The following is a 1,153,433-nucleotide window of genomic DNA, read 5'->3' as shown; positions in this document are numbered from 1 at the left end:
TGGTCCAAATAAGGGCTCAATGGAGGGAGACCTGACATTGACCCCAGGTTGCAAGAAATTGGGTCTAATCTTTCCCTGATCCCTAATTACTGTTGTGACCCATTGGACCAACTGTTTAAACCTCTGTTCCTAACTAGAGGGTCTGCAAGGTCTTCTAGGGCTACCCATCTGTAGTGAACTTAGACCAATGCTGTGGTCATGACTGTATCTGATCACTGATGAAGGTTCTTGGGTAGTCATTCAGGACAACCAGGTTTAGTGTGAAGTAGGCAGAGCCCTTTCTTTCCTGGAGCCAATTTTCATTCCCCAGTCACTTAAAATGGGTGCTACCATCAATCACATTAAGTATAAAAGCTTCTTCCCAGGAAAATTTGCATTTAGACAGGCATAAAAGCCTTAAACTAAGGAAGAGAGTGTAAGGTGGAGAAGACCCTGCGGCTTCAGAAATATGTTTCTGGTCCCAATTTTACCATTCACTTACTTGATACCATCACCTCTCTGTGCTCCGGTCACTTACTGAATGAGGAGAGGAAGCTGTAACGATCTCTAATCTTCTGTAACGATCTTCTAACTCTAATCTTCCTTCTAAAAATGTAGGCATTTAGAAATAAAGACCGTCTTCATGTATCAGAAGTCAAGGCCAGTTTTTTTTTTCTCAAGTCTGGTCATAGCCTTAAACTTCCTCCCCAGTGACGTGAACTACACACGGCTGAGCATCCAGTTGTGAGGGGTGTGGTGAGAAGAGACCCTGATTCAGGGAAGCCACAGGCAAAGTTTCCTGCCTCAGTTCAGTTCAGTTCAGTCACTTAGTCGTGTCCAACTCTTTGTGACCACGTGAACTGCAGCACACCAGGCTTTCCTGTCCATCACCAACTCCCAGAGCTTACTCAAACTCATGTCCATCAAGCCAGTGATGCCATCCAACCATCTCATCCTCTGTCGTCCCCTTCTCCTCCTGCCTTCAATCTTTCCCAGCATCAGGGTCTTTTCCAAGGAGTCATTTGTTTGCATCAGGTGGCTAAAGTATTGGAATTTCAGCTTCAGCATCAGTCCTTCCAATATTCAGGACTGATTTCCTTTAGGACGAACTGGTTGGATCTCCTTTCAGTCCAAGGAACTCTCAAGAGTCTTCTCCAACACCACAGTTCAAAAGCATCAATTCTTTGGTGCTCAGCTTTCTTTACAGTCCAACTCTCACATCCATACATGACCACTGGAAAAACCATACCTTTGACTAGACAAACCTTTGTTGGCAAAGTAATGTCTCTGCTTTTTAATATGTTGTCTAGGTTGGTGATAGCTCTTCTTCCAAGGAGCAAGCGTTTTTTAATTCTTGGCTGCAGTCACCATCTGCAGTGATTTTGGAACTCCAAAAAATAAAGTCTGTCACTTTTTCCAGTTTCCCCATCTATTTGCCATGAAGTGATGGGACCAGATGCCATGATCTTAAGTTTTCTGAACGTTGAGTTTTAAGCCAACTTTTTCACTCTCCTCTTTCACTTTCATCAAGAGGCTCTTTAGTTCTTCTCTTTCTGCCATAAGGGTGATGTCATCTGCATATCTGAGGTTATTGATATTTCTCCCAGCAATCTTGATTCCAGCTTGTGCTTCATCCAGCAGTGATTTTGGAACCTCCCCAAATAAAATCTGTTTCCATTGTTTCCCCATCTGTCTGCCATGAAGTGATGGGACCAGATGCCATGATCTTAGTTTTCTGAATGTTGAGTTTTAAGTCAACTTTTTCACTCCCCTCTTTCACTTTCATCAAGAGGCTCTTTAGCTCTTCTTTGCTTTCTGCCATAAGGGTGGTGTCATCTGCATATCTGAGATTATTAATATTTCTCCCGGCAATCTTGATTTCAGCTTGTGTTTCATCCAGCCCAGCATTTTGCATGATGATCCTGACTCAGTTTCTTGAAATATAGACTGAGGGCAGTAGTACATAGAAGTTATGATGACACAATGAATCTGGATGGTGTCCGGCATAGAAGATCCTTGATCAGTGTTAATTTCTCTCTAACCATCTTTCTACCCTCCATCAGTATGTTACAACTTCTACTATTCTCCCTCCAAAAAGTCAGGTGGGTGACTATAGAAGATTGAACTCCTGATCCCAGTTTTTGCATCTTCCCATCTGCATTCCATTCACTTACGCCATGTAACTTTTCAGTTTCTTCAACAAAAAGCAGAGTGTGCACTTTTGCCATAACAAGCCACCCCCAAAGTCTTAGTGTCTTAAAACAAGATGAAGTTATTTTTGGCTCATCTTACAATCCAATGCAGTCATTGGGGAGCTCTGATCTGTTCAGTCATTCCCAGTCGTTTTGGCTGGAGCCTCTTCCCCACTCTGCCTACCTGGAGTCCTTTACATCCAGCCAGTGAGTGACAGAGAGCAAGGACAAATCGACAGGAGGCTTTTATGGGTCAAGCCTACTCAGAGAGACCATCACTCCCACCTCAGTTCATAGTCCAGAATTTAGTCACATGTCCCTCCCTTCAAAACTGCAAGGGAGCCTAGGAATACATGGCCTAGTTTTGTGTCCAGGGAGGAAAGGAGAATGGTTCAGTGAACATATATAGCAGCATCTGCCATGGCAAGTGTAGACTGAGCTCATGAGCGCACATATCTCTGTAAGAGAGGCAAGGCCACCACAATGCGAAAGGGAGTGACAGTGACTGGGAGGACCAGAGTGGGGACACTCATCCTACAGTGGCATTCCCATGTGGACTGGTTTACCAGATCTTTCCGTTTCTGTAAGCAAACGTGGATTTTGATGTGAAAATCACAAATTATAAGACATTAAGTTCCTTTCTGGAAAATAAAAAAGTGTGTTAGCCCAAAGCAGATACCTATAGGTCCTGTTTGGTGTGTAAAAGTCAACCAGTCTGGATGTGTCTCTGGTCTGGATACATTGAGGGTCTGAGTTTTTGAGAGGTAGGGGCATGGATGCTTGGTCTTTTCCGAGGTAAGTGATGAGGGTGTGGGGAATATTCTATGATAGTATTTGGTTCACTGAAGGCAAAGAGAAAATGTGTGCATTCTGAGAGCAGTGGAGACTGTAGTACCAGAGGCAGAAGCGTCCTTTAATGGACAGGGGACTTGACATAGGGCTAGGCATTAACTACCTGCTTTGACCTCTCTGCTCAGCCATGGGAGTGGACTGATGGTGGCCAGCTGGGAATGGTCATCATATTCCCCATTCATTTCAGCCTCTGTTACAGTGCCTGACACCTTGGTTAACTACTTGATAAGTGTCTTTTTTATTTAATTAATGAATGATTGACTTGAACTGAGTGAATAAATGAATGCAGCCCCCAAAACAACAAGGAGTGTTAAGGCAGTGACACATAAACATCTGTGTGTTCTTCTGGCACTTTCCATACGCTCTTGTATTATCTTGTAATATCTCAGAAGAGGAAGGGGAGGACTTCATGCTAACATTGGATGTGGAAGTGTGAATTACATTGCACTTGATTTAAAGAACAAAGGAATGCAAATTTTTTGCATTCTGAATTTTGGTACACAATTCAGAGCTACTTGTTATTAACATAGGTGTTAAATGGACCAGCTATGGACCTTCTGGATAAGTCAGACAACTGCTGTGAGTTTGGAGGAGGCAGGGAAATCCATTAGGCTGGGCAGCTAAGTGGCTTATTGCTGCAACTGGCAACATAGAAACAAAAGCGAGTGGTTTAAGCAAAGATCAGTGACTAAAATACAGTCTTGGTATGTCTGTGTCTGTGTCTGTGTATACGTTCAGTCACATCTGACTCTTTGTGACCCCATGAACTGCAGCCTGCCAGGCTCCTCTGTCCATGGGATACTCCAGGCAAGAATACTGGACTGGGCTGATCTTTCCTCACCCACTTGATAAGTGTAGCGCTTTGATAATGGCTCTAGATCTTAGGCTTAAGGTCCATGTGTAAGTAAAATAGGTTCAAAATAACAGTGGCTTAAAGAAAATAGAAGTTATGAAAGCATGTGAGGCATACTGTGGAAAGCTCGTGTCTGCTTCTTCCCCAGAAAGTCTTCAGGGACCTGGCTTTCTTCCATTTATGATGCTACCTGCCCTGTTCCTGCCCTGTTCCTCCCCTGTTCCTGCCCTGTTCCAGGTTGATGGTTTGTACTCAGTCCTCATAGCTGCAGGTCAGGTGGCAGACAACGGAGGTGAGGGAGGAGAGAAGATAAACCAGGTGATCATACCAACCAACTTTTAAGAAAATGTCTGTCCCGGAGCCTGCCATGCTTTTTTCCATTTCCTTGGCCAGAATGTGCTCAGAAGACCAAGTCTAGCTGTAATGGAGTCTGGAAAAAGTGCCTGGCTTAAAACAATGGTAACTAATACTCTGTGCATTAGTTAGCTCTTTCTGCCAAACAAATCATCTCTGAATTTAGCAGCTTAAATAACAACCATTTTATTTATCTCACCATTCTCTGGGTCAGCTGAGCTTCTTTTCCTCTGGACCAAGGTGAATGACTTCAGACTGCAGGGCAACTTCATATTCATATGTGGTGGTTGGCTTTGGGCACCTTCACGTGGGTTCTTGCCCTCCAGCAGGCTACCTAGGACTTATCACATGATGAGAGCAGAGTGGCACATACAGTCAAAAGGGCGAGTCCTAATGCAAGCCTTTTCAAACCCCTGCTTGAGTCACAGTTAAACTACTGCTCCATCATCTAAAGTAACTAAGCCTGATTCAGCAGATAGAGAAATGCATTCTACCTCTTGATGAGAAAAGAACTTGCGGCTACTTATTGTGACCTACTGCACAATAGAATGGGAGGACAATGGAGAATGTAGACTTTCACCATCAGAAATAGCATACTCCCCCCACCAATGTCTATTTTTCCAAGCTGGCTATGACTAATTTCATGCATTCCATCTTTACCTGGGTGTGTCCTGAGATATCTAAAATGCAAAACACTCAAAACACAACTTACAGTCCATCTCCCACACATAATGAAACTAAGCAAAGCTTGTCCTCCTACATCATATGACACTGTAACCCTTCTAGTTAGTTACTCAGTCTAAATAGGTAGAAGTCATCCTTGATGACTCCTTCCCTCTGGTGTTCTCATACTCAAATTATAACCAAGTCTTGCTGATTTCATCTCCTATTTATCTCTAGAATCCACCCACATGTCTTCATCTGTATTGCCACCACCTTAGTCCAACAGACCAGGCATTCTTGCCTTCTCTGACCTATTTTTCACATGACAGCTACAGTGATGAAAATGTCAATGTCATGTCATTTCACTCCCTAGTTTAAGAGTAGGCTGGTGTCCTCTCACTCTTAGCATGGAGATAAGCTCTTGACATATGGCCTGCAAGATCCTGCCTCATCCAGCCCCTACAAATCTCTCTCTCTCAATTCACTGCTACAGATGACTTCAGAATAAGGCCTAAACATGTACTTTTAAAACAATAATTTCCATAGCATGACCCAAGAATTGACCACCTGCCCCAGGGATACTAACACCATCACACTCAAAGGTTTCAGTCTGTGTGCTACAAACTCACCGTAGGCCCTCTCTTACAGGCAACTGGAATGATGTTTCTGAGTCTTTTAGGTGTTCATCCTCGTCCTTGGGTGGTGACGTAAGGGAGACTTCTTTGCAGGCTTATAGTAATATTCAAAGGCACTTTGGGAGTCCCTTTGTGTGATTGTAAGTAGCAACTCATAAAATGGCTGAGATGTATTGGACATTTAAAAAATATTTTTTGGAGTACAGTGGCTTCACAATGTTGTGCTAGTTTCTGCTCCATAGAAAAATGAATCAGCACATATCCCCTCTTTTCTGGATTTCCTTCCTATTTAGGTCCCACAGAGACTTGGGTAGTGTTCCCGGTGCCCTACAGCAGGTTCTCACTAGTTATCTGTTTTATACACATATATATGTATGTTAATCCCAGTCTCCCCATCCATTCCATCCCCTCATTCCCCCTTGGGTGTCCGTATGTTTGTTCTCTACACTTGTGTCTCTATTTCTGCTTTGCAAATAGGTTTGTCTGTGCATTTTTTCTAGATTTCACATAAATGCATTAGTATATAATATTTGGTTTTCTTTTTCTGACTTGCTTCAGTCTTTATGACTGTCTGTAGTCCATCTATGTCTCTGCAAATGACATTCCTTTTATGGCTGAGTAATATTCCATTGTATGCATGTGCCACATCATCTTTATCCATTCCTCTGTTGGTGGACATGTAGATTGCTTCCATGTCCTTACATTCACAATTTAATTGAAGTCACAGAACAATCTCATGAGGTAGGACTCTTGTCATTCCCATTTTACAGATACCAATTTGAGAGGTAGAGATGTGAGTAATCTGTCCAAGGACACAGGTAACTATTATTAGTTTCAGATTTCATATCTGAGCGGTTTCAAATGAAAGTCTATCTCTAAGTGAGAATTTTTAACAACACACTCAACTGCCTTCCCCGACTCTTATTATAGTGCCAGGGAGCAGCTGGTTCAGTGTTGGGGACCAGTTACATGGGTCTGAGCTTAGATGGAGGTGTTAAAAGTTAGAGGGCGTTCCACCTGGGACAGTCAGCATGGGATCACGTAGACAGGCTCTCTAAGCTGGAGGCGAAGTGAAAGAAACCACAATTTGTCCCAGAGATAGGACAGAGGTGGAAGATAAGGGAAAGACCTGAAGCTGGACCACAACAGAGGAGAATGAGAAGGGTCTAGGTGGGAACTTGGTGAAAGAAAAGATTGCTTAGCGAGTAAGGGCCTTCTCTTGTGCTACCAGACTACTTTCCTTGATGGCTTAGTTTGGGGATATTTTGGAAACTCATATGAAATAAGGGCAGGTATCCTTTCCCAGTCCTCATCTAACCCACCTGGCCTGGGGTAGTCTAGCCTCTGCAGTGGGTCCAACCAGCAGCTCTGCTCCTCAGGCATTAGCTGGCGTGTCCACCCCAGGCCTGACCCTTACCTGCTCTTAAATGAGTTTAAAGTTGATTTTCAGAGCCTCCTGATAAGATCCCAGCCTTGACTTTTGGCTTGTGAAACCCAGAGCAGAGACACCAGCCAAATTCATGTGGACTGGGAGATAATACATTTGCACTGTTTTAAGTCTCTGAACATGCAGTGATGTGTTACAGCACTAATAAAATAACTAACACAAATCTTTCCCTTGGACCCTCCTTCTGACAGGGTTTAGAAACCCACCAGGCCGTGAGCGATAGGAGAAGTTTCCAGGCACACCCTCTCCTGCTAACACTGAGTTGAAATGATTTCTCAGAGCCTCCTTGGGTAGGGTCTGTCATGAGGCAGACGAAGCGGGCCCGAGGTGACCCTCAGCCAGCAGGAACCTCCCCAGTTTGCTCGCCGCCATCAGCTGGACCGTGTCAAGCTTTCAGCAGTTTACCAGGACGAGAGCAGATGTCTGTCAGCTGTTGGCCAATGTGCAAAAGTGTCGCTCAAGCAGGGAGTCAATGTCACTCCTTGGAAAATAGTGGAAGGAGGTCTTCACGGAGAAAAGCCAGTCTGTGCAGACAGCATTCCCAGCAGGATGAAGGGTTTTCTCCAAAATCTGGAGAGACAAGTTTAAAGGTTCAGTTCAGTTCAGTCACTCAGTCGTGTCCAACTCTTTGCGACCCCATGAATCGCAGCACACCAGGTCTCCCTGTCCATCACCAACTCCCGGAGTTTACGCAAACCCATGTCCATTGAGTTGGTGATGCCATCCAACCATCTCATCCTCTGTCGTCCCCTTCGCCTCCTGCCCCCAATCCCTCCCAGCATCAGGGTCTTTTCCAGTGAGTCAACTCTTCATATGAGGTGGCCAAAGTACTGGAGTTTCAGCTTTAGCATCAGTCCTTCCAGTGAACACCCAGGACTGATCTTCTTTAGGATGGATTGATTGGATCTCCTTGCAGTCCAAGGGACTCTCCAGAGTCTTATCCAACACCACAGTTCAAAAGCATCAATCCTTCAGCTCTCAGCTTTCTTCACAGCCCAACTCTCACCTCCATACATGACCATTGCAAAAACCATAGCCTTGACCAAAAGGACCTTTGTTGGTAAAGTAATGTCTCTGCTTTTTAATATGCTGTCTAGGTTGGTCATAGCTTTTCTTCCAAGGAGTAAGCATCTTTTAATTTCATGCCTGCAGTCACCATCTGCAGTGATTTTGGAGCCCCAAAAAATAAAGTCTGACACTGTTTCCACTGTCTCCCCATCTATTTCCCATGAGGTGATGGGACCAGATGCCATGATCTTAGTTTTCTGAATGTTGAGCTTTAAGCCAACTTTTTCACTCTCCTCTTTCACTGGGACACATTATAAAAAGATGCAAGTGTGAATAGTAACAGTGACCAATGTTGGCTGCTAAGAAGGTTAAGACATTTTTTCACCTGAGCCTCAGCAGCAGTTATATTACTTGGCATTAAGGCAGCTCCCATATTCAAGGATGGACTTCCTGCCTTAAAAGCAGTAATCTAGACTATCACCTTTACCAGGCACCTGGATGAAAAGTGCTTGGAAGTCACAAAGTTACTCTTTACAAAGCATCAAATGGATTTCCTTTTTTTTTTTTTTATTAAGGATAATCTGCAGACTGCATAGTAGCCATTTCCATTAAATAGACAGCTTAAGAAAAAAAAAAAAAAAAGAAAAAGCTTTGAAAACTTTCCTTGCAATATCTTTTCATTCTTTCTTTGATGTATTTGGAGTGAGGAGAATACATTAGTGCCTTTTAGCTTGGCAGCCAACTCTCTTGCATGTAAGTAAATGGAAAAGGATTGACTAGATGGTTTACTTCATTTGCAGAATTCTAACGTCAAGGCTGTTTCCTCAAAAGGCAAAAAAAAAATAAAAAAGTTTTAAACAATGCCTTTTACTTCTCATCAATAGTCAACTTCAATTAAATAGATGCTGTCATGCAGGAGACTGTCTCAGGAAGTTGTCAGTCCTTGGACCATAGGACCCAAGGGCAAGCTGATGGCTGCATTGGTACCTAGCAGCCCTGGGGGAGATGGGCTTCAGGGAAACGTGACCAATAAGAGTTAAATCGACTCCACAGCAAAGACCATGTAGACGTCCACAGCTGGCCTCATCCAGCACGCTAGAATATACCCCCGTCTGGCCACTCTCCTCTGCCCCACCAGGTAGAGTTTTGCCCTTGAGCACTTGAGATAAGACCTCTCAGACTCTCTGAAGGTTGGGTGTCATCAACCGGATGGAAATGAAAGCAATGTCTTCCGCTTCTGGATCTGGACCTTAAAACTCTGCAATCCTCCCTTTTGTCTCTCGTCTCCCTCAGGGTAAGATCCAGACCGTGTTCCCAACAGTGACCCAGGTCCTTCCACCCAGAGGAAGGCAACACCCGAGGGGACGGTTGTGTCACAGATAAAAGGCGCCTGAGGCCACAAAAGGCTCTCGAGGCTGAGGGTTGCTCTGCCACGTCAACTTCCGACCTACAGATAGGGGACAGAGACACACACTTTCACGTTATTTAAATCACCATGCCTTGGCATCTCTGTGTTTTCACAGCTCAGCTGTTTCCTAGCCCTCACCCCCTTCCCTTGGACCCAGAGCCTTTGGCTGCCTCAATGCCCGACCCTGAAATGGCCTTACCTAGATCTATGCTTTTGCTAAGCCCCCCTTTCTTTTTTAGAGTGATGACACTTCTGTTACAGAGCACACACCATGTTTTGCTCTGGGAATAGTCATGCCAGCCCCTCTGGGATGTGCCTGTGTTCCATGAGCAGCGCTCTTAAGATCTCCAAGTCAGATCTTCTGATGGCCCGTTGTGCATGTTCATCTGGTGGGCACCTGATGGGCCCTAAACTTGACCTTCTGGGCACCATTTTCACTTTCAAGAGCAGCTCTCACGGTGGGGAGTTCAGGACAGGTGGAGACAAGCTTGGCTCTCAACACACCATGCCCCAAAGTGTTGTTTCCTCTACTTCCAAGGTCGGAATTTCACCCTCCCTTCCACTCCCAGTGTTTTAGAGGACATATATAGGTTTTGAGTAAATTTTAAAATTTTGATGGTAAGCAAGATTTCACTTTTGATTAAACAGCTAAGATTGGACTTAAAAGTAATTTTTAAAGAGGAAGTAATCCATGGATACAGAGAACAGATTGGTGATTGCCAGAAGCAGGGGGTAAGAGTGTAGAATGGGTGAAAGTCAAAAAGTGGATCCCACATATAAAATAAGTAAGTCATGATGTATAGCTTGGATACTATAGTTAATATTGTAGAATATTGTATATTCAAAAGATGCCAAGAAAATAAATCTTAAAAGTTCTTATTACAAGGAAAATAATTCTGTGACCATATGTGGTGATGGATGCTAACTTGACTTCTCACGGTCATCTCACAGTATATACAAACATCAAATCACTATGTTGCACTCCTGAAACTAATAAAATGTATGTCAATTATACCTTCATATAAAAGGAATTATTAAAGTTAGTGGAAATTATGACTGAATGCATTCTCAGCCTCCTCAAGCCCAGCAAAGTTTAGAAATATAATACAGGGTTCAAAATAGACACAAATCACCTCTCAATAAAGCTGTTTCATAATTTTAAAGCAGTGTTATATGGCAGGATGTATAAGTAATGTTCATGCATGATAAAAATAAATATTTTTAAATCTAGTTATGCAAATGTTTTAAACCTTTTAGAATTTGTCATATTAAAAAAAATTCAGTCTTAGAAAAAGAGGTAGCTACTATTGCTTTTTCAAAAGCATTCAGCACAAGGTTTCTTTTATAGGAAACTTACGTTGTGTTTCAGTATCATTTAGTTTATAAAACTTAACTTATTGACAACTCCTGGGAACATATATAGACATAAAATGTCCCCTGGAATCGAGGGTGAAAAAATCTTCCTTCTATAAATAACTGCTTAACACCTTACAGGACACACACACCCACACACAATTTTGTAGATATGCAATTTTTTTTCACACAAAATTCTACAGGGAAATGGAAGATTTTTCTACCAAGCTGGTATAAATGGTGGCAAATCTGAAGAAAATGTAGATAGACATCCTTAACACTACCTACTTACCCAGTGAAATGAGAATTCATTTACTTATTGCAAGTTTGTGTATATTAATTTTAAATTCCTTTAAAGAATATACAGTTAAAGTACATAAACCATTAATCAATCAAACAAATATTCAACTGGGTGCTACCAAATGCTAGGTACTATTCTAGACAATGGACCTTCAGAAGTGAACCTGACTTACCTTGGGGCCAAATCCATAGGATTTGATTTTCTTGTAAGGCAAGCTGTACTGTTCAGCAAATACTGACAATAACAAAAGGAACTGACCGGTATCGTTGCGTTGTTATGCCAGCTGCTCACTCATGTCCGACTCTTTGCAACCCCATGGACTATAGCCCACCAGGCTCCTCTGTCTGCGGAATTCTCCAGGCAACAGGATCGGAATGGGTTGCCATTCCCTTCTCCAGGGGACCTTTCCAAGCCAGAGATTGAACCTATGTCTCCTGCACTGCAGGCAGATTCTTCAGTCTCAGTCACAGTGAAAACCTAGGTATCATTAGTGCACAGAAAATACAGTTTCAAGACAGCTGGGTGTGTGTACCCACACCTTCCATAGTTTTTCATCAGTCAGTTCCTATTATTTCTCCTCTGCATGACTTCTTGTTCTTTCTCTCTCTGTCTCTCTCCCTTCAAGTAGTAATTCAAAAGTGAAGACAGAGGTTAGTACTAACAGTTAGATGACCAACTGGAATACTGAATTTCAATTCTGTGCTCTTCACAGATAAAAGTCTCCTTTTAGTACCTAGTGGAACATTTGGGGATTCATCTGAGCTTGGAGAATGAAGGGGGTTTACAGAGCATGAGCTGCCTGGGAGGGTCACCCTGGCCTGGTAGATGTGTGTGGGGGGGTGTCTTGGGGTAAATTGTGAGGAGCTTGAAGAGTCCAGGCAACTTATTACCTTCTCTGGCATCTCTGCCAGCAAGCCTGTTCATCCAGTTAATGGAAGAGAGAGCCAAAGCCCAGCCATTTCAGAAAACACTTCAATGAGGCAAAGGTTTCAGACTGTAATTCTCTTTGTGACAGTCATATGCACAGTAGTGGGGACAGAAGCGAGAGTGGTGTGTCCCCACCCTCTACTCCCAATTCCAAGCTTGCAGTCAACCCTATGTGCCTGCTAAGTCACTTCAGTCACGTCTAACTCTCTGTGACCCCATGGACTGTAGCCTGCCAGGCTCCTCTGTTCAGCGGATTTCCCAGGCAAGAATACTGGAGTGGGCTGCCATGCCTCCCTCCTGGGCGCTCTTCACAACCCAGGGACCGAACTCTTACCTCTTCTGTCTCCTGCATTGAGAGGTGGGTTCTTTACCGCTAGCCCCACAGTCAACCCTGGGAATCTCAGTCAACCCTATAGTGAAAGCGAAGGTCACTCAGTCGTGTTCGACTCTTTGCGACCCCATGGACTATACAGTCCATGGAATTCTCCAGGCCAGAATACTGGAGTTGGTAGCCTTTCCCTTCTCCAGGTGCTCTTCCCCACCCAGGGGTTGAACCCAGGTCTCCCTCATTGCAGGCGATTCTTTACCAGCTGAGCCACAAGTGAAGCCCAGTCAACCCTATATTTGGCACTAAAATCTACTACTTACGTGGATGGGCTATAACCCAACCTCTCACTGTGATTTCAAAGGTAGCCTACTTGTTAGAACATAGATGCTTTTTACATTGAATCTGTAAAAAGCTGCCAAAAGCAAAACTAGTAACAGAGGAGCTGTTGTCTTGGGAATTACAGCGTGACGGCAGGTGATGTTTCATGGATGGGAGTTTCCAGGAACCAGCAGATGATGTGGAGAAAAAAGAGCTGCTACAGGTAGAGTCTGGTTTGTCTTTGCATTGACCAGGAGAGGGGGCGTTTCTACTGGGACACAGTTGGCCTTTCTTTCGAGATGGAGACTGAGGACAAAATTAGCCTTGCACTGTGCTGTCTTTTTCCTTGGCTGGGATGTTAGGAAGCGTATGGGGTAAGGCAGTGCTTCTTCTTGTTTTCTCATTTCCGGTGAAATTGTGGGGTGGTTGTGATTTTGCTTATGCTGCTCATCTCACCAGGTGGAGAGAGGATGGCAAGAGACAGAGGGAGATAGACAGAGATGGGAAGAGAGGTCCATGATGGCTCTTGCATCATCTCTCGGAGGAAGTCCCTGCTCATATTCAAAGTGAGATAAATCTGCTTATAAGGCAGGCTGAAGGCTGCTTGGAGAAATATAAATGTCTCTTGTCCTCCTTTATGGCAGAAGCTGGCAGCTTTATTTCCATCCAGCCACCCATCAGGCTCTGTCATGTCAGACACGGTTACCACACACATTATGTATCCCGGAACTTGGTGAGCACGCATTCCACTCAATTTAACTGTGTTCCTCTGGAATACAATTCCTCCTAATCGAGAGGGAAAAATGTATTCATGAATCTGTTTATTTGAACCTCTCACAGGAACGACAAGAACCAAATATTCCTCAAGAATTTAATGACTCCATGACCACTCCAATAGGAAAGAGTGCAAGAAATTCGTCCCACGTCAACCTGTGTGGTTTTCTCTCTGAGCTGATTCTTATCTTTATTACTGCAGTGGAAAGAATGCAGTGTACAAACACGTACATATGTATGTATATATGCCTGTCATTACACAAATGTGAAAAAAATTACATGTTCTTCTATTCTGTATTCCCCACAGCAGTCAATATGTACCATTCTCTATTGCTGCATCACAACCTATCCTAAAACATAGGGACCTAAAAAATGACAATTACTTCTCACTATTTGGGAAGTTGATCAGGCATTTCTCTTTCTGTGCAAGGTGACATTCAGGTGGTGATACGGCTGAAAAGCCCGAATGGCCTCATCCACGTGGTTGATGGTTAGTTAGCGCTAGCTGGGTCTTACCTGGGGCTGTTGGGTGGGACCCATCTCTCCTCCAGGTGTATAATAAACAGGCTGCTTGGGCTTCCCCACAGCATGGCAGTCTGAGGGCAGTCAACTTCTAACCTGGCAGCTGGCTTCTACGAATGCAAAATTTTCTTCTGTAACTTAACAAGGCTTTGGTATAAAATACCACTTCAGACAGCATCACTTCTGTCATAGCTTATTGGTTAAACCAGATCACAGAGTCAACCCAGGCTTAAAATAAGGCATGGATATTGGGAAGTGGGATCTCCTGGGGAGTCACTGAAACAAATATATACATACATCTACAAATATATCTATCTGTCTCTCATCTATCTATCATGTATTTATCTATCTATATTTCTAAACACTTCACATGTTTAAATGTGGTCTTTATTTTTTAAAACGTCTATTTGGTGTGCTAAATATCTGATCTGAGAGTGAAGGACTGACGTATCCACTGTGCTTAGTCACTCAGTCGTGTCTGACTCTTTGCATCCCCGTGGACTGTAGCCCATCAGGCTCCTCTGACCTTGCAATTCTCCAGGCAAGAATACTGGAGTGGGTTGCCACTCCAGGAGGAAAGCCGTTTCCTCCTCCAAGGGGATCTTCCCAATTCAGGGATCCAATGCAGGTCTCCCACATTGCAGGCAGTCTTTTTTACTATCTGAGCCACTAGGGAAGTCAGGAAGTATCCACAGATGATAGCATTTCAGAGGAAGACAAGAACTTAGAGATCATCTAGTTAAGCATCTTTCTTTTCAAGTGAAAGAACTAACATTACTCAACACTCTCTTCACCAGACTACATGTCATTGGCCCTATTTTCCTTTTGACAATACTAAGCAACCACTTTGCCCTGATTCTGTTGTTTTGACATCAAAAGTATTGAACAGTAAATGATTGTCATACTCAATCATGCAGCACATTCACAATCTGATTATTATTCTGGAATTTTGCTAATGATCCAGCTTCTAAACTGGAGTTATTACAAGTGAAAACTCTGACTCTAGAGAAAAATGGTAAGAATAACTTGATTTCCTGGGAGAATGGAAGGCAGCAGATGTTAAAGAAACCTCAACTGTAGGTAGGAGAGAAAATTCTCCCTGGAAACATGACTTTGCTTAACTGAACAAGAAAAACCGTGTGTATTTTTAAAACCCCTAACAAACTCTAATTGACTTAGAAATATTGTTCCATTTACAAGTTGAATGTAAATATGAATGCTGTCTTTAGGTAAGTTGATATTTAAACTACTCATTTAATTTACATTAGTCTATTTCAATCTGTATTCTGTTCAGTGATCCCAATATCCTAGTGATCCCCAAAATCTTAGATAGTTGACAGAGATGAAGGAAAAAGATATCTATGTCCAACCATGTGTAATTAGTGATCATATCCACAGGATTTACCACACACTTATCATATCAGAAGTTATAAAAGAATATTTTAACAGCCTTCTTGAAGTATAATTGATACATAGAAAATTGTGCATCTTTTATGTATACAGTTTGATGAATTTTGATACATGCATATACTCGTGGAACTATTACCACAATCAAGGTAATTAATATATATAGGAAAATATTTAATACAGAGAGAAATGTTCAGGAGGAGTATCAAAGTGAAAAAGAATGCTAAAGGCAGCAAGATGAAAACAAATGCCTAGTGCAGTCCAGTATTTTAAAAAATAATCTTTATCCATAGCAAAGAATGACAAATGTTAATAGATTATTTCTTGTTTCTTGGGCCTGAGGTAATTTTTTCCTACATTTTTCAGATTTCCCACAGTCAATATATGTTTGTCAATATAAAAAGGAAATAAAAAATATTTTAAAGTACTGAAGACTGTTTATCTATTATCTGTCTTCTTTGTTTCTTGTCTGTTTGGCTATCTATTTTTCAACTTTTAATTTTTCTCTTTTTGCAGTGTTCCAAAAGGCAGCAGTAGTTGTATAAAAATTTCAAGTTTCCTAAGAAATATATAATAAGCCATGAAAATTCTAGCACCACCATGCATTTCATTAAAATCAGCCCGGAGGACAAAAGCTGATGTGTCTGAGTCCACTGGTAGCTTCCCCACAAGGAGGGTAGGGGCGCACTCAGGACACCTCATCCCGACCCAGGCCTGTTGCACTTGAATATCATCATAGCATAATGCCATTTGATCCCAAGCCATCTTTGATCAATGTTTAATGATCAGAGTTTATGTAGCAATCAAAGACATTATAAAGCGGCAGATATTTATAGCTTATGGCCAATGGAGGCTCTGCAAAAACAGCTTTTTCTGTGGTGCGAGACAGTTCAATTGATGCCATTGGCATTCCACAGCACCACAGAAACATATCAAAGAAATTTGTTATGCTTTGAGCATGAAAGCGAAGTAAAACACAGATAATTTGAGAAACCAGAAAACTTATCAGGGACGGGATCCACAGGCTGCCTGTCAGTTGGCAGACGCCGGGCCACGGAGCATTTGGCAGCACAACGCCTGCATGCAAATGCAGACCCGAGCGGCAACAGCAGGTTTTCCTCCAACTGGAGGATGTTGCTATTCAAGGGGGCTGATGAATGAAACCAGAATTGCATCAACCACAGTGGAGAGGCGGACAGGAGCGGGAGACAGCTGCGCGGGTGACCGCTTTACAAGCAGAAGCTATCAATCAGAAGGCGTGAAAGGCCCAAATCCAGGGAAACCAGGAGCCCACCCCCTTGATACCAATCCTAATAGAGTGTCAGTCACTGATGCAAATGCCGGGCTTGAGGAGCATGGCGACAGCTCCTGCCTTTGCCGGCGGAATGATCTCGGCCAAAGTGGGCCCTTGTCCTCCTTTAGGGACAGGTCACACTGCAACTGAGGGTATTTTTCTATGCCAGAGATTGTTGCTGACCTTCCTTGGAGGTGTTTCGGCCTGTTTGAGACCTTTCTCCAGATGCTGCTGGAGTGTCGATGGTATAACTGTCTCCCATCAACCACCAGCTCAGGGTATCCACAGGGAAGGAGCCACACCATCAAGGACTCGGGGGCTCATGTCTAGGGGAATATAGCAGAGGGGTTGAGAGTACAGCTTCTAGAGCCAAGCTGCTGGCTGGATTCGGATCCCCAGTATGATCTCTGGGGACTCAACTTTCTCATCTGGAAAATGGGTTGATGACAGTTTCCAAAGATTGAACTCAAGAGCAGGGCTACCCATTAGAAATTTTATGTGGGCTGCTGTATATGATTTCCTTGCACCTGAATTTAAAAAGTAAAGAAAAGAAAATGTGACATGTAAATATTTTATTTAGCCCAAACTGTCCAAAATATTGTCATTTAAACATATAATCAACATTAAGATTTTACTAATGAGCTCTGGCTTTTTTTGGACTAAGCCTTCAAAACCCAGAGAGTATTTCAGCTTTATGGCACATCTCCATTTAGACCAGCCTCATTTCAAGCTCTTAGTCAATCACGTTTGGCTAGGCGCTACTGTGTTGAACAGAACAGCTTTAAATCATGAGACACATTATATTTATGATCAGCCTAGAATCTGAGGGGAAACTAAACTATTTAAAAATGTTTCATAAATTTAACAGACAATCTCCTTGAGATCCAGGGCTGAGAAGGTAAAAGCTTATAATTCCCTCTGCCAGTAAAAGTAATATTCTCTTTTTTAAAAAGTCTAAAAATAAGTACTTTGACATTTATAATTCCGAAAATTTTATCCATCTCAATCTAAACTATCTGTGTGAGATAATAGACCAATTATTTTTAGAGCTCTTTAAAATAATTTAATAGACATAAGTATACATGTGAATACACAATTGGGATACACAAAAAGTCGGCACCAGCCACAGATAAATAATTAATCAATATGGAATGTTAAATTCCAGGGATCCAAGTGGAATCATCAGAACGAACCATGTCCTTACCTCATAATGACACTCATATTCATCGCCATTAGTAGCATTAATAATATTAAAAAACAAATACGTGGATCCTAGAACATTAATAATGGTAATCTTGTCATCTTTTAAAATTATAAGATGCAGTTACTCTGCACAGTGGGATGCAGATATTATGAAGAAAAATAATTAAAATATTAATTACACATTGGATAGAGCATTGCCTATCATTATTATGTTATCATTATTGTTGTTATGTTGCCAAATATTGCTTTATGCAGATTTTGCTTTATAAAGCCTTTATGAGACATAAAATCTTTTATGATTTTCATATTTACTCTATTAGCAACGTAAGCTCCCTGGGACATTAATGCATGAGATATCAGATGGAGACGATCAGATTCAGCAACCAGGAAATATATTAACCTGGCTTTGCTGTGGGCCTGTGCTCATTAATCTGAAATGTTCAGCATGTAACATGTGTCTTTGAGTCAAATGGATGCTTGGATGGAAAAATATGTGGAACATCCATTTTAGGCATGCCTGTTGTTGAGTTAATCATAGGTAAACATTTACCCAAAGGTGGAAAGTTCTGTCGATCCAGGTTTCACCTGTTGGGCACTCAGTTCTAGGGTCTCACCTATTTCTGCTATTACAATTTCCTCTGCGTCTGAGGCTGTAGTGACCAAAGGGAAATTTGTCTTGGACAGTATATGGGCAATATGGGTTAGTTCAATAAAGACCGTAATGTGATGTTTGGCTCTTCACTTATCACACAGTAAAATGCAAAGCAATCTTGTGTTATGACTTCAAGATTAGGCATCAGGAAGCAGAGTGTCCATAAGAAAGGAAAGATGAGCCTGTCACCATCGCTAACATCCTTTCAGGGAGGAGAAAGATCTTGTCCTCAACCTGCCATTTCCTGACTCTTCTCAGCCTTGAGGTTCATTTGTCTAAAATGCTGCGGAGGAGCCAGGGATTATCACACCTACTGCACAGTTTTGTGGAAAGACCAGAGTCCAATGCCTTTAAATGTACTTGCACATTATATGTACAGTAGAAGTGTCCGATATTCTTCTTCTGTGAATATTTAGCAATGTGAAATCTGTCCACATTCATTTCAATCTTTTTATAGGCTTTTGACTAATTTTTTAACTTTCTGTTTTACCTTGGAGTGATTAACAATGTTGCGTTAGTTTCCGGTTGTAGAACAAAATGATTCAGTTATACGGATATATGTATCTGTGAAGTGAAAGCCGCCCAGTCATGTCCGACTCTTTCCAACCCCACAGATTATACAGTCCATGGAATTCTTCAGAATACTGGAGTGGGTGGCCTTTCCCTTCTTCAGGGGATCTCCTCAACCCAGGGAATGAACCCAGGTCTCCTGCATTGCAGGTGAATTCTCTACCAGCTGAGCCACAAGGGAAGCCCGAAAATACTGGAGTGGGTAGCCTATCCTTTCTCCAGCGGATCCTCCTGACCCAGGAATCGAACCTGCATCTCCTGCACTGCAGGAGGATTCTTTACCAACTGAACTATCAGAGTGTATCTAGTCGGTAACTATTCTTTTTTCAAATTCTTTTCCCAATTAGATGTTACAGAATATTGACCAGAATTCCCTGTGCTGGGAAAGATTGAACAGAGTTTCCTGATGCTGGGAAAGAAGGCTAAAGGAGAAGGGATCAGAAGAGGATGAGATGGTTAGATAATATCACCGGCTCAATCGACATGAATTTGAGCAAAATCCGGGAGATAGTGAAGGACAGGGAAGCCTGATATGCCACAGTCCATGGGGTCGCAGAGAGTCGGACACAACTTAGCAACTGAAAAGCAACATACAGTAGGTCCTGTGGTTATTCGTTTTATTTTTCCCTAGCTATTTAAAAAACACTTTTAATCGGAAATTTACAAAATTAATTAATTTCAATTTAAAAATTAATTGAAAATTTAATTTTAATAAAAGCAATTATTATAATTGCTTTATAATGCTGTGTTGGTTTGCACCATATGACAATGTGAACCAGTCCTAAATGTACATATGCCTCCTCCCTCTTGAGCCTCCCCCTCACCACCCTACCCTTCCTCTCTAGGTTATCACAGACCACCGGGCTGAGCTCCCTGTGGTGTATAGCAGCTTCCCACGAGCTATCTTTCCTATGCATCGTAATGTATATATTTCATGCCACTCTCTCAAATTGCCCCACCCTCTTCTTCCTCCGTGGTGTCCACAAGTCCGCTCCCTATGTCTGTATCTCTTCCTGCCCTACAAATTGGTTCATCAGTACCATTTTTCTCAATTCCATGTACATGCATTAATATGGGCTATTTGTTTTTCTCCTTACAATAGCCAGGGCACAGAAGCAACCTAGATGTCCATCGACAGAAGAATGGATAAAGAAGCCATGTACTTATATATAATGCAATATTACTCAGTCGTAAAAAGGAATGAATTTGAGTCAGTTGAACTGAGGTAGATGAACTTAGAGCCTGTTACACAGAATGGAGTAAGTCAGAAAGAGGAAAACAAATATTGTATCTATTTTAAATATCACAGGGTGTGAGTGTTAATCCCCAGCTCCCTAACTATCCCTCCCCATCTTCCCCACTGGTAACCATGAGTTTATTTTCTAAGTCTATGAGTCTGTTTCTGTTTTGTAAATAAGTTCCACTGCATCATTTAAAAAAGATTCCGCATATAAATGGTATCATATGATATTTCTCTTTCTCAATCTCTCTTTTAATAAACATTTCATAGGGGCCCATTTATGTGAAGGAGGTAAAGCTGGTTAAATCAGGAGGAGGAAAAGGTCCCTGTTTCCAGGACTGTCAGTCTGAGGGGGAGACAGACGTACAGACATACACGACCCCAGGCCATGGCAGAAGAGGTGGGCAGTGGTGACCATGCATGGTTGGCATTCTCCCAGCCTCTTGTTGGGCGAGGAACCCTGCTTTTTAATTTTCTAGTGTGGGATGCAAAGAACAACGGGTTTAGAAATCCTAAGAATGGTGATTTGGTCCCAGTTACTAGATCCAACTACTTTTAGCTGCGTGCATTGGACCTGTATGTAGGTACATGTCTAATACAAAGTCCAAGCCATGATGGTTAATTTGCTTTTGTGTAGTGTTAATGTTTCTTTTTGTGGATCTCTACTTTAATGGCTTCTTTAACTGACTACGAATTTCTTGGGTGCACATGGGGAAGGAACAGGTACTGATGATTTCTTTCCTGGTCTCTGCTTAAGCAGTCTTCAAAGAGTGCCTGACCACTCATCAGAAACAGCCCCAACTCCACCTCTATTGGCTTTAGACCCGTGTTGGGCTCATCTTTTCTTTCTAGCTGCTATTGCTACTTGAGAATTATTATGTGATTTGCTTCTCCCACTTAAAAAATAAAGTCAAGCAGGGTGGGACTTTGTTTTGTTTGCTGCTATATTCCTAGGGCCTAAAATGATACCTGTCTTATGGATGGCTCCTGATAAATATTTTTTGAAAGAATGAATACATGAAGAAATAAAATAAATAATAAATAAATAAATAATACATACATAAATAAAATAATCCTTAAAGAAAGAATGTAGGGGAAAGCACTTAGACTTCAGGAAGAAATTCTCAGGTTTTCATTCTGACCTTCTGGCTTTCTAAATGTGCAGAGGTGGGTGTATTATTTCCTTTTGAACTATAGTCTTCTTATCCATATAATGGGAGTCTTAATTCTCATACACGATAGTAAGAGCTCTTCCAAAATTTCATTCTTTGGAGCTAATTATCTCATATGGAAAGTCAACTTATTTAGTTATCTGAATGGATATTACATGACTGATTAATTTTGGAAGCCATTGTGGGAACTGAAATAATATAAGCAAGACCAGGGAGTGAGGAGTTTCTCCAACATTAGTTTTAATTCCCAGGTGTTATATTTGAAGGTATTTATTTTGCTTATCCCTGTAGAAGGGCAAGGCAACCCACCCCAGTATTCTTGCTTGGAGAAGCCTATGGACAGGAGGCCTGGGGGCTACAATCCGTAGGGTTGCAAAGAGTCAGACGTGCCTGAAACGACTTGGCATAGTGAAGCACTGCACGTTTCGCTTATAAACTTTTGCTTTCTAAATCATCTTTAATCAATACAGGCTAATCAAATGAATATTAATTTCAATCAAGGGAGCAGAAATGTCTTTTCAGATAAGATAACTAGGAAAAATCTTCTATATTTAAAGTTTATTCAGGACCCTATTGACAGCATTTGATCTTCAAAAATTATTTTCTCTATGTTTGGTCATTATTTAAGTTTTCATTTATTTTTTCTGATTATCCAGAGCCTATACCTCTAATGTCTTCCTTCTCAATATTTGGCTGTTGTGGAACTTAATATAAATTGCAAAAGAAAAAAAAAATAATAGGAAAGGAATTAAAATTCAAAGTAAATTCCACTCATTTTTCAGTGCAGTTCAGTCACTCAGTCGAGTCCGACTCTTTGCAACCCCATGGACAGCAGCACGCCAGGCCTCCCTGTCCATCACCAACTCCCAGAGCTTGGTCAAACTCATGTCCATTGAGTCAGTGATGCCACCCAACCATCTCATCCTCTGTCCTCCCCTTTTCCTCTTGCCTTCATTCTTTCCCAGAACCAGGGTCTTTTCCAGTGAGTCAGTTATTCGCATCAGGTGGCCAAAGTGTTGGAGTTTCAGCTTTAGCATCATGTATATCCAGGACTGATCTCCTATAGGATGGACTGGTTGGATCTCCTTGCAGTCCAAGGGACTCTCAAGAGTCTTCTCCAACACCACAGTTCAAAAGTGTCAATTTTTCGGTACTCACCTTTCATTATAGTCCAACTCTCACGTCCATACATAACTACTGGAAAAATCATAGCTTTGACTAGATGGGCCATTGTTGGCAAAGTAATGTCTCTGCCTTTTAATATGTTGTCTAGGTTGGTCATAGCTTTTCTTCCAAGGAACAAATGTCTTTTAATTTCATGGCTGCAGTCACCATCTGCAGTGATTTTGGAGCTCCCTAAAATAAAGTGGAAACAGGGGCTGACTTTATTTTTCTGGGCTCCACAATCACTGCAGATGGTGATTGCAGCCACGAAATTAAAAGACACTTACTCCTTGGAAGGAAAGTTATGACCAACCTAGACAGCATATTAAAAAGCAGAGACATTACTTTGCCAACAAAGGTCCATTTAGTCAAGGCTATGGTTTTTCCAGTGGTCATGTATGGATGTGAGAGTTAGACCATAAAGAAAGCTGAGTGCTGAAAAATTGACACTTTTGAACTGTGGTGTTGGAGAAGACTCTTGAGAGTCCCTTGGACTGCAAGGAGATCCAACCAGTCCATCCTAAAGGAGATCAGTCCTGGGTGTTCATTGGAAGGATTGATGTTGAAGCTGAAACTCCAACACTTTGGCCACCTGATGCAAAGAGTTGACTCATTTGAAAAGGCCCTGATGCTGGGAAGGATTGAGGGCAGGAGGAGAAGGGGATGACAGAGGAGGAGATGGTTGGATGGCATCACCGACTCGATGGACATGAGCTTGGGTAGACTCTGGGAGTTGGTGATGGACAGGGAGGCCTGGCGTACTGCGGTTCATGGGGTCACAAAGAGTCAAACATGACTGAGTGACTGAACTGAACTGAAAATAAAGTCTCTCACTGTTTCCATTCATTTTTAGTTATTTTCATTCATTTCCACTCATTTTTGGTAAGGTATTAATGTTCATGGAGCAAAATAGTTAGAAATAATTGTGACAGTTTTGGGGGTTTAAATTGTTAGAAATATTTGTAGTAACCTTTAGGTTTAAATTTTGAGTATTTTTGTTTTAATTTCAGGTACCAGAAAATTTTCAACAAATCCCGAAGTGGTGTCATCTAAATTCTAAAGGCACAGAGACTTATACAAGACAATCAGTCCATTTCACCAATTTAGACAACTGCTCATTCATTGGAAATATAGTCCCATGTAAATCAGATCTCTGACTTGATTGTCTGTCTAATGAATCTCTTTCTGTAATGTCTGGTTTACAAATGGGAGAGAAATTCATACAGAGTAAGGGCTTCCCCATTCAGTACCAGCCTTGGCTAAGGATGGGCAAAGGCACAACCTGAGTCTGTTTGTCTGAAATCCCCTAGTATAAAGCCAGGGAGTTAGGAGAGCTGGTTCTGATTAGCCTATACGGAGAGTCCAGTGTAAATGCTATTAAAAGCTCATTGAATGGTATAGGAACTGATTACTTACCCAGGGAGTTCTAAGTAAATCGAAGCAAATTGCCTGAGATTTAATTTAACAAACATTTACCAAGCATCTGCTCTGCTTGCAGGGCTGTGCTCAGCGCTATGGGAGATGCAAGATAAAACAGAGGTAGGCTGCCCTCCAGGAGCTCACCCTCTGCTGTGTGTGACACAGTCCCGGAAAGAGCATACATCTTCAATTGTAACCAGGCAACATTCTACCCTCAGATCAAAATGTGGGGCAAATTGTTAAGGATTCATGGCACATGGCTAGAGAACAACTGGCCTGCATGGGTGACTATAATCAACAGCAGAATACCTTTGATGCTGGAAGAAAGACATAAGAGATGATGTCTGAGAGTACCAAGGAGGGTTTCTTGGAAAACATGGTCTTAAATGGCCCTGTGTCCCCAACAGGCATGCGTTAGCAGGAAGGACTTTCTAGATAAGGGAAGAGTGGCTGAGTAATATTGAAAAATAGCTATAATGAAGGGCTTACGTGGGCCAGGCACTGTTTTAAGCCCTTTACATGTCCTAACCCACTTGTTTTGCACATCAGCTTCATGAGAGTAGGTACAGATACAATCCCTAGTTTACAGATGAGGAAACAGAGACATAAACATGATAAGTAACTTGCACATGGTAACCCAGTTAGGAAGCAGGGGGCTAAAATGCCAGTTTGTTCTTCATAGTATTTCTGTGCTGCTTTTCAAAACCTTGAGATTGGGAAAGATATGCAAGGTTAGAAGATAGCTTCACACATAGATTTATAAGAGCTCTGGTTTAAAAGCAGGTGGGAATGCAATACTGTAAAGCAATCAGCCTCCAATCAAAAATAAATAAAAAATGAAACAATAGCAACTTTCAATAAAAAAGCGCCAGTCATGCTACGTGTTAGCAGCTCATTTGCATCCAACTGTTGGCGACCCCATGGGCTGTAGCCCACCAGGCTCCTCTGCTTATGGGATTCTCCGGGCAAGAGCACTGGAGTGGGTGGCCATTTCCTTCTCCAATGCGACATATTCATTCACAAAGAAAAGACAAGAAAAGTAGGTGGGGAACAAATGTGAAGATACTCTGCAGGAAATAGAAGCCATGAAATTTATGGGCAAATTCCCTCTTTTAGGAAGAAAATATTGCCAGCTTAATACTGAATATAATAGAGGAGAATAATGTTAAAATAAGAGAGGCCAGTGATGAGTGTCCTGCCCTAATCCAGGTGCCAGATGGGTAACGAAGGACCTAGACCTATGGCGGGGAAAGAAAACAGACATTGGGAAGAAAAACTTGCACCACCACGGTGACCTTCTCTTGCCCTACACGGGTTTCACTGCTTCCTGCTTACAGAAGGGGCTTCCTAGGTGGTGCAGAGAAGGAGGCGTGGGTTTGCTCCCTGGGTCAGGAAGATCCCCTGGAGAAGGAAATTGCAGCCCACTCCAAGTGTTCTTGCCTGAGGAACCCCACGGGCAGTGAGCGGGCTGGCTGCAGTCCACGGGGTTGCAGAGTCAGACCCGATTGGCGTGACCGAGCACGCACGCATGCGCGCCGAGAGGGGCAAACGCGGAGACTCCCCAGCGCCATGCCTGAAGCTTCAGACAAGATGCTCGGTCTAAAACTCAGCCCTCTGTAGCACAGTCTAAAATGACTTCTGGAACATTTTTACAAACAGCACTGAATGTGACCCTGGGGTCCCAGGTCACAAGTTGACTATTGAGAGTCTAGTCCTTTGAGGGTATTGTTTCTGAGTTCTGGGGTCTATGAGTAAGAGGGGAAAAAAAATGAATTAGAAATTAGTTTAGTCACTTAAAAATCTGGATTTCATGATCCCTAAATCTCTTTTTAATTTTTCTAAATCTTGTGTTTTCTAATTTTCCCAAATCTTTCCAAATTTTTCCAAATCTTGTGTTTACACTGGTATCAAATGAGTTAAAACATTAAGTAAATTTTCTTATGCTATCATTTATTCAAAATGCTTTGCCTTAAGTGTAAAATGGGAGCACATGCTGTCTTGATGCTATTTTCTTTACTAAAAATGGGAAACAAAACTTTAAAGAAATGATGCATGAGATGGTATTTTGGCTTCCCTGGTGGTTCAGATGGTAAAGAATCGCCTGCAAGGCAGCAGACCTGGATTCCATCCCTGGGTTGGGAAGGTTCCCTAGAGAAGGAAATGGCAGCCCACTCCAGTATTCTTGCTTGGAGAATTCCATGGACAGAAGAGCCTGGCGGGCTACAGTCTAAAGGGTTGCAAAGAGTCAGACATGACTTAGTGACAAACACTTTCGCTTTCACTTTTAAGGAGGTTTTAGGCCTGCATGCTGCTACTAGGTTAAGCAGTAGTTCTGCTACAAACACTTAAAATGGGAACTTATTTGGATAATTCCTGATATTGTTATTATTCTATAATACATTAGCACAATATTTTTTGAAGCAGTGGGTGTCTGAAACCACCATTGGCAGAATAATAAGAAGGTCATGGAAAGGAAGCTAGAGTTATGAATTCTAGTATCCCAAAGTTGCCCAAATGGTTTCATAAGGGCAAAACTGTCATTACAGATCCTGAATTATTCAGACCTGTGCTTTGGAGGAACACGGCTTTAGTATGCTGAAGATGTTGTTTAAGGCTTCTGGGGTCACTGCAGATATTAAAAATTGGTACCAAGACACTAGACTACTAATCAGACAATGCCGGAAGGATTCAGACACACTGCAGAATTCCCAATAATTCAAACAGGATCTGGTCCACCACATTTTTAAGTACAGAAGCAGCACATCCATGTATAATTAGTGATACATTTGTGCGAAAATTTGTGCATCCATCTCAACTTTCTATAAGCAATGAGGAAATAGAGCTTTGGTGTGTAAGAAAAAGCATTCTAATGGCTAGCCTGATGATAAAGTAACCCCTACAGTGAAGTTATAATTACAATTTTGTCAAGAGAGTAGGGAAGTCAAAGTTTCACAGGGGAAAAAAAAACCTATTTACGGAAAAATATTATGCTTTTCATTTGATAGAAAAGTAATTATTGCAAAGGGACTCCTGGAAGATCTTGGAGACAGTCACCCCCTCTTTAATAAGTCCTTGTGGCAGCTAAGTGGGGATCAGGAGTATTCTTTATCAGGTTTGCATTCAAGTAGCACTAAATCTATGCAGGTAGGAATTAAATAGTATCTGAGTTTAATTAAAATTATAAAAAAGGAGAAGAATGGTTGGTAGACTGCTCGACTGCATTTTAACCAGTAACCTCAGACCCTAATTAGAAATGCTTTTCATATCTTCTCTGTGCAAGGGCTTAATCTGACGTGAGTCTGTGAGCGAGGGCTTGGGGACCGGTGTTAATTCTGCATTCGATCTCGGTTTGTATGGAGGCGGGCGGCGCTGATTGACCGCACCGAAGCACGGATCCCATGACCTTGCGGGGATTTTCCTGTGAGGTGTTAATTGAGAGGGTGGGTTAATCTGTGAGCATCATTGTCCCCAAGCTCTGGGCAAAGTTTGTGCTGCGTTTCCTTACTCGACAGTACATTTGATCTCTACCTTGTCCCTCCATGACAGTTTCATAAGCCCACCACAAACTCTCTCTTGATAAATTTGTTGGGGGAAGATAAGCTCTTGCCCTCTTGTTTGATTTCATGAGCTTGTTTCTGTGCCCAGCTCAAAAGAGAGAGGAGTGTCTCCCTGAATTATATTCAAGTCCTACTTAGAGACAGATAAATGCACACACAGTAAAGATCTCGGCTTCTCCTTCCTGCCGCTCTGCCTGCTGCTACCCCTCCTCTTCCTGACTTGGCTCAATCTCCCAGGGAAGAAAAGAAAAGCTCATCTAATGGGAGATGAACAGCATCAAACACAAGAAGTAAGCAGGAGGCAAATTTGAAGGCGAGGTTTCAATGGTATTCCATCTGAATGTTGTGAAAATGTGTATTTTTTTTTTTTTTTATTCTTCCAGTGCAGAAAACCTAGAATAATTAGAAAATCAGGGAGACTATAATAGGGGATAGTGCTTCTGTAACAACACACACACACCACACACACATACACCCCCACACACGAGTTCTCATCTAGCCCTTGTGTAATGCACAAAAAGACAGCCCATCACTTTTGCTTTTTTAAAATAAATAATGAATGACTTTTTTCATGTGTTATTGTACAGGCCTGTCATTCCTCTCGTGAGGAGTAAATTTTTACTCGAGGCAGGATTAATGTATACTGGCTGACCTTAAAAATGACTCCCAAGTGAGCAGGATGGGAGTTAAAAGAAGCAGAAGTAATGTTGCTCACACAGGAAATAGAGGAAACAATGATTAAAAAAAAAAAAAGAATTATAAAAAAGCACAAATGTTAGCTGTCCTTGACGTGCAGTGCCTTTCTCGTATTTGTTTCATTACACCAGCTGTAGATGAGTTTAATTACAATGCTTCAAGACCTTTTCTAGCGCCATTACTGAGATGCTGGGAGAAGGCGGCGGAGCCCTGCTCGGGGATGGGCGGACGCAGACCGCGCCCCAGGGGCTGAGGGAAGGGGCGGGGGGCTGTCGCCTCATCTGATCCCTGGCAGGCTTCTTCATCGTCTTTTCTGGCACTGCAAAGCAAGGGTGAAGAAAGAGGTGAGGGCAGGTCGAGGTGGTTGGTCAGTAAGAGTTGTCACTTTCTCTGGCCATCACCAGAAATAAGATATCATTGCTCCTGTCAGGATGATGTTCTTCCTCCCCAGCAGCAACGCCTCCCTGCTGCTGTCTGCCCCTTACTCTTTTTTGCAGACTGGCTTTTAATGATTTTGAATAGTAGAGTTAATTAATATAAGGGAGAAAAAAAAAAACACCTCTGTTATTTGAATTGAGTTCATTTCAAAGAATATTGATAAAGTAATATTCATCCTCATCCTCATAATAATGTTAATGACTTTCACATTTAAAGATGTTTCATGGTTCTGATAATACAGCTAACCTTTGGTCGACACAGTTCCAGAATTCTTTGCCCACATTCACTGATTTAATACACTGAAATCGAATCATTTTATTTCCTTAACGAATTCCTGGATATTCAGATTCCTCCAAACCATCCAGTTGTAGTGGTTGGAGAAGTCAAAACTGTTTCTTACTTGCCAAACACATGACTGAGTTTTCTGTGTCCATGTTCTCTTGAGGGATCAAACCTTTATCCTTTAAAACCTGTTGGTTCTTCAGAGACATTATCTTTCCCCTTTATTAGGCTTTTGACTCCTTTGCAAACTCAGAACCTATATTTAATATGCGGAGATTCGGGTTTCACTCTAGCCAGGGTTAAAATACAACAGACCAGTCTCAGGACACTTCTATTTCAGTCATTCATCATGCATTTGCCTTAAATGAAACCCTAACCCCATAGCTTCATCAGCGTTGCAATCACCTCTCTCATCTCCAGGCCTAGAGTCTGGGTGAGTTAGGGCAATGTCACGGGAAAAATCAATCTTTAAAAACCTTTTCATCACTAACTCCAAGTTCAGGAAGGCTGCGGCGGAGAAACGCCGTCTACCCTCAACTTCCTTGTCTCGCTGCTGAATTCTGAGCCTCGCTTTCAAACTAAAGTTTTACTTTGACTTCTTGAAGGCAAAGACTTCAGAAACTGGGTAAATAGCCTGGGCCTGCAAGAAGGGAATAAAGACAGAGAGCCAAGAGTGGAGGGAAATTGAGGAGATGACAGAGGCCACAGTGAGTTCAAACAAAATTTGGCCTGCAGAATGCAGGAAAAATCCCCCGGTGACAGGTGCCATCTTCTGGGTCATTCTGCTACTCTGCCTCCTGCCACTTTTTATAACAAGAACTTATAAAGGAGGACAAGATTCTTGGAGTCTTAGAATTGGAAAAGTAATTCAAAGATATGTGTGAGAGGAGCTGGCTCTGGGATTTCCATGATATAGTTAAGCAGCAATATTTCGCTCCTCAGCTTGGAGTACTATTAAGAAGTCGAATGGAGAATATAGAGAAAGCAATGCTTCTGTAAGGAAAATTTTTCTAATTTAACTGTAAGAAGTGCAAGAAATAGAATTTCTTTTTTTTTCCTTTCAGTTTTATAGAGATGTAATGGACAGAGGAGCCTGGCAGGCTACTGTCCCTGGGGTCACAAAAGAGTCAGACACTACTTAGCGACTGAAGAACAACGAAACAAATTTGACAAAGAGCACTTTATTCATTTAAGGAGCAATGACTTGACTTACATGCATCGTGAAATGACGGTCACAATAAGTTTAATGAACATCCACACAGGTACAACATTAAAGAAATAGAACACATATTTTTTTCCTTGTGACAAGAATGCTTAGGATTTAGTCTTTTACCAACTTTCATATATAATGTGCAACAGTGTTGATTATATTTATCACATTGTACCTTACATCCCTAGTACTATTTATCATATAACTGGGATTGTAAGGACATAATAATCTTTAATCACCTTGAAATGTTTGCTTCTTTAATGACATATGCAGAATAAGTTCTTGCTCAGGCAAGACCCAGACCCCAAAAGTACTTCAATTAAAATGTCAATTCCAAGGAACACATTCCTAACATCTGCACACACATTTAGTTTATGCAGTTATTCTGTTTAGCAAATTTCTTTGAGGTAATTAGTTTTGAACTGGCTCCCATGTAATACACAGATTCACAAAATTCAGATCTCCTCCCTTTATCTTGAATTGGACCGTCTAATGGTAAAGAAATAAGCTACACTAAATGGCTAAGAGGTGAGCATTACCAACTGAGATTATGGTTCATTTTTTCATCCATGAAGTTCCTGTTTGTGTTTTAGCTATTTTAGAGGCTGTCATACTCTAGAAACAGGCAAGAAGAAAATTATTTTGTTATGGGGTGGTGGATGAATAAGCATTCCAGATTTGACCCCAATATTTGTGCTACAATATGCAAAAAAAAAAAGAACTAGTTTACTCCATAACAAAGTGCTTTCCTCATGATAAAATTACTTGAGAAATAAGATCCCCAGTCTCCACGTTGTACCAGTCAGTATGATTTTATTACAACTTTGTCTTTATACATTTATATAAAAACATCTCATTATTTTGTAGACAATTGCATTTGGACTGTAAATTTCATTGTCCTGTGCCTAAGTCTCCGGATAGGGTCTGTGTTTCTTGCGCTTCAAAGGACAATTAACTTAATAGTGAGCTGCTGTGGGCCTTTCTATTAGCTTAGTTCAGAGGAAAATCAAGAACTATCTAGTCTTCTCTTTGGTTATAGGGTTCAGAGATACACTCCTGACAATGAGATCATGCTGAATCATTGTAGGATTCCTCAGCAAGCATTTGGGTACTTTTCTGGAACCCCAAATTGTCTGCTGGTGTGTTATTTTTGAAATGGAACATGGAGCTTATTTTCAAATGTAGGGAATTCTGACGTTTTAATAAGGGACCATGACAAGTTTACGAAAGGATCATAAAAATAGGCTAATTTTAAATATGGCCCATTCTCTGCATCTGGTTTAGCTGGCTCCATCCCCCACAACTCCCTCCCGCCCCCCACCAACCCCGCCACCTTCAGGAGCACTCTTGACAGAGCAAGAGATACTGTGTTCCATTATGAACCAGCTTTGTGATCCCAGCCCAAGGTTTTTATCCAAGCATGAACCATCTGGCTTTTCTCGGGGTGAAAGGGTGTCAGCTCTCCCCCAAAATTTCAGCACCAGGCGAAGGGGCATGGGCTGGGAGCCTCCGCTAGAGAGCTAGTATCTGCCCTTTGAACTTCTCCCCCCTTCCCACCAGTCCCCCCCAAAATAACTCCGGGAGAGACAGGAGTCAGCCCCTGAAAAGCATACCAGGCATTTTTAAAGACAACCCTGACATTTCCTCAGCATTTCCAGAGCTAGGACTCTTCCCGCGCGCAGTGCCCCCTCCACCCGCCTTCAATCAAATAAGGCACCCGCTCTCTCCTGCTACTGCAAAGAAGGAAGGAAAAAAAAAAAAGTTGGCAATTTAATTCAAACAAAAGAAGCTTGAAATCTATAAGCACAGCAACTCCGAGGCTTCTGGCAAATAGAATTCTAATTAGTATGCTGCTATTTTTCTTTTAGACAGATGAGCGATGCCCCCTATTGACTCTAGCAGGCAGACTGGTAAGGGGAAAAAAAAGGAGGGGGGCAGGTGGGGGCTAGCCAGCAAACACTGCAGATTGCAAATTATATTGCAAACCTTGCCAAGTCCTGGCTCTTGGCATCAGATTTTTAATGACACCCTGGAAAAGGGAAAAAGAAGCCCTCAGCTAAGGGATAAAAATGAAGGGTTTTACACTGTGATAAGTCTTCGCTTAAAACCCAAATGGCCAAGTGCACATTAGGGTTTTAAAATATTCATAGATAGAAGTGAAAATGAGGATACGAGGAAGTACATTTGTTGCTTGGTCAATTGACAACTCATTCTGCATATTAATACAGAGTGATGATCTAATTTTAAAGGGATAGCCTATCCTTTCTTTTCTATTTTTTTTTTTTAATATGACTTTTGATTACTCCGAGACTGAGGGCAAAACATCACAGAAAAGTCTAGCAATGACACAGAATGCCGCTTTCTTTTGATGTAGACCTGGGACTAACTACTTCTTTGGTCAAGAATTCTGGGGGCTTGAAAACTAGGCTTCCCTTCTTGTGTAATCTCTCTGATGTATCTCGACTGAGCACTTTGATTTTTTTTCCCCTTTCCCCCCCTCTTTTCCCTTTTGCAATGCATGAGGCCTTTCACAGTTGTAGGATTTTATACACAAATAGACAGATCATCACAGGCAGGAAGGCCATTCTTTTAATAATTAGGCCACCTTCTGTTTCAAGGAGCCACTTTTGGCATATATGCTCCCATGTTGGAGGTCTGAGCCCTGAGAAAAGTAAAAAAATGTGAAAGAGGAAAACATTAGCCTCTGTGCAGGCCCAGATACCATCCTGCATGGAGCAATAAAGTTCTCATGAATCGCTTTTAATTGAAAATCCTAAAATATATATTCTAAGATCTCTATCCAGCGGCTATACTGCAGCTATCAATGAGTGTGGTTGGGGGTAACAATGAATCTATTCTGATCATTTCTTTGGACACATTTAAATTGGATTTTTTTCTTTGCAGAATATCAGAGTGCAGGAAAAGCAGTTTGAAGTTCTAAGAACTATTTTGACTTTTCTGATTGATTATCATGGTTTTTTTTTTTTTTATGACTTATTTACATGCTTTTGTCCTAAGTGGGCAAAAAGACATACATTGATGCTGTGAAGCAAGGTAATTTTCCAATGCAAAGGGGTGTGAAGCCTTCAAAAAGGGTGATGAGTATGGAAGCAAAGTGCTAAGCTATGGGCAGTGCAGGGTCCTGGTGTGAAATATGAACGATGGAAGGAGGCAGGATATGTTTGTCGTCATCTTAGCCTAGAAGAGACAGTGTACTTAGAAAGACTGGTACCAGCTACCTAAGGAAACAAAGTTAATTCAATTCCCCCAAGAATGTATGTGCTCAGTCCTGTCTGACTTTTTGTGGTCTCATGGACTTGTAGCTCACCAGGCTCCTCTGTCCATGGAATATTTCCAGGCAAGAATACAGGAGTAGGTTGCCATTTCCTGCTCCAGGGGATCTTCCTGGCCCAGGGATCAAACCTGCATCTCTTGGCATCTACCTGCATTGGGAGGCAGATTCTTTTACGACTAGCGCCACCTGGGAATGCCCCAACAATTAATGGGGTAGTTTAAAAAGATATTTTTCAAAAAAGAATCCTACCTTAGGTGTTCCAGAATTCTTATGCCATTGTAAGGGGAAGGTGACATTCCCTGGTTAATGATGTCCTTAGAATCAAATGTTTTTTTGTGGAAAAATCAGAAATAATGACACTAGATCCCACAAGCAATAAGAACTTGATTTAGGCAAAATAAACCCATAGGTTATTTAGTTTCAAAAGTGGACTTTTCATTATATATAAACTTATTTAGAACATTTTATTTAAAGCAACCCCTTCTCAGGCCACTTAGGAAAAGTTCAGAAAGACAGACACACACATTTGTGATTTTTCTATTTTTTCACAACTTACCTGCAAATCTTGTTGCATGATTGCTTTGGGCGGTAGGAAGTTGACAACTACCATTGTTGGAAGCTGCTGGAAAACACGGGGCTAAGTTTTAAAGAAACTGTGAAAGTGTTAGTCGCTCAGTCATGTCCAACTCTGTGACCTGATAGACTATAGCCCTCCAGGCTCTTCTGTCCATGGGATTCTCCAGGCAAGAATACTGGAGTGGGTTGCCATTCCCTTCTCCAGGGAATCTTCCTGACCCAGGGATAAAACCTAGCTCTCCTGCATTACAGGCAGATTCTTTACCTTCTGAGCTACCATGGAAGCTCAGGTTTTAAAGACTCACCCTTAAATGCCATCCTGAATAATGTCACTGTATCTGCTCCTTTAGTGAAGTCAGTATTTTAAAGATGGTGTTTCACATTTTCAGAAAGGGAGAGAAAAGACTGGTCAAGGCTGTAGCACATGAGACTGGTCACTAACTTCAGGGGCTTTTCGTGACGGTGGCGATGGGGAGGGTCAAGTGTTGCTTTTGAGAGGGACTTGGCCATTGACCAAAAGGGCAGTTTCCTATCAATTATCAAAACTTGCAATTACTCCTGACAGAGCTGCATTTCTGTGAACAACTTTCTCCCTCCCTCGCCTCCCCCCTCAACCTTACATACTGGTTGAATTCCGTTTCAGGTGAAGGGAGGTGACAAGCAATTTTAGCACCCAATGGCTTAAAGGAGTTCAAATGACCACTGAAGTCATATTAACTTGTCAAATTGACCAGTATTTTCTGTCATTGAAACATTAGAATGAATAGCTCCAGACAATAAAATTGTTTCAATTATACTGCATTAGGCCTGGGCACAAGTAAGGAAAGATGCAGAAGGCGAAAGAGGCAGCAGCGGTCTGCCCGTTCTAGAATGCTGACAGTAGAATCCCGCTGGAAACCATCTAAATGCACACTTCTTAGGGGCACCAAAGGCAGTAGCTGGATATGAATTTCCATTAGGAGAAGTTGGAAAATGATTCCACACCCGTCCAAAGAAGGAATGGAACTGTTTATTCTGGTAATATTGGCTATGGATATGAAATAAATTGAAGTTACCCTGAGTTATTAAAGTCACAGTAAGCTGGGGCTAATGATGCTAATTGAGAATTAATTGAGATTTTTCTTTGATAAATAGCAAAGAAGGAGAGGTAAAAAAAGGAGCACTTTTCCCAGTCCGAAATGAATACAGTTCTCTTCACCCTCCTGCACCAGAGAGAGAATTGATCCTTTGCAATCTCCCCTATTTTGTTTCTCTGAAGATGGAAGCTGTCTGCAGGAGTGAAGATGGGAAGGCGATGTGGATTCCTGCGCTGTTGCGGGTTGCTGCAGAGGGGGACGGCCAGTTCAGTTTCCCAGTGGGATGGGGTGTGTGTGTGTGTGTGTGTGTGTGGCATTGCACAGACTTCGGTGCTCTTGACTGCGCCAACAGCCATACTCACATGATGCCATGACTCTGACTGTCCTTCTCAAGCAATGCTCAAGATGATGGGCTTTTCTGAAGCCAAGAATTTTAGGATTGGGGGCCAGGCACACAGCAGACAGGACAACTGAACAAGCAGTGGGGCAAGATGTGATGGGTAGATTGATATCATCTCTTCTTTTTATAGCAAAGATCCATCGTGTGCTCAAGAGATCTATGTATCTTTACATATCTCTATGATGGCACTTTTTTCCATATCAAGGAAGAAAAGGACCACCAATCAAAAAATATTATTTTAAAGAAATATTAGTACATTCTTACGATACGCTTAATTTTATTCCTTTAGAATTGAAGTTACTGTAGATTTTTGTTGCTGTTCAGTTTTATTTTTGTCTTCAAGCTAGGCAACCTGGATTCTGGCCTGTTCTGGTGTGCCCAGAGTTCACAGTACTCAGTATTGTACGTAAAGATGCTTTTGTAATCTGTTCCATCTAGCTTAGCCATTGCACCTGACAGTGTTTATTGAACAACTATTATGTTTCCAGCACCGTGCTGAGAACTGCAGGGGATGGAGGACGAAGAAGAAGACAGAATCCTTGACTCCGTGAGGTTCACAGTGGCCTCTGTGAGTGTGCGTTTGTGAGGGAGTGTGTAAGCTGAACAAGTGTGCATTTAATCCTGGTAGAGGGTGGGTTATGATTTGCCCCCGTCACTCACCATACCATTTAGAAACCTCCTGTTAATCACTGCCTTTCCGTTTTTCTTTTACTCACGTGTAATGACAGGCGTGCTAACTGCCATGAAACTCTTCCTTTTGAAAATTAAACCAAGACGATGCATTGGGCACCAGTGGCAGCTGCTCACTGTGGTGGCTGTATCTCTATTTTGCAGTCATCATGAGCTGAGGTAAATGGCATTTATGTGGGCTTTCCAGTAACCTGTGTAAAAACCCATTTAAAATTTTACATTCCACACTAAAAGTCATAGAAGTGTCTTAAAATATATCAGTTTCCTTTTGATTCCAGTTATTTCTTAGTTCTTTTCCAAACACGTCTTGTGTATATACATTATGCATGATTAAAAAAACCCATACACATAATGATTTACTGCATATTTATGCTACAATCAAATCCCAAGGTAATTCAGTAGTCAGGACAGACCACATTGTACTCTTCTGTAACTACTGGCTTGATCATTACATTCAAAAAGAGAGCACTAGGGGCGAACAGTTGCTGAAAGGGAAAAATCAAGAAACAGTAGTAGCACTGCTTTTGTCTTCAGCTTGCTCTTCAAGATGTGAGAGTATCCAGTGGGTGGGAGACCTTCATTCCGCCTCCCAATTCTGGAGATAACCCTGCTGGTTACACTTGACAATTACCTTTTTAAAATGCCAATTAACCCATTCAGTGCTGTTTGGCATCCTGTGAGCAGTCAGAAAGAGCCATTTTGCACACACTAGCTGGAGAGTAAGAGACGCATATGCAGACACACACACACACCCTGGGCGCACACACACACACAGATGTGAAGGACAGGAGTGGGGAGGAGGTTGGCCCCAGAGTTTGGGGTTGCTGCACCAGCCCTGGTAGGTATTTATTGTGGTACTTTGTGTTGCAGGGAAATTTAATTTTTCCCATTGACAAAAATCAAGAATAAGCAGATGCAATGGGATTCCTATGCCATTGAGAAGTCTCATGAAGACCTGAACACACAGATAGTATTCAGAAGAAAGAAAGCGGTAAATGAGATTTGGCAATATCTCCCCGTTTGTAATTGTCTCTCACCAGCTTGCAAAGCAACTGCAAGTTAATTTTAACCATATCGCTTTGGCTGTTATATTTAGTGTTTACTCTGAAGAAAGTAGCATTGATTTAAACTCCACATTTTCTATTTCGAGGCAATTAATAAAATTACTGTTTACTTCCATGGCATCTTCTGCCTCCAGCTTCCAAACACTTCTCAGCACTTTCTCATTTCTTCCGCCTCACGGGGGTACATGGGGCAGGAGACGGGTGTGTTTATTTTGTGAGTGAAGAAATGGAAGTGCAGAGTTCTCCTGACCTGGGTGTGCAGGGCAGGTGGAGATGGAGCCTTCCTAGGGGATCTTGTTGTCCAGGTGAAGACGCAATGCCATCGTGGAGTTCATGGGGTGGCTGTCTGGAATTCTGGACTTCGGTGGGAACATAATCAAAGCTCATAGGGATTCTGACTGAGTTGCAATGAGAGATGATGTGGAGAGGGGGAAATACGACTCTGGAGGTAAGATGCACTTTCACAAGCAGCAGGCGTTTCTCTTTGCCCAGGTGTACACAGCTAATTCTTCAGGTGCGCCTTGATGAACTCACTGCAGGAGATCGTTCCCCAAATCCTGAGCTTGTACCTGTGGAATAAGATGACATAAGCCAATAGTATGAATGAAATGGCAACACACATCCAAGTTTCTCTGGCCCCAGTGCTGACCTGGAGTTCTGACTCAATGGGTATAAACAGACAACAGTTAGGGAGGCGAAGACAGGTAATGTCAATCCTTTGATCAAATATAAATACCCAGGAGTACAAGAAATTGTCACACTCAAGCTTTTACCTCTTCAAGGCTGTTTTTAGGGTAGTCTGTGTTTGAGAAATTTGAAGCAACTGTCCATTAAAACATTGATTTGAAGAATTGCCCAAGTTGAACACAAGGAGAGTTGTACATTTCACACAGTTAATGCATATGAATTTTGTTTTATGAACTGCTATAACTTTGCACCAGTTAAATGGCAGTGCTCTTCTGAATTTGAAATATTTTCAAAGTTGCAGAAGTGAATTCCCAGGTGGTAGACAGTGACTTTTCTCAACTAACAGAGTTGAGTTGCTGACACATTTGCACTTTTCTGTCGACCTTGACACAAATGTGATTGGTTGGTGTTTCAAGCAAACTTTAGCTTCTGTCAGAGTGTCATTTTTCCATCATTTGTGTTGAAAGAAATAAGAATTAAAATGGACTCTAATTTTTCTCAATAACGAAGAGGGTTAACAACCCAAGAGGGGAATTACACAGGCTGTGAATTATAGCCAACCAGCCATTCCTAGTCATGTTTGCCTATTTAGCTCTTAAACTTGGACATTTATCCCTAAAATGAAAAAAAATAAAAAACAGTTTATAATTTCCAGTTCTAATAAGGCATATTGAGTCTTAGAGGGGTGTGGACCTTCTAAGTCTGTCTTTGAACCACAGCAAACAGAACAAATAAAATCTAATGCAAACTTTTCCACTGGGTCCTTATACTTCATATTTTTAAAATGCTACAAAACAGTAAAATAGCATTAGGCAACATTAGTTGCTTCTGCAGTTCTAAAAAGAACAGTATTTCTCTTCCAGGCAGTTTAGAATGCTCCACAGTTTAAAGTTTTCGCCAAGCCTCAATGTATATGTGTGTGGGTGTGTGCGGTCAATATGTGATTTAACATGAATGAATACAAAAGGGGATATATTTTGTATATGTGAAAAAAAATATAAAAAGTGGAAGCATTTAACATTCACAGGGGAAACAAAGCAGAAAGGAGAAAAAATTAGTTATAAGGACACAATCAAGCCAAAGTCTATCGTCTAAATCAATCTAATCCAAAATGGAGATTTAAAATTGAGAGCACCCCAGAATTTATTGCAATATTTCTGTATATTATACAAAGAATGGACAAGAAAAGGAGCTATAATTCATGATTTTATCTCTCTCTCCCCACCCCCACAATTCTCTTTCTCTTTCTCCCTCCTTTATATGGTAGATCAAAATTTATCTTTAAGGGTAATTCACTGTTTTCTGATGGTACATGCACAGAGAATAAAATGCATCATGGAAACAACTAGAAATTGCAATTTAATATTAATGTTTTTTCCCAAATATCCTTTTTAATATATAGAAAAACAACAAGGCTGGGTGTGGAAGAATTGTTTTATATGCAATGGTCTGTTGCATCTATCAACTGGGAAAAAAATTGCAACTAACGTCTGGACTCTGAAGCACCTGGAGTTTTAACAGATGTTCTTTGGACAATTAAAGTACAGGCAGTTGACATATTTAGGGTGATGTGTCGGAGCAGCAGCAGACAATGTGGATTGGAGGCTCTTAGGTTTTAAGTGATATGAATATGATTGTAGAGTTGGGTTGCAAGGACACAGTGACATATTTTAAATATTGCTTGTTAGCTTTTTATGAAGGTTAAATAATAAAACAAGGGTTAACTGGGGTTCAGCTTGTTACAAATCAATAAAACCAACTTTATTATATCTATATCTATAGATATATAATATATCTATGTATCTACATATGTATGTATGTGTACATCCATCCATCTTTTTTTTTCACTATCTTTCTAAAGGACCTGAGAACACAAAGCATCCTCTAAATAAATATAAGATGGGATAAAAAAGTCTTTGGTGAACTTCTGGGGAGATTGCCTTTTCATGTGAATTTACACAATTATTCTAGCATATATGTACAAATATACTAAGAAATAAAGTTTAGTGGGAAATCACATGAATGCCTTCCTTCTGGAGGTTTTCTCAATTACTTTTCCACCCAAAGAGAGGACAGTGGTTGAATAGTGTATGGCACTCAACATAAGTATGTCAAACACATGAAGAGTGTTGAAACAACAGAATGAAAACAATAATTTGGACGACACTCTCCAGAGGGTATAGCTGCGACATGCCTGCTTTCTGATCATAAAGTAGAGAGTAACAATGCTATTTCTTCATTTCATGGTAAAAGGTGAACATGAGATTTTTTGAAAGACAGTTTCACGGCCGCACAAAAAATTTGAAAAAAATATGATATGGGACTAAAATATGGGAATTTCTCTCTTCCTGATCAGCACTTTGCACATTAGAAATGTATGTGTAGCACTGTAGGTGCAAACTACACTAGGTGGATGGATATTTACCCAAGGAAATTTGAGCCACGGCCTTTCATTTTCAGAGAGCTGCTACCTAATCTCAGCGTACCATCCGGACAAAAGACACCTCATTCCTCTTGTGCCTGAACTGCGAACCAACGCTTTGTGAACCACCTAAACGATTAGAATAATGGTCTGGGGGAAAAAAAAAAAGATAAAATACAAATTTCACTCAGATCTGCATTGGATTACTTCCTCGTGCCCCTGCCTTTATTGAGCGATTTGGAGTTTCATTAGGATTCAGAATTCCTGTGGAAAGAGAAACCACAGTGGCAGAGACATCTCTTTCAAGGGGATTGCAGGCTGACCCATCAAAATGAAAAGGCTCAATGTTGTGGTGACAGGTCCCCGAGCAGCCCTGAGTGACAGCTTCATTTCAGGAGTTCTCAGATGAGGTTTGAAGCGAGGGGGGAGAGGTGGTGCTGGGGACACTTTGTTCCCTAAAAGTGTCAGAGTCAACTCCGCGGTTCACAGACCAGGGGCCGAGGTACAAAAGCGAGCCGAGAAGAGTCTGCTCGCCCATCGCCAAATTTATTATTAATGTCTCGCGAATATTCACTCCACACAAGGTTTCATTTAAGACTTGGGAGTTCTTACCCGGAGATTCTTTTTTTATTACAGATGTGGGGGAGAAATAAAAAAGAGATAAGAAAGAAAGCTCTGGGAGGAGATTACAGCCAAAAGGCACAATGCCCTACCTGGGTATTTTTACTGAAGGCATCATGATTTACGTGGGGCATTCTCCCAACCACTACTGCAGTGGAAATCTCATCAGACCATGAACTGAAGTCTAGCTTCAAAAAGAGAAGTGTAAGCTATTTCTCCTTTGATATGATCTGATTTCAACCACAGTAATAATGAAAAACAGTAATGCATAATGGTTCCTCATAATTGTGCGTTTGCTATCCTGGGATACATTTTGTACATCTTTTCTGGAAATAGGACACCTGATAATGTGAAGTGGCTATCTACAATTCTGTGGACAGAAAGTGATCAGATTTTTATATATTTCCGAGGCAGTAAATACTCACTGAGTCACAGTTCCCACCTTCCAGTGCCCCAGTCACTAATGAAAGGCAGCTTAGAAGAAGCAGACAATAGACAAAATTCAGCTGCCCCATACAGCATTTTTCTCATGATGCTGTCCCATTTGTATTTTTCATCTCAAGAACAATAGTTTCATGGATAAGGGAAAATTACAAATTTATGCATACTTTCTTAAAATAATACTCATAATTTTGAAAAGCCTTTTTAAAAAAGTATAATAAATAATTTATATGGAATGCAGATGAAGAACTCTCTTTTTCTCCCAACTACATCAAAATTCATGCATTATATTCCTTACTACATTCCAAGAAAAGTATTTTCCTTGTCTCTGGGTCACATAATAAAGCCACAGTGTAGCCCTGTTCTTAAGAGGCATGTATTATTATTATTTTCGTTATAATTTTGTTTATGAATCCAAAGAGCCTAGAGTGGCATAAATCTATTGAATTAACAAAATATGAGTTGGGGATAATCTTAGAAAACTTTAACCTACATATTTTTCTTTTGCCCATTTTCTTAGGTTTTACGTTTTCCTTCAGTAAACGTGTACTACACATTAGGACTGTCTTCAAAAAAACCTTTTAATTTGATCCTATCTTCCCAACAGTTTGCCATATTCTGTGTTCTACAAAGTTAAGAGAACAGAGAAATTTATCTTTTTTATGGGAAAATAATCTTTTAAAACCCATGTATACTTCTAATCAATCAATATATTAGGCTTCCTTTGATTTCAAGGAACCTCATTTGTGTATAATATATATGTTAATAAAATGCAAAATGTTTTTCAAACATTAATAATGTTGGTCTTTTCATTCCATGTTTCTAGGAAGGGTGGATTCCTGACAGTTTTTCTTTGGATTCTTTTATTTTGGGCTCCTGCAATCTTGTGGTCTTTGAGCAAGTACCAGATATCCATGTGACATAATGAACAAAGAAATTGAGTGAATCCAGCAAACCAAAATCAAATTATTTGTAAAATATGCTTGTTTCAAATATCTGGGCATTTATATGTAAATGATTGAGTAATAGTAATAGCTGACTTATCCAGAAACATAGGTAAAGTTTCAACCTCACTTCGCCAGTGAGAGGTAACTACCAGTTTAATTCTTAAAGGTTACTTATATCTCTACGGTGGACCAGCAGGAAGAAAGTAACATAAGCTGGGGAGTGTCCTGCTTGACTGTGATGACTTATTTTCATCCCATCCTTTCGACAGCTATTTATTCAGCACTTACTATAACTATGTTGGAAACCTGAGAGTAAATAAGGCTTTGATTCTCAGTAGAATGGAGGTAGAATCCAACCTTCAGGCAAGGTCACTGTTCTCTGGATTTGTCTGGTTTCTCTTCATACAGGAAGTTCTAACTTAGGAAATGAACATTTATTATTTTTCTTTATTCCTATTAGTATCAATTCCTATTAGTATCCTAATTAGTATTAAGATCTCTGGCAGGAAAGGACCAGATTAGATTCTAGATCCTTATGGTATTATTTTATCCTTTCTAGATGAACTCCTAATATATTGATAAGTTCTGTTAAATAAGAGTTTCAGTAGTGTAAGCATATCAGAAAAGGAGGCAACTGCAGATGAGACGGGATGTAGGAAGAGGGCAAAAAGGTAACTAGTGGTTCTAGAAAAAACAAAACAAAACAAATACAAAAGGAAACTGCAATGTTGGGAAAATTTCAATACATGTCCTGAAAAATAAAACGCGGCTGACTGAAAGTCTACTCATGGCTCTGTTGTCCCTGAAATCTGTGCTCATGGTGAGCAGGAACATCACAAATAAATTCATAGTTTCCTCTTCATCTCTACCCAGTTCACTGCAGAACCAGTCCTGATAGGTTGTGAAAGACCCTTTTATTGAGTGAATGTAATAATATATTCTGTATATTTGCATAAATAGAATAATATATATATGTATGCTTGTAAAGATACATGGTTAGATAGAAATTCATGGAAAACAGATTTATATTAACATTTTTATAGTTGCATGATATTCCACTATAGGGGTGTTATATGACTTATTTAATGTGTACTTTGCTTGTTTCAAAATTTTGATAGTCATAAAATAGCAAATAGGATACAAAAACACCCTTGTGTATGTTCGTTCATTTCTTCTCTGATTATCTCATTGCAACAAACTTTAGAAGTGAAATTCTTGGGTCAAATTGAATGACCATTTAAAATTTCATTGCCTATTGCCAATTGCCTTCTGGTAAAGGATTAACTACCTATGTGTTGATGGGCTGTGTGTTAAAGAGCCTGTTACTCCAAGTCCTTGCCAAAGTGATGTTGTCACCATTTAATTTTTATATTCTAATATGTGAAAACTTAGATTGAATGTTTTCTAAAACTTGCGTTTCTTTCCTTCTTGGTGAGTTCAGCATTTTTCATATATTCATTGGTTCTTTAATTTCTCTTTTGTATGAATTGTTGATAGTGTCTTTTATCTCCTGTATACAAGTTTGTTCTGCATCTTATAACCTTATTCATGACCTAGATTTTATAATTTTCCAAAGGAATTTGACTTTTTTTTTGTTCTGGATAATCAATGCTTTGGTTTTAATTTTATCATTGCTTTTTGAAGTGATTACTTTTCTCTTTATTTTATCTTGTTGCTTCAGCAAATTTAATGTAATTCACTTGTGGATGTTTGAATGAAAAGTCAGATACAGAATTTAATCTAGATAAACTATTTCAAGATGTTATTGTAATTACTATCCCCTCTGAAGCACAGAGGCAGACACTTGGCTATGTGATTTGTGATTAGCTGTATCCATTTGACGATCCTGACCCCAAATTGTCTATATGATCACTATTTATTCAGTAAGTGGTGAATAAAAAAAAAGAGTGCCAGCTGCCTTTTAAAAGATTCTCAGAGAAAGAAACAGGTCACAATTCTAGTGTTTTGAATAATAGTTTTAAAGCTGGGACAATTTGGAAGAAATTAAGTTCAGGTTCCATGTTCATTCTATAAAGTAAAGGTCTCTAATGGCACAAACTCTAAGAAAAGGCTGAAAAAACCCTACAGCCTAATTGGTGACTTAAAATATTGCTTAAAAGGGAATCTGTTAAAATTTTTTTATCTTAGATACTATGCAGCATGTAAGAATAAAATTAAAATACCTTAATAATTAGAATTAAAGTCACCAGAAAAAATGATGACAATAAATCACTGAAATGATTTCCAACCACGTTTTGACCTTTTACACTAGACACTAATTTTTGAAGACCTTTTGAAAACTGAATCAGAGTATGATTTAAACCATCCACATTCCTCCTGACTTGAGCTTTCACAGACCAGAATGCTGATTGGAAAATCCTGTCATGGCTTCTCCAAAGAAAAAGGGTAATAATGACTATATTAATATGACATTTCAACATGCAACACCACGCAAAACAAGGTTAAGACAAAAAAGAAGAGGAGAAGAAGGAAACTAGCCCCGAACACCAACTGCTCTGGATGCAATTTTAGCCCAGTGTGGATTTTATTTGCACCCCATTACTCATAAACACCCAAATGTAACTCTTTCACTAGAACTCCTTTTGAGTTCAATGTGATAATGAATGTGAAGGGTCCATGCGGGGGGAGTCGAGGATGGGGGAACTTTGTGATTTTGCAGGTTCACACCAGATAGGCATTTTTTATAGTCTGAAAGGGGATGTTTTCTTTTGTTAATGGCTTACAATCCGATGAAAGGACTCATCACTCTATTTTAGTGCTCCACCACATGGCGCGTATCTTTTATAAATTACAGGCTGGCGTTGTGTGCACTTGGGGAGAGAAAGGTTGGTTTTTCTCGCTGTGAGCCATCCTGCCTAATTGTCGTATGCAAATAAAAGCAATTATAAGGCTTTTAGGGTGAAGGGATGACAGCTGAGTTTGGCAGTTGAGAAGGCCTCACCCACCTTGTTGGCATAGCAACAGGGAGGAAAAGGACAAAATGGTGTGTATACACAAGAAATATATATGTTTTGGTTCAAGAATTTTAAAATATATATCAGTGTTGAAATGTAAACGTCAATATGTGTAATGAATGCCTTTGTTTGAAATATTAAATTAAACTCTATTTCTTGGCCCTTTGAATGATCCTTGTCATCTAACTACCATTTATCTGCTATCATTTGTGATTTTAGTTGCTACTTCTAAAGTTCTGTGCAGATCATAACAACACTTTCAATAATTAGGAGATTATAAGTTCTTGATTTTAACAACCTTTGGAAATACCACTTGGTGGAAGTTTTATGCAAGGAAATCCCAGGAAGGAGATGATGTAATGTGGGGAAATGGTGCAAAGTATGCAGCCATCAGTGCATAAAGTTCAATATTAAAAAAAAAAAATGTTTGTGCTAAAGTGTTAAACAAGTAGAATAAATAGCATGCTACTAGCATAGAAAATTAAAATGAGTCACAAATGGATATCTTCTATGGCAATTTATTTCACAATTACTCTTGTGGAAGCTTTCATGAATTAAATATGAGTTCTGTCTTGAAATTAGGTGTTATAAGGCTAAATTACAAGAGGCAGGCAGTAATTGAGGTGGCAGCAACACGGGGTCTGGTGAACTAATCTCTTGCCATGTCACGTGGCCCCCCTTCAGCCAATGAGAGGCCTCCCATCACAAAAACAGAGGCAGCTGAGAAAAATTGATTTCTCATCTGAGCCATATTTGATAGCTTTTGAAATCGAAAATTGAAATTAACTAACCTAAGCCCCGTTGTAACAAAAGAGCAAATTAAATATGCAACATCGTTTCCTATTGGAAGTAAGAGGGCCTGCCAAGGTAAATTTGTAAATAGAGTTTAAGATGCAATTCTGTTCCCTCTCTTTCAGTGTAAAAGTGTAAGTGTGTAGGAGCTTTATAAATTATTTATATATAAAAAAAATCATCAGCTGCAAATGGCCACTGTGGTTAAAGACTTCCACGGAGAAAATCATTGCATTAGGAGAGCTCATTGAATGAACCAAAATTAAAAATCATCCTCAATGATTCACAGACATTACTTAAAATGAAAAGAAGCAATATTTTAAACTTCTTTTTCCAAATTTTTTCTTGTCTTCCCCAAACTCACAGAACAAATTATCATGATTTACTTAGATTGAAAAAAAACAAAAACAAGAAAACAACCATCCTATAAATATAACCAACCAATCATCTTGTGAATAATGATAAGAATTAATTTTGGCTTGAAAACTGCTTAAAGCAAAATGATGGCCCCATCTTATTATATGGGAGGCTTTTAAAGATTATTTCAAAATAATTTCCCAAATGAATCCTGGTGATTCAGCAGGTATGGCTACTGATTTGTAATTTATAAATTTACTCAATCAGATGAAGGAAATGGATGTTTCAGAGGTGTATCCTAGATTATCCAGGCATGACAGTTTTTAATTTATTTCACTCCTGTCCATGCAATAGGATGCCTGCAATAATATTTGTATTACCACAGAGAGGGTGTTTTTGACTTCCACTTCTCATTGAATTCATAAGTAGGCAAATTAATTTTATATGTTTAAGACATAGATGATTGAAGATAAAAATCGTGAAATCGTAGTAAGTCTTGTTGTCCTTGTTCAGAGCTGAACCATATAGAATTCAATGGCAAGTGTAGTGGAGGATATTATACTTAGCCTGCCTGTCAACCCACAGATCCCATAAAATCATTTTCTGTTCTAATTTATTATTTTTAGTGTCAATCAGGCTCCGGTGAGATGAGTAATATCATTAGGTCCCAGGATCAACTACTCAGCACTTTTTAAACACAGTTTAAGTAGCTGTCATTATCTGTACTAGAAGATGCAGTCAGGGTTCAAGATTTTTTCTTGTTCTTTTGGGCCTTGCTGTTCAGCTTGCAGGATCTTAGATCCTGACCAGGGATTGAACCTGGGCCCTGTCAATGAGAGTGCTGAGTTTAGAGTTCCCCTCAAAGATTTTCTTTTGCATAGAAATCTTGTTGGAGAAAAAAGTCTTAGAAATATAAAATCTAGAAGCTTAAAAAAAAAATCAGTTCCTATGTAGAAATCAAATTGCATTGAGGCACCAGATTGCGACACATCATTCCCAAACTGTACAGGTCTCATTTCCCCACAGAACCCCCACCCAGAAGGTGCTGGTTTATAGCCGTGCAGACAGTGGGCCCCGCTCTCACTGCCTTCACTTTCCTTCTGCTCTGTCAGGGGTGCTTGGAGAAGAGGGCACCCAAAACGACCAGCCCTGCTGGAAAAAGAAACCAATGGTAAGTTCAATCCAGACCATGAAAGCTAACTGCCTGATCATTTTCCTTCATCCCCATACTTGACCACATTAAGATATGATTTTATAATACTTCTATTTATTACAAAGTCCACTCTAGGAAGGCATTTGTTCCAGACTGATAAATTGCATCATCCAGCGTTTTGACGCAAAGTTCTTTTACCCAAATTATCTGACTGAATTTCAGAACTAGCACTAACTAGATAGAAGTATGTGGTATTGTTTCTGTTTTGTGGATGATGCATAAAAACGGTCCAGAAAATTTATGGATTTCATGGTAACTCATGAGTTTTAATTCAGTCTCTCTTCTGGGATTGAGAATTTAAATTTCTAGCTTCAGATAATGTGACATGGATTTGAATCTCCTTTATTTTCTGAAATGAGATATCAAAAATTTTATATGTTTAAGCTCATGTCAAATTTTATGCAGGGAAGGAACTATGTATACAGCTATTCTTTTATTTAACTGGTATGGTAGTCAAAGGGGCTTGGCAGGTGGCTCAGTGGTAAAGAATCTGCCTGCAAGGCAGGAGACACAGGAGGTGCAAGTTCGATCCCTGGGTTGGGAAGATCCCCTGGAGAAGGAAATGGCAACCCACCCAGTATGCTTGCCTGGAGACTCCCACTGCCAGAGGAGCCTGGTGGACTACAGTCTGTTGGGGCAGTCCATGGGATCGCAAAGAGTCAGACATGACTGAGCGACTAAATACATGCATGATATTCAAAATGTTTAATAATTAATGGCCTGCATATTGATCAATAAGGAGGGATGCAAGTTGTCAATAAATAATGTGCCTATGGCATTGTGTGTAGATTGACTATCAATTCTGGATTCAATCAGTTTTCTTTTTTTTATGGGAGTATAGTTGATTTCCATCATTGTATTGGTTTCAGATGTACAAAATGGAGACTCAACGTTTTTATAAATTATGCTCCATTTAAAGTTATCACAAAGTAAAAATAAATAAATAAATAAAGTTACCACAAAGTAATACCAAATTTCCCTGTGCTTCACAGTGCGTCCCTGCAGCCCGTCCATTTTATACGCAGCAGTTTGTACCTCCATCTGTCCTGCCCCCGTCTGTCTGTCCCTCTCCCTGTCCCTGCTTGTAGCGACCAATCTTCTCTATACCTGTGAAGACTCAACCTATTTTCTTTTTCCTTTTTTAAAAGATTATTTTTAAAATTATTTTTTATTGAAGTATAGTTGATGTGCAATATTATATGAGTTACAGACATACAATATAGTTCAACCAGTTTTCTTTTTTCTTTCTTTCTTTATTTTTATTAGTTGGAAGCTAATTACTTTACAATATTGTAGTGGTTTTTGCCATACATTGACATGAATCAGCCATGGATTTACATGTGTTCCCCATCCTGAACCCCCCTGCCACCTCCCTCCCCATCCCATCCCTCTGGGTCTTCCCAGTGCACCAGCCTGAGCAGTTGTCTCATGCATCCCACCTGGGCTGGTGATCTGTTTCACACTTGATAATATACATGTTTCTCTCAGATCATCCCACCCTCGCCTTCTCCCACAGAGTCCAAAAGTCTGTTCTGTACATCTGTGTCTCTTTTTCTGTCTTGCATATAGGGTTATTGTTACCATCTTTCTAAATTCCATATATATGTGTTAGTATACTGTATTGGTCTTTATCTTTCTGGCTTACTTCACTCTATATAATGGGCTCCAGTTTCATTCACCTCATTAGAACTGGTTCAAATGAATTCTTTTTAATGGCTGAGTAATATTCCATGGTGTATATGTACCACAGCTTCCTGATCCATTCGTCTGCTGATGGGCATCTGGGTTGCTTCCATGTCCTGGCTATTATAAACAGAGCTGCGATGAACATTGGGGTGCACGTGTCTCTTTCAGATCTGGTTTCCTCGGTGCGTATGGCCAGAAGTGGTATTGCTGGGTCATATGGCAGTTCTATTTCCAGTTTTTAAGGAATCTCCACACTGTTCTCCATAGTGGCTGTACTAGTTTGCATTCCCACCAACAGTGTAAGAGGGTTCCCTTTTCTCCACACCCTCTCCAGCATTTATTGTTTGTAGACTTTTGGATAGCAGCCATTCTGACTGGCGTGTAATGGTACCTCATAGAGGTTTTGATTTGCATTTCTCTGATAATGAGTGATGTTGAGCATCTTTTCATGTGTTTGTTAGCCATCTGTATGTCTTCTTCGGAGAAATGTCTGTTTAGATCTTTGGCCCATTTTTTGATTGGGTCATTTATTTTTCTGGAATTGAGCTTCAGGAGTTGCTTGTATATTTTTGAGATTAATCCTTTGTCTGTTTCTTCATTTGCTATTATTTTCTCCCATTCTGAAGGCTGTCTTTTCACCTTGCTTACAGTTTCCTTTGTTGTGCAAAAACTTTTAAGTTTCATTAGGTCCCATTTGTTTATTTTTGCTTTTATTTCTAATATTCTGGGAGGTTGGTCATAGATATTCTGGGAGGTGGGTCATAGTCAACCAGTTTTCTTAAGCATCTACTATGTGCTGGGATCTATGCTTTCTATTCACTGTCTTTGTCATATTCTCTTTCCTGTTTATGTCCTTAACTTTGCAAAATGCTTTCTGATATCTGGACATAAACTACATTCCCCATTTCCCCCCATGTCCTTCAAAATAGTAGCTTTATCAGAAATAGGAAGCACTTCACACACCTTTCCTAGAGGGGAGATTCTGGTGCTTTTAGTGCTTACAAAATATTTACATGAAATTTTTGTCTAGCGTCTGTTTCATGGCATCTCCTTTCATCTCTTTGCACTAGACTCTTCAGCTCTATACATGGAGAGGCTAATATATTTTCCCTTGTAGGTTTACTTTAATGTTCCCAAGCACTTGTAGTGTTTGATTAAAGAATCTGCCTTCAATGTAGGACACTCAGGAGATGTGGATAAAGTCCCTGGGTTGGGAAGATCCCCTAGAGGACAGCATGGCAACCCACTCCGGTATTCTTGCCTGGAGAATCACAGTGGACAGAGCAGCCTGGAGGGCTGCAGTGCGTGGGGTTGCAAAGAGTTGGGTACAACTGAAATGACTGAGCTCGCTCACACTTGTAGGCTCCCAGTATATCGTTGCGTTTATCATTTCGGAAATTGATTCCAGCTCAAAACGAGTACCCAAGCTGATGATGGATATTAGGTGTGTTTTTTGGAAGGAATGAATGGTGATATTTATTCAGGGCCTATTGTATGCACTCTTTAAGGACATTTCACATTGATTTCACGTCTTATTTAATCCTCACAATAACCCTGAGATACAGGTATTAGTCTTAAAATGCCCTTTTTACAGATTGGTAGGTTAAACTCTCAGAGGTTAAGTAACCAGGATTCAAAACAACATTTGTCCAAGTCACATTTTTCTTATTCTGAAAAACCATGTTACCTAACAGATTATGCTAGCATTGTGTTAGCATCAAGCTATTCCAAACATATTCACCAAATAAATAGCAGTTCTGTATAATGGAGAGTGGAGAAAAATTCTTATACTGTTTTTACAAGTTATCTTTTTAAGACTATGTGACTTTTTAACACTATATACTTTCATGGCAACCTACTCCAGTATTCTTGCCTGGAGAATCCCATGGACAGAGGAGCCTGACAGGCTACAGTCCACAGGATCACAAAGAGTCAGACACAACTGAGTGACTAACAACAACGACAACATTCATGCTATCATTAACAATTGGTTGTGTAGACAGTGAGTGTATAAGAGACACACGCTTCAGTTAAGTTCTGGAAAAGAAAAGATATTGAAGGGAAAATGCTTTAGACACATATTCTAATATGACTCCTTTAGTTCCCTTTCTGAGCAAGGTCAGACTCTTGCATGCTAAGATCTGATAAGCACACAATCTGGAGAGTCCTATAGAATCGGGTCCTGACTCTTACCACTCAAATAGGAATTTTTTGTGGGGATGTGGGGTGGGGAAGAGGTGAGATCTTGTGTTTGCACAGTGAATGTCTTTTTGAAATGTTTTCTGCACATCAAATTATCTTTCCTAAGTGAATTGAACTTGGAGCAAGTCATTGTGAGATCTGTCTTCTTCCTTTGGAATGCTGAGGCTGCAATCTCTTTCTATGTTATCAATCACTACTTCCGTAAGCCAGTCATTCCCTGAAATGCTGAGGTCACCTCTGAAAAGAAAAGGGGTGTGGGGTCTGTTCTCACTGTTTCTCTCTCTTGGTAGGTACAAAAGAAGAGCCAGCCATTAGGATACAAGGTAACATGTGCAACAATGGAAATAAACAAAAGGCATCCAGAGAGCATCTAGAAAGTTAGAAAACCAGGGTGTATTCTTAGCTGAGACCTGAAGATGGACAGGGAACTACTCAAGTGAGCCTGGTGGTGATGGGGCCACCTCCGTGTGATGGCCAAGAGCTGGGCAGAGAGCAGGACCCACTACAAGAACCAAAAGTGGGCAAGTAGAGCTGGAGTGTAGGGGGTGTGAATTAACAAGAGAAACTAGAGTGGGGCCGAAGAGCAAAGCAAAGGTCATTTTATAAATGTCCTTAGGTGATGAGAAAGAGGATGATTTGAGGACTGGATGGTTCTTTGAACAGGAGAGGCTCATGGCTGCTGACTTGTGAGCTCTCAAAGCCAAGAGGGAGGCCCGATCTCTGAGCTGAGACCAGAGACCAAATTCAGGCTTCATAAGTCTGCATTACTAGGCTGCATCAGCTCCAGAAGCCCCATCAGGCAAGTTTAACTTCATTCACGTTCGCCCTCATCATTTTTATGCCCCCGATACAGTCACACATGAACAGCAAGCAATGGAAAGGTTTAGACTTGACAGCATTATTCAGACATTTGTAATCAGAACCTAGGGACGTACTTCAGCAAAAATACAATTTTAAATCACTTTATCAACTATAAATGTGATGCCTTTAGGGGAGGAAGCCATTTTAATGCTTTAGATCCTGCACCATCAGAGGGGTGTACTCAGTTCAGGTACAGGGCAGAGCGATGCAAATCGGCATCCTAGCTGATAATGTTGTAACTTTGTATGTTTGCATATCTGAGTTTAAAAAAATTTTTAGCTTATTTATTTTGAATTGAAAGATAATTGCTTTACAGTATTGCATTGGTTTCTATCTAACATCAGCATGAATCAGCCATAGGTTTACTAAACCTGTGTCCCCTGCCGTGAACCGCCCTCCCACCTCCCTCCCCATCCCACCCCTCTAGGCTGTCACAGAGCCCAGGTTTGAGTTCCCTGAGTCACATAGCAAATTCCCACTTGCTATCTATTTTACATATGGTACTGTATGTTTCCATGTTACTATCTCCGTGCCTCCCACCTTCTTTCCCCCCAACTGTGTCCATAATTTTGTAACTTAATATGTTTGCAAATCAGATTTTCCAAAAACAATTCCCCCTTGAAGGACATGAACAGAAAACAGTGGAGATGGTTTCAGGTTTTTTCTGAGAAATGCAGGAAGGGTGGTGGCCACTTGAGGGACCCACCCAGTCTTGACCTATGACATCTCCCGTGAACATGGCACTTTCTCCAGACACGAGGCCTCTGCAGGTGAACCAGAATGGATTCATTCCCAAGCTGCTCTAGCACAGTTTAGTCCTCTATGTCAGCCTTAAGCCTCATAAACTAGTTTTCTTTTTTATAAAGATTGAATCCACTGGTAGCATCTGTGTTCATAGGAGGGACAGAGAAAACTGTTTGCTTCTTGTTACTATACTGGCTCCTACAAATGACATGATGATACGACATAAACAGGCATGCAATCGTTAGTTCCTAAACTTTACAGAGTGACTAACTCTGGCTTCCAGAGTTCAAGTCTATGAAACCACTTCAATGTGATTGACTCAGAGATCTCATGAGCATAGAATGCTTACCTAAGCTCTGCGCTTTCATGGTCTTCTTCCAAAAGGAGAAAATAAGCCAGAGACCAGTAATTCCAGGAGACTTCAAAAACGCTCATGGCCATAAAAATCAGAGTGGAGACGGATCTAGACTGAGACAATTTCTGTAGAACAAATTCTGCAGAGAATATTCAGCCCCTGGACAAAGTTGATAACTCTGGGAAGCCTACAGAGGCATTTAATCTTAAAACTGCCAGTGCAGAGAAGAAAGCATCTTTCTGTTCACGCTTCATATCTTTGAAACAGGTTTTCTTTTCTTTTTTTTTTTTTTTTACTACTTTTTTTCCTTTTTTGTCTAATTCTCCTTATAAAGATTGGAGCAAAAGAGAGTTTAAAAATAAGTGGGGTAGGCTCTCCCAAATAAAAACACGTGACTTGATTATCTGAGGTTTTTTTGTGCCTACGAAGATTAGAACACTGAAAATTTCTTAGAAGAATACTAATTTTATTGAAATGTATTTTGAGGCAAATAGTTTTTTAAAATGATGCAGCTTTCAGCAGAAGGAAGCACTAAACGAGATTGCAAATGCCTTAAGGATTGATTTCCTCTGGAGAAGCAGAAACATCATATGACATCCCTTATATAAGGAGTCTAAAAAGATATGATGCAAAAGAACTTATTTACGAAACAGAAAGAGACTTGCAGACCTAAGAGAACAAGCTCATGGTTGCCAGAGGAAAGATGGGGAAGAGGGATGGGATAGTTAGGGAGTTTGGAATCGACATGTACACACTGCTGCATTTAAAATGGGTAACCAACAAGGACCTACTGGATTCCACGTGGAATGCTGCTCAATGATCCACGGCAGCCTGGGTGAGAGGGGCGTTTGGGGGGAGAATGGAGTCATGTATGGCTGAGTCCCTTCGCTGCCCAACTGAAGTTATCACAGCATAGTTAATTGGCAATACCCCAATACAAAACAAAAAGTTTTTTAAAAAAGAACTGATTTTCTCTTCAACATTTGTCATTTAGACTCTGAAACTAGTGTTAGAAGAATCACATATCCGCATGTTGCAATAGTTATCAACTTATTTCCCATGAAGGGAAAATATAGAGAATTGCTCTCTAAAAAAGAGTAGACTGATGAAAATATAGAGGAACATATTATGAAGGGGATTTGAAATGTCTTTTAAGAATTTTGAGGTATCTTAGTCCCTCATCCGTAGTGGAGGAAAGATTTGTTCACTTCTAAATTTTTCCAGTCTCCCAAATTTCACTCAATGACCCTACATCTATAACCTCACCGTCACCCTCTCACACGGCTGCAGAGACCTCAGTCCACCCAACACCGACAGTGAAAGCTGTCTGGAGGCTATATAGATATCTAATATCATAGAGAAAGAAGAAGAATTACATTACTGTAGTTGCTGGAAGGCTATATTGTAGCTATTTCAGAAGAGAGATTTATAGCAGTGTTTAATGAATGTAACTAGTTTTGTTATCAGTAAGTAACCATACCCATGTTGTGCATATGGTAAGATTAAATGAAGCCATTATAATAACCTTACAAGAGGTGACTATTTGGTGGTGGCAAGTCTGGCTAAAGGAAATCGCATTAGTTTGATGATATGGCTTTATTCCTTCTGACACAGGTTGTTGGTCAAGTCTGTCGAAAATGTGCCTTATAATTTTTAGGCGTTTTCCTTATTAAGGAATGTTATAAGGTCTAGCTTTAGGATGTAGGTATTATTGGAGTTATCAATCTCAGCCTGCTTAAAAATATCACAGGCTAAAACTTTGGAGCACAATTCTTTTGCAAAATTAAGGTTTTCCACCTTGGAGTGATTTTCACACATTTACTTTCATCGGGATCTATTTTTCAGAGATCATTATATAAAGGGTCATTATATAAATAGGCTAGAACACTGGAAGATGCAGAATGTTAATTCAGATTTTTAAAGAGTTCCTAAGGGGAAAAATCATTTGAAGTGAATGAAAAATTATCAACAGACAACCACAGGCTATTTTAAAATCTTTATTTAGCCCTAGCTATCTGGTAAATTATATATACATGTAGTTCTGAGGGACTTTTTACAAAATTTCAGAATTAAAAGTTTTAAATTGCTATTTTCCTTTATGCTGATATTTCCCCATTTTTTGCTGATTATACTTGAAATAATCAAGATTGCCAGGAGAAATATCAATAACCTCAGATATGTGGATGACACCTCCCTTATGGTAGAAAGCAAAGAGGAACTAAAGAGCTTCTTGATGAAAGTGAAAGAGGGGAGTGAAAAAGTTGGCTTAAAACTCAACATTCAAAGAACTAAGATCATGGCATCTGGTCCCATCACTTCATGGCAAATAGGTGGAGAAACAAGGCAAACAGTGAGAAACTATTTTCGGGGGGCTCCAAAATCACTGCAGATGGTGACTGCAGTCATGAAATTAAAGGACACTTGCTCCTTGGAAGAAAAGCTATGATGAATATAGACAGCATATTAAAAAGCAGAGACATTACTTTGCCCAAAAAGGTCCATCTAGTCAGTTATGATTTTCTAGTAGTCATGTATGGATGTGAGAGTTGGACCATAAAGAAGGCCGAGTGCCAAAGAATTGATACTTTTGAACTGTGGTGTTGGAGAAGACTCTTGAGAGTCCCATGGACTGCAAGGAGATCAAACCAGTCAATCCTAAAGGAAATCAGTCCTGAATATTCGTTGGAAAGACTGATGCTGAAGCTGAAGCTCCAATATTTTGGCCACCTGATGCAAAGAGCCAACTCATTAGAAAAGACCCTGATGCTGGGAAAGATTGAGGGCAGGAGGAAAAGGGGATGACAGAGGATGAGATGGTTGGATGGCATCACCAACTTGATGGACATGATTTTGAGCAAGCTCCGGGAGATGGTGAAGGACAGAGAAGCCTGGAGTGCTGCAGCCCATGGGGTCACAGAGAGTAGGACATGCCTGAGCATCTGAACAATAATAAATCTGGGCTAAAGGGCTTCCCAGGTGGTTCAGTGGGTAAAGAATCCACCTACAATGAAGGAGACACTGGTTCAATTTCTGAGTCAGGAAGATCCCCTGGAGGAGGGCATGGCAACCCTCTCCAGTATTCTTGCCTGGAGAATCCCATGGACAGAGGACACTGCCGAGCTACAGTCCACAGGGTCGAAAAGCGTCGGACTCGACTGGAGCAACTGAGTGTGCATGCAATCTAGGCTAAGGAGAAAAGGTTGTTTTTTTTGACAATTTTTAATGAATATTGGGGAAGGTCAACAGTACACTGTTAGCATTTTTATTCTGGCAACGTAATTACACATTAGCTATACAGAGGGAAAAAATGTGAAACTAAATAAATTGTATGGCAGTGTTTCCTAATGGCAAGTATGAATACTTACCTATTAGATTCTTGTTTTGTGCAGTTTAAAAATTTTAGAATTCTCATCTTACAACTTGACTTGGCCCCTGGCTCTCCCAAGGGACACGCGATCCTTAGAACTGATCCTGCAGCCAGCAGGCCAAAAGCTGAGCTGAGCTTCCTCCAAACATTCTCGTTTCCCTTGGTGACTCAGTGCATGCAGCCTGTTTATATGAGGGGTTATGAGAAGTTTAGGGCAAGTTAAGAACCACCTGACCACATGGGGTATTAGCAGGATTTGTTAACATCTCCTAATCTCAATTCTCAGGTTCAGATACTACTTCCCTGACACTCAGACTAGTAAAGCTTCTCTTACACAGTCTCGTAGCTCCCCTTCTTCATGATTTTCATAAGGTTTGCAATTATATATCTGCCTAATAATATTATGAAAGTTTCTCTCCCCCACTCTACACTCACCTTAACATCCTCAGCACCTGCCTTACTCCTGTCACGTATTTTGTTGTGTTGTCATTCTGTCGCCAAGTTTGCAACCCCATGGACCGCAGCATCCCAGGCTTCCCTGTTCCACACCATCTCCTGGAGTTTGCTCAAGTTCATGTCCATTGAATCGATGATGCCATCCAACCATCTCATCCTTTATTGCCATCTTCTCCTTCTGCCTTCTATCTTTCCCAGCATCAGGGTCTTTTCCAATGAGTCGGCTGTTTTTATCAGGTGACCAAAGTATTGGAGCTTCAGCTTCAGCATCAGTCCTTCCAGTGAGTATTCAAAGTTGATGTCCTTTAAGATAGACTGGTTTGCTCCATAACTGCTTGTCTTGTGAATGAAAGGGTCCATTATACAGATGTCTGACCAGGGGTTTGTTCAAGACAGAAGACCCCTCAGTGTTGAGTTAGTCTAACACTGGCACCTCTTTTGTGAAACATACTTTCAAAGTGTTTTTAAACTTATTTTACCTATGACATTGACCTAGAGAAAGAGGACTTTGGGAAAACCCTAAGTGTCTTTGAGCGAGGTTTGTTTGTTAATGTCACTGAAATATTTCCATCAAGCAACTCTTTGAAATTTATTTATGTACATAAAGGGACCCTGCCCAAGATCTGAGAATTATTTTTGAGCTGAACAGATAATAGAGACAAAAGAAAAGGCAGAAGACTCTTCTGTAAACAAAATGGCTTGTTATTCATTTCTTATTAGATGTTCCTGTAAAATTTGAATAACAAAACAGCATGTCTCATTGTAAAAAAAATCACAGGTAGATTAATTTGAAAAACACTTGACTTTATTGAACATTTCTCTTCTTTCTTTAAACACTAATGAAATTCTAATTTAAAATAACCAATTTGCTTGTAAAACAAATGTTATATACCATTTAGAAAGTGACTTCTCAATAATACCTCTCAGTTTTTTTGTGTTCTGGATATTTAAGTATTTACACATACATTATTAACCCCTATTAATTTTACATTGCAATCAGTGGAGGACTTCAATTTTATTTTTAGCTAGAGAACTGCTCCGGCTCAGGATCCATTTCAAGGTAAAATTAATTTCAACTTACTGATAGAAGGTAGAATTTTAGATCATGTATAAAATTTACATTTTGGCTAGTTCTGTCTTTACAAAATTTTTTTCAGAGTATATATTTAATATGAGATTTTTGTTCCTTTTCTCTTTATAGACTCTTTGGCCTAAGTTTAGTTAAAGTTTTGACAGTTTATTGTTGTCGTCTAATCAAGACACAGTAGTTAAGCATTTGTGGATTTTTTAAAATCATAATCTCATGATATTAGAGGACGCTAATTCTTTTCTAAAAGTTATATGAAATTGTGGACCATGTTTTCACGTAGTGGTTAGTTTCCTAGTGATTAAAACAATTCTTGGTTTTCAGAGAAGTTGATAAGTATTGTTGGCAGTAAGCTTTGCTACTAACTTCCTTATACTATAGGCACAAAGTATTGTATCTAAACGTTGTGTTAAAATTAAAATAAATCTTTAGAATTTTTTCAAAGGTTTAAGACTTAAGGAGTCAGATGTAAATAACCTAGGAATATTCTGCCTGGCCATTGTTGGAGTGGTATTCCATAGGGGATATTTTTAATGTGACTGACAAGTCAATTATATCCCATTCACAAATGTTTTGATGTCTGCAATATTAATAATACTGCATTGCCCATGAGAAGTGCTACCCTAACTACTGGCATGGAATACTCACAATAAATGGCAGCAAATGTAATTCTGACCTCTGACTCTGTGACAAACAGCATGGGTACTCTCGGCCGCTCTGCCTTTAATTTCAGTGGCATCAAAGGAAAACTCAAGCGCCTCGGAAAATAACTCTAGCCCCATGTCTCTGATAAAATAAAATGCTTACCCACAGACATAAATTACCATGGAAATAAAAAGAGGAGCAAAAAAATTACACAGTTTCCTAATGCTCTTAAATCAAAGTAGCCGAGGGAGCGGGAGGGCTGAGAGCAGAGCACATGTATTATGCAGGCTTGCTGCTCGGTGAACAATCTTTGATGGCTTTAATCCAACAGGTTTGCTCAGTTGATGGTGGGAGGGAGTATTATTCATAATTCTCAAGAACAGAGTACTTAATAATAACCATTTCTGTGGATGTCTGCTTGGAAATTTTTGCTATGGGGGCATTATAAATTAGAATTCAGTCAATAGAAGCCGTAACTGTGAGTTTAATAGTCACAAAACTATTGACACAGTGGGATTCAGGCAGCAAACACAAGGACAGTCAGCCTCCCTCCCCACCTTGAAAATGTGAGTTGCCTGCTGGCCATCTTTCCTTTCTCCACTCTTTCTTAATTTCCTTCCAAGTGTTCTTCTTATTTGTGCTAGATAAACAATTCTCTTTTTAAATAAACAGAAGCAGTATGCATAAAATGAAAGCCCTCCTTGGCACCCACTCCTTTCTCAGAGACCACTGTTGCAAGTGGTGGGTTTTAGGTCTTTGTGGGTCTTTTTCCTGCCCAAGTGCATGTAAATGTACAACAATATAATTGGTGTGTTTTAAATCACACGCGGACCAAAACTCTGCCCATTATTTGCAAGTTTTAGATATTTGATATGACTTACAGGATTGTACATGTCAGTATATAGAAATTCGCCTCATTTTTTTAATAGGCTGCATAATTTTCCACAGTACAGATACATCATAATTTATTTAAATAGTCCTTCCTTGATAAAAAAAATATACGTGCTGTGTTCAGTTGCTTCAGTTGGGTTAGACTCTTTGCGATTTTATGCACTGTGGCTCGCCAGGCTCTTCTGTACACAGGACTCTGGTCCAGGCCAGAATACTGCAGTGGGTTGCTAGTACCTTCTCCAGGGGATCGTCTCAACTCAGGAATTGAACCTGGGCCACCTGCATTGCAGGCAGATTCTTTACTGTCTGAGTCACCAGGAAAGTCAAAGAAAGTCAATACCTATTTGCAGAAGTTACCTATTATCCTTCCGTGGCAGCCACTAATCTGTCTCTAAGGATTTGCTTATTCTGAACATTGCATGTAAATGAAATGATTCAATATGTGGCATTTTGTATCTGACTGTTTTCACTGAGTGTATAGTTTTCAAAAGTCTCTCATACTGCAACATGTATCAGTACTTCATTCCTTTTTGTGACTGAATACTATTCCATTGAATGGCTATACCATTTTATCTCTCCGTTCATCAACCCGTGTACCTTTGGGGTGTTTATACATTTTGTCTAGTATGAATAATGATGCTCTGAATATTCATGAGCTAGCTTTTGTTTGAGCATATGTTTTCAATTTCCTTGGGTATGATTGCTGGGTCATATGAGAACCGTGTTTGGTATTTTGAAGGAATACCAGATTGTTTTCCAAAGTGTATGTGCCATTTTATGTTTCCACCAGCAATTTATGAGGGCTCCAAATTCTCTACGTCACTGCTAATACTTGTTATTATCTGCCGTTTGATAATTGTCTTCCTTGTGGGTGTGAAATAATACCATACTGTGGTTTTGATTTGCATTTTCCTAATGAAGAGTGATGCTGACCATATTTTCTATGTGCTTACTGGAATCTTATATATCTTCACTGGAGAAATGCTTATTCAAATCCTTTTCCCATGTTTTTGAACTGGGTCATTTGGCTTTTTTTTTTAGTTTAGTTGCAAGAGTTGTTGTTCCTATTTTTTGTTTTAATACATAATGCTCATCAGATGTATGACTTGCAAATACTGTCTCCCATCCTGTAGGCTGTCCTTCCATTTTCTTGATTGTGTCCTTTGAAGCCCCAGGTCCAATTTACCAAAGTTTTATTTTGTGACTTTTGCTTTATTGTCATTGTGACACCAAAATCCAAAGTCACAAAGATTTTCTCCTTTGTTTTCTTCTAAAGGTTTATAGTTTTAATTCATAGTAAAGGTGTTTAATCAGTTTAGAATTAATTTCTGCATTTAATGTGAGGTAGAGTTCAAATATCACTCTTTTGCATATGAATATCTATTGTCCCAGAACTATGTGTTGAAAACCTATATTTTCCTCATCAAATAGTCTTGCAGTCATTGTTGAAAACCAGTTGACCCTAAGTGTATGGTTTGCTTTTTCCTTGAAGTCTTCATTGTATTGCTTATATGTCCATGCTTATGTTAGGCCCATATTGCATACTGTCTTGATTATTGTAGCTTTGTAATGTTTTGAGGTCATAAATGTCAGTTCTTCAATATTCTTCTTCTTTTTCAAAATTGTTTTGCCTTTTGGTATCAATTTTTCTCCTGGGTAAATTTTCTTTATCATATTGGCCTATAGGAATTCTTTTATATTCTAGATAAAAGTTTTTCACTTTCAATAGTCAATATTTCTCTGAGCCAATCACTTGATGCTGAATTCCACTTATTATTTCTCATACATTGCAGATTTAATGAAGCCACATTTATTGATTTTTTAAAATATTTGGTATCTATAGTTTGTATCTTAATAAAATATTTTTAAATAAATTCCTTCTAGAATTCCTGATAAAAATTTGGTTCTTCCTTACGTTTTTAAATTCATCTGTAATGTATTTTGAGTACTCTCCATAGTGTTATATCTTTTTTGCTTTTCCTTCAGTTGAACACACAATGTTCTCAATAACTTTTATTGGATACTCTGCTGCTTCGCCATATTTCAAAATGTCTCCATTGTCCCATAATATATTCCTAAGCATACAGTTATATCTATACCTACCTGTATACATCTTGGTGTATATGCAGATATAGATACCTATCTATATGTATACATTTGGCTTGGGTTTTCTATTCTCTACAGTAATTTATTTACTTAAGACAACACCAATAGATACTTACAACTATTGTGGCTTTATAATATATTCTGCTTTTCATATGGTGGTCTCTGTCCTATTATTATTTTTTGTCTTTTTTAAACTTCTTTGGCTATTCTTGTATACTATTGTTCTTTGAGATAACTATTAGAATTTAAGTTCCAAAATATATTGCTATTTTGTTTTGGCTTTGATTAAATTTGTAAATCAGTTTGGCAGGGTATTGCTGTAATTGCAGTCTTCAGCATTGCTATCTACAAGTACAGGATGTCTCTATTTAAATTTTCTTTTGTGGCTCTGTAGAAACTTTTGCAGTTTCCTTCATATAGGTCTTGCAAATTTTCTATTAGTGAAACTTGCTTCAAATGTATACTTGATTGCTGATTTTTGGGAACTGGAGCCTAACTTTTCATAAAAATGATGTAATAGATAGTGGTAGGTGCCCAGACATAGTCATAGTCATAACAGAGGCAAGCAGTGAAGCTTAGTCTGAGCCCCAAAGTTAGATATTCTGAGGACCTCTTCCTGACTGTATGATTTAAGCTCATTGCCTTCTCTTCCTGTTGTGGGGATTTATGTCAGATACAGCTTTCAATCAACATTAGTTATTATTATTAGTTATTATTTATAAGAAGATCTGATTTGAGGTCCAATGTAGGCCATAGGTTAAGGCAGACACCTAGCTGCTTCTTTGGCTTTCAGTTTTGTGACTGAAGCAAAGTTATAAGGAATGGATTTGTTCTGGTTCATGGAATTGGGATGCTTGCAGACTTCCAGGTAGGGGAGGGAGAGGAAAAGCAGCATGAAATTTAGCAGTGGGCATTTAAACACAGGAGAGGGCAACGGCACCTCACTCCAGTACTCTTGCCTGGAAAATCCCATGGACGGAGGAGCCTGGTAGGGTGCAGTCCATGGGGTTGCGAAGAGTCAGACACGACTGAGCGACTTCACTTTCACTTTTCACATTCATGCATTGGAGAAGGAAATGGCAACCCACTCCAGTGTTCTTGCCTGGAGAATCCCAGGGACGGGGGAGCCTGGTGGGCTGCTGACTATGGGGTCGCACAGAGTCGGACACGATTGAAGTGACTTAGCAGCAGCAGCAGCAGCAGCATTTAAGTACAATGAACAATTTGGCTTCCAAGGTGGCTCAGTGATAAAGAATCCGCCTGCCAATGCTGGAGATGCAAGAGATGCGGGTTTATCTCTAGGTTGGGAAGACCCCCTGGAGTAGGAAATGGCAGCCCACTCCAGCATTCTTGTCCGGAAAATTCCTTGGACAGAGGAACTGGTGGGCTACGGTCCATGGAGTCACGAAGAGTTGGACACGACTGAGCGACTGAACATGCACGCTCATGTCCTTTGCAGAGCACATAATCATCTGCAGTGATTATGGAACTCCAAAAAATTAAATCTGTCATGCTTTCACTTTCCCCCTTCTATTTGCCATGAAGTCACGGGACCAGATGACACGATCTTTACTCTCTAGTGATCTATAATTTATTTCAGTCCCTTCCTCCCCCCCTCACTCTTTTTTCTAAATCTTTGGGTTTAAAGCAGAGACCATTTCCTTCTGAAGAGCTCCTTGAACTCTGGTTGTTCTCCCTACTGGATAAATCTTTATAGTCTATTGTTTAAATTATTTTCTAAAGTCTGATTGTCTTAAAGTAGCTTCTAAAAGTGTTTGTGTATTTGGCAACTGTTCACATTATGTCTAGTGAAATATATTTTGAAGATAAATGTGTTACACAGATGCACAAATGTACTTCCTACCCCTAATCTCATGGCCCGTAGCTCACCATACAGAAATGTGGTGGAGCGAAATACTGTAAAATGTCTAGAGATTGTCTATTGACTTTCTAGTTCATTTACATCATGTTAGAGTACATAAAATACTGCATACACTTTTCCCCCAGACACACATTTTAGGCTCCCACAAAACTTAATAAAAGCTTCAATATTGACTAGAAGGTAAGTGGTTAGCCCTAAGATTGTCAGTAGGGTATGGATGCCAAGACGAATCAGATGAGCCTGAGTTTCCTAATCATTTCTGTTAAAGTGCAGACACTGATTCTGTCTACTCCTCATCAGGACTGACCTCAATTGTGATTCCAGTTTTGGTACAAATGGGCTTTTGACCTAGAGTGGGCATGGAAAGTCTTCCAGGCTTTGCTCAATTACCCACTTGTGAACCAACCAGCGGGCCTTCCAAAGTTCTCCAAGCTTTCATCTAAGCAAAAAATACTGTCAGTTTGCAGCTGTCTCCTGAAAAGTTTATAGATATGTACCGTGTTCTGAATTGTGTAGCCCTTGGTGAAAGAAATTGGATGGAATTGAAACAAAATATCTGACCCTTACCTTTAAAAAATTTGCCATTTATTAGAGAATTAAGTGATACCCTTTACTTTATTTATACAAATAACTAAATAAATGATAAGCCATTTATTTTACCTTCATATTTTGGTGTCTTGGTTTTGGAGAATGAACCAGCTATTCAGAGTCCAACTATCCATTTTATTCTCCCATCCTCACATACATATGTGAACACATCCTCTCCCACTTCCCCAAACCACTCCCCAGTATCACAGGACACATAAAGAGAGCTTTGTGAGAGAGGTGGGTTTTGAAGAGAGGAGAGGGGCAGGCTTGAAAGCGAGCGCATCATTCCAGGTCTCAGAACCGGTGCGGAGGAGCTTAAAATCAGGAATGGGACAATCAAACATGGAGAAGTTTGGCTTGGGGAGGATGGAGAGAGCCTGAGCGGGAGGCTCTTCAGAAGGCATGGAGTGCAGAGGGAGAGTGGAGACATTTTTCCAAACAAGATTAAATGGCAGCTACCAAAGAAGAGAAACAAGGACCAGAATCAATCTTCAAAAAACAAACAAGCAAACAAAAAAAACTAGCAAGCTGAGACACAACTTAAAAAAGATATTAAGATGACTCAAACACTCCCTTTCTTTTCACCCATCGAAGGATAAAACTGGGTGAGTTCCCAAAGTCTACCTACGAAGTGGCCGTAAAGGGAGACATTCCGTCCCCATCCCGTTGTATCTGTATGGTCGTCAACTGAGCATCTGTTCTCTCATCAAAGCAAAGTGACATTTCAGACACAGAGTCAAACAGATGGCTGTATTTTGCTGAACTGGACTTTAATGAAAAAGTCCAGATTCTTTTGTTGCGGAGCAAAGGGATTATTGCTTTAGAGGGTGTTCATCGTGGGGGGGAAAAGATAATGCTACATCAAAGAATTGAGATGGAGAAGGGAATACTGAGATGATTTCACCTCTCATGAGAGAGAGAGAGAGAAAAAAAAAGGAAATATAGATAATGTGAAATAGTCCAAACTCATCAAAGGGAAAGCTAAACCCAGGGTCCATTTAAAATCCTGGGTACACTCGTTAAAAGGAAAGACATTTCAGCTGACCTGGTTCAATGCAAGAAATACTGAATGAGGTATGCATTCATTCTACTAAAAACAGAACAAATTCAAAGAGGTAGGATGAATACCAAATTATCACTAGAGGGAAGAGTGCAAAAATTTAAAATTTCCAAAAAACCTTAGCCTTTTGAGCTGAGCAATCCACAAATGACTGTGCTGGTCTAATTTTTAACAGGCTGTGTGCTCTCCTCCTCTTCACAGAAAATTTGTTAGATGCTCCTTAATCTAGGCTGCACCTTCATGGGTTTGTCAAAGGGAAGTTTCCCCAACAGAAACATCACATGATACCTTGTCAGAGATCATCACTTGGTATCAGCTCCATACCAGTCCCCCAAATAGCTTCATACACTTGGAGATCTTTTTCTATTTAAATGGTTCTGAAACTTCTGATATTGAAAGTGCTATTTCCCAAATAGTTATCTTTGTAACATTTTAAAAGGAAAAGAGTAGAGGAGGATTATGGATGGGGTTCTTTCCCAAAGCTCCTTAACAGAATGCAAATAAATGAAAAACTTAATACAGCACAGGGTGCTTTAATTAAAAATGGGTACACGTGACATAATAAAAATAACAAGAGAGTGAACTGTACCTAGAATTTGATAACCTTTTTTAAAAATAGCTCTTAATCAGTAGCAGAATTTAAGTACTGTTTGTTAATGTAGATAATTCTTCAGTATTTGTCTTTATAAATAAAGATTCACAAAGGAAGATTCACTTGCTGAGGCTTAGAATTCATTGATTATACACCAAAGTCATGGACTGCAGTCTGTCATTCTCTCAGAGTACTACTCAGAATTCTAAGAACCCAGTATCTCCAAGGAGTCTTTCATTAGTTCCCTCGGCACCAACTCAGTATCTCAAGACACAGCTTATTTCAAATCAAGGGTTTGAAGTGCATCTTCTAATAACTGTAGGCAAAGGAAAAATCAGTTTGCTCTCCTCTAACTCATGAAAATAGCCCTGATTGTCAGATAAACGTAAAAGGAAGTGATCAGTGAACCTGACTCTGACAAATGCAATAGGTTCTTAAGCAGCTTATGTGAGAATGATTACATGTTACCTTGGACCTGTCTACTTCAAAGGAACATTTTTCCCACTTGATATTTGAGTCCATTTAGTTATAAAACATAAAAAAGGCAATTCCCCATGTTCTTTTCAGCAAGATAATCAGTAGAGTTCTTTTTAAAAAATAGTTTTAGTATAGACTTTACTGCTATTAATGGTTCATGTATCTCCCTCCTGTTCTTTCTGCGTGGATGTGTCTTTTTCAGCAAAATGAGATCATATCATACACAATGCTGTGCAATCTGCTTTTTTCAGTCAGCGAGCCACATGTTTCCATTTCAGTACCGATACTCAGGCTGGGCTTAGATTACACGATCGACCTCAAATACTCTATAGAGGGTGCCCTGCAAGACCACACACTGAAATTGACTGTTGTGTCCAAGTTCCTTGCAGTTCAGCACATTCCCTTTCTCATGACCATGTGTTAGAGAGAATGGGCCAGCTTGTCTGCAGAATGTTCCACCTTTTGGATTTGTCTGCCTGCTTCCAGTTCTGCTTTTTTTGATCCATCGTAACAAAATTCTTCTGCTTGAATGGAATATTCTAAAATTTCACTAGTAGTTGCAATAGCTAACAAAATGATCAGAAAGCTGCATTAAAGTTTTCACAGGACTGTTGCATGGTCCCCTCGGTCCCCTTTCTGGCAGAATCATAAGCATCCCCCACTTTGACTTGTAGGTTGAAAAGCAGCCTTATTTCAAGATTTCCTTCCCCATTCTCTTGCTTTCAGAACCACATGGATGAGCGCAAAGTTTTGTTTATAAACCTTTATTTTAAAGAAAGAGATTGACGATTCAATTCTTGACGGTTTGCTTAGTTTCCAAATACTACTTCTGATAAGTGGCCAGCATGAATCTGGACTAATATATTATAATAACTTGATATCATTTTCACCATCTTCATTCCTGTAGAAAGTTATAAGTTGCTCTTCTGTATTGTACTTCTGATAATTGTTCCAAAGTGATGATAAAACTCATGTGAAAAGACCCTGATGCTGGGAAAGATGGAGGGCAGGAGGAGAAGGGGATGACAGGATGAGATGGTTGGATGGCATGACCGACTCAATGGACATGAGTTTGAGTAAGCTCCAGGAGTTGGTGATGGACAGGGAGGCCTGGCATGCTGCAGTCCATGGGGTCGCAAAGAGTTGGACACGACTGAACGACTGAACTGAACTGAACTGAACTGACTGATTAAACAGTTCAGTAAACCAGGTGTCCATCACTTTCTCAATCCTTAAAAAGGAAATTTTCTCCTGCAGTAAGATTTAATAAGCGTTTTTACCAATATTAACTACATAACTGCAATTATAATTAGTTAAGAGCTTTCAGTCTATTTAACATTTATATATTCCTTTAAAAACTTTAGAAAGCAACAAGTTTATATGAACGTGGTTGTCTATCATGTATTTGTCAAATAAATATATTATTACTCTCTGGAAATAGATACTTAGATTTATTTTAACAGGCTAGTAGCAGTTAAAAATAGAAAACATTTATTGAGTGCCTACTATGGGTCAGGCACTTGAATAAGTACTTTGCAAGAATTGTTTAACCTAAACCTCAAAAATTCTTGTGGTATAGTTACTCATTTTCTATCTTACACTTGATACCAAAAAAAGAAAAAAACCCAAAAAAACCCAGAAAAGTTAAAATGTGGTTTTTTTTTTTAATTGGGAGGACAGATTTTAAAAGGTAACTTGGTTAAAGAAACAAATGCAGAAATATACTTAATGATTTTCATCTGTGTGTCTGTTTTAGAATAGTCCTCTGGAGAAGTTGTCTTCCATAGTTGTCTGCCATATACTTGAGGGGGAGATACCTACCTAAGGACTAGCCTTATATTCCCAAAATAGGAGGAGCCGGGAAATGAATGTCATGTGAGCACCATGAACTTAGCCTCAGAGAGCATGCGGATGGTACTGTTTTGTCTGCTACCAAATTGGTGGACTGGACCAGCATCAGGGTCCTAGCCTGGCCCAGACACCATGTCTCCACCAAGGAGGTTCTTTTTCTGATTGGACTCTCCCAGGCAGTAGCAAAACTGATGCTGAGATTGGAACAGCATAGGCTTCATTCAGTGGGCTAAGAATGGAGAAGGGGGAACTTAATTCTCAAATCAACTCCTCACCCCAGTTTGGGTGCAGACACCAAAAATATAGGAGAGGTGACATCAAAGGGAGGGGTTTGGCCTTCCCTGGTAGCTCAGTTGGTAAAGAATCCACCTGCAATGCAGGAGACCCTGGTTCGATTCCTGGGTTGGGAAGAGCCACTGGAGAAGGAAAAGGCTACCCACTCCAGTATTCTTGGGCTGCCCTGGTGGCTCAGCTGGCAAAGAATCCATCTGCAATGAGGGAGACCCTGGTTCGATTCCTGGATTGGGAAGATCCCCCAGAGAAGAAAAAGGCTACCCACTCCAGTATTCTTGCCTGGAGAATTCCATGAACTGTGTAGTCCATACAGTCACAAAGGGTTGGACATGGCTGAGAGTCTTTCACTTTCACTTAGGAATATTCACGAGTTATTTGAGACCATGCATGTGGTTTGAACCTGGGACTAATGCAACTCTCCCTTTCAGTCCTTCTATGGGTCCAGTGTTGTCATGGCAATTGTCAATGGTCCTGGTACTGGTGAATGTATCACTTAGCATGCTAATATATTATAATGAGTATATGATGAGGCTCAAGCTCTACTGGAAGTCAAATCTTTTGCCATCTTGGACCTTGTTGGTTCTAACTGATTCTTGTTCTTTTTTTTTTTCTTTGCAGCTTCCTCCTGAAACTTGAAAATTTCTCAGTTGTGTCCATCTCTGCAACCCCATGGACCTACCAGGCTCTGCTGTCCGTGGAATTCTAGAGGCAAGAATACTGGAGGGGATAATCATTCCCTTCGCCAGAGGATCTTCCCAACCCAGGGATCAAACCCGGGTCTCCGGCATTGCAGGCAAATCCTTTACTGTCTGAGCCACCAGGGGAAGCCCAAAACCAGGGAAGTCCTGAAACTTAGGTAAGAGTAATTGGTTTCTATTTGAGGGAAGGGCAGTGGTATGATTCTGGGGAACCAGCCTTGGTAACGCATTGTGTCATGGAGGATGCTGCATATGAGACAGTTTTGATTAGATAGCCTTTGGAGAGTCATCATAACAAATAGCAACCAAAGGATTCTCCACCCTCCAAAATTCCAATTTTACTTATATTGATTCTACTGGGTTTTCAAATTTATTTTACATATCTGCTAATGCTAATATTAATGGACTGATTCATACAATGGAAGTGTTTATTTTGAAAACAGACAGGAAAAAGGGCATGTAAATGGCACCCATTAAAGTCTTTTAGTTTGATGGTCTGTTTCCTTTTTGAATAAAAAATATAATACTTTGTCTCTATGTAAATATCTTATGGGAAGTCTAATTATCAGGTATCCAGAAATGAATAATCTAACTAGAAGAATAATGTATAGTTTTAGCCATTACTACAATGCTTCAAAAGTTTCAGGGTTAAATTAAATTAATAACTGAAATATAGGAATGTTAGAAAAGAAAACTCTTCAGGAAATAAATATTCTACTTAATTCCTAGAATAAAATATTCTTGGACTACACTCATTGCCATATTGTGCCTTGATTCAGATAACAGACTAGTTATAGTCCTAGGTGGATACTAAGTGTATTCTGGACAAGAAAAAAATAGTGCCTTTATTTCCAGAGCTTGGATGTGAGAATGTTCTAAAAAGATATCCAAAGTCAAGAAGATCCATCAATTATGTAAAGCAATACTGAACAAGTTATTTAATAGTGATTACAATAAAACTTAGGGCTTCCCAGGTGTCTCAGTGATAAAGAATCTGCCTGCCAATACAGGAGACACAGGAGATGTGGGTTCAACCCCTGAGTCGGGAGGATCCCCTGGAGGAGGAAATGGCTACCCATTCCAGTATTCTTGCCTGGGAAATCCCATGGACCGGGAAGTCTGAAGGGCTACAGTCCACGGGGTTGTAAAGAGTCGGACATGACTGAGCAGCTGAGCACGCATGGGTGCACAATAATAGGTACCATTAATTGGGCACTCATTTTATGCTAAGTACTGAACCTGAATTAATGTAATGCTTACAATAATTAGTACTATTTGCTGTTTGCAGATGAAGAAACCAGGCCTAGAGATATTAAAGTCAGGTCTTTTAAGCCCAGATCTCACAACCAAGATGGACTATTCTCTGGATTTTAAAGCAGGTCTGTTCTTAACTTTTATATCATAGTGTCTTCCACAACTCTATTAAGTTCAGCTCAATTTACTAATAATATCAAACTTTCAATAAAGCATATTAAATTGTTGAAAATAGTTATGGAGTTTTTACTAAGCATCATAAGTTGGGATTGAAATGGGACCTAGGAGCTGTAAATACTGTGTTCCACACCCTGGAAGCTTCCAGACAAGTGTGGAGTGGGTAAGACAACCATTAAGACCAGTAAACTGTGTTTATTAGCAGTGCAAATTTCTGATTTTAGTTTCTTTTTATGGTGAAAGGGTGACAGTGGAAAGGTGTGGAAGTTACCAGTTCTCCAAGTATGAAGGCAGTAACCACTTCTAATGAGCAAACTGTGACCCTGTCACGTGCAGAACAAAATCAGCAGAGATAAATGCTGGGCATGATTTTATTGCATATCCCTCTTTCCCCAGTTTCCACTGTGACTGAATAACCAGATTTGTAGTATTTGTTTTTCTGCAACTTCCCTAAATTTTATTTCCTTATTCAGCCATTAAATGGAGAAGCTTTGTCACATGTTGAAATATACATTTATTGCTTTAGCATGATGATATGCAATTGTACATTTATCAAAATCCAGAGGAAAGTGTGTTAAATGTTACCATTAACATTTAAAACATGAAAAATTGTCATCAAATTTTATAGTATAATGAAAAATCATGGGAAGCACTTAATATGTTAGTATCTGAAGTTACTGCTTGGATAATACAGAAATGGAGATTTTTTTCCCTCTATTATCCATCTCACTAGTTTCCTTGCATTTGAGAAGTATTGGGGTCTATATTTTTTCCAGGATATTTTCTGCCTAAATAAAAATGAAGTTCCTCACGACCTCTATTTCTACATAAATTACTCATTTCCTTTAACATTAAAAGAAGTCTGTTAATGGCTCCTAGGAAATTCAGTGATTATTTACCCATGAACCTAAGATGTGAATGCTGGGTGAAGGTGGATATCTAGATAGGTTTCATTATGAAAAGACAGTGGAAGGTGCAAACATCACCAGTCTCCAAGTATGAAGGTAAAAAATGCTTATGAACACAATGTGTCCTTGTCGTGTGTAGAACAAAATCAGTAGAGTTAAATAAAGAAAGTTTCTTAGTAGCTGTATAATTTAAGTTTCTCTGCCAATAAGCTTCATGCCCCCAATGGGTGTTGGCTGGTAAACCCCAGTATACAACATGGCATGTAACACAAATAGATGTTTCGTTTTTAATAAAATAATAAATAATCAACACTAAGAAATCCTGAAGTTTATGTATATCTTCACATGCATAATGAGTCACATATGCTACTTTAAAAACTTTCTTATTTGGGGATACTTTAGTATATCAAAAGAGCAAGAGGGGATACAAAAACCAGAGCTGCTTTAATTATTCAACTTTCATTTTGTACTTGACATTCCAGATACTGGAAGTTTGCAGATGAATGACTACAGAACCTAACACAGCGAACTCCAATCCTGGGTCATAAATGGAGCCTCAGTTGGGTTTTGCACCATCACCTTTTAAATGATTACACAGCGGATTGCATAGTGTAGATTTGTGTAGTTAAAATGCTTTCTACACACTGAATCTAAAACGTAAAGTTATTCAACTGGAAAGAATTTCACTAAGTCAGTTCACAAAGGGCTGGTCCAGCTTTCCGACTGGTCTGCATGGTGGCTTCTACAGGCTGAAGGTGAATATCATTTGGATTTCCTTTGTAACCAACAAAGAAAATGGCATGAAAAGAGTGCAGATATGTGAGTGGACACACTTCCCTGTGTCTCCCTGGTTTCTCATGATGTAGGCTGAAGTTTGGTGGTTTAGTCACCAAACGATGAGGAGGCTTCCAGGTTAGAGAAACCAAGAAAGCAAAGGCTCACCCACTGCAGGGGCCAAGACCAGGTCAGTACTGAAGACTCTACCCACACCAGACACGGATATCTAGGCTCAGACCTTGTTCAGTCCTGTTTCCTCTTCTTCCTCTGCTGCTGACTCTTGGCCTGGCTTTCTCCCTGATCTCCTTTACCTCCATGCTTCATTGTTGTGACAAGGGCAAGAGAAATTGCAAAGAACATGTATATCTAATAATAATAATAATAAAAAGAACCAAAAAAAAGTCTTGCCATAGGACAGTGAGGGGTCAACTTAAATTTTCTGTATCTGAGTGTTTTATCTGAAAAATGGGGTTAAAAATAATTCTTTTATTTTAAAACTTTTGAAGAACCGGAGAATATAATACATGTAAAAGGAACCCAGAGGCACTGGTAATCAGATATCATTCTTCCTATTATTATAATCAGTCATCCATGGTAAGGTGAATTTTGCTTCTCACTTTAACTGCTGACTGAGCTTCAAATGCTAGAAGGGTGCCTGAGGATTTACCTGTAATAGGGAAGAAACTTTGTATTTTATTACAAGTTAATCACTAAAGGGATGTTGCCTGTATGTTTGTGTACATGTGCTCAGTTGTATCTGACTCTTTGTGACCCCGTGGACTGTAGCCCGCCAGGCTCCTCTGTCCATGGGATTCTCCAGGCAAGACTACTGAAGTGGGGGAATGAACATTCAACATTTCCTGAGAATCCTGCTTCCCAGGTATGAGCATTACGTTAAAATACCTTTGTGCAGCTCACAGAGAAGAGCATCACCAGGCCCACCTGTGAACAGCCACAGAGGGGAATCAATTAGCCCATTGCCTCTGAAGACTGACCAGGACTAGGGAAGGTCTGATTTACACCCTCCTGTGTTAGCATAAAAGGAGCCCGCATTCTAACTCAGGCAAGATGGTTACCATCTACTCCACCATCTTCTCAGTTTGCTATCTTTCTGAATAAAGTTCTTATTCCTTGCCCCAACAGCTCGTCTTTTGATTTATTGGCCTGTTGTGGGCTTCCGTGATGCCTCAGATGGTAAAGAATCTGTCTGCAATGCAGGAGACCTGGGTTTGATCCCTGGGTTAGGAAGATTTCTTTGAGAAGGGAATGGCTACCCACTCCAGTACTCTTCCCTGGAGAATTCCATGGACAGAGAAACCTGGCAGGCTACAGTCCCTGGAGTCACAAAGAATCAGACACAACTGAATGACTAACACTTTTCACTTTCTCTTTTTGTGTGGCAAACAAGGTGAGCTTAGACGAGGATGCCACCCAACACAGCAGTCCACGTGGTAGGCTCAGCATTCCATGTTTGTCCAACTGCAGTTGTTAACTATAGCCTACATTTTAAGCTATTAATTTCCTCTCTTTCATTGTTGGACTTTTTTCCTTTGGTTTTTATTAAAATGATGACAAAAATGAATAGTATTGTATATTGTACAAAGCAGCTTTACGTACAGTATCTCTTCTGTTGGTCCAACAGCCTGCAATATCATTATTCTCATTTCATAGATGGAAAACTGAAGCTGAGTGATAACGGGCAAATTGCCCATGTAATTCAGGCGACAGTGTTGGACTATTTGGTTTTCACCATGCCACTGTTGACTGCTCCTGTGTTTTGCATTTTCTGAGGTTGGTTGGCTGGTTTTACATGATAGCACAAGTGAACAAGGGATCATTGACATAAAAAGAGTAAGATTTGAGTGTGGAAAGAGCAGAATGTGCACAGAGAGTTGGGATCTACAGAAACACTCTTTAGAACTGAAAGGACTTATTTGGCCTTGAAGTTCACCGGGGTATAACAGCTATCCACCACCACCATCCCTGCCCATGACACCTTTTCAATCTGTAACCTATGACTCTAGAATCCAAGTTCACCAATTTTCACCCACCTTGACGCACCTCAACATTTTTATTTATTTATTTTTTTTTAAATTTTTTATTTTTTATTTTTCAGTGGGTTTTGTCATACATTTATATGAATCAGCCATAGAGTTACACGAATAAAGAAAGTTTCCTTTGAAAATCAACCAGGCTGTACTTAGGAAAATATATGCCCAACATAACTCGAGTCCAAATGACTGCCCCTTTTTCCCACGGACTCTTGATTACACTGGGCCAGCAGACATTTTTCAAAAGTCTTCCAGCTGAGAAAAATACTTGAAGGGTTAACACATAATGACCAATTCTTTCATTGTAAGACCGACAACCATGTATCATTAAAAAGAGTAGCGGGCCATTTATCTGTAGCTTTCAAAAATTTTTAAATACGTACTGTATCTGAATCCTCACACATATCATAAAAGCAGTGAAATCAAACAATCATGGTTCATAACTGGCCTTTGATTTTTATATCCATGCATGTAAAAAAATAAAAGAAAGAGAGGGAAAACCAAACATGTGTGCTGCCTTTTAATAAAGATCATATTAAAAATTCAATAAATAGCAATATCTCTGATCTCTTAACAAAAGCTTCTGGTGTACAGGAAATTAAATGAAAAAAAAAAAACCTTGTTAATCCTTTTTGATTTCTGTACATTGTAGCTAGAAGCAGAATTCTTTAGCTCACAGATTTCTCTTTTTTTTTTTCTCTTTTAAACATTTAAAAAATCTTTTCTTACACCAATGTCTGGGCAACACTATAAATGCAGCTGGATTCTTGGAAACATATAAAAATAAAGGCGGGGGGGTTGCAGGGTGGGGTAGCGGGCAAACAGTTGTGTCATTGCCTCATCCCGGTGGCCTTGCAAGGGGGAAGCCACCTCGAACCAGGTGATAACCTGCTAGACTTTATCTCGTCTTCTCCTGCCCTCCCTGAAGCTGCCAACACTTCGGCTGGCTGTTAGGCATTTTAAATATCCCCCCTGAGCCTTAACCTCACCCCCTCTCTCTTCTTGTCAGCTGGAATGTCTCAGAGCTGTCAGAAGCTTGTTGCTTATTGATGTTTCCGTGTGTTTTATGTCTTTTCTGAGCTATGACAGGCCCTGACACAGCGCTGATTTCAATCAGGCTGCTTCTGGAGAGGCCTAAGTTTTTAGCTGCACAATCCACGTCTCCAGCCTACTTCAGAGGCCTCGGTCTAATGAAAATGTTTCAGGAGGCCGAAATAAAGGCCCCGGGCTCAACAAACAGCAGCTGAGGAATTCACAAGCCTTGGAAAAAAAAAGTGTGTCCTCGCGTATGCACACCCACACACACACACACACACAGGCAAACACACACACCATGGTCCCCCCCACCTCCTTTTGTTGTAAGAAAAGCAAGAACAGAAAGTGACCTCGGGAGCCAAAGGTTCTGACACTGAATCAAATCCCTTTAGACCTGAACTGACAGGCTAGGCCTGGCTTTAGATTACGTTATCACATCTTAGAACAGGCTTGTATGTACCTCAGGATTCCCTCCATATAAAGAGATGGCGGTTTTACCCCTGCCGCCTATTAAGTCAAGTTCTGATGTCTTGTCGGGAATGAAAGCCCATCACACAGAGGGTGGGGGAAAGGGGAGGGGGCAGGGAACAACCAGCAGAAACGAAAATAAAACGTGTGGCTGGTGGTGAACCCATTTCTGCTATTTACAAGGCTGGTCATGAGCAGATTAAAAATATTAGGAAATTGCTCTTGGTAAATCACATGTGATTTCCTGAAACTTATACAAACAACTCATTTTATAGCATGTTGGTCCTATTTAAGCTAGACAAATAAGGGTCTTTGGAAACCAAAGGCATTTTTTTCTAGCTCAGATGAGATCAGCACGTGTATTTGAAGGCCGCCATCAAACTCACTCCCGGATACTTGAGCATAGACCTGCTCATTTTGTGTATGTGTCTGGCAAGTTGGACAAACCTGAGCCAGTCAAGTGATCTCTGTGCGTCTGTTTCTCCAATTTAAAATGCTGTAGCCTTGTTTCTCAGAACCAGGGCATTTTTTGTTATTGGGCTTCTTGATTTTAAAAGTCAAGCTGTTTGTTAACCTCCAATCTCCTAATTTATCCTTTCTCCTCACCTTGCCCAGTGGTAATCTTAAATTTGTTTTCTAAGTCTGTGAGCCTGTTTCTGTTTTGGAAATAAGTTCATTTGTATCACTGAATCAATCTGCTGTACACCTGAAACTAACCGATGTTTTATTTTACTCCACATAAAATAAAAAATTAAATGACAAAAAGTCAAGCTATTGATAAACAAGATCCTACCATATAGCACAGGGAAATATATTCAATATACTATAATAAACCATAATGGAAAAGAATATGAAAAAGAATACATATATGTATATATATGTATTAATATATCAGTTTGCTGTACATCAGAAATTAACATAACACTGCAAATCAACTATATTTCAATTAAAAAAATAAAAGTTATTGGCAGAGCTTCTAATAAAGGCTCTAACAAGACTCCAATGATGAAGACTAAATTTAAAATTTCTCAGGGACTAGCATTCTGCTTTTCTCCATGGCAAGGCAACCCTTGCTGGCCTGCAGTGAATATTTATGATACATTAAGACTTTCTAGTGGAAATACACTTAAATCATAATATTATGCTAACAACATGTAGAATGAAAATATTTCTTGAAGGATAAATATCCTAAGTGAAACAGATGTTAACAAAGAATCTCAAAAAGGTTTTGGTTTTGTCTGGAAACGTGCAAGGTGCTTCCCTGGGGGCTCAAATGATAAAGGATCTGGCAGCAGTGCAAGAGACCCGGGTTGAATCCCTGGGTTGGGAAGATCCCAGGAAGAAGGGGATGGCTACCCACTCCAGTATTCCTGCCTGGAGAACCCCATGGACAGGAGAGCCTGGCGGGCTCCAGCCCATGGGGTCGCAGAGTCAGGCATGACTGAGCAACTAACACGAAATAGGCAGAAAGGCCAAGCACACAGGCTTGAAAGCTCGAGCTCCCAGACTCAGGTCTGACTCATTTGTGCTAATGTGTAAAATGTGAGATTTTACATTCAAATATGGATTTGGAGCTCTTTGCAAAAAAAAAAAAAAAAAAAAAAAAGAAAGAAGGAAAATCAGCCAGTTTGGAAACGGCAACAGTCAGCTGACTGAGTCACAGCCACCTCATTAGACCGGCCCTGCATTCTCCAGGGGCCACAGCTGAGCAACTCTTTTTTCCCCTCTATATTTAGGGGTCTGGCCGCTGCAGCATCTGATTTACAAACCCTAATTTGAAGTCAGGCAGTGCTGTGTTTGGATGGCAGCTCTTCTGCCTCCTGGCTGAGTCACTTCAGACAACTTACTTAACTGTCCTGGGTTTTCTTAGACCCAGAAGGTGAAGAATAAGTTCTGCTTCAAATGCTATATTGATGACTGACATCACACATGCAAAATGCTTGACTCATTTAAAAAAAAACAACAAACCTTCAAAAGATGTGTTGCATCTTCCCATCTCTTCTTTGGAGGGAATAGAAATGTTATTACCCTTGTGCCTGCTCAATTTCCAAGTAAATATTTGCTGAACTGAGTAAGAGTTTTTGTGGTTTTAGCTTAAAAAAAAAAAAAAACCTCTCTACCTCTCAGCCACACTGAGTGAAAATTATCGCTAAAAAAATGGTTCTTCCACCTCCATTCCATTTTTTTAAAAAATGTTATGATATTTTTAACAATATTAATATAATAACAGTAGCATGTGTTTATTGGGTTAGTCTGTATTTTATGACTTAGTATCAAATTTATGGCTTGTTTTTACCAGTACTGTCACTATTAATTTTTGTTCCCATTTTTTTCATCAGCTGGAACATTGTCATAGGACTATTGCCTGCCCGTGATAAGCAGTCTCTGCTATTATTATTTCAGGTCTGCTTATCAACAGTCAACACATCTCCCCAAATTATTTTTTTTAGAACAACTATGTTATCAATTTAACGCTTTGGTCACCAAAGGGCCCCTTCCTTGCAGCCACTCGGGAAAATTCTGGCACGCTAGGCTCTAGAGTGGGAAATTTAGGGGAGCGGTCAGAAAGAGAGCTGTCACTACGAGAATACCATGGGGTGTAGAGACTGTTTTCACAATATGAGTTTAACATAGGGATGCATCCTGGTCCCGACTCCTGACCCAGCCCAGGCAAACCGTAGTCGGGAGCCAGGGCCACTAGTGACCCTTGGAAGGGCTGGTAGAGAGAGAAGCACCGTCTGGGAACTCCCAGAGATCAGGGGCTTGCCAGGCTCTCTGAAAGCGACTGCCAATTTGGCCTAGTCTCAGCTGACTGCATGCCCAGGAGGGAGGGGACGGCAGTAATAAAGCAGTTTAGTGGAGAAAGATATTGCTTCAAGCTCCCAAGGCTTCTAGCCTATTTAATGACAACATTATTCACTCACAGATCCACACACACGCACGCGCACACACAGACACACACAGACACACACAGACAGACGTGTGAATGCTCATATGATAATCAGAATACGTACAATCTTTGGGGCAGAGAATGATTGATGGCCAAATCAGAAAGGTTGCAGTTGAAAGCTAAGATTCAGATGATGCCAGGAGTGATAGAACTCTTTAGAGTTTTTCTTTTGTAATGAAATCTTGGGGGAACATTGGTAGCATCACCCCAGCAGGCTGCATTTGGACTGAGGCCTGGGGTTCTGTTGTCAGCCCCCTACAACTGGTTATCTCCGGCAGCTCTCCCAGGATCTCGTGCTTTAATTGGGAGGCACAGCTGACTCTTGATGGTGATCTAAGGGGTCCAGGTCTAAGAATCCTTTGAAACTTTTCAGAGAAGATGCCACTCACATAATCCAAGTTCATATTTATATATATACAATATGTGCCAAGATATACATGTACGTCATGTCAGGATGGCATTTTAAAATGAGTTTTCCTCTACTAAAATTTGCCACTGTAAAACAGTCATGTTCTTTTTTTTTTTTTTAAAAAAAAACAAAAATACTGCAATTCTGAAAATTCATAGGAGAGAAAACTCCCTAATGACTAGGGAGAATTTTACGTTTTTTATGGTAGTCCCAGTTGAAGAGCTCTCCTGGTGACTCAGATAGTAAGAATCTGCCTGCAGTGCATGAGACCCAGGTTCAATTCCCGGATTGGGAAGATCCCCTGGAGGAGGAAATGGAAACCCACTCCAGTATTCTTGCCTGGAGAATCCCATGGATGGAGGAGCCTGGTGGGCCCCAGTGCATGGAGTTGCAAGGAGTGGGACACAACTGAATTAGTAACACTTCATTTGAAGAGCAAATATCAAAACCACACTTTACTGTTATAGTGAGAAAGATACTTCACAATGAACAGGAAGAAGCAAATTTTACTTGATGCAGTAAGAGAAGAAATATTTACCAAGTGCTTAGATTGTTTAAGCATCTGTTTGTGAAATCCTCAGAACCACCGGGAGAGGTAGAGGAATCATTTTTCCCACCTTATGGAGAAGAATACTGAGGTTAGTAATGCCAAAGCCACACAGTTGGCATATGAGAGAGCTAAAGGTTTAATTCAGGCTTTCAGGTGTTCTGTCTCTAATTTTATTAAGCTTCATAAGTCCACTGTTTGAATTAATTTAATAAACGCTGAGACCATTTCTAGCAGGGTTCTTTTTTTTTTTTTTTAATTTAAGCACCTGGAACTACCTGAAATATTTTATACACAGTTCTAATAGGAGTGCATTTTCTAAAATAAAAATAAAGATACCTTTTAACAATACACAGAAAAACTATAATAGATTTTTTTTGCAAAGATGTCCCTGCAACTTGACTGTTATGGAGTCTCTAGGACAGGTAAGGAAAGTAAAACCGTTTCTAATCCATTTAACCAGAGGAATTGTTTCTCTTCACATTTTCTAGAAATTGAGATTCAAATTTAAAGGTTTGATCTACAAATTTTTAAGGGAGATAATTCAGTCTTTCCTCTTTTGTTAAAGTAACCGCATCTACAATTGACTAATTACAGAGAGAATTGGGCATTCCATGAAGATTAAGGGCAAGCAGCTAATTACACCCACAAGTGGCTAACAGCAGCTACAATTAGCTGTTTATAGGAGCAATTATTGGTGTAGCCAATTTTGTACCCCAAAATAATTACAGGTGCAAAATCTCACATGCCGTTAGAAATGTTCTCTTTCAGAATGCTGGCCCTGTAGATGTAGATTTCTCCATTTATTCTCCTGGATAGAAAAATAACCAGAAATTTAAAATTTAAGGTGCCAACATAGTATCAACTATAAAACTATGTTTAATAAATTTATTTTTAGGCTTGAGAAACTGTAACTTTACTTCATATGCTCTATTAATACTTTAAGCATTAGAAAAATACAGAAATAAAGAAACCTTAAAGGGGTAAGTTTTATTTCTACTTGGTGAGAATAATTCACTAATTAGTTTAAAAATATTTAAAAACGTGTTTTGAAGTAAGATCAAACTACAACATATACTAAAATTATTGTTATTGTTCCAATTTCTGTGTTCATTCCTTGACCTTGAGGCAGCATTGATTCGTGGACTCAATGATTATCTCTGGAATTCCTAATATATTTTAGTATTTTCTGGGTGTATGAACTTGAAATGTTCTGAATGTGTGTGCTCAGTTGCTTAGTCATGTCTGTTTTATGATCCCATGGATTGCAGCCCATCAGGTTCCTCTGTTCATGGGATTCTCCAGGCAAGAATACAGGAGTGTTTTGCCCCGTCCTCCTCCAGGGATCTTCCTGACCCAGAGGCTGAACTCTTAGCTCTGTGTCTCCTGCATTGGTAGGCAGATTCTTTACCACTGAGCCACCTGGAAAGCAAAATCAAGGTACCCATCAGTGATTCTCAACCTTCCCAACTTCCTTGAGGTTTATTTCCTGCTCTGAGCAGCCTAGAAATTACAGCTATGATCAGAGTTTCTTTTTTGGCTCAGATTTGAAGCCAGGGACAGTTATCTTCATATCTCTCCCCAGATAAACAAATGTACACTGTCATCCCCAAGCGAACAACAAACTGTAGAGAAATAGTAAACAATCATCACCGGATTTTTGAAGTTTCCTTTTTGGCTTCTGCATTATAAAATAACATGATTTAGAAAATTCCAATGGGTGTGTTTTAATCTTTTTCTATACCAGGAGTTTCTTACTTAAAAAAACAAAAGCAAACATATTTCAAATATGCCATGGAATGCTGGAAAAAATGAACTTTGTAAACCAAAATAGTCCATAAATTAATTTCCTATTCATCAAAGAGCACAGAGAAGGAAATGGCAACCCACTCCAGTATTCTTGCCTGGAGAATCCCATGAGCAGAGGAGCCTGGTGGACTACTGTTCATGGGGTCACAAAGAGTTGGACACGACTGAGTGATTAAGCATAAGCAAAGAGCACACAGATTATACTATTACTAATGCAAATTTAAAAAACAAATAACTACTGTCTGGTTATCATGTTGTTCCATTGTGGATTAGTTCAATCATTATTTCCTTGGAATCACAGTGCAGACATTAAACAGTCTATTCTGAGTTAATCATGAGGCATTATTTTAAAACTGGAATGCACTCTGGTTTTGTTTCAAAAGTCAAGCTTGGAAGCATACAACTTACTAAGATTCTGATTTATCTTTATTTTTAATATTTGTTTTTATTTACTTATGTATTTGGCTACTCTGGATCTTAGTTGCAACATGTAAACTCTGAATTGCAGCATGTGGGATTTAGTTCCCAGACCATGGATCAAACCCAGGTCCCCTCCATTGGGAGCATGGAGTCTTAGGCATGGACCACCAGGGAAGTCCCCTGATTTATTTCTTCATGACTGTGTGTTTCCAGAAATCAATTAAATTCATGAAAAATTCCAAATTCTCTAGTTTGAATCGCCTAGAGAAACATTTGCTTGATCAGTAAATGAGGTTATTTGCAATAAACAGGGAATTTAGGGTAAAAGAATAGAGTGCTTGGTCTGGGTGGAAGCACAGAGTCATGACCTGATGGAGATTTTGAGTGTTGTTTTTCTCATCTCTCTCTCTGACCTCCAGGAGCAGGAAGGTTTCTTGCTGGAGGCTTGGGTTTGAGTCTTGGGTGAAACCCAAGTGAGACTTGGGTTTGAGTCCAGCTCTACCTCTTACTAGCTATACGGCCTCTTGCAAGTTCCTCAGCCTCTTGGAAACTCAAGTTTCCTTATCAATAAAACCCATAAAATAGGGTAATCCTTCCCCATGGGTCTGCTCTTAGAAGTGAAATAAATAAGTGAAAGTGATAAAGGTTGTAGTCCAGTCATGTCTGTCTCTTTGCAACCACATGATCTATATCCCGCCAGGCTCCTCTGTCCATGGGATTCTCCAGGCAAGAATGCTGGAGTGGGTTGCCATTCCCTTCTCCAGGGGATCTTCCTGATCCAGAGATTGAAAATAGGTCTCCTGTATTATGACATCCTTAAATAAGAAGGATAAATGCCATTATCTCCCATGCTTCCCAGGTTGCTCAGTGGGTAAAGAATCTGTCCGCAGTGCAGGAGACACAGGAGATGTGGGTTTGATCCCTGGGTTGGGATGATCCCCTGGAGAAGGAAATGGCAACCCACTTCAGTATTCTTGCCTGGAGAATCCCATGGACAGTGGAGCCTGGAGGGCTACAGCCCATGGGGTGTAAGGAGTTGGACACAACTGAAGCAACTGAGAGCTCACAATCTTAAGAAAATGAAAATAATAAATACCCTAAAGTTCTCCTAGACTCATTTTCTCTCTTTACAAAACGTTATTCATTACAGTTAGCCCTACTTGAATCACTATAAATTAGTTCACTCATTCCCTCTTTGAATTCTTTCATTAATTTAGTCGGGGGAAAAATCAAAACAAAAATAGTATCTAATACTTACAACCCTTACTGTGTACTAGGTGCTCTTCTAAACCTCTTACGTATGTTCATCTTTATGATCACATGTGTGATATATATTTTCGTGAGGCCCATTTTACAGATGTGAAAACTGAGTCACAGGGAAGTTGAGGAACTTGGATAATTTCACACAGCTAGAAGTGGTAGACCTAGGATCTGAACCCAGTAGTCTAAAGATATATTATCTCCTATGTCTAGAGTGCTCAGGGTTAGGTCTAGACATAGATACACAAAATCCAAACAAAGAGAAGAAATGTCTCAGAATCTTTCTCTTTGTTAGAGAGAGGGCATAGCGGGTCTGCCCAATGGGGAGATGTCCTTGTTGTGAAAGGTGACCTTTGCAAGCATGATAATTACCGCACCTCTTTGTCGTCAGAACCTGTCGTCTGTCTTTCAGGTAGACTGCGTTCCCTGAGGCTTCTTTCTGCCTGTTGGCTGCTACACACCAGTTCCTGGTGCTCGTAAGCACTTGGGAGTGATAGAAACCATGCCGAGATTAAACACACCTTATCCTCTCCAGAGGTTAGCCCAGTCCCTTGTTCTCCAGCAGAGAGAAACACGCCAGCTCTACTGGAGCTATGTGTGAGATCTACACAGGAATAAGAAGTCTGTGATATACAGCACACTGCCTTGTTCACTCTAGAAGTACCCTAACTGAATGTTTAATTAATTTAAAGCAGCATTCACTTTTAGAGTGAGCTCTGTGTCTGTATTGTGAAGACTGCTTCAGAAGTGAAGAAAAAGTTCACTGAAGTCTTTTCCTGAAGCAAAACTATGAATGCAAATTGTACATTTGTTTCACATCCTTGTTAACAGTCAGTATATTAATAGAGAGAATGACTGGGGAGAAACCAGGACCTCAGACAGGACTCCCTTGCTAACTGGAACTCCCAGCCTGGCATTTGGTATGGCTAGGTCAGGCTCAGCACACAATTCTCACTCCCGCTTTCTTGGAGTGCATCGTGTGACTTTGAACAAGGTTGGCTTATATATGTCATGTTTCCCCACATTAAATGAACCTTGAATGTAACAGAAACAGATCAGGTTTGAAATATTTTTTTTTCTGCGAATGTGAAGCTTAGTGACTTTCAGAATCAGGTTTGGGACTACAGCCAGAAAACATTGGATTGAAGAATCAGAAGGATTAAGCCATCACAACAGAAGCCACTTATAGGAAATTCAGCAAACATTTCACTGCCTTCAAAAGAGTGGGATTGTCATATGAAGCTGGAAACACTTTAAAATTTTAACTTTTGGGTAGCAATGACCCCAAATGAATATCTGGCCTAAGGAGAGACAAGAAGAACAGCAGTGAACTTATTTACACCATGGAGCTCTTTAGACCACCAACTAATTATTACCTACTAGCAAACTGGTGTGCTTATTTGCATTATAGAAGACCATAAAACTCTGAAAATATTGACTTGAAAACTAAGTTTCATATTTATCAGTAACACAAGATCAATACTGGGTTTCCCTGGTAACTCAGCTGGTAAAGAATCTGTCTGCAATGCAGGAGACCCCCAGTTCAATTCCTGGGTGGGGAAGATCCCCTGGAGAAGGGATAGGCTCCCCACCCCAGTATTCTTGGCTTCCCTGGTGGCTCAGCTGGTGAAGAATCCGCCTGCAGTGTAGGAGACCTGGGTTCTATCCCTGGGCTGGGAAGATCCTCTAGAGAAGGGAATGGCTACCCACTCCAGTATTCTGGCTTGGTGGAGGATTTCATGGACTGTATAATCTATGGGATAGCAAAGAGTGGACACGACTGAGTGACTTTCACTAAGATTAATACTAGTGTATCTATTTAAAAATAATGTTTTTTAAAAATTGGGAGAATGGCATTGAAACATGTAAATTATCACATGTGAAACGAATCGCCAGTCCAGGTTCAATGCATGAGGCAGGGTGCTTGGGGCTGGTGCACTGGGATGACCCCGAGGGATGGGGTGGGGAGGGAGGTGGGAGGGGGCTCAGGATGGGGAACACATGTGCACCCATGGAGGATTCAAGTCAATATATGGCAAAACCAATACAATATTGTAAAGTAAAATAAACTAATTTTAAAAAATTAGAAGTACATAGCCACCCACTTGATCTGAGTTACTGTTAGGGACAGGGACTCTGAGGAGCTTTTCCTTCCTGATAAATATCTTGTCCAAGAAATGTGGTTTGTGCTTGTTCCCCATCATGTGCAGGACCTTCACCTACAATTGCTCCTTCTTCCCCAGTACAGTCAACTCCCAAGCCCTCTTGTCCTCTTTATCTTTTATCTTTGGATCCTGAGAGTCTGGGAAACCATGAACCTGAGGTCCTCGGCCACTGTGTAGGGCTCTTCCATACCCCGAGTCCAGGCCAGTCCTTCTTTTGTGGGAACACCTGGTTTTGTTCAAGCATCAGGTTCTTCCTCCTACACTATTGGTGGGGATATAAATTGGTGCAGCCACTATGGAAAACAGTATGGAGTTTCCTTAAAAAGCTAAAAATTGAGTTACCATGTGATCTAGTAATCCCACTCCTGGGCGTTTTTTTTTTTCCCCTGGAGAAAATGCTAACTCAAAAAGATGCAAGCACTCTAATGTTCATTGCAGCGTTGTTTAAAACAGCCAAGACATGGAAGGAAGCTAAACGTCCATCAACAGATGAATGGGTAAAGATGTGGTGTATGTATATACATACATACATAAATATAACACACACAATGGAATACTACTCAGCCATAAAAAAGAATGTAACAGTGCTACTTGCAACAACAGGAATGGACCTAGATATTGTCACACTAAGTGAAGTCAGACAGGGAAAGACAAATATATGATATCACTTGCATGTGGAATCTAAAATATGATATAAATGAACTTATTTACCAAACAGAAACAGATCCACCAACACAGAAAGCAAATTAATGGTTACTAAGGGGGAAGGTGGGAGGAATAAATTAGGAGTTTGGGATTAACAGATACACACTCAGTTCAGTTCAGTCGCTCAGTCGTGTCCGACTCTTTGTGACCACATGAATCGCAGCACGCCAGGCCTCCCTGTCCATCACAAACTCCCGGAGTTTACTCAAACTCATGCCCATCAAGTCAGTGATGCCATCCAGCCATCTCCTCCTCTGTCGTCCCCTTCTCCTCCTGCCCCCAATCCCTCCCAACATCAGGGGGTTTCTAATGAGTCAACTCTTCGAATCAGGTGGCCAAAGTGTTGGAGTTTCAGCTTCAACATCAGTCCTTCCAATGAACACCCAGGACTGATCTCCTTCAGGATGGACTGGTTGGATCTCCTTGCAGTCCAAGGGACTCTCAAGAGTCTTCTCCAACACCATAGTTCAAAAGCATCAATTTTTCGGCGCTCAGCTTTCTTCACAGTCCAACTCTCACATCCATACATGACCACTGGAAAAACCATAGCCTTGACCAGATGGACCTTTGTTGGCAAAGTAATGTCTCTGCTTTTTAATATGCTGTCTAGGTTGGTCATAACTTCATTCCAAGGAGTAAGCGTCTTTTAATTTCATGGCTGCAGTCACCATCTGCAGTGATTTTGGAGCCCAAGAAAATAAAGTCTGACACTGATACACACTACTATACATAAAACAAATAAACAACAAGGATCTACTGTATAGCACAGAGAAAGTTATTCAATATCTTGTAATAAACCATAATAGAAAAGAATATGAAAAAATATATACATATGTATGTAAAACTGAATCATTTTGCTGTATATCAGAAACTAACACAATATTGTAAATTAACTATACTTCAATTAAAAAAAAAGAGTGAGGGTCTTTATTAGTGACTATGGACCTCATTTCCAAAGGGTTCAACAAAATCATGTGTATTCATCCCAACGTTTATCCTATATCTAAAAGTATTCATGACCTGTAAAATATGAAGAGCTTCTATTTTAAGAGACGTCTAAAAGGACAGACACCAACTGCAGCCTCGAGACTGAAACACATTTGAGTATGGATCTTAACGTGGATGTCAGGATTACGGCGCTTTGTGAGATAAACTGGACCATTTCATGATGGAGTGTGCTTCATACAAGGACATGCTGCTCCTGTTCATGTGTCCCCTGCCACTTCTCCAACACACTTGTCATTCAGTAACTGAACTTCAGCTGAATCTCATTCTAGGCTATTATTTTTCCCTTGCTGTGTCGTGTTCTTGCCTCACCTCCCTGACCGTCAGCTGTTATTGGCCGAGAGAATTCCAACAAGTATCACAGTTAGCCTGAACAAGAACGATCAGGAAAAGTTATCTCCAAAAATATATGGAAGGCTTTCCCAACCCCTAGCAAAATTACATCTACAATTTTCAGTAGCACGTATTATCGTGCTCTGGGAGCGGAGAATTCTCATCTACCATGAGACTTTTTCCAACTCTTCCTGCAGAAAAACAGAAATACAGATTCCCTGGGAGAACGGGAGTCTTGTCACAGAAGTGAGTATCACTTAGAGTTTCTTCTGTGGGTAGGAGCCTCTGTGCAAGGGTTGGTCAGAGCAGGTCCACAGCTTCTTTCCCCAGGAGACACTTCAAAATTCAGAGACTCTGACAAGAGCTACAATCATCTTACATCCTTGTGTGTTAGTTGCTCAGTCATGTCCAACTCTTTTGCAACCTCGTGGACTGTAGCCCATCAGGCTTCTCTGTCCAGGGAATTCTCTAGGCAAGGATACTGGAGTGAGTAGTTATTCCCTTCTCCAGGGGATTTTCTCAACCCAAGGATCAAACCCAGGTCTTCTGCCTTACAGGCAGATTCAGGGAAGCCCATTGGCTGGTGTGTAAAAAAATGTCATGGTTGCACACTGCCCACAGATTCCGTAGCGTGAAATCCAAGGTCATTCAGGACCGGGCCTCTCCTTGGTGTCAGCGTGCGCTCTCCTGGACCCCTCTCAGTTCCTGTCCCACCGCTACCAGACTACCTACTTTTCACTCTACAGATCGTGTGCCTGACACTTTCTATGTCTTCTCATGTCGTTACCACTGCCATGCTATAAACATTATGTTTTTATGTTGTTAGGAGGTAGAACTTTACCTCCTGCATTTGTTTGGCAAATATCCACTCACTCTGCTTGGCCCAGTTTTTCTAATGAGATATAATTTACCTATAACACTGGGTAAGTTTAAGGTGTACCACCTGTTGATGTGATAAATTTATACAATGCAATATAATTGTCTCCTTAGCTTTAGTTAACATCTCTATCATGGCATGTAATTATAATTTTTTTGTGGTGAGAACAGTTAAGATCCAGTCTCTTAGCAATTTCAAAGCGTATAATACAATATTATAGACTGTAATTCCTGTGCTATGCATTAGAGCCCCGCTTGGCCCATTTTGAGTATCAGTCCTTCTCTCTGCTCTCCCATCTGGCCCTTTCTCCTCCCCTCTCTGGGGCCTTAGGGATGCTCCAATTTGTCCACACTGATCTTACTGCTTGGGGATCAGGTGGGGGTCTCACTCTTACCCTTCTGGTGGAGACTGCTGACTGACCACCCCAATCCATCCACCACCCTCCTCTTCCACTGCAACACAGTTGTAGCTGGACATGCAGTTATTCGGGGGAGAACTGAACTGGTGACAAGGGGAGCCCCCTTGGACAAGGGGGCAGAGTGACCAGGTCCCGGCCAGAGGCATGTGGGTGGTGCAGCTGTGGTCCCACGTGTGAGCAGGACTGAAAGCCTCTCCATTACCCCTTTCCCTCCCTCAGCTTCAGCCAAACTGATGAGAACGGGGGATGGCAGAGAGCCTTGAGGAAGGACCAGGGAGTCAGGATGACCAGTGGAGCAGCAGCCCATTCATTTCCCAAAGCTACCACCCAAGAGAAGAGTCACCTTCATTACCTAATCTGCTGTTTTGTTAGATTGCTCCCCTCACCTTTTCTCTCTATATATATTTTCCTCCCTCCCTCTATGATGTGTTTTTTTCTTTTTTTTTTTTTTTTCCACAAGCACTTAATCTATTACCCAGCTATCACTATTTTATGACTTTGGACAATTGACTTAAACCTCAGTTTCTGAATCTGGAAAATGGAGACAATAACCTCATGCAGTTTTGAGAGGATTAAATGAGTCGATCCCTGGAAATGACTTGGCTTGACAGTAAATACGAGATGTGATGATGTTTATTGTAATAACCCCACCCCCCCCCCCAGATATTTTTGTCTGCGAACTGGTTTCCCTGCCTCAGACTTGGCAGGTGCCATGTGATACTTATATTTTGTCACCGTAATGTATACACCAGAGTGCTTGTCTGAGTGCTCAGTTGTGTCCGACTCTTTGTGACCCACCAGGACTATAGCCCTCCAGAGGCTATATAGAGGCTATATAGCCCTCCAGAATCCATGGGATTTCCCAGGCAAGCGTACTGGAGTGGGTTGTCATTTTCTTCCCCAGGGGATATTCCTGACCCAGGGATCGAACCCACATCTCCTGCGTCTCCTGCATTGGCAGGCAGATTCTTTACTACTGCGCCACCTGGGAAGCCTACGGACACAAGCTGCCAACATTTCCTGCTTACACAGATCTTTGAAGAAATTAGAACTGGGACTTGGAAGAGTGAGCTTGGGTTCTGGAGAGGCACAGATAGTTCAGTCATTTCTTTGAATTTCAGTTTACAAACATCTGGAGATTTTCAGAGAGCTAATAATTTATTCTGTTCAGAATATAAGACTAAACAAAATGAAAAATCTTGAGAACGTCCAAACAAAATTTGTCATAATTCTACTTAGGGGGGAAATGTGACTCTCTGTTGGGATCAGATTCCACTGGAAACCGAAGAAGGCTTTGACTTGGAGTTGAAGGAAGGGAAGGAGTTTTCTTTGTAGCCTGAGTTCTACAGGAGATATTAATATATTGGTATGCCAAGGTGACTTATTGTTGTTTTAAGTTGTCATTATTTGGTGTCATTTTTAGTTCTTGCTCGGTTGCCATCATCACCCCCTCTAAATTTTATCTAAAGCTGAATGGAAAGAGAGCCTATTTGACACTTTGTCCAAGTGTCCAGCTAGCACAAACCCACCTGGTTCCTTTGGAACTTGGACCTTTTCCCTTGGTAAAACCACTCCTCCAACCTGACACTTAATAGGCGATACAGACAACCAGTTGCAAATGCTTGTAGAGAGAACAAAGGGGGAGCGCTTTCTCAGCAACCAGCCCAGTTGTGCACAACTGATGTTATTGCTTACTCCATCCTGCCTCCTAAGATAAAGGTGGATATATGGGGATGGTGGGAGGAGTCACTGTTTGGGGAAAAGGAGGATATAGCACTTGCTCTACTTTACTGAGATTCTACTTAGACGCTCCTCCCTGTTCCGGATTCAAATTAACCCTGTAGAGTCTTACATTTCAAAGTGATTCATAGAACTAACATACTTTAAATAAAAGTGCCCTTATTTGCTTAGAATGACCCTTTACTGTCTACTATTTTGTTAGTGGAATTTCCCTTTGCCACTTCTGTATGGCACAGAATTTGATGTGAAGTGTTGGCAGGAGCCTGGTTCAGGTTTTTAGGTATCGCGGCACCTACCAAAAGTGTATCTTCTCAGAAGTGGTCTCACCTGCAAGGCAACCCCTCTGCCTGGCTTCCCATGGACATGCCTGCTGCTGACTCGCAGCCACGGCTGCCCTATGCTCACCTCGGGGAGGTTTGAATGATCCAGTCAGACCCTGAGAATTTATTTTCATGGGCTAGGATGAAGCTGAACTATTAACATTTTTAAAAAAGCATTCTAGATGATTTCAATATGTTTCAGGTTGAGACTCTCTGCAGGAAGACTTTTTTGAAAAACAGAAAGCATTAGCAAGGCTTTTCCCCTTACTCTCCCATTTCAGTGCCTGAAAATGGCATTTTTATAAGTCCCTGCACATGAGGAATAGAAAAGGGCCTGTTATCTAACAAATTATTGCATCAGGCATGCAATGTGTCAAGTTTCAGAAGGACCTGGTAAAAAATGATCGCTTCTAGATAAAGTTGCTAATCTTAGTTGCCTCAAATACTCTTCTTTCTAATAAAAAAGCCAAGGCTCTTGTTTTAGCAGGATTTCAGTTTCTTTAGTTTTATATAGCCTTGCAGATGAGCCAGTGAATGATCCTTTTGCAGTGTGTGCACTCAAGAGTTTCTGAGATGGTAAATAAACAGATTCCCTAGAGTTATTGCAGAGAACAGTGTTTGACTGTCATATATATAAAAGATCCCTCAGAGGCAGACACAATGCTCTTCTTCATTTACACTAACAGCTGAACCCCTGGTAGGTATGTCTGTGTTTGTTTATCTAAAGTAGCAAATAAAGGCCAGCGTGGGTTTTAATCACTTATCTACGAAGAGTTGGGATTAAATGCAAATCCTCCTGAAACACTGCCTCACCAGTTTTATTTTAAGGCCTGGTGAGTCTTTTCCCATTCTTCGGAAAATGAATTTAGGTGTGTGGAAAGTGATAAGCAACAATGTGTGAACTTCTCTGCTTGACCACCGCACAGACATACTATGAATAATCGGCTATTGCAGGGCAAATTTTCCCATCACGATACCCTATAAAAGTGTTCAAAATCCCACAGAAGAATGAACAGAGGCATGAAATCCAGTTGTTATGGAAATCCATCCTTGGCCTCTCAATTAAGAGAAGACAACTGGACCCATCTAAGTTGAAAACTTTCACTTTCGCATAGTTGGGTTTTTGGTGCGTGTCCTCAGTCACTCAGTTGTGTCTGACTCTTTGGGACCCCGTGGACTCTAGCCTGCCAGGCTCTCTGCCCAAGGGATTCTTCAAAAAAGAACACTGGAGTGTTCAGAATACTAAATTCCTTTTCCAGAAGATCTTCCCAGTCTAGAGATTGAACCTGTGTCTCTTGCACCTCCTGCATTGGCAGGCAGATTCTTCACCACTAGCGCCACTTGGGAAGCCCGGTTTTTGATGACTCCTAGATAAACTTTCCCTGGTAGCTCAGCTGATAAAGAATCTGCCTGCAGCGCAGAAGACCCCAGTTTAATTCCTGGGTCAGGCAGATCCCCTGGAGAAGGGATAGGCTTCCCACTTCGGTATTCTTGGGCCACCCTGGTGGCTCAGATGATAAAGAATCTGCCTGCATTGTGCGAGACCTGGGTTCGATTCCTGGGTTGGAAAGATCCCTTGGAGGAGGGCATAGCAACCCGCTCCAGTATTCTTGCCTGGAGAATCTCATGGACAGAGGAGTTTGGCAGACTACAGCCCATGGGGTCACAAAGAGTCACTCAGTCATGTCCACAACCGAGCAACTAAGCATAGCACAGCACAGATAAACTGCCAAGAAGCATATATTGCTACTGAAGTAGAATCTCCAGCTTAGAAGGAATCTGTCTTCAACAGTTCCCAAAATATATTACTTTCCTTCTCTGAGGACACTGTGCTTGAAGCTTTCTCTTTAGCTCACCTCATCTGGCTGCTGCTGCTGCTGCTGCTAAGTCAATTCAGTCATGTCTGACTCTGTGTGACCCCATGGACGGCAGCCCACCAGGCTCCTCCATCCCTGGGATTCTCCAGGCAAGAGTAGTGGAGTGGGTTGCCATTTCCTTCTCCACACCTCATCTGGGGCACTTTTAAAAGCAGATTTTTTGGTAAATGTATTGGATGGGACTCACTGGATTGAGGTCTGGGGGTCTGCATGCTTTCCAGGGCACTCAAGTGTATCTTACCAGTCTGAAAGGAAGTCAGCACCAGCTTAGACCTCGTTCATAGGGTCACTGTCAGACCACAGTGGGTGGATGGGCCAGACCCCACTCCCCTACCCTCCCGAGTCGCTAAGACTGTTTCCATCCTGCATGGTCTGGGTATTTTCTTAAAAACAACAACAACAACAAAAAGAAAACATAAATGATCTGGCAACACCTCTGCCTGTAGAAATGACTAACTAATAAATGGATGATGGCTGCTTGCTCTGTCCTTTAGGAAGCTGGTCCCATAAGGATGGTATGATTTTTCTGAGATGTTGTGTGCGGTATGCCCTGTGTCCTGTTCTGAAGAAGCTCTGTCATCACTGGTCCCAGAGGAACTGAGTGCCTCCTAGAGTTCTCAGCAGACTTGCAACGTGAATAAGATTTTACTTTAAAATAGCCTGAATTATGAACCCCATGTGCATGGCAAAGCCCACCAGACCCTGGTACAGGGGGAAGGATTTTGTAAGAAAAAAAATCTTTAATGTAGAAAAAACCTGGCTTTGGACCAATGAGCCGTAGGAATCAGTCCTTTCCCATTTCTCTCCTCCCTGCTCCTCCACCGCCCGTGCTCTGACTTCCTGCTGAGGCTGGCTGAGTCACACTGTGGAAACGCTGAACTGTTCAATGATGTGAGAACTCAGAGTTACAAGAAAGAAAGAGACAGCAAGGAAAAATCATAGGGGAGCAACCAGCAGAGTGTTTCTGTAAAAATGTGTTTACATAAAAATCTAGAATGCCTGCTTTTCTTGAAAAAGAGAAAAAAATCTAGCAACACTGGGACTGCTCCCATGGGGCAAGGGCTGGCCAGTGATGAGCTGGGTTGGGCAAAGTGTGACTGGCTGGGATTCTTTTCACCCCCTGAAGTCCTTTTCCTTAATTTTATTTTTTATTGAAATACAATTGCTGGGCGGTGTTATATGCTGCTGCTGCTAAGTCGCTTCAGTCGTGTCTGACTCTGTGCGACTCCATAGACGGCAGCCCACCAGGCTCCTCTGTCCCTGGGATTCTCCAGGCAAGAACACTGGAGTGGGTTGCATTTCCTTCTCCAATGCCTGAAAGTGAAAAGTGAAAGTGAAGGCGCTCAGTTGTGTCCGACTCTTCGAGACCCCATGGACTGCAGCCTACCAAGTTCATCCGTGGGGTTTTCCAGGCAAGAATACTGGAGTGGGTTGCCATTGCCTTCTCTAGGTACTACATGCTACAAGTGTACAATGTAAAGATTCACATTTTTTAAAGATTATACTCCAGTTATAGTTATTATACATACTGTCTATATTCCCTGCACTGTAAAACCTATCTTCACGACTAATTTAGCACCAAATAGTTTGCACCTTTCACTTCCGTACCTCTACATTGACCTGGGATTCTTTTCACCCCCTGAAGTCCTTTTCCTTAATTTTATTTTTTATTGAAATACAATTGCTGGGCGGTGTTATATGCTGCTGCTGCTGGAGAGTGCTGGTAATCACTAGTTTGCTCTCTATATCTGTTAATCTGCTTTTTTGTTGTATTCACTAGTTTGTTTTAATTTTTAGATTCCATGTATAAGTGATGGATAGCATTTTTATTTCTTCTACTGACTTACTTCACTTAGCACAATGCCCTTCCAAGTCCATTCATGTTGCTTTTTTCATAACTTTTGAGTTTTGGAAAAAAGAGTGTTCTTTAGTGGGGTGAGTAAAGATCAGGAGAGACAGGAAAGTTTGAATCGGGAGTGTGTGTGGAAGGCTTGGAGTAACACAGAGCCGATGGATGGCGGGCAGCGGTTGTGACCCGGGGCAGGTGACAAGCTCTGTGTGGGGGTGAACTTTTTTACTTGTCAGCTTGCCTGGGCAGTGGGGCCTAGTGGTTTGGTCAAGTTTTTTTTTTTTTAATTTATTTTTGTATTGAAGGATAATTACTTTACAGGATTGTGTTGTTTTCTTTCAGACCTCAACAAGAAGTATCAACGTTGCCGTGAAAGTATACTGCAGATGTGACTGACATCCACAATCAGCTGACACAGTGTCAGGAAGGCTGCCCTCTATAACGTGGGTGGGACCCACTGAGTGGTTTTAAGGCCTCAAGAGCAAAGTCTGAGGTTTCCCAGAAAAGGAGGCATTCTACCCCAAACGTGCTTGAGGCTCCAGTTTGCTGGTCTGAATACAGATTTTAGACTCAGGGCCATAACATCAGTGCTTGCTGAGAATTTAGCTTACTGCCCTGTGTTTGGGATATCACTTGCCAGCCTAACAGTTCTATAAACCAGTTCTTAAAGAAATACACACACACACTAAACACAAATCCTACTAGTTTGTTTCTCTGGAAAACTCTGGCCTATACAAATGTCTATTTCAATATTTGTTCAGGGGTCCCCACATGACCAGGAAACAGATCCGCAGATGCACTATGTGGTCCGTCTTCTCAGCATCGTGATTCCATTACATATCCACCCAATTGCTTCCTGTGGTCTGTCCTGGGATCCCAATACTTTCCCCATAGAAGCAATATTATGAATTGCAAACAATTTTAAAACCACTGTTTGGAAACAATCTATCCTTGGACTGAGGAGTGCCTAGAAAGAATAAATGAGATGATGTTCCAATACAGAAACTGCAACCTCAATGCCTGCCTCTCCAGGGTCGGGCACTCACTCCATCCTTCAACATGGTCAGGAAAACAATTTTTCAGCACTGACTATGGTATGCCATTAGAAAGCTGGCTTTGTTATTCCTAATTTGCATTTGATTTTTTTAAACTTGAAATTGTTGCTGTCAAGTTTGACTATCAAGTTCTTATTTTCTGGTCCTGTCAGTAAATTATTTTTGTCTGATTCTGAAATGAAACCTAACATTTACATGATGATTTTCTGACCCTGAGGATTTTCACAAGTATGTATGAAAGTTGAGACCATACGGAGAGTTCCAAAATTCTCTAAACTATATGACTAAGCAAGTTAAAATAAGTGACCACTCTGTAAGCTTCTCTGAAACTATGTCTTTTTCATTTGTTGTTCTATTCCAAGCACCATCATTATATCACTTTGTAGTTTACAAAGCAATATATGTTTTAAAAGGTCATTCAAGTGGTCTTCATGGGTCAGGAAGTACACAAGATACTGGGCATTATGAAATGTGCAAGGGATACAAAGATAATTCAGTCGCTACCTTTTAAGAATATCAACTCTCCAATCGATTCATCCATTGATCCATTCATGCCTCCGGTTGTCATTCAGCATATCTCTTAAATGCTACTGTGTGTCAGAGACTTTGTTTGATGCCAGTCATACAAAAATGAACAAGGTAGATAAGATAGCCATCATATCTTTCTTTCTGGATTTGATAGTCTACTAGATGGAAAAGGTAGCTAAGGTAGACATAATAATAAAATATAAGTATGATGACAAAGGAAGAGGAGAGTGCCGAATGAGCAGGGAGTATGGGCCAAGAGATAAGGCTACAGGTGCTGGGAGGGTTTCCTTGGAGACTAGTGTATCTCTGCTGAGACCCTAAGGTATTTCATGAGATGAAACAAGATGGCCTAGCAAAATATAACATTCAAATTTGGCTCAAGAAGTAGAAAAATGATAGAACAGATATCTTAAGGAAAATTTGGGAAGATAATCAGCGATCTATCATTTTTAAATAGATGCCACAACCAAGCAGCTCTTTGGCTGAGTGTGATGTGAATCTTAAAGAGTGGGTAGCCACTGTGTTATTTATACCAGTGCTCTTCAAATTTTAATGTACACACTAATCACCTAGGGATCTTGTCAAACTGCAGATTTTAATTTAGTAGGTCTGGGGAAGCAAGCAATTTTGCAGTTTTAACTGCTCAGGCAAGGTCAATGCTACTGGGCTAAAAGTCATGTTTTGGAGCACAATGCTTTGGATCAATACAAACCAAAGTTTCTCAATTCAAGTTATAAAACCTGAAGAGCCTTAATTTCAAAACCTGATAAGACAGTGCAATTGTGCTAAAACTCAAATTTAAAAGGTATTAACAAATTAAGTTTGGCAAGTATTAAAAGAATAATATACTAACAATTTTTAAAGAGATTCAACATTTGGACTTTTACTACCAAAATTAATTATATCAGCAAACATTTTATTCAATCAACGGACACCCAAAAGACATTTTCTTAAATTCAGAAGCTATTACTAGCATGACAAAACCCACTGGGAAAAAAAAAAAAAGAAGCTATTACTAATAAAATCTTCATGTGAAAATATATTCAAATATGATAAAAATGTATATATTAAGAGCAATATAAACATTATATTAAATGGTAAAATACTGAAAACATTTTATTAAGTTCAGATACAATGCATTACTCTACTACTATCATTGCTATCATTATTTAGGACTTTCTCAATGGCTAAGTGGTAAAGAATCTACCTGCAACACAGGAGATGCAGGAGATGGCAATTTGATCCCTGGATTGGGAAGGTCCCCTGGAGTGGGAAATGGAAACCCACTCTAATATTCTTGCCTGAAAAATTTCATGGACAGAGGAGCCTGATGGGCTATAGTACAAAGGATCACAAAGAGTCAGACATGACTGGGCAACTGAGCACACATGCATCATTATTTAACATTTTTTTTTTAGGTTTTAGCTAAGGTGATAAAGCAAGAAAATGAAAAAAAAATGAATTACTCATTGTAAAAGAAGAGATAAATTTATCCTTTAGCAAAAGATATGACTGCATCCTTGATAAACCTGAGAGAAGCCACTAAAATCTAGCTATGAAAATCTAGAATTAATAAGATGATATGAATAATTAAAATTAATGAAGTAATATGGATTGGTATTCATAACTTCTCAATTATAGTAATCATTAGATGAATGTGGGAAGATAAAAATGCATTAAAATAATAAAATAGAAAGTAAAATTCCAAGAAAAATTTTAACAAGAAATCATAGTACTTATATGAAGAAAATTTCAAAATCTTATTGAAGGTCAAAAACAAATGGGAGAGAATAGTGAATAGTATTTTTATTATGCAATATCATAGAATTTCAAACATTCTCAAGTCAGCACCTAAATTTGATATAATTATAATTATATTTAGAGCTCTAATCAGTTTTTTGCTGATGAGTCAGGAATGTGACAGAAGGAATTTGAAGTTCACATGGAAAAATAAATATTGAAACTTGCCCAGAAAATATTCCAAAAGAGAAAGGAAGTATAAAAATAAACTAATTAGACATTCAATGAAGAGTTGAATAACTTTAGCGTGGGAAAAGACCTTCTCAAGAGACTCAAGGAATCAAGAAGCTCTAAAGAAAACAGAGATAGCCTGGGAAGATATATTTGTAATACATACGACAGACAAAGAATTAGTTTACAAATCCTAAAATCTTATGAGAGACAAACAATATAAAGATGAGAAATGGATATGAACACAAAGTGCAAGGAAGAGAAAATCCTGACAGATAAAAAACATAGTAAAAGATGCTGAACTTATTTCACTATTGAAGAAGCTACACATTAAAATAAGACAAAATTTTTATCCTTTTTACTGACAAAATGAAAATAGCAATAAAAATAACATTAAAAAGTAGCAAAATATAATATTATGAAGAAGTGAAGTGAAGTTGCTCAGTTGTGTCTGACTCTTTGCGACCCCATGAACTGTAGCCTGCCAGACTCCTCCATCCATGGGATTTTCCAGGCAAGAATACTGGAGTGGGTTGCCATTTCCTTCTCCAGGGGATCTTCCCAACCCAGGGGCTGAACCTGGGTCTCCCGCATTGTAGGCAGATGCATTTACCGTCTGAGCCACCAGGGAAGTCATAATATTATGAAGGACTATACAAAAAAGGTCTTAATGACCTGTATTACATCACTCACCTAGAGCCAGCAGTCCTCAAGTGTGAAGTCAAGTGGGCCTTAGCTGGCATTACTATGAACAAAGCTAGTGGAGGCGATGGAATTCTAGTAGAGATATTTCAAATCCTAAAAGATGATGCTGTCATGATGCTGCACTCAATATGTCAGCAAATTTGGGCAACTCAGCAGGGGCTACAGGACTGGAAAAGGTCACTTTTTATTCCAAACCCAAAGAAGGGCAAAGCCAAAGAATGTTCAAACTACCATATAATTGTGCTCTTTTCACAAGCTAGCAAGGTAATAACTTCCCTGGTGGCAAGCTATTGCTCATAACCCTTCAAACTAGGCTTCAGGAGTATGTGGACTGAGAAGTTCCAGAGGTAGAGATGGATTTAGAAAGGTAGAGGAACCAAAGATCAAGTAGCCAAAGTTCACCGAATCTTAGAGAAAGCAAGGGGATTACAGAAAAACATCTACTTATATTTCATTGACTATGCTAAAACCTTTGACTATGTGGATCACAACAAACTATGGAAAAAACTTTACAAGATGGGTATACCAGACCACCAGCCACCAACCACCAGCCACCAGCCTCCTGAAGAACCTGCATGCGAGTCAAGAAGCAACAGTTAGAACCAGACATGGAACAACAGATTGGTTCAAAACTGGGAAAGGGGTACATCAAGGCTGAATATTGTCACCCTGCTTTTTTAACTTTTATGCAGAGTACATCATGTGAAATCCTGGGCTGGATGAATCACAAGCTGGAGTCAAGATTGCTGGGAGAAATATCGACAACCTCAGATGTGCAGATGGTACCACTTTAATGGCAGAAAGTGAAGAGGAACTGAAGGGCCTCTTGATGAAGGTGAAAGAGGAAAGCAAAAAAGCTGATTTAAAACTCAGCATTCAGGCTGTTATCAAAAAGTCTACAAAAAATAAATGCTGGAGAGGGAGTGGAGAAAAGGGAACCCTCTTATATGGTTGGTGGGAATGCAAACTAGTACAGCCGCTATGGAGAACAGTGTGGAGATTCCTTAAAATACTGGAAATAGAACTGCCATATGACCCAGCAATCCCACTGCTGGGCATACACACCGAGGAAACCAGAATTGAAAGAGACACATGTATCCCAGAGTTCATTGCAGCGCTGTTTACAATAGCTAGGACATGGAAGCAACCTAGATGTCCATTGGCGGACGAATGGATAAGAAAGTTGTGGTACATATACACAATGGAATATTATTCAGCTCTTAAAAAGAAAGCATTTGAGTCTGTTCTAATGAGGTGGATGAAACTGGAGCCTGCTACACAGAGTGAAGTTCAGTCAGAAATAAAAGCATCAATACAGTACAGTAACGCATATATATGGAATTTAGAAAGATGGCAATGATGACCCTCTATATGAGACAGCAAAAGAGACTCAGATATAAAGAACAGACTTTTGGACTCTGTGGGAGAAGGCAAGGCTGGGATGATTTGAGAGAAAAGCATTGAAACATGGGTATTACGTATGTGAAGCAGATGGCCAGTCCAAGTTTGATGCATGAGACAGGCCACTCATAGCCAGTGCCCTGGGACAGCCCAGGAGATTGGGGTGGGGAGGGAGGTGGGAGAAGGGTTAGGGACAGGGGGACACATGTATGCCCGTGGCTGATTCGTGTCAATGTATGGCAAAAACCCACCACAATATTGTAAAGTAACTAGCCTCCAAATATAATAAATAAATTAATTTAAAAAAGAATATTTCAGAAGTTCATATGAATTTACCAAGATAAAAAAATTCTTCAAACATTGAGAACAGAGAGACAAAACTTGGCAATTGGTATGATGGTATATTTTAATATCCAAAAGATTATATTAAATTTAAAAACTTACCAAAACCCCCCCAAAACCTCAGCATTCAAAAAACTAAGACCATGGCATCTGGTCCCATCACTTCATGGCAAATAGAAGGGAGAAAAGTGAAAGCAGTGACATTTTATTTTCTTGAGCTCCAGTATCACTGAGGATGGTGACTGCATCCATGACATTAAAAGACACTTGCTCCTTGGAAGCCATGACAAACCTAGTTAGTGTATTTAAAAGTAGAGCCATCACTTTGTTGACAAAGATTCATATAGTCAAAGCTGTGGGTTTCCTAGTAGTCATGTACGGATGTGAGAGCTGGTCCATAAAGAAGACTAAGTGCCCACGAATTGATGCTTTCAAACTGTGGTCCTGGAGAAGACTCTCTTGAGAGTCCCTTGAAAAGCAAGGAGATCAAACCAGTCAATCTTAAAGGAAATCAACCCTAAATATTCATTGGAAGGACTGTTGCTGAAGCTGAAGCTCCAATACTTTGACCACATGAGGTGAAGAGCTGACTCATTGGAAAAGACCCTAATGCTGGGAAAGATTGAGGGCATCGGGAGTAGGGAGCAACAGAGGATGAGACAGTTGGGTAGCATCACCAACTTAATCAGTGGACATGAATTCAAGAAAACTCCAGGAGACAGTGAAGGACAGGTAAGCCTGGTGTGCTGCAGTCCCCAGGGGCAGAGTCAGACTTGACTTAGTGAATGAACAACAACAATGATGAAGGATGAGGCAAATGACATCATTTATTGCTGATGGAAGTATAGATTATTACAACCTTTTTGAGGAACAATCTAGAAATATTTATACATTTGAAGTGCATATGCCTTTAGACTCAGGATTCCCCCTTTGGGAAGCCTATACTTTTTAAATAAAGTCATCAGTATGTAAGGACTCACATGCAAGAAAATTTGTAATAGCTTAATTGTCACTTGCAAAGAAAGAAAAAATAAAAGCAAGGAAAGAAAAAAGAAAAGAAAAATCTTGAATATTTAGTAAAAATGGAATACTTCAGTAAATGATGGTGTATGTGCAGCATAGAATATTTTGAAGCATTGAAAAGAATGTATTCTGCTTCTTTTGATCTAGATAATGTTTATGACACGGTAAACTGACAAGAGCTAGTTGCAGGGTAGCATGAATAATGGAATCCTGGGTCTGCAAAAAATAAAGACTTCATATTTGTGTGTGTGTGTATACATATATATATATGTATATATATATATATATATATATATATGTTTGCATATGTTTGATGTGAGCATGGAGAAAGGTGGATGAATTCAGAGAAAGCTCTTTTGACCCGATTATCTCAAAGAAGTCAATAATGCAGGGTTTTAGGGGGAACAGATGAGATGGTTCTTTTCCTTAAAAAAAAAAAAATCATTACAACAGATCTAAATGCAAACATAACATCATGACTCACTGTTAGTTAATAAAAGAAAGTAGGGCAACATTCCAGGTAAGGGGGGCAGTCCCGTAAAATTGGAATCAGTTGAGAATGGGTAGAATATATCTTAGGAACAGCCTTGTAGAGCAGGTTGGTGAGCTTGGCCTGAGACTAAAGGCAGAGATAAATAAGCACTTGAGCCAGGGAGAAGCCAGATCAGATTTGGCTTTTAGAAGTGATTCTGAGAGTGGGGCAAGGAGTGGACTGCATATGGCAGAGAGAGAGAGAAAACCAGTGTGAAGTCTGCTATCACAGTCCATGCCAGAGATCTGGGCAAGCCGTTGGGGATGAAGCAGCAGGTGGACACGGAGGACCCTTTTGGAGGTGAAATCTATAGCCTTAGTGATGAGTTGGATGTGGGTCATGAGGGATAAGAAGAAGCTGACGTGAAACGGGCCACATGGCTTGATGCATTAACAGAGTCACGGGAGGAACAGGGGGATGTGGGGGTCATGCGGGGAGGAGAATGACTTCTGTTGGCTGAGTGGTCTCTGCCCTGTTTCCCCCTTTAACGGGCAACCTCCTCGCCTTCTCTGCTTTGTCTCCCCTGACAGTGGCGCCACTGGAGTGTTTGATCCTTGTTTGAAAGGTTTGGGTCTGATGTGTCAGTTCACAAATCAGTCACCTTGATTTACGCACTCCCACGTCTTGGAGGAAAGGCCCACTGCGGTGGCAAGTCCATTGGCTTTTCCTTGCAACATGCAGACAACATATTCATTGCCGGATGCCCTTCTACCCCAGGGCGGATTTTCTAGCAACTGTAGCCATTTTAGCTCAGCTAAAGCAGCCCTACACCCCCACCCCCAAAACACACACACACACACACACACACACACACACACACACACACACACACACACACACAGAGTCCCCTATCCCTTCCAGAGATGAGCACCAGTGCCATCCTGTTGTGCTGCGGGATCCGGGTGGACACTGCCCATGACTCAGAGAGGAGAGCTGCCTTATCAGTGTCTGCCTAGCAACTGAAAGGTGGCACGAGGGGCCTTCTTTTCAACCCATTTCCTCTTGATGAGAGGAAGGGATTCTCCTGCGAGTTATTACCTGAAATAATACCATATGGTAAAATGTAAACAACATCTGCATATTCATGTAATAATTTCATCTGTTTAATTAGTTCCAGCAAAGCAGTTTACCCTCTGAGGCCCTTGCTGTCAGCTCGGCGCTCATACATCCGGGGCTGGCTGTCGGGCTTGACAGCCTTCTATTGTTCATTCTCGGCTTGCACCCCAGCAGCCACCGTAAGTGAATCTTCCACGGGGTGGGGCGTCTGTCCCCACCAATCCCCATGTGGAGGTGGGAGAGCTGTCAGCTTGGCGTAGGGCTACTAAAGACAGGCTTGAAAGATCGGGTGACGCTGGAAGGAAAAGACAGATAAGGTATTTATTTCTTGTACTTCCCTAGTTTGAATGTGAGCTTGAATGAGCTCGCGTGGTAAAGAGGATTCAATTCTTGGCACCTTGACCCTTTGGAAAACATCGAGTCTGACCAACAACACCGCAGAACTAGGGTCCTCACCCCATTTTGGTCCATCCCAGGCATTTGACAGCACATTCCCTGGAGGCTCAGCTGGTAAAGAATCTGCCTGCAATGTGGGAGACCTGGGCTCGATCCCTGGGTTGGGAAGCTCCCCTGGAGAAGGAAAAGGCTACCCACTCCAGTATTCTGGTCTAGAGAATTCCATGGACTATATAGTCCATGGGCTCACAAAGAGTCAGAAATGACTGAGAGACTTTCATTTTCTTATTTATTTATTTTTTAGCAAAACATGTGTCCTACAAGCTCAGGGCATCCATGTGGTAAAGAAGCTAAACCCTAGAAAGTGAACACACATATACAAGCACACATAAAAAATACAGATGCATTGGCTGTCCTTTTATTTTATTTTTATTACCCATTCCAAATACACTATCAGTTTTATTGAGATATAATTGACAAGTATCATTGTAACGTGTTTAAAATGTACAGATAATGATTTGATACGTTTATGTCCTAAGAGGATTCCCGAGTGCTCTTCTGTGCTCAGTCGCACACTCATATCTGACTCTTTGCGACCACATGGACTGTAGCCCGCCAGGCTCCTCTGTCCATGGGATTCTCCAGGCCAGAGTACTGGAGTGGGCTGCCATGCCCTCCTCCAGGGGATCTTCCCCACCCAGGGATCGAACCCAGGTCTCCCTCATTGCAAGTAGATTCTTTACCATCTGAGCCACCAGGGAAGCCCCAGAATATGGGAGTGGGTAGCCTATTCCTTTTCCAGGGGAGAAAGGATTCCTACCATCGAGTTAATTAAGATATCCATCTGGACTGACTTTTTAAGTTTAAGCAGTCTGTCTTTCCCTGTCTACCCTAGAATAGAGTTGAAGTGATGTTTCAACTCTATTCTGTTTTTTTATCATCTTTTAAGGTATTTAGGTATGTATTATTTAGCTGTGTTGGATCTTGGTTGTGGACACACAGGATCTTCTCTGCATCATGCAAGGGCTCTCTAGTTGTTTCATGTGAGCGCCAAAGCTCGTGGGCTTCCGCACTTGCCCTGTCTGGGTTTAGCTGCTCCGTGGCGGGTAGAATCTTAGTTCTTGACCAGGGATGGAACCCTGTGTCTGCCTCATTGCAAGGCAGACTCCTAACTGCTAGACCACCGGGAAGTCCCTTAAAGTTTTTTTTTTTTTTTTTTTTTTTTAAGGTCTGAGCTTATCTCCTGCAGGTCTTGTTAAAATGCAGATTTTGATTCAATTATTCTGATAAGGAGTCTGAGATTCTGCATTTCTAACAAGCTCTCAGGTGATGCCAGTGGTACTGGTCCATGAATCACACCATACATGGTGAAGATTTAGACACCATGCTCATTTTATAGATAAGAACAAAGAACAGAGAGTTTATGTGTGATGTCCAAGGTTAGCCAGTTCGTTAAAGATCAAGCCAAGACTATAACGCTTTATTTGAAACCCACAGCTCTTCACTTATGGCTGTTATTTAAAACAAGAAAAACAATTTTTTTTAATCTCTTACACATGCACAAAAAGTGCAGTGCTATTTCATCTTGAGAAACATATAATTAATATATATGTAGCAATAGATATCAGCTTTTTAACAGTCAGTGATTTCTTTTCATCCATACCAGTAGGTTGACATAAAAAAGAGTGGTGGTAAACTTGATCACTGTAGTTGCTTCACTTTCTGAGAAGGATTCCAGGCTATGATCATACGTCAAGAGATGAACAGTTCTCATGTCAAAGAATCTGAGATCAGCTAGAAACCAGGAGATATCTTAAAACAGCCTGTGAAGAATCTTAGATATAAGCTCTCCACTTTGACATCCCAGTCAAATTATTATCCAGGTTTGTTTTGAGCATCTTTTGTAAATAATAGGGAAGTACTTGAAACTTGGGGCATTGTGTGACAACAAGCTAAATGTTTCATACATCTAATTTCTTTCTTACGTTGACCCAAAGTAGTTCCAGCATTTGAGAGTGATTCTACTCCCTGGAACCTGGAATTATTTGAAATTGGATGCAAAATTAGTAGAAATTTGCTGTTTTTTGCTGGAGAAATGGTGACCTCCAAAAAAATAAAACCCTAGGGCCTAGAGCTAGAGTTGAGTGATTTGATTTATTTGCTCTGTATCCACACATTCATCTCTAAAGCAATGTTACTTTAAATAGTATGTTTATACCATAGCTACTTTATCATGGATCAGGTTGGTTTCAACTTCAAATGTAAAAGGACCATCATTCTTGCATGTCAGCTGTGAGGACTGGACCTATCCACCTTCAAACTTGCTTGAAGTTATGACTTCATTGTCACTGCACTGGGCATTTTCAGTTTTTTTGTTTTCCTATTCTAGGAAGAAACTGTACCACTAATGGAAACATTCTTTCCCCCCTCCAAGTACAATAAAATCATTCTTTTACGCTCCTCCTTCCATTAAGTGGCTCATATGCAGAGATTTTCACGCAGCCCTGAAGTGATGCCTAAATTAGTGCTCAGAAAAGTCAATTACACTTTTAAAGCTATGGTCTGTAATTGTTATGGTCTTCTTGTGCATGTATCCAAATTGTTTCTAATGGGCATTTCAGGGCATGAGGGTTAATGGTATCTTAGCCAGGCAAAAATGCTGGCCAAAGCAGGGTTAATTTATCAAAATAACTTTGCATGGCATTGTTTTCAAAGCAGTTTTAGTGGTCTCCAGGTCTGCTTAACTCAGATCTTGTCTTTTACAGTGTTTTTAAATGGAGATATACTATGAAATTGTTTTAGATTAATACAGCTCTTTTACATGGTTCAGTGCTAAATCTATCCAAGTTACAGATTTTACTTCTACTTTTAAAAGTGAAAAGAATATCAAAGATGAAAGCATATCCAATTAAGCTATGTTTAATCTCTTATTCCATCAGTTCTTTGCTTTTTTTCCTCCCCACCTAATCTTGACAAGGAAAACTCCCATGTCCTGATTTCCTGGTCTCTGACTAATCCAGTGGTGTTCACCATGGCATTGGCCATGATCAATAACTAATTATTAAACCAGCATTTCTTTCCAGGGCTCCTTGTTAAAAAATTGCTTTTGGCTGAGAGAGAAGGAAAAAGGTCGTCACTCTGACATAGTCACGAGTCTTTCAAAATCCAGTGGGCCATCCAATTGAATTACTGTCCTAAACTAATTGATATAAATTTGAACCGAAGAATGCTTGTTACTGCAAAATCTCATAATGATATCCTTGGCAAGAAAACGTTGGGGAAAAAAAAATCCCAGCACCAATTACAAAGCTTCCACACACCACTTTAGAAGAGAAATCAGAAAAACGTCAAGTTGGGGTGAAGGAGCAGCTGGACACAGTCTGATGGCAGGTTTAGACTATATCTATACTATGAGCAAGTTGTTCTCTTCTAGTTTTGTAGTCATGAAGAGACAGAGAGTCTTTTGATATATTATTTAACTTCTGTACTGATTATAACTTGTGAAGCATTTGAGTGATAGCTGTCATTTCATTGTTACCTAAGGCCATGGATTTGGCCCAATCCCATAAGATGTTGCCTTCTGAAAGACAGTACTTTGAAAAACCGAGATTGTAGAAAGATCAGCACAAACGTATCGCAAGTATTTAAAGATACACTATTTTTCCTGGTCACCATCCATCCCCCTCCATCAAGTGCTGAATGACAAGAGTCTGAATAATGTAGCTTCCTGCATGATATCTTTTATGTTTGCCTATTGATTAAAACATAACATTAGAATAAGACATCCAGCACATAGGTTTGTTTTGATGAAGAGTTTCGATTTGAAGGAACTGCTTTAATTGAGCTGTAGAGTAAGAGATATTTCTATTCCTCTACCAAATTGTGAGTAAAATCTGTTAGGCTGGTGTTTCCAATCATGTTTTGGGAAAGGGTTTGCTCTATAAGAATCATACTTTCTCTGTTATGGTGATGTTGTAGGGCTGACTACGCCATCATCAGGTCAGCCTCTCTTCCAGTTTCAGCCATTCTCCCAATACTTACCCTGGGTTTCCCTGGTGACTCAGATGGTAAAGAATCTGCCTGCAATGTAAGAGACCTGGGTTTGATCCCTGGGTTGGGAAGATGCTGTGGAGAAAGGAATGGCTACCTACCCCACTCTTCTTGCCTGGAGAACTCCATGGATTGGGCAGCCTGGCAGGATACAGTCCTTGGGGTCACAAAGAGTTGGACACGACTGAGCAACTAACACTTTTACTTTCAAGTACTTACCCTACCTGAGATGGAAGTTCCTAGAAATTTTCTTCTCTCTCAGTTACTCTCAATCTTGTCCTGAGAACACTTTGAAAATTCACATACATTGGATTTCCATTTTCTTAAGCTGCATAAAACTTATTGAATTATTTTCTTCTTCCCTCTTTTTGCCCAGTTCTAAAAACATATTTTCAAGTGATACTTTTTATAGTGAAAGTAATCTCTAGCACATAACCCTATTTTGCTATGTCTTAGTTGAGTCTCTTGGTTCTGTGGTACCCTGTGGTATGATGTAATGCTGTGAGAAAGTCGTTCAGTCGTGTCCGACTCTTTGTGACCCCACGGGTTATAGCCCACCAGGCTCCTCTGTCCATGGGATTTTCCAGGCAAGAATACGGGAGTGGGTTGCCATTTCCTTCTCCAGGGGATCTTCCCGACCCAGGGATTGAACCCGGGTCTACAGCATTGCAGACAGACGCTTTACCGTCTGAGGCATACATAAGCTTTATTTTGAAAATCAAAGCCACTGTTCCTTTAGATATCCTCTGAGTGAAGTTTGTTTAGATAGCATGATCATTTGATCACTATAAAAAGCTGAAGATCATGGACTTATAAGGATTATAACCATACAGATTTCCCTGGTGACCCAGACAGTAAAGAATCCACCTGCAGAGACCTGTGTTTAATCCCTGGGTTGGGAAGATTCCCTGGAGAAGGGAAATGCTATCCAGTGCAGTATTCTGACTTGGAAAATTCCACGGACTGTACAGTCCACGGGGGGGCAAAGAGTCGGACATGAGGCTTTCACTTCACTTCAACCATAATTATGGTCAACACTGAGTCAAAAGTGAGGCTTGGTCCTTTGCCCATATTTTTAAATTTTACCTTAAAACAGTGTAATAGGCACACACTCTACTCCACTTACACAGATGAGGGAGCTGAGAGCTATATGCTGTGCTGGGCTGACTCTTTGCGACCTCATGGATTGCAGCCTGCCAGGCTCCTCTATCCATTGAATTTTCCAGGCAAGAATACTTGACTGGCTTGCCATTTCTTTCTCTGGGGAATCTTGCCGCCCCAGGGTTCAAACTTGTGTCTCTTGCATTGGCAGGTGGCTTCTTTACCACTGGGCCATGAGGGAAGCCCTGTAAGTTTTTGCTCAAGATCCTAGAGGTCACAATAGCAAGGTGTGAATTTGAACTCAAACTTGAGCAAGCCCAGAGCCTCAGTCCATAGCGTATCGCTGTGATTATAAGCTGAGGACTCAGGAGGTTCAGTCACTGGGAGAGGCCAGGTGCCAGTGGACAGATATTTCCTTGAACTGGACTGCTGGGATGGGGCTGGGAGTGGTCACAAGGCCTATCAGAAGCAGGAAGATGGCAAGGCAGTAAGGTCAGAACTGGTCTGGTATCTAAGAGAGAGCAACTGTGCTAGCATCTTCAGGAAAAGGATTAGGGACTGGGATGAAAACAGAGATTCCCCGAGTTTTCCAAAGGAGTCTCTGAGTCCCCAAGATTGTGGGTCTCAGATTTCCCTTTTTCCAGAGGGAAAGACTGTTGACTGAAAAATATCTGTCCCATACCACCTGACATATTCCAGCTAATCAATGACCTGTTATCTAGGGAGTTTAAATAGAGACTGAAGTAACTGACCCTTTGGAGAGAATTCACTTGCTTCAAGGTCATCTCCGAGTAAAAGTGATGCTAATGAGGGGAGGAAGGAGAGAAACTGAGCAGTGTGTGGGAGAGAGAGCCAGAGGGGTTGGCGGTTGCAGCTGGAAGGGTCAGAGGAGCAGAGAAAGAACGAAGCCCCCGGAAATGACAAAGACCTCAGAGAAGGATGGGCTACTTGCAAATATTATTTTTTCCTCATCCTAATTCTACACTATTTTTACTGCTCCTCTCTCCTAGAAGTGGTACCCAGCTTGGAAGAGGGGTCCACGATTTATCTGAGAGCCTGCAGTGGTGGGTTAAGATGGGGAATAGTCCAAGTGAAAAGTGGGCTATAGATAGAAATAAGACCAAGCCCATGAGTTATATCACCTCACTTGCAAATAGATTGTAATTTCTTACACAAAGAGGACTCAGATTAAAAATAAAATTCAACCTTGGGCTGCTTACAAGAAACATACATACTACCACATGATAACAGCAACAACAACAAAAGGAGAGTAAAAGTTACATCTGAAAAAATGCAAGAGGAAGAACAATGAAGCCTTGTAATTTTAATACCAAAGTGCAACCCTGGGTGCAGGGACTGAGGGGAGGGAAGAAAGGAGGCCATGGTAGCAGGAAAACCACACTGAAGATTTAAGGATATGAACCTTCAAATCTGGAGAGCATTGTATTGGCAGCAAATGTATATATTTATACAAGGAACAAAGTCTGTGCAAAATACAAGAAGAAAGAGAATTGTACTGGGGAACTGTAACTCATTAAGCAGGCAAAAATGAACAGTGGTGAAAAATATTAATATTTTAAGGCTATGTCAAAGCAGCTGTTGCATATTAAAGACCTAATGTTCCCAAACAAGATTTTGGTAACTCTCAAAGAATTTAGTTTCACCTTCCACTTAAACTGGAGTTAATTGCTTAACTGTCTCTTCTACTAGATTCCACAATTTAAAAAAAAATGCAACCATGTCATTTGTATTTGTGTTTCCTTGTGGCAACCAGTTCTATGCTTTGTACAGGAAAAAGGCCAAAGAAGTGCTTTTAACTCACAGAAATTTCATCTACTATGAACCCATTTGCCAGGAATAGTATACAAATGGCACAACTATTTATACTTCTTTCTGTCCTTCCCCCCTCATATCAAATAAGGTCACATCTTTCTCCAGTGATGTGGCTTCTACATCATGTCCAACTTCAGTGCGAGCCTCCTTCCCACTTGTTCACCTTAGTTAAGCGCTTGCCTATTTCCAGGATACTGACCTGTGAGCCCCTGTCTGTGTCTTCTTGTTCTTTCTCTTCCAAAACTATCTCCCTTTCATCCTTCAGATGTCAGTGTGCACAGCACCTTTCCTAAGAAACCTTTCTTCTTGTTTTAAAAATGGGTCAGAAATTTGCTTTTATCATGGCTCGGATGGTAAGGAATCTGGCTGTAATTCAGGAGACCCAGGTTCAATCCCTGGGTCAGGAAGATCCCCTGACGAAGGGCATGGCAACTCAGTCCAATATTCTTGCCTGGAGAGTTCCATGGACAGAGGAGCTAGCAGTCTACCCTTCATGGGGTCGCTGAGAGTAGGACACGACTGAGCTTCTTTCCCTTTCACTTCCATTTGTTTTAATTAGGGATGGTAAGATATGCAGATATGGAAGAGAATGCCATGAAGGAAGAGGTTTGTGCCCACAGATGCTGAGAAGGCAGGCCATCCACGCAGGGTCACAGAGGGAAACGCCAGTGTCAGCAGGAGTCAGGCAGAGGGAGTGAGGAGATGTGGGCAAGGCAAGCAGGCTGCCCAGGCTCAGGTTTGCCCAGTGTGAATGACTCCAGGGGGCTCTGGGCCACAGAGGCTTTCTGCGTTTGTCTGGTACCTTGTCCCTGGGTGGTTAGGGTGAGTGGATAGTGACCTAAGAGGAGCCTGAGAGCCAGATAAAGGGGAGAGTTGAGGAACATGGCTTTAGATTGCTTGGTTCACATATGAAAGTGGGAATTGGCTATCCGTGAGAGAGACAGTCTCTCCAGATCAGCGAGGCTCCAGGTGAAAACATGTGTGTGTGTGTGTGTGTGTGTGCTCAGTTGTGTCTGACTCTTTGCAACTCCATGGACTGTAGCCCACCAGGATCTTCTGTCCGTGGGATTTTCCAGGCAAGAATACTGGAGTGGGTTGCCATTTCCTTCTCCACTTGGTGAAAATAAAAGGGTTCAATTAATGTACCAATGACAGTCCATTGCATTGCTGTTTTTATTTTCTTCCTAGCATTTCTCATATACTGTGTATTCAGATGTGCTTCTTCAAGATTTAGCTGAGCAATTTTTTTTTAAGTTTTCATCCCCGCCTGCAAATTAAGACCACCCAGGGAATTTTTACAGAATTCCATTGCCAGAGACCCACATAGACATTTGATTTCTCTGGATTGAAGAATGAGGGTTTTGTTTCATGTTAGGTGACTCATGCGCTGCTGCAGTTGAGAATCGCTACCCAGCCAATGAATGCATAGCATCTGATGATCAGTTACAGAAATTTCTAAGTATTGATATTAACTCAGGGACAAGCAAAAAGGTAATGACTACTGACATAAATTAGATGCGTTTAAGAGCATTCATTTGCTCAGTATTTAAAAATTAAACTTAGTGTGACATTAAAGAAGTTTCTATTTTGTATCTAATGCAATGCATTACTCTTTTTATGTATTTATTAGAGTTTATTTTCTTAATGGGAAAATTTTATGCATTGCAAACACTTACTAACTTAGACTCTCAAAAGTTTTGGGATGTCATCTAAAAATGCCTGATTCATGTGAGAGAACTCACAAAAACTAAAGATGTACTAATAAAATGTTAGGAGTGAAGTTAAAACAGACTGAGATGAAAAAAAAAAACAGATTGAGATGGAAATGAAATTCCTAGATGAAAATGGATGGAGAATATTGTAAAAGAAAAACACAATTGGGAAGGAGAAGGGGAGAGAAACACTGTTAGAATAATGAAGTGCAAGTCCTAGATTCCAATAATGAACATAGTGAAATCAACATGGACAAGCCAGACATAGGAAATATGAATTACATACAGCCAGGAGCACTGCAAGATATTGGGGGCAAGAGTTAAACCCATCAAATAATATATCAACTGCTATCCTGACAGAGGGGTTTCACTCAACTGGCTGTCAGAGGCCCCTCATCCATTATGATTGCTGCTCACAGCTGAATACAAGAAACCCACGGCAAAGTACAGCACAACTTGAAGATGCTTGGTAGCTCAGGGAGGCTGAGATGAAGACACCAGCTAGATCTTTAGAAGATGACGACTAGTTTTATTAAATATTGTGCATAATAAGCAATGTTTTCATTGTGTACTCATTGCTACTTGAATACTGCATGTGAAATCAGTGGGAGCTGGTTGGTAATTTTTTTGTGTATATTTTTTTTGGGGGTCTGCTTTCCCCCAAAACGATAAACTTCCTAAGAGTGCAGAACATAGCAGTATTCTCCCTTTAGTGCCTGCTTTACTGTTAGGCACCTGGTGAATGTTCCATAAATGTGGGCTATAATGTGATATGATAGCTACTCCAGAGGACTTGACTACAGGAGTGTCATAAATGTTTAATGTAAGTAGAAAAGAGAGAGAGAACATGGAGTTGGGAAGGAGGGCGTGAATAATCCCAACTGGAGATTATGGGAAAGGTGTTTGGGGAAGGTGGTAACTGAAATGGCCCCAGGAAGCTTTCGAAAGGCAGGGATTTAAGTGCACTGAGGTCACCACCCTGGACTCAGTTCAGGTTCCCCCAGAACCACGTAAACAGGGGTCAGTGTCCCTAGCTCGTTACCCTCTGCTGGAATCATCTCGCCTTCTCCTTAACATTTCCTGGATCCAGGCCACCTGGGGGATGCCACTGGGACAGCTCTCTTGTGTGCTGGCTGTATTATTTTATGCGTGTTCTTCCTTGTCAATTCCAGCACACTACTTCTACTTTGCTTACCTGCCTTCCAAAATTGAAGAGATTTTCCTAGAGCTTGTCACTCTCGTGAATACATCCAATGAATTCATTGCATAGTTTTTGTACTTTATCCTCTCTGTTTCATCATGTCTCATCCATGAGTCCATTATGTCTCACGTCTCATCCGGGCTTCCCTAGTGGCTCAGATGGTGAAGAATCTGCCTGCAATGCGGGAGACCTAAGTTCGATCCCTGGGTCAGGAAGATCCCCTGGAGAAGGCAATGGCAACCCACTCCAGTATTCTTGCCTGGAAAATCCCATGGATGGAGGAGCTTGGAGGGCTACAGTTTATCACTTCACAAAAAGTTGGACATGACTGAGCGACTTCATTTTTCCATCATGTCTCAGGTACAGGGGCCTCTAGAATTCTTCTAGAAAAGAGAAGATAACTTTATCCTGCATGTATATAAGTAGCGTATACCTCATTATTCTGGGATTTACTCAAGCTTATCTCTCTTGCAACTGGTCAAAAGAGGGAATCCGTACATAATGAATGAGGAAAGAAATGATGATTTAATTCATAATCTTTTGTTGTTGTTGTTGAGTTGCTAAGTCATGTCTGACTCTTCGTGACCCCCATGGACTGCAGCATGCCAGGCTCCTCTGTCCTCCACAAACTCCCGAACTTTGCTCAAACTCATGTCTGTTAAGTTGGTGATGCTATCGAACCATCTCATCCTCTGTCATCCCTTTCTCCTCCTGCCCTCAATTTTTCCTAACATCAGGGTCTTTTCCAATGAGTTGGCTTTTTGCATCAGGTGGCCAAAATATTGGAGCTTCAGCTTCAGCATCAGCCCTTCCAATAAATATTCAGAGTTGATTTCTTTTAGGATTAACTGGCTTGATCTCCTTGCAGTGCAAGGGACTCTCAAAAATCTTCTCCAGCACCACAATTAGAAAGTATCAGATTCATAGTCTTGCCTATTACCGAAGATTTTGAGAAACTATTTTTGACATAGTTACTGACATAAATGAGTACACTGTATTTTCATAGTTATATGAATGTCTCTTATTGTCTAAAAACTTCTATTTCAGTTTATTACAGAAATCAAAAGTGAAACCAAGTGGCTTTAAGTACGAAGATAAAGAATAAAGTAACTTGAGCAGCTCGTAAGGGCCCAGGATAACAACACAGAAATACTGTTGTTTTGCATTTTATCAGCAACCTAAACATGAAGGTATGAAAAACCTATGGTCAGTTAAAAAGATCTTCTTCCCCCTCAGCTTCCCAAATTTTTCACACTCTATCTGCAGAGATGGTGTGATGCTCTTGTTCAGTCACCAAGTCGTGTTGGACTCTTTGTGACCCCAGGGACCACAGGATGCCAGGCTTCCCTATCCTTCACTGTCTCCTGGAGCTTGCTCAACTCTGGGACATTGTAGAGAGGGAATGAAAGTCTCTTTGGGAATTTACAGTATTTACAGCCAATATTATATTGGCTCTTAAAATTACAACCTGGGTTCTACCTTGGTTGGTCAGTGAAAAAAAACGTTGAAAGTACAAACAAATGTGTGTAAACAGCCTATTTTTCAAAACAGAATCAGCCTATTGTCATCTCCTCCTAGAGCGCGACCTTGTTTTGGGGCTCTGCTTCTTGAATTTAGATCTGAAAGACAATTTTAAGCTTCTAGTCGCCCTTTCTTAGTCGATCCAAGAGTCATGGAAATAATTATTAAGCTGGATAATTATTTTACAAAATAGAAGGTGCCTTCCTTATCCATTTACATTTCAGGGCCGTTCGTTGCTTCTCTGAATACTAATCATGGGGCTCAGCCTTGATCACTTGTTTTAAGGTAAAAGGTCAACCAAAGGGATGGAAGGAGTGTTGTAGACATTTGTAATGTAAAAGAAACCTTCCACAGAAGAGTGAAATAATAAATACAATCCTAAGGTGCTGGGACTAGGTATTTCAGCCTAATAGGTGGAGGAGAACCATGGATGTATTGTTATTGGTTGCCTGCTTCTAGAATTGGTATATTAATAGCAAGTTACCCCAGAGCTTCTCTTCAAGGTAGAAATTGTTCTCTAGTTGAGAAGTGAGTAAACAGAGGACAACCTTTTATCAGGATTTGGAAACTTCCCAGGATTTTTCACCATCTTCATATTTTTTCATTCTCACATTAGCGAAAGTCAGAGTGCTGAAGCCAAGTTTTCTCCTTGCTGTTAAGATTTCTGTCTTCACCCAAAGTAGGCTATTTGGGAGACTGAAGTTTTCCTTTCCTGGTTCAGTGTGTCTGGCTTCTGGAAGCATTCAAATTCTTCAACAGATGAGCCCCCCCCCCCCTTTTTTTTTTTATCACCGGTGACTCTTCATTTTAGAATCTCTTGTTTTGCATGAGACGTAACTCAGTGCATGAGTCGGTCTCTGAATTGACCCCAATGTCTCCCTTGCTTTTGGAACTTCAAAAAAACGCACAAATGCTGCAAAAATCTGGGATGAGACACAAGACACGAGGCCGACCTCACTCCATCTTTAGTTAGGCTGTGTGAGTCTAGGTTTCATTGATTTGGGGTTTCCTCTAAGTTCTGGAGTTCAGCACTAAGGAATGTTAATAGCTGCAGAAGTGAGATGATTTTGAACCTAATGTTTGTCTTCTGGGTTATGACTTGAGGGAGGCTGTGGAAAAGAGGGAATTAGCATGCTGTAAAATTGCCATGTGTTTCCACAGGGCTCTTCTTATTTCATCCTCAAAGCAACTTTGTTAAGTGAGTGTTCTTATAATATTCCGTTTACAGGTGGTAGAAACAGAGGCCTGGTGGGAAGTGGAGCCTGTGACCCCTGGACTCCAGTCTCTGTCTTTGCTCCTCATCACATAGCTCTTCCCACCTTGTGCACAAGGCCCTACAAGCATCATGGCCCTCCTCCCCTTCTCATACTCCTTGAAGGACTTTTAAATTAATTTTTCTATTTTAAAGTTGTGGCATACATTACTGGGTGTCTACTTATAATCCCTCCCTTGCAGAATCCCCCAGTTTTGTTCAAGGCAACAGTGAAAATGAATTTCTCATTCTCTTTTGCAGCCAAGAAAAACCATGTCTATTCGGCCAAAAAAAAAAAAAAAAAAGATGAGCTGAAGTCTGTTGGTGGTATTTCCATGAAAGTTATTATTTCTCAGACATTTAGGGACAGATGTTTTCAGTCTTTAACCTTTGTTCCTTCCCCTTTCTTTCTGCTTTTATAGAGATTGTTCCTCAACTCATACAGTGCAGTAACTGTCTCATCAATACAAAGCTGAAAGTGACACCTTGGGAGTTACTGAAAGAAAAAAGAGTGCCGGAACCTGATGGCGTTATAGAGCTACCATACCATCCTATGAATCACCTGCTTTGGGATTTCTTAATACAAAGGAAAATAATTTCAGTTGGGTTTCTGTTATATGCAGCTAAATGCAATTCTGATCCACAAGGCTAACTTTGTAATTAAATTAAATGTACTCTGTAGTAAATTATCACTGAGAGGCAGTTAAAAGGAGACTGTTAGGGCTGGAACGGTAGGGATTTACGTACTATGAGAAAATATTGTGAAGGCAGTGGTCCAGTTATCAACTGCTGTGTAACAGATCATCCTGGACCGTGTGGCATTAAGGAAAGTGAAGTCGCTCGGTCGTGTCCGACTCTTTGCGACCCCATGGACTGTAGCCCACCAGGCTCCTCCATCCGTGGGATTCTCCAGGCAAGAATACTGGAGTGGGTTGCCGTTTCCTTCTCCTTGGGCGTGGCATTAGGAATCACCTCTTATTACACTGACAACTTCTGAAGAATTTGTCAGAGAAATGGAGAGGAGGAGGGGCAGGGGCAGGTACAGTATCTGGGCTTGACTTGGAAGGCTCAGGAAGGGTTTTAGAGACTGTGAGCTGGAATCATCTGAAGGTTTGGGGGCTGATAGCCTGTCATGGCTATCTTAGAAAATACAATTTGCTCAGTCATTCAGTGGAATTTACGAAACACACCAAGGAATACTAAATTCTCTTTAGGTTACTTTGGATGAGAACAGAAAGAAAAGGCATAAAAAAATAGCAAACACAACCTTTATCTTTTTAGTTCCTTTCAGTTTTATGTGTTTGTGAAAAAGATTTAAGATACTAATGAATAACAGCTTCCCAGTTCCTCTGGGCCAGGCACGATATTAAGCTCTTTACATGCATCGCCACTTTTAATCTTCACAATACTTATGAGGTAAGAATTACTATTCCCAGCTTAGAGATGAGGATCAAAGAGATTGAATAATTTTCCCAGTCTCTAGAAGAGCCGCATTGTTATTCAAATCCAAGTCTGCCGGTCTTTGATGCACTTTTCACTTTCTTCGACTTTGCATCATGTAAACTAGAAACTGGGCTTTCTCAGTGGGTCAGCAGTAAAGAACCCACCTGCAAGGCAGGAGACTTTCAGGAGACATGCGTTCAATCCTTGGCTTGGGAAGATCCCCTGGAGAAGGGCCTGGCAACCCACTCCAGTATTCTTGCCTGGGAAATCCCAAGGACAGAGGAGCCTGGCAGGCTACAGTCCATGGGGTTGCAAAGAGTCAGACATGACTGAGCAAATGAACAACCACAACAAACTAGAAAGTGCCTGTCACACCACCTGCCCTTTTAGCTCAAGATGCTCATGGCTGACTCCTTCGTCCCAGCTTTCTTATGGTCAACTCATGGACTCATTCTTTCAGCCGTGCCCCTGGCTTTTAAATAGCTCCTGTTGCCTGCCTGTGGTTCCCTTCATTTTGGGCATTATGCCCTGGGATTTCCAGCTCTGACTGTTCCCCCATATTCTGAATCCTCACTTGCCTCATGTGGGAACATCTTACTCAGCTATCCCAACTTGAAGGTCACTGGATTGCCCTTTCTTCTGCCTTCTTTTTGGGGAGGAATTTAGGCAGAGGTAATTGACTGGATGAGAACCTTGCTTGAAAATTGGCAGCTTGCATTCTCCTGTTCATTTATAAAGAAGCCAAATGTCTTTCATGCAATGGTAGGGCTTTAGTGCCAAGCAATAGGAACAGGCTTAAGCAGCAGCTGGACGTATGGGTTTAAAATTGTCAGAAGTGTGTTTTGGAGGAGTGCTCTCAAACTTTAAAGTGCACATGAATCACCTGGAGATTGTGCTAAAATACAGATTAGAGGACTCACGTTAGGTTTGCATGAAATCTGAGGTTCTGCGTTTCTAACCAGCCAGTGCAGGTCCTTGGACCACAGGTTGAGTTCCCTGGCTCTAGGACAGATTCTCATCCTTCCCTGTATATTGCACTTGGTGGGGGGTTTCAAAAAAGACTGACGCCTTCTCACAGTACCAGTGATTCTGATTTAACTGAGCTGAATGTGGCCTGGGCACAGGATTTTGAAAGTGTCTCCAGGCAATTCTAATGTGTTGCTGAGGTTGAGAACCACTCTTCTAGAGGGTTGTGCTTATTCACTTATGAAACAATTTTATGTGTACCTATTGCATTCCAGGCTCAGTGGTGAGGTGCTAGGGAGAAAACATTATATAAGGAAGATGCAGAATCAAGAAGGTGAAGCATAGTAAATAGAAAAACAAGCTCCTAATAAGATGTCTTACTTCAATTTAAAGAAACAATGTGATTTTTATGTATGAAGCACTATCTCAATTGAAAGAAAACCAGTTCTGAACGTGTTAGTAGTAGGCTCCTACATATTTTTGGCAAACATAACTTACACTAATACTTTAAAAATTAAAAAATTGTCCATTTCCTTGGATGCAATAACTTTCCTCTTTGGAGAGACAAGAAAAGATAGAAGGGGGAAACTATGCATTGACACATAATTGAGAACAACAGTAGGAAAATAGAAAATTAGTTATGAATCAAAAGCTCTTGGCAAACATGGGTGGCCTCAAATAGACATAAATATTTGCAGAGAGAGCAAGACCAATGCCTTCATCATAAGATGACTTAGATCAAATTTATCCTATTAATTATGAGATAAACCATAAGGAAAAAAAGTGAATGGCATTCTTTTCACCTGGTGAAATGAGAGAGCTGAGGTTCAGAAGCATTTAGGACCTCCTTCAAGTCGCGCAGCTATTTAGCAGGAGGCTCGAGGCTAGAGCACTGCACTCTAGTACTTGGCCTCAGCTCACTGGAGACACCTGTAAATTAAGAGCCACGGTGCAAGAGACAAGTTAATGTCTTGATTCTTAATCTTGAGCTCTTTCTTTTCCTTTCACACTTTCCTGCTTTGCATACAGAAGATCACCTGACTGAGCCAGCTGAATACTTCCTCTGGAAAAAGAAATGTGAAGTTTGTGTTTATTTACACATAGGGCCTATATATTTCCCTTACAAAGTAGTTCATGCCTGGTGGTAAAGAGTTAAACAAAAAGAAAAAAAAAAAAAGAATGAATTAAAAAAAAAAATCCGACCATCCATATAAGGCTTCTCATTGCTATAATGATATCAGTTGCAACAAGTCCAAGGCCCGACCTCATTACAAGGGTTTAATTGCATTGTTACACAGTCTCACTTCTCCTTTCTGGCCTCTTTCTCTTTATGACAGCTTTAGAAAGAAATTTCAGCTCGAGGTCAAAGGAAATTAATTACTGCTTTCTTAATCTGTGCTCATCTACATTTAGAAAACTTTGGGCTTTCTACCAGCATATTCTTGTCTCCTATTTGTATAGACCCAAACTTATAAAAGTAACACCTCAGACCTTTGTTAAGAAAAAAAAATCAAGTGCACAAAAGCACTTGAACGGCACATATTTAATGTGTGGATCACATTCCAAGAAAGCGCCAGGTGTAGAAGAGAAATTCCTTCCATTTTAGCAAAGATTGCAGTGCTTTAAAAGTTGAGAATTATCTTACATAGAAAATTGCATCAAATAATTAGACTAGTGGCTATTAAACTGGAGTGTTAATAATGGTAATCTAGTAATGCCATTAAAAAAATGATCTAAGATAAAAGGACCATGAGTGACTATATCGATTGGTAATAGAATGACACAGCTACAGATTTAAACGTGGTTTTCTGTGGAGCATCTCTATCTGCAGCTGGTTTAAACATTAGGAGGAACTGATGGTTTTCATCATTGCACTAAAACTTTTAAATGCCCCTTCTTTTCCTTTTTTATTTCTTCGTTGGCCAGGGAGATGCCTAATCAATGGATGTAAGTCAATGAATGTAAAGACCATATATTAACGTGTTTATATGGACTCTAGGAAGATGGTACCAATGAGCCTACATGCAGGGCAGCAAAGAAGACACAGACACGAAGAGCAGACTTTTGGACTCAGTGGGAGAAGGAAAGGATGGGGTGATTTGAGAGAATAGCAATGAAACATATACATTGCCAGATGAAAAATGGATAACCAGTGGAAGTTTGATGTATGAAGCAGGGCACCCAAAGTCCATTCTCTGAGACAACCTGCAGGGATGGGGTGGGCAGGGAGGCGGGAGGGGTAGTTCAGGATGGACGTAACACATGTATACCTGTGGCTGATTCATATTAATATATGGTGAAAATCATCACGATATTGTAATTATCCTTCAATTCAATTAAATAAATAAATAAATAAATAAAAGAATTGGAAGTCTGGGTTCTATAGGTAATCAAGAAATATAAATGTTAAGTCGGGGGGGATGATTACAAAGACCTCTACCTGGGTGTGTCTCTTGCCAATCAAGGGTATCTTTTCTGGCCTGATAATGGCAGGAATCAGGAGATCTGCATTCTAGTGGCAGTTCTGGCACTAATCAGCCCTAGGGTTGGGTGGCTCATTCACCTATTGACAGGTCATTTACCTATTGGTAGAACCTTTCCTTCCTTTTATCCATATGAAATAGTGGGGCTAGATACTCTCTAAAGCACCTTCAAGATTTAAGAGACTCTGTGCTCATTAGTTTCAGGTAAAGACAGCGGCTAAAGTAAGAAGCGGTACTTATAGTGCAGAAATTAAGCATGCCTCTGGGGTCTCAGCTTCGCTCGCGACTCAGCTGGTAAAGAATCCACCTGCAATGCGGGAGACCTGGCTTCGATCCCTGGGTTGGGAAGATCCCCTAGAGAAGGGAAAGGCTACCCACTCCAGTATTCTGGCCTGGAGAATCCCATGGACAGTATAGAGTCCACAAAGTGTTGGACATGAATGAGCGACATTAACTTTCACTTTTGGAGGTCTTAACCCTAGTTCATTACTTAACATTTGGATGACTTTGGGCAAGTTTCTTAAGCTCCCATTTTCACTTGCCTCCTATGTCCTTGTGAACCATATAGCAGATTTGTTGCAAATTCACATGCTCACAAATTCCCATTATTTGTTCAGCACCTGACTAGGGAGGGGTTATTGGTCTCCAGCTAGACAGAAGCAACTCATTTCAGGCAACTCAGTGAAAAATAAAGTGTATTGAGAGGATGGGGGTAAGTGTTGGAACCAATGGAAGGCTGAGTTGTCGTTTTCAGAGCAGTGTCCTAATTTTAATACGCATAAAAATAACCTGGGGGTCTTGTTTAGCATAAGCTAAACTAGACTGCAGCATGAAAGATTCTGCATTTCTACCAAACTCCCAGCTGAGGAGATGCTGCTGGTCCTTTGAGTTTAGGCTTCGAAGGACAAAAGATAAAGGAACTCCAGGGACCTGGGAATGAAAAACAAGTGATAGGATATTCCTTTTCAGACAAGGGCATCACTGCGTGCTTGGATCCTCTTTTGTCACCAGCTCAGTATTAACACGTCTGGGAGAATCCACTGGCCTCAGACTGCGTCACCAAGCTGCCGCATACCCTGAGCTAGCAGTGGATAGGCGATAGACTGACAGTTCCACTAAGGTGGTCTGCAACAGGGGAGGTCAGAGTCCCTAAAGCAATAGTTCTCAAAATGTGGTCCCCAGAGCAGGAGTAAATACAGATTCTAAGAAACCATCACAACTCTGTTATCAAAAGAAGAAGGAATAAATGTTAGAAGATTCTATGAATCGAACTGTGTGCTCCTAAAATTCATATATTGAAACTGTAACCTCCAATGTGGCTATATTTGGAGATGGGGCTTGTGAGGCAGTGATAAGAGTTAAATGAGATCATCAGGGTAGGGTTCTAATCAGATAGGGTTTGTGCGTGAGAGTTGGACTATAAAGAAAACTGAGTGCCGAAGAATTGATGCTTTTGAACTGTGGTGTTGGAGAAGACTCTTGAGAGTCCCTTGGACTGCAAGGAGATTCAATGGACACGAGTTTGAGTGGACAGGGATGGACAGGCGTGCTGTTGGTGATGGACAGGGAGGCCTGGCGTGCTGTGCTTCATGGGGTTGCAAAGAGTCGGACATGACTGAGCGACTGAACTGAACTGAACTGAACTGAGCTGAACTGTGCCCTTACAAGAAGAGGCCGCATCAAGAGTAGGGTGGAGATGGAATAGACTTCAACCCATCTTTGACGTGACAAGGAAGTGTGAGTTCATTTAGGCAGGTGTGATAGGAAAAAGATTATTTGCACAAATAACTAGAAAACAGTGAGGCAGATAAAACTATTAAAGAAGTAACATGAAATTGTAAAGATGTTTAGAGAATGGATTATATATTATTGTAATAAGAGTAAATTTCATGGAAGAGGTGAAATTTGAGCTGAGTGTTGAGAAGAGGTTAAAATCCACACCAGCCGATGTGGATGGTGGTCAGGCAGAGAACAAGGCAAGGTGCAGAAATGGAAGGGCATTTTTGTAGCCCAAGAGGGAGTTGTTTGGATGAAACCTGGAAAAAGTGGGAGATAATACAACCTTGAGTCAGATGGTAGAGAGTCTTGGATGTCAATCTAAAGCGTATGGATTATAGTCTGGACTAAGGGGCATCGTTGGAGTTCCTAACTTGGGCACTGATATGATCTATATTGTTCTTCTGAAGTTTCTCATGCCATGATATAGATAGATGATGATGACTTGTGTATGTTACATTGGAGGAGACGATGGGGCAGCTTCTATCAGAGGCAGATACTCTGGGAGCTTACAGTTCCTGATCTTCAAGATCTGAGCATTATGAGGATGAATGTCTTCAATATATCTGGAGCAAACTCTTCACTAACTGGTGCCTACTATGCAGCAGACACTATTTAATTTCGGGGATACCAAAGTGGACAAAACAGAATATTTCCTACATCTTAACAGGAGAAGCAGACAATAAGTAAAAGAACAAATTGATGATAATGTCAGACAGGGATAGACACCAGGTAGAAAAGTAAAGCAGAATAAAGGAAAGAAAGCTGAGAATGCAGTGTTCTTCTCTGGGAATGTGACACTAACAATTTTCTGAGTGAAGGGATGGAATTAGTTAAAGCCCTGGAAGAAGAATATTGTAGTTAAAGGGAACAAGGTTGAAACTGCTGACAGAACCACAAGAAGAAGCATGAAGCTCCACAAGAGAATGAAGCAGAGAACGGTAAGGGAGGAAGTTGGAGTTGGAATCAAGGTCAGAACATGTAGAGTTTGGCAGCTTCTGGTAGGATGTTCATTTAAAAAATAATGGAAAGACAGTAGTGAGTTTTGTGCAGAATGATGTCAGCATTATGTTTTTAAGAGCATCTGAGTGCTATTCAGAGAATAGAACATAATAGTTAAGAGAGGAAGCAGAGACAGCTTTCCAAGTCTATGCCCATGGTCCAGATCTGTATAGGTTCATAGTAATGGGAGTGGAAAGAATTTAGGAAGTGCTTTGAAAGGAACAGAGAGGAAGTGGAATTGTAATATGAGAAGAAGGGGGAAGTCCAAGTGATTTGTACACTTTTGGCCTAAATACTAGATGGATACTAACTGAGATGTGGAGGTCTGAGGGCCAAGGGGATTTAAGGTAAATTCTAAAGTGTCTTTTTAGACATCCAAATGGAAATGTTAAGTCAGCGATTGGATACATAAATCTGAGAGACAGAAGAGAACAGAAACAAATGAATGGATTTTGGAATCAATTTTCATAGTATTTAAAACAAAGAACAGAATGAAAGAAACTAGTAGAAAGTGAAAATAAAAAAGAAAAGGGGGAAAGGGAATAATATTTGCTTCCTTTTTGCTAATTGCTAAGCTTTATGCTTGTACAGATGCTTTTCCTTATATCATGAGGTAGACGCGATTATCCCTCATTTAGTACTGAGGACATGGAGACTCAAAAATATTAAGTAGCTCAAAGTCATGCAGAAAGTAAATGGAATAACTGGAATTCGGTCCTCAATCTTCTTGAGTTCTAGTTTATGTAACAACTTACTCCACAGGTAAAGTAGCTTTGAACCAATTAGTGATGGTGGGGTGGGTAGGACAAAGCATGTCATGGAAGCAGTTAAGGATAAGATGGAGATTTAAAGCTTGAACAACCAACAAAATGGTGAAAGATTAAACTGGAGAAGTCAATGGTTTGCCTGAAATCAAAGAAGAGAACTTCATGCTTGTTCCTTAAGTCACCTTGCCAAGATTTGAGCTGGTCATGACAGGATGGAAATGTGTGTGTGAAATGTGCACTTGGCATGATGTGTCATGAAGCTGAATTAGGACTTGCTGACAGTTGATGCTTGGTTCACTGATGCTTATCCCACATGGGGTCCTTGAAATCGCCCATTCTGAAGGCAGAGACTAAATTTCTGCAGCAAAAGTGTCCCATGGCTTAGTGATAATGTCTTATGATTTGTAAGGAGATCCAAAACTTAAAAGAAAATTCCATCTACCTTGGCTTCAAAGGACAGTTTCAACAATCTGGAGTAATCTGGTAAAACCTGGGTAAAATGATTTGTTTATTGGTATGATATACTTCCTGTGTTAGCAGACGGTTGCTCAGTGCATAAACACACTGTGAGTCTCCGAATTCTATTCATCAGCTGAATTCCTGCTGCTCACATCTGACTCGGTCCCCTGGTGGCACCTATATTTAATGGTGCTCCATTCCACTAATGCTGTCTCCCCAGCTGACATCACAAGCTGACATTTTTACATTACATGCTTGATTATTTAAAGCTGGGCTGTCCAATAGGGTAGCCTCTAGCCACATGTGGCTCTTTAAATCTAAATTAATTAAAGTTAAATGAAATTTGAAATTCTATCCCTTGGTCACACACCCCCCATTTCAAGGACTCAGTAGCAACATGTGGCTAGTGCCTACTGTTTTGGATGGAGCATGTCTGGAGTATTTCCATTATCACAAGAAGTTCTATTGGACAGCACTGTTTTAACTCAGTGTTCTGCTTATATGCAGATCCTGTTTTGTTACTCTATCAGTTCTACAAGAACTTAGTTCTTTGTGGTAATTGATTCAAAGATCTCCTCCCAGTCCTCAAGCATACACTTCTACCCTGATGATCAAAGCTCAGTTGATAATGTCATTCAAAATAACCAGCAATAGGAAAGTAGCAGTCAGTGGTAGTCAACTTGAAGAGCTGACAGAGATTGAGCCATGGGAAAGTAGCTCTCCAGCAGAACTAAATGAGCATGTAAAGAGAGACTGCATCAATGGGAGGAAAGTTTATAATATCATGACATGATTGTTACATTGGCCTAAGCGGTAGGATCTTTAATTTGATTTTTAACTGATAACTTTGAAGTAGAAGAAAGAATGTGGTACTGGCGGGTGAATGTGTGCTAAGCCACTTCAGTCATGTCCAACTCTTTGCAACCCCATCGACAATAGCCCACCAGGCTCCTCTGTCCTTGGGATTTCCCAGGCAAGAACAGCAACTGGAGTGGGTTGCCATTTCCTTCTCCAGGGGATCTTCCTGATGCAGGGATCGAACCCGCATCTCTTATGTCTCCTGGATTGGCGGGTGGGCTCTTTACCACTAGCGCCACCTGGTACTGACCCAGGGGAGTGCAAGCAAATCATTTAAACCTTGGAAATACAGGCGTGGTTAATACAGGTCAATGAATTTTAAGATTGATTTACCTGGAATGGAGATTCATATTCTGTAGCAATACCCGTCTTCCCCGCTCAACCCCTCACCTTTCTACCCAGCTCAAATCTGTCTTAAACATCTAGATGCCAGCCCTCTGAAACCTGCTGTTTCTCATACCTGAAGTACAGTCATTTGCATAATGGTGTTAATGCGTTGACTGAAATTTTCAGCTCATTTTCAGGTCTCACAAATTTGAAGTCAGTTATGAACCACCCTAAACTAGCAGCCTACACTTAATATTTTATGATTCTCATCTGTGGGAGAACCAACGTACAAAGTTTCATGGTAATAAATGGAGAATTCTTATGTAATTTTTTTTGCAAAAAAATCAGTTCTTGCAATGAAATTCAAAGATTCTGAAATTGAAACTGGTTTTAAAAATTTAAACTGAATTTTGGTTGAAAACTTTTGTGAGGCAACTGTTTTCAGCTGGACTTACCTCATTGCATATGATTTGTTATTTAATCACTAAGTCCTGTCTGACTCTTTGCGGCCCTGTGGACTGCAGCATGCCAGGCTTCCCTGTCCTTTGCTATCTCCCAGAGTTTGTTCAAACTCATATCTATAGGGTTGGTGATGCCATCCAACCATCTCTGTCGTCCCCTTCTCCTCCCACCTTCAGTCTTTCTCAGCATCAGGGTCTTTTCCAATGAGTCAGCTTTTCCCATCAGGTGGCCGCAGTATTGGAGCTTCAGCTTCGACATCAGTCCTTCCCATGAATGTTCAAGGTTGATTTCCTGAATGATAGTGGAATCATTATTCTCAGCTATTATTAATATTGCTGTTCTTAGCACTTATTGTCATTGATTCTGCACTAAGTGAGGAACCTGAGCCCCAAAGAAGTCACTAATCCAAATTTTATCCCCAGTAGGTAGACGAGATAAGATTTGAGGAAGATAGCCCACTGTCTCTCTGTTAGAACATTTCCCTTCTTTTGTAGAAAGTTGAAATCAGGATAAAGAGTAGGGTGACCCAACGATCACTCAAAGAAGTTCACATTTTTAAGCAGCTGTGATGATTTGTTAGAATGAAATTACTAGAGTGCCATGGGAGAAAGTAAGCTAGTTTTTCTTATACCTATCAGAAAGCAAAGTACACTCATCAAAAATATATTAAACATATTTGAATAGAAAGCATCAGGTTTTCAGCACTGAATAGTTTGGTGAATATCCTTGAAACTTATTTTTTTCATGTTCTAAAGCAGCAATTAAAGAAAAAAAAAAAAAAAACCACACACACACACCTTGTAGGTTACAGTGAGCAGTTGTCTACTGCTAATGCTAGATGCAGGAAATACGCGGGAAAGGGGAGGGAGAGTAAGCAGTTCAGACTTGGCTTAGTTGGGAACCTTTGGTTGCCTTCTCCCCAGCACTCCCCTCCCCGCCCCCGCCGTTGCCCGCAGGCCCCTGCAGGCGCTCACTGCTAAGTTAACTGTCTCCCCACCCCGGGCTCTCTGCCCTAGAAGCCACACCGCATGGTGCGTGCTGACATCTCCCCTTGTCTGGGGCCACCACTCACCTGCGAACTCCTCCCTAGCACCTTTGTGTGTCCCACCAGACACACAGCAGAAGCTCAACAATTACCTGATGAGTAAATAGATCATTCAATGTTGTTTGTTGTCATTAGAGATAGACAATTAACTCCACTCAAAGGTGGTTTTGATCACATGGGCAACAATAGATCATCTGACCCACCCAGGAATCCTGAAAATTTCCCCGCTGTGTTGGGGAGTGTCTGACATTTAGAGTCAGTGCTTTGAGGCTCTTTTCTTGCTTCTGGTGGTCATCCTGGCAGAAACAATTCCCTTTGCAAAGGCTTCCTTAACAAACACTTGGCTAGGATGCCAGAATTATCCTAATGGTATACAATAAAACTCTACTTCATAACGTCTCGATATCTCTCTCTTGATTTCCCTCTCACTGAACACAGGTTTTTTTTTTTTTTCTTTACTATCTGTAAGGACCTGCAGTACAAAATTTAAGGCTATCAAACAAGGGGGTCTGGCCAGGTTAGACACTTTAGCTAAGCAACATAATTCTATCTACTTGCAGTGTAATTTTCCAACTTACAGTGATTCAAGATACACAGAATTTCATGAAAGCCTTTGACCTAGGAAGAAGCTCAGATGTTTAAATGAATTTCAGTACCAAAAGATCGTAGTTATTAATTACAAGCCAATAAGAAATATGTTCAGATTAGAAAATAAGAATTTGAATGACCACACTTGGCTTTAAAATAATGAAAAGAGCTGGTAAATAAAAATTGTAGGGTGATAGAATCGGTGGCTGCCTTACAGGTAACTTCACAAATTAAAGGCTAAGACTGCTTTCGCATGCGCTTTGAAATAGATTCCAATTCTTTTGATTTCACTTGTAGTGCATGTCCTATTCCCTATAAGTAAGCTTAAAGATTTTTCCTCCTTTTTCAAGTCAATTTTGGATAGCTCTTAGTGATTAATATAGCCAGTTTCATCCATAAATCTCTCTTAGATTTAATAAAAAATGAATACAATGTCTTCTACTGATGAAAAACAGTTACAGTTAAACTAGAGTTTCTCTTAAGGCTCTCTTTATTTTTGTTGCAATATATGATTTGAAATGGTACTTTGAAATGTATGCTCTTTGGCTTTTGGGTTTCCACACAGAGCTACATTTGAAGTTAAGAGTTGAGAATGGAAGCCAGTCAAGGGACACCCTTTATTTAAGAAGAAAGTCCCACTGACGTCAGTGAAGGTTTAAGGGACAAAACTGGACAGAGGTCAAGGTTCTGAGAATTTCTGGGTCCCCATAGGAAGACTACATAGAAAGAGGATTAACTAAGAGTTAAAACCTACACATAAAGTAATACATCAAACTGTCACACATAACTCACAAGGAAAGAAAAGGAAAACAGGCTTTTCAACACAAATTGCTTAGGCTATTAAGCCTTAAAAATATGAGAAGTCAGGAAACATAAGTTAATTGAGGAAACGAAAAAAGAACAACAACAAAAAAAAACCCTGCAAATGAGTTGCAAAGTTAAATGCAAAAGAATTATTTTCATTTTTTCACCCTTCAAATTTTTGAAATCAAGATGTATCTTATAATTTAAAAACTAATTGCTAGACTGCTTTCTTTCTTAGTGGTGGATAAAATCATGGCTTATTTTATAATCAGTGATCTCTCTTTTTTTGATATAGACCATTTTTTAAGTCTTTATTGAGTTTGTTAAATACTGTTTCTGCTTTTTGTTTTGTCTTTTTGGCCATGAGGCATGTCGGGTCTTAGCTCTCTGACCAAAGATTGAACTGGCAACCCCTGTATTAGAAGACAGCGTGTCAGACACTGAACCACCAGAGAAGTCCCTCGGGGTTTCTTAAATTCACGTAAAGAGAGATTTTTTGTTTTGACTTTTATGTATGAAAGAAAGGTCAGTTATAAAGTGTGCATTTAAGAAAGAAAGGAATAGAGAAAAGTATGTATTGATTTTTTTACTCACTGATTGAAGAGCAGTCATTCTTTTAAAATTATGCAGGACATATTAATAAAAATTTTCCAAGTTCTGGGCAAGACAGGAAGTGTCAGTAAATAGTAAATAACTAATATCACACAGAACATGTTCTCTGACTACAATGCTAAAAAGACAAATAAGAAAAAATAATCAAACAGCCCCACATATTTGGATTTGTAAGCACTCCTTTAATAATTCATCAGCCAAAGCAGAAAACACAGAGAAAATTAAAATAGATTTAGATACGAGCACTAAAATAGTAAAGATCAAATCATATGGGCTGTAGATAAGACAGTACTTGCAGGGAAATATACAACACTAAATATTACATCATAAAGGATAAATGCTGATAATTTTTTAGCTAGGCATTCAGCTAAACAATCTAGAAAAAGGAAAGATTAAGAAAATAGTTAATAAAGGAAAGATAGAATTAGAAATCAATAAAATAGCAAACCAGAAAAATAAAATTAATCAAAAGAGTCTTTATTAATATTGACTGAGGAAAAATATGGACCTATAATAAGAAAGACAGTGTAAAACTAACATAGATAGAAAGATTGGAATATAATGTAGAACTGAGTGACAGCCTGGTACTAGATGGAAATGGGACAAAAGCAAAGCTAACATGGTAGATTAATGGAGGGAAAAGGAAAATCAACAAATGGTACTGAAGCGAGCAGGGATTTTTGTGAAAAAAATTAGTAAGATTCTCATATTCATAAAAAAATTCTAGGTAAGATATGGATCCAAATCTGAAAGTCAGGATCAAAAACTTTAAGTATTTGGAAGAAAAAATAGGTAAATATTTTAAGATATTCAGATATAAATGTATTTCTTAAATGACAAGATAAAAAGATAAAGGAAAACACTGATAAGTTTGATTACAAGAAAATTAAAATGAACAGAGTTGAAAGACAGCATAGAAAGTTGAAAGGGGATGTTATATCCTAGGAGAAGATATTTACAGCATATATGACCAAAGGCTTAACATCTAGAATAGTCAAGGAGCCTTACAAATCAATAAAGGCTTAACAACTTATTAGAAAAACTGACTAAAGATATATAACATGAATGGCTCATAAATGTATGAAAAGAAGCTTAACCTTACATACTATCAAAGAAATGCAAATTAAAAACACAAGAAGATAGCTGTTTTGCAACCAGCAGATGCACAATAGTCAGAGGTAGTACAAAGTTTTGATGATGCAGCAAAAACAACAACTTCTTTGAAGAACAACTTAGTAATACTTAGTCAAATCAAAGACATGTATACGTACTTTATTTCCAAGCACTTCCAGCTCTAGGTTTGTGTGTTTGTGTTTAGTCGCCAAGTTGTGTTGGACTCTTTGCGACCCTTTGGACTGTAGCCAGCCAGGCTCCTCTGTCCATGGGATTTCCCAGGCAAGAACACTGGAGTGGGGTGTCATCTCCTTTCGCAGGGGATCTTCCGGACCCAGGGATCGAACCCGCAGCTCCTGCCCCATCTCCTGCACTGCAGGCAGATTCTTTAACCACTGAGCCACGGGGGAAGCCCAGCTCCAGGTTTTGGGCAGTCGTTCTCAAAAGTGGCTCAGACTGTAAAGAATCCACCAGAAATGTGGGAGACCTGGGTTCCATTGCTGGGTTAGGAAGATCCCCTGCAGAAGGGAAATCTAACCACTCCAGTATTCTGACCTGGAGAATTCCATGGACAGAGCAGCCTGGCAAGCTACAGTCCATGGGATTGCAAAGAATCAGACACAACTGAGAGACTTTCACACTTGCACTTCTCAAACTAGTCTGCATCGTGGTCACTTGTGGAGTTTGTTAAACTCTGAAGCTGTGACCTCAAAATTTGAATGGAGAGTAATTTCCTGGATAATGCCGATGCTGCTAGTCTCAGGACCATACCTTAAGAATACGTGTAACTCTATGGTTGATTCATACAAATGTATGACAAAACCCACTGAAAAATAAAAAAGAAAAAAAAGAACCACTGTCCTAGAAACCTGGTCCCAGTGTGTCCAGGGAGACATAGGATTATTCACTGCATTGATTGTAACAGTAAACAATTGGAAGTAACCTCAGTGTTCACCACTGGGAGGGTGAATTTACAGATGTGACTCACACTTAAATAGTAGTTACAATTAATCAGCTGGATCCAAACTAAATGTTAATTAGAAAAATGTACAATATGATACAATTTTAATAAAGTTTAGATATAGGCAAATTAATGCTGCATATTGGTTGAAAACATGTAGGTGTATTTAAAGTACAAGTAAAAATATTAAAATATGATGGGAAAAATATAAAAAGTCGCATGGTAATAAGAGAACAAGTACAGGACAGTGTTTACCTCTGGGCAGGGAAGAGATAATAGCAGAATGAGGGACATCAGGTGCACCTGTGATGCTTTATTTATTTATTTTTATTGAAGGAGAGACCTGAAGCAAATGGAAAAACAACAAGACTTGGCGAGTAACAGATGCTCGTTATACTATTTTCTAATTATTTTTCTATTTGGAATATTTCATAATAACACTCATTTAAAAGGAGCTAACTAACTGAACTCCGAAAGCTGGTAGTCTGTTATGGACAGAATGCCAGGTTGGATGAATTTTTCACATGACTTCACGTTGAGTTTCTTTCAATACTTCTTATTATCCTACAATGTCATGCAAAAGCAAGAGAAAATAATAAGTCAGGTGTTTCAGAAAAAGACTGGGCTTCTAATCAGTTCAGAGTATATAAAATGACAATAATTTTCTATTTTATACTTAGTATCCTATATATTTACACTCTACTTTCATATGTATAATATATTTAAGCACATTTAATCCTCTCAACAACTCAGGAACAAGCAGAAGGGAAGTTATCATCCCCATTTTATGGATGAGAAAACTGAGGTTCAGGGAGGCTAAGCTATCAAAAGTGTTAGTCAGTCAGTTGTATCTGACTCTTAACTGTAGCCTGCCAGGCTCCTCTGTCCATGACATTCTCCAGGCAAGAATACTGAAGTGGGTAGCCACTCCTTTCTCCAAGGGATCTTCCTGACTAGGGATCGAACCTGGGTCTCCTGCATTGTGGGCAGATTTTTTACCATCTGAGCCACCAGGGAAACCCTCAAGAAACTAAATAAAAGCTCCAGTCAGGGGTAGCCACAAAGGTCTGCTAACACTGATCTCTGTACTTGCTTATAGGCATTCAGGATAGGTAGGAGCTTTATCCATAGCTGCTTGTGTGTGTGTGTGTGTGTGTGTGTGTATGTGTGTATGTGTGTGTGTGTGCTGTGCGTGTGTGTTAGTCACTCAATCCTATCCGACTCTGTGACTCCATGGACTGTAGCCCATCAGGCTCCTCTGTCCATGGGATTCTCCAGGCAAGAATACTGGAGTGGGTTGCCATTTCCTTCTCCAGGGGATCTTCCTGATCCAGGGATGGAACTCAGGTCTCCTGCATTGCAGGCAGATTCTTTACTGTCTGAGCCATCAAGGCCAACTTAGTTAGGGATAAAATCTTTTCCTCCAAATTTATTTTGACTCCGACTAATGAAAACTCAAGGAATTCCTTGTTTATTAAAATCGCTTTCGGCCAATGAGCTGCTCTGTGTACATAAAGCTCTTGGGTTTTCTAGGAGAAGTTCCTGGAGGCAGATGGGTAAAACCTAGATATTGTAGTTTGTGTGACCTCTTTCAAGTCCACACCGCGTTGCTCTTTAGCTGTATAAAGTGGGTGACTTTTTCAGCATTGAGGGGCCTCAGTTTTTGTATCTGTAAAATGGGGCCACCTCACTGGTGAAGATTGTAGGATCTGCTGTTTGTTCAGGGTACAGCTCAATAAGTGGGTGCTAGATGTTTAATCATGGTTACTTTTATTTGTTGAGATACTAATGACATGAAATTTTTTCTCTTTCTCTCTCACTTCTTTCCCTACAGGCTCTATTGCATTGGAAAAGGAACACAGAAGCCCATGTCTCCCTAGAGTTTGCACTCTGTTTCCACATACTGCCTGTTTTACATTGGCGACTTGAGCATCTATGGGTTTTGGGATTCACAGGAGTCCTTGAACCAACACGTCTTCATAATTCCACAATGAGGACGACCACAGTGGTTTCAGGATGGAGGAGGAAGATGGGAAGGGGGAAGAGAAAGAGGAATTTCACTTTTGAAATTTCTGAAAAGTTTTGATTTTGCAAAACAAACAATTGCAAAGTAAAATTAATGTCACAATATGAATGTAGGCTATTCATAAATAGTTACCGAAAAATGTGACCTATGTTTAGACTATTTCTTTGAAAACGACAATGTAATTTAAAAAAAAAGGCTGGTGCCTACTTTTCATATCATCATCACTGTGATTTTAGTGTAACACAAGTTACTTGTAAATAGCCACAAATGCTGAGAAGTTGCTGGTTTCTTAAGTATTGATATTTTGTTTAAAAATGCCATATAGGTAAGAAGATTCAAGAGAGTAAAGCTTCTAGAAAGTGGCAGTAAGTGTGGCAGTCCTACCAGTTCACTGAGCTTCTTGCTTAAGCCTTTTCCTGGAAATAATACATTTAGAAAGAGATGCTGTGATAAATAGCAGCAAGGTTTAATTTGAAGCATCACCACCAAATAATATTTAATAATGGTTTATGGGTAGGGCTGCTCTGAACTGAAGGAAGCCGTTCACTAGGAGACTTTTGAAAAGGAGGGTGCGGGGAGCTTGCTGTCTAACGGTTGGTGCCCTCTCCAATTTCCCCTTAGTTTCAGGAGAGGTTCTGGCCCCTAATCTGCTGCATACTCATTTCTAAATAAACGGCCGGGCTTTCCACTTCTGGATCTTTGCTTACGCTCTCTGCTCGACCTGCCACACTCTGCTCTCTACCTCTGCCGCTTCCGCTGGAGAATTTTACGCAACAGTTAGGGAGCTAATTTAGGGATTTCTTTTTTTTAAAATTGAACTATAGTTGATGTACAATATTGTGTTAGTTTCTGGTGTACAACAAAGTGATTTGGATTATTTTTTCCATTAAAAGATACCAAATATAGCACAACTTTGTTGTTTATCTGTTTTATAGAGAGTAGTGTATCTGCTAATCCCAAACTCCTAATCCATCCCTTCCCTTCTTTCCCCTTTGGTAATCATAAGTTTGTTTTCTGTGTCTGTGAATCTATTTCTATTTTAAATATGTTCATTTGTATCAGTTTTTAGGTTCCACATATGAATATCATGTGATATTTGTCTTCCTCTGTCTGACTTACTTGACTCAGCATGATAGTCTTTAGGTTCATCCATCATCCATGTTGCTGCAATTGGCATTATTTCATGCTTATTTTTATGATTTAGTAACATTTTATATCACTGCACACACACACACACTCTCACATGGATAAAGGTGTGTATATCACATCTTTATCCATTCGTCTATTGATGGACACTTAGGTAGCTTCCAAGTCTTGACTCTTGTACATAGTGCTGCTATGAGCATGGGGGTGCATGTATTTTTAAAATAATGGTTTTCTTTGAATATTTTCCTGGAGTGGGATTGCTAGATCATATGATAGCACTGTTTTTAGTTTTCTAAGGAAACTTCATACAGTGTTTTAGGAATTTTTTAAACAAACTTCAGTCCCCAATAGTATTGATGAGTTTCCACTCTGTTTTGATAATAATAGCAATGATATAAGATAATAAAATTTTTATTAAGTATTTTTATGCTTGAAGCATTGGTCTATATATTTTACATAACTCACTTAGTCTGCACAACAATTCCATGAGGAAATTATTAGTATAAAAGTCAGGGCATGACTTCAGGCTACTTGACTCTATTAGCTACTATACTCATGCTTATCATTATCTCTCTGATAGGGTTTCTCCAACTATATATATATCTCTCCAGTAGAATATTACTGTTTTCCAAAATGTCAACAGCTAAACATAAACAATAAAAAGGAAAAATACCCTTTTTTTTGGCAAATGGAATCTTAGTGATTCATAATACATAGTCATAATTCCAAGGCTCTGAGAAATCCTATACTAAGAAAAACTAATTTTCCTTATCCCAGAATTTAGCCCCTGAAACCAAGCCTGGATTCAGGCGTATTGTTCTTTCTTTGTTCCTCTTCTCTTTTTCCTTCTTTTCCCTTTCCTTCACTTCCAACCCCACTTCTAACTTACATGGGATAAACATGCTGAAATGCTCACATGTAGTTTTCTTCTGTAGTTACTTATTTCTAAATGCATTTCTTATATTAGCCTGTGACCGTCTTAAGAGTGAAACTGTCTTATTCACTGTTATATTTATAGCTCTGTTCACTGTGACGTGGATGTGGCAGGCAGATTTCTTGTCTGGTTAAGTTTAGAAACATGTCTGAGATGGTGCTTCATCTGAGAAGGGAAACAAATGGCATATTGGACTTCAGTGATGGGTTGTTCAAATTTCTGTTCCCACCAAGTCAAAATATAAGATATAGCTCAGTGGACTTGCCCAACACCAAGATGGTGATGACTCATGTCCTAGGACTCCAGTAAGAGCCCATCTAGGTCCATTTTATGAAGATGCAAAGGAAAGTTTCTAGGATTGACATTATTTCCTCCTGAAAGTGAATTTTTAAGATTAGTGAATGCAAATCCAAAAGTTCCTTGGAAATATTCCTCTGAGTCCATCATTTCATTGAACATTTGAGAAAGTGGAGATACAAAGAGAGGTAACTGATGTGACATCACCTGTCAGTGGCAGAGTTTGACTAGAATGACCTATATCACCTGTCAGCAAAGCAAAGCAAAGAAAAACAAAACAGACAAAAATCCATGGAACTCTGGTCATAAGATAAATCCATAGGAGTTTAATGACTTTCTATGAAAGAGGGCAAAAGCCAGCACAGATGCCTGGTAAAACTACGGGGGTCAGGAAAAGGCTTGGCTGAAATAGCCATTGATAGATTGTCTATAGAATATCCATTTGGCAGTCTAAAGGAGTAAGGCCACTTGGCAATTTACTAGCTAATAATACAGACCTGGATACGATGGGAGTGGGCCAACCAATGACCCAAGACTGGACATGATCCAGGACATCAGAAGCCTACATGACAAAACTTGCTGGAAGAAGCTTTTCCAAAATTAATCTTGTTATATGGAAAGGCAATATGGTATCATTGGCTGAAGTGGCTTTGATTGGAGGAGATATACCTGGGAGATTTATTATCTCTTAATTCAAAGACTGCAAGTAAAACTTGTTAACTGTAAATTAAAATTTATACATTTTCAAATATGAGATAATCATTAATATTTGTTGAGCAATTTCTGTAAGTGTTTTTTATAATGAGCGCTTGTGTGCTATGTCGCTTCAGCCATGTCCAACTCTTCCCGACCCTATGGGCTGTAGCCCGCCAGGCTCCTCTGTCCATGGGATTCCTCTGGCAAGAATACTGGAATGGGCTGCCATTTCCTCCTCCAAGAGATTTTCCCGACCCAGGAATTGAACTCAAATCTCTTATACCCTCTGCGTTGGCAGGCAGGTTCTCTACCACTAGCACCGCCTGGGAATTCTATTGTTTATATTCTAACTCACTAAGTTCACACAATAACTTCATCAAGTTTCTATGATTATTACTCCAATCTACAGATGAGGAAACTGAGATACAGAGAATTAAGCAACCAGTACAAAGTCAAATAACTAGTAGTAAATGGAGTTAGAATGAAATAATTTCTGGTTTTGTTTCTTTCATTTATTTCACATTTCTTATGCTATAATAGCATCTTATATTGTGAGCAACAGTTTTGTAACTTAGAGCTGGACAGATTATCATACTGTTCTGCATAGGGGTTTGGGCAATAAAATGTTGACCCTGGGAAGGGTGACCAGGAGACTTACAGCCATAAATGTTAGAAAAGCCAACATGGATTTTGGAAGAACAGGAAGAAGAGAAAATTCACACGTCACTTTGATTTGTAAATCTTGCCTCTTGTGGAACAGGAAGGATAGCAGGAGGGATATATAAGATGACAGACTCATTCCTTCATCAAGGCCTCCCTCTCTCCCTTTGAGAGAGCATCTGCTTTGTACAAAGTGCACACAAGTCTTAGGGAAGGTGACCAACATTCATTCACCCCTCAGATGGTTTATTATCCAGTAGTCCATGCACACGAATAACATGACGGTAGTGATGGAGCTCAGAGAAAGGAGATTTTAAGCTCACAGTAGGGACCTGGGAGGCTGGTTATATAACAATGGATCTTTCGGCTGGAATTTGAGAGCAGGAACTTTGATTTGTAGCAAGAGATATTTCTTGTGTACCAAGAAAAGAGAACCAAAGTCCAGAGCTGAGAAGGCAATACCATATTCAGAGAATGCTCAGAGACAGGGCTTTGCAGAATGGATGGAGACCTGGTCTCTGAAGCATCTGCCTGAGTGGAGGGTGTAGACACCCTGAGCAAAATTCTTGAAAAGCCATATTTAAAGTCATTTTAATATCTCTTCAAGACTGGTTTCAAATGCCTGGCACACAGTAGGTACTCAATGAATACTTTTTGATGAAAGGAGTGAATTGCACAATGTAAAAGGTAAAGTGATTTCATAGCATCGCAGGATTACCCACCAATTAGTCTGAAGTTGAATCGTAAGCATAGTCATAGAACATGTTAGCCCTCAATTCTTAGACCGAATTCCAAACATTAAAATGCTGGACTTGCTCTTGGGAAGTGACCAAGGATGACCCCGAGTGCTTGCAGCAGGCTCCCTTATGTCTAGCCTCTATCTGCTGATGCGAACTATCTTTGCTTGGACTGTACGAGGTCTTTTCTTGTTTGAATTGAAAATGACAATGAGAACTACAAACGCCAGCACCTTAGATTTACCCACATATCCATAAAAGCCTAGCAACCAAGGGTATTATCTTTATTTGGAAAAAGTAGAACACTTTTAAGGTTCAGAAATATATATATATAAATTGGGTTCTGAAATGGTCATTTTTTTTCCCCCTCAGCTATGCCATTATAGTGATCAGCCAAGCTTCGGTAAGGTAAATACTTTTGGAAAATAAGTGGAAATTTGCTGCAAATCAGTCCCTTTTGTGCATGGCTGCGGGAGCATGTTGAAATGTTTGGACACTAATACCCATTCATTTTCTTGGCTCCATAAATAAAAGCCGCCAGCTCTGTGGCGGCCGTGAAATGGTATTCTTCAGGGCCCAGCAGGAACCCCCATCCTTATTACCACTGCAGGGGGCAGGACAGGCCCAAAATAGCAAGACAACTAAATCAAGACATTTTCAATGTCTAACAAAATGACTGTGTTTTAGAAAGAAGCAAAAGGTTGGAAAAAATTGGACAGCTTTTGTACTTAGTGTAATACCTTTGTTAAAAGAGTTCAGACGGGAAAAGGGAATCTTTTAAAAATGCATAAGCATATTTCTGAATATCATTTAAAATCTCCAAAGATCTTATGAAACTGTAAATCGGATGCACTGATGTAAGTCATCAGAGGATTCAAGTCGAAGACAGACTCCATTCAGGGACCATGAATTATCACGGGGGCCGGCAGAAGAATTGGGTCCGTCTTATTATGTGTGTAGGTTTGATGAGGGGGAACTTCAAAAGGAGGTCAGGGAAGCTATTGAAGGAATCTGAGCAGCCCGTTTGGACTGCAAATCTTTCTCAAATTAAAAAAAAGAATTAAATAGTCTAGTAACGTGTTTTAGCCATTACCTTCTTATTCCTCCAAGAGAAAAATTAGCAAAAGTATTTCCTAAGAGTCCTAAAGTGCTGAAAGGGGACCATTGGAGGAAATAAGTGTTTGGAAGATATTTCTGGATTCCCTTCCTCTCCCTGCCACCCTGTCCTGCCAGTTAAGAAGTACTGTTCACCCATTTTGAATAAACGATTAATTCCTTTTGTTGTCATATATTCCATAAACAAGTATCCAGTCCAATGACAATTAGTACTGAATTCTTTTACATGGTGCAGGGCAACCCGACTGACATTCTTATAATTAAGCATATAAATGTAACTCATAATTCTGACACAAAGCAGTCATTTTATGTAGTATAACTCAAAGGGTTTCCTCAAAGTGTAAACACCATAAGACTCTTGCCAGATTCCTCAAAGTTAACATGCCACTCAAATCGAAAGCACAGGTCTTTTGGATTTTTGAAAGTTGATAAACAAAGAGAAAACTCTCTCCCGCTCCCCACCCCTTCCAATCTCATCCTCAGTCTTTTATGACTCCGACTTTAATGAGAGCCATAAACATTACCTTGCCTAATAAAAATTCCAGTATTTCAGAGCTGGCTCGGAGAATGTAAACCACATCTGGTGACAACTGGAGCTAATTAATATCTTTATAGGTGTCTTCCATCCGCTGGAGTTTAAACAGAAATAGTCAGGGGTGCTTACATCAAAGCCCGAGGCAATCGAGGGCTGCTTGCTTTCCAGTCTGAACTGATAACAAGTACACCAATTTTTACAGGAGTGTAAAAGCTAAGTGTAGAGATGGTTCACGCAGAGAAGCACTTTGCCCCACTCTTCTTGCATTTCTGTCCTCATGTGCCTGCTTTGGGCTAGCCTGGCCAGGGACTTAGACATATAGACGGGCAACAGGGGGAAAAAACACGAAAAAGAGGCAGGGAAGGTGAGGAATAGCTAGGCTTAGGTTTAGACAAAGCACACAGTGACCCACACAAACCAGATCTTCTTGCTGAGATCTTGAAAAATCTGCTCTGTGAAGCATTTGCTTGTGGCACAGATAAGGTTTATCTAACAAGACCAAGTGAAAATTAAAAAGCAAGATGAACAAGCCCAACTGGTGCTAATATGTGTTTTGAAGCGTACCAATTGGCTGAGTGCAATGTCAGAGCCCTAGGCTAAACATGCAGGTGGTCAAGGGACTTCTTTTTCAAAGGTTACCCTACAAAGAGCATGCCAGCCTTCTCCGTCAATATGGGCCAGTACCCCGGGAGCTCCCGGACAATCAGAAAATAATGACATCAACCTGACCATGGTTAAGTACATAACATGCTGAAGGTTCACGGATGTGTAGTCTGGAACAATAAAGAAAAAATAAAGACGCTTGCTTGGCGGGCCCCAGCTGTTATTAGCCATGCTGTGAGATCAAGGCAAGGTATGATATGGACTGCCATTTCAATTGGGACCAGGTTAATCTCTCAATTGGAGGAGAAGAAAAACAACAACAGAAAAGCAGCTCTCGGAACGAATAGAGGGGACAAATGACAATATCTTTATTTGCATAATCTGTGTTTAACCCTTTACTAATAGAGACCACATTTCCTTCAAAGAAGCTTAATTTTCTTTAGACTTGTGGGCAGAGAGCTCTAACACCTCAAAGTTCAGCCAATGAGCACACTATCTAATATTCATTTAATATGTATTGCTGAGACTTACGGCTTAGTGGGGGGAAACTCTAACCGTGTAGATTAAAAGTGACAGGTATCTCTTAAGGGAAATACCACCATTGGAATGTATTCTGGTCTGGCTTCCACTGCTGACTTTGTGATCTTCAGAATGTGGCTTAATCTCTCAGCTTTAGCTTCCTTACTTGGAGAAAGGGTTAGATTTAAGTAAGAGAGTTGGAAATTAAGTGAGCCTCCCACAAAAATATTGTTTGAGAACTTTATTTAAAAGCCCAAGGAGCTGTTTGTGAGCTCAAAAGGAAAACTGAATTGCTAATGGAACACTGATGTAGAGGCAATACTCTGTGTGTGTGAGAGAGACGGACAGAGGGAGAGTGTGAGAGTGTGCATTCCAGAAGGGGAGGAGGATCATGGGAGATGGGGCAGCAAAGAAATATGTGAATTAAAATCTTGCAAGAGTGTGGTCAGTGAAACTGGGATTTCTTGTGAGGAAGGACTCAGTTTTCAGGCCTTAGTGTTTGCTTCTTTGTTTTTGAATTTATCATTTCTTGCACCATTTCTATCTACATATGTCTTTTACTTCCAAAATAAAAAATGAGGGCAAGGAACTTTGTGAATCTAATCTATATAATAATTCACATTACCACTTAGAAACGAAACTAGAGAAAGATATTTTAAACTTGTTTCTAGTTCAACAGAGGAGCCTGTTTTCAGGTTCCAGTGCTACTTTTCAACTTGGTTCATTGGTTGTGTTATTCTGGATTTGTAAACAGGTGATGGGCTGGAGACAGGTGCACATACATGTTGCATAATTTTTTTTTTAATATTGTCAACTGTAGTCACATCTCCACAAATAAACTGCTTTGAATAATCATGTTGAAGAATTCTTTTTTCTCCAGTTATCTACTTTTGTTACTTATAAAGGTATTATAGTGAAAAGTATACTTGAGTAGAAAAGTTTGCATAATCTTAGCTTTCAGCTCAAGGAGAATATCTGTTTAGACACAGTTATTTATTCTTGTATCTTATTTATGTTATTGTTTCTCTTCTATTTATCATTGTATTTTTCTTTATTATAGGGTCAAAATCATGTCATATGTAAAGTATGCTATACTTTTTTCCTCAGTCAATATTATATACATATATATATAATATTACTAGAATCTTTATAAATATATTTTTTATTTGACCACTTAGTATTTCATCTTCTGAACATTTTGGGTTATATAAAATATTTTATTTAATATTAAAATAATAATTCTATAAATAATAATGCAATTAAATCATTTTGTTTAAGACCTTTGTTCATCTGAGATTTTTTTCTTAAGATAAATTTCTGCTAGAAGGGCAGAGTCAACTCTTTAAAAGCAACAGATTTAGTTACTAGAAACCCAAACCAATGGGAAAGAGACCAATGACTTAACACAGCCTTGTACATATATAGATTCCTATATAAAAATCTCATGGGAACAGTGAACTCAATAACTACAATAGATACATACATATAAAAAATAAAAAGCAACCCAAACACAACATTAAAGATGATCATCAAACCACAAGAGAAGAGAACAAAAGAAGGGAAGAAAAAAGACCTGCAAAACCAAACCCAAAACAATTAAGAAAATGGAGATGGTAACATACATATCGATAATTGCCTTAAATGTAAATGTATTAAATGCTGCAACCAAAAGACAGAGACTGGCTGAATGGATGCAGAAACAAGACTTACATATATAAATCCTATTTTAAAAAGCACACACACAAATATTTTTAGCTTTAGCTCCAATAATAAAAAAGAAGATATATAATACTTCAAAAACACATTTAAATAGGCCTTTCCTGCCTAGTTGTCAGAATAGGCAGTATATAACACATACAGAAATTAGCCTCTGTGAGAACTGTTCACCCCATTATTGGAAACAGTGTTAACCAACCTGCTAGGTAGCTTTTGTTCATTGGCATAGTTGTCTGACTATTTAATGAAGCTTGTGGTAGAAGAGAATAGAAATCTCTTCTACTGTGCTTATGGTTAGATGTGTCCAGGAAAGGCCTATTTAAACTTTTTGTGGTGTAGGAATCTCTTCTACTATACTTACAGTTAGATGTGTCCCAGAAATTTTCTATGGTTAGATGTGTTGCATAAAACTTCTGGCATTATGAGGGACGTTACATATATATATTTTTTTACTTTAACTCATAGAATTATACTTAAGAGTATTTTTGGTTTTGATCTCATGATCATAGCCTGAGAACATAATGGACAATTGTATTCAAAAGTTATATGCTGTCATTTTTATAAATTCCTTCTAAACAAAACAAATATTTTTTGTTTGGGCTTTCCAGCATTTTAATTATCTCAAGTAGCTTTGGATCTTTAAAAACTTCACGTGCCAAAGCTAGTTGTCTGGTTACATTATATACTCATGAAACATTTGACAAGTTTATTCAAGATGGAAGTTGATTGTGGGTCAACAGAATTGTGAATACTCCAAAACACAAAGACTGAACCCCAAGAAGTGTAAGATTCAATATGATGAGAAAGTAACCCATAAATAACATATTTTTCTTTGAACAAAAGAACCATGGCTTATCTGTTTGAACAGTGTCTATTAAAGCTCTCTTTTAATGTTATCTGTTAGATAAAAATGTCACAGATTAGGTGAAAGAAAAGGAAGAAAGATGAGGAGAAAAACTAGGAAGTGAGGCATGAGAAGTACCCTTTTGTCTTTTAGAGATAATTATATAAACCCTTAAAAGTTTGTTTGTTAAAATAATAAACTGAGGTGTGGACAATTAATTTTTAGACTCTTTGTCTAAGGATTTAAAAAAGAAAAACATGTTGAAATGAAATGATAGAAACAGCTATCGTCAGTTAGACTTTCAGTTCCTCTAACTAACTAACGGATGATCCCATGGACTACAGCACGCCAGGCCTCCCTGTCCATCACCAACTCCCAGAGTTTGCTCAAACTCATGTCCATAGAGTCGATGATGCCATCCAACCATCTCATCCTCTGTTGTTCCCCTTCTCCTCCTGCCTTCAATATTCCCAGCATCAGGGTCTTTTCCAAGGAGTGAGTTCTTCTCATCAGGTGGCCAAAGTATTGGAGCTTCAGCTTTAGTATCAGTCCTTTCAATGAACACCCAGCACTGATCTCCTTTAGGATGGACTGGTTGGATCTTCTTGCTGTCCAAGGGACCCTCAAGAGTCTTTCTCTGTTATTTCATATGAAACTATTATTTCACAGAATTGCCATTAAGTCATTCCAGTAAAAATGACTATCACCCTAAATTAGAAGAGGTTTTGTAATATGAAAGACATAAAATAAATTATATAGGTTAAAATAACGTCTCTCAACTTTCTCCTATTTCATTTTCACCAATTTTCATTGTCAATGTGCTTTTTATTCAAATGTGAAATCAGACAAAATTTAGTAGTTAAGTCATCATTTTGCTTCCCTGGCAAATAAGCTAAGTTCAAAAATACATTAAATCCTGTCTTATTTCATGCAGAACTTATATATAATCACAGTTTGGTGTTGAGTGATAGGTAAACCACATAGTATCTCTAAAGAAGTAGGTCAAATCTGAAATGGCTCCAAACCATTCTGGTCTGGAGACTTCACAATTATGTTTCATCATGAAGCCTCTATTGTATTATATTATATATATATAGATATAAATCATAAGCATCTTCAATAATTATGCCATGGTTAGTTGTAGCCTGGAAACTTTACAAATATGCTTCATCACGAAGCATTTAGTGTAATATATATAATATATATCATAAGCATCTTCAATAATTATGCCATGCTTGTCTCTCAATCGCACCCACCTCTTCACGACCCCATGGACTGTAACCTATCAGGCTTCTCCGCCCATGGGGTTTTCCAGACAAGAACACTGGAGTGGGTTGCCATTTCCTTCTCCAGGGGATCTTCCCAACCCTGGGTCTCTTGCATTTTTGGCAGATGCTTTACCATCTGAGCCACCAGGTAAGCCCTCAATAATTAAAACATCATCTGATTTTTGTCTCATTCATTTTTTCTTTCCTCAGATATTTATTATTGAGGAGTTCTATTATCAAGTTCTACACTGGAAGAACAAAGCAATTATACTACTATATCTTCTATTATCCAAGTGGGAATTTTGCTTCATTAACTAAATGAAGAGGTGGGTTTCGAGGTGAGCAAAAATAAAGAGAGGACCAGGAGAGGGATGGACTTTTATGGAATATGTACTCTGTTTTAGAAATTTATGCATTGTCATATTAATATCATTGTCACCACAGCATTTACACATCAGCATTTTCACCTATTTTAGAGACGAAGAAACAAATAATCAAAAAGGTGAGGTCACTTTTTAGAGGTCAGTGTTCCAGTGTGCAAATTGGAATCCAGAAATGTTTGTCTGAGTTCAAAGTCTTTTATTCCATTAGCATATTACCTATTAACAAATCACTGATGTTACTTAGATTTCTAGGGAATACTGCATAAAACTCATATTGTTGTTTTTCTGCTAAGAAAATAATGAAGACTTGAATTCATTTTCTAACTGGATTCACTATGACTTTCAACATAGCAAATACTGACGGCCTTCCTATACTTTAAAACTTTCTTGTATCACCACTACCTTGAGGAAGGACAGTTGTATCCTCTGCCATCCCCCACAACATAAATAATACCTCTCCTGAAAAACATTTCTAAAGTCAATGTGCAACAAAATCAAGGCCCAGTCGAACTTCTTAAAAACCAGAGAACTTGTCCTCATTTAAGTATCTCCTCTAGCCTCTCTGTAATTACCTGCAGAATTCTATGTATGGGAAGTTAATACAAATGATTAGAAGGAACTGAATCAATTTTTGTTTCATCATTCGGCTTTTCATATTGGCAAACTTCTATCTAAACACAACTTTTGATTTTTACAGAAAAAAATACAAAGAAAAAATCAAAGATGATGGGCTTTTATTGTTTTTCATCTTAAATCACCGTTTGTAACATATTTCCTTTTCTTTTGAAAGCAAAAATTTGTGGCCTTAGGTTTAAAAGGATCTGGAAAACTGAGTGAACCAAGAACTGAGTCGAACCAAGAATGCTGAGAATAGAAAAATCTGTTTATCTATATCTGCAAGATTCCACAGCTCCCTGGACAATCCTCCCCCTCACCCCCCATAAGAGGCCACCTGTAAGAGAACAAGACCTTGTGCCTCTGGGAGCTGTTTTGCCTCTATACTCTACAGTCAGACAGCCAGCGCACATTCTGTGCTGTGCCAAATCTGATGATGGCTTTTCTGAAGTGTACACCTGTCTATTAGGAATGGCAACGAGACTCCCAACTCATTTTATATAGGCTACGGCACAGCAGTGGATGTTAATGACTTTGGAGTGTTTTGTCTTTGACAACAAGCTGGAATCTTGACTATGCAATTGACTGCAACTACATAAATTGCTATTTGGAATGAATCTTAATATATAACACTTGTGTATATGAATACAGCGCGCTGCACTTTCCCCATACGATCATGGTTGTTAACATTCTACCCATTTTAAGTGAGCAAATTTGAATAAAATGGCCGCGTAATACATTCTGTGTTAACATCAGCTATTTAAAAAGCCCAAGGATTAAAAGTTAATTCCATCCTTTTAATTCAAGGGACATATAAATGGCATTATGGGTAGAGCCAACTCCTTTTTTATCAGTCCTTTCATGCCGCCTCCTCACTAATTCTTGGTTGTTCAAATGCTACCTACATAATAAAAGCCTTGAGTTAATTTACTAAGATTTTACACCAGTGCAAATGAAAGGAAGGAAAGTGCTAAACAAGGCAATTAGCACTCTGTTTAGTGCACTCCCAAAATAAATGTAGGCAATTTACAATTTGGCAAATGGCACTCGATCCAGATCCAACTCATTTATGCCTAAGGGGGTGGTACAGTTCATTAGGGGGAAAAAGTGTTTATATATATTATGCTATTGAGGCCCAACCCATTTTGTACTCTAGCAACAGATGTGACTCCTCCTGAGGTTTATTAGTGTTTCTTGCAGAAAAATGCCAAAGTACTATCATGCTTTCAAACAAATGGTCCAAAAAAGAGTGCCTTTTACTATGGAGTCTTAGTAGCTTGCTTTACAAGATGGGGGGTATATACACGCATGGAGGGGATGGTTAGCGAAACTTAAAGAGTTCTGAGTTGGAGCATCTTTTGTGGCTCTTGAAGCCTGCATTTCTAACTCGGATTTCAGTTGCCATCAGGTCTGCTGGAACTATTCATTTGAAGTACTACTGACTGCTTCTTAATTGACAGGAAGGTTGCTCCAAGCTTTTCATGTTTATTCTTGTAAGCCTCTTATTAGTGCAAAAATAATAAATGTTGTTCATGCAGAATCACCACCAACATTAATATTTAAGATGCTAGAATGATAAAGGTTAAACATATGTTTAGATTGCTTCTGAACAAAGAGCTCTACAAAATAGTTCAGAAGCATAACGATGGGCCAAACTTGGAATTAGCATGCCCCCGTCCAAGGCTCTCATTCTTTGGGATTCACTCTTTCTTTTGGGAAGGTGAAGTTCCTGCATTTCCCTGTCCCTTCTTACTGCCATCAGGAATTTGGATTCCTTCTGGAAAGAACATATGAAGACATTGACATCTGAGGAAGGAAGGCGCCATAAAATCCACCAGCTTTCCCTGTATTTTTGTTTATTTCTGAGTCTATATATTCCCACTCCGTGATTTAAAAAAAAAAAAAAAAAGACAGGCAAGGTAAAAGCATTCTTTTGTGCCCTCTAGCTGCTGGAAGCATACATGGAAAATAAAATTCTCTGATGATTAAATTCACCTAATCTGGCTTAGGAGGAAAAAAAAAACAACTACTATTCCTGAGTGAAATTTCTTTTCCTTTATTAAAAAAAAAAATACCCAAAGAAAAAAGTTCACCTTCTTGAATTAATTGCACTTTCATTTTCACAAGATGAAACAAAATAATAATTCAAGAGGGATTCTCAGAAAATGAAACTGGTATTTCACTTCTCTCAAGCAGCTGATTAATAAGACGGAAATTTTGGACAATGGATTGCTTTGACTATTGGGCACTGATTTTAAATCTGTTTCTAAAGGAAGTTGAGTAAAGATTGCCATTTAGAGCGACTCTGGTTTGTTTGTTTGTTTTAGAAATATTGCAGTGCCTTTTAGAATTGATGACAAAGCTAGGACCCATATGCCTGCTTATGAAAATGAATGGCGTGGGTGTACTTCATTTATATGTAACCTTCTGCTTTAAGGTCACACTTTGCATGGAATGTTGTTATCTAAATAGGTCCTTCAGAAAATGTTGAACTTGTGCATGGCAGTCCTGATAGCAATTTGGGCTACAAGCCTTTAAATCTAGGCTACATTTCCAATATAAAAGTCAGCACACACGTGGCTCCTTCGTTGGTGGAGGTGGGATAAATGGCTTACTTGGGGGAATGATTTCTCAAAGGAAGGATCCGAATGCTCTATTTACTACACAATTCATGTGTGGTGAAGAAAACTCTTGCAGCTTGGCACATGCATGCTGCCCAGAATTGTGGGGAGAAGAAAAAAGAAGAAGGAAAAAAAAAGAGGAATAGTTTGAAATTTGCAGAAGTATTTAAAAAATCTCCCCAGCTTTCCTAAAGCAAATGGTTTTCCAAGTGCCCTACATCTTTAGGTGTTTCTTGGAGGGTGTGAGTGTGGGGGAGGGGGGGAATGGATGGGAAGGGAGTTGAACTGTTTAATGATTCAAGGAAATTTATCAGAACATCGCCACCCCCCCACCCCCTAAAGGGAATGCGCAGCTCAGAGGACATAGCTGATGGGTCTCCCAGCCGTTCCCAGTAATTCCCGAGACAGTGGAGAGTTCGCCATAAAGGGCTTAATCTCAACAGATGTTCTAAGTGGCACCTCCTGAGTCGCTCTTGTGTGATGGAGAAATACAGAAATCAAGCTAAATCAAATTAGTCAGCAGAGGAAGAAAATAAAGGTCAGGTCCACCAGCATCTGAATAAACAGCCTATGCCAATATGGCCATCTTCAGTCAGGAACTAATTAAGGGCTGATTGTCCTTCTCAGTGAAACCTCAAAAATGCATGGTGCTGAATTATTAAAAATAACACACACACACACACACACACACACACACACACACACAATACCAAAACCCCCACACTCTGCAGCATGCCAGATGAAAAGATAGGGGACCGTAATATCCCACGGAATTGTCTCTCTTGGCTAGAGATAGTCCCTCAATCGCCAGCTTTCTTTGTTTTGATGACAATTTTTCTTCCTTTAAGAGAGCAGAAAGTATGCTCGAAGGCTGTCCTGTGTTACAACTCCTTTACCTTTGTCTGCCCATCTCAGTTGGTATTTAATTGGTCAGCAATAGGAGGGAAGTCTCCTTTGAGGTAATGAATATTGACTGTTTATGTTGAAATGTCAGTGTGAAAAGAAAGCCCAGCGCCAAAGAGGGAGAACCCAGTGTGAGCGTCTCGGACACAAAAGAGACACCAGTGAAACGGAGGCATTGAAAAGCAAAGCAGCTGAAATTCAAAGAACAGATGAAACAGAAATGGCCTACATGTGTGGGAATTTTAAGCTAGCCGTTGACAGGTGAAGAAGTCATTATTTTACCTGTTAGAACCAAATGGGACTGTGTGCTTTTCCTAAAATGACACAGAGGCCGTGACGCACAGAACTGTTTTAATTGAGAAGCCCTCCTCATCTTTGAAGGAATAATTTTTGTTCCATAAAGGGAGATGGGGCAAACCTAACAGTTAATCATTATATGGATTCCACCCCGCAGACAAGGAAAAAGAGGGGAGTTCTGTGGCAGGCAGAGCCCTCTCTTGAAAGGGTGAGGTTCTGAATTTTCACACGAACCTCTGGATGCAAGAAGTTTTGTCTGGAGTAATTAGAGATTCGAAGGTAAAAAAAAAAAAAAAGAAAGGGCGAGGCGAGTAGGATCTGCTCATTAGATCAGATGGGCTGAGAACATTATCACTTAATACTTTGGGACCTTATATTTTGGTGTAATTTATAATTTGACGGTGGCCCTGAGCTGACAGCTGAGACGGCATCTCTTTAACCCTTTCGGCTCTGGGCAAGCACGTCCACGTTTACGGTGGGTTTTGCTGGCAGGCTTGGCTTTATTCACCCACGATGGATTTTATGTCATTGTATGAACTGGATTTTCCATTCTTATATTTCCCCCAAATGGTGACCAGCCAGTGAGTAATATCAGAAAAAAAAAACCAGCAAAGCAGAGAATTTCGAAATGATTTAAATGCGTAGGAGGTTCTGAAGGGTGCCAAGTTTTTAAATCTGGGCCGCCTCCTCTCCACCCCACTTTGGGCCTCAGGACCATTTTGCAAATTCACGATGGCCGAAAGTATTGTATTTCTTGCCGTTTTACAGTGTAAAAGAAGAGGGAGGGGAACAAAGAGACAACTATGTAACTGTTGAGTCACACTCATGGGAAAAATAAAAAGACTGAAGAAGCGAGATAAACAGAAAACTTGAGTTTCTGGTCCCATGAATAGGCAGTTGTATTTGCAGGGTGGCTTTACCATTTACAGATTTAAAGTTCACATACTTGAACTTGATCATCATGAGGACCCCATCATCGCAAATTTCTGAGGCAAGAGCTCATTACCTTTCTCTCCAGATTGCTGCCTAATGCAGAAAGGGTTCCCTGTTTTTATTGCCCAAGCATTCGATGATTTTTTTTTAAAGCCCAGTAAATAAAATATGACATCTTGAGTCACACCCCATGTCATACTTGAACCCTAACCCGTGACACTCACCTAACTCGAACTAACAAGCTGCCTGCCCCAGGAAGAGCGCTACTTCTTCATTAGCAAGATCCATTTCACCTTTAAAAACCCTGGCTTCCTGCTTGCATTAAGCCAGATTGAGATGTCTTGGGTCTCTCAATGACATTTAGGAATCCTTCAGGACAAAAAAGGAAGTCATTGCGTCTCCAATTCACCTGCAAAGAAGATGTCATTAAAAGAGGAAGCAAAATGAAACCCTGTCAACTTGTTAGGGCCCAAAAGGTAATTCTGCCATCAAATACGGAGTGGGGGAGTGATACAGAATCCTATTATTACTGACACGAAAGGACCTACCGGTGTCAAAGGTGTCCAGAGCCAGAAAAGTTCAGGTGTTGCTAAATTCATTAAGGTGTCAGTTTGAGAAGATGTGATGTCATTCCTGTTGTCTGCGGAGATGAAAACTGGAATCTGCTTGCTCCTGTCAACACACTATCATCTTAATTTCGTTTGCTCTGCACCTGATTTGCCATCTGTACGGGGTTAAGGGCCATGGGCGATAGCTTCTTAAAAGGCTACTAATATTTGACATATATCATTTTAATCTACCATTTTCACCACCACTCCCACCCCCCCCAAAATGTTGCTAAGTCAACACTACTTGTGATAGTTTGCTTGCTAGATTTTTGCTAATGAGGGTGGAAGAAGGACAATAAATCTCTTCTGTTCTTTTATTTATTTCTAATATTAAAGATAAATGTGCTTCCTTTTCTTTACAAGATTATGTGCTTCCCTATCACTGTGATAAATTTTGATAGGAATTTGACATTTAAATCTGCAGACATTGGAGAGGTTCTTTCCAGATTCATTTATGTACAGTTTCTTCAAATTTTATTTCAATAGGTTCTTTTGAAAATGTGAGAGACTTTGTAAAGGATGCAAATGACTGGTATGCATTTGACATGACAAAGAATGTTTATTTGGCACCTTTTATCCAAAAGTATTAGGTGGGTACATTATAGAAAGCAAAATATGCTATAAACCATTTTGTGAATAAAACAAATCATATTTAAATTAATATATTGTCAGAAGATATAGCACTTATTTTTCAAAAGATATGTGTTACAGATGATGGTTTTAAAGACAGACCCCAATATAATAAGTTATTTTTTGCAGATTTCAAATTTGAAATATCATACCAATGTAATCAACTTTCAATAAACTCTGGATTAGTTCAGAATCGTGAAATTACCATTTTTTAAAAGATATTTTTGATGTGCACCATTTTTAGTTTTTGTTGAATTTATTACAATATTGCTTCTGTTGTTTAATGGTGGTTTTTTTTTTCTTGGCCCTGAAGCATGTGGGGTCTTGGATCCCCAACCAGGGATTGAACCCTCGGTCCCTGCATTGGAAGGTGAAGTCTTACCTACCGAATTGCAAGGGAAGTCCTGGAAATAGCCATTTTCAGAGTGTTTTTATGCTTAGTTCAAGGCAATATTTATTCTCTTGATTTGTTTTTTGAAGGATTGAGGGGAGGTTTTTTGGTGCAATTTTCTTCTATAAAACATCAGTGGTCAAATAATGATGGGGAAATAACAAATACCCATCCTAGCCAAGATCATAGTGTAATTTCTATGAAAGTAACTTGAATGCTCTTCTAAATATTCGTATTTGTTTTATTTGCAAAGAGTTTGAGCTTAGGAAACACACTGTATCATTATTCTCATGCCTTTGACATTAATCAAATGTAACATTATTTGTACATAGGAAAATAATATGGCACTTTTAAAATAAGTGTACAGGTCCACACTGCTGGTAAATGTGGAATCTGGTTGCCCTCCTTCATGTGTGTTCAGATTATATTTCTAAACTTCCCCTATCTACCTCTACTACTGTGTTCTTCTATCACTCTCCTCAGCATAGAAGAGAAAAGTACTTTTTTAAGGCACAGAAAAAAATCCACCTGCAAACAAATATATTAATGCTCACTAAACCTTGGCGTTTCCTTTCTCCAACTGTGTCCATTAAAAATCCAAATATTTTCCTAAGACTGTCAAGTCTGTTTCAAAAGGGGACTTTCCTAGTTTTGAAACATGAAAACTTTTGTTTCTAAGCAGTCTATTTACATGTTAAAGAAGTCTGAGGGTTAAAAACGACCATAAATAATATTTGTAAGGTGCACATACACGCATGGCTGTATTAATGATCTCCTGATCAATTAAACACTTTGTTATTTTCACCACAGCCCTAGACCAAGATGTGATTTTTCAGACCGCCATACCAAAATCCATCTTGAGTGTCCATGAGTGTACTATTATGCGGCTTGTAGACTTTCTATGCAGGAGACACGGAGGGTTGCAAAAATTGAGCTTTTTGCAGGCAGCTGCTGTGGGAACTCGGGTTAGCAGGGCTTGCTTTCATTGATATATGGAGCACTTAACCTAGTGAGAAGCACAGAGGTGGTGGGAAGGCTCCCGCTGGACGAGTTTTTCAAGTTGATCCTGGTGGTTGTATTGTCGGTCCCTCTGGGCACCAGGCGGGGGGGCTCACACTCTGGACTTTCACTTGTAGGAAGAAAGAAAATCAATCTTCGTGCCCCAAAGATGGAATTGCTGAAGCAGAAAGTCACTGAGGCATTGGAGTCTTGTAGGGAAGACTCTGAGGAAATGGCTTCAGGCTTCAAGCAAGATGCTGAACTCCATCAGCCCTCTCCGGAGACACAGGGGGGCTACAAGAGAAATAGAAAGGGTGTTTATTGGCTCTGAGTTGGCGTGCCTTTTGATCGAGAAAGAGGAAAAAAATAGCTGAAATTGGAGATGGATCTGTATATTGGAAAAATAAATATAACTGAAATGCTTTTTTCTTTATTCGCTAGAATGTGACTTGTACCCTACTCAGGAAAAAAAAAATGCTCAGATTACATCAATCATTTTCCAGAAGGGTTGTCATAACTCTTTTGATATGTATCAAAGTTTGCATAGAGTGCTTTTTGTTTAAAGGTATTATTTGATAATAGTGATTGTTTGATGTAACATCCCTCAACCTGAAGACTGCCAAAGCATTCTGCAGCTAAAATCATTAACAAAATACTCTAAATTACATACCCTAATATAGTCAGTGACCGAATTGCCGTTACTACTTGGAAAGGCAATGCATTTATTGAAAAGAACCATTTTAATGAAGGGATCATTTTAAGACCAAGAATAAAAGGCGCAAGAGTTTTTCACAGAAGCATTCAGTGTCAATAGTGGCCTTGTTGCTGAATTCTCTTGCTCTTTGAAAGCCCAACCATTGTTTTGGGAGTGTCCATTTGTGGCACAGGAAGATGAAAGCTTCCAAGACCCAGATGAGGGTACCTGGCTGAATTATCTCCTAAACTTTGAGATTTAGATTTCATTTTTGGTTCCTACAAAACCATCCACAATTATGCAAATTCACTGGCTCCATCTCTTCAGTTTAATAGAAAAGAAAATTGTTTGTATAGTCAGTAATAGTAACCGCGATGATCTCTAAATTTTTTCACTTTGCTTAGAACTTCTAAAACTCTTTTACTTACCCAGCTGCTCTCAAATCTGCTGCCCTGTGGCAACCTAGAGGCGTGGGGTGGAGAGGGAGGTGGGAGGGAGGTTCTAGAGGGACGGGCCATATGCCATATGTATACCTCTGGCATGATATGATTCGTGTTGAGGTATAGCGGAAACAATCACAACATTGTAAAGCAATTTTCCCCCAGTTAGATATAAGTAAATAAGTAAAAAAGAAGGGCAGGTTATCAAGAGAAGAATGCTACTTTCATATTATTTTAAATAGTTTAAATCTGTTTGTGCTGTCCTACTGAGAAAGGTACAAAGAAAGTGTTTTTCTGATGGTGCAAGGGGAAAATTTCATTTCATTTTTTTTTTTTTTTTTTTGGTTCTTAAGCCAGACAGGTAGAATAGTTGTAGGAGCTTTTGAAACCCACCTTTCTTTCACTGCAGCTGTGCTGCTAGCAAAGGATCCAGGAAGAGCTCTGGAGGTGCTGATTTTTTTTTCCACAGTAGGGAAATCTGAGCTTTCAGGAGCATGAAAAGGCTGAAGCAGGTAAGACCTGATGCTGTCAGGGCGTTTTTTTGCTTTGACCCCCTCTCTAATCTAAACCTCATCTTCAGACTTGTCCCCAGCAAACCGAACATAGGAAAGCAGTCCTCTGAAAGCTGTGACGTTAACCACAGCTCCCCCACACCTGTTTAGAAGGAACATATTCCTTGCTTCATTAATGTGGGTTCACAGGATTGAATGCAAATTCTACTTTTTCTAAACTCTGCGAACCACGCTAGTGACCACATTTCCATTCTTATTCAGTGGGAAAGGACGACCCGTTTCTTTGTGTTTCTATAAAATGCAGCCACTTGACAGAACATAGAAGGTCAGCAACGGGATGATCTGGCTAGGACACTGGCAGAAACCCACAGTGTATCAAGCTGTCCTGATGCTGAAGCTGGAAAAAATAGGGCATAAGCCTCAAGTGGTGCTCAGTTATTGCCAGCACTAAGCTGTGCTTCTGACAATGGCTTTGAGCAGGGAATTATGACATTTAAAAGAATCTCCCCAGCTTTATAAAAAAAATGTGAATATCTATAAATATTGATCCAAAATGAGTGTGATGAATAATTTATAGTGAAATACACTTTCTTTGTCTTTCAGTTTTTAAAGCAGCTGTTTTTTTTTTTTTCTAAAATATTATGGTTAGACAACCATATTTTTCCTCTCTCATTTTAGAGCCATTTCTTATTTTTAGAAAAAAAAAGTGTGCTATTTTCAAGAGATGTTTGAAGTTGGGAGAAAAAAAATTCCCAACAATATACATATTACCAAAATGGAAACATATTGTAGATGTTTTAGTTTCAGGGAAAAAATATAACTTGAAATTTTAAAAAAAGTTTATATAATTTGTTGTCATAATTTTGTTGTCTTTGGTGCATATCCTCCTTTTGCAGAATCATTTAAACAACTCATGTTTGCTTGAATAAAAATAGAGATTTCATTTGTTGGAACTAACGATTCCAACCGAAAATATACTCTTGTGTAATGAGAGGAAAATAAACAGGTGCGCTCAGCGTCTTTCACAGTGTGCCTGACAAGGGGGCAGATTTGGAAGATGCATTAAATATTCTCAAACCTCACCAGGAGTTGGGCTTTAATTGATCATGATTCAGGGTCTTTTTTTCGAATGTCTATCAATATTTTCACAAGGGGTCAGCATGTATTTCTTCTTTCTCTCTGTAACTCTAGACAGATTCAGAGAAATGAATGCTCACAGTTTTCTTGGAAAAGCCATTGGCTGTTTGTTCATTAGGCTGATAATATGGCTCTAAATTCACTTAGAGAAAAGGGTTTTATTTTGTTTCTTCCCTGTTGAGCTTGTTGTCTCATTCATGTTTGTTGTTTCATTCATGTTTGCTATCTCTATTGTTTTTAATTTTGCTAGATTTTTTGTTTGACTCATGCAATGGAAAGGATAACAGAAAGAAAGACTTTATTGAGTCTGGAAGTTGTCTCTTTTTGGAAGACTTTGACAATTGTGGGTTTTTACACCACAACCCAGCACTTTTAGTTCATTCAGTCTGGGACTCACCAATCCAAGTAGTGTGTTGTGCTGTATACACCAGTGATTTGGAAATATTGTTGAGAAGCACATGGAGTCTGGCAAAATCGAGAGTCCATTCATGTTACCCCAAGGAACAGAAAGAGAGAAACTGGGATTAGATGTGTGAAGCAGCTGGAAGCCTCTGGACCTGAATGTGTAATCCTAACAATGCCACTGTTTGTTAAATTGATTTGGGGGGAAATTACATTTATCTGTTTGAGCCTCTGTTTTTCTATCTGATCAGTATAGTACTAAGGAGTGGGGTTCTTTTGAACATAAATTGAAATGATGCACATACTTCCTGGTGGCTCAGATGGGAAAAAAATCTGCCTGCAGTGCAGAAGCCCCGGGTTCAATCCCTGGGTTGGGAAGATCCTCTGGAGAAGGGAATGGCAACTCACTCCAGTGTTCTTGCCTGGAGAATTCCATGGACAAAAGGGCCTGGGACCAGGTGGGCTACAGTCCGTGGGGTTGCAAAGAGTCCAACCTGACTGAGCACACACACACACAGCACAAGTACTTAATAAAGGCTTTCCTGGTGGCTAAGCGGTAAAGAATCTGCCAGCAATGCAGGAGGTGTGGGTTTGATCCCTGGATTGGGAAGATCCCCTGGAGAAGGAAATGACAACCCACTCCAGTATTCTTCCCTGAAAAATCCAAAGGATAGAGGAGCCTGCTGGACTACAATCCAAAAGGTCACAAAAGTGTCAGACATGACTGAGTGATTAAACACACACACACACACACACACACACACACACACACACACACACACATACAGTAGGGAGAGAGAGTTCCTGAAATAGATACCCAAGTATACAACTTCTCTGCTAAAAATCTCTCAGACTCCTAGTTACCCACAGAATGGATCTAAACTCCTTAACTGATGCTCAAAGTACCACCACATGCCCCAGTCTTCCCGTCCTGGTCTCTGTTTCATGTACATTGAATTCCAGGACGATCAGCAGTGTTCCCTCTGCACCCCAGTTCCCCTTTACTGCTTTAGCGCCACCGTGAATTTTCCTAATCTGAATTCATTTCTTTTTCCTCTCTGCTCCCATAGCACTTTGAACCTGCAACAGTCTTTCCTTCTCTCCCACCGGCTGCATTGTAAATTCCTTAGGGGTAGGTTCTTAGTCCTTTGTATGGAGCCACTCAGAGCTAGCAGGTTATGTCATTGCCTTCACATTGTGACTGTCAGAATATACCTCTAGGTAGAACAATCACATAAGTTATCACCTAAACTGGTGCATTTGTCCATGAAAGGTTCTAGACTTGAATGCTGAATGGTCCATAACTCAAAGTTGGGGATAAGAATAATAACAGATTAACATTGCTGCTCCAGGGATTTAAAAAATATCAGTGACTCCACTATTGAAAAATCAGCCTACAAAATAATTCTTCGTAACTTCTTGGTTTTGGCTCTGCCTTTGTCTAGGTTGCTGCTACAGTGTGACTCTAGCTCTGTAGGTGTTGAGTGACTTCGCTCATTTTTCTCCATCCCGCAGACCTATGCATGCTAACAAAAACCTGCTTCTCAACAGTGGGTTGAACTGATATCTGTGTTTGAAGAATGGAATAGAAGTTTAAGAGTTTAAAAATTGGGTTGGTAGCACCAGTATGTTCATAGCTGGTTGAAATTTAAGCATGTTCACTGCGGATGTTTGCTGGGAGGAGGTTGACTTTGAAAACTATTTGATGACATATTTGATAAATGATTGGGTTTCAGAAATGATTAGGACACACATACAAGATATTTAGTGGGGATCATTGCTCCCAGAATATGTCAGTTTATGACATAAATGACCACCGGGGGAAGTTTCCATATTCCCTTTAGTAATGACTGTGGCAACCCAGGGTAAGCTCTTTTTGTTCATGCTATTTAAGTCTTGCAATAAATTTGGAGTTGACTACTTGATGAAGTGATTGTTATGTTAAGCAAAATTATGTCTTCGATCCAAGCGTCAGGCTTCCTTAAAATCTGTAGTCTTTCCTATGTAAATCTTTTTCTTACTAAGAAAGAAATTTCATAATGTCTTATGTTAATCCCATTATCTCTCGTGGAAGTACTGTTTCTACATGTGGAGGCAGGGGTGGGGGGCATCTGCCATTAAGACTCTGCTACTTGAAAACACTTGTAATAGAATGAAAATGTGACAATTGAACAATGCTATTTGCACCATATTTATCTCATGTCTATATCCCATGCATGGATGTATTGTTTGCATAGAAAGTTTGGACATCATACAACCTTCTCATTTTTTCTTAGCTGTCTGCTTTAGCAGAAGCAAAGTCTAAAGGACATAAATGTCATGTCCCTCAGACAATTGTGTGGATAATTCTCCCTGGGTCCTTTCCTTCTGGGTTTTGGCCTCGGCTCCTGGTGTTCACAGCATTAAGAGGGTTAAAGGTTCTGGCATGGTGAATTTATTGTTGACATCTCACAGTCCTTAAAGGCAGGATCACTAATGGGTGACCTTGGGGTTCGACTATTCCAGACCCAAGAAGATCAAGTCTCACTCCCTCCTGCAAGTGCGGTGACCCCTCTATTCTTACTCTCCTCGGTCTAACCTTTAACTCACTGATCTTTGACTAAAATATTAAGCAAACACCTGCTTGGGTCTGTGGTCAAAGACTGTGGCCTTGACTATCTCCCATAATTTCATGTGAATACGCTGAGGTGATAATCATGAAATGTAGACCAGATCTGTGGACACGTTTACAGTAAGTCATTATATTGTTACTGACCATATGCAGCACAGATTCTGTAACAACCCATGTATTTGGTGAATCAGTATTAATCAAATTGATCAGAGTACTAATGAATCATCTGTGGATACACCAGGGCTTCTGTCATTTGCATTAACATTAACAATAGTGCACCAATATTTATTCCTTATTACTGAAAGAGGACCAAGTCTAAAATTAATTTTAGAATTTCCTAGACTTACCGTTGACAGTAATGCAAAATGCATTAATGTTTAACAGGGATACCAGGAATCATTTGAATGATTAGATGAAAAATATTTGATGAGATCAGCTCAGATAAATTCTGTGCTTTGAGGAAAGAAGGAAGGGATGTTACATTCAAAATGACTCTGAAGAATTAAAGATAAAAAGAAGCAGCATAGTTCGTGTTGCTCGGAATTATTTCACTGATATTTTGTAGAAAGCAGTTTCACCTGATATGATGAGATGTCTTAAATGTGAAATTACACCAACAAAAGTTTCTACAAAAAATGGAGGTTTTTCTTTCACTATGAACAGTTAAAGTGTTATTGCAAATAAATATATTTACTAGGCTTCATTCATCTGGTGTAAATTGGTAGGGCTTGTTATAAATCAAGATAAAACTAAATAAATTTAAAAAATAAATGTAACCAAATAGTTAAAATTTAGCTATTGCTTATCCAAATGTTTTAAAAATAAATTATATGTTTATGACACATGTCATATGTGTGCATGTGTTCTTAGTCGCTCAGTCATGTCCAATACTTTGCAACACTTTGAACTGTAGCTCGCCAGGCTCCTCACTCCATGGGTTTTTCTTTCTTTTTTTTTTTTTTTTCCTTTTCCATTTAGACTTTTTTGCTTTTGTTTTTTTTTCCAAGAAAGAATACTGGAGTGAGTTGCTATGCCCTCCTCTAGCGGATCTTCCCAACTCAGAAATCAGCCTGTGTCTCATGTGTCTCCAAGGGATCTTCCTGACCCAGGAACTGATCCCACCTCTAATGTGTCTCCTGCATGGCAGGTAGGTTCTTTACCCACTGAACCATTGGGAATCCTCTCCTTGGGAACCTTTCATTAGCTTACAATTCTGTTCTAGCAGGTGAATAAGACTCCACTTCCTGAGAGCGCTGTTGGGCTTCCCACGTTTCACACCAACATGGAATTTTATAAGTGACAGTACAAACTTCACACTTCATCCCATATTTACAGATTTATTTAATACTTTATGCTTTTCCTTTTATATTTTTTACCTTTTACTTTTACTCACATACTTTTAAAAGTATTATGTATACTTTTTTCTTTATACACAGCATTCACTTATTTGAATGTTTTTAAGTTATCTCTCTCAAAATCGCTTAGTCATGTGTGACTCTTTGCAACCACATAAACTGTAGCCCGCCAGGCTCCTCGGTCCATGGAATTTTCCAGGCAAGAATACTGGAGTGAGTTGCCATTTTCTACTCTAGAGGTCGTCCCGACCCAGGGATCGAACCTATGGTTCCTGCTTCTCCTGCACTGGCAAGCTATTTTTTATAACTGAGTCACCTGGAAAGCCCAGGAGTGGTTAGATGGCACAGTAACAAATGAATTTCTGATAAATTTTAAAATACCTCCAGGAAAAAAATTTTTTTCAACTTGCTCACTTTATTTCAGAAGTTCAGCCAATAAGTTCTAAGTTTCAAAAAAATAGAGATCTTAGAAGTGATACAGAAATTATTGGAGGCTTGAGGAAGGTGAGAACAGGGAGGAAAAAGCTGTTGATCCATTCATTTCCGTTTGTTGTCAGCGGTAGATAAACCTTGGTGCCTCTTCCATCATAATGACTCATGATAAACTGATGGTCTGGCAAAATCCAGAGCCCAGAGAAGGATGTTATGAGTTACATGACCAAAGTTTAAAAACATGTGTGTCTAAACCTTGGCTTATTTGCCTCCATGAGAAAACTTTCAAATACAAATTTCTGCACCAATACTAGAAACTGGTTCCTCTTTTCTCAAAGTGTATTTGTTAATGAAATGATTCAATGATTTAAATTCTGTGAATTAAATAAAAGTGTCTGTTACTAATACTGTAGAGGAAGCCTGAAAATATATTTAGTTAGAACTCATCATAGTTAGATACCAGTATGATTTCTTCTCTGGAAGAAAAGATTTTTAGGTCTATGTCTATGGCTAGGGGAAAGAATAGTGCCACTGCTTATTACAAGCAGCTTCAGAAGCATAAAGGGTTCTGAATTTTCATAGTAGAAAATTTTAAAAGAAACCAACAATTGAAAACTTTCTTAATGACTGTGTATGTATACATGTATATCAACATACATGTGTGTGTCTGTGTGTGTATATATATATATTTGAATGTCTTTTAAAGAATCATAGCTTAGAGTTTTCAAAGAGAAATTCAATGGTATAGGGACAATTTGAAAAGAGCATTCCTGAATGGAAAATGTGCATCAGTCAAAAGCATCAATAAATATGTCTTTTTCATATGCAAATGAAAATTTCTAAAGTAAAAAAGGCATTGTTTTATAAATAGTGAGATAATATTCTTGAAAAAGGTTACCAGTGATTACATAAGTTATCTCCTTCATAAAGAAATTTAGAGCTCACAGTTGCTCTTTTCATTAAAACAGGCTTCGCATCCAGACTCATGCTGAAAGCCAAACTCTGAATTTTAATTAGAGATAATAAATAATTATATCACTTAGGAAACTGAAACTATTAAAGACTGCTGGTACCATACTTCTGTATTTGATGGGTGGGTAGCAAGACACAGATCATATTAAAAGCAATACATTGTGGGTGGAAAATTGGTAATAAATGTGAATAAAGTCTAAAGCTATCCAGATTAAAAAGTAAGTAAGCATTGGATCTGTCACTGTTTTGAGTCCATAAGATCTCAGCTCCTTATTTTGAGATGATTATAACATTCTCCATTCCCCAAATAAGGTGGTTTCTCTTTTTATTTTTGTTGGGGGATTGAAAGGGAATGGGCAGAGTGAGGTGTAATTTATATTTCCTCCAACCAGAAAGATTAAACTTTTTTTCCTTCCCTCTGCTTCCCCCCCCCCCCCCCTTTTTTAAAAGAAAACTCATTGACATCTCAAGAGTAATTACTACCTCAGAGTCAAGGGCAAAAAAAACATATATATATATGTATATATATATATACTGGAGAGACAGACTTCCCCAACCTCCACAGCCCAGAGGGACCAGCTGATACAGAGAAAGCAGAGACTTGAACCGTTAGAGCCTGGGTTGGGGCTGACATTGACCTGTGTCGACACCAGGCTTTGTCCCGCCATCTGCACAAATGTGAACTTTGCCTCCCAGACTTGGCTTCTCAATTAACATGTCCAGCTGGGGGAGAATTCCGTCATTTCCCTAATATCCTTATTGCCACTGGCCTGACATATTAATATTAAAAATATACGTGCACAGATCAAGGATTTTCTTAAGCACTTCTGTTTTTATTGCAAATACTAGGCAGGAGGTGAAAGCAGACACAATATAATTTGAAAAGCATAACCCTGATTAGGCACTGATTGGAACGCTGTTATACCTTACATTTAAAACCTTTTTATTATTAGAGCTAGCTGTCAAAACTGGGCTCTGAATCTCCTATGAGACAGATGCAGGGGGCAGGCGATGCTTTGCTGGTTTAGTGCAAATAAATTTATAGTTCAAAGTGGCATTTTCTTTGAATACGGCCTTAAGTATCAGAGACCTGTCATGTGCATTGCAGAGGTGTTGGTAAAAATGTGTCGTCTAGCTTTAATTTGTTCTCTTTTAATGGACACTCATCATTATTCTCAGTTATTGTTCATTTTAATGTGTTAGGCATTGACATGGTAAAGAAATAAGACCATAGGATCAGTATTTGATGATAACGGACAATATTTGTGAATGTGGGGAGACAGAGAAGTTATTACCTCTAATCTTGAAAGGGAAGGTGGTTTTCATACAACCTCGAAGTTAGCAGGGCCATTCAAGGCCTCTTGGATAAAAGCAGGACTTCTGATGCCTACTAGCTGGGCTCAGATCCCAGATCTCAATTTGAGCAAGTTCTCCACCCTTCTAACCATCAGTTTTCTCATCTTTCAAATGGGATAATATCCAGGTTTGAGTGTTGTTGGGAAGAGTGAGACATGTGGAAAGTCTCCAGCAGAATGCCTGGTACTGTGTAAGCTCTCAGTCATACTAGCTGCCATTTAGGTATCTGACTGTGTGCTAACAATATCTTTAAATGGTCTCCAAAGCTTCTACTTAAAATACATGTTGCCGTAAGGAGCTCTCTGGTTCCTTTGGGGAAACTTTTGCACAGTGTTACCTGTTAGAATGCTCCTTCAGGTTGCCATAGGTGCTTCTTATCTATGTCACCCTTTCAACTCACTCTGTCCTCATCATCACAGAGTTGCTTCTGAAAGAATATTCAAGAAAAGTAGCAGGAGAAAAAAGCAGGAGAGCTATAACTCTGAGTCCTGCTCCTTTACATGCTCTCTTCTCTAGGCTAATTCTCCAGGCTTCTCAGCTCCTGCATCATCCCGATGAAAGTTCCTCACTGTTCAGCTTACCCAGCCCAGTCATATTTCTCAAAGGTCCAGAATTTTTCTACAAACTTAGTTGCCCTTAGCAAACTTAGTTTCCCTTAGCAGAAGAGCCTGAATAATATATTCCTGGTGATGGCTGAGGCTTTGAGGTTCATGGATATACTATTCAGGCTCTTCTGCTAAGAGCAACTAAGTTTGCAGAAAAATTCTGAACTGTTGAGGAATATGACTGGGCTGGGTAAGTTGAATAATGGGGAACTTTCATCTGGCTGGGTTCAGGCTTCCCTAGTAGCTCAGCTGGCAAAGAATCTGCCTACAATGCAGGAGACCCTGGTTCGACTCCTGGGTTGGAAAGATCCCCTGGAGAAGGGATAGGTTACCCACTCCAGTATCCTCGGGCTTCCCTGGTGGCTCAGCTGGTAAAGAATCTGCCCGCAATACAGGAGACCTGGGTTCGATTCCTGGGTTGGGAAGATCTCTGGAGAAGGGAATGGCTACCCACTCCAGTATTCTGGCCTGGAAATTTCCATGGACAGTATAGCCCATGGGGTGGCAAAGAGTCGGACATGACTGAGCGACTTTGGCTTTACAGAGCTGGGTTCAAATCTGATCTCTACTACTTCCTAGCTGTGTGACTTAGGCATGAGAGTAAACTTCCACATCATCATACTCATTGTAAAGTAGAGATGATGTCTCCATCCTTGCTGATCTGCCACAAGGATGGATGGTAGAATGCCCAAGAAATAGTAGGGCATCAAAGCATGTGGACAATTCCTCTGAATCCCCTGCTTTTCGTCATTTAGAGCTGGATTTCCTTTTCTATCACATCTGAATGATGATACAGTTTATCCTCATTATGTTTCAATGATAATAGGATGCATATAGCATAAATTAGCTCTAAGTTTGAAGTGAGATGCTGACCTTCAAATACAGCACGTAGTAGAACTATGTGAGAATGAAGAAAGAACAACAGAAACTCTAGCAGTCAAACTTTCACTCCCGGGGGAATGTGCACAATGTGCCTTAGGCCTGACTCAAATGAAGGAGGGAGACTCCCAGGGATTAGTGACCGAGGCCACATAGAGGCATTGCTTTGTGGAGAAAATAAAATCAAAGCTCGGTTGACCATCCAGTTAGGTTGCAAGCCAGAGACCTGGAAATCTGAGTGTAAATGACTTAGCAGGAGAAAAATTGGACAGGCAGACTTTAGTGGGCAGGTGTGAGGCCAAGAGGATACACAGTTTGGAGAATTTTCTGAGTTTCAGAGAATAACTGCAGAAGTCATTTATAAGGAGTCAAGACAAAAGTCGAGAGGAGGCGGTTAGGATCTTGACCAGGGTTCTGTGTGATGTCCTCCCAGGCCTGTTTGAGCATCTTCTTGCTGATTGACCCTATTGCCTCCCACCATGGGGAATGAGACCCAGAAAAAGGAAACTAAAGTGAAAACTAAAAACATAAACCAACGGGAGCTGAATACTGACTGCCAGCCAGCTCAGGTCACCTGTCTCAGTTTTCTGGACACTTCTCCAGTTGGGATGTTTTGGAATAGCTTGAGGACTCCTATTGGTACCAAGCAGGACCCTGTGGGGGTCCTGGGCACAAAAGCCTTTCTGTGTCTCCCCTTTCTTGGTTACAGGAAATTGACTTCATTCAGCCTCCATGACCTTCCCTGAGTTCCAACTCATCCGATTAGGGGATGGAGGGGATGTGGAAACAAGGGAGGAACAGTCAGAAAGGAAAAAAAATAGTACAGCCTCAGGGTAGGATCCTGATTCTCTCTTAAGGGATATACATAACAATATCTTTGAGCCATTCTGCAGATGCTGAAGCCCCTACCTGATGGGAGAAACTAACGGTATGCTGCCCACAAGCTCCAGATTTCAACCAGTTAGAATCAGAAGGTTGATGATGCTGACTCCCAATGACTCCTCACCAACCAGTCAGAAGAATGTCCACGAGCTGGTCACACCCTCCTTGAACCATTATAATAAAACTCCTTACTCCGCCTCCAGGTTGGGCCACGCCGTTTTATCCCACTGTGGACCCTTTGTCTGGTAAAGCAATAAAGCTATTCTTTTCTACTTTGTCCCAAACTTCGTCTCCAGGATTTAACTCCTTGAGGGATACAGAGGCCTAATTCAGCTGCACTATTTCAGTATGCAGGGAAACTAGCTGTCATACCATTCTTTGATTCAAGAAATAACCATGGAATGTTACTCTAAAGAGCATTATGTTTTTATGAATCTTGACTCAGTGGGATTCAGTTATATTAGCTATTATTTTTGTTGTACTTTAGTTCCTCATGGTGATTGCTTTTATTATCTGAGATCATTTGTGTTGCTTCTCTTCATTTATATTGAAATGCTAACAAAGTTTACATCTTGGTACTTAACTTTTATCATTATTCTCTTGGTGAGCACATATCACTTGCATATATGGATATGCTGATCAAACATAACATGTTTGCATATATTTGGGCTTTCCTGGTGGCTCAGTAAAGAATCTGCCAGCAATGCTGGAGACCGGGGTACAGTCCTTGTGTTGGGTAGATCTCCTGGAGAAGAAAATGGCAACCCATTCTAGTATTCTTGTCTGGAGAATCCCATGGACAGAGGAGCCTGGGGGGCTACAGTCTGTGGGGTGGCAAAGAGTCAGACAACTGAAGCAACTTAGCACACACATGCATATGTTTATCTATGGGCAGGAAAGTGAAAGTTGCTCAGTCGTGTCTGACTCTTTGCCATCCCATGGACTACAAGTCCATGGAATTCTCCAGGCCAGAATACTGCAGTGGATGGCCTTTCTCTTCTCCAGGGGAATTTCCCAACCCAGGGATTGAACCCAGGTCTCCTGCATTGCGGGCAGATTGTTCACCAGTTAAGCCACAAAGGAAGTCCAAGAATACTAGAGTGGGTAACCTATCCCTTCTCCAGGGGATCTTTCTGACCCAGGAATCAAATTGGGGTCTCCTGCATTGTAGGCAGATTCTTTACCAACTGAGCTACCAGGGAAGCCCCTATCTATGGGTATAAGTTATTCAGTTTTGCTTATATATGCTTCTATCTATCTATTATCTATCTACCTTTCTACCTATCTATCTATCCATCTACCTATGTATCATCTATGAAAATTTTCAGACAGACAGAAATTCTGTTATTCACAGAAGAAAAAGACAAATTCTCATCAAATAGTTAGAACCAACTTGCACTGCAGTGGAGGAAAGGGAGAGAGGGTAGGAAGCAAGTACGGGTCAAACACCTACTATGTGCTGTGAATCATGCTAGACAATTTTAAATATTATTTCTATTTCATTCTCACATGCTATTATCTTCAGGATGGCAATGAAGAAACAAGCTCTTGAAGGTAAGGAACTCTCGGAAGATGATTCAGTTTGTCTATGATAGGCCAGCCTTTGAACACAAGCCCTTCTGACTCTAAAGCTTATTATCTTTCCACTATAGCCTATGCTTTACTAAGAAAATAAAACAACCTGCCAAGAATATACAAAACTCCAACTGATAATAGTAAGCCCTAACTACTGTCCATAACAGGCAAGAAAAAATGATATATCTACAAGCAGGTGTATCATATCATAATGACTTCATTCAGCTAAGTGACCTTGAGCAGGCTGGTGCCCTTTCAGAGCCCCAATTTCTTTATCTGTAAAATGTGGAGCTTGCGTGCATTGGCTCTGGAGTCCCTTCATCTCTAATCCTCGGTAGCTTTTTCACTACGTCCTGCCTTCCCAGCCCTGGCGTGTGTGCCGCCTCGCTCCCGGGAGCTCTCTCTGAACATCACGTGTGGGTGTGCCTGTGTGACGTGCCGCATCCTGAAACGTAAACCGAGGAGTCAGCCACGCACGTAGTTTCATTCCACCTTGCCCACTAATGAAGCCTCATCAAGACACAATCTGAAAAGTAAACAAACCAACAGCTCCTTTGTTTTTGTGAAGTGAGGGCTAAGGGTTATTGATTATTCTTCTGACCCAGGACGGATCTGTATAGATCTGGGGAAGATAGATAGCTCTTTTGAACTGAGGATCAGCGAAGCCTGACAACACAATGGCACGTTAGGACTGCGCCGTCAGGACCGCACCTGACTGGGTTCCAGCAGCCCTCCCCTTCCTCCTCTTTGCTCGCTTCGCAAGACTCCAGTCAATGATATCTGTCTCATCACAAGGGGTGTCATCGTGAAGAGCTCTGCCTTCTCAACTGGGGCACCTCTGACCCTTAGGAATTGAAAAAGTAATAAATAAAGGCATTTTTCCGAGCTTTATCATTCATATTTTCAAAGCCTCATAGATACAGTGCATTTATTCACAATAGTATGTTCCAGGTTCTTTGCTTAACTGTGGTTGATTTCTCTGCACTGTATTAAAACAACATGTGACAGACCCGGGAATAGTGTAGTCTATAGCATGTATTTTAGGAACTCTGGGTTTTTGCAAAGCCTTGGTATCTCCTCCTCTCAGTTGCTGGGAGTAGCACCCCAAGGTACACCCAAATAGATAACTGTCATTGAGGGTATAAGGAGAATTTAAAATTGATCCTGGGTCCTGCAGCCAGGTCTCGAGTATGCTTGGGGATTCTCTAAGAGATCTGTTTATGGCCTCACAGGTTCTGGGGTTAACTCACTTCCTGGAAGAGCATCACATCCCTGGCAATATCTGAGTAATGCAGGCTTTAGGACCATGACACTTCTGCCTGGATTTGCCTGGTACCTAAAAAGGGTTTTCAAAAGGGACACGGTTAGTACCAAAATATTGGTCTGACACCCCAAATATTTACCTGGAGTAATTTGGAGATATTGGAAGTTAAAAATATCAGCTATCTACTTGGTTGCAACAAGGTGCCTTATCGAATTTAACTACTAAGTACTTGGCCACAGTACATAATACATGTATGTATTGGCATTAGTAGTAGAGGTGCTAATCACTTAATCGAGTCTGACTCTTTGCAACCCCATGTACTAGCACCAGGCTCCTCTGTCCATGCGCTTCTCCAGACAAGAAAACTGGAGCGGGTTGCCACTCCCTTCTCCAGAGGATCTTCCCGAACCAGGGATTGAACCCAGGTCTCCTGCACTGCAGGAGGATTCTTTACCATCTGAGCTACAGGGAAGCTCATTGGCATTAGTGTGTATATATATATATATATATATATATATATATATATATATATGTTTATATGCATAAGTATATACTTTATATATCTATAACAATATATGTATATAATAAACACTTGATATTTTTATGCACAAGTTCCCCCAGTGTGATTGTTTTTATCTAATGAGAGACTTGGCAGTGCAATAGTTAATTACTCTAAAGAGTTGGCCACAGGTTAGCTCAGTTGTGTAGCTAGGATTTGAGAGAAATGGGATGTAGGACTGGAGAGAGAAAGAGGGCATGAGTCATCCTCCCATTCAAGAAGTATTCCTCTACTGCTGAATGTTGGTTACCTGGGGGTCAAGAGTTTCGTTAAAGTTTTAAAGTATCCTTGATTGCATTGTGGTTGAGTCAATGGCCTTGTCATAGAGACTGGATTGTGTCCACATCTTCCAGCTGCCAGCCCACTGCCTCTCTCAGCTGCCAGGCTGCCTCCAGATCTTTGAGACAAGTTAGGAGGGGATGCTTCCATCTTAGGGTTAGCTCAGCAATGGTTTCCCTCACCCTGCACCTCTTCTTTTTTCAGGGGGGAGTGTTAGTTCTAGAAGTTCTTGTAGGTCTACGTAGAACTGTTCAACTTCAGCTTCTTTGGCAATACTGGTCAGGGTATAGACTTGGATTACCATGATATTGAATGGTTTGCCTTGGCAACGAACAGACATCATTCTGTCGTTTTTGAGATTGCATCCAAGTACTGTATTTTGGACTCTTTTGTTGACTATGATGGCTACTCCATTTCTTCTAAGGGATTCCTGCCCACAGTAGTAGATATAATGGTCATCTGAGTTAAATTCACCCATTCCAGTCCATCTTAGTTCACTGATCCCTAGAATGTTGATGTTCACTCTTGTCATCTCCTATTTGACCACTTCCAATTTGCCTTGATTCATGGACCTAACATTCCAGGTTCCTATGCAATATTGCTCTTTACAGCATTGAACCTTGCTTCTATCACCAGTCCCATTCACAACTGGGTGTTGTTTTTGCTTTGGTTCCATCCCTTCATTCTTTCTGGAGTTATTTCTCCACTGATCTCCAGTAGCATATTGGACACCTACTGACTTGGGGAGTTCATCTTTCCTATATTTTTGCCTTTTCATACTGTTCATCCTGGAATGTGAAGTCAAGTGGGCCTTAGGAAGCATCACTACGAACAAAGCTAGTGGAGGTGATAGAATTCCACATGAGCTATTTCAAATCCTAAACAATGATGCTGTGAAAGTGCTGCACTCAATATGCCAGCAAATTTGGAAAACTCAGCAGTGGCCACAGGACTGGAAAAGGTCAGTTTTCATTCCAATTCCAAGAAAGGCAATGCCAAAGAATGTTCAGACTATGACATGATTGTCCTCATTGCACACACTAGGAAAGTAATCCTCAAAATTCTCCAAGCCAGGCTTTAATAGTACATGAACCGTCAACTCCAGATGTTCAAGCTTGTTTTAGAAAAGGCAGAGGAACCAGAGATCAAATTGCCAACATCCTCTGGATCACCAAAAAAGCAAGAGAGTTCTAGAAAAATATCTGTTTCAGCTTTATTGACTATGACAAAGCCTGTGTGGATCACAATAAACTGTGGAAAATTCTTGAAGAGATGGGAATCCCAGAACACCTGACCTGCCTCTTGAGAAACCTGTATGCAGATCAAGAAGCAACAGTTAGAACTGGACTGGCTCCAAATAGGAAAAGGAGTACGTCAAGGCTGTATATTGTCACCCTGCTTATTTAACTTCTATGCAGAGTACATCATGAGAAACACTGGGCTGGAGGAAGCACAAGCTGGAATCAAGATTGCCAGGAGAAATATCAATAACCTCAGATATGCAGATGACACTACCCTTATGGCAGAAAGCAAGGAAGAACTAAAGATCCTCTTGAGGAAAGTGAAAGAGGAGAGTGAAAAAGTTGGCTTAAAGCTAAACATTCAGAAAACTAAGATCATGGCATCCGGTCCCATGAAGGCAGGTAGATAGGGAAACAGTGGAAACAGTGACTGACTTTATTTTTCTGGGCTCCAAAATCACTGCAGATGGTGACTGCAGCCATGAAATTAAAAGACACTTACTCCTTGGAAGGAAAGTTATGACCAACCTAGACAGCATATTAAAAAACAGAGACATTGCTTTGCCAAAAAAGGTCTGTCTAATCAAGGCTATGGTTTTTCCTGTGGTCATGTATTGATGTGAGAGTTGGACTATAAAGAAAGCTGAGCACTGAAGAATTGATGCTTTTGAACTTTGGTGTTGGAGAAGACTCTTGCGAGTCCTTTGGACTGCAAGGAGATCCAGCCAGTCCATCCTAATGGAGATCAGTCCTGGATGTTCATTGGAAGGACTGATGTTGAAGCTGAAACTCCAATACTTTGGACACCTAATGTGGAGAGCTGACTTATTGGAAAAGACCCTGATGCTGGGAAAGATTGAGAGCAGGAGGAGAAGGGGATGACAGAGGATGAGATGGTTGGATGGCATCATCAACTCTAAGGACATGGGTTTGGGTGGGCTCTGGGAGTTGGAGATGGACAGAGAGGCCTGGCGTGCTGCGGTTCATGGGGTTGCAAAGAGTTAGTTAGACACTACTGAGTGACTGAACTGGACTACACCTCTTCTTTCATCCCAACACATTGGCTGGCATCTGGAGGCCCTCTGATTTTTTCGGAGATCCGAGGGAGCAGCAAGCCAGTGCCCTGGGGCTGCCAGCGCCATCAGTAGGGCATTGCTTGCTGGGCCTGGCTGCAGCAGCTTCTCACCAGGGACCCATCCCTGGCAGTCAGCCACCTGCCGAGGTCAGATGTGATCTCCACGTGGCCAGGGTCAGGTCACTTACAAACACGGAAAGTGATACAGCTTCCATAAGGTGTCTGGACTAACAGACTGTTTTGTCTATTGGCACAATTGTAGGGAAATACTTTCAACCTGCAATATAGCCAAAACAACTAGTCTGAAGCATATATGCTGGGCTGACACGGTTTACAAAGTGGCTTCAAGTTCCACCAGGAAGCAAAAGCACCATTCTTCCTTCCAAAATATTCCTCAAGTACTTTTCTCCAGTCTCTATTTTATTTCTTTGTTGTTGTTCTGTCACTAGCTTGTGTCTGACTCTTTGTGACCCCATGAGCTGCAGCACATCAGGCTTCCCTGTCCTTTGCTGTCTCTTGGAGTTTGCTCAAACTCATGTCCATTGAGTCAATGATGCCATCCAATCATCTCATCCTCTGTTGCCGTCTTCTCCTCTTGCCCTCAATCTCTCCCAGCATAAACTAGAAGTAACTGCAGTGAAAATAGCAATAAACCACTAACAACAAATGCATGAGAAAAACTTTAAGCCTAAGGGGAAGAAGATGAGAAAGTTTTATAAAGACTGAGAAAAGCTACAGAAATAGAGCACAATACTTCTCTGTGAGCTTCCTAATGGCCAAGGCAAAAAGAGAAACTGGATTGACACTTGGTAATAAGAAATCTGTCTGCTTATAAGGAGAGAGAGAGAATTTCCTGGGGTATAGTGCATTTAAAAATAAAAGCAGGAGGTGGGAGGCAAATTGCATAGAGACTTTGAAGATTTAATGTCTTTAATGTAACTTAAATAATTGTTACTAGAAATTATGGCTGAGCCAATTTATGCCATTTATTCAGGAAGACTTTTCATGAGGATAATTAGCTATGTGTTATGGATTTATGGGGGTTGAAAGGATCTCTCTGTCCTCTTCATCCCTACCCCAATTATTTAATTAATTTAGACAGTGTTTGAAACTGTGATCTCCAGGCCAATGCCAACCCCCCTCTTGTTTGTGTATATAGTCTATGGAAAAGTTGCAGGATATAGTAGGACCTGAGAGGATGGTCACATCCCAAGTCTCAGGTGAGTCTCTGGGATGGCCACTGAATGTGGGCTTTTGGCTTTGGGCAGGAAAGAATCAAGAGCAAGCCATAGCAAAGTGAAAGAAGGTTTATTCAGGGAGACGCACATTCCCTAGACAACTGTGTGTGCCATCTCAGAAGGCGAGAGGCCACAGGATACAGGGCTGTCCGTTTTTATGGCAATTTATAGGATATTAGCTAATGAGTGGGAGAGTTGTTCCAACCCATTAGAATTGAGGAAAGGGAGGGAATTTCCAAGAACTGGACCACTGCCCACTTTTGGGTCTTTTATGGTCAACCTCTAGAACTGTCATAGAGCCCATGGGTGTGTCATTTAGCTTGTTGATGTATTATGTTCTCAGTCACTCAGTCGTGTCTGACTTTTTGCGACCCCATGGACTGGAGCCTGCCAGGCCCTTCTGTCCATGAGGATTCTGCAGCCAAGAAGATTGGAGTGGGTTGACAGGCCCGCCTCCAGGGGATCTTCCCAGCCCAGGATCAAACCCAGGTCTCGTGCATTACAGGTGGATTCTTTACCATCTGAGTCACCAGGGAAGCCCAAGAATACTGGAGTGGGTAGCCTATCCTTTCTTCAGGGGATCTTCCCAACCCAGAAATCAAGCCGGGGTCTCCAGCATTGCCGGAGGATTCTTTACCAGCTGAGCCATCAGGGAAACCTACTGATGTATTATAATGAGTGTATACTGAGGATTGAGGTCTAGTAGAGGCCCACTGTCTGCCACCTTGGACCTAGTTGGTTTTAACTAGTTTAGGTATTTCCCTCAATGGTTGTCATTTTTTTTTTTAAAGTTGTGTCCTGCCCCCTTCCTGTCTCAGAAAGACAGTCTGCCAATCTGCCTTTGGTCTATGGCTGATTTCAAGCTGCCATGGCAGAGTTGAGCAAACCAAGCATATCACCTTCAGTGTATAAGACATTTATAACCTGATCTTTTACAGGAAACATTGACCCATCTCTGGTCTGGAGAAAGATCTGAAAAATGTGTCCTTAAAACTAAGAATTACTTGCTTAAATTCAGTTAGCCTAGGAGAGGTAACTTTCTAAGTCATTGTCAGCCATTAAGAATCTAGTCTAAATCAATCTTTGTCTATACATCTACATGCGCCAACTAACAGAATGAGGAGAATGGAGGAAAGGGGACGCAGGACAAATCAGTTTTACTTAGGAAGACAGTGAAAAAGAAACAGTTGAGACCCTGAGGTATTTTCAGGGTGGACAAGTCTGGCTGAGGCTTCTCGGTGAGGCGTCTGTAAGGTCAGTAAGTACAGTGATGGCAACAGATGGCCTTGGAGTGAAGGGAGAGGGTGAAGTAAGACATTATCTGGAGGACAAGGGGATGTGAAGAAAGGAAGGATGAAGCACGGCTTTTCTAAATTTTACCCAAGAACAACTCTATGGAGGTGCTCCCACTTTCTCCCATTTTCATCAGCTCTCCAAGTAGCATCTGCTTTCCAAGTAGCCTATTAGTTGTCCATCTGTGGGCAAATGTCCAAGAAGAGAGAGTCTGAGTTATCAAAGAAGGGAGCTAATAGTCAATATGGTAGCTTTAGGATTCAACATGGACTTGTAGGTCACATTATGTTTAGTATTAAAAGGTATATATAAAATTTACCCCCAAATGTCAATGGGACAAGAACATTTTTATCTATCGTTACTTCACATCAAATCTAGCTCTCATATCTGTGTTGTATTTGTAAAATTAACTGAACAAACACATAAAACTGAAAATATAAAATGAGATCTAAAGGTTTTTTTCCACTTAACATTTTCATACTTCTTAAATGTTGAAAATTTGGAGTCTGATGTTTTTCTTCTTGAAAAAAGAAAAGTCAACAGTATTCAATATGTACACATTTATATTTATAAATATATATAACCATATATTTGTGTGTGTGTGTATATATATATATATATATATATATATATAAATTCTGTCTATTAGAGACCTTGTGGTCTCCCGACCATTGATTTAAAATGTGTGAAATAAGCAGGATCACTTTCTCTAATTAGGGAGAAAGAAGTTTTTAATTCACATATGTATATTTTTAATGTCATGGGCACATTATATTTTGCTTAACAAAATGTCCTATTGAAATGGATTTTTTCTCACATGGAAATCTTTCTTTTAAAAAATTGTCATTTTTTTCCAGTACTTTTTATGAAAAATCCTTCTGCAGTTTTAATGAATCTAGAAATGAGTAATTAAAAAATAAAGAAGACTCTGATTTAGAACTTAGCAGAAAAGAAATGCATTTATTGAACTCCTCCTGTCTGCTTTATGTTAGTTGCTAGAAGAAGTAAATGAAAGAAATTAACCATTCTTTCAGGTTTTTCAAAACAGTAAGGGCAATCAGACTGAAGAAATTAAAGCTAGAAGATCAGTGTTTGCTGAGTAGGTGTTATAACACCTACCATAAGTTCAATAGAAAACCTAGATTGGTAGAAGTTGATTTGGGATAAGCTAGTTGGATAAAATGTATGAAAGACTCAAGACTAAGCATTATGATTAATAATAGAAATTAATAAAGGTGAATATTGGTAAATATTAAAGATTCATATAATCTACCTATTGTAGGAAAATGAACATACCCTTTTAGAAACAAATAATAAATATTATATTTCCCCAAAATGTTTTATTAATGGAGACTATTTGAAAATATGGTAAAGAGCAAGATACTGACTATTCTTTCACATATTCAACTTTTTTTTTCTTTTTTCTTTTTTTCATTTATTTTTATCAGTTGGAGGCTAATTACTTTACAATATTGTAGTGGGTTTTGTCATACATTGACATGAATCAGCCATGGATTTACATGTATTCCCCATCCCGATTCCCCCCTTCCACCTCCCTCTCCACCCAATCCCTCTGAGTCTTCCCAGTGCACCAGGCCCGAGCTCTTGTCTCATGCATCCAACCTGGGCTGGTGATCTGTTTCACTATAGATAGTATACATGTTTCAATGCTGTTCTCTCGAAACATCCCACCCTCGTCTTCTCCCACAGAGTCCAAAAGTCTGTTCTGTACATCTGTGTCTCTTTTTCTGTTTTGCATATAGGGTTATCGTTACCATCTTTCTAAATTCCATATATATCACATATTCAACTTTTAAACAAAAGAGATGATCTCTTTGACTCTTGGAAATATGTTGAACTTAAAGTGACATGAAAAACAAGGTCATTTCTCAGGCAATATGCTTAGAACATGCTATGCTTATATATGGCTAATCTTATTTTATAGTGTTATTAATTCTGCTGCTTGAGGCAAGGATTTTATTGTTCTTGTTGTTTTGTTTTGTTCACAGGTGTACTCTCAGGTCCCAGAACTGCCCCCAGCACAGAGTAGGCAGTCAATAAATATTTATTGAATTAATCAAGGCAAGAGTGGAAAATTCTATGAAGAATTTCGAAGCAGAAAATTCTATGAAATATGAGGTGCCATAGAGAGGCACAATGACAATGAGGTTGGGTGAGCAGTCCCTTTCCTTGGATGAAAATATCCTTTCCAGTAATCCCAGTTTCTCCAGATAGGTAGCATATATTGATGTAGACTGGAGAAGGTACATGAAGTGCCTAAAGACAGGCTAAAAAATTGTGGACTGATGAGCTTAAGTGACCTATTTTTAAATTTGATGCTTATTATAGAGGTCTATATCTATATATCAAAAGAATAGCTGTACCCAGTTAGGAATTTTCATGCTCTGAAATTTTGTGTTCAAAAAGATTCTTTTTTTAAATCCGAGGCCTTTTAACTTCATCAACAGTGAAAAATAATATTAATTAATGGGGGTTAATTTGAAATTGCACTCACTCTTTTTAATCTCTACTTACAAAAATATAAAGTAAAAACTTTCAATCTCTACCTTTTCAAAAGGAAGCTGGGAAAATTGTTTGGAAGGAGTCTCAAGGACCGTGCTCATGAGCATCAGGAAACTGATGAACCAAAGTGTAAAAATATAGATGGTGAAATACTGTGCTCCAGGATGAAAGGGGAACAGAGCTCAATGCTGAACACGTATTTAAGGTTCAGAATGAAATTCACTGGGAACACTCTGCCTACTTCCAACACCCCTCCCCACCCTGGACTTAAGAAGCATGCTTTTTTCTTCATTATGCCCAGTAGATATTGGCTTCCCAGGTGGTACCATGGTAAAGAATCTGCCTGCCAGTGAAGGAGATGCAAGAGACACAAGTTCGATCCCTGGGTGGGGAAGATCCCCTGGAGGAGGGCGTGGCAACCCACTCTAGTATTCTTGCTTGGAGAATCTCATGGACAGAGGAGGCTATGGTCCATAGGGTCACAAAGAGTCAAACATGACTGAAGCGACTTTTCACATATGCATGCATTCATTCTTAGACACTCTAAGTTATAGTTGCCCATTTAAAAAAAAGAAAAACAAAAAAGCTGTCTTCTCAATCCCTTTTAATTCACACATTTCCCCTTTCATCTCTTTCTTTTCCACTTCATCTGATTTTTCTCTCCCGTTATCGCTGCTCTGTTGAAGAACTTGGACACTGGACCCATATGCAGGATTTTCCCACAGGAAGATTGGGAAGATGAACATGTTCCTTGGGCCTCTGTGTCCCCTACAAATTGGCAACTGGATTCAGAGACTTGATCAAACTCACATTAGGTCCCTTTATGTTCTTTTATCAGGAGCTCATCATGTCTGCTGTCTCTCTTTTTATGAAGGTAACTGCTGTTGGTGGTCAATACCTAGATACAGTAGTTCACTAGGAGCTGCAAAATGATAATATTATGTCTTTTTTTTGGCAAAAATTTACTTGTTTCTATGTGCCAGCAATCAATAAATTAAAAATGGAATTCAAAGAAAAATTATAAAATTTATAATCGCATCAAAAGAACCAGCAAACACCCAGGGATAAAGGCAATGAAATATATGCAAACCCACAAAATGAAATATTGTATTTAGCCATTACCTATATGACACCACTGAATATACTACTGATTTAGAAACAAAGATTTCAGTAGAATTTTAGTCTTAAACACTGTGCGGGGAAATGCATTTTCTTCAGAATTATCCATTATTAACACAACACTGTTAATCAACTATAGTCCAACAGAAAGTAAAAGTTTAAAAAAAAAAAAGCCTACTGCTAAATAAGTAACACAAATTTAAGATGCCTAGAACTGAATGACAATGAAAATGTTACATAGCAATATTTGAGGGATAAAGCTAAGGTAGAGTTTTGAATAAAATTTATATTTTAAATACATAAATTAGGTAAGGAATCTTTAAAATGAATGAGCTAAGAATCCATTTTATGAAGTTAGGAAATGAGAATAAACTAAAAGGACAAAAGGAATACATGAAAAATAATGGATTTCCACACACACAGAAAAGACTTGCTGGAATTTTGTGATGATATTGACTCTGTGGACCAATTTTGAGAGAAATGACATCTTTGCGATCATGAATCTTCTGGTTCATAAAATGATGTATCCCACCATTTATTTGTTGCTTCTGAATGACATATGCACTATATAGTACATGGGAATGTCAAGAGTTATCTACTTAAACACTATATGTTTTAAAAATCTCATCCCTTTGGCAACTTACATGATTAAGAAATGTGAATTTTACTATATGTAAAGTTCTCAGGATATCAACCATGACTTTTGCCACAAACTCCCAAAAGTGTCAAGCACAAGGATTTCTAGCTTATGGAAACTGTACAAAACTGAATTTCAAACTATTCATATCAACCGGATGCAATACAAACTGCATCTTACGCCAGTCATTCCTTTCAAATGTCTCAATATTTTTCTGGAATTGAACAGACTTTGGGACTCTGTGGGAGAAGGTGAGGGTGGGATGTTCTGAGAAAATAGCATTGAAACAAGTATACTATCAAGGGTGAAACAGATCGCCAGCCCAGGCTGGATGCATGAGACAAGTGCTCAGGGCTGGTGCACTGGGAAGACCCAGAGGGATGGGATGGGGAGGGAGGCGGGAGGGGGGATCGGGATGGGGAACACATGTAAATCCATGGCTGATTCATGTCAATGTATGGAAAAAACCACTACAATACTGTAAAGTAATTAGCCTCCAACTAATAAAAATAAATGAAAAAAAAAATGCCTCAATAGCAGGAACTTTTCTTTTTTCCCATTTGTCTGTTCCTATTTTAAAATAAGGAGATGCAGTGAACATATTCCACTAAGTCACAAAAATAGTGCTTATCATAGTAAGACCTTGGAAGTTTCAAAAGCTCTAGCGTCTCTCTTTACTTTTCTCTGTAAAATTTTCCTTTCCCCCACCCCTTCTTAAATGAAGTGTTATGTGATCAAAACAAGAAGACTTCTCTAGAAGTATTAACTAGGTAAAATAGCTGTCTAACCATTTTGGAAATATGCAGATAATCAAGGTGTCACTTAACATGTGCATGCAGTTGGGATATGCAAAGAAAAATAATGAGTAGCAACAGTATCTTTGATCCTGGAAAGAACTCAGAAATACAGGAACTATGTGCGGGGTGGTTATCATCAGCCCATTTTCTATTCCCCGTGCACAAATCATTTCATGCATTCTACAAACCAAGCCCCGATGTTGGGCTTCAAAAGCAATTTCAGCAGCAAAATAAGGTGCTTTTCTTCAATTTTCAAGCCATTTGTACGAGGTTAGTGTTGTTTACCCACCTGGTACACTGATATTTACATACCCCTTTAAAGAAAATTGGTAGGTATGATTTATGGAGTAGTGTAGGAGCACAATTTTCCATGTAGTGCACCTAATCTGAAAGGGCACTTGCAAAGGTCACTCTGGCCATACAAATACCAAGTCTTCTCTTTGGAATAAGTTAGGAGATTCATTTTTCTTGGAAAATGTCAGCAGTACCCTACTCCAGAGGTTAGTTTATGCAGATAAATGCGTAAGCCTTTAATCTTTGAGCAAAAATACTCTACACAAATGTAAAAGCAGTCCATCTATCACTGTTAAGACCTGTAATTTGTTTTTATTTAAATCTCAAGCCAGGGCGGAGCGGGCAACAGGACGGGTAACACGGTATCTCCCATGTAAGCCGAGATCAAGGCGCAGAAACGCGCTTCGACTCAACCCTGGTGGGTGGCGCGCTGCGAGCCTGCGACTGCGGAGACCGCGGTTCCCGGCTCCTCTGCGCCTGCTGCTCCAGCAGCGAGACGCTTCCTGCCCAGCCCGGGAGCGTGGGAATGTGTCTAGTAAGTTTCCTCTCCCAGAGCTCCAGCGAAAATGCAGGTGAAGGAAATGTCGTTTTCTTTGTTTCTTTCTTTTTCAACTTTTCACTTCAACCCCAGGAGAGGAAAAAACCAAGTCATGTCCTTCAGGAATGTCTTTTTCCCAAAGAACTGTTGTGTTTCGAGAAAATCTCTCACTTTTCCCATAAGTAATCGTTCCCAATCCTGGGATTTTTTTCAATTTGCATCTGACAAGAGAAACGATGAGAGTCAGTTGTGGGTAATACACGTTAGCATGTTTTATACTCTCTCCTTCTTTTCCTGCTGCATAAAATCGATCCTTGAACACTAATCTTTATCCGAAGTCATAGTTCTCTTGAGGACCATGTTTTAATATTAGATTTAGCAGACATGAAAAACAGCTAAAATACGACCAAGCAACATTTGCCTCTGTTTCTATAAAGTGAGAAAAGGAGGTGGGGAGGCAGGGAGAGATGCCCTGACTGTTTACCTGGGTAAGATTTTGCAGATGAACCTTTGAAGTTGGTGTGAAGCAAAATGGACCGCAGAGTGTTATCCTTTGAGCTTGGACCAATGGCTGACATTGGTTTTGCCATCTCAGTGTTGTCAAAATGAAAGGAAATTATAACCATTCATGTAGTAGATTCCCCTTTGAAAATGTGGATATCACATGGGAGATGTATCCCAATATGGTAAAAACAGCAGGTAAAAATAATCCACTTAAAGTTTTTCATGGAGAGAAGGTCCAGAAACACATCACCTGTATTGGATTCAGGCATCATCCAATTTTTATTTTCCTGTTCATTTTAAGCATTTAAATGGATTTGATGACTTGATCAATGGATGTCATACGATTTGTGGTGAGCTGAACTCCATGATAATAAGTACATTTGAAATACTAGGATTTAAAAAAAGACCACCACTGAGTTGAGCAATCTAGGAGAAAATTATCAAGTGTCAGTAGTGAAAATATAAATCTCCAGGTTATAAAATTAAGCGCAAAATCTCCAGCTAATCACATCAAATTTTTTAGTAAAAGAGAGGCAGAAAATGCCCGAAAAGTGTCATCTTCAAACAGGTGGACCCTGGCCAAACTTCCAAATTGTTGAAGCAAAATATAAGGTAACAGATATAAAGGGAATTGTACTGGCTGCATTCTTAACCCGCAAATTTAAGTTGCGAAGATTTCCCTTTTCTCGTTCTCGTGCCTCTACCCCTGAACCGATGGTACATACTACACATGTGAACTTCTGACTCTGAACCTCTAACTGGCTGTTCGCACTCCTGCTTTGGTGTCTAATAGACAAGTCAAATTTGTCATATCCCAAACAAATTCCTCAGTCTTCCACTTGCAAACTTCCCCCTGCCGCTGTCTTCCCCATCTCAGGTACTAGTGACTCCATCCTTCCTGCTGATTGGGCCCAGAAGCTGGAGGTCATCGTTGATTCCTTATTCCTCTCATACTCCGTATCCCATGGCTGGTAAGTCCTGTTGGCTTGGATTTCAATCTGATCCCTTCTTGTGTGTGTGTATACATGGACTGTAGCCTGCTAGGCTCCTCTGCCCATGGGTTTTTCCAGGCAAGAACACTGGAGTGAGTTGCCATTTTCTTCTCCAGGGGATCTTCTTGACCCAGGAATTGAACCTGCTTCACCTCCTGCATCTCCTGCCTTGGCAGACAGATTATTTACCACTGCACCCCCTGGGAAGCCCCATCCCTTCCCATCTGCAATAGACTGAATGTGTGTGTCCCTTCCCAAATTCATATATTGAAATTCTAACCTTGAAGGTGATGGAATTAAGACCTGGTATTAAGATGGTATTAAAGGCTCAGTTTTGAGAGGTGATTACCACATGAGGTTGGAGCCCTATTAAATGGGACTAGCACCCTGATAGGAGACAGTCTAGAGAGATCCATCTCTGAGTCAGGAAGGGAGCTCTCAGACACCGGATCTACCTTTGCCTAATCGCAGACTTCTAGCTTCCAGAACTGTGAGAGATAAATGTGTGTTGTGTGTAAGCCACCCAGGCTGTGGTGTTTTCTTATCACAGTGAGACCTAGGCTATCACCCTTAATGGCTACCACTCTCGCCCAGGGCCCAACACCCCCCCTAAGTGACTGCGGTCATTTAGACCCTTACCTTCTAAGCACCCCTGCTTAAAGCAGCTTCTGGAGTAATCCTAGCCAGTGCCAATGTTAGTCCCTCATATGTGTCTGACTCTTTGCAACCTCGTGGACCTCTGCCAGGCTTCTCTGTCCATGGAATTCTCTAGGCAAGAATACTGGAGTGGGTTGCCATTTCCTTCTCCAGGGGCTCTTCCTGACCCAGGGATTGAACTTGGGTCTCCTGCTTTGCAGGGAGATGCTTTACCTTCTGAGCCACACAGGAAGCCTGGAGTAATTCTATCACATCACAAATGAGATTAGATGATGCCACCCCTTTGCTTAAAATGCTTCCATGTTTCCTTCAGAATGTTTCCACTGGGCGCCAAATCTTGGAAGGCTCTGCCTGCCACTTCTGAACCCCTCCCCGTCCACCCCGAGGTCCCCTTTCCCTGAAAGGAAACGTGACTTGCTACCTCTTCTGCTTTAGGTCTTTGCTCAAACATTATCTCCTCGGCAGCGCTTTTTTGACAAGCCTCTCGGAAATCGTGTCCCTGTCTCTCTCCCACCCCCACACCACTCTGGTACTCTCAATCACCCTCCGCTGGTTGTTTTATTCCCACAGCACTTATCACCATCTGACATAGCATATGTTTTACTTATTTTATTGTTTACTGCCTGCCTCCCCCCAGTATAACATAAATCCCCGAGAGCAGGAATTTCTGTCTATTTTGTTTACTGCGGCATCCTCAGTGCCTAGACGAATGTTTAGCACAGGGTGGATCTTCAAATATAAATATTTGGCACTTCAACTGACAAATGCCTTTAACTACTTGTGAGATGCCAATAATTTTGTAGCTGTATTTTTTTACTTAGCAAAGTTTCCCCCCAGAGCATGTAAGCTCCATGTCTTTCACGATTGCCTGTACACACTCATTTCTTAAAGGAAATGGCTGAATCACATGGGAAATTAGAGACCAGAGTAGCTTTCAGTGAGTTCAGGCTGAGTTAGGTCCCAGTCGTGGCTGATGAAATTAAGGTCTTCATCTTGAGTGTGGAAGATCTGAAGGGATGAGAGCCTAAAGGAGAGAGAATAGAAAGGTGTGGATTCAAATTCTAGTTCTACTACATACAAGTTGAGTGGTTTTATGTAAACAACCAGGCTGACCCTCAGCTTCCCCATCTGTGAAATGGAGCTGCAAAATCACATTCTCTCACAGATTTGTGGTATGGATTGCACATAGGGTAATGTCAAATCCTATGCAGACCTCTCGAGCTTGTACCTGCCATGATTACCTTTGAAGTCTCAGTAAGGTCATGCCTCGTCTTACATTTCATATGTGTGCATGTCTGCCTTATCTTGCACAGTGCCTGCCAAGTCATATGTAGCTGATCAATATTGACCAAAATGACTGCTCATATTGAAACATTGCCTGACTCCCTCAACCAAGGACAAGAAACAGTCTCCACCCAGCATCAGTATTTAGGATGATACAATTCAGTTGTACTGTTAGCACACAGCCTGCAATTTTAAATGCTCGAAGCCTGATTATGAAAATAGGAAAGGATCCCACCAGCTCAACACCAGTGAGCTGAGGACTCAGAAGGGGGTTGACAATTGGTGGTCTAAGCCCCACTCATCACCTGGTTTTGAACAGACTGAGAATTACAATTTTCTGTGTGCATTTTTAAATGGCTGAAAAGATTCAAAAAAATAATATTTTGTGACACACAAAAATTTGACAAAACACAATTTCATTGTTTAAATAGTGTCATCAGAACACATCCAGACCTTTCATTCATATTTTGTCTCTGGCTACTTTGTGCTCCAAGGGCGAAACTGAGTAGCTGGGTCAGAAAATGCATAAACTGCAAAGGCTAAAATTTTTTTACCATCTCACCTTTTATGGGTAAAATTTGTCAACCCCTGCCTGGTCTAACAAAACCGTGGTGCCTTGATTTAATGATAAGCCTGGCTTTGTTTTTATTGCTTGACTAGCAAAAATTAGTTGAGGTAAGCAGAATTCTATAGACATATTTATCGGAATTACTGCCATATCTGTGTCCAGCAGAAAGATATTCACAGAAACTCTGCTCACATCTTTTTTCCTGCAGATGCTCTTTTTTTTTCTTCCAAATCTCTAGAATAAAATGGTAGAGCACATTTTACGTCTTCTGAAAATAAAGCTCTCTATGTGCCCAGCACTTTATTCCTCATCTCACACTGCCTCCAGGGGTGCCCTGTACCCCAAGTCTAGAGAGAATTTGGTCTCAAATTGTAGTGTTTTCTAGAATTATTTGTTTAAGTCAGTTTCTCTTCCTGCAGAATTTTGTGCACCGTCACACAGCATGTTTTTCTGGAGATGTCAAGGCCTTCTAAATTTAGGAAAAGAGGTTGCCTTTTTCTGCCTTTACTTTTTTCCCTTTTTATTTCCCCTTGTTTAAATTTAAAGTTAGCATCTCCCTGCTTCTGTCTCCTTAAAGCTTCTTAACTGACAATTCATTAAAACAGAATAAAAAAGGTACAAACTTCCAACTGTTAGTCCTGAGAATGTCATATACTACATGGCTTTGGTTAACACTGCTATGTAATGTAGAGAAAAGCTGTTAAAACTGCTAAAAGAGTAAATGCGGAATTCTCCTCACAAGCAGAACTCTGTATTCCTTTTCACCTTTCTTTTTTATCATATTGGTATGAAAAGATGTGTGTTTGCTGACCTTATTGTGGTAACCATTTCACAACAGATGTAAATTAAACCATCATGTGCTACCCCTTAAACTTATACAATGATGCACGTTCAGTCTTCTCAATAAAACTGGAAGAAAAAAGTCCCAAGGAAGGGAGGAGGGGGAACAAACAGAGGAGCCCAGTATTTTTGTTCCTGCAAAATGTGGGTGGGTTAAAAAAAATTACTTTGTGGGGTAGATGCTTGGAGATGCCAGGGCTGACTGCTGAGCCTGTGGTGGCACAGAGTCCCTGCCCCTCCCTGCTGGTGGGGAATTCCCATGGATACAGCTGCCAGGCTCCAGGTCCTCTTCTCTGCTGAAAGATTCTTGATTGGGAGACAGGACAGTTTCTGAGAACCCATAGAGCCGGCTGCCCTCTATTATGAGCTCTGTGACAGCAGCGAAATAGCAGACCTACTTTCCCAGCTCCCAGCTTCCTCCTGAAAAGGGCCTTTGCAGCCAGAGGACTGACATTTCCCTACATTTCTGCTTTAATTAATGTCTGGGAGATGAACTTCGATTCCCACCCACAGCAGCATAAATTAGATGGAATTAAATGCAGTGCTTCTTTTCAGTTCTGCTCTTTTTACCTGCTGGCCATCATTTTCTCCTTCAAATAATACAGCCACTGAGGAGAATTCTAGATTGAGTCCTAAGATGAAACGTATGATCACAGGAAAATCTGTCCCTTGATACCGGTCCTTTGAGATTCAGTGGGACTTGGGGTTCATTGGATACTTCACCACTGGGTCAGCACAACACGGTGAAGTGGGGGCCTTGGGGATCTGGGAGGCACTTCAAATTTGGGGAGGCATGATATTCTCCTGGTTAAACGGTGCTGGCTCAGTGATTTGCAAAGAGCTGGGCTCGTGCTTGTGAAGCATAGTCTCCTACTAACAGCAGAAGGCATCTTCCTGACTCAACCCTGCGCTGTAGGCTCTGCAGAATGGAGAGAACCAAGTTGTTGTTGTTCAGCCACTAAGTCGTGTCCAACTCTTGTCGACCCCATGGACTGCAGCACGCCAGGCTTCCCTGTCCTTCATTCTCTCCTGGAGCTTGCTCAAACTCATGTCCGTTGAGTTGGTGATGCCATCCAACCATCTCATCCTCTGCCGCCTCCTTCTCCTCTAACCTTAAATCTTTCCCACTACTAGGGTCTTTTCCAGTGAGGCAGTTCTTCGCATCAGGTGACCAAAGTATTGGAGCTTCAGCTTCAGCATCAGTCCTTTCAACGAATATTGAGGGTTGATTTCCTTTAGGATTGACTGGTTTGATCTCCTTGCTGTCCAAGAGTCTTCTCCACCACCACAGATGAAAAGCATCTGTTCTTCAGCCCTTAGCCTTTTTTATAGGCCAACTTGCCTTTGAAGTTGCAAAGCTGCTGTCACCTTGGGGACTAGAGGCATCACCTTCAGCAGGAAAAAAGGTGTAACAAGAGAGAAATCCTGCAGGTTAGGGTTTCAAATAGCCTCTGAGCTTCTGCTCTTTTCAAAGGCCATTTTCTGCACTGATTAATGAGAGTGCTGGGATCAGAATCACCATTTACTAGCTCTGTGGCTTCAGGAAAGTTTCTTAACCCCTCTGAATCTCATGTTCCTCATCTCCAAAGGGGATTGGGATTGACAGGTACACACTGCTGTCTTTAAAATAGATAGCCAACAAGGACCTACTGTATAGCACAGGGAACTCTGCTCAATATTCTGTACTAACCTAAATGGGAAGAGAATTTGAAAAAGAATAGATGCATGTATACGTGTATCTGAATCACCTCGCCATACACCTGAAACTGTCACAACATTGTTACTCCACTCTACTCCAATAGAAAATAGAAAATTAAACAAAAAACAGGGCAAAATAACCACCCCTACTTCATAGGCTTGTGATGAAAGCTGTGTGAGCTAAATTGTATAAATAGCCACACATAACTAGACACCTTATAAACTGAGCAAGTGCCCAGTAATGGTTAGGTTCTGTTACTGCTACAGCGATGATGAGCAAGACATACCAGCGCTTTGCTAGACCCAGGGCAAAGCTGAGTTCCTCTATTTGGCACTGAGGACCTCTTCGGATTGTAGACTCTTTCACTTCATAAAGAAAGAAGAAAAAAAGAAGGTATGACATAAAAATAGTGAATCAAACTGATTTTAACTAAAGTAAGGCAGATAATGAACTTCTTAGCACCAAGAAGGGTATTCCTGCTCCTAAGGATGTTGAAATGTTCTCAGATTGTTTTCCTAGAACTATAACATCTGGTTCCAGAAGCAGTTGTCCCACTGGGAAGGAATAGGGTCCAGTCCTGGGCAGAGTTCTGGGTATTTCAGAAGGGCTACTGGCCAGCTGGGACATGAGCAGGGGAAACTGACTAGGAGAGCCAGGAGCTATTTGGGAGCCACATCCCAGGAGAAAGCAATGACTGAAAGAGACCATGTTTTCCCTGGAGCTAAGAAAACTTAGTAGCAAAGTAATTGTTGTCAGGAAACAGGGCAACCATTTGCACCTTTAAAACAGCCTAGCACCAATTAGGACAGGTTTCAACAAAAGAAGCATTTGGGCCTAGTTTTATTATAAATTTCTGAATCAAGAGATGGGCTTCTTAGTGAAATTTCCCCTCCTGGGGAGAAGTGGAGTTCTACTGAACAGAAGGGCTGTCTTTCTGGGAGTTCTTTGAAGAATACTCTCACGTTGGGGAGGTTAAACTAACTTGTTTTTAAGCTCCCTTCTAAGTCAAAATTCTGAGAGAGGTTTTTGTTTGTTTATTGCTAGGAGAGACTTATTTGTATGGGCTTTGCCCACTAAACTGTTCATTCTGTTCTACAGTGTCTAGATTTCTCAATGGGTCTGAAATATAAAGTTACGTGTCATGTCTATCAAAGAAACGGCTTTCTCACTAGGGGATATTCTTTGGGGGAAAGAGAAGCATTAAAAATGCCTATTTCTCCATCTAAGAAAAACACATCCCTTATGCTCTTCAAAAACGAAGTGGGAGAAAGGGTTCAGGCAGAAACCCCCGTGTTTGAACATGAAGTGCGACAGTCACTTCACATCGTCACCACACAGCCGCCCGAAGTCATGCAAACTGGATGAGCTTCCAAGTCGGCAGTTAGTCTGTCACTGAAGCATGACCAGTGCCTCGGCGACAACAAGCAAACAAGCGGCTGAGCATGTTAACATGATTTTATATCATTTCTGTTTGATATGGATTGGGTAGAAAATCTGGGATGTGAGCCATGATGTAGATTTTCAAAATTGATTAGCATTTTCTGGACATTGGCAGCCATTTCTGTGGCATTTCGGTGTGAGTTAAAAGTGATTAGTGCTTTCAGAAAAATGTGTACCAAATTGCTGTGCAAATTGTGGTAGCTTCAAACAGGGGCTGATGACAGGATAACGGCGTATGATACTATATGAGATCCACGCGGCTGAGGCCACTCCAGGGAGACGAGATCTTGGAGGAGAGGGTGTAAATGGCTCTGTGCAGTTTTAGATTATCTGTTGGTGCTTGTCCAACACATAGCCTCCACTTGTGACAATGTGTAAAATGGGTTGCATGCTTCTAGGAGAAAGGTTGTTTGGTTCTTTGTCATAACATTAATCATGGATAAGCTCATTTTGACTAATGTGGAAACAATCTATACTTCTGCAGAAATTGCATTGTAAACAAAAAATTCTTGATATTCACCCTCTGTAAAGTTTCTGTGATTTTAAAGATTTGTCTTGACAAATATTCAACCAACTCCAGATCACTGTTAGTAGCGATTTTGCACTTCCTTCATTCCCTTCTTGTTTGCCATACTCAACCACAGTTCTTAAGAGTCACTGTGTCCCTTTTCTGTTACCAAACACAGACAGAAAGTTAAGAAATGAGTCATAGCAGGGCGCATCTCAGAAGAATGAGAACCTTCAAAGGTCAGCTTTTCTTGCTTGTCAATAGCTGACATTTAAGCATTTATTTCAGAAATTGCTGATAATGTTTTTTGAGATAGTGAAGAAGAATTGCTGTGTTGGTATGCAATTATGTCCATAATGAGATGCAAAAATGCAAATATGGAGGTACGTGCCAGTTCTTCAAAGTGCCTTTTGTCAGAATTGCAGGCACCATGAGACATTGATAGATACCATGTCACTACGCAGAGTTGGAGGGCTGATAGCTTTTAAAGAAGCGTCTATAATATGATATCTCTAGATGCTAATTAGCAGGAACCTTTAGTGATGATAAATGTAGAGGTCATTTGTTTTGTGTTGGTAAATTTTGACAACTTCATTGAACCAATTGTATCAATAGGATTTGTCGGTAAAAGCAACAAACATCTTTATTCTCTTTAACATGCCATATCAAATGCATTGTATATTCATAAGTGTATCCATTAGAAGGCTACCTTGCAGGATTGATTTTTCAAAGTTCATTTAAAATGTAAATAAGAGTATAACCCATTAACTGACTCCATCAAGTACTTAAAAACTATTTGATATCTTTTCAATATATTATTTCCATCTTTGTATTCCATGCTTTTGTAAAGAAGAAAAATCAAAGAGATTATAGCTATGAAAATTACTGCATATATGAGTCATTCTAATTGTTAATCTGATGTAATTTTCAAGAATCACCAAGTAATTACAGCTTTGGAAATGGCATAGTGAAGAGGATATAAAGCAAACCCTTATTTCCAGAGCTTCCTTCTCCACAAGGATCTATCTTGAATTCTCACATTGGCACTAGAAAGTAGTAAGTTGGAACAATGAATGATCTTGGTTGACAAACCACTTATATAGAGAGATGAAAGCTAAGGCAAGTGTTCAACAAATCTGCCCATGACTGTCCACTGGGTGCCATCCTCTGGCCAGATGTGAATGAATGCAACATAGCCATTCCCCTCAGGAGTCTTAGGGTTTAACAGGGAAGGCAGATATGAAAACAAATAATTATTTTACAAATGACAAGGGCCATATGTATATACATGCAAAGGGCTGTGAATTTCTGAGGAAGGAGTCGCACTTCCCTTAACTAGGGAATCAGTTTGGGTTAATGATCTAGCTAGAAAGCACAGTTCTGTGACATCAGGAACACTGTTTTGTCATCAGTTGTACCAACAGTACTGATCTATCCCACTGCCTGGCAGAGTAGATATTTAAAATTATAGGTAAGTAAGTGAATAATCAAAATGCTATTGAATAGTATGACTTGTATAGCTAGTATGGCTCAGCAGGAAAATAAACCAAAATTATACATTATTTTCTGGAAATAGAAGTGGAGTCAGAGAAATCTAGCTTAAAGTAATTTCTGAATTTACCTAATGAGCCGTGGCTGGCACAAGATTCATGGTTAGCTGAAACTAATGTAAGATTTTGAACTACTTTCCAGGGTGGAGTTACTCTGCTAAGCAAAAGTCAAGAAGCCACATCATATGCAGAGCAAGTGAAGGAACTGTGGTTGTTTAACTAGGAACTGAAAAGAATTTGAAGGTCATAAGCGTAGTCTTCAGTGCTGTTTGAAGAAAGTTCCAATAGATGTCATTTAAATGAAAAGTTCCTTGTATTTTATACATCCTCAATGGCTCAGACTTAGATCAATGCATGGAAGCTTAAAGGGATTCTCTGGGGGCTCAGTGGTAAAGAACCTATCTGCCAGTTCAGAGGATATAAAGAGACACAGGTTTGATCCCTGGGTTGGGAAGATCCCATGGAGGAGAGCATGGAAACCCACTCCAGTATTCTCGCCTGGAGAACCCCATGGATGGAGGAGCCTGGTGGGCTGCAGTCCATAGGGTCACAAAAAGTCGAATATGACTGAAGCAACTGAGCATGCATGTACATATGGACGCATAAAAGAGAAAGATGCAGCATAGGAAAGATGGTTCTAAAGAGTTCTCTGCTACAGGAGGTGCGGTACTACAGAATGGATGGCCTTCTCTTAACCTGTCCTGTAGGGAATTCAGACACTAGCGAGATGGTGGAAATCACTAGCTGATCTGCAAGGTCCTTTCCAACCCACAAGTGATATTAAATGATACAAAGTTATCAGCTGAGGTCAATGGTGACTTACGCTCTACTCTTACAAGAGTGAAGTCTGATATGAACTATTTCTAGGAAAGTCAAACCAAGTTCACTACTCAAGACATGAACTCATTGAATATAGTATAATTGCCTACACTTCATAGACTAGTCACCTGGAATCTGGGATTGTAATGCATCATATACAATTGTGCCCTTTGGCCAGGTTTCTGCCATCATAGTTTTGGCCAGGTCTCTTTTTCCCCTACACCCTTCTAACTCCATTCCCTCCCCTAACATCCTTCACTTAAAATTACAGAATTGTTAATTCAGATACATACTGCTGGCTTTGAATATCTTTTATCTTGGAAAACTGGCAATGAGTCCTAAGTGTCTTGACTGCTAGTTCTGAGTTCTTGGATTTAAAACCCATTGAGTATTATTTTCCTTTCAGATGTTAGCTAAAGCTCCATTCACGCCATGACTGTCAGTTTTGGTAATATGCCAGTATTTTGGAGAATATACAGTCTGCAAAATATGGAATGGAAAATACATGTGCACCTAACATCCATTGAATTTTGTAAAAAACTATTTATCCTAATAACCCTGTGTTCGGGACCAAGGTAGTAGTAAGGGCAAATATCCCATCGACAATAGGAATAGCTATGGGAATAAGAGGGGGAAAGGGATCTTAGGAGCAAGCAAAGGGGTTTGGTTTGTTTTTTTCTTTTTAAAATGATCCAGTTCCACTGGTAATTATGAGTTAGTTTTCACATTCCGAACACTCAGATTTCTGACCGGCTGTCAGGGATGTTATAGTAATAAATTGTATGCTTTGGTCACTACTTGGGTAGAAAATTTCCATCTCAGAAAAAATGATACCTCAGCCATTGCATTTCAGGGTGATAATTGCACTTCTCAGGTGGTTAAGAAAAAGATTATATATAAATAATAATTAAAAAGTTGTACCCTAAGGGAATGGGAATGTCAGATACAGAACTCAAACATATGAAATGTTAGACTTATGGCTTGACCTTATTCCACTGTGTTCAGTGTTATAAATTCTAAGGACATTTATGCTTCAATATTTGGAGGTAACAATTTGAGGGTGTGTTAGGTGGAGAAAAGGTAGCATTTAGACTAGTGTATTAAACTACCCCTTTAATGACATAGCTGCTTCCCCTTATCACTTTAAGTGTCAGGCTATTAACACTCATAATTAATCAGCTCCATGCTCTCCTCTGCGCTTTAGAGGCACATACCTAGGGGAGGGGAAGACTGATTTAGCTTCCCTACCCCATCTTGGGACAGGATTGAAGGAGGTTAGGTAAAACCGAGATTGAAATCTACAGATGTGTTACATTTGTTCCGTGTGTGTGCACGCGCTCAGTCATGTCCAACTCTTTGTGATCCCATGGACTATATCCTGCCGGGCTCCCCTGTTTGTGGAATTTTCCAGGCAAGAATACTGCAGTGGATTGCCATCTCCTTCTATAAGGGATCTTCCTGACTCAGGGCATGAACCCTCATCTCTTGTGTCTTCTGCATAGACAAGCGGGTTCTTTACTACTGCACCACCTGGGAAGCTATTTGGTCTACACGCTATTTTAGAAGTTTGAATTTTTCTGATTGTTAATCTTAAAAAGTCTGGATTTCTGGAGTCTCTCGGTTATGGGGAATGCTGAGGATTGAGGTGGTAATCAAACAATCTAGTAAGACCTAGTCCACAGCCCTGCATGGTCACGATTGACTGCAGCTGAGCCCTGACAGCTGCTTTGGAGCCAGTCTTGAGTCATGAGGGCATCAGTATACCACAGTCTCCATTGAGTGTACATTATTCATGTCACTTCTGCTCCTCACCTGGCTCCAGCACAGATTTGAGTTCACACTTGACTTTGATTCCAAAGCAAGCCTTAACTCTGCCTGCATTTCATGGATCTAAAGAACACTGAAGTTCTCAACAGGATGGTAGAGTGGCTTGTGGCACGCGTTCTGTTGGGGACCCAAGCAAAGATCAGAAGGATGTGATTCTTGTCTCAAGGAAGTCAGACTGGCTTGAGAATCAGATGTATAGAAAAATAAGGATGGAGTAGCATGTGACATGCATGTACAAAGCACTCTGGGCACCTCAGGAGGAGAGACTCTCAGTGCTACAAAGAAGAAGCAGCATCTGAAATGGACCTTGAAATCCAAACAGATGTTTTCTATGTAGAAGGAGCAAGAATGGCATCCCAGGGAGAGGAAACACTGTGAGAAATAGATGCTGATAGGGGCACAAGAGAGTGGTGTGTTTGATGAACAGCTCTTTGTGGGGCGGAGAATGGGAGTTGGTGGGTGTTCGTGTGCTGGATCATACCATGAAGTGTGGCATTTAACATTTATAAAAGGGCAGAGAAGGGTGACCTTGAGGATATTAAGCAGAGAAGTAACCCATTAGGTTTATCTTAAAAAAAAAATGCCTTCGTACAAGTTTTGACATACAGTTTCTTCCAAAGGTGAGCCATGCTAAGGACAAGAAGAAAGACTTCCCTTGGTTAGCAAGAAAACCTCAGCACCGTGTGCCCACGTGACTTTGGAGGGTTTGCTTCCATGCAACAGAGGTGTGTGTTGTTTTGCTTTTTCTTATGCCACACTGCATCCATGCACAGCCCTCCGAGTGCCATCAGATGACTGCCAACGATGGCAATTCACGATATCAGTGCATAGGTACTCTCTTTGCCATTGCCATATGCTGCCCCTTGAACAATAGGAATAAACAGATTATGTGGAGTTCGTGTGCCGCTGCCAAGAGAATCAGCTGGGTTCCAAAGAACCCAGCCTGGGAATCTCATTAAAGCTCCGAGAGCACTTTGAAATTCAGCTTGAGGTGATCGCTTCAAATGAAAAAATCACATGAGTGGTGATGGCATGCAGGCAGGAGAGCCGCATCCACCCGCCTGGCTTTCCTGAGAAGTGGCAGCCAGTTGGAGGAGGAATGATGTGACTCGGATGGTTTAAGGCAGTGGAATCGCGCCCACGTGGAAAGGGAGAACCAAGCTGCTGGTTAGCGGCGCGTGGAGACAGACTGGACTGGATGAAGCAAAGATGAGCGCAGAGCACATATTGTCTGACTCTGTGCCCATCTGAGGGCATGGCCAGCCGTGCTCTGGATGGAGGCAGATGGCAAACGGCACCTGGAAGTGGCCCTGAGCAGTACCGTGGTGCTCAAAACTAAGTGCCGTATGTGCAGCTTGCTGAGATGATGGGCTGCGTCATCCCTGTGGGTCCCAGACCTTCCTAGTTTTTTTGTAGCTTCCCTGGCAGGGACTTGGTTCGGTCACCTGATCCTCTGATTGTACTAGTATTTGCAAAGGGAAAAGAGACCACAGCTCTGGTTTCTGGCCTGCACTGCTCACATAACTTTTCTCATGCTCTGTTGTTTCTTCCTTATTTGTCATCCCTGCTATGCTGCCAGCTACTTGAGGGAGGCAACTTTATTTCTCATCTGTTTTCCCAAGGTCTGTGCTGTTCAAACTGGGGTGAAGGGGGCCTGGTGGTGTGCCAAAGTGTATGCCGAAGTGGCCTGCACATCAGTGCTCAGTTGTGTCCGACTCCTTTCAACCCCGTGGACTGCAGCCCACCCGGCTCCTTTGTCCATGGGATTTTTCCAAGACTACTGGAGTGGATTGCTGTTTCCTACTCCAGGGGATCCAACTCACATCTCCTGCATCTCCTGCATTGGTAGGTAGATTCTTTACCAGTGCTCCACCTGGGAAGCCCATGCCAAAGTGGGGATACCATCTTATGCAAATGTCTTGGAAACCAAGCATCTTATATTAAAATGTTTGGATGTATGTACAAGGGGCTTCCCAGGTGGTGCTAGTGGTAAGGTACCCACTTGCCAATGCGGGAGACATAAAAGATGTAGGTTCGATCCCTCGGTTGGGAAGATTCCTTGGAAGAGGGCATGGCAACCCACTCCAGTATTCTTGCATAGAGAATCCCCATGGATAGGGTAACCTGACAGGCAGGTTACCATTGGGTCACATAGAGTCAGACACAGCCGAAGTGACAGCACGTACAGTATGATTTAATGGCATGCTGACATGAAACAGATTTGCAAAATGTTTTAGCTTGGGTTGGGCTCATCCCTTAGACCTGGCTGGATCAAGGGAAGACTCATTCATGCCCCTCCTTTTTTGGGAGTTCTTTCATAGGTCTAGAAGCAGCAATTAATTGTTTAGTATTTGCTTATAGAAAGAAAGGAGGAAGGAGGGAAAAGGTTAATCACACCCAATGCTTTTTAGGTAGTTGTCACTACATACATGTCTAGTTAAGGCCAAGTCAGTCATCAAGTCTTGGTAAGATCTGGATGGGCCAGTAGGCCAGTTAGAAACTGTATTCTAATGATGTCAAGCTAATCCGAAATATATCAACTTCAAAGGGGGCTGGGTAAGAAACATGAGTGGGAAGTCACATATTTTAATATTTCACATGTTTTAATCAATAAGTACACAAATAGCATCTTGAAAATATAGGTGACTCAGAAGCAAACAGTGTATAACTATAAATGACCATTCCCTCATCTTGCACATCTGTTTTTGCATTATTCTCTAAAGAAGAGCTCAGTAGCTCCTCCCTGATGAGTGTGGGATCCTTGCATTCATCTGTCCTCATCTGAGACATAGAGCAAGACTGGATGACTTGTTTTGAGTGGGTGGAAACTGAAACACGACGAAGGAAAACACCTTCATGTCCTAAATGCACTGGTTATCCTCAGATGAGATTTCCCCTCGTTTTCTCTTTGCCTTGCCCGTCTTACATGTCTCAACACCAGAGTAGACCTAGTTCTGACATTTACTGGCCATGTAGGAATAATAGCGTGTCTTTATAATGGCTGTGGATATTCAATGATAAGGATAAAGGAATAAAGGAATCATGTGCAAGTCCTCTCAGTTCAGTGTTTATAAGAGTACATAGTCAATGAGCGTCACTGTGGCACCCTCTTCCTTCAGGGATGATGTTCCCCAGGGATTGATCCTGGTCCCCTTTGCTTCCTTGTCTCTCCTAGACTCCAACTTCAACTCCCAGTGCCAACAACCCCAGATCTGTGTCATCTTTTATGACTACTCTTGAGGGCATTACCTCTGCTCTTTGATCAGCTGAGGACCAGAGCTGGAACCACTGATGTTATTTTAGGGAAAACAGTGATCTTCTTTGACAAATCTGCTCTTCATTCTTTTCCTCCACATTCTCCTTTCTAATGAGATCAACTCCCCTCTCTAGCACCAGTCTCAAGGCCTGGGGCCATCTTCTATGCCTTCCTCTGTCACCCACCACAATAAATCAGAGGACAAATATTATTAATTCTACATACTCTTCCCTCCTTCTGTCTGCACTTTCTAACTACAGTTCAACTGCTCTTCATTGTGGGTTGGCTTGGCTTATCATTAAAACTGTCCTACTGGTTCCCCTGCTTCTGATTGATTTTTTTCTCCTGACACAACTTCTATCAGGTTGGTGTTGTTTTTCAGTCATGCAATCTTGTCCTACTCTTAGCCACCCCATGGACTGCAGCACACCAGGCTTCCCTGTCCTTCACCATCTCTTGGAGCTTGCTCAAACTCATGTCCATTGAGTTGGTGATGCCATCCAGCCATCTCATCCTCTGTCGTCCCCTTCTGCTCCTGCCTTCAATCTTTCCCAACATCAGTGTCTTTTCTAGTGAGTCAGTTCTTCGCATCAAGTGGCCAAAGTATTGGAGCTTCAGCTTCAGCGTCAGTCCTTTCAGTGAATATTCAGGGTTGGTTTCCTTTAGGATGGACTGGTTGGATCTCCTTGCAGTCCAAGGGACTCTCAGGAGTCTTTTCCAACACCACAGTTCAAAAGCATCAGTCCTTCGGCCCTCAGCTTTCTTTATGGTCCAACTTTCAAATCCATACATGACCACTGGAAAAACCATAGCTTTGACTAGACTGACCTTTGCTGGCAAAGTAATATTTCTGCTTTTTAATATGCTGTCTAAGTTTGTCATAGCTTTTCTTTCCAGGTTAAACTTCTTAAAACACAGCTTCTACCCACTGACTCTCTGACAATATGTCACTTCCCACAGGTTAAGGTCAACCTTGTCTATGTGGCATTAAAGGCATCCATGCCTTTTCACCCACATTTCGACAATTTGGCCTTTCAGAATAAATACTCCTCATTCCCAACCCACCGTACTTTTTCTCCATATTTTTTGCTGATGCTTGTCACTCCACAGGAAAGGCTCAACTCTCCCCACTTCTCTGGGAATCCTACTAGTCTTCAAAGCCCCCTGAGATGCCACCCCTCCATCCATACTCCACTGATCCCCATTCCTAAGCTGAATAAATTTCAACAGGTGCTTAAGAAACATTAAGTAGATGACTAAAACAAATTAGTGAATAAACAAGTGAGTAAATTGAAGAATATCTCATCATACATCACAATGCTGTTAACATAATCAACATGGTGTCACACTCTAGATAACTCCTGCTGGACCAAAAATGTAAACAATTCAGGAAAGACAGTAGGAAAAAAAAAATCAAGATTCAGTAGCCAAAGCAACAACAGTAACAAAAACCTATTTTCTTGATATTCGTTTTCTTAGAATCATGTTTTTAATGACTAGAAATTCACTTGTGAAATTATTCATGTCAAGATTTTATTTTGTCTATTGGTTGACATATCTGTCTTTGTACCCGGATCATATTGTCATGATTACGATAGCTTTATGGTAGGTTTTGAAATCAGATAATTTGTTTAACTTTTTCAAAATTATTTTGGCTCTCTAGGCATTGCATTTATTCTAATTTCTAATACTTAAACACATGTAATTTCCAGGATATGTGAATGATGGGTTAGTAGACTCTGTTAACTATTAGAAGAATGGCCCTGTAAATTTTCTAAATGGGTGTGTTGACAAAAGCTGTTATTATATATATATATATACACACATATATATACACACATATATGTATAGTATGTATAAATGTATGTATATAGCACATGCATTGATGTATATGTTGCATTTGTGAAATATTGTATGTATTTATTGTATGTATGTATTCACACACTTTTTAAACAGTGAATTCTCCGCCTCCCTGTAAATTGGTGGTCGTTGGCACTCAGGACTCTGTGTAATGCCTGTTTTGTCCCAGCCCAGGCCGTTCTCTATGAGCTGGCCTCCCTCGCTGCTGGTAGGTAACTATGTGATATATAACTTGCAAGCGGTCCTGCTGTTTGTTACTGGCAATTAATCTCTCTGGTGCCTTTCTTCCATTCAGACTAAGCCTTTATGTTCTAAATCCAGCTATTCTAACGCTCCCCACTTGTGCTCTGTAGAAAGACTCAGGCTGGCAGATTATCGCAGGGCAGTTAAGCATGTAATTGCTCAAATGAGTTAAAATCCCTTCAAATATCTGTCTTTGTACCTCATCACACCACTTCACGGACTCAAATATTTGACAATTGATGAAGATAAACTAAAGGGGCCTTCATTAGCTACCAACCACCGTGACAAGCTTCTTTCAGCGAAAGGCTGGTGAATTTTGGAACTTATTATCTACTTAAAAACTGCAGGAAAGCAGAAAAATACTTCAGTGAACTTTAGAATAGAGAAAGCTAGACGCTTTCCATGGAAGCAGGGGTCAGGGGAAAAAAAAAAAAAAACCCTCATGGTTTGCTAATCTAAAGCTGCACTTGTTAAAAATGTGGAGTAAGACGGGTAGGTGCACTTATCCAATAACGGAAGGGAAATATTATCACATTCTCATAGGCGCCATCATTAATGATCATGTGTTAAATTTAGAGGTAATTACAGAAATGGAGGGTGGGTGGCAGAAGTCCAGGGCTGTGCAGAGGCTGATCTTAGTGTGTGGTTGCCTGCCTGCCAGGAGAGGTAGCCCCCGGCTCAAGGATGAATCAGGTGCTGTGTTGAGTGGGTGTCTTGGGAAATGCATGGAACTTTGGCATAAAACCCAGCAAATCCTCTGACTTTTAGGGACCTCACTGCTCTGTACTAAGCTGTTCAGACCTGATGCCAAGAAAAACAGGTGCTAACATGACCAGCAGGCATTTAGGGTAGAGTAGATGCCGAATTTGAAGTGTGATGACCCTGCATCTTACCATTGTGAGATGTTGGGCAAGTCACAGCTATATTTGCCCTATGTATAAGCTTACAAATTCATATTGTGTATGATGTTTCTGTGAGGATTAAATGAGGGAGTGTTTGATACATCATTGGTCATTAATTTATAAAATGGGGATATCTAGAATTTTGCGCTATATATTTTATAGTTAATGGGAACCTGCAAACTTTTTTATTTAGGCAATTGAAAAAAAATCAATACTCCGAACATTAAGCATGAAAAAAAATGGTAGAAATGTATGAAACATTTTATTTTTTCAAGATTGGTTTTCATTAGCTTAGGGTGGCTGGGCTGCTCTGATCTCAGTAGTGGAATGAATGTTCTAGGTTTCCAAGCAGCGCCTGTGGCCATACTCACCCAAGAAGACTCACCTTGGCCACCCTTACCCTGGCCAGGAATTTTTCTCCTGGCTGGTTAAATAACGTGACTGGCTAAAAACCAATAGTGAGTGGATGTTTTTGAAAGAGTCTTGACTCTATTGAAATTCTTCTAGTGTTCTATTTTTGAATAGGATGTTAACTTTTGTTTAGACATAATAGCTCTAATGAAACATTTAAGATATACAAGGAAGAAAATGATGACATTAAACCATTATTAACTTGTATAGAGGATAGGTACATTAAAAGACAAATTGTACAATCCTTCTGTTGCCACAGGTTTGTGTGTATATATACATGCACACATATACATGCACACACACTTATGTATTTGAACTGTAACAAAAGTTCAACCATAGTTCTGATATTTTGTCTATATTGATGATTTGGTTCTGTTTGACCTTGGCCATTGGAAGGGTGAGGCTCTGGAATGGCTATTTTCTAGCTGTAGTGTATAATTAGTGATCAAATAGATTGCTATCATATTTAACAAGTATAGGCAAAACATGTAAATAATAAAAACTATTTCTCTCACCTTCTCCCTCTTCTCCCCCACCCTTGTCCATGAGTCTGTTCTCTGTGTCTGCATCTCCATTGCTGCTCTGCAAGCAGATTCATCAGTACCATTCTCCTAGACTCTATATTTATGCATTAATATATGATACTTGTTTTTCTCTTTCTGACTTACTTCACTCTGTATCGCCGGCCCTAGATTGGGTGAGATAAATTGAGAGAGTAGCATGGATATGTATACACTAATACATATAAATAGATAGCCGATGGGAATTTGCTTTATGACTCAGGGAACTCAAACTGGGGCTTGGTAATATCTAGATGGATGGGGATGGGTGGGAGGTGGGAGGGAGATAGAAGAGAGAAGGGACATATGTGCACCTGTGGTTAATTCATGTTGATGTATGACAGAAATCAAGCCAATATTATAAACTAACCATCAGCAATTGCAAATAAATAAATATCAATAATAAAAACAAGATATGTATTTTGAACATATTGCTTTGTTTTGTTTTAATATTCAGTTTTTGTAGAGATAAGCGATCTGCATGCAACTCTAAGTAATGTTTTATTTTATATTTAATGGTGAAATAAAATCTTACTCGTAAGAGTTGAATGATGCAATAATTAATTATTTAAAAAACTTATTTTATATGTAAAAATTAATATTTGCAAGTTTTAATCAACTAGATTGATATTAAGTAAGTAAATTAGAATATTTGGGGGCCAAGATTGGTAACATTTTAATAAAAACAGAAATAAGACTAATAGGGATAAGATTATATAATGGTTCCAAACTTCATAGAATTCTTTTGGGCTAGAATTTATAGCATTTAGGAATTATAAATGTTATAATTTATAGGAATTATAAATTATATTTTTTATACTTCAGGAATTATACTTATATTTAGCTATTTAATTCCATTTAGGCCAAGTCCTCCAAATAAAAGTATGTTTAGATAATTTGTCACATCTTGTTAGGATGGATTAAAAGCAGAATGTCAACTTTGCCAACTTCAAATTTCTCAGGAAAAATATTTTAAAGCTAGGTACAGTAATATTTACAATGAATCATCTTCATTTCAAATATAAAAAAGAACATAGAATATAAATGAAAAAGTAATCAAGATGCTGCTTCAGGTACCTATAATGACCTCAGTTAGAAAAGCCTATTTGGTATCACAAATGTGCAGTGTAGTGTCAAGTATGGTCTGGCTGCTGACAATCCTCAGAAATGACTGTTCTTACACCTTAATGTCATACTTGAAATTTGAGTCCAGAAGTTCTTAAATAACAGTATTAATATAAACATTTTAAAATAAATTTGCATAATTATTCTGTAGCCTGTTGGTGTCATGTAGCGTCAGTCTTGGCTTGGACCAGTTTGTGTATTAACTATGCATGAGTGCGTGCATGCTAAGTCACTTCAGTCATGTCGCAACTCTTTGCGACCCTATGGACTGTAGCCTGCCAGGCTCCTCTGTCCATGGGCTTCTCCAGGGAAGAATACTGGAGTGGGTTGCCATGCCCTCTTCCATGGATTCCTGACTCAGGAATCAAACCCACTTTCTTACATCTCCTGCATTGGCAGATGGCTTCTTTACCACTAGCACCACCTGGGAAGCCCAACTATTAAAATGTATACATATAACAATATACATATAATAATGCCATGGTTCAACCACCTATCCTTTTTTTTTTTCTTTAACCAAGTTTTATTCCTTTAGTTTAATCAAGAAAGGATCTGAATCTTTAAATTATTTCTTTGGGCATTTATTTAGGTCTTTAAATAGTTTTAGTCATTTGATTTCTTAACACACTCCTGAGGTCTATACTCCTGACTTAATTGCTAAGTGAGAGTTTTTTTAAAAATTCTGTTATTTCATTTTTAATTTATATTATTTTTAATCCTGAGTTGTGAGATTAGGTCTTAATTTGGTTTTCTATGCTGTCTTGTCAGTTACTTGAATCAAGGCTATTCTAGATTCAAAAAATGATATTTGGCACTCTACTCTTCTAGGCCAGAAAGAATGTTTCACACCATCATTTTAAGGAAGGTGTGAAAAGTACAATAGAAAAGGAAAAATTGTACAACCTGGACTTCATGAACATTAAGAATGTTTTCTCTACCAGAATCTACCTAACATGATGAAAAGACAAGCGGGACTGGGAATAAATATTTGCCAAACATATAGCTCACAGTGGAATAGTATCTAGAATAAGGAACTCAAAATCGGACAATTAAGAACAAATAATTCAATTAGAATTTGAGCAAAATATGTAAAGATACAATTCACTGCCACAGAGGATGTATAGGTAACAATTTAGCCGATGAAAAGTTGTTTATAATTATTAGGGAAATATAAATTAAAACCATGAGATACACTTTACTACACTTCTATCTGAATGGCTAAAATGAAAAATAAATGACAATGCCAAATGCTTGTATGAATACAGAGAAACTGAATCACTAATAGGTGGGGAGATTTAAACTGGCATAGTTACATTTGAAAACACTTTGACACTTTCTTAGAAATCTAAACAATCAGTTATCATGTGACCCAGCAGTTACATTCAAAACATTCCAGAGGAGGAAAAACTATTATACAGAACCTGTGTATAAATATTTATAGTAATTTTTTTCATAATATCCTAAATTTGAACAGGCAAATATTTCAACAAACTATGGTATGCTAATCCCATAGAATACTCCTCAAAAATGAGGGGAACAGTCTAGTGATGCACAGACAGCCTGGATGAGCCTCCAGAGAATTATACTAAAAAAGAAATCCAGTCCCCACAGGTGTGGTCCCATTTATGTAACATTCTTGAAATAACCAAACAATAGCAAGGGAGAAGAGACTAGTGCTTTCCAGAGTTTGGGAGGGGTTGGATACAGAAAGTGAGTGTCTGTAAAAGGGCAAGACAAGGAATCTGTGTGGTGATGGGTCTGTATCTTAAATGTATCAACGTTAATCCCTTGGTTGTGCTATCCTTTGTAAGTTTTGCAAGATGCTAACAGTGCGAGGAATTGTGTGCAGAGTACAAAATCTGTCTTCATCATTTCTCACAACAGCATGCAAATCTGTAATTATCTCCAAATATAATAGTTTAATTAAGTGAAGGATGTCTAAAACAAAAATAGTAAAATAAAATGAAATAAAATAAAATGCATGAAAAATTAGTACAAGAATAAAAAGGAGGAATTGAGAGTGTATTATTATAAGATTCTTTGGATATGTTATTTGAAGATAAACTGTTATCAATTAAATATGCATATTGTCAATCCTAGAGCAACCACTTTAAAAAAAGGTAATAGTGGCAGAAAAATGCAGTAAAATTTATTAGATAAAAACGAGGCTGGGATAAAGAGGGTGAAAAAGAGCAACTAACAAGTAAATAAGCAGAAAACACAAAGAGTTAGGTAGATTTTAAAGTACCCATTTTATTAATTAAATTAAATATAAATGGTTTAGACATCCCAATTAAAAAGAAGATGTTATCATGCTGTATCAAAGAAGCAAGACACAACTCTGTTATCAATAGAAAAACCTACTTCAAATATAAAGTAATAGGCTAAAGGTAAAAAGGCTGGGGAAATGTAGTATATAAATCATAATCAGAAGAAATGGAAATGTTAATGTCAGACAAAATATACTTCATATAATGGAATATAGCAAGTGATAAAAGAGGAATTGACATAATAATGAGATTAATTCATCAAGAAGACATATATCAATTCTAACAACAAATCTCTAAAATACATGAAACAAAATTTCATGGAATTAAAACCAAAAGGTATACCATATTCTGGGCCATAAAACAAACTTCAAAAATCTAAAGTAATTAAAATCATAAAAAGTATTTTCTTTGACCACAATATAAACTAAAAATCAATAATAGAGTCATATCTGGAAAATCTCCAAATAATTGAAAATTAGAAGGTAAATTAGAAAACACTGTGGCTAAAAATGAAAGCACAAATTCAACAAGAAAGAAACAAGTAACTAAGTCATAAAATGAGAATAAAATCTGAACCTACCCCTTATCAAATAAAATATACAGATGCAAGCATAGTGAAAGAAGATTAGCATCATCTGTCAATCAGGAATTATATATATATATATATATATATATATTTTAGGAGTTATATATTTTAAAAATTATGAGATCCCATCATACACCTGTAAGACTGGTTCAGACTCCAAACATACACAATATTAAATGCAAGCGAGGATGTGGAGCAACAAATACACTTCATTCATTGCTAGTAAGAGTGAGAATGGTACGGCCATTTGGAAGAGAGTTCAGCAGCTTCTTCCAAAACTCAGCATCCTCTTACCAGATGATTCATCAGTCGTGCCCTTTTGTATTTATGCAAATGAGTTGACAATTTACATCCACAGAAAAGCTTGCACACAGATGTTTTTATAATATTTATTCATGATCTCAAAAACTGAAAACCACCAAAACATCCTTCATTGGTGAATGGAAAAATAGTCTGTGGTATATTCAATAATTCAATTTCAGTTAGTGATGAAAAGAAATGAACTATCAAGTCAGAGGAACCTTCAATGCTTATTGCTAAAACTGCCAACTATACTTCAAAAATGCAATAATTGAAACAGGGTTGGTACTGGCACAGAGGAGGCAATACAATAGGGGAAAAAGCTCTCTTCAATAAATGTTGCTGGGAAAACTGGACATCAACATGAAAAAGAACGATGTGAACATTCTTTTCTCACACCATATACACATACTCAAAGTAGATTAAAGACTTAAGACTTAAGTGTAAGATCTCCATAGGCATTTTCTAAAGAAGACATGCAGATGGCCAACAGGCACATGAAAAGATGCTCAAGAACATAATCGTCAGGGAGATGCAAATCAAAACTGCAATAAGATATCACCTCACACCTATCAGAATGGCTTTTGTCAAAACACAAGACAAAAAACAAGAGTTCACGAGGATGTGGAAAAAAGGGACCCTAACTACACTGTTGTTGGAAGTGTGGTGTTACCCACTGTGGACAATAGTATGGAAGTTTCTCAGAAAACTAAGCATAGAACTTCTATATGATCCAAAAATTCCTGGTATAGATCCAAAAAAATAAAAAAAAACCCACAACTGTTAATTTGGTAAGACATATGCAACCTAATGTCCATAGCAGCGCTATTTTGTTTGCAGTAACCAAGATATGGGAGAAGCTTGTGTCCACCAACAGTTGAGTGGGTAAAGATGTGGTACATATATATTGCTGTTGTTCAATCACTAAGTCATGTCCAACTCTTTGCAACCACATGAACTGCAGCACGCCAGGCTTCCCTGTCCTTCACCATCTCTCAGAGTTGTATATGTGTGTGCATAGGTACTAAGTCACTTCAGTCATGTCCGATTCTCTGCAACCCTATGGACCACAGCCCTCCAGGCTCCTCTGTCCCTGGGATTCTCCTGGCAAGAATACTGGAGTGGGTTACCATGCCCTCCTCCAGGGATCGTCCTGACCCAGAGATCGAACCTGTATCTCCTACGTCTTACACATTGGCAACCAGGTTCTTTACCACTAACACCCCAGGTTCAATCTCTGGGTCAGGAAGATCCCTGGAGGAGGGCATGGACAACCCACTCAAGTATTCTTGCCAGGAGAATCCCATGGACAGAGGAGCCAGGCAGGCAACAGTCCATGGAACCACAAAAAGTCAGACATGACTGAAGCAACTTAGCATGCCCATGAAATGAAAAAAGAATCATCTCTTCAAAGAAGATGCTAAAACACTGGATATCAATGTGTATGCATATACAAATGTTTACTCAGATATACTGCATACAAAAAATGAGCCCAAATCAAAATGGATCATATCCTCAAATGTAAAACCTAAAATTATAAAACCTGAAGTACAAATAAGGAAGAAAGTTTTTGTAATCTTAGACAAATTTTTAAATGTAACAACAAAAAACCACAAATGATAGCAAAGGATAAATTCCACTTTATTAAATTAAAAACATTTTTTAAATACACTGTTAAGAAAATGGAAAGATAGCCAACAGACTTGGAAAAATGTGCCTACAACACCTGTCTGGTAAAAGACTTCAAGAAGGCTATATAAAGAACTCTTAAAATTAAATAATAAGAAAAAATCTCTAATTAAGATTGAATGAAGGAATTATTTGGACACTTCACTAGTACATGGAACAATACACTGATTCCAAATAGGAAAAGGAGTACATCAAGGCTGTATATTGTCACCTTGCTTATTTAACTTATATCCAAAGTACATCATGAGAAATGCTGGGCTGGATAAAGCATAAACTGGAATCAAGATTGCTGGGAAAAATATCAATAACCTCAGATATGCAGATGACACCACCCTTATGGCAGAAAGTGAAGAACTAAAGAGCCTCTTGATGAAAGTGAAAGAGAAGAGTGAAAAAGTTGGCTTAAAGCTCAACATTCAGAAAACGAAGATCATAGCATCCAGTCCCATCACTTCATGGCAAATAGATGGGGAAACAGTGGAAACTGTGGCTGACTTTATTTTTCTGGGCCCCAAAATCCCTTTCGATGGTGACTGCAGCCATGAGATTAAAAGATGCTTACTCCTTGGAGGGAAAGTTATGACCAACCTAGACAGCATATTAAAAAGCAGAGACATTACTTTGCCAACAAATGTCCATCTAGTCAAGGCTATGGTTTTTCCAGTGGTCACGTATGGATGTGAGAGTTGGACTATAAAGAAAGCTGAGTGCTGAAGAATTGATGCTTTTGAACTTTGGTGTTGGAGAAGACTCTTGAGAGTCCCTTGGACTGTAAGGAGATCCAACCAGTCCATCCTAAAGGAGATCAGTCCTGGGTGTTCATTGGAAGGACTGATGGTGAAGCTGAAAATCCAATACTCTGGTCACCTGATGTGAAGAGCTGACTTATTGGAAAAGACCCTGATGCTGGGAAAGATTGAGGGCCGAAGGAGAAGGGATGATAGAGGATGAGATGGCTGGATGGCATCACTGACTCAATGGACATGGGTTTGGATGGACTCCAGGAGCTGGTGATGGACAGGAAAGCCTGGTGTGCTGCAGTTTATGGGGTTGCCAAGAGTCGGACATGACTGACCGACTGAACTGAACTGAACTAGTGTCTTCTCTTCACCAAAGAGATGTGGATGCCTTATATGCTTATAAAAAATTGCTTGACACCATTAGTCCTTGAAAATCAAATTAAAAGCATTCTGAGATACTCCTGCCCATGCTTTAGAAAGATTAAAATTAAAATGAACAATAGCAACAAAAATCCTGACCATTCTGTATGTGCCGGTAAGTAACTTAATAATGCACTCTCACAAATGCTTCACATATGCATTATTGCAGTGCAACGTTACAAGAAACTACCCTTTCCACCATCATTGCTTTCTACCAGTAAAAACGTTTCCTAGAAAGCTGAACAAATGATTGACATTTTCACTCCTGAGAGTTACCATACTATATGTGAAGGCATAAGTCCATACAACTACCAGATTTGAAGGGTTATGGGAAATTTACTCACAGCCACCAAATCTGGTAAGAGTCCAGGTGTCCACTAACCAGTGAACAGATAAGTTATGGTATGTACAGACAGGCCATGGAACACTGTTCTGTCATAAAAGAAAAAAGAAAAAAACAAAACAAATGAGTGGTACATGCAACAACATGGACCAATCTCAAAAGCACTCTGTTAAGCAAAGATCAGACCGAGAAGTCCAAGTGGGAGCCACAAAATACACCGTTCACACCTCTTTCAGGAGAGTCTGTTTAGGGCATCATCCTTGGCAGCCCCTGTGTGGTCACCTTGCATTTACCCTCATATGCATGCTTGTTGCTTGAGAACAACACTTAAATTTTAGTTTGGAGTAAATTAGTATGACTAATAGAGATTTATCATCCCACATTTAGAAATGGAATAAAATATTCCACAAAGAAAAAACCTGTGACTCTTTCCCTCTATTCAGAATAATTTGACCCTTTAGCCTCTTACTGAAGTTAATCACACTTGATCTCTTGAGTAAAAATGTTTTTAACATGGAACAATACTCCACTGAGATTTAACAAACCCTATTTTAATTGTAATTGATTTATACTAAAAGATAAAATGAGTTAATTAAGGCATGCTATCAGAGTTATAGGCAAGGGAATACATGTGATACAACTAGCAATAAGTGGGCATGAGATGAAAGGTTATTTTAAAGTCTGAAACAAAATAAATTTGAAATCCTAAAATTATTCTCCCCCCAGAAAAAAACTGATTTAGGTCTACAAAGACTTGTAAAATTCTTTTACAAAGTATTTATATTTCATATAAAATAATTTTCTATAAAAATAATACAGTAGCAACTATTTGATCAAGACCAACCATATGTTCCATTAACTGGCAATTCTGCCTTATGGCTCAGCTGGTAAAGAATCCGCCTGCAACACGGGGAGACCTGGGTTTGATCCCTGGATTGGGAAGATCCCCTGGAGAAGGGAAAGGCTACCCACTCCAGTATTCTGGCCTGGAGAATTCCATGGGCTGTATAGTCCATGGGTTAACAAAGAGTCAGACACAACTGAGTGACTTTGGCTTTCGCTTTAAGCTACTAGTAAACCTTTGCATATATGAGAGATTGTTTATTCTCACTTGTTAACTCAGGTACGACGGGAGACTGCCTCTGTATCTATGGTTGTCTTTATTTCTTGGGGTTTTCCTATATCTTGTAATTGTTTCCTACGAACTCACTTCTATACCCCCAGGACCGTGATCTGGCAGCAATGGAATAAGAAAGGGCTTCATCTAGGCAAAAAAATTGTGCATAACAAACAGGACTAAACCACTTCTTGCTTTTCCCTCATAGGCATAATAAACACTCAGAGGTAAATAACAAAGTGTTGTTAGTAATATGATTCCTAAAGAGTTGGAGATATATTATTTATAAAAAAAAAATAATGGCTGAAAACAAAACAGACACAATGAAAAAAATCAATTAGAGATCTGGATGATTTGATCAATGATGTCTCCAAAACTGTATAAAAAAGAGAAATGTTGACAGAAGATGAGGTAAGAAATAGAGGTGACAGCAAAGAAATGATGATGAGGCAGAAATATTTTAAAATAATGAGCGAGATTTAACTAGAGATATAGACATCAAATTAAACATGCAGGAGATGTGAGAGTGAAATTAAATGACTTCAAAGACAGATAAAATTGTAAAATCATCCAGAAAGAGAAAAATATATGTAAAGACACACAGAATAGGTTGATATCAGACATCTCAACAGCTCTCCTGGAAGCAAGAGCACAAAAAAGCAATACAAAAGATTGAAACTCTTAACTTATAAATTCAGGTTTTATATCTATTTGTAACATTTAAATGTGGAGATGAAATGAATGTATTTTAAGAAATAAAGGATTTAATAAACTTGGCCATACATTGAATTTCTTTGTAGGAACTCTTGAGAATATAGTTTGTAAGAAAAGACATTCATGGAGTTGCCACTTGGAAAATAGATTAAAGTATAATAAATTATACCTTCATCTAAGAAACAAATGAAGCGAATTGTCCTTAACAATAGGAAACCAAAAGTCCAGAAAATAGCAATCTGGAAGATGAGAGTTGAGCAGAGAAACTGAAGAAAGATAAAAATTGAAAATTTTGTAATTTCTTTCACTTCATAATAGAGGAAAACATAGATATTGATCTCATAATGGAGGAAAACATAGATATTGATCTCAAAGCTGATAAGGAAAATATCAGTGTGAGTTTCATTCCCTTAGGAATAAATAAAAGAATGAGATATAACTTAAAACTAGGCTTACTCATTTTCAGGAAATAGATAACCTCATTTTATACATGTCCTTACATAATAGAAAAAGTAAAATATCTGTCCAGCTTATTATTGTGAAGCTGGTATAATTAAAATGGAATAAGGTCAGCACAAGAAAAGGAAATTATGCGCTCAATAAAATACTATCTCAATGTGTCATACACAGTATGATTTATCCTAGAAACTTAAGAATAGGTGAACATAAAACAACCTTAAAACACAATCATCATTAATGGCCTATAGAAGGTACAGCACATTAACTAAAAAGTGCAGAAAAATATGTGCTGATAAGATCTAACAAAAGTATATAGAAAACTTCAGATTTAAGAAAGTTTAGAAATATGCTCTTAGAAGTGTGAAACAGGACAAGATTCTCACTCCAATAACTATATTTAACCATAGTAGCAGAGATTCCAGACATGAAAATGAGAGCAGAAAAAGAAGCTGTATGAAGCAAGAATGTCAAGAAACCAAAAATTTCACTTTCCAGTGTATTTACATATAAAAGCAAAAAAGAATCAACTAATAAAGTTTTGGAATGAATTAGCATTTAAATGGATAACTTGATTCAAAATCTATATATGATATTCAACATTTGTTATTCTAGACATAAAAAATCAGAAAAAGCAATATTATTTTAAAGAGAAAAATTCACAAATGATCCAGGAATTATAAAAATAATGCACAAAAGCATTCATGGAGAGCAATTTAAAACTTCATTAGGAGACTTGGAGAAAGCGCCATGTAAATGGAAATATTATTATGTTCTGGAGGAGGTAGCAATATTGTAAAGGTGTTAACTTTTCAAAACTGTACCCATGTATTCAACATTGCCCCCAAAGGGGTTTTTCAGGAAATCTTTAACATTCATGTAAGAGTTGTACAAAATAACACAATTTTATAAAAAAAATTAGAAAAAACTAAAGCAAGGATGGGGGCTCAAGTTCAGAGTTTTTGTTCAGTCACTAAGTCATGTCCAACTCTTTGTGACCCCACAAACTGCAGCATGCCAGGCTTCCCTGTCCTTCACAGTCTCCTGGAGCTTGCTCTAACTCATGTCCACTGAGTCGGTGATGCCATTCAACCATCTCATCCCCTGTCGTCCACTTCTCCCCCTGCCTTCAATATTTTCCAGCATCACAGTCTTTTCCAATGAGTTGACTCTTTGCTTCAGGTGGCCAAAGTATCGGAGCTTCAGCTTCAGCATCAGTCCTTCCAATGAAAATTCAACATTGAAGTTCTTTAGGACTGGTTTGATCTCCTTGCAGTTAAAGGGACTCTCAAGTCTCTTCTCCAGCAAAACAGTTTTAAAGCATCAATTCTTTGGTGTTCAGCCTTCTTTATGGTCCAACTCTCACATCCATACATGACGACTGGAAAAATCATAGCTTTTGCTAGATGGACTTTTGTTGTATGTTTTTTAAATATGCTGTCTAGGTTGGTCATAGCTTTTCTTCTAAGGAGCAAGCATCTTTTAATTTCATAGGTTCAGTCACTGTCTGCAGTGATTTTGGAGTGCAAAAAATTAAAATCTGTCACTATTTCCATTTTTTCCCAATCTATTTGCCATGAAATGGTAAGACTGGATGCCACGATCTTAGTTCTTTGAATATAAAGTTTTAAGCCAGATTTTTCACTCTGCTCTTTCACCTTCATCAACAGGCTCTTTAGTTTCTCTTCACTTTCTGCCTTTAGGGTGGTATCATATGCATATCTGAGGCTGTTGATATTTCTCCTGGCAATCTTGATTCCAGCTTGTGATTTATCCAGCTCAGCATTTCACATGATGTGCTTTGCATATAAGTTAAAAAAAAAAGGGTGACATTATACAGACTTGATAGACTCCTTTCCCAATTTTGAACCAGTCCACTGTTCCATGTCTGGTTCTAACTGTTGCTTCTTTACACACATATAGGTTTCTCAGGAGACAGTTAAGGAGATCTGGTAGTTCCATCTCTTTTAAGAATTTTCCACAGTTTGTTGTGATCCACACGGTGAAAGGGTTTAAGATAGTTAATGAAGCAGAAGTAGATGTTTTTTCTGGAATTCTCTGGCTTTTTCTATGATCCAATGGAAGTTCTCGGTTCGCTTACTGTTGAAGCCTAGCTGGAAGGATTTTGAGCATTACTTTGCTTACCTGTGAAATAAGTGCAATTGTATGATAACTTGAACATTCTTTATATTACCCTTCTTTGGGATTGAAATGAAAACTGACCTTCTCCAGTCCCATGGCCACTGCCGAGTTTTCCAAATTTGCTGGCACATTGAGTGCACCACTTTAACAGCATCATCTTTTAGGAGTTGAAATAGCTCGGCTGGAATTCTACCACCTCCATTAGCTTTGTTCATAGTGAGAGAGACAATTACTAGGGAGGTTGATAAGAAATCCAGGGTCCCTGAGTAGAAAAGGGTCAGGAGCCCCTGAGTAGGAGAATGGGGTCTGAGGCTGTCAAGGGGAAAAGGACAAATGCTATTTTCTACATTGCTTTGTCTTAGTCAATTATAGCAAAATATCTTGCTGGAGGACATATTTCTCCCTAACAGGAACCTTCTGACTAATCTTGATATCTTAAGATGTATGTTGTGGGAGTGGGTCTGGGAAAAGTGTATAAGGCCTTGATAAAGCCTAGTGAGTGGGGCACTCTCCAACCCATTTCTGATGTCTGTGTCAGAAGCTTTCTCTGTCCCTTTTTATACTTAATAAAATTCGGCTACACAAAAGCTCTTGAGTGATGAAGCCTGGTTCCTGGTCCTGGAGCTCAATCTTCTTCGAAGATCATGAATCCAACATCGCTCACCATAACCTATCAAGAGTAATGAACAAAGACCCACCTGAGTTCACACTCCAAGATATCTGGCTGTAGATGAGTGACCGCACCATCGTGGTTATCTGGGTCATTAAGACATTGTATAATTCTGTGTATTCTTGTCACCTCTGCTTATTTTCTCCTGCTTCTGTTAGGTCCTTACTGTTTCTATCTTTTATTGAGTCCATCTTTGCATGCAATGTTCCCTTGGTATTTCTAATTTTCTTGAAGGCATCTCTAGTCTTTCCCATTCTCTTGTTTTCCTCTATTTCCTTGAATTGTTCACTTAATACTTTCTTATGTCTTCTTGGTATTCCCTGAACTCTGAATTCAGTTGGGTATTGTTGTGCAGTCGCCCAGTCAAGTCCTGACTCTTTGCGGCCCTGTGGACTGCAGTACGCCAGGCCTCCCTTTCCTTCACCGTCTCCCAGATTTTGCCCAAGTTCATGTTCATTGCATCGGAGATGCCATCAAGCCATCTCTTCTTCTGATGCCCTCTTCTCCTCCTGCCCTCGATCTTTCCCAGTACCAGGGGCTTTTCCAGTGAGTTGTCTGTGCGCATCAGATGCCCACATTTACTGGAGCTCCAGCTTCAGCATCAGTCCTTCTAGTGAGTATTCAGGATTGATCTTCATTACCATTGACAGGTTTGATCTCCTTGCTGTTCAAAGGAACTTTCAAGAGACTTCTCCAGCACCACCATTCGAAGGCATCAATTCTTTGGTCTTTTGGCCTTCTTTGGTTCTTGTCTTCCTTACATTGGGTATATCTCTCCCTTTCTCCTTGGCCCTTCACTTCTTTTCTCAGCTATTTGTAAGGCCTCCTCAGACAATTTTGCCATTCTGCATTTTTCTTGGGAATGGTCTTGATCACTGCCACCTGTACAATGCCTCTAACCTCTGTCCATAGTTCTTTGGGCACTCTGTCTATCAGATCTAATCCCTTGAATCTGTTTGTCACTCCCACTGTATAATCATAAGAGATTTAATTTAGGTCATTCCTTAATGGGTTACTGGTTTTCCATACTTTCTTCAATTTAAGTCTGAATTTTGCAATAAGGAGCTCATGATCTGAGCCACAGCCAGCTCCAGGTCTTGTTTTTGCTGACCGTATATTCGCCATCTTCAGCTGCAAAAAATATAATCAATCTGATTTCAGTATTGACCATCTGGTAAGGTCCAAGTGTAGAGCCTTCTCTTGTGTTGTTGGAAGAGGGTGTTTGCTATGACCAGTGTGTTCTCCTGACAAATCTCTGTTAGCCTTTGCCCTGCTCCATTTTGTACTCCAAGGCCAAACTTGCCTGTTAATCCAGGTATCTCTTGACTTTCCTTTTTGCACTACAATCCCCTATTGCGACAAGGACTTTTTGTGTGTGTGTGTGTGTGTTAGTTCTAGAAGGTCTTGTAGGTCTTCATAGAACCATTTGATTTCACCTTCTGCAGCCTTAATGGTTGGGGCATAGACTTGGATTACTGTGAAGTTGAATGGTTTGCCTTGGAAATGAACCGAGATCATTCTGTTGTTTTTGAGATTGCACCCAAGTACTGTATTTCTGACTCTTTTGTTGAGTATGAGGGCTACTCCATTTCTTATAAGGAATTCTTGCCCACAGTTATAGATATAAGGGTCATCTGAATTAAATTCGCCCATTTCCATCCATTTTAGTTCACTGATTCCTAAACCATTGATGTTCACTCTTGCCATCTCCTGTTTGACCACATCCAATTTACCTTGCGTTGTGTACCTAACATTCCATGTTCCTATGCAACAGTGCTCTTTACAGCACTGGACTTTACTTTCACCACCGGTCACATCCACAGCTGGGCATTATTTCCACTTTGGCTCCGTCCATTCTTTCCGGAGCTGTTTCTCTGCTCTTCCTCGGTAGCTTATTGGACACCTACTGACCTGGGGGGGCGGGGCTCATCTTCTAGCATCATATCTTTTTGTCTTTTCATACTGCTCATGGAGTTCTCAAGGCAAGAATACTGAAGTGATTAGCCATTCCCTTCTCTAGGGGACCACATTTTGTCAGAACTCTCCACCATGACTAGCCTGTCCTGGTTGGCCCTTCATGGCATAATTACATATTTACATAAGGAACTGTACATTGTACAGTGTACATAAGGCAACGTACATTGTCACTGGCATAGTTACATGGTTACATAAACTTATGTTCATGAGTTATATAAGGCTGAGTTCCTTGTGATCATTTTGGTTAGTTTTCTGTGACTGTGGCTTTCATGCTATCTCCCCTCTGATGGATAAGAATAAGAGGCTTGTGCAAGCTTCCTGATGGGAGGGATTGGCTATGGGGAAAACTGGGTCTTGCTCTGGTGGGCAGGGCTCTACTCAGTAATCTTTATTCTAATTTTCTGCTGATGGATGTGGCTGTGCCCTGCCCCTATAGTTTGACCTGAGGTGACCCAGTCCTAGAGTCTGCAGTCTCTATGGTAGGGCCACAGGCTCTGTGGCAGTGCCAGTGCCGATGTTCACGGTAGAGTTAGCTATACTATATGTTGTGTTTGCAAGTGTGGTCAGTCGCTAAATTGTATTCAACTCTTTGCAATCCTATGGATAGTAGCCCGCCAGGCTCCTGTGTCCATGGAATTCTCCAGAAATAGAAATCTATCCAAATAATGAGTGTGTGAGGGACATATCTAAACTTAATGATGACTACAGAAATGGACTTCATGTGAATTGGAGGTACCACTTCTTAAAAGTGACTATTGTTAAAAGTTGGGTATGCTTGAGTGTTGGTGGAATATAGCTGAACAATGCTTCTGGTGGGAGTACAAATCAAAGCTGTCATTTTAGAGGAAAATCAATAGTATTTAGTTGAACTGAATATGGATATATTTTATGATTTACTTGTCTCAATTTTTATCGTATACTCCTGGGGAATTCTCAAATGTTCACATGGAGTCTTGTAAAGGAATGCTGTCCAAGCATTTATTTCTATAAAGGAAAGAATTGGAAATACTCTGAAAGTGAAAGTGAAGTCGCTCAGTCATATCTGACCATTTACGACCCCAGGGACTGTAGGCTCCTCCGTCCATGGGATTTTCCAGGCAAAACTACTGGAGTGGGTTGCCATTTCTTTCTCCAGAAAATACTTTAGGTGCTCATTAATAAGTATGTCAAGTAAAATGTGGAATAAACATATGGTATAATACTATAGGAAGAACATATTATTTAGTATGTAACAACATGGACAGACTTCAATCAAGTAATTGTAGGAAAAAGTAGGAAATAGAACAGATTATATGAAATAGAACAGAATATACATCAAAATGCCATTTATATGATTACATGCATGAAAATACGTTTTTCTTCAAGAATGTAAGTGTAAGCTAGCAGGTGTGGAAAGAGATATATATTAAATACATGAGAGATTATGCTCATGGGTGATGCTTCATTGGCATAGAGGATGTTTGAGAGCCCTTGGGCAGTTACTAATCCTCCAGACACCATAGGGATGAACATAATTATTATTCTTGCTCTCTTTCTGGACTTAACATCTTCCACATGACAATGCAGTGTCTTTGGCTCCATTCTATGAGCAAAGTAGGGAAAAGAGGAAAAGCAGTCATATTTATAAAGGCACTTAGCAAGTGACATGAGTATGTAATTGTCAACTTTTATTTTCTTAAGGGGTATTCATCTGCATGTGGATAAATGCCATCTAAGTTATTGATTTACCTTTTTTTTGTGTGTGTGTGTCTTTGGACTTCCATCTTAATTTACAGATTTGTTTTTATTCTCTAGGTTGTGTCTCTTTTTACAAACCCATGGACTATAGGCTGCCAAGCTCCTCTGTCCATGGGACTTCACAGGCAAGAATACTGGACTGAGTTGTCATTTCCTTCTCCAGGGGATCTTCATATGTCTATTGCATTGGCAGATGGATTCTTTACCACAGATACCAGAGAAGCCTTAACTTACAGATGTATATCCTAAAAAAGTCCAGCACATGAAAATTTTATCTCCTAATTCTGGATAAGTGAAGCTCAGCACAGTTCTTCATAGTCAGACTGAGATTCTTAAGTGGGAGACACCTTCAAAATTACTAACTTAATTATTCCTCGTCTTTAAAAAGCCTTATTTTTTAGAAAAATAGAAAACTCTAAATATGGATATTTCTGTCAAAGTAGCAAGATTATAGCTTCTACCTGAAAAAGGAAGCTTACTTTTACAGTTACATATATTTTAGATCTATTATCTACATGTAATAAAGAGTTAATCTTATTGATTCAGAGTCCTGAAAAATAAAATTTAAACCTTTGTAGTATTCTTGAGATGAAATTTCATTTTTAAATTTTTTATTCCTATACTTAAGGAGCAAAAAGTGTCCACTAAATCACTTATTTTCTTAAAGATGATTGGGTTCCTTGTGCTTTATGGGTTTTATTACAATTTTTTGTTTACGTGTTTAGGTGAAAACCCTTTGTTTGACACCAACATATGTAAACCTGACTCTTGATGCACAAAGCATGGAAATGGGAATGGCAGTGTTGCGTTTCTGATTAGCAAGGCACAGTCTGACCTTTTGATCAGGCACTCATCCAGTTCCATGCTAAATGTACTCATATTCCATAGTGTGACTCAGTCCCCGGGTCCTTAGGTCATGATCTTTCTTAGAATCTTTGGACTACCATTGTTGCGCCCTCAACAGCACGTTTTTCCCACCTGAACATTCCAAGAGGAGTGACCAATAGTGTATTTATGGTTATAGTAAGTTTTGAGATGGAACAACTTGAAAATATCAGTAACAACGAATTTCATGAAGTTGGGATTGTTCACAACTCCCTCAGTACATCTTCCTTAAGTCTCTTGAATAAGATTTGCCATAATAATGATGGACGCTTGCATCTTTGCCAGATTGAGTACTGCAACTTCTTTAAGCCTAAAATATCTACATTAATTTTTCCTCTCTGCACCTACCTAGTTACACTATTTCACCCTTTTTTCTCCAAAACAGCTACAATAAAGAGGGGAAAGAGTAGGAATTAAGTTGAACATTTCTAATATTTTTAGATGCATTCATATTATTTCAACCAGAAAGGTTTATCACTCTCCTTACATTATGGATAATGAAGTGCCAAAGGTCAACAGACATTGTCAACATCTTCAAGCATCAAAAGGTAGAATCTGGATTTGATCTAGATCTGATTTTCAAAACCCTGGTGGTGTCATTCCTCCATTCTGAATAAAGAAGTGGAAGAAGAAAGTCTAATGTTCTAGAATTTCAGTGTGAAGAACAAAATATGCAGTCAGGCTCCACTTTATGGAATGCACCCTTCTCTCTCTTGCTGCTGGAAGAATGCATGGCTTTGGAGAGAAAGTGTATCAGGCCCCAGGTCTAGAATGTCACCAGGGTGCCACACTCTCAGGAACTGCCCTACTGTCTCAAAGGGGTCTTAGGACAGGGCTCTGGGGCTCAGCTCCCAACTCCACAGAGGGCTCCATAAGCCTCACTTTGGGCAAATTCTAACAACTCTGAACAGTCTGAGATCATATAAAATGACTGACAAGGTTGCTATTATGACTTGCTCCAAGTCATCAAGGAGAAAACTATGTTTCTTATTTATCTCTAGGTTCAGGCACATTTTGTTTGTTTGTTGTTTTTTCACTCAGAAATAGCGGGTCAAAATTTCTTCCTGATGTTTCTGACATTACATGACTTATACATTTATGCCAACCAGATACCAGGGAATCATAGGTACCTGTATTAGTCTGGGGGATGGCAATTATTGATCAAAATTCTCCAAGCCAGGCTTCAGCAATACGTGAACCATGAACTTCCAGATGTTAAAGCTAACAGCTATCTTACTCAAACTCTTCCAGAAAATTTCAGAAGAAGGTAAACTTCCAAACTCATTCTATGAGGCCACCATCACCCTAATTCCAAAACCAGACCAAGATACTACAAAAAAAGAAAACTACAGGCCAATATCACTGATGAACATAGATGCAAAAATCCTTAACAAAATTCTAGCAAACAGAATCTAACAACATATTAAAAAAATCATACATCATAACCAAGTGGGCTTTATCCCAGGAATGCAAGGATTCTTTAATATCCACAAATCAATCTATGTAATACACCACATTAACAAATTGAAAGATAAAAACCATATGATTATCTCAATAGATGCAGAAAAAGCCTTTGACAAAATTCAACATCCATTTATGATTAAAACACTCCAGAAAGCAGGAATAGAAGGAACATACCTCAACATAATAAAAAGCTATATATGACAAACCCACAGCAAGCATTACCCTCAATGGTGAAAAACTGAAAGCATTTCCCCTAAAATCAGGAACAAGACAAGGGTGCCCACTCTCACCACTACTATTCAACATAATTTTGGAAGTTTTGGCCACAGCAATCAGAGCAGAAAAAGAAGTAAAAGGAATCCAGATAGGAAAAGAAGACGTGAAACTCTCGCTGTTTGCAGATGACATGATCATCTACATAGAAAACCCTAAAGACTCTTCCAGAAAATTACTAGAGCTAATCAATGAATATAGTAAAGTTGCAGGATATAAAATTAACACACAAAAATCCCTTGCATTCCTATACATTAACAATGAGAAAACAGAAAGAGAAATTAAGGAAACAATACCATTCACCATTGTAACAAAAAGAATAAAATACTTAGGAGTATATCTACCTAAAGAAACAAAAGACCTATACATAGAAGATGAAAGAAATCAAAGAGGACACAAACAGATGGAGAAATATACCGTGTTCATGGATTGGAAGAATCAATATTGTCAAAATGACTATACTAGCCAAAGCAATCTATAGATTCAATGCAATCCCTATCAAGCTACCAATGGTATTTTTCACAGAACTAGAACAAATAATTTCACAATTTGCATGGAAATACAAAAAACCTCAAATAGCCAAAGCAATCTTGAGAAAAAAGAATGGAACTGGAGGAATCAACCTGCTTGACTTCAGACTCTATAACAAAGCCACAGTCATCAAGACAGTATGATACTGGCACAAAGACAGAAATATAGATCAATGGAACAGAATAGAAAACCCAGAGATAAATCCACGAACCTATGGACACCTTATCTTTGACAAAGGAGGCCAGAATATACAATGGAAAAAAGACAACCTCTTTAACAAGTGGTGCTGGGAAAACTGGTCAATCACTTGTAAAAGAATGAAACTAGAACACTTTCTAACACCATACACAAAAATAAACTCAAAATGGGTTAAAGATCTAAATGTAAGACCAGAAACTATAAAACTCCTAGAGGAGAACATAGGCAAAACACTCTCCAACATAAATCACAGCAGGATCCTCTATGACCCACCTCCCAGAATATTGGAAATAAAAGCAAAAAAAAAAAAAAAAAAAAAACAAATGGGACCTAATGAAACCTGAAAGCTTTTGCACAACAAATGAAACTATAAGCAAGGCAAAAAGACAGCCCTCAGATTGGGAGAAAATAATAGCAAATGAAGCAACAGACAAAGGACCAATCTCAAAAATATACAAGCAACTCTTGCAGCTCAATTTCAGGAAAATAAATGATCCAATCAAAAAATGGGCCAAAGAACTAAACAGATATTTCTCCAAAGAAGACATACAGATGGCTAACAAACACATGAAAAGATGCTTAACATCACTCATTATCAGAGAAATGCAAACCAAAACCACAATGAGGTACCATTACACGCCCGTCAGGATGGCTGTCATCCAAAAGTCTACAAGCAATAAATGCTGGAGAGGGTGTGGAGAAAAGGGAACCCTCTTACACTGTTGGTGGGAATGCAAACTAGTACAGCCACTATGGAGAACAGTGTGGAGATTTCTTCAAAAAAACTGGAAATAGAACTGCCATATGACCCAGCAATCCCACTCCTGGGCATACACACTGAGGAAACCAGATCTGGAAAGAGACACGTGCACCCCAGTGTTCATCACAGCACTGTTTATGGTAGCCAGGACATGGAAACAACCTAGATGCCTATCAGCAGACAAATGGATAAGGAAGCTGTGGTACATATACACCATGGAATATTACTCAGTCATTAAAAAGAATTCATTTGAATCAGTTCTGATGAGATGGATGAAACTGGAGCCCATTATACAGACTGAAGTAAACCAGAAAGATAAAGACCAATACAGTATACTAACACATATATATGGAATTTAGAAAGATGGCAATGATAACCCTATATGCAAAACAGAAAAAGAAACACAGATGTACACAACAGACTTTAGGACTCTGTGGGAGAAGGTGAGGGTGGGGTGTTTCGAGAGAACAGCATCAAAACATGTATATTATCTAGGGTGAAACAGATCACCAGCCCAGGTTGGATGTATGAGACAAGTGCTCAGGGCTGGTGCACTGGGAGGACCCTGAGGAGTCGGGTGGAGAGGGAGGTGGGAGGGGAGATCGGGATGGGGAATACATGTGGATCCATGGCTGATTCATGTCAATGTATGGCAAAAACCACCACAATATTGTGAAGTAATTAGCCTCTAACTAATAAAATTAAATGGAAAACAAACAAACAAACAAAAAACAAGACAGAGGAACCAGAGATCAAATTGCCAACATCCACTGGATCATCAAAAAAGCAAAAGAGTTCCAGAAAAACATCTATTTCTGCTTTTTTGACTATGCCAAAGCCTTTGACTGTGTGGATCACAATAAACTGTGGAAAATTCTTAAAGAGATGGGCATACCAGACCACCTGACCTGCCTCTTGAGAAATCTGTATGCAAGTAAGGAAGCAACAGTTAGAACTGGGCATGGAACAACAGACTGATTCCAAATCAGAAAATGAGTATGTCAAGGCTGTATATTGCCACCCTGCTTATTTAACTTATATGCAAAGTACATCATGAGAAATGCTGGACTAGAGGAAGCACAAATTGGAATCAAGATTGCAGGGAGAAATATCAATAACCTCAGATATGCAGATGACACCACCCTTATGGCAGAAAGTGAAGAAGATCTAAAGAATCTCTTGATGAAAGTGAAAGAGGAGAGTGAAAAAGTTGGCTTAAAGCTCAACATTCAGAAAACGAAGATCATGGCATCCAGTCTCATCACTTCATGGCAAATAGATGGGGAAACAGTGGAAACAGTGGCTGACTTTATTTTTCTGGGCTCCAAAATCTCTGCAGATGGTGACTGCAGCCATGAAGTTAAAAGACGCTTACTCCTTGGAAAGAAATTTATGACCAACCTGGACAGCATATTAAAAAGCAGTGACATATTACTTTGTCAACAAAGGTCTGTCTAATCAAGGCTATGGTTTTTCCAGTGGTCATGTATGGATGGGAGAGTTGGACTGTAAAGAAAGCTGAGCGCCGAAGAATTGATACTTTTGAACTGTGGTGTTGGAGAAGACTCTTGAGAGTCCCTTGGGCTGCAAGGAGATCCAACCAGCCCATCCTAAAGGAGATCAGTCCTGGGTGCTCACTGGAAGGACTGATGTTGAAGGTGAAACTCCAATACTTTGGCCACCTGATGTGAAGTGCTGACTCATTGGAAAATATCCTGATGCTGGCAGGGGTTGGGGGCAGGAGGATAAGGGGACAACAGAGGATGAGATGGTTGGATAGCATCACTGACTCAATGGACATGGGTTTGGGTGGACTCTGGGAGTTGGTGATGGACCGGGAGGCCTGGTGTGCTGCAGTTCATGCGGTTGCAGAATTGGACACGACTGAGCGACTGAACTGAACTGATACAAACAAGATGCCTTGTATACTTGATAGATTTTAAATACATTTTTCTTTCAAAAATGAAACATGTATATTTCTGACATGAAAATATTTTATGCAATATTTTAAACCAATATTTTAAAAAGCATTTAAAAAACAGTGATTGACACACACTAACATTCATGATAGTTTTTTGTTGAGTATCTCATATATTTCTAGTACTTCAGATGTTTTTAGGCTGTTGTGAAAGTGACTATGGCTTTTGGATTTTTGAAATTTGCTATTTGATATTGTAATACATTCTCATTAAATGTGGTTATGTTACACACCATTTTAATGCACATTTCTCCTTTTTTTTTGCTAATGGCAAATTTTTGTTTATTTTATATTTATTTTAGACTATGGAAGTGATGTCAGAGAAGAAAATCTGAGGGGTTTTCTTGAATTCAAAATGGGTTGTAAAGCAATGGAGACATCTCCCAACAACAGCCCATTTGGCCCAGGAATGAATGGATGTACAGTGCAGTTGTACTTCAAGAAGTCTTGCAAAGGAAACAAGAGCCTTGAAGATGAAGTGCGCAGTGGTCGGTCATTGGAAGTTGACAATAACCAACTGAGAGCAATCAGTGAAGCTAATTCTCCTACAACTATATAGCTTGCTGAAGGCTTCAATGTGGATCATTCTATGGCCGTTTGGGATTTGAAGCAAATTGGAAAGGTAAAAAAAGCTCGATAAGTTGACTGGAAGTAACAAAAATCATTGTTTTGAAGTGTCTCTTATTCTGTGCAATGACACTGAATTGTTTCTTGATCAGATTGTGATAGGCGATGAGAAGTGGACTGTATGCAACAATCAATGACCAACTCAGTGGTGGTACTGACAAAGTCACCCCAAAACACTTCCCAAAGCCAAACTTGCACCAAAAAACGTCATGGTCACTGTTTGGTGGTCTGCTGAGTGTCTAATCCACAACAGTTTTCTGAACACTGTTGAAACCAGTATGCCTGAGAAGTGTGCTCAGCAAATCAATAAGATGCACTGCAAACTGCAAACTGCAGCCAGCATTGGTCAACCAGATGGGCCTAATTCTCCACGACGCCTGACCATGTATCACACCACCAGCACATCAAAAGGTGAATGTATTGGGCTACAGAGTTTTGCCTCATCTGCCGTATTCACCTGAAGTCTCACCAACTGACTACCACTTCAACATCTCGACCGCTTTTTGCAGGAAAAATGCTTCCACAACCAACAGGATGCAGAAAATGCTTTCCGAGAGTTTGTCAAATTGAAGCATGGATTTTTATGCTACAGGAACAAACTTTTTCCTCGTTGGCAAACATGTTGATTGTAATGGTTCCTATTTTGATATGTATTTGAACCTAGTAATAATGATTTAAAATTTACGGTATGAAATTGTAATTGTACATGTACCAACCTAATGTTTCCTTCTATTAGCACATCCATTTTAGTAATGACATAACTAAGGCTCCTTCAGGAGGCAAAGTTGGGAGTTTCCATATATTCAACAAATATTTTTGAATGTCCAGCACTAAGGATATGAATATTTGGACACTATGTTTCTGTGTCAAAAAGTAGTGCATGACTGATATGCATGCAATTGTGTGTCAAAAGGTTTTAGCCTGCTATGTGCAGTTAGAATACAAAAATATGGTTCAGATAAATAGTTTTCTCAAGCAAATTTGTAGGCTGGCCTCTATTCTCAAATAACAAATAGGTTTATAGTTTTAATTTTATTTTTCACTCCTCTACACCCATTCATCCCCCTAAGCTCTTTACAGACTTCTCTCTGAGATACTCTCCAACTTTCTTTGGCTACTTTCTGATTGGCTCCAGTCCCCCTTCCATGCAACACCTTCTTTCTTGCTTTTTCCACATCCAAATTTTTTTCTACACCTTCATCTCAAAGTCTCAACTTACCTGGCCTTAATGATTTGCAACTGCCCTTCACTTCATTAGGGTCTTTTTAGACCCAACTTTACGTTTCCAAACACTTTTCCAACTTCTAAATGTTCAACCCAGAGGCTTTCCTTCCTGAGTATATCTTTGTATGTTATTTTTCCCATTACCTTCTACAACTGGGCCTGCTCTTTCTTTAAATCACAGCTTAGAAGCTAGAATACAGTTAAACCAGTGCTACCTATATGCTAGGGACTGATCTAAGCTCTGTACAAACTATCTGATTGTACCTTTGCAACAACTGTCCTTTCCAGTGCAGAGATGGACAAAGCTGGGCTTTGAACCTGTCTCCCTAACCCCACCGACACATCTGTCAGCAGTGTTTTACTGCCTCTTGCTCCACAGTTCCATTTCTGATGAACACGACTCCCTCCCCACAGTCAGGCACTTCAGTTATGACCTTGCTGATGCTGCCAAGTTCTCTCCTTCTCTGACTTTCTGATGACTGCCATGCCTGTCTTCGGATCTCAGTGAGTCTGATTTCTGCCTTTTCCACCTGAAGCTGGTAAACACTGCTGTAACTGTGGTGTTGGAAAAGACTCTTGAGAGTCCCTTGGACTGCAAGGAGATCCAACCAGTCCACCCTAAAGGAGATCAGTCCTGGGTGTTCATTGGTAGGACTGATGCTGAAGCTGAAACTCCAATACTTTGGCCACCTGATGCTAAGTGCTGACTCATTGGAAAAGACCCTGATGCTGGGAGGGATTGGGGGCAGGAGGAGAAGGGAATGACAGAGGATGAGATGGCTGGATGGCATCACAGACTCGATGGACATGGGTTTGGGTGAACTCTGGGAGTTGGTGATGGACAGGGAGGCCTGGTGTGCTGTGATTCATGGGGTCACAAAGAGTCGGACACGACTGAGCGACTGAACTGAACTGAACTGAGTGATTTTCAGATTGCATTTCAAGACCCTGGCTCTAAAAGCAATGTGCTGGTCAGAATATGCATTCAAAATATCAGTAGAACATAAGTTACATTATATTTAGTAGGGTAGAAAGTTCCTTTGGGAAATTTTTGTTATACACAAAAATTTTTGTTATTTGCAATTTGTCTTATACATTTGGGAATGATATATACTGGTGGGTGGTCATCTAAAATGTACTGATGCATCTATTGGTAAAAAAAAAAAAATTTAAAAGCAACTTCTGTAGAAAGTCTTGTGATTGAGATTATGTGTTCCACTGCAACTTCATAACATCCCTCCTTCCATTTGATAACTTTTTCTTATAGCTAAATAATTGATTAACTCAGTACCTGTCATAAATGGCCCCAGCGTTCTCCATTTTCTTCAAGTCATATTTGACCTTTGGATGTTTAGGATGTTTCCATGTCCTGGCTATGGTAAATAAGGCTGCAGTGAACATTGGGTGAATTATGGTTTTCTCAGGGTGTATTACCAATAGTGGGTTTGCTGAGTCATACGGTAGTTTTATTTTTCGTTTTCTTTTTTTTGTTTGTTTTGTTTTAGTTTTTTAAGGAAACTCCATACTGTTCTCCACAGTGGTTGTATCAATTTACAATCTAAATGTCCAATGACAGATGAATGCATAAAGATGGTGATACATACATATATATAGTGGAATATTACTCAGCCATTAAAAAAAATAAAATAGGGTCATTTGTAGAATGTAGATGAATCTAGAGTCTGTTATACAGAGTGAGGTAGGTCAGAAAGAGAAAAACAAATGTTGAGTATTAAAGCATATATGTGGAATCTGGAAAAATGGTATAGATGAACCTCTTGCCATGGCAAGAATAGAGATACAGATACAGGACCTGACGTGTGGACATGGGGTTGGGAGCAGGGAGGGAGAGGAAGGAGGGACAAATAGGGAGTTTATAGTTGGCATATAGACACTACCACATGTAAGATAGATAGCTAGTGGAAACTTGCTGTATGGAACAGGGAGCTCAAGTCAGTGCTCTATGGTGACCTAACGGGGTGTGATGGGGGTGAATGGGACGGAGCTCTAAACTGAGGGGATATATATATATATACATACAGATAATTCACTTCATTTTACAGCAGAAAGTAACATATTATTATAAAGCAATTATATTCCCATTTTTTTTTAAAGTCATATTTGGCCTTCTTACATCTAGCAAGAGAACTTCTCTTACTCTATTAAGATATTCCTACTCCTTTTATGCTATTTCCCAGTTTACTTGGCATCTTTCTCCCTTAGTATTGATGAGAGTGAAAAGAGGAGAGTAAGAAAGCTTATTTAAAACTCAACATTCAAAAAATTAAGATCATGGCACCAGATCCCATCATGTCAAGGCAAACAAAAGGGGGGGGGGAGAAATGGAAGCAGTAACAGACTAGACAGCACTCATGCATGCGAATGCTTTATCACTAGAATGCTTCATAAACACTTAGGTATATTCCAAGTCTTATTCCATGTTTTAGGTCCTCAGCATGCCTGTAGGAAGATGCAGAGCCCTACCTGGGATGTCCCAAGTCCAAGGAGAATGGACCTGCGTGATTGCCATAGGCCAGACCTGACTCTCAGAAGGATGCAAAAAACATGCAGTACCCTCAAAGCAGCATCAGAAATGGTCCTCACAGAAGTCTGTGCATCTGTCCCAGGGTTCCTTTTTGTGACAGCTCCTTCAAGTGATAGCTCCCAAGTGAAGGAAGAAGACTTACCCCAGGCGTCAACCAGGGAGACTTCCGGACTTAGAAGCTCCACGTTCCAACTAGAAACCAGTATCTTCTGAAACTGGTTTTTGGGTGTGCTTGCAGGGTCCCTTCAAGGACCATGTTCTGCTGTCAGAATCAGAACACAAGACTCCTTTACACTTTCTCTTAGGTAGGGCTGCGATTCCCCGGGATGGGATCACTTTAACCTGCAGGACTGTTGCCTAGAAACACAGTTGACTTTCTGCCTTTACCATATCTCAGTAAAACTGGTAAAAAGCTAATCCAATAACAAATACCTTCAGAGGAAGAGGAAGGGTTTTGTTAACCCCTTAGCTGCAGAAGATAATTAATATTTGGATCACAGAGAATGCAAGGGAATTCCAGAAAAAAAACCAGCTACTTCTGCTTCACTGACTTTGCTAAAACCTTTGTGTGAATCATAACAAACTGGAAAACTCTAAAAGAGACGGGAATACAAGACAACTTTGTCTCCTGAGAAACCTGCATGCGGGTCAAGAAGTAACAGAACTTTATGTGGAACAATGGAATTTCAAAATTTCAGAAGTACAAGAAGACTATGTATTGTCACCTTGTTTAACTTATATGCAGAGCACATTATGCAAAAAACTGCGCTGGATGAGTTGTAAGTTGAAATCAAGATTGCTGGAAGAAATATCAACAATCTCAGATATTCAAGTGACATCATACTAAAGGAGAAGGAAATGGCAACTCACTCCAGTATTCTTGCCTAAAAAATCCCATGGACAGAGGAGTCTGGCAGGCTATACAGTCCATAGGATCACAAGAGTCGGACCCCGACTTAGCAACTAAACCACTGCCACCACCATTCTATGACAGAAAGAGAAACTAAAAAGTCTCTTGATGAGGGTGAAAGAGGAGAGTGAAAAAGTCAGCTTAAAACTCACTATTCAAAAAAAGTAAAATCATGGTATCTGACCCTATCATTTTACGGCAAATAGAAGGGGAAAATGTGGAAGCAGTGAAGGATTCCCTCTTCTAGGGCTCTAAATCACTGTGAATGGTAAATACAGCCATGAAATTAAAAGATGATTGCTTCTTAGAAGGAAAGCTGTGAAAACCCCAGACAGTGTATTGAAAAGCAAAGACTTCATTTTGTCCACAAAGATCCCTATGGTCAAGGCTATTGTCTTCACAATAGTCATATACAGATGTGAGAGTTGGGCTATAAAGAAGGCTGAATGCCAAAGAATTAATGCTTTCACATTGTGGTGCTGGAGAAGAGTCTTGAGAGTCGCTTGGACAGCAGTGAGATCAGAGCAGTCAAAATTAAAAGAAAACAACCCTGAACACAATTTGAAGAACTGAGACTGAAGCTCCAGTATTTTGGCCACCTGATGTGAACAACCAACTCAGTGGAAAAGATTCTGATGCTGGGAAAGATGAAAACAGAAGGTGACAGAGGATGAGATGGCTAGATGGCATCACAGACTCAATGAGCATGAACTTGGGCAAACTAGGAGATGGTGACAAACAGGGAAGCCTGGTGTGCTGCAGTCCACGGGCTTTCATAGAGTCGGACATGACTTGGTGACTGAACAATAGCAATTCCATTATTATATGTGTTTTTCAAAGACTATATCATCCTACCTTTATAATGATTTCAAAAATATCCATATATATATTTTACAGATGAGGAAATGAAGCTGTTGACCTCAGATGGGGACTTGAACCAAGTGCTGGGACTTGAATCCAGCCAAAAGCCATTTGGGCCTTGAACCCGCAAGGCTGGGACTCAAACCCTGCCGAAACCCATGATACCTGGTTTCAGGACCTAATGATGCTCAGGTTTTGATGTCTCATCACAGAAAGATTTCAGTGAGAGACAAATGATAGGTAAAGTGTGGAATAATTCCAGTTCAGAGACAAATACAACCCATAGACAGAGTGTTGACCATCGCAGAGCGCAGCTGCAAAATGTGACCTGGTTAGTTCTGATGGGCTGGGTAATCTCATGTTAATGAGTTGGACGGTCATTCCAGCTATTTTGGGGAAGAGGCGGAGATTTCCAGGAATTGGACCACGGCCCACTCCTCCGACTTTTGACTGTGCTTTGGAGCTGTCATGACACCTCTGCATAAGTCATTCAGCTTGCTGATTGAGGATCAAGGTCTAATAAAGTCAACTTGTCTGCCATGCTGGACCCATTAGATTTCGATCGGTTAATGTTGTATCTCTGGGCTCTGTCATTCATTCAGAAGTAGTGCCACTGCCCTTTACCCTGCTGTAAGGCCAGAGAGATTCAAGAACAGTGAAAATAGCAGTTTATACCTAGGTAAGACACAGAATTAAGCTTTTTCATTAGTCAGGCTTCAGAGCTTGGACTAATTTGTTTATTCCTTAGGAAGCGCTGACAACATTTTATGGTACATACAAGGTACTTCCAAAGCACAGTGGGAGGTGGAGCCCATGGATATGGAAGGCTGACACCGGGGGATGATACGAGGGTCCAGAACATCCCTGGAGTTTGGTATCCATGGGGGGGGTGGGGAGATTCCTAGAGCCAATACCCCACAGACACTGAGGGACTGCCGTGTTATTATTTTTTCTGGTGGGCTGTCACAGTCTCTCAGTCCTTCCTCATCTACGACTTCAAGTTCAACATGAGTATCTAAGTCCTGATCCCATCCTGTGACTCTCTTCTTAACTTCATGTCCAGAGAAGGACTGGCCTGCTGTGCCACCTAGCCCTCCTGGAGCCCAGCCACAGCAACTTGGGAAGAACCGTGCCAGCAGCAGCATCTTCTGCTGCCACAAGTGTTGAGTTTGTGTGCAGAAACCAGGTAGAGGGTCCATCACACAGTTAGCCTGTCCCCCATGAACTAGGGAAGGCAGGAGCACCTCAGGACCTGGCTGGGGAAGAAAGCATCCAGGGGTGCCATCCGTGGGAAAGCTATGGCTGCAGGAAGAGCAACCCTTCCTCCGTGGGAGCTTGCAGGACGGTCTCAGTGAAGAGGGACAGGGCATGAGCCATCCTGGGGAGGTGCAAGTCATCCAAAGTCACTGAAGAACTAGTGAGAAGAACTGCACAGACGGAGCCTGAGACCACAGGGCCGTCCCTTCCAGGGTGATGTGCCCGTGATTCTGACCAACTACGTCATCCAAAAACAGAATGCAAACTTCATCCAGGTCGACGCTGCAGGAAGTAAGAGGAATGGCCTGCTCAGTTTCTTTTCCTTTTCTCTGTCCTTTAGCCCCACAGAGTCAGCAGCCCATGAAAGAGATGAGCTAGTCCTTGGGAGGTTGAGTTGGCTCCAGTTTTACAGACCACTGCCCTGGGGCTGACCACCTTGTTCACCCCCAAGCCTACCGTCTAATGAAACCCTGCCCCAAGCTGGAGACAATCCCTGAAAACACAAAGAACCTAGGCATGGAATTAGGGTCAGGATCAGTGTTAGGGGGCCTCCTTGCTGGTGGCCTGCCCCCCTCCCATCTTCCTCTAAACGCTAGACCTCACAGGAGGCTGTCCACACTCAACAGCTGACTGGGAGAGCACAGCTAAAATTGCAGTGAGCCGTGGGGAAACACTGAGGCCATGGTCACAAAAACCATTTTGGCATATTCTGTTCTTCATCGCAACTACTGAACCTGTATCTGAGTGGAGCTACATGTGTGCCTGTTTTTTGAGGTCCTTGGTTTTGACATCTTGCTGGACGACAAGCTGCTGGTTGAGGACTGTCTCCTGGGTTTTGCGTCTGCCCTGAACAGGACCCCTGGGATAAGAGTGTCCTCAGGTTGTGGAACGTAGAGTGGGGGACGCAGAGGCATCAGTTTGGGTGGTGGTGGTTTTGTCGCTCGGTAGGGTCCAACTCTTTTGCGACTCCATGGACTGTAGTCTGCCAGGTTCCTCTCTCCATGGGATTTCTCAGGCAAGAATAGTGGCAAAGGTTGCCATTTCCTTCTGCAGCTGAGCTGGTATTTTTTTTTTTTTTTTTCTATTCTTTGCTGGTTAACTCATTGTCAGAAGACATGCAGTAAATATTTGTTTAACGTTAAAAATCTTCATCTTTGACTGTCGGCACCTGCATGATTTTGAGTAGGGTCATTTTTCCCCCAAGATACAGATGAGTTTGTCATTCAATTTTCTTTTTTCCTGAAGTCCCAAGTAATTTACATGGGAGAAGACATCTTTTTTCTTTTTTTTCAGAACAGCCTCAAAGAAGAAGGCAGAACTAATATTTACAATCAGTTTCTGTCAGGTCAGTTACTCTTAGCCTTATTTTTGTTACAAAATAAGGGATTAGATTTGATGTTCTCCAAGGAATTTCCCATCCTTAATATCCTGTAAGAAGAAAGTCTGAATGGCAAACACTGAAGTGACTTGACATGACCACTTCCTTTCATTTTTTTTTAAACAATAAAATATTCTAACCTGGAACCTTTTGTTTGTGGGCCATTGCAGAGGGAGAGTGCAGCTGTGAAATGTGGGTCTGGTTAGTTTTTATGGGCAGGGTAATTTCCTATGCTAAGATGCGAAGATTACTGCAGTGTTTTGGGGAATGTGTGGTGATTTCCAGGATTGGGCCATGGCCCACTCCTTGGTCCGCTGATAGTGCCTTGGAACTGTCATGGCACCTCTGGGTGTGTCATTGAGCTTGCTGATTGAGGATCAAAGTCTAATCAAAGTCGACTTGTCTGCCATGTTGAATCCACTTGATTCTAGTTGGTTTATGTTGTGTTCTTGAGCTATGTCATTCTTTCAAAACTTGTGCCCTGCCTCTTTCCCTCCTGTTATAGAAACAAGGCCAGAGAGATTCAAGAACAGGCAAAATAGCAGTTTATACCTAGTAAGATACAGAATTAAGCTTTCTCATCAGGCTTCAGGGCTTGTATTTGTTTTGTTTTTTTTTTTTTTTTTGAATGCACCAACAGTTTATGGTACATAGTAGGTACTTCCAGAGTACAATTAGATGTGAACCTGCGGATATGGAGGGCTGACACTATTTTCTACAGGGGCCTGGAATATCCCAGGAGTTTGGTATCTATGGAGGGGTGGGGATTCCTGGATTCAAAACCCCGCAGATACTGAGGGACCACTGTATTATTATTTTTCCTGGTGGCTTTGCACAGTCCCAGCACTTCCTCATCTACTATTTAAAGTTTAACATGTGCGTCTACATCCTGATCACATCCTGTGACCCTCCTCTTAACTTCATGTACAGATAGGGACTGGCCTTCTCTGCCACATAGCCCTAAGTGGAGCTCAGCCACAGCAAAGCGCTAAGAGGTGGGCTGGGGGCACCATCTTCTGCTTCCACGAGTGCTGAGTTTGTGTGAAGAAACCAGGGAGAGGGGTTCATCACACAGCTAGGCTGCCACCCGTGAACGAGGGCTGAAGCCTGGAACACCTTTGGAACCTGGCTGGGAGCAAGGCATTCAGGGGTGCCGACCATGGAAGACCCGTGGTGCGGGAAGAGCACCCCCTCCGTCCCTGGGAGCTTACAGGACAGGTATCAGTGAAGAGGGACAGCGGACGGTCCCCATCCTGCAGAGTATCGGGTCATTGAAAGCCAGCAAAGGCTGGGGAGTAGGACTGCATGGACGGAGCCTGAGACCACAGAGCCGCTACCTTCCAGGATGATGTGCACGTGATTCTGGATCAACTACATCATCCAAAAACAGTGAGAACTTTGTTCTGAAGGATATTTTGTCCTCAAAGAAATGTGGCCCGCTCCGTTTCTTTTCCTCTTTCTCTGTCCTTTAGTCCCGCTAAAGTGTGTTCATGCATTGACTTAATAAACATTAGGTGAGCATCGACAATGTGCCCAGACTTTCTCTAACAAGTAAATAAGATCGAATCCCTGCCCTCAAGGAATCTACAGTATTTTAGGAGACAGAGAGGAAAAGTAGGCAGGCAATGATGACCCTGACTTATGAGCCAGAGACAAACAGAGGGTGCCCATAGAATCTTTGTGGTCCACCTCTCCCCATCACCTGGGAGAAATTCCAGATACTTCCAGAAAAAAAGCCAAATCTCAGGTCCCTCCCAAAGGATCAGGGAGTGAGCAAAATGGTGGGAGAACATGTTTTCCTGCAGATTCAAGAGTTTGTGGCAGGATCAAGAAGCTAGAGAAAGAAGCACTCTTTTATAACATGCAGGGTGCTTCTCTCTGCCTAGGACAGGTTCTTCGGGGCTGGAGGAAGCCTGTGAGGCCCAAGAAGGCATGAGAAAAGTTCCTCTAACCATTTACAAGACCCAAATACCCCACAACTCAAGGGGAACTGCTGATTGAAAATCTATTTTGTGAAGTCATTTCTGGCCCTCCTACTTCAGCGAGAAAATTCCAACCAATGCTACACTTCTTCCAGAAACTCAGGTAAACCAGCCCTCCCGGCAGTTTTAGCCATAAGACAGAAACTTTTGGGTAACTAGAGTACCTTGTCCTATGTAACAGTCAAAAGAACAAACTTCACTTAGAGCTTTTTCCCGCTCTCCGTCTTGCTTGCCATGAGTTTCTCACTAATTCCCAGTCTTGAGCTTTTTCTGCTCTGCTCTCCGGACGCCCTCAGCCTCCATTTCCACTCCAGCCTTTAGGAATGGCCAGGTGGGCTGGTTTGCATGGGGTCAGGTGATGGCCTGCTCTGGGCTTGGTGCATGCTCCAGGCTGACTCTTCTGTGCGGTGCTACTGTGAGTCCCTTGGATTTCTCCATTAAGCACATCTAAAAGCAGTTCCCAGCCAGGGGCAAAGCTCACCCTCAGGTCTGCAATTACCTCTTCCTTTTCAGTGAGGCACTCCCCCTACCCCGCCCGCCCACAACCATGTTGTTCCTGGATATAATTTTTATAGGCTTCTGGCCAGCATTTCTTCTCGAGTGGCAAGTGTGGTCAGCATGAGACAGTGGACCATCCTGGCTCTCCGCTCTCCGTCTGGGGCAGGGTAGCCTGCTTCCCACTGCACTGCCATCTCTGCCCCTTCCCTTAGAGTTTTCACCCGCGGGTCAGTGCCAGTGCAGTGGGCTGGCTTCACAAAATCCCAGAAACATGGGTCAAAGGCCCCATGTGGTTGGTCCCTTCAGCTTGTGGCAATGAGGAAGGAACACTCTTTTTGCTCCACAGTGCAGACAAGGAAAATGTCACTCCAAGAACTTTCTATGAAGAAGTCTCTTTTTTTTTCCAATGCTCAAACATCTGTATACCCTGCTTGTGGGTTTATGATTAAGGTTTGGGATTGGTTTGGGGCTGCTTCATCTTTGAGTCTTAGCTCCTTTAACCATGTAGCAGAAATTTTCCACCTATTTTTTCTCTTGGCCTTTTAGACCTCAATGAAAACAAAACAAGAGTCCTGTTTTAATATCCTTTTATCATCCTATTGATATTTACAAAAAGAGTTTGGGTTTTTATCTTAGTAAAAGGAAGGTTCCCTAAATTTGTTTCACAGGCACATCCCCAAAACCTTCTTTTCATCTCTACCTCAGCCCTGCACAGAAATCACTCTTAAGAGGAAAAGGTGGGTGATTTGGGGTTGTCAACTCCCTCACAATCTAGCCTCAAGTAAGGGGCAGTGTTATTTCAACCAAATTAAATGAGGACAAGGAAGATAGGTGGAGGCTGCCAAACAGCATATCCACCGCCCACGTCCTCCACTTATCATATTTCTTTATTACTCTCTTTATTCCCAGTGCGGGAGTAGGTTGGGTCAGTTAGGGAGGAATGAGCATTCTTGGGACCCTCAGATTCTTCCATGTTCTTGACACAGCTTTCTTAGCTGCTCCCTATATGGTCCCTGGTTCCATCTCTTTTGCAGCTGAGAAAGCTTTTGCCTTTTCAGGAATCATGAATTCAAGAATCCCTGGCCACACTGCCCAGCAGGGGAGAAGAATGCCCTGGTGGGGCTGATGGCTCCCAGTTCCTCTGCTCTCTGTCCTTCCTCCTCCAGCTTCCTGATTCTCCCTTATTGTGCACTCCCATCTGATCACATTTCCCTCCATTGCTTTTTTTGTGTGTGTGTGTGTTCCATCTTTAGATTTCTTCTTCCAACCTTTTTTTTTTTTTTTTCCATTATAGCTCTAACGTTTCTCTCTCTCAGCATTTTTTTAAAAAATTCTTTGCCTCTTCACTTCTTTCTTTCCAGTTTTCCAGAGTCAGGATCTGAGTGTCTCTTATCTTGCTCTTCTAGTGTACTTTTTAAAGACAAGGAGAGATGGCTGAAGCTTGAATTTGCTACAGGGACAATAAGGGTATGGAATTGGACACCACATGGCTATTCTCAGTGTATGCTCCAGCAAACCCTCTTAGGGATTGGGGCAAGAGGGAATGATTTTTTTTTTTTTTTGGCCTATGGTGGTATTCCATCGCTCTGGTCTCTTCTGGCTTTGCATCCTTGATTATGCTTCTCTTTTACAATAGTCACTATTTAACTGACACCTTCATGAAACCACCATGAAATCAGGGCTTCCCTGGTGGGTTATACGGTAAGGAATTTGCCTGCAATGTGGGAGACCCGGGTTTGATATCTGGATCAGGAAGATCCCCTAGAGGAGGGCATGGCAGCCCACTCTAGTATTCTTGCCTGGAGAATTCCATGGACAGAGCAGCCTGGGGGAGTACAGTCCCTGGGATTGCAGAGACTCGGACACGACTGAGCGACTAACATTTCCGTTTTCACTTTCATGAAACTACGTCTTCTGACCTTCCTCCCACCTAGCTTTCTGCCTTCCAGCTAGAAACTCTGATAAGACAGCTTACCTCTCCAACTAAGGCTCCCACAACTAGAAACCCTGAACCCTTTGACACTTCTGTGCTTCCCGTAAGTCTGAGGGAGAATCGGCTTTGTCAGCAGGCTTCTTCTTAGTGGTTCCTTAAAACCAACCCCAACCTTTTAGGACCTAGTGTCTTCAAGGATTTCTTCTATTTCCCATTAAAGAGACTGACTCCCTATATTTTAAACTCAGTCTCACCTTTAATGTCATGGAGAATACTGAAGGTTAGTGGATAAGATTAAGTGCTTTTAGAGGAAAAGACACTGCTTCTCATTCATTGTTGTATCCCAATACTTATTTGAGTATCTGAATATTTGCATTTCCATGGGTGTGTTTTGAATGGAATTAATGTTCAATTCCCAAGTGTTTCATGTTATACAAGAAACCAGAACATATGCAGCAGCTTGGGAGGCAAGAACTGGTAAAGAAGCCAGGAAAAGAAGGTGGGAATATGAATCCATGAGTTCTAGAAAGGACTGGATGGATATTAGCTTCTGTATGTCGAGCAGCTGCAAATGAGGAATTATAGTAGATCCCAGACAACTTGAGTCAGTCAGTGACTCAAAGGTGGCAGGAATTCCCAGAAGCTGATGTCTTCCCAAGCAGGTGTCGCCAAAACTACAGATCAAGACAAACCCCCCTCTAGCCCTTCGTAAATTTAAAAACAAATGCATGTGTTAAAATGTACAGATTTAGTAAACACTTGTGGAAAGAACAGAGTCCACAAATGCTCCCTTCAAAATAGGCGTCCTCTCTTATTTGTAACACCGGGTCACATCAGTCAAAGACACAGGGTCCCCAGGTGCCCAGGGCAGCAGGGCGGTGTCCCGGGGCTCAGTGGGAGCACACCAATCCAAAGGAGACAGGCAAGAATGAAGTCTGCATGGTTCAAATCAAGGATAGGGGTTAGGGAAAGCAATCCTGAGCAAAGAGAGGGTGGGGTAAAAGGAGGGTGGCTGGTGAAGGGGACTGGAACAAAACTTACTTTCTTTAGAACAACTCAACTTTGCCTTGTCTTTCTTAAGGCGCCATACCAATAGGTCATGTGATAATTCCCTAGGATATGGGAATGGACTTATGCCCCAACTGTGGTTGGAAAGCCATTCTTTGCCCCACTCTGGGGCAGACGGCCTACCGCACTTTCTGGTAAGATGTATGCCCCTTCCAGGAGTAAAGGGAAATCAAGACTGGACCTAAATACTATGGTTCTCCCCCAGGGGTGATGGGGCCCCAGTCCAAGTCCATTTGTTTTGGGAATGCCTATTTTGAAGGGAGAATCTGTGGGTCTTGGTCAATTTTTTTCTCTTCAATACCTAATCCGGGCTCCGACCTGAGAACCACGTCAGAATGAGGACCTCAGGGGAACAGGCCAGAGGCCTAGCACCTGGATTCACAAGAGCTTGAAGTACCCCATTAATCCTTCCCCCAACCACGGCCCTCAAACTCTGCCCAACACCCACCCCTCCAACGTAAACACACACCCTGCAATGTGGGCGGGCCAGGGCCGGACCTTGGCAGCCTGGCCCCTCCTTTTTGTGAAGCGCCTCCTTTCTAGTCTCGCCTCCCGGGCAGGCCTGTGGTGCCCTTGCTTTGTGGACTCCCTCATCCCCAGAAACTTAAGCTGGCAACCAGGAGGAGGAACAGACACGTCAGACAGCAGTTTGTTCCTAAATGCCTGGCCATCCCTGCATTTCCCGAAAGTTCTTTCCAAACCACGATTGCAACATGCATTTGTTGGAAGAGAAGCCTTGGCTCCCTCCCCATCCACCCCCTCCCCCGGTACCTGGTTCTGCCTTCCCTGTTCTGTGCCCTCCCCCCCGCCCCACGACTGCACCGACCTCCGCTCCCCCTCCACGCCTTTGCCCTGCCGCTTGTTTCGCGGGATCCATCTCCCTGCTCTTCTCTATTTCATTCCCTACTTCATCTTGTTTCAGAATAGTCTATATTCTGTGTCTGTGCTGGGCTTCCCTGATGGCTCAGATGGTAAAGCATTGGCCTGCAATGTGGGAGACCTGGGTTCGATCCCTGGATCGGGAAGATCCACTGGAGAAGGAAATGGCAACCGACTCCAGTATTCTCGCCTGGAAAGTCCCATGGACAGAGGAGCCCAGTAAGCTACAGTCCATGGGGTCTCAAAGAGACGGACATGACTGAGCAATTTTCCTTTCCTTTACTGTGTCTGTGCTCATCCACTTTAGGAAAAAAAAAAAAAACAAACTAAGAAAAAATTGTCTCCAGGTTGACAAAATAGGGACCATGAGGAAAGAAGTTCTGGATGTTCCAAGAAGGACACAGCCACCTTCTTTCTGCTCCTGGTTCCTTTCTTGAGTATCAAGATTCACTCTCCAGGTGGCCCTCATTTCCCCTTTCCCTCCTTATTAGATGGGCTTCCCTTGTAGCTCAGTTGGTAAAGAATCCGCCTGCAATGCAGGAGTCCACATGCAATGCAGGAGACCCGAGTTCGATTCCTTGAAGATGGCCTGGAGAAGGAAATGGCAAGCCACTCCAGTATTCTTGCATAGAGAATCCCATTCATGGAGCCTGATGGGCTACAGTCTATGGGGATGCAAGAACCGGACATGACTTGGCACCTAAACTGCCACCACCTTATTAGATGCTTCCCAGTCTCCATGGTCTGAAAAGGGACAGTTCATTAGGGACGAGTTCCTTCCCATCCCACCCAACTCTTTGGTTCTTCAGCTGGAAAGAGTAAAGTGCTCCTGATCCAACCATTATGTCAACACCTTAAACCTGGATCCGGGAAAACCTTCCCTGTCCCCCTCCATACTTTCCTGACTCATTGTTCCCAGGCTGGTCTGAAGACAGACCAATGACCTCTGAAAAACGCTGCCATTGGAGTTCCCAGGCCCTGCAACTTTTTTACTGTGACTGCTTCAATGAAGCTGGGGTTCTCTGAGTGGTAGGACATCAGGGACCTACATTCACCCTATAACCATAGAGTCGTATGAGCATACACTTGCCTATCTTCCGTTCTCAGACTGTGAGTTGATTGAAGGCAAGACGTTCTTGTAAGGCAAGGACTCAGGTCCTTTTCTAAATTTCAGCAAATTTATTGATAGAAGTCTGTAGGATATCCTAGAGGAAATATGTCTCTTGAGGTTAGCTGAATTCAGAGGCCTTTGGTTAAGGGGAAGCCTGTGAATACTGAAGAGCAGTCCTAGCCCCAAGACCTCAGGTCTGCTTCCTTGGTCTATTTGTGACTTGGGAATTTCCTAAATGATCTGCTTCTTCCCCCTAGGAGAATTGTACCTGGGACCAACTTCAAAGGCTTTAGTAGTTTTTTTATTCTTAAGCCTACCTGGATTTCAGGAGGGAGTAAAGTGAGAAAGTTCCTGGGTTAAGACTTTTCACATAAGTCACTTATTATATAAGGTGTCTAGTCCCTGACCCCATGTCCCTGGGTCCTTTGGCATTAAGATAAAACTTTCTCGGGGGAATAAATCCATCCAAGCACCATCATCCTTTTGCTTCTGAGAAAGAGTGTTGCATCACTATGCAAGCACCCTGAGAGAAGAGTAGGTGGGACAGGGCGGAAGGAAAGTAATTTTACTTTCTCAGCCTCTTTAGGAAGGAGAGCCAATCAGGAGAGAGGAAGGGGGAAGGGGAGGGAGGAGGACTATGTCCCAAATGGCTTGGGCCAGCAATCCTGGCAGGATCTGATAAGTCTAGGTGCCACTGTACAAGTTCAAGCTGGAGACAAGCTTACCCAAGGCGTCCAGAAGCCTAGGGGGCGGGGCAGGGCTGTGGGCCTGGCTTCTAAGAGCAGCAGCAGGGTCTGGGACTCCTCAGGCCCAGGGCATCTGGCCCTCGGTGGTGAGGGAAACCTTCCTCAGACAGAGAAGGAGAGGAAGCAACACAGAGAGGGAAAACAAGAATGCTGGTGGGAGACAAGGTCAGAGGAGAATGTGTCAGGGCCTTAGAGGTGCCAACAAGTTTCCCCTCCCCACCAAGGGCCAGAGAGCCCCTCTTCATAGATGGAGGAGGGTCTGGGGCCACTACGGGAAGCAGCTGGCCACACTCCGCCCCAGGTGGCCAGCTCTCCAGGAGAATCATGAAATTGTTCTGAAATTCATAGTTCAAAAAGACAGAAAACGAGGAATGAGGTTTGCTGGAAAACACGACTCTGCACAATTTTTTTTTTTTTTTTTTTGACTCTGCACAATTTTACAGGTTCTTCTGGAATGGGGTCAGCAAGATTTTGTGGGATTCACAGATACGTGTGCGAACGTCCCTTCTTACAGGGTGACTTATCTCCTTAGCCAAGTGAGGCCAGATGAACTAACAAGTTTGAAGAGGAGAAGGAAAGAAACTCAGGACTGAAGATAGAAACTCAGGCTGGATAGAAAACCACTACTATCCTCTTTGAATGAAGCTATGCACCAGCCAAGACTCTCAGTCAGCTGACCCTGTTGCAACCACCTGTGGGAATTCTTGGCCAAGAAAGTGTGCTTGGGGTGCAGGAGAGCATGTCTTGAGTGTTACTTTTCTCTGAGTGGATGTATCAACTTGAGGGTGGAGGGTGGGGTAGAAGCAGGGATCAGTTATGTCTGAGTCAGCAGCATCAGCCTGCCCTTGCAGTTGACTTCATTCTCAGCATGTCAATCTGCCCTTTCTCACTAGAGAGGAAGGCGCTGGAACACAGGAACTTTGCCTCATTCATCTTTGTATATCACCACTGCCCAGCAAAGCTCCAAAAACATTTGATACAGCAGTGGGTTTATGGGTGGGAGGGTGAGATCCTGAACAAATGTCAGAAGATGGCGGCAACAGGGAAGTCAAAAGGGAAGTGAGGCCAGACCTCCACCGCTGCTCAGGGCCTGGCGTTGGGGAGTTGGGTTTGCTGGGACAGTCTTCTGAAGGAATCTTTCCACAAAATCCTAAGTCCCAGGTCTGCTGGGTCCCTACCTGTGAGCATGTTCCAACAGAAACACCAGAGTTAGACATCCCCATGCCCCTGCCGGAAGAAAAACCCGCAGTCCAGGGGTTCCCCACTTGGCTGACAGTCACTGAGCCACACCGACTGTCATTTAACACCGTCCTTGAGACCCTATCCCTCCCCGCCAAGGCACATGGTTCCTTCGCTGTTCAAGACCTGTCTCCATGTCCACCTTTTGGGGCCGCAGGGTCAAGTGGGCAGGAAGACCACTGGAGAGAGCCCCAGGAGGGGTCCCCCCATTGCTGGGGGTTGGGAAGGACCCTAGAAATTGCTCCTGCCCGGGTTTCCTGAGCAGGTTGGCAGGGCTGGTCTTGCGGGGGACACAGCCCCAGTACCCCTCTCTCCTGCCAGTCCCCTGCCTCGTCTGACCTACAGTCTTCAGGTACCCTCCTCGGAAGAGGCAACCTCCTTCTGATCCTGGAGCCATTACTTGATCCCTCTGAGACCTGACTTCCGCGGGGCTCCCCTGCAGGGGTGACCTAGGCTGACATTCTGAGGGGTTCAGAAAGGCTCTCAAGCCTGACCACACCACTCCCCCCAGAGCTTTATACTGGATCCTTAACCCTCCACCATTATGGAGTTGTTTCCTGGTCACTGGACTGACTACTGTCAAGCTGTCCATTCCTTCTGGCAAAGATGCTCATTTCCCACCCTTCCACCTTCCTCTGTCTGATCCCCTTCCCTTCCTTGGTTTATAGGCTGTTGGTGGGTTGGGCACCAGGGAAAAGGAGAGAGAAGGGCACTTAAGGGTTGTCTGTTCTCCTCTGTCTTGCTCTGCCTTCCCCTTTAGCTTTTACCCTCTGCCTCCGTCTCCCCCTCTCTCCCCTCTCTCCCCTCGGGGGTAAAAAGAACTGGAAAGCATCCGAAAGGCCCCGGGGTCAGCCCTCCAGCCCTGGTTAGTCAAGTCAGCGCTTCAGTAACACAACTTCAGCAGCACAGTTGCCCGCCTGGCCCCGCTGACTCTGCGTCTCCACCCTGCGGCCCCTCCATCTAAGCACCCCCGCCCCCCAATCCGTGTGCTCTGCATCCCATCACTTCCCTGCCTTTCAGTTTCAGTTTCAGGGCCCCATCTTGTCAGAGGTTCTCTCTTGTCGGCTTTATCTCTGTAAGCTTCTCCATCCTACACCGACTCTGGACCCTGCACCCTTCCCTCCCTTATCTCCCGTGTCTTTTCCATTTGTTTTCACAAGAATAGGGGCTCAGGGAGGGGGTCAGAGGGAAGACTGGGCTTGGCAGACAGGGCTTCCACCCTCTGGGCTCCTTTCTGCCCAAGGAGGGGGCTCAGAAACTGTGGGTGCCCCCTGGGCCAGTTACCCAACACGCTGCAGCATCCCACCTTGCTAGCAATCCTGCTTCTGGTAGACGGTGACCACCCTATTTATTCTCTCCATACAATTGCATGAATTTGTGTATCTACACAATGTGTATCTGAGGACCCATTAGTCTAAGGGGCATGTTCGGGAGGGCCTCCAAGCTATCCAGTGCCGTCTCTGAGCCCCGTTTCCCCCAGGACAAGTGGGAGCCGTGCGGTTCCTCCCTTCAGGTGTCAGAGCTGTGATCTTCCTGCTGGAGAGCAGGACAGTGAATGGGAGGCAGAGGTGGGAAGCAGACTTTAAAGCTTCCCTGCCTCCCCAACTCCCCCCACCCCATTCCAGGGATAGTTGCTTCCGTTGGGGATTCCAGGGTGGCCCAGCAGGGCTCTGTCTGTTGGCCTAAAGGGTCTACTTCTCCATGTGGTTTGGGTGTGGAACTCCCCAGGAGCAGGGGCTTCTGCACGGCCTGGGCATACCTCTTGCTCAGAAACGGTTGCTCCGACCCTGCTCAGAACCACTTCAGCTCCTTCCTGGCCTTGGGGCTTCTTCTGGAAGCCGGGGCTTCAGGGAAAGAAGGGAAGGAGGGGCTGCTTAGGCTGGAATTTCAGGGGCCTGAGAGAGGCCCTGCTTTTGCCAAGAGACTCCTGCCTCCTTCCAGAAGCTGTCTGTGCCAAAGACCCAATATCCCACCATTAAAACATGCCTTCCCCATTAAGCATGCCTTCCCCGGGTGAAGGACTGACTCATGTTAAGTGACCATTACTTTGTGGAAAAGACGTTTCAAGCTGCCAGCTTTGCTTTGTGTTCTGATGTGGGCTGTCAGGACTCCCTTCAGACCAGAGGCTGGGCCAAGCTGGAGGGGGTGTTGGGGCCAAAGACCCTGCAGTGGGCCTGCACTGGAAGGGCTGAGCCTAGTCTGATCACACCTGCTGAAGAGCTCCCAGGTGGGCTCAGAGGGTCGCCACCTGGGGTGCGGGCCCCCCCAGGGTGAAGACCCTTCCCCAGCAGTAGGAGTCCTGGGACCAGAGGCAGGGCTCCTAACTGGGAGGACATCCTGTCCTGCCGACCTTGTTTCTCCCCCGCGGCCCTCCCAGCCACAGTTCCCAGAAGCCGGGCCACATCCCTGCAGCTGGAGGCCTGCAAGGTTAGCCCTGGAGTGGCTGCTGCCCGGGGTGGGGGGTGACGAGGACCTCGCTTGTCAGGAAATCTCTCCTGCACTGTGCACCCCTCCGCTCCCCTCCAGGCCCGCACACCTGCCTCCTCGGGCGGCTCCTTCCCTGAGATGACACGTCTGCTCCTCTCAGGAGCTGCAGGGCAGAGGAGACACCACAAGGAATGGTCGGCTCTGCACACTGAGCCTTCTCCCTCTCTGCAGCCCCTGGTTCCACACGCCAGTCCCTGCCCCCCGAGTCCTAGGCAGTGTCCCAGCTTCTGTGTCTCTTTCTGCCTCTGAACACCTCCTATCACCTTGTCTCTTTCCCTGGAGGTCACTGAGATCTCTCCGCAGCTTCCCAACAGCGTGGGTTTCCAAGTGTGTGGAGAAGATGACACACATTTTCCCCAAAACAGAAGAGCGGGCCTTGGCCAAACACCCTGGTACCATCAAGTGCTCCTCGTGAAATCCTCTCCACCTGGGCCAGGAGTGAGAGAGTTTAGGGAGCACTGCTCCAGTGCTCACTTCCTCTTCTTTCTCCAACAGATGGATGCTTCGTGGGCATTTTGTACACATCTGTACACATTGTGTGCAATGTGTCCGTTTCTGCCTCTTATATTGCTTTGTTTTGTTATATATTTAAATATATATATTAATTTTGCTCACAAGGAAGATTGGACCTCAAGTCATGCAAGGAGCCAAGAGACTCAAGGAGGAGGACCCCATCTGACTCCACACAAGTGCATATCTCAGTGACTCAGGTGATGAGGAAGCACTGCTGCATCTGCACTACTCTCCGTGAGTGTCAGGAATCCCAGTGCTACGACCCCCCTCACACTGAGTCTGTTGGTCATCACGAAGGGGGTGAAGGATGCAGGGCATCAGGTTCTGCTCTGTTTGCACTTCCCACTTGTCCTCAACAGGAAATGGAAGGTGACTCCACACGGGACACCAGCCCTGGGCCCCCGGAGCAGGCTTCAGGCCTGCTGATGCCCATGGCCTCCTCCTCGCTTCTTTAGCTAGTCCCCACAGAGAACACTCCTCCCCACCTTCTGGGTACATAGCACTAGATCCAGACTGTTTCATCCATCATGTGTGCTCAGGACCGCTACTCCCCATGTGGACTCTTCTCAATCCCGGTTTTGGGTTACACCCTCTTCACTGACTTTTCATCTGTTCCTCTCATGCTCTGGAGGACAAGACACTGTTTCTCATGCATTTCTAGATCACTAGAACTTAGCTCAGAACTTGCCTATGTGTTCAGCACAATCTCTTTGGAATAAAATGTTTCAGGTTGGTGTGCACAAATGTTGAACTGCTTTCCTGATTTTACGGGTAAGGAAGTAGAAAGCTTGAGATGGTCTCAGGGTGCTCAGAAAGAAGAATGAGGGTAGAGGTGACAGTGGGATGGGCCTGATGTATGCAGGCTGGGATGGAGGGACCAAGTCTGCCTAGACTCAGCACACACCAGACCTTAGGGCACTTGGTGAATGTCAGGTTTGAGGACTATTAGAGGCCCTGAAGCCACCAACTGTGAATTGCTGTCCTTGTTTAGTTGTTAAGTCCTGTCTGATCCTGACACCCCATAGACTATAGCACACCAGGCTCTTCTGTTCATTCGACTTCCCAGGCAAGGGTACTGGAGTGGGTTGCCTTTTCCTCCTCCAGGGAATCTTCTTGACCCAGGGATTGAACCCGTTTCTCCTACACTGCAGGCAGATCCGTTACTGCTGAACCACCAGGTGTGAATTAGAGTTGTTGGTAAAACACTGGAAAAGTATAACTCACATCAGATTCTGATCAAAACTTCTGTCACTGACTAACAAGGCCAGAGGAATTGCTGTAGACCCACAAATGTAATTTTTAAAACAATTGTCAACCCATCTTCTGTATCCATCCTCATGCTATACTGCTTCACTTGGTGAAAAGATATTTCTAGGCTAGGGTTTCTAGTTGCAGCATCAAAAGCTAGACTCATGAATCGTTCCTGTCTCTCCAGCTGCACACATTTCTCAGTGAGACTGAAGTGTGAGGAAATACCTCCTCCAGCGAATGGTCATGCCTGTCACGTGGGGCTGCGTGAGTGTGGTTTCTGTTAATAGGTATCACTGTGTTGGTGTCAATACTGTCCACACAACTGAAGCCACAGGCGGTTACATCTGTTGTCTCTGCTTCCAGAGGCGGCCCGGGAACTTCCTCTGTTGGTAGTGGCTGAACAGAGTACATTGTGGACAGCGATGTGAACAGCCGATCGACGCAGAAAGGGCAAGGACACCATGATGACGGAGCGGGGACTGACACCTAGGGTCCCGAGGCCCGCGGTCAGGCTCTCCCGTACCCTCCCAGTCTCCACGCTCTCCTCTGTCCTCACTGCCAGACCTGGAATTCAGGCCAGCGGCTCTTCTCTACACCTCGCTCACTCCTCTATCATTATCCACACCGCCCTCCTCCCACTGTTCTCTGCAGAATCTGAGTATGATCAAGTTAAAAGCACCCTGGCATTCCTCCTCTTTCCCTGGCTCATCGGCTGGCCAGCCCTTCGCTCCACCTCGTCCTCTGTTTCAGCCACACAGGACCCCCTCAGCATTCCCCGAAGCAGACCCTGCGCTTCCCTATCTCGGTGGCATCCCGCCTGTTCTCTCTCCCCTGGGGCCCTCCTGCTGCCTGCGATGTCTTCTACTGTACAGTTAGTTCCCAGGGTGTCAGCTTGGTGAGGCTCCAAGTACTCAATGCTTCAATTAAACAGTCATCTCAGGTGTATTCTTTGAGTTATTTGGGATACGTGGCTAACAGCTACAATCGTTTGACTTAAAAGATTATCTTCAGTAATTGAGGTCTTCTGGAGGAAGAAAAGATTCTGCCTTGTCTGCAGCATTAGTGGCTACCTGAGATTTGTCAGCCTGCTGAACTGCCCCATAAGTTCAGAATTTGTCCAGCAAAATACTAACATCACTAAAGACAATCGCCTGAAACAAATCTGTCTGCTGATGTATCTAATTTTTTATCATGTTAATACCAATCCATCTGTCTGTACCTCATCTTTCTTTCTTACTGCCTCTCTTTCTCTAGGGAACCCCTAACTGATCAATGGTCAGGACTCGTGGAGGGGTTCAGAGGGAAGACAGGACTTGGCAAACACAGCCTCCATCCTCTGGGTTCCTCTCTGCCTGAGGCGGGAGCTCAGAAGATGTGGGTGCCCCCCACCCTGGCCAGGTGCCCACCATGCTGCAGCTTCCCACCTTGTTAGCACTCCTGCTTCTGGTAGATGGTTGCCACCTTATATATTCTCTCCACATAATTGTATAACTTGTGCATCTACAAAATTTGTATCTAAGGATGACCCATTAGACAAGGAGGCATGTTTATGCGGGCCTCCAAGCTATCCAGTGCCGTCTCTGAGTCCTATTTCCCCCAGGACAAGTGGGAGCCATGTGGTTCCTCCCTTCAGGTCTCAGAGCTGTGATCTTCCTGCTGGAGAGCAGGACAGTGAATGGGGGGCAGAGGTGGGAAGCAGACTTTAAAGCCTCCTCCCCCCCCCCACCCCATTCCAGGGACAGTTGCTTCCGTTGGGGATTCCAGGGTGGCCCAGCAGGGCTCTGTCAGTTGGCCTAAAGGGTCTACTTCTCCACGTGGTTTGAGTGTGGAACTCCTCAGGAGCAGGGGCTTCTGCACGGCCTGGGCAGACCTCTTGCTCAGAGATGGCTGCTCCAACCCTGCTCAGAACCACTTCAGCTCCTTCCTGGCCTTGGGGCTTCTTCTGGAAGCCGGGGCTTCAGGGAAAGAAGGGAAGGAGGGGCTGCTTAGGCTGGGATTTCAGGGACCTGGGAGAGCGCCTGCTTTTGCCAAGAGACTCCTGCCTCCTTCCAGAAGCTGTCTGTGCCAAAGACCCAATATCCCACCATTAAAACATGTCTTCCCCATTAAACATGGCTTCCCCGGGTGAAGGACTGACTCATATTAAGTGACCGTTACTTTGTGGAAAAGACGTTTCAAGCTGCCAACTTTCCTTTGTGTTCTGCTGTGGGCTGTCAGGACTCCCTTCAGACCAGAGGCTGGGCCAAGCTGGAGGGGGTGTTGGGGCCAAAGACCCTGCAGTGGGCCTGCACTGGAAGGGCTGAGCCTGGTCTGAACACACCTGCTGAAGAGGTGTGTGGGGTGTGAGCCCCCAGGGTGAAGACCCTTCCCCAGCGGTAGGAGTCCCGGGACCAGAGGCAGGGCTCCTAACTGTGAGAGACATCCTCTCCTGCCGACCCTATTTCTCCCTCGTCGGCCCTCTCAGCTACAGTTCCCAGAAGCCGGGCCACATCCCTGCAGCTGGAGGCCTGCAAGGTTAGCCCTGGAGTGGCTGCTGCCCGGGGTGGGGGGTGACGAGGACCTCGCTTGTCAGGAAATCTCTCCTGCACTGTGCACCCCTCCGCTCCCCTCCAGGCCCGCACACCTGCCTCCTCGGGCGGCTCCTTCCCTGAGATGACACGTCTGCTCCTCTCAGGAGCTGCAGGGCAGAGGAGACACCACAAGGAATGGTCGGCTCTGCACACTGAGCCTTCTCCCTCTCTGCAGCCCCTGGTTCCACACGCCAGTCCCTGCCCCCCGAGTCCTAGGCAGTGTCCCAGCTTCTGTGTCTCTTTCTGCCTCTGAACACCTCCTATCACCTTGTCTCTTTCTCTGGAGGTCACTGAGATCTCTCCGCAGCTTCCCAACAGCGTGGGTTTCCAAGTGTGTGGAGAAGATGACACACATTTTCCCCAAAACAGAAGAGCGGGCCTTGGCCAAACACCCTGGTACCATCAAGTGCTCCTCGTGAAATCCTCTCCACCTGGGCCAGGAGTGAGAGAGTTTAGGGAGCACTGCTCCAGTGCTCACTTCCTCTTCTTTCTCCAACAGATGGATGCTTCGTGGGCATTTTGTACACATCTGTACACATTGTGTGCAATGTGTCCGTTTCTGCCTCTTATATTGCTTTGTTTTGTTATATATTTAAATATATATATATATTAATTTTGCTCACAAGGAAGATTGGACCTCAAGTCATGCAAGAAGGCTAGAGACCCAAGGCGGAGGACCCCATCTGACTCCACACAAGTGCATATCTCAGTGACTCAGGTGATGAAGAAGCACTTGAGTTCTGTTCCGTTTGCACTTCCCACTTCTCCTCAACAGGAAATGGAAGGTGACTCCACACGGGACACCAGCCCTGGGCCCCCGGAACAGGCTTCAGGCCTACTGACGCCATGGCCTCCTCCCCGCTTCTTTAGCTAGTCCCCACAGAGAACACTCCTCCCCACCTTCTGGGTACATAGCACTAGATCCAGACTGTTTCATCCATCATGTGTGCTCAGGACCGCTACTCCCCATGTGGACTCTTCTCAATCCCAGTTTTGGGTTACACCCTCTTCACTGACTTTTCATCTTTTCCTCTCCTGCTCTGGAGGACAAGACACTGTTTCTCATGCATTTCTAGATCACTAGAACTTAGCTCAGAACTTGCCTATGTGTTTAGCACAATCTTTTTGGAATAAAATGTTTCAGGTTGGCGTATACAAATGTTGAGCTGCTTTTCTGATTTTACCTGTAAGGAAGTAGAAAGCTTGGGACACTTCCCAGGGTGGTCAGGAAGAAGAATGAGGGTAGAGGTGACAGTGGGATGGGCCTGGTGTGTGCAGGCTGGGATGGAGGGACCAAGTCTGCCTAGACTCAGCACACACCAGACCTTAGGGCACTTGGTGAATGTCAGTTTTGAGGACTATTAGAGGCCCTGAAGCCACCAGCTGTGAATAGCTGTCCTTGTTTAGTTGTTAAGTCCTGTCTGATGCTGAGACACCATTTACTATTGGACACCACCCTCATCTGTCCACTGGATTTCCCAGGCAAGAGTACTGAAGTGGGTTTCCATTCTCTTTTCTGGGGGATATTTTCCACCCAGGGATTGAAGCCACTTGTCCTGCATTGCAGGAAGATCCTTTACTGCTGAACCACCAGCTGTCAATTATAGTTGTTGCTAAAACACTGGAAAAACACAAATCCTTTCAGATTCCGGTCAGAATTACTATAACTACTTAACAAGGCCAGAGGAACTGCTGCAGACACACATCTGTCATTTAAAAAAAAATTGGCAACCCATCTTCTGTATCCATCCTCATGCTATACTGCTTCATTTGGTGAAAAGATAATTCTAGGCTAGGTTTCTAGTTACAGCGTCAAAAGCTAGACTCATAAACCGTTCCTGGGACTTCAGCTGCACACGTTTCTGGGTGAGGTTAAAATGTGAGGAAACTACTGTCTCCAGTGAATGGTCATGGGTGTCACGTGTGTGTCTTCATGGGTGTGGTTTCTGTTGATAGGCGTCAGTTTGTTGGTGTCAATGCTCTTCACACAAATTAAGCCACAATGTGGTTACATCTATTGTCTCTGCCCCCAGAGGTGGCCTGGGAATTTCCTCTATTAAGCTCAGTTCATTTGCTCAGTCGTGTCTGACTCTTTGCGACCCCATGGACTGCCGCAGGCCAGACCTCCCTGTCCATCACCAACCCCTGAAGCCCACTCAAACTCATGTCCATTGAGTCAGTGATGCCATCCAACCATCTCATCCTCTGTCGTCCCCTTCTCCTCCCACCTTCAATCTTTCCCAGTATCAGGGTCTTTTCCAGTGAGTCAGTTTTTCGCATCAGGTGGCCAAAGTATTGGAGATTCAGCTTCAAAACATCAGTCCTTCCAGTGAACACCCAGGACTGATCTCCTTCAGGATGGACTGGTCTGATTGCCTTGCAGTCAAAGGGACCCTCAAGAGTCTTCTTCAACACCACAGTTCAAAAGCATCAATTCCTTGGCGCTCAGCTTTCTTTGTAGTCCAACTCTCACATCCATAATGACTACTGGTAAAACCATACCCTTGACTAAACTGTAAAACTCCACATCAAATCCTCCCAGGTCGGGTTACACCCTTTTGAGAGCCAAGAGCCCACTGTGTCCCCACTCTGCCTATCAAACCCAAAAAGCTATTCTTTTCTACTTCACCCAAAAATTCTGTCTCTGAGTTTTGACTTGGCACTGGTGCCCAGAGGCCGGACTTTTTGGCATCAGACTCTTGAGAAGTGAAATATTTCCTGCCACATTGGTAAACAAGGATGTCACAGTCATTAAAGATCGCAGCCCTCCAATGTGAGCTGGTGAGCCCTGAGGGCACTCAGGAATGAGAAGAATGCCTGCCATCTAGCAACCATCAGATTACAGCCACTCCCTGTGGTGAGCCCTGAGGGACTCAGGATGTGAAAACAGGGTACTGGCCTTAGATGGTTGTTGATGATTTGTTAGGTGCTCAGCCTTGTCTGACTCCCTGTGACCCAGTTTACTGTAACCCATAGAACTCTCCAGGCAAGAATACTGGAGTGGCTAGCCATTCCCTTCTCCAGGGGGGTCTTCCCAACCCAGGGGTCAAACCTGAGTCTCTCACATTGCAGCAGATTCTTTACCAGGGAAAGTATATTGTTGAAGTGTGTATCAAAAGAATCATTTCAGTGAGCCCAGACTCTTGCATCTTTCCACACATAGAAGAGTGCTAAGTTCCTTATCTTGAAATATCTGATTTTCTTTCATTAATTATCAACAACTTATGATGTTCAGCCTGGCGTGCTGCGATTCATGGGGTTGCAAAGATTTGGACATGACTGAGTGACTGAACTGAACTGAATTGACTGATGATGTTCAGACTACTTTCCCTTTGTTGCAAACTTCTATATAACCTGACTTCCCCACCTCACCAGAGCAGTTATCTCAGGATCACCTGAGATGCTGTTTTATGGGCAAAAAAAAGTCCTAAAAATTCCCACCAAATAAACAATAACCTCTACTTTTTAAGGTTGCAAATTTTTTAAGTTAGTACTCTTATTGCACCAGAAGACAGTGAGAAAGGTCAAAAGCAATTTCTACAGTCAGAAGCCTCAGGATCAAATTCCAGCTTTGCTGTGTGCTTGCTGTGTGATTTCTAAACCTCAGTTTGCTGACCAATTAAATTGGGGTAAATATCAAACTTCTGAATAAATGAGTCAAACTGTGTAGAGTTCTTGCCATATCCTAGAACATACTTTTGTGATACATGATCATAGTCTTTATCCATGCTGGACAGTGAGTTTGATGGCAAGACAAAAATCTTTGTCATCTAATAAGGGCCTGGCTCATGGAAGATTGTAAAAAGTTATTTGCTGAATAAATGACCAAATAAACACTTTAATCCATCTCCCAATTTCTGGATCTTTTCCTCCCCCAAATTAGATCATTCTCTGTACTAAACATCTTCATCCAGAGTCCCTCTTCGCCTCTGAATATGTATATTTCCCTGAAACCACTGGTTTTTCTTTGATTGTATGTCAAACTATATGGGGAACCTTGAAATAGCTAGCGGAATTGTCTCATGCCACCTGTCATAAGCCCAACAATATACACATTCCACGTTTGTTTTTATGATTTTATGACTTTCTAATTATCTGAATGCACTTGGTTAATCTCCATAATTCTGGTTTTATGGCAAGGTTATTCACATATGAACCATAAGCTTTTCTGCTTGTGATTTGGCATCTGTGCTAATGAGAGACTATGAGATCATAAATCTAGCAAAGTGACCAAAAGCTGAAACATTTACTACCCAGTATTCTGGAGCACCACCCAAGTGGTACACACAGCCTAGCACAAATATAGCCTCTGCTCTACTTTTTAAAACTGTGTCTTATTTATTGTATTTTATCCATTTCTGCATGAGAAATTACCACAAAATTACCAGTTTAAGATGGTACCCATCTATTATCTTACAGTTTCTGTGGATTAAGAATTTGGGTGTGGTTTAGCTGGTCCTCTGGCTTTAACAGTGAAGGTGATGACCTGGGTGGGTCTACCTTTTGAGATTCAACTGTGAAGGGACTTAACTCCAAGCTCAGATGGTTTGAGAAGAATTCAGCCGTTTGCTCAGGGCTGTTGACTGGAGGATGCCTCCCAGTTCCTTGTAACTTGGAACTCTCCCTAAGAAGCCTTGACCATCAGAGGCTGCAAGGCAGAGAGTCAACAGAGCCTGCTAGCAAGATGCAAGTCCCAATCTCAGGTAACACTGTCAGGAAATTGACATCCCATCACCTGCACTTAATTCCATAGCTTAGAAACAAGGTCCCATCCACACTCAAGGAGCAGGAATCATGTAAGGTATTGTCAGGGAGAGTGTGATTTCCTCGGTTCTGTCTCGTTGCAACAAAAATTTGAAGCGACTGACGGACCAGTGTTACAGCCCTCAGACGGACCAGTGTTACAGCTCAGTTTTATTTAAACAATAAAGGAAAATACATCCTTGAGGCAAGAGGCATGCCAACCCAAAAGACATGAAGAGAGGTCCCCCAGCCCAATTTTGGCACCATTTTATATGTTTTTTCTCCTCCCCCTGAGTCTGCCCTATGTAAATTGGGTTGGCCAGCTGGGCTGTTTGTTCTACCTGAGGTCCTCAGTCTGGTCCTCAGACCTTTCTTTGTTCTATTTTCCTGGGCTTTCCCCTTCCTTGTCTTTTAGCCACCGCCCATCTGGACTCCTTTTTCCTATTCTAACTAGCTAACTGTGTGAACACCAGGGGGTGACTCACTGAGGCCACCTAAGAGTCTACCAGCCACAGTACCCAAGGGATGGATTTTAAATTTGCGCATTGTCCATAATAGTCCATATTAACTCACACTCTTTTCACAGTCAAGTCCAAAGGATGTGACAAGATCAGCTATATGTAAGCCATTACTATTTTCTGCTGTGAGAAAGTTACTGAAAGTATGTTCCTTGTCACCAGTCGGAGTTCCTGCATAAGATTCCATGGAGAAACTGCTTTGAAATTTACTTCTGGGAAAGACTAGTTCTTGTTCAGTTGCTAAGTCATGTCTGACTCTTTTGCAACCACATGGACTATAGCCCTCCAAGCTCCTTTGTCCATGGCATTCTCCAGGCAGGAATATTGGAGTAGGTAGTCATTTCCTTTTCCAGAGGATCTTCCCAACCCAGGGATCAAACCAACTCCTGCATTGGCAGGTTGGTTCTTTACTGCTGAGACACCAGAGAAGCCCTAGGAAAGTCTGGACTTTCCTGTAAACTGGAAGTTTTAACTTTTCTTCTAAAATTAATGACCATCAATTGTTTCTCACATTGATCTTCTGGAGGCTTCCTTATATTAACTATCTCTTTTAATTTCTATTTCATATACATTTCCTGACCTGGGCTTTTTTTTTTTTTTCTTGCACATGTTTTATTTTCATTTGTGATTTTTAACTATGTGATTACATATATTCTTATTGAAGCCACCTAAATAAGGTGCAATCTAAATAGATACAGCAGTAATTAAGTGGCCTTTATTCTTAAAGATCAACACGGTCAATACATGATAGAATTGTATTTCAGGACATCATTCTGTCCATTAAATAAGATATCTAAATGTTCTGTATTTTGTCTATTTTTTTGTAAGTGAGGAAAATTGGTAGAAAAACTTCTAAAAATTAGTTGAGAATATCTAAAAAAAATCATCATAGTGAATTCTATGTTAAAACTCATTTTTTAAGTTGGTTCATTTGAAACTGGGTTTTGGAGAATAGGTAATAACTGGTATCTTAATTGAGACATGAAGCACAGAGAAGATGTGAAAAATACAGCATTTAAGAAAACTTACAAACACTTTATTAAGGGCCACAGAATAGGTGATCCAATTTCCCAGGTGGCTGTGTGATAAAGAATCCACCTGCCAATGCAGAAAACACAGGTTCAATCCTTGGGTTGGGAAGATCCCCTGGAGGAAGAAATGGCAACACAGCCCAGGATTCTTGCCTGGGAAATCTCATGGATGAAGGAGCCTGGTGAACTACAGTCCATGGGGTCACAGAGTTGGACATGACGTATTCACTGAGCACAAATACATGCACGCAATAGGTGATCCAAAGACGGAGAGTTGTACAGCCTAACTCTTGTGACTTGGAAAGTCATGATCATACACTCTGACATTATTCAACAGAGTCTACAGCAGTGTGCACAAGGCATAAAGGGACTATAACAACCCCTTAAATTACAGTTAACAGAGTTCTCAGAGTCACAGAAGAAAATAAGATGTCCAGATATATCTTCCAGCACAGAGCTTGGCACATGTGGATCTCCTTACCAAGATTTGTAACTTGAGGTCTCTCAATTTTGACAGCCACTAACAACTTAACTGAAATGCAGCATTTTTTTAAAATAATGAATGACAGAAATAAATCTTGATAGTATTAGCATTAGCTGCATTTTTGTCACCTGTAGAAATCATAGATATTTTTACATCATGTAACTGTTGCAGATATCTCAAAACAAGGTTTCAGTTCAGTTCAGTTCAGTCATTCAGTCATGTCCGACTCTTCGCAACTCCATGGACTGCAGCACACCAGGCCTCCCTGTCCATCACCAACTCCTGAAGTTTACTCAAACTCATGTCCATTGAGTCCGTGATACCATCCAACCATCTCATCCTCTGTCATCCCCTTCTCCTTCCACCTGCAATCTTTCCCAGCAACAGTCTCTTTTCCAATGAGTCAGTTCTTCACATCAGGTGGCCAAAAGTATTGGAGTTTCAGCTTCAGCATCAGTCCTTCCAATGAATATCCAGGACTGATTTCTTTTAGGATAGACTGGTTGGATCTCCTTGCTGTCCAAGGGAGTTTCAAGAATCTTCTCCAACACCATGGTTCAAAAGCATCAAATCTTCTGTGCTCAGCATTCTTTACAGTTCAGCTGTCACATCCATAATGACTACTGGAAAAATCATAGCTTTGACTAGATGGAACTTTGTTGGCAAAGTAATGTCTCTGCCTTTTAATATGCTGTCTAGGTTGGTCATAGCTTTTCTTCCAAGGAGCAAGTGTCTTAATTTCATGGCTGCAGTCATCATCTGCAGTGATTTTGGAGCCCCCCAAAATAAAGTCTCTCACTGTTTCCAGTGCTTCCCCATCTATTTGCTATCAAGTGATGGCACTGGATGCCAAGATCTTAGTCTTCTGAATATTGAGTTTTAAGCCAACTTTTTCACTCTCCTCTTTCACTTTCATCAAGTGGCTCTTTAGTTCTTTGTTTTTTGCCATAAGGGTGATATCATATGCATATCTGAGGTTATTAATATTTCTCCCGGCAATCTTGATTCCAGCTTGTGCTTCATCCAGCCCAGCACTTCTCATGATGTACTCACACATAAGTTAAATAAGCAGGGTGACAATATACAGTCTTGACATACTCCTTTTCCTATTTGGAATCAGTCTGTTGTTTCATGTCCAGTTCTGTTTAAGATTTCGCGGGAGGCAGGAAAGGTGGTCTGGTATTCCCATCTCTTTAAGAATTTTCCAGTTTTTTGTGATCCACCCAGACAAAGGCTTTGGCATAGTCAATAAAGCAGAAGTAGATGTTTTTCTGGAACTCTCTTGCTTTTTCAATGATCCAGCAGATGTTGGCAATTTGATCTCTGGTTCCTCTGCCTTTTCTAAATTCACCTTGAACATCTGGAAATTCACAGTTCATGTACAGTTGAAACCTGGCTTGGGGAATTTTGAGCATTACTTTGCTAGTGTGTGAGATAAGTGCAATCGTGTGGTAGTTTGAACATTCTTTGGCATTGCCTTTCTTTGGTATTGGAATGAAAACAGACATTTTCCAGTCCTATAGCCACTGCTGAGTTTTCCAAATTTGCTGGCATATTGAATGTAGCTCTTTCACAGCATCATCTTTTAAGATTTGAAATAGCTCAACTGGAATTCCATCACCTACACTAACTTTGTTCATAGTGATGCTTCCTAAGTCCCACTTGACTTCACATTCCAGGATGTCTTCACATTCCAGGATGATAAAACAAGGTTTATGCTCACACTATTTCAAAGCACAATCAGACTCTCTGTTAATGTTTGAAGAAACCAGCACATCTCTTTCTCTATTATACTTTCAGTCAGTTTGATTCAGTTGCTCAGTCAGTTGCTCGGTCAGTTGCTCAGTCATGTCTGACTCTTTGCGACCCCATGGACTGCAGCGTGCCAAGCCTCCCCGTCCATCACCAACTCCTGGAGTTTACTCAAACTCATGTCCATTGAGTCATTGATGCCATCCAGCCATCTCATCCTCCATTGTCCCCTCCTCTTCCCACCCTCAACCTTTCCCAACATCAGGGTCTTTTTAAATGAGTCAGTTCTTTGCAACAGGTGGCCAAAGGATTGGAGTTTCAGCTTCAAAATCAGTCCTTCCAATGAATATTCAGGACTGATTTCCTTTAGAGTTGACTTGTTGAATCTCCTTGCAGTCCTAGGGACTCTCCAGAGTCTTCTCCAACACCACAGTTCAAAAGCATTGATTCTTTGGTTTTCAGCTTTCTTTATAGACAACTTTATGCTTTCAAGTTATATTTTAAAGACTGTTTCTCAATGATTGTTTTCTCTCTAAGCCCACTTATGTTACCTTTGTACTTAGAAATATGCAGAGAAATGTTCACAGACTTCACCAGATGCCAAAGGGGCAAATCACATGGGTGTTGAAAACTGTTGCAGGCTTAGACTGAGGGCAGCGAGCTCCACAGACCTCTCTCTCGGAGAGGACAGTTAGTATGAGGGCCAGACTCAGAGTCGTCCACCCTGTAGGCGAGACACTTCATCCCCTTTTACCACTTCCCTGTGAAGAGTCATCTTGGGAAAATAAGGAGCTTGAAGAAGTTGACTGTGGATCAGATCTGGGGTTGAACACCCATGTCCCTTGCCCTTTTGTTTTTGCAGTTTCTCTACTACGTCGGCCTTGGGTCCATTCAGATCTCTCTCGCTCTGTCATTTATCTCCTGTATGGCCTTCAACCTTGGCCCGGGTCCTGCTCTCCTGTTTCACGCTCTGACCACCATGACCCCCTGCACATTGCTTCCTCTGCCTCTCCTCCTGCCCTTCCCAGCTGCCTAAGTCCTTCCCCTTTATCTCCTGGGTTTCATAGTCCATCATCTGCAAAACTCTCCACACTCCCACTTTCTTCTTGGTATGCTTGCTTTGCTATTAGTTTTTTTTATTTTATTTAATCCAAATTTCAATCAAGGATCATGGATTGCAAATGTCTTGAATTTCTGTCAATGAGTGAGTAGTTCTTCAAGAAACGGCCTTAGTTCGTTGAGCCTTCATCTCACATTTCTGAAAGTGGAGGTTAATGACAATAATGACTGCTGTACAGGGTTGTTAAAAAACAGAAGACACACAACAGCACTTTAGAAACTGTGAAGTAAGTGCAGACAGTCACTATTCTAATTTTTATGGAGAAATTTGCAGTCGAGTTTTAAGTTTTATTCTTGCATCTCTGGTGTTCATCAGAGTGCTGGGCTGACTTCAGTGTGGTGACTCGATGCCTGGATCAGTGAATGTGGCAGCAAGACAAGGCCGCATAACAGACTCCAGGAAAGGAACCCACCACTGTCAGATATGTGGACAGTGTCGTGTCTTTCACTGACTTCATCCAAAACCAAGATTCCATCTGGGTGTCTTCATTTCATTTCTAATCTGGAGGTCAGCACTCCTTTTTCTCAGTTTTTCACTTTTGCGATGGAATCAGAATTAATAAAGCATGCTTTTTCTGTCACTTTGGGAAAGAACCAAACCTAAATCAGATCTTTAATTAATGATTTAAGTAGATAGTATTTACTATTAATTCTGCCCTCTCCCCATTTTCATTCTTCTCGTAAAAAAAATCCATCATTACGTAAAATGTCTAGGTATTTTATAATATCTGCCTCATATATTTATGATTATCAGTTCAGACTGACATGTCATTCCAGTTAAACCAGTTTACAGATGCACTTCATCTTTTGATAGATAGATTCCCTCTGCCTGATGTTAGAATCATTACAGTCAAATATTTTGTTAAGGGGATGGGGTAGAGGAACAGAGACGAATATTCATGAAACACCTTTAATACACCATCTCCTTTATATACATTGTCACATTTTACTCATTGCAAGAACTGAGGCAGCCTGTATATTGCCTGTTTTGCACATGAAGAAAGTGTGACTTGGAGATTGTACACCAGCTGGAGGTTGCATGTCTAAGAAGGTGGGCTAGAGTCCATTCTCTTCCCACTCTACTTGACTCACTTCTGGAAAGTGACCAGAGGCATGTTTGCATTCATGCATGCTCAGTAGTATAGAGCTCTGCGACCCCATGGACTGCAGCCTGCCAGGCTCTTCTGTCCATGGAATTTTCCAGGCAAGAACACAGGAGTGGGTCCCCTGAGAGGCATAGGTCTCCCAGATTCTTTTTAAGACTGACCAGATAGCGGTGTATCTACTTCCCCAGCAAGCCACTCACATTAATGACATTTACACATTCTCTAGGAAGATTTTGATCAGATAACACCTTGACTGTAATTCGATAACATTCAGATTACAGATTTGGTTTTATCCTTACTCTTGGTTCATTTCATTATGGAATTATGACCCCAAGAAAATTAGTGATATCAGGAAAGAAGATTATTAAGCTAAAATTAGAAGACATGAGAAACCTCTTAAATATTATCAGCATTTATAATTTAAAATTGCCATGTTTATTCAATATTAGAAAAATGCAAAAAGTGATCTTGGCTAAACACTGTAACTTCTGACCCCATCTATACTGAATAAACTATGTGGTATGGTATAACTTTAATCTCATGTAATTAAGTAGTATTAACTTTGTAAAACCAAAAAGGGTGTTTAAATCTGCATTAATCATCCTTTCAGAGAAACATAAGTGTGTTACCTACTAATTAATGGGATGAATCAAATTTCCCTCTTTCTTTAGATTTGCATGAGCTTAAAATACTCTTTTATCTACATTAGGTAGAATGTCAAAATGAGCTTTTGGATTATTTTAAATCTTAGGAGGATCACAAGGCTTTCCTGAAAATGTGCCCTATGTTGACAATGCATTAAACCTTAAGAAAAGTTTAATTAACAAATGTCAGAATGTGTTTCAAAAAAGTGATATATTAACAATTCGTTCCTATCTCTTGAGTCTAACATCTTACCCTTAAAGAAAAAAAGACATATTTTCTATCTTAACATGACTTATGCTAAATAAAATTTGATGTTTTAAAATTAAAGTATATATAACATAATACAAAAGATATTTTAAGTAACTTACTGCTTCAGTTCACTTCTCTTTCCTTTTTTTTTTTTTTAATGTTTATTTATTTATTTGGCCATGGTAGGTCTTAGTTGTGTCTTTGCAAGGACTCAGTAATTGCAGTTGCCCCAGGGCATGTGAAACCTTAGTTCCCTGATCAGTGCTGGAACCTGCATTCTCTGCATTGCAAGATGAATTTTTAACCACTGGACAAACAGGGGAGTCCCTTCAGTTCACTTTTCAATGTACATTTTCAATGTACATTCTCATTAATTTACAAATTACTGGTTTATCTTGATTGTATCATTAGATACTAATATTTACACAGGCCTACTGCAGTTATAAAACCAGTTTAAGATAGTGTTCAAAATTTCTGAACCTCATTTTATCTTCTGGAAAATAGGAATAATTGTACTTTCTTGTTTACCTCATATACATTTTGGGACACAGCAGATGAGAACCTACCTTTATAACTTAGCAAATAACTATAAGAGGTCATAGTAAAAGTTTATTTTTATTTATTTGTATCTTTTTTTTTTTTCAAATAATGTACATGGGCCAAAAAAAGAAAAAGAAGGAAAAAGGACAAATTTGTCATATCTTCTTCTGTCTTGTATCAAATATCTTTAGAATTGTTTGCTTTGCTCCAGTGTTTTTTCTCTGCTCACACAGAAATGCACCCACATATGTGAGTTTCAACGGCTTATCAGCATTTCACATATAGAATGTACTTAATTGAATCCCTATTGTATATTCAGCATATTTTATTATTTCACTGTTATAAGTAATATGATGATAATTCATATAAACATGCCTTTAAACACATCTCTGATTACTTCCTTAAAGTAGAATCCTAACAGTGAAATTGCTGAGTAAAAGGGCATGCATTTTTTCTCTTTTGAGAATTTTACTGCATATTTCCAAGTTGCCCTCAAGAATTGTTTTTTTCTACTTACGCTATCACCAGCGATGGATGAGATTGCTAGCTGGCCCCACATTCTTGTCAACACGTGGTATTTACATTATTTTCTATCTTAATATGATGTTATTGTTATTATTATTTATTTATCAGTATCTTTGGCATCATTCTCCTGTGTTTTTCTTTGGTTTTTCTTTTTTTTTTTTTTTGTCCTTTCTCACCTACTTGGTGAGAAAATGCAGGTTGTGAAACAAGACACCATCACTCTTTGAATGAGAATTCTTCTCTCTAGAGGCTCAAAAAGCTATTCCATAAAGAAATGTTGTTCAAGTCTCTAATTTTAAGCATCCCAATCACCACTGGCCTCTTGTAGGCCTCGGGCCTACAAGGAAGTCTGCGCAGCCTAAGGAGAACGCTAATGTATGCAGTGTTTTCTTTTTATTCCCTTTGGCGACCTGTGCCTTTGGGATGTCTTTGAGATGTTTGATGCTTTTTGTAGCTAGAGTTATTGATCAGGGCAGCAAAAGGGAGTGCTGGCGATGGCCAGGAGAAATGCTTTCACCCGAGTTTGCAGCCAATATCCAAGAGGTCTGCTCAGCTTCAAAGAGTCTCACGGGTCTCAATGCTTCCGACTGACCTGATCCCAAAGGAAAAAAATCAAGACAACCTGGTACTTAATGAACTTAGAAAAGAGTATTATGAGACACGTTTACAGTTGTAAAAAAGTGGTTTGATTTTGCAGTCACTCTGCTCTTCCATTAAATTTTAAGTTCAGATGTTTACAAGCACGTTGAAAGTGTGTAAAAATGGTCCTCTAAGACCAGTGTAGCAACCAGCTCACCACTTTCCCCCAATTTTCCTTTTGGGGAAATGGCAGGCTTGGAAAACTTGGGGTCTTGGAGTTAGGTAGGGCCCTGTGACTGCTCCAGGTGCATCAACTGTGAGAAGAGGTGACCCGGGTCACTTCCAGGCTGGGGCATCTAATCGTCCGAGAGGGACCCTCCAGCTTCCTCCCCCTCTGCCACAGGGATAAGAACAATGTGCAGTCCCCACGCAGGGACAGCATGGAGCAGGTCTTGCAGAGTCCTGCAGAGTGCTGCCACAGCACGTGAGGCAGACCTGGCGAAGCACCTCATGTTGCTCTGAGACCCTGAGGCTTTTGAGTTACATCATTGGTAATGGTTTGTTACTGCAGTATAACCTCACCCGTGATACAGACATGTACCTGTGATACAGGCAAGTTAAATTTTTTTCCCTAATGAATATTTAATGATGATTACAAACCTACAAAATAAAAATCATCATTGATTACAAGAACTGAATTTCTCATGAAAGAAACATGCAAAGTATCTTTAAAAGCTGAAAGTATTTAAGCCATTCCCAGTCCTAATTGTAATTGAAGTTTGTATGCCAATTTCTTTTTCTACTCCAAATAAAATCTCATGCACCAAATTAAAAACTGAAAAGGAGTGATAACATGTATGGTGCACCTACCACATGCCATATATATTGCTAGATAATTTGGATCTTTTATTTTACTTAAGACATCATAGTAACTATGGGAAGCAAATGCCATTTCTATTCAAGGGGAAAAGAAAAAAAACATTCTCCAATGCGCAGAGATGGAAAAATTAGACCTTGAGCCCAGGTTGGTCTTAATTTATTGCCCTTGTTATTTTTCCTCCTTTAAAAGTGGTTTACTACTTTATTTATTAATAATTAATAATTAATTAATTTATTAATTTATTAATAATTTATTAATTATTAATAATTAATACTTATTACTCACAGTTTTAATTACATAATTAATACTTATTACTCACAGACTTGAAAAATATACAAACATTTTGTTCTGGAGACAAAACAGAAACCTGGTTCAATTCAGATCCAGTCTTTGTAGTTATTGGAATTGCCAACTCCATGAACTCTGTTGAGACTAAAGTTACTTGGGACAAAAGTTTAAAATGTTTCCCTGGTCCTTCTTGTTAAATAAATATCTGTATTCTCCCTGACTTCAGGTGTTAGCATCATGAATGTACATTCAGCCCTTTGTCTAGTTCATGTAAGCGTTTTTGTTAACTGTTTCAGCAGCTGACTTTATTTTTGTAGTAGTTGAAACAATTTTATATTTGCAAGCCAGATACCATTCAGACTGTGCTACTGATGGCCTGTTACAGCATCCTTCTTCTCTGGACAGTGGTTTAACTTTTCCAATGCACCTGTCAAAAAAGGAGCAGCAGCAGATGGAGAAGAAGGAAAAAAAAGAGAGAGAGAAAGAACCGTTCGTCATAACTGAGATTGTCAACCTCTTGGCTGAAGGGCCTGTACTGTTTTAAGTTCTCTTTGCCTAGCATCTCTGTGTTCACTTATCTCCACCCAGAAGGTCCTGCTCTCTGGATACACAAGGCAGTCAGTGCCCATCAAAGCTTTACAGACAGCACATCAAAATTCCAACCCTTCATTCTAAGCAGCCCATCTCTTCAGTGTCCTTCAAATGTACCTTGGCTAATCCTATGCCAATCTGCTCAGGATCAGTAATATTAATGAATGCATTTCTTTGTGCAGTGTTTTGCAAATCACACTTATTAACTTCATTACATAGGAGACCATGTTTGTGTGTTAGTGGGGAATCTTGAAGGAGAGGAAAGTTAGGGACTCCCTTCCTCCTTGTGGTTCTGTCCATCTGCAGGAGGCTGTGCAAATCAAAACTCCAGCTTCTCCCTGTAGACCATCTTCTTTCTCCCTCTTCCTGGCTGCATGTGGTACCCATATCACCTGTGGTTGCCCCCAATAAGATCTTAGGCATTTGCAGGAATGTGAGCTAGGAGAGAGAGCAAGGCTTTGAAGGTAGGTAGTTTGAAGCTCAGCTCTGCCACTCAAATGTGTGACGTTGGGCAGATTGCCTCGCCCTTGGGCACTGTGGTTTGTTGGTCCATGAGTGGAGATAATAGAAGCCACCTCGTATGCTATCCCACAGATGACACATGGGAATGCACATCAAGGACTTTGCCCAAAGCCTGGCTAAAGAATGGCTGCGCTCTGTCTCTCTCCTTCAGTCCTTCGAAGGGAGAGAGACCTCAGCCCACCCACTCGCCTTTTTCCTCTCTCCTTCACCAGAGCATTCATGGAATGCTGAGCACACGGGGAGACGCAATCAATATTCTCTGAATTGAATCATATAGAGGCCGGTCCTCAGATACTGCCCTGGAGAAAAACTCCACCCCAGGGTGGGCAGCCGCCATGCCTTGCCTGTCAGTCAGAAGTGTCCTTTGAAGTGCGGAGACATCTTTCATAGCGAGGAGTTAGACCTGAGCGGCACAGGGATGTGTCGGAATTATGCCAGTTTCCAATAGCACTAGAAAAGTCCTGGAGGTGACCAGAAAATTGAATCCTTGGTGTCTGTCACTCCATGTGCGAAAAAGACCGTGAGTCATTTTATCTGGAAAAGCAAAAACCCATTTTGTAGACTGCACCCGTTGTTTAGGAAAGGGCTTGTGGAAAAGGAGAATATTCGCTTATAATTAAGAAGCAAAATATGTTTTCTACTGCTGCCCTGAGGGTTTTTTTTTTCTTTTGTTTTTGTGTTTTCCAGTTCCCTATTGGTTTTGATTAATTTTGCCCTAGATTCATGAGCTTTGTGAACCTGAAGACTTTTTTTTTTAATTTAAATAAATAAAAAGAGCCTGTAAGTTTCCCCCAGATCACCAGACTTCAATATTAAATTACTGTTTTCTGGCAGGATCATCCACAAAACTCTGATTTTGTTTCTTTCTCTGTTCCCGTCCTGATAATTGTGGCTGAATTCCCTTGTCTTTAATATGCCATATATTCTCCACCTGGCAAAGAATTCAGACAGATACAGATAATAAATACCCCGTAGACATACAGACAGAGAAACTGCTGTAATTGCTTTCATAATGACTCTGAGACATCAAAGGAAGGCAAATAATGGTATTTAACACTGTTTCCATTCTTTAGCTGAAATGTAATTTTATAGAGTTATTGTCAGGCAGTACGGCGAACGTACAAGTACAACTGTCATATTCAGCTCATATTAATTAGCTGCCCATGAGAGGGCCAGGCGAGTAATGGCAAAGTTCTCCTCATTTCAGATGGTCTGATATTCAGACAGAACCACAAGTACAATAGCTTGATTAACATAGTTGCTTAGATCAGGTTTTCCCTGGGAGTGTGTCAATTGGCATTTTGAAGAATCAATTAATTAGCACTCCAAATAATCCATTCTTGGGTTAATGAAAGTGTTTTGTACAGCTGCAAAAAATTACATGAAGAAAAACTAAACCTTTCCAAAGTGGCAGTGAAAAAGATTTATCTCGGAAAACTGCATTGTCCATCTCAAAATGCCATCAAAGATGTGTGCTTCCTTTCAAAGCCAGGGGGTGGACATGTATGGTTTTAAACTACAGTGGGTATATTTTGGCTAAGAAGAAGGCAAGTGGTGGATGCCACAGAGGCGCAAGAAATGAGAACTTTTATTTTCACTATTTTGTAATTGTGTTACTTAATTAGGGTAAGTCATGGCCAGCGTTTTGCATACCATTATACACTATTTTAAACAACTATTCTTCGATGGCAATATGCTTATCAACATTTTTAAAATGCCAGTATCACAGAGATACTCCTGCTTTTGAAAATTCAAGATAGAATTCTCAAATGAAAATTACAAATTAAAGAAGCAAATTTTTACGTAATAAAGCACTCTTTACACCAAAGTTTAAATTATCAGTAAATCAAACTGTGAAACTCTAGATACCTTTGCCATCATCAAAATGTTACTTTCAGCACAGCTTATCAGTGTGCCCCTATACTTAAAGTAAATGCTAATGCCATCTTTTTTCTAACTCTCCTGGGTTCAAATTTTAAAGAACTTAATTTTGTGGCATGCTTTTTTATTTCTGAAATAACCTCAATCAACCTTATAAAAATATAGAATAGTTTATTTGGGAACTTGGCTGTCTCCGACTTCCAAAACTTAGTGTAAATTATAGATGGTACTTATAAAACAATTCTTCCTTTAGGAAATTCTACTTTCATCAGCATCCCTGACATAAACAGTTTTTAAATCATGTTCAAGGCCCTTGAAATGAAAAATGTAAAATATTCATCAAGTAAAATGAGTGGTAGTATCCACTAAAAATTATTTGGAATTAAAACACAAATTTTGACCTTTGTATCAGTGGGTTTACTTTATTTTATTTTTTGGTAGTTTGAGAAATGTGATGTCTTACCATTAAGTAATTAGTAACTTTCTAATTCAGTCTCATTCATAGAATATGACCCTACTGACTTAGGTAAAAATTGGCATATTTAAAACAGGCTATAACAAGTTTTTGCTGCTATCAGATGTAGATTACCGTCCTTTATCTTGTCTTAGTATTTAGTAAAGTGTTGGGAGTTTGATGATGTAGAAGTACATTTTCTTGCTTATTAGGTGGATGAGAGTTGTAGAGTTCATTATCAATAGTAACTCTTGAAGGTTGATCTATCTAGCATATCCCCAAATCAAGGATACACAGAGAAAAAGTAAAACACGCACACATGTGTGCACACAGAATTCAGTAGAAGCAAAATGCTCTTAGGATGAACAACGCTCTCAGTCGGAACTGTTTGGGTTCAGGGTTTAAGGAGGACCAGTGAGGCGACTGCTAGGCGTCTTCCTTCCCTGAGCTGTTGAGACACGACCCCCACACCTTCCTCCTCTTTCTTCCGAGTGACCAAATGATGGGCAGGGGCTTGTTCCTAATACATTTGAACGGATGCCAGTGAGTTTCAGCATCACCGGTTTATTGCTTACCATTTTATTTTTTAATGCTCTCGGAAATGTAAAATGGCAAAGTTTCGCTGTCACTGCTCACGGTGGACTTCAGCCAGCAACGAGATCTATTGCTTATTTTGCTAATCAGCTCCTTCCATATCTGCATGCTCATTTTCTGATAGCTGATGAGGCGACAAGGTCATTGGACGTACAAGTACTTATTTAAAAACAGACATGAGAGTGAGATAGAGGTTAGTTGGGTCTATCAGAGCTGTCAATCAATTAATGAAAATTATTGAGCAAGGACACTGTGGGGGAAGCGAACAGAAGGAGGGAAAATGACCATGGAGACACAGCATAGGGAAAACGCCAGAACTGCCTCAGTGTGCTCACGTGAGCGCTAAAAACAGACATGCTCACATCCCAAGTGAGAGACAGCTCAGACACAGCCGCCGCAGACAGGGCTCTTGCCCAGAGGTACACCCTGAACGATGCCTCCGCTCAGATGCCGAGGGGGCATCAGGGGGCCTGATGAATAGTTTATTAACGCGTCCAAGGCCTGCGGCCAAGATTTCGAGTCATTTAAAGACACTGTTATTGAGACCAAAGTCTGTGGTAAACAGAGGCTCAAGAAGTCCACACAGCTCCCTTCTTCCAGGGAAGGAAATATCAGATCCCCACCTGTGTGCCAGGCGTGAGTAACACCAGAAGGGGCTTCACAAGGCCCTGCACACACACCATCATCACCTCTGCACACGCAGGCTGGTCCCAGGCAGGCACCGACTGTCTATCAGCGAGAAAGAAAGAAAATTCATACGTTGATCCTTAGGGGAGGGGGAGAATGGAGGAATAGAAAAATGTACAAATGAAAGGAACGAGAGAGAAAGAGAGCGACTGAGGGATGAGGGGAGAAAAATGGCCAGCAAGCTTGTGTGAAGGGAAGATAGCGAGGGAGAAAAAGAAAGGGCTGCCGAGTCAAAAACAGGGAGATACTGACACCAAATCTCTGCAAAGCGTTCAAAATTCTCCAGCTGCCACGCTTTTAATTTGCTACCATTCTAATTAAAATGCAAATTAAATTTATAATTAGCATCAGCGCTTTCTAAAGAAGCCTTCTTGTGCGCTGCACAAACATATGGGATGATGCCGTAGTGAAAAGTTTGTAAAAACAGGAGTAATGGCACCAGGTCGGGACGGGGTGGGGTGGGGTGGGGTGGGGGGAGTTGTTCTTTTCCCTGGGAAATAAGTTTGATGCAGAGGCTTAAGGGGAAGACAAGGGAGCGGCGTTTTTCAGAGGAGGATGGAGGTGGGTGAATGTCCCCCTGCAACAAAAGGATTGCTGAATGTGGAAGATGGCCCGGCCAGGGTGTGACTTTGTGTTGAGTCAGGTGTCAGGGGTTACCCTGCGTGTCAGGGGATTGTATAGGAGATGCCAAAAGGCAAACGGGGTCAAAGCTTCTAATCAAAAAGTCTATGGCCAAAATTAACCGCTGCTTGCTTCCAGATAATTAATTTAAAAATTGATGGGGAACAAAGTACCGAAATCACCTCATAATTCGCACATGTATCATGTGTGAAAAGTAAACTTTCTCCCCGACTTGCTTGCTGAAGCTGAAAGGTGGGTGGAGATCCTGGAAGCAAGTTAAGCAAATGGTGGATTTTCTGTGGCGCTGGATTTGCTGAGGTGTTTGCTGAATACGCAGGTTTTTATCCCTAGAATGCTTCAAGCATAAATGAATGAATCTGGTATTTCTGTGATTTTTCTTCAGGAATATAGTTGTGTTTAGGGAGGCTGATGGAACATAAACAAGAAACTTGCACCTGTAGTCAGAGAGGAGAAAAAAAAAAAAAAACAAGACAGAAAAAACCTGCCACAAAATTGCCCTTATATTCACCAGAGTTTGGTTCAAGAGGATCTTTCTGAATTAAAAAAAAATAAAAATCTGCAGTCCTCATGGTAATTGTGCTGTCCTTTCCAGTGGAGGACCCTACCTGCACCTAAGTGTCTTTAATATTCCAGGAACTCTCCTTTATCTATTAACCAGGCTCTCCATCAGATATTTTAAAATTTGAATGTAACAGGAATGAATATTTCATAGATGTGTGTTAAGCTGTTATTAAACTATAATGTAAAGCAGGATTGCAGGAATATTTTTATATGTCAGAAAGTCAATTAAAATGATAAGCCTGTAATATCACTGTGGTGGAGCTGTACAAAATGGCATTTCATATGCACGGGAGGGCCTTGGCCACCTCGCATGTGGGTGGCAGGCAGGACTGTTACATATTCAGAGGCCTGTGTACTTCAATTTCATTAGTAACACTTAGGTCCATTTTCGGCAGAGATTAAATGGAGAGCTATGGGGGATAAATCTTACCTGACTTGATTTTTATTTAGTATTACAAAACTGGCATTAGGCATTCTTAAAGGTAGGTGCTTACCGAAATGCATGGAGGATTCATTTGGAAATAAATGTCAATCCCTAGAAGAGTGAGGTGCCCATAATAAAATCTCTAGTGAGGATGCCCCCCCTTGACTTAAATGAAAGAGATGTAGTGTCTCCTGAAGAAAGACATCACAAAAAATGAGAATAGGGGAGGAAGTTGAAACTAACAGGGACCATATTAATATAGTACTTAAAAAAAATGTAGATTGCTTTTTGTAGATTCTGAAATAAAAATAAGCTCTGTGCAAAGGAGTATTTTTAGCTTTTGTTTGCATACTCAAGCAGAAATGTTTATAAGTATAGTTGGTTGAATTACGTTAGAGTGCTTTATAGAAAATTAAATGCTTTCCCAAACTTCCTTTGACCATCAGTTCTCCCCTGGGCAGTGGCCATTGTCAAAAATGGGATGCTAAAAGGTGGTCTGCATGACAGGTCTGACATAACTCAATTAATCAAGACTTCACCAAAGAAAGGAAAATAATTCTACCCATACGGTGATGAAAAGTGTCTTCTGATATTCACTGAGTAGCAGTCCCTTATTTTTTTTCCTGGTGTCTAAGAGGAATGCAGGCTTCTTAAATAAGTCTTCTGTTGTGATGGACAAAAGGCTGAAAACTATGGCATAAAAGCATTTCTTTGTTTAATTTCTAATTGTTGTCCTTCTCTTATTCAGAAAATGAAGTCACCTTTGTCGTGGTTTCATGAACCGCTGGGTAATCAAAATTATTATGCTGCCACCTGTTGTCTGTTAATTATTCTGAGAAGATACTCATAAATCATAACACCGGACAATAAATCAAACTGTCAACTCCCAGGTCAAAGGTGACCCATGAAAAGTTATAGGTCACCCACCGGGTGTGAAAGAGCAGGGTTTTAGAGCATCACTCATTGTCAAGCACTGTTGAGAGAAGTGCCGTCAGAACAAAAGGAAAACTGAAGTACAGAAGAATTTCAGTCTGGGGATAGGCTTTGGGCTCCAGGCTCCAGCCCAAGTGAAATTGAACCTACCTTACACATGAATTGACCAGCAAGCTAGTGTGGTCATGGCCCAGCTCAAGACCCACTGTTCTTTGAAACTGCATTGCAAATAGTGCTCTTTTTGGAAAAGTCTGAAGAGTAACTAGTAAAGAACATTATCTTCTCTGTTTTCCTCTTCATTGGTGAGTGTATTGGAGAAATTTGCGTTCTGCTGCATTATTCATCAAGACAATCACAATATGTCAAACTGTAGTTGACTGGAGGATGCTTTTGAATGTCTTACTTCCTAAATTAATTTGGCTTGGAATATGTTTTCCTTGTGGTGTGACAAGAACTTGAACCACATTTAACATTTTCAACTCATTTCTTTTTGGTCTCCGGTATTGAAAATAACATCATCACTTCAAACCAGTGTGTGTTGATGAATATCCTTGATTTAAAACCTGGCTAGGGGTAAATTATTTCTGATGTGGTGGAAGCAACTTTAAGGTAAGACATAATAAAGACATAATGACAAAGCAGCTGGGGAACAGAACTAATGTTCCAGTTGGGAAACGCATTGCCTGTTATTTGAATTAAATTCTGTAAAATGGACATCATGCTGTCATTAAAAATTTCTCTCCAAGACATTAACTTTTTTTTTCCTTTGGGTTAATTTGTTATTTTCTGTTTGAATAATCCTCATGAGGCTTTCCTCATGAGGAATAGGAGTACCATCAGAATGTCAAGTGGAGTCTGATTTTTTTTTTTTGAAAGGACACAAAATGGTCTCTGTTTAAATCATACACATCAGAACCAACACTCCAAAAGACTATCCTCCAAAACAGACTCTGATCCACTTTCTTTTTCACTTTAGCAAGCCATTATTTTCCCATTTTTGAGGCAAGTGAGTCACAAAAATGTGTCAGGAGACCTTGGAGGTCAAAGCATATTCACTGATCCAACTTTAACCATGACCGAATATGAATACATGTGGGTCACATAGTTTCATCCTACAATCACAACAAACTGCCTTGTGGATGCTGGGGCTACCACAGAGTGAATTCAGCACTTAACCCACTAGCAGGCTATTCTGCAGACTGACAATGTCCTTGAGTACTAAAGTCATGTTATTTGGCAATTCTCCCATCATCTCATCAAAATGGGATTTGCTGAAGTTCTTCTGATCACCTTTGCAAGTTTACTGTGTTGACATTGTAGGTATGTTCCTCCAGGCTGCTGACATGGAAATTATGAACAGTAACTTCCCAGCAGAGCTGAGAGATTCCATTCATTTGATACTGATGCACTGCGGACCTGCTAGAAACCAGGTAATACAGGGTATAGAGCCAGCAGGAGACTATAAGTTTCTCCTGGAGCATAACACCACATAAATGCTCTGCTCCAACCAGCAGACCCCCTAAGGCCTTTGCTTTGGGAAAACTGTAGGCTGATGGATTTTCCTCAGAAGGGGCCTGGTTATCCCTTGGTACATACGTTGAGGATGGGCACTTTGTGCCTGGTGTGTGGGAAATCAGGAAGCCTGCTCATCTTCTCCCCAATGGGTGTGTGTACGATGATCAGCAAAGAGGAGCCAAACTCTCCCTGAAAAATTTGCTCCATGAACCGTTAAGCCTCTGTTCTGGGCTTAACTGACCACCTTCAAAATTCAGATGTTGAAGTCCTGGTCTCCAGTGCCTCAGAATGGGACTGTATTTGGAGACAGGGCCTTTAGAGGTGACTAAGTTAAATGGAGGCTGTTAGAATGGACCTTAATTCAATTTGACTGATGTCCTTATAAGAAGAGGGAATTTGGACACACAGGGGGACACCAAGCACAGGAAAGACCACGTTTAGACCCAATGAAAAGGCAGACATTTACAAGCCAAGAAGAGAGACCTCAGGAGACATCAACCTCGCTGACACCTTGGTCTTGGACTTCCAGCCTCCAGGACTATAAGGAAATAAGGGCCTGTTGTTTAAGCCACCCAGCTTGTGGTCTCTCTTATGGCCTCCCAGTAAACCAATCTCCTCTGTGGCCAGGGAAAATGTCCCTGTGATGAATAACCCAGAGAAGGAAGTACTGAGAGCAAGGGAGGGTGATGCTCCAGGAGAAGCCAGGAAGGCTGTGCTCCTTGGGGGGACCGCTGATGTGCAAATGAGCCTCCAGCAGAGACAATGGCCAGTGCAGAGAGCCTGGGCCCTGGAAGCCTGCCCCAGGAGCTGGGGAGGCCATCCCAAGGGCAACTCAGGCAGGGGACACTCCAACTTCCAACTGTGGGCCCAGGTCTGAGCATCACTTTAGCTCACTGGTTTCAATAGTCCTGGAGAACCCGTACTGTTCCTCACACATGCCAAGCACCCCCTAACTGTGAGCACCCTCTGATTATGGTCTTGGCACATTCTCCTCCTCAGTTCAGTCGCTCAGTTGTGTCCAACTCTTTGCGACCCCATGGACCTCAGCTTGCCAGTCTCCCCTGTCTATCGCAACTCCTGGAGTTTACTCAAACTCATGTCCATCGAGTCGGTGATGCCATCCAACCATCTCATCCTCTGTCATCCCCTTCTCCTCCTGCCCTCAATCTTTCCCAGTATCAGGGTCTTTTCAAATGAATCAGCTCTTTGTGTCAGGTGGCCAAAGTATTGGAGTTTCAGCTTCAACCTCAGTCCTTCCTATGAACACCCAGGACTGATCTCCTTCAGGATGGACTGGTTGGATCTCCTTGCAGTCCAGGGAACTCTCAAGAGTCTTCTCCAACACCACAGTTCAAAAGCATCAACTCTTCTGTGCTCAGCTTTCTTTATAGTCCAACTCTCACATCCATACATGACCACTGGAAAAACCATAGCCTTGAGTAGACGGACCTTTGTTAGCAAAGTAATGTCTCTGCTTTTTAATATGCTGTCTAGGTTGGTCATACTCCTCCAGGAGTGCTCCTAGCTTGCTCACCTACTTTATTCAGGCTTATGCTTGAACGGAGTCAGTGTCCTTGGCCATCCTTTTAAAGAGCTCTGCCTTCTCTTTTTCTCCTTACCTTACTTTTGTTTTTTAAATTAATTTTTATTGGAGTATCGTTGCTTTACAAAGCTGCTTTAGTTTCTACTGTACAGCAAGGTAATCAGGTATGTATATGCATATATCTCCTCTTTTTTTGATTTCCTGCCCATTTGGGTCACCAACATAGCACTGAGTAAGAACTCCATGTGCTGTACCATAGGTTCTCATTAGTCATCTATTTTATGTAGTATCAGTGGTGTATATATATCAATGTCAACCCTCCAAATTCTTCTCAACCCCTTTTCCCCCCTTTGGTATCCATATATTTGTTCTTTATGTGTGTGTCTCTACTTCTGCTTTGCAAATAAGATAATCTATGCCATTTTTCTAGATTCCACGTATAAGTGTTAATATATTGGGTTGGTTGGTACTCTATTTTTCTTAATAACACCAACACCCAGAATCATATATGTGGTTATTCAAGGAAGTAACACACAAGAATGGGAAATCTTTCATTTCCCTTTCCTGCCATATCCCAGGCCCAGAAGAGGGTTTAATGCCTGAAAGAAGACCTCCTGATGGTGTGTGAACATTAAGTGAGCTCCTGTACATGAACTTCTTTTCACCAGTGCTTGGCAGACAACATTGTTCTAGAAACCTTGACCGTCGTGGATGGAGACACTTTGCAAGGGGTCTCCATCTCAGAGGTGTCAGAGTCATCAACAAATCTGTCTAGCAAACCTAGACTTTGTAGATTTGTCTGTTGAGGGCCCCTTGAGTTTTATTCTTTGTATTCTAGTAAAACTTCAGCGTGATATTTTCTGTCCAAAATATGAAAAGCAAAGCAGTGAGTAGCTGTCAACAAAATATAAAAACACTGTGCCAAGCTCTCTTTGGCCTGTGCACTGAGGCAGTATGTGTCCAAGCCCCACTGACCCAGATTCCCATGAACCGTCATCTCACATGTAAACACTCACGCCTCTGGTTGTGAAGCGCAATTGTGAGTGTGCCTGTTTATCTTTACACAGACATTATATTAGGTCCCTGTGCCAAGAACATTCGCTAGGCAAGGAGAATTTCCACTGGGCCAAACGTTGTATGAAAGGCAAGGTATGTTCTATCATTATCATTATTCTCATTTCTTTATAATGAGGAAACTGAGAATCAGAGAGCTTTATTAAAATTAATTCTATTTTGTTTAATATGGAAAAGTTCCTCTTTTTAATATGAAAAATTAATATTCAAAATTATTTTTTAATTTTTTAATTAAAAAAAATTTTTTTAATTAAAAATTTTTTAAATAATTTAAAATTAATGTTAAAAGTTCCTTTTTAATATGGAAAAGTTCCTCTACTAGGACCTACTAGGGCAATTTGGTGACTGGATATTCTTGAGCAAATCACAATGGCTTTGTGCTTAGCTTTGCCTTTTGTTCAGTGAAGAGTCTGAAGCAGATCTGGGATTGGGGAACAAGGAAACACACTTCATATATTGCCTAATGTTTGCTTTTGTTAATAAAGTTTTATTGGATTATAGCCAAGTCCATTCGTTTATGTATTGTCTATAGCCACTTTTGTCCAATGACAATAGTTTATTGTTTATGACAGAGACCACAAAGCTGAAATATTTATTATTCGACCCATTACAAAAAAAAGTTGGCATATTTCTAGGCAGGTAATTGGTAAGGTCTTTTATGGCATTACATTGTTCTATTGGAGAAAGTCACTGCTATGCTCTCAGAATTTAGTAAATAGTCGTGTGCTGATTTCACTGACCACACTTACAATTGGAGAAGGGAATGGCAACCCCCTCCAGTGTTCTTGCCTGGAAAATCCCATGGACAGAGGAGCCTGGTGGGCTACAGTCCATGGGGTCACAAGATTCAGACATGACTTAGCGACTAAACCACCACCATACTTACAAATGGTAGCTTACAGTTTCTCAAAGACTCTAGCCAGTGATGTGGAAGGTAGCTCATGTAATGGAATTATTTTCCCAGTATTGCTTTTTTAAATTGAGAAACCCTTAGACTGAAATAGGAGACAGAAAATATGCCTGATCATATCAGGATAAAGCATTGTAGGGCATAGACTTCTGCTCCCCTTAAAAAATATATTCTTTCTAAAGATTATCTTTGATATTTATTTGAAATTCAGTTGTGACTTTTAAACATTTTTTACCTGAGATGTTCTAAAGTAGGAGACAATGAAAAATCTGATGCAGTTTTTCTCAAAGATAATTTACACTAAGAATATAATTTTGAAAACACCATTTGAAGCCTTTTACTTTAATTTGTTAGTTTTCCTTGCAACTTATTTGGTAGTTGCTATACCCAAGCAACAATGATCTTTCATCTACAAAGCTTAATAGTAGTTAAGTAATCATACAGACACTAATGCATGAAAACATTGGGCTTATATTGCCAAAGTCATTGCAAAAATTTCTGCTAACAGGCCCCAATTATCTTTCCTGTCTGTTGTGGTAAAACAGTGGGCTACATGCTGTACGTAGCCCCGGCAATTGTCCTTGGAGGCAAAGCTGTGACCTGGGAGGGGTTACACACAAGTCATTTTCACTTGGAGGACAAGATGCAATCAGTATGAGGTGGTAGGAGAAGGAAATGGGTTGCTTCATTTTCATCTCTTCTCAGCTGTGTTGGAATGGTTTCTTTCTAACAAAGTTCTTGAGCCACTTCCAGTAAGCCTTCCAGTTCATTCATAGGTTTCCAGTGAAAGTGTTCTAAGCTTCTAGAATTGCATGAGAAGTGTTCAAAGCAATAATTTCTATTCATCAAGTCAGTCAAAGATTTATATGGTAATATCTGGGGAATCCACATAAGAGGAATACTGTTGTTGTTTGAGGCATGTCCAACCTCTCTGCGACCTCATGGATTGTAGCCTGCCAGGCTCCTCTGTCCATGGGATTTCCCAGGCAAGAGTTCTAGAGTGGGTTGCCATTGCCTTCTCTAGGCAATCTTCCCAATTCAGGGATCAAATCCTCGTCTCCGACATTGGCAGGTGGATTCTTTACCACTGAACCCCTAGAGAAGCCCAAAAGAGAAATAAAATGATACCTAAATAACAAGCTAAGAGAGAAGAAGAAATAGAATAATAATAGTAATAATAATAATATGATTAACCCCAAAGAAAGAAAGAGCTGAGGAAAGAAAATAACTAGGTCAAATAGCAAAGCAGTAGAAAAGTGACAAAGACAAATTCAAATATAACAGTAATTACATCAAATGTAGATAGATTACATTCTCCGATTGAAAGCTATAAGAAGCAAAGGCCACATAGATACAAATTCTAAGGGAAGCATCTTAAATATAAGGACACAGAAATGTTGAAAGGAAGGGACAGGAAAAAATATAGCATATGTACATTAATTGAAATATGAATATACTGCCAGAACAAGTAAACTCTAGGACAGGAAACATTACTAGAAACAAAGAGAAATTTTTATAATAAAAACGGAGTCAAGAAAATATAATATTTTTTATATGTTTATGTATAGTAACATAACCTCAAACCACACCAAGCAAAATTGACAGAGTTATGAAAAGTAGACAAATCCATGATAACAATAGAGTTTAACACCCATCAATATCTAACAGAACAAGTAAATAAGAAATTAAGCCATAAAACATTTAAAGTACACAATTAAAATGGGCCCATGTACATATTGTTGGAAAGACTGATGTTGAAGTTGAAGCTCCAATACCTTGGACACGTGATGTGAAATGCAGACTCATTGGAAAAGACCCTGATACTGGGATAGATTGAAGGCGAGAGGAGAAGGGGACGGCAGAGGATGAGATAGATAGCATCACTGACTCAATGAACATGAATTTGAGCCAACTCTGGAAGACAGTGGAGAAGAGAGGATCCTGGTGAGTTGCAGTCCATGGGTTATAAAGAGCTGGATACGACTTAGAAGCTGAAAAACAATAAAATACACTTTTACTATATATAGGTGTATCTCAGAGATAATGCAAGTTTTGTTCTAGGCCACGGCAATAAAACAAATATCACAACAAAATAAGGTGCATGGATATTTTGAATATTCCCAGTGCGTGTATGTTCTGTTTACACTATACTGGAGTCTGTGCAATAGCATTTCATTTTTAAAATGTACAAATTCTAATTTAAGAAATAAGGCTGTTAGCTAAGTCTGTGAGTCTCTTTCTGTTTTGAAAGTAAGAAGGGAAATGCTGGGCAGAAGGGATAGTTAGGGAGTTGGAGACGGACATGTGCACTATATTTAAAATGAATAACCCACCAGGACCCACGGTACAGCACATGGAACTCTTCTCAGTGTTACATGGCCGCCTGGAGAGGAGGGGGGTTTGGGGGACAGTGTCGCTGTTCAGTCACTGAGTCATGTGGAGCTCTTTGTGACCCCACTGGCTACAGCATGCCAGGCTTCCCTGTCCTTCACTATCTCTTGGAATTTGCTCAAATGCATGTCCACAGAGCCCGTGATGTGAGAATGGATATGTATATATATATATATATGGCTGAATCCCTTCATCATTCACCTGAAACCATCACAACATGGTTCATTGGCTATACCCCAATACAAAATAAAAATATTTTAAAATAAATAGATAAATTTAACTTAATTAAAAAATAGTGCTGTTAGATAAATGGAACCAATAAAGTTGCTTGACACATGGTAACCATAACCATCCAATTTGCAAAAACGCAGTATTTGTGAGGTGTAATAAAGTTCAGTAAACCCAGGCATGCTTGTATTAATATAATATACTGAGCCACCAGGGAAGCCCAGTGTCTATTATATATTTTGTATAAGTGTAATCTTTGTATCCAACAGTCATGTAGAATATTAAACGTAAATCTTCACATTTTCAAGTTTGGAGCACATTATATGACCTTGTATTTCTCTTTTTGGCAATACAGGTATACCTCTCAGTATGTAGCTGATACTTTGTCCTCTGGAGAATTTTCCCTTGTTTATTAATAATCTTGCCTATTATTCTCCTTGGCCACATCTAAAGTGGATATAAAGAAATACATCCCTCTCGGGGACTGAGAAATTCTCTAAGTCCAATTCCTGACTACTGAATATTAGAGTACTGAGGAGTGTTTCACAACCATAGGCTCTTTTACCCCAGGCCTAGAGATTCTCAACCAATGCAACTCAAAAGCTTAGTAACTCCTGTCTACGTGAGGACAGGGTTCTCCGGTCTGAAGCATTGATTTGCTTTCTCACTCTTGTATCTGCTTAGTTGCTCAGTCGTGTCTGACTCTTTGCCACCCCATGGACTGTAGTCTGCCAGCCTCCCTGTCCATGGGACTCTCCAGGTCAGAATACTGGAGTGGGTAGCCATTCCATTCTCCAGGGGATCTTCCTGACCCAGGAATCGAAGGAATCTCCTGTATGGAAGGAGACTTTACTGTGGATTCTTTACCTCTGAGTCACCAGGGAAGCTCATAAGGGTATGAAAAGAGAGGAAAGCTTGGTTGGCCTCAGACTGATTGAGAATTATACCCCTGACATGGCGGCATAGGGTTGTTGGCATATGGAGATGATAAAGTCAAGCTGATCTTCAGTTGGTTTCATAATTGTTTTAAAGTTCTCTTTTAATAATTTGCCACCTTATAACTGGGGGGATACTGATGCCATCATAAAACCCTTTGGTTTGCTACATCCCATTATCTCCTGCTTCTGTGTTATGTGGGGCTGTTAGGTTTTTGTGGGAAAGCCACATCCTTGCTCTTATCTCTACCCTGAGTTATCCTAGTCAACTGAGGCATTTGGACATCGAGTAAAACAATTTTTTAAAAATCTGTATTTGTCCCCCAAAATCTTTTAAAATTTTATCTCTTACACTTTGGTGTTGACACAAAATACCCTAAATTTCTTGGGTCACTCCATTCTTACTAAATCTTACCACTGTGAAAATTTGCCAATTTTTTTTTTTCCTGGACTCATACCTTTCTTGTAATACCTTGCCAAATGTAGCTGTTAGTCACTAGCAATTAGGATGAAGCTGTGTCTTCAATCCCTTCTCCTAGAGACACAAGTTCTTGAGGCAAGTAATCTGCTTCCCAAGGGTCCACAGGTTTATCATGCATTTTGCTCCTGGCTAACATGCTTGCTGCAGTTCATGGGGTCGCAAAGAGTCGGACATGACTGAGCAACTGAACAACAAACATGGATAATACTTTCATGCGCCTTTCTTTACCACCCTCACTTTCCAGCACCTGACATAGTTTCCTCACCCTATTTTAGGCTGGGGCCTCCCAGGTAGCGCTAGTGGTAAGGAACCTGCATGCCAGTGCAGGACATGTAAGAGACATGGGTTCAATTCCTGGGTTGAGAAGATCCCATGGAGAAGGCAATGGCAACCCACTCCAGTATTCTTCCCTGGGAAATCCCATGGACAGAGGAACTTGGCGGGCTACAGTCCATCGGGTCACAAAGAGTCCAACAGGACTGAAGTGACTTTACCATATTAGATCAGATGAGCTTATCCTGTATGATATATAATTTCAAACCTTCAGAGGCTTAAGAATGAAACTTATCACTTACACAAAGTCCACTGCAGATTAGCCAAATATCCATGTTGCAAATCTGAGGTCACTGGCTTCTTCAATATTCTGCCTTGCTTCCTTAATAAAGGCCTCTACTCTTTACACAAGAGAGACAGTTAGGAGGTTGCAAAAGGGTTTTCCTCTGCCTTATTGCATGAATGATGTATGCCTTTGAGTCAGAACCAGTTACATGACCCATCTTACTATGAAAGAGGTGAAAGATGAGCCTAGGAGTGACAGAAGCAAATACTAGAAACCCAAATATTTCTCCCAGGTAGGTGTTATAATCCCCACAGAAAGGGAAACTGAGGTTCAGAGTCATTAAAATAATTCCTCCAAGATTCCAAGTTAGTAAGCAAAAATCCAAAACAACTGCAGGTCAGTCTGATATTCTACTGAGTGCTGTCCCCCTCCCAATTTATTTGTTTTATAATTTCAAACACCTTAACATCAGATTACTGACCTATGACAATTACTTGGTAATTAAAAGTCAAATGCTTCTAAGGTCATAGGGGCTCCCCAATATTTTCTTTGTTGTATATAAAACAGTTCTGCTTAGAATATCTATATTTTCAATGACTAATAAGTTAGATGCATGTATCTGAGAAATGTGTATTCATTTTGTGCTTATTTTCTTTCCAGAGGTCTTGGAACTTGCTGCAAATGGGTTAACTTACCCAGATGAAGATGAAATTCCAATACTTTGGCCACCTGATGTGAAGAACTGACTCATTGGAAAAGACTATATTTCCCTGATGCTGGGAAAGATTGAAGGCGGGAGAAGGGGATGACAGAGTATGAGATGGTTGGACGGCATAACCAACGTGATGGACATGAGTTTGAGCAAGCTCTGGGAGTTGGTGATAGACAGGGAAGCCTGGTGTGCTGCATACCATGGGGTCGCAAAGAGGTGGACATGACTGAGTGACTGAACTGAAATGATTTTTGCCTGGAGAATCCCAAGGATAGAGGAGCACAAAGGCTATAGCTCATGAAGTCTCAAAGAGTTGGACATGACTGAGCTACTAACACTTCATATTACAGCAATTTCTTTTGTTTCCTCTTATTTGTTAAATTCAATTAAAAACATTTAGTAATTTTTATTAAAATGTACAAGTAGTGTGAAATCATTTTTATATAATTGTCTGTATACTATTGTATCTGAACACTGACATATAAATATATATTAATAAGTGAAAGTGGCTCAGTTGTGTCTGACTCTTTGCTACCCCATGGACTATACAGTCCATGGGATTCTCCAGGCCAGAATACTGGAATTCCCTTCGCCAGGGGGTCTTCCCAATCCAGGGATTAAACCCAGGTCTCCCACATTGCAGGTGGATTCTTTACCAGCTGAGCCATAAGGGAAGCCCAAGAATACTGGAGTGGGTAGCCTATCCTTTCTCCAGTTGATCTTCCTGACCCAGGAATTGAACTGGGATCTCTTGCATTGCAGGTGGATTCTTTACCAACTGACCTATCAGAGAAGAAGCCATATATTAATAGTATTCATTTAATTATGGCAAGAGATGAGCTTTGGATTGATTTTCTTTCCATTAACTTTTAAATTTTTTGGTTCTTTGAAATAGTCAAATCATTAAAATGAGCTTGAAGTACTTTTTTTAAAAAATGAAATAGCTTAAAAAGTAAGAATTAAGGCTAAAATGTTGGGGTTTTGCATTATACTTTTATGCTATTGGTATTTAGAGTTATTTTTAAAAACCTGAATTTTCAGATAAAGTATATCCATATCTTCAATGCCTTAGGCCCTTCTTACACAGCCTCAAAGTGATAAAATTTGATAGAGAAAGCTTTCAGGCAGCAACCACTGTTTTCTCAGATATGAAGACACACACAAAATGGGAAGATTTTTTATTTTACTTTTTGACAAGGTAACATATTCGTATAATACAACAGTTAAAAGCATAAGACACACTTTTACCTAAAATGGGCAGACTTTTATTGTCCAAAGAAAAAACTGCAATTAATTATCATGTTTTGATTCTTCCTTGTATCATAATTCCCACCATCTTTTTGCCCTCTGGCATCTTAATATCAACAGATAATTTCCATCCTCTCAACCATTATTCTGTCCCTGGCTCCCCCATGACCTCCACACCTTGTGACCTCTTACCTTGACCCTTCTTGGATGGGCATCTCACAATGGTCACCCCCATCAGCTGAGTGCTGCCTTTTGTGCCAAGTATTGGGGGAACTTCAGCGTGGCAACCCACTCCAGTATTCTTGTCTGGAGAATCCCATGGACAGAGGAGCCTGGTAGGCTACAGTTCACGGGGTCGCAGAGAGTCGGACACGACTGAGTGACAGCACCCTCTGAAGCTTCCTAAATCCTTTTGCTGTGACCGCTCAGGCCCCAGGTATACCAGCGCTGTCTAATCCTGTCCAGTATATGGTGCTGGGAGCGTGTGCGTCAGTCCCTCAGCCGTATGAGGCTCTGCGACCCCATGGACTGTGACCCAACAGGCTTCTCTGTCCACGGGATTCTCCAGGCAAGAGTGCTGGAGTGGGTTGCCATGCCCTTCTCCAGGGAGTCTTCCTGAACCAGGTATTGAACCTGGGTCTCATGCATTGCAGGCAGATTCTTTACCATCTGAGCCACTTCAGTTCAGTTCAGTCGCTCAGTCATGCTAAAGAATCAGTCCTTCCAATGGATATTTGGGACTGCTTGCCTTTAGGATTGACTGGTTTGATCTCCTTGCCATGAATAACCATTCTGTTCTCCAGGGGATTTCCTCGATCCGGGCTTGAACCCAAGTCTCCTGCACTGCAGGCAGTTTCTTTATTGTATAAGCCACCAGGAAAGCCCACTGAAATATACATAAGCATATATTAATATATATATATAGGTGTATATACATTTCACATTTTTCTCTGCTTCCTGAAATCTCTAAGGAAGGAAAAGAAATGTAAAGAAAGAATAAAGCATAAAGTGTTTGAATCCATCTTTTCATAACCTGTTTCAATTACAGATGAAGATAATCAATCTCCTGCTCTGAAAGAAAGAAAAATTCTACTGTAACATTTAAGAAAATGTCTTCCCTTATCTCTCAGTTTTTTCAGTTATAGAATAAGTTTTTTTTTTATTTCTGGATATGTAACACTGAGATTCTGTTCTATAACTGTGTGATTCACAATTGTTTTATCTTAATTCTATGCATGAATGGGTTCAGTGTTCACTTCTGATCACCCACCAAGTCGTACTTACCTGAGTTTCATCACCAGGTAGGTCTGGTTTTGTGGTGGTTGACATCTCACTGGGGCTACCTACCTGGGCTTTTGCATAATTACAATTTTAAAAATCAAGGACAGTTTATCTGGATATACTTTTTAAAGGTTATTTTCCTTCCATCAGAGTTATTTTAGGCATTGTTCCAACATCTCTTGGCCTGAGAATTGCATCAGTCCTTTTAGCGCATCTTCCAATGCTTTACAATGTCTAGTAACGTTTTGCAGAGTTGATGGTGTGACATTCTGTAGCTCGTCTACCTGACTGATGCTTTTATATTTGAATGACAACTGTATTTATATTTCATATTTGAAAGTCAGATTATTTCTTGGGTTTAAAATTTGGATCCAAACTTTATCTCTCAAGACTTTGTAGATACTACTCCACTATAGGCTGTTATTGAGTATATATGCATATATTTACATGTGAGTTTTATACATACACATATATCACGCATGTATAAATATGTCTGGGTATGTATGTATATAAAATGTACAAACCCTTTCTGACCTTTTTCTTTGACTCTTATAAGTAACTTGTTTTCTTTGCCTGGGTGTTTGAATATTTTTTTCTTTACCCTTCGAGTTCAATATTTAACCAGGCTCTGTTTCTAAGCTAATAACTTTTTTATTCGGGAGATAATATACCACTCAGACAACTAATTTTGTCCCTAGGTACAAGGAAATCTCACTTTATGTCAGAAGTCACAACCTTACAGGCTGACACAGGGCTGGTGCCTGCCAGAGCTGTATGGAGTAAGCTGGGTTGCTTTAGATGAAGTGATGGCCATGAGAAACCAGATCATGGACACTCTACATCAAAACCTTGAGGTGCAATTGTTAAAGAGAGGGAGTGCACGCACAAGGCAGACAAAACAAACTCTTCCCAGTTCGTGATCCTTAGCCTATGACTTTGTATAATTTTTATGTTCCATTTCCCGAGAAATCTGTATGCAGGTCAAGAAGCAACATTTAGAATCAGACATGGAACAATGGACTAGTTCCAAATTGGTAAAGGAGTAGGTCAAGGGTTTGTAATTATCACCTTGCTTATTTAACTTAGGTGCAGAGTACATCATGCAAAATGCTTGACTGGATAAAACACAAGTTGGATCAAGATTTGAGGGAGAAATATCAGTAAGTTCAAATATACACATAACACCACCCTTATGCCAGAAAGCAAAGAGGAATCGAAGAGCCTCATGATAAAGATGAAAGAGAAGAGTAAAAAAGCTGGCTTAAAACTGAACATTCAAAAAACTAAGATCATGGCCTTCAGTCCCATCACTTCATGGAAAATAGATAGGGAAACAATGGAAACAGTGATAGATTTTATTTTCTTGGGCTCCAAAAGTCACTGCAGATGATGACTGCAGCCCTGAAATTAATAGACACTTGCTCCTTGGAAGAAAGCTATGACCAACCCAGACAGCATATTAAAAAGCAGAGACATTACTTTGCCAACAAAGGTCCATCTGGTCAAAGCTATGGTTTTTCCAGTAGTCATGTATGGATGTAGGAGTTGAACTATAAAGAAAGCTTGGGACTGAAGAATTGATGCTTTTGAACTGTGGTGTTGGAGAAGACTCTTGAGAGTCCCTTGGACTGCATGAAGATAAAATAAGTCTATCTAAAAGGAAATCAGTCCTGAAAATTCATTGGAAGGACTGATGCTGAAGCTGAAGTACTTTGGCCACTGATGTGAAGAGTGGATTCATTGGAAAAGACCCTGATGCTGGGAAAGATTGAAGGCAGAAGGAGAAGCGGATGACAGAGGATGAGATGGTTGGATGGCATCACTGACTCTATGGACATGAGTTTGAACAAGCTCTGGGAGATGGTGATGGACAGGGAGGCCTGGTGTGCTGCAGTCCATTGGGTTGCAAAGAGTCGGACATGACTGAGTGACTGAACTGAAGGATGAGTCTTTGTATGGGTTGCTGCTTGAACTAATACAATGTGGGTAACTTTTCTTTGATTCACATCTAACCTTATCTGATTCATGTTTAATTTCTATGAATTAATCTTCCATTGACTCATAGAGGATGGGTTTTAGGGAGGAGAAGCCACATTCCTTTACTAATGCCAAGTTCTGGGCTTGCTTTTGGAATGCAGTTCTGCACTCGCTTCTGAAATTTCTTGACTTTCCCACACCAGTGTTGCCTAACAAGGTGGGTGGGGCTAAGCTAGGATTTAGGTCTCTCTCCCAAAACACAGTAGAGGATACATCTACTGACATGTCAGAGTTAGTTCCAGCTGTTTATTTGCTCCATTTCACTCATCCCTTCCAAGGAACTGCTTCCGCTGTTTAGGCAAATGGAATAGATGCGGAAGGGCATGCCCACAGTTCATAGTCTTATTAAATTTTTGGCATAAGTCCAAAACTGCAAAATTCGATGAAACTATATTTTGGTACAATTTCTAGAAGACAGGTTGGAGGTAAGTACCATACCCATCTTTCTCAAACTGCACTAGAATATTCTGCCTCTTTTCATCACTTCACCTTTTGAATTTTTATTTTAAGTACATATTCCTTTCCTGGTTTGATTGCTTTTGGTAAGTGTTTTTATTGTTATCATTATTCAGGTCTTCGAAAGAGAAAAAGGCAGTCTCTTCTTCTTCATGTTGCTATTTGTACTCACAAATTGTGTCTCTGCCTTTACACTATGAAAAGGAAATTTATCTCATTGTAGAAATGTTTCAATACATCTGAGAGTGGGAGAAAATGAAACCGTTTGTGAGTACTGTCCAATGACTGTTTACTGATTTGTAGATATCACACAAATGGATAGACAAAACTGAAGAATGATCTATAGACTAGTTCAACAGGCTTTTGGTAATATATTGGCTTCTCTGGACGAGTTATCTGAACAGGCACTATCCTAGGGAAAGACACAACACCAAAGAGATTGTAATGCTTTAAAATGAATGAGGGTGGGATTGCCTTAATTATGCTATCATTTGTACTATCTTTTTAAAGCCACGTCCTCTAGCTTTGGGTTAGTACCAGTGTATTTGAATGTTATCTAGGGGTTAGATGTACCACCGCCACTTCCATGGCCAATCATTTTGAATATCCATTGACATCACTGTGTTCCTTCACGTGATCCTTTTTAAAAGATGAAATTTGGGCTCAACTTTGAAACAGTTGTTAGCAAAATGTCATTTAGTCTCGGTGGTAGGGCAATGAGGCAGAACATTTTGCACGTTTGCAAAATAAGCTTCATTTTGATGCATTTGGCTTTACTGATTATATTAATTAACTTAACAGCAAGTGTGAAGATTATTTATGATGTATTAAAAATGATTGGCCCTTAATTGCTTCTCTCATAGAACAAGGAGCTTGAATTCAGTGTAAGGTTTGTAAAAAATTTAACTTGCTGAAATGCAAGTTCAGATTTTAGAAACAGTCCTTGGAAAACAAATGAAATCTCATGATTAGGTATAATTATGCATAATATTTCCCTCAGAAAGCAGGATTTAAATGTTTTATCTAAATCAGACCTTGTTTTTTCATTTTACACTTATAAAACGTCTTGATTTTATTTTTAAGATATTCATTTCATTTATTTAAGATATTCTTACACCTATCTATTTTATATATATTATATTGCCTATGGTATCTAAGACATAAGCATCATGGGAAATATAAAAATAAGTCACATGTTACTGGTCTCTGAGATTTCATCTCTTAGAATATCTTCAGCTAATTTTATTTGAAAGTTTTAACATCTTCCTTGTGTTTTCAATTTAGATTTTATTCTAATGCCTTTGTGGACTTTTTTTGTCTCCTAGTGCAAATTAAGACCTGAACACTTTTCTGTGAAATGTTATTCTTTTCTTTTTTTTCCCTTATTTGACTATTCATGCACCATGGGCAGCAGTGAATTTCTGGATGAAAGTTTACGTGGATTCTTCAAGGTCATTAACCCCATGGAACTTGCATTACCTGTTACCAACAGTCAATTTATCACACAGGGGAACGTGCAAATCTCCACAGGGGAATAAGCAAAGAGTATAATATTGAGTATGTCACATGTAAAATGTAGCTAACTGGTAAAAGCTAGATTAATAATTTAGGACAGTCATTCAAACCTCACACATAATGTGTTTTGTTTCTTTTTTTTTTTTTTTTTTATTGTTCTGAAGATTTTACTTCTCTTGGTAGGAGGCAGGTGTGTAGTAGATCAAAAGTTAGTGGGAGCAGTTGAGTAATCTACATATCTTAACCAACATAGATACTTCAGGCATAACTGTTATAGCTACGCAGAACAGGTTCACACCTACATTTTTGGTGCTTAATGCATCTTAAATAGAGTCTGAGGCTGCATAGTTTCTATGAATGCATGTGTAATGTCTGTTTGATAAGTGTCTTCTCACACCCTGAGGACTTTTATAGGCAATTTGCATTTCACAATGAGAGAAATCAGCTGGAGAGGGTTTATTGTTTTGTATAATAGAGAGGAGTGTAAAAATATCCCAGTTCTACAGATGGCACTTCTCGTTAGCCTTGAACATATACATGTGCAAGGATTGTTTTATCTTGACTAATACAGCCACCAGAAAGGCTATTTTTAGAGGTAAATTCACAGTTTGGCTGGACTCTAATAATTAGTAGAATTTCCTTAAAGATAGCCATAGTACTTATTTGAACTCCAAGCTGGAGGGTGACTTTGTGATCCTGGAGAGGAAATTTCCTTTTGCGTTGATCTCTTTTCAACAGTGAATTGTAATAAGCCTATAATGCAATCAGCCTGATTTTTAAATAACTCAAAAGACAAATCAGGAACGTGGACCCAGTACTGCTGTGTGTGAACTTCTCACTGGTGGTAGTCATATACAGAGGCAAGCTTATGAATGTGTGAACCCAAGAGCTGGGCAATAACACAAAAGCCTCTAAAGAAAACCATATGCGCGTAAGCATGCTATCTATGAACAATGAAATCTCACCAGAAAGCTTCAAGATCCTCAAAATTGGTAAGGCTAGCTTGAGTCTTATAATTTCACGTCTAAGTTGAATATCAACTTCTAACTTTGACACAAAGATAAATGAAAATATGATTCTTATTGATCAGTTGATAGTACTCCTGCCCAATTTAAATCGAAAGGTAGATTCTTTTACTGTCTGAGCCACCAGGAAAGCCCCAAATTAGTATTTATATTTTCATGGAGATATAATCACATCTCTGTAGGTCTCAGACTTTTGGTCTCCCTACCTATTTTTATGCTTAAAATTTATTAAGGATTCCGAAGGGCTTTTGTTTATGAGAATTCCAAAGGGCTTCTATCTAGGAATGCTAACCATATAAGAAATTAATACTGATAATCATTTTTGAACATTTATTAAATATTTTAGAGATAACAATAACAATCCCATTTCATGTTAACATATCTATATAGCATTTTTGAGCTTCCCACGTGGCTCAATTGGGAAAGAATCCATGTGCAATGCAAGAGACGAGGATTCCATCCCTGGGTAGGGAAGATCCCACAGAGGCGGTCATGGCAAGCCATTCCAGTATTCTTGCCTGGAGAATCCCACTGAGAGAGGAGCCTGACTGTGAGCTACAGTCCACAGGATTGAGAAGAGTCTGACATGACAGAAATGAATGATCACACACACATAGCAATTTCAATGGAAAAATAAAAAATAGAGAAAAGGTAGAACTGATTTTCATTTTCATAAATCTTTTTAATGTCCAGCTTAACAAAAGAGGACTGGGATTTCATACTTGCTTGTGAAAGCAATCTGTTGTGATATGTTCTCTTGGTTAAAGAATATGAATGCTTAGCTTTAAACTGACATTGAATTAGAAGAGGAAGTGTTTTATCAGCTCTTTTTGATAATCATGTATATTCTTCTTTGATATTGCACCATAATTTGAAAAATGGAAGTTTTTAAAAGATTAATTGAAAGTAGAATCTTAAATCATATTAATAAACTCAGTTACATTAAAACTACTTCTTATATCTTGCATTTTGGATGTTTTACTCAGATATGATTTTATATCATCATGCTTTGGTTAATTTGTAAGATATTAGCTTAGTACATTACATAAATTTTATAAATGTTGACATAATTTATCAAATAAAATTTTAAAAACCCACACATTCATTAACATTACCATTGATATGAGTTTAAGTTTTGTAGAAGCCATCAGTTTGTGGAGATGAATACAAATTCTCCAAAACTGTTGCTTTTGCTTTAGAGCTCAAATTTCATCTTTGTCAAGAAAAACAAGTCAATGGCTTTTCTTGGAAGGATAAGTTCACATAGCGAACTTCTGAAAAATTGTCTGCTAAATACTTTAAACTAAATAACTATATTTTATCTGTCATTCTTTAAATTTAAAATAATAGTCCATGATAAAAATGTCACACTCACAATTCAAACTCTTGTGCTTTTCTTGGGGACCACCATCTGATATGCAAGAGAAGTGCTGTATACACATTTACCATTTTGTCAAACCATATTTTTATCTAATAAAGTTGTTTTTTTTTCTTTTTTCTTTTTTTTTTTTATATTGTAGTGGTTTTTGTCATACATTGACATGAGTCAGACATGGAGTTACATGTATTCCCCATCCAGATCCCCCCTCCCACCTCCCTCTCCACCCGACTCCTCTGGGTCCTCCCAGTGCACCAGGCCCGAGCACTTGTCTCATGCATCCCACCTGGGCTGGTGATCTGTAAACCATATTTTTAAAAAACAACAAAGGACTATACTCAAGGATTGGGACTTAATACAGTTTATCATCTTTACTGCTTTATTAAGGACATTCAGTTGACATTTTTTTTTTAGACCAAGGAGTGTTTAATGGTGAAGAATACAGTACAGTATATTTTCATGTCAGTTGCCTTGACTTAAGCAGGGACACCAGGACTTTTATTCCCCATTTCTTTTGCACCACCAGTACATTTGTAAACACTGTGGAAACAGCAAGCGCTGTCTCAAGATTATTAAGGAAATAGTTTTAAAATCAAGAAAGCGTCTCGGGGACTCTCAAAAGTTCACAGACCACACCTGGAAAACCGTTGATCTCCAATCGCATGTAATACAATACTCTATTTGTGTCTACATAGCCTTTCCTATTGGAAGAAAATCTTGTAGTTCAGGGGTTCTGAATTTCATCGCTTATCTAATTTGGATCTATGACTTCAATTTTAAACATTTATTATGAATGATTAAGTAGAACAAGATAGGACCTTCTAAAGTCAATTTAAAAATACCACTGAATACTTTTATAAATAATCCCCAAACCCAAACAATAACATGTTTTATTTGTTGTTTTATGAGGCAAGATCAAATAAGAGAGAAACCACTCTGTGCATTTTAACAGATGTAATGGTGGCTCAGACAGTAAAAGAATCCACCTGCAATGCAGGAGACCCAGGTTTCACCCCTGGGTCAGTGAGATATCCTGGAGAAGGGAATGGCTACCCACTCCAGTATTCTTGCCTGGAAAATTCCATAGACAAAGGAGCCTGATGGGCTACAGTCTGTGGAGTTGCAAAGAGTTGGATACAATTGAGTGACTAACACACACTAATTTAATATATTGAAGTGAACTTAATATCAGGAAGCATCTGAGGGTTGAAAGAGTAAACAACAACAACGAAAAATAATGCTTTAGTACATCCAAAATTATAGCTTCAGAGCCAGAGAACTTGAGATAGCCTATGAATATGGCACTCAAAACACTGACACGGTTATATGACTGGCTTCTACTGCTAATTCCTTAGACAAAGGTGTGTTTAGGTGAGTCTGGATGGTGATAGGAAGTGGCCAACAACAAAAAAATGTTTTTTAAAATTTTTTTAGTCTCTTTTCTTCTTCTCTCTCTTTCTGTTCTTCTTCTAATGTTTCCTATTTTCTGAACCTAAGAGGAAGTCAGTTTCAAAGAAGTCTGCAAAATGACATCTTCTCAGCCCTGGTATCACAGTGTGGCATACAGAAAAGTAGATTTGTAGTTGAGTGACAATAGAGAAATAATTGGCATGTTCACCCTTTGGATTCTCAGAATGCACACTCACCCTTCTACATGTGTTTGAATTATCATGCAACAACAACTTTGCGTTTGAATCTAAGAGGAAGACAGTCCTTCAAACAAACAAACGAAGATGCTTCCATCTACAGTCTGAAAAGCAGAGACTCAGTCTCAATAGCCATGGTACATACCCTCTGAAAAAGATCACCGAACATTTTCACAGGAGATGCATATTTGTCCTGCAGGGTATTCTCAACCTTTCAACTGAATACTTTGTAACCTAAATATAAATTTGGATACAAAATTTGTATATAATTGTAAGAGAATAGGAGGAAGATAAAATGAGCTTATCCATATGAATGCCATGTATACAATATAGAAGAGGGTGGGGAGAGAAATAGGTGACGGAGACTAAGAGGTACAAGTTCCCAGGTGCAAAATAAATGAGTCAGTCACAGGTGTGAAATACAGTGTGAGAAATACAGTCCACAAAGGTAATATATTTGCAGGGTGACATATCATAACTAGACTCAATATGATGATCATTTTGAAATACATAGAAACACCAAATCACTATGTTGTGCAACAGGAACTAACTTAGTGTTGGAAGTCAACTATATTTCAAAACAAACAAACTCACAGAAAAAGACAATAGATTCTTGGTTACCAGGAAGAGGGTAAGAGGGGATTGGATATAGGCTGCTGAAAGGTACAAACATCCAGTTGTAAGATTAATAAACATTAGGGATGTTGTGAATTACAACAAACTGTAGAAAATTCTTAAAGAGATGGGAATACCAGACCACCTTACTTGTCTCCTGAGAAACATGTATGCAGGAAAAGAAGCAACACTTAAAATCAAGCATGGAACAATAGACTGGTTCAAAACTGGGTAAGGAGTATGCGAAGGGTGTGAATCGTCACCTTGTTTATTTAACTTACATGCAGAGTACATCATTCGAAATGCCAGTCTAGGTGACTCACAGGCTGGAATCAATATTGCCAGGAGAAATGTCAACAAACTCAGATATGCAGATCAACAACCTCAGACATGCAGAAAGCAAAGAGGAACTAAAGAGTCTCTTGATGAAAGTGAAAGAAGAGAGTGAAAAAGCTGGCTTAAAACTCAGCATTCAAAAAACTAAAATCCTGGCATCTGGTCCCATCACTTCATGGCAATAGATGAGAAAACAACGGAAGCAGTGACAGAGGTCATTGCCTTGGGTTCCAAAATCACTGTGGATGGTGACTGCAGGTAGGAAAATTTAAAAACACTTGCTCTTTAGAAGAAAAGTGATGACAAACCTAGAAAGCATATTAATAAGCAGAGACATTACTTTGCCGACAAAGGTCTGTGTGGTCAAAGCTATGGTTTTTCCAGTGGTCATGTACAGATGTGAGAGTTAGACCATAAAGAAGGCTGAATACCAAAGAATTGATACTTTTGAACTGTAGTTCTGAAGAAGATTCTTGAGAGTCCCTTGGACTGCAAGGAGATCAAACTAGTCAATACTGAAGAAAATCAATCCTGAATGTTCATTGGAAGGACTGATGCTGAAGCTGAAACTCCAATACTGACGGGAAGAGCCAGTTCATTGGAAAAGACCCGGATGTTAGGAAAAATGGCAGGCAGGAGGAGAGGGGTCAACAAAGGATGAGACGGTTGGATGGCATCATGACTCAATGGATACGAGTCTGAGCAAACTCTGGGAAAGAGTGAAGGACAGGGAAACCTGATGTGCTGCAGTTTACGGTGTCACAAAGAGTAGGACACAACTTAGCAACTGACCAACAACAAGGGATTGTAATCTACAACATGATAAATATAATTATCACTTCCCAGGTCGGGCAGCAGGAAAGAAGCTGCCTACCAATGCAGGAGATGCCGGAGACACAGTTTCCATCCCTGTGTTTGGAAGATCTTGTGGAATAGGAAATGGCGATCCACTCCAGTATTCATGCCTGGAAAATTCCATGTACAGAGGAGCCTGGCAGACTACAGTCCATGGGGTCACAAAAGTCAGAGAGGGCTGAACACACACACACACACACACACACACACACACACACACACACACACACACACGCACACAGATGTAGGCATGTGCACATGTGCACAGTGTTATGGGCTTCCATGGGTGGCTCAGATGGTAAAGAATCCACTTGCAATGCAGGAGACCCAGATTCAGTCCCTCTATCAGGAAGATTCCCCTGGAGAAGCAAATGGCCACCCACTCCAGTATTCTTGCCTGGAGAATTCCATGTACAGAGGAGCCTGGCAGACTACAGTCCATGGGGTCACAAAAGTCAGAGAGGGCTGAATACACACACACACACACACACACACACACACACAGAGACACACACACACACGCACACAGATGTAGGCATGTGCACATGTGCACAGTGTTATGGGCTTCCATGGGTGGCTCAGATGGTAAAGAATCCACTTGCAATGCAGGAGACCCAGATTCAGTCCCTCTATCAGGAAGATTCCCCTGGAGAAGCAAATGGCCACCCACTCCAGTATTCTTGCCTGGAGAATTCCATGGACAGAGGAGCCTGGCCAGCTATAGTCCATGGGCTCTCAAAGAGTTGGACACGACTTAGAGAGTAACGTAACATATACAAAAGTTGTTAAGAGATTAAATCCTAGAAGTTCTTATCACAAGAAATTTTTTTTCTGTCTCTTTACTTTTTTGCTTACATGAAGTGATGGATATTCACTAAATTACTGTAATTATTTCATGATGTGTAAAAGTCAAATTATTATGCTGCACACTATAAACTTATAAAGTACTGTATGCCAATTACATCTCAGTAAAACTGGAAGAAAAAAAATATATATATATAAAATTATGCAAGGAAAACCTGCTAAAATTATGCAAGGAATAATGCTGCTGTATTTGGTCACAAAGCCCCAGTTGGTATTTAGAACATTTTCTTGAACTGCCCATTTTTTGTTCCCTTTCTCTTCGGTTAGCACCAAATCTTCATGATTCTGAATTTAAATTGGTTGCTCTAGTTGTAATTAACATGTATTGCAGAACATGGAAGTATTAAGACAGGCCACAGGATATCCTAGGTTCAGACAATATCCGGCTTCCTCCACTGCACTGCAATAGCCTAATTTTTCCTTGACTGTCAGAGCAATCACCTCTGCCAGTAGAATCATGCTCTTATTTGGTTCAGTGATGTGAGAAACCCAGATTGGCCAGGTGGCAGTCTCAAATTTCAGCTCAATGAAAATATGCTCTTCTCCTTAGTAAGAGCATCCCTCTCTGGGGAATGAATACCTCTAAGTAAAGTTCCAAAGGAGGCAAAATTTCTGTGAGTAGATTATTTAGTGCTAGTAGAGAAATCATTCCCATTTCCACTCCTCGATTTTTGCAAATTCTCAATTCAGGCTATGGGGAAAACCACATCTTATATGACTCAAAAATATAAGGACCCTTGAACGAAACCCCAGTATTTCAGGTTGTTGTCTCCCCACTGATACTATAAATGAGGTTTCGATAGGTTACTCTGCCATTTTATCAGGCCCACTGCTTCTGAGTAATGGGCCACATGGGAAGATCACCACAGCTATTACGAGCCCACCACAACTATTTTCACTGTTGTTGTTGTTGACAAGTGTGTTTCTTGTCAGAAGAACATATTTCCCCTCAGAAGCAATGTTAGGTGGGATACTGTAATAGCTAATAAGGCATTCCTGCTGGAAGGGGCTCACTCTCATCTACAGAATTTGTAATGTTTTCTGTTTGATGATTGACAGCCTACCCTGCAATGAAAGCCATTTGGCAAGCATTCACATGAGAGAAAAATATCTCCAACTTCTGTGTTTGTTTGAAGAGAATTTCATCTATAAATTTCTTCCCAGGCCTGCTTATCATCAATCTTTTCCCTTCAACGTCTCTAACCATTTAATTTCCCTGATGCCCATGAATCAATATCTTTGATCATCTTTTCTCAGTTCAGATACTGTGGACCACCACACACATTGTTTAAACTTCTCTCCTCTGTGCAGATTTTCCTTCACTACTTTCAGCAACTTTCCTGTTTTTGTCTGTAATACTAAAAGCAGCTTCTGGTTGGTACCAACATATTGCAAAGGCACATTGGTAACCAAGGTTCAAGTTTTTTCTCCCCACTAATGATGAATTTCCCGTGAAGTCACGGCTGAGGGTTGGGCAAGAGGAGACCAACAGGTGTAGGTGAGACTAAATACTTACATGTGACTTCAGGATCTGCTCAAAGATCATCACTTACATTTCACTTGATGGAGGAGTTGCTGCTGTAAACACCCAACTTCATGGTTTAATGGACCGTACAATACCAGTGTATGACAGACTCTTTCAGACTCTATCAGAGCCCAGAAATAATATAAGTGTTTTCTCAGAAGGAGAAGAGTTATCTGTCCAAAATCACGACTTTTTTTCTTTTTCTGTTTCTAAACAAACCTCTGAGAGTCTACACTCTGATTCCTCTAATGTGGTTTATAAGATGCTCTAAACAACAGGCCTACCTGCTGGCGACTCTTCTGAGTCAAAGAAATGAGTTAACAGAGCAGTCTGTGTTATAGAATGGGAGATAAAGGGCTTTAATTTTCTCTAACAACTGGCCACTTCATATATTACTCCAATCTTCATAGATTACTGGCTACTTTATAGATTCTTCTTTAAAAACTGGCCACTTTACAGGTTACTTAATAAATGAGTTATGTGAGCACACTCATTGTGGCCTCCATTGCCTTTAAAATCCAAAGAGAACTACTGTGCAGGGTGAGATGTAGCAACTCTTTTTTGTTTAGAGGGATATTCCATTGTATTCCAAATCACTGGGTGTCCAAAAATATCACAAAGGTGAATTTGTGATATGTGAATTTTCATATGTCTTTCCTTCTCTCTGGCATTCATATATCCTAATATCTTATTTGGGGTGGTAGCAGTGCATGCTAAGTTGCTTCAGTTGTATCCAGCTCTTTGCAAACCCATGGGCTGTGGCCTACCAGGCTCCTCTGTCCATGGGATTCTCCAGGCAAGAATACTGGAGTGGGTTGCCATGCCCTCCTCCAGGGGATCTTCCGGACCCAGAGATCAAACCCACATGTCATATCTCCTGCATTGGCAGGCAGGTTCTTTACTATTGGTTCTTTCCTCATTAGTAGCTAGGGTGCTAGCTACTTCCTGCTTATCAGGTCCAATCAGTGTGTTGCCACCAATGAAGAGGAACCATATGACATTTCATGGGATGTGTTTACCAGTAAGACCTCTGTGAACTATCTTACGTCAGAGAGCACCAGACCTAACAAAACCCTCATGCAAGACAGGCAGCATGTGTTGCTGTTCCTGACAGGTGGGGGAAAAAAACCAAAACTTCTGGTGTCCTTGCAAATCATTATAGAGTTAAAAAAGAAAAAAAGATGTGCAATTAATAGCTGTGTGTGTGTCAGGTAGTAGAAGACATGCCGCCTTGCTCCAGTAAGTAATTCATATATGCAACAGCTTATATAGATCACCTTATAAAGTTTATAAAAATCTATAATCATTCTCCAAGATCCATTTTCTTTTGCAAGACCCCAGTGGAAGAGTTAAATAGAGATATAGTAGGGTTGTACCTGCATCTTTCAAGTCTTCGGTAGTGTCATTGACTTGTGTAATTCCCTTGGTGGTAATAATTTTTCTTTCCCACTCTGACGGAGAAAAAGATTCCAAGGGATTTATCTTGGTTATTTTTACTATAATAACCCAGCTTATTGTCTGGTTCTAATTTGAGCTGATAGTTTATGACATAACTCTCTAGTTTTCTTTCTGTTAACTCTTCTATGCATTTGAAAGCAGTCAACCTACAACCAAATAATTCTTATGGCCAGCATTACTACATAAGTATATCAGGCGCTTAGTCTTCCAAAACAACTGCTTTGAAAAGTACTTCATTTCAAGCAACCAAAGATGATAATTGAATTAATTATAATGCCTCTACATGACATGGATTTGGAATCCTGATCTGTGCTGGTATCTAGTTCAATACTGTGCTTACAGCGAAAGACATAAACCAATCAATCCTTGAATACTTCCTCTGAGAATCTTATTTACAATACCAAGCACTATGTTAGACGAGGTTTTGTCAGGGAAAAAGGAACCACACCAGATATTTCAATAAAGCTGACTCAAATTGTCTGTACAGATGTTGAGATAATGAGAGGCAAAAAGAAAAAGAAGGATCGAAGGAAGGTGGGAAGGAGAGAGGCAGGGAGACACAGAAGCAACCAAGACGGAACCAGCGATCATTTCCAGGGCTGGAGCAACTCGGGAAACACTGGAACTTCAGGAGCACAGAGGTGGGCACTTGGTTGCTGCTGATACCTTGAGGAGAGTTTGACAAAGCTGGTTCTGGAAAGCTGGATTCAGGGAGTAATCGCTGCTACCAGGCCCAACTGGCATGGCTGGACCCAGTCATCAGAGTCCCTCCCCTCTTCTCCTAATTCCTGTTTTCCACAGTGCCCTTATTGAAGGAACCCGTCATTCTCTGGTGGCTCAGTCAGTAAAGAGTCTGTCTGCAGTGCCAGAGACCTGGGTTCAACCCTGGGTCATGAAGATTCCCCTGGGGAAGGAATTAACAACCCACTCCCCAGTTCTTGCCTGGAAAATTCCATGGATAGGGAGGAGCCTGGTGGGCTACAGTTCATGGGGTCGCAAAGAGTCAGATCCAACTGAGTGACTAACACTTTCACTTTCATCAGGGAGCCAGCAAGCAAAGGAGTCTGGGAAATGTAGTTTGCAAAGTCTCAGCCACAGAGCAAACCGTAGAAGGAACTAATACATAAATGATTGGCACATACGGATATCTTTCATTTTGTTGTATCAGTGGCCTGGGTCACTTAGAAAATTACTAGAAGAAGTTGTGGGAAGCCTGGGTGAGCAGTTAAGGATATAATCAGAGATTCATTCACTTATCTTTTCTCTTGCTGGTCTCCTATCTTGAGCAAATTGTTTAGCCTCAATGATTTTTAGTTTCTTCTTTTATGCAATGAATAAAATTTTACCTTGCATGCTTGATGTAATGATTAAGTAACATAAATGAGAGTAAAGTGCTTAGTATCGTGACTGGTACATGGAAAACACTCTTAAATGTGGGTTACTAATTGAAAAAAACCTCCCTGCAATTTTCTTGTTATTGTTACTCTTTCAGACTAGTAAAAGCTATTTTATTTCTCTTATTAAATAATTTGCAACACAGTAAGACTTCACCCTTAAAGCCCAAGCAAAATAGATGAAAAGAAAAACTAAGGCTGAAGCTATTGATCCATTACTATCATTTATTCTCCTTAAATTTTTAAAAATTTGGCTTCACTTTCATAGTGAAACTATACACTGTTTTTATATCTTCAGATCACTTTTTAGAGTTTTCAATAATTTCTAACAAATGTTTAGTAATGAGGAGTCATTTGTGAAAAATTTTTGTGGACTTTAAAGTATATGTAAATTTATTACTTTTATTACAATCATTACTTGAGAAACTAGCCCAGGAAAGCTGTTTTTTTTTTTTTTTTTTTTTTTTAATAGCAGTCCCTTTTATGGAGTGGTTTAAGTATATTTTGAGTTGTCTTCAAGGCATTTGCTTAAGCCATTGTCATGATTATTAATAATATAAAGTAATTACAGCAACATGATCATGAACCTTAATCATTTTTATTTGTAAAAGCCCTGTTAGACATCTAAGATGAAAAAAAAAGCTACCTACAGCAATCATTCAACTCACAGTTGACTTTGCTTCTTCTTTTCTGAAGTTGTATGTCATTGATAACATTTTCTTTTCTCTTTCTAGAAGAATGTTAAGGAAAGACTGAGTGACTGATCTGGAATTTGGATCATGTTGTTGGCCAGTGGTTACCTTAGACTGATAATCAACCACAGTGAGGAGCAAAGAGTTCACCTTCACCGGGAACCTAATATGCCCTCTGAGTCATTCCATCATCCAGTTAGAAAGGAAATGTGTATTTAGTCTAGTGATTCAGGAGGTGGGTGAGCTAATGTATCTGCAAGCATAAAAGTTCATTCTCAAGTGAAATAAATGAGCTTCTAATGAATTTGAATTTTTATCAAAGTCTAGAGTTTGGGCTTAGGCACAAGAATGCCTTCAGATTTTGGTGGATAGATCTCTTTGACATTTTGAGCTTCCCTGGTGACTCAATGAAGAATCTGCTTGCAATCCAGGAGATCTGGGTTCAGTCCTTGGGTCAGGAAGTTTTCCTGGAGAAGGAAGTGGCAACCCACTTCAGTATTCTTGCCTGGAAAATCCCATGGATAGAGGATCCTGAGAGGCTATAGTCCATGGGGTCACAAGAGTCAGACAAGATGTAGCAACTAAATTACCACCAACCATCACCACCATACAACTAATTAGGGACTTCCCAGATGGCTCAGTGGTAAGGAATCTGCCTGCTATGCAGGAGTTGCAAAAGACAAGGGTTCAATACCTAGGTTGGCCAGATCCTCTGGAGAAGCAAATGGGAACCCTTTTCCTTGCCTGAAAAATCCCACGTATTCTTGCCTGAAAAATCCCATGAATAGAGGAACCTGGTGGGCCACAGTCCGCAGATAGCAAAGAGTTGGACATGACTGATGTGACTGAGTATGCGGGCATACAGGCTGTAGGATGAACAATGCCTAAACTCTAGCTTTAAAAGAGTACATCGTTGCTCTTACATTTCTTTCTATTGCAAGATTTGGGAGAACACTAAATGTGAGAGTCTATAAAAATGCTGACATTTTAAGAAAGGCAAGAGCTATTTTCCCATGGATTCCAAGAAAAAATGAATCAGATATTCATATTTCATTTCTGGGATTACTGTGCAAATTAACAAAAAAGTACCAGAGCAAATAAAGAAGTAATTTCTGCTCCTTGTAATTTTTTTCATATAAGTACTATGCATTCCTATAGAAAAATAGGAAACCACAGATAAACAAAGAAACAAAAAAGCAATGTTGGGAATCTGTAGAAACGTTATAATCAAGTTCTACGCTACATTTTTTTTTGAAACCCCACATTGTACCTTATTTTTTTAGAGCATTAATGTTTCCATTAGAAAATTTAAAATTACACATTAAAATTTTGCCTGATACAGACTTCTACCATTCCAAAGTAAAGACAATTATTATCTTGGTGCAATTCTCTTCACATGTATATGTGCATTTTGCAGCAGCCCTACATTTTATTAATATATGCTATTCTATGTAATTTTGCTCAGCTTTATTGCCTGGTCTCACTCTCCTTCTGGGAGCAGTGGGCTCACCTAGGTGCTGTCCTCAGGGTAGCGGTGGAGGCATAAGAGAAGACCAGCTGCCCAGAAGCACTTCAGTTCTCTGCTCTCCTCGGCTGACACAGGTAACATGGCCAAGGCAAAATGCCAGGAATGCCGCAGTGCCCTCCTCAACTGCCAGCAAGCCACATGGCCAGACCTAGCCTCAAAGAAACAGGGTTTAGACTTCCCCAAGGCTTCCTTGGTGACTCAGATGGTAAAGAAGCTGCCTGCAATGCAGGAGACTCAGGTTGGATCCCAAGGTTGGGAAGATCCCCTAGAGGAGGTTAGGGCTACCCACTCTAGTATTCTTGCCTGGAAAATTCCATGGACAGAGAAGCCTGGCGGGCTGCAATCCATGGAGTTGCAAAGAATCGGACATGACTGAGCAACTAACACTTTCTCTTCAGACTTCCCTCATGGAGGTGGGGTGGGAAAAATATAGATATTTTTTAATGATGAGCCAATCTACCATACTGGTTATTTAGTTAAATGCTTTTGTGAAGTCTCAGTTCAATTCTTTTTCCCACTTTCCACTTTTTTCCCCTGTTTGACTGTTTTTTTCTGCTATACATATTTTAGGTAAGTGCTAATATCTTTCTAGGAAAAGATCTAATTTTTTTCACACTATTGCAGAAGGAGGAGAAGTAAGAAGAGGAGGAAAGAAGGAAGGAAGCAGAAAGGAAGAACTGCAGAAAAAGAGGAAGTAAGGGGAGAAAAAAACAAAGAAATATCACTGCCAATGATTTTATTCTGATAAGTAAGCCTTTGGTCATCAAGGAATACCATTAACTCTTTTTTGATACATCATGCGTGGTCCATTGCCCTGGAGATTAGGGGGCTCCTCCTGACCTTGCTGAGGGATCCAGGAGAGAGGGTCTTACAGGTATCCCTGAGTTTATGCACCTGATTCAACAAGATTCAGAAACTTTCTGAATCAACAATCTTGTGAGTCACGGGGTCAGTGTTCCAGGTCAGTGCACTATCCTATCATTTCAACTCAAACCTGTATTATTTTAAGGTTTACAAAGGCCCAATCTCATGCATTATTTACACATTTGTACCCATATTTTAGATGAGTGCTAATATCTTTCTTTATAAAAATCTCATTTTATCCACTATTGCAGAAGAAGAAGGATGGGGAGGGTCATGTTATATCATGATCTTGGCGTGCTAAATGTTACATGTTTACATAAACAAGTATCCATGTATAAAAATGCATGAATTAAAAAGTTCTTTGCAATTTCATAAACATTCTATTTAATGATACAGATCCATATTAATTGCCAGGGAGTTTATCTATCTTATTTTTTTGTTTCTGTAATGCTTGTCTGCCTTGAAATGACTAATTCACCTTAACCAGTTTTAACCTATTATCTATTAACTTGGTGAACTGTCACTTGCTTTTATGCCTTCTAGCCAGCAAGCCAGTGAGCTCTCCACCATTTTGCTTTACTTATTTATTTACTTTTGGTTGTGCCCCATGGTGGTTCTCCCACCAGGGACAGAACCCATGCCCCTTGCATTGGAAAGCCATCGTCTTAATCACTGGACCACCAGGGAAATCCAAGCTCTCCATCATCTAGAAGAGACATTCTAATGATTTCACCACGTCCTGATCAAGTTGGCAGCTTGCAGTTATATTCTTCAGGGAAGCATCTTTAGATTGTCTCATCTTCTCTGGATTTTTGACACTTCCACTATTTTCCCAATGCTATTATAAAGGGAAAATGCATCTATATTTGAAGGAAGAGGTGGGGAGGGATCAAAACAAGAACTGAATGGGAAGTATACTTCTGTCTAGATAGCAGTGCATCCCATTCTGCACTTCTTTCCTAAGTTCCACTTTTCCATAAGATGGAACAACTGAAAATAAAGATACACGACATTTTCAGAGGTAAAAAGGTCATCCATACAATACTTAGAATGTCATTTGCCTTTACCAAATGCAAACTTTTCTGATGTATATAAATTTCACCAACTGCATCTCAGTATATATTTATATTTTTTCTTTAGCTCTTCTTCCACTATTCTTTTAAGACAGTTGCTCTGCAATCTACCTTCTGTTTTGGGGTTAAGCTCTACATTTGCTCAGGCTTTCAGTCTCTTTAATGGAAAATCCGCAGGTAGAGGTCTTGCCAGAGAAGGCAATGGCAACCCACTCCAGTGTTCTTGCCTGGAGAATCCCAGGGACGGGGGAGCCTGGTGGGCTGACGCCTATGGGGTCGCACAGAGTCGGACACGACTGAAGCAACTTAGCAGCAGCAGCAGCAGCAGCAGAACTCTTGCACCATCACCCTGTAAAGTGCTGCCTGCTTTTTTATTCAGCATCACCCGTGTAGGACAGATTATGGGCCCTTCTTGATTTTCATTTGACAGAATAGGAATAACTAAGATATGTTTTAGCAAATACATCAATAAGGCTTGCTTTGATTAACAGACAACCAGAAACCCACAAAGGACTAATACTCTTTCCCTTAACCTAAGTAATTAAAGGCAAAAACAGGTCTACCATTCCATGAGCATACCTTTATACCCGGTAATATATCTCAATTGCAAGCTGATCAATGCAACCCCGACCCTCTTACTTTCAAAGCACTCACACCCTTCAAATATAAGCATAATTTACTTATTTTCTTGGTTTATTGTCCCTCTATTGGGTTAAAAGTTTCACAAGATCCCCCTCCTCTACACCCACTTTCGGTAAGTTTTGTTTCAAGCTGTATCCCCAGGTACCCAGAACAGTGTTGGACTCGGCACAGCACTTTTCCAAATGTTGACACTTGAATGAGATTTGTGAAAGGCAGTAGCTGATGCTTCTCCTTTAGGCAGCTTTGCTCCTTTGCTGGTTGCTTATCTTCTCAGCCCATCTCCCTCGGGTCTGTCTCAGGGCACACAGAAAGTATTAGGCATCCTCAATCTAGTCCAGATCCCAGGGGGAGGTCTTCTTAGCCCTCCTGTACTGCCTCTATCAAAAGTCAAGGACTCCTTGTGTGAATGTCTGTTGAATGCCTTTTTTATACAAAAAGAGGAGGAAGAAAAGCAGGCACATATATTGAAACATGCACTAACTCTCAGAGAGCGTAAACTGGTGGGTAGGCCCGGGTACGGACTAGAGTCCAGATACGGTCATCATTTTCCCCATGTCCCGTTAAATATGATTGGTGAAAACACTATAGAAAAAAGAACTAATGAGCATGTTCAACCTGAAGTTCTAACTTATATCCAGTAAATGCCCATTTATCTTAATGACATCAACTAAAAGCATTGTTAATACACACTCTCTTTCCTTTTACTATTTTTTGTCTTTTTTTTTTTAATCTCTGTTTCTTGGATGTAGTGTTTTCTCAAGATATTTCCCAGCTGCTCAATTTCTTCAAATTGTTCATTTTTTCCACATTAGGCTTTTCCTGTATGTCAATTCCTAGACTTTATGGCACAGAATTACAGACACTCGTTAAGACAACATACTTTTTTGATGTTTTGCTTATTTAAATTATAGTATTGCATCCAAAATATATTAGTCTTAAGAGGTGATAATATTTTTTTGTATTATGTATTTTTAACATGTGTGAGTGGATTTGCTAAGCATAGGTGCAGATTCACTGCGCTCTGTTAAGCACTGTGGCTATTTCTACACTAAATTCAGTATGTTTCACTTATATTTCTTTTTGAATTGTGTATGTCCCATTTACATTTATAGTTTATAAAACTGTAATAGAGTTCAGCAAAATAAAGATTTATTTTTGTATTACTCTCAGGTATTCTTAGTTTAAAGCATGCATGGTTTTCTGAACTATTTTTTCACTGCTTCAGCTAGTTTTCTGTCTTGACCAAATAGAGTATGTTATGTGACCAGTCATCAAAATTGCATGACCTTTTCCTTTGGAAAACTGTCTGAGAAAATATGTACACATATATTTTGGGCAAGTTATTAAACTTGACAGTAAAAAAACAAAAAACAACATATTATTTCTAAACAAATACCTTAGCCCACGACCATCTATATGCCACTCCAAGACACACCTATTTGTAAGACTTTCTATTTTCTATGCTTCAAATTACTCTGAAATTACAGTCCGCACAACTGATTATCAGATGGAAACATTGAAACAGAGATAAAATATCTTCCAAACTTGATGAACCAAGAAGTTTTTCTCTGCTCTTAAATCTGTCATTTCTCTCAGATTAAACAGCTAAATTGAGCCACCTGTGAAGAAAACAATGTGATTTATTTCCAGTAAAGGTAATTCCCATTTTGATAACCTCAGTCTAAAAGCAGAAACCTCTTAAAGCACTTTCTTCTGCTAAACAATTTCTGAATGGCTCTTTATTTTCAGAACGGCCCCTCATCTCTGAGCTTTGGGGATCAACAGTGAATTTTAAGGTCCACTTAGGTGCTGTGCTTTTAGTTACTGTTAAATTTCATTAAACAGACAATATTATTTTATACAGAAAATTTCTATCACTGTTATGATAACTGTCTAATAGATGATTTCCATGCTCCATCCTTGGTACACTACAAATTAAAATATTGATAGATTAATACACTTAAGGATTAAGAAAGTAAAAATGTAGTAGGCACTTCAAATCATGAATAAAAGAGTTAAAATATCGTCAAAAACACCCTACTTAGTAGAAAGACACATCCAAATTCAGAGAATTAGGTTTGAATTAGGTGATTTTATAAAATAATAAAATTACTTGGAAAAATGCATGATTTAAGGAGACTTTATTAAATGTACTAAATTGAGTTATCAAAATGTTTTTGATAATTCATTTTTAATTTAATAAAAGAGCTGTACTTGAATTATTAATTTTTTCTGTGTTTGGACAAACTTTATTCAATTGTCATTTGAGTTTGTTCTTTCAGACGATTGTTATGTTATTATTTCAAGGTCTATGGAAAGGTGTAATAATTTTTAAATTGAAATATTGGCAGTAGTTTGGGTTGTTAGCAAACAGATGCCTGCTTACACATATATGCATGTAACTCATAGAATTAGAATTACAACATCCTTACAGTATTCCAGAAAGAGAGGCGCATAAGAAGAGCTTTGTGGAAAACAATGTACTTCACTGAAGCAAACTTCATGAAAATTTAAGTTATTCATCTGGCTAGAGAGAACTTTGGTCCCCTGATTTCAATCCTGCTGTTACATTTTATTTATTCTGTCAATATTAAAGCAAAATTACATTACTTATCCTCAGATTTCAAGATGCATATATATCACAGTTCTTAAACAGGTAGGCATTGACTATCTTTATTTCACAGTATGTAGGGAAATAACACAAACATTTCTAAAACTTTCATGTACACAGAGGTTCAGTTCAATATTAGAGATAGTTTAAATGTCTAGCAATAAGAGGACTGTTTAATATACTATGTTATAAGGAAACTTACACAGCTTTCAAAATGATTTTCATCTATCTGAGGCAATACTGTTGTTTCATGAATAGAGTACATAATAAAGTACAATTTGGTATATTTATACCAAAGTATATATAGACAATTGTCTCAGTTATGTCAAACACATGGACATAAAAAGATGGCACTTAATTGTTCATCGTGTTAACCTCTAGGTAGTTCCTGATAGTTCTAAGACTTTGTATGTGTTTTCTAAATTTCCTCCCTAATTATCCCATTGCTTACATTTTAAAATAAAATCTGTAGAAAGAGAATTTTGGTTGCTTTTTCATAAGAAACTGCCAAGTTTTCAAAGGTGGGATGCCATTCGGATGCCTGGGGACAGCGATGAGTCACAGGATGGACAGTGCTGGGCAGTAACCCTTAGATCCCTGTGACAACATTACCTTATTCTGAGACATTTTCTCGCTGGCTCTTCATCAGCATATTGATTTTAAAGCTTTATTGACTCTTCCAAGACACTGCTAAGCAAGGTGTAAGCTCTTTGTGTAAGCCACTGGTCCTTCTGCTCTTCACTTCTTGGCTTTGTGATCGAGCTATTGCAAATTTCCTATGTGAAGCCTGGTCCCATCGGTGAGATTTCTAGCCTCTGAAGAATCTGAATGTTCAGCACTGTGCAGCTTCTTAAACTTTTGCAAAGCCCCATTACTTTGTGAAAATGCAAAATCTACAGCCGTTAACTTTGCTGACATGGTGTCTGCCTCTTCACCCTATACCTTGGCTCATGCCCTTCCTGTCTGCAAAGACTTCTCCTTCTATCCATGAACCAGATGTTTCCTGGTGTCCAAACGTGCGTCAGGCCCCAGCCTCAGTGCTGAAGTTGCAAAGATGATGAAGTCAGTCTTCAAAGAGCTCACAGTCTCAAGAGGAAAATGACTCAACCCTGATATCAGTGGGATAGGATAAATGCTCTGGGAATCGAAGTAGGACTGGAACCAACACAGGAGTGGGGAGCGGATATCATCAACACTGAAGTTAGAGCAAGACAGAGGCGAGTGGAAAAGAAGGAGAAAGGCATCCAAGTCAGAGAGAACTATGTACAAAAATCAGGAGGTGGGGGGTTAGGGCGTGCAGAAAGAAAAGGACCCTATCTGATAGCTCCAGAGAATACGGTGCCAGTGAGGGAGCAGACCGCAACAGAGGTATACAGGTAGGCTAACCCTCAAGGCTGGCAAGCTTAGAAAGCCTGCTCAGAGCAAACTTTTCAAGCTGAGGCCGAAGGCGCGATGCTGGTGATTCTTGGTGTGGCAACTTGATTGTTGTTCTGGTTCTATCGCTGAGTTGTGGTCATCTCTTTGTGATCCCGTGGACTGCAGCACACCAGTCTCCTCTGTCCTCTGCTGTCTCCCAGAGTTTGATCAAATTCATGTCCTTTGAGTCAGTGATGTCATCTAACCATCTCATGCTATACTGCCCCCTTCTCTTTTGCCTTCAATCTCTCCCAACATCAAAGTCTTTTCAAATGAGTCGGTTCTTTATATCAGGTGGCCAAAGTATTGGAGTTTCAGCTTCAGCATCAGTCCCTCCAATGAATATTCAAGATTGATTTTCTTTAGGATGGACTGGTTGGATCTCCTTGCAGTCCAAGGGACTCTCAAGAATCTTCTCCAGCATCACAGTTCAAAAGCATCAATTCTTTGGCATTCTGCCTTCTTTATGGTCCAACTCTCACGTCTGTACATGACTACCATAAAAACCAGAGCTTTGACTGTATGAAACTTTATCGGCAAAGTGGTGTCTCTGCTTTTTAATATACTGTCTAGATTTTCCATAGCTATATTTTTTTTTCCCCAAGGAGCAAGTGTCTTAATTTCTTGGCTGCAGTCAGTGTCTGCAGTGATTTTGGAGCCCAAGAAAATAAAATCTGTAATCTTTCCACTTCCCCCCTTCTATTTGCCATGAAGTCAGTTTGATGGAGAATGTAAAAGTGTCTCCATCTGTAAAATATGCCCACCATCACTTATCATTAGGGAAAAGAAATCAAAGGCACAATGCAATGTCACCTCACATCCATTAGGTTGGCTACTATAAAAAACAAAATCCGAAAAAAAAAAAAAAATGCCAAGATTTGGTGCAGATATGCTGCAGTTGGAACCCCTGTGCACTATTGGGGGGATTATGAAATGGTGCAGCCACTATGGAAGGCAATATGGTAATTTCTCAAAAAATTAAAAATAGGACTCCCTCATGATTCACCAATTCCACTTCTGGGTATATACCCAAAAGAATTAAAAACAGTGACTTGAACAGTTACTTATATACCCATGTTTGTAGCAGTAATGTTCACAATAGCCAAAGGATAAAAGCAACTCAAGTATTCATAGATGGATGAAAGGATAAATGAAATGTGATCTGTACAACAGTGAAATGTTATTCAGTCTTTAAAAGGAAGAAAATTCTGATATAGGCTACAGCGTGGATGAATCTTGAGGACATTATGCTCAGTGAAATAAGCCAGTCACACAAAAAAAATTATTTTATGCTTCCACATATACAAGGTACCTACAGTGGTCAAACTTATAGAGACAGAAAGAAGACTGGTGTTTGCTGGAGAGAAGTGTGAAGCAGAAAATGAGAAGTTATTGCTTAATAGGTGCAGAGTTTCAGTTTTTCAAGATGTAAAAAGAGTTATGCAGTTGAGATGCATGATAATATAAATGTACTTAACCCTGTTGAACTGTCCACTTAAGAATGGTTAAGATGGTACATTTTATATTATATGCATTTTAACATGATTAAAATTTTTTAAGTCTACATATTCAAAAAAATATGGACATATTAGATAATAAAATGTCAATTTTGTTTGAATTTTTAACAAAACACTTGAAAATATGAATAAATCTGTACCAAGCATCTCTCTGTGTGTCCTCAAACCTGTAGAGGCACTTATTTAATTCTGTTTATTACTGGGTTTTATTAGCAAGCAGCTTTGAGAAACCCTATATGAACTTAGATTCTATCTTGTCAATTTGTCACCAAAAATCTTTAAGAAGATTTACAATATTTTTCACTTTCATCCATGTTTCTATCTTAGTTATTGACAAATGGTTTCTAGCTATACATTTTTTCAGTTCTTTTTAAAATTTTCACTTTATTGTGGTAACAATGGGATGTGAGATATACTCTGTTAAATCTTTCTAAGTGTTTGAAACATTGCTGTTGACTATAGGCACAGTGCATGATCAGATTTGTGTTTTCGGACTGGAAGGAGGGGCAGAGGATGTATTAAAGAAAGATGCTGCTGGAAGCCAGTCAGGACTGGAGCAAAAACCTAGGGATGGGAGCCTATCTCATGGGCCTCAGGAATGGCAAGTGGGCCACAGTAGTTGATGTGCAGAGTAGACCAGAAGCATAGAAATTCAAGGTGTTGAGGGCCTCAGGAGCTGGCAGAGAGAGGGGGTGGAAGACCCAATTAAACTTTGTGGTTTTATAATCAGCATGATTGTAGGCATTTAAAAGGAGGAAAGAAGGGGCGAAACTTGACTTTAAACCAGAAATCTGAGAGTCATCATTACTATCTTAACTTTCCCATCCACTTACCCAATCACAGTTCCTGCTGATTTCACTCCCTAAATATCTCTCATATTTGCATATTTCCAGGAACCATCATCTCTAGCCTGAAATATTACAATAGCCTAATTTTAATAACTTTCTAATTCACTATTCATCCTGCAGTAAAAATTTATTTGTGCTTAAAATCTCTGAGTGTTCCCCACTGCTGTTGGAGACATTTGCATCCTTACCAGGGCCTGAAGACTCATACTGCCCTGGGATTTGCCTCTCTCTTCAGCTCTTTCTCTTTCCTCTACTTTCTGTGCCCCAGCTGCTATTATTTGTATTTTTTAAAGGAGAGTCCTCTTTGTCTCAAGATACTTTTCCCTTAGTTTTTTCTTCTTGTGTTGCTTCACTATGTCTTTCAAATCTCAGTTTGAATGTCTCCTTTTTAGGAAGATGTCCTGGATGCTCCAGAGCAACCGTCCTCAGAGCATGCAGCATTGCCTCCTACCAGAATGCAGCAGGATTCTAACTAAATGGATAAAAGGTTTGTCAGTTTCCTGAATGCAGAAACCAGGTCTACCCTTACCACTGTATTCTCTGTCTTCTCACAGCCTTCCACAGAGTCTGGCACGCAGCAGACGCTTGACAAATACTTAATCCATACATGTTTATTGGATAAATGAATCACTCAGCGAACACACAGTTGGATTCTCATAGAACTCTTGGCACCAGCATGTGGCAGTAGACTATATTCTCATTCCTTTGACCACATCTTTGATTTATCTAAAGAAAGGACCTCTTGTATCACCTACCACATCTCACCCTGTGGTCATAGATACGAAGCTTGAATTTGATTATCTTTAGAAGAATCAAATCACCTAATTATATTCATGGACGTCCCTGATAGGTCAGTTGGTAAAGAATCTGCCTGCAATGCAGGAGACCCCAGTTCAATTCCTAGGTCAGGAAGATCCCCTGGAGAAGGCATAGACTACCCACTCCAGTATTCTTGGGCTTCCCTTGTGGCTCAGCTGGTAAGAATCTGCCTGCAATGTGGGAGACCTGGGTTCAAGCCTTGGGTTGGGAAGATCCCCTGGAGAAGGGAAAGGCTACCCACTCCAGTAATTCTGGTCTGGAGAATTCCATGGACTGCATAGTCAGTCCATGGGGTCACAAAGAGTCAGACACAACTGAACGACTTTCATTTTCAACTATATGCATCCTAACCAGACATAGAATTTGGTTACTATTGACAAAAAAAGATACAGGGCTTCCCTGGAGGCTCAGCTGGTAAAGAATCTGCCTGCCAATGTAGGAGACACAGGAGATGTGTGTTCGATCCCTTGGTTGGGAAGATCCCCTGGAGTCAGAAATGGCAACCCAATGCAGTATTCTTGCTTGGAAAATTCCATGAACAGAGGAGCCTGGTGGGATACAGTCAATGAGGTCATGAAGAATCTGACTCAACTGAGTGTGCACACACACATATGACAGAAAAATTAATGACTGAGGGCAAATGAACGATCCCTCTTAGAACACAGTTTGGTGTTTAATGCTTACTCTTTGCCACTGAATTTCAAAAGTTCTCTGTCCTTCAGAGTTCCACGTCCTCTCTGACTGCTGAATCTCCCTCTCCATCTTCTTCCTTCATTCTAAGAATGGACCTTTCCCAGGGGCTTCTCCATAGATCTCTCTTTCATCCTTCCCTCAGACTTTGAAACACTAGCACTAAGTAAGTGGGTGGTCACCAAGCTTGTGCCATGGGTCTGTGTACTGAGGCTCCAGAATGGTTCCTCTGGATACTCTGGGTGATGGAGCTTTCAGAGTGTCTGGTGGCTTCTCTTCACAGAAAGATATCCCCAGTACAAAACACAGGAGCAACAGCTTGGGAAGTCATCTTTGGCTCATCTCGCCCTTCTTTGCCAGTGTTTACTGACTTCACTTGTCTCTCCCTTGCCAGTTCCCAGCGTCACCTAAAGAAGGGTTTTTCGTATTTTTCTGAGGCTCCTGAGATAGCCTCTGAACAGGTGTGCTTACTTCCTGTACCTACTCTCTGCAAATGGTCTTCAAAACTGTAATTTTAAGTTTCCTAGAGTGCACTTCTAATTCTAGGAAGATCTCTTTTGGAAATAGCAATGCATTTCCTTGCTCACATTCATGAGTTCTTGGCGTTAGTGCTTAATGGGAAAGCTCAAGGAGATTTACATGATTTAAATCACCTTACCATGCAACAACCCCATGAAGCAGACACGGGTGCTATCCGCAATCAAAACTGAAGCATGTCTGGCTTCAGTACGTTTCCGAGGTCCTCCAGCTTCTAAGTGACCGAGGTAGGATCTGAGTCTAAGCATTCTGGTTCTCACATCACGCTCTAACCATGGAGCAGCCTGGCTCTGTTCTGGCCACTGCCGATTACTGACGGATTCAGAAATCTATCGGTAGCTCCCTATGGCCCCAAGTGTAGGTAGACACTTCAGGAACCTTTATAAGATGATGTCAACTCACCCTTTCCACCTCATGTCTTCCTTTCCCTCTAAGTGAACATCATACCCTAGACAAACTGGGCTACTTAATGGACCCTAAAAATGCTTGATTACTTCTGAGCAATGATTTTTATGCCTCATGAGCCCCAGCTTCTTTGGTGGCTCAGAAGGTAAAGAATCTGCCTCAATGCAGGGGACCTGGGTTTGATCCCTGGGTTGGAAAGATCCCTGGGAGGAGGAAATGGCAACCCACTCCAGCATTCTTGCTTGGAGAATCCCATGAACAGAGGAGCCTGGCAGCTACAGTCCATGGAGTCTCAAAGAGTCGGACACATCTGAGCAGCTAGCACTTTCATGTTCATGAGCCCCACTAGTAGGCATCTATCTTCACATCTGAATTCTATTCATCTTTCAAAGCCAAATCAATTGCAATGGTAGCATTGTAGAAGGTTTCTGCCTCTATTCACATGCTTCTTTGCCTTAGTCAAACCTTCATAACAAGAACTGTCTTTCTAAATTACTCAAGCAAACAGACACACAGCTTCTCCACCTTGTATAATCTCTTTCTTTACAAAATAAGATCCTTGAACAAGAGCAGTTCTATTTTTGGTTTTGCCAGTCACACAGAGCCCAGCAGAGTGCATTACACAGAAAACTTTGTCTTGTATTAAATAAATTTCCCAACTTGCCTCCACATATATGCAACATGGGTCATGAATGCCCTCTACATTAATGCATGGTCATATTTCTCTCCCTTCCCCTTCACCTCAAGCTCAACGTCTAAAATGTTTTTATTTAGCTTTGGGGAACCAGGCTTTGGAAAAAATCTATTTTGGTGTCACAAACTTTCAGGAGTCAAGTAGCTTGTTAAAGTAGTGAGCTGATGATTAATTGCATCTAAAATAATGTCAGATTCTGAGAATTACACATATTGGATGAAATATACCCATTTCTAATGGACACAAAACTACTTTCAGGGTAAAATTAAGCCTCTTCTCTCATCATCAGAATCTTGACCTCATGCCATAAAGCAATAAGTACTTAAAGGAGAAAATAAAATGTGAGTGATAGGGACTTTTTAAATGCACAATGTCTTGCATTAAGGCTTAAAGAATTATGAAGTGATGCAGGCAAAGAAGCTGCTTGATGAAGGGGTCTAAAATTCTGAAAAATGACTTGTTGCCTAGTGGAAAAGCCCTATAATTCACGAGCACATTTCAGCAGCTAATGCAGTTTGTGATACTTTATAATCCTTACACATTCCAGAGCCCAGGCTCTCGGAAGGTTAGACCTAAGGGATACACTTCAGAAAAGTTACATAAACAACTGTGAACCTTAGGCAGGGAAAATGTACACTTTGAACATGTTGAAACTCTCCATATTAAGTCAGTTTAGCACTTTGATTAAAGAGTTTAATCAATCACCATCCTAAGCTGTTTATTAATCACTTTATCAAGCAGTTGATGCATTGCCGGTTTTAATAGAATCCATTTATTTTGATTTCTACCTACTTCATCTTTCCAAAGGGCTTTGCGAATCAGCTGTGATAAAAAAGGAGAGGGAGAGGGAGAAGGAGAGAGCAGGAGAGTGGGAAAGCGTGGTCGCATAGAAAACCCGGCAAGAAAATCTCTAACTGCACCTAAACATACTTTATTATCAACGCCCTACGAAGACTTGGCCAATTTATTACGGGTAAAAAAAACGCTCTGGGAAGCAAATGTTTGGGTGAACCACACGGTTTAGCTCAGATAAACACAGGCCATTCGTCTGCTTTCACACCTGACACCCTCATGATATATGATCCTAATAAGATTAATCTCCACCCACCCACCCCCCAGCCCCTCTTTGTTCCAACCTATTTGAGATCTTCCACTTTTCTTCATGGACATTTTCCCCACCTTGGGTTACAATTTGTGGCTCAAGTTAAAGCCCTTGTTTCCTCACTACAAGGAAAACAAGATTTGTGGGGAGAAAACATTTGTTGTGTGGCTGAAATTTTACTCGGAGACTCTTACCTTCCTTATGCCTTTAGCAGGAAAGGAAGCAGGTCTTGGAAGATATCCATGCAGCTAGACAGGTCAGGGTTGAAGGTTGGATGCTCCCCATGGTGGTCAAAACACTGTTCCTATCCTCAACACGCTGTTCTTCTTAACCAAGGCTAGAAATTTAAGGGCGATACTGGTTATTTGCATTTCTTTTTATTCCGTTTTTACTAGGTTAATTCATAGAGATGATAAATATCATACGGATAAACATTTTAACTCTCTGTTTTCCTTTCCCCAGTTCAAAAAATTCTGTAAATATCTTCCTCTTCCAAAGATTTTTCCAAGAGGAAAATAATGTCATGGGGCAACAGTACATTTTAACATTAATATCATAGACAGTGAGAAATTAGCAAAAGAAAAAAGCAAAAACATCTTTTTAAAAAATTTTTTAAAATTCTATTTATTTTGCATTTGGCTGTGCTGGCTTTTCACTGCTGTATATGGGCTTTCTCTAGTTGCAGGGAGTGGGGTCTACTCTCTAGTTGAGGGTTGCAGGCTTCTCTGTTGCAGAGCATGGCCTCAAGGGCACTTGGGCTTCAGTAGTGGTGGCTATTGGGCTCCAGAGTGTATGGGCTTCAGCAGTTGGGGCTCACAGGCTTAAGTGCCCTGCAACATGTGGAATCTTCCTGGACTACAGATCAAACCCATGTCACCTGTATTTGCAGGCAGATTTTTAACAAATGGACCACCAGGAATGTCCTTATGACATTTTTATATGACTGCAACTGCTAAGTATTTCCTATATACTATTCCAGATAATTTTGACAACAGTCCTAAATATTATGATCCCTGTGCTTTGAAGTTGTGTTGTACAATACAGTAGCAACTAGACACATGAAGCTACTAAACACCTGAAAGGTAGTAGATCCAAACTGAGACGTGATGCTACAGAGGGTGAAGGATGCTGATTTAAGACCCTACAAACAACTCTATCCTAGGACACTCTTTACTGAGAAGACCATACAGATTATGCAAACATTTTGACATCAATTTATTATCATCAAAACCTATGGGACCATTTCATTCTCTTGACATTTATTGAGCAGATGCAATCCAGCTGAGAAAAAAGAAAGTGGAAAAAGAAAGCAGATGAGAGAGAAGGTGCCATGAGATACTTAACAGGACAAACCAAAGCACAATGTGTTATCCGACCAGAAAAATTAAAAAGAAAAAAGAAAAGAAAAAAAACCCTTTGGAAGTGGAGGGTAAGAAGCTGGATAAAGTCAGGGATTTTCTTGTGGAGAATATGGCTAAGCAAGAAGTATCCATTGCAAGAATGCCTTGTATATTATCTTGTAGACCTGGGAAGGGAACTGGGAGATAGGGGTTGTTGGAGGAGGAGGACCCTCCCAGGTGGAGTCTCAGCTTAGGCAGAGACATTCAGGTGTAGAAGCAGCACGGAGTGTGAAGAGATTGCAAACATTTCAGCATAAGCTGAAGGGAATGACAAAAAGCAGAGCTGGGGAATTAGCTCCAGCTCAAGGTTTCCTCTAGGAGAGCACTGAGTGCCTTGTAAAGGATTTAGCCCTTCATCTGGTATCCCCAAATAAATTACTGCTAGATCATAAATGGAGAGAGGTGGTAAGACTTGCATTTAAGACCTGTATCTCTGGTGGGGATATATGGAGGATGAATTTGAAGTGTACAGACTGAAGGGAGATCCACAAAACCTCTGGCAGCAGTCTTGGTAAGGAATGAAAAGGATTTGAAAAGAGGCTCCAGATTCAAGACCTGGCTGAACAAGAAGCAGAGGTCTGGTCAGATGACAGGCAGAATGGATCTTCTGGCTTGGGCAAGAAGCCCAATATTAAATATTGGAAGGCAGGTCACAGAGCATTGATGAGTCACTGGAGTTAGGCAAATGGAGAGCTTAAAAGAAGTGCTGTTGAGAAGGGATGAAAAGAAATCAATTGCAGCTGGAAAAGGGCAGAGGGAACAGGGAGTATTTTTTTTCAAATGAATTTATTTTTTAAATAAGGCAAAGGCTTAAGAAAATCTTTAGGATAAAGAATAGAAGCCAGGAGGTGATTTATAAAAGTTCCTGGAAGAGAGAAAAATGTTGAGATTGGAGGTTTGCTGTTACTATCTCTGAGACAGAACAAAGGGGGGCAGAGGTGATTGTGGGTATAGCTCTGTTTGTAGGCAGCACAGAAGACAGGCTTCCCTGGTGGCTGTCTGGTGAAGAATCCACCTGCAAAGCAAGAATCCACCTGCAAAGCAGAAGACCTCAGTTCAATTCCTGGGTCAGAAAGGCCCCCTGGAGGAGGGCTAAGCTACCCATTCCAATATCCTCAGGCTTCCCTGGTGGCTCAGATGCTAAAGAATCCACCTGCAATGTGGGAGACCTGGATTTGATCCCTGGGTTGGGAAGATTCCCTGGAGGGGGTCATGGCAACCACTGTAGTATTCTTGCCTGGAGAATCCCCATGGACAGAGGAGCCTGATGGGCTACAGCCCATGGGGTAGCAAAGAGTCAGACACTACTGAACTACTAAGCACCGAAGATTGGAGATGGCTGACAAAAGAGGTATGATTGTCCATTGTGAGGTCAGGGGACTGACGACACTTGGGAAGCTTTGTAATGGTCAATATGGGGAAGGCGCTTCAAAATAAGTTCAGGAACTGGTGGGAGGTGTTGAGAGGCTGGTGGAATGGTTGGCCAGGTAGCTCAGACCTGGCAATGTGAGCAATGGGGGAAGAATATAGCATGCCCCCATGTTAGGAGCTGGTTGGGTGACTTGGCTTGAAGGGTGGAGCTGCTAGATAATAAAAGGGGATGGTGAATGAATAATTTAGATAGTCAGGGGATCCATGATGGTGTGGTCACTTGCCTAGAGCCAGATATCCTGGAGTGTGAAGTCAAGTGGGCCTCAGGAAGCATTACTACAAACAAAGCTAGTGTAGGTGCTGGAATTCCAGCTGAGCTATTTCAAATCCTAAAAGATGATGCTGTGAAAGTGCTGCACTCAATATGCCAGAAATTTGGAAAACAACAGTGGCCACAGGACTGGAAAGGCCAGTTTTCATTCCAATCCCAAAGAAAGGCAATGCCAAAGAATGTTCAAACTACTGTAAAACTACATTCATCTCACATACTAGCAAGGTAATGCTCAAAATCCTTCAAGCTAGGCTTCAATGATACATGAACCAAGAACTTCCAGATGTAAAAATTGGATTTATAAAAGGCAGAGGAACCAGAGATCAAATTGCCAACATCTGGTGGATCTTAGAAAAAGCAAGAGAGCTCCAGAAAAACATCTACCTCTGTTTCATAGACCACCCTAAAGCCTTTGAATGTGTGGATCACAACAAACTGTGGAAAATTCTTAAAGAGATGGGAATACATCTTACCTGTCTCCTGAGAAACCTTAGGCAGGACAAAAAGCAATAGTTAGAACTGGACATGGAACAATAGGCTGGTTCAAAATCTGGAAAGGAGTATAAGCATGGTGTCACCCTGCTTATTTAACTTCTGTGAAGAGTGTATCATGCGAAACACCAGGCTGGATAACTCACAGACTGGAATCAAGATCGCTGGGAGAAAAATCAACAACCTCAGATATGCAGATGACATCACCCTTATGGCAGAAAGCAAAGAGGAACTAAAGAGCCTCTTGATGAAGGTTAAAGAGGAGAGTGAAAAAGCTGGCTTAAAACTCAACATTCAAAAAACTAAGATCATGGCATCCAGTCCCATCACTTCATGGCAATTAGATGGGGGAGAAGTGAAAACAGTGACAGACTTTATTTTCTTGAGCTCCAAAATCACGTAGGGCAGTGACTGCAGTCATGAAATTAAAAGACATTTGCTCCTCGGAGGGAAAGCTATGACAAACCTAGACAGCATATTAAAAAGCAGAGACATCATTTTGCTGTGATATATGTGATATATAGCACATGTGATATAGCTGTGATATAGCATTTTGATAGTCAAAGCTGTGATTTTTCCTGTAGTCATGTATGGATTTGAGATTTAGACCACGAAGAAGGCTGAGTGCTGAATTGATGTTTTTGAAATGTGGTGCTGGAGAAGACTCAAGAGAGACTCTTGGACAGCAAGGAGATCAAATCAGTCAATCCTAAAGGAAATCAGTTCCAACACTTTGGCCACCTGATGCTAAGAGCCAACATACTGGAAAAGACCCTGATGCTGGGAGAGACTGAGGGCAGGAGGAGAAGGGGACAACAGAAGATGAGATGGTTGGATGGCATCACCAACTCAATGAACATGAGTTTGTGCAAACTTAGGAGATAGTGAAAGATAGGGTAGCATGGTGTACTGCAGTCCATGTGGTCACAGAGTCAGACATGACTTAGCAACTGAACAACAACAATTACGTGGGATCCCAGATGGGGTTCAAAGGAGGAGAATCCAAACAGTGGTTAATGAGTTGAGAAAATGAGAGGAAAGAGGGTCTCAGCTGGGGTTTGAAGGAGGAGAATCCAAACAGTGGTTAATGAGTTGAAAAGATGAGAGGAAAGAGGAACAGGGAATTTTAATGATTTTAAAGAACATGTATGGCTGATTTATGTCACGTTACATTTCATGAATAGTTGCTCCTAGTTTTCCATACGATCAATCGAGCCACAGAGAGCTACCTCTAAAGGAGAGTGGCAATCTTGAGTCAGGGATTATAGCATTTGCATTTCTGTATACCTTGTAAAATAAATAGGTCTTAAATAAATATGAATGGAGCAAAACCTAGACCTATTTGTTTAGCCAAAGCTTATTCTACAAGTTCATGCAAGTTGTAATATTATAGATAGGATGAAAACTATGCATAGAAATATGAAAATGCTATGATAATTACTTTTACTACTTAAATGTCATATGAATCCATTTTTTCCTACTAGTACCTTAGATTTGACCTCTGCTACTTGTAGGGCTTGGACAAGGCAACTGACCTCTGTGAGCCTTTCTGGGACCCTCAGAAGAAAGGCAGAAGTTTGTTCTTTGTGACTCCACAGTGCTTGGAGACGTTACTCCATCTCCTATTCCTTTTGTGCACTGATCGGTGTGCGGAGCAGTGATTTGGCTTTTCTGATCCTTGTATACAAGTAGGTACCTCTGGTTCCTTTGCACAAGAAATACTAAATAAATCTTTATCAAACAAATGAGTCAAGGAGTATGAAACGAAATAATTACATTAGGTGATTTATGAGAACAGTTTGAGCGCAGGTGTCTCTGGTGGACTGTTGTGACATCTTCAAACAGCTCTGTGATGGATCACAAAGATTACACTCCTTCTCTTCAATCTGACCATCCTAACCTGTCAATTACTGAAAAATCCCAGACACCCTTAAGGATGGGATGTTAACTTTAGAAAACCTAATATCTTTCTCCCATCATTTTTGGTAGGCATCTAGCCCATATCTATCATAATTCATCCTCTGTTCATCAAATGTTACTATTCCCTTCCAAATAGATTGCTCTCACTCTCATGGCAAGAGACACAGCCCAAAGTTTCAGTCACTTCTGCTTCTGGCTCAAAGTCCAAGACACCCCTGTGATGCACAGTCCTCTCCAACAGGTCTAGAAAAATCTCCAGTGATCTAGTGACATATGCATTTAAAAGAAGAGCAACCTGATCCCTTAAACAGTGCACCCACCACAAAACACAGAGCAGATAAAGGATCACAAGCAGTCACTGGTCTTGAACACCCCTAAAATCCCACTAGGCCAACACTGCGGTACCCACCAGCCTGTGTCCCTGTCAGAGGGCTTCCCCGACTGCCGCCTGTTGAGGAGTTCCTTTTTCCATGTTCTCCGTGGTTCCTTCTCTGTCTTGTGGAAACTTTCTCCTTTCCATTCCCCTCCTAGACCTTGTCTGAAATGGTCCTTGAGGAAGTCAGCGTTTTGAGGCAATGTAGTTCTGTCTACACTTTCTGTCCAAGGATTTTTGAAAGCTCTATTAAAGAAGTCCAGTCTTTTTAGATCAAACAGATGGGTTTCTGGCAACAGTTTCTTTAGATACTTAGTAAGTTCTGATGTATTTAGTCTTCAGCAGTTCTGCACATCATAACCAGGCCCAGTGTTCCTTCTCGATGTACCTCATGTATGTCTTGTTTCTCTGTGTGAGCTCTCAAATATTTCTCTTAATTTACTGATGGCTGCCTTCATTAGGTAGACCACATCCTGTATCTGATCTGACCTTCAAGACTGACTCACTGTCAACTGGGAAATCTCACATAAGCTTTCGTCAATCCCAAAGCTTACTATTTAGGGTCTAGAAACTGTTAACCTTTCTTATCCTGAAGTTTCCCTATATTTGAGCTTCTATTCCTTTTCACTTTTGCTTGCAAAGTAGTCAATGCTTTCTAGAATTCTTTTTCAAATACCTTGCAAATGCAGACAGTAACAAACAATTAAGAGCGAGAATTTCCTCTTTCCAACTTCTTCCACAGTCACAAGTCAGTAAGCACATGGTCTGCCTTCCAAGTTATAGCATCTAGGGATTTACAAACTATTCTGCCACTACCAAACACAGAATCCCAGCTATCCATCCAGTCATTTCCCTTTCTTTACTAACTTCCTGCTAAACCAAAGTGATAAAATGTGAAGATTTTATTTGGCAGTTCTGTAGTTCAAAGTGCTATACTAGGATAGACTATGCCAAAAAACAGAACAAAACCAAATAAGACCCTGAAGGCTCAATAGATTACAAAACACAAAATTTTGATTGCTTTCTCATGTCACAGTCCAATGTGGTTGATTAAGGAGGAATTTCTCCATGAAGTTTTTCAGAGACCCCAAATTTCTTCCATCTTATAATTTTGCCATTGTCAGATCATGGCTTCCAAGTACCCATGGAAGAGAAATTTTATCATGGGGAGTCTCAGGCTGGTTGACATCAGATCTAAAAGTGGTGAGCATCACTTCTGATCTCATTTCATTGGCCAGAATTCTGTCACGTGGTTTCGGGTTTCAACCAAACCCAAGGAAGTCTGGAAAATATACAGTTTAACCGATGTGCACAGGAAGGGGAAATAATCTTTGTAGTCAGTCTTTGCCATACCAAGGATTAATCAAATCTCTGCTTTTCAATAAATTTAATATAATTGCTAGCAAAAGCGGTCAAAAAGATAACAATTCCATATTATTTCCTTTTTAGAAGGTACCAAATCATTTGAGCTCCTACCAAAACTTAATTAAATCCACCATTACTTGGTAGCTCGGGGATTCACCAAACTTTTCTCTGTACATAGAATTGCTGAGTTAAAAGGTGAAGATTTTTAAATGTTGACCACTTCTCTAATTTTGCAGTCAAGTAGTATTTTTTTTTTTTTTTTGAAATGCTGGTCCATAGCGTATGACAATGTTGCATGATTATAGAGATGAAATATCCTCTCGTTATCCACTCATTTATTCACATATTCAGTTAACATACATTTGTCAGGTTCTTAAAATGTGTGAGACTTTGTGCTCAGTGCCGAGGCTGTGTTATTGGGAGATTTGGATTGTTCAGTCTGCAGATGTTTATGAAGCATTAAGCCATGCTAGGGACAGGGCTGACTGAGATAAATGTCACATTCCGGTCCTGAAATGGCCCTAGTTTAGGCAGGTGACCAGCAGGTAAGCCAGGGTTCTCATCAGCTCGTAACTGCTGTGACAAGGCCATACCCCAGGGCATAGCCTAGAAGTGATGGGGGGAGGCAATGACAATCACACTGAGTCTTAATAGGCAACTGGTGGTCACCAGGGAAAGAAAAAGAGAAGAAAGGAATTTCAGAAACAGGGACCTGCATGTGAAAGGCCACATGCAAGGAAAAGAGAAACTGGCAAGAGGGCAGGAGGTGAGTGAGGAGCGAGAGTTCCCCAAAGGCTTCCCAAAATACAAGGCTGCAAATGGACATGAGAGCCAGGTCGGGAGGAACCATAGATGCCTCAGTTCAGTTCAGTTCAGTTCAGTTGCTCAGTCGTGTCCGACTCTTTGCGAGCCTACTTAAGGAATTTAGACTTGAGCCTGAAAGTGAAAGTGAGAGTTGCTCACTCATGTCCCAGCCTTTGTGACCCCACGGATTGTAGCCTGCCAGGCTCCTCTGTTCATGGAATTCCCCAAGCAAGAGTACTGGAGTGGGCTGCCATTCCCTTCTCCAGGGGATATTACTGACCCAGGGATCAAACCCTGGTCTCCTGCATTGCAGGCAGATTCTTTACTGTCTGAGCTACCAGGGAAGCCTCCAAACTTGGACCTGAAGGTAAGTCATAAGTTAAAATGATATTACAGAAATGATAGTAATATGAATGACAAAGTAGCAGACATTGACTGAGAGCTTCTGTTTCAGGCAGTACTATACGTGCATTGGATATTATGAGCTATACACACTTCACCATAACTTTGGGGGAATGGGGTCTCTCTGTTGTATTTGTTTTATCATCAAGGGACTGAAACTCAAAGAGGTACAGTAATTCATCTGCGTTAATGCAGTTCATAAGCCTTGGAGTTAACAATAATGACTCATGTAAAATATCAACAAGGAATTCTGACAGCTCCCAATTATGGATTTAGTGGTGTGTGCACGCGCACACGCGCGTATGTATGTCTCCTTGAGAAAAATGATGCACAGAGATTAACTTTCCTCCTCCAAAAATCTCACAACCCCTAGATAGTACAAAAGCATTTCAGTCTAGGCCCATGTCCCTGTGAAGCTGTCACATATATCCATCTCCTCACCCTTTCCAAGCTTCTACTGGTGAAAGAACAGTTGATGAACTAAAAACTAAGAGACCTTCCCTTCCATCTGTGTGATCATTCACTGGTCTGAGCTCTAGCCATGTAGCTTCTCTGGATCTGGTTCTCTTTCTCTGTAAGTCTAAGGGGTTAAACATAAGAGTTGCAAGGTCCTTCTGGTTGTACACTGGTCCATGCTCTGGGCTTCCCTGGTTGCTCAGCGGTAAAGAATCCACCTGCCAATGCAGGAGATGAGGGTTCGATCCCTGAGTCAGGAAGATCCCCTGGAGGAGAAAATGGTGACCCACTCCAGTGTTCGTGCCTGGAAAATCCCAAGGACAGAGGAGCCTGGTGGGCTATAGCCTATGGGGTCACAAGAGAGTCAGACACCACTGAGCGACTAAACAATTCCGTGTTCTCTTCGGGAGCCACAGCCTGCGAGAGGGTTAGGGTTCGTGTGGCCAAGGAGGAAAGGGGAAGCCCGCTGGGAGTGCAAGCAGGCATCTTTCTTTTACACCCACAGCCGCCTAAGCCCAGGACCGTGAGAGCGGGAGTTATGAAGGCACCCCTCCTCTCCCTCCTGGGCCTTCCCTTCTCTCCTTCCCTTTTCTGCTCCAGGTTACAGCCCTGGGCTCCCTGATCACCCAGGCCAGCAGGGTCACTCACCTTCCAACAATAAATGCTCTTCCAACTGACTCACCACGGGTGCAGCACATGGGGCTCCGAGTGGCATCTCAGAAAAATCCATTACTGCTGAACAAGGCTGCAGGGCAGCCCGATTCCAGGCTCCCTGGGCGAGGGCTCTGTGGCCCAGCGGTGGCAGCCGCTTCCAGGCGACTCTCAGGGACGAAGCGCCCACACACACGTGGTTGTAAGAGAAGGCCCACCCAGCTGATTTGCAGTGGATCCAACAGGAGACACTACTGTGAGGCAGCAGCTTTAGGAACTCGCAGCAGGAGCCTCCCGAGGCTGGAAACGTGCATCTGTTATCATGGCTTTTGCTTTCATTTTACTTTTGACATGCAGGGTGGAGAAAGCGCTTCTGGTGTCTTTGTTTCCTCCCTCCCTTCCTTCCTCCCTTCTGCTTCTTCCCCCTCCATCTCTCCCCTCCCTCCTCTCTCTGTCCTGCTTGTCTCTTTACTTCTTCTCTTTCATGCTACTTTCAAGCCATCTGTGAAAGATGGCACTCTGACAGTGTTTGAGGAGCATCTGAAGTTCAAGATTTCCTGAGAAGACAGAGAGGAGATGGGGCTTCTGTCAAGACTCATCTTAGGCTGTGACTGCAGATCTGGGTTCAAGTTCATTTTCCGAGATTGGTCGCTTCTAGCTAGCATCATCTTTGAAAGTATGACTGATCCTGCAGGCTTCCATAATCTCCCTAAAATAATTTTCCTAAATAATCTCTGGATAGAGTCTAATTGCATGTCGGCTTCCTGAAGGCTCGAGTGTGGAGCCCCAGATTCTGCCCTTCTCTCCTGCAAAGCTGCCTCAGTCCTTGGTTCTGTATTCTCCACCATCTTGCTCTGTTCTCTTGCTTCCCTTTAATGACTGGGTCCTCTGTTCTTGGCTTCTCTGTCCCTCCTAACAGTGCTCTGCATGAAGCTATGGTTGGCCACACCACTTTCTCAAATCAAGGGCCTCTTCAGTGCTTAGTGGTGAAGAACACACGCTCTTCATTGGAAGCAACATGGATGAACCTGGTGGCGGGTGCCTTATGCTAGGTGAAATAAGTCAGAGAAAGGCAAATATTGCATGGTATCAATTTATATGTGGAATATTTTAAAAAATACAACAAACCAGTGACTAAAACAAAAAAAGATACAGACTCACAGATATAGAGGACAAGCCGGTGCTTACCAGAGGGAAAAGGAAAGGGATAGGGGCAATACTGAGGTAGTGGAGTAAGAGGTACAGACTATTAGGTATAAAGCAAGCTACAGGGATATATTGTACAGAACAGGGAGTACTGCCAGTATTTTATAGTAACTGTGAATGCACTAGAATTTTTCAAAATTGTGAATTAGTATACTGCACAGTTGCCACGTATAAGATGGATAGCAACTATACTTCAGTTTTTAAAAAATGAAAGCAATTACTGATAGTTTTTTTAAAAAAGAAGACAGGGTCTTGAGGCAACCTGCCTGAGTTCTGAACTTACTCTTGGCACTTAACAATTGTGTGACCTTGGGCAAAGTTAATTCTTAAATTCTAGAAGCCTCACTTTGCTTGGTTGTAGAAGGGGAATAAATAGTACCTACTTTAGTGAGACTAAATGAAATAATTTCTGCAAAGGCCTCGCATGTAGAAAGTGCTTTTCAGATGTTGGCTAGCAAAGGCAAGTGTCCACTTTCACTCAACTCATGTAGTTTCTATGTCTCTTAGCTCCAACTTTTTTTTTTTTTTTTTTTTTTTTTTTTTTAAGAAAAGTTTAACGACTGGTGAGCTCCCCATCACTGCATGAATGGAGGGCAATTCTTAGCTTCAATTTTTAACTGAGAAAATACGGGTGATTCAACCTGGCCTGGGGGTTGGCTTTTTGGACAGTTGAGGCCCTGGGGGGAAATTGTAGTTCATAGAGTATACTCTGAGAAGACTGTGTGGGTTGAGGTAATGATTGACAATTGACATCAATATTATTGTTTTTTTCTATTTTCTACTTGTTTGACTTCATTATCCCTTAACTAGCTTGCATCTATCATTCACGTATTCATCTAATATATTCTGAAGAATAGCAGGAAGATAAAGGAGCCCCCAAAAGAGAGAAAACCAGGATGTTATTTAAGTGTTAGTCACCAGCACAGCTGCACTGGTTATTAAAATACTGCCCTATTTACTTATATAATTGATTTTCGTTGGAGTATAATTGATTTACAACTTCCCTGGTGACTCAGACGGTAAAGAATCTGTCTGCAAAGCGGGAGACCAGGGTTTGAGTTCTGGGTTGGGAAGATCTCTTGGAGAAGGACATGGCTACCCACTCTAGTATTCTTGTCTGGAGAATTCCATGGACAGCCAGGCTACAGTCCATGAGGTCGCCAAGAGTCGGACATGACTGAGCAAATAACACACACATTTTACAATGCGTAAATGTTTACAATGTTGTGTTAGTTTCTACAGCAAAGCAAAGTGAATCTGTTATTTTTACACATATATCCACTCTTTTTAAAATTCTATTCACATGTAGCTCATTACAGAGTACTGAATAGAGTTCCTTGTGCTATCAAATATGTTCTAATTAGTTATTAAACTTATGTAGAGTATATGTGTCAATACCAGTCTTCAATGTATCCCTTCCCCACTTTCTTCCTTGGTGACCATAAGTTCATTTTCTACATCTGAGACTCTATTTGTTTTATAATTGTTAGAAATTTTGTTTTTGATATAACATGGCTACTCCATAAATAAATGATTAGTCTTGGCCCTGCCATCCTAATCCCCCGCTAGGAACACCATAACTGTCCATGACCTAAAACTAAAGAAGTTATGCCTGACACAGCCAGAGCCTCTGAGACATTACTCAGCACGATGACCAGCGCCACACACGCCAGCTACACCCTCTGCTACAGCTCTCCAGCTTCTTCCATCCAGTCTCTGCCCACCCAGTGGGTCCTCACTGTCTTCTCTGTACTGGTGGCTGGACAATCATTGGACAAATCAGAGAGGAAGCAGTGCATGTGGTGTTCTCAATGACTAAAACTCGGATGTTGGGTTGGTATAGCGACAATGGCATGTGAAATCCTAATGCCTGATCTTATGCTCCTGATCCATCTCTTCTTATATGTCCAACTATTTCCCTACCTCCCTAGAAACAGTGACTGTCATGGGCCTCTAACATTTTTGGCCATCTGGTGGACAAAATAATTACTATCTAGTTGACTATCTCATTGTCTTAAGTTGCATTTCTTGATGACTGATGAGGTTGAACATTATTTGAAAACCATAAGACAATTTTTCCCATGTGTTTTTAAACTAATATCCTCTCATTTTTTTCCCTATGGAGTTGCAGAAGACTTTATTGGAGCAGGAGGAGACATTGTACCACTTAGTTGATAGGGTGAAGGAGGATGATCTTTAGAAAAAACTGTAGACGTGAAGGAGGAAAACTGAAGGAAAACTGAATCAGAAGACTTTTAAACTAATTCAGAAACAGACCTATATTTGTTGGAGAATCAACATTACCAATGTTGATGCAAAGGTAGGATCAGAGAAACCTAAATAAGTAGAAATCAATTTGTCTCACAAGAAGATCAGGGTGAGCTGGATCTGTTAGTATTACTTCAGCACCTCAATGGTACTGAGATCATTATAAAGGTGATGATTTTGGTCTTCTCATGCTTACGGGCTCATGAACACAAGTTTGAAGCTGAAACATGAGGCGTCACTTCTTCGTTCTAACAAGAGCATGGAAAAAGAGGGACCTATAGATGGAATGTGAGGACTTTCCTAGGAATCAAAAAAATGGTGCTGTATGGCTATAACTAGTTGAGAAGTTGGTAGGGAGAGTGTTGGGTGAATGCACAACATGCTGGGCAACTAACACAGATACCTCTAAAACAAATGGGTCTCTAGACTGAAGATCTGGTACGTTTCGTTCATTAAGAAAATGTGAGAGAAGAAATAGGCTGATGTATTTCCAAGGCCTCCATATATACAGCAGTCAGAAATATGGACCTGAGTTTGGAGGAGAGGTTTGGGTAAAAAATATAGACACGGAAGTCATCTGGGCTAGAGATGAGAGAGTAGGGTGAAGGGCAAAGGGTCAAAAACAAAATACGGAAACAGTTTGGGAAACTCATACCTGTAAATTGTCTTGAATGAAATTCTCAAAATGGAAGACCAGATTTGAAACTGCACAGTTACATTTTTTTCAGCATTGTATTGCTTTTTATAGCTTATTAATTTTTGAACAATAGATTCAGCCACTTTTGCACTGAGGATAAAACTTTCAGAGCATATGAAGCAAGTCTTAGATCAACAGAAGACTGTACTCTCCAGAACTATTTTTTTCTTTCTCACTAGCTCTGCCCTGGTAACTCTTCTGATTATGCATTTAAATAAAAGGATAGTAAAAACGAATTCCATGATACACTTAACTGCCTTGAGGGATAAGAATATGCAGCAGTAAGTGTGATATGTAAAGTGTCTGTTCCTGTGTGGCCACACGTGTGAAGGGATATGCAGTCGCCCTCCACCGAGCCTTTGTACTGGGCTTCAAAGTCATCTTGCTGGAGCTCAAAGGCCTGTGGGAGTGGTGGCATCTTCCTCCTTTTTACTGAAACTCGAATGTGAAAGTTCTTTGATAGCTGAGTTGGTGTTTTAAAATGTTGGTTCTGGTAATGCACTCTCCTGAATGGCTTTTCTATTTCATAATCTCATATTCTGAATACAAATGGCAAACTCTATTTCCATGAATATTAAAATGGGAAATTTGTTTTGGCTGAATTCTGCATGCCGCAGAGGAAATGTTGAAACTGCCAGCTATGATGAGAAAGTATAAATATAAATAGCTAACAGATATTAAGCACCTTCTTTTGTGCTAAGCATTTTACAGGAATGACAATTTGCAACCTCTATAAGCATCATACATAGCTGATCCTCCTATTGTACCCATTTAATACACTGGGAAAACAATGCTTAGATAAAGTGAGTGTGGTACTCTATGTACTCACCACAGTGTGTGTGCTAAATTGCTTCAGTCATGTCTGACTCTATGCAACCCAATAGACTGTAGCCCGCCAGGCTCCTCTGTCCATGGGAATTCTCCAGGCAAGGATACTGGAGGGGGTTGTCATGCCCTCCTCCAGGGGATCTTCCCAACCCAAGGATCAAACCTGCATCTCTTATGTCTCCTGCATCGGGAAGTGAGTTCTTTACCACTAGTGCCACCTCGGAAGTCCACTTTCCAACGTAGTAAATAACAATCAAACTTTATATTTGCTAGGTAGGCATTGAAATTAAAAGATGCTTATTCCTTGGAAGAAAAGCCATAACAAACCTAGACAACATACTGAAAAAGCAACCAGCAAAATCACTTTGCCGACAAAGGTCCATATAGTCAAAGCCATGGTTTTTCCAGTGGTCATGTATGGATGTGACAGTTGTACCATAAACAATGCTGACCACCGAAGAATCGATGCTTTCCAACTGTAGTGCTACAGAAGATTCCTGAGAGTCCCTTGGACAGCAAAGAGACCCAACCAGTCCATTCTAAAGGAAATTAACCCTGAATATTCATTGGAAGGACTGATGCTGAAGCTAAAGCTTCAATACTTTGGTCACCTGATGCCAAGAGCCAATTCATTGGAAAAAACCCTGACACTGGGAAAAATTGAAGACAGGAGGAGAAGGGGATGACAGAGGATGAGATGGTTGGATGGCATCATCGACTCAATGGACATGAGTATGAGCAAACTATGGGAGATAGTGAAGACAGGTAAGTCTGGTGTGCTGCAGTCCTCATGGTCTCAAAGAGAGGGACACAACCAAGTGACGGAACAAGAAGGCATTGAAAAGGAGCCAGGACATACAAGATTCCAGGGTAATAGCAACAATAAGAAATGCCCCTGATGGCGCAGGTAAATGGGTGGCTTGACATAGACACCGAGACCCGTGGGCTAAGTAGCAATGCCAAAGTTATGTTTCTATAATCCATTGTGGCTGTGGTTGCTTCCATTCTTCTGTGAGGAAACACTAATAAAAAATTAGGGGCTGAGAGTTTGAAGTGAAAAAAAAAGTTATTGTAAATTCAGGAAAAAAACATTTACATAACTTGCAACATTTCCCATTTTGTTACAGTGAGAGTAGGTAATAATGATTTAAAACTAACTTAGGATCCTGCATATAACACAATTCAATAGCTGTTGCATAAAGCTTGTGGAAATTCTTTGGCAAATCTACAGCAATTATATTTTAAAGAATATTTGTAAACTCTAGTAATTACCTAAACAAAGACAAGGAAAAGACACATGAGCTATATCATTATAGAGAAGCAGGTGTACCATTGAAATAAGGAAACTACTTGGAAAGTATCTTAACATCCTTAGAGGAATTCTCTACACAGAGACTCTGCCTCAACCCAGAGCAATATTTTAGTTCTTGTGTTTTGCACAATTTTTCTAAACAAATTGAATTTTCAAAATAGATTTACAGGTTCTTTTGCCATCCTAGGGTGCGTTGGGGGAGATTAGGGTCTAGAGTGGAAGGAGGCACATTAAAAAAGAAATAAAGAAAAGCCTCAATTTTTTTTTTTCTCTTCTATTTTGACACAAAAAAGGCTGAATCTGGACCAGCTGTAAAGAACTGGTTGGGTTTACATGTAGATACTGTGGGGATTTCTGTCCACACTTTAGGTGATAGAAACTTCTCCAAATGCAGGGACTTATTTTTCCTCGGGGTCCAAGTGTTTCTGTCCACCATCTTTTATGGAGATCTGATTATGTGCCAGCTCTGCACACGGTCCTGGAGATGAAATGAGGAGGAGTAAAAAGTATGAAGTATGAGGAGTCAGATGTAGATAAATGGGACCAAACTGGGGCCAGCAAAGAAGGAGGAATTTCTTCTACTTGAGGACATGGTAATGCAGCTGTCTAAGGGATCTTAGTAAACTTTGGAGAAAGGCAGCCCATTTTAACACATATTTCAGAATCATACAGATTTCCCAAGACTGTGGTATTCTAAAACACCACATTAAATTCTTTTCTGATTTCCCTGTAAGTTTCCTTTCATCTTCGAGCTCTCTGGCTCCGTATTTCAACTTGTAGCTAGTCAGGTTTCTAATCATTTCAGCAAACTCCCTTAAATCTTGTTGAAAACAAGGGTTCTAAACTAACAGAGTGACTGAGTGAAAGCTGGCTATGCCAGGGCCTTCATACGTGTCCTTTTTTCACGGGTTTTCAGGATGTACTGATGGGTCACAAGGCTGAAATTCACTGAGGATCTGTATTTTGCTAACCTCTCCAGGTATTTTCTATCCTTGTGGAATAATGATAGGTGGAAGACTCCTCATAGGAGTATGTGGGGAAGAGGTGGAAATCAGAAACTGTCAATACATAGCTATGGTATTCATTTGTTATAAACTATCCATAGAGTGGGCTTCCCTGATGGCTCAGTGATAAAGAATCCGCCTGTCAATGTAAGAGACACAGCTTTGATCCCTGGGTCAGGAAGTTTCCCTGGAGAAGGAAATGGCAACCCACTCTAGGATTCTTGCCTGGGAAATTCCATGGACAGAGGAGCCTGGCAGGCTATAGTCCATGGGCTCGCAAAAAAAAAAAAAAATAGTCAGACATGACTTAGAAACTAGACAAGAACAATCCGTAGAATAACTATTTATGTGCCGAGTCCCATGCTGAGCTTTGGGGACATACTAGTTGTCAAAATGAACCTGATTTTGTCCTCATGAAATTAGAATATGTCTTTATTCAATTTTCATTGATTCAGGGTGCTTGAGGCAAACAATTTCTCTGTCCTTCTTACAACACTTACAATATTTCCCAAAACTTCATGGTCATCCTTTAGATTCCATGAGGGGAAATTTACACTCTCAACATCTTGTTGACAACTAGACCCCATTAAGGAGCTTCTGCAGGATCTACTGTCTACCAAAACTTGATGCTAAAAATGTGATTCCTGAGATGATAGTAAAAGTGATCTAATGTGATTAGAAATACTTTTTAGCAGAGGAGACCTATAATATTTTGGTCAATAAGATGATTTTCATAAGATTCTCAATAGTTTAAAAAATTACTGAAATAAATCATGCTGTCTTTTCAAAAGACAACATGAGTGAGAAAGAGGTTGAACTAAATATCACCACACATTTTTATTACGAAGTCATGTTATCTTACATCACACAAAGAGTACAACTGCATGAAGTCTTAAAAATAATACATAGACGTATGCTTGTGGTGGAGAAGTCGTGGACATTTCCCAGAAGGAGGAGAGAGGCTGAAGAAGTCAGATGGCATGTATTGGTCGATATCAAAATAGATTTTTTTAAAGTGTGTTAAATAAAATTCTTGATGCTTTAGACAGTGCAGAAAAGAGAAGTGAGGAAAAGAAAGTTTTCCTTGGTAAAATAAGTTTGGAAAACATTACAAATATATCATATACTTATAGACTACATTTCAGATTAGTAAATTGAAGACTTTGAGAAGTCACGTAATAGGGAAGAAAACATTAATGTTGTTTAACCTTCATTTTTTTTTTTCAAATTTGTTTGACAATAGAATATATTTTTATCCAATTCATCAGCTATTAAAACTAGTCTGGCTGAACACATTTTCAAAAATACACATTTTAAAATGTCCTGGGGGAGGTCCTATGGGGAGGAAAAAATTAATCTCTAAAACAAATGAAATGATAAATCATGAAGACATTTATTTGGGAACCAAACTGAAAAAATGTACGTGGTTTGTGTAGGGAAGTTGATATTTCCTGCTAAAGTAGAGGGAATTTGGAGTAGGATGAAATAATTTAGTTATTTATATTCCACTAGGGACATAAACAAAAAGCATAATAGGTCTTAAATATAAGGTATTGAGTTCAGTTCCATCACTCAGTTGTGTCCGACTCTCTGTGACCCCATGGACCACAAGCACACCAGGGCTCCCTGTCCAACACCAGCTCTCAGAGTTTGCCTAAACTCATGTCCATCCAGTCGGTGATGCCATCCAACCATCTCATCCTCTGTCAACCCCTTCCCCTCCTGCCTTTAATCTTTCCCAGAATCAGAGTCTTTTCACATGAGTCAGTTCTTTGCATCAGGTGGCCAAAGTATTGGAGCTTCAGCATCAGCATCAGTCCTTCCACTGAATATCCAGGACTGATTTCATTTAGGATGGACTGGTTTGACCTCCTTGTAGTCCAAGGGACTCTCAAGAATCCTCTCTGACACCACAGTTCAAAAGCATCAATTCTTCAGCACTCAGCTTTCTTTATAGACCAACTCGCACATCCATACATGACCACTGGAAAAACCACAGCTTTGACTAGATGGACCTTTGTCGGCAAAATAATGTTTCTGCTTTTTAATATGCTGTCTAGGTTGGCTATAGCTTTTCTTTCAAGGAGCAAGCATCTTTTAATTTCATGGCTGCAGTCACCATCCATCCGAAGAGATTTTGAAGTCCAAAAAAATAGTCTTTCAGTGTTTCCACTGTTTCCCCATCTATTTGCCATGAAGTGATGGGACCGGATGCCATGATCTTAGTTTTCTGAATGCTAAATTTTAAGTCAACTTTTTCACTCTCCTCTTTCACTTTCATTAAGAGGCTCTTTAGTTTTTCTTCACTCTCTGCCATAAGGGTGGTATCATCTGCATATCTGAGGTTATTGATATTTCTCCCGGCAATCTTTATTTCGGCTTGTGCTTCATCCTACCCAGCCTTTCACATGATATACACTGCATATAAGTCAAATAAGCAGGGTGACAATATACAGCCTTGATGTACTCCTTTCCCGATTTGGAACCAGTCCTTTGTTACATGTCCAGTTCTAACTGTTGCTTCTTGACCTGCATACAGATTTCTCAGGAGGCAGGTCAGATGGTCTGGTATTCCCATCTCTTTAAGAATTTTCCACAGTCTGTTATGGTCCACACAGTCAAAGGCTTTGGCGTAATCAATAAGGCAGAAGTAGATGTTTTTCTGGAACTCTCTTGCTTTTTTGATGATTCAATGAATGTTGGAAATTTGACTTCTTGTTCCTCTGCCTTTTCTAAATCCAAGTTGAACATCTGGAAGCTCACTGTTCACATACAGTTGAAGCCTGGCTTGGAGAATTTTGAGCATTACTTTACTAGTGTGTGAGATGAGTACAATTGTGCAGTAGTTTGAAGATTCTTCAGCATTGCCTTTCTTTAGGATTGGAATGACAACTGACCTTTTCCATTCTTGTGGCCACTGCTGAGTTTTCCACATTTGCTGGCATATTGTGTGCATCACTTCAACATCATCATCTTTTAGGATCTGAAATAGCTTAGCTGGAATATATAAGGTATACTGCTTATTAAATGACAGAGCATTTTTGTAATTACAAAGTATTTCCACTGCTAATAACCTTGGAAGGTGAAAATGTTTCTCAATTTTTTTTTAAGAATTCCTACTGCTCAAAGACTGAAAAGAGGCACAAAGGCACTCACTCCGAACCAGCAACAGTGATGAAACTTGAGAAGTCTGTTGGCTCCCTAGTGGTAGATCCTGATCCATCATGTTGCTAAAAGACTGAAGACAGTTTGTGGAACTTAGGAGCTCCTTGTACTGATGGTATGATGCTAGCTTTTGTGAGTTTGGGTTCTTTGTTGATTCAAGGCACCCAGAGACTTTGTTCCTCATGAGTAAGGATCTTACTGATGAATTTCAGCTCTGTGTTTCTGAAGATCCCCTGAAGAAGGAAATGGCAATCTACTCCAGTGTTCTTGTCTGGAAAATCCCATGGAGAGAGGAATTTGACGGGTATAGTCCATGGGACTGCAAAGAGTCAGACACGACTTAGCTACTGAACAACGAGAATATCATAACAGTGACATGGATAGGTAAGATTTATTGAGCTCAGTATGTGTGAGACATTGTTCTGTATGTTGGTTATCTCATTTTATTTTTATTATTTTTAAGGGGAAAATTCTATTGTTTCCATTTTATAGAAGAGACTTCTGAGGGTTAAGGAGTAGAATTGCTTGCCCAAGACCACACAGCAAATTTTTAAGGAAGCCATGATTTGAACTAAGTCTTCTGACTAGCTTCAAACAAGAGTTAGAAGCTCTGAGGACAGCAATCATGATTTTAGTTGTCACTTTTTAGGTCTTTTATTGCAGGGGTGCCATTCTCACCCCAGTGTTGCCTATTCTTTATCTCCATGAGGAAACCTAATGCTCACTCAGTTGCTATGATATCAACACATGGGTGAAGAAGCTGGTCATATGCATGGAGCTGAAGACATGCTGATCCTAAAACCAAGCAAGACCCTGTGGCTTCTGGGCACAAAAACCTTCCTGTGACCCCCACCCCCACCCTGCCCCAGTTCTGGATTGGGGAAACAGGAAACAGACTTCAATCAGCCTTCATGAATTTCCCTGGAGTTCCAAGGGGCAGGTTCAAACAGTGCTAATTAGGGAAGGGATGGGATGCTGAAACAAGAGAGGGAAAGTCAAGAAACAGTAGTGTAGCCCTGGGGCAGGGTCCTGGTTCCCCTCTTAAGGGATATACATAACACTTATCTTTGAGCTGTTTTTCAGATACCAGAATCCCCACCAGGTGGGAGAGGCTAACGCTCCACTGCTCACAAGCAAGGAGACCCCACACCGGTTGGAACTAGAAGATGGATGATGCTGACTCCCACTTTCCCCACCACCAAACAATCAGAAGAACATCCTTGAGCTCATCATACTTTCTTTAAACCATTACTATAAAATTCCTCACTACATTCTCCAGGTGGGACAGTGTTGAAAACACTAGCCTACTGTGGCCCTTTCGCCTGGAAAGCAATAAAGCTATTCTTTTCCACTTCACCTCAAATTCTGTCTCTGAGATTTAATTTGGGGTGAGGGTACAAAGGCTGAATCTGGCTTCAGTCCTTGAGATTTTACATAGTCTTTGGAGACTCACTAACCTAGTGAAGCAAGTAGGCCCAAGGAAACAGTTTGCTAATAGACTCTGGACCTTAGAATTATTGACGCCTTAAATGTTTCAGAGGAAATGAAGAAGCCTTATTCCTCACTGGAAAAAGAGCGTTTGAGTCAAGTTGTTTGAGTCTCCCTTGTGGGTTTGAGGAGATGGTAAGGCTAGAGATAAATAAGACCCTCACCGTCTCATAAGTGATTGGACCCAAGTGGAATCCTAACAGAATGTTGGTTTAAATGAACCATCTCCTGTGCTGGAGTTTAGAATTGGTGTGAAGTTTTAGTTCTCTCTTCTCTGACATTAGGCTAAAGTGTACAGTAGTAGCAGTACAGAACAGGGTGTGCTTTAAAATTTGGACATAAATGAGCACACCATCCAACATGTTAGGAATGACATGTGGGATGCAGGGACACAGTGTTGAATCTTTGACTTCGGTTTCTTACAAGGCCTCAGATAAAATTGCTTATTGCACAACCCTAGGGGCACCACTCATAATCCATCAGGCAGTACAAGGTGGCCCTGCTGCTGACATGGTCATAATAGCATTCTGGAATGGAACAGGACGAAGGGAATGCGGCTCATTCCTTGTCCTCTTATGGCTCTCCTCTGGCCCCAAGAAGGACTCTGTGGCAGTAACTGCCAAGTAATTTCCAGAATTCTGTAATCTCTCAAAAGATTTTAATAGCCTTCTTGGGGCAAGGAGAAGGAAAAATTCAGTTTTTAACTGTTTATCTTTTTTTTTTCCACTAAAGATTATATGGTATCAAGGGATGAACCAAGAATTTAACCTTAGTAGTTTGGTATTTGCCCCCCCCCCCGCCCCCCGCCCCCCGGAAACCAGAATCCTGGAAAAAAGAGCATATCCCAGAAAACTGATATGAATTATGTTTTGAATAAAATGTATATATTTGGAAAAGAAATAATCATAAAAACTATAGAATTCCAGGCTTGTTTGAAAAAGTTAAGTTTTATGTAGTATATACTTTATCTGAGAAGCTGTAGCTTAGAGCAAAACCAGAACTCTTTGAGAAGCATTTAAAAGACCACTCAATTTGAGTCCGCTTGTCTCTTTTCCCAGATTGATACATGTGGCCTCCTACATTTAAAATGAAAAGTCCTCAGACAATCCTAATCACATTGTCAGTCAGACAGTCATCTCCTGAAAGGGCCTCCTTCACCTTTAAGGATGCATGTACAATAGTGATATGTAAGCAGCTCAAAGACTCAATACCCCTTTTTTCTGCAAAGCAAGGCTGGGTTAGGAAAAAATCAATATGTTGGAAGTAAAGGTCAGACTAGGAAAAGTGACATGAAACGGAACTAAGGGAACAATATCCTTCATGAAGACTGTTTGAAGTTTCCTTTACCCTTGTGCTAGCTTCAGTGCAAATATATTTTATCCTAGAATAGAAGGCTGTATTCTTGAGGAAAAGTCATATTTTAAATATTTATCTATTCGACAGCATCTTTATTGCGTATTATCTTTGTCCTATTGACTAAAACTCAAAAAGAATAGTGTATACTTTGAAGTGCACATTGCATGTGAATTGGAGGTGCCAGATTTTTTTTTCCCTTGTAAGCAATGAGATTCGAACACACATATGCATTTGCCTACCTTTTTGAACAGTTCTCAATTTACTTTTTCAAGTGGGCCAGATGTACTACTATAGTCCTTAAAAGGGTCAGGACCATCTCCTTATTTCCCCACTCTCTATACTTATTGCTTGGGTATAGCTTTAAAGTAGCCCATGAACCCTTTTCACTCTTGCAACACATTTACCCACAATTAACAATCAAGCCGGCTTCCCTTCATTCAGGCGTCCATTCTCCCCGGCCTCATTTTCCCTGCCTCTCTCTTGATCTACCATTGTGCGGAGAGCTGTTTGTGCCATCTCAATCTGCCCCCCTCCCCAGCCGCACAAGGACTGGGGGGAAGAAAGCGCCCGCATTCAGATGCTGAATAGCAAATTGCTCTTGAGTGTCCTTGCCTCCCCCGGCTCCCCCCCTTCCCTGGGAAGGACAAGGGGGCGCTGAAAGCAACCATACATTTTGTTCAGTGCTCTTGAAAACAAGCGTTTCACACCTGAAGCCTTTCACAGCAGCCCAGAAGCACCCCTTCAAACCACTTAATTGCCAATTGCTTCAGAGCTCCTTGTAAAAGTCCATTATGTCAGCCAGCTCCATGGCGGAGACAAAGTATGCGAAATGAAAGAGTCCTCCTTCTCCCAGGGCCAATGCGGCATTAAATATCCCCAGATCACTGGTTTTCTTGTTGTTAACAGGCCGTGATTGGCTCCCGTTGGAGGTATGCACGGAAACCTTCTAGCATTATTTGAAAATGAAAGATGCAATTTTCCTTGGTTCTTTGTCAAAATAAGGTAAAATAAATAAATAAATAAAGAGGTACCAGAGATAGCCAAGAAAGGGATCTTCACACGCTCAATTGCTGGGCTGGGATCTGGGGTGGGGGATGGGATGGCATGAGAAGCACCTAGAATAGTCCACCTACCAAAACTGAGTAGTCTTCTGTTTTGTTGGAGTTGTTTTTTTTTTTTTTTTTCCTTCTAGATTGAAAAAAATAAAAGTGTGCAAATTCTCAAAGTTAAAAAAGAGTTTCTCTCCTTGAAGTGGAAGGAAACAATAAGATATCCCACAAGAAAAGAATGCTCACCTTGAATACAATGAAACTGAACCGCTTATTCACTAGAGAACTGTTTCAAAGTTGCAGCTGTGGAAATTGATTTTCAAATGACTCTGCTCTTTCCGAGGCCTCCCCCCATGCTCACTTCAGTCTTTACTACAATTAACAGCACAATCAATTTGATGAAGAAAAACACCTGGTAAGCATCTGAGTAAGGAATGAAATGTTCCTGGAGTAAAAGTATTTCTTGCTGGTGAAAGCTTCTCACTCACTGTTAGGGGAATGAGGCTGCCCAGGTGAGGGAGTGAGGAAGACATGTCAATAAAATGGGACCCAGTGAGCTAGTCAAAGTCCGCTTTGCAACAGTCCGTAGAATTTTCCAGGCCAGAATACTGGAATAGGCAGCCATTCCCTTCTCCAGGGCATCTTCCCAACCCAGGAATCAAACCAAGGTCTCCTGCATTGCAGGCGGATTCTTTACCAACTGAGCTATCAGGGAAGACCCAGAGAGGGGGCCACCAAACCTGATGGTGGAGGTGTGTGGTCCGTTTGCTAGGATGATTCCAGGTATGCTTTTAGGAGATGTTCTGGAGTCCTGGGCTCTCATTTTTGTTCCTCTGGCACTTTGGAAATCATGAGCCTGATACTGGGAGAGTTTGAATAACATGTAAGCTTGTCTTCCCTTTTTTCTGGGATGGTGTGTGCTTTTTAGATGCTGTGTTTGAAATGGTTACCTTTTTCTCCGATACTTTTGAACTGAGATTCCTTCTAGAATTCAGTGCTTTCCTTCCTGGAAAGAGCCAAGTGGAGTATGAGAGGAGAAGGAAAAGTGTGTATTTATTCTAATGAAACTTATATGAGTGTTGGCTTCCATCTTGAGCCAGAATACTCCTCTGACTGATGATGGAAGGACTGTACATTTCCTTTGAATGAATGAACTTCATTGTACTGAATGACCACTCCCTGGATAATCTGATTCTTCTGCTTTTTTTTTTTTTTTTTTCAAACTGATCTCTCTTTCTTTCTTGGGCTTTTCCTGCAATTCACACCTGCCATGGCTTGTCAAACCATTTGGTCCAAACTTGTGCTTGTGACTTCTGAAATTAAATCACCAGGAATTCTGCCTTCCTGCCTCAGTCTTTAACTGTTTTGGCACGGCCCACAGTGCCCATACAGTAGCCGAGTCATGCTTCAGACCTGCAGTGATTTAGAACCTAGAGCAACGAAGGGTCCACTGTGAAGGGAAGAATGTATTCATGTTGGTCTGTCCATATCCAAGGATCATTATAAATAGTGAGGCTCATCTCAGAGCTCCTATGCCTCATGTTCCAAGAAAGGTTCCTCAACTGCTGTGCTTTATGAAGGACCATATATATGAAATCTGTTCCCCAATAAGCATTTGACTTATGAAAAGTAAGAATAACTTGTCATTCATGGTATTTGATTTTCTTTCTAGCTGTTCTTCCTTTTTTCTACTTTGCTTTATGTTCACTTGTTTAGGTTGCTTCTTTTCTCTTCCTCTCACTTATCAGCTTGCTCTGCAAAAAAATTTCCAACAGATTAATTTATCCTCTTAGCCATGTAGCAGATCTACTTATGCCATAGGATGTATAATGAATTTTCATTAGATTTTGTGATCATTTTAGTGCCAATGTGAATTTTTATGCACTAAAGTAGAAAATGAGAGGAAAGTAACACTGGCAACCCCCTGCTCATCTGCCCCCCTTCCCGTACAAAGGTCATGAAATAGGAGAGTTTGGATGATAATGCTGGGAGGGAAAGCTAGTGGATGCACTCTTGCAAGAAATTTCACCTTAGCATAGAAAGCCTCAGAACAATCCCTAAGTATAGTAAGGTCAGCAGACCATGGCTGATGGGTCAGTTCTAGGCTGGCACCTGCTTTTGTAAATAAAACACTATAGGAATATAGCCATACCTGTAAAGTTTATATGAGCTTCCCTGATGGCTCAGATGGTAAAGAATCTGCCTACAATGAAGGAGACCTGGGTTTGATCCCTGAATCGGGAAGATCAGCTGGAGAAGGGAATGGCTACCCCACTCCAGTATTCTTGCCTGGAGAATCCCATGGATAGAGGAGCCTGGTGGGCTACAGTCCACAGGATTACAGAGTCAGACGTGACTGAGTGACTAACACTTCACTTCATAAGTTTATGTGTTGTCTATGGCTGCATTCACTTCAGAGCTGAGTAATTGCAATGGAAACCATATGGTCCCCAAATCCTACAATATACACTATCTAGCTTTTTTTTTTCCTTAAAGTTGCTAACCCTTAGAATATTAGAGAAGGAAATGGCAATCCACTCCAATATTCTTGCCTGGAAAACCCCATGAACAGAGGAACCTGGTGGGCTACAGTTTTGGGATTGCAAAAAGAGTCAGACACAACTTGGCGACTAAATACAACTTTTAGGCTATAGCAAAAATCCTGAAAGATCTCTCTATATATTTCATACAGGAGAACATGAAATATTCACTGAAGACTTAATCAAATATACTTTTGTTGGGAGTCTGATATTTTTGTGCTAGGAGGAAAACACTGAGATAATATATATAATATGTAAGCATGTATGTGTGTTTAATTACATTTTATTTTGTTAAGGATTGTTTGCATATCTGTCTTTCCTGCTAGATTGTGATCCTTGAAGACAAGGACGTTGATCTTATTCATAACCTGACTGTGGCCATGTCCGTCAAATAGTTGCCACTTAAGTGTTTTTGTCAGATGTGTATCCTCCAAATGGATGTTCGTTGTGAAGAAAAATCATTACATAGACCTCAAAGTCTTAGGCCCAGCTGTTTGGAAATGGAGATGATAAAGCTGTGAGACAGGGCACTGAGTTATTTTCTAGGTGTACTGTGATCTCACTCCACTTCTGGACATCACAGAGAGATTTCAGTGTCTTAGCGAACAGCTGCATGCTCTTTTAGTGCATTTTCTTCTCTTTGTCTTCACTTTATTCCACCTGCTCCAACTTTTTAGAATTTTTGAAAAGAAGTGAACAATTTGTCTTAAGCAGTAGGTTTTATGTAACTGTAGGAGCAGCAAAAGCACCTTTCGTTATTCCACAAGTCCATTTCACGTGATAGAGCCTTGCTTCCTCTTCGTCAGCATATCCAATATAACAGCTGCTTTCTCCACTGTCCCTTGGCATAGAGTGCTGGTCTTTTTTGCCACTTACCTGACAGCATTTGTTGACATAAATAGTAGCAGATTTAGTCAAAGTCTTGCCAATACCTCCTGGTGCCCGATTTGTAATCTTGCATTATTTGGGGGGTGCTCTGATCATTTTGAAAAAGAAAAATAAAAGAATATTCTTTTTCTTGAAAAAATAACTCTTCATTGACAGCCAGAAGACAACTGAATCACTCCCGCATGGCAAAATGGCATTCACACCACTGGGAAATTTTGAACCAAGGAAGTTTAAATCTGTCTAAAGTCATTTGAACCTCTTTCTGCAGTCTAAGGAAATTTGTTTAAATATGTCTAGATTATAGCATGGTTTCACACATAATGTTGGTTTTGATCAGTGCTTAGAATTTTAGCCATTGAAAAAAAGGGATCCTAATATTTTTGAGTATTATCCTGAGTCTACCACTCTACTCTACCTGTGTTATCTAATTTAATACTCATTTATGTCTGCTATTTAATTTACTATTAGTGATTGCCCTGGGGGGAGCTGTTATTGTCCACAAATTACAGATGAAGAAACTGAGGCACACTATGAATGATCATGTTTACAGAGCTAGGAGAGAAGGCTGTCCTTTATTTCCCCTCCCTCAAACTGCTGTGAACAACTATTCTTCACTCACCAGGATCCCCAGGACATGTGGACAGTAGTAAACTGCGTACCAGCCTGTACCTGCAGCAGTTGATATATCCTCATAAGCAATCCTTCAGCTGAGACAGGCTAGATGTGGTGAATCCGCATGCTACTGCTAAGTCACTTCAGTCGTGTCCAAATAAACAAACCAGAGAAATTTCCAAAATGACCGTAAAATTCACCTGCCTAGGACTAAAAGAAAAACCTTATGGGTTGGGTGGGATGGGTGGCATAAGTGGATTGATCAAATCAAAATATTGATTACATACTCTCTCTGCTTTGCATTTAATAAAATCTATGTAGGTATTGAGCTCCATTGCTGGTGTTTCAATATTGATTGATTGCTACCTAGGCTTTATGTCCTCTAAGCATCATCACTTTAGTAATAATAGCAATAACAACAACAACAATAATAATGGTTTACATCCATTAACCACTTACTATGCACTGATATTTTATATGGTTTAATTAATTTATTTCTCCTCAGAATCCTATGAGTGGATAATATTTTATCTCCTAGGATCATCAACCGATGCCCAGAAGGCCAAATGACTCCTTTAGTAATATAGCAAGCAAATATCAGAATAGACATTCCAATATAAACCCTTGGCTGTCTGAGATTACATCTTTTACCCACCGTGATTCCTTTCTTTTCCTCCTCATTGGCAGGAGCCTGCTACAAGACTGAAAGTGTTAGTTGCTCAGTTGTGTCTGACTCTTTGCGACCCCATGGACTATACCCTGCCAGGCTTCTCTGTCCATGGAATTCTCCAGGCAAGAACACTGGAGTGGTTTGCCGTTCCCTTCTCCAGGGGATCTTCCAAACCCTGGGATCAAACCCAGGTCTCCTGCTCTGCAGGCAGATTCTTTACCATCTGAGCCACCAGACCAGGCAATGAACTCATCCATACCCATGGCTTCAACTATCCCTAAAATACACTGATGATGTCCTAACTATGTTATTGCTCAGGAATATTCTGCTAAAGATAAGGATATTGTTTATATACATGAGGAGACTTCTACTCATTTTAAACTTGTTACCTTCTCCCCAAAACTCCTTCTTTGTGTCTTGATGAATGACATCTTGCTAATTACCTGAGTGTGAAGCCTACTGATGATTCCAACCAATCTCTTCCACGCTGTCTGGGAGATCTCTGACCATATCATTAGGTCGTCTGTGTTAGCATTTCCTCTCAAATCTGTCTCTCTCTCCTTATCATTGCCCTACCTCATCCCTGATGAGTGATTGCCAGCACTTTCCACAGTCCTCCTGTCTCCAGCGCAAGTATCTCGAAATCCATTGACTGCACTGAGACTGGCCTGATTTGTCTGAAGGTGAATCTGACCACATTCTCCACTGTTGAAATATTTTCAACACTGGCAACTGACTTAAGATCTCTCTAAGCAAACACACAAAGCCCTGCATGATCTGGATCCTGTTGGAATTAGTATTTTCCCATTGTTTTTCCCATGCCAGAGAGCAAACTCTGAGAGACAGCAGTTGTGCCTTGCCAGTATCCCCACTGGTGACCTGCACACAGCTGATGCTAAATAAATTGTTGTATGGTACATGAGCATGCTCTTGGTTAAAAGATTTTTTTATCAAGAATGGTTACAACTTCATACTTAAGATCTAAAGTACAAAAACTTTTGAGCTACTTTTGATTTTATGAGCCTGTTCTTTTCTAAAACTCTTTTACATTAGCAATTAAGCTATTAATGCAAATTTTCATAGTATTGTTCATACCCCGCTGAGCTTTTCTTCTCAAACTTGAGTGAGTGATCACTTACAGAACCCTAAGTTAAAGTCATTTTAGGACACATGCTTGATTTTAAAGTGAACTAACTTATTTTATTATTTAAACAAAAGTTAAGCTGTGTTTGTTGTTGTTGTTGTTGGGTTCTGAAGCAGCTTCACATTATCCCTGCTCTGCAGATAAAAGTTAAGGCTCCTTGTTCACAGGCAGGATTTGGCAGTAAGCATAGAGAATTGCTTTGGCAGACTTAGTTTAATTGACTTAAACTTGAACACTGGCTGCCCCTGCATAGGAATTCCCAAGGCTGTTCTTAACAGGCCTCACAAATCTAATAGTAAAAAGGACTTGTTGATGAAAAACATCTGCCTTGGGGCCTAGTGAAGATTCCATACAGTTTTACTTTCCATGCTACAAACTTATATGGATTTCCCCTGCTAATCTTTATCATGGGGAAAACCCTCGAAACATTCTTTCCCAATCTTACCATGAGCTTTTCACATGCCTTCTCTCCTTGGCAGCACCAATTATTACAACATTGTCTCCTTGTTAGGAAGAACAGAAAAGCTACTGAAGATCATTGAGTTAACCCTTACCCCATCATTGCCCTAAGACCTGAAGCTTTGGGCTTGTTTAGACGTGAACATGGAAGATGCCAAAAGAAGAACCTGTACATTAGAGGACTATTTAAAGACATACTTGAGTATATTTTAAGATGTGAATATAGCATGTTTGATGATTTTGGAATTGCTCTGATTTGTGTAGAAAGGGGATATTTGAATGATAGAAACTACTCTTCCAGCCATATATCCAGTCAAACCCAAGCCCTGATGTATTGGTGCTAAAGAGTATCAACAAGGTCAACTCACGTAAAGCCATTCCATACTGGACAGAAAGAAACACAGGTGCATCCTTAGTAACTGTTAGTTTCCAATGCCAGATTGATATTTAGGGTCCACATTTTCTAACTAAAATAGTTGGTTTGCATTTCACACGGAATGAAGAAAGAGGACCTATTGGTGAAGAAGGACAAATGATGCAGTTCAGGGAGTCAGAGCTAGATTTCTGAGACCCCTGAAGAAGCCCTGTGTTACACTGCATCTTGCAGAAAGGAGTGCTTCTCTCTGGTGATGCATATTTTACACCCCCGCTCTCTTGGTAGGAAAAGTCTAATTTTAATGTGTGCTTAGGCATGTGGTGTTTATAGGAAAAGTTGCATGTGTGGGTGTGCACTTAACCACTCAGGAGGGATCTGAAATATGATTCAAATTTCAGAAGGCTTTCCTACTTCTGAATACCAAGAAACCAAAACAGTCAAGTGGATGAATCTACTTACAAGCCAAGAAAAGCAACAAGGCATTTTCATATCACAAAAGTAGGGTAAGTTTTTGCCATGAATTATTTAAGAAATACTTTCCATACCCTGAACAGATGATCTAGTTCCTGTCCTAAATTGGCAGTTTCCTTTTAAAGACTAAGTGAAGCATATTTCATTTAAAAACAAATGAAAACCAATCAGTAAGTTTTTCAATCTCACAGCTCTTCTGCCTTGAACATCAGGGAGAGCGGAATAATGTTTATTAAGAGTTATACTATTCAGATGTCTTAGACACATTATAAAAGCTTGGTTTTATAACAATCTTGATGATAAATATGGGAAATATATGAAAATTTACATTTTCATAGCTGTTTATAATCATTTACGATTTCCACAGTTCTGGTTTCTGTTAAATTTTGGAGAATGTAAGATTTCTAATTGCTGATGAATCAGAGTCCAAAATAATGACGGCAGAGCATCCTTTAGAGGCCAATAACATGATCTCCTGTGGCCTGTGAATGCTGACCTGCTGTTTGAGGTGAGTGAGTTGACAGGACAAAGGGAAGAAGGAAGAAAGAGTCTAGCTCTCTACCGTGTTGTGGCCCCAGGTCCTGGTTTTGCTATTTGGCATGATGGCTGAGAATTGGATATGAGTGAGCAACTGAACTGACTAACTAACTGACGGTGACTAAAAACTTCTTCCACGCCTTGATGTTTGCAATAGAAATCCCTGGGGTAGAATATAGGCATGCAAAAGCTCAGATGCCCTTGATGAGAGTTGCTTCATAAGTTTTGGCACCCACTAGTATTTTTTTTCCAAGTTCAAGGATTTGGATAATTATCTTGGTTCATGGTGGGTGGTATCTCACTGCCAAATTGTTCTCTTGAGAGTACAACTGCCTCAGGTTTTTGCAGCTAATAGTCTGAAATTTTTGGACTAATTGATTTAGATTTGTAATACTTCTTTGTTTTATGAAGAAACTATTGGTTTTAGTACTGAAAGACCATTGTAGCCTTGCAGCTTTAATTTTTTTGGACTAATTGAATTAGATTTGTCATACTTCCTTGTTTTATGTAGAAACTGTTGTTCTTACCACAGAAAGACCACTGCAGACTTGCAGCTTCTTCCATGGAAATTAACCTCTTTGGTCTGCCAAGCTTCCCCAAAGATAGCAAACATCATGAGGGTAAGAGGCAACTCTATTTTACTAGTTTTGTGTGCTCTCCCCGTGATCTAGAACAATATTTGTCACATAGCTATTCACTGAGGGTCTGTTGAATTGAACCCTGCATGTGTATTCTTGCTACTGGGGGAGATTATGCATGAAAAGCTGTCTACTCTAATGGAAGAAAAGTAGAAATGATAGCCTGGCAACCACTGTTCAAGTCCTTTCTTTGCTCTTTATTAGCAATGTGATCCTGAGCAAATCACTTAATGCACCTATGCCTCACCTTTCTCACCAGTAAAGGAGAGCTTTAGAAGGTACTGATACTTAAGATACAGAGCTGATACTATGTGAAAAACAGAAACTAATGAGAACATGCTGTGCATCACAGGGAACTCTACTTAAAGCCTGGTAGTGCCCTGGATGGGAAGGAAATCGGAAAAGGAGGGGACATATGCATGTGTATGGCTGATTAATTCTACTGTACAGTAGAAATTAGCACAACATTGTCAAGCAATTATAGCCAAATAAAATTAATTTTTCAAAGATACAGAGATATTAGGGGAGAAAATGGTGAGATGAAAGTGTTCTTTGTAAACACTATAGAAATCTAAAATATAATTAGATATATATATATATTATAGTGACAATGTATTAAATCTCAGTTTTCTGTTTAATTCTCTGATTAGCGTCACTATTGGTTCTCAAATGCTGAATTAGATGCCTACCCTGACCCCCATGCTATCTTTGGATTTATTTGTTTCACCTGAATTTAACCTGTTCCCAAATTTTCTTCCTGATTTAGACATCTGATTTCCAGCCATGATTTTATGATTTGTATTAATGAGAGATTATGCAACAGTCACTGGATTATATATAAATGTTATTAAATGATTTAAATTATACTTAAAAAATAAGGACTATATACATAGAAAGTAAACAAAAGAGGTCAAACTTGTAGTTTTCTGGGTATTTTTGTTTTGTTGCAGCATGCTTTGTTTCCTGGACTCTTCACGCAGAGACTCCTGCAGAGATTCTTATCTATGGGGCTAAAATTCCACAAGACGCAAGTAATAAGGCAGTTAGAAGGATGTTTCAGTGGTATGGCAGTGGTAATCAACCTGGGTAAAACGTTGCTTAGGAAGATAGTTTATGATTGTTTCAATGTCACGATGGGAGAGATACGCCCATCTTCTAACCCTCAGCTCAAATGACCCACTCTTCCTGACTCTCCTTCCAAAAGGAAGTTGAAGCGGCCACTACTCACTTTGTGTGTCCGCCCTATATCTTGAAAAGATGCCTCTCATATCTCACCCAGTGACTCTCTGGACCACTCGACTGGCATTCTTACCTCCTTTTACCTCACTTGCCCTTTCCTCGGCCAGGACAAGTCTGTGTCAGTGCTTATCATATGAGACTGCTTAGTAAGGATGAATGGTTAAATGAACGGGAGAAAAAAATGAGTGATCTGGAGTAAGAAGCATAGGTCAAGGAGAAATACTCTGCCAGGCTCGTGGAAGACAGTTGTAACTTTAAACTAGTTGTAACAGTAAAAACAACCCCAAACACAAGTTCAGGAGGTGTTATAGAAAAAGTTGTCTATTGCATGATCTCATGAGAGTTAGATTGGGGTGGTGGTTGTTCAGTCACTAAGTCAGTCCAACTCTTTGCGACCCCACGGACTGCAACACGCCAGGTCTCCCTGTCCATCACCATCTCCAAGAGCCTGCTCAAACTCATGTCCATTAAGTCAGTGATGTCGTCCAACCATCTCATCCTCTGTCGTCTCCTTCTCCTCCTGCCTTCAATCTTTCCCAGCATCAGGGTCTTTTCCAATGAGTCAGCTCTTCATATCAGGTGGCCAAAGTACTGGAGTTTCAGCTTCAGCATCAGTCCTTCCACTGAATATTCAGGACTGATTTCCTTTAGGATTGACTGGTTTGATCTCCTTGCAGTCCAAGAGGCTCTCAAGAGTCTTCAGCACCACAATTCAAAAGCATTAATTCTTTGGTGGGTGGTTTTGGCAGATCAAAATGGCTAAGATGGCCAAGACAATATCAAAAGGCTTCTGGTGGCAATTAGATGATTTATGTTATTTTTATCGAAAGTGATGACCATAGGTGAAAGTAAGATATGAATCTAAGAAGGGCTACAGGGGTGGCATTAGATATTGATTCATTCTGCAGGTAAAGAGTAGCAGGGCTGTGGACTGAGACAGTTCTTGCTTGAGGCCTGATCCTTTCTAGCTCTGTTGTTTGAGACAAATTACTTAAACTGTCTCAGCTTTACTTTCCAAATTTTTAAATGGTATTGACAATAATGTAATTCCCTGGAAGCATTGTGAAGTTTAAATAAGAGGATCCGTTTACAGCACTCAGTACAATGCCTGGTCATAAGAGGGATGAACAAATGCTTAATCTCTGTGAAAATTTTGCATAAAATAATTTTACCTAGGAGCCCTTGAGTACCTGCTTATGGGAAACTCAGGTCCTAAAAAGTTTCCTGCCTTTTTTCTCCAGTTTTTTCAAAACATTTATTGAATATTGTGAGGTACTGCACTAGGTTCAATGAGATAAACAAACATATGCATAAAATGCCATCCTTGGATTTCAGTGTTTTGCAATTGAATGAAGATTAAAAAATATAGAAAACAATGTAATTTAAAAAAACCCAAAAAACAACAACAACAAAAACCCTGCACATAGTAATCTGAGAAGCAGAAACTGAAAAAAGGCACTAGTAGGAGAGATCAGAGAGTCAGGTTTAAGTCCCATTCTCTTGTTTGTTCTCTGGCCTTGGGTTCCTCTTATTAACTTCTTGGCCTTTGGCCAATTGTGAGAATGTTGGTTGCCAAAATCTCGAGTTTCCTGTTGAGCCTGAAGGTGCTAAGCCTCATAAGGTTATTGCTGCCATTCAGACCAATGCTGGAGGTCACTCCCTCTTCAAAAATGCAGGTAATGATTTATGGAAAGAGTGTAGATTTAGGCCTGGTCTTGAGGAATCAGTAAGATTTCTCTGGGCAGAGTAGGAAGGGAGGGTGGTCTTCAAAGACGTAGGAGAAGAAATCCAAAGGTAGACAATTACAGGACTTATTTGTAGGTACCTAGACACCTAGCATCAGATGATGAATGTAATCAAGTGATTCAGTCTCAGGTTTAGCCAAATTTTATTGAGAAGCTCTATTTAATAAGCACCAGTCTGGGCATTTCACATATATTTTCTAAGTTAACCCTCTACCTGTATGGGGTGGTGAGCATCATTACTTCTTTTTTTACAAATGGGGCATGGGTACACATACAGGTGATCACAAAGCCATTCAGATAATGTGAGAGTGAAGAAAGTTTTCTGGGGCAAAATATACATCTGGCTCCACATCTGGCCTATAGACCACTAATTGTCAACTTTCTATATGTAGAAACTGATGTTCAGAAAAGTTAAGTGATTTACTAAATGGAAAAGAGTGACTTTGTTAAGCTAGTATTCAAATTTGGGTTTCCTGAAAATAAGTCTTGTGCTTTGCCAGTATGCAATCTTCTCACTAGGAAAAGCTCAGAGAGGAACCTGGAATGAAAAGTAGTGTCAGACTGTAAATAGTCAATGAAGCAACCCAAGGATTGGGTTGAAAGTGTGAAAGTGTGAGTTACTCCATCATGTCCAACTCTGCGATCCCGTGGATGTAGCCTCCCAGTCTCCTCTGTCCATGGAATTCTCCAGGCAAGAATACTTGAGTAGGTAGCCATTCCCTTCTCAGGGGATCTTCCTGACCCAGAAATCGAACATGGGTCTCCTGCACTGCAGACAGAGTCTACCATCTGAGCCACCAAGGAAGCCCAGAGACATTGGTTAAGAAAGTGCAATTCAGAAGTGGTGTCCGAAGGATAGAAGTAGCAGGTAGGTTCAACATGGAACCAAACAGAAATCGAGTGTGAGCCATGCGATGACTTGATATTGTTAGAGCAAGGAGAGAAATCAATCAAAGATGAGAGATTCCTGGGCTATTGGGGTCTTTCTTAGGCCATCCTTCTGTCCTATTTGAAGAATTTGACATATACAGAAAGTAATTGAAATTTTGTGAGTGGTTCAAGGGTAAATATAAAATCCCACTATGGAAACCATGTTTGTGTTCTATGATTCGTCAAATCATAAACTGGCTTCAGGGCTTTCTGTAACCTGTATTCATAAGTAAAGCAGAGACCATTTTCGGGTTAAAAAAAAATGAATCAGCCTATGAAATGAAGTGTGACTCAAAGTTTTACTGCCAAAAAACTAGGTAAGTTTGAAGGAGAAACTATCTTTTTGTGGTCTTATCAGTTTCTCTGTTTTAATAGGCTCTTGTTTGCAATTGCCTCCCTGTCAATACCCTGATTATACAATTACCCTTCTAACTATAGATGGATATTTTGTTTTTTCCTGAGGTAGAACTTCACAAATACTGCTTTGAATAGCTGGAGATTAACAGACCTAATGGAGAGTGAGGTGAAATTACTGTCGTGTCCGACTCTTTGCCACCTCATGGACTGCCAGGTTCCTCCATCCATGGACTTTTCCAGGCAAGAGTACTGAGGTGGTTGCCATTTCCTTCTCCAGGGTATCTTCCCGACCCAGAGATCGAACCCAAGTCTCCCAAATTGCAGACAGATGCTTTACCCTCTGAGCCACCAGGGAAGTCCTAATTTTCTAATGGAAAAACAAATACCAAATGCTCATGGAATATCTAGCATGGCTAATTTGAGACACTATGCTTTTTAGCAATGAGGGGGAAAAAATACTAAACTGCAACAAATTACTATTTTCTTTAAATATATTGAATATAAAGGTAAATTGAGAGTATAAAGTGGCTAACTCTTTCTGTTTGCTTCAAATAGTGTCAATTCAAATCCCATAATGGGCAAAAAATGATAAAATTAAAATTATCAGTGTAGTTTTCAGCTTAATTTGAAAAATGCTCATCTACGTGTCCATCTTAGTTAAAGAGCAAACCTTCTCAAGAATGTTGGAAAGGAGATGGTTGCTCTTTTATCCAATGGTATCTTTCATTATAAATGGTTCATATTTGACAGAACTCAAATACAGCAAACAAAACTGAAGATGATACATAAGGCAAATGTATTTAGTCTATCATGCCCTTCAAAAAGAACCTGAACTGGAATCGTGTCTATACACCATAGACTTCTCCTATTTCTCTCACTTTCAGAAAGTCAAGACAACATGTGGAAAACTATTGTAATGTGAGAAATTATACCCAGTATTCAATATGCTATGAATCAGCATGCAGTTTGCCTAAACACTAACAAACTCCTGTTAACTTTTTCTTTATTGAAGACATATTCTAAGGTTAACAATTGTCTTGTGTCAAGAGCCCTTGAAATTTCAATGTGAGTGGGTTTTTTTTCTTTTCTTTTTTTTTTTTTGGCAAGGGTGGGTAGATACTGCACTACTTTGGCTCCTATGAAGATCTTTGACTTGAAGAAATAGCAGTCTAGTCCAAGGTCCTGTCACGCGGAAGGACTGTGGGGATGGGAGAGATGGAACTTGATGAGGAATGCTGTTGCTTTCTTTATTTCATCGCTGCAAAGCCAGGCGGTAATCACAGAGCCAATCCGTATGCATCTATGAGCTCCCTGCTGTGGGGGCAGGCTTGATGGGTCCAGGTACCCCTGCTTTCAAGGTGGGTCACAGTCTGTCAGTCCTTCTTCTGTGTTCTGCACTTTGATATGGTAACAGTTTGAGTTACAACTGAAAAGTTACAGTAAGTTATTTTAGCAGAATTATGTCAGATAAACTTATATATTCATCTTCATGTGTATCCACTGACTTACTCCAATTTAGCATACTTTTTTTCCTAAAGAACGCTAAGAATTTTTCCAAGCCATGCACAATTAATCTTATTTGTATTTTTTCCTGCAAGAGATGATGCAAATATATTCCATGGACCCCAAACTGTTTTTATCAGAGTAGGAAACTCAAGCTTTGGATGATGTGATTTTAAAATGATGCATGTGGGGAAAAGATACCACAGTGACTATTCGCTATCATCCTTCATTTATTTTTTGCCTGTAATCCTGGGCGGGATGGGTCATTTCCTTCACGCACTGCTCCTGTTCACATTTTTTCCTTTAAAATTGCTGAAGCTTAGCTGTTGCTATTTGGTGTTGCTCGACCCTGCCGGTCAGCAATGACTCCCAAGGGTGGAGGAGAGTGTCCTAAAGTTCTGAAGGGGAAAATTTAATCAGCAAAGTAATCATTTCTGCTGTGATGGGGGAAAAAAAAAAAGGAGGCTAGTGTGAATGACAAAACATCTGTGGACCACCAAAAAAGTCAACTGGAATTGGAAGGAGGTAGACCTAAAAAAAATTGCTTGGAAGGCGCAGCTTTAAAGGGAAAATGAATCAGAAAAGAGTTCTGAAGTGTTAGAATGCACTGCCTAATAACTTTAAATAGTCCATTGAGTCTTCCGGAATTTTTTTTGTTCTTCTTCAAGAATAATCTGCTTACATCGTTAAGACCTCAGCTAAGCTCAGTAACACAAATTACCAGATGTTGTATCCCCTAGATTTTCCATCAAAAGACCAACCACCAAGCTTGTTGAAAGAGAAAGGTCATTGTCCCTCACTGGCTATAAAACTATTTTTGCAACTCCTAACAAATGAAATGAGAATACCTTTCAGCTATCTCCAGGTCCTTCGAAGTCTCCTGTTTGGCTTTGTTATTTTCTAATAATGCACTCATGTGTAAGCTAATAATGTGAACGAGGGAAAATGAAGAGACTTTAAAAAACGGGGGAAAAAAAGCAGAATGAATTAGGGCAATTGAGGTCGCTCTGTTTCATTTTTGCTGGAAGGATTTTAGCCCTCGTTTTTACCTTATCGCTTATTACACAATTTACGATAAAATGAGATGTGATTTCATTCTTATTGTTGGGCTATAGCCTATTGAACATGCATATATAGAATTCATTTCAGATTTAAACACTATCTTAATTATAAACTGAACAAAATGCACAACTTATCGGGTTCTCTAAATTACATTCTAATAAATAGTTTCATTTTTTATCACATTTCTACTGATGGCATATTGGGTATAATAATATTTGAGGAATATTTGTTTTTTATGCATTGCCTTAACTGTACCAAAATATTTCCCATGTGGCAATAGTTTGTCTCTGACATACAAGTTTGAGGACTTTACACGTATGGTATGCCTCACCATATTTTTCATGTCTACCTAAATAATTTAGGATCCACATATAGCAACTTTCCCAACAAAAGCCAGGAGTCAATTTGGAACTATTGTAAGTAATAGTCTTATTGTGTTTTAAAATGCAATATACATTCAATAAGATATTAAATGTCTTTAGTTTATGTTTGCATTTACCCGTTGCAAACTGAAAATTGCTGTAAAGTTATATATGATCAAACATATAGTTTTATAGCTGGTGTAGTCTTTCCAAATACAATCCAAGGTAATATAGTAGTCTAGTTCATAATTGTCAGAATACGATGCTGTGTAATCTATAAAAGCATTGATTTATATTAATATGATATTTGAAAATATAAAAGAATAACCATGTTTAGAAAAACTGGCATTAGAAATGCTAGACAACATACAGTCTCATAATTACATGTGTATTTTAATATTTATAGCATTTACTGAAGAATTTCTAACTTAAAATGACTTAAATGTAATTTTCCCTATCAAGTAAGGAACTCTTTCAGTGACAACAGGTGAAGCAAAATAATTAGCACTCTAATGTTAATTGTTTATTAATGTGCTAAGTTTACCAAACGGCCTCATTTGCTTACTAGATATTGCTATACTTTTGTATATTACTCAAATACAATTATATACACAAACATGCACACACATAACTTTAGATTTTGTGTTACTCTCTTTAAAGTTCCCATGCAGCATCTAAAATGTAAACCTGGCCAACGGGATAGAAGCTGATGTTCTCCCAAGTTTGCACCCAGACTGTTAAATAAAACTGCTGGCCTGCAGGGCCTTGGAACCACTCTGCCGTCCACCAGGGTTCTCTTGCAGATACTTTTTTGAACAGTACAAATGAAAGTCGATTCATTTCTCTCTCTCTTTTACTTGAAGCAGGGTCTGTGTGTCCAACACACATAGACACACACACACACACACACAAATACAATTTTTAGTCATTTTTTTTCAATTTAAATGATTTGCTATCACAGTTACGCCATCTTTTATCTCTAAAATAGTTTCAACCCTGTTAATGTGTGCATGTACTTTTTTCTTATCAGCCTCTCAGCAGCATTTGTGATTCATAGCAGCCATCAAAGTGATAATAAACTCATTCACAATACTAACAAACACGGGGCTCCCAGTTATTTACGAGGCAAATTCACTGCAAGGCTGGGCTGAGGAACAGGGGAGAATCAAGATGGTGTTGATTGATAAATTGACAGGTTAATTTACAAGTGGATAATAGGAGTTAGACCCAGAGGGAAAGAGGGAAGTTCTGAATTCTAGCTTGGTTGCACTGCCATCTGTCTTATGCCCTGAAATCTGCAGGACTGCTGGCTGTCAGGATCAAATACATACATGTTCTTCATAACTTAAAGACAAAGACCTCCGTTTACTGCCGTTTGATGAGTTTGTTGCCTTGCTTCTTCACACAGTTGACCCTCAATATGTCAAAGACAGTGCCACATCCCAGAGAGTTTTAGAAGTACCACTTAGAACATGATGTAGAATAAGTTACTCTGCCAGTTTCGCAAAATAAACAATGAACAAAATTGTTTTCAAGATGATATTTCCCAAATATTAATTGTCATTTGATTGTTGATGATTGAAATGTATTCTTTCATGTTTCAGAGCTCTCGCACGTTCTTGTTCTAGAATGTACACCTCCCCATCCCTCCAAAAAACACCCCTTTTTCTTTTTTATCTTTGGTATTAGATGCTGACTGGTCCAGCTGCTTACAAGGTGTGCCTAAAACAAGTTGTAGGAATCATATTAAGCATTTTCATCATTTCTTTCTCCAAAATATATTATTGTACATTTTGAACATATTTGAGAAATTTTTTTAAAATGCTTACTAAGTACTTTTTAAAAAATGGAATATTTATTTATATTTCTCTTCCAAAGAAACATTTTATTTTATAGATCAGAGACATGCATTATTAGTTTTGGAGGAAAAATCTTCAGCAGTCAATTAAAAAAAAATCTTACAGGTCTGGTATCACAGAAAAATTTCATTGTAAATTGTCAGGATAATGCCTCTTTTTTGGGGCAATTGCGACTGTTAGATAGCAAATCTGTAACTATTGCCACTTTAGAAAGAGCCTTTGGTCTTTTAAAATCAGCTAGTTGGAGACTGTTAGCAGCACTTGCAGTGCCCTAGGTTTCCCAGACAGAGGGCATTTGGTTCTCCCTTGCCAGCACCTATCATCACCGAGGCTGAAACTCTGGATTCTCCATCTGAACCCTTTCTACCCCATCACGCACTGCAAGGGAACACTGTTCTGATTTGAAAGTTCATTTAATGTTTAGCTAATGTTAAAACTTTGTAGATTTGGCCAAACACTGGGGAGTTCAGCACATTTTGAAAGGAAATTCAAAAAGGTACAAAAGAGCATGTCTGCTTAGCTTTTGTAATTCATTACAAAATGCCTACACTAATATTATTTTTAAAGAGATTGTCTCCTATTAATTAAGGTATTAAAATGGACTATTAAAACTATGCCTTTAGTTGAATAACATGATAAAACCCACGGAAAATATCTGATCAACGATGAATGTCCGCAAAATAAAAACAAATAACTTTGCATGCATGGAATTTTATGGTGTCACAAGGTTAAAAATGTCCCCTTAAAGGGTAAATATCCTTTGAAAAGAAAATGCATTTATGTGTGAATGGGAGGTTGAATGGCTTTTACTGCTTTGTTTAAAAGTAGACAATCATCTTTGTAATTTTTTGGCAAGTTGAATATTTTTCAAAAATGCTTCATAAAAGATCACAATGTGTTTATTATTTATGAATGCTAATTTTTCTTGATGTGTTAACTGTTTTCTTAAAAGTATATTAGAAAAGTATCTAAGCAATTTTTAAACTTTATAATATGCAGAATAAACTTTTATATACTGACTGAAACAAGGTATTTTATTTCAGAGGACTATTTAAATTTTACATTTTGTATTATCTCTCCATATAGAAACTTAGTAACAAGGAAAATGTTATGTAAAATAGAGAAATAACTAATAGCTTACAGAATGCGTGACTTTCTGCCATATTTTATAGAAAATCTAATATAAGATAAATGCATTCCAAATTCAGTCTAATATTAAGTTTTCTCCTATCTCTAAATTCTAATGGTGTAACTATCAGAGTTATAAAGTCATAATCTCCAATATGTTATACTTTTATAACTTAAAATATATAAATTAAGTTCCTATATATTTATTTTAGTTAAAAATTTTAAAAGCCCATGATTCCACTGTGATGTGACTGGAGTCATTTTAATCACAAGCATATTGATAAAGGAGAGAATAAAAACCCAATTCAAGAATGTGCAGGTACTGAACGTTTTATGTTTTTGTAATTTTAAATTCTTTCTAATAAGGCACACTCCCCTCTGTGCAAGTTAAGGGGAGATTTTCTGCCACTTTCTCCCTGCAGGGACTAAAATAAATTCTGAACCAAAAATAAAACAACAGCAACAACAAAAATATCAGATCTAATATCCCACCCAATTTCTGAGTTAAGCCAGTGACAGGTATGTTTCGAAGCAAACTATTTAGACACATTGATTTTTGTTGTCACTTTCTTCTTGTTTCATATGTCACATCAAGGCTTGGAAATTAGATGAATGTAAGAAGGGTCCGCTGATCATTGTTCCTCAGGAGGAATTTTCAAAGTCAGCTAGCTGTGCTTGATAAAAGTGGTCCTGCACGGAGCTCCACTCTGCCTACAGGGAAGTTTAGGTGAACTCAACTTCTTCCACTTCACTCATATTACTAAGATTCCTGGTTGTCAAGAAGGCATCTATTTAACTGAAGTCTGGTAAATCTCAAAAGTAAAGCATTAAGGGAAAGAAAAAAACCTTAAATCATCTTCCCCCCTCTCACTTCAAAGTCCTTTGAAATGAACGTGCAAATCCAATTCTGGTAAACAAATTTTATGAAGTAAGTCATGCAGGTAATGCTTGCTTCAATTGTATGCTTCCAGAATAACATGTTGACATCCAATCTTTGTGTTTTGAAGAGTTTGTAATAATAAATAGAAATCAATGCTATGGACTGAAAGGTGCATCAATTATGTTTCTTTTATCTCACAGAGCTTTTCCATGTTATGTCTATCTGTTCCCCTGAGGTTTTTTTTTTTTTTTCACATTGTAAAATGTACTGTAGTCTAATTGGCAACATAGATTATGAATACTGATTGAACCTAAATTATATTTGACAGAATTTTTTAAATGGCTTTATTTTATGTGAAGTATAAAAAAAGTTCATGGTCCTTGAATTTGAATAGGAATATTACTTTTTGGTGTGCATCATGGTTTAAATATTTCAGAACAGGTATAAAAAAATTAAAAATAAATCAAGAAGAATCCGATACAGTCTTTCGGTCCAGAAAAGGAGAAAGAAAAGAGTGACCAAAACAGGTAAAATATGTTACGTGAAGTGGCTAAATTAAGAAGTTTAAAACTGAAAGTATTTAGGAAAATAGTAGTTTATTTCAATCCACTGCAGAAAGATATTCCCTCCCTGTACCACTCATTCACTGGAAAAAGGAGCAACTCAAACAGACTGGTAAAGTTGCAGAGGAAGCTAGTTCTGAGCTCTGAGAGTGGGTACTCTGCTTAGTGCTGAAGCAGACGGGACTCAGGGTTCCTGGACAGACGGTGTGGATTTAATGGCCAGAATCTCAGTGATGAAACGCATGGAGATCTGGGGAGGAGGGAAGGATCATGAATACCTTCCCAGTGTAACAGAGACATTTCCTTTTCAGAGCATTTACAATTCCTTCCCTGCCTGTGGTCGATCTGGAGTCTTTGGGAAATTTTATTTGAGCCCACGGGGAGAGAGTGCTCACTAAGCTATAATTTCCTATGATTTGAAATATGGCATCTGCAGGCCTCCCGTGTAGGATCACTCCGGGGAAAAAAAAAAGAAAAACAGGGTTCATCTTTTAAACTTGGATGAATACCCAGTCATTTTAAACTCAAATTCCCCTTACCAATATATTTTCCTTTAGAAATATGTCTATGTAATTGTGTGGACATTTTTGAACAATGGTGTATTGGACTCTGTTGATTGTTTATTAACATGATATTTTTTAGCTTACGTGAAATATTTCTCCTAGTCACATTATTTGAAATATTAAATTAATTAGTAGAGGAGAATGGCAAAATGTTAATATAAATGAACATTTATGAAAACTAGGATTGAGGTCAAAACACTAAATCGGAGAATGAATAAAAAAAGAAATTAGAAAGAATATCAGATGAATTTAAAATTCTAAGCGTGGGTGAGCCTGTAATCTCCCTTTCTCCCCAGACTGTACAGAGGAGGAAACTAAGATCCAGAAAGATAAAATGAGATCCCAGGTTCTCATGAGCAGTTCATGCCAAATCAGTGGCCAGAATCCCGGTCCGTGGGTTCTTGGACTAGCTTGACTCCCACACCAGCCTGCTGGAGACAGTTCCCGTGGCTGAACAGTCACAGTGGCTAGAAGGAGCAGCGAAAGGTCAGCCCTGCACCCATCCTCAGTTTTTACATCTTGAAAATGGAGACAATTATATTGTCATTTATTTCTAAACATTGAAAACAATGTTTCTAAATTTTAACTGAGCAGGAATTCATGGAGAAAAAGCAAGAGAAGAGTAGCTCTGATATCATTTATGATAAATGTTGATTCTTTCGTCCATCAGAAGCAATACACGGTGGGAATGCAGGTTGACGATGGCCAAGATCATCCTAGAGCATACATCTGCAAAGTTAAGGGGTAGTTATGGTCTATCATCTCTCTTCTGAGTGTGCATTCATACCGCACGTGTGTGCATCTCATACATGCACAAGCATGTGGATTTCTCTCAGAGATATCCTTCTGGCATAGAACAACTTTGAATTTCATTAAATAGTACTACAGCTTGGGGCATAAGGGCCAATGTTCCCTGGAGAAGAAAGTCTATATTTCCTCTCTGAACCCTTGAAGTTTAGTGATCCATATCCTCCTTGGTGAATTCTCAGGACGTTTGAATTTGTCCAGAGAAGGAGGCAGTGTGTGTATGTCTGTGTGTGTGCATATGTTTGTGTGTTTTGGAAAAGGAAGGTGATAGGATGGCCATTGAACACTTGAGAAAGTAGCCCACAAGGAGGTGAAACAAAATGAGAAGAGGTTTAAGATAGTTCCACATAAGGTTTTAAAATATATCTTTTTACGTTTATTTATTTTTAGCTGGAGGATAATTGCTTTACAACTTTGTGTTGGTTTCTGCCATATACCAACACGAATCAGCCGTAGGTATAGGTGTGTCCCCTCCCTCTTGAACCTCCTTCCCACCTCCCACCCCCACCCACCCTTCTAGGTTATCACAGAGCACTGGATTTGAGCTCCCTGAGTCACAGTAAATTCCCACTGGCTGTCTACTTTATATACGGTAACACATATATTTCAGTGCTACTCTCTCATTTTGTCCACCCCTCTCCTTCCTCTTGTGTCCACAAGTATGTTCTCTTGTCTGTGTCTCCATTGCTGCCTTGTAGATAGGTTCATCATTTTTTAAAATTGATGTGGGGTCAATAGATTGAAGTCATGTTAAAGTGTGTGACAGTCATATCTGACTCTTTGTGACCCCATGGACTGTAGCCCATAAGGCTCCTCTGTCCATGGGATTCTCCAGGCAAGAATCCTGGAGTGGGTTGCCATTCACTTCTCCAGGGGATCTTCCCACCCCACGGATCGAACCCAGGTATCCCACATTGCAAGCAGATTCTTTACCACCTTAGCCAAGAGTCATGATAAAAATACCTGTGAAACTGGGATTAAGTTTAGGTTACATGTAAAAGGACAACTGGAAGACAGTTCTGTGGATGATTCGGCTCCTCTGGCAGAATTCGGTGGCCCTGCGGTTCAAGAAGGAAATTGATTCCATTAAAATGTCACCAACTTGTAGTCAAATTTATTTATGCATTGATGTTATTCATAGTGTTTTTTCATAGCTATTTGTTGACGGTGGTAATGATGATAATGAAGGTGATAGCATTTATATAATTCTTTTTATGTTCTAAGCACTTTGCGATTTTATATCAGTCTGGATTCTTCAGAGAAATAGAACCAGTAGGAGTTAAACAAGATTTATTACGAAGAATCATGTGATGATGGAGGCAGAGAAGTCCCACAATCATCTACACCCAGGAAAGCTGGTGGTGTAATTCAGTCCAAGTCCAAAGGGTCAGAGGAGAGGAGATGAGATGAGATGTCTCAGCTCAAGAAGCTAAAGGGAGTGAATTCCGCCTTCTTCTGCCTTTTGTTCTATTCAAGCCCCCAGTGGCTTCAGTGATGCCCACCCACATCGAGGATGGCAATCTACTTTACCGAGTGCACCGATTCAAATGCTAATCTCATCTGAAAACACTGTCACAGACATGCCCAGAAACAATGTCTAATCTGGGCACCCCATGGCCAGTCAAGTAGACACATGAAATGAGACATCACACATTTCATCTTCACCACCATTTGTGATAGATTGTATTACAGTTGCCATTTCATAAATGAGGACATAGACCTTGGAAACATCGGATAAGTTACTTACCCAAAGGCTCTGAATGAGTAGGTGATACCCAGGGAGTCTGGTCTGGAGACAAATGTTTAATGCTACAAAATACTCTGTCAGCAAAACAGAGGTTTTGTTTTCTGTTTTTTCTTAATAGATAATTAGCAAAGAAAACTAAGCATTTGGTAAATTATTAGGAAACCCTTTGTCAAACTGGCATGAGTCGTTCACATTGATGTTTCCAGAACTGTTTACCTGACTTTCTCCCCGACCATTCTGCATTGGTGACACAGTGGTAAAGAATCTGCCTGGCAGTGCAGGAGATGCAAAGACTTGGGTTCAAACCCTGGGTCAGGAAGATCCCCAGTAGTAGGAAATGGCAACCCACCCCGGTACTCTTTCTGGAAAATGCCATGGACAGAGAAGCCTGAAGGGCTGTAGTTCATGGGGTCACAAAGAATCAGATATGACTGAGAATACACACGTCCTGCATTTTATTTTTATTTGGTTGGCCAAAAAGTTAGTTTGGATTTTTCCATTACACCTTATGAAATACCCAAACAGATTTTTTGGCCAAGCCAACACATGGTCTACACACCCCAACCCCATGCCCCATGATAAGGGTCAGGGTAGGAAACAGTGTATGTTTCTTGCTTTGGCTTGTTTCTCATTTATTTATTATTTTACATTTATTTTTTTAATTTTTGACTGTGCCATGTGGCTTGTGGGATCTTTGTTCCCCCACCCGGGATTGAACCACGCTCTTGGCAGTGAAAGCAGAGAGTCGGAGGGGTCCTAACTACCGGACGGCCCGGCTATCACCTTGCTTGTTTCCTGGTGAGTTCTCTAGTGTTTCACCTTTTTAAATTTGTTGTGACCACTGGTAAACTCAGAACTCAGTTTTGTGCCCATTTGCTTTATTTTTTTCTCAGACAACTCTTAATCAGTGATGATGTGTGTTTTAGGGGATTTTGGAGCAGGAAATGGCAACCCACTCCAGTGTTCTTGCCTGGAGAATCCCAGGGACAGAGAAGCCTGGTGGGCTGCCGTCTATGGGGTCACACAGCGTCAGACACGACTGAAGCGACTTAGCAGCAGCAATGTCTATGTAGGTAAATTTTTTTTCTGTCTTCAGTCCTCTGTGGGAGGAAGGGAGATGGCTGAAGACATATTTGAATAAGTGAACCTCAAAATACCAAAAATATATTCCAAGAACTGAGTTGGGAAACTGACAGTATTTTTAACCCACTTCTTTGTGAGCGTAACTAGCTCCTGAATTTATAAAATGTAAATGTCTCATCCTGTTTTATAATACTAATACATGTCCATGATAGAAAATCTCAATATGTAGAGGGAATCACCACTAACATAGATATCCTTTCATAAACTACAACTAATAAATATCAGTAACTATATATTAATGTGTGTTCATACAACCTACATTCTAGAAAATTTGAGATCGTTCTATGGTACTATTTTTTTAATTTATTATTTTTTTAATTTATTTGGCTGCACTGTGTCTTAGTTGCTGCATATGGGATCTAGTTCCCTGACCAGGGGTCAAACCTGGGCCTCTTGCATCAGGAGCTCAGAGTATTAACCACTGGACCACCAAGGCAGTCGCCTATGGTACTGTTTTATAATCTAATTTTTTCATATGGCAGTGTATTTTTAATATTTCCCACATCATTATGTATTCTTCCAATTGTTTTTAAAGAATCTTCACAAAAGGATTCACTTCACTGCTGGCCACCTATAAGTAAGAGTTCACGCTGTGCATTTAAATATTTATTTACATGTAACACCATAATCCATGCAATCTCACATAAATCCCTCTATGTAATTAAGTTCATGGACTATTATTGCGGGGATTTTTTTCTACTTTCCAGCAAATCGGAGACTATCCTGAATACAGAACATGCATTTTTATACAATAATTACATCAGTAATTTCTAACTCAGTTTGCAAAACTCCTTACCTGAATTACTCTCATGCCTTTGGTCATGGAGGGGCAGGGGAGGGGGTGGGTCGGTTGGGGTCAGAGATGAGACAAGAGTTGTCCTTTCTTCTGCGCTCTCATAGGACTCTGAAAGAAAGTGAATCTCTGAGTTGAGGAGAAGCCATTCAGCTGAACTTCAGTCTAACCCCACCACTGTCTTGGCTCTGCTGCCAGCTCTGAAGGCTCACATCCCAGCTCTCCCACTTTCCAGTCTTCAGAGAATAGAGCTACAGGACTAATAATGGTGAACTGCTCTTTCTCTCCTCCCACTCAACTCAGGAGCTGGCTTTTATGTCCCTGGAGAGGAGGACTTTTTATCCACTTTGTACCATCAGTTACCTGGAGGATTCTAATCTTTTTACTGGGCTTCCCAGTTCGCACCAGTGGTAAAGTACTCACCTGCCAATGCAGAAGACTTAAGAAACTCAGGTTCAATCCCTGGGTTGGGAAGATTCCCTGGAGGAGGGCATGGCAACCCAGTCCACTATTCTTGCCTGGAGAATCCCATGGATAGAGGAGCCTGATGGGTTACAGTCCATGAGGTCACCAAGAGTCAGACATGACTGAGCAACTTAGCACCCGTTCACTATTCTTTCTAGAAAGTTGCTTCCCATTCCCACCGAACTCTCCAAAGTTCTCTCAGCCCACTGTGAGCTGCAGAACCACTTCTCTCTATATCCTTGTTCTATACTCTCTTTGATCATCATTTATTAGGAAGTGTGTATTGTTGGGAAGGTAGGTTGACTTCAACACCAGCCAGTTCACAGTGAATCAGATTTGAAGTTGAAATTTCACCAAAAAAAACCTACTGAGAAATATTACTACAGTAAGACTGATTAGCTTGCAACGTTTCTGGAACACAGCTAATATCTTAGACTGTTTACGTATGCCTGATACAACCAACAAATTTCTAAGAAACTCAAAGAAGTTGTTAGGGCAAATTTTTTTGAGAGCACTGAACATAATTAAATTAAAGTGTGTCAAAAAGTCACATGATCTTGATCTTGGGAAAAAGGATACAGCCTCATAATAACTTAAATAAAAATTCAGAGTGCTACAACGATTGTCTTTCAGAAAAACAAAATCCTGATGAGTATATATAGCACTTTGTTCACAGTTTAGGTCTTCAAGAAACTTCTCCATCTTACGTCCTGTCTTCTTGATCTCTTGCACTTCAGGTCACGATCTGTCAATACCTAAACAGTTCTGATGCCTTGTTCTCACTCACATGGCTCTGTTGTCCACAGATCCTTTTGATTAAATGACTTTGTCAAGAATTGGTTATGTTTCATCTTTCATATCTAGACTAAACCCACTACAGTACCCTGAACGTACTGGGGCCATAGGGTCCTTAAACTACATGTAACTCAAGGTAACACACATTTTTAGTACTTGAATCCAATCTTCAGGTAGACTCTAACATGGAACCTCAGTAAAATGCTGATTAAAGAAGGTCAATAAGATTTTTCGACCTATTCCTACTCATGCGCTCTCTTGACCCATTCCCTTCTTTTGGCAACCTCAGAGGCACAAGAGTAAAACTGTTAATAAACAGTTTGAGAATGACATATCTTATATAATCTTCGAATTTTAGGGGGAAAACTGAAAGTCAGAGAGATCAAGCCACACAGCGAGGGTGAAAGAGAAATTGCTATTGATAGATAAGCTGAGTCTAGAGGTCAGGCCTCCTGACACTACTCATTATGCATCTCCTTTTAACAATGAGGCTAAACAGGAAAAGTAGAAAATATCTCTGATGTTGAGAAGAGTTTTATTTTTAAGGTCCATGTAGACACAGAAATGTTTGGTGCAGAGGGTGTTATTCATGCCTCCATATTTCTTCATTTTCCTATTTTCTCTCCACTCGAAATTCACTGAAGAATTTTATCAGTGGTTCTTTGAGATCCTTAGACAGATAGATGGCTCTGTTGGATACTAAACGCCATGAATGTTAATTTAGGACTCTGCTGTTAATATCATTTTGATGATCAACACTAGCTTAATAAGAATATGAATCAAATGGATTAGATTCTTTTTTCAAAACACTGCAAAAATGAGAACAGCATCAGATCTCAATATGCTGCCCAAGTGGATGGGGTGGTATCTTGTCTTTGAATCTCAGGGCAGAGAGAACTGAGCAGAAGAACAACAACCCTCCTCTGAAATATTCTGGAATACTGAGAGGTGGGTTAGCACTTTGAAATTTAATAGGGCTGATAAACATCAGCTCATTGGGTTCAGTGCTATTTGTACTTGGGAAAAACTGTGGAGTTAATGAAGATTTCTGGAGTTTTTTTTGGCACTCCATGTCTTTTACAAGGTGGATGATTAATAATGATTGGTGGTAGAGTGAAGTTCTGTCCCCTGATCCTGCTCCAGGAGGCAGAAGTTGGTAGACTACTTTCTGAGAACTCAATTCAAAGCTCGTTGCAATTTACTCAGGTTTCATGTGGACAGGAAAAAACATGTCAGAGAGAGACACATGATTGAAATATTGAATCATAGAATATTGCACGTGGACTGGCTCTGGAGCAGATGATTTTAGATTGCAAGCAGAAACTGGTGAGGGGCGTAAGCATGGAGGTCATCTGCCTGGTTGAAGCAGAAGGGGAGATTTAGCAACTGTTTGTTGTGGCAGAAAATCATCTCTGATTGTTTGTGAGGTGGAGGATTGAAGTCAAGCCGATACAGCCCGTCTCGAAGAAGAAATCCTGACCTGCGTCATGTGGAGCTGTGTTTGCCTGATGAACCTGTTATAACTATCCACCCTTACTCCAAGGTAATGTTTTTTCAAATCAAGAAAAGCAAAAGTAAATATGAGAACTATGTTCTAGCAAGTTTGAAAGTAGCCCAACTACATGAAGCTACAGGAAGTGTCTTTTATTAAAACTATTTCTTAAAGATTACTGGAAATAATTTGGCTTTTTCCTGTCTTATCCCTCAAGACAAACTAAAAATCAACTTTTGCTAGTGCAAAGGTGTCATATTCAGGATGGAGCAAACCTTCGAATCCTGATATTCACCGTGGAACTCTAAACCTGACACGTATTAGATGAGGCAGAGTCCTTAAATGGCATTGACCTTGATGCTGTGTAGACCTAGATTCAGATTCTCTCTTCTGTCCCCTTCAAGCTGTGTGACCTTATGCAAGTTAGTCAGTTTTTCTCTTTTTCTGTTTCTCTAGCTGAAAAGGTGGAAAATTGTACTAGCTTCATGGAACTGATATGGCAATCACAAGACGTTAAATGAAATAAATACATATAAAGCTGTTCATCATGGTAGCCACATTTACTATGCATGTCCCCTAAATTTTCTCTCTTGTGATAGATTTCTGGTATAGCGCCCCCTCCCCATTTCTTATTTACTTCAAGTTCCTATATTTGGAGTCGCTTTGTAGACAGCTATTTTAGGATTTTTTTTTTTTTTCTCCTCCAGAAGGTCTCAGTAGAGAATAACCCAGAGTTTCTCATATCTGCTCTGATGATTCCCAACTTCTATGCCAAGCAGCATCTTGAAAAGTAACGACGTGTACTGTGTGTGTATTCTCCTAACTGTTGGAATCCTAGGGGAATGCTGTAGCTTACTGAAACTTTAGGCGTCACTAGTCTGTAAACGGAGTAACGTTGAGGTCCAATGCATGCATGCTCAGTCACTGAGTCATGTCCGACTCTTTTCCACCCTGGACTCTAGCCCGCCAGGCTCCTCTGTCCATGGGATTTCCCAGGCAAGAATAGTGGGTTACTGTTTCCTCCCCCAGGAAATCTTCCCAACCCATGTCTCCTGTGTCTCTTGCATTGTCAGGCAGATTCTTTACCACGGACCCTCCTGGGAAGCCACTCAAGTTTCAGCTTGCAAGCTAAAATCCTCAGCTGTAAATCAAGAAAATACAATAAAATACTATTAACATGGTAAATTACCTATGGGGAAACAAGTTTTCTCCTTCATAACAAAGTCATTTCTAGGTATGGTACAACACTTTGTCTCCAGGTAGGCTGAGTTTGGGGCACATTATAAACTTGTATATTAAATTTGCATACCCATATCCAGTCTATCAACAAGTCAATTCTGTCAAATCTTTCTTCGAAATGCAGCTCAGATCTATTGACTTTCCCCCAGCAGCATCGGTGATGTCTCTCTAGACTAATAAAGTCATCTTCAACTGGACTTCACATTTTTGCACTTACCTTTGTACAATATTATTCTTCCTAGAGTAGACATAGATAATTTTTAAAATACTAATTAAATTTTGTCACTACCAGTCATAAAGATTTTGATTTTTTTATTGCATTTAATGATGTCTAAACTCCTTACTGTGTCTACAGAGCTTCACATAATCTTTCTTTCTGCTTAACTTTATCTCCAATTCTTCCCCAACTGACCCTTTTCCCTACCACAGTGACCTCTTTGCTTTCTGAATACACCAAGTTCATTTTGGCTTCAGAATTTTGTTTTGTATCTATCTGTGGAAAAGACTTGCTTGTTCTCATCTAATTATATCTCAAAGGTTGGTTTCTAGAATACCTCATCAAAAACAAAACAAAACAAAAACTCAGATATGCAGATGATACCCCTCTAATGGCAGAAAGTGAAGACGAACTAAAGAGCCTCTTGATGAGAGTGAAAGAGGAGAGTGAGAAAGCTGGCTTGAAACTCAGCATTCAAAAGACTAATATCATGGCATCTAGTCCCTTCATGTCATGACAAATAGATGGGGAAAAAATGGAAACAGTGGCAGATTTTATTTTCTTGGTCTCCAAAATCACTGTAGATGATGATTACAGTCATGAAATTAAATGACTCTTGCTCCTTGGTAGACAAGTCATGACAAATATATCAAAAAGCAGAGACATCACTTTGCCAACAAAGGTCTGTATAAATCAAAGCTATGGGTTTTTAAATGGTCCTGTACAGATGTGAGAGTTGGACCATAAAGAAAGCTGAGCTCCAAGGAATGGAAGCTTTCAAATTGTGGTGTTGGAGAAGACTCTTGAGAGTCCCTTGGACTGCAAGGAAATCAAACCAGTCAGTTCTCAAAGAAATCAACCCTGAATATTCATTGGAAGGACTGATGCTGAAGCTGAAGCTCCAATACTGTGACCACCTGATGTGAAGAACTGACTCATTGGAAAAGACCCTGATGTTGGGAAAGATTGAAGGTAGGAGAAGGAGGCGACAGAGGATGATGAGCTAGTTGGATGGCATGACTGACTAAATGGATATGAATTACAGCAAACTCCAGGAGACAGTGAAGGACAGGGAAGCCTGGTGTCCTGCAGTTCATGGGATCCCATATAGTCAGATATGAATGAGCAACTGAACAACAACCATCAAAAATAAACACCCTATGACTTTGTTTTGGTTTCTTTATATGGTTTATGACATAAAATTTTCTTTAACTGTTAATGAATTATTCAAATTTTTATTATTTTCATATGAGTGCAAATGTGATAGAGTCCAGGGCAGGCAGTGGTAGTGGCCAGGGACAGTGGTGTCTCACCCTTGTCCGTGGGGTCGCCTACAGGTGCCTGTGCAGTGGTAGAGGTCAGTTGCACACACACACTCACAGTGTTAGGTGGGCCAGGGCAAGCAGCCAAGGCTGAAGCCAAGTGGGGCCACACCAGCAGCTTTGAGGGCCCTGGCTGTCTGTAAGCACTGCTGTGGCCATTGATTCATGCCAAAGGCACATATCAGTGAAGACCAGTGTCAAGAGTCAGGTCAAGGCTGCATGTATACACCTGGAAAGGCCCCCCTGCTGGTGAGCCCAGTGGTGCTGGCTAGTGATACAAAATGGAGTCAACTCCAGGTCTACACAGAGCTGTGTGGCCTGGCTGTGGTATATCAGTTCAGTTCAGTCACTCAGTCGTGTCCGACTCTTTGCGACCCCATGAACTGCAGCACACCAGGCCTCCCTGTCCATCACCAACTCCCAGAGTGTACCCAAACTCATGTCCATAGAGTTGGTGATGCCATCCAACCATCTCATCCTCTGTCATTCCCTTCTCCTCCTGCCCTCAATCTTTCCCAGCATCACGGTCTTTTACAATGAGTCAGCTCTTCACATCAGGTGGCCAAAAGTATTGGCGTTTCAGCTTCAACATCAGTCCTTCCAATGACCACTCAGGACTAATCTCCTTTAGGATGGACTGGTTGGATCTCCTTGCAGTCCAAGGGACTCTCAAGAGTCTTCTCCAACACCACATTTCAAAAGTACCAATCCTTTGGTGTTTAGCTTTCTTTATAGTCCAACTCTCACATCCATACATGACCACTGGAAAAACCATAGCCTTGACTAGACGGGCCTTTGTTGGCAAAGTAATGTCTCTGCTTTTTAATATGCTGCCTAGGTTGGTTATAACTTTCCTTCCAAGGAGTAAGCATCTTTTAATTTAATGGCTGCAGATACTCCTTGACAATAGGATCTCACTGTGGGTACAGGGCAGTCGAAGCCAATGATGAGGCTTGGGGCATGCAGGTGCCCAGCTGGTGGGGCTGGTGGCTGATGAGTGCAGGGGTACAGGTCAGTGACAAGAGACAGGGCCAAATCTGGGCCCACAATCAGCTGTTGTGGGCCTTGGCTCCCTGTGTGGGTCTCTGGCTGCAGAATTTTACCAACAGTGTGCGTGTGGCAGTGGCGGCGGGCGATGGGCGCCATGCCAGCTTGGTGCAAAGGCACAGCTGGAGGGCACTGCTCTGAGCTTGCTCATAGTGGTGGGAGTCAGCTGTGAGGTCTAGGTTGCCATCTTGCTCTCTCACTGTTGCCAAGTCCTGGGTTGGATGTCAGTGAAGGTTCTGGACTCAAGTGGGGGCAGAGAGGAGAGAGAGGGAAGGGCCTCAAGCAGCTGATGACAGGAAATCAAATAACTGTGGTGGGAAAACTAGTGAAATCTGCAGACAGTTCACAGTGGCTTTGATGGCCAGAGGTTCCTTTAGTGGCAACGGCTGCTGGGGTTGTGTGCAGCGTCACTGGGAACCGTGGGCACTCCCACTGCAGAGTTGAGATTGATGGCCCCCATTTTTCTCCTTTGTTCCCAGCTTTTTCTATATGTCTCAGCTTTGCTCCTCTCTGGATGGGGTGAAACCAAAGTAGGTCCTCTGTGTGGTGTCTTGAATGACTGGGAAAGCTGGTCACTCATTCTGATCAAAAGATTTTTTGTTCCACTGTATTGCTAAAGTTGGGGTTTCCCTGGTGGCTTAGAGGTAAAGAATCTACCTGAAATGCAGGAGACGTGGGTTTGATCCCTGAGTTGAGGAGTTCCCCTGGAGGAGGAAATGGCAGCCCACTCCAGTATTCTTGCCTGGAGAATCTCATGGACAGAGGAGCCTGGTGGGCTACAGTCCTTGGGATTACAAAAGGGTCAGACACAATTTGGTGACTAAACAACAACAAAAGCATTCCTAAGTTTCTTAAGAGAATATACCAGAGCTCTTGCGAAGCTATCTTTGTTCATGGATAGTTGTCTAGTAGTTCATCTTTGTCAGGGGACAGAGTATGAGGTTTCCTACACTACTATCTGGGTGATGTCACCCTAATAGGTAACTTTTTATCAAATCATCAAACTATATGTAATTTCTAATCTATACAAATTCCTTAGGAAAATAAAACACAAGAATTATTTTGTGTAACAAGTACAGAGAAGTCATCAAGCAAAATCATAAACCAATCTCACATATGAATATAAAATTTTAAATCCTCAATAAAGTGGAAGTGAAGTCGCTCAGTCGTGTCTGACTCTATGTGACCCCATGGACTGTAACCTAGCAGGATCCTCAGTCCATGGGATTTTCCAGGCAAGACTATTGAAGTGGGCTGCCATTTCCTTCTCCAGGGGGTGTTCCCGACCCAGGGATCAAACCCAGATCTCCTGCATTGCAGACAGACACTTAATCATCTGAGCCACTAGAGAAGTGTGGCCTCAACAAATACCAGCAAATGGAATTCAGCTTTGTGTCTATTTACACATGTGCATCTATCTATCCATCTGTCTATCTATACAAGCATCCTATGTGTGTTTGGGCTTCCCTGGTGGTTCAGATGGTAAAAAATCTGCCTGCAGTGTGTGAGACTCGAGTTCAATCCCTGGGTCAGGAAGATCCCCTGGAGACGGAAACAGCAACTCACTCCAATATTCTTGCCTGGAAAATTCCATAGACAGAGGAGCCTGGCAGGCTACATGGGGTCACAGAGTAGGACAGGACTGAGCAACTAACACTTTCACCTTCATCTGTCAATCTATCTATAGAAACATCTTAAGTGTGTTTGGCTAACATAATCATAAGCTACTATAAGAAAGAAATCCCAAACATGGTGCTTTAAGGTGGAAGTTTATATGCCTTTCACAGGGTGAGTGGTCTTTCTTTTTTATTTGGTGGGTAAAATCCATTCATTATTTAGGGAATCAGGCTATCTTCCTCATCTTGTTCAACCATCCCTCAAAGCAGTGGTGCATGGACCAGTGGCATCACTATCCCCAGAAGTTTGTCAGAAACTTAAATTCTTTGTTCCCATCCCAAATGTACTGAATTTCACATATTGATGGGGCCAGACTTGCTTTAATTTCTCCTGGTGATTTTGCTACCCACTAAAGTTGGACTCCATGCTTGAAGGGAAGAGCCTGCAACCTTCAATGATGGTTTAATATTAGAAAATCTTTTAACATATCCACCATAGAGCACAATGCATTGAAAAGCTCCAGGACACAACTTTTTCACAGTGTAAACAATGGGGTAGTTTATGGTGATGGCACCATCCTAGGTTTGCATGGACCATGGTTTGAGCAGAAATATGGCAAACCTGACCTTGGGTTAACTGATTGATGGTGAAAATCCATAGAATCATTTCAATTACTGAAGAAAAACATTCGATAGAGTTCAGCATTCATTCAAGATAAAAACACACATTGAATTCGGAAGAGAACAGAATTTCTTTAACTTGATAAAAGATGCAGTTCAGATATCAACAGAAAAGATCAGATTAGGCTGTAAAAGTGAAAGGAGCATTATTGTTCAATTCAGTAATGACAAGAATGCCCATTATCAGTATCTCTATTAAACCTTGAATTTGGATACTTTAACCATGATAAGAGAAAACATAATAAGATATAAAAATTAGAAAGAAAGAGATAAAAGTGCATTTCCCTCCAGAATATTTGGATTGGCTAGAAAGAAAATCTACAAACTGCTAGAATTTGTCTAAAATTTTACTAAGCTCACGAGACAAAATATAATTATGAGTAATAAATAAATTCCTACTCACTAGACATAACTTCTTATAAAATGCAATATGAAAATATCCCATTCACAATTCATATCACCATGGAAAAATATTACAGAATAATAGCATAGGATGCTAAAGGAGACATGAACAAAAGTGAGCTATATAAAGGTTTCCATCTGTCCTCACCCAATCAATAAATACATTTCTCTTTAGAGTCCAGACTTTCTTTTCCATGACATTGAACAGGCTCCTTCTCAAATTTATGTGGAGTGGCTAATGTAATATTTAAGAGCAAGTAGGAGTATTTTGGCCACCTGATGTGAAGAATTGACTCATTGGAAAAGATTCTGATGTTGGGAAAGATTGAGGGCAGGAGGAGAAGGCGACGACACAGGATGAGATGGTTGGATGGCATCACTGATTCAATGGACATGAGTTTAAGCAAGCTCCGGGATTTGGTGATGGACAGAGAAACCTGATGTGCTGCAGTCCATGGGGTCACAAAGAGTCGGACACGACTAAGCGACTGACCTGAACTGAGGAATCTTTTCTCAGCAGTTTTCAACCTTTATTATAATGGCTACAAAAGTCAAACAGTGTCACAGAAATAATACATAAAGCAGTGGAGTAGAATGAAGGGTTCAGATTCATCTATATGAGAATTTGATCAGTGATAGTCGTGATATTATAAACAAATGGAGAAGAGGTTCAAGATGGCAGTGTAGGAAGAAATTGAATTTACTTCCTCCCATGAACATAATAAATACACAATACCTATGACTCAATTCCCTCTGAAAAGAACCTGAGAAATAGCCGAACACCTGCTCCACCACAAAAGAGAAAAAGAACCACATGGAGATGGGTAGGAGAAGCAGACACGTGCTCTTGGTCAAAACCCTACCACGGTCGTGGTGACTCAGCACAGGGGAGGATATCACTAGACGGGTGCTTCTCCTGGAGGAGTGACAGCTTGGCATCCCCTATGAGACACCCTGTCCCCTGGGGTCTCCTCCAGAAAACGAGTCCCCAAGATGTCTGGCTTAGAAAATCAAAAGTGTATAGGAAATGGAGACACCCTTCTCAAAGGGCTTACAGGCAGCTTCACTCACCCTAAGACCCAGTAAAATAAGAGCAGTTCAAAAAGTGCCCAGACTGCATGTGCAGCAAGCCATTTGTGAATCTAAATGCATTGGCTGAAGAAGCAGAGGGTAATGGAAATGCTCTGTAGGGGCTCAGGCTCTGGCAGATGCCACTGTTGCACTTGTCACCAAACTTGCTAGTTGTTGTTGTTTAGTTGCTCAGTTGTGTCTGACTCTTCGTGACCCCATGGGCTACAGTACGCCAGGCTTCCCTGTCCTTCTCCATCAACCAGAGCTTGCTCAGACTCATGATCACTGAGTTGGTGATGCCATCAAACCATCTCATCCTCTGTCATCCCCTTCTCCTCCTGCCTTCTGTCTTTCCCAGAATCAGGGTCTTTTCTAATATGGAAAGGGAAAAGCAATCATGGCACTATCCTTCCACATTGCTGAAGCCAGAGAGCTATGAGCCTTGCAGCACTCCCCCACTTCCTCGATCAAGTCTGTGGGTGCAGACGGTTGCACTGTTCTCCTGCTCCCTCGCTAAAGTCTGTGGGTGCAGGAGGTGATGACACTCCCTAGCTGGAGCTGGGAAGTGCAAGTGGCCATGGCAATATCTTTCTTCAGTAAGCTCTTTAACTTTAGTCTTAGTGATACTTTTTTGGATACATGTCCTCAGCCAAAGGCAACAACAACAAAAGTAAACAAATAGGGCTACATCAAACTAAAAGTTTTGTACAGAGAAGAAAACGATCCATAAGCCAAAAAGGAAACCTACTGAATGGGAGAATATACTTGCAAATCATACAACTGGTAAAGTTTCGTAGCCAAATTATATAAAGAATTTATACAACCTAATATGAAGAGAAAACACACAAACAACCTGATTAAATAAAGGACAGAGGTCTTGAATAGACATTTTTTCCAAAGAAGACATACAGATGGCCAATAGACACAAGAAATGATGTTCAACATCACTTATCAGGAAAATGCAAATCAAAACCACAATGAGATATTATCTCATACCTGTCAAAAGAGTGATTATCCAAAAAGAAAAAGAAAAGACATTACTGAGGACATGGAAGAAAGTCAACCCTCCTGTAGTGTTGGTGGGAATGTAAATCAGTGCAGTCACTATGGAAAACAGTATGGGGGTTCCTCAAAAAAGTTGAAAATAAGACTATGATTAAATCCAGCAATTCTACTTCTTGCTACTTATTGAAAGAAAATAAAGTACTAATTAAAAAGACACACACACCTCTATGTTCATTGAAACATTACTTATAAGAGCACAGACATGAAAGATTTGTGGAACTGCATGATCGGTGGTGTTCACAAATCTTTGATGTCTCCTTCCCCTTCATATACATACTGAAAGAAATTTCTACCTATTTTACTCTTTAAATACTTCTCAAATCTCTGTACTTCTCTCCGTGACTGTCGTCACTACCTAAATCAATTGCCATCATCTCATCTTGACTTCCTTGGTAGCTCAGACAGCAAAGCATCTGCCTACAATGCGGGAGACCGGGGTTCGATCTCTGGGTCAGGAAGATCCCTGGAGAAGGAAATGGCAACCCACTCCAGTACTCTTGCCTGGAAAATCCCATGGACGGAGGATCCTGGTAGGCTACAATTCATGGGGTCACAAAGAGTCGGACACAACTGAGCGACTTCACTTTCACTTCATCTTGATCACCTGAATAGATTCCAAGTGTCTTCCCTGTGTTGATGATGGCCCCTGACAAACCCATTCTCTGCAGAGCGGTCAGAATAAATCTCTCAAAACACTCCCCTGTTCATAACATAGCTATGGGTTCACACTGCTTTTAGGATAAAGGCTGGCAATTCTTTAACACGGCCTTCAAAACCTTGCATGTCTTGACCACTTAAAAAAATAAAAAAGAGCACAGGCAAGGAAATAACCTATGTGCACACCAGTAGATGAATGGACAAGGAATATGTCACACACACACATGAGTGGAATATTACTCATCTATAAAAAATAAATCTTGCCGTTTGTGACAACATGGATGGGTCTAGTGGGTGTGCTCAGTGAGGTGAATTCGAGAAGCACAGTTACTGTCTGATGCCACTTACATGTGGAATCTAAAAACAAAACAGAAATAGACTCACAGAGAAACCAAATCAGTGGTTGCTGAGAAGTGGGAGGTTGGGGAATGGGCATTTTAGATGAAAAGGGTTAAGAGATACAAGCATCTGATTATAAAATAAATTTCATAGGGATATAAGATACAACACAGGGAATATAGTCAATGATAATGTAATAACTTTATATAGTCACAGTTTGCAGCTGGATTTATTGTGATGACCATTTTGAAATATTGAGTCACTATTATGCATACCTGAAGCTAATATGAAATTTTATGTCAATCACCCTCAAACAAAAATAAATAAATAAATGGTGAAAAGTGGCAACAGATGAATTTTAGGTCATTTTGTTATATAATAAAATATTGTATCTCTTCTAAAACCCCTACCTGTATTTAAAAAGCAAAGGTGGGAAGCAAAAATTTAAACATTTAAAAAAGTGTTAGGAGTCTAACTTTACAATATTGGAGTATGAGAATATCTTATATGATAAAAACATGTAAATAAGATAGGATAATATAGATTTGACTATAATGTAGTATAGTGCATTTGACTATAATGAAAGATAGTATATCTTTCATTTGACTAATACACATTTGACTATAGAAACTCTATTTTTTTTTCAAAACAATACTTACAGAGTGTTAGAAAAACATATATGAAGTTAAGAAGCATAATCTGTAGCTCAGGAGAGCACATATAGACATTATAATCAGGAATTGACATAGAATTTCTAAAATTTAATAGGAAAAAGACAAGTATCTAAATAAACACTTGGTAAACACATGAGCACATAATTCACATAAAATAGCACATATATGATCAATAACTATCAGAATAGAGTTTAAAACCTACTAACAAATCAGAAAATGGAGAATAAAATTATGAAATATCATTTCAGAGACTGAAATAATTTCAAAGTCTGATAGTAACAAAAATTGGTGAGACAGTGGGGAAATAAACTCATAGATTTTCAGAAAACATGTAAATTGCTACTACCAATTTCTTGAACAATCTAGTAATATCTTGTGAAATTGAAGATGTCCATAACCTTGATTCCATCTTTCTAATTCTACCAGAAACTTCTTTATTTATTGTGGTGACACATGCAAGAAACTCTACTGCAGTATGATTACTACCGAATAAAAATTGGAAAGTACCTAAATGTTCACCAAACACATGTGGATAAATAAATTATACCTATAAGAAGGAATGCTACAGTGGTTATAATTAATGATTTAGAACTATATTTATTAATGTGAGTTTTTTAAAAAGAAACCATAGTATTACAACAAAACAAGTAATTAAATAATGATGCAATATTGTTTTATCATCTATAAAAAGTCAATAATAACACAATAAAATAGTATATATGTTTTATGGATATTGACATATATAAATATGTAAAGCAGACAAGATTAAAGGACTCTCTTGAGGATTATAAACATTGAATTCAAGACAGTAGCTATCATCTCAGGTAAGGGATAACAGGGCAATGTGTTTGGAAGAAAAACAGAGTTTCAGCATTATCTTAAATGTTTTATAGCTTAACAAGATCATAAACAAATGTAGTGAAATGTTAAAATGTGATAAGTTAAAAAGCTGGAAGGTGGGTACACAGATGTTTGTTTCATTAGTCTATAACATTTTAATGAAGTATTTTATAATATAAATATTTAAAGTTTTTCTTCAATGTTTTGTTAAAATACACTTTTTTTATCCACTCTACCACCCCCACATTTTTCATCCACTTTTAAATACAGGCTGTTCATTTCTGGAAAAATTAAAAACAACGTCAACAACACTAAGAAGCAGTATTCAGATCTCTCTGAAACAGGACACATATGGTTTCTTTTCAGTTATGTCACACTATTCCTTATTTTTTAATAAAACATCCTCATTTCATATTAAAAGATTTTACCTATTTGTCGATTTCAGAATTTTTGTCTTGATTGGTATCTGCCATTTTGGTCAAATATTCAAATTGCAATATTTTTCTATTTGTTTCAGTATCCTATGAATCAGAATATAACAGTCAGTTTTAGAGCACAAAACCAGCTCAAGAAATAGTTGCTTAATATCTCATTAACAGAACATCTTAATCCAGTGGTGAATTATGAATATGATTTGTAATGAAAATTCATTTAAAACATTTGGCAGACTGGTAATGATAAGGATCAAAAGTAAAATAATTCGTAATTTCATTGCCCAGTAATAATTTCTCTCCATCTACTTTCACGCACATTCCAATAAATAGCAAATAAAAATTCAGGATTCCAAGTTAAATTTTATTTCAGATAGGCAATGATTTTTCAATGTAAGTAAGCACCATGCAATATATGAGACCTACTTGTACTAAAAAAAAAATATTTTTGTAGTGTATCTGTAACTCAAATTTAACTGTGAGTCCTGCGTTTTACCTAACTCTACCAAAGACCAAAGCAGAGTGTTTAAGGTGGTTCTGAATTTCTGGCTTCCCTTAGGGCCTCTGCTCAAGTTCATAGACTAGTTTAACATCAAGACTGGAGGCAAACAGACTCTAAAATTGTCTAATTCAGGAAACTGGAACTGAAATTCCTGCATAAAGACAAATGGTTTTAGAAAGAGTATGTGAAAAAATCAGTGTAAATTCATTAACATTCTTCGAGAAAATAAAAATCTCAGTAGTCTTTCTAATAAATATGACAGACATGATTTTTTTTCTGCTACATGGACTGGGACTCATGATCTTACATTTTTCAAAACATATACATAATTTTTTTCCCATTTATTTTTATTAGTTGGAGGTTAATTACTTTACAATATTGTAGTGGTTTTTGTCATACATTGACATGAATCAGCCATGGATTTACATGTATTCCCCATCCCAATCCCCCCTTCCACCTCCCACTCTACCCGATCCCTCTGGGTCTTCCCAGTGCACCAGGCCCGAGCACTTGTCTCATGCATCCAGCCTGGGCTGGTGATCTGTTTCACCCTAGATAATATACTTGTTTCAATGCAGAAAAAGAGATGCAAAACATAATTTTTAAGCATTGCAAACTGAGAATCTAAAACCACTTTTAGCTCTTTCCCAACCACCAAGGTCGAGGGATGAAGTACTTGCTGGTTGACTATTTTCACAGTCTCAGTTCTGAGTCCCCATGAAGACCTTGCTCAACCAAGCATGGGCAGCTGATAGCCCCAGGTGTCAACTTCACCATGCTCCTTGGCGAGGCAATTGAGAAAATGGGCTCTCCTCAGCTTTCTGTCACACATCATCACTGAAACTTGGAAAAAGAACGATTTGTACTTGGAACCAACCAGATGGAAGTAACTTCTCAAATTCTCACTTCTATCCCAAGCTGTCTGTTCATTGGAACACAGAAGCAGCCTGTTAGGCTAACGTGCAGAGGAGGAAAATGAGGAAAAGGGCAATACCCTGTCATCCCTTAGACACTCAAACTTTCCTCATTCAATACCCTAGCCCTGAAAACACATACACACCACAACCCTTCTTTCCCCTTCAATAAAAATAGAGGGCCTTAGATTTTTGGAGGAAGAAGACCCACTTTACTAAAGAAGCTAAATTATAGTCCAGCTGAACCAAGGTACCCAATACTCACATGGTGTTAATTTTTCCAAAAACATAACTGGTATTGGTGAGGATTGGGAAAAAAAAATTGATCTCCTTTTTCACTAGGTCTTCATTTATTCAACATTGCAGTGTATCAAGATGGCAGAAATTTTATCCTGAAAATTAGAGCAAATGTGAGAGAAAACAAATGAGAGGAAGTAGAAGGAATTTCAAAGGAGAGAGGAGCCACACTGTTCCCACAGCACACTGACCCTTGACCAGGGTCAACCCATAAAACAGTTTCCTCTCTCGCTGCCCAGCAGCAGAAACTCTGCTGGTACTTCTCATTCCTGTCCTCACAACTTGCGGGAACTGAAATGGCTTCTTCCTTTAGGATGATCAGATGGGCAATGGGCTTCCCGGATGGCGCTAGTGGTAAAGAAGCCACCTGCCAGTGCAGGAGACGTAAGAGACAAGGGTTCGATCCCCGGGTCGGGGAGATCCCCTGGAGGAGGGCATGGCAAGCCGCCCTAGGCTTCTTGTCTGGAGAATCCCATGGACAGAGGAGCCTGGCACCGTATGGCCCACAGACCATGCTGAAGCCACTTAGAACGCAGGCATGTATCTTTGGCAGAGAATGTTATAGAGGAGCAAAACTGGGTACAAGCAGGTGAAAATTCTCCTTAACTTTTTACTGAGATTTGATTGCAGAGAATTTTGCCTTGTATGGACACGAAGGATAATTCACTAGTGTGATTCCATTACCCAGAAAACGGCTTCAGCAAACATACCTCCATCTTTCATTCCTGAGACTCTTGGGGGAAAACGCAAATACATTGCTACAGGGACATATCATATCTTTCAAGCCGAGTATCGCTCATCTTTCATTCTGTTCCACCATTGTATAGCTCTATGATCTGCCTCTAATATAAATTTTTTCCCCAGGAAAATACTTTAGTACCTTAAACTGTCCAAAACCCATTTGATGTCTAGACATTCTTTTTCAATCATCAAATAACGAGTCTCTGGGGAAGGCCTTTCCTACAAATGTGCTCAATAGCTTGTTCTTGACTGGCTGGCTTCTGCATCAGGCTTGCTCTCCCATCTCACCTGCACTTTAAAAGATTTCTCAAAGTCACATCTAATTAACACTGAGTCTGAATATAAAAAGACTTTGTTATGATTTCTTATGCTCAGTGCAGGTAATTTTTTTAGATCTTTCCAATCTATTAAAAGGCATTGTAAAAATGGTAAAGCCTAATATCTAAAATATGCTTATTACTTAAACCATTTAAGTGTCTCTTTGCCAAGTTTTCTTTTGGGAGGGGGAGGAGATATTTTTCACAACTTACTTGCAATTCATGCTTTTTGTAACCAGTTCTCTTCTTTTCAAAAATCAAATTTGTTGTACAATGTGAATTTTTATCACAAGGAAATATATTTTTAAACCCCTCAAAATCCAATATTAAGGAACCAGATTATATCAGTTGTTTAATATTTTTTCTCAGAATCCTTGTTGAAATGTTGTATTTATGTATCTGAAATGCCATTATATTTTTGAAGAAAACTCTGTAGATGTTTGAATTTGAATAGGTTCTGAGCAAAACAAAAGCTTGAGGAAATAAAATAGGAAAAAAAAAAACTTAAAAGTTTCCTACAAGAGACTTTTTATCCATTTGATCACACGAATAAACCTGGATACCTTCAGTATCTTATTAACTACTGTGCATGTGTGCATGCTAAGTCGCTTTAGTAGTGTACATCTCTTTTCAACTCAATGGACTGTAGCCTGCCAGGCTCCTCTGTCCACAGGGATTCTCTAGGTAACAATACTGGAATGGGTTGCCACCCAAGAGTTGAACCTGCGTCTCATGTCTCCCAAATTGGCAGGCGAGTTCTTTACCCTTAGCGCCACCTGGGAAACCCATTAACCACTGTATTTCTCATTAACCGGATCTTCACATCTATCATTCTCAGGTTGCCCAAGTTATCCTTCTAAAAATCTAAGTCAATTGACATTTCTCCCATTCATCATAGTCTTGAGGGCCTGAGCAGCCTGCAGAATTAAGTTGAGGTGCACTAAAATGACATTTAAGGCCTTCTGTAATCAAGTCTCAAAATCTTCTGGCTGCATCCGCTGCCAAATTTCATCAGTTTCACCGCTTATACTCTCTATTCTCACTGTATTAGCAGGCGTATTTGTAACTCTGGGCAGGTCTTCATGGTGTTTCTAAAAGTCTCTTGTGCAAATGCCATTGATTTAGGGAGTCTGCTGGTTACTGTAGTCACAATCTGTTTATTTTCTACTTCAACTGTAAGATGTGTGGTCACCTTTGAGACAGATTGTATTTTAACTTCTGTTTTAGCTATTGATTTGTGGTTTCCCCACTGAAAAGTAAATTCTTTGAGAAAAATCAGTTTCTTAGCTTCATATTCTCCCAACATGAGGTACAGTGCCATTCAGATAACAGATCCTCAATGCATGTTCTTTGGATGATTTGAAAATGAGACTTCTTACTTAACTGGAGAGCTTATTGCACACACCGTCATTTTCAAGAGCGACATTTTCAATTTTCATTTCTATGTTCTTTCCTCCTTCATGCAGAAGAATCCTGAGTAATGAACTGTTCAGTTAACAAGGAAGCCAAGCAAACATTGGGTCTGACCAAAACCGGGAGGCATTCAGACAGTGATTGGAGCCCAGAGCTGGGGCTACAGATGTATTAAATACACATGCTAACTGTGGTCTCCATATCAACAGGTATTGGGGAACGTGTCCTTCAACTGGCTCTCCTTAGGCTATCTCCAAAAGGACTAATTCTCATAGTCTACCTTCCTTTTTCTAAGGCCGAATGCCAGCGTTACCGTTCAGGGTTATGACGGATCCTTTCGCGGTTTCACACTCTGCTTGCCACCGGTGAAATCAGTGAGCCCATCGCAATCTCCACGGAACAGAGAGCAGTTAGTCTGCTGAGCTTTCTGTGAAGGATCTCCACCCACCTGCAACGCTCACCATGAAATGGAGAGGATGCAATGATTGGTCAGTGATTCTAGATCAGCTGTCAGTATAGTTTGTCTGCAGTTCCCACCTTCATTCCACTGAAAGAAGCCCAAAGAACCAAACAGAACAAACCAAAACAAAAATAAAAACCTATATATTTATATTAATAATTAGTTCAGTGTTCTCCTCTTACCTAAGACAATATTAGTGGCTCTTTTCCTCTTTCTTATCTTTAGCAGGTAGTTAAGTGGAAAAGCTTGAAGTTACAAAAATGAATTTCCATGTACTAAGTATATAAATCTGGATGTAGAATCTGGTTCATTAGCTGTGTAAATGTCCAACCTTGAAGAGATTAGTACAAACTCTTTATCAGAGGCATGGTGTGACTTAATGTTTCCACAAGCAGGGAATAAGAGCTACCACTTCTTGGCATCCGTGCCAAATTTGGAAATTGCCAGACTTTTAAAATTGGGAATTTTCCAGACATTTAAGCATATGCCAATAAACTGAGTATAGTCATCTCTTGGTATCCACTGAGGGCTGGTTCCAAGAACCCCCACAGATACCAAACTTTTCATATGCTAAAGTCCCTTATAGAAAATGGCACAGTGTTTGCAAATAACCAACACACATTCTCTCTTATACTTTAAATCATCTCTTATTTATAATACCTGATACATTTGTAGATGGTATATAAATAGTTGCCAGGCATGGTAAATTCAAATTTTGCTTTATGACGTCTTCTGGAATTTATTTTTCTTTTTTTTTTTGAATTTATTTTTCTAAATATTTTTCATCTGCTGTTGGTTGAATTAACTCATCAGAGCCTGAGAATATGGAGGGCTTATTGTAAATTGTCATTTTATTATTTTTACTATATATTTAATTTGCTTATCTCTAATTACTAATGAATCAGAGTATGAAATACTTGTTCATATGCTTTGCCATTTGTTTTAAGGGAATATATAGAGAGAATATTCAGTATGATATTTAAATATGTAAATTATGAGATGAAAACTTATATTTAAATATATTTATTATATTTTAAATAAATATATATATACAAACACAAATAAGCATTATATGCTATATGATTGTTTTTCCTTTGAAATTTGCTCCTACCTTATGACTGGCTAATATTTTCTATGTTATATAAATAACTGTATATTTTAACATTTTGGAACATGGCTTAAATGTTAGATGATAGTGCTTTTAAATATTTTATGTCCTGACTGAATTTCTCATTTAACTGTCAGCTATTGTGAGTGGTGTACTAGTTACCTGTCATTATAGTAATGTAAATTCTCACTATAATTCTGTCATTTCCCCCATCATATCCTTAAAGTATATACAACTATATGTAAAATATATTCATATGACTAGATGGTTAGGTTCATATTTTTATTTTCTTGTTGAAAATATTATTTTAGTATTGTTACTTCTATTTTTCTATCACTAGTGATATCTTTCTCTGAAAGTCCAATTTACTGATTTTAATATATCTCACCAGCTGACTTTTTTGGCTTTTACTTACCTGGTGCATCTGAGTTTTCATTTTAATGCTTTCTATGTTCTTATTTTTATTTTTAAATCTACCTTGACAATGTGTAACTTCTAAAGAAAAAATTCATCAATTTGTATTATGATTACTACTGATTTTTTGGATTTGTGTTTTAAATTTGTCTCCTTTCCATTGTTACAGGTTTTTCTATTTCCTTGCAGTTTTCCAAATCCATATATATCTATATATTGCATCTTCCCCTCCGTTGGTTTAGATATTATTAATCTTATTTCCTTTCCTTAGTAGTTTTAAGTTTTAATTTGTAGACTTCATGTAACAAAGACCAAGGATGTATTATCAACCTTCTCATCAAATAACTTGGAGTATTTTAATTCTGATCAGCTCTCTCTCTCCTTACTTACAATATCTGTTCATAATTTTCACTGTTTAACACTCTATAATAATAACTTTACAATGATCAAGTTAAGCACATTATCATTATTAGTTGAATACCAATTTTTAAAATTAATGCGATGTTAGTGTCTCATTTAATTGCCATTCCCTTTTTATTTCTGAATGTCCTTTAGAGCTTATTTTGTTTGTTCTTATTGCAGTTCCCTGGAAATTCCATCTTTTGGGGGCAAACACATCCAGCTTTATCTTCTTGAAAAATTGCTTCAGTAGATTTAACCATTTAAATTATAGATGTTTACTCCCAGGCTTCTAAATTGCAATTTTTCATTTTCAATATTTTGGTTTTGCTCTTGGGAATTTGTCAGTTAAAAAATATCATTTCTCTGAAGGTAAAAACGGATCCATTTTATTCTTTCTCTCTGTTATTAAATTCACTCTTTTTCTGTGGGATTCTGCTGTTTTATTACAATATATCTGAGTGTGGATTTTTTTAAATTTATCTTGCTTGGGACTCACTTGGATTTAATAATCTGAGGATTCATGTGTTTAAACAATTATAGGAAACTTTCAGACTTGATTTCTTCAAGCTCTATTTTCTTTTTCTTATTCTCTAAATTTTCTCCTAGAAGTATAATTAGACATGTATTTTCAATTAGACATATATTTGGTTAGACTCTCTAACCTCACTCTCATATTTTCTGTCTTTTTGGACACTATTACTAATAATTCTTCAGATTAATCTTTCAGGCCAACAATTCTCTCCTTTATTGTGTCTAAACTAATATATAAACCAGTTAATTTTTTAATTTCAACTATTGTATTTGTCATTTCTGGGATTTTTAAAAAATTAATTTATTTTAATTGGAGGATAATTACTTTACAATATTGTGATGGTTTTTGCCAAACATTGACATGAATCAGCCACGAGTGAACCCCCCTCCTACCTCCCTCCCCACCCCATCCCTCTGGGTTGTCCCAGAGCACGGGCTTTGAGTTCCCCACTTCATGATTCACATTTACACTGGCCATCTATTTTACATGTGATAATATGTATGTCTCAATGCCACTCTCTCATATCATCCCACCCTCCCCTTCTCCCACAGAGTCCAAAAGTCTGTTCTTTATACCTGTGTCTGTGTTTCTGCCTTGCCTATAGGCTCATCATTGCCATCTTTCTAAATTCCATATATATGTGTTAATATACTATATCGGTGTTTCTCTTTCTGACTTACTTCACTTCGTACAATGTAAAAAATTTGATCTTATTTTGGTAGTCATTTGCTCCAAATTCATGTTTTTTCTCCTTGCTTTCCAAATGTATAACTAAAAAAGTTGCATATCTGATAATTATAATAATTGAAGTCATTGCAGACCTAATTTTGCTCTTGGTGTTTCTGCTGTCTCTCACTCACAGTGTCTTATTTTCTTTTGTATATTGAGTTTTTGTTGAGAAGCTGTGTTTTGTTGAACAAGCTATGTAAAATTTTTCACACCTGCTTTGAGGATGCTTTCTGCCAGGGAAGATTTTTGTTTCTGACAGGTGTGCAAGAACATCAGAGATCTGGTCTGCTTTAAATTATAGTTCGATGCTTGCAATTTCTAAAGTCATAAAAAAATCCATCCCCAATCTTACGTGAAGACAGGTCTTCACAGTATAACAGTGTTATACTGTTGATGTTGTTCTTTTCTTTAATCTTCCAAACAGAAGCAAGACTCATTGTTTTGTAGATTATCTTAAATAGTTGCTTTACCTAGTTCATTCTTTTTCTAAGAGTTTCACCTCCATGTAAAATCTTAGAACATCATCTGTAGTCACCCCTTGCCACTGGTAGGCCAGCACCTTTGTATAGCCTCAGGAGAGCAAGTTGCTTTATTGGACAGCTTTTCTCCTTTGTCTATGTTCCTTTCTCATTCATGACCTCTGATTTCTCTTACTTTCTTTCAAGTACACCTAATCATTTAAAGAAATTGTTTAAAATGTTTTATTAAATATTTAATGCCTTTTTTAAAGAAGAGAGGGGTTGATAGCAATGTCTCTTAGATACTATTCTGCCCTAGAAAGAGAAGTCTAATTTTTGGTTTCTCTGAAAGCAAAGAAAGTACTAAAGCTGAAATTTTTCCTCAGGTTTTTCAACACAGAAAAGATTTTAAAGAGTTTAGTTCAGAAGGATCGCTTTTGTTAGGTCTCAAAATTGTACAAATTACATAGCACAATAGAATGTAGTTTCTCAACTGAAAAGTCTGAAATTTCAGTAGTTACAATCCAAAGAAAGTCTGCAGCTTGTGTGGAAGTTTGGAGCTGGGTTTATTGTAGATTGGCATAAGAAGGAAAGGTTTACTTTTGGAGGTAAAAATAAGGGATGGAGCTGATAGAGGTAGTTTTCTGGGTCATTGTAACTTGGACAGTGAGAGAAGCATGGCTGGAAGAGCAAGAATGGATTTGTGTTGGGTCCCCTAGACTTGTGCTTGAATGACGCTGATGTCTCGATGAAAATTTTATTTTATTCATTAAAAGAAATACCTATAAGAGGTCTACAAACTTTTTTTTGAAAGGGTGAGTTAGTAAATCTTTTAGTTTTTGTAGGCTACACAATCTCTGTTGCAGTTATTCAGCTCCGCCAGTGTAACGTGAGAGCATCCATGGATGACATATAAAGGGATGGGCGTGACTGTTCAGTAAAACTTAACTCTCCAAAACAGGAGACTCAGTGATTCGGGTACACAGGTGGTAGTCTGCTCACCTCTGAAATAAGTCCATTCAGGTTAACCCTTTTAGAGAAATTCCTGATTTTTGGGGGGGGGGGGTACATTGTTTATATTTAGTTTTTCCTTCTGAACTAGGAGTTCTTTGGGACTAGAGCTGCTTATGGCCAGGCAATAATAATTAAATCTTATTCATGAAAGTAATAGAAACTAAAATGAAACTTTACCTTATACCCTTTTCATTCATTTTGTAGTACATTTATATTGCCATATTAAAAAACAAAATAAAATGTAATCCAGTTAAAAAAATAAATTCCTATTAAAAATCCTTTCAGGTTTTTGTTTTTTTTTTTAAGGAAAAAAAAAAAAGTCTGCAGCAGACATTTGACATGAGTCAACTGCATGGAGTGAATAAGTTAGTCAAGGACTGAAGTGAAGTAAAAGTCGTTCAGTCATGTCTGACTCTTGGCAACTGCACGGGCTCCATGGAATTCTCCAGGCCAGAATACTGGAGTAGGTAGCCTTTCCCTTCTCCAGGGGATCTACCCAACCCAGGGATCGAAACCAGGTCTCCTACATTGCGTGAGGATTCTTTACCAGCTGAGCCACAAGGGAAGCCCTAGTCAAGGACTACTCCCGACAGAAAAGTTTTCTGTTGGAGTTAGAAGCAGGCTTTGAAGCATCACATTACCCAACCAAGGATATGATTTGACAATAAAGCATATTTTTCCTTACAAAGAAAAAATGTTTTCATATTTCATATTTGCTATACTTCATTTGAATGACTTATGAGCTTACCTGTTTAAGTAAGAGCATCTGATGAGAATTTTTCACCAAAGAAGTTGCAATGTGTTCTAATAATTCTTTTCCTAGAGAGCCTTACAATTATACCATATGCTTATGCAATATGAGGCCAATAGTAAATGTAGAATCACTTTTTTAAGTTTCAGGCCTTTATTTTTCTTCAGGACACAGTTAAGTAATAAATTATTCATTCCAAATGGATATTTGGGGAACCAAGTGCTAATTAGGAAACTTTTTGTAGATTGCTCCTCAATTAGTTGATTAGCATTAATGGAAGTATATTTGAACGATGCAAATTTAATGGTTTAATTTCACTAATGTGGTTAAAATAATAAAATGCATCAATTTAAAGAACCAAAAGAATTTTTTGTTTCCAAGAGTGGATGTTATTTCACTAGTGGATGGGGCATTCAGGATTTGAACCCACTTGTTTTTTGATTGATAAACTCATTGTGATAGAACAAGTAGAATGTTCGGCCTCACTCTAGAGGCTTATACTCCTAGATCTTGTTTCTGTCTCCTCCCTGGAAACCAAGGTTAAGGCATGTGAGATGCTATTTTTTTTTAGACTGTAAGTTCTGATCAGCTTCTGTAGCTTATGGAAGTACGAGAGGCAGAATTTCAAAGATGTCTCTAAGATTCCATCCCCTGGTTACATAATCAAATACTAGTCTAAGTACTGCTAATATAGGACTTTGTAGAGGAATTAAACTTACTAATCAACTGACCTGGAAGTATAGAGAGTATACTCTCTATACTTCCAGGTCAGTTGATTAGTAAGTTTAATTCACACTTATAAAACTTTTTATTATGAAAAACATAAATATATATAAAGAGAAAGGTATAATAGACCCCCAAGTATCCATCACACATATTTAACAATTACCAGTATCTGGCTCCTCTGTCCCGGATTCTCCAGCCAAGAATACTGGAATGGGTGGCCATTTCCTCTTCCAAAGAATCTTCCCCACCCAGGGATTGAACCTGCATCTCCTGTGTTTCCTTGCATTGGCAGCTGGATTCTTTACCACTGAATCACCTGGGAAGCCCTCACCTCTTTCTACTTCTGTTTTAATCATCACAATTTTGCTGGGGTGTTGTTGTTTTTTTTTTTTTTCTTTTTGTTTTTGAGGTAAAATACATACACCATCAGGTACAAATCTCAACTCTACAATTTGACAAATTAATACACACTTGTAATCCACAGCCTTCATACAATCTCAGAACATTTCTGTCTCCCCAGAATGTCTTGAGAGGGGATGACAAATTGAGAGAGTTGTACTGACATGTACCTACTACCTGTGTAAAGCAGAGAGCTAGTGGGGAGCTGCTATTAGCACAGGAGGCTCAGCTTGGTGCTCTGACGACCCAGAGGGGTGGGATGGAGGGTAGGAGGGAGGCTTGTGAAGGAGGAGGTCTATAACATGGCCGATTCGTGGTGGTGTACAGCAGAAACTAATAAAACATTGGAAAGCAATTATATTCCAACAGAAAAAGATGGAGAGCCTCTTGAATTATCTGGATGGGCTCAATGTAATCACATGAATCCTTCGAAGAAGCTGGCAGAAGAATCAGTCAGAGAGACGAGGCGAAAAAGAAAGGCAGAGGCAAGGTATGTAGAAGAGGAGGTCGGAGGAGATTCTAGGCAGGAGAAAGACCCTACTTGCCATTGTTTGCGATAATGACAGAGACAGGGAGCCATGAACTAGAGAATGATTGGGGCCTTTAAGATGCTGAGAGTAGCTCACATTACACAGTATTGAGAAAATGGGAATCTTGGTACTGCAACAAATGGAACTGAATTCTGCCAACCATCTTAATTCATCCTCAAAGCCTCCAGGAAGGAACACAGCACTGCTGACAACTTGATTTCCATTTTTTGAAACCCATAGCAGAGAACTGGCTTAGCCATGCTGTGCCCAGACTTCTGACCTACAGAACTGTGAGATAATGTTTTGTTGCTTTAAACTGTTTGCATAATTTATTATGGTGGCATTAGAAAGCCAGTATGAAAAGCCATGTGAAAGCCATTTATGAAGTGTTCAAGGCAGAGGCAACTGTATTGGAAGGGGCAATGGCATCGGTGTCCCATCGCAGCCATGTCTAAGGGTGGTGACCCACTTGTTTCATTTCTGAGCTCTAACATTGCATGTTTCTCTGCTATATAATCTCTTCTGACTCCTAACTTTTTTTTTTTTACTTTCAGTTTTGCCACAAATTCATCCCAGTAAATTCCTATTCTGCTTAAGTTAGACTCAGTTGTTTTCTGTTGCTTGCAATCAAGAAATTCAAACTTTATAGACATTGGGAGTAGAGAGTTACTTACAAGCAATGGAGTCTATGATTAGTACACGCATTTAGAATGGATTGTGTTAACTATTTGGAGTTAGTGTAGTCTTCTAGGTTGGAAATATGGAAACACATGATGTGTAATAGAATACCACAAGTGATGGCCTGTGGTCAACTAGAATATGCACTTCTTGAAAGGCAATTTTTGAATGTCCTTTCTGACACTGCCATGAACGAAAGACAAGAGGAAGCCAAGGTGGCTGAAAGGTGATGGCAAATTAAAATCCTGAAAGATTTTGTTAAAGGCATCAATTAAATTCCAGTGACTTATCCTTATCCATGTGGTACATATACACCATGGAATATTACTCAGCCATTAAAAAGAATTCATTTGAATCAGTTCTAATGAGATGGATAAGCTGGAGCCCATTATATAGAGTGAAGTAAGCCAGAAAGATAAAGACCAATACAGTATACTAACGTATATATATGGAATTTAGAAAGATGGTAACGATAACCCTATATGCAAAACAGAAAAAGAGATACAGAAGTACAGAACAGACATTTGGACTCTGTGGGAGAAGGTGAGGGTGGGATGTTTCAAGAGAACAGCATCAAAACATGTATATTATTAGGGTGAAACAGATCACCAGTCCAGGTTGGATGCATGAGACAAGTGCTCAGGTCTGGTGCACTGGGAAGACCCAGAGGGATGAGATGGGAAGGGAGGTGGGAGGGGGGATCAGGATGGGGAACACATATAAATCCATGGCTGATTCATGTCAATGTATGGCAAAAACCACTACAATATTGTAAAGTAATTAGCCTCCAACTAATAAAAATAAATGAAAAAAAAATTCCAGTGACTTTTTTGATCCATAGAGTGGAAGCTGCCAAAATTTAATGTTTAAACCAAATTATAATATCTACTGAATTCAAAGCTTCACTATATATTTTATGTCAAAGTTAGGAAAATGATTGGAAAGGATTAGAACTGTTAGAATTAAACTGAGGATATATTGGAAGATTCAGATAGTTTAAACCCCTTATCTCTTGTTAGAGCTTATGCTGATATTGAGGTAGGGTAGCATAACCTAAATTCAGTGTTTAATTGGCAGACACTGAATGATAATATCAGTTACATTCAAAACTTCTCTAGATCTTAGATCCATAGGACACTGATCAGAAAAAAAATATAGAATTTACATAAAAACATAAATTCAGGGGTCTTCCAATTACTTTAGAAGCCCTTCTTCCTTATTGATGAGATTTTCACTTTTGCATGAAGGCATTTTGAGTAGCTCTCTCTCTTAAGAATTTTACCTTAAAAGTAGAACATTCTTCTTAGCCATCTGTTGTGAGCATTTATAAACTCTTCTTACCTCCCCAAATGTAATAAGCATTATATCCCAGAATACTTCTGGAAGAAATTACAATAGCGAAACTTCCTGAGAATGCTTTTATGTTAAAAAATCTACGTGACTTTAATAATTCCTGTTGACCAAAATCTAGAGAATCTGTGTTGGAATGGATCTGAGCTTATTCTTAAAGTGAAGGAAGACTATTATTTTTGATTTGATCAAATTAATTGATATGATTTCAGGATGCTGGTTGGATTTTCTGGGATTTAATTATTTGCTTGGATGAATGCCTACAATCTGCAACCTGGAGCTCAAAAGCAACCTGTACTTAAAAGAAAGAAAATAGATGAAATACCAAAATAATTCCTTGGCATAATACCTAGGAGAAGTTCCATAACTTTGGGCCTGGAAGATCAGACTGCATTTATCTCATTTTACTACAAATCATTTCCTAACTATTTCCCCTGAGAAAGATCAAAAGATACTCTCCTTAATAAGACTTTGAGAAGCATTGTGTCGTGATAGCGTCAACATCTATGAAATGTGCTTATTTGTAATTTGCTTAGGATTTAAGATGCTTATGAGAGTGACTGTACTTGAAACAGTTTTCTAGTTTCAGTAGGCAGGAGGATTGCAAAGGAGCAGAGGCCAAGTAGTTTAATTTAATCTTCACAATAAAAAGGCTAGCATGGGTAAACAGACCCTCAAGAGTCTTTGACCCTGTCTAATCGTTTGGAGATTCTTTACAACAAAGCAGATTCAAAGTTTCTAGAAGATTCCTAAAGAATATACACAATACTTTGTGAATTTTGAGGGTGGGTGGAGCTTCATGTATGATGAATTCTGGTCAAACTTGAGAGATTATATATAAATTTATTATTCTAAACCCAGTCCCAATCCCTCAGTCAGTTCCTAGACTTAGATCTCCTTGAATGACAGAGAGGTGGATAGCATTGTGATTGGATCTTGCAATAATATCAAGTAGATATCATGAACCTTTCTCCAAGTCTATCTCAAAAGAATATGGAGTCATTTGACACTGGAAAAATGATAGTATATAGACCTTTTGCAGATAATATTGGATGATAAATATTTGGCTCCATGGACCTCCAAATCATTCTGTTTTTTGGAATACAATACACACATACCCCAATACTAGCAAAATCTCCACTAGTTTTGATTACCCATAAAAGAGTTTCCTCTGGACTTTCTTGTTCTTAATAACATATGGTAAATTAAAAAATTCAAAGCAATAACCCATCCCTAGAAAATTTTTTTCTCCGAAGTATGACTAGTGCTTCTATCAAAGACTTGAGAAATACAGGAGTGGTGATCCTAATACAACCCCTCCTGGGCTTTCAATAGTGGAAGTGCAGAAAGTGAAGCACAACAAGCCTGAATTCCCTTAAGTGAAATAGATTCGATTCTAAAGGTAACTGCTGTTCCAGACGTGATTTCTGTACTGGAGAAACTCAGTACATTCATTGGCACTTGGAATGCATTTGTGGATTTGGGAATGATTTTTCTCTATCTCCCAACAGAAAGTATCGATAGAAGTTTGCCTAAACCAAGATGGCAATATACTCTAAACGTCTTGTCTTATGTTTTCAACTAGTTTCCAATGAGACTTTGAATATGTCATCATTCCCAAGCACATTTTGATAGTCTACTACTGATACATAGATAATCCATAGTGATAGCATCTGGAGAGAAAGAATTTTATGCAGTCTTAAATACTTCGGCAAGGTTTATGCAGGGCATAAGTTTGAAGATGTTGTTTAGTCACTAAGTCGTGTCCAACTCTTTGCAACTAGATGGACCGTGGCCTGCAAGGCTCCTCTGTCCGTGGGATTTCCTAGAATGCGTTGCCATTTCCTTCTCCAGGGGATCTTCCTGACCCAGTGATCAAGCTCACATCTCCTTCATTGGCAGGTGAATTCTTTACCACTAAGTGTGGATTCTTTACTACGGTGTTTGGATTTTCTTACCAAATCAGAAAAGTCCCAAATTTGAAGATAAATTTCACAAAAATGCACAGTTTTACCACTACAGTGGATTTTCTAGTGACCCACTGATCTGGCTAATAGTTTGATGACTATTAGTAGTCAGAGGATTAGAAGGTCAAGTTTGGACATGTGTAGCAAGGACATGTAGGGAGAAGGTATGTATCTTTCAGAAAAATCACAGATTGTAAGGTTATTTTGGAAAGCTTACAAAAGGTCACACCCGCTGCAGAGGAGCTTCTTACTAATCAGTAGTGATCTTCTTGAAGTATCCTTCTTTGCTCTGCTGTGTATTTCAAGCAGCTGAGGAGCAAGATTCCATGATGGCTCATCATGGATTAAAGACTCAGACCTCCCTTTACCAAGACCACTCAGGCTGTGCCCACTGATGGATGTCCACATTACCATGCATTAGAAGTGACACGAAAATGAAGATATATGGTATATCTAAGAAGACCATCTAGGTGTCCGTAACAGGATAATAACATACGAATACTTCCAAAATAGGCTGCATCACTTGCCTTCACTGCAATAGATATTTAATATAGATTTGTGTCTTTGCCCATTAAGCATCTTCGAAAAATATACAATAAGGGTTCTTACTGCCCTAACATTGCTGCAGATTTCCACCTATTATTTCTTCTCCTGGGGAAAACACTTGAGAGGAAAAAAGGAAAAGGATTGCTATGTTCTGAGTCACTAGACTTACTATATATTTGCCATAACCCAGAAGTATCATTCACTATAGAATCCTTGAATAACCCATTGTGAAATCTCGGTTACTTTAAAATTTTTTGCTTTTCATTCCCATAAATCTGAGGTCTAGAGGTTTAGAGATATTAGTCCATAATAAGCATGTTTCACCAGCTGTAGAAGCTCTTTCACAGTCTGGTCATTTTCAGCTTCATATGACTCTAGAAAAGAAATGAAATGGTACGCATTTTAGTATTGGCTGGTGTGACTGATCCTGATTGTGAAGAAAAAATAAGGCTATTACTTTACAGTGAAGAAGGAGGGTTATGGATGGAACACATGTGATCTCTCAGGGCACCTTCTTATCTTAGTTATGATGATATAGTTCAATGAAAGAAAATAATCATAAACTAGGAAGGCTGCCAAAGGCTTGGATGCAACAGCAGAGACTTTGGTAACTTACTGGCTAAAAAATGACTTGGTCAGCTGCAGTGCTGGTTGAAGGCAGAGTACACAGAGCGAGTGATGAAGGAGAGAAGTCATAAGCAGAGGCTTTGCTTTCATACAGTTGTAGAAGTGAGGGTAATGACACAGACATTTCTGGTTTTGCCATGTGATGATTATATTTAGATACCTTAATCTCGAATTTATGTTTATTTTCCTTCATTATTGTATATGGTGTACACTACTTAAGATTTGATTCAGGAAAGCCAAATTTCAACATGGGATGGTGCTTGGATAGCAGGAATGGGCATCGCTGGGTTTTGAGCTGGATTGAAATACCTAGCAGGACATCACTCTGCCTCCCTTTGGGGACAGAGTGGGTATGCTTATTGTTGCAAGGTTGTGTGATGTTCCCAATTTCCATTTCTTTATTCCTTTCTGGAAATCTAAGCACAGGAAGAAGTATTTACACAAATGACAAATGATGATAGCACTTTTTTGTTCTCCTGGCTACTCAATATCTCTATGCCCTTTGTAGCTTGGGCAGTTTCCCTATTGCATTAGTTTGGTGGAACCCCATTTCAGAGAAAAAAAGAAAAAAGGAATTTGCAATTCTGTTTTCTCTTTCCATAGTAGCTGGAGTGAAGTTTTGGTCTTAGGCTTACATAACCAGGAATTTATGTTAAAGGAATAATGGAAAGATACAGGGACATTGTAGAAATAATTTGTTTTGGCCTCAGAAGTGTGGAAATCAGTGGTGGGGATTTTGCAGTTCCAGAAAAGGGCTGCCAGAGATGGTAGGAGCAGTGGGGCCAGAGGGGGTTCTAATCTAGAGCCTTTATCCTGGACCAGATCTTGGTCTATGTTTTCTACTTGCCATCATCTTCCAAAAAATACTCTGCCTTCAAGACTCAGCTCTCTCATAACCTCAGTGGTCAGATTAATGGGTTTCTGTGGCCTCCAGCTTCAATTAGTAAAGCAAAATTATTTGTGTTTTTGTTAATATTTGTATAGTTTCATATGTGTGTATGGTGTGAGTGTGTATAATTATATATCTATGTACAGTTATGTATATGTATATAGAGATTTATATATTATACACATATATTATATATTATATACATATATATAATAAAGTGTCTAGTTATTGTTAAGCCATTATAACATTTTTTTTATTTCTTTCTTTCCATTCTTTAATTTGACATCCAATGTTAGTATTCATGAGAAGATAAAGTTTAGATCATATTTTTCCTGTAACAATATTCTTCTCCTGAAAGGGAAACTACCATTTATTTTTAAATAAGTCTAAAATTCATTTTAATTTTGCCTTTCACAGTCCAATTCCTGATGTTGATCACAAAGCACATTTCTGCATGTGACTCTCTTAAGTGTGGTGCGGACTGAATGAATGGACATGGGGACTTTCTCTCTAAGTCCGCTTGCAGCCCAAGAGAATCAGTGTGATTATAAATAAACATGAACATTCATAGTGTAGAACAAAGATGGGGGGAAATTAATATTTTTATCTGTCCATTTGATATGGTGTACAATGGTTGAGTGTCAGGGGAAGATTTGGGAGAGAAATAATATTTTCATATGAGAAAGGAACATGAAAAATTTGAGAGCTCCTTTTTTTCCAAGAGTCAGTGTAATTATTCAACTTGATGGTAAACTTTAAAGATCCAAAATGAGTTCTTCCTCTATTCATTAAGATAGCATCATGGCGTAGACAGCATATGTCTGTGCAGGACAATGCACTATGTCTGACTACTAATAAGTTCCTTATGAAGTTGAGTCTTCTGTCTTTATGACATTTGAGCTCCTGGCATACTAATTTTATCTGACACAATACAGTCAGATCCTCCGGATGTGTCTTCATATCGATCAGTTTCATATAAATAGTTGGTCTTTATTCCTTTTAAGACAGAAGCCTATAAGTAGCTGTTGGATGAGTAATGACAAAAAAAAAAATACATTTATTTTTACAGGACTTAATAGATGCAGTTTGAGTTCTGAATAATTAAAGTTTGATCTTATAAAATGCTTATAATTTGAAGTATTTTACCCATGATTAAGACTCAGAAGGAAGTTGAAATAATATCATTCAAGCTTAATGTAAAATTTGACAATGATCAAAAATAGTTAACGCTATGCTTGTTGAATCCCAGTTAGCCAGTTATTTGATATTTACAAAAATGTGGCAAGGACTATCCATTACCTATAGACATCAATTTCTTCCACACTTGCCCTTCTTCTGCGTAGCCATTTGCTTCAAGAGAAACTGTGAAAAAGTGAAAGTGTTATTCACTCAGTTGTGTCCACCTCTTTGCAACCCCAAGGACTATAGCCCTCTAGGCTTCTCTGTCCGTGGGATTTCCCAGGCAAGGAGACTGGAATGGGTAGCCATTCCCTTCTCCAGGGGATTTTCCCAGCCCAAAGATCAAACCTGGGTCTCCTGCATTGCAGGTAGGTTCTTTACCACTGAGCCACCATGGAAGACCTCAAGAGAAACTGTACCTGTATCCAAAGTAACAAAGTAAATGCTGATTGACAGAGATAGACTCAGAGATTATTATACTAAGTAAAGTAAGTGAGACAAAGACAAACACTATACCATATATGTAGAATCTAAAATGATAATACAAATTCACAGACATAAAAACAAGTTTGTGTGGTTACCAAGGGGAAGAGAGGGGGAGGATAAATTAAGAGGTTGGGATAAACAGATGCGCACTATTGGCATATAACAGACAAGCAACAAGGATTTACTGTATAGCACAGGGAACTATATTCAATATCTTGTGATAACCTATAATTGTAAATAATCTGAAGAAATATACTTTGTTGTACACCTGAAACTAACATTGTAAGTCAACTATGTTTCAATAATAAAAATAATTTTGAAAAACAAAATGCTGATTGGTTTGAGTTAGCCATAGTGATTTTATTATGGTGTTGCCGGTGCCAGTAATTGGGTCAGAAGTGAGCTTGGAGCACAGCTCTGGCCAGTGAGACTTCAAATATCCTGAGAAAGTTTCTCTTGCTATTAAAGTGGGAAGAAGCACTGACAAACTTTAGAAGCTTTTGTGTGAGTGTATGATGCTTCAAACTTCTACAGTCAGACTGCAACCAAAAAAAAGAAAAAAGAAAAAAGTCATGAGGATAGGGGTCAATATGTTAAGATTTTCAGAGCAGGAAGACAAAAAGAAATTGACTCATGGATTATATCATTAAACATGTGAATTATCCTCACACTGCCCTATCCTTGGACTGATTATTATGTGACATATGAAGGTTATTATTACATAAACCATCTTTTGTTAGGCTTTCTGTACTTGTAGGTAAAATGTTCTAGCTAATTTAATAAATGTCTTTATTACCAAAAAAAAAAAAAAAACAAACTAAAATTGCTCTTCAAGTGTGTGTAAATTAGAGTGACTCAGTTTTAGGGGTAACATTAGTTTGATTCTGAGGAAAACAAATCCTCTAAAAACTTTGGCACTTGATCATAGCTGGGCTGTTATATCATTGCCAAGAATCTCTGAGAATGTGCTGTAGTGGATAAAGCGGATATATCATAGTCTAGTCTGCTATTGACTGTGATGGCTTGGATATTGTTATCATCATCGATACAAGCTGAAGTAGGGAACTCAAACAGGGGCTCTGTATCAGCCTAGAGGGGTGGGATGGGGAAGGAAATGGAAGGGAGGTTCAGGAACAGGTAGACATACATATATACCTATGGCTGATTCATGTTGATGTTTGACAGAAAGCAACAAAATTCTGTAAAGGTATTATCCTTCAACTAAAATAAAATTTTAAAAAAGAAAGCTTTTTTAAAAAGCTGAAGTAACAAATCACTGGTACTTTCTGGACCTCAGCTTTCTTACCAGTGAAATGAAATGATTCAGTCCAGTTCAGTTCAGTCGCTCAATTCTGTCCGACTCTTTGTGACCCCATGGACTGTGGCATGCCAGGCTTCCCTGTCCATCACCAACTCCCGGAGCTTACTCAAACTCATGTCCATCAAGTTGGTGATGCCATCCAACCATCTCATCCTCTGTCAGTCGTCCCTTTCTCCTCCTGCATTCAATCTTTCCCAGCATCAGATTCTTTTCCAATGCGTCAATTCTTCACATCAGGTGCCCAAAGTACTGGAATTTCAGCTTCAGCATCAGTCCTTCCAATGATTATTCAGGACTGATTTCCTTTAGGATGGACTGGTTCAGCAAATTGAAGTGAAGATGAAGAAGATGAAGTGCTTATATGTTAGTTTATAAAAAATCCATTCCAGCTCTAAATTTATTTTCTCTAAGCTTAATTTATTTCAAAAACACAATAATTTGATTGTTTCATGTAAGAAATAATTTTCAAAAGTTTCTAGAATCCTAAGAAAGTTTATTAGGAGATGAAAAGCTACATACTTTGACACAAGCTCTGACAGAGGCACTGGGGATAATGCCACACAACGAAAAGTGATCCATGCCCTTGTAATCAATGGGAGAGAAGCATTTACAAAACTGCAAAGGTAAACTCACAAAAATTCAATGAGATCCAGAGATTTTGAGAATCCATGCACAGGGAGTTTAACTGAAGCTGGGGTTTTAGGGATATGTAGAACTGAACCTATCTGAGAGGGCTGGAGGTTTAGAGAGAATAGCAGTATAGGTAAATATACAGTGTAGTGTGATAGTCAGTCAATCGTGTCTGACTCTTTTTGACCCCATGGACTGCAGCCCGCCAAGCTCTTCTGTCCATGGAATTTTCCAGACAAGCATACTGGAGTGGATAGCCATTCCCTTCTTCAGGGGCTCTTCCATCCCAGGTCTCCTGAACTGCAGGCAGATTCTTTACCATCTGAGTCCCCAGGGAAGCCCATACAGTGTAGTATTAGTCGCTCAGTCATGTCTGACTCTGTGCAACTCCATGGACTATAGTCCACCAGGTGCCTCTCTCCATCGGGTTCTCCAACCAAGAATGCTGGAGTGAGTTGCCATTTCCTTCTCCATACAGTGTAGAATGAAAGTTAAATATATTTGAGAATCAGAAAAGATCCAGTGGTGTTGGGACAGTGGGAAGAGATGGGTAAGACGAGGATGGATAGAAAGGCAGAGACTGCTCTTAGAACACCATTAAAAATTGTTTATTTCCGTACATCTGTGTCTCTTTTTCTGTTTTGCATATAGGGTTATCGTTACCATCTTTCTAAATTCCATATATATGTGTTAGTATACTGTATTGGTCTTTATCTTTCTGACTTACTTCACTCTGTATAATGTATGACAAAAACCACTACAATATTGTAAAGTAATTAGCCTCCAACTAATAAAAATAAATGAAAAAAAAAGAAAGACAAAAATTATGTATTTCCTTAGGAATATGGTCATTGTGTTTTGGGATAAATGGGTAAATGTTGGAGGTCTCCCCACTTTTGTCTTTCCCGACACATGTGCTTTTCTATTTACTTCTGAACGTGGCTCAACCAGTCTTTGAACATGCTATCTTTGTGATAGCTGCATCAAGATCTTTGCTTCTAGTGCTAGGTGACCGTGCAAATGAGGCTGAACAGTTCCGTAGAAGAAATCAAAGTGGAACAAAGAGGAATAGTTTAGGACTGGTCTGGCAACCAGATAAATATTTTCTAAGCAACTGAGTGTCCATCCTCTGTTTTTGGTGTGGTAGTGAATATGCAACGAGATGAAATAAGTGAAGCTGATCCTAAGAGGAAGCATTATATTGATGTATGGATTTTGACATATAGATTCCTCAGTGGCTCAGATGATTAAAAAAAAGTCTGCCTGCAATGCAGGAGACTGGGGTTCAATCCCTGGGTTGGGAAGATACCTTGGAGAAGGCAACAGCAACCCACTCCAGTATTCTTGCCTGGAAAGTCCCATGAATGGAGGAGCCTGGTAGGCTACAGTTCATGGGGTTGCAAAGAGTGGGACATGACTGAGTCACTTCACATGGGTTTTTAACATATGAAAAAGCAATTAATTAAATAATAGTTACTTATATTCATACTAAGCAGTTATTGCCTGGCCTGGGAATTGTGATCAGTACAAACAATAAGAAAACTCAAACACTCTCCGTGTTGACATTTTATCCCAGATTAGCTCTCTTTGAATTTGAATATAGTTCCTATCTACTTAAAAAAAATGAGTTGACTTATAGATAATTAATAAGGACCTACTGTAAGGTACAGGAAATTCAGCTTGGTATTCTGTAGCAACATATATAGGAAGAGAATCTAAAAATGAGTGGATATATGTAAACATATAACTGATACACTTTACACCTGAAACTCGTACAACATTGCAAATCAATATATCCAATAAATTGTTTTTAGAAATAAGTTAGCTAATATTGGGATAAAACATAATTTTCCACATAATGTTGAATTCAGATAACAAGTAAGACTCCAAGATTTTTTACACACTTAAGAGATATCTTTTAAAAATATTTTCTCTTTATTTCAGAAACTATTTTTGGAATTTTTTTTTTTCTTGAGATTTCCTTTAGGATGTCTGAGAATTGGTTACTGAGCACTTCTCATTTTCCCCTTCAGTTTTAAATTAATTTTCGCTAATTCTTTTAGCCTAGGGACTTTGTTGTCAATAGTCTCTACCTCAGTAAAGGTAGAATTAAATGATGGATCATTCTTAACATAAATCACACATGACTCAAGGCCTGAAATTTTCTTGTTCTCATTTTACAGTGAATAATTGAATGGGGCATGTATCCCTGCATCTCACAGGGATAATATTTATCACTGATTATTCTGTGGCATGTTCTGTGATATTTGTATATTTTACACCAGGGCTTCTGTATTTTTCAAGGAAAAAAATGGAACACAGGCCCAAGAGACTGCTGAGTTAAGTGAAAAATGTCAGGAAAGAGCCAGGAATCTGAGCTGCTTATTGACAGTATTGTTAGGGGAAGCACACTGGTTGAAACCACCCACCCTGGCCAGGCACCGGAGTAGCAATTTGCATGAGTTGTTTTACAACAGGAGGTCCTGGTAAGGAACATGGAACTAATAAGCCCCCACCAACTGGAAGAGTTCCGGAAAGGTCAAAAGGAGGCTCCACATGTCCAACGACCTCCCAGAATCCTTCTCTCTGGCATCCATCTTGGCTGAGTAGTGTGTGCACCACCAGGAAGGACTCTGAGTCAGAATGATTAGCTAAAGACAGCCCGGAAACTAATCCCATCACCATAAAACCCGAGACTGCAAGCCACGGAGCTGTTCTCCTGGGTCCCCTGACCCTCCTGCCCTCTGCCTGGGCGCCCCTTCCTGAAAAAATCTCTTGCTTTGTCAGCACATGCGTTTTCTCAGACAATTCATTTCTGGGTGTTAGACAAGAGCCCAGTTTCAGGCCCTGGAAGGGGTCCCCTTCCTGCAACAGTATTACAAGGAAAGACAGAATTTTGGAGTTCTATGCTACCCAGGCAACCAGGACTTGAGAGACCAAAATGCCAGAGAGAATTAACTGTGTTTAGGTGAGCTTGATATTCTGCTTCACATTTCCATGAAGGAATTTGCTGATTCATAGCTAAAAGGAACACAAAGTAGCAGTTAAAAGTCTAGGAAGTCAAGCAGAAATTATGGAAGCCTCATGAAGTTGAGAAATAAAATTGGAAGCCAGGAACCTCAAAAAAAGGGCATCACAGTAAACAGTCCAGAGTTCCAGTTACAATTATCGGAAGGCTATGATTTAGGAGTAAGTTATTGTCCAATATAGCAGCCACAAGCTATAATGTGGTTATGAAGCATGTAAAATACACTCAGTCCAGATCAAAATATACTGTAAGTGTGAAATACAAAGCAGGTATTAAAGCCTTACTACAAAAAAGAAGAATATTAATTATCCCATTAACAAACTTACACTGATAATACACTAAAGCAATAATAGTTCAGATTTATTTTGATTAAATAAAGTAATAATTTATGGCACTTTCTCCTTTTCCTTCCTACTTTTTAAATGAACCATTTGAAATGGTATGTTTGTCTCACATTATATTTCTTTTGAATTGCACTGCATAAAGGTGAGTCAGAAAAAGGCTAAACCTCATAAAGACTTAAAGTGAGGTTTGAATTTGATCACTTCTAGGATAGATTTAGGGTTTCCCAGTGACTCAGTGTTAAAGACTCCAATGGCCAATGCAGAAGATGCAAGAGACCCAGGTTTGATCCCTGGGTTGGGAAGATCCCCTGGAGTAGGAAGATGGGAAGATTCCATGGAATAGGAAATGGTACCCACTCCAATATTCTTGCCTTGAAAATTCCATGGACAGAGGATCCTGGAGGACTATAGTCCATGGAGTTGCAAAGAGTCAGATACAACTGAGTGCACAGGCAGGCTACCTTTAAGATGATCTTCTCTCTCACTGCCTACCAGAAACCAAAAGAAAATACTTTCTGGAGGGAGATGACTGCAGTGAAAATCTTAGACAACTTTGTAATAGTTCAGTTCAGTTCCTCAGTCGTGTCCAAATATTTGCGACTCCATGGATTGCAACACACCAGGCTTCCCTGTCCATCACCAACTCCCATAGATTGCTCAAACTCATGACCACTGAGTCAGTGATGCCATCCAACCATCTCATCCTCTGTTGTCCTCTTCTCCTCTTGCCTTTGATCTTTCCCAACATCAGGGTCTGATCCAATGAATCAGTTCTTTCCATCAGGTGGCCAATGTATTGAAGCTTCAGCATCACTTCAATTAAGTTCAGTTGCTCAGTCGTGTACAACTCTTTGAGACCACATGGACTGCAGCACACCAGGCTTCCCGGTCCATCGCCAACTCCCGGAGTTTACCCAAACTCATGTCCATTGAATTGGTGATGCCATCCAACCAGTTCATCCTCTGTTGTCCCCTTCTCCTCCTGTCTTCGATCTTTCCCAGCATCAGGGTCTTTTCAAATGAGTCAGCTCTTGGCATCAAGTGGCCAAAGTATTGGAGTTTCAGCTTCAACATCAGTCCTTCCAATGATCACCCAGGGCTGATCTCCTTTAGGATGGACTGGTAGGATCTCCTTGCAGTCCCAGGGATTCTCAAGAGTCTTCTCCAACACCACAGTTCAAAAGCATCAATTCTTTGGCTCTCAGCTTTCTTTATAGTCCAACTCTCACATCCATACATGACCACTGGAAAAACCATAGCCTTGACTAGACGGCCTTTGTTGGCAAAGTTGTGCCTCTGTTTTTTAATATGCTGTCTAGGTTGGTCATAGCTTTTCTTCCAAGGAGCAATTTAATTTCATAGTTGCAATCACCATCTGCAGTGATTTTGGAGCCCCCCTAAATAAAGTCTCTCACTGTTTCCATTATTTGCCCATCTATTTGCCATGAAGTGATGGGACTAGATGCCATGATCTTAGTTTTTTGAATGTTGAGTTTTAAGCCAGCTTTCTCACTCTCCTCTTTCACCTTCATCAAGAGGCTCTTTAGTTTTTCTTTGTTTTCTGCCATAAGGGTGGTGTCATCTGCATATCTGAGGTTATTGATATTTCTCCCTGCATCTTGATTCCAGCTTGTAATATCTATTTTAAATTAGATCTATTTAATCATTTAATCAACAATTTTCAAGCATTTTAAAAGGTAGGATTAAATGATTATAAAGCAGCAGAAAAAAAAGAGATAGAAATATATCCCACCCCAAACTCCAGAAACTGACATTATTAGATATAAACTTTAAAATAAATATGATTAATATATTTAAAAAATAGATCCCAAGTTAATAATTTCCTCAAGTAATACATAGTGAAAAAGTCAAAAGGAAAGCATAGCACTGAATAATAAAATAAGCAAAATTAAGATGAATACATGGATATAACAGCAGATTAAATGTGGAAAGATAAGACAAGTTAACTAAAAGACAATTCACTAGAAGAGATTCATCCTAAAGCATAGAGACAAAAAAAATGAGAAATACATAGAATAACACAATTATATTTGCAATGCAATGAAAAATTAGAATATGCACGCAATTTGAGTATCTTCAAAGAAGGAGAGAGAATGATCCAGAAGACAGGTTTGAAGCTGTACTGGATAATAATCTTCTAAAACTAATGAAAAGCATAAAGCCCCAGATTTTAAGACGCTTTATAAGCATAGATCAAAGGTAAACGCAGACACACACACACACGCACAACTGCATGCCAGCACATCAGAGGTAAAATACTAAAATATCAAAACACAGAAACAACTCAAAAGTAGATAAAGAGCAATGATATATTACTCAAAATATCCATAGAAAATGTGACAGCTGAATTCACAACAGAGTTGATAATATGAGAAGAAAACTGAATGATATATTTAAAGTGTTCAAAGTAACTACTAACTTAAAATTCTATTCACCAGAAATAGTTTTCAAAAATTAAGGTTACAGACACCTTGACACATACACACCCCACAGAGTTTATTTCCAGAAGCACACAGTAAAAGAACTATAAAGAAAGCACGTTAAATAAAAAAAAATAGATTAAGAGAAAGAAATAGAGGAAGGGATGAAGAGCAACAGAAATAGGCATTAATGATAAAAAATGTGTACATATATCTAAATAAACTGCAAAAATACAAAATATGCATTATTTGAAGTATATAATGATCTTGAACTCTCAAAGATGTGATCAAGTTTAATTTCTAGATTAATTTATATTAGCTTCTAAAGCCAAAGATGAGTGTAGTTATCTCTATGCCAAAAAATAAAAGAATATGTAGTAGTGAGCTAAAACAGGATAAAAATGCCAGATTCATTCAAGTGAAGAAAGAAAAAAGGAGAAAATGTATGTTGGTAATTAGGAAAAATGAAGAGGAATTTAAGTTTAAAATGTATCAGAAAATGAACCATATTATGTATAGATTACATGTGCCAATGAAAAGGTTAGATAAATTTGAAAAGATGGCATAAATTTTTTCAAAATTTCATAAATTTTTTTCAACTTGAATAAAACAAGTAGATAATTACATATATATGAAGCACACACATATATATTTGCAATGTATAGATGATATATGTGACATATATGTGCAGGATATATAAAATACAGATATAATCTGTAGATATCTGAGAAGGGAATAGCTATAAATAAAGAATGTCTAAAAATTGAAATAGAAAACTTATGGCATGCAGACTAAATGAAAACAATGCAGATGTGCTAAGTTTTGTCCGACTCTTTGTGACCCTGTGGACTGTGGCCCACCAGGCTCCTCTGTCCACAGAATTCTCCAAGCAAGAATATTGAGATGGATTGCCATTTCCTTCTCCAGGGGATCTTCCCAACCCAGGGAACAAACCCACGTCTCCTGCATTGGTAGGTGGATTCTTTACCACTGAGCCACCAGATGTAGTGACTATAATAGCAGATGGTGTAGATCCTAATAAAAAATATTTACAATGATGAGATATTCAATCCAACAAGACGTTAAAGATTCTAAATTTGTATGCACCTAAAAGTATAGTCATGAAAAAGGAAATTGATAAAAATAAAAAGAGCAATAGATAATTTGCAATTCATTTGTTATTTTAACCACCTTGTTCAGTAACTAATAGGAGAAACAGATTAAAATTACTTACATATCTTAGAGGATAGATGATTTCAATCACATAATCATCAAACTTAACCTTATTTATATGCACAGAAATCTGTACTCAACAGCTTAAAACCATATGCTGAGCCCTAAAGTAAGTCCTGACAAATTTCTCAGGATTGAAACCATAGAGTGTATTCTATAACCACAAATCAATAGAAAATAGTAAAGCTTTAATTTTCCTATACATTTCTAAAAGAAAAAATCCATGGATCAAAGAATTCATGATGAAATATTAGGAAATATTTTAATGATGACTAAAATGCAAGTTTTCAAAACATGTGGGATGCAGCCTAAACAATGAATAGAGGGAAATGGGTCTTGAAAGTATTAGAAAAGAAGAATGGCTGAAAATCAGTGAGCTAAGTATCTTCTGATACCATTAAAAACAGAAGTACCAATTAAATTCCCAAAAAAGTAAAAGAAAGAAAACAACAAATTAGAGTACACTTAAATAGTTTTAAAAAATTTAAAAATACTGTATAGAAAATAGTAATGCTAAAAGCTCCCTCTTATAAAGACTGCTAGAGTAAAGTTAAGCCAAATGATCAAACTAAGGAGTAGGAGAAAAAACATTATTATTAAGATAACAGAATGTTATGAATAACTTTATGCCAATGATTTTTTAATTATATTAAGTGAACAAATGCCTAGTAAAATATAGGTTTCCAATCTGATACAAGAAGAATTACAAGAACTAATTATTTCTATATTTATTAAATATATTAAATATGTTATTGAAAGCTATCCTCCAAAGAAAACTCTAGGACCAGATGTATTCACATCTTATTTTTTCAAGTGTTTAAGGAAGAAATAACATTATACACAGACTCATCCAAAATACATAGAAACAAAAAAGGAAACAATTTTTGACTCATTTTACAAGACCAGTACAACTCTGATACCAAAAGAGTAGAATGAATAAACAACTAATGGTTTAAATGAAAAACTATACAGCAATTAAAATAAATTAACTACAATAGATGATTATGACAACATAATAGTGAACTAAAGGAAGCCAGACAAATGAGAACACATACTTTTGTTATTTGGAACGAGTATGTTTGATTCATTTATGGAAAGTTTAAAAATAAATAGCATGAATTTGTGGTTTAATTATCATAATATAGGTTATTTTTGGCTAGGAGGGTAGGTTAGTAACTGGGAAGGGACTTGAGGGGAACTCCCATTTATTAACAAAACTTTGATTTTTGATATGGATGGTAATTAGAAGGGTGTTCTCCCTTTGTGAAAAATCATTGTTTCACTGCTATGATTGCACCTTTCTTTACATAGATTGCAATTCAATAAACATATTTATTTAAAAGTTTACACATACAATTGCCACCCCCCAACACCGCATCCAGGTTCAGTTAATACTGAACCTTACATACGCTATGTTTATTTTTATATAGATACAGAGAAGAGGGTAGTGGTTACAAGAGGGGAAGGGGATGGGGGGATAAAATGAGAAAAGGGCATCAACTGTATGGTGAGGGATGAAAGTAGAGTTTCCGCGGTGAGCACAGAATTAGAAATGTAGTGCTATATACATGAAACATTTAATGTAATAAACCAATTATACCTCAATAAAAAAAAATAAAAAAGACATTGACAATAACTAATAATGCAATAGAACAATTACAACAATATACTGTAATAAAAGTTATCTGAATGTGTTCCCTCTCTTTCACTAAATATCTGATTGTAAAAGGTTAATGCCTTTTCCATCTTAACTAAGCACTTACCACACACTATGGCTGTGACTGTTTGAGGCATGAGAGCAAACAGCATGGATTTCTTTTTCCTTCTTCACAGTTTCACTAATAGAATATTTGTTCTTGCCAGAGGTCCCAACAATCTCAGCGAACAGTTTTCTTACTAACTAGGTAACTTTTATCTTTTCAGTTAAAGGAAGCACTTTATGGTTTCTCTTTGGCATGTGCAAATTGCTCACATCACTACTCTCATGCTTTGGAGCCCTTATTAAGCAAAATAAGGGTCACTTGAATAGAAACACTGCAATTCTGCAACAGTCAATCTAATAGCCTAGATGGCTACTGGGTAATGGGTTGGATAACTGGACAAAGAGATGACTCACATCCCACTTGGGATGCTGGGGAGAGCATGAGATTTTTATCACACTACTAAAACAGTAGGCAGTTTAAAATGTGTTTATTTCTACAATCTACCATGTAATATTTTTGGTTGACTGCGGGTAACTGAAACTTCAGAAAGCAAAACTTTGAATAAGGTGGAATATTTTTCCAAACTATCGTTAAGGGGAAAAAAAAAACAGTGCTTCAATCAACCACATGAAAGGAAAGACAAACTGTTCTACAGAAAATTATATGACAAAAGTCATATGAAAAGCCAAAGCTATGCAACCAGAAATGTAGGAAAACAATGTTAGAGGAGTGTGTCAGGTTCTTAATTGATAAAAATAGTATGTTGGTTCTCTGGAGAAGTTCATCGTATATAATTTAGGATGCTTCTTGCTGTGCAGAACAGAAAAAACATCTCACTGGGTGAAGCAGTGAGGAAAGGAAACCAGGATCTCACAGAAGAGGCTCAAGGTGGGCAAACTTAGGCTTATGTAGACCCAAGCTCCTCCCTTCTCTCCGCTTAGCTCTACATGGACTTTAACTTCATCACAAATCTAGAGACTGTGGTGACTTGCAATCGTCCTTGTGATTTTTTTGTGCATGATAATGACAGAGAAAGAGATGAACTGAGCCCCCTGGGCGCCTTCTTTCTTTCTTTGATTTTTAACTTTTTATGATTTTACTGCAATTGATAGTTTTTAACTTTGGGATTTTATACCAATATAAAGATTTTTTAAGTTCTCCTTTTAACCATTAACTTTTTCTTCTTTTATTATTATTATTTTTTTAATTGAAATATAAGGCGGGTCCAACCCATTTTAGTTTCAGGTATACAACATAATGATTCAATATGTGTATACATTGTGAAATGATCAATGCAATACGTGTAGTTAACATCTATCACCGTACATAGCTGCAATTTTTTCCCCTTGTGATAAAAACTTCTAAGACCGACACTCTTAGCAACTAACAAATATGTGAAACAAAATTATTAACTGCTCTCACCATGCTGTACATTATTTTCATAACTTACTATATATTGTATGTTCCTGTATTTCATAGTATATATTACTGTATACTACAGTATGCTATATATATTGTGTATTACTGTATACTTACTGTATATAACTTATTGGAAATTTGTACCTTTTGACTCTCATCACCCATTCCCTGTCTAATCCTTCCTCCCCCACACCACATAACCAGCAGTGTATTCTCTGTATTTATAAGCTTAGTTTGGACTTCCCATGTGGTGCTGGTGGCAAAGAACCTGCCTGCCAATGCAGGAGACATAAGAGATTTGGTTTGGGTCCCCGGGTTGGGAACATGCCCTGTAGGAGGGCATAGCGACCCACTCCAGTATTCTTGCCTAGAGAATCCCTTGGACAGAGGAGCCTGGTGGACTACAGTCCATAGGATCTCAAAGAGTTGGGCACGACTGAAGTGACTTAGCACGCATGCACATAAGCTTAGTTTAGTGTAGAAAAATCAAATTTTTTAGATTCCACACATATGTGAGATCACACTGCATTTGCCTTTCTCTGATTTATTTCACTTAACATAAGGCCCTCAAAGTCCATTTATGTTGTTGAAAATGGCAACAGCATTGTTCCCAACAATTCTTTTTAAGAATTGCCCCCAACTTTTGGCATCTCATTAGTCAGAACTGGATCAAATGATCAGTATTTACCCAATCTAGAGATGGAATATAAGCATCCTTAGAGCAATCAGACCCATTCTTGATGGTAATCTCAGCTTCTCTAAGGCAACAGACTGTATGAGGGTAAGCTGGGGATCTGAATAGAACACTGGGATGATGAACAGTGAGTACCTCAAGGACTCATTAGGGTCCTCTAGGAAATATGAATGAAACAGCTCTTCAACAATCTCATCCATAAGTCACCCTCATATTTACTAATATGGTTTGTTCATTAGGATAATTTTGCTTACTTCTTACTTATTGAGGATTGTGCCTTGAACATCCTCTGCAATGAACCATTTTTGACTTAGATTTGTCTAGAGAAAGATCCCCTGGAGGAGGGCATGGCAACCCATTCTTGCTTGGAGAATCCCATGGACAGCGGAGCCTGGTGGGTTACAGTCCATGGGGTCACAAAGAGTCGTACACGACTGAAGCGACTTAGCACAACACACACACAGAGGATCTGTAAGCATTTGCTTTAAAGCCTATTTAGTTACACTTAAATTCTTGCAGTAAATTTTTATGTGAAATACATGCATTTCCCAAGCTACACACTAACTCCAATCATGTGTGTATTTCATACTGGCCTTTGCTTTCCCATTGTTTTGTGTACACAGTATAAGTCCAGCTCTCACACACTATGCATTTTCTTGGAGCTGAGAGCAACGCGCAGAGGGAAGATTTGGGATAAAGTTACCTGGAAAAGAAACAAAAGGAATAGATAAAGGAGCTTGGGGATCTGAATTCAGCCATCCCAGCATTTGCATTAAAAGGAGTTAATATCATAGCATTTGCATTAAAAGGAGTTAATATCATAGCATTTGCATTGAAAGGAGTTAACATTCCCAGAATGCGCTTTAGGAATGTGGAGCAGCTTCTGGGGCAAGAACCAAACATCACTGTGTCAAAAATTCTTAAATATTGTCAGTGCTGAACCTTTATTAGGGATTGGGCTCAAAGGAGTGGATATTTGCTAAACCGCACTCCCCACCCCGTGACTCAATCAGCAACAGTATAAAATATCCGACTCTATTATTTGTAATAGATAGGACACAGCCTCGGAATCTCACGATGCTCCTCTATGACACCCTGTTACCCTGTTGCCTTCCTATCACGGACTGTTGTTACCATCTTGTCAACCTTCACCTCTCACAGATATGCGTGTACGTGTGTACATACACAGGAGGTGAAAGGAAAAGCATAATTATTTCTGTTCAAACATTCTAGCTTTACAAAATAATTCACAATAGCATTATTTATATAATGAATTTCCCTATACCTCTGAAATACAATTGTATTCACAAAATTTGATTTATATGTAAAATCAGTGCTTATTGAATGCCCCATATCAAAAAAAAAAAAAAAAAAAGAATCAAAATATGGGCTTCCTTGGTGGCTCAGCTGGTAAAGAATTCACCTGCAACATGGGAGACCTGGGTTGGATCCCTGGGTTGGGAAGATCCCCTGGAGAAGGGTAAGGCTACCCACTCCAGTATCCTGGCCTGGAGAATTCCATGGACTCTATAGTCCATAGGGTCACAAAGAGTCGGACCTAACTGAGCAACTTTCACCTTCACTTTCATTGTAATAGGATGAAAACAAATACTAACTATTCTAGAAACTATTAGAGTTATAAAATATTTATTATTTTTGACTGTGCTGGGTCTTCCTTGCTTGCTCGGACTTCCTCCAGTTGCGGTGAGCAGGGATAGCCCTTCGCGGTGCTGCGCCAGTTTCACACTGAGATGGCTTCTCTTGCTGCAGGGCATGGGTTCAAGGCTCGCGGGCTTCAGTTGTTGCTCCGTGTAGGCTCAGGAACTGGGGCTCATGGGCTCCAGAGCTCAGCATTTGGGAGCACAGGCTTAGTTGTTGCACAACATGTGGAATTTTCCCAGACCACAAATCAAACCGGTATCGCTTGCATTGCAAAGAGGATTCTTAACCACTGGGCCACCAGGGAAGCCCTGTTTAAGTCTTAACTCTCTGAATACTGTAGGGAAAAAAAAGCTGGTTTTATTTTTGAGATACTGTTTCAACATACCCTCTGCTGTTTGAGAATAAGATATTCGGTCCCTCAGAAAGATTCAAAGAGATCTCTAGATTTCCAAACACACACACAAAAGAAAAACTAGAGAAGATCACATATAAACTCTTCACAAAATAGTGAAGATGACTATTCCTGGATCTACTCATACAAAACGTAGAAATGACACTGAAAATTGGATGATAATTGCTAAAACAACAGCTTGATTGGCTTCTTGAGCTCTAATGGAGACCGCATGTACTCCAAAGCTGAGTAAACCTCTTACAGATCTTGGCAGCAATGTATAGGTGTTGCATCTTTGGAAAAGTCATTTTGTCTCTTTGGCCTCCCGTTTCTTTTTCAGAGGATGGAGATCATTGGTGAATTGAACAAGGCCTCTGGGATAAATCAGACCCTCACACTTCAAAACCACTGATCAATAACGGTGTGATTTGTGGCAAGCTCCTTTACTTTCTTGACTATTTTCCTATCTGCAAAATGGGAGCGGTGCCTAACTTGCAGAGTTCTCAAGAAGATCAAATAAGATATGTATGGTTCTTATAGTACATGGAACCCAAAAGCATTTAAGAGTAGCAAGAAGGCTCTAACATGGGTTAGGAATTATTTAAGGAATTAGCAATACAGAGATGAAGAAAGGGAAGTGGAGCCTCTAAGTGCAAAGAACTCAGAAAAATTAAATGCCTGTAGGGTTTAAATAACATAGTGTCTGAAAAGATAACTAGCACATGTGCACACTCAAGGGTTTCCTCTCTGGCTCGGGGGTAAAGAACCCACCTGCAATGCAGGAGACACAGAAGATGCAGGTTTAACCCCTGAGTTGAGAAGATCCCCTGGAAAAGGAAATGGCAGCCCACTCCAGTTATTCTTGCCTGGAGAATCCCATGGACAGAGTCCAAAAGTTTGAAAAGAGTCAGACATAGCTAAGCAAGCACACACTTGAGCACTCAATGCATATTGTGTTTTACTTATTTACTTAATTATATTTATTTATTTATTTGGCCATTCCACACAACCTACCGGATCTTAGTTCCCCCACAAGGGATCCCATTCACATCTCCTGCACTGAAAGCACGGAATCCTTACCACTGGACTACCAGGGAATTCTTAGCTTTTTACTTGTTTTAAGTTTATTTTATGGAAGTGACTCAATGCTAGAAGTCTCCATTTAGAGATGTTTCATGAATAAGAGACCTAAATAAGTCATTTCCAGTTAATATCTTACAGTTTTTAAAAAAAATTGTTGCAGGGTGTGTGACTCTCATTTATAATGGTGGAGGTGGTGTTTCCTGGGAATCTACGTTGGCCTGTGAATTTTCTTTCCCTTTACACCCCATAATATTCTCCACAAGCTCCTGAGAATCTGTCAGCTGCACTGTACTGGGTTATGAGGAGCTCAGACGGGTTAGGTGGCAGACCTAAGGGTGTGCATACACACTTGCACACACATACAAGCATCATGTCACTTGCTGTGTGCTCTCGACTCCTGGCATACTCACGCGTTCTCAGGACAGCCCAGGGCGCTTGACCTCTACCCATGACATTAGATCATCAGAGCAACCTACAGCCCCCTGACACAGTTAAGGTGGCAAGGCAACGGTGGGCTTGCCTACCCCACAGCTGGACTTGGAAAGGGTGCAAGGCAATGACTGCACTGCCCAGGGATTAGAATCTGTGCTTTTGAACTGTGGTGTTGGAGAAGACTCTTCAGAGTCCCTTGGACTGCAAGGAGATCCAATCAGTCCATCCTAAAGGAAATCAGTCGTGAATATTCATTGGAAGGACGTTTGCTGAAGCTGAAATTCCAATACTTAGGCCACCTGTTGCGAAAGACTGACTCATTTGAAAAGACCGTGATGCTGGGAAAGATTGAGGGCAGGAGGAGGAGGGGACGACAGAGGATGAGATGGTTGGAGGCATCACCGACTCAATGGACAAGAGTCTGAGTCAACTCCGGCAGTTGGTGATGGACAGGAAGGCCTGGCGTGCTGCAGTCCATGGGGTCGCAGAGTTGGACACGACTGAGCGACTGAACTGAACTGAGGCTGCCTCCGTCCATGTGCGCTGCTGCTGGCGACGGTGTTAGCAGGAGTAACAGTGATGTTAGGTAGCGTGGTAGTCACCGCAGTGGTGATGCTACTTCCTGATGATACAAGAGTAACAGCGGCAGCCACAACAGCAATAATAATACCTCGGCTCAGGAAAGGTGGTCTAAAAGGGTTAAGCATCTTAGGAAGGCTACAGTCTGGAAGGACTGAAAACCCCTAGCGGGATGGGAGGGGATAAAGATGCTGGGAAGTGGCTAGGGAATAATAAAATAAGAGGGAAGCTAAACCAGTGACCCTTGTCGGCAGTGAAAAGAGGCAGATTAGAAAATGTTTCATGCTAATTTCCATGGAGATTTCTTTAATTTATCAAAGACGGCTCGCCAGCCCGGCCCGCCGCGCGCCGGCCGCGTTCTCGGTGGTCGCGCCGCCCGGACGCTGCGCCGCGCGGGTCGCCGGGGCTCCTGCGAAGACGTCTCTATCAGCTCCGGCCGCGCGCCTTCCTCTGCTCTCTCTTTTTTTCCCCTGTCTGCTGCAGTCGGGGATCCTTGTCACATGATGGCTTCATCGGGCCCCATTTCCTCCTGATCCTTTCCAGCTCTTTCTCCTGCCTGGCGTATCAAAGGAGATTTGTGGGTCACCGAGCCGGGACGCCGCATATAAAGTCATCAGCTCGCTCGCCACCACCTCGATCGTTTGCCTCATTGTTCTTGCGAGATGCCGGAGATGGCTGGGGCTCTTTAATAACTCGATCAGTAGTCAAGCGGCACATGTTAGCTTTGAAAGATATATATTGTGTGTATATATATATGAAGTTAGAGACAGTCCTAGAAATTAGTCACACTCTCCCAAATGAAGCTTACCAGACCATAAGATGCATGAGCAAAAACCACTACAATATTGTAAAGTAATTAGCCTCCAATTATAATAAATAATTTAAAAAAAAACATGCATGAGCATATCCCAAGACTTAAAAATGTTTTAACAAAATCATTATCATTTAGCAGGATGGTTATTATTTTAGGATTTCACTAATTTAAATATGAAGCTCTGCTAATTCAGCCACAAAACTACAAGCTGCAATTGTTTTTGGTATGTACATATGTGCACAGGTCTTTTAAAGAATAGCTGCTTTAGGTTTATCAAATAATTGAAATTCAGATGCTTTCACTGTAACAGTAAAATAAATTTTAAGTGGAAATGTTTTAATTGTATCTGTATATGGATGGCTGTATAGTGTAAAATGTAATCTCTAAAATAAGCCCCAGAGCTAGGCTGAGTATTTCAATGGGTTTCCAGGTAAAGATTCCTCTTGCTTGCAGAATCACGGAGGACAGATAAGAAAATTGCTTTTTTCTACCTCCTCACTGATCTCCCCCCGCTTCATCCCATTCTCTGAAGGCAGGAAAAGGGTACAGTTCCCATGGAAGCTCCAGCTAAAGCCTGAGGCGCTGGTTTCAGTGGAATTTTTGTTGGAGCACAACTGCTCTGGCAGGTCACTTTTTATCAGACTCCGCAGCCTTGGCTGCTCCTGTAGGCTGTGTTCCTCTTAGCTGTGTCTGGCTATGCTGCTGTTGTCTACTTGCTCAGTTGTGTCTCTCTAGACCTGAATGTACACCTTGCAGGCTTCATTTCTGAAGGGTCATTGCCATGTTGCCTTATTTTTGGAGGCACGATTGTTATGAATACGCTTTAAAGTCACATCTTGAAAAGTCAGGGCAAATTTCTTTGGCTTTAATTACCTATTGTAAATTTCTGCCTATAGAAAACTGAAGCGTTCCCTGGAAATCTTGCCAAATGACATAAACGCCCAATCAGTGGGGTGTGTTTGGGGAGATACCATGTGGGCTTTTCTTTAAAAATTCTTTTTGTAAGAAAAACAATGACTGAATTTTATATCTTATATATTATATATGTATATAGTGTAGTATAAAAATATAACCTTTTTCTATGTCATGCATAGATAAACTCACAAGTACTATATTTAGCTAAAGAAAAGTTCTTGAGACCCTTTTCCATTACTTTACTGCTTAATCACTAAAAATTATTAAGAGTTAAGATGCAGTTATGCTCCATGTATGCCACCATTTCTTTCTTTCATGCCTGTGGCAGAGGTTGACAGGGAATCCTGTTCTGGTCTAAACAGATCACTTGTGTCTAAACAGCTTCTCCAGTCCACCCAGGGCCTATCCATCACCTGACTTCTACTCATCATCCATTACCCAGGTTAATGAGCATGCTTTGTGACTGAACTATTGAAACTGTCCCTGACTATCAATTCTTGAATATTTACAATGTAAAGTTTTCATTCAGTAGTTCCTATGACACGAAGGTTGATTTTATGTGTTTCAACCCCAAGTGATTTTAGATAGATGTTAGAATCTACAGTGCTGTTTTATTTTGAAAACATTCAGAGCCTCATTTGTAGAAAGTAGAGACCCTTTAGATAAGTTCCTACATCTGGAAGCACTGTGGTTGAATTTCAAAAATGAGAAAAGACATTAACATTTCCAACTTGCCGCCATAGTCACTTGCTGACTTCAGTTAGCAACATGGTTACGAAGATATCCACATTGAAGACCTGTGATTTATAACCAATTATCATGTTTTGAATAATAGTATATTGAAATTTTTCTTTTTAACTAACAACAAGGAAGGCTGTTAAGGAGTTTTTCTTTCTTTCTTTTCTTTTTCAAACATTTTGTGTCTTACAAATTTCAAATGAGATATGGTGTCTCTGGTAGAAATATTAGTCTAGAAATGGAGCAAAGCCTTGGAATCACAGGATTTGGGATTTGATAACCCCTCAGTCATAACAGTGGTCATGGGTCACATCTATAAAAATGAAGCCTTACCTGGCAAGTTGAGACAAAATACCAACATGTTTGCTTTACTTTGTTCTTATTAAGCTCTTGCGTTTAATATGGGTCTCTCATATTCATCTCTGTTTGTCACCTCCCTCAATTTCAGATTACTCTTGCATTTAATTCTGGGCTTAATGACTGCACAGTCCCACAGGATCAAATGCTATCATCCTAGAGTTAAAGCTAGGCAGGAAGGTAAGTGTTATATCATTAATTTCATAAATATGCAGTAGTAAAATTAAGTATTACCCACTGCTGTCAATGTTTAGCAAATTCCTTCATGTACGCTAGAATGTATTAACTGACCATGTGCCTGGGATATTAGATATTCACACTTTGTAAGAAGATTTTCCAAAAGTGATTTCGCCCCCTTTGTTTAAGGGTTGTATGGATTGTCAAGATAGGGAACGAGAAAGGGGGATTTTGTCTCACATCTTAGTGCCCAGACCAGTATGTCGCCGCTTACCACTGTCAGTGGAAATGTTCTTAGTGGACTCAGAATCCTTATGACACGGTGATTCTTACATTAATACTAATGAGAGCTGAGGTATAAACCAGGAACTATTTATTAGTGTCTTAATGCAGATAATGTAACCAAAATCTTCTCAATATGTGAGCAATGTTTTAGGAGCTTTAGACCTACTTGCCTTATTTGGATGATCCTATTTTTATCTCTTGGGGGAATCTGCAAATTTCCACTGACTGATGTTGATGACATCTCTAGTCTTGCTTATGTCTCTTGGAGTGAAAAGATGGAAAGCCCTAGCTGGGCCTAAGAGGAGAGAGGTACTGGAGCAAACAAAGATAGAAAGTACCCAAAGGAGAGAGGAAGCATTGCTAGTAAAAGGCTTTTAAAAGGGAGCTGGGGACAACCTAGAGGGGTGGGGTGGGGAGGGAGATAGGAGGGAGTTTCTAGAGGGAGGGGATATGTGTATACCTATGGCTGATTCACGTTGACGTATGGCAGAAAGCAACACGGTACTGTAAAGCAACTATCCTTCAATTTAAAATAAATCTTTTAAAAAAGATTTTTTTTTTTTAATTTATTTGTTTCACCCCTCCCCCCATCAGTGCTTCCACTTGATTCTACCTATTCATCCAAAAAAAAAAAAAAGCCAGAAAGAAAAAGTTTTTTGAAGATTGAGTGAGAATAACAGCCTCAAACGACACCAGAAGTGGCACGTGAAACTTACCAGAATTAGCACATGAAGTCTATTTTTTACCTGCTTTCAGAACCCAAGGATTAACGATAAGTGTTAACAGAGTTCTGTGAGCAGAAGTCTTGCTCCTGGGCTGGGCTTTCTCAGCCTCTCCACAGTTCCTACTGGCTCTGGCTGATTCTTTGCTGTGGCCTGCTCCTCTGCACTGCCGGGTACTGAACTTCCTCTCTGACTTCTCACCAGTCCCCCCACCACGCTGAGATTACCGAGGATGCTGCTGCTGCTGCTCAGATGCTTCAGTCGTGTCCAGCTCCGTGCGACCCTATGGACTGTCACCTACGGGCTCCTCTGTCCATGGGAGTCTCCAGGCAAGAGGACTACAGACAGAGGGTTGCCGTGCCTTCCTCCAGGGGATCTTCCTGACCCAGGGATCGGACGCAGGTCTTCTGCATGGCAGGCAGATTCTTTACCGCTGAACCACCAGGGAAGCCCTAACCAAGAATGCCTACCCCATGCTGCCAAACGGGGAAATTGGGGAGGCAAAAATATCACGGCCCTGTGTTGAGAACCACCGTTTTAGGATACTTTGCTTTTTTTTACTCTGCTGTGCATTTTCCCATCTCTTCTCTTCTCCATCCTTCTCTCCCCTAACACCCTCTCTAGCTTCCTCCCTTTCATCTTTCAGGTCTCAGCTGTCAAGGCAGCTCCTCTAGGAAGTTCTTGCCTTGGAAGGACTTAGGCGCCTTCCCTGTGTCCCATACCTTGCAGGCATCAAGCAGTCTTTCTGGCCTCCCACCCAACCCCCATGGGAGCGCCAGTCTCTTTACAGGAATGGAGTCTGGCTCCCAGGCACTTCTGCCCCCAGCAGGTACCTAACACGGGAGAAAAAGTGCCCATAGGAGAGATGCGGAGTGAGCAAAAATGGAGAGCTGATTTATCGGTGTGTTTTGCTTATATGAAGCCCTGTTTTGACCCGGGCAAATGTCATAGCGGTCTTCCCTTTCTTAGTAAATCCTGAGCCTGTTTCAGAGCTACTTTCTAAAATTCTCTGCACAGCCACATAATGAAGAATGCCATTTGGAAGGCGACGGGCTGCTCTATTTGGCTGCTATCCTCCCAAAGAACTCATTTAGGGATTGAGGTTGATAAAAATGTCAACTCTGCTGGTGCTTTTCATTTCAGTATATGGCATATTTCCCTGGTCCTCAAACCTTGGGGAAAATGCCCCCCTAGAGAGCAGGAGGAAAGCGAAGCAGATGCTGCCTGGTGCCAACATTTCCTGCCCTCTCCTCCAGGCAGCCTGCTTGGAGAGAAAGAGGACTTGGCAGGCACCGAGGCCTTTCCATGGGTGTGCGCCGGGATTTTCCACCACAATGGCAGGCTCACACCTTGCGTCTGGCTCCTCTACTGCTTCATTAAGGTTTTTCTGTGCTGTTTCCTCTCATTCTTCTTGGGAAGCGGGCCATTTCAAAAGGAGCGAGATGACTCTAATTTTGTGCTTTCAAAAAGCACACAAGCAAAACGTGGATCCATATGGATGCATGGACCCAGCATACCAGCTGCATTGACTCCCAAACACAGCAGAGAATGGTGTGTAAACAGAAGGCGCTCGCCCCTTCCAGCCCAGGAGCCTCTCCTTGTCTTTGGCCTTGAAATATCTCAGCAGGAAATGTAGCTTTAATAAAGGCACACCAGGGGACAGAAATTTAAGGTAAAGCAGGCATAACTGCGGTGAGAAAAAGAATTTTCCTCTTGCTTTGCTGTCTACCCCTACCTTGCCTGCTTACCAAAAAAAAAAGTCAAGTAACATAACTTCTGACAATGAATAAAGGCTGAGACAAAGTGTTCTCAACAGTTTCCTGAGTTGGCATGGTCCTCCAGTATCTGTGCCTCTATCCCCCTCCATTTGTCAAAAATCCCTCCATTTGTCAAAAATACAATGAAACTTAAACTAATGAATGGTTTCCAAAGTGCAGGCAATCTACAAGTGCCCTTATATTAAATGACAAAAGTAAGTGACTGAGTACCAAAACGCCACATCCACTCTTGAGACATGTGACAAATTTGTGAACTAGTATGTTTCCCTTCATGATAATGACATTTATTGAACATATACTGTGTGCTAATGCAGTAAGTCAACAAGTCACTGAGCTAAGAGCATTATTTTCATTGGAAGGAATGATGCTGAAGCTGAGGCTCCGGTACTTCGGCCTCCTGGCAACTCATTGGTAAAGAAATTGATCCTGGGAAAGAATCAAGGCAAAAGAGGAGGTGGCAGAGGATGAGATAGTTAGATAGCAGCCCTGACTCAGTGGATTTGAGCAAACTCCGAGACATAGTGAAGGATCGAGGAATCTGGCGTGTGGCAGTCTGTGGGGTTGCAAAGAGTCCAACATGACTTAGTGACTGAAAAATAGTAGCAACAAAGAGCATCATAAACAGCATCTCATTTCATTACCACAACAAGTTATACTTATTGTCCATCCACAGGATCAGCAGAATAAAAGAATGTACAAATTGCAGAAACCTGGCACGAGAAGTTAAACTTGGCTGGTCAGTTATTTCTATTTTTAATTAAACTTTTAATTTTGAGATAATTATAGATTCACCTGTAGTTGTAATAAATGCAACCTAGAGATTTGTGATCTTGTGTACCCTTTACCTAACCATTCCCACCAATGGAAACATCTTACGAAATTTGAATATAGTATCACAATCAGAAAGTTGATATTGATCCATGGATTAGAAAATGCAAAATGTTTTCCAGAGTGGCTTTACAAGTTTACAGTTCTACTAGCAGTGTATGAATGATCTTGTTACTCTGTATCTTCATCAACCTCTGATGTTTATCATTATCTTTAATTTTACCTATTCTGTTAGGTAAACATCTGACATCTCACTGTGGTTTTAATCTGTCCTTGCCCAGTGGCTAATGATGTTGAACATCTTTCCATGTTGTTCAACCCCCTTTGGTATGTAGCTCTCAATTTTCAAAATTTCTCTGCTGCTGCTGCTAAGTCACTTCAGTCATGTCCGACTCTGTGTGACCCCATAGATGGCAGCCCACCAGGCTCCCCCGTCCCTGGGATTCTCCAGGCAAGAACACTGGAGTGGGGTGCCATCACCTTCTCCGCAAAATTTCTCTAACTCCCTCCTATAATGGATTTTTAAGTAGATATCCATGTATATGAATCAAGATGTAAGGGGTTTCTTGTTATTTGCACTCAGAAGAAGATGAATAAGTTGCAGTCAAAAGAAATTCATGGGAGCCAACATCACATGGTTTCTTCTGATCGTTTGCCATGCATAAAGCTATATTGTAGGCAGTGTGGAGAATTACTATCTGTCTATCTACCTAATCTCAAGAACATTTATGATGCTGTTAATAGTAAAGAGAAAGCTCCTGGAGTATTTAAGTTTTTGTTTTTTTCAATTTCAATAAAAATCTTCTTGATGCTTGTTATCATATACTGATCCATGGTCCAACTTCAAGATTTGTTTCTTAATGTTTTTCTAAAGGAGGGGAGATTACTGTGGAGTAACTCTGCTCTTTCATTGTGTCTGGGTGGTCAGAGAGGTGAGAACTATAGTCAACAGATCTCAGCAAATAGTCTATCCTCTAGAGAAATTATCCATCACTTTCTTTTATTTCAAAACAGTTCTATGTATCTGGTGCTTTGCACAATCCTCTAATTACCACCTTGAGAGCAAAGTCAACGGCCTTTCTGGTGAGATCATGAGATAAAAATACTTCAGTATAAGGCAAGCCACAGTGACTCCCGGTTGGCTAGTTACCGTCTCTGTGTCCACTTTTCTCAACGGCACTTCAGAGTGTAGCTGTGAGGATTAAATGGGATGATTATGTAGTGTGTTAGGCACAAGTTCTGCTCATGATAATGACCCCCCTCTCTGCACCCCCAGCCCCGAGTTTCAATGACATTTCCATTTCTACCTTTTCTTGCCTCTTGCTTCAAGTTCTATGTACTAGGAACCCTGACTTTCCACTAACAACGGTATCATCTACACCAATTTGGTATAACCAGTCCCTACTGAATTTACTCAAGCCTGAGTTAATAAGTCTCCTGGACTTCTCTACTTTTGCATTCCAGTCCCCTATATTGAAAAGGATATATATATATATATATATTTTTTGGAGTGTTAGTTCTAGAAGATCTTCTAGTTGTTCATAGAATTGTTCAACTTCAGCTTCTTCAGCATTACTGGTTGGGGCAGAGACTTAGATTACTGTGATATTGAATGGTTTGCCTAGGAAGTGAACAGAGATCATTCTGTCATTTTTGAGATTGCACCCAAGTACTGCATTTCGAATTCTTTTGTTGACTATGATGGCTACTCCATTTCTTCTAAGGGATTCTCACCCACAGTAGTAGATATAATGGACATTTGAGTTAAATTTACCCATTCCAGTCCATTTTGGTTCACTGATTCCTTGCCCTCTCCTGTTTGACCACTTCTAATTTACCTGATTCTTGGGCCTAACAAGGAACTAACCAGGTTCCTATGCAATATTGCTCTTTACAGCATCTGACTTTACTTCCGTCACCAGTCACTTCCACAGTTGGGCCTTATTTTCACTTTGGCTTCATTCTTTCTGGTGTTATTTCTCCACTCTTCTCCAGTAGTATATTGGGCACCTACCTACCTGATAAGTTCATTTTTCAGTGTCATATCTTCTTGCCTTTTCATACCGTTCATGGAATTCTCAAGGCAAGAATACAGAAGTTGTTTGCCATTGCCTTCTCCAGTGGACCATGTTTTGTCAGTGGTCTGGAAAAAGAAATCTGGAAAAAAGTAAATAGAAAAAGTCAGTTTTCATTCCAATCCCCAAGAAAGACAATGGCAAAGAATGTTCAAACTACCACACAATTGCACTCATCTCATATTCTAGCAAAGTAACGGTCAAAATTCTCCAAGCCAGGCTTCAACAGTATGTGAACCATGAACTTCCAGATGTTCAAGCTGGACTTAGAAAAGATGCAGGAACCAGAGATCAAATTGCCAACATTTATTGGATCGTAAAAAAGCAAGAGAGTTCTAGGAAAACATCTACTTCAGCTTTATTGACTACGCCAAAGCCTTTGGCTGTATGGATCTCAACAAACTAGAAAATGCTTCAAGAGATGGGAATACCAGACCACCTGACCTGCCTCCTGAGAAATCTGTATGCAGGTCGAGAAGCAACAGTTAGAACTGGACATGGAACAACAGACTGGTTTCAAATTGGGAAAAGAGTGCATCAAAGCTGTATATTGTCACCCTACTTATTTAACATACATGCAGAGCACATCATGGGAAATGCCGGGCTGGATGAAACATAAGCTGAAATCAAGACTGCCGGGAGAAATATCAATAACCCTCAAATATGCAGATGACACCACCCTTATGGCAGAAAGCAAAGAATTAAAGAGTCTCTTGATGAAAGTGAAAGAGGAGAGTGAAAAAGTTAGCTTAAAACTCGACATTCGGAAACCTAAGATCATGGCATCCAGTCCCATCACTTCATGGCAAATAGATGGGGAAATAATTGAACCAGTGAGAGACTTTATTTTTTGGGGGCGGGGTCCAAAGTCACTGCAGTTGGTGACTGCAGCCATGAAAGTAAAAGACACTTGCTCCTTGGAAGAATAGTTATGACCAACCTAGACAGCATATTAAAAGGCAGAGACATCACTTTGCCAACAAAGGTCTGTCTAGTCAAGGCTATGGTTTTTCCAGTGGTCATGTATGGATGTGAGATATTTTGATATGTTTTAATTTGTTTTTATCTACTCTTGAATATGTATAGTGGCAAAAATCTCATTTCAACAGGAAATCCAATTTCATTTTTGTTGTTGTTTGTACATGAGCTCAATCGTGTCTGACTCTGTGTCCCCACAGACTGTAGCCCTGCTGGTGTCTCTGTCCATGGGATTTCCCAGGCAGGAATACTGGACGGGGTTGTCATTTTCTTCCCCAGGGGATCTTCCTGAGCAGGGATCAGACTCACGTCTCTTCCATCTCTTGCATTAGCAGGCAGGTTCTTTATCACTGGCGCCAATTGGGAAGCTTAGTTTCATTTTGGATGGCTCTAGCTGCCATAGTATTTTACTTTGCTGTTTTTCTTTTAAACATTACACAGTGACCTTAGTGCTTTACCTTTGAACTGTGTAAAAACACCTTCCACACAATTATGTTTAAAGATCCAAATTTGGCACCGCATATTCCCTAAGCCCCTCTTATTAAACAATCCTTTTTCCATTTCCATTGGCTTGTCATAATGGCAAATGGTTGAAGACCTGTCCTTTTTTTTTTTTTTTTTTTTTTTGTATCATTGTTTGCTTATGTTCTGCTTAATTGATATTCTTATTAAAACATGTTACTGGGAACTGACCACCATTCAGCTGAGGTGAATGGATCATAACCTTCACGTTTCTGGATACTATGCTTCTATCAATGCATCCTAATATAGCATCCAACTTTTACACACTCATGGCAGAGGTTTGTCTGGGTTATAACTGCCATGTGGCCACTCGAAACATTGTCCTGTCATGATCTGCCTGCCTCCAGACCCAGAGCCCATTTGCTGACTCTCAGTTTATTTGTCTGCTTCTCCAGGATGATAGAAAAGACTTCTACTCATGCCAGGTTTGGGGCCCTGGAGATGCCATTCTGATTCCTGCTGTCAAGAGCTCATAGTATTTTGTGAGTTGGTGGGAGGGGTGATGAGCTGCCTGCAGCATGAAGCTAATAATTAGCCAGCAGGAAAGATAAACAGAGATAGAGCATGGACCAGACGCAGGGGTGGACTAGGAGAGGCACGTGAAGGGCTATGACAGAAGGAGGCGAAGGGCAGGCTTCCTGAAGGGGAGATCTGACAAGGGATTTAGATAGTATTGCCTAATATCATAATATTGTGCTTGCTTAATCCTTCGGAGGCCAGCCCTTGTCTATTTGGATCCCACTTCTTTTACCTTTCCCTCTTAGTGGTGTGGATCTCACGTGCTCTGAAAGGAGTGAAGACCCAGCCGTGGCTAACTATAGCCAACACTGAAACTCATCATGCCATCCTGGTGTCTAATTTAACCTCTGGTGCTCCATCTTTCTGTCTGGCTTTTCTATAACCTTTGACCAGTGTTGGTCCTTCATCTTCACGAAGATAAAGAAAATTATTGTTTCTGTTTGGATATTCTCAGGCACCCCATAGGTGCTCAGAAAATGAGTGAACAAATGACTGGATGAAGAACACATGTATTAGCTTGCAGTCATCTAGGGAGTCTTATAGCTCTCAATTTTGATGTCTCAATATTATCCTTAGGGAGCTACTGGGTTAAGTAATAATTGTGACTCTTCATGAAATTAACTCACAATGGATTATAAAACTAAATGTTAAGTGCAAAACTATAAAACTAGAAGATAACAGGAGAAAACCTAGATGACCTAAGGTATAGCAGTAAATTTTTAGATATAACACAAGAAGGCACAATCCATGAAAGAAATATTTCATACACTGGACCTCATTACAAGTAAAAACTTCTGCTCTAGGAAAGACAGTGTCAAGAGATTGAGAAGATGAACCACAGACTGGGAGAAAATATCTGTAAAAGACAAATCTAATTAAGGACTATTACTTAAAATATACAAGGCTTTCTTAAAATGCAACTGTAAGAAAACATGTTGAGCAAAAAGTCAGATTGTTGAGTTTTACAGATTGTGCTTGTTTGTTGTTCATTCACTAACTTGTGTCCAACTCTTTCCAACCCCACAGACTGCAGTGCACCAGGCTTCCCAGTCCTTCACTGTCTTCCGGAATTTGCTAAACTCATGTCCACTGAGAGGATGATGCCATCCAACCATCTCATCCTCTGTCACCCCCTTCTCCTCCTGTCTTCAAAGTTTCCCAGCATCAGGGTCTTTTCCAATAAGTCAGTTCTTCACATCAGGTGGCCAAAGTATTGGAGCTTCAGCTTCAGCATCAGTCCAACCAAAGAAGATATACAGGTAGCAAATAAGTATATGAAAAAAATCGCCATGTCATGTCAGCAGGGAAATTAGAACTAAAGCAACAATGAGATGCCACTACATACCTATTAGAATGGCCGAAGTTTGGAACACTGACAGCACCAAATGCCGGTGAGGATGTGAAGCAATAGGATGTCTCATTCATCGTTGGTGGGAATGCAAAACAGTACAGCCACTTTGGAAGATAGTTTGGCAGTTTCTTATAACAATCGACATGCTCTTACCATATATCCCAGCAATCACAGTCCTTGGTATTTACCCAAAGGAGTTGAACACTACTTCATTTTACACAAAAACCTGCACACAGATGTTTATAGTGACTTTATCCATACTTGCCAAAGCCTGGAAGCAACCAAGATGTCATTCAGCAGATGAATGGATAAATAAACTGCAGCACATCTAGACAATTAAGTGTTATTCCATGTTAAAAACAAATGCACCATTAAGCCAAGGAAAGATGTGGAGGAACTCTAAATGCATATTACTAAGTGCAAGAAATCAATCTGAAAGACTGTGTACTATATAATTCCAACTATATGGAAAAGGAAAAACTATGGAGACAAAATGGTCATTGATTGCCAAGGATTAGAGTTGAAGGAGGAACAAAATCAGCATAGCAGAGGAGATTCCAAGGGCAGTGAAACTACTCTGTGTGATACTATAATGGTGGATACATTTGTCCAAACCCATAGAATGTACAACACCAAGAGTGAGCCCTGATGTGAACTGTGAACTTCGGGTGATTATGATGTATCAGTGTAAGTCCATCAGTTGTAATAAATGTACCTCTCTGCTGGAGGGTATTGGTAATGGGGTGGCTATGCAGGTATGGGGCAGAGGGCATATGGGAAATAGCTATACCTTTCCCTCAATTTTGTTGTGAACCTAAAACTTCTCCTAAAAAGTCTTTAAAAAATAATAGTAATAACTGTGGGCTCCCAGAGTTTGGAAACCACTGCTGAATTTGAATTTCATTCAGAAACCTGAAAGTTTGCATTGCTCACATGCTATTAGACAATAAACTAATACTTAATATCTGTTTGTGTCAGGGGTGGCCAGTTCCAAAATTTAAAAAAAATTGGTTTGGCAGTGGGATCGGGGAGTCGGGCAGAGGCAGCATGATGATGAAGCTGGTAAGGCCCTGGCTCCTGAGAGAGTTGAATGAGGAGATACTTGAGTGAAACCTCTGGTGGTTCAGACAGTAAAGGACCTGCCTGCAACGCAGGATACCTGGGTTCAATCCCTGGGTTGGGAAGATCCCTGGAGAAGGAAATGACAACCCACTCCTGTATTCTTGCCTTGAGAATCCCATGGACAGAGGAGCCTGGTGGGCTACAGTCCATGGGGCCACAAAGAGTCGGACACGACTGGGTGACTTTCACTTCACTTCTGGTCACGTGGTAGAAAAATTTTAGGAAGAATAGTGTATAGACATGTAAATTCCTTTTACTGGATTAGTGTTTTTAATATTCATTTATTTATTTGACTCAAATAAACCTTCCCTCTTCGTTTTGGCATACACGATCTTTCGTCTCAGTTACAGCATGTGGGATCTTGTAGCTGTGGCGTGTGGGTGCTAGTCATCAAACCCAGGCCCCCTGCAATGGGAGCACGAAATCTTAACCACTGGACCACCAAGGAAGCCCCTGGATTTTTTTTAGTAATACAAAACTTATAGAATAAACATTACTTTATTTAAAAATGCCAAGAGATAATCAAAAACGAAGAAAAAGAGCCATAAATGCAGAAAAACATGCTATTCATTATGGAGCATCCTGGAATTAAGAGTGATCTTTATCTCTTTATTTTCCAATTTTTCTTTAATGTTTTTTGTTTGATCATGAACAAGAATTACACACTAAAAGATAAATGCACTATACAAAATGAAGTTTCCCTCAACAGAGAAATTTAAACATCACAAGCGGAGACTTTACGTGATCAGTAGACAGAGTGGACTGCATCAGCCCTCCCTATCTGCCAGAGCAGAAATGAGAATATAGAGGGACCACTATTTTTTTTTTTTTTTTTTTTTTTTGCCATTTTATATAAGGAACTTGTGCATCTGTGAATTTGGGTATCCACCTGGGTCATGGAACCTCCTTCTCAAGGATACTGAGGGAAGACTGCATGCCAGAATCAGCTTGCTGGGACAGAGCTGACCTGCCCAGTCCTGGGAACAGCCAGATGGCATGTGGGGTTGTCCAGTTTCCCCAGAAATCTCTGGTTTCTCTGTCCATGGGATTTTCCAGGCAAGAATACTGGAGTGGGCTGCCATTTCCTTCTCCATGAGATCTTCCTGATACAGGGATTGAACCCAAATCTCCCGCACTGTAGGCAGACACTTTACTGTCTGAGCTACCAGGGAAGTCCGAAATGATCTATAGCATCCTGTAAAATGTAATAGAGAAGTGAGAATGGTCAGCAAGCCTTCCCAGCTAACAGAAATCCTAAAGAGAAAGAGAGAGGGGGAATGAGGTGGGGGGTGGGCAGGGGAGAGAGAGAAGCAGAGAGAAACACATGGAGACTGGCAGGGCGGGACTGGGCATCCCTTCACTGCTTCCAGATTGCTTGCAAGAGGACACCACATGCTTTCCATTCTGGGGCCATTCTCTCAAAACCCAATCACAGGGATAGCTGTGATATAGACAGTGAGGATAAAACAATTCTCTTTTTTTTTTTATTAGTTGGAGGCTAATTACTTTACAATATTGTAGTGGTTTTTGTCATACATTGACATGAATCAGCCATGGATTTACATGTATTCCCCATCCCGATCCCCCCTCCCACCTCCCTCTCTACCCAATCCCTCTGAGTCTTCCCAGTGCACCAGGCCCGAGCACCTGTCTCATGCATCCAACCTGGGCTGGTGATCGGTTTCACTATAGATAAAACAATTCTCTTAAGTGTTCTTCGCCAAGGTGAGTTTTGTAGCTAGCTGGGAATTGCCCAGAGAACACAAGGGCTCGGCTTCTAAGTCTAATAGGCATGCGGGAAGGAGTGTTGGTAGCCCTGAAGGAGAGTCCTTTCTCTTGACATTTTCTGAGCACCTCTGAACACTCAAGGGCTACTGAGAGCTCAGAGAAAAATCTGCTCTTTGAGATATTTATCTGCACCGGTTTTAATCTAGACCTTTCACACCACCCATCCCTGCAGAGGGGTCATAAGCCTCCAGTGGATTTTTTTTTTTTTTAAGCCATTGGGCTGCTCTTTGATTATTGTGGAATTTTACAGCTACAGTAAATTTCTTTTCACGTTTTGCTTGAAAATAGCAAAAAAAAAAAAAAAAAATAGATATTGGATTTTTTTTTTCTTTCTTTTGGGCTTTTAGTTCCTCAACAAACCTTTAATTTCGTTTTTTCTTCCAGTGCACTGAGAGCCTCCAAGTTAACACACACACTCAGAAATATTCAATGTAAAACAACAGCATGCCAGTGAACCTTAGGGGTGTTGTTAAAGAATCATTTAGTAGGTGAAAGCCTCCTCTAGGTTCCAATGGAGCAATACTCATATGACCTTGACCCTCTTGCGTGGGAGCTGATTTTCCTGAGGATTCAAGTAAACGGCTTTCCTTTGGAGACATTGACTATTTGAATGCAGAATGCTGGCTCGTCTCCTGGTTCTAGTTGTTGGGCTTGCGCGCTATTGTAAAAGATGTAATGAAACTCTGTGTGGAGAAAGACAGTATGGGTTTTCCATACTCACAGCAACTGGCACTTAAAGTTTTGTAGATGGAGCTGGAGCCGGGGTGTCTAGAACACCGGCCTTTCTGACAGTCTAGCTTTTAAGTGCAGCAATTGGTTTTTCATAACTGGTGACCCTTGGGGCTTGTCCACTAACAGCATACTCTGATATCGGTGCTGCATGTTAGGACTGTCACAGGAAGTCTAAATTAAATGGCACATGCCCTCATGCCTTTGGTCTGCATTGGGATAACTGCACAGACGTGAACCCTCCCTGAAGGAGGAGGGAAAAACCCCCCTTGGGGAGCCGGAAGTCAATAAAGTGCAGGATCTGTGCCAAATTGATTTGTACCCATAGAAAGGCATTGGCTGCATAAGATATCAATTAGAGTTTTATTAATTGGTGTAGTTTGGAAACTTAGATTGACATTAATTTTAATGAGGAATTTATCAATCAAAAATTAGCCCGTAGCCCAATCATTTACTATTGATTTCAAAGTAGGCATCTTTAGTGAATAACAATGGCAAACTGGCTTTGGTGTCTTAAAGGAGAGTTAGTGTTTTTTATTTATTTATTTATTTTTGTTGTTGTTGTTTTTGTTAAATTTTTTTTTTAATTTTTTTTTTCTGTATATTATTTATTTATTTATTTATTTATTTTTTTAATTTTACAGTGGGTTTTGTCATACATTGATATGAATCAGCCATAGAGTTACACGAATTCCCCATCCCGGTCTCCCATCCCACCTCCCTCTCCACCCGACTCCTCTGGATCTTCCCAGCCCAACAGGCCCGAGCACTTGACTCATGCATCCCACCTGGGCTGGTGGTCTGTTTCACCACAGATAATATACATGCTGTTCTTTCGAAACATCCCGTGTTTTTTAGAGAAAAGCTATCTCTTTTTTGACTTTTGCAATTTTATATTTATGTACTTTAGTCTTTTATTCTATTTTTTGTTCATATATTTAAGAGAATGAGAGACTAGACTGGAAGACATCTGGAAGAATCATAACCCCCCAATGCTTACGTCAATATGATGTCATAAATATATAGCATGAACCAACTTACCATATTATGTGATATACCGTACCCTCAGAGACTTACGAGGAAATGATTTTCCATAAATGACATCATCCAAAGCATAAGGAAGTTCAGTATGTAAACAAAACCTATGAGGAATCTATGTGCAAAGTGAAGGACTTGCTTGTATTGTGGCTTCCTGCTTTACGAAATGAAATCTTGAAAACTCCAGTTCAAGATATAAAGATTTCTATCCAAACAGCATATGTAACACCCTAGAGCATGTGCGGACACTTCTCTGTCACACACATCTGTGTGGAGTGTTCTGATTGGTATGCCTTTCTTCAGGTCAAACATGACCAGATGAGGCTTCCCCGACTACAGAACACCAAAAGCAGCTCCATATCCCATTCTAGTACTTCCTATTTCTTTACTCTGTTTGATTTTTTTACACTTACCACTATATGTATATATGACAGTACATAAAATTGTATATTAATCTATGTATTTTTTCCTTTCTGTCCTCCCTGTCTCCTTCAACTAAAATCAATTAGAATGGAAGACCTTGCTTTCAGGAACTCAGTTGTTTTGTTCATGGTTATAGCCCTTTTGCCTGGGATGTAGTTATACTTAATATGCATTTTAAAAATAAATGAGCAGTTGCTTCGCTGAGGTTAAGTAGGTAGGATGCACCATTTGTGTATCAAACTAAAGCAGGTAATATTGGGCATATATTTACAAATGGAGTCTGCATTAGTTGTAGGCATGATGCTTTGACCAAGTCTCTTAGATGGCAACAGTGCAACAAGAATGAGAGCCGGGACTCTGCTCTGAAGCTTGTTGGTGCTGTGACCTTGGGACAGTTGCTTCATCTCCCTGAGTTCAAGTTTCCTCATCCATTAAAATGGGTTTTATTAACTAAAATTAGAGTTGTCATATCATGCAACAATCCCACTCCTAGGCATATATCTGGACAAAATGATACACGTAATCTTATGTTCCTAGTTGCACTTTTCACAATGGCCAAGACCTGGAAGCAACCTGAATGTCCACTGACAGATGAATGGATAAAGAAGATGTGGTGCATGCAAATAATGGAATACTATTCAGCCATAAACGTGAATTAATGTCATTTGTAGCAACAAGGATGGACCTGGAGATTATCATACTAAGTGAAGAAAGTCAGAAAGAGAAAGATACATACCATGTCATCTCACTTTATGTGGAATCTAAAATATGACACAAATGAAATTACTTATGAAACAGAAACAGACTCACAGACATAAACAATAGACCTGCAGTTGCCACAAGAGGAAGGGAGGGGAGGGACAGAGTGGGAGCTTGCAATTAGCACATGCAAACTATTACATGTGGAATGGCAAAACAATAAGGAACTACTGTATATCACAGGGAACTATTTTCAGTATCCCATGATAACCTATAATGGAAAAGAATACAAAGAAGAATGGGTATACTTCTATATCTATCATCTATCTATCTGAATCACTTTGCAGTTCAGCGGAAATTAACCTAGCACTGTGAATTAACTATGCCTCAGTTTTAAAAGACATGGGTTTTTATTAATGGTGATAGCTCTGAGAACTTTATGTTGATTAAAGGAGCAACCATCTACACAGCGTTCATGGAAGTGCTTGGCACAAATAAAAGCACCACAAATGTTAGCTATTCATACTTTATAATTGTCTTTGTTTCTGTTCATTTATTTCATTATCGACATTTTAGTCTATTTGACTCACAGTTATTTTATGCCAAAAACTCAAATTGAAGCCATTGTTAAAGCAGAAGTGAAGATAATTCGTTACTACCTTTGCCCATGATATGGTTAATAACCACCAGTGAGGAACTCTGCCTTCTCACGCTTCATTTGCAAACTAGGTGCTTATATACACAAGATTTCTCTTTAAAAGTATTCTCCCAGCTAAGCTGCCATTCTTCGGACTAACCAACTCCCTCTTTAAAGACTCCAGTCATGAAGTTTTTTTTGTGACATCCACTCAAGTATCAAAACAAGGATTGCTAGTGCTTTTCCAGCAAGCTTTATTTCAATTTCATCACTTGCAAATTTGCAGATGTTGTTTTCATTAAAGATACATTTGTAGAAAGAAGGTAATATTGACAGATAACATCTGCTATAAGGGACAATTCTGAAAAGGGCTGTTAAACCAATTCCTTATTTTGCTACAATTTCCCACAATTGTTAAGATCTTAGTCATGAGTGTTTAACTGAAATTAGAACATAATTTTTGGTAAGTTTTACTCTCTTAAACTTTTCTTTCTGATGTTTAATGCACGTAACCACTCAATCAATCAATATAATTAAAACTTGAATAACTTTTGGGTACTTAAAACCTTTCAAAGGTTTCTAATTATACCTAGAATAAAACACAAACTCTGTGTATATTCTATATGGTTCTATGTGATTTGATATTTCCTACTGCTTTCATCTCTTGACATACACTTCTTCCTGATTCCCTAGTCTGCTCCTCTGACCTGCTTCCATTTATTTATTTGTTTTTTGAATTGAGACATAACTGACAATGCCCACAAATGCAGGAGACAGAAGACACACAGGTTCATTCCTGGGTCAGGGAAGACCCCCTGGAGCAGGAAGTGTCAACCTCCTCCAGAGTTCTTGCCTTGAATCCCTTGGACAGAGGAGTCTCTTGAGGTACAGTCCATGGGGCTGCAGGAAGTTGGACAGACTGAGCGGCTAAACATATAAGTTTTCCATGTATAAAATATCAATTGGATACGTTTATATATCTATAGGATTGTCACTGTAGCATTAGTCCTATTGTGTCACATAAATATCATTTCTTCTAATAGTAGAAACAGCTGACATAGCTCATTTTCCATCTTAGAATTTTGCATTCAGGGTTTATCTCTTCGACCACTCAACTCCAGATTTTCACAAGGCTTATTCCTTCATATTATTCATGTCCTAACTTAAATACTAACTCCTTGGGTTTTTTCTACCATACAAGACAAGGTAGTATGCCTCTTCCTAAGTATACTTAGGAAGTATACCTAAGTATACTTCTTAGGAAGTAGCAGTCACTTCCTAATACATCTTCCTTCATTTTCATATTGCTTTCTTCATATTCTAGGCATTATTTGAAACTATTGCCAAATATATAGGGGCTTCCCAAGTGGCACCAGTGATAAAGAACCTGCCAATGTGGGTAGATGTAAGAGATGTGGATTCAATCCTTGGATCAGGAAGATCCCCGGGAAGAGGGCATGACAACCCACTCCACTATTCTTGCCTGGAGAATTCCATGGACAGAGGAGTCTGGTGGGCTGCAGTCCATGGTGCCCCAAAGAATTGGACATGACTGAGTGACTGAGTGTGCACACATGCCACGTATATATGCCTACATATACACATGCACACATACATACATATAGAATGATGCACATATGTATAATATATATTTTAAATTACCATTTTATCTATCTTCCTAACCAAGACTGAAGAAGTACAAAATCAGAGTTCTCTGCTTTTTCCCTTGCTGTATCTCTTGTGTTTAGAACCACATTTATGAGTCAAGTGAATAAATATGTGGATACCAGGTACTATGGGGTATACAGAGAAGTTTCAAAGGGGATTTTAACTGTTTAGAAGACTTCTCTCTAATAAGAGAGTTAAGCCACTGGTGTATGAGGAGATAATTTAAAGTCAGTATAATTAAGTGATGAAAGCAACAAATACGGGGAGATTTGAATGCAGAGAAATCACTTTACACTGGTCAAGGGTGGATTGATAATGGATATGGGTTTTAAGCTGGGCTATGAAAGATGAGTGGGGCTTATTACAACAGCATATTCATAATTCAGCTTGCAAATTCAAGAATGCATGTTGGTTTTTTTGAGCTGTTCTCCTGGATTTTGACCCAATGGCAGACAGCAAAGAGGAACTAAAGAGCCTCTTGATGAAAGCGAAAGAGGAGAATGAAAAAGTTAGCTTAAAACTCAACATTCAAAAAACTAAGATCATGGCATCTGGTCCCATCAATTCATGCCAAAAGATAGAAATAATGACAGACATTTCTTGGGTTCCAAAATCACTGCTGATGATGACTACAACCATGACATTAAAAGATGCTTGTTCCTTGGAAGAAAAGCTATGACCAACCTAGACAGCATATTAAAAAGCAGAGACATCACTTTGTTGACAAAGGCCCGTCTAGTCAAAGCTATGGTTTTTCCAGTAGTCATGTATGGATGTGAGAGTTGGGCCATAAAGAAGGCTGGGTGACAAAGAATTGATGTTTTCAAACTGTGGTGCTAGAGAAGACTCTTGGGAGTCCCTTGGACTGCAAGGAGATCCAACCAGTCCATCCTAAAGGAGATCAGTCCTGGGTGTTCATTGGAAGGACTGATGCTGAAGCTGAAACTCCAATACTTTGGCCACCTCATGCGAAGAGTTGACTCGTTGGAAAAGACCCTGATGCTGGGAGGGATTGGGGGCAGGAGGAGAAGGGGACGACAGAGGATGAGATAGCTGGATGGCATCACTGACTCGATGAGCATGAGTTTGAGTAAACTCCAGGAGTTTGTGATGGACAGGGAGGCCTGGCGTGCTGAGATTCATGGTGTTGCAAAGGGTCAGACACGACTGAGCAACTGAACTGAACTGAACTGAACTACATGAACTAGATGATCTTCCAAATGGAGTGCAGCTCTGCCACGTATCCCTTGCCATTTGCCTCATGTCCAATGATTGGACAGCTTTCTCTACCCTGTGAATCCCCAAAAAGTGCCCAGCTCATCCTCTCTTCTGGACCTTCACTCAGGCTTTTCATTGGGCCAGTCCACTGGGTTAGCCAAGCTATTTCACCTAAGGCCTCCCTAACCTTCCCTCTGTAGCTTAAAAACCCACAGCTCAGAAGTTCCCTGTTTTCTTCCAGACTCGCCCAAGTGTCCTGCCCTCTGTTCTTACCTTCCTGTGCTTCTCTTTTACTTTACAGAGCAATTATTTGTCATTACTTGAAGTATGATTCTCCCACTAGACTATAGTCCATATTAGGATGGGGATTCTGTTTTCATCGTCTCTGCTCCTCATGACTGACACAATTCCTGGTACATTAGAGGAGCTTTGTAAATGTTTCCCAAGTTGCTGAATGAATGTGGAGGAGAGGTAGAAAGCTGTTAGAAATTAAGTGGGATATTGAAATGTTGAACTTAACTTGAAACCATTTCTACCCTCGTAGAATGTTGCTTAATGGAAGCCAATGTAAAAATGCCAACGCTATCTTATTTACAAGGTGTTTTGTTCACTAGAGCTATTAAAAGGCCATCTTGCTGAGAAGTTGTGTATTATTGTCAGTATTATGCCTGAGACCACTTGCTGTAAGGCTGCCAGACCAAAGAGGCGCACACTGTTCTCTGGAGACCTTCACCCAATAGGATTATTAAAAGAATCTGGAAGGATTAATAGATGGGTGGTAGCTCATTAAAACCATTACTAAATGCTTTACTCTGACCACAAACTCATAATATGGACTGTCCCAAGGAGGATCTTGAAGTCTGAAGTGCATCCTTCAGGCCACTTTTTTAGGCTTGCCAAGAAGGTGGGCACTTTGGAGAAGAGTTAATAGCCATGATGGGCTTCCCTTGTGGTTCAGCTGGTAAAGAATCTGCCTGCAATGCAGGAGACGTAGGTTCGATCCCTGGGTTGGGAAGATCTCCTGGAGAAGGGAATGGCTACCCACTCCAGTATTCTGGTCTGGAAAATTCCATGGACTGTACTGTCCATGGGGTTGCAGAGAGTCGGACATGACTGAGTGACTTTTACTTTATCTAACAGCAATGTTAGTATGATAGTTCATGTTGATGAGTCTCCTGTCTCCTGTGCTAGGCACTATTCTGGGTGCTTTATACACATCACTGCCAATTCTTACACAAAACCTCCAAGGTTTAAGTTTTATCCTCTCCATATACAGCTGAGGAAATTGAAGGTCAGGGAGACTTTGTGGCCACAGGGAAAAAACTGCCTTTTCCCCTTCAACAATGACAATTGACAGGGTGGCCCAATTGCTCTAATGGGGCTCCTGATAAGAAACTACTGTCGGCTGATATAACATAGGCCTCTCATTCCCTTGAATCTAGGATACTAGGCACTGTAGACTGTGCCTTCAACTCATGACCTGTTTGGTTACATGCAAGTGCCCTAACCTTTGTGTAAGAAGGGATTATGATGAGACCTATCTCACAACTTGAAGTAGGATTAGAAGAGTTGGCACATGGACAGCAAATAGGATCATGCTTAAATCTTCATAAGCACATGAGAGATATTAGTTATCATCTTGAGGCATTTGAGGTGAGTGGCAGTTTGTATATTTTTATTCATTCCTTTATCCTGCAACCCTTCTTTAAGAACCACTCCACTGTTCTAGTCCTCAGAGATGAGAGCAACCTGCTGCATTTCAAGGTCTGTGCTCATGAGCCTGATCAGTTTAACAAGACCTTTAAATTTGATGGTGCAGTATTTTAGAAAATCAAAAAAGTTTGATTTCACTTGAATATCCCATATTTTTAAGTAATAAATTTTATTTTCTCCCTTGAATCGAGTGTTTGGAAGTCTGTTGGATTTGTTTTAAGATTGATAGGGCTGTTTTGGCAGAAATGGTGCTTTAGGAACAAACAATTTTTCCATCAGCTTGTCAGGTGTTGGTATCCAGTGTATTGTCCTGGTTTTGACAGACAGTTGTCTGTAGACAAATTACTTTTTCTTTCAGTTGTTTTCATCTGGTTGTAATACTTTGAGGACATGGGAAGCCTCTGCTAGGTATCCCTATTTTAATGAACATTCGAGTCAGTAAGTTGCTATGGTCTCAATATAGTACAGCAAAAAGATCTCCATTCTCTGGGGATGGGGGAGATGGGAGCTGGGCTGGTCTCCCTGACTCATCATCCCCATCACCGGAAGATGCCTTGTCAAGTGAATCAAGATATTAGTTCCCAAGTCAGGGCTACACTTTAGTTAATGGGAGTAAAGTGGCTTTCTCAGAACAATTGGGGATCGCCTACACATGTGCAGTAACAGGTAAGTTTTACTCTAGATGTGTTAGTAAAGGAAGTGGACAACTTGGTGAGGAAGACAAGACATTGCTTCTCTACCTGAGCAATGGGGACATAGCCTCCCTGAGTCCCCGCCCCACCCTGTGGCAGCTGCCAACACTGAGACCTGGGTGCCCATGTCCTTCAGCTTCAGTTCAGTCATGTCTGACTCTTTGTGACCCCATGGACTGCAGCACGCCAGGCTTCCCTGTCCATCACCAACTCCCAGAGGTTGCTCAAACTCATAGCCATCAAGTCGGTGATGCCATCCAACCATCTCATCCTCTGTTGTCCCCTTCTTCTCCTGCCTTCATTCTTTCCCATCATCAGAATCTTTTCCAAGGGGTCAGTTCTTTGAATCAGGTGGTCAAAATATTGGAGTTTCAGCTTCAGCATCAGTCCTTCCAATGAATATTCAGGACTGATTTCCTTTAAGATTGACTGCTTGGATCTCCTTGTAGTCCAAGGGACTCACAAGAGTCTTCTCCAACACCACAGTTCAAAAGCATCAATTCTTTGGTGGTCAGCTTTCTTTATAGTCCAACTCTCACATCCATACATGACTACTGGAAAAATCACAGCTTTGATTAGAAGGATCTTTGTTGGCAAAGTAATGTCTCTGCTTTTAAATATGCTGTCTAGGATGGTCATAGCTTTTCTTGCAAGAAGCAAGCATCTTTTAATTTCATGGCTACAGTCACCATCTGTGGTGATTTTGGAGCCCCCCCCCCCCCCCAAATAAATAATGTCCTTAGCATCCTGGAAAAAGTCAGTGGAGGAGAAAAATTCCATAGTCAGTGGATTACCAGTATTGAAGGAGGTTGGGGATTAGAGATCATCACTGCATGACTATAAAGGAGTGTGTGTGTGTGCGTATGTGTGTGTGTGTGTGCGTGTGCACAGGTGCACACGCTCCATCGATCAGTCATGTCCAATTCTTGAAAACCTCATGGACTGTAGCCCACCAGGCTCCTCTGTCCATGGAATTTTCCAGCCAAGAATACTGGGGCTGGTTGCCATTTCCTACTCTAGGAGATGTTCCTGACCCAGGGATCGAATTCGAGTTTCTTGCATCTCCTGAGTGGACAGGCAGATTCTTTACCACTGAGCCACCTGAGAAGCTACAAAGGGTTAGTGCTCTGGGAAAGAATGTGTATAGCAAACAGCACTCTGAGTACAGGGTAGTGAGGCTGAGATGGTAGGCTGGTCAGGAGTATATTAGGAAGGGCGGGTGACTTGGGCAATGGGGAAAAACATTAAAAAGAGGGAAACAGAAATGTTTCCCTGGACTCTATGTTCTCTTGATCTATGACTGTATATGCATTATGCATTTGATATTCTCCATTCCCTGCATAGCACTACGTATTAGATGCTCACTCTGAGGCACAGAGGAACTTAGTAAGATAGTTTGTACTGGCAACTGTGTCCAACTGCAAAACAATGTTCTTCTGTAGGAGGCAACTGAGAATTATGGTGGTTGGGATGGGAGTTGAATAGCAGAGGACCAATGACATGAGCACAAAATAATCCCAATTCAAGAAGTCCTGCTCAAGATCTTATCCATAAAACTAATGCAAAAGAACTAAACATTAATTCATTTTTTCTAACCTAAATATTTTTATTGCAGAAGAGGCTAAATATAGTTCATGCAATGTTGAATCTATTTGCTTATTAGTAAGTGAATCCCCAACAAAATTCTAGAGTAGCGAGTTGCAGATATGCGTGGGGCTGTAAGAAGCTCAGAGCGTGGTGTAGTCAGATGAGACTAGATTTGTTTTTATGTCTCATCCTCTCCCTATCAGTATGTTACTTTTATGCTAGATTTCTGAGTCACACCAATCAATAGAATTATCCCCTGCTTTCTTCCTGTGCCTTCATTTAAACATCAAGGTGAAATTCAAAGGCTTGCAGAGACTACTTGGGTCATTCAAAAGATCACTGGTCTTCTGGGAATTGCCTTTGTTTTTCATCACTGCATGAGCTTCTATTGCTCAGATTTGGACCGCGTGCCCCCATCATCCTCGTCCTCCCACTCACACCCTTTCAGGGACTGAACACAGCACATGCAAACAGTCCTGTAGGCAGGAAGTAAGGTGAGGGAATAAAAAACAGGGATTTTTCTAGCTGTTTAATTGCAGTCTTATGTGGGAACTCCCAATGATGATGAGGGATTTTATAAAACATTGTAGCCTCATTCAACAACAGACTACTAATTAGCTCATTTACGTGGGTACTAAACTCATCTAAGAAAAGGAGCAGAGCCTAATTAGAGAAATCTCAAAGGATATTAAACCCCAATCCTTTAAAGTTACAGTTTGAAAAAAAACAGATTCACAAAAGCATACACACTACACACATGCACTTGCATGTACACATAAACTGAGACCAAGAACTCAGGCGAATGGTAATCCCAAGTACTCACTGACAACTGTTAATTAGGAAGGACTTTGGTCACTATTGCTGCCTTAATAATAAAAAAAATGACTCGACTAACATGAAATAATTCACGCTGAACCAAACCATAATTCATTCTCCCCTCAACTTAAACATCTTTGAAAGATTTGTGTAAATAAGAGGTTATTTAAGAAAAAGACTTTGGTGTATTATTCTATTATTATAATCATTTCTTGCATTTAATTTTTTTAATGAACCTCAAATCTTAAGTTAGCTGATGTTTGTTTTCTGAGAGTCCAGGCTTTTCCTTTATTTGTGTACTTCCCTGATATTTTCTCAATTTCAGTTATGTTCCAAGCATTATACTAGGCACTTTGCAGGGAGGGTATTCAAAATCAGACATGAATCCTACCATCTCAGGGGCAGATGTATGTCAGTCCATTTGACAAATGGTTAATGATCATCTGCAATTGCAAGTATTAATAAGAGATCATCCCTTTTAGAAAACAAGACAGAAATAGAACTAAGTAATATATATATATACATAAAATGTACATATATACACATATACATAAAATGTACATATATACACATACATATACATTTCATTCCAATATAAATTATTCTGTTATAATTATATTATAATTAACATTTTATTACAATAGATATATAAAGACATTTGCAGAAGGGGACTATCAGAAAGAAGAGAGAGAGAAGGACCTGGAAAATCTTTGCTGAGAAGGTGGCTCCTAAGCAGGGTTATGATGGCCAAGTAAGAAAATGCTAGCAAAGGGAGGAACATCAATTTAATGAAGAGGAGGGTAGGATGACAAATGATTAGTTTAGTGGGAGTTAAAATGGTTTGCTGTGGCTGAGGAAAGTGTTTGAGACAAGGAGTGGACAATTAAGTTGAATAGTGAATGGGACAACTACTGAGGGAGGTCCTAAGAATGACCTAGGCAACAATAACAATTATTGTTAACATTTATTGAGAGTGGACTGTGCAATGAGTCTGTTGATAAAGGTGCTACATGTACAGTAAATTCTTTTAGCAGAAATTGTTTTCAGAATTAAAGTGTTTCATTTTGATGAGGTCCAGTTTATCAGTTTTTCCTGCTATGGCTCCTATTTTGGTAGCAAGTCTAGGAAGTCTTCCTGAAGATTCTTCTTTATACTATTTTTCTTAAAACATCATTTACATTTGTCTACAGTCTTTTCAACTAGGGTAGTAAGTTGTTATTAATTTGTCTTTCAGTATAGCTCCCTCAAAATCTTAGGATTTTTCTTATCTATTTGATTCCATTTAGCATCATATGTTGCTGAAGAATTGATGTTTTGAATTGTGGTGCTGGAGAAGACTCTTGAGAGTCCCTTGGACAGAAAGGAGGTCAAATCAGTCAATCCTAAAGGAAATCAATCCTGAACATCCACTGGAAGGACTGATGCTGAAGCTGAAGCTCCTATAACTTTGGCCACCTGATGAGAAGAGCTGACCCATTGCAATGATCTGATGCTGGGAAAGACTGAAGGCAGGAGGAGAAGACAACAGAGGAAGAGATGGTTGGATGGCATCACTGACTCAATAGTTGTGAGTTTGAGCAAGCTCCAGGAGATAGTGAAGGGTGGGGAAGCCTGGTGTGCTGCAGTGCACGGAATCACAAAAAGTCAGATATGACCTAGTGACCGAGAAACAGCAAGGCATCATATATTAATATACCAATAGTCACATTAATAGCTTTTTTGAAACAAGTTTCAAAAAAACCAAGCTTCATATCTGTGGATTTCTTTGAATCTCATTCACATGCTTTTCTCTATCCCTCTATTCCTCTCTCTGTATTTCTCCAACACTTATTGAGTGAAGATCCTGATGGTCGCTGTATTACATGCATGTTATATGCTGAGTACTTGTTATTAATATTCTCAACCATTCTGTAAGAAAATACTATTATTTCTCATTTGTTATGAAAATGAAATGAAAATGTAAGTGTTGAAAGAACTTGCTTTGAACATGAAGCAAGCAGGTGGTGAAGGCGGGATACAAATTCACACAGCCTGAATTTAGAGCCCCCCTACCCTGTACTGAATTGGGTTGTAAAACTATCTATAATAAAATATATTATAGACTTCAGTGATATTTGTATATAAAACATTACTAAACAGAATGTGAACTGAAACGGTTGATTATAACCATTTCTCAGATTGCTTTTTCTTCCTATTTTCTAAGGTTAATTACAGTCGCATGAAAACACAGATGCGGGAGGACATGTGAAGATAGAGGCAGAGCCTAGATTGATACTTCTGCAAGTGAAACATGCATGCATGCTCAGTCACTTCACTCATGTCCAACTCTGCGACCCTATGGGGTATCACCCTCCAGGCTCCTCTGTCCATGGGATTCTCTGGGTAAGAATACTGGAGTGGGTTGCCATGCCCTCCTGCAGGGCATCTTCCCAGCCTAGGGATTGAACCCATGTCTCTTGCATCTCCTGCATGGGCAGGCCAATTCTTTACAACTAGTGCCACCTGGGGAGACCTACAAGCAAAGAGATGCCAAAAATTCGAGGCTGTCATCAGCAGCTAGGAGTGAAGGATGGTTTAGATTCTCCCTCAGATCTCTCAGATAGAACCAATCTGGCTCACGCCCTGATTTCACACTTTTAGCCTCCAGAACGGGGAGATAGATAATATCTTTGTTTAAGCTATCTAGTTTGTTTTAATTAGAAAGCTAAAATAGCTATCATAGTTTAGACTTATAACATAGTATACATTACATTATATACAATATCACTAATTTGCATTATGGGTTTTTATATATGAATTTCTTTTTGTCAGTGTAAGCTCCAAGGAGCAGACCATGAATAAATAGGGTCAAAGGCACACACTGGAGATTAAATATTATTTTGGTAAATCTGAACATCCCTAATAACTATTAAGAGGATGCTCTGTTTGTATAAATTGTGCATGTTAAATAAGTCAGCTGGTCTCACTGTTAATCAAAGAAGGGGTTGGGGATAATAACCATCAGCTACACAGGAAAGATCCATTCCCTCTCCCACATCCTGAGAATGGGCTTCCTGGCCTGCAGCCAAGGCAAATGTTAAGATGTGAGTGGTACATTTTGCCCAAGTGGAAAGAGTAATTTCTGGTTATGAAAGTAATGTGTGTCTTTGTAAGGAATTTAGGAATAAAAATATATATAAAAGAAATTAAAAATCACTTAAGTAATTCCATTATCAGAGACATCAAAATCAAATGTGCATATATGTATACCTACAATAGGTGTAGTCAAGAATAAGATTTTTCCATATGTAAAGATTTATCATCTTGTGTATTATGGGGACTATTTTATGCCAATAAATTAGGACTAGTTCATACTGTTTTAATGTCTCTATGGTAAACCATGGATGGATACAACATAATACAACAAACATAGAATTAACCATTCTCCTCTTGGTAAATATTAAAGTTGCCATAGTCATTTTTGATACTTTGAAACATAGGAGAATAACTTTTATATGTACTGAAGTAATCTGATTACTTCCTTGGAATCTACATTTTTACAGGGAGCTGGGAAATATTTATGGTCTGCAGTTAAACTGCAGGTATGCTACACAAGCAGAAAAATGCTAATCCTGGAGGGTTTGGGTTCTATTCAACTTAATTGTTTCCCAAAACCAGAGTGGTTTCATTGTCTGCCTGTCTTAGATGACACCATTTATGGGAACAGAGCTCTTTGAAGACAAATAAGAATAAAAGACGTGGCTTATGTCAGTAAAGGATCTTATGTCCCAACTATAATATGTGCAATGAATGAGGACTTCTACAGCCTGATTTTTAACCACACTGGGCAAACATAATGAGTAAGAGTGTGCATACACGTGTGGTGGAAGGTCCAGGTTGCTGATGACTAAGTGAAGGAAGGTTGCTGAGAGTGGGGTGAACTTACTGGGGAGGAGGTGAAAGGCCTGAGACACCTGAGATGGATAAGTAAAGGGCCTAAGACTGAAAGTGAAAGGAAGCAATTGCGGAAGGCAGAGGCTTGGATTTGTACATGATTCAACTGCTACGCCTTTCCTTCTGGGAAGCCTCCTCTGTCCTCTATGGAGGGAATGTTTATCTGCATGATAACTTTCAGGGTATTTCTGGCAGCCTGCATTGACATGTATCTCTACCACTTAGCAGAGTTCCTTGTCACAATCCATATGAAGTGCAGGAAACCTCCTGCAATGCAGGAGACCCAGGTTCAATCCCTGGGTAGGGAAGATGCCCTGGAGAAGGAAATGGAAAGCCACCCCAGTATTCTTGCCTGGGAAATCCCATGGACAGAGGAGTCTAGTGGGCTACAGTCCATGGCTTCGCAAGAGTTGGACACAACTTAGTGACTAACCACCTTGGCATGACGGAAGTTTTTACAACATATGAATCCATACATGAGAGTACGCTAGAGCATGTTCAAGGGAAGTTTCTGAAATGCTGTCGCTGCTGTTCAGTGGCTCAGTCATGTCCAAATCTTTGCCACCCCATGGACTGCAGCACACCAGGCTACCCTGCCCATCACCATCTCCCGGAGCTTGCTCAGACTCATGTCCATCAAGTCGGTGATGCCATCCACCCATCTCAACCTCTGTCATCTCCTTCTCTTCCTGCCTTCAATTCTCCCCAGCATCAGGGTCTTTTCTAGAAGGTCTAAGGAAATTCAGGGCAAGGTTTTGAGGAGAGAGAAGGGAAGGAAATCTCAAGATCCTTGATAGTTACTTTATGAGAGAACTGAACTGCAATGAGGCACTTTGATGCCCAAATATGTCCCAATTTCATAGACAGATAACAGGGCTGGAAGGTTGGTGCTCTGCCCCTTTAGCCTCTTCTGTACATGACTGGAACCCTAGGTCATTCTCTTCAGAATTAAACCTATACTCAGCAGTCAGAACAATCCTGTTCTCATGAGAAACTCTAGAAGCCTTTGTTTAGGAGTCCAGCATCAAGATGTAGATGACCTTGTATCTTAGTTCTAGTAGCAAGGTGATTAATTTCCCGCCCGCTCCTCTATCTAGATCCCTGGATATTGGGATGCACTCCTTTTCTTCTCTAGGCCTCAGTTTTTGCATTGAGAAATTGCCTGGAGAGCCATTTCTTCTGGAACTAGGACTAATCTTGCTCTGTTTATTTCCAACCCTTGGGACCAACCCAGCAGATGGAATATTCTCCTTATTTTGCTAACTGCTTGGGCTTCCCTTGTGGCTCAGCTGGTAAATAATCTGCCTGCAATGTGGGAGACCTAGGTTCGATCCCTGCATCAGGAAGATCCCCTGGAGAAGGGAAAGGCTATCCACTCCAGTATTCTGGCCTAGAGAATTCCATGGACTGTGTAGTCTATGGGGTAGCAAAGAGTCTGACATGACTGAGTGACTTTCACACTTTATAGAAGTATAATTAATACATGGTAGACTGCATATATTTAAAATGTGCAATTTGCTAAGTTTTGACATATGTTCACAATCATGAAACCATGACAACAATCAAAATAAAAAGCCTATTACTGCAAAAGTTTCCTTTTACCCCTGGTAATCCTTTCCTTCTGCTTCCAGGAAACCATTGATCTCTGACACCATATATTCACTGTCCTTTTCTAGAATCTTAAATAAGTAGAATCATGAACCCTTATTTTGCCATGCTTCTTTTACTCAATGTAATTATTTTGAGATTCATTCCTGTGGTTGCATGTGTTAATATCTTTAATTGCTAAGCAATATTCTATTATGTATCAGAATTTCTTTATGTACTCATTTGTTGATGAATGTTTTGAATTGTTTCTGAATTTTGGTTATTACCAAAAAGAGTTGCTATGAGTATTCATGAATAAGTCTTTGTATAAGCATATGTTATTGTTTCCCTTTGGCAAATAACTGGAAGTAGAATGACTGGATTGTATGACAGGTGTATTTTAACTTTTTGACAAAGTACCAAATTGTTTTCCAAAGTGGTTGTACCAGTTTATTTTATTTTCTTGGGCTCCAAAATCATGAGGGCAGTGACTGTGGCCATGAAATTTAAAAATGCTTGTTCCTTGGAAGAAAAGTTATGACAAAGCTAGACAGCATATGAAAAAGCAGGGACATCACTTTGCTGATAAATGTCCATATAGTCAAAGCTATGTTTTATTTTAGTCATGTACAGAGGTGAGAGTTGGACCATAAAGAAGGCTGAGCACCAAAGAAATGATACCTTTGAATTGTGGTGCTGGAAAAGACTCTTAAGAGTCCCTTGGACAGCAAGGACATTAAACCAAATTCTAAAGGAAATCAACCCTAAATTTTCATTGGAAGGAGTGATGTCCCAATACTTTGGCCACCTGGTGTGAAGAGAAGACTCATTGAAAAAGACCCTGATGCTGGAAAAGATTGAAGGCAAAAGAAGAAGCAGGTTGCAGAAGATGATGCTTGGATAGCATCACTGACTCAATGGGCATGAGTCTGAGCAAACTCTAGGAGATTGTGAAGGACAGAGAATGGTGGTGTGCCACAGTCCGTGGGGTCTCAGAGTTAGATGTGACTTAGCCACTGAAAAATAACAGTGACATTTTTCCATCAGAAGTGTATTAGATTCCAGTTTCTTTCAGTCTTCACCAACACTTGCTATGGGGAGTTTATTAGCTTTTACACTGTGATAGTTATACAGCAGTATCTATTTGTGGCTATAATTTGCATTCTCCTGATGACTAATGACGTTGAGAATTTTTTTCATGAACTTGTATATTATCTTTCTATCTTCTTCAATTAAGTGTTTAAGCCTTTGCCCATGTTTTATTGAGTTGCTTGTTTTCTTATTATACTCTTTTGAGAATTCTTTATACATTATTAATTTAAGTCCTTTATCAGATATAAATTGCAAATATTATCTCCAAGTTTATAGTCTTCTTTTCATTCTCTTAAAAATGCCTTTTAAGAGCATGCCTGTTGACTTTTGATAAAATTCAACCTCCTGATTTTTTCTTTCATAGGCTGTGTTTTAATGTTGTACTTAAATACAAGTGAACCCAAGATTAACCCCATGATTTTATTAGATTTACTCTACAAACTGTATACTCTATGGTCTATTTTGAGTTAATTTTTGTAAATGGTATGAAGGAAGGGTTGAAGTGGGATTCTACTTTTTTGTTTATTTTTCACATGGCTGTTCAGTTTTTCAGCACCATTTGTTGAAGAGGTATCTTTTCACCAATGAAATGCTTTTGCATGTTAGTTACAATTTTGTTGTTCCTATATGTGTAGATCTATTTCTGGACTCTACTCTTTTCCATTGATCTGTCAAAATATTGATGTCAATTCAATATCATCTTGCTAATTAGGTCTTTGCCATGTCTTAAAATAGGATAATTACAGTCTTCCAAAATTTTATTCTTTTTCATCATTTTGAATATTTTTGGTCCTTTAAAATCTTTATGAGTTTTAGAATCAGTTTATCAATTTCCACAAACAAATTGACATTTTTGTTTAGACTGTGTTAAATCCAATATCAATTTAGGGAGACTCTTTCCAGGCAAGGACTCAGCCAATGAAGAACCACAAACCCTGAGTCTATCATACCCCCTCCCTGCCCACCCAGCTCCTGCCAACTTCCATTCCTCTCTTATTAAAGTGCTCTCATTCTCTTGTAGGGCTGGGATTTGCAGGTCTCACCATGGTTACAGACCACAAATTGCAATTCCCTGTGGAACCCCTTTTTTTACTGGAGAAATATCTGGCAGTCCATTTTAGGTCAACACACACAAAGTGCAAAAACCATTCACAAAGAACCACATTTTATATAATTCAATTTTTATGAAATATCCAGAATAAGCAAGTCTATAGACAAGAGAGTAGTTGTGTTGGGCCAAGGAGATGGAGAAAAAGGAGTGATTGCTACTGAGTACAGGGTTTCTTTGGTGAGACAAAATATTTCAAAATTAGATGGTGGTGATGACTGCACAATTCTGTCAATACACTGAAAACCATTTTAAATTGGTGAATGGCATGGTACATGAATAAAAGTAAAGCTCCATAAAACTCCTTTATAAAAAGATCAGTTTGGGGAGAATTAATATCTTAATAATCTTGAGTCCTTGGCCCATGAGCATGGTATAAATTTTCTTTTATCTAGATCTTATTTAGCTTTGCAGAGCAGTGTATTTTCAAATCTTATACATATTTTATTTTTTCATGAGTGATAGTGATAGTCATTTAGTTGTGTCCAACTCTTTGTGACCCCATGGACTGTAGCTTACCAGGCTCCTCTATCCATGGAATTCTCCAAGCAAAAATATTGGAGTGGTTTGCTATTTCTTTCTCCATTATTTTTCATATTTGCCCCTAAATATTTCATACTTTTAATAATATTTTAAATTATATTTTTATTTCCATTATTAATTTTTGGCTGCTAGTGATGGCTCAGATGGTAAAATGTCTGCCTGCAATGCGGGAGACCTGGGTTTAATCCCTGAGTTGGGAAGATCCCCCGGAGAAGGAAATGGCAACCCACTCCAGTACTCTTGCCTGGAAAATTCCATGGACTGAGGAGCCTGGTAGGCTGCAGTCTACGGGATCACAAAGAGTCAGACATGACTGAGCGACTTCACTTTCACTTTCATATAGAAATACAACTGATTTTTTAATTTGGATCTTGTTTCCTGTGACTTTGCTAAACTCATTAGTTCTAATAGCACTTTAGTAGAGTCCAGTGAAACAGACAATCACATGGTCTTTAAATAAATCTCTCTCATGGACACATCTCTTTAATGATGAGTGAATCTTGGACCCCTATCTCTCCAGCTCTCTTTGCCTCATCATGATGTTGTTGCTATGCAGATGACACCATCTTTATGGCAGAAAGCAAAGAGGAACTAAAGAGCCTCTTGATGAAAGTGAAAGAGGAGAGTGAAAAAGCTGGCTTAAAACTCACCATTCAAGAAACTAAGATCATGGCATCTGGTCCCAATACTTCATGGTAAGATAGATGGAGAAATAATGGAAACAGTGAGAGACTTTATTTTCTTGGGATCCAAAATAACTGCAGATGGTGACTGTAGTCATGAAATTAAAAGACGCTTGCTCCTCAGAAGAAAAACTATGACCAACCTAGAGAGCATATTAAAAAGCAGAGACATTACTTTGTCTGTCCAGTCAAGGCTATGGTTTTTCCAGTAGTCTTGTATGGATGTGAGAGTTGGATTAGCCTCCAACTAATAAAAATAAATGGAAAAAAATTTATTACACACATACACACACACAAAAGCTGAGCACCAAAGAATTGATGCTTTTGAACATCTGGTGTTTGGAGAAGACTCCTGCGAGTCCCTTGGACTGCAAGGAGATCCAACCAGTCCATCCTAAAGGAAATCAGTCCTGAATATTTATTGGAAGGACTGATGCTGAAGTTCCAATACTCTGGCCATCAAATGTGAAGAGCTGACTCCTTGGAAAAGACCCTGATGCTGGGAAAGATTGAAGGCAGGAGAAGGGGATGACAGAGGATGAGATGGTTGGAGGACATCACTGACTTGATGGACATCAGTTTGAGCAACCTCTGGGAGTTGGTGATGGACAGGGAAACCTGGTATGCCTCAGTCTATGGGGTTGCGAAGAGTTGGACACGACTGAGCGACTGATCTGAATTACTGGGTGCTGACTGCCAATGAAGGCTATTCTGAGCACTGGGTATTATGTTTTCCAGAATACATAAACTACCTTTTAGGAAAAAAGAGTTCCCAGACCAAGTAGATGGCTCCATGCCTAGCAATTAGCCAACTCTAAGAGCATTCAATTCTCAGTCCTGAAGTCTTCCCATCTGCCCCATGTTACTGTCTAATGATGGCTCTGAGATCTTACTCTGACAGATAGAGAACTACAGTAAGTCATGGTTAATACTACAGCATTTTCTTAGGAAGATGTTTTTTATTTATTTATTTATTTAAAATCTGGGAGAATGTGGGCCATATAAATAACATAAATAAAAATACAAATTTCTAGTTTATATTAAAAAGGAGAAGGCACACCCAGAAAATTGGGTATATATTTCCATTTACGTGGCAAGATAAGGGACTTCAGATGGTTCTAGTGATATTTCTGACTGCAAATGCAGGAGAAGTAAGAGACATGGATTCAATCCCTGGGTCAGGAGGATCTCTGGAGTAGGAAATGGCAACTCTCTCCAGTATTCTTGCCTGGAAAATTCCATGGAAAGAAGAGACTGGCAGGCTACAGTCCATGGGGTCACAAAGAGCTGGATATGACTCTGTGTGTGCCAGACACACACACGGCAAGATAAATCCTTCTCCTGACTCACTTGTCTAACTTAGGTCATTTACCTGGCCCTTATATTTGCATTTGAGTTTCAAATTCTGCCCAGGTCATGTGGACTTGCCTAGGCTTAGCAGGGAAGGGGCACTCATTCATTCATTTACCTCTCAATGCCCATTGAGCCTAGGGATTGCGTACAAAACACTAGGAGAGGTATTTTCTATAGATGGAAAAATTAACATTTGTTTCCTGTTTCCAGAGACCTCACAGATTAGGTAGAATCATTAAGATGCTATTTTTCTGTATATTTTGAACTATAATTTTTCTAGATATATGCCTGGGAATGGGATGGTGATAAAAATAGTATGATAATTCTATTTTTATTTTTCTGAGAAATCTCCTTAGGATAAATGGACAACAAAGTCCTCCTGTATAGCATAGGGAACTATATTCAGTTCCTGAGATAAACCATAATGGAAAAGAATATTAAAAAGTATATATATATATGCTAAGTCACTTCATTTGTGTCCAACTCTTTGCGATTCTATGGACTGTAACCCACCCGGCTCCTTCTGTCCATGGGATTCTCCAGGCAAGAATATTGGAGAGGGTTGCCATGCCCTCCTCCAGAGGATCTTCCCAATCCATGGATCAAACCCACATCTCTTACATTTCCTCCTGCATTGACAGGGAGAGTCTTTACCACTCCATCACCTGGGAAACCTATATATATGTATATGTGTATATATATATATAACTGAGTCACTTTGCTATACAGCAGAAATTAGCATATTGTAAATCAACTACACAATACAATATAAAATATCAGTTATGATGTAGATAAAAGTGATACTATTGTGCTGTGTCATTTCAGTACGTGTTCCCAAACAAATATAGAATAAGGAGCAGTGGTCATAAAGAGATTTCCAGAGTAAGTAACAGCTGGTCAGAGTCTCTGAAGTACAAAGAACTGACAGGCAGAAGAGGTGGAGAAGATGCTGAACTGGTAGAGGAAACAGGATGTGGAAGGCAGTAGAGCACGAACTTAAAATACAGGTTTTGGGAGTTACAATTCATTCATTCTGGCTGAGACGGAAAGATGGGGAGAAAATGAAGGTGAAGTTAATAGCTCCAAAACAGAAGTACCTATAAGAAGAGAACATTGCTCGTGTTAAATAAATTGCCTTCAGGAAGCCGAAATCACTCTTACTGAACACAAGCGAGTAACTGCTTTCTGACCAGAAAGCAGACCGCTGGTTGCTGTGTAAGATTCATAAGATCCACTTCCATCACTCTGTGTCTCTTCTGGAGATTTTTGTTATCATTTGGGGTATGTGCACAAGTTGCTCACACATTTCAATTTCCTTTACTTTTTCACACGTTCATTTTTCTTTTTTTCCTTTTGAGAAAATAATTTTCTTGTATCTTCTCAATGTTAGTTAAAGGTGCAAAGTTTTTTGAAAAGGATGAAAATGATGAGACCTCACGCATTTGTAATCCTGGACAATCATCTGAACCTAAAAAATTGCTATTTCAAATGCGGTATTCCAGCAGTGGGATATCTTCAGCGCTTTCTTGGTGCTGGTTTCAACATCAGTGAAGCCATTTCCCACCCCTACCCTCTTTCAGGTCAAAATTTCTTGGCAACATCCCTGTGAAATACAATCCCCATTAACTCTCATTAACCCGGTAGCATCTTCCAGGAGAGGTGTTTCCCAGTACGACCAAAGGAACTTAGATTATGATGAGAATACTGTGTGTGTTGGAAAGTCTCTGAGATCAAATCTAAGATGGGGGAGGGACAGGCAAAGGATGGGAAAGGAAGCATAAAGACACGAAGAATGATCATGTTGCAACAAATGTGAATTTATTATTGTTTACCTTCAGGAAAATGGGAAAATGGTTCATGTCTTTCTTCCTTAATTGCTTGGTTGACCTCAGGGGAAAAAAAGGCAGAGAGAGAGAGAGAGAAGTCTAAGTTAAATGTACACCGTTTCAACTGAAAATGCTCATCCCTTGCCCCCAGGTACTTTCCTTTTCGGCTGAGTACCCATGTGGTTTCTGCGTTTCTGAGCAGAGAGAGCCAGCGTCGCTCTAATAGCCCTTGAGAAAGTGCTTCAGGAGGTATTTGCAGAGAGCGAGGTGCCAGGGCACAGCCTCGTCTCCTCGACATGCCCCAGATATTGAACCTTCCAGTAACTACAATTACAACCCAAACCACAAAATGTAGATTTACAGATTGTTTTCAACAACACCCATTCAAATTTACTTATATTTACACTAGAAAAATTAGGGTAAGTGCTATTGTGACCAGAGACACAGACCAGGATCAATAACCAACCAATTCTTGGCTAATAAAGCACTTCTCTAAGGTCTACAGTTGCTCTATTCTGACTTTGAGGTTGGCCTCTAATGTCTTATCCATTGACTTTTCCCGTAAATATGTCTAATCGAGGCCATGTAGGATTCTAAAGAGAAATGATACACTCGGTTTGGTAAGAATTGCTAATTAACCAAGTATGTAAAACCTGTAGCCGCTATGACTCCCAGCATTGCTCCTGTGGTGAAAATTTAGATATGAGAAATTAAAAGTAAAACAGTGATTTCCATTTTAGATACACAGACTCTGTGTACACACAGAGTATTGTGCATGTATTACTTCTCCTTCTTCCAAATCTAATGGCTCCAAAATCACCTTTTAGAAAAGAATTTTTAAAGATGTCTGTAACTGTATTTCCCAGTGCTATAAAACCTTTAACCAGGAAAATAACATGCAGGATATTTTCATGTGACACAGCAATTCTTCAATCATCTTTAACCTCAGTTTGTACAAAGTTCTCATTTCACAGTCACAAAAGATTACATTTCCCATTAGAAAGGTCAAGAGATACTAATTTGGGTCCTTGTATTGGTGATGGACAGGGAGGCCTGGCGTGCTGTGATTCATGGGGTCACAAAGAGTCGGACACGACTGAGCCACTGAACTGAACTGATACTTGAATCATTAATTTTTTCTGATAACAGAGCAGGGTATTTAATCAAACTAAAGGAAATAAAATAATGAATGACAAGGGAAGGGGACAGAAGGAGATTAAAAAAAAAAGGTTTCTGAATATATATTCCCAGGTGGAAGAGTCCCGCCATAATGATACCTGTGCGCGGAGAGGCTTTCTGACGAAGACACCTCTGCCTGGAGCACTTGCTTGATGTATTCTGACTCCTCCAACACCTTGTTATCTCTGCTCCTTTGGCCAGAGGCAACAACCCCCCACTCAGTTGATTAGAGTCTGGTACAGGGGTGATGGTCGAGATTTCATTACCACAGGGGCCTGTTAGTGCGACTCTCTTCCAAGTTCACAAACCTGCCCTGTTCCTACCTGACCCCAGGTCACAGGGAGAATGAGGTGAGAATGTAACTCACTCAGGGTAGAGATCTTCCTGGCTGGTGCTGGGGGGCGTGGGGATGCACACACACAAAGATCCTGCCTTGCAAACACCCCGGCTTTATTGGCATCCTGGGACTCAATTTTTCCATTGAATTTCTCTCTCTCCAATTTTTATGGAAGGAGGGCAAATCATAGCAGAGTTCCATTTGAGGGGAAAAAATTGGTTTATTTAGATGGAAATGATACAGGCTACGCCAACCAGGGGGTAATGAAGATACCCCTTTTAGGTGGTTTGAACTATGATGCACGTAATGGGCAAAGGATAGATTCCATAGTCCCTCAGTACTTGTGTCCTGATCGGACCCACCTAAAAGTGCTTGAATTTTATATTCTAAGTGTGATATAGCACTTTAATACAACTTAGTAAACAACACAACATGATACATTTATTGAAAATTTGATCCTTGGGGCAAACTAGGGAGAGAATAACTATTTTCATTTTGACATACACATGAGGAAATTGCAAAGCTCCATTCTCCAGGAGTTCACAGTCACATGGAGGAAACAGCGAGTGATACTAGTTTATGACAAGGGATGTCACACAAATGTCGTACAGGACGGGTGCTGACAAAGCACTGCCACACAGGTTCAAGCTTCAGGTGAACGTTGATGGAACAGAAATCATCTAGAGAAATAAGGAGCCCCCATCACCCTCTATTACGAAGTATTACTAATGAGTCCCCAGACATTTGATCTTGAAAATTGAAAACTTGTCTCCATTAAAGCACAATCTAAAAATTAAAAGAGATAAGCCAGAAACTAGAAGAACATATCTTCAACCCATATAACAAGCAAAGATTAGCATTTGCAAATATAAAGCACTCTTGCAAATAAAAAGGTAAATATATCTAGTGAGTAAATAGAAAAAAAGACAGAAATTTTAGAGAAGAAATGGATATTACTATTCAGTATGTGAAACCGCCATCTTAAATTTATTAGTATCATGGAAATGTTAATCAAGGCCACAAAGAAATATCACTTTATATCACTACGCTGGCAAAAATCAAAGGTGTTTACATAGAACTCATATATTGCTGGTAGGAGTATTAACTAATACACCTACTTTGAAAACAATGTAGGATGATTTTGTGAAGTTAAACATTCATGTACCCTAACACCCAGCACATGTATTCTAGGAGATATGCACATGAATCTCCACAGCAGCAGTGCTCAAAATTGCAAAAAGCTGGAAACAACCCAAATATCCATCAACAGGAGAGTGGATAAATAAATTGTGACATAGTAAACATGATGGAATACCTTCTATGGTAATAATGAATAAGCTATGGGTGAATTCCAGGATTGGAATCTAACTCTGAAAATAAAATTTCAAACAAAAATTGCAACATACAGAAGACTTTATATAATCTGACACTTGTATAGTAAATCTTAAATACAAGTGCAATTAATCAATATATCTTTAAAGCAGAATATATATGTGACAAATGCATTTGCAGCCAGACAGGGAAAATAAACACAGATTTCAGGATGATGAGTACTTCTGTAAAGAGATTAAAGTAATGGGTGGGGGAGGGGCACTTAGCTTTTATTGGTCATAAAATCTCATTGGAAACTATATTAAAATCTCATATACATTGACTAGGAAGTTAGACTAAATGACTTAGAAGTTATTTTTTACAATGAGCCAAAATACTCAAAATAGGCAAAGTACATCCTTTCATGATAAATTAGTAAACTGGAAAATATGTTAAACAGAAATTACCTAAATTCCTAAAAAAAAGCATCATTTTGAATTGCTCAAAGAATACAAGAGTGAAACCCGCAACACCAGATTTTTCATGAGCCCATAATACGAGAACAATATTGTCAGACTTATCAAATATGACAAAGACAATGATAATGATAAATTTACAAACTCAGGGGCCGAAAGGAAATACCCTGAACTATTCTTTGGATAATTATTAAATATGCCCTAAGATTATAAGAAAACGAAACACAACAAATATTAAAGCAGAAAACAATGAATTAAAAATAGGAGGAAATACAATGTATTAGTGAAAAAGTTAGCTCTTTGAGAAAAAAATAAATGATTTCCTGGAAAATCCAACAACAGGAAGCCTGAAAGAGACAAACGCTCAGATGACTAGCGAAAGAAAAGAGATAGAGCAACTGAAATGAAATGAACATAAGCCATGGCCTGGAGTCCGTCGGCTTCAGACCACACTGCCCTTGCACGCTTTTCTCGCTTTCCCCCCTAAACCATCAGGAAGCACGCAGAGGAGGCGGTGCTGCTCTGGTCTTTGTTTGCGTATCCTTACTGATTCGATTATACGATGATGGAGCTAAGGGCACCTTATCCTTTGGATATTCACTGGAACACGGGGAGGTATTTATGAATTTTTAAAGACATAGTTCTGAGTCAGTTCTCGTTACTGACAGGCCCCTTTGCACAGGGCACTGGGCCAGGCGGAGTGCGGGAGCAGAGGAGGCGGGAGGCCCAGCCCCTGCCTTCAAGGAGCAGACTAACCTCCTCCTCCGGCGAGGGGCATCCCTGCCTAACCTGGCCTCTGGTAGACAGATCCACTTGTCAGGAGAAGAGAGAAGAACCAGGCAAGGAAAAATAAAGCTTCCTAATGACCAGTGACTGCACAACGCAGAGCTTCTGGGACAGCCAGCATCCCGCCCTCCCTTCCCACTTCCCAAACTGACTGGCACTTATGATAATCTGCAGTCAGAGGATTTCAAGAGTCAGAGTAACCATTTGATGATCATAACAGATTGTTTAAAGAAGACGCCTTTACAGAAAAAGAACATAAGGAGCCAGTTATAATGCGTGTACGTAAATAAAATCTATAGGAAAAGATACCAGATTAACAATAATTATTTCTGAGTCATTATAATTTTACTCTTTTCTGTATTTTATAAATATTCTACTATGGAAATTTTTGAAGTTATATCTGGGGAAATTATTTTCATACTATTTAATATTCTCAGTGATTTTTCATTTTTAGAAAACGGTTTTCTTTTTAGCCTCACCTTCCTAGGGCTCTGCTCTTTCATTTTTAGTGGGAATATATAGCCCAAATGCTACACTTAAACAAAGGATTTGCTCTAAGGGAAGTAGTCTCAGCTGGGAGTGTGGTCAGTGAGATGGGTGGCGCTGGATGAAAGAATAGTCCCTTACAGCTGTGTTCTTGTGAGTGAAGTGAGGAGGATGTGCGGGCAATTATCCAGTGAATAATATGGCTATAAGGATGTGATCAACAGAGTCAAAGGTTGAACCAAGGAAGCCTTTGCTCTTGTTGCTGCCTTGTAAAGCAGTGATTCACAAATTTACTTCCACCTTAGAAACCTCTGGTGGTGGTTGGTGGTTTTATCAGTAAGTTGTGGCATACTCTTGTGACCCCATGGACTGTAGCCTGCCAGGCTCCTCTGTCCATTGGATTTCCCAGGCAAGAATACTGGAGTGGGGTGCCATTTCTTTCTCCAGGGGATTGTCCCATCTTAGGAATTGAAACCACATTTTCTGCATTGCAGGTAGATTCTTAACCACTGAGCCATCAGGGATTCTGGCATCTTTCAAATCTCTTGTTGTCCAGGACACATCACTCATCAATTACATCTGCATCTCTGGGGATGGAAATGAAGCTTCTGGATGTCTTTAAATTCCCCAATGATTCTAATGTGGATCCAAGTTCGAGAACAATACAGGGTTTTTTTTTGTTGTTGTTGTTGTTGTTGTTTTTTGCATGTAATAGAGAGACGGCATCGCCAACTCAATGGATGAGTTTGAGCAAACTCTGGAAGATGGTGACGGACAGGGAAGCCTGGCGTGCTTCAGTCCATGGGGTTGCAAAGAGTCAGGCATGACTGAGCGACTGAACAACAACAACAAATAGATAATTAAACAGCAGTCTCCCTTAATTTGCATCGTTCAGCCTGATAGAAGTCATTTAACGAGTTGCTATTGGAGCAACTTTCCAAGGTCTCAGGAGTTGGACCATCCCACAGCAGACTTGCACTGGCCTTCTCTATGTGTGTTTTAGAAGGTCGTGCGATATGTTAGAAAAAGTACAGGTTCTGAAGGCTAACAGACCTGGGTTTCCCTTTATCTCCTGGTTTAGACCCCGAGTGTGCCCAGTTCTTACCGCAGCCAGGAGTGTGAGGTCTCCACAGTCCTGGTCGCCCACAGCCCTGACAGTGCCTGGCTGCTGCCGGCGGGGCTGTGACCTCTTCCTGAGCCCAGTCAGTGCGGACCACTCGGGAAAGAGAGCAGGGAAACGCTCCTTCTCCTTCCCCCCCAGGCCGGTGTTTATCATTGGTTAACTTAGTAATACTTCGTATCAGTTTAAAAAAAATTGAAAGTAGCTTTCTTGCCATTGGAAGAAGTAGAACTTAAACACTCTTCTGATACCAGCTGTGTGCACCTTCAATTTTGTCTTTAAAAAAAGATATCTTTATTATGACATGGAAAATGCATAAGAAAAGAGCTCTTGTGGTCGAAATACCACATGTGAGGCAGCACTTGATGTAAGCATTGAAGAACTCTTAGTGTCTACACAGAAGTGAGGACAAGGTTTGATCACCTGTGATGTGAAAAACTCTGGGATGAGGGTGGAGAGGACAACACCACATCTGGGCTTGCCTGGGATACCTGGTGTACTGGCTCAGAACCAGTATACTCTTCTTGTCCTGGTCCATCTGCTTTAGCACTTGTCCTTGACAAGTATTTTTAAGTATTATTTTTTCATTTTTTAAGTGTGATTATTAATGATGGCCCTGCAGTCTTGTCCAGGACTGTGTGAGATGCATGTGCAATGAATGTAGTTCATGCTCTAGGCTTTGTCAAATCTTAGAAACAACCAGTGATAGCTCTATCCTTACATCATATAACTACCACCTCCTTTTCAGGGGTAGTAGACAAGAAGCTCCCTGTTGAACAAACTACACCTGGGCATAGGCAGCTGGAACAGCTAATGCTTTTCCACCTCAGGTTCTGAAGGGAGTGATACTGAACAGGATACAGGATTCTATGGGACCTTCTGGAGAAAAGACCTCCTTCCCCACCCCTTGTGTTGCCTTCCTCTTGTTTATAGAAAAGCTTTAGCTTTCCTGAGTTCCAAAGAGCAAATTTAACCATGGAGGTGAGGAAATGCAGAAACAAATGAAAATAGTCAAGCAAGACAAAATAATAATTGTTGTTGTTCTTTAGTCACTAAGTAATATCTGACTCTTTTGCCACCCTTGAATTGTATTTCCTCCTCAAAGGGTTATGCTGGGAAAGATTGAAGGCGGGAGGAGAAGGGGACGACAGGATGAGATGGTTGAATGGCATCACCGACTCAAAGGACATGAGTCTGAGCAAACTGCAGGAGTTGATGATGGACAGGGAGGCCTGGTGTTTTTCAATCCATGGGGTCACAAAGAGTCAGATACAACTGAGCAACTGAGCTGACTCACTGATAAAGGGTTATAGATAATATCATGAGCCATATATTTGAATTATTTAATATTTGTAGATATTAAAACCCTCATCAGGTAGAAGAATTTAATTGCCTGCTGACCACCAGCATGTAGAGCTCTGGCCAGATGGAACCAAAAGGTTGATGATTGAGATTTCTGAAATATCACCCTGGGACCTCACCATCAATCAATCAGAGAATTGTGCATGAGCTGATCAGGTACCCTCTGACCATTTCCTTCACACTGTCTTTAAAATTCTTCCCTGAAAACCATCCAGGAGTCTTTTGAGCACAAGCTGCCTATTCTCTCTGCTTATTGTCGCTATCATTTAGTTGCTAAGTCATGTGTGACTCTTTACTACCCCATGAACTACAGCACGCCAGGCTTCCCTGTCCTTCACTGTCTCCCAGAGTTTGCTTAAACTCATGTCCACTGAGTCAATGATGCCATCCAACCATCTCATCCTCTGTCATCCCCTTTTCCTCCTGCCCTCAATCTTTCCCAGCATCAGGGTCTTTTCCAACGAGTCAGCTCTTTGCATCAGGTGACCAAAGTATTAGAGCTTCAGCTTCAACATCAGTCCTTCCAATGGATATTCAGGACTGATTTCTATTAGGATTGACTGATTTGATCTCCTTGCCATCCAAGGGACTCTCAAGAGTCTTCTGCACTGCAATTTGAAAGCATTCATTCCGTGCAATAAACAATGTACTTTTCCTTCATTATAACCTGGTGTCAGTAAATTGGCTCTACTGTTTGTTGAGCAAGCAAACCCAGTCTGGTTTGGTAATGGGAGATGCATCTAACACCACTGGTTCTGAAAGACCCTTGAATTCTAAGAATTCTTAGGGTTAGTGTGCTCCATGAGAAACTTAGAATATTATAAATTAGTTACGTATAAATTGTGCATCAGAAAGAGGCTAAGCAATATTGACATAAAGTGTATAGAGAGACTAGTTTGAGCCATCTTGCAATTGTGGTTTTATCATTTATAACATTGTATAAATTTACAACTATTCCTTCATTTTATTATTGGTATTATCTCCTTTGGAAGCAATAAACCCTTTCAGTATCAATGATTTCAAAAAGAGAAAAGGTATATTGAATAAAGCAATCGGGATTAAAATCTAAATTTCTGTTGGAAATCTGCTGATGAATTGATGAATGACTAATTTGATAAAATGTCAATGTTAATTGCCATGAGGTCCCATAGGATACCTCTGACCACATGAAAACCAGAAGACACAAATATGCTGAAAAAGTTTCAATATTCAACTTGAATATTTTGTAGCAATGTTAAAACTATGTCAAAAATTAACCATTTAATAAATGCAACTATAGAAGTTAAGTATATAGATCATTCTTTGGTATATGACTTCCACATGAATCAAGTAACAGCTAATGGAGGTGATGGAATTCCAGCTAAGCTATTTCGAATCCTAAATGATGATGCCGTTAAAGTGCTGCACTCAATATGCCAGAAAATTTGAAAAATTCAGCAAGGGCCACAGGAGTGAAAAAACTTGGTTTTCATTCAAATCTTAAAGAAGGACAATGCCAAAGAATGTTCAAACTATGGCACAATTGTGCTCGTTTCACATGCTAGCAAGGTAATTCTCAAAATTCTTCAAGCCAGTCTTCAACAGTATGGGAACCGAGAGCTCCCAGATGTACAAGCTGGATTTAGAAAAGGCAGAGGAACCAGAGATCAAATTGCTAACATCTGTTGGATCATAGAAAAAGCAAGGCAATTCCAGAAAAACATTTACTTCTGCTTCATTGACTACACTAAAGCCTTTGGCTGTGTGGATCACAACAAACTGGAAAATTCTTAAAGAGATGGGAATACCAGACCACCTTACCTTCCTCCTGAGAAACCTGTATGCAGGTCAAGAAGCAATATTTAGAACAGTTAGTGCTGGACATGGAAGAAAGGACTGGTTGCAAATTGGAAAGGAGTGCATCAAGGCTGTATATTGTCACCTTGCTTGTTTAGCTTATATGCAGAGTACATCATATCAAATGCCAGACTGGATGAAGCATGAGCTGGAATCAAGATTGCTGGGAGAAATATCAATAGCCTCAGATATGCAAATGACAGCACACCAATGGCAGAAAAGGAAGAGGAACTAAAGAACCTCTTGATGAAGCTGAAAGAGGAGAGTGAAAAAGGTGGCTTAAAACTCAACACTCAAAAAACGAAGATTGTGGCATTTGGTCCCATCACTTTATGGCAAATAGATGGGGAAACAATGGAAACAGTGACAGACTTTTTTTCTTGGACTCCAAAATCACTGTGGCAGGTGGCTGCACAGTAGGAAATTAAAAGACACTTAGTCCTTGGAAGAAAAGCTATGACAAACCTAGACAGTGTATTAAAAAGCAGAGACATCGCTTTACCAACAAAAGCCCATCTAGTCAAAACTATGGTTTTTCCAGTAGTCATGTATGGATGTGAGAGTTGTACCATAAAGAAGGCTGAGTGCTGAAGAACTGTTACTTTCAAACTGTGAAGCTGGAAAAGACTCGAGAGTAGCTTGGACAGTAAGGAGATCAAACCAGTCAATCCTAAAGGAAATCAACTCTGACTATTCATTGAAAGGACTGATGCTGGAAGCTGAAACTCCAGGAATTTGGCCATCTGATGCAAAGAAGCCAACTCATTGAAAAAGATTCTGATGCTGAGAAAGATTGAGGGCAGGAGGAGAAGGAGCGATGGAGGATGAGATGGTTGGATGGCATCATCAGCTCAATGGACATGAGTCTGAGCAAACTCTGGGAGGTAGTGAGGGACAGGGAAGCCTGGCGTGCTGCAGTCCATGTGGTTGCAAAAAGTCAGACCAACTGAGAGACTGAACAACAACTGATCTCCACTGAATTTGCTCATTTTTTAAAGTTACAAATTGTGTAACCAAGACTCCTGTGCGTGTATAAAAAGTCAAGAGAGAATTTTAATGTGCCAGCTCTGTTAGAAAAATAAGAAAATTGCAAGGAATCAAAAGACTCCCATTTTATATCAATGTCGTCAGTTGGTATAAGTAGAATTTAGCTAATTTCATCCAATTTATAGAATCAAAATAAAGTTTTCAAACAGTCTGTTAGAGATGAAATATTTGACATTATTATGAATATCATAGTCAATTAAGTCAAAAAGTTCAACATAGATAAAATCTTTGTTGATTTTGGGATAAGAAAACTAATATAAATTTGGGGCAGCATAGTGTTATGATGAAAGTGTTGTTTAATTTAATAAATCTATGGTACAGAAATATTTTTATCAAATTGGTTGTGTACAAACATAGTTCTTAATTCATCTAAACACAATGCTATAATGTGCCAAAAAATAGAAATAGTTGTTGTTAGAATTGACAATTTTTTAATTAAGATATAATTGAAACATAGTATTATATTAGTTGTAGTTGTACTACATAATAATTCAGTAATTTAAACATTGTGGAATAATCATTAAATAGATTTATTTATCATCCAAGAGTTGACAAATATTTTTGCGTGTACACAAAGTAACTAAATTACAGTTTTTTTGTTTGAGGCAAAATTGATGTTGAATTTAACAAACTGGCTTGGCAGTATGCTATTTCTCGCTTTACTACTCCTAGTATTTGGTTTTTAAAATGTCTTAGATTTATTGAAATGTGTTTATAAATAAACTTATGTGACTGACAGAGGTAGCAAACTTTCAGGAAAAGCTTTGTTTGCATTTTGTTCAATATATTGAAAAACATTCATCTGAATGTTCAACAGATGGAGCACCTAAAGCTTTTCTGATGACAACAACAAAACTGGCAGACAGGAAAACACTCAAAATCAAGGGTGAAACTGAACAAAATAAATCATGGGAGTTGAAATTGTCTGTGATTTAATTTTGACGTCTATGTTCTTTGGAATATCTTGATTTTGAGAAAGAATTTATAATAACATTCTCATATTCAATTGGATACATTTCTATTCTGTATTGGAATGGAACAAAAGTGAAAAGATCTGTCATTTTTAGTACCTAAATTTGGTGAAATATTCAGAAGGATCATAAATGGAGACAATTTATTTTATGAGTTTCATCTTTGAAAAATAGTTGTTCTGAAAATGGAAGCAAAATGAGAGTGTCGATAAAAATATCTTAGCCTAACCATTTACATACTTTCAGGTTAGAAATGAAATTTTTCTTCATTTAATAGAATATACTCTTCAATTACCAGGTACAGCTGCAACTGTAGAAAAGGTATTTTCTTCATAAAATGTGGTGTGTTCTCTGTGATAGCAGTATTAGAATGTGCTAACAGTTAAAATTATTAACATAAAATTCAACTCTTTAGAAGACTGCAGGCAACTTCATGAAAAAGTTAAAAATAATAATACTGTATATGTAACACACTTTCTTCTAAAAAGCATGAGTGACATGGTACTAGAGACAGCTAAAAACAGATTAAAATATCGAATATGTAATAAGTATAATTGTTCTGATTGCTGTTTTTTCATGTTTAGATAACCAAAATAATACTTACTAAAATGTACCTAACCTGATGTTATTTTTATTTTTCAGACAGGATTTTCTTTTTCAAAACAGGTTTTGAATAGAGCTAATTATGTAGATCTACCAGTGTTGTAAATCCAATTGAGCCCAATGAATAATTTTTAAAATATATAATTATAATTGTTTTTAATTTTCCTTTAACTGGAAGCTCTTCTTCAAGGACATTGGATTATTTATTTGGTCACTCTATGGGCTGAGGTTCCTGAAGAACCTAAGTCTAGCTCTGGGGGCTGGACATGTATGCTGAAGTCATTGATAAAACCACAAGAGGAAACGTGGGAAGGGTAGAAAAGACTCAGTGATTGGCGGCTAAGAGAATGATACGTGATGCTTGAAGTTCACAGTACGGTGAGGTGACTGCTGCCTGGAGTGGATTTGAAAGTTTTTAGAGATGTTTACCTTGGGTTAGGCTCCGGAAGTGAATAGGATCTGGAGATACAGGAAAACCTGTGGGTTGGAAAAGAACTTCCTGGATAACGGCAGTGCAGATAGTAGATAGTTTGGACTCAGTTAGAAAGCACACTTAGGGAAGGAATCATCTTGAAATACTCCGACTGGCAACCTTTTTTCAAGGCAAAGTTAAAAAAAATCGACCTAGTTATTGACAGTTCATAAGCCTGATAAACTTGATGGATTTAGGATTTTTCAATCAATATTTTTACTTAATCCCCAAATTAATTAATTAGAAGTTGTGCATTTTTCTTGACAAAAGTTAGTATTTTGCATTTCCAGAACTCTGCAGATGTATGATAAGAAAGTTTGAAAAGAATCAAGAAGTTAAAAAAAAAAGAAAGTTTCCATTCTGTAGTCAATGTCTTGAAATAAACCATAATGGAAAAGAATATAAAAATTATCTATATATATGTATGTGTGTATCTATATATGATATATGCATATTAACATGTTATGTATGTATACATATACGTATGTGTATATATGTTTGCATATACATATGTGTAGGCTTCCCTGATAGCTCAGTTAGTAAAGAATCTGCCTACAATTCAGGAGACCCCGGTTCGATTCTTGGGTCAGGAAGATCCACTAAAGAAGGGACAGGCTGCCCACTCCAGTATTCTTGGGCTTCCCTGGTGGCCCAGCTGGTAAAGAATCACCTGCAATGTGGGAGACCTGGGTTCGATCCCTGGGTTGGAAAGATCCCCTGGAGAAGGGAAAGGCTACCCACTCTAGTATTATGGCCTAGAGAATTCCATGGACTGTATAGTCCATGGGGTTGCAAAGAGTCAGACTCAACTGAGTCACTTTCACTTTCACTATACATATGTGTGTGTATATATATATATATAGACATATGCATATATATATGTACATATATACATTTATATATATGTGTGTGTGTGTGTATATGTATATGAGTTTCCCTGGTTGCAGTACAGGAGACCCAGGTTCAATCCCTATATATGTATACAACTGAATCACTTTTCTCTACAGCAGAAATTAACACAGCACTATAAATCAACTATACTTCAATGAAAAATTTTAAAAAGTTTCCGGTTTTACCCCAGCCAGGACTTACTCATAGCCCCGCAGCAAACAAACTCTGTTATGCTAGCTTCCTGAGTGGCAATTTAAGGTATCCTGACTTATTGAAATGTAGATGTGCTATTTTGTACTTTATACTTTAATGTCAATGAATAATTTATGTATACACCCCCATCCTGTTGTCGATTATAGCTTTTCCTTCATATTTGTAAAGTTTTTTGTTTGTTTTGTAAATCCGGCTTAGGGAGGTAGTGTGAATCAGTAGAAAGAAATAAGGACTCATAAAATATTTGTAATCTCTAACAAAGTCTCTGTTTCCTCATCTGTAAAGTGAGGATTAATTAAGGTCATCTGCAGTGATCTTTTGTTAAAGTCTGTCACATACTAGATACTGAATGCATTAGGGCTCGGAGATCAGGAAGGAAATCAGACAAGGCAAATAGACCACTGTAGCAACGTGATGCATGCTATGAGATAAGTTGGTTTAAAGAATTAGGAGATGTAAGGAAAGGCTTTATTGCTAAAAGGAAAGCTGAATTGTTTCTTGAAGGTTGGGTTGGATTTTGTCTGGAAAGTAAGATAAATGATTCCTGGAAGATGAGAAAGCATGCAGAAAGCATGGAAATGCAAACATATTAATATTTTAGGTTCATATGTGCTCTAAAATGTATGAGTTCTAAAATCATTGAGAAAAAGTAAGGTAGTCTTCGTGGCTTCCCTGGTGGCTCAAGACGGTAAAAGCATCTGCTTACAATGCAGGAGACCCGGGTTCGGTCCCTGGGTGGGGAAGATCCTTGGAGAGGGCAATGGCAACCCACTCCAGAACTCCTGTCTGGAAAATCCCATGGACAGAGGAGCCTGATAGGCTACAGTCCATGGGGTCGCGAAGAGTCAGACGCGACTGAGCGACTTCACTTCACTTCAGAGAGAGAAGTGCCTGCATGCACAGTGACTTCGTATGTTTAAGGAGCTAGAATGTGACAGTAGATACATTCATCCTGGTTTCAGTAAAAGGATGTGGTGGCAACTGTAGGGTGGACTTGAAATAAACCAAGACTAAATTTCATGACTTTGCAGGTGGCTATATAAAGTGCAGCTGGTCACCTTGCAACATCAGACAACCTCCTCCACTGGATCATTTAAAACACAATAAATGTCTATTTGTCAGGAATTAGTCACTCATAGTTGGAGTGGAGAAAAGAATAGGTGCCTCCTGAGAGTCTTCGCAACTGCATGCTTAAGAATCTGCCTGCGATGAGGGAGACTCAGTTTCGATCCCTGGGTCAGGAAGTTTCCCTGGAGAAGGGAGTGGCAACCCAAGGCAGTATTCTTCTCTGAAGAATTCCACGGACCAAGGAGACTGGCAGACTGCAGTCCATGGGGTTGCAAAGAGCCAGACATGACTGAGCGACTAACACTTTCACTTTCAAAGAAAAACTGATGAGGATGAAAATTTTAGAAAAGATCATGATCTCAAATTCTTCAATAAGACATCCTTTACAGATTTCCCCTCAGTCTTTTTAATGTATCTCTGTCTTAGACTCTTTGGGATGCTAAAATAAAAATACCATAGACTAGATGGCTTAAACAACAAATATTCACTTTTCACAATTTTGGGAGCTGGGAAATCCAAGGTCAAGGCACCAGTGGAATCAGTGTTGTGTCTGATGAACACCTGCTTACTCATTCACAGATGGCCGTTTTCTCTCTGTGTCCTCACATGATGGACAGCTCTCTGGGGTCTTGATTAGAAGGCCACTCTCATGACCTAATCACCTCCCAGTGGCCCCACCTTAACCACCATCACATTCAGGATTCAGTTTCAGCATATGAATTTTGGGGTAGATGCAAACATTCCATTTATAGCAACCTCTATTACCTCTGGATGAAGTAAAAATATTCCTTAGCTCTGCTTACCAAGATTCTCCCAGTCTAGTCCCAACATTCTCTGTACTAGAAGTCTTTGCTGCAATCAATCTTATTTATTACTTACCTTACCTTTCAAATCCCTGCCTTCATTCTAATTTCCCCCTTTCAGATGGACTTTCCATTCCTTTTTTCCTTAGGTCTTTTGAAGACCCTACTCAAATCTCATAGATATCATATGAGATAAACAGATATAATCCTCTAAACCACTTTTAGTAGTACACTGCTCTGTGTCAAGTAAAATTGTTTTTTTGCACATAACCAGTTCTTCCCAGAATATATATTACTAACAACATATTACTTTTCATTTTTGATTGATTTCCCTTCCCTTGGCCATGGAATACAACTAAGGTTGAATAATCTACTACTTAGGGAGTGTGGCAACATTTTGAATTTTTAGTATTCATTTGTTCACTGAGTACTTTTAAATCTTGAATTATTTACATGCTTAGGGGCTTATCCTGCATAAATATTACATACAACACTGACTATAGGACTCAAGCTTTCTTCTGCCTTTTGGCAGGAGGTGGATATAATGCTTAGACCTTAAAGAGCCACTGTGGTTTTTAAAAGGTCATATTTGACCAGGCATAATTTATTCTGTATGTCTTAAAGGAAAAGAGAAGAATAATTCAGTAGACAAAACTCAATTATTTTTTCCCATAAAAGATTTCATGGATCTTCATAAGGAGATATAATTTCTAAACTGCACAGATTTGAAAGAAGAGAAAAATCAGCATGATGGATTGAAAAAGTGAAAAAGTAACAAATTTGAGAAGCTAAGCCAGCTAAGAGGTTTGTGAAAGTGAAAGTTGCTCAATCGTGTCCAACTCTTTGTGACCCCATGGACTATCCAGTCCATGGAATTCTCCAGGCCAGAATACTGGAGTGGGTAGTCTTTCCCTTCTCCAGGGGATCTTCCCAACCCAGAGATCGAATCCAAGTCTCCCACATTACAGGCAGATTCTTTACCAATTGAGCCACAATGGAAGCCCAAGAATCGTGGAGTGGGTAGCCTATCCCTTCTACAGCAGATCTTCTGGACGCAGGAATCGAACTGGGGTCTCCTGCCTTGGAGGTAGATTCTTTACCAACTGAGCTATCAGGGAAGTCCCGAAAGTTTAATGACCAAATAGAAGTAAATATACACCTGGCTCTCAACTGAAATATCTTAAGAGTTTGAAAAAATGTTTTATGTTTTCCCTATCTTTACATTTGTGAACAAATGGCTGTAGGAAGTAGAATTATAACTAGTAAGCCATTGAGGGATAATCTAGTATTGAAAATGTTTAATTTTTTATATATTTGATCTAATCTAAACATTTTAAGATAGACAATACATATATTTCTCATTTGCTGAAAATAATTGAGAATAACAAATATATCTTACATGAAATATGAAAATAAATTGACAATATTTATTCCAGTTAAATGTTTTCCTTCTTTAAAAATTCATTTTGTTTCTTTAGAACTTGATCTAGAGCCTCTAAAGCATAAAGAAGGCCTTTGACTTGTAAAACATGGGAATTTTACTAAATTTCTTTCTAGAAGTTTAGTACAATTAGTATTTTGAGCATTTTCTAGTTTTGAAAATGTGAGGCTTTTTCAACTATTTGGGCCTTTTATGAAAATTGAGGATTATGTCCATGGTCTCAGAAAATCATGTAATAGTTCTTGCATATTCTCAGATAACTCAGATGACCTTTTAATGAACATCTTGAACTATAATACTAATAAGGAAAATCTCATACTCAAATTACACAAATGGCCAAATTTTCACAACCAGAACATTCCTTTGTAAATAGCACTCATTTAGTGAACTGTTGAACGAAAGTGTAAAAGATTTTAATAAATGTGATCATGTCAATGTGCTCCAGTGCTTGAATCCTAAAACCTCAGGGAGACAGAAGGGTCTTCCATTTCCAGTCCTCTCTGTGATGAGATCAGGAAATAGACCACAATGTTATTAAAACTAATGAATTAGTTTATGTAGGATTCAAACCATGTTTTTCTTTAAAATTATATTTGAAATTAGAAATGCATTGTTCTTCACATATTATTATTACAGGTAACTGTGGAATTGTTTTTAACCCAAAGTCTCCAATAATAGGACCACACCTACAATAGCAGCTTTTTCTATATGGACAGCATATGGTTACTCTCATGTCTGATTTTCATTTAGGAATATAAAAGAGCTTCCATTATTAGGTTTTGCAGATGAAAAACCAGAACAGATTCTTAGTGCCAAGTATGGTTTCAAATGTGACCCTGGATATTACAATCCCGAAGTTAGGCCCATAGAACTCCTTAACCTCTTCTGTCTTAATTATGTATGCAGATATGCTTGTGTAACTAAAAAAAAAAGCACATCTTTTCACACATGCATTAAACACTGAGATTTAATAATGTTTTAAGTCTTTGTTCTATATTATTAACAAAAATAATATTGCACTGTTTGAACATCAGTGAGATTGATCACTACTGCACACATACTAACTGTATTTCTTCATTTACAAATTGCCTCTTTACCCATCTTCACTTTGCCGACAAATGTCCACATAGCGAAAGCTATGGTTTTCCCAGTAAACATGTACAGATGCTACAGTTGGACCATAAAAATGGCTGAGCACTGAAGAATTCATGCTTTTGAAATGTGGTGAAGACTCTTGAGAGCCCCTTGGACAACAAGGAGACCAAACCAGTCAATCCTAAAGGAAACCAACACCAAATATTCACTAGAAGGACTGTTACTGAAGCTCCAGTACTTTGGCCCCCTGATACAAAGAGACTGTTCATTGGAAAAGACTCTCATGCTGGGAAAGATTGAGGACAAGAGAGGAAGCGGGCAGCAGAGGATGAGATGATGGGATGGCATCACCAAATCAATGGACATGAGTTTGAGCAAACTCAGGGAGATAGTGAAGGACAGGGAAGCCTGGCATGCTGCAGTCTATGGGGTCTTAAACAGTCAGACATGACTTAACCGTCTGAACAATGACACCCATCTTCCTCTCGGACTTTTCTCCTTTCTTTGTAGGTATTTATAATATATGCTTCCAATTCTGCAGCTTGTATTTAAATTTTTGCTTTTTTAATTTTTTGTAAAGAAGTTTTTGACTTGTTTGACTGAAACTTGAAGTAGGCATATTTTTGTTCTTGTTGTTGATAAAATATATCAGCTGTTTCCTTTTGCTCTTTCCAATCTTTATTACATTCTTAGAAAACCTTTGCCAATCACGTTAATAGACTTACAACTTTTGCCTGTGCTGTTCATCAAATGCTGCCTTAAATTATTTGCTATTCTTTTTATGTACTGTACCATGTTTCCAAGAAGGTCATTGGTCAAGGAGTAGATGTTATCTTGTTTCTCATAGAAGAAAATCCTATCTTATTACCTTGGATAAGGAAGTAATTCAGTCATTGTGATTGATGGATCCCTTCATTCAAAAAATATATTTATAGATAGCACCTGGTATTGTTGCAGATATGGCAAAAAAAGGTATTTTTATTTTCTTTTGGTTGGACTTTAAATTATTATAATCATTTCGGAGGACAGCTGGTAATACACTTCAAAAGTCTTTAAGATATAAATTTATTACTCAAAATTAATCCCTAATGAGAGATGCATAGACAAACAAATATACTAGAAGAATATATTTCCTCACAGATTTATTTATGGCAACAAAAAATTTAGAAATATCCTAGCGGTATTATGGTAATGCACTGTATAATGTAGGACATATTTATAGATTCTTATACTGTAACACTATCAAAATAGTGTGGTTAAAGAAAATTACTTTTAAAAGTTCTTGATGCAATGCTAAATTAAAATTTAAAAAATAAATTTTATTTCATCCTAAAATTAATATATGCCCATGGTAGGGGAACTTCAAATGGTATAAAAGGGAATCATTTGGGAAGTTAAACTCTTTTTTTCTCCACTTTCTCCACACCCACTCCCCAGAAATAACCCTTAATAGTTTCTTTATTTGGTGCAGGCCTTTACATTTTAATTGATGCAAGTATATACATCTGTGCTTCCTGATTTTTTCCCTGAAACATTAGGGAGCATTTTCAGTGCTTCCTAGTCCTTCTCCATTTCTCTTACAAAGAAGGTCAGAAACATCCCAAGAATATATCTAAAAGTGTGTCTTCTTATTTTATTTCATCCAACTCTCCTTGGAATAGGATAAAGGTGACTCATTTAATCTGAAGTCTGATGTATGTCTTCTGCTCTGAGCTATTTTATTCCACTATTTCTTCATTGTTTATCTTTTGTTCTGGAATTCTTACTATTAATATATGGTAGTGGGAGCAGATGGGTAGAGCCTCTATTTTATATTCTTACTAATATTTTTATTTGTTCTTATTTTACTCTTGGCAATGGGAAATTTATTTACTACCTTCCAATATCCCCCAAATCAATTTTTAGACATCTGTATTTTTATATAACCTATTCATTGAATTTGGGGGGAATCTGTCTTCTTTTCCAAAAATTCTTGTTATTCTTTGGCTTTAGCCACACCTTCTGGTTTTATTGCTGCTATTTAGTTACTGAGTCATTGCTGAGTCATATCTAACGCTTTGTGACCCCATTGACTATAGCCTAGCAGGTCACTCTGTCCATAGGATTTCCCAGGTAAGAAGTGGGCTGCCATTTCCTTCTCCAGGGAGTCTTTCCAATTGAGGGATTGAACCCAAGTCTCCTGCATTGGCAGGAGGATTGTTTACCACTGAGTCACCAGGGAAGCCCTATTTCATTGTGAAAATGGAAGTGGAAGTCGCTCAGTCGTGTCCAACTCTTTGTGACCCCATGGACTGTATAATCCATGGAATTCTCCAGGCCAGAATACTGGAGTGGGTAGCCCTTCCCTTCTCCAGGGGATCTTCGCAACCCAGGGATCCAATCCAGGTCTCCCATGTCGCAGGTGGATTCTTTACCAGCTGAGCCACAAGGGAAGCAGGTGGCCTCAGGGATCAATAGGAAGATGAATGAAGTGGCAAACCTTGAGGGCAATTCAACAGAGCTGGGGGAGCCTGGATCTGAGACTTGAGGGAGAGGAACACTCTCTAATGTGTTGTCCAAATTCAGTGAGAGCTCTGCTTTTTCAAGTAGGTGAAGGGCTCAGGCTCACTACCTTTGAATTCTTAAGTGTCTGTCTCAGAGTCTACCGATCTGAGGAGTGAAATAAAGGACATTTGATGAACACTTGAAGTACAGGCAAGGGTGATACACAAAGAAGGGGCATTTGCTTCCTGAAAGTGGCAGTCTTAGTAGGTGGGTATCTTTTGGGGATAACGAAGTAACATTTTAGATTGAGAGAAGAAACACATAGAGATAGGACAACAAGAGAAATGATGATGTGGTGATGGTGATCGTAGCCACTACTATTTAACAAACATCACCCATGAGCCCAAGCACTAGGGCCCACACACTGGCCATACGACCAGTCACCAAGGGCAAGTTGATGTCTATATCTGATTGCAGTCTCACATGGTCATAATAGGTGTTTTTTTTCCCCCATCATTTATTAACATAATAAAACCGAATGTTCAAAAGGAAACCCAGAAATAGGTAAGAAAGCTGATTTCCTTAATACCAGTATATCTTGCTCTTGAATGCTACCTGTACTTCTTCAAGTTATCTGGCTAGAATAAGCATATTATGACTGTAAGTGTGAAAAGGATAGTAAATGATTTTGTAGGCCATGTTCAAAAATGGAGATTTTATTTATCAGTCAGTGAGCACTCACTGAAGGTTCCCTGAGCAGAGGAAATTTACAAACATGGATTTTCTTGCCTAGACTATGCTACTGGATTGGTTGTAGAGTAATAGAAAATTAGAAGGCTAATTAGGATTTGTTGCAGAGCTGATGGAGAAATCATGAGGTTTGAGATTGAAATTGTGTAGCAGGAATAAAGATGAGGAAATTGTATGTAAGGTCAGTGGAGAAGATGGAAAACTTGATTGTGTTGCAGAAAAGTAAAATCACCTAGAACCAGGGGATATGCTTGGGGATTCTTGGAAATGTCAACTGCTATACTGAGAAATGTCCAGAAGTGTCACTGGCTTGAACACTCTTCTACTGATTCTCTGTTGATGACTAGAATGTCCACCTTGCCTACCTCAGTAGATATATTTAATGTGCAATTTTCTGTAATGATTCCTTAGCAAGTGAAACAAATTAAAAAATCAAAACAGTAAAACAGGAGTTCATGCTTCATCAGAATGGGTATAAAAGAAGACACCTCAATATACTAAAGACTATCTATGGTAAACCCAAAGCTAGCTCAGGGGTGAGTTAAAAGGTTTTCCTCGAGGATCAAGAACAAGATATAGACTCTTACTCTCCTCACTCTCATTTTAGTATTGTTCCAAAAGTCCTAGCTAGAACAACCAGGAAAGACAAAGAAATAAAAAAAATCTAAATGTAAAAGAAGAAGTAAAATTGTTATTATTTGAAGGTCACATCAATTCAGTTCAGCCGCTCAGTCCTGTCGGACTCTTTGTGACCCCATGGACTGCAGTGTGCCAGGCCTCCCTGTCCATCACCAACTCCCGGAGTGTACCGAAACCCATGTCCATTGAGTCGGTGATGCCATCCAACCATCTCATCCCCTGTTGGCCCCTTCTCCTCCTGCCCTCAATATTTCCCAGCATCAGGGTCTTTACAATGAGTCAGTCCTTCGCATCAGGTGGCCAGTGTATTGGAGTTTCAACTTCAGCATCAGTCCTTCCAATGAACACCCAGGACTGATCTCCTTTAGGATGGACAGGTTGGATCTTCTTGCAGTTCAAGGGACTCTCAAGAATCTTCTCCAACACCATAGTTCAAAAGCATCAATTCTTCGGTGCTCAGCTTTCTTTATAGTCCAACTCTCACGTCCATACATGACCACTGGAAAAACCATAGCCTTGACTAAATAGACCTTTGTTAAAAAAAAAAAAAACGTAATGTCTCTGCTTCTTAATATGCTGTCTAGGATGGTCATAACTTTCCTTCCAAGGAGTAAGTGTCTTTTAATTTCATGGCTACAATCACCATCTGCAGTGATTTTAGAGCCCACAAAAATAAAGTCTGACACCGTTTCCATTCTTTCCCCATCTATTTCCCATGAAGTGATGGGACCGGATGCCATGGTCTTACTTTTCTGAATGTTGACCATCAAGCCAACTTTTTCACTCTCCTCTTTCACTTTCATCAAGAGGCTCTTTAATTCTTCTTCACTTTCTGTCATAAGGGTGCTGTCATCTGCATATCTGAGGTTATTGATATTTCTCCTGGCAATCTTGATTCCAGCTAGTGCTTCATCCAGCCCAGCATTTCTCGTGATGTACTCTGCATATAAGTTAAAGAAGCAGGGTGACAATATACTGCCTTCATGTACTCCTTTTCCTATTTGGAACCAGTCTGTTGTTCCATGTCCAGTTCTAACTGTTGCTTCCTGATCTGCATACTGGTTTCTCAGGAGGCAGGTCAGATGGTCTGGTATTCCCATCTCTTTCAGAATTTTCCACAGTTTATTGTGATCCACACAGTCAAAGGCTTTGGCATAGTCAATAAATAGATGTTATAGATGAAATAGATGTGTTTTTTTTGGAACTCTCTTGCTTTTTCGATGATCCAGCGGACGTTGGCAATTTGATCTCTGGTTCCTCTGCCTTTTCTAAAACCAGCTTGAACATCCGGAAGTTCACGGTTTGCATATTGCTGAAGCCTGGCTTGGAGAATTTTGAGCATTACTTTACTAGAGTGTGAGATGAGTGCAATTGTCCAGTAGTTAGAATTCTTTGGCATTGCCTTTCTTTGGGATTGGAATGAAAACTGACCTTTTCCAGTCCTGTGACTACTGCTGAGTTTTCCATAATTTTGCATATAAAAAATCCCAAAGATCCAAGCAACAACAATTAAAAAAAAAGGTTGGAATTAATCAATGAATTTAGCAAAATTGCAGGATATGAAATCAATATACAGAAATCAGTTGTATTTCTATATACTAACTATGACACATTTGAAAAAGAAATGAAAAAAAAAAGCCCAACTATTCCATTAACAAACATTAAAAACAATGACATACCTATGAATAAATTTAACCCCAGAAATGAAAGTTAGAAAACTCCAAAAATCTTGAAAGAAATTGAATATAAAACAAATGAAAAGATATCTTGTATTCATGGGCTGGAAGAATGACTTTTGCTTAAATGTTCATTCTCCCAAAGTCATCTATAGATTTAACAGAATCCCTATTTAAATTTCAATGGTATTTTCTGGAAAACTTTTTGAAAATTCTAAAATTTGTATTGAACCACAAAATACTCCAAATACTCGAAGCAAACATGAGAAAGAAGAACAAAGCATCACACTTCCTGGTTTCAAACTATACCACAAAGCAAGATGAAACAGTATGGCGCTGGCATGAAACTCGACACTCAGACCCATGGGACAGAACAGACAGCACACAGCGAAAGCCCACATCAACCAGCGCCTAGCAGGAGAGCTGAGGACACCCAACGGGAAAAGCAGAGTCTCTTCATCAGATGGGGCTGAGAAAGTCAGAGAACACATGCAGAAAAATAAAGGTGGACCTATATTTTATCCCATTCCCAAAAGTTAACTCATAATGGACCAAAGATGGAAACATAAGATCTGATATCATAAAACTCCTACAAGAAAACAAGGTGCGGGGAAGCTACAAACACTGATCTTGACAATTATTTTTTGAATATGACACAAGCAAAAGTACAAATGACAAAAGCAAAAATCAACGAGTGAGACCACATCAAACTTAAAGGCTTCTGTATAGCAAAAAAAAAACAAAACCCAATTAACAAACTAAAATATAGTCTAGGGAATGGGAGAAAATATTTGTACATAAGATGAGGGGTCAATATTTAAAATATATAAGAAACTCATACAATACAATTACAATAAGCAATCCAATGTAAAGAATGGCCAAAGGAACTGAGTTGACATTTTTTTACAAAGAGCACAACCAAATGGCCAACTGTCACTAATCTTCAAGGAAATGCAAATCAAAACCACAATGAGATGTCACCTCATACCTGTGACCTCATGAGACAGTCAGTGTTCTGCAATGGATGAATGAACAAAAAGATGTGATATAAAATATTGATATTACATATATATATATATATATATATAGTGAGATATATATGAATATTATTCAGCTATGAGAAAGAAGAAAATCTTTTCATGGATGGAACTTCAAGACATTATGCTAAGCTAAATAAGTCAGATAAGGACAAATACTATATGATATCACTTATATGTAGAATCTGTAAAAGCCAAACTCATACAAACAGAGTAGAATGGCAGTTAGTAGGGTACAAGAGTGGGAAAATACAAGAGATATTTTTTAAGGGTACAATCTTGCAGCTAGTAGATAAATAAGTCCTGGAGACCTAATGCACAGTATGGTGATTATAAACAATAATACTGTATTATAAATATCAAGGTTCCAATCAGTTCAGTTCAGTCATTCAGTCATGTCCGACTCTTTGCGACCCCATGGACTGCAGCACCCCAGGCTTCCCTGTCCATCACCAACTCCCAGAGCTTGCTCAAACTTATGTCCATCAAGTTGTTGATGTTATCCAACCATCTCATCCTCTGTCGTCCCAATCTCCTCCTGCCTTCAATCTTTCTCAGCATCAGGGTCTTTTCCGATGAGTCAGTTCTTGGCAACAGGTGGCCAAAGTTGCAATACCAAGAACTTAATTATCCCCCCTCCCAAAAAGAAATGATAATTATGTGAGGTATTAAACTTGCCAGCTAATACCACAGTGGCAATCGTATTGAAATATGTAAATGTATCAAATCGACATGTTGCATACTTTAAACTTACATGACCTTGTATGACAAATATATTTCAAGAACCCCACAAAACCCACAGAGTTTTATAATGGTTACTTATTGTGTAATAAATTAATATATTCTTCCCTCTAATGTATAATTTTACACTAATTATGCAGCCAATAATACCAGGATCTTACCACTGCCTGGTAAGATTCATTGCAACATAAGACACTTTGAATAGTCTATATGGTTGCTTTATTTCTCTGTGTAGTACCTTGTTGAGTACCTCTCATCACTCAAAATACGTTGGATGTGGATTTTTAAAATGCCACCTTTGATGCAATATAGTGTCAACAGGGTCAATAATACCTACTGCAATCTTCGAACCTTAGCGACTAACCAGATACCTAACTCAAGTTTGACCTTTTTCTCCTGTTCTAGCTGGCTAGCCGTCCGTCCTCCTCTGCTAGTTTTGGCAAGATGATAAAAAATGGAGGTGATGCAAATGACCAGCTGGTCAGTTACAGCTTATTGGGCAGGTCAATGGAGGAGGCCATGCATAGGATCGCATAAGGTTCAGGGGAAGGCACAGTTCTGAGACTGCGTTCTTACCACCAAGGAGACGATGCGTTCACGGGACTACAACCCGCACATGGGCAAGAAGAAGCAACCGGTTGGCCAGACACCAGGCCCGATGGCACTTGAGGTCTGGCCTCTTTGATTCCCTCTCCCCTACTCTCAGGCTTTCAGGTGACCCTGGTGAGGAGACTTTGGCAGGCAGCTCCTCACAAACACATCTGTACACACAGATGCTGCTGGCTACCTAAACGAATTTTTTCGCCAGTAGAACGAGGTGCATTTAACAATTCAGCTTTCATTGGCATTTTCTTACCACGATTTTCCCTCACCTTCCTAAATGCAAGTGATAAATTTGAAGGTCAGAGTGGCTTCCAGTGAAGTGAATAGGCTGTCTTCCAAAGCCTTTATAGAAGTGACTCATTTAAGCAGCGGGACACTTTCTTGAGATGTTGGGGACTTTGAAATGGATTTTGCTCCTGTAAAATTGGTAATGCTTGCAACAATGCAGAGATCTCTTACCACAATAAACAAGGCAATTAATGTGTCTTTAATTTGCATCTAAACCAAAGAGAAAGGGTGCGTTTATTCCATGTGACATGAAGACGAATTTTTCTTTAAAAACAAAGTTTCATGCTGTGACTACAATTAGTGTAATTGTCAGCTCTTCTCTAAAAACAAATATGTATTAAGAGAAACGCCAGTATTGTGCCCTCCTCTGGTGTGAAAATGAGACAATCAAAATCTATTGTAATTACCTCAGTGATATTATAATTAGCAACGATTAAGTTATTCCATGCTGCTTTTTTCCTCTTGGCTACAATTAAAAAAGTATATATCTTTCTGCAGCACGTTACTGCTGATCATTTTACCTCAATACATGTCTGGTAAGTGGATAAATTAGAAGTAATTTTAAAGCACAACTCCGTTAAAACATATATCTTTCTATTTAACTGCCTTAACCCTGTAGATGCATCTGTCTTCTTTGCTGCTTAGTAAAAAAAGGAATGTCCCCCCTGGTTTCTTGGTCAGGAATCAAATGTGGGTTTTCTTTGTTTGTCTTTTAATTACAGATAGCTGAGTGATATGATTAATCATTCAGTTCTTGCCAGGCATACCCACCTAGCTTCAAATCCCTGTCCTGGTCAATAACCAGGTTTTAAAATAAATTGTTGAAGAGCCAGCCAGCTGTACCATCGCAGAAAGTAAAGGTCCTGAGTAAATGCATGCCTTTTGAGTTGGGTTAGGAGAAAAAGTGAATTAGGCTATAATTGCAAGGTCTTTTATATATTATTAAATAGATTCTTTTTCCCTCATAGATACTTTCATGTCATATCCTCCTGCTTACCATTAGTGGAGAAAATGAATTCATGAGAAAATGAGGATTTGATTACAGTTTGAAACTTGATTCAGTTTGTAGACAAGAGGTGGTTATGGTGCAACCTTTATCAAAAATAAAAATAAACAACAGGCCTCAAATGGAGTCACTCGTGCTAAGCCCATGTCTCCAAACCGAGACTAAGGACCTAACGTAATTGCATTGTCAGCCTCCCCGCCCTGGGATGTCATCTTCACCTGCCAGTCTGGAATCTCTTGGTCAGCATGAGTGAGGGATCTGCCTGGGAGACCTCGTCCAAGTCCTAAAGGGAGGGGGGCCTGCCTGAAACAAGCCCTTCTTTCCTGGCCTGGTCCACTGGTCCATAAAAGTTTTTTGTTTTGTACAAATCTTAGGACTCCTTTCTGTTTAACTCAATGGGATGCTGTCCAGTCCACGAGTCGTTGAAAAAAGCCAGTTCAATCTTTAAATTTACTTGGTTGAATTTTGTCTCTTAATACCTTATGCACTGCAAACCTTTAAAGTGAAGGAGACTCATCTGCCTATATATCTCCCTACCAGAATTTCTGATTTTCTCTATAATTTTTGATTCACAGACATATCCTCAAACTTGTTTTCTTTGGAACACTTAAAATAACTTTTTTTTAGAAGTAACAGAGAAACGGCAGAAACACACGTTTTTATCTTTCCTTTTTTTGCATTGTCACTGGTAACCAGTTCTTTGTATCCCTTAGTTATTGCTTCCCGACATATGTATGTATGATTTTGACAACAGCAGCATCCACAAAGGGGCCTTTGAATGTCCAGGGATACTGACAAGGGGAATCTCTGGCAGCAGGTCCTCTGCAGGTCACAGTGAGCAGTAAGCAAGTTTTAGGCATGACTTTTAGGCATGGCTTGTAATATTGCTGAGAATTTACATTCCCTGAAGCTAAGGGTGGGGAAAAAAAGGGCTTAAAGGGGATTCACTTTTGCTATTTCAAAGGGAAGATAACTGAAGCAGGAAAACGTGCTGATTTGGTTAAAAAAAAAAAAAACAAAATAAACAGAAACATGTAGACCTTTCTCAGATCCTCTTCCTGTGACATGGTCACTCGGAGAAGGACAGGAAACAGAGGGACAAGAGTGGAGGGTGGGGGAGTTAGGCTCCAGGGACCATGACCACTTGTGAAATCATTCAAAGCTACTTTTGATATAAGCAAAGCATCACTTTTTAAAAGATAGGTTAATTTTTAAGAATTTGGGATATCGTGGGAATGTAAAACAATGAATGCTGGGATTCTAAGTCTTACGAAATAATGAAAATGTTTAGGACTACTTCCAAGGAGTTCCAGTCCTGGCATCCTTTTTACAAGGCCAAGTTCATGGGTGTGTGACCTCTGTAGTGACTTGGAAGGGCAATGCACCCATTAAATGATCTGCAGTAGCCATCTTGAAATTCTTAATCATCTTTTGAGCAAGAAACCCTGCATTTTCATTTTGCTTTCGGTGCTGCAAATTACGAAGTCCATGGTGCCTTCCTGTTTTTCCACCCTTCCTGCAGCAACGGGAGGAAGTGCAGTGCTCAGCAGCCACTGTGCCTTTCATCTGGAGGGGTGTGAGTGATAGTGCCCACAAGCAGTGTGTCACAGCAACCACCCCAGAGGACATGTTCTGGATGTCCATCCTTCAACTATACCAGAATGACATTCTTGCAGCGGATGGCGAGGGAATATATGCAAATAATTTTATTCCAAACACTTGCTCTTACTATTTTCTCAGGCACATTCTACTTGTCCACACAAGCCGGTTGAAAAAAACTAATCATAAACAATCCCACGTAGTTTTATATCACACCCAGAAACACACACACATGCACACATCAGCTGTGAACAGAGGATGTTCAGACCCAGACACTGTTAGGTCTCTCCCACCGTGCTAGTGATGAGTTTGTTCAACTCCCGTCGTGTGATGAAGCACTGCTCCTGTTTGCATTGATCCTCACCTGTTGATGACAGCTGGGAGCTGGAAAGCCCTGGTGTGCCACAATGCCCATCAGTGCCTTTGCTTACAAAGCGGAGCCCTCAAGAGTGAGCTGCTGGGACGCTTGACTGGCTCTGAGTACCTCTCACCCCTCCAGAGCTCTGTTACTCTGAGTCTGGTCTCATACTTCTTATTTATTAGCTAGTTGACAGCTATCTTAGCCCCTTGAATGCTGCTTTGCTGGGATAAATGGGACTGGAGCCTGGGAAAGCAGACACTTCTGCTTTCTAGTACTTCTGAAGTCATATGAGAGGCAAGGAAAGGAGATGGTTCCACCCGCCTAGGACACACAGAAGGAATCCACCTGGTGTGAGGGACCACGGTTTATTTGGAGACAGAATTAAAGCTTATGGAGTGAAAGGATCAGGCAGCCAGTTTATCAGACTTCCAGGTAGTGGCCCTCCCTCTTCCAGAACATGACATATTCCCAGATGTCTTTTTTTCATGTCAGGGATCCTCCCTGACTGCCTGCCTCCCTGGGATCCACAGCCCTTTACTTCTCTCTCTGCAAAAAAAAAAAAAAAAAAAAAATATTGGTTTCTGTTCTGTCCACTTTCTTAGGGGTTAAGAACACTAGTGATCATTAAACCGCTAAATCAAGCAAGATCTTCTTCTCTGGGCATCATGAAGTTTACTGAATAGCCACTGCTTCTTCACTCTAAAGTAAATACGTACTATATGGCTGATGTCTACTCATCCCCACACCAAAAGTTCTCTTCGCCTTCAAGTTGTTACGAATGTTTGCATCCCCTAAGAAAGCTGAGCACCAAAGAATTGATGCTTCTGAACCGTGGTGTTGGAGAAGACTCTCGAGAGTCACTTGGACTGCAAGGAGATCCAATCAGTCCATCCTAAAGGAAATCAGTCCTGGGTGTTCATTGGAAGGACTGATGTTGAAGCTGAAACTCCAATACTTTGGCCATCTGATGTGAAGAGCTGACTCATTTGAAAAGACCTTGATGCTGGGAAAGATTGAAGGCAGGAGGAGAAGGGGCCAACAGAGGATGAGATGGTTGGATGGCATCACCGACTCAACATGAGTTTGGGTAGACTCCAGGAGTTGGTGATGTACAGGGAGGCCTGGCGTGCTGTAGTCCATGGGGTTGTAAAGAGTCAAACATGACTGAGTAACTGAACTGAACTGAAAGATTCATATGTTGAAGCCTAGTTTCCAGCATGATGGTATCAGGAGATGAGGTCTTTGGGAGGTAATCAGGTCATGAAGGTGGAGTGCCCATGAATGAGATTAACATCCTTATAAAATACGAAACCAAAAGTCAGCTCACCAACCTTCCACCATGTGAGGTTACAATGAAAAGACAGTCATTACAAGGAAGCAAACCTCACAATACACAGAGTCTGAGGTACTTGGATCTTGGATTTCTCAGCATCCACTACTGTGAGAAATAAATGTTGTTTATAAACCAATCAGTCCATTGTACTTTGTTATAGCAGCCCAAATGAACTGAAATGTACATCCACATACGGTATCGTATAGTCAAGGCTATCTGGGTCTCATTACACACAATCTCAGCTGTCTAATCTCATTCCAATATTATTTTTCACTTTGAAAATCACATTAAAAACCTTTCCCCAATCCTTTTTGAAATGAGGCATGCTATGTTAACTTAACAAATGAATTAATACAAATCTATCACTCTAGAATTTGTTGGAGTAATAATAGAAGTATAGTATTCCATAGTATAGAAGTTTCATAGGACTATCGTAGTGTTGGCTTTGGATAAGCTAGTTTTTAAATAAAATATTGTTAGTATATTGTACTATACGTAAGCTTTCAGGCACACAACCTGAGTGCTAATCCTAATTTTACCATTTATTGTCCTATGTAGACTGGATTTCCTCAATAAGAGAGATAAAGATAATAATAGCATTCATTACTTTGGAAGAATTGGGGAAAAAATTAGCTTAATAAAAGTGAACGTTTGGATAGTAAAGCACATGAAAACTGTTCAATAAAAATTAGCTATTAATAGTGCCCCAGCTCATGATTTTTATTTTTTTTAGTTTTGTTTCGTCATCCAAACAACATTGCTACACCTTAATAAATTCAGCCTATTAATTTAGCCCATGGCTACCCTTGGGACACTGGTCATCACCCAATCCACTAGCTACACTATAGCCCTAGCTTTTGTTAACCCTAAACTTGGTTAGTGTTAGATGTAACTTTTCCTCTGCCTAAATTCTTGTCCCATTTTTGCAGCTCTCACCCTACCATGAACACCTTAGTAATGATTAAACGCTGCTTTATGCTGTCATCATGTTTTTCACTTCTCTGCAAGCACGTGACTTAGCAGCAGCAACAGCACAAGCTTCCAGACTGCAGAGGGTCCAGACAATTCTTCTTTGTACCACTATCCCCATTTGAAGCATTCTGCAGAGAGTTGAGTTTTCACTAAATTTTTGTTGAATTAGTAAGTGCAAATTCACTTTTATTTTGTCTGAGTTACCCATTCATCTTTGAATCCATTTATCCTAAGGTACACTCTCTGAGAAATCTTTGATTCATCACTCAGTTACCTGCTGATTTCACTATAATCTGGAATAGAGGCTCAAGCACAAGGAAGTCCATTATGAAAATGTTCACTTTCTCAGCCTTTCAGTAGACAGAGAGTATATAACTCAAAGTACCCGAGTTCAATCATAGTAGACATTCAAAACATATTTGAATAACACAAACATTAATGCTAGTCAGCATATATTTCACAAAAATGCAATATAAAAATGAATATATATTTATATGAAGTCATGAATATTGTACATGCTCTGTACATGCAACACTAGCTTTATGACCAAAGACTGATTCTTGTTTACATGAACTTGAAGAATCTCACATTGCATCCTATCCTGAACCTATTTAAATGTGTCTGCCTTCACCATTTCATCAAAATTATTCTTTCCAAACTCATCAATGAGCACAGAATTCTTCATTTCATATCATATCCACTTTATGTCTCCTGTCTCTCCCATTTCATTAAATGTCGCCAACATCTACATAGTTGCAAAAGTCAAAAATCTAAAGGTCTTCTAATATTCTTTTCTGTTTCTCATCTCTCGATCTCCAGTCCATCAGAAAATCCTTTTTGCTCAGATTCCAAAAGTGAAACTAAAAGTGATAGTCACTCAATCATGTCTGACTCTTGGAGACCCCATGGACAGTACTCTGCCAGACTCCTCTGTCCGTGAAATTCTCCAGGCACGAATACTAGAATGGGTCGTCATTCCCTTCTCCAGAGGATCTTCCCGATTCAGGGATCAAACCAGATCTCCTGCATTGCAGCAGATTCTTTACCATCAGAGTCACAACATATCCCAACAGGGCAACTTCTCCTCATTTCTTCTGCACTCCTGTCCAATTGCAATCATCTTTTATTAGATCCTCTGCCTCTCATTTTCCATTTGCTTCTATTCTGATTCATCACACTTATATCACATAAGTCTGATATAGTTAGTCCCTTATGAAATATCTTCTACAGAGTCCCGTCCAGGACAGAATCAAGTCTAGACAGCACAGAGTGGTGATTATGGACGCAGAAGATAGCACTTCTCTCAGCCTATTCAGTCTGGTCCTCTCCATCCCCCAAACTACTCCCACTGCACTCATTCCTTTCACCATAGGGATTCCATACCAAAGGGGCTTTCAGCTTCACATTTTTCTCACCACTCCCTATAGCATGTATGCGTGAGTGTTCAGTCCTGTCAGACTCTTTGTGACCTATGGACTGTAGCCCACCAGGCTCCTCTGTCCATGGAATTCTCTAGGCAACAATACTGGAGTGGGTTGCCATTTCCTCCTCCAGGGGATCTTCCTGACCCAGGGGTTGAACCCCTGTCTCCTGAGACTCCTGCTTTGGCAGGTAGATTCTTAACCACTGCGTTACCTGCAAAGTCTCACAAGGGACCACTCAGTTGCCCTTCACATCACTGCTGAAGTGGCATCTCCTTCATAATGTTTTCCTTGGCCCCTCTTCTGAGCTGCCTCCAGACTCTGCACGTGTCTCTTTTGTGGTATTCATCACACTCTATGGTGATTGCTTCTTTCCTCTTCTAAGCCTATTTGGCATGACTTGGAGAAATGTGCTGTGTTTTACTCATCTGAATAGTTAGGGATATCTATTCTATATCTAGAATACAGGATATATTCAACAGGATTAGCTCCTCTCTCTCTTCTCCCTAGTGAGGTGGGACATGGTTTATTGATGGTCAGAGCATTGAATGAAAAGTGCATCTGCAAGAAAAATTGTCATCACCTCATTCTGTGGCAGTAGTAGCTATATATGTTACATATTATGAATGTTGAACAGTGTGCTAACTTTTCAGAATTAAGCACCATCATTTAACATTCATCCTAAGGTTCACCTAAAACTTCATTTTCCCTATTTTACCACTTTTTAAGACACAAATTTGCTATCTTCACAGTCTAAATCCAGATTCTATCATTTCATCTTAATCTTCAGATACCCACATTTCAAGCATCCTGAATGACTATTCCTTTTCTAATATCTCTGTCTGTGTTCACACTATTCCTTCTTTTTGTAATGTCCTCTGTCAGCTTCTCTGTTTGTTTCAACTTTACTCTTTTTTAAATTCCATCACAGTTAACATTTCCTCCAGGGAGCCTTCCTGATTTTTACCCCAGTCAGACCTAAGCACTCTGTCCCCTGCACCGCCTACTCGTCTCCATCCAGCTCTCTCATAACCTGGGTCCTGTCTGACGTATTTATGCTTGTCCACTGGAAGGCTGACTCCCCAGGGCAGGGCTGTGTCCTACCCATGTTTGCATCACCTGGGCCTGAGTCGCGGCTGCTACAAATTCTGCTTCATCTTCATCTGCCATGGAACCCACGCTTGGGCTAGTTATTGTGTTCACTCATCTTCACTATGACAGATAGGAGTGACATGGCTTCTTTCATCCAATGGATCATAACTTTGACCCTAATACATTTTTATGAACTCTCTCTCTTCTTGTCCATCATCATGCTCTTGGAAATCTTTCCTCAGAACATGCACTGAGTTATTCTGAACAAATTCATAGTGATACATTAAAAAAAAATAAAAAAGTCTATGGGTAGGCAACAGTTGCTTTATCTTTACACCTCACATACTTGTTATCAGTACATTTTACCTTCATAGACCTTTCCAGTTTGGTGTTTTAAATATTCTTGCTGGGTAACCTTGAATTACATTTTAAATAGATTTTCCTATATGGAACTAAATTAAAGGTTTTCCTCTAACTTATAAAAATAAGGCAGTTAGTTGCAATTCTTGGGGCTCCTTATTATTATTTAAACTGAATTCTGTAATCAAAGTGAAATACTCTCTTTCTAACACTGATAGAAATGTGTACGGTGAATCTTAGTTTGTCTGGAACTCATTTCACTCAAAGGAAAAGGCAAGAACAAAGAGAGGCAAAAATAAAAGTGAGAAAATGATTCCTTCAATACTTGGTTCATGTCATTGCCACCTAGATTTCGGACAGATTGTTCCAGTGTCTGTGAGATCAAGAAGTACAGTTAGAAGGAACACTCGGTCAGAAAGAAAGTCCCTTTGTGATTAAGATGAGATAGCTCTATCACGTAGCCAGGGCTCCGCTCCCTCTGTCCATAAGAGCAATCACATTAAAGTGATGACGAGATGATTTACTCCACCCAAGGACTGCTAGTGGGATAGGTTTGTTCCGGGTATAATGAGTCATTAACTTTCTTTACCTCCTTATAAGTTGATGGCATGCGTTGTGGAAAGAATCCTTGTAGATATAAGCCTGAGACTTAAAATGGAAAACAAAACAAAATTAATTAATCCTAAATATCTCCAGGTATAGTATGCATGTAACACAAACACATATGGGGCCCCGTGTGTTCCTCTGTGTTAAATGACCCTCATAGTTTTCTTTCACATTAAAATAAGCGTTTTTCTTTTTTCTCACATATGTTCCCCCATCCTGAACCCCCTCCCACCTGCCTCCCCACCCCATCCCTCTGGGTTGTCACAGAGCGCTGGCTTTGAGTGCCCTGCTTCATGCATCGAACTTGAACTGGTCATCTGTTTTACATATGGCAATATACATGTTTCAATGTTTTTCTCGCAAATCATCCCACCCTCACCTTCTCCCATAGAGCCCTTAAGTCTGTTCTTTACATCTGTGTCTCTTTTGCTATCTCGCATATAGGATTGCTGTTATCATCTTTCTAAATCCCATATATATGTGTTAATATACTGTATTGGTGCTTCTCTTTTGACTTACTTCATGCTGTATGGTAGGCTCCAGTTTCATCCACCTCATTAGAACTGATTCAAATGCGTTCCTCTTTATAGTTGAATAATATTCCATTGTGTATATGTACCACAAATTCCTTATCCATTTGTCTGCTGGTGGGCATCTGGCTATTGTAAACACTGCTGTGATGAACATTGGGGTATACATGTCTCTTTCAATTCTGGTTTCCCCTGTGTGTATGACCAGTAGTGGGATTGCTGGGTCATATGGCAGCTCTATTTCCAGTTTTTTAAGGAATCTCCACACTGTTCTCCATAGTGGCTGTACCAGTTTCCATTCCCACTAACAGTGTAAGAGGGTTCCCTTTTCTCCACACCCTCTCCAGGATTTATTGTTTGTAGACTTTTTAACGATGGCCATTCTGACCGGTATGAGATATCTCATTGTGGTTTTGACTTGCATTTCTCTAACAGTGAGTGATGTTGAGCATCTTTTCATGTGTTTATTAGTCATCTTTGAAGAACTGTCTGTTTAGCTCTTTTGCCCAATTTTTGATTAGGTTGTTTGTTTTTCTGGTATTGAGCTTCATAAGCTGTTTGTATATTTTGGAGATTAATTCTCTGTCAATTGTTTTATTTGCTATTATTTTATCCCATTCTGAAGGCTGCCTTTTCAGCTTACTTATAGTTTCCTTCATTGTGCAAAAGTTTTAAAATTTAATTAGGTCCCATTTATTTTTGCTTTTATTTCCATTTCACTGGGAGGTGGGTCATAGAGGATCTTGCTTGATTTATGTCAGAGAGTGCTCTGTTCTCTGCTAAAAGTTTTGTAGTTTCTGGTATTACATTTAGATCTTTGATCCATTTTGAGCTTATTTTTGTGTATGGTGTTAGAAAGTGTTCTAGTTTCATTCTTTTACATTGGTTGACCAGTTTTTCCAGCACCACTTGTTAAAGAGATTGTCTTTTCTCCACTGTATATTTTTGACTCCTTTACGACCCTCATACTTTAGGTAATAGATACAGTTTCTGAATTCCAATGCTGCTAGAGACTATACCATTATCTCCTTTAATTTACACTGTGAGGTAAGTTTTAAGAAGTCCACAAATGAAGAAATGTGGTATAATCTCCTTTCTCAAGGTCATGCCAATAGGCATCTGCTAAACAGGGATCTAGTCTCAGCTTTTTGCAGTTCCAGAGTGCATGATGTCAAGTGTTTACAAGAGCTGTATGTTACTGATAACCAAGCCTAAGAAGATGATAGAAGATGATGCCTGCTGTTAATAGGTTGAATTGTGTATCCCAAGCCCCACCTCAGTATCTCCAATAGTGACTTTATATGGAAATTGTGTCACTGAGGATGTAATTAGTTAGGCTGAAGGCATACTGGAGTAGGTTGGGGCCATAATGTAATTGACTTGTACACTTAAAAATAGAGGAAACGTGGACACAGACACACAGGGAGAATGGATGTGAAAACGAGGGCAGAGATGGGGTGATTCTTCTACAAGTAAAGGGGCTCTAAAGGTCACCCGAAAACTCCCAGGGAAAACGGATTCGTCCTCACAACCCTCAGAAGGAACTGACTGTGCTGGCACCCTGAGATCAGACTTCTCGCTTCTAGAAGTGAGACTATAAATATCCATTATTCAAGCCACTCAGTCTGTGGTACTTTGTTACAGAACCCCAGAAAACCAATATACCGGCTAATAGTACTTTGTGGCAAAAACGAAGCAACATCGCAAAGTAACCAGACTGATATTTAATTATGTCTCATGAACTGTCTCAGAAGAAGATTCTGAGGATTACACGCAGAGTTTGTATATAAATATGGGTATAAATGCTTCCCTGGTAGCACAGCTGGTCAAGAATCCGCAAGCAATGCAGGAAACACCGGTTGGATTCCTGGGTCAGGAAAATCTGCTGGAGAAGAGATAGGCGATGCACTCCAGTGTTCCCAGGCTTCCCCGGTGGTTCAGCTGGTAAAGAACCACCTGCAACGTGGGAGACCTGGGTTTGATCCCTGGGTCGGGAAGATACAGGAGAAGGGATGGGCTACCCACTCCAGTATTCCTGGGTTTCCCTGGTGGCTCAGCTGGTAAGGATCCCACCTACAATGTGCAAGACCTGGGTTTAATCCCTGGGCTGGGAAGATCCCCTGGAGAAGGGAAAGGCTACCTACTCCAGTATTCTGGCCTGGGTTGCAAAGAGTCGGACATGACTGAGTGACTTTCACTTTCATGGATACAAATACATCTTTATTTGTAGAGGACAAAAGGAAGATATCTGACATAAACATTTTCACTGAAATGTTACCTTTATGATTTTATCCTGATAGAATATAGGGCAGTTCTGTCTCAAATATATTCTAAATAGAAAGTATAGCTCCCAGTCAGAAATCTTCCCTTTTGTATTGTTGTGAAAATTTTTCAGATCACTAACTCTTCCAGCTTCTCAAAATAGTTTAACCTGTGAGAAAGAGACTGGGGAATTTGAGCTTCTTTTTGCTCATAAGACTTAGGAGTCATAATCGGAGTTCTCTGTTCAAAAGGTGTTAGCCAAATTTGCCTACAGCAGAAATCAGTGTGATTCCCAGGGAGGAAAAATGTACCAAGCAAGAAGAAAACAGTTCTAGTACCAGTTTCTTGCTCTGACTCAGAGTTGAAACACTTTCTTCTTTTACCCTCAAACCTTAACATGTTCCTTCTAATCAAGATTTAGGCTGCAAGTTATCTTTATCTCTTATTTTGGGAATTGTCAAGGGAGGAGAAAATGATACGAAAAACTTATTTACAAAACAGAAAGAGACTCACAGACTTAGAAACCAAATTTACAGTTACTAGGGGGAAGGGCAGAGAGACAGATTGGGAGTTAGGAATTAATAGGCTATATTTAAATAAAATGCCTTTCCATAGGAAAAAACATGCTCATAAAGTTTGGCTAAGAAATTCATCAAAGAATTTATCCTTAACTGAAAATCAAAACTCTATACAAAGGTTAATGTTTAAGATCATTCATTACATCTTTAACATGCAAGAAGACTGTGGAAGATGATAAAAGGGAAAAAAAGCGGTTAAATGTCTAATAACAGAACAGAAAAAAAAACCAAATTGTTTTTAGAGCTTTAAAGAAATTCAGCAGAAGGTTGCATATTCTTTCCACGTTGAAGTCTTGAAGCACATATACTTCTTCACTAATTTTTGTTTGTTTGTTTGTTTTAAGCATGTAAATAGAAGTGTCTCATGAAACTGCTTTTGCAGCTTTTGACATTTGTTCACATGATACCTGCGTACGTCTGCAGGATAGCTCCTATGACATAGGATATGCACTGCGGAGATTTATTTATTACCTGTCTCTCTATTGAGATTATCAGCTCCATGGTAGCAGGGACCATTTTTTTTCCCTTTTTCTTTTTTTAAACTCCTTTTTAACTTCTGGATGTGTGATCCCTGATCTAGCAGCCTCCGCATCAATCAGGAACTCGTTGGAAATACAGAATCTTGGGTCCTCTCTCAAAACTCCTGACTCAGTGAGCATTCAACAAGATACCAAGATCCCAGGGAACTACGAGGCAAGGAGGAGAAGCACCATGCCAACTTTCTGCCCTGATGCTGCCATATGAAAAGTGTTCAGAAAATGTTTATTGTGTGACAGTTTCTGTGTTAATGAACCTAAGGTCTAGTCCCCAGTGGTATAGGCTCATTGTGAAAACTCTCCCTTCCCCTTCTCTGCATTTGAAAGAACTTGTCTAGTCTTCATGCCGTTTGACATGATTGAGAAATGAAAAGGAGCAGGGAGAACTCAGAGGTCATTGAGGATGGACCAGTGTCCCCTGGGTCTCTGAAACACCCCCTCTTCCTCCACCACGCAGGGCTGACTCTCAAGGTTGCCGGCCCAGCCTGCACGCTCCCCACCTACACTCTGATGCTCTCAGCTCACTTCTCTTTTCTTCCCATGGGCTGGTGGAGACTGGCCACTAGAATCACCACTGATGACCCAGATGACAGTGAGATGACTCCAGTTTCCCTGGCACATAAAAAAGGATGGTCCTCCTCTTTCACATCCTTAAGTGTGTGTCAGTGACTCCCAGAGCTGAGCATTAAAAGCCTTTCACAGTCCGGACTGTCCTGGTCTTTGGATTCTTACTTCTCTCCGCATCTCTATCCACCATCTCAGCTTCATTTACTTCATGCTGCTTCTAAGAAACTCCAGAATGCCAAGCTCCTCTAGACCACTCCACCTATCCGCAACCAGATTTGACATTTTCTAAGAGGACTGTGTTAATATCATCCTGTGGGCAAGATTTACATGTTACTCTTCTGTGCTCCATACCATGCTGTACCTCTTCAGCTGTTATTTATGGATAATATACCTCTTGTACCTGCTGGTCTTTCCTACTAAATTCTTTGAGGGCAGCTGTTACATCACTTTTATTTCTTGGTTATCTGGGAGTCACTCAAAATCAGCATCTGTTGATGAACAAGTAAACATTTTTCTCTCTTTACTGAAATCAGTAAGTATCATCTACTACTTCCTTTATTGTGACTGTTGCCACTACGACATTTGCAACTCTAGTAATAAAAACAGGTGAGTAGGCCCTTAATGGCAGGGGATGTATCATTTTTATATCTGTACCCTTCTACTAGGCAGAGAATCTAGGGCATAGGAGATGCTCAGTAAAAGCTCATTGCATGATTGATTGCAGGGTAGTCTTTCACATTCATAATCTACACAACAAGCCAATAAAAATGTAACTATTATCATGCTTTTTAGAGACTTACTTTACTAGCTGGTTTTACAAACTTTACTGTTTGATAAAATAAATCAAGCCCAGGCTATTTGACTCCAAATAGTGCACACATTCTGTTGTATCAGATTATTGTGCATAGGTTCTTTTGCCTCAGGTGGTCACCAGTTGACTCTAAATATAAATGTGGACACACATGGTGCGTGTTTCAGAGTATGTTTCATATTAAATAGATCTTCCTCTACTGTCTTATTGACGGTATGTAAACCAACGTTTATGATCATGCTAGGATACACAATTGACTTACACAAAAGCTTTTGAAACTCAGTCCATTCACTACTAGAGTCAAAACTGTGTGTGAGTTCCTCAAATGTATAATTGTATTTACAATTAAGAAAGTAAAAAAAAAAATGCAGCTATGAAGGGAAATCCTATTTATTTCATGCCGAATAAAAGAAAGCTTGCCAAAAGTGGTGGCGCTGGGTTGTTATGCTTTAATTTGGAAAGAAATATGGGGCAGTCAAATGAGATTTCTTCCTACCAATTAGAAAAAAAATTAACCTTATGTTGATGGAGAACAGATTTGTTCTGTTTCACTTTTGTTACACATGCTGGGAACTCCAATGGAGAAGAAATTGCACTGCCTTCAAAGTCTATCACAGGAAGAATTTAACCACTACCCATATTTTGACTTGCCAATAAATTTTAGCTAGCATTTGACCAAATCTCTGAGCTTTTTTCTACTATAATAATTTTGGTACAATTGACAGCTTTGTTGAGGACTGCAACCTTTAATTTCTGATACTTGGGAGAATTCTTACAAAATGGAAGAGAGAAGACGGAATTATTCACCTTGCAACAGTTTCAATCGTGGTGGCATTCAATGACTGAGCAAATGAACAGTATTATCCAGCTAAAATTAGTTTGAGAATCTACATTGCTTTATTCATTATTTAAATTTTATCTATGCTAAAGATGACATGGACATGGTACGCATTTTCATTCCATTTTGATTTTATGAACATTTTGAAAATATTATCAATAAGGTAAAAAAGTCAATTGTTTAGAAAAAAATATGCTAGTTCTTTATGAAATAGTTTTCTATTAGTTCTTAGAAACTAACAAAAAGAACAGATATGTTTTGAAGAAAAAAAACTTTCTTGAAGTATTTGCAAAATCAGTGCCCTTATTTATGTTCTGGCTTTTAGTCTATATTTAATACCTGTCAAAACCCAGAAAAAATGAGAGCAACATACATACATTCTGAGAATTAAGAAGATCATATTTCTGCCATATTCTAATTTTAAATTCTTCACAATCTAATTTTTTACTCTTCAGCATTTTAATTTTTTATTTAGTTTTAGCTCTTCACTTTACTATTATCTTTAATTCTTCACATTCCTGCATTCTTCTAGAAAATCTGACCCTATTTATTTGCCTATGCCCAGGTATTGTTTACAATAAGTTAGGATGGAAAAAGCAGACTCTGCTGTATAAGCTGATTGTGAGGCTTCATTAAATCAGTGTTCTTCAAAGAGAGATGCAAGATCTATTACAGTGCTGAAAAACATCAAAATGGATGATTACTTTTATTCAATAAAATAAGAAGATTAAACAATATGAATATTTAATGTATGGACTCACACTAGGGTCCTCACCATGAATCAATATGTTGGATACTCACTCAACAGGTGAGGTAGGCTTCCAAAGGAACTCTGATTTAATGTTCACTTCTAGCCTGCTGTGAGATGCTGCTATTCACATGCTCCCAGTTACATGCATGTATAATATACATAAATCTGGCTTTAATCAACTTACTTTCATAAAGTGGACAAGTGATTAAAAAACAGTTCTTGAAAAAAAATCTGCTACCAAAATATTAGTAAATAACAAGGCAAACATATGCACACAAAAAGTTAAGGACAGAACTCAAGAGTCACTCTTTGAAGTAAGGAGGAGACGGGATTTTGTAAAGACAAACATTTGGAAATGTTTTTACAATCATGCATTGCTGTTTTCAAAAGGTATGTGTACACATTCCCCCAAATCAACATACATGGACACACACACATGCACATGTACACACACCTACACAAGACAGACACAAAACCTCAGAAACATCATTCTTCTAACTGCTTTTAAATGTCATTCAAATTACAATTTCAATGGGTTTTGAACTAATTTGTTGAGTATCTAGAAATGAAACACATTTTGATTAGTTTGTACAATCAACTGATTGACAAAACAGGGTAAAAAATTGCTGAATTTCAAAAACTACTTTTGTATATCAATGGACGATATTCATAGAAAGTGGCACATTTTTTTGAGTTATTTTTCAGCTCTGACAACCATTGTAACTAGATAACTGGAGCAAGCTGAATTTAAAAAAAAAACATAGCTATAAATTTCTGTAGTCTTTGAAAGAAAATAATATTTCTACTTTAGGTATGCTCTTAATAATTTTAGTGAATGTAAAATGCTGTTGGGAGTGTTAATAAGCAAAAAATCCTGTCTCATGTTATTTTGATTTCCTATTTCTCTATTGATTCTATGTGTGCGTGCTCAGTTGTTTAAGTCGTGGCCAGCTCTTTGTGACCTCATGGACTGTAACCCAGCAGGCTCCTCTGTCCTTGAGATTCTCCAGGCAAAAGTACTAGAGTGGCTTGTCATGCCCTTCTCCAGGGGATATTCCCCACCCAGGGATTGAACCCATGGCTCCTGTGTCTACTGCATTGCAGGCAGATTCTTTACCCACTGAGCCACCTGGGAAACAAACCCATTGATTCTACAGTATACATAATGGTCATATAGCACAAAAGTTGTGCAATCTATATAAAAAATTTTTATGCCTATATTGAGGTTGGGTGAGTCTGTAGGGCACTGAGAAGTTTCAAGGGTATCAATATTTGACCCTATGTTGGTCTCATCTCTCTGTATCTGATAGCAATAATTATGTCTTCTTAGTAGTGTGGCACTGTATTGAAAAGGATGATTTATTGATGGCATCAACAAAAAAAGTTATAGCAGAAGCATTTGATCCTAGAAACACAGTGTGACATTTTCCTTGTGTGGAGATTTATGCTATTAATTTCATTATGCAATATTACATAATCAATGCAAGATATTGTAAAACTACACTAATTCAGATTAATTAGGAAGAAAAGCTTATCTACTTTAATAATTACAACAAAATTATAAATTTCTTTTAAAAATAAAGCTGTGTCTGATACACATAGTGACTTGCGGCTCTGAAAAGAGAGGTAGTTTTCATGATTTTTAGTGTGCATACACAAATAATTCTATCATTATATAGAAATACATGCCTCTCAAATGTTTGAAATTTTTCTGTTAAATAGATATTCTTGCCTACCATTTTTTTGTACATTGATAACTTGTCCAGCAAATTATTTTCAGCAAAAATTTGTTTCATTCTAACCACAGTCCTATTTATTATAAATTCTAGATTAGCAAGGTAAAAAACAAATCCTTAGACTTTGTTGATTTTCTCTGTTTAGTTCAATGATCATAAGATTCAAATTTAAAATGTCTGTTTCAAAGTCTCCCTGTCTCCTTAATGAATGTGGCCTTTCTAGTCATACCCGTTACTCCTATCATTATAAAAGTGAAGAAATCTAGCTCTATTTTTCAACTAAGCAGTCTCTTTTTCATCTTAGAAGATTGGTAGCCTTGAAGTCAGGAAGTGTGGATCTTAAAGGTCTCTGAAGGCAATAGGAGCTGAATAAGCTGTTAAACAAGAGAATTGGGAGTCTTTTGTCATCATCTGGGAACAGCATTGATTGATGTGAACAGAGCTCAGCATTGGTCTTAGATAAACAAGACGAAGACAAAGATTGAGAGTAATCGTTGAGGCTAAGTTGTAAGAAAAAATGTCAACAAAATAATGAAGAACTTTTTTATTTCTTTGTTGCCTTCCCTTATGGTCAAGTTCATGTCAAACAACCTGTGCGCTGAGCTACCTGCTCCATGCAGACCAAATCCTGCATGAAAATGTTAGTTGCTCAGTCGTATCTGATTCTTTACAACCCCATGGACTATAGCACCCCAGGCTTCTTTGTCCATGGGATTTTCCAAGCAAGAATACTGGAGTGGGTAGCCATTCCCTTCTCCAGGGGATCTTCAGTTCTGTTCAGTTCAGTTCATTTCAGCCATTCAGTTGTGTCCAATTCTTTGATCCCAGGGGATCTTAGGTGTTGTGTTTATTCATGTTCCCCCTTCCCATTTCATTGGGAACAGAATGCAGAGAAAACCAAACAAGCTGTACACACTTTAAAAAGCACCTCAAAATGTACAAATGAACTTATTTACGAAACAGAAATAGACTCATAGACTTCAAAAAAAGTTTATGGTTATCAAAGGGGAATCTTAGGGGTGGTAAATTAGGAGTATGTGATTAACTTATATACACTACTATGTATAAAACTGGAAAATGAAATGGCAACTCATTCCAGTATTCCTGCCTAGAGAATCGTGTGGACAGAGGAGCCTGGTAGGCTGCTGTCCATAGGGTCGCACAGAGTTGGACACAACTGAAGCGACTTAGAATGCATGCATGCATTGGAGAAGGAAATGGCAACCCACTCCAGTATTCTTGCCTGGAGAATTCCAGGGACAGAGGAGCCTGGTGGGCTGCTGTCCATAGGGTTGCCCAGAGTCGGACACGACTGAAGCGACTTAGCAGCAGCAGCAGCACATACAAAACATATAATCAACAAGGACCTACTGTATAACAGGGGAACTCTACTCAATATTCTGTAATGACCCATATGGCAAAGAATCCGAGAAAGAATGAATATATGTATATGTATCACTGAACCATTCTGCTGTGCACCTGGGATGAAGACAACATTGTAAATTAACTCTGCTGTGTTGCGCTTAGTCACTCAGTTGTGTCCAGCTCTTTGTGGCCCTGTGGACTGTGGCCTGCCAGGCTCCTCTGTCCATGGGGATTCTCCAGGCAAGAATACTGGAGTGGGTTGCCATGCCCTCCTCAGGGGATCTTCCCAACCCAGGGATCAAACACAGGTCTCCCACATTGCAAGCAGACTTTTTACTATCTGAAAATGCCAGGGAAGACCATGAATACTGGAGTGGGTAGCCCATCTCTTCTCCAGGGGATCTTTCAGATTCAGGAATAGAACCAGGGTTTCCTGCATTGCAGGCAGATTGTTTACCAGCTGAGCTACCAGAGAAGCCCATAAATCAACTATATTCCAGTATAAAATAAAAAAGTAAATTTTAAAAAGTAAGCTTGCTAATATCAGAGATCAAATTGCCAACATACACTGGATCATAGAAAAGGCAAGGGAATTCCATAAAAATATCTACTTCTGCATCATTGACGACACCAAAGCCTTTGACTGTGTGAATCACAATAAACTGTGGAAAATTCTTAGATGGAAATTCTAGACCACCTTACCTGTCTCCTGAGAAACCTGCATGTAGTTCCATGTGAAGCCAGACATGGAACAACAGACTGGTTCAAAATGGGGAAAGAGGTATGTCAAGGCTATATATTGTTATTCTGCTTATTTAACTTCTATGCAGAATACATCATGCGAAATGCTGGGTTGGATGAATCACAAACTGGAACCAAGTTTGCTAGGAGAAATATCAGTAACTACAGATATGCAGATGGTACCACTCTAAAGGCAAAAAGTGAAGAGAAACTGAAGAGCTCTTGATAAAAGTGAAAGAGGAGAGTGAAAAAGCTGGCTTAAAGCTCAACATTCAAAAAACTAAGATCGTGGCATCTGGTCCCATCACTTCATGACAAATATAAGGGGAAAAACTGGAAACAGTGACAGATTCTATTTTCTTGGGCTCTAAAATCACTGTGGACAGTGATTATGTCCATGAAAATAAAAGACCCTTGCTCCTTCAATAAAAGCTGTGATCAACTTAGCATATTAAAAAGCAGAGACATCACTTTGCTGACAAAAGTCTGTACAGTCAAGAAAGGAAGGAAGGAAGTGAAGTCACTCAGTCATGTCTGACTCTTTGCATCCCCATGAGCTGTAGCCTACCAGGCTCCTCTGTCCATGGGATTTTCCAGGCAAGAATACAGGAGTGGGGTGCCATTTCCTTCTCCAATGGCTTTTCCAATAGTCACGTATGGATGTGAGAGTTGGACCATAAAGAATACTGAGCACTGGTGAACTGATGCTTTTAAACTGTGGTGCTGGAGAAGACTCTTGAGAGGCCCTTAAACAGCAAACAGATCAAACCAGTCAATCCTAAAGGAAATCAACCCTGAATATTCATTGGAAGGACTTATTCTGAAGTTCCAGTACTTGAGCTACCTGATGCCAAGAGCCAACTCAGTGAAAAAAACTTGATGCTGGAAAATATTGAGGGTAGAAGAAGGAAGTGACAACAGAGGATGAGATGGCTGGATGGCATCACTGACTCAATGGACATGAATTTGTGCGAACTCAAGGAGATAGTGAAGGACAGGGAAGCCTGGAGTACTGCAGTCCACTGGGTCACAAAGAGTTGGGCGTCACTTAGGGACTGAAGAACAACAAATAAAGCTTGCAATTGCTGGGTATAAACCAGGCAACTCCCTCAATGAAGGCAATTCACTCCCATGAAGTCCCATAGAAAATCATATGCAAGCCATTGCTAATATTCATACAGAAACTGTTGCTTCACACATCAGACTTTGGTAATATAAAAATTTTAATTTTCAACTCATATAATTTGGCCTGTTTCAGTACAATCCGTAGTTCTCCAAGCCTGTTTCTGGAGGAGAGACATGGCATAACTCCATTGTAAAAATGGCCAAGAACGCCTAAGTCTGCAGTGAATCCAGCACCAGAAAAATAACGTTTCACTTTCAGATGCCCATCTCATTTGTCTGGATGTTTCGTGCAGTGATTTCTTTACCTGGGGAAGCTTGCTGGAAGATGGATGATAGAAAATCCTAGATCCAGACGTTATTGCTGTTGAAATAAATTCCTTAGGAAGCACTGTTAGGAATCCCTCCTCATATTTTTATCTGTCAGGAATTATCTTCCCACCAGACATCTTGTATACCTAAGTGTATCTCACTTGCTCGTGAAGGACAATTGATTCTCCATCGCCTCCTACAACAACACTCTTGGTGCTATTTATCTCACTTCAATCTTAACTGGAGCATAGACTAACACTGGCCTCCTTAATGAAATCCTTAGTTGAAAAATTAAATCTGTATGACAAAAAGTAACCATAGTGAATTTTAAGCACCATATCAGTTCAGCCAATTTAGTCACTCAGTCTTGTCCAAGTTTTTGCAACTCCATGGACTGCAGCATGCCAGGCTTCCCTGTCCATCACCAACTCCTGGAGCTTGTTCAATTTCATGCCAATCCAGCTGGTGATGCCATCCAACCATCTCATCCTCTGTCATCCCCTTCTCCTCCTGCCTTCTATCTTTCTCAGCATCAGGGTCTTTTCCAAGGAGTCAGCTCTTTGCATCTGATGGCCAGAGTATTGGAACTTCAGCTTGAATGTGAGGCTTTCCAATGAATATGCAGGACTGATTTCCTTTAGGATTGACTGGTTTTATCTCCGTATAGTCCAAGGGACTCTCAAGAGTCTTCTCCAACACCACAGTTCAAAAACATCAATTCTTTGGTGCTCAGCTTTCTTTATAGTCCAACTCTCACATCCATACATGACTACTGGAAAAACCATAGCTTTGACTAGATGGACCTTTGTTGGCAAAGTAATGTCTCTGCTTTTTAATATGCTGTCTAGGTTGGTCATAGCTTTCCCTCCAAGAAGCAAGCATCTTTTAATTTCATGGCTGTAATTGTAATCTGCAGGGATTTTGGAGCCCAAGAAAATAAAAGTCTGTCACTGTTTCCATTGTTTCCCCATCTATTTGCCATGAAGTGATGGGACTAGATGCCATGATCTTAGTTTTTTGAATGTTGAGTTTTACCATATAGCAAAACACCATTTAGTAGTCATAAAACAAATACTAAACAAACAGCCATTTACCAAACACCATATAGTAGCCACAAAAAGCATTGCTGACTGACTAGAATGTGGTTAAATTCCAGATTAATATTTGTTTACAAGTCTTGTCTCTAAAAACCTTAAATTGAGTAAAGTTAATCAGCAAGATATGTTATTTTTTAAGAGGCTGGGGATAAAGTCCAAGTCAGTGCTTATGTTTCTATCTCTGAATGCTTTTAAAAATTTCTGAAGAGAAAGCAGTCAATATCCTAGCCATTTATTCCCTTAGGTATTTCCCCAGGGTCTTTACCTTTTGACCTAACTTTCTGCCCTTCTTCCTTCATGCTCCCAGAATTCCACTGAGGCTTCTCCAGAACCAAGCACCATCCACTGGAGCTTAAAACACTGCTGTGTTAGAATTTAACATTTGGCTTCTCAACCAAACTAAATAAATGTCAGTTTAAAATTATTGAACATGCTATATATTTTTGCAAAAGGAATCAATTTTGGAATTTTCTTAATAATGTTAGAGTGACCTTTACTCCATATTCATGATTTAGTCTATATGATGCAAAGTTATAGGTTATAGCTCTCACAGGAATTGACATAGGACAACAAAATATATTAATAGACACAGTGACTTTGTATTCAATTAGATTTGGTGTTCATGATTCAATTAAATCATGGTGTTCTACACTAAATATCTCTATGATCCTCAGCAAGTCACATAACCTCTTAAACCTTAGTTCTCTCACCTATAAAATAAGAGGAGCATGCTTTCCTGGTAGAGTTGACATGAGGATTAATTAAGACACCTAGTGTAAAACAATTAGCACACTTCCTGGCACAGAGTCCTATTATTGTGCTGCGCTTTGCTCAGTTGTGTCCAACTCTTTGTGACCCCATGGACTGATCCCATCAGGCTACTCAGTCCATGGGATTTTCCAGGCAGGAATACTGGAGTGGGTTGCTATTTCCTTCTCCAGGGGATCTTCTGGATTCAGGGAGTATACACATGTCTCTTGCATCTTCTGCATTAGCAGGCAGAATCTTTGCCACTGCGTCACCTGGGAAGCCAGAAAATAACAAATCAAAGCCACAGTAAGATGGTACTTTACATCTAATAATATAACTATATAAAAAAGAGATAAAATAGCAAATATTGGCATAAAATTGTATATCCATAAGTTACTAATATTTTGCTCCCAATTTAGTAACAAGGCAAGGATGACTATTATCACTACTATTCAACACACTGGTGGAAATTTTAGCCATTGCAATAAAGAAAAGGAAATAAAATGCAAACAGATCAAAAAGAAGAAAATTAAACTGCTTAATGATTGTCTACACAGAAAATCCTAAATAATCTACCAGTCCGTGAATGGTAGCTTTAGAATTAATAAGTTCAGCAATTTTGCAAAATACAAGATACAAACACAGAAAATCAATTATATTTCTATACACTATCAATGAATATGTGGACACAGAATTTAAAGTACAATAGTATTTACAACTGCAAAGTTTAGTTATTAAATATGATTTACTTTGGTGTGAAGCTAACAAAACATATATAGGATTTATATGCTGAAATTTAGAGAGATGATGAAAAATATCAAAGATCAAAATGAATAGAGAGGCTTATTATGTTCAGTGATTAGAAAACATAGTACATGACAGATGTCAATTTTCCTCAAAATGAAACAAAATTCACTTTTCATAAAGTTTTTAACAGAACCCCAGCAAGAAGTTTTTTATAGATGTAAACAAGACTATTTAACAATTTTATGGTAAGGCAAAGGAACTAGAATAGCTGAAACAATTATAAAAAAAAGAAGAAGAAAGTATAAAAAGTCAATTTACTTGCTATGAAGACTTATTATAGGGGCTTCCCTGGCGGTCCAGTGGTATAGAACCTGCCTGCCAGTGCAATAGACATGGGTTTGATCCCTGATCAAGAGGATTCCACATGCTGTGAAGCAACAAAGTCCATGTGCCACGATGATTGAGATTGTGCTCCAGAGTCTGGGCTTTGCAACCATAGAAGCCACTTCAAGGAGCAGCCCTCACACTGCAACTAGGGCGTACCCCCCGCTCTTTGCAATTAGAGAAATCCTTGCAGCAGTGAAGATCCAGCACACACAAGATAAATAAAGACATAAAGACATCATATAGCTATAATAACCAATACTATAATGGAAATATAGACATGGATCAATAAGTCAAATGAAGCAGAGAGCTAAGAAACAGACCTTCAAAAATAAGGGCAACTAATTTTGACAGGTGAACTCTGGGAGTTGGCGATGGACAAGGAGCCCTGGCCTCCTACGGTTCATGGGGTTGCAGAGAGTCAGACATGACTGAGCAACTGAACCAAACTGAATTTTGACAAATGTGAGAAAGAAATTCAATGGAGACAAGATAAATATGTAAACAAATGGTACCAGATTAATTAATCATATATCCATAAGTTACAAAGAAGAGCTTCAACCCAAAATTTATATTTTATACAAAATTAACTCAAAAAGATCAACTCAAAATGGATCATGGACTTATATGTGAAATGTAAAACTATAGAAATATTAGGAAATAATAGAAAAATAAATCTTTGCATTCTCAGACCAAGTGAACACTTGGTCTTAGACTTTACACCAAAAACTAATCTATTTTTTTAAAAAGTTAACAATTGGAATGCATCAGAATTAAAATCTTCTGCTTTGTGAAAATGACCATTAACAGGGCATAAAGAGAATCTACAGTCTAGAATATATCTAACAAAGAACTAGTATCTATACTATATAAATGTCAAACCTCAACAGTAAAACAGACCAAAGCAAACTTAAAAACAAAACTAAAAAAAAAAAAAAAAAAAAAAACTAGAAAAAATTAATTTTAAAATGAGCTAAAGAAATGAGACATTTCATGGAAAAGTATATACCGAGAGTAAAATAATACATGGAAAGATATTCAACACCATTAGTCATTCAGCTCAGTTCATTTCAGTCGCTCAATCGTGTCCGACTCTTTGCGGCCCCATGAATCGCAGCATGCCAGGCCTCCCTGTCCATCACAAACTCCCGGAGTTTACTCAAACCCATGCCCATCGAGTCGGTGATGCCATCCAGCCATCCCATCCTCTGTCATCCCCTTCTCCTCCTGCCCCCAATCCCTCCTAGCATCAGGGTCTTTTCCAGTGAGTCAACTCTTCGCATGAGGTGGCCAATGTACTGGAGTTTCAGCTTCAGCATCAGTACTTCCAATGAACACTCAGGACTGATCTCCTTTAGCATGGACTGATTGGATTTCCTTGCAGTCCAAGGGACTCTCAAGAGTCTTCTCCAACACCACAATTCAAAATATTCAAATTTTCAGTGCTCAGCTTTCTTTACAGTCCAACTCTCACATCCATACACGACCACTGGAAAAACCTTAGCCTTTACTAGATGGACCTTTGTTGGCAAAGTAATGTCTCTGCTTTTTAATATGCTATCTAGGTTGGTCATAACTTTCCTTCCAAGGAGTAAGCATCTTTTAATTTCATGGCTGCAATCACCATCTGCAGTGATCTTGGAGCCCGAAAAAATAAAGTCTGACACTGTCTCCACTGTCTCCCCATCTATTTCCCATGAGGTGATGGGACCAGAAGCCATGATCTTAGTTTTCTGAATGTTGAGCTTTAAGCCAACTTTTTCACTCTCCTGTTTCACTTTCATCAAGAGGCTTTTTAGTTCCTCTTCACTTTCTGCCATAAGGGTGATGTCATCTGCATATCTGAGGTTACTGATATTTCTCCTGGCAAGGATGACTGATTCCAGCTTGTGCTTCTTCCATTCCAGTGTTTCTCATGATGTACTCTGCATATAAGTTAAATAAGCAGGGTGACAATATACAGCCTTGACATACTTCTTTTCCTATTTGTCATTAGGAAAATGTCACTAGTCATTAAGGAAATGCAAATTAAAATGATAATGATATATTCCTATAGCTTGTCATAATGGTTAAAATAAAAAGTAGTGACAATACCAAATGCTAGCAAGGATATAGTGAAAGTAGATCACTCATAACATTGCTGACAGAAATTTAAAATTCTAGAGTGACTCTGGAAAACAGTTTGGCAGTTTCATATAAAACCAAAGATGAAATTACCATACAACCTATCAATTACACTCTTGGGAATTTATACCAAAGTAGTGAAAACTCACATTCACTCATGAATCTGAACATCTATTTGCATAGGAGTTTTATACAGAGTTCCCCAGAACTAGAAAAAAACCCAGATTTATTTAATGGGTCAAAGATGAAAAAAAATATGGTATACTTATTAGCTAAGCCACCAGAGAAGCTCGAGAATACTAGAGTGGGTAGTCTATCCCTTCTCCAGGGGGTCTTCCTGACCCAGGAATTGAACCAGGGTCTCCTGCATTGAAGGTGGATTCTTCCCTAGCTGAGCTACAAGGGAGGCCCATACCAGGGAATACTACTAACAAATAAAGGGAATGAAATATTTACATTTATGATAAATAGATGAATCTCCAGAAGATTATGCTGAATTAAAAATAAATCAGTCCCTGAAGCTTAGACACTATGATTCCATTTATGTAACATTTTTGAAATGACAGGATTATACAAAAAGAGAGAAGATTAGTAGTTACTGAGGGTTATGAAGAGGTTGTGGGCAGGAGGAGAGCGGGTGTGGCTATAAATGAGAATCATAGATCTTGGTGGTGATGGAACATCTCGTATCTTCACTGCACGAATCTTAATATCCTGGTTGCGACACTGTAGTATGGTTTTTCAATATGCTAACCATTGGTGGAAACTGGTAAGACGGTACACACAATCTCTTTGCTTTTTACAACTATTAATATGTATCAAACTAGAATTAACTCAAAGCAAAATGTTTAGTTAAAAAAGTGAATAATATTAAAAACTCCTTTTGTGTTTGAAAAAGAAACAATGAATCATGGACTGTATTCGAGTAGTCACTAGGTGTACCATTTACTACTGAGTCAGTGTCTTAAATATCCCATTACTGTAAAGACATGAGACAGAGATAATTAATAAAATCCATCATAATTAATTCCTTCATTGTTCATACACTCATAGTATGTATTTCTTGAGAAGTTTCAGTCTAATTTGACATTAATGGAGATGGAAAACAGATGATTTCGACTTTATAGAATGATGTACACGAGTCCTACATAATAAGGTTTTCTGTCATTGAAAAGTACTTGTACCTTTATAAAGCAAGACAGGGAAGCTATAATAGTTTGTCAGGATCAGCTCATCATTGTGATAGATTTTACATAAATTGGGAAGGCGCATAAAATAACAATGTACTATTATCTTGGTTTTTCTAAACCTAGGTTGTAGCTAGAAAATGTTTTATGCAGCTTTACAAATGATAAGAATGGTACAAATGTGTCCTTTTTTTAGGTTGAAGTACAAGTTGCATAAAGTGGGATGAACAAATGTAGAGTATATAGCCAGACCAGTTCTAACAAAACCATACTCCCTTACATCCCTATAGAGATATAGAGCAATCACATCACCCCAGAGAGCTTCTTCCTGCCTTTCCACTCAACAACCACTCACCTCTCTCATCATGTCATTACTTCCTCTGCATCATGTTGTTTCAAGTTTCTAAGCTGTGGTTTTATAAAATCAGGAGAGCTGTGCTTTACTTATCAAGTTGTAGAAGTTCTATATTTTTTGTGGATACAAATTCTTTCAGTGAGGTACAAGTAGTGTATAGCCTCATTAAAATTTAAACATTTTTGATAAAGTCTCATTTATTATTTTAATTGACTACCAATGGCTTAATGATTATGGAGGATTTTTTGAGGCTTCTCAAAGGTTTCTAGGAAATCTTTGCTCATCCCAAAATTATGAAATAATCTCCCATACTTTCTTTTAGAATTTTATTTTAATTTCTGTTGAAGTCTGTGGCTTATCAAATATTAATATTTTGAATGGTGTGAGGAAATAGTGGAGTTGTCTTTCTTCAATATGAACATTCAGTTGTTACAGAATAACTTTTTAAAAACAATTTTTTGTGTTAAGTTTGTTGCTTTGGCAACTTTGTGCAAATTCAATTACTCATCACCCAACTATGGCTCTGATTCTGGACTCATTACATTTTAAAACAGTTTATTGAAGTGTAATTCACATACAATAAAATATTAATTTATTTTTTTTAATTTATTTTTTTATTTTTCAGTGGGTTTTGTCATACATTGATATGAATCAGCCATAGAGCTACACGAATTCCCCATCCCGGTCTCCCATCCCACCTCCCTCTCCACCCGATTCCTCTGGATCTTCCTAGCCCAACAGGCCCGAGCACTTGACTCATGCCTCCCACCTGGGCTGGTGGCCTGTTTCACCACAGATAATATACATACTGTTCTTTCGAAACATCCCACCCTCCCCTTCTCCCACAGAGTTCAAAAGTCTGTTCTGTACTTCTGTGTCTTTTCTTCTGCCCTGCATATAGGGCCATCGTTACCATCTTTCTAAATTCCGCATATATGCGTTAGTATACTGTAATGTTCTTTATCTTTCTGGCTCACCTCACTCTGTATAATGGGCTCCAGTTTCATCCATCTCATTAGAACTGATTCAAATGAATTCTTTTTAATGGCTGAGTAATATTCCATGGTGTAAATGTACCACAGCTTCCTTATCCATTCATCTGCTGATGGGCATCTAGGTTGCTTCCATGTCCTAGCTATTATAAACAGTGCTGCGATGAACATTGGGGTGCACGTGTCTCTTTCAGATCTGGATTCCTCAGTGTGTATGCCCAGAAGTGGTATTGCTGGGTCATATGGTAGTTCTATTTCCAGTTTTTTAAGAAATCTCCACACTGTTTTCCATAGTGGCTGTACTAGTTTGCATTCCCACCAACAGTGTAAGAGGGTTCCCTTTTCTCCACACCCTCTCCAGCATTTATTGCTTGTAGACTTTTGGATAGCAGCCATCCTGACTGGCGTGTAATGGTACCTCATTGTGGTTTTGATTTGCATTTCTCTGATAATGAGTGATGTTGAGCATCTTTTCATGTGTTTGTTAGCCATCTGTATGTCTTCTTTGGAGAAATGTCTGTTTAGTTCTTTGGACCATTTTTTGATTGGGTCATTTATTTTTCTGGAATTGAGCTTCAGGAGTTGCTTGTATATTTTTGAGATTAATCCTTTGTCTGTTTCCTCATTTGTTATTTTCTCCCAATCCGAGGGCTGTCTTTTCACCTTACTTATAGTTTCCTTTGTTGTGCAAATCTTTTAATTTTCATTAGGTCCCATTTGTTTATTTTTGCTTTTATTTCCAATATTCTGGGAGGGGGGTCATAGAAGATCTTGCTGTGATTTATGTCAGAGAGTGTTTTGCCTATGTTCTCCTCTAGGAGTTTTAGAGTTTCTGGTCTTACATTTAGATCTTTAATCCATTTTGAGTTTATTTTTGTGTATGGTGTTAGAAAGTGTTCTAGTTTCATTCTTTTACAAGTGGTTGACCAGTTTTCCCAGCACCACTTGTTAAAGAGATTGTCTTTTTTCCATTGTATATCCTTGCCTCCTTTGTCAAAGATAAGGTGTCCATAGGTTCGTGGATTTATCTCTGGGCTTTCTATTCTGTTCCATTGATCTATATTTCTGTCTTTGTGCCAGTACCATACTGTCTTGATGACTGTGGCTTTGTAGGAGAGTCTGAAGTCAGGCAGGTTGCATACAATAAAATATTAATTTAAACTACAATTAGAATTGTCATAAACATATGTTTATATACATCAGTACAGTTCAGTCACTCAGTCGTGTCCAACTGTTTGCGACCCCATGAACTGCAGCATGCCAGGCCTCCCTGTCCATCACCAACTCCCGGAATTTACCCAAACCCATGTCCATCGAGTCGGTGATGCCATCCAGCCATCTCATCCTCTGTCATCCCCTTCTCTTTCTGCCCCTAATCCTTCCCAGCATCAGGGTCTTTTCCAATGAGCCAACTCTTTGCATGAAGTGGCCGAAGTATTAGAGCTTCAGCTTCAGCATTAGTCCTTCTGAAAGGTTGTTGCTGAACCACAAACAGACGCTGGGATTCTTGGCCTCCAGAGGAGAAGAATTCAATCCAGGGCCAGAGACGAGGCTTGATTGCTCAGAGCTTTTGTGTAATAAAGTTTTATTAAAGTATAAAGGAGATAGAGAAAGCTTCTGACATAGGCATCAGAATGGGGCAGAAAGAGTGCCCCCTTGCTAGCGTTAGCAATGCAGCTATATACTCTCCAGTGAATCCAAAGAATGTCTGGAGGTTGTAAAGACCTCACCAGACCCACTCCCATAATTTACATTATAAGATAGCAGGATTCGCCAGCAGGTTTTTTTCAGAGACTGTCCTGAAGCAGGATACATTACTGTTACATGATCCTAAGGAATGTAGAGGGAAAAAGTTTGTCCTTTCTTCCTCCTTGAGAATTCCAGACCCCTCTCTCCTTGGGGACCCCTGGACTTCTTATCAACCTTCCTAAGAAATGACCCTCTCAATTCCAATGAACACCCAGGACTGATCTCCTTTAGGATGGTCTGGTTGGATCTTCTTGTGGTCCAAGGGACTCTCAAGAGTCTTCTCCAACACCACAGTTCAAAAGCATCAATTCTTCAGCGCTCAGCTTTCTTTATAGTCCAACTCTCACACCCATACATGACCAATGGAAAAACCATAGCCTTGACTAGATGGACCTTTGTTGGCAAAGTAATGTCTCTGCTTTTAAATATGCTATCTAGGTTGGTCATAACTTTCCTTCCAAGGAGTAAGCGTCTTTTAATTTCATGGCTCCAGTCACCATCTGCAGTGATTTTGGAGCCCAGAAAAATAAAGTCAGCCACTGTTTCCACTCTTTCCCCATCTATTTCCCATGAAGTGACGGGACCAGATGCCATGATCTTAGTTTTCTGAATGTTGAACTTTAAGCCAACTTTTTCACTCTCCTCTTTCACTTTCATCAAGAGGCTTTTTAGTTCCTCTTCACTTTCTGCCATAAGGGTGGTGTCGTTTGCATATCTGAGTTTATTGATATTTCTCCTGGCAATCTTGATTCCAGCTTGTGCTTCTTACATATGTGTGTGAGTGTGTGTGTGTGTGTGTGTGTGTGTGTGTGTGTTTGTGTGTATATATCTGTTGTTGCTCAGTCGTGTCCAACTCTTTGCAACCCCATGGACTTCAGCACGCCAGGCTTCCCTGTCCTTTATCTCCTGGAGCTTGCTCAAACTCATGTCCATTGATTCAGTGATGCCATCCAACCATCTCATCCTATGTTGCCCCCTTCTCCTCCTGCGTTCAATCTTTCCCAGCATCAGGGTATTTTCCAAGGAGTGAGATCTTCGCATCAGGTAGACAGAGTATTGGAGTTTCAGCTTCAGCATCAGTCCTTCCAATGAATAATCAGGGCTTATTTCCTTTACGATTGCCTGGTTTGATCTTCTTGCAGTCCAAGGGACTCTGAAGAGTCTTCTCCAACACCACAGTTTGAAAACTTCATATATATACATATATATACTATATATATATATATATATTATACAGTTTATATAAGCATATATATACTATAGCCCAGTAGGCTCCTCTGTCCATGGAATTTCCCAGGCAAGAATACTGGAGTAGGTAGCCATTCCCTTCTCCAGAGGATCTTCCTGACCCAGAACCCAGGTCTCCTGTATTGCAGGCAGATTCTTTACTATCTGTTCACCAGGGAAGTTCCTATGAAACCATTATCACATGAAGATGTTTATGCACCCATTAACTCAAGAGTTCCCTCCTGCAATGCAAATCTTCCTCTACCTTCCTCTCAGGTATTCACCCCACCCTCGATTGCCTAGCAACAGCTGATCTGCTTTCCTCCCCTAAGGGTGAGTTTTCACTTTCTAGAATTTTATATAAATGGGATCATACAGCAATTTCCTTTGATCTGTCATTTTGCTCAGCATAATTATCCTAATATTAATCTATGGTATATCATATATCAAGAATTAATTTATTCATTTTCATTGTTAAGTAATACATCATTTTATAGCTACAGCATAGTTTGTTTAGTCAATCAAATGTTGAAAGACATATGAGTTGTTCTGCAGTTTTGGCTTTTACAAATTAAGCTACTATGAACTGTATATTTCCATGGTCGTACACTTTCATGTGCCATTGGTAAACAGTGGAAATTGAATGACTAAGATAATATGGTAAGTGTGATAAACCCATGCTTACCTTTTTAAGGAATGTGAAAGTCTACAAAGTTAGTTGTTTGAAACAAAGTAGCTTCATTGGAAGCGACAGATTCCTGCCCATTGTTGATGTTTAGATACCTCTATACCAGTACCAAACCACTGTTAATACTGTTAATACAGTGTTTCCGTATTAGAAAAAATTTACTTCTATTTTTCATGACTCTTTTTCCTGTGCCAATCCCTTCACATTTCCATATAAATCATAGGATCAGTTTTAGCATTTTCACACACATAACAAAATCTCTTTGTATTTTTATTGAGTTTGCATTGACCCTGTAGATAAATTTGAAAATAACTGGTATCTTATTAGCATTCAATTTTCCAATAAAAAATATGCTCATGTATCCACTTAGGCAAACTAATTTATCTCAACAAGGTTTGTGTTTTTTAAGGCTGAAATTTTGAATATTTTAAAATTATATTTGTTTCCAGATATTTTAAGTATTTGGATGCCACTGGAAATTATATTGTCTCTTAATTTTCTAATTGATTTTTTTCTAGCATATAGATGTAGGCATGTAAATCTATAGATATATAAGTATACTCTGTTCAAATTACTAATTTAGTTGAACTTGTTTTTGTATGTATCATTTTGAATTTTCTATGGAAATAAAATTTTATTTTCTAACATACAAAATTGCACTGACTTAATCCCTCCAGTAAAGTGACAAAAGTTATGGGCACCCAATTGGAAAATGAAGAAGTAGAACAATCCTATCCTTATTCATAGAAAACAAGTGATCCAGTCCAGTGAATAGAAAATCTTAATAAATCTAAATAATAACAACTGGGACTAGTAAATGAGTTTAGCAGAAAACAAATAATATACTGAAAGACTGAATATGCCAATAAACAATGGGCAAACCATATATGATGGCATACCCCTTTAACTCACTGCATCCTGCAAAAGCAGAATGAATAAATGGAATATTCACCAGGAATGACCACAACTTAAACTATAAAATAAACATCAAGGAACATGAAAGTACTGAAATCATACCAAGCATATTCTTCCAGAAAAATGGAATAATTTTAGAAATTAAGTAGAGAGGAAGTTTTAGAAATTTACAAAGATATGACTATTAACTTAGATTTCTAAACATTCCAGTGTCTGCTGGTCAGTGCTGGAGCAGCAGCTGCATGGCACTGGAGCGACTGTGAGGAGATACCCCATGTCCAAGGGCAAAGAAGCTGCAGCAGGATGCTAGGAGGGGCGAGATTGCATTTAGAATCAAACCCCATACCCACCAGAGATGTGCAGAGGACTCAACAAACCTTCTGCGCACCAGGATCCAGAGACCCCACAGAGACTCAGACAGAACTGTGTGTGAGCATCTCCTGTGGCGGTATGGGTCAGCAGAGGCCTGCCGCAGGGGCAGGGGCTCTGGATGCAGCAGACCTGGGTGTGGCATAAGCCCTCTTGGAGAATGTTGCCATTAACCCACCATAGAGCCTTCAGAACTTACACAGGACTGGGGAAACAGGCTCTTGGAGGGCACAAACAAAACCTTGTGTGCACCAGGACCCAGGAGAAAGGAGCGGTGACCCCACAAGAGACTGATCCAGACAGGCCTATGAGTGTCCAGGAGTCTCTGGTGGAGGCGTGGGTTGGCGGTGGCCTGCTGCAGGGTTGGGGTACTGAGTGTAGCACTGCCTGCATAGGACTTTTTGAAGGAGGTCATCATTATCTTCATCACTTCCACCATATTTTGGTCTGAGGTCAAATAATAAGGTGGGAACACAGACCCACCCATCAACAGACAATTGGATTAAAGATTTACTGAGCATGGCTCCACCTATCAGAACAAGACCCATTTCCCCCCTCAGTCAGTCTCTCCCATCAGGAAGCCTCCATAGCCTCTTATCCTTCTCCATCAGAGGGCAGACAGACTGAAAACCACAATCACAGAAAACTGACCACATGGACCACAGCCTTGTCTAACTCATTGAAACTATGAGCCATGCCTTGTAGGGCCACTCAAGACAGACAGGCGGGGAGTTCTGACAGAATGTGGTCCCCTGGAGAAGGGAATGGCAAACCACTTCAGTACTCTTGCCTTGAGAATCCCATGAACAGTATGAAAAGGCAAAAAGATAGGACACTGAAAGAGGAACTCCCCAGGTCAGTAGGTGTCCAATATGCTACTGGAGAACAGTGGAGAAATAACTCCAGAAAGAATGAAAAGATGGAGACAAAGCAAAAACAACCCCCAGTTGTAGATGTGACTGCTGATGGAAGTAAAGTCCGGTGCCGTAAAGAGCAGTATTGCATAGGAACCTGAAATGTTAGGTTCATGAATCAAGGCAAATTGGAAGTGATCAAACAGGGGATGGCAAGCGTGAGTATCAACATTTTAGGAATCAGCGAACTAAAATGGAATGGAATGGGTGAATTTAAATCAGACAACCATTAAATCTACTACTGTGGGCAAGAATCCCTTAGAATGAATAGAGTAGCCATCAAAGTCAACAAAAGAGCCTGAAATGCAGTACTGGGATTCAACCTCAAAAACGACAGAATGATCTCTGTTCATTTTCAAGGCAAACCATTCAATATCACAGTAATCCAAGTCTATGCCCCAACCAGGAATGCTGAAGAAGCTGCAGTTGAACAGTTCTATGGAGGCCTATAAGATCATCTAGAACTAACACCCAAAAAAGATTCCTTTTCATTATAGTGGACTGGATTGCAAAATTAGGAAGTCAAGAGATACCTGGATTAACAGGCAAATTTGGCCTTGGAGCACAGAATGAAGCAGAGCAAAGGTTAACAGAGTTTTGCCAAGAGAACACACTGGTCATTGCAAACACCCTCTTCAACAACACAAGAGACTACACATGAACATCACCAGATGGTCAATACAGAAATCAGATTGATTAATTTTTTTTTGCAGCCAAAGCAGAGAAGCTCTATACAGTCAGGAAAAACAGCACCAGGAGCTGACTGTGGCTCAGATCATGAAGTCCTTATTGTCAAATTCAGACTTAAATTGAAGAAAGTAAGGAAAACCACTAGACCATTCAGGTATGACCTAAATCAAATCCCTTGTGATTATACAGTGGAATTGACAAACAGATTCAAGGGATTAGATCTGATAAACAAGTGCCTGAAGAAGTATGGATGGAGGTTCATGACATTGTACAGGAGGCAGGGATTAAGATCATCCCCAAGAAAAAGAAATGCAAAAAGGCAAAATGGTTGTCTGAGGAGGCCTCACGAATAGCTATGGGAGAAAAAAAAAAAACAGAAGCAAAAGGCAAAGGAGAAAAGGAAAGATATACCCATTTGAATGCAGAGTTCCAAAGAATAGCAAGGAGAGATAAGAAAGCCTTCCTCAGTGATCAGTGCAAAGACATAGAAGAAAACAATAGAAGGGGAAAGACTAGAGATCTCTTCAAGAAAATTAGAGATACTAAGGGAACATTTCATGCAAAGATGGGCTCAATAAAGGACAGAAATGGTATGGACCTAATAGAAGCAGAAAGTATTAAGAAGAGGTGGCAAGACTACACAGAAGAACTATACAAGAAAGATCTTCATGACCCAGATAATCATGATGGTGTAATCACTCACCAAAAGCCAGACATCCTGGAGTGTGAAGTCAAGTGGGTCTTAGGAAGCATCACTATGAACAAAGCTAGTGGAGGTGATGGAATTCCAGTTGAGCTAAAAGAAGAAGTTGTGAAAGTACTGCACTTGGTATGTCAACACATTTGGAAAACTCAGCAGTGGCCATGGGACTGGAAAAGGTCAGTTTTCATTCCAATCCCAAAGAAAGCGATGTCAAAGAGTGCTCAATCTACCACACAATTGCACTCATCTCTCACGCTAGCGAAGTAATGCTCAGAATTCTCCAAGCCAGGCTTCAACAGTACATGAACTGTGAACTTCCAGATGTTCAAGCTGGATTTAGAAAAGGCAAAGGAACCAGAGACCAAATTGCCAACATCCATTGGATCATTGAAAAAGCAAGAGAGTTCCAGAAAAACATCTATTTCTGCTTTATTGACTATGTCAAAGCCTTTGACTGTGCGGATCACAACAAACTGAGGAAAACTCTTAAAGAGATGGGAATACCAGACCACTTGACCTGCCTCCTGTGAACTCTGTATGCAGATAAAGAAGCAACAGTTAGACCTGGCCGTGGAACAACAGACTGGTTCCAAATCGGGAAAGGAGTAGGTCGAGGTATGCCACCCTGCTTATTTAACTTATATGCAGAATACATAATAAGAAATGCTGGACTGTGTGAAGCACAAGCTGGAATCAAGATTGTTGGGAAAAATATCCATAACCTCAGATACACAGATGATACCACCCTTATGGCAGAAAGTTCAGAAGAACTAAAGAACCGCTTGATGAAAGTAAAAGAGGAGATTGAAGACATTGGCTTAAAACTCAACATTCAGAAAACTAAGATCATGTCATCTGGTCCCATCAGTTCAGTTCAGTTCAGTTGCTCATTTGTGTCCGACTCTTTGTGGCCCCACGAAGAGCAGCATGCCAGGCCTCCCTGTCCATCACTAACTCCCGGAGTCCACCCAAACCCATGTCCATCGAGTTGGTGATGCCATCCAACCATCTTAACCTCTGTCATCCCCTTCTCCTCCTGCCCCCAATCCCTCCCAGCATCAGGGTCTTTTCCAATGAGTCAGCTCTTCACATCAGGTGGACAAAGTATTGGAGTTTCAGCTTCAACATAAGTCCTTTCAATGAACACCCAGGACTGATCTCCTCTAGGATGGACTGGTTGGATCTCCTTGCAGTCCAAGGGACTCTCAAGAGTCTTCTCCAACACCACAGTTCAAAAGTATCAGTTCTTCAGGACTCAGCTTTCTTCACAGTCCAACTCTCACATCCATACATGACCACTGGAAAAACCATAGCCTTGACTAGATGGACCTTTGTTGGCAAAGTAATGTCTCTGCTTTTTATTATGCTGTCTAGTTTGGTCATAACTTTCCTTCCAAGGAGTAAATATCTTTCAATTTCATGGCTGCAGCCACCATCTGCAGTAATTTTGGAGCCCAGAAAAATAAAAGTCAGCCACTGTTTCCACTGTTTCCCCATCTATCTGCCATGAAGTGATGGGACTGGATGCCATGATCTTAGTTTTCTGAATGTTGAGCTTTAAGCCAACTTTTTCACTCTCTTCTTTCACTTTCATCAAGAGGCTCTTTGGTCCTTCTTCACTTTCTGCCACAAGGGTGGTATCATCTGCATATCTGAGGTTATTGATATTTCTTCCAGCAATCTTGATTCCAGCTTGTGCTTCCTCCAGCCCAGCATTTCTCATAGGCCCATCACTTCATGGTAAATAAATGGGGAAACAGTGGAAACAGTGACAGACTTTATTTTCTTGGGCTTCAAAATCACTGCAGGTGGTGACTGCAGCCATGAAATTAAAAGATGTTTTCTCTTTGGAAGAAAAGTTATGACTAACTTAGGCAGTATATTAAAAATTAGAGAGAGTACTTTGCCAACAAAGGTCTGTCTAGTCAAAGCTATGGTTTTTCCAGTTGTCATGTATAGATATGAGAGTTGGACCATAAAGGAAGCTGAGTGCCAAAGAACTGATGCTTTTGAACTGTGGTGTTGGAGAATACACTTGAGAATCCCTTGGACTGCAAGGAGATACAACTTGTCCTTCCTAAAGGAAATGTATAAGTCCTTCCTAAAGTCCTGTATATTCATGGGGTCACAAATATTAAGTCAGACTGAGCGACTGGACTGAACTAAACTTAAAAATTCCAAAGGGTTTAAAAAGATAAGTTAGAAAATATTTGAAGAGGGAAAAGGTAAACACAGTATGTCACAATTGATGGAATGTACCGGAAGGTGTTTATAGAAAAACATATAGCGATAAAGCATCTTTATTTAAAAAGAAGAAATATTTCAGACAGTTAGGCAAAATAATGACCATCTTCCATGATGCCCACAAGTTAATCCCTCAATTTTCTAAGTATGTTATTAATATTTCTTTTACTTCCTGGCAAAGGGGAATTAAATGTGAAGAGAGGTTTACTGATTAGGTTTACTAATCAACTGACCTTAAAGTACAGAGATTATTCTGAATTATATAGTATGTAAGTACACAGATCTTTAAAAGTGGAATTGGTAAACACAAGAGTGAAGTATTGAATCAGAGGGAGACTTGAAGATGCTTTGGTGTTGGTTTAAAGGTAACCATGAACCAAGGAATTCAGGACACTTCTAGAAACTAGATATGGCAAGGAAATATATCCCCCCACCCAGAGCCTCTAGAAAGAACTCAGCCCTGCTAAGATCTTGATTTGACTTCAGCTGGACAAATACTAACCTAAAACTATAGAGTTGTGAGTGAATAAATTTGTGTTATGTAAGCTGCTAAAGTGAAATAACCTTTGGATTCAAGGTTGCTGATTTGTGTATTAGATTAATTCTGTTTAAGCTGCTTTAAGCTGCTAAATGAGTGCTAATTTATTATAGCAACAACTGGAATCTAATACACCAATCAGCAACCCTGCATCCAAAGACTAGTAAGTTACATGCGAAGCAAGCAGAAGGAAAGAAATAATGAGAAAATAAATTATTAAATGGAGAATAGAACAAAAGGTGCTTTTTTGGGAAACATTTTTAAAATTCACTAACTCTCATCTAAACGAATCAAGAAAAGAAGATGAGAATATTCTCAGTAATAAAATAGGAACATTCCCACTGACTTTATAGAAATAAAATGAATAAGAGAATATTGTAATAAAATTGTATGCCCAAAATACATAAACTGTATTAAATAAAGACCCAAATTACCCAATTACTCAGGAAAAAATACATGCCAAGAGTAGACCTTTAAAAAGAAAAGAGAAGAAAGACATTATTTAAGAATTTCCTACAAATAAAAGCCCAGCGGCAGATAGATTCACTGGTGAATTCTACCAAATATTTAGGAACTAACACTAATTCTTTACAGACTCATTCAAAAATAGAAGAGGAGGAATTATTTTCTAACTCGTTCAATGAGAACAGTACTACCTTGGTACCAAAACCAGATAAAGATAACACATACAGAAAATCAAATTACAAACCAGTATCCTTTATACAAAATCTTTAACAACAACAAAAAACTAGTGAACAGAATACAAAAAAAATTTTTTTAAAAAGATTATAGCAATAAGTAGGTAGATTTTACCCCAGATGAAAGATTAGTTTAATATCAAAAGTTAATCAATATAACACACTATATTAATAAAGGACAAAGCTGTATGATTATCTTAATGTCAGTGGATGCAGGAAAAACTAAGAACTGAAGGGATTCCTCGAGGAAAAAAGGCTTTTCAAGTCATGGTTCTGAGAAAATTGACCAAAGAGAAAAACAGAAATAAAACCACTGGAGGGGGTTGCTATGTCCTTCTCCAGATCTTCCCAACCCAGGGCCAACCTGCGTTTCTTGTATCTCTGGCAATGGCAGGCAGATTCCTTACCACTGTGGTACATGGGGAATCCAGAGTTATCTTACATACACCTAAAAAAATGCTCCCCATTAAGTTATGGTACAACTTCAGTTGTAGGATGCATTATAATGTGAAAAACGCAATTCGCCCTATGTATGAGATTTCATCTATCTTGCACCCCCTCCCAAAATATATATTTTTTGCCAGTATTTCAAATGCATATCATTTGGATTTAGAGATGATCGTCACTACTGGCTTCAAATGAGTCAAACTGACAAATTTCCATTTATAAAAAAAGATTATATTTTCATATCTTTATAATGGGAAGGAATGTATTAATCTACAGTTTCTTTAACAGAAAATTGTCCTCTTCATCCATCCTTCAATCAATGTAATACTATAAGGATAGGATTTTCAATGTTACAAAAGTGATTTATTCAGTTGAATATATTCAATTGTTATTGGTGATGAAATTATTATTTAATTACTGTCAACTCTGCTTCAACTATTACTAGTAGGAATAGAACACTGACAGTAGAATGTAATTTGTTAATCAATTTCATAGTACTGCTCAGCTAAGCATAAATTTACCAATTAAAGTAAATTAAATAACTAAACCTGGAAGGGTATATTTGTAGCATTAGTATTTTGACCTTATATAATCACAATATTCATGGCCAGCTAAAAAAATTTTTTCTAGAAGAATGAACAAAGCTTGTTCAGTGCAGAATAATTGGATTTGTATCAGTAACATCTCTGAACACTTATCGACTTCCTCCCTCTTACCCTGCAACCATCACACATTCTCTTAATGTCTTGCTTTTTCCCATTCTTTTTTCATCCTGCTATTTCTTGCTTTCCTTTCATTTTTTCCTTTTTTTCCTTTTTTCTTTTGCCTGAAGAAATCATTTGCTAATCTTCCTTGATACTTTTTCTTTTGATATTCCTTAATATAATTATGACTTTCCCAGGTGAGGCAGTGATAAAGGATCCGCCTGCCAATGCAGGAGACATGGGTCAATCTCTGGGTTGGGGAGATTCCCTGGAGAAAGAAATGGCAACTCACTCCAGTCTTCTTATCTGGGAAATTCTATGGAAAGAGGATCCCGATGGGCTACAGTCCATGGGGTCCCAAAGAGAAGGACATGACTGAGCACAAGCACAATATAATTATAATTTAAAAGCTTCAGTTTTCCTCACAATTTAAAGGGAAAAATAAGAAGTACTGATTAATTTTTAATCCTATATTCAAAATAGTTTGCTTTTGTTGTGATAGTGAGGAAACAAATTTATTAATATCTTTTCTTTTGTGGCACTCATTATGAAGAAAAGACTGAGAAATTTACATATTTCATATTTTGTTGTCACTAAGTCATGTCCTACTCTTTGTGACCCCATGGTCTGCAGCACTCCAGGCTCCTCTGCCTTTCACTATCTCCCAGAGTTTACTCAAATTCATGTCCCTTGAGTCAATGATGTTCTCTGAACTTTTATCATCTGCCACGCTCTTTTCCTTGTCTTCAATCTTTTCTAGCATCGGTTTCTTTTCCAGTGAGTTGGTTCTTCACATCAGGTGACCAAAGTGTTAGAGCTTCACCTTTAGAATCAGTCCTTTGAATATTCAGTGTTGATTTTCATTAGGATTGCATGGTTTGATCTCCTTGTAGTCCAAGGAGACTTGTTTAAATATCCGCTGTTAAGTATGGTTTTAAGACTGTAAGTTAATGCTATGCTGTGTTCAGTCATGTCTGACTCTTTATGACCCCATGGACTCTAGCTCACCCGGTATCCTCTGTCCATGGGGGTTCTGCAGGCAAGAATACTGGAGTTGGTTGCCATGCCCTCCTCTACGGGATCTTCCCAACCCAGGGACTGAACCCAGGACTCCAGCATTTCAGGCTGATTCTTTACCGTCTGAGCCATCAGGGAAGCCCGACTCACTGTAAATCAATGACATTCAGTATAACAGTTGAAAAAGAATTGAACAAACCCGTGTGAAAAGAAAGGATGCAGTGAGGGCCTATGACGGTCCCAGGACCTCCTTTCCTCCCTGTGTGGGGTCTCCTTAGGGCAGAATCTACAGGTGATGAAAGAGATCTGATGAGGACCAATAGGAGTTCCTCCTACCAGTATATGGAATAGCTTCAGGACCAATGGTTTGAGTGCATCAGCTGAGATAGAATGTCTTTACACTACATCTTAGATTTCCCGGGGGAAAGAAATAATATGAAACATGATCAACCCACATGCCAAAGTGTATGTTCAAAACCCAATGTAAACCTTAACAGCAGGTTAACACTGTTTTTCCAAATACATAAATTGTATAATCTTTTAAAGCATCTCCTGCTCTGATTATAAGAGACAAAAGAAGACAAAGTAAGTAAGCTCATATCATTATATTAAGTCTCATGTCTCTCTTGGAGTCAAAATTCTCCCTATGGTAGCTATTTTCTCCAAGAGAATTAAAAGGAAGACTGAGCAGTTTCTTAGGGGAGTAACAGACAGTTATGTCCATGGGTGAAATGCCCTCCAGACAGAACAGCAATGTGCAGTTGGAGTGCAAAGGACTTGAGTCACGTGACTCCATTCTTCACATAGGATTTGAGAACGGGTCAACACTTGGGGTGCCTAATAGGTTATCATGGGTTGCAGCTGTAAGTTTGGGGAGATAATTAGTGGTCTCATATTTTATAAACTGAAATACTTCCCTTTCACTGGAAACTGCTTCTTGTGGCCCAGCTGGAATAGGAACTTTTCAGAGAGGAAGAGAGAGAGAGAACAAGCAAGCACAGTGTATTAGCAGAGCGAAGGGGGAAAAGAGGAGAAGCAGGACGGATTAGAGAATGACTTCTTTTTTTCTCTTGTGGAAGTATCAGTTTTCTTTGACCCAAAGGAGAGTGCTGTGTCATTGTTTTCTTTATAACATTGATGAATTTCTTTTTGAGTGGGTATTGGGCTTTATTTAAACACGACAGGAACAGAGATTTATAGGCAGTCCCCTCAGAGGCCTTCTGAAAGGCCCCACAATGCTTCAGGGCACAGATGTAATTTCAGCGTTCACTTCTGGTAAATAACCAACAGTTTCATACACTCCACCCCTTCATCCTGATTAGAGAGCTCTCCTTGAAAAATGAAGTATACTTGATGAAATTCAAAGCAAAGGCAGAAGAGAGGATAGGAGGTAGGTTTTTGTGGAGTTTTTTGTTGTTGTTGTTTTGTTTTCATTTTAACTTACACATTCTTGGCAAAAACTGTGGTATTCAACCTGTCCTTGTGTTTTTTATAGACAAAGGCAATATTGTGGATGACAAATTGTATTCTAAATACCATTATACTTCTCTGTACAATCTGATAGTTCTAAAATTCTCTCTCTCTCTGTGTATATACACATAAAATAAATGTTTCTTAGAGAAAGCAAAAAATTAAAGGTAAGGACCTGGACACCAAACTAATTACTATAAACATAAACCATAAACATATCACTGGATACCACCCCTTCTCTTATTCTATCTTGTGTGGTATGTACAATCAGTTATAGATTGCTTTAACTCAAAACTCATTGAAATTTTTTATAATGTTTTTATAAATCCTTATTTAATAACTGTACCATAATTTACAAAACCATTTGATTCAGATTGCCTATGTTTTCAATTTTTCACAATTTTGCATAGCACAGAAATTATATGTTGCACATAATATTTTTTCATCTATTCCCTTAGTCAATATTCCAAAAGGTATCCTAACTTGGTATGAACATTGTTAAGAACATTTGGTTCATATTGACAAATGGCTTTTCAAAAAGATTGGATCTATTTACATTTCTACAATAGCCTCTTTGCCCTATCCTCACTAATAGGCATTACTTTCAGATTTTATAAAAGTATCTCTCCAGTTATTTTTTAATGTTTAAAATTTACTCGAAAGGCTGAACGAGCTCATTTTATTACCGTTTCCCAACTAGTTCACCTCAAAATGTCTTAGTGAAATCTTAATGTTTCTGTCCATAAATCTTATGTATTAGAGATGCTATCACAGTACATTCAAATATTTATTTCCCAGATTTCCTTTGCTTTTAAGTCTTGAGTATTTTAAAGCCTTTGTTTGTTTTCAGCTATACAAAGATCAAAGTTTCAAATAAGGCTCAGTAGCATATTTTTAAAATGTTATAAGAGTTCTTGCCTTCAACAAAGGGGAGGTAAAAAAGAGTTAAAATTCTGAAAATACGGAAGAAGAAAACAACTGGATGACTTCTCTGTGTGAGTGAAAGAATAAACTTTAGCAAGGCAGTAACTTCAAACCCAAACTGTAATCTTCAGGCCCTACACTATGTCTTTGGGTTCCATGGGTCCAGCTTATCAACATGCGAAGTTCAAATAATAGCTAACATTTCTATGGTATTGCAGAATTAGACAATTTTCCCTTGGTCTCTTTGGTGGGAAACAGGGAAAGAAAGGTTGCGTTTGTCCCATCTGGGACTGAATAGATGTGAGAGCTAAGAGTGGGCAGGATAGCGTCTCCAGAGCGGAAGACCCATACCATGGCCTCCAAAGGCACATTCCTTCCCTTTACCTGCACTTGTCATGAGCCATCTCATCACTAGAAGTGGCCCAGCTCAGCTGGTGGGGAAATGCAGACATGTGGTGAACCATGCTAAGTGGGGGCACATTCCCACTGTGCTCACTCAGATGCTGGCACATTTACCTTGTCTAGGAACCTGCATGTAGCAGAAACAATGCCCAGAGTTCAGAACAATCTCCCACAAACATCAGGGCTGTCTCAGAAGGAACTATTTTGTAACTCAGTTCTATGAAAGCATATCTACAATTTCGATCGTAAAGATGGAAAGGGCAGCAACATGGCTTAAGTGGGTTGGCTACACTCAAAAAGGTGTTTGGAATTAAAGGGAAGAATTCTAGCCATCCAAATGTTCCAGACTCTTTTGCTCATTTGGCAAATACGGGTCAGTGCTTACTCCGTGCCATGCACTGTACTTGGCTCTGAGGCTGTTAGAAAAAAGACACCTCTAGTCCTGACTTCTCTTTGTTCATCAGTGGCAATGACAGATGAAAGACTCATAAGTTTTCATAAACTAGTTCTTTGAATATGCTCTCTTCCAAATGTCCAAAATTTTCTCTTTATATTAGATGCCATTATTCAGTAGAAAAATAATTCGAAATTCATGAAACTCTTTTGGGAGCATCTTATGAAATTGATTTTAAGCATGCGTATCTGGAAAGAAATATCTGCTGTTTTGTCAACACTGGCATTAATGCCATCAATGCCCACCAAACCAACTTTACTTTCTCAGTAGATCACTTTCTATATCCTGGTCTCTATATCTATAGACACAAACCACTGAGCTATGCATTTATGACAAAGATGGTCTGATTTAGTCTGAATAGGAAGGACTTCAGACAACAGTCAAATATGCATTTAATGTGTTCTGGACTTCTAGCCTGATTGACATTTGGCTTTCAGAGTGCTTTCCAATAGCAGGATTTTGTTGATAGGATTTCTATCAGGCTCTATTTGTTTTCTCTTTCATAACAATATACTAGGTAGATTTAACTCTTGGATAAGACTTTGAAGAAGTTAAGGAAATTCTAGATTTGTCATAGAAAAAAAAAAGACTACTGAGTATTTAAATACTAAGTTTACTCGGTGTGTATGCCCAGGAGTGGGATTGCTGGGTCATATGGCAGTTCTATTTCCAGTTTTTTAAGGAATCTCCACACTGTTCTCCATAGTGACTGTACTAGTTTGCACTCCCACCAACAGTGTAAGAGGGTTCCCTTTTCTCCACACCCTCTCCAGCATTTATTGCTTGTAGACTTTTGGATAGCAGCCATCCTGACTGGCGTGTAATGGTACCTCATTGAGGTTTTGATTTGCATTTCTCTGATAATGAGTGATGTTGAGCATCTTTTCATGTGTTTGTTAGCCATCTGTATGTCTTCTTTGGAGAAATGTCTGTTTATAGTAGCCAGGACATGGAAGCAACCTAGATGCCCATGAGCAGACGAACGGATAGAAAGCTGTGGTACGTATACACAATGGAATATTACTCAGCCATTAAAAAGAATACATTTGAATCAGTTCTAATGAGATGGATAAAACTGGAGCCCATTATACAGAGTGAAGTAAGCCAGAAAGATAAACACCAGTACCGTATACTAACACATATATACGGAATTTAGAAAGATGGTAACGATAACTGTATATGCATGACAGAAAAAGAGACACAGATGTATAGAACAGACTTTTGGACTCTATGGGAGAAGGCAAGGGTGGGATGATCTGAGAGAATAGCATCGAAACATGTATATTATCAAGTGTGAAACAGATCACCTGTCCAGGTTGGATGCATGAGACAAGTGCTCAGGCTGGTGCACTGGGACGACCCAGAGGGATGGGATGGGGAGGGAGGTGGGAGGGGGGTTCAGGATGGGGAAAACATGTAAATCCACGGCTGATTCATGTCAATGTATGGCAAAACCCACTACAATATTGTAAAGTAATTAGCCTCCAACTAATAAAAATAAATGGAAAAAAAATAAAATAAAAAACTTAAATAAATGCTAAGTTTAGCACGATGTTTATTTCAAAGCTATTAATTTCTAAATACTAATATAGTTTAGCTCATTAGTTAAGAGCAAGAGTTTTGGAATATGGCAGATATTGGTGCACATCCTGACATCTACTGGGGACTAGTTTGGGTTTCAATTTCCATGATTTGGATGCTGTCTCCTCTCTGGCATTAATCCTCTTAGGAATTCTTTCTGTACTCTCATCTTGCCAACTTTCTGGATCCAAACCTTTGATTTACCCCTGACCTCAAACCCACTGGAGCCCAGTGCCCAGTGGATTGCTTCTTACTGCGGAATGCAAGCCTGGTCAAAACCCACTGGAGGCCTATTCCCACTGAACTGTTTCCTACTACTGAATCCAGCCTGGTTAAGTCTACCCTTCTCCTGCTTGGGTCTGATCTAAATTTTGAGCATAAAATCAGTCGGTATTTTATCAGTTTTAACTGACTCTCTTCTTTTTTTTTTTTGACTTTTTTTTTTTTTTGACTCTCTTCTTTGTAGGCTAGAACCTTCTTCCTGAGTGTGTTATTCCATGGGAAGGTGTCTAGGTGGATAAATCACTGGATTGTTGCTTTCAAAGTTTAAGAATAAATATATGTGCTTTGCTCAATGGATGCAATGCTTTGGAACAACTGATTTTTCAGAGGACTTTTAAAGTGAAAGCAATGGATTGTAGCTAAGGAAACTAATTTAGGAGCAAAAAATACCTAGTTCTAACAGCGACCTCAGATGGTAAAGAGTACACCTATAATGCAGGAAATCCAGGTTTGATTCCTGCGTCATGAAGATCCCCTGGGGAAGGGAATGGCTACCCACTCCAGTATTCTTGCCTGGAGAATTCCATGGACAGAGGAGCCTGGCAGGCTACCATCCATGGGGTCACATAGAATCAGACACAACTGAGCGACTAGCACTTTAATTTTTACAACAGCTACCTCCACTGCAGATTTAGCAAAGAACAGTGAAAGTTACTAATATCCATTATATCTGAAGTCTCCTACTGACAGAAAAGAAAATATGCTAAATAAAGCGATTAGCAGGTGGCAAGAAAAAACTAAATATTCACTGAAAGAATGAATAAATGACAGAAACAGGAGGGGAGATGGTAAAATTTACTATTCTTATTACTCTAAATTCTTCCTAGATCATGTTCATCTTTCTATTCATGAGTAGTTTCATGGCTTCTCCTCTTTAACTTCAAAAGTATGTCATCCACCCATGTCCAGAGAATCCCCTATCAGAAAAACTATAAAGTTCTTAAAAGAAAAGATGCAAATTAATTTTCTCCCTTCTATCTTCACTACTGAATTTTCTTTAAAAATGTGAGAGAAAGAATTTTTTCAAGTATATAAAATATTTACCTTCATTTTTCTTTTGAGTTGTCTAAGAGGACTCTAAATGTTCTTACTCAAAGTCATATAACTTGGCGATGAGTAGGAGAGAGTGATAAAGCAACTCAGCTTTTGATTGCTTGAAAGCTAGTGCTAAATGCTCTCTCTGGTGATGGTGGAGACTTTAAGACAAGTTTGCTGCTGTGGAAAGTGTCAGATAAAATGGGTTTCATGCTTGAGGGACACAGTGAATGGCCAGACTGGGAACTGAGAAAAGCTGGGTCTTTCCAAACAATTGGAGAGTGTCTCAGGAGTTTTTGAGAGCTTTTTCAACCAGGGAGCTCTTGGGCAGAGCACTTTATCCAATTGGCAGGTCAGTTTTCATACACCGTTGTCACTTTTCAGCTCACAGAACTGTGTCCTGTTAGTGAAGCCAATTTTTTAATCTTAACTTTGCTATCATAATATTGTGACTCTGCTAAAGTCTAGATGGAAGTATATGGACTGAAACATCAGGGTCTTTTTCCTTCTGGATTTGTATCACAAAGGTTGATTTAGATACCATTATATCAGTTATCTTTTACTGTATAATAAACTACTTCAAAATTTAGTGGATTAAAAATCTTTTTCTCACAAATATCCAACAGAGGAGGAAGGCTTGGCATGAAGGGGGCATGACTTATCACTGCTCCACTCAACATTAGTTGGGTTGGCTCACTGGTGCTGAGAGCATCCATGTTCAGGATGGGTCCCTCCCATGACTGGCAAGTTGATTCTGGCTGTCAGATAAGAACTTGGCCAGGACTGTGGTTCTTCTTTATGTGGCTTCCCCACAGTGTGGCAGCTATGTTCCAAGAGCAAGTGTTCTAAAAGAGCAAGGCAGAAGTGAAGGACATGTATGACCCACTCTCAGCAGTCAAATGAAAGTGAAAGAAATTGTCGCTCAATCATGTCCGACTCTTTGCGATCCCATGGACTGTAGCCGCCAGGCTCCTTTGTCCAGGGAATTCTCCCAGGTAAGAATACTAGAGTGGGTTGCCATTCCCTTCTCCAGGGGATCTTCCTGACCCAGGAATCAAACCTAAGTCTCCTGCATTGCAGGCAGATTCTTTACCGTCTGAGCTACTATTACACCTGAGCAGAGATCATATAGTGTTACTCAATTGGCCAAGGCAGTCACAAGTATAAGAGAAAAGGACACAGACTCTACTTCTCAAACGGAAAGTGGCAAACTTCCAAAGGACTTAAGTTATAAGGGATATTCTTACAACCATCTTTGGAAAGTACTGTGGTCATGGTGGTTTACTCACTAAGTCATGTCCGACTCTTTGTGATCCCATGGACTGTAGCCTGCCAGGCTCCTCTGTCCGAGCGATTTTCCAGGCAAGAATACTGGAGTGGGTTGCTATTTTGTTCTCCAGGAGAACTTCCCGACCCAGTGATTAAACTCGGGTTTCCTGTATTACAGGTAGTCTCTTGCAGTGTAGGAAGATTCCTTACCAACTAAGACACCTGGGAAGTCCTGGAAAGTATGGTGGGCCATAGTAATTATTGTGATTTATACTGAGAAAAGCGTATGACATAGATATCGCTTTATTTTTTATTACTGATATCAGCAACTAAAACATACACCTTTGTATTAAAACTTATAAAAAGTGATTCCAATGTTCAAAAAAATGTTCAAATGTTTTCCTCTCAGAATAAATAGTGGGAATATGGTCTTCTCCAAGTGTTTTTTGTTTGCTTGTTTTTACCATAGACTCTACCTTTCAGCTTGGCTCTAGGGTATGTATTCAACACTGTTTAAGTCTACCTAAACCACTTGAAAACTTATCCCTAACTGATTTCTCCAGTTTCAAAAATAGTTTTGAGCATTTGTGGTATTTGGCCATTCTTTGTTCTTTTGAGATGATCTTATTCAGCTCTTATCAAACAATCACATTGAAGTAGTTTAGTTTGGAATGAATCATGCAGAATTAAAGAGGGCTTTCCATCATTCATACTGTCTCAGTATTATTAATGTGAGCAACCTTAATCTGCATCAGTCTGTATCCATCAGAGATCCTAACTGCCAGCAATGGTTACCAACACTGTTATAAGCATCAGAGAGAGTCCTCAAAAGGATACTGGGTGATTCACAGAATTTCTGGGAAGGCTGTACAATTGGGCTTAGGAAAATAGGGTTAGGGTAAGAGGAAGGACCACGGTTTGTATCTCACCAGGCCAGGGAGGGCACCAATGCTATCTCTGCTAACCCATGAACGTCATGGCCATTGGGCACTGGAGTTTATTGCTAGCCTGATTGGGAAGGCTGGGCCCAGATAAGTGACTGCTGCTGCCACCACAACCACTATCATCACAGTAGACTCTCTCGTTGTTGTTGTTCAGTTGCCAAGTCGTGTCTGACTCTTGGGCACCTCGTGGAGTGCAGCACGCCGGGTCTTCCTGCCTTCACCATCTCCTGGGGACTACTGAAACTCAGGTCCATTGCATCGGCATTGCCATCCAACCATTTCATCGTCTGTCACTCTCTTCTCATCTGCCTTCAACCTTTCCCAGCATCAGGGTCTTTTCCAATGAGTCAGCTGTTCGCATCAAGTGGCCAAAGTATTGGAGCTTCAGTATCGGAGGAACTGGAGGAGTACCAGTTCCTCCAATGAGTATTCAGGGTTAACATCCTTTAAGATTGACTGGTTTGATCTCTTTGCTGTCCAAGGGACTTTGAACTGTCGTCTCCAGCATCACAGTTCAAAAGCATCAATTATTTGGCATTCTGCCTTCATGGTCCAGCTCTCACAACTGTATGTGACTACTAGACTCTCTGCAACTCTATACACAGCTCCAGATTCAGAGTACAAGGTACATTTATTTCATTTGTCAAGTCTAAGCTATAAGAGAAAATAGTCAGGCATAAATCTAGTGTCTTCAGATTACTTTGAAGAGAAGCATGCTCCGATGCTTATCCAGGTTTAGAAAAGTCATTCTTACTCTGGGCAGAAAAACAAAAAACAGTCTTTTTCTTTGGAGCCACTCAATACAATTCAAGACAGCTGCATTGGTCAGGATGGACTAGGTACTGCTAGACTAAGAAACACTCCAAGCTCTTAGTGTTTTAAGCCAACCGAGGTTAATTTATCATATTCATCATACAAATTCATTACTGGTTGGCAGGGAATATGTGCTGTATTGTCTTTACTTTGGAATGGAGGCTGGTGTAGCCTATAGCATTGGGAATGTTGTGGGTTATAATTGCAAAATAAAAGGAAATTTGGTGAGTTGAACACTGGCTTTTAAAGACTTCCATGGGTATCACTTTTCCTCATATTTCATTAGCTAAAACAAGTCAGATGGCTGCACTGTATTTCACAGAGGCAGACAAATGCAGCTCTACCAAAAACCTGAAAGGATAAGAACTGGAATAAGGGAACTAGACTTAATGACCACACTGTTTACCCATCTAGTCACCAAAATCAAGCTAACTCTTCTTCCAGGAGGCAATATACTCCTTCCATATTCAAGAGAGGCAATTCAAAGTTCCTTTTCAGTACCCCAGGGTCTCTCAGGGCTATATACTCTTCCCTTCATTGTGGGGTGACACATGGTAGTCTCACAGCTGAAAAGTGACTAGTTTTGATTCAGACATGATCAACATATCTTTCATGCAGTGAGATAAAAGGACAGTACAACCACAATAAACCTTTGTTTGGAGAAAGGGAAGGATGGAGGCACAGCAAACAATGAAATCTTCTGGGAAGATGTTTTTAAGTGCCCTGATCAGGTGCTAAGACTCCTTCTCAAGGAAACTTCCTTTTTCCATGGTAACCTATGGACAAGGACTCCACCCTCTGAGATTTCTTTTTTGTTTGTTTTTCTTTATTTTTCTTGGCTATATTTGAAGTGGATATCAGGTTGCACACACTGAGACTGAACAGAGTTCTTAGCCCTATTCTCACCCAAAATGATGGAGATACAGTTTCTTTTTAGGTTTCAAGTATTTACAGTATCTCTTCTTTATTTTTTAAAAATTATATTTTGAGATAATTGTAGATTCACATGTGACAGTTAGGAACAATACAGAGGGATCATGTATATACTTCACCCAGTTTTCCCCAAAGGAAACATCTTCCATAATTATAGTACAAAACAATACCATAATCAGGAAATTGACATCAATAATCTACTGATCTTATTTGGATTTCACCAGTTTTATATGTACTCATTTGTTTGTATGTGTATTTATTTTATGTGATTTCATCATTTGAGTATTTGTGTATTTTATTACTATCATCAAAATTAGAACAGTTCATCATTATCAGGATCCCTTGTGTTGCTATTTTTTTATCTATAGGTCCCATTTCTAACCCCTGAGAACCACTAATCTGTTCATTTTCATTTCAAGAATATTATGTAAATTAAATTTTATAGCATGCAACCTTATGGGATTGGCATTTTCACTCAACATAATTACCTTGGGGCCAAATCCAAGTTGTTGTATGTATCAATTTTTATTCTTTTTTATAGTTAGGTGGTATTCCATAATATGGATGAGCTATAATTTTTTAACCATTTGCCTATTGAACAATATTTGGATTGTTTCCAGTTCAGGGCTATTGTGAATAAAGTGACTGTGAACATTTCTTTCTTTCTTTCTTTCTTTTTTTTTTTTTTTGGTATGAAAGCAATTCTGCATTTCTTCAGGATAAAAACTGAAGGGTACAATTTCTAGATTATGTGGCAATCACATGTTTACTTTGATAAGACATTGTGAACCTGTTTTCTACAGTTGTACCATTTTACATTCCCACCAGTGATGTTTGGTTCATCTAGTTTCTCTGTTTCTTTGTCAGCACTTGGAATTCCACTATTTTCATTTTAGCCATTCTGTTAGTTGTGTAGTGATACCTCATGGTTTTCATTTATAATTCCCTAATAGGTAAAGATATCAAGTGTCTTTTCGTATGCTTGTTTGCTATCTGCATATTCTCAATGGAATGTCTCTTTGTCTTTGTTTTCTAAGTTACTTGTTTGGTTTTCTATTTTTTTCAGACCTGAGATTTCTTTATATGTTCTAAATACGACTGTATTATTGAATATGTGGTTTGAAAATAAATTCTCCCTATCAGGAGTTTGACTATCCTTTTAACCAAATCTTTTGCAGAATCAGAGTTTTTATTTTAATGAGGTCTAACCTACCAGTTTTTCCTGTTATACTTTTGATATCAAGTCTCAGTAACTCATTCTGAAGATTTTGTTCTATTTTTCTTTGCTAAAAAATTTATCATTTTACATTTTAACATAATGTCTTTTAAGTCCAGGGTAGTAGATTCTTAGTTTGTTTTTCAGTATAACTCTGAAATCTTTAGTATTTTTATCTATTTGGTTTCATTTAGCATCATATATCATTAGTTATATTAATAGTAGTTCTGATATGTAATTTTTATATTTGCAAATTTATTTGAATCTCACTTTCCTGGAGAAGGCAATGGCACCCCACTCCAGTACTCCTGCCTGGAAAATCCCATGGATGGAGGAGCCTGGTAGGCTGCTGGTGTCTCGAAGAGTCGGACACGACTGAACGGCTTCACTTTCACTTTCATGGCCCCGTATCTGTCTCTTTCTGTCTCTCTTTCTCTGCTGTTCACTGTACTAAATGCATGCTATGTTGACAACTTATTTAATATTCACAATTAGCCTATGGAGAAGGACCTTTATTTAAAACAAAAAAAGAAATGGAGACCTAGAGAGTTTAAAGGACAAGCTTTGACATAAAATAAGCAAGTGGGGAAGGCAGAAATTCTTACAGCCTGACTTCAAAGTCCCCTTACCTTGTACTGAATTGGGATGAGTAACTATCTATAATAAGATAAACTACAAGCATCAGTGGTATGAGTATATAAAGCATTACTAAACCAAATGTGAACAGAAATGGCTGATTGTAACACATTATCAATCTAGAGGCTCCTCGTATCACGTTTTCTTCCTGTTTACTAAGGTTAATTACAGCCCTTTCTTGTGAGGTGCTGTAGCAGGGTTTCTAAGCTAAGCATGTCTATAACACCCCCACCTTTCCTGGATGAGCACAATGTTAATATGATATATCCTCAGAGCCCTGCAACATAAATTGGAACTGAAGTGCCAGGAAGCATGAAAAATGGCAGAGTGACAATATACTGTGTCAGTGCTTACAATTATGAGCTTTTAATATCCGGATCATTGAACTACTATATACATGATGTATAGTATCAGTCTGGGAGCAACGTGGCTCTGTTGGCTGGAAGGCCATCCTGCTTCCCTAGACCTCTCCGTCTAAAGCATCAAAGGGAACACTCTCAGGTTGCCCCAGGGCCTTGGATCTGAGTGTGGGATCAATTCCCATTAGGATGCTGCACAACCACAAGGATCTCAGCAGTATTTTGTTTAGTCATCCCAAGCGTTGCTTTACAGAAATGCTCTGAAACCAACATTTAAGAAAATTCTTCAGTTACATTAGCGAAGCTATCTCAAGTGACTGTTCTTGTTCAGAAAATACCCACAAGTGTGAAACCAGATGTTTTACAATTTAATTTTTGTTTCTGAAGTCAGAGAATAATATCTTAAAATTTCTCTCTTCATCTTTTTATCTTAAAACCAAGCTTACAACTACGATCCTGAATTTTCCTGAAAATGTAAAATATATTGTTGAATTTTAACCTTTCCATTCAACTGGAAAAAAAGAGCAGAAAAGGCTGGAAAAAAATTGTAAATTAAAACACTGACCAAACACCCCAACCCTAAAGGCAAGCAAACAGACAAAAAATATACAAGGCTGGTTTGGCTAACTGGATTTAATTTGTATATTTTCCACATTTCATGGGTTTCCCAGGTGTGCTAGTCGTAAAGAACCTGCCTGCCAATGCAGGAATTGTAAGAGAAACAGGTTTGACCCCTGGGTTGGGAAGATGCTCTGAAGGAGGGCATGGCAACCCACTCCAGTATTCTTGCCTGGAAAATCCCACGGACAGAGGAGCCTGGCGGGCTATAGTCCCTAGCGTCGCACAGAGTTGGACACGACTGAAGTGACATAGCATGCATGCATGCACGTTTCACGAGTACAGTAGGGTTTGGAGTGTGTTATAATTCAGCTTCAGATCAAATTTGCATTCGGTTCTGAGGTGGTCATCTTGTTTAGATCTGTACACTCCTTAGCATTTGACCCTTAACTCTCCACCATTGTTAGGGTTGGTTGCGTCATCTAGCTGTCATCGTAGACAAGAAGACACAAATGTGAGTTAATAACCATCAAAGGTGTCTATTTCCTTTTCCTGTAAATCAGAGCAAGCTTTCCTACTGAATTTTGCAAGAAGGGAAACAGACTCCCTCCTGCCAATGTGAGGAAGTAAAGCTAGATCTCCCTCCAGATTCACTTGGGCTTCTTGCAGCTGTGTGTTAGTACCTTTTTATATGCAATTTTACTTCATTTAGTCTTTAAGGTTGTGCCTGAGGTTAGTTTAAAAGGTTAGTTAAATGTTAATGGATGTTAATGCTGCAATTAAATTGTTAAATCAATTGAAAACTGTGGCTCCATTTCTATCTGCGCTAGTGCCGGCCTGAGCTGCATTGGCGTATAAATTAAAAGCTGTAAATCTAGTGAAGTCTAATTAGAGACCAAATTTCTCATTTATCTTATTTTCACAGGACTGTAAGCACTGATAGATAATCAACGAAGGGCTAAAACTTTTTAACATTAAAAAACTATTTTATCTATTTCAGGATTCAGGTGACTGATTATAATTCAGATCCAATTACTGTAAAAGGTCATATGTGAAATGAAGTTCTTTCAGACACTCTTAAGTTTTCTTTTACAAGTTTGCATACAACCCACTACCATTCCCATCCCCCAAAGCAAATAAAAATACATTATTCAAGACCACCCTTAATGGCATCTGAGAGTAACCTTGGTGCTAAACAGTGTGTTTAATAGACTACTTCATTAACCCAAAGGGGGAAAGATGGATTTGGAAGCCTCACAGGAGATTCATCAGGGAGCAAAATTATCATGGATGTCTAAAGTGAGGATTTTTTCACTGTTGCTTCATATTGGCCTTGCTTTACCCAGCGTCTGAGAATACTTGCATATAATTAGTTCAAATGAAAGGATTTGTCAAACTAAATCCTCCTCAGTTCAGTATTGTAGAACTACTCTGTTAAAATAATTCTGTGTGTAACTCAAATTTGGTTCCACTTTAGTTGATCATACTTTAAAAAAAAAAATTCTCTTCACTATTCACTAACTTATGGCACTTAATGATGAGGTCTAACCATAGCTTTTGATATAGGAATGTTGACATGAAGATATGTTAATTTCTACCTAAGTCAGAAGATCAAAAATCATCTTTCCAAAGACTAGGAACACACACATAGGTTTTGTTTTGGAAAGCTGCTTTATTATTTAAAAATTTTAACGAAAATGATATTTTCCATGAATGCTAATTTCTTTAATAAAATCTTCTGCCCAGAAAAAGCACTCTTTTAAGAGAAGTTATAAATGGATATTCAACTCACTCACTCAACTATAAGAAGGCCTCATTCCTCTAATGAAGACACAAGCCATGTCCTTCGTTCATATTCTGTCGAGTTTCAGCCACTGATTAAACCACAAAAGAACATCAGAAAGTCAATTGCTGAGCAGATTGAATGTTCTGAACTTTTAACTTTCTTAATTTTGTCATGAATTCAGATCTACTAAAACTCTTGATTACAGACTCTTGTAGAAAAGATACCCTGTTAGGTTGTTTGTCCCCTGTAGCAAAGGAAAAAGATGTTCTACTTTTTCACCTTCAAAGAAACACTGATTTCCTAACAGCATGTTTGTTTCTTACTTACAAGCATTTCAAACTCAGGAACTAACACACTAACACCAGTTGAACCAAAATCAGTCTATATTCGTGAATTGCTGAGACTTTCAAAAGGAGGGGTCTACAACATCTAAACCAGAGACTCTTATGATGAAAAGGTACAGATGTATCAAGTACATACATGCCAAGTACTTGGCATGGGACACATAGCCCATCTCTTTCTTTCTCTCTTTCTTTAATTAGAGAGGAAAAACAATATAGCAAAAGGTACAATGCCAGCCTTTTTAGCAGGGTAGGAATTATCACTCTACCAGGTAGAAAGAGGCTGGGAAAGTCTTTGAGTAGAAAAACTAGGATGGGATATTAGATTTTTTTTTTTTTTTTTCTGATCACTAGTCTTCTGGGAAGAGGATTTTTTTATATTCAAGTGTTGACAGGAAACTATCCACTGAGACTAGACAGACACCTAAGGGCTATTACTTAACCATCTCTGAGAATGATTTGCAGCTGAAGCCTAAAATTCTGCTGTTAAAAATAAATTCTTTTGAGTTAGATATTTTTACTCAATGCAACATGCAAACATCTTTTAAGTTCTACAAGACTCTGTCAGTCAGTGATGTGACTGTTTCACAATGTGAAGCTGCTTTGGATCTAGTTCTAGGGCTGGTGGAGGGCATGAGTGAGGCGAATGTTACTGGAGGCTGGTGAGGTGGGGGACTGAGCAAGAATTCCTCCCCAGTGGGGAGATGCAGAGACAGTGCTTGGAGGCAAGCTTTGGAGGCAACAGGGACTAAGTTCAAACCTGGCTAATTTGCACATGTTCTAGGGCATCAGGCAAGTTTCCCAACCTCTCTTTGCTCTAATTTCCTCATCTTTTTCTTGGTTCTTCTCCATCCATATTCTCATGCCTTTCAATGCTACCTGATTGCAGGTGACTAGTGAATATATTTTTTGCACTCTTCTTTTCTTGCCACTTTGATCTGTACCAATGTATTCGTTTCATTCTCTACCTGATTTTCTTGATTATCACTATCACTTGCTCCATCTTCTCCTACACTTCAAACACAGAGACATCTCTTTAAGGTACACCATTGGCCTTACACTTCCTTAGCCCAGTCATCACCTTTGTGAAAATTATGCTTTTCAAAATTGTATTCTGGTAGAGGAAAACGGAGCTGACCTAAATGACTTTGGAAACTAGTAAGTCATAAAACTAAAGAAAGCTGAGCACAGAAAAATTGATGCTTTTGAACCATGGTGTTGGAAAAGACTCTTGAGAGTCCCTTGGACTGCAAGGAGATCCAACCAGTCCATCATAAAGAAAATCAGTCCTGGATATTCATTGAAGGACTGATGCTAAAGCTGAAACTCCAATCCTTTGGCCACCTGATGTGAAGAACTGACTCACTTGAAAGGACCCTGATGCTGGGAAAGACTGAAGGCAGGAGGAGGAGGGGACGACAGAGTATAAGACAGTTGGATGGCATTACCGACTCGATTTACATGAGTTTGAGCAAGCTATGGGAGTTGGTGATGGACAGGGAAACCGGGCGTGCTACAGTCCATGGTGTCACAAAGAGTCAGACACAACTGAGCGATGGAACTAAACTGAACTGAAAACTAGTGAAATGAAACTGTAAATGAGCACTGTACTCTAGTTGAGGAAATTACTTCCCATGGTGCTGTATGGGCTAACAATTCTGATACCACACAAAAAAACCTCACACAAAATATGAACTCTATCAAAAGGATACAGGCCCTGACAGAAAGAGTTCCCAAAGGCCTAACTGGAATAAATTGAGCAAGAAATGAAAGTAGCATTATGCTATAATTCAAAGTATAAAATAAATACCCACGTGTCAACACTGATCTAAATCAATGACTGAAAAATAATCATTTATAAATATACATAATTATAGAATAGAGACATACTTTGTGCAGAAGGATTCTAAATAATTTCTGTAGATATTTCACTCTCAAGAGGGTAACAGAATTCCCAGTCCTTGCTGTGACTTCCTTACAGAAGTACAGAATGGAAGGGGGCAGGAGGAAGAGTAACTTGATAACGGAGAAAGCTGACAAACACTATCTCAGCCCGGTCATCAGTGCCAACACCCACAGTCATAAGTCACATTCACAATATGTACTCTCGATATGATGGGATGAGAGTGGCACTGTGATCTTCCTTCCAAAGACATATAACCCCAGCCTAATCGTGAGAAAAATATCAGACACGTCCTAGTTGGATGACATTCTACAAGCTACCTGACCAGTACTCCTCAAACTGTCAGGGTCATCGAAAGCAAGGGAAGTCTAAGCATCTATAATAGCCAGGAAGAGCCTAAGGAGACATGACTAACTGGAATGTGGTGTCCTGATTATGATTCTGGCGCAGAAAGAAACATAAAGTTTTACATTAGGTAAAAATTAAGGAAGTCTGAATAAACTATGGATTTTAGTTAATAATGAAATACTAATGTGTTAGTCCCTCAGTTGTGTCTGACTCTTTGCAACCCCATGGACTGCAGCCTTCCAGGCTCTTCTGTCCATGGAATTCTGCAGGCAAGAATACTGGAGTGGCTTGCCATTCTCTCCTCCAGGGGATTTTCCCAACCCAGGGCTCAAACACAGGTCTCCTACGCTGCAGGCAGATTCTTTACCATCTGAGTCACTGATCAAGCGCTATAAAGCATATGCACTTGCTTAGGGCTTCTGATTTATATTAACAAATTGTCCTCCAGAAATGTTCTACTATACCAATTTTCACACTCGTCAGCAGTGTTGGAGAGAGTATTTTGGCCCGCAGAGGGTTTTTGTTTGTTTGTTCGTTTAATCTGTATGTTTGGTAAGAAATCTACGAAATCTTCGGAAATGCGTTCTCAACAGGATAGACTATCAGTTCTGCTTCATCAGTTGCTATGTACTGCAGGCTTACGCTTTGACAGACTTTGTGTTGTCCATTTACTTCACATCCCTCATCCAATGTGATGCTTACAAGATTCCTGAGACGTAGGCTAGGTCCTCATCCTTCTGCGTTCAGATGTGAGAGGGGGACAGCCTGCTAGCCACAGGCTTGTTGTTCTTCAGTCATTAAGTTGTGTCTGACTCTTTCGCTGTAGCCTGACAGGCTGCTCTGACCATGGGATTTCCCAGCCAAGAATACTGGAGTGGATTGCCATTTCCTTCTCCAGAGTATCTTTCCAACCCAGGGATCAAATCCACATCTCCTGCATTGCAGGTCGATTCTTTACCACTGAGACATGATCGGCTCATTAATTTTAGTAAACATACCATATTTATATAAAATGCTATTCAGAGGAGAAACTACATATAAAGTCTATGTATACCCTTTACAATATCCACACAATTTTTCTAAACTGATTCTAAAAGAAAATTTTATTAAAAATCATATGTTCAAGCTCAACTCATTTTCTGAGCACAGACTCACATTTTAAGTACCTGCTGGGCTATTGCAATGAAATGTTCTGTGGGTATCCCAAATTAAGTTGTCCAAATCAAAGCTCATTATCTTAAGCATCACATCAACTAGGCTTCTTAATTTCTTTGTCTCTCATAAAGAGCAATAAATAAAATAAAAATAAAAATCATGACACACCATTATTTTAAAGATTTGTCAGGCTGGACACTTGACAATCATCAGCCCCTCCTCCCTCTCTGTAATCCATCGACATCAGTTGCCAAATGCGCATTCTATGTCCACAGTGACTTTTTGCTTATTATTTTCCACATTATTGTTTAGATACTCATCGATTTGTTGAGTTATATCTTCAAGGGTCTTTAAAATGACCTTTTCATCACTCTTCCAAATACATCTCATTGTCGAGCTAATGTCATAAAGCTTACTTACTTCCACTCATGTATTCTTCCAGAAAATCAGAGGTAGCTACCCACTGCAAGGCATCCATGGTCAACACCTTGTCTTGGCCCTTGAGGTGCAGCTTCAACCTTACTTTCCAACGTCTATTCCCATATTTTTCTACCCAATCATGGCAGCCTCACTCTCCAATTTCACATCACTCTCATGGTCTCTCTTACCCCCTCCCCACAGAACCTGTAAAATTTGAATCCGTGCCTGCTATGTGTCAAGTATATGAGTGTTATGCATTCCCGCTAGAGAGGGAAGAACAAAGGAAAGACATCCCTTCCTCAGCTTCCATATCTGCCTCTTTACTCGTACTTATCCTCCTCTGCACTGACCTACCCTCCCATTCTGGCTTTCCAGACCTCACTCACCCTTCACCATCTACCGCAAAGATAAAGGCCATTTAGTAAAGTGGTTAAAAGCATGGGTGCTGAGTCAAAGCAGACCTGAGCTTAATTTCTGGTCTTGCATTTTATTCTTTTGCAAAACTAGACAATCTGTGTTCTCTCTAAGTGTCTATCTGTGAAACCAGGATTTGGTGCAGATTATATGAAATAAGGTACTTGCTAATAAGTTCCCGAAATACAACAAATCTTTAAAATTTACTTTAAAGTTCTCCTTTCAAAGGTCAGCTTTTAGGAAATCTAGCCTATTTGTATATGCTTTTTGTCCATTTGTCTTTTTAATCCCCATTGGTTGAGATTCTGTGGGATTTTGGTTGTGTCTCCTGTCTGCTACTTTTCCAGGCCCCTTTTGCGTCACGGTGTTTTGTCCTCTTGTTCTACAACATTGCCATTCTACAACAATCCCTCCGTGTCCTGATTGGCTTCTCTGTATAACAGAAATACTGATAGTACCTCCCTCAAAGGACTTTTGAAGGTGAAGAGATTTATGTGTACAGAGCACTTTAAAACAGTGCTTAATATATAATGAGTACTAGATGTGTGATTTTACTCTTTGTTAATAGGATTATCATCTCATCTGCCAAGGTAACAATGAGGCTTACCTTTATATCCCCTGTAATGACTAGAAAAAAATTCAGGTATATAGTCGATGTTGAGTGAAGGCAAACTGGAGGGGAATCTGATGTGATGGGACATGATCTTCCTTTTTCTGAGGAGGAAAATATGGATCAATTAGAACCAAGGGCCAAAGCCATGGACAATCAATGTGCAGGGCATATGAGGAAGAGGACACACTGGAGAAGGGTCAGGCAGAAAGAGAAGATTCAGGGGGATGAACCTGTAAGGAGCAAAAGTGCAGAGAATGAGCTGTATTAAATAATGCAGTCTTTATTGGTGCCTGATGAATAAATGAACAACACTAATGCTCCTTTGTGCTTACTCAGAGGTGTGTTCACCTCCAGGATAAGTTGCTAGATAATAGTATGCCATCAACTAACACTGTTCAGTAGTAGACATTAGACAAAATTCCCCCAAATGTAAGTCTAAGTAAAATTTTTGCATGACGTATGACTTGATTTTTATTTAATGATACAGTAGTCTCTCGTTAACCTGGATTATTTTTAAAATGCATATGTGAACGATTAGTACAAGAAACACTGGTATGGTTTTAGAAACATTGAGTGGTAGCCACATCTTTCCAATTGTAAACATAAGATAAAGTAGCTACTTAACTCTTAGTGATCACCTTTCTGTTGTATAACGAGAGCTGTAGTGAGCAGCCAGACAAGGACTACTGGGCCACTAATGTTTTGTCCCCCCATCAGTCTTTCTTTATCTTCTATCTATGATCTCTGAACAGATATTAAAACCTAAAACATAATTGCAAGAGAATTAGAGAATTTCCTATTAATTAGAAATATTACACACCTATTTCCATTTTGGAAAGACATTAAGAGTCTGTTTGAGTTTTTTTGCTTGGTTTTTCATCAAGCTTGAATTTGAAGGCCAATATACATGGTCTGTGTCTATTATCTCTCATAAGGAACTGCTGCTGCTGTTGCTAAGTCACTTCAGTCGTGTCCCACTCTGTGCCACCCCATAGACGGCAGCCCACCAGGCTCCCCCGTCCCCGGGATTCTCCAGGCAAGCACACTGGAGTGGGTTGCCATTTCCTTCTCCAATGCATGAAAATGAAAAATGAAAGTGAAGTCACTCAGTCGTGTCTGACTCTTCGAGACCCCATGGACTGCAGCCTACCGGGCTCCTCCGTCCATGGGATTTTCCAGGCAAGAGTACTGGAGTGGGGTGCCATTGCCTTCTCCGCAGTAGCATGTTCCAAATTCAGAGGAAATCACACTTCCTCAAACCATTTAAGAAGAGGCAGCAATGTGGTGTGAAAAACCCCAACCAGATAGGGAGCCTGTTCAGACTGCCCTGGAAAAGGTGACCTGAAGAACCTCATTACTTTTATGGGCTTGACCTAATCCCTCATAAAACTTTCCTCTGTGATTTCTCAATACAATCCTTGAAACACCCAAAAAGGGAAATGAAACCCTTCCGGCTTGTATTTAAACTCGACCCCAAAGCATATATGTTTATTAGCCTCATAAACTCAATGCATCGGAAGCATTCATGAGTCAGGTTCAGGGGTTGTAAGGAAGGGTAATTTGTCACTGGCGATGACATCACTGTTGTCACCTCCATCACCGTGGGGCTCGTCTGAGCATCCCTTTGCATAGCAGTCCTTACCAGGCACTTCAGGCAACAGTAGATGCGTGGTTCTTGGTAGCAGTTCATGGAGGCTCCATCAGAGGCAAAAAAGTGAATTTATTCAGCATTTCTCGGGCCTATTTTGGGAGAAGGAGTAACTGAACCATCAAATAACAGGGCTGTTAGAAATCAAGCCGTTCTCGTGAGGGACCCTGTTTTCATTTCGGCAGTTCAACCTCAGGATGTTAGAGATCCTTATGGCTCCGGTGTTGGAATTTGAATTTACCTATTATATCTAAGTTCTTATTTTCTCTCTTTCCTTCCCCTCTGGTTCTATAAAAAGTATGTATAGAGGAAAGTGGGGGTGGACGGATGAGTCTTAGAGAAATGCAACAGTTGAAGGGTCATTCACTGCCTCCAGTCTTATCAATAAGATAATGACTGGACCCCATGACCAGAATACCGGGGAGCACCGTGGGTAGCGGACAGGAGCCCCAAGAGGCGTCACTTCGTTTCAAAGGTAGTGAGTGCTCCCACCTCCCAGCAAGGCTGCCCGCCGCGGGCTCCCTGGGAGAGGGCTGTGAGCCGGGTGGTGAGCAATTTCCCTTCTGTTTTCCTGCCCGGGGCGTCCCCGGCCCGCCCCCACTCCCGCTCAGCTCCTCCTGGCCGCCCGGAAAGCTTGCTGCTTGCAGCAGAAAGACTCAAACGCTTTCGGGATCCGACTGTTTTCAAACAGGCTTGGCTCCTGTGAGCCTTACCAGCTGTGACTAATAGCAAAGAGAAGCGGCGATGGGGCGGGGGGGAGGGGAGGAGGGAAGAAGCTTCTCGAGCCTGCAGGCTTCAGACAGGCAGGCTCTGGGGGAAACAAGAGAAGGCCATTAACTAACCACAGTGTTATCTTGATTCTCTGGGAGAAACGGGCTGGGGACGCCTAATGAACTAGCCTTAACGTTTCAAACTGAACGTGCCTCTGGGAGCTCTACTAGAACAAACAGCGTGACAGATCAATGCTTGGTTCCTATATCAAGAGAAAAGGTTATTCACCCCTCTAAGGAATTCGAGGATTAGTATATCTCTATGATATACTTCCTCTCCTTTTAAAATTTTAACTTTTCTCAGCATGTTCTGGAATAAGCCTTGGGTAAGAGGGCGTGCCTACATGCGACGGCGCGTTTCAACATCTGGTTTCAAAGTTCATTAAGAGGAGATTCTCCTGTAAGGTGGAAGAGCATTTCTTTTTACACCTTCTTGACCATAGCTCATTTTTGGGGGTTTGCTATTGCTCCGTACAAGGTACATATTTCAAAAGAAATTATACAGCCTTCAATTTCCACACCTCAGACTGAGGCAGGGTCAAGGTAGAAGCAAGTAAAGCTCACTTTCTTGGTTCAAAAAGCCCCATGTGGCTACTAGCCATAGATTTTCCCAAAAGGTGACTGGGTTTCTTCACCAATCCTCCTAACTGCTCATTTTCTAGGAGGCTTAACTGCATCTCGGTTATCATTTGGAAGAATTTCTGGATATGAAGTGACATAAAATGCAACTTTCTTACCTTGTCGGTCAGTAATAACTGAGATGGAATGTGTTTTGTGTTACCCTCCAGGGTAGCCAAGGGGACTGCCAATTGTACTCTGTCAAAAAATGATCTTGGACTCCCAAATTTAAAAAAAAGAAAGAAGAGAAAAAGGATAAAGTTCAGGAAACTGTTGTTAGGTTCAGATTCATACTTGAATCCTGTTAGTCTTTATTCTTATAGAAGACTTTCATTTAAGATAGGTCACAGAAATTCTTTCTTTCTTTCTTTTCTTTTTTGGTGCTAGTTTTTAGCCAGCTGTGTGTCCTAGTGAGTTTATGGATTATTTTCTCTCTCTATCCTCTATGTAAGTGAAAGTGAAAGTGAAAGTGTTAGTAGCTCAGTTGTGTCCAACTCCTTATGACCCCAAGGACTGTAGCCCGCCAGGCTCCTCTGTCCATGAGACTCTCCAGGCAAGAATACTGAAGGGGGTTGTCACTTCCTTTTCCAGGATATCTTCCTGACTGAGGGATCAAACCCAGGTCTCTTGCATTGCAGGCAGATTCTTTACCATCTGAGCCACCAGGGAAGCCCTTAAATCCTGGTAATTTGATAACCTGTCTTTAATAAAAAAAAAAAAGTGAAAGCAAGTTCTCTCTCTTCCTGGAATCTCACTCTCTCCTACATTCCCAAGTGTTCTTTGGAACCGCAGTCCAAGCAGAGTTCTTTACATCAGAAAGGCAGCTGTCTATGAATAGTATTTATAGAGAACAGACCTCTTCACTACCTCTTATCCATCCACATGCTGTCCTATTTTGCAAAGTGAATTATTGGAGAGGAGTATAGTATGCAGTTACTATTTCTATGAAAATTTAAAAAGCCTTACTACATGTATACTTTGACCCAGCATTTCCAATTTCAGTAATTTTTCTAAGAAAACTACCAAAGGTCTGTTGAATTTTACCTATACAGTTATCACAGAAGCAATAATGTTAAACATGCTTTTCCAACTTAATTATTATGTTTTATTATGTTGTCTAACATAAACATTCACTGTCTTGCCACCTTTCATTTTTCTTTTTTTTTAATACCATGTACCTGCTAAGGAAACCAACTTTCTGTATTAAGTACAAAATGGAAAATTAGGTAATCTCCCTTGAATTATTATAGTGTATTAGCCTGTTTGAGCTGCCATAACAAATATGACAGAATGAGTGCCTTAAGCAACAGAACTTCTTTCTCACAGGTCTGGAGACTGAAAATCCAAGATCAAGGTGGTGGCAAGGTGGTTTTCATTCTGAGACCTCTTTGCTGGGCTAGTCAGTGGCCACCATCCCTCTGTGTGTGCATATCATCCCTTGCTTGTGTGTGGAGTGAGTGGGGAGAAGGGAGAGAGAGGGAGAAGAAGCGGGGAAGAGAGAGTTTTCTTCCACTTCTCTTAATAAAGACACTAATCCTGTTAGATCGGGGCCTCACCCTCATGACCTCATTTAACCTTAATGACTTCCTTGGAGCCCCCTTCTCCAAACACAGCTACCCTGGGGTTTAGGGACTCAGCATAGGAATCTGGTGGTGATAAGGGGTTTGGTGGGGAACAAACATCCAGTCTACAACATGCAGTTTCCTAGTTAGTAAAAGTTTTTCTTAATGAGACATTCTTTAGAGAAGCATCTCATTGAGTCTCAGATAAGATTGTATAATTAGACCAAAGAAGCTTTGCACCACTGCTTGAAGCAAGTCCTCCTTGTAGCTGCTTACACATTCAGTCAGAAGGTCTGGGTTCTACCCTTAACCAGCTATGCAACCGGATACAAGGCTCATGACCTTTCTGGATCTTGATTTCTATGTGTTTAAAGAGAAGGAATTAAACCAGATGTCTGTTCAAGTTTCTTTTAGCTCCAAATTTCATGCATCTGTGACTGTTTCTTGTAGCTCAATGTTCTCACACCTGTGATACAACTGTCAGAAATGATAATATGGTAAATAACATATTTTGCAAAATTCATAGTTGTAAAAATTGCATATTCAAATGATTTATGTGTGTGTACTGATTTTTTCACTAAGATCATTTATATTTATCATTCTGGATTATTGTTATATTCAACAGAATAAAGTATATAGAATTCCCTTTAATTCAGTCCTTGAAGTTGGAAGCAAGTAGAATGAAATACAACTCAAATATAAAGGAGAAATTGGATCCATATTTGGAATTTCATCAAAAACAGAAACAGGGAGGAACATTCCAGGAAAATAATGTAATTCATTTTATGAGTATGATATTAGTGAACATATTTCAAAATCTGAGCCATATTAATACTTTTATATTAATATTTATTGCCTAGCAATTTCCTCCATATATGCCATAAAACAAAGACAGCTTTGTCTGATGAACTCCTAGTACCAATTATATAAACAAGTTGGTAAGGACATAAAAGGAAAAAGGAAAAAAGTTTAAATATTGGATTTTACATCAACAGGTCTGTAAAAAACTCAAAGGTTGGAGGTTATCAACTTTGGTTTGACTCTTGGGTTAGTCTTCAGTCAGCTGGTCTTATAAAAGAACAATCTGCTGATGGGTATATTGAGGAAATTGAAATAATCAGCCTCAGAAGGGGCTGCATTTCAGTAGTAAGTGAAATCATTCCTGGATTCGAGAGTCTAGAAAATATCCATGATTATTAGAGACAAAAGTCTCCACTTAACTGTGTAGTATTTTAATAGGTAGTTACTTTAAAAGACACTCATTAAGCAATTTCCATTAATAGACCCCACTGGGCATAGATGGCTCAACTCTCGAGGCTTTCTGGGTGTGTCTTTTTATGTAGTATTTATAAATGTTTTATAAATCCTTTTTATATCTGCTTCTTGCTGCACCCCCTCAGTGCCTTGAATACAAAGTTCTTGCCCCAACAAATTCCATGCCACAGCCAATGTAATTTCAAGCTACACTAGGTTAAATGAGATATTTAGAGGGTAAGAATCAGAAAACAATAAGGCACAGCACTTCTGTAATGAGGAAATAGGCTCACTGTAAGGATGAGGACATGTTCAAAAACAATGTTTTCAAGGTAAAGCTATTTCCAAAAGAGTTTAGCCTGGACAATTATCCAGATAAATGCAGCTGGAGAGATAATCAATTTGGAGAGGGCCAAGCAGAAACAGAAAATGTATAATTTAATTATCTGATTACATTATTTTCATAACTTCCATTTTACACATAATTGCCAGCTATCTTTATGATTTTATAGTTTATAAAAGTAGTCAAATATTTCACAATGGCCTATTAAAATGGAGAAAACTTGGGGGCTTGCACATGAATGTTTGAAAATTCCACATCTTGTACCAGCTGTTTTAGTCTTAGGAGAAGGACTTACCCAGTTGCTCCAAGAGGAGCTCTTGTTTAGCTGGCTTCAAGTTCAATACCCTCCCCCATCATCATTCTCCTGGCATCACTCAAGCTTAAATAACTTCCAGTCTCTCTTTATGATAGCATTCTCTTTTATTTTTGTCCACAAAATTATCACTGACTGATATTTTCTTGCTTGCTTTCTGTCTTTACTCATTAAAATGCAAGCTTTGTGAACACAAGGCTCTTTTCTCCCTGTTTATTTCTTAATTGAAATATACTTGATTTATAATGTTGCATTTGTTTTTAGAGTACAGAAAAGTGATTCAGATCTTTATCATTATTAGTATTTTAAATTTTTACTGGGATATAGTTGGTTTGCAATGTTGTGTTAGTTTTTGCCATATAGCAAAGTGAATCAGGTATACATATACACATATCCACTCTTTTTGATTCTTCCCCCATGTAGGTCATTGCAGACTATTGAGAAGGGTGCCCTGTGCTGTACAGTAGGTCCTTATTCATTATCTATTTCATATATAATATGGTGTATGTGTCAGCCTCAGTCTCCCAATTCATCCCTGCCTCCCTCAGTTCTACATGTGTGTGTATATATATCCTTTTTCATATTCTTTTCCATTATGGTTTATTATAGAATATTGAATATAGTTCCCTGTACAATACTCTTTTTTAATACCTGTTTATCTGGATTTCCAAGGCTTAGAACAGTACATAGTAGTGTCTTAGTACATATTTGTTACAGGAATATCAAAAGAATGAATTAATGACAACCTTCAGTTGCCTCACTGCACTTGAGGGTGGCATTGCCTACCTCAGAGCTGACCCAACCGCACAGTAGGAAAATCCAATTTAAAATGTTTTGCCTAAGAAGTACCCAGGAAATATTCATTTCCCCCCCTTTCCCCTTTCCTCTTGTTTATTGCTTAATTGCAATTAATGAGAAAAAAGAAAGTTTCCACGCACTAGATTTTTTCCTCTTTTCTTTAATATGAAAAGACTAAATACATCTCCAGGAAATAGGGCTTGATTCCCAATCAACTCCCACCCTCCTCCTTTCCGTAAAACAGTTGTTTAGATTGTGAGATTCTTATTTTCTGCAGTGCGTGTCTATTTCTCTCGATGGTTCTGTTTACAGGAGAGAGATACCTCTTTAATTTGTGTTTATGTGTGTTGTTTTTCTTAGTCTTTACTCTTCTCTCTTTTTTTTCCCTTCCCTAAGAGAAGATAATCAGGTTCTCCTGTTACTACTAAGTGTTCTAGCAGATGGAAAAAGGTTGCCACATGAGGTCATTTCTGTGTGGATGAACTTGTAGACACTGACATATCAGAGAGCATCTAAGGGAAATGTTATAGGGGCCATCAAGACCGCTTCAAATTTCCTGATTGCATATATTAAAACAGGATAAGCTCCAATTACTGGAGTCCTCGCTTCAATATAATGGAGAATTGGAGCTGTGTGTGGATTCTGATCTCTTGAAGCAGCCAAGTGTATCTGAAAATATGAAAATTAAGTTATCTATCTATAGTTGGAAGAGTCAGAGAGCTAAGCAACCAGCCCCTATCATTTTGGGCAAGAGAAAAGGGGTCATGAGAGTTCAATTAGGGTTTGTGGCTTTTCACCAAACACGGTGTAGACTTGAAATGCACAGCTTCGTATTTCTTTTTCCTGGTGATAAGTCAGATAAGATACGGAAACTTAGCCTTAATGGTTTGAAACCTTTCTATCTGTGATCATAAAGTGACCATTTACAAATTGGAATGCTTTACTGACCTGAGACCTGCTTGCTTCTGGACCTGTCACTACAAGGGAACTTCCAGCTAAAACAACAGCAGATTCATGCAAAAAGTTTCCCATCGTCTGTAGAGAGGAGTGTACCAGAAGACAGCTGCTTAGAACAGCTGTCTACCCACACAGCCATCTTAGGGGAGAGTGATTAATGAACTCACTTGGGCAGCGAGGAGCCCAGTTCACTGATCCATAGTTGCAGCACAGGTATTGATGTGAAACTAATGAGAAATTTGATGCTCAAATTTGAATGTTTATTCCAATTACCAACCAACAGATCCAAATTTTTTTAAAGCTCAAAGCATTAACCTTTTGTTAAGAATGGGCAACATGAAGCTGTGGTTTTATACTGTGTGCTGGGACTTGCAAATTGATGTGACTGGAGTCTGTTTTGACAAATGGTATGCCTCCCATGCACATCACTTTCTTTAACTGTTAGGTTTTTAACCAAGGGAGGAAGGAAAGAGGACCAGTCTTATGCCCATTACACTGGCATCACTTAGCACTAAACACACAGATGTAATGAAAAGTCCCTCCCAAACCAAACAACAGGGACTGAGGCTGCATATGTCTGAGTGTGGAGGCCAGAGTGAGGGTACTGAGATTCTAGACTTTTTCCCTGCTCACCAGATCACACGCTCATTACTCTGCACAGCCCTGACTTTTACCAGTGTATGACAAAAACCACTACAATATTGTAAAGTAATTAGCCTCCAACTAATAAAAATAAATGAAAAATAATAAAAAAGAAAGAAACATATTAACCCTTACTTGGGAGAAAGGGCAAGCATTGCAAAGATGGGGGGAAAAAATAAAATAAGAGATTTACTTAAGAGAATGAAGATATAAAAGCTAGCCAAGAGAAGGCTTTAAAGACTTGCAGCAAGTATATTAGGTCTACAACATGCATATAGTGAATATTTGCTGCCCATCCATGCCCAGCATCCATGGCAGATACTGTTAAATAATGCTCCCTTTTATATTAGAGGGATCTGCTTTCAGTGTGGAGATCTGGACAGCACCACCAAGTCAATCAACACCAACAGGGGAGGTGATATCCATTTGCTAGTCCAGAGTGGGAGGGCTTGAGACCCCCGCATGTGTCCTCTTGGCCCCCTCCCTCAGGTCTCCACCCACACTCACCTGTCACCTTGTGAGAAGTTCTTCCCTGACCACCTGATACAAACTCGCAGCTCCCTTCCTTACCTGGCACACCCCAGCTCTCACCTCTATCTGATACTTTCCATTTTCACTTATTTGTTTGCTTATCTGCTTCTTCTACACCAGGTCCAGAATGTTAGGCCCATGAGGGAAATGAATTCATCACTTTTGTTTGCTGCAGTGTCCCCAGCAACTCGCTAGGTGTCTGACTCATAGTGGGTGCCCAGTAAATGGGTGAATGCACACAGAAGTGGATTTTAAGTAAAATACAAGCAGGGATGTCCTATGGGAAAATAATGGCTCTGTTCTATGAAACCCATTCATGCAGAAGTAGCTCAAGCAGTAAAAGTTTCTGAAAGTTAATTGCTAAAAAGTATAAAGATCAAGTTCAATTGGACCCATCAAACAAGGTAATAGGTGGCCTTCTGAGATGGGAGACCTTTGAGAAAAAAGAACTCAGAATCTTTGTGCCCACCTGTCAGAAGAATGATAGAGGAAATCCATGAATCATACAGAAAATGGACTTGACCACCTCTGAGGTCCCTTCCAAATGTTCTGTAACTTATCTATTCCTTCAGAGGTTGGATGTCATGGTTAAGAATTTATGTGGTTTCGTTAAAGCCATCACACGATGCCCACAGGCTTAAAGGAGGTTGTCATGAGATTCCAGCTACTGTTCCTTCTTGGGATAATGCTAAGAATATTCTTATTTCCATTCTTGTTAGGCCCTACTAATGGAGGCATGAGAGTGATTTTGGTATATTCTTGCTGAGGTTATCGCAGTATGTAAGCTATATCCTCGAAGCAAGGGTCCTTTCAAAGCAGAGGGAAATATTTCAGACTATTAGAATCTCATTTAGGAAATGGCAACCTTATTGCATGAAATGAGGCCATGATGTGCAGAAAGAGTTAAATATTCTTCCAGAAGAGCCTGACTCTAAGCCAGGATATGGCATTAAGCACAGAGAAAATTGGGCTGAATAATCCCTTTAGACTCTTAAAGGTGCTGAGCTGACATTTTGATACGTTGCAAGTTGGCAAGTCAACGTTTCATAGTTTATCTTCAAATTCCACATTTTAAAAGTCTTATTTCCTTCTTCTGAAAAGGCTATACCTGCAATCACCTTTAGCCCTACCTACACAAAATTAGATATCTTCTTTGTTCGTTCAGAACAGGGAGAATTTAATATTCCAAATTTTGTAAGAAAAGAAACCCCATTTCTGCTTAAAACCTGTGGCTTAAGTTTCATAATAGTCACAGAATCTTGTAAAGACAATAAATTATGAAATGACAGCAAGATGTAAGACACTGCAGAGGCAGTGTTTTTGAAAATAAAAATGCAATGTATGCTTGAAATATGAATTTTAAAATCAGTTAGGGCTATTTTATAGGGTTTGATTACAGATGCCAAAATATAATCCTTTTTCTACTCTTCAGACAGGCTACTGAGACTGCTTCCCTGCTAAAATGTCCAAATTTAACTGAAAGCAAGTTTTCAAACCTGACTCATGTGTTGTGATAGCTAAAGGAATATAAATCAGGGTGGAACGGGAAAGGAGAGTGCGAGTTTAAAAATTACTGTAGATACTTGTGATAGTCACAACAGACAATCTGTAAAATCAGGTCTTGTAAGTCACATGTACATTAATTTTCTTCCCTTATCATGTAAACATCCTGTTCTCCAGAAAGCCTCCCCCATTCCTCAGCCTGTTTGCTTATCTCATGGCCCCCATTAGAATTCATTACTTCTTCATGCAACTTAACACAAGGAGAGTTATCTACCCCTTGTTGCCATCCTTTCTGGGGGGTGGGCTTCATGAGAATTGGCTGTGTCCATCAGTATTTAAGTATCTCCAGCTCTGAAATAAAGTAAGGTCTGCATAAAATTTACTGAATATACGAATTATGTTTGAGCCTCCTCTACTGTAGGCTCTACGGTACGCTTGAGGCTCAGTTATGCTTGAGTCTCCTCTACCGTAGAATCCACCACAAGGATTCTCCGGCCTGGGTACACTCACCTCAACTATTGTGGCTCCTGTTCTAGCCCATGACTTCCTGGGACACACAGTCTCTAGGTTTCTGACCCAGAGACCTTCAGTAGAAGGAAGACTGAAAAGTAACAAAAGTGGCCAGTACTACACTTAGCACCTCTGATATCTTACAGGAAGTTTCAAGAGCTGCTGGATAGGGCACGGATAACCATCAGCCATTGGCTCACGAGTAAGTTTGCTTGTGTGGAAACCCGATTGCTTCCAATTTACAAATGGGAAGGATTTAGGCCCAAGGATCTCTAGCTGCTTCCAGAACTTGCTAGTGTCACCCATGAGTGTGGTTATGCTGCTAACTGTTTTTTTTTTTTAATTACTATGCACATCCAAGGATGTACTATGTAACCAAAAGACCACAGCCCTGTATATCTGTAGCAGAGAATATCCTTTACCAGATAAAAAGAATGGGATTTTCTAGCAACATATATGGTCAAGTTTTCATGTATCAACTAATGATAGGAGGAAACCTACCTGGACAGAAGACCTTAGTTGAGGAATAGTCTTTTTTTTTTTTTTTTTTTTTTGCAAAAGTATATAAATACCACTATATTCACTCTCTTCCTTAAGAAGTGGGATAAAGTTAAAATAGAAATTTCTAACTGCAGTGCCGCCCATAGCCTCTGTGTCTTCTAAGTTGTTGACATCTGAAAGACAATCTCTCATTTCTGTTTCCCAATCTTCTTCTGCCTAGTGTCTATGTATGTACATAGTGGAGTCCAGATTTGAAAGGCTTCCTTTGAAATGTGTGCTGTCTCACACATGCGCGTGCACACACACACACACACACACACACACACACACACACACACACACACCCTTGAACTAAAGTGCCTGATCCCTGCTTTGGTTAGCCCCCTCTGGTGGGTCAGGGGTCCCTCTCTGCGGAGGCCGTCGGCGCACCAGCAGTCATGCGGAACCTGTTTCTGACCGGCAGCCGGTGCGCTTGAAAGGGAGCCCCATAGCGGTGGGCTGACCTTCCGGCCCGGCAGCCGGAAGGGAGCCCCGTGGGGATCTCCTAAAGCGGATGTTTCTGCCTTGGTCACATCAAGGTTGTTCAGTTCAGTGGTTCTGTTTTAAGTGTTCCCTGTATTCTCCACTGACCACTGGAAAAGGCGGTTTTGTTTCCTCGCCCCAGCTTCAGAGGCATTAAACTCTTCACCTTGACTTTTCTTGGAACTGCAAAACTAGAAAAGGACGAAAAAAGAAGAGCTGAAAGGGGTAACGAAGACCTTTGGCGCCCTTATCATACGGGTGACCATCGTGCTTACGGACCCGGCCTATCAGGGAGGCAGTGGGCTGGCTACACAAGAGTGGCCCTCTTTACAACCCATTTGGCCCTTTTTATATGCAGGGAATTTTAAAACTGCTACGCGTTTCTGCCTTTTTTCATCAGGGATCTCTCCAAACAGTTTTGAGAGTGGTGGTGGGAAAAGAAGACTTTTCAATTATGGATACATTTCAGAAAATCAGTGACCTTAATACTCTCTGCATGGTGAGATATTAGGGCGCAGGACTGACCAAAGGTGTGCTGAAAGTGCAGATAAATACTGCTTTTCCTAAAGAACACACATATTTAGCATTATTTTATTTAGCTTGACAACGTCAGCGCTTCAAAGACGCTTCTTAGGAGCTTTAAAAGATTAAATATTAGCCTTTGGACAAAGGATCCACGAGCTTGCATTTCATGTTGAACAATTACGGGCCACATTTCCTTTAAATGTTTCAGAGAGACGGTTAAATTTTGAAGGGGAAGCTTTTCTATTTGAGCTGTGTGAACAAAGGCAAGTTTGTGTACGGGAGGGCGGCCCAGGGGATTTCTGCTAAGACAGATGAAATGATTGTAGTGAAATCAAACCACCTCGGCAGCCTCTTTGTCCAGGCTGTGCGCCCTCCCGGGTGTTCTCCTTTTGCCTGGGAAAAAGTCCGCCGGTGGTCAAGCGGAGGTGGGTCAAATGAAGCCAGGCTGAATGTGCGCATTGACCTCCAGGGACCTTGAGGACGATGAAAAACAGACAATGAACAGAGAAGCGCTTTGAAAATGGTGAGATGTTATTGTTATTACAATTATGATCTTTAAATCTGCAAGACGTGTTCCTGGAGAGTTTGCTGTAGTTCCCTTCGCTGCTGGAGAAAGTAATCTGAAAGGTGGGCACTTTCTTATCTCTCTGTATCTTTTTGAGTTGAGCTCAAATATGACAAAATCATAAAGTTCATTTTTGGAAAAATTGAGAGAAGTGGCTGTTCATTCAACACATTCAATTCAGAAATTGATGAAACAATTTCATGATAGCTCTGAGGAACTGATACTGATTTGGAAAGAAAAATCACACCAAACACTGAGTCCTTTTACAGTGACTCATAGAATCCTCAGTACCTCGGAAGTAAAGATGTACCCCATTTGACACACAGCATAAATCAGGAAGATAATGTTGACCCCCACGGGCTGAAGAAGTGATGTAGGATTAATAACAACTGCAGAAGTATTACTGGACTAGCTTGCCCCAAGGAGTGACAAACTTGGAGCCATCTTCCTTAGCAAATGGAAAAACTAAAGTTGCTGTACCCTGAAATTTCAGTCCAAATGAATTTGTATTTGGATCTGGTGATACACCAGGATAAGTCCCCTGCTAACAGTCCAGTTTCCCAACTTCTCAGTAACATCTGTCCAATTTTAACTTGTGGGTGGAGGTTGAAACCATGCGAAATCCTGTGGTTACAGTAATTTCCACCAGGAAACCATTAAACAACGGGTGGTATGCAAATGAAGAATTTTCAGTACGCTTTTTTTAATTTCCAAGTTGGAAATTGAGGTTTGGTAGTACACAGGAACTAAAGTGATGAACTAACTCCAAACACAGCTCTGGAAGTGGAAAATTTGAGAGTTTCCTTTGCCCTGACAAGTGTTTTTAGTTTGTTTTTGATTTATAGGATTTAGTGTCTGGGAGAAAGTCTTTCTGAGAGAAAGCAAGGAGAAGACGGTAGTGGATTCCTCACTTCCCCCCCAGACATGACCCTGACTGTTAAGAGCTATCATTTCCTCAGTAGGTCCTTTCATTGCCCTGAATCCAGACCACAATCTGCAAAACAGGCATTATTATTATTCCCATTTAAAAGTTGTACTAAATGAAGGTTGACTAAGATTCGAGCAAACACTCAGCCTTTAGAAACTGACACAACGCTTCAGAAATGCAATCTTTCTTTTTTCGCAAATGGGACTTCGGCTCTGTCCTCCCCTCCGCTCCACTCCCGATACTGTTCTGACAGTTTCGGCCTTTGGAGACCCCTGGGGAGAACCAGGTGGGGAAGAAAGGACGTGGGCGACTCCTCTCAGACCGGGTTTAAGCGTGTTCTCATCCTCACCCACACAGCATTAGCGCTGATGTTGGACTCATGGCAAAGGGGGCGTTTTGCAACAGTTTGTTCTCAAGGTTGGTGGCCTCCAGTCAGGGCTTATCTCTAAGTTACTTCTCAGGATCGGGGCCAGATCGATACTGTATTCTTTCAGACCTCTCTAAACCCAGCGGGGAAGGCAATCACGGCCGGTCGGCTCCCTGCACCTTCTGGAGCGGATCAATACCCCGACAGCGTGGAGCTTTGTTCCTTCCCCAGCTCGAAGATGTTCTGCATGCTCTACATGATTGCTTAAAGGCTCGCGTTCTCTTCCCCCTGGATGACAACGCCACTCCCGCCCTCATCTTCCCTAATACTATCACTATAATTGCCTTGACATGAAATAGCAGCACAAACCCAGCGCCTGGGCTTTGAGGGGTTTTATCTTTTTTGAACATCTCTATTAGTCAGGGCTGTTGATTCGCCTTTAATATGTAGTCAGAGCTTTAATGCAAACCTGTACTTATTTACACTGCTTTGTGAAACCCACTGAGATGATTTTACCTATGGGAATCATATAGGGACTGTTTCAGGGGAGAGGGAGATATAAACTCGTAAGCCCAAGAATATTAGCTTAAACTTTATGCGGCTTGAAGCCCATTATAGCTACCCCATACCGCCACAGAAATTGTCTTAGAAGAGCTCTGTGTCTTATTTACTCTTTAAATGATGCTGGGTAAAATGAAATATTTATTTTACTGTTTTTCAGCCAACATTCCAATAAGTGGTAAATAACACGAAGGCTCAACAGATCCTGTTTTTCCAATTCCTGTTTCTTGCTGTTGCCTGCTAAGTAAAGTTACTGATATGCTCTGAGTCTTTACCATACACATGACTCCTCAGTGCTCATCTCCCTCCAAATACACCAAAACAATAAAAAGTAAAATATAACAAATGTATTATGTGATAGCATTGAAATAGAGAAGTTTAAATGAAAACTCATTACTTTAGCGTAAGGAATAAAAGCCCAGCACTTTAGTCTGTTTCTGTTGGCTTCAGCCACATCCCTTGAGCTTCTTCCCTGTTGCTATGCCCCTGTTCTGGGTCCCAGCCTCCATTATTGCTCTTTTGTTGTTTCGAGACTTCTCCATACTGTTCAGTTTGTCCCTCCCCCTTAGACACACGTAACTCTTGGCCTTTCTTTGCCCCTTTAAGTCCTTCACACCCTTCAAGATCTGGTGCCTGTCTCAGCCCCTCTGGGAACCACAGGAATCAATCCGACTCATTTTGTCATAGTGGAGCACTGCCGTTGGACATTTGCAGTCAAAAGCAGTTGAACTTCCAAAGTTAACCAAAGATTTTTTAATGATAATTGGGGTCATGGATATTGACAATTATTAACTGGTCAATTGAGACATCAAAGTTCAAGGTTATCCTTAATCTTTTTATTCTTTCACTGGTATGCTGATATATTTCTAAGAATAATAGAAAGGGGCAGGGCCATCCTGCCTTAATTACACCTTCCTTGAAACTTGTCTTAGAGAACTTGTAGGTCACTGAAGGTCACCCACTGGTAGTATGAGATATCTAAGATGTGCTGTAACACTCCCCAGTGGATCATTTTTATTTGTTGGGTCATCCACACACTCAGTGGGATTCCCACATGATGCAGGGGTAAAGAATCCATCTATCAATGCAAGAGATGCAGGCTTGATCCCTGGGTCAGGAAGATCCCCTGGAGTAGGAAATGACAACTTCTTCAGTGTTCTTTTCCTTTTCTTTCTTTCAGTATTCTTACCTGGAAAATTCTGTGGACAGAGGAGCCTGGTGGGCTACAGTCCATGGGGTCACAAAGAGTTGGACACGACTGAGCTACTGAACCATCAAAGGCTCAACACTATGCCTTGTATATATTATTAGGCACTGAACAAATACTAATTAATGTGTTAGCTGGTTGGAGTCATCTTTTAATAGAAACCAAGTATGTCTGTGGGCTGTACATGCACTGTGGCCATGAAAAAAAAAAAAAAAAAAAGGAGGGAAATAATTTACAGTGTATCCAGTATTGCAAACTAATTAGATGAATTGTCACTTCTGATGGCAGATGCACCAAGCAAAGTTGCTTTAGTTAGTAGTTTGCTTAATTTAATACAGAGTCCATTTCAGGTTGAATATTTAAGTACAGCTTCTGAATACACTGGACTACAAAGATATATAATTAAAAAGTCTAGCTGAAGCATTCTGATGCTTTTAGCTGTTTCATATAGCTGAGAAAAGAAAGCAGGTGTCAGATACTTGACTGTTTTACCCAGGAAAAAAAGAATTGATTTTACCTGGTGGATGAAATGAGAATGACAGCCACATAACAATGCAGTGTTGCAAAATACAACATGTAACATATATAATGTGTGCAGAGCAGAGAAAGAAAGAGAATGATACAGAGTAAATTATTTCTACTTCATTCATGTAAGTTGATTACAACTGAATTAATATGCATTTTCAAGGGCATATTATATTATGGCTAAAGAAGTTACAAGCAACGTGTGCAAGATTTTATGAAATTTATTTTAAAAGCATCTGTCTGAGATAGTGATCCAGACAATGAAAGCATAATGGAGGACAAAAATCATTATACAGAGGACAGTAACTGCTGAACAGTGAAACCACAGCAATTTAGAAAGTTAAAAGAAATTAAAATTCAAGTTCTGTATTTAATTGTTAATGTAATATATTTTCAACAAGGTAAAGACTTCCTTCCCTCCTTCTTTTTTTTTCTCATCCTTCTTCCTGCCTTGCTGTCTCCTGCATTTCTCTCTGTCTCTGACTCTGTCCTTTGTCTCTCTCCAAGATCTTCTGTCTCTATTTCTCTGCCTCTGTCTCTCCATTTGTCTCTTTGTCTCTGTTCCTGCCTCTGTCTCTCCCTCACTGTCTTCCCTGTATGTCTCTCTCTCTGTTGAATTCTATAAAGAAGAGTTACCAAAGTCATCAACTTGGGCACTTTTATGACATGGTGGGAAGAGACTGGCTGATACTTCGCAATCTATGACCTTGAGAAGCTACTTGTTTTCGTGATAATTTTCTTTTACTATCATAGTGCTAATTCAAGCTGTCTACCCAGTATCCCACTCCAACTTGGTAATAATATGCTGCATAAACTTATTTTAGCTCATAGAAAAAAAAAGTGCTACAGCAAATGAGAGAATCATTGATATCACCATTTCCTTAAATCCCTCATATTTCTTGCCCATTATTCATTACTATTGCTACTCAGTGAACATCCACTATGAGCCAGGCACAGATTTTTTAAATGTCTTTGGATGGCTAATGATCTCTATCAGTTGAATGTTCACACGTGTGTGCTCAGTCACTCAGTTGTGTCTGACTCTTTGTGACCCCGTGGACTATAGCCTGCCAGGCTCCTCTACCCATGGAAAAATACTGGAATGGATTGCCATTTCCTCCTCCAGTGGATCCTCTTGACCCAGGGATCAAACTGGTGTCTCCTGTGTCTCCTGCATTGGTAGGTAGATTCTTTATCACTGAACTATGTGGGAAGCCCATCAACTGAATATACTTCATTGTTTATAAGAATACCATGTTTAGCATAAAGACTTTCATTTGAATCTTCCCCCACGTCTACCTGGAAAGTGTTTTCATCTTCACGCTAGTAATGGCTTGAGTTTAGCATTTAATATTTAATTTGGGGGCATTTTTAAGCATAAAAAATCAAGCTGACTTAGATTAGCCATTTTCAATCCAAAAAAGTTAACTTCTGGAGAAAAATTCATCTAACAATGTAATTGTTTACCTAACCAGACAAACTTCAGTATTTTCTGTGACAGGACCATAGTTGCACAGACAATGCATTGAACATTGTCTTTAGATTATTTTCCCCACTTTCTAAAGATATATCAGAGCCATACACTTTTTAAAATAAAATTTTGTTTTTTAAAACACTAGACTTATAGAAGCTTGTAAAAAATAGTATAATCAATCTACAATGAATGAATGAATGAATATGCAATTTGTATATTCCCAGAATTAGGTCAGACTTCCTGGTCCTTCTCATGTCTGGCACCAGCTGAATCCTCACTTCTGCTCAACTTTCTTTAGGGGTTCCCCTGAGTTGCTCAGGGTTGATAGTCTGCTCGACTGAATCACAGAACTCCTGAGAGCTCTTTACATATAATTACAATTTTATTCTAGCAAAAGGATGCACACTAGAAACAGCCCACAGGCAGGCCTGGGAGAGCCCCATATGTGAAGTTGCCAATGTCTCTGGGATCACCCTAACTGCTGGCACATCAGTGTGTGACAATACAGAGGACCAGAGAAGCTTGCTTAGGCTTCAGTACCCAGAGTGTTAGTGGGGCTTCATTAAATAGACATCATCACTTAGATCATTGGTCAAATGACAGTATCCAGGCCCTGTCCTCTGCCCAAAGAATGGGTGGGTGCTGAGTAGCTCAAAGCCCCACCCTCTAGTTACCTGATTGATCTTTTTGGCTTGACTCTCTTCCATCTTGAGTAATTTTATTAGCATAAACTATGTAGGGGTTTACCATGAGTCACCTAGTTAGCATAAACAATCAGATGTGGTCCAAGGGGACCACCAAAAGTAAAAAAGATAGATAATCCCAAGGCAATAAAGAGACACTCCTAAAGATAGGAAGTTCCAAGTGTTTGAAGTAGACCTCCCAGGACCCAGGGACAAAAGCCAGCTAATGTCTTTATTATACAGAAATATTATTTTGGTGAACCATATAAGATATAAACACCTAAGTGTTTCCACATGTTTCTCTTGTAAGAGCAAGGATATTTTCATAGTAGAATACAACATTTAAAATAATTAAAATGTAGTTATCGAAACTAAGGAAATGAAATACATATAAAGTAGTGTTATCTAATACATAGTCCAAATTCAATATTTTGCAGTTGTCTCAACTTTTATTTTTCCTTTCAATTCTGTTTCCAATTTAAAATCACATATTTCATTTAGTTGTTCATCTTATTACTTTTTAAAAGACAGAAACCATTCCTTAGCTTTAGTCTTTTCTTTCATGACATTTGATAGTTGGGAAGAGTGTAGACTAGCTGTCTATACTCTTTATTTAAAAAGGTGTTTTTAAATAAATGTGTTTATTTAAAAAGCCTCCCAATTTGGAGTTGTCTGATTGTTCCCTCATGATTTGATTCAGATTATTCATTTTCTGGCAGGATTACTGTATAGGTTTTACCCTGTCCTTCTCTGTGAACCATATGAGGAAGCGCATGATCTTGATTTAGATTGTTTATACACTTTTTCTACTGTAAAGATCTCTAATTATTTTTTTTTTTGCTCTGTAATTAATAAGAAATCCAAATGGAGATATTTCTAGACTATGTGGACACACTATTCTTTAATGAAATCTCACAATAGTTTTAGGATCCATTGATAGTTCTTATCTGTATTAATTATTACCATAGTCATTGCAAAATGATGATTTTCTAACCCTGTTTTTCCTCTGATATTTGTTACTTGCTAGAAAAGAGCTTTCCCTTCACTCCTTTATATTTGCTTGTTTGTTTAACTTTTAGCATCAAAGTCTGGATTCTATTTTTTTTTTTCTATGTTGTTATGATTCTGCTAAATTTTCACCTGTGAATGAATGTATGTGTTCAGCAATAATTCACAAGCCGCTATATGTGAAATGGGGGATTTAGGAAATACTAGTTTGTATCTCTTACAAATAAGAAAGTTGTCACTTGGAAACAGAATAGGAATCCTTCATTTAATTCCTAACTTTTTAGACCTTCTCAATGAAATATGAATGTTGCAATATACATTGTTCATTTCAAACAAGCAAATAAATAAGTGTACAAAATCTTTGCAGTTGTAACTGTAATTTTGCAGAGAATGAGCTTTTGTTCAAACGATCACAAAAACTGATTCAACCTGTACTCCAAAACATATCTCAATAGAGAGAGGAACTGAACACATCCTTAAAGATCAACTGGTTTTAAAATTATACCAGTCTGTTTCATTCAATCATTATGCAGGGATTGCAATGGGAGGATGAACATGAACCTCCTGAAATTCGCCATGTTCAATGAGGTAAGCCATGGTGTATAGAGAGCTCTACTGGATGTGAAGCTTCTGACACAAGAGGGAAAAGAGAAAGGGTTCCCTTTTACCCGCTGCCTGATTGTCAACACTGGTAACTCCACCATTATTTTTTTCCTGGCATCTCAGCTAGACTCCACCCTCCTTAGTAGCATGTGTGTAAGAGAGTTCCCTCTTCTGAAGATCTGGTAGAGCACATTGATTAAGGTATACATCCTTCCCTACGAGAAGACTTGCAGAGCAGGTTATCAGGAAAGAGGATGGAGGGAACATAAAGATGCTGGGTGTCTACTGGGAAGGAAATTATCTATTATGAGGTGAGAGGAGGCAGACACCCCAAGACAATAGAGCCTGCCTTCCAGCCTGGTCAGTGGCTAATCTGGCCACACTTTAATAGATGCTTTCTGGAGACCGTATCCTACACCAGTGCCCTACTCCAAGGGATGCTTGGACAGAGTGAGGCACAGGGCAGTCATTCAGAACAACATTTATTCAGACACGCCTAAAAACTGGCCTTATAGCTGACCATACAGTATTTCTGCTTTCCATACCCAGCTCTATTTTTCTTATTGTCCATGGTACTCCTCTCCTTCTAACATGTCATACAATTTGCTTATTACAGGGGTAATTTATTTCCCTATCCTGGAAGACAACTCTTACCACTCCCATCCCTCCCCCAACTAGAAGAAAGTAAGCACCAAGAAGGCAAGTATTCCTGTTTTATTCCTGGATATGTGCTGGGCTCTTAGGATATAGTAGGAGCTCAATAATCTTTGTGGAATGAATGAATGTCTACATTGCGGATAAAGTGCTCTCTCATTTTCCCTTAAGATGAAAGTCTGTAACTTAAATTCTTTGTTTCTATCATTTTAAAATGGGACAATTGGACACACACCAGGTTTTCTCATTAACATCAAGTTAATTCTCTACCTAGACATTTCCCGCTGTTCTTGGATATTTTGCAGACAGCAGTGTCTCTTATTGTTGTTATTGTTTTACTAAGTTCATATATAAGACACTGAGCTGGATGGTTTTTTCTTTTTTCATTTATTTTTATTAGTTGGAGGCTAATTACTTTACAATATTATAGTGGGCTTTGTCATACATTGACATGAATCAGCCATGGATTTACATGTATTCCCCATCCCGATCCTCCCTCCCACCTCCCTCTCTACCCAATCCCTCTGCTGGATGTTGGCTGGATGTTTTTATGGTATAAACTTCTCTTCAAAGATGAGTCTATGAGTCAGGTCACCTTTCAGAAGTGGAAGAGATGATGCTTCTTCCACAGATGACAAACCTACTCACAGGGAGTGTGGTCTTCGGGGATCTCATTTATTCAAAGTCCATAAGGCTATGACTGTTTATAAAATGCAAAATGAGACCAGTGTAGTCTCAATTTAGGGGCACATGCCTTTTAAAATCACAGTCATTTGCTTACACATCAGCTTCCTTGGGGACACCCGCCTCTCTTAATGGGAGAGCAGCTCTGTTAACCCCTGTTGACAAGGCAGGAACATATACTCTGCAAAAAACTGTGCATTTCCAGTCCAAGGGTGTTCCAAGGGATGGGCAGTAATGTTTTGACTTTTTGAACATTATTGACAACCTGAAAAAAATGGAATGGTTGCTCACTGCAACTCACAGAGCCAAATATAGTTCCTAAACCTTCTACAGTTTAGCTTAAATTAACGCCTTCAATGCAATTCAGAAATTCCACACAACTAGAGACTGAAAAAGTTAGTGCCTATGAAGACTTCTATGAGTTAACTTAAGAAGCTCTTCAGAAGTTCACCCTTTGCTAGGAGCATTCAGTTAGGAACTTAAGATAACCTGTATGTGAGTATTAATATAATTTTAGAGCCTACACACAGTTTCCTAGTATGATTTCCATTGAGGCCTAGAAGATAGTTTCCTGTGTGTATGTGCAATATTCTGCAAAGAGTCCATAGATTCCATGTAGTTCTCAAATAACTCCATTATCCCTATGCAAAGAAAAACATGCAGATTGTGTGTTAAAATCACTCGATTTTATCTGATGTCTTTGGAAATGAAAACAAAAATGGTGGAAACTGACTATTTCAAGGCCAGAAAGAAGATGTACTGAGACACTGAATAGGGAAGAACAAGGAAAAAACCCCAATTTGTTGATCCATGGTGGAGTTTTCTGAGAATAATTGTCTTTTTATGCAAAATGAACTTAATCACATTTGCCTTGTTCACAAACTTGTTCATAGATTGAGTGAGGGGTGTGTGGAATGGTCTTTATAGCTTATAGTTATCTTTTTTATCACATGCACATGATTATGTAGATAATGTCATCTGCGTTATGTGTGTGCATGGAACTATATCAACAAGTTAACTCAGATGATTGCTCTAAGATCTCCAGTTGCTTCAATTTTGTAATTTTGAAAATATTAACCTTTTCAGTGACTTCTAAACTTGCCCAGAAAGTATACATTTTCCAAGACAAACTCCTCCAGTTCTCTGAGGTTTTGTAAGTATTAGTAGATTTTACTATACTCCTAGGTTGTTCTGAAAAGGTATGTGCTGCATCATTGATAAACACAACCTGCTGTCAACTTATTTTCTCCCTCATTTTCTCTACTATATATATATATACTTCAACTCCTAACATTTCCTCTTTTACTTTTTAGGAAGATACAATCAACAACTCCTCACCATCCTTAGAAGGTGGATGTGGTATAAGATGCAACATATTATTTTCAACCTACTCTACCAATAATTGCAATGTAATGTGAGAATTATTAGAACATAAATATATAAAAAGGTTGCGGGATCACCCAAAAGGGGACAATTTATGATTTAAGAGTGTTAAAATCTCAAAAAGGGTAGGAACATTCTGGACAGAAGATTAGGGTTAAGGTTAGGGATAGAAGATACTATCCCCCACGCATACTTGGATTATCCCTGAAAATCCCTTCTGTGCCAGGCATTGACTTCAGGTCTGAAGCATCAGAATCTACTCTCTTAATATAGAGAATAGGAGGCTTCCCTGGTGGCTCAAAGGGTAAAGAATCTGCCTTCAGTGCAGGAAACCTGAGTTTGATCTGTGGGTCAGGAAGATTCGCTGGAGAAGGGAATGACTACTCACTCCAGTGTTCCTACTTAGAGAATCTCAGGGACAGAGGAGCCTGGTGGGCTACAGTTCATGTGGTCGCAGAAGCGTTGGACACAACTGAGCGACTAACACTTTTACTTACATAGAGGATAGAGAGAGAAAATAATCCCTAAACACTTCAATTCCTCAAATGATCTTATATGGTGATAATTTTTCAAAATAATAAGAGTTATCTGCTTTGAGACAGAGATATGTAGAAAATAAATTAACATTTGTTTATTTAGTTGTGCCAGGTCTTAGCAATGGCATACCAGATCTTTGGTCTTCATTGCATCAAGTGGGATCTTTTCATTGCATTATATGGGGCATTTAGGTGTAGAATGTGGCATCTAGTTTCCTGACCAGATTGAACCCAGGCCCCCTGCAATGGGATCGTAGGATCTTAGCCACTGGAGCCCCAGGGAAGTCCCAAAAAACATTTTATAAGATGATCAGAGCAGACACCCTTGAAGAGGTGCTATTTGAAAAGATACCCAGTGTAAGAAAAGGAGACAGTCCCTCAAAGACAGAGGAAAAACTCTCGGAAGCAGAGAAGGCAAGAAGCAAAGTGTCAGCGTTTGAAAAATAGAGAAGCAAGAAATGTATCAGTGATTCATGCTTATTTGGAGGAAGATCAGTCTGGGAAGATAGGCTAAGTTGGTACATTTTGAACTTTATTTGAAAAGCTTTTATTCAGAAGCTTGTCATGAGGGGATTTTACATTTTGAAAGATCACTCCGTGAGCAGCAAAGGGCATGGCTGAAGTCAGAGTGCTGAGGATCCAAGGCACTTCCCTGGGGGAGGTGACAGTGGTCTAGGCGGGAGGAAATGATGATGACTGATGAAGATGGAAGGGGCGGGAGAGCCACTGAGACTGGAAGACTAATCACTGGGAATGCTGGGACAGGGAGAATAGCCAAGAATAATTCTGAGGTGTCCAACTTGAGTGACAGTACGGAGGATATTGTCATCATTGGAAACGTGGGCTGTCAGGTATGAAGATACAAGGTCCTGCTATATAGCACAGGGAACGATATTCAGTATCCTGTGATAAACCATAATGGAAAAGAATATAAAAATATATACACTATTATATATTTAATATACATATTAAACTAATATACATACATATATGTGTGTGTGTGTGTGTGTGTGTGTGTGTATCTATATATATATGCATGCTAAGTCACTTCAGTCATGTCCAACTCTTTGTGACCCTATGGGCTATAGCCCACCAGGCTACTTTATCCATGGGATTCTCTAGGCAAGATATACATATAACTAAATCACTTTGTTGTTCAGTAGAATTTACCACAACCTTTTAAATCAATTATACTCCAATAGGAAAGGAATGAAGTTGTAGAAATACAGGTGTATCTGACACATAACTTGGAACTCAAGAGACAAAACATATCACTGACAGTAGCTAAAATTAGTTATTCAAGCACAGTAACCTCTGCATTAGAATGTGAATTTCCTGAGAGCAAGGCCCCTGTTTTCTACATTGCTGCATCCCTCACATATAGATAAATGCCTGGCATGTAGGTCCTTCACTAATTATCAACTAAATGGACTAAATCATTGAATTTGGGAGAAAGGCACATTGACACCAAATTATTGGCCACTCCAACAGTACCAATTTATGTGTTGCTTTTTAACATCATGAAGTGAATGGATGGGATTTTCTTCAAAATCAAAGATTCAACTTTACTTGAGTTCTATGAAGACTAAAGTCTTTTTTTTTTTTTTTTTTAAGACAATACATCCTTCACATTTATTTTCCCAATCTCTATGGGTCCCATTCTGGTGCTTTAGCATGAGTTCTCTCCCATATCTCTACCAAAACTAACTTCTTAAAACTAAGAGATATATGTTAACATTAAGAGTAAGATAGTTTTATTTTCACAGAAGACAGATAGTTACTCCAAGGACCAAATCACTGATAGTGAAGTTTCAGGCATTGATAATCTGTAAGCAGTGTAAAATATGGACTAGAATAAAAGGTATTTTGGATTTAATTCACATGTCACAGGGAGGCCATTGAGTCTTCCTGTGACTTGGTTCCTTCATCTGCAAATATTATGAACTAACTGTCTTGCTTTTCTTTTCAGTGGGATATTGCCAAAATACAGTGTTGATGTAGGAGTCAAGCTTTCTTGGTCTCATTTTATTCCTAGAACTTTATAAAGTAGTTCTCTGTGCATGAAAGTCCCTTAATTAGTACTTTTGACACCTGTTGAAGTATTTCAGGTGAGATATCAAAGTTTGTCCTAATTAACTGTAAAAAAAAATCATTCCTACAATAATATGATTCACAATATGGGTTCATAGAAGTACTTTAATTGGTGATGAGAATATTCAAAATCAACTCATTTTTAAGACTTTTCCAAGATGATTGACTGAAAGCTTTATACAATGTGTATATATGAAGTTCTAAGAAAGGATTAGCATAAATGTCAAGATTTTCTGGAAATTTCTGTTTTTCTTTTGGTTCTAATATAAATGACAGAGATATACATTTATTTCTAACCAACACATACTTTTAAATATTTACCATGTTTTTTAATTTTTAAAAAAACTGAGAAGACTTGCTGGCTCAAAGAATTAAGGGATTGTGTGTGTGTGTGTGTGTGTGTGTGTGCAGGTGGATGCACACATATGTGCGTGTGTTTGTGTGTTTGGAAGCAGCAAGGAGATAAACACATAATTACAGTACTCTACTAAACATGCTATTATTGAGGTGGGCACAAAATGCGGTAAGAATACAGGGGAGAAGCCATCAGTTTTCCAGAGGGTCCAGGCTTTACAGCTCACTCTACCCCTTCCCAGGCATGTATGCTAACAGTAAGTCAGAAGGGACCGCCAGCACTGCCAACCTGTGATAAGACCACCTTTGCCTTACCTCTTGCCTCCATCAACAGATGTCCAGAGGGAGCACCAAAAAATTCGTTTGTAGTATGAGAAACAGGGAAGTGGTTATTTTGGAGCCTGAAGGTGACTCAAAAGGAAATACAAAGTGGGCTGGTGAAGCACTGATCCTTGATGTGGGTGCTGTTTCCATGGGTGTTTTCAGCTTATAAAAACTCACCGTTTCTTTCACATATGATAATTTACATGTTTCAGTGCCACTCTCCCATATCATCCGACCCTCGCCCTCTCCCACAGAGTCCATTTCTGTTGAGTATGAAAAGTTATACACATTATTAGGCCAGGTTCCAATTTTTTTACGTTTAATTGAAAGGGAGAGAAACTAGAATCCTTAGAGCTTTGTGTGTCCGAATGAGACTTTCCTGCTCAACTCCCACAGTGCCATGGGCAGGAACGAAAAGAGGCCCCAGAACTGTCTCCTGAAAAAATACTCCTGATCAGACGCACTTTCTAAAGCATCCTACAGCTTCCCCTGTTATTGTCCTTGACTCATTCAGGGCTATTTATCTACTCCCGTTTTGCTGGTTGACTGTTGTTTCTTTTTCTCTCCCCATCTCCACCGACTTAAAGGCTAGATCTCTTCTCTTCCACATAACTTTGCCCGCTAAAAAATTTATCTACAACCTAAAAGTTGAGAGTTATGTTTTATTGAGTGGGGAATTTTTAGGATTTCAATGCCAGGAGGCTGCATCTCAAGAAAACCTGAGAGAACTGCTCCAAGGAGGCAAGGGGAGAGAGCAGCTAGGTTATATAGGAATTTTGAAACAAATGGCAGGAAGTAGGAACAAAAAAAATTGTTGTCACCTATAGAAAACTAGAAATCTCAAGTTACGGAATTTAGCTCTTTTCCACGTATGGGAAGATGCAATAGTCTGGGCTCACTGAGATCATTGTTTGGTGGCACCTCAGTTATCTGGGGCCAGGATGCTGTGTGTCCACATCCTGGGTTTCCTCTGAGCTCAGCAAGGGGAGTAGCTTCAGTTTGATGGCTGCTGGATGGCAGGTTTTCTTTCCTCCCTGAGTTCCCTCGGGGCTCACCAGTTCACCATCAGCTGTGGCTGCAATAGCGGTGGCAACTGCTGTTGGCTGTGACATCATTTGTTTACTGATATGGCAGTCTGTGTTCCGTTATCACCTTTAATCCTTTAATAATTTGGTCTGGAAGTGGGCTAGATGTCTTTTTGCTTGACATTGCTCTTTTCCACCACCTCCCTCTCATTTACCCAGTATAAATTTTACTTTATTAGATTATACCACCCACTACCTCTTGTTTTATACCACCCAGTTACCTCTTGTAACTGGCTGGAAAAGGTCAGTTTTCATTCCAATCCCAAAGAAAGGCAATGCCAAAGAATGTTCAAACTACAACACAATTGCACTCATCCCACACACTAGCAAAGTACTGCTCAAAATTCTCCAAGCCAGGCTTCAACAGTACATGAACGGTGAACTTCCAGATGTTCAAGCTGGATTTAGAAAAGGCAGGGGAACCAGAGATCAAATTGCCAACATCTGCTGGATCATCAAAAAACAAGAGAGTTCCAGAAAAACATCTACTTCTGCTTTATTGACTATGCCAAAGCCTTTGACTGTGTGGATCACAACAAACTGTGGAATTCTTAAAGAGATAGGAAGACCAGACCACCTGACCTGCCTACTGAGAAATCTGTATGGAGGTCAACAAGCAACAGTTAGAACTGGACATGGAACAACAGACTGGTTCCAAATCGGGAAAGGAGTACGTCAAGGCTGTATATTGTCACATTGCTTATTTAACTTACATGCAGAGTACATCATGAGAAACGCTGGACTGGATGAAGCACAAGCTGGACTCAAGATTGCCGGGAGAAATATCAATAACCTCAGATATGCAAATGACACCACCCTTATGGCAGAAAGTGAAGAAATAAAGAGCCTGTTGATAAAGGTGAAAGAGGAGAGTGAAAAAGGTGGCTTAAAACTCAACATTCAGAAAACTAAGATGGGGCATCCTGTCCCGTCACTTTATGACAAATAGATGGGGAAACAATGGAAACAGTGACAGACTTTATTTTGGGGGGCTCCAAAGTCACTACAGATGGTGACTACAGTCATGAAATTAAAAGATGTTTGCTCCTTGGAAGAAAAGCTATGGTCAACCTAGACAGCATATTAAAAAGCAGACACATTACTTTGCCAACAAAGGTCCATCTGGTCAAGGCTCTGGTTTTTCCAGTAGTCATGTATGGATGTGAGAGTTGGACTATAAAGAAAACTGAGCACCGAAGAATTGATGTTTTTGAACCGTGGTGTTGGAGAAGACTCTTGAGAGTCCCTTGGACTGCAAGGAGACCCAACCAGTCCATCCTAAAGGAGATCAGTCCTGGATGTTCATTGGAAGGACTGATGCTGAAGCTGAAGCTCCAATACTTTGACCACCTGATGTGAAGAACTGGCTCACTGGAAAAGACCCTGATGCTGGGAAAGATTGAAGACAGGAGGAGAAGGGGACAACAGAGGATGAGATGGTTGGGTGGCATCACCTACTCGATGGACATGAGTTTGAGTGAACTCTGGGAGTTGGTGATGTACAGGGAAGCCTGGTGTGCTGCAGTCCATGGGGTCACAAAGTGTCGGACATAGCTGAGTGGCTGAACTGACTGATCTCTTGTTTGCAATCTTCTATAGAGTTCTGGTTTCCTCAGTTGCTCCTTTGAGGTTTTGTTGCTGGCTGTGGTCCTTCTCTTTCACACCATTATGAAACTTCTTGCTGATTTCATTATTCACATAGATGATCTGTCTACTATCTGCTTCTCATTCCCTTGACCTTCTCTTTATCAGTAAGTCTTACTCTCTACCCTGAACCAGTTACTTACTCTTACTAAGCTAAATGGCTTAGATCTTTCCATTACCAATATTTATAACTTACCCATTATTTCCACTGTGAACAGTCCCTGTGATCAAGATTCCCTATTTGCCAGTTTACTCTTAGTTCCCCAACTCCAACTGTCCTTCCACCCACTGAACATCACAATCCATTGACCTGCTTCCCTTTTACTATTTCTTCTCTCTCATGCCTTCACTCTCTAGACCATATATGTTCAATTCCATGGTGCATCATTATAATAACTGTCTTCCATTAATCAATTTTTCTGCATCTCTCTTGTTTCAACTTGCTAAGTGGAAATACCCCTTCACTGATTAAGTCCACATTTTTTTTTTCAGGCACACCTGCACATCCTTATCAGTTGGACAAACATTCAACTAAGCTGGTTGAATGTGTTATAACATTATAGTCGATATTGTGCTACATTTTTCCAGTGTATTCATTTCCAGTCCACATCCAGTGCTTCTCATTATTTTGGTGGGTATGAATCACTTGGCATATTGTTAAAATGCAGGTTCTAGTTTGGTATGGCTGAAAGAGAGGACTGAAATTCTGGTTTCTGATGAGGCTCTCAGGTACTTCTGTTGCTGATTTATGGACCACACAAAAAATAGCAAAACCTGATGCTATTATTTCATACTATTCTTTCCTAGAACCTCTATTTCCTCCCCATTCATACTTAACTGATGTCTTGTTCCTTGTACTGAAAAGTCAGCAGCAACCAGCGATTTCATGTGTCTTAAATGTAATCAAAACATAATTTTCAAAATATGTATTTATTGATACACAAAAATCATTTGTTATATGAGTAGACATATAAAAGCCTTCTATTCAAAAAACATTTTCATCTAAACAAGGAGATATATGTATAAATGATTCACTTTCCTGTATAAAAGAAACTAAAACAGCATGTAAAGCAAGTATGCTCCAAAAAAATTAATAATAGTTTTCAAAAATAATTTCTCAAAAAGTGAAAATAGCATTAATTTATATGGATATAATTATTGATTGAGAGAATATTAAAAACATAAGCAAAATAATTATTCTTGGTATTTAATCATTTGTTTTAAGGAGTTTCTTACTTGTATCCAATTGGTGTCCCATACTATGTTATTGGCATTTTTTATAAAGAATATATTCTGAAATATGATTTTATTATTTTTAATTTTTGCCATAATGTTTCTAGCAGATACCTTCAATGTTTTATCTATGGTTGGTGTGTTTAAAATTGTTCTGTCTCTTCAACTGATTATAAGAATTCAAGTTCTGTAATGAGTTATATTAGTATTTTACATATTTATTTTACTTCTAAAGATGATACAGGAAAAATATAGAAAGAGTTTGCCTCTTTGAGAACACTGTTGAGCCACTGAATTTAAAAACCTTAGAACAGCCCCACTACTGATGTTACTTCTTACAAAACCAGTCAAGGATATTTTCCTATGATGTGCCTAGAAAGGGCTTAATAAGTAAAGTTTTTGTGCTCTTTTTTGGTGAAAGTTTTCAAAATGTGTAGTTACATTACTATTTTCTTCTATGTTGACTCTGTTCTTCTGTTTTTCTTATTTTGTATCCACATTTAATATCACCCACCTTCAACCAGTGCTTTTCATCTGGATTAGCTGTCTTTTTATATTATTACCTCTAATATCAAAGGCTTTATCTCTCAAATTTTCTTTTATTTTATTGTAAACATAGACTAAATGACTTCTCTGTCCCTCATTTTCCATCTAAGTCCTGTTGGAATCATCTTCTTCAGTCAAAAACTTCAGCTTACCTAATTATGTGAACTTCCCAGTCAAGGATTTGTTGTTCAGCAGTCATTTTTTAATATGAATATATTGGTCAGTGGAGGGAGCTGCCTGGTTGTCCAGCTCTGACGGTTCGGACTTATTTCTTGAAAAGCTAAAGAAACCAATAGTTCTTCCTATGTCAGAAATAATGAACGAAGAAGTAAAAGCTTCAGAGATGACCTCTCCAGTGACTTTGTCCCAGACTCAACTCTTTCCTATTTCTTATCTTAGAAAATATTCTTTTAAAATACAAACTTCCATCGTTGACCATGTTGCCATGCCAGAAAATCTGTCTGGTGTGGATTACTAAGGAACATTCATGTGCCATGGGAAGGTTTTCCCAACCTTTAGTGGAAGAGGTCATCAGTTTTCCAATTCTGTGTAAAGTAGGGCTTCCTTGGTGGCTCAGACAATAAAGAATCTGCCTCTGGTACAGGAGATCTGGGTTCGATATCTGGGTTGGGAAGATCCCCTGGAGAAGGGAATGGCAACTCACTCCAGTTTTCTTTCCTGGAGAATCCCATAGAGGATCCTGGCAGGCCACAGCTCATGGGGGTCCCAAAGAGTGGGACATGACTGACAGACTAACACTTTCACTTTCCTTTAGTGCTAGCAGAAGGGATGTGAAGTCTGAGAAAAATGGTGTGTATAGTAGTCAGGGAAAAAACAACATTTTTAATGATATAAAACACAGTGTTCTGGACAATAAAGGTTTCTAGTCTAGCTGCAGCAGAGCACTGAGGTGGCCCTCGTGTGTGAAGACCCGCCCAACTGTGGACATCTTTATAGACCCTGTGAGGTACTGGTCATGGTCCTAGGGAGAGCTCTGAGACTATTGCCAAGCATGGAATTTACTGTAGGTACGTAACAGTCCTTCAAAGGGGCCACGAAAATTCTGGTTTCCTATAATAGTCTTCAGATAAACAAATGAAAACCGCTTATAGAGAAAATCATGTGAAATGCTTGGGTCGATGTCTTCCCTTTCAGTTAATGGGAGTGCGGATCTTTTATTGATTTGTGAATGGTTGTAACTCTGTGTTAGCAGGTATTCACTGAAGGTAGATGGATGGAAATTATCCTTTGCCTTAGACCTCAGGTATACTCACTGGAAATTCTTCCTGGAACCTTAAGGCTGCCGCTCCGTTATTCACTGAGTAGTGTCCCCTCAGTTTGTATGTTGAGGTCCTAATCCCTAAAGTGGATATATTTGGAAATAGGGCTCTTAAGGAGATAATTAAAGTCAGATGAAATGATGCACAGTTATGATTCATATATATGCATTTATGGAAACACATTGTTTTTAAAAAATACTGTTCATTTATCTGGTTAAATGTTGTTGGTTAAATTATTAAATAAAGAAAATGTCTCTTTCTGGTACATAGTTTGGATAAGTTTTTTAGCATGCCCCATATAAATAACATACTCTATAGCTACTATAGGGAATAATATATCACTGATCTGTATAAAAGGTAATCTATCTATAGCATGAATAAAAGGACTGTGAAATATTGCATGAAATAAAATTAACCAGCTTGAATGACTGTCCTGGTATCATCATCAACCATATCAAACACAGTCATGATTTTTATTAATTTTAGCATAAAACATTAAGTTAAATTCAAACTGCAAGTTTGTCACATCTTAGTTTATCAATTTCAGTTTATAGAACAGAGATTTGAATAGTCACAAAAGATATTTTAAAAGTACTTCATACTTTTGAATAATACTTTGGGAGACTGTGAGACACAGCAGCAAAAATTTATGTACAATAAATTTAAAATATAGAAAATTGCTACTACTAATTTTAGTAAAAAGAAAATTAAAAGCATAAGGTCGCTGAGTACATGATGTAATCAGGTTCATGAGTTCATGGAAAAGAATTATTACCTCCTTGAATATATTCTTCTGTGTAATGCTTTCAGAAACACAATTGAGTCTTGTATTTTTTGAAACCAAAGTCATAGCAACTATTATCTTTCACCATGCCTTTATTTTTAATGTTGACTTTAATGTTTCTGAAAATACATGGTAACCACAGAGTTAAGAAATGAATAGTTTACAGCCCAAATTTTTTGCTCAAGAGGATAGTTATTGAGGCTAACAGGAAGTGTTAATATTTAAAGAAGTTACGGGACATTTTTAGGAGAGTTGCCATTAAGTGTCAGCACGTTAGAACAATAATACACATATTTTGCATTAATTATATATTTTAAACAAGGATTATATTCTACATCTCATCATCTTCAAGATGATTTGCAGAGGTAGGTCTTAGATGGAAATATGAGTGTACCCACACCATTTTCCTACTCTGGATATGTTAGCAAAGAACATTCTACTACTAAGAGATTGAAACCATTTTGGAAACTTCAGATGAAAGTTTACCCAGATATAAAATGTCATTAACTAACTGTTTGGGTGTTTTCTAGAAGAGGGTGCAAACAACTACCTCTAGCAAACACCTGGACAGTTAATTTTTCAAATAGCAGAAAGTGAAGAGGAAATAAAAAGCCTCTTGATGAGGGTGAAAGAAGAGAGTGAAAAAGCTGACTTAAAATTAAACATTCAAAAAACCAAGGTCATGGCATCCAGTCCCATCACCCCATGGCAAGTAAAGGGGAAAAACTAGAAACAGTGACAGATTTTATTTTCTTGGGCTCTAAGATCACTGTGAACAGTGACTGCAACCATGAAATTAAAAGGTGCTTACACCTTGGAAAGAAAGCTATGACAAACCAAGATGGCATATTAAAATGCAGAGACATCACTTTGTTGACAAAGGTCCATATAGTCAAAGCTATGGTTTTTCCAGTAGTCATGTACAGATGTGAGAGTTGGACCTTAAATAAGGCCAAGTGCCAAAGAATTAATGCTTTCAAACTGTGGTGATGAAGAAGACTCGTGAGAGTCCCTTGGACAGCAAGGAGCTCAAAACAGTCAACCCTAGAGGAAATCAACCCTGAATATTCATTGAAAGGACTGGTGCTGAAGCTGAAGTTCCAGTACTTTGGCCACCTGACATGCAGAGCTGATTCATTAGAAAAGACTCTGATGCTGGGGAAGACTGAGGACAGGAGAACAGGATGACAGAGGATGAGACGGTTGGATGGCATCACTGACTCAATGGACATGAGTTTGAGCAAACTCCAGGAGACAGTGAAGGACAGGGAAGCCTGGCATGTTGCAGTCCATGAGTTCACAAAGAGTCAGACACACCTCAGTGAGTGAACAACAACAACTATTTTAAGTAATTGTTTTGCTTTGCCCCCAAACCCCTACCCGCCATGAGGGGTATTGTTTGGAGAGGAAAGGCAAGCTTTCTCAGTGCTGCTTCCTATATTCAGGATATCACAGGGGGTTGTAGCAAAGGCCCAGGGAGAAATTACACTTATATTTTAACTATACTACAGTAGCAGCACAAATAAGTTTTGAGAATCAACTTTCCATTGAATCCCTCATAATTCTCTATGTCCTTTTAGTACAGTCACTGACAATTTTTGTTTCAAAGTATCTTTTCAAAGATGTTTATATAAAGCACAGCCTTGCGATATGGAGATGGTTTCTCCTTCCAGAAAGCAGAGAGAATATTTGCTTGAAAATGAGTGGCTCAGTGCTAAAGAATCCACCTACCAATGCAGAAGACAGGGTTCAACTCCTGAGTCGGGGAAGATCCCTTGCAGAAGAAAATGGCAACCAACTCTAGTATTCTTGCCTGGGAGATTCCATGGACAGAGGAACCCGGCGGGCTACAGTCCATAGCATCGCAAAGAGTCAGACATGACTTAGCAACTAAACAACAATCATAGTAAAGATAATGTTTTCTCTTGGGTCAAGGTTTGGACAGATTTTCTAGCAAACTCTTATAAATGAAAAGGATTTCCTGAGCTCAAAATTCTCCAGCCATGATGCCCAACACTTTGTATATAGCATCCTTCTAGCTCTATGTGCCTATTGTCCCTTTGGCATTTGATGGACAGTTGTAACTGCCATGAAATTGAAAATCATACTGCCTGCTAGCTTTAAGTAAAGAAGTCTTTTGTTTCTGACCCAGGAGTCTTGTGTCTTCTACCAGCATTTATAAAACTGGAGGCAGATTAACTTGTTAGCATGCAAGTAGTATAAACATCCCAGACCCTTTACAGTTCTTTACAGAGGTCTGAGAGCAATGGAAATATAGTACTAGGTACATGCATACAGGCTAAGTTGCCTCAGTTGTGTCCAACTCTTTGGCACCCTATAGACTGTAGCCCATCACGCTCCTCTGTTCATGGGATTTTCTAGGTAAGAATACTGGAGTGGGTTGCCATGCCCGCCTTCAGGGCATCTTCCCAACTCAGGGATCCAACCTGTGTCACTCTGGTGCCTGTACTGGTAGTTGGGTTCTTTACCACCAGTGCCACCTGGGAAGTACTACAGGGAGTAGCAGTAATAAGCAATGGAAACAAATTTAAAAAGCCTTTTTTACTCTATAAATCCCCTCCAATTTGCTCTTTCAAGCTACAGAACTAACTTAAATATTTAAAAGTACAAGATTATTTTAATGGGCCAAGTATCCTGGTACAGTTTTTATTTTTATTTTTTTTTGATTTGGTTATATTTCCTTCTTTACTTTTAATATTCTTTCCTTTTATACTCTTATTTGTTGATAAATCTAGCCTAATTTTATCCGAGAGTTTAGTTTTTATTTTGTTTTGGTTTTGAATTTTTTAGAATCAAATTCTAATTGTATTGATACTAAGTTTCCAATCAAGAGTGGAGAAAAGTTTCCAAACAGTAGGAGAGAAATTTTTCCAAACAGTAGAAGAGAAAAATGAGAACAAATAATGCATTGTAAATCTAATGGAGGGCAGAAAGGGGAAAATGAAAGTTTAAAAATGTGTGCATAAAAATACAGGGAAAATAGCAGATGGAATAAAAGATATCTCAGTAGTAACAATGTTCACATATTAGAAATGTTGCTATCAACATTTTTACTAAGTTTTTGCTTTGATCACAGAGTGAAGACCACTTGGTCATGGTGGAGCTTTTTTTTTTTAAGGGAATTTAGGAATTTAAGAGGGAAGAAATTGAAGAGGAGGCAGAACTCCTTTAGCACTTATCAACAGTGTGGAAGAAAAGTTAATTACCCCTGACTTAGTAGAATATGGGAGGCTGGGACTATCTACCACTCCTTTTTGCATCCTGAATGACATGGCATATTAAGCTGAGAGGGTTAGGGTTAGGGATAGTTTAGGATTAGGATTAGGGATAGATGGCTCAGTGGTCAAGAATTTGCCTGCTGATGCAAAAGATGCAGGTTCAGTCTCTGGGTGAGGAAAGTCCCATGGAGGAGGAATTGGCAACTCAATCCAGTATTCTTGCCTGGAAAATCCCACGGACAGAGGAGCTAGAGGACTGCAGTCCATGGGGTCCCAAGGAGTCACCCATGACTGAGTAATTGAGCAGGCATGCACCCACACAGAATGTATGGTACCAGTGCTCCTGGCACATAGGCGGGCACACATGCGCACATGCTGACGTGTACCAGAGAGTCTGGAAATACAAAGCTGAGACTTAGTTAAAAGACAGTGAGGGAGCCAGGGCAGTATAGTTACGCTGTTTTCTGACACAGAAGAAATAACTGTTTGTTACAAAGGGATCTTACCCTTCTAAAACTCACCGACCAAGCTTTCCCCTTTCGTTAATCTATGATTAATAGATGACACTCAAAACTTTTTTTCCTGTGTATATAGCTGTGGTTCCCTGGTGATGCCTGGGAAGCCATGATTTCCAGTGAGAAATCCCTGGTACAAAGAATGCAACTGTATTGGGCTTAAATGGTCAGGCTGCCCTTTTCAAAAGCCTTACCCCAGAGTATAACTATGCCAGGGATTTCTGGAGGAAACAGCAACTGTGTTTAGTGCTAAACTGACCCCAGGGAAGCATCTCATTGCTAACCATTCATCCAAGTAGACACCCTTTGGACTGAATGAGTCATCTTAGGTGAGCTCTTTGCAAATCAGTCTGATGTATTTTCTCATTTGACACCCAGGCTGTCAAGCTTCACAATGGTGTCAGGCAAGGTGAACAATCTTGTAACCTGTTAATTTGCTTGAAATAATGACAGCAATAATCTGATCAGGTTTGCCAGACTGTCTCCATTTGAAGTGGACAGTGGTTCGTCCTGTGAAGATTGTGACACATTAAGACAAGTGTGTGATTATTATATCCAGTTATGGCACTTGGGTAGCTTGACATAGCCCACTGCTGTGAAAGTGACCCACATTTACCACCCTGTGCATCCACTTGCTATGATTGGCATATGTGTATGCTCGAACCTGTCTCCAGGTCCTTTATTTCCTTCTGGAACTGTATCAATCACAAATTCCCTTAGCTGCTCTTAAGTGTATTTATCAATATGTTAACCCCTCTCTCAAGATATTCCAATAGGAGTTATTTATAGGCTATACTGAGAAAGCTACTTGAACTCTCTAAGGAAGACAAACAAAGATTGATCTATCAGTGTTGGAGAAGAGTTATATTTAGACTTTTTGATAAAGTAGGACTTGGATTTCTGTTTCTTTCTAGTACTCAAGATAGTTTTCCTTCTAAATTCTTTATACATATCATGCAGTCCTTCTTGATATCCAAACTTGACTCAAAAGGACAATTTGAGAACATAAAACATTACAATCATTTTAACTTAGGCAAATCTATTTTAATAATTGTTCAGATACAAACTTGCTCAAATAACTGTTGTGTCTATTGGTGACAATTTGGGAAATGCCATTTGAACTTTTCATGAAAGTATACTAAGAACAAATAGATAATAATTACACAGTTGTCATGCTTTTTTTTTTTTTTTTCCTTCCAGTAGAGTGTTTTCCTCTGAAATCATATACAAAACTGTTTCAATGTAATCAGGGTTAGGGTTTGGATAGTTTGGCTTTACCTGCACTAAAGCCAACCTAAATAAACTGTTTTCAGTCTTATATTTTTTCTCTTATTCATGTTTTATGAGGAGACAGTATACTTGTTCAGAACAGGTAAGAGAAATTTGGTAAAAGAAATTGGTAAAAGAAAATTAAACCTCATTGTTTTAAGATAATTTTAAGAAAATCCTTATTAAAATAATTATGATCAAAATGTTTTCTAAAATTTACATTTCAAATATTTGTCCAGATAAATATGATAAGATATGTTAAAAGAATTTGCTGATCAAATTTAAAGAGGTTAGGTACATGCTGGTTTTTATGAGGCGTAAAGTAAAAGAATGGATATAAAACTGAAATATGCGAAAACAAAAATATGAAGAGGGATGATCTACAAAGTATAGAGAACTTGGTGTTTTGTCACAGCTCAGGAAAATTCTGGAAGCAATCATTAAAAGGAAAGCAATGATCATGTATCAAATGAGTCATATAAAGTAAATTTCATTTACATGATGGGTTATCCTTTATGTACTCTTGTATCTATGCTTCCGCCTTTTTGTCCACTCTACCTCTGGTGCATTCTTCACTCTCCACATTGAATTTGCCTTTCAGTTCCTCTACCAAATCTGATCATATGCCTCTTCTAGCTCCCTGTATTTTAGTATTTTATGAATAAATGTTCAAACTCCTTTGTGTGGAGTACAAATTCTTCATGATTTGGTAATTTACTGTACCTTCTTGCAACTCCTGCCACCCAAGAACCACCTCTGCCATGCACTACTTGTGATCCTTCAATACCTAGCTTGGTCATCACTCATGCAAACTGCATCAGATTGTCACCTTCCATTTCTCCACTACAAGGTAGAGCTGGTCACTCCCACCCCTTGTGCAAAAATAGAGTAGACACATGCCTTTATTAAAAGTCAGTACAATATAAATACACTGAGACACAATTTTTAATTTCTATTTCTGATGTCCTTCAGTAGACTGGGAGCTCTGTAGAGCAGAGACAATGTTACTATCCTATTGTTATCCCAAGAGAACATGTAAGGTGAGAAAGAAATATTTGTTGTGTTAAGTAATTAGTATTTTAAAATTATAAAGTGGTAATTTATTCTAAGTTAATCTACAGGCAAAAGATTCACTATAAAACTCTGGCATGCATATGTTTTAAAAATTGGCAAGACTTTTCAAAAATCTGTATTAAAACATAAAGGATCCAGAATAGATAAAAGATGTGTTGAAAGACAACAAAATTGGGGGACTCATATTTTTTAGTTTTAAAATGTACTATAAAGTTGTAGTAATCAACATAATGAGGTTCTGAAACAAGTATATAAATACAGAAAATACAGGAGAAAATCTTAGTGACTTTAGACTTGGTGATGAGCTTTTAGATAGGAAACACAGTACAACACATGAAAGAAAAAATTAAGGAAGATTTTAATAACACTTGTTTTAATTGATGTATAATTGACTTATTATATTATTTTCAGGTGTACAAGAAAGTGATTTGATATTTTTATACATTATGGAATTATTACCCTATGAAGATCAGTTACTATCACCATACAAAATTATGACAATATTATTCATTATATTCCCTATGCTGTGCATTATATTCTGTAACTGACTTTATAACTCCAAGTTTGTATTTCTTAATCTTCTCCACCAACTTCACCCACCCTCCCCTCCCTCCCCTCTGCCAATCACCTGTTTGTGTGCTGTATCTATGAATCTGCTTTGTAATAATTCATACACTTCTTTTGTTATTCAGAATTCATATATAAGTAAAATCATATAGCATTTATCTTTCTCTATTTCACTTAGCATAATGCCATATAGATTCATCTAGTTTTTGTAAATGAGAAGATTTAACTCTTTTTTGGCTGTGTAATATCCCACTATATTCCACACACACACTATATATGTGTGTGTATACACACACCCTGAAGATATATATATATATATATATATATATATATATATATACACATACACACACACACCAACACACACATCTATATTTTTTCCTTCCTCTATCAGTGGACACTTAAGTTATTTCTATATTTTGGCTACTGTAAATAATGCTGCAGTGAACATAGGGGTGCATGTATCTTTTTGATTTAGTGCTTTTGTTTCCTTTGGACAAATACCAAGTAGTGGTTGTTGGATTGTATGGAATTTACACTTATTATTTTTGTGGTATCTCCATTCTGTTTTTCACAGTGGCTGTGTCATCCGCAGTCCCACCAACAGTGTACAAATGTTCTCTTTTCTCCACATCCTCACCAATACTTGTTAACTGTCTTTTTGATAACAACCATTCTCATATTTATGAAATGATATCTCATTGTGGTTTTTATTTGTATTTCCCTGATGATTTAGTACCTCTTATTGTGATGAGTACCTCTTATTGTGCTTGTTGGCCATCTTTATGTTATTTTTGGAAAAATGTCTATTTAGGTCTTTCAAACATTTCTTAATGGGATTGTTTGATAATGAGTTGTATGAGTTCTTTCATAATTTGGATATTAATCCCTTATCAGACACATCATTTGAAAATATCTTTTTCCATTCAGTAGTTTGCCTTTTTTTCCTTCATCATGAAAAAGCCTATGAAAAGCTGATACGCATTATTTGTCTTCAGGGAAACACAAATAAAAATATAAAGAAATACCTTATTAAAATAACAAGTACAAAAATCTGCAAGAACCAATAGCTGGTTAGTATTTGCAGCACATGGAACTCTCATTCATTATGGGTAGGAATGTAAAATGATTGATTTAGTTACTTCTGATTATAGTTCAACTATTGCTGACAAAGCCAACATGCCATAATGTAGAATTGTGGTCCAACAATTGTGGTGTTAAGTACTTACCTAATGTGTTAACAAATTTCTGTCATACACAAAAGCCTTCATACTGATGATTATAGCGGCTTTATTATAATTCCCTCAAATTGTAAGCAATCAAGGCGACCTTCAATATGTAAATTGATACACAAGCTATGGTACAGCCAAAGAATGGAATATTATTCATCAATAAAAGAAATGTGTTATCATTATTTCATTCCCAAACATGGACAAACCTTAAAAGCATACTGTTAAGTTAAAAATTCAATAGCAAAGAGACTTACTATGTAATTTTCTCTTTCTGGATATCCTATTATTGGTGTAAAGTAGATCCTGGATCTATGAGCCTATCTTCCAAGTCTTTTACCTGTTTCCTCATGATTTACATCTCTGTACCCAATTCCTTCACGTGATTGAGATGTTTCTTGGACTTGGTCTGCTAAGTTAGTTGTAGAGATTTAAAGTTTCTCATTCAATACATCCAAAACATTACTTAATTAGGAAGATTTTTATTTTAGCTCAGAGAAGATACTTTTTATTTTGGATTTAATTATTTTGAGTTTTTCTCAATTATTTTTCCTCTTCCATTGTCATCCATTTTTTTCATTCAGCTATTCTTCTTTATAGCTGCTGGACAGGGACTGTTAAGCTGTGACAGATGAAGTTTTGTCTGTTTTTTTGGTTTGAAACACTGGTTTGATTGTTTGCAAATCATAAAAGGTGAGTGTCTCATCTATAGTAAAAATGCCACCATCTATTTATTACATAGGTCTAGCAGATTGCCAGTTTCCTGCTGAGGCAAGGAACCATAGTCTTCCTATTTCACCTTTCCTTATAGTATCTTTTCCTTAGGGGAAATGCACTGTCTTCAGTAATAAGAATATCAGGTGTATACATGCAGGGCTGATGAAAACCCTCTCTGATAGCCATAAATATCTGTGTAAAGATTTTTCCAGGATTCAGTAGTTTATGGAAAATAACCTAAGATCTTTTTTGTCTAGTTTTTGCTCTACAGTTAGTCACTTTTATTGAAGTATAGTTCATGTACAATATTATATGTTACAAGCTAACAATATTATGTTCCACAATTTTAAAGGTTATATGCCACTTATAGTTATTAAAATATATTCTTATAGTTTATATCATATGTAATAATTTGTGCTTCTTAATCCCCTACCTCTACCGCCTCTCTCTGCTTCCCAATGGTAATTATTAGTTTGTTTTTCACATCTGTGAATTTGTTTTTGTTCTTATACTCACTAGTTTATTGTATTTTTTTAGATCCCACATATAAGTGATATCATATGAGATTTGGCTTCCTCTGTTTGACTTATTTCACTTAGTATAATACCCTCCAAGTCCATTATTGTAAATGGTAAAATTTTATTTCTTATGGCTGAGTAGCATTATATAAACATAAACATACAAATAGATATATTAATATATATAGATGCAGATAGTGTATTTATATACATATATATACCACATATATATACATTTATATACATATATATACCATATATATACATATATATACCCATATATGTATATGGGGCTATCTGATGGCTCAGCGTTAAAGAATCTGTCTACAATGCAGGAGACGCAAAAGATGCAGGTTGGATCCCTGGGTTGGGAAGATCCCCTGCAGGAGGAAATGGCAACCCACTCAGTATTCTTGCCTGGAGAATCCCATGGACAGAGGAGCCTCACAGGCTACAGTGCACAGGTTTGCAAAGAGTTAGACACAACTGAAGTGACTTGACTTAGCATGCACACATGCACATATCTCACATTCTCTTTATTCATTCACCTGTAAGAATATACACATCGATAATTGCTTTAAATATAAATGGACTAAATGCTTTGATCAGAAGACACAGAGTATATCTGAACTCCTAGAGAAACAAGACCTGTATATTTGCTGCCAACAAGACTCACTCCAGATCTAAAGACACACACATCCTCTGAAAGTGAGGGGATGGAAAAATGTATTTCACACAAGTGGAAATCAAAAGAAAACCAGAACAACAATTCTTATACCAGAAAAAAATAGACTTTAAAAAATAAACAAAGAAGGACACTATGTAACAATAAAACGATCAATCCAAGAACAAGATGTAACAACTGTAGATACATATGCCCTCAACAGGAGAAGGCAATGGCACCCCACTCCAGTACTCTTGCCTGGAAAATTCCATGGATGGAGGAGCCTGGTAGGCTGCAGTTCATGGGGCCACTGAGAGTTGGACACAACTGAGCGGCTTCACTTTCACTTTTCACTTTCACGCATTGGAGAAGGAAATGGCAACCCACTCCAGTGTTCCTGCCTGGAGAATCCCAGGGACGGGGAGCCTGGTGGGCTGCCGTCTATGGGGTCACACAGAGTCAGACACGACTGAAGTGACTTACCAGCAGCAGCAGCAGCATGCCCTCAACATAGGAGGACATAAGTACATAGACAAATATTAATGGACATAAAAAGAAATATCAACAGTAAACAATAATAGTAAGGGATTTTAATACCTTATATATGTCAATGGACACATTATCCAGACAGAAACTCTAAGAAGGAAACATTGGCCTTAAATAAATACCTAGGAATAAACCTACCTAAGGAGGCTGAAGGCCTACACTCAGAAAACTATAAGATACTGATGAAAGAAATAAAAGATGATACAAACAGATGTTTTTGGATTGGAAGAATCAATATTGTGAAAATGACTGTATTGATGAAAGAAATCTACATATTCAATGCAATCCCTATCAAATTACCAACAACTGGTAAAATGGATCATATAGTCCATTTACATTTTTCACAGAATTGGAACAAAAATTTATAATTTGTATGGAAACACAAAAGACCCCAAATAGCCAAAGCAATCTTGAGAATGAAAAACAGAGCTGGAATAATTGGGTCCCCTAACTTCAGACTATACTATAAAGCAATAGCAATCAAAATAGTATGGTACTGGCACAAAAACAGAAATACAGATCAATGGAACAGGACAGAAAGTCCATAGATTAAACCCAGGCACTGACAGTCATCTAATCTATGACAAAGAGTCAAGAATACACAATGGAGGCAAGACAATTGCTTCAATAAGTGATGCTGAGAAAACTGAATAGCTATATATAAATGCATGAAATTAGAACAAACCCTAATATCATAAACAAAAATAAACTCAAAATGGATTAAAGAGCTGAATGTAAGGCCAGATACTATAAAACTTCTAGAAAACCTAGGAAGAATACTATTTGACATAAATCTCAGTAAAATCTTTTTCAATCCACCTCCTTGAATAATGAAAATAAATACAAAAATAAACAAATGGGACCTAATTAAACTTAAAACCATTTTCACAGCAAAGGAAACCATAATCAAAACAAAAAGACAACTCTCAGATTGGGAAAAAATAATTTGCAAACAAAGCAAGTGACATGGGATTAATCTCCAAAATAAACAAACAGCTCATGCAGGTCAATATTAAAAAAAAAAAAATTACAGCCCAAACAAAAAAACTGGGTGGATGATCTGAATAGACATTTCACTAAAGAAGATGTACAGATAGCCAAAAACACATAAAAAGATGTTCAACATCACTAATTATTAGAGAAACGCAAACAAAAGCTACAATGAGGTATCACCTTAAATCAGTCAGAATGGCCATGATCAAAAAATTTATAAACAATAAATGCTAGAGAGGGTGTGAACAAAAGGGAGACCACCTACACTGTTGTTGGGAATTTAAACAGGTATAGGCACTATACAGAACAGGATGGAAGTTCCTTAGAAAACTAAAAACAGAGCTACCATACAATCCAGCAATCCCTCTCCTGGGCTATATCTGGAGAAAACCATAATTGGAAAAGATACATGCATCCCAATGTTCACTGCACTACTATTTACAATAGCCAGAACCTGGAAGTAATCAAAATGTCCATCAACAAAGGAATAAAGATGTGGTACGTATATATACAATGGAATGTTACTGAGCCATAAAAATAACAAAATAATTCCATTTACAGCAACGGGGATGGACCTAGAGACTGTTATACTTAGTGAATTAAGTTGAACAGAGCAAGACAAATCTTACGGGATATCATTTGTGGAAGCGAAAAAAAAAAGGTACAAATGAATTTACTTACAAAGCAGATATAGAGTCAGAGATGTAGAAAACTAACTTATGGTTACCAAGGGGGTAAGGAGGGGAAGGATAAATTGAGAGATTTTGATTGACATATACAAACCACTCTATATAAAATCGGTAACTAATAAGAACCTACTGTGTGGCACTGGGAATTCTACTCAATACTCTGTAAAGGCCTATATGGGAGAAGACTCTAAAAAGAGTGGATATATGAATACACATAATTGATCCAGTTTGCCATACAGCAGAAACTAACACAACATTCTGGAGGAGGAAATGATAACCCACTCCAGTATTCTTGCTTGGAGAATTCCATGGACAGAGGAGCCTGGTGGGCTGGAGTCCATGCGGCTACAAAATCAGACATGACTGAGCATGCATGCACAATGCAACACTGTAAATCAACTGTGTGTGCTAAGTTGCTCAATCATGTCTAACTGTTTGTGACCCATGGACTATAGCCTGTCATGGACTATGTCCATGAGGATTCTCCAGGCAAGAATACTGGAGTAGGTTACCATGCCTTCCTCCAGGGGATCTTCTCAACACAGGGATTGAACCTCACGACTCCCATATTACAGTCAGATTCTTTACTGTCTGAGCCAGTTAAAAAAATATAACACATTAGACCAGATGAACTTAATTGATATTTATAGAGCATTTCATCTGAAAGCAGAATAATACATATTCTTTTCAGGTTCACATCCTTCTCCAGGATAGAACACATGCTAGCCACAAGACAAGTCTCAGGAAATTTAAGAAAACTGAAATCATATGAAATATCTTTTCTGATCACAATGCTATGAGGCTGGAAATAAACTACAAGAAAAAACAACTTCAAAAAACCAAACAAATAGAGGCTAAACAACATGTAACCAACATGTAACCAATGGATCACTGAAGAAATGAAAGAGAAAAAAATAGAGACAAAAGTCTTTCATTTGTAGAGACAAATGAAAATGAAAACAGGGTGATCAAAACTCTATGGGACACAGCTAAAGCTGTTCTACAACAGAAGTTAATAGCAGTATAATTTTACCTTAGGAAAATATGATATAAGGAAGTAAGAAAAATCTCAAATGAACTTACAACTTACACCTCAAGCAACTACAGAAAAAAGGAATAAACAAAACCCCAAATTAGCAGAAGGAAAGAAATCATAAAGGTCAATGTAGAAATAAAAGAAATGGAGATGAAGAAAAAAATAGAAAGGATTAGCGAAACTAAAAACTGATTCTTTGAAAAGATCGAGTTGATAAGCCTTTAGCCAGACTCATCAAGGAAAAAATGAAGAGGTCTCAAATCAATAAAATCAGAAACGAAAAAGGAGAAACTACAACTGACATCACAGAAACACGAAAGATCACAAGAGCAGACTACAAAAAACTATATCCCAATAAAATAGACAACCTAGAAGAAATGGAAAATTTCTCAGAAATGTACAATCTTCACGATTGAACCAGGAAGAAACAGAGAAAATGAACCACCAAATTACCAGTAGTGAAATTAAATCCTTTATTTGAAAACTCTCAATAAACAAAAGTCCAGGACTAGATGGCTTCACAGGTGAATTTGATTAAATACTTAAGAGTTAAAACCTATCTTCCTGAAACTCTTGTAAAAAATTGCAGAGGAAGGAACACTTTTGAACACACCACCCTGACACCAAAACCAAACAAAGATATCACAAATAAGAGTACAGAAAAATATCACTGATGAATGTAGACCCTAAAATCCTCAACAAAATATTAGCAGTCTGAATCCAACAATACATTAAAAGGATCATACACCATGATCCAGTGGCATTTATTCCAGGGACACAAGGATTTTCAATTTTCACAAATCTATCAATGTGATACACCAAATTAACTAACGGAAGACCAAAAACCATATGATCATGTATTAACAGATATATATATATAGGAATCTAGAGAAGTAGTACTAATGATCCTATTTTCAGGGAAGTAATGGAGATGCAGACATAGAGAATGGACTTGTGGACACAGCAGGGGAAGGAGATTGTAGGACAAACTGAGAAAGTAGAACTGACATATAAGATAGATAGCTAGTGGGAAACTGTTATATAACACAGGGAGCCCAGCCTGGCACTTTATGATGACCTAGAGTAGTGGGACAGGAGGGGTGGGAGGCTTTCACATATATATGTATATGTATATATATATATATATATATATATATATATATATATATATATAATTATGGCCAGTTCTCATTTTTGTGCAGCAGAAACCAATACAAAATTGAAAACAATTACCCTCCAATTAAAACATAAAAAACCCATATGATCATCTCAGTAGACACAGGAAAAGCTTTTGTCAAATGTCACCTTATTATACTATAAAGTATTTAATTTGGTAATATTTTTGAGATGCAATGCACGTAACCTCTTAAACTGTTCAATTCGGTGTTTTTTTAGCATATTCACAAAGTTTGTAATCATTACCATGATCATTTATGGAACACATTCATCATCTCGAAATATAAACCTCATATACTTTAACTATCCCCTCTCTGCTAATCACCGATACTAGCAGTCCTTGGCAATCACTGTTCTGGTTTCTGTCTCCACAGATTAGCCTATTATTACACTCTGTTGGATTTGACTTGCTAATATTGTTTTGAGCACTTCTGAATCTGTATTCATAATAGATAACTATTGTGTAGTGTTATTTTTTATTATGATTATGTCTTCATCTCTTTTGATATCTGGGCAATACTGGCATATCAAAATATTGGCCATATAAAATTAATTTTTCAAATGTTTGGCAAACATTCAACTGTGAGACCATATCAGCTTGGACTTTTGGTTGTTGCTGGTGAGTTTTTTGTTCCTAATTAAAACCTTTCACTTGTTATATGACTATTCGGATTCTATATATATATTTTTTTCTGAATTCAGCTTTGTTAATTTTTGTTTTTCCAGGAATTTGTACATTTATCCTGTTTTTTATTTTCAAATGGTTTTCACTGTCCCTTTAATATTAGTAGAGTCAAAAGGAGTATCTGCTCTTTTCTCTTTCTTTGCATTGAATCTTCACTTATTTTCTCTGTCAACATAATGAAATCTTTGTCATTTTGTTGATCTCTTCAAATGACCAATTTTTGGTTTTATTGATTTTTATATTGTTTTTCTATTTTCTATTTCATTAATTTTTGCTCTAATTTATTTGTTATTTTCTTTTGGACATAGGCTTTATTTTTTTAAATTAATTTCTTAAGTTGAAAGGTTATTGATCTCTTAATGTAGACCTTTCTAGCTATAAAAATCCCTTAAGCATTATTTTTACTGAAACTCATAAGTTTTGTGTCTTTATTTTTTTGTGTGTCTTTAATTTCATTAAAAGTAATTTATAGTTTCTCATTTCTTTTTTGGCATGTTAGTTATTTAGGAGTGTGCTATTTTAATTTTCACATTTATGAGTTTCCTCCATTTCTTTCTATTATTGACTTAAATTTAATTCCACTTTGGTTATAAGATCATAAGCCTTTATTTTTTGGAACTAAATACATATTAATAGGAAACAAAATACAAAAAACTCTCTTCAGGAAACAGAATTATTTAATCCAACAAATCTGAAGTTGCTTCATCTTCAGAGTGCAGTTTTGATGCGGGTGTTCACACTTAAGATATGTTTCACAGACTGTTCATTAAACTGCTATTGCAAAGCAGGCAGTAGAAGGGACCATCTCAGGAAAAAAAGACGTTGGAAAAGCCACACCTCAGAATCATCTGGAAATTCAACACTTTTTATCTTTCAACACTTTCAATTGGAAGTATTTTCACTTCCAATTACTTTCATTTCTTTACCTCAGTCTGACCTTTCAGGGGACAGAACTGTTAATAGAGGTGCAATCTCCAAGATAATCTTTCTTTCCCATCATGGATGCAAGAGCCCAAGACTTCCTCCGTGAAATCCACATATCCATTTCTAGAAACGTCAGCTAGAGTGATCCGTCTGTCACCCAGAAGTTTCTCCTTTCTCCCAACAGACTGTGCAACCAAGTTCTCTGAATCCCCTGAACCTCAAAATTCCAAGTATCACAGCCAGTGCCAGGAGAAAAACCTGAAAGATGAGAGCAGAGAAGCCTCTCTGCCAGTGCTAGGTTTCTTCTTATCAACAATAAAAAGTCCCAGTTCTCTGCAATCACGGAAAAGGAAAGACATTTGCCAGCACGACCCTACCCATTTCCTAATTCCCACCCTCGCATTCTTACCCTAATAAGAGTCCCTTCCACTCAGTGACCCTGCAGCACTGCTCCACGGAGGGTGCCCAGGAAACATCCTCCCGCCTAGTGCAGCCCCAGTGAAGCAAGGCCGCCTTGGAGCCAGAGACAGGAAAGAGCCACAGCAGGACACAGCGGTATCTCTGTGATTCCAGATTTCAGGTTCATTCCCATCACCACCCTTCCTCCCCCTGTCCTTCCACACTGGGGAAGGACTGAGAAGAGGGTGGTGGGCTCAGGAGATCTGTGGGTCTTTCACGGTCAGGCAGTGATTCCATCTGTCTGTCCTAAGACTTGCAGTCTTGTGCCCTTTGCACGCACCAGCCCATGACATCAAATATACAAATCAAGGTTCCTCATTTTCTTGTGTGATTCCAGTCACCAGTAGGAGGTTGCAGGCCATGAACTGCACGCTCAGCACTTTGCTCATCTGGCGGGTGAAAACGCCCAGGAGCTCTCTGGATGAGCCGTCTGCGGGCGTGCAGCTGTGCGTGCCCTTGATGTCCCAGACACGCACTGAGTTGTCCATGGATGCTGATGCGATCAGGCTGCTGTCCGGGCTGAAGGTGAGGCTGGTGATGCTGTCCGTGTGGCCCTGCAGCTCTTTGTAGAGGGTCCCGGATGCCAGGTCCCACAGCTTCAGCCGCTGGTCCTCGCCCGCAGACACCAGGTACTTACCATTGGGGGAAAAGGCCAGGGAGCGCACGGGGCCATGGTGGCCGGTGAAGAGCCTCACCAAGTTCCCCTGCTGGGTGCTCCACAGCCTCACCGTCTTGTCTGTCGAGCCCGTGGCTAAATAGTTTGAATTGGGGTGGAACCTGACGCAGTCCACGTCCGCCAGGTGCCCGGCGTAGATTCGCAGCGGATACGCCTGATCAAATGACCACAGGCGGGCCGTGCGGTCATGGCACCCGCTGGCGAAGTATAGGCTGTGCGGGCTGATGTCCAGGTCCCACACGGGGTAGGCGTGGCCCTGGTACCGCACGGTATTGGTGAAGCTGCCCAGGTCCCAGTACCTGATGGACGTGTCTTCAGAGCAGGAGAGCAGCGCAGAGCTGTCCGGGAGGAACCTGGTGCCATACACTGGCCCGCAGTGTCCCCGCAGGACTTTCATCTCCAGACCTGCGCTGTCATCCTCGTCCTCCTCCGGGACATCACGAGCCAAGTGGATGTGAGACGCGTCGACTTGACGCGGTTCGGAGTTAAACTTCTTGGAACGCGGACTCCACACTTTTATACAGGAGTTGTCGAATCCCGCGGCAAGCAGCCTCCTGTCCGGGGAGACCTCTGCCGTGTTCAACTGCTGCTCTGTGTTGTAGAAAGCGTAGAGGCAGATGGTGGTGAGGGACGGGGGGCCATCCCGAACGCGCTTGATGCTTTCCTGCAGGGCCTCCAGTGCCTCCTCGTTCTGCAGGACGGGTCTCGGCATGTCAGGGGGCTCTAGGCTGCTGCCCTCACCACCGGAGGAGACACCGCTGGCACAGAGCTGATGGTCCATCTTCTCGGCGGGCCGCACGTCCAGGTATAACACGCCAGGCGAGGACTCTGCCAGGCGTGGACTCTGTCAGGCGTGATGTCGTTCTTCTGGAGGAAACTGCGAAAGGAGTTGCACCTTGTCTCCCGGTCGACTGATCACGAATTTGTCGTCCAGGAAGGCACGTAGCCGGAAGTTACGCGTAAACAGGATATCCTGCCTGGTCCACGTGGTTCGCAGCTGCTCGATGACGTCATCGGCGCTGGCTTCCTCACTTCACGGCTCTGCTGGGAGTCAGAGTCGGTGAGAAAATTCCACAGCCTTCGTAACTGTACTTCATATTGCTGGGTCTCTCCCTGGCAAGAGGCTACAGACACTATGAAGTCACAACCAGATTCTGATTGGGCTGCGAGGCTGGCTGCCATCTCCTGGGCGTTCTGCAACCCGCGCAGTCCCTGCTTCAGCCGGCAGGGCACATCCTTGACTGCCTACGTTTGAGGTAACAGGACGCGGTCGTCTGGATCTGCTCCGTGAGCACTCGTGTCATGACTGAACATCTCAGACGGTTCCTGCTTCCCCCACTGCCACTGCCGCCACCACCAGGGTTTTGCGATGCCCCATGCCCCTCAGCCCCCGCGGGGTTCCCAGGGCAGCCGAGAGATGACTGACTGAGGTGACTGGCTGACTTGGAGCCACCTTGGGCTGAGCCAGGCCCTCACAGACATTTATAGTCTTTCAGTTCTATTAAATATATTGAACTTTGTTCTGTGGCCTATCCTGGAGAATTCTCTTTGTGCACTTGAAAAGAGTATATATTCTACTGTTTTAAGTGTTCTATAGAGCTCTGTTAGGTCAATTTAGTTTACAGTGCTTTGAAGCCTTATATTTCCTCTTTATCATCTCACTGTGATGTTTCTCTGTATCTTTGCGTTTATCCTACTTAGAGTCCTTTAAGCTTCATGGACGTGTGGATTAAAATTTTTCATCAGGTTTAGACATTTCAATTATTATTTCTTTAAATTTTTTTCCCCTCATTTTCTATTCTTTTTTGTTACAGTCTTTGTTTTAAAGAAAGTCTGTTTTGTTTGCTATGAGTATTGCTACCCCAACTTTCCATTTCCCTGGAATGTATTTTTCCATCCCATCATTCTCACACTTTTTATTTGTGTCTTTAAATTATGTGAGTTATGTGTAGGCAGCATTTAGATAGGTCTTCTTTTTCTGGCCATTCAGCTACCCTGTGTCTTTTGATTGGTGCATTTTGTCTATTTATATTTAAATAGGTCTTTTACTTACTGTTACATTGCTAATTGTTTTGCATGCATTGGTGAGCCTACTGATTTTCCACATTTCTCTGCACCTTTTTAGTTTTCATTTTTTTCTATTACTCAGGTTTCATAAACTCTATTGATTTATTTTCAAGTTCACTAATTCTTTGTTCTGCCAATTCAAATCTTCTAGTAGATCCCTCTAAGGAATGTTCCTTCCGGTTGTATTTTTCAGCTCCAAATTGCTATAGTTTTTACATTATTTCTGTGCTGTGCTGTGCTTAGTCTCCCAGTTGTGCCCTATTCTTTTTGATCCCATGGACTGTAGCCCTCCAGGCACATCTCTCCATGGACATTCCCCAGGCAAGAATACCTAACTGGGTTGCCATACCCTCTTCCAGAGGATCTTACTAACCCAGGGATCGAACCCAGGTCTCCTGCATTGCATACAGATTCTTTTACTGTCTGAGCCACCCAGGAAGCCCAAGATACTGGAATGGGTAGCCTATCCCTTCTCCAGGTCATCTTCCCAACCCAAGAATCAAACCATGGTCTTCTGCACTGCAGGCGGATTCTTTACCAGCTGAGCTACCAGGGAAGCCCACAATATTTCTATTTCTGTATTAATATTTTCCTTTGCTGCAATATTATCATCACATCTTTTTTACTTCTTTTAGCATCATTCTCTTTAGTTTGTGAGATATATTTATAATGGCCATATTGAAATTTTTGTCTGTTACAGCTGACATCTTGTTGATCTCACAGAGTATCTATTTTTCCATTGTTTAGTTGCTTTTTTCTGTGTACGTGTCAGAACTTCCTATTTATTTGCATGATATACCTATAACTACATCTGTACCTATCTATATACATCTCATATTGATAAAATTGCTCTAGTATAACATTGACACAGTTTCTACATTTTTAAATATCCAGTCCCCCCACCCCCAAATATATATATCAAATGTGTATGTATGTATATATCTATATTATATATATATGAACTTCCCAGGTGGTAATGAACCCTCTTGCCAATGCAGGAGACATAAGAGTTGTGAATTCAATCCCTGGGTTGGGAAGATCCCCTGGAGAAGGGCATGGCCACCCTCTCCATTATTTTTGCCTGAAGAATCCCATGGACAGAGAAGCCTGATGGGCTACAGTCCATGGGGTCACATAGAGTTGGACACACTGATTGAAGCAACTTAGCACATATATATTTATACATGTATATGTGTGTGTGTGTGTGTGTGTGTGTGTGTGTGTACATTTGATATATATTTTGGGGGGACTGGATGTTAAAAAAGGTAGCGATTGTGTCAATGTTCTACTGTAGAAATTTTATCAGCTTATATTTAATGTTGTAGAAACTTTGGATATTCCCCTTTCTGCTCTGTTTTTGCTATTTGTTCCTTACTTTTTTTATCGATTAGCAAGATTATTTAGCAAAGTTTATTTCACCTCATAATGTGAGTCACTGTCATTGCCACATGAAGGTGAAGTCTTCATGAGCACTGTCATCCTGGGATGATGATTTTTGTTTGTTTGTTGTAATAACATCTAGCTGTTAAGCTCCACTAATTTCTGGCTTATTTCTCCATCATCAACAATGACCTGAGGCATACATTTCTTACAGAGTGATTCAATGAAATTCATGCTCCTTTACAAGGACAGTTTTTAAGGTCTTCATTCGAAATTGTTTTGGTCTCTTTCCCTGATTTTTAATTTTATTTTTCTGGAAAATTAGTCAAATAATAGTACACGTTATATTTCTAAGGAATCTACCAGTTTCCTTTTAATTACTTTTCATCATACTTTCCATTGTTTTGAAAATTCCCTTGGGTTCAGTTCCCCACACTCTGTTTCAATTAAGTCAGTTTCTTGGGAAGAGATTCAGAGCTTTCTGTTTTATGGACTGCATTTACCCTGAGGCAAAATATCTGAGTTAGGGCTCTGAAGTTGGGGGTGAGGACAAAGATACATTTCTCTCTGAGAGATAACTCATTATAAAATAGGCATTCAACTGGGGATGAAGGGGTGTAGATCAGGTTATAACCTCTTGTTTCTCCACTTGCTTCTTAAAAAGCAGGACAAGCAAACTGAAGTATGGTTGATCTGGGCCCCAGTATTCTTCACTTAAAATAGAGCCTCCATCCCACGAGGAGAGACTGGACTTAAGAACTGACTCCTGACTGAATTTCCTGGAACATAATGTCTGCAACAGGTAACTGAAGCATGATTAGAAATGTTAATGTCGTCTCCTGGAAAGATACTGTAGCCCTTTAACTGAGAGCTGTTGAAAAGAAATCCTTCCACATGCACGGATCTGGAGTGGAATTTCTAAAGCACTGAGCTGGCTGGCCATGGTTCAGATGCCCCAGACTCACTTAAAACATTTTAGTTTTAGTAGACTTTCTCAATTAAATGTATTTTCATTTTCTCTATATCTTTAGGGTCATTTTCTGAGAGTCTAAATTGACATTGTTATAATTTTTACTAGTTTTATTTGGGAGTTGGTCTGTTTTACTTCTTATGGCACTATAATAGAAGTTCATCTATCAGGGCTTTTTAAAATTGGTCTCCTGAGGTATCTTGGAGACCTTGTGGGAGATAGAAGGCTCTTACTCTGGTTTTTACTTCAGAAGATCCAACGAAACCTAGGACTTCAATTGAACCCAGTTATGTATGGGCTTCAGTAGCTTGTTTGTTTTAGGGAAGTTGGAAGTGAAAGGAGAGGAGATCATGTTTATGTCACAAAGTTTCAGAATCTTGCTCCCCTTTTTTCTCTGAAATAGCTTCACTGTGTAGAAGAGTAAAATATCCAACAGTTTATTAATGTAAGCAAATTTTTCCAAAAATATTTAGTTCTATTAAAATTGGTACCATGGTAAAGGAGTAAAATCCAACTCATTATCTTCAGACCCTATGTCTAGTTCTATGAGGATCCTTTGTGGTACACATACTCTACTTGAATAATTTCATTCCTTCTTCTTTTTGACCTTTGGCTGTAATAAACAAAGCAGTCACAAGATAGATAAATAAATGTAAGAAATATATAATGATTAAAATTTAAAATATATAATATAACCTTTTACAATAAAAATTAATATTTTGATAATTTGATCTCAAAATGTACTGATTAAATGCATCTTATATGTAAAAATACAGAAAAATCTAATATATGTCTGAAATGAAGATATTTGTAAAATGAACTCTAGATCATACACATTAATGCATCTTAGTGAATTCTTCAATACATTTAGTAATTGGATCTCTTTGTTAGCAAGCATTATAAGTGATATTTTCCATAATTGTTTGTAAAGACATTTACATTTGCTGTTTGAAGCAATCTTCATTCTCTTTTTCTATGCAGATGAATTTAAAATAATTTTTGTGCATTCAAATTTTGTTCATCATTAGTTTCTTATTTATTTGTTTATTTATTTTTATTAGTTGGAGGCTAATTACTTTACAATATTGTAGTGGTTTTTGCCATACATTGACATGAATCAGCCATGGATTTACATGTGTTCCACATCCCGATCCCCACTCCTGCCTCCCTCCCCATCCCATCCCTCTGGGTCTTCCCAGTGCACCAGCCCTGAGCACTTGTCTCATGCATCCAGCCTGGACTGGTGATCTGTTTCACCCTTGATAGTATACTTGTTTCAATGCTATTCTCTCAGAACATCCCACCCTCGCCTTCTCCCACAGAGTCCAAAAGTCTGTTCTGTACATCTGTGTCTCTTCTTCTGTCTTGCATATAGGGTTATCGTAACCATCTTTTAAAATTCCATATATATGTGTTAGTATACCGTATTGGTGTTTGTCTTTCTGGCTTACTTCACTCTGTATAATAGGCTCCAGTTTCATCCATCTCATTAGAACTGATTCAAATGAATTCTTTTTAATGGCTGAGTAATACTCCATTGTGTATATGTACCACAGCTTCCTTATCCATTCGTCTGCTGATGGGCATCTAGGTTGCTTCCACATCCTGGCAATTGTAAACAGAGCTGCAATGAACACTGTGGTGCACATGTCTCTTTTAGATCTGGTTTCCTTGGTGTGTATGCCCAGGAGTGGGATTGCTGGGTCACATGGCAGTTCTATTTCCAGTTTTTTAAGGAATCTCCACACTGTTTTCCATAGTGACTGTACTAGTTTGCCTTCCCACCAACAGTGTAAGAGGGTTCCCTTTTCTCCACACCCTCTCCAGCATTTCTTGCTTGTAGACATTTGGATAGCAGGCATCCTGACTGGTGTATATTGGTACCTCATTGTGGGTTTGATTTGCATTTCTCTGATAATGAATGATGTTGAACATCTTTTCATGTGTTTGTGTATGTCTTCTTTGGAGAAATGTCTGTTTAGTTCTTTGGCCCATTTTTTTCTTGGGTCATTTATTTTTCTGGAATTGAGCTGCAGGAGTTGCTTGTATATTTTTGAGACTAATCCGTTGTCTGTTGCTTCGTTTGCTATTTTCTCCCATTCTGAAGGCTGTCTTTTCACCTTGCTTAGAGTTTCCTTTGTTATGCAAAAGCTTTTCAGTTTAATTAGGTCCCATTTGTTTATTTTTGCTTTTATTTCCAATATTCTGGGAGGTGGGTCATAGAGGATCCTGCTGTGATTTATGTTGGAGAGTGTGCCTATGTTCTCCTCTAGGAGTTTTATAGTCTCTGGTCTTATGTTTAGATCTTTAATCCATTTTGAGTTTATTTTTGTGTAGGGTGTCAGAAAGTGTTCTAGTTTCATTCTTTTACAAGTGGTTGACCAGTTTTCCTAGCACCACTTGTTAAAGAGGTTGTCTTTTTTCCATTGTATATCCTTGCCTCTTTTGTCAAAGATAAGGTGTCCGTAGGTACGTGGATTTATCTCTGGACTTTCTATTTTGTTCCACTGATCCATAGTTCTTTCTTTGTGCCAGTACCATACTGTGTTGATGACTGTGGTTTTGTAGTAGAGCCTGAAGTCAGGCAGGTTGATTCCTCCAGTTCCATTCTTCTTTCTCAAGATTGCTTTGGCTATTCGAGGTTTTTTGTATTTCCATACAAAATCGTTAATCATTGATGCTGATGGTGTTTTTTCTCTCTGTCAAAAGTGTGGATTTTGTCAAGAACCTAACATAAATACTGACACTAGACAAATATGGACTGGTAAACATATGTGACTTGATGAGTAAAGCTTTTAATTGAAGTTTTATTACTCTCTGGGCTATTTGTGAATGTTTAAAATGTCTTATATATTTTGGTATTCCCAGGCACTAGACCATAGTAGGCATTTAGTAGACATTAAAACACACATTAATTGACCACTTCATAATTTATAACATGCCTCTACAGGTTTAACTTACCTGTGTAATTAATTGATATCACTTACAAAACAAATGCATTATCAGTGAAAGAACCTTTTGAAAAAACAAATAGTTTGGGTATATATATTTGTGTATATATAAAATTAGACAAACACACCCAGGTTTACATAATCCAGAAGTGAGCAGTGATTGATATGGTATGAATTTTTTTATTTCTACATATATATTTTTTATCAAAATTCTTAAGAGTGGATGTAAAATAATATGTCATGACTGTATCACAAGTAGCAGTCATTTATTGTAGTCTCATTAAGTAGTTTTTAGTTCTCTATAATTAAGTAGGTTTCTCTATAAAAAACAGGTTTTAGTTTTCTCTATAACAATATTGAGATAAACATTTATAGATATGTTTATATCTTGAATATTTCTTGATAAAAAGATCTTAGAAGTGGGATAAAATGTCATAGTATAAAACTTCTTTAGAACTACTAAGGGATATTGTCAAATTTCTGTAGCTCTTGAATGTATTTAGGATAGTGTTATAAGTTTCTGGTTGCTTCAGAGAAAACAATTTGAACCAGAAGTTTGATATTTAGTAATGTAGAGTTCATTTTCCCTAAAAATGAAGATTTGAAAAATTAGAGTCATCTTAAAACAAAATGGTCTTCTTCAAGATGTGAGTTTCATTGCTCTCATCTATATGCTTTACACTAATCCTGGTAAGTTTATCTTCCTGTTGCCCCCTCCCACTCCTGTACAACACCTTGCCTCCAGACCCCTGCTTGGTGCATGGAAAGCTATTGCTGCTGCTGCTATTACTAGCAATGATGTCTGTGAAGGGTCTGCCTGTGTTAAGGCATTGCACTAAGAACTTCCCACATATTGGTTCTACTTCAGGAAACTGTTCTGAACATACTCTTTTTCATCTCTCCGAGAGAGTCCATCTGTCTGCCTCATGCTAAACATGACAGTGCCTAGGACCAGAGTCTCCATAAACTAAGAGTGTTGGTATTGTTGATAACCACTGTTGGGTAATCGCCTCCTGCCTTATACTTTACCCCATCAATGGCATCAAATAGTATGAAATCTAGTTAATCTAACATATATCTCCACTCTGTGTTTTCTGCTATCTGAAAAACCCTGAATTTTTATTGCCATTGTGTGGACACAGTGGTTATACATCATAATCTTTCTGAACCATTATTCAGTTGTTTGTATATATTTTGTTTTGCCTGTTAATATGTATGGACATAGTATGTATTTAAATCATTTTCTGTTGAGAACGTGTTTCCTTCTTGTGAGAGAACAGACCAGTTTAATGGAATCTTCAAAGGATAAGTGGGTGTCTCATGAAAGATGAAGGACTATTCAGTACTTTTGATGAGCAGAAGATAAAAAAATAGTGGTACAAGTAGATTGGAGACATTTCTGACAATAATGTGAATACAGTGTTTCAGTTTGGGGAGAATTCATATGTAAAGATTTTATATTGGAGTTTGTTTTAATTGAGAATGTTGAGAGAGAGAGAATGGATGTACTGGTAAGACTGAGAGAGAGTGTTTTGAAACTACAAAAGTATCGGATATCAGAGTTAGGATGACTTAAGTCTCAGTGCTGACTTAACAGAAATAGAGTGTAATTAACCTATCAAATTAACTCTTAGAGACATAATTAACTCTCTGGGAACTAACCAAATTCTGTCAGGAGGTGATAGGAAAATTCACTATGAACGTTCTATGGCAGCTGAAAACTGGAAGAGAATCTTACTTATCTGAGATTCATGTAAAAACTGGGACCACATGGAGATGTTACTTAGACAGTGGGGTCAGGAATAGAGAATTCAATGAGATTTCACTTCCTCTACAAGTTAGGCTCCTGAGGGAAGCTCAGCTTTGGCCAAAGGTAGAAAAGCCAGTCTTTTTATACTGTTCATGGGGTTCTCACAGCAAGTATAGTGGGGTGGTTTGCCATTCCCTTCTCCAGTGGACCACGTTTTGTCAGAAGTCTACCACTATGACCTGTCTGCCTTGGGTGGCCCTGCATGGCATGGCTCGTAGCTTCATTGAGTTATGCAGGCCCCTTCGCCTTGACAAGGCAGTGTAGCCATGAAATTAGAAGGCAGTTGTTTCTTGGCAGGAAAGCTATGACAAATTTAGACACTGTGTTAAAAACCAAAGACATCACTTTGCCAACAAAGGTCCGTATACTCCAGGCTGTGGTCTTCAGTAGTCATGTATGGATGTGAGAGCTGGACCATAAAGAAGGTAGAGCACCAAAGAATTCAGAACTCTGGCACTGAAGAAGACTCTTGAGCGTCCCTTGGACAGCAAGATCAAACCAATCAGTCTTAAAGGATATCAATCCTGAGTATTCATTGGAAGGACTGATGCTGAAGCTGAAGCTCCAATACTTTGGCCACCTGATGTGAACAACCGACTCATTGGGAAAGACCCTGATGCTGGGAAAGACTGAAGGTGGGAGGAGATGGGGGAGATAGAGGATGAGATGGTTGGATGTCATCACCAGTGGACGTGAACTTTGGCAAACTCCAGGAGATAGTGAGGGACAGGGAAGCCTGGTGTGCTGCAGTCCATGGGGTCTTGAAGGGTTGGACACGACTTGGTGATTGAGCAAACAACAGATAAGTAAGCTCCTGATTGGGAGAGTCTGAGACAAAGACAGTTTATGAAGAAAATACATCTTGAACATAATAGGCACAAGCAGTTGTGAAAATACTTGGATGAAATAATAAATTGTTAGTCTTGGGAATATGTACGTTTAGGATTGAGTTTTCCGAGTGAGGTAGATCTGTCCCAGAGTTGTTAAGTGACAAGTCCAGGTTAACAAAGCTAGTGTCAAAAAACCGAAAGGGAGGTTTCAAGTTTCTTGAAAGTTCTTCACCTTGATGTTATAGTGTTAACTCTAATCTCTATTAGGACTGTCATTTGTCAGTCAGGGAATAAAAGACTCTCAGTCCACCAGATCATCCATATCTGTGCCCAGTCTTCTCTGCTGTCCCAGTAATGTCCAGGGTAAATTTTATTCACTTTCTATGGCTACTGTAACAACTTACTGCCAACTGGGTAGCTTAAGGAAACAGAGATTCCTTCTCTAACAGTTCTGGAGTCCACAGTCCAAAATTAGTATTACTGGGTTGAAATCAAGATGTTGATGGGCTGGTTGTACCCCTTCTTGAGACTCTAGGGTATAATCATTGCGTCTCCCCATTTTTGGTGGCTTCTGGTATTCTTTGGCTTATGGTCACATCACTCCAGTCTCTATCCCTATCTTCTCATTGCATTATGCTTTATGTGTGTTCAAATGTATCTGCCTTTCTCTTATAAAGACTCTTGAGATTGCATTTAGGGCCAACCAGACAACTCAGAATAATCTCCCCAAGTCAAGATCTCATTCATGTCTTCTTTGTCTTTACCTTTCAAAATAATATCATAGGCATTAGGTCTTACTATCTCTGGGGGCCTTTATCAAGCTCCTACATAAGTCATCACTGTATTCTGAACTTAGGTTAAACATGAAATGTCCACAGCCTACTTGAAAAGTAACAGCTTTTGCGCCTGAAGACTCTATGAACAATGTGAAGAGATTTAAGAGTCATTTTTACAGATAGTACTAAATCCAGGAGTGACTGCTTGTCCTTGGAGAATGAGTATAAGTTGAAAGCACCAAGTTGAGCCCTGGGGCTCTTTAAGCTTAGGAGCCAAGGAGATGAGTAGGATTTTGAGAAGAGTGTTGAAAAGGTGAAGCCTGTAGACTAGGAGGAGAGCAGAAGAAAGTAGAGGTAAACTAAGTCAAATCAGCCATCAACTACATGGATACTAAAATCACCAAGAGATAGAACATGAGTAGTATCAATGTAGCAGATAATGAATTAGCAAGGGGCAAAATCTTCGAGGAATGGGAGGAATCCTCAGGAGGAAGAAGGAGTTATCCTAACAATATTCTCATTTGTTTCACTAAACATTTACTCAGTATGTGAAGTTAGTAAATTTTCCTTGTTAACACTCATTCAGACATTGTCCCTCTTCTAATTGTTGACATGACAAGATCAAAATATCAAAATAGAACTGCTTGCTCTTCTCTTTGAGATACCCAATTAAGAAAATGAAATGCAAGTAGCAGATCATGGGGAAAGTATTCATAAAGCATATATGTATAAAGGTCTTATATTCAGATTTTTTTTTAATATGGAATTTATTTATTTATTTTTTTATTAGTTGGAGGCTAATTACTTCACAACATTTCAGTGGGTTTTGTCATACATTGACATGAATCAACCATAGAGTTACACGTATTCCCCATCCCGATCCCCCCTCCCACCTCCCTCTCCACCCGACTCCTCTGGGTCCTCCCAGTGCACCAGGCCCGAGCACTTGTCTCATGCATCCCACCTGGGCTGGTGATCTGTTTCACCATAGATAATATACATGCTGTTCTTTCGAAACATCCCACCCTCACCTTCTCCCACAGAGTTCAAAAGTCTGTTCTGTACTTCTGTGTCTCTTTTTCTTTTTTGCATATTTTGTTATCGTTACCATCTTTCTAACTAGTACAGCCGCTATGGAAAACAGTGTGGAGATTTCTTAAAAAACTGGAAATAGAACTGCCATATGACCCAGCAATACCACTTCTGGGTATACACACTGAGGAAACCAGATCTGAAAGAGACACGTGCACCCCAGTGTTCATCGCAGCACTGTTTATAATAGCCAGGACATGGAAGCAACCTAGATGCCCATCAGCAGATGAATGGATAAGGAAGCTGTGGTACATACACACCATGGAATATTACTCAGCCATTAAAAAGAATTCATTTGAATCAGTTCTAATGAGATGGATGAAACTGGAGCCCATTATACAGAGTGGAGTAAGCCAGAAAGATAAAGAACATTATATTCAGATTTTTAAAGAACACCACTCAATAAAAGGGACAGCAGTCCAATAAAAATGAGATAAAAGAATAAAGCACATCAAAAGGTGCTCATGAAAACTAAAACCATATCATAATACATCTATTAAAATGGTGAGAGCTAAGAAAATGGACAGTACAAAATGCTGGTGAAGGTGTGGAGGAACTGAAATACCTTACATTTCTGATAAGAATGCAGAATACTACCGATACTTTAGAAAATCGTTTGACAGTTTCTTATAAAATTATATATTCATTTATATGTCCCCGCAGTTCTGCTGTTAGATATTACCTAGTAAAAGCATACATGCACACAAAGATCTACATGCAGAAACTTGTAGTTGCTTATTAATAAAAACCCCAAACTAGAGATAACTATCTATTAACTTGTAAATGAACACAAAATTGTGGTACATCCATAAATTGGAATGCTACTTAGTAAAAAAGGGAACAAACTTGTGACATATGCAATAAAATATTAGGTAAATCTCAAAAGTAACATGCAATATGAGAGAAGACCAAAGGAAAAGGCTATGTATTGTATTATTCATTTTTGTGATGTATGGTTGAGTTGTGTTTCCCAAAATCATTTTTGAAGTCCTAAGCCCCAGTAACTCTGATGTGACCATATTTGGAGATCGGGATTTTTTCAGAGATAGTCAAGTTGAATTAGGTCATCTGGATTATGGTGGGTCCTAATCCAATTACTAGTATACTTATTAAAAGGGGAAATCTGGAAACAGACACACATTCATAGAGGAAAGATTATGTGCAGACACAGGGAGTAGATGGCCATCTACACACCAAGGGAAGAGGCCTGCACCAGATTTATCTGTCATTGCTCTTAGAAGGAACCAACCCTGCTGATAGCTGTCACAGGCTTTTAGCGTCTAGGGCTTTGGGATAATAAATTTGTATTGTTTGAGTCACTGATTTTTTGATACTTTGTTATAGCAGACTTAGGAAACTAATACAGGTAACTTCTGGAAAAGGCAAAACTACAGAAACAGAAATCAGATGAATGGTTTCCTAAGAGGATGGAAGGAGGGGATTTATTGTAAGGGGGCATGAAGGAGCTTTTTCAGATAATTAACCTTTATTTATTGATGGTGGTGGTGGTGACATAAATGTACATATCTGTAAAACTCATTAAACTCTACACTTCAAAAGGATAAATCTTACTGTATGTAAATTTCACCTTGATAAGCCTGACTTTAGCACAGTTTGCGGCCTTTCCTTTGTGACTCTGCTGCTGATCTTTATTTGAATCTATCATGATTATGGGTAGAGTTGCATAGCTGGAGAATAGAGGAGGGAAAATAGCTTCACATGGCATGTGTGAGGCATAGTAGAGAGAAAAGAATGAAGTGAAAACGAGGTAGGGTGGAGGATAGATGAGAAATGGCGAGGCTGAGCACAAGAGGAGGATGGGATTTTTAAAGACAAAAAGTAAATCACAAAGTAACTTTAGGGAGATAGACAGGTAAAGAGAATTGTTAGGAAGTATTACTGTACTCAGTTGAATGAACCCTATTTCATTATTGTGCCCTCAAGGAAACTTAGTAAAAATATACATCTTTCTCAGAGTTTTTAGGGTCAGAAATAGTGTTTGTTTCATACCTAAGACCCTTCTGAGCAGAGCTTTAAAAGTAGAATTCCCTTTTACTCAAGTGTCTTACCTGTTTATTTATTTACTTACTTTCCCCACAGAGCAAGGATCACAGAGATGGTGAACTTTAAAAGCATTTGCCTTCTTTTTTCTCTGTTCTTTGCCCCCAACTCAATTTCAAGTGCAACCTAATGGCTAACTATTGAATTTCAACTGAAATGCCCTGCTTTTCCATTTTCTATAGTGATGGCTCAAATTGAAAAACAGCATCTAGACTATATTAATCCCAATAAAATAAGCCTATGATGTCATTGAAATAATCTCTCTGTGTAAGTATTTGTATATAACCTTATATGCGATGTGATGTATGCATGCTCAGTTATGTCCAACTCCTTGTGACCCCATAGACTGTAGTCTGCCAGGCTCCTCTGTCCATGGAATTTTCCAGGAAAGAATTTTGGAGTGGGTTGCCATTTCCTACTCCAGGGAATCTTCCCGACCCAGGGATCAAATCCACATCTCTTGTGTCTCCTGTATTGGCAAGTGGATTCCTTACCATTGCACCACCTGGGAAACCCATAACCTTGTATATCTACGTATTACATTGTTTACAAGGATATGTTTTATGAGAAAGCAGTTCTAGGCAGTATTCCTAGTAAAACATCTAAAATTGAATTCTTTGATTTTTCCCATATCTCAGGGTGTTAGAAGTTATGTCTTTGATTCTGTATAATAATTAAGGCAAAGTTTTCTGAGTGACTAAAGGTATGTTTGCAGTCAACATTTTAAAGGATGTATATTCAATGATACCAAATTCCCATGTTGTTTCCTATTTATGAATATAGTCAAATACTATTTAGTGGGGGAGAAACAAACATACTTTTCATATTTTATAAGTATGAAGTCCATAGTTTATAAGAAAAGTCCATAGGAGAATTAAATAGTCATATCATCAAAGGAATAATGATTCATCCCAGAGAATACAGTGCTCAGATATTTTAGTCCACAGATGTGTTGACATTTTTTTACTATACAAGAACATCATGACATGTAAGAAAGAATACTTACCAGTGCAACTTCTTTAGGAGCTGCATATAGGGGAGAAAAGCACGGATGTCTTTATTGGGCTCCAGTCTGAGTAGCTTCCCTAGAGGGGACCCTGGGGATGAGCATTAGTGGGCTGATGGCTGATATGTGCTTATTACCGAGCTCATTAGTGGTGGGTGACCTCACAAGGAGGGACATGGTATTGCGATTTCTCTGATTCTTAGATCTGTGTTGACTTCAGGGGGAAGGATGCGGGCTTCCAAATGCACACTCTCAGAATGAGCTGATCTTGAGAACACTTCCACTAAACATGCTGTTAAACCAGCAGTTACCATATCATGAGAAAAGTCATGAGGCATTCCCAGCCAGAATAAGTTGAAGTCCAGAGAATCGGTTCATTCTGATTTAATTACTTCACTGGGTAAAACTGCTGTACCAATAACACAGAAGTTTTCCAAGTTGTGAATTTCAGTCGTGTGTTCATTTTGGAAAAAACAATGAAGTGATGAAGTTTTTTATTACTGCAGTTTTACTTGTGAAAAGCGCTTGTCTGCTTTTAGCTCTGGCTGTTTCAGGTATAATTTTAAATATGTGCTGTATGAAGTGGTGGAAATTGACAAGTTGATTTGCTTTATCCTTTGCCATAAGTAGTTTGATTTCTGTGAGGTTGACCATAATGGTAGAAATTCTATAAAAATGAAAAGTGAGTATATGTGTGTGTGTATATATACACACATGTTTGCAATAGTTCTGAATCTTACCTTGAGTGTCATCATTTCAGTTTCTCAATGAAAAGCAAATGTTACACAATTAAACATTTATTGTTTAATTTTAAATTTCATATCAAATGAGAGAGGAGAACTTTCATTCAAGTGCTCTGTTATATAAGCACTTAAAACTAGATTAGAACATGAACTAGAGTTCACTATTATTTTATCTCTGTTGTGTTGGTAACGAGCACAAACTGAGAAAAAGGAACATCTAATTGTTGGACTTTCAATCTATGACTGTGTCACCATTTCCCCTACATTCATTTGGGAAATTAAAAAGAGAAAACTCATTTTAAAACATTTTTTTTTTTTTTAAAGAGAATCTATTACAAACTCAGTGACTTTGCATATTTTCACTGATTTTATGTCCACCTACACAGCAAAGTACATTTAGTGACTCATTTGGAGGAAAAATAGCCTTGACCCTCTCTCTGAGTCACTTGCTTAATAAAAACTGGCCCAGGGACACTGTAAATGTGGTTAAGCCACAAGTTAATTAAGTTTGACACCATTGCTGGGAGTTGCTGAGGGTGAAAAGAGAATTGTAAAGTTAGTACTTTGACACCAGGGAGATTTCTTTCTGTTAAAAAAGTATATAGAAGTTATAACCTTACATTAGGGAATTAATTTACATAGAACCAAGAGAAGTTTGTTTGAAATCTTAGTTCTTCACACTTCTCTTCTCTACACACATTCTCTTTGCAATCTTCTTCCCTGACTTCTTGCATCAAAAACAAATATTTCAGAAGACACACCCACAAAGAGCAATGTACAGAAAGAAAAGGACCCACATCTTAATTGTCATATGCCACAAATGTCCTCAAAATTGGAAAAACAGCATACATCACTTAGTAAATTTAATAAGAGTACTATTTTAAATTAACAAACCAGAAAAATCTCTCAAATGAATCAGAAGAGTTTTTGGAATTTTCAGATCAGATTAGCAGATCCTATTCAAGCACACGAGAGTGAAATGGTGTTCAAATTGTAAGTTTGTAGTTAACGTTATTATCCCTTGCTCAGTTGTATCTGACTCTTTGTGACCCATGGACTGTAGCCCACCAGGTTTTTCTGTCTAGGGGATTTCCCAGGCAAGAATACTGGAGTGGGTTGCCATTTCCTTCTCCACGGGAATCTTTCTGACCCAGGGGTTGAACCTGGGTCTCCTGCATTGCAGACTGATTCTTTACCATCTGAGCTATCCATTCAAGCATATGAGAGTGAAATTGTGTTCAACTTGTAAATTTGTAGTAGTGAAGATCATTTATAAAGTATCCCTCTCCATTATATAAGATATAAAATAAGCCTTAATACAGTTATTTGTATATAAAAATGAAGCCCTCCCTTTGTCCTAAAGGTAGATTGTGAAATATACCCTTAGTGGCAGGGGCTGGGAGGCACCATTATCTTTAGGACCCTCTCCCATGCCAGGGCACGTGATGGTTTATGAAGGGCATGTGAGACTCTCAGAGTGACAGCAAGAATTTAGGGGTGTTCTTTCCAGGCTCTGCTCCATTTACTGTGGGATCACTTCCTTACTATCATGGCATCTCTCCTTCATTACCTTCAGAATACATGTCTCAACAAGTGTGGGGGTTTGAAAGTCAGGTTTTACACATAAATAAAGGAATTTGATGAGCAAGAAAATAAAACTCAACTATGAAATATACTAACAGATTATTAAATTGTTTATGTATGTGTGTGAATAGATGGCAGAGAGAGAGAGACAGCAATGGTGAGTGACAAACAGACTCAGTTATAGTTCTATAGCACTATCACAACGCCTCGTCTGTAATTTCAGAGTTCAGTAAGCTCAAGACAAAAAGTTGTTGCTCCATAATTTATCCAGTGACAGACATAACATGTACTGCCCTGAGGATACTGCAATATCTGTTTCTCCTACTTACTGTGACTGGCATGTCTTTTAATCAGAAATAATGCATTAGGATAACGATAGGGAAGTGGGGGTTACCCCAGACCTCACTGAGGCTATCAGGCAATATTCTTTTCCAAAATCTTAAGTCTCTGAATTCTGAAATATATCTGGCTTTGAGAGTCTTGGATAAATTATTACAGACTTTCATTTCAAAAATTTCTGCTTTAGTCAGTGATTTGACCTGTCAGTTCCTTAGCCTGCTTTTCTGTCCCAAACCAGGTCTTGTCTCCTGTGATCTATGCTAGATTGACCATTTTCTGGACCCCGTGATACTCACCTCTGGGACTTCCATTCTCTCCGTTCTTCTTGTGATGTAAGCCTTCACAGATCCACGTGCAGCTGTAGGTGGTTCTTTCCACTCTGGCCTCTGCGATGCTGACTGCTGAAGGATCCAGGCCTCGCGTTGGGCGTGGCAGAGGTGACAGGCTCATTTTTCCTAGCGTGGTTTGTTCTCTCCCAGTTATTCTTACGTGAACAGAAAGATCAAGCCTTCAGTGAGCTCTGTCGTTGGGTAGTAAGTACTACTCCTCAGAGTCCCTTTTATTATTCAATTTCTTTTTTTACATAGTAGTCTCCTAGATTATTATTGAGAAAGCACTCCTAGGTCTGATAATCTTGGGTTTTGTGTATTATCTACTTGATGCATGCGTGCATGCACAGTCACCAACTTGTGTCTGACTCTTTTCAACTCCATGGACTGCAGCCAGCCAGGTTCGTCTGTGCATGGAACTTCCCAGGCAAGAATACTGGAGTAAATGGTTATTTTCTCCAGGGGATCTTCCTGACCCAGGGATTGAGCCCTGCATTGGCAGGCAGATTCTTTACTAGTGAGCTACCAGGGAAGCCCTTCTACTTGATATTCATTTATAAATTAGTCATGATTTCACTTCTATACTTTTATTACCCAAAACCTTGTAAGGTGAGTGCTGTTAAATTCATTTACAAATTTGGTAAATAAAACTCAGATACATTGAGCAACTTGTCTAATCTCTACTGTTCAAAGTTTGGTCTGGGGATCAGTAACTTCACCATCACCAAACACTTGCTAAAAATATAGACACTCAAATCCTGCCCTAGACCTGCTGAGTTGGCATCTGCATCTTAACAATTATCTCTGGATAACTTATAAATTCATTTTATGGTATGAGAAGTTATTCAGTGAGAAATCCAGTGATCTGCCTTCTCCATTATAGATCTTCTTAAAAAACTCAAAAGTGTAGGATGTGTGTGGAGACATAAGGATCCAGTTCTCAAACTAGAGAACAACCAGTTGAATTAAAGTTTTGACAGAAATCATAAAGGTAAAGATACTCAAGATAAAGAGTTACTCTAAAGCATGTTTTATTTTCCCTATCCCTAATTGTTTCAAGGGATAATACTGTAGCCATAAATAACTGCCAGCACTGCAGCACTGACAAACGATGGAAAAAGAGAACGGCTCGTAACACGTGGGCAGGTATTTTTTGTGACTGCCTGTGGACACTCAGTGTGCAGCTAGTGGTTCATTGGGTTGGTGCCTGGGTAAGAAGGCCGAAGGTCAGGCTCCCTTCCAGTTGCTGTGTGCATGATGAGATAGCACAGAGAAAGGGACTTGATCCTTAAAAATTCTTCTTTTTCCAGACCATCAATGGAGGGGGATGCATACCTATTATGACCTAAAAACTTGGGTTTTCCCTTGGAAGATAAGTTTTTCCAAGCTGTAAGGTCCCGAAGCAGCACAGAAGAAAGTGCTGTCCTTGGCTGCCCACATTCAGAATGCATGGTAGCCTCTGCAGCTCAGATGCTGCCTCTCGCTCTGATGTTCCTCTCACTAGCATCTGTTCATCTCCAACTCTGACTTCTAGTCAGCTATCCTGTGGGCTGTGGACCCATGGACTCAGGACCAATGCTTGAGAGCTGACTCTCACCCTATTTAGAGCTGCTCTCTAACTGTGCAGATATTGTTATTCTGAGAATTGGTACACCCCACTCCCTCCACCATTATACCAGGAAAAAAAAAAAAGAGACTCAGAAAGGTTCAGTGCCCTAAGTAACAAAAGTCCAAGCAGCAGAGTTGGAATCAAAGCCCAGGTCCATTTGACAACAATTTGAAAGTATTTCAGTCTCACACATGAGCCAAAACCAGTCCTTAGTCATGAAAATCTTTCTACTCTAAAACAATTTCATAGTAAAAAGTTGTTTTAATGAAGGATTCTGTAACGGATACTTGAAGCTCATGGAGGATCTCCAAAATACTCTCAGTCCAAAGACATCATCTCCTAGGGGTAGAAAACTGGGGGCTGAATTTAGACCACAAGTTTGGTCTGTCCGTTGTTAAATTCCATTATCATGTTACTATTACCATTGCTGTTATGAATACCTTCAGGCTTGGTAGGTCTTTCCAGCTCCACAAGCAATACTTCTGTTGTTTTACAGTTTCCTGATTAAAAATTTGTAAATGTATGTTATCTGATTGATCCCACAAAGGTATTGAAATTTATAATTGCTGATTTCTATTTTACTAAACAAAGTGTTATATTATTTGTCAGATATGTTCATCCTTACAAGTTCATGTGCAGTATTTCCTAAAAACAAAACTGATCTCTCAAAAATATGAATATTTATTTTTTCATTTCCTGCTCTTCAGTATTTTTCATATCTAATGTAATCAGTGTAACCCTTATGTGGCTTAAGGAGAATTGGGTTGGTTGTCATTCTTCATCCTTAGGTAGCTTTTTTAATTGTTATGATTTATATACAATACCATGTTAGTTTCAGGTATATGGCATAGTGATTCAGTATTTTTATCAGTTCAGTTCAGTTCAGTTCAGTCGCTCAGTTGTATCTGACTCTTTGCGACCCCATGAATCACAGCACACCAGGCCTCCCTGTCCATCACCAACTCCCGGAGTTTACTCAAACTCGTGCCCATCGACTCGGTGATGCCATCCAGCCATCTCATCCTCTGTCGTCCCCTTCTCTTCCTGCCCCCAATCCCTTCCAGCATCAGGGTCTTTTCCAATGAGTCGACTCTTCGCATGAGGTGGCCAAAGTATTGGAGTTTCAGCTTCAACATCAGTCCTTCCAATGAACACCCTGGACTGATCTCCTTTAAGATGAACTGGTTGGATCTCTTTGCAGTCCAAGGGACTCTCAAGAGTCTTCTCCAACACCATAGTACAAAAGCATCAATTCTTTGGTGCTCAGCTTTCTTCACAGGCCAAATATCACATCCATACATGACCACTGGAAAAACCGTAGCCTTGACCAGACGGACCTTTGTTGGCAAAGTAATGTCTCTGCTTTTTAATATGCTATCTAGGTTGGTCATAACTTTCCTTCCAAGGAGTAAACGTCTTTTAATTTCATGGCTCCAGTCACCATCTGCAGTGATTTTGGAGCCCCAAGAAATAAAGCCTGACACTGTTTCCACTGTCTCCCCTTCTATTTCCCATGAAGTGATGGGACCAGATGCCATGATCTTAGTTTTCTGAATGTTGAACTTTAAGCCAACTTTTTCAGTCTCCTCTTTCACTTTCATCAAGAGACTTTTTAGTTCCTCTTCACTTTCTGCCATAAGGGTGGTGTCATCTGCATATCTGAGGTTATTGATATTTCTCCTGGCAATCTTGATTCCATCGTGTGCTTCTTCCATTCCAGTGTTTCTCATGATGTACTCTGCATATAAGTTAAATAAGCAGGGTGACAATATACAGCCTTGATGTACTTCTTTCCCGATTTGGAGCCAGTCTGTTGTTCCATGTCCAGTTCTAACTGTTGCTTCCTGACCTGCATACAGGTTTCTCAAGAGGCAGGTCAGGTGGTCTGGTATTCCCATCTCTCTCAGAATTTTCTATAGTTTATTGGAATCCACACAGTCGAAGGCTTTGGCGTAGTCAGTAAAACAGAAATAGATGTTTTTCTGGAACTCTCTTGCTTGTTTGATGATCCAGTGGATGTTGGCAATTTGATCTCTGGTTCCTCTGCCTTTTCTAAAACCAGCTTGAACATCTGGAAGTTCACGGTTTGCATATTGCTGAAGCCTGGCTTGGAGAATTTTGAGCATTACTTTACTAGCATGAGAGATGAGTGCAATTGTGCGGTAGTTTGAGCATTCTTTGGCATAGCCTTTCTTAACGATTGGAATGAAAACTGACCTTTTCCAGTCCTGTGACCACTGCTGAGTTTTCCAAATTTGCTGGCATATTGAGTGTAGCACTTTCACAGCATCATCTTTCAGGATTTGAAATAGCTCAACTGGAATTCCATCACATCCACTAGCTTTGTTCATAGTGATGCTTTCTAAGGCCCACCTGACTTCACATTCCAGGATTCTGGCTCTAGGTGAGTGATCACACCATTGTGATTATCTGGGTCATGAAGATCTTTTTTGCACAGTTCTTCTGTGTATTCTTGGCACCTCTTCTTATTTCTTCTGCTTTTGTTAGGTCCATACCATTTCTGTCCTTTATCGAACCCATCTTTGCGTGAAATGTTCCCTTGGTATCTCTAATTTTCTTGAAGAGATCTCTAGTCTTTCCCATTCTGTTGTTTTCTTCTATTTCTTTGTATTGATCACTGAGGAAGGCTTTCTTACCTCTCCTGGCTGTTCTTTGGAACTCTGCATTTAAATGGGAATATCTTTCCTTTTCTCCTTTGCTTTTTGCTTCTCTTCTTTTCACAGCTATTTATAAGGCCTCCTCAGACCATTTTGCCTTTTTGCATTTCTTTTTCACGGGGATGGTCTTGATCCCTGTCTCCTGTACAACGTCACGAACCTCCGTCCATAGTTCATCAGGCTCTCTGTCTATCAGATCTAGTCCCTTAAATCTATTTCTCACTTCCACTCTATAGTCATAAGGGATTTGATTTAGGTCATACCTGAATGGTCTAGTGGTTTTCCCTACTTTCTTCAGTTTAAGTCTGAATTTGGAAATAAGGAGTTCATGATCTGAGCCACAGTCAGCTCCCAGTCTTGTTTTTGCTGACTGTATAGAGCTTTTCCATCTTTGGCTCAAAGGATATAATCAATCTGATTTCTGTGTCGACCATCTGGTGATGTCCATGTGTAGAGTCTTCTCTCGTGATGTTGGAAGAGGTTGTTTGCTATGGCCAGTGTGTTCTCGTGGCAAAACTCTATTAGCCTTTGCCCTGCTTCATTCCATACTCCAAGGACAAATTTGCCTGTTACTTCAGGTGTTTCTTGACTTCCTACTTTTGCATTCCAGTTCCCTATAATGAGAAGGACATCTTTTTTGGGTGTTAGTTCTAAAAAGTCTTGTAGGTCTTCATAGAACCATTCAACTTCAGCTTCTTCAGTGTTACTGGTTGTGGCATAGGCTTGGATTACCATGATATTGAATGGTTTGCCTTGGAAACGAACAGAGATCATTCTGTCATTTTTGAGATTACATCCAAGTAGTGCATTTTGGACTCTTTTGTTGACCATGATGGCTACTCCATTTCTTCTAAGGGACTTCTGCCCACAGTAGTAGATATAATGGTCATCTGAGTTAAATTCACCCATTCCAGTTCATTTTAGTTCGCTGATTCCTAGAATGCCGACATCCACTCTTGCCACCTCCTGTTTGACCACTTCCAATTTGCCTTGACTCATGGACCAAACATTCCAGGTTCCTATGCAATATTGCTCTTTACAGCATCGAACCTTGCTTCTATCACCAGTCACATCCACAACTGGGTATTATTTCTGCTTTGGCTCCATCCCCTTATTCTTTCTGGAGTTATTTCTCCACTGATCTTCCTTAGCATATTGGGCACCTACCACCCTGGGGAGTTCCTCTTTCAGTATCCTATCAAGGGAATGGCAAACCACTTCAGAATTCTTGCCTTGAGAACCCCATGAACAGTAGGAAAAGGCAAATTGATAGTATTTTTATACATTGTGAAATCATCATCACAGTAAGTCCAGTTACTATGTATCATTGTGCACATTTGTTATAATATCAGTGACAGTCATTCCTAGGTACACATTATATCCCTGTAACATATTTATTTTATACCAGGAAATTTATCTCTTAATCCCATCAATCCATTTCATCCATCCTGTTAGCCAACTCTCCCCTGATAAACAGCAGTTTGTTCTCTTTATCTGTGAATGTGTTCTGTTTTATTTGTTCATTTGTTTTTTTGTTTATACATGTATGTGAAATCATATAATGATCAACAATTTCAAGTATTAGGGAAGGTACCCTGTATATGACATCTTCACATCTTTTTTGCTGTCCCTGAGTCAAGGTGGTACAGTGTGCTTTGTCTCAGCTCAACTGGGTGGAATTTGTCTAGTCCACCCAGAGTATTCTGGTCTTGCTGCAGTAGCACACAGTCCTAAAATGCCAGTGGCTTGAAACAGCTAAGGCTGATTGCTCACACATATTCCTGCTATGACACAGATGCTCTAACTAGAGCATCCAGATTGACCGTTACCATTTAACCATCATCATCAGTCATCATACCAGTGAGAAGAGGTCTCCAGGAGGTCTTGCCATGGCAGTGAAATGTTTGATCCAGAAATGACACTCATCACTTTGCTCACAGCTCATTGACAAGAACTTTTCACATGATCCACCTTCTTACAAGGAGAAGGATCTCCCAACATCATCTCCCATCAACCTGGGAGGCAGAGACCTCTTTCTCTCTTTGTAAACCCTCTTCTGTTTATTTTACTCAAAGGATTTTTTTCCCTTAAGTTCACTGACATTTCTTTCTGCCTAAACCTCAAAAAAAAAAAAAAAAAAAAAAAAAGATTCCTAGACCATCATGGCACCAGTGAAAAGAATTCTGAGATGAAAGCAATTTAAACAGAGTACAGTGATTGCCCACACTTCCTATTAAATAAAGGCCATTAAGGATTAGCCGTATCATAGTAAAATCTAATATTATGATACATTTTCTTCCCTTCATTATTCAGAGACAGTGGTCTTATTTAATTACTCATATTTGTATGAAGTTAATGTGTAGTGATTCTTTGGGGATGGTGATTATTTTGCTATAATCTATCTGAAAGTATCTGATACCATTCTTTATGAGCAGAAATGAAAGAGATCTACCCACTTGACAAAAAAGACAAACATCATTTAAAAACAAAAACATCTCAATTCATTTCATTCTGTATAACTGGTATAACTGGATTTAGAATATTTATTTTGCTACACTTTTTTTTTTCCTGGACTGGTAGTCTTTTAGCATTTGAAACTTGGCTGTACACTGAGATTCCACCCGATTCTCTTAATGTAGTTTTCTATTTATTTTTGGTTCTGAATTGAGATCAGCTCAAAATTGAAAAGTATTGGATGCAAGAAGTCATAGCAAAGGAGAACAAACTTAGCTTTATATTTCCAATTCCAACTCCCAACTTACTCTCTCTTCCATTCACAGTCGCATCATTTTATTGGTGAAAAAATGTTTTAAGCCAAAAAGATATAATTCATACAAATCATCCACCCCATGATTAGCAACTCTGGACAAAGTACGCATATCATTTACTAGGGTTACTCAGCTATTTTAAAAGCCTCTTAGACATTCTGGCAAGAGACTGTATTCCCATCCTGCTCCGTTCAAAGACAGCCTGCTTTTAGCCAGATCCAGGGCAGATATCAGGCACGGGAGAACGTTTTAAACTCTTGATGTCAACATGATAAGCCTGTAAAATTATATGGATACAAATAATGCAGTTTTATCCAAGCCATTGACAGAAGGCAGTGGTGCAGAAATTCAGAAAGCGCCCCGGGTAATACTCCTGTAGTCGGGGAAGGCCCAGGCGCTGGTCACTGGCTCCGCTAGGCCACTCCTCTCCGAGCTTGTCAAGCTCACGGGGGTCTGCAAAGTCATTCCGCACAGCTCACCATGGGAACCGGGGGAGAGCGCTTTGGTTTAAGGACATCCACAGCTGTGATGTCACGGGCACAAAGATAATAATAAAATGTGGCTTGTGTGGTGTCAACTACACCTTGGCTCTTTTGTCTCCTCTCCCTTCTCGTATAATTTTGTATCCTTGTGCGAATCGCCTCATTAGGGAAAGAGACTGAAAATTGGGGTCAGGGTATTTAAACCTGACCTGTGCAGAGGCCGGACAAGGCCGGGGCCCACCGAGGTTTCACTTCAGAGCCCCAGACCACCCCTGAGGTGACACCAATTCAAGCCTCATTTTATAAAGGCCTTATTAATTATTGTCTTTATAAGAAGGAGAAGAAGCCTTATAAAGAAATGTGTCATTCTTAGAGTAGGAGTGGGCAGACAAAAAAAGGAAGAGAGAGGGAGAGGGAGAGAGAAAGAAACAGAAGATCAAAAGGGAGCTTTTCTTTTTTTTTTTCCCTTTTGCTTTTCATGCCTCCAAACCTCAAAGGAGGTGGGGGAACAATCAGGCTTGGGGGTCTCGTGTGCTTTCTGGCAATTAGACTCAGCTGATGGGCTGAAAGGGATTGAATGGCAGGGTTCAAGGCCCTTCTCCCGAGCTGCAGACAACAGGCTTTTCCAAAGCAGCCGAGCTGCAGACACCGTCGAAATCATTTCAAATGGAGACTTACAGAGAGGATTCATTAATTCACTGGCCTAAACAATTACGGGAACATATAATGTCTCTATAAACACTTTGATAAAGACTGTCATCTTAGACCTTCATTTTCCCTATTTTACTAGAGAGTTTTAATGCCATGTTGGAAAGGCGGCTTTTATTTCTCCAATTACTAAATGATAAACCCTTTTGCTAAAAATCATCCACCCTCAAATAACTGAATATTTCACTTTTAATATTAGGCTGCAAAACTCAAAAGGAAAAAACAACATATATATATGTATATATACACATTTCTGTATGTATAAATCTTCTACTCTCAAATTTATAAAGCTCAGTTTTCATCTGGTTTAAGCAGAGCAAATTGTCTCTCTGGTTAATTCTTACACATTTTCTTTATAGTTCTCAATTTCTCCCTGTTTATTTGATTTTTAACCAATATGTTCAGAAAACAAATTGTTGACTTAGACAATGCTCGTTAATTAGGGGGGAGGTAAATGCGATAATCCAGCACCATGTGTGTCTGTTTGTGGGGGGTGTGGTGGGCGTTAATGGTTTCCGTGGTTGGGGCATCATCTAGATTTAAATTAAAAAGAAGATAAGCCTACAAGCCATGTGGCCTTAGGGACAGCTGGACATTCAGAAGCTGAGAGAAAATCAAAGTCCTGGGGCTCCAGCACGTGCAGCAAGAATGAATGATGCTGAATTTCAAGTGCTCTACTTCCCAAGAGTAACAGGATCAAAATGATCTTGATCAGTCTGGTCACTACCCAATGAGTGGTAATTTGCAAAAGAGCACCATTAATGGGCCTTTCAAAAGATGGGGACAGTTTTTTAAAGCTGTCGGTGAACCAAGATCAGCTTTGTAGCTCCAGTTTTATTTTCTCCATGGGGTTTTCACCTATACTACCTGTGAGGCTTTGATTTTGAGGTGGAGCTGACCTTTAGCACAGCTTCCGCGAGCAGAAATAGCTGCTCCTCTTTGCTCGTCTACATGGAGAAAATGTTTATATGTGTGTGATCGCATTGGGCTTGCTCAGCAGGGCAAGGGTTAACTACTTACATCCTGTTGACCCCTTTCAAGCAGGGTCTGAGCACTGCTGCTTCTAGGCAAGCACATCAGGCACTCAGGGTTTTGGCAATAGCTGAAGGCAAAGTGATAACAGAAAGAAAGATGGCCGCCCTCAGAGCATCTTTATCTACACATGGTGGGGCACTTGTTGCACAAAAGATTGGCACTTTTTTGACATATTTGGAAACTGAGGTAGCTGGTCCTTTTGCCTTTTCTGGAGATGCCTAGGCTGACAGGAAACCCAACCCCAGGCACTTAACTTGTCCACCATACTTGGGAGAGAGCAGCCATCTTGATTCACAGAAAAATGAAAGCTACTTTGGCCTCTTCTCAATGGCTGGGGTGCTCTTTGGGGGCCAAAAGGGAAAGATGGTAGTGGTTATTCAAATAGGCATAGATTTAGACTTCACAAAGGACATCCTTGGACACAGAACACCCTCAAGGTCTAGACCAAGGCTCATCCAAAGAAGCAGGGTGGTATTATAGGGTTCCCCAGGTGAGATACGTTTACTGTATATGATTGGAAGGGTCCCCTTGACTGGAGGTTCCACCCCTCAAGGATTGCCATGAAATAATTAGGAGTTTTAGTATTTTGTGTTTTGTATTCACCGGAGATCATCCTACAAACATCACATTGTCAAGTGCAGATAAGTACTGGTGTGCATGGATTTGTTACATAGAATTTTATCCTTGTGCAAATAGTTCACAGTTACTTCTCTTCTCAGAGTCTGTGAAAGAAGTTTCAAAGAGGGCGTGGTGTATGCTGGACTTAACTGCTGTTTCATTGTCTGCGCAGAGATTGAGGTCCCTGTGGCCAGCTGTGCTGTCCACCAGTGCAGGCAGCTGATGGGAGAATGACCACGCTTCTGGCCCCGGGGCCTCACAGATGGAGGGTAGACAGCATCTTCCAAGGGCCAGTCACGTGCTGGTTCATTTTCTAATTGACTTCCTGCTCTTCATTACAGATAAGAAAATGAGATTCAGGGAGGTGCAGTCCTTTACTCAAGTTACAAAGTTGGTAGTGTTAGACCAGGTCTTGACCTGGCTCTGTTTTTCTCCAAAATGTAAGTCTTTCCTCTCTGCTCATCCACTGGTTTATTCATATCTTCACTTATCTATCCATTCCTTCATCCCTCCATTCATTCAAAAAGTATGTCTATCGACTCAAATGTCCATTGATCAATGAATGGATAGTCAAAATGTGGTCTGTAACCAATTGGATGTTATTCAGTCTTAAAAAGGAAGGAAATTCTGATATGTGCTGCCACATGGATGAATCCTGAGGGCAGTATGTTAAACGAAATAATCTGGACACAAAAGGACAAATCCTATGTGATTCTACATACATGAGTTCAAGAGTAGTCAGATTCTCAGAGTTGTTGTGGGGTGCTGGGGGGAGAAGGAAGGACCTAGAAAGTTAGTGTTTAATGGGCACAGAGTTTTAGTTTGCAAAATGAAAAAAGGTCCTGGGTACTGTTGATGGTTGCACAATATTGTGAATGTATAGGGCTTAATACCACTGAACTCTACACTTAAAAGGGGTTAAAATGTAAACTTTATGGTTGTATATTTTATCATGATTACATTAAAAAAAATCTATTATATTCTATATACTATACTATTTTCAGAGAATATAGAGCTGAATATAAAGTCCTCTTTCATAATTAAGAAAGAAAACTAAGAAAAGTGAAGGTATTTTTTTTTTTCCTGGTTCAAATTTAGCCCAGACTTATCCTGCAGACACAGGCAAGTCTGAGTTGAGCAAAATGACATTTGCTGTCTAGGTTAGGAAGGATGAATGTATTTTTTTTCATGCTTATCCAAAGAGAATATTAGACTCAGTTTTAATTATATTTAAATACATGGGTAAGAGTTGCAAAAACTGCAAAACTGAATAAAGTAGAAAGATTTCAATGTCTTTAAATTTACTCTAATTCTCATTTTGAGTATTCATTGTCCTTATGTTTTGCTGTGGCTTCATTTTATTACAGCTGAAAGAGTTGTTCTCATGTACATTTTAAAAGAAATAAGTCACAACATTGTTGTTGAGACTGATACGTATCTTCCCTCAAAGAAACATGCTGATATATCTCTAAAAGCAATATTTAAATTTCCTTTACATTTATCTTTTTAAATTTCTTCTAAATTCTGCTTTGATCTACATTTATCCTTCCTTTTGTTTAAAGCCAATTAAATGTTGAGCTTGCCTTAGGGCCATCTCTTCCTTTCCCCTTTCCCTGGTTGCCCTTTGCTGAGCGCCCGGCTAGTAGAAGTCAGGTCACTGTCTCGTTGTGTGACAGGCAAGTTCCTCTCTGGCGTCTGAAATATTAATGCCCCGTGTCAGGTAACACATTACCCAAAGAAGCACCGGCCCAGAGATTTGAATTAGCTTTCTCACTCCTGTCCTAAGAGGTTTTGTGGTTGTTGATGTTTTGCTCTACGTAGATGTAAGCATTGAATTTTTAAAAATCCCGAGCTCAGAATTTAAACCTTATCAACATTGCAGCAGAAGTACAACTTCTTTATTCACTTCCAGTCATTTTAATGGTATGTTTTTTATAAAGTCTTTTTTTCCTCAATGCAAACTGATGTATAATATCAATTTTGAAGGGGACGAAATGAAAAGTGTGTTGGTCTGATTGAAGAGAGGATGGGAAAGAAGCATAAAGGGTGAGGACTCTAGATCTGTCCATTTCAGTCCTGATCGCTGCACCGTTAAGACCTGTCTGAGCCATTTATGAGGATTCTCCCACTGAATTTAGTTTGGAATGTTGATGGATTGGATTTCTTGCCAGTCAACCTGTGCTTTGGGCATCTCACAACTGTCCGTTTGAGATGTAGATGCTTACATTACATGTACTAAAGGCACACATTTTCCTCCATGGTTCACATAAGCATCATTTTATTTTATTTTACCTTAGCCTGCAAAATTTTCCCTCTACGTTTTTCCTCCAGAGAACAAACTACTCATCTGTTTTGGTCCCACCCGAATCCTTAGATTCTCAGCCCATTTCCAGTTCCATCATGATAAATCCTTTGCATTTCTCTTTCAACTGGTCTGTTAACACTCTTATGTTCTGAAACAGATTCATTAAACCCTACTTTGATAATGAATGGCCACCCCTGCCTTAGGCTTGAACTGTTATTCATTGTGTATGATGCAATTTGACAGTTTCTTACTCTGAATGAAGTGCTATTTAGATACCACTTGGAATGCTAACATTAATTCAGTCAACATTTATGGAGGGGCTGTCAGAAATGAGTCTGTCATAGCCTGCCTTTTAGATACTTGCAGACAAGTAAGGGGTAAAATATATACATTCATACATGGAAATGAGAATTATGAAAAAATATTGATATGAATGAAGTACCTGTTAGGTGCCAGGCATTTCCATTCATTATTTGTTACAGTCATCATTGCAGGTTGGTAAAATTTATATTTTACCTTTATTTTTACCAAATGACAAAAACTGAGTTTCAGGAAAGTTAATTGAATCAGATCTGGTACATCACTTATGAGCCACACAACAAAGAAGCATGGAGGCCTGAGGTATACCCGGCAACACCATAGGGGATTACAAAGCAGAGATCTTCCTAATCTTGGGGCTACCTGGGGTCTTGCTCCTACATTTCATTGTTCTTAGGATCAAAGCAAGCAGAACCCTTCAGCTCCAAACTCGCCTGGCAATGACAGAAAGGCCGGACTGTGGCTTCGGTCAAAATTAAAGGCAGTCCAAGGCACAGTTTCTCTTTTTACCCAAAAACCGCTGCTCAGAGGTCCCCAGGACAGAGTTCATGTTATTGCAGCCCATGAATGTGGGGAGATCCTACACTTTGCTTTCCAATTAACTGGCCTCTTTCCTGGACACATTGGAACATCTCAAGGCTTCAGGATTGTAGTGTGCAAAATGAATGTGAAAATGCTTAACACTATCTTAGATGGTAACAATTGGTTTATGATCCCAAAGTAGAAAAGCAGTCTGTGAAGACTAATGAAGCTCTTGTGGATATCACACACTCTTGGGAAAGACTTGAGAGAATTCTTGTCACATGAGATGCCTGCTAGACCTTTTGTAGGAGGAACTATTTGTATGGATGCTATTCAGCAATCTCTAAGAGACTGGCAGGGAGGGAGTTAACCAAACGTGCCCCAGAGCTATCCAGAATTTTCAGCTAAAGGGTGTTCACTCTGCTGTGAACCCCAATTAAAAATAAAACCCCTAGCTGGCTGAGCCCGCCCCATCCTTAGGATAAACAAGATTTGATTCACTGCAATGACACGGCACTAACTGTGTTGTGGAGTAATACAGTATATATGCCTCCTCTGGGGAGGCACAAAAGAGGCGGCTTAATTATCATCTAGCCAGAAGGATGGGGCATAGTTAACACCTTTCTGGGTGGGCTGAAATTAATGACCCCTTCCCCCCACTATTGCCTACCTCCAAGCCCCTTTATAAATGACTATACAACACAGTAGTTGGTATTCAGATCACAAGAGAGGGCATTTAGCCAAAGCGTTTGTCTACAAGGTTTGATCTCTTTTTAATTTTGTTCAGATTTACAACTGTGTTATTAAGTGAGATAACTGGATCCTGTCTGAAGTAGACCAGGGCCTTCCCCACTCATATCTGAACATCTGAAGTTAACATTAATTTTTGAGATTGGACCTAATGCTTTTTCCTTAAGTGTTTTGGAGGCTGCTTTCCCATAGCCACACTGAAGCCTCCCATCTGCAGGGCTGTATGTACAGCCTGCCTGCCCACTTCAGGCAGAGTGAGTGGGCTTTAGGGACAAAAAGGCTGGACTTGTGAAGTATGTGGCAGAAGCTTTAATATTTTGCAGATGGTCAAATGGTTGGGGAATTTGCTCTGTCCTTGGGCAATGAGAGCTGTGTTATAGCTAATCAAGATACTTGAATTTATTAAAGCATTTCTCCTATAAATGTGTAAATATTATATGTATATATATATGCACTTGTATAATATTTAGCAACATTTTCTCCTTAAGTCATGCTTTTGAGGTTGACAGAGTAACAAGTGAAAATTTGGTGATATCTCAGATGTTGTGTGATGTCATCAGGTCATGTGATAATTCACACTACCATCCTGAATAAGGTTACCATTAGCCCCACGTTACATTTGAGGAAAGTGACCTTCCAAACCTAAGTGATTAATTCAAAGCTAATGAGGATTAGAGTGAAGACTCAGACCCATTTTTTTCTGACTCTAAATTCAGTGGCATTCAATTACATGACTCTGCCTTTTCTGGAAGTAAAGTTATGGCTACAAGGAGTCTGCCTGCTTTCTTTTCATTTGCTTTCTCCCTGGAAGCATTACCGTGTAGTGATTAAGAACACTTCCCCTTGCTAACGCTGCATACTCCTTGGATAAGGTATTTAACCTGTTGAAAATTCAGTTTCCATATGTAAAAATGGGAATGATAACAGTATCTCTTTATTGAGAATTTCCTAAGGACAATTAATTTTCTAAGCAGGAAGAGTGCTTAGAATGTAATACGTTCTCAATAAATGTCATACCCCACTTCTTTGGAGGTTTACGTGTTCTGTTGTTGCTGTTTTTTAACTGGAGGGTAATTGCTTTACAGTGTTTTGGTTCCTGCCATGCAACAGTGCAAATCAGTCCTAATTGTAAATATACCCCTTCCCTCTTGAGCCTCTCTCCTCTTCTATCTCACCCTACTTTTTTTTTAATATGAAAAAGTATCCTGTTTTTTGTGTGCTGTACGGTGTCTCCTATAACTCATTAGATCTTGATTCAAAAAAATGTTCATCTAGCACTTTCTGAAAGTTAAGACCTAAAGTAGGAGATTTCGTAATTGTGATTCTAGTATGCTCCATGAGTACATTTATTCATGTAATTAGACAGGATAAAGGACTGTACAAAAGCCCCTTATAAATATTATGAGATAATAGAATCTTTTTTGCTATCCTTCTGTTCCTGGAGCCCATATGCATCACCTGGATGAAGCCCTGAAGACAAGAATGTAGACTTTTATGACCTAAAATGTGGTAGCCAGAATATTATGAGCAGATCAAAATTGAAGGCTTAGAGACAGGCCAAATATGTATGATCAAGAGGGTCAGGAAAGAGGTCATTGAATCAGGCTTTGTTGAATGTCTTTACTGATGTTTCAGCATTTATATATGTCATTGAGCATATGCCAATTCTTATATTAGCAGAGCTTGAAGGTACCACATGACTTCTGACTATCAGTATTAAAATCAAATTCTCAAAAATCAATCTCTTCTCATAATGACTATTTTGTGGAATAATACAGATGCCCAGAAAACTCTTACTCACGTTCAAAAGAATGTTCCCTTTCATTTTTAAAAACACTTACTCCAGGCCTCCTTAATTTATTCAATAAATTTTTAATGAATATATACTAGGTGCTAAGATTGGGGATGGATGCTTGGATTCAGGAGTGAGCAGTCTGTCTCTGTTGTGGGGTAAACACAGCTTCAAGAAACACACACAGAAACAAGCACCTGAAAGCATATAGACGCTAAATAGAGAAAATGACTCTATGGGAACAGACAGTCATGTATGGATGTGAGATCTGGACCGTAAAGAAGGCTGAGTGCTGAAGAATGGATGCTTCCAAACTTTGGTGCTGGAGAGGATTCTTGAGAGTCCCTCGGACAGCAAGGAGATCAACCCTGTCAATCCTAAAGGAAATCAACCCTGAATATTCATTGGAAGGACTGATGCTAAAGCCGAAGCTTCAATACTTTGGCCATCTGATGCTAAGAGCTGACTCATTGGAAAAGACCCTGATACTGGGAAAGATTGAAGGCAGGAGAAGGGGACGACAGAGGATGAGATGGTTGGATGGCATCACCGATTCAGTGGACATGAATTTGAGAAAACTCTGGGAGATGGTGAAAAACAGGGAAGCCTGGTGTGCTGTTGTCCATGGAGTGGCAAAGAGTCGGACACAACTTAGTGACTGAGTAAGCAGCAATAGCAAAACATAGATTAGGGATGGAGGGAATTCAAAGACGTTTCCTGAAGCACATGTAGCTTGAGCTGCTTAAGCTGTACGGGATGGTAGAAGAAAACTGGATGGAATCAGGCAGGGAGTTAGAGAAAGAAAGATGAGCATGTGTAAAATCCTAATGGTGGAAAGAAAGAAGAACAACTGATTAGAAGACCAGAAAGAGAGACTTTAGGGCTGGAGGAGAGAGAATTTGAAGGAGGGAGGTGTGGGATGCAGCTGAAAAGTTGAACAGTGGCCAGACAATGCAGTGCTGCATTTTGTTCTTTCCCTAAGAATGATACCTTTTGATAGTGTTAAGCATGGAAGTCACGTTATCATATTTGTCCTTTGAAAAGATTATGTGAGCTGCAGGAATAAGGGGCTAAGGGAGACAAATGTTCCAGGAAATGATAATAGAGATAGTGAAGAAACAAATGGACTCAATAATAATTTGGCAGATGGAGTAGAAAGGATTGAGTAATGGATTGGACGGTTCTGGAGGTGCGGGGCAAAGAATTCAGGGGTAACTCTACATTTGTATGACTGCATGGTGTCACACATTACACAAAGCAACCCTGACCGTTGGCATCTGAAGCCTTAGTAATTGAAGCCAAGGACTTGAGTGAGATTCTTTAAAGGCAAAAAATAGAGTGAAATGAGAAGCACAAGGGTGAGAGACTCCAAATGATACAGACTGGGTAGAGGCTGATGATCCTGCAGAAGAATCAGCAAAGGTGCAGCAAAAAAAGTTAAGTAGGAAAAGGATAGAAAGAATGTTGTGTTATTCCCCAAATGGCTCATGGGGTAAAGGATCTGCCTGCAGTGCAGGAGACACAGGTGTGATCCCTGGGTCGGAAAGATCCCCTGGAAGAGGAAAATGGCAACTCATTCCAGTGTTCTTGCCTGAAAAAATTCTATGGATAGAGGAGCCCGAGAGTCAGACACAACTGAGTGATTAAGCATGGGTAGAGGCCGATGATCCTGCAAAAGAAACAGCAAAGGTGCAGCAAAAAAGGTAAGTCAGAGAAGAATCCGAAGAATGTTGTGTCATAAAATCAAGGGAAAAGGAGGCAATGCGCTGGGATGTCAGCATGGGAACTGAAAACCCTCTGCTGGATTTAGCAACATTGTGGCCATTGTGGCCAAAGCCTGTTGTCTCAAGTGAAGGGATATTTCTAGTGTTCTCATTTATTTGGTGGGTCAAGGAGTAAGTGGAAGGTTAGGAAATGGAAACTAAGAGTATGTACAGCTTTTTCAGGGAATTGATCAATAAGTACAAAAAGGGTTATAAGACAGTGACTAGAAGTTCTCGTCATCTATCATGATTACAGATCCCAGCTGGTACCAGATTACTGGTACAGATTATTGGTACCAAATCTGTTCCAGCCTCGAAACTCTTCAGGGCTTCAGATCCCTGCCTACCCTCCTTTGAACTTTGATAATCTCATGTATCTCAACCTTGTCATATTCCAGATGGAGCTTGTCCCGCTTGCCCTTGGTCTACACCTCCTCTTCTACCTGTTGTTCTTCAGTTCAGTGAATGCCAGTTTCCTTCACCCAGGTCACTAAGGCAGAAACCTGGGTTTCCTTCAGTAATTACCAACTCTTACATTTCTCTCAAGTCTTCCCACTTCTCTCACTAGCATCTCAAGGGTACATGTTCTAAGAAGAACTCTTTCTAAAAAATATTTATTTATTCATTTGACTGTGCCAGGTCTTAGCTAAGGCATGCAGGATTTTCAGTCTTCATTGCAGCATGCAAGATCTTTAGTTGTGGCATGTGAACTCTTAGTTGCAGCAGGTGGGATGTGGTTCCCTGACCAGGGATCAAATTGGGTCCTCTGAATCGGGGGTACAGTATCTTAGCCACTGGACTACCAGGAAAGTCCCTGAGAGGAACTCTTGATTTACACCCTTGACCTTTCAATTCCCTGCTCTTACAGTCTTCCCCTTCCCAATTTACCATGTATCTCTGGTAGAAAAGAAGCCGTGGAATCTGCCATGATTTTTTTCTCTCCCACATCCAACTGGTCAGAAAATTCTTTTGTCTCTTCCATTGACATATGTGCAGATCCTGACTACTTCCTGTTGCCGTTTCTGCTACCCTAGTCATGCCACCAAGATCTCTTGTTGGGCTGTTGTGGTGGACCTGCTCTTGCTGCTTGTCTTGCCTTATGTACAGTTCCCCCTCATGAAAGTCAAAGTCATCTATAGAGTCTTTTCCTGACTTCCATATCAAAAGTAGCTACCCCCATTCTGCTTATCTGTTACATTTCCTGTTTCATTTCCTTCACAGCACATGCACTGATCACTTCCAGACAATCATGTCAATATTTGTTTTCTTGCTTATTTCATGTCTTTTCTCATCAGAATGCAAGCTTTCTCATCAGAATGCAAGAGATACTCATGTTTACTGCTTTATCTTCAGTGCCTTATACAGTGTCTGGAGTATAGTTGAGTGTGCTCAGTCATTACGTCATTTACGACTCTTTCCAATCCAGTAGACTGTAGCCTACCAGGCTCCTCTGACCATGGGATTTCCCAGGTAAAAATACTGGAGTGGGTTGCTGTTTCTTTTCCCTGGAATATAGTAAGGGCTCACTAAATAAATTTTGATTAAATAAATGTGAAAATTAGTGTTAGCAAAGGAAATTAAGCTGGGACCAGGCCTGCTGATGAGGCCTAACTCTTTATAGGGGTTGTACTGATCTCAGGTGGCCTCAGTCTGTTGCAGCTTGAAGCAGGGTTTAGGTTCCCAGGCAGAGATTGAGGTTAGTCCATGACTGAGAACACTGAATCCTAACCACCAGACCAGTAGTCAGTGACAAGGCCCTGACCTTTCAGCTTTACAGAAAAGAATTCTCACGAAGACAGAAAGTAGTGAAACAAATTAAGTATTTATTAGGGGGAAAAGAGTTTAGTACATGTGGATAGACACAGGGGCAGACTCAGAGAGATAGAAGTGCCCTCTTGGCAGCTTAAATCACTTACACAGGGCATTTTTTCTGGGTTTCCTTTGGCCAATCATTTTGATTTTCCAGGTTCTGAGTCTGTATTGTGAAAGTCACTTAGTCATGTCCGACAATTTGAGACCCCATGGATTGTAGCCCACTGGGCTCATCTGTCCATTTAATTCTGCAGGCCAGAATACTGGAGTGGGTGTAGCTGTTCCCTTCTCCAGGGGACTTTCCCAACCTAGGTCTCCAGCTTTGCAGGTGGATTCTTTACCATCTGAGCCACCAGAGAAGAACTGACTCAATAGAAAAGACCCTGATGCTGGGAGAGGTAGAAGGCAGGAGGAGAAGGGGACGACAGAGGATGAGATGGTTGGATGGCACCACTGACCCAATGGACATGAGTTTGAGCAAGCTCCAAGAGATAGTGAAGAACAGGGAAGCCTGGTGTGCTACAGTTTATGGGGTTACAAAGAATGGTACATGGCTTAGCGACTAAACAACAACAATGGGTTGATTGGCATAGCTTACTGTGGGCTGGTGTCCCCTCCCTTTTTGACCTCTAAGGAGCTTTCTAGTTGGGAAACTTTCCTTGATTTTGAGAATGAGAAATATTTGGTCTTCTATCTTTTATCTGGGCAGGGTCCAGCCTCCTCTATGGACTGTTCTGCTCTTGATATGTTGGAGTTTCTGTCTACAGAGAATGAACTCAAATTGCTTACTTTGGGGAGGCCCATCTACCTCCTACATCAGTGCAAGTTTTTGGCAGCTGATAAGAGATGAAGATGTAGACACAGAAAAAATATATGAAAAAATTAGTTAAAAAATACCAGATTTGCATGTTTTATGTTATGCATTCTAATTATTGGTTTTATTATAGAAAATATATAAGTGGATGGCATCAGGTAAATATGAGTGGCCTGCTGATTCTCTACTACAATTTGAAAAGGAAGTGAAGTCACTCAGTCATGTCTGACTCTTTGCGACCCCATGGACTGTCGCCTACCAGAATTCTCCGTCCATGGGATTTTCCAGGCAAGAGTACTGGAGTGGGTTGCCATTTCCTTCTCCCGGGAATCTTCCCGACCCAGGGATCGAACCCGGGTCTCCTGCATTATAGGCAGACGCATTACAGTTTGAAGGCTGCTGTAAATTTCTATTTTTTTCAGAAGTAGTCTTGCTTATTAATGAATTCAGTTTCTCTCCATGCATTCCCTGAACTAAACATTATTGTCTGACCTGACAAATAAATCCATCCTTTTAAAATTATAAACATCATTATTGAATCGATTTGGATAGAAACAAAATTATTAGATGTTTGGCAGGAAGCAACACTAGTCACATCAGGAAAATTTTCATCCAAATCAGATAAAGAGGTTGATTATGAGGGAGGCACTGAGGAGCAGATTGTCATTTGAGATGATGTGTGGTACAAATAAATAAATAAGAAATCTTATTTGCTTTCTGCTGTCAAAATTTCTGTGAAAGAGTTGTGCTTCCAAATTCATAGAAAAAGAGATCAGATTTTGTTGTTACCAGAAGCAAGGAGTTGGGGGAGGGGAAATTGGAAGAAGGTGGTCAAAAGGTACAAACTTTAAATTATAAGATGAATAAATACTAGGGATATATAATGTACAATATGATGACTGTAGTTAACACTGATGTATGATATATATGAAGGTTAAGAGAATAAATCCTGAGTTCTTGTGACATGCAGAAATATTGTTTTTCTTTCTGTGTTATTTATATGAGATATGGATGTTAGCTAAATTTATTGTCATTATCCCTGGATGTATGTAAGTCAATCTGTATGTCGTGTGCCTTAAACTTATTCAGTGCTCTGTGTCAATTCTATCCCAATAAAACTGGACAGAAAGTTGGGTGCTGTGGACAGAGTGAAGAAGAAATAAAGTGAGCATTATGAATAGGTCAGGAAAGGTATTCTACAAGGCTAGAAGAAGCCTGGGAAACAGGACCGACAAGGGGATCAGGAAGGGTGTTCAAGAGACTGAAGACAGTTATTCTGAAGCCAGGAGTTTGTGAGAGAAACTTATGCATTTCTACTGCATTTCTCCAAGTCTGTAGTGCCCTTCTGAGCACTTCATGGCACATTACCCCCAGGCCATCGCAATAAATAATTCACTCACACTTCAGTGCAGGTAGGAAAGAAATGGTACACTTCGACTTCCAACTGGTACTCCCACGTCTTCAAGGGAAATGAGTACTTCTTATTTCTACAAACTTCTTCCCATTGCAAGTAAGGAAGTAAGCAAATTTCTGTACCTGGCTTGCAAACAGCATAGCTTTCTTTCTTTCTTTCTTTTTTTTTTTTTGAATTCAGAGACTGTCATTCTCAGTGTCTTTTGTAAGGAACAGTTCCCATAACAACGTGGGAAGTCGGACCTCTGGGGGCCCTCCTGCAGAGCTCTGGAATCTTCTTTGCCTCCGAGGTAGTGAGAATGCCAGCATCCCATCCCGCACAGGCTTACTTGTTGGTGTGGCTTGTATCTGGAAGTGAGCCAGTCCCTGAACACCACAGGCAAATCTACTCTTCTCTCAGTGTACTGTAAATTATGCAGCTTCTCAAATGGCAAAGCTGTATGTTTAAACCTATCAACTCATGAGTAAAAGAAGGAACTGTTGTAAAATATTCTCATAGCCTGAAGAATAGATGTGTGTCTCAAGGCGTGTCAACACTGATGCTGGTAAAATACTTGGTACATTTTAAATAAGTTGTATGAATATAGGCACATGAAAACATATATTCCTAAAAAAGGCTATCCATGTAAGTCTTCTAAAGAATGTTGTTTTAGGAAAAAATAAAAATAACAGAATTTAGCAAAATTTACTTCTTTGTTAACTACAGCTTAGATTCATAACTCTGGTAGTTGGACCCTAAAGCAAATTTAGTTAGAATGAAGTTAGAAATTCAGAAAGCCAGAATTATATGGTAATACATAGAAATGCATGGAAATATCCTATTTTTAATAAATCCACTTTGTAGTTGCTCTTTAATTTTTAAATCAATTTTGTTAGGGTAATTTATCTATTGTGATAAATGAATGTATTATCTCTAATTCATTATTAAAATTTAACTAGAACAAAAATTATTGGCTGGGCAGAGTAATATCTTTGTAATTCAACTTTTGCAACAATAGATCTCTTTCTCTTCACATTATTTTATATTTCTAGACCTGCTGTAATAGCCCAAATGATTCTATTATACAGGGGCTTCCCAAGTGGCTCATAGGGTAAAGAATCTGCCTACAATGTGGGAGACCCAGGTTCGATCCCTGGGTTGGGAAGATCCTCTGGAGAAGGAAATGGCAATCCACTCCAGTATTCTTGCCTGGAGAATTCCATGGACAGAGGAGCCTGGCAGGCTACAGTCCATGGGGTTGTAAAGAGTCAGACATGATTGAGCGACTAACATTTTCACTTTCTTTCACTTTTCATAGTAATATTACCTTTACCTCTGCCATAAATTGTACATAGCTATTTGTGTTATATCCATCCTCTTTTCTTCTGCTAGTTGAAATGAGAATTTGCCATATGATTTTTAACCCAGTGCTCCCAACTGTATCCATCCTACATTTAAAAAAAATAAGCAAGATAATGGTAAAAAAAAAAAAAAAAATGCTGTTCTTAACTGACCAATACATATGTGATGTGCTATGCTAAGTTGCTTTAGTCATGTCTGACTCTGTGCAACCCTATGGACTGTAGCCTGCCAGGCTCCTCTGTCCATGGGATTCTCCAGGTAAGAATACAGGAGTGGGTTGCCACTGACAAACACATAAGATGAAACTAAAAGGATTCTGCTTAATAAGAAGATCTTGATTTAATTTTTTTCAGTCCATTTAAGTTGATTTGTTATGTTACAATGTGATACCATGAAATTTTTCATACAATAAAACTTTAAGAATTCAGAGTTTACAAATCTAAATTATTTCCTCTAATGTGAGCAGTAAATGAATTAAATTGAATTTTATTTTATCTATACAGGGGGACAAATGCATACTTAATACAATTACTGGAGGTTTATGTTTTAGTTTTTCTTAGTCTAATATAACATTGGTGTCTTTGCAGAATAGAGCATTTCCGTTTGGAATTTGTATGATGTTTCCTTATGGCCAGATTCAGATTTCAGTTCAGAGTTTTACATAAGAGATGCATTCATCAGAAAACAGATAATATCCATCACCCAGACAAGGTGTTATCTGATTTCCACATTATATATTATGGACATATAGTTACTGTTTCCCCTTGCTATGATTAAGTAATGTGGGGAGATATCTACACACTGTTTAATAATCCCTCTCTTCATTTAAAATCCTCCTTAGAATTTTTAAGTCTTTTTTTCTCTCTGTACAGCTGTTTTGCTATGGCTGACAGCTCCATCTCCTTTATTATTTTTTTCTTTCAGGTTTTGGAAAGGCCATTTATTAACCATTGAGGTGACCTCAGTTATCAGATGGATTTTGAAAAGTGGTCAGTTTGCTCCCTATGAGCTTTTTCCTGTTGCAAGGATAAGAGTTTCTGTTTTTTAGCTCTCTACTTTTAGATATCTCCATTTTTTAGCATATACATATTAAGTCCATCTGGGGCTGCTTCTTGTATGTGTAACTAATTTTAGTTGAGTTATTTTACTACAGTCTTTTTCTTTTATATTTATTCTTTTATATATCGGAAGGAAAGATAAAGAATTTAAAATTGCTCATATGCCTTGGCAAAACTTGATGTTACTAAAACATGTTTAAAATTTGGAGCAGATAGATCTTGTGTGACATTTGGTTGTAAGATTTTGGTAAGGCTGTTTAATTCTTCAGACACCGGGTTTCCTCATCAGTGCCTCACATGCACACAATCATGCATGCTAAGTTCATTCAGTCATGTCTGACTCTTCACTACTTTATGGACTGTAGCCCACCAGGCTGCTCTGTCCTTAAGATTCTCCAGGCAAGAACACTGTAATGGGTTGCCATTCCCTCCTCCAGGGGATTTTCCCGACCTGGGGATCAAACCCACATCCCCTTGTCTCCTGCATTGCAGGCAAGTTCTTTACCACCGGTGCCACCCGGGAAGCCCCGTTGCCTCCCATGCTACTAGGCTGTTTTAACTGTTACTGCTTTATGACATTTATTTCTTTCTACAAATGTTCTTCTCAGTTCTTTTCTCTGTTCACCTGCACCTCGGTATGGATCTCTAAGTTCTAGTAATTCATAAGCCCTCTGTAACCAGATTCTCTCTCCTTAGATGCACATGTCTATTTCCAAGTCTTCAATAACATGTATCAGTTCAGTTTAGTTCAGTCACTCAGCCATGTCTGACTCTTTGCGACTCCATGGACTGCAGTACGCCAGGCTTCCCTGTCCATCACCAGCTCCTGGAGCTTGCTCCAACTCATGTCCATCGCAATGGTGATGCCATCCAACCATCTCATCCTCTATCATCCCCTCCTCCTCCTGCCTTCAATCTTTACCAGCATCAAGGTCTTTTCCAGTGAATCAGTTCTTCGTATCAGGTGGTGAAAGTATTGGAGCTACAACTTCAACATCAGTCCTTCCAGTGAGTGTTCAGGACTAATTTCCTTTAGGATTGACTGGATGGATATTCTTGCAGTCCAAGGGACTCTCAAGTGTCTTCGCCAGCACCACAGTTCAAAAGCATCAATTCTTAGGTGCTCAGCTTTCTTTATGGCCCAACTCTCACATCTATACATGACTGCTGGAAAAACCATACATTTGATGAGATGGACCTTTGTCGGCAAAGTAATATCTGTGCTTTTTAATATGCTGTCCAGGTTGGTCATAACTTTCCTTCCAAGGAGCAAGCATCTTTTAATTTCATGGCTGCAATCACCATCTGCAGTGATTTTGGAGCCCAGAAAAATAAAGGCTGCCACTGTTTCCACTGTTTCCCCATCTGTTTGCCATGAAGAGATGGGAACAGATGCCATTATCTTAGTTTTCCGAATGTTGAATTTTAAGCCAACTTTTTACTCTCCTATTTCACTTTCATCAGGAGGCCCTTCAGTTCCTCTTCACTTTCTGCCATAAAGGTGGTGTCACCTGCATATTTGACGTTACTGATATTTCTCCTGGCAATCTTGATTCCAGCTTGTGCTTCATGCAGGTGGCATTTCTCATAAGGTACTCTGCATATAAGTAAAATATATAGCCTTGACGTATTTGTTTTCCAATTTGGAACCAGTCCATTTTTCCATGTATGGTTCTAACTGTTGCTTCTTGACCTGCATACAGATTTTTGAGGAGGCAGGTAAACTGATCTGGTATTCCCATCTCTTTCAGAATTTTCCAGTTTGTTGTGATTCACACAGTCAAAGGCTTTGACATAGTCAATAAAACAGAAGTAGTTGTTTTTCTGGAGCTCTCCTGCTTTTTCAATGATGCAACAGATGTTGGCAATGTGGTCTCTGGTTTCTCTGCTTTTTCTAAATCCAGCTTGAACATCTGGAAGTTCACAGTTCATGTTTTGTTGAATCCTAGCATGGAGAATTTTGAGCATTGCATTGCCAGCATGTGAGATGAGTGCAGTGAGAGTGCAGTGTGAGATGAGAGACTGTGCGGTAGTGTGAGCATTCTTTGGCATTGTCTTTCTTTGGGATTAGAATGAACACTGACCTTTTCCAGTCCTGTGGGCCCTGCTGAGTTTTCCAGATTTGCTGGCATATTGGTTGCAGCACTTTAACAGTATCATCTTTTAGGACTTGAAATAACTCAGCTGGAATTCCATCACCTCCACTAGCTTTGTTTGTAGTGATGCTTCCTAAGGCCCTCATGACTTCATATTCCAGGATGTCTGGCTCTAGGTAACTGATTACACCATCATGGTTATCTGGATCCTGAAGATCTTTTTTGTATAGTTCTTCTGTGTATTCTTGCCACCTTTTCTTAATATCTTATACTTCTGTTGGGTCCACACTATTTCTGTCATTTATTGAACCCATCTTTGCATGAAATGTTCCCTTGGTATCTCTAATTTTCTTGAAGAGATCTCTAGTCTTTCCCATTCTATTGTTTTCCTCTGTTTCTTTGCATTGATCACTGAGGAAAGTTTTCTTATCACTCCTTGCTATTCTTTGGAACTCTGCATTCAGATGGGTATATCTTTCCTTTCCTTCTTTGCTTTTAGCTTCTCTTCTTTCTCAGCTCTTTGTAAGGCCTGCTTAGACAACCCTTTTACCTTCTTGCCTTTCTTTTTCTTGGGTTTGATGTTGATCACTGCCTCCTGTACAATGTCTTAAACCTCTGTCTTTCAGACACATAGTTCTTCAGACACTTTATCAAATCAAATCCCTGGAATCTATTTGTCACTTCCACTGTATAATATATAAGGAGGGGACAGCCGAAGATGAGATAGTTGGATGGCATCACTGACTCAATGGACATGAGTTTGAGTAGACTCTGGGATTTGGTGACGGACAGGGAGGCCTGGAGTGCTGCAGTCCATTGGTTCTCAGAGAATCAGAGATGACTGAGCGACTGAACTGAACTGAACTATATAATCATAAGTGATTTGATTTAGGTCATACCTGAAAGGTTTAGTGTTTTTCCCCTACTTTTTTCAATTTAAGTCTGAATTTTGCAATAAGGAGTTCATGATCTGAGCCACAGTCAGCTCCTGGTCTTATTTTTGCTGACTGTATAGACTCCATCTTTGGCTACAAAGAATATCTGATATTGGTACTGACCATCTAGTGATGTCCTTGTGTAGAGTCGTCTCTCATGTTGTTGGAAGAGGGTGTTTGCTCTGACCAGTGTGTTCTCTTGGGAAAGTTCTGTTAGCCTCTGCTCTGCTTCATTGTGTACTCCAAGGCCAAACTTGCCTGTTATCCAGGTATTTCTTGACTTCCTGCTTTTGCATTCCAGTCTGCTATGATGAAAAGGAGATTTTTTTTTTTGGTGTTAGTTTTAGAAGATCTTGTAAGTCATCATAGAGTGGTTTAGTTCCAGCTTCTTCGGCATTAGTAATTGGGGCATAGACTTGGATTACTCTGATGTTGAATGGTTTGCCTTGGAAATGAACAGAGATCATTATGGTTTTTTTTGAGATTACACCCAAGTACTGCATTTTGGACTCTTTTGTTTACTATGAAGTCTACTCCATTTCTTCTAAGGGATTCTTGCCCACAGTAGCAGATACAATGATCATATGAATTAAATTCACCCATTGCAGTTCATTTTAGCTCACTGATTCCTAAAATTTCAATGTTCACTCTTGCCATCTCCTGTTTGACTACTTCTAATTTACCTTAGATTCATGGAGCTAACAGTCCAGGTTCCTATGCAGTATTGCTCTTTACAGCATCGGACTTCACTTCCATCACCAGGCACATCCACAGCTGGGTGTTGTTTTTGCTTTGACTCTGTCTCTTCTTTCTTTCTGGAGCTATTTCTCCACTCTTCTCCAGAAGCATATTGGGTACCTACCGACCTGGTGTGTTCATCTTTCAGTGTCATATCTTGTTTATGGGGTTTTCAAGGCAAGAATACTGAAGTGGTTTGCCATTGCCTTCTCCAGTGGACCACGTTTAGTCAGAACTCTCAACCTTGACCCATCTGTCTTGGGTGGTCCTATATGACATAGCTCATAGTTTCACTGAGTTAGACAAGGCTGTGGTCCATGTGATTATTTTGGTTAGTTTTCTGGGATTTTGAGTTGTTAGTAACATGTATAACTGTTAGTGTTAGTAACATGTATATTATGTCATAATATGTATAACAACATATATAATATTTTAATGTTAGTAAAATGTTTAAGCTGATGGTTTTCAAATTCTTCCTTCTGGTACTGAACTTTTTCTAACTTCTGATTTAAATCCAGATGCAGCCTCTAGGAGAAGGAAATGGCAGCCCACTCCAGTGTTCTTGCCTAGAGAGTCCCATGGACAGAGGACCCTGGTGGGCTGCTGTTCATGGGGTCGCACAGAGTCGGCTGTGACTGAAGCGACTCAGCAGCAGCAGCAGCAGCAGCTTCATTTGGTTGTCCAGTCCTTGTGTCAAACCTACGTTTGCCAGTATTGACCCTTTGATTTCTCTCATGTAATATGCTTCATCCTTAGTCGTCCTCTTCTCAATAGATAACATCAACTTTTATCCAGTTATTTTGCCCAAAGTAATTTAGAGTCACTGTTGACTCCTCCCACTCTTTATAAAGTCCATATCCAGTCCATCAATAAATATACATCCCATGTCCTTGAAACATATCTGTTATCACACCCTGTCTCCAACATTATTAACTTTCACCTGGACAACTACAGTTGTCTCCTGACTGATGTCCTGTCATAGTCAGGACTTGTACAGTCTGGATTCTATAACAGGCTCTTGTAGACCCATTGGAGCTCCATTTATCACTTACATAAATTCTTCTGAATGACATCCATCCATCAGTCTCAGGAGCCTTGCTTATCCTGATGTTTTCACTTTCTTCAATGACTTTTATTTGCCATATACTTGAGTATCTAAGCTTATCCATTCTGTAAAACAGTCTGAATCCTGTCTATTCCATAAAAGTGCTCCTGGTACTCAAGTCAAAAGCACTATGTCTCTTGGAAATCTCACAATACATTTTTTCTGTAATTTATTTCCATTTTTTTTCAAACTGTCTAGTAATATTTTTCAGAAAAGTAAAACAAATTTATATTGAAAATTGAATCAATTCAGAGAGATATGTTTAAAATAACATATCTCTTTACCTTCACCCTTGATTCCAAAAAGTAATTAGCTGCTTTAACAATTTCTCATATTGAAAATATTTTCCCAGATTTATAATATGCCTTTGACTTAGCTGCTTATAATATTTACTTTACTGAATAATTAAAGACATATTAACTTGGCCAGTCATTCCCTTCTATCTGTGTTATAATGTGATATCCATAAATGTTTACAGTATCTGATGCATTAGAAGTACACAACTACTGTGTATAATGGGAGAAAACAAAGTCAGTAATACAATCTTTTAGGCTTCTATCCTTGCTGAGCAGTGTTTCATGATAATGCAATCACATACTATGGAACCCAGTCAAAATTTAAGCATGAATTTCAATAAATTTATTTATATGCCCCCAAATAACACCCTACATCATGCCACTATGCTACTCAGCTGATTTATAACAACCATATCCAACTTCTTTTTTAAGAAACCATTTAATTTTAAAAATGTATAGAGTTTTTGTCCTTGACCTTCTTTACAGATATTACTGAAAAATCAAGCTAAAAACTCTCCGAAATGTCATAAATTACCCCACTCTTACAGCTTACATCATCCTGCCTCTTCTTTGACAGCTGAATTAATTTTTAAAAAGTCCCATGAAGTCATCCTCAACCATCCATTATCCCAGACTTGTAGCTAAGCCCTATATCGGCATTTGCCAACCTGTCCTAGTCGTCTCCCACTGATGAATTGGCCTTGAGTGATTGTGGACTGTATCTCTGTCCCTTCACTGACTCCCTTTTCTCTTCTAGGCCATTATTCCCTCTTTTAGGAATCTTACTGGAAGCTACAACAAGCAGAGACAAAGACATGCTTCGTGATTACCTCCACCACCTGAAGTCAAGCACTCTTTCTGCATACAGCTCCAAATTTATCAAGTTACTCGATATTTCACTATAGTTCTCACCCATTTCTCTGCTGGCAGTTCCCTTCCTCTCCATTTCCACCTGCTGGCTTCTTCCCCAGGTTTCATTCATTTATATAAACTCTCTTTACTTCTACAATTATTTAATGACAAAGGAAAATAATTTTTATCACTCTGTACCTCTTTATACATCTGGCAGCTATAGCTCTGGGCAATGCTTTCTGGCTATAGTTATGCAGTGTGGGGGTTGGAGCTCCTTAAAGATGGAGATAGGCATATCCAACCAGCTGTTCACTGGATTTAGCTCAAAAAAAATAGTTCAGTCTATGTGACAATAATAACTTGACTGAAAATAAGAAGTGGTACACATTGGTTCTTTACAATTCCACTGGTAGGACCCAGCCCTATGACCCGAGTAAATGGCAGTGGGGGCTGGAAAGTGTAGTCTTCTCCTGTGGGACTGGGAAGGAATGGTAATGAATGAGCATCTGGAAAGCCTCTGTCACACTCTCCACATGCAAATATACCCCATCCAATAAAGATAGTCACATAGAGCAATACTATACTCAGGGACACGTGTATAGCTCACGTTGCATGGCAATACATTGTTCTTTATTTAATCCTAGTTATGGAAAAGATTTGAAAGCTGATTACGATGAGCAATGTCTTTGTACCACATTGACATTTTCATAGAAATTATTGAATTAGGTAATAAGACAGCAACTGGACTATGCCTCTATGGAAGGAGCCAAAGCCATCTCCCTCTAAAAATTCATAGTATTTTAAACAAATGGAACAGCCTGCCATTTACATTTCTCTCTATGGATAGATTGGTGGGGGGGGAGCTGTAACAATTAGGAAACATTATGATCAACTTGGATTTTATTATTTTGGGAATGTTTCATCCAATAGTTCACTTCACAATTATTAGTAATTATTTTCATACATTACCACCTCACTAATCTGCCATTCCTCATATAGATCACATGGCACTTTCTGCATTCTCACATTTACAAGTTAATAAACAAAGAAATTCTTCAGTTCTGGCAATCTCAATAGAAATGTTCATCACAAACTAACACAGCATTGCAAAGCAGTTATACTCAAAAAAGTGGAGGAGCTGGCCTCTGTATCTTTCTTCTTGAATCTATTCTTTCACAGTCTTCTCAATCTATAGATTCAATGAAATCCCTATCAAGCTACCAACCGTATTCTTCACAGAACTAGAACAAATAATTTCACAATTTGTATGGAAATATAAAAAACCTCAAATAGCCAAAGCAATCTTGAGAAAGAAGAATGGAACTGGAAGAATCAACCTACCTGACTTCAGGCTCTACTACAAAGCCACAGTCATCAAGACAGTATGGTACTGGCACAAAGAAAGAAACATAGATCAGTGGAACAAAATAGAAAGCCCAGAGATAAATCCACGTACCTATGGACACCTTATCTTCGACAAAGGAGGCAAGAATATACAAGGGAAAAAAGACAACCTCTTTAACAAGTGGTGCTGGGAAACTGGTCAACCACTTGTAAAAGAATGAAACTAGAACACTTTCTAACACCATATGCAAAAATAAACTCAAAATGGATTAAAGATCTAAATGTAAGACCAGAAACTATAAAACTCCTAGAGGAGAACATAGGCAAAACACTCTCCAACATAAATCACAGCAGGATCCTCTATGACCCACCTCCCAGATTATTGGAAATAAAAGCAAAACTAAACAAATGGGACCTAATGAAACTCAAAAGCTTTTGCACGACAAAGGAAACTGAAAGCAAGGTGAAAAGACAGTCTTCAGAATGGGAGAAAATAATAGCAAATGAAGAAACAGACAAAGGATTAATCTCAAAAACATACAAGCAACTCCTGCAGCTCAATTCCAGAAAGATAAATGACCCAATCAAGATATGGGCCAAAGAACTAAACAGACATTTCTCCAAAGAAGACATACAGATGGCTAACAAACACATGAAAAGATGCTCAACATCACTCATTATTAGAGAAATGCAAATCAAAACCACAATGAGGTACCATTACACGCCAGTCAGAATGGCTGCTATCCAAAAGTCTACAAGCAATAAATGCTGGAGAGGGTGTGGAGAAAAGGGAACCCTCTTACACTGTTGGTGGGAATGCAAACTAGTACAGCCACTATGGAAAACAGTGTGGAGATTCCTTAAAAAACTGGAAATAGAACTGCCATATGACCTATCAATCCCACTCCTGGGCATACACACCGAGGAAACCAGATCTGAAAGAGACACATGCACCCCAATGTTCATCACAGCACTGTTTATAATAGCTAGGACATGGAAGCAACCTAGATGCCCATCAGCAGATGAATGGATAAGGAAGCTGTGGTACATATACACCGTGGAATATTACTCAGCCGTTAAAAAAAGAATTCATTTGAATCAGTTCTAATGAGATGAATGAAACTGGAGCCCATTATACAGAGTGAAGTAAGCCAGAAAGATATGGACTAATACAGTATACTAATGCATATATATGGAATTTAAAAAGATGGTAACAATAACCCTATATGCAAAACAGAAAAAGAGACACAGATGTACAGAACAGACTTTTGGACTCTGGGAGAAGGCGAGGGTGGGATGTTCTGAGAGAATAGCATTGAAACAAGTATACTATCAAGGGTGAAACAGATCACCAGCCTAAGTTGGATACATGAGACAAGTGCTTGGGGCTGGTGCACTGGGAAGACCCAGAGGGATGGGATGGGGAGGGAGGGAGGAGGGGGGATCGGGATGTGGAACACATGTAAATCCATGGCTGACTCATGTCAATGTATGGCAAAAACCACTGCAATATTGTAAAGTAATTAGCCTCCAACTAATAAAAATAAATGGGAAAAACAAAAAAACAATCTCAGTTAGTGGAAATTCTGTCCTTTCACTTCAGTTCAGGTCAGTCACTCAGTCATGTCCAACTCTTTGTGACCCTGTGGACTGCAGCACACCAGGCCTCCCTGTCCACCACGAACTCTCAGAGTTCACCCGAACTCATGTCCATTGAGTTGGTGATGCCATCCAACCATCTCATCCTCTGTTGTTCACTTCTCCTCCTGCCTACAATCTTTCCCAGCATCAGGGTCTTTTCAAATGAGTCAGTTCTTTGCATCAGGTGAAAGGCATCCTTTCACTTAGTCAGGCTCATATTCTTCCAGCTATCTCTGAGAACCCTTCTTCAAAACCCGCCTACAGTACCTTAGGAAATACTGTTGTTGGTCCCTTTAAGATTTATCTAGTGTCTGACTCTGTCTTTCCACCTGCAATGCCACCCTTGTCAGCTCTCACCCACACTGCTACAGGTGCCTGCTGATTGGTCTCTCACAGTGGACACCCGACTTGACTGCTGTCTCTCAACACAGCAGCCAGAGTTATCTTTCCAAAACATGCCTCTCTTCCAGTGCGCCCCTCAGAATACAGACCAGAAGTCCATACTCTGATTCCCGCCCCCCGCCCCCATGCATACCTAGTCTGCTCCTTTTGACTTCTTGGATCTTATCCATTCTTCCCTTCCTTCCTTTTATCTGTTCTTTCATTCTTGCTTATACTTGTTCCTCTTTAAGTCTTATGGAAATATCCCTCTCTATTTTATCAAATTGTGATCTATTCTTCATCATTCTGTATCTTCATTCTCTGCCTTATTTTTCCTCAAGAGCAATTACCTCCTAATACACAACACTTTTCTTGTTTATTTGATTAATTCTGTCTCTCCTCACTAGAATAAAAATTCCATGCAAACAGGAACTGCTGTATTCCAAGTACTTAGTACATGACTGACACATTGTAGGAGCTCAGTAAATACTGGTTGAATATATTCAGTGAAATGTCAGAGAAAAAATAAAATAACTGTCCACTTCACAGGACTGCCTGAGTTTCCAGTTAAGTTAGTTTTTACCTTGCAAATTATAAAGCACTATTTACATATATGGTTTCCTGGGTAGCTCAAACAGTAGAGAATCTACCTGCAATGTGGGAGACCTAGATTTGATCCCTGGAGATCCCCTGGAGAAGGGCATGGAAACCCATCCAATATTTTTGCCTGGAGAACTTCCATGGACTGAGAAGACTGGTGGGATACAGTCCATGGGATCGCAAAGAGTGGAACATGACTGAGCAACTAGCACACACACAAGATTCACATATATAGTTGTCAATGCTAATAGTAAAACCCAGACATGATAGAGTTTACTTAAACAAGATGCTGTGAAAAACTTACTGAAACAGATTATGAAGTGTAACCATAAGAAAAAACATTCTGTATTGGATTATATTAAAATGAAGACTGTCTGTTAGAGACCACAATTAAGTGAATAAAATGACCTCTAGATTGAGGAGGAATATATTGCAGTACACATCTGCATCTGCATGCTCAGTTATGTCTGACTCTTTGTGACCCCACGGACTGTAGCCCACCAGGCTCCTCTGTCCATGGGATTTTCCCAGGCAAGAATACTGGAATGGATTGCCATTTCCTCCACCAGGGGATCTTCCTGACTCAGGGATCAAACAAGAGTCTTCACACAGAAAACTCATATCCAGAATATATACAAAATTCCTACAAATCAGTGAGAGACAATTCAGTATGAAAGATTGATAAAATAGCTGAATATATGTTTAATAAGAAAGGATATTCAAATAACCAATAAATATGTCAAAAAGTTACACAAATTTTTAATCATCAGGAGAAATGGGAATTAATTTCACGTGAGGTATATACACACCAAGAATAATAAGACAGAAAACACTTAACTATTGGTGATGAAATGGAATAACTGAGACTATCTACCACACACTGCTTTGTTAATATTGTTCAGTTGCTGCGTCGTGTGTGACTCTGTGACCCCGTGACTGCAGCTTGCCAGGCTTCCCTGTCTTTCACTGTCTCAGAGTTTGCTCGAACTCATGGCCATTGAGTCGGTGATGCCATGCAACCATCTCATCCTCTGTCATCCCCTTCTCTTGTCCTCAATCTTTCCCAGCATCTGGATCTTTTCCAGTGAGTTGGCTCTTCACATCAGGGGGCCAAAGTTTTGGAGACACTGGCCAAACTATTTGACTAGACACTACTGATGGAAGTTAAAACTAGTACAACTGCTTTGGAAAACTGTTCAGTGGTAGCTATTAAAGCTGGACATATGCCTACCTTTTGTGACAGCAATTACACAGCTAATATACCCAGTAAGAATGCTTATATAAGTGATACCATGTGATATTTGTCTTTCTATGTCTGACTTATTTCACTCAGTATGACAGTCTCAAGGTCCATCCATGTTGCTGTATATGGCATTATTTAGTTCTTTTTTTTATGGCTGAGTAATATTCATATATATATGTGTATATATGCATATACCACAACTTCTTTATCCATACCTCTGTCAATGGACATTTAGATTGCTTCCATGTGTTGGCTGTATGTAGAATCTAAAAAAATGATAAAAATGGACTTATTTACAAAACAAATAGAAATACAGGTGTATAAAGCAAACTTACGGTTACCGGGGGAAAGCTGGAGTGGGGGATAAGTTGGGAAACAGGGCTTGACATGTACACACTACTAGATATAAAATTGATGACTAATGAATATCTATTGTATAGCACAGGGAACTTGACTCAGCACTCTGTGATGACCTAAGTGGGAATAGGATCTAAAAAATCAGGGGTATAACTGATGCACTTTCTTGTACAGCAAAAACTAACACAACATTGTAAATAAACCATACTCTAATTAATTTTTTTAAAAGAATTCTTATAAATGTTTGCCTGAAAACAGCACTGTTTACTGTGGCCAGAAATTGGACATTATCCACATGGCCAAATATTAGGATAGATAAATAAATTGGGGTATAGTCATACAATAGATATTTTTGGAATGAACAGCCCACAGTTGTGTACATTTTGTATGCATCTCATAAACAAGTTTGTGCAGGAAACCAAACACAGAAGGGTCCATGATCAGTGATTCTACTGATGTCCAGAAGCAGACCCAACTCACCTGTGCTGCTTGACTGTGAAGGCAGAGGCTGACTTTGGTGGCGGAGGCAAGGAGCAGGAGGGTAGCTTCTGAAATTCTTGACTACTCCTCTTTCTTGATCCAGATATGTTCAATTTATAAACATGTGAAACATGTGCTGTTTTGTATGTATATCATACTTCTAAGTTAAAAAAGAAGGAAGCAAAAGTGAAAAAGATTCTCTTTGCCCACCTTATTCTATTACCCTTTGAAATAACAATTGCCATATCCCTTTTATAGAAGTGTAGAGACATGGAAATCTAGTCTCCAATGCATAATGCATCTTATTAGGATGGCACATTCAGAAAGCAGGATTGTAAGTGGGCACTTTTCAGGAATGAAAATTCAAATCTAAGGTAATGTATATGACCATGTTCAATGTAAGATCATTGTGATGATGGTGATATGTCTTCATAAGGCAATGGATAAATAGAGATGGGTATCATAATGAATGGGATAGATCATACTGGGATATTTACTTACTTTTTGACAAATCCAGTTTTTAGCTGGTCTAGTGTTGCTCTTTCATTCTATTAGGGGTAACTGATCTGTTGCACAATAATTTTCTAACCCACAGTTGCTTCCTTCTGATACTGGTTTGGGGATCACAGGGAAGGAGTGTTGACAGGCACGCCTTTGGATGCAGCCTGGATCCCAAGCAGGAATATTTGGAGATTTCTCTGTTTTGGGAATGAACATAAAGCAGTACTTGTAAATTAAGCCTAGATTTATTTGTGGCTTGTGTGACCATCAGAGGTGAGTTGCTTAAGGCTGGCACCTCCTGCCCTCCTGGGAAAACAGTTGGAGGCCCCAAGGGCTGGGGTTCCTGCAGTCCTCGGACTAATGGGCAGCAAGGCTGGGGAAAAGCTGCAGAGGAAAAGGCAGGGGTTAGGAGGGCACGAGAGGCTGGTTCCATTAAGTTGAGGAGGCAAAGCACCCGTTGTCCTTTAACCAGCACCAACAAGGGAAATGACCCCGACCCTTTGCAAAACACCAGGCAGCTTGCAGTGGACGCTTAACCAGTGGCCGCCCTGGCCTGGGCTGCAGATTTCAATCTGCACTAAAGTTTTATCTCTCCCTGTCTCCCTGTGCCAGTTTCCCCAATGTTTCTCGACATCACATTAACTCCCCTCCCAGTACAATAATCGACTCCAATCTGCTATTATCACGGAAATAGAAGAGGTAAAGTGCCTGTAATAGGATCCAAATCAAATCACTTTCACTTCAGCCGGCTTTTGCTGTGAAGCCAGGGATTCCCCAGAGAGATTCAATCCAGAGAAACACCTGCAGACACAGGCTGAGGCCCGGAGAGGAGATGGAACACGACAGGCCTCGCTGGCCTGTAGCATCTCCTTAGTTACCAGACTCTCACCTCAGGAGTAATGACCTGAGGCAGGCTCCGATAAACCGGGACCTCCAAGGCAGAGCCAGGATCTGACTCCCACTCCATCCGACCCGTCCTGAAGCAACACGTTAGTTTGCAGTTCACAGCACTGGGCCTCCGGTTACATGTCCTTTCACGAAGTGTTGGCTTTCATGGCTGTTGCTTTGCCATGAATGACTGCTTGTTCTTTGAGCAGTCTACCCTCAAGGAAAGAATTACATGTACGTATTTGCTCTTAAGAAGTAAGAAAGATCAGAGCAGATTGAATTGAACGTAATTCAGACCTGGCCAGTGGAGAGAGATAGGGAAAGCCCAGGGAATCTTCCCTTCAGTCATTTCTGCACCAACGTGGCACACTTTGACTCTCATGATGCATTCCGAGATGGTTGTAAGTTAAGGCCCTTTAGAGTGAAGTCTTTTCTGTATCTGAATCCATCAGTTCACGTCTATTTTGTTGACTTTTCCCCATGCCTATTTCTGGTTCTACAGCAATGCTACATACATTTGTGATCATATTCTGACTTCCCATTTGGGCTCAGGCTCTGACACTGACACAGACTTGGAGGAAGATCTTACAGTGTATGCTGATTCATATGCCAGATTCTGAAGGTTTCTGCTGAACAGACTAATTGGTAGTTTCAGCAAGTGAGTTATCAGATAAGCAAAAAGAATAATTATAATCTTCATTTCACAGACTTACCTAAAAATGACAGCAGATATTTCCAGAGCAAACAATTGAGTGGAAACATCCTTAACAGGAGTCTCCTCCAGTATTCATTTCTAGTTTTGCCTGTGAGTGGCATCTGAAAAGCAGGAAAAAATGGATTCAGTAATAATTTAAAAAAATCAAAATCAAAGATGCTATGCTTGCATTAACGTTTTATCCCTTTCTAGTCATGTGACTTTGACAACTATGTTAATCTTTCTGAACCTTGAGTTCCTCATCAATAGAATCTATCCTCCTACACAGTCATGAGTATTACATAAGGCCAGGATTTAGAAATGCTTTGTTATTTCTAAATCAGTATACTGATATGAGGAAGTACAAATTTCATGAAGGTTTTTGTAATCAAGGTTTTAAAAGGTAAAACAATGAACATTTCTGAAAATAAATTTAAGAGGGTCAAGAAATATCTGATGATTTGAAACATGGGACCCTTCGCAGGAGTGGTTCTGCACTCAGACAGCTTGATCATGGCCAGCATGTAGTCTTGTCAGACCAGATCTCTGTCCTCAGGGCAACTGAGACTGTGAGAACAGGGGTAGGCGACTTGCAGGCCTTCAGGGGCCCGGTGAACTTGAAAGTTGTGGCTTCCGAAAGGGTCATTCCAGGTTTCTTGTGAGAAGAAAGGAAGAGGCATTCTCAGTGGATCACTGAATGGATTCTCCAGGGATGAATCCATTAGTAGGATTTATGTCTGGGTTTCTGCATGATCTCAGAAACCTTAAATTAGAAGCTGGATCTAAGGGAAAATGGTTTCGTGGGGAACATTGATATGAGAGAATAGTCAATTGCTGTTAACACTGACAAGTGTGTTTCCTTTAAAGCCCTTGTTATAGTTTGCTTTTAGCTGCGGCAACACCCCATCTCAGGCTTTCAGAAGATAGGAGGGTGTAGTGTGAGTGTGGCAGGGTCAAAACTAAGTTGAGACAGGGTGATATCTCCTCCTGTTATACAAATGGTTACCTAAAGCCAAGACAGGTCTGATTTTATGCAATTCATTCATTTAGTGAAAATATGTATCAAATATATAGATAGTGATTTAAAATGCATAGCTTTGGGGAGGTTTTTTTTCCTTTTATAGATACAAGGGTACATCAAAAAAAAAAAAAAAAAATCACACAGTCCAGGTGGAGGTTTGAAAAGAATGATTGTTTTTATTTTGTCTGCTCAACAAATGTCTCTTGCATGCCCACAGTACCTGAAGCACATGGATCATGAGACATCCTTCATGTTTCCATGGTGTGTGTGTCCTGCACTGGGGAAACAGGAGGGCAATTAGGCTTTCATGCAAGAAGTTCTGCTCATGGAGAGCACTTGAAGAAGAAGGGCAGAGAACTTGTGTCAGGCTTGCTGGGGACTTGCTGGGGAATGCTGCTAAAGAGGCGATACTCGAGTGCACACAGGGAGGCAGTGTGGGAGGTTGTCAGATTGAGGGAGCACAGGGCGGAGGCAGTCCCAGGAATAAAAAACATTAGATGGAAGGTTATGGAGGTATGAGAGAAGCATGTAACAGACATCATTTTTCTGGGTGCACTGATGAGTTCACCAGAAATTACTACACCAGTGAAAACACACACTTTGTTTCACAAGAACTGACTTACGCTTCTGCCAGAAGAATGCAGAACCCTTAGCAGCCTCTGACCTTAGAATGGCTAGTGTGCCCAGGGAGTGAGTCCAGGAGCAGCCATCCCAGCTGGACTGCCCTGTGGTCCCTGACATACCTCTTTGCGTGTGTGCTGTCACTTCAGTCATGGTCAGCTCTTTGCGACCCCATGGATTGTAGCCCGCCAGGCTCAATGGGATTTGTCCATGGGATTCTCCAGGCAAGAACCCTGAAGGGGGTTGCCATGGCCTCCTTCAGGGGATCTTCCTGTCTGAAGATCGAACCCCTGTCTCCTGTGCCTCCTGCATTGCAGGCAGATTCTTTACCACTGAGCCACTGGGGAAGCAACATGCCTCCTTACCTGCCCTCTTCTTAATGGGCTCCTTCAGCCTGAGCACCTAGTATGTCTAAGGCACTGATACATGCGTTTTTAGAGTAAGAAGCCAAGGCTCAGTCCCTTGCTCAATGACAGAGAATTGAATGACTGCATCGAAAATTGGTGCAGTCAGTCAAAGCCACAGTGATTCCAAAGCCAGGTCCTCAACCCCTTCCTTCACTTCCAACTGAATAATTGCATGGAACCTTACCCACATACCTCCCCTTGCCTTGTCTCACTGCTTAGAGATGTTGCCAGGTCAGGTCTTTATGATGGTGAAGGTGAGCATGGGGGAGAAAATTAAAGTGACTTTCTCCAAATCCACCAGTTGCTATTTTTTCAAACCTTTCTTTCCCACCAACAGCTGAAAGGGGTCCAACAGCATTATAAGGAAAGTCTGTCCTTACTTTGGAAAACTCTGTCCATGATCTTCTCATGCTCCAGGGGACTCCAGTGCATGTTACACTATTTAAAACTCTGGAAAATTACTATAGCAAAGAAATCTGATGAATTATGTGTTCATCAGATTCCTTTGATGTCACTTGTCCTATATCCTTGTCAACATCCTGGGGAAGGAGTGTCTGAGGAACACAGTTACAATCTCTTCTTGGCATTGCTACTTCTTTTGAGCATCACCATCACCACTACACCTTTTTTCCTTTTATGCAAGAGGCACTGGGTTAGTCTGATAGAGCTGCCATAACAAAATACCATAGACTGGGTGACTTAAGCGACAGAAGTTTATTTTCTCACATTTCTGGAGGCTGAGAGTCCGAAACTAAGGTGCCGTCACACATGACTTATCCTGAGGGCCCCTCTGTGGCTTGCAGATGGCACCTTTCTCTCTTTGTTCTCACCTGGTCTTCCCTATGTGTGTGTGGTCCCTGTTGTCTCTTCCTCTTGTCCGAGTAGCAGTCATATTGAACTGGTCTCACCTTTATGGTCTCATTTAACCTTAATGACATCTTCATTTTATTTTATTGGAATATGGTTGCCTTACAGTGTTGTGTTATTGTTTGCTGTACATAAGAAGTGAATCAGCTGTACATACACATATGTCGCCTCCCTTTTGGACTTCTTTCCCATTCACATCACCGCGGTGCATTAAGTAGAGTTCTCTGGGCTGTACAGTAGGTCCTCATTAGTTATCTCTTTTATACACAGTATAATGTATACAGTGTCAGTCCCAATCTGTCTCACCTCCCTACTTCCCCCTTTGATATCCGTACATTTGTTCTCTATGTCTATATCTCTATTTCTGCTTTGCAAATAAGTTCATCCATACCATTTCTCTAGATTCCACATATATGCATTAATACATAGTTTTTATTTTCAAAAAGATACATATACCCAAATGTTCATTGCAGCACTATTTACAATAGCCAGGACATAGAAGCAACCTAAATGCCCATCAACAGCAGAATGGATAAAGATGTCATATATGTATATATATGTATATACACAATGGAATATTGCTCAGCCATGAAAGGAATGAAATTGCACCATTTGCAGAGATGCAAATGGATCTAGAGATTGTCATACAGAGTGAAATTTAGCTATATCTTTAAAGGTTCTATCTCCAAATAGAGACACATTGGGCATTAGGGCATTAACATATAGATTTTAGGAGACAAAATTCAATTTGTAGAGACCCCTTTCTCCACGCCATTTCTATGACAAAGTAGCCACAGCAGTGAAACCAGTTTATTTTTATGAAATACATAATGTTTATTTCTTTTTTTTTTTTTTTCTTGTCATACATTGACATGAATCAGCCATAGAGTTACACGCATTCCCCATCCCGATCCCCCCTCCCACCTCCCTCTCCACCCGACTCCTCAGGGTCCTCCCAGTGCACCAGGCCCAAGCACTTGACTCATGCATCCCACCTGGGCTGGTGGTCTGTTTCACCATAGATAATATACATGCTGTTCTTTCAAAACATCCCACCCTCACGTTTTCCCCCAGAGTTCAAAAGTCTGTTTTGTACTTCTGTGTCTCTTTTTCTGTTTTGCATATAGGGTTATCGCTACCATCTATCTAAATTCCATATATATGTGTTAGTATACTGTAATGTTCTTTATCTTTCTGGCTTACTTCACTCTGTATAATGGGCTCCAGTTTCATCATCTCATGAAAAGATGCTCAACATCACTTATTATCAGAGAAATGCAAATCAAAACCACAATGAGGTACCATTACACGCCAGTCAGGATGGCTGCTATCCAAAAGTCTACAAGCAATAAATGCTGGAGAGGGTGTGGAGAAAAGGGAACCCTCTTACACTGTTGGTGGGAATGCAAACTAGTACAGCCACTATGGAAAACAGTGTGGAGATTTCTTAAAAAACTGGAAATAGAACTGCCATATGACCCAGCAATACCACTTCTGGCCATACACACTGAGGAATCCAGATCTGAAAGAGACACGTGCACCCCAATGTTCATCGCAGCACTGTTTATAATAGCCAGGACATGGAAGCAACCTAGATGCCCATCAGCAGATGAATGGATAAGGAAGCTGTGGTACATATACACCATGGAATATTACTCAGCTGTTAAAAAGAATTCATTTGAATCAGTTCTAATGAGATGGATGAAACTGGAGACCATAATGTTTATTTCAATTGCAGTGGTTATTTAACTCTTGGAAGAACCATCACTGGCATGATATAAATTTGAAAGGAGAGAAAGTTAGGAGATGTCTGGAGATTCCCATGGACAGAAGAGCCTGGCAGGCTACAGTCCATGGAATTGCAAGTGTTGGCTGTGACTTGGCGACTAAAGAAAGAGAGTAGAAACACTTTTCCATTATATTTACTGTTATTATCAAAGGACAGAACACTTTGGGACTTACCAAATGAGCTGGTTCTCTGGAGAAGGAAGAGAGGAGTCAGCTGGGGGCATTCTACATCCTGGACGCAACAGAGGGGTGAACATCTGACCATAAGGTCTAGGTGACATTTGCTCTGTTTGCTATCAGTGCTAAGAAGCTCCAAGGTCCATCATAAACTTTTGTAGTTTTCCTAAGAAAAGAGTTCTTGATAGACTTATTTTCACTCCCATTTTGTTGTTTCATATTCCAGGTTATATATTTTTTGGTCTTGATGTATGTGTTTTTTAAACTACTGTGTTTCTAAGCTAAGTTTAGGCATTAAGTATGCTGGTGACAATTACCCGGGAAACAGCTGAGTGACTTCTTGTTCTGGTAGAAAGACAGCAGGAGACTAGGGAATAAAGAAGACAAGGAAACTGGCCTCAAGGTAATTAGAGGCAGAAGCTCTAGGGCCTTCTCCCCAAGAGGGAACATGAAGAATGTTCACCATTATTGAAACAGGTGATCAGATCCATTCTCACCTCTTGGGCTTCAAAAGCATCATACGTTCAACAGGCTTTTGTGATTTCCTTGGAGTCCCTCTGTTTGATTTGAAGCTAGTCCCTGACAGTTGCCTTAGCATCACCTCAGGTGGAACCAATAATTAATTGAATAATTTTAAAACATATCTCAAATGTAAATAGACCAGGATTTTTCATTTGTAAGGCGGAGGTAATAATGCTGTCTTCACAGATATATTTTTTGTTTTGTCTTCATAGATTTTTAAGGACCTAACTAGATGTTATAATGCACAAACACTCAGAATAAACTTTTATTCTTTCTCTTTCTTCCTCTTTCCAGAATTTCTTTCTCTCTTTTGACCCATCTTCATTCTCCATATACTTTCTCCAGTCTTTCTGCTGTTTCTTTAAATGATTCTAGCATATTTTATACAGACTCTTTAAAAATATATAATTTTCTAAAATAACTGCACAAAATTTTATAGACTTTTAACTGCAAGACTCCCAGGGGAATCTCCCCGAGAGATCAAAGATAAGTTGAGGGGAAGGGCTACATATGAGGCTTTATTTTATTCTCTTCTCCCTCTTATTGCTTCCCTAGTGGCTCAGATGGTAAAGAATCTGTCTGCAGTGAGGGATACCTGAGTTCAATCCCTCGGTTGGGAAGATCCCCTGGAGAAGGAAATGGCAACCCACTCCAGTATTCTTGTCTGGAGAATCCCCATGGACGGAGGAGCCTGGTGGGCTACAGTCCATGGGGTAACAAAGAGGAGGACACAATTAAGCTGCTAACACTCCCTCTTAGGACAATTACGGATAGAGCTGAGCACAAAGTAGGCGCTAAGAGCAATTTAAACTAAAAGAGGAAAGAAAGCAAAATTCTGTAAAGTGATAGGTGATACTGACAATTGCAGAATTTGACTTCAGAAAGAAGGCCTCTGACTTCTGTCGTTTCTATTATGACACATATTCTGTAGGAGAGTCCATTTATGTCTGTCCCATATTCATGTATATGCAGACATCTTCCATTAGATACTCCTGGAATAATCTGATGTATTGATGATTATAAAATAGCTACCATTTATTGAGCGCTTATAAATGTCAGGGATTCTAAGTGCTTGACATGAATCATTTCAATCAGTGTTAAATATGTTAATGTGCTGTGCTGTATACCACATGTATCAAATATTGCACACATACCCCTCTTTCTAATTTGACTTCCAAAGAAAAAAATATATAGTCATGTTTGAGAGTAGAATTGTCCTGAGAATGCTTAATTCATTCTAATAAACATGTAGATATTTAATACTATCTGGGTACCTCTTTTGGTATTCATACTGTCTCCCTCAGAAATATTGGTATTACTTTTCATGATTTTGTAGGTCTAGTGAATAAAGCTATTGGATTTAAACTTGATCTTGGGTATTTCTTTTTGAGATGCCTCCTTTCAGGTATGTCAGTTTAGCAATTCTCAGGGTCAGTTCATCAGTTTCATTTATGAGAAGATTAAGAGTTGAACATGAGGAGAGGACAAAATATCTTCAAAGCACCATATAAAATTATAATTGTTATTTTCTTAAATTTTTATAATCCTTTGGCAAAATGCCAAATGTTTGGCTTAAAAACACTGCTAGCTAAGAAAAAGATCTCAGATTTTGTTTAATAATAGCTGAGTGGATCACTTGAAATAAACCATCATGTATTCTAAAAAAATGAGTTATACCTGTGCTCTATGACATTTCCGGGGAGATAATTCCATATTGTGTATCATTTATGGATAAACAGAAACATTCCCCACATTGCTATACCCACGGTAGCACTTGTATCATTAGAAAATGATAGTGGTGACTGAGAATTTTTGACTAATTAGGTTTCTTGGATAATAAGAGCTTTTTAATAAGGTACATATCATTTACAATATTGCTAATGAAATGTGAAAGCGATTCAGTACCCGGTAAGATAATGGCTAACTTGTTTTAATTGTTAACATTTTTTTCTTGCCTTCAATGACACAGTCATTATTTCCCAGTCACCACTTATCATGAAATCCAAGAGGATTAATGGTTTCACTTATACCGGCGAAAATGTTTAAGCTGTCCCGATTATCAGTGCAGTTGGAAAGAATAATGGTTATTTGTCATCGCGTTTAGCAGGAGAATGAATTGTCCCCCTTACAGTAGTGCCATTAACCCTTTGAGGAAGTGGTAATAGAGTTTTACAGCAGAGCTGGAGAATGCCAAGATTTAGGATTGGCTGTTCCAGTGAATGAGGCTTATTCTCATCCATGACCCTCTGAAAGAATTGCATCCTCTCCTGGCAGAATCGGAAACAAACAGTTTAGCTTGCTATACGATTTTGGATATCTGAAATTAAAACTAGATAGCAACTTATCTATTCTTATGATGAATGAGCAAACTGATACATTAAAAAAATAATCAAGGGAAATGTGAATTCTGGAAAAAGATAAAAAATGTTTGTAAATTACTTGCTCCTTACCTCTTCTGTTAAAGAAATAGAGAAAAATGTGGAAACCTCTGGGTTTCTCATCCCAATCCTGATTATGTTTTAACATGAATACTACATTTTATTAGACCTTTTGTCTGCTTCAAAAATTCTTAGCAGTCTGCCTTAACCATAAAAGATAATGATTATCTTTAACCATATGGTTATTCTTAACCATAAAAGATAATGATTAAGGAAACTTTCTCAATTTTTAAAAACTTAAAATGATATTAGTTGAGGAGAAAGGCTGATAAAAATCATACCTTTGATCTGTTGAAAATTTAAGCATAAAAATACACATCTGCTGCCTTAAATTTAATATTATGGCTTCAGGGAATAGTTTCAGTGAAGGCTCGCACGGTAAAATAAAATCACTGTATCAAAAAAAAAAAAAAATGCAGGGCTATGTTAAGAAAATCAATATTTGCCTTCAGTAAAATTAACAGAATCTCCCTTTCTGGAAAACGGCACCGGCTGGAATGCAGTGAAGCGCCTCTCCCATCAGGTCGCCTCACTGACTGAACAGCGCAGGAAAGGGCCTCGCTGCTTCTGTGGCCCCTCACTCACCCTCCCGGGGCTGTGGCATTAGGGCAGCTCTAATTCACAGAAAGGAGCGCAGTCACGAAGCACAGGCGCTTCTCAGGAGGGCACCCAGAGCAGACCAGGGGGAGGCGACGGGAGGCGAGAGGGCAGCGGCAACAAAAATAAAGCGTGTTTTAGGAGATAGAGCTTGGCCGCCTTATCTTGTTACAGTGAAAACAGTGTTCTGTCTCCTCTGGAGAAGTGACCACAACTCAGCCTTGTCAGGCAACGTGAGGCTTATTCTGCCCAGCCCTGGATGGTGAGAAATCTATTTCCTAAAAGCACAGAACTGTGGAGAATTCTCTCGCTTTCCAAAGCCTCCCATTGTAACAGGAGACGGCGACCAGGAGACCATGGTTCCTTTCAGCAAGACCCATAAAGGCCGACCATTCCCTTTACAAAAGCGAACTCTAGCCCCAACTCATGAATGAACCAAGTTTCAAAATGGAGCAGGGTTTTCTGGAAGTAAAATGCAGGCAGTTGAGATGTGAATAGAAATTACATTACTCAATATCGTAGGGGAAAAATACTGCCTCAGACACCTTCTATCCATGGAAGGAAGATGGTCAGTATTTGGAGGAAGCTTCTGGCATCATCACTGTCATGTTGTGTGATCTATTGACAAGATAGTGTTTCTTTGAGATGGTAAACAAGACCATTTCTGCAGGAGCCCCATGAGGTGGGCTGAAACTACACAGCCCAGCTGTTTTAGATATAAGAGGTCAGGGGAAATAGCTGCCAGTAAAAGAAAAGACATGGAAAAGAAAAGAAAAACAAAACGGGGAAAGACAAGAAGGGGAAAAAAAGAAATAAAGGAGTAACAGGACACATGGTGCCTGAATGGTCAAAACACAGTTATACAGGCAGAGCTGCAGATGTGGCTGACAAAATTACAGTGGGGATTTAGTGAGCAGATTCAACTCAGAGTTTCTGACAATGCGATTGTTGTCGGCTTTGCAGATTGGAGTCTTTGTTTCTAGAACACTGGCTTTTTGAGTTCCCCTGACTTCATTTGGTGAAGAGCGATTCTGGTGGGAAATGAAGCTCGGGATGATGATGTCCCTGAAAGACAGCACCAGCCAACTACCCCATGAGAACTTAATTCCTTCATCATGAAGTTCAGCACCTTCTCAGTTACAAAACAAAATAGTACCATAGCCTTTTTCAGCCAGACAGATGCTTAATTTTAAAATAGCACAGGATAAGATAAAATTTAACTTGCATTCTTGTCTCTAAAATAAATGTACATGCATTAAGTGAGTCAGTAAAGCAAATAAAGATCCCAAACAGTCTTCTCTTTAAAATCCTGATGACAGATGGCGTGGTTAAACAAGGAATCCCACAGAGGCCCTTGTCCCCAGGAAGGTGAGTAGCAGTCTTAAAATCAGAATTATTTTAAAATTAGGATGTTTGAAAGATTTTTCTTTATTAATGCGTGCATTCATGCTGTCGCTTCAGTGGTCTCTGACTCTTTGCGACCCTATGGACTGTAACCCGCCAGACTCCTCTGTTCATGGAATTCTCCAGACAAGAATACTGGAGTGGATTTCCATGCCCTCTTCCAGGGGGGTCTTCTGGACCCAGAAATCGAACCCAGGTGTCCTGTGACTTCTGCATTGAAGGCAGATTCTTTATCACTGAGCCACTGGAGAAGCCTCTTTATGAATACCTACTTTAAATTCAGTCTCTTGTGTCAGATTATTGTAAAATTAGTGAGTATGCATGTCTTAGTACTAAGCATGAAGCAACTGGATTGATTGTTGCCTCAGCTGTTTCACTTTGTCAACCTAATAGACCTTTCGTGTTGTTGCTTAGTCACTGAGTCATGTCCAGTTCTTTGCATCCCTGGTGGCTCCGTGATAAAGAATCCACCTGCCAATAGAAGAAATGTGGGTTTGGTCCCTGGATCACAGAGATACCCTGGAGAAAGAAATGGCAACCCAGGCCAGTCTTCTTGCCTGGGAAATCCCATGGAAAGAGGAGCCTGATGGGCAACAGACTTTTAGTGAAGAGGCACATAAAACAGTCTTTAAAATTCTGGATCAGAAAAGAAACAAAAAAATAAGATGGTTACTGAAGTCTAGAAAGGCAGCTGACATTCATAAAGAGAATATGGTAATAGGAGGAAGGCTCTTTTATAGCAGTATAGAGGCCACAAATTAATGACAGTTGAATTTGAGGCATCCTGGTCTTGTGGTAGGAGGGTAGCAGCTTGACTGTACTGAATAGCTGCCTAACTCCAGTTTTATTTTTCTCAATTATGACCACCTCTGCTATGCCAGCTGGAAGCCAATATTCTGATTTTCTCCCAGTATTTATTATTCTGGAATCTGTACTCTCTCCATCTCCTCCAAAGGGCACATTTTTAATTGACATATTTCAGGAAATATGTTAGGTCAATTAAGCTGAGAATGTGCCAGATATATGCAAAATTCTAGTTCTTTCATAAAAGTTTCCTAAAATGATTGTGTTTACATTTTCATCATCACTTATTTTTAAATCACAATTTAACTGTACCAAAAAAAAAAAAAAGTTTCCTGCTATTTAGTAGTTTAGCTTCACAAATTCCTATTGTGTCCTGTTCCCTTAACAACTAAACAAGACCATAATACATAATTAGGCATTTTTAATGTGTTTGTATTTTGGAGCAAGGTGATCATTTCATGAAAAATAACACATGTTCTGGTTGGTGAAGCAGTGCTAATGGAAAATCAGGTGAGTGGATTTCCCTCAAATAATTGGCTTACCTGGTAATAGAAATAATGTACTAGGGCTCTAGCATGCCATCAAATGCCCTGGTTCAGATGTTATGGCAGGTAATGCCTAGATGCCTCTAAGGGCAATTGACACTCTGTCTCACATAACCCATTGATGATAGTCAAAACTATCCCAAAACACTATTTCCACTGACCTGGAAACATCACCAGGATCATTCATCAAGAAAGTAAAATCCTAAAGGATATATATTTATGGACAAAAGCATGAATGTTTGGAAAGTATAGAATAAGATGAAAACATTGAGGTGGGTGTCGTCTTTGCTGATGTATGTCTTCCTGTGTTTTTAACTACTGATATCTGCAGTAATTTTACTGACATTTACTGAGTACTTACTGTGTGAGTGTGTGAGTTCATTTCGTCCAGTCTGCATAATGATCCTACAGAATAAGAGCTGTTTTTGTTGCTCAGTCACTAAGTCAGGTCCGACTCTTTGGGACCCCATGGACTGCCGCATGCCAGGCTCCCCTGTCCTTCACAATCTCCCGGAGTTTGCTCAAACTCATGTCCATTGAGTCAGAGATGCCATCCAACAATCTCCTCCTCTGTTACCCACTTCTCCTGTCCTCAGTCTTTCCAAGCATCAGCGTCTCTTCCAGTGAGTAGGCTGTTTGCATCAGGTGGCCAAAGTGTTGAGCTTCAGCTTCAGCATAACCCTTGCAATGAATATTCAGGACTGATCTCCTTTAGGATTGGCTGGTTTTAGTGCCTTGGTTTCCAAAGGACTCTCCAGCACCACAATTTGAAAGCATCATTCTTTGGCACTCAGGCTTCTTTATGGTCCAACTCTCACAATGATACATGACTACTGGAAAAACAATAACTTTGATTTATACAGATCTTTATAAAGTGATGTCTCTTCTTTTTAATATCCTGTCTAGGTTTGTCATAGCTTTTGTCCCAGTGAGCAAGTGTTTTAATTTCGTGGCTGCTGTCATCATCTGCAGTGATTTTGAAGCCTAGAAAAATAAAGTCAGCCACTGTTTCCACTGTTTCCCCATCTATTTGCCATGAAGTGAGGGACTGGATACCATGGTCTTAGTTTTTGAATGTTTTAAGCCAGATTTTTTATTCTTCTCTTTCACCCTCATCAAGAGGCTCTTTAGTTTCTCTTTACTTTCTGCCATTAGAGTGGTATCATCTGCAATTCTGAGGTTGTTGATATTTCTCTTGGCAGTTCTGATTCCAGCTTGTGAGTCATCCAGCCTGAAATTTCTCATGATGTACTCTACATATTGGAGAGGGAAATGGCAAACTACTCCAACATCCTTGCCTGGAAAATCCCATGGACAGAGGAGCCTGGTGGACTGCAGTCCATGGAATCACAAAGAGTTGGGCATGACTGAGTGACTAACACTTACTCCACATATAAGTTAAATAAGCAGGGTGACGGTACACAGCCTTGATGTACTCATTTCTCAATTTTGAAACAGTACATTGTTCCATGTTCCAGGAGGCAGGTAAGGTGGTCTGGTATTCTCTTTAAGAATTTTCCAGTTTGTTGTGATCCACACAGTTAAAGGCTTTAGTGTAGTCAATGAAGCAGAAGTAGATGTTTTTCTAGAATTCCCTTGCTTTCTCTGTGATGCAATGGATGTTGGCAATTTGATCTCTGGTTCTTCTGCCTTTTCTAAATCCAATTGTACGTCTCGAAGTTCTCACATCACATACCGTTGGAGTTTAGTTTGAAGGATTTTGACCATTACCTTGCTAGCATGTGAAATTAACACAATTGAATGGTAGTTTGAACTTTCCTTGGCATTGCTTTTCTTTGGGATTGAAATGAAAACTGACCTTTTCCAGTCCTGTGACCATTGCTAAGTTTTCCAAATTTGCTAGCATATTTGAATGCAGCACTTTAACAACATCATCTTTCAGGATTTTAAATAGCTCAGCTGCTATTCCTTCACCTCTGCTAGCTTTGTTTGTAGTAATGCTCCCTAAAGCCCACTTGACTTCACACTCTAGTATGTCAGCTCTAGGTGACAACACCATCATGGTTATCTGGGTCGTTAAGAAGACCTTTTTTGTATCATTCTTCTGTGTATTCTTGCCACCTCTTCTGAATCTCTCCTACTTCTCTTAGGTCCTTGTCATTTCTGTCCTTTCTTGTGCCCATCTTTGCACGAAATGGTCCCTTGGTACTGCCAGTTTTCTTTTTTTTTTTTTTTCCTTTTTTTTTCCATTTACTTTTATTAGTTGGAGTCTAATTACTTTACAATATTGTAGTGGGTTTTGTCATGCATTGACATGAATCAGCCATGGAGTTACAGTTTTCTTGATGTGATCTCTAGTTATTCCCGTTTTATTGTTTTCCTCTATTTCTTTGCACTCTTCACTTAGGAAAGATTTCTTCTCTCTCCTTGCTGTTCTTTGGACCTCTGCATTCAATAGGGTGTGTCTTTCCCTTTCTCCTTTGCCTCCTACTTCTTTCCTCATCTATCTGTAAGGGCTCCTCAGACAGCCACTTTGCCTTCTTGCATTTCTTTTTCTTTGAGATGGTTTTGGTCACTTCTTCCTGTACAGTGTTACAAACCTCTGTCCATAGTTCTTCAGGCGCTTTACCATATCTAATCCCTTGAATCTATTCGTTACCTCCACTGTATTATCTTAAGGGATTTGGCTTAGGTATTACCTGATTGGTCTAGTGGTCTTCTCTACTGTCTTCAATTTAAGCCTGAATTTTTGCAATAAGGAGCTGATCTGAGTCACAGTCAGCTCCAGGTTTTATTTTTGCTGACTGTATAGAGCTTCTCCATTCAGCTGCAAAGAATATAATCAGTCTGATTTCAGTATTGATCATCTGGTGATATCCATGTGTAGAGTTGTCTCTTGTGCTATTGGGAGAGAGTGTTTGCTATGATCAGAACTCTTATGGCCTCCTTTATACAGATAACAGTAGTCCAAACATGGTTTATACAAATTGCCCAATATGACACAACTAGTAAGTGGTAAAACCAACATCTATCTTCAGACAATCTGAACCCTGGGTCTGCTGGCTTCAACAGGATTCAGTACTACCTCCTCAGTATATTGGAAGGAGCAACGATGCACCATTCTTTCTACTCTCAGGAACTGCTGGACATCACTAAGTTTAAGTAGAGGGAAAACCTAGATCATAAATTTTATTTGCTTTTTAAAAATAAATTATCTGATTAGTTTTCAGATAAAGAAGGTACATTTTTTGAGGATGGAACAAATGAACAGATAATTTGGGCTTGGAATAAGAAAAACAAATTCTTTCTCCTAAATTTGCTAGTCAAATGACCTTGGCGAAGGTACTTTGCCTCACTAAACCCGTCTCTTCATCTGCAAAATAATGAAATGCTCTCTCTTCAGAGGTGCTAGGACATGGTGTTTAGTTCCAAGCCAGTTTTCAATTTTTATTGGTGGCTCTTTTGTCATCAACGCTATTGAATTCCTTGGCTTCTGTGAACTCAGGACAGTTCCCTCAGCTTTATTTAGATCTCATGTTATTCTAGATGTCTTTGTTTTGCGAACTCAAAAAATATGTTTACAATTATTAATGCTCACAATTGTCATAATGCTTTTAGAAACCTTTTTTGAATCTTTTTCCCAGATTGTCTTAGTATCTGAGACAATTATTAAGTAGCAACAAATCTCGAGGATTAATGACAGTTTATTTGAGACATTGCTTTATTATTTAGAAATTTTACTAGGTTTTTACTGGAGGTTCTTACTTTATAACCTATCATGAAACTTCCACAAACTGTGTTGAGTCTTGGAAACAGAAAAATGAAAGCAAAGAGATAAAGACACATTCACAAATTTACTCAGCAGATTGCTGCAGAAGATTAAAATTTATATGTTTAATATATTTTGTTTATCGCTCTTCATTTGGAAATGAGAAGGTGGTTATTAAAATACATCAACCCACACCAAATCACATCATTATATAGCTTTTAAAATTTCTGAAAATGTAATGGTGATAAATCTTGTGTTTATTTAAAGCACACTTTTTCACCATGCTCTTTTTTTTTTTTATTTATTTTTTATTAGTTGGAGGCTAATTACTTCACAACATTTCAGTGGGTTTTGTCATACATTGCCATGAATCAGCCATAGAGTTACACGCATTCCCCATCCCAGTCCCCCCTCCCACCTTCCTCTCCACCCAACTCCCCTGGGTACTCCCAGTGCACCAGGCTCGAGCACTTGTCTCATGCATCCCACCTGGGCTGGTGATCTGTTTCACCATAGATAATATACATGCTGTTCTTTCAAAACATCCCACCCTCACGTTCTCCCCCAGAGTTCAAAAGTCTGTTCTGTACTTCTGAGTCTCTTTTTCTTTTTTGCATATAGGGTTATCGTTACCATCTTTCTAAATTCCATATATATGTGTTAGTATACTGTAATGTTCTTTATCTTTCTGGCTTACTTCACTCTGTATAATGGGCTCCAGTTTCATCCATCTCATTAGAACTGATTCAAATGAATTCTTTTTTAACAGCTGAGTAATATTCCATGGTGTATATGTACCACAGCTTCCTTATCCATTCATCTGCTGATGGGCATCTAGGTTGCTTCCATGTCCTGGCTATTATAAAGAGTGCTGCGATGAACATTGGGGTGCATGTGTCTCTTTCAGATCTGGTTTCCTCAGTGTGTATACCCAGAAGTGGTATTGCCGGGTCATATGGTAGTTCTATTTCCAGTTTTTTAAGAAATCTCCACACTGTTTTCCATAGTGGCTGTACTAATTTGCATTCCCACCAACAGTGTAAGAGGGTTCCCTTTTCTCCACACCCTCTCCAGCATTTATTGTTTGTAGACTTTTGGATAGCAGCCATCCTGACTGGCGTGTAATGGTACCTCATTGTGGTTTTGATTTGCATTTCTCTGATAATAAGTGATGTTGAGCATCTTTTCATGTGTTTGTTAGCCATCTGTATGTCTTCTTTGGAGAAATGTCTGTTTAGATCGTTGGCCCATTTCTTGATTGGGTCATTTATTTTTCTGGAATTGAGCTTCAGGAGTTGCTTGTATATTTTTGAGATTAATCCTTTGTCTGTTTCCTCATTTGCTATTATTTTCTCCCAGTCTGAGGGCTTTTTCACCTTACTTATAGTTTCCTTTGTTGTGCAAAAGCTTTTGAGTTTCATTAGGTCCCATTTGTTTATTTTTGCTTTTATTTCCAATATTCTGGGAGGTGGGTCATAGAAGATCCTGCTGAGATTTAAGTCGGAGAGTGTTTTGCCTATGTTCTCCTCTAGGAGTTTTATAGTTTCTGGTCTTACATTTAGATCTTTAATCCATTTTGAGTTTATTTTTGCGTATGGTGTTAGAAAGTGTTCTAGTTTCATTCTTTTACAAGTGGTTGGCCAGTTTTCCCAGAACCACCTGTTAAAGAGGTTGTCTTTTTTCCATTGTATATCCTTGCCTCCTTTGTCAAAGATAAGGTGTCCATAGGTACGTGGATTTATCTCTGGGCTTTCTATTCTGTTCCATTGATCTATATTTCTGTCTTTGTGCCAGTACCATACTGTCTTGATGACTGTGGCTTTGTAGTAGAGTCTGAAGTCAGGCAGGTTGATTCTTCCAGGTCCATTCTTCTTTCTTAAGATTACTTTGGCTATTCGAGGTTTTTTGTATTTCCATACAAATTGTGAAATTATTTGTTCTAGTTCTGTGAAAAATACCGTTGGTAGCTTGATAGGGATTGCATTGAATCTATAGATTGCTTTGGGTAGAATAGCCATTTTGACAATATTGATTCTTCCAATCCATGAACATGGTATGTTTCTCCATCTGTTTGTGTCCTCTTTGATTTCTTTCATCATTGTTTTATAGTTTTCTATGTACAGGTCTTTTGTTTCTTTAGGTAGATATACTCCTAAGTATTTTATTCTTTTTGTTGCAATGGTGAATGGTATTGTTTCCTTAATTTCTCTTTCTGTTTTTTCATTGTTGGTGTATAGGAATGCAAGGGATTTCTGTGTGTTAATTTTATATCCTGCAACTTTACTATGTTCATTGATTAGCTCTAGTAATTTTCTGGAAGAGTCTTTAAGGTTTTCTATGTAGAGGATCATGTCATCTGCAAACAGCGAGAGTTTCACTTCTTCTTTTCCTATCTGGATTCCTTTTACTTCTTTTTCTGCTCTGATTACTGTGGCCAAAACTTCCAACACTATGTTGAATAGTAGTGGTGAGAGTGGGCACCCTTGTCTTGTTCCTGATTTCAGGGGAAATGCTTTCAATTTTTCACCATTGAGGGTGATGCTTGCTGTGGGTTTGTCATATATAGCTTTTATTATGTTGAGGTATGTTCCTTCTATTCCTGCTTTCTGGAGAGTTTTAATCATAAATGAGTATTGAATTTTGTCAAAGGCTTTCTCTGCATCTATTGAGATAATCATATGGTTTTTATCTTTCAATTTGTTAATGTGATGTATTACATTGATTGACTTGCGGATATTAAAGAATCCTTGCATTCCTGGGATAAAGCCCACTTGGTCATGGTGTATGATTTTTTTAATATGTTGTTGGATTCTGTTTGCTAGAATTTTGTTAAGGATTTTTGCATCTATGTTCATCAGTGATATTGGCCTGTAGTTTTCTTTTTTTGTGGCATCTTTGTCTGGTTTTGGAATTAGGGTGATGGTGACCTCATAGAATGAGTGTGGAAGTTTACCTTCATCTGCAATTTTCTGGAAGAGTTTGAGTAAGATGGGTGTTAGCTCTTCTCTAAATTTTTGGTAGAATTCAGCTGTGAAGCCATCTGGTCCTGGGCTTTTGTTTATTTCCTTGTGATGGGTCTGTTAAGATCTTCTATTTCTTCCTGGTTCAGTTTTGGAAAGTTATACTTTTCTAAGAATTTGTCCATTTCATCCAAGTTGTCCATTTTATTGGCATAGAGCTGCTGGTAGTAGTCTCTTATGATCCTTTGTATTTCAATGTTGTCTGTTGTGATCTCACTCTTTTCATTTCTAATTTTGTTAATTTGGTTCTTCTCTCTTTGTTTCTTAATGAGTCTTGCTAATGGTTTGTCAATTTTGTTTCTTTTTTCAAAAAACCAGCTTTTAGCTTTGTTGATTTTTGCTATGGTCTCTTTAGTTTCTTTTGCATTTATTTCTGCCCTAATTTTTAAGATTTCTTTCCTTCTGTTAACCCTGGGGTTCTTCATTTCTTCCTTCTCTAGTTGCTTTAGGTGTAGAGTTAGGTTATTTATTTGGCTTTTTTCTTGTTTCTTGATGTAAGCCTGTAATGCTATGAACCTTCCCCTTAGCACTGCTTTTACAGTGTCCCATAGGTTTTGGGTTGTTGTATTTTCATTTTCATTCATTTCTATACATATTTTTATTTCTTTTTTGATTTCTTCTATGATTTGTTGGTTATTCAGAAGTGTGTTATTTAGCCTCCATATGTTGGAATTTTTAACAATGTTTTTCCTGTAATTGAGATCTAATCTTACTGCACTGTGGTCAGAAAAGATGACTGGAATGATTTCAATTTTTGTGAATTTTCCAAGACTAGATTTATGGCCCAGGATGTGATCTATTCTGGAGAAGGTTCCGTGTGCACTTAAGAAAAAGGTGAAGTTGATTGTTTTGGGGTCAAATGTCCTATAGATATCAAATTCACTATGCTCTTAACTGATGCAAAAATTATAGCTCTTAACTAAACTTCCTGAGGAGTTTTATTAAAATGACTATCAATGCATTGGACTTCTCAGGTAGCACTAATGCTGAAGAACCTATCTGCCAATGCAGAAGATGTGAGAGATACACGTTTGATCCCTAGGTCAGGAAGATCCCCTGGAGGGGAGCATGGCAACTTCATGCTCCAGTATTCTTGCCGAGAGAATCCCATGGACAGAGGAGCCTGGTAGCCTATGGTCTGTAGGGTTGCTGTTTCTTGTAAGGGCCCAACACAGGCTTTGGGCTGTGGTCGTGGCTTTCTAAGCATTTCTTTATATAAAACTTTAACTGATAGGCCAGCAAAGAGGGAAAGGGTTTAGTGTGAAGTGAGATCTTAGGTCTCTCAGCCTGAGCTTATTTTTAAGGTGATAGGAGAGAGGGGACACTGAAAGTGTCGCCTTACACATGCTCTTCCTGGGCCTGACAGGTCTGGTCCAAACTGCTTCCTCTCCTTGGCAGGTCATTTCCAGGAATATTTTTCCTTGGAAATACATGGAAGATGGTGAAAATACACTGGAGAAAGAAAGTTAGCAAGGCCTCCAATAGATAGAAATAGGAAAGGAGGAATGTCACACCCCTTGTTTCCTTGTGAGACAGAGTGAAAAAAAAATAGCTTTGGTTTTCTTCTATTATTGTTAAGGTGACTGTGTTGCTCTTCATTTAGCTCAAACTAGTAGATAAAGGATAACCCAAGATTGATGAACACCCACAGAATGAACATCCCCAGATTTGTCCGTTTACATTGATGACCTCATTACATGCATACTTAGGATTATAAAAATCTGAAAACTTAATAAGTGACTTCTTCCTATCAGTAGTATTAATTACAAATTGATCATTGAATTTCAGTTCCCAAATGAGATCTTTCTGGTTGAGTCTAGATTATTTAATTCTTTTCAAGATATGCTATATGTTAGGATATTTTACTGTGGTTTAACAGGTTACTTTTTGATACTATACTTTAGGGCAGAGATGTTAAAAAATAAAATTAATGTGGATGGTCCCTAAACATACTGTGGTAATTATTCTGTGATATGTGGAAATCAAACCATGCTGCTGTATGGCTAAAACTTAGACACTGCTGTGTATCAGTTACATTTCAGCAACATGGGAAGAAAATGAATTTAAATGTAAGATCTAATTTAAATTGATAAAATAATGAAATAACAAATGTTATGAATAGTTCTTTAAAAATGATGCTGTGAGTTTTATCAAGGCTCTGGCCCTAAAAAACAGCTAAGTTTTGCACAATAATATGCTTGTAGGAGAAGCTGAGTGACAGAGTTTTAAAAGAATTAATTTGATTTAGACAGATCTAGGTTCAAATTCTAATGCCAGGTGCTCTAGAGCAAACGAACGAATGTCCCCAGGTCTCCAGTTCTTTATGTATTACGATGAATGTTACTGCTTGCTCGAGGTTTGCTATTGAGATTAGTGTGTCTGGTCCACATTTCAGAACTCGACAGTTTATAACAATATCATAGCATATTTCCTGAAGGCAGTGAGTGAGCAAGTCACAGACAGACCTGTAAAGAGCCCTCCCTGCACTGTGCGTCTTCCCACAATTTGGCGTCAGTTGGGACCATCAAGATCTCTGCACACTGGGTGTCTCATTACCAGAATTGCATGCTTAGATGTGGGTCAGCAGCAACGTGCTCTGGCATTTAGGAGTGTGTGGGGAGCCGGCTCAGCATCTGTCCACACGTTACTGGAGTCCAGATGCTCCTGCTCTACTGTCACTAATATGAGCATTTGACATCACAAACCTCTCCTTTTTCCTGTTCACTGACCCCACTTCCTCTCTACCCTGTTAGACAAACAAGCAATAATAAACTAAAAATCAAAGCGCGCGCACACACACAATGATCAGGTTCCTCTCATGGAATACTGCCATAGCTGAGGCATCTAATATAACAAACCAAGCTGTCGATTGACTATTCCTCACTGTCTAGCTCTGGCCTCACATGCTTGTACACAGTCACCATCCTGCGTCTAGCATATTATCGTTTATTTCATTGTTCTGTAAAGTGCTCGGAGATGCAGAGTATGGAGAGCAGCATGGCGCTCTGGTGCAATTCAATTTAGTCAAATATCAGACATCCACATAGTGTAAATGGAACATGAGTAAAGAATCGGATCCAACTGCCTACTGGTGTAATTGACTTGACAGAGCCAGCCTGTGTCATTAGTCCTATAAACAGTTGCATTTACAACAATAAAACTGAAAAGCATGGAAATTAAAAGCTGTTAGGATTTTCTCTGGTGTGCATTTATCTTTGAAGAAGTGTGTGCACTCTCTAAACAAATTTTCTAATCTCTTTGGTAAACTGGCATCATAGCAAACTGTGTCAGCAATGCCTTATATATCAAATGGTGATCAAATTTGTGATAGGTGAAGTGAGAGAAGGATGCATTGGGTTGATATGCTGACTTAATTGTCCAGTGCATGAATTTTCAGTGTTAATTTAATGGCATGGCATCCAGTTCCTGAACAGTAACCTAGGGTTGTATCTGGCAGTTGGAAGTTATTTTGGGGAATACTGTAAATAATATATTCATTGTCATAGAGAATTATGCAACTTAAATAACTGTTAGCCTGAAAGTTCAATCTGTGGTTTCTTAATAGTATGTCTCCTTAGTGACAATATTATTTGATGGACAAATGCCCACCCCACCCCCCAACCCGGTAATGTTCGGTTGATTAGCAGGGCCCTGTCAAACAACAGAAAGCATTCTGTAGAAGTGACCTTTTACTCACCACTCCCAACTCAAATCCCCATTAAAATGAGGCTTTGAGTATGTCTTCTGTGCATTCCCATGTCAACAATAAAGAACTAGAGTGTCTTTCTATCTCTAGCGATATGCCACTGGACCACTTAACCAAAAATTGAGAGAGTATATTACAAGACTAAAGAGCAGAGGTCAGAGGTCATTATAATTCTCATTAAGGAATGCTTCTGTGTACTGACTGTAGGTGAGTTAATCGATATTTCTGTCTGAAAATGAGCTGACTTAGTGAAGATAGCTTTAATTGGAGAGATGCTATTCATAGAGATGGAACGTTTATGAGTTTTCATGGCAGCAGCCCTCCTAGGTTACATGGTCTGTAGCAAGATGAGCTATGATAACTGAGATGACATAGATTTTGACATTTCAGGTCTCCCTAGAGTAAACAGCTTGGGGAATCTTTAGGATTTGGTCCACAGCTCCTCAACTCCAAAATGATACTTGTGGTTTGATACATACAAAGATAGAAGGAAGGATGGCTCATGCAAAGTTTGTGTTTTTGCTTTAATTCAACATTAGTCTCCTTAATCTTGAAAGAGAAGAAACACTAAACTCATTGGTTTTCTAAATTATCATGAAAATTTTCTATCACAAGCATGAGCAATGATTTTCCCAGACACATTCAAATAAATACTAAATTGCAAAAGAGAGAGAAAAAGAAAAAAAAAATAATGAACTTCACCATTATCCAAAGAGAATCATGAAAGACTCTAACACACTTTGCTTTTCCTGGAATTTTTACTACCAAATATTTTAAATTAAATTTCTTTTAAGAGTGTGTCAATAAATTTGAAGAGTGAACATGCTATAACCTCCCACTTGTAATTTCATAACCCTATAACTAAAACAAAATATAATTATAAAATAATCATAAAGAAATACTATTTTTAATGACTTAAGAGATTCATGTGTCATATTAACATTGATTTTCAAATCCTGACTGTAAATACAAGAGAAAAATGTGACCTTCTGAATCTACTGAAACTAAATAATACCACATATATTTAAGTCAGTTAAGGCACCACCAATTTGGCAAAAGTTTAAAATTATAAATAATGAAAATGCTTCTTATTGAACCCTTGACTCAGTTCACCAACTGGTTTCTGAAAAGGCTGAAAAACACCATCCTCATATGGGATACTTCAACTGAGAACTATTAACACGTAATTCTATAGTGGCTTACAGTTCATGGGATTTTTTTAAAACAGCTTTGTAGATCATATACAAATATACCTCTCACAAGAATTTTGAATACTTTTCTATCAGTTTGAATACTTTTTCTGCCAGTTTGAATACTTTTCTAAACAGTTTAAATATCCAGGAGTGGGAGAAGAAATCATAACACTTAGTCCTTATAGATGCCAACTTCTTGTCACTGATATTCATATGGGAATTTGAAGGAATTATCAATAATACATTGATGAGAGAGAGGAATCTACTGTAATAGAGAAGAGGCAGGCATCAGCATTATTTAGAAGTAGAATGTGTTAAGTTAAAAAAATTATATATGCATGCATGCTTAGTCATGTTTGACTCTATGACCCCAGGAACTATAGCCCACCAGGGTCCTGTGTCCATGGGATTTCCCAGGCAGGAATACTGGAGTGGGAGCCATTTCCTTCTCCAGGGGATCTTCCTGACTGAGGGACCAAACCCTCATCTCCTGTGTTTCCTGCACAGATTCTTTACCACTCTCTCTGTCTAGGAAGCATCAACAACGTGCAAATTGACAAAGCCTTGAGAAAACGGCTATATCAGAACTGTAGAATGTCGAATTTGATTTTTTTGAATTCTCATAAGCACAAAACCAGGTTAACCAATCAAGTTAATTTGACTGAGACATTGTGAGCTGCCCAACTTTCCTTGCTCAATGGGAACCCCGCCCACCACTGCAGATAAAATAAAAAAACAAAAATTAATATAGAAAAAATTAAATGACATATCTGCAGATGAAGAAATGGTAATTTTAATAATGTATATACTTTCCATCTGGCTCTGTTCGTTTCCAAGGCAAACCATTCAATATCACGGTTATCCAAGTCTATGCCCCAACAGTAATGCTGAAGAAACTGAAGTTGAAAGGTTCTATGAAGACCTACAAGACCTTTTAGAACTAACACCCAAAATAAGATGTCCTTTTCATTATAGAGGACTGGAATACAAAAGTAAGAAGTCAAGGAACACCTGGAGTAACAGGCAAATTTGGCCTTGGAATACAGAATGAAGCAGGGCAAAGGCTAATAGAATTTTGCCAAGAGAACGCACTGGTCATAGCAAACACCCTCTTCCAACAACACAAGAGAAGACTCTACACATGGGCATCACCAGATGGTCAACACCAAAATCAGATTGATTATATCCTTTGCAGCCAAAGATGGAGGAGCTCTATACAGTCAGCAAAAACAAGACCGGGAGCTGACCATGGCCCAGATCATGAACTTCTTATTGCCACATTCAGACTTAAATTGAAGAAAGTAGGGAAAACCACTAAACCAATCAGGTATGACCTAAATCAAATCCCTTAGGATTATACAATGGAAGTGAGGAATAAATTCAAGGGCCTAGATCTGATTGACATATTGCCTGATGAACTATGGACAGCAGTTCATGACTCTGTACAGGAGACAGGGATCAAGACCATCCCCAAGAAAAAGAAATGCAAAAAAACAAAATGGCTGTCTGAGGAGGCCTTGCAAATAGCTGTGAAAAGATGAGAAGTGAAAAGCAAAGGAGAAAAGGAAAGATATACCCATTTGAATGCAGAGTTCCAAAGAATGGCAAGGAAGATAAGAAAACCTTTCTCAGCAATCAATGCAAAGAAATAGAGGAAAATAATAGAATAGGAAAGACTAGAGATCTCTTCAAGAAAATTAGAAATACCAAGGGAACATTTCATGCAAAGATGGGTTTGATAAAGTACAGAAAAGGTATGGACCGAACAGAAGCATAAGCTATTAAGAAAAGGTGGCAAGAATACACAGAAAAACTATACAAAAAAGATCTTCATGACCCAGATAATCATGATGGTGTGATCACTCACCTAGAGACAGGCATCCTGGAATGTGAAGTCAATTGGGCCTTAGGAAGCATCACTATGAACAAAGCTAGTGGAGGTGATGGAATTCCAGTTGAGCTATTTTCAAATCCTAAAGATGATGCTGAGAAAGTGCTACACTCAATATGCCAGCAAATTTGGAAAACTCAGCAGTGGCCACAGGACTGGAAAAGATCAGTTTTCATGCCAATGCCAAAGAAAGGCAATGCCAAAGAATGCTCAAACTACTGCACAATTGCACTCGTCTCACATGCTAGTAAAGTAATGCTCAAAATTCTCCAAGCCAGGCTTCAGCAATACGTGAACTGTGAACTTCCAGATGTTCAAACTGGTTTTAGAAAAGGCAGAGGAACCAGAGATCAAATTGCCAACATCTACTGGATCATTGAACAAGCAAGGGAGTTCCAGAAAAACATCTGTTTCTGCTTTACTGACTATGCCAAAGCCTTTAACTGTGTGGATCCCAATAAACTGTGGAGAATTCTGAAAGAGTTGGGAATACCAGACCACCTGACCTGCCTCTTGAGAAACCTATATGCAGGTCAGGAAGCAACAGTTAGAACTGGACATGGAACAACAGACTGGTTCCCAATAGGAAAAGGAGTACGCCAAGGCTGTATATTGTCACCCTGCTTATTTAACTTATATGCAGAGCACATCATGAGAAACACTGGGCTGGATGATGCACAAGCTGGAATCAAGATTGCTGGGAGAAATATCAATAACCTGAGATATGCAGATGACACTGCCCTTATGGCAGAAATTGATGAACCAAAGAGCTTTTTGTTGAAAGTGAATGAGGAGAGTGAAAAGGTTGTCTTAAAGCTCAACATTCAGAAAACTAAGATTGTGGTATCCGGTCCCATCACTTCATGGCCGATAGGTGGTGAAACAGTGGCTGACTTGAATTTTCTGGACTCCAAAATCACTGCAGATGGTGATTGCAGCCATGAAATTAAAAGATGGTTACTCCTTGGAAGGAAAGTTATGACTAACCTAGACAGCGTATTAAAAAGCAGAGACATTACTTTGCCAACAAATGTCCATCTAATCAGGCTATGGTTTTTCCAGTGGTCATGTATGGATGTGAGAGTTGGACTATAAAGAAAGCTGAGCGCCAAAGAATTGATGCTTTTGAACTGTGGTATTGGAGAAGTCTCTTGAGAGTCCCTTGGAATGCAAGGAGATCCAACCAGTCCACCCTAAAGGAGATCAGTCCTGGGTGTTCATTGGAAGGACTGATGTTGAAGTTGAAACTCCAATACTTGGGCCACCTGATTCAATGAGCTGACTCATTGGAAAAGACCCTGATGTTGAGAAAGATTGAAGGCACGAGGAGAAGGGGCCGACAGAGGATGAGATGGTTGGATGGCATCACCGACTCATCGGACATGGTTTTGGGTGGACTCCGGGGGTTGGTGATGAACAGGGAGGCCTGGCATGCTGTGGTTCATGGGGTCACAAAGAGTAGGACATGACTGAGCAACTGAACTGAACTGAAAGCTTGAAGAATCTAAGTACATTTCATCAGTTTTTTCTTCTGTTTTCTGGAACCAGTGCCAATAAATGAAGTAATTGCACATCTACAATTTCCCACTTGTTCTGCCCACTGACTTGGTAACCTAATATTGGCTTTAGTCTTCAAGAGTTTAGAATCCATTTCTGTAAGTTGGCTTCAGATTGTAACAACTTTAATAGTATTTAGGAACAGTCTGTAACGGGTATAAGTTTAGAAGCAGGGATAATAATTGTCGTTGGGGGAAAAAGGAATGTAAAAATGAAGGGGTACCCTGTACCAATTTCCATGCCTGATTATTATAGACTGAATTGTGTTCACACACCCACCTCTGACCCGGACTTCCCTGGTGGCTCAGATGGTAAACAGTCTGCCTGCAATGCAGGAGACCCAGGTTCAATCCCTGGGTTGGTAAGATCCCCTGGAGAAGGGAATGGCAACCCTCTCCAATATTCTTGCCTGGAGAATTCCATGGACAGAGAAGCCTGGTGGGCCATAGTCCATGGGGCTGCAAAGAATTGGACAGGACTGAGTGACTTTCGCTTTCACTCCCCTAACCCCAAATTCATTCGTTGAAACCTTAACCTACAATATGACTTGTTTGGAGATAGAGCTTTAAAGAGGCAATTAAGGTTAAATGAGGTCATAAATGTGGGATAACAATATGAATAGTGTCTTTACAAGTAAAGGAAGTGACTCTAGGGGTACATATCCACAGAGAAAAGTCATGTGAGGACACGACAAGAAGGCACACATCTGTAAGCCACGGAAAGAAACCTCAGAGACACCAAACCTGCTGCCCTTGGAACTGTCAGAGCTAAATTTATGTTGTTTAAGCCAACCTTCTCTGTAGTTTTGCTTTGTTAAGGCAACTCTATATATTAATGTACTTTTGCATACTTTATTTAATATAATTCTCAAACTGTATGAGACTAATGCTGTTGTTTTTTCATACATTCCCTAAACATTTTTAGGCTAGTTAAGTAATTAGTCAAGTTTACAAAGTAAGCAAGTGCAGAACTGCACCTTCAACTCAGTTCTTCCCACTTGATGACCATGATGCTCTTTTTATCCTATCTCACTAGTATAAAAGCTAAATTCATCTAAGATCTGTGGATTTAAATTCTTATTATCTGAATAAGTATTATCTTATTATCATAAATGAGTATTTTTGAGAAATATATCCTGTCTTTTAGAACATCATTTTACTTATGTTTGAGAAAATAATATTATCAATCGCTGTTATACAAGGATAGTTTAAATCATAATGAAGGAGTTGAATGAATAGACTGTATTCAATAGGTGTTTAATAATTGTTAGTTCCTTTCTATTCTCTGTGACTTCGTAAAACAAAACATGTTTTAACAGACTTATTGAGGTATAACTGACATACAATCAACTGCCCATAATTAAACATTACAATTTGTTACTTTGTTACTTTAATATACACATTAAACTGGTATAATTAAGATAATGAATTTATCCATTTCTTTATAATTTCCTCATGCATGTTATGAATTCTTAGTTTACAGTACTCTCCACTACTTCCCTCATCCTATGTTTTTGTCCAAAAGTATTGTTGATTTTTATTTTACCTTTAGGTCCGTGATTCATATTGTGTTTATTTTTGTCTGTGGTACAAGAAGCAAATCAGTTAGTTATTTTTGCACAGAGATATCCAGTTGTTCCAGAATCACTTGTTGAAAAGCCTATATTTTCTTCACTGAATTGACTTGGCATCTTTGTAAAAACCAGATACTCACATGTATGTATGTATGTATGTATGTGTATGTATGTATGTGTGTATGTATGTGTGTGTGTGTATGTATGTATGTATGTTTTGTTTCTGGATAATATTCTGTTCCTTTGGTGTATTTGTTTATCTTTATGCCTATGCCATGCTGTCTTAGTTACCATCCATTGTAATTAAACTAAGCAATATTAATCTTTCAACTTTTTTGTGTTTCAAAGTTTTTGGATACTCTAGAGTAGATCTTTGAAAAATGAAAGAAAGTGAAAATGTTAGTGGCTCAGTTGTCTCCTACTCTTTGCAACCCCATGGACTGTGATCCATCAGGCTCCTTTGTCCATGGAATTCTCTAGGCAAGAATTCTGGAGTGGGTAGTTATTTTTTTTTTCCAGGAAATCTTCCCAATCTAGGGATCCAACCTGGTGTCCTGCATAGGAAACCCAGATCTTCAAATTTTCCTATAAATTTTGGAACCACTTTGCCAAACTTTCTGAACAACAAAAAATATCTACTAGAATTTTGATAAATTGTGTTGAATTTAAAGATCAATTTGGGGAGAAGAAACTTATTAATAATCTTGAATCTTCAGAACCATGAACAATTTGATGTGTCCCTATTTGTTTTTTATTGTGTATATTTAAGCAGTACAATTTGATTTTCCATTTGTTCTTTAATTTCTCATAGCAACATTTTGCATTTTTCATTATATAGGTTTTGCACATCTTTTGTCACATTTTATCCTTAAGCATTTCACATTGAGTCATACTATTGTAAGTGGTTTTTTTTTAAATTTCAACTTTGACTCTAATAGCATATAGAAATAAAATGGATTTTTATATATCAGTATGGTATCTTGCAACTTTGCTAAATACAGTTATTAATTTTAATTCTTTATTTTGTATGTTCCATTGAAATTACCATAGAGTTGTTCATCTAATTCCTTAGTAAAATTATATTTCTTTCTTTTCAATCTGGTTGTTCACTATTTATTTACTTATTTACATTTACATTACTGCACTAGAAAGACCTTGTAGTCAAATGTTAAGGAGAAATGGTAAGAATGAAAATACTTGGTTTCTGATCTTAGTGAGAAGCATTTAGTATTTAATCATTGAGTAAAATATTAATTTCAGGATTATCATAGATGTTCTTTATTTGGTTTAGAAAGTTTCTGTTTTTATATACATTTAATTGAAATATTCTCATTTACCCCTTTGTTTATTCTTAACTGTGAGTTATTTAGAAGTGTGCTGTTTAGTTTCCAAATATATGCTAGATTTTCCAAAGATCTTTATGTTATTTCCTTCTGTTATAATCCAGTGATGGTCAGAGAGAATACTTTGTTAACCTTGAATTGTTTATTTGTTATTAAGGCTCAGAATATAACCTACCTTGACATAAGTTCCATTCGTTTTAAAATAATATGTATTTTACTCTTGTTAAAGTGTCAGTTTAGAATATGTGGGTTGATAATTTTGTTCTGTTTCTATCCTTATTGGTTTTTCTCTAGTTGTTCTATTAATGATTGAGAGAAGTCTGTTGAATTCCCTAGCTGTTATTTTAGAGTTGTCTATTTCTCCTTGAAGTTTTATAAATGTTGCTTTGGTTATTTAAAATGTCATTATCAGGCACATAGATATTTATGACTGTAATGTTTTCTAACAGAAGCTTACCTCTTTATCATTATAGAAGAATGACTTTCTTTTTCCCAGGTAATATTCTTTGCTCTGAAGTCTACTTAATCTGATCATATTAAAATCACTATAGATTTCTTTTTATTAGTGTTAGAATAGTATGTCTTTTTATCCTTTTAACTTTTAACTGGCTGTGTCTTTATAGTCAGCATAAACTTGGTTTACTTTTGATCGCTCACATTTTCTTCCTTTTAATGGGATGTCTGAAGCACTTATACTTGCCTCATTTATTGACATGTTTATATTAAGCCTATTTTCTCACTATTTTTATATTGGTCTCCTCTATTTCTTTTTTTATTTCTTTCATTGCTTTCTTGTGTATCAGTTGTGTGTTCTTAAATGGATAGATAGCATCACTGACTCAAGGGTCATGAATTTGAGCAAATTCTGGGAGATAGTAAAGGACAGGGAAGCCTGATGTGCTGCAGTCCATGGCACTGCAAAGAGTTGGACACAACCTATGGACTGAACAACAACAACTCAACATTATCCTCTCTATTGGTTTATTATCTATAATTCAAAAGGGATCTGAAATGGTATTTCTCTTGCGCTTGATTTTTCTTTCAGTACTTTGATTCCTCACTATCTGCATGTTTGGATTGTATCTGAGGAGAAATGTTGTATAATTCTTACCTCAATACTTATGAAATTAAAGTGACTTTTTCTCACTTTAAGATTTTCTTTCTTAATTGATTCTCATAAATTTGAATATAATATAATTTGGTATCATTTTCTTCATGTTTCCTGTGCTTGGTCATTTTTGAGCTTACTGCATTTATGGGCTCATAACTTTTAAAATATTTAGAAAATGTTCTGCCACTGTTTCTCGGACCATCTTTTTGGGTTCTCCTTCTTCTTTTCTGTATGGACCTCCCAGATGGCCCAGTGGTAAGGAACCCTGCCAATGCAGGAGCTGTGGGTTCAATCCCTGGAAGGGATTGATCTCTCAGGAAGATCCCTTAGAGAAGGAGATGGCAACCCACTCAAGTATTTTTGCCTGGGAAACCCATGAACAGAGGAACCTGGCAGGCTACAGTCCATGGGGTTGTGAAGAGTCAGACACAACTTAGTGAATAAACACCACCAACGACTTCTTTTCTATAAAAGTCTCTAATTAGATGTGTGTTAGGCTACTTGATGTTCTTTTTAAATTTGTTGTGTTTTTCTTTGAATTTCCCTTTGGATTGTTAACTATTGTTCTGTCTTTAAGTCGCCTAATCTGTTGTTAATACTATCCAGCATATTTTTAACCTCACTTATAGTTTTAACCTCTAGAAGTTTGAGCTTTTTTCATTCATATTTTAATGTTTCTATTAAACCCTCTGAGCTTATGGAATATAGCTAAAATCACTATTTTATGTTCTTGTACACTAATTCTAATTCTGCATCAGTTATTGGTGAGTTTTACTTGATTGTTTTTTTTTTTCCTTTTTATTATGGCCTTAGTTTCCTGTTTCTTTGTGTGATTTGTAACTTTGGATGCCAGACATGAGAAACTTTACCTTTATTGGTACCTGATATGTTTTTTCTTCTGGTAACCTTCTTGAGCTGTGTTGTGGGATGCAGGTAGGTTATTTGGCAACCATTTGAACCGTTTGGTCTTAGTTTTAACATTTATTAGGTGAGATCAGATTTTTTTGTCTGTGCTTAATTCTTTCCTGTTACTGAGTAAAGACCTTTCTGAGTACTCTACACAGTGCCCCACTGATAGAAATAGGAACCACTCCCAGCCCTGCCAGGTGCCATGTTCTCTATATTCTTTATCATCTTTTTGAATGGATCTTCTGGTTTTATGGGCAGATCAGCACTTTGCTGAATATTCACAGAAACTCCTTTAAGTACTTGGTTCTGAAAATTTTATTTGTACTTGTTTTCCTAAATTCAAAAGCCATCTTCTTAACTCAGGAAATTGATCTCTCTGCACTATGGCCTAGAAACTCTCACAAGTTAGTGATCTTGAGAAATCATAGGACTTACCACCTTTGTTTGCCATTTCTCAGAAATAAATGTCCTTTTTTGCCTGATATCCAGTGTCTTGAAAACCAGTACTAAAAGTGATTTGCATTTATTTATTATTATTTATGGGGAAAGAGGATCAGTCTGCTCTGAGTTCCTTCCTTTTGACTGCAAACACAAGTCCCAAAATAATTTTATCAAGTAAATAGTTACTAATGGAGAAAATATTCATGGAAAATGGCTTTGTAAATTGAGGAGAAATAAGTAATAGCAACAATGAGGGTAATGATGATCGATGTTTGTATTTGTGTATCTCTTCAGAGTTTAAAATGATCTGTTTTCCATTTTCACAAAGTGGGCCCACTTCTAAGTTAAAATTCTAAGGACTTGGATTTCTATACTAGATTCTGTGGAAAGAGTGTTAAATGATTTGAACACACACCTTAATAATGAACCCTAAAAATGCATTAAGAATATTAGTTTCTATACATACCTACTAGTAAACAGAGCCCTTAAAGAGATTCCAATCCCATCTTCATTGCTGTAGGTAAGATAGGTATTCATAGACTCTTAACTAAGTCTCACTTAAATTCAGTCACTGAATAACTTGACATATAAACCATATTTTCTTTTAATGTTTATTATTTGTTAAGAGGACTACCAAATTTGGGGGAGCTTTTTAATAATGTTCATCGCAGCACTGTTTATAATAGCCAGGACATGGAAGCAACCTGGATGCCCATCAGCAGACGAATGGATAAGGGAGCTGTGGTACATATACACCATGGAATATTACTCAGCCATTAAAAAGAATTCATTTGAATCAGTTCTAATGAGATTGCTGAAACTGGAGCCCATTATACAGAGTGAAGTAAGCCAGAAAGATAAAGACCAATACAGTATACTAATGCATATATATGGAATTTAGAAAAATGGTAATGATAACCGTATATGCAAAACAGAAAAAGAGACACAGATGTACAGAACAGACTTTTGGACTCTGTGGGAGAAGGCAAGGGTGGGATGTTTTGAGAGAACAGCATGGAAACATGTTTATTATCAAAGGTGAAACAGATCACCAGCCCAGGTTGGATGCATGAGACAAGTGGTCGGGCCTGGTGCACTGGGATGACCCAGAGGGATGGGATGGGGAGGGAGGTGGGAGGGGGGTGCAGGATGGGGAACACATGTAAATCCATGGCTGATTCATGTCAATGTATGGCAAAAACCACTACAATATTGTAAAGTAATTAGCCTCCAACTAATAAAAATAAATGGGTAAAAAATACAGTCAAAATATAAAGACAAAAGACAAACTGCAAAATATAGGAAGGTTCTTTGGTAATTCTTCATTTGATTCTGAATTCAGAGTACTGCTTGTGCAACAGTATCTCTTAATAACCTCGCTCTTTGTTGGTACCTTCCTTTGTCTTATCTAGGTAAGTACATCTCCATGTGGTCCACCAACTGTTTTATTTCCACTGATAACAGCGCAGGTATTCACCTATAAAGCAAATCCCAGGAATTTCTCCTCCCCCCAAGTGTCATGCTTTGAAGAAAGAACTTTGCTCAGAGTGTCTGTGTTGTGATGAACAGATTTAATATTTCCATTCCAAGTATATTTATTTCCAGAAAGGAAGAAAAAATATGTATCAAAAATTTCAGCATGCAGTGAAAAATCAAAGAAGTATGGGAACTTCTCAACAAGACTTATTTTCTGAGAAATAAGAGAGATATATCTGAGAAAGCAGAGAGATATATAAGGGGTAATTCTTCAACAACATCTTCAAACGAATTGCCTAATGACTACTGGATATACGTCTGTGGTTTTGTATTTTCAGACTTCTTTTTGAGTTAAATTGTAGGAAAATCCTTACTAGTAAAGCACTACAGTAGAACTACAGAGGGAAGTAAAGAATAACAGCTATCACATGAACTGGAGAGTCACACGGTCACTTGAGGCTGAAAATTCTGAGCCTATTAATGTCTCCATAAATTTACCTATAATTACGTCACCAGTTTTGGTGAAGTCTTTTGTACCAGATGTGGTTGCACAATAATGTACTAAATTTGAAATATGAATTACTTATTTAAAGAAATATTCCCCTGCTCAAAAAAAGAAAAAGAAAAAAAGGAATCCTGAGAATAGAGAAACACAAATGTCTAACATGGCTAGGAGCCAGCCAAGAATCAGAAGAAAAAAGCAGTGTGGGTATTCATCTCTAAGTGCATATGAAATAGATTTTTAAAGCTGTTTTCATCCTTCTATCATGAAGAGCATGCAACTGCCCTCCTTTCTCAGACTGTTCTGTAGAGTCACAATCCTGATATAAAACTTTCGATTTTTAAAAAAGTTTCTTTCTAGTCACATCCCAAGTATAAGGAAATTCTAGGCCTAAAAAGAGAACATAAAAGAAACAATTTTGTTATGGGAACAAGAGGTGTGAGAGAGACCCTCAGTACAAAATAATAAACTATACGGGAAATAAAATTGCTTGTTTTAACCACCAAGTAATGACTTGCTTTCAATATATAAATAGAATGAATTCAAGACAGGTTTTCTGCTTTACCAGCCATGGTTTACATGAAGAAATGTTTTTAACACTTTCATAAATATTGCTAATATCAAAGAAAGAAAATGATTGGGTTAGAAACAAGCACAGTGGAAATGCAAACTGTGGTGATCTTACCTGCAGTCAAACCTCCAGAAAAAGCATTTGGAGCTGACCTCCCACCCTCACTGCCTGAGCCCTGATCACTCCCACGCCTCCTGTTGAAACACTGAGACACCACAGGTGCTAGACTTAATTCTCAGGAGAAATCCTGTTTAGAAAAGAAAATGAATAAATGCATATATACATACCTACATACATAAGTGAAAGAAGACAGGCAGCCCAAGCACACACCTGGGCTGCCTCTCTCTGATGCACATTCATACATACGTTGGGACCATAGTCCCAAGAGACCCAAGGTTACTTCTCTTCAGAAGCTGAAGACAGTTAATACAATAGAATGGAGGGTCGTCCCATACACTTTGTGTTGCCAGCTGCAAAGTGTTTCTCGAGCAGCAATTAAGCACATGCTGGGGACCATCACAGAACCCATAGCTGGGGAACTGGTGCCACTGACGTGGAGAATCTCAATCTCAGGGTCCTTGGGTTGCAGCTTATCAGGGTGAGGGGTGTCACGGGGCTGCAACCCATTCCCAGGCGCTGACCTCCCTTCTGTTGAAGTGGATTTGTTCTGTCACTTGCAGTGAGGACCTCTTCATGTGCCAGGAGCACCCCATAACCTTTGTGCTAATTCCCATGACATCCTCTGTGTCTCACTGTAGGATTCTGTGAGCAGATCTTTGGAGAAGCCGGGAGAACAAAAGATTCTTCGGCACATCTGAAGAGAGCTGCTTGTGTGTGCCTGAATATGGGGTCATGGTTTGAAAAAGACGGAGAACCCCCTACCTTGCACTAAAAGGTTTTCAATACACTGAGACACATTTTTTTTTTTTTTAAATGCACTCCTATAGGCCATGTTAGGCCCAGTTCATTTGTGAATTCAGTTCAATTGCATCTGAATCAACTGGTTCCCAAGTGAGTGGATGCAAAAAATTCTAAGATGTCCTTTTCACTCTCTTGTTTTCTTCTCTTTTAAAAACTATAAATTAGCTACCATGAATCAAAACTTTGTTATAGATCAGAGATTTCTGATGAGAAAGGGTGCTACAATAAGTAAATTACAACCCCAGTATAATTCACATGTAAAATCTCCTGGGTGTTAAAAATTCTCTGCAGTTAATTTCTTTAGCTATTTCTCAGAAGTAATGATTGCAGTAATATGGGAATCATGTGAATGTTGGTTGGAAGACTAAGTATTTTCTTCAGCTCACTTCATGTATATTTTAAATCACTATAAGAGCTGTTTAATTGGTATGTCAGTGAGGATGTTAATCATAGGGAATGAAGTTGTATTTGTGTGTGTGTGTGTGTGTGTGCGTGTGTGTGTGAGGGGGAGTGTATTGTGCCAATATGCATTGTAGAGACTAAGAGCATTTGAATTAATGATTGCCTGACAAACTGGAAATGTATAGCTGTGTCTAAATATAAAAATAGTGTAACAGATCCAGGGAAGATCCATGAATTCACTAACAGTATTTGTAAACATAATAAACTCACCTCTCTTTTCCATCTCCAGTAGTAAATATCTGATGTAGCCTATTTACCCATTCTCATTAATGGGCCTGAAAAATAAAACCCTATTAAAGTGACAATCTCAAAAATGTTCATACTAGATAATTATTGCATAATTTTATTATGCAATTTTAATACTTAAAATAGCTAAATGACTTTAATTTATGCAGTATAATAATTAACATTATAGTGGATAGTCTCTTAAATTAATATATCAAATTTAATCAATTTAAAATGAGTGCACTGATTTTTAACACCTAGGAACTTACCTCATTCTATGACACAAGCGTCCATTGACTGAGCACTCTCTTATGTGCCCTGGCACTCTGCTAGGCACAGTTCAGATGTCATGGCTAAACCTTGAAAAACTCTTCTACACAGTTTATCGACCTTATTTGGTAGAAAATCAATTGAAACTCATAGAACTTAAATAACTTACACAAGGACACAGAAGTCCAAAGCAGAAAATCCAGGTCTTCTCTTGCTTCTCAAATCAAAAAACATCTGGTTTTATGTACTTCCTAGTGGCAAGAAAACATTATAGATGGATGAACCTAGAACCTATTATACAGAGTGAAGTAAGTCAGAAAGAGAAAGATAAGCATTGTATTCTAATGCATACAGAATCTAGAAAAATGGTACTGAATAATTTACTTACAGGGCAGCAATGAAGAAACAGACATAGAGAATAGACTTATGGACATGGGGAGGGGGAGGAGAGGGTGAGATGTGTGGAAAGAGTAACATGGAAACTTACATTACCATGTGTAAAATAGATAGCCAATGGGAATCTGCTGTATGGCTCAGGAAACTCAAACAGGGGCTCTGTACCAACCTAGAGGGGTGGGATGGGGAGGGAGATGGGAGGGAGGTTCAAAAGGGAGGGGATGTATGTATACCCGTGGTTGGTTCATGTTGAGGTTTGACAGAAAACAACAAAATTCTGTAAAGCAATTATCCTTCAATAAAAAAATAAAAAGGATGTTTAATCTGATATGACATTAAATATAATACTCCAAATAGAAACACTTACGGTCATCTTCCTGCGTAGTTACCCGCCATGGAGTGGCCACCGCAAGCACTGCTTCTGGCCCCCTTAGGACCTCAGTGTGAAGGCAAGAGCCTCTGATGAGAACCGAAAGTCATTGGAGCTGGTAGCTACCTCTGTGATTATCAGGCCTACTGGTGGTGGTTATTAGTGACAAGGGGATACACCTATATGACTGTCAGCAGTTGATTCTGGTAAATATCATGCCTATTAGAAATTCATGTTGAGTTGAATTTGCCTACTATTAACATGGTAGTGTGTTTTATAATTAAAATGGGCATTGCCATTGTTGTCTAGTAATTAATGTTGCTGAAAGTATATCAAACTACTTTTTAAATGTTTTATTTTTGGCAGAACCCCCAAACTGGTGTTTCCAAACATTACTGCTCTTAATTCTTGAGCCCATGTGTACTTTGAGGAGCATTGAATCTATATGTGTCTGATGTGTTTGCATTTAACTCACCAATTGCTTGAAAGAAATTACATTGATGTCCAAAAGTATTTTAAATATAATTTTACAAGTGCTTTGTAAAGCCTATCTTCCTTTTAAAAGACTAGTTACCAAAAAAAGTCAGTGAATCAGAATAAAATGCTATTATGTTGTAAGTACATTTCACACTATCAGAACTGTAAAATGGACCTCAAACATGGCCAGGGTCTCCCCCACCACTATCATACAGCGTTGTTACTATAGAAATTTTAAACTGCTGTCATATGTTAAAAGTACAGGAATGCCATTTAAGGCATATTAAGATGTTTGTTATATTGCTGTCTAAATACTGAAGTGTTAGCAGAACAGAAAACACATTGTGTGTACTTTAGAATCAGCAAAGTGACAGTCCTTCAAATCACCTTATTCTCAGCAGAACTAGATTCATCAGGAAAAAAAAAAAAAGGAAAAGGTAGCCATATTCAACTCAACAGTTTTATCTGCTCCAAAGTAATGCTCAAAATTCTCCAAGCAAGGCTTCAACAGTACAGGAACTGAGAACTTCCAGTTGTTCAAACTGGATTTAGCAAAGGCAGAGGAACCAGAGATCAAATTGCCAACATCTGGTGGATTATAGAAAAATCAGGAGAGTTCCAGAAAAACAACTACTTCTGCTTTATTGACTACACCAAAGCCTTTGACTGTGTAGATCACGACACACTGTGGAAAATTCTTCAAGAGATGGGAATACCAGGCCACCTGACCTGCCTCCTGAGAAATCTATATGCAGGTCAAGAAGCAATGATTAGAACTGGACATGGAACAACAGACTTTCCAAATTGGGAAAGGAATACATCAAGGCTTTATACTGTCAGCCTGCTTATTTAACGTATATGTAGAGTACATCATGAGAAATGCCAGGCTGGATGAAGCACAAGCTGAAATCAAGATAGCCGGGAGAAGTATCAATAACCTCAGATATGCAGATGACGCCACCCTTATGGCAGAAAGCAAAGAGGAACTGAAGAACCTCTTGATGAAAGTGAAAGAGGAGAGTGAAAAAGGTGGCTTAAAACTCAACATTCAAAAAGCAAAGATCATGGCATCCGGTCCCATTGCTTCATGGCAAATAGATGGGGAAACAATGGAAACAGTGACAGACTTTATTTTCTTGGGCTCCAAAATCACTGATGAAAGTGACTGCAGCCATGAAATTAAAAGACATTTGCTCATTGGAAGAAAAGCTATGACCAACCTAGACAGCATATTAAAAAGCGGAGACATTACTTTGTCAACAAAGGTCCATCTAGTCAAGGCTATGGTTTTTCCAGTAGTCATGTATGGATGTGAGAGTTGGACTATAAAGAAAGCTGAGCGCAGAAGAATTGATAATTTTGAACTGTGGTGTTGGAGAAGATTCTTGAGAATCCCTTGAACTGCAAGAGGATCAGACCAGTCCATCCTAAAGGAAATCATCCCTGAATATTCATTGAAAGGACTGATGTTGAAGCTGAAACTCCAATACTTTGGCCACCTGATGCGAAGAGCTGATTTGCTGGAAAAGAGCCTGATGCTGGGAGAGATTGAAGGCAGGAGGCGAAGGGGAAGACAGAGGATGAGATGGTTGGATGGCATCACCGACTCAATGGACATGAGTTTGAGTAGGCTCTGGGAGTTGGTGATGGACAGGGAAGCCTGGCATGCTGTGGTTCATGGGGTCGCAAAGAGTCGGACACGACTGAGCAACTGAACCAAATTGAACTGATCCACTCCAATGCCACTTCCAGACATGTGCTGACTCCCATATGCACCAAAGTGATTCTTATTCATGCACAGTATATAGATTAACTATTTAATTTTTCAGAAGATCCATTTATTCTGGTTCAAATTTTTTAAAAATATGAATATATTAAACTAACTGAAGTACTTTTCAAACCACTAGAAAACAAATCCTGGGCTCATCAGTTCCAGGACAGCATTTTGTGTTGTCCTTAGCATGAAAGAGAATTTTAGAGAATATATAATATATTAGAGAGTGAATGATTATTCACAGCCATGAGGCCAACCCATGTTTCAATAAGACAAATTACCCTGGAGTGTTCTGGTGGCAACCAATGATAACTCATGATCCCAAGACAGAGTGGGTGAAAATTACAGAGAATTGATGAAAATCAGGAGCAAGAGGACAAATGACTTTAAAGAGTAGAAACTGTGATTATTATTTTCTAAGCCTTCATTCTGATAGAGCTTGAATCTATTTCCTTTGAAAAATTCAGAGAGCGATAGACACTATATGTCAGTGTGAAAATGGCTGTTAACTTCTTTCTTGCCAATGGCAAATGATTAGCTCCTCAGTGTGTTTGCAGGAATCAGCCCCCAAGGGAAGATGCATTTCCAAGGAGATGGCTTATACTGTTTATAGTTTCCTGATTGGTCAGATGCAGATTCAGATCTCTTTAATCCCTCCTACACTACTGTTGGACAGTAATTGAGTTCCATATATTTTAAAGAAATATGCACATTTGTCTCAAAGCAAGGGATGATTTACTAAATAATAGAACACTACTGTTTTATATATGCTATATATTTGTTATTCTAATTATTTGAAAATGAGAAAGGACACTGAAACACAGGTAGGATGCATAGTACACTGGTAACACATTATATACATGAATGAGTCTTCAAAACTGATTGCAGAGAGTGCTGAAAGCTTGAAAACTGTAGATGGTGTAAGTTATTCCCTTGTGTGATATGAGTATGTTCTCTGGAATTGCCTAAAAATAGCATTATACAGCAAGGTATTTCCTGGGACGTGTGACGGGGTCATTTCGTTTTGTTACCTCAGAATTAATCCTCAGTGTCACTGTACCATTATGTACTTTTCTTTGCCTCCATTATTCCTCCTGAAGGAGTAGGAGTGCCAAACACCATTGCCTCCTTAACTCTAAAAAATTAAAAGAAGTGCTTAATTGAGCACTAATTCCCATTTGGATGTTTATATATGGTTAGACTCTGAATGCAAGTCTCCCTTGAACTTCCTTGGACTACCCAATTTGAAATGAGTGTGCTAATTTTTACCACCTAGGAACTTACCTCTCTAATGACATGAGCAGCCAACATGACAGCACTCTCCTATGTGCTCCTGGGAACTACTCATCTGCTTTTTTCTGCTCTAACAATATACGTTTTCTTTCAAACCCAGGACTTTATTCAGCAGGAATTACTCAGTGTCTCTCTTTATTCCCTATTTTGAAATATATATATGTTGTCACATGTTGGAATTTTTTTTTCCTTTTTAGAGAGAGAGGTCGAATAATATTACAGAGTATATATATACCACAGTTCGTTTATGCAGTCACCTTTTGATGGACATCTCAGATTCTTTTAAAAGTTTTTTTCATAGTTATATACTGTTTCACTTGGGTAAATATTTGATAAAATTGAATAAATGATAATAATTTACTTGGATGAATAGAAATGGGATTGCAGGGGTAGGATAGATGAATGTTTAAATTTTACAAAGTGCTTAATAATCATGTATGAAATGTCTGGTTTTACAAGATACTATCCATAATTTGGTTTTGTCAGTTTTTTTTCTTTTTTTCTTTTTATATTTTGGCAATATGGTGGTTGAGTACTAGCATCTTATAATTTAATTTCAAATTCTCTCATGAATATTGATGTTGAATGTATTTTCATTTTCTTGCAATCTAATTCATATTTCCTCCTTTGTGTGGTATCTGTTAATAGTTTTTGCCTATTTTTATTTGGATATTTACTTTTTTATTAGTGACTTTTAACAATAACATATATACAGAAGGTTGTTTCTGTCAAATACATGTTTAGCAAATATTTTCTTAAAATCTGTACTTCTGTTTGATTTTATGGTGTCTTTTGATAAGCAGAATTTTTTAATTATGGTGAAGTCTAAATTGTTATTTTTCATAAGAAAACTTTGCCTGTACCCAAGTCATATGGACAGTCTATCTTACCTATACTAATTGACAAACTAGACTTTAAGAGAAAAATTATGAATAGGATAAAAAAAGATACTTTATAAAAATAAATGATCTTTCCATTGAAAAGATATAACAACTGTATGTATATGTAAATAAGAAGAAACCCAAAATACTTAAAGTAAAACTGATACAATAAAAGGGAAAGATAGGCAATTCAACAATAATGGTTGGAGAATAAAATACCCCACTTTGAATGATGGCTAGAACAATCGTGTGGCAGATGTAACAGAAAAAGAAGACTTGAGAAGTGCCATAAATTACCAGACCCAGCAGTCGTCTGTAGCACATTTGACACATGAGAAACAGACATTCTCAGACATGGAACATTTTTCAGAGTAGGCCATATTTTAGGCCAAAAAAATGTCCATAAATTTAAAAGACTAAAATTGTATGAAGCATTTTGTTTTCTGATTACAATGGAAGAAAATTAGGAATCAATAACAAGGAAAATTTACAACTTCTTAAATGTGGAAATTAAACACTCTACTGAGCAACAAATGGGTCAAAGAAGAAGTCAGAAGAAACACGTGTACCCCAATGTGCATCGCAGCACTGTTTACAATAGCCAGGACATGGAAGCAACCTAGATGTCCATTGGGAGACGAATGGATAAGAAAGCTGTGGAACATATACACAATGGAATATTACTCAGACATTAAAAAGAATACATTTGAATCAGTTCTAGTGAGGTGGATGAAACTGGAGCCTATTATACAAAGTGAAGTAAGTCAGAAAGAAAAACACCAATACTGTATACTAATGCATATATATGGAATTAAAAAGATGGTAACAATGACCCTTTATGCAGGACAGCGAAAGAGACACAGATGTATAGAACAGTCTTTTGGACTCTGTGGGAGAAGGTGAGGGCGGGATGATTTGAGACAATAGCATTGAAACATGTTTATTATCATATGTGAAACAGATCGCCAGTCCAGGTTCGATGTATGAGATAGGGTGCCCAGGGCTGGTGCACTGGGATGACCCAGAGGGATGGGATGGGGAGGGAGGTGGGAGGGGTTCAGGATGGGGAACACATGTACACTCATGACTGATTCATGTCAATGTATGGCAAAAAACCATTACAATATTGTAAATTAGCGTCCAATTAAAATAAATAAATTATAAAAAAATTTTAAAAATAAATAGGATAATAATTTCAAATTATAACATTTTTTAAAAAAATTTTTTAAAAGAGAAATTAGATAACATTTTGAGGAGAAGGAAAAGAAGACAGCATAACAAAGCTTATGGGATTCAGCTAAAGCAGTGTTTAGAGGTGAATTTACACATGTAAATGCCACATTTAAAAAGAAAGTCATTAACTTAAATTTCTACCTGCTGAAATTAGAAAAAAAAGAGAAAACTAAACGTGAAGCAAGCAGAAGAAAGAGAATAATAAGAGGTAAAATGGAAATTATCAAGACAGACTAGAAACCAAATAGAAATAGCAACAAAATTGCTTTTGGAAAATATTTGCAAAATTGGCAAAACTTTAGCTAGATTTATGAAGAAAAAACAAGTGGTCTTAAATTACAAAATCAGGAAAAAGGGGGACATAACTGCCAGCTTTATAGAAATAATAATAATTATAAAGGAATACAGCAAACAATTGTATACCAATAACTTAGATTGTCCAATTAAATGGACAAATTCCCAAAAAGATAGAGCTATGAAAAATGCTTGATGAAGAAATAGAAAAAATGAATTGATCGTTAAAAAGTAAATATACTGAATTAGTAATAAAAAATAAAAGTATCCATGAAGAAAAGCCCTTGTCTTCACTGTGACTTCTAACAAATGTTTAACATGATTTATTCAAATCCTTCAGAAACTTCCCCAAATGAGCAGATGATAAAGCACTTTAAAGCTCATTCTATGAGGTTTCTATTACCCCAGCTATCCTATTTTTGTGAACAGTTCAGTTCAGTCGCTCACTCATGTCTGACTCTTTGAGACCCCATGAGCCACAGCATGCCAGGCCACCTTGTCCATCACCAACTCCCGGAGCCCACCCAAACCCATGTCCATTGGGTCGGTGGTGCCATCCAGCCATCTCATCCTCTGTCTTCCCCTTTGCCTCCTGCCTTCAATCTTTCCCAGCATCCGGGTCTTTTCCAATGAGTTAGCTCTTTGCATCAGGTGACCAAAGTATTGGAGTTTCAGCTTCAACATCAGTCCTTCCAATGAACACCCAGGACTGATCTCCTTTAGGATGGACTGGTTGGATCTCCTTGCAGTCCAGGGACTCTCAAGAGTCTTCTCCAACACCACAGCTCAAAAGAATCAATTCTTCTGTGCTCAGCTTTCTTTATAGTCAAACTCTCACATCCATACATGACCACTGGAAAAACCATAGCCTTAACTAGACAGACCTTTATTGGCAAAGCATTGTTTCTGGTTTTTAATATGCTGTCTAGGTTGGTCATAACTTTCCTTCCAAGGAGTAAGTGTCTTTTAATTTAATGGCTGCAATCACCATCTGCAATAATTTTGGAGCCCAGAAAAATAAAGTCAGCCACTGTTTCCACTGTTTCCCCATCTATCTGCCATGAAGTGATGGGACCAGATGCCATGATCTTGGTTTCCTGAATGTTGAGCTTTAAGCCAACTTTTTCAGTCTCCTCTTTCACTTTCATCAAGAGGCTCTTTAGTTCTTCTTCACTTTCTGCTATAAGTGTTGTGTCATCTGCATATCTGAGGTTATTGATATTTCTCCCAGCAATTGTGATTCCAGCTTGTGCTTCCTCCATCCCAGCGTTTCTTATCATGTACTCTGCATATAATTTAAATAAACAGGCTGACAGTATACAGCCCTGATGTACTCCTTTCCCGATTTGGAGCCAGTCTGTTGCTCCATGTCCAGTTCTAACTGTTGCTTCCTGACCTGCATACAGGTTTCTCAAGAGGCAGGTCAGGTGGTCTGGTATTCCCATCTCTTTCAGAATTCTCCACAGTTTATTGGGATCCACACAGTCGAAGGCTTTGGCATAGTCAGTAAAGCAGAAATAGATGTTTTTCTGGAACTCTCTTGCTTTTTCAATGATCCAGCAGATGTTACCAATTTGATCTCTGGTTCCTCTGCCTTTTCTAAAACCAGTTTGAACATCTGGAAGTTCACAGTTCACGTATTGCTGAAGCCTGGCTTGGAGAATTTTGAGCATTACTTTACTAGTGTGTGAGATGAGTGCAATTGTGTAGTAGTTTAAGCATTCTTTGGCATTGCCTTTCTTAGCTATTGGAATGAAAACTGACCTTTTCCAGTCCTGTGGCCACTACTGAGTTTTCCAAATTTGCTGGCATATTGAGTGTAGCACTTTCACAGCATCATCTTTAGGATTTGAAATAGCTCAACTGGAATTCCATCACCTCCACTAGCTTTGTTCATAGTGATGCTTCCTAAGGCCCAATTGACTTCACATTCCAGGATGCCTGTCTCTAGGTGAGTGATCACACCATCGTGATTACCTGAATCATGAAGATCTTTTTTGCACAGTTTTTCTGTGTATTCTTGCCACCTCTTATTAATACCTTCTGTTTTTGTTAGGTCCATACCATTTCTGTCCTTTACTGAGCCCATCTTTGCATGAAATGTTCCCTTGGTATCTCTAATTTTCTTGAAGGGATCGCTAGTCTTTCCCATTTCATTTTCTTCCTCTATTTCTTTGCATTGATCGCTGAGAAAGACTTTCTTAACTAACAAGTTATTCCTAAAATTCGTGTGGAAATGAAAAGCACCAAAAATAGTCCAAATAACTTTGAAAGACCTCATGCTTCCTGTCTTCAAACTTCACCACAGAAACTACGACAACAGGTAGTATGATACTGAATAAGGACAGATACAGAGATCAATGGAGTGAAATTGAAAATCCTAAATAAGCCCTTTCATTAATTTTTCCATGGGTGCTAGGACAATTGAAGGCAAAGCAATTGTCTTTTCAACAAAGGGTGATACAACTGAAAATGGATCATAGACCTAAGTGTAAAGGCAATACTAATGGAACTCATAGAAGAAAACAGAGAAGTAAGTCTTTCTGGCCTTGGGGTAAACAATGCTTTAGAGTGGAGTTTGGCATTTCCTCAGAATGATAAACATGTGGTCAAGAAAATTTATTCCTATCTATTGACATATAAGAGGATGAAAAATGTATGTCTACACAAAAGCATGAATATTCAGAACAGTATTCATAATAACCAAAAGATATATAAACAACTCAAATATTTATCAACTGATAAACTGGTATGTCTGTTCAATGAGTTGTTAAGCCCTAAAAAGAAATAAAATACTGATATGTGTCACTATTGTTTAGTAGCTAAGTTGTGTCTGACTATTTTGTGACCCCATGGACTGTAAACCCCAGCCTCTGCTTTCCGTGGATTTCACAGGCAATAATACCGGAGTGGGTTGCTATTTCCTTCTCAAGGAGATCTTCTAAACCCAGGAATCAAACCCATGTCTCCTGCATTGACTGGCAGATTCCTTACCACTGAGCCACCATATGTAACTATAGGGATAAACTCTGAAAATACGGTGTTAAGTGAAAAAAGCCACATGCAAAAGACCATGCCTTCCATGATTCTATATATGTGAAATGGCTAGATTTAACAAATCTATAGAGACAGAGTATAAATTTGTGAATGCCAGCGACTGGAGGAAAACCAAAATCAGGAAAGATACTAATCAGTTATCGTATCTTTGGCCCTGTTGGTGACGCCAGTCTATTTATTTATTTTAGTTTTCAGTACTAAGCATTTTCCTAGATAGCTAATTGATGACCTATTTAATATTATTATGGTAATAGAGTAGCATTTTGTATGATTTCAATGTGTTTAGAGTTGGTCTATGGCCCAGAATATAGAATGCAGTCTGTCTTGGTGAATAGTCCATGTGTGCTTTAAACGTGTGTGTATGTATGTGATAGTTTTGAAGTATAGTATTTTTAAATATTTAATATATCTAAAATATATATAAAAAATCTAATATATAAATAAATCTAATATAATTAAGATTATTGTGCTGTTCAGTCGTTAAGACATGTCTGACCCTTTTGCAAACATGGACTGTAGCCTGTTGGGCTCCTCTGGCAAGAGGACTGGAGGGGGTTGCCATTTCGTTTTCCAAGTGATCTTACAGAGCCCAGGAGCAGATCTGCACCACCTGCACCTCCTGCATTTCAGGATTCTCTACCACTGAGCCACCTGGGAAGCTCTTAAAATAGTTGATATTATTATTCAGATCTTTTATTTACTGTATTTTAGTCCATTTGTTCTACTGAAAGGAAAATCGTTAAATCTAATGAGTGTGGAATTTTCTGTTTCTCCAATTAATTCTGCTAATTTTTCATTCAGTATTTTGAAGTCTTGTTGTTAGGTGCATATACATTTGTAAAAATGGAACGTTTTCTCAGTATGAAATGTGGCGTTCTATCTCTGATAACCCATTTGTGTCTTGAAATCTAGTTTATTTGATATTATACTTAGCCAATTCAGCGTCCTTATGCTTATTGCTTTGATTATGTATTTTCCCATCTGTTTACTTTCAATCTATCTATGTGTTTATGTTTATAATATGTTTGTTGTACAAAACATCTAGTTAAGTCTTCAGTTTCTATCCATTTTAATTAGGTTGCTTATTCTATTTTTAATGAATATTTGATGTTACTTTACCATTTGTTTTGTTTTCAGTTTTATTCAAAGTGTTCTTTTGTTCCTCCTTTCTTACTTTATTTTGGATTAACTTCATTTTAATGTATGTATTGGATATATTCCTAGGTATGCTTTTTGACACTCTTTTTAAATAAATTTCTATGGATTACATGCTATATGCAAACTTGCAGTTATGATATTATGTAACATCATAGAAAATGTGGAATCCTTAAAATGATATAGCTTCATTTGCTACCCTTTCTGTCCTTTATTCCATAGTCTTCATTTGCATACATTATAAGTTCCAGAATACTGCATATTTGCTTTAAACGGCCCTATACATTTTAAAGAAATTCAGTGAAGTTTTAAAAATTTTACCCAAGTATTTACCATTTCAAAAATTTCATCATTTTCCAAACGATCTGAGTTTTCATCTGGAACTGTTTTCTTTCAGCCTGAAAAACTTCCTTTGCCTTTTTAGTACTGCGAGTTTGCAGTTACTTCTCTTAGTTTTCATTTGACTAAAAAAATCAATTTTGACTTAATTCTTGAAGGGTATTTTTGTTGGATAAGGAATTCTGGATTGCTCTTGTTTCTAGGTGTTCTACTTTGGCCTTCTATCTTGTTTCTGATGAGAAGACAATGGTCAATAGAATCACAGTTCTGCGTGCCTGTGCTGTTCTGCATACATTGTGCTTTTCTCTGGCTGCTTTTTAGATTTTCTTTTTTAAAAGTTTGAATATATTGTGCTTAGTATGTTTTTCTTAGCATTCAAAATATTTGGGTTTCACTGAGTTCCATGTATCTGTAATTTTGTCTTTAATCAAAATTTGGAAATTTTTGGTTAACAGTTCTATGATTTGAGAGAGGTTTCTTTCTTCCCTTTTTGTTTTTCCTGCTCTGATAAACGTCAATTTGTTGACTTTTCAATATTGTTTCATAGGTCCCATCATTTTATTGAATGCTTTTTAAAATTTTTCTCTTGTCTTCCTTCATTCAAATAATTTCTGTTTATCTAATGGCAAGTTCAGTGATTGTTTTATGGAGGAGTATTGTTTTTGTGTTTTTTTTTTTATCTCCATTCTGCTGTTAAGATCATTTGGTATATAGATAGATAAATAAATATATGTAGAAATATAAACTTATATAGATATTTGATTTTATAGTTCTAGAATTCGCATTTTGTTCTCTTTCATACTTTGTATTGTTCTGTTGAATTAACAAATCTGTTTCTTTACTAAAAGCATATTTTATTTTACTTCACTGAGTATCATCATTAAGAGCTGCTTAAATATCATTTCTTATATTCAATATTCAAATGTTTGGTCCATCACAAGGTTTGTCTCTAAAAGAAAAGGAACTCTCCATTTGAATGGAGAGTTCCAAAGAATAGCAAGGAGAGATAAGAAAACCTTCCTTGGTGATCAATGCAAAGAAATAGAGGAAAACAATAGAATGGGAAGGACTAGAGGTTTCTTCAAGAAAATTAGAGATACCAAGGGAACATTTCTTGCAAAGATGGGATCAATAAAGGACAGAAACTGTATTGACCTACCAGAAGAAGAAGATATTAAGAAGAAATGGCAAGAATACACAGAAGAACTGTACAAAAAAGATCTTCATGATTCAGGTAATCACGATGGTGTGATCACTCACCTAGAGACAGGCATCCTGGAATGTGAAGCCAAGTGGGTCTTAGGAAGCATCACTATGAACAAAACTAGTGGAGGTGATGGAATTCCAGTTGAGCTATTTCAAATCCTGAAAGATGATGCTGTGAAAGTGCTGCACTCAATATGCCAGCAAATTTGGAAAACTCAGCAGTGGCCACAGGACTGGAAAAGGTCAGTTTTCATTCCAATGCCAAAGAAAGGCAATGCCAAAGAATGCTCAAACTAGTACACAATTGCATTCATCTCACACACTAGAAAAGTGATGCTCAAAATTCTTCAGGCAAGGCTTCAGCAATACATGAACCATGAAATTCCAGATGTTCAAGCTGGTTTTAGAAAAGACAGAGGAACCAGAGATCAAATGGCCAATATCCACTGGATCATCAAAAAAGCAAGAAGTTCCAGAGAAACATCTATTTCTGCCTTATTGACTATGCCAAAGCCTTTGACTATGTGGATTCCAATAAACTGTGGAGAATTCTGAAAGAGATGGGAATACCAGACCACCTGACCTGCCTCTTGAGAAACCTGTATGCAGGTCAGGAAGTGACAGTTAGAACTGGACATGGAACAATGGACTGGTTCCACATCGGGAAAGGAGTACATCAGGGCTGTATATTGTCACCCTGCTTATTTAACTTATATGCAGAGTACATCATGAGAAACGCTGGGCTGGAGGAAGCACAATCTGGAATCACGATTGCTGGGAGAAATATCAATAACCTCAGATATGCAGATGACAGAACCCTTACAGCAGAAAGTGAAGAAGAACTAAAGAGCCTCTTGATGAAAGTGAAAGAGGAGAGTGAAAAAGTTGGCTTAAAGCTCAACATTCAGAAAACTAAGATCATGGCATCCAGTCCCATCCCTTCATGGGAAATAGATAGGGAAAAAGTGGAAACAGTGGCTGATTTTATTTTTCTGGGCTCCAAAATCACTGCAGATGGTGATTACAGCCATGAAATTAAAAGACACTTACTCCTTGGAAGGAAAATAATGACCAACCTAGATAGCATATTAAAAACCAGAGACAATGCTTTGCCAATAAAGGTCCGTCTAGTCAAGGCTATGGTTTTTCCAGCAGTCAGGTTTGTATGTGAGAGTTGGACCATAAACAAAGCTGAGTGCTGAAGAATTGATGCTTGTGAACTGTGGTGTTGGAGAAGACTCTTGAGACTCCCTGGGACTGCAAGGAGATCTAACCAGTCCATCCTAAAGGAGATCAGTCCTGGGTGTTCATTGAAAGGACTGATGTTGAAGGTGAAACTCTAATACTTTGGCCACCTGATATGAAGAGCTGACTCATTTGGAAAGTCCCTGATGCTGGGGAAGATTGATGAGATGGGTGGATGGCATCATGGACTCAATGGACATGAGTTTGGATAAACTCTGGGAGTTGGTGATGGACAGGGAATCCTGATGTGCTGCAGTTCATGGGGTCACAGATTCGGACACGACTGAGGGACTGAAATGAAGTGAATTGAACTTCAAAGAGATTAATTGCATTCATTCATTCCTTCTTTCTTTTTGTTTTGTATATCTTATATTTTTATATTTTATACTCTATACTGGACATTGTGAAGAATATTCTGTAGAAGTTCCATATTCTCTTCTATTATTCTGAAGAGGATGACTTTTTAAAATGTAAGCAATCCATTAATTTGACTGAATTCAAACTGTAGTTTTTGCTTTCCCTGAGAAGAATGGAAATGGAATCTCAAATTTAGTTCTTTAAGATGTAGCAGCTGGTGTATTAGGAGTCTACCCTGTGTGTGTATGATTCAGGTGTCAGCCAAAGATTTAAACAAAGTTTCTAAGTCGAATTTGGTGCTTACTCAAGATTCTCCAACACAGCTCATTGCCATTCATTCCTGGTGTTTCAGTTCAGTTCAGTTCATTTGCTTGATCACATCCAACTCTTTGTGACCGCATGGACTGCAGCACGCTAGGCTTCCCTGTCCATCATCAATCCCAGAGCCTACTCAAACTCATGTCCACTGAGTTGGTGATGCCATCCAACTGTCGTCCCCTTCGCCTCCTGCCCTCAATCTTTCCTAGCATCAGGCTCTTTTTCGTGAGTCAGTTCTTCACATCACGTGGCCAAAGTATTGGAGTTTCAGCTTCAGCATCAGTCCTTCTAATGAATATTCAGGGTTTATGTCCTTTAGGATGGATTGTTTGGATCTCCTTGCCATCCAAGGGACTCTCAAGAGTCTTCTGCAACACCGCAGTTCAAAAGCATCAATTCTTCGGTGTTCAACTTCACTGTCATTAAACTGAATGTTTAAAAGCACAAGCTATGTAATACCTTGCCTCTTAGTAAGGACTTGCAATGGTCTCTGCTATGTAAAATATATAATCTTAATTATTATATTGATGCGCAGTATTAATCACAGTGTTACCTCAATTTACTTCTCTAGATGATCCTATCATATACATTATCTCAAATAGCTCTGTTTTATGTTTACGCTCTTTTGATCTTAAAATCATCATCATATCCCAGTGAGAACTCTTTTGCATGACTTCTTGCCCACCCACCCCCCAGTAAAGTAACAGTTTTCTCGTTGCCATTTGTTTGTATGTTTGCTTGTTTTTTTAAATTTTCCTGACCTAACAGTTGTTTAAAATAGACATTTTAGGATTTTTAAACTAATACTGGGACTTTAAAATAGATATTTCTAAAATTATTAAATATCACTCAAGCTATACTGAGTAAATGAAGGACAATTATAAAAACTGCATTTCTTCTTTTCAGAAACATGTCAATTTTTTTTTTTTTAAACATGTCAGTGGATTGTTTTTAGTCTTGTTATCTGTGATCTTAGTTGGAAGTTGAGCCACAACTTAATATTTATGGGTAAAAGAAATTTGACCAAGAAAAGACCTTAGAGATGTCTGGGGACCAGTAGGATTTGAGTACAGTTGTTTATTAGAGACCCTGGTTGTAGAATTTGCGTTATAAAAAGATGAGTCCTTTAAGAGCATATGTGTTCTAGATGTGGTAATCTTAGGGATATTGCTTTGTGAGTATCTCAGTGATATGAACTGAGAATCATAAAATTCTTGCTTCCAGGGATTTATACAGGTTTTATGGGGTTTTCAGCTTCTAAGACTTGGAAAACTATCTTTAAAATTAGAATCTAAAATTATGAATGCAAAATATGTGCAAAAGTGAATATTTGTTTCATGTGTAAAAAGAAACCATAATAAATTTTGAATTTTAAAAAGCTGAGAAATACCACAGATATTACAAAAATCAGGCCAACAATAGAGCATTTTTATTAGCTTATCTTCTGGCACAAGTCATAATATACTTTTTCTCCATTTTGGGCTGAATATTTCTAATAGTTTCTTCATATGCATATAATTTTGTAATATTATTTTCTTCAGTGAAAATAAAAAGCTAACCCATAGTTTCCTTTAGTATGTTTGATCAACAATTTTTTTTTGTTTGTTTCATGTTTTAGAAAATTCTTTTCAGATTTACCTGTTATTCAAGGTTGTTTCATTTAGTATTAATACTGTGGTCAAAATGGGAAAAATTTTACAATACATTGTAAAATCCATTTTACAATGCATCATCTCATGCATTGTTGTTAGAGATTTCCTCATAAAGGTACTGTTACAGATTTATATCCTAGAAACACAGGGATTCAGATACATTTCATTTTGTGATGATCTCACTCAAAACAAAAAGAAAAAAAATTTACAGCATTTATAATTATATACACTGTGTTCTTGATTACATAACTGACAGAATAGAAATTTTGTTCTGAGTATGCATTCAGAAGAAACTCTTTGGCTTACAGTTTTAAATGTTTACTGTTTGAAACAAGTTCTCATAGGTTTGTATTCTTCAAACCTTGTGCACTTGTTGTAGCTAAATATTTTAGGTATTGTAAGACATATTCACACAAAGATAGGTCCTTTGGACTGAACTTTGTTATAAAGCGTGATGGGATGAAAAATGAAATATAGAAATATCCATGGAAGCCTTTCTGAGACAGGACACTGATACCTAGACAAGAACATATATCACATTAGACTCAATCTGAATAAATTCATGACTCAGATATTCTTTAGTCAGATTCTCAAGGCACCCACGGTCACCTCAGTGCTTCAGTAGCTATGGGGAGATAACAGTGGGAGAATGTACTAAGAAGTGATAGCCAATTGCAATAAAAATTTCTTTTGTGATATTTATAAATAGAAATGATCACATAAAAAACAGTTTGGTTGGAAACTTAAGTTTCTTTAGCTCCACGGTAAATCCACCTCCACTTGTTTTATCTTTTTGTGCCAATGAGTTTTCAATCTGAGGAGGGAAACTAAAATAACACTCAGTATATGCTCATTAAAGCCTGTGTTAAAAAAAATAATGAAATCAATAATATGTATATTTTATAGATTTCATGCAATCAGGTTTTATTGATTGTGATTGTACATTCAGCATGTTTTATATTTTTTCTCTACATGCTAAGATAGATAGGTTAAGAGAAATGTTTTTCTCATTTACTCTCCAAACCAGTATTTAAAAGGTTATCAGAATCACAAACAGATATGTGAATGTCCCATCATAAGGCTCTGGATGTCAACGTATTTCTGCTTTTTGACTAAGAACAATGAGAGAAGGCAGGAAAGAAAGCTTAGTTTCATTTTCTCTGTCTTTGTTTATCACTTGTCTCACCCATCATTCTGTACTCATGTCTGTTTATAAGCTTTAGCCCAAATAGGGAAACAGCGAAGGGAAGGAATGCTGATGGCAGCTGCAGATGTGATTTAATCTAAAGCCTCGCCACAGCTCTGTGTTTCTGTGTGTGCCCACATCACATCTGTGCAGAGTGTTGCCTGTTAGGTTGGGATAAGCTCTGTGTGTTTTACCCATTTCTTCAACTTAACTCCATGTTGAGCACATAAGCCTCCCTACTTAGATGTTTGATCAAAGCTCTTACTTTCTAGGGAACGGAATGACTCCCACTGGGGTATAGTAGTCACAAAGATTGCTGCTAAATTACCACCATTTTCACCAAATCACCTTCCAGATACCATCTCTCCAGCCTGCCACCTAGAGAAGATATTAAGCAAGGAAGCAAAATGAGTCAATGTATCTCATTGGGGGCCAGGTCACTGGGCCTGATGTGGTGAACTGAATTCATTTTATGTCAAGTCTGGAAACCTTTGGAAGACATTGCTTTGAAGGGAGCTGTTATCATAAATCCAGGCTTGTTGAGTATAAAAATGTTTTCCCCTTATAGTGAATGATTCTGTTACATGTAAACACTTGTATGAAATGACTCAAATTACCCTTTTTGTTTTTTTGGATGCTTTTTAAAAGTGCAATTAATTGCAATTCAGAAAGTTTTAAAATGCATACATTTGAGTGTTAAAGTTGAACTGTAATCAGCCAGCTTGACTCAGAGGCCAATTTTTAAATGTAAAAGCTTAAGAAAATGGTTAATAACATTTGGATTTTATATGCCCATATTACAAAATACTGGATATATAATTAAAAATTAGGACACCATTCCAAAAATTATTTAAAATGATAATCGGTTTTGCAGACCAATATTGTAACTCACTCATGAAAGTTTGGTTTCAGTAATCATCTGTGTTCAAACATTAAGGGATTACATGTCTTTTTCTGCCTTAGATTAGTGACTATTCTCTGTGAGTGAAAAGATGCTGTGTATTAAACAGATACTCACTTGGATGGGTTATTCAGTACGTAAATATGGCATATTTAATATAGAGGCAATGAAACAGGATTATGACCCTCTGATTGTGAACATTATAATACTAAAATTACTTTGAGGTTATAAAATTCTTAAAAGAAAAACTGAGAAAAGGCAGATAGGGCATGCTACTTTCTCACTATTTTATTTGAACTTTTTTGAGTCTCAGATTTCTCATCTTTAAATTCACATAATACTTATTTCACTGGGTTAGTAGAAAGATCAGTTAAATGAGAATGCACGCAAAGTGCTTCACACAGTATTTGGAAATAAAGAACACCCAACAATACTGACTTTTTCATAGCTTTGCAAAAATGATTTTCTTAAGAAGGGCTACTTTAATGTCTCATATTTTACTCAATAACTATAAAAATTGTGTGTAAATTAGTTATTTAAAAAGCATGAAAAAATTATTTCCATTTCTCTTCCAAAGTGTCCTTACACACAGAGAGACACACAAAATAACAAAACATTTAGAACTGCTCCTCACTTTTATTGGGGTTGTCATTGTCTTAATCCATTCTTACTGTGATATCTGCTTCAGTCATTTAAACCACATTTGTTTTGGTCTTCTTATTTTATTTGAAGTGAAAGAAAAACACAACTGCGATGGGGTTGTAGTGAAAAACATACACAGAATTCAAGAATCATACATGGTTTGTTGCTGTTCAGTCACTAAGTGGTTTAACTCTTTGTGATCCTGGGGACTGCAACACGCCAGAGTCCTCTGTCCTCCACTATCTCCTAGAGTTTGCTCAGATTCATATCCACTGAGTTGGTGATGATATCTAACCATCCCTGCCTCCTTCTTCTTTTGCCTTTAATCATTCCCGACATCAGGGTCTTTTCCAATATGTCAGTTCTTCTTATCAGGTGGCCAAAGTATTGGAGCTTCAACTTCAGCATCGATCAATCATTCAGCATCAAAAAATATTCAGGACTGATTTCCTTTAGGATTGACTCGTTTGATCTTCTTACAGTCCAAGGAACTATCAAGAGTCTTCTCCACCACCACAATGCAAAAACATCAATTCTTTGGCACCCCGGCTTTTTTATGGTCCAACTCTCATATCTGTACATGACTACTGGAAAAACCATAGCTTTGACTATATGGACCTTTGTTGGCAAAATGATGTCTCTCCTTTTTAATATGCTGTGTAGGTTTGTCATAGCTTTCTTTCCAAGGAGGAAGCGTCTTTTAATTTCAGGGATGCAGTCACCATCTGCAGTGATTTTGGAGCCCAAGAAAATAAAATCATGGTTTAATAAGTGGGAAATCTTCCTTTGACATATCAATTAGAAATATAGGTTACATAACAAGAAATACAGTCATAGCTTTCAATAGGAAAATATTGCATAGAGGTGATAACTTACTTGGTTGCATTTGCATCTCTCAGGTTTTAAGCACTTATAAGTTGAAACTGAACACAAGGAGTACATGGGGAAAAATAGTGATTAAGAGTGTAAGTGTCACAGTGCAGAAGTTTGGTTCTCCCACTCACTGTCCCTTTGACTTTGTTGTTGTTATTGTTTAGTCACTAAGTTTTTTTTTACTCTTTTGCACTCCATGGACTGTAGCCAGCCAGGTTCCTCTGTCCATGGGATTTTCCAGGCAAGAATTCTGGAGTGAGTTGCCGTTTCCTTCTCCAGGGGATCTTTGGGATAATTTAATTAACTTCTCCTTGCTTTCATTTCCTCTTCCCTTAGAGGGTTGTTTGAAGATTAATTGAGATGTTGATGTAAACGCATTAGAATAGAACTGAGACTTTGCTAACTTAAATTTAGCTGTTTTTGTTCAAGTTATGATTGTATCACTTCACGTAAAAAAGTACAAATTGTCTCTGTTTAGCACATAAGTACTCAAACAACAAACTAATAAACAAAATAGGTGCAGTCATTTGAAATCTAAAATTTGATTCTCCACTATTTTGTTTTATTAGAATAAATTGCTTTTTTTACTCTAAATTCAAGACACAAAAGCAGAAAGAGAAAAAGTAAAAGAGAGAGTTTTAAACTTAACATTTTAGGTGTGTAAATGCAATTCTAATTAACTGTGAGATAGTAAAGGGCAAAACTAATGTAGATTATTAAATAAACATTTAACTATGATTTAGATTCAATAAAACAATTATGTACATTAACTTATAATTGATCATTATTAAATGTATAATTAGTGAGATTGAATAACCAAGGAAAAGATAAGAGTCTACCTTTAATCTATTATTCATTCTCAATATGTAGGATTCTAATAATCATTGGCATATAATATAATTATGAAGTTATAAATAAGGTTACTTAAAAGATGAATTTAAAATCCTTCTGCATGTTATCTAATTATTATAAATTTGATTATGGATAAATAGCTAAACTATAATATGGCATTTGAGTAAAGCTTTTCTGAATGTTAATCTCAAGCTGTTTGATTTTATAGTGCTTGAGCAGCTGATTAGAGAATAAGACAAAATTGTAAATAATAGATTATGACTAAATTTGAATTTCCATGCACAAAGGTAAAAACTTTGGAAAAATAAGATTTATTGTAAGACTGAAATAGTCTTATGAAATTAAATTATCTTTTGTTTTTACAAAAGCTCCTGATGAATCACTCCTTTTAATATGAGCAACCTCTTCCCTATAATTAAACTGATGATATTTCCTGTCACAATTATACCTACAAGTAAGGCAGCATGACCCATGAGACAACCCACACCATAGCAAATGTAGAGGCAATTTCAATATCTCCTCATCATCAAAGGGCTTCAAAAAATATATGCACTTTCCTCTTTGGTAGGGAAACTCTCATTACTTAGTATCTAAAAAACTTTTAAGGAACTATAATCAAAGAGGAAAATTTCACATTAATTTTAGTTATTTTTATTTCAAGTATTGAGCCTTTTTTTCCAAGCATAGGAAGAAATTTTAAAATTGTTTTAGGAGGGTAATTAATTCATAGTGAAAATCTATAATAAGATTAGGGATAATACATTGAGAAAATTCCCACTCACAACATAGTAAATCTAAGTTACTCAAAGGAAAGTGGATAGGTCAGTTTCAGCCTAGTTAAGGAGCTCACTCAATTACATAAAACAATGCAAAGCGCTTCCTTGGGAGAAGTGGGAGAAAGTGTGGAATCTACCTTCCCTGGCCTGTTCCCTCAAATGGCAGTGTAATAGCAGCTATCACATATGTTGTTGTGAGCAGCAAATCCAATCAATCATGTGTCTAAAGGTCCTAGCACAATTCTTGGCACATACTATTATTCTTTTAAAAGTAGGAAAATTACTATTGTGATTATCCCTTCTCCTACCCTTCATATCTTGAGAAGATGCTTACTAAGATGGATAATGTGGGAGGAAAAGAGACATCTGTTTTTCCTACTCCTGATCTATCCGTTTTAATATATTCTATTTCCACCCTTGTCTCTGCATGAGGCAACCTTTACAGAACTGTTTGAAGCACTTGCCACCCTTATATACAACATTACATGTGAGTTACAGAGTTTATATGGCTGCCTTAAGACCACTTTTGGCAGGAAGGGATGATCATCTTGCATATTACTAAAACAGTCAACATTAAGGAGACATAGAAAACTAGACATTGTCTCCTAACCTTAATAAGAGATTTTGTTTTAGTTGAAAGTGTTTTCTGCATATATACCAACTAAAATTTTGCTTATTTTCTGAAATTAGTATAAATGAAATTTGAGTGAGCATTCTTTTCTGTTCAATTTATTTTACTATTTATATATTTCCGATGCTGTACTAACTTACTGAAATTTTATAATATCTTGCTTTGTGGTAGAACACTGTTTTTATCCTTCATTATGATCCTGTTTAATTTTTCATGTCAGTATACATTTCTTAATCCATTTACAAGTTCTACTCCCCCCCTCCCCACACACACCTTCTTGAATTTAGGAAGTCTAAATCAGACATAGAATGTCCCCAAATTGCATATGATTTTTTAAATGAATAGATTCTAGGTTTTATCAAATACTTTATTGCATTTTTGAGTGACTATTTGGTAATAGTGGGGCTTCCCTGGTAACTCAGCTGGTAAAGAATCCGCCTGCAATGCAAGAGACTCCGGTTCAATTCCTGGGTTGGGAAGTTCCCCTGGAGGAGGGATAGGCTATATTCTGGGGCTTCCCTGGTGGCTCAGATGGTTAAGAATCCATCTGTAATGCAAGAGACCTGGGTTCAATCCCTGCGTTGGGAACATCCCCTGAAAAAGAGAACAGCTACCCAATCTAGTGTTCTGGCCTGGAGATCTCCATGGACAGAGGAGCAGGCTATAGTCCATGGGATCACAAAGAGTCTGACACAACTACGTGACCTTCATTCATTTATGATAATATTTATTTCTTTTAACAATCATGTTCAGGTCAATTGTACTGACTAGTTTTAAACTGTTAAACCAATCTTGCATTCCAAAAAAATGCTGAACTCTTGGTTTTATATATTTGTCTCCTATGTATAGCTCGGTTTATTTTACTAATTATATTTGTTTGCTTTAGTGAATGTATTTTATGATGATTCATTAGGAGCTTTTTCCATTTTGAAATGCCCTTGTCAGATTTGAAATCAAAGTTATGATAGTCTCATTATTTAAGTTAAAGAATGTTTCCTCATTTTTACACTCCAAAAAATTTTGTGAAAGACTAGTGTTGTTTCTTTCTTAGAAGGAATTTATGTAAGTGCAATTACTATATCAAAATATGCATACTTTCAGTTGTGGTACATATTACAAAATGGATCTCCATACATGTGGTAGCAGTTTACCTACTTAAAGTTATCCTTAGACTGCATATAGTCAACTGGATGATGATAAGAGTCTTCCTAGCCTTTAACTGAAGCATAAAGTTTCAGTATTTTAATTTGGATTTAAAAATTACCAGTAACATTTAAATTCTCTTCTAAATCAATTAACCATTAGTATATTTTATTTCTTGCATTCTCTCTGTGTTATTTGCCTATTTTCTGCCCTGTGGGAGAGCTTATTATTTATTGGCTGGTTAGTAAGTAAACTAAATGGACATAAGTTTACGCAAATCCGGGAGATAGTGAAGGATGAAGAAGCATGGTGTGCTGCAGTCCATGGGGTTGCAGAATCAGACACAACTGAGTGAGTGAACAACAACAAATAAATAAACTTTAGATGTTATATATTAATATAAATTACATATACTATGCATGCATTTATATAGTAGAATGACTAGTTCTAATGCTATCATAAATGTAAATTTATTTTCCAGTATTTTAAAAATTTAGTACCAGTTAATTACTAGAATGCATAAAAATATAAATAAAATTACCTGAAAGAAAAATTATTATATTTATTGATTAATATAAAGTTCTTCAGATATTTTATATGCCCTTTTTATTACACATTTTTTCAATACTGCTGCATATTTTCTATTATTTCTTCATCTGAAAGAACTTCAGATTTATTTTGTCCAGGTATCCAAAGTTTTCAATTAGAATTTTAACTGCAATTTTATTGAAATAATTAGGGATGTAAAGGCTTACTTTCTTTTATGGGGTAATTGAAAGTTATTAAGTTTTCCCTTATTTTCTTAATTAAAATATCCCTTTACCCTATGCTTTCTTTGTAGATACTTTACAAGAGTTGTAGTTAAAGACTTGATTCATGTAGTCTTTCTAAATTATTAATATATTTAGTATTAAGAAATTTATATTATGTGTATAGTTTTGGTCAAAATACTTTTTGGTCAGTTTAGCCCTGTCTGCAGATATAAGTTTAATATCCTATTGATTTGTTAGATATTTGGAAACTTTTCTTTAAATGGGTTAGAAAATTAAAATTTTTGGTCTAGAGAAAAGTTACCAGGTTTTAGTTTTCTTTATTTCTAATATGTTCATCCAAACTTTCCTATGTAATTTGTACTTTGCGATCAAATTTGGAACCATGGCTTCTAGAATAGACAGACCCAAGTTTGAGTATCACTTTTGAATTTATTAGTTACCTGATCCAGGGAAAATAACTGATATCCAACATCAGGTTTTTTTGTTTGTTTGATTTTTCATGGGTCAAATAAATATAATAGAAATAATCCCTCAAGTAGTTATGAACATTATCTTGAATAACCCATGTAAAAACTCATGGAATAGGCAGGCCTTTGGGCAATCCTAGCCATTATTTTTATAGAGTAGTTAGAAAAATTAATATATATGAAGTCAACTTATGGTTTCTTATATTTTCTATTTATCATGTTTTTATTTTTGCTGTATTTTTAAAATATCTAAAATATGTATCCAAATCTCCCAAAATAAGTTTGTTTCAGATAGCTTTCCTCGTATTTCCGATAGTAGACTTGCCTGTCTGTTGTGTGTTATTTGGCCTGTGATTGTCTATTGCTTTTACTGCCGTTGTGGACAGCACCTTATAAATGTAAGTAGGTAAAAACTTGTTCTTGTTTCCTGATTAGTGACTCCTGATGACATCATCTTTGTAATAATACTCTGGAGCTCCATATTTTCTGTTTATATTTTCTTCTAAACTTTGCCCATTTAAAAACTTTTTTTTCTTTTTAATTGTGTCTTCTGTGTGAGTCCTGTACAAAGCATTTAGTTTTTATTTCTAACTTCTTATTTGTTTTGGATGGGTTATTAGAACTTTTCTTCATAGTGCTAGTATTTTATTTCTTATTACTTCTGTAATATTCCCTTATATTTTAACTATTTTCTTACTGTACTTTTAACTTTGCTTTCTAGTCTTTTGGAGAAAATAAGTTGGGTTTTTTAAATCATTATTTTTAATGGGAAATTTCTTCAACTTTCTTTGATCTTCAGTCCCCCACCTCAGTATTGTCAAGATAACCATCTTATACTAATTTTGTCTATGATTACTAAGCTTACCAAGAATGTTAGTTCATATTTTTCCAAACAAAGTTAAAATTTGTTCTTCTAATGAAAGTAAAAATTAGATGTATCATTTTCCCCACTAACCCTGTTATTTTATTTTTTCTTTTTCCTTCAGAATGTGCCTTTGTTTCCATTTGGTATTACTCAATTGTTTTATGCTCTATAATATTTTTAAAACAATAACCTCTGATGTTTGAACTTGATATTATAATCATATTTAACATTGCTCCTTGCTATTCTTTGGAACTCTGCATTCACATGGATATGTCTTTCCTTTTCTCCTTTGCTTTTTGCTTCTCTTCTTTTCTCAGCTATTTTTAAGGCCCCCTTACACAAGCACTCTCCCTTCTTGCATTTCTTTTTCTTGGGGATGGATTTGGTCACCACCTCCTGTGAAATTTTACAAACCTCCATCTGTAGTTTTTCAGGCGCTCTTATCAGATCTAATCCCATGAATCTGTCACTTCCACCGTATAATCCTAAGGGATTAGATTTAGGTCATACCTGAATGGTCTAGTGGTTTTCCCTACTCTCTTGAATTTAAGTCTGAATTTTGCAATAAGGAGTTCATGAACTGAGCCACAATCAGGTCCTGGTCTTGTTTTTGTTGACTGTATAAAACTTTTCCATCTTCAGCTGCAAGGAATATAATCAATCTGATTTTAGTATTGACCATCTGGTGAGGTCAATGTGTAGAATCGTCTCTTCTGTTGTTGGAAGAGGGTGTTTGCCATGACCAGTGCATTCTCTTGATAAAACTCTGTTAGCCTTTACCCTGCTTCTTTTTTACTCCAAGTCCAAACTTGCCTGTTACTATAGGTATCTATTGACTTCCTACTTTTGCATTCCAGTCTCCTGTAATGAAAAGGACAACTTTTTTCTTTTTTGCTGAGACTTCTAGAAGGTCTTGTAGGTCTTCATAGAACTGTTAAACTTTAGCTTTTTAGCATTAGTGGTTGGAGCGTATACTTGGATTATTCTGATATTTAATGGTGTGTCTTGGAAATGAACAGAGATCATTCTGTCATTTTTGAGATTGTACCTAAGAATGTACCTGTACATTTTGGGTTCTTTTGTTGTCTATGAGGGCTACTCTATTTCTTCTAAGGGATTCTTGCCCACAGTAGTATATATAATGGTCATCTGAATTAAAATTCCAATCCATTTTAGTTCACTGATTGCAAAAATGCCTATATTCACTCTTGACATCTCCTGTTTGGCCACTTCCAATTTACCTTGATTCATGGATCTAACATTCCAGCATCCTATGCAATAGTGTTATTTACAGCATCAGACTTTACTTCCATTACCAGTCACATTCACAGCATGGCATTGTTTTCACTTTGGCTCAGCCTCTTTATTCTTTCTGAAGCTATTCTACTGATCTCTAATAGAATATTGGGCACCTACCGACCTGGGATGTTCATCTCTCAGTGTCATATCGTTCTACCTTTTCATACTGTTCAATGAGGTTCTCAAGGCAAGAATACTGAAGTGGTTTGTTATTCCCTTCTCCCGTGGACCATGTTTTGTCAGAGCTCTCCACCATGACCTGTCTGTCTTGGGTGGCCCTACATGGCATGACTCATAATTTCATTGAGTTAGATAAGGCTGTGATCCATATGATCAGTTTGGTTAGTTTTCTGTAAAATAAGAGGTACCAAGGGAACATTTCACGCAAAGATGGGCACAATAAAGGACAGAAATGATATGGACCTAACAGAAGCAGAAGATATTAAGAAGAAGTGGCAAGAATACACAGAAGAACTATACAAAAAAGATTTTAATGACCAAGATAACCATAATGGTGTGATCACTCACCTTGAGCCAGATATTCTGGAGTGTGAAGTCAAGTGGGTCTTAGGAAGCATCACTACAAACAAAGCTAGTGGAAGTGATGGAATACCAACTGAGCTATTTCAAATCCGAAAAGATGATGCTGTGAAAGTGCTGCACTCAATATGCCAGAAAATTTGGAAAACTCAGCAGTGGCCACAGGACTGGAAAAGGTCAGTTTTCATTCCAATGCCAAAGAAAGGCAATGCCAAAGAATGCTCAAACTCCCACACAATTGCACTCTACTCACATACTAGCAAAGTAATGCTCAAAATTCTACAGGTTAGGCTTCAATAGTATGTGAACCGTGAACTTCCAGATGTTCAAGGTGGATTTAGATAAGGCAGAAAAACCAGAGATCAGATTTGCCAACAGTCATTGGATCATAGAAAAAGTAAAGAAATTCCAGAAAAAAAAAAGTGTACTTCTGCTCTACTGATTACGCTAAAGACTTTGATTGTGTGGATCACAACAAATTGTGGAAAATTCTTAAAGAGATGGGAATGCCAGACCACCTTGCTTGCCTTCTGAGAATCTGTATGTAAGTCAAGAAGCAACAGTTAGAACTGGACATGGAACAATGGACTGGTTCCAAATTGGGAAAGGAGTACATCAAGGCTGTATATTGTCACCCTGCTTATTTAACTTATATGTAGAATACATCATGAGAAATGCTGGGCTGGAAGAAGCACAAGCTGGAATCAAGATTGCTGGGAGAAATATCAATAACCTCAGATATGCAGATGACACCACCCTTATGACAGAAAGTGAAGAAGAACTAAAGAACCTGTTGATGAAAGTGAAAGAAGAGAATGGAAAAAGTTGGCTTAAAACTCAACATTCGAAAAACGAAGATGATGACATCCAGTCCCATCACTTCCTGGCAAATAGATGGGGAAACAATGGAAATATTGACAGACTTTATTTTCATGGGCTCCCAAATCACTACAGATGGTGATTGCAGCCATGAAATTAAAAGATGCTTGTTCCTTGGAGGAAAAGCTATAACCAACCTAGACAGCATATTAAAAAGCAGAGACATTACTTTACCAACAAAGGTCCATCTGGTCAAAGCTATGATTTTGCCAGGAGTCATGTATGTTTGTGAGAGTTGGACTGTGAAGAAAGCTGAGCACCAAAGAACTGATGGTTTTGAACTGTGGTGTTGGAGAAGACTCTTGAGAGTCCCTTGGAATGCAAGAGGATCAAATCAGTCAATCCTAAAGGAAATCAGTCCTGAATATTCATTGGAAGGACTGATGCTAAAGGTGATGCTACAATACTTTGGTCACCTGATGTGAAGAACTGATTCATTGGAAAAGACCCTGATTCTGGGAAAGGTCAGAGGCAGGAGAAGAAGGGGACCACAAAGGATGAGATGATTGGATGACATCACTGACTCAATGGACATGCATTTGAGCAGACTCTGGGAGTTGCTAATGGACAGGGGAGCCTGGTGTGCTGCCGTCCGTGGGGTCGCAAAGAGTCAGACGTGACTGAGTCACTGAATTGTACTGGCTAATCTCTGTTATCAGTAATTAATTTTATGAATTATCTTTTGTGAATTTGATATTAAATTCCTCATTTTATTTACCTGTTGCTTTGACAGGGATATCTTCTCCACATATTATTTCAAAGAAGCATACATAAATTTTGTATTTTTTCATCATTTACACACTTGAAATTCATGGTAGAAAAATGGGTTATTTAGAAATGTACTCCATTAAAAAAATTCCACCTTGTAAATTTACAGACCTGTTTCTAGTGTCTTTCATCATTCAGTACTTCATAAATATCCAAGTTTAACCTAATTTGCATTTTTAAATATATTTGTCAACCAGAGAATGTTTCTTAACCTATGACTACACTTTTTTCTTTGACAATAAAAATTTATTTGTTCTTCTATAGCATTTGTAAAAGACATGATTTGTTACTTATATCTCAGCTTTTTGTGTGTTTGAGAAAAAAGTTTTTTTCATTCTACTGTGTTTTTATTTTTAGTTTTTTGCTATTTCATTTTTCTGAGGAATGCCTAAAATTCTTAGATACTTTTTCATTGTCAATTTCTTCCTCCATGTTTATCTCTGTGCCTACTTGCTGTTTTAAAGTACATTCTCTGACTACATGTGTAGTGTAACATAGTGATGGGAACAAGTGGGAACAAGTGATCATTCTCCTATTTGGCTGAATATCTTCCAGTTCCAATCATCAAACACTCGTGAGTGAATGGTAGTGACTCTTGGCACTTTGAGGATGACAGGTCTTCCTTAAGCCAAGTATCATGATGCCAGTACCCATATTTTTAATCTGTTTCAGTATCTTGAAGTTAGCCCCTTTTCATTTCATATACTGTAATATTTAATGGATCACTGATAGAAATTAGAATGGCTATATTATAAACAAATAAGTGAATTACTCAGAAAAGAGATGAAAATATCTGTTATTTATAAAGAAATGTGATGAACAAGTACATGTCAAAAGTTAGACAACTAAGATAAAAAGGATCTATTCCTTAAAGGTCCAAATTACCAAAGCTAAATTTTGAAGGAATAGAACATTTGCATACATTGATAATAAGTAAAGAAATGGAGTATATAATTTAAGACATTTCCAAATAGGAAATTCCAGGCTTCGAGGATTTCTTGGGTGAATACCATAAAATATTTAAAGAACACTAATCTTTCCAAAACTGTTTCAGAAAATAGAGAAAGAAAAAAACATGTAACTTCTACAGAGTTGGTTGTTATTACTGTGACACTGAGGCCTCACAAAGACAGCACAAGAAAAGAAAACTGCAGACCAGTATTCCTCATGAAAGGTGACATGGATGTCTCTGCTGTGCTAGGCTTAGTCACTCAGTTGGGTCTGACTCTTTGTGACCCCATTGACTGCAGCCCGCAAGGCTCTTCTGCTCATGGGATTCTCCAGGCAAAAATACTGGAGTGGGTTGCCCTGCCTTTCTCCAGGGGATCTTCCCAACCCAGGGATTGAACCCAGGTCTCTCGCATTGCAGGATGATTCTTTACCATCTGAGCCACCAGGAAAGCCCAGGAATACTGGAGTGGGTAGCCTATCCCTTCTCCAGGGGATCTTCCCAACCCTGGAGTCTAACTGAGGTCTCCCATGTTGCAGCAGATTCTTTACCAGCTGAGCTACCAGGGAAGCCCTATGGATGTCTTTAACTAAATATTATTAATGAACCAAGTCCATCAACATCAAACATCATGAGTAGAGAATTTTACTCCAAGAATCCAAATTTAAGTTAGCATCCCCCCCAAACCAATTAATCCAGTGTCCATCTTGCTAAGCTATCAGGGCTTCCCTGATAGCTCAGCTGGTAAAGAATCCGTCTGCAATGCAGGAGACCATGGTACCATCCCTGGGTTGAGAAGATCTGCTGGAGAAGGGAAAGGCTACCCACTCCAGTATTCTGGTCTGGAGTTTTCCATGGACTGTATAGTCCATGGGGGTCGCAAATAGTTGGACATAGCTGAACGACTTTCACAAAATCACAGCATCACATAAAAAGGTATAGGAAAAGCACTTTACAAAATTCATCATACATTTTTGATTAAATCTTTAAGCAAGTTGATAATACCTTTATTTTATAATGCTAATTTTAAGAAAAATACCTATAAAAAACCCACAGCTAGCATCAAGTTTAAGGGTTAAAGACTGAATTCTTAACCTCTAAGATCAAGAACATGACAAGGGTGTTAAATCTAACCACTTCTATTCAACATTTCTCAGAAATTCAAAAAAGTGCAATAAAGAAAAAAAAGGTACAAAAAGTAAAGGGACATAGAGTTTGAAAAGTAGAAGTAAAACTACCATTATTTGCATATGGTTTAGTCCCACACATAGAATATCATAAGGAACTCGCCTCAAAGCTACCAGAATTGATTGATACGCATATTTAGCAAGGGCAGGTGATACAACTTTGTCATCCAGGAATCAATGACTGTATACAACCAAGGAATAACTCAAAACTAATATTAAGAAAATGATTCAAATTAATAATACTATCAAAAGAAATCAAATGTTTAAAAATAAATTTATTTAAAATATTTTAAGATTTGTGTATCAAAAACATTGCTGAGAGGAATTTTTTAAAGTATTTAAATGAATATATTCAATATTCATAAGTTGAAAGACGAATTTGTTGAGATGGTAATTATACCTGAAGTTACTATGTAAAATTCAAAGTACCCTTGCATGCCTCTTTGTAGAATTTGACAACTCAATCCTAAAATTTATACGGAAGTGAAAAGTATCCAAAACAATTTTGGAGTATCCAGAACAATTTTGAAAAAGGTGAACAAATTTGGAGGAGTTACACTATATTTAGTAGTATTTTTTTTTCTGCTATGTAGCAAACTACTATAAATTTATCAGCTTAAACTGTCTCACAGCTCCATACATCATGAAAGTCCATCATGGCATCACTGGATTCTCTGGTAAGACACTTTTCACAAAGCTGAAATCAGGGTGTTCTGCAGTTTTGATCTCAAATGGATCTCAGAGTCATTCCAGTTGCTCTAAACTGCATCGCCTTTTTCTCAACTTGATCTTCCCTTCATAGCTTATTCTTGTTCTTGGATAAATTCACTTTTGTCCTACTGTAAAACTGAACCATAAGTTAGGGACTGATCTGTGTGTCTAGACTCCGCTGCGCTTCTTGTCCCATAGCTACGTTCACACTTGGGAAGCAAAGGTACGCTGTGTCTTTCTCACACGTGAAGTCTTTCTCAGGTGTTCTCTTCTGCTACCTGGTAAAGAAACCTTTGTGCTCATAAGACACTGAGTGATTAGATTAGGCTCAGCCAGATGAACTCCGTTTTGATTAGTTCAGAGTCACCTGATTAGTAAGTGTAGTTACGTACGCACATATGCAAAGTCACTCTTGCCATTTGTTGTTTTTCAGGCACTAGGTTGTGGCTGACTCTTTGCCACTCCATGAACTACAGGGCGCCAATCTTCTCTGTCTTTCCCCGTCTAGTCCTAGAGTTTGCTCAGACTCATATCCATTGGGTTGATGATGCCATCCAACCATCTCATCCTGTTGCCCCCTTCTCCTCCTGCCCTCAATCTTTCCCAGCAGCCGGGTCTTTTCCAATGAGTTGGCTCTTTTCATCAGGTGGCCAAAGTTTTGGATCTTCAACTTCAGCACCAGTCCTTCCAATGAATATTCAGGGTGGGTCTCCTTTAGGATTGGCTGGTTTGATCTCCTTGCAGTCCAAAGGATGCTGAAAAGTTATCTTCAGCACTACAATTCAAAAGCATTAATTCTTCGTCGCTGAATCTTCTTTATGGTCTAACTCTCACATCCATACCTGACCACTGGAGAAGCCATAGCTTTGACTATATGAACCTTTGTTGGCAAAGTGATGTCTCTGCTTCTTAATATGCTGTCTAGGTTGGTCATAGCGTTTCTTCCAATGAGCAAGCATCCTTTAACTGATGGCTTCAGTAACCATTTTCAGTGAATCATGATATGATATATTATTGTATCCACAGTCCTAGGGATTAGGGAAAGAAATACTAGAGAGGATTTTAGGATTCTGCCTACCACATTACTGTAAATTAAAAGATTACTATAAAGGCAGAATAATCAATACAGTGTTGATTATGCAGTCATAAGCATTTAGATTAATGATATAGATTTGAAATTTCTTTACATCTATTTTTTGACAAACATATCAAGATATTTTAGTAGAGAAAAGATAATCTTCTTTTTAAAAAATGGTTCTAGGGCAAGTAGATACTACATAGAAAGAATATAGTTGACTTTTACCTCACACCATACACAAAAGCTAACTCAAAATGGATTGTATGCTTAAATGGAAGAGTTAGACAATAAAACTTCTAAATTTAAGACATGTTTGAAAATATACTGTTGACTATCAGTTCCATAAAACATTCTTAGATATAACTTCAAAATTCTGATACAATCAATTTTAGTTAGTCAAAATTCAAATGAGAATGAAGAAGAGAAACCACAGGGAGAAAATATTTTAAAATCATATATCTGATGAAAAATATTAGTTCCAAAATATATAAAGAATTCTTAAAACTGTATAATGAGATACACTTTTATTTTCAAAATGAGCTGAGATTTTAATAAAATTTCACCAAAGGCTTAACGAACTCATGAAAATATATTCAGCATCACTGTTCATTAGGAAAATACAAATTAACACGCAATGAGATATCGCTACATACCCACTAAAATCCCTGTAATCAAAAAGTCACACAGTAGCAAGTGACAATGAGAATGTAGAGACACCAAAACCTTTATACATTATTGGTGGAAATGTAAAATGGTGCAGCTACTTTTGAAAACTGTTTGGTAGTTCTTAAAAAGTTAAACATAAAATAACCATATAATCCAGAAATGGAGCTCCTAGCTATCTATCCAAAACAAATGAAAGAACAGATTCACATGATGACATGTGAATGCTAATGCAAATGCTAACAGCAGCATAATCTGAGAAGGCATTCTATAAGAATTTTTTAAAATATAGTGAGTTGAGAGGATAAGTCATGTTTGGGGAATGCATATGAACTGCAATTCGTAGACTGGATAATAAGGTTAACATTTTAGAACAGAATCAATAAAATGTATGTAATTAATTTGAAATCACTTGTTGAACACTTTGCAGATGCCAAGCTCAGTACTTGCTACTTAAGGCTGGTTTCATAAGTATAAACTCATAAATAACCTGGTCTAAAATAGGAACATAGACTTAATAGATGAAATGCTGAATCTGCTTATGCATAATAGTAAGAATTAGCTAACTTTTACTGTTAAACATTTGCCATGTGTCCAGGGTTTCTGTACTTTATATACATTCATCCATTTAGTTTTTGCAAACCTAGATAAGCAAGATGTTATAATTATTGGCATATTGCAAAGGAGAAAAAAAGAAACCTGAAGAAGTTAGTTACTCACGCAAGGTCATTCTATAGTAAATGATGGAAGAAGAGCTCATGTGCTGGCAGTATATTACCAGGACCCATCTCTTAGCAATTTAATGTATCTCTACCAGGACACAAATTAGTCAGTGTCTACATTTGTTTTACTACCTTATATGCTAGACCTGTGCATGTCCAGGCTAGTAACTCCTAGACAAATGTGACTACTGAGCACTTGAAATGTACTTAGTCCAAATTGAGATGTGCTACAAATGTCAAATACACAAGATTTTGAAGACTTAAGAATAAAAAAATGGAATTAAAAAATAGCTCAGTAATCATATTTTATATAATTATAGCTTCAGATTATAATATGGAGTACAGTCAGGTGGTCAGCTTCACAGGACAGGTGGATACTCAGCCTGGTGGGGAGTGGGGAGGGTGGAGGAAGGCCACCTTGGGACTGGGTGTTCATTTTCGCTCTGGGAGGAAATCAGTGCTTTGTGAAATAATGGGGAAGGGCCCCATCTCAGTAAGGGAAGGTGCATGCTCACTTGTGTCTGACTGTTTGCGACCCCGCAGACTGTAGCCCACCAGGCTTCTCTATCCATGGAATTTTTCAGGCAAGAATACTAGAGTGATTTGCCATTCCCTCCTCCAGGGGATCTTCCTGACCCAGGCATCGAACCTGTGTCTCCGACATCTCCTGCATTGACAGACAGATTCTTTACCTGCTGAGTCACCTGTGAAGCCCATATATGAAGTATATATCTGATTAAATATAATCTTAAAATTTATTTTACCTGCTTTTACTTTTTTTCTACTAGAAAGTTTTAAATGGCATTCACAGCTTACATTTGTGGGCTCATCTCATATTTCTTTTGCACAGCACTACAAGAATTTTTTTAGTGGCTATTATATTTTTCAGTGTCAAATGATCCTGAACAAAAATACTCAGCAGAAATAGCATAATGCATTCAGTGACTCTGTTAATTTGAATGTATTTTCAGAGCTAAAACAAGACAATCATCAGTATTCCTCTCTGAAAGCAAACTATTAATAATAATAATAGTTAAGTAGCAATTCAAACGAGAGGACTGACAGTACATTGCACATTAAAATACACTCAATATTCACAAACAGGTTATAAATTATGCTGAAGAAAAGAGTTCCAAATTTAAGTTTTTGGATAATCATTTTTACTAATTCAGCCATTAAATGTGTAACCTGATTATTTAAGGAAACTTCCTTAAATTTGAGGAAAGATGGACACTTAAAAGAATGAAAATAGATCCATGGACATTTGAGGGGAAAATCCCTTTCTTATCTTTTTTTCTCCCTTTTTTCCTTTCTCCTTTTCTTTTCTCTTCCCTCCCTTCCTTCTTCTGTCCTCTCACTTTTTTGTCTTTCTTTCCCTTTTACTTTAAAACTATACCCAACTATTGGGCTTTATCCTGAAGCAAGATATTTGGATATTTTAAAGATCTTAACTTTAAAATTAATTCTTTAAAGCCAATATACTTTTATAATTTGCTACCATATCCCTATAAAATCTCATTAATTCAAAGATATAAGCCACTACCTTTTAATTATCAAAGCATGGATAATACATAAGATCATTGTAAAGCAGAAGATAAAGATGTGTATTGCTTTTTACCAAGCTATTAATGCATAGATGTTTAGTAATAAATTGTTCCTTAGAGTCATATGGTATTATTATGATCTTGCTGATATGAAAATGGAAGCATCCCAAGAAGGAAGATTTTTCTGTATTTACTTCTATCCATGGACTTATTTCTGCACATACCGTTATGGTACAAGTTAAAATTCACAGAAGTACAAAGGATGGAATGCTGAAGCTTCTCATGTGACCATGTCACACATTAGCTGTTTGCCTACAGGCCGGTCACACCCCCATTCTGGCCTAAATCCTAAGCAAGACAGCATAGCTACTAAATGATCTATAAAATCCTCTGCACAATCTGCTCCATGAGAGACCGGCTGATGCTTTAGGCACAGGTAACAATATGTCACAATTTGGATGTGTGTGACACGATGTGTCTTACCATATAAATTATTGTTCAAACTGGGACCCTTTTGAGAGTGAAAGGGGATGCTGTTATAATTATGCTGAAACCAGCATTTACACAAGACTGTCTCATGCTAACTGGGACATATGGTCGCCCTGCCCATCCATGATCATGTACTTCACACATGCAGTATGACTTCTGGAAATATCAACAGTAGCATTAATAATAGTAATAATAAAAGCTAGCTTGTTAGTAGAAAATTGCCAAGATTTCCTATCTTGGTGAATGGGTTAATTTCATTGTTGGGTGGGTGTGTCTGTGTATATGTGTTAGTCCCTCAATTGTGTCCAACTCTTTGCAACCCCGTGGACTGTAGCCTGCTAGGCTCCTCTGTCCATGGGATTTCCCAGGTAAGAATACTGGATTGGATTCCCATTCCCTTCTTCAGGGAATCTTCCCAACCCAGGGATCGAACCCAGGTCTCCTAAGTTGCAGGCAGATTCTTTACCATCTGAGCTACTTTAATTGCTTATAAAGACTCTCCCCGTCCCATCTAGATATAGACACAGGCATGCAGTGTACAAATTATGCTTATATCTCCATGGGTACAGCCTTATATGTTTCATGAGTTCCTTGGGGAACCAATTTTCTGAATATGTGTTGCATCCCAAGACCAGCCCTGCCTGCTGTCCTGTGGGTGGCCCACAGATGCTTTTCTTTAGGGAGTTTTTGTCCAGCTGATCTTTTAAGGTTTTGTCTTCCTGGAGATTTGTGCAGGAGCACACTTCATGTCCTTAAATGGGATGTGTTGCTTGGCTCTTCATTCCAAACACAGCGCTGTGGGAGGTGTGGGGTCCATGGATCAGCTTGTCAGGTACGACGTTATCTCCACACCAGAAATTCAAATGTGTGACTTCGCCTAAGTACTTCAGTTTCCTCTTTTGAAAAACAATAATCTCCTGTCTCCTGCAGCTTTCATGAGTTTCAGCTCATGCAAGCAATTATTTTTTTTTAAAAAGGTAAATGTAAACTTGGTAAAACAGTTCTGCACAGAGTGCTAATCTTGAAATCTCAGCTCCAGCATCATTCACAGTGATCCTGGGGCATTTTCTGGGTACTTTCTTGACTTTAGAAAGACTACACCTAAATTGGGTGAAGATATCCTCTTTGTGTGTTCCTTCAAGAAAGAAAAACAAGCCTAAGTGCCCTGCCCCATGACAAAGCTATGACTTTTACAATCTCCTGCAGTGTAAAATCTGTCCTCTCAATTACTTAGGAGATGATTCTCCTACAATGGATATAAATAGTAATAAATAACTAAATAAGATCTACCTGTATTTTATACACTTGTTCTCTTAGGAAGGGAAAATGAAGAAAGAAAAGAAGGAAGACATGGACTGCACATTTAATAGTCATACGACACTGATGAAATAAAAATCACTGCCAAAAAGTGAAACAAAGAACTGGATTAAACCCCTCTGTCTCTACATAGTTCCCATCCTATTGACATCACCTAAGCAATTGCCACAGAGGCCATTTGTAGGAGATTCAACAGAGAGAGCTTTGCTCCAGCGGAATTTCAGCTGCTGCTTAAGTTAAGAGTCAGAAATCTGAGTTCGGAGGGTGATAATCCACAGATGTTTCACTTTACGTGCTATGAGATGGTCTCCCAAAAACTGTTTCCCCTCCAGAAACCCCCTCTCAGACTCACCTTAAAAAAGATGATGCCTGAGCGGCATCATTCCCCCATTTTATCCACTTAAAATGAAACACTGTGTACCTGCATGCTGACAAAAAGTTCTTCCCTGCCTGCTCAGAGTGATAAATAATTCAAGCAGTACACTCCAGAGAACGCCAGGAATGAGTTTCCTATCTTGTTGCAGTAAAGATATTTTTCTAATCTGGAGTCATCTAAAAAGGTTCTTGAAATATGTGTTTATGTATCATTTGGAAACAAAACCAGTGTCTGTATGAGTGCATGTCTTGTATTATAAGCTTTTGGAGGATAGGAACCAAGTCTGTTTATTTGGCTTTTTAGGTTACATTATACATTTTGACTTAACTTTGAGTGAAAAAAAAAAAAAAACAAAACAATCTTCAAAAGCTTATTGTGGCACAAAAACTTTGCATAGCTGTATTTTTCTTTCATCTCAATAAAGGGCATACATAACATAAAATGAGGGCTGCTTCTGCCATAAGTCGTCATACAATTGCTCTTTTATTAATTTTGGAGTTTCCTGCCTCTGGACGTCTTGAAACCTGCCCTGAAATCTGGCAATGCTGTTACTATTATCTTTTTTAAAGTAATATCCCATCGATCAAGTCAAGGAAAGAACTGGATTTTTCATATGCGAGTTATTTTCGCCAAGACAAATTTCCCTGAACCAAAAAACAGTACTAATATAGAGACTGCAAAGTCCATGTGATGAAAGCATGTGTCACCATGTGCAAACTGTGAAATGTAATTGAAAGTAAAATGTTTAATTAAAATGGACATCTCTGAGCCTGCTTCTGGCAGCAGCCATCTTGCTGAAAATTATATTTGTTACACTGGCAACCTGGGAGAACAGTTCAAGAGATTGTGAATGCCAGGTTCCATCCAAAAGTAAATGGGGTGAAAATCACAAGAAGAGCTTGAACGCTGCTCCTTCCATGGTTGTGCATGTCCCGGACACAGGTGCCCTCGTACAGACCAGGGAGAACAGGACAACCTGCCACATATAGCTCCTCCTAAGTCAATATTAATTAAAGCAAAGCATCCTTTTCCCTTCAAATGATTGTCCCTTTCACTCTTGTCAGCAAGTTTCCTTAACAATTGTGCCTTCAGATGCTCTGTCTTTTCGTACAGCCTGAAATGCGAGGGTACTCATCATCTCTTAAGTTATTTCTCCTTTGAGACCACGGGGATCTTTTTTCTCCCCTCATAAAAGCCACTGATCCCAGATAATCCTCAGACTTGAGTGGAGATGAGCTTCACTGACTTTTTCAGTTCAAATTTGAGAACGGAATTTGAAAACGAGATTCTGTCCGGCATCCAAAGGACAGTTTCCTTCCCTGAAATCTGGGTGTCTTCAACGGCCAATCTGGTTGGGAAATGCCCGACCTGAGCTGGGCAGGTCTGGCCATTTGATGAATCGCAGTCTCAGAAGATGTCCTTCCTGGAGAAGAATTACTTTGGCATTCTACAGAGGGCAAGTGAAATTAAGTCCCTTTCTGTTGTATCTCTCACAGTGTCCTCTAAAATCTCAATGGCTGATAGTAAATATAAAACTACAACAGTATTTGTGTATGCCTTCATAAAAGCAAAATTCCAACTTTTATCTGTTTTTTCCCAATGTTACTAGGTTAACTTGCACTTTCTGTGCATCTATCTGCTCTGGAATCCAGTTACCATTCCTAAACAGTGAAGGCACAGACTAACAAATAAATGCATAAACAAGAAATATGCAAATGTAAAACTCTTTAAAAATATTAATACCAAAACACTGTGGAAAAAAAAAATCAGAAGATCTGATCGCTATTCTGTAATCTATGATTTGGGTATAAAAACAACTCTCATTGGCTGGATCCAGCAACCATGACATCTGATCATTTTTTCCTACCTGAACTTGTTTAGTGAGCTCTTTCTCTATAATATGCTCTTTATTGCCCAAGGAATGCTCTTTGAATTTACTTTATTTACAGGGTGATTATAAATCTTCATGACATCCCTCATGATTCATCTCTTTTGGCGCAGGGCAGAAGCATAACCATGTCTATAATACACACATTTCATTTAAGGTGAAACTAGTAGAAAATTTATCAGTCAGCCCAGGCGTTTTAGGCATAGGCTGAACTCTGCCACTGTAACCATTTTTTCCTCTCCGTAAACAATTTTAATTTTGGTATTCTTTCTGCCTTTAATAACCCATAATCCTTTCAATCAGAGGTTGTTTTTAATTTGTACATGATTAAGTCCATGTACTGAACTTTTCTTCTACTGAGGAACAGATGTAAATTATATTTTTAGTCATAATATGGAAATATTTAGTTAATGTTAAAATATCCCCCAGATCACTTCACATTCCTTAAACAGAATAGACTACTCAACTCAAACTCTGATCAGCGTCTGTTTTCTGGGTTTTGCAGTATTACTTTTTCAAAAGCTAAATAATTTTAGAGCCACAAAAATGAGAGTGATCCTCTTCTTTATTTGGGGGTTCACTGCGGTGAGACAAATGCCTCATGCTATATGAGTCGTTGGCCATGACTTAGAGCCCTGAGCCTGAGATTTCAATTGTTCTAGCAAGGTGTTCTTTATGAATGGAAAACCCGGGAATCCTGTGAGTTGAACACCTCTCCTAAAATATTTGTCGGATTGAAATCTTTCCCCCATTGTATATGATTTTTGTAAATCAGTGGTGTTTGTTTCAATCAGATGTTCTATCTCTCCTGAAAACAGAAAACTACATGAACAGATTAGAAACCCATACAATAGAAGCCAGCAACAGTGGGAGAAAGCCTTCTGCAAAAATACTTTTGAACTTCAGAGGAGGAGACACATGCTTGGTCCTCTGAGCTAGAAGACATGGAAATTTTTTTTCTTTTTTTAAAAATAGACATATGTAGAACATTTGTTTCCGTTTTATTTCTGCTGTCATAATATGATGGTTTTATTCAGTTTTTAAACATGCTTCAGCTGGAAACACTACATCTTTAAATCAGGCAACCCTGGCGTCTGTGTGAATTCCCTTGCTGCGCTCCCTCACCTTACCCAGGTGCATGTTAAATCAGTATTAATGACAATATCATTCTTGTGCAGTCATCTCCTGCCTGCAATTTGGTTTTAATTACCCGCCACGTTGTCTTTCCCCCTCACTGACAGCCATTAAATAGGGAATGACACCAGAGCGATGGTTGTGCGGAGTATTCACTTCGCCGGGTTTCGTCCCCCTCATAAAGCAGGCTGCAGTGCCTCCTAGTGGCGGAGGTCAGAAAGGGCCCTCAGTGAGATTGCAGACTCGCCTTGCGCTTTGCAGGTGAACTTGGAGAGCTGGGCAGATGAGCTTACTGTTTTTTAAAGGGGGGAACGCGGGGAGAGAAAAAAAACACATTAAAACGTTATATATCAATTAAAGAAAAATTGCTATTTGGTAAAGTGTTGTGTTTTTTTGTTTTTTTTTAAATTGAAATACAATGGTAAATTGACGCGCTACTGAAGCCTTATTTTGCCCTCCAAAATGGAGGCTCACAAACAAGGAACTTGTCACATAAAATGCGTCCGACCAAAGTTCTCAAAGAGAATGTACGGCTGAGGTGCGCTGCAAGTCTTCCAGGAATTAGACCATCACCTCTTCCTCCTGCCCTGCGCTATTTTCTCTTAGGCCACAGAAAGGGGTTTGTTTTCTTTCTTTTTATCCCCCTTTCCTCCTCTTTCTGATTTTGTTTTCCCATTCTTATTCCCCCCCACCCCATTTTACAAACGCCTTTTATTTTTATGAGCGTTTAAAGCATTCTTCTAAATGATGAGTGTATAAATGTATGTAAAAAGTATCTTTCGTGCAATTATGCAGTTCCTAAATTTTTTTTTTTTTTTTTTTTAAACAGAGCTCTCCCTTATACGGGAGCTTAAAAGTGAAGTTGTTTGTCCAAATGTCCAAGTTAGGCAACTATATAGATAGATGCTTTGGATTGAAGCTCTTTGTATAATTGCTATCGCATTTTGCATTAAAAAAATTTGGTTAAAATAAATCAGCAGGCGTGTGCATTTCACAGAGAGGACGCTGTCTCTTTGGCACTGTAAATTAAAAACAACATTGCTTACAACAATACATCACAGCGCATTTGGAGAGGGAGCTTCGGTAAGGAACCAGATTCAGTTGTCACTTTCTGGGTTTTCTCCCCAGCAACTTCTCCCTGGTTAGGAGGTTGAGGATCCATGGGTTGGTTGCTCTTTCACAGTTGTTTGCTAGCTTCTTTTTAGCAAGTGTAATTACTCATTTCACATGCTGCTAAATGAGAGTCATAGCTAACTGCTTTAATTAGAATTTTAAGCATACATAGTATATTCAGTAACTTATACATACACTTAATTGTGTTTGTATTTGTATGCCTGTGTTTCTAAAAACCCAAGCATAAAATAGAGATACCGATAATTATCACGCATTCTTCCTTCTGCTAACCAGCACAGTCATGTTAAAAGTATATTCTTTTGTGGTTATTGCTGCTTCTTTATTTACATTTTAAAAATTAAAATAAAACTGAGCATTTTGTTGAAAAAATGATATGTTAAAATTGGTTAGAATTTGGTCTCAAATTTTAAGAAAGACTTTGAAGTATGATGCTTTTTGCTACATAAGAAACTTTAAATTGCCTCATACACTGATTTTCAGTAAGTCTGATAGCATCACTAAAAGGATAAAAAAAAATATTGTCTTCAAAACTTAGGAAATTAGCATATATTTTAAAAGGGAAAATGCTCAAGTCACATTTTTTTCCTCAGAATATTTGATCTTTTGAATATTGCCTGAATTGATTCGATTTATTGTTTTAAGGACTATTTTACATTATTAAATAATAGCTAGGAAAATTGTTATTCCTTCTAGACTGAAACGGGAAGCTTATAAATGCAATGACGAAGGCTTAATCTCTGATACAGCTTACATATATTGGTTTACAGCTATATTGAGTTCAGTTAGACTGATTTTTTCATTCCTAATATGAAACTTGATGCTGGGTAATCTGATAAGTGAGTTTCATTTCCCTGGAAATTTATTGCTTCTATATCCAAGTGCAAAGAAATCGCACAAGTAAAAACAATGAGGAGTCTGTATGCAAGGCATTAATGAGGGCCACTATTTTCTCACGAAGATTCTGCATGGGGGAAAAAGAGGTATTTGAGCTATTAAAATGACAAGGCATGCTATTCCTTTTAGGCGCCACCAGCATCCCTTTGCCTGATGGGGGTAAGAGCAAATTGGCACGGTCTTCAGGCACTTTAGATCAAGAAGCAGAAACAGTGTGGAAGACAAGAGGGTCTGTGCTGTTTTCAAGACTCTTGGGCCGAGAAGCGGCCAAGGGCGCTGCAGAGCGGGCAGGGCTCACCTCCCAAAGCCCTGGGCAGCCCGGTGCCACCTCCCCGGGCCCTCTCCCACACACAGCTCCTGTCTCGTCCCTGCAACATGCTTTGCACGTTCTGATCTCCAGAGCGCCTGTGCCTGTTGGTTGATACATTACAGATGGGATGACAGAAGCTGAAGAACTTTTCAGAGAGCAAACAGTATCATTACGTTAATTAAACCAATGACTAAAATTGTCCTGTGACTGACTATAAAGACCCAACGCTGGGCATCATGGGAGGGAGACAGCCCTCAGAGTGATGATATTTGTGGAGTGTCCTCGGGATATTCACACAAGTCTTACTTTGTCCTGCTAGTGAATCCACAGATGCTATTCCAAGGACGACAGTGGGACTCTGAGATGAAAGGCTTGTCTGAAGCTCTACCACCAAGAACAGACTTGGGCTGTGACGCTGCATCCATCTGCCTGACTGTAAAGTCAGTGTGTGTGTGTGTGTGTGTGTGTGAAGCCGCTTTAGTCATGTCCAACTCTTTGCAACCCCAGCAGGCTCCCCTGTTCATGGGATTCTCCAGGCAAGAATACTGGAGTGGGTTACTTTTTTTTTTTTTTTTTTTTTTACTAAACAGTAACTGATGATTTCAAGAAACTTATATCCCCAACTTGGATTTATAAAAGATAGCAAGCAGTGTGATACCAGATATAAATGGCAGGCAACAAAAATATCTTCCCCAGGGCAACAGTCGTTGTCAGCTTAGACATGACAGGGATCTTCATAAGGAGAAGGTAAAGCATGTTTTTTGTTGTTGGAGATGGGCATTCCTGGTAGCTATGGAGGTGGTCAACTCAGAAAACACGAACATGTACATGCACGCACAGAAACATACATATGTCCACACACAGATAGAAAATGAGGGTGGGGGGGACATGTGTCATTTGACAGAATATAAATCAGTCTCATGAAATGACGTTTTCTTTGAAGACAATGTCTGTCCAATTGGTTGAGATTCAAAAGGTATGGAAAGTTTGAGTTAAATGAAATCAAGTCAGTTTCTTTAACACGGGACTTTTCAGAGTCTTCAACATGTTAAAGCAGAATGAGATAACAGAGAAACTTAGAATATGTGTTTCCCAAACTAATTTGTCAAATGTTTTTTTTAATACAGTCCCTTTGTCAGGAAAAGGTTATAGACATTGTAGAAAATGTTGCTGCAGGGAGGAGGGGAAATTGAGCTAATAGACAGGAATTCTTAAATACTTGATTAAGACAGACATCATCCTCCAGGCAGTGAAAAGCTACCAAGGGTCTTTGCATGCCGAGCTGATTTCTACTATTACATTAATAATAGTTCCAGCCTCCAAGGTTGAGACAGCAAGAGTAGCATATTCTCAAACACCGTGGGGCCAAACTTGTCAAAACAAATACTATATGCTTCCTTCTTGGTTTACATCGTAAGCAAGCATGTGCTTTGCAGGACTGATTTACTGGAATTAGTCCAAACACTGTGGTTGGAAATAACCCATGCTTTACAGGTTTTATGGAGTACTGGGTTGATATTTTAATCTTGCTGAGTATTAAAGATAGCAGAGAAAGGAAGCTGCCGTCTCACTAAGCAAAGCCTTTCAAAGGCTTCTGAGCACATGTGACATCTCACAAGAAGAAGAAAGCAGGAACCGTGAGCCCACGTGAAAACTCAGGCCACCTTAGGAAACACTCAGACATTTGTTGCTCTTACTTACAGGTCTGAATTCTGAAGATTCCAGACTTCTCCCCAGAAGAGAATTTTCTAAATGTTGCTCATTTTCATGGCAATTTCTTAAGGTATCCATGAATATAGAAGTATAACACAGGTATTCACTCTAATGATGTTATCAGATATTGAACCATAATAAAACATGCTGATGTTTAGGGAATAATAAAAGCTAATGTTTCATAACCTCAGAACACATACTATCATTGCCCTAGCTTTCCTAATTAGAAAACTGCATCAGAGAGAGGTTAGGTAATTTGCCAAGATCATGCAACCAGATTAGTTACCTGGAGTTAGGCTCGGTTGCGTCTGGATTGGGTTAGTGAATGTTGAACGCGGTATGGTCAGGGTGCTTGCTCTTAACTACTCTTCTGTTCTGCCACATTCTGGTTAGGGGTGTGGTTTAAAAGACCTCTCTGTCCTTTCTGGTTCAGTAATGCAATGATAATAATAGCTAACAGATTTAACTACACACCGGACACTGTATTGTATGTGAAGTCGCTTTAGTCGTGTTCCATCCTTTGCGACCCTATGGACTGTGGCCCGCCAGGCTCCTCTGTCCATGAGATTCTCCAGGCAAGAATACTGGAGTGGGTTGCCATTTCCTCCTCCAGGGGATCTTCCTGACCCGGAGGTCAAACCCACAATTCCTGGGTCTCCTGCATTGGCAGGTGGGTTCTTCACCACTGGGAATCTTTGCCACCTGGGAATCTTATTTAATTCTTGCAACTGTTCTGTCAGACAGGCAAACCTGTGAACCCACTAGATATGTGAGAAAACTGAGGCACATGGGGAGAAGTCCTGTGTTCAAGGTCACACCGCTTCTGAGAGATCAGTATGCAGTGTGAGTCCAGGTCTGACTGCAGAGGCAGCTGCAACTACCTTTTATTTAACCATATCCTTTGGAAGTTTTCTGTGTTGAGGAAATTATAGATGAAAAAAATCACACATCAGATTTTGTATTTGGTGCTTTAAAGCATTTTTCCTGTATCGATCAAGGCAGTTGGAAGAAAATGGATGTACAAGAACGGCAGCCTATATATAGTAAAATACTTGGGGACTACTTTAAAAACTGAGAGTTGGAAACACTGCAATCAAAATGAAAGTTTCTTACACCCAAATGATTTCTTATCTTGTCATCTTTCTTTGAAGAAGTCAATCGAATATTTCTTTATGAATTCTTTCCTATAAAAATTAATTGCTTATTGCTCTGTGTAATTTCTTTTGAATTAAAAATTTAAACAATCTATAATGAGTTCTCTGATGTTCTTTTGGTCCTTGACAAAATTTTCTGCAAATCGCTGGAGATATTGGTATGTTGTTCTCAGATTCTGACTTTTCCTGTCTGTGATAAGGATACAGATGTAAGTCATTATTTCCCAATGAAACATTATGTTGAGTGAAATATTAATACAATTTTCCCACCATAGACTTTTTACTTGTGAGTATATCTAGAAAGTTTTTGAATACCAGTAAAGACCTATCTCTACAGCAGACTTATCAGTCCTTTGTTAATGATCCTTGTGATTCTATAAATGGGAGTATAATGAGCTGCACTTTGAAACTTGTTGCTGAAGCGTTTTTGATACAAAATATCTGTTAATATTCTTTTATAAAACAGGTATGAAATACTTGGGCTTAGAGCAACATTTGGAAGCATCTATGCAATTATCGACTGATGACTATACATAATTAATTATAGATGTTTGAGGGTGATGGAGACAAATACAGCATGTGTTCAGGTCTGATTAGTTCTATAAAATGTCATTTCAGGACAGAAAATTGTATTCAACGTATATAATTGACTACAGTTGTAATCTGTTTTCTGTGTACATGCATGCTAAGTTCCTTGTCATGCCCGACTCTTTGCATCTCTATGAACTGTGGCCCGCCAGGTCCTTCTGTCCATGAGATTCTCCAGGCAAGAATACTAGAGTGGGTTGCTATGCCCTCCTCCAGGGGATCTTCCCGACCCAGGGATCGAACTCGCATCTCATGTCTCCTGCGTTGGCAGGTGGGTTCTTTACCACTAGCATCACCTGGGAAGCCCAATCTGTTGCCCTCACATAGGTATACTCAATGATACACTCTATAGGGCCACAAGGAGTTGGACATAACTTAGCGACTGAACAACAACCAGAAACTTTCAAATGATAGTGTCCATTTGGTCTTTAGAGTTTTAAGATACAAGATTTCCATGCATAAAATAAAATTCTGAGCATTTTAAACAGAAAGGGTTTAAGGTAGAGGATTGGGTACTTTTAAGACCAGAGAACAAGCTTTGAGTTTTGACCTTAGGAGTGATTCCAAGTCGCTTGCATGCTTGGTATGCCTGGGAAGCTATGACTCTTTGAGGAATCCCAGGGAGGTGGGAGTTCTGGATATTTCCAATGGAAAGTTGGGTGTGTTCAGGAGCACACAGTGTTGTTCTATGACCTAAGTATCACAAAGATGCCTTATTGCTTTTGTGACCACCACTCCTGCACCTGCCATTGGACGATGCGGAAGATGGGTGGGGAAGCTGCGCTGTGGTGGCTGGAGAAGCAGCAACACTGTCCCATAACCTTTTGTGGCAGAAAGAACCAGCAGATGTCAGGAACTGGCCTCCACCTGATAGGCTTCTTCAGAATTTGTTTAAAAGTGCACTTTACTGGTGGGACCTAATTCCTATTTGGGGAGATACAAAATGAAGTTTTGGGCTTCGCAACCTCTGTAGTTTAGGAAGACACACTGGAAGGAGTTAGTAATGAATATGGAAGACTGATCTATCATATTTAACACATTGTGAAAAATAGCAGGTTAGATTCAGAAGACTGAGTGGTTCTTATCCACTCTAGGCTGCAGATATTCTATGATGGTATGCCTCTAAGTTGAAAAGTAACTCTGAAATTGAGACAAAGGGAAGGGGAGATTTAAAGGAAATAATGTGTCAGGTCAAGTTGATATCTTCCATGGCTGAAATGAATGCTAATGAGAGAGCAAGGTGAAGAATATGTGCCAGGTTGGCTCATGACATGCAGGTCAAAGGCAGCTTGGGACAGGGCATTCAGAGAGAGAGAGATGAAGCTAAGTGATCCTGGGCTCATATAAACTTTTGTTTAATTTGGTGAGGCCTGATTACACCAACTTTCTGAATTCTGGTGTGGACCTTGAAAAGATATTTTTAGAGGTGTAGATTCCATGTCATGTAGATTACTTTACAAAATATATGATGGCTTTTATCCTGTAAAAGGGCTTCCCTGGTGGCTCAGCTGGTAGAGAATCTGCCTGCAATGTGGGAAACCCAGGTTTGACCCCTAGGTTGGGAAGATCCTTTGGAGAAGGGAACAGCTACCCACTCCAGTATTCTGGCCTGGAGAATTCCATGAACTGTGTAGTCCATGGGGTCACAAGCAGTTGGACACGACTGAGTGACTATCACTCACTAAGATCCTGTAAAAAATGGGAAATTGTCAATGGTTTTGGGGGTAGAAATTTACCATGATTATACTGTTTTTTATAAAAACTATTCTGTAAAGCAGGATAAATTTCAATGGGAAAAAACTGGATTATAGTTTGCATCTGGGGTTCGATATCTGGGTTGGGAAGATCTCCTGGAGAAGAGAATGGCAACCCATTCCAATATTTTTGCCTGAAGAATCCCCATGGACAGAGGAGCCTGGTGGGCTACAGTCCGTGGGATAGCAAAGACATGACTGAGCGATTCAGTTCAGTTCAGTCGCTCAGTCGTGTCCAACTCTGCAACTCTGTGGACTGAGAGATTAACACAAGACTAAGAAGTCTAGAAATTAGGTGTTCAGCATTTTAAAATGGTTTTTGAAAAGAAAAAGAAGTTAATCAAAGACACTGAAATGATAATAGACTTAGGGACTTTGAGGTTCTTAAGGGCATTCAAACTTGGATGACTAGGAGAAGGGTAATGCTATCCACTGAAATGGAGTCATGGCCTGTGGGGTTGTCATAGTAAAAGAATTGCTTTAGAATTGAGATTACATGTTATAAATATCTCTCTGTTGTAAATTTCCATTGTTCTAGTATCTGAAAATGTACAAGGTTGTACTGAAGATCATTGTGAACAAAATAATGTTGCATTTGTAGTTGCTCACTACTCTGGTGGTTACCATCCATACTGGGTAACAAATTACCCTAAAATTCAAAATTCGGGGGCTTAAAGCAATAACCACTTATTACTTCTTCTGAATTTACAGGACAGTTGGGTAGTTCTGGCGATGTGGGTTGGACTCCCTTAATCTCAGTTTGGCTTTGACTCATTTATGAGCCCAAGGTCAGCTGGTCTGGGGCTGGCTGGTCTACACTGATCTCAACAGCAAAGGCTCGTCTTTTCCACTTGTATTTTACATCATTTCACTAGGGTAGTGAGTGTGTTCTCATGACAGTTATGGGAGACCAAAAGAAGGAAACATTGAAATAGCATGGGGAGACACTGCAAGAGAGGGTAACACAGGGAGATACTGTTGGGGTGAGTGTGTTTAATATAAAAGTTTTCAGAATCCCCTCCATGGTGTCACTAAAGAAGATGGGGCATCAGATGGTTGCCATCATTTTAACATAGCAAGTGCCCTGGAATTGGCTTGATGATATTTCTGGTCTGTGTTCACAACCTTATCCTTGAAATGTGTCCTACTCTTCTGAAGGTTCTTTCACTGATACCCAAAAATCAATACCATAGACAAACTGAAACAATGAAAATATTGCTGGAAGTATCCTCTACTCATTTCCACTTCCTCAAGTCATTTAGACGGTCTTCTAAATATAAGCTTATATTCCTGTTGAAAATGATCTGTACATTTGTATTTAAGATTTATTTTACTTTTTTCAAATGGTCAGACTGTTTTTATCCCCTGAGGACTTTTCTTCTTCTGATGTTAAAAAACTATGTTAGAAGATGTATTATTTTAAGAGTGGTGGCTTATTCTCATGTTTATTTTAATCCTTAATTTTTAGAGCTCAATTTCATTTTTGATACAAACCATTGCTTTGCGAAGCATTTTCCACAACTACGTTCAGTTATGGGATACCATGTGGACAAGATACAAAACTTTATTCTGTACCTTTTGACTTTCACTCAAATATTAGTCACAAATGAGCAAATGCCCAACCTTCTATCAGGCTTTCTTCTTCTATGGATTGCACGTCCACCAAGGGGTGAGGGGCAGGCTGATGTTCTAGGCTTAGAAGAGCCTTCTGGAAGATGGGCAACATTGATTTATTTCCTACTCATTCTCTTTTAGATGTTCAGAACTTGAATTGCTTTAAAATTTATATTTAAAATACTTGGTTAAATGATTTTATGTCCTGAATGTTACTTCAAAAAATGCTTGCTTAATTAGACTGAATCATTTCTATTTTCCCTTTACATTCTATCAGGGAAAAAAAAACAAAACAAAACTGCTACCTAGTCATGTTTCCTTACTTTTATTGGTTTATGTCTCCGTTATATATGCACCAATGTTGAAGACAAAAATGAATGAAAGCAATAATGATAGTGATGATGATGATGATGATAACAAAAGAAGGGCACTTGGGAAAGTCCTAACAAAGGGGTGTCTGTGAATTTCTGGGGTAAAATGGCCATCAGCATCCCAACACGCATTTTTATTATTCTTTCTCTTCCCATGTGGTTTCCATCTGTTCCTTGTGAAAAATTTCACTGAGGTCCAGTTCACAGTAGGGCTAACTGAGTTCTTTAGAAGAGCCTGACCCTCAACTGAGCGTTTGGGTCTAAGGTGTAAGTCTTGTATCTGATTACTTCTCCGATCCTGGCCCAGTTCAGGAAATTGGAACCTGACCAGCTGTGTTTCCTGGTTTGTAGGTTGAAGGTTGTTACCTGGCTCTTTCTCACTCAGCTTGCTGTCCTTTCCTTGGAAATAGACACAGATGTATCCACTAAACAAGTTTTCCCCAATGTTCAAACATGATTTTGCCATGTCAAGTACCACCTACATTCTTATTAACTATTTGTGTGTATGGTATTTGGTCATTTTTAAAAATATTCAAGTATATTTAAAAAAAATAATTTTGTGACTAATCAAATGAAAAACAACTACACTTATCTTAACTAAAAGATGGCTAGCCATAAAAAAATACATATAAATCCATGGCTGATTCATGTCAATGTATGGCAAAAACCACTAAAATATTCTAAAGTAATTAGCCTCCAACTAATACAAATAAATGGAAAACAAACAAACAAACAAACAAACAAAAATACAGTGAAATCAAAGCAAAGTTTCTAAATTTCAGCTATTTACTCTAACTATAAGCTCTGAACCTGAAGTCTCCATTTGGGCAAGAGAAAAATGATCAAATTTTCAAAAGACAAGCATCAAAAAGAGCCTTCCTTTTTGAGATAGCCCGAAAGATGCAGACATCTTTGAAAGGAAACTTGCTATTTACCTCGTGATTTACCATTTATTTCAGGTCTTATTGAAGTACCATTTCTAATAATTGTCTATAGGTGATTCCAACATTTTGGGAAACACTATGTTAAACCCAATTTCCTATCCCAAGAAGGCAGCACTGGGCTCAGCTGGTGTTGCCTGAGGTCCTGTAGGGAAGAGAGATGCTGTGAAATGAAGCTTCTGCACCTCCATGACCTCCCTCCCCAGCCTAGACTCTCCAATCACAGATTCCAGTGTCTTCTTTCCTTTCACTCTTTTTATTTAGAGCCCTCTCCATGACCTTGTTCCAAGCCAACTGATATCCCTTTCTTTATGAACTAGTTCAGGATGCTGGCTCCTCATATGTTCTTTAAGGTGATGCTATAACCAAGTTTATTCAATTCCTTGGTGACTAATTTGGCTCTGAGAGGTTAGGAACTGGTGAAACTGAAACAATTGTATACCGTGTCTGGTGAGGAGTAAAGTGCAGATTAATTTGTGAGATAGAGCACTTCTACCCTTTTCCCTTTGGCTTTAAGGTTTATTTAGAATTCATGAAGTTGTGTCTGTACTAAAAAGCTTTGAACCATTAAAGAGAATTATTTAACAAAATTTCTAAAAATGCCAGTGCAAATTGGTTTGTCTTGAAATTCTGGTGCTTTGTTATTTTGCCACCAAGAAAAGAGCTTAAAAAAAAGCTTGAGGGAGAATATGAATGTAATAAATATTTCATTTTTGTAGCACATCGTGCATTGTTCTTTAGTTTCAGACCTTGCCAGCAGTCAACACAGTAGTAAATTTCAGCACCTGTGGACCTGTTTCGGTAATTTATGATTTCCATTAGATTTCCATTAGATATGGACTGAAACAGTTCAGGCAGGTTCATGCACTCCAGCCATGAGCATGGTTGGCCTGAGGATTGTTTGCATGTGGGTATTTGGCAGCATGTCTATTCTTTGTTGCCTTTTGCTATCATTGTTATCATTTGGGGACTGCTCAAAACACAGAAACTACAGCCATCTACTACTTAGAATTCTTTTTCTGCAACAATCTGTACTTGTTTTATTCATTCATTTAGTAAATATTTAGTAAGCACTTGTTCACTGCAGGGGCCTGAGTCTCTGGGGATACGTGGATGGATAGGAGACGCCCCCTTATATCAAGGAGTTCCTAGAAGAAGAACAATTAATTCATCAAAAAGAAATGGAATTAAGGGTGGCATCATAGTACTAAAGACAGTTAAACAAGTAGAATAAATGGCTAGTACAACTAGATACTCTTAGAAAGAAAGAAGAGGCAGGGCTGAAGACAGAAGGAAGGCCGGGTATTCTTAGCAGGAGAACTGGTGTGAGTAAATTCACAGAGGTCAGAAGCATTGTTGATGAGCACAAGGGGCATGAGACTTCTGGAACGTGAACTGGCCAGATAAGCTAGGAGCTTTGCAAGCCATCGGCCTTCTTACAGAGCACTGGAGTGGTTGACTATACATGATGATAATATTTTTAAACATTGTAATGAGGTTTTTCTCATATAGCTTCATGTATTTTAGCTTTTTCCCTAATCATTTCAAGCTGTCATTCTGACAGTAAAAGAGAATTAGAATTGTTAGCGCAGGGAGGAGAGGAGAAAGTTCATGTTCCTTCTTTGGCATCCAATAGGGGATCTTTGTCTTCATTCAAGGCAACGTGCTTGAAATTCTGACTCTGTCAAAGGGGAAGAGAAGTGTTCCATCCCGTCCTCCTCGAGTCTTAAGAGTTTTACTGGGATGAGGAGATGGACGAGGGAATGAAAGTCTGTAATTCATCACTTCTGAGCCAGAGGAATATGGCCAAAAGCAGGGAGACAACAGAAGGTGAGGGCACGGGAAACCTGGTTTTCAATTCCCTTCTAAACCCCATTGTGTGTGGGGAGAGGGAGCATGTCGGTAATGGTATAGGAGCACTAGAGAGAAGGAATCACGGCTTCTTTTGGAGATTCTCCATACGTAATCACTGCCTACCTGATACAGAAGTGGTGACAGGAGTGGTGAGAGAAAGAGGCTAGGAAGCAGAGCAGAGGCCTGGGACGCAAGGAGACAGGCCCCAGGATGGGGTACCTAGCCACAAAAGCCAGATGACTGAGGCTGTAGACGTCATCACCTGGCTAAGAGAAGCTAAGTGGAAAATGTCCTGCTGGAGCCCAGGCCGAGCAGGGGCCAGTCCTGCCATACCAGGGAATCCAGCCGGGTTTAGCCTGACCTTCACTTTCCCCAATTCCTGGCCATCTGGGGGTCATATAAGCCTGGTTCACCTAAACACAATTTGTAGTGAGCAGGAGGAAAGAGAGAAAATTCAAGAAATGGAAAGTTTTACTTAAATAACTGAGCATGTGCCTAAACTAATATGTAAGTATTTATATTGGTCTGTCTTTGCCACCTTGAACTAAGATTTGTTATTTTCTGACTCATCTCACTGGATCTATGTTTATTAGAAGAGATAGCTCAATTATTTAAAAAATACTATGTTTTATGTGCATACCAGTTTTTAATGAATATATGTGCTACAATTCACTAAAATGCTTAATATAATTTGATTAATACCTATTTTATCCACAGTCTAAGAAAGTCTAGGAGGCTGGCCAAAAAAAAAGAAAATTAAAGGTGAACAATTAAAAAATCTAAAATGAAGACAACTCTTGCTGGAACAAAGATATTCATTAAAGCATTATGTAGAATCCATATATGTGTTAATATGATGTTTACTTTTCTCTCTGACTTCACTATGTCTGACAAACTCTAGGCTTATCCACATCACGACAAATGGCCTAATTTCGTTCCTTTTTATGCTGTATAACCCAGGAGGCTCAGATCAGTGCTCCATGATGACCTGGGGATGAGATGGGCGGGGAGGCTGAAGAAGAAGGGGATACATGTGTACTTATAGCTGATTCACATATTGTACCACACAGACTAACAGCATTGTAAAGTAACTATCTTCCAATTAAAAAATAAAAGCATAATTTTAAAAAAGTATTATTTATAATGACCAAAAGGCAGTAACAACTGTATCTCTAACTTTGGCAAGTTATATATATCTTAGACAAACTTTAATGTGATTATATAGTTGTTAAAAAGTTTGCCAGGAATTTTCAGCAGCATTAAAATATTTGTAAAATTTATATTTGTCATAATTTTAAATGTATAAGATAACATGTACCTGAAAATAAGTTACTGTTTTTTCCTATCAATTTGTGTTTTTTGGTTAGTCATTATTCAATTAAAGAAACTAAAGAGGAGAGTGAAAAAGTTGGCTTAAAACTCAACATTCAGAAAACTAAGATCATGGCATCCGGTCCCATCACTTCATGGGAAATAGATGGGGAAACAGTAGAAACAGTGTCAGACTTTATTTTTTTGGGCTCCAAAATCACTGCAGATGGTGACTGCAGCCATGAAATTAAAAGATACTTACTCCTTGGAAGGAAAGTTATGACCAACCTAGATAGCATATTAAAAAGCAGAGACATTACTTTTTCAACAAAGGTCTACCTAGTCAAGGCTATGGTTTTTCCAGTGGTCATGTATGGATGTGATAGTTGGACTGCGAAGAAAGCTGAGCACTGAAGAATTGATGGTTTTGAACTGTGGTGCTGGAGAAGACTCTTGAGAGTCCCTTGGACTGCAAGGAGATCCAACTAGTCCATCCTAAAGGAGATCAGTCCTGGGTGTTCATAGGAAGAACTGATGCTGAAGCTGAAACTCCAATACTTTGGCCACTTCATGCGAAGAGTTGACTCATTGGAAAAGACCCTGATGCTGGGAGGAGTTGGGGGCAGGAGGAGAAGGAGACGACAGACGATGAAATGGCTGGATGGTGTCACTGACTCAATGGACATGGGTTTGGGTAGACTCCGGGAGTTGATGATGGACAGGGATGCCTGGCGTGCTGCGGTTCATGGGGTTGCAAAGAGTCGGACACGACTGAGCGACTGAACTGAACTGAATTAAAGAAAATTACAGAAGATTGATGGGTAATATACCAAAATATATTTTTAAAAAATCCTTTCTTAGTATAAGTTTATGATTTGTTATTTTATTTCTTCAATTAAAAAAATCTGTCCTATATAGTGCATGTGTACTATTTTTATAACTAGAGAATCTAAAACAAGTTTATATTACTTAAAAAAAGTGAAAAAGAAGGCAAGCGGAGACACGGTGTAAGGGAGAGAAGAGGTGGGGAGCTTTATTCCCATCCTTTGATAAAGTTAATAAGTGGGGATTTAAGAGATAGAAACATTTATCTCTAATACATCTAAGCTACTTCAGTAAGCTGGTACCTCCTGTTAGGGAAATTGAATAGATAGTCTTGTTTAGGCTTCAGAGTCAAAGCAGAGCAGGTCTGACTTGCTTCTAACCTATCTGGACACTGCCCTGAAAGTTGAGTGCCCTGACTGCCTGCTATGAGTGCAAGACTTGCAGCCCCGTAGACAAGATAGGGGACAAATCTTGAGATTGTTGAGCCCCTAGAGAGGGTCTGGCTAATCAAGTCCCGGGTTTAACAGCATTCAGTTTTATGTATTAACATGAAGTCTGAGCTGTAATTTACTCATGGACTGATAATATCAGTTTGCATTCTGGGATTATAAGTGGGAACCTGAACTGTGATCTCTGAAGTCTCACCCACGGAGTGGATGTGCTGCCTGGGACCTTTTCCCAGTTGGGACTCCAGATATGCTGTGTCACAGGACTTCCCAGTGCTGTTTGAATCTAGATGTTGGTCAAAACTCAATTTGGTGATGTAATCTCTGTTTCTATTTCTTTTCTCTTTTAATGTTAGTATATTGAAAGTAAGCTAAGTTCAGTTCAGTTCAGTCGCTCAGTCGTGTCCAGCTCTTTGCAACCCCATGATTTGCACACCAGGCCTCCCTGCCCATCACCAACTGCCGGAGTCTACCCAAACCCTAAGTAATTCTCTACTAAATATTGGTATAGTTTATTTGTATGTAACGAGTGGCTTATTTTGTTAACAAATCCTTTAAACCTGAGACTAAAGTGAAAACTTTCAGCAAAACACTTCTCACAAAATGTATGAATTTATGAATCATGCAATTTGACACAGTTGAACTATCATTTTTGCCATCTTTCATATGTCCTTTGTCTATTTTTTTAAAACTTTAGCCAAAATGTAAGTCATTTTTTTATATTTTCAAATGTAACTTTCTCACTAGTCCTGGAAAAAGATAAAATTTCATAAATTCCTCTCAATTAACAGCTGTCAACCCTCCAGGCATAAATGTTGCTGTTTTTAGTAGGTTCATGGTCCAGGAGTCTAGACATTAGACACTACTGTCCAGCATTTCCAAGTTGTGTCCTTTGTCAGAGACTATTAAGTGTTCCTTGCACAAAATGCTTCATGATCAAACGACTTTGGAAAATCTTAAAACTAAACAGGTCTCTTTATGGGAAGATTTCTCAGTGTATATCTTTTGTTGTTGTTCTTCACTCGCCCAGTTGTGTCTGACTCTTTGTGACCCCATGGACTGCAGCACGCCAGGCCTCCCTGTCCCTCACCACCTCACAGTCTGCCCAAGTTCATGTCCATTGCATCAGTGATGCTACTAGCCATTTCATCCTCTGATGCCCTCTTCTCCTTCTGCCCCTCAGTCTTTCCCAGCATCAGGGACTTTTCTAATGAGTTGAGTGTTCCCATTAGATGACCAAAATACTGGAGCTCTGGCTCCAGCATCAGTCCTTCCAATGAGTATTCAGGGTTAATTTCCCTTAAGATTGACTAATTTGATATCCTTGCTGTTCTAGGGGAATTTCAGGAGTCTTCTCCAGCACTGCAGCCCGAAGGCAGCATCAATTCTTTGGCGTTCTGCCTTCGTTACCATCCAGCTCTCACAACTGTACATGACCACTGGGAAGACTATAGACTTGACTATAGAGACCTTTGTCAGCAGAGTAATATCTCTGCTTTTTAACACACTGTCTAGGTTTGTCATAGCTTTCCTGCCAAGAAGAAAGTGTCTTCAGTCATCAGACACAGTGATCTTAGAGCCCAAGAAGAGGAAATCTGTCACTACTTTCACCTTTTCCCTGTTAAAAATTTAACAGTCTCTTTATGGGAAGATGTCTGTTTTTATCTTCTAGGCTTCCCTGATAGCTCAGTTAGTGAAGAATCCACCTGCAATGCAGGAGACCCCAATTCAATTCCTGGGTCGGGAAGGTCCGCTGGAGAAAAGATAGGTTACCCACTCCAGTATTCTTGGGCTTCTCTTGTGGCTCCGCTGGTAAAGAATCCACCTGCAACGCAGGAGACCTGGGTATATCTTACTCCTGCATAAAGTTTTGAGGGGTAATTAAGCATACAGTATCTTCCAACTTTACTTGATTGAAAGCTCTTCCTATTCTTCAACAAAGGGAATTAAAATTTACCTACTTTTTCTAGTACTGCCACACATCGACAAGACTGCTGCTTCCATGAGAAGGTTTGTGAAAGCCCTAGCTCGGGTGAAATCCAGCAGGTAGGGAAGCAGACCGAAGAGTCAAAGCAGAGAAGAGAGATAGAGGTAGTGGGAGCACCTCAGAAGCTAGGCTGGGAGATGGAGGTTAACCAAGAGGCCGGAGGTGTACCTGCTCCATGGCTCACAGAGGAATAGTAGGAGCAGGTGTGACTGCTTAATCTGCTTCTGCAGCTCCCAGAGTTTCCCTGAATCACTAGGTTTCCCTACAGTCATCCAGGCACTAGTGTAAGAAAGAGCAAAAGAGTCTTGTTACCAAGGTTTAACAAAGTCTAGAAATCTTCCAGGATGTCCCTGCCTCAGAGCTTCACTATTGCTGAGTGGTGGAGGGCCAGGATGGCAGATCACAGCAGGTTCGTGTCTCTTCAAAGCTAATAGGCAACATGTACTGCACTCTTGTCTGGTCAGCTAAGCTGAATCCACAGCAGATTCTTCTCTGGGGTGAAATTTGTGACAACCCCAATTATAGCATTGACCACTTCTTTGGGCTTCCCTGGTGGCTCAGATGGTAAAGAGTCCGCTTGCAATGCAGGAGACCTGAGTTTGATCCCTGGGTCAGGAAGATCCCCTGAAGGAAATGGCAACCTACTCCTGTATTCTTGCCTGGAAAATCCCATGGACAGAGGAGCCTGGAGGGCTACAGTCCACAGGGTTGCAGAGTTGGACACGACTGAGCGACTTCACTTTAACTTCTTTGATAAAGTTCATTATCTCTTTAAATGCCAGTTTTATATATATATATGTCACAATAACCTTGTGTTATTATGGGATATATATTTATATGTATGCCACAGGGTTATTGTGAAGGCTAAATGACATTTGTAAAGCTTTCAGAGGAGGGTCTGTGGCTTTTCAAGGGCTTAATAAACAGTACTTATTATTGTTATTGTACTTAATACACATTAGTTATTTATGTTGGTATCGCTATTCATTTTATATAGTTATAGCATATAAAACCTGAAAGGGGCCTTAGAAATGATCACAGTTTTGAATTAATCAAGAACAGATAGAATCATTTAAATAACCCATTTTGGCATGAGTACCCATTTTCATCTTATTTTATTTTGGCTTCTTAATTTCTTGAACATACACAGTTTGTGTGCATCTGTGAGTAATTAAATTCCCACTGACTACAGAATCTGTGAACTATCTCAGTAACTCTTCATGGGTCATGGTTGATATGGTCAAGAACCACTTCTCAACTTCATATTTCAAGCATTAAAGTTTCAGATATGGCAATGCCATGATGGCCAAAGAAATATTGACTCTACAATTCATTCAGTCAATTCACCAGGCTGGAAACACAGGGATGAGCAAAATTAACTGAACACACCCCTCAGAAAGCTTCTACTTCATTGCCAAGTAGTTTAAGCCTATTGTTATGAAAGTCAAGTGAGCAGTCAAAATATGCCAGTAAGAATGGATAAGCCTGGAAAAACAATAGTTCATAAATTTTACTTATGGTGATATACAATCTTTTGGAGATTATAGCTATTTGTATCTCATGTTTAACCATGGGAACAGTACATAATACAGTTATCTCAAATCAATATACTCGTTTGAAAGAACAAAGGAGTTGAAACGAACAAGTTAGTAAAATTTAATTTCATTTAACTTTAGTGTAAAAAAGAAAAAAAGAGAGAGAGAATTGACAAGCCAACATGTGTTTTGGTATGACCAAGTTCCCTGGGTTTGTAGCTGTTTTAGTCAGTGCTGCTCTAAACTTCTCCGGGAGGTGGTGATGGTTAGGGAGGCCTAGCATGCTGCAATCCATGGGGTCGAAAGAGTCAGAAACGACTGGGCGACTGAACTGGACTGAAAATTCTCCGACAAGGATTATGGAGGGTGTGGTTCACTATGACCACTGTAGTAACATTCTCAACAGTGTGTCCGGGCTTCCTACTCTTTTTGATGCCTCTGATATACTAGCAGTCACTGTCCCAGAAAAATGCTCTGACTGGGCCATTCTGAGGCTTCTGAAATTTCTAAACCTTTTCAGTACTGAACATAGTACTGAAATCATGACTTGAATTTGCAGCTCCAGCCCCTGCTCTTTCCAGGCCCTCTGCTCCAGACAAATTAGATTCCTTCTGTTTCCTATAAAGGTCCCTGGTCTCCCCCTTACTCTCATGCCTGACAAGCCCTTTCCTTCATTTCCACGTGAGCAAATCCCACCTGCCTTTCAGGGCTCAGGTCAAATGTCTTCCCTGTCAACAATAATTTCTACTTCCTTGACTTCACATGGCTAAGAATCCCTTATGGCATCTTCCCAAAGTATTTATTCTCATGTGTAGAATATATGTATATAATTTTTATATTTGTTTTTATATTTTATATTTATCCAAGAGGATAACGTGAAAGTGATGAAGAGAAACTCAAAGATGTGTATGCAATGCATGCGTGCGTGCGTGCACACACACACATACACATATACCATGTTCCAATCTTTATGTGACTATTGAATAGAGAGGCATACGCCTTGTCATCAGTTCAAGAAGGTGATTGAAATGATGTGATGTGATGGATGTGTCTTTACTACAAAGCAGACACCCACGTGAGATGGACTCATTAACTTACATGATTCAACTGATTCTTCTTTTTCAAATTTTGGTCAGTTGTGGCCCTTTATTCATAGACTCTTTTAATGCTTCTCCCCCTTCCCCCAGCCCTCAGTAATTCTATTGCAAAAAGTCATACTTTTGTATGCAGTGTTTGCTTAGAGAAAAATAAAATAAAATATAAAATATTTGTTTCATTGCATCACAGAGAGGTGTTCAGCAATAAAGTAGGACTGCCTTTGCTTTGTTATTTTTAACCTTTCCACTACTTTCATGCATACAAACATGAGAGTACATAGGAAATAATGCAGTCAGTATCCTATCATATTCGTGAAAATAAAACCTCCCAATATCGTGGCAGGCTGTGAGTTGCTGGATCTAAGTGCAAACATTCTGCTCCTCACACACTCCACTTGGGATGCTTCCTGGAGTCTATCATTTAGGCTGCAGGCCACTCTGGGGCTCGTGTCTTGCTGTCACAATGTCTTCCTACAAGTGCATTTTACAGTGATTTTCAACAACCTGAAGAGTGACATTATCACAGTGGGATTTCCGATCGTCACCTTCCAGAGGGGAACCTCGTCCAGAAGGTCAGTACAGATGGAGTTTAAAGCAGTGATTAGCTACTAAGGCTGCAAATTCATGGAGGCCCAGAGTGAGAGCTGCAATCCTCCAAAGGTATTATTCACATCAGATAAAACGTGAGGTGCAGTGTGTGTTTGTGCGCACGGCTTCCTCTGTGTTTTAGAGAATATGTTCCGCTTTCTTTGCATTAATTTCTGTGTCACAAAATCAGAGAATGAATAAACCAAATTGATATTTCATATGTATCTTCAGATAAACTAAAGAACAAGAAATTTAAAAATAGACAAATTTAAAGTATATTATTTTGTGATTATTTCAAATGGACATAATTTACTTTGAAGATTTTGCTGTTGACAATATCAATACATCCATAATGCATGTATATATGTTCATGTATTCTTAAACTGGGACTTCCCTGGTGGCCTGGATGGTAAAGAATCCACCTGCAATGCAGGAGACCTGGGTTTGATCTCTGGGTTGGGAAGATCCCCTGGAGAAGGGAACGCTAGCCTCTCCAGTATTCTGGCCTGGAGAAGCCCATGGACAGAGGAGCCTGGTGGGCCACAGTCCATGGGGTCACAAAGAGTCAGACACAACTGAGCAACTTTCATTCATTCTTAAACTGGAAAAATATTAATTAATTTCAAAAACATTGATGTGCTGTTGGTTATGCGTAAAGTGCTCCCAGTATTGTGTGCTTTGTAGGTAAAATGATTAGTTAGACAGTTTTCTATTAATTTGTATCTGAACGTTGGTATGAATGTTCCCAACTTGGATTGGTCCATCTTAGAGGGGCTTTTGAGCCAGCACTGTCCAGGTTTATAAATTCTGAGCCTTTCCACTTTGACTCAAAGGGATGCTCTGCCCCACCCCACCCACCAGGTCTTTGTTAAATATCTATTTAACCCTCCTCCCCTTCTCAAGCTTAAAGGCCTTTGAAGGATGGAAGACATACTCAAACAGACTCTTACCTTGTGGTAAGCCTTCCTCCGCCCCTCCATCCCGTAGCAATTGCTAGAGTTTTATTCTTGCTTATTTAATCAAATACCAAATATATCTACAACATCTTTTAAGATTCACATATCATTATATCAAGTAAACAATTTGAGGATACTTAAAGAAGTTTGAAATGCTTATGCCTTCAAGGGATTTAAATGCAGAATAAAAGAAGATTTGCACAGTGCAACATTTAAAGGACAAGGCAATTATTGTGCCTCATGTTTTAATTTATATGAATATAACATAGAAACTTAAAATTTCCAGTCAGAACTAAATGAGGCTCAAAGGAACCTTAAAATTAATATGTTCAAAACTAAATTTCTGATCTTCTTTCTCTTTCTGAAACTGGTTTTCTTCTATGTTCCCAAACCCTTCAACTAGGAGTCATAATCAATACTCCTGCTTCCCTAACTTCTCACATCTGATTTATTGCTGAGACCTCTCTCCAGATCCATACTCACTTATTTTCCATCTTTGCCACAGAGACTCAAGCCCATCTACACTTGTCTAGTCCATGCAAACACCTTCTCCTTTTTCTACCTGCTCTGACGTTTTGCCCCTGCCAATCCTTTTCCCATTATACAAACATGGTATTTTAAAAACTCACATCACTTAAAACTTCCCAAGAGCCTCTCTTGGATAAAGATAAAATTCCTTAACATGATTTCTAAGACCCTGGATGACTTCCCCCTATCTACTTTTCTTCTCCAACAATGATTAGACCCCCATTTGTACTGATTTTCTTTCTGTTCTTCTTACTAAGACTGTATACCTTGCCCCAGGACATTTGTATATGCTACACTGGCTGGTAAACTTCCCATATCTCCTGCCCAGGAAGTTCCTTCTCACTCCTTAAATCTCAGATTAACTATCACTTTCTCAATTTAACCTTCCCTAATTGACAAGAATTGCCAAAACTATTATTGATTCTTTGTACTATGTTCATCCCTTTAGAGCTCTCACCAAAGTGGCAATTTTATATTTATGTTTATTTTATTGTATTGGAGTACTGTTGCTTTAAAATGTTGTGTTATTTTTCCTGCTATATAGCCACACATATACATATATCCCCTCTTCTTTGGACTTCTTTCCCCTTTAGGTCGCTGAAGACCTAAACATTGAAAGAGTTTCTTCCGCTGTACAGTCGTTTCTCATTAATTGTCTGTTTTTTATATAGTAATATATATATGCATGCCAATTCCAATCTCCCAGCCATCCGAACCTCCCTTCCCCCCCCCCCCACTTGGTATCCATGCATTTGTTCTCTAAATCTGTGTCTCTATTTCTGCTTTGCCAATCAGTTAATCTATACTGTTTTTTCTGGATTCCACTCGGTGGTGGTGGTTCAGTTGCTAAGTCATGTCCGACTTTTGTGACCCCAGAGACTGTAGCCCACCAGGCTCCTCCATCCATGGGATTCTCCAGGCAGGAATACTGGAGTGGGTTGCCATTTCCCTCTCCAGAGATTCCACTTAAATGCATTGATATATGATATTTGTTCTTCTCTTTCTTACTTCACTTTGTGTGACAGTTTCTAGGTCTATTCAATCTATGCAAATGGCACAATTTCATTCCTTTTTTTATGGGTGAGGAATATTCTATTTTTCTCTGCTTTTCTGAAATCTAAACTGTGTTAATGGGCTTCCGTAGTGGCTCAGTGATAACCCACCGGCCAATGCAGGAGACCTGGATTTGATCCCTGTGTCAGGAAGATCCCCTAGAGAAGGAAATGGCAATCTACTGCAGTATTCTTGCCTGGAAAATTCCATGGACAGAGGATCCTGGTGGGCTACAGCCCATGGGATCACAAAGAGCTGGACATGACTTATCAGCTTAACGACAACAAACTGTTAATACATATATGTTATATGAGTAAACAAAGAAAATTCAATAGAAATTGAAAAGTGAAAAAAAGTGAAAGTTAGTCACAAAGTCGTGTCCAACTCTGTGATTCCATGGACTGCAGCCTGTCCTGCTGTCTGTCCATGGAATTCTCCAGGCAAAAGTACTGTAGTGGGTTGCCATTTCCTTCTCCAGGGAATCTTTGCAACCCAGGGATCGAACCCAGGCCTCCCACATTGCAGGCAGATTCTTTACCAGAGGAACCACAGGGGAAATTGAATCTGTACTATTTGTGATGCAGGCTAAGTTATTACATGAAGAGATCCAAATATAAACTGGCTTAAAAGAAATAGAAGTTAATTTTCTCTTGCCATATAGTCTTTATGTTAGCAATGCATGGATAAAAATGTAACTGCTGTGTTCCAGAAGGTTCATCGTATTTCTCTACCATCTTCCCTACCAGATTGCTCTGGTGGTTATGACTGGAGATTGGGTGCCTGTTACATCCACTCTTCAGCCTATGGGAAGTGAGGAAGTCCTGAACAACTATGCATCTCCAAAAAGACGATCCAGAGCCTCATACCTCACCTCATTTACCTCTCATTGCTCCAAACTTGCCATATGACCATTGCTAGCTTCAAAAGATGATTTAGGTGAGTAGCTATGTGCCCAGATAAAATCTAGGATTCTCTAAGTAAAAGAAAAGAGGGAAAATGGGTACCGTATCCTAACGAACAATGTGTACTGTAAGTCCTTCCTTACACATGCTTTATTTAATTTCCCAGAAATTCCCACTTTTAACCAAGGTCAACAATTTCTCATATACAAAACAGTTCCACATGCAAGAGTGCTGTATGTATGTGCACACACAGGCAAACACGCACAATTCATCCACCCATATATGCAGATGCTTTCTCTCATTTCTCTTTTTTGTCTTTTCTCCCATACAAATCACCGCATGTTATAAAGATTAGTGTATTCTATTTCACTTGTTTTATCTCACTTTAGTTATAAATGCCTTGGAATACCTTCCATATCTTATCACCTTAATTTTTTAAATTTGGTAGTAATGTGTTTTGTTTGTTGATAATTAATAGGTCTCTGACTGATTGGGTTACAGATTTCTTCCAGTTGCTGCTACTGTTCATGTATTTTCTTGGTTCTACGTTTCATTTTTTTTTCTCTTACAGACATGGCCACAAGGATGTCTTAACACAAAGGGCATTGCAGAGAGGCGGTTATGAGAGTATTCTGGAAGTGCACTCCCTGAGTTTCAGACTTGCTTCTACTTTGTAATTATGGGAAACTGAACCACTCCGTGCCTCAGAATAGACAAGATTTTCATTCTTATCTCTTTAGGTTATAAAGATTAGATGAGCCAACAAACTTAGAATAATGCCTACATAAAGAAAATCCTCATAAATATGAATTACAATTGTTGGTCTGTTTTTAACTTTTTACTTTGAAATAACTTTAGATTCAAGAAGAAAAAAGTAGTTCAGAGGATTCCCATGCCCATCGCCTAGCTTCCTTCAGTGATATATTATGCGCTAGTATAATTATAAAAAGCAGAAATTGACTAAATAACTTACTTTGATTTCATTAGTTTTTTTTTTTTTTTTGTAAAAAGACTTTTTAAGAGAGGTTTAAAGTTCATAGTAAATTTGAGGGTAAGGTACAAAAGTTTTCTGTATATCTTCTGTCCCCCACCCATTCATAGCCTCCTCCATTATCAACATTCCCCACCACAGTAGCACATTTGTTACAACTTGTGAATCTATGTTGGCATATCACAATCACCTCAAGTCCATAGGTTACATTAGGGTTCTTTCTGTGGCTTTGGACAAATGTATAATGACATGTATCCATCATAATAGCATCAAACAGAATATCAACACTGCACTACAGACCTTGTGTTCCTCTTATTCCTTTCCATCCAACCCCTGACAACCTGATCTTTTCACTGTCTCCATAATTTCATCTTTTATAGAATGTCGTGTGTGCTGTCCTTAGTCACTCAGTCGTGTCCAACTCTTTGCAACCCCATGGACTGTAGCCCGCCAGGCTCCTCTGTTCATGAGGATTCTCCAGGCAAGAATACTGGAGTGGGTTGTCATGCTCCCTCCAGGGGATTTTCCCAACCCAGGGATCAAACCCAGGTCTCCTGCATTGCAGACAGAATCTTTACTTGGAGCCATACAGCAAGTAAACTTTTCAGAATGGCTCTGTTCACTTAGAAATATGCACAGTTGCCTCCATGTTTTTTCATGGTTTGATATCTCATTTCTTTTCAGTGTGAATTATATTCTATTTTCTCGAGGTATGTCAGTTTATTGACTCACCTACTGAAGAGCATCTTGGTTGTTTCTACATTTTGGTGATTATGAATAAAGCTTCTATAAGTATCTCTGTGCAGGTGAGGTGTCTGTACTGACATATTTTTCACTCTTTTGGATAAATGCCAAGGAATTTGGTTGCCAGGTCATATGGTAAGAATATGTTTAGTTTTTCTTTTGTTTTTCAGTGAAATGGGATAGAAGCCATTTAATAATTAAGCTGATAAACAGGCATAGTCTGAAAATGACCCAGGTACTTTGGGATATATTGTCATTCTATGTATAGTGCCACAATATTTCCTTTTTAATTCTGTAATTAATTATTTTAAGTTTCATTTTTGCAGCACATGTTTTGCATATATCACCTACAAATAGTTATTTGGCAGTTTAACTTTCTTTTTAAAAATTCATTGTTATTTCTTTAATTATTTATTTATTATTATTTGTAAATTTTATTTTATTTTTAATAGTAGAATAATTACTTTACAATATTGTCTTAGAAGATTGAAATGCAAAAGTAGGAAATCAAGAGATACCTGGAAAACCGGCAAGTTTGGTCTTGGAGTACAGAATGAAGCAGGGCCAAGGCTAACAGAGTTTTGCCAAGAGAACACACTGGTCATAGCAAACAACCTCTTCTACCAACACAAGAGACGACTCGACACATGGACATCACCGGAAGTCAATACCAAACTCAGACTGATTATATTCTTTGCAGCAGAAGATGGAGAAGTTCTATATGGTCGGGGAAAAAAAATAAAAGACCTGGAGTTCACTATGGCTCAGATCATGAGCTCCTTGTTACAAAATACAGACTTAAATTGAAGTAAGTAGGAAAAACCACTAGTCCATTCATGTGTGACCTAAACCAAATCCTTTATGATTATATACCACAGGTGACAAATAGATGCAAGGGGTTAGATCTGGTGGACAGAATACCTGAGAAACTATGGATTCAGGGTTGTAACACTGTCCAGGAGGTGGTGACCATACCATACCAAAGGGGGGAAAAATGCAAGAAGGCAAAATGGTTGTCTGAGGAGGGCTTACAAATAGTTGAGAAAAGAGAAGTGAAAGGGAAAGTTATACCTAACTGAATGCAGAGTTCCAGAGAATAGCGAGGAGAGATAAGAAAGCTTTCTTAGGTGAACAATGCAAAGAAATAGACGAGAATGGGAAGGACTAGAGATCTCAAGAAAATTACAGACACCAAGGAAGCATGCCATAAAATGATGGGTTCAATAAAGGACAGAAATGGCGAGGACCTAACAAAAACAGAAGAGATAAAGAGGAGGTGGTGAGAATACACAGAAAACTGTACAGAAAAGGTCTTAATGACCAAGATAACCATGATGGTGTGGTCACTCACCTAGAGCCCGACATCCTGGAGTGTGAAGTCAAGCAGGTCTTAGGAAGCATCACTACAAACAAAGCTAGTGGATGTGATGGAATTCCAGGTGAGCTGTTTCAAATCCTAAAAGATGATGCTGTTAAAGTGCCGCACTCAATATACTAGCGAATTTGGAAACTCAGCAATGGCACCAGGACTGAGACAGGTCAGTTTTCATTTAAATCTCAAAGAAAGGCAATGCCAAAGAATGTTCAAACTACTGTACAACTGTGCTCATTTCACATGTTATCAAGGTAATGCTTCAAACTACACTTCAACAGTATGTGAACTGAGAATTTTCAGATGTACAAGCTGGATTTAGAAAATACAAAGGAATCAGAGGTCAAATTCCCAACATTCACTGGGTCATGGAGAAAGCAAGAGAGTTCCAGAAAAACATCTATTTCTCCTTCATTAGCAATGTGAAAGCCTTTGTGTGGATAAAAGCAAACTGTGGAAAATTCTTAAAGAAATGGGAGTACCAGACCACCTTACCTGCCTCCTGAGAAGCCTGTGTACAGGTCAAGAAGCAGCGGTTAAAACCAGCCATGGAACAACTGACTGGTTTAAAAATGGGAAAGGAGCACGACATGGCTGTGCTTACTTAACTTATATGCAGTGTACATTATGCAAAATGCCCGGCTGGATGAATAAGGTGGAATCAAGGTTGCTGGGAGAAATACCAACAATCTCAGATATGCAGATGATACCACTTTAATGGCAGAATGTGAAGAGGAACTTGATGAGGGTGAAAGAGGAGAGTGAGAAAGCTGTCTTGAAACTCAACATTCAAAAACTAAGATCATGGCATCCAATCCCATCACTTCATGGTAAAAAGAAGTGAGAAAAATTGAAGCAATGACAGATTTTATTTTCTTTGGCTCCAAAATTCCTGTGGATGGTGACTGCAACCATGAAATAAAAAGATGCTTAATCAATGGAAGGAATGCTATGACAAAACTAGACAGCATATTAAAAGCAGAGGTGTCACTTTGCTGGCAAAATCTATATAGTCAAAGCTATGGTTTTTCCAGTAGTCATGTACCAATTTAAAAGTTAGTCCATAAAGAAGACTGATTGCTGAAGAATTGATGCTTTTGAATTGTGGTCCTGGAGAAGTCTCTTGAGATTCACTTGGACAGCAAGGAGATCAAACCAGTCAGTCCTAAAGGAAATCAATCCTGAATGTTTTTTAGAAGGACTGAAGCCGAAGCTCCAATACTTTGGCCACCTGATGCTAAGAGCTGGCTCATTGGGAAAGACCCTAATGCTGGGGAATATTGAAGACAAAAGGAGAAAGAGGTGGCAAAATATGAGATAGTTAGATAGCATTATGCATCACTGATTCAATGGAAATGAATTGTGCAAACTCTGGGAGATGGTGGAAGACAGAGGAACCTGGAGTGTTATAGTCCACAGGGTTGCAGAGTCAGAAATGTCTTAGCAACTGAACAACAACAACAACAACAACCGGCTCACACAATGTGTAACATTGTGAAAAGGACATCTTCTATTTAGTATAATTCCCTCAAGATCCATGGAGTGTACTGCACACTCCAACTCTTTGTTCCCTTTTTTTTGCAGAGTAATTTTCCTTTGAATAGATGTACCACTGTTTTTCATTCACCCTGTGTATTATTTTCCTGTAGCTGCTATAACAATTTAGCACAAACATGGAGGCTTAACTCAGTGGAAATTTATTCTCTTACAGTTCAAGAGGCTGGATGCACAAAATCAGTATCATTGGAGAGAAATCACGGTGTCAGCAAGGCTGCCCACCTTCCTCGACTCCAGCTGGCATTTTGCCTCTTTGCTTATTTCAGTTTCTCTTGACTTCTGGCCTAGCTGACTTCTGGCTGCATCACTTCCATTTCTGCCTTTACCTTTCATCTGTGTATCAAATCTGTCTCTCTCTTTTTTTTTTTTTTTTAATTTTTCAGTGGGTTTTGTCATACATTGATATGAATCAGCCATAGAGTTACACGTATTCCCCATCCCGGTCCCCCCTCCCACCTCCCTCTCCACCCGATTCCTCTGGGTCTTCCCAGCCCACCAGGCCCGAGCACTTGACTCATGCCTCCCACCAGGGCTGGTGATCTGTTTCACCACAGATAATATACATGCTGTTCTTTCGAAACATCCCACCCTCACCTTCTCCCACAGAGTTCAAAAGTCTGTTCTGTACTTCTGCGTCTCTTCTTCTGCCCTGCATATAGGGCCATCGTTACCATCTTTCTAAATTCCGTATATATGTGTTAGTATATTGTAATGTTCTTTATCTTTCTGGCTTACTTCACTCTGTATAATGGGCTCCAGTTTCATCCATCTCATTAGAACTGATTCAAATGAATTCTTTTTAACGGCTGAGTAATATTCCATGGTGTATATGTACCACAGCTTCCTTATCCATTCATCTGCTGATAGGCATCTAGGTTGCTTCCATGTCCTGGCTATTATAAACAGTGCTGCGATGAACATTGGGGTGCATGTGTCTCTTTCAGAACTGGATTCCTCAGTGTGTATGCCCAGAAGTGGGATTGCTGGGTCATATGGCAGTTCTATTTCCAGTTTTTTAAGAAATCTCCACACTGTTTTCCATAGTGGCTGTACTAGTTTGCATTCCCACCAACAGTGTAAGAGGGTTCCCTTTTCTCCACACCCTCTCCAGCATTTATTCCTTGTAGACTTTTGGATAGCAGCCATCCTGACTGGCGTGTAATGGTACCTCATTGTGGATTTGCAAATCTATCTCTTTATAAGGTTACATGTGGATATAACTAGCACCCACTTGGATAACCCAGGATAATTTCTCATGTTATTATTAACCACTTGTACTAAGAACCTCTTCCAAATAAAATAGTATTTATGAGGTCCAGGGATTAATATTTCATATCTTTAAGGGTTGTTATTCAACCTCCTAAACCCAGAGAAACATATTTGTGTTGTTACCAGTTTGAGGTTATTACAAATAAAACTTATAGAAACATTCATTTGCAAATTTTTTGGGGTGAATTTAAGTTTTACTTTCTCCAGGGTACATGCTCAGACAATTTCTGGGCCGTAGTATAAATGTGCTTTTAACTTTGTAAGAAAGTACTCAGCAGTTTTCCGCAGCGGCTCTAACGTTTTCTCGCAAGCAATGGATGTGATAACAGTTGGCTCTGCATCCTTGTCTGCACATAGCAATGTTGATATGTTGTTTGAATCACTCTAACATAGGTGAGGGGTATCTATTCATGGCCTTAACTGACATTTTCCTAATGATTATTAATGCTGAGATTTTTCTATGTGCTTATTTGCCATCTTTGTATTCTGTTTGGTGAACTATGTAAGTATTTTACCATTTTTAATTGAATGGCTTTCTCACTACTGAACTCAAAGAGTTGTTTACTCAAGAAACAAGCCGTTTATCAGATATTGTAAATATAGTTTCCAAGAATGTGGCTTATCCACTGAATATCTTAGAATGTTTATGCAACAGACATGGTGTTCCAGGGGTTAAGACTCCATACTTCCAATGTAGGGAGTACAGATTTGATCCCTGGTCAGAGAATTAAGATCCATGTGACCCACTAAGTAGCATAAATAAATAAATAAACTATTTAATTTCAATGTATTCCTATTTAATTATGTTATATTCTTAAGGATTCTATTTTTTATACATACCTAAGAATCTGTCCCTAAGTTACAAAGATTTTCTAAGTTTTCTTCTAAAAGTTGTATAGTATCAATGTATGACAAAACCCACTGAAAAATTTAAAAAAAAATAAATAAATAAAAAAAATAAAATAAAAGTTGTATAGTTTAAATTTTGATACAATTTTAATAAATTGTTGTATATGATGTTTCGTTTAGGTCAAGTTTAAATTTTTTGCCAATGGATGTCCATTTTTTCCAACAGCATGTGTTGAAAAGTCTATTCCTTCTACATTGAATTACTTTTGCAACTTTGTGAAATATCAAAAGTTTGTCATTATATGGGTCTATTTGTAACTTTCTCCTCTTTTCCATTCATTGATCTATATGTCTCTCTTTCCACTAATACCACTCTTTCTTGAGACATATAGATTTCTTTTAAAAATCTTTATATCTTCTAATTCCTTTATCTCTCATATATAATTTAGAGTCAGCTTTACAATATCTATAAAGAATCTATAAAAAATCATGATGTGTTTTAGATAAGAATTGCATTAAACTGATTTAGGGAAAATTGACATTTTACTGTATTGAGTCTTCAAAACTATGAATAACAATTTTTCTCTCAATTTACTTGGATTTCATTTCTTTCATCACCATTTGTAGTTTTACATGCTGTTTATATTTAGTTAGATTTATATCAAATGATTTCATAATTTTGGGACAATTGTAAAAGATATACTGTTATTCTATTTTTGTATCTACATGTTCATTGTTAGTGTACAAAAATAAAATCAATTTCGTGTGTGTGTGTGTGTTGATCTTGAATCCTATGAACTTACTGAACTTACTTATTAGTTCTAATAAGTAAGGATTTATTTTCTGGTATATTCTTTGTGATTTTCTTCATAGAAAAGCATGTCATCTCCAAGGAGAGACAAGTTGTATTTATTCTGTTCTCATCTGTACATCTATGATTTTCCTTCCTTGCTTTGTTGCACCTGCTAAGATTCCCAGGGGTAGTGAGAGTAGACGTCTTTGCCTTGTTCTTAAACTTTGGGGGGACAGCAGTCGATTTTTCACCATTAAATGCAATATGAGCTGTAGATTTTTTTAGATCTTCTTTGTGAAGTTGAGGAAGTTTTTCATCTATTCATAATGCATAAATATTTTTCTCTGTATGGTTGTTGAATTGTTTCCAATTCTCTCTGTATCAGTTAAGATGATCACATGACTTTTTTTTCTTTAAAATGTTACTATGGTTGAATATATTGTTTGATTTTAAAATACCGAACAACTCTTGCATTTCTGCAGTAAAGATCTCTTGGTTGGCATGCATTATTCTTTTTATATATTGTATATTAATTTGTTCAGATTTTGTTTCAGACGTTGAGTTTATATTGGTTGATATTTTGCTTTTTAAATACTATTTTTGTTTAGTTTGCATATCAAACCAATGCTGGCCCCACTGAGTTATATATCTGTTCTATTTTCTGGAAGACCTTGTGTAGGTCTTGTTGCTTCCTTATCTTGGCTACTGTTCATTTCACACTTGGCTACAATAAACCTAGAGATGCATATATCTTTCCAAATTAGTGTTTCCATTTTTTTCAGATAAACCTGAACAACATCTCTCTCGATATGCTTTTAAAGTATATTTTTGTATATTTTAAGTGTCTACTTTTAAGTATATATAGTTATTTTTAGGCTTCAGAAATTTGATTATATTGTGTAGGGATATTATTCAAATTTAATCTGTTTGGAGTTTACTTAGCTTCTTGAATTTGCTAATGTTTGTCTTTCATCATATTTTAGAAGCTGATATTCCCTCTCATATTTTTCATCTCTGTTACTTCCTCCTGTTTCTGGGATTGTGTTGACACTCCTGTCAGATTATTATTCTTGCCTCACTGGTCCTGAGGCTCTGTTATTTTCTTTCTTTTGTCCTTTTAAATAAGTTTTTTACAGCAGTAAATATTTGAGCAGAGAGTACAAAGTGTTCCCACACACTTCCTATCTCCCCCAATCCACCTTCATTACCAACATCCCTCACCAAGCAGGGTGGTACTTTTTTACAGTCAATGAACCTATATGGCCATGGCATTATCACTCAAAGGCCATGATTTACTTTAAGGTTCACTCTTGGTGTTACCCATTCTATACTTTTTGACAAACATGTAATTACTTGTATCCAGCACTATAGTATCAGACAAAATAGTTTCAATGCCCTAAAAGACCTCTGTGTTCCTGTAGAATTTATCATAGAATTGTAATTCCAATCCTTTTGAAACTGGACATGGCTACCTGACTTTCTCTGGCCATGTAAATGTTAACAAAAGTAAGAGTAGTCACTTTTGGGTAAAAATTTAAACAGTTGATGAGAGCTTTACAGCTTTCTATCATGGTTATTGGATATGTTCCAAATGATGGATGCTCCATCAACCTGTTTCCTGATGAAGATAACACGAGTAATAACCCAATCAGCATGTAAACATGTGAAGTGCTTGTTTGAATAAGTTAAAAATAACTTGTTTTTGGCCATTGTCAATTTTTGATTTGTGACATAAAATCAATTGAATGATACAATGTTTGTGTGTGTGTGTGTGTGTGTGTCTGTGTGTACCTGTGTGTGGTAGATTCTCAAGGAAGTAGATTTTAAAAAGCTTGTGCCCCTCTTTGTCAGTTATCCTTTCCATTTCTGGTGACTTAATCCCTTTTCCTCCCCACACTTACAGTTTTCATTTCCAAAGTGGATCTGGTGATGGTGACAATCAGGATACGCGTGCATGCGTCCTAGTCAGAATAATGAACACTTAATGTAGATAGACTGGATCAATCACAGAAACATACCTCATCTAACGGGGTTTTGTGTTAGGGGTGGGCATCTGACCCAGGCTAGGTCAATCAGACTGTCTTGAAAAACGTGAAATGTGCTATCCTCAGATGGTGGCTGAGGCCAGGCCACCCCCAGCAGCTGTCTTCAGTTCCCGTCACTGTGATCACTCCTGCTGCCTTCTCTCCTGTTCTCTCCTAGTCTAATCTTTAATTTTGTGGTTCTTCAGCGTGCAATGAAAACTTTCCCCTGTTTTACCTATCTGAAATAACTAACATTAGTTGGGTTGCTTGACTCTAAAGAAATCTATGTCATAAATTTAGATGATTTTTCTTTTATTGATTTACTTAAAGATACTTCCTTAGAATTACTCATCTCTTCTAATGAATTAATTTAGACACATATGCATACTAATTTTTCCTTGTACTTTCTTTAGCGTTATCTTACTACATTTTCTAATATTGAATTAAATATTTGATTAGTTTGTTTATTTTGCTTGCTTATCTAAAAATACACATTTTAAAGGCTATAAAACTTTCCTTTAGATTTATCCTATGGTTTTAAATTTTAGCAATTTTGTTTTAATTATATTCTGTATATTCCATAATTTTGAATTTTATTTCTTCTTTATCAAAAAATTGAGAATTTAAGATAATTGTTAATTTCCAATTCTGTTATAAATTTATTTTTAAATTTTATTTGTTCTCAATCTGATTTGCACTTTTCCACATTTATAATTTATTGAAGTGTTCTTTGAAGTATATTATAAAGTCAATTTTTTTAATTTCATGAACATTTAAGAATAAGATGTATTTATAGTTTTAAGGTATGATATCATATATATTAATTTTTATCTATCTCATGAATGGCTATTTACTTCTCTGTGTCTACTTTTTTATGTGCTTGTACTGTCCCTGGTAGCTCAGACGATAAAGTGTCTTCCTACAATGCAGGAGACCCAGGTTCAGATCCCTGGGTCGGGGAGATCTCCTGGAGAAGGAAATGGCAACCCACTCTAGTATTCTTGCCTGGAAAATCCCATGGACTGAGGATCCTGGTAGGCTACAGTCCATGGGGTCGCAAAGAGTCGGACATGACTGAGTGACTTCACTTTACTTTACTGTCCAAAATGGCCAGAGGCAGATGAGTTATTTCTATGCTAAGAACCTTATTATTTATTTCACTATGATTTTGCATTATAAATATTTGGTGTTACAATTTTTAATGCAGAAAAATATATGACCTATATTTAGTGTGTAGTGTATATTGTGTTATTCTAAAGTTCTCTTGCCTGCCCTGATTTACGAATACGGTTCCATTCTGTGAAAAGCAAGATTGCTCAGTGATCAATGACAAAATGAAGATAGTTCTGAACAGATAGTTCACATGAGAAAAAATGCAAATAGGCAGTGAACATGTACAACGAATGCCCAACATTATTAATAATAATGAAAATAGCAGCATATAATATATTCCATAAAATTCCTGTGATGATTTTACTCTGTATTTGGTGCAGTGTGAGGCAATTGACATTTTCTCTCATTGATGATGGTAGATGCATACAATTCTATTTTTAATAATCAAAATTTTAAATATGCACATGCTTCCAAACCAAGAAATTTATCTTAGTAAGAAAAGATCACAAAGTTTCTCTTTTTTTTTTTCAGGATAGTAATTGAAAACTCTTGGAAGCTAACTAAAGAGTTCATCAGTAAGATATTTGTTAAATTAAAATACATCTATACAACAAGTTATTAACATATAATATTTTGAGAAGATATGTGGTTAAGAATGATGAAGTAAAGGTGTTTTCTTATTCTACATTCTTCTCGAACCAACTGAAAAGAATAAACACATAGAAGAATTGTTGACAGTTCATAAAGCTGGGTAAAAATTCCTGCCAGCTAGAGTAAGGGAAATAGCTGCCAAATACACTGGGGTCAGAATCAAAACAGGGGAAGGCAGAGTCGTTTACATGATCAAATAAATACATACGTGGAGGAGGAAAGATAAATCTTTCATGCAGAAATTTCATATAATTTATGTAAATATCCCTCTTCCTCAAGAAGATGAAGTATAGCTCCCCATCCCTTAAGCGTGGGCTTCTCTGACTTCCTTTCAAAGGGCGAGGCATGCGGGCTGAGTCATGTCATACCCACTGTGACCCCGTGGACTGTAGCTCGCCAGGCTCTCCTGTCCATGAAGTTTTCCAGGCAAGAATACTGGAGTGGGTTGCCGTTTCCTCCTCCAGAAGATCTTCCCGACCCAGGGATGGAACCCGCGTCTCCTGTGTCTCCTGCGTTGGCAGGTGGGTTCTTCACCACTGAGCCACCTGGGAAGCCCCAAGCAAAGTCTGGAAGGAAACAAAAGTGTCTTTCAGCGGAAAAACCTGGCAAACCTCAGCCAGGTGCTCGATGGCAGCATCAACGGTCATAAGTCTTGTTGATGGCACGTGCTCTAGACACGGCTCTTTACCTCCGTAGTCTTTTCCCCAGAAATACTTAACTCCACTCTAACCAAGAGAAAACCGTCAAACAACTCCCAACTGTGTCTTCAAAAATACTTGATTAGTACTCCTCAAAGTAAAGTCATCCAAAGTAAGGAAATCTAAGAAACCATCATAGCTCAGGTGTTCAGAATCTGTGATGTCTAAAGGTAATATATCCTGGATGGGATACTAAAATAGAAAAGGGTCATTAGAAAAATAAAATAATGTAATTCATAATAATTAGTTATTTTCATTTCATTAATTATAACAATATTATTTCTTAGTTGTGACAAATGTTCCATAGTCATATAAGGTGTTAATGATAGGAGAAATTAGGTGTACTGTATATGGAAGCTCTATAGTATCTTTGCAAATTTTTTATGATTTTAAAACTACCCATAAAAAGGTTTAGATACTTAAATTTTTTTTAAAATCTTATGAAATACTACTACATGGAAAAGTATTTATTCGATTTGTTTCATTTGTTCCTTCAAAGAGAAGACAGAAACAATTGACAGAAGCTAAAAGGAAGCATGTTTTACTTCTAGAAAACATCTTTTTTTTAAAAATAATTTGAGCAGTCTAGGGCTGATTCATTAGTGGAGGTAATCAAGGTGTAGTTGGAGGAATGCTTACTAGATATTTTGAAAAATTGTTACAGCATCTCACAAGGGTTAAACTGACAGTAACAAAGATATCTTTATTGAACGATTTCATGTTCTTCATTTAATTTAATCCTCACAATGCCTCCACTTAATGGACAAGAAAAGTGAGTTCCTATGAGAGCTCAAGACTTGCCTGAAACTATGAAGAAAGTACCCAGTCACAGTAGAAGACATTCCTGTCTCAATTCAAAGCTCACAGCTTTTCCACCCACAAAGACCACAAAGACGTCTTCTGGGATGTGTCTGTAACATGTGACTAAAAAGAGAAGTTGATTCAAGAAGAAAATTTTCATGAAACAAGACAATGACAAATGGCAGACTGAAGAACTAGGAAAATACTGAGAACTAGAAAAGAAACTAAGAAAGTGATTTATAATAGTCTCCAAGTGTAAAAAAAAAAAGAAAACTAATATTACTATGAAGATAGTTGATCCATTTTAGATAGTTCTGGATGCCCTGCATCATTAAACATCACTAGTCAGCAGGAGATGCAGACATCTAACCAAATAAAGTACCGATAGTACTAGATTTCAATCCCTTTCATTGTATGATTACAACCAAGTGTGTTAATGAAACCGTGAGATCCTCTCTCCCAGAAACAAACAAAAATCAGTTTCACAGTAAAGGCATTCCATCCTGTGAAGGACCGAATTTAGAACCAGAGAGCAAGGGAATGTGCTGTGGTAAACCAACTCTGCGGAAAAGAACATACGTAATAGACCTCATAAGATTTTACAGTGTCTGGGTTGCTATTTCAGAAAATTGCCCAGGGCTTATGAAACACACTTACCTTGATCTCCTCTACAACCGTATTTTCCTGTAAATTAATCAGTAAGCAGAAAAGAAATAGAATCACCAGCATTACCAACTTAGAGATGTGAGTATTTTCTTTGTAAAGGGTCAGCTGTGCTTGCAGACTTGGAGTCCGTTCTGGGTGACTGTAGGCTATTGATCTCCTATTGTGGAATGTGTCCTAGCTGAAGGTTAGCCAGGGATACTCGCAATTGTCTTTCTGCAGGCCAGTCGCCTTCCCTCCATTCACAATGAAACTGTTTAATTCATAAAGCTTTGATGCTTCAACTGCTTCTGACCTTCTGTGAGCACTTCAAAGGAGAAAATTAGCTGCCTGGAAAAATATAATGACCTAAATCCAGCAATTTGGGACACACATGTTACAGTCTGTTGAACCCATGTCGACTATTTATACTGTTTCTTTGGGAAACAGATTGTCTTGGAGGCCCATAATTGGAGAAGGGTGCTAATTTGAAGAGTTTGAAAATGAGTAGGTAACGATCCATTATTTAAGTATCAGTCCTGTTAGGGGCTTAGCTCAGAGGCAAAATGTTAGAAGCTGTGCTTGAAGGTGATTTCACTGTATTTAGTCTCTATTGATGGCATTTGCTAAAGTGAAATGGCACTCATGATAACATATACAAAGCAACCTCCATGAAATTTTTTTCTTTTGTTTTCTTTCAATTTTTTAAATATCTTAACAAATAAGCTTTGTTTTTAGAGCAGTTTTATGCTCACAGTAAAATTGAGGAAGTACAAAGCGTTTCACATACCCCTTATGGTTGCATGTACACAATGTCCCTCACTAGCAACATCCCGCACGACAGTGGTACATTTGTTGCAATTGATGAATTTATAGTTGACACACCAACTAAAGTCCTTACTTGACATTAGGGTTCGCTCTTGGCTTTGTATATTATATGAGTTTTGACACATGTATAATTTCATGTTTCACCATCCACTGCCCTAAAAATTATCTGTGCTCTACATATTCACACCATTCTCCTCTAACCATGCAACTACTAATCTTTTTGCTGTTTTTACAGTTTTGTCTTTTCAAGAATGTTGTGTAGTTGGATCATACAGTATGTAGTCTCTTAAATTGGCTTCTTTCACTTGGTAATGTGCATTTAAATTACCCCCATCTATTGTTATGGCTTATTAGCTCATTATTTAGTGATGAATAATATTTGATCCTCAGGATATACCACAGTTTACTTATCCAATCACAACTGAAGAATGTCTTGGTTGTTTTCTTGTTTTGGTGATTATGACTGACTTCCAAATGTAGATTTTTATGTGGACACAAGTTTTCAATTCATTTGGGTAAATGTGAGGACTACAATTGCTGAATTGCATGGTAAGAATATGTCAGTTTTGTAAGAAACTGCCAAACTGTCTTCCAAAGTAGTTATATCATGTTTTGAATTCCCACCAGCAATAAAGGAGAATTCCTCTTTTCAGTGATTTGGATTTTGGTCATTCTAATATGTATGTAGAGGCATCATTGTTATAATTTGTAATGCCTAATGACATATGAGGCTGCTTATATGTCATCTGTATATCTTGTTGGGTAAAATGTCTGTTCAAGTCTTTTGCCCATTTTGTAAATGGTTGCTCGTTTTCTTATTGTTGAGTTTTAAAAGTTCTTTGTATGTTTTGGACAACAGTCTTTTATCAGATGAATATTTTCTCCCTGTGTTCTCATTCACTTGACACTGTACTTCACAAAGCAGAAGTCTTCAAATTTAATGAAGTCCAAATTTTGAATTTTTTTTTTCTGTGTATTGTATTTTGGTGCTGCATCTAAAACATCATTGCTATATCCAAAGTCACATACATTTTCTCCTATGTTATTTTCTGGGTGTTTTATTTTTTAGTTTTATAATTTTTATTGGGGTATAGTTGATTTACATTGTTGTTTTAGTTTCAGGTATATAGCAAAGTGAATCCATTATACATAAACAAATGCCCACTCTTGTTTAAATTATTTTCCCATATAGGATTACAGAGTATTGAGTAGAGTTCCCTGTACTATATGTATATATATATGTTAGTAGGCCCTTCTTAAAAATCTATTTTATATATATCAGTGTGTATGTGTCAAGCCCAATCTTCCAATTTATGCCTCTCCTCCCTTATCCCCTGGTAAGCACAAGTTTATTTTCTAATCTGTAACTCTATTTCCATTTTATAGATAAATTCATTTGTAGCCCTTTTTAAGATTCCACATAAAAGTAATGTCATATGATATTTGTTTTCCTCTGTCTGACTTACTTCTGATTGTCAGTATAACAATCTCTAGGCCCATCCAAGTTGCTTCAACACCACAACTCAAAAGAACTTTGTTCTTTTTTATGGCTGAGTAATATTCCACTATATATATACACACACACTGCATCTTCTTTATCCATTACTCTGTTGATAGACATTTGGGCATTTATATTGCTTCCATGCCCTGGCTATTGTAAATAGTGCTGCAATGAACACTGGGGTGCATGAATCTTTTTGAATTATGATTTTCCCCAGATACATGCCCTGGAGTGGGAGTGCTGGATCATATGGTGGCTCTATTTTTAGCTTCCTAAGGAAACTCCATAGAGTACTTTCAGCAGTGGCTATATCAGCTTAAATTCCCAGCAACAGTATAAGTGTTCCCTTTTCTCCACAACCTCTCCAACATTTCTTGTTTGTATATTTTTTGATGATGGCCATTCTGATTGACATGAGGTGGTACTTCATTATAGTTTTGATTTGCATTTCCCTAATAATCATTGGAAAAATCCCTGATGCTGGGAGGGATTGGGGGCAGGAGGAGAAGGGGGCGACAGAGGATGAGATGGCTGGATGGCATCACCGACTTGATGGGCATCAATTTGAGTAAACTCCGGGAGTTGGTGATGGACAGGGAGGCCTGGTGTGCTGCGATTCATGGGGTCGCAAAGAGTTGGACACGACTGAGTGACTGAACTGAACTGAATAACTAGTGATGTTGAGCATCTTTTAATATGCTTTATAACCAACTGTAGATCTTTGGAAGAATGTGTATTTAGATCTTCTGCCCATTTTTTTGATAGGGTTTTTTGTGTTTTTTGATACTGTGCTCCCTGAGCTGTTTACATATTTTGTAAATTAATCCCTTGTCGGTTGCTTCATTTGCAAATGCTTTCTCCCTTTCTGATTGTAGTCCTTTTGCTTTGTTTATAGTTTCCTTTCCTATGCAAAGGATTGTAAGTTTAAGTGTTGTTGTCCTCAGTCATGTCTGACTCTTTGAGAACCCATGAACTGCAGCACACCAGGTTTCCCTGTCCCTCATCATCTCCCAGAGCTTACTCAAACTCATGTCCATTGAGTCAGTGATGCCATCCAAACATCTCATCCTCTGTCTTCCCCTTCTTCTCCTGCCATCAATTTTTCCCAGCATCAGGGAATTTTACAGTCAGCTCTTCACAATCAGTGGTCGAAGGATTGTAGCTTCAGCATCAGCATCAGTCCTTTTAATGGATATTCAGGATTGATTTCCTTTACTATTGGCTGGTTTGATCTCCTTGCAGTCCAAGGGACTTTAAACAGTCTTCTTCAACACCACAACTCAAAAGCATCAATGCTTCAGCATTGAGCCTTTTTTATAGTCCAACACTCACATCCATACATGACTACTGGAAAAGTCATAGCTTTGACTAGTCAGACATTTGTTGGCAAAGTAATGTCTCTGCTTTTTAATATGCTGTCTAGGTTGGTCATAGATTTTCTTCCAAGGAGCAAGCATCTTTGAATGTCATGGCTGCAGTCACCATCTGCACTGATTTTGGAGCCCCCAAAATAAAGTCTGTCACTATTTCCATTGTTTCTCCATCTATTTGCCATGAAGTGGTGGGACAAGATGCCATGATCTTCGTTTTTTGGATGTTGATTTTAAGCCAGATTTTCCAATCTCCTCTTTCATCTTCATCAAGAAGCTCTTTAGTTCCTCTTCACTTTCCTCCATAAGAAAGGTGTAAACTACCTGAAGTCACTGATATTTCTTCCAGCAATGTTGATTCCACCTTGTGCTTCATCCAGCCCCGCATTCCACATGATGTGATCTGCATGTGAGTTAAATAAGCAGGATGACAGTATACAGCCTTGACATACTCCTTTCCCAATTTTGAGCCAGTCCATTGTTCCATGTCTGGTTCTAACTGGTGCTTCTTGACATGCATACAGGTTTCTCAGGAGGTAGGTCAAGTGGTCTGGTATTCCCACTTCTTGAAGAATTTTCCACAGCTTGTTGTGTGATCCGCACAGTCAAAGACTTTAGCGTGGTCAGTGAAGCAGAGGTACATGTTTTTTCTGGAATTATCTTGTTTTTTCTATGATCCACCAGATCATATTGGCAATTTGATCTCTGGTTCCTCTGCCTTTTCTAAATCCAGCTTAAATATCTGGAAGTTCTCAGTTTACTTAATGTTGAAGCCTTGCTTGGAGAATTTTGAGCACTACTTTCCTGGCTTGTGAAATGAGTGCAGTTGTGAGGTAGTCTGAACTTTCTTTGGCATTGCCCTTCTTTGAGGGCAAAACAAACTGACCTTTTCCAGTCCTGTGGCCCCTGCTGAGTTTTCCTTTATTTACTGGCATCTTGAATGCAGCACTTTCACAGCATCATCTTTTGGGATTTGAAATAGCTCAGCTGAAATTCCTTCACCTCCACTATCTTTGTTTGTAGCGAGCCTTCCTAAGGCCCACTCTACTTTGCACTCCAAGATGTCTCACTCTAGATGAGTGATCACATCACTGATTATCTGGGTCATTAAGATCTTTTCTGTACAGTTCTTCTGTGTATTCTTGTCACCTCTTCTTAATCTCGTCTGCCTCTGTTAGGTTCATAATATTTCTGTCTTTTATTGTGCCTGTATTTGCATGAAATATTCCCTTGGTACCTCTAATTTTCTTGAAGAGATCTCTAGTCTTTCCCATTCCATTGTTTTCATCTATTTCTTTGCATTGCTCACTTAGGGAGGTTTTCCTATCTCTACTTGCTCTTCTTTGGAACTCTGCATTCAGATGATATCTTTCCATTTCTCCTTTGTTTTTCACTTCTCTTTTTTTCTCAGCTAATTGTAAGCCCTCCTCAGACAGCCATTCTGCCTTTTTGCATTTCTTTTCCTTGGGGATGGTTTGATCACTACTTCCTGTACAATGTCATGAACCTCCATCCATAGCTCTTCAAGCACTCTGTCTATCAAATTTAATCCCTTGAATCTGTTTGTCACTTCCACTGTATAATCATAAGGGATTTGATTTAGGTCATACCTGATTGGCCTAGTGGTTTTCCCTACTTTCTTCCATTTTAGTCTGAATTTTGCATCAGGCTGTTCATGATCTGAGCCACAGTCAGTTCCCGGTCTTGTTTTTGCTGACCGTATAGAGTTTCTCCATCTTTGACTGCAAAGAATATAGTCAAGCTGATTTCAGTATTGACCATCTGGTGATGTCCTTCTCTAGAATTGTCTCTTGTGCTGTTGAAAGAGTTAGCTATGATCAGTGAATTCTCTTGGCGAAACTCTGTTAGCCTTGCCCTGCTTCATTTGTACTCTGAGGACAAACTTGCATGTTACTCCAGGTATCTCTTGACTTCCTACTTTTGCATTCCAGTCCCCTATGATGAAAAGGACATCTCTTTTTGGTGTGAGTTCTAAAGGGTCTTGTAGGCCTTCATAGAACCATTCAAATCCAGCTTCTTCAGCATTAATGGCTGGGGCATAGACTTGGATTACTATGATAATAAATGATTCTTCTTAGAAATATCAGAGATCATTCTGTCTTTTTTGAGATTGCACCCAAGTACTGCATTTCAGACTCTTGTTGACGATGAGGGCTACTCAATTTCTCCTAAGGTATTCTTGCCCACAGTGGTAAATATAATGGTCATCTGAATTAAGTTCACCCCTTCTGGTCCATTTCAGTTTGCTGATTCCTAAAATGTTGATGTTCACTCTTGCCACCTCCTGTTTGACCACTTCCAATTTGCCTTGATCCATGGACTTAGCATTCCAGATTTCTATGCAATATTGTTCTTTACAGCATCAGATTTTACTTTCAACACCAGACGCGTCCATAACTGGGCATTGCTTACACTTTGGCTCAACCTCTTCATTCCTTCCAGAGCCATTTCTCTGCTCTTCTCCAGTAGCATATTGGGCACCTACTGACCTGGGGAGTTCATCTTTCAGTGTCATATCTTTTTGCCTTTTCATAGTGCAAAGACCCTACAGTGAATCAATGCCTGGTGTGTTGAGGAAAACAGCAGAGTGAAATAGAGAATAATAGCACGTCATTGAGCACTTCCACATGGAGGCTGGCACAGGAGCAAGCTCAAGACAAGAAACTCATAACAGTTAATGAAAAATTGTTGCAAGGCTAAATGTATGTATGTCACCCCAGATCGCAGAGTAGAAGGATATGTGCTCATCTTATTCTGCAGGAGCACCGAAACTGCAACTAGCTGCTGGACAACGATCAACAAGAAAATGTTGGATCCCACCCCAAAAGTATACCCCACGTTCTGCGGCAAAGGAGAAGCTCCAACAAGATAGTAGGAGGGGTGCAGTCGGATTTAAAATTAAATCGCAGACCTGCCAGATGCTCAGAAGGTGCAAACAAAACCTTGTGCACACCAGAACCAACGAAAGGAGCAGTGACTCCCAAAAGAGACTGAGCCAGACCTGCCTTTGAGTGTTTGAGTGCCTCCCGTTGAGGCACGGGTCACTAGGGACCTGCCGCAGGGACGGGGCTCTGGCTGCAGCAGACCTGGGAGGTGCGGCGTGAGACAAGAGTTCTCTTGGAGGAGGTAGCCATTAGCACCACTATAGAGTGGCCCAGGAGGCGACTTACAAACTGGAGAACAATTATACCAAAGAAGTTCTCACACTGTTGCAAAAGTTCTAGGGTCCACAACAGATTTCCCAACTTGGAAATCCAGCAAAAGCACTGAGAACTCCCAGGGAAACAGGTTCGTGGAAGGTACAACAACCAAGGAGAAAGGAGCAGTGATCCCACAAGAAACTGAACCAGACTTGCCTGTGAGTGTCTGGGAGTCTCCGGTGGAGGTGTGGGTCAACAGTGACCTGCAGCAGGGTGAGAGGCACTAACTACAACAGTCCTGAGATCCATGCATCATAAGTCCTTGTGAAGGAGGTCACCATTGCCCCTACCACAGTTTGACCTCAGGCCAAACTACAGGGAAGGCACACAGCCCACCCATCAGCAGAAAATTGGATTGAAGATTTACTAAGCATGGCCAGTTGAGCTATTTCAAATCTTAAAAGATGATGCTGTGAAAGTGCTGCACTCAATATACCAGCAAATTCGGGCCTGGTGCACTGGGAAGACCCAGAGGGATCAGGTAGAGAGGGAGGTGGAAGGGGGGATCGGGATGGGGAATACATGTAAATCCATGGCTGATTCATGTCAATGTATGACAAAAACCACTACAACATTGTAAAGTAATTAACCTCCAACTAATAAAAATAAATAAAACATTAAATATATATATATATATATATATATATATATATATATATATATATATATATATATATATATACACCAGCAAATTTGGAAAACTCAGCAGTGGCCACAGGACTGGAAAAGGTCAGTTTTCATTCCAATCCCAAAGAAAGGCAATGCAAAAGAATGTTCAAACTACTGCAAAATTGCACTCATCTCACACGCTAGCATCTACTTCGGCTTTATTGACTACTCCAAAACCTGTGACTGTGTGGATCACAACAGACTGTGGAAAATTCTTAAAGAAATGGGAATACCTGACCACCTTACCTGCCTCCTGAGAAACCTGTATGCAGGACAAGAAGCAACAGTTAGAACTGGACAGGGAACAATGGACTGGTTCCATATTGGGAAAGGAGTACATCAAGGCTGTATATTGTCACCTTGCTTATTTAATTTATTTGCAGAGTACATCATGTGGAATGTGGGGCTCGATGAAGCACAAGCTGGAATCAAGAGTGCCAGGAGAAATATCAATTAACTCAGATATACAGATGATACCACCCTCATGGCAGAAAGCGAAGAACTAAAGAACCTCTTGATGAAAGTGAAAGAGGAGAGTGAAAAAGGTGGCTTAAAGCTCAACATTCAGCAAACTAAGATCATGGCATTCAGTCCCATCACTTCATGGCAAATAGATGGGGAGACAATGGAAACACTTAGAAAGTGTTTGAAAGTGAATGAAAGACTTTATTTTGAGGACTCCAAAATCACTGCAGCCATGAAATTAAAAGACACTCCTTGGAAGAACCTAGACAGCATATTAAAAAGCAGAGATATTACTTTGCCAACAAAGTTCTATCTAGTCAAAGTTATGGCTTTTTTAGTAGTCATGAATGGATGTCAGAGTTGGACTATAAAGAAAGCTGAGCGCTGAAGAATTGATGCGTTTGAACTGTGATGTTGGAGAAGATTGTTGAGCGTCCCTTGGACTCCAAGGCAATCAAACCAGTCAATCCTAAAGTAAATCAGCCCTGAATATTCATTGGAAGGACTGATGCTGAAGCTGAAACTCCAATACTTTGGCCACCTGATGTGAAGAACTGACTCATTGGAAAAGACCCTGATGCTGGGAAAGATTGAAGGCAGGAGAAGGGGATGACACAGAATGAGATGGTTGGATGGCATCACCGACTCGATGGACATGAATTTGAGCAAGCTCTGGGAGTTGGTGATGGATAGGGAAGCCTGGTGTGCTGCAGTCCATGGGGTCGCAAAGAGTCAGACAGGACTGAGTGATTGAACTGAACTTGCTGAAATTTGTGTCAGAGAGTGTTCTGCCTATGTTTTTCTCTAAGAGTTTTATAGTGTCCAGTCTCACATTTAGATCTTTAATTCTTTTTGAGTTTATTTTTAGTATGTTGTTGGGAAGTGTTGCAATTTCATTCTTTTACATGTGACTGTTCCGTTCTCCCAGTGCCTCTTACTGATGAGATGGTCTTTTCTCCATTGTATATTCCTGCCACTTTTGTCATAGACGAGGTGACCGTAGGTGCATGGATTTACCTCTGGACTGTCTATCGTCTTCTGTTAATCTGTGTTTCTGTTATGCGTATGGTTTTTCATTTCATAGTTGCATCTGTGATCCATTTTATGTTAGTTCTTATGAAAGGTTTAAGATCTGTGTCTTGCCTATGGATGTCCAATTGTTCCAGCATCATTTGTTCAGAAGAGCATTTATGATCCACTCTATTGCATTTGTTCCTTTGCCAATGATCTGTTAAGTATATGTATGTGACCTATTTCTGGGCTCTCTACTCTCTTCTCTTAATCTGTTTCTCTCTTCTTTTACTGATACTGTACTATCTTTATCACAGTAGTGTTTTGTGAGTCTTAGAGTTGGGCAGGTCAGTTCTCCCAGCTCTTCTCTTTCAGTCCTGACGGGGCTACTGTGGGTGCTTTGGTTCTCCACATCGACTTTAGAATCGTTTGTTGATATATACAAAGCAACTTGTTGGGATTTTGCTTTCATAGATCAAGTTGGAAAGAACTGACATTATTGAATCTTTCTGTGCATGATCAAGGACTATCTCTTCATTGTCTACTTGTTTGATTTTGTTTATCAAAATTTTGTAATTTTCCACATATAGATCATGTACATATTATATATATATATATATGTATTTCATTTTGGAATTTGCTATTTCAAATGGTAATGTACTGGTAATGTATTTCAATTTCAAATTTCACTTGTTCATTCCTGATGTATAGGAAAATGATTTATTTTGTATTTTAAAATAAAAAGAAAAACAGTGAAAGAAAAGTCATAACAAATAAAGGAAGGTGCCATTTAAGATGGGGTGATCAGACATGAGTAGGTCTAGCCTCGTCAAAGTGGTTATATGCTATATGTTAAGCAATATTTGGCACACCTTTAATTTTGTCAATTCTTCAAACTTTGATGTTGGATTTGAGTTTTAGTCATAGTCTAAAATCTCTAGGAGATGAGTCTATTGAATGAGATAGATGATCAAATTGTACAGTTCTGGTTGGTGTCAAAGTAATGAAAGACTATAAAGTAAAAAAAATTTTTCTGTATCTATTGATATGATCATGTTTCCCTTATTTGTTTAATCTGCTGATATGATGGTTTAAATGAACTAACTTTCAAAATGTTAGACCTAGTATAATAATAGATTCATCTATTTCAACTTGCAGTATTTGCCTCACATATTTCAATATTTTACTTTTAAGTTCACATTGAGGGTCATTAAATCTTCCTGAAGTACTAACCCTTTTATCACTTTGTAATGCCCTTCTTTATCACTGGCAACTTTCTTTGCTCTGAAGTCTGCACTGCCTGAAATTAATATAGCTACTCCCACTTTATCTGAACAGAGTTTGAATCTATATATTTATCTCTATAATATACATGTAGTTTTATATTTAAGGTAGACTTCCTGTAGACATCGAGTTGGGTCTTGTTTTTTGATCTACTTTGGTAGATCAAAGTAATCTCTTTGGTAATCTCTCTTTTAATTAGTGTATTTAGACCATTGATATTTAAAGTGATTATTAACATAACTGGATTAATTGTTGTTATTAATCAGTTGCTAAATTGTGTCCAACTCTTTGTGACCCCATGGACTGGAGCATGCCAAGCTCCTCTGTCTTCCAATATGTCCCAGAGTTTGCTCAAATTCATGTTCATTGAATCAGTGATGCTATCTAACCATCACGTCCAATGAATATTTGGGGTCAATTTCCTTCAGGATTGACTGATTTGATTTTCTGTCCAAAGGACTCTCAAGAGTCTTCTCCAGCACCATGATTTGAAAGCATCAATCTTTTGCACCCAGCCTTCTTTATGGTCCAAATAACACATCTGTACATGACTATTGGAAAAATTAACACTTACCATATTTGTCATTATTTTTGATTTTCTGCTCATGTTCTTATTCCTGTTTTTGTCTTCCATACATTTTTTTCCTTTTGTAGTTTAAATTGAGCATTTAAAATAATTCCTTTTGTCTTCTTTCTTGTCAATTGCACATCTTGTGTGTGTGTGTGTTTTACCTTCTTTTAATGGTTGACTTAGAATTTGCCATAAGCATTTCATGAAATCCATATCCACTTTCATACAATACTATACCATTTTACAGGTAATACAGATGCTTCATAGTAACAAAATATTTTTAATTGCTCCCTCCTATCCATTGTATTATTGCTATCATTCATTTAACTTATGTGTTTATGCATATAAAAGCATACAAATGCCTAAGAATACATAATTGTTGCCATTATTATTTTGAACACATTTTTGTTAGTTTCTTAAGGATAAGAAAAAAGTAAGTTTTAATTTTACCTTCCCTTATTTATTTTCTAATACTCTTCCTTTCTTTCAGTTCAGTTCAGTTCAGTCGCTCAGTCGTGTGCAACTCTTGCGACCCTGTGGACTGCAGCACGCTAGGTCTCCCTGTCCATCAACAACTCCTGGAGTTTATCCAAACTCATGTCCATTGAGTCGGTGATGCCATCCAACCATCTCATCCTCTGTTGGCCCCTTCTCCTCTTATTTTCAATCTTTCCCAGCATCAGGAACTTTCCAAATGAGTCAGCTGTTTGCATCAGGTGGCCAAAGCATTGGAGTTTCAGCTTCAACATCAGTCCTTCCAATGAACACCTAGGACTGATCTCCTTTAGGATGGACTGGTTGGATCTCCTTGCAACCCAAGGGACTCTCAAGAGTCTTCTCCAACACCACACTTCAAATGCATCAATTCTTCAGCGCTTGGCTTTCTTCATAGTCCAACTCTCACATCCATACATGACTACTGGAAAAACCATAGCCTTGACTAGACGGAACTTTGTTGGCAAAGTAATGTCTCTGCTTTTGAATATGCTGCCTAGTTTGGTCATAACTTTCCTTCCAAGGAGTAAGAATCTTTTAATTTCATGACCACAGTCACCATCTGCAGTGATTTTGGAGCCCCACAAAATAAAGTCAGCCACTGTTTCCCCATCTATTTGCCATGAAGTGACAGAACCAGATGCCATGATCTTAGTTTTCTGAATGTTGAGTTTTAAGCCAACTTTTTTCACTCTCCTCTTTCACTTTCATCAACAGGTTCTTTAGTTCTTCTTCGCTTTCTGTCATAAGGGTGGTGTCATCTGCATATCTGAGGTTATTGATATTTCTCCCGGCAATCTTGATTCCAGCTTGTGCTTCATCCAGCTCAGCATTTCTCATGATGTACTCTGCATGTAAGTTAAATAAGCAGGGTGACAATATAGAGCCTTGATATATACCTTTCCCAATTTGGAACCAGCCTGTTGTTCCATGGGAAGATCCAATTTGTGTTACATCATTTTCCTTCTCTCTGTGAAATTTCTTTTAATTTTTCTTGCAGTGCTATTCTACTAGCAAAAAACTTCCTCTTCTTATTTATCTGAAAAGTCTTTAGCTGTCCTTCACTTTGAATGATAATTTTGTAAAACTCAACTTTCTAGTTTGGTGGTTTTATTCTTTCAATATATTAAGTATTTCACTCAACTCTCTTCTTACTTGCATGGATATAGTTTGGAATTTGGATGTAATTCTTTGCTCTTTTGGCTTCCCTGGTGGCTCAGACAGTAAAGTGTCTGTCTGCAGTGCAGGAGACATGGTTCAATCCCTGGGTGGGGAAGATCCCCTGGAGAAGGATATGGCAGCCCACTTCAGTACTCTTGCATGGAAAATCCCATGGATGGAGGAGACCGGTGGGCTGCAGTCCATGGAGTCTCAAAGAGTCGGACATGACTGAGTGACTTCACTTTCACTTTGCTCTTTTATAGGTAGGATTCCATTCCCTGCTTTCTTTCAAGATTTTTTTCTTCATCTTTGATTTATGTAAGTTAGAATATAATGGGCTGAAGTATAATTTTTTGGTATTTATCCTGTTCCATATTTTACAAGTTTCCTTCATCTGTGGTTTGCAGTTTGACATTATTTTGGAGAAAATTTGAACTATTGTTGCTTCAAATTTTCCTTCTGTTCTTTTCTGTTTCTTATCTTTCTGGGTTTCCCATTATGCATATGTTACAACTTTGCCCTACAGTTCTTTGATATTCTGTTCTGTTTTTTCTTTTTTTTTCTTAGTCTTTTTTTCTCTCCACTTTTTAGTTTTGGAAGTTTCCACTATCATTTCTTCAGGCTCAAAGATTCTTTCCTCAGCTGTGTCTAGGTTACTGATAAGGCTATCTGAGGCATTTTTTATGTTAAATTGATTTTTTATTTCAAGTATTTCATTTTGATTCTGTCTTAGAATTTTTAAATTTCTCTGCTCATATTACTCATGGTGTTTTCACATACTTTCTACTTTTTCTATTACAAATTAATAGAAAATTTGTAGCAAATTCATCAAAGTTTTTAAAAATGCCTAAGCTTGATAATTCCAACATTCCCACCATGTCTGAATCTTTTTCTGATGCTTGTTTAGTCTCTTCAAACTGTGTTTTTTGTCTTTCAGTGAACCTTGTTATTTTTTTGTTGAATGTTGATCATCATGTACTAGGTAAAGAAGTGAAGTGAAAATTACTCAGTTGTGTCCGACTCTTTGCAACCCCATGGACTATACAGTCCATGGGATTCTCCAGGCGAGAATACTGGAGTGGGTAGCCTTTCCCTTCTCCAGCCGATCTTCCCAACCCAGGGATTGAACCCAGGTCTCCCATTATTGCAGGCAGATTCTTTACCAGTTGAACCACCAGAGAATCCCTAGTAAAGAGAACTTCAATAAATAGGTCTTGCAATGTAGTGCTAAGTGTTAAGATAATCATCCCATTGTCCTATATTAATTTTCAGACTTTTGGTGAGCTTCTGGTCCTGGACTGTGAACATCGGTAATATTTCTCAGGTATTTCCTTTCCTTCTGATACATTAGGCTCTAATTAACACCCAGCAGGTTAGTGCTAGTAAAATCATTTCTTCTAATGTGAAACATTATTAAGAAGGATGGAATGATCCAGTGTATTTCAAAATGTCTCCTCTTTCCCTCCCTATACTGGAAGCACAAGGGGATTTTTCTCTGATATTCATTGTGAGTATCTAGTAGAGCTCTTAGAGGTAAAATTGATAAAATTATGATTTTTCCTATGACTGTGTCCCCTGGAGTTTTAAACTCTCAGACTTGTCCACAATAAGACTCCAGCAAGTATTCAATTACAGTTTAGGTTTTCCTATACCAGACTCATTTCTACAGAAGTTTCTGGTAAACCATAATTTTTGTGTCTGCCTGTCTCTACAATTTGTGGGGCAGTTGTTTGTCCTGTGACCTCACTTCTCTGATGGGTCTAAGATTGTTAATTTTTCAGTTTGGGTTTGTATTTGTTGTTAGAATTGGGTGACAGTTTCTAATTGTCACACAATCAAGTGTCAAACCAGAAACCAGAAGTCCAGCTATAAATTATGTCGAGGACTTTCCATAAATGTTCATACATTAAGCATAATTTTAAAGCGGTAATCATCTGTAATAATCCTAATGTAATATGAAGCTAATTTTAAATTAACTTCACACATTTATATATATATATATATATATATACACACACACACACACATATATATATATCCTTTCCATAGTTATTAATGAACAACTTGACAAAGAACCTAAAATTTAAGGCACAGCTTGCAAAGCATTTATCCAAATCTTAGAATTATGGAGTGGAAGCAAAACAATTTTATCAGGAAAAATAAAGAGGAAAATATGTCTGTAAAAGTGCAATGCATATAGATGGGAAAGTTGTAATCCAAGATAATGATGGTATGCCTGTGATCACTGAGAAAGATCAAGAGTTGTAAAGAATTGTGGGGTAATAATTAATGTGATTGTATGTTTCAGTGTCCCAAGGACAGCCTCAGTCTATACCAATTTCCCTGCCGTATTAATACCCTCCCTAACTTTATACAGTAAGTTTTATTGTCACCTTAGTATTAGTTGACACATGCAAAGGAAATCTTTAGCGTCATCATACCAATTTTTAAAAGAGAATGAGAAAGAAAGTAGGTGTTATCGTGTTAGGGAAACCATTGATTCTAGGCTAAAGGAGCATGTTTAGTCTCTTCAAACTAAAGGCTAAAGGAGTATGCATTGGAGTGATTCTGCTTCATCCATCACTTCTGAGCTATAGACCAAGATCTCTAGTTGTTTCCTGGACATTTCCACATGACGTTCTAAGCATTACCGATACTATGTCCGGAGGAAACATTTTTTCCCCCACTTGCTTTGTTATTAGTGTTAGTATCATTATTCATCACTCTCTTAGGCTATTACCATTTGGCACCTGAACTTCTCGCTGCCCCTCATATTTTGGTGCAAAGAGATCACCATATTCTATTTATGGCCCACTGAAAGTTCTCATAACTGCCTAAATTTAGACCCCCTTTCTTTTTCTCAAAATACAGATCCATTTCCAGTCTCCCTACATCGACTGATTCCATACTGCATAAAACATTTCTAAAAAGTATGTTTTGCCATACATTGACATGCATCAGCCATGGATTTACATGTGTTCCCCATCCTGATCATGTCAATGCATGACAAAAACCACCACAATATTGTAAAGTAATTAGCCTCCAACTAATAAAAATAATTGGGAAAAACAAACAAACAAACAAAAAACCAAAAGCATCAAAACAAAAAAAAAGAAAATTGATGTATAATTGACATATAGCAATACATTAGTTTCAGATGCACAATATAAGGGTTCTATATGTAAATACTGTGAAATGATAACCTTGATAAATCTAGTCAACATCCATAAAAAAAAAATAAATAAAGTGTATTTTTTCCCATTGCATTAAATGGATTAATCCATATTTCTGAGAACAGTATAGAAGGTTCTTTACAATATGGCCGCAGGCTGTTTTCATCATATACCTTCGGGTCCCCAACTCCAGCTCCAATAACAGAGAACTGAAACCACTCTCCTAAAGGAGACATTCACATCTACATGCCCATGCTTCCACGGATCCTAAATGTTCCTCTTCCTCCAATTGTCAAATATTACTTCACCATGAAATGTGACAACTTTCTCAACTACTGTAGGCTGCCCTTGTCACTTCCTCATGTATGTCCTGCTAGTACAACATTCATAACTCTACCATTATTTCATTGTTATTTCATTGTACTGTATTTACTTTTTCAGTCATCTTTCCCCCCAATGAGAAAATCAGTTACCCAACTGAGCTGAGGTTCTTTTCATCTTCTGCAATTGACATAGTGTCTGGCAATGAGCAGACTCTCAATTAGAGTTCTTTTTTTAAAAAAAATAAATTCCATTTTTATTTATTGGCTTCCCTGGTGGCTCAGATGGTAAAGTCCACCTGCAGTCATGGAGACCGGGGTTCCATCTCTGGGTTGGGAAGAGCCCCTGGAGGAGGAAATGGCAAACCACTCCAGTATGCTTGCCTGGAAAATCCCATGGATGGAGGAGCCTGGCGGGCTACAGTCCATAGGGTCGCAAAGAGTTGGACTGAGCAGCTTAACTTCTTCTTCTTCTTCTTCTTTATTTATTGTAAATTCTAATAACTTAAAATTGAAAGGCTAGAATGGTTGTTGGAAGAGTAAAGGGATGTACATGGTACCTTTAAAAAGTCTCACACTGCCCACCTCCTTTACAAAGAAAGAATAGGGGAAAGTTCTAAGTCATTGAAGGGCAGGAAATCAGGATTCTAGTTCTTCCTTGGATGGAGGTGAGGTTACAGATAGTTTGTGTACCATGGTGTCTGGGAGATAACATGTACTCATTTCATGGCAGCCAAGAAAATCTTTTAAAAATGAGAACCTAAGTTAAATCCTGATTATTGACAGACATCATTTTCAAGTTATCCTTTTAGGTAACAGATGCAGCTTATTAAAATTTAATGCTGTAGCAGAGAACTACTGAATGTGAACTAAGCAGAAAACCCCTTGGAGTAAAATTCTAGGGTCAGTATATATTTAGCTCTGTGTGATTTCTCTAACCACAGAACTTTTAATATTTCTATAATGTTATATACTAACCAAAGTGTATGCACATTTCTTTACAAATGTGAACCTCCTGACAGCTCTGGAGGGTGGGCTGTCAAGTGCTACTCTTTCAGTTGTAAAGAGGAGGAAGCTGAGTTACAAGATGGGAAATGCTCAAGACACAGAGCAAGTCAGTGACAAAGATGTATCTTCTATAAACTTTTCCTTTCCTGTACTTAATGTTATTTCATTCAGAAGGAAAAATCAAGTTTTTGCAAAAATGCAAAGTTCAAACTTTGCTTTTTGTCTGCACTATCTATGACAAGAGAAGGAATTAATGCCTACTAGGCAGCCTTAAGCTATAGCTGTTAAAATAAGAAAACATTTTGGATCAGCCTCAGTTAAACTGAAAATTCAATTAAACTCACCTATTCTGGCTGATTGGGTTTTTATAATAACACCAACTGTAATAAAACCCAACCTGGAATTTCCACAGTGCCTTTCCTTTTCCAGAGCTCTAAATGCCATCACGAAGATGATTCCACAAACTTGTGATGGGCCTGGAAGAGTTTGTCAGAACAGCTATTGGGCGTTGATGTTAAGTTAATTAACGAATCTGAATTGAAGTGCATTTGCTCTGTACTCAACACAAACTTTCATCTTAATGCATGTAATTCATTTGGTAGTCTAGCTATAGACTTACATGAAGCCTCATCTCCCCACTGATGTAAATATCAAGAATATCCTTGGTGTTTGTTATATAAAAGTTAGTTTGGAATGCTTTAGCTAGAAAATTAGATTTAGAGACCCAAATCCTTAATTTATTACAGTTATTTTGCTCCCTAAGACACTAAATGCACATAAGCATTTTTTAAGCCGTCAACTAATTTTCCTTGCCCCCCAATTCTGACCAAGGGGGCACATTAATTACTCCAATTCATCATAAGTTAATGCCTATTAATAAATAACAAACCTACTTTGCTCCAGAGAATATAGCTTATCTTTCAAGTCTGTCCAAGGGGAGGTTCCAATCCTCCCCTCAGTTGGAGACACAGACCCTTTGACTTCCATGGAAGATCCTAAAAGCACATTGTGTCCATCGACTTTCTCAATCAAGTGAACAATCCTTCACATTCATCATGCAGGAAGGAACTCACCCCAAACTTGGCTCATGGTAGACTATGGGCACCAGGAAACCTGGCCTCCGTGGGAGATTTAAGGATTTTTCAGTGATTTATGCTTCGCTTCAATTTAATCTCCCTGCTCTAGTTAGGAGGTCAAGTTCTGAGTCAATTAAATTACTTTTGAAAAGTCACAGAAAGTGTAGGAATTTTTCTCAAGATTCAAGATACTGCTGACTATTGAGTAGCTAAATGGAAAGTATGTTGTATTAACAATAACAAATTGAGAGTTGGAGGTGGGGGTATGAGTGAGATATGCAACTGGATAATCAGGCATTCAAGCAACAATTAAAAAATAAAATAGCATGGCCATTTTACATTCTCATTTCATTCTGTTTTATGAGTCTTATTAAATGTATTTTTGTTATAAAGAAATATGTGCCACGTGGAAGGCATGTATAGACATTTAAACATATAACATGCATGAAATAAAATTGAATGTAGTCCCATATGATATTTCATAATAGTGAATTCTGAGGCTCAGGAAGTGTATCCCAATGGGAAATGAGAATGTATAACGCTTTTTGTTTAAACTGTTAAAATTCCAGAATTCCTTGAAGAAATGATGGCTCAAACTTTGAACAGAGCTAGAATTCTTGGCAGCAGTCTTTAACTGGAATATACCTTGAACATTCGTTTGATGGTAAAAATTGCAAATGATCTTATAACTGAGGGGTTTGAGATATGTTTGCTGAGAGACACCATCCTTATGGCAGAAAGTGAAGAGGAACTAAAAAGCCTCTTGATGAAAGTGAAGGAGGAGAGTGAAAAAGTTGGCTTAAAGCTTAACATTCAGAAAACTAAGATCATGGCATCTGGTCCCATCACTTCATGGCAAATAGATGGGGAAACAGTGGAAACAGTGGCTGACTTTATTTTTCTGGGCTCCAAAATCACTGCAGATGATGACTGCAGCCGTGAAATTAAGATGCTTACTCCTTGGAAGGAAAATTATGGCCAACCTAGACAGCATATTTAAAAGCAGAGACATTATTTTGTCAACAAATGTCTGTTTCGTCAAGGCTATGGTTTTCCCAGTGGTCATGTATGGATGTGAGAGTTGGATGGTGAAGAAAGCTAAGCACTGAAGAATTGATGCTTTTGAATTGTGGTATTGGAGAAGACACCTGAGAGTCCCTTGGACTGCAAGGAGATCCATCCAGTCCATCCTAAAGGAGATCAGTCCTGGGTGTTCATTGGAAGGACTGATGCTGAAGCTGAAACTCCAATACTTTGGCCATCTCTTGCGAAGAGTTGACTCGTTGGAAAAGACCCTAATGCTGGGAAGGAATGGGGGCAGGAGGAGAAGGGGCCAACAAAGAATGGGATGACTGGATGGCATCACCGACTCGATGGATATGGGTTTGAGTAAACTCCAGGAGTCTGTGATGGACAGGGAGGCCTGGTGTGCTGTGGTTCATGGGGTCACAGAGTCAGACGCGACTGAGCGACTGAACTGAACTGACTGACTGTTGCTAATAACAGTAATATCAGGGTATGGCAGGTTTATAAAGAGGCTAACTTTTGGAAATAGACCTGAAAGTCATAAAAAATCCTCATCTATGATCAATTTCAAGATGGGCTTGTTTAAAATTTCCCTCTGCTTTAATTATTAAGCAGAAAAGCAGGCAAAGGGAAGAAAGGGAAGGGAGACAAAGAGAGGAAAAAGAACCTTAAACCAGAAGTTCACCCATAAATGTGGTTCTCTCTCTTTCAGCTTCCCTGAAATACTAAAAACCAACTAGGAGTGAAGAAAATTCTCCTTGGAGTACAGTTAATAGGCCCAGTTTTTATCCTCCTAGTTTAAATTTATTATTTTACTTTAATTCAAAGGACTTGTCTATATTTCCAAGAAATATTGATTTATAAACAATGAAGTTTTTTGAATTTATTTATTTTAATTGGTGGCTAATTACAAAATTGTGTTGGTTTTTGCCATACATCACCCTGCATCAGCTGTGGGTATATATGTGTCCCCCACCCTGAACTCCTTTCCCACCTCTCTCCCCGTCCCATCCCTCTGGGTTGTTCCTGGGCACTGGCTTTGAGTGTCCTGCTTCATGCATCCAACTAGCACCGGTCATCTACCTCACATATGGTAATATACATGCTATTCTCTCAAATCATCCCTCCCATGCCTGAAGTTTTATCATTATCATCATCATTTTGTAACTGGTGACATGGATTAGTTAATACCGCATATGAAGACATCAGTTTGAAATTTCTCATTAGTCTACTTTAGGCCAATTTATTCCTATAAACTCACATATGGGGTGATACTGTGTTTCCACCATTCAGATTAAGCTGTGGTTTTGGCTGGCCTTTGCTCTGAACTTGCATAATAGGACATTCTCATGGTCTCTTTGCTGTGATGAATCTCTTCTCTTTTCCTCACCCTCACCTTGAAAATAAATATTTTATTTAATTATTTAATTATGACGCTATTTACATATTTATGATATTAGCATTTATTTTTATGCATGCACATAAACACACCTGTGGCACTAGTGATAGTCCACCTGCCAATGCAGGAGAAGCAAGAGACGTGGTTCGATCCAGGGCTTGGGAAAATCTCCCAGAGTAGGAAACAGCAGCCCCTTTCGCTATTCCTGCCTGGAGAATTCCATGTGCAGAGGAGCCTGGAGGGCTACAGTACATGGGGTAGCACAGAGTCAGACATGACTGAGCCCAGCACAGATAAACACAGATACATACCTGTGTATAACAATAAATAAAATACATTTAATAGGTAACAGATATCCTATGGAATAAAATTCAAAGATGAAAAAACTGTTTGTTGAAAAATTAGTCTCTTTCTCTCCTTAACCCCTAGGCATGAAAGGTTTCTAGATTCACGCACTTTTACAAATTTATTTAGTAACTTTTGAGGGACTTTCAATGCATTTGCAATCATAAATTGTGGGTATATTTGCTGCTTGTGTATATTTTATGCTGGCAAGCACTTTACAGTTTTCAGAAATATATTTGTGTACATATGTTTGCTTAACCATAAAAGTATATTTCAGAGAGTTCCTTACAAGAATCTAGAGATTTGTCTCATCCTTTTCAAAGTTGGCATAGCATTTCATTGTATAAGAAGTTCTTTTTATTTTATAGAACTCATTTATCTCATTTAATTATCTTTACCTTAAATTCAACCTTTAAAATATTAATATTATATTTTTATTTGAAATTATAAAAATTTGTTCCCAAAATCTTATAATGAACTGAGAATTATAGTTTTCTTCTTAGATCTAAAGTTTATTACTTATTGCTTATTACTGATGAATATACTTCATGCCGTAGAACACACTATTGATTACCTACTTAGTGACCATCTTCCTTTTTCTATATCTCATTATAGAAGTAGAAATTTATAACTACTCCCCCTCCATCTTCCCTTGGTGAGAAGGTTAGTTATGTGAGACAGTTCTTATACATTAATGTCCACCAGGGGTGTTTAGGGAAAAGTATCTTTCCAAAAAGAAGGGGCGGTGTGCATGAGAGAGTCCTAAGTTGGTTATCTTCCCTCGGACCATGGCTGTGTAAGCGTAGAATGACTGGAACCGCCTTGAGTTACTGACATGATGAGGTTATGGACTGCATGGCTGAGGGTGGACAGCTAAAAGGGGAAAATGCGTATTTGAGCCACAGTCCACACCCCGTCCACTAACCTCCAGATTTCTTTCTATGTGTGAAGAATAGCTTTTACCTTTCCACGCTGTGCTTACTCGCCCAGTCGTGACTGACTCTTTGCGACCCCATGGACTGTAGCCCACCAGGCTCCTCTGTCCATGGGAATTTTCCAGACAAGAATACTGGAGTGGGTTGCCATGCCCTCCTCCAGGGGGTCTTTCCAGCCCAGGGATAGAACCCCTGTCTCCCACACTGGGGGCAGAATCTTTACCATCTGAACCCAAGAATACTGGAGTAGGTAGCCTATCCTTTCTCTGGGGGAACCTTTACATGACTTTTGGTTAAATGTTTGTCATTCACAGTCAAAGACATTAGAACTCACTGGACTCCACCGTATTGCCAGGCACCAAGCATCCAAAAGCAAGTAGTTACCCTCTGTGCCCCGTGTACAAGACAGATGCTATCTCTTTTTGTATCTGTATGGCTGGTGGCATAACTGAGGCCATCTTGGCCCCTGACAGTTCCTCTTGTCCTTCACGTGACCCTACCTGGGAGTGTACTGTGCAGTGAAATCCTTCTGTATTATCAAGGCTTTGTAGTTAATAGATTTGCTTAATAATCATCAAGACCGGGTAGCCATTATTTTCTGTTAGTCTCCAAACAATGACAAAAACTTTTCTTGATATATTCTTGGCACCCATGATACTAGTAATCCCTTCATAAATCATATCTCATGCATGTCTAAGAACCTACTTCCATAACCTAAGTTAACTATAAATTGTCCCACTGGCTCCTGCAGGGTATGGCGTGCAGCTGTGAATGCTTCCAGATCACTGCCCACCCAATCTCCATCCCACCCTGTGAATAAATTACTCTAATAAACTGACCCGTTTATCATATGGAGCTGCTTGCCTTGTTTTTTAGTGTTAAGATGCCTTCTCCATTTGATGAGCACTTTCCATTCCCTCTGTCCTCAGGTCTAAAGCAGTGTCAATGTTCTCAGTTTTTGTTTGTTGACTGACACAGATCTTCATCAGAATCTATGCTAAAAATATATATATTTTTGGTCATCTTAGATTGTGACCACTACCAAGTTGGATATATTTTCAGACTGTGATATAGTGGAGATAATGGCCAGTAGCAATAGTACATGGCATCTGGTCCCATCACTTGATAACAAGTAAGTGGGGAAAAGATGGAAACAGTGACAGATTTTATTTTCTTGGGCTCCAAAATAACTGCAGATGGTGACTGCAGCCATGAAATTGAAAGACATTTGCAACTTGGAAGAAAAACTATGACAAACCTAAACAGTATATTAAAAAGCAGAGACTTGACTTTGCCAACAAAGGTCTGTATATCAAAGCTATGGGTTTTTCCTGTGGTCATGTGCAGATGTGAGAGTTGGACCTTAAAGAAAGCTGAGTGCTGAAGAATTGATGCTTTTGAGTTGTGGTGCTAGAAAAGACTCTTGAGAGTCCCTTGGACAGCAAAGAGATCAAACCAGTCATTGCTAAAGGAAAACAACCCTGAATATTCATTGGAAGGATTGATGCTGAAGCTCCAGTACTTTGGCCACCTGAAGCAAAGGATTGACTCACTGGAAAAGATGATGGGAAAGATTGAAGGCAGGAAGAGAAGGGAGTGACAGAGGATGAGATGGTTGGATGGCATCACTGACTCAGTGGACATGAGTTTGAGCAAACTCTAGGAGATAGTGAAGGACAGAGAAGCCTGGTGTGTTGCAGTTCATGGGGTTGCAAAGAGTCACGCACGACTTAGTGACTGACCAACAGCAAGCAATAGTACAAATTACTTTTTCATAATGGATTTTAAAATTCATAAATATATTTTTGGAAGAGTATACTATATTACTGCATAAACTATCATTTTTACATAATCTTTATTTCCTGGCCAAAAAAAATGCTGATTTCATTTATGAAATAAAATGAATGTAAAAAAATAAATTAATGATGTATGATTTCTTTAAAATTGTATTTTTAATGCTAGTGCATTAGTCAGTGCAATATAAAATGCATTTATCTTAAGATTTTGGAGAAATACTCATAATAGGTCAATAATATCATTTGATTTATATAAAGAAAGAATTGAATATATTTTATACAGTTTTTTCCTCAAGAAATAGAATGAAGGTAGTAAGAAAAATGTGATTTCAGATATATAAAAGTATATATCCTCCTGAAGATTCAGAGGTCCTAGAAAAGATACTCAGTGGTGGGGTGCACCACAAATTTTGGTTATATGCTCTCTCACATAATAATTTAAAGCAGGGAATTGCTAACATGGCAAACTTCAAGGAAAGTGTTTGAGGTAAAGGATTCAAATCTAAGCAAAAAAATTTAGAAAGGGACATAAAGTGCACAACTGTGTACTGTTGCCTCCAATGGCATAGGTACTTGAAGAAATGAAACAAAGCAAGCCACAAGAAGCTTTGTATCAATCATATATAATAAAAGTAGAAATGAATAGATGTTTCCTGAGATCCATTTCATTAAAAAAAAAAAAGAAAGGTGGTAATCTTTTCACCCTAGTAAGTGGTCAGGAGGAAAAGTAAATTAGAGAAGAGCTGTGGGATTAAAGTACCACTGAAGATTTCCAAAGGAAAGAATTAGAAGAGACTAGCGTATTCACTTTATTTTTACTTCATAGTCATGAACTTATAAATTCCACTGAGGAAAAAAATGTTAATTATATGGCAATACAGTTAAAATAACTACTAAATTTTAGAATCATAAATATTTTTACTACTACAGTTAGACAGTGGGAAAGAATTGAAAAGAACTTTTCCCTGACATTCTTCCAAGTTATTCTTCATGATCCTGCTTTATAATGCATTTATGACAGTGTAATCTCATCTCCACTATGTAAATTGAGTTGGATTCCTCTTTTCTTCTTTCATCTGCAGCACATTTGACTGGTGTAGGCTAAATAAATGTTTCGGTGAAGGATAATTTGGTTACCCTCCAGCCCTTGAATGTCTGGTATTGCACAATCAAGGAATCGGTGTCACATTAAGGCAATTCTTATAATATAATCAAAGTTCTCATGTTGTGCTTGCCTTTAGATGAAACAAACTAATGAAATGTATTGACCCTCCTCACGCACTTCTGAAGTGAAATGCCTAAGCAGTGTTGAGACGACATGAAATACATTGACATTGATTGTGAAGTCGGCATTTCCCAGTCACATTGGTGGCTGATTAAAGTGTCACATTGACAATCTAGCCCCTTTTGAACAGGAAATTAATATCAGCTTGGTGGCAAAAAGAATCTTCTTCCACAAGGAACTCGCATCTTCGTTATTCCTTCTTAGAAAAAAAAGGTCACATCTTTTGCACTAGCAGAGCCTTGAGTTTTCTTGTTATGAAAGAAGAATCACAAGTGTCATCACTGTAATTATTTTAAAAAGATCAGATGCCCATGTCATTTCATGCCAACTTTGGTTATGAATAACTCAAATATAAGGGGATAATAAAGAAAGAATAAGAAAATTTTGAACCTTTCATTAACTCATTTTAATGGACATTTGGTTTAAACATTAAAAGGTTACATAATTACCTATATTAAATAGATATTTAGCATCCTTAATTTCCTATACATAAAATAAGAAAATATATGGCATATTTCTGAAGTTTTATCTATTTGTTATTATGCCCACAGAGCTAATTCTATAGGCAGTACATTTTTATTTGTAGAAGTTACCATATGCCACTATTCTAGGATTCAAACTGGAAAAGAACCTACAAGATAAAGGATCAAAGTGTGAACATGTTTGATTTGTCAACCACATTACATCCTGTTATTTTGTTTCATGGAGGAAGGAAGTTATTCCTCTAAGTTTCAGGTTTTCCAGTGCATCATTAATTTCCCTCCCAATCTTGCTTAACAATTTACACAATAGATAATACAGTATGGACACCCCTTAGCTTAACAGACGAGCAAGTGCTTGTGTGGAAGAAGCATTTCACTAGGTTCCCTTCAGTAGAAAGGGTATGAGAGCTATGAGTTCGATTAAAACTAAAGATGAGGAAAAGGGTAGATTTGTGACTAGGGCTGTCTTTTTAAAGTTCAATCATGATAAGATTAAAGGTAATCACATGCAGATCTGAGTCCATCTAGCTGAATGTAGAACCATGTGTCAGCATTGTTCTTACATTATTTACCATTCTCCTTATGCCAGCTTTCACTGCCAGTAAGTTCCCTTCACTGCTGTCCTACAAAGTTGAGTAGCAATTTCCATCCAAAGTTGGGCAGTAATTTCCATCCACGGTTGGGCTCTTTTCCTCCTTCCCCCTTTCCTGATCGATACCTTTGGTTACAATTCGACAGTCTTCAGTCACAGTGAATTTAAAGAGCTAGTGACTAGGAATCAAGATTTTAGTCCCACCCCACCCTCAACCACACCACCACCAGTTAAAATGGCTCCCTGCCTTAAGTAGCTTTTGCCCGGCATTATCTGCTTTTCTTTTTTATTATTTGCTCTAAATTCCCAATACATTTTGCTAATAACAAGTGCCTGCTCTACTTCTAAATGCAGGTATGTTTCATTCCATAAACATTTCATAAATGTTTCATTTATCTTCTAATATGTAATACTAGAAAGAAAATATTGGGGAAAAACTCAAAGGAAATGAAGTTTTTTACTCTAGCAGGCCTTCAATACTTCTAACCTTCAGAATTTAGATCCCACCAGTTCAGGTTTCCTAGCACAAGTTTAGTAAAAAAAAAAAAAATTAAAAATGATAGCTGCTATGAAGGATAATATTCAAACACTCTCATGATTACCCTTGGTCCAACATTTAAAATTTTATTGTTGAGTTTTAGGAGTTCTCTGTATATTCTGAATTTCAATTCTTTTTCAGATATGAGTTTTGCAAATATTTTCTCCCTTTCTGTGGATTATTCTTTTAACTCTGTTGGTTGTGTCCTTTGATGCACAGAAGTTTTACATTTTGGGGAAGTCAATTTGCCTACTTTTCTTCTGTGGCTTGTGCCTTTGGTATCATATCCAAAAAATCATTGCCAAATCTAATGTGATGAAGCTCTTTTCCTTTATGTTTTCTTCTAAGAGTATTAGAGTTTTAGCTCTTACATTTAAGTCTTTGATCCATTTTAAGTTAATCTTTGTGGGCAAAAGACTTAGCTAGACATTTCTCCACAGAAGACATACAAATGGATGAAAAACATAAGAAAAGATATTTAATATCACTAAGCATGAGGGTAATGCAAATTAAAAACAAAAGGAGATGCTGCTTCACATATATCCTGTTAGGGTGACTATTAGCAAGACAAGCAAATAGGAAAAAAATCCCAGGTAATAGGAAGCATTGGTAAAGTTGTAGAGAAACTGGAACCACTGCACATTGCTGGTGGTAATGTGAAATGGTGCAACCACTGTGAAAAACAGCATGGCGGTCCCTCAAAAGTTAGAGATAAAATTACTCTATTATCATTTCTGGGCATATAACCAAAAGACTTTCAAACAAAGACACATATGGACACCAATTTCAATACCATAATTATTCACTTTAGACAAATTATAGAAGCAACCCAAGTGCCCGTCAATGGATGAGTGGATAAACAAAAGGATAAGCAAAAGGTAATATAAAGTGTGTGCATTCATGCTTAGTCACTCAGTTGTGTCGAACTCTTTCAACCCCATGGACTGTAGCCTACCGCTCTTCTGTCCATGAATTCTCAAAGCAAGATTACTGGAGTGGGTAGCCATTCCCTTCTTCAGGGGATCTTCTCGAACCCAGGAATCAAAACTGGGTCTCCTGCATTGCAGATAGATTCTTTACCTTTATTCTGAGCCAGGGAAGCCCGTTTCCATCTGTAAGTAACTTAAATATATATATTATATACATTATATATATATATATATATATATCTCAATTTACAAAATCTACAAATTAGCAAGTTACCTAATTAAGACACACAGTTTTCAACCTGCCATACAGAAAAAATGACTAAATCTGATGGCCTTGCCCAGACTCATGTGCTTTTGTTTTTGTAAAATAGACAAGCATCAAAACGATTGCAACACAGGTGGAATTGGAAGAAGGATAGGGTACTGGACTCTTAAAAAATAAACATCTGGACCTAGAAGAAGGACCTCTTCTCATTATTTCATTGCAAAATCAGATAGGAGGATTATAGGATACAGTAAAAAATGAGGGAATCTCACAGATGATGCTCATTTTTTTTTTTTCCCTGCTGTTTGTGATGTGTGTTAGTTGCTCAGTCCTATCTGACTCTTTGCCGCCCCCATGGACTGTAGCCTGCCAGACTTCTCTGTCCATGGGATTCTCCGGGCAAGAGTACTGGAGGGGGTTCCTACACTCTCCTCCAGGAGATCTTCCTAAACCAGGGATTGAGCTTGTGTCTCCTGCATTGGAGGCAGATTCTTTACTGCCTGAACCAAGCCTTTTTTTTTTTCCTACTACCAAAAGTGAAATAAAGAAAAGAAAGCATTCTTATAGATATTCTATTAAATCATTGGTATTACGACTGTAAAATATAATTTCTATCTAGAATTATTATTTTTCTAGAGTTGGGTATGAATGGGAGAAGGAGACTCAGCTTCTTAAAGGAAAGTTTTCAATGACCACTTTTTAAAAGACACAGTTATTGCCTTTCACTGTACCACAAGGTTATTCAGTAGTGAGGGGCGATATTTGTGAAATATGCACTTTTACATGTAATGTCAAACCCTGGGATTGGCATTACAGTTATAGATCCAGGTGGCTAAATTATAGGGTTCCTTGCTATTTTCATCCACATGAGTCTTCACTTATTACAGTGCCCAAGCTTCATGGTAGGGGCCTGCTAATATCACCCAATAGCTCTTGTAAGCAATGCTCAAATCAACTCATCTTTTGTAGTTCTCTTTAATGGAGTCTGGATGATGAATTTACATCTATATATCAGAAACATTGTCTTCTGCTCTACATTGCTAATGTCAGAAAATTGCCTCTATATAATTCATCAAAGTATTTCTATAGACTCACTCCTTTATTATCTCTTCTCCTGTAAATTGTGTAATTCCTCTTCACTCCTCGTCAGAGAAGACCTTTAATCTTGCCTGGCTGCATTCTGCGTGTCTTTTTACATTAAAGGGCTTGAACTGGGACTACTGGAGGCGATGGGAATGGCAGCAAACAGTGATCCAGATAGACTTATGGGAGTGACTTACAAATGGCTCAGTAGAAAACATTCTTCCAATAGATCATAGACCAAAAGCGTGTTTTCAATTTGTTTGATAAAATTTAAGATATCACCCCTATTTATACTTTAATTTTCCTTCAGCATCTTTATCCTATTTTACTGACTTATCTTTCTGGCTTCACTCTCACACACATAATTTAATTCTTTGTTTTGTTTAATAAAAGAGACTAAAGGGAGTGAAACTCTGACCATGTAGTCAATGCCTTTCCATCCCAGTGTTGTGAAGGGACCGTGGGAAAAGACAGACATGCTTATATGATTCATATGATTTGATATTTCAGTGCTGATTTCACTCTTCCCTTGTAGTTCACTCCAGTAGGGCTTCCTTAGTGGCTCAGAAGGTAAAGAATCTGCTTGCAATGCAGGAGGCCTGGTTTGATACCTGGGTCAGGAAGATCCACTGGAGAAGGAAATGGCAGCCCACTCCAGTATTCTTGCCTGGAGAATCCCATGAACAGAGAAGCCTGGTGGGCTACAGTCCATGGGATCTCAAAGAGACATGACTAAGCAAGTACACTTTCACTTTTATTGTATCATGGATGTAGGCACTAGACTCTCTCTTCAAGAGCAGACACACCATGGATAAGCGTTATGAACACTGACTTCATACTGAGAAACACATTGAAAAGATAAAATCAGTATTCTATCAATATCTTCCAGTGAAATAAAAACACACACACTTTAAGTATGACTTTAAAACCCCAACAACAATCTGAAAGTGTAGGCTAGCCATACCATGAGAAATTTTACTTCTTCACCTGGCAGATTTCACTGTGCCTAAGAAGGAAAGGTCATTAGGTTATTTATGTCCTCAAACTCAACAGGTATAAAGATCTTCTGACAGTGGTACAAATGATTTGCTTTTAGCTTTGAAGAGTAATGAAATAATTTGTCCAAAGAATAACAGAAAAATACAAGACTATAGTAGAGATCATTTTTATTCACCTTTGTCTGCTCATCTAAATTCCTGATACATAGTACCTATTCGATAAATGGCTTTGGGATTGAGAGGGTATTTGCACAAGTTATTTGGTTTCCATGAGTTTTACTTTTCTCGTTTGTAAGTTCAGTATAGAGTAGGGATTAGGATCTTAAGCTATAGAGCCTCACCCTTGACAGCGCTAATCCTAACTGTGGCACATCTCTAAAATACAAGGATATTGGGGAGAGGATTTTCCAGTATTTTTCCTGATGTGGGCCTGGCGTAGAGCTGCTCTTTAGAGATTTTTGCATGAGATTTATACAGTGAGAGTGAAGGATCATCCAATGCATGTGACTAGATGCAGGAGGCCACTGCAGGACCACGCACTGTCCCAAGTCCACTGCTAGCCTCAGGCTGTGGGGTAACATTCGGGCTGCCTCAGTTTCCTGGGGCAGGCATTTTTTTCCTAAGGGAAAGAGGAAGAGTGCATCCCGTAGGTCACCTGCCTTCTCAGGTGCAGGTGCAGTGAGTGATGGAAACAGGTCCACCTTGCTTTCTTGGGTTCTGCTTTGTTCTCGCAGGTTCCAGATTCCTCTTGCTTCACATCCGGCTTTTCCCCAATCTTCCAGTCTTCTCCCCTGATGATGATTTTTAGTGATTTCAGAACCACCAGGAATGGAGACAAAGTCTTCCTTAGATCTCTTTACCAGCCTCTCTTCATGATTTCTTGTTAGTGACTTTTCTCTTATCCTCCAACTATACAAATTCTTTCAGAATTTTATACTTTCTCAGCTCCTTCCAAAATTGTATAATTTCTAATTTCTATAATAAATCCCATTCTCCAAATGATTCATTATAATTTTACTCTCCTGGTATTAAAAGATGTTGCAGTATAGGCTTTCCAAATGGGTTCAGAGGTCTAGAAATGGTTCTATGTTTTGATGCAATTTAAAGAAGTCAAAGATAAAGTTTTCTAGTACAAAAAGAACCTCTGATTATTCATACCATGAAGCAGCAAAATTCCTATGCACACCTAAAAGTAAGTGACTGTGGAAGGCACAACCTGGGGTTATCAATTAGCTGCTGCTGTTGTATCTTTCCTTTAAAATTAGTAGGGTAAGGGTTTGTTTGAGTACTTAAGTGCAGTGGAGAGCTTGAGGATTCACAAAAACCAGATTCATGAAAAGAAAGCTGAGGTCTCTTTCTATGGGTTGCTGAATTACACTTCAAATGGAATTAATACCCAAGCAAAGTCTTTTGTGTTCTCTTTAGGCCATTGATTGGGCTTCCCTGGTGACTCAGATGGTAAAAAATCTGCTTGCAATGCAGATGTGATCCCTGCAATGTGATCCCTGGGTCAGGAAGATCCCCTGGAGAAGGGAGTGGCTACCCACTCCAGTATTCTTGCCTGGAGAATTCCATGAACAGAGGAGCCTGGTGGGCTACAAAGAGTTGGATATGACTGATTTTCACTTTGAATCTCTAAACTCTGAAAGATATTTTTTTCCACTATAAGCAATTATTTTCTCCTGCCTAAGATCATTCTCCTCTTTCTTGAAGAAACTGTACTGCCCTCTTCTGTGGCAAATAACCTACAGAGAATCACTGAACTTCTCAGGGCGTAACCCAGTCACCTCTTGTTGCCTCTAGTCCTATAACCAGACAAGGTTTGGAAGATACTAGAGGAACAAATAAATTGTCTGGTTTTCCAATTTATAGCAGCAGACACTGGGGTATGTATATGGGTTTGGAGCCTAAGGATGTCGGATAAGAATGAAAGGAAACTAGTGTTGGATTGAGTCAAATTGGTAGATGTGATTACACTAAGCAGAGTGGTTGGGAGTGACTGAAAGTTGATTCCTTGATTGGTTGAAATGTGGAATCATAGGCTACACTGAATGAAGTTGAAATACTAGCTAGTATGTGAGATTAGTATGCAAGAACTGCTTACTCAGCTCCTAATTATGTCTTCCAAAAGAGGTCAGAGAATATTCCCCTCATTAAAGCTTGAGAATTACTTTTATGAGCAGAGCCCCATTATCCTAGAGAATTCTATGGTGATTATTCCCTATAGGACAAAATGAGAGTAGCAAATAGTGCCATCAAACTGAGTTCTCTGAATTCAATCAAAATGATGGAAATGTGAGGTTAGATGTATCAAGTGGAAGCACTTAATCACAGAGACAGGGTTGGTGTGGTAACCAGAAGGAAAGTCAAACCATAGTAGTAATCAAAAGGATTTGACCCACAGAGATCTTTGGCATTGGCTAATTAATCATGGTGTCCTTCTAAATTAAATAGGTGTGTATCCTACCACTATCACCTTATGTGTTTGAGTTGAAAATCTCTATTTCTAGTGAAAAAATATTTGAATGAATCAACACACTACAGACATGAGTCCTCAACAAATTCCCAGGCTTGAGCCAGTGAACAGTCCCAGGGTAAACTTGTATAAATGTGGGGAGGAGGGAATCAAGTCAATTTCAAGAACAATCTTACTATACCACCAAAATTTTATACCATAATTTCTTCTGCTAGCCGTCTCCGGAGGGACCGGCAGCTATTTATCAGAGTAATGTGAATCAAGAAAGAAGAAATTACCTGCCTTTCTCTGAATCAACACTAATTGCTGAATTAGACCATTGTGGTCTACCAACCAGAAAGAGAACTTATTTTTTAAATTTTATTTTTAATTGGAGGATAATTACTTTACAATATTGTGGTGGTTTCTGCCATATATCAACATGAATCAGCCACTGGCATGCATGTGTCCTCTCCCTCGCAAAACTCCCGTCTCCCTTCCCATCCCACACCTCTAGGTTGTCACGGATGCAGGTCCCCTGCATATACAGCAAGTCCCCATTGGCTATATATTTTACATATGGTAATGCATATGTTTCAATACTGCTCTCTCAAGGCATCCCACTCTCTCTGTCCCCCACTGTGACCAAAAGCCTCTTCTCTATGTCTGCGTTTCCCTTGTTGCCCTGCAAGCAGGATCATCAGTACCATCTCTCTAGATTCCATATATACATGCTAATATACAATATTTTCTTTTCTATTTCTGACTTACTTTGTTCTGTATAATAGGCTCTGGGTTCATCCACCTCATTAATACTCACTCAACTGTGTTCCTTTTTATGGCTGAATAGTATTCCATTGTGTAAATATACCACAACTTCTTTAGAGAATGGGAGCGTATTGAGATTAGGTGATCAGTGGAATTTTGGCTCATGTCCATGTAACAGAGAGCTCAATAGACACTTGGGTCTATGCTGTGGTTATTTCCACAGACATATTTAGTAACTGGCAAAATTCTTATGCTGGGTCTCTGATTTGTGGAGTGAAGGTGATTATGATAGAAAGGGCCATGTAGAAGGCAGTAGAACTGCCTTTACCTACTAAAGTAGCAAACATAAATAAACAAACATGTTTCTGGAGTGATTGCAGAGATTACTTGATTATACCAAGAGCCTGAAATGTGCAATGTGCTGAGAAAAAAAAAGGAAGTAAATTCTTTAATTACCCCTTTCAACTTACATATTTGTTCTGTGCTGAGACACTGCCTCAATTCAGGGCTATATCATCTTTTCAGTTCTTTGTTCTAGTCTAATCATCAAGCAATTTGACCATCCCTCCATTCCATAGGCTGTTATATCATCCTGTTACACTGATATGCTGATTAGAGTTGATGACTAGGAAGTCACAAATATCTAGACAATTTGGTATGACATAGGAATGCCAAAATACCACAAGAATTCAAGAGCCTGAGAGATCGGTGAACCATGTAGGATTATACAGTTTCAGACTTGTTGAACTACTATTTCCAAGCTAAAGAACAAGTATTTGCATCTGGCTAGTTACTTGGTAAGTAGTTTAGAATAGTATACCAAAATGAGGAATGTGTTTCTTCCAAAATTAAACAAAAGTCTACTATGTAGGCCAATACAGAAAATAAATACAGGAATAAGCTCCCTGACAAGGAACTGAATCTGGGTCCCCCCACCCTGAGAGTGCAGTCTTAACCACTGGACCACCAGGAAAGCCCACTCCATTAAATCTTGTTCATTTGCTCTTCATGCAGAGCGGTTTTCATTGCAGCCTGGATCTGTTGCAGACCTTCTCTTTTCTTGGGCTCCACTCAGAATCTTTTGAGTCACTTGGTAAGTACTTTAGAATAGCACACCAAAATGTGATTTTAAAAGTCTACTATGTATTGTCCCTACAAAAGGTCTACTATGTATTATCCCTACATAGTAGACTCCCTACATAGTAGACTTTTTTTTTTTTAAATTTTGGAAGAAATACATATCTCATTTTGGTGTGCTATTCTAAAGGACCTACCAAATGACTCAAGAAATTCAGAGTTAGACAAGGCTGTGGTCCATATGATCAGTTTGATTAGTTTTCTGTGATTGTGGTTTTCATTGTATCTGCCCTCTAACATACAGATAAGAGGCTTATTAGAGCTTCCTGATGGGAGAGACTGACTGTGGGTCTTGTTCTGTGGGCCATGCTCGGTAAATCTTTAATCCAATTTTCTACTGATGGACAGGTCTGTGTTCCCTCCCTGTTGTTTGACCTAAGACCAAACTGGAGGTAAAGAAGATAATGGTGACCTCCTTCAAAAGATCCCATGCACACACTACTGGGCTCAGTGCCCCCGACCCTGCAGCAGGCCACTGCTGGCCCATGCCTCTGCAGAGACTCCTGGACACTCACAGGCAAGTCTGGGTCATCTCTTGTGGGGTCACCGCTCCTTTCTCCTGGTGCACATAAGGTCTTGCTTGTGCCCTCCAAGAGTCTGTTTCCCCAGTCCTGTGTAAGTTCTGTAATCAAATCCCATTGGCCTCCAAAGTCAAATTCCCTGGGGATTCTCAGTCCCTTTGCCAGATCCCCAGGTTGGGAAATCTGTTGTGGGTCCTAGAACAAAGATATAATCTTAAATAACTAATTATTTAACTATGCATTGGTTAACTATTTTGTAATTATTTATTGATTAACTCTTATGTAACTAATCCTAAATAACTAATGATGATGGCTTCAGTTAAAAATGATTTTAAACATTTCAACCATCATTGTTATTAAAATGAGTATAAGAATTTCCCTGGAGGTTCCCTGGTTAAGACCCTGCTTCCTCTGCAGAGGGCACAGGTTTGATCCCTGGTCCAGGAACTAAATTCCCACATGCTGTGAAATGCAGACAAAAAGTAAAAAGAAACAGAGAATATGATTCTTATTTTTAACCCCAAACTATGTAAATAATTTAAGCCCATTAAAGAGCTACTAGTATTAATACAGTGCATAAGCACATAGAGCAAAATGCATCATTTATCCTAGATCTGTAGAAAAATACAGATAAAATACAAGCAGAACTTTTCTTGCCTTGATGCTTTCCTTAGATGAGTTCATCCACCTCAGTGAATTCAACTACAGCTCAGATGCAAGTGGCCTCAACATATATGTTCAGGCTCTTGAAAAATTTTCACTGATGTCCCCTGACAGGTGAATTCCAGAGACTTAAGGTCTGTGCTGAAAGAGGTGGACTCTTCATTGGGAACCACAATCGGAAAACAAGCCACCATAGATACGTGCACATACACATGAACAGTTGTCAGAAACTGTCTTCCCTGAGATGTCCAGTGCAGTTCTCCTGGCCTATGAAGTATCGATGTCAGATGCAATGCATAGGGTAAGGTACCCACGTCCTCTTTTAGCATATAATTGCCCTTCAGTAACTTAGTATAAGGAATACTATGTTTCTGCTTTTCCTGTAGGGCTTCACAGGTGGTAAACAACTTGTCTGCCAATTCAGGAGATATAAGAGACATGGGTATGATACCTGGGTCAGGAAGATCCCCTGGAAGAGGGGATGGCAACCCACTCCAGTATCCTTGCCTGGAGAATCCCATGGACAGAGGAGCCTGGTTGGCTATAGGCTATAGGTCTGAAACAGTTGGACCTGACTGAAGTGACTTAATGTGCACTTTGCCTGTAGAAAAATGATTTTTTTTTTCTTGCAATGAACTATATAGGTTTTCTGTCAGGGAAATTGAATAAATAATCTTGTTTAGGCCTCAGAGATGAAGGAGAGCAGCCCTCTGACCTTGCTTCTAACCTGTCTGGACACTGCCCTGACTTGGAGTGACTGCCTACTGTGAGTGTCAGACTTGTAGCACCATAGATAAGATGGGTGAGGAATCTTGAGATTGTTGAGTCCCTGGAGGGGGCCTGACAGGCCAAGATGCAGGGTTAGCAACATTCCAAGCTTTATGTGACAAAACCAATGGCATTAACATGAAACCAGGCTTGCATTTGGGCACAAATTGATGATACTGTCAGTCTCCAGTCATCCTGGGATTATAACTTTGCTTCCCTGATCGCTCAGCTGGTAAAGAATCCACCAGCAATGCAGGAGACCCCAATTCAACCCCTGGGTCGGGAAGATCTACTGGAAAAGGGATAGACTACCCACTTCGATATTCTTGGGCTTCCCTTGTGGCTCAGCTGGTAAAGAATCCGTCTGCAATGCGGGAGACATGCGTTCCATCCCTGGGTCAGGAAGATGCCCTGGAAAAGGGAATGGCTACCCACTCCAGTGTTCTGGCCTGGAGAATCCCATGGACCGTGTAGTCCATGGGGTCACAAAGAGTCAGACACGACTGAGCGACTTTCACTTTGGTATTATAAGTTCCCCAGCACACTGCAGTCTTTGAAGTGTCACCCACGGAGTGGACAGACTGCCCAGACTCTTTCCCAACTGGGACTCTAGATGTGCTGTGACATGGGGCTTGCAGCGCTGTTTGAGTCTGGATGTTGGTCAAAACCCAATCTGGTGGTGTATCTCCTGCTCTTTCTATTTCTTTTTTCTTTATTTTTTTTATTTTATTTTTTTTACAGTTTCTTTTTTTTTTTTTTTTTTTCCAGTGGGTTTTGTCATACATTGATATGAATCAGCCATAGAGTTACACGTATTCCCCATCCCGATCCCCCCTCCCACCTCCCTCCCCACCCGATTCCTCTGGGTCTTCCCAGCCCACCAGGCCCGAGCACTTGCCTCATGCAACCCACCTGGGCTGGTGATCTGCTTCACCATAGATAATATACATGCTGTTCTTTCGAAACATCCCACCCTCACCTTCTCCCACAGAGTTCAAAAGTCTGTTCTGTACTTCTGTGTCTCTTTTTCTGTTTTGCATATAGGGTTATTGTTACCATCTTTCTAAATTACATATATATGTGTTAGTATGCTGTAATGTTCTTTATCTTTCTGGCTTACTTCACTCTGTATAATGGGCTCCAGTTTCATCCATCTCATTAGAACTGATTCAAATCAATTCTTTTTAATGGCTGAGTAATATTCCATGGTGTATATGTACCACAGCTTCCTTATCCATTCGTCTGCTGATGGACATCTAGGTTGCTTCCATGTCCTAGCTATTATAAACAGTGCTGCGTTGAACATTGGGGTGCACGTTTCTCTTTCAGGTCTGGTTTCCTCAGTGTGTATGCCCAGAAGGATTGCTGGGTCATATGGCAGTTCTATTCCCAGTTTTTTAAGAAATCTCCACACTGTTTTCCATAGTGGCTGTACTAGTTTGCATTCCCACCAACAGTGTAAGAGGGTTCCTTTTTCTCCACACCCTCTCCAGCATTTATTGCTTGTAGACTTTTGGATAGCAGCCATCCTGACTGGCGTGTAATGGTACCTCATTGTGGTTTTGATTTGCATTTCTCTGATAATGAGTGATGTTGAGCATCTTTTCATGTGTTTGTTAGCCATCTGTATGTCTTCTTTGGAGAAATGTCTGTTTAGATCTTTGGCCCATTTTTTGATTGGGTCATTTATTTTTCTGGAATTGAGCTTCAGGAGTTGCTTGTATATTTTTGAGATTAATCCTTTATCTATTTCTTCATTTGCTATTATTTTCTCCCAATCTGAGGGCTGTCTTTTCACCTTGCTTATAGTTTCCTTTGTTGTGCAAAAGCTTTTAAGTTTCATTAGGTCCCATTTGTTTAGTTTTGCTTTTATTTCCAATATTCTGGGAGGTGGGTCATAGAGGATCTTGCTGTGATTTATGTCGGAGAGTGTTTTGCCTATGTTCTCCTCTAGGAGTTTTATAGTTTCTGGTCTTATATTTAGATTTTTAATCCATTTTGAGTTTATTTTTGTGTATGGTGTTAGAAAGTGTTCTAGTTTCATTCTTTTACAAGTGGTTGACCAGTTTTCCCAGCACCACTTGTTAAAGAGCTTGTCTCACCTTATCTTTGACAAAGGAGGCAAGGATATACAATGGAAAAAAGACAACTTCTCTTTTCTTTTAATGTAAGTATGTTGAAAGTAAGCTAGATAATTCTCTAATAAATATTTGTATTCTTTATTTGTATCTAGCAAGTGGCTTATTTTTTTTTAAACAAATCCCTGGAACTGAGACAAAAATGAAAACTTCTGGCAAAACATTTTCTCATTATATTCCCTGGTTTGATTCTGGTTTGTTATATTAATATTTCTGAACCACAAAACAAGTATGTCACTAAAAAAACACCAACAGGCAAGGATAAACGTACTCTGGGCCCATGCACAAAATGCTTGAAAGTAAAAAAGAAATAAATAAAAAGGATAAGAGCTTTTCAATCAATTTGATGAAAAAATTTAAGTTAATTAACAAAAGACTCTATCTTTCCCTAGAAGGCGACACTGATCTTTATTATTAATGCATACCAGCATTCTGTAGCTGTGCATAATGATATCTTGTTACACCAGGAGCAGTTTCATCTGGAGCCTAATTTGTTATAAAATCTTTTCTAGTATTCTTGAAGTGTGGCCTCTGCCCCCACCTCCCTCCTGCTTCTGGGCTAGTTTTGAACTCTGAGAGAATGTCTTCCTTTTTACTTTCACCTGAGAATTAATTCACAAGATTGTTTTCAGCTTTAAAGTAGTTTTCCAACTTTCCAAAAAATTATTTATAGGATTTTCACTTTGCTTTCATTTTTTTTGCTTTATGTTCTATTAATAGACACTATTGTCAAAACCTCATACCTGTCATCATTTCTTCTGTAAGTACAGTCTTATTAGAGAAAGGAAATTAATGGATGTCACATTTTAATTCAAATATTAGAGTTGAGAAAGATTAAAATATTTTCCTAAAATAAGAGGATGAAGCTTAATTGAGTCATTTATTCCTGTATTCATTCACATGAATGAGTATATACTGAGCATTCTCTGTATTTGTTACTGGGAAGATACAGATGTTTAAGACAGTTTAGGACAATTCTTGAAACCAAAGGGATTATGGTATTTAATACCTAGTACTTGTTGCCCTAGGTACTGCAAAGATAAAAGGAGAATTAAGGTATAGTACCTACTTTCAAGGGATTATGGTTTCTTACAAATGTATGAAACAGAGCCCAATATTGAACATTGTTCTATCTTGTGTGTATAAAAGATGTCTGATGTGAAAATCCACATGGGCCAAGGGGTTTGAAGGAGACTTTGGGAAGGAGATAGTACTTAAATTGTATCAAGACAGATGGGCTTAATTTATGGTATATTAATACTGTATAATATTGTATAGTTGGATAAAACAATGAGTTATATGAATAAGTATATATAATATACTGTTGAGTAAGAGAAAGATTTTAGCAAGGAAAAATTTAAAAAATATATATGTTATCATTATTTGTAAAATTTAAGTCAAAGTCTCTAAAAAAAGAAAGGAGAGAATGATGGGCTTAATTTGGACAGGTGGTGAGTAGGGGAGAGTATAGCAGAAAGAAAAGTTTTCAAACACCATATAATATCCAGGAACATGGAAAAGACTGGTCTCTCCAGAATAGACATATATGGAGTAACCATCTCCATACAGAAGATGAAATACAACAATGTGGGAAGAGATTTACACTTCTACGTTATAATCTGCAAATCAAGAGCTAAATCAATAGCGATATCTTCTCTTGAGTTAGACAAAATGCAGCAGCGGTGCAGGGCAAGCTGGGAGCGCCCAGAGCCTGGAAATCTGCTTCCCTTTTTTGTAAAGATAATTCTGGGGAAAATGATCAGCTATCCAGGAGAAATCAATCCTTGAGAGAGAAGGGGTGTACCTATGGTTGCACATCATAAGAAGTCATGCAGAGACTAAACGATGATGTGCAGATATAATATTCAAAGTTCTTGGCAGAGAACTTATTCACATTCTCCAGTATAAAACAGCAGAGAGAGAAGAAAACACAGAATTTGATTTAACATCCAAATAGAAGTCAAGGTGAGGAAAAGAGAAGAGAAAGAAAGCTAGATAACCAAAACCAATTTAGATGAGTGGGAGAAAAAGTGTGTGAAATGGGAAACAAATGAGAATCAAAGAAAGAAGACTTGCAGTTCCTGCCTCTTAAGTGGCTGGGCTCTTAGAAGGGTGGGGAGGAGGAGGGTAAACCACACCTCCTCCCCTTCTAGTTCTCTTGTTCATTGAATCTTCGGATGGAAGATCTAGTAAGAAAGGTGGAAATTAAATACCTTGAATCATTAACTTTCCAAGTACCGGTTCATTGGTAACATGACCCAGTATTCTTGAACTTGGCCAGTCCTCAGTGGTTCTCCTCTTAAGAAGTGGGTAAGGGGGAGCAGAAAGATATGAACTGTAAGGATCATTTGGCCAACAACCTCTTGCTTAAGGCTCAAAATATAGAGACGCTGAACTTTGTGTGGGTTGCTTCCTAAAGTAAGTGTCCAAGTTTGAAAACTGTGTGTAATCAAAGCGATTGCTTGTATGGCTTCGAGTATACACTGAAAAAGTGAAAATGTTAGTCACCCAGTCATGTCCAACTCTTTGTGACCCCATGGACTGTAGCCCACCAGGCTCATCTGTCCATGGCATTCTCCAGGCAAGAATGCACTAAGATGCTGTTAAAAAGAAATCATAAAACACAGTGATTCTCTCAAGGAACAGGTTTGGGGACAGGTAGAACAGGACAGCCTGGCAGCTCTGCTACAAGTGATCACTCAGGGATATGCCCTTTTTTTCCATCACTTCAAATCACACATCACTGATGAGAAACTGGTCTCATGGCTGCACTGATCTTCAAGGGATGACAGAAAATATAGCCTCTAGCTGACTGGCCTTTGCCACCTTAAAGAGACAGAGGACCAAGGAAAGCCTATGTTCTTAGGTTCTGTTTCTATGGAAGAATAGGGGAAGACTTTTGAGAGAAAATCAAGTTTCTATCCCTCTCTGCCTTTTGCATTACCCTCTCAAAACTTACTCAACTCGAATGGAAAAACTCAGGGTCTCATCCACCTACTGTAACCAGTTCAAAGTCCATGTCTGTGCATGATATGGATTCCTCTTTCATCAAGCCAAGCTCTGGCTCCTTGCAGTCTAGCAGCTTATAAACTTCTCAGCAAGTTATCTGCCTTCCCTCAACCCCAGTATATCATGGCAATGATATACCTCAACTCAATTCCCATTGAGGAAAAGGAAAAAATGGAAAGCACAGAGAAGTCAGTGATTCATTGTAGTTACTAAATCCTCCCAGGCAGGCATGGCGAATACTCGCAATCTATCAGCAAAGTTCTTTCTCTCTGGGAGGAGCTCTCTTGTCGATCATGCTCCAGGCATCCTGACTTCACAATCTGAGAAATTCTTCTTTTTCATTACCTTTGGGACACAGCAGAAGCTGATGAGGGAACACATTCAGCTCTTGGAAGTGCATAGTTTTGTAACTGTTTGGGCCTCCCAGGTGGTGCTAGTGGTTAAGAACCCGCCTGTCAATGCAGGAGATGTAAGAGATGTGGGTTTGATCCCTGGGTGGGGAAGATCCCTTGGAGTAGGAAATACCAACCCACTTCAGTAGTCTTGCCTGGGGATTCCCATGGACAGAGGAACCTGGTTGGGCTACAGTCCATGGGGTTGCAAAAAGTCAGACACAACTGAAGCGACTGAGCACGCACGCAAAGATGTAGGACAAGCATTGCTTCAAGGAGTGAAAAATCACAGGCATTTGTCAACTTGGCTTCTAGTCTCTTCAGCAATACAACTCCCTCAGCTGTAGTAGACAGTTTATTTGTTTCTATCAGTACCACGTGCAACAAACTGGACTTGAAACTCTCTTCTAGACAGAAATCCGAAGCCTCTGCTTCAGTTCTATTTTCTGACCCCCATTCTTGATTTCTGTCTCTCTCGCCTTCATTTCTGTGACGATTCCTTAGGTTCACTGAGGCAGCAAGCTTGGGTGAAAAGGCACCATCATTTTGTCTTTATCTGGACTGACTTCTATTTTCTGGTTGACAAATCCTAATGAGAAATGCTGGAGGAAGGTCTGGAATCTTGTCCCTTGCTGTTTTGGCTGCAGCAGCAGTAAAGCTCTTCCATCCTAAAGCTCCCCAATATCTGGATATCCATTTGGTTTAAATTTAAGGAATATCTTTGTCCCCAGAGCTCAGTTTCATTCCACTTTGCTTGCTTGTGGGCTTGTTCTTGCTCAAGATTTTCCTCTTGTAAGATTTTTCCAGAAGCAGCAGGGAGCGTTTGACACTTAAACTCATTCCTTGGTTTTCGAACAAGTATTTTTGGAGTAAGTCTTGAAAAACTAAAAGTCTTTCTTGAAAGTTATAGCTTGCTTGCTGTGGTATCTGTGTTTTTGCCACCCAACACCAAACCATTAAGAAAAAAAAAAAAATAAATGTTTTAAAGTTTTTGTTATGGCAGTGCACAACTTACTTGTTGCAATTTCTCTATTAGTTAAATCATGGCTAAGGTGCTGTAAAAAATAAACAAAAATGTAGTGGTTCCAGTAAGATGCAATTTGTTTTTTTCCTCTCAATATAGAACACTTATATGATATATAAAGAGAGAGAGTGAGAGAGATAATGTAAGATAATGTACATGGTAAAATTCAGTACACAGTAGAGTGCATAATCCATTGTATTTTTATTTATTTATTTTAAAAAAGAGAAAGAGAAGGTGGATACAAGCAAAATAACAGAGTTATGTATTACAGAATTTACAGGAAGTTAAATGAAGGTATGCTACATCTTTCCTAGCACACTCTTCTTCTAGGCAAATAAAGTATAAATTGTTCTTTATATGCCTAATGATAAATTATTTGTTGCCAAACTTTATTATGTTTTCTTGGTTCTTATCCTAGTTTTGATATCAAAAATGTTTGCTGACATCTGATGTCATGAAACATCTTTGGGCCTTAGTTTCCTTCCTAAAAATAATAATTAGAACCATTATGTCTCTGAAATCTCTACCAACTAGAAACCCTGCGTTTCACCGTCATTAGCATCAGAGCTAGCTCTTGTCCCCTGTGACCCTGCACTGTGTCCTTGCCTATAGATCCTGTAGATCTGCTAGGGGATGGAGCATCTCTCCTCCCAATAGTAGCCTGCACTGTGATGACGTATTTTCTCTTTTTGGGATTTTCAGATGCCTTCCTTTAACTTCCTTACCAGAAAATACTGAAGACCTAAAAGTGAACTACGTCTTTTAAATTTCTCTTGCAATGAAACTTAAATTTCATAAACAGATTGCTGAGTGGCTTCTGAAAAATTTGTAAAGCCTCATTGATATGCTATGTACAAACTACGTGGTGTACTTTTCTCTCAGTTTCATGTTGGACTCTTTGTGACCTCAAGGATTGTAGCCCACGAGGCTTTTCTGTCCATGGGATTCTCCAGGCAAAAATACTGGAGTGGGTTGCCATGCCCTCCTCCAGGGGATCTTCCCAGCCCAGGGATCAAACCCAGGTCTCCTGCATTGTAGGTGGATTCTTCACTGTCTAAGCTACCAGTGAAGCCCAAGAATACTGGAGTGGGTAACCTATTGCTTCTTCAAGGGTATTTCCCAACCCAGGAATCGAACTGGGGTCTCTTGCATTGCAGATGGATTCTTTACCAGTTGAGATACCAAGGAAGCCCACACAAACTATATGTTTGGTCTTTCTATACTAGCCTTCTCTTATTTTTCATTTTCCAGGTATTCTATTATGCTATAAATATGAATCTTTGATATTTTCTTTACATTTCCTTGGAACATTTTACAGATTAGAAACTCACAGAGAAATTCAAGCTCATGCCTGAAGACCCTCATTGATTTTCTTCATTCCATATATTTGCCATTTCCATTAAACATTTCCAATGACTGTTCATTTTTTTCCAATCTGAAATATTTGATTTTTTAAAATTTGGCATAATTTCCCTTCTGCCTGGAGATGTTACCATTTTTAATTTCAAAATTCCTTAATGTTCTTTTTAAAAAAGATAATGCCTTTACTTTACTTTTACTCTGAAGGAATATTTTCACTGATGATAGATCTCTCTCTGTGTGTATGCATATTTCTTTTTTCTTTTAGAACTTTAAAGACATTATTTCATTTCTTTTCTGGCCTCCATTTTATCTAATGGAAAACCAATAAAAGCTCTAAATAGTATATAATTTTTCTTATATTTAAAATTTTCTCCTCTTTTGGTTTTCTGTAGTTTGGTGCTAATGTGAAATGATATGGCAGTATATGTATTTACTATACATGTGGATCACTGAACTTGTAGAAATTATAACTGTTTTACTTTGGGAAATTTTAGTCACTATTTCTTCTAATTTATTTTTCACTTTTCAATTCCACCTCTCTTTTCCTTCTGGGACTCCAATCGTGCATATATTAGACGTTTTTATATTGCCCCAACAGGTTTCTGAGGTTCTGTTCATTTTTTTTTCACTGTTTATTATTTCTGTCCTTCAGATTTGTGTCTACTGGTCTGTCTTCATCAGGACTTCCTTCTGTTATCTCCATTTTTTAAAGTCCATTTTTCTCCTGTGATTTTCCTTGTATATATCAGATATCTATGTTTGTATAATTTTCATGCTGAGATTTATGATATTTAGCTCCTTATGAGCATATTTTCCCTTACTTCCTTAAGCATAGTTATACAAACTGCTTTAAAAATTTGTCTGCTAATTCCAACATTAGATCATCTCAAGGTTATCATCTTTTTTTTTTTTTAAAGAATGTACTTTTTTCTTTGTATGTTAAAAAAAAAATTAGCTCTTATCCTAGCCATTTCACTTCAGTGTTTTAGGATTATGGATTTTGTCATATTCTTTCAAAAAGTACTGAGAAATTTTTTAGCTGGCAGTTAACTTGGCTGAACTCAACTGCAAACTGTCCCCTCTATGGTTGGCCATCTGTTCTCAGGCCTGTTCCTTTAGTTTTAGAGGCACTACTTGAAACACACTTTGTATGTACCTGGCTCAAGAGTCATCCAGAGGTCTGGGAAGAGTTGTTTTACAGTACTGGGGCTCTTTCCATCTCTTACTTTCTCCTTTCCAGGATTTCTCCCCCTACTTTCCGATGGCTATAGGTGCTTAAATGTAATCCTCTGTTTTGTAGTCCAGTAAGACTGTAGAATTTCTGTTGAAGCTTTGCCTATTTGTAGCATGCACAAGGGAACCTATCTCCTTCAGATAATTTGTAGAAACAGAGTATTCACCCAGAACTGTTTTAGCATTCTTGGGGAAAGAGAAACAAGTAAGTAGATAGGTAGATATGCACATATGAGGAATTGGTGTACATGATTAACATGATTATGGAGGCTGAGAAGTCCCGTGATCAGTCATCTATAAGCTGGGGACCCAGTAAGGATGGAGGAGTAATTCTAGTGCCAGTTCGAAGGCTTGAGATTCAGGAAAACCAATGATGCATATTCCAGCCAAAGCTCAGGAGAAGACTGATATCCCAGCACACGTAGGTAAGTAGGAGGAAAAGGGTTGAATTGCTTCTTACTCTTCCTTTTGTTCTGTCCATGCCCTCATCAGATTTGATGATGCACATCCATACCTCAGACTACGCTACTGAGTTGTTGTTTAGCTGCTCAGTTGGGCCTGACTCTTTTGCAACCCTATGGATGGCAGTCCAGCAGACTCCTCTGTCCATGGTATTTTTCCAGGCAGGAATACTGGAGTGGGTTGCCATTTCCTTCTCCAGGGGATCTTCCCGACCCAGGGATTGAACCTGTGCCTCTTGGAAGTCTCCTGCATTGCAGGCAAATTCTTTACCACTGAGCCACCATGGAAGACTGGGACTTCACAGAATACATGGATTCAAAAGCTAATCTCATCTGGAAACACCCTCTTAGCATCCACCCAGAGATAATCTTCAGTTGAGAGCTCTATGAATCAGTTGATACGTAAAACTAATCATCACAAAAGCCATGCCCTTCTTTGAAATATCAATTCCTACTCCATTCTCTCTCCTATTCCCTTCCTGGAGCCTTTGTGTGGTTGAATTTTATACTTTGTCCAGAGTTCATGGTTGCTTTCTCCTAGAAGTTTGTCTAGTAGGAGCTATCTGCTATTATTGGAAAAAATTCCCATCCACCCACCTCCATTACTTGCGTATAAGATAATGGCTGCATTGCTTAGTCTGGCATTCAGTACACATTGTATCACATCAATTGATTGGACAAGAGATTTTTTTGAGTACCTCCTATATATCAGGAAGCTATGAACAAAAGAACTAAAGAGCCTCTTGATGAAAGTGAAAAAAGAGAGTGAAAAATTTGGTTTAAAACTCAATATTCAGAAAACTAAGATCATGGCATCTAGTCCCATCACTTCATAGCAAATAGATGGGAAAGCAATGGAAATAGTGACAGACTATCTTTTAGGGGCTCCAAAATCACTGCAAATGGTGACTGCTGCCATGAAATTAAAAGACACTTGCTCCCTGGAAGAAGAGTTATGACAGCATATTAAAAAGTAGAGACATTACTTTGCCAACAAAGGTCCATCTAGGTAAATCTTTGGTTTTTCCAGTAGTCATGTATAGATGTGAGAGTTGGACTATAAAGAAATCTGAGGGCTGAAGAATTGATGCTTTTGAACTGTGGTATTGGAGAAGACTCTTGAGAGTCCCTTGGATTGCAAGGAGATCCAACCAGTTCATCTTAAAGGAAATGAGTCCTGAATATTCATTGGAAGGACTGATGCTAAAGTTGAAACTCCAAAACTTTGGTCACCAGATGTGAAGAACTGACTCTTTGGAAAAGACCCTGATGCTGGGAAAGACTGAAGGCAGGTGGAGAAGGGAAAGACAGAGGATGAGATGGTTGGATAGCATCACTGACTCAATGGACATGAGTTTGAACAAGCTCCGGGAGTTGGTGATGGACAGGGATCCCTGGCATACTGCAGTCCATGGGGTCGCAAAGAGTCGGACAGGACTGAGTGACTGAACTGAACTGAACAGCTGTGAACAAAACCAGTATTACTCTTATCATCCTGACAGTATGGAAGACTTTTAAGTGTGCTTTATTGTTACTGCCCTGAGTCTTTGCTGATGCTCAGTTACCTTCTCTATATTTTAATTTCCTCAGAGATGCTCTTCTCTCCTTTCTACTTACCAGATGCTACCCATCCCCAAATTCTGTTTCATCACAACCTATATTATTTTTTTTCCTTGAGTAAACGAAAGAAGCACTGTCAGGAATTCAGTACACTTTGTGCTGCATTGTCCAGCCTGCTGTTGTTGTATGGGAATGCTGAGTACATGAATTAATGCTGCTACCTTCCTCATTACTTGATTTATAATTCATTATAAAATGTATTGAACTTATGTTTCTGATGAAACAACTGATTGTGTTAAAGGCCATAAGATTTTCATCCAAAAATGAAAACTGGGCTTTTTAATAACTTTCAAAGGGTTCTGATGCTTTTATGCATTGACGAAGCATTCATTCATACTGATCTGAATCATCAGCATGTCAAGATCAGAGTCATCAGAATTCCATACCAATGCTTTACTGTTAATTAATTTGTTTCTCCCCCTATATCATGATGATATTTGAAATACTTTTCAAGTAAATTTTTGCATTCTTCCAATGGAGAGGTGAATCAAGAGGATCTGAAGGTCATAGAGATGCGTTATCTTTATTGTGCCTATTTGCATTCATCAATCTATCTGGTCTTTCCTCTGCCCCGCAGCAGAGTTCTCAGCCGTTATTGTGGCAATGGGAGCTATTCATGTCAACGGACTGGTTCAAGTTCAGGAGAGGTCAAGAGAAAAGTTTGTGAGACATGAAATCATAAGTCTTTACTTAGAATTTATTGCCTATGCATTAGTGCCTTTCTTTTGGAAAAGAAAAAAAAGAAATACATATGTGCTCGTTCAGATAAAAGCTAGATCGCCATTATCCATCCTACGGGAATCTACCTCCAGAACTGCAAATCAAGAAGCTGACAAAGTTTTCTGTGCCACTGCTGAGTGTAAAAGGATGCATGTGAGGTATAGGTAACAAAATGAAATGATGGAGTTTCAGAATAGTATGGTGACTAAGAGAGTTGTGTCTTAATTAGAATCAGAACTACCCTGAAAAACCCAAAGCATACAGCCCGCAGAGGCGATTTGTTTCAATGCAGAAATGGTGACCTCCATTATTTGCATTATCGAGATCTTTAGTTTCTTGGTAAGAGGTCTGCATCTTGTTTTGGACGCAGCGTCCCATACTGTGCAGTCCTGGGGCACATGGGCAGGGCTGACGTCGCAGCAGAGCGCCCCAGTGAGGCTGAAGCAATGACTTAGCTGCCGTCTATGCTGTCAGCGCCCATTCCTTGCTAGATGGTAAATATTTTGTAATATCCTTCCTCTCTCTCTTTCTTTCCTTATCACAAAGATATTTTATTTTATTTTATTTTAGAGCACCTATTTTCACAAAAGGGAAAGGAATATATTGTAGAAGGGAGATAAGACTGTATGTTTTTGCATCCTGACATAATGCATTTCTTCTATATTTTATAGGAAGGTGATAAAATCCACACACAAATACATATATATGTGTGTATACATACATTAGTATGTGCATACATATATGTATGTTGTGCATCTCTATTTACTCTCCAGAGCATATGTATGTATATACATAGCATGCATATATACAAGTTTATGTAAATATACATATTATGTATCACCTCCCTATAAAATATAGAAGAAACACATTAAGTAGCTGTGTAAAAATATATGGCATTATCTCCCATCTGCAGTGTATAGCGTTTGATTCCCTCTAGGGAAAATGTGCTCTAAAATAAAACCATTCACCTTTGTTTTTATAAGTGTGCACCAATAACAAAAACATAAAACTGGAAGCCCAATCACACTTCAAGATGTCATTCTGCGCAATTTAAATCCCCTGTGCCAACTTGCACAGCTGTGACTTAGGGAGCTTCCCAGTCATTTACTGAGAATTCTGGATTGTGTCCTAAGATGTGGATGGGGACAGAGAGTGGAGCATTAGGGGCAGGGGTTAGGAAGAAGAAATGAGCTGAAAGCAAGCCGCCACAGCTCTGAAGTGCCAATATGGGCTCCATGAAAGAGACCATCAGCCTCGGGAGGGAGGCAAGAAGAGCTCTCAGCTTAGGATTGGACAGAGCTGAGTGAGTCTCAGCTCACCAGTTTATGAACCTCCTTGATCTTTATACTGTCCCCACAATACTGCTTCACAATTTTACTATATTGTTTTTCTAATAAGCAGTTTTCCTGCTCTCAACTAGAAACAGACAATATCAGGGTTCTTGTCAAACCCTTAGCACATCCTCTCCTCAACCTGTTCTACAATTTGTAGACCAAATAAGAGCCATTAGATGAGACCTTCCTCAAAACCCACAATCTTCCTGTAGCCACTCTCCTCCTTTCCTTTTGTGATGGAAGAGCTGTGTCTTCTTTTGGGGTCTGAGCTTCTCAAATAGGCTCTAGTTCCTATCCCCTTTTGACTTCCCAGGAATCTTCTCCAGAAACATTGGAATAACGCTCTTTTATCCACTATATTTGCCATAGATCTAAACAAAAAACGCTGATAAGATACACTAAGGAATCTTACCACTAGGTGACAAAATGCTTTGCTGGCTATTGATCAATCTGTTTCAAAGAGCTTAAATCAGTTATATCACCAACAACAGGCACCAGTTCCTTTTCTTCACAGTCTTGCCAAAAGTTAACATTCTCAAACTTCTTAATGTTTTCCAGTCTGATGGGAGTAAAGATAGATCTTATTGAATTTTAATTGTATTTCCCTAGTTATCAAAGGGATTGAGAATATTTCATATATTGTCCATTCATATGTCTTTCTCTATGAATTACTTGCCCAAATATTTTGCCCAATTTCATATAAGATTTTTGCTTTCTTCTTTAGAATATTGTTTTCCCAGAGATCAAGCCAAAAGGAAATAATTCAAAAGATGTATTTTCATTGAATAAAATAAAATATGTGAAATCAACTTGGACTTGACCACTGGATATTTTTATTCTTTGAAAAGATAATAACAAAAAGATTAAAGTTCATCACTGGACTATAAGAGTATTTGGGATCTCGTTAAATTACAACTTGGGCGTTGAGAAGCGCTTTTCTCTCAGCATAATAGCACTAGAGGGGTTGCCTTTCTCATGGTGGTCTTCTAGTCTGGAGAGCAGCCTGATATAACAATGGAGAGAGCCTTGGCTGTGTCCAGGGAAGATACTCTGAAGGGCCTGAATCCAGCCATTACTTATTTTGATTTCTCTCACTGATTACAGAATGAGGCTGCTATCCAGACCTTACTGGCTCTTCCAAACAGATGTGTGCAGGTGGCCTGCAATCTCAAGTGCTCCTCTATAAATAAAATTTGTTAGGGGATTAAGTGATCACTTGTCAGTCTTGAAAAGAGCAGATTGGACCCCTGAGCCTGACCACTGGAGGATCTGAGGGATGTCCCTGGCATCTCCTTGTTCGTGGAAGCTGTCTGTTCTAGATCTGTCTTTGTACCTCTAGAGATTTCTGATTGCTTTTTTTTTTTTTTTTTTTAACAAAATACACAGTCCATAAGCAATGTACTGTATTAGATTATATAGGGCATAATAAAGCATTCGTGTTTTTCTCTCTCACCAGATAGAAAACAGATGTGTTTCTGAAGCAGCTCAGAAAGTGAAGGTGTCAGGAAGGAAAAACCACATTTTGCAGCCAAGAAAATGAAAGAACTATATTTTCAGGCTCGGGTCATGATGTGAATACAGGCTCACCTCCACACCTGGGTAAGGCCATTTGTCAACTTACAAAGGGGAAAAACTCAAAGTCCATTTGAGTTTCAGTTATTTGTATGTAATATTTGCATTCACATTGAGATAAACCTACGAATTAATGATAATAATAATGAAGCAAAAAGTTCTTCAATAGATTGAAGTCTCATCTTACTGAGTGCTGCTGAGATCAGTGTCCTCTTCTGTGGATATTATAGATCACATTACAATGGGACATTGAATTAATTTATTTGAGTTGCAGTCTCCTGGTGTGTAATATGGGAATGCTGCCATTCTCTTTGAGCCCAAGTACCAGAGTTAGAACTGAGGTAAGAAAAAGTACAATCTTATACCATGCAATAAAAAATCACTAAGACTCAGTGTGGTTTTGTGCATTTCCCATGGTTATGCAGTTGATAAGTGAATTCAGATTCAACCTAGACCTTAAGCCTAGTAATATTTCTGTTATTATACTTTACTTCTCCTCTTGGTACAGTGAAGTTTGATGATCCACTGAGGCAAGGGTATGAAAGTGTTTTTTTTTTTTTTTTTTTTAACTAAAGAAAAACTAAACCTGCAGTCAGTTATGTGACTTACAGTACAAATTCTTAAAGAGAGAGAGAGGAAGGGGAAAGTGAGAAAACGGGAGTATTCAGCCTATGTCAGTCAGTTAAAAATAAATCGCATGTCAAATTATTATGATAGGTGCCCATGGTCCAGAGAAGGTGTTCCCAATTTCAGCAATTTTGACATTTTGAGTTCAGTAAATCTTTAGGTGGGGTGCCTTGTGCATTGCTTCTATTGGATCCATACCATTTCTGTCCTTTATTGTGCCCATCTTAGCATGAAATATTCCCTTGCCATATCTGATTTTCTTGAAGAGATCTCTAGTCTTTCCCATTCTATTGTTTTCCTATATTTCTTTGCACTGATCACTGAGGAAGGCTTTCTTATCTCTCCTTGCTATTCTTTGGAACTCTGCATTCAAACGGGTATATCTTTCCTTTCCTTCTTTGCCTTTAGTGTCTCTTCTTTTCTCAGCTATTTGTAAGCCCTCCTCAGACAGCCATTTTGCCTTTTTGCATTTCTTTTTCTTGGGATTGGTCTTGATCAATGCCTTCTGAACAATGTCATGAACCTCTGTCCATCATTCTTCAGACACTCTATCAGGTCTAATCCCTTGCATCTATTTCTCACCACTATATAATTATAAGGGATTTAATTTAGGTCATATCTAAATGGTCTAGTGGTTTTCCCTGCTTTCTTCAATTTGAGCCCATTTTTGCAATAATTTGAATTTTATATAGAAGAACTATACAAAAATGATCTTACTGACCCAGGTAACCATGATGGTGTGATCCCTCACCAAGAGCCAAACATCCTGGAACATGAAGTCAAGTGGGTGCTTTGAAGAATCACTATGAACAAAGCTAGTGAAGGTGATGAAATTCCAACTGAGATAACTCAAATCCTAAAAGATGATGCTGTGAAAGTGCTACACTCAATATGCCATCAAATTTGGATAACTCAGCAGTGGCTACAGGATGGGAAAAGGTCAGTTTTTATTCCAATCCCAAAGAAAGGCAATTTCAAAGAATGTTCAAACTACGGCACAATTGCACGAATCTCATACACTAGCAAGTTTAGTTCAGTAGTTCCGTCGTGTCCAACTCTTTGTGAGCCCATGGAGTGTAGTACATTAGGCTTCCTTATCCATCACCAATTCCTGAAGTTTACTCAAACTCATGTCCATAAAATCAGTGATGCCTTCCAACCATCTCATCCTCTATCATCCCCTTCTCCTCCCGTCTTCAATCTTTCCCAGCATCAGGGTCTTTTCAAATGAGTCAGTTCTTCACATCTGGTGACCAAACTATTGGAGTTTCTGCTTCAGCATCAATCCTTCCAATGAATATTCAGGACTAATTTCCTTGAGGATGGACTGATTGGAACTCCTTGCAATCCAAGGGACTCTCAAGAGTCTTCTCCAATACCACAGTTCAAAAGCATCAGTTCTTCAGTGCTCAGCTTTCTTTATAGTCCAGCTTTCACATCCATACATGACTACTGGAAAAACCAAAGCTTTGACTAGATGGGCCTTTATTGGCAAAGTAATGTTTCTGCTTTTTATTTTTTTTTTTCAGTTACTTTATTTATTTATTTATTTTTTTCAGTGGGTTTTGTCATACATTGACATGAATCAGCCATATAGTTACACGTATTCCCCATCCCGATCCCCCCTCCCACCTCCCTGTTTCTGCTTTTTAATATGCTGTCTAGGTTGGTCATAGGTTTTCTTCCAGGGAGCAAGTGTCTTTTAATTTCATGGCTGCAGTCACCATCTGCAGTGATTTTGGAGACCCCCCAAATAAAGTCTTTCCTTTGTTTCTCCACCTATTTGACGTGAAGTGATGGGACTGAATGCCATGATATTAGTTTTCTGAATTTTGAGTTATGAGCCAACTTTTTCACTCTCCTCTTTCACTTTCAACAATAGGCTCTTTAGTTCTTCACTTTCTGTCATAAAAGTGGTGTCATCTGCATATCTGAGGTTATTGATATTTCTCCCAGCAATCTTGATTCCGGCTTGTGCTTCATCCAGCCCAGCATTTCTCATTATATACTCATGAAACTTCTGTACTCATATACTCAAACTTCTGTATGGAAGTTAAATAAGCAGGGTGACAATATAAAGCCTTGACATACTCCTTTCCAAGTTTGGAACCAGTCTGTTGTTCCATGTTCAGTTCTAACTATTGCTTCTTGACCTGCATACAGATTTCTCAGAAGGCAGGTCTGGTGGTCTGGTACGCTCATCTCTTTAAGAATTTTCCAGTTTGGTGTGATCCACGCACTCAAAGACTTTGATGTCGTCAATAAACAGAAGTAGATGTTTTTCTGGAACTATCTTGCTTTTTTGATGAGCCAATGGATGTTGACAATTTGATCTCTGGTTCCTCCTCCTTTTCTAAATCCAATTTGAACATCTAGAAGTTCACAGTTCCTGTACTGTTGAAGCCTGGCTTAGAGAATTTTGAGCATTACTTTGCTAGCATATGAGATGAGTGCAATTTTGAAGTAGTTTGAACATTCTTTGGCATTGCCTTTCTTTGGGATTGGGATGAAAACTGACCTTTTCCAGTCCTTTGGCCACTGCTGAGTTTTCCAAATTTGCTGGCATATTGAGTAAAGCACTTTCACAGCATCATCTTTAGGATTTGAAATAGCTCAATTGGAATCCCATCACCTCCACTAGCTTTGTTCTTAGTGATGCTTCGTAAGGCCCACTTGACTTCACATTCCAGAATGTTTGGCTCTAGGTGAGTGATCACACCATCATAGTTATCTGGATACTGAAGATCTTTTTTGTGCAGTTCTTCTGTGTATTCTTGCCACCTCTTCTTAACATCTTCTGATTCTGTTAGGTCCATACCATTTCTGTCCTTTATTGTGCCCATCTTTGCATGAAATATTCCCTTGGTATCTCTAATTTCCTTGAAGAGATCTTTAGTCTTTCCATTCTATTGTTTTCCTCTATTTCTTTCAATTGATCCCTGAGGAAGACTTTCTTTTCTATTCTTGCTACTTTTTGGAACTCTGTATTCTAATGGGTATATCTTCCCTTTTCACCTTTGCCTTTTGCATCTTTTCTTTTCTCAGCTCTTTGTAAGGCCTCGTCAGACAACCATTTTGCCTTTTTGCATTTCTTTTTCTTGTGGATGGTCTTGATCACTCCCTGCTGTTCAATGTCACGAACCTCTGTCCATAATTCTTCACTCACTCTATCTGATCTAATCCCTTGAATCTATTTGTCACTTTCACTGGAGCAAAATTGAGACTTAAATTGAAGAAAGTTGGGAAAACCACTAGACCATTCAGATATGACCTAAATCAAATCCCTTACACAAGCAAAGTAACACTCAAAATTCTCCGAGCAAGGCTTCAACAGTATGTGAACCGAGAACTTCCAGATGTACAAGCTGGATTTAGAAGAGGCAGAGGAACCAGAGATCAAATTGCCTCATTGAAAAAGCAAGGGGGTTCCAGAAAAACTTCTACTATTGTTTTATTGACTATGCTAAAGCCTTTGACTGTGTTGATCACACCAAACTGTGGAAAATTCTTCAAGATATGGGATTACCAAACCACCTTATCTGCCTTCTGAGAAATCTGTATGCAGTTCAAGAAGCAACAGTTAGAATTGGACATGGAACAACAGACTGGTTTCCAAAATGGGAAAGGAACATGTCAAGGCTGTATATTGCCACCCTGCTTATCTAACTTATACGCAGAGTACATCATGAGAAATGCCAGGCTGGATGAAGCACAAACTGGAATCAAGATTGTAGGGAGAAATATCAATAATCTCAGATATGCGGATGATACCACCCTTATGGCTAAAAGCGAAGAAGAACTAAAGAGTCTCTTGATAAAAGAGAGGAGAGTGGAAAAGTTGGCTTAAAACACAACATTCAAAAAACTAAGGTCACGGCATCCAGTCCCATCACTTCTTGGCAAATAGATGGGGAAACAATGGAAATAGTGACAGATATTTTTTTCATGGGCTCTAAAGTCACTGCATTTGGTGATTACAGCCATGAAATTAAAAGACACTTGCTCCTTGGAAGGATAGTTATGACCAACCTAGACAGCATATTCAAAAGCAGAGACATTACTTTGCCAGCAAAGGTCCATCTAGTCAAAGCTATGGTTTTTCCAGTAGTCACATATGTGAGAGTTGGACCATAAAGAAAGCTGAGCGCTGAAGAATTGATGCTTTTGAACTGTGGTGTTGGAGAAGAGTCTTGAGAATCCCTTGGACTGCAAGGAGATGCAACCAGTCCATCCTAAAGGAAATCAGCCCTAATATTCATAGGAAGGACTGATGCTGGCCATCTGATGCTAAAAACTATCTCATTGGAAAAGACTCTGATGCTGGGAAAGATTGAGGGCAGGAGGAGGAGGGGACAACAGAGGATGAGATGGTTGGATGGCATCACCGACTTGATGGACATGAGTTTGAGCAAGCTCTGGGAGTTGTGATGTTCAGGGAAGCCTGGTGTGCTGCAGTCCATGAGGTCACAAAGTATTGGACATGAATGAGAGACTGAACTGAACTGAACTGAATTTGTGCATTGCAGGATGTTTAGCTGCATCCCTTGCTTCTACCCGCTAGCTTCTAGTAGAACCCCCACCCTGCCCCATTTATGACAAGGTGACCAAAAGTGTCTCCACACACTGTGAATCTCCACCACCGCAACGCTCAGTTGAGAATCACTGGTGCAGCGATACGGTGTGTGGACACTTGTTCTCTGAAGACTATGTACAGGGTAGGATAGAAAGGTAGGTTAAGACCTGTGGTAAAATATGGCTCTACTAAATGCAGAAGCTGGGGAATTTAGTACTGAACATATTATGGAAGGCTTTATGTGGGACACCAAAAAGCTTTATCTGTGTTTTTGTCTTTAGATTGTATTTCATGTTGTTACTCTTTAGTTACTGTCCTGCCTGACTCTTTGTGACCCCATGGACTGCAGCTTGTCAGGCTTTCCTGTCCTTCCCTATCTCCTGAAGCTTGCTCAAACTCATGTCCATCGAATTGGTGATGTTATCTAACCATTTCATCCTATACACCCACTTCTCCTTTTGCCTCAATCTTTCCCAGCATCAGGGTCTTTCTAGTGAGTCAGCTCTTCACCTCAGGTGGCCAAAGTATTGGAGTTTCAGCTTCAACATCATTCCTTCCAATGTATATTCAGGACTGATTTCCTTTAGGATGAACTGGTTTGATCTCCTTGCAGTCCAAGGGACTCTCTAGAGTCTTCTCCAACACCACGGTTCAAAAACATTGATTCTTTGGCACTCAGTCTTCTTTATGGTCCAGCTTTCACATCCATACATGACTGCTGGAAAAACCATAGCTTTGGCTATATGGACATTTGTCAGCAAAGTGATGACTCTGCTTTTTAATATGCTGTTTAGATTTGTCATAGCTTTCCTTCCAAGGAGGAAGCATTTTTAATTGCATGGCTGCAGTCCTCATCTGCAGTGATTATGTAGCCCAAGAAAATAAAATTGTCACTATTTCTACCTTTTCCCCTTTTATTTGTTATATAGTGATGGGACTAGATGCCAAGATCATATTTTTTTGAATGCAGAGTTTTAAGCCAGCTTTTTCACTGTCCTCTTTGCTTATCTTAGCTTCTTTTTACCTTCTATCATTAGAGCGGTATCATCTGCATGAGGTTGTTCCTATTTCTCCTGGCAGTCTTGTTTCCAGGTTGTTCTTCATCCAGCCTGGCATTTCACATGATATACTCTGCTTAGAAGTTGAATAAGCAGAGTGACAACATACAATATCATTGTACTCCTTTCCCAATTGTGAACCAGTCCATTGTTCCATGTCTGATTCTAACTGTTGCTTCCTGACCACATTCAGGTGTCTCAGGCAGGTAAAGTCTAGCATTACCTTCTCTTAAAGAACTTTCCAGTTTGTTGTGATCCACATAATCAAATGTTTTAGCATAGTCAATGAGTAGAAGTGGATGTTTTTCTGGAATTCCCTTGCTTTTTCTATGATCCAAGGAATGCTGGCAGTAAGATTTCTTGTTTCTCTGCCTTTTCTAAATCCAGTTTATAAATCTGAAATTTCTCAGTTCATGTACTGCTGAAGCCAAGCCTGAAGGGTTTTGAGGTCAGATAGTAAATAGTCTCCCTGCAGTGCAGGAGACCCAGGTTCGATCCCTGGGTCAGGAAGATCCCCTGGAGAAGGAAACAGCAACCCACTCCAGTATTCTTGCCTGGAAAATCCCATGGATGGAGGATCCAGGCAGGCTGCAATCTAAGGGCTTGCAAAGAGTCTGACACAACTGAGTGACTTCACTTTCACTTTACTAGTGTATGAAATGAGTGTAACTGTACATTTGTTTGAACATTCTTTGGAATTGCCCTTCTTTGAAATTGAAACAAAAACTGACATTTTCCAATCCAAAGGCCACTGGTGAGTTTTCCAAATTTGCTGGCATGTTGAGTGCAGCACTTTAACAGCATCATGTTTTAGGATTTGAAATAGCTCAGCTGGAATTCCGTCACCTCCACTACCTTTGTTGATGGTAATGCCTCATAAGACCCTCTTGAGTTCACATTCCAGGATGTATGGCTCTAGGTGAGTGATCACACAATCATGGTTATCTGGGTCATTAAGAACCTTTTCAGTGTAGTTCTTCTGTGTAATCATGTATGAATAATAATTAGCTAACCAATTAGATTAATTGACCATATGCGTGTGGGTTTATTTCTGGGCTCTCTACTCAATTCTATTGTAGTAAAGTGTGAAGTCTGGGGAAAAAATACTCTTAGTTTTGTTCTTTTTTCTCAGGATTGCTTTGTAATTCCAGTTTTTGTTGTGATTTTGTATAAAATTGTGATTATTTTATTCTTGTTTTGTGAAGAATATCATGAGTATTTTGATAAGGATTGTATTAAATCTGCAGATTGCTTTGGGTAGTAAAGACATCTTAAGAATGTTAATTCTTCCAATCCAAGAATATCTTCCTATTTCTTTGAATCACCTTGAAATTCCTTTATCAATATTTTATGGGTCTCAGAGTTTAGGATTTTGGCTTCCTGGTTTAGATTTTTTCTAGGTGTTTTAGATTTTTCTTTTTCCTGATGTGATTGTAAATAAAATTGCTTCTTTAACTTGTCTTTCTGATACTTAATTATCATCTTAATGAAAAGCAATATATTTCTGTATATTAATCTTGTAACTTTATTGAATTTTGCAACTTTACTGAATTCATTGATTTGTTCTAATAGTTTTTTGGTGGAGACCTCTCGGTTTTCTATATACAGTACCATGTTTTCTGCAAATAGTGACGATTTTACTTCTTCTTTTCCAAATTGGACGCTATTTCTTTCTTTTTGTTGTCTGATTGTTATGAATAAGATTTCCAATACCATGATATATAGAAAGTGGCAAGAGTGGGAAGCCTGGTCTTGTTTCTCATTTTAGAAGAAAAGTTTTCAGTTTTTCACTGTTAAGTATGGTGGTAGCTGTGGGTTTGTAATCAATGGTCATTATTATGTTTAGCTATGTCCCCTTTATACCAACTTTGGTGAGAATCTTATCATAAAGGGATACTGAATTATGTCAATTGCATTTTCTGTATTTATTGAGAGGATCATGTAGTTTTATTCTTTTTGTTAATGGGGTGTATCACTTTGATTTATTTGCATATGTTGAACCATCATTGCACTCTTCCAATAAGTCCCTCCTGTCCAAGATGTATGAGCCTTTTCATACCTTATTGAAATCAGTTTGCTAATATTTTGTTCAAGGTTTTTGCATCTATAGTCATCAGAGATCTTGGCCTGGCATTCTTTTTTTTGCAATATCTTTTTCTGGTGTCAGTAGTGGTGGTCCTCTAGAATAAATTGTGGAGTATCCCCTCCTCTTCAAATATTTTTAATATTTTGAGAAGGATAGACAACAGCTCTTCTTGATATTTTTGCTGAAATTGTCTTGTGAATCCATCCTTTTTTGTTGTTGCTGTTAATTCAGTTTCATTAGTAGCAATTCGTCTATTCCAATTGTCAATTTCTTGCTGATCCAGTCTTGGAAGATTGTATGCTTCTATCCATTTCTTTCACATTGTCCATTTTGTTGGCATATAACTGTTTTATTCTGTTATAATATTTTATATCTCTAGATATTGGTTGTTATTTTTCCTTTTTCATTTTCTATTTTATTTGTGCCTTCTCTCTTTTCTTTCTTAATGAACCTTGCTGTAAGTTTATCAACTTCATTTATCTTTTAAAAAGATGACTCTTGGTTTTATTGGCCTTTTATATGTTTTTTTGTCTTTATTTCCTCTCTTAACTTTATTATTTCCTTCCGTCTGTTGACTTTGATCCTTGTTCTTTTTCTAATTCTTTTAAATTGCAGTCTAGGTTGTTTACTTGAGATTTTTCTAATTTCTTGAGGTAGGTTTCTATCTCTATATGCTTTCCTCTTAGAAATGCTTTTGCAGTATCCTATAGATTTTTGAAAGTTGCATTTTATTTTCATTTGTGTCATGGTATTTTTATATTTTCTGTTTGATTTCTTCATTGACACATTGGTTTCCTTGTAGCATGTTGTTTACTCTCAATGGTTTTGTGTTTTCCCATTCTTCTTTATGTAATTATTTTTTAGTTTTATACTGTTTTAGTTAGGGAAAAAAGTGAGATAATTTTTTTCCTCTTAAATTTGTTGAGGATTGTTTTGTGCCTTAGTATGTGATCTATTCCAGAGAATATTCTGTGTGCACTTGAAGAGAACATATATTCTGTTATTTTTGGTTAGAATGTCACGTGAATATCTAGTAAGTTCAGCTCCTTTAATGTATCATTTAAAACCACCATTTCCTTATTGATTATGTATCTGGATGATCTGTCCTTTACTGTAAGGAAGGTGTTAAAATCCCCTACTATTATTATATTACTGGTAATTTCTCCCTTTTTGTATTTTAATATTTGCGTTATGTACTCAGGTGGTCCTACATTAGGTACATATATATGCTAATGATAATTGTATGTTTTTGTGCATGTGCACTCAGTCTATCAGTCATGTGCAACTCTTTGTCCCCCTGTGGTCTGCAGCCAGTCAGGCTCCTCTGTCCATTGGACTCTCCAGGTAAGAACACTGGAGCAGATTTCCACTTCCTTCTCCAGGGGACCTTTCTGACACAGGGATCGACCCTGTGTTTCCTGCATTGGCAGGTGGTTCTTTATCACTGCACCACCTGGGAAGCCCCTAAATCGTCTTGATCTATCATTATACATGGCCTTCTTTGTCATTGCTATATAGTCTGTTTTAAAGTCTAATCTTTATGAGTATTGCTACCGTCACTTTATTGTTGTTTCTATTTGCATAAAATGTATTTTTCCATGTTCTTACTTCCTGTCTATGTATGTCTTTGGATCTGAATTGAGTGTCTTATAAGCAGTGTATGTATGAGTCTTGTTCTTTTATCTAGTTGTCACTTGCGTCTTTTGAGTGAAGCATTTAATACAGTAATATTTAAAAGGTTATGTACTTACTGCCTTTTTGTGACTTATTTTCTGGTTTTTCTGTTGTTCTGCTCTGTCCATTTTTTATTCTTTTTTCTTTTCTTCTTTTCACTTGTGGTTTGATGGTTTTATTTAGTAGTCGGTCTTTGTTCATTTCTTTCCTAGTTTTTGCATACTATTGTAGGTTTTTGCTTTATGTTTACCAGACAATCATTTATATCCCAACGCATTTTAAAGAATCCACCTTTTTACCCTCCTCACTCACATTTTGCATTTTTTGATATCATGTTTTGCATTCTCATGTTTTCCTGTTAATTATTTATGTTATTATAGTTTATTTTTATAATCTTGTCCTTTAATCTTTATATTAACTTATTTAAGTGATTGATCCACAGCCTTTACTATATATTTGTCTTTGTGTATATGTGTTATCAGTTGTGTCTGACTTTTTGTGACCCCCATGGACATATTTGCTTTTACTAGTGGAATTTTTCCTTTTTATAAATTCTTACTTCTTGTCATATTATTATCTTTTCCTCTTAGAAAATACTCTTTAACACTTCATTTAAGGTCCACTCAGCAATGAGGAACGCTTTTAGTTCTTACTTGTCTGAGATCTTTATCTTTCCTTTAAGTTTGAATGGTGACCTTGCTATGTAGAGTGTCCCAGATTATATGTTTTTGTACTTCAGCACTTTTAAATATATCATGCCACTCCCTTCTGGTTCTGAAAGAAAAATCAGCTGATGGTCTTATGGAGATCCCTTGTGTGTGACTGTTTTTCTCTTGCTACCTTTAAAATACTCTCATTGTCTTTAACTTTTGCTATTTTAATATAATATGCCTCTATGTGGGTCTTTTATTGGTTAAGCTTGTTGGACTCTCTTTCATCCTTGTACCTGGATTCTATTTCCTTCTTCAGGTTCTGGATGTGACCAGCCATGATTTCATCAAATCTATGTTTGACCATTTTCTCTCTCTCTCTTTTTTTCTGGAACCCCTATAATTTGAATGCTAGTATGGAATTCCTTGGCGACTCCGTGGTAAAGAATCCACCTGGCAATGCAGTAGATGTAGGTTTGATCCCGGGGTCAGGAAGATCCCCTGGAGAAGGAAATGGCAACCCATACCAGCATTCTTGCCTGGTAAATTCCATCGATAGAGGAGCCTTGCAGGCTAAAATCCTTGGGATCACAAAGAGTCAGACACAATTTAGTGACTAAACAACAATGCTAGACATTGTTGTCAGAAGTCCCCTAAACTGCTCTCATTTTTAAAATTTGCTTTTATTTTTGCTTTTCTGATTGCTTTCCATTTTTCTATCTTCCAGATCACTGTGCATTCTTCTGTATCACCTAGTTACCTGCTAATTCTTTCTAGTGTATATTTTATTTCAGTTATTTCACTCTTCAGTGCTGACTTGCTATTTTTAGTTTTCAGTTTCTTGTTAAAATTTTGTTTTCATATAATCTTATCCCAATTTCAGTTACCATTCTTATTACTAATGCTTTGAGCTCTTCATCTGGAAACTTACCTCTACTCCATTCATTGTTTTTCAAGTGTTTTTCTTGTTTTTTGTTGGAAAGAATTTCTTCTCATTTTCTTTAGCTTCCTCTCTCTCTATGAAATTAGATGAAATAGTTACCTGTTTTGACAACCCTTGAACAGTTCTCCTTCTATGGGGGTGTCCTTAGGCAGTCTCCCTGCGTGTTCCTGGGCTGGCTTTGGTTGGAGACCTGAATCTGACATGTACACAGGTCACAGTCCCCCCAGGATATGCTGGCATCTAGCACATTGGTGAGAAGTGAAGCTGGAGATAAAGGGCGAGAGTCAGAGCCAGGTGAGAGGTGGGGCTTCTCCCAGGCTCAGCGCTCAGCACTGCTGTAATTTGGGTGTGGTCAGGTCCCAAGTTGCTGGATCTGAAGCCCTGAGGTGTGGTTCCAAGCTGATTTCATTGCCTCTATGGTTGCTGTCTCTATCCCCCTGGCCACAGCTGTTTGCCCCAGAGGGGATCAGTGCTAGAGACAGTGGAGGCACAGTGGGGACCTTGTGTGGGCTGGGGCATACACCGGAGGGTCCTCGGAAAACCGAGTTCCAGACACCTCCTCGTCTGTCATCTCTGTGAGTGCAGCAGTGGGAACCTTTAGCCCAGTCAGATGTAGTGACAGGTCTGAGCAGCCTCTATCCCCGCTAAGTATGCACTCTCCTCAGCGACAGCAGCCCTCACCCTTGTGGGGAGCTCTTCCAGAGCTAAAGGGGCAGGGATGCCCACGGAGATGTTCACAGGAAACTGGCCAAGGGGCACCTTTGTCTGCTTCCTCCACCCTCAGAAGAGGAGTAAGGAAGCCTGTGGGTGCCCTCTTCACAAGCAGAGTTCAGGCTTCTTACAACTCTACTATAAGTCCCACTGGTTTTCAAACCAGTTAAGGGGACTCATAGTCCTGTTGTCAGACCCCAGGATTGTGGTGCCTCATATGTGACTTGAACCTCTCACTCCCCAGGGAGGATCTCCAAGCCCATAAAATCCCCTTCCTCTTCTGTGCCCCCTGCTAGGAGCTTGGGTCCCAGCTTGATTGCTTCTCTTGACTTCCTACCCTACTTGGCATGGATCTTTCTTTACAGCCTTGGTTGTAGATGTACTTTTCTGCCAGCCTTCTATTTGTTTCAGTGAGGATTGCTGCACATGCCCATGTTTTTCTGATGTGTTAATAGGGGCAGGTGAGCTCCGTGTTTTCCTACCCTGCCATCTTAATCTCCTCCATCCTCCACTTCCTTTCACTAGACAAGAACCTGATGCCTGGGAAACAGGAAAGACTCATCCCCCCAAGTCAGCCCCTTCTGAGCCCAGTTTTGTTGAGGTGCAGTGGTGAGATGCAGTCTTATCAGAGGAAGCCCCCTCTTGGATAATTTGCAATTTTTTCCCCCAAAAAACTAAAGACACGGTTGGATTACAACTCAAGTTGCTTTATGTAACAGGATTCTGCATTGTTTGTCCAAGTTGGCAAAGTTTCTCTGTGAGGTCTGGGAAATCTCTGCAGCTTCAGCAGGAGGCCTCCTGTCACAGGGAGGGTGATAGGCAAGAGCCGCTGGTTGTCAGCCTGTGAGAATGCCTTCAGGTGGCCACTGTGTCCTAAACACAGCCCTGGGAGAGCTGACACCCGGAAGGGCTGCCAAAATATTCCCACACAAATATGGAAGTCTGAGCCTTTGTTTAGTAGCTTACAGTTCCTGCTTCAGCAAATTCAGCCCACCGCTGAGAAGATGCCCATCATGCCTTTCAAGTGATGTGAAAAGGTTAGCCAAAGAAGAGAATGTTTTGGGGAATCTTCATTCTAGGGGAGAAGTCACCTCTTCTGCTACCTCTGTCTCAACTGGGAAACAAAGCTGGAAAACACAGGTAGTTGTGAGTCTGTGTGTGTGTGTGTGAATCCACATTCGACATATAATGCTGTTTTCGAAAAATACTAATTTCCTTGATTTAAGAAGGAAAATCTGAGTAGAATTAGCTTGTCAACATGAAAGCATTACTGGTTATAATTTATTTCAGAATTTCAAAAGTATTTGGGATAAGGAGGCATCCTTGGCCAATAATTTGCAATATTTTGTACCCGGTTAATGACCTTTTACATATGGACTTGAGCAGAGTCCATGAGTACAATATATTTCCAGTGTCCCAATGGGTCAGGCCTAATTGATATCATTAGAGCTCCAGTCCTTTCTCATGTGCCCTGGGAGATGTCTGTGTTCCCAAGAAAGCTGCTTTTGATTTATTTTGCTTTTCTTCTTCATTCTTTACCTCTTTTCTTTCTTCCTTTCTCAAGTTCTGCTCAAAGGGCAAACTTGTGAAGGTTAAAAACCCACAATCCAACTGCAGGGTTGGAACATTCTGGCTTGCAAATCTGTTTCTAAAGTCGGGACATCTAACGAGATGCCCTTGGCATGTCTAACGGGTAGTGAGGGAATTTTTTTTTTTTTTTTAAGGGGGCTGTATATGTGTAAGACACACTAAAACATTTCAGTCATTTCTCAGATGTTTCTTGTTCCTGTTGGAAGAAAAGTATCTTCTGGTTCCAGCTGCAAAAAACTTCAGGTCTCTAAATGATCTTATAAAACTTTTCCCTTTTCAGGTTCAAATTCTATGTCCCTTTAGCTCTGATATAAGTTTTTATCCTCAGTCAAACTCATAACAAAACTTTTATAGTGATTGGTAAAGTCTTCAGGTTTGACTTATTTTTATTCAAGCTAAAACAATCCAGTAAATATGTTCAAATTGATTGTGGTAAGTAAGCTTCTGTGTTTTAGATTATTTTCAAATTTCTCCATCTGTCAAGAAGAGGGATTCTGAAAGCCATCAGCCAGAGATCATGAATTTCAGTGGATTCTGGCAGTAACCAATATTCAATCGTGCCATTCAATAGTACAGAGTCAATTAGTGTATTTATTTCTAACAAATAGATTGCATTAAAATATTAAATGCATCATTTTGATGTTTGATTAAAGTAGATATGTGAAAAATATGCCATTCATTAGAATGTTATCCTTGAGATATTTTTGGATACTTCTTATCTTTATAGAGTTCAAGATAGATTAGAGAACACTTTTACAAGCTTTTACTTAATTGATGTTCAATGTATGTAATATATGCAGAGAATCCCTGTGTTAAATAAATAGGGAGACTGATAAAGAGGCCAAATAGTTTGCCTAGCTCCACACAGTTGAGCAAGAAGAGAGACTAGTGCTTTTTCCGCATTAGCAGTCTGTTTTCTGGAGGTGTACCAAACTCATAATGTGGCTTGCAAAACTGCAATTTGTACAGGTCAGCTGCCCACGTCAAGGCTTTGTGTATATCATTTCATGTTCTGCTAAATCAAACTACTATGATAAGTTTTATTTGGTTGTTTATGTGTTTCCTTCTTTATTTTTTCCTAGGTCTTCTCTGACACTCTCCTCACTGCCTGAAGTATTCTTAGTATATTGATATGTGTGTTATGGGGGAAATAAAGTTATATTCCCTAGTTAGCAAACAGTGTTCTTTACTGTAGGACTTCTCAAGGCCTTTAATATGCTAATAAATGTTGCCAATATTCCAAAGGCATTAGAAAAGGCAGAGAAACCAGAGATCAAATTGCCAATATCTGCTGGATCATTGAAAAAGCAAGAGAGTTCCAGAAAAATATCTATTTCTGCTTTATTGACTATGCCAAAGCCTTTGACTGTGTGGATCACAATAAACTGTGGAGAATTCTGAAAGAGATGGGCATACCAGACCACCTGACCTGCCTCTTGAGAAACCTGTATGCAGGTCAGGAAGCAACAGTTAGAACTGGACATGGAAGAACAAACTGGTTCCAAATAGGAAATGGAGTACATCAAGACTGTATATTGTCACCCTGCTTATTTAACTTATATGTGGAGTACATCATGAGAAATGCTGAGCTGGAGGAAGCACAAGCTGGAATCAAGATTGTTGGGAGAAATATCAATAACCTCAGATATGCAGATGACACCACCCTTATGTCAGAAAGTGAAGAAGAACTAAAAAGCCTCTTGATGAAAGTGAAAGAGGAGAGTGAAAAAGTTGGCTTAAAACTCAACATTCAGAAAACTAAGATCATGGCATCCAGTCCCATCACTTCATGGCAAATAGATGGGGAAACAGTGGCTGACTTTATTTTTCTGGGCTCCAAAATCACAGCAGATGGTGATTTCAGCAATGAAATTAAAAGACGCTTGCTTCTTGAAGGAAAATTATGACCAACCTAGATAGCATATTAAAAAGCAGAGACATTACTTTGCCAATAAAGTTCGGTCTAGTCACGGCTATGGTTTTTCCAGTGGTCATGTATGGATGTGAGAGTTGGACTGTAAAGAAAACTGAGTGCCAAAGAATTGATGCTTTTGAACTGTGGTGTTGGAAAAGACTCTTGAGAGTCCCTTGAACTGCAAGGAGATCCAACCAGTCCATCCTAAAGGAGATATGTCCTGGGTGTTCATTGGAAGGACTGATGCTGAAGATGAAACTCCAATACTTTGGCCACCTCATGCAAAGATTTGACTCTTTGGAAAAGACCCTGATGCTGGGAGGGATTGGGGGCAGGAGGAGAAGGGGACGACAGAGGATGAGGTGGCTGGATGGCATCACAGATTCGATGGACATGGGTTTGGGTGGATTCCGGGAGTTGGTGATGGACAGGGAGGCCTGGTGTGCTGCGATTCATGGGGTCGCAAGAGTCAGACATGACTGAGCGACTGAACTGAATTGATACAGACCCTGAAGAGTTTGTCTAACTTAAATAATCTTAGGAGGTAAGTGATTTGCCCAAGATCATGTGATCATGCAGCTTAATTAGTGATTCCATCATGATGGCCTCTGGGTTCTCAGTTCTTATGCCTTGCCATATTGACTCTAATTTCTCTAGCAGTCACCTGTCTGTTCACTTTGGTCAAAATATTGTTTGAAAGTAAGGCAATCATAGAAAGAAGAATGCATTGAAAAGAATTGAGATGCTGTAAAGAAGTAGAGTTGCTTCCGAGCTTCCATACCAGTTGGTAATTGAAAGTAAGAGCCTTCTGAAGAGAGAGGGCTTAAGAACATATCTTCAACTTGATAGCAGCTTCTGCAGATGCAGGGGATTAAGTGTTCTCCAAATCAGTAGCAATGACCAGTTCTAATTTTTCACAAACACATCATTATTCCATATGAAATAGCATAAACTACAAGAGTAAAATAGAAATAGACAAACATATAACAACATTCTGTTCTCATAGGGAAAATTTTTCTTTTACAACACTTATTTTAGAGAATGTTAGAACCAAAGTCTTATAAATTGGCAGCGTCTGACCATTTATACATTTCAAGAAGAGAAAGTAAATGAGAAAAATATCTGACACAGCAAGTGATCACAGGGAACAAAATGTTACCTTTGCACTCACTATCCCTGACACTTCTGGATTCCTTGGCTGAAGACCCTAGTCCACTTTATGCAAATTAGAAAAAGATACATCTCCTGGGCTGAAATAACCTCACTGATAAGGCATCTCTTCTTCCAGGAGAGCCCAGCCCTCTTTGGGGTTGAGAGCCTGGTGAGCTTGAACTCAGGCTGGATTCTAGCCCCACCTCCTCCTTAGCTGGGCGCCAAAGTTCAGTGAACTGCCTGAACAACTGCACAAGGAGTGCTTTCTACAAGGACTCACTCCTCTTTCCTCTGCTTCTTTCAAACTATAATGTGTCATGCTCAGGCAGGAGACATAGCACGATTAGGGACCATTACCACCTAATACATTTTTATGGGCAAGGAGTGTTCCATAGATTCCCCGCCCCGCCCCGCCCCGACCTTGGGTGCAGATCATATAGCTATAAATATCTCTGGGAGCTTCCAATTTCATTGCTACGATGCTACATCCCCCCTCTATCTCATTGATCCTGTTCTCTGGAATTCTCTTTCTTGTTCATCAGCCTGCCCTCTCTCCAAGCTCGCTTTTGGCATAGGCACTCTGACCCTCATAACCCTGCACATATGTAAGGTACAAAGAATTCCCTGGCCATGATCAACAATAAATCAATCAATCCCAGAGGCAGCATTGAGTTACCACAGTTTATTCCCACCACCATTCTCCCTCGCCTTTATCCTTCCTCTCAAAGTGTAAAGAATCTTGATATTGTTAGGAAAACAGATGAATGGGTTCAGTTAGCAGAGATATAATACTCGTGGTGTTTCTTTGGGAGATCTGAGGGCTAAAGTGCAAAGGAACCCCTCTTTTAGGTCAAGGAGTGGCATATGAGCTATTTGCTTTAAAAGGTATTGTGAGAATTAATCAAAATGAAACACAGGTTTGCATTCTCTTGGGGAGAGGTTAGAGCCAAAATGAAGTCGACCTGAGACTAAATCTTGGTTTGGTTGCAGACTTCATGGGAATGGACCAGATGCTTCATCTTGCCGCTCAGTTTCCTAGCCTGAAAAATGGGATCGAGAGCGCCCCCCACTGGTTTTGTTGTGGAACGAAACTGACACGGAGTCTAGCGGGAGGATGTTGGATTCCTGGTCCTGCTCTCTCTCGCCTCTAGCTTCTCTCTGGCATTTCCTCTGTTTTGACCTTCCCTCTTGCCAGTGGTATCTCTCATCTTCGTCTGCCTTCTCTTCTCTCTGTTCTCCCACCTTCCCAAAAGAAGGTGGTATCTTTTTTCGACCTTGTTCTTTAGAGGATTTTCTTTTGCAGGATGATGTCGCAGCCTTTCCCCTCCTGCGAGGGGAAGGATTTTGATCAAGACAAAACCACCATGGGATCCCAGGAAAGGTCACCTGGAGCTGCCTTGTGTAGAACCAGCCCCACAAAGAGACCGCCCTTCATGAAGAACTTTTGAATTGAAAAGAACGTTTCTATTCATCACGGCATCCTTCCCACATAACAAGGGGGAAGTTGAAAGGCTGAACTCAAGGAGCATCGCACTCTACATATTTTGCTTCACTGTAACCCTAGAACAGAGAACTATTCCTCGAAAAAGGCTTTCATGGCCATTTCAAGAGAAATGCCTTGCAACTGATTAAGAAACTGACCCAGCATAAAGCAAGGGATGAGCTTTCTTGGGTGATTTCCCCCTTAGGGTTACTGTCCCTGGGTCAGTGAGAAGCCATTTATGTTTAATAACTTTATACTGATTAAGAGAAAATAACATTCTACCCCATCCACCCCCATCAATCCCCTTTAGGACCAATTCAGACCTTGCAGGTGAACAAATTCAGTATTTTTGATAGCACTAAAAGGTTTTCCTTTTCTTGTTAAAAATGTGTATGCCATAGATTGAATATCTGGACTTTATTATATAGATCTGTGAGAGAAATGAGATTGTGTCAACGTTGAATTGGAAGGGAATACTGTTTTTCATTCCTGTTTCTACCTCTGTCCTAGTTTCTTTTCTCTTTCTACCCTAGACTCGACTTTCATCTTGGCTCCACCAGATACTCTGAATTATGGTAAGCCCATCTGACAAAGCCCTGGCAGAGCACAACGGCCTTCCCAAGAATTAACATCTTCCTATGAATTTATATGTCAATTCAGAGTTAGACTGTTAAATCCTAATATTTTTACTCAAAAGCTGTTGATTTAAATGTATTTATAAAGCAAACATTAAAACTATCCACTGCCGGATGATCACACATACATACGCACACTTAGACACCTCAACAACCCGTGCTGACCTGTTGGTAGAGATGGCTGCTACATTTTACAAGTCCTCAATATGTTAAAAGTGCTCTACACAAAGGAATAACGACTGTCAGAATTATAATAATTAGTACCTGTTAAAGGAAGGGGGAAAAAGACCCTGCTACCTTGTAACAACTTACTGAAATCAGTATGTTTAATTTTCCAAGACTCAGTGCTGAAAGAAAAAATCCCACCATAGACTGATATGGTGTGGCTGTCGTGGTGACTCTTGCCAGCGCAATGATATTGACAAATGGCTTTTAGATTTCCTATAAGAGGGAAACAATCTTCTCTGGGATTCCAGAAGGGAGATGAGCTAGAAAGTAGACTATCCAAGATTTTAATAATTTACTTCCTAGGTTTTGAGGTCTGCATTTCCTTTTCTAGTTTAATTTGGTTGTTTGATTCTGTTTTTGAATTCAGAGTAAAATGCGCTCATCTGTCAGGATTAACCCATGTTCTTTCTCTTTCCGTGTAGCTGTTCATTTCAGTCCATCCCTGAAGACGGTGCAAGCTTTAATTCTCTAATATGTTTCCTATGATGTAGGTATCCTACTTTCATTTTTCACTTACAGGAAACAGTATTCAGTATTCTCTACATTTGCAAATGTAAAGAATGATTTAATGGAGAAGCCAGGCTTGATTCCCTAGTCCCTACCTCAATTCTCCCTTTTGGTTCACAATGAGGTTTTATAAAATCAAAAATGTATTAAAATAATGTACTTAGTAGATAGTGAACACAGTCACGGAATCCTAACTGCACAATTTAAATGGACAGCAGTGGGGTTTCTTTATATACACGAGTCAAGGAAAACTATGGAATTGGACCTAGGGTAAGTTCAGGGCATGAACATTCAGAAACACTTTGATATTTGCAACAGAAATGGACTAAGGACACCTTTTAGTTCACCATGTAAACTCACCTCTCTTTTGTCTTGATTTCAAAATAAGGAGCTCGGTGTCTTTGCTTCATCTTGCAGGGCTTATTAGCTGGCTAATGGACCATCTTTGCATGGCTTCACTTTTCTCATATTTCATTCAATGCCCAAGGTTTCTGTATTGCCAGGTGCTCTCCAGAGAACATCAGTTTCTGAGGTTTTTCCTTCAAAAACACAAAAGTATTTATGTCTCTCCTCTGTTTGCCGGAAATTGCATAACTTTTAGTTCCCTAGTCACTGATTATGTCTAGCCCATTAAAACAGACCCTGCACTTGGCATCTATTCTACCTATATTCTCAGCTAAGTGTCAAGGGCCAGCAGGAGCTCTGTGCCTGGAGCCACAGGCCTCCCTGGTCGGTAGTGACTGCTTCCTCTGTCTTGTTGAAGCCAAGGGCGTCCTTTCCCCCATTTGAATGGAGACCTTCACCTGAAAGCCTTCTCACAGTCTTCTCAGAGCGTCACTGACACCTGAAGCCATCCCATATACTGTGGAATGTGTATTCGAAGCAATCGATGGGAGAGACAGAGCAGCTTTCTCTCTTTTATAATCCTCCATATAATTAAGTTCATTATGATTTCACACACGGGAGTCTAGAATATTCTGAGAAGTTGTCAAAAATCTTTTTAAATGAAAATGCCAACATCAATGAGAAACCAGTGTGTGTGTGTGTGAGAGAGAGAGAGAGAGAGAGAGAAAGAGAGAGAGAGAGAGAGAGAGAGAGAGAGAGAGAGAGAGTTCTTCGTACCAGCAACCATTTCTGAGAACATAAGATTTTGGCCAGGCATATTGGTAAGCATCACATGGAAATATATGAATCATGGCCCTGGAAATATATGAATCATGGCCCTGAACTCCAGGACTTTAAAATTAGTTTGTAGTTAGGAATCCTGCCTACAACAAGTTATTTTCCTGGTTGCAAGCCAATGAGTAATATGCCACCCAAATTCAGGTAAACGTAATTTTGTCAGAGGTCAAGAAGAATGTATAGCTATTTATTGGGAAATGACTCATTGCCCTCTCAAGGCAGAGAGCAATAAGGCCAAGGTTAGAAAAAAGTGGAGTATGTAAAACGTCAGTCTTAAAGGCATTGAATAGTAGAAAGTTTACTGAGTTAGGTACCTGAGTTAGAAATTCTGTCTGTTCCTGTCGTGGAGCAGATGTATATATTCAATGAGTAAGAGAAGCAAAGTCTCTCTCTTTCTCTCTCTCTCTCTCTATATATGTATGTATATAAATATTATACAAAATTATATATTATTTAAATAATTGTATACAATAGTGATTTATAAATATTAAAATATTAGCTATTATCCTAGAAATTTTGGAAAATTGAATGCCTATTAAGAAAACTACTAAATCACCTGCTTTCACTACATATTGATAAGCAAGCAAACAAACCAAAGACGCTGGAAACTAGTGGCTAGCAGCTGGGCTGTGTACTAAACGTACACCTTCCAAAGAATGTCAGTAATAATTAAACAAGGTCACTATGAAACTGTGATGCAATTTGACAAAGCAAGGTCATTCTAATTATGCCTGAATATATGGCAAAGTCAAGGATATCATACAGCCACAAAAATAATCAAATATCTTCCTCTATTGGTTAATATCAGTGACAAGGAAAGAAACATCCATCTCCTAATAAAATCCATTAAAATATTCAATGCCCTAATGACCCTGTTTCAAGAGAGCATGCAAGATCAAGATCCTCACTTTCCCAAGCCCTTTCCAATAACCAACAGAGGCACAGACCTTATAACAAGCCTAGCTCAACAGCCCCTCGCTAAGAAATACCTTGTGTGTGCTTCTCTGTGCTGCAAAGAGTTAATATCACTTGGACTACAGGTATATTCCCTGTGCCTTTGGCTGAGACATTAAAAAAATACAGTGTATATAACGTTTTTTAAACAAAATAAGGCTCATGCTTAAAGTTATTTTTAAAAAATTCTTATTTTATCAATCTTTGTAAAGATGCTTTTTAATGTCTGTTTAGTATCCTATCATACACATGTTATTCACTTTGAAAATATATAAAATTTAAGTATTATACAAAACTGTTATGCTTGCCAATTTATAAAGTATGCTACAAAATTTCAACTTTTTCTCCCCAACTTATAACTTATATAAGTTAAAGTGTACAGAAGAATGATCTGATACACCCACAATTGTCCCTTGGTATTCTCAGGGCCGGAGAAGGCAACGGCACCCCACTCCGTTACTCTTGCCTGGAAAATCCCATGGACAGAGGAGCCTGGTAGGCTGCAGTCCATGGAGTCGCGAAGAGTCGGACACGAGTGGGTGAGTTCACTTTCACTTTTCACTTTCATGCATTGGAGAAGGAAATGACAACCCACTCCAGTGTTCTCGCCTGGAGAATCCCAGGGACGGGGGAGCCTGGTGGGCTGCCGTCTATGGGGTCGCACAGAGTCGGACACAACTGAAGCGACTTAGCAGCAGCATTCTCAGGGCACTGGTTTAAGGACCCACTAAAGACACTAGAATTCAAGGATACTCCATCCCTTACATAAGCCACCTTGGTGGCTCAGACAGTAAAGAACCCACCTGCAATGCAGGAGACCTGGGTTTGATCCCTGAATTGGGAAGATACTCTGGAGAAGGGAATGGTTACCAACTCCACTCTTCTTGCCTGGAGAATTCCATGGACAGAGGAGCCTGGCAGGCTCCAGTCCATGGGGTCGCAAAGAGCCCTTATAGAAAATGACACATTATTTGCATATAACTTAAGAACATTCCCCTTATACTCTAAATCATCTCAGGATTGAATATAATAATGAAAAAAACTAAATGCTTTGTAAATAGTTGCAAATACAAATGCAAAGCTATGTAAATAGTTGCCTATGTGTGGCAAATTCAAATTTTGCTTTTTGAACCTTTCTGGAATTATTTTTGAATATTTTTTATCTTTGGTTGATTAAATCATGAATGCAGAACCACAAAGTGCTGATTGTATATATTGTTTATATATGTCCAAAGAGTCAGACATGACTAAGCAATTGAAATGAACTGAACTGAACTGATATATCTATTCTGGGAAATGATTATCACAATAAGGTTAGTTAACTTCCATTTCTTCATATTATTATCATTTCTATGTGTGTGCTGATAATATTTAAGATCTACTCTTTTAAAAACTTTCAGTATATAATGCAGTACTATTAATTATAGTCTTCAAGCTATGCATTTAGATCCCCAGAATTTACTTATTGCTGGAAATTTGTACACTTTCACCAATAAATCTCCAATTCCCCCACCCTCCCACCTCCTGATAACCATCAATCTACTCTATTTCTATGAGTTTTTTTTTTTAGATTCCAAAAGTAAGTGGAAACATGCGGTATCACAAAATTTTCTTAATATAGTTTTATTCATGTAACTCTGTAAGGTAAGTATATATATGTATATTAATTATATGTATATATATATATAACTACACAAGTAGTTTTCTCATTTTAAAATGACAAAATTAAAATGTAGTTAAAAAAATTACAGCATACCAGCAACTGATAAGGACTGGACTTCATTTCATGTAATTTAGTGTTGTTGATACCATTCAATCAAACTTTTCTCCTTACTTTAAAATTCTTCAGGATATAACTTGCCTTTTTGTACACAATATGTATTAACATCTTTGTTGTGTTATTATAGCTTTATTGGTGGCTCATACATCTGATATTTCATAAACCTGATCATTTCTTTGCAAAGGTTTAAGATCTCAAGTGTGGCAATATGATTGGTTGCATTATGTGGACAGTGTAGAGGCTAAGAGAATAGACGTGGGTGTCTAACAGCTCAAGTTAGAATCCTGGTTCCAGTAAGGCTTGGCTGACCTTGGACATTTTTAAAAACGTATTTGTGCCTCAGTTCCTCTTATATAAGAATAGAATTAGTGGCATTTTTCACAAGATTGCTGCTATATTAATTAATTGAAAAATATACATCTGTTTAATAAGGTAAAATTTTCCATTTGGGGCAGAAAATTCCATTTCAGAAGTCACTGTAAATTGTCTCATAGCTAATCATCAGGTCAGTCTAATAGTTCAAACATTATTACTGGAATTCTACATCCCATGTGTATCACATTTACTGAGTGACTCAGCTGCCTCTCAGGTTCATATCTCCATCCAAAGAAGGAACATAAATGTCCACTGGCCACAGGGCAAGAATCACATTATTTCTGAGACCTTAGATCCTGTAACAGAGAAGTGAGTGAAAATGTTAGTCGCTCAGTAGTGTCCAACTCTTTGCAATCCCATGGACTAGAACCTGTCAAGTTCCTCTGTCTTTGGGATTTTCCAGGCAAGAATACAAGAGTGGGTAGCCATTCTCCTCCAGAGGATCTTCTGAACCCAGAGATCAAGCCCAGGTCTCCTGCGTTGCAAGCAAAATCTTAACTGTCTCAGCCACCAGAGAATTCCAGCTCCTATACAAGTCCTGAATGAAACTGTCTAAATAAAGGAGTCCAAGATGAGTCCCAGCATTCCTCCACTGTGGGTAGAGTACTGGGATGCACTCACAAATTAAGATAAATAGAGAAAGATAAATGACAACGAACCATTTTTCAGGCTCAAGCAGTGTTCGAGTGCTTGCTGGAGGAATACATCGGTACAAACATCAGGCTTACTGCTGATGTCAACATTTATTATGTCTAATTAATGAATTTTAAACATATTAGAATTATGTCACACAATGCAGGCCCTATTTTCAATGTTACATTAAAAGAACTATTTGAAGAATGTGACCCTTAGGAAATAATAACACTTATGTATTTACCTAAAAGCTAATCCTCATATTGAGGTATGCTCATTAAATATGGTTCAGAGAAGTAAAAAAAGTTTAGTGTTATCTGTAGTTCTCTATATAATTGACCTCCATTTATATGAAGCAAGGGAGTCAGTTTTTTTTTTTTTTCAGTGTGTGTTACTCCCTGTGAAACATCCTATGTGGGATTTTGAAATAAAATATTAAAGGGAAAGTCAAGGGAAAGTGTAAAAATAGGCTCATTTAAAGGGATGATGACAAATTGCACCATCATGATGGTGCATTTCATTTATTTATGTTACCAAGCAGATTTTGTCTCTGACCCCCAAAGCCTACAGTACCTCCACTTCCAACCTCCATGTCCAGGGCAGGGACACATTGCACAAGGAAAGGCCAGTTCTGATGGAGGAAAAGAGCACGGAACACTGCAGGTGCTGGTGTTGTATTTTCATGGTCATAATGTGCACTGTATATATATATATATATACACACACATGTATGTGTGTGTGTGTGTATATATATATATATATATATATATATATATGTAAATGTATTTTTAGGTTGTGTGTGTAATGTTAGCTTTATAAATTTGAAAACTGAAACAATTAATGACTTGGCCAATGTCATGTGCCTAGAAAGTCACAGGACTTGACATTTCAATGCCCAGAAACAGGAATTACTTACTGTAAATAGAGCATTATTTCCAACAATCCTGGAAAACTTGACTGCATTATTCATGCAAATAAAAGAATTTTATAGCTAAAATAACGAGTTAAATAGTTTACTAAATTTCTATTGAGACTATTAAATAAAATAGCTAGGTGTTCATCCAAAGCATTTTTTTTTCCCTTTTGCATTGTCTGACAAAAATGAAGAGATTTCCCTTTCTCTATTCCCTTCTGCCTTGAATAGAGCAAAGCCTTTAGCCTGGAAAACAGTTTGCCTAAGAAGGCAGTCTTCTGAGGCCAAAAACTTTGCCAAAGGCCCTGAAAGAATGAGGTCTCTTTATTTTGTTAAAGAAATTGCTATCATAAATGCAATACTACAAGTCCTCGATTTAACCATTAGTGCTTTCCCTCATTTTACTCAAAGGAAATAATTTCAGTGCGCAAAGTATGTTAGTGAATCCTTATTTATTTGAAGACTATTTTCAAGTCCATAGACTCTGAAAAGAAAGTAGTTTATGAAGAGTAAATATTTTTAAAGCTATGAAATACAAGAATTGTGAGAAATGAAGGAGTCTGGTGACCTACATGTCCTGCCTCACTGGGGAACATGGGGTGCATCACCATGCAAGGATGATGGGGGGCGTGGATGTGCCAAGGAACCCAAGGATTGTGGAGCCACGAGGAGCCAGGCGAAAAGTGTGGAACAGATTCTCCTCAGACCCTCTAGGAGAAACCAACCTGCCTACACCTTGATCCTGAACTTCTAGCCTCCTAAGCTGTGAGAGAATACATTTCTGTTGCTTTAAGTCACCACGTTTGTGGTACTTTTGTGCAGTGGCCTTGGGAAACTAATGTACACTTAAGACATCAACATTTTTTCCTTATTCTTTGTGGGAAAAATCTTGAAAACTGAAAATATCAATGGTCTTAAATTTCTTATTTGTCTCTAATGACTAAAATCTAATAGACTACGTTACTGTGCTTGATTTTATATAATAATGTCTTTTATTAGATGTGTCTGAAGTATAATTTGTACACTTAAACAAGCCACATTTCCATTTTCTAAGTCTTGATGTTACTTAGGAATCTGGAACTTATCAGGAAATCAATTAAAGCACAGGTTTACAAATTTGGAATGATAATTCATAGAGCAATGGGATTTAATACAAAATATCCAGTATTCCATACTTAACACTCTGTCTTAAAGACAGGTAGCCAACTCAGCTGAGGGGATTTCTGCTCTGTGGAGCTGTGAGACGGAGGGACTCAGGAGACTCTAGAACCCTCCTATGGGAATGGAAACATGTGCTCCCCAATTTTAGCCATGAGAACTTGAATAAGTTAATTAACCTCTCTATGCCTCAATTCCCATTTTCATAAATATGGAAATAATAGCTGTCTTATTGGATGGTGTGGTTTAAATGAGTAAGAACATGGAAATCACTTAGGGATAGTGTCCAGCATGGATTAAGCTTTGATATTTAATATTATTGGAGTAATGATATAACTTACTTTCAACTGTAAAAGTGGATGAAACTGCTATAATTAACCTGGAAGATATAATCTAAATGTCTGGGGTAAACTGAAGCATAGGATAATGGAAATGTTAATAGTTCTATGGGCTTCCCTGGCGGTCCAGTTGATCAGGAATCCACCTGCAAAGCAGGAGACCCGGGTTCGATACCCTGGTTGGAAGGTCCCCTGGAGAAGGGAATGGCAACCCACTGCAGTATCCTTGCCTGGAGAATATCATGGAAAGAGGAGGAGCCTGGCAGGCTATATAGTTCATGAATCATAAAGAGTCGGGAACGACTGAACAATTTTCACAAAACAAAATCATGGCCTGAAAAAGTTCATCACAAAGGGCCTAATATAATTTTGAATAATTTTTAGTGAACTTACCTAGAAAGTCTTTATGGATTTCCAAGTCTACAGTTGCTTCTGTAATTCTGAAATCTAAACAGCTCTGAACCCCCAAAATTGTGAAAGCTTGATTACTTTCTTCTGCTTTTCATAAAATTGTGAAACTGTGATCTTAACTTGGGCAACTTTTTGTCTTTAATTATTCCACTTAGAAAGAACACTATTAAATTCCATGGCCTGAAATATTAATGTATTTAATACAAGGGACAGTAAAGTTTAGATGCACCATTTTTCCTTTCTAAAATCAGAAATACTCTAAATTCAAAACATACCTTTCTGCAACATTTTCTGCTAAGAAAATATAGATTTTTGTTTATTTAAACTCAACAAATTATTGTTAAGATCCTATTCCACAGCTTGACCAATTTATTAGCATTTTAACATGCAATAATAGATATAGTCCACGTGTGTCAGATAAAAAGTAATACTGGAGGAGAGAGACACATAAGCTTTCATCTGTGATATGAAGCACATTGTCTAGCTGTTCAGTGGAAACACAAACTCTAAAGTTTGGACATGAGAACTTATCAGGGAGGGCTACTGGAAAGAGAGGACATTTGACCCAAGGTTTGAAAGGTGACTAGGATTTTATCAAACAAGAAAGTAGAAGAGGGTACTTTTCATCTCAGGGATTGTAACATATTTGACATGTTCAAGGCATGCCAAGTGGCATGACCAAAGCAAAGAATGATGACAGGAGGCAGTAAAAACTATTGAGAAGGTAAATTTCTGATACCCGAGGAGAGAAATTTTATTTTAACTCTTTTAAAAGATAATTCTTTCCCCTGTTATTGATGAATGAAAAAGATAGTTTTAGGTAGACATTCTGTGAGAAATATTATTTTTCTAATAAAATTGTGTTTTCTGAAAGACAGAATGTGGCATTTCTAATTTGATAGTTTGAGATTACAGAGAGAGTTAACAAATAGAACTTTAAAGCCTGTGGGCAATGTCACTTCATGGAATATAGGGGATTCTGAATATAAAGCTTTGTTCCTCAGGATGGTGAGTTTGTATGGAGTAATGAACTCATCTGCTGCTGTGATCAGTGTAAGTCAGTCTTTGGAGACCAGGAGGTAGCTTTCTGCGTCTATAAAGATTAGAGTATCCCCTCCCAGCTGTGAGCATGGTGTGTAGAATAGGAGGTGATTTTTCTACCAGGGAAATATGGGCGTGGGCAGCCCAGGTAGCCTTGCCATCACAGGCGCCGCGTCTCATAGAGTGTAAGCTGGGTGGATGAGGGAAAGTAGACACTTTACGTATTAGTTCAACTTCTTTGGGTTTTAAGAATTGGGAAACAACTTAAACCAGCATTAATAAAAGTAATAGTTGTGGGTATGACCTTTGAGTATTGAGTGTAGAAATCAAGCATCTCAAAAAATCCCAAAGATGTGTGCTCTATGACCTCAGAAGGGATGGCCATGGGGAATCAGCAAACCCAGACGACATTTTCTTCCTATTACTTGTCTCTTAGTTGTCTGCATTGACTTTTTTCTTCTGTCAAGGCAAACTGAATGTCTCTGCCTCTCATTTCTCAGCCTTCTTGGTAGAAGATGACTATGTCCAAATTGCAAGCTTCTCACCACAAGACACACAAAGGGCTAACTCATTTTTCTCTGCATTCCATTCCCCAAAGTCAGATCATTTAATTGATTGGTTCAGCCACGTTGGCCCTGATAGAAACCCCTGGACTGGTCAGCACTGACCCGGTGCCGGAGAGCAAGGTGGAATCACACAAATACAGCTGTGAGTTCACACGCATGTCAGAGGGTCAGAGAGCAGAGCATTTGCAGTGGTCAGAGATCTAGAAAGACATTTTGAAAAGTATCTACTCAAACTCTTTTATTAAATTCTTTGGTTCTTTGGATGGTATGGGGGAAGTGATATTAAGAATACAGTTGATCCTTTGTCAGATTCTCACTCTGTAGGTAAGTAACCTGTTGGGCAAAGTTGGTGTCACCACCAGCTTTGGTGGCAGACAGACCTGGGTGCCACTCTGGCTCTATAATTTTGAGATGTGTATTTCTGACCAAGTTCTTTAGTCCCTTCTGGTCTCAGACTCCTCAACTGTAAAACGGAAATGATCACACCAACCATACATGGTTGCAACATATATAAAACAGAAAAGTGCAAATAAAACAAGTGAAATAAAATAGTAAGCACGGTACCTGATAAAAAGGAGGTGCTCAATAATATTGTTTATTGGCATATCCACCTTCATTAAAGTAAGTTATTGCACCAAACCCATTAACATCGGCATCACATTGATTGATATCCCCATGGTCAACTGTCAGGTCCACGTATTCTAATGAGATGTTGTGTTTGGATCAAGCTAATTCTACTGCTCATCTATCCTGCCACAAAGTTTTTCTATATACAAAGGAAAAACTGCAAGGAAATGGAAAATTCACCTTGGCAGGTAAACAGAGGATATCATATTATCTGATTAAACATTATTTAAAAAGTCAAAAGCGTGTTGGCAAAATTCATCTAGAAGCAAAAATTCCCAATTCATATTGACTCACTGACATTATCATCAAGGGATCAAGTGATGACCCTTTGCCAGATGAGCTCAATCCAGGACAAGAAGGAGGTAACATGGAGTAAAAACTTTTTAAATGTTTTAATTCATTTTGTATTGAGGTATAATCATTAAAATACAATAAAACTGTGAGGCTGAAAAGAGGAAATATATGAAAAGTTGGGCAAGGCTGTGTTGTGATAGTTTCAGGCGGACAGTGAAGGGACTCAGTCATACACATACATGTATCCATTTTCTCCCAAACGCCCCTCCCCTCCAGGCTGCCACATAGCCCTGAGCACATTCCATGCGCTAGACAGTAAGTCCTTGTTGGTTATCCATTTTAAATACAACAGTGTGCATATGTCTATCTCAAACTCCCTGACTTTCCCTTCACCCCATCCTTCTTTAAAGGGGAAATGTCTTTTACACCCAATAAGCTTTGAGCTGTCACTCCCACCCCCCCCCCCAAAAAAAAATGGAAGAAGAAGAAGAGTAAAAGAGCAGAAGGCATAACTAGTGGTTTCTATTTGCTTTGCGCTCCCGGACGCAGTCAAGGCAAGTCATCAGGTCTCAGAGTGAATTTTCTAGTTACCGTGGATGATGCATTGGGTCGACTGTGCTGACGGATTGTTAGTATTAGTAGACCTGAGTGTGATTAATAAGGCTGCTCTGTATCTGACAGAGTGGGAATGGCACCACTAAAATTGAATGGAGGCAATCCTACTAAAATCTGTTAGGGATGCTCCTTGGGGAAAAAAAAAAGTACAGGGGAAGTACCAGGAGTAGAAGCATCAGTCACCAGCTGTAGCCACATAGATCAAAGCAAGATGGCACGGTCCCACTAAACAGAAGAACCCTGTGTTTCTCACTTGGTCTTCCTAACAATGAACGAGCTAGGTTCCTTCCCTCCTCTACAGAGGCATCCATTTATTTATAGCAGGACTGTGTATGTACCAGTGTATATATTTGTGTGAACTGTTACCTGTGTGGATGGGAGAAGAAAATCAAACCAATAATACATTTGAGTACATTTTTGTTTTTAAAAGGTGTCAAGTGACAGATTTAAAGTAGAGAGAGAGAGAAAGGGCAAGAGAGAGGGAGAGAAGGAGTCAATCTTTAGTCTATTAACAGATGTGTTTAACATTTAGACACTAGAGCCAGGGTTTCATATGACGCAAAATGAAAATATATTCTCTTATGACAATATATCTTTCATCACCATTAAAATACAATAAAACTGTATGATGGAAAAGAGGAAATATTTGAAAAGTTGAGTGAAACTGTGTCATATATTTAGAGTTAGTATCTGAGAGTTATGTTTCTGATTAAGCCTGTATCAGGAGACTTAAAAGAAGTAAAATATACCTTTGGACATCTCTCTGGGCTTCAGAAAATGGAATGTGTGCTTCTAAAATCAAAGGCAACTGTTTTATTGATAGTCTATCTGGAAGGACTAACAGCACAGAGCCTGCTACTTTGCTGGAGGGCAGAGTAGTGGGGCCTTAAAAGGTGCTATTACTGATCACTTGCCTTGTATAATCAATGCGGACTTTTGAGAAATGTCAATACTATCTCTATGCAATTGCCCCTCAGGGGTGGTGGAGTCTTGTAGAGCAAAACCTTTAGTGACAATATTATCATTCATAATGAGGATCTACAAGATGCTAGATGAGTTTCTATTTGTTCTAGATAAAGTAAACACAACTTTATTTGCCCAGACCTTTAATTCTAAGCAGACAGTCTGGAATATTTTCCTTTCACAGATGATTATTATTTTATTATGTCTACTTAATTTGTTTTTAAATTTTTTAATCTGTTTTTTTAAATTGCAGTTAGGATAACTTAGCAATAGAAATAATCTATACCTTTATGACACTTTATAACTTACTACTTTGTATATGTAATTTCATTTGAGCATCACAACGTTTTGAAATATGTTGGGCTATTCCAATACTCACCGCCCCCAACAAGTTATTGAAGTCTTAGAGAAGGAATGGAGAAAAGTTGAAGATTTATATGCTCTCAGAGATGGAAATAATCTAAGATTTGGAAGTCGTTTCAAGGATAAATTAAATAATAGGAGAAGTAAGATACTAATTCTATGTTTTCATCTTTCAACTGGTTATTTCAGCATTTTATAGATGGAATTCATATTTTGCTTAATGATGGAGCTTTGATGCTAACTCATTGTACCTGGAGTATAATATTTTCTTATAGATCTGGCATGTTTAATAAAAATTGCATGCTTATTATTCAATTCTAAAGGAAATTAACCCTGAATATTCATTGGAAAGACTGATGTTGAAGCTGAAGCTCCAATACTTTGGCCACCTGATGTGAAGAACTGACTCATTGGAAAAGACACTGTTGCTGGGAAAGATTGAAGGCAGGAGGAGAAGGGCTGGCAGAGGATGAGAGGGTTGCTGGCATCACGACTCAATGGACATGAATTTGAGCACACTTTGGGAGACACTGGAGGACAGAGGAGCCTCGTGTGCAACAGTCCATGGGGTCACAAAGAGTCAGACACAACTCAGTGATTGAACAACAGCTTACTATTCACTTATTTGTTCACTTATTTGAGAACATGATTATAAACCTCATTCCTGTAAAATACAACCCTTCCTAACTGTAAGAACTGATCAAATCCACAAGAGAGCAACCTGCAGCTGGTGGCTTTTATTAAACACCAGTTTCTAAAGATATAAGCAGATTCTGCCAAAAAGTTGTCCATGTATCAGACTGAGATGTGTACTCATTTTTTTTAAACACATTTATGTGCTTTATTAAGTCCACAATAGTTGATATATATTTAATGCTCCAAGTGATAGAAATACAAAGATTTACTTTAAAATTTTAAAATAAAGATATATAAAAGCATGATTCTAAAAAAAAAAAAAGGTACCTACCTACAATGCACCAATTATCAATCAGCGTCTATAGATTAAATTCTTGATTTCCATATCAGCACTAAATGCTGAGGACCCTTATACTAGTTATTATGAGAGTAACTCGACTCCGCTAAGCCTCAGGGATTTACTATATACACAGAAGAAGGAGCTAGAAGGTAGCCTGCAGGTGGTACCCAGCAATCTCACTTTGGTGAGTATATGTACCAGTGTATATACCAGTGTATATGTATATACCAGTATATGTACCAGTGTATATACCAGTGTATATGTACCCTTCTATGCACCCATTATGGTGACCCAGGCGTGCTGAGGTGGAGGCACTGTGTCTAAGTGTGCAAGAGACTTGGTCAGAGTGTCCAAGGTGGTCAGCATGTTTATTCCAGTCTCGGTGAGTGTGTAAGCTGATCTTGGTGTCACTGGGAACAGACCCACTCTTGTACAAAGACTAACCTACTTTCTCTTTTTTCCCCTACATCACAATCCCTTAGATATGCCCACAGCTGTGCTGGCTTAACAGAAATCAAGACAAAAGCCACAGATGCAAAATCAGAGAACCCACATGAGTTAGAAAAGCCCAACATGGCAACAGTCAACTGCTCTGAACCAGTTCCAGTCCGACCAGGAGGCCAGCGCCTGTGCAGATGGGACCCAGTGTCCAAAAGTCGCCTTGGCCTCGTTACTGTGCTAGGATCGCTGCCCAGAAGGGGGACTTGCACTTTGCTAGACATGATTAGCGCTGTGTGCAAAGGAGTACAAAGTGCTGTGCATACTCTGGTTGTTTCTGGAAATTTCCACCTCCTTGCCAGAATGCCGGTGGGAAGAATTCTTACCCACCTCTTTTCTCTTACACATTTCCCGTTTCCTTCTTTCAGGGGGAAAGTTTCTTTAAAAGACTAGCTCTCCTTTCCCGATCCTCGAGCTACAAATAGAGTGTCTGCCACTTTCTTCCTTCAGGGGAAGGGGTCTCTAAAGGACTAGCTTTCCCTTCCCCATTCTCCAGATACAAATACAGTTTCTGCTCCGCTTTGCTGAACCTGGTTTCATTCAATTGGTGCGTGTGGCACCAGGCAAGAAAAGGTTCCGTTGTGGTCCCACTCGATCTGAGAAGGTCAGTAATGATACTGTTGGTCACCTGTTTCTCTAACTAGAAGTTTTCTTGGACAAAGTACTAATCCTCAAACAAGGAGTAGGATTCCAGGTTGATTTGTCCCATGTGGAGGTGAGGCAAGTAGTGGAAGAGAGGCTCCTACAGAAACTCAAGCTCCCATTGTCTTTGCCATCTCCAAGTAACCTGCAACTTAGAATGTCACTGCCGAGGACCTGCCCAGTGCTCATGCCACCACTTCTGACACGTTATGCAAACGCAGGGAATGGGAGCAGAGCCTAGTCTTGAAAGGTGCCTCCTCACCCCATAGGCATCCCTCTCTGCCCCTGGACCTTTGGGCAGCAAGAGTCCCTGTGACATAGGTTAGGGACTGGTTGCCCATCAGCTTTAGCAAAATTATTTTCTTTGGAGTTCTACCACTCATCGACTGAAAACTCTTGGACAAGTCACCTAGAGCTTTGAACTTTAATTTCTTCATCTAAAAAAAATAAGGCAATAATAATACATTATTCTGTTGGAGGAAATAAGCATCATGTTTTAAAATGAGTAAACTCCATAAGTGGAATCTATTAACTTATCATTAGCATGCATGTATAAAATGTTTACAATTATTTCTCCAAACGTTAGTCTAGTAAACCCCGCTGGATATTTGTTTATTGCATGAACCTGCACCTAATAAACATGCATAAATCAATGTTGGGAAAATAAAGAAAATCATTCTTGTGGGACCAAAGGAATACATAACAAAATATACCTTTGAATGAATTCTTATTAGATTTAATTCAGCCCTCCTCATTCAGAGTTCTTTACTGTGCAACAAGTGGTTGAACTGATCATTAATTTCCTTGGCTCTCACTTTGACCAAGTTTTTTTTTATTGATTTTTCTTCTGATTAATTGTATAAATGTGCTTGGTTTTATTTGGCATATAACTGACAGTTTTTGGATTTTTTTAGGTCTTTATTTTGCCTTTGAGATTATGAGAAGCACTCTGTATAATATGAAAGGACATCTTTGTAAGGTGTATTTTCATACCACCTAGAAAGGAATAACTTCTCAACTGTCTTGAAAGGACTAGAGCAGCCCTGTTGACATTGTCTGGAGTCCTGAAGAGCCTGGCTGTCTTCCACAAGTGTTGGCACTAGAATGGTCAAGTGCCTTTTCCATCTGGCCAGCTGGGGACAGAGTCAGGAAGAGGATACAAAAGTCTTGGTTATTTAGTCCTTTAAACCTTTGTAACTGTCTTAACCAGAATGGTTAGAGGGTTTTCAGGAAGAGTCATAACGAGATCACAGTAACCCATTTCAAGTGTGGTATGTGGCAATATCTGGAACACCGCGGAATTTATTCTCTTCTGGAAGAGATTTCCTCCTTGCAAATTCAACCCTGGTTAAATTTTTGAGATGGTAATAGTACTCTTCTCAAAGTCTCAGTGGAAAGAAATGCTTATAATCAAGGATATGTTGCCTTTTTTCTAGGTCTGTAGACTGTGTTTGTGAAGTTCTCCCCACAAAGGGCTCATTTTGTTCAAAGAAAGAGATCACTTTTAACATTCTCTGATATCAATTCATCTCTCATTTTCAACCAGTTCTGTGTATTGTTCATACTGGATGTTACCCAGTATCAGAAATTTTCAGTAGACAGCAAAAAAAAAAAAAAAAGACTATTTAACATACACTAAAAAAAATAATCTGTCAAACTGTCAAAATGGGCATGAATCATTCCTAAAGCATTAGCTAGGGTGAGACAAAGGCCAAAAGAAATTGAATTAAAAAAGAAAGGAGGGGTCCTTAAATATCCACACTTAGGTTAAGAAAAAGACATATAGGAAAGGGAGGGGAAGTCTATTGTATTCATGAGCTACAGCTGGTCCAGCTGAGCAAGAAGAGAGTATTACTATTAAGTATTTTCTTAGATATGGTCACAGATTGTCAAGTGGAATAGTAGAATAATCCACTGGAGAGATGAACAATAAAAGACATTTTGGAAACCCTGTTATTGTGCAAGATTTCTCTTAAGAAATCTGGTGATAATTTGTGAAAATTGCTCATAAAACAGTTGTATAACTGGATGTCCACAACTGGACAAACTGGGCCTCCCTGTTTCAGTGGTAAATAATCCACCTGCCTATGCAAGAGACCTGGGTTTGATCCCTGGGTTGGGAAGATCCCCTGGGGAAAGAAATGGCAACCCACGCCAGTATTCTTACCTGGGAAATCCCATAGTCAGAGGAGCCCGGCAGGCTACTGTCCACGGGGCTGCAAAAGAAACAGCAACAACAAGTGGCCATACCAGGAGATAAAAACTTGCATCTCTGCCCAGAGCATATGTACTGAGAGTTGGGAGACCTTAGAAATTTTATCATCGTGTGCTTTAGACCACTGAGTTTATATCCAAGCATGAAATATAAAGTAAAACTAATTTAAAAAGGGAAGAAGAAAATCTCTCTCTTAAGCAAGGGATCTGGTGGTGACATCTTTCAGGACCCTTTTTATAGGAAGTGAGAAAGCAAAATTCATTTAGTGAACTAGACACCAACCCAGTGGAGTGTGCTGAAATAAGCTGAATATGGCTGACCTTTGAGTTGGACACCAAGTTTTATGCCCCAGCAGGTCCTTGAAATAAAGAGCTGACTGGGAAATATCAGCAACAAAGAGTTGATGCTAAAGATAGAGGAGAAGGAAACGGGTAAGTCAAGGTGGGTCAGGAGTGGAGGGGGAAGACATGGTCTTCAGCAACTGCCTGGGCAGCCTCTGTTGTTTCTGGTGCATCTTGAAAAAAACAAAATCAAAAAGTCTGGTCCAAATGAAATGGGCCACTCTTTTTGTGTAACAGAATCATTTAACTCAACACTGCCCTTCAAACTTCCATTCACTGAAGAGATTCCGTATAGCTCTTGAATAGCTCAGCTTTACCTGTGCTGAGCACAAGATTCTAGTGGGTTATGTCTTGCTTCTTACGACTTCTGGACATCTCAACAGAGGATGACATTAGTGGAGATACTGGGACTGGAATTAACGTCTTATTAAGGTATCTATAAAGTCTGTGACATAAAAAAGAACATCAGACTTTCTTTTTTTTTTTTTCCCCAAGCAATGCTGCTGACAGATAGCAGGACTTTGTCTAGTCAGCTTGTGACAAGAATATATTTTCTGAAATGAAGTCAAAGAAAAAATTTGGTCTTCTACTTCCTTTTTTTGAGGAGGGTACATGTACTGTTGTTATTTGACAGAGCAGTGGAATGCCAAATGTTGGATAGTTCAAAAGGCATTGTGAACCTACAAGGAATACTTGTTTTTGGTGGAATCTCTTTTTGATGCTATTTGAATAGTTATGAATTTCAAGGATAAAAATAATTAGTATCTACTGAGAAAAACATCTATTTCTGCTTTATTGACTACGCCAAAGCCTTCGACTGTGTGGATCACAAAAAACTGTGGAAAATTCTGAAAGAGATGGGAATAGCAAACCACCTGACCTGCCTCTTGAGAAACCTATATGCAGGTCAGGAAGCAACAGTTAGAACTGGACACGGAACAACAGACTGGTTCCAAATAGGTAAAGGAGTACATCAAGACTGTATATTGTCACCCTGCTCATTTAACTTCTATGCAGAGTACATCATGAGAAACGCTGGGCTGGAGGAAGCACAAGCTAGAATCAAGATTGCCAGGAGAAATATCAATAACCTCAGATATGCAGATGACACCACCCTTATGGCAGAGAGTGAAGAGGAACTAAAAAGCCTCTTGATGAAAGTGAAAGAGGAGAGTGAAAAAGTTGGCTTAAAACTTAAAACATTCAGAAAACTAAGATCATGGTATCTGGTCCCATCACCTCATGGGAAATAGATGGGGAGATAGTGGAAACAGTGTCAGACTTTATTTTTGGGGGCTCCAAAGTCACTGCAGATGGTGACTGCAGCCATGAAATTAAAAGACGCTTACTCCTTGGAAGGAAAGTTATGACCAACCTAGATAGCATATTCAAAAACAGAGACATTACTTTGCCAACAAAGGTCTGTCTGGTTAAGGCTATTGTTTTTCCAGTGGTCATGTATGGATGTGAGAGTTGGACTGTGAAGAAAGCTAAGCGCTGAAAAACTGATGCTTTTGAACTGCGGTGTTGGAGAAGACTCTTGAGAGTCCCTTGGACTGCAAGGAGATCCAACCAGTCCATCCTGAAGGAGATAAGTCCTGGGTGTTCATTGGAAGGACTGATGCTGAAGCTGAAACTCCAATACTTTGGCCACCTCATGCGAAGAGTTGACTCATTGGGAAAGACCCTGATGCTGGCAGGAGGAGAAGGGGCCAACAGAGGATTAGACGGCTGGATGGCATCACCGACTCGATGGGCATGAGTTTGAGTAAACTCCGGGAGTTGGTGATGGACAGGGAGGCCTGGCGTGCTGCGATTCTTGAGGCCGCAAAGAGTCGGACACGACTGAGCGACTGAACTGAACTGAACTGAACTGAGATAATACTGTAGCTCATGACCTATCTCATTAAGGATTTGATGTTGATAATGTCATTCTATTATCATAGCAACCCTATCAGTTGGTTCTTATCCTCAATTTATAAGTTTTCTAAATTTATATAAGTAGTAAGTACAATACTGTGATGCTTTCTTCTACTGGATATCAAGAATTGCTTTTCATTTTATCTATAGACTTTATGTTTAAAAGCTACACTGTTATAGAAAGATTGAGCAGAAAGTACAGAGACTTCTTATGTATTCCCTCCCCATCAACTCATAACTTCCCCTGTTACTATTTCATGTCTTGTGAGTGAGTGCAAGTCACTCAGGCATGTCTGACTCTTTGTGGCCACATGGACTATACAGTCTATGAAATTCTCCAGGCTCGAATACTGGAGTGTGTAGCCTTTCCCTTCTTCAGAGATCGAACCCAGGTCTCCTGCACTGTGGGCAGATTCTTTACCAGCTGAGCCAGCAGGGAAGCCCTTAGAGTGGTACATTTGTTACAACTGATGCAGGGATGCTTAAACATTATTATGTTTATCAAAGTTTGTATTAGGGTTCACTCTGTCTTGTACATAGTTCTTTGGGTTTTCACAAATGTATAATGACATGTAGTCACTATTACAGTTTCATATAGAATATTTTCACTGCCCTATAAACACCCTGTACTGAACCTATTCATTCCTCCCTACCTCCCCTATAGCCAGCAACCACTAATCCCTACTGTCTCCATAGTTTTGCCTTTTCCAGAATGTCATATAGTTGGAATCATTCAGTGTGTAGTCTTTTTCAGTCTGTTATCTTGCACTTAGTAAAATACATTCAACATTCTCCATGTCTTCTCATGCCTGGATAACTCATTTCTTCTCAGTGCTAAATATCCCATTGTATGGATGTAACATAGATTATTTATGCATCACCAATTGAAAGATATCTTTGTTGCTTCCAGGTTTTGGTAACTTATGAATTATAATGGTACAGTTTTTCATCTATTTAATTCTGACTTGCATTATCACATTTTTAGCATATCATCTTGAATCATGTGTACCTATGAATACATACATCATGTGACATTCCGTGGTGGTTCAGTGGTAAAAATGCAATGCAGGAGACCTCCTGCAATAAAATACAGGAGACCCAGTTTCAAGCCCTGGGTTGGGAAGACTCCCTGGAAAAGGAAATGGCAACCCACTCTAGTACTCTCGCCTGGGAAATCCCATGGAGCCTGGCATGGCTACAGTCCATGGGGTCACAAGAATTGGATATGACTTAGCAAGTAAGCCACCATCACCATATATAACCATTGTAATATTCTATTAAGTAATCTATTAAATAAGCAACTTCCAAATCCATAGTTTGATTTTTAGCACTTAAGATTTTCAGCTTAAGATATAAGGAATTAAATTGACATGTCAAAAAAATTGACAGCCAAATAAAAGTATGCAATTAATTCTGACATTTTCAAAATAATTCAAATTAAAGGTGAGAACTTATCTTAAAAGTGTTTAGTAGTAAAAATACTATGAATGAAATTTTTTTCTAGTCATAAAAATCATATAGAGGAAAAATTCATCTATTTTTCAAGGTAAATGAGAAAATAATATAAATTTAGTTTGACAAACTTGAGAGAATATGAGGAAATTTGAAGAGGAAGGAAAGGATGTTATATAAACATGAAATAATTTGTGTTCATAATGTCAGAGTAATTATGACAGTTCTTTGTGCAGAGCATCTTTGATGTATTGAAGACTTAGACAACTCACAAACAATACATTTCTAGGCATAGAGGAACGGATGTCATTTTTCTAATTAAAAATAAACCAATACATAGGGGGAATATGTAGTTTATTCTTGGGAAAAAATATCTTGAAGATTGATGCTGATTTTTATGGGGATCAAAAGTGAAACCAAATAAACAAAACAAAGGAAAAACACATAGAGACAAGACAAGGGAGGATACAAATCTAATGTTTTCTACACAAAATGTCTGGCATGTTCCCCTTTGGAGTTACCACTTTCTATCATAGAAATAACTAGTTTCCAATGTTTTTACAAATAAGAAAAGAGTATATAGATACATATACTCAAAATAGTCAGAGAGATAGATATATTAAACCAAATCCAAAGTATACTCAGAGTATGTTCTTTGCATTCAAGTCAAACCAAGATGATTATTGGAAGATATCAGCAAAATCAAGTTCACATACAATTAGATTAAAATTGTGAAGTGAAGTCATCTTTTTGCATCCTGTCTTCCTTTACTGGAAACATCGTGTGCTCTGCTTTCCTTATCACTGTATTGCTTGTGCCTAGATGAGAGCTTGACATGGAATAGGAGCTCACTCAATAATTGATTAGCTGATTGCTCCTAAGCTTGTACAGTTCTCAGAATCCTGGGGACAGAGCGGAGAGGCAGTGAGCACGATGCCTACCAGATACTCGGCAGTCTGTCCTTATTGTTACCTTCAGATTAGGAATGCCATATAGCTTCACAGAGTATTGGTTTGCAAAGTTATTGGTAAATATTCAATCTGTCCACGCTATCTCCAATGTGAATAAAAGATGCACAGTCTGTCTAAGCTGGTGAAAAAAAAAACCCAAAATTATAGACTAATGGATATTGTCCTTGTTGCTTACTGCTTTCCAAGTGCAGATCTTGGCTAAAGCTCCTGTGTACATATGATAATCATATGCCCACACATAAATGACATCCAATTTCTAGTATAAGCACTCACACAGTAGCATCTGTCATTAGAGGAGATGCTTCAGGGGAGGGAGGAAAGAATGTAGCTCTGTTGGGGAGGATGGGGACCTTTGACCTGGGGTCCTATGGCTGTGTTATCATGCTCTCCCCATTTCTCTCTCTCTTACACTCACTGTCTCTGGGGATCAAGACCAATTCACAGAGTGGTACTGGCTTTAGCAAAAAAAAAAAATCAATGACCTATTCTCTTGGTCAGAGCAGGAAGTGTTGTGATGGCAGTCACCGCAGCAGGAGATGGAGAGGAAAATGAAATAAAAGGATGCCATATCAAGGGATAGGATATAATTATGCTTGCGGAAAAGTATGCTCAATAAGCAGATTGCTGGGGAGTGGCAGAGGCTAGCTTTTCATAAACATGAAATTGGAATTGGGTTAAAAAATTAGGACACCGAAGCTCTTTCTCTGAGTCAGGAAAGTATGATAATAGAGATGATTTCCATCTCTGCTGCTACCTGCCATTTGTCAGGCACCTAATTACACTGGGTTAGAGGGGGGCTACAGCCAAAGCTCTTCATTGTGCAAAACCTAGAGGAGGCTTCTGTGCGACTCATTTGCTCTGTTTTCACTTTGTTTTTTGAAGTCAAACTGTTTTCAGGGAACTGAGGAAGGAAATAAGGAAGCGAGGAAGGCAGGCAGGCAGGCAGGCAGGAAGAATGGAGGCAGGGAGGACCGAAAGAAGGAAAGATTTGTGCTTTTATGCGTGTGTGTGTGTCTATGTGCTCAGCCGTGTCTGACCCTTTGAGACACCCCTAGACTTCACCCCTTGATCCCCCGTGTCCATGGGATTCTCCAGGCAAGAACACTGGAGGGGGTTGCCATGCCCTCCTCCAGGGGATCTTCCCGACCCAGGGATCGAAACGGAATCTCTCCTGCATTGGCAGGCAGGTTCTTACCACTGATTCAGGTCCCTTTCAATTTTTCTAACCAACAGCTTCGCGAAATTACTATGGACCAAGTGATAGGAAGGAAGGAAGGACAAGAAGGAGAGAGAAGAGAGCCGGGGAGGGACCAGAACAGACTGTTCAAGTCTGGAAGGAAGCATGCAGCTGGCTGAGTGCAAGCTGTGGGAACTCGGCCACTCCCCTTTAGTCATTACAGAGAGAGACCTGCCAAGATGAGAAATCACCACAGGAGGGCTGGATATTAGGATTAATTGTCTCGAACCAGAGCAGTGGAGCAGGGATACAAGGCACATCCAGGTGGAGATAATGACACCAATGAGCAGTCCTTCCTTCTTTTTTTTTTTTGCCTAAAGAAGAAATTTAAGTAATGATACCATCTTCACCAGGTTTTCCTGTGAGGCTTAGATGGTAAAGAATCCACCTACAGTGCTGGAGACCTGGATTTGATCTCTGGGTTGGTAAGATCCCCTGGAGAAGGGAATGGCAGCCCACTCCAATATTCTGACCTGGAGAATTTCATGGACAGAGGAGTCTGGTGGTCTATAGACCATGGGGTTGCAGAGTAGAACACGACTGAATGACTGCTACATTCACTAAGGGTATATTAACATTTAAATAAATATAAGGGGAAACACAGCTTTATCTTATTCTAGGGGCTCTCTATAGAGCTGAGTGTCTATCACTATCTTCTCATTGCTTAGTATAGTATCTATTATATAGTAGACTCACAGCCAGTATTTTCATTAATATGCTATTGATTAAATCATCAGTGCCTTCACTCAATTCCCTTACGATCACCCAAAATTACAATTTAATGACTAGGTGAAGAGAAAGATGGCACGATCTCAGAATCATCGGTGTACTTTGGTGAAGTAGAGCCCTGGCAAAAAGGAACCCATGCTTTGTCAAAAGACAGCACTGATTAGTATCAACTCCCAAAGGCAGGTGGGCATTTGCAGCAGAGATTGTTCATAAGAGAAATTCGGCTAGCATCTGGGGTTGGAACCCAAGAGGAAGGAGGTACCAAAATTGGGGCAGCAACTAAATATGATTGGTTTCAGATAAATGCTGAAAAGAAACGGTTCTGGGAGGAGAAAGGAAGATGGCATCTCAGTGAACAGCATGCGACAAGCAGGATCCTACATCCCCGCTGGAGGAGATGAAGGTCAAGGCAGGATCAAACTTGCAGTTTAAATCACTCCATAAAGTTAAGATCAGCTGGTTGACTCGACGGTTTTAGGAAGTATTTGTAAATTGCAGCTATGACCTTCAAGGAAATTTTGCCTTCACTTCATTGAGAAAGGTAATTTAGAAATGGAATAACCTGGAAACAATTGGTATAGCTTGCCAGATATTCATGTCATCATCAACGAGTAAACTGTCAGAAAGCAAGGACTCCACTGAGTATATTCAACTTTCCCCAAACCTTTGTTTCCTAATGCAGAGATGAAGGGGAATGGGGGAAGGATGTTGGGAAAAGTGATTTGTTCGTATCCTCAAAGTCTGTGTCCTGGATCTTAACTAAAACCACTGTCTCTTTAAACAGTCAGGGTGGGCTTTGACTGTGTCCAACAGGGAGCAGAGGCCTTGTCTAATTTGGAAGAGTGCAGGCATCCTTGTCAAAGCCAAGAGGAGCTCCAATCAGATTCTCTGTCAGAGCCTGACCCCATCAATCAGAGTGGCCTGTGGTCACAGTTTTCTGGGAAATGTTGAAAATTATCATCTACAGTAAATCTGCTGCCTGAAATGTCTTTATATTGTCTATATTTTATGTAAAAAATAGGTGCACGTCTTTTATCTCTTTTGTGTCTTTAAACTTTGCAGTAACAATATCTAGTTGTATAGTACCCCAACTGACAATGACTGGAAATCCCTATAAAGAACAAAGATTTTTTTTTTTCAGTTTTTCTTTATTTTGAATAAAAATGCTTGGGATAAATCAACATTGTGTAATGATCAAAAGACCTCACATGCAGTCTTTTGAAATATTGGCAGACAGGAGACACAATTCTGGCCTCAAGGGCCTCTTGGTATTTCTAAATAAAGGGTCATGTTCCTAAAATCACTGCTAGGGTATGAGGAGAAGGGAGATTGTGAGGAGCAGTGGAAACTTTGAGACACGGGATGCGTGGACAGAGGTATGGAGAATAGAGAGACATGGCCCATTTACAAACGAACAGGTGGCCTGGTGTGGTTACACCCAGGATGAGCAAGAAGCAAAATATGAGACTGAAAAAGCAGGCTGGAACCAGATTATGTGAGTATAAACTGGCTTGGGGATGGAAGAGAGAGTGCTAAGTGACAAAAGGACCTTGGAGAAACTAGAAAATGAGGATATGATCATGGTCCTGTGGCTATTATCTCATTATACTTGGTAGAACTCTATTTCTTGGGGTGAAAACACAGTCATTGTTTTAAGTTATGTAATACTTTATGCATTAAAATTGATTCTTAGGATAAGACAGCTCCCTAGCTATCAAATAATTTAATTAAATTTACTATTATTCCAGCCACATGCATGTACGCTCAGTTGCTCAGACATTTGACCCTTTACAACCCTGTGGATTGCAGCCCACCGGCTCCTCTGTCCATGGAATTTTTCCAGGCAAGAATACTGGAATGGGTTGCAATTTTCCACTCCAGAGAATCTTCCCAACCCAGGGATTGAACCTGTGTCTCCTGCATTGGCAGGCAGATTCTTTACCACTGCACCACCTCAGAATGCCATTCAAGTCACACTATAGAGATGATAGTGCCCTGACCAGATAGTTAGCCAGTTTGAATTAGAACAGATGTATCTCATAGCATACCTAGCTCAGTGGTTGGAATTTCACTTCTCTTTTATGTTGAGCTAAATCTGCCTAAGTAGTTCTCGCATTCAGTCTTGCTCTCTGGGATCACACAGAGAGTTCTAAATTTCTCATACATTATAGATCTGCAGTTATTTTACAAAACTGCCTATTTCTGTGATGTATTCTCTTCTCCATGCTGCTGTTTACAATGCATAATTTAGATTTCCTACTCTCTTCTTGTGCATTTACTCATCCATCAAAGTCCCTTTCCTTAAAGAGTGGGCCCTAAGAATGAAGAAAAAAAATCTAGTTGTGACCTAATGGAAGACAGTAGAATGTAACTAACACTCCCCATCCCCTGTTCTATATTTCTGTAAAAATTCAACAGCTATAAATTATTGAGCAGACACCCCAGGACAGGCATAAATCAGTCATTTATAAGAATGATTATCTCTATTTTAACAATGAGGAAACTGAATGTCAGAGAGGCCATATAACCGGCCTAAACTCAACCACATAGCAAGTGATGGAGTAAAATTTAAATCTAAGTAAATCTCACTACAAAGTCTGCCTCTTTTCATCATGCCATGCCAGCTTTTCTTTACTTACCAAGCTCAATCAGCAGGTCTCTGGACAATGAATATGGATACATCTAAGAGTATATATTTCCAATACCAGTGCAAAACTGTAATCAGTTTCCCAGTCTAGTTTATCTCACTGCAGTTTGAATTTGTAAGTAATCCTTGGATGTAAGTAGTCATGGCAAATAAAAATTATGCTAATGGCTTGTAGGACATGGTAATGTCAAGAGATGGAGAAGGAAATAGCAACATACTCCAGTATTCTTGCCTTGGAAATCCCATGGACAGAGGAGCCTGACAAGATGTAGTCCACGGGGTTGCAAAGTGTTGGACATGACTCAGAGATTAAACAAAAACAACAGTGTCAAGGAGAGAATTGGGCTTAAACATTGAGTTGGGAGGTTGGTTATAAGAGGAAATTGGGCAGGTATGCTATTGCCAGTTAAGCAACTAAAATATTTTGATTTCCAAAAATATGTAAAAATTATGGGCGACTGCTTTATTGGGCTATTTTCTTTTTGCTACAGAAATGGTCCCAAGTAGTGCCTGGTGTCCTTTGACAAGGCCAGTGTGAGTCACAATAGATTTGTAGATCCTTCAGTTCAGTTCAGTTCAGTAGCTCAGCATGTCCGACCGACTCTTTGCGACCCCATGGACGGCAGCACCAGGCCTCCCTGTCCATCACCAACTCCCGGAGCTTGCTCAAACTCATGTCCATCGAGTCAGTGATGCCATCCAACCATCTCATCCTCTGTCATCCCCTTCTCTGCCCACCTTCAGTCTTTCCCAGCATTGGGGTCTTTTCCAGTGAGTTGGTTCTTCAGGTCAAGTGGCCAAAGTATTGGATTTTCAGTTTCAACATCAGTCCTTCCAATGAATATTCAGGACTGACTTCCTTTAGGGTGGACTGGTTGGATCTCCTTGGAGTCCAAGGGACTCTCAAGGGTCTTCTCCAGCACCACAGGTCAAAAGCATCAATTCTTCAGCGCTCAGCTTTCTTTATGGTCCAACTCTCACATCCATACATGACTACTGGAAACACCATGGCTTTGACTAGATGGACCTTTGTCAACTGTGGATCCTTCAGCATCCTGAAATTTGTCCTTGACCTCAGAGGGTATCCTTAGATGGCATCTCCATTATTCAATGGTGATACAAAATAAACCTATTTCTTAATTCACAAAGAAAAAAAATTAAATAGAAAATTATTTTACCATTGGTATAAGGGAGCAGAGGCATCCCCAGTTTTAAGCAAATTATATGAATATTTTAAGGAACATTTTTGTTTAAGGAATTTTGGAGGACATCCTCCGACCTGTGACCTATCCAAATCTTTAGGGTAATGAGTTGTGCTACAATGAATTCTACTTGACCAGTGAGACTTTTTCATATCTACTTGACTTACAAGGATGAATACAAACTAGTAAATTTGGGGTTTTATTTCAAATTGTATTTGCAATTTCAGAAAATACTGTTTTCCATATCCTCAGTATTATACAATTTGTTTTGATAGTCTATATTTTGATGAATATCTGTGGAAAAAATAATTATTTCCACTGACTTATCTTGACCTAAAAACACAAACATAATTGATTATAGCAGGATAAAATTAAGTTATTAGATAGCATGATCCTGTATTGTGTCTGGATTCCAATATTCCTGCCAGCAAACACCAATGATACAAAGCTCAATTTCAAATAAATTTTAAAAAAATCAAGATATTATGAAATTATTTCAATGCTGAAAAGTAACGTCTGAAAAATATGGTGAGTCTATAGGCTAAGTCATTATAGGGAAACTTGAAGAGTTAGAACTTTGCTAACTTGAGAATGACTCTTTTACTTAATTTTCTGCCTGTGTATTAAAAAAATACAATTCTAAGATAAGCTTCTTTACAAATGTTTACAGATGTTTTTAAATTTATTTCTTTAATTTTTTCGCTGCTTTGGGTCTTTGCATGCAGGTTTCTCTAGTTGCAATGTGAGGGCTTCTCATTGCAGTGGCTTCTCCTGTTGCAGAGCATGGACTCTGGGGCATGAGGGCATGCAGCTCGTAGGCTGCAACTACTGAGCAAGGGGCTCAGTAGTTGTGATGCATGGGCTTAGTTGCTCTGTGGCGACATGTGAAATCCTCCCTTACCAGGTATTGAACCTGCATCCCCTGCATTGGCAGGCAGATTCTTAACCACTAAGCCACCAGGGATGTTCAAAAATAGGCTTTTTTGTTATTTTACATTTTAAATATAAATGTTTAATTTCAATAAAAGGAAGCATTTAATGATAAAGGGGTGTTTAACGTGACAGTGTTTATTTGCTGCTTTTAATGGATGGTGTATTGATAATCTGTAGCATTTTTATGCTGTGAAAACACAATGGCTCAAGTGAAAAAACAGAAGCGCTGACTCCATTGTGAATGAGATAGTTTTGCAAATTGTGAGGTCCTTTGGATTTTTTTTCCCTCTTTGTGCATTTAGAGCGGATCCAAATATTAATATTTACCCTTGTGACAGGTGTGTTTTTGTGTTTCTGACAGTTAATGACTGTGACTTGAAAATGAAATGAGATGCATGCTCCTGGTGAGAAGACCTTATAAAGGAGATGTGATGGGCGGCCCACTGTTGCTGGATACTCTCAACTCTGGGGAGAATGAGCTGCTTGTTTTAGTTCAGGGTTTCTTGGGAAAGATACAACCTAGGAAGTGGCATGTGGCAAAAATGTTTCCCCAAGACGTAGAGTGAGAACAGCGAATGCTCGTATGCTTGTGCTCTGTGTATGGGTCATCTAAAAGAAAAACTAGTGAAGGGTGGACCCCAGCCCTTGCTTCTAAAAAACTGCAGCAGTCCAAAGGGCCCCACCAGGGGTAGTTTCGGTTCTGAACATGCCCTGTCATGCAAGGACGAGGCTACAACTGAGCTGTCAGTAATATCATCATTAGACCTTCTGGGGAGATGTACTGTTCAAGAGTGGATATTTCAGGCAAAAGAAAAATAAGGGAGGATGCCTAGTTGTTTGGTTCACCAGTATCCCAACACTAAGTATGCCTGAGTAGTTGCTAGGGGAGGATTGACCTGGGGAAATAGTATGCCTGCCTGATCTGGTGCTGATCTGGTGCTATACAATAGATCCTTGTGGGTTATCTATTTTGTATACAGTAGTATGTATCTGTTAAATCCAAACTCCTAATTTATCCCTCCCTTCTGACACCAACTTTTTTGAAGAAAGTTACTAACTTTTCAGAAAAAAAGAAAGATTTAGTTGATATCTCTCATAACTCCCTGCATATTCATACAAACCTTTCTGAATTACCTCTGATTTTTTCACATTTCCCTTTTCTGTATGTAGACTTTTCCAGAATGGGGTTTCCTTGGTGTCTCAGATGGTAAAGAATCTGCGTGCAATGCAGGAGACCCAGGTTCAATCCCTGGGTCAGGAAGATTGCCTGGAGAAGGGATTGACATTCCACTCCAGTATTCTTGCCTGGAGAATTCCATGGACAGAGGAGTCTGATGGGCTACAGATAGGGTCGCAAAGAGTCAGACACAACTGAGTGTTTTCCAGAATAATTTTTCCCTAATCATTATATGTTCAACTTTTAATGATCCTTCAAGATTTTGCTCAAATATGACCTCCTGTTTGATTCTTTCCCCCATCTACTAAAAAAGAAACACTGCCTCTGTGCTTCTTCCATAGTACAGAGGCAGACAGGAAAGAGTAAGCAAAAACACAAAGGTGAAAAACAACCAAAAGTACTGTGTGTATGTATAGGAAAAAATGTTTCTTTTTGGCTGAAATTTTAAGAGTCATGCAGTGATAAAAGATAATGCTGGCAAGGTTAATAGGATCACTATCACAAAGCTTGTGTTATGCTATGTTGAATTTGGCTTATTCACTCATTCAATAACTTCTAAACAGTGACTTCACATATCAACAGTAAATTTGTTTAAGGGTGTAAAGTAGAGCAGAAGGATTTGAAATTCTCGTTCAGAGTGAAAAATATTAAGAAAATAAATACTTGAGAACTAGTTATTAGGTAGCCCTAAGAGAAGGAAGGGCTTCTCTTGTGGCTCAGCTGGTAAAGAATCTACCCGCAATGTGGGAGACCTGGGCTCGACCTGGGCTGGGAAGATCCCCTGGAGAAGGGAAAGGCTACCTGCTCCAGTATTCTGGCTTGGAGGATTCCATGGACTATAGTCCATGGGGTCGCAAAGAGTTGGACAGGACTGAGTGACTTTCACTTTCACTTTCAAGAGAAGGAAAGAAAAATCAAGGATGATCCTTCAGGTTTTAACTTAAATGATAGTAACTTTTGATGTCCCAGAGTTAAGTTAGGAAAAGAAGGAAGAGTTGATTTTGAGAAAGTGACGTGATAAGTTTGGGAACGCTGAAACTGAGGTCTATCTCATGAAGAAATCCAGACCTGGGGAACTGCATAGGTCAAAGACGTTGAAGGGAAGAGCTTAGACTACTGCGATAGACTTGGGAGAACTCAGCATATATTGTAGATGGTCACTGGACACTTAAAGATGGATAAAGCTAACTTGATAAGTGCATGGGTGTAAAAAGTAGTGGGATAAACCCATAACTCTGTGCTTTTGTGCTCAGTAGCTCCAATCATGTCTGACTCTCTGCGACCCCATGGACTGTAGCCCGCCAGGCTCCTCTGTCCATGGGATTCTGCAGGCAAGAATACTGGAGGGGGTTGCCATCTCCTACTACAGAGAACATTAATGTTTCAGGCTAACACACAAAGGTAGAATAGAGAAAGGTTTGCAAATATGATGCAAAAGGTAGAAGCAGAAACTCAAGATAGCTGGAAAGTTAATTAAAATATTAATTACACTTAACCATACTACAGCATAAAATACAAAGTATTTCAATACTAGTTTCTTCCTAAGTGCTTTTTTCATTGCCATATCCCAAGTGCCTAGGTCAATACCAGTAAGCTCTCAATATTTATTAGAGGGTCACTGATGGCCTTAGGAATGAAAATTTCAATATAGCAGTGAGGTCAAATGCCAGATGGTGAAGCAGTAAAGGCTCTAGTAGTATAAACTCTTTTTTCAAGAATTTTAGATGGTAATTGGAAGAGAGACACATTGAGAGGGCTTGACATAAATTAAGCATTTTTATTTTAGGGAGGGAGAGCTTTGAAATTATTTATAGTCTGAGATAATTTAAAGATTCTGGATCAAGAGAGCTTGAGTACAGGAGGGCAGTCACAGAAGAAAAGGCAGAGAATAAAATCAAGAGCTCAAACAAGTGAGTTTTTAATAGGGAGAGAAAAACACTTCATCATTTGAGAAGACAAAAGCGAAGGACATGGCAAAGGACAAATTTGTTGGTGGATGAAGGCAGTGCAATATTGAGCATGTTTTTGAGGGTCTTTCTCTTTTCAGTAAAGAGGCTGAGTAAAGGGGGAATGAAATCAAGAAGTGGAAAAGCTTTGTGCAAGAATTTGGAGGAGTTGGCCAAGAAGTGGGAATGTTAGTGAGACCAGCTGACACCCGAAACCATATGTTTAGAGGGTTCCAAGCTGCAGAGTGGATGATTTGTTTTAATAACCCAGTGCAAGCCAGGGAAAGTACATAAAGGCATACGTTAACAATACTCCTTGTTGGAAAGCTCATTGCATTGGATATCAAAGGAAGGGTGGACAGAGGTAGAGGGTGCTGATCAGGTATGTGGACTAGATAGGGATATTTTCCAAGAGCAAAAATTTTCCAATAGCAAAAAAAAAAAAAAAAAAAAAAAACAAAAACTTGCTGAAGCCTGTGAAAAAATTTGGTGGAAATGAGGTTAGGGGAATACATGTAACTCTATGGCTGATTCATATCAATGTATGACAAAACCCACTGAAAAATAAAAAATTTAAAAAAAAAAAACAAAAAAAACAAAACAAAAAAAAAGAGAAATGGCATTCATCTCTAATCATCCAAATCTTAACAATTAGCTATTGAAATTTGACGGTCTGAGATGAATGTGCTGTAGGGGATAACAGAATTTAAACATGGCCTAGAGTGGAGCTGAGAGGAAGGGGAAGTGATGTAGAATGGTGGTGGGCGTATTTGGAGTAGGAAGCCCCATAAATAAGTAAATCATAGGGCAACTGACAGATGCACCTACATGGTCATGTTTTGCTAATTTGGTAGGCTACTGAGATACATCAGTTTGAATGACTACATTTGGGAGGATGATTAGAGGGCTAAATTTGGGTGAAGAACAAAATAGCTGGTTTTCTTTAGAAGACCAGAAGTGAGTTTCTAACTCTTTTGTATTCACATGTGGATATAAAACATTTAGTGATGTGATCTGAGTATTACTAGCCAACATCAGGAGAGCACTTGTCTCTAAGTAGAATCTTACCCCCCAAAGAGATCACATAACCTCATTAGTAATCTTCATGTCCATTTGTAGACCTTGCCCAGCACATGTGCATATAAGAAAATGGTGCCTCTTTACATGGAGATACAATCCAATCCCTAGAGTCCTTAATACTTCTGCACAATGACAGGAGTTTTAGTTGCTCCTCTTGGTTTTATCTTTCTGAAGCAATTTATTAATACATGGGACAGCCTTTTAGCTTTAGGAACGCTTCCAGGGTTGTTCCTCAGGCACTAGGGTCTATGAAGCATTCAAAATTAGTCTGTGATGGGAGCTATTTTAGCCTCATCAGATGTGCCCTCGGATTTTACTCAACGTTTTTTTCCCTTTGAAAAACACTGGCTATAAAGATGTTTAATTGGCCAGAAGTCTCTCTGGAGGCTCAGTGTTTCATTAACTCCAGGAGACATCAGAGACGTTTTAAGAGCTAAATCTGACCTGAGGAATGCTAACATTTTGTAAGATTAGAAACCTAGCCTGTAAAAGCAGTTTGCCAGGACATATGTTTATAGCTTTTACTTGATGGGCCTCCATCTTCTCCCATAGGTAAGTCCTTTCCTTCACTCATATGAGCATTGTGAAAATGTAAATGATCAGGACTAGAGAGAGACCCCAGCCCGTGGTTTCTCAGAAATCAGCTGATGGAGTTTTGTGCTCTACTTGCCATTTTATCTTAAGGATGGCCTAAAGTCTAAGGCTGTCTTTAATGTCAGCTGCATGTGAGGGTCTCTGTGGAAAGGTGATCAAAAGGACTTTCCTGGCTTAGGCGCCCTTTGTCTCCAAGGAAGGTGATCCACAGCATCTGGAGACGATGGGATGCATGATTAACATCACCACAGAAAATGATTAATATCTTCTTAAAGCACCTACTTCCAGATTATCCATCATTTCATTAGAGTGAAAAAAGTTCCCTGTGAAAAGGGGCTGGCCCTCTGAACCATGAATAACTCACCCACCCCTTGACATGTTTACTAATTGAGTAGCAGAGCGGGCTTAATACTTTAATACATTTATACTAAGCAAATTATGACTTTTTTTCAATGCTCAGGGTGAGTTCAGGATTGTAGTGAAATAACAAAGTGCTTTTGTTTGGCAATTAAAGGTCATTTTATGATTAATACTAAACTTAACCCTTATTCTTGACAGAAAGCATTAATTTTTTTGTCATAAACCATTGACCAGATTTCTTGTGAGGGATTTTTGCTATGCAGTATTGGTTAATTTGCACTGTAGATGTGACATTTAAAAGATTCCTCATTAACCAAGGCCTTTGAAAGCATTTAGTTTTTATGTGGGTCCTGAGTCTATGAATTTATTTAGTGTTTTACTTAAAAAGAGATTATGTATTCAGGGAAAGAAAGTACAGGAATGATGTCAGATTTTCTTTGTTTTCTTCATTCGCAATATAGCATGAAGTATCTCCTTAACAAAATGGTGATGGCTCCATATACTGAACCCTTCCTAGAGTCCTAAAAATATAATATTAAAACTATACAGAAAGCCATTTAATACATGTGGGTTATTTAGATAGAAGATCGAGAAAATCATTTGTATAAGTCAAGTAATGGGTCCCTTTTTATTAACTGGCCTTAAAGTATCTATTTTTGTTTCTGTTTTAATAACTCAGATAATAGGCCTTTCCACCTCACTTAATTATGTAAAACTTCTGCAAAAATGTTAAATTTGTCTTTGGGAACCATGTCCATCTTGTCCCATCAAAATACTAGGGACGATTTAAGATTTACTCTTCAACCGGAGCTTCCCTTGTGGATCAGACTGTAAAGAATCTGCCTGCAATGCAGGAGACCCGGGTTCAATTCCTGGGTCAGGAATATCCCCTGGAGAAGGGAATGGCTTCCCATTCCAGCTTTCTTGCCTGGAGAATTTCACAGACAGGTGAGTCTAGTGGGCTACAGTCAGTGGGATCACAAAGAGTTGGATACAGGTGAGCAGCTAACACACTTTTCAACCAGTACTGCTGGGTCATAAGAGCACATCAAAGCAAACAGAGCGATGTCTTTATTTTTTATTTTTATTTTTTTTTCATTTATTTTTATTAGTTGGAGGCTAATTACTTTACAATATTGTAGTGGTTTTTGCTATACATTGACATGAATCAGCCATGGAGTTACATGTATTCCCCATCCCGATCCCCCCTCCCACCTCCCTCCCCACCCCATCCCTCTGTGTCTTCCCAGTGCACCAGCCCTGAGCACTTGTCTCATGCATGCAACCTGGGCTGGTGATCTGTTTCATCCTTGATAGTATACTTGTTTCAATGCTATTCTCTCAGAACATCCCACCCTTGCCTTCTCCCACAGAGTCCCAAAGTTTTTAGAAACATGCCTTGAGGAGCTTCAGAAACCAGTCAAGGTGGGCACCTTATGATCTAGGTGCCTAAAGATAAGACAAGAAACTAAGGTACCTTTAGGCATCAGAGTAAGGGTTTAGACCAAACTTGTCTCACCCATCAGCTGAATAACTTTGAGTCTGCCACTTCTAGGCTCTTAGGACATTCATAAATTAAAGGCCCAGGTTAAATGATCACTTGGTTAAGAAGACAGATTCACTGAATGATTTTGATAATGTTTCTGTAAACTTCTCATATGAAATATTATATCATAATAAATAAATTCTCCCTATAAGCCCCAAAGTGATAATTCATTTTTATATCATGTTGAAAAAGCATTGTCTTTATCTATGTGGTGTGCATGTGTATATATGGGACACATAAAGCCTCAATTCCCAGAAACTAAGTTGACTTACTCTTTAATTAAAATGACTCTTGAACATTTTAGATGTTTTTTTAAAGGAACTAAGTGATTAAAGCACATTTATTTTGCATTTTATTTTATATTCCTGCAAATAAAATGCTTTGTTGATGCAATAATCTAAGAGATTAGGAATTAGGAAAAGCAGATTCAAGTGTGTGTACTATCCTGCATTATATCCACTCTAAGGTGGAACTAGACCCAAAGACATTAGACCTATTCCTTAAGCAATGGTCTACAGAATGCTATTTTGTGGGGTTTTTAGAAGTACACATTAAAAACAAACAAACTCAAATGACTGCTAGAAATGTCAAGTTAAATAAAGTTAAATAAACTTGTTCATGATAGGAGTCTTCAGATCCTCGTGAATTTTCAAGAAGGCAATAGGGTTCATAACACTTTAGCTAATTTGATAATGAAAGATCTATATATCCATGTATTTCTGCATCTGAAAATAGTAGGTGGATATAATTTATTACTAAAATTCATGTCCATAGAATCGGTAGTACAATCCAACCATCTTATCCTCTATATCCCCTTCTCCTCCAGCCTTCAATCTTTCCCAGCATCAGGGTCTTTTCCATTGAGTCAATTCTTCATATCAGGTGGCCAAAGTATTGGAGTTTCAGCTTCAACATCAGTCCTTCCAATGAATATTCAGGACTGATTTCCTTTAGGATGGACTGGATGGATCTCCTTGCAGTCCAAAGGACTCTCAAAAGTCTTCTCCAACATCACAGTTCAAAAAGCATCAATTCTTCAGTGCTCAGTATTCTTTATGGTCCAGCTCTCACATCCATACATGACTCCTGGAAAAATCATATCTTTAACTAGACAGACAATTGTTGGCAAAGTAATGTCTCTGCTTTTTAATATGTTGTCTAGGTTGGTCATAGCTTTTCTTTCAAGGAGCAAGCATCTTTTAATTTCATGACTACAGTCACCATCTGCAGTGATTTTGGAGACCCCCCCCCCCCCAAAGTAAAGTCTCTCACTGTTTCCGTTGTTTCCCCATCCATTTGCCAAGAAGTGATGGGATCAGATTCCATGCTCTTAGTTTTCTGAATGAATTTTAAGCCAATTTTTTCACTCTCCTCTTTCACTTTCTTCAAGAGGCTCTAGTTTTTCTTCACTTTCTACCATAAAGATGGTTCATCTGCTTATTTTAGGTTATTGATATTTCTCCTGGCAATCTTGATTCCAGCTTGTACTTCATCCAGCCTGGCACTTCTCATGATGTACTTTGTATACAAGTTAAATAAGCAGGGTGACAATATACAGCCTTGACGTACTCCTTTCTCAATTTGGAACCAATCTGTTGTTCCATGTTGTGTTCTAACTGTTGCTTCCTGACCTGCATACAGATTTCTCAGGAGGCAGATAAGGTGGTTTGGTATTCCAGTCTCTAAGAAATTTCCAACTTTGTTGTGATCCACACAATTAAAGGCTTTGGCATAGTCAATAAAACAAAAGTAGATGTTTTTCTGGAACTCTCTTGCTTTTTCAATGATCCAGCGGATGTTGGCAATTTGATCTCTGGTTCCTCTGCCTTTTCTGAATCCAGCTTGAACATCTGAAAGTTCATGGTTCACAGACTATTGAAGCCTGGCTTGGAGAATTTTGAGCATTACTTCACTAGCATGTGACATGAGTGAATTGTGCAGTAGTTTGGACATTGTTTGGCATTGCCTTTCTTTGAAATTGGAATGAAAACTGACCTTTTCCAGTCCCATGGCCACTGCTGAGTTTTCCAAATTGGGTGGCATACTTAGTGCAGCACTTTGACAGAATCATCTTTTAGGATTTGAAATAGCTCAACTGGAATTCCATTACCTCCACTAGCTTTGTTTGTAGTGATGCTTCCTAAGGCCCACTTGACTTCACATTCCAGGATGTCTGATAGAGTGATCACACCATCATGATTATCTGGGTTGTGAAGATCTTTTTTGTATGGTTCTTCTGTGTACTCTTGCCACCTCTTCTTAACATCTTCTGCTTCTGTTAGGTCCATAACATTTCTGTCGTTTATTGTGTCCATCTTTGCATGAAATGTTTCCTTGGTTTCTCTAATTTTCTTGAAGAGATCTCTAGTCTTCCACATTCTATTGTTTTCCTCTATTTCTTTGCATTGATCACTGAGGAAGCCTTTCTTATCTCTCCTTGCTATTCTTTGGAACTCTGCCTTCGTATGGGTATATCTTTCCTTTTCTCTTCTAGTCTTTCTCATCTTTTTTCTCAGCTATTTGTAAGACCTCCTCAGGCATTTTTTTTACATTTCTTTTTCTTCAGGATGGTCTTGATCACTGCCTCCTGTACAATGTCACAAACCTCCATCCATAGTTCTTCAGGCACTCTTCAGATGTAATCCCTTGAATCTATTTGTCACTTCCACTGTATAATCATAAGGGATTTGATTTAGGTTATATAAGAATGGTCTAGCAGTTTTCCTTACTTTCTTCAGTTTAAGTCTGAATTTGGCAATAAGGAATTTATCCTCTTGTGTGTAATAGTATTCTAATGCTATAGTATGTTAAGAAGACTTTTTTGGTGATTTTATGAACATTGCAATATCTTGACCATGAGGGAGTGCATGCATGCTCAGTTGTTAAGTCATATTTGACTCTTTGCCATCCTGTGGACTGCAGCCCACCAGTCTCCTCCATTCATGGGATTTCTCAGGTAAGAATACTGGGTCGGGATTTCCTCTTCCACGGGATCTTCCTCAACCAGGGATCAAACCTGTGTCTCCTGTGACTCTTGCCTCAGCACGAAGATTCTTTACCATTGAGATAAAAGGAATCATCTAATAAAGAAAATGTGAGAGTCATATTTGCCCAAGGGCAGAAAGGTCCCTTGACTTCTACCAGTAAAATTAGAGATGCTAGAACATAACAATTTGCTTTTCCCTATGGTTACTCATCATATGTGTGCATGCATGTGAGGTGTGTAAGTAGCAGTAATATAACTGTGAATGTTTGAGAATCTTTTGTTAACATCCTTGTATATAAGGAAAGAGAAACATCAGAAAAATTAAAATCTGGCCAAAACCCTTTGAAATAAGGGACAAAAGAGATGTTGGGTGAAACTGGAGTTAACAACCAGAGATGAACAACATATCAAGTTTCCTTTAAAAAAATTTTTTTCCCCTACAGTGTCAGTTTAGTTTGGTGAAGCCAATGGAAGTCTCTGAGAACAGCACCCTTCTACCATCTGTTAATTATGTAGCGTTGAGAAAGTCACTTAACTTCCAGGCCATCAGTCTTCCCATCTGAAGAAGAAGACATTAACCCCATGTCCTCATACTAATCTGTGAGAATTAAAGTTCTGAAGGGAATGTTAGTCACACAGTAGTTATTCCATAAATACCACAGTTCTTCAAGGTCACTCAGTTTGTGGAAAGGCACAAAATGTCCTCAAAGATTCAGGTTCCTTTTGTCTTTTCTCCTTGAGATCATAGCCTCTGGCACTCAGGTCCACATGCCTAGAAGGCCCTAAGTATTCTTTTTAAGATTTTTTTTTTTTTTTTAGTGTGGACCATTTTTAAAGTCTTTATTGAATTTGTTACAATATCCTTTCTGTTTCATGCTTTGGTTTTTTTGGCCGCAAAGCATGTAGGATCCCAACCAGGGATCAAACCCGCACCCCCTGCCTTGGAAGGCGAAGTCTTAGCCACTGGACCTGCAGGGAATTCCCTCGAAGGCCCTGAGTGTTACTTAAGCTGCAGGTTAAGACGCGTCCGGCCAGCTCAGCGCCCTTCTCACTGTCAGGCTCAGCATGCCCTCTCCCGTGGCTATTTGTCCTCCTCTGCCCTCTTTGCTCCGCTGCGATTGTCCCGGGTTTTCCCTCTATGCAACTGCTGTCCAGACCAGCTGCACCCACTACATCTTCAGCAGTGGACCGAGGAGGGTATTAATCATATTTTTGAGGAGGACACTCTGCTATTCATCTCCCTGACACCTCCAGTGCGGGCCGCGGGGACCTGCCCACCGTCCATTGACTGGTGAGATTACACATTACCCTGCCTCATTGCCTTTCCCTGCCCTCTCCATTGACTGGCTGTTCAACACTGCAGTTGTGTTTGTTCAATCGGACATAATTTATACCTTTTTTTCTTTATTCCTTCTGGAGAGTGCATGCTAATTTTTAGTGGAAGTGCAGCATTTTCAGTCGAAATTCAGGTAAACAACACTGACTGAGATGAAAGATGCTAAACTTGTTTTCTCACTCCTCCCCTCCTGCCAGCAGCTACCTAGGGAGTTATGGGGCCATGTGGGCTCCCTCCAGCAGCTGCAGTCACTGAAGCTATGATCAGGTTTCCAAGCTCCCATAGTTTGTTATAAATGGTCTGTAGATGTGCATTTATACATAGACTCTACCGCAAAGTTTAGAAGGTCCTTGCAGAGAAGTGGCCCATCTTTTGCTCACTTCTTTGTAATTCCTTTCACCCCATGTGCAGTTTCTCATTACAAGTCCTTCTGGATTGTTTGCCTTATGCATGTCTTAGCTTAATTTGCTACTTATCTTCTCACTTCTTAACCCTCTCGCTTTACTTTAAAGTGCAGGAGGGTAGCAGGGCTGCTTAATGGCTGCAATAATCCAAATATGTAAATAGCATTAAAAATTAAATGAATCACTGACCAGCTAATCAGTAAGCTTAGTAGTAAACTGGCTGCAGAGGGACAGAAGGCTCTGCCACTCACACCAAAGTGACTTGGTTCTTTATTTTCAACAGCATTGTTCTCTGGAATGAACTTCCATTTCCGACATTAATAATTGGCTCAAAATCTGCCTGGTTATGATAAATAGGCAAGCAAAAGAGAAGAAAGAAAAAATTCAATCAACAGTTCTCTGAATTGTTCATGCATTTATTCAGTAAGTAATTATGGTGTCCCTACTGTGTGCCAAGCACTGCTCCAGCAGCTGAAATTTTGATGCGGAGTGTGAGGTTATAAACAAACATTATTTTATTTACTTAGGTATGGTAGAACAGCACTATGGTTTTCAATCTTAGTATAAACCTAGAAATGCAAAACTACCAAACTGACTCCTCATCTCATTGTTTAGTTTCTATGCTGAACATCAGGAAGTGGAAACTTCCATCATAAGGTTAGGGCTTAGTAGCATTAACAGTAGTTCAGTAGAAAGAATACTGCATTCGGAGTCTGATCTGATCATACTGGAATCCTGACTCTCTTCATATTAGGTATGTGTTTTTGTTTCCCTAACCCCTTTGAACCTCAGTTTTCCCTTCTAAAAAGTAGAGGTAATACCAACAAGTTAGTGAATTGTAGTAAGTGTCAATTAACTACTTAAAGAGCTGTTGTTTAGTGGCTAAGTTATGCCTGACTCTTTGGGACCCCATGGACTATAGCTCAACAAAGTGCTCTATCCATGGGATTTCCCAGGCAAGAATACTGGAGTGGGTTGCCATTTCCTTCTCGATGAGATCTTCCCAATCCAGGGATTGAACCCACATCTCCTGCTTTGGCAGGTGGATTCTTTAACACTGAGCCACCTGGGAGACCTTTTTCCTGTAAATAAATGTGTCCCCAATGTTTCCCCAATTTGGCTGACCATGAGAGAGCTCCAAATTTTACAAAAACATTTTTAGCTTCTTTCTGAAGGATTATTTCAGTAAAAATCCCATATCCATTCAGAAATAGGAGGAAAAGGCACATCATAATTTAAAAGAATATTACACTTAAAGACAGTCTATTAACAACAGGAGTTCCTGCTGAGACTTAATGAGAGATAGCTTCATGTATATAAAAGTTAGTGAATTAAATAAGGGTACATATTTCACTATGTACAATTACGGATGGATTCACATGAACATTAGGCTTAAAGAGTTAGGCACATAGAAACCATCCAATCCTCATTTCTTAGGTCATTATAACTTTTATTGGTGAGTGGAAACAGACCTAGATATCCTCAAATAAACATGGGAGTAAACATATACTATCAAACATGCCCATTTTACAGAAAATTAGGGAAAATGTACCATATCATGTGGGCTTCCCTGGTGATTCAGATGGTAAAGAATTTGCCTGCAGTGCAGGAGACCCAGGTTCGTCCCTTGGTTGGGAAGATTCCCTGGAGAAGGAAATGGCCACCCACTCCAGTGTTCTAGGTTAGGAAATCCTATGTACAGAGGAGCCTGGCGGGCTACAGTTCTTAGGGTCGCAAAAAGTTGGACACGACTGAAGTGACTCAGCACCCATGCACCATAGCGTGTAAAAGTCCTAAGCAAATTCTAGCTCATTCTTTGCTATGCCTGTTGTCCCCGTATTGCAGCATTTGGGGGGCCTGCTAGGCAGGCTGGCTCTTTGTGTCCTGCAGTCCCCTCTGAGCATCAGCCACAGTTTCCTCCATCATTTCTTGATCCATCCTTCTCAGGGCTTTAAGGTTCCATAAGTGTGCTGAAATTGTCTTCAGATGACCCAATCCAAATGTACATTTTATATGTGACCCTATCTATGTTACAACATAGCTGTGCACACATTCATATATATCATTATGTTTATCACTATCTATCGTTATTGAGATCCCAGAAGGAGGGATTAGATAGGACCGAATGCAAATTCTTGAATCAAAATCTACCCTTTTGAATCTGGATCTTCATATATAAAAGTCTACACCGTCCTTGATTTTCTACCTCATTATCAGCTATAATTGTTCTGATGTGTGTGGTTCTCCAGGAATAAAATCACAGTTTAGTGGAAGGTAAAGTATTGGAATCACTTTGGCTCTGCTTAAATTCCGGCTCCTTTCCTTGCTGTGTGATTTTGATGAGCTTCAGTTTTCTTGTGTATAAAATACATATATATACACACACATGCATATATGTATATAAATACATACATATATGTACATATGTATTTTATACGTATACATATATATCAGTTCTGTTTTTCTTTGTGCTCGTGAGGACCGAATGCTGTGACACATAAAACTGTCCAGCGGGTAGTAGATATTAGAACTGCTGCTCTCTGCTTCTTCCTTCTTCCCTTCCTTCCACCCCCCTTTCCTTCTTTTCTTTTGCTTTTCCCATGTTATTATAGTTAAACAACACTGTATACTGGAAAGAATATGGAATTTGGAAAAGGAAAAAGAAATTGTTTAAATGTTAGACTCTCAATTGCCTTGGACAAATTGTTTGACATTCCGGCTCTTAGTTGTCTTACCTCTGATATGCATATAATTATACCTATTTTCTGAGGTTGTATAAAAATCAAATTTGATGATGCTGTGATATATGCCATGTTTCCAGTAGGAAATCAATAGGTTTGTATCTGTTTTCCTTCTGTATTCCTCAAGAGGAAATGTGGACAAGGCTTCCACTCCCATCTTATTTCTTGGTGCCCTGATTAAATAATCAAATATTTAAAAGCAAAGGTTCACAAGCTCATGTAAGAGGGATGGAGTGTTAAAAGAGCTTCTTCTACATTGTTTCTTTAGAGGTTTTAGTGAATGGAGAAGCATAAAGACCTGATGGCCGTGCTGCACCACGCAATTTTAATGACAAGAGCTCCTGCTCACCCCTGGTCTCTGAGGGTCATTTGCATGTCTGATACTCTTCCCACAGCTGTCCATCCCTTTTCCTGCATATGTATGGCCACCAGGCCTAGTTCTCTATAGGGACATCTCAGATACCCCAACTCTGTTTCCTTTTGCATCTTTTAATTCAAACTTTCAAGAAAACAAATCTGATTGACATTGCTCATCACCTCTAGTAAAGAACTCATATCCTGGGCTTTTTCCAGCTTATTAACGAGGTTCCTCTTCAAACCTGTGACCTTATCAGTGGCCATCCACTTGCAAAGAGCAGCCCAGGAAATTCTCTGTCTAGGAGTGAATCTGGCAATTTAAACCAGAAATAAAAGCTAAGCTCAACAGACAATCTGATACACACAGCACCTGATGTTTTCCGGATACTTTTTACTAATGAATTAAATTGGTTTTCATTCTGTGTTGGCACTTTAAAAAGATCTCATATAGGTGGTATTACAGTAAATAGAGGAGAAGGAAAAAAAGAGGACATAGATTTTTTAATTACTCCATTGTAATCCCCAAGAAAATCTTTTTACAGTGTCCCATTATTTTCTTTCGAATACCAGCAGACTCTCTGCCAATTAATTTTAGTTTAGGAAAAAATTTCTAGCCTATATTGCAGAAAATTTCTCTGTGGCAGAGATAACATCTAAACATCTCAGTGAGGCTTTTCCTCTCTAATTGTTGTAAGGTGTTGAAATTAACAAAAGAGCTTGACAGAGGTGAGAAGATACCCATGTCAGGATGCTCTGGGGGTATCCATGTGGTCAAGGCAATCTCTAGGGAGGTTGGAAGGCCACTGCCACCCTCATTAGGGACCTTCAGCTACCAGAGCAAGGCTTGGGCCGTGGATTTCCCAGATGGAAGCAGGATCTCATGAAGGAGGAGATAAGACCCAAGAAGGCAGTAGGGATATTTGTTTTGTGTGTGTGTGTGTGTGTGTGTGTGTGTGTGTGTGTGACAGTATCTGTATCTACAATTAAAATGTCACTGCACATCCGATGCTTCTGCTTGCCCAGGGCACTGGATTCAGGGTTTGTAAAGAGGCAACAGAAAGAAAGATTAGCATAAAATCTTTTACTTAACCTACTTGATTTGCAACATTTTATGTAAGGAACTGGGGTAAACCTACTTTCCTAAGAATGACTGTGTCTTCCTAAGGAAGACTTAGCAAATGTAAAGTTGTGAGGCTACACTGAGGGATGCAGTTTCGAAAGCAGCTCCTGAGATTTCATTCAAGTAAAGCATACAGAAAACTGATGAACAGGACTGGCTACATCACTGGTGGTGCCCAGTGCAAAGTGACAAGACAGAGCCCATTAGTCAAAACACAATAAGAATTTCAAGATGGTGACAGCAGAACATTAGGCTGATCATAGGATCTTTATGAACACGGGACCCTGTGCAATTGCGCTGCTTCTAACACATCTGTGAATTCATTAAATGTGGTCATTTCTCTCTAGTGTTTTCTGAAGACCCAACTAAGACTGGCTATAAAATTGATTGATAAAAACTAGTTGAGTGATTTGCCTCTTTTTTTGCTTTTGTTTGTGCATGCATGGTCAGTTGTGTCTAGCTTTGTGCGACCCCGTGGACCGTAGGACTAGCCCGCCAGGATCCTCTGTCTGTGAGATTTCCCAGGCAAGAATACTGGAGTGGGTTTCCATTTCCTACTCCAGGGGAACTTCCCACCCCAAGGATTGAACCCAGTCTCCTGTGTCTCCTGCATTGGTCTACAGATTATTTACCACACTTTTAAAATTTCAGAAATAAGTAGACCCTACCCTGCCAATGGCATTGTGCAATCTTTCTTTTATGAATGACTGTACCGATTTCCAATTATAGGTGTAACATCCCCAGTTACAATTTGCCAGTAGAGGAACTCTGCTGAAGAGTCATTTAGTGATTCAGTTCAAGGAGAGCAGGAAGCACTCTACATGCATAGCATTGAATTAAAGCTGGACCATCCCAAGGCAAGATCATTGCAGATGCAAATGCAAATTGTTTTCTCATATAGGAGCAATAAGCAATAAAAATATTTACCACATAGGTTTCTGAATAGTCCTCAAGAGCTAATCCTTGGCAAGGATTTAGCACAGTCAAACATATAATACAGTCTTAGTGAATGTCATCTCTTAAAATTTTAAACAATATCTAGTTTCATTTACATATCCATTGAAAATTCAGAGGAGAATGTTAAAATGGCATCAATGACCATGATTTTTGTTTGGATTATTCTCTTGCATCAGAAAAGTCCTGGAACAAAAAGTAATTATTTGCTTGTTTGGGAGTTTGACCATTCTGAGGCCCTGGGAAATTGAGATAATTTTCACAACTATGACTTTCAGGTAGAAAGGGGCACTTTTTAAAATAAACATTTATATTTAGAAGTTTCAGATTTACAGAAAAATTGTGAAAACAATAAAGGAAGTGCTCACATACCATACACCCAATTTCCTCTACTATTAAAATCTTAAATTAGTATATCCACATTGTCAAAATTAGTGAATCAGTGTTGACAAATTATTACTAACTAGATTAATTAACCAAATGTAGTCTACAGCTATCCAGATTTCCTTAGTTTTTCCACTGTGCTGCCTTCTTTTCTTTTCTCTTTTCTCCACTTCTTTTTTTTTTTTTTTTTGAATTTATTTATTTTTAATTGGAGGATAATTGCTTTACAATACCATGTTGTATTTTCTGCCATACATCAACATGAGTTGGCCATAGGTATACATATGTCCCCTCCCTCTTGAATCTCCCTCCTATCTCCCACCCCATCCCACCTCTCTAGGTTGTCATAGAGCACTGGGTTTGAGCTTCCTGTGTCATAGAGCAAATTCTCACTGGCTATCTATTTCACACATGGTAATGTATATGTTTTAATGTTACTCTTTCAGTTCATCCAGCCCTGTTGTCCTCCCACTGTGTCTACAAGTCTGGTCTCTAGGTCTGCGTCTCCATTGCTGCCCAGTAAACAGGTTCATCAGTAATTAAGAGTTTCAGATTTCAGAAAAAGTGTATAACACAAAAGCATTCCTGAGTATAAGGTTCCTGCTCATCTGTAGGCAGGGAAATCACCTGACATGGAATCTAGCATTTAGAAGGCACTCAATGAATGTTTGGAGAAGGAAATGGCAACCCAGTCCAGTACTCTTGCCTGGAAAATCCCAGGGACGGAGGAGCCTGGTGAGCTACAGTCCATGGGGTCGTGAAGAGTCAGACAGGACTGAGCGACTTCACTTTCACTTTTCACTTGCATGCATTGGAGAAGGAAATGGCAGCCCACTCCAGTGTTCTTGCCTGGAGAATCCCAGGGACAGGGGAGCCTGGTGGGCTGCTGTCTATGGGGTTACACAGAGGTGGACATGACTGAAGCAACTTAGCAGCAGCAGCAGCAATAAATGTTTAGTGGATCCATGAAGTAGAAGTGGCCAGGAATGTTACTATCTGGAGAATTTGCAATTAACCTTTATATTCGTTTGATATGATTCCCTAGTGGGTCAGATGGTAGAGCATCTGCCTGCAATGTGGGAGACCCAGGTTTGATCCCTGGGTCAGGGAGATCCCCTGGAGAAGGAAATGGCAACCCTCTCCAGTACTCTTGCCTGGATAATTCCATGGACAGAGGAGCCTGGTAGGCTGTAGTCCATAGGGTTGCAAAGAGTTGGACATGACTGAGCAACTTCACTATAATTATAATACCGTTTTCCAGACATTGGTCTAGGTATTGACATTTAGTATTCATTAAATCCTCATAACAATCAGCGTAGACAAGAAGTATTATTGTTTTTATTTTACAGATAAGGAAACTAAGACACAGAGAGGTTACATAAGTCACCCAAGTTGCAAACTTGATAAGCAGTTAGGATGTAAACCCAGCCAGTCTGATCCCAGAATTCAACCCCACTGCAATATCCCCACTGCTCTTGTTGAAGTCAGGAATACCTGGCCTGAACTGATCTCTCTTGGAAAGACTCCAAATCTTTATAAGAAAGATTTGGAAAAACTCTTAAATCTTTATTAAGAGATGCCCTCTTACAGGAGTGTATTCTCTACTGCACAAAAGACATGAACACAGAATTAAGATTTGGAGTTTTTGTAAGTGCTTATGCTCCCTTAACTGCTGAAAATCGTTTAGATAAAATATGTCTACATGAAGCATTTATCAAGGTTTCCTGATTGAAGCCTAGGCTTCTATCTACTTTTAAAAGATCCATTAGTGGTGCCCTGTGGATAAATCTGATTGGAATATGACAAACTTGAGATCAGGTAAGCCTTAAAAATTAGGAAAGATTCATAAGAAAAAAATTACTTAAAAATATGATTTTAATTCATATAAATTTAAAAGAATTCATCACTTTTCTAGTTCAAACTTTTATTTATAGGAATGCCACATTAATTTTGTGAAGACACAGAAATGTGTTTCATACATTTTGGACCACACTGTTCCTATATACATATTGGATAAACCTTTGGCCACAAATTTATATTTATTAATATTTTTTCAGAACAACACATATTCAAATATAAATAGTAAAAGTTTTTTTTCTATGCCTTCTTTCTTATAATTCAATAATTCTACAAATAATCAGAGTATGAAGCACATATTATCCATATACCATACACACACACACATCTATTAAATATATCTTGTGTATGTACATATACAGTAGCAACATTCATGCAGTAATAAACTCCAAATTGCCTTGGCTCCAGGCAATAATATTAATATTTCCCTCCATGGTGTTGGCAGCTTCTATATATATTAGCACATTTTGGTATCCCCTTTCTTCAGCTTTATGGGTCAATCAAATTGTATAAAATCTTAATCAGAAATTTGCTGATCCTTTTCAAGCTTGTGAAGTTCAAATATAAGTATAAATACTGATACTTACCTATCTTATTTGAAGAATATATTTTTATTTCAAACATGGACTTGCCATTATCATTTAATCACACAATAACTTGCAAGTACTTGCTAGATGGTGCAGTGGTAAAGAATCTGCCTGCCAATTCGGGAGATGCAAGAGATGCAGGTTTGATCCCTGGGTCAGTTCTGGAGTAGGAAATGGCAGCCTATTCCATTATTCTTGCCTGGAATATTTCATGTACAGAGGAGCCTGGTTGGCTAGAGTCCATAGGATCACAAAGAGTTGGGCATGACTGAGCAACTGAGCATGTCAAGTGGCAAATTTTGACCCCGAGTTTATTTAAAAAAGTCTTAGTCTTCAGATTTATGCATATAATTATGTGTAGTTTGAAATATCATATAAATATCTTTCTTTTTTATTTATATATATATTTTTAAATTGTATTTATTCAAGATGTACAACATAATGCTTTGATATAAGTATAAATAGCTAATAAAGTCAACCTAATTAACATATCACCTGCTTACATAGTTACAATTTTTGTATGTGACAAGTGCACTTGAAATCTACTCTTTTAGCATATTTCTAGTGTTCATTGAACATAATATTATTAAGTATAGTCATTATGCCATGTACTAGCTCTCTAAACATTCATCCCAAGTAAGTGTAACTTTGTACCCTATGACCAGCATCTCTCCATTTCTCCTACCCATCCCCCAGGTCCTAGTAACCAACATTCTACTCTCTGCTTCTATGAGTTGAGTTATTTTGTTTTTAGATTCCACATATAAGTGAGATCATATAATATTTGTCTTTCAGTCAGTAAAACGTCCTCAAGCTTCATCTACATTGTCACAAAAGATAGAGTTTCCTTCTTTCTCAAGCCTGGAAAATATTCCATTTCAAAAATATATGATGAAATATGTAATATAATAGAATTACAATATAATATATCTCCTCTTTATCTATTATACTTCTTTATCCATCAACAGACATGTGCATTGTTTACATATCTTGGCTATTGGGAATAATATTGCAATGGATGTGTAAGTACAGATGTCTCTTTGAGATAATAGTTTCATTTTTTAAATATATATCCAGAAATAGATTGTTGGCTTATGTGGTAGTTATATTTTATTTTTTTGAGGACGCTCCATATTGTTTTCCATAATGACTGTGCCAATTTATGTGCTTCCCAACAGTGTATAAGATTCCCCTTTTCTCCACATTTGCCAACTCTGACTAATTTTTGTCTTTTGGGTGATAGCATTTCTAACAGTTATGGGACTGTGATTTTTATTTGCATTTCCCTGACCATTAATAATGTTGAGCATCTTTTCACACACTTATTGACCATTTGTATGTCTTATTTGAAGAAATGTCTATTCAGATCCTTTACCCACTTTTAAATTGTTGTTTTATTGCTAAATAGCTGTTTGAGTTCCATATATATTTTGAATCTTAACTCCTTATCATATAAGGTTTGCAAGTATTTCCTCCTAGGTTGTCTATTCACTCTAGCAAAATTTCATTTGCTGTTCAGGAGTGTTTCAAAACTATGCAATCCCGTTTGTTTATTTTTTCTTTTATTGCTGTGCGTTTGGGATTGAATCCAAAATTCTTTGCACAGAGAAGTGTCAAACTTTTTTTCCTGTTTATTTTTCTAATAGTCTCATAGTTTCAAAACTTACAGTAAGTTTTTATTCTATTTTGAGTTGATTTGATATATGGAATGAGATAAGGGTATTATTTCATTAAAATAGAGATTAGAATACCAAAAGGAAAGATTATTGAAACTAAGAGTTTTCTTTTTTTGGAATGGGCAGATTAAAAATAAAACAAAATTGACAAACTTTTACCTAGAGTAACTAAGGAAAAAAGAAAAAGTTTAAATAAATAAAATTGTGACAAGGAGGAGACATTATAATTGATACTACAGAATTGCAAATAAGAGACTATTGTTAGCAACTATATACCAACAAGTTTGGACAACCTAGAGAAATTCTTAGAAACATACAATCTATCAAGACCAAATTATAAGAAATAAAGAATTTGAACAGACCAATAACAAGTAAGGAGATTGAGTCAGTAGTGAAAAACCTACCAGTGAAGCTCCCAAAGAAAGACATGATAGCTTCATTGATGACTTCAATCAAACATTAAAAAGAATTAATACAAATCCTTATCAAACTCTTCCAAATAGTTGAAGAGAAAGAAACACTTCCAAACTCACTTTAGGAGGCTAGCATTACTTTCATAACAAAACTAGATAAGGATACTACAAGAAAAGAAAATTTGATATCAATAGCCTGATTAACACAGATGCAAAAATCCTTAACAGAATACTAGCAAAACAAATTCAAAAACACTTTAAAAGGATTACACACCATGACCAAGTGGGATTCATCTCTGAAACTCAATAATACTTCAATATACACAGATCGATATACCTGATACACAACATTAACAAAAATGAAAGATAAAAAGTGTGTGATTGTCTCAGTAGAAAGAGAAAAAGCATTTGACAAAATTCGGCATCCTTTCATGATAAAAGAAACTTTCAACTAGTTAGGTGTAGAAGGAATACACCTCAGTATAATAAAGGCCATGTGTGACAAACCCACAAGTAACAACATACTTGATTGTGAAAAGCTAAAAACTTTGTCTCTAAGATCAGAAACAAAAACAACAACAACAAGAAAGATCAGAAACAAAATGATAACGCGCACTCATGATTTTTATTCAATGTAGTACTCAAAGTCCTATCCACAGCAATTAGATAAGAAAACAAAAAGCATACAAATCGAAAGGAAGACGTAAAATTGTCTCTAGAAATCTTGTTGTACTGTTGCTGTGTCTGACTCATTGTGACCCCTATGGACTGCAACATGCCAGGCTTCCTTGTCCTTCATTATCTCCTGGAGTTTGTTCAAATTCATGTCTATTGAGTCAGTGATGCTATATAACCAAGTCATCTTCTGCCACCCTCTTCTCATTCGGCCTTCAATCAAAACAACACGTAAAAATAGACATGCAGGCCAATGGAACAGAATAGGTAACCCAGAAATAAGTCCACGCATTTATGATCAACTAGAACTTTGACATAGGTGCCAAGAACACACAATGGGGAAAGAAGAGTAGCTTCAATAAATGCTTTGGGGGCGAAAGGGAAAAGAAAGGGAAGTTGCTCATTCGTGCCCAACTCTTTGTGACCCCATGGACAGTAGCCTGCACCAAGTTCCTCCGTCCATGGGGTTTTCTAGGCAAGAATACTGGAGTGGGTTGACGTTTCCTTCTCCAGATTTGCAAACCTCACAAAGGAGGCTTCTTTTATAGCACAGTTGGCAAAGAATCCACCTGCAATGCAGGAGACCAGGGTTTGATTCCTGGGTTGGGAAGATAACCTGGAGAAGGGATAGGCTACCCACTCCAAAATTCTTGGGGGTCCCTTGTGGCTCAGCTGGTGAAGAATTGGCCTACAATGTGGGAGACCTGGGTTCAATCCCTCTGTTGGGATGATCCCCTGGAGAAGGGAAAGGCTTCCAACGCCAGAATTCTGGCCTGGAGAATTCCATGGACTGTGAAGTCTATGGGGTCGCAAAGAGTCGGATACCACTGAGTGACTTCCACTTTCACAAACAAGACAAGAAATATCAGTGCTCAGTTGCCACCCCTCAGTTTCTTCTCAACTATTCTCCTAACTCATCAAGGCTATGGTTTTTCCAGTGGTCATGTATGGATGTGAGAGTTGGACTATGAAAGCTGAGTGCTGAAGAATTGATGTTTTTGAGCTGTGGTGTTGGAGAAGACACTTGAGAATCCCTTGGACAGCAAGGAGATCCAACCCGTCCATCCTAAAGGAGATCAGTCCTGGGTGTTCACTGGAATGACTGATGCTGAAGCTGAAGCTCCAATAATTTGGCCACCTCATGTGAAGAGTTGACTCATTGGAAAAGACCCTAATGCTGGGAAAGATTGAAGACAGGAGGAGCAGGGGATGACAGAGGATGAGATGACTGGATGGCATCACCGACTCAATGGACATGGGTTTGAGTAAACTCCGGGAGTTGGTGATCACAGGGAGGCTTGGTGTGCTGTGGTTCATGAGGTCGCAGAGTCTGACATGACTGAGCAACTGAACTGAACTGATTCTCCTAACTTACTCAGTGGGAAAAAATCAAGACAAATAAGTTGCCAAGTCACCTTGCTTTAGTGAAATTTAAATCCCTAAATAGGTACTAATAGCCTACAGTCACAGAGTTTAAAGGTAAAATTTATCACTCTTGATCAGTATTTAATGTTTGCCCTTTGATTATTTGAGCATTAATGTTTTGCAAATGTAAGCCAATACTTGGAGCATGAGCTATAAAAACAATATGTCTGGAAGTGAAATACTTGGCAACTGACAACGAATAATGTGTGATTTGGTATAGAACATGACAGTAGATGGAATGCTGCTTTCTCATCATGCCTGATCTAGTGACTACTCACACTTTGATAAAAATATTTCAATATGATAAACTTTCTTTGATATGATTTTATATTATTATTGTTTTCTTTCTCCATTGAGGTATACATGTCATATAACATTACATTAGTTTTAGTTGTAGAACATAATTGATATTTTTATATACTGTGAATGAACTAGTAAACATCCACCACCATACACAGTTACAATATTTTTTTCTTGAGTTAAAGACTTTTAAGATACGACAGACCTAGACAGAGCTGGGCCAAATTTTGACTTTGAAATTAGCCATGTGCTCCTCATAAATTTTAACTTCAATTTGTTCAACTTGAGTTTTACTTTCCTCATCTATAGACCACTGTAAGAGTATTTAGATAAATACTAAGTAAAGTAACTAGGGCTGTGAGCACTCAACACTCAATGGTAAGTTAACTGTAAATTATTGCAATGGCAACCCAGTCAGATAATCATGTTCACCAGGGTATGTTCTGCACAATGCCCCTGATGTAATGCATAAAGGAATCACCAACTCTGATCATTTGGAGGAAAAATTAAAGCAACCTCCTGATGATTTGCAGTGCTATATAGTCTGTACTTAGAAAGCCATTTAAAATTGTTTAACCTAGTGTTTCCCAAATGTATCTTTGAGGCACTCTTTCTAAAGTGACCCCCAGAGTACACTAAAGTATCACGGATCCTTGCACCATACTTTGAGAAAGCCTGGGATCGTAAAATATTAATGGTTTGTAGATACTTAAGAAGATTTGATATAGGAAAAGTTAATCAAAGGTTATTCTTTAATTCTAATTTTAAACTAATAGTATCTTTGCTAATAGGATATTAGACTTCTTTGATAATCCTAATAATTTATTTATTTATTTTTTAATTTAGTGGAAAAGCTGTCATGTTTTAATTATTATTACCTGCTATGTAGCAGGTTCTTGTTGGGGTTCCCTGGTGGCTCAATGGTAAAGAACCTGTCTGCTGGGTTGGGAAGATTCAGGTCCTTGTTGATTATCTGTTTTAAATACAGTAGTATGTACGTTTCAATCTCAAACTCTCAATCTGTCCCTTCCCCTGACCTCCCCCTGATAACCATGAGTTCATTCTCTGAGTCTGTTTCTGTTTTGTAGAGAAATTCATTAGTGTCAGTATTTTTAGATTCTGTGTATGTGACATCATGTATTTGTCTTTCCCTGTCTGACTTAGTATGATATTCCCCAGGTTCATAATTGATTTTATAATGACAAAGGAACATCCACTCTGACTCAACCCACAACAAAGACACAAGCAACACACACATCACACATGTGGAAAATCATGTTGGACAGGAATGGGAGAGAGCGGAGGTCACTGGTTTCTGAGAGGTTGAGTGTTTCTGGTCTGTGGGGCAGGAGCCATGTGTTACTTTGGCTCACCTTGCCCCTACAGTGTGAAGGGAATCAACTTGCACATCCTTCAAAATGTGAGACTGCCAACTGAAAGCACACAGAACTTTGTTAATAAATACACATTTTAAAATCTGTAGGGTATAACATTTTCTTACAGTTTCCTCGAAAATATTATAATCACGAAGAATAATGGAGTCCTTCCAAACATAAATTTTATTGGTACATACTGATACCAATATTTCATCTAATTACTCTGATTATGTAGTTTAACATATTTATATAGAGAGTGTATACAGTCACACATTTCCTGTATACCAGTAAATGTATGCATACATATATAGAGTGTGTATACATATACATGTAATACAGTATGTTAATGTGTTCTCAAATCCCACCATCATTCAATGTCTTGCCAAATAGCATTACAGGCAGAGCGCCAGATCTTTTCACTTCTCCACTGAAGTCACTTGGAACATATCTAAATGTGGCAAAATACATTTGCCAAGTTATATGCATAAAAACATCCTTTGATCTTTCAGAGTCATAAATATGTAATAAACTACATGATTGCCCTACTGATCTGTCCAACATCAATCTTACCTTCGCTTTTTATGGGTTCATCAAAATAAGATATGACCAAGGTACAAAAGAGTTAAAGAAGCTATTTATTTTAATGTTTCCTTGGAGAGCATGCTTGTTATTGTGAGCACAAATTATATATATAATATTTCATGAATGATGTTGAAGCATTAAAAATCACTTCTGCTCTTGAAGTGAACACAAGACTCTGGCTTGCTGCCAGTACTCCCCTCATCCCCTTATGGCCTACTACAACACGCAGTGTCATTTTTCCAGGATAACACTGGAGTGCTTCTCAAAATTCTAAGTTGTAGTCTAGATTCCTAATTATAATCCATTTTTTATATTCAGATAATTACACCGTAAATAGCTATTTGGTTTGAAGTTAAGAGTGATAACCAAAATTAGGAATTATTCAGATTTTGGCAGACATCAAAATACAGTTTATGGAGAAAAAACAGGAGAATAGGGTAACAAGAAAGAATCTTGTGAGCGAGACATTTTGTTGGTGTTGTTTAATATTTAAAAGTGCATATCCATGGCTTCTATGCCCACTTGTGGTTTATTGAGTAGTTTTTTTTTAACATCAAGCTGCAAACATAGAATACATCAGGTGACGAGATCTTTAAATTGACTATCATGAAGTATTGTGGAAAAGCAGAAAAATTATGCAAGCTATAAACAGGGTGAGTGATGGAGTAGGTAGTAAAATCTACACTTTTTTTTCCACAAGGGAAAAATAAGATTGAACTAAGTGTTTCAGTGTTAGAAGGATGGAAGTTTTACCTAACTGGAGAACAAAATAATGACCTAAGCTTATACTAATATATATAAGGCAGTGGAAAAGGGTGGTTTATGTCAATGGACACATTTTCACACATGTGAGTTGTGTGCTTTCTTCATGGTAGCATAAAATGAACTGCTGTTAGTGTATAATTAATAATAAACCTGATTTTTTCAATGTACACAATTATTATCTCAGAGATTGAAGTAAAGACTCTAAAGTTATTCAGTAGAATTCAATAATGTGGAAACATACCACAAGGTTTTACTCTCACTGTCTGTTTTACAGCTGATTTATAATAAGAATTTGGTTTAAAAATTTAGCAAACTGAACTCAGCAATACCTAAAATAATTTTATGCCATTGCTATATGCTATTTATATCATGTTAATAAGATAAAGGATAAATAACATTCTTTTTGTAGACATAGGAAAAGCATTTGATACAGCACAAGAGGTATTCATGACAATAAGTCTCAGGAACCTAAAATCATAAATTTTCTTAACTTGATAGAAATAATCTATGTAAAACCTATAGTTTACATCAAATTTAATTGTGAAAGATTGAATACATTCTCCTTAAAACTGGGAACAAAGCAAAGATGTCTACTCTCCCTCTTCTTTTCAATGTTGCAATAGAGGTTCTATGCCAAATAAAATTATTGAAAGGAATTCAGATAGGTAAGGATGAAATAAGACTGTCTTTGTTTACAAATAGCACTATTTTATATTTGGAAAATCTTAAGGAATACTTGGTTAAATTATTAAAGCTAATAGGCAAGTTTAACAAAGTCAAAAGACACAAAAAATATCGATAAGCAAAAACCAAATGTGCTTTTATATGCAGCAATAAACAATTTGAAATTGAAATTAATAAATAGGTCCATTCCAAATCAGCAAAAAAAAAAAAAAAAAAAACACTTAGGATAAATTTAACAAAATAATGCAATATTGCTTGGAGACATTAAAGATCAAAATAAATGGAGAGCTCTCCTACCCATAGATTGAAAGAGTAAATATTCTTTCAAATGGCAATTCTTTCCAAATTGTCCTACAAATTTAATATAGCTCCTGTAAGAATACCAGAAAAAAATCTTGCAGAAACTGATAAGCTGATTCTAATATTTATGTGAAAATAGAAATGACTCAAGAGAGCCTAATTTTATTTTGAAAGAGAAGAAAATATGGAAAGGCTTATGTATGTGGTTTGAACACTTACTGTGAAGCAATAGTTAACAGGGTCGTTTTAGCATAAAGACAGTGAGATGAATGGAAAAAGTGGCATCGACATATATGCATTACCACGTATAAAATAGATAGCTGATGAGAAGGTGTTTTATAACACAGGGAACCCAGCCTCGCCCTCTGTGATCACTTAGAGGGATTGGAGAGGGAAGGTAAATAATTATGGTTGATTTGCATTGTTACATGGCAGACACACAAAAACATTGTAATGAAATTTCCCTCAATTAAAAATAAATGTAAAATATTTAAAAATTAGTGATATAAATACATGGAAAACAATTGAGAGACTGCAAATTAGCATTTATGTTTAGAGTCAATACATTTTAGGAAAAGTGCCATGACAATTCAACGATGAAAGGACAAGCACTTCATTAAATAGTGATGGAACATGAATATCCATATGCACTAAAAAAAGTCAACATGAATCTTTACCTCATACGATAAAGTCTGAGAGTGAAAGTGTTAGTCATGCAGTCGTGTCTGACTCTTTGCTACCCCATGGACTGTAGCCAGACAGGCTCCTGTGTCCATGAAATTGTCGAGGCAAGAATACTGGAGTGGATAGCCATTCCCTTCTCCAGAGGGTTTTCTGACCCAGGAATCGAATCTGGGTCTTCCACACTGCAAGCAGATTCTTTACTGTCTGAGCCCCAAGGGAAGCCCATATTATACTATATACAAAAGTTAATTTTAAAAGGAACCATATTAAAAAGATCATACATCATGACCAAGTGGGCTTTATCCTAGGAATGCAAGGATTCTTTAATATGCACAAATCAATCAATGTAATACACCACATTAACAAATTGAAAGATAAAAACCATATGATTATCTCAATAGATGCAGAAAAAGCCTTTGACAAAATTCAACATCCATTTATGATTAAAACTCTCCAGAAAGCAGGAATAGAAGGAACATACCTCAACATAATAAAAGCTATATATGACAAACCCACAGCAAGCATTACCCTCAATGGTGAAAAATTGAAAGCATTTCCCCTAATATCAGGAACAAGACAAGGGTGCCCACTCTCACCACTACTATTCAACATAGTGTTGGAAGTTTTAGCCACAGCAATCAGAGCAGAAAAAGAAATATAAGGAATCCAGATAGGAAAAGAAGACGTGAAACTCTCGCTGTTTGCAGATGACATGATCCTCTACATAGAAAACCCTAAAGACTCTACCAGAAAATTGCTAGAGCTAATCAATGAATATAGTAAAGTTGCAGGATATAAAATTAACACACAGAAATCCCTTGCATTTCTACACACTAACAATGAGGAAACAGAAAGAGAAATTAAGGAAACAATACCATTCACCATTGCAACAAAAAGAATAAAATACTTAGGAATATATCTACCTAAAGAAACAAAAGACCTATACATAGAAAACTATAAAACACTGATGAAAGAAATCAAAGAGGACACAAACAGATGGAGAAACATACGGGGTTCATGGATTGGAAGAATCAATATTGTCAAAATGGCTATACTGCCCAAAGCAATCTATAGATTCAATGCAATCCCTATCAAGCTACCAATGGCATTCTTCACAGAACTAGAACAAATAATTTCACAATTTGGAAATACCAAAAAACCTCGAATAGCCAAAGCAATCTTGAGAAAGAAGAATGGAACTGAAGGAATCAACCTGTTTGACTTCAGGCTCTGCTACAAAGCCACAGTCATCAACACAGTATGGTACTGGCACAAAGACGGAAATATAAATCAATGGAACAGAATAGAAAGCCTAGAGATAAATCCACGTACCTACGGACACCTTATCTTTGACAAAGGAGGCAAGGATATACAATGGAAAAAAGACAACCTCTTTAACAAGTGGTGCTGGGAAAACTGGTCAACCACTTGTAAAAGAATGAAACTAGAACACTTTCTAACACCATACACAAAAATAAACTCAAAATGGATTAAAGATCTAAATGTAAGACCAGAAACTATAAAACTCCTAGAGGAGAACATAGGCAAAACACTCTCCGACATGAATCACAGCAGGATCCTCTATGACCCACCTCCCAGAATATTGGAAATAAAAGCAAAACTAAACAAATGGGACCTAATGAAACTTAAAAGCTTCTGCACTACAAAGGAAACTATAAGCAAGGTGAAAAGACAGCCTTCAGAATGAGAGAAAATAATAGCAAATGAAGCAACAGACAAAGAATTAATCTCAAAAATATACAAGCAACTCCTGAAGCTCAATTCCAGAAAAATAAATGACCCAATCGAAAAATGGGCCAAAGAACTAAACAGACATTTCTCCAAAGAAGACATACAGATGACTAACAAACACATGAAAAGATGCTCAACATCACTCATTATCAGAGAAATGCAAATCAAAACCACAATGAGGCACCATTACACGCCAGTCAGGATGGCTGCCATCCAAAAGTCTACAAGCAATAAATGCTGGAGAGGGTGTGGATAAAAGGGAACCCTCTTACACTGTTGGAAGGAATGCAATCTAGTACAGCCACTATGGAGAACAGTGTGGAGATTTCTTAAAAAACTGGAAATAGAACTGCCATATGACCCAGCAATCCCACTTCTGGGCATACACACCGAGGAAACCAGATCTGAAAGAGACACGTGCATCCCAATGTTCATCGCAGCACTGTTTATAATAGCCAGGACATGGAAGCAACCTAGATGCCCATCAACTGACCAATGGGTAAGGAAGCTGTGGTACATATACACCATGGAATATTACTCAGTCGTTAAAAAGAATTCATTTGAATCAGTTCTAATGAGATGGATGAAACTGGAGCCTATTATACAGAGTGAAATAAGCCAGAAAGATAAAGAACATTACAGCCTACTAACACATATATATGGAATTTAGAAAGATGGTAATGATAACCCTATATGCAAAACAGAAAAAGAGACACAGGTGTACAGAACAGAATTTGGGACTCTGTGGGAGAAGGCGAGGGTGGGATGTTTTGAGAGAACAGCATCGAAACATGCATATTATCAAGGGTGAAACAGATCACCAGCCCAGGTTGGATGCATGAGACAAGTGCTCGGGCCTGGTGCACTGGGAAGACCTAGAGGGATGGGGTAGAGAGGGAGGCGGGAGAGGGATCGGGATGGGGAATACGTGTAAATCCATGGCTGATTCATGTCAATGTATGACAAAACCCACTACAATACTGTAATTAGTCTCCAACTAATAAAAATAAATGGAAAAAAAAGAAACATAAAAAAAAGGAACCACAGACATAAAGTTAAACCTATAGAATAAAATGAATATAAGAGAACATCTCTATGACCTTGTGTTCTTAGGCAAACAATATCAAAGTACAACCATAAAAAATAAAAAGATCGACATCATTAAAATTAAATATTTTGTGCTTTGTAGAGCACCATTAAGAGGATGAAAAGGTAAGTCACAGACTAGGAGAAGATATTTGCTAATCATGTGCCTGATAAAGCACTTGTGTCTATATGTACAGAATTCTTAAAACAAAAGTATGAAGTCAATCCGATTTTTTAAATGGATAAAGATTTAAACATTTTACAATATCTACAAACCACCTAGAAAGAAACCCAATCCCATAAATTATTAGGGAAATGCAAGTTAAAACACAGTTTCCTATCCCTAGCCATCCACTGAGATGCTATAATCCAAAAGTGGGAAAATGAAGGGTTGAGATGCAGATGATGCAGAGAAACTGGAACCTTCATATGTTGCTAGTGGGAATGTTATATTGTGAAGTCACTTTGGAAAATTATTTGGAATATGTTTTAAAATGAAACATAAGCTTTTAAAATGACCTAACACTTCCATTTCTATGAATTTACACAAAGAAAATAAAAACATATGTTCATGGAAGACTTGTATGTGAATGTTCACAGTAGTATTATTCATAACAAAAAAAGATGAAGATAGTTTTAAAATACTTTACATAATGAGTGGATGAAAAATATAGTATATCTATGCAGTGAAATTACAGAAAAACAATCCTAAAACATGCTACAACATGAGAGAACCTAAAAGCATTTTGCTAAGTGAAAGAAACTAAACAAAACTGTCTACATTTGTATGATTCCACTTGTATTAAATTTTCAGAAAAGACAAGTTTATTGAGATACAGAAAAATAATTGATATTTTTGGGCTTGAGTTTTGAAGAAGGAAGTGACTGCACATGGAACTCTGAGAATTTATAGGATTATAAAAATGTTCTAAGAATGAATTGCTAGAGAAAATATTTTTATATGATTTAGTTATTTTAATTTGTAAAGGTTCATTTGATGACTCAGGGTATGTTCCATGTTTACCTGAAAAGACTATGCATTTTACCGTTCTTCAGTAGAACGTCTATTAATGTTATATCTAGTTCATTGATGATGGTATTTAGTCCTTCAATATGTCTGCTTATTTTCTGTCCACTTGTTCTGTTACTGAAAAATAAGCATTGAGATTATCAACTAAACATGTACAGTAACCTATTTCTCCTTTCCTATCAGATTTTGCTTTGCCCATTTTAAAGCTGTGTTGATAAATACATAGACATTAAGGATACTATATATTCTTGGTTAATTAACCCATTTATTAATGGGTAATACCTCTTTCTAAGGGCTTCTCAGGTGGTACAGTGATAAGGAATCTGCCTGCTAATGCAGGAGAGGCAAAAAATATAGGTTTGATCCCTGGGTCAAGAAGATCCCCTGGAATAGGAACTGGCAACCCACCAGTATTGTTGCTTGGAAAATTTCATGGATGGAAGAGCCTGATGGGCTACAGTCCATGGGGTCACAAAAAGTCAGACACGACAATGTGCGCACGCACGCACACACACACACACACACACACACACACACACACATCCTTTTCTATCCTTGGTAACTCTTTTTTCTATGAAGTCTATTTTGAGGAAAAAAATGGCAACCCACTCCAGTATCCTTGCCTGGAGAATCCCCATGGACAGAGAGGAGCCTGGTGGGGTACAGGCCATGGGGTCACAGAGAGTCGGACATGCATGCACACAAGCACATGAAGTCTATTTTATCCAATACTGATAAAGCTGTTCCAATTTTCTTTTGATTATTTTGACAGGGTACATATATTTTATCCTTTTACTTTTAATCTACCTGTTTATATATTTGAAGTAAGTTTCTTGTAGAAAGCATAGTTGATTCATGTTATTTTCCTCCTTTTAACAACATTTGTGTTTTAAGTAGTATGTTTAAAATAATTTGCATTAAATGTAACAGTTGATGGGCTTGGATTTAGGCCCATTTTCTCATGTATTTTGTTGCCTCTGCTTTTGATTACCATCTCCCTTTTCCTACCAGTCTTAGTGGAGCTGCCATAACAAAATACCACATATTGGGTGGTACATTTATTTCTCATAGTTTGGGAGGCTAGAAGACCAAGACCGGGGTGCTGGCAGGGTCAGGGTCTGCTGATGACCTTTTAAGGGATGAGAGCAACCTCTGAGATCTCTTTTATGGAAGCACTAGTCCCACTCCTGAGGTTTCTACTACCCTCACAGAGTAACCTCGTTCCAGAGTCTCTGTCTCCTAATACCATTACACTGGTCATTAGGGTTTCCACATATGTGTGTGAGGCTTACACAAACATTCAGACTATAGTGCTCCTCTTTTTTGGAGGGGCGTTGATTGAGCAATTTTTAGTTTCTATTTTATCTATTTTGATTACTACTTTGCAGAGATTTTGGAAGGAAAATTATTACCAACCTAGATAGCATATTAAAAAGCAGAGACATTACTTTGCCAACAAAGGTCCATCTGGTCAAAGCTATGGTTTTCCCAGTGGTCATGTGTGGATGTGAGAGTTGGACTATAAAGAAAGCTGAGCTCCGAAGAATTGATGCTTTTGAACAGTGGTGTTGGAGAAGACTCTTGAGAGTCCCTTGGACTGCAAGGAGATCCAACCAGTCAATCCCAAAGGAAATCAATCCTGAATATTCATTGGAAGGACTGATGCTAAAGCTGAAACTCCAATACTTTGGCTGCCTCATGCGAAGAGTTGACTCATTAGAAAAGACCCTGATGCTGGGAGGGATTGGGGGCAGAAGAAGAAGGGGATGACAGAGGATGAGATGGCTGGATGGCATCACTGACTCAATGGGCATGAGTTTGAGTACTCTCCGGTAGTTGGTGATGGACAGGGAGGCCTGGCGTGCTGCGATTCATGGGGTCGCAAAGAGTCGGACACAACTGAGCGACTGAAATGAACTTGCAGAGAATTTATTAATTGATCTATTGATAGACATTTGTATACTTACCTTTTCAGAGCCTGCTTAGGATACACAAAATTTACAATAATTGAAACTCTTTTACTCTCTCTTTTTATGTTTTTATCTTTTTATATTCTGACTCCTGATTGCAGGGATGTTTACATAACTCTACACTTGCGTGCATTTTAAAATCATTTCAGTAGTATCTGACTCTTTGTAACTCTATGGACTGTAGCCCACCAGGCTCCTCTGTCCATGGAATTCTCCAGGCAAGAATACTGGAGTGGGTGACTCGTGTCCTTCTCCAGGGGACCTTACTGACCCAGGGATCAAGCCCAGATCTGTTTCATCTCCTGCAGCTGGAAGGAGCATTCTTTACCACTAGCGCCACCTGGGAAGCCCCCACACAACTCTATACATATATTAAAATAGATGAGAATGTACACCAAAATTAATCAGTTTCAGTGTATGATAATTCAAAAGAAAGTAATGTCACTGAATGAATGAAAAAGTTTTTAAAGGATATAAAGGTGGTTGGACAATTCTAAAGTCATCGAATTGTACATTTGCAATGAGTTAAGTTTATGGTATGTTATACCTCAATAAAGTATTTTAAAAGGTTTGTCATTCGGAGCTGTGGATCTTTGAGTCATGACTCCTGTACTCTTTGGTTAATGCGGTAGGTCTACTGCATAGGCATGTGCAGCAAAATGGATCAAAAGTGGATCACTGATTGGAGTGAAAATGTGAAAACATCAAAGCACTAGAAGAAAATAGGAGAAAGTTCTTTCATAAATATCTCCAAATGGACAGGCATCATAACCTATAAGACATTATAAATGACTCAACATTTAAATGTAAAAAAATGAAACCATAAAATTACCCTAAGTAAATGTGAGAAATTGCATTACATCTCTAGAGTGTGCAATGGATTTCTTAAAAATGACTCAAAATTCAAAAGCCAGAAAATAAAATGTCGATAAATTTGACTATGTAGAAATTTTAAGACTTCTACATATGAGTTTTTTTATTTTATATAATAGGCCAAAAGACTAATCTGTCTAATGTATAAACAACTTATGGATCCTGATAAGGTAAAGATTCACAATCCAATAGAGAATGGTCAAAAGGTTTAAAAAACATAAAAAGATATTGTAAAGAAAGATACACGAGACACACAAACGAATCAGTCTTGTCATTATGATGGAAATATGGATTGCCACTAGGAGCCTGAGCAATTCTATGGTTTCCAGAGAGAACTCTGTAGCAGATGCTGGTGAAGAATATCTCTAGGGCTACATGGCCAGAATGAATCCCTTTCAATGCACTTTGATTGAGCTTTAAAAGTTATAAAAAGGGAGGGAAAGAATGGAGAGTATCAAGGAAATGATAAAGGTGATTTTTGAATTCACTACAGCATGGGGTAAATTTGTCTCTGAAGTTTAAAAAAAAAAAAAAAAAAGGAAGAAAAAGTAAAACAAAAGTAACAAACTGTCTGAAAGGGAGTTTGACATTACGGTACAAATTCATTTCAGAGAAGCCACCCTAAAGAACCATAGATTTATTCAACAAGATAACTATGACATCAACGTTTAATAACACTGAGCCAGTTTTCTTTGGCTTAGATACAGTGCTACTCCTTGGCGAAGGCAATATGTAAGAATCTCATAAAATTGGAATGCAAAGGAAAGATGCTGTCTGTTTGTTTACCAAATAATCTAACAAATAAATAGTGCTTACTTGTTTTGCTCAGATGGTAAAGAATCTGCCTGCAATGCAGGAGACCTGGGTTTGATCCCCGGATCAGGAAGATCTTTTGGAGAAGGGAATGGCAACACACTCCAGTATTCTTACCTGGAGAATTCCATGGACAGAGGAACCTGGTGGGTTACAGTCCATGGGGTCTCAAAGAGTCAGACACAACTGAATGACTAACACTTTCACTTTTATGTGCCATATACTGTTCTGATTGCATTTGCAATTGTGGTAGCGGCTCAAGTAATCCACATAATGTCCTTATAATGTTGGAGATATAATATTATTACCCCCATTTTACAGATGATTAGCTATATGCATAGAGATGGTAAGTAGCTTGTCTAGGGTCACACAGCTAATAAGCTGCAGAGTCAGCATTCAAGCAAGCCAGTGTGGCTCCAAAGCACATGCATTACATAGTTTTCCCAAAGAGAACGAGGCACTGTTTCCAAAAGGGGAATGGTTTGTGTTCAGGCAATCTACCACTGTTAGTGGTATTTATTACCCAGAGCAGTTCCTCTTTCAAAGATTTCCACAAGTCACAGCAGTTATTAATGCTCTCATGACTCGGACTACTGCATTCTAGCTGCTTTGAAGATATCTGTCTACTCTGAAGGACCCTATGTGATGTGGCCTCCACAGTACAATGCGCTCGGTGCTTACTGAAAAATAAGCACTGACTATTGTATGGTATTGAAGAGAATTAGGAAGATATCATTCTTCCTTTAGTTTTGCCTTGAAGTTTACATAGACAGGGTCTTTGAAGGGAAATGGAAACCTGTGAATAAATGTGGTTCAAACAATATGCAGGGTTTCAACCTTGGGTTCCAATAATTTCTCTTCCATTATAATAACAAATTGGTCTGAACAAAGCTGGGAATTTATCACACAGTATAGTATAATAGCAGGAGACTAAGGAATTTTAATGCACTGGAGGTACTTGTTTACAAGTCAAAGTAATAAAAAATAAGTGACAAGTGTTTGATATACATTAATAAACCCAGAAATTTATTTATTCAATAGATATCTATTAGGAAGTAGAATGAACTAGTTTCCGAGCTAGGCTCTGGGGCACCATTCTAAAGCCGTGTCACTTTCTGAAATTTGATTACTGAAGAAAAGCCGTTATCTGTGGTGATAACTGTTGATTTAGCCACTTTAGGCAAATATATTTTGTAGAGAAATACAATAAATCTGTTGCTTGACTTAAACATGAGTCAATTCATTTAAATATATTCAGACCAGTGGCCCAGACATACCGTGTCATATATATCCACTTACATGTAGATGTTCGGAGTGTAAAGCTGCCCCTGGTGCCGCAGCGTGCCTCTAGCTATCATCACACAGGTGCAGTTATAAACAGAAATCACACACAAAGCTTGTTTCGTGTTGGTCAACCATCAGTATGATTCTAACATCAAAACAAATGTGTTTGTTTCAGCTCTCAGTGAATGAATTAGGTTTTTTTTTTCTCTTACTTTGGAAATATACAAAATAAGTAAATTTTATACCAACTTCTTTCTTCAAACAGATACAAGAAATTATGCATACTTCAGATTTTTGATAAAAGTTTACAGAGGAGAACAAATAAATGTTATCATGCTGCATAAAATTCACACTCACAATTATTCTGGTGTATAACTGATTATTAGGGCTTCCTTGATAGCTCAGCAGTAAAAGAATCCACCTGCAATGCAGGAGACCTGGGGTCAATCCCTGGGTCGGGAAGATCCCCTAGAGAAGGAAATGGCAATCCACTCCAGTATTCTTGCCTGGGAAATCCCAAGGACAGAGGAGTCTGGTCAGCTACAGTCCATGGGACCACAAGAGCTGGAGAAAACTTAGCAATTAAATCACCACCACCACCATAACTGATTGTCATTCTTAGATTCTCTGAAATGAGATTACCAGGACAAAAGACACACACTTTTTAAAGATCTTGTACATAGTGTCAAACTTTTCTGTTACTTTTATAGTTTAACTGAAGTGAATGGTAATGTCAAGTTTACAACATTGTTCTGACTTTCATTTCCTCTTAACTTTTAAACCATGTCTGTGCTTCATTCAGTAGGAAAAGAAAATGACAGTTTTCTGTTTTAATTTCCATGCTTTCGAAAAGTATTTGTGGCATCCCCAACATTAGAAATGTTGACAAAGGTGCTCATATCATAAAGAATGATATCAGCATATGAAATTAGGAAGTAGAGGCCAGGAATAAGAGATTCTCAAAAGCAGAAAACATGGGTTTTAAATAATGGGATAGATATTATCTCAAGCATAAGGAGTTTTACATGTATTTAGCAGAAACTTAAGATGCCAAACAAAATCATTAATAAAAAGACTTGTTTGTGTTATTATTCTTTTTAAATTTTGAACTTCAAGTATTTGCAAAATGAATTTTTATCCTTGACTACATTACTGAAATACATAGTCTCAGGATGCACTACCTGAATGCCTTGAAAAATAATTTAACAGTATACTATATTATGCGTTTACTTATACTGAGAGCCTTACTATTTTAACTAGAAGCATTATGAACAAAAAACTTTATCTTTCCAATTCACTTATTGTATTAGCTTCTTATTGTTGTGACAAATTATCATAAACACAAGACTTAAAGCAACATGTAATTCTTATCTTAAACTTCTTGCAGTCAGAAACCCAAAACCGGTTTTACTAAGTAAAAGTCTAGGGCTTCCCTGGTGCCTCAGATGGTAACGAATCCACCTGCAATGCAGGAGACCTAGGTTCAGTTCTTGGGCTGGGAAGATCCCCTGGTGAAAGGAAAGGCTACCCTCTGGAGAATCCCATGGACAGAGGAACCTACAGTTCATGGGGTCACAAAGAATGGGACACACCTGAGCAACTAAGCATGCAAGTAAAAATTGTATTAGCTTCTTATTGTTGTGACAAATTATGGTGTGACATATTATGTTGTGACAAATTATGTTGTGATGCTAGTCTGTATTCGTTATGCAGACTCAAGATGGAAATTCATTCCCTCACCTCTTCCAGCTTCCAGTTGTTCTTGGCTCATGGCCACACCCTCCATCTCCAAAGGCAGCAGCTTCCTCAGGTCTTGCTCTGACTCTGCTTCCCTCGTCACGTCTTCTCTGACTCTTGATTACGCTGGACCCACTCAGATAATCCAGGGCAATCAACCCATCTCAGTGCGCTTCATCACATTTGCAAAGTCCCTTCTGCCCCAGATGATAGCTTATTTGTAGGCTGCATGAACTAGGATTTGGATATCTTTGGTGGCCACTCCTCTGCTTGCATTCCCCTATATTCCATGAAATGTAAGATTTTGTGACAAATGATTTAGGGTGTCGTAAATGCCTGTATGTACACTGCATAAACATTCATTGAGTTCTGTTACAGTTTGTGATACAGTCAAAATATACTATATCTTTTGTGATGAACTGTAGGAGAATATTATTTCCTTTTCTTAATCGCTTCCTACTTTTATTTTTCTCATTACAGACTAAGGTTAGTGCTTTAGCAAAAACATACTTATTAGCTAATGAGAGTAATGAAATGAGGCTATTTTCTGTATTAATAACGGCATTACTCTCAACACATATTGAAGAAATTAGATGGCTTGGATTTGCTATGTACAAGAAAAGATACATTTTAATTATCTCATTTTCTCTTCTTACTATGTGACTTTAATAATAAAAGCAGCTTGTAATGGAAGTAGCTAAGAGTCTTAGAATCAGACAAACCAGAGTTCAAATTCCTGGCTTTTCTACCTATCAGATATTGCATTTAAAAATGTATTTAATGTTTCTGAGCTTTTGCAAAATGAGTATTATAATACTTACACTGGGATATTGTAAAGATTAGGTAAACTTGGAAAAATTAGATAAAATAATATATAAAAATTATTTGACATATAACATGTCCTCAAAACTGTTACCTTTCTTTTTCCTAGAAGCTTTGTTTTTAAAATTATGTATTCCATTTCCTTACATAGATATTCTTTTATAATAATAGCTAAAAGGTTTGAAAATATTTTATTCTATTGATTTAAAAAAGATAAAGACAACTGTTTTCCCCCTTTACTAAAATCTGCTTTATCTGCATTTGGAATAATAAATGTGGCACTTCATTTGTTTGCAGACAGGTAAAATACATCATTTGAATGTTAATATATGCCCATCTATATTCTATTTGTCCCCAGGTACTTTGAGGTAGAGTGATTAGTTTCAGATTGTATTCTGAATAAGTGATGGAATTTATAGACTCTCATTCATAGGAGTTCAGCAACGAAGAGCATATTAGACAAGCAGAGCAAGAGATCATTCATAAAGCATGGGCATTACATAGAATTTTGTGCCCTGTGTACATAGGAAATGGCTGATCTTACTTTTGAATGCTACCAGAACTTTTCACAACAATAAAAGCTACTTGCTTTAGGAATCTTCCTGGAAAAAAAAATTGTACCTTTAAGTCAGTTACCCTGTACTTCTCCCTTGCACATCTTCAGGAAGTTCAGGTATTGCTGAAAATGTTCTCCCAAAAGAAGCTTCAGTCAGTTCATTATAGACTGAATTATCACATGCTTATTAAAAATTTAAAGTATGTCTTAGCAATTTATTTTCTTTATTTTTATAATAAAAGATGGGTTTCCAGGAATATAACCTTGCCTCATAATATTGCATCTTTTAAATATAAGATTTACGTGACTAAATATATATCTATCATTCAGGTGACAAGTAAATACAAAGCTATGAATCATCTAATGTAATAATATTGAATTCATTACACTTTGTGGATTGGAATAGGCAACAGAATAGTTGAATAAAAATTAAAGTAGTCATATAATTGCAGATTCTGAAAATTTTGAAAGAACTGTGAAAGAACTGTTCTTTTGAAAGAACAGTTTAAATATGAAAAGCAGGTATGTTATAAAATGGAACAACCAAATGAAAACTGACAAACTGCCAAGCAATATACTGAAATACACACGTTAGCTTTTCTAGTATTTCATTTTAAAGGTTTGGCAGATGTCTGGGTGAATATATTTTACCTCATTTGAATGTGTTTTCTAATCATTTACATGAACTATAATTAGGAATCAATTGTCTATATTCCCAATGCATTCAGTTTATTTCATCTGTATATTAAATTTTGTTAAAAGAATAAAAAGAAATAGAGAGGAATCAGTGATAAAGAAGGGAAGTCACACTCTTACTACCATCAGCCATCCTTAAAATCAGTGAGGGATAACCTCGCATGTCAAACCTTAGAGATTCTGCTGAAAGTATAAGACTGGTGCAGATTCACACCCAACCCCTCATTTCTCAACTTTGCCATTCAAATCTTCTTACGTACATTTAAATTATGTTCATTGCAAGCTACTCTGGTGGTTTGTTTTCAAGAGATTTTGAGAAAAGCATTGCACGAAATTAAAGGAAAAGTTGAACAAGCCAACTCCAGCACATTGAAGATGCAGAGAAATCCCAGGCACCTCAATGGTAGGTCCTCATGGTTGTTTCTTCTGTCTGCCAGGGACACCTGGCTGATTTTCAGATCCCTGGCTCTGCTAGGTTCTGATTTGCTCAGATTAAGCTATGTATCCTGATGTCTAACCTGGGGCCAATTTGCCAAGAATCAGGGTCTCGCAACAGCAAATTGTTTTAAAAACCCATTTTGTTGGTGGAGTTAGAGATATCAGAGATATTATGTTGGAAAGCCAACTCACTAGTTGTCACTTGTTCTAAACTGGTATTATTTGGAAAAAAGTGTAATAGAACATTTTTTCAATATCCTGAAGATTATAGTAGACGAGAACTTACTACTGTATTTTCAACAGTTTGAGTTACCAAGAGAATTATTTTCCACAGGTTTTGTTAAATGGGTGGCTGATCATGATAGTTTCAATGGTAATATCTGGTAGTTTAGGTTCCAGATGAGAGCAGAGAAAAATTAACCTGCTTCTAACAAACAGAAAGGGCTTTCTTGGTGGCTCAGTGGTAAAGAACCTGCCTGCCAATGCAGGAGATGCAGGTTTGACCCCTGCTCAGGAAGATCCCCTGGAGAAGGAAAAGGTTACCCACTCTAGTATTCTTGCCTGGGAAATCCCGTGGACAGAGGAGTCTAGTGGGCCAAAGTCTAAGGGGTCACAAAAGAGCTGGACATGACTTAGCAACTAAGCAACAACAAAACAAGAAGCCAAAAGAGAAAGATGGGGGAAAATAATAAACAAAAGATAAAGTTTTTCTGGGGAAAAAAAAGGGGGGAAGGATTGTTTTAAATTTTAAGAACTCAGAAACTGACCTGGAAGATGATTGTGCGTGTTCCAATTTTAACTTATTTCTAGGCTAGGCTGGACCTGCAAACATTAGCGATGGGTCATGGTAGTTGGGGCTACCACAGGGGCTCAGCAGTAAAGAATCCACCTGCAATGCAGGAGACATGAGACTGGGATTCGATCCCTGGGTCGGGAAGATGCCCTGGAGGAGGCCATGGCAACCCTTTCCAGTATTGTTGCCTAGAGAATCCCTCGGACAGAGGAGCCTATGAGCTACAATCCATAGAGCCGCAAAGATTTGAACATGGCTGAACTGACTGAGCAGCAGCAATAGTAGTTGTCTTTTTGTTGAAGACCACAGATCCTCTTTAAATACCACGAAGGACATGAATATACACATTTGATGTATGGAAATCAAGTGCATCATCCCAGCAATTTGTTTGTAGCCAAGATCATTAATGAATGAGTCACGTCAAGGGCTACAGCCTAGCATCTTTATATGTCACTATTTTGTAACTTCCTAATCTTTACTAGAAGCAGCAAAGACTGGAAATGCTCCATTAAGGCAAATATGCTTGAGACTTCACTAAACTTCTGATGTCAAATCCTTTCAGTTTCTTTTTTTCACAGTGAGTTCAAAATGTCTTCCCTGGAACAGAACCTTCCGAAGTTACAAGATCGTTTTTGGCGCTCCACGGAGCACATGGGCAGGGCTGTAATCGAGGGAGACAATCCTGTCAGGACAAGCGCTGGGAGAATCTGAAAGCCCAAGAGTGGAGCATTCATCACCATGATTCCACCCGACACTTGACTGAAAGCATTTTGCACTAATTTGCTTTGTGTCTGTCCAGACAATCTAAAAAGAAAGGATGCGGGGGCAATAGGTGTCTATTAAACAGAATAAACAGCCTCTGGCAAATGAATGCATTTCACACACTTGTGGCTTTTGGAGGGACGGGGCGGTGAGTATGAGGGAAAGGAAATGGAGGAGGAAGCGTGAAGGATTAGCCTTTCCTCCAGCGGTGGGGAAGGGCTGGCTCAGCTCACAGGATCCGCATGGCCCACACTCCCCAGCCTGGAGAGTCACAGGTGCGGGGTACAAGAGGGCTACAGCCAGGGCTGGCTTCTCCACGTGCACTTTTATTCTGCTCGGGTTTAAAACCCACCTGATAATATAGATTCTAGTCTCTTTCCCTGCATTGTGTTTTTAAACTTAACCTCTGCATATATATAACTGCTGTAGGGTGATTTTAAGCCTCTGCTGTTGGGTCAATTAAAAACAAAAAAAAATAAGCCTCAAGCTTGTTGTCACAGTTGTCTGACTTTGCTGACAGCATGCAAGAAAAGTTTAGGGTAAAGGTGAGGGGGGCCAAAGAACTCACTCTGGGACCCCTAATTGGCTCCTGTTTTGAACTATGGAGGGGAGGGAAGAAGGCGAAGGAGCGAGAAGATGGTCTAACAAGAAACACATGGTCTTTTGAAAGTAAACACAGCTGGGACCCAAATCGTGTTCTCCTCATTGTCCTAGCCTTCAGCCTTTTCAGGATCGCATTATCGTTGAGGTACTGATGATTATCTGTTTGGATTATCATTAAGAAATGTGGCAATATTCAAGAGAGAATAGATATGAATCTAATTTCTAGGACTGTGGTTAATCAGAAAATTCAATCGTATTTTGCCAAGACTAAAACAATGGACTTTATTAATAATTCTCAGTTTCTTTAGAGTTTCTAAGTCATTGGATATTTCCTAAGCTGCTTGCAGTTTGATCTTTACTCATTGACTTTCTAAGTAAATAACATGAGATTCAAGGACTCTTTAGATCTCACAGAAAAATGAGAAGATTGTAATACTGCTTATTAAAGTAGTAGTCCAAAAAATATGAGAAATTTGAGGAGATCCTCAGCATATTCATGTCCATAACAATTCTCATTTTCTGTGTAGTTATTACTCTATTGAATGGGGTTGTAACACAAGTGTTTTCTAGAAATTGTAAAATAATAGGCAATAAGTTAGATAGTAATGCCTTGGCAAAAATATTTTAGAATATGAGTATAGGCCAGACCAAGAAAGAAATAGTTTTGTTCAGGGAAACCACAAAGGGTAGTGACCCAGTGGGATTCTTACAGATTATAATAGATTTGAAAAAAAAAAAAAAAACTACCATTCCCAGGTTCAGAGTCATAACATAAGAAAGAATGCATATGGGAGGGGTGGGCTTTGTCAATTTCATAATTTTAGCTACTCAAAATAAGACTACTACATTTTGTTTCAAAGTTACTTTGCTTTCTGGTTCAACTTCTGTTTGTAAAAAAGATCCTGATATTTTTCAGAATTTTCAGATATATAATTCAAATACTCTTATGGCTATGAACAATGAGTTAATTCATATTATGTTTGAATAATAACTTATTCATTATTTTAACAGAGCAATAAAGAAACAAATAACAAGAAATAAAGGAAACAAAAAAGTTTAATTTTCCTACATAGAAATAGCTACTGTTGACATTAGTATATATCACTCCACTCATTTTAATTTTTGTGTAAACATCTAAATAGAGCATTAAAGAATAAACGAACAAAGAGAAAGAAGGAAAGGGGGACTAAATGGGTGGAAAATGGATCAGTGTATAGATGGATGAATATCAAAACTGTCATAAATTAAATTTGTGCAATTTTTAAGTTTGAGAGTATTTGAAGTTCATAAAATAAATGGAAATTGTGATAAAACTTATTAATTCACTCAACTTCAGATAAATGTGTTTATCACCTCAAGAACTCTTAGTTAGATATTAAAGATTATAGAAATAGATATACTGTTTTTCTGAAACAAAATGTCTATTAACCATGAAAACTTTTAAAATTAGCATTCCACAACTAATTCTCATTTCAACATCTATTTTCACCCTTTCCAAGTTGATGATGTTTATATATTATCTTCTACAACTCCATATTATTTTTTAATGATTGCCACAAATGCTATCACAAGTTATTTTTATTATGGCTAATCTATTTTTAGTTTTGTTTTTTTTTTAATTTTTAGTTATTTCTCTGTTCATTCTTGACTGGCTAAATGTTGTTATTGCTCTTATTTTTCTCTTTCTTTACTTCTTAAGTATTTCTTTTGCGTGTTTGTTTTTGTTTGACCTGGAAAGCATGGTTCTGGAATTCTTGTGTGTCTGAGAACATGTGATGCCTATCTGCCCCAGGACGGCCAGTATATCACACGTGCGTTCCCACACCTCCTTCCCTCGGTGCCTGAAGACACCGCCCTGTTGTCCTCTGTCATCTAACGCTTCACTCACCATTTTCTAGGGCTTCTTCATTCTTCCTCTGAATTTCATTAAGTTTCTTTTGTGTGTCTTTGTACATTCTTTAATGATTCATTTAGGTTGTTTATCTGACACCCTCATTGATGAAGGACAGTTTGTTAGGGACCGCATTGATTGAGGTACCCTTTATCTGCTTCAGCATCTATTAATATCAATTATTGTTCCCTTGTCTTCTGGCAGGGAAGGATAATTTTGAGACTAACTCAAATTTTTCCATATTATAAGTGACTTCAAATGGTTTACTTTTACTGATTTATTCGACAAGTTTGATAATTTAAATAAGATGCCTGTAGCTCTGTTTCACATTTTCCTTGAAGGTGGCCTACTCATTCAGCTGACAATGTTATTTCCTCCTTCATATCAATTTTTTTTTTCTGTACCCTGCATTGTGTTCTCTGCTTTAAGAATAGTAAAGAGTCATATCATCAGAATATCTTCATGTGTTTTACATATTTGTTCACTTTTCTTTAATTCTTAAAACCCCTTAATTCTTTTCATTTAATTATCTAATGCTTTTTGTCCATGTCAACAATTTGATTTTTAGCCATATCCATTTTGTCCCTGGCTTTTTTGATTTTATTTAATAACACTGTAAAGAGTCTCTTGTTGAACCTGAAAGAGGAGAGTGAAAAAGTTGGTTTAAATCTCAACATTCAGAAAAAAAACTAAGATCATGGCATCTGGTCCCATCACTTCATGGCAAATAGATGGAGAAACAATGACTGACTTTATTTTGGGGGCTCCAGACACTGCAGATGGTGATTGCAGCCGTGAAATTAAATGACACTTACTCCTTGGAAGGAAAGTTATGACCAATCTAGACAAGGCATATTAAAAAGCAGAGATATTACTTTGTCAACAAAGGTCCATCTAGTCAAGGCTATGGTTTTTCCAGTGGTCATGTATGAATGTGAGAGTTGGATTATAAAGAAAACTGAGTGCCGAAGAATTGATGCTTTTGAACTGTGGTGTTGGAGAAGACTCTTGAGAGCCGATGGACTGCAAAGAGATCTAACCAGTCCATCCTAGAGGAGATATGTCCTGGGTGTTCATTGGAAAGACTGATACTGAAGCTGAAACTCCAATACTTTGGCCACCTGATGCGAAGAGCTGACTCATTTGAAACGACCCTGATGTTGGGAAAGATTGAAGATGGGAAGAGAAGGGGGTGACAGAGCATGAGACGGTTGGATGGCATCACCGACTCAATGGACATGAGTTTGGGTAAATTCTGGGGGTTGGTGATGGACAGGGAGGCCTGGCGTGCTGCGGTTCATGGGGTCGCAAAGAGTCGGACATGACTGAGCAACAGAACTGAGTAACACTTTAAGGACATTTGCTGCTTTTTCGTGTGTTTTGTTTTATAACTCTGAAACATCCATAACTTTAGTTTGGCTTACGTCTTGTCTCTGAAGTATTTACTTAATTCATATACTCACTAGTAGCTTTTGACTATGAGACTCCATTTCTATTTTTTCTTCAGTTATGTTTTATTCCACAGTTTTTATGGTCCTTTCCTTATTTGTGGGTGTGTGTGTGTGTGTTGCATGTATGTGTCTTATTTACATAGGCAATATGGTATTTCCCCTCATCTTGTTTATACTTAGTGTTTATACTTTAGTCCTTATTTAGGTTGTCTGTGTATTTAATAATGCAGTTGGTAAAGTCTCCTTGTCACTCTTGATCTTATCTGAGAATGATTTTCTTTGTTGGCAAGCCCCAAAACCCTACTTTTGTCTAAGACAATACTGGGCAAACATTATCTGCAAAGAACCAAGGAGCAAACATTTTTAACGTGTGAACCTATGGTCTCTGTTGCAAATATTCAGCTCTGCAGTTATAGCAGGAAGGCAGTCACATACTATACATAAATAAATGGCCACAGCTTTGTTTCAACACAAAGTTAAATGACAGGCCCATAGACCAAAGTTTAGCTGTACTCTAAATCTAAGAGATGATTTAATGCCCTCTTCCAGGTTCACACCTCCTTGCGTGGCTGTTATAATTTTATGGAGGAATTCCAGCAGAATTCAGATCAATTCTCTAACTGACCACAGATCTGGAAACAAAAAATCCATTCAGTCTCCAGCAATATTTTACGATAACTAGAATTATTCCTTACTTTTACCTACAATTAAATATTAATTGTTAATTAGATTGACTCCAAATTGTGGGGTATTAATAATAATAAGGGCTTCCCAAGTCACTCAGTGACAAAGATTCTGCCTGCAATGCAGGAGCTGCAGGAGACGTGGGATCGATCCCTGGGTCAGGAAGATCCCCTGGAGGAGCATATGGTAGCCTAATCCAGTATTCTTGCCTGGAGAACCCCATGGACAGAGGAGCCTGGAGGGCTATGGTCCATAGGGTCACAAAGAGTTGGACATGACCGAAGCTACTTAACACACAATAATAATAAATAATAAAGGATTTTGTTGACTCATTTATCTCTCTAGTGTCACTTCTTGGGAAAGAGGATCTAATTAAGGGCTCTAATTAGTTCTTGCTGGCATATCGTTTTCATATTTGTCATTTAATTTTTGTGATATTCCAGCAGAGATACTTGGGGAATTAGTTTTGCTCTGCAATTTTTACCTGGCAGTAATTGTGTCCATTTTATCACGCTCGTCTCCAAGGTTCCCCAGTGCTTTCTGAGAGATTCCTAGAGGACTGCCGGGTCTTCGTTCCCCAGGATGCAGCCAACCCTGCAGGGTGCTCTTTACCATGCCACCCTGAAGCCAACAGCGAGACTCCCAAGATGCTTGCTCCGCTGAGCAGAGCTCTCTACACCTTTCCATGGTCGCCACTGATCTGATGTGCAGGTGGAGGGGAGGCAGTGAAAATGGTGTAGGAAAACTCTGTTCAACACACTTTTCTTTATGGTCAGACAAGATCACCAAAATACAGAGAAAGCCTACAGAAATTCTACTGGCAGTATCAGAACACTTCCAGATATGATATGAGCAAGGAGCAGCTTATCCACCACCATTGGAAGAGCTTTGAGAACTCCAGGTACCTTGGAATACAGCACCTAATTCTGATTTTCAGAAACAGGAGGAATTTTTTTTCCCTTAAACCTACCTATCATCATTGCATCAAGTCCCAATAGATTAACACTGAGTTTTCTCACAATCTTCAGAGCAAACCCATCAACCACAAGGAGAAATGTTGCCTAAGGTGGTAAGTTGTATAGGGTGTCAAATAGCACCATGAGTGGGACATCAACAGAAGATGAGGTTATCATACACCAGTCCCAACTCATTTCTTTTTTTCAGTTTCTACTGCTCTAGTACTTTGCTCCGAAGATCCAGCTACAACCATTCAGATAATAACACACATTTTGAAATACAAATATTTAACTCTCAAAGGACAAGTGCAGACTCTGATTGAAAAGCATGCTTACAAATCTTATTTTTACTAGAAGCAATCTGCAGAAAGATAGGTTTGCTAAAAGATGCACTCAATTAACATGACTGCAAAGTGCTTTACTTTTATTCCATGCACAAGCATGCTAATTTCCTCTAGAAGAAAAAGATATATTCAAGTGTGAAAGTCAGATGATTGCAAAGGGTAAAAAATGTTTAATAGCTTCATAGAATAAGTTAGTGTTCAGTACATGCCAAAGTCATGTGCTTAAACATAGTTCTTTCTCAAATTCTCACATTCAAGTCCATGGATGCAAATATATTATTCATCCAGTTCACCCACTTCTGTTTCACCAAGAAGTGGAGCTTGTCTATTACTCTGTTCTGAAGAAGAAGGTACATGCAGCAAAAATTATAAGCATTAAAATCTCCCTCCTCTAATGGAAAGGGTGAATTCTATGATACATTTTTTCTTATTTTAATTTTTAAGATAAATATATAATATATTCTACTATTCTCCTCTCTAGCTCTGAGAAGAAGTTATTTTAAGACATTTTTATCTTTGTCATTAGATGATTAGAAATAGGATTTGTTATTTGGAATATTCAGAGCTTAATCTGTATCGTATGCCTACATTGCTTTGAAGAGACATCTTTGAGTAATTCTTTTAAATTAGTTGTATAGAGTTCTAATCTCCATTAATTAACAGGGAATCAGGAAAAACGCAGTGATAGCCATTACTGCTTACTAAGCAAAGAGGTTAAGCTACATGTATATACTAGGACCAGATGAATCAGAGTAATTTTTATCTTTAAGGCATAGCAGCAGAGTGGCAAAGTCTTACATGAAAGGCTCTCCCTTGCTGTCCACCAATCCTGTCAGAAAAATGGAGCTGAAATGGCTAATGGTGTTATTAAGAGGGTTGCAGCATCAAGAGGTAGGCAGAAGGGACTTCAAAAGCAGGAGCAGCCGTGGTCCTAGAAGCATTTGATATGAAATCTGGGCTCCAACTCTCATTTTCTCTCCTTTGAAGAATTCTAATTGGAGAAGAAAAAAATCAAGCATTTTTGACAAGACCCATGCCAAAGAAAATTATGGAAGGCAAAGATGAAAAGGAATGTGCTGTGATTGTCCTGTTTTTAAAAGTCCCCAAAGAGTAAGAGTGTCACTGTAGTCACTGATGCTGAAAAGGTTCATTGAGGAAGATGGGGGAAGATTCCTACGTGCAACCAACCACACTTGGAGGTTTCTGGTTTCCCCAAGATAATGGACCAGATATTAATGGAAAATTACAACACAAATTATAAAAAAAGAAGAAGAATCAAAAGAAGAGAAGCTAAATTTGTTGACAGTCTCAATATTTACCATATTTGATACTAGGAAATTAATATAGTAATACTAACGTTTGTGAAATTCTTGAAGTTTAACACCTAGGAATGTGTGCCCTTGTCTTTCCTGAAATCACTTTGCCATCTCACATTTCACCTGACTGATTTAGAAATGAGCTTAATGAACAACACAAACAGAAAAGCAGAAAACAAATAAAAATAAAAGCTAAACTTGTAATAACTAGTACAAGTAAAAATATTAGCCAAAATTATCACATATCCCTCTGAAGATAGCCATTAGTACATTAAACCTGGTCCCACAAAACTTGTGTATACAGTATATTTTGAAAATCAGTACATAAATCATTTGTAAAAAAGTTCTTCAATGAAAGCCATTTGTGTCAATATGATATTTATTCTTATCTTCTGTTACAGCAAATTATGTCTATGAAAGGAATCTGTATAGACATAAATTCATTTTATCAGATATTTGTCTGAAAAAGTCAATTAAGTAAAAAATAATTCTAATAATGGTATTAGAATGTTTTTATCCAAATAGGCAGAAAATCATAACAAATTAAAATATTATTTCATTTCAATATAAATATTATTCTGTTTCATATTTTTGTTTTGTTTGTTTCATATTCAATATTTTGTTTCATATTTTTTATTAGTTTGATAAAGATATTTGTGAAATACTTCAGAAATGACTGAAAGCAACCTGAATGTGGAAACTGCTTCAAGAAAAAACCAATTTAATGAAAGGTGTTTAGTTACATGTGTATATTTAGGAATAGACCCGTTTTGAAAGAAGTCCTGCTCTGTAAGCTCCTGGTACCAAGTTTGATAAATGTGCATTCATTGATTGAGGGTCAGATATAACCTGAAAAATTTATTCTGTAAGTATGAAAAAGAGAGCTTTCAAAATCTTCCTCCTTCAGAGGCCTGGACATCCACACCTCCAGTCTTTCTAATTTTACCCTCCAAGATCACTGCTCATTGGCATTTTCTAGGTAAAGGCAGGCAGCATATAGACGGGTAGTGTTGACAGAAGAGTGAACAAAATATTTTTTCTGCTTATCTGAAGATATTATAGGATTTTCTACTCAAAATTTAACCAAACTTAAGTCACTTTGGCCCCTTGATTTAAATTAGCACTCTGGATATCATACCTTGCTTCTTCAGGTGGGAGACAGACTTAAAATTCAAAAATCACAGAATTTTTTAGAACTATAAAGAAATCTTTTAATTGAGCTTCAATTCCCTCCATTTCGCCAAAAGATGCTTACTAAGAACACTAGTAAACTCCATGTTGTCAAACCCAATGAGCAGTTTTGATCTCATTTTACCTTACCTCTCAGAAGCACTCAAGATTAGGAAAATGTACAAAATTCTCTTCCTTTACATTCTGACTCCATCATCCCCAGTTTTCCTGACTAACTCTGACCAATTTTCTCCCTCAGCTTTGTGGGCCTATTTTACCCTCCTCAGACTGAATTTGGCATCCCTCATGGTTCTGGCTTCAAACTCTCTCATTTCCTTTTATATCTTCCATCTCAATATTGTCACATGTTAAAATTATTTAATCACTGTCAATGTATTGATGACTCCTAAATCTAAGCGTGTGACCTCATTTGAAGCATCACTTCCAATTGGTAAAGAACCGTTAGGACCTCCTGAAGTAAAAGTCTCCACAGAGACCCATGTCCTTCATATTCAACATGTTCAAAATGATGGAAAAAGTGTTAGTCACTCAGTCATGTCCAACTCTTTGCAACTCCATGGACTGTAACCCTCCAGGCTCCTCTGTCCATGGAATTCTCCAGGCAGGAATACTTGAGCGGGTAGTCATTCTCCAGGGGGTCCTACAAGCAATTTGCCTGGATTCCAAACTTGGATCCACAATAGGCTAGCTTGGAGGCCATTGCTCATTCTGTCACATTGCTGGGCCTCAGATTCTTTAGCTCTGGAAAAGAAGCATAATGGCACCCCACCCCACTCCACATACACGCACAGGTGAGAAGATTAAATGAGCTACTATATGAAAACTCTTTTTATTTATTTTATTTATTTTATTTATTTTATTTACTTTTATTTTTTGAAAACTCTTTTTAATACAATATGATCAGGTCAATACTCTGCTAAAAATCCCTTCACTCTGGGTGAAATCATAAGACCTGAATCAGCCCTCAAGAGTATATATGATCTGAGGAGTAATGTGTGCTGCCTCTAGAAATTTTCTTATAATCTACTCCAAAATAACAGCCAAAGTGAACATTTTAAAGTTATATAAGATAAGGACACTCTTCCACTGAAAACCTTCCATCGCTCTCTTAAAACCTCTCCATCTTCATCTTAATCAAAAGAAAAGTTAACAACAATTCCGTCACTTCATACCTACTGTCATCGCTCTCCAACTCCCTCTGCCTTTCTCTGCTTTTAATTTCTAGCACATCTCCCTTCAGTCCTTCTGTTTCAGCTCCAGCGGACTCCTTGTTGTTCCTCAGTATTTTGCCTCCTCAACTTTTGGTCAAATTTCACTTTTCTAACCAGACCTGTCCTGACCACCATATTTAAAATTGTAGTGTACCCATATAGTCTTCATTTAGAAATCTTGGTTTCTCATCATTCCTCTCTAGCTTTCTATATATTTTAGCCATAGAATTAATTTCCTTCTGGTATGATTCTTTATTATGACTATTTTTTTGCTAAAGTATATTTGATGTACAATATTATGTAAGTTATAGGTGTACAATACAGACATTCATAATTTTAAAGCTTATACTCCATATATAGTTGTAATAAAGTCCCCCTGTATTGTACTATATTTCCTTGTGACTCATTTCATACTTAATACTTTATACCTCTTAATTCCTTACCCTTTATATTGCCCCCTCCCCTCTCCCTCTCCCCACTGGTAACCTGTATATCTGTGAGTCTATTTCTTTCTTGTTATATTCACCAGTTTGTTTAAATTTTTATTTCCCACATATATGTGATATAAGATAGTATTTATTTCTCTTTGTCTGACTTATTTCACTTAGCATAATACCCTCCATGTACTCCCAACTAAACTATAAGGTCCACGAGGATAAGATTGTTTTGGCTGTTTTCTTCACTGGTTAGCCAAAGCTTCTAGAAGTGTCTTATATTATTCTGAGTGCATGTTCAGTCATGTCCAACTCTTTGTGACCCCATGAACTCTAGCCCAACAGGCTTCTCTGACCATGAGATTCTCGAGGCAAGAATACTGGAGTGAGTTGACATTTCTTACCCCAGGGAATCTTCCCGACCCAGGGATCGAACCCACATCTCTTGTGTCTCCTGCATTGGCAGTCAGATTCTTTACTAACTATTGTTGTCTCTCAGTAATTTCTATTGAACACATAAAATGATTGAGGGCAATCAAGAAGGTGTAGAGACCCATTAAAAGGTTATTTTAGTCAGTCACATAAAACAGTAATTTGACTTATGATATTGGTAAGATGGGAAGAAAGACAAAGGATAAGAAATACATTTTGGTTGTGAAAATTAAAGGTACTTCTTGGATAACAAGTCAAGAAGATGTGAGAAAGGGAAGAATTAATAATCATTCCATGACTTCTAGCTTAAATGCTTGCATGATGATACTTATGGAGGATGTGTTGAAGCTGAGAGGAGGGCAATAATTAAGAGGTGGGAAGGATGGAGAAATGTCTGTTTGTGTGCATATTAATAAGGACATTACCATGATGTTCAAGTGGGAATAGCACATGTGCACATATGCGTACAAATCTGTAACCCAAAGGGAAGATAGTAACTGCATATGTGGTCAGGAAAAGCTACTTTCAATACAGGAACTGCTAGGGCCTATTTGGTTTTGATGGGACACCAAGGAGTAAAGGAGAGATTGACCAGCCATCCAAAAGTGGGAGGGGAAAGGCAAAGTTCCTCAGTGTTTGAGAAGATCAGGGAAATAAGTGAGGAGAAAAGAGTGGGACACACCCTGTACTATCACAGGATAAAGATGGAAACATACTCAGTTCAGTTCAGTCACTCAGTCATGTCCGACTCTTTGTGACCTAATGGACTGCAACACGCCAGGCTTCCCTGTCCATCACCAACTCCCAGAGCCTACTCAAACTCATGTCCATTGGATCATGATGCCATCCAACCAGCTCATCCTCTGTCATCCCCTTCTCTCAACACCTTCAATCTTTCCCAGCATCAGTGACTTTTCAAATGAGTCAATTCTTTGCATCAGGTGGCCAAAGTATTGGAGTTTCAGCTTCAGCATCAGTCCTTCCAATGAATATTCAGCACTGATTTCCTTTAGGATAGACAGGTTGGATCTCCTTGCAGTCCAAGGGACTCTCAAGAGTCTTCTCCAACACCACAGCTCACAGACATTGATTCTTCAGCACTCACCTTTCTTTATAGTCCAACTCTCACATCCATACATATATGACTACTGGAAAAACCATAGCTTTGACTAGACAGACCTTTTTATGGTAAAGTAGTGTCTCTGCTTTTTAATATGCTGTCTAGGTTTGTCATAGCTTTTCTTCCAAGGAGCAAGCCTCTTTTAATTTCATGGCTGCAGTCACCATCTGCAGCAATTTTGGAGCCCCCAAAATAAAGTCTGTTTCCATTGTTTCCCCATCTATTTGTGATAAAGTGATGGGACCAGATGCTATGATCTTAGTTTTCTAAATGTTGAGTTATAAGCCAACTTTTTCACTCTCCTCTTTGACTTTCTTAAAGAGGCTCTTTACTTCTTCACTTTCTGCCATAAGGGTAGTATCATCTGCATATCTGAAGTTATTGATATTTCTCCCAGCAATCTTGATTCCAGCTTGTGCTTCATCCAGTCCAGCATTTCTCATGATGTACTCTGCATATAAGTTAAACAAGCAGGATAACAATATACAGCCTTGACATTCTCCTTTACCAATTTGTAACCAGTCTGTTGTTCCATGTCCAGTTCTAACTTGCTTCTTGACCTGCATACATATTTCCCAGGAGGCAGGTCAAGTGGTCTGGTATTCCCATTTCTTTAAGAATTTTCCACAGTGTGTTGTGATCCACACAGTCAAAGGCTTTGGTGTAGTCAATAAAGCAAAAGTAGATTTTTTTTTCAAACTCTCTTGCTTTTTTGATGATGCAGTGTATGTTGGCAATTTGATTTCTAGTTCCTCTGCCTTTTCTAAATCCAAACTGAACATCTGAACTTCATGGTTCATGTACTGTTGAAGCCTGGCTTGGAGAATTTTGAACATTATTTTGCTAGCATGTGAGATGAGTGCAATTGTGAACATTCTTTGGCATTGCCTGTCTTTGGAATTGGGATGAAAACTTACCTTTTCCAATCATGTGGCCACTGCTGAGTTTTCCAGATTTGCTGGCATATTGAGTACAACTTTGACAGCATAATCTTTTAGGATTTGAAATAGCTCAACTGGAATCCCATCGCCTCCAATAGCTTTGTTCATAGTGATGCTTCCTAAGGCCCACTTGACTTCACATTCCAGGATGTCTGGCTCTAGGTGAGTGATCACACCATCATGGTTATCTGGGTCCTGAAGATATTTTTGGATAGTTCTTCTGTGTATTCTTGCCACCTCTTCTTAATATCTTCTGATTCTGTTAGGTCCATACCATTTCTCTCCTTTATTGTGCTCATCTTTCCATGAAATATCCCCTTGGTATCTAATTTTCTTGAAGAGATCTCTAGTCTTTCCCGTTCTATTATTTTCCACTTATTTCTCTACATTGATCACTGAGGAAGGCTTTCTTATCTCTCCTTACTATTCTTCGGAACTCTGCATTCAAATGAGTATATCTTTCCTTTTCTCCCTTTTTTTTTAGCATCTCTTCTTTTCTCAGCTATTTGTAAAGCCGATCAGACAACCATTTTGACTTTTTGCATTTCTTTTTCTTAAAGATGTTCTTGATCACTGCCTCCTCTACAATGTCACGAACCTCTGTCCATAGTTCTTCAGGCACTCTGTCTATCAGATCTAATCCCTTGAAACTCTTTGTCACTTCCACTGTATAATCATAGGGGATTTGATTTAGGTCATACCTGAATGGTCTAGTGGTTTCCCCTACTTTCTTCAATTTAAGTCTGAATTTGGCAATAAGGAGTTCATGATCTGAGCCACAGTTGACTCCCAGTCTTGTTTTTGCTGATTGTATAGATCTTCTCCATCTTTGGCTGCAAAGAATATAATCAATCTCATTTCTATAGTGACCATCTATGATGTCCATATGTATAGTCTTCTCTTGTGTTGTTGGAAGAGAGTGTTTGGTATGACTAGTGCATTCTCTTGACAAAACTCTGTTAGACTTTGACCTGCTTCATTTTATACTCCAAGGCCAAATTTGCCTGTTACTCCAGCTAACTCTTGACTTCCTACTTTTGCATTCCAGTCCCCTATAATGAAGAGGACACCTTTTGGATGTTAGTTCTAGAAGATCTTGTAGGTCTTCATAGAAAGGTTCAACTTCAGTTTTTTTAGCATTACTGGTCGAGGCATAGACTTGGATTACTGTGATATTGAATGGTTGGCCTTGGAAATAAACAGATCATTCTGTCGTTTTTGAGATCACATCCAAGTACTGCATTTTGGACTGTTTTGTTAACTATGATGGCTACTCCATTTCTTCGAAGGGGTTCTTGCCCACAGTAGTAGATAAAATGGTCATCTGAGTTACATCCACCCATTCCAACCGATTTTAGTTCACTGATTCCTAAAATGTCAATATTCACTCTTGCCATCTCCTATTTGACCACTTCCAATTTGCCTTGATTCACGGACCTAATATTCCAGGTTCCTAAGCAATATTGGTCTTTATAGCGTTGGACTTTACCTCCATCACCCATCACATCCACAACTGGGTGCTGTTTTTGCTTTCAAATAGGGTTAATTATAAGACTGAGCAATGGCATGTTTTGACTTGGGTTATAGTGCAATGTGCGGAGGGCAACAAAGACTTGAGAGACAAATAAGTTATGAAATAATCATATTAAAGGTGAAAAGGGAGCTTACCAGGAGATCATAGTACATATTCTTTGCACTACTAAGAGACCTTGGAACATAAATTTAAGGTGAAGCCAAGAAGCCAATCTGATCTGTGATAGCATAGAAATAGTGACAAGGTGGGCTTACCTGAGCCACAGAGATTTTAATGGATATGCCCATGATCATACAGACAGGCATAGTTGGAATCTGATCCTCTGAATTTATTTCTATCACCCTTTGGACCCCCTCCACACCTTCCAAGTCATGTATGCTTCAGCTCATCAAATGGTTATTTCATCAAGGTATTTTTAATTGATTTCTTCAACAGATTTATTTATTGAGCTCATATGAAGCATTTGGTGTTAGGAATACAAAAGCATAACATTCTTAGCAAATATGTGTTGATATTCTGTGGACAGAACTATTTTTTAAATCTGCTAATTTTGATTTCTGTAGGAAATAAGGAGACAAGGTCTTTTGGAATTTTGAGATCAAATTTCAACTTTTAAAAATCATAATAAATGATTTTACACATAGATAACTGTGACATCAACTCTTTAAATTTTAACATTGTTTCTTATCTGATACCTAATTTTAATATATCTTATGAATTATATTATCAATCTCAATTTTATAGTATATTGATGCTTCTACATGTTTTTAACAACTCTTTGAGATCTATATTGTCCCCGCTTTTCCTTTAAGAAGCACCGTAAAGCTGCTCACCTTTCTAAAACAGTCATTGACTGAACGCCTCTCATCATGAGGATTACCTGGGAAAGCTTTAAGTCAATAGTAAGAATTCTTTGCTATTGAACTTCCAAAACCATAAATTAAATAAAGATACAAGTTAAAGTCCTTTTAAAACAGAGTTATAGGTAGAAATATCACCCTGAAGTAACTTTTCTCTTGAGAAAATTGTCTTATATTTTAGTGGTAGTTGAGGATTAAAATAAAAAAATGACTTCTAAAAGTCAGAGGCAGAAGTCTACCATGAGGTTGAGGAAAAGGGTTGTTTCTGGCTTAATGCAGGATTTTCAGAAAATTCAAGCCAATTAAAGCTTGCAGTCATGGAGTCTTGAGTCACAGAACTCCCCCTACACTCTCTAAGACTTTTCTTTCATCTCCCAGATGACATCTAATGATATTTACTCACCTCCTTTTTCTCCTTGCCAAAGATAACTTCCCAGAAGTGAAAATACCTTTTCCGCTCCTTGGAAAATTTATTACAGCATCACATAAGAGTCACCTTCTTTCTTTGGGTTGCTTTCTCCTGTCTCCTTTACTGTGATTTTCTTCTATACTTATTTGCCCAGTGGAAGTTCTAGGGACCTGAGGGAGATAGTAGCTAGAGTTAGACCATATCCTGTGAAAAGAACACACAAGTTTCTTTGCTTTGAGAGAAATGTAAATAAAAATATGAATTCACTAACTATGTTTGGCAGCTTGCAGAAATTGGAAATGAACATGTGCTCAATATTGGAAAGGTTTTACACTGCAGTGGTGATATGTGAAAGTTGATGCATGCTACAGGTCCTTGTGCCTTTAAGCAAAGTAGATACAATATAATCAAACTTTTAAAAATAATACAATGAAATAAAAACAGGTTTGATGGAAAGGAACAATATTTGGCCTCAGGGAAGAAAGTGTGAGAAGCACTATAGTGAGGCTACAACTTCTCAGCTAATGATGTAGGCAGTTCTTCTGGTCGAAAATTTAGTGCCCTTATAAATAAACCAACTGTCCTTTCCAAGTCTTTGAAGTGGTGGGTTATTGTGATTTAGCAGGGAATAATATTTAGAACATTATTTAGAATAACAATATTATTCTAATGGAATAATAATAAAATTTAGAATAATATTTAGTTATTTCTATTTAGTGTTAGTACTCAGTTAGCTCCAAAACCTTCAACAAAAATGAAATCATAGTAATACATTCTAAATTGAATACCTATACCAAGTACACTGCAAAATGTTTTGCAGTTTTATAGCCATTGCCATTAACAGTTAAAAGTAATCTAAACTAGGATTTATGTCACCCAGAAATATGGTAGCATGAAAAGCTATTTCTGTCTCTCCTCTTCAATTTATAACCAGTAAAACATCCCCAACATGATAGGAATCCAATATAATCCTAAACAGACCTCTGGGCACCTAAAGGTGGGTGGATTGGAACACACAGAGGAGGTATAACTGAGGGAAAAGCAGAGTCAGTGTCTGCAATTCTGAGGCTCTGGCAGTGGTATCTGAACCCACAGCTTCAGAATCTAGTAGCAGCTAGGGAGTCAGAACACACACCTCTGGTTTCTCAACCTGACTGGCACCCGTGACCACAGGTAACTGGCAGCAGCGCCAGTAGGGCCCAGGATCCTGTCCCTGCAGTCACTGAGGCGCAGCAACCCCAGGCCCACTCTGGAGCCTTAGAACTTTGCAACACTGGACACAGTAGAGGTGCCTGTGGGAACCTGGTTGTGCTCCCCACTACCTCCCTCCACCCATGGTGGACCCTATGTCTTAGAAAGTCCCAGATGCAAGGGGAAAATCCACCAATCCAGTGAAGAGAGTATCTCTGCTAGAAGCAAGGCAGAAAAGACCCCAGAGGCATAAGAAGCAACAATGAATGCACTGAGACACATTTCTTACAGACAGAGTGGAGGCTGGAAGAGCCAATTCTCAGATACAACCAGAGACTGCTCAAGAAAGGGAAACCAAAAGTTTATGTTATCTATCACACATACTGGAAAACAAAAGAAAGGATTCTAATTTCTAACCTATTATTTAATTTCAAATGCATTGACAGAGGAACAACTCATCAAGCAACATGAAGAACCACAGTAACACAAAAAGAAAGTGACAGTTCACCAGAAACCAAATTTTAAATCACAGATTATTGTGATCTTCTGACAGAGAATTCAAAAGAGCTGTCATGAAGAAAGTCAATATGATAAAGAAAAAGCTCAGAAGGATAGTTTAATGAGCTCAGGAATAAAACTAATGAACAAAAGGAATGCTTTACCAAAGAGAATGAAATTCTGAAAAAGAAACAAATGGAAATTCTGGAGCTGAGGAACTCAATAAATGAGATGAAGAAAGCAATAGAAAGCACTGAAAAAAGAAAAGATCATATGGAGAAAAGAATTAGTGAACTTAAAAGTAGAAATCTAGAAATGATACAAGGAGAAGGGGAAAGAAAAAATATTAAAAAGATAGAAAATGTTATGAAATATATTTGACTCTTAGAAAGAGTATTATTAGTATACTGGGCTTCCTAGAAGGAGAAGAGAGGGAGAAGGGAGCAGAGAGATTATTTAAAGAACTAATAGCTAAGAACTTCCCAAACCTACACAAGGAATTGGATATACGAGTCCATGAAGCTAAGAGAATACCTAATTGCCTCAATGCAAAATAATCTTATCCAAGACATTATATTAAAGTTTTTCAAAATTCAATGACAAAGAATTTTAAAGACAGAAAAAAAGAAATGTTAACCTACAAGGAAATGCCCGTAAGCTATCAACAGAAACTCTACAGGACCTGAGGGAGGGGAATGACATTTTCAAAATACTAAAGACTAAAAACTGTCACACAAAAACTGTTTATCCAAAAAAGTCATCATTAAGACATAAAAAATACATAAACATTTTCTCAGGAAAACATAAGCTGAAGGAGTTAATCAGCACTAGACTTGCCTTAAAAACATGTTGAAGGAATCTTTTCTACCAGAAACAAAATGACAGAAATACACAAAACTTTTAGTAATGTGATAAGTAGAAACAGAAAATTGCAACTCTTCTTTCAGTTCAGTTCAGTTCAGTCACTCAGCTGTGTCCGACTCTTTACGACCCCATAAATCACAGCACGCCAGCCCTCCCTGTCCATCACAAACTTCTGGAGTCCACTCAAACTCATGTCCATCAAATCGGTGATGTCATCCAACCATCTCAACCTCCGTCATCCCCGTCTCCTCCTGCCCCCAATCCCTCCCTGCATCAGGGTCTTGTCCAACCAGTCAACTCTTCGCATGAGGTGGCCAAAGTACTGGAGTTTCAGCTTCAGCATCAGTTCTTCCAATGAACACTCAGTACTGATCTCTTTTAGGATGGACTGGTTGGATCTCCTTGCAGTCCAAGGGACTCTCAAGAGTCTTCTCCAACACCACAGTTCAAAAGCATCCATTCTTCGGTGCTCAGCTTTCTTCACAGTCCAACTCTCACATCCATACATGACCACTGGTAAAACCATAGCCTTGACTAGACGGACTTTTGTTGGCAAAGTAATGTCTCTGCTTTTTAATATGCTATCTAGGTTGGTCATAACTTTCCTTCCAAGGAGTAACCGTATTTTAATTTCATGGCTGCAGTCACAATCTGCAGTGATTTTTGGAGCCCAATAAAATAAAGTCTGACACTGTTTCCACTGTCTCCCCATCTATTTGCCATGAAGTGATGGGACCAGATGCCATGATCTTAGTTTTCTGAATGTTAAGCTTTAAATCAACTTTTTCACTCTCCTCTTTCACTTTCATCAAGAGGCTTTTTAGTTCCTCTTTACTTTCTGCCATAAGGGTGGTGTCATCTTTATATCTGAGGTTATTGATAGTTTTCTCTCGACAATCTTGATTCCAGCTTATGCTTCTTCCAGCCCAGCGTTTCTCATGATGTACTTGGCATATAAGTTAAATAAGAAGGGTGACAATATACAGCCTTGACGTACTCCTTTTCCTATTTGGAACCAGGCTGTTGTTCCATGTCCAGTTGTAACTGTTACTTCCTGACCTGCATGCAGGTTTCTCAAGAGGCAGGTCAGGTGGTCTGGTATTCCCATCTCTTTCAGAATTTTCCACAGTTTATTGTGATCCACACAGTCCTTAGGAAAGGTTTTAAAACACTTTCTTATAGTATAAAGGTTTAAGGGAGCAGAAAAATACCTGTAGCTATCTCAGTTTGGTAACAAAATGACCACATAAAAGGAGATACTTTGAGACAACAAAAACTAAAAAGGGGAAGAGTAAAACAATAGAACTCAGGTAGGAAAATGAAGATGAGATGCTCTCACCAAAGTGACTGAGTCATCATATGCAAACCTCAGAATTACCAAGTAACATAAATACAGATCAGAAGCATAAAAAGTAGGGAACTGAAAAAAATAAAAGATCAAAGAAAATTGTCAGACAGAAATGCAAGAAATAGGAAACAATGAAGATACAGAGCAACCAGAAAGCAAAAGAAAAGAATGGAAGTTCTCATCTATCGTTAATCAGCCTAAATGCAGATGGACGGAATTCACCAATCGAGAAACAGAGTGGATGGATGGATTTTAAAGGACTCAACTAATATGCTGCCTCTAGGACACACACAGCAGCTCTAAAGTCAAACAGGCTGGAAGCTAAGGGATGGAAAATGATACTCCAGGAAAAAAGTGGCCAAAAGGAAGCAAATGTAATCATACTGATATTAGACAAGATAGATTTCAAGCCATAAAAGGTAGCAAGGGACAAAAATGACCCATATATAGCAACAAAGTGTATGATTTATCCAGAAGACATAGTCGTGATTAATACCATGTGGCCTTACAAACAAGCACCAAAATAGATAAAATGATTATTAACAGACCTAAAGGGAGAAATTGATAGCAGCACAAAAACAGTAGAGGACTTTAACACCCCACTTATATCAATGAATGTATCATCCATGTAGAAAGTCAGCAAGAAAAAAGCAGCCTTAAATGAAACATTAAACCAGATGGGTTAGATAGATTTGTGCAGAATGTCCCATCCAAATGAAGCAGAATACACATTCTTCTCAAGTACACATGGATCTCTCTCAAGAATATTCCAAATATTAGTATACAAAACAAATTTTAGTAAATTTAGGTAGATCAAAATCATTTCAAGCCTCTTTTCCAATCACAATGAAATGAAACTAGAAATCAAACATAGCAAAAAAACTAGAAAATTCACAAATATGTGTAGACTGAACAACGTGCTACCGGACAACGACTGAGTCAATGAAGAAATCAAAGGAGAAATAAAAATTAGCTGAAGACAATTGAAAATAAAAACATGACATGCCAAAATCTATGGAATGCAGCAAAAGCAGTATTAAGAGGGAAATATGTAGCAATGCAAGCCTACTTCGAGGGGAAAAAGAAAATCAGACAATCTAAACTTATACCCAAAGGAACTAGAAAAAGAACAAAACTCAAAGTTAGTAAAACAAAGAAAGTTAAAGATCAGACCAGAAATAAATGAAATAGAGACTAAAAAGAAAATAGATCAATGAAAGTAAAAGCTGGTTCTTTGAAAAGATTAATATTAATAAAATTAATAAACTTAGCTAGATTCACTTAGAAAAAGGAGAGAAGGTCCTGATAAATAAAATCAGATGTGAAAGAGGAGAACAGATACTACAGAACAACAGAGGATTATAAGAGAACGTTATGAAAAGCTACATACCGAAACTTTGGGCAGCCTAGAAGAATGGTCAAGTTATTAGAATCCCACAACTTTCCAAGACTGAATTATGAGGAAGTAGAAATGTCAAATAAACCTATAGCTAATACAGAGATTGAAAAGGAAATTTAAAAACTCAAAAAAACCCCAAAAATCCAGGACCACATAGCTTCACAGGTGAATTATACCAAACACTCAAGGATTATTTAATGTCTATCCTTTTCAAACTATTTCCAAAAATTGAAAAGAAGGAAAAGTTTCCTAATATTTTACAAGGCTAATATTGCTATGATACCAACAAAAGAACAAAGAACATACAACAGAGAAAGGAAAGTCTCTTCAAAAAATGGTACTGGGGAAAATATCCAAAAAAGAAAGAAAGAAAAGAAGGAAAGAAAGAAAGGAGAAAGAAAGAAAATAAAAATCTCACACCAAACACAAAATCAAAGTATGTTAAAGATTTTAATGTAAGACCTGAAACAATAAAACTCCTAGTAGAAATTATAGATATAGTGTTCTCTTGCTCACTGGCATCAGTCTTAGCAATATCTTTCAAGACATGTTTCTTCAGGCATAGAAAACAAAAGCAGAACTAAACAAATTGGATTGCATCACACTAAAAACTTTTTGCACAGCAAAACAAAAACAAAAACCTCAATAAAATGAAAATGTAACCTACTAAATGAGAGAAGATATTTGCAGATGATATATCCAATGAGAGGTTAAGATGCAAAATACATAACTCATACAACTTAAAAACAACAACAAAACAGCCTGATTTATAAATCGGCAGAGGTGCTGAATAATTTTTTTTCCAAATAAAACATACAGATGGCCACTAGGCACGTAAAAAATTGTGCACAATCTCTAATCATTAGGGAAGTGCAAATGGAAACAACAGTGAGATATCACCTCACATCTGCCGGAATTTGTTGTTGTTGTTCTCTGGCCAAGTCACATCCAACTCTTTGCCACCCCATGGACTGCAGCATACCAGGCTTCCCTGCCCTGCACTATCTTCTGAAGCTTGCTCAGATTCGTGTCCATTGAGTAGGTGATGCTATCCTATCTAATCATCTCATCCTCTGCCAGCCCCTTCTCCTTTTGCCTTTGTTCTTTTCCAGCATCAGAGTCTTTTCCAGTGAATCAGTGGTGAGCATTAGGCTGCAAAGTATTTGGAGTTTCAGCTTCATCATCAGTGCTTCCAATGATACTCAGGGTTGATTTCTTTTAGGATTTGACTGGTTTGATCTCTGTCAGAATAGCTTTTTTCAAAAAGACAATATGTAACCAGTGTTGGCAAAGATGTAGAGAAAAGAGAATCCTCATGCAATGTTGATGGGAAAGGAGATTGGTTCAGTAACTATGGAAGTCAGTATGGAGATTCTTCAAAAAGTAAAGAATAGAACTACTGTATAATCCAGCAACACAACTTCTGGGTACCGAAAGAATGTGGAAACAGTAGCCCTCAAGGATACCTTCACCCCCGTGTTCATAGTGACTTATTGACAATAGCCAAGACATGGAAAAAACCTAAGTTCTTATCAATGGATAAATGGATAAAGAAGAGTGGTATATATACATGTATGTATATATGTACATGTATGTGTGTGTATACATGTATATACACAATGAATAGTACTCAGCCATAAAAAGTTGAAACCTTGACATTTATACAACAACATGGATGGACCTTGAGAGCATTGTAATGAGTAAAATAAATTAGATGGAAAAAGACAAATACCATGTGATTTCACTCAAGCTTAATACAAACAAGCAAAAACAAAGTAAGTGGGTAAACTAAACTGAACAAAAACACATAGATACAGAGAACAGAGTAGTGGTTGCCAGAGAGAGAGTGGAAGAATGATAAAATGAGTACAGGGGATCAACTGCTAATGGATAAAAAATAAATTTGTGGTGGTTAAAGGCCATACAGTAGTATAAATAGAGTGTGTATACACATGAAATTTATATAATGTTATAAATGGTTACCTCAATAACAGCAATAAAATAAAAAACACAGCAGAATAAATTCATCTGAAATAGAGTTATCATCACCTTGATTTTGGAGGTGAAAATAATAACTTTCAAGGAAAATCAGTAACTAGGCTAGAATTATTTATTTTGTGAGTTGTGCTTGAAATCTTGGACTAAGGCATTGCATGATCACTTTTTTCATAGTCCACATCCCCCTCTTGTTATGGAGAGGATGATGACACAAATTAGCTTCTCTGAAGAGATGTTGCTAGGAAAAAACTAAAAGCATATATGTTGAGCTTTCTTTTCTTGCAGACTATGCTGTTCTCAGGGCTGTGTAAGAAGGTTAATTGTTATTCATCAGAAAACCTAGAATATACTTGTGGCAGATACTTCGATTTTCTATCCAGCAGCTATTTCTTTAAAGAAAAAAAAAGGAAAGACACGGAAACCATCACTCGGATGTAGCTCTGTCCTTGCTGTACCAGTCAGCATCAGGACCGTCTCAGTTCCCTGACCGGGAGTCTAACCCGCCTGCCCTGCAGTGGGAGTGCAGAGCCTTAACCACTGGAGTGACAGGGAAGTCCCCGGCAGCTATTTCTCATATTTCTATCAAACTCTAAAATTCTGTCAGTCTAAGCATGGTAACCTCCTTTATCTTTACCTGTGATTGGGTTAGGGATGGCCACATGACACAGTTCTGGCCAACAGGATTTCAGAAAGTGCTTTAGGGGAGGAAGGATGTTCCCTCCTCATAGAAGCCGTGAAGCATTCCCTTCTAGCTCCCTTGGAAGTGTGAGAATGTGATGCTCAGAGCTGCATCAGTCATCTTGCAACTCTAAAGAGAAAGACCTGAGGGTGAAAACAGAGGATGGTAGAGTAGAAAGCCAAGAGAAGCCTAGGCCCTAATAATGGCTGAGCCAAACTTTTTGCTACGTATAGGGATTTTTTTACTTTGTTGGAGTATCATATTGACGTTGCTGTGTTAGTTTCTGCTATAGAGCAAAGTGATTCAGTTATACATATTAGTATGTCCACTCTTTTTCTAGATTTCTTTTCCATACAGATCGTCACAGAGTCCTGAGTACAGTTCCCTGTACTGTACAGTAGGTTTGCTTTAGTTATCCATTTTACACATATGAGTGCATACGTGTCAATCTCAATTTCCCAATTTATCCCACAGCCCCCTTTCCCTTGGTCCCCATACATTTGTGCTCTTTTCCTCTGTCTCTACTTCTGTTTTGAAAAATATGTTCCTTTCTATTGTATTTCTAGATTCCACATACAAGCGATATTGTATAATATTTGTTTTTCTCTTTCTGGCTTACTTCATTCTGCATGACAGTCTCTAGGTTTATCTGATATCTTACTCCTTTCTATGGTTGTGTAATATTCCATTATATATATACACACACCATATCTTGTTTATCCATGCCTCTGTTGATGGACATTTAGGTTGCTTCCATGTCCAGACTATTGTAAATAGTGCTGCAATGAACATCGAGGTGCTTATAACTTGTTGAGTCATACTTTTTTCCAGGTATATGACCAGGAGAGTGATTGCTAGGTCATATGGTAGTTATATGTTTAGTTTTTGAAGAATCTTCATACTGTTCTCCATAGTGGTTATACCAATTCCCCACTAAGAGTGTTGGAGTGTTCCCTTTTCTCCATATCCTCTCCAGCATTTATTACCTGTAGATTTTTTTTTACAGTGGCCATTCGGACCAATGTGAGGTCCTACCTCCCTATACTTTTGATTTGAATTTTTCTAATATTAACAATTAGTGATGTTGAGCATCTTTTTATATCTTGGTTGCCCATCTGTTAAGTCTTTGGAGAAATATCTGTTTAGGTCTTAGGTCAATTTTTCATTAGATTTTTAGGTTTTTTTTTTAATTGAGCTTCATGAGCTGTTTGTATATTTTGAAGATTAATACTTTGTCAGTTGCTTCATCTGCAAATATTTTGTCCCATTTTGAAGGCTGTCTTTTTGTCTTGTTTATGGTTTCCTTTCCTGTGAAAAAACTTTTAAGTTTAATTAGGAATCATTTGTTTATCCCTTTTCTTTTTAATTTTCATTACTCTAAGAGGTGGGTCAAAAAAGATTTTCCAGTACCAGTTATTGTAGAGTCTGTCTTTTGTTCATTGTATATTTTGCCTTCTTTGTCACAGATTAGGTGACCAAAAGTGTATGGGTTTATCTCTGGGCTTTCTCTCCTGTTCCATTGATCTATAGTTCTGGTTTTGTGCCAGTACCATGCTGTCTTCATTTCTGTAGATTTGTAGTATGGTTTGAAATCAGGTACCCTGATTTCTCCAGTTCCATTTTCTTTCTCAAGATTGCTTTTATTATTTACAGTTTGATTTATCACTCAAATCAAGGTCATTTTGACATTGGCAAGGAGCACTAGAAGGATAACATAGGAGGAAACTTGTAATGTGGGACATGTGGTTATCCTATTTAAGTTATATTATTTGTGTCTATTGCTTACATAAATATTTGATTGCTTACAATGCAATTCAGTCTTAGCTTATTGGTCATATATATATATATATATATATATATATATTACATATTATATATAACATCCATTTGTGTATATATATGTTTATACCTACATGTATACACACACACACGTATATGTACATAATATATGAAAGTGAAAGTCGCTCAGTCATGTCTGACTCTTTGTGACCACATGGACTGTAGTCCATGGAATTCTCTAGACCAGAACACTGGAGTGGGTAGCCTTTCCCTTCTCCAGGGAATCTTCCCAACCCAGGGATTGAACCCGGGTCTCCCTCATTGCAGGTGGATTCTTTACCAGCTGAGCCACAAAGGAAGCCCAATAAAGAAAGGATTAGCTCCTGGTTACTTTCCTTACCTAACTCATGTTCTCATTTTTTTCCTTCTCTCATTCCCCTACAAAAATAAACTACACTATCTCTACTTTTGCACATACTATTCCTTTTCTCTGTTACATCTTTCTCATTATCATTACTCTTAATGCTTATTTCTCCTCTCACAAGACTTTACTGACTCATCCCTTTCCTAAGAATTCTCTAAATTTTGGCACAGTCCTTCTCTTCTTGCTCTGTTGATTCTCCCTGTTCTTGCATCAATATTTTGTGCTTGTCTGTTTTTTCTGTCTCTTCCCACCATCAGTCTATAAGCTCTTAAGGACAAAGATTTGTATTCACTTAGTCTTAACACAGTATCTGCTTTATAGCAAGTACTTGACAATCATGTGCTAGATAAATCAATGAATGGCTAAATGACCAGAAGATAATTACAAAGGGCCTTAATACATTAAGGACAATTTGTCTTTTACTGTGTTCAAGAAAAAAAACATAAGCATTGTACAACTCAGAGGAAGGAGAATGCCTTCATACTTTCAGACGGTGGTGGATTACGAAGTTTTAAAACAGTTAAGTAAAGGCATGTGGAAGGACCTCCCAGGCAAGAGGAACTGTATGGGTGGTAGAACGGAAACAGGCCACTCAAGATGTGAAAGACCAGGGAATAATCAATTTGCCTTGAAAGATAAGTGCAGTAAAGATATCAACTTTAAAAATTAGATTGAGGGTATTGGCATTTTATTCATTCAACAGAAATTCATCAGGTGACCCCATTGTATCAGGAACTTTTATAGGAATGGGGCTACAGCAATTAAAACAAAAAGACAAAGAACAGAACTCCTACTCCTACATGTTAGTGGGGCAGTGAATGCAATAAAATGAAATTGTACGATATGCTAAAAGGAACAAGTGCTTTGGGGAAAAACAGAACAGGATAAAGAAGATTAGGTGAATTGGTAGGGAGGGAGGCAGTATGCCATGTGAAGTAGGATGGAAAGTGATATTGGAGCACACAATTTGAAAAGGGGACAGATCGAGGAATCTGAGGAGCACACTGGGATGAGGAAATAGCGTGTGCAAAGGTCCCAAGACAAGAGCAGAGCTGACCTGTTCCTCTGCAGCAAGAAGGCCAGGGCAGCCGAGTTGGCTGAATATGGAGAGAAGAGTAGGTAAGGAGTGAGAGCAGAAAGGTAATAGGAGTGGAAGATTAAGGACATGTGGTTCTTATGAGGACTTTGACTTTTATTCTGAAATCATATAAACGATGGACAAATGTTTAACTAGTGTAAGTATCTGCTTGCTATGTGTCTAATGTTTTGCAAAAGTCTTCAGGTCATAAGGGCTTCCCTGGTGGCTCAGCTGGTAAAGAGTACGCCCACAATGCAGGAGACCTGGGTTCAGCCCCTGGCTTGGGAAGATCCCCTGGAGAAGAAAAGGCTGCCCACTCCAGTATTCTGGCCTGGAGAATTCCATGGACTATTCCATGGGGTCACAAAGAGTTTTTCACTTCACTTCATTTCACTTCAGATCATAAAGACCTGAGAATACAGAACCACACAATTAGTTCTAAGGATTTCCTACTTTTCCTTTACCCATAGAAACTAAACTTTTTATTCAAGTGGCATTTATATATGATTTTCATGTGTAAAGACGGTAAAGCGTCTGTCTACAATGCAGGAGACCCGGGTTCAATCCCTGGGCCAGGAAGATCTGGCAGGAAGGAAATGGCACCCCGCTCCAGTACCCTTGCCTGGAAAATCCCATGGAGGAGCCTGGTAGGCTACAGTCCATGGGGTCGCAGAGTCAGACTGAGCGACCACACTTTCACTTTCTTTCATGTGTAAAACCCATGTAAGTGGAGCCACCTTGGTGAATGTGGGGTGCTGCAACCCAGATGTAACAAGAACCTCTTGTTGAGGAACTTTATCAATTACAAAACATTATGAAAGAGGAACATTGTCAATGAAATCATCATTATCACTAAGAGAATGACAGTAGATAATTACTTGCTAATAATATGGCTGGTGTGAAACACTTAGAGAAATGAAGGAATACGTTTTAGTTAGAGTCACAGAGAAGGTGCTCAAAAGGAGCTGGGATTTTCCATGGATCCTGTGAATGATGAATCTGCCATGAAGGAAATACCAGCTAGGGAAGTACCCATGAGCAACAGTCAAATGAGCCGCACACTCTGTGGGGGCCCTCACTGAACAGAATAGGGCAGAGTAGGATAGAGCAACAGGTCGGCAGTGCTATACAAGTGGAATGGACTGGATTTCATTCTGCTACTAGAGCTAAAAGGGTGAAAGGAATGGTCTGCTTTGGTAGACAGAATTTATTTGGTCGTAAACCAACTTGGCTTAAGCAACAAATAGGTTGTGTTTTTTTTGTTTGTTTTGAGTCACATAGCTAAAAATCCACAAGGAATAAGTTTCAGATATGTCTGTTTTCAAGCAATCAAGACAGTTTGGATTCTATCTCTAACACTGGATTCTGCCTTCTTTCATATTGGCTTCATTCTTGGATTTAGATACTGGCATCAAGCCGATTTCCCACCCAATCTGTAACCTCAGATAAAGGGAGTCTGTCTTTTGCTCCTTACAGTTGTTTACTCAGAAGCCTGAGAAGGGGCTTTCACTGGACCGATGATGGATGGTGTCCCCATCGCTAACCACCATGTGGTCAGACAAGGGTCTGAGAGCCAGGCCAGATGAGGAATAAAGCCAGCACCCTGCCTCTCCAGAACCACTGGACAGCAGGTGTGGTAGTTTTCAAACAAAATATGAAGTGCTCTTACTGAGAATCAAATAAGCTATTTGTCTGAATTTTCACATGTCCATTACACACCTTTTCAAAGCAGGTTAATTTTTGCACTTTTTCACTTTCTTGAAAACTCATCCTGCTGTTCTTCCTAAAATAGTATTTTAAAAATAAAATTGTAATAGTGTATGAATACACTTGCTTTCTAAGGACAGTAATATACACAAATGCCTTTAGTATCTGTAGGAATATACCATCCATAGGTAGAGAAAAAAATATACCATCCATTTCATCTCTTGAATTATTTGAAAAGTAGATTTATCAACCATCATATGGCCCTATTTTTAATTATAGCTTCACAAACTTGAACTACCTTTTGCAAGCTCATCAGTAAAGTTCTACTAAGCTCCCCTGGCTCACCAAGTTCAAAGCTACATTCCAGGTCGATTTTATTTAAAGTCTACAGACAGCAGACAGTGGAGAAACATTAAATACCATTTAAATCTGTTACTGAATACCTCATCAAGAATATACTGGAAGGATAATCTAACTCTGACTTCATTGTGATCCATTACTACAAACTCCCCTATGGCTCTATTTTCAAACAGCTGTCTCATGAAAAATCCTTCATTTTTAAAATAACGAACAGTTATCTTTTCTGGTTCCTATCAATTAGCATGCAAATCTAAAATCAACAGATTAACATAGTAGTGCCGCAGTATAGAGCTGACTCTGCCTAGCTCCTTGTCATAAACATACAAGACATGACTCAAGGAAATGCAAGGAGACTTCTAGGAGAGAATGCTCCTGAGAGAGGATATTCACATTGGAGAACTGACATTTGGTATGAAGCTGGTTTAAGCAAAGATTTAAGTATCCATGTAGTAACTCCTCTAGGTGTAGTACAAAATGAATACAACTAGGAAATCTTCTCCATATGGAATTTTTATCATTCAGAAATAGGTCTTGAATTGGTCTGCACTTTATAATAAACACTTTAAAATACTTAAAAACTTCCCAGCAGAAATAGTGAGGAAAAACTCTCAACTGGTTCCCTCTACCATGCCATGGTTAAAAGCTTGAATTAAGCTCATTTAAATTCCTGGCCTTCAACTCTAGCTGTGGTGCTGGAGAAGATTTCTGAGACTCCTTGGGCAGCAGGGAGATCAAACCAGTCAATCTTAAAGGAAATCAACCCTGAGTACTCTTTGGAAAGACTGATGCTGCAGCTCCAGTGTCAGTCACCTGATGTGAACAGCCAACTCTTTGGAAAATTCTCTGATGCTGGGAAAGATTAAGGGTAGAAGGAGAAGAGGGTGTCAGAGGATGAGAAGGCTGGGTGGCATCACTGATGAACTTCAGCAAACTTTGGGAGACAGTGAGGGACAGACAGGCCTAGCATGCTGCAGTTCATGGGGTCTCAAAGAGTTGAACACGACTGGATGACTAAACAACAACAAAAAAACTCTAACTGCACCAGGGAACGTTTTTTTTTCCCCAACTCTCCCAACTCTCAGTTTCTGGTCAGCAGAACGGGATGAAAGTGATAATATCCCCAAGAATAACTGGAAGAAGTGAATGGGAAAATGTAATTAAAGCATTCATCTTGGAGCCTGATGCTGTCCAAGTTCTTGTTAAATCAGAGCTACTAAAGAAAGAATAGACATAGGTTGCAAGGTTGCTCTATATGAAATATTTATAAGTTCATTCTTCCTTGGGAGATGAGTAGCTGACTGTATGTTCATTTGGGAGAAAGGAAATCTCACCTCTTCGTGTGTACTAATTCAAAAAAGCCAAAGTAATATAGGTTTGGTGAATTCATCCCATTTCTCTTTTCTTTTTTCTGAGCTATGATTTTTGTTTTTTTGTTTTTGTTTTTAATTTGCCCTGAATTACTTCTAGATGATTAAGTGCTATTTTATCTGAAGGGCTGAAAATTGTACATTTCAGTGACAACTAAACAGCATCCTTTATCATTTTAGCAGATATTTTTTCTCTGCACAAATCAGAGACACTCTGTTATTGGGAGGAGCATATTGGTAGTTGCTAATCTACAAATTATACCATAAAGCATTATTTCCTGATTTCCTGTTATGACACGTGTGTTTATGAAAGCACAGATTAACCTAGGTCAATCTGCATAACCCACATAAAACAAGACTGAAGAGAGCAGATAAAAGGAAAAGCAACTCTGGTGAATGAGGGATCAAAAAAAAAAAATTAGTTTCTGTGATGGCCAGCTAAGGAAGAAATGCATTTATATTTTGTTTTATGCAAGTGTTTTTTTAATGTATAAGACTAAAGCAGTAGGCATTTTGGGAATCTTTTCAGGCTGGAGATATTTACTTGACAAGGTGCTTCAAACATTGTCATCACTACAATTTTCAAAAGACATTCCACAGAAACTGGAAGGATTGAAAAAGACGCATTTCAATATATGGCAACTTTTTCACTGAGAAGAAATTATTGCATATATTATAATATATGGTAACTTGTTTAATGATATAAGCGTCTCTTTCAAATCCTCCAACCTTTTGAAGAGTAATTTATATATAGAAAACTAACACTGCTAATATTATCAAGAAATTGGAGAGTTAACATGGGCTAAAAAGGTTAGATACATTATGCTCCTTACAAAAAGATTTGAGGCCATTCTTATTATTGGAAAGGAAAAATACTGATTACAATGAATATAGATAATTACAAAGCATTGATAATAATTTCAGAACTTAATCCTTAGATACATCCTGAGATGAAGCTAATAAAAAAATAATGCCTAAAATATTTCACATCCAGGAGCCTGAGGACAGATATGCATGGAAAAGCAATTCATACCAAATTGTTTTGCAAGTGTGAAAATTCTGTTAGCCTAAAGCAATAGCTCTTCACAATCACACAGGAGAAGCAACACCCCAACATACAACTTCTGCCCTGGGATTACTCGTAAACCTAATTCAGCTTGCTACTATGGTCTTCTTCACAAATGAGTCTTTTCCCTAAATGGTTGATACTCAGATGCCAGCATTTAAAATCTGCTACATGTTTTTGGCTCAAACCCAAGCACTCTTTTTAGTCAATAGGCAGAATTCATTCAAATGAATTTTCCCCATCCAAGTAAAGTAAAGGTGAGCAAATACAGAAAGGCCAGGGGCTGAAATAAAAGAAACCCGATCCAGAGAATGGCTTCATAATTGTAATAGCTCATTTTAATCACTGTGATTGTTTAATACATTATGAACACAGAGCTATAAGGATAATAATTGTCTTATCAGTCACAATCTCTTTGTTATAACCAGTGCTCATTTGGGATTTAGCATTGTATAGCTCCAGTCTCTAGACTTCCCTCACATATCAAGTGGCCTTAATTATGTGGGCAGTCAGACACTCTCTGGAGACAAAGACGAGGATGACTAAACATCAGGTAAGAAGAGATGCTTGCTCCTTCCTTCTTTGTTTCTGCTCAATCCTCTGTAGCCAAAACCGCATATGCAGCTTTCTCCATCTTTGAGATACTTTAAATGTGAAACGAGTAATTTAGCTGAAAAATTTCTCTCTCTTTTTTTTTTTTTTTTGCATGCTTCATATGCTGGGTTAAAACCATTAGCATATAACAAAAATCTGAGCAGATGCAATGCAACAGATTCCTTAAGGGAATCCATATTTTTACATATTTTGTAATAAGGAAACTGTCACTCCCAGATGGTATCGAGCTAATACTAGTGGTTTGCTTGCTGATAACTACTAAAAAATAAAATTAATTGTATTCTATTTGATGACAATGAAGTCATTATCCTATGTACTATATATACTACACTCTTAAAGAAAATTGATCCAAAAGATCAGCTTCTTGAATTATTATGTTTATTTAGTTTCTTGGACTAGCCAGGGGAAAAAAAAATCAACTTGGATCTTAGAGTTGGAATTCCCTCACACCTGGCACCAAAATACACTATGGTTTATAAATGTGGTGAAGTAGAAAAAAATGCTGTGCTGAATTGCTAACAACATTAGAGAGAAGCCTGGTGGTATAAATACAACACATCGGATACTTCCAATTCTATTTCCCAAAAGAGGTATGTGCACTCTTAAAACCATTCTTTACAAATTTATGGTTAAGGCATCTTTCACAATTCAAGTCCTAGTTGGCAGCCTTGACCCATTACTGCAAGTCATACTTACCTGGAAATATAAATAAGAAGCCTTGAAACTAAAATGTAATGTTGGTATATACTTTGCCATATTTGCAGGGTTATTTTCCATTAAAAAAACAGTGAATTTTCTTGATATGTCTTTTTACCTGCAATCAACTTGGCATATTCCCTTTACATATAACTTCACCATTTAGGACTTAGAATAATTACACAATAAAATGTATCTTTACTTAGTTTTCTCCTATGTTAACCGCAATTCTTTCTAGCTACTACATTCAAAATTATTTTTGCAGATAATATGTTCTTAACTTTTATTATAGATTACTTTCTTTTATTAAAAAAAAACAACAAAAGGAAAAAGAGAACCCACATGACTATACACTGATGTCTGCCTGTCTATCTACCCACCACCTAGCCTGACCCCACTCCCCGCCCCATTTATAGACTTTGTGGTACTCAACATTGATGTATTATACTGGGTTATATTTGTTGGTGGGGAATTGAGATTATAAAAATGTTTGCTCTACCAGTTATGGTATTTTTTGCAAGTTAAGATTTGTTTCTTATGTAGTATCGTGAGTATGTTTCCCCTATTGGACAGGACTCAATTGTAGCATCATATAGAAAAATAACCATAGTAAATATGGCCCATTCTTTTGAAGATTTGAAAACCTAGAAGCATAAAAATTTTTATGTCTTTGAATAGTATTAAGTACATGAACAGTAGAACAGATTAATATACATTAAATCTATATATCATAAATGTTTTAATAGAAAGGCAATTTTTAACCCTGAATCAATATTTTTTTAATAGTCAGAGGTTACTTAGTTAACAAACAGCTATTTAGCCTGACACAAGCTAAATTGTAGAAGATGATAATGGCTGTATGAATATCTATGTGTCTGTATGGCTTAGATGCAAGTTAGAATTTATTAGAGTTATTTGTGGTAACCTAAATAAAGCTGACTCTGTTCTTTCAAATCACATAGGTTTTAGATGTTGTCTGTTAAACAAGATTTCCTGGATAGCTAATGTTTGGCATTATTGGACAATACATAGTGTTTGCTCGCCTATAACACAGTATGCTGTGGATACTCTATGGTAGAGCGGTAGTGTCTACCACAGAAATCATAGGCAAGCAACGATTGGAAAGATCTTACCAATCCTCATTCAGTCTTTTCCTTTTGTAGATAAGAAACTCAAGGCAGAGTTCCATCACAATAACAGAACTGGGACCAGGAGAGTCTAAAGTTTTAATTGTTGTTGAAATTTACATACATGTGAGATAGTGAAGGTCTGATTAAAATGTGATTCACAAAGCAACCATTAGCTAACAGATCACAATGGATTTCAAACTTTCAGTTGAATTTGATCTTCCTGACTCAGAGTAAATGGCTACTTTAGGAAGAGGGATCATTTCAAGGATATTTCGCTCTGTTCCAGGACTACTGAAAGGTTTTTTGTTTTGTCAAAATCAACAACAGATACAAGAGGCAAAGAGAAAGTAGATCAAAAAGAAATACAACAATTACCATCACTAGTACATCAATTATTAAAATTTTATATATAAAATTACATATATATATGTATGTAATTATATATACATATATGTATTGTTTATATATATAAAATGTACTGGTTCAGGTGGCACAGTGGTAAAGACTCCACCTGCCAATGTAGGAGACACAGGAGGCGCAGGTTTGATCCCTGGGTGGGGAAGATGCCCTGGAGGAGGAAATAGCAACCCACTCCAGTATTCTTACCTGGAGAATCCCATGGGCAGAGGAGCCTGGCGAGCTACGGTCCATGGGGTCACAAAGAGTCAGACACGACTGACAGACTCCGCATCAGTGTATATGTCCTAAAGGTTGTTCTAACAAGATCTGAAATGTTTGTGATATTACAATGATTCAAATCACAGTCTGAAGTCTTATCATCTTGTGCTCCATCTCAGGTCTCAAAGTATTATAGAAAATCTAACTTGAATTTAAAGGCAGAGGCTATGTAGTATAGTCCTGGATTCTAATTCCCAAAACAGGGCTCTAGTTTTAGCTCAATTTTCATGGACAAAATGTCAGTGTCCATTAACCTCAGTTTTTTCCACTGTTAAATGGAGTTAAAAATACCTGTTTTACTTATCTTTGCTGGATAGTCCAATGAGAGAACTTATGTTAAAAGGAGTTAAGTTCTACAGATATGTAAGGGTTTATGAAAGTTACAAGTAGACAGGTCCGATAGGAGGGCTTTGAGGTCCATGCAAACAACATGCAACTCCAGGCAGGACACAGAAGGCCGCTCTTTTTCCTTAGCCATGGAGAGCAGCTGCTCACATTCCCGTTTGGAATGTGCAGGCTTGTGAAGCTAGATGTTAACAGACTGTGTGGCACTGAGTAGAATTCTCCCAAAGACCTGGCAGGGGAATTAGTTTAAGTAATGGTATGTCAAATACTCATCAAGACAAATAGTAATTGAAGTTTCAAACAAATTAGGCTTTGCCTATGTAATACCAGGAAGGCAACAATTGTGTCTTCTGCAATTGATTTGCAGAAGCTCTCCCATGCCTTTCTGAAGCATAAATATCATCCCTCCTTTCAGAGTCTGCACCTGCACACACACTTGAACGTCTCCTCCAATCCTTAAAGCACTTTCTTAAGGTAGGAATGTATGCTGTTAGAAGCAAAAACCATTTTGAAAGTCACTTAATGTCATTATTAAATTGAAATCCATGTTACATTCCAGTGCCATGGTTTTATTGATGCTTGTTGTTAGAGTCACTATTTCATACTTAAACATTTCTATTCATCTTTAAATCCTTTAAGACCTACTCCATAGCACTTAGTAGGCATTCAATATGTATTAAATAAACCAGCAAGTCACTAAGTTCATCTGTTGCCTATTCAGCACCTTTTATGTAGCAGGTACTGGGTGAATTCTGGAAAAAAACATTTTAAACTTTATTAATTGTGTGAATACCAAGTTTCAAAATTACCCTCAGTCTTTCATTCCACTTTAACTTTTATGAAGCTTGAGCTCCTTGTCGAAAAGTAATTTTGAGGAGCAGCTAGTGTATTGCAAGAAAGTAAATGCTACAATTGCAAACTTGCGCTTACACAGCTGAGGAGTGTTGCAGGGCACCCTGGCTCGCGGGGAAACACCTGATCTGTCACCCAGAAGCAACGCCTACCTCCTGTAACTCACAATACCCAGACATTTCTGGGAAGGGGAGGAAAGAGAAAGCAGGGCTAAATGTGAAAAACTGGTTGCTCTTTGGATACCTCTGCCACCTAGTAATTAACCTTGACCAGCTATGTTTTCTTGTAAATGGAATTTTAGGACCCTGAATCAATGGGAGATGTGTTTGGTAGTGTTTTTGTGAGAGGAAGTATTAATGTTCTTTACAAAATCATCCAGATGCTTTAGAGGTTTAAAAATACATACTTCATCCTAAAAAAAACTGAATTGGAAAGGACATTTTCTTGTTCATGCCAATGAGTTATGCAATTTGTCCATGTTAAGGATCTCATGAACGTTTCAACAATTTTGAGTTGGCATTAAAATGGTTCTATGAGAATTTGCTTCCCTCATAGCTCAGTTGGCAAATCATCTGCCTGCAATGCGGGAGACCCAGGTTCATTCCTGGGTTGGGAAGATCCCCTGGAGAAGGAAATGGCAGCCCACTCCAGTATTCTTGCCCAGAAAATCCCATGGACAGAGGAGCCTGACAGGCTACAGTCTATGGGATTGCAAGAGTCGGACACGACTTAGTGACTAAACCATCACCAACACCATGAGAATTTGCCAAGACCCTATAATAAACATTAAACATGGGATGTCTTGTGTAACCACAATCCTCATGGCAGATTTCTTTTAAATGTAAATTCACAGCTGGAATTAAAAAGATACCACATCTTAAGAGAATTCTTGCTATAACTGGTTAAGTTAAAAAATGAACCCTTTCCTTCTATAAATCTTTTCTCTAACGGGTACATTTATGTACACAGTCCATAGAGAAATTAAAGCATCAGATTGCAATAGGAAAGAGAGTAAGAAGAAAGTTCTCAGGTTCAAAATAATGCAACCCCTATATTCTTTCTTTGTTTCAAGGTAATTTGACACATATTATCACTTTTCAGGCTTCACAATAGCCCTTCCAAGTCAGATATTACTCAGATAATAAGTCAAGAGAAGTAAACTGACAGAATGAATATAATCTGTTTTTAAGACCACTGATTTCTGCCATAGCATTAAGCCAAGATCACATGAACAGTGGTTTGGATTTAAAAAATATCTGCTTATCTCCACTGATATCCTGACTAGCCTCACTCTTTCCACCAATTGGAGCATAAATGGTATTTTCAACTTTACATTTTTTGTTTGTTTGTTTGTTTTTCTCTTTGTGGTAAATCAGCCTGATAAGTTGTGCAACTTTTAAAAAAATTATTCACATTTAATATTTACTTGAAAAGCATCATCACCGGTAGTTTCAGCAAGGTAGGGAACATGAGCCTTGACTGGTGCACTGCTGAATCCATAGTGCAGAGAGAATTGTTGGCAGTTAGCTGTGAACCGATGGTAAACTGTTCCTCAAAGAAAGGATGAGAGACTGAACCCGCACATGTTTGTAACTCAACTTGAAAATGATGGTTCCTTCAGCCATCAAATTTGTTCCTTCAAATCTGGAGACTTTTCTTTCCTGCTGATTTACAACATTGGCACTGAATCAAGATAATTTCCCAATAAATAATTTGCATTCTTCTTGTTTTCTCTAGTCGACCTATTGCATAAATCTTCTCCCCATTTAATGTTTGACTTTTGAGTGGTGATAATTCATTCTTACCAGACTTCTGATTCTTCTAACATTTATAACTTCCCAAATATGTGGAAAAGATACAAAATACTTTACAATCGACAAGGGATTAATCTCCAAAATATAGAAATAGCTCATGCAGCTCAATATCAGAAAACAAAAACTCAATCAAAACATAGATGAAAGATCTACACAGATATTTCTCCAAAGAAGACATACAGATGGCTAAAAGGATCATGAAAGGATGTTCAACGTCACTAACTATTAAAGAAATGCACATCAAAACTATGAGGTAGCACTTCATACCGATTAGAATGGCCATCATCAAAAAGAAATTTACAAACAATAAATGCTGGGGAGGGTGTGGAGGAAAGGGAAACCTCTTACATTTTTTATGTGAATGTAAACTGGCACAACCACTATGGAGAATAGTATGGAGGTTTCTTAAAAAATTAAAAATAGAGCTATCATGTGATCCAACAACCCCATTCTCAGGCATAGATCTGGAAAAAGTCACAATTTGAAAAGATACATGCACCCCAGCATCCATCACAGCACTATTTACAATTGCCAGGTGCCATTTGTAGCAACGTGGATGGACCTAGAGATTCTTGTATTGAGTGAAGTCAGACAGAGGAAGTTAAATATCATATGATATTGCTTATACGTGGAATCTAAAAAGAGGTTAAAATGAACTTATCTACAAAACAGAAAGAGAGTTACAGATGCAGAAAATAAACTCATGGTTACCAGGGGGTATGGGGGTGGAGGATGTACTGGAAGATTGGGATTGAAATATACACACTACTACATAAAACTGATAATAGGACCTATTGTACATCACAGGGAATTCTCCTCAATACTCTGCTTTGCTGTACGCCTGGAACTAACACAAAATGCAAGTCAACTATACCCCAATAAAAGCTTTCTGAAAACAAAACTAGTTTAAAAAAAGATACAAGGTGCTTTAGAAGATTGAACTCTGCCTGATGAGCTGTCACATTCAAAGTAGCACATTTCTTTTATTAGCTTTGAGTTTTCTTAATATAAAATGTAAAGTGCAAATAAGAAAATAGAATACTGTACAGGCTGTCATAGTTTATTTGTTAATAACAATATGTAATTCATTTGTCCACAAATAATATGTGAGTGTCATCTCTTTGTATAAAAAAAACATTAAAAAAACTACAAATAATAATGCCCACAACCACCTTCCCCCAGGTGCTGTTCCTTCCAGAGGAGCACTGATGCTAATGGAGTGTATATCCTTCAAGACTTTTTCTTTTCTAGGTATATATGGTCAATAAACCCAAATTCATGTGAAATATATTGTCTTCTGGCTTTTATTCTAAATTTGATTTTACTTAAAAAATATCTTGATGATCTTGTCCATGGTGGTTCCCATGGTACTCTTTTATCTTCTTAATTGCTTCATGATAGTTCCTGGTATAGATATGTCATCTATATCAGATAATCATCCAGCTACTGACACTTAGTCTCATTTATTTCCATTATTGCCAATAACTCTATAATGAATGTTCATGGATACCAGTCTTAGAGTTGCCAGGTTTAGCCAATAAAAATATAGAAAGGAAATATCTATACTAAAACAGTATTATTGTATCCAAAACTCTTATTTAATGGGCACCCTGTATTTTATTTCTAATCTACTTCTTATGCAAGTATGTAAGTGCATTTTAGAGTAGATATCAAAAAATGGAATGACTAGGATGAGGACAATGGGCACTTTGTGTCTTCAATTTTACAAGAGTTGCTTTCTGTCCTCCTGGATCATAACACCAGTTTATACTTTCCTGTATTTTTCCTAGCCTCAAGAATTGAAAAATCATTAGATTTAAAGCTTAGTTACTTTTTACTGATATGTATGTGTATAAAGATATGTCAACATCACTAAAAAACAAAATATACGTAATTAAAATACATATGAAGAAGAGCTTGCGTGTCTTATGTGCACAGCTTGATCTTGCTTTAAAGCTGAACACATCTGTCTAACCAGTCCAGACTTGGAGAAATAAAATGTGGTTACCTACCCTTCTCTATTTCAGTCATTAGTAATGCTCTCCCCAATGCACACAAACACCAGAGTGCAATCAGGATTCAGACCTCTAATAACTTAGTGTTTTTTTTAATTGGTTTACTGAACATAAATGGAACCATAGTGTGTGGCTTTTTCCTCTCAACACTGTGTTTGTGAGAGTCATCCATAGGCGTAGTTTTCTTCCATTTTCATTCCTATATGCTATTCATCTAATGTTGATCTTTTTGTGAAAAACACAAAAGATTATAACTTTTCCTTTGAGTAACAATTTGGCTTCATTCCAAAGACTTGAGTCAGGTAGTGTTTTCATTTATTCCTAAAGCAATTCTAAGATACACTTCAGATATAGTCTTTAATCCAATAGCTATTTAGAATTGAATATCTTTACATGCATGGGCTTGAAATTCCCTTTTTTCACATTTTTGTTGATGAAGATATAAGTTTTCTTACTGCATATTTCCTTTTCACCAGTTTCAAAATATTACACTTTCACCCTTTCAAAATCTTTATTTCTAGTTTTTTATGAGGTAAGTATTGCTATTTTCTAGACTGCTTGGTGTCTTTGATATGTGTTCCCTCCGCTTACTTTGCTTATATGTATAGTAAATAGCTCTTTGTTGTGTAGTAGGATTTTTCATTATCTAATCTTAATCTCTCCTTCCAAGTAAGTGAATGTAGCCTATTCACTCATTTTATGAGTGCTGATATTGAAATAGTTTAATTCTATTTTAGTAACTACAGAGAAGATTAATAAGAAAATATATATTTACACAAACTTAAGAGGTAATCTAGCCAAATCTTCTCCCTGAATCAATCAAGACTCTATGCAAAAATTTATAGTGGTGTTAGTCACTCAGTCATGTCTGACTTTTTGCAACCCTATGGACTGTAGACCGCCAAGCTCCTCTGTCCATGGAATTCTCCAGGCAAGAATAATGGAGTGGGAAGTCATTCCCTTCTCCAGGGGATCTTCTTGATCCAGGGGTTGAAGCTGGGTCTCCCACACTGCAGGCCGATTCTTTACCATCCAAGCCACCAGGGAATCCCCCCACCCACCCAACCCCAGTTTATATGCTAGATTTTTATTTCTATCACCTATCCTATTGATGATCTCTTTTTAGTTGTAGGGCATTATTACTTCTTCAAAAATTACTATTTATTTACAGTTATATTTTTAATGCCCATCGTTTCCCACATATCACATCATTTGAGCTCCATTCTTTTTCTTTTTTTCATTTTTTAATTGAAGGATTTACAGAACTTTGTTGTTTTCTGTCAAACCTCTACATGAATCAGCCATAGGTATACATACATCCCCTCCCTTTTGAACCTCCCTCCCATCTCCCTCCCCACTCCACCCCTCTAGGTTGACACAGAGCCCCTGTTTGGGTTTCCTGAGGCATATAGCAAATTCCCATTGGCTGTCTATTTTACACATGGTAATGTAAGTTTCCATGTTACTCTTTCCACACATCTCACCCTCTCCTCCCCTCTCCCCATGTCCATGAGTCTATTTTCTACGTCTTTTTCTCCATTGCTGCCCTGTAAATACGTTCTTCAGTACCATTTTTCAAGATTCTGTATATATGTGTTAGAATACATATTTATCTTTCTGTTTCTGACTCACTTAACTGTGTGTAACAGGTTGTGGGTTCATCCACCTCATCAGAACTGATGCAAATGCGTTCCTTTTTATGGCTGAATAATAGTTCATTGTGTATATGTACCACAACTTCTTTAGCCATTCATCTGTCGATGGACACCTAGGTTATTTCTATGTTCTAGCTATTGTAAATAGTGCTGCAATGAACTATGGGATACATGTGTCTTCTTCGATTTTAGTTTCGTCAAGGTATGTACCTAGGAGTGGGATTGCTGGGTCATATGCTGGTTTTATTCTTAGATTTTTAAGGAATCTCCATATCATCTTCCATAGTGGCTGCATCAATTTACATTCCCACCAACAGTGCAAGAGCATTCCCTTTTTTTCACACCCTCGCCAGCATTTATTATTTGTAGACTTTTTGATGATGGCTATTCTGACCTGTGTGAGGTGGTATCTCATTGTGGTTTTAATTTGCATTTCTCTAATAATGAACGGTGTTGAGCATCTTTTCATGTGTTTGTTAGCCATCTGTATGTCTTTGGAGAAATGTCTGTTTAGGTCTTTCCCCCACTTTTTGATCGGGTTGTTTGGTTTTCTAGTATTGAGTTGTATGAGCTGCTTATATATTTTGGAAATTAATCCCGTGTCAGTTGTTTAATTAGCTATTATTTTCTCCCATTCTGAGTGTTGTCTTTTCACCTTACTTATAGTTTCCTTTGCTATGCAAAAGCTTTTAAGTTTAATCATGTCCCACTTGTTTACTTTTGTTTTTATTTCCATTACTCTAGGAGGTGGGTAATACAGGATCTTGCTTTGATTTATGTCATTCAGTGTTCTGCCTATGTTTACCTCTAAGAGTTTAATAGTTTCTGGTCTTACATTTAGGTCTATGATCCATTTTGAGTTTATCTTTGTGTATGCTGTTAGGAAATATTCTAGTTTCATTCTTTTACATGTAGCTGTCCAGTTTTCCCAGCACCATTTATTGAAGAGGCCGTCTTTGCCCCCTTTGTATATTCTTGCCCCCTTTGTCAAAAATAAAGTACCCATAGGTGCATGAGTTCATTTCTAGGCTTTCTATCTTGTTTCATTGACCTATATTTATGTTTTTGTGCCAGTACCATACTGTCTTGATGACTGAAGTCAGGATGGTTGATTTCTCCAGTTCCATCCTTCTTTCTCTGCTTTGGCTACTTGGGGTCTTTTGTGTTTTTATATTAATTGTAAAATTTTTGTTCTACTTCTGTAAAAAATGTCACTGGAAATTTGATAGGGATCATACTGAATCTGTAGATTGTGTTTGGTAGTATAGTCACTTTCACAATATTGATCCTTCTTACCCAGGAAGATGGAATATCTATCTGTTTATGTCATCTATGATTTCTTTCATTAGTGTCTTATAATTTCCTGTCTACAGTTCTTTTGTCTCCTTAGTTAAGTTTATTCCTAGATACTTAATTCTTTTTGTTGAAATGGTGATTTGAATTGATTCATTAATTTCTCTTTGTGATTTTTCATTGTTAGTATATAAAAATACAAGTGGTTTCTGTGTGTAGATTTTGTATCCTGCAACTGTACTAAGTTCATTGATTAGCTCTAGAAATTTTCTGATACTATTTGAGGTTTCTATGTACAGTATCATGTCATCTTCATACAGTGAGAGCTTTACTTGTTTTCTGATCTGGATTCTTTTTATTTCTTTTACTTCTCTGATTACTGTAGCTAGGACTTCCAGAACTATGTTGAATAATAGTGGTGAAAGTGGACACCCTTATCTTATTCCTGAGCTTAGGGGGGAATGCTTTCAGTTTTTCACCATTGAGAATAATGTTTGCTGTAGGCTTATCATATATGGCCTTTTCTATGTGGAGGTAGGTTCCTTCTATGACAGTTTTTTAAAGAGTTTTAATCATAAATGGGTGCTGAATTTTGTCAGAGTATTTCTCTGCATCTATTGAAATTATAATATGATTTTTATCTTTCAATTTGTTAACATGGTATATCACATTAATTAATTTGTGTATATTGAAGAATCTTTGCATTCCTGGAATAAGCCTAACTTGATCATGATGTATGAGCTTTTGATGTGTTGAATTTTGTTTGCTAAAATTTTTTTGAGGATTTTTGCATCTATGTTCATCAGTGATATTGGCCTGTAGTTTTCTTTTTGTGTGTTGCCTTTGTCTGGTTTTGGCATCAAGGTGATGGTGGCCTTGTAAAACAAGTTTGGAAGTGTTCCTTCCTCTGCAATTTTTTGAAAGAATTTTAGAAGGATAGTCATTAACTCTTCTCTAAATGGTTGATAGAATTCTCCTATGAAACCATCTGTTCCTGAGTTTTTGTTTTTTGGGAGATTTTTTATCTCAGCTTCAATTTCATTGCTTGTAACTGGGTTATTCATAATTTCTATTTCTTCTTGGTTCAGTCTTGGAAGATTGAACTTCTCTAAGAATCTGTGCATTTCTTCAATGTTATCCATTTTATTGACATAAAGTTGTTCATAACAGTCTCTTACAATTCTTTGAATTTCTGCATTGCCTGTTGTAACCTCTCCTTTTTCATTTCTGATTTTGTTGATTTGATTCTTCTCTTTTTTCTTGATAAGTCTGGCTAAAGCCTTGTCAATTTTGTTTATCTTCTCAAAGAACCAGCTTTTAGTTTTATTTATTTTTACTATTGTGTCTTTAATTTCTTTTTTATTTATTTCTTCTTGGATCTTTATGATTTATTTCCTTATACTAATTTTGGGGGTTTTTTGTTCTTTTTTTCCCCAGTTGTTCTAGGTGTAAAGTTAGATTGTCTATTTGATGTTGTTCTTGTTTCTTGAGATAGGATTGTATTGCTATAAATGTCCCTCTTAGAACTGCTTTTGTTGCATACCATAGTATTTTCATTGTCATTTTTTCTAGAAATTTTTTTATTTCCCTTTTGATTTCTTCAATAACCTGCTGGTTATTTAGAAATGTGTTGTTTAATCTCCATGTATTTGTGTTCCTTAGAGTTTTTTTCTTGTAATTGATATCTAATCTCATCTCATAGTATTGTGGTTGAAGAAGATGTTTGATACAATTTAAATTTTCTTAAATTTACGGATGTTTGATTTGTGACCCAAGATGTGGTCTATCCTGGAGAATGTTTCATGTGCACTTGAGAAGAAGGTGTATTTTTCTGCATTTGGATGGAATGTCCTGAAGATATCAGTGAGATCCATCTCATTTAATGTATCATTTAAGACATGTTTTCTTACTAATTTTCTGTTTTGATGATTTGTCCATTGGTGTGAGTGGGGTGTTAAAGTATCCTACTATTATTGTGTGGATGAGATACATTAAAGTAATTTCTCCAGTAATAATTTCTCATGTTATGTCTGTTAGTGTTTGTCTTATATTTTGAGGTGCTTCTATGCTGGGTGCATTGATCTTTACAGTTCTTATGTCTTCCTCTTGGGTTGCTCCCTTGATCATTATGTAGCATCCTTCCTTATCTCTTGTAATCTTCTTTATTTCAAGGTCTATTTTGTCTGATATGAGGACTGCTACTCCAGCTTTCTTTTGCCTCCCATTTGCATGGAAAATATTTTCCCACCCTCTCACTTTCAGTCTATATGTGTCTTTAGGTCTGAAATGGGCTTCTTGTAGACAGCATATATATGGGTCTTGTTTTTGTATCCATTTGGCCAGTCTGTGTCTTTTGGTTGGAGCATTTACTCCATTTACATTTAAAGTAATTATTGATATATGTGTTCTTCTTGCCATTTACTGAATTGTTTGGGGTTGATTTTGTAGATGTTTTTTCTTCTCTTGTATTTTTTGACTATGTAATTCCCTTTAATATTTGTTGCAAAGATGGTTTGGTGGTACTGAATTCTCTTAACTTTTGCTATTCTGAAAAACTTTTTATTTCTCCATCAATTTTGGATGAGATCCTTGCCAGGTGCAGTAGATTTTCACCTTGCAGTACTTTAAATACACCCTGCCATTCCCTTCTGGCCTGCAGTGTTTCTGCTGAAGGATCAGCTGTTAAGCGTATGGGGTTTCCCTTGTATGCTACTTGCTACTTCTCCCCAGCTGCTTTTAATATTCTTTCTTTGTGTTTAGTCTTTGTTAGTTTGACTAGTATATGAGTCTTGGTGTGTTTCTCCTTTGGTTTATCCTGTATGGGACTCTTTGTGCCTCTTGGACTTGATTGACTATTTCCTTTTCCATGTTGGGGAAATTTTTAACTATAATCTCTTCAAAAATTTTCACATACCCTTTTCTCTTCTTCCTCTGGGACCCCTATAATTAGAAGTTGGTGCATTTGATATTATCCCAGAGGTCTCTGAAACTATCCTCAGTTATTTTCATTCCTTTTACTTTATTCTGCTCTTCAGAAGTTATTTCCACCATTTTATCTTCCAGGTCACTGATTCATTCTTCTGCTTCAGATATTCTGCTATTGATTCCTTCTAGAATATTTTTAATTTCAGTAATTGTGTTGTTTGTCTGTGTATGTTTATTCTTTAATTCTTCTAGGTCTTTGTTAATTGATCCTTGCATTTTCCTCATTTTGTTTTCAAAGTTTTTGATCATCTTTACTATCATTATTCTGAATTCTTTTTCAGGTAGTTGGCCTATTTCCTCTTCATTTATATGGACTTCGGTATTACTAGTTTGTTCCTTCATTTGTAGTATTTCTTCCTTCATTGTAGTATTTCTCTGCCTTTTCATTATTTTTTTTAAACTTATTGTGTTTGAGGTCTCCTTTTCCCAGACTTCAAGGTTGAATTCTTTCTTCCTTTTGGTTTCTGCCCTCCTAAGGTTGGTACAGTGGTTTGTGTGAGCTTCGTATAGGGTGAGATTTCTGCTGAGTTTTTGTTTGCTTGTTTTTCCTCTGATGGGCAAGGCTGAGTGAGGTGGTAATACTCTCTGGTGAAGACTGAGTTTGCATATTTGCTTTTTTTGTTGTTTAGATGAGGCATTCTGCACAGCGTGCTAGTGTGGTTGGGTGATGCTGGGTCTTATATTCAAGTGATTTTCCTTTTTGTGAGCTCTCACTATTTGATACCCCCTAGGGTTAGCTCTCTGGTAGTCTAGGGTCTTGGAGTCAGTGTTCCTACTCCAAAGGCTCAGGGCTTGATCTCTGGTCAGGAATGAAGATTCCACAAGTGGTTTGTTATGGCATTAAGTGAGATTAAAACAAATATTCAAAAAAAAGAAATCAAAGATGAACTCCAGACAAATGGTAGTTAAAAAATTGGCAAATAATAATTAAAATAATGGAATACACACATATACATATATACCCATGAGCAAAGTCAAAGCAGCCCAACAAAAATAAAGTACAGTGGATTGACCTGGCAAACAAAGGAAATTAAAAATTATATTTACCAGTTAAGAACAAAACTAATTAAAGCACAAACTGGAAAATAAAACTAAAGCAAGGTGCCCAGTGGGAAATAAAGCAATGAAAACAAAAGTAACAAATATGTTGAGAAAAAAGAAAAGAAAGATAGAATAGATATGTAAAGTTAAATAGAGGTAGATAAAGAAGATTTATACACATTAAAGTTTAACTGCAAGGGGAAAAGAACAGTAGGAAAAGCAAACAAAGGAATAAATACAGAAAAAATATACCAGGTTTAAAACATTTAAAAATTAAAATTATAAAAAATAGAAAAGAAAAAATGGAAAAAGAAAGAAAAAAGGATAAAAGAAAAGAAAACACAGCACTGCAGAAGCCCAACATAGAGGCAGAGGTTTATAACAACAATAAAAAGTGTGACTGAATACTGAATGTGCACATTTACATATACACCCATACGCAAAATTAAAACAGTCCAGCAAAAATAGAGTACAATAGATTGATCTGGCAAACAAAGGAAACCAAAAATTATATATACCTGAACAAAACTAACTAAGGCATGAAGTGGAAAACAAAACTAAGGCAAGGTGTCAAGTGGGGAATAAAGCAATGAAAATAAAACTAACAAATATGTTGAGAGGCAAAGAAGGAAACAAAAGAAAGAAGGAATAGATATGCAAAGTTAAATACAGGTAGATGAAGAAGTTTATATACATGAAAAATTAACTGCAAGAGGAAAAGAAAATAGGAAAGGCAAACAAAGGAATAAATGTAGAAAAAATAATAATAGGTTTAAAAATTAAAATTAAAAAAAAAGCCCAATGTAGAGACAGAGATTTGTAACAACAATAAAAAATGTGACTGAGGGGGAAAAAAAAATTGTTTCAAAAGTTCAGTTAGGTTTCATAGTGCCAATAAAATCGACAACTACAACAAAGTGGGAGAGAAACGAAAAAAAGAAAGAAAAAAAATCCAAAAGAAACTACATAACAAGTCAAAAATAAGAATAATAAATGTTTTCCTTGAGTCACTGCTGTCAGGGTCCTTTCTATCACCGGGAGCCACAGTCCACCTCCGCTCCCTAGGATGCCCTCCAACACTGCTGATCTCTGGACTTGTTGTGGGGCAGCTCAGATTCCAGTCTGGTCCTACTCCTGTGTGTTCTTGCCTCCAGTGCCCACAGCTGTCAGAACTAGTGCGTTTTCTTTTGTGGGAGCTCTCAATGACTTTTCTATATTCCATAGACACAGAGTCTGCCTAGTTGATCGTGTGGATTTAATCTGCAGCTTGTGCAGCTGGTGGGAAGGTTTTGGGTCTTCTTCCTTAGCCACACTGCCCCTGGGTTTCAACTGTGGTTTTATTTTCAACTCTGCATGTGGTCGTCCACTGGGGTTTGCTCCTGAGGCTGCCCTGGAGGACTTGGGTTTGCCCTGTGAGGCCAGGTGTGGAGGTGGTGCAGTTGCTTGGGTCACAGGGTTCTGGCAACACCAGGTACTCAGGGAGGTTGGCGGCTAGGGCAGCAGGAAATACAGTGCTCTAGAAGGGTATGGCAACCAGTGTTGGCCAATACGCCCCAATATTCTTGCCTGTAGAACCCTCCTCCCTGACAGAGAAGCCTGGAAGGCCACAGTCTACAGGGTCGCAAAGAGTCAACACGACTGAAGCGACCCCGCGTGCATAGATGCAAGACATTTTTTGCCTGTGGCAGCTCTGCCTCAGGGAGAGTTGAGCGTGAAGGTGGTGCAGCTGCTTGGCTTGCGGGGACCCCGGTGGCGCCAAGTGTGTGGAAACCAGGATCAGCTCTGCTGCAGGAGTTACAGCCTGATCAGAGTCTTTTTTTAGGCCTCTTGTAGCTGGCGATCAGAAGGCCTCTTCGGCCAGTCTTTCTCTTAGCTCTGCGCATTCAGACACTTAGAGGGCTCCTTTGCCTGGGGTCCTCCTCTGTTGGGTGTGTCAGGCACATAGAGGGCCCCCCTTACTGGGTCCTACTCTGTAGTTTGGGGCATCAGTCACTTATGGAAGCACCGTGGGTGGGGTCCTACTCTGTAGTTCGTTGCGTCAGGCGTTTGATGGGCCAGCCTCTCTGTTGTTCAGCTGCGGATCACGACTTGTGGGTAGAGAGAGCCTGTGGTGATAGACCCACCTGCTAAGCATGACTCAGCAGTATCGCCTTGCTTCCATGGCTGCCTGGCTTCCCTCCACAGGCGTCTCCCCCCACGATCTCCTCCCTCTCATCCCCTCAATCCGTCTCTCCACAGTCAGCAGCAGCCCTCACCCTGGGATTGCTCCACAATCCCCAAACTCCAGCTCCCAGCCACTGCCCCTTCCAGGGGATCTATGTCCCTGTCCAGGGTATGTATGGCTGCGACAAGGACTGTCTCATTCTCATTCCATTTAGGCAGCCACAGATCAGCTGTTTCACTCTCAGGATTAAATATTTGTCCTCTGACTCAGACAACTGCCCCGATGTGGGCATCGGACCCCCGCTTCAGTTCCCCCACCTGCTGAGGGCAGGACCAGTCCTACTAACACTCCTGCTTTCCCCCCTAGTTCCTTCGTCTTACCGAGTTTTATGTGGCTCTATATATTCTTATCTGCTGGCCAGGTCCTCCTGTCTGCTCCCAGATTGTGTTCTGCATGCACTTCTGTGCCTGAAGGTGTATTCCTGATGTATCCATGGAGGGAGAGGTACTCCACATCCACCGACTCCTCCTGCATCTAGTCCCTCTGCATGTACTTCTTATTGATTATATTTTCTACTGTTTCTTCAGAGAGCATCCATGAATAATACTTCTGATTGTATAATTTTCTCAGGTGGTTTGCTTTTACTTTGCCCTCATATTTGATACATTGCTCCTCAGGGTATAGAATAGTAAGCTCCAAGTTACATTTTTTATGGACTTGGAAGATATTTATCCATTCCTTTCTTGTGTTTAGAGATTCTGATTTAAGTCTGATGTCAAGCAAATTCTCTTCCTTTCTAAGATGCTAATAAGCTTTTGTCATTTTGAAAATTTTAGCTCTTTTCTTTTAATTAGTACTCTAAAATTTTACCAAATGTATTTAAGCACATGGTTGCTTTTGTTTGTCTCAAACAGAGTTGCTTACTCATTTGCATTGGTACTCAATGCCCTTTATAAACTGGAAATTCATATTTTGCTTCTGTTCTGACTCAGTTTTTCTATCCTTATCTTACCATTCCCTTACTTTCATTCTCTCTAGGTTCTCTTTGTGCAATTCTTGTTATATGAAAATCAGAAATATCCTCACAAACTCCCAATTTGTTTTGTATTTTCCATTTTTTAAGCTTTTGTTTACTGCTTTTTAGGAGAATTAATTCACTTCTGTCTTTTAACTGGTCTTCCAATTGGCTCAGTGGTAAAGATTTTGACTGCCAATGTAGGCAACGTAGGTTAGACCCCTGGGTCAGGAAGATCTCTTGGAGAAGGAAAAGGAGTCTCACTGCAGCATTCTTGCCTGGGAAATCCCATGGACAGAGGAGTGTGGCAGTCTATAGTTCATGAGGTCCCAAAAGAGTCAGACATGACTTAGTAACTAAACAACAATCTTTCAACTATTGAATAATTCTGAGATTGTTATGTTTATGTCAATGCTCACTCTTCATTTCTGAAATTAGTCCTTATGATTTTATACGAATATATTCTGCATTTCTTGATGCAGTCCTACTCTAAATTCTTATTTTCCCATTTTCTGAGTCTATTAAGCATAAGTTGTTCTACTTGTTGCATTTTTCTCCTATACTTGTGATTACCTTTTTTATTCATCAGTGTTTGATGTTTTGGTTTTGTCATTATCTTGGTATTTGCCATTTTTTGAAGGTAGTGGGTAGGACATAGGACTTTGTGTATCTTTGCATTTTAAATAAATCATTTTCATTTTATGATAAATCTATCATTGTGTTTGGTGAGTTTAGAGTTCGAAGATCTGACACCTATTATGTAAAATGTTCATATTGAAATGGTTATCTTATTCATTTTAAAAATGCTATGCTTTTGTTTAGGTAGATATACTCCTAAGTATTTTATTCTTTTTGTTGCAATGGTGAATGGTATTGTTTCCTTAATTTCTCTTTCTGTTTTTTCATTGTTAGTATATAGGAATGCAAGGGATTTCTGTGTGTTAATTTTATATCCTGCAACTTTACTATATTCATTGATTAGCTCTAGTAATTTTCTGGAAGAGTCTTTAGGGTTTTCTATGTAGAGGATCATGTCATCTGCAAACAGCGAGAGTTTCACTTCTTCTTTTCCTATCTGGATTCCTTTTACGTCTTTTTCTGCTCTGATTGCTGTGGCCAAAACTTCCGAAAAATAATATTAAAGGCATTCTCTCTTACCTCTTTAACTTACTTTTTGTTTTTTCTTTTGCTACAATTTTAAAATCCTTTCTTTTTACTAGGATTAGATTAGGATTACAGTCATTACCTTTTACTTAGGAATCCTTGGGGAATTATGTGTTGAGTTTGGAGGGGCAGCTTTCCCAAATATGTCTTCTGAGACCACTGGAAAATATACTGATTCTCTGGCCCATCTCTTAGAAGTTCTCAACCAGGAAATCCAGATAAATTGTTTTTTTATTCAGAGGTGTCCCACATAAATAATCTTACATCCTGGCAAATATGGGATAAGCAATAGTTGGAATAGGGCAGAAATCTGAAGAACCTGAACCTCATTCTGTTGAAGCTGGACACACTTTATATGGCCAGAGTGAAGAGTTTAAACTGAAACTTCATCTCAGGTAAAGTTCTGGGTCCTTGTTGAACAAACACTTAGACTTCTGCTGAATGCTGTTTTAATCCCTAATTGGTGACGTTTACCATGTTTTGTGGCACTTAAATTTCAAAATCATGTTTCTGGCATTTGACAGCGAAGGTCAGTGGTGCTAAACCACTTCCACCTGCTAAAATCAGTTGTATTTTAAGCAGGTTTAACTGAGGTGCACCATTTGGAAATAGTTTGCAAAAATGCCTCAGTTTTCTCAGGGGGGAAGTAACCAGTGTGCCTGAGGTTTCTGAGTGTTTCCAGGATTAAATTTGATCTCTCTGTCAATCAACTAGGAATTAAGAAGGTAGACTGGATAACAGTTCTACTAATCTGAACAATTTTTGAACCTTGTAGAATTTTGTTGCCATTTTGACATCACTGAAAACTAGTTCTAGGCTAGAATTTTACTGACATGCTCTGTAATATTGTGTCATTCTTAGAGGCTGATTGCCTTGACTTGACAGGAAGCACAGCCTAATAGCTAATTTCAGCTAAAGCTGGTAAAGATAGTGCTAGAAATGACTTAAGTCACTGTAGTCAAATATGGTGGTAAAAAACGTGCTTTCCACAGTTTATTCTTATCAAGATGGAAGATAGACAAATGTCAAACAGTTTGAAGCTTTAATTTGTTTAGAGGAGGAATCAAAATTTAACTTCTGTGCAAGTTACTTACTTGCTTGTTTGTTTACATGTTGTGTGGGATTGCAAAGGAAAGAGAGGAGAGACTATTCAAATTCCCTGATATGCATGCTGGCAATGGAAATATTGTGACTAAGTCATTTTGCATTTTGAACATGGATTTATTTAGCATTAGTCAATTAACTTTTGAATTCATGGCATATGAGTTACTATTTTAGTTGTTTAATATTTTCTGTATATTATAAACGCAAAGAAAAAAGAAGTTACAGGGAAAATGGAAATGTTGATTTTAAGGAAAATTAAGTTTAAACTAGCATTGCATATGTGCTTAGTCACTAAGTCATGTCTGATTCTTTGTGACCCCGTGGACCTGCCAGTTCCTTTGTTCATGGGATTTCTCAGGCAAGAGTACTGGAGTGGTTTGCCATTTCCTTCTCCAGGGGATCTTCCCAATCCAGGGGCTAAACCTGCACCTCCTATGTCTCTTGAATTGGCAGACGGGTATTTTACCAATTGAGCCACCTGGGAAGCCCCTAAACTGTTGGATCAAAGGTTTTCCCTCTCCTCAATAGAATAATCTTACAATGTCTGTTGGTTGGTGTAGTTCAGATCTGAAAACTGGAGAATGGCCTGTCAGGTAACCCTGAAACCCTGGTCCGGGCTTCAGAAACAAAGCTCCTTAGGTTGTGACTTTAAAGACTTTGATGCCTCTGAAAAATTAATCTCAATAATTACATCATAATTAATGAACGATTATTACTATAGTTATAATAATAAAAACATTCACAGTTATAGTAATAAATTGGATAGCTAAGGAAAATTAGAAAAATATCAAGCTAAGTAACTTTGAATTTTATTTAAAATCCTAAAAAATGATGCTGTGAAAGTGCTGCACTCAATATGCCAGCAAATTTAGAAAACTCAGCAATGGCCACAGGACTGGAAAAGGTCAGTTTTCATTCCAATCCCAAAGAAAGGCAATACCAAAGAACATTCAAACTACTGCACAATTGCACTCATCTCACATGCTAGTAAAGTAATGCTCAAAATTCTCCAAGTCAGGCTTCAACAGTACGTGAACTGTGATCTTCCAGGTGTTCAAGCTGGATTTAGAAAAGGCAGAGGAACCAGAGATCAAATTACCAACTTTCGTTGGATCATCAAAAAAGCAAGAGAGTTCCAGAAAAACATCTATTTCTGCTTTATCAACTATGCCAAAGCCTTTGACTGTGTGGATCACAACAGACTGTGAACAATTCTTTAAGAGATGGGAATACCAGACCACCTGCCCTGCCTCCTGAGAAATCTGTATGTAGGCTAAGAAGAAACAGAACTGGACATGGAATAATAGGCTGGTTCCAAATCTGGAAAGGAGTACTTCGAGGCTGTATATTGTCACCCTGCTTATTTACCTTACATGCAGAGTACATCATGAGAAACGCTGGACTGGATGAAGCACAAGCTGGAATCAAGATTGCTGGGAGAAACATCGATAACCTCAGACAGGTGGATGACACCACCCTTATGGCAGAAAGTGAAGAAGAGCTAAAGAGCCTCTTGATGAAAGTGAAAGAGGAGAGTGACAAAGTTGGCTTAAAATTCAAAATTCAGAAAACTAAGATCACGGCATCTGGCCCATCAATTCATGGCAAATAGATGGGGAAACAGTGGAAACGGTGACAGACTATTTTTTTGGGCTCCAAAATCACTGCAGATGGTGACTATAGTCACGATATTAAAACACGCTTGCTTCTTGCCAGAAAAACTATGACCAACCTAGACAGCATATTAAAAAGCAGAGACATCACTCTGCCCACAAAGGTCTGTTTAATCAAAGCTATGGTTTCTCCAGTAGTCTTGTATAGATGACTGTATAGATGTGGGAGTTGGACTATAAAGAAACCTGAACACCTAAGAGTTAATGCTTTCGAACTGTGGTGTTGGAGAAGACTCTTGAGAGTCCCTTGGACTGCAAGGAGATCCAACCAGTCCATCCTAAAGGAGATCAGTCCTGAATATTCATTGGAAAGACTGATGATGAAGCTGAAGCTCCAGTACTTTGACCACATAATGCCAGGAACTGACTCACTGGAAAAGACCTTGATGCTGGGAAAGATTCAAAGCAGGAGAAGGGGAAGACAGAGGATTAGATGGTTGGATGGCATCACCGACTCTATGGACATGAGTTTGAGCAAGCTCCAGGAGTTGGTGATGGACAGGGAAGCCTGGCGTGCTGCAGTCCATGGGGTCGCAAAGAGTTGGACACGACTGAGCAACCGAATTGAACTGAAGTAACTTTGGAGCTCAGGCTGGTATATTCCTTACAGTGTGTTTCCTATGCATATTTCTATTAGAATTCTATTCTTTCAAATATCAGAAAAGCCATTACTACCTGACATTGATATGGTGCCCCACATTCTTGCCTAAGGAAAAACAGAACAGAATGAAGAATGAGCAGGATATCTGATTCAAGGTCCATGACTAGGACCCAGTCTTTAGTCCATTGTCCTCTACTTGCCCAGAAATGCAAATTTCCTTACACAGGCCCCTCCCTGGATAAGGATGTGGGCATTAACTAACATGACTGCTAAGCTAAAAGACCTCTCCCCCTTTAGGATGATTTTATAATGCTAAAACATTTATATTGAGTATAATTTAGAAAAGGTTCTTTTTTATTTTTTATGTTGGAGGGAGAAATGGATATAAATTCTGCTCTCTGAACAAGAAGTATCTTTCTCTCACTTGTAACTTGTAACTTTGTAAGGTGACAATGCCCAATGAGACCCCTAGCCACAATTGTTGGAGTTAATTGATTTTCAAATTTCAGTTGTCACATCAGGATGTTCTTTTGCAGGAGGAATCTATTACTTAAGACGCACTTACTCTTCACCTTTTTCTTTGAGGAATAATCATAGGAAACTGATAATAACAATGAAAGATGTTAACCACTGTCATTTCTGTGGTTTTAAGTAGTTTTTCTCAGACTGTAAAGACAAGAGAGTGGGCTCAGGAACTCTATGTTAGATCTTTCATGGGTTTCTTGAAGCCCAAGTGGGACAGATTAAACCACCTAGCCAGGGCTGTGCTGGAGATTGAAATACACTAAACTAGTGAAGATGCATGTTCAAATGCCATAAAAACTTAAGAAATCATTTTGAATGACAAAAAGCACATCTACTAATCTTAAGTATAAAGCCTTTTGTTTATTCCCCCTGAACATAAAAGGTAGCCATTTTTTAATATGAAGTATTTTGGTCTATAGCTTGCACACAATTTCATTAAAATTCATTACAAATCACAAAATGTAATTCTGCTGAGGAACTTAGGCTACTGCTTATATTTCTGGATTAATGGTCAAGGTTTCAATTATAATAAGTTTTTGTTGCTTTTCTGGAGTACAGCACAATCTGGGGTTGTGGGGAGAATGCCAGGCCAGATGTAATAAGTTAGAGCTACTTGTATGACGTAGGGCTATATGAAACATCTTTGGAACTCATTGTCCTCATTTGTAAAGTGGAAGTGTCCTCATTTGTAAAGTGACCATAGGGTCATGTATCGTCTTCTCTTTTAGGGTTATATTACTCTATAGACAATCCCGTGCTTACAATGGTTCTACCTCACCGGTTTTTTTTTTTGTTTTTTTTTTTGTTTTTTTTTTTTTTAATTTTACTATGGTACAAAAGCAATAGGCATTCAGTAGAAACCACACTGAAATTTGACCTTTCCCCAGGCTAGCAATATAATATGTTATATTTGAACTGGAACCACCAGATGATTCTTCCAAAATAAAATATAAACATTAAACTTATAACACTGTCTTAGTCAGTTCAGGCTGCTGTTAACAAAATTACCATAGACTGGATTGCTTGTAAACAACAGAAATTTATTTCTAACATTTTGATGGGTGAGAAGGCCAAAATCAAGGTACCAGCAAATTCAGTGCCTTGTGAGGGTCTATTATGATTCATAGATGGCTGTGTTCTCACATGGAGAAATAGAGGAGAGAGTTTTCTGGGGTCCTTTTCATAAGGACACTAATTCCATTCATGAGGTCTCTACTCTCATGACCTAATCATCTTTCAAAGTCCTCCATCCCCTAATACCAACATATTGGAGATTAGGTCTCAAAATTAATTTGGGGCAGAGGGACATAAACATTCAGTCTACAGCAAATACTAAATCAAGTCTGGAGAAGGAAACACAAAAAGTAATTTACAATTTACCAAATAGTGAAAAAATTTGCTTTCCTTTTATATATATTCTCATTTTTATTAATATACTTATAAATTTGTACAATTATAATTATATTGACTAAACCATATTTTTTTCATTTATTTTTATTAGTTGGAGGCTAATTACTTTACAATATTGTAGTGGTTTTGTCATACATTGACATGAATCAGCCATGGATTTACATGTATTCCCCATCCCGATCCCCCCTCCGACCTCCCTCTCCACCCGATCCCTCTGGGTCTTCCCAGTGCACCAGGCCTGAGCACTTGTCTCATGCATCCAACCTGGGCTGGTGATCTGTTTCACTATAGATAATATACGTGTTTTGTGTTCATATTTTGTTTTTTTTTTTAATTGTCACATTGTAAACATTTTCTATGGCATTGATTATTGTATTTTTCCAGTTTCATTGACCTACATCCTTAAACTGTATAGATTTACAGCATAACGATTTGATTTAAATGTATTGTGAAGTGATTACCACAATAGGTTTAGTTTAACATCCACTATTTCATGCATAGACAATAAAAGGAAAGAAAACACCTTCTCCTTGTGATGACAACTCTTAGGAGCTACTCTCTTAACAAGTTCCATGTATGTCAAACAGCAGTGTTCACTATGGTCGTCAAGTATGTTACTTTCCTTATTTGTCCTATGAGTGGAAGTTTGTACCTTTTGGGTACCTTCACTTGATTCCCCTCCCCCCACTCCCTGCCTCTGGTAACCATAAATCTGATCTCTTTTTCTATAAGTTTGGTGGTTCCATTTGATTTTTATTTTTGGAGATTCCACACATAAATCAGATCATACAATATTTGTCTTTCTCTGGTGGACTTATTTCATTTAACATAATACCTTCAAGGTTCACCCATGTTGCTGCAAATTATAGGATTTCCTCATTTTTTGGCTGGATTTTACACACACACACACACACACATATTTATATATCTTACAACTTCTTTATCCAATCATCCACTGCTGGACAATATGAATGTAATTATTATTTTTAAAGGTATGAATAAGTTCATTAAGCAAATTGTGGAGCCATTCAATTCATTTATTGTTGGACATTCAAAAACAAGTATAGTCTCAATATAAAATGTACTGAAACTTCAATTGTACGATTATTCTTAAAGTTTAATATGTAGTCGCTCTGTGAATTATTTTGATCTATATTTACCTACATTATTTTCATGAAAGTATAAATGATAATAAAAATCACTTTAAAGCACATCACACTTTTTCCTATTTTAAACATTTGACTTACGAATGATTTTTAAAGTCCATAGTTTTAACATAACATTTTTAAAATTCAGGATAATAGTTTCCAACCACTGGCAGAATGTGGTTCTTTGACCTGTAACTGCACACATTTGGGTTTAGTGGTGGGGTAGGTGGTAGTGAATTAGTTGCTAAGACGTGCCTGACTCTTGCAACCCCATGGACTGTACCCTACCAGGCTCCTCTTTCCGTGGGATTTCCCAGGCAAGATTATTGGAGTGGGTTGTCATTTCTTTCTCCAGGAGATCTTCCCGATCCAGGTGTTGAACCCAGGTCTCCTGCACTGCAGGTGGTTTCTTTACCAACTAAGCCACCTGGGTTAATAAGAGAAGCCAATGACTTGCAAAATGCCAAACACTAAAAAAATAACTGTTATATTTTACCAAACGGAATTTAGAGCACATAATATATTATCATGCATTATATATAGTATATAATATAATATATAATCATAATAAAATATAATGTTTAATATAATAATATTATATGGTAATATATAATAACATAACAGTACTGTATAATAATGTATTGCATGTTATAATAAAATATATATTTGCATAATATGCATATAATATGAATGTACATATACTAATGCTTTTCTTCATCAGTTCTAGATTTAAATTCATAGTTATGAAAATTTCCCCATCTTATATGATATGAAGTAATTAAACCGTGTAATACTCAAGTACATTTTTCATGTAGAATTTATCCTGTCATAAATTCTGACAAATAGATCTAATCCTAGAGGTTTGCCAGACATTCCATGACATTGTTAAAAAAAAATCTTTTCCTACTTAATTTTGGTGTCACATTTTATTGTGCAATAAATTTCCACATACAATTAGCTTTCCATTGTGTATTCTCTTACTTTGATTGCCTACCAGTATAGCAATTCCATACTACTATAATATAAAAATGTGTATAATATGCTTTAATGCCTGGGAAGGCATCCTCCTTTCTTTTTTTTTCCACTCATTTATTCTTTAAATAAAATTTAAAACAAATCTAGCTCTATAGGAATATATGATGTTTTTAATTGAAATGGTATTAAATTTCTAATTCGAGTTATGAGTAGCTGACATCTTTATGAATATCTTATCTGGACAGAAAGCTTCAGTTAAGCATGATGAATAAGCTCTAGAGGTCTGATGTACAACATTGTACCTTTAGGCAACAGTAATATATTGTACACATAAAATTGTTAAGAGGGGGAATCTCATGCTGACTGTTCTTGCTAAATAAATAAATATAAATAACTATATTATATTATATTACATATTTGTATGTTTTAAGAAATTTTGAAACTTTTCTTAGATTCTAAAACAGAAATGCTTTAAATGTAAGTATCAAACTGGGAACCTTTCTAGTGGATAATCACTTTGTTTATGGTGGTCTAAAACTGTAAATGCCTTTACAGTGCCACAAGATTATTTTCATTATCCTCATTCACAACAAACTGGCAACATCATCTGCCATTTTAGATTGTGAACGTAGTATCTCAAAGTTTTGCTTCTTTTGGGAATTTTTGGCCTTCAAGCATTATTGGAACATAATTTAATAAACCTGCTACATGTAATAACTTTAGGTATCTAATGACTTTGCTAATTATTTATTTGCTGAACAGCCTAAAATGTCTCTCTCTTGTGTAGCTAATTTTAAGGCTGTAAATCAATCAACCAATATAAGAAAACTTACTTTGAAAACTTGATTTACCTGAGGAGGGTGGGGAAAGCATCTTAAAAATGGGCTATCTAATAAGTTGTAAGGTAAAACTGCATTAGTTTATAATCTAGTGTCATTCATTATTTTTTTAACAATAACAGATTGGTTGGAAAATCATAGATCTTCATTTATAAGACAGAATGATATAACAGTATTATATGAAATAGCATGATTTATTGAACTTGGGAATTTCAGTAAGAGGCTGAATGGCTTTCAAATCCAGTAAAAACTGTCTCTTTGATTATCACATTTGATCTAGTGGGAACTGTCACTTTTCCCTGCCAAGAAAATATGTAATATGACTTCTGCAGAGCCTCTGTGGCTTCCTGTCCATCACTGACCTTTCTGAATCATTTATTCCCACTCTTTCCTTGAAAATGTGTGTGAACCAGGATGCTTCAGTGTTTCCTGACTGCCCACCCTGTGGAGCAAAATAAAGAAAGACTTAAACTTCACAATTGCCAATAATGAGCAATCATTACTCAAATTACTCCAAGCACTGATTAGGTTTAAAGTAATGAAGAAAGCACCATAATCAATCATCATCAACCCAAAGGAAGCCAGTCTACGTGGAGACACCCTAGAATTAGCACAGGGCTCCACCTACAGGGTTCGAGGGGTGGAAGAATGGCAGGCCAGCTTTAGGCCACAGGGACCCAGTGCTGTGTGCTGCTTCCCATGCTGGCCACCCCCTCTGGCCTGTCCAGGATTCTGGAAGGAGGAGAACTAAATTCAAAGGCTCATTCCAAAACAAACTAGCAGTCTTCACCGAATCACAGTGTTACATGGCATCATTAAAAAATAATAATAATAAATAGAAGTATTAAGCAATCGTACTACACACAGCAAAGACTAGGTAACAGATCTATTGACATACGGGTAAATAATTAAATCTCCAACTGTGCTCTATGGTGGCCGACCACCTTAGTTTATTAGAACTGATGGGTTCCTGGTATACGAAATTCTCAGTTTAGAAGGAGCATAGTCCTGGCAAACTGGTCAAGTTTCTGTGTTACCACCTTTCCAAGGAAGTGATGTTTTAAAATTCAGTGTATATGAATTATGGAGAGGGCTTGGACGACCATCAGCAGCAAATTCTTTTGCCTGCTTTTTACTATAAAAAACAGATAACAACATTTTTTTAGTGACTGTAACATCCTCTTGGTAGGGACTTGTGCAACATTTGGTCTCTACCATTTGATCAGGAAAGCTGGAGAACCAGGAAATTAATCCCTTGCCATGTGCATTGTTTTGTACCGGTATCAGTTTATTGAGAGTCTGCATATCTGAGAAACAATTTTAATGGCAACATTAAGTATAAGCATGAGTCAATTTTAGAGACTCCTCAAAAGGTCACACAATAAGGAAATTAAATTTAACAAACACACTTAAAAATTTGTGATCAAAGATGGATACACATTTACTGTTGAAGGAGCCATATAACAAAGAGGTACTTATTGATAGTCCATTTGTAAGATAACAGGTTGTGTTCTGTCCCATATTTTACTAACCAGATACTGTCCAGAAGAGAAATCAGCTGATTATCTAATTTAAATACATATGTGAGTGTGTGTTTGGTTATGTCTGACCTATATAGTTGTTGTTCAGTCAGCAAGTCATGTCCAACTCTTAGGGACCCTATGGACTGCAGCACGCCAGGCTTCACTGTCCCTCACCACCTCCCAGAGTTATGCAGTATATAATGCAAATAAGATATAAATAAGTTCAATCTTCTCCTATTTTTTTCCATCTTGAATTGTTAGAGAAGCAATAGAAAACCAGGAAATTTCAAGAAGATGAATTATGTTTTAAAATATCCTTGAAAATATTTACAAAATTTCATGCTAATGGTGCCCATAATTAAACTCCAATGTCATGAACTGCTTCACAGAGCTAGGTTCTCAAGAGCATGGCAAACTAGTTTTTTTTAATATGAAAATTTCTACATTACCCTTATTTAAAATGTATATGAACTGTCCATCGTTGACAATAATAAATTATTTCCATGGAAACCCAGGGATAGAACCAAATAGGAGTCATTTCAACACAGTAACAAAGGGGACTGCAGAGGGAGTTTCTTGTCAATGTCTTGGTCAGGATACTGCATATAAACATTTTAAAACTAAATCATCATAACTGTGACTGAGAGTTATCAAGGTATTAGAAAGTAAATTGTCAGAGGAGAGGTAAAAATGATCTTCTGGCAAAATGAGAAGTAATAAGAAAGGAAAATAAAATATTTACACAGGTTTGGCATATAAGGATCAGAAACTGATTTGAGTCCTTAACAGTAAATTAAAAATAAAAACTAGAATAACCCTTTGTCATAATGTCAAACCCCAGTGAGGAGCCTGAGCCGAAAGAGGTTACAAAGACATAGATTTAATTTCTATACAAAACAATCAGCAATAACATTATGTCAACGATTTTTCTGTCCTTCTCTTTGGTGGTTTCAGAATCATCTTGAATTTCAGAATATTACATTATTTGGGAGATCTATTGTTGTTTATTTTCTCTCTATTGAATGAAGTATACCTACTCTTGACTGGAAAATAGCAAGATTATGGATTTGAATTCCAGTTACTTAAAATGTTTATAACCACAATATTTATAGTAGCTATTTACACACACTCTTTCTCAGATATAAACTAAATTATCTTTCAAGTTCAGGCACTTAACAAAGCTAAATTTTAAGAGAATGTATTAATATGTATTAATCAATCTGTACTGGGGCTGACCAACAGTCGGCACAGGTCAGGAGAAGAGCGATTTCATGAACTGACTGAATGAAAGTCGATCAGTCGTGTCTTACTCTTCGCCATCCCTTGGACTGCAGCCTGCCAGGCTCCTCTGTCCATGGAATTCTTCAGGCCAGAATACTAGAGTGGTTAGCCATTTCCTTCTCCAGGGCATCTTCCCAACCCAAGGATTGAATCCAGGTCTCCTGCAGTGCAGGCGGATTCTTTATCATCTGAGCCACTTAGCTTATTGATTGTTTAACTGCATCTAAATCTTTAAACAATTAGGAAAGCAGGATGATGAGAAAAGATGATATGTAAGTGAAAGTACAAATGGCTGCTTAGTCCAAAGGTCTGTGTTATTTCCAAGTCCACTATGAGCTCTTGCTAGTAACTTCAAAGCTATAGCCTTATATACCCCAAGCTATTTCTAAAGAAAGACAATCATCCACATCCCTAATCCTGTGCTGCCACCTCACAAACTCTAACTGTGAAATCCTTGTGGTGGTGTGCTTATAATGTATTCTGTCTCCATCTTGTATAAACTTAATGTAAGACCAGAAATTTGAGAAAGCGCCCCTGTTTCTTATCTTAGCCCGAAATGTAGTCTTTAGCCCATTGTTCATTCCACTCTCACACATGCTTCTGTCTCTGTAAGCTCTGGTCCTTTCTAGAAAAATTATAATCAGAGTAAAGGAACTTCTTCATCTACCTTCGCATTGCCAATGAATGATGCTTCATTAGACAAATCTCTTGGAACGCTGATGAGGTTTTCCTGAACACAAAAGCCAGGCCTATCGATCATCATCCCACCTGTGGCTTTTCAGTGAACAGGCAAAGATTAGCCCAGTTCTTGGGGCCTCCATCGTGTCAGCAAAAATTAGTAAGAAGGTGGCTGAGTTGTCAATAGAGCACAGAGACAATTAGTTAATGATTAGGGAGTCAGCAGTTGGGGAATTGATGACAAAATGAGCCATCTTGGTTACATTTGCATACATTTAGTAAATCTATAGCGCGATAAAAAGTATAACACCACAGAGAGAAAAATGATGTGCTTTCAAGCCAAATTAAACAAGAGAACTTAATTGTGAGCAGAAATTTGCACAGCTTGGTAGAAGGTCATGGCTATGTCAGATGATGCAGTAACACTGATCAAATAGATTGTTAACCTCAACTGTGCTATTTCTCAGGCTTTTACATAAGGCATTCCTTCTGCATTTGTACCGATTGATTGATTCAACATATATTTATTGAGCATCATATGGGTTAGATGATTTATGTTTTAGGAATCACGGCAAATATAGTCAAATGATATCTTGGCATGGGCCTTTAGAGAGATGAAATTTTAGTAGGAAAGTCAGATTTTTAACATTTATTTTACTGATGTACAGTTGATTAACTATGTTGCATTAATTTCTGCTGTATAGCATAGTGATTCAGGTATACACACACACATACACACACACACATATACATATTCTTTTTCATATCATATTCCATTATGGTTTATCAAACGATATTGAATATAGATCTCTGAGAGGCTGGGGTTAGCAGATGCAAACAAACAGATATACTGTGCTGTGTTTATCCTCTCAGTTGTATCTGACTGTTTGCGACCCCATGGACTGTAGCCCACCTTGTCCATGGGGATTCTCCAGGCAAGAATACTGAAGTGGGTTGCCATATCCTTCTCCAGGGGATCTTCCCAATCCAGACCTCCCACATCACAGGCTGATTCTTTAACCTGAGCCATCAGGGAAGCCCAAACTACAAGTATGTATGCTACAAGCTTATATACTACAAGTACATACAAGATGGATAAACAACAAGGTCCTACTGTATAACATAGGGAAGACAGATTTTGAAAGGAAAGAATAATTAAACTACTTAGAATTGTTTTAAGTATTTTGATAATATCCTAAGTATATTTGGGGATGGTTGCCAGGAAGAGGCCTTTGAGGTATCTAGGAATGAAGATTAATAATCAAAATTTAAAGTCTAGACTTTAATACATTTTTCTCCTTTGAAGGTGGAAATTCTTGGGTGTCCCTCCACAGGTCACATGGCATATCTAACAGAACAGCAACTAGAGTGGGACTGATGGGACCTTTACTGTTGTAAGTGTCAGGAGTCAGGAAGTTAGCTTGGATTTATCTTGCATTATTTAAAATTCTGCTGTAGCTTTAGCCTAAGGGTGTATCTACAGTCACTGAAACTGATGGGGGTGTCTGAGGTCATTTTTCTTACAGTTTGCAAGTCACTTGAACCTGCTGTTGTCATTTAAATAGCAGCAGTGGGAAATCGTGCAAATTCAAAATAACACTGCACAGGCAACAGACAGATTTTCAAAGGCTAGAAGGATTGCGCCAAGCAGAGACGCTACAGGACTCTGTGTCACCTTGGACAAAAGTCTTCTATCCTACCCCAAACAGTGGGTAAATTGTCGGGAAATTCAAATCATAAAGTCACAAAGAATCCTAAAGCTAGAAAGAGCTGTCTTGAAATCATCTACTCCGTCATTTCACAGGGAAGTCTCCAAGGCCAAGTTCCTTGGAGAAAGATCCAGCCTAGAACCCACTCCTGCTAATCCAAGCCTGTTAAAGCTAAAGCCAAAGAGTCAAACATCAGGTATTGTGATGACAAAGAAGATGAAATTTCCAAGGTTTCAGCCAAATGCAAACCTGCTACATTCATACTGTTAAGTATGTATAATTTCATTTCAAACCAGCACTGTTTCTCTAACTTACATACCTAAACCCCAATAAAATATATTCCTGACAAATTTATTTTTACTTCCTTCAAGCCCACTTATATACAGTTAAATTAATTATCCAGAAATTCTCTTCCATATGAAAGCAGAAAAATGATTTAGTTGGTGGTTTTCATCTATTAATTGGAGTCTTGGGCTTCCCTGGTGGCTCAGAGGTTAAAGCATCTGCCTGCAATGCAGGAGACCTGGGTTCTATCCCTGGTTTAGGAAGATCCCCTGGAGAAGGAAATGGCAAACCACTCCAGTATTCTTGCCTGGAGAATCCCATGAACGGAGGAGCCTGGTGGGCTACAGTCCATGGGGTAGCAAAGAGTCGGACACGACTGAGCAACTTCACTTTCACTTTTCACTTTCAGTGCAAAGACATCTTGCTTTTTCTTTTTCATTTGGAGGAAATGTGTGAAAAGGTGATGTTTGTTTATTAAAATCTCAACTCATTTTTCTAAAAATAAATGTTTTTATTACTATTATAAAGTTGATATCTCTAGATATGAATTTATAATGATATCTCTTCATTATTTTCTAAGTTTCTCAGCAGATAGGACCAATGTAGACACAAATAAAGTCATCAACTCCTTGAATTATTAATAAAGGGCATAATTTCAATTGAACTTACTCTGTAAAATGCTAAATCAATGGATTCATTCAATCTTCTACTTCATTTAGTACATTGCATGAAGTAACAATTTGGTTTTATAGAGATAAACTGTACTTCTTGAAGTAAATATTTATTATAGTTCCATTGAAATATTTGACTCCATTCAGGTGGTGAATGTGGAAGGAGGAAGAGAAATATAAAAGAGTAGAAATTTCCATTGTATCTGTTCTCTATTTTTTATAAAATTAAAAAGATATATAAATCAAAAATTCTATTTCTAGTTGAACATACGACCAAATAGAGAGAAGCTGTGTTTCCCAAGTTAGATAGATAGATATATAGATAGATAGGTATAGATAGATTAAATATATTGATATGGATTGGATATGGATATGTAGACATAGATACATTTTTATAAGGATTTGTCTCACATAACTGTGAAATCAAGAGTGACTATCCACATCTTAGGAATTAGTGAACTACAATGGACAGGAATGGGCATATTTAACTCAGATGACCATTGTATCTACTACTGTGGGCAAGAATGCCTTAGAAGAAATGGAGTTGCCCTCATAGTCAACAAGAGTCTGAAATGCAGTATTTGGGTGCAATCTCAAAAATGGTAGAATGATCTAGGTTTGTTTCCAAGGCAAATAATTCAACATCACAGGTAATCTAAGTCTATGCCCCAACAACTAATTCTGAAGAAGCTGAAGCTGACCTGTTCCATGAAGACTTAAAGACCTTCTAGTACTAACACCAAAAAAGACATCCTTTTTATCATAGGTGAATGGAATGCAAACTAGGAAGTCAAGAGAGATCTGGAATAATAGGCAAGTTTGCCCTCAAGTACAGAATGTAGCAGGGCAAAGACTAACAGTTTTGTTAAGAGAATGTGCTGGACATAGAAAGCATTCTTTTCCAATAACACAAGAAATGCTCTACACATGAACATCACCAGTGGTCAATACCAGACTCAGATTGATTGTATGCTTCGCAGCCGAAGATGGAGAATTGCTAAGAGTCAGCAAAAACAAGACCTGACAATAACTGTGGCTCAGATAATGAGTTCTTTATTGCAAAATTCAGTCTTATTTGAAGAAAGCAGAAAAACCACTAGACCTTTCAGGTATAACCTAAATCAAATCCCTTATGATTGTACAGTGGAGGTGATGAGTAGATTTGAGGGAATAGATCTGATAGATAGAGTGCCTAAAGAACTATGGATGGAAGTTTGTAACACAGTACAGAAGGCAGTGATCAAAACTGTGCTAAAGAAAAAGAAATGCAAGAGGGCAAAGTGGTTGTTTGAGGAGGCTTTACCAATAGCTGAGAAAAAGAGAAATGTAAGGCAAAGGAGAAAGGGAAAGATAGACCCAACTGAATGTAGAGTTCCAGAGAATAGCAAGGAGAGATAGGAAGGCCTTCTGAAATGATCAGTGCAAAGAAATAGAGGGAAACAATAGAATGGGAAAGAGTAGAGATCTCTTCAAGAAAATTGAAATGTCAAGGGAATATTCATGCAAAGAGGGTACAATAAAGGACAGAAATATTAAGGACCTATTAAAAGCAGAAGATATTAAAAAGAAGTGGCAAGAATACACAGAAGAGCTATGCAAAAATGATTTTAATGATCCAGATAACCATGAGGGTGTAGTCACTTGCCTAGATCTGACATCCTGGAGTGTGAAGTAGATGGACCTTAGGAAGCATCACTATGAATAAAGCTAGTGGAGGTGATGGAATTTCAGTTGAGCTATTTCAAATCCTAAAAGGTAATGCTGTGAAAGTTCTGCACCCAATATGCCAGCAAATTAGGAAAACTCAACAGTGGTCACAGGACACAAAAATGTCCGTTTTCATTACAATCCCAAAGAAAGGCAATGCCAAAAAATGTTCAAATTATCATACAATGGTGCTAATTTCACATGTTCTTAAGGTAATGCTCAAAATCCTTCAAGCTGGGCTTCAGCAGTACGTGAACCAAGAACTTCCAGATGTTCAAGCTGAGTTTAGAAAAGGCAGAGGAACCAAAATCAAATTGCCATAATTCACTGAATCATAGGGAAAGCAAGTGAATTCCAGAAAAAATATCTACTTCTGCTTCATTGATTACACTGAAGCCTTTCACTGCATAGTTCACAACAAACCTGGGAAATTCTTTAAGAGATGGGAATACCAGACCACCTTCCCCATCTCCTGAGAAACCTGAATGTGGTTAAGAAGCAACAGTTAGAACTGAACATGGAACAATGGGCTGGCTAAAAATTGGGAAAGGAGTATGACAAGGCTGTATATTGTCACCCTGCTTATTTAACTTCTATGCAGAGGACATCATACAACCAAGCTGGATGAAACTCAAGCTTGAATGTTGAGAGAAATATCAACAACCTCAGATATGTAGTTGATACCACTCTAATGGCAGAAAGTGAAGAGGGACTAAAGAGCCTCTTGATGAGGGTGAAAGAGGAGAATGAAAAAGCTGACTTAAAATTAAACATTAAAAAACTAAGATTATGGCATCTGGTTCCATCACTCACTAGCAAATAGAAGGGGAAAAGTGGAAACAGTGACAAATTTTATTTTCTTGGGCTCCAATCACTGTGGATGGTGACTGCAGTCATAAAATTAAAAGACACTTGCTCTTTGGAATAAAAGCTATGACAAACCTAGACAGGGTGTATTAAAAAGCAGAGATATCACTTTGCCAACAAATATCTGTGTAGTCAAATCTATGGTTTTTCCAGTAGTCATGTACAGGTATAAGAGTTGGAACATAAAGGAGGCTGAGTGCCAAAGAATTGAGGCTTTTGAATTGTGGTGCTGGAGAATACTCTTGAGAGTCCCTTGGATTCCACGGAGATCAGACCAGTCTATCCTATAGGAAATCAACTCAATGTTCACTGGAAGGACTGATGTTGAAGCTGAAATTCCAATCCTTTGGCCATCTAATGCAAAGAGACAACTCATTAGAAAAGACCCTGATGCTGGGAAAAATTGAAGGCACGAGGAGAAGGGGATGACAGAGGATGAGATGATTGGATGGCATCACCAACTCGATGGACATGAGCTTGAGCAAGCTCCGGGAGTTATTGATGGACAGGGAAGCCTGGCATGCTGCAGTCCATGGGGTCACAAACAGTCGGATAAGACTGAGAGACCGAACTGAACTGAGGATCTCTAATGTTTCATACCAGACTTCTTTGTCCTCAAAAGCTTGAAATAAAAGTGAAGGCTGTTAATATCACATATATTTATCCCTAGAGGGCTTTCCTGGTGGTTCAAACAGTAAAAAATCTGCTTGCAATGCAGGAAGCGTGAGTTCAATCCCTGGGTCAGAAAGATCCCCTGCAGAAAGGAAAGACTACCCACTCCAGTACTCTTGCCTGGGAAATCCATGGACAGAGAAGCCTGGTGGGCTACAGTCCATGGGGTCACAAAGAGTCGGACACAACTGAGCAACTATCACCTATTGAGGGATTTCTTAGGTCAAAATATTATACTCCAGTCAAAATGTATATAACATTTACTTATAAAGGACTAAAATGTATCAAGAAGTGGATGAGTCTCTTACTTCAATATCTTTTGGAGAATAAGTCTTGAGTGAAATTTAACTATTTTTTTCCTCTTCTGTAAGAACTGCATACACAAATTTGTTGTCTAATTACCACATCAAAGTAACTGATTTGTACTTGTCCAAAATCATTCCCACCTTAATAACTTAGAAAAGTTCCTTATCCTCCTTATGGTTTAGGAATATTTTCAAATATTTTATAATGTGGGAATTTGTCAAGTTTATTTCAGGTTTATTTTCATTCTCTGAGCCTTAAAAGGCTTCCCATTGCAAGGGTTTAGCTGAATTGTCCAGCACTATTAACATACTATAATAAGAGGCTTTAACTACATTGGGTTACAAGAGAACACCATGAATTTGAGCCTTTAGAAGATAGAGACGGAGAGAGATATAGAAGATACAGGTTATCTTCTGACCCACTTGCCTTTCCATTGATGTTCAGATATTTGACTTTCTGTGCCTCCTGCTTTGACCCACAAGCATCCAATTATTTTCAATTTAGATATACTTGTCAGCACCTTCGCTTTTCAACCCTGAGCATGGGTGTCCCAAGTTTCAAAAGGAAATTGATGTTGAAAAGAATAAGGGGAGGCTTGCAGATGTCTGACTCCTTTTCTTCTTCCTCCACAAATTAAAGTAGCTTCAATTCTGACCAGGCAGGTTGATCTAACTAGAAAGAAAGTTCGCCATGAAAGCATCCCAAAGGTGCTATTAGTTCATGGAGAATGACACAGGCAATGATGTCATCCTCAGATCCTTCTCCCTGATACCCCACACGTATCAATGATAAATTCAACTGGCTTCATCTCAGAACCATAGTTCTAATTTCCTTTTTGCTCTTCAATGCCATTAAATTTGTCCAGAAATTTCAAATATGTATTTGTTTAATTTTTTGATTGTTCCAGTCAGTTTGGTGTTCAGAGAAGTCATTTCTGTTTGGTTTGACCAGACAAGGCAGTCATATTTGACCACCCCATGTGTATTTATTGTCTAGCTGAATGAGTTGTTATGTTTGGCTCTGCAGAGAATAGTATATGGAAAGCATGATCACACTCTAGCCTATTCAAGGAATAGTTCAAACCTATATTTTAACGGTCCAATTAGCAAAAATCATAACATTTTCACATGAGTAGATGGCATACCATGGTGCAGCATCTTATGAGTCTTCCCCAAGGAGTATTGGAAAGTTCAAGTATGCTTAAGGGAGAGATTTAGGATTGTATTACCATCTCAAAAATGCTCTTTGATTTAACACTGGCAGTTCATGTATGATTATAAATTATAGAGTAAATCATGATGGGCGAGGGGAATAAATATTATACCTGAGGGTTAGTAAGGCAGTCTCTAGACACTGGAGAGCTTTAAATCAGCTAGTCATGCTTACTTTCTGTTCCCTATAGAATATTGGCCAAAACATCAAATATTGAAGGAACACTTCTATTATTTGATGGTACTGTTTTGTATTACTATGCAGGAAAATTATTTGCTATAGTTATGTAAATAATAAAAATTACTTCCTATCACACTTTCTAATAAAAAATTACTTCAATTTTGGTAAGTTCAAGATACTTGTAATTATTTAAGATAAATTAATTTTCTAAAACTTGGAAGGGTTAAGATATACAAAATAATATTTTCCAGTCATTAACATTGGAAGAATATTCTGTGCAAAAGAAAAAGCCATAGTTTCATCCAGAAAACAGAGGATTAACAAGTGCTTATTGTTACTCTCTGTGGGCAGGTTAGGCACTCTAGAGTAACTACAACTATACTGGGCTTGGTGGGTTTATGCTCATGTAGATAAACCCATGCAAAAACACAGATACTCCTGTAAGTCATGAGACCATCGGGCAAGAACAGGGGAAGAAAGTTGAATAACATGGCTAGAATAGACCATCAATTTATTTGTCTGTTTACTTACTGTTTAATTTTTATTATATCTTTTCCTTTTTTCCCAGATTTACTGAGATAAAATTGACATATAACATTGTGTAAGTATAAGGCATACAATATGTATATGAGATACTGTGAAATGATTATCACCGTAGCATTAGCTAACACTTCTGTTATATAATTACCACTTCTTTTTTGTGGTAAAAACATTTAAGATCTACTTTAATTGCAACTTTCATCTATACAATACAACACCATGTTCTATCTTAGATCCCCAGAATTTATTCATCTTAAGCTGGAGTGTGTACCCTTTGACCAGTATATCTCCACTTCTTCTAACTACTAATCCCTAGTAACCACCATTCTACACTTTGTTTCTAAGAGTTCAGCTTTTTAGAATCCACATATGTGATATCATATAGTATTTGTCTTATGTCTGACCTACTTCACTTAGCAAAATCCCTTCAAGTTGTTGCAAATGTCAGAATTTCTTTTTTTTTTTCTCTCATGACTGAATAATATTCCTCTGTGTGTGTATGTGTGTGTGACAACTTCTTTATCCATTCATCTTTTAATGGAGACTTATATTGTTTCCACATCTTGGCTATGTAAGTGATGCTGAAATGGACATGTGAATGCATATACCTCTTTGAGATCCTATTTGCATTACCTTTGGATATATACACATTAATGAGATTTCAAAGTCATAAAATAGTTCTATTTTTAATTTTTTCAGAACCCCCCATATTGTTTTCCATAGTGGCTCTGGTAACTTTCTCTCCATATTCTCACCATCACTTGTTAGCTCCTATTTTGTGCTTTATTATTACTTTTGAAATTACCCATTTCAAAGGTATGTGGTGACACCTCATTACAGTTTTGATTTGCATTTCCTTGATGATTAATTACATCAAGCACCTTTTCATGTACCAATTGACCATTGATATATCTTCTTTAGAAAATTTTCTGTTCAGTCCCTCTTCCCATTTTAAATAAGATTGTTTTTTCAATTGAGTTATATGAATTATTTATTTATTTTGGACTTATGCTGGGAATTATTTATTTATTTATTAGTTCTTAATCAGATATATGATTTGCACATATTTTCTCCCATTTCATAGGTTTCATTCATTGATTCTTCTACTATGCAGAAGATTTTAGTTTTATGTTGTCCCACATATTTATTTTTATTTCTGTTGATTATGCTTTTGGTATTATATCAAAAAAATCATTTCCAAGACCCAAAATAATTTCCATATCAAAGAGCTTTTTCCTTAAGTTTTCTTCTAGGAGTTTTACAGTTTCCATTTAATGTATAAGTCTTTAATCCATTTTGAGTTCACATTTGTGAGTGGTGTAAAACACAGGCCCAGTTTAATTGGTCTGTATGAGATTATCCAGATTTCACTACACCATTTATTGAAGAGGCTATCCTTTCCCCATTTAGCATTCATGTCTTTCTTGCCAAATATTGGTTAACTGTATGCACAAAGGTTTATTTCTAGGAACTCAATTCAGTTCCATTGGTATTATGTCTATGTTTTTCTTCAGTCACCCAGTCGTGTCTGAGTCTTTGCCACCCTTTGAACTGCAGCATGCCAGGCCTCCCTGGCATACGTATGTGTCTATATGTATGCCCATAACCCACTACTTTTGATTACTATATCTGTGTAGTATAGTTGGAAATAAGGTAAAGTCGTATTTTCAGCTTTGGTCTTTTTCATGATTGCTTTTGCTTGCTGTTGCAGTTCTTCGGTCGCTCAGTCATGTCCAACTCTTTGCGACCCCATGGACTGCAGCATGCCAGGTTTCCCTATTCTTCACCATCTCCCAGAACTTGCTCAACCTTATCTCCATTGAGTCGGTGATGTCATCCAACCATATCATCCTCTGTCATCTCCTTCTCCTGCTTTCAATCTTTCTGAACATCAGGGTCGTTTCCAACGAGTTGACTCTTTGCATCAGGTGGCCAAAGGAATGGAGCTTCAGCCTCAGCCTCAGTCCCTCCAATGAATATTCTGGGTTAACTTCCTTTAAGATTGACTGGTTCGATCTCCTTACAGTCCAAGGGACACTCAAGAGTCTTCTCCAGCACCCCATTTCAAAAGCATCAATTCTTTGACACTCAGCCTTCTTTATAGTCCAACTCTCATATCTGTACATGACTACTGGAAAAACCGTAGCTTTGACTATACAGACCTTTGTTGGCAAAGTAACGTCCCTGGGTTTTAATACACTGTCTACATTTGTATGCTGTCAGGTTTGATTAATATGCTGTCTAGCTTTTCTTCCAAGGAGCAAGCATCTTTTAATTTCACGGCCGCAGTCACCATCTGCAGTGACTTTGGAGCCCAAGAAAATAAAGTATGTAGCTGTGTCCATTGTTTCCCCATCTATTTGCCATGAAGTGATGGGACTGGATGCCATGATCTTAGTTTTTTGAATGTTGAGTTTTAAGCCAGATTTTTCACTCTCCTCTTTCACCTTCAACAAGAGGCTCTTTAGTTCTTCTTTGCTTTCTGCCGTAAGGGTGGTGTCATCTGTATATCTGAGGTTATTGATATTTCTCCTGGAAACTTTGATTCCAGTTTGTGCTTCATGCAGCCTGGCATGTCACATGATGTACTCTGCATTTAAATTGCTTTGGCTATTCAGGTTCTTTGCAGGTTCCATACAAATTTTAAAATCATTTTTCTACTTCTGTGAAAATTATCACTGCAATTTTGACATAGAGTGCATTGAATGATGACTTTTAGTTTTCTAGGCATTTTACCAATATTAACTCCTTCAACCCATGAACCCAGGATACCTTTCCATTTGTTTGTCTTTAATTTCTTCCCTCATGGTCATAGTTTTCAGTGTAACCTCCTTGATTAAATTCATTCCTAAGTAATTTTGTTTGTTTGTTTTTGATGTTATAGTGATTAGGACTTTTTTGTTTCTTTTTCAGATATTTTCTCTTAGTGTGCAGAAATATAATTAATATCTCTATGTTTACTCTGTATCCTACAACTTTGCATAGTTTATCAGTTCTGATAGATTTTTGGTGGTCTTTAGGTTATTCTGTATATAAGGTCATATTTTCTGCAAATAATGACAATTTTAATTTTTACTTTTAAATTTGGATGACTTCTATTTTTTTGCTGGCCTTATGCTCTGATTATGACTTCCAGCGCTATGTTGATTCAGAGTGGTGTGAGTAGGCACCCTTGTCTTGTTCCTGGTCTTTGAGGAAAAGCTTACAACATTTTACCATTGATTGGCTTTTTGTTTATGACCTTTATTATGCTAAAGTATATTCCTTTTATACCTACTTTTTTACCATTTTTTCATGGAAAGATGTTTTATTAGTCATTTTTTCCTAAATATATTGAGATGGTTATACAAATTTTATCTCTGTCTCTCTATTAACATGGAAAATCCCAGGGACAGAGGAGCCTGGTGGGCTGCCCTCTATGGAGTCACACAGAATCGGACACGACCGAAGCAACTTAGCAGCAGCAGCAGCATCATATGTATTGATTTGTGGTTTTGAGCCATCCTTCATGCCAGGGTGAAATCTCACTTGACCATGATGTATGATCATCTTAGTATGCTGTTGAATTCAGTTTGCTAATACTCTGTTGAGAATTTTTGCATCTATGGTCATCACTGGTGTTGGCCTATAGTTTCCTTTTCTTGCAGCATATTTACTCCTTGGAAGAAAAGCTAACACAAACCTAGACAGCATATTAAAAAACAGAGACATTACTTTGCCAGAAAAGGCCCATAGAGTCAAAGCTACGATTTTTCCAGTAGGCATGTACAGATGTAATAGTTGCATCATAAAGAAAGTTGAGCACCAAAGAATTGATGCTTTTGAACTGCGGGGCTGGAGAAGACTCTTTTTTTTTTTTTTTTTTTCCTTTTTATTTTTTTATTTATTTTTTTTTAAATATTATTTTATTAGTTGGAGGCCAATCACTTCACAACATTTCAGTGGGTTTTGTCATACATTATACAGAGTGAAGTAAGCCAGAAAGATAAAGAACATTACAGTATACTAACACATATATATGGAATTTAGATAGATGGTGGCGATAACCCTATATGCAAAACAGAAAAAGAGACACAGAAGTACAGAACAGACTTTTGAACTCTGGGGGAGAACGTGAGGGTGGGATGTTTTGAAAGAACAGCATGTATATTATCTATGGAGAAGACTCTTGAGAGCTCCATGGACTGTAAGAAGATCAGACTAGTCAATCATAAAGGAAATAATCCCTGAATACTCATTGGAAGGACTGATGTTGAAACTGAAGCTCCAGTACTTTGGCCACCTGATGCAGAGCCGACTCATTGGAGAAGATCCTGTTGCTGGGAAAGATTGAAGGCAGGAGGAGAAGGGGACTTCTGAGGATGAGATGGTTGAATGGCATCACCGACTTGATGGACACAAGTTTGAGCAAGCTCTGGGAGTTAGTGATGGACAGGGAAACCTGGCATGCTGCCCTCCATGGGGTTGAAGAGTCAGACACAACTGAGCAACTGAACAGAACTGCAGTATCCTTAGCTGGCTTTGATATCAGAGTCATGCTGGCCTTGTAAAATAAATTTGGCAATGTTCATCCTCTTCCACTTTTTGGAAAAAAATTAAAAATTAATTCTTCATTAAATATTTGATAGAATTCACCAGTGGAATTATCTGATCCTGGGACTTTCTGTGCTGGGAGGTGTTTTGATTACTGATTCCATCTCCTCACTCATTATTCTCTTCAAATTTTCTGTTTCTTCTAAATTCAGTCTTTGTACATTGCATATTTCTTGGGCTATATAGTTTTCATCTAAGTTACTCAATTTATCAGTGTATAGTTCTTCATAGTAATCTCTTATGATACTTTACATTTATATTTTATTTTTTAATTTTTTTCCATACATTTATATCTTAAAAACACTAGCTTTTGGCTTTTCTAAATTTTTCTATTGTTTCTTGGTTTCTAATTTTTTTTTCTGCTCTGATATTTTAAATTTATGCCATCTCACATTGGGCTTAGTTTGTTCTTTATTCTCTATTTTCTTAAGGTACCAACTCTAGTTATTTATTTAAGGTTCTCTTTTTCTTAATGTTGATATTGATCTCTATTACCTTCCCTTTTAGAACTGCTTTCCAGCAGTTCTAAGTTTTGATATCAGTTGTTTGCATCAGTTTTGATATAGTTGTTTGCATTTTTTTCTAGTTTCAGAATTTTTTAAAATTTCTCTTTGATCATCTTTATGACCCATTGATTATTCAGGAGAGTGTTGTTTAACTTGTATATATTTGCGAGTTTTTCAACTTACCTCCTGATATGTGGTTCTAGTTTACATCATTGTGATCAGAAGAAATACTTGTGCGCATTTGTCGCTCAGTCTGGTCCAGTTATTTGCAACCCCAAGGACTATAGCCTGCCAGGCTTCTCTGTCCATGGAATTCTGCAGGCAAGAATACTGGAGTGAGTAGCCATTCTTTTCTCCAGAGGATCTTAACAACCCAAGGATTGAACCTGGGTCTCCAGCATGTCAGGCAGATTCTTTACCATTTGAGCCACCAGGGAAAAAATACTTGGTATGATTTAAATCTTCTGAATTCTTTAAGACTTGTGTAGGTGACTCAGCAGTAAAGAATCTGCCTGCCAAATGCAAAAGATGCAGGTTTGATCCCTGGTTCAGGAAGATTCCCCTGGAGAAGGAAATGGCACCCCACCCCAAAGTTCTTGCTTGGAAAATCCCATGGACAGAGGAGCCTGGCAGGCTCCAAGGAGTTGCAAAGAGTCAGACACGACTTAAAGACTGAGGTAAGCACGAGTGGGTGTGCGTGGGGCACTTGAGAAGAATGTTCATTCTGCTGCTGTTGAATGGAGTGTCCTTTTTATGTATGTTGGACATTTGATCTAAATTAGGATTCAAATCCAATGCTCTCTGATTGATTTTCTAATTTTGAGGTTCTCCCTTCTTCCTGGTAAAAGGCCCTGAAAAGTTATGAATTAAATTTGCCATATTATTCAGTCCCCTTCAGGATTAGCTTTGATGCTTGTTTTTCAGGAATCTTAATCTGTGGCTACAGGAGACAAGGGCTTATTGTAGGTTTGTCATAAATATTTTTTGGTTCCTTATCCACATCGTAAGTTGGGAATTTAAAGCCTTGAACTTAGAATTTTTTATTGAAATCATCTGTTGTAAATAACAAGTCCAAATGCCATATGCCCTTTGCTATTTGTTATCAGCTACTTGCTGAAAGCTTTGCTTCTGTGGGCAGTTGACTCTAGATGATGTTAGATAATAACCTATGTTTAGCCACTGCATGCCATAAACCACCCTTGTTCCATTTACAGGTGACATTAAAGCCATTTTTTTTTTTAATTGAGTCAGATCAGAGGACTAAACTCATCTTTAAGGTTCTGTTTCTATGGGAGCATTTCTAATAACAGTAACTGTGCTAGCCAAACTTTACTCAGGGAAGTAGAGCCATGGAAAATATTCGAGCAGTAAGGGATTAGTTATAGGACTACACCTTCCTTATACAAGTGAGGGCGTGATGGAGGAAAGAAAGGCTGGAAGGGATAGTCAGAGATCAGCGGGTCACTAAACAATTTGTCTGAAGTGCTGGCATGGGTGAAAAACTGGAGCTTACAGGAAAATCAGAGTTTCCACACATGTGGAGTACCCAATTAGAATCATGCAGGGAGAGCTAAGAAAAATGTCATTGGGAAGTTGTTTCTGCTATGCGTAAACTTTTACTTCACTTCTATCTTCTAAGTTCAGCAAGTTCCTTTTTTAGCCAACAAAACCATCCAGAGAACCATACAGAGTGATACTTTCATACGCATTTTCCACCTTAACCAAGCAGAGGATATCATAATCCAGCATTTGCAGTGCAATAGAAAGAGTGAAACAGCAATTATCATCCCTAGGTCTGAAAATTTCTAGTTGTATGATGTTAGGCAGGCAGGGTACATTATCTTCTTGGCTCTTACTTTCTTCTTCAGTACATTTGGAGCAGTGTGATAGTTCTGCTATCACACTGCTAAAACATGATTTCTGAGGGGAACAAAATGGAAACTAAGTTAAACGCATGAAGGAGAATATTTTTCTTCTTCATTAATTTCTTTGTATTAATTTCTGTGGCATGCAAGATCCATCAAAATTACTTAACTCCTAAAAGACATTTCATAACAGTAGATTAGATGATATTTAGAAAACAAGGAAATAAATAGCCTTTGAAGTTAGATCTGACTCTCAGACTTACTATTCATAGAACCTTGCAAAGTTACTAAATCTCTCTAAATTATTGAAACTATAAAACTGGATAATAGCATCTTCTAGTTACAATTGCTCTAGATACTAGAAATCATATATTGTACAGCTATCCACAGTTAACACTTAATAAATGTTTATTATTCTTATTCTTGTTATTATAATTCAGCCTGCAGATTACCCAGTGCAAGAATGAAACTCACTCTATAACACTTAGCTGAACTCTTAGAAAGTAAATTGAACATGTCTATACATGTGTGTTCACCACCAAGAACTGCTCTCAGATGATTCATGACTTATTAGTTAATGTTTTTTTTTAATCTCTAATGTCTATAACAGGACATGAGTTATAGTAGACGCTCAATTAAATAGGACACTGAAGACTTGGCAAATATGAATGATATACCATTTTTCCCATTTTAGAATGAAGTCATTGGAGATCTCCTCTGACTGAATGTATGAAACAGCTTCATTTCCCTCTTTAGAAGTCTTACTTGAGGTCAGGGACAGAAATATACACAGCTTTAGTTCAGTTCAGTTCAGTCGCTCAGGTTGTGTCCGACTCTTTGAGACCCCACGAATCGCAGCACGCCAGGCCTCCCTGTCCATCACAAACTCCCGGAGTTTACTCAAACTCATTCCCATCAAGTTGGTGATGCTATCCAGCCATCTCATCCTCTGTCGTCCTCTTCTCCTCCTGCCCCCAATCCTTTCCAGCATCAGGGTCTTTTCCAATGAGTCAACTCTTCGCATAAGGTGGCCAAAGTATTGGAGTTTCAGCTTCAGCATCAGTCCTTCCAATGAACACCCAGGACTTATCTCCTTCAGGATGGACTGGTTGGATCTCCTTGCGGTATACAAAAAATGGTTCCCAAAAAAAATCAGTGCCAAGTAACTTGGTTCTCACATTGAAAAAGTCAAGTACTGGCTCATCAATATTCATCATTTTATTCACCTTTATTCTGAAAAAGGCAGCCTCCCCCTTAAAAATTAATGCTTGAAGTTAGAAGCAATACCAAAGTTAGAACTAATACCAAAGTTAGAAGTAATACCAAATAAAACAGCTATTGTGTCATGAATGACACAGCTTGTCCATGAATAATACAAATTATGTGTTGTGATGAGTCAAAAAGACATAATTTGGGATCAAAGTTATTGAATTGATATTTTTAAATCAGATCACATCTATTTATAGAATTTGATACATACCACAAATAGAGAAATACATGAAAATTGCTTTTTACTCACTTATTCTTTTAAAATGTATAAGAAATATTTTTCAGATACATGGTATATTCCTCCAAAGTACCTTTAGTCTAGCAATGCATTCAACCCAAGATACTAAAATGCCACTAATGAAGAATTCAAAGGGCAGTAAAAAGTTTTAATTGTAGGCTATGCCATAACATTGATTTCTACTGAAAGCTACTCTTTTTAAGATATTTTGTAACATTAAAAACTTGATAAGGATCTGTCTTTTTTTTCCCACTTATTTTTATTAGTTGGAGGCTAATTACTTTACAATATTGTAAATTTTTTACAATAATAATATTTACAATATTTACAATAATAATATAAAAATAATAAATTTTTTACAATTTAAAAAAATTGTAAATATTGTATTGTAAATACAATATTGTATTTTGCCATACATTGACATGAATCAGCCATGGATTTACATGTATTCCCCATCCCGATCCCTCTGGGTCTTCCCAGTGCACCAGCCCTGAGCACTTGTCTCATGCATCCAACCTGGGCTGGTGATCTGCTTCACCCTCGATAATATACATGTTTCGATGCTGTTCTCTCTAAACATCCCACCCTCGCCTTCTCCCACAGAGTCCAAAAGTCTGTTCAGTACATCTGTGTCTCTTTTTCTGTTTTGCATATAGGGTTATTGGTACCATCTTTCTAAATTCCATATATATGCATTAGTATACTGTATTGGATCAGTCTTATAAAGGTTACTCTTTATTTGTTTTGACGATCTGTTAAAGGTAGTGTTTATTATACTATACTATCTTCTTTAGAGGGATGAACTAATTAGCATATTTCATGGTCTCAGTCCTAGTGATAGTTATGCTTTCTTGAATAAAGGATTTATGTTTTCTTAGAGACAAATCCCAAAATGTGAACTTAAAAATTCATTCAAGAATATAAATACTAGTACTTAAATAACAAGTATATTATTAATATATCCCTATAGAGTGTCCTGTTAATAAAGCACATTCACGTTTGCTTTCTTTAATATATTTAATTTTTGATAACATTTTAAAAACAATTTTTCTCTATTTTCTATAAGATAAAACTTAGATGCAGAGCGGATAAATAAATTTCTCAAAAAAAATTCAATTAGTAAGTGAAAGAGGTGAATGACCATCTAAATTTTCTGATCCTATGAACACTTGAGGCCTTTCTTAGTTTTCCATTCTTTGAAACAAGTGACGTCATTTTTTAGGACTTAATTCTTTGTATTCTTTGACATTTAAATCAGAATCAAACTAAAACATGAAAACTGTGGATGTGGCCTGAAGGTTGGCCCTTTTCATTCTACTTCTGACCCTGTGCCCCGTTACCTTCCGCGTTAGCTTCCTTGTTCTGAATAGAGTGCTGGAAGCTAATTTCAGGATTGGTATTTTCAACAGAAAAACTGCATCCCCTCATACTTGTATAATTATCTGACTTAGAAGCAGCAAACAGGTTAAGTTATTGACTTACCAAAACCGTGGCCATGATTTTTCTTTCTATTAGAAATATAGTTGCTGAACTCCAGTAATGGACGTAAAAGTCAGCAACAAAAAGAAAATGCCTTAACTAGCAAAGACTCTATTTTCAGCCAAAACAGAAACTATCCCTAATGCATCAATGCAAGATGCTCTTATCAGAAACAGGTCAGATAGATATGAAATCCAATTACAGAAGGAATGTATTCTAAAGAGAAGAAATTACAACACTGATGAGTCACAGTCTTATGATCTAGATGTGAAATGACAAAGTGACTCACAGCTATTGGTACAAGATGCTGCAAACTGGCTTTAGCATGACTGATCCCCACATTTGAAACACCTCCTGCACATTTCAATACATGTGAAAATAAAACCCACCTTTATTTTGTCTTCTGTCTCCACCGTTAGTTCTTCATAACACCCAAAAGTTCACTTAAAAATAAAAGTAAGTTTATGTTACTCTTCTTACAGTCCTCCACTAGCTTCCCAACATACTCAGAACACATTCCAAACCCTAAAAAAGTCAAGACTGATTTGCCCCTGCCTTCTCTGACTTCATTTCTCATGTTCCCCTCCAGCTCACTGGCCTACTCTCCAATCTGCAACAAATCCAGCTTTTTCTCATCCACAGCCTGTGCACTGAATATTTCCTGTTAGGAATGACCTGCCACTTTCTTTCTTTTTATATTTCAGTTTCAGATTAAATATCAACCCCCTAGAGAAAACTTCACTAACTACTCTACGAAAAATATCCTCCAATTCTATTTCACTTTACTCTGCATAATTTTCGCCAAAGGATATCACTATGAAAATATTATGAGTATATGTACCTATTTATTTATTAATGTTTCATTCTCCATCACTACATTTAAGTTCTATGAGAAAAGAACACATCCGTCTGGTTTAAGTCTTTACTCCCTGCCTCTAGGACAGTGCCTGATACTAAGAATGAGGAGTGGTAGACCGTGAAAGAAGGTACTGTAGGTCATCAGAAGTGAGAAGGGAGGATTAGAAGCATTGCAGAACTCAGATGGCATTGGCTAGATCCCATGTCCCCCTCGCCAAATGGGGCAATTTACCTTGGACACCCATTAGGAGAAATCATGTTATATCTTTGATCTTAGCCAAGTTATCCATTAAGAAGCCAAAACTCCCAGATCACTCAACATTTCCATACCCTAAATCCTGCAGAAATGGACATTATCCAATCTGACTTCAGCATATTCACCTCTCCCCAATATTCCAGACCCTTCCTCTGAGTTATTTGGAAAACAACCTTGAGCTACATATATATGAATGTTTCCTTAACACATTCTTACTCTGATCAAAACTCTGCTTGCCCTTTGAGAATGCCCTCATCTCACTTACCCATTCAAATTTGGCTGTTTTCATTTTTGCATCCCTTTGACCATTTGTTTGTAGGGGGCATAGTTATATAGTTAGTGCTTACATGGTTCATTGTCCCTTTCTTAAACTTGACTTCTATCAAAATTCATGGTAGTGTCAATGTCTATTGTATATACCATGTTGATATCAATATAACCTTGGCCTCTCAATTCCTTGAGCAGCTCACCTCTAAGAATCATGTTTTACAACCTATATCTGAGTTTTCTACTTATAAAGTTATACCCTAGAACCTGCATTTATATCATTTATACCTAGACCTTGCATTTATACTTTAGACCAGCAATTTATGCCATCGTCAGCATCTCTATCTAATGTCTCTGATCCTTCCTTCTCATTTTAAATAACCAAAAGTTTCTTACAACACATCAAACCTGAAGCCTTTCACTGTCCAGTAAACCTCATTCTTCACTTTCTTATTTATAGAGTCTAGATGATACAAACTAATACTGTGGTTCTCAAAGTGTGGTTTCTTACTGGCAGCACTGATATCACCTGTGAACTTTTTAGAAATCAAATCCCTAGGCCCTCCTACCATCTATCTATTGATTCAGAATGTCCATAGATGGAGCTAGGCTTGGGCTCTGCCTTTTTGACCTGACTCCTGCCAATGTCACCCTACTCCCACCCTTGCTCACTGCCTTGAAGCTAGGTTCCCTGTTGCTCCTCAAACCTATCAAGATCCTTTCTGCCTCGAATATTTTGTATTCTTCCCTCAAATAGCTTCATGGCTCTTTCCTTCACCTTTTTTACTCCTTTGCCCACATATGAAGAGAAACATCAGTGGGGACTTTTCCTGACTACCTTATAAAAATGCTAGTAACTACACCATTCCCTGCCTCAACACCACCATCTACCTTACTATACTTAAGTTTTTACTTTGCGCTTACTGTCTAACGTATTTAGCAATTTATTTAATTACTTTTTATTGTCTATCTTTTCCCAGCTAGATACTTCAAAAAAGTACAGTTTCCTTCCTTGAGAATGTTTTGGGGGGGAAAAAAAGTGAGCTGAATCAAACAGTGACTTAGTGAATAATGTGATTTACACAATTAAGTAATCTAATTATTATGTGATAACATGGAAACTTATCATGAACAACTGTACTGTGTGTTGAGATATGATGGTTTATGGAGAGAAGAAGGTTGTGTTGAAAAGTTTGAACTCTAGAATACATTCTTAGGGTTTCTGCAAGAGAAGTACCCAGTTTGACCCTAACTGTTTTTAAAGATCTGAAATGAACAATCAAACTTATTTATCACATATCTTTAGTATTTTAATTTAATCATAATACTCCCATGCAAATGGCAGGTAAGCTCAAAGGGCAAATACAAATCTTAGATGGTGGGAAGAACAGAGTTCTTGGATTGTTTTATTAGGTTTCTTAAGTAGCAATGACTTTAATGAAGCTATTGACTTCCTTTTGTACATCTCAACACAATCTTCAGAGTGTCCAAGGTCAGAGCGGGAGGATGGGTGGCTCCAGGAGAGAGGCTGATCTCAGTGGCGGTGGAAGGGGAGCAGGGTTACATTATGCTTGGCATACTGAAAGAAGACATACTGCTATAAAGGTAGAAAAAGACAACTGGAATCTCCAAGAAATACAAATAGAAATACAAAAAAATTAATACAAAAATATGATTACACACTAGGAATACATTTACATTGTCAAAAAATCTCATTTACTATTGTTTTTTAGCTTTCATAATCAATCTTCAGAAACCATAGCAGGTTTTATTGTAGAAATGCCAAGGAAGTATAAAGCTCAACAGTCCTGGCAATGTTAAAATGGAAATAAGGTTATAGAGCCTGGGCAGTAAGGGAAGGTGACAAGGAAAAAGTGGGAGTTACAAATTAGGGAGTCTGGAGCTACTCTAAAATTGATGGGAAGAGATAATAGGAAATCAATACATAGGGCTAAATATGACGTGTCAAGAAGTAACCACTAAAAATAAAATTCAGAGATGGGGCAATGGTGCCTAAAAGAAAAAGTAAAAGGTGAAAAAGTGTGTCTACGAGAAACAGAGTCAGAAATGAAGCAGGGATGCTTTGGGTTTTAGACGTGTAGGCTGCTTGTTGCTGTCTAGTCACTCAGTTGTGTCCAATTCTTTTGCGACCCCATGGACTATAGCCAGCCAGACGCCTCTGCCCATGGGATTTCCCAGGTAAGAAGAAAGGAGTGGGTTGCCATTTCCTTCTCTAGACCCAGGGATCAAACCCACGTCTTCTGTGTCTCTTACATTGACAGGCAGATTCTTTACCACCAAGGCACCAGGGAAGCCATGTGGATTGCTAGGAACCCTCAAAGTATTGATATGCCTCTTAACTACTTTTTGATACAAGCTGCTATGTGGAAGGGTCCTCTGACATTGCTATGACCAAAGGAAATATGAAACGCCTTGACTTCTAAGTTTACACAAACTATCATTTAACTGCCTGCCTATGCCACTTCATAGATGCTTTTATTTTTATTTTTTATTTTTCAGTGGGTTTTGTCATACATTGATATGAATCAGCCATAGATGCTTTTTAAGATTAAGTTTAAAAAGACTGTAAAGAAGTTTCTTTGATTATGGGCATTGTGCACTCATGGGTATACGCGTCAACCACTAGTCTGTTCTTCATTTTTCCAGGATAATGGATTGTTAATTGTCATCTAGAACACGTTATCATCCTAAAGGACTTGCACCATTACTGAAATCTTCTAGGTGTTTGACAAACATGTTCAATACATTTACAAACAAAACAATGTCTCTTTTCCTTTTCAATGGAAAATTACAAGATCCTCAAAAATTTTCATTCCTCTATCAAAATCACATATATGTAAGCATGTATTGATGCTTTTGAACTGTGATGTTGGAGAAGACTCTTGAGAGTCCCTTGGACTGCAAGGAGATCCAACCAGTCCATCCTAAAGGAGATCAGTCCTGGGTGTTCATTGGAAGGACTGATGCTGAAGCTGAAACTCCAATACTTTGGCTACCTCATGCGAAGAGTTGACTCATTGGAAAAGACCCTGATGCTGGGAGGAATTGGGGGCAGGAGGAGAAGGGGATGACAGAGGATGAGATGGCTGGATGGCATCACCGACTTGATGGACATGAGTTTGAGTAAACTCCGGGAGTTGGTGATGGACAGGGAGACCTGGCGTGCTGTGGTTCATGGGGTCGCAAAGAGTCAGACACGACTGAGCGACTGAACTGAGCTGAACTGATAGTGTAATTTATACACACACATACATATATGTTTATGTGTATAAACATATTTTTAAAATGTTATTTCTCTATGCTACAGACTCAATACTTGAGCATCCTCATTTCTATATTGTCTTGCACATAATGAGCATTAAGTAAATACAGGTTGAATAGGGAATGGTATATAAATTAGTTGTGTTAGTACATCTTAGTGGATCATTTTCTGCAGCTTCTGTGTTAGAGATAAATCATTTGCCTAATGGAGACTGCAACGGATAAAAGCCCATTTCAGCTTGATTTAGAAAGAGCAAACTCATAGATGGAGAACATGAGGTAATCAGGACATTCTTTCAAATCACTCCTTATGATGGTAATAATAATAATAATAATAATAGCTAAATTTGTAAGCATATACTCTCTGTTCAGCATGGTTCTGAGCCCTTTACGTTCATAGAATTATCCAACTCTTACAATCATCCCATGAGGTGGACATTATTGCTGAGTTATCATCCTTATTTTACAGAAGGAAAGATTGTTACGTAACTTGATCAAAGTCATCAGATAGGACATGGTGGAGCTCGACATCCTAGGACAGTTAGGCTTTACTAGACAGGCTTATGCTTCATTTTAGATATGTGTCCTAGGAAATTTCAAATTAGCACTATCTAATTAAACTATTATTTAATAGTTTGATAAGGTTTTTTGGCAGCTCTGACCAAAGGAAATCGGTGTGTGTGTGTGTGTGTGTGCGTGTGTGAAACTTATAACAGTGAGGACCCCACATAAAGAGTCATCCTAAGACCACTGGTCTTCATATGCGTCCCTGACAGCAGCATCTTCAATTACGCTCTCTGCAAATCATTGTTTTGACGAGTCTGCTGACTCACATTTTCATAATACAACCAATCCCCATTAGTGCAAATGAAATATCTCTTATAGTCAAATCCCTATGATATTCCTATGGAGATTCTAACTACAAATCTATCCAAAGTCTTAGACAGCACTTCACAAATCAGAACCATCTTTCAAAAGACATTAGTATTTGAACAAATAAAAGAATCAGATCCTAGTTGGAAAAACAACTAATTCAGATAGCTGATAGTTCAAAAAAATGTTTTCACATATCCTGCACACACACAAAAAATATACTGGAGGATTCCAGAGGGTCGATATTTGCAAAAATAATCAGAGAACTCAGTCAATTCTGTGGGAGGAAAAATACACTCAACTGTATATCTGTCAATCCCAGTCTCCCAATTAATTCCCCCGTAGCACTGTCCCCTTGGGAGCTATAAGTTTGTTTTCTGTATTTGTGATTCTATTTCTACTTTGTAAATAAGTTTACATGTACCATTTTTTTTTGATTCCACATACAAGTGATATCATATATTTGTCTTTCTCTGATTTATTTCACTCAATATACAACTAATAAGGACCTACTGTATAGCACAGGGAACTTTTCTTAATATTCTATGTGGGAAGAAGAATCTTCATGGGAAAAAGTCTAAAAAATAGTGTGTATGTGTATATGTATAACTGATACAATTTTCTGTATAGCAGAAACTACAACAGTATAGTAAATCAATTATAATCTAATAAAAATTTTTGAGAAAACACTCAACAGAATGGGTAACCAGTACATAAATCCAGATAAAATAACTAAATTCAAATGTTACAAATATTATAATAATAACCTTGAAAGCAAAAGTCACATCAGACTCTTTGCAACCCCACGCATACAGTCCATGCAATTCTCCAGGCTAGAATAATGGAGTGGATGGCCTTTCCCTCCTCCAGGGAATCTTCTCAAAACAGGGACTGAACCCAGGTCTCCTGCATTGCAAGCAGATTCTTTACCAGCTGAGCCACAAGGGAAGCCCAATAAAAACCTTAGATTTTTCTTATTTTCCTCTATTCTTTCCTTTCATTATGAATCTTTTCAATCAGTAACCAGAGCTCTGAGATCACCAATAAACTCCAAACATAGAAAAATAGCAATATTTCATTTCTTATACAATATTAATAAATATTAATTAGCATTAAATTTACCAAATTTATTAATAAATCATTATTAAAGTCACCAAAAGCCACAGTTGGGTTCTTGACAATAAGTAATCAAATGTTGCATGTCTTCTAAAGGGAGATCAACACATTCATTAACCACTAAACACCAAGTTCATGATCTTTTAGGTCAAGGTGTTACCAGTTCAGACTAGAGACAGAAGCTGTTTCTCTTTTCTGAGCCTCTCACTGCACATGTTTGTTAAATTTCTGATCACCTTAATGCTTATGTTCACACCTTTGCGTTGTTGCAGGTGATAGAAACCTATCAGCTCTCAAAATAAATCACCCCAAATTGTCCACGTCACTTTCTTTCCACCTTGTGTAAAATAGAGAGCCAGCAAGAATTCCTTGTATGATTCAAGGGGCTCAAATCTGATGTTCTATGACAATTAGAGGGATGGGATGGGGTGGGAGGTGAGAGGGAGATTGTAGAGGGAGTGGATGTGTGTATACCTATGGATGATTCATGTCAATGTGGGGCAGAAACCAACACAGTATTGTAAAGCAATTATCCTCCCATTAAAAATAAATTAAAAAAAATAAAGAACTAAAACTTTCTTTAAGAAAGACAGAAACCTGATCAACATTAATGAAATGACCATCTATTTTTTCTGGTTGCTAAAAGAGTTAAGGTTAGGGCTTTACAACCTGGAAAATGACTCCATGAATGATGGTTTCTTCAGAAATCAAGAGTTTGTCAGTGAATTCACTAGAACAAGCATATTTGATTCCTAAACAAACATTTACCTCACTACAAGCCAGAGGTCCCAGAAAGTTTGCTTGACATTTCAAAACTAAGCTTCGTGTTATGCTTAGTGAGGTCATATCTCTACCAAACGCAAATCAATTTCCAGAAACTGCTTGAGGCATTTTAATTGAAATAATCAAAGAATGTTTAAAGATGTAACTGCTTTGTTGGGGCTTCCCTGGTAGCTCAGCTGGTAAAGAATCTGTCTTCAGTGAAGAAGACACAGGTTAAATCCCTGGATTGGGAAGATCCCCTGGAGAAGGGAATAGCTACCCACTCCAGGATTCATGCCTGGAAAATTCAGTGAACAGAGGAGCCTGGCAGACTACAGTCCATGGGGTCACAAGGAGTCAGACACAACTGAGTGACTTTCACTTTCAACCTTTTAAAATGCTTTGTTAGCAGTGATGTTTTCAGGCATACACATTTTAACAAATACTCAGTCGATTTTAAGAAACACTGCTTGTAGAGAAAAGATATTCCTGAAATGCTGTGTCATGGGAAATGGCAACCCACTCCAGTATTCTTGCCTGGAAAATTCCATGGACAGAGGAGCCTGGCAGGCTACAGTTCATGGGGTTGCAAAAAGTTGGACATGAATGAATGACTGAGCAACTATCCAGGTATAGATAGCAGAGTTCTTTGCATATACACATATGTATGTGGGGCTGAAGAAAAATGAATTGGGGCTAAGGAAACCTGCCTAGTACACACAGTCTAGTACACACAGCCACTTACTGGCTAGCGGACCCAGAATCCTAGGTTCTTCTGAACAATATGTCATGCTACTCCCTTCCCTGCTTGAAGTGGGAGGAGAAAGCTGAGGTGCACAGTTTGAGAAGATGGTTTAGAGCTGAAGCTACTTGACTCTCTGACTTTTAGGAAGTGGAGGAGGGGACAGCTGGCCAAAGAGTGTTTCATTTTTAAGTCATCGTTGTAAGGAGGGACAACTCTGGTGCAGGCACTTTTGCACTTTGGGAAATTAGGACTCAAATTAATCAGAGGTGAGATGTGGGCATCCTTACTGGTAAAAAAACAATGTGGGGTAAAGACATCTGTACACTTACATTTAAGGGAGCATATCACAGTGCAAATTGGGTCATCTCAGAAAATATAAAAGCATTATTCCTCTGAGATTTGAAAAAAAAAAAATGTAATTACTTCTTCCACCAAGCCTGATTCTTTTCAATAACCTTCATTTTTGTCCCTTGGAAATGAAAAGAGGTTTACATTAAAAAGGCATTTCCTCTGACTCCATGTCCTTGAGTGGCACAAAATGTAAACCATTCCCTCCCTCCCTCTTTTGAAGAAAAAGGGGGATTCAATCTTTCCTTCTGAACACAGTCCATTTAAATAAGGAGATGGAGTCCCATCTTTTCGATCAGCCCCATTGTTTGACTTGTCAGTAATAACACTTGAGCTCAAATTGTACAGGCGTCCCGCTAATTTAGTAATTATTGACATGGTGCTGAGCAGGAAATGATAGCAAACAGAAGGAACTGTTAAGGAGAGATGAAATAAAAGATGTTCAGATCATTGTTGAATAATGGTTGAGATCATTCTGTGCTTGAAGTAGGCCCAAGACACCTTTTTCCATTTCCCTGACACATTTATAATTTATGCTTTGTAATAGTTCCAAATATTTTTAGGACACTGGACTTTGTTTGAAAATCTTGCCGAACTGAATGAGGATCACGAAGCACACACAGAGATGAGAGGGTGATGTGACCTGCCGCAGCTTCCCGTTTAAGCCACAACCCCTGTCACTCTCAGCCTGCCTTTCCTCCTCATGCTTTCTTTTCTGCCCTTCTCTTTCTTAAAATTTGAATTGCTATTTATTGTCACCTTAGCTCGAGCTAGGATCTTTATTGTTAGGATAAGCGACATGACCCATGCAGTTACATGTAATAGATGGTGTCTTCAATTACTTAATTTATTTATTTTAATTTGGAGCCTTTGCTTAGCTATAGGAACTACCCTAAAGTTTGGTAAGCACAGGTTTAATGGATCATTTTTTTAAATTGCATATTTGTGCATTAATGTAATTGTACCAGAACAAGGCACGCATGTGTGTATTAATGCAAGTGTGTGATAAGAAGGGCTTTCCAAGTGGCACTGGTGGGTAAGAACTTGCCTACCAATGCAGGAGATGTAAGAGATAAGGGATCATCCCTGGGTTGGGAAGATCTCCTAGAGGGGGGCGTGAAAACCCACTCCACTATCTTAGCCTGGGAAATTCCAAGGACAGAGGACCCTGACGGGCTACAGCCCACACGGTTGCAAAAGAGTTGGATACGGCTAAGTGACTAAACAACAATAAATGATTTTGTATCGGAACATAATTTGTCAATGCTACAGAGCAAAGTCCTATAGTATAATAAAATATGTTAAAATTTTTTGTGCTGAAACAAAGTTGTATGCTATTATATTTTCCTTAATATATCCTATAAACAAATTACAATTTTACAAAGCAAGAGAAACTTTTATTTATTTATTTTTTTAGGGTCCCTTGACTGGGCTGTTTATTTTTTTTTTTTTCCCATTTATTTTTATTAGTTGGAGGCTAATTACTTTACAATATTGTAGTGGTTTTTGCCATACATTGACATGAATCAGCCATGGATTTACATATATTCCCCATCCCGATCCCCCCTCCCGCCTCTCTCCCCATCCCATCCCTCTGGGTCTTCCCAGAGCACCAGCCCCGAGTACTTGTCTCATGCATCCAACCTGGGCTGGTGATCTGTTTCACCCTTGATAGTATACTTGTTTCAATGTTGTTCTCTTAAAACATCCCACCCTCGCCTTCTCCCACATAGCCTAAAAGTCTGTTCTGTACATCTGTGTCTCTTTTTCTGTTTTGCATATAGGGTTATCGTTGCCATCTTTCTAAATTCCATATATATGCATTAGTATACTGTATTGGTCTTTATCTTTCTGGCTTACTTCACTCTGTATAATGGGCTCCAGTTTCATCCACCTCATGAAAAGATGCTCAACATCACTCATTATCAGAGAAATGCAAATCAAAACCACAATGAGGTACCATTACACGCCAGTCAGGATGGCTGCTATCCAAAAGTCTACAAGCAATGAATGCTGGAGAGGGTGTGGAGAAAAGGGAATCCTCTTACACTGTTGGTGGGAATGCAAACTAGTACAGCCACTATGGAGAACAGTGTGGAGATTCCTTAAAAAACTGGAAATAGAACTGCCATATGACCCAGCAATCCCACTTCTGGGCATACACACCGAGGAAACCAGATCTGAAAGAGAAACTTTTGTTTCTTTAATGGAACACTATTAGTTTTTAAAATGCTTCACCAAAAGTTGTACATATATATGATATATTAAAAACATCTAAGACAAATAAGAATAGGATAAAGGATGGGAAAGAAAGAAATCTCAATATCCTTAAGAGCTGAGAGGGTGGGAGATTGTGATGAAGATGACAGGGGCAGTGCCATTTACAATAAGAAAGCCACTAAGCTGTGCTGATCACCTTCATGTGCCAGGGGCCATCTGTAGCACTTAGCATGGAGTAACTTATCTACTGATCTAACAAAGCATATTTTTCTTAGTTCACCAAGGAATAATTTGATGCTCAGAGGGGAAGTTCAAAATGTTGTCCAAATTCATGATTATGGTTTTACAGTTACTGGCTCTTTATCTCTCTGATTTCTGAGTCAGAGTTCTCAAACATTACACTATTTTGCTCCTCCTAATTTTCTTCTCTTTATGTTCCTACTTTTCTATGGTTGGCGTCTTTCCTATAGGGATTAAACCAAACACAGACAATTAAAAAAGGACTCAGCCTCACTTGACTTTATAGTAGGTCACATCACATCTGAAATTTAATCTATTATCTAGTTCCTTATACCATGAATATCAATTTTTTTCTGTAGCCCTTCACATTTTAAAAACTCCATTGTATTTCTAAATAGAATAATGTTGGAGAAATAGTAAATAGTAAAGTACCAAGTCTATGGGGAGATTTGACTGATATGTATCTGAGAAAAACTCCTGCCTATTAGAAACAAACAAAGAAAAACTTACTTAGCTCAGTATATTTCAGAAGAATCATGGCATATTTGTACACAGATGGCATCACCGACTCAATGGACATGAGTTTGAGCAAGCTCTGGAAGTTGGTGTTGGACAGGGAAGCCTGGCGTGCTGCAGTTCATGGCATTGCAAAGAGTTGGAAATGACTGAGCGACTGAACTGACCACATCTTAAAGTGTTCTCATTCCACTGAAAAGGTATATACTTAAAAATTCCTCTTTGACTGTGTCAAAAAATAATCCCTTTCATGGTATTCTGTTGATTTGCTGGGCTGCACAGTCATGATCAGCACAAATGAAAATTACTCAGGTTCATTTGTCTCTACTGCCACGCAGATAAATTTCTCAGGTCTATTTCTGGGCTAGTTGTGGCCAGAACAGTCTTAATAAGTACAGAGACAGTCTATTCACGAGTTCAAAATACAATTGATTAGGGCTACTCAAATTGTCCTGACAGTCTTAACTTTCTTCAGGAAGTTTATTATGTACTATCAGTTCAGTTCATTCACTCAGTAGTGTCCGACTCTTTGTGACCCCATGGACTGCAGCATGGCAGGCCTCCCTGTCCATCACCAACTCCTGGAGTTTACCCAAACTCATGTCTATTGAGTCAGTGATGCCATTCAACCAACCCATCCTCTCTCGTCCCCTTCTCCTCCTGCACTCAATCTTTCCCAACATCAGGGTCTTTTCAAATGAGTCAGCTCTTCGCATCAGGTAGCCAAAGTATTGGAGTTTCAGTTTCAACATCAGTCCTTCCAATGAACTGATCTCCTTTAGGATGGACTGGTTGGATCTCCTTGCAGTCCAAGGGACTCTCAAGAGTCTTCTCCAACACCACAGTTCAAAAGCATCAATTCTTCAGTGCTCAGCTTTCTTTATAGTCTAACTCTCACATTCATACATGACCACTGGAAAAACCATAACCTTGACTAGACAGACCTTTGTTGGCAAAGTAATGTCTCTGCTTTTTAATATGCTGTCTAGGTTGGTCATAACTTTCCTTCCAAGGAGTAGGTGTCTTTAAATTTTGTGGCTGCAGTCACCATCTGCAGTGATTTTGGAGCCCCCAAAAATAAAGTCAGCCACTGTTTTCTCTGTTTTCCTGTGTATTTGCCATGAAATGATGGGACTGGATGCCATGGTCTTAGTTTTCTGAATGTTGAGCTTTAAGCCAACTCACTTTCATCAAGAGGCTCTTTAGTTCTTCTTCACTTTCTGCCATAGGGGTGGTGCCGTCTACATATCTGAGGTTATTGATATTTCTCCCAGCAGTCTTGATTCCAACTTGTGCTTCTTCCAGCCCAGAGTTTTTCATGATGTATTCTGCATTTAAATTAAATAAGCAGGGTGACAATATGCAGTCTTGACGTACTCCTTTTCCTATTGGGAACCAGTCTGTTGATCCGTGTCCAGTTCTAACTGTTGCTTTCTGACCTGCATACAGCTTTCTCAAGAGGCAGGTCAGGTGGTCTGATATTCCCATATCTTTCAGAATTTTCTACAGTTTATTGTGATCCACACAGTCAAAGGCTTAGTCATAGTCAATAAGGCAGAAGTAGATGTTTTTCTGAAACTCTCTTGATTTTTCAATGATCCAGCGGATGCTGGCAATTTGATCTCTGGTTCCTCTGCCTTTTCTAAAACCAGCTTGAACATCTGGAACTTCACGGTTCACATAGTACTGAAGCCTAGCTTGGAGAATTTTGAGCAATACTTTACTAGCGTGTGAGATGAGTGCAATTGTGTGGTCGTTTGAACATTCTTTGCCATTGCCTTTCTTTGGGATTGGAATGAAAACTGACCTTTTCCAGTCCTGTGGCCACTGCTGAGTTTTCCAAATTTGCTGGCATATTGAGTGCAGCACTTTCACAGCATCATCTTTTAGACAAGCTGAAAAAAAAATTGTTAGATGTCATTGTGTAAACATCCATATATAAACATGTGTGTATTCTTATCCTCTATGTAAAAAGTTACATCAGCTTATTATTCTATCTTGAGAGAGCTTGAATTTCAAGATAGGTGATTTTACTGGAAAGTTATTTAATATAGATTCTGAGTCAATTACTGACACACACGTGATATAAGGAAGTGTCATAGGGAGCCCTAATAGTGGCTGTTGAAAGCAACATGTCAAAATCCTTCCGCCAGTGCTCGGAGTAGCACAATACAGGGCTACTTAAAGAATCTCAGGGACAAGGGTTTACAGTTCCTTGATATGTGAGTTCCAATCTGTTCACATGAGAAAAAGGCCTACCATGTTCCTTGTATTTCAGTAGAGATGATTCAGTTGAAGATGTCTTAAAATCATGTTCATTTTAAGAGTAAATGAAAACCAATCTGTAAATTTTATTGAGAACTCAAAGATTCTAACAGAAGAAGCTATTAATTGAAAAAAACTAGTAATCCATTTGAAAGATAGTCTCTTGGGTGGTACTCAGTAACATTTAAAAAAATTAACAAACAAACAAGCAAACAAAAGAACCACCAACTTGCTATTCCCGTTATCACTGAAGATCTAACATATCTGATACTCCCCTCTGCTTAAATGGCCTTAAGACATTCTCTTCACCCCATATCCTTGTATCCTGCTATCCTCTTAGCTGTAAGGTCAAGTGAACCGATTTGTCTTCATGGCTGGTTCTGATAAGTTGTAACTACAGATGGCTGCCCCCTCAGCATGTGATTTCATAGTATTTTGTACAGATTGTAGACTACACATCCCTGTAGGTGCCTGACTTATGCAAAGATGTATGAATGGAAGTCCTGGACACGTCACTCATTTTGTACCTCTAGTGCTCATCTCCTGATGTCCTCTTCATCACTAGGAACTCCTGCATGACAGAGAAAAGGTCATATTCCTAATGGAAAGTAATGAGTGACCAGAAAAGTCTACCTTCATTTAGAAGAGTCATTATTAAGAAGGGAAAGAATTGAGGATGATAGCAATCATGCTCCATTTACAATTTGAGTACATGCAGACTTAGTTCAAAATGAAGCTTGAAAAGGTTAAATGCGTGCAGTGATAGTGTTGAGTCCAGTTTTTATACTCAGAACTATGAAAGAGTGATTTCAGAAAGACTGGTTTTTTTGCTGGAAGTTCATAGCAAGGATGGGCTACTGCTATACTTTCCACTGTTTCTGCTGCCTCTCCACCCAAGAGCCATTTTCCTGCTCTGTGCCCACAGGTGATGCCAGCAGCTTGTGCTGCCCACAATGACTGGGGTGGACTGGACCATGGGTGAACCAGCAACTGTGGCTGTTGTATCAGCTGGTCAGAAACCCCTCATCCATGAGATCTGAACCATAAGTAGGAGCTGGCTAATTAGATTGGTGGTAGTGAGAAATAGATGGGCAGAGGAATCAGTGGTAGATGACAGAAAAACTATGCCCTGAGGACCAGGATCATGGGTATTAGTTCACTTTGGATAGAATGCAACATCTGAGAAAACCGTTAGTGTGTCAAACCCAAGAAAGAATCACTCCTATAAGAATCCATGTTAGGCACATCTAGTCAGTAGACAGCTTTCCTCAAAGACTTAGGATCCTTCCCCTTGTGCTTTATCATGCCAAAGGGACTTTGTGGCCCTGATATCCCCCAGAGAGAAAGGAATTGCACATGAAGGACATAGGCTTCTTAAAAGCTTGGGCTTGGAGCTGTTGCTTCCCTACAGATTCCATTAGAGAAGACCTTAAGTACAGAGGATGCTTGGAAATTAGTAGCACTCTGTGTGTAAAAAGACAAGGAAATAGAATAGTTGATGACCTGCTACAGACCCAAACCAAAAGCTATGTGCAAGCCAGAGTTACAGTGAGTCATAAAGAGATGGTTGAGTCGCTCAGGGTGGAAGAAAACAGAAGTAAAATCCTGAGAGAAAGAGAAATTATGAAACTGCCTTGACACTTTCTCTATTGTTCTTTTTCTGAAATCCTCGCAATATCCTTAGTGTATCTTTACGATGTGAAGTGAAGTGAAAGTGTTGGTCGCTCAGTCATGTCCGACTCCTTGCTACGCCATGGACTGTAGCCCACCAGGTTCCTCTGTCCGTGGCATTCTCCAGGCAGGAATACTGGAGTGGGTAGCCACTCCCTTCTCCAGGGGATCTTCCCGGCCCAGAGATCGAACCCGGGTCTGCATTGTAAGCAGATTCTTTACCATCTGAGCCACCAGGGAAGTTCCCCTCCCATGATATGCTGGCCTTTAACAGAGTTGGCATGATTAGTCCTCATTCTTGTTTCCTTGCAACCAAAGAAAGGCACTGTGCACAGAAGTGCAGAGTTAGAAGAGGACAGTGATTAAATAAAAAGAGTATTAATAGACATTTAACTGGATGATAATTTGTCAACTTACTCTATATAAATCCATTGACACAATCTGCACTTTTTATGTTCAAACTAGAATTGAGAAAATTGAAACCAAGACACTATCAAAAAATGAATTATTTCCATGATTCTCAGTAGAAAGCAGTGAAATGAAACACTAACTTCCAAGCTATGTTTAATACTTGATTTCAGTTATCTTTTTACTTAAAACTAGGATTTCCCAACAGTGACTTCACTTAGAATGTCTGCTAAGTTACAGGAATACTCACAGTTTACTTTGGTCATATCCTGGGCCAATGCAGCAGCCCTATCCCATGGACACAAAGCTAACTAAACTAAAAGTAGAAAGGGGTATGTTGAATTCTGAAGCATTCCTCTCCCTCCCTCACACTGGAGGGGCACATTTCCACTCAAAGAGCAGCTCTAGTTGCCTTACCACAGCGCATACAGACAGTGCGAGCAGCACAGAGAACTCAATCACGTTTTCCCCTGAGGCTGGCAACGATTAAAAACTAGCTGCCATAAGACAGTATTTACAGATCTTTACAACAAACACAAATTGGCACTTTTCATCTAGCTAAGGCAATGCGTGCCACACATACCGTGTTCTCTTCAATGTCTAACATCTTTGAAATGAGCAATGCCTTCAATGCCATTGTCAGTTCTACTATTCAATTTCTATTTTTCCTTCTAACTAGTCAACTGGCCTCTTGATCAGTTTGGTAGAAGTCGGGAGATGCTCAATATTTGGAGAGAGAGAATATAAATTAAGGAAAAAATATTTGGAGAAATGAAATTCTGAACATGACTTGCCACTTGAAATGCTCTCATGCTCTCTCCTTTTGGATAACTCTCCCTCCCCTCACCTTCCCAATATTGCTATAATGTTGCATCCAACCTTTAGAAAGGTGTTTTAGTGCACCTGATTTTATCTTTCTCTATATCCGGTTTCTGACTTGATACTTCAAGGTAAAAAATAGAAAATGGTTTTGTTATCGAATTGAGAACAAAAGATACAATGGAGAAGCATATTAAAATATTCAGGAAATCCTAAACTGAAATCTGTTTACTAAGCCACCAGCTGTCACTTCCTCTCCTGGCTACCATGAGCTACCTATTCAGAACGGCCGCTTTACCATTGTTCTTACTCTGTGGCATAGCTGTTTGGATGTTTTCTATTTGTTTGTTTGTTTTTAAGTCTACAAAAAACCACAACAAACAAATAACAGCAAAAAAGAACAAATCACTTCATATGAAACCATATTATACACTTGCTTTCATTATCAACTAGATTCAATAAGCTCCCTTTCAAAGTGACTTAAAATGGACACTCGTAAGGGAATGATGTAATATTCAACTTATTTAATAGTGAAGGTCAAAGAATTAAACTAAACGACCAATTCCAATTTGCAGTTTCACCAACGACAATAGGAATCATGCAAGTAGAACAGAGAATATTGACTGGACTACTTAAGAGTTCAATCATGAATTTAAAATAGTTAGAAATCAGAGTTTGAAGTGATGAATTCTGTCCCAATTGATAAGGAACTCTTTCTGGCATGTTAAAATCATTGATGTTTTCTAATTTTAATGAAATTCTGAAGTTGACATTTTCTTCAAGAGAAAAAAAAATGCTTTCAGGAGACCATTATTGGTTCCCATTTCCATCCCCACCCCGTCCCTTCACCTTCACTTCAATGCTGGCACATACGATATCCTTTTATGACAAAGTCAGAAGAGCCAAAGATGAAATGGGCCATAGAGACCGACTCCCTTTCTGCACAGCTCAGGGCCAGCAGGAAGGACCTGTGCCTTTCCTGGCACAGAGGTCTAGTAGGTGGGGTGGGACTGTTCATGCCTGAGCCCCCGTGGTGGAGTGGATAAAGAGAAAGGTCGGTCCCTAAAACTTGCCACTTTGTTTTTTCCAGGGCCACTGGACTCCATCCTATTTAATCTGCATGTGATTCCTTTTTATTAAAATCCTGTTTCCTTAAAGCAGCAATGGTCTCAGCATGGGGAATAAAATCCTGACCCTGGGAACCCCGGAGCTTTCACGGCTACAGACACTCACGGAATCACCCAGCAGCAAATAGGCCCTATCGGCATAGGAGAGAAATGTGCAAACTTGAGGCAGCATTAATCACACCTGAAACGTTATTTTTAAGGTGTCATGAAATCCACACTGACTGACTGGTCCTTTTAATCTTAATTTTGAACAGTTGCTACTCCAATTAAATTCTCCCACCTAGCATTTTCAAACAGCTCCTGGTTGTTTCCACCAACTCTGTTAATGGACAGCTGTTTCTGACAGCCCCCCTGATTTGCCAGTGCTGTGTTGGCTGCAGAGCAAGAGGCCTGTTCTGTATTCCGCTGCTGGCACCAGGGGAAATGCAAATGAATACATGAATCAGTTGTCACCACCGCAGACAGCGGGCGGGAGCCCATCAGAATGCGTGGGGAGATTAGTTGGCTGCAAGTGAGGGGGAAAGCAAAAAAAAAAAGCTTAGATTTCTTGAAGTGAGGTTTTTTTTCAACTCTCTCCAGTTTATATTCACTTTGTGGCATTCATTAGATTTCAGTAGCTCAGGACAGTGCAATCTGTTCCTTGTCAATCATCAACAGAAACCCCAACCAAAGTTTGGGAGTGATGGAAACATTTCAGGTAAATACTGTTAGAACTTCCATAGCACAGCGAGACTATTATATACACTTTCGTGCTTCAAATGTTTTCCCATCGGACAAGATGGGGGGCGGGACACAAAACTTTTCTTTCCCATCAGGATGTGCTAAAGAAAAGTTTACTCAGAGTCCAAAGCCTTGTTTTTAAGTGTTCTGAATTATTTCTGACAAAGGATACTCTGAGTTGCTTCATCAGTTGGGTCAAATGCGCACACATGCAGGGGAAATAAGTTAAATAAATAATGAAGCAACATCAGCTCCAAGATCTATTCTTTTGCTCAGAACTTCCTGATATACCAAATAATTGGAGGAATGCTTCTGCCACTGTGTTCTTTAGGTTTTAATAAGGAAAACAGAACCCCATATAAAGTAAGGAAATTATTATGAGTGATATAAAGTAAGAAAATTATTATGGGGACTGGACCTGGCAAAACTGTGGGACCTGGCTGTGGACCTGGAGTCACATAGGTCAGTGTAACTGATGGTGGGGAAGGCAAGCTGAACAATAAAATCCACTGGACAAACTGGAAACCATGAAAACGACTGGGAACCCATGATAGCTTTCTGTTTGTCTCTCCTGCTGCCTGCAGCATTGATGGCACGGGTGGTCTACAGAACGAACTGATACCCTCGGCCACAGATCAGTCCATGAACTTGACCTAAGACTTGATGAGATTGAAAGAAGAGAGATAATGGGAGCAGAGGAGAGGGGCCTCGATGCCGCCTCAGAGCAGACAGGTGAGACAGAAACAACATACAGGAGCTTCAGGGGTGCTGGGAGCCTTGCTCCAAATTCTGAGCACAACGACTGGTCCATTTCACTTTCCCCATCATGCACAAATTTCTATATGCTCAACCCTAACTCAAACCATAACAGGAAGGCAATTCTGGGAATCATACTTCCAGTCGGCTGAGCTGGTCTGTAAAAAAACTATCGCAATGCATACCCAATTCTAGTCTATCTTCAGAATCTGATGTGATGAAGTTCTCTACATCAGGGCTAGTACCAGACACATGGCCAAGATGGCTCAGTAGTGAAGACTCTGCCTGCCAGTGCAGAAACATAGGTTTGATCCCCGGGTTGGGAAGATCCCCCGGAGAAGGAACTGGAAACCCCCTCCAGTATTCTTCCCTGGGAAGTCTTATGGACAGAAGAGTCTGGTGCGTTAGGAGCCCATGGGATCGCAAAAGAGTTGAACGTAGCTGAGTGACTAAACGATAACAACCAGACACATGAGCTGGAGGATGATGAAGTGGACAAGAAGAGCTGGGAATGGGGGTTAAATTATAGGACAGACTGCAGTGAAGGTGCTTGGAAGATACACCAACTGTTCAGGGATTGGTAACAAATCAATATCACATATTGATTTTATTCAAATACTGTTAGAAAGTTCCACACTGTGGGGAATCCTGTCCAGCGCCAGAAGCTGCACTGGTGCACAAATGAAAAGGATGAAATACTATGGTCTCTATTGTATCTGACTAACAAATATTATCTAGGACTCCTTTCACCTTCTACCTAAAACAAAATGAATTTAGACTACCTTTCACAGCTGCTTTCACATTGGTATGTAAAAGTTGATTAAAAGTCGCAAATGTAGAGAATGTCTTGATACAGAAGAAATCTTGTGAAAACACTGATAGCCAGAAGAAATCCTATGCAGTCATCAGAGTTGATTGAAAACATTTCTAGGTCTGATGTAACTTATTTCCAGATAATAGTTTCCTTTACTCAAATATATTTTGAGAGTTCATGGCAGTTCATTTTCACTCGTGATGTTGTATCAGAACAGTTCAGTTCAGTCACTCAGTCACGTCCGATTCTTTCTGACCCCATGGACGGCAGCATGCCAGGACTCCCTGTCCATCACCAACTCCCAGAGTTTACTCAAACTCATGTCCATCGAGTCGGTGATGCCATCCAGCCATCTCATCCTCTGTCGTCCCCTTCCCCTCCTGCCCCCAATCCCTCCCAGCATCAGGGTCGTTTCCAATGAGTCAACTCCTCACATCAGGTGGCCAAAGTACTGGAGTTTCAGCTTCAACATCAGTCCTTCCAATGAACTGATTTCCTTTAGGATGGACTGGTTGGATCTCCTTGCAGTCCAAGGGACTCTCAAGAGTCTTCTCCAACACCACAGTTCAAAAGCATCACTTCTTCAACACTCAGTTTTCTTTATGGTTTAATTCTCACATCCATACATGACTACTGGAAAAACCATAGCCTTGACTAGATGGACCTTTGTTGGCAAAGTAATGTCTCTGCTTTTTAATATGCTGTCTAGGTTGGTCATAACTTTCCTTCCAAGAAGTAGGTGTCTTTTAATTGCATGGCTGCAGTCACCATCTGCAGTGATTTTGGAGCCCCCCAAAAATAAAGTCTGCCATTGTTTCCCCATCTATTTGCCATGAAGTGATGGGACTGGATGCCACAATCTTAGTTTTCTGAATGTTGAGCTTTAAACCAACTTTTTCACTCTCCTCTTTCACTTTCATCAAGAGGCTTTTTAGTTCTTCTTCACTTTCTGCCATAGGGGTGGTGTCATCTGCATATCTGAGGTTATTAATATTTCTCCCAGCAATCTTGATTCCAGCTTGTGCTTCATCCAGCCCTACATTTCTCATGATGTACTCTGCATATAAATTAAATAAGCAGGGTGACAATATACAGCCTTGATGTACTCCTTTCCCTATTTGGAACCAGTCTGTTGTTCCGTGTCCGGTTCTAACTGTTGCTTTCTGACCTGCATACAGATTTCTCAGGAGGCAGGTCAGGTGGTCTGGTATTCCCATCTCTCTAAGAATTTTCCACAGTTTATTGTGATCCACACAGCCAAAGACTTTAGCATAGTCAAAAAAGCAGAAATAGATGTTTTTCTGGAACTCTCTTGCTTTTTTGATGATCCAGCAGATGTTGGCAATTTGATCTCTGATTCCTCTTCCTTTTCTAAAACCAACTTGAACATCTGAAAGTTCACAGTTCACTTATTGTTGAAGCCTGGCTTGGAGAATTTTGAGCATTACTTTACTAGCGTGTGAGATGAGTGCAATTGTGCAGTAGTTTGAGCATTCTTTGGCATTGCCTTTCTTTAGGATTGGATTGAAAACTGACCTTTTCCAGTCCCATGGCCACTGCTGAGTTTTCCAAATTTGCTGGCATATTGAGTGCAGCACTTTCACAACATCATCTTTTAGGATTTGAAATAACTCAACTGGAATTCCATCATCTCTTTTAGCTATGTTCATAGTGATGCTTCCTAAGGCCCACTTGACTTCACATTCTAGGATATCTGGCTCTAGGTGAGTGATCACGCCATTGTGATTATCTGGGTTGTGAAGATCTTTGTTGTACAGTTCTTCTGTGTATTCTTGTCACCTCTTCTTAATGTCTTCTGTTTCTGTTAGGTCCATACCATTTCTGTCCTTTATTGAGCCTGTCTTTGCATGAAATTTTCCCTTGGTATCTCTAATTTTCTTGATGAGATCTCTAGTCTTTCCCATTCTATTATTTTCCTCTATTTCTTTGCATGGATCACTAAGGAAGGTTTTCTTATGTCTCCTTGCTATTCTTGTATCAGAACACAGAAATGTAAAGTCATTTAAGTATACAGTTAATCAAAGAATAACTACTTCTAATAGCTTTTTGGAAGCAGACACACACACACACAAATACAAACTCACACACACAAAAAGACATACACAAATATATACACAGAGAAACTATAAAGTACAATTCCCTGTCCACAGGAGCTGTTTCTACCCTCCACTTCCAATCTGAATAGGCTTGGTTCTCCTGAATTGCTCTATATTTATAGACAAAGAAGTATGCATGTTTTCCTTTTATAAAATGGAATTCTGTTGTACCTTTTCATTTGCAATTGTACTGAATACCTTAAATATCAGTAAGAATAGAAATATCTCATTTTTTATAATTGAAGTATAGCTGATTTCCAATGTGTTAATTTTTCTTGTATAGCAAAATTATTCAGTTATACATATATGCATTTTTAAAGATTAGTTTCCATAATGGTTGATCACAAAATACTGAGTATATTTCCCTGTACTGTACAGTAGAACCTTATCATTTACTCATTCTGTATATAATATTTTTTATCTGCTAACCCCGAACTCTGAATCCATTCCCCCTACTTGGCGACCACAAGTCTGCACTCTATGACTGTGAGTGTGTTTCTGTTTTGTAAATAGGCTTGTTTCTGCCAGAAATATCTCATTCTTTATAGCATTTCACTTTCTCTTTACCATATAATCATTCTTTTATTGTTGGAAATTAAGGTTATTTTTATACTCTCTTTTTAAAAAATAATATTCTTTTTTAAAAGCTGATGGCATCTCTTCTTTGTTGGTCTTTTACAACTAAGCTCCTTGAATTTTAGGGCATGAGGAAGAAGCTATATCCTTTGCTCTCCTGAAGACCAAAGAGAATATTAATTTGCACTCTTCTCTCATACCAAAAATGTTTGGTTTATTTCTTTCCCCCACTCAGAGCAAGCATGTGTTAGCAGATGTCAGGTCCTACTTCCTTAGTTTCCATCCATTGCTGAACCCTCTACACCAGAAAAAATCAGAGATGCCATTCTTCAGCTCTATATGACATTGCCCAAGTCAATTTCCAGTTTCAAAAATACATTAAGGATTTGGTTAATGGCCATAGTGAAGCTTTCAGAAATGAAAGCGGCTTGGTGAGGACCTAATTAATACCGTTCCACAGCAAAGAGTGCTCAGCTCACCCTATAGTCTCTAAGGAACTGTGCCACGCAGCTCAGTCACTCGGTCACATCTGGCTCTTTGTGACCCCATGGACACAAAGAGGATCCCGCCAGGCTCCTCTGTCCATGCGATTCCCCAGGCAAGAATACTGGACGGGGTTGCCATTTCCCTCTCCAGGGAATCTACCCAACCCAGGGATCGAAACTGTGTCTCTGGTTTGGCAGGTGGTTCTTTACTGCTAAGACACCTGGGAAGCATCTATAAGAAGCATTCTTCTGTACTTCTCATGTCTACATTCCTTAGAATCTTAGGCTCTCCCTTTGTACTAACGGATCCATGTCTCCTGCCAGAATACCCCTTTCTGGGAAACATCTTGTAGAAGAAGATTAAAGCAGACGTTTTGTGGCTGCTAGTCAATGTGTCTCTTGTCTGAAGTGATTGTGTTGGTTTGCACTTACTCTCTTTTTAATCAATTAACAATCAATGCTAATGGTAGAATCATTTGTTTCTCATCAGCAAGTCTTCCTTCAGTTTTAGCACTTTATCGTGTCTTAGTCATGTTCTTCGTAAAAGGCTTGAGAAATCGGAACTTTAGATCAATAGGTTGCTTAACATACCCAGCCAGCAACCAGTCAGTTCTGCTTGAAAAGCTAGATATCAAATGTCAGTCAGCCTTCCCTCTGTTCTGCTATTGAGGGCCAATGACCTCTTGGAAACCATGTTCCTTACCAGAACCCATGGATTCCTGAATATAAAAAATATGGTAACCAGCCAAGTATTGCCTACAGTACTCTTGTAAAAACAAACCTATCAGATCTTAAGAACACAACTTTGTTTAGAGTGACATTCCCCTAAGTCTTACCCCTATCTCATATTTTCATAAATTACTATAATTCTGGAATAATAGCATTCATTACATGAGTGTACAGTTGTCTTTTTGTCACTCTAAGATTGTAAGTTATTTGCTTATAATGTATATTTTAGATAGTATTAAAGAGAAGGAAAGAAGGAAGGGAAGAAAGGAAGGAATAAGGATAAAATAAAAAGGGAGGGAGGAAAAAACACTCTTGAGGCAGTATATTGTAGGAAGTTAGACTAAACCTAAGGAGATAATTATAGACTTAAATGCACCAATCACTCTACCAACATGGTAGCTGTTAATAGTACTCATTCTATGCCAAATGTAATGGTTTCCCAAAGTACTAGGTATGACTTAGGAGACTAGGTGTTTAGTGATATTTAAAAGTAAGGGCATTCATCAGTTCATTTGGTGTACTCTTGAAGGGAGCTGGTGAGAACAGCTGATCTTTGACAAGAAGCCTCAGACTTACTGAACTAGAGAGGTATCTCCTTTAGTCTAACACCTAATTTGGCATCTTCACCTAGTTTGATTCTCAGTAAATATTTAGAGAATAAATGCTTAGGTCAGCAAATGCTTAGGTCAAGGCCTATAATTTATGCTTGCTTAAAAAAAATAACATACCACACTAATCATAATAAAATAGCAGAAAGAGCTACAGCAGGGAACAGCAGCGTTGGGAGAGATTTGAAGCCTCCACAAGGACCAGATGCTGCTGAAATTTTCATCACGGCAGTTTGAATTTGTTGACTTTCTATTATTTTAGCTTACTTTTTTCCTTTTATATTTCTTTTATTTAATGAAGTTGTTTTACTCATTTGCTTTTAATTTTCTTTAAAATATTCATATATTATTTAAGTGAAGAATCATGAATGACTTATCTTTCTAGGTCCATCTACCACAGGACAAGATATATAGTAGATACGCAAAAGCATGAGTTTCTTGCGAAAAGTGACTAGCTAATATTATTTAGCTTATATAAAAAGCTTGGTGTTGGCAGAGCCATGTTTAGAGAATCTTCCAATTGGTAATATCTGGTTGTTCACGTGTTAATGTGATGTACCTGTCACATATTGCCTTCTCATCATTAATGTGTTTTTCATTGTGAATTAAAATGTTATAAGCAGACCTTTATTTCTTGATATTTTGGAAGGACATACTATAATAATATTATTTCCCATTCTGTTTAGAGACTAGGCTATATGATTTGGGTTCTTTTTTTTTGTGGTGGGGGCATGTTTCTATACTCTTTTTATTAATCCATTTCCATATCAAAACTGATTGTTATTTTTCTCAAAGAGAAATTTGGAGACAGCCTGAGAACTTGATTAATGACAAGTGTAATGAAAAACACTGCATTTTCCATCTTAAATTACAGAGGGGCCTTAAATGTATTCTGTTCTCTGTGATTTAAAGAATAAAATAGAGCAATAAGTTCCAAACAGATCCCTGATGAAGACCTCAAACCAGTGATATCCTAGAGGGAAACAGAGGTCAGAGGCAGAGGGATCTGAATGAAACTGGAGTTCTACTTCTAAATACTTTCAAAGTTCTGGTCTTTGATTGACTACACTGGAATTTAATTTTCCAGTGTGTAAATGGGCATAATACTGTTCTCTTAGAATTTTATGATGATTAAATGAAATAATATTTTATAGAAACATATTAGTAGATGATCATTAAGCATATTACATCATAAATGATGTCTGTTCTTCTTATTAATAAATGCATCAAATATTAACATTTAAATTACACTTTTTAAAAGCCAGATGGGTGAGGTGGGATATTTAATGAGTATCTCTGTATGCCAAGCCTGGTATTTATTGGTGAAAACTTAAAGCAGAAGAATAATTGCTGACCTTTCACACACAGAATAGCCCAGCAGGGACAGGCCTGGGTCTTACAATATATTAAAGTATCCCTTATTTTATCAGGTTATTTTTTAGATTAAAAAATAAGAAAAACACAGATGCTTTAGAGAAGTTATTTTAATTCTCATTTCATTGACAGTATTGTTATTTTCATTTTCCAGCTGAGGAATCTGAAGTTTATTTTTTTTTTAATTTGAATTATTTATTTATTTGATTTTACAATATTGTATTGGTTTTGCCATACATGGACTTGAATCCACCATTGGTGTACATGTGTTCCCCATCCTGAACCCCCCGCTCCTAACTCCCTCCCCATCCCATCCCTCTGGGTCATCCCAGTGCACCAGCCCCCAGCACCCTGTCTCATGCATCGAACCTGGACTGGCAATTCATTTCACATATGATAGTATACAGGTCTCAAGGCCATTCTCCCATATCATCTTGCCCTCGCCCTCTCCCACAGAGTCCAAAAGACTGTTCAATACATCTGTGTCTCTCTTGCTGTCTCACATACAGGGTTATCGTTACCATCTTTCTAAATTTGTGTATATATGCCTTAGTATACTGTATTGGTGTTTTTCTTTCTGGCTTACTTCACTCTGTATATTGGGCTCCAGTTTCATCCACCTCATTAGAACTGATTCAAATGAATTCTTTTTAATGACTGAGTAATATTCCATGGTGTATATGTACCACAGCTTTCTTATCCATTCATTTGCTGATGGGCATCTAGGTTGCTTCCATGTCCTGGCTATTATAAACAGTTAGAATGGCTGCTATCCAAAAGTCTACAAGCAATAAATGCTGGAGAGGGTGTGGAGAAAAGGGAACCCTCTTACACTGTTGGTGGGAATGCAAACTAGTACAGTCGCTATGGAGAACAGCGTGGAGATTCCTTAAAACACTGGAAATAGAACTGCGATATGACCCAGCAATCCCTCTGCTGGGCATACACACTGAGGAAACCAGAATTGAAAGGAATCTGAAGTTTAGAATGTTTAAGTAAGCTACCCAAAATACACCTGAAGAAAGCAACCTGCTGATTGCTGTCTCACATTGTATAGGCTCTCCCTTCTCATTCTATAGATGAGAAAACCTAGGCCGGGGCAGGTAAGTGAGGACTGGAGGGGTGAGGATTGCAGGGAAGTGAGGATTGCAGGGAAGAGGACTGGCCCTTGAATCAGTCTTCCCTGTGTTTTCAGTCCCACCTCCCTCTGCCCTTTGCTGGCTGTGTGAGCTCTGACAAAAACAATTAACCTCTCTAAACCTCCGGAGATTTTTAACAGTATATTTTTAATTGGTTTGTTTAGCATTTCCTAAATTATATCCCTTTGGAACACATGTTCTATCAGATGTTTAAAAGTGTTAAATAAAAAAAAAATGTTTCGGTGGTCCAATAAGTCTTGGAAACTCTGGTTTAAAACAAAGTTAAGCCAGTTACTATACTGCAAAATCCTTAGGGCCTCTAAAATGCTAATTGCATCAAAATCTCCAAGGGAGGGGAAAGCAGACAAGAAGCATTGACTTTTTTCATAGAAAACAGTGTGGAAAGTCCAACTCTCTGTGCTCCATTCCATTGTATCACATCTTAATGTTTCTAAAAGTTTTGCTTTCAATTATCATTTCAATGTTGTTCTACTTTTTTTTAACTATCATATAGATCAAGGTATAAACACTCTGCCCTGAAAAGTTCCCCACCTGTCCCTTCCAACCCCCAACTACCCCCCCAAAGGAGGCACTATTCTGACTGCCATCACCTTGGATTCGTCCTGCCAAGGCAAGAAGTCCATTTCGAGAATTCACTAGTGGTCCTGTGGCTAGGAGTCTGTGCTTTCACTGCTAAGAGCCCAGGTTCAGTCCCTTTCTGGGGAATTGGCTACCATGACTCCATGTTCAGATTTTATTTTATACCTTATTATCATTACTATTTTTGCTATTTTTAACAGCTTTGTTGAGAAGCATAACTGACATACAGAACACTGCACGTATTGAAAGTGTATGACTTTATGTTTTGACACAGCTATAGGCCTGTGAAAGAGTCATCACAACCAAGATGATAACCTATACATCAGCCAAGAGTTCTCCTGTCCCTTGCTAATCTCTCCATCCCCCTCTCCTACTGGGCAATCTCTGAGCTGCATTCTGTCACTGTAATTTACATTTTCTAGAGTTTTATATAAATTAAGTGATAAATAGGTGCTGTTTTATTCTGAGATCCAGCCCTGTCATTTCATTTCGACTCCTTTTTGTTGTTGCTGTTGCTCAGTCACTAAGTCATGTCCAACTGTTTGCCGCACCATGGACTGCAGCAAGCCAGGCTTCCCTGTCCTTCCCTATCGACCAGAGTTTACTCAAATTCATGTCCATTGAGACAGTGATGCTATCTAACCATCTCATCCTCCACCACCACCTTCTGTCTTCTGTCTTTACCATCCTCAGGGTCTTTTCCAATAAGTGGTCACTTAGCAGAAGGTAGCCAAAGTATTGAACCTTCAGCTTCAGCCTCAGTCCTTTCAGTGAATTTTCAGAACTGATTTCCTTAGGATTGACTGGTTTGATCACCTGTTAGTCCAAGGGGCTCTCAAGAATCTCCTTCAGCATCATAATTGAAAGCATCTATTCTTTGGCGTTCAGGCTTTTTTATGGTCCAACTCTCATATCCATACATGGCTACTGGAAAAGCCATAGCTTTAACTACCTGGACTTTTGTCAGCAAAATGATGTGTCTGCTTTTTAATAGCCTGTCTAGGTTTGTTGTAGCTTTTTTTCCAAGGAGCAAGTGTCTTAATTTCATGGCTGCAGTCAATGTCTGCAGTGACTTTGGAGTTCAAGAAAATAAAGTCTGTCACGGTTTCCATTTTCTCCCCATCTATTTGCCATGAAGTAATGGGACCATAATCTTAGTTTTTCAATGTTGAGTTTTAAGTCAGCTTTTTCATTCTCCTCTTTCACCCTCATCTAGAGGCTCTTTAATTCCTCCTCACTTTCTGCCATTAGAGTGGTGTCATCTGCATATCTGAGGTTGCTGGTATTTCTCCCGGCAGTCTCGATTCCAGCTTGCGATTCATCCAGCCGAGCATTTCTCATGATGTACTCTGCCTAGAAGTTAAATAAGCAGGGTGACAATATGTAGCCTTGATGTACTCCTTTTCCAATTTTGAACCAGTCTGTTGTTCCATGTCAGGCTCTAACTGTTGCTTCTTGACCTCCATACAAGCTTCTCAGCAGGCAGGTAAGGGGGTCTGGTATTCCCATCTCTTTAAGAATTTTGCATAGTTTGTTGTGATCCACACAATCAAAGGCTTTGGGGTAATCAATGAAACAGAAAAAGATGCTTTTCTGGAATTCCCTTGCTTTTTCTACGATCCAACGAATGTTGAAAATTTGATCTCTGGTTCATCTGCCTTTTCTAAACCCAGCTTGTACATCTTGAATTTCTTAGTTCACTTACTGCCAAAGCCTAGCTTGAAGGATTTTGAGGATTATCTTGCTAGCATGTGAAATGAGTGCAATTGCATGATAGTTTGAACATTTTTTGGCATTGGAACAAAAACTGACCTTTTCCAGTCCTGTAGCCACTGTTGAGTTTTCCAAATTTACTGGCATATTGAGTGCATCACTTTAACAGCATCATCTTTTAGGATTTGAAATGGCTCAGCTGAAATTCCATCACCTCCACTAGCTTTGTTTGTAGTAATGCTTCCTGACCTTGACTTCACACTCCAGTATGTCTGGCTATAGGTGAGTGACCACACCATTTTAGTTATCCAGGTCATTTAGACTTTTTTGTACAGTTTTTCTGTATGTTCTTGCCACCTCTTCTTAATCTCTTCTGCTTCTGTTAGGTCCTTACCATTTCTGTCCTTTATTGTGTTCATCTTTGCATGAAACACTCCCTTGGTATCTCTAATTTTCTTAAAGAGATTTCTAGTCTATTGTTTTCCTCTATTTCTTTGCATTGTTCGCTTAAAAAGGCTTTCTTATCTCTCCTTGCTATTCTTTGGTATTCTGCATTCAGTTGAATATATCTTTCCATTTCTTCTTTGCTTTTCACTTCTCAGCTAATTATAAAGCCTTCCCAGGCAACCATTTTGCCTTCTTGCATTTCTTTTCCTTTGGGATAGTTTTGGTAACCGTCTCCTATACAGTGTTACAATTCTCCATCCATAATTCTTCAGGCACTCTGTCTATCAGATCCAGTCCTTTGAATCTATTTGTCACTTCCACTGTATAATCATAAGGGACATGATTTAGGTGTTTTTCAATGTATTTATACCATTTTCTCTTCCTATCAGTAGCATATGAGAAAGCATATGAGAATTCATACTTTTTCACATCCTCTCCAAGACTGAGTATGTATGACTAATCTTGTTTTTTTAATTTAGTCATTCTAATTGATGTTCACTAGTGCCTCATTGTGGGTTTAATTTGCACTTCCTAAATGACTAATCATAGGCAGTAACTGTTCCTCTGCCTATTAGCCATATCTAATTTGGTGAGGTGTCTGCTCAAATTGTATGCCCATATTTTATTGCATTTTTTCCTATTGTTGAATTTTGAGAGTTTCCCATGTATTCCGGGTAAAAGTCTTTGAAATATATAACTTGTGATCATTTCTTTCTTAACAGAGATTGAGAAGAGCAGAAGGTTTAAGTTCTGCTGAAATCTCGATTATCAATTTATTTTTTAATACATCATGCTTTTCATGTCATTGCTAAAAAATCTTTCCCTAACTCAACGCCACAAAGATTTCTCCTATATTCCGGAAATGTCATAGTTTTATGTGGTACATTTAGGTCTATGATATGCTTGCATTAACTTTTTGTGCAGTGTGAGGTATCAATGAGACTTCATATTTTGCTTATGGACGTAGAATATTCTAGTGCATGTCTGTGTGCTACTTCACATCAGTCAAGTCAGATTCTTTGCAAACCCATGGACTGTAGCCCACCAGGCTCCTCTGTCCGTGGGATTCTCCAGGCAAGAACACTGGAGTGGGTTGTCATGCCCTCCTCCAGGGAATCTTCCCACCCCAGGGGACCCAGGGGTTGAACCCATGTCTCTTACTTCTCTTGCATTGGCAGGTGCGTTCTTTACCACTAGCGCCACCTGGGAAGTTGATAGAATATTCTAATATAATTTATTTTTTTTTTAAAGTATCCTTTCTACACTAAATTACCTTTCCATCTCTGTCAAAATCAGTTGCTCACATTATTGGGTGGATTATTTATGGACTTTGTTATGGTCCATTGTTTTATTTAGATACCTTTATAACAATACAACTCTGTTTTGATTACTGTCGCTTATACCTTTGAAATCAAGCAATATTACCAACAAACTTTGACCTTTTTCAAATTGTTTTGGCTATTCTAAGTCCTTAGAATTTTTGTATGATTTTTAGGACATCTTGTTAGGTTTTACAAAAATATTTAGTAATGTGGAATATTGGCACCTTAAAAATATTGAATTTTTAAGATAATCACAGTATATCTTCCTACTTATGTATGCCTTCATTAATTTATCTTAGTCATTTTTTTTTGTTTTTACTGTATAAATTTTACACATTTTTGTCAGATTTATACCTAAGTTTTTCAATATTTGTGCTATTCTAAAAGTTATTTTTAATTTTTAATTCCAATTTTTCTTACTAGATATAGAAATACAGTTGGTTTCTGGACATTTTAAAATCTTGCTAAATTCACTTTTTATGCTCCTACTACTAGTGATAATATCTTCTGGGAATAAAGACAGTTTGAGTCTTCTCATTTTAGTATGGGAAGAAATAGATTGCCATTACATACAACAATATGGATGAGTCTCAGGACTTCCTTGACAGTCTAGTGGTTGGGAGTCTGCCTTCTACTGAAGGGAGTGAGGGTTCAATCCCTGGTCAGGGAACTAAGATTCCACATGCTGTGGCCAAAAACTAAAATATAGAAATAAATAAAACTTAAAAAATAAACCAATATGGATGAGTCTCAAATAATACAGAGGTGAAAGAAGACAGATCAAAAAAGAAGTATGTACTATATGATTCCACTTATATAAAATACTAGAAAAAAGAAAATGCAGCTTATCTGCAGTGACAGAAAGCAATCATTTGTCCTTAGCTACCTTCTGCTAAGTGATCACTTATTGGAAAAGACCCTGAGGCTGGTAAAGACAGAAAGGTGGTGGTGGAGGATGAGATGGTTAGATAGCATCACTGTCTCAATGGACATGAGTTTGAGTAAACTCTGGTCACTAGGGAAGGACAGGGAAGCCTGGCGTGTGCAGTCCATGGTGAGCAAACAGTTGGACACGACTTAGTGACTACAAAAGAGCAGCAATAAAAAGAGTGGACTATAGACATAGGAGATGACAGAGCAGGATCTCAGAATAAAACAGCACCTATTTATCATTTAATTTTTCCCTCCTCCTGCCCTTTTCTCCCTGGTAACCATAAAATTGTTTTCTGCATCAGTAACTCTATTTCTGTTTTGTAAATAAGTTCATTTGTACCATTTGTTTTAAGATTCTACATATAAATGATAACATGTAGTTTGTGTTTATTCTTCTCTGTCCCAGCAAAACAGTCTCTGGGTCCATGTATGTTGCTGCAAGTGACATTATTGCATTATTTTTCATTGCTGAGCAATATTCCATTCTATATACTTCCCAGGTGGTGTTAGTGGTAAAGAAACTGCTTGCCAGTGCAGAAGATGTAAGAGATGCTGGTTCAGTCTCTGAGTGGGGAAGATCCCCTGGAGAAGGGCATGGCAACCCACTCCAGTATTCTTGCCTGGAGAATCCCATGGACAGAGGAGCCTGGTGGGCTATCATCCATGGGGTCACAAAGAGTCAGACACAACTGAGTGACCAAGCAGGCACATACACACACACCACGTCTTTTTTTATCCTTTCATTTGTTGCTGAATATTTAGCTTGGTTCCATGTCCTGGCTATTGCAAATAGTGCTGAAATGGATATTGGGATGCATGTATCTTTTCAAATTATGGCTTTCTCTGGGTATATGCCTGAGAGTGGGAGGCTGGATCATACAGTAGCTCTAATTTTAATTTTTTAAGGAACCTCCATACTGTTCTCCATAGTCGCTATACTAATCTACATTCCCACCAACGGTGTAGGAGGATTCACTTTTTATCCACACCCTCTCTAGTATTTATTGTTTGTAAAATTTGATGATGGTCACTCTGACAGGTGTGAGGAGATACCTCAGTGTAGTTTTGCATTTTTCTAATAATTAGTGGTGTTGAGCATTTTTTTCATGGGCTTTTGGCCATCTCTATGTCTTCTTTGGAGAAATGTCTATTTAGGTCTTCTGCCATTTGTGATTTAAACTCTTCAAATAAACCCTCTAGGTAGTACATGTCTGTGGGATGAATGTCTGTGTCTCGGGAGAATGAGGCACAGCCAACAGGAAAGAGCAGAGTGCCTGGGACAACTATTCTGTAATCAGATTTTAATTTCTCTGTTTTCAGACCAATTCTGATTCAATATCTGTCAACCCTGAGTTTAGAGGTTCTCTGGGTTCAGCTGAAAAAGATAAAGAAGACTTGCTTAGCTGCAGGCTTTCTATACAATTTCTGAATCTCAGATTTCTCTGCAGCCTTTATCCCTCTGCCTATGTCATCTGCTTTCCATCTTCCAGGAATCTGTTGAAATATCTCACCTGCAGTAAATCCACCTTCTGCTCATTCTTTTCACTATCACTCCACTTCCATTGGAGGAGCTCACCATATTGAACTGGAATTCACATCTACCTTTGTCTTTTTTCATTAACCTTCTTTCTTTGTCTTTGCTCTCTTAAGCCTTACAACTTTTCTATAGGCACTTACAGTGCCTTTTTTTCCCTTGCAAAACCTTCATATTTCTAGACTTAGTATAAAAATCTGTATTTTTTCCTGGAAATTTATAACCAAGTCACAATTTAGCATTGAACCATAAGAAGAAATAGCAGCAAATGTTTAGACTTAGACTCATTGATCTCTTTAAAGTAGAAAATAAAAGTGTCTAAATGGTACCACTGAGAAGCCCCTGTTGGATAAGTGAGAGGTAGCATCTGTACCCTTTATACACAGATGTTCTCTATACCTCTGCTATGTCATTTTTCTCTTCCCCACACCTCACTCCTTCTTCAATTGCTTTGCACAGTAATTTTTTCATATAATTTTATTTTTACCTTGATTAAAAATGAAAATTCAGATATATAAACAGAGCAGACAGAGGATACACACATAGAATGAGGCTTTGGAATTAGATATAGAACAGGCCTCAAGTAACTACTTTCTTCTCTCTGAGCTGACCACTACTATGAAAGAAGGCAAGGAGGAGAAGCAGCTTCTTCTCTTCAAAACTTTCTTTTTCTACACATGACTGTTTTTATTTTTTTATTTTTAATTTATTTTATTAAAGTGTAGTTGATTTATAATGTTGTGCTAATTTCCACTGTACAGCATACTGACTCAGCCATATATTCAGTTCAGTTCAGTTCAATCACTCAGTCGTGTCTGACTCTTTGCAGCCCCATGGACTGCAGCATGCCAGGCCTCCCTGTCCGTCACCAACTCCAGGAGCTTCTCGAACTCATGTCCATTGAGTCGGTGATGTCATCTAACCATCTTATCCTCTGTTATCCCCTTCTCCTCCTGCCTTCAATCTTTCCCAGCATCAGGGTCTTTTCCAATGGGTCAGCTCTTCCCATCAGGTGGCCAAAGTATTGGAGCTTCAGCTTCAGCTGCACATGACTGTGTTTCATGTGTCTACTTGATGTGAAACTGCAAGGCTAGAATGGAGGGTATCAGTTTTGTCCCATGCCCATGTTTTTGGCCTGTTCCTCTTCTTATTTTACTGACTTCCTGTCTCATGAATTTCAGACTTGCTTATCCAACATCCTCAATCACATGAGCTAATTTTACAAAATCTTCCTTGCTTGCTTCCTTCTTTCCCTTCCTCCCTCTTTTCACCCCTTCTCTCTCTCTCTCTTTCTGTCTCTCTTTCTCCCTCTGTTTGTTTTCCCTCCTTATTTATCTCATTTCCTTAGTTCAAGCATTAACTAGGTAATTGGCAATTACCTTACTGTGCACCTACTATATGGCAGATATGCTATGTCAGCATTTCTTACATTCCCATCTTATATTTCCCATCTTCACAAAAATCTAGCATTTTACAGATAAGTCTGATGAAGTTCAGGGAAACTAAATCAATTCCCAGTACTCATAGCAAATCAGTGGCAGAATATGATATAAATTTCACTTGCTACTACAAAGTTCATATTTTTTTCTGTGTACTTGGAAACTTTACAATTAAGAGTAGTGCTATAAAGCTAGTTTCCCACAGGATACTTGGACCATCTAGATGGCTAGGGTTTTTTTAATTGTGTGCTTTTTTTAAAACTCAACTCTACCCAATCCATCAGTCTCCTTTCCCATCATATTATTTGTGTGGCCTTTAAAAATATGCTTTGTGCTCAGAACTATGCTAGACGTTGAGGAGAACGAAGAAATATAGACAGTAAACCATTATCCTCTTGTTCCAAAAGTGACCAATTTGGAGAACACATGTGCCTGGAATATAATTTACTTGGAAAGATGGGACTTAACCAGCACAGAGACCCACGTAACCGTTCCAGGCTATGGGTATCAGAATGTAAATTAGAGGGTATTAATATTTTCTGACTTTGAGAAGAATCAGTTTTACTATACACTTGCTTTGTGCCAGGCACAGGAAAACAAAGCATTTTACATTGTTTTACTATCCAGTCCTCCCATAAACACTAAGAGATATTTCCCTTTACACCTTTAATTTGTAGACAAGAAAATTGAGGTTGGAAAGGATGCATTGGTATAACTTTAGATGACTTTCATAAGTGATAATTTTGTGGCACCTAATTAGGGTTAAATTTAACAGAAGGGAACAAGGGAGAAAACAGTTCAAGAAAGATTTACAGAAGCAACACACTTCTAATCATCAGACTTCTTTTTGTGAACTGAACTCTTTATATATGCTGATCTTAAAAAATAAACCTGTTTTTCTGGAAGAGTTAGTGGTCATCTTGGAATTTCTTATTATATTTAATATTTGTATGATTTTTCAAGTTTATAAACCCCACCTTTATTATTATTGTATATATTAGTCTGCAAGGGCTGCCTTACCAAAGTACCACAAACTGAGTAACTTAAATTATGGAAATGTATTGTCTCACAGCTTTGGAGGTCAGAAGTCCAGAATCGAGGTGCTGCTGGGACTGCTCTCCTCTATGGGCTGTGAAGAAGAGCTTCTTTCAGGCCTCTTGCCTAGCTTCTGGTGGGTGGTTGTCTGGCAACCCCTGGCGTTCCACAGCATGTACACGTATCACCCTGTTTTCTGTCCTCATCTTCACATGGCTTTCTCCCTGTCTGCATGTCTGTGCTCAAATTTTCCCATTTTATTAGGGCATCGGTCGAATTGGATTCAGCCATACTATTCCAATATGATCTCATCTCAATGAATTACATCTGCAATGATCCTATTTCCAGATAAGGTCAAAGTCGGGGATAATGGGGGTTAGGATTTAAGCATACAAATTTGGGGGGGGGGTGGCAGAATTCCACTCATAACATTATGCTTTTGGGGAAAAAAAAATATTAAGTGAAAGCATAGCACTTAAAGTGAGACACATCCTAAGCTAGGCCCTTTAGCAGTCTTATTAATTAAAACATAAAAAACACAGATTGGTTTAGGTCTGCGTTCTTGTCACTATTTTTATTGAATTATTAACAGTGACTATAATATAATATGTTTCTCTTCCTTCTGGCAATCCGTTTTGCCTCCAGAAATGTGTGTTCTTTAATTCTGGAGAATTTGACCTCACCAAATGTCCAAACTGGGAAGAGACCTCAGGGATCATGAAGTACTAAGTGGCCTTGAGGAAAGCACATTAAGCAGAAAGATCAGATACATTTCTAGCGTAGGACATTTGAAGTTGCTTATATAAGTTGGGAAATGTAAGTTGCTTATGTAAACCCTGAGAAATGGGCATAAGAATTGGTCATCCATTGTTTTGACACTTGCTGATCTACAACGCTCCTCCTATAAAAACTGATTCCTTCCTCTGCCCCTGCCCATAGGAATAGCTGCTAAATCCATTTTTACTGACAGGTAAAGCACTTTCTGAGCCAAGGTGGTTAATTCCAAGTTGGGGTATTCAGTTCCTCTCAACTGGGATTTTCAAGTGAAGATTCAATATTCTAAGTTGTGTCTAGTGAATGCTTAAATTCAAGTTAGAATGTTCTACAAAACTCAGACTGGGTTGGGCTTGACGCTGTAAACCAGAGTAGGTTGGAGAACTGGTTTGCACAGGTAGAGAAGAGTAAAGCAGGCAGAGAAGCAGAGACATAAGTATATGTAGCCTTAAAGAGATGAAGGAAAGAAAGCTTGATTCCCCTATGCTCACTGGCACTAACCACCATTGTACCAACTATCCATTCTTTTAACTACTTTGATGCCTATGTTTTCTCATAAGTAAATGCCCTTTTTGCTGTTGTTGTCTAGTAAATCAAGTCTGATTCTTTTGCGACCCCATGGACAGTAGCCCTGCCAGGCTCCTCTATCCATGGAATTTCCCAGGCAAGAATACTAGAATGGGTTGCTATTTCCTTGTCCAGGGGATCTTCCTGACTCAAGGATTGAACCCAGGTCTCCTTCATTGGCAAGCAGATTCTTTACCACTGAGCCACCTGCAAAGCCCAAATGCCCTTTTAGTATTCCATAATTCCTGGTTGGAAATCAAAGTAACCTAACAGAGACATATGTTTAGCGTAAGTCCCTCAAATATTTCTTGAGTGTCTACCATGTGCCAAACACTCTACACTAGGAATTCAGAACTAACAGAACAGTGGGAGTTTCCAGTGTTAAGAACTGTGGTCATTTATATGAAGACCTAGAAAAGGCTGTTAGGAAAACATAGAAAAGGAACATTTCATTGCACTCAAGAATCTAGGTGGGACTTCTAATAAAGTAATATTTAATTAGAGACTGGGCTTTGTGCTTGATAGAGTCAGCTTTTTGTTTTTGGTATTGGTTTATTTTTGAGCATAAGTATGAAACTGCTCAGTGTAAAAGAGGAAGGGTTAGAGTACATGTGAAAGTCGAGAAGAGTAAAATATCAAAATTAATAAATGAATTGCAAAGAATTACTATTTCTGCAGGGCCATGTGTGAGCAGGGCCCAGAGTACCCTAGAGGGCTCCAGAGGGGAAATGGCAAAGCTATGAGCCCAAAACTAAGGAACGCTTTTCAGAAGTTTGAGGAATACAGTGAGATGATCAGATTCGCAATTGAGAGAGGTTTTTTGTTTTTTTAGCCAAATGTGGGGACATAGCAAGGGCAATGCTAGAGGAAATGAGACAAGTTGGGAGGCTAACCCAGTCATCCAGGCCAGAAATGATACAACCCTGAACTGAAATAATGGCAATAATAATAGAAAAATTGATGAATATGAAATGTTTAGGGAAAGAACTTATTAAACATGGGGATTGATTAGATTTGTGCATTAAATAAGAAGGAGAAATGTAGAATCATCATACAAGTATCACTTGTGTAATAAAGATGACAATCACCAATGAAAGGAAATAAGTCTGCCCTTCCTTCTCCCTCTCAGAACCCCACTGGTCCAGATATCTCTTATCCTCCTTTGTATGTTATGGGGCCCTGGAGGGGAGGGGTGATTTATGATAGATCCTAAGCCAAGCATGGTTGACTCACTCTCCAGCATGCAATAACTTAGGAATGGGCCCTTAATTCAGTAAATCAAGATTTTACTTTTCTTTTCTTTTTTTGCTTTAAAGACACTGCAAAGAAATGCATGCTTGGATGCACTAATACTTTCTTTTTTCTCCCCAGATTATGTTTCGAAAATTTTTTTGAGTCTATAAGAATGAAGAAATGAAATATTGTGTTCAAGATGTAGACACCCATACCACCTGTACTTAATATATGTATTGAAACAGTGCTGTAGTCTCTCAGCATGTGTTTGTTCCTTGTTTTGGAAAGGGGAGGTTAAGAGAAGTTAGTATAGGGCTTACACTGCTATTCAGTATCTAGAAAAATCTCCTGCTGAATGTATCAACTGTCTCTAGGCATGGCTGTGCTGAGCTCTGCTTAGTCATTCGGTTGTGTCTGACTCTCTGTGACCCCGTGGACTTAGCCCTCCAGGCTCCTCTTTCCATGGGGAATCTCCAGGCAAGAATACTGGAGTGGGATGCCAAGCCCTCCTCCAAGGGATCTTCCCAACTCAGGGATTGAACTCAGGTCTCCCACATTGCAGATGGATTCTTCACCATCCGAGCCAGCAGGGAAGCCCAAGAATGCTGGAGTGGGTAACCTATCCTGTCTCCAGGGGCTCTTCCTGGCCCAGGAATTGAACCGGCGTCTCCTACATTGTAAGTGCCAGGAACGGCTACCCTTTATGAATGCACTCCAGTGTGTTGGGGCTTCCCTGTGGCTCAGCTGGTAAAGAATCCGCCTGCAATGCAGGAGACCTGGGTTCGATCCCTGAGTAGAGAAGATCCTCTGGAGAAGGGAAAGGTAACCCACTCCAGTGTTTTGGCCTGGAGAATTCCATGGACGAGTCCATGGGGTAGCAAAGAGTCGGACACAACTGAGAGACTTTCACTTCACTTATGAATGCCAGTGGTCTGCGCATGTGATAAACCAACATGGGATTGTGAGGATGATTATGAGGAGGGAGAAGAGAGCACAATGAACCAGGAATCAGCATCTACTAGGAAGAGAGACACATAAATAAATTGAGTTTTATGGTCTTTATGTTTATCATAGTTTCCACTGCAATCAAAATAAAACAAAATAGAATGTTTCTATCAACCAGAAAGATGCATCCTCATGTTCAGAAACATTCTAAATATCAAAAAATGGCAAATGAGGGCTACTAGTTCCCCTACTCTCCTTACACAAAGAGAAAATCGACTGTTCCCACCAGGCCTTGGTCAAAGCGGCGAGCTTTTAGTTTTAAGGAATGTGAAGGGTGTGGTGCGTAATGTCCTGGTGGAAATGCATTCCTGTTTTTGTGCATGCTTGTTTTGACTGTGTTTTTACACTGCAGTGGTGAATACCATCAGCCTGTCTCCCCATTGCAGCTCAAAGAGTGGAGAAACTGCTGTCCCTGAAGATATCTGTGCCCCCAGAATGATGAAAAAAAGTGAAATTCAAGGTATTGAAGTTGAAACTACAAAAGATATAAAAGAATAGACAGGCATTAAAAAACTCACTGCAGGGGGTTGAAAGCAAGAAAGAGGGGGACAAAAAATCTATTACAACAAAATAATGTCTTTTCTAAAGTTTAAGGGGAAAATCATCTTGTTTTGTGAAAAGATGGCGAGACATGTTCATTGATCTTTTTAGGAGACAACAAAAAATTGGCCGTCAACTGAATAAAAGAAAATGAAGTTCCATTAATACAATCTGCCGAAAGACAACTCAGATAAATTGATCAGTGCAGTACAAATCATTTCTAACCTTTCCCCCTATTTGGAGAGGATGTTTTTTCAAGAGAGTAAACAACATACATCATCAACTTCAAGTGCTTTTTAGATAGCTTTTCCAGCAATAATGGAAATGGAGAATTTCTGGAACTAAGCATGTAATGCTTTTTATTTTTATTATTATTATTACTGGTCTGAAGAATATCAATATATTTGGAGAGGCTTGAGCATGATTTTTTGGTAACTTTCATGTTGTAGTACTTCCTTGATTTCTTCTTTAGACTGATTTTTCAAAAATATTAATATATAAGCTGTTCTGACTTCTTTATTGAGTCCAGGACCCACCATAAAAGGGACCATCCACTTGAAAAGATAGTCACATTGTTTATAGATCTCTATACTGAAATTTTAAAAAGAAACTATTTTTCTTCTCAACAGTTTTGCTTCTTGAATTAAAAGAAGAGCAAAGGAAGTATTTTTATGAATATTTGTTTCCCCTCTCTCTGTCCCTCCAAATGAATATCTTAAACATCTCCAATTTGCAAGATATACATTGTAGAGTTTCTAAGATAATTTCATAATACATTATAATAGAATTGTTTGTTTTATTTTAAAACATAGCATTTATTTTATATACAATTTATTGTAAACTAGAAAATTTCAGCAGTTCAGTGAATAAATGAAAATCTTTTGTTACAAATATCCTACATGAGTAATAAAAAAAGGAGTTTCAGAGAACGTAGGCTAATATTAACACTGTATTTACAAAATGCTAACTAATTTTTCAAGTGTGTATTTACTGACATATTTTCAGGTAAGCAGAGATTTAAAGGTAGTTATCATATTTCAATACTGAATTATAATGATGTTAATGTTATTTCTGAGTGTTTGTATTCATATAGATTATAAAATGTGTGAAACACAACTTTTAATTTGTTTTATAACATTTTGGGTTATTTGTGAAGGGCCTAAAAGATCCATACTAAATAGATAAAAATTTCTTTTCAGAGACAAATTTCCTCAGCCTGAAACCCAGAGAATTATCAAAATAAATAAACATATCTGAACACAAACACATAGGGAAAGGCAAAGAATAGGAAGACAGGCTCTCAGCAAGTGGTGCAGAGGTAAAAACTCTCTTTGGGCCATAAGGAAATCACACTCCTGTATTCTCAGCAGTGCCCTAAGGAGAGGGGACCAGGAACACTTCAGACACTTCCCTGAACTCAGCATCTTAATCTCTCCGTCAAGGGGACTGACTAGTCCCCTTCCTGGGAGAAGATTCATCTTTACAATTGAGGGAGAGAGTTACTTGAAAAGCAGTCAAAGAATAGGGGTGGATATTTGTTTGTTACTAATCCTCCACAGTGCATTTTAACAACTTGCTAAATGCTTCCTCCACACTTTTTTCTATTTTTGCTGAGGTAGTGAGAGAAAAAAATAGAGAAGGGACACAAAGAGGAAAGATTTTGTAGAGAAACCAGAGAAACACATGATTTACAAGATCTGCTTGGAATTATAAGAAATATATTTTACGGAACTGTGAAATGTCAGCCTCTTCATAGAAAGACGTTTTCTCGGCCCAGTAGGTCTTTTGAAGAAGACTGTTGTTGAAGCTGAAGTTTGGGCAGCGTTTCAGTTCATCACATGGTTTTAATGGTGCTGCAGGAGACCCTTTGGACTTGTATGCTGGTTGCAGCAGCATATTGCAGCTCTGGCTGAATTACTGTCTTGTCTTCCCTTTGTGGAGGTGTTTTATACACAGGAAAGGGTCGAAAATTCTTCCATCCCACTAGTTTCAGGAAGGTGGAAATGACAGATCATTTTAATTTTGCCTATACTATTGAGAATATTAGGCTAAACACATTTGGGACTTTTAGGGAGCGAATCAGAATGGAACAATATGATTGGATAAATATTAAATTTAAGGAACTTCCTGATTTTTTTCTCTATAGCCTATAGACTGAAGTTCTCTGCTGGCTAGCATCTGGATCCAGGTTAGCAGGCCACAATTCATGCTCTGTCTGGGGGAACCTTTCTGCCCTTGTCTCTCTACCTTCAAGTTTTACATTACTACAGCATCCTAAAGGCATTTCCGTATGGATAAAACTCAATATCTTGTAACATATGGTTTATCCGGTTACTTACCTAAGAAACACACTCACTTCTGATATTGTTTTTAAATTTTGTTATAAAGTCTAGTAAAACATTTCCATTGCAAATCGATGTATGCAAATTTCTATAATTTATTCCATTTATTTATTGTTTGTTTGTTTGTAGGAGCTAACTTACCAAATTTAAGTTTTTATCAGATCTCAGGTAAATTTGTATAACATATGAGAAATACACGAAAAGAAACATGACTCTGGAAGATTCAGATTCAATAACTGTGTGTTTTATAAAGCTGAGGCGGATTTACATAGAGAGGAAAAAGCCCAGAAGGTTCTGCAGGGAGAATGAGGAATTATTTTTTTAGCGAAAGCCTCCGATGTCCAAGGCACTTTGCCAGGTATAGAACATTTACTGTCAAATTTAGTCTTTACACCATTCCTGTGAATTAGGCTTGATCCGTATTTTAAAGAGAAACCAATTCAGTCTCATTGAAGTCAAATAATTTGTTCAAGCAGTGAGGAAATGGCAGAGCCCAGGTTTGGACCAGATGTATCTGATTCACTGTTGAAATTTCATGCCTCTAACTGTGTTCAGAATACATACATAATATAATATATATGTATGCATTGGTGTACACATGTAAATGAATATAGATTTAAACACACATATGTAATCTAAAAGCATCATTTGTGGTGCTTATTATTTCAGTTTTTTGGTTTCTGTATTTCTCTGGGTTAAAAAAATAAAATGGATTTAACTTTATAGTAAGGAGAACACTATTCATTTTATGAAATTTGTCATTTCTCATTTCTTTTCTTTGGGAATTTTTTAACCCAACAGCCAATACTAGATTCTTTCCAAGAGATTTTTTTTTTTAAAGTTTGTGTCTCACTGATATTAGGTTTTCATGCAATTAATTAAAAGTATAGTTTGAGAAATCAAAAAAATGAACAATCAACCTCTTGAATTATTTATTCAAGATAAACTAGATAAACCAGACAGAATCACAATTTAATCCATTCATCAAATATTTATTGAGTATCTATTATATACCAGGTTCTCCCCTAGGTATGAGTAGACAAGATACAAAATATCTGTGACCTCAAAGAGATGACATTCTAGTGAAAAAGAGAGAAAATAAGCAAGCAAATAATTAAGTGTATGATCACATATATAATTTTAGGTAGCAGTAAGCAGTACTCTTGCCTGGAAAATCCCATGGGAGAAGCCTGGCAGGCTACAGTCCATGGGGCCGCAAAGAGTCGGACATGACTGAGCAACCTTACTTACTTACTTAAGCACATTAAAGGGAAGGAAGGCAAGTCAAGGAGACAAATGAATGGAAATGGGGGTATTTTCAGGTAGAGCATGGAGAACAGAAAGGCATGTCAAAGCGCAGACCTTGAGGACATCACAGAACCGTGAAGTGGTCCCTACAAGGACCACTCCAGAGGTGGGACAGACAAACCCAAGGAAAGAGTGAGTCCTGGAGGGCTAGCAGCTGAGAGAAGGCCAGTGTGGCTGAACATACAGAAGCTGTTAGAAAAGAAGGGAATCCACAGTAGAAGCAGGGTCAGGCTCTGGAGAAAGAGTTTCACTTTTATTTGCAGTATGGTGAGAAGTCATCGGGCGTTTAGAATCAGGGGAGTAGCAGGACCTGACCTGAGTCTATCTGCCACAGTACACCAAGACCTCTGATGCAGAATTTTTCAGCGTAATTATACAAAAAACACTCTATCATTCTATTTCCACATGTGCATTAAACTTGGAACTAAAACAAACATGAAGACTTCTAAATAGGGACAAGCTGTGTTTTAAAAATATTGTTCTGTCAAATATCTGTGGAATGGAGTATAATGTATTCTTCAACTTCTTCACACAATGTAGGTCCTACCTCAAAGGATATACAGATTAATCTAGGTACCAAACTTTCCAAACCAAATGTAGATTTTCTAGAAATAGTAGAATAGCTATTTGACCTAAGCATGAGTTTCTCATTTTATCATTTAACATAATGAAAATTCAGGTGTGTTGGTATGTGAGTATGTGTGTGTGTGTGTGTATATGAAACACATATGAAAGTGAAAGTGAAGTGAAGTCGCTCAGTCGTATCTGACTCTTTGCAACCCCATGGACTGTAGCCTACTAGGCTCCTCTGTCTATGGGATTTTCCAAGCAAGAGTACTGGAGTGGGTTGCCATTTCCTTCTCCAGGAGATCTTCCCAACCCAGGGATTGAACCTGGGTCTCCCGCATTGTAAGGCAGACGCTTTACCATCTGAGCCACCAGGGAAGTCCCTACACATATACATATATATTTAACATAATAAAAGTATATTACTTAACATACACACACACACGTGTATATAATATAAATTATATGTATGTGCCTGCGTGCTAAGTCGCTTCAGTTGTGTCCAACTCTTTGAGACTCTATGGACTGTAGTGGGTCTACATACTAATACTGGAGTGGGTTACCATTCCCTCCTTCAGGGCATCTTCCTTACAGAGGGATCAGATTCATGTCTCTTATGTTTCCTGCAATGGCAGGCAGATTCTTTACCACTAGTGACACCTGGGAAGCACATAATGCAATATAAATATATATATAAATAATATAGATGCATAGCATATACAGGTATATTATATATGATGTTATAAAATTATTCCATATTTTATATTCTATAATTATTATACATATACATATACATATACATGTATCATATGACATGTATCAAATATATATTATGGTTAGGGTTAGAGATTATATATAATTACCATAATATATAGTATTATATTATATATCATATCTTTTATAAAGTAGCTCATATATAATAGATATTATACATATATTATATAATATATCATATTAAAATATACTATATATTATCTATTGTATATATATGCTGTATATATTATAATATATATAAATTTTGTTTTATATAATATATAATTGCAGGAAATCCTCATTGCAGGCAGATTCTTTACCAGCTGAGCTACCAGGGAAGCCCATAATATAAAATTTATTACATCATTAGGTTTTTATGTGTAATCATAAAATATATGCAACATCATACATATACTGTTATATTTTATATGTAATATATATTATATACTATATGATAAATATAATACTATTATATATGCATTGATTAATATGAAACAGTAGTTAATATTATGTTAATATATTAATTATGTGATATAATGTGAAGTGAAAGTGTTAGTCCTTCAACTGTGTCTGACTCTTTGCAACCACATGAACGGTAGCCCACCAGACTCCTCTGTCCATGGAAATCTCCAGGCAAGAAAACTGAAGTGGGTAGCCATTCCCTTCTCCAGGGGAGCTTCCCAACCTAGTTATCAAACTTGGGTCTCTGACTGCAGGCTGACTTTTTACCATCTGAGCGCCCAGAGAAGCCCATAAAATACAACATACTATATATGTATATATTACATATATAACATTAAACCATTATTTTCATACTTTCATGATGACCTTAATTGTGTTGTTCAGTGATTGTGTCCAACTGTTTGTGACCCCAAGGGTGTAGCACTCCAGGCTCCTCTGTCCTGCACTATCTCCGGAGTTTGCTCAAATTCATGTGCATTGACTCGGTGATGATATCTACCTACCTCATCCAATGCCTCACCCTTCTTCTGTAGTTTCAGTCTTTCCCAGCATCAAGGTCTTTTTCAATCAGTTGGCTCTTCACATCAGGTGGCCAAAGTACTGGAGTTTCAGCTTCAGCATCAGTCCTTCCAATGAATATTCAGGACTGATTTCCTTTAGGATGGACTGGTTGGATCTCCTTGCAGTCAAAGGGACTCTCAAGAGTCTTCTTCAATACCACAGTTTCAAAAGCATCAGTTCTTTGTTGCTCAGCCTTCTTTACAATCCAGTTCTCACACGTGTTCATGACTCCTGGAAAAACCATTACTTTGGCTATATGGACTTTTGTTGGCAAAGTGATGTCTCTGCTTTTTAATACACTGTCTAGGTTTGTCATAGCTTTCCTTCCAAGGAGCAAGCACCTTTTAATTCCATGGCTGCAGTCACCATCCACAGTGATTTTGGAGCCCAAGAGAATAAAATTTGTCACTGCTTCTGCTTTTTCCTCTACTATTTGCCATAAAGTGATAGGATTGTATGCCATGATCTTAGTTTTTTTAAGGCTGAGTTTTAAGTCAGCTTTTGTTCTTTCCTAATAAACATATTTTGTATAGATCACCAATTCTTAATTTTATTTTCAGAGTACTCATTGCAATTGCATGGAAATACAATTAATTTTTGTTTATCTTTTGTATTGCAACCTTGCTGATCTTAATAGTTCTAAAAGTTTTTGTGTTGATTTCATAGAATTTCCCATATGTAAGATCATGTCATGAGCTAGTTCTTTCCAATCTCAGTGACTTTTTTTTTTTTCTTATCTGTTGTCCTGAATAGAACTTCCAGCAGAGCACTGAACAGAAAAGGTGAGAGTGGATAGCTTTGTTTTTTTTCTGGTCTTAAGGGAAAGGCATTTGGTCTTCACCATTAAATAGCAAGTTGCTTAGGTTTGTCATAGATGTCATTTATCAGTGTGAGAAAGTTCTATTTTATTCCCATTTGCTGTGCATTTTAATCATAAAAGGCTCTTGGATCTTGCCAAGTGCTTATTCTGCATGTATTGGAATGATCATATAGCTTTTGTCCCTTATTCTGTTAAGGTGGTACAGTACATTGTTTGAATTATAATTGTTCATATCTTATGTGTTTCTGGATTCAGCTTGCTACTACTTTGTACCTGTATTTATAAGGAATATTGGCATATAAATTTCTTCTTGTGATATCTTCGGGGGGGTTATTACTAATTCAATGTTTTTACATATTATAATTTTTTATATTCTCTGTTTTTGAGTCAATTTGATTGTTATTTTCTAGGAATTTGCCCATTTTGTCTAGGTCATCTAATTTGCAGTCATAGAATAACTCATAACATTCTCTTTTTAGTTGGTGATATTCTCCAGTCACTATGTCATGGCTGAGACACTTTGGGACCTGATGGACTGCAGAACGCCAGGCCTCCCTGTCCCTCACCATCTCCTGGGGTCTGCCCACGGTTGTGTCCACTGAACTGGTGATGCCACCCAACCAGCTCATCCTCTGCTGCCCTCTTCTTATTTTGCCCTCAATATTCCCCAGCATTAGGGTCTTTTCCAATGAATTGGCTATTCACATCAGATTTTTGAGTCATTTTAAGTGGTTAATATTTTCTAGGAATTTGCCCATTTTTGTCTAGGTCATCTAATTTGTTGTCATACAGTCACTCATAACGTTCTCTTTTATTCATTTTTATTTCTTCAGGGTTGGTAGGAAGGTACCCTCTATCATGTCCAGTTTTAGCAGTTTAAGTCTTTGTTTTTCTCTTGGTCAGCATAGCTAAAGATTGTCACTTATGTTGATTTTTTTTGAAAGAGTTAATATTTTATTATATTGACTTTCTTTATATTTTTATATTCTCTGCTTTATTTATTTATTCTTTTATCTTTATGATTTTCTTTCTTCTATTAGCTATGTGCTTAGTTTGGATCTTCCTTTTCTACTTTAGGTAGATGACTAAGTGATTTGAGATCTTTCCTTTTTATTACTATAACTTAAGTTTCCTCTTACTGTTTTAGCTGCATCACATACACTTTGGTATATCTTGTTTTCAGTTACATTCATATCAAAGCATTTACTAAATTTTTTCGTGACTTTTTCTCAAAATCATTGGTTAATAAGCAGTGGATTCTCTAATTTCCATATATTTGTTTATATATAAAATATCCTTCTGTTATTGATTTCTACTCTTACCCTGTTGTGGATTGAATACATACTTCTGGCGTTAATTTTAATGTTTGATAAAAGTTATTGAGACATACTTTATGGTCAAACATTTGGTATATCCTAGAAAATGTTCAATGTGCATTTGAGAAGAACGTATATACTGTTATTGTTTTGTGGAGGTTTCAGAGTTTGCTATGAAGACCTGATGGTTTATACTGTTGTTCAAGCATTCTGTTTCCTTGCTGAGAGTCTGTCTCATTTAGCTGCTTTATCTGTTTTGAAAAGGGAATATTGAAGTCTCCAAATATTGTAATTGAATTGTCCCCATCTTTCTTCAGTTGTCAGTATTGCTTCAAGTACGTGTGAGTTCTGTTTTTAGGTGCCTACATGTTTATGCTTGTTACACTTTTCTGATGAATTTTCTCTATTATTATAAAAAGTCACTCTTCATCTCTAGAAGCTTTTTTTGCTTAAATGTCGCTCTTTTCTGAATTTCAGCTCTTTTGCAGTTATAGTTTGCAGGTTGTTTCAGATTGTTTGCACATTTGAATCTACAGTGGGTCTCCTGTATCGGATTCCCTTGGTGGTCCAGTGGCTAAGACTCCATGCTCCCAATGAAAAGGGCCCAGATTTGATCCTTGTCAGGAAACTAGATCCCATATGCTGCAACTAAGCATTCTTATGTTCCCCTGCTGCAATTAAAGATTCTGTGTGCCACAACTAAGACCCAGGGCAGTCAAATAACTAAATAAATATCAAAAATAAACTGTGTCATCTGCACTTCGAATATGACAGTCTTTGCCTTTTGAATGGAGTGTTAATTTGCATTTAATGCTATTGACATGGTTGTATGTATTCTGCTATTGTGTTTTTGTTTTCTGTATAGCTCGTGTATTTTTCCCTCTATTCCTCTTTTTTCTTCTCTTATAGTTAGTTGAGTATTTTCTAATGAAATACTTTAAATATCTTAATGATTTTAGTTATATTTTGTGTTATTTCCTTAGTAGTTGCTGTAGGAACTACAATTTCCTTGTCAGTGTTTTATACTTTTTAGTGTATAGGTTTTTCACCTCCTTAGTTAAGTTTATCCCAAGTGTGTTATTCTTTTATACAATTTTAAATGAATTATTTCTTTCTCTTTCTGATAGTTGTCATTATTGTATAGAAATGCAACAAAGATTAAAGAGAAAAAATAATGTAAATGCAACTATAACTAAATTGAACAGTAAAGGGATAAACATAAAGATTTTAAATATGACTTCAAAAACACAAAATGTGAGGGAGGAAAGTAAAAAAAAAAATGTAGATCTTTTAGAATGTGTTAGAACTTAAATGACTACCAGTTTAAAATAAGTGGATAGAGTTGTAGGTAAACATATAAACTCCACTGTAATCACAAATCAAAATTGGACAATACACAAAAAGTAGAAATGAAGGAACACAAGAATGCTGTGAAAGAAAATAATCAAACCACAAAGGATGAAAGAAAAGGAAAAAATGAACAGAGAAGAACTACAAAAATAACCAGAAACAAGCAATAAAATAGCAATAAGTACATGCTTGTCAATAACTATTGAAAATGTTAATAAGCTAAATGCTCCAGTCAAAGGACATACCATGGCTCATTGGATTAAAGTACACACACACACACACACACACACACACACACACACAATAAAACAAGGGTGCTCATCTGTATGCTGCTTACAAGAGACTCATTTTAGAGCTAAAGATACACAGAGACTAAAAGGAAGGAATTGAGAAAGATATTTCATAAAAACAGAAATACAAAGAAAGTCAGGGTAAATATTCATGTTAGGCAAAATAGACTTTAAGCAATGTCTATTACAAAATATATAATATTTTATTACAATATATAAGTATTTATTACAATATAATAACAAAATATATAATAATAATAATATTGATCCTTTTACCATTATATAATGAGATACTGAATAAAATACGATTGCTCCTTGTAAGAAAAGCTATGACCAACCTAGATAGCATATTAAAAAGCAGAGATATTACTTTGCCAACAAACACACACCTAGTCAAAGCTATAGTTTTTCCAGTAGTCATGTGTGTATGTAAGAGTTGGACCATAAAGAAAGCTGAGTGCCAAAGAACTGATACTTTTGAACTGCGGTGCTGGAGAAGAGTCTTGAGAGTCCCTTGAACTGCAAGGAGATCAAACCAGTCAATCCTAAAGGGAATCAATCCTGAATATTCATTAGAAGGACTGATGCTGAAGCTGAAAGTCCAATACTTTGGCCACCTGATGCGAAGAGCTGACTCATTTGAAAAGACCCTGATGCTGGGAAAGATTGAAGGCAGGAGGAAAAGGGAACAATAGAGGATGAGATGGTTGGATGTCATCACAGACTTGATGGACACGAGTTTGAGCAGACTCCAGGAGTTGGTGATGGACAGGGAAGCCTGGCATGTGGCAGACACAACTGAGCAACTGAACTGAACTGAAAGGGATCAACAGGGCTTCCCAGGTGGCTTAGTGGTAAAGAATCTGCCTGCTAATGCAGGAGACACAAGAGATGCGGGTTCAATCCCTGGGCTGGCAATATCATCTGGGGTAGGAAATCACAGCCCACTCTAGTATTCTTGCCTGAAAAATTCCATGGACAGAGGGATCTGGTGGGTACAGTCCATGGAGTCACAAAGAGTCAGACATGACTGAGAACACAGGTGCACGCACGCGTGCACACACACACACACACACACACACACAAAGGGATCAATAAAGAAGAGGCTATTATGCTCTAACATATTTGCACTCAATAAAGGAGTACCTAAAAATATAAAGCAAGTATTATTAATGGATATAAATAAAGAATGTGATAGTGATACATATAATAATAGGGCACTTATGCACCATTTCTTGTTGTTTTTATTCCTGCCTTTGTACTTGAGTTTCAGTCTGGTACCATTTCCTCACTTCAGCGCAGTTTTATTTACACCCACTTTACCCCCTTATTGTCAAATATACTACATTTCTATATGTTAATTGCTTACATGTTGTTTTACTAATTTTTTTTTAATGAGTTAAGAGAAGAAGGTAGAAAATTGGCAATTATCCTGTCTTTTGTAATTGCGTACATAATTCTGAGTGCTCTTTTTTTCTTTTTCTTTCTGTGGATTTGAATTTCTGACTATTGAAACGTGCTTTCAGTCTGAAGAATTTCCTTCAGTATTTCTTATAAAGCAGGTGCTCTGGAAACAATTATCTTGGGATTTGTTTCACTCAGGAGATGTTTACTTCACCTTTATTTTTTCAGAGATAGTTTTTTTGACACTAGTTGACAATTATTTTCACTTTCAGCCCTTTGACTATGTCACCCCACTGCTTCTGACCTCCGTTGTTTCTGATAGAAAGTCAGGTGTTAATCTTTGTGTAATTTCCTCATGTATGTGTCCTTAGTCTCTCTGCTTTCACAATTATATTTTAAATTTTGGCTGCTAGCAGCTTGACTATGATGTGTCTGGGTGTTAATATATGTACTTGCTTTTATCTTACTTAAGAGTTTGTTGATTTGGGGGGATGTTTAAAGCCTTCATCTAATTTTGGCAGCTTTCAGTTATATTTCTTTGAATATTTTCCCTGTCCACTTCTCTCCTTTATTTCTTGAAAATGAAAGTGAAAGTCACTCAGTCATGTCTGACTCTTTGCAACCCCAGTGGAATTCTCCAGGCCAGAATACTGGAGTGGGTAACCGTTCCATCTCCAGGGGATCTTCCCAACCCAGGGATTAACCCAGGTCTCTCGCATTGCAGATGGATTCTTTACCAGCCGAGCCACAGGGGAAGCCCAGAAATAGGGAAGCCCAGGATAGGCAGTGGGTAGCCTATCCCTTCTCCAGTGAATCTTCCTGACTCAGGAATAGAACTGGGGTCTCCTTCATTGCAGTCGGATTCTTTACTGACTGAGCTACCTTTACTTCTTATATCCCCATTATATGAATTTTAGTGCATTTATTGATGTCCCACATTTTTCTAAGACTTATTTTCTTTTCATTCCTTTTCCTCAATTCTTCAGATTGTAATATCTCTATTGAATCAATATTAAAGTTTTCTCATTCTTTATTTCTGCCTGCTTATATCTATTGCTGAGTCCTGCTAGTAAATTTTTTATGTAGTTGAACTTTTAATATCAGAATTTTCATTTGGAAATCTGGAAATTGAAATACCCAATCATTTCTATATTTTGTATTGATTTACATTATTTAATAATATTATCATTATACCTTCCTTTAATTACTGAAACATAGTAAACTATAGTATTTGAACTTATTTACAATTATTGCTTTGAAGTATTTGTCTGCTAAATTCAACTGGGTCTCTTCAAAAGCAGCTTCCATTTTGTTTTTTTAATGCATGATTCACAATTTCCTTTTTCTATGTAGTTCTGAATTTTTTGTTGTTATTAAAAGCTTAAAATTTAAATTGTATGTTTTAGCAGCTTCATATAATATTTTCCCAACTCACACATGACAGAGTTTGTCATTACTTTTTGCTGGCTTGTTTGCTTATTTGTTTAATGACCCTGTTGAACTAATTTTGCAAATCTGGTTCTCTTACAATTTGAAACTTCAAATCTCTCCACTCAGATTATAAAACTTGCTTTTATATTGTTGTCTGTCTTGCTAGGCATTGACCCTGCATCAACATAAGGCACTTCTTAGTCAAAGGCCATATTTAAGCCCACTTAGCAAGGTTAATTTTACCTTTTACCACTGGATGTATGTGTAGCTTGAAGGTGGCTACCACAGTTCAGGGAGTTCATTTGTTGTTTATCTATCTGTCTATATATCTATTTACTTAATATATTTCAGTCAGTGACTAGGCACTTAGAAGTATCATCTCTGATTTCTCCTGAAAGGGCACAATCTTGAACATGCACACCGTTTTCTAGATTACCAAAGATGGTAATATAATTTTTATTTTTGGGTTCCTGGGAGTTGCACTTAGGTTAGAATAGGTTATTAGGATTAGTTATTACAGAGTCAGTGTTTGGTCAAAAGTTGTATTTAAGACTTTTGTGCCAGTGAAGCTCCATGTTGATAATTACGTAGGTGGTTTGGGCATGCTTTCAAGTAGTCATTTATCTTCTTGGTCACCCTGGTCCAGCATAGAGCACTTGCAGTAGTCCTTCTCCAATATCGATCCTGGAGAGGAGAGAGGGGTTAATGGAGCAGGTAGAGGCTTCAACAACACAGATTCTCACTGCTGTTACTGAGTTTTAGTAGATTTTCTTGAACAAATATTTCTTAACCTGTGTATGCTCTTAGAATACTTTTCATAAACTACTATTTATTTTTCTTATTTTCACCAGTTAAGTTGCTGTTTTACTAAGGAGAGGGTTCAACAAGCTTCTACTCCACCATTCTGAAAGTACTAATCACTAACACCAGTTTTTGGTGCAGAATTGGTCTCTGAATTTAGCTTTAGGGGACATCTATGAGGTCCACTTGAAGGCATATAAACTGAATCCTTGCTTTATGTACTTTTTTTCCTATTCCTAATTTATTGAACTTACTACCAGAAGACTCCAGGATAACTGTATAAACCATGGTCATTGCTAACTTCAAGAGGAGCCCAAATAAGTACTTGAGTCAGTCATTTAGTTTTTGAACTCCATGTATCAGGAGAAAACAAACTTTACACTTGGAGACCATTACACAAGCACCCTGAGCTGATTTGGTCTGAATTCTTGATAGTAAGGGTACTCCTGGGATAGTTACAAAGCCATCAATCAGATTATTTATTTGAAGAAGTAAATAATTTGAGGTTGGTAAAGTGGAAAAAGATAAATCATTTGAACTTAGTTTCTAATCTGAAAGCTACTAAACTACCTTTATACGGAGTCATTGTCATACTTCAAAATACCTGCAGTACCCTCATTCTTTTAAGTAGTGAAATCCAGAGTACAAGGCAGCATTACTTCTGAAATTACATCCTAGGGTATCCTTGCCATAAATACCTATTACCAAAGGCAATCTGCATATGTCTCTTTCTTAGAACCTTAAAAAGCCCAGCTATGTATCTTGCATTTTCTACAGAGAATTATCCCCAAGCATCTACACTGGTTTAGACAAAATGAAGTTTCCATTCTAATCACAAATGAATCTGCTTTGTTCAGATCGCGTAACTAAGTTATGGTTCCCTGACTCTCGCTTTTGTTGGGTTTTTTGCTTAATTTAATAGAAAATCCAATTATGTACATATAAACGTAGTATAATTGCCACAAGCAAGTGAGCATTACAATGAACTGTTGGAGTCTTTGGAGTTAAAGAAACCCATGATTTATGAGTGCTTCTCAGGTATGACTGATACAGACAATTTCAAACATTTCCAGCTAACATAATGTTTTCACTTTCTGATCAGCCAATTTGATCCATGTCAATGAAGAAAAGTTGCTTTGGGAGGGAATGTATCACAAATTCTTTTCTCTTCTTTTTCAAACTTAATAAAGACAAGAAGCTACAAATGTCATTATTTAAAATACTTCCCTTTAAAATGTTCCCGGCAGATGTTTACGTAGAGAAAATGCTGGCTCTCTTTGCAAGACACAGAAGTGACATTTCTTGAGGGTTCTAGTTGAAAAAATTTGTCTTTAGCATCATGTTTTTAAACATCTGCAAAAACAAAATAATCTCCATTATCTTGCAAACTTGGAGAAAAGCAAAGAACAAAGCCCCTTAATCTTTGAAACACTCTTTGATACAGTGACAAATAAAAAGATTCCAACATTATTTTTCTCAGTAGAATTTCTCTGTGACTTCTGAATGCCATAGTCAGAGCACTGTCTTTTTTAAACATTACTAACTTAGTTGATTAATGAGACAAAACCTAGCAAACACACACCTAAAATTTGTTTCCTCCCTGTTTTTGGTTTTTCTACATTTTCCCCTCTATGCACAATATAATTTTAATGGTTCAACACCCATTGAAAGATATAAAATGCAGTGTAAAAAATTTTACTAAACTAGTTGAGGGAAACTTGTGCCATATTTTCTAATGCTCAGAGTGCAAATTTTTTTATTTGCATATTTTCTTCATTCCTTATGTATTCAAAGACATCTTTTTCTCATTTTTTAAAGCAATATCAGAAAAATAATGAATTCACTTTCTGAGATTCAGTGGAGTTAATTGAGTGCTAACTAAACAAGAACTGAGCACAGTGGTCAAAGCTCAAAATGATGTGTTGCTTCTTATAAAATAATCTTTTAAACAAATAATTCTAGCTATCAAGAAATCATTTTTTATTTGTTTCTTTGTTTTATTTTTTTCCATTCTATTGTTATATTCAAAGTTTTGTCAAGGTTTCATTCTATACCCTCCCCTTTCTCCTATATTTTGCCCTCCATAATTTCTTCTAGGAAGTTTCCCGGGCTGACATTCCCTCGCATAAAAATTCATAGCCATGCAGTTTGACCCAAGGACTTCAAGATGCTTCTTAAGTAAGTTCAAGTAAAATCCAAGGTTTCTTTGTGGAACTTCGAATTTTCTTACACTTTTAAAATCTTCCTATAGTCTTAAAGTCTACATCAGTTGCAAGAAACTATAAGCAGAGTGAAGTTTACTAGAACTCATAAATTGATGGCACAGAGCTTACTGTGTAAACCCCTTCACTATCCTATTTAATTCTATATTTGGCTTCATGACAAAGACAGAAAATGGATCCTTCATGTGTGTCAAAATAAAGTTTCTAAATTTTTACCCATTACTTAAATGGGCAATACTAATAGTGAAACATTTTTTTCAGTCTTTCTTTCAGAAAGACTGTCAGTGTATCTGTCTGTCAGTGTCCATGTCAGTGTATCTGTCTGTCAGTGTCCATGTCTGTGTCTTACTTACAAAGCTAAAGGAAAAGACACTACATTAAATTTAGAAAATAAAGAAACAAAAAAGAATAAAGTTTTCTTATCAACTAGAGATACTTGCTGTTAACAGGTTAACATGCCTCTACCTAACATTTCACATATATGTATGTGTATATATATATACATATATATATATAATGCACATATGTATAAACTGCAAAACAGAGATCATTATGCCTTTTTATTTAAAACTATATTAGGATAATTCTTGTGTCAGAAAATAGTCCTCAAAATGATATCTTTATTTGTTCATGAAACCTAGCATACTTTTGTACATGAAAACTGCTAACAGTGTTTTGCTCTTTTTAGCACGACTTCACTGGCAGCACAGTGATAGGAATCTACCCGCCAGGGCAGGAGACACAGGTTCGATTCCTTGTCCAGGAAGGAAAGCCATAGAGTAGCTGAGCCTGTGCATCAGTACTGAAGCCTGAGCACCTTAGGGCCTGCAAGCCACAGTTTCTGAGCCTGTGTGTGGGAAGCCCATGCACCTAGGACCTGCGCTCTGCAACAAGAGAAGCCACCACAATGAGAAGCTAACACACCACAGAAAAGAAGAGTAGCCCCCACCCTCTGCAACTAGAGGAAGCCCGCATGCAGCCATGAAGACCCAGTACAACCAAAAATAAATAAATAGAATGACACCATAATAAGCATTCCATGTACAAACTTTGTAAACATACTACTTATGGTAGTATGGTAGATATATAGAAATGAAATTAATAAAACAAAATGCATAAATATTCTTGATTTTTGACAATACTTTGACAAGTTGCTTTCAAGATACTTTTGATAATTTATATTTTCACCTATAGAAAGTGGCATAATTCTTCAGAAACAAATCTGTTCAAATTTAGCTGAATTGTTTTAATTGCTAGGCCAAAAAACAAACTCCAATATTAGACTGTTCTTAACTTTTCTCTTTATTGTTAGGTTGAAAGTCTAGCATTCAATATTTGCTTATTGAAGATTTATGACCTTGCATATGTAAATTTTTGTTAAAATCTTTTGAATATTTAAATGGAATGTTGAATATCTTATTCATTGGGTTTTAAGTCTTTAAGCATAAGTGATAATAATTCTTTGTCTTTTTAATTTGTTGTAAATATATTTCCATTTTTTTATTTTTAGCTTTGCCTTAAGGTTACAAGAAGTATAAAAATTTTATATGTCAATATCTATCTGTAATTTTCCCAGTACTTTTACACTATAGCAATTCCTTCTCCCTCCTCAAATTTAGTAATGTAATTGTTCATAATTGTTCTGAGCTTAAAGGAAAAATTATTTTATGCATGACTGTAATAAAAATATTTAGCATACTTTTGAAAAATAGCAACTGGTTTTCACATGATGATTTATTGAGTAATTGATCACTTTTCATGTCTTTGAAATGTTTTCACTATCATGTTATAAACTGAAATACAAACACACAAACACACCGACCAAAAGATATTTACTTTAGAATCATATATTTTTAATAACTCCCTAAGTATATTCCCAAGTAACTTCTTTAATTATTGTAGCTTTAAGTTTTAATATAATTGTAAAGTAAGTATGCCTCTACTTATGTACATTTTCAAGTATTTCTTTCTATTCTCATCTATTTATTCTTCTAGATTAACCTTAGAATATATTTATAAGTTTTAGAGTATTTCACTGGAATTTGCACTAACAATACTGCAAGTGGTTATAAGAATTGCTATTTTTTCCAGTCTCAGTACACCTTCCAGAAACAAAGGAACATTAGGATACTAATATATGCATTTGTATTTGTATATTTTACTTAAAAAAATTATTCAGTGTTTCTTGTACCTTCCTTTGTAAGTTTCTGTGATTTAATTGTAAGTTATATATATTTCTCTTTGAAGTGTTGAAGTGTTAGTTGCTTAGTCATGTCCGACTCTTTGCGACCCCCATGGACTGTGGCCCCCCAGGCGCCTCTGTCCATGGAATTTTCCAGGCAAGAATACTGGAGTGGGTTGCCATTTCTCCTCCAGGGAGTTTTCCCTATTGCAGTCAGTCTTTACCATCTGAGCTACCACTTATGCTAATTCTAAAAATTTAATGTTTTGGACTGCTGTGGGATCTTACTCTTTTTCTTTTAATAGGTTCTGGATTCTTATTGATATCTTATAGAAAAGTTATCAGTTTTTCTGTACTTACCAGCTATTCCATCATTTTATAAAATGCCATTAGTTCTCAATATGTCAGTGATTTTCATGGAATTACTAGGTAAGTTACCACATTATTTTCAAATAAAGTTTTTGTCTCATTCTACCTAATAAACATTATTCTTGTTTAATGTATTATTATATTGACTAGAAGTTACAAAAATATTGAGCAATGAACAAATTGTAGGTATTATAGTCATGCTTCTGTCTTTAATAGGAATTGTTAAATTTTTTCTCCATTTATTATTTAACTACAACTGGAATTTTTATCCTTTTTGGTTAAGAAAGCAATGTTTTTCTTATTTTACTGGGTTCTGATTTTGCCTGTTTGTATATTGATTTTGTTTTCTGTTGTTTAATTTTTTATTGAAAATGGATGAGTTTGGCTTCTGAGATTCTGGTGGCTTTTGTTGTTCTTTAGGTATATTTGTATTTCCTGATATGAAGTGTCCTATATATCCCTGGGATACACACTATTTGGGAGTCAAGGATGATTATTTTAAGACATTATTACTCTTATTTAATACATTTATAGCTTGATAAGTCTGTGGGAATGTCTCACCCGACCAATTGTTAGCTTTGTAACTCTGAATTATTTATTTAACAAAAGGCTTAGAAAACTAAGCCTTAGTTCTGTAATTTATAAACTGTGACTAATAAAGTTGCAAGGATTACCTGAGACGATGCTTCTTAACCTAGTTCCAGAAATATCACAACTGCACAATAAGTAATGTAATAATGGTAGTAGTAATAGCTGTAGAATTAGTATTTTTCTTAGAACTTTTGTGGCTTTATTTTTATGAGATATGAGAATTCCTAATTTCCTTTTGTGTCTCCCTTAGGATTTAATATGGAGAAGGCAATGGCACCCCACTCTAGTACTCTTGCCTGGAAAATCCCATGGACGGAGGAGCCTGGTAGGCTGCAGTCCATGGGCTCGCCAAGAGTCGGGCGCGACTTCACTTTCACTTTTCACTTTCATGCATTGGAGAAGGAAATGGCAACCCACTCCAGTGTTCTTGCCTGGAGAATCCCAGGGACGGGGGAGCCTAGTGGGCTGCCATCTATGGGGTCGCACAGAGTCGGACACGACTGAAGTGAGTTAGCAGCAGCAGCAGGATTTAATAATAGGATTGGGCTAGCTTCAGAAAAGGGATTAGCAGCATGTTGAACTTTTCCATATCTAGTATGGAATAACTCTTTTTCAAATTTATTTCATTGGCGTATAGTTGATTTTCAATGTTGCATTAATTTCTGCTGTATAGCAAAGTGATTGAGCTACATTTTCTTTTTCATATGCTTTTCCATTATAATAGGATATTGAATATAGCTCCCTGTGCTATACAGTAGGACCATGTTGTTGATCCATTACATACATCTAATAATTGGCTTTACTTCCTAACTCCCAGTCCATCCCTTTCCTATCCTCCTACCTTGGCAATCCCAAGTTTGTTCTCTATGTCTCTGAGCAGGTTTCTGTTTTGTAGATAAATTCATTTGTGTCATAATTCAGATTCCACATATAAGACATCATGATACTTGTCTGTTTCTGATTTACTTCACTAACAAGTAAGATAATCTCTAGACCCATCCATGTTGCTGTGAATGGAATTATTTCATTCTTTTTTATGGCTAAGTATATTCCATTGTATATATGTACCACATTTTCTTTATCCGTTCATCTGCCTATGAACATATAGGTTGTTTCCATGTCCGGGATATCGTAAATAGTGCTGAAATAAGCATTGGGGTGCTTATATCTTTTTTAATCATAGTTTTGTCTGAATAAATATCTAGGAATGGGGTTTCTGGATCATATATGGTAACTGTATTTTTAAGTTTTTGAGGAACTTCCTTCCATACTATTTTCCATAGTGGCATGGTTCAATTCAGTTCAGCCGCTCAGCCATGTCTGACTCTGCAACCCCATGGACTGCAGCATACCACACTTCCCTGTCCATCACCAACTCACCAATTTATATTCCCATAGTATGGAATAACTTAATTGGTATGGAAATTATATTTTCCATGGAAGCTTAACAGAACTCACTGAAAGAATTTCATGGTTTCAGAACTTGATTTAGGTAATATTTAATTTATTTTTAAATTTTAATGCTTATCTTTCAATCAAGCAACACTGATCAGATCTTTCTTGTGACACCACCTTTTTGGTTCTGCCTCCCTCTTTCCTGTCTGATTACATTGGACCCAGGCAGAGAAAACTAGTATAATCTTTTCTATCTTCCCCCCTCCCTCAGGACAACATTATCTTAAGGTCAGCTGATTAGCAACCATAATTCCATCTACTACCTTAATTCCCTTTTACAATGTTATATTACATCTTCACAGGTTCTGAATATTAAGGTGTGGACATCTTTGAGACCTTGGTGGGATGAGCAATTTTCTGCCTACTACATGCAGGAAGTCAAGAATTCGAAAAGCAGCTGTTGAACACAGGAAGAGCATGCAGAGGGATTACATGTGAAGTAAGTCTAAGAATAATCAGGAGCTTCTGTGATAAAGAAGGCCTGAAAGAACATTTCTAACAGAGGGAAAAGTATATGCAAAGGAATGAAGCAAAGTGAGCCCAGCGAGTCTGGGTTACCTAGCTAAGCACTGAGTGATCCCACAACTCTGATATACTGCGTCTCTGGTAACAAGGTTCTCCAGAAGACAGCCTGTGAACATGTAGGTTTACCCCTGACACCGCTTAGACTCCTATGCTGCATTCCATTCCCCTGCTTTCTGTGACATGAGAACTTCTCAATTAGTGTTACAAGTGGACAGACCCTGGGGTCTCAAGTGTTGAAAATAAAGCCATACAAGAAAAGGCTCCAGATTGCATTTACTTACAGACTTTTGGGGGCTTCTATTACCCTGACACTGGCTAGTGGTATAGATTCTTGTCACATATCCACATATGCAAAGGCAGTGATGACAGAAAATAGCAAATACAAGAGGAAGTAGCAATAAAAAGACATCACACACACACACACTGAATGTATACAGACATCTAATAAAAGCTTATGATAAAGCAACTATAATCTGCTGGAAGATTTTCAAGTCCATGTGAGACCTGTTTCCCTGTTTCCTGCCACCTAAGTACATCAAGAAACAAACTGTGAACTCTATAGTGCATGAAACCCTAAACTTGACTTAGAAGGTTATAATACCTATCAGCACCCTTACTCTAAGAAATTCTGAAAATGAAGAGCAAACAGACAATGTAAATCTATGTAAAAATTTAAAAAGCAAGAAATGCTTTTGTTGGTTGCATTAGTTATAGTTCCTAATGAAGCAAAACTATCTGTGTCACCTACATTATATCCAAAACAAAAATGAAGTGGTACTGGGGAGGTAGGACTGAGCCCTGGGTATCAACCCTTTGGTTATTTTAGATGGTTCCTTAGGGTTTTCTCTTTGTTTACCTATGACCGCGAATTTTCTTCATTAATTGAGCCTTGAGTTCTCTTGTACTTGAATCGTTTTCATGACTCACCACCATCTCTCACCTGCCTAAGTCAGTTCTAACTTCCTATCCATACCAACGCCAAAATGTTCACCACGTGGAGAGGAAATTTTAACCAGCCTTTCTGAGTATTTCATATGTGGATGCCCTCTGAATAAGATAAGGAGTTTATTCTTAAGTTGTGTTGTTAACTGTTCCCTCTTGCACAATGACACAGCTCTGAGACTGACCACACAGGTCTCTGAATCTATAGAAGATAAAACTAAGACAAAAAAAAAAAAAAAAAAAAACTAAGACAAATATCTCCACCGCCATCATTTCTGCTCATTGTGTGGGGCCAGAAATAAGCCCTACATAGCTCTGGCATATGGAGCTCTGATTCAACTAAATGCTGAGAGTCCAGATAAAATGAAAATGTCTGACAATGAATTGACCTTCTCCAGTATCCCCTGTTATTTTGCAATCAACTGTGTTTAACCATCCATTTATCCACATGCAAGTCTTAAAAAAATGAATCATGTTAATTTCATGTCTTTGAAGATTCATCCAAAAAGTGGGCATTCATCAGGTTTAAAATTTCTTTTGTAAAATTTTCATGTAAAGACAGCTGAAAAAATAACTAAATAAATTTTAATTAATTAAAATTAATAATTAATAAATAAATTTTATCAATAAAAATGAATAAACTAATCAAATTTTCCTTTTCGCTTGCTCCAGCCTTCCTTTCTCTTCTTCCCTCTTAGCCCCATTGTCAAGCATCTACTGTGTCCCAGGTACTGTGGTTGTGTGCTAGGGATCTGTACAGAGAATGATGATGTACAGAACATTATTATCAGCGTTCTGCACTTTGAATTTTTATAATGCAGAATCTGGAGACCTAAGAAAGCAAAGAACCAACAGCACCCTGGAGGGGTGAGAAAATCACTTAGGACAGTAAGTCATAAAGTAATAATAGTTTGAAGGAGGAGAAATATAGAAAAGGGATTATGTGGATGGAAAAGGTGAGAAAGGAAAAAGGTAGAAAAGAAAAAGCAAGACAATTTTGGAGCAAAGAGGTGCTGGCGTAACTGAAGTCTAAAGCACATGAATAGTTGAGGAAAGGGGATTTCTATAATTGTTTCCCAGTACTTCATAGGTGGATCCCTTGTGAGTGAAACAAGGAGATTCTCTTTCATTAATTTGTACTGTTAAATTCTCCTCTTATACAAGACATTATAGGAATGCATAGATGATCTAGCTAAAATAAAAGTATCTGGACAGTCCATGACATATGCTATTTATTATACTTCATAATTCTTTTTGAACAAATATAATTACAACAAATAATATAATCTACCATCATTAATTGCTTGAAATACCTATAGGATCTAACTTATGCTTAACAAAGTGCTTATAAATTGTGTTTGCCCTGTTGAACCTAACATGGACAATGTATTTTTGGGATTTATTTCTCCCAACTTTGTGTGTGTGGCAAGGGGTGGACAGTATGATGTCAGTATCAAGGAATAGATTGAGTATTTAACCAACTCAGAATACAGGATTATACGGATTTAATTCTACTCAAGATAGTTTTATGACAAAGTACTTTGCATCAGCTCTTGATAATTATGTGTCAGCTCCCTTATCAACAGAGAGTAGTATAAAAATCCAAGTTTTCTCCATTCGGCATTATTTTTCCTAGGGTTTACTTGAAAAAAGAGGTAAATAAAATAGAAACAACAACAACAAAAAAATCATCTGGCTTCACTTTAGCTGTCTGTTTCCCTGCTTCTCCCATTTTCTGTTGCCAGTTTTCATTTTCCTTTTTCTAGCCCGCCAGCGGGAATGGATATAGAGAGTGATATTAAAAGGCAAGGTATACAAATACAAAGCCACACATGATGAGGGTCCTATATCCCTAGAACTCGGGCAGTAGGAACTTCCCCTGCCATACCACTTGGGCCTCCTCTGGGTGTAAAGGAGCTCCTGTTCATTTCAGGGAGCTTATTTCTGCCTGTGCCATTAAAGATGGGGTCTGCTTGGCCCAGATGGGACTCAACACAGTTTCCAGCCTCTGAGGGTGGGCGAGCTTTCCCTCACTGGGACAGTCCACCCAGAAAACTGACACTCTCCTTCCTGGGAGGGAGAGTGAAGAACACTTTCCTGAGAACAAATGTGCTTTTCAAAGGTGCAAAGGTCTGGCAGGGGGAGAAAGTGGGGACACAGGGGCGGGTGATATTGAAAACAATGTATTTTCCCTTCCCTGTCAATCACTTTGCCCTGAGGTTTCTCACCCATTGGATCAATGGCATTAATTGTTTCAGGGGGACAGCAAATGCCATGTAGGACAAAGAACTCATTACTCAGCTTGAATTTCACACTAACTTTTTTTTTAAGTCCATGGTCTTAAAAGCCTAGCTTTGTCAAGCAAATAAAAGATTTCTAAATTTCAAAAACTTCCTTCTACATATCCTTAACGGAGCTGGGGGGTCTGATCACAGAGGTTCGCTGTAAGCCTCCCAAACCTAAAGGCAGTCCCTGATAAACACAAAGAGAGAGGCTCCCGGGGCCAGAGGAACTTGAAGTAATTAAGGCAGCACACATCTAAGGCTTAGAAGTTATTTGAGTCCTTTTAGGAGCAAGAATCTCATGTACCAGGTGTTAGATCCAGAGTCTGCCAAAGCAACAAAATAGAAATTTCAGATACGATTATGAGGCAGCTAAAGCCAGAAGTGGTGGGTAACTCATTTTAAATTCAGAGTTTAGGAGTTTGTGATTGTTCCTCTGGCCCACGCAAAGATTGAGACCCTAGACTAGGAATGGGAGAAGAAAATGACTGATGCGTAAATGTGGAGGATGAGGGACAGACAGGAGTCTAAGGCATCGCTTGCCAGCTTGGATATAACAATCACTCAGTGAAGACAAGGGATGAAACCACTTTGGCGTGAGTTGCATATGAAGAATCTGAGTGACATCCAGACATTAACACTTATCCACTTATCAGGAGTTAGACAGCCACGCCTGAGGTTGAAAGGAGAGAGCTTAGAGCTGAAAATACAAATGACTTTTATGATCTTTGGCAGCCTATAGGATGATAGTGGGTTACAAACAAGATTACCAGATCTAGCATCACCTGGAAAAGTTGTGAAAATAGAGATTCCTGGGCTCAGCCTCCTGTAATTCTCACTTAGCAGAGCAGGTGTGATAGCCAGGAACCTGCGTGGTTAGAAAGTATCATCAGGAATTATTCTGATATGTGCTTCATTTTGAAAAACCAATGAATTGAATCACATTAGTGGATATGGAGAGTGAGAAAAACAAAAGGCTAAGCACTGATTTTGGTGGAGATCAGCATTGGAGAGAGAGAGAGCTTCCAGACAGAGCCGCCTGTGAAGGAGGCTATAAAGGAGTGATCAGACAGGTTGATGAGAAAGCAGCAGAGAGAGATGTCAGAGAGTGAGGCTCTTTATCCGCCTTTTGTGCCATGAGTTCTAAACTACATTATCATTTCCCTGGTATTATTTTCTCAAAGATAAAAATGTTCCTTTTCTATAGACTACTTCTCTATAGACTCCTTTTTTTTTTTTTTTTTTTTTACAGTATCCTATTGAGTGAAAAAAAAAAAGCATTTTATTAAAAGCAGTAATTTGTTACTGCTCTAAATGATCTTTCAGTGTTTCTAAAACACAGTGTCTTCTTGATAAAGCTGCTCTGTGAGTGAATTATTAGGCTGCTGGAAGTCCTGGCCAGTGAACAAAGACATAAAGCATAATGTGCCTAAGTTGGCTAATGCAAAGTGCTGGGGTGTATCTGCTAATTAACATGCTGCTGTTAGCACTTTCTCCTTTTCTTTGTTTCCTTGGTGGTTTCTGCTAGAAAGAAAAAATATATATACATTACTTGCAAAAAAAATTTTTTTGAGTCTCAAAAAAAAAGCACATACCTTTGTGCAGACAGAATTTACACAATGACATGTTGAGATAGCTCTGTGCATCGCCGGCAAGGTGATGTTCACCGAATGACCCCTTGGCTAAAGTCTCAGCCAGAAACAGTGCACGGATGATAAGGCATTTTACTTTTACTCTTTTCCACTCTCTCAGACCATGCCTAATATGATCTGAAAGAGAGGAAATGAAGGCATTGGCTATAAACCCACAGCCGCCTCCACACCTGGATTGGCACACACCTGAGTCAGGCTCTCACCTACCTCTGTCCTTCCTGTTAAAGACATCGAGAGAGACCTTGGAGGACCACAAAGCCTCCAATATGTTGTCATTGCAAAGCTGTTAGGGATTTCACAGCTGACAGCAGTGCATCTAATTACTGAATTATTAAACGGAAGGCCCACGCCTAAAAAAGCAACATCCTGTCACTCAAGAAGATAAATTCATGTGAAAAGCAGAGGTACAATTAGGTCACCTCGCTCACTTCTGCAGACAAATTTGAAATATTCAAACTCAAGGGGCAAGGAAACTTCATTGCCTCAGGTACCTGCTTTAAGTTGAACCTGAAATATGAAGCCAACTGTGTTTTCAGTTCCTGCGACAGTTGCTGGGAACAACAGTCTCAGCCTTCTGCTATTTTGCATTTTTGTTTCAGGCCCAAATATTTTCTTCTGAAATTAGACTGTCAACCCACAAAATCATATCTGAGAGATTTCTAAATGGAAATAAATATAGGTGGAGGGGGCAAGGCATAGGTTAAAGGCCAAAGATGACTAGGAGGGCAAACTTTCAGACAGGCAGTTTTCTGCATGAACCTTTCTTTTCTTTTTTTCCTGGAAGAAGGTTGTAAAAATCTCCTACAGTCTCTCTGATGAGACTGTAAAAATCTCAGTCTGGTCAGAGAGAAGACCAATAGCTGGCATAGTTTCTATTTTTGTATTTATGTCCTCAAAGGGCATTTCCATTTGGCTACAATAATAATAAAACAATAAATGCAACTTATAGAGCTTTCACTGTTTGTCGGGCTCTATACTTAAAAGCTTTACTTTTTTTGTATTTTATCTCCATAATATATCTATGAGAGAGATACCACTTTAGAGAATGGAAAGCTCAGTCACAGAGAAGTTAAGTAATTCGCATTCTCCAAGTAATATGGCTTGAGTGAGCCCAGACTAAAAACCGAGAATACTCACCCTGAAACTGCATACGTATTTAATTGGTCGTTTTACTGTTTGTGACCCCGTGGACCGTAGCACTCCAGTCTCCTCTGTTTGGGGGACTCTCCAGGCAAGAATACTGGAGTGGGTTGCTGTGCCCTCCTCCAGGGGATGTTCCTGACCCAGGGACTGAACCTGCATCTCTCATCTCTCCTGTACTGGCAGGCAGGTTCTTTACCACTAGCACTGCCTGGGAAGCCCAAAGGAGATAAAACGGTTGGTAACTTTATCTGCCTTTTTTCTATTTTCATGTTTATAGGATATCTCCCTGCTAATACCTTCACTTTGCTTTTCAGAGAACATCCCACCTGAATTTGTCCATGCATTTGCCCCTTCAGCTAAAGGAGGCAGCTAAAGGGAAAGTGTGCTTTCCATTTGCCTTTGTATATTGACTGTATTAATCAGACTTCTCAAGAGAAACAGAACCAATAAGATACGAACAGATATTTGTTTTCGGCAATTAGCTGATGTGATTATGAAGATTGGGAAGTCTCACAGTCTGCTGTCTGCAAGCAAAGACTCTGGAATTTGGTGGTATAATTTAGTCTGAATCTGAAGGTCTGAGAACTAGGGAGCCAACGCTGTAAACCTCAGCCTAAAGGCAGCAGAAGGTGAGGTGAACTGTCTCGTTCAAGCAATGAGGCAGGAAGATGGGTGCAAAGTCCTCCCTCCTTTACTTCCTGTTCTATCCAGGCCCTCAACAGATTGGATGCACCCATGTGTTTTTATGCTTTTATGATGCTCACTGGAGTGAGAGTGAAAGTTCCTTAGTTGTGACCAACTCTTTGCAACTCCATGGACTATGGAATTCCAGTCCATGGAATTCTCCAGGCCAGAACACTGGAGTAGGCAGTCTCTCCCAGCTCCAGGGCATTTTCCCAAGCCAGGGGTGGAAACCAGGTCTCCTGATTGCAGGCCGATTCTTCACCAGCTGAGGTACCAGCAAAGCCATCCATGTTGAAGAGGATGATTTACTGAGGCCACTGATTTAAAAGCTCATCTCATCAGGAAACACCCTCAGAAGCACTCCCAGAAGTAATATTTAATCCGGGTACCCCATGGGCCATTCAGGTTGACACAAAATTAGCCATTGCACCCAGACTGTTTCTTTTTTTTTAATTTCTATTCAGTAAATGTTTTTGAAACTGAATCCAAATCCTTCACCTGCCAAGGATGGACTCTAGCAATGTTTGACTGTTTTCTGCTGTCTGTGATTGGCTAAGGATATTTACCCGTGTGGTTACAAGCACATGGCTCCAGGCCAGCTGGGAAGACTGATCCTGAGGGACATTCACGATGGGACCTGCCTCTGCAGGATCAATTCAGACGTGCCTGGTTCTTTCGTTCTTCCTGGACCTTTGGTGTGTAAAAGTTGATCTTGAAGACAAGCTTCTCTAAAGGGATGATTAAGACTCATTTATTCAGATTAAGGCTATAGGATTCTTTCCATATTTCCCATATACTGCTAAATTATATATGTATGTATATTTATAATGTATTATACATTTATCCACATCTACCCAGTTTGTGAAGTGAAGTTGCTTAGTTGTGATCGACTCTTTGTGACCTCAAGGACAGTAGCCTGCACCAGGCTCCTCCGTCCATGGGATTTTCTAGGCAAGAGTACTGGAGTGGGTTGCCATTTCTTTCTCCAAGGAATCTTCCCAACCCAGGGATCGAACCCAGGTCTCCCACATTGTAGACAGATGCTTTACCATCTGAGCCACTAGGGAATATATATATATATATATATATATATATATATATATATAAATTTTGCATTTTATATACTATATATCCACATGGACCCACTTCTTCAAAGTGGCATTTGACATCCTTCCATGTATAAACCCAGCAGCCAACTCAGACTCCAGAATCAGAATGGCATGGTGGTTAGAAATATAGTCTATAGATTCAAATTTCCTAGGTCTAGGTATCAGTTCTTCCATATACTATCTGTGTGATTATTCACCTCATGATCCAGTTTGTATATATTCAAAGTCATGTATGTGATAATCATAGATCAGGGATTTAAACCACGTGCCTTTACTAATCACATAAAGGGTCAGTTAATTTTTTGTCAGTTCATCTACTTGAAGACCTGGGCTTGATATTTTTCTTTTAACTCTCAGAACCTCGCACATAGTAAATGCTCAGTAAATTTATGTTGAATAGATTTTGATTATTGTCAAAGTTTGCCCCATCCTAGGAAAAAATTCTAAAGAAATAGTATCTTATGGTCCTAGAGGCAAGGTTGTTTCCAAGGTAAAGCAACAATCAAAGTTTAGTTATTGAAAATTATATTTTCTTCCAGTATAACCAAAGAGTACAATGGCAAGCTGAGGATAACTTGAAGGCCAGAAGACTACAAACATGTGAAAAATGTTAACATCACATTTTTAGGCTTATTAGAAACGGTCTAAATAATTATAGCAGTCAAATTACTGGTGGCTTTTGGCTCCGATCCAGGAAGAAGGTCGTGACCCAACATTCCAGGACCCTGTGTGACACAAGTGATTGACAGGAAGAGGAAATAGATTGATACCTTTCACATGGGAATCACAGCTTGTTGCAAGTATAAGCAAAACACGTATCTGGATTTTGTGGGAAAAGTTCATTTTGTCTGATTCAGATTCTTTGTTCCCAAAGTTGTTTAATTGTGATTTATTTGTGTGTGTGTGTGTGTGTGTATGTGATAAAACAGCTGACTACCATAATAAAATACAGGTCACTTGCTGCTGGTTAAAATCATCACTGGATATGTCTTTGTTTTCTTTTCAATGAAGTAGCTATTGGATATTTGACTCCAGGCAAAGAGGAAGCTATTTCTCAAATGGGTTTTTTTTTCAATACCTACATAGGAAATTATTAATTTTTGAGTCTGCGGATAATTATCTACAGTCCATCCATGAAGAGTATAGAAGTTACTAGTTCAAAGGGAATTATGTAAAGGGTAAACTGCCACAGCTTCTCATGTGTCTGTAATAATGAGCATAAGGATTCCATGTTGCATCTCCAACTCTGCTTTGCATCTACTGCTGTACCGATGATCCAACATGCAGTGGGCAAGAAAAGGGTTTACCTTATTTAGTGGGGTTTTATTCAGAGGCAGATGACATACCTCTCAGCTTCAGTTCTGTGACTCATGAAAAAATTTAGAGATTCACAAGAACTAATTTATTAGCAAAGTTCACTTTGTTTCCAGGTGCAATACATATAACATTTGGAAGTTATTTTGTTGTAAGGCAGAACTTAGTAACCTGCAAATTAAATTCACCTAGGGGACTTTGAAGGAAACTGAGCACCGAAAAATTGATGCTTTTGAATTGTGGTGTTGGAGAAGACTCTTGAGAGTCCCTTGGACTGCAAGGAGATCCAACCAGTCCATCCTAAAGGAGATCAGTCCTGAATATTCATGGAAGGACTGATGCTGAAGCTGAGACTCCAATACTTTGGCCACCTCATGCGAAGAGTTGACTCATTGGAAAGACCCTGATGCTGGGAGGGATTGGGAAAGGAGAAGAAGGAGATGGCAGAGGATGAGATGGCTGGATGGCATCACAGACTCGATGGCATGAATCTGTGTAAACTCTAGGAGTTTGTGATGGACAGGGAGGCCTGGTGTGCTGTGATTCATGGGGTTGCAAAGAGTCAGACACAACTGAGTGACTGAACTGAACTGAACTGAGGGAACTTTTAGATAACTCCTCCAACCAATTGGGTTGGGCCAATGAATCAGTATTTTATATAGCCCCCAGGTTATTCTGATGTCAGCCATTACTGAGCACCATTATTAGATCAAAAACATTAGATATACAGACTTTGTATATGCATTATTGATATTTTTACCATCATCTTTAGACTTTTTGAAAATAAAATTCATATCACCCCACTTGCTATTAAAGGCTGAAGAGATCATTTTTAACTTGAATATCTATCTGAATCAATTTCCATTTCAAATCTCCTTTGAGTATAGAAAAAATGATATTCATTTTTTGAAATATTTTCATTTAGTATATTCTCATACTAAATGAGATAAGATCCTTTGAGAAACCCATCAAAATATGAGATACTGGGTATTCTCATTCACTTTTATCAAATAAATACATATTATTTTACTTTCTGTTACATTCCTAGTAATAAGAATGCCTGAATAGTGTCCATAGCACCAAAGGATTCACGATTCATGGGAAAACCATTGTGTGCACAATAACTATAATACTTTGAGATAACTGCACTGTTAAAGTGCTATGAGATATGATCAAGGGGTAATCACAAAGTCTCCAGGGAGAAATTAACTTTGTGCTAGAGTATAAAAGGTATTCAGAAGGATCCCAAGTGAGCAAGAGATGAGTTTATGGACAAGGGCAAGTTCCTAGACTTGAAATTTATATTGTTTTGAAGGGTTAAGAGGGTTTCCCTGGTGGCTCAGAGGTTAAGAATCTGCCTGCAATGCAGACCTGGGTTCAATCCTTGGGTTGAGAAGAATCCCAGGAGGAAGGCATGGCGACCCACTCCAGTGTTTTTGCCTGGAGAATTCCCATGGACAGAGGTGTCTGGTGGGCTACAGGCCATGGGGCCACAAAGAGTCGGACATGACTAAGCGACTAAGCAGAGCCCCGAGGGATTAGGACCCAGCCTGGGAGGGTTGGATCACTGAGATGCATTATGACTAGCACTACTGTGAAGGAAGGACTTCTCTGCTCAGTGGCTGGAAAGAAGTGGGCATGAGACACATTAATTTAATTTTTTAAAAAATATTTTCCAATGAAAGTAATGAATATTTATCAAATTCAGAATTATTTCTGGCTACTTAAATTCATACATTTTTCTTATTTTATACAGTATGGTCAAAGCTTTTCTAAGTCTTTAATTCTTTTTCTGTAATCTTATGACCATTTAATGATATTTACTGTAGTTATATTTTCTTAAAATAATGCATCACACAAAGGCTAGAAGTCCCAGAGGACATGCACTAATATAGCATTCATTAGACCATAAAGACCAAGTGGAAACAATTGCTTTCATAAGTTTATATTTTATTGCATGCACAGGTGTTTTTGTTTTGAAGAGGAAACTCAAGTAAAAAGTATGATTAATTCTCATGCCATCCCAGAATGCCAGCTGAAGAGAAGTTTTCCCCAATTTTAAAGAGAATAGAGCACGCAGATGTTCAGGTCATGGTGACAGAGAGCGTGTTCATGACCTTCACTAGGTTACTTCTCTCCAGATTGTTGAAATGGCTTCTCAAAGGATTCCAGGGTCGGCACCGATCCAGAGCATTCCTCAGTATTTATGTGCAGACCTGGTCTGATAGACAGATTCCATATTCTCTTATTTTGTCCTAGAAAATCCCTTCCCAGCTATGTAACTGAGAAAACTCCTGGAATAATTCAGAAGTATTCACTTGGAACCCAAAAGGGAGAGTCAGCTAATCCGCCAAACACAAATAATCTTCAATGAAGTCTACAAGCAATAAATTGCACACTTCATACAAAGAAAAGACATCCTGGAGAAGTGGAGTGAACGTTGAACTAGAAACCACAAGGCCGCATTGAGGTCCTGCCACACACTCGTTAGACGATCAGGAAGTCATTCATATAATTGACAAACTTGAAACTCATATGCCTTAACTTGAGAGAAAGTAATGCTTTCTTTTTTTGTCCTGACAGGATCAGGAGAACCAAATCAGTGTAGAAGGATTTTAAAGCCTGAAACACAGACAAAGATGAATCACAAACAATCTGTTGCTGTTTGTTAGTTTTTGGATTTTGCAGTTTGGCAAAGGAAACTTTCCTTAAGGTGGAAATGTTGGAACCAGCAGAAAAATACAGGTAAGCAAAAAGAAATTCCTAGAGAGAAGTCATGTTAATTGTGGATTAACTCTCTCTGAATTACCTTTTACATAATGAGGTGATATATTAGAAATAATTTTAAATCTGTATATTCTAGTTATCAAAATAATTTTGCTATGTCTTTAAAGTTTCCATAAAGTCTACAAGATTTTCAATTTATAGATGCCTCATTTATAAACTCTTGCTTTATGCATAAAACTCTATCTGGATTTCAAAATTTTTAATTAGCAATATATAAGAATGACATTATTGGATCAAAATATATAAGCGCCATCAAAGCTTTTGATTCACCATTCCGAGCTAATTTCTCAAAAACTGCACTAATTTATAACCCCATCATCAATGTGTGAGTGAATCTGTTTCAGCATTCCTTGTCAGCATTGTATATTTAGATATTTAAAAATTAATGTTCTCATTATTTTCTTTTGCATTTATTTAGTAACTTACAAATCTGGTTCTTATTTTAGTTCTTTCTATTCTCCTTTGACTAGTCTCTTCAATCCATTTCCCATTTATTTATTCATGCATTTCTAAAGATTTGTGTAGCTTATTAAAATATTAAGACCATAACTTTTTAGACATTTTATTTTCACAACATAATTTTCTTTCATCTTTTTAAAATGTTTGAATTTGCTTTTTGCTAGTTTTCACTGTAGAGAAAGTTTTCTTCTTCATTTTATCAAAATGATAAAAATGATAGCACATTTCATTTGTGACCTCTCCCACTGGAAAGCATTATTATTATTGTTTGGAGCTGAAATAAAGCTTACAGTCTCCACACATATAGTTCTGCCCTAACTTCAGGCAATCAACAGGTATTCATTGAAAGACCCATTTACTCCAGACATTTAAGTTAGATCTTGACTGATCTAAACATGTAATGTATTTTGAAGAAAATGTTACCTTCTGGTTGGAAAGGAAGGCAAAATTAAGAATAAAGCTCAGGTTCTTCATTTATAAAGTCCTCATTATGTCCATCACTCACCAAGCAAAGATTTTCTTTCACTATGTAAAATAAGGATGACAACTAGATGAGAAACCTAAAGTCAAACTTTAGATTCAAATTCAGTCTCATAAATAGATTTTTATTATTTCTGAAGCATGTTACTGAATTTTCTAAGTCTAGGATTTTAAAAATATAAAATAAAATTCTTTTAAAAATCTAGGACTTTAAGGAACTAGATTAGAATTCCAACATGGCAAATACTTCATCTGTTTCTCCAAAATCAATACACCTCCTCTTTTTAATAAAAACATAAAGTATATTACTTTGGAATTGCAATTGCCCATACCCAACAGATGAGGTATGGTTTTCCAGAGTCAATCATTACAATATCCTATTCTCTTTTGGTAAGCAGTGTTTATTTCCATTTCCCTTGAAGTATGGAGTGCACTTGCCACCATTTCTGGCCTGTGAAGTGTGAAGAGAAAATGACATTTCTGGGAAAGAGAAACCTTTCAGTCCCAACCTGATCCTTCCCTGATTAGGATACTGGCAGCAAGAAGGAGCATCTGGATTGTGGCAGCCACATTGGTATCAGAAGAAAGAGGCCAAGAGAACAAGAGAAGCACATGAAATCACTGGAGAGTGTGTCAATGGTAAGATTGCCTACTGCCAAGGGTATGTTCTGCTCTTCATGGTTTTAAGATGCTGAGTTGATTCATGAAAATCACTACAGAGGATATAAATAAGATATATGAAATTAACTAATAAACTAGATATGAAAAGTTGATAATGCATACACTTGAAAAACAATGGAGAAATCACAGTGAACACAAAACTATGAGTTATCACATAAAGAAAGAAAGTAGGCAACAAGCCTGAGCAAGAAGCTGAGGTTTCCTCATCAGGGGATTTACTGCTGAGCAGGAAATATGCAGAGAAGTCTGTCACAGAAGCTGAATACAGAATCAGGGTTCATTAAACATTTCTGAAAGGCCATTTACATGATAGAGAATCAACAAAACCAAAGATAAGAAAAACTTATACCCAGGATAACAAAGGTAACTGAACAAATACACCAAAAAAGAAATCCTTAAATTAGGAGCAATAAAGGGTAGAATGACTGTCATTAAAAGGAAAGAAATAAATAATTAAGCAATTAATAATAAAAAGAATAAAATAGAGATTTTGCAAGTTAAAAATAGGTCTGTAATGATTAGTGTCAAAATTTGCATAAATAATCATGTCTACATAATTATTATATCTATTGAATAGCAAGTATAATATTGAACAGCAAAGCAAAATGATCTAAAGTTAAACTGGGCAATGTGTGTGGATTGCTAAACAGACAAGATAGGAAAAAAGTGTGAACTACAAGTCTAAATATTTTAAAGATAGATACAAATTTTCTAACATTCTTCTAAAAACACTTGTATGTTGAGCAGAGAGAATGAGGAAGAAGAACTATTTGAAAAAAATGTAGCAAGAAATATCCCAGAACAGTTACATGAATATTAATAACAAAATACATATATACATAAATAAATGACATATATTCTCAAATTGAATGAGCACACAGGGTACTGAGCAGGATAAATTTAACCAAAAACAAACCAAAACTCACATCAAAACACAATGAAATGAAATTCATATTAATACTGAATGGAAAATACTCTTAAAAGATGCCCGAAGAAAAAGAATCGCTGTTTACAAGGAATGGAAATCATACTGACACCAGATTTCTCATCAGCAGAGCTGAACAGAACACAATAAAGTAACACCTTCCAAGTTCTGAGAAAAAAGTATTTTGAACCCAGCATGCTATATTCAGCCAAACCAGCCAACCCATAATTTAAAATGGAAGGGGATAATAAAGACTTTTTTCAGGTGTGAACAATTTGCAATGTATGAAAAGTCTCTGAAAGAGCTATAAGAAACTTTACTTCAAAGTAAAAATGGAAGAGGTAATATTCATGAATTGCTTTAAACAAAAACGGAAAATGATAACATGTTTTTACCAATTGGGAAATTTATTCCACAGTATTAAAGTATAGACTGTGAAATGTGGAGTATGAGCAAAGAGAGGACAAGTTTACTCAGATGTAGGATCTAAATAGTGATGAATTAAGGACTGAAAATTATAATTAAGACACTAGAGGTACTTAAGTAGTTAGAAAATGTAAAGAAAAGTTTAGAAAGAGTACTGCCCAAATCCACAATGGTAGTTATATGTGGGCGGAAGATCCTGGAATATATTTTGATGGAGGATTGGGAATATGGATCAAATTAAATTTAATTGCAATGCTTCAGTCATTAATAGGGAGATGGATTATTGAATTTTAATAAAAATTAATGAGTAAATAAAAGTAGGATATAAGCATTATAAGGTATACTTACTCAAGAAACAAGGAAACAATTGCATTACCTATAATCTCTTTGTAGGACTAAGCAGGACCCTATGAGAACTTCTGCCCTATGAGACACAAACCCCCTCCCCACCATGTCCTCTACCTGTCTCCTACATGTAGCAAAACTTTAGCCAAAGAATATATTTAATGAGAGAAATGAGAAAATGGAGACACAAAACAAAATATTTAAAAAGACAAAATTATAATACTTTAGCCACTCCAGTGTTCTTGCCTGGAAAATCTCATGGATGGAGGAGCCTGGTAGGCTGCAGTCCATGGCGTCATGAAGAGTCAGACATAACTGAGTGACTTCACTTTCACTTTTCACTTTCATGTATTGGAGAAGGAAATGGCAACCCACTCCAGTGTTCTTGCCTGGAGAGTCCCAGGGACGGGGAGCCTGGAGGGCTGCCTTCTATGGGGTCGCACAGAGTCGGACACGACTGAAGTGACTTAGCAGCAGCAGCAGCAACCATGAAACAAAGTCAAGGACTTTTAGTTTTGCCTCAAGGGCTAATACTATGAACCACATCCTTTGAAAAAAGCTAGTGGAGGTGATGGAATTCCAGTTTGGTTATTTCATATCCTAAAAGATGATATGGTGAAAGTGCTGCACTCAATATGTCAGCAAATTTGGAAAACTCAACAATGGCCACAGGACTGGAAAATGTCAGTTTTCATTCCAATCCCAAAGAATGGCAATGCCAAAGAATGTTCAAACTACCGCACAATTGCACTCATCTCACATGCTAGCAAAGTAATGCTCAAAATTCTCCAATCTACGCTTCAACAGTACATGAACCATGAACTACCAGATGTTCAAGGTGGTTTTAGAAAAGGCAGAGGAACCAGAGATCAAATTGCCAACATCCGCTGAATCATCAAAAAAGCAAGAGAGTTCCAGAAAAACATCTATTTCTCCTTTATTGACTATGCCGAAGCCTTTGACAGTGTGGATCACAACAAACTGGAAAATTCTTAGAGAGATGGGAATACTGGACCACCTAACCTGCCTCCTGAGAAATCTGTATGCAGGTCAAGAAGCAATAGTTAGAACTGGACATGGAACAACAGACTGGTTCCAAATCAGGAAAGGAGTACTTCGAGGCTGTATATTGTCATCCTGCTTATTTAATTTATATGCAGAGTACATCATGAGAAATGCTGGATTGGATGAAGCACAAGATGAAATAGAGATTGCCAGGAGGAATATCAATAACTTCAGATATGCAGATGACATCACCCTTGTGGCAGAAAGTGAAGAAAATCTAAAGAGCTCTTGATGAAAGTGAAAGAAGAAAGTGAAAAAGTTGACTTAAAGCTCAACATTCAGAAAACTGAAATCATGGCATCTGTTCCTATCATTTCATGGAAAATAGATGGGGAAACAATGGAAACAATGACAGGTTTTATGTCTGGGGGGGGGGTCCAAAATCACAGCAGGTGGTGACTGCAGCCATGAAATTAAAAGACTCGTGCTCCTTATAAGAAAAGTTATGACCAACCTAGACAGCATATTAAAAAGCAGAGACATTACTGTGCCAACAAAGTTCCATCTAGTCAAAGCTATGGTTTTTCCAGTAGTCATGTACAGATGTGAGAGTTGGGCTATAAAGAAAGCTGAGTGCTGAAGAACTGATGTTTTTGAACTGTTATATTGGAGAAGACTCTTGAGAGTCCCTTGGGCAGCAAGGAGATCCAACCGGTCCATCCTAATGGAAATCAGTCCTGGGTGTTCATTGGAAGGACTGATGCTGAAGCTGAAGCTCCAACAGTTTGGCCACCTGATGTGAAGAACTGACTTATTTGAAAAGACCCTGAGGCTGAGAATGATTGAAGGTGGGAGGAGAAGGGGATGACAAAGGATGAGATGGTTCGATGGCATCACTGACTCAATGCACATGAGTTTGAGTAACCTCCAGGAGTTGGTGATGGACAGGGAAGCCTGGCATCTTACAGTCCATGGGGTCGCAAAGAGTCAGACATGACTGAGCGACTGAACTGAACTGAACTGATATTCTTTGAGTCGTTTTACAGATACTGAAATCCCCACCAAGTAGACGAAGTTAACTCCATGATAACCCAACTATAACCATGACATAAACTGCTTCATCTTGCACAGTTCTAAGAACTGACCTCAAGAAAATGAGAAGCCAACCCCGGAACTAAAGATTAACTGTAGTTAAAGCAATCAAGGTGATGATGATCAGACAGCCCATGACTAATTTCAAGATTACTCTTGGAGCTGGCTGTGCTGTTCTGTACATAGCCCCCTCTTTTTGCCTGTACACCTTTGAAACTCCCTTTTAAAACCTCTTGCCCTTGATTACCTGTAAGGAGTTGGTTCTTTGGGACATGAGTCCACCTTCTCCACAGGATTGCTGGCTTTCTCAATAAAGCTATTTTTCCTTTCATTCAACACCTGTCTCTCAAGTGTTGGATTCTTAAGTGGTAATCAGCTGAACTTGAGTTTGCTAATACCTCCATAAAATTTAAAAAGAAAAAAGCCCTTATATTTGGGAATTATTTTCTTCCATGGTCTCTGCATATCATTTATTTGTGATCAGAATGGCTGAAAAAATGTTGGCATACTTTTCAATTTATCATTATAATATTAAGTTGTATTTCTATATCATCTATTTTAACAGGAAATTTCCATTTTATAAGTGGGCATCATCCTTTGAATCTCAAAACTCATCACTTTAGTCATCCATACTAATTTCAGAAACTTCACATTTTCTAGGATACAGTCCTGTTGGGCTAGTGCCCACCTCTTCAGTTCAAACACATCTCAGTCACCAACACCTCCAAAGTTCTAAGCTTCAGCCTTATCAGATGGCTTTACAGCATTTGGTGTATACACTAATGGCTTCAGATTTTGTTCTCTAATCCCATCTCTGAATTGAATTTGCATATATTATTTCCTCCTCTGCATCTCTACTTGAGCATCTGTCAGTCATATCAAACAATCTATTTTAAAATCAACTTTTTGATCTCCAGCCCAATACATCAACCCTCCCTGAGTTTTACCTACCTCAGTAAATGGCAAGGAGAGGAAAATGGCAACCCACTCCAGTACTCTTGCCTGGAAAATTCCATGGATGGAAGAGCCTGGTGGGCTACGGTCTGTGGGGTCACAAAGAGTCAGACATGACTGAGCGACCTCAGTTTCTTTCTATAGTTCCTTTTGGAAAAGGAAGTGGCAACTCACTCCAGTGTTCTGGCCTGGAGAATTCCATGGACAGAGGGGCCTGGTGGGCTACAGTCTATGGGGTTGCAGAGAGTCAGACATGACTAAGCAACTACACACACACACAGTAAATGGCAACTCCATTCAACCAATTGCTCAGGTCAAAAGCCTCATAGTTATGATTCTTCTCTCTCACACTCCTATCCTGAATCAAATGATCCAAGATGCCATGATAAACACCCAGTCCATGCCCTTGTCGTCACTCATCTGGTAGCCTGAGAAAGTGTCAACCTTATCTCCAAACTTCTATTTTTGTCTCCTATCAATCATCAATCTATTTTCCATGCAGCACCAAGTTCCTCTTAATGTGAAATGCTTATCATGTCACTCCCCCACCCTCTGCTAAAAATTCTCTAATGACTTTTAAGACCCTAATCCAAAACCTTCCTCTTGACTCTTAGCCCATGTTTGACAAGACCCTTTGAGCCATACCTGTTGATTTACTGTTCCTTGATCACATCAAACAAGTTCTCCTTAGTGAAGTCATACACATTTATTATCATCTGTGTCCAGAATGCTCTTTTCCCAGATAATTTTGTGGCTCACTCTATCACTGTTTTTGAACTCTTGCCCAAATGTCACCTTCTCACAGTCCTTCCTCGACTCCTAAATCTAAAACTAACCATCAAACTCTCTGTTCTCTTGCTTTTATTTTATTTATAGTGATTATTACCTCAAATAGGTTATTTCCCTATATCTTCACTCAACCTAAACTGTTACTTTTTTTACAGGTGAGAAAATTGAAGCTTTGAAGTGATAGTGGAGACTATGAGGTTTGAAGCTGAGACCCAAGGTTTTGAGATCAATGGAGGCTCTTTTCATCATACTGTGAAGCTATGAGGACTTTGCCTGTTGCTCAGTGGTAAACAATCCACCTGCAATGCAGGTGACATGTGTTCAATCCCTAGGTTGAGAATATTCCCTGGAGAAGGGCATGGCAACCCACAACAGTATTTTTGCCTGGAGAATCCCATGGATAAAGGAGCCTGGGGGGCTACAGCCCATAGAGTCAAAAAGAGTTGAACACAATTGAAGAAACTGAGCATGCATGCCTGCATGAAGCTCTGAGGCTGCAGGTAATGAAGGGAGAAAACAGAGTTTAGAAGTAATATATTTTTAATATTTGAGAGTGGAAGACAACTCTCCTAATTGTAAATCACAGTTTTGTCCAGTAAGGAAGAAAATGTTGGAATACTGCTTAGCAGCTGGTCCCAGGAATTGACCACAGCTTGATGACACTGTTTTAAACGGCTGCAGGTGTGACTTAAAGGCACTGGAGAAGCCAGGACAGGGTGGAGGTCACCCTGTGGATGCCATAGGCTATTAAGGTAATTTGGGAGCTGAGTCAAAGGAAGATGTGGTTTGTTGAACCGCAAATCCAAAGGGAAAGGGAAAGGCTTTGAAAATGGGTGAGGATAAGTATTCCTTTGTCCTATTCAGAGAAAGGGCAAAGTGCACCCAGCTGGACACAATTAAATCTGCAAAAGGTCCAGAGAGTCGGGGGCCAGAAAAAGGAACAGGTAAAAACTGACCTCTATGCCAACTGTGACACAAACCAGTGATTGCAAAGAATGTGTTATCAATTTGCATACTTCCAGAAGAGGAGAAGGTGGCTATGCTATCCACACCAATGTTAATTGAGTCATATGTTGAAAGTATCACCTAAAATGAAATATAAACTTCAGTGAAGGCACTCCAAAAAGATTGGTGTTCCATGCAGTACAGGGCCCTCAGTTCCTACCAGGCCATTTGAATTCAATACTTCTCTGTTCTCCATCCTCCTCCTTCACGCCAAACATTATACTTCTTTATCTTAGCTCATATGACTTCCTTCCCAACCCTATTATGTATTTCTTCTCTCTAGGGCAGAAAATCTGACTCATCTCCATATCCCCACATTCTTGCATCAATTTTGGCATATAAAGTGTTCAAAAGATAGTTGGTCAAGTGATAGTGAATGAGTAGGAAGATACCAATTCTCATTCTTTGACTCAGTCAGCTCTGGACATTTGGTTGAGACCTAAATGCAGTCCATAGAGTAACAATACACGTATGATTAAATGCATAATCATATTCTATTTGTTCATGAGAAAATCTCTATTAATCAGATGATTTGGGAAACCATAACTCACATGCTCAAGACTGGATAATAAATGAGTCCAAAAATAATCTGCAAGAAAAAATGGAATCTCACCTTTGAAACTCAAAAGGCTTCTTTGTAGTTCTACAAATAAGATAGAAAAGCTTTGAGGAAGAGGACTGATGACAAGATTTCTTCTTTAAATGTATTATTTTAATACCATTTTTAGATAATGCATAATTATTGTGGAAAAAGCGAGAGGGGAAAAATTATAAGAAACATTAGAATCATATCCAGAGATAAGAACTGTTAACAGGTTAAATGTTCACATCAACTAAGTTGAACAATAGGCAAATATTATATTTGATGTGCACCTGCATGTGTGTGTGTGTGTGTGTCTGCATGTGTGTGTGTATGCAAAGAGTGTCTGACTCTTTGCAACCCCATGGACTATACAGTCCAGGGAATTCTCCAGGCCAGAATACTGGGGTGGGTAGCCTTTCCCTTCTCCAGGGGATTGTCCCAATCCAGGGATCGGGCCCAGGTCTCCCACATTGCAGGCGGATTCTTTACCAGTTGAGCCACAAGGGAAGCCAACTCAGTTGAACAATAGGAAAATATTATATTTGAGGTGCACCTGTGTGTGTGTATGTATGTATATGCAAAGCTCTATCCATCTATCTCTTCCTAGAATTTCAAAGTGAAAACTTGAAAGTTGGACAAAACCTGACATTGAAACCATGAGTAACGTAAATTACTTTTACTCAATCACTTTCTACCTCGGTGATTCCCCAATATAATGAAGATAATAACAACCATTTTATTTTGTATTTATAAAAATTAAACAAGATAAATGATTAAAGAGATCTAGCACAATGTCTTCAAATGCAGTCTCCAGAATATTAGCTATTTCCATAGCTAAAATCAGGAATATATTATAAATTGCTTTTTGACCTATATTTTGACATAAAATCTTTTAATTAAAAGAATTTCAAAATGTGATACTTTTTAAATCACTGTATAAGATTTCATATCTGGGTGTACTAAGCTATATGTTCATATCTTTGAGAATTCACACTATCTTCAAAGTTTTACTATTGAAAACAACACTCTAATGGAAAGCTTTCATTTGGTTTATGTTGGTAGAACATTTGTCATGTGGAGTGATGTATTGTACATTGGAATAAGTAATACAGATACAATCGCTATTCTCATAGCATTTATGGAAATTGAATAGGCAGTTTGGATAAAACATAAGGCAATGAATGATACATCATGACAATGAACATACCCCAAAGTTCATCGCAGCACTGTTGATAATAGCCAGGACATGGAAGCAACCTAGATGCCCATCAGCAGACGAATGGATAAGAAAGCTGTGGTACATATACACAATGGAATATTACTCAGTCATTAAAAAGAATTCATTTGAATCAGTTCTAATGAGATGGATGAAACTGGAGCCCATTATACAGAGTGAAGTAAGCCAGAAAGAAAAACACCAATACAGTATACTAACGCATATATATGGAATTTAGAAAGATGGTAACAATAACCCTATCTGCAAGACAGAAAAAGAGACACAGATGTACAGAACAGACTTTTGGACTCTATGGGAGAAGGTGAGGGTGGGATGATCTGAGAGAATAGTACTGAAACATGTATATTATCAAGTGTGAAACAGATTGCCAGTCCAGGTTGGATGCATGAGACAAGTGCGCAGGGGTGGTGCACTGGGATGGCCCAGAGGGATGGGATGGAGAGGAATCAGGATGGGGAACACATGTAAATCCATGGCTGATTTATGTCAATGTATGGCAAAAACCACTACAATATTATAAAGTAATTAGCCTCCAACTAATAAAAATAATTGGGGAAAAAACGAATGACACATGAAATTAAGAGTATCATAAGACCATCTATTGAGAAATGGGAATCAGAAATCTTTTGGGAGGGAGTAAGCTCTAAACGGGGTTTCCCTGGTAGTTCAGTGATAAACGATCCGCCTGATGCAAAAGACGCAGGAGACTCCACCGGTTTGATCCCTGGGTATGGAAGCTCCCCTGCAGGAGGCCATGGCAACCCACTCCAATATTCTTGCCTAGAGAATTCCATGTATAGAGGAGACTGGCGGGCCACAGTCCATAGCGTCACACAGAGTTAGACATGACTGAAGTGACTGAGTGCGCACACATGCACGAATCGTCTAAATGGTGACTCACAGAATGAGTACAAAACTTTCATCAGATAGACGATGCGAGGGACGAACTTGTGGCGTTAGAAGCAAAGACAATATCAGATGAGAAGGCCAAGAGTTACAAGAGTGTGCAGGTTAATCCAGAACTGGCAGTGGTTCCTATGGGCAAAGAACACAGTAGAGTGAGCTGGTGGCAGGCAAGAGTTTTGTTTATATTCATCCTAAGTGAAATGCTTGGACATGTTTTAAAAAGGGAATTGACATATGGGTGCAATTCCTGGATCTAACTCTTGCTAGTTTGACATCATTTGCCTGAGTCAGAATTATGTCATTAATAAAATAACTATAATTCCTTCATGCCAGGTTTGTCGTTGGATAAAAAGTGAAAATACAAAGTTCCCATGAGAATTATTTTTTCCTTCACTTCTTCTAAGTATATCCTAGAAACACTACAATCAGACATTTTCCATCTGCAAAAATGTAATTCAGAAAATGTATTTGCAACACCTGTAGCATCAAAGTGTTCAACTAGAATGCTGTGATTAGTTACTTGACCTGCCCTCATGGAAGGATGCAGGAAAATAATGTTAATTGATGTGTGTGAGTGCTGGATATTTTATCAGGCATTTTATGCAGAATTTCTCATTTTGTGACTGTGAAAACTGACTTCACAAGTTCTATGTCCACAGTGACAGATTTAGTGAGAGGCAGAACCAAGATTCAAGTTTAGGCTTGTTATAGACCCAAGTTCAGTCTCAGTCTATGATGTTAAACAACCTGTAACCTATTATCTTTACTAGATTTCATCCTGTAAATGCTTAGAGGGCATGTTAAGGAAAAGCATTCAACCAAATTTTCTAAATAATAAAAATTGAATTGGTAGAGTTTAGCAAAAATGCTTTAATTTTATAAGTAATGAAATTATAATTAATGTTTTCAATTGACTTTGTCCACCCATATTTATATTGCCATGACTTTATAAAAATATTGGAGGAAATAACCAATGAGAGTAGATAAGATAAAGCATTTAGAGACATGATAGTTGAAAACAGAGAGGTAAATAATCTTTAGGATGATTGAATATCTGTAAAAATTCAAGAAAATCAATGCAAATATTATGATATACAATAATGTAATAAAATATCACATCTAAAAACAGACAAACATGATAAATTTCTTTAGGGAAACATTTGTACAAAGGATATGCAAAACCTGTCTAAAGAACACTTTAAAACACTATAGAAAGACACAAAAGTTGACAAGAACAAATTGAGAAACATATGCTTTGGAATACAAACATGTCATGAATATAGTATGCCTTAAGATAAAATTTGTTTAAAACAATCTCAATAATAATATCCAAAGATATCTTCTTCCTGGAGTTAAAACATTGCTAATAAAGTTGCATGGAAAACAGTAAACAAGAATAACCAGACCAATCCTTAAAAAAGGAAGTGTGAGGAGGCATAAAGCCACTTTAATCACATTAACGAGTACTTGACTATGCATAGACAGACAGTTCAATGGGACAGAATAGAAAATCCAGAAATATATTCAAGTGTGGTGAAAATTTAATATATGATATATTTGTTGTTGTTGTTTTGTCTCTGAGTCGTGTTTAACTCTTTACGACCCCATACACTGTAGCCTGCCAGGATCCTCTGTCCATGGGATTTCCCAGGCAAGAATACTGAAGTGGGTTCCCATTCCCTTCTCTGGGGGACATGATAAATATGGCACCTCAAATCAGAAACATTTTTAACAAAGCATGTTGGGATAATTGGGTGCCATGTAATAGCTATACGTGTAAAGATATAATGGTTAGATTATATGATAAACCAGGAAAAATCCAAATAAATCAGAGATCTAAATATGAAATCAGACAAGTAGAAGAAAACATAGGTGATCACATTTCTATTTTGTGAGCAGAGGGAAAAATCTCTTTCTAATAATTACTCAAAATCAAGAAGCTATTATTTTTTATGTCCCAAAGGACTTTATTTTTTATTTTTTAAATTTTACTAATTTTCACATGTTTAATGTATTTAAGGCATATAAGTATCTATACTTATTTCTAAGTTTTAGATTTTAAACTTTTTAAAAGAAATTTTATCAGAGTATAGTTAAGAAACTATTATTTTAAAAGCACTGTTATGTTCAGATAAATTTTTTCCACAAAGTGTTTGCATGGAAAACAAACAAAAGCAAAGACAAAAAACACAAGAAAAAAAAAATTTCACAACTTAGAAAAGATAACAACAATCCCAAAATAAGATCAACAAACCTATAAAAAAAATTGAAAAGGTGATATGAAAAGTTATTTCGAAGTAGAAGAAATATAAATGTCCAAGAAACACATAATAAATGCTCATTCTCCTTTATAGTAAAAGAATTTAATGTTGACCACATCTCATCAAAGCTTTGACACCATCTCAGGTAGATGAATGGTGAGTCAACTGACACCTTCCTGCATTGATGGTGGGAATGCAGAATGCTGCACAAATGGAAAAATATTGATCATATCTAGAAAAATCACATCAGTTCAGTCATTCAGCTGTGTCCAACACTTTGGAACCCATGTACTGCAGCACGCCAGGCCTCCCTGTCCATCATCGACTCCTGGAGTTTACTCAAACTCATGTCCATTGAGACAGTGATGCCATCCAACCATCTCATCCTCTGTTGTCCCCTGCTCCTCCTGCCTTGAATCTTTCCCAGCATCAGGGTCTTTTTCCAATGAGTCAGTTCTATGCATCAGATGGCCAAAATATTGGAGTTTCAGCTTCAGCATCAGTCCTTCCAATGAATATTCACGACTGATTTCCTTTAGGATGGACTGGTTTGATCTCATTGTTGTCCAAGGGACTCTGAAGAGTCTTCTCCAACACCACAGTTCAAAAGCATCAATTTTTTGGCACTCAGTTTTCTTTATGGTTTAAACTGTCACATCCATACATGACTACTGGAAAAATCATAGTTTTGACTAGATGGACCTTTGTAGGCAAGTAATGGCTCTGCTTTTTAATAAACTGTCCAGATTGGTCATAACTTTTCTTCCAAGGAGCAAGTGTCTTTTAAATTCATGACTGCATCACCATCTGCAGTGATTTGGAGCCCCCCAAAAGAAAGTCCGTCATTGTTTCCACTGTTTCCCCATCTATTCGCCATGAAGTGATGACACCACCCTTATGGCAGAAAGTGAAGAGGAACTAAAAAGCCTCTTGATGAAAGTGAAAGAGGAGAGTGAAAAAATTGGCTTAAAGCTCAACATTCAGGAGAGGGAGGTGGGAGCGGGGATCGGGATGGGGAACACATGTAAATCCATGGCTGATTCATGTCAATGTATGGCAAAAACCACTACAATACTGTAAAGTAATTAGCCTCCAACTAATAAAAATAAATGGAAAAAATAAATAAATAAATAAAAATTAAAAAAAAAAAAAGAAAACTAAGATCATGGCATCTGGTCCCATCACTTCGCGGGAAATATATGGGGAAAAACCATGGCCTTGACTAGATGGACCTTTGTTGGCAAAGTCTCTGGTCTTTAATACGCTGTCTAGGTTGGTCATAATTACTTTCCTTCCAAGGAGCAAACGTCTTTTAATTTTATGGTTGCAGTCACCAACTGCAGTGATTTTGGAGTCCCCCAAAAATAAAGTCCGTCACTCTTTCCACTATTTCCCCATCTATTTGCCATGAAGTGATGGGACCAGATGCCATGATCTTAGTTTTCTGAATGATGAGTTTTAAGCTAACTTTTTTACTCTCCTTTTTCACTTTCATCAAGAGGCTGTTTAGTTCTTCTTCGCTTTCTGCCATAAGGGTGGTATCATCTGCATATCTTTGGTTATTGATATTTCTCCCAGCAATCTTGATTCTAGCTTGTGCTTCATCCAGCCCAGCATTTCTCATGATGTACTCTGCATATAAGTTAAATAAGCAGGGTGACAATATACAGCCTTGACATCCTCCTTTCCCTATTTGGAACCAGTCTGTTCCACATCCGGTTTTAACTGTTGCTTCTTGACCTGCATACAGGTTTCTCAAGAGGCATGTTAGGTGGTCTGGCATTCCCATCTTTTGAAGAATTTTCCAGTTTGTTGTGGTCCACACAGTCAAAGGCTTTGGCATAGTCAATAAAGCAAAGGTCGATGTTTTTCTGGAACTCTCTTGCTTTTTCAATGATCCAATGAATGTTGGCATTTTGATCTCTGGTTCCTCTGCATTTTCTAAATCCAGCTTTAACGTTTGGAAGTTCACAGTTCACGTACAGTTGAAGCTTGGCTTGGAGAATTTTTAGCATTACTTTACTAGCATGTGAGATGTGTGCAATTGTGTGGTAGTTGAGCATGTAATAATAATATAACTTATTATACAATAATACTGCAATAAATACTGTAATGAATTTTTTAAGATTATAGTCATGGAGAATGGTTACCTAAAAAAATTCTTTTTTGTAAAAGACAGATGTGGGACTTCCCTGGCAGTCCAGTGGTTAAGACTCTGCATTTCTACTGCAGAGGGCATGGATTCTTTTTTTTTTTTTTTTTTTTCAGTGGGTTTTGTCATACATTGATATGAATTAGCCATAGAGTTACACGTATTCCCCATCCCGGTCCCCCATCCCACCTCCCTCTCCACCCAATTCCTCTGGGTCTTCCCAGCCCACCAGGCCCGAGCACTTGACTCATGCCTCCCACCTGGGCTGGTGGTCTGTTTCGCCACAGATAATATACATGCTGTTCTTTCGAAACATCCCACCCTCACCTTCTCCCACAGAGTTCAAAAGTCTGTTCTGTACTTCTGCGTCTCTTCTGCCCTGCATATAGGGCCATCGTTACCATCTTTCTAAATTCCGTATATATGTGTTAGTATGCTGTAATGTTCTTTATCTTTCTGGCTTACTTCACTCTGTATAATGGGCTCCAGTTTCATCCATCTCATTAGAACTGATTCAAATGAATTCTTTTTAACGGCTGAGTAATATTCCAAGGTGTATATGTACCACAGCTTCCTTATCCATTCATCTGTTGATGGGCATCTGGGTTGCTTCCATGTCCTGGCTATTATAAACAGTGCTGCGATAAACATTGGGGTGCACGTGTCTCTTTCAGATCTGGATTCCTCAGTGTGTATGGAGGGCATGGATTCTATCCCTGTTTTTGAAACTAAGATCCATCAGGCCACAGTGTGCAACAAAAAAAAATATATTTAAACAGATGCATGTTGATATAAGCAGTGAGGAAATGACATGATTCTGTGATTTAATTAAAAAAAACTTATGGTGGACCAAAAATTTAATGATGGTTTTATGTAAGTGTTGTGGTAATCAATGATCTACCTACTTGTGGGTTGTATATATGATTTTGTTTCAAAGTATATGATCCCTCGACTAGTGAAAACATTATAGCTAGTTGCAAAATATTTAAAAAATATATACCAGTATTGAATAAATCATTAAAGAATAGTCCATCAATTGACATTGTAGAAAGCTAAGACAGGAATCAATGCAAATAGCACAAGGCTAACTCATGTAACTACAAACATGGAATTCCATCTGGAAAGATATTTAGGTGCTAGTGCCCACACTCCCTTGTAACACCTGAAGCGAGATGTTATACAGCCTGTTTGCACACATCTAGCAACTGGAAAATCACTACGTTAGAGGTGGCTGATTCCACTCTTGAACAACTCTGTTGAATAGTAAGTATCTTCTTCTTAGTGGCCTGAAGAATTTTCCATGAAGATTTTAGTTTTCAGGATAACTTCTTGTGTCCTTAGAGACACAAGTATCGTACATAAGAGAGAGGAGAAAGGCTTGAAAAAGGAACAAAGTGAGTGATTGGTGAACCCAAATCAGGATTCCATCCCAGGGACCTAGTCCCCAGTCCATGAAGGTCAATCACTTTCAGTTTCAGAGAAATGGCTCTGAATGTGGTCACAAAATTCTGGTTCCAGTGACATATTTCTGGTCACATACTATTGAATATTTGTCTCACATCCAGATCTAGATCAACTTCTTGGTTTTTGTTTCTCTCTGTTCACAGAGGTGCAGAGGAAAGAGTGGGTGTGAGGGAGAGGGTGGCCGTGGAGAGTGACCGTGGAAGAGAGCACGTGTGGATCTCAAAGTGCCTCTGGATCCTCTCTGGGGCCCTGCTCTGCCCTCCCACTCCATGCCAACTTGGGAATGTTCGAGGAAACAATACTATTTTGTATTGTACTTTAGCTAAAATTCATTGGGTCTTTATTATGTGTAACATTTTTAACATATTTACTGTATTCATAAGGACATTATGGGTGATATCTTCTTAGTTCGATTTTACAGATACAAACAAAGAGAAATTGAGTAGTTTGCCCAAGAAATCATAGAAGTAAATAGTTAGGACTAAAGTCCTGATCCATCAGATTCCAGGTATGTAAAATGTAAAAAACAGACTCCAGGTTCTTGATGTGATAGAAATAGTTCATGACTCTAAGCAGTTCTCTCATTACTTACAATAGATTCTATACGTGTTGAAACAGCTCAAGTACAAATCAGAAGTCTGGCATGCAGATCACTGCCTGGCCTTCTTATGCATGAATCTAAGGTCACTTAATTAGGATTCTATACAATCACTCCATCTCCTTCTCGGACTTGTGCTGTGGATTCAGGGTGGGGGTCGGGAGCCCACGTTTTGGTTACTGCATTGATACCTATGAAATTTTGTCTAATTTTACTTAGTTTGTGGGTTAGTTGGTCAAGTTATGAAATGTTTTATAACTTTTCCTAACATGTGAACTCTGCAGTTTTTATTTCTCCAGCTGTTTGTTTGTTTTTTAACAGTTTCATCTAGTGTTGAATAGCATAGGTGGAGCTTGGCATAGATTCTTGTAACATACCACTAGCAATCACATTTCAGTTTGTCCTCAATTCAGCATTCAACAACTTAGGATGCAATAATTCAGTCTCTTGACTGCAGTGACATCCATACATGTTGTCTTCTTTGTTTGTAGGTATTTATGGAGAAGGCATGTGTGTACCTTACTGAAATCCATCTGTATTATGGCTGTCATAATAACTTTGTGTGAGGAAAAAAGCAGACAGAGGCTTTATGTGACTGTTCTTAGGGAATTTATATTGATTCTCTCCAAAAATTAGTTATGGATCTTGGAATCACTATCAATTTTTCCAGTTGCTCCTTTGTAGAGTACTTCTCTCTTTTCATGGGAAGAGTAACGTGTGTGTTTTTACCTTCCAACCTGTTTCCTGGATCCCCTAAAGACAAAGGAACAAGGCACCCATCGCAACATGATTTCAAACTAATCTCAAAGCCATACACACCTTCAGCTTCTTCATTTTATCCTGCTGGGAACATTCAAGTCGTTTTCCCTTCAGTTCAGTTCAGTTCAGTTGCTACGTGTCTGACTCTTTGCGAACCCATGAACTGCAGCACACCAGGCTTCCCTGTCCATCACCAACTCCCAGAGCTTGCTCAAAATCATGTCCATCAAGTTGGTGATGCCATCCAACCATCTCATACCCTGTTGTCCCCTTCTCCTCCTGCCTTCAATCTTGCCCAGTATGAGGGTCTTTTCCAAGGAGTCAGCTATACGCATCAGGTGGCCAAGGTATTGGAGTTTCAGTTTCAGCATCAGTCCTTCCAATGAATATTCAGGACTCATTTCTTTTGGGTTGGACTGGTTGGATCTCCTCGCAGTCCAAGGGACTCTCAAGAGTCTTCTCCAACACCACAGTTCAAAAGCATCAATTCACCTGTGCTCAGCTTTTTCTTTGGTCCAGCTGTCACATCCATTCATGAATACTGGAAAAACCATAGCTTTGATGTGATGGACCTTTGTCAGCAAAGTAATGTCTCTGCTTTTTAATATGCTGTCTAGGTTGGGCATAGCTTTTCTTCCAAGGAGCAAGTGTCTTTTAATTTTATAGCTACAGTCACCATCTGCAGTTATTTTGGAGCCCAAGAAAATAAAGTCTCTCACTACTTCTATTTTTTCCCATCTATTTGCCATGAAGTGATGGAACTGGATGCCATGATCTTAGTTTTTTGAATGTTGAGTTTTAAGCCGGCTTTTTCACTCTCCAGGAGATCTTTCCCCTTCATCATTAGTCACTGTGCACAAGTTGACTCCAGAGCTCTTCACAAAAAGTACAGATGTGGAAGAGAAATTGGCAGTGTTGACATTTTCCTTGGAACTGCTGAGGACATCACAGTGTAAGCAGCTGCCCCATTTTCTTTTTTTTTTTTTTTTTTAAATTTTATTAGTTGGAGGCCAATTATTTCACAACATTTCAGTGGGTTTTGTCATACATTAACATGAATCAGCCATAGAGTTATACATATTCCCCATCCCGATCCCCCCTCCCACCCCCCCCCTCCACCCGACTCCTCTGGGTCCTCCCAGTGCACCAGGCCCGAGCACTCGTCTCATGCATCTCACCCGGGCTAGTGATCTGTTTCACCATAGATAATATACATGCTGTTCTTTTGAAACATCCCACCCTCACCTTCTCCCACAGAGTTCAAAAGTCTGTTCTGTACTTCTGTGTCTCTTTTTCTGTTTTGCATATGGGGTTATCGTTACCATCTTTCTAAATTACATATATATGTGTTAGTATGCTGTAATGTTCTTTATCTTTCTGGCTTACTTCACTCTGTATAATGGGCTCCAGTTTCATCCATCTCATTAGAACTGATTCAAATGAATTCTTTTTAACGCCTGAGTAATATTCCATGGTGTATATGTACCACAGCTTCCTTATCCATTCATCTGCTGATGGGCATCTAGGTTGTTTCCATGTCCTGGCTATTATAAACAGTGCTGCGATGAACATTGGGGTGCACGTGTCTCTTTCAGGTCTGGTTTCCTCAGTGTGTATGCCCAGAAGTGGTATTGCTGGGTCATATGGCAGTTCTATTTCCAGTTTTTTAAGAAATCTCCACACTGTTCTCCATAGTGGTTGTACTAGTTTGCATTCCCACCAACAGTGTAAGAGGGTTCCCTTTTCTCCACACCCTTTCCAGCATTTATTAATTGTAGACTTCTGGATAGCAGCCATCCTCACTGGCGTGTAATGGTAGCTCATTGTGGTTTTGATTTGCATTTCTCTGATAATGAGTGATGTTGAGCATCTTTTCATGTGTTTGTTAGCCATCTGTATGTCTTCTTTGGAGAAATGTCTGTTCAGTTCTTTGGCCCATTTTTTGATTGGGTCATTTATTTTTCTGAATTGAGCTGCAGGAGTTGCTTGTATATTTTTGAGATTAATCCTTTGTCTGTTTCTTCATTTGCTATTATTTTCTCCCAATCTGAGGGCTGTCTTTTCACCTTACTTATAGTTTCCTTTGTAGTGCAGAAGCTTTTAAGTTTCATTAGGTCCCATTTGTTTAGTTTTGCTTTTATTTCCAATATTCTGGGAGGTGGGTCATAGAGGACCCCGCTGAGATTTATGTCGGAGAGTGTTTTGCCTATGTTCTCCTCTAGGAGTTTTATAGTTTCTGGTCTTACATTTAGATCTTTAATCCATTTTGAGTTTATTTTTGTGTATGGTGTTAAAAAGTGTTCTAGTTTCATTCTTTTACAAGTGGTTGACCAGTTTTCCCAGCACCACTTGTTAAAGAGGTTGTCTTTTTTCCATTGTATATCCTTGCCTCCTTTGTCAAAGATAAGGTGTCCATAGGTTCGTGGATTTATCTCTGGGCTTTCTATTCTGTTCCATTGATCTATATTTCTGTCTTTGTGCCAGTACCATACTGCTGCCCCATTTTCTAGCTCTGAATGGAACGGAATCAGAGACAGCCAGGGGACTGACTGTTTTGTTCATCCTTACCCTATCCTCTTGTCCCTGAGCTTCTTTGGAGTTTCAGCTACCCAGGCATTAGCATCTCAGATTTCTGTCACTTGCATATATTGGTTATTCCATTACTGCAGTTTTTGAAGAACAAGAAGTCAGCTTGAAAATCTGTAGTTTCCAGATGGATTCCTCTGTCACTCTTCCATTATGACTGTGCCCTCATCTTTCTTTCTTCACAAGATTGTGGACTTCTCTGTTTCTCCCTGTCAATAGGATAAAAACAAGCTATGTACTACCAGATAAAGATCATATTTATGATAGCTTTATTAAAATTCTGATTTACCATAAAAATGAAAGCTTATGCACATTTGAATTCATTGATATCTTGATATCACTGGAGATGCAATAATAAATGACATTGGACTCTGTCACCAATGAATGACCCTCCTGGTCTCCGAGCACAGACTGTTCAAGATTATAAGATAGACAAAGACTGAATCTAAATGATGCTAGACAGAAACAAGGGACTGGAAATTGCATCTTAGAGGCTTTTTCCATTGATCAGAAATGTACAGTTTATTCCTGAGGTTTCAATTCTCTGTCAGAAAACCAGCATAGCAATTCAGATGACCATCTTTGAAATTATCTGCATTCAAGTGATTCCACTCATTCCTCTGTTGTTGTGAGAATGCTCATATTCTCTATGATCCTCACTTTGATGCCGAAGATCCCATAAGTGTATTGTGAAGCTTTAACAGGTTGAAGCTTGTGCAGTGCCTGCATAGGGAAGCATCAACCATAGCATCAGTGATACTGAGGTAGGAGGTAGATAGGCCCCAGTGAGATCAGCCCCAACTGCTTTTCTGATGACCCTTCGAGATGATTGGCCAGAGACAACCTAGAAAACTGCACCCATAAAAGCCCCCCAAGCCACCCCTACTGTGGGCAATTCACACCAAGTTCACTCATGTGCTCTTCCACACATACTTTGCTTCTAATAGTGTTTCTATTTCACAATCTTGGTCTCTTTGCTGAACTCTTTCTTCAAAGATGACAAGGACCGAGGTCCTTCTTCCAGCCATTTCACCACTAGAATCAATACTAGGCACCACGTGATTGACTGAGCACACACCTGCCACATATCCAACACTATTCTACACAAGTAACAGGCTTTCCATGTAGTTACTCGTCTTCCTCACAACTGCCTTCCATTAGTGCATTCCTGCTCCCCACGCTCCAGACCACTGTGCTGAGATCACTGTCTGGTGAAGTGGTGATGTCAGGACACTGAGTCAGTCTGTCTGACTCCAGAGTCCTTGGGTTAGCCACACAGCCTCATAAAGAGTAGTTTTAATCAGTTATAACAAAAGCAGAAAGTTAAACGCAGCATGAGTCCTTCTACTCTTTCATCCATTCCTCTCACAAAACAACTTAAGCCCAGCAGCTAATGAGGAGTTTCTGCCTTACAAGTAAGTGGTTTCTAGCCTTCTAGTGTATGCCACCAGTTCACATGACCCAGGTCCCCATGACCCCAAATAGTCACTGCTCTGGTTGATGTTAGGAACCTAGGACTGTTCCAAGGAACAGGAACGGATCTGTTCCTGTTACTCAGGAAGTAGCAGATCTTAGGGTGCACTTTTGCTTGTTATACCTCCTACTAGAAGTTTGCACAGCCTCTGTTGTCCAAAACCCAAGGCGGTGACTAGCCTGCATGGGCTCCTATGGTTTCATCAAAGAAGTGGGCACAATGCCCTTGATTCCACAACCACAAGTAACTTGACTAGGAAAGTAAAATAAAGAATTACCAGTTTTCCCCTCCCACTGATACATATTCAACCTGAGCTGATGACCACCCCAAAACATTCTATTGAGTGGACCTCAGGATATTTATGGTTGGTGTGATGGCTAATTTTATGGGTCATTTTGGCTAGGATATAGAATAGAGTTTAACAATTGTTATGAGGATCCCTTTAGATGTGATGAATATCTATAATCAACTAATTTTTAACAATTATGTATTTATTTGGCTGCATCGGGTCTTGGTTGAGGTCCGTGAGAGCTTGAGATGCAATGTTGTGGCTCAGGAACTGGCTGGTTGTGGTGTCTGGTCTTATTGGCTCCACAGCACGTGGGATCCTAGGTCCCCAACCAGGGATCAAACCTGCATCCCTTGCATTGGAAGGCAGATTCTGAACCACTGAACCACCAAGGAAGCCCCAATAATCTGCTAATTTTAAGTAAAAGAGATCATGTTCAATCATCAGAGCATCCTTCAGCTCCTGCCTGAGAATGTCCTGCCTTGCGGATGACAGCTTTGCCTCATCAGTCTCCACAATTAAATATGTCAACTTCTTGCACTAAAGTCTTTGCCTCTCTGCTTATCTATCTATCCAGTTACCTGGCTCTCTAGCTATCATCTATAGGTTTGTTTCTCTGGTAGAACCCTGGCTGATACAGTGGGTATCTACAAGTACCAAAACACTCTCTTCCCAATGTTGCATTCTTGTGCCAGTTTGCAATGACTTTTTACCAATTGTCACCCTGCATGATTAATCTGTGACTCAGAATATGAGAGTGATAAGGTCTTTCGAAAGAAATTCCTGGAGTCTGGGATGCCCCATCACCTCTCGCTGGTGGATTAGTCAGTTGCCATAGAAACCTTCAGGTCCCAAGCCTTGACTCCTTCCTGCCGATGTGGGATTTCAGAGCTGGAGAAACTGAAAAGTGGGGCTGAATGGAGGAAGGTGGGCAGGAACGAAGGAATCTAGGACATCATTTTTGTTATCAACCTTGTTATAATGCCATTGTTTCCTGGTGGGCTCCCGAGAGAGGACCAAAGGGCTGAGTGAAATAGTGACTAGGTACCCCTGCTGTCCGCTAACTGTGGTTCTGATGTCTTCCAGAGTTTTCTGTCTCCTCAAGAGTATTCCGTATCATGCCTATATATATACACAGCAACATTTCAAATGTCTAACCAGATTGAAAGCCACCCTAAGAAATATGACCTCAGATGTTTTATTAATGACTGGAAGTAGTCCTTTTGCCCATGCCTTACTGTTCACAAGCAAATGAATTACCCACATTGATCCCCACCATCAAAAGAAAAATAATTTTTGCCTCTGCCTTTGTATAGAGAAAGTACTGTACAATACACAGCTACAAATGTGTGTCTCACTATGTGTAAAGTGAGTATATCAATATAATGTGTCGACATATATATTATATTCATGTTCAATTGTTTGACATTTAGGTAGCTTTTAATATATCTTTACAATTTTTGAATTTTTTCAAAAACATTCTAGCAATTTAGCCTGAAAACTCAACAGAAAAAAAAACAAGGCCAAATTTCTGAGTGCTAAATAAATTAGGTACTAATTTACAAATTTAATGAACAGTTGGTAGAGATGCACAAGGTTCAGAAAAGAAACTTCATTTATTCCTAAAATTTGTCTTTTGCATAAGCCTGAATTTCAAGAGCTATTAAGCATTGAAATAATTTTTATTCCTATGTATTTCATCATCTATGTTTGTTCAGCTCCTTTTAATTTTATATTTTTAAAGGGTAATGTTTTGCATTTAATAGCTTAATACTATTTGAGAATTATACTTTTAAAACCTCATTTAAATACTTTATTTTCGGGAAAATGAGCATAGCTTTCTACAACTAAAACATAAATCTTCTTTTAAGTTTCGAAAGCATGTTAACTGGCATTTAAGACCATATAAAAAAGAAATTCGATTCAATAGTCTTATAAACATGATTCAGCCATTTCTAAAATTCTAACACATATCAAGAGAAAAATGACCAAAACTTAATATGTTCTGGGCTTCCCAGGTGGTTCTGTGGTAAGGAATATGCCTACCAAGCAGGAGATGTCGGTTCAGTCCCTGGGTGAGGAAGATCCCCTGGAGAAGGAAATGGCAACCCAATCCATTATTATTACCTGGGAGATCCCATAAACAGAGGAGCCTAGCAAGCTACAGTCTCAATTCAGTCACTCAGTCATGTCCAACTCTTTGCCACCCCATGGACTGCAGCATGCCTGGCCTCCCTGTCCATCACCAATACCCAGAGCTTGCTCAAACTCAACTCCAGTGAGTCAGTGATGCCATCCAACCATCTCATCCTCTGTTGGCCCCTTCTCCTCCTGCCTTCCATCCTCCCCAGCATCAGAATCTTTTCAATGAGTCAGTTCTTTGCATCAGATGGCCAAAGTGTTGGAGTTTCAGCCTCAGCATCAGTACTTTCAATGAATATTCAGGACTGATTTCCTTTAGGATGGACTGGTTGGGTCTCCTTGCAGTCCAAGGGACTCTCAAGAGTCTTTTCCAATACCACAGTTCAAAAGCATCAATTCTTCTGTGCTCAGCTTTCTTTATAGTCCAGCTGTCACATCCATACATGATTACTGGAAAAAACCATAGCTTTGACTAGACGAACCTTTGTCGGCAAAGTAATATCTCTGCTTTTTATTATGCTATCTAGGTTGGACATAGCTTTTCTTCCAAGGAGCAAGCATCTTTTAATTTCAAGGCTGCAGTCATCATCTGCAGTGAATTTGGAGCCCAAAATATAAAGTCTCTCACCACTTCCATTGTTTCCCCAACTATTTGCCATGAAGTGATAGGACCAGATGCCATGATCTTCCTTTTTTGAATGTTGAGTTTTGTTTTTTTTTTTTTTTGAATGTTGAGTTTTAAGCCAACTTTTTCACTTTCCTCTTTCACTTTCATCAAGAGGCTCTTTAGTTCTTCACTTTCTGCTATAAGGGTGGTGTCATCTGCATATCTGAGGTTATTGATATTTCTCCCAGCAATCTTGATTCCAGCTTGTGCTTCATCCAACCCATCATTTCTCATGATGTACTCTGGATATAAGTTAAATAAGCAGGGTGACAATATACAGTCTTGATGTGCTCCTTTCCCAATTTTGAAACAGTCCATTGTTCCATGTCTGGTTTTAACTGTTTCTTCTTGACCTGCATACAAATTTCTTCGGAGGTGGGTCAGGTCATCTGGTATTCCCATCTTTATGAATTATCCACAGTTTGTTGTGCTCCACACCGTCAAAGGCTTTGGTGTAGTCAATAAAGCAATAGTAGATGTTTTTCTGGAACTCTCTTGCTTTGTCTATGATCCAACAGATGTTGGCAATTTGATCTCTGGTTACACTCTATGAGGTCACAATGAGTAGGACATGAATTGGCAACTAAACAACAAGATATATTTTAACTGTGGTGTACATTTTGCATATAACTTTTTGCTTAAAATCAAAAGTCCCATTTATTTATTATGTACCAGATGAGAATTAGATATTTTGCACATTGGTCAGCTAAAACTTAGATATTTAAGTCCTTAATTATTTAATTAATACTACACCTTTTCCAATTGGAGGAGCTTGAAGTTGCTTTCAGTGATATATTAAAATTCATCTAAATAGCCAATTAAGAAGTAGGGACTTTTGTTTTCAGTACTGAGAGTTTACTTACAAGCGATCATATATTATATCACAAATACTATCTCAATATTATTTAAGCCTTACAACAAATAATGACTGCAAGGTTTCTTTATTTAATTAATGCTTCATATGATCTCAGAAAGAATTTAATATGGATTATGGAATGTGTGAACTTAAGTCTCATTTTGCCCACCATATCTCAATTTAGCTTGCTGTCTAGAAATAATTATTAACAACCCCACTTCACTCTCAAAAGTGTACCCATTAAGAGGACAAATCAACTGGCTTTCCTACTTATAGGACCTCATAACATATATGAAGATTTAAAAAAAAAAAAATAAAAATTGTGGTATGAAGGATAGTTTGAACCAGTTGTTGCTTTCAGAGAACCAGTAGGATATTTACAAAAATTTTTACACTCCAAAAATAAAACCTTAACAAATTGTCCAAAGTATAGTGTGCAGTAGTCACATTCATAGAACACAGTAACATAGCTAGAAACTAATCAAAATTTTGTGTAAAAGCAACATCCACTAGAAATTAGAAGGTAGTCTTAAAAAAATTAGTTCTGTATCACAGTGGAAATCAAAACAGCAGTCAGAAAATAATAATAATATGCAGAGTAATAAGCAGATTTTTAAAGACAGATGCAGCTCCATATCCTAAATGTTTTCATTATTAAGCAGAAATAATAAACAAACAATTAAGCAGAGAATCTGGTTACAATATTTACTAAAAACAACTAGATATCCAAGGAAAACAAGAGGAAATGTATAAGGTTAAATGAACTAGAAAAAAAAATCTTTTTTAATGAAAATTCAAGAGATAGCTTGTTTTCTCCTTTTAAAACACCCACCAAAGGATAGAGCTTAGCCAAGGAAAGGTGAGTAAAAAGAGATAACTTATAGTATTAGTAAGAACTGGAAAATCACCCCATTACTGAGATCATTTTACAATAACAGACAATGCGCAGAGTTGGACACGACTGAAGCGACCTAGCAGCCGCAACAGCAGCATGGGCAATTCTGTCCTAAAAAATAAAGTAATGTGAACCTAACAAAAAGTTTTGTGGGGAAAAAGTAAGTGTTAAGATTTGGATAAAAAGAAAAAGAAATATGAATAAGCCAATAGCTATACAAGAAACAGAAAATATTGGGGCTCTAACTCTAAAACTCAAATTCAGATTTTTTTTTTTTGCATCCCTTCAAACTTTTAAATTCTTAGACTTCAGAAGATGACTATGCCCCATGAACTTGTCCAGAGCATTAAAAAAAATGAAAACTCCCTACTTATTTTCCCAAAGCATATACAACCCTGATCTCAGACAACACAAGTCCCCCATATACAAATTCTAAACTTGTTTAATTCTAATCAGTACACCAACATAAATTGGGCTTACTAGATAAATGTAAAGATGGTCTAAAATTAGGGATCCAAGTTAACATTTATTATGTTAGAGAAGAAATCCCATGCAGGAATCTTGACAAATGCCAAAAAGCTATTTTGTAAAACTCCATACTTTTTCATTTAAAAAAAGAAAAAATATTAATTACTAACACAAAATACTGATATTCCAAGATAGCTTATAGAATTTCTGAAACCAACTATGAAATTTATATCTGATGGTAGAATATGAAGTGTATTCCCATTAAAATCAAGAACATGTCAAACACGTACATACTGAGGATCAGAGAAATATTTTAAGAAGTAGATAATGGTGATTGTTGAGTGTTGAGGTGTTTAGACAATTTTTTTCCCTTTAATTATCTCTATTTTCTAAATATGTTGCAGTAACCAGATTTCACCCTTACAATGATCTAAAAACTAATCTTTCATTAATAATGTACAAATAGCTTTTTAAAAAAGAGAAAATAAAGCATGGTTAAGAACATACAATGGAAGCTTATAAAATGTACCTATTATAAAGTTTGATGTCATCCTATAGGCAGGGCTGATAATCATTAGGTATGAACTAGTATAGCCAGCCAGGTTGTTAAAACGTGTAATACCTCTGTATCAGAGGAGATGCCTGCTTCTCAACTCCCAAGTGCTCCTGACCAATGCTCAAGGTGTTGGGATGCATTTCTAGACCACCAGCTTTCACTGGCAATGCAGGTTTCCTGCCCAGCATAGCAGGAGGCCTAGAAGACAGGATTCCACCCATAAAGCCAGCAACCACTCTAAACAGACCACAGGACTCGCATCACTGGTTGTAAACATTTTGAACCTCATCCTTATCTGTGAACTTGCCATACATCTGGCTGCGAATTCTGCAACAGTCATGCAATCGCATAGCATAAAAAGTTAGGCAATGCCCAGGCAGTATAAACAAAATATAAGCAATGGCTGGGCATAAATGGTATCCCTGATATGAAAACAGAAATCACTGTTGCTGTCTTGGTCCCCATCAAATCTCCTCACTCAGAGTGCTCTTGTCATATAATCAGCAAGAACCACACCGGCATGCCTGCCCTGCGTTCACAGGAATTATCAGGGAGCTGCTTTTTCACAGCATCAAAGTCAAGCCGTTAGTATCACACCCACATCTTAGTGTTCTGCCTATGTCAGGGCTGAACACATGAGATTCTCAGAACATACACAGTGTCTTATTTCCAGTCACACACTATTTGTCATATCATATCTATAAGTGCCTTTACTCAAGCACTTTATTGCAATCATCTCTGGATTCTCCAGCCATACGACAGCTATTGCCGCATACTCAGTTGCTAAGTTGCATTCAACTCTTTGCAGCCGCATGGACGGTAGCCCACCAGGCTGCTCTGTCCACGGGATTTTCCAGGTAAGAATGCTGGAGTGAGTTGCCATTTCCTACTCCAGGGGATACTCCTTACCCAGGGATCGAATGTGTGTCTCCTGCATTGGCAGGCGGATTCTTTACTGCTCTGCCATCAGGGAAGCCCCAAACAGGTATTATTGGTAACTATTTTATCCTTTTATAGAACTTCGGCCAGAGGCATTAGGTAGCTTGTTCAAGATCAGAAAGAAGGTTCAAAATGAATTCTGACTGCCACACTTTTAATTCTTTAATATTTCAAACCCCAATTCTCTTGATCAATCTGCACCTTCTCAAACCTCAGCTGTTGCCACCACACTCCCCTCCCTTCTCACGGGTGATGTGGGGATAAGCCTTGCTTAAAGCAAGTCCCAGGTGTGAGTGAGCATCTTAAGGATGGATGGTGCAGGAAGCCGTGGGCTCTCATCTCTGTTATGAAACAGTTTCTGCACCAGCCTGTTTCCCTTCAACTCTCTTCATCAAGCAGACCGTGTCACAACCCGATTCCGAGCGCCCTGTCAATGGAGATGCAGCGTGGAAGCGGTCACACAGCTGTGAGGGCAGAGGCCCCACGTCCCGCCATCCTGAGCGGGTCAAGCATCTTCGGGAGAGAGGCCATCTGCCCATCTGACCTCCCCCACGCCAGCCGCGCCCCCGGCGCAGGGAACAAAACATCGCCTTATGTACTCCTTTCATCGACCATGTTTTCCTTTACTTTGACGTCAGCTCCCAGATTGCCTGCTGTGATGGGTACACCTTTTGTATTTTCTTTCCAGTCACAATATTGCTTCAGTCATAACCTCGGCACTTTGAGGAGTAACTGTCTCTGACAAGGGGGTGAATCACTGACAGAGTTGATAAGCATTACATACAGATGACAGAAGTCAGGACATATCGGATTACTGCTGTGAATATAATAAAAGAGGGACTAAACACTTTGGCAGCTCAAAGACAAGCCATTTCATAACTCTCTAGTGGGGCTATTATCTTCCATTTACTGCCACTGATAACCAGGTTGTGACTGTCTCTCCGAGATCTAGTTTCAATTCACTTAACACATTGCTGACCAGACAAGGTAGAGGAGGCAGAGACGATAATCGGGATTTTTTTTTTCTTTTTTTGGCATTTATTTTTAAAGTTTATCTTCTGCATCCCCCTTCCAGCCTGATAAGGTCCTACGCGAGGGGGCTTTAAGCCTTCTTGGAGAAGGCTGAGTGCGGCCACAATCCCTTTAATCTACACCTTTCTGTTTCCTTTGAAGCCATCCTATCCAGCAGGGAAAGTGACAATCCACTTTCCCCACACTTCTGATACACCTGGTTCTAAAAGCCTGGTGCAGTAAACACCCAGGCTATTTTTACCTTTCGAGGCTCTGAAGAGATAAGATTATGATTTTTTTTTTTCCGAGCTAGCCTGAGCCACCTGAAGAGACAGATCAAGCATTGTGTTCTCTGTCAGCAGAGACAGCCATGCAGCAGTGAGGATGGTATAAACACCATCAGAATTGAATGCAAATTGTGTTTATAAGATGTCAGAGAGATTTTGTTTCTAAATATGTGTATGGGTGCTAAGCCGTTTCAATTATGTCCGACTCTTTGCAGTTGCATGGACTATAGCCTGCTAGGCTTCTCCAGGCAAGAATACTGGAGTGGGTTGCCATGCCCTCCTCCAGGGGATCTTCCCCACCCAGGAATCGAACCCATGTCTCCTGCATCTCCTGCATTGGCTGCATTCCACTTGGGAAGCACTGTAAATATGTGTGCGCTGTCACTTCAGTGGTATCTGACTCTTTGCAACCCCATGGACTGTAGCCCACCAGGCTCCTCTGTCCTTGGAATTATCCAGGCAAGAATACTGGAGTGGGTTGTCATGCTTTTCTCCACGGGCTCCTCCCTACCCAGGGATCAAACCTGAGTCTTTTATGTCTCCTGCATTGGGAGGCAGTTTCTTTACCACTAAAGCCACCAGGGAATTATATTCACTGCCCTTTAATAAATCATTATAGAAAAGAATATGAAAAAGAATATATATGTATATATAACTGAATCACGTTGCTGTATACTAGAAACACACAAACATTTAAAAAATATTTCATATGGCCTATAAGTTTGAGAACTGAATCCACAGCAAAGCTGGCATGTGGCCTCCAGGACAGAACAGAATTAAGCTGCAGCTTGGGAACTTCAGCTCAACCTTGGCCCCACTCTAACAAGTTTGTTTCTGAAACCCAAAAATGGGTGATACTGAGTTTGATGATAAGCTTTCTGCTCCAATTCTGATGGTTCAGAGACTAGAGAAAGTACTCCCAGCCTGACAGGTGAGGTTTTCTCAATAAGTACACTTATAGGCAAGATAAATGAGACCAAGACTGACAACAACCAGATCCAATTCACACGCGGCGGGAGATGTTCTGTTTTGCGACCACACAGCATCCTCTCTAAACTTGCTCACGTGTCTCCTTGATGCCTGAATCAATGGGAAGTGGCCACTGCATAGTCAGCACGGAGTTTTTACTAACCAACACTTGGAGCTTCAGTACAGGTCACAGAATTCTGAAAAGAGAAAATATATGTGAATGATTTGTTTCTTTCCTTTTGACTTTCCGTGTTGACCATTGCATTCAGATGAGTCTTATGAACAAGTTGTATGGCATGAACTACCACATCCTATGTGTCCAGATTCCAAATCCCAGGGTTAGGCTGCAGTTAGCTCAGAATCTTTCATCTCTTTGGTGAAGAGGTTTCGATCTGCAACACTGCCTGGGAGTTCAGCTGCCAGTGGGTGTCTTCAGACCAGAAGAACCATGGAGGTTAAGGATGAGAAGCACCAGGATGGGGATACACACCAAGTGCCTATCACCAAACACATCAACCTCAAAGCAGGCCTCAGAGATAAGAATGATCAATCCTGTTTTAAGGAAGAAGTAACCCAGATTCAGTGTTTCCTCGGGTCCCTCAGCAAGTAAGTGGCAGATTCATGTTTGAGTTAATGCATCTGATCAAGGTTGCTAGGCACTCCTCTCAGCCCACCCTCTCTATAGGAGCTGGAGTCAAAAAGCTCGCTCTCTCCCATCCCTCCATCTTACAGAAAATGATCTAGCAAATTATAGAGAAAAATTCATCCAGGGCAGCAGGCTATAGTACCAGGAAAAGTGTCAGATCAGAAAAAGAAGTTAATACTCGATCATCATCACCTCCTCAGTCAATAGGCAAACATTTATGCAAGCAGTCCAAAAGCAGCAGTTAGAGACATTTGGCCACAGGCAGCAAGTTCTTGACCTTGGACCCAGGAGGGAGTTCCATTTCTCTGGAGGAGAGAACCTGAGAGGTGAGTGTAGAGCTGCAGTCTTATATTAACATAAACAAGGTTCCAGGAAATCCCTCTGGACCAAAACTCAGTATTTGGGATACATGAGTGGGATCTTTCTCTTTTGAAACTGAAGTTCATGGTGGGTGAAAGTGGGGCAGATGAAAATGACCTGAGTAAGCTTGCTAGGAAGTGGATGTATTGCTGAACCAACTATGCAACTGACTTTGTGTTTCAGCTGTCCCTCCTATAGACCACCAGCCCCAGCTTTTGCGTTGTACCTGGAGGTCAAGGCACCTTGAAAGTTAAAAGAACTTTATAGGGACATAGAGTCAGTAAGGCTGATAAAATCTGTTTCTAGAGATCTTCCCCCATATATGCTCCTTATGCATTCTGCTCCTCCTAGATAATCAATAGGCAAACTATATTCAAAGTATTATGAATTTCCTGCTGAGTGCTACCTATGAAAAGTATTCCTGTGATATTTAGATATGATGGCCTTATCTTTAAAATCATTTATCCAAAGAATTTAAAAATGACCAGGACCCTTTCCTTTCAGCAGCTCACGGTGGCAAGATGGCCGTGCAAATTTCCAAGAAGAGGAAGTTTGTCGCTGATGGCATCTTCAAAGCTGAACTGAACGAGTTTCTCACTCGGGAGCTGGCTGAAGATGGGTGCTCTGGAGGTGAGGTCCAAGTTACACCAACCAGGACAGAAATCATTACCTTGGCCACCAGGACACAGAATGTACCTGGTGAGAAGGGCCGGTGGATCCGGGAGTTGACTGCTGTAGCTCAGAAGAGATTTGACTTCCCTGAAGGCAGTGTGGAGCTTTATGCTGAAAAGATAGCCACAAGAGGGCTGGGTGCTATCGCCCAGGCAGAATCTCTGCGCTACAAGCTCCTAGGAGGCCTTGCTGTGTGGAGGGCCTGCCGTGGCGTGCTGCGGTTCATCATGGAGAGTGGGGCCAAAGGCTGCGAGGTTGTGGTGTCTGGGAAACTTCGAGGACAGAGGGCTAAATCCGTGAAGTTTGTGGTTGGCCTCATGATCCACAGTGGGGACCCTGCTAACTACTGTGTTGACACTGCCATGTGCCATGTGCTGCTCAGACGGGGTGTGCTGGGCATCAAGGTAAAGATCATGCTGCCTTGGGACCCAACTGGTAAGACTGGCCCTAAGAAGCCTCTGCCTGATCACATGAGCATTGTGGAGCCCAAAGATGAAACACTGCCCACCGCCCCATCTCTGAACAGAAGGGTGGGAGGCCAGAGCCGCCTGCCAGGCCCCAGCCTGTACCCACAGCATAATAGGTCTCCTTGGCCGCTGGATCTGGAATCTGAATGTTGCTCTGCAAAGACCTTTAATAAAATCTTTTTAAGAGAAAAAAAAAAATGACCAAGAATGTAGAGTGTGGTCCAAGGACGTGACCTCTATAGTGGGGCAGTCTTACTCCACTATGGTTCCCCACCTACTGCCCAAGGGCTTGGGGGCTGCTGCTGCTGCTAAGTCGCTTCAGTCGTGTCTGACTCTGTGCGACCCCATAGATGGCAGCCCACCAGGCTCTGTTGTCCCTGGGATTCTCCAGGCAAGAGCACTGGAGTGACTTGGTGGAACAATGTACATTTCTCCTCATGAGTTTCCTCTCATACACGATTGGGATAATGATAGTGTTTTTATGAAGTCAAATGAGCTTCTAATGTCATTTAAAATCAGCTCATAGTAAACTCAGTAAATATAGGCTCTTCTGATTATTGTTATCATTATTACAGTTAGTTTGAATACTTAAGCATGACATTTCTGCAGCTTCTCCCATAGATTTTAGAGTTGATGAGATGAATATTTGGCCCAGACTCAAAAAACATGGGGTGAAACTATAGAAACTAAAGCTCAAGCTTTCCCATCTATTTGCAAATGTACTTTTAAGCCATACAAGAAGCTAGTGTCCTATGAAATGGTCTATGCTTTATGGATTAGCTCTTTAGTCATGACTTTCCTGCAAACACTGGAGCAAGTCATTATCAGCTGATATACTCCTCTAAGTTACAGTGAGTAAAGTCATCCAATAAAATTGTTTAATTTTTGATCATTAGGAAAACATTCTTTTTGGATGACTCCAGAAAGGCACAATTTGTGGAACTAGTTTCTGAACCATAAAACTGTTGATCCAGGATTTTACAAAATAAAATAATTTTATGGTCATACAAAGAGCCAGCTCTGTCCTCAAAATATATTCCTTTATGTGAGTTAAAAGTTAGAAACGGGTTTAGTTTGAAATAAAAGCAGTATATTACAAAGCTTCAGAGGATTATTATTAGAAATGCTTACTTACTAACTTTGGAATCAAGCTCTATCAATCAAAAATAGATGGTTTGGGGTGGAAGTAGTTAATAGGATGGTCATTATACCCATAATTGTGAAAGATTTCTGTACTCTGAAAACCATTTTCTTAATTATTTTAGGTTAACACTTGTGTCCATGGCAGGGGGAGGGAAGGGGCATGTGTAATCTGAAACCTCAGATATGGTGCCTGGCCTGAATTGAGATAACATTAAAGATTTTATTGCTGATACATTATAAATTATTTCTATTACTGTGGTCCTGTGGGTATTGCATTGTCAGTGCACTTTGCCTATTACCTCACTTAATGTTATTAACACACTTTGGGGTATAAAATTACAGTTTTATCATGGAAACCTTAAACACTTACATCCAAAGTACTGAATCAAGTTATTATCTTTACTGACCAGACCCATTTTATTGTCATTTTATCACTCATAAAATCTGAGATGCAATTTGATTTAACTGTTAAGTAAAGCTTGGTCTCCATGAGTTTAAATCCAGATGTAATATTAATTTATTAATATATAAGATGACTTCATTTTATTAAAGGTGAGGTAACTTAGAAAACCTCTTTTAATGTCGTTCTGTGATCAAGAAATTTAACCTGACCTGTCTCCACTTCTGTTTCACCAACATCAACAAAAATTTGAGAGGATCTTCTTAGAGGATGCTAAGCACCGTCTCTACCCTGCTTCTGACCTTTGTTAGATGCCCGGGAAGCATTAATCAGCCACAAAACGGCATCACTCATCACAGTGTCAAGAGGCAGTGTCCAATTTAAAAACAAAAGAGCACTAAGAATTCATCATGTTAAAGAAACATGGGCTACACTTAAAAAAAACTTAAAGCAGAAACTTAAGCACACCATTTCAATAGCTCCTAAAATAACAGAAGGGGGATGGGCTTCCCAAATCAATTCATCAATCAGAAAATAGAACACTACAGATAAGAGCAAAGATCCTATAAAAGTTTTTCTTACAAGGAACCCTTCTGGTCTTGCCTCTAAGCTTCCAGGTTAGAAAGAAATTGTTAGGCAGATTTCATTGAAAAAAAGCAACTGTTGTCTTGTTACATTAAATGCCATCTTGATATTTTTCAAAGGAACGTTTTTTTGTTGTTGTTGTTTTTTGTTTTTTTTATTTTTCAGTGGGTTTTGTCATACATTGATATGAATCAGCCACAGAGTTACACGTATTCCCCATCCCAGTCCTCCATCCCACCTCCCTCTCCACCCGATTCCTCTGCATGAGTCAAGTGCTCGGGCCTGGTGGACTGGGAATGCTCAAAGGAACATTTTAAGAGATATTCGAAATGTGCTTACCAGTCCATGGTAAAAAACAGTACAAGAGAAAGTTATTTAAGTCTAGAGCCTTCCTATTTCCTAAGATTAAGAATTGGGGGGGGGGGTATGCAGGGCTCCCCTCCTGGGAATTATCATTTTGAGGTCACACTGCAACTTTGTAGCTCTGAAGAGGGAGGATGGAGCAGAGATTCTGGTTGGCCAAATGCCTCCTATTCTGACCTTTAATTTCAGCACCTCTAAAGAAAAAATAAAACCTACCTCATCAAGCTGCCAAGGACTTTCATTATGAAAGTGTCTGGCACATAGAAGGTGCTCAGTAAGCAATCTCTCAATCATTTTCTCTATTGCTGTATTATCATATCAACCTGAAATATGGCCCTAGAAGACAGCATGCCATTACACCGCTACACCTAGAACCACAAATAGATGGAAAGATAGCCAAAGGGTAAGGAGTCCCTAAGGCAGAGTTTAGTGCTTGGGAATCAATGGAACATAGTTTCCTGAGCATTGGAAAAGCAACACACACTAATAACTGCATTTTTTAAAACAAAAATCTTCTTCCATTGAAGAAATTCTCAAGTTACATGAGGTCAAGACTTGTTGTCAACACAGAATCTTGAGGAAAACGTTTGACACTTGTCTAAGAGTCAGCTTTGAACAAGATGGATTATCTAGTAAAGAAAGCAAGCAAAGAATCCCCTGAAATTGGAAGAAAGCATGATGGGAGTCATATCAAAGCAGTTTTACGTAAGAATAACAGCTGGAAGAATGGATGGGCTTCACTGGACATGCACGGATAAAAGCCAGACTGGCCTTTGGAGGTCATCAAATTCAACTCCTATCTTTGTATTAATAGGAAAGGAAATGCGAGCTTAGCAAGGGTTAGAAATTTGCCCAAAGTCACACAGCTATTTAATGGGAAGACCAAACCCAACAGCCATGCTTCCTGACGCCCTGTGCAATACCTTCCCTGGCACCGTGATGGCCCCTGACTGGGAGGAGGCTGGCTGTCCCACAGCAAGCTGTGAATCAATAGAGACTGTCTCCAGAGCTTCAGCCTTCTGGCTTTATGCACTTTTCCTGCAGTAACCATTGACTGAGCTTCTGCTAGATGGCAGTTTATATGCTGTGTGCACTGGTGAAGTACCACCAAACCAGCTAAAACATGAGCTTAGATGGTCTTGCATTATCTGTTGTCTGCAAGAGGACAGATAGATGGAAGATAGACATATAGCTCACCTCCTCCTGTTTTCTCCTGGAAATGAGTGAGACCTTTCCTTGGACAACTCTGTCTTTTCTTCATTGTGGGGAATAGCCTCTCACTGCTGCTTCAAGTGCTTCCTCCCTCCACCCAATAGTTTTTATCTGCTCCTTTTGAACTCCATGTTAAAGAAGTGACAATGTCCAGAGATTTCTTAAATCTTCTTCTATATTTATCTTGCGTCTCTCTATTCTTTTGCACTGTGTTCTAATAGAAATGTTTCAGAATGAACTTTGAGTTCAATTCATTTCCCCTCAGCTGTGCCCTTTTGCCATTTACTTATTTACTTAAAATTTTAAGTATTTTAAAATTTCTCAGACTTTTGGATGGTTGTACTTTATGGATGTATAATTTTCTATGACTCTCTAAGAATATTAAATTAACACAAATTAATGTACATAATGTGTGTTTATATAATACAATTAATGTAATACAATTTATAATTAATGTTTGTCATATTTTAAATTATAATAACTAATTATATTAAAGTCATCTTTATGTGATTAGCTCTATTTCTCATAGTTTTGTCCCTTTCTTTCTGTTCCTTGATAATGTCTCTAGAGATGATTCTCTCCTTCTACAAGTCTACAAAATGAGAACTATAATAAAGAAGACCAACTACCTCTCCTATCTCCTCACCTTGCTCCATCCCTCCTCTGACTCTAAGTAATATATATTTTTTTGGTTTTGGTTTCAATCTAACCATATATACATATATTATATATACATGTAAATATAGTATATTTATATTCATCTTCCTTAGTTACTAAGATATCTAAGTGCTATAAACACTTTCCACCAATTTGCTTTTCTTACTTAACCACACATGCTGAGAATCAACCACAAAAGTATTTGAAGCTAATTTCCCCTTTCTTGTTATGACTGCACAGTATTTTACTGTATGGATATACTTTAAGCTATTTAATAAACCCCTTAGAATTTTTTTTTTTCTGGAAACTAATTATACTTGTATTGACACCAACTACATGACTTTTCTCAGTAGCCATATGGGAATGGATAAAATGGCTTGACCCAAGACAACACTGATTAGACTTACCGATGTTACTTTTAATAAAATTAACCTTATTCCCCCCTCGCCCCCTGCCAAGCTTATAGAGTTCATAATGGTCAGAAACTACTACTACAGATAAAATATTCACAACTCTGGAATCCAAGCTTTTGCTATCCTCTCACACTGTGTCTGATGAACACTAATTTCCCTATCCTAGCATCATTAGTTTACAAACCTTAGGGCTACCAATTCCCTTCTCATTTACCTAATGTTCAATTTCCATCAGTTTCAATGTACACCAGTATAAATACAATGACTATTTGCATGAAGTTCAGTATTCTACAGATCCCAGAGTCATGGGATTAAATCCGGAACTCCACCTTTTATGTGAACTTTAGTGGTACCATGGAGGCCAAGGCAATTTAATTTAGGTTAACCCGGAGTTGTTTCATTTGTAAGAGAACTGATCTGTAACACATTTATTCAATTCTCTTTAAAATGGTGAAAGTGAAAGTCACTCATTTGTGTCCAACTCTTTGCAACCCCAGGGACTATACAGTCCATGGAATTTTCCAGGCCAGAATACTGGAGTGGGTAGCCTTTCCCTTCTCCAGTGGATCTTTCCAACCCAGGGATGGGACCCAGGTCTCCCATATGGCAGGCAGATTCTTTATCAGCTGAACCACAAGGGAAGCCCAAGAATCCTGGAGTGGGTAGCCTATCCCTTCTCCAGGGGATCTTCCCAACCCAGAAATGGTGGTATATCTTTACTTTTCGCCTTTCAAAAGCAGTGGTTACATAAATGGAATATTAAATTAAGTCTAAAAATGTAGGCCTTAGTCAACTTTCATTATGTTTCTATATATGATCATGTAAAGGATCAGGACATCCTTCATATTTCCAAGGAAAATTCAGTTTAAAAATCTTGTTCTTGCCAAACTCCATGACACTGCAAAGCATTGCATCACCCCAATAAAGCTATAGATTTCGTCGCACACACCAACAAATCTAGTGGCTAGATTCTGCACTCCCCTTTTGTAGAATTTATTTTACACCTATTGTACCAAACATCATTTTAAACACGGACATACCAATTTCCAAACAAAAGCAAAGGCATTTCCCTTATTAGAAAGAAGACACACCATCACCACCAGTAAAGTCTTCAAACATTATTGCACTTTAGCTTTCATAATTTGACAATGCATTCAAAGAGTTTGCAGATTATTTTTAACAAACAAATTCAAAAAAACCACTTTTAAGTAGACAGGAATATCCTAAATTACTTAGTATGTAAGAATATTACAAACATTAAGTCCACAGTATCAGCGGTAATGGTGGAGATGGAGCGTCCTGCGCCTTCCCCAAGCCGCAAAGCAAGAACGAGCAATATACAGTGGTGTAACTCGTGGCCCTTTTCAAAGCCGTGGCTCCTTCTGCCTGCAGATGTTAGCCTAGCATCTCCCCATGTTTGTGGACTGGCTTGGTAATACACTGGGCGTCAGGGTTTCTTTTAATAGCTTCATGGACGGGATCAATGAGAATAACCTCAAAGAACTGGTATGGTAGAATCTTTACCAACGCAGCAAGAATGCAGAACACCCGGCGCCCCGCAGTGGCCCAGCTCGCTCCTCCACTGCAGACTGAAGGCTTCGCCCGAACTTGCGCGGGCTATTCCCAGGGTGGACGGGTTCCATAGCGGGCCCCCTAGGACCTGGGCGTTTGCAGCTACCGCAGCATGCATGAATCCAAAACAAGTTGTAACCTTTCTTGGCCTTGTATGCCAGTCTGCGTGCGTTGTCGCCAGGGTGTGCTGGGGGCCCTGCTCAAATGAAGAGCTAGGGTACCCTGGCAGACACGTGCGGGTGGTGAATCCAGCCCCGCACGCGAGCAGAAAGCGCGCTGCTGCGTCAGGGGGCTGCTTCTTCCCTAGCTCCTGGGAGGACTGGTAGGTGCCCAGCTTGGCTCACCTGATGACTGCCGCCAGACAGAAGGAATCCCCTACAACTTAGATCCCGTCTGTGACCTTGAGTGATTGATTCACCCTTTATGAATCCAGTTCTTACACGCGTGACTGGTTGACAGTAGTCACTCTATAATCTTTAGTAGTAGGAGAAGAAACCCTGGCTAGAAAACTTTATCAGACTTAAAAAGGAATGAAATGTAAATTTATATAAAGAGTTTGGAACAATCACTGGAATATAATGAACACTCAATAAATAACTTTTGACATTATTGCTGTTATTTTTTTTCATTTATTTTTATTAGTTTGAGGCTATATTTATTTTTAATCTATAGTCCTTAATCATTAGCAAAAGAATATATTGAGTGAATCAACATGGTTTGTACATTGGTGTGATTATTTTTTTTTTTTGATAACTGGGAAATTTCATAACTAATTTTATAAGAAATCACTCAGCTTGGCACAAGAACTTTCTTGGTCGGAAAAGTCTAACTGGTTGTTAGCTATGAGATCTTAGAGGCTCTAACTCTTCAGAGGGGTAACTCTTCAGAGAGCTGACAGGGAATTTTAAAATAAATAGGTAAACCCCCAAATCACACAAATACACACACACACCTAGATATTATGTGTTTCCTGATGGAAATACATGGTACTACCTATGAAATATTTTTTGCTAAATAATTGAATCAGAATCTAATCATCCTCTGATCCAAAAACATATGAACAGGAATTACAGATATGAGAGAACAAAGATGAAATTAACAAAGTTCAGAATGTGGAAAACTTTATAAGAAAAAAATACCAAGTTCATCAAAAGTAAATTGCAAGGTAAAAATACATAGACAGAAACCTCTAAAGTAGATGGTGCAATTCCTCATTTCCTCCTCCACCCAGCCACTAGCAACCACCATTCTGCTCTGCTTCTATATATTTGACTATGCTCTGTACCTCATATAGGTGGAATCAAGCAGGCTTTGTACTTCTATAACTGGCTGATGTCACTTAGCCTAATGTCCTCAAGGTTCATCTATGCTGGCTGCATAATTATGCAAGATGGATAAGTTCTAGAAAATCTGCTGCATAGCATGTGCCTATAGTTAATAATATTGTATTATACACTTAAAATTTGTTAAGAGGGTAGATCTCATGTTAAGTATTCTTACAACAATTTAGAAAAAGAAGAGAGAAAATTCACAGCTCTATGTGTTTGGGGAGAATACTGTTTGAACTGGCCAATCTAAAAATTATGGTATAATTAAGGACATATGGACACTGAAAGATGTAAGAGATTATTGGTTCCCCTATGTTTTATAATAGTATTGTTTTAATTTTTTTAAAGAAGTCTTAGCTTATAAAAATGTATACTAAAACTGCTTAATGATACATTGAGTCAGTTGTTTCAAATTTCCAGTGTTATCTGGGATAGGCAATGAGAATGGTAAGAGGAGAGAATCATTTATTTAGCCAGTTGTGAGCACTCTCCTGAATTCAGTACAGAGCAGAAATATTCATTACTTTGCTGACAAAGATCCATGTAGTCAAAGCTATGGTTTTTCCAGTAGTCGTGTATTGATGTGAGAGTTGGAGCATAGGCTGAACACCAAAGAACTGATGTTTTTGAACTGTGGTGTTGAAGAAGACTCTTGAGAGCCCCTTGGACTGCAAAGAGATCGGTCAATCCTAAAGGAAGTCAACCCTGAATACTCATTTGAAGGACTGATGCTGATGCTGAAGCTGAAGCACCAATATTTTGACCTGATGTGAAGAGCTGACTCATTAGAAAAAATCCTGATGCTGAGAAGGATTGAAGGCAGGAAAAGAAGGGGATGACAGAAGATGAGATGGTTGGATGGCATCACTGACTCAATGAACATAGTTTGAGCAAACTCTAGGAGACTGTGAAGGACCGGGAAGCCTGGCATGCTGCAGTCCATGGGGTTGCAAAGTGTTGGACACAACTGAGCAACTGAAAAACAATAACTAATGTGTGAGTCTCTGTTTTGTAAGTTAATCTGTATCATTTGTTTTTAGAGTTCACATATAAGTGATGTCATAATAATATTTCTCCTTTTCTGTCTGACTTACTTCACTCAGTATGACAGTCTTTATGTCCATACATGTTTCTGCAAATAGCATTTCTTTTAATGACTTTTAATCATTTTCTTTTAATGACTGAGTAACAATGATAGAATATCTCAGTTTGTTTCCAAGATAGATCTTCTAACATCACAGTAATTCAAGTCTGTGACTCAACCACTAAAGAAGCTGAAGTTAGCCAGTTATGTGAAGACCTACAACACCTTCTAGAACTAACACCAAAATATATACCCTTGTCATCATAGAATATTGGAATGCAAAAGTAGGAAGTCAAGAGATACTGACACTAACAGGCAAGTTTAGCCTTGGAGTATGAAATGAATCAGGACAAAGTTTCACAGAGTTTTGTCAAGACACCATGCTGGTCATAGCAAACACTCTTTTTAAAAAACACGGGAGAAGAGTCTACATGAACATCATGAGACATGCTGAAATCAGATGAATTAAGTTCTTTGTAGCCAAGGATGGGAAAGCTCTATGCAGTCAGTAAAAACAAGAGCTGGAGCTGAATATGGCTCAGATCATGAGCTTCTTGTTGTAAAATTTGGGACGATTTTTAAGAAACTAGCAAAAACCACTAGGCCATTCAACTATTACCTAAATCAAATCTATTATGATTATACAGTGGAAGTGATAAATAGATTAAAGGTATTAGATTTTGTAGACAGAGTACTTGAAGAACTATGGACGGAGGTTCAAAACATTGTATAGGAGGCAGTGATCAAAACTATCCTTAAGTAAAAGAAATGCAAGAAGACAAAGTGGTTGTCTGAGGAGGCTTTACAAATAGTTGATGAAAGAAGAGAAGTGAAAGGCAAGGGAGAAAGAGAAAGGTATACTCAGCTGAATGCAGAGATCCAGCGAATAGTAAGGAGAAATAAGAAGGCCTTCTTAAGGGAACAATGCAAAGAAGTAGAGGAAAACAATAGAATGGGAAAGACTAGAGATCTCTTCAATGAAATTGGAGATACCAAGGGGACATTTCATGCAAGGATGAATACAATAAAGGACAGAAACAGTAAGGACCTATAGAAGCAGAAGAGATTAGGAAGTGATGGCAAGAATACACAGAAGAACCATAGAAGAAAGGCCTTAATGACCCAGAAAACCACATGACCATTCACCCAGAACCAGGCAACCTGGAGTGTGAAGTCAAGTAGGCCTTAGGAAGCATTGATATGAACAAAGCTAGTGGAGGTGACAGAATTCCACCAAGGCTATTTAGAACCCTAAAATATGACGTTATTAAAGTGCTGCACTCAATAAAATAGGTCAGCAAATTTGCAAAACCCAACAGTGCCCACAGGACTGGAAAAGCCAGTTTTCATTCCAATCCCAAAGAAGAACAATGCTAAAGAATGTTCAAGCTACCTTACAATTGCATTAATTTACATGCGAGTAAGGTTATGCTCAAAATTCTTCAATCTGGGCTTCAGCAGTACATAAACTGAGAAATTCCAGGTGTACAACCTGGGTTTCAAAGAAGCAGAGGAACAGGAGATCAAATTGTCAACATTCATCAGATCGTGGAGAAAGCAAGGGTGTTCCAGAAAACCATCTACTTCTGCCTCATTGACTAAGCTAAAGGCTTTGACTGTATGGATCACAGCAAACTGTAGAAAATACTTAAAGAAATGGGAATACCAGACCACCTTACCTGACTCCTGAGAAACCTGTATATAGGTCAAGAAGCAACATTTAGAATCAGACATGGAACAACTGACTGTTTCAAAACTGAGAAAGGAGTATGACAAGACTATATTGTCACTCTGCTTATGTAACTTATATGTGGAATTCATTATATGAAATCCCAGGCTGGATGACTCTACTGGAATCAAGATTGCTGGGAGAAATATCAACAGCCTTAGATGTGCTGATGATACCACTCTAATGGCAGAAAGTAGAGAGGAAATAAAGAGCTTCTTGATGGGGGTGAAAGAGGAGAATGAAGAAGCTGGCTTAAAGCTAAACATTAAAAAAAACTAAGATCATGACATCTGGTCCCATCACCTCATGGCAAATAGAATGGGGAAAATCGGAAGCAGTGACAGATTTTCTTTCCTTGGGCTCCAAAATCACTGTAAATGGTAACTGTAGCAATGAAATTAAAAGGTGCTTACTCCTTAGGAGGAAAGCTCTGACAAACCTAGACAGTGTATTAAAAAGCAAAGTCATCACTTTGCTGACAAAGGTCTATGTAAATCAAAGCTATGGTTTTTCCAGTAGTCATGTACAGATATGAAAGTTGGAGCATAAAAAAGGCTGAGCACAGAAGAATTGATGTTTTTGAATTATGGTGTTGGAGAAGACTCTTGAGAGTTCCTTGGACAGTAAGTAGATCAAACCAATCAATCTTAAAGGAAATCAAATGTGACTGTTCATTGGAAGGATTGAGGCTGAAGCTGAAGTTCCAATACTTTGGCCGCTTGATATGAAGAGCCAACTCACTGGAAAAGACCCTGATGCTGGGAAAGACTGAAGGCAGGAGGAGAAGAGGATGACTGGATGAAAATGGCATCACCAACTCAATGGACATGAGTTGAAGCAAACTCCGGAGATAGTGAAGGACAGGGAAGCCTGGCGTATTGCCGTCTATGGCGTCGCAACAGAGAGTTGAACCTGACTTAGCTACTGAACAACATCAATATCCCATTGTATATACATCTTCTAAACAATATCTATATTCTAATGGAAGCAGGCAGCCCAAATAATAAATAAACACTAATATTCCAACTTAACCCTTGTCTGGCTATGTAAACTTAAACAAGTCACTGATCTTCTTTGGGTCCCAGGTTCTCATTTTTAATAAGAAGGATGTGGACTCCTGTTCTTGAACACAATGGAATTTATATTAGATGACTTTTCTCACTCATGACAGACATCGCTAATCAATGACCTCAGTCTCCCAGCTGACTTTGAAAGCAATCTAACAACCTACAACTTAGCACTACAGGAAGTCACCACTTACTGTGAGATGAAGCTTTGTCCTGAGATGAAGGAGTAACCACCATCTGGGACATTGCTAGACACCACGCAGATTAAAAGGAGTAAAGAATCACTAACTGGATTTTAAATCTTCAGCAAGTGTCCTGCTTTGGCTCACCTTTCATTGGTCATAGGAAATTTTTAGGACCACCTCTAACTTCTCACTATGCAGCTGGAAGGGAAGAAGATAGAAAATATAAGATATGACATTATATTTATACAGGGCTTCATATTCTACAGACAATGTTTACATATATTCTTTCTTCGGCTTTCCTAGTTCCACAAAGTAAGGAAACAATAGGATTACTCCCACTTTACAGAAGGGAAAACTTGAAACTAAGAGATCAAGCTCATTATCACAGATTAATAAGTGGTGGACCTGGAACCCAACTAAGTTCAGTTTATCGCAAGTTGCAATTCATTCTCTTTCTCTTCTCTTCATATTCACTCTAGTACTTGGCAGCAGAATAGGGCAGATTTAAATTCAAAAGTGAATCTAATACATTAAAATGTAATAGTAGAGGGATTTTATCTGTAACATTTGTTTTCCTATAGTTATATCTCTAATAACATTTACTTTAGTTACATAGTTATATGCATGCATGTGTAAGTGCATGCTAGGTTGTTTCAGTCGTGTCCGACTCTGCAACCCCATGGACTGTAGCCCACCAGGCTCCTCTGTCCATGGGATTCTCCAGACAATAATACTGGAGTGGGTTGCCATGCCCTCCTCCAGGGGATCGTCCCAACCCAGGGATTGAACCTGAGTCTCTTAAGTATCCTGCATTTGCAGGCAAATTTTTTTTACCACTGGTGACAGCTGGGAAGCCCATATATATAGTTATGTACTTATATTTATTTACCTATAATTAGAAAGAGATACTTAAACCAATCACTTTTCTTAATGATTATATACATTGCAGTAGAAGACACAGATGTCATAGAACTAACTAGAGAAAGGTACCAAAATATTAGGAATAAATAACAGAATAGTGTGGCTGAAATAAAACTGTATCCAGGAGAATCTTCAGGTTATTTTTCACTAACAAACAGCTCCAGAAGTGTGCCTTATCACCACAAAAGTTGATTTGTCACTCAGCCTCCTGCACATTCAGGAAACCTAAGTCCTAGCCCCAGTCTATCAATAACCAGTGTAGGAAAGCAACTTGTTCATAAAACACTCATAGACATAAGATTTGTTCCAAGGATAAAATTATATTAGATCTTCAAGTGCTTTGAAACAGAAAGAAAACTTTGCAAGAAGCATAAAGGCCATTTTTCAATGGCTGGGGTTAAGGTTGAGAAGTCTGGAGCAATGTTAGCTTCTATGGCCACAAATAAAGCTAGGATAGCATGGGGGGTACCAACACAATCTCTTCCCTAATCTCACACAATGAGTGTATTTATTGAGCTTCTGTTGTATGCAAGACAGCATGGGGCATAAAAAGAAGCCTAAGGCATAACTCCTGTTCTCAGTGAAATGGCAAGCCAGCCACAGAAAGATGTCAAATATAAGGTCTATCAGGATTCCCCTGTGGTTCAGCAGTAAAGAATCTGCCTGCAATGCAGGAGACATGTTTCATCCCTGGGTCAAGAAGATCTGCTAGAGGAGGGTATGGCAACCCACTTCAGCATTCTTGCTGGGAAATTCCATGGACAGAGAAGCCTGGCAGGCTACCGTTCATGGAGTTGCAAAGCTGAATGACTGAGCATGCACACATGCATAAGGGCTATCAGTTCTATCTCCCAGTCTTTTATTTGAAGCTTTACCTTGGTTAGTTTATTCAACCTAAAGACAAAACAGGCCAGCTCTCAGATATTAAATCCATACCCTCAAAACCCAGGGACACTTACTTTGCTGTGGGGTGAGAAAGAGACACCTTTGAATCAGTTTTGAAATGGGCTGTGAGACTTGAGGGTTAATAAAGCCCAGGCCAAAGGAAAAAAAAAAATCTATCCTTTCATAAATGTAGCAATATGCTACTTTGGATTTTATGCATGTAGATGAAGGGGCAAGATACTGAGGGTGGGGAGAAAATTACTTTACTCATCATTTCAAAGAAGCTAAAAGTTATAATACAAAATTCATTCAATACTTTCATGCAGCAAAGATCTTTTCCAACACTTCTGGTATATCAGATTTTGTGCCAAGTGCTGAAACAATGAAGTTTAACTCTTGAATTATATCTGTTCTCTGGGAGGTTCATTTCTGTAAGGCAGTCCTCCAAGCATGAAGTGTGAGCTGTCATACACTGTACCCTGGAAAATGTGTACTACCTTTATTGTAGGTACCTTCCAACTATGTTGTACTCGATTATACTAGGGAAAACAAGGCAACAGGGCAGACTCAGTGGATCTCAAAACACCAACAAGATTCTTAAGTCTTGGATTCCCCTTGTCCTGTAAGTCTCAGCTGACACGTGGGGTAGTTTCACATGATGAGGTCTTGAACTGCCAACTACAGGTAGATTTAATAGAGAAGATGGCACCCCTTTCAGAACGCAATTAACAATATTAGCAGAGATTCTGCACTACAGAGCTAGCAGTAGAATGAGTATATCAAAGTAACCAGTCCTATACTGACTGGCACACATGCGAATCCCCCATAGCAACAGAGATGACAGCTTGGTAACAGCAGCTGCTGCTTAATTGAAAACATTAGAAAAATATTACATTATATCTGCATTCGTTGTTTCTATGTTTATTTTCATTGCAAGTGAGAAAATAACCCAGGAAAAAATACAAAAGAAACAGGAAGCAAAGATCCAAGACGAATAATGGTAATGGATGAACTGTTGCTTGAAATGTAATTTTCTGGGGATTCATTCCACTTTTCATGTGAATGAGTGGTCTTTCTTTTTGGTGTGTTCCAAGGGCCAGACATTCCTTCCATAATGTTGCATTTACTTGCTAGTCAACCATTTCAGTTTGATTAACTTGTCTATGTGTGTGTGAGGGAAGAGGTCTTCAGATGTAAAGTGTCTGCATATATACCGGGATAGATTTGAGACTCTAATCACATTACTGTAAAGCTAGGATGTTTTTGAAGTCCAGTACAAGTTCAGCCTAGCAGAGCGGCCAGTTCACACTGAAACAAGCTCTGATGGATGGAGCAGAAACACAGGAGAGTTAGCAAGGCAGGAGCAGTACTCCCGCAGTTTCATGCAAACAAAATACCGTAAACAGTGGACAAGTGTGGGGCATTCATATCTCAAAAGATGAAGCCAGGAGACGGGACTTAGGGTTCATCTGGTATCCTCATGCATTCAGATCAGACACTTAAAACTTTTTTATTGGTGACTCAGAATGTCAGATAAAGGCAAGAGATGAGGTTTATTTTTGGTCAAGGTTTTTTTTTTTCCCCCCCTGAAAATATTGCCAGAAGTAATAGTCCTAATGAATTTCATGGTCCCTAAACATTACTTGGCATATAGTCAGGATCCATCTGGACATTGGAAATCAGGTGGACATTTGAAAATGAGATTTCCCAAGGCAGGCAATGCCCTGAAGATTCTCATTGCAAAATAAATATGAAATGTTCTATTTGATAACAATGAACTCACAAAATAAGCATGTTGCACACTCATGAATACGGAGACTCTACCCTACAATTGCAGCTGCATTCTTTTTTTTCCAGTAGAATTCAGGTTTTTTTCAAGATTGACTATACTCTTTGAAAGAAAAGCAAAAATGCTATTTGTAAGCTCCTTGAGGTCAAAGAGTGGGTCTCGTTTATTCTCAGATTCACTGTGACACGAAATGAGAAGCCTTTCATGTAGTAGATGTTCTACAAATGAACACGGCCATGAATTGAAGTGAAATTGATATGACACTGAAAGACGAAATGTACTGGAGGCACTTTCTAATTAATCAAGAATTTCACAACATGCTTTAATTGATTAATTTATTACTTATTTAATGAAATGAAGAACTATTCTGGGTCAGCAGAGGTGCCAAAGACACACTGTGATTTCTACTCAATTTGCATTATTCCCTTAGCTGAAAGAGATGGGAAAGCATTCTTCCTATATCTATGACTTCAGTTACTCAACTTACTTTTCAATAAACAAGTCAATTATTACATCAAAGGTTTTAGGTAAACTTGACTAAGGTAGGAAACATCATTTGAAAGGAACAATTGGAAGCAGCTCTTTTGCCCGTTTTCCATTTGCTCATTTCTGTTCCCCTCTAACCCGAAAAGAATCTAATTATAGGAATGAGATCAGCAGGCAGTTTAACCTAGATACCAACTTATGCGCTCCTTGGTACACATCATGCCTTTTCTAACTTGTTGATTCTTTTTCTAGATAAAAAGAAGTAGGAATAAAGAATTAAGCAGTTTTTAAAAAATGGCTAGCTCGCTGCCCTCCACAGCCCCTCTAAGCAATCCTGCAGGCAGATCACGCAGACAGGATACTATCTGAACTGAGAGTCAGCTAGTCCACACTCGAGGGAGAAGGATGTAAAACCACGCGCCGCCCCTGCCTCAGTGATCCACTGAGACTCCCCCCACCTCCAATATCCGCGTTAAAAACTGTCATGACTGAGCAGAATCTTTAAGATCGGTCTCTGGACACAACCTGCCTTCTCTCCAGATTGCCCGCTTTTCGGATTAAAGCATCTTTCCTCTGTGTTGACGCTTTCCCCTCAAAGTACTGGCTTCTGAGTATGATCAGCGCAACTTGAGTTCAGTAACAAGATGCTTCTATAACATACTTGAGGGATTTTTGCTTCTTTGACCTACTGATTTTTTTTTGTTTGTTTTCCTTTCCTAAAGTAAGACTGCCTTACTCATTGGGTCTGTGCAGAATGGAGACAAAAAAGCCTTTCTAATGGTTGCTTAGTTAGCCACCCAGGAAAAATTAACATAATGGTTTCAACTTTTAAATCATTTTAGGACTATCAGTCTAGCAACTGTGTCAATCTACTTGATGTGCAGTAATACCTAGGTAGACTACAACCCTTCCTCCAATCATCGATATCATAACAAATATTTTAATTACTCTATCATGTTTTTAAAAGGTGCTTTCTGAACAAGCAAGTACCTTGTTTCAAATTGAAAGAGGTATTTTCCTCATTTTGTTTTTCACACTGAAGCAAAATGTTCGTTTTAAAAGCAGATTGAGTAACTTCCAAGAAAAATGAACAAAAGAATTACAAAATGACTGATTAAAACCACTAATAAAGGCAGTTGATAAGCAAGTATAATTAAAGAGTATATTCAAAGGATATAGTCTAATATTTGCCTCATTGTTGGTGGAAATTCATCATTGAATTGACATATACCATTTCTATGATACAAAGATAACTATTAAATAACAAGTCTTAAAATTAAATTGAAAAAAATAAAGACACAGAAAGGATCTTTTTAATGGGTTTATTATTGATTTACTGTAGAAGTTTGTTCTACCTTCACTCAGAGTCATTTAGTTCTTCTATGTCAGACAAATAAATGGAGACTAAAATTTTTAAGTATCCAAACTTCTACTGGAAAATGAAGTCAGTAGCATAAAAATTAAACTGAATCACTGGAAAAGGCTTTATCAAATACATAGATATAAGTTTTATTAAAGAATTAATGAAGGAAAATTTTAAATGTACCTTCTTATAGACATACAGTCCTAGAGTTAAAAGGATCTCAAAAACTATCTAAGTGTAAAAGAATCACCTCTTTTTTGATGCAGAAATCTCTTCTCTGCTGTTCCTGATAGGTGGTCATATAACTCTGGATCATATATGTCTAGCAACAATGAGTAACTATCACTAGGCCGCCTACTGCACACTGTAAAAAGATTATGTTCATGTCTTGTATCCTCAGGGATTAGCATGAAAATATATTCTAGAGCCATCAAAGCCTCAAAAGCAAAATCCTGGAGGGATAAAAAACACACAAGCCTAATTTGAAAAGGCCACATACTATGTGATTATAACTGTATGGCATTACAGAAAAGGCAAAAGCTATGGAGACAGTAGAAAGATCAGCAGTTACCGGGGTTTGGGGGTAGGGGAGAGGTGAAATGGTGGAGCACAGAGAATTGTTAGGGCAGTGAAAACACTGTTTGATAGTACCGTGATGGACTCATGCCATTATGTATTTGTACAAACCTATAGAATATTCAAAACCAAGCCCTAACGTAAACTGTCAACTTGGGGTGATTATGATGTGCCAATGTATGTCCATCAGCTATAAGACAATTGTCACTCTGGTGAGGGATGATGAGTGAAGGGGAGGCTATGCATGTGTAGGGCCAGGGGAATACGGGAAATCTCTGTACTTTCTGCTCAACTGTGCTGTGAAATGAAGACTGATCAAAAAAGAAAGAAAAAATGAAGTCTTAAAAATTATGCAGGCTTTAGAAAGCCTCAGATTTGATTAACAGTAAATGAATATGTATACATAGATTTACAATGGCTAGAGCTCTAGATTTTGGTACTGTGTTGAGTTGACATAATAATGATGGCCAACTATTTAAAAGATAATAAGAAAGGAGACATGTTGAAAGTATGAAATCTTAAGTGTCATGATCAGGAGGCCAGGTTAGTTGCCCACTTCCACTACTGGTCAGGCATATTCATATTTTAATCTTTGGAGGCAAGTTTCTTAAAGTCTCAGAAGCAGAGTTTAAACGCTTGCAAAATGGAAATTTTCATGGGGAGTGATTGTGAAGAAAATGTGAGATAAAATTTGTGATAGCAGTTAGAGTGATCAATGACTACTACATGATTGAAACTCCAGAATTTCTCAGTTGAATGTAACCAGATAGTTGGGAATCTCGTTTTTGTTATCTAGCATGGACAGAATTAATATGAAATTTTAACTGAATATGATAAAATGTCTCTATAAACAATGCAACCTGAAAGTTAATTAATGCTTATGAACTTTTCTTTTCTAGTGATGTTCATAACTTTTAATCTGCAGAGAATGATTAAATTATATCTCTGTGATCAAATGGAAGACTCCTTAAGTTTCTATCATTCGCTCACTCTAAATTCATAGTTGTCTGTACTGTGCTGTGTTTAATCACTCAGTCGTGTCTGACTCTTTGCAGCCCCATGGACTGTAGCTCTCCAGGCCCCTCTGTCCATGGGGCTTCTCCAGGCAAGAATGCTGGAGTGGGTTGCCATGCCCTCCTCCCGGGGATCTTCCCAACCGAGGGATCGAACCCAGATCTCCGAAGTTGCAGGCAGATTCTTTACCATCCAAGCCACCAGGGAATTCCATAGTTGTCTAATCTGTGTCAAAAATACAATTAAGATGTGTTATAGCCCATAAAATAAATATCTAAAAAAAGGAAAAGGAAAGTCCCTCAGTCGTGTCTAACTCTTTGCGACATCATGGACTATAGCCTATCAGGCTACTCTATCCATGAAATTTTCTAGGCAAGATTACTAGAGTGGATTGCCATTTCCTCCTCCAGGGTATCTTTCTGACCCAGGGATCGACCCAGGTCTCCAGCACTGCAGGCAGACTCTTGATCTCCTGAGCCATTGGGACTTCCCAAAATATCTAATGATACGTGATAAAGTTTGTAAAGTTTAAAAATAAAATTTAAATGCATATTATTAAGACATAGAAGCTTATATTAGTTATGTGTTAATCACATTATACAGATAATTGTTATATAACAAAAGGAAAAATTGTAGTGGAAACCAAGCCTATTCAGCAGAGGCCTCATAGTGTACTGTGTACTATGTGTGTTAGTGTACTATGTGTACTAACTAACTATGTGTACTAACTAACTAACACTAACTATGTGCTAGTGTACCATGTGTACTAACTAACACTATGTGCTAGTGTACTATGTGTACTAACTAACTATGTGTACTAACTAACACTAACTATGTGCTAGTGTACTATGTGTACTAACTAACTAACACTAACTATGTGCTAGTGTACTATGTGTACTAACTAACTAACACTAACTATGTGTTAGTGTACTATCTGTACTATGTGTACTAACTAACTAGCACTATGTGCTAGTGTACTATGTGTACTAACACTAACTATATGTGTTAGTGTACTATGTGTACTAACTAACTAACACTAACTATGTGTTAGTGTACTATGTGTACTAACTAACTAACACTATGTGTTAGTGTACTATGTGTACTATGTGTACTAACTAACTAGCACTATGTGCTAGTGTACTATGTGTACTAACTAACTAACACTAACTATATGTGTTAGTGTACTATGTGTACTAACTAACTAACACTAACTATGTGTTAGTGTACTATGTGTACTAACTAACTAACACTATGTGTTAGTGTACTATGTGTACTATGTGTACTAACTAACTAGCACTATGTGCTAGTGTACTATGTGTACTAACTAACTAACACTAACTATATGTGTTAGTGTACTATGTGTACTAACTATGTGTACTAACTAACTAACACTAACTATGTGCTAGTGTACTATGTGTACTAACTAACTAACACTAACTATGTGTTAGTGTACTATGTGTACTAACTAACTAACACTATGTGTTAGTGTACTATGTGTACTAACTAACTAGCACTATGTGCTAGTGTACTATGTGTACTAACTAACTAACACTAACTATATGTGTTAGTGTACTATGTGTACTAACTAACTATGTGTACTAACTAACTAACACTAACTATGTGCTAGTGTACTATGTGTACTAACTAACTAACACTAACTATGTGTTAGTGTACTATGTGTACTAACTAACTAACACTATGTGTTAGTGTACTATGTGTACTAACTAACTAGCACTATGTGCTAGTGTACTATGTGTACTAACTAACTAACACTAACTATATGTGTTAGTGTACTATGTGTACTAACTAACTATGTGTACTAACTAACTAACACTAACTATGTGCTAGTGTACTATGTGTACTATGTGTACTAGCTAACTAACACTAACTATGTGCTAGTGTACTATGTGTACTAACTAACTATGTGTACTAACTAACTAACACTAACTATGTGCTAGTGTACTATGCCATGCGCTCTGCCATGCCCACCTCTGTGCGACCCCATGGACTGTAGCCTGCCAGGCTCCTCTGTCCGTGGCATTTTCCAGGCAGAAATGCTGGAGTGAGTTGCCATTTCTTCCTCTGGACATCTTCCTGACCTAGGGCTCAAACCTGCATCTTCTGTGTCTCCGGTACTGCAGGCGAATTCTTTGCCCACTGAGCCGTTGGGAAGCCCCTTAGCATAGACACAGTGTGATATAATATTTCATTACGTTCCTCACATTGTTTTTGGCACAAGTTTGCACTGACAGTCAAAGTCATAAGACACTACAGCTTGATACACTGAGTAAAAGTGTATTTTTGCTTTTATAACTTTTGATAACTGATCAAAATTATATTTTATAACTCTCATATAACCTAGAGAGACAATTTATTCATTAATCACTAGATTTAAAATAATTTTCAGTTGATGATAGATTGAAACACTGCAAAGATTAGCTGCAAAATAAGGTTGTTAAAGGTTTTAGATGCTAAATTATATTTTATTATATGTATTTAAAATCTACTAAGATTATACTGAAAATTAGAATTTCTCTTAATCAGATTGATTAAAATTTCTCCTATCCAAATATTTTAAAAATAATCCTACGTTAAGATATTAAACCTCTTCAGATAAATTATGCATGGGAAATCTGATCAGATATATTAGAAATGGAGAATGTTTGATTATCCTGTAATCTTTATATATTCATTTCTAATAAGAGATAATTCCATTTAATGTAGTGATCCTTTTCCAGTTGGAGATTTGAGTTTGATATCTCAGTGCTTATAGTAATCCTAACATTTATGTGCAAGCATATTGATTCGTTTGTGTGGTGACAGGGTTGACTGCTGCAGGAGGCTCTTATAACAATCCTAAAAAAAAAAAGAAAAAAAACAGACGGCAGAGATGATAAATATTGTTACTAACTTTGTCATTGGAGCATGCTTTTTCCATACCTGTTGGAGGTTGGAGACAAAAGGGCATTTAAGAAGGCAAAATACATGTAAATCCATGGCTGATTCATGTCAACGTATGACAAAACCCACTACAATATTGTAAAGAAATTAGCTTCCAACTAATAAAAATAAATGAAAAAAAAAAAAAAAAGAAGGCAAGACCCGTTCCTGTAAGCGTATTAATATTTGGAGATTTTAGAGGATTGCATGTTAAGAGGAGTTTAAATTAACGTGAAAAGTTGTAACAAACTTTTGATTATTTGTAATTCACTGTAGTTTTGGCAAGTTGAACAAAAGTGTCTTTGGAGTTAACATCCTAAGACCTCTGACAAATTTGTGTTTTTAGCATTTTAGAACCATGACTCAAACCTTTTCTAAAGGTGGTGGGGGAGAAGGCAAGAAAGGGGGGAAGGTCAAGGAGAGGGGTGGAGTAGAAAAGGCACAGGCACCAGAGGAGGAAGCATCTCTTTGCTAATCACATATCACAAGCAGTGAAATTTCTCAGGCCAGCAGTCCACCAGGTGCATTTCAAAGAGAAGTGTTGGAGGGAGTAAGTGTCACTCAAGGCAGATATTTATGAAAGATGACAGTTTGCAAATATCTCAATCTTGGACAAGCCTGTGCTAGTGACACGGAGGAGTGCAGCAAAATTGGACGAGTCAGCAGCCAACATTTATTTCATCAGGACCTGTCCAATCTCCACTGATGGTCTGATAGTCTGGGGAGAGCAGGCGACAGTGGGCTCACGCTGCTGTTTACTCTCAGGCAGTTTGCATGGAGTGGCCCAAAATGGTCTAATAAATATGTAAAGAAGGATAAAAGGAAGAATTGAGAAAAGCTTTGTTTGCAAAGCTAGCACGTGACTGGATTTTAGTTATGCCAAAGAGGAAGCATAGTAATTACAGAAATATTGATCGCTGCTCCTGCCGGTTGACAGTGATATTGGAATGAGTCTTGCCAGCGTGGAGACCTGCACTGTGGTACAAACATTCTGTTGGTCCAGAGGACTGAAGAAATGATCCCATTAGATGCCCTTCCCCATGACAGCTGCCCCGCAAACCCTGTTATAGTGAACGCAGTGAACTTTGTTAGAAATAGAAGTCTATATTTCTTCCCCAGGGGATGAAATACTAGACATGAGCCTGAACAAATGTAAAATAAATACCAATGGGGAATTTTCTATAGTATTTCTATCAAGTTGGTAGACAGCAAGGATGTCAGAAACAGGCTGTTGGGGCAAGCAGACTGATTTTGATGCTACAACGTATCTGAGGCTGCCACCTGGCCACACTCAGCCAACAGATGTGTTTGGTTAGATATTCAAAATACTTTGAATGTACATATTTTAAATGTCAATGTTAAATGCCAGGAGATTTTATGTAAAATTTTAATTTTAGTCTTCTCTGGGAAAAAAAAAGTCAGATCAGGCAACATTAGGTGTGAAATGCTTTTGACTACAGTCTGGAAGAAGGGAGGAAGATTCAGAAGATGCTACTTTTAAAAAATGCATTGTTCAACACATTAATTTTCCCCAAAATCAATGCTGAGGATCAGTTGCCTTTTCATCACATTTGTAAATTTTGTCATTTAACATCTGTTTTGTTTTCTTTATTTGTTCATTTATATTACCTATCTGACTTCTTCTAGCCTTTCAGTTTTGACCTCAGGAAAAAAATGTGCTAGTTCTGTCATTTGGACAAGTGGAAATTGCTCAGGTTCATGGTCTTAAAGTAAAATTAATGTTGATTGATCTATATGGTATTTGACACAGTGATAAAGAATCTCCCTGTCAATGTGGGAGACACAAGAGATGCAAGTTCAATCCTTGGGTGAGGAAGATACCCTAGAGTAGGAAATGGCAAACCCCGCCAATATACTTGGCTAGAAAATTCCGTGGACAGAGGAATCTGGTGGGCTGCAGTCCGTGGAGTCAGAAAGATTTGGACATAACTGGGTGACTGAGCACACACGTGCACAAAGATGCTAAAGTGGAAAGCCTTAGGACATTGAATAAATGCAAATTTCACTCACTCTTCCCTTCCATTTCTCAATTGACTTAAGAGAAGAAAAAAAAAACAGCATCTTATTTTGAGAGGCAAGGGCAGGTAGGCAGATATTATATCGATATAAGCGTGATATTTTAAGACCTGCCCATAAATTCTCACGAGCAGCAGATCATCATAGCTTTTCTCCAGTAAGCATTATGTAGCTGTGGTGGTTCTCAGACTTGGGTGTGTATCAGAATAAACTGGAGATCTCTGCAATGCAGAAACATCCTCAGTGTTTTGACTAAGTACACCCGAAGTGGAGTCCCTGAAAGTGCGTTTCTAATGGGCTCCCCGGAAAAGCCGATGTACTGAGAAGCACCATGCTACTTTATTAGGACTGAAGGCACAGAAGTTTGTGTTGTATCCATCACCTCAAACAAAAAGAAGTTTGGGACAATTATTTTGTTGTTGGTTTGTTTTTAAGATTAGGATCAGATTGCTGTTGCTGCGGCTGCTGCTAAGTCGCTTCAGTCATGTCCGACTCTGTGCGACCCCATAGACGGCAGCCCACCAGGCTCCTCTGTCCCTGGGATTCTCCAGGCAAGAATACTGGAGTGTGTTGCCATTTCCTGCTCCAATGCATGCAGGTACTTATTCTAAATTTTTTTCTTTCTCAAAAAGGGAGTTCCTAAAGGTCATAATATGAGATTATGTGAGCTAATAGGTAAACGTACATCAAGGGACAGCAACCATCGAGAGACAAGATATCAGACTCTACTGAATTAATAGCAGTGTTATCAACAGCCTCAAGAACGGCACAATGGACATACACTCTGAAATGTCTGGTGATGTTTCCTCTTGTTAGTATTAGCATTTGTTTTTGTTTTGACTGAGATGATGGTTAGTTTCTTCCTATTAGTAACTGTTTCTCTGTAGCTGTTAGCGTGGGCCATCTGAACTGAGTTATTCAGAAATTCTATCGTGATTAGTTATTCAACGCAACACAGTGTTAAACCAGCTCACTGTGCCCACTGACTGACAGGCTACTGATCAGCCGTCTCTGCATGTCAGTCATAGCAAAGTCAGTTGCAAATGGAGGTGGGTTACCTTTACAGAATACACAAAAGCCTAGGTGTGACTTAGGCTTTCTGCAGTGCTACTGAAATAAATGTCAAATTGCATTAAATAGCATGTTCTTCCTTCATTTTTACTTTGCTTTTCTCAGAATCTTGGGAAATGAACATTAAATGTGCTGGAACACAGTTCTTGTTTCAGTTATGTAAAGTTTGGTTTCATTTTTCATCCCTTTTGAACAATCTGTGAGTGTCTCTGAACACACGCAATTAAGCAAGAAGTGGGTTGCTAGAGTTCTCCCAGGGGCTCCTAGGCAGAAGCAGAGATGCAGATAAGTGTAAGAGTTCCGTAGCCCCTTTCCCCCAAGCAATCCCTGGTGAGAAGACATCAGGGCCGCTCCCTTTTTTAAAAGTGTTGCTTTCTACCTGGTGACCCTCTAGCACAAACCCCACCTTCCCCATGAAATTAATGTGGCCTCTGTGGCTTCTGAAATTATTGTGTTAGAGACAATATTAAAATATGCATAAATCTGACTATGTTACCAAAGCCGAAATGTACTTGTTTAGCATTAGTTCTTTAATGGACAGAAAAAAAAAAACAAAACCTGAAATGCTCAAATGTCTGAAAAAGAGAACATTAAATCTTAACATATGTGGGGCTAAAAGACTTGTGGAATGTCCTTAGATCATATATTTGCTTTACTTATCACTAACACAAGTTTAACCAAACTTCCTTCTTGTTTTCCTCTCAACACCTAGCCAAGTCAAAAGAGTATAAAGAAGGAAGTTCTTATCTCCTATTATCCTTTGGTCTTCAAAAAAATCGCTTAGCACTTGTGACCTTTGGTATGAGTAATTCAAGATTCTTAAAATTCAGTCTTCTAATATGTAAAATGAAGTAATACTAGATACCCACATTACACCACTGTCAGAATAGATCCTTGAAATGGTGCCTGTGAAGTCTGGCCCATAGTAGATCATCTTTTACATGTAATAACACCAGGATGGCAATTGTAATGATATTTCTCATCATATTAGTTGGTCACAGCTTTTCTTAAACTTTTAGCTTCTCTTGCCTCCATTAAACAACTATTACATCATGTAATAAGCTGTCTTGCCTCCTTGGGCCATAAGCTTCTTGAAACCTGGGCCATGTCTCAGTCAGCTTCCCATGTCTCATTTCCTATCACACTTTCTGGAATATGCTAAACATCCACTTGAGCTTGTTGAATCCACTAATAACTAAAAAATCAGTCCATTCTTCCATATAAAGTTTCAGAAATGGCCGTAGCTTCATCTTAGTTGCTATCCTATTGCTCTAATGTACGTTGTTGATTTCTCATTTTCATATTTCACTTGGCAGCCATTGATATTCGGGACTTTAAATTTTTATTGACAGCCTCTGCTTTTACGATTCTGATACTCCTTGAACAAACAACACAGTTCCATAATTAATACAGCCAGTTATTCTCTCTTTCTTCACTGAATGAGATGGCATTTTGGCTAAAATTAACAAACTATGTATCATTTTTACTTTCCTTGGATATGAAGTCATTATCACTACCAAAAACCTCACTTCCTTGCCCTAAGTCCACTGAATTTCTATTCAGTATTAACTATTGTTACCCCATTAAACTAACTTCTTTACTAAGGGAGTAAGGAACAAGGAAGAGAGGTGGGAAAAATAAAGAAAGGCCCACCTAGGTTGCAGTTACCTAGAAGTAAACTAGATCATATAATTTGTCATTCAAACTGGAGCTCTCTTTTAGACTGAAAAGAGTGTTATTAGTAATTACACGGGGAAAACAGGCCTAGGACAGCCAGTATGTATGTCCCACCCCCATTTACAGTGTGGTATCTGTGGGGATCAGCTGAAGTTATGCATGAATCCTTGATTAGTAGTAAACAGTCAATAAATTAGGTCAATATTTACATTTCTTCTATCATCCATTACTCTCTTCTTACATATAATTATAGTTGCTAAGTCATGTCTGACTCTTTTGCAATCGCATGGGCTGTAGCCCTCCAAGCTCCTCTGTCCATGGGATTTCCCAGGCAAGAATACTGGAACGGGTTGCCATTTCCTTCCCAGGGGATCTTCCCGCCCCAGGAATCAAACCCGTGTCTCCTGTATTGGCAGCTGATTCTTTACCACTGAGCAACGAGGGAATATACATATATATATACATATATATATATACATATATATATATGTATGTATAATTTTGTTTGATTGAGGAAGTAAGTTGTTCTTTCTTTTATTTTATTGAGTAGGATGAGATCTTAAAAATTACTGATCAAAGGCCCCAAATTCTGGGTTATCCTCTATTATGCCACTCAATGGCTATAAAACACCATCCAGATGAGGATGATTCTTAAGGAAGCTCATTTTTCCATTTTACTGTGTTGAGAGAAACATTTTTATATTAAAATTTGCCTCTCCAACTGCTAATCCTTGTATCTGGACTTATCCAGAAGAAATATAACATTGTTCTATATTGTAGCAACTGAGATCTTGAACTATGATGATGTCAACATTTTTTTTACTCAGAGTTAATTACTTTATATCTTTACATAAGGTTTATGTTCCAAGTCAATTCACCGTGGTGACTGCACCCATTGGAGAAATTCGAGTCTTTATTCTTACCCAAAATACAAAGAACATAACCCAATCCCATATTTCAAATGGACACAGATTTTTGTTAAATAGAAAAAAAAAATTTGTTTGTTTCATTACTGTGAATGCTATTATTTCTGGTTTTAAGCAATCTCCAGTTTTACTTTTCTATTGATTCCTAACTACATTCCATTATGGTTGGAGAAGATACTTTCTTTGTATGATATCTACTTTGTGTGTGTGTTTAGCCTAACATATGATCTATCCTGGCAAATATTCTATGTTCATCATTTGAGAAGAAAATTTATGATGTTTGGGGTAAAGTGGTGTATATGTCTGAGTTAGTTGATTCATGGTGTTAAGTCCTCTACTTTCTTACTTATCTTCTATCTGAGTTTTCTATACATTATTCAGTTCAGTCGCTCAGTCATGACCCACTGTTTGCAACCCATGGGCTGCAGCACACCAGGCTTCCCTGTCCACCACCAACTCCCAGAGCTTGCTCAAATGCATGTCCATGGAGTCGGTGATGCCATTCAACCATCTCATCCTCTGTCGTCCGCTTCTCCTGCCTTCAATCTTTCCCTTACATTATTACATCTTACATAATTCAAGCTTGCATTATTGAAAGTGCAATAACGAAGTCTCCAACTCTTACTGTAAAACTATCCCTTCAATTCTTGGGTTTTTTCCTTTGCATGTTTTTATGGTTTATGAAAGTTTATAACTGTTGTATCTTCTTGCTGTGAACCTTTTTTTAATATACAATGTCTTTGTTATATGCAAATTTTTAAAGTTTAAAGTGTAACTCATCTGATGTTAATATTGTCATCCCTACTTTCTTTTGATTACTATTTGCTAAGACTATCTGCTTTCATCCTTTCACTTCTGATCAATTTGTGTCTTTGGATCTAAAGTAAGCCTCTCCTTTTTAAATTCATTCTCTCAAAATCTGTCTTTTAATTGGAGGGTTTAATTCAAATAAGCTATCATTTTTATTTGATGCATGCACATTAAAATTAAATTAGTTAATACCATGTTTAAAATTTTAATATCTATGCTTCTGTGACATTTCTGTCCCTAAAGATCTGGAATATGTTGACCCCATAGGACAATTAGTAAATATTTCCCCATATTTAATTTTCTGGAAGAATTTGTGGAAATTAGTATCATTTCTTTCTTATAAGTTTAGTAGATTTTGCCATAATTTTAAAGATACCTAGACCTGAGCTTTCTTTCTAGGAAGTTTTATTTTTGCTACATATTCAATTTCTTTGTCAGATATAGGAGAATACAAGGTATATACTTCTTGTATTATTGTTTAAATGTGTTGTGGGTTTTTGTATATTTTTAAAAAATGGTCCATTTCATCTGTCTTTATTTATTAGTATAAATTTATTCATAATAATCTCTCATTCATTTGTTTTCTGCTAACCCCATAGTATCTGTGACCTCTTTTTTTAATTTTTTCTTTATGATGCTTAGTGGTATCTTCTTGCTATTTTCCTGATCAGTCTATGTAGAGACTAATTAAACCAATTTTTTATTATACTTAATTTTCTCTGTTGTTTTCTGTTCTATTTTATTGGTTTATATTCTTATTCATATTATTTTCTTCCTTCTCCTCCTTCCATGTTTTACTTGCTCTTCTTTTCTAAGATTAAAACAAATGTCATTAACTTGAAACTTTTACTCTTTTCAGCAAAGATATTTAGGTTATAATTTTTTCCTAAGTATCACTTTAGCATTAGTCCAGAAATTTTTATATTTTATGTTTTCATTTTCATTCTGGTAAGAAATATTTTCTAATTTCTCCTTTAACTTCTTCCTTACTGAGTATCACTTAGCTTCCAAAACTTTTTCTTTGAAATTTATCTTCTTGTTATTGTGTTCTAATTTTATTCCTTTGTGCATAGAAAACACATATGGAATGATATGGGTCTTTTAAATCTGAAATTTGTTTTATGGCCCAGAATATTGTCTACCTTGGCAATTGTTCCAAGTGTACTTCAAAGAATATGTGTGTTCTGCAGTTGAGTGGAGTAATCTATAAATATTAACTAGGTCTATTTGGTTGATTTTGTTTTTCAAATATTCAGTATCATCACTGATGTTTTATCTACTTTTATAAATTACTGCATAGAAGGGACTGAAATCTCTGACAATATTTGCAAATTTCTATACTTCTTTTTGTAGTTTAAACAGTTTTCCTCCACTTATTTTGAAGCTCTTTTATTAGAAAAGTAATTGTTTATTGCATTCTCTTAATGAAATGACAGCTTTTTAAAAATAAAATTATCTTTTTATGCCTGGCAATATTCTTTGCTCTGAAATTCACATCTTCTAATATTAATACAAACACTTCAGCTTTATTTTTAAACACACAGCACATTTTTTAATACAGCTTTATTGAGATATAATTCACAAGCCATAAAATGCATCATTTTAAAGTGTACAATTCAGTGGTTTTAACTCATAACTCAGCAACCTCATCACATCTAGTTTTAAAATATTTTTATCACCAAAAAAGAAATCCCACACACACTAACTGTCATTCTACCTTGTCTCCTTCCAGCCCTTGGCAACCACTGATCTCCCCATGGTGGGGCTGGAAATTATTCATTTTAATCTTTTGAGTTGTTCTTTCCCCAGCCTAGCTAATCAGTACTCAACTGAATCAAATAGGATGGAGCCTCTAAGAACATGACGGAAAAGATTCACCTCTAACCATGGTAGTGGGATTAGATGAATCCAGTCTGTAATTACCCACTAAGCAAGGACATGCATAGAACATTCTACCCTTGCAACTCAAATCCTATTCTTTCTAACCACACAGAAATGCCAAGTGTTCATCAAATGTCCAGATCACAATTTAAAAAAAAAACACCAAAATTTAAAAAATAATCCAGACCTAATAAAAATATTGATATGTCAAGGGAAACAGGAAAAAAAGAGCAATTGTTTTCAACACAAGTGATTTCAAAAACTTTTAGAGATTTTCATTCAAATAATCAGTACTTGTTCAGAAACAGAGAATATCCCCTAGAATATCCACTTATCACATATCTTAGCTACCACCATCCCCAATCTGACTTTAAAAAGTTTAGATCTATGAAGGGATTTACTGCCTCACACATGTGTGGACCCTTGCCTCACTCCTGCCTTGCCTCACCTTTCTGATGACCACAAATCCATCTCTTAGAAAGTCACAGAGGTGAAGTCATATTTACTTACAGGGATGGTTTCACTTAACCACTGTTTGGCTTTCCCTTCATGCATTTTTCTCACTTCCTTATTGAACTATCTTAGTCTATAAGTACATGTCCACATGGCTTCCCAAATTCCTTGCCATTTAATAACATCTGGGCTATGTCCTTTTATTTCATCCTGTGCTGTTTTTGAAGTATATATCACAAGTCTCTGTATTGAAATATCCTAAAATGAAATCCCTTAGTGACATGGCATCCCTTACATATAACCAGGCTGGATATAGCACAAGCTGAAATCAAGATAGGGGAGAAATATCAATAACCTCAAATAATCAGATAACATCACCCTTATGGTAGAAAGCGAAGAGGAACTAAAGATCCTCTTGATGAAGGTGAAAGAGGAGAGTGAAAAAGCTGGTTTAAAACTCAGCATTCAAAAAACTAAGATCATGGCATCCAGTCCCATCACTTCATGGCAAATAGATGGTGAAACAATGGAAACAGTAACAGACTTTATTTTGGGCAGCTCTAAAATCACTATGGGCAATGACCACAGCCATGAAATTAAAAGACACTTGCTCCTTGAAAGAAAAGCAATGACAAACCTAGACAGTGTATTAAAACGCAGGCATTACTTTTAAAAGGTATTGTTTTTCCAGTAGTCATCAATACATGTAAGAGCTGACAATAAAAAAGGCTGAGCACCAAAGAATTGATACCTTTGAAATATGGCATTGAAGACTGTCCTTTGGACAGCAAGTAGACCAAACCAATCAGTTCTAAAGGAAATCAACCCTGAATATTCATTGGAAGAATTGATGCTGAAGCTGAAGCTCCAATATTTTGGCTACCTGATGTGGAGAACTGACTCATTGGAAAGACCCCAATATTGGGAAAGATTGAAAGCTGGATGAGAAGAGGACAGCCGAGGATGAGGTGGTTGGATGGCATCACCAACTCAATGGACATTGAGTTGAGCAATTGGATGGTGAAGGACGGGGAAGCCTGATGTGCTGCAGTCTATGTTGTCGAACATGGATTGTGACTGAAGAACAATAGCAACCTATAGCTACCTAATAAATCCAGAGTCAATTTGATGTGTTGATACACAGATCAAGAATTCAACAAAATTGTTGGTGTTTGTAGCAAAAGACTTGTTATTCAGTCACTAAGTCATATCTGACTCTTTGTGACCCCATGGATTGCAGCACACCAGGCTCCTCTCTCTTTCACTATTTCCTGGAGTTTGCTCAGATTTATGTCCACTGAGTCTGTGATGCTATCTAACCTTCTCATCCTCTGCCACCCCTTCTCTTTGGCCTTCTGTCTTTTCCAACATCAATGTCTCTTCCAATGAGTCAACTCTTCATATCAGATAGCCAAAGTATTGGAACGTCAGCATCAGTCCTTCCAATGAATAGTCAGGGTTGATTTCATTTGGGATTAACTGGTTTATTCTGTTTGCTATCCAAGGGACTCTCAAGAGTCTTCTCCAGTACCACGCTTCAAAAGCATCAATTCTTTGACTCTCAGCTTTCTTTACAGTTCAACTCTCACATCCATACATGACTACTGGAAAAACAATCGCTTTGGCTATATGGACCTTTGTTGGCAAAGTGATGTCTCTGCTTTTTAATATGATGTCTAGGTTTGTCATAGTTTTCCTTCCCAGGAGCAACCATCTTCTAATTTCATGGCTGCAGTCACAGTCTGCAGTGATTTTGGAACCCAAGAAAAGAAAATCTGTCACTGCTTCCACTTTTTCCCATTCTATTTGCAATGAAGTGACAGAACCGGATACCATGTTCTTAGTTTTTTGAATGTTCAGTTTTAAGACTCTTTTCCACTGCTCTTTCACACTCATCAAGAGACTCTTTAGTCTCACTTCACTTTCTGTCATTTCCTACTCAATAAGATCTTCCCTAGTCAGGGATGGAATCCGAGTCTCTTGCATTTTATTTTTTTTATTTTTTATTTTTTTTGCATTGACAGGCAGATTCTTTACCACTGCTTTATGTGGGTAACCCAAAAGACTTTACATGGTATCACTAAAGGCTTAGATTCTCTGCTATTACACCCTTATATTTACTATTTGGTGTAGCTTACCATTGTACTTTTGAATTCTTCTTCATCTTTAGCTCTCAATTCAACAGGTTCTTTTTAGAATGTCTCACTGGCATGTTTGAAAAAAAATTTGTTTTTATGTAAAAAGTATAACAATTTAAGCATTCCTATATATGCTGGGCTATAGCACTTTTAAGTGGCTGATTATTCTGCATTGTATATATTGTATTATCCGGTTGATACATGTAAGGCAATTGGAATGCTGATTGGTATCTAGGCAGACACTTAAGATCAATTTTCTGGCTTCTCATGCGTTAGTAAACTTTAAACTGTCTTTTTAAGTATATTGGATAAAAATATCTGAGATGTACACAAATGTTGGTACCATTTGTGTGTATTAATATGTCACAAAAGCTTTAAAAAATAAATAACTTTCTACTTAGTCATAATAACTTTCACTTAGTGAAAGTTAATAACAGGTATTAATAACTAGGTATAGTTATTAATTGTTATTAGTGCACAAAGTCACTGAAACAATTATTTTAAATGTTCATTAGTATATTAAACTGTTCTAAAAGCAAAAGAAGTGTCTGTAAATGGTAAGGATGCATTGCATTCAATGCACTGTATTATTTCAAAGCTGAAGTTATCAACTCTCTAAAATATAAGTGAATCATTAGAAAAGGAGGGCCATGCATTAGGCAAAACACTGGGAACTACAGTATTCAAGGACTCCTGAATTAATTCATAAAACAGCTGTACAGTCTATCTGGAGCTAATGAAGACAAGGGCATACCATAAAAGTAAACATGTGGCATGTTCTGCAAAACTGTTCTAATTATCAGAAAACTAAATAACACAAAAGAAATGTTTGGACCCATAATAACTGTAACATTATACATACTATTCTTTTAGTTTCCATTTTTGCCTGACTAACCACAGAATTATTTGTTTGGATGAGTGAGGTCAATGAGTTTGGAAACTGAGCTGAGTTGCTTGAGCCAACAAAAGAAGCTCAACATGGCAAACTTCTGGTGTATTCATGTATGGAAGGGATTGGAACCAGTCAATTTACAAGCCTAATGTGTACAGATAGGCGTTAAGAAGGTGATTTGAGAAGGTGATGGAAAGTTATTCGAGTGTCTAGCTTACATGGGATGATTGTTGTCATTGTTGTTTAGTTGTAAAGGCATGTGTGATTCTTTTGCAACCCCATGTAACCTGCCAGGCTCCTCTGTTCATGAGATTTCCCAGGCAAGAATACTGGAAGGGGTTTGTATTTCCTCGTCCAAGAAATATTCCTTACCCAGGGATCTAACCCATGAGTTCTGCATTGGCAGGCAGATTCTTCACCACTGAGCCACCTTGTCATTATTGTTCAGTCATTAAGATGTATACCACTATTTGTGGCCCTATGGACCGCAGCAAGCCAGGCTTCCCTGTCCTTCACTATTTCCTGGAGCTTGCTCAAACTCATGTCCATTGAGTCAGTGATGCCATCCAACTATCTCATCCTCTGTTGGCCCCTTCTCCTCCTGCCTTCAATCTTCCCAGCATCAGGGTCTTTTCCAATGAGTCAATTCTTTGCATTAGGTGGTCAAACTACTGGAGCTTCCAGTTTACCATCAGTCCTTTCAGTGACTATTCAAGGTCTATTTCCTTTAGGATTGACTGATTTGATCCCTTTGCTGTCCAAGGGATTCTTGAGAGTCTTCTCCAGCGTCACAGTTCAAAAGCATCAGCTCATTGTCAAAGGTAAGCTGTCCATAGGTGTGTGGATTTATCTCTGGGCTTTTTATTTTGTTCCATTGATCTATATTTCTGTCTTTGTGCCAGTACCATACTGTCTTGATGACTGTAGCTTTGTAGTATAGCCTGAAGTCAGGCAGGTTGATTCCTCCAGTTCCATTCTTCTTTCTCAAGATTGCTTTGGCTATTAGAGGTTTTTTGTATTTCCATACAAATTGTGAAATTATTTGTTCTAGTTCTGTGAAAAATACCAGTGGTAGCTTGACAGGGATTGCATTGAATCTATAGATTGCTTTGGGTTGTATACTCATTTTCACTATATTGATTCTGGAGGCAAGAATATACAATGGAGAAAATATAATCTCTTTGACAAGTGGTGCTGGGAAAACTGGTCAACCACTTGTAAAAGAATGAAACTAGAACACTTTCTAACACCATACACAAAAATAAACTCAAAATGGATTAAAGATCTAAAAGTAAGACCAGAAACTATAAAACTCCTGGAGGAAAACATAGGCAGAACACTCTCTGATGTAAATCACAGCAGGATCCTCTATGACCCACCTCCCAGAATAATGGAAATAAAAACAAAAATAAACAAATGGGACCTAATTAAACTTAAATGCTTTTGCACAACGAAGGAAACTATAAGCAATGTGAAAAGACAGCCTTCAGAATGGAAGAAAATAATAGCAAATGAAGCAACTGACAAAAAAATAATCTAAAAAATATACAATATTTTTTATAAAAATAAAAAATAAATAAATAAAAAATATCCTGCAACTCAATTCCAGAAAAATAAATGACCTATCAAAAAATGGGCCAAAGAACTAAACAGACATTTCTCCAAAGAAGACATACAGATGGCTAACAAACACATGAAAAGATGCTCAACATCACTCATTATCAGAGAAATGCAAATCAAAACCACAATGAGGTACCATTACACGCCAGTCAGAATGGCTGCTATCCAAAAGTCTACAAGCAATAAATGCTGGAGAGGGTGTGGAGAAAAGGGAACCCTCTTACACTGTTGGTGGGAATGCAAACTAGTACAGCCACTATGGAGAACAGTGTGGAGATTCCTTAAAAAACTGGAAATAGAACTGCCATATGACCCAGCAATCCCACTTCTGGGCATACACACCGAGGAAACCACATCTGAAAGAGACACGTGCACCCCAGTGTTCATCGCAGCACTGTTTATAATAGCCAGGACATGGAAGCAACCTAGATGCCCATCAGCAGATGAATGGATAAGGAAGCTGTGGTACATATACACCATAGAATATTACTCAGCCATTAAAAAGAATACATTTGAATCAGTTCTAATGAGATGGATGAAATTGAAGCCTATTATACAGAGTGAAGCAAGCCGGAAAGAAAAACACCAATACAGTATACTAAGGCATATATATGGAATTTAGAATGATGGTAACAGTAACCCCACATGCAAGACAATAAGAGAGACATAGATGTATAGAACAGTCTTTTGGACTCTGTGGGAGAGGGTGAGGGTGGGATGATCTGAGAGAATAGCATTGAAACATGTATATTATCATATGTGAAGCAGATTGCCAGTCCAGGTTGGATGCATGAGACAGCGTGCTCAGGGCTGGTGCACTGGGATGACCCAGAGGGATGGGATGGGGAGGGGTGTGGGAGGGGGGCTCAGGATGGGGAACACATGTACACCCATGGCTGATTCATGTGAATGTATGGCAAAAGCCACTACAATATTGTAAAGTAATTAGCCTCCAATTAAAATAAATAAACTAAAAAAAGAAAAGAAAAAAGCATCACTTCTTCAGTGCTCAGCCTTATTTATGGTACAACTCTCACATCTGTACATGACTACTTGAAAAACCATAGCTTTGACTATATGGACCTTTGTCAGCAAAGTGATTCTCTGCTTTTTAATAAGCTATTTATATTTATCACAGTGTCCAAGAGTACACAGTTTGAAATATTTGATAGATAATGCTAAATTGTCTTTCAAAAAATTAAATAATTATATTTCCCCGTAATTTGCAACTCTTCTTCTAAGTGTTGATTTTTATTTCCTTTCTTTCCTCTTTTTCTATTGGCATATGTGTGTGTATATGTTATGTGTGGTGTGTGTATTTCTCTTATTGATGTGTGGAAACTTTTTACATGTTCAGAATGTATTATCAAATTAATAGATGTCAAATATTTTCCCCATTTTTTATTTTGAACTTGAATATCATTTTCATGGAGTTTTTCATCAAATATCATCAAAAATTTTATTGGGGAGGCTTTTAGACTCTGTTTTCTTCTTTGAAAGATCTTTCTTATTATTGAAATATGTAACTATTTTAAGTCTATAATTCTTCAGGTTTGGTTTTTTAATCTATATGGAATTTGTTTTGCTTACATCTTGTGGTGTAAATCTGAGGTTATGTCATAGAGATAAAAACTGACACAGTATCAATTATGAATAAGCCATCTTTTCTTACTTTTGAAGTGGCCCAATAAACTATATTTCCTGTTTTCTGCCTCTCAGAAAATTCTTTATATTACCTGTTTGACTAAATATAATTTTTTAATCTGTATTGATTTTCATTTTGCTTCATAATAGTCCTATAAGAATTTGAACAATTTTAGGCCCAAAATTCTATAAAATATTCCATTTAGAGGCTGATTAAAAAGCACGGTGGGTGAATTACTTAGGTAAGAATGATTTCTCTCTTTCAATTTTCATGTGTATAAAATGCTAGAATTAATGGTACAAGCCTTATGCCAATATTATGAGGATAAAATGAGTTACTATATGCCAGCCCTTGATAGTGCCTAGTACTTAGCTAACTATCATTTATTATTCCAAATTTTTCCATCCAAAAATATAAAATACATATCCTTTTATTTATCTACTTAGTAAATTTTTAACTATTTTTTCAATCTAGGTCTAACATTTTTGTTAGCTTTATTTATCAATACTCTATTATTTTTATTATTCATGTGGATGGACTTGTCTTCTGTATTTCCTTATTGGATATTGCTACTTTATACAACAACTATTGGTCTGTTTATCATGTGTTGCTGCTAAGTCACTTTAGTCGTGTCCAACTCTGTGCGACCCCACAGACAGCAGTCCACCAGGCTCCTCTGTCCCTGGGATTCTCCAGGCAAGAATACTGGAGTGGGTTGCCATTTCCTTCTCCAATGCATGCATGCATGCTAAGTCGCTTCAGTCGTGTCCGACTCTGTGCTACCCTATGGACATCAGCCCTCCAGGCTCCTCTGTCCATAGGATTCTCCAAGCAAGAATACTGGAGTGGGTTGCCATTTCCTTCTCCGTTTATCATTTGCAGAGCTACCAAATTCTATTCTTGGTTTTTAAGACAAATTTTAAAGCAGTTTTGCTTCACAGAAAAATTGAAAGTACTGAGATTTCCTATTCAAGCCCTATCCCCCCAAACAAGCATGTCTTCCCCATTATCAAAATCACCCACCAGACTGACATATTTGTTACAAATGATGAGCCTACATTGATACAACGTAACCAAAGTCAATAGTTCACATTAAGGTTTATTGTTGATACTGTACATTCTGTAGGTTTGGACAAATACATAATAACAAGTATCTTTCAATCTTTTTAATTGTGTTATTATATTAAATTTGATCCCATATTCTAAGCGGATATCAGATAATATGCAAATATATTTTTCTTCTTTTTTTCTAATATGTTAGCCTCAACTGGCTTATTCATAGTTGTATTGAATAAGAGTGGAGGTAACAAAGATCCTTATCTTATTCCTCATTCTAGAGACTAGTTTTATGTTTACATTTTCTTTAAAAATACACTGACAAGTTAATGAAACAAAATGTCACATATAACTTAAAGATTACTTTCAAATTACAAATTTAATACTTATTTACAAATTTAATGTTTGTTGTAGAAGCAAACATTAATATTTCATAAGCTACTATTAATTCCAGTATTTGAAATAGATATTTTTATGACTTTTATGTCCAGTTATTATCTATACACATATTGCTTTCAAAATAACTTATTTCATAGTCTTTATATAAAATTTATATTTTTTGACAGTTGGTGTATCAGGAAGATATGACTTACTCTCAATAAAAGTGACCAAAAACAGACCAATTTTGATACAACCCAAATGTTGGAATTGGCAGATAAAGAATTTAGAGCAGTTTTCATTGCTATGTTCAATGAGATAAAGGAAAATACAGACACAGTAATGAAAAGTTAAGAAACTCAGCAGAGAGAGGAAAAGAAATGTAAAAACATAACCACACTGATATTTTAGAAGTGAAAGATGTAATATCTAAAATTTTTAAATCATTGAATGGGCTTAATAGCAGACTGGAGAAAATGGAGAAGAAAATCAATTGACCTGAAGGTAAATCAATAGAAATGATAAAATCTGAAGAGAGAGAAAAAAGCACCAAAGTAATAAACTAAGCCTCAGAGACAGATAGAACAAGATTATTCATCTAAATGCATGCAAATGGATTAAAGAAGGGACAGTGGGAGAGGAGAGGGAATGGGAGAAAGATGTTTGAAAAAATACTTGCCAAGGTTTCTCAACTTCGATAAAAGGTGTACATTTATAAACTCAAGAATCTCAGTAAACTCTAAAGATGACAAATACAATGAGGAGTATACCAAGGAGTATACCATCATAACCAAATTAACCAAAACCAAAAACAAAGATAAAATCTTGAAACAGTCAGAGATAAATGACACTTTATGGCAGATGCACAATAATTTCAATGACAATCTTCTCTTCAGAAATAATGAGTTTTAATACTACAAAGTCATATTTAAGATGCTAAAGAAAAAGCAAACAAACAAACAAAAAGCCTAACCCAGAACTCTATGTGATGATAATATCAAGAAACATTTTTTAATTAAAAAAAAAGTAATCCTAAGCTTCACACTTTACTAAAAGAAACAGTAGATAAACTTCTCTAGGATGAAGGGTAATAATACCAGGATGAAACTCGGGTCTTCTGAAGAATAAGAATTGGAAGTGGTACATATCTGAATAAATGGCTTCTCAGGAGGCACAGCAGTGAGGAATCGGCCTGCCAATGCAGGAGACGTAAGAGACACAGGCTCTATCCCTGGGTCAGGAAGACCCCCTGGAGGAGGTAATGGCAACCAGTATTCTTTCTGGAAAATTCCATGGGCAGAGGATCCCGGTGGGCTATAGTTCAGAGAATTGCAAAGAGTCGGACACAACTGTGTATGCACACATATACAATATTTGAATGACATAAATGATTGATAGTTTCCTTTTTTTCTCTTCATTTCTTAAAAAGTGGCTGTTTTATATATATATCTTTACCTTTATTTTATCTTTGTCTTATAGGGTATATTTTCTGTTGATGAACTTCACACGAAGTCTGTAACATAAATAATACCTAGTGCTGATCAATATCAAAAGCAAAACTTAGTTCTTTGAAAGGTAAATTAACCAATAAATCCTTAACTAGACTGAGCATGGGGAAAGAGAACAAGAATTCACCAATATCAGCAGTGAAGTATGAGTTATCACCACAGAATCAGACATTAATAAAATAATATAATAGCCACATTATCCAAACAAACAATGTACATGAAATGGACACACTTCTTGAAAAATCACAAGAAAACTGACACAAGATGAAATGGAAAATCTGAATAACCAAATACTTATAAATAAATTAAATATGGTATCAAAAATTCTTCCACCAAGCAAATGTTTTTGGTGATGAATTCTATCAAACACAAGGAAGATATCATTTACATTACACAAAAGCTTTCAGAAAAACAGAAAACAGAAGAAAAGGAAACACCTCAAATCTGAAAGTGCATTACCAAAGTGAGTAAAATCATTCATGAACACAGATGCAAAAACTGTAACAATTAGTAAACTGAATCCAAAAGTTTTATATAAGATAAATAATGCAGCATGACCAAATAAGATTTATCTAGATTGTTTCAACATTCAAAAATGAATCAATATAATAACACAGTATTGGGTAATTTTAGTCACTTTGCATTGACCACAGGTTTATCTTCAGAGCTACTGATTCTCAGCCAACACTATGTAACATATTAATGAAACACCAATAATATTCTGTAAACATCTGTACATGATGTGTTTCAGAGCAGACTTTATCAGCTTGCCAACACTGCAGAGTTTAGCTATGTTGGAGGAAGATGTAGAAGCTCAAAGACTAAAGCCAGGCACTTGGTTAGAAAGAGCTTCCCTGGTGGCTCAGACAGGAAAGAATCTGCCTGCAATGCAGGAGACCTGGGTTTGATCTCTGGGTCGGGAAGATCCCCTGGAGAAGGAAGTGGCAACCCACCACAGTATTCTTGCCTGGAGAATCCCACAGATGGAGGAGCCTGGCAGGCTACAGTCTACGGAATCACAGAGTCAGACACGACGGAGCAACTAACAACGTGATCAAGAGCAGTCTTGGGGTCTTCCTGTTACTGAAATACTTCACATGCATGCCAGTAGTGGTGTGAGAACTGAAGGCAGCACAGCAGCAGGAGAGCCAAGAGCCCTTACCTGAGATCCTCAACCTCTATCAACAAGTATTCTTCTTTGTCTGTTCCTTTGTCATACCATAAAGTGAAATCACTCAGTCGTGTCCAACTCTTTGCGACCCCATGGACTGTAGCCTACCAGGATCCTCAGTCCATGGGATTTTCCAGGCAAGAATACTGGAGTGGGTCGCCATTTCCTTCTCCATGGGATCTTCCCAACCCAACGTGGGTCTCCCGCATGGTAGGCAGATGCTTTATCATCTGAGCTACCAGGGAAGCCCTACCATAAGTCAACAATAAAGCTGATCCATGAGAACAAAGTATTTGAGTCTCCAGTTAGCATCATAATTTACAATATTTATAGAAATGAAAAAACATGAAAATTCCAACTGATATAGAAAAAAGCATTTGACAGATCTCAACACAAATTAAAACAATGAAAATGTTCATACATTGTAATTAGATAGAAGGTTTCTCAATAATAAGGACCATCTACAAACAACTTACAGTAATATCATACTGAAGGGTGAGATATTTGATGCCTTAAAATAATGGGAAGAAGGAAATAAGAAACCCCACACTTACCATTTTTATCAAGCATTATGCTAAAAGTCCTAATTATTAATATAAGACAAAAGTAAGGAGTTAAAGGCATAAGGAGTAGAAAGAAAGAAATAAAGCTCTTGCTATTTGAAGATATCATGATTGTATACATAGTAAAGTAATTCTAAGAAAACTACAAAACTGGAACTAAAATAGCAAATTCAGAAAGATCTCAAGTTCAAGGTAAATATACAAAATCAATATATTATGCATAATTAGAAATTGAAATAAATTATCAAAAAACGTAAAATACTTAGAAAAATTTTTAAAGTATATGTCATTGATACTGAGAATTATAAATTATTTCTGAGGGCTATTAACAATGACCTAAATGAATATATTATTGAGGAACATATTATTTTCCTGGAATATAAACCTCTATCTTTTTCATAGATTTGATCTAAATATGTATCTAATCCAAATCAAAGTTCTACAGCTTTCTATTGTAAGAGAAAAAAAAATCAGACTGAGAATCAGAAAGATTTTATTTTAAAATGAAGAATTCAGATGCAAAATTTATATTACTTGAAGACTCTGGTGAGAGAACAGAAACTCTGATAAATAGATCAAAGTCAAATCTAGAATCATACAGGTATATGATCAACTAATTCTTGACAATGGGGATGAGAATTTGATTCTGAAAATCACAATGAAGTAAATGGACATCTACATGGGGGAAAATGTAACTCTCACATAACACAGTAAGTAGCATTTACTAGGAGAAAAGCATCGATATAATGTATTATGAATATTTAAAATGGTGAGGGAAATTTTACAACTTAAGGTGAAGATTTCTTAGCTTCAGCACAACACACAAGTTATTGAAAATGATAAGCATAAATGCACTGAAATAAAATATGCTTGTGTTTAGTTAAGAAAATAAATCATGTCAATGTATGGCAAAAACCACTACAATATTGTAAAGTAATTAGCCTCCAACTAATAAAAATAAATGAAAAAAAAACAAAAAACAAGGTACAGAATGATTTTAAAATGTTTGTAATTTATATATAAGAATATATAAGGAACTCACATAATTCAATAATATTAAAAAAGAAACAATCTTTTAAAAAACAAAAAACCTAAATAAACTCCCCAAAAGAAGATACATCATCAAAAAGTACTAGTACATATTCATTGTAATATTCAAAATTTAAAAGACTGTCTATGCTCGGTGTTGGTGAAGATATGAAACAGTGCGACTCTTGTTCGGTTGCTCAGTCCTGTCCAACTCTCTGTGACCCCGTGGACTGCAGCACGCCAGGCTTCCCTGTCCTTCACTCTCTCCTGGAGTTTGCTCACTCATGCCCATCGAGTTGGTGATGCCATCCAGCCATCTCATCCTCTGTCGCCCCTTCTCCTCCTGCCCCCAGTCCCTCCCAGCATCAGGGTCTTTCCCGATGGGCTGGCTCTTCACATCAGGCGGCCACAGTATTGGAGTGTCACCCTCAGCGTCAGTCCTTCTGGGGCACATTCAGGGCTCATTTCCTGGTGGAATGTAAAATGGTACAGTTACTTTGAAAACCTCTTTGCAGATTCTTAAAAAGTTCAACATACACTTCCTTCTACGTATTTGTATAAGAAAACACTTATGCCGCCAAGTATTTATCTAAGGAAAGTGAGAGTATGTGTCCACACAAACACCTGTATAAGAATGCCCATTAAGCCACTTAAATGTCCATCAACAGGTGAATGGAGAAATAAAATGTACTTTATGGGTAATATGAAATTATTCTGATTATTACCATTATATTACCATGTAGTATTATGAGTAATATAAAAAAGAGCAAACTGCTGATATAACATGTATCTTTTTAATGTTTATTTATTTGGCTGTGCAAAAAATTTAAAAAAATATGTTGAGTAAAAGAAGTGACATATAGAAGAGTAATCAGAGCATGTTTCCATTTCCGTTAAATTTTAAAAAGGACATTTAAACTAATCTACACTGATGAAAAAGCAGATCATTTGTTCCCTAGGGGTAGAGGAAAGAATAAACTGCAAAGATGCAGAAGAAATGTACTGCTGTTGGAAATTACTGGCATGTTGGAGCAGTGGTTTCACAACTGAATGTATTTGTCAAATGCATTGAATCATCAGAGTAAATGGATGAAATTCATTTCATATAAATTATCTCAAAAATCAATAAGTTTTTTTCCTGTAGCAATAAGGGGTAACACGTCTTACCAGCTATTAAAATGTTAGAAATTATCTATAAAGAATATAATATTTTGGTACATGCACAAATTAACAGATGAATAAAATGATAACAAAATACAGAAATAGTGCAAATGGAAAGTTTGGCATAAATAGAAGTGACATCTCAAACTCAGTGAAAGAATGTAGACATTTTAATAAATGATGGTAGGATCATGGATCACCATATGGAATATGATAAAATTTGATCTTTTTTCACATTTTGCAGCATGATACTTTCTAAATAAACCACAGATTTCAAAAAGTGGACAAATTTTTCTATAAGCTCAAAAGGGAAAATTTTTCTAACTAAGGCTCAAAGTCAGTTAAATAATCAGGGTATGTGTGCTAAATTGCTTCAGTCGTGTCTTACTCTTTGCAACCCTAAGGACTGTAGCCTGCCAGGCTCCTCTGTCCCTGGGAAAGGATTATAAATTTGACCCTAATAAAGAAAACTTAAAATAAAAGAAAAACACGAAAAGTAAATAACAAGACAAATGTCAAATGGGGAAAATTTTGCAACTTATACCACTGCTGAAAGATTTACATCTTTAGTGTATGTAGACCTGTTGAAATACATACAAAAAAAGACCAAGAACCTGATTGAAATATGGGCAAGAGATATGAAGTGCCAGTTCACTAAGTAGAAAACCAGTGACCCTTAAATATATGAAAACATACCAAACTCACTCATAAAAAGAGAAATATAAATTAAAACTACCTGGAAATACAATTTCCTACCTATCAGGATGGTAAATATCCTAATTTAGGTTTGGCAACCTGCTTTGTTTAGGATGCTATAAAAAACACACACTTTTATAATTGCTGATGAGACATTTAATTTAAAAAAATGAGCAAAAAGTAAATTAATACAACCATTTTGGAAAACAGTTTGGCAATTTCTTACAAAGCTAAACAAGCTCACCATACGATCCAGCAGTCCTGCACGTTCCTAGGTATTTTCACTAATGAGCTGAAAAGTCAGGTCTATTAGAAAACCTGCCCATGAATGTTTATAGAAAAGTATGCATAATTGCCAAAATTTGGAAGTAATCAAGCTACCCTTCGGTAGGTAAATGAATAAACAAACTGTGATGCATTCGTACAATGGATTGCTCTCCAGTGATAAAAAGAAATGAGCCATCAATCCATGAAAAGATGTGATGGAAACTTAAATGCATATTGTTAAGTGAAAGAAGCCAATCTAAAAAGTCTACATACTGTATGAATACTAGCTGCATGGATTCTGGAAAAGACAGTCCTAAGTGGTTGACAGGAGCTTGGCATGGGGAAAAAAGGATGAAGAGGTGGTGTGTAGGGGATATTTAGGGTAGTAAGTCTATTCTGTATTTTATGCAGTGGTAGATATGGTTGCCAAAGCCCGTAGGACTGTAGAACACAACAAGTGAACCCTAATATAAGCCATAGGTTTAGCTAATAATCATGCATCAAGTGCTCCATCAATTATAACAAACATACCACACTAATGCACGGTATTTATGATAAAGTAGGCAGGGGGCTATATGAGAACTCAATTTTCTGCACAATTTTCATACCAATGTAAAAAATTCTTTAAAATATGTTTTAAGTAAATTAGGCTTCTTCTTTGTTTCTAGTTGCTAAGTCACATCTGACTCTCTGTGAGCCCATGGACTGTAGCCCACCAGGCTCCTCTGTCCATGGGGTTCTCCATGCAAGAATACTGGAGTGGGTTGCCATTTCCTTCTCCAGGGAAATTAGGCTTAACAATGATAAATGTTTCAGAATAAACAAAAGGCAGAGTGGGGAATGGGAGATGGAGCTTTGTGATGGGTGAGGAGGCAGGAAGGTCATGTGTGATGTGAGAGCAGTCAGGATCAGCCTCCCAGAAAAGGAAGGGAGATGGTGCAGTTTGGAGGCAAGAACATGATGCAGTGAAGCAACAGCTGAAGGCTAGGATCCAGGACCAGGGGCTTAGCAAGGAGTGAGGAGAGTCACTGGAGCAGTCCATCTGAGATTGAACAACTCAGGACTCTCAGACTGGCCAGGGAGACCCACGCGAGACCTGCGGTCCAGCAGTCCTGTAACCTATGAGAGGCAGCCTTGGTGTCGCGGGGTCCAGGGCAGGTCCGCTGGCAGTAGGATGCATGGATCTGCAGGATGTCTGGGCAAGCTTTCCTCACCCCAGAGTGAGTAACTCCTCTTCCTTCAATCTGCAGACCATCAGGTTTCACTTTCCTTCTTATGAAACTCAGGACTGTAATCCCAACTCCCTGTTACTGACCTAAGGAGATCAGTTCTTTCTAAACAGAAGTCCTTCAAAAAGAAAAAAATTTGGGGTGGGGGGGGGGTAGAAATTTTAGCACCTGGCTGAAACTCAGACTGATTAATTGATTTCATTTACAAAGTGATTGGAGGTACTCGTAGATATAGAATAAGACAGGAGGACAAACAAACATATGCATGCATGCACAGGAGGACAAATGTGGTCTTTTTACGGTTTCACTTAAAAATCTCCTGAGTATTTTGGATGGCAAATGTCAGAGGCTCTTCCCTAGTTACAGCAGGACAGGTTCACCCTAGAAGATGGTTGATTAGCAAATGGTATGGTGTATGCCAAACATTTCCATAGGCCTTGGGTATGAATAAAACACCAGAATAAATCTACCTACTTGAACTGGCATCAACTCAGCTTCTATCCCAGCTCCACTAATCTAACAAGATAACTTAGGAGAGCTATCTCTTTTCCAGGCTGGAAAATAATCATTGTTTCCTAATAGGGTTTGGGTAATATTAAGCAAGTTGGTGCATATAGAATGCAAAACATAATGCCTGGCATGGAGTAAGTGTTGACTAAAAGCCTAAAAATGAACCAGTGAACAACAATCTGGGCATATGCTTCTCTGGCCTATCACCAGTGAAGTAAAAGTGAGAGAGGGAGAAAAGCTTCTACACAACCAGGAAAAGTTCTTCATTGCTTTTTAAAAACCTATGCCCCAAATAGGGTCCTTATAACTTTTAGTGTCCCATGAAATGCTAAAATCCTCTGGAAGGTAATAGGAACTCAAGGCGACAAACAGGAACACTAGGAACTCAAGGAGACTCCATCTTTCTCTTCATTATCTTCTTCCTTTCTCATGGTCTCTACCCTAGATTCTAATTTACATCCCAAGGAAAATGGAAATTCTGAGTTCTCCTCTTTCATGTGCCCCTAACATTTTACCCGGCACCAACTACTCTCTTCTGCCTTCCCAGGGTTGCTCATGCCCATGCCATCACATCCATCCCCATGGCCCACATTGCTTCTCAACCTTCTTTTTAGCCTCTTCATGTCCCGGCCATCTGTCCTAATGCTGTCAGAGTCCTCCTTCTGAAACTCAGGCCAAGCCACGTCACTCCATTTGATATCTTCAATAATAATGTATTCAAATCCTCAAAAAGTAAAGAAACCTCACTTTGTCTTTGGCTTTTTACTGATTTTTGCTCAAATCTATTTGACCATTAAATTATATACTAGATATTATTTCCAAAAGGAAAGGACTGTTGCTCATCTCCACCTTCTGGAAGAGAAAACTGAGCCTCCTTGAAATGAACAATGCACCTATATCCTCGGAGCTGGTAAAGAGCAGAATTGGCTGTCCCCACCATGCCCTTCCCTTTAATGTTCCCCTGCTCTGCCATGGGGTCACAAAGAGTCGGACACGACTGAGTGACTTCACTTCACTCACTGCTCATGAGTTTGCTAATTACATGGCAATTTCACTTCAGAACTACTAGAAAAACTATGAAAAATTTATCCCTTCACTGAACCACTTTAACTTCAGTGAGTCCACCTGAAATGTTGGTCTGATTATTGTCAAATTTTTTTTGAACATGGTTTCCTTTTAGGAGCAGCAGAAACAGCTCTCCTTATGACTGGAAATTATGTTCCGAACTGGCATGGGCAGAGAAAATGTGCTACGCCCCTGCCTGGACCCATGCAGACATCCCTTCCTGAGAACATCTCATGTGGGCAGGGCGGAGTGGGGAGACACATTCAGGGCCAAAACCCATTCTCTAAGGAGGTGGCCTTGAGTCATTTTGTTTCATGAAGCTTGAGTACCACTTTCCCTTTGGTGAAATGAGAATAAGAGTTTCTGTAGAAATCATGCAAATCTACTAGCATTTAACCAACATGAGTTACCTCTCCATAGAACAGGAAAAATGTACAAACTTCAATCATAATCACGGAAAGAAATGGCACTGCTAATGACAGTGTGCTAAGTCGCTTTAGTCGTGTGTCCGACTCTTTGAGGCCCTGTGGACCATAGCCCACCAGGCTCCTCTGTCCATAGGATTCTCCAGGCAAGAATACTGGAGTGGGTTGCCATTTCCTACTCCAGGGGATCTTTCTTACCCAGGGATTGAACCTGCGTCCCTTGTCTCCTGCATTGGCAGGCGGGTTTTTTTTTTACCACTAGCGCCGCCTGGGAATAATAGGCAGGGCTTCACCGGGAACACCAATTGTAGGACCTGAATCCATGCCCTAGAGGTCTTGCCACACCTGCTGCTACCCTTCTTCCTGCAGCACCATTAGAGAAAAAAAATAAGCAACAACAAAAAACATAATGTCAAAATACATTTGGCTGTGTCATAACCCCCTTGTAACATGACACAGTGTAAATTTATATTACATAGTGTTCTTTAGTTGAGAAGACCAGAGGCATCGGGGTAATTAGCAGCTAATGCAGTCGACCCTCGCCAGCAGGTATGCCCATTGGGAGGGCAGCTCTTTTACGTAAATATAAAAAGATAATTACTACAGGAAAAAATAAAAAACAGAGAGCGGGCATTGTTGCAAGGATGCGGTGGAGTGGGTTTCTGAATATATAAAGCAGTCGGGAAGCGTGCAGCTATTAATACTTCAAAGAACGGTAGAATGTGGAACCGAGGCTGAGCCACTCCAAAACCCTTCCATAGCCAGGATGCGCAGGTCCTAAATGGACAACTGCAGCGACGCAGTGGCTGAAGCTCATTTACAGAAGCTTTCCTTCACCTCCTCTTTAAACATCAACCAAATAGAAGACACAGCACTCAAGGACTTGATCAACAGCCTTCGGAAAAACGATGCTTAATGACAGGCTTTAAGCCGCCCGCCCAGCACTGGGTGCAGAGAGGATGCTGCACCCAGCGGAGTCACGTTCGCCAGCAGCCTGCTCCCGACTCCCTGTAGCTACAGCGATGAATAGGGACGTGGAGGGGACGAGGCTGGCTAATTGAAGAGGGGGGCGCACGTTACAAACGCCATTACAGGAAATGTGAGACGTGTAACGTGGCAGGAAGCAGGCGGCACCTGGTGTCAGCAGCTAATTGTATTGTTCCGGGGGCAGGTTAGCCCAGCGAGCTCCTGGGAGCCCAGTCACTCACTTGCCTTCCGGCGCCAGGTCCTCTGCCTTGGGCTTGGGTTTCAGGATGGATCAGTTGGGTGGTAGCCTCCTCCCCTTCCCAGGAGTCACGTTTCATTTAAACGAACGCTTGTTGCACAGATGATATGTCTTTATCTTACCCTCTCAGGACTGGGGCAAGAGTCATTTTTGCCACTTATGAGGCAAAGTGAATTCAAGAAGTGTATTGAATTTTAGAGCATTGGAAAAAATTTTAAATAGACAGAAAAAGAGAAAGTAGAAGAAAGGAGGACAGAACGGAATGAAGGAGTAAAGGAAAGAGACAAGGACCAAAAAACGTAAATAAAGAGAAAAAGCAGTTTAAAAAAATGTATCTTTATACACAGGAAAATATATTTTTTAATTAAAGCCAGTTTTCTATAAGATGTAGTAATATCCATAAATATCCCTCCTCCATTGTTATTATTTTTACAACAGGCATCATAAATAAAGGCAAACTTTCTCTGGAGAAATTAATTATATTTACAGAGAACATTGACCCTTGGTTGCCCTAATATTCCCTTTATTCCAAACTCTAATATAATATACATGGGACTTTGTTTAGGATTCCTTATAAGAACATTAGCATTCAGTCAAAACTTTATATTTAAAGAGAAAATTATCCAGTTCAGAAGGAAAATGAATGAAATATTTCATATTGTATTTAATTAGTAACAGCTCAGGGTCTGTGATCGAAGTACTGTAATAACAAAAGTCAAAATAATGTTTTTAAAATCAAATTTCAGATGAAAAATAAGTTAGGCAACATATTTTAGCTGATCTTAATTTTCTAATAACTAGTATGTCCTGAAAATATTTTTGAAAAGTCCCCAAATTCTGGTAAGTTTATTTTTGAGTTAAAGTCTAAGATACATGGTTAAATCTAAAGTAGTTTCAATGGGCATGATAAACCATATAATTGAAATATGAGGGATTTGGGATTAAGACAGTTCAAGACCAAAGTATTATTTGCAATACTTTAATCACATAGCTTAACCTTTCTGAGATTCAATGCCTTCATGTGTAAAATATGAACAATAATATCCATTTTGTGAAGTAGAATGAGGAATAGAGAAACGATTTATAAATGGCCAAGCACCAGTACCTTTCAATCACCATTGAGTTGTTTGCTTCTTACATTAGCAATAGTATTAGTATTTAGGACAAAACTGGGGGATATCTTCTGCTTTTTAAATAAACATTTTCTAAATAACTCCAAAAAAGTGCCGAATGAATTAATATATCCTTCTAAGCTTCAAGCAGCAAATATAAATGACAGACAATATCTTGCCTCAAGATAATGTAAATTCCATAAGCAGACATGAGACTTACCCCAGAGTGGATCTATATCGACTGCTTATCCCTGGGGATATATTGTATATGTAACTTGATGCGTCTGTTACTGTTGTAATTGGGAACCAGGAAAGCCATCGTTGTAGAGAGAGAGCCAGTCTCTCTGCAATGTCAATGAGGTAGGATCAGAATGACATTTCCAGCATAATGTTAGCCAATTAGATGTTGGAAATATGTATGCACTGCTCCAAACCACCTGTCATGCTTGGGTTCCTAATGGGGAGAAGGAAGAGATCATCAGAAAGAAAAGAAACAAGCTATGGCGGGGGGGGGGGGGGGGGAAGTGAGCGTAAAAGCTAGATTGGCTAAAAACAGCAGCACTCAGGAAGTCCGAATGAAAATAACTGTTGAATAGTTTTATCGAGAATTGCAATGGTTGCCCAAGCTTTGCATTAGGGTTCCCTATTTTGGAGAAAATTTTACAGATGCTTCACTGGCGGCTTAATGAAGGAATGCCACAAATCATCTCAGAGAGGCAACAAGATATACTAAAAGTAGCCCCTTCTGATGCTGCCACCAAAAAAAAAAAAAGCCTCTATTCTCCCAATGAGGTTTTTCAAAAATGAATTACACCATTAAGTGCCAAGAAGAAAATTAGCTATGAGCTTTTAAATTTAAAATGATCCCCTTTTTAATTGTAAAACAGTGGCACTTAACTGCTATTGATCCTGTGGAGACACATTAGGGAACAGGGTCACCATAACTGTTAATATTCACTGCTTAGTGAAAGAGCATCAAAGGACATTTTAATGTCACAGACTTTCTCAGGGAGTTTTTAAAGAAGGCTTGAATCAGCCAGCCTATGAATGAAAAGGACATGAGGTAGACAAATGTAGAAACAAATGTGATAGCAATTTTCTGCTAATCAAATCATAACTCAAGATTGATTTTTTGGCAAAAGTTTATGTCATATAGATTTCCAAGGCTGGTCGACATTTAAAAGTCAGAGTATATATTTTCTATAGACTGGGACTCTTTAGATGATCATCCAGTAGGGAATCTTTGTTTATTTTTCAATACAGAAGTGTAAGAGAGAGTTTCCCTTCTGGGGACGACCACCATCCCACTTCCACACACTTCAAAAGTAAAGAATGTGAAATGTCAATGGGCTTTTATTCAAAACCCAAAGTCTGTCCTACTTTTTGAAACACTTATTGGATAAGACAATAAACCACAGGTGACTTTTCAGGTTTTAGAGGTAGAAATTACATTTTTAGAACACATTCAGAGGAGGTTTTCTTTCTCCTTTGGCCTGGATCCTGCAGTAAATTTGAAAATATTGAATTTGTGGCATCATCAACTTCTAGAATGCTGAACTTTGCCAAGATAGGAAACCGAACAAAGGTTAAAATAAAACCTTTCTTTCAAAGTCTTCTTTGAAAAGTTAAATGGTAAATTACCATTGTATTGGATAATAAAAAAAAAATTTTTTAATCTTTCAGTAATCTTTATCACTGACCAAAATATGACTTTGCCTCTTTACAATGTCTATGGTTCACTATGCCAAAGAACTCTTGATAAAATAATATTAGCATTTTTTGTCACTAGTTCAAAAATATGTCTTAATTACACCCTAAACATGTTTTAGGGTATAAATTTTGTCAAATAGAATCTTACCAGAATTGCTAAGAAGATAAAATTAACAAAAAGAAATAACTGATTTCTTAAAGTTGTTTAAATTCTTACTGTTTAAGAGAGGGTATTTCATTCTTTATGGAATCACTGAGGTGTTCTCAGGAGCATCTGGGTACTGATAGAAAACCGCTGACCTACAGAATGTATTCATTCTTAGATTTGAGGGAGGAGATGGATGGGCCCTGAGGGCAAACAACTGAAGTTCCTTCATGTGGATACATATCCCAAGACAAGCACAGCAGGACTATGAAAGGAGGAGGCTGAGCCCTGCTCAGGAAGAAGATAAAACACCACATAGTTCTCATTCTTGAAGCAGGAGAACTCCCCAACTACCCATGGGCAGAAAGGCTCCTTGGAGGTCAAAAAGGGAGGAGGTGCTACCCCATAGTAAGCAGTGCTAACTACTCAAGGGCCTCTTTAGTAGAATCCATCTTGGCTTAGAGAAATACTTGCACACATGGGAGGTTCCTGAGATATACCAAACATAGACTCAGAACCAGGCAAACCAAAATGATCAAAAGGAAACCTAGAAGATAAGAGATTTAAACTGCCACAAGGGATGACTCTGTCTCTCTGAGTCTGCCTGTGTGTCTATCCACACATACTACACTCTTTTCTTCCTAATAAACTCTTTACTTGTTTCACTAGAGTCCATCTTTGCAGGAATTACTTTCTCTACCACGCTTAAGAGCTGGGATCTTGTCACTGACCCCTGATCTAGTGGGTAGGATTTGGTGCACTCACACCCTAGACCTGATACAAATCTCTGGCCAGAAACCAGAGCCCTGCTTCACGCTGCTGCAGGCCAAGGCCACCAGAGGTCAGATTCATGTACCACATGTTTGCCAAATGCATGCTTTCTGCAATATCACTCTGGGATCCAAGGAAACTCTGCGGGCACTAAGGGAGTCATCCTAGGAAGAGACAAATAAGAAAACAAGAAATTCTGATGTGGAAAAATGCTCTAGTGGAACTCAGATCAGAACACTATGAGAAGGTAGAGGATGAGCATCTTGCTGGGTTTGGAGAGGTGAAAGAAGTGCTCCCCTGAGTGTGATTCAGGAGTTGGAACTTTGAGGATAAAGTCATGTTGGCTAGAGGAAGACTTAATCTTTTGGCCTTTGCGGGAAGAAATAAATAAATTAAAAATGCAAAGATGTAGAGTTGAGTGAACATGTGAATGGCAGGAAACACAGCAGGGAAAACAGAAGCCAAACCACCTCGTGGTGAAGTTGGAGGCAGAGACCACAGCTGGAAGGTCATCCAAGTGAGAAAAGGTAAAATGCTGAAGGATGGAAAGAGCTCTTGGGATAGAAGAAGCATGGTCTGGGTAGTTAACTGGAGTTGGAAACAAAGGAGGTGGTGCCAAGAATGTCTATTGGATTTCTAACTTAGATAATCATGTGAATGATCTACCCTTCTACCACTGACGGCAGTTAGGTTTATGGAATGATTCATATGAGTATTATCTGGGGTAAAGTGAGATTATAATCAAAGTGCAGGTGTCTACCAGGCAATTGAACATGTAGATCTGGAGCTCAGAAGAGAGACTGAAGTTCTAACTAGAGATTCTACCAAATATTTGGCAGAGTAGAATAATTTACATTTTTGAGAGGTTTTTTTTTTTTTTCTTTACATAACATAGATTTGTATTAGAATCTGTATTAGATAGGGGCTTTCCTGGTGACTCAGGTGGTAAAGAATCTGCCTGCAACTCAGGACACCTGGGTTCGATCCTTGGTCAGGAAGATACCTTGGAAAAGGGAATGGCTACCCACTCCAGAATTCTTGCCTAGAGAATTCCATGGACAGAGGAGTCTGACTGGCTATAGTTATAGTCCATGGAGTCACAAAGAGTTGGACATGACTGAACAACTAATACACACACAATATTAGATACACATAAACTAGGGCATAACTTTATGTGTGTGTGTGCACGTTTATATTTTTTTACACATCAGTGATTGGTGCTCCGTTCTTTAGTTAATAAACACTCAGAATATATGAGCCTTTGCAATAAGTGCATTAAGGAGATTTATCAAAATCTTTATGTATTTTTGAAAACTAATTTTATGGACAGAGGAGCCTGGCAAGCTACAGTCCATGGGGTCGTAAAAAAATCAAATCAGTAAGTAAAGAGTGACAACAACCATGTATTTATCTAATTTTGGCTGTGCTGGTTCTTCATCGCTGTGTGGGCTTTTCTCTAGTTGCAGCGAGTGGGAGCTGCTTCTGTTGTAGTGTGAAGGTCTCTCATTACAGCGGCTCGAGCTCTAGGGCAGGGGACTTCAGTAGCTGAGACTCTAGAACACAGGATCAGTAATTGTAGTGCATGGGCTTAGTTGCTCTGGGGCATGTGGGATCTTCCAGGTCAAGGGATCGACTGAACTCAAGTCTGCTGCATTGGCAGGCTGATTCTTTACCACTGAGCCACCAGAGAAACCCTTTGTGTTTTTTTATACAAAATGCCTGAACTGCAAGAAGATTAAACCAGTCCATCCTAAAGGAAATCAGTCCTGAATATTCATTGGCAAGACTGATGCTAAAGCTTAAGCTCCAATAATTTGGCCACTTGATGTAAAGAGCTGACTCCTTAGAAAAGACCCTGATGCTGGGAAAGATTGAAGGCAGGAGGAGAAGGGGATGACAGAGGATGAGATGGTTGGATGGCATCACCAACTCGATGGACATGAGTTTGAACAAGCTCCATGAATTTGATGGACAGAGAGGCCTGGCGTGCTACAGTCCATGGGGTCGCAAAGAGTTGGACATGACTGAGTGCTTGAACTTAAGTGATACAAAACGCAGGATTATTTCTGGATATCTTTTACAGAAACAAAGCAATTTTGTTTCACATATATGTGAAATTAAATCACTGCAGTTGGGATGACTAAATAAACTGTGTCAGGAAGGGAGAGGGTATGAACAGTGTGCAGATTTGAGCAAGAGGTGTTTTGTTTTTTTTTTTTAATGATCTCTTCAGAGAGATTATAGAAGCAGATTCTAAATAAGTCCCGTTCTTGGAGCTGTAGGTTAGTAGAGACTGCCCTGACGATTATAAGACAGGCAGACAGACTGTGAGGCACATTCCTACCATGTCCTGCAGCCTAAATCCACACCCATGCCCTGTCCTAACTCTCAAACCATGACAAGGCTTTATGGAGTCTGAAGCACAGGCACCTTGAGGGACCCTCTCAAAGAAAGAAAAGAAAATGAGTTTCCAATACAAAGCTGGTTATGAATGGAAATATTCATTTAGAACAAGAAAATAAATTACAACTTTTTGAGACTTAGAAATTTCAGGTTGAGTTTTCGCGGCTGCCTGAGGAGTTTGCTAAAATGCTTGTGAGCAGTGGTTGCAATGTCAAGGCAGCTTTTTCCTCCCCTGGGTAGGCCTCAGCCTCGCACTTCCCAGCACACACAGGAACCCACTCACAGGGGCCGTGAAGCGTAAGCTGTGGGGTCTTGGCACTAAGAAGCCATTGGCTGGTTATCCCTTACGGTTCCACATTCAGTCCATCCCATGTGAGATGTTCAGGCAATGTGCTATAGAAAAGGTGACGTCTGTACTTTGGAAGCCCAGTTTCCCAGTGAGGGGAGGAGAAATGTTTCTATGGAGTGGACGGTGGGCTTGAATTCCCCCAGCAGCTTGACTGCCTCACTTTGTATCCATCACAGTCCCTGTGGAGAGAAGCTCCAGGCCTCCCATTCCCAGGTTGTGTAGTTGGAACACCTGTTTACACAGTATGTCCCCACTGGCCCACAACTTGGTCCTCAGGCTGCCAACATCCCAGATATAACTTCTCCAAACCCTGCAGCCTGCTCAATAGTTACAGGGTGGCTTTATGCCCCATCGTGGAGTTTCAGGTGTGAGGATATGAGTCCATCAGCCTGCACCTAAGCCAACCTTTGATGAGAGTCAGGGGTCACAATGTCCATCTGTTCTGACACTCCTTCAGGTCAATAACATTGAATTTACACGTCAGAAGTGGAACGTTATTCAAAAAATAATCCAGTTGCTGCAATAGCTGATAGCCAGGAGAGTCAAAGGATGAGATGGGGTGTGAACTGGCCATCCCAGCCTCCCAGGCAGGAAGAATGGAGCACCTCAGCGTGAGAGGTTCAGAAAGCTCACCTAACAGACACAGAAAACAAACTGCATGTGTGTACGTGTGCTCAGTCATGTTCAACTCCTTGCGACCCCGTAGACTGCAGTCCACCAGACTCCTCCGTCCATGGGGATTCTCCTGGCAAGAATACTGGAGTGGGTTTCCATGCCCTCCTTCAGAGCATCTTGCTGATCCAGGAATCAAACTCATGTCCCCTGCCTTGCAGGTGGATTATTTACCTCTGAGCCACCAGCAAAGCTCAGAAAACAAAGTACTGGTTACCAATAAGAGAGGGGAGGGGAGGGGTAAATTAAGGGTATGGGATTAAGAGATACAATCTATTATGTATAAAATTGATAAGCAAAAAGGGTACTTTGTACATCTTGGGAATTATAGCCATTATCTTATAATGACCTATAATGAAGTATAATCTGTAAAAACACTGAATCAGTATGTACTACACTTGAAACTAATACAATACTGTAAATCAACATTATTTAAATTTTAAAAATTATTATTAAAAAAAATAAGAAGTTCACCTTTTAGGTAGGTGAAAGGCCAGAACTGGGAGGCAGAAGGTGGTGATGGGAAGGTGAGGATCAGAATCCAAGGAGTCCATTGGAAACAGTGTTGTCAGATAAAATACAGGACATTTATTTACTTTCCAAATTGAGATAGACACTAATCATTTTTAGTATAAAAATCCATCCTAAATATTACATGGGACTTATTTATACTAAAAGATTATTTCTTTTTAAACTTAACTCAAAGTCCTATATTTTTATTTGCTGTATGTCTGGCAACACTAGTTGGAAATCCAAACAAAAAGGAAACTCTAAATTAGCCAGAACTATTCAGTATTAGGAAATATAAAATGAAGCCCACTACTTAAAGCAAAAATAAAAGCAAATGTTGCACAAATATATGGTCAATTGACTTTTTACAATGGTGCAAATACATTTGGACAAGGAAAAGAGGCTGGAACACCTGGATATTTTTATGGAAAAAATAAAACTTGATCCTTCTTACATCATGCACAATAATTAATTTGAAATAGATCATATACCTAAATGTAAATATTAAAACTATAAAGCCCCTAGAAGGCAACTATAGAAGAATATCTTTGCAAGATGAGGGGAACAGAGATTTCTTGGGATACAAAAAAGGAACCAATCATAAAAGAAAACTTGATAAATTGGTGTCTTAGATTGAGTTCCCTAAAGGCAGAACTTGAGAGGGGTCTCTTATGTGAATCATTTATTGAGTGAATGCTTGCAAGAGACATCTGTGAAGAAGTAAAGGAAGTAGGATCGGACAGGAAGCGCAGCGAAGAAGTGGGGTCAGCTCCAGTCCAGCCTCTGTCTAATCCTACCAGGGGCCCCAGGACACAAACAGCCCCTCAGTGCTGTCTCCCGCGGAGGTCAGAGGACAGGCCTTTTGTGCTGCAATAACAGCCAGTCATTTGTCTAAGCCACTTCAGAGGACAGCATGGCATCCCAGTTATGTCTAGATGAGATGCCTCTTGTTGGCTGTGAACCATTCTCCTGAGAAAGCTGCTGCTATAAGCCTGTAGCAACCAACATTCACATAGTCTGAGAATGGTATTATTACCATGGAGCATCATCAAAATTAGAAACTTCCAGTGATCAAAAGGCATCATTAAGAAAATGGATAGTCAAGTCACATATTAGAAGAAAATATTTGCAACTCATGTGCCTGACAAAGGGCTCATATCCAGAATATCCATATATATAAAGTCTGCAAACCCACGCAAACAACTCATGTTTTTAAAATGAGCACAGACCTAATATGAAGAAAACCCTCAAGATTCCACACACAAAAAGCTGTTAACATAGTAAATGCAATGAAGTAGCAGGATACAAAATCAATACACAAAAATCTATTGTATTTCTATACTAACAATGAACACTCTGAAAAGGAAATTATGAAAACAATTTCATTTACAATATGTAGTATGAAAAGAATAAAATACTTTAGAATTAACTTAGCCAAAGAGGTGAAAGTGTGATTTGCACAATGGAAAATGCAAAACATTGCTGAAGAAAATGAAAGACAATGGAAATAAATAGAAACACATACCACGTTTATGAATTGGAAGACTTGATATTGTTAAGATGCCAATACTACACAAAGCAATCTACAGATTAGATGTAATGTCTAACAAAATCCCAATGATGTTTTTGAAAACAGAAAAATCTATCCTAACATGCATATGGAATCTCAGAGAACCTCAGACAGCTAAAACAATCTTGATAAAGAAAAACAAAGCTGGAAGACTCACACTTTCTGATTTCAAAACTTACTGCATATGTATGGTAATCAAAACAGTGTGGTACTGGCATAAAGATAAACATATAGATCAATGGAATAGAATAGAAACTCCTAAAATAAACCATCACATATATTGTCAAATAGTTTTTGTCAAGGGTGCCAAAACCATTCAGTGGGGGAAGGAGAGTCTTTTCAACAAATGATACCCAGGAAACTGGATATTCACATACAGAAAGATAAAGTTGGACACTTGCCTAAAATTATATATAAAAGCCAACTCAAAATGGATTAAAGATGCAAATGTAAGACCTAAAATTATAAAGCTCTTAGAAGAAAGCAGGGCAAAAGCTACATAATATTGGATTTGGCAATCCTTTCTTGGACTTAACACCAAAGGTATAGATAACACCACCACAACCAAAAATGCATAAATTAGATTTCATGAAAATTTTAAAAAAGTCATTAAAAGACAATATCAGCAGAGTAAAATGAAATGAACAAAATGGGAGAAGATATTTGTGAATCATATATCTGATAAGTGATTAATATCTAGAATATATAGAGAACTCCTAAAACTCAAAAACACACAAAACACATGCAAACCAACTCAAAAATGGACCAAGGATTTTAACAGAAATTTCTTCTCACATATATGAATGACCAATGAAATGAAATGGCACTCAGCATGACTAATTACTAAGGAAATGCAAACCAAAACCACAATGAGACATCATGTCATAGCTAATTAGGATGTCTAATGTCAGAAAACCAGAAAACAAAGAGTGATGGGAGGATGTATAGAAATCCGTTTTCATTATTGGTGGGACTATTGGTGGGATTATAACATGGTACTGCAGCTGTGGTAAACAGTATGGTGATTCCTCAAAAGAAAAAATAGAAAAACAGAATTACCACGTGATCCAAAAAATTCCACTGCTAGGTATAGATCTAAAAGAGACGTAAGGAAGATCTCAAGGTGATATTTGTACACCCATATTCATAGCAGCATTATTCATAATAGCTAAACTGTGGGAGCAACACAAATGTCCATTGTTGAATGAATAAGAAAAATGTGGTATACACATACAATAGGCTATTAGTCAACCTTTAAAAGAAAGGATATTTTGACATATGCTAAAACATCAATGAAACTTAAGGATCTTATGCTAAGTGAAATGTCACTCACAAAAAGACAAGTGAAAAAAAAAAAAAAGACAAGTGATTCCACTTAGATGCAGTAGTGACATTAGTACCACACAGACATAAAGTGGAATAGTGGTTGCCAGACGCTGAGCAGAGCAGGGGATAGGGGGTTAGTGTTTGAGTGTAGAACTTCATTTTATAAAATGAAAAGAGTTAAAGAGATGGATAGTGGTAATGGTTGCATAACATCATGAATGTATTAATTTGTATGTTTATATGATTATATAGTAAATTTCATGCTATATGCATTTCTCAAAATTTAAAAAATGGAGAGAAAAGGGGGCAAGTAAGTGACTTTTATAGACAAAGATGGCTAAAATTAAAAAGACCAACAATACCAAATATTAGCAAGTATGTAGACCAAGTGAACACTAATGCATTGCTGGTGAGAGTATAAAATGGGAAACCCCTTTGGAGATGCAATTTTTAATAAATATAACTGCATCATGCTCAATCACTAAGCTGTGTCCAATTCTGCCACATCATGGACTGTAGCTCACCAGACTCCTCTGCCCCTGGGGTTTCCCAGGCAAGTGTGTTGCCATTTCCTTCTCCAGGGGATCTTCCCAACCCAAGGATCAAACCTATGTCTTCTGCATTGGCAGGCAGATTCCTCACCACTGAGCCAGCAGGGAAGCCCAACTTACCCCAGGAAACAGTAAGTATATTTCTAGATATTTACCCAGCAAATTAAAATACATGTCCACAAGCAAAACCTTATATAAGAAGGTTAAAATGTTCATATTGGCTCTAATCACAAAAACCAAAACCCAGTAATAATCCAATGTCAATCAACAAGGGAATGGATAAGCAATGTGTAACATATTAACACCATAACTTAAACCTCAGCAATAAAAAGAATTAACTACTGTTATATGCAACAACACAGATGTACCTCGAAAGCATGTTAAGTCAAAGAGAAACACAAGAGAAACCATTCAATGATTCCATTATATGAAGTTTAAGAACTGTCTAAATTCATAGAAATAAAAGTCAGAACAATCATTGCTTCTAGGGTGGAAGATGAGAACTGATAAGAAAGGATCATGGATGAACTTCATAGGGTGATAGAAATGTTTTGACTTGAAAGGAGTAGTGGGTTACAAGAAAATAATCTTGCTAAAATGAATCAAGTTTTATACTTAATGTCTATGTGTTTTAGATTATAATATAAACAATACCTCAATGATTTGTATTAGTTTGCATGCATGCCTCCTGTGTCACTTCAGTCATGCCCGAAGTTTTGTGACCCGTGGACTGTAGCCCACCAGACTTCTCTGTCCATGGGATTCTCCAGGCAAGATTCCTGGAGTGGGTTGCCATGCCCTCCTCCAGGGGATCTTCCTGACACAGGGATTGAACCTGAGTCTCTTATGTCTCCAGCACTGGCAGGTGGGTTCTTTACCACTAGCACCACCTTGGAAGCCCTTGTATTAGTTTCTGTGTAACTAAGTTGCCAAAGGTTAAATGAGTTTCAAGGATATAGGAATACTGGAATTCACACAAAGGCATCAGCTTTCTCCCCCTCTCTTTCTCTCTCTCCTTTCCCTCTCCCTCTCCCCTTTTCCTCTGCTCACTTCTTCTTGCCTCTGGCTTTATTCTAGGTCAGCTTACTCCGCAGAGCCATAATAAAGTTCTCATCATTCCCTTGGGAATCATGACACAGTTCACAATGGTGAAATCACCCAGGGAGCAAAATGCTGTATTAATTGAATCTATTCACATAAGCGAAGAATCAGCACAATGTAATTCTTATTTTAATCATGCTTCGTATCTAACTGGCTGGTCTGCTGAAGTCATACTAGGCAAACCAAATCTTAGAGTGGACACTGGTCACAGCTTCTCTGATCCAGGGAGATAAATTACCAATTTGGAGATTGCCTTTCTCCAGTCTAAGAGAAGAGCCACATTTTACTTGAAACAGCTAATTTATCTGGGCATTTATTGCTGTTTTTATAAAAGTCATGATAGGCCTTAAACTTATCACAGCCAGGGCTTTTGAGACAGACGCATTATTGATTTTGTTCTCTGAAGAGATCACGTTGAGAAATGGAATCAGGTCTGAGCGGGAAAGGAGGTGACTCTGAGCTTCCTCACAGAGGGAGCTGTGCTACCTAACCAAAAACTAAAGTTCTGTCTTTCACTTCATTCCGTTAACAAATTTGGTTTGACTTCTACATGATTCTCTTCCTGCAAAAGTTCAACAAACTTTCTAGAAACCGTTTGCCCTGCTGAACCCAAATAAATAGGAACTTCCCAGGTGGCTCAGTGGTAAAGAACATACCTGCTAAGATAGAAGATAGAGAGATGCAGGTTTGATCCCTGGGTCAGGAAGATGCTTTGGTGGAGGAAATGGCAACCCACTCCTATATTCTCTCCTGGAGAATCCCATGGACAGAGGAGCCTGGTGGGCTACAGTTCATTTAGTCATAAAGAGTCACTCACAACTTAGCAACTGAGCACAAACCCCAAATAAAATTCTCAGATAATTTTCTTCCTGAACCCATGGCATGCTGGGGGTATTTTTTTTTCTAGATCTGTTTTTGAAACTAAAAGCTAATTTCCTACATTGCTTTGTATTCCCTAACTCAGAAAAATTAACCCTCCTAAAGTTCCTTGCCTGACTTCTTTTCTACCTATCTTCTATAGCTCACTTAGGAGGTAGATTTTTGATACAGTTGCCCACTAGGCTCTGTCTAACTACAGCCCACAGATCTGTTTTTGTAAACAGGTTTTATTGGCGTGTAGCCCTGACCACTGCTTTACATATTGCCCATGGCGCCTTCCGTGCAACTATGCCGAAAATAAATGGTTGGAAGTCGTATAGTGCTGCTCATAATCCTAAAATTTTTCTTATCTGACCTTGCACAGAAGTCTGCCCATCCCCGACATACACCCTCACCTTCTCATGCTTCCCCCCACAATGCTAGATATCAAACATTTTCCTTGAGATGGAAGTGGGCTGTAAAGGAGCTTCAGAGAAAACCAAAGTCATATGGGGTTGGCCATATCTATGTATCACTGACGTTATTGACACAGAAAAGTGTGTTATTGGGAAAAGCTCTCAAATCAGCCAATTTTTGGATTTTGTTCTTCTCATAACACCTGAATTACCCTGGAAGACATAGCATGTCAGCAATTCTTTTCAACCCACTTACCCAGTCATTCAAACTTTCTCCATCAGATCTCAGTGGGAGTTAATTTTTATCCAGATATAAACATGTTCTTGTGTATAAATATCTCTTAGGAAAAATGTTTTTTCTGAAATACTTAGTTAAAGGCAGCAATATGAATTATATAGAAAATTCTTTACAAAGAATTCTATAGTATATGTTCTGACTATGGAAACAACCTTGAAAAGTCAATAAATGGTTTGGCAATGGAAGCCTGGTGTGGGAAGAAGCTTGGTTATGAAGAATCTGGAAGAATCAAGGCACTCACAATGGAGGTTAAAAAAACACAAGAGAGTTATATCACCCCAGGTCCATGGTGTACTCAGGAGGAGGAGTTTTGAGGTGGATTCCCACTCAGCCATCGGTAATGACCATCCTAAGGAAGAGGTAGTAAATAGTAAGCCCCAGGCTATTGAGTGCTCTCTTGAGAGCTGGTGTTTTAGGATTGCCCGTCCTGTCTCCTCTGAGACAGATGACTGCAAACACTGAGTGTTCGGAGCTGGGCATGCCTCAGCACTGACACCGACAATCCAACAAGCTTCTCATCATCACCTCCATCAAAGTCAAAGCAGAGCAGAGGCCCCCGACCTGTTCCCAGTCCTCTTTACCTCGCCTCCATGTGATGTGGTGCTTATAAGTCCATTCATCAGTCACGGCTTCATACATCTGGGTCCACAAAAAGTATTCTGCAGCTACATTAGCTCAACAAAAATTGGAAGTGTGTGCTTTTCTTGCTAGCTTCTGAGTAGAATTCCATTACTAAAGTAGTCAATTCCTTGAAGGTTACTTCCATCCAAGTGTTCTGACCCACCTTGGAAGGTATTCTTTGAACACATACTCCACATCTTTAGTAATGATGAAAATACATGTGCTTGGGAAGTTTGGAAACTGGTTATTTTTATTAAAGTTTAAGACTACCTAACAGCTCTTTACAAACAGGTCTATGATTTGTAGATCATTTCCTTATTTTCAGGTCTGGGCCTTATGCTCAGGTGATGTTTGTGGGAAACAATAAATATAGATATCATATTTACGTACACTGAATTTTCCACAAATACTGGTTTGTGGACATCTTTGTCCTGCCACAGACAGGAGTTTCCCTAAAGCGTATTTTCCTTTTAATTCCCTGTTCTCTATTAAGGTAAAACACTTATATGATTGACCATCAGATTCCTTCTTCAGTAAACAGTCTGTTCATATATACTTTGCTTATTTTCTATTGTTTTTGTTCTTGCTTAATACTAGGTATTCCACATGTAATCTGACTACTGATCATTAACTTGTATTTGGGTTACAAATATTTTTTGTCCATGTGAGACTTATGTTTCAACTTTACTTGTTGTGGTTTAGTTATGTCATGAAAGTGAAATTGTTAACTGCTCAGTCACGTCCGACTGTTTGCAACCCCGTGGACTGTAGCTCGCCAGGCTCCTCTGTCCATGGAATTCTCCAGGCTTCTATAGGGGATCTTCTTGACACAGGGATCGAACCCAGCGCTCCTATGCTACTGAAATTTATGATTTTAGGAGTTAAATGTATCCTGATTTTTAACTCTCATTTGTATTTTGTATATCTTAAGTAAGAAAGTATTTTCTATACAAAAATTATGAACAAATTATACTATATTTTATGAAGGTTTAAAAGTTTCCATTGTCATACTTTTACTTGTAATCCATTTGAAAATATTGCCTTCTAGTTACTGTTTCCATGTGGATACTCAGTGGTACCCATGCCATGTATGACATAGTCTATCATTTCTGCACAATTAATAACTTGAAAAATTACCTCTGTATTATAGCAAGTGCACATATATTCCTGGGTCTGCTCCTGGGATCTCTATTATGTATATTTATTCCAATATTTTAAAAGCAACTTGCCCAATCTTATCACAAAACAACTATCTTTTGGAGACGTTAGCTGACATCTAGTTTATTTTATAAACTTAATAGGATTCAAATATTTACACTGCTAAAACATCCCGTCCAAGAACATAGGAATTTTTCTTGAATTACAATTTTCCTTTTATTAGATTCAGTAGTAAGTAACTCATCGGTTTTCTCGGTTTGTAGCATCACTTTAGCTTTTATATTATTATTTTTATGATGATATTAAAGCTAGCACACACTGAAATTCCTTATTAATGCTAATGTTGATCTAGATACTATGAATAAAGTCAACTGTTCCTTTCAAATATTAATATCTATTTCTTCTCCTAGTATTAATGTATTATCTAGAACCCTCAACATAGTGATGAATAGTGACATTAAAAGCAGATATCCTTGTCTTGTTCCTGACCTTAAATACATGACTGTTAAGAATTTTAATTGCTTTGTAATATTCAGTTCAGCTCAGTCACTCAGTCCTGTCCGACTCTGCAACCCCATGGTCTGCAGCATGCCAGGCCCACCTGTCCATCACCAACTCCCAGAGTCCACCCAAACTCATGTCCATTGAGTTGCTGATGCCATCCAACCATCTCATCCTCCGTCGTCCCCTTCTCCTCCTGCCCTCAATCCTTCCCAGCATCAGGGTCTTTTCAAATGAGTCAGCTTTCTGCATCAGGTGGCCAAAGTATTGAAGTTTCAGCTTCAATATCAGTCCTTCCAATGAACACTCAAGACTGAACTCCTTTAGGATGGACTGGTTGGATCTCCTTGCAGTCCAAGGGACTCCCAAGAGTCTTCTCCAACACCACAGTTCAAAAGCATCAATTCTTCAACACTCAGCTTTCTTTATAGTCCAACTCTCATATCCACACATGACTACTGGAAAAACCATAGCCTTGACTAGACGGACATTTTTTGGCAAAGTAATGTCTCTGCTTTTTAATATTGTGGTAATAGTAGAAACCATTTAACTAAGTAAAGAAGTTAATTTCCATTTGTAGTGGGCTAAAAGATGGGATCGATAAAGGACAGAAATGATATGGACCTAACAGAAGCAGAAGATATTAAGAAGAGGTGGCAAGAATACACAGAAGAACTGTACAAAAAAGATCTTCATGACCAAGATAATCACAATGGTGTGATCACTCACCTAGAGCCAGACATCCTGGAATGTGAAGTCAAGTGGGCCTTAGAAAGCATCACTACGAATAAAGTTAGTGGATGTGATGGAATTCCAGTTGAGCTATTTCAAATCCTAAAAGATGATGCTGTGAAAGTGCTGCACTCAATATGCCAGAAAATTTGGAAAACTCAGCAGTGGCCACAAGACTGGAAAAGGTCCGTTTTCATTCCAATCGCTAAGAAAGGCAGTGCCAAAGAATGCTCAAACTACTGCACAGTTGCACTCATCTCACACGCTAGTAAAGTAATGCTCAAAATTCTCCAAGCCAGGCTTCAGCAATATGTGAACTGTGAACTTCCAAATGTTCAAGCTGGTTTTAGAAAAGGCAGAGGAACCAGAGATCAAATAGCCAACATCCGTTGGATCATCAAAAAAGCAAGAGAGTTCCAGAAAAACATATATTTTTGCTTTATTGACTATGCCAAAGCCTTTGACTGTGTGGATCACAATAAACTGTGGAAAATTCTGAAAGAGATGGACATACCAGACCACCTGACCTGCCTCTTGAGAAACCCGTATGCAGGTGAGGAAGCAACAGTTAGAAATGGACATGGAACAACAGACTGGTTCCCAATAGAAAAAGGAGTACGTCAAGGCTGTATATTGTCACCCTGTTTATTTAACTTATATGCAGAGTACATCATGAGAAACGCTGGGCTGCAAGAATCACAAGCTGGAATCAAGATTGC

General features: G+C 38.9%; 3 pseudogenes; 1 reads left to right on the top strand and 2 right to left on the bottom strand.

Annotated features, from left to right (window-relative positions):
* Nucleotides 1-588,182: 588,182 nt before the first annotated feature.
* LOC136147484 (TAF5-like RNA polymerase II p300/CBP-associated factor-associated factor 65 kDa subunit 5L pseudogene) lies at nt 588,183-589,857 on the bottom strand (annotated as a pseudogene).
* Nucleotides 589,858-1,086,138: 496,281 nt separating this feature from the next.
* LOC136147178 (small ribosomal subunit protein uS3 pseudogene) lies at nt 1,086,139-1,086,963 on the top strand (annotated as a pseudogene).
* A 5,846-nt stretch (nt 1,086,964-1,092,809) lies between these two features.
* Nucleotides 1,092,810-1,098,564, bottom strand: LOC136147483 (large ribosomal subunit protein eL15-like; annotated as a pseudogene).
* Between the last annotated feature and the right edge of the window lie 54,869 nt (nt 1,098,565-1,153,433).

This window comes from Muntiacus reevesi, chromosome 15, assembly GCF_963930625.1.
Source record: "Muntiacus reevesi chromosome 15, mMunRee1.1, whole genome shotgun sequence".
NCBI classification, from domain to species: Eukaryota; Metazoa; Chordata; class Mammalia; order Artiodactyla; family Cervidae; genus Muntiacus; species Muntiacus reevesi.
Note: the sequence above shows the minus strand (reverse complement) of the source record. Positions and strands in the feature narration are given on the sequence as shown.